Below are 1,153,433 nucleotides of genomic sequence, written 5' to 3'. Positions count from 1 at the left end.
TGTGTGTGGGAGGGACAGAGCCACAGGCGCTAAGTGTCTCTATAGCCCATGTGAAATCACATGTAGGCTGCGATGAGCCTCCAACCATACCAGGCACAATCACATGGAGAAACCGAGGGAGAGGGAGCTTTAGAAGACCACCAAGGATAGCAGCATGGCGCAGGATGCCTGGGCTGTCTTCGTGTTAAGGCCTTTTTCTTCACTGTTCCAAAGTATTCACCACTTAAAACAGATTAAGAGCTTGGGGAATAAACAGGCCCGATGCTACGAAGTGGGGAAACACAGGAGGAGGGTTTCGGGAATTAGAGAGCAGGACGAAAGGGAAAGAAGCCTTTCAGGAGATAACGCCTCGAGAGGCAATCAGGATTGTTCCAATATTAAGGCGCTTGTGGTGAAGCAGATGAATGGATGAACAAAGGGGGGGAGAATAGAGACGTTTGGATTGCTTTATGGCACAGGATCTACTTTTTCATCATTTGAGATCTTGAAAAGCTCAGTTTTGGACTCAAATGAATAGATAAGATTGTTCGACGGCGTCTGCTGTAGTTCTTGTTTTGTTTGTTCTACAATAACATCTCTTAACTGTGCATTTGAACTAAAGACCGCCACCCAAAGTAGACCCTGAGGCGATACACTCAGCCTGTTTCTGTTCATCTTGGCCTGTTTCGGAGATGGAGGAGGTGGATGGTGAGCGTGATGAAGCTTTCCCCGTCCCCATCCTCTTCCTCCACATTTTCCTGTCCAGTGTTGTGTCTGTTGGGGCAAAGTCCTTTGAGTGGGAGAAATGCATCAGATTAGACTCCTCTGCATCTGATTAGTTTCTGTGGGATTGACTGATATAATGGTTTACCATTTTTGGCCCGTTATTAGTCCGGACGTATGCTGTTCACTTCTGATATAATGGGTGTGATATTGTGTGTGTGTTTTTTTTAATGTTAGTCCTTAGATCACATAATTATTCATGCAAATGTAAATAATTAAACATAATGGGGTCTTGACAGAAGAAAACAGGGAGGCCATGAGTGATGGTGTTTCCATGGAGTCCATTATTATTCATCAAGTTTGTTTCTTGTCCGATGAACTCGTAGTTTGGTTTGTCAACTGATAACACGAAGGCACAACCCCAGTAAATCTTTTTTTTCTTGTCATTAAACTTTATTTAACCAAGTGAGTCCAAAGACAGCAGCGTTACAGTATTTTAAGCAGCATGCATGCAAATGTTTGGAGCATCGGTGTTCAGAAGGTTTCTGGTTCTTTCACAAAATGTCACCGTTTCAGTAACAAAAATAAATCTAATGACCGAACTATCAATTCACCTTGATGCTGAGCTGAACTTTGAAGAAAGCTGGTAAAAATGTTTAGTTTAAATCACTTCAAGTCAAATTTGGATGAATTCATAGCACAGCACCTTCATAGTCTTAGTAACTGCAACATTTCACCCCAAACTGATGAAAATAATCATTTTTCAGATGAAAAATTTAAATAATTGAATGCTGATGACCATTTTTCACACTTAGCAACATTGAGGATATCATTAAATCATCATTATATCTGTGGCTGTGGCTATTTCTACCTGGTGTGATCTAAATTATAGTCCAATGAGTAAAATAATGGCGGTAACCGATGTTCAAGTAGTGGCACAAACTTCTGGCCTCGGTCCAGAAATAGTAGCGTTAGCATCAGCTTTGCTAAGTTGCACATGAAACTTCTGCTGAATTAATGTTGTGGTCATCGTGGGATTTTAACACAGAGGGTCGAAACCGCGTCGGATCGCCGCCAGAAACCTCAGATGAAGCCGAGAGTTTAAAAGCAGCCGAGCACTCGGATCAACAAAAGAGAAAAGACAGTCAGAAAGTGAGGGGGAGGCCGAGTGGATGCTGCTGTTAATCCCTCATCGATTCAGTCATGCTGTTTTTATTTTCCATCTGTGAGCACCGGGGACCTACAGAAAACACAGCCGCCTTTTAAAATAACATTTAACTAAGTTGCCATAATGATGGTGATGATAATAGAGAATGCCACCAGCGAGCGGGGTGGGCGTCATTGTGCCTTATTGGCCCCCCCCTACTGATTTGATTTGCACAAAAGATGTGAGGGAGGAAGATGATTACCATAACAAACACACACTTGCAGACACACTCTTCCCCAGGGAAGTGTCAATCTAAGTGGGAGAGTATGTTGACATTTATAACCATCTGGGGGGAAACATGGTCGCTATTTCTCAGCTGTTTAACTTCAATTAGGGGAGGAAGGAGGGAGCGGAGGGGGGGAACGGGGACGACTTGTTACCGAATGGTTAAGTGGTGGCAGAATAGGCGCTAAGGGGGAGACACATTTATGGGCGTCTCCTAAAGAGTTCGCATTGTGCCTCGGCCTTTGTGGCTTCAGGTTGATGGAGGACTGCTGATAGCTATAGGAGATTATGTATTGACGGAGGATGTTAATGTGGACCTGGGCCTTTTTTTTGCAGCGAGTGATTACACCGGCGAAGCCTGGAAGTTACATCCATTCGCCTGAAGGCCAAACAAATACCTCACACCGTTCTTTTTTAAGGTCAGAGTCAGAAAACGCCGCCCGGCACTCTAAAAGCTGAGATGGTAGATCCCGGCGGACTGGACCAAGAATGAAAGACGGACAGAGAAGAGGGGAAAAAAAAGAAACACCAATAATAAAATGATGAGGAGGGGAAAAAAGGTCCTATTGGACAGGAAATAAAGTGTGCTGTCAGTCAGTAGCTGCGGCGCTGCCAGAGTCACATCTCCCAGGTTATTGCTTATTGTTTACTCCCCTCTGAAAAGGTCAGAGGTCACGGCGACCACATCTATTTTTCTCTCCCACCCGCCCGGCCCATTCTTCTCCGAGCACAAGGAGGAACAAAGAGCGACGGCGGGGGCGGCGGAGGCAGAGGGATGGGTTGTGTGGTTGGAGGGCGAGTTGGTGGCGGCGGCGGTAGCGGTGGAGGTGGTGGGGAGTGGAATTAGAAAAAAAAAATATAGAAAGGGAGAGCAGCGATCAGACAGCACTGATAAGGAGAGGAGGCAGGGGCGGGGTGTTGCTGTGAGCTTTTGGGGGGGCGGCGGTGGGAGGATGGTGGGGGGGTGATGTGTGTATTCAACTCCGGGCTGACTCCTCTTATGCTAATACAGCCAATTTCCTCTTTTATTTCATTTCTGGAGCCGAAATCTGCGATCTGCGATAAGGTTGCCGTGGCGACCGCCTGTTCCCCGGGCGGATGCGGGCAGCCGTGTGATGGAGATGTGTAAGTCGGCGGGAGCAGCAGGGAATGAATAATTTAAAACTCCACCAAGCTGGAGAGATAAGAGAGAGCAGGGCTGAGGCCTCTCTCTCTCCCTCTCTCTCCCTCACCCTTCCCCACAATCCATCTCTCCACCTCACCCCTTCTAACTCTCAATCCCTCCTTCCCTGCGCCCCCACCCATCTCTTTCACTTTCTATTTCTCTCTGCGGACATCTAAGGCTTCATCCTCTAAAGCAAGCTGACCTCCAAGGTCAAGGGCATGATGGGTAATTGAACCGGCGGTTTGGGCCGGCTGGGATCGGGCGTGCGGATGATGCAGCAGAGGGAAGAGGGGATGATGATGATGGTGGTGGAGGAAGGCCGGTGCTCGCCCGCTCCAATTCAGTCTGCCGCTTGTCCTCCTGCTCGATTTAAACACGATGAATTCTGAAGCGCCTCCCGCTGCCAAGTGTGCGAGCATTCGGCGAACTTCGTTTACTTCAAGTTAAGCCCACTTGGCTCGTGTCATTCTTGCATTAGTCACTCGAACAACAGCCGCTCTCCAGCACACAATGGCCCGACACTTGAATGTAACACATGCTTGGAATAGTTGAGTGTTCCAGCTCAGCGGTGCTCCTGTGTAAACACACTGAGGCTTCACGGTGACTCGATGTCCTGAGATGTGTGTGTGTGTGTCATCAGGGTGTGGCTAGCACAGGTGAGGTAGTTGGCTATTATAAGAAAATATGCACCCTATGATTTACCCAGCATGTCTGAGTCTGGTCTGTTGCTTCAACTCTCGTTGTGGTGTCGCACCAGCCAGTGGTGGAAAGTAATTAGATGAAATGGCTCAAGCACTGCAGCCACTTACATCTACTCCAGCACATATTTTACATTTTCACTCCATTATACAATTTTTTTATTTGCAAATTCTCATTTTGCATATAGAACATGTCATATTATAAAATATTGTTGCTATAGTTTAAGCCACTTAACAGTACAAAAGCAGTGAAGTGCATGCTGATAATACCTCTGTACTTTTACTTAAGTAACATTTTGAATGCACAAGTTTAACTTAATGTTGTAGCAGAAGCTACAGCTGGCTATATTCTTTGCTTTTCTTATGATCCTAGTCAGTGTGTCCAAAGCCTGATATCTTCTTCCTCTGCGCCATAGAGCTTCGTTGTTGTCCAAAAACTGTTAAAAACACACCAAAGAGCCACTCTGTTGCACTGAGGGACATGTTCCTTCATTATATTGTCAACCCTGCACTCGCAGTCCTGCAGGAAATACTAAAACACCAAATCAGCTTAAAATAGTCCCCAACAAATGCCCTGTTTACTCCTGCTTGAGCACCATTTGCTAAAAACTACAGCACCAAGCTGTTTTAGAGAATTTATCAGCTTTTTTTTCTAACTAGTTGGGAGAGTCCATGATGGAAGAAGCAGAGCAGCAAAAGTTTGTCACCCTGAATAACAATGCAGCTGCATGCAAAACCTGTTGCATTAACTTTTCTTCTCTTATTGGAGGATTACACATAAAAATCACTATTTAAAGTTGATGCTATTAAAGAGCAAGTGGGGCTCGTCAAAGTGGCAGCGGTTTATCACAAAACCCCCTGTGTGAATGATACGCAGCAGTGTGAGAGGATACTGGAGGGGATTTTTCTTTAATTCAGAGTTTCTGGAGGCGATCATGCAGGTCACTGGCTCGGCCACTCAGCTGGTCGGGGCGGCGTGTGTTACGTTACATGCTCGACTCCTGTCTGTCTGGCCCCGCCAACCTGTTTTCATTCCACAGCCGCAGCACCCGGCTTTATCGCCATGGAGATAAACCGGCGTTATAAACACCCTCCGGGTCACGTCCAGGTGAGGGGTTCACGGCGAGGTGTGGCTGGCCGACGCCCGCCTCCCTCTGCACGCTCCTTCCCCTTCTCCCTCCCTCTGCGGGTGTAGAGACCTGTCCTAAAAAGACACAAGCGGAGGGGAAAATCGGAACAAAAAAGCTGATTCATAAACAAGCCACACAGGGCGCCCGCACAGGTAATCTCAACCCAAGCGTGAAGCCTTCATCCCCGTGGCGCCAGGAGGCAGCTCGCCCCGCCAGGACGCACAAGCACACACACAAAGTGGAGGGAAAACCTTAAAACAATGCACATTAAATGCATCCTCAACCTTGATGCTTCCACGTACGAACCTGAGACTTTAAACATATTTTAATTTGTACGTCGTTTTTCTGAGCACACATCTATAAAACCCTTTTTTTTTTTGCACGAAGTCAGCGTGAGCACCATCTTTCATCAAAGCACAAGATCTCAACCCGCATCCTCTAAGGTCTCCTTCACATCAAGGGGCGGAGAAATGTGTTTTGTCTGCCAAGTGCAACATCTTGCATTCCTCCACCTGACCCAAAACGCAGCGAACGACACGTACAGCTCCGCCACAAACACGCAAACAAACATGCGAAACGTGCAGGCTCCTGCTGCTCCTCTGCACAAAACACCTGCAGCTCCTCCGCCCGACACATGGTGGCACTACGTACTTATTGGAGACCTGCAGCTCTGGGTTCCCTCCATCCTGCCTTGAACATGGAGTCCCACCAAGCAGAACAGAGGTAAACACACGCACACACACACACACACACACACACACACACCTAGCAGATACTCCAGATTACATTGATAATACCAAAAATATTGGCCCATAGAAATAATACAACACAGCGATAACAGAATGCTATCTGGTTTGATCATGATACCACAACTAAATGCAGGCAGAATATCAACTCTCACAAACAAGAAATAAGAAACTGGGCCTCACATCACTGAAATGACAAAATAAAACAAGCCTGACACCGTCTGTGTGACACCGGTGAAACCCAGTAGCTCAGACCGTCTTCATGTGGCTCGTGAAAATTACTCCGAATTTCTAAGTGCAAAAGTGGTTGCAGCTTCTCTATGTGACGCCATGTAAATAGAGCAGTTTTAAGAGGCTTTCAGGGCTGCGTGTGAGCAAATATGATTCCATTAAACAGGATATGAGCTCTCTTTTCTGATGGCTGTTAATCTAGATTAAGGTTTGTCTGGATTTTCACAAATAGATGTTGGAAGAATCGCGCAAATTAAATACACCCCAGTCATCAAATCTATTCAAACAGGGTCAAAACATAGAGGAATTTCTGCTCTTTATTCAAACATTATTATCTCGTTAATTAAATTATTCCCAAATTATTTCTCTGTTGAAATTGTAATCTATATAAAGGAATAATAATAACTTTAATATATTTGTTTTAAATGGGGAGATTTGCCTGCATGGGATGCACATCAATCTGTTTTCTGCTTTTTGAAAGGCACTGGTAGATTTACATTTGTTTAATTATGGAAGCTTGCGATCGTCTCTATCTGAACTGCGAGTGTGGAAAAAGAATTGTAGGGCCTCAATTAAATCTGATGTTAATTAAATCTGATCTTGTTTTGTGTATTAATCAAGCGGCAATTTTAATCTAGTGAATACACAGACTGTAATAAGAAATGTGGATATAGAGGGAGAGCAAGAATTATTTTAATTTCATGCTTGTGATGAATGTTTTTTTTTTCTAATATTTTATTTAGCTGACTTGCATTAGTTCCTAATCTCCCCTCCGAACCCCCCCTTTCCCCAGTCTGCCTTTATGCAATCTGAGCATCAGATCCATCCAGTGCTAAATGTCTGCACACATATAAAGAGAAATGTGAAACAGCTTGCATAATTTGGCCTACATTCAATGAGGTGTCTTAATAACTGCTGGTGAGTTATTATGTGAAGAAGTCTTCTGTGGAAAACCTTTTTCTTTTTTTTAAATATAATATTGATGTATGAAGACTAATTCATTTTCCCCAAAGAGCGTAAAGAACGCAGGCTTGTTCGCATGTAAGTGCTCCGATTTCTTACTTTTTTATACTTAAAAGGTTTATTTATCCTTAATCTGAAATTCTGTGTTTGTGCATCCACCTATGAGTGTGTGTGTGTGTGTGTGTGTGTGTGTGTGTGTGCAAACAGAGCGCTCGCGTGTGTGTTAATTATGTCTACATCAGCATTAAACTGCACTCTTATCAGATGTACTATACCTCTTCAGAGGCAGGTTCTTGGTAGAGTGACACCAGAGATAAGTGGGAAAATTTACTCTGTGGTCAGCAACTCTTTCCGCAGATACACACACTTTATTTCCTCTGGTTATTTCAAGCAAATGTTCCTCCTGAATGCAGAGATAGAGCGGGAAACACAACCTCTATCCAAACCACATTAGGCTAATTAACAAACTCATTTAAAGCCGGAGAAATATTGATTGCCATACATTTGGAGACGTGGCGGATGGAGGTGAGGGGGAGGAGGAGGAGGAGGAGGAGGAAGTCAGGGGAAATAAATAAATAAGAGTCTGGCAGGTGTATGTAAATTGTTTGTTGGCAATGGAGAAATTTAAATTACAGTTCAATCAGAGAGGAGGAGAGAGGGGGAAGAGAGTGGTGAGCACCCTGTGATTTCCCGTCTCCACGCTTAGTTGATATTTCACTGGGTGAGGATTGAGCGCTACGGGTGCATTTCACACCCTGAATGAGAAAGGCAATCTCGCTCAGCCGACTAGAACAATAATTAGAATGGAGATTAAATAAAAATAATTAGAAAAAGTTCATCTAGTTTTGATGTATTAATTATTCCGCCCCTGCTTTATTCCAAGTCTAATTATCTGCTTCAGTGAAAATGCCAAGATTTTCTGTGAGTCATAAAAAATTACATTCATGTAATTATGTCAGCAATTTGGGGGGAAGTCAGCTAAGCAGAGCGTCGGCTCTCTACTCCCCCCCAGTTTAAAGTAAGTAACTTCTAACTACTTATAACTTATAAGTTAATACAGTCCCTTTCAAGCCAGGGGTATAAATAATAGAATGCAATGGGAGATTATTTACTCTTTAAATGAGGAGCTGCTCTCTCTCTGCTCTCCCAGCTCCCGACACTTCCCGCCTTCACACCCACATGCTCTGCACACCACAATGAAAACAAGACGAGTTTTTATCCATTCTTGGTCAGTAGATAATAATTTGCATATAAATGGAAATATTTATTGTGACAAAAAAAATAAGGAAAGGGAGATGTAGGAAGTAATATGCTCATTTTTCAAAAACTCATGGGGCCCAACTGTGATATCTGTATTTTAGGAGTCAAGCAGTTTAAAAAATAAGACGAACTGAATCTGGGAAAAAAAAGAAGAGAATAAATAAATAAATAGCGGGAGAAGAAAGGGAGAGGGGAGCCAAGGGAACCTTTTAAGATGTTTACTACACAAATGGAGTCTCCAGAGAAGACAGCGTCCTGATGAAATATGAGAGATAGCTGTCGACATTCTGTACTTTTCTCCTGGCGGTGTAGATGGAGGCAGGCAGGCTGGAGGACTAAGCTGTAATGACTTCCCTTCCTCTACCTGACTCACCGGGGGAAACCAATAAAGTTACAAAAATAAACTTTACAGATGTGGAAAATGTATTACCGAGATAGGAAATAGGTGACTGCACTTGAAAAGAAATCGAATATTGAAGGTGCCCCCCCGCCCCCTCCCAAAAAAGAGAGAAAAAAAAAAGAAAATTCAAATGCAAATGTAAACACACTTTACATTTATTTCATTCAGGCTGTAAAGTGATACATAAAAGTGTGAATATCTTTAACATTTTTTTTCTTTTTTTTGGATAAGTCACACAAGGTGGCCTGGAAATGCAAACCTTGGCTCACACACTAATCAGTGAGACCAGGCGCTTTGAAATACAAGGCTGCATGAAAATACATGGTGCAAACATGTGAGGACGGCAGGTTTCTTAGCTTTGTGTGTGCTCTTTTCCAAAGTTAAACTCCATTCATAAGCACCTTTTAAACATGTGCAAGTTGCCTCTTTTTATACTGTTTGGATTCATTAAATTATAACCAAGTGTGGTGCGGTGGCTGCCGGGGCTCCAACGTGGAACCAATATGCATTCAAATAAAACGTATGTAAGCGTATGTACACAGTGCAGATGTGATTGTGGAGGTGTGGGATGCATGTTAGCCTAAACTGATTGAAATCGATAGGAAACAGGAAGAGGTGTAGAGTATTACATTGTCGGTCGTTCTGGTACAGCAGAGATGTTAGCGTGCTTGCTCCCCATGTAATGGCTTCACATGAGCATACATACATATGAAGCCCCACAGCAGTGCGCTCCGAACAGATAAGGGCTAAAGCTCTTTGACTTTCTATTTCCTTTTCAGAAACCCAGCCGAGACTCCAGCTGTCAGGGTTCCTGTTCCCTGTTCTCCGCAATATTGTTCCCATTTTCTTGATTTGGACGTTTGGTCCAAGTCTCTGAGGGTGATTTTACAGTCAAACAGCAGGTTATTTAGATCAAATTCACAAGTGAATGCAGACGGTTTTGACAAAGGAAGCCAATGTTTTGTGCTGTGAGCAGGGCAAAAAAAAAAAAAGTGCTTTTTTTTTGTTCATAATTTTACTTTTATCTCATCTTTGAAGCAGAAGAAGCCAATATTTTGTGCTAGATGTCTGTTTAAAATGTGCAAAAATCTCCTTTTTTTTTGTAAAAGAATTCGTCTCATATCTTTGAAACAGCATTTAGACAATCAAGGGACATGAAAACTGAAACACAAACTGATGCAGCTCTTCCTGCAGCGTTGCTTTAATGGTGAGGGGAAAGATTCAAACATACACAACAAATGAGTTTCAAGAAAAGAAAAATTCTTCAAGGTTGCTACGGTCAGGAAGTCACCTGACGGCGCCGACAGGTTGATATCTGATGTTTAATAAAAGACCAACACCGCCCTGAGTCTTGTGCTAACTGACATCCATCCTAGTATATTTCTGCACAATCCGGCTGCACATTTTGATATTTCTGAATTCGAAAGCATTTGTGCAACAGAAGCGAGTGTTCACAGATAGATGTTCTCATCCTGTGTAGCCTCATTCTTATTTGGTTTCTTTCTTTCGGCCCTCTATCTGTCTCTTGCATCTGCAGAGGAGACACCATATAGGAGCGGCGGTTATCGGGCCCTGATCGATGCGAGCAGGAAACATGCTGATTAGAATATGAGCAGACCACAGAGAGGAAAATATGGCCACACGCAGAAGCAGTCCCAGCTGCTAACTTTTGCACATATAGTTCTTCTGATTGAATTTCGCAGTGTGACCGCATGCACGAGACGTTGCTCTTAGTATTTGAACAAGTCAGAGTGTTCGTCCTCCCCTTCAGTCAGGATTGAGTCAATGGGAAGATTTACAAGCAGTCCATTTCTGAAAGCTCACATTTGCCTTCACACGAGCACACTTGTGATCCTCAGAAGTCGCTGCTCCTGCTTTGAGAGGCAGTGGAGTGTGTACAGGTCTCCTCTGCGTTGTGAAATAGTAGGTTAGGTTTTTAAAGAAGTCCAGGAGCTTAACTGCACCTCCGCCGCCATTGTTAAAGTTCCAAACACTGACTTTAGGCCGGATACGCAGAGCCGACTGACCGAGCTGTGAAACCGCTGCTACTCATGAACATGTGCTGGATGGTTGTTATTTTATTATGTTATTTATTAGTTTCTCCAACATGTGCAGTTGCTGTTTGTGCTTTGTTTTGGTGTATTTTCCATTTCAACTTCATACTGTTTCTATTTCCTGTATTTGTCCTTGTTACTTTACTTGCATATAAATGACAATAAATTTGAACTCGTATTTAGGCATCACACTAGTAGTAATAACAATAAAAATAATAATATTTAATACAAGAAATGCATCTCAAAGTGCTTTAAAACAAAAAAGTCACGTACATGCAGAGACACAGAAACATAAAAGCAGGGATAGAAAATTCATGTTAAATATGATAATATGTAATAATAAAACCTGCTTTTAAATTAATTTTTTAAAATAATAATTAGAATATTCTGCTCGTTTTCAGCGCTTACACACGTTTGTCCTGCTCATTATGACCTAACCTGATATAAAAACATGAACAATTAATTAAACTCTCTATGTGTCAGTCGTTGTCATACTCCATGACGTGTGCTAACGGTTAGCTGTGATGCTAACAGAGGTTCACTCCTTCCTTTGTAAAGTACCCGGCAATGAAAACGCTGTGGTTGCTGGTTGGTGTGCTGAGTGATCCTGATGGTGTGGTCGTCTGAACTTATGGCTGTTTGATATCATTGCAGTATATTGATCATCTTTGGGTTTTAGAGGCTTTGTTGGGCAAAAAAAAGCTAAAAAGATGCTTCTTTGCATTCCTCTGGTGGCCATTTTTTAATTTTTTTGACACTGTATAGATAGATGAGACTTGTAGACATGACAGGACGTAATAATGTAGAGGACGCCGGTGCTGATTGGACCAGAGGACCGGGTCTTCAACTTGTTTTTTTGAGACAACACAATTCCAGAAAATTCCAACTTCTTGCGCAACAACCAAGACAATCACAGAGCTGGCTGTCAGGTGAGTCTTCAGCCATCAGTCACCTGAGGCAGCTTCGGCTTCCGCGTGGGAATGTCACACTGTTTGTTCAAATATGCGTGCGTACGTGTATGTTAGCTATTAACCGCATTAAGGTGCAGATTAAAGGAGAAAGCAGGACAAGCCCCGGTCAGTAAGTCGTGTTGACTTACCTGCGGCCTCCGGCGGGCGCTCTGCTGTAGTGTCGGCCTCAGATTGTGCAACGGGGCCAGAGAAAACATTTGCTTTAATATGAAATCCAATTAATATAGACCTGTAGGTTAGCCTCGCTGAAAGGAAGCTGTGTGTATGTCTTTGTTCAGTGATTATCTTTGAAAATGTATGAATGCAATCCAGATTTTCCCTTAAGATTGGAAAGTGTCATCAGTTCATGGATGTTTGGAGTGATGATGATGAGCAGTGGTCAAGATTTTAGGTTAAAAGCTATATAATCGACAGTAAGCAGCACTAAATCAGCGACTTTTAAAACTCTCTATCATGATGTAAATACTTCTGAAAACGACCAAAACTGAGACTCCTTCTTCTCCGCTGCCTCACTTCCCCGCCACTGCCAAGAAACACGGCTATTATTTTCTCAAAAATATCCATTAACAACAATCAGCGACCCCATAAATCCCCAGTCGAGCGGCCAACAAAAACACGACGCAATCAATCCAATTTCTCTCCCTAAAAAAAAAAAAAAATCGCTGCTACAAATTACTGCCACCCATTATTATAAGAGCTGCCATTTCGACTGTTACAAACCAGAATCCAAAGACCTTATCTGAAAGTCAACTTCCTGTTGTGGGACCGGGCGTTCTGTTTTCTGTTGTTATTGTTGCTGCGAAGCGACCCCTCTGCATGTCCGGATCAGGAGGCGCGCAGAACCGAAATGTGCCTCCACCAGAACGTCACAGGACAGATTTCTGACTTGAGAAAGAGTCATAATAACGAGGAGTGTTTGCTTTAGATTGCTATTTAAGGCCGCTTGTCTTCGGCCAACAGAAGGCGCCAAGTGGGGGGATCGGAAAGAGGGCCTATCAATTACTGACCTCAACGGTCAACCTTCTGACTCATTTGGACTCCCATTTTCTATTTACACACACACACACACACACACACACACACACACACACACACACACACACACACACACACACACACAGCCACAGGTTAAGTCTGGGGTTTTAGGAAGGATCCCAGGGTGAACATTAATTTCTTAATGCATTTTGGATCCCATGGGGGCTGTCCTCAAGAGTAGGCCACACGGGACCACTCTGCCAACTCTCATAATAGGATTGAGTGACTGTGTAGTATGTGATGCAAGTGTGTGTGTGTGTGTGTGTGTGTGCAGATGACTCCACATCTCTGCAGTTAAAATGTTCAACACCAAGAGAAGTCTTTGAATAACTCTCCTTCTCTTGTTTTTATTGTTTTAATTGCCTCCTTCTTCACCATTTTGACAGCATCACACTTTTACGTGTGTGTGTGTGTGTGTGTGTGGTGGTTAACGTCTCCGCAAAGGAAAATAAAGCCGTCATTAATTAGCAAGGTTGAGTTCCTCCTCGTGGAGGTTTGTTATTGCTATGTCTGAAGCGGGAAGGAGGCAGACGGCTAGCTGATCGACAGGCTCTCTGGGACTCGGTAATGATAATCAATATTGACACATGTTTTCTGCCCACACCATAACTCATAAACATCCCTTCGCGGGCAGCGGCGCGACCGGCTGGGGGTGTGTGTACGCCCGCGGCGGACAAACAAAAACAACCAGCATGTTCAAATTTAGACTGGAGATGAAATGGAAAATGTCTGCTCAGACGAGCTTCTGGCCTCTGCGGGTTTCCGACGGTCGATCCTGCGTGCTGATAATTCTGGATTAAAACTACAGATAGAAGTTTTTTATTTAGCCGTTATTAAAACAATACAAGTGCATAAAGAAATCCGCTGACTTCCAGCTCATGTTTTCTATGATCAGGGTGGCTGATTAAGACTTTCTGCGAGTGAAATCACCAAACACATGATTTCACATGGTTTAAAAAGTTTATTTTCCTGGGTTTGATTTGGTCTAAATTAGAGCTAAACTGATAAATCATCCGGCACGATACACTGATAAATATCTCTTTATTGCGGATACACTGGTATTGGCTGAAGAATAAGAGGAAAAGCCGTACGGAAATACTAAATATGTGTTTAAAGTTTGTCTTTCCAACTGCAAAATGTCCAAAAAATGTTTTATGTTGGTTGTTTGTGTGCAAAAATGAACAGCAACAGATATTTTATCAGATTTTTGTAACTCTGAAGTATCATTAGTGGTATCAGGCAGGCTCAAGTCTACGTTGTTTATCATGTTTTTGCATTAAAAATGTAAAATTTCAAAATATTTAACGGCCCAGATTCAATGTAATTGACTTACTTGTACAAATACCTGAAAACTTTATTTATTTATTGCTTGACAATGAGGGCGGAGTCAGTGATTCAAGTGTACAATTAAATCAGCAGCAGAAAATTGTGGCCTTTTGTCCCAAACTATTGCTCTCAGCTTGTCCTGAACCCCCGCCCACGCAGGAGGCGACGACAGCACGATATGGCAGCCACTTTGGAGGCAGGAGGTCAGGGTCTTGGTGGCACGAGGGGGCGACGATGAAAAAGAGCATTTGGGTCACTGGGCAATTACCAACACTCTCCATCACAATAAATGGACCCGCGCATACTTCCCCCTCAATTAATGCATTAGCGGGGTCAGAGGTTATGTAAGCACCGTCCTCTCTGCCAGAGCGGGGTGGAGCGTCGTAATCCAGGAAGTGTGGTGCTCAAACCTGATTGGTTGTCTGTGAATGTTTAGCTTATAAGTCAAAAGAGAGCTGGAGGAGGGCAAAGAAAGTGCTGCGCCGGCTGAGATTCGTTGGTTGTGGTGCCGTCTTATTGGAAATTCATATGAAAATGCAGCAGCTTGACCAGAAGTCATAGTGTTTTACCATAAAGGCACATGTTTTAGCAGCCTTGACACATGGCCAGTTGACACAACCGCCCACTGCGACGACTTTAAAAGCTTCCTTAATGTTTGTACAGTATAACATAGTATAAAAACATCTTTTTCATGATAAATACTCGAGCTTTGCTTTGGCTATTTCTACTTAATCGAAGTTGTGTTTGGATAGAGGCCCACAACAAGCAAAGGCAACCAAATGTATGCAAAGAACCACACACAGAAGCCCTGACTGTGTGTTTATTCACTTGAATCAAGATGGCTTTCATCTGCCAGGTAAAGGTGCAACGCTCCTCCTCTCCCCCTTTCTCTCCCTCTGTGTTTCTGTGACGGCTTTAAAGCGAGGCCGCTGTCAGTTGTTCCGCCTCGGGCCAAATTCCTCATTCAGGCTGAACACACACACACACACACACAGAAGCTCACACACCTCACTTGTTAAAGCTTTCTAGGAAATGTGAGTTGACCTCTCCGACACCATCGAGTGAGGAGACAAAGAGGAATCAAGCCTGTGATGCCGCGTCATGGGAGTCACGTATCCCATGATTCATGTGTACATGGGGGAGTTTCAGCTGCCATCCGCGCTGGTCTCGTCCCCGCGCCATCAAATGCAGTCACATCACTCGACGGCTAGCATGTGTGCGAGGCTAACACCTGCGTAAACCCGTCCATGCTAATATTAGACGCTCCAGGTGACGTAGTATAAAGAGCAAAAAAGGTCTACGTTGGGAGGTGGTTGTGGTGGATGGATGGGTAAAAGGCTTACATAACATTACGTAGTGTTTCACATCATAAAACATGTGTTACAAAAACCCTCCAGCAGTCGTCTCAATCCGCAATCCGGACACATTACCCAGGTAAGGAAAAACACATGCTAACGCAAGCTGTAAATGCGTCCTGATTGGCTTGTGATCGGATCTGTCTGACCACATCTGGGGGTAGTCTCGCTCGCGTTGTGTTCGGATGTTAGGAAGGTGTAAACACAATCCGTGCAACGTGCTGGCATCCGTATAAAACATAACACTGATACAGATTTTTGCAGAAAATATAGATTGTTCAAATTTAGAAAGCTAGGGAGCAAGAAGGCAGACAGAGACACCTGTAATTACTGATTATTTGACTCTTCTGAGCCGTGAAAGCTCCAAAAGATGAATTATACAACAGAATTATGTAAAAAATGACAGCAAATGCGGTTGTTAAAAGCCACTTCACCATGCAGGAAGTAGAAATGTGATCAAAACAAATATACAGTATAAACACACGTATTAAGACCAAGTGCATGAATGGAAATCCGAGGGGTGAGAACGTCTTTATTGTGACTCATTTATAGCTGATTCATGAAAAGTTTTGGTGACAGTGTTTTCCTCTCGCAAAGGCCCGGCTCCGTCCGAAATGACTCACGTGTTCATTTAGAGCAGTTTAACTGTTCACTCCATCGTGTGCAGATTCTGATTTCAGGCAGCTATGACTCATCGTCTTTTTGAGCCATTACTGAAAGGTCAGGTGTTGTTTCGTGCTGAGGGTTATTTCCCTGACCTCTCAGGGAAGCTGCTCCCGGGTCGTAAACCTTCGTATTCAAGAGATTTATTTTTTTTTTGATTCAAGCCTGCAAACAGAACATGTTTGATCAGAGAGTAAAGTCAAGACGGTCCATGAAAAAGCACGACACAAGCGGACGCTGACGCTGAAATTGTAAAAAGAGAGCAAAGAGAGTTTGCAATCCATCACCACCAGTCAATCATTCACCAGTAATACCAGTTAAAACCGTCCCTAAAGCACTCTTTACATTTCCGCATATGAGTGTGTGTGCGTGCATGTGTGTTTACAAGGGTAGCTGAGGCCATGTTGTATTAAGTTTTAAGGGAGTGTGTGTGTGTTGGGGGGGGGGGTGCACACACAGGGACAGAGTCTCTTTCTCGGTGGCGAGACTTTGAAGTCGGGGCAGTTCTCTCTTTGAGGTGGTCTATCCCCCGTTCTCAACAGCGTTAATCATGCGTGAAGAGAACATGCTCGCTCTGTGGTCGACCGGGCATCGCCACTGATGGCTTCCCCCAGTCTCCGTGCGGGATGGGGGGGGGGGGTTGGGCTCGAGGGGGGGTGGCAGCTCTGCTTAACATGGCCACGGGCGAACACACTAAAGAGAAAGCGCAACAAATAAATATGCGGGGTCAACTCGTTCAACCGTAGCTACAAAGGTAGAAGAGTTCAAGGCAATTGAAATTTACAACAAGGAAGTTTTTTTTTCTTTCTTTACCAGCCAATAGAGGAGCTGCTGCAGATCACTTACAGGGATAGTAAAATCATGCAAAATGGTACATTATATGGCCAGCAGTGTGTGGACACATGCCTGAGTGTGCCTTTGGTGATGGACTAGTTTTCATGGTGTTGGTGCAACCTCATAGCTGCCATTAAAGGAAGTCTTCTTTCCGCCTCATGGCCCCAAACTCAGTCGTTTCACATGTTCAGGGAAGGCTGGATGAACAATTTAGACTTAGCTACGTACCATATATGCATCTCCACTGGCCACACCACAGATCTGATTGCATCCATCTCGGTTCTCCTGGGCTGAAGGAAGGTTTGACGTTCGGTAACTGCCCCCCACCCCCACCCCCCCACCCCCTGTGTGACTGTGTGACTGTGTGACTGTATGTGTTGAAGCTGCTGCTGCATGCTGTTGCTTTATGTGTGGCAGCTGGAACAATGGCTAATTTAAAACAGCGACTTCAGCCGCAGAGGACAGACGCTGTTGGTGGCCGATTGCAGGCAGGGTTGCATTTGGCTCGAGTAAAGATCATGTGTGCATTTAGGCAAAAATGCATCTCAGACCACCTCTTGGATGCTGTGTTTCCTCACAGCTGAAGTGGCGAATTGTAAATGAAATCTTATACTTGTGCCTCCAACTTTGTTTTTACTGCTGTTTTAACGCAAGCGTACAAAGTAAGATCTGTGAAGTCCTGGTTTTTCAAGGTACGGAAGAACTTGACTGGGCTGCAAATTGCCTTGACCTTGATCCAGTCCGACTCTTTTGGGTGCGAAACTGCCGTCAAGTTCCAAAACCTTCCAGAAAGCCTTCCAGAAAGCCTTCCAGAAACGCTGGAGGTTGTTGTAGCTGCATGTTAACGCCCATATTTTTGGAACGAGCTGAAATACTTTTAATTCAGCTGCCTTCAGATATTAACAGCTGTACTGGCAGAAAAAACTGTTGGACGGGTCAGGAAAGAAGTTTAAGAGACTGCAAGGCCCAAGGAAAGGATAGCAGAGGGAGAGAGGGCAAGAGAGAGGAAATGGGGGTGGAGGTGGGGACTTTGAGCAGGGGGAGGCACAGACAGTTGAGTCATATTTCAGGCCTGATTGGAACTGACAAAGTGTTATTGGAGGACTCAGTCCCCACAGCATTGTTTGCTTTAGAAAGTCAGGGCCCGATTTATTATGACTGAAAAACATTAGAGAGATCGGAAGTGGGGACAGCGCAGGGAGCACGGCATGTCTGTCTGCACACAGGGAAAAGGAACTTCAGACGGCTCGGATGGAGATATATTAGGCCAGATCTGACATTTTACGCCGTTCGTAAAAAAGATTTAAAAGTCCGGTGTTGAAAACGCTAATGCAGTCAAAGGAATGACGGAATATGACCAATATAAACCTGTCAGTGCCCGCAGTCTGTAGTTCTCCGTTCGTTCGCTCATGGAGACAAACGGCTGCCATTTGCCACGTTTAGTGTTATGGCTGTTGGGGTTGAGGGTCTGAGGGAAAGATAAGCGAATACATCTCATGAGTTTATACACTTTTTATCTGAGCTCCTGTGCCGTCCCAATCCGGCCTGGGTTAGAGCAGCGACATGATCAAATAGGTCCCGAAACTAAGAGTAAAGATTGGATGGACGGCACTAACAGAAGGGTTTTCTGACTCAGCAGAGCTCCCGTCCCTGGTGCCGGCCTGGTCGCTGGGTGCAAAACCAGCTCAGTGTCTTTAATTAAAGGTTCAGTATGCAGGAAGTGTTGGTTATTATCTGTAAACGCCAGCAGAGGTGCACAGCCTGTATGTAAGATACTGTTGTAGCGACGTTACATTTGTTGTCATGGAAAAGCCGATAGGCTACGATACTAAGCTAACCACCAGAACCTACCTGTCCGACAGAAAAACCCCATCCTCTCCTCCAGTGCTCGCCAGCGACTGAGAGTCAGCCCCAGATTCACTCTGGTTTTGGAACGAGCTTTGTCTGCTTGGCGTCTCGTGTCGGTACATTTTTCGTAGCTTCCTCTTGGCGACATGCTGCTGACGGTCTCGCACCTTGTCGGGACATAGCACACCTTTTAATGACCCTTTAACATAGCCAGGAGAAGTTGGTGATTGAACCGCCAACCCTGTCTTTTTCATCATTAACTACTAAACTAAAGTCACTTTAGGATAGATAGATGTTGGAGTTTTAAGGAGGCTCAGCAGGTAATTCCATTTACCTCCATTGTACAAGAGTAGTTTTAACTTAAAAGCAAGTAAAACTAATAATGTCGTCATACACCAAGAAAAAAAACTGATTTATTAAAGTGACTGTTTAAAGGCTGCACACTTTATCCTCGAGTCATAATCAGTTTTCAGCTTATTGCAGCCTGGCGATTGCCTCAATCTCCCCAGTGGCGTTGATGGCGTTGATGACGTCGTGTACTGTATACACAGACCTGTCTTGAATGTGAGGCTGGAAAAGTACATGTTGCTCGCTCAACTCTCCCTGTATAAATAAAGCTTAAAATAAAAAGTTAACACAGGCAGAAAAACAATGGCAGCCAGAGCAGGGCGCTCTCATCCCGGCCAGCGCTCACACGTGTTTTGATAGTTAATGGACAGTGTGGAGAGGCTAAGCTCACTGTATTTGAGTAACCTCCGCCTGACCCCCTCCCCACCGCTCCCCTCCTCACACACTGGGATAGTGAGCGACAGCGAAAGCGAGGGAGGGGAAAGAGGAAAAGAGGGAGGCGGAGGGGCCGCGGCGGTGCATTCGGGGTCCTAAATGAATGAAGGCTCTGGCTGGTCGTTGCCTGTGTTGTGTTTGGCTTGGCAGGATGTGTCTACACAGTGCCGTGGCACAGACAGCCAAAATCAGCTGACTGCTGCAGAGCGAGAGCCTGATGCTTGAATGTTTATTAGCTTAGCAGATGGATCGGAATTAATAATCTGAAAAATAGGAGCTGAACAAAGAGTGTAATAATTAAATAAAGCATTTTTAGGTTTTATTTTGGTACAGCCAAAACACTGAGTTAGGGGTTATGATTAGAGCCAGGGTTAGCATTAAGGTTGGCATTAGCATTAGGATTAGGGTTTGTTTTATGGCTAGTGTTAGCATTAGGGTTGACATTAGCATTAGGGTTTGGTTTGCATTAGGGTAAGCATTAGGGTTAGGGTTAGCATTAGCATTAGGGTTAGGGTTTGCTTTAGGGCTAGCATTAGCATTAGGGTTAGGGTTTGCATTACGGCTAGCATTAGCATTAGGGTTAGCATTAGCATTAGGGTTAGGTGAATAATTGATGTGTCTGTTTTTGCAATTGATGAGTCAAGTCTTACATTTTATTTAAGCAACGATAGAAACTTTTCTTGGTTGTTTTTATCTTTGGATATTTTGGTCACACTAAATAAGACATTGGAAGATCTTCATCATCATTGATTTTACAATCTTTTTCATAATTTTCTGATATTGAAATTTTCTGAAAATAACAATAAGATTACAGTAACTGATCATGAAAACAAACTTAAGCTGACATCTAAGAGTTTGCACATGCAACACACAGACTGAACAGTCAGTATTCAGTCAGTCAGCTGCAGCTAGAGCTGAAGCTGATCATTATTACTACATTTCACTGTGAGGAATAAAGCACTGAAGAGTGAAAGACGCCGACGGACAGGTTGATTGAAGGTGGAGATGTGGAGATGGGAGGAGGGAGCAGGTGTGGGAGGGAGCTGAAGGCAGAGAAAGGGAAGCAGCCTGGCAGATGTGAGGGCCTTGGCTGTGGCACAGTGCAAAAGCTCTTTTGCAGGAGAGAAATCCAGCGGGTCCTGAGCAGGTGGTGAGAGTGCCAATAACTGAGCTGCCTGACAGATGACAGAGAGGGAAAATGAGGAAGGCAGCGAGGTGAGGTGAGGAGAGAGAGCGAAAAGACGGCAGGGCTCCTCCGATTCTTTCAGGTTACAGACCCATGAATCGACCCGCACGGACGACAGGTTAATAAGATTTTGCTCTTCTTTCCAAGTTCATATTTTAAATAATAACCTGGCAGCATAATTAGTCTTAATCCATAATTTGTCTTAATCTTCAGTGATCAGTCATCGAATCATTATGTGACTCTCCTTTGCAGGACAGGGTTCAACCAAACTGCCACCAGTCCATAACAGTCGTTTTCAGCCCTCCCGGAGGAATCTGGTCATATCCCTACACCCTCCTATCCTCCCTCCGTCTCCCTCCTAAGGAGCAGTGAGGGTGGGGTCTGGTTCTGGGGGAGATAAGTTCACGGTCTGATCCCGCACGAGGGTTCCCTGGCCGGGTCACGGGGTCGTGCCGGGGTCGCCGTGATTGTGCTGATCTGGGAGTGATTAGCCTAATACGATTAGCCGTGATATGACACGCTAGCAGAGCCAGGTGTTAGCTGGGGAACCATAACTGTGGGCTATAGGGATCGTGGCCTGATGCGTCTTTCAGGACACCAGTATGAACTGGGGTTTAGGGGTTGGAGAGTGTGTGTTTTCGAGCTGGAATCAGGGATTTGTCCCGTGCCAGACATTCAGTACAGAAGGCCAGGGGCACAAGGACCCTCACTCAGGTTACAAAGATGACACTGAAGGTTTATCTGACTTATTACGAGATATTGCTCTGAGTGGAGCCAGGAGTGGATTGTGGCCGGTTCGACCCTTTTGACAGGTTTAAAAAACTCATCACACGATCATCCAGAAAAGGTGCAACAGAAGAACAGCTGCGCAAAACATGGCAAGAAGTGTTTCGCACAGCTGGAAGTTGAATCTTCTCACAGCCTGTGATCACAAGCTGCAGATGCATCTGAGCCGTTAGCAGGTTCATGAAGGATGAAAAAGGGAACAAAAACCTGCAGAAACGCAGAAAGTAGTGAGGCCTCCTGTCGAAGATCTGTGATTAATGTTCATCTTTTCACTCTGTGTAATTGCGATCTTTCCCAAACCTTAACATACCATCGTTGCCTTGCACAGATATGGTTGAAAAAAAGAACTGAAAATAATTTGGAAGTGCGAATTGTAAATGAATGTAATCCAGGGTAGCAGAATTACTTTGTTTCCTGTCTTGAAGGAGTGATAATATTCAGTATTTTTGAATAACAGAGATAAAGAATAAAACATAATTTTGTGTATCTGAAATAATTTTTTTTCATCTTCCCTTGTTAACTGTAACGGGCCCCCTCAGCGATATCTTCCAATCTAACCACTATCCAAGTTGGATAGCGTTTGGATAGAGAAGCTGCAGACTGTCCTGTGTGTATAAATGTAAAGATCTGATTGTATTATTTCATAAGCTCATATCTAATGCCATACATACTGTATTCCCCGTATTGCAGGGAGCAACAGCTGACATCTGCATGAACCTCCTTTTCTGCTAATCTGAGTCATCACACAACACTCATTTTTCTTTAGTCGACCTTTAGTTTGAAATCTGAACAAGACAAGCAGTGAAAGGTGTTTGTTGTTTAATCAAACAAAGGCAAACTCACCAAAAAAGCCAATCTGAGAAAGATGGCGAGAGAGAGAGAGAGAGAGAGAGAGTCAGAGACAGGGAGCAGATGACGACTGATTGTTTGACCTTTGACCTGGGCGGGGGTCCGGGCTGGCCCAGACGGGCAAACAGACGCTGTTGGTTCTGGCTGTGGACACCGGCTGTGATATATGTTTTCCTGGAACCAGAGAGAAGGAAGTCAGGGCTTTTAAAATATAGCGGATATCTTTTAATTTTAATATGTGGGAGTTCAGAGCGTCTGCACGAACAGCACTCAAAGACCAAAATGCTTTGCAGCGAACACTGCACTCATGAGGCTGTAAGTCAATAACAGCTGGGGACTGCGCTTTCAAATCCTAGTTTCCTTTAAACCCTGATCTTATATATGAACTGTGTGTGTGTGTGTGTGTGTGTGTGTGTGTGTGTGTGTGTGTGTGTGTGTGTGTGTGTGTGTGTGTGTGTGTGTGTGTGTGTGTGTGTGTGGAAGGGAACAGTAAAGCTCAGCACAGGACTGAAGGCCACGTCACTCAGGTGGCGCAGGTGTCGTATCGGTGTCTGTCTGCCCTCTCCAGTCATCAGCACATACAAAACTGAGCTTTGTGCCGTGACACGCTCATGTTACCTCAACTTTACCCTGTGGAGAAGCCAGCAGGAGTGAGGGGACGTGGGTTTGTTACCGGTAAAGGACTGTGGGAATGACCCAGAGGAGCAGTGGGTCGGCACCCTGTCACCTTCCCATCTGGAGTTACCACTGACTCTGCAGGGTTTTATATTCTGTCACTCAATTATCCAAATAAAATGCATGTTGGTGGGTATTTCAACAAGTAACAGGAGTAAAGACAAGACTACATAATCCATCAAACAGCAGTAACTCTGATGCATCATTGGATTTTATTGCTGCTAACCAAATGTTGTTTTTATGAGCCGCCATCAGTGGCCTGACTTAACTGAAGAGTGGGTGAGACGTTCAAGAGCTCCAGCACCTCTCAAAATCTACCATTGGTCTTGGATTATTTTCTTACACAGGCTACACATTGAATGTTCCAGTTCAGCTTAGTATCCACTTACATCCGGTCTAATATTGGTATTAAAATCAGTATTGTGATACTGTGATATAAACCGGACAACTACAGAAATCTCAAAACGCAATGAACTGACACCTGACTGTACTTTTATTTGATTTATTCCGACGGGTGCTGCAACAGTTCCACAAAGTCCCCCCTGTTGGAACACCTGGCTGTTTAAGGGGGCTCCTCAAGGACCTCGAGGTCCAGGGGCTGAACCTGGAGCTTCCTTAGCCCGAGCCCCGGGGCCATCCTGCCTTTTGTCCTCGGGACGGCAGCGCTGCTCGGATTCCCCGCTCCCATTCGCAGCTCCGTAAGAGAATACCCCAACTACACGGGGTCCAAGGAGTGGTCACGACATCAAGTGCATGTGAATGCATGCATTTGTGTGTGTGTGTGTGTGTGTGTGTGTGTGTGTGGGTGGATGTTTGTTGATCTGCACTCTTAATTGAGTGCCGGGGTGGATGTCCATGTGTTGCAGCTGACTGGAGCTGAATGGTGCACCTGCATTATTGTAAGAAGTGCACCACCCTGACCCCTCACCCCTGACTTTTGGCCTGTAACTGTAAACTCAGAAGTACTGGAACAGTGCAGGGGTGTACTGGACCTCCCGGTGCAGGGACCACTGTGTGTGCGTGTGCATGTGCATGTGTGAATTTGCATTGTGTCCATATCAGGGTGTGCACGACCGCATGTGTTCTAGGTATGTGTTCTCAGGTCATCTGTGGATTCCGTTTACCTTTGAACTTCAAGGTAGCGCTTGTTGATTGAAAACGCAAAACTTCCTACATGAGTGAACAATGGTGTCAGAGTCCCAAGTCCAGGGCTCAGACAAAGGGCCCAGGAAGTGTACGGAAGCCTGTTTGGCAGGTCGAACATGTGAAGCCAGCTGTGAAGGACATTAGGCTGTGACGCCAAGTCCGCTGAGAGCTGCATCGTACAGTACGTTGGAGATGACAAACTCCCTGCCTGGCCCCAGCTGGCCCTTTAAGAGCTGGTTATTACTGGCTTTATTGTTATTACGGCCTGTTTTTTAAAGGGGCAGGCGAGCCAGGGGAGTAATCCGCCCGTCAGCACTCACATTAATGGCCTAATTGGTCTCTTCTCTCCCAGTCAAAACGCAGGCCTCGGCCTCACGGAAACGCTAAGCCTTCAGAGCCCCTCGCGCTTAAAGACCCGAGAAATGCATGATGTCTCTGCAAAGTGGAGCCGTCACTGCCCTTCTCTCTCTCATTCACATTGTTGTCATTCCACCCCCCCACCCTTTTCTGTTTCCCTCCATCATGCTGTGCGTCATCTGTGGCACCGACTCAGAGGGAACTTCAGTGGGTTTAGCCTCCGGGCTTCAAGTGCGTAATGTGTCAACCAAAAGGCTAATATTTGTACATGACATGATGAGCAGCAGAACATACAGTAAAGAATGGCTCATCGGGGAGTTACCTTTCACTGAGAGCAACTTTTTTACTGACTTTTTAAAGAACTATTTACATTTGTCACCACGAGATGTTTCCTAAGCTGCTGGTAAGTTGCTCTGCAGGACCCTCAGATCTTCACAGTCTGCAAGATTTTAATGTGATGATAGTTATTGTTAGGGTTAGAAAATGTAATTAATAACACACTAAGTATGCAAGGTTTTGTTTTCTATATGTTTTGTGTGGTGTGATGCATCATATTGTTTTCAATCGTGTCAAATAGTGAGAAACTAAAGTTTAAAGATGATTTCTTGTAACTGGACTGTTACAAAAACATCCAGTTATTATAATACATGCAATATATATGAGAAAAGCAGCAAATTCTTGGTATTGTTGCTTCATAAATCCTTTAAATGACTGGATTGTATGTTAACTGAGTGATGGATCCATCGGCTTATCATTTCAGCACAAAATCACCTCATTGGCTTATTGAGACACATGTGATTGTGTGGAAGATCAGGTAGATTTTTTCATTAATGGGAAATATTGTCTTTAATTCAGTGCCTGTGTGATCAGTGTAAATCACAGGGCTAACATAGCAAAGAGCTTGTTAATCAGTGCTTATTAGGATGCTTCAGATTCCCTCTGTTGACCCTGACTACATCCTGGTGTCTGGTGGGGATTCTGGCTTCTCTCCTCACATGTAAGGACAAAACATTTGGAGCCAAATGCACATTTCCTCTCAAAACTAGTGGCTGTGCATCCAGACAAAAACTGGACTCCTCATCTCGCCTCTCTTGTCTCTTTGCTATCCGTTGGTATAATCACATCACACGCCGGCGCGGTTCGTTAGCGTGAGTCTGTCGTGTGCAGCTTACTGATGTCGCTTCACATGATTTCTGGGTATTGAAGTTCACATCTTTCGTTTGGTTCTCACCGCCATTTCAAGCCAGCAGTGTTGCCGCTTTCAAGCCTCCAACACAGCTTCACTCCTGCACTCCTGGCAGCTGGGGACTTAAGTGGAGCAGTTTGAGGTGTTAATGCCTTGCTCCAGGGCACCGTAGCAGAGGGCTATTCATGGGGTGACATCAGACCGTCCACTTCAACTCTCCGACTCACTGTCCCTTTTTCAATTTTGGCTAAAATTCCCAAACTTGCCTGAAGCTTCCCTGCCCGTCCTTGCAGGAGAAAGTTTCCCCTTGACGGATGATGTAACAGACTTTAGAGTTTACACAGGTCGCTTGCCGAGCAAATCTCCATGTATTTAACATCACTGTGCACCGTCACCCTCCATTTCAGACACCAACTAAAACACCACTTTGGGCTTGTTAGCACCAGCTATTAGCTTTACAAATGATATTGTCACTTTTGTTCCAAGCACAAGCGACGCTCGTGGAAACACTTCGCCACATCCTTATTTTGGCAACACTCTGTGTTGACTTTATCCGTCGCTATCTAATTGTTTCGATGGCAGGCGGCGTGTCGATCCGGGGAGCTTTCCATCCCCTCGTGTTCCCCCGCGAGTCGTGCTCGGGAGAGGTCAGCCACGGTGTGAACGCGGCTATCTGCAGACAGGGGGTTAGCCGGCTAAATGAAGAGATTAGTACAGTGTGAACCGCCACAGGTGGATGCAGTTATTCTATCATTTCCTAAACTTAATTAAATCAGCAACAGAGTGAGAACGAGGACGAAGAGGCGGGAGCGATTGACGCCTATCGACGTGGCCATCGACATAACTGGCTACCCGGTAGTTTAATTTTCAGTTTAGCCCCTTCTCCTGCTCCCCTTTAGTCAGCTGAGGCAGTCTCTCACACACACACACACACACACACACACACACACACACACACACATATACTGGTGCTCCCTTGCCAGATCAACCAAGATGGGAGGTTAGAGGTTTGAGGTTGGAGGTGAGGCAGCAGAGCTCAGTTGGCAGTGTGTGTGTGTGTGTGTGTGTGTTGGGGAGGGTGGAGTTTGGGGAGAGCTCATGTGTTAGTGTAACTGAAGCTGTCATCCAGCCCCGGGGTCACCTCCCCAAAGCACGCCGGCTGTCTCTTTTAATAGACTAAACACATATGTCTCCCTGTACCAGCGCACAATGAGGAGAGGGGCGTCGGAGGGGGGGGGGCGCGTGGACTGACTTCATAATTGGCCTGTCACAATTCTCTAATGGTTAATGGAAATTGACAATAACATGAGACGCTGCCGTTCGGCCACATGTCACCCAGCGCGTTGATGAGCAGAAGCTGCAGCCACTTTCCGCCAGTGAATGCATCAGGAACAACAATCAGTTAAATGACTGAAACCAAGAAAACCAACTCGCCCCCTCTTGGTTAACACTTCCTGCGACTAGCACTATATATAGTGTGCATAATGAGGCGCAGAGGGAAAACTTCGGTGGCTGATGCAACATCATCGTGTTTGTAGCTGTTTTGTCAGGATTTGCATTCAGGAAATGTTAATGACTTGTTATCGATTAGAAGAATCAGACAGAAGTGCATTATCAGTCATTCACCCTTTGGTTCAAATGCACTAAAATTATCCACACATTGTCTTTATTAGTCAAATAGATTTTAGCAATAGCTCCTTTTAAATGGGACTCGCATTTAAGGCTTTAAGTGAAGCAGCCTCCAGCATGAAGCACAATAAAGGATAAAGCATGTCACTGTTCGTGAACACGTCCAGTACGTTCAGGTTAAGAGTGTGTTGAGGAAACACTGAGTAAGATGCATGAATCAGGCTTCCCCAGAGATGTTGTTGGTGTGATTGAGCTTCAGCGCTCGCTGGTACTGCGCTGCTGGACTGTTTGCGAGTTATTACACGGCGTTATAACACAGCGGCGAAGACGCTGGCGAGGCGAAGGCGAGAGTAGTGGAAAACAGGTTGGCGCTGATGTAAGAGAGTGGAGGTGGTTTGAAAGTGAGTAAAAACCAGTGTGGTGGGAAGCAGTTTAGTAGTATGATTTGTTTTCCTGCGATGAGTATTGTGATGCATCGCATACAGTAAGCACGATTTAATATAACTGATGGTCCACAATTAAAAAAGCTGCTGTGATTAGTTACATGGAGGCCTAACGTCTGCAGGCTGCATGCAAACCTGAACAGTGAGCTGTTAACGGCGTCTGACAATAGTTCTGGTGCTGTTATGAATAATTCAGCCACATGTAGGTCAATGTGGCAGCAGACTGGCTTGCTTTTAGCCGTCCCTCTGCAGCTCTGAGTCATTGCAATGCACTTTTAGTTTTAGTGAAATGTCAGGCCAGCGAAGCTAAAGCAGCACAGTTCAGTCAGCACTAACGTGCGCAGCCGCTGCAGAAACTTTTGAGGAAATGAAATTGCATGTTTCATTTAATCATTCGGAGTCTCTTCCCATTGAAGATGAACCCCTCGCGCGCTCGCTGCAGCCAGCCCGGGGTCACGCGGCGTGAAATGACGTCTGTTGGCGAGCTGCTTTTTCTGCGTCTACCTCAGCGTGCTTTGTTTGGACAAAATCTGACATAGAACGCACGCTGTTTCTGTTTGTGACTCATGTGGTGATTTCAAGCTGACCACAACTGCTGTTTTCTTGCGAAGGCATGACCACAGAGCTTTGAAGACCAGTGTTTGACACGAAAAGAATTCACTTTTACTGTCGTATCCCTTCAGGTAATTAGCTGAGTAGCTATTAGCTGCTAGCCAGTTAATATCTGCTGTAGCTGCTGCTGGTGTTTACACTGACAGTTAATTTGGTGAAACAAAGAATTTATTTGCATTTAGTTGTCTGTGGTTGTTTCACTTTGAGCACCTTCAGTTGCGACTATATGCTTTTAAAAAGTGTGCTTCGAAATAGACGTCATTTGGTTCAACTTAAATATATTAAAAAAATGAATTTCTGACTTCTGCAGTACTTCAAGTGGTATTTCAAAGTACTTATAAAAAGTGCACTTTGTTGTATTTACGTGTACTTTTAAAATAAATGTCATGAAGTTTAACTTAGATAACACTATTAGCATCTTAATTAAAGTGTACTTTAATTTCACGTCATTTGAAGTATATTTAAGTGGATTTCCAACACATGATTGGTGACTTAATACAATTGTACTGCAAGTGTGTTTTGAATGCTCGTGAACCCTGATGTTTCACTTCAGCACAGTTTGTGATTTACACTTCAAGTGTTCACAAGTATTAGTATTAGTATAAGACTTTTTCACCTGGCTGAGGCATCGCCGTCGCGTCGTTCTGTCTCTTCTGCGTCGTAGCAATAAAGTAAAAGAAAATCAGGATATTCTCATAGATTTGAGTACAATTTAAACAGAACAAGTACTTTCTTTGTCCATTTTTGGTCTTGGATTATAGCAAAATCCTTGCACCGTTGACTGATGCTAGCTAGCGTGTGGTGTTTAGCTAACAAGCTGATCAGGTGAGTCGCTCATCTCACACCTGTATTATTCAGGATTTCTCAGGTAAAGTAGCTATTGCTAATATTTTAAAATCATTAAAAATTCATAGGCGATTCTGGAGAGGAGGGTTTGTAGGGGGAGGAAGAGGAGAGGAAGTTGTGGTGGGGGGTTAGCGATGCACCAGAAGGGGTCCAGAAGTGAGACAGAGGAGCCTCCGCCCCCCACCCCACCTCCCTCCCCTTCAAACAGGCTCTTCAGAGCGCTGCTGGCTGGCTGTGCTGTTGAACTTGGCCTTGCCGTCACTCCGGGGTAACCCAACACCCGGCACAGAGGGGCCTGACAGACCTGGGGATGGGGGCCGCCAGTGGGGGGGGCAGGGCCCCGCTGGGACGCAGAGTGCATTTCAAACCCATCAGTGTCAGTTAGTTCACTAAGTGGTGACATAATCACCATCGCCATGGATGCTCCTCTGGGACAGCCACGCGGGGAGGGAGAGGCGGCGGGAGCCCCCGGGACTCCTCCCCCTCTTCCCTCAGTTGCCCGGCTTGGGTGGAGGAGCGCTACAACCAAACTGCTCCTCTCAGAAACATGGTGCTATGAGGACACTTGTCATTATGATCCAAGCGCAGCACATTTATCAGCCTGCTATGAGCAAGTACATGTATTATAACATGTAAAATATATTAGCATCAAAGCAAGGACGGCTAGCAGAGAGAGCTGTTGTCTTTCTGCATGTTTTTACCCATCACTTCTGGAAGCCTTTACCAGTAAAAGTACCAGTACAGCGATGGAACAGTCCTGCGTGTAAAGTCCTACATCAGTAAAAAGATCAGAGCGTTATTAGCAAAATAAAAAGTCAGTACCAGAAGTAAGAGTACTCTTTCTGTGGTAAAGTGACCCCTGTGAGTAATGTGTTATCATACGTGACGTGATTAGATTATTAATGCTGATGCATCAGTGCGTAAGAAACATTTCCTGTTCCATCTGGTGACGGGGGAGCGAGTTTTAACCACTTTGTGTGCGGTTAGAGGGGAAATGTCTCTTTGCTGGGGCTGCACTTTCATAAGATCATCATGTTTAAGTGCGAAAGTGTCAACAGTACAAATACTGACTTGTAGTGGAGTAAAAGTATAAAATAGCAGTATAGAAGTACCTCAGCATGATACTTTTTTAAAACACTTTTTCCTACCCTCATGTCTGCCACTGGTTTCCATTCATTCAGCATTCAACTTTAACAGCTTGCTTCACTTCTGTGATCCATCACAGTGAAAATCTGCCTGGAAGAGATGAAAAACCTGCGACCTGCGCTGTAGAGTCCACGTGACTGCAGTAAATGGGCTTGAACATGCAGCAGCGCTGACCTGAATGTGATCCTGATCAAACTTCGCTCTCTGATGGGAAGACGAATGGCCGAGAGACGAAGACCTGAGAATATAAGACGACACGGAAACAGTTTCAAGCAGCTTGTTCACTTATATCTTGCTGTTTTACAAGTGTGCGTCACAGCTTTAACACAATAAAAACACACAAAGCTCATATTTTTTGCATATAAAAAAGTTCCATTTTACATGTGAATTGAAGAATCTTATCTTAAATTATTTTAAGACATACCGACCAGATCTAATTTAATTCATGTTAGAAAATAGTAATACATGAATTAGTCCAAAGGGCATGAATAAAAAAGCACTTTAAGTTAAAAGCTGATCTTTCACTTATTCTGAATAAGCTAACTGATAAAGAGCAGGGTGGGACTGGTAGCACAGAAATTAGCATAGCCGAAGCTCCTCATCTAAACAAACAGCAGCTCTTTGTGACTATGAATGTTGAGTATTCTGTGGTTTTTCTTTAGTTTTGTGCATTTCAGCTCGACTGGCCTCCGTTTTGCGTCCTCCAGCCTGATGTTCAGCACAAATACGTCCTAATCAAGTCGCTCTTGAGCAGCGATACGCAGCAGTGACTTTGCCACTGTTGCTTCCTGTTTCAACCACATGAATAGTGAGGAAACTACCAGGGCTGTCACAGGAAGACAACAGGTCCGATCCAAATGACTGTCACGGCTTTTCGCAGAGGGCTTGAAAGTGATGCTGTTTTTCAAATCTCACCTACACGTTTCCATTTGAGAATCTGAGAGGGAAGGAGCCCCGGCGCCCGCATGCCTCCCTGCACCGCTGACGCTCTTAAAGTCACACGCTGCCTCATCGCTGCTCGCTGCTGCGGCGTGGATTTCTCTTCCACGAACTTTGCGGCGTGCAACAGATGAGTCACCGTGCACACTCAGAAGCAGAAATACAGGAGAAGTGTGTTTTTGTGCTGGAAAGCCATGTGAGAGCAAACACAGACTTTTAAAACTCATTCACATGATGCCACGGCCTCTGAGCTCTGAGCTGGACGTCATGTGTTAACATGACATTAACATGATGAGGAAACGTCGCTGATGCTGAACGTACCGTCTGTTTTCCACCAAAATAAAATCCACTATCCACTCATGGCGACTGCAGCATTATTCAGCTGTTTTGCAGTGATGTTTCGGCTCTACTGCAAGTCATTGCAGACTTTTTCTGTGCTAAAACAGACAATAATCTATTCTATTAACATCTCAGACCTTAACAAAGTGCTTTTCTTGCCAAAACTGAACCAATCTGGACGTGAAACCTGGATTCTGGCGTCACAATCCCGCCCCGTGTGGAGTCACCACCCAGTCCAGCACGATGCATTCACTTGTTTGTCAGCTCGCTGTAAGTTAGCAGTATGTAATTTCTGTTTCCCACCTCTTTTGGAATGAGGCTGACAGAACTGACTGGCTGTCTGTGACAGCGTGCGTTAATAATCGCATGTTAGCACCTGTGAATCACTGCAGCCGGAAACAAATGTTTTAATGATGCGTTTACTATGAAATTGTGACTGATTTTTCACCTGTAGGCTCCCGCTCACATAAAGTTCAGGATGTGGGCTGTTCTGCTCTGCACCTTATCTTCGCTGCCACCGGCATACATCAAAAACACAGATGAGAAAGTAGCTTGCGATTTTTTTTCTCTCTTTTATTATTTTTATCTGCCTGTGGCTTCTACCTCTTGACATCCTCACCCAAGAGCGGCGTGTCCCGGTCCAGTCGCAGAGAAGATGGTTATCATGCTGCGGAGCTTTAAGACATCACTTTGTCACTGAGATCTGCTGCCAGTGTCCGCACTGCTACCTGTGCGTCCATACGCTGATTTCCCGCCGTTCAGTCACCTCCGATTGACAAATAGGATGAAATGTGAGCAGTCCCGGGATGGTGCGATCCCCAATAACGGCCTCCTTCCATCAGCGCCGGCTATCTGGCGATGGACAAGACAAAGGAGCTTATCAAACAGGGCTGATAACGCGGCAGCCAATTAAGATACGCTCTCTCTATCACACAATATGCGTTCACTATCAACATCAAAGGGTCAGGGAGAGAGAGGGAAATGAACGGGATCAGTAAAGGAAGCGGCTCTGCAACCCCAGTGAAAAGAGAGTATTTTGAAATGTGTCACAGGAAGATATCCCTTCAGAGCAGAGAGGTGACGGTTTGAGTCGTGGACAGTTGTGTGAAGCAGGCACTGGTTCAGGAAAATGCCCAGTATTGGGGTAGTGGGCACTAGATGGCACTAATGAATGGTAATTACAATGATCTGCTCCTGTAAAAGTCCTCATTAAGGGTTTTTCCTTATAAGTCATTGCTCAAGTGAAACTATTTCAAGCAAATAGTGGAGCAAAGTACTTAAAATCTGAATAAAAACACACACTGGTATGTATATGTACACAATAATATATGTGAAAACACAGTACATTGAAGCTTGAGCAGGTATTTCAAGAATTTATATATTTCTACCTATAAAACTACAAATATTGTAGCTTTCCTGCACAGGATTTCTAAAGATTTATATTCTAAAATCTACAATAAACCACACGTTGACGTGTTTTTAGTGCAGCGTGTTCATATATCAGCCAATTTGCATCGACTTAACACATTTTGAATTAATGACCTTTTAACAATTAATGTCACGGTGTCCTTTGTCTTCCTCTGCTTGCTTATAGCGTCACAACTTCAGGCAGATTTCGCAAGATTTTCACATTTCTTTATTTGAGGTTTTAAATTAGTCAGTCAAATTCCAGGGAGCAGAAAGCTTTGACCTTTTCAGACGCAGAGTTCAGCCTGTGAGGTGTTTTGTGTCTCTCGCACATCGAGTGTGGGCATCGTGTTTTCTTCAAATGGTGGTTTCCGATGGCTTTAAAAGCTATCGCGCTCTGACAGACGCTGCGTTTTGTTGCATGTGCTCTGAGACGACTACGATTAGAAAAGTTGAAGAAAACCACAGTAATAAAAAAAAAAAGGCGACACCAATAACAAATTTTAAAAGACACTCTCGGAATAAGGAAAACCAAAAATGAGCAAACTTCATCACGTCATTCATCCTGTTTTACATTATTTCTTTTTAGCAGCAGATTCAGTTGAAGACAGTGAACCTCTCGTTGCTGATCCAGAGTTTAAACTCTGTTCATGTGCACACCTGAAAACACACCAACTGTGCTTTAAGTGGCCCGATTAGATGAGAAAATGAATAACAGGCAGCAACACGAAGAAGATGAAGATGAAGTTCAACAGGTGCTGAGAGCTCAGACTGAGGAGGGGGGGCTCGGCAGATACGGCCTCAGACATGTCAACTTAGTGTAGATGTCAAACCTCCGGCGCTTATGAGAGGGCCAGGGAGCAGAGCGATAATGGCGGCCTGCGACGGCAGGGTTAGTTATCGTACAAACGGGGGTCGTCGCTCTCGACCCCCCCCACCCCTCGTGCCATGGAGGCCCTCTAATCGCCCATCTGGGCTCTGCGCGCCGCCGTCCTCCTGTTTGTCGTCGGACCTTATCATAGGCAGAGGCTTAATCTGCGCCGGTGATAAGATATGTGCTGCTACACACACACACGCTTTCACGGCGTCCTCACACTGCTGCTGTCGGCCGGTGATGCTGTGATATGTGTGCAGCCGCGTCACCTACTGCTGCACATTATTCATTCAGACCTTTTTGTCGTATCGGTGTAGAAATGCCGGGAACTCCCTCTTTCTTGTTCATTAATTTTGTGAATCCGGTGATTCACGCAGGAGGACGTAAGTTGCTGAGTTCACCTGATTATGTGGGAAATAACAGCTAAATGTTGAGTGGACTGACCAACATAACCGCAGCACACAAGACAACGTGTCTCCTGTCAAACTGCTCACGTATTTGGACTTTTTCTCGCCGACTGCGACTATAAAATGCCCCACAGGAGCGATACTATCTCTCCGTTCTCACACACTTTGTCTCATTAGCAGCTGAAGAGCAGAACAGAAAATAAAGAGCAAAAACATCTGATTTCAAAGATTAGATACAAAAAAAAAACGAGGTTTATCTCTCAGTATACACGTCCTTCAGTTTCTCTGAAAGCTGCCATATGAGTCCGACCTCTCCGAGGCTCTTCATGTGGTTTAGGTGAGCTGTGAGCGCTGGCGACAGGTGGAGGAGAGGAAGCCGAGGGTCAGAGTCTCCTCTGCAGGGTTTGACTTCAGTGCACACAGGTGGATGGCAGCAGCCGAGGGCCGACATTCATGAGCACCTCAATCCAGGCCGAGGCTGGAAGGGAGCAGAGGCAGCATTTAATTTATATGCTCATGTTCGGGAAGCTCACAGGCTCCACTGCTGTACATGTATGTCAAAAAGATGACAGCAAAATCACCTTTTTTCTGTATCTGAACCCAAAATGTAAAAAAAAAGTGTTAAAATAAGTGGTATGTCTTCCCTTTGCTGCAAACTGGCTTTGCACATTTGATGAAAGTGACAAAATATAGATAAAGAGCATCAAGCAGGAGGAAATGGGACCATGCATGACCAGGAGAAATGTACAGGATGCTGCATGTTCACATGACTTCTGTTTGGGACTGGAGATGTGACACTTCCTGCCGGACCTCAAGTGAACAAACTTATAAAAATGCAGCTGCAGAAATCCAAACTGTGTTTCGCCAATGTCGGATCCTGCTGGAAAATACCCTCACAGTTGGCGAGAATATGGAAATGCATTGCATTTAGCGCCGCAGCTGGAGTCTCTCAGGCTGTAAACGGACGTAATGTCATTTCCAGCAGCTTTCAACGTCAGACGTTCAAAGTCCTGTTTATAAGCAAATCTTTTAAAATTAGGAAAAGTCACGTCGCATCAAGATCATGAAGCAATGTTCGGCATGTGTTTGAGCCGTTTCCAGGTGCTCCAGGAGCCCAAGCACAGCATTAGAGTTAACAACATTAATAAGAGGAAGAAACTGAGCCCAGACAGACTAAAAACTAGACATCTGTGCTTTTATTTTGCTGCCGCGTGTTTCTTTATCTGCACAGCATCACGTGAACATCTATTCAAAAGCAGCATGTTTACCCTCTGAGATACCGTTAGATAGGCGCAGCCCAGTCAGAAAAACGCACAAAACGTGGGAGTATTGTGAAAAACGGTGTTGAGTTTGCAGGAGATTCGGCGGCGGCTGCAGTTGAGGGACAGCTCGGTAACCTGAGAGAGCCTCTCTGCCACCGCTGGACCGTCGCCCATCTCTTTATCGCCACCGCAGCGGAGGAAAAAAACACACAAAATATGTTTACACCGCGCTGATAAGATCCAGCACTCCGCAGCCATGCACGTCTACACTCAATATTAATAGATACCATGAAGCACACACAATAACGCGTGCACTCCCACACTGTAATATTGCCTCTTACTGACATTTAAAATGGGATTTTTGGCTGCTGTTTAGTCTGAGGCGGTTGGATTATCACCATGATTGAGACAAAGATTATCAGTCAGAGTGATTGAGAAATATAGCTTTAACTCTTTTATTCTTTATCTTTTTTGCTCAACTTCTGATCATCGGCTTCTTCTGGCTTTGTTTTAAACAATTTTTTCTCTAAAGGCCGTTCGCGGCGTTTCAAACAGCCTTTCTTTTTATTTTTTCTTTCATACGTATTTGCTTATCAGATGCAGTGTGAATATCGATTTCCCGGATACGGGGTGATAAGGTCTTTACAAGACCGTCCCTCTATGAGCGCTGGTGAATATTTTATCCACCGTGGATTATAATGAGTGATTAAGCTCAGTCAGAGCCGTATCACCAGAGCCATCCTTTTAATAATTCACTGTATCGATAAACACGCTTAATGCGATTCGCTGAAAAGTTATAAGCTGCTTGCTGGACGTTAACACAGAAATTCTGATTTAATGCAAAAAGCCGGTAAGCCTCAGACTGGTGTTTCGCCCTTTCTGAAAGTTCCCCGGTAAACAGTTTGAATTGAACGCAGCGGCGTGTGTGTGTGCGTGTGTGTCTGTGTGTGCGTGTGTTGAAGGAACAGACTTTAAGGAGCCTGAGAGGGAGCCATATAATGGCGCCTGATGACAAGGCAAGTGTTCTGGCCTAGTTGGGAACAACCGCGAGCTGTAACCTAAAACACAGAAGACACCAGGACACACACATGAAAGACACACTCATAGAAACACCGCTTGCCTCTCACTTTCTACAGTACCTGACAATATACACGTCTGTCCTCTGTGACTAAGCATAAGAGTGAGGAGGCGGCCAGCAGAACACACACACTTTGCATGTTTTCTATGAATTCTCCACTGCCTTCAAAATCACTGGAACTCGTCACATTTTGCATCACACTTTCATACTTAGAATGTGCTTTGCAGTGGTGGGTCTGGTATTGTTCTTGCATCATTTTCCTGTTTAAAAAAAGTGGCTTTTTTATGGTTCTTACTCAAGAGGTAGAAAGTTAAATAGCAGAAAACACTATGATGGGGTTTTTTTTATTATTATTATTCTTATTAATTGCACTGTAATTCTAGAAATTATGAATTCTTTGTTCTTGATAAAAAAAAAAAAAACATGTTTAGCAGAGGCAGGAGCAGAAATGCAGCTTATAATAACCTTAATAAAACAAGGATTTCTCGCGTCCCCGCTCTAAATCAAAGGAAGTCGTATAACCCGAGCTTGTCACATTTACAGCCACGATGAAAAATGGCTGCAGACATACGATGGAGGGCAGCACAATGCCACCGCAAGGTCTTCTAAGACAAGTATGATTACTGTTGCTCTTTTGCCCTTTCATGCTGCCTTTTTTATGGCACACTTTCAACAGTGCGGCGCTGGCTGTAAGTCCGAGGGCAAAATAATAGAGAGATCAAGACCTTATCGCACAAGTTTGGATGGGAAATTTCCCCTTATATTTTTTTTTTCCCCGGACCTCTTATTATTCAGGACAGGCGGTGTACAGTGCATGGTTGTGAAAACGGGAATAATCTCATGCAGCAGATTAAGTGGATTAATTAGGGTTTTATTCATCAGGGTGAATTGGTACCTAAAGAGCTTCCCCCTGCAATGACAAGGATTTTTCACCCTTAATTATCTCGGGCTGTGGAATGCAGTCCTGCATGCGCGGCGCATCGAGAAAAGAGGAGGCATATCACCCTGCAGTCGCACTGTGGAAATGTGAATCTTTACGCCCTCGTCGCAGAACTCTTCTTTATTTATTTCAACTGCAGCACTTTAAAAATATTCTTTTTCCTGTTGTGCAGAGTTCAGGCTGCCCCTGCGTGAAGTCACATCAGACCGCAAACTGTTATCTCGCCATCGAGCCCCTCGTCAGGCCCATCTCTTATCTCCTCATCATTTTCCACTTACCGAGCGTTCGCACACTCTCGATGTCTCTCTGTCAATAACCAATAGTTGTTTGAAAACCGCCTACCCTACTGTATAGACGACCACATGTGCAAGCAGTTAGCATGAGAAAAAAACAACACAAAAATGCCTTTTAATGATGACAGTAAAGAGTATTTCACCCGCTGTATCTGATGTGATACTATGAGTTTGCATAACTCTGAATTTAACAATAATTAAACAGCATTTTTAAAGAGAAATTACCTTTATTTAGTTATTTATTGGCTTTTTCATCATTTCAAAATTATAAAAACATAATGCTATAAAGTATTTGGGAACATTTTATTTAAACAAAAGTGCATAAAAATTTCCACTGTTTTAATTTGCTGAGTAAACCCTGGTTTAAAATATATTGATGAAATTCAAAAGTGTGATCATTATGTGCAACCAAGAGTGGATTGAAGCTCAGCACACAGTGTGAGAGGCTGCCGGGGCCTGAGTCATGTCTGCAGGCACAGACGCAGCAGATAAAGCTGGCCCACCACCCACACCGCCACCTGAGATAATATCAATATTCAACATTTTTGCACCGCTAATACGCAACTATCAATGCATGCGGCCGCTGGAGCTGCGTGCGAGGGGAGGGGGGCTGTTCCTCTCCGTTGTTTTTCAAAAAAACGTGGGTTTTTTAAGGCCCATTCAGGCCGAGACAAGAGCTTCTCACAGACACAAACGTGGACTTTCTCAAGTTCCAGCCTTTCGCCATGGAGCACAAAGAGGCCGGGGAGGAGCCGAGCATCCCCAAACAGGCAGATAACGAAGTAGGGGTAAGGATGGGGAGGGAGGTGGAGGGGGAGGGGGGGTATAAAGAGGGGATAGATGGGTAAACGGGTGGTGGTGGCGGGGTGGAGGGATAAAAGAGGGTGGGCATTCACCGACCAGGTCAGACGTAATGCTTGACTGGCGAAATGTCTGATACGCATCTACGGTCTTTAGTCTCCCCTCAGCTGACTGACAGGTGTGTGTGTGTGTGTGTGTGTGTGTGTGTATACAGTACTGGGTGTACAGCACGGTGTCGGGTGAAAGCCTTGACAAAAACATCACATCTTGTAAAACACAAATAAAACTTGGTTGCCATGGACGACAACACATTTGCAATGAAAAGCTGTTATTTGATTTTAGCTTTTATCGGTTAAATTGTTTGAAAAAACTTCCTCAACAGATGGACGATGTCCCGCGAACTTTCAACTTCATTGCAAGAAATCACCGTGTAGTCATAAGATTAAGAGCCGAATGTGAAATATTGCTATTTCACGGCTATAATAGAAAGCCAAACAATAAAAAAAACATCAGTGTACTAGTTAGAGGTTGTATCTAAATGAGATATGGATTAAATATATAGAAAAATACATCTGAGTCGCTAAAAACATGAATTATACTTTCTAAAAAACGAGTAAAACTACAAAATATCAGGGGTTTTGTAGCAGAGAAATGTGATACTTGAGGTATTTTTTTCAGCCGTTGTGAAGGTGATCTTAGGTCATGCCTCTAACCTTCTAACAAGTCTCTCTCTCAGCACAGACTTTTGGTGGTCTGAGCCCAGCTTCCGTAGCTTAAACCAGCAGCAGACAGCGGGGACTCTTAACCCCTTCGCGTCGCTGCGTGTAAACAGTGCAGATTCGGTGGGTGCAGCGTTAGCATCCTGCTGGTGCAGGGTGAGCTCTGTGGCCCTGTGGGCTGGCGTGACGGCGTGGAGTCTGACTTACAATGACGACCTCACAGGCCTGTCCATGAGTGACGTTTTAATCTCACATATAGATTATGCTGCTTAGTTATGAAGCACTTATTAATGCCTTATTCAGAGAGTTAGGGTTGTTAGGATCAGGTTAGTAAGATTCATGTACAACAACTTCCTGACTTCATATAAATAAGCAGTTAACTCTTAGTTAATGGCCTAGTAGTTGTAGAGTATGCTCATGCAGAATAAGAGCCAATATGCTACTAAAATGCATGCTAATGAGCAGATAATTAGTAGTGAATGTGTGCACTTTAATATAACGTGTTTGCATATTCTTCTTTTGCCATTGTTGTGATTTTATAATTAGAAAAACAGCAGTGTGATTTTTGACTGTGTCGCTCTTCATCCCACTAAGTGTTTAACATCTGATCACAGATGTAAAAGTACAGATTTGCAGGTATTGATAACATTAGATGATTTAACCACTAAACCTTAATAATACTGACAGTTCACAAGCAAAGTTAAACACAATTGATGGAATTAAAATGATCGTCCTCATGGTGTGACGACAACACACACAGGCTATCTATGTGTTTTTATTTTTGCAAATCTTGCAAAAAATAAAATGCTTGATAGTAAAATTATATGTATAATATATCCTGTAAAGTCACTCAAATTGTGCACATAAACAAGTTTGAGTTTACAGTGTGTTTTACATGGTGTGGGAGGATGTGTAAATGTATATATTTTACAGATTTGTCGTTAATTACGAGAACAGTCTTTGGTTTTAGAAAGATTTGCATTCATCAGCTAATGTGATGGTTGAATTATAGCAAAGTTGCATCTTTAAATCGTGTTATTTCTCAATCCTGCGTTTTTGTTTTTTTTTTACAGCGCGTGACTCATTTTTATGTGTAGGTAATTTGTGCTGGAGAAATATAACATGATAATCTGAAGGTTAATTCTGTTAAATGCAACCTTCAATACAAGACATGCAAACCTGTAAAGGACACTTTCCTGCAGTAATTAAGCAGAACATGAATGACGGAGACTTCCTCTTCCCCTCTATGTTCTTCATCACTGTCTCTCTCTGCTAAAAGTAGGTCAACAGGGATTTCCTGCCCTCAGACGTTTTCTTTCCAGCCTACACCTGGCCTTTGTAATGCCACTTAAGCGAGAGGAAAGAGAGAGTCTACTGTATATATAACATACGGGATCAAAAGTCACAACAGCTTGTAAGTTTGCACCACCGTGCAGGCGGACCCGGGCCGCCGTCGACCTTCGCGGAGCAGCCGGGACTTCAGCTCTCACAGAAACCGAGAAAGAGACACTCCTGAAGACTGAGCTGCAGCTTCGGGCTGGGATTTGAAAATGCACAAAAACAACAGACGCATATTTATTCCTCTAATTTTCCCAATTTAAAGTTCGCTCGAGAGATGCATTATGAAACAAAAGCCCAACGTTACTTTTTTTTTTTTTTTTTTTTTTTTGCAGACTGAATTATTAACAACCCGAGGCTTACCTTTGCATTTCTAATTACGTGACGCAGAGAGATGGCTCTCCAGCTCTGCAGGCTCCCAGTTAGAGTCATTTTGAAGGAGAAATCCAATGCAGACTCGGAGGGGGGCTAATTCACAAAGTAGGTTACAGAAAAGTGTTGAACAAGTCCAACTGTTTGAACACCTCTGGTGTCAAAAGCTGCTTTCTTACGCTCATTCAGATGCTTTTTGCACGTGGGGGAGAGCCAAAGCAAAGCGGCGTGGAGCTCAAGAACGTCACATTTCTGTTGTTTATTAAAGGGCAAAAGAGAACGTGGGCTTATTTTCAGCTCAGCTGTCGCACTGATCAAGTGTGATAGTTAGACTGGTGACTTTCACATTAGTTTTCTCTACTTTCTCTCCACCAAGACTTGTTGCAGAGGTGTCGGATCACCCACAGTGGGCATGCTGATCAAAGAGAGGCAGAGTGTGGTTGAGGGGGAGGGGACTCGGTTTTGTGGCGCTCTCGACAAAACAATTCATCACACGAAGCCGATGTGGGATCACAGCAGGCTTCTTAGAACAAAAAAGCCGAAGAACGCCGCAGGGGGAACACTCACCTTCACCCCAACGCTTTCCTCTTCCTCCGCTACTTTCTCCCCATCGGCCTCCTTCCTCCTCACGCACCTGCGCAGCGTTCGGCCCGGCGCCCAACGATCAGGCTGCCAGTCATACTGAGAGGACACCGCTGCGAGATTCGGAGAATGTGATCTTCTCTCCCGCGTCTCACCCCGATCTTTCTGAATGAATAATGTTCCGTTTCGGGGGCACCGCGGAGTATCAAAAATATGTCAGGGTTCAAAAGCCTCTCTAAGAATTAAGAAGTCAACAGTACACAGAAAACTTCAAACGGGGACGGCTCCATTGGCAGCGTCTTTGATACGCATGATTAAAAAACAAAAAAGAAAGCATGCTGCCTGCAGGAAAAACACACACCTAAACCCACACAGTCAGTTGCACCACTTTTCCGACCTCTCTGGATGGAGTAGATGAGGCCGCGGAGCCTCGCTCCCCAGTGCCGGGTGTGGTTTTACCCCGCGTCTCCTTCGCGCCCTTGGGTGCTGGCTCCGTGGTCATCCCTCCACTTCCCTCCCTGCTCCACGTGAAGAGCACCTGGCCACCATGACAATAACGTGCTGTGTATCTGCCGCCTCTCGCTCTCTCTCTCACACACACACACACACACACATTTGAAACCCAAGCAACAACCACATGTTTATGCGAGTGTTTCTAAACCGTGCAGTCGCTTTAGGCTGAGGTGCTGTGGTGTGTCTGGGCACCGAAGGGTCCTGAAGAGGCTCCCAGGGGTCCTTAAGGCGACAGCGGCGTCCTGGACAAAATAAATAGTTTCCAGTGTTGGGATTGACTTTTCTAGTTTCATTCTAACCGCTGTCGTCTCCTCACAGAGTCTAGACAACAACACAAAGTCTCTTTTTTTTCCACTGGGTTTGGTCAAGTTTGTGTTTGCGCTGCTGCCACTTGAAAGAGCTGCATGCTTCCACCATTTTCCATTACTGTTCAGCGATGTTTTTACTCTTTTGTTAGCATGCTACATATCACAGCAGCCACTACAACCGTCACAACCAGCAACAAACACGCTGAGGATCAGCCTCACACCAATTTCTGTGTTTATTTTCTGTTTTCAGTAGTTTTTACAGCCATTTTTTATTTAATCTCGCACCGTCTGCTACACTGACTTCCTGTCAGCCTCAGCTTTGTGTTGTTTGCTACTAATTAGCAAAAAATGGCATGCTAACACGTTAAGCAAAGATGGTTAACTTGTAACCGTGAGCATGTTAGCATGCTGGCATTAGCATTCAGAGGCCTTGCAGAGCTGCTAGCTGTGTGCCTTCAGCTTGTTTTTTTAGCACACTGTATTTTTTAGCATTAGCTGCTCCACAATCTTTCCATGTCAGTCTTGCTTTCGTCTTTTCTCGTAGAGCAATAACGTCTGATGCTTTTGTAAAAAAAAAAAAACATGTGTGCACAATAATGTAATGAATTTTTGAGGGGTGGGGGCATGCTGGATCTGGGTCCCTAAAAGTACTAGGACTGGCCCTGATTTAAGGAATAAACGCCTTGTTTCTGGAGCAGGTGGGGGTCTGTTTTGTTGTGGAAAGTTGCTTTCACGCACAGAAATGAAGACACAAACACTTTGTCAGAAACACTCAAGGTCGGACGCACTTGTGTTCCCCATTAACCAACTGTTCACACCGCGGCGTTCTCCTATCCCCCCCCATCGTTCTGCCTCTCAATTTCAAATCAGGAGTTTAACCTCCAAGCTGATTCTGCTCACGCTATGGCAGCGGACCTGGCCACGCACCATGGGAGAATTACCTCCCATAATTATACTGCAATTATGACCGAGATAAAATCAGCATTATTCTACAAAAAAAAAAAAAAAAAAGTTTAAATGAGTAGCGGGAGGGAGGGATGGAGGGATGGAAGGAGTTGGAGCTTTAGTGTCTCTGAGGGGATTGGTGACAGTCCTGTGAAACAAAAGGAAGCGAATGGACAGAAAACCTTTCTAATTAAGCACAGAGAAAAGATGGTGTCTCTGGTAATTATAAAAGTGTAAGAGATTCTTAACTGGGTTGAGGGTAATTTTGTCTCAGTTCTGTAAATTTTAAAAGTTTCGCCCAAACGGTGAAACTAAAGCACAAACTTTCACAGTGGGGGGAAAGAGAGTGGTGATATTTGTTAGCCGTTGTTATCAAAAGCGCAAACTTAGCTGACCTTAGGATGTCAGCACTGGAAAAAGCATAAAGTATGCTCTCCTAACTGACCACTAGGGGCTCTGTGAGCACTGTGAATCACTCCTGGCTGCAGCAAACTGGGCCTGCAACAAATAAACTCTCCCTTCAAACCTCTTCAAACCGCCAACCGCCTCCCAAAAATAGACATGCAAAACAACTCTAGGAGCTTTTGGGGCTCCACTCTCCAGCTAGTCATCTTCGGTGACGTGTGTGCCGCTTTAAGTCTGGAGCTGGATGGCAGCAGACAGGACATCTGCTCTTCATATCCGCCTGGTGTGTTGCACAAAGTGGACTCTCTTAGCTCCAGCCATGGGCCCAGCGGCAGCACGGCGGGCACAATTCCCTCTCCAAACACAATTCGGAAAAGGGACTTGTTTATCCAACCATTCGAGGCTCGGATCAGAGGGAGATAATGTCTGGATGGGTTTGAGTCTCCTTTCCGTGTTGCTGCGCACATCTGTATCTGAGTTTTCCACTCGCAAAAGCCGATGGAGTGGTTTAAACTGAGCTGGTGTACCATATACAAACAGACACAGCGAGAGGAGCGCACAAGCATAAATACACAGGTAGGCCAACAGTGCATGCATCCAAGCACTTAAGGAAGACATTGGTGGTCCGTAATAGTGCATTTGGATCACGGATGAAAAGCCTCGACCTCTGGGGAAAGAGGAAACGCACGAGTTTAACCTTCACTACTTTTCTTTTCTTTCCTTTTTCTTCAGTTGTTTCTACGGGTCGCGGGAAAGTCTCTGCATCCATTCGTAATGTGTTTTCATCACTCCCGTGTCACATTTCTTTAATAACACCGCAATCTCAAACCTCCCGTCACCCTTTTAAGGTCAATGTATGAAAAAAAAAAAAAAAATCAAACATTTAAAAGCAGCAAAAATGATTTATAACCTGTATATTTCAGATATGAAATGGCTGCGGAGTATCTCCCGGCGATGCCATTACTTATTTCTGAAAGCCCACCTGATTGTAGTCAGGCAGACTCACCTAAAAAACACCTAAAACAGCTCAATAAAGCACCTTGAGCCATGATTGGGATCTCACTCATATTCCCTCGTCACAAAGATGAATGCATTTGCAGAGGAAAGATGAGCGAGGGGGGCTGAGTTTTAATAAATTCTGCATCATGCTTCCGCCACAGTGCCCACGAGCCAGTGACAACTGCATTTATTTAAAGACAGTTTGATAAATTCATTTTTCCCCCTTTATCTGGAGAAATACATTCACAGACAAATAATGATCTTGACTGAAAAATGGAGCTGTTGCAGCCGAGGAGACGACGTTGAGTCCATTCTCCATTTTTCTAAAAGTGTCTGATTGGTGGTAGAAGAGGCTGCAGCTCCAGGAACACACCAGCTTATTATTATATATCCTCTATGATGCCTTTTTGAAGTCTGGTGATTTAAATGAAATTTAGACGTGTTTAATGACCCCGGTTACTCTTTGTTCACGGGGATTTTTTTGCTCCACTTGAATTCTCTGCAAAAGGAAAGAAACACCAGATCTCGATAAGAGAAAATTGCGCAACGAGACTCGCAGATCAGATAATTGTCCGGCGGTCACATGCAAACGCGCATGCAAGCACGTCTAAACACACGCACGAACTCTGCAAAGCCGTCCCGAGGAAGCTAATCTAGATGCCGAATTTTTGTGAGAAACGCTTCAAGCCGAAGCTCGCCGCATTCAAAAACAAGCAAACCATTCATAATGTCGCTATCGGCCGCATCTGCGCACATTTCAGGCCGGCCAGCAATATCCTTCAGAGGACAAAGTGTACGAAATGAATCAATAAACTCAAAAGCCCTGAAATCTCAAATCCATTAGGGCTACGATGAAGCGCATATTACTTCAAAATGGAGTTGCATTAAGTGTCAGATGCTCGCGATAAGGCTGCCTTCATTTGGGTTTTGTTGTTTTTTCCCCTGATGGGACGCACGAGTGGTGACTCCTTATCATTCATGCCATAAAGCGCTATCTGTGTCTCTTATCGGCCGCCTCTGCACGAAGGAGGAAAAGAGAGTAAGAGTATGACAGAGAGGGAGAGAATGAAGGACAGAAGGCAGCCGTGTGATAAAAATCGCTGCTGCTGCTGCTGCTGCTGTGGCTGCATGCATGTACACCTGTATGAGTGGACACGGACGCAGTCTCGCCGCCTTCGCGCACACGTATCAAACAAGGCCACGGGCCTGACACGCTCTTATCTCCTGCAGCCTTTCGCCGTGAAGATAATGTGCAGTGCAGCTCCCCACCAAAAGTACAGAGGAAATCAAACTGCCCCCCCCCCCCTCCTTCCTCTGTTCACTGATGGCCTGTTGTGTTATCTCCTCAGATGAACTCGAAATCCTCTTCCAGCCTCTAACTTTGATTAAACTGTCGGAATATTTAAGTTTCCCGTCGATTTTTTTCGTCGAGACGCGAAAAAAAAAGGGGGACGAAGCTTTCCTCTCCTCCTGCTGCATCATCACTTTAAAGAGCGTTTCGTCGGTGTAAATTAAAACGTGGGGAGCGTCACGGCTCGCAGATGGCGCGCGCGATACGCCGCGTTGACCCCGCTCGATTCAGCAGACGCAACACGATGCATCCCTCTCATCCCGGCTGCTTTTAATACTATCTGAATCCCGTCCCTATGCAAGGCATAACCTTAATCTCCCTGCCTTTAACCTTGCCATTCTCGCTCTCTATCTCTCCCTCCTTCCCTCTCTTGTTCCGTCTCTCCCTGCGTTTGTTTATCCAGCACTCTCTCGCTGCCTCTCTGATGAGTGTTTTATCTTGCGGCCCACCTTTTCACACTGCCGCGTTCACAATCACGAGTATCACCAGTAATTATCTCGCTGTATTCCCCCTTCTCGCCCTATCGCCGGCATTCATCTCGGAGCTGGAATTATATGCGTTTCAGATGGGTGCCGCCGCACTCCTCCACTCCCCCCCACTCCTCCCGGAGGAGAGGAGGAAGAGGAGGAGGAGGAAAGGTTTGGAGGAGGAGGGAGGGAGAACCAGCAGACCCAGGTTGGGTGAAGACAAATCTAGTGTGTCGTAGGTTGGAGATTGTAAAGCCTGACCTGCATCACCATACAGCAACCCAGACCCACATCTCAGGTGTAATTACTTTGTTTCACAGCTTCCTTTATCTCCCATCGACTTTGCATCTGTCCCCTTTCATACTCCGGCGCTGCTTCGCATAATATAGTTGTGGTCTCTGTCAAAGTCGCCTTGACCTTCCTCCTTTCTGCCGCCGCCATTGTACCAATAAGAAAACCAATTAATGACTTATCCGTCCATCTCAATGTCAAGTCTTTTTCTGAGGTGTACTATTATGTCTGCTTTTCCGACGTGCTGTTAATTAACTCAATGCCTCGCCGTCTCCATCCGAGCCTCCCACTGCTCACTCGCCCAAACACGCCGGTATTCAGGCCCGCATAATGGTGCCGTAGGTGCGAGGCGAGATGCCGAGCTCACACACACACACAAAACCTTAAACTTCTGAGAGCAACAGAATGTAGAGAGGGATGTTGGACTGGCATAGAAGGATATGAAAGGCTTTAATGAACAAGATGTCTGAGGGAGAATTCAATGGAGAGGCCAGATAAGGCGGTAAAGTCGTTAAGAGTGGGCAGAGTGCGGTGCATCCGCCTCTTTAGGTGAGGACGACGGAGCGGTAAAACCCTGCACACATCCTCACCTTTCAGGAGGGAAGCCCTGACGCCGGCGAGGGGGGAGCGTCTGCGTTCCCTTTATCGCATTCATATTCAAATTTCTGAGTGAAATGTCAAAGATGATAGACATATCACTTTTAGCTTTTCTGCCGGAGCAGCCGGCGCTAAAAGCCCTTTTCACAGCCTGGTTTTAAAGGTGGAGGTGCGCGGCGTGTAGCTCTGGTGCTTCACGTTGACCTAAAAGGCCCCGGATTGGTCGAGCAGGGCGGCCGGACATCTAATGATGTCACCTTTTTTTTTTTTTTTTTACGGCTCGCACAAAGAAAACCGTTCACGTCTTTAATAAAACAGGACTTATGCAATAAGACAAAGCGTGCATAACCTGTGGCGACATCCATCCTCGGACGCCAAGCGCGATGTCTATCTGTTTCACTTGTCCCCATTTCCATATTTATATTAATTAGAATTTGGCAGTATTGTCCTTGGGGATAACTATTATGAAAATCATTCCAATATCTTAATATATAAAATTAGAGCGGCGCTGTTTATGTCGTGTTTTTTTAACTTTCTAGTAATAAATTATATACTTATGCAGCCAGAGTGAGGAGCCGGCCGTATCTTTTTAATTTTCTAAATGCAATTCATTGCTCCGAACACGGATTCAAAACACTAATTAATTTGTATTTGATAATTTGCCCACTTTCACGGCTTGACATAAGTGCAGTTTTTTTTTCCTCCCTTTTTAAACTTTGCACTGCATGCACAAGTTTAATTAAGTGAGAACTCTCCACATTATCAACATGGTGAATTGTGTGATTTTCGTGGGGAGAAAGTAGGTCTGCGAGGGTCTTTTCCGCTCTTCCTCTCCACTCCCACCATTTCCCACATAAAAGAAATGCTGGAATTGAGAGGAGTGATTGCTGGAGGAGGTATACATTTCAAGTTAATTTTACATTGACCTTGTAAAAAGGATTGTGAAAGAGCGTGGATAAGTTAAACAGTAATGAAAAAAAGAGTTAATGCACCTTCATCTGCCTGCGCTGAACCGGCTCACTAACGGACCGTCCGCTCCTCCTCCTCCTCTCAGCTGCAGCACAATCTCGCTCTATAGACGCCTTTCATGGACCCATAGCCAACCTACATTTGAGCTAAATTGTACATTAAACAAGATTAATGAGATTTTGGTTTCAGGGGGCTGAATTTTAACATCTGTCGCCGGGCTGCTGGAGATGATTTAAAAAGTTCTGACCATGAACAATTACGCAGCCGCGGCTTCCCTCCACACGCCTGCATCATGAAGAATTAAGAGTCTGTCTTACCTGTGTGAACAGTGGGGGGAGGACGGCGTGGGAGTCGAGCGTGTGTTGTGGTCTCCAGGCCACTATCAGAGGGCTCATCTCACCTTCAACCTGATTTTACTCGCTGCTCTATTTTTTGACAATAAAGGCTTCACGCGGTGCTGCAGCTCGTCTCTGATGTCAGCTTGTGACGGACTCGCCTGCTTTTCATGCAGTTTCTTTCATTTTGCTGTGAGCCATTAGCTTCTTGTTACACGCTCAACACACTGTAGGCTGCACTGAAAACATACAATGAGCCAGTTTTACTCAGCGGTGCGTCTACAAGGGAGAAATCTGCGTTATTGTCGCTGAATGCCGGTGTTACATACACTGTATGTGGTGACCCGTCAGATTCTGTGATGTGCAGCGTTGCTAATAAACCTTTAAAAATATCAGTGCCACAATGTAACAAAATACTTTATTGCAAGTAAAAATACCACTAAAGTAAATTTACTTAAAGTACTAAAGTAAATGTTTCCAGGTGGTGTCATTGTTGGTGCCACCATCACAAAGAGATTTAGCTCGCAATCCAGCAAAACTACCAGCAAAACTGGATTTTACACGGACTAATAACATAGTTTGACTATTGCTTAGCACAAACAAGGAGCTAGGGGTTGGTGTCAGGGTGGATGGAGGAGGGAGTAGAAGAAAACATTAGCGTGAGTTCATTCAGTTTGTAGTGGACACATGAAAGCAGCCTTCATTTGCTTTTGCTTGATGAATGGTGTTACTAATCTATAGTCTTTACATTGTGCCATCAGTAAAAAAAACATGTCTTTTGCCAGTTTACGTAAAGGATCTGACTCTTCCAACACTGCAGGTCACAGAACCTGATGGATCACCAGATAACTCAAGTTATTTCACAGGCACGACCTGTTAAATATACAAGAAACTGCTCTGTTGCAACTTACGATTATTATATAAGTCAATCTTTGGATTTTTCTTTGATAGTTTCTTCATTGTTTGGGCAGAAAACAGGACGAACGTCCATCAGCATGTCCTGGTTTAACCACCAGGGGGCCTTAGAGGAAGAACCAGATGTGGACCCCTGTTGACCCCCTGTTTGTTGTAATATTGTTGAACATTAGGAATATATGTAAATTCTGACGCACAGCGCTGGCTTTGGAAACATTCTCAGATATGTGCAGGGGGTGTATCCGAGCTAAAATGGAGTGCTAAGCTGCTTTTTACGGCCCTTATCGTTTCTGTTGATGCTCCGCTTCAAAATTGCATATCCCCAAGCAAATTTGCAGGTAATCAAATTACCGCAAAAACAGCTGTTACACAATAAATCTGGGGACTCCAGGGCCGCTGGAAGTCTGGGGGCGCTGGCACCGTTAATCCGGCCTTGCCCTTTGCAAATTCCCAGAGCCCAAGATGTTGTCTTCCAGCTGCTTATTCTGTGCGAACAGCAGTTTAAAAATGAGGGCTTGGTGGCTAAACTCAAAATTGTTAAGAACCAGAAGCTTGAATCAAGCTCCTGCTGAGATTCCTGGACGTGTTCAGTCATTGTTTGTCGGCCGCTGACTGAAATCAGAGGCCAGCTGTGGAGTTTACTCAGGAAAAGTTCGTGCAGGGCTGCTTTTGTTTCGACAGCAACTGATTATTGGCGTTAACTGACGTGACGGTGACAATACAGACAGAATCCACGGAGAGAGAAGAACGTTGTGACAGGACAACCAAAAGGTGTCTCAGGTATCCCATCAGCACGAGTGTCGGTGTTTCTGATGATGTCCAGCCGAGCCCACAGGGACTGACATGAAACTGCGTCATTATGTAGAACACATATGTAGAATTGCATTACTCAGAATTGATTAAAACTATAAAACATGGTTTCAAATGTGTTTAAAATGCTTGTTTGTTATCAGGTATTTTTATTCATGCACAACACATTTTTTTATGATCACGCAGGATGAATCAGAAGATACGATGAGACTCTGTCGACGGCACAAACGCGTCTTTTATTCTCTAATTCGCATCTGAACTGACCACAAAGACGAATCTACGTCGCCACAGTCAGATATTTGATTTTCAAACACGACATATTGAATTATTGGACGATCCCACTCATTTTTGTGTCATTTATCAGGAAAATAAACGTATCTTAGCGTTTCCAAAGTTTCCAAAACCTTAAAAGTAGCTAAATTTCATGTTGTTTATTTTATTTTTTTGCATGACTTAACTTATCGTCCAGTCTTTTTTGTCCTCGTTGAGCCGTACGTCTTTTTTCTGTGCAAGCACATTGGGTGCAGTGTTTAAACTGGAGTCAAACTCTTTGTATGTGCACACACACCTCAACCGATTCTGATTCTGTTTTGTTGCCGGGTGCTTCGTCAGTCGTCTGAAAAGTTGCTGAATCCAGCAACAAGTTGGAGTCGGCGTCCCTCCGTGTTGAGCGCGGACAGCACAGCCTTCTCACCGTCTGATGGCTAAAGTGCGGCAGCCCCCCAGCGTGTCCATTTCCCCCTTTCACTGGCTTCCCTATCTGGACAGCGCTTCCTCTTCTTTACCCGTTTTGTCCGTCTGTCATGGGGACAAAGACCTGACGGGGACCAGGCTGGGCCCCGAGCCCAGAAAATCATCAAACAGGCCAATCAGAACGGGGGCCGACCCCGCGCAGCCATTAGGGAAACCCGAGCGCCGGCCCCGACCCCCCGTCTCTCACGGCCCCTTTTAGGTTTCAGACGCTCTACAAATTGAGCGTCATCCTCCGGCCCTCAGCAGCCATTTTGCAAACGACAGGTCCGGGAAAGGAGAGAGAGTGGGAACAGACATGAAAATGATGTTCATCGGGTTTATGCAAGCGATGGGGAGAAAGAGATAGAAATTAAATCCCCCGGCTGACGAGAAGGGGGTTTCTCATTCTCCCTCCTCCCTCTGAACCCCAACCTTTAGTTCACAGACTCAAAACCGCGATAAAACCCCATTTCTCCGCTTTCATTCTTTCACTCGTCCTCTTTTCCTCTTCGATCCCGCCACAAGGGAACACTCAGGCCTTTGTTCGGTGAATTGGTTTTCAGATGTTATTTTTTCTTCGCTCTTTCTTTCTCTAAGAGCATGTGATTAAAATCACCTGAGTCGTTTAGCACTGATGCCTTTTGTCTCTCCAGTCCCATTCTGCTGGGAGTCAGAGGGCTTACTACTCTACATCTAACAGGTAGGATATAATAGGATTTCACTCCTGCTCTTCTCTGCGCCGTCCGTCTGCATATTTAGAGCTTAAATCCATGCATATGTATAAATTAAGGCTCGGGGCAATAATCGGAGCTTTTAATAAGAAGCGGTGTATAATTTTAACTTTTAAGTCTGCGGGGACTTGTGAATACTGCTGGGAATGTGAATATTTTCTGTGTCCAAACACGACTCTGTTTGGCCAAATTATAGCAGTTTCGTGAAGGTTGTTGCACAGGTCTGATTCCTGCAGAACAAACAGGGCGTATTCATGAGCAGGGGTCGGTGCACGAGCTTTGGCAGCGAGAAGAATGAATCAACAGATGACCGTTAACTTGACTGGCAAACATTAAAGCTCTGCAAGTTAATTATGAATTATATTTTTGCTTCTCTTTGTAATTTTAATTGCGTCTTATGGCTAACCAGCTCTCAGGCGCAGTGTTCTGGTGTGTTTGGATTGGTGGAAGAACAGGGTCTGTCACAGCTGGACGCTGAGAAAAGAAGTCAAACAACAGGACTCACCTCATATTGGCTCTTTCTGCAGTGTTTTACTTTATGTGCAGACTCAGTGCAGAAAGTCGGGAGTCACTAAGAGCGAGGAGGCTGGTGGATGGATGCAAAGTGCATCGTTAAAGCATCTTTCCCGGACTTGACCCGTTCCATTGTTGCTGTTTGTGCATGTAGAAAAAGGTTAAATCAGGTTTTTATATACACAGTATTTAAAAATCATGTCAAAATGTCATGAACGCCGTGTCCACCCTCAGATTGGTCCCCGCCCAGCTCCTGGTGCTGGTCACAGGTAGAATGAGGAGGTTAGGCTGCGAGCGGTGAGCTGCTCTGGATGTTAACGAGGTGTAAACTTCTGCAGGAAATGTGCATCAAAATAAAAGACGACTAAATACGCGTCAGACCTCCTGAAACCTCAAAGCTTTTTCAGTACTGACCGAAATAACTCTGTAGTGCTGAGTTTGGTACAAAATATACATCAGATTCATCACTTTTATATTAAAATATTACAAAAAATGTTTTTCATCAAGTTCATCTTCTGCTTTTGTGAGTTTTGACACTTTTAGAATAAAAACATTTTCATGTTTCTAAAAGTAAAGTCGCAAAAGTATAGTTCTGGTAACTGCACAGACACTCAGGTATCAGCACATATTAGAGGGTTCTTAAAGAGTTTTAGAGTTGTGGGTCTGCGGGGGTCTTATGCTGTCAGGCTCCTATTCTGCGCTGCAGCTGAGAGCTTTTGCTTCTTCTCGGGCTGTTTTTGGAGGATCACTGATGTGATGAAGTGTGAGTAAACTGTCGAACATGAAGGCATGAGCGAGTGAGTCCAGCTGACGTGATCCATAACGACCTCCACGACCCCTCCACCCATCAGCTCCTGCGTCTGCGAGGCGCTGGAACAGCTTCTGATAGCACACACCCACCTCCACCCACACGCACACAGAGGAAGTGGAAGAAAAGTCTTTACTCTCTTCTCCTCCAAAATCCCTCCTCCTCGCTGTCTTCCTCTCGGTTCAGCTGCCAAAGGCCTTGATTAATGGTCCGCTTTAATTAATACTTTTACAGTACTTAGAGCAGAGACCTTGCAATTAGCATTGGCCTAAAGAGTGTAATCACCTGAGCTCATCCAGATCGTTATCCACGGACTGACTGACTGACTAAATGACTGACTGAATGTCGGCAGGGAGACAGAGAGAGCATGTGGAAGCTTGTGTAGCTGAGATCAAGGGAGCTCAAACTTTCTTCCCTTTTAGTGCCAAAAGCAAACACCTTTTGTTCTGTATTATATTATATTGTATTGTTAACTTGCAAACTGGTGCTAAGATCCCAAATTCCCTTAATTGACTGACTTCCTGCACAAAGTGTCACTCTGCCCGCTGTGCTCAAATGAGAAAAATAGTTCATAATTAAGGATCCGACATATTTAAAGAACATTTTTACGACATGAAACATAAAACAGCATAAACAGCAATTTCTATAATAACTTTTACATTTGTTTCACTAGAAATATCTGGCGGGTCAGTTTCTGCCTGCAGACCCCAGTTCGTGCAGCCCCGGCTTTGATGTTTGCTTATTTTCTGACACTATTGTCTCACACTTAAAATTCAGATGCAACTTTTTCATTAGATGAAAACTGATTTTTGAAGTAATCTAAAATCTAACCTGTAAATGGATTATTGAGGATAATCTGCACCCTGAATTTGATTGATTGAAGCAAAACGTCATAAAATTCTTATATATATATATATATATATATGCCTGTACAGATGGAAAATGCCTCATGAAGGCCTGAGTCATAATCTGAGTATTTAAACCTCTGTCACATGATGCATCAAATGGAAACACACTCCACTCTTTCGCCTCTTTTGTCCCTTCAGCATGTTTGGTGCATGACAAACTGCCCAGGCTGCAAAATGTTTTCATTTCAAGTCACAGGATTTCTGGTTTCAGGGCCAGCCAGTGTCCAATCTGACTAATTTCAAGGGTTAATATTCCCATTTTTTGTTATTGGGATGTCCTTAAAGGAGGCTAACTGTGTGTTTGTGCTCCTATGTTTACTGTGCATGCTGTACTGCATTCATACACTGGACTAAGAGTGTGCAGCCATTTATCGCCACTCTGTGATGCTATACTTAGCAAATGCTAATAATTGCTAGTTAGTCCAGTTGAGGCTGGTGTAAATACATGTGTTTAGTCATTAAGTGAAGTAAATTTAAAATATTGAGATGATGTAGGTCATCCAGAGTGGACCAGCCTCCTGGTGGCGCTACAGCACTAATCAGGTGATCATCAACAGCCGCAGGATTCATCCTCCGGAGACCATGAATGCCTGTACAAAACGTCACGGCAGTTGAGATATTTCAGGGGGCAAAGCGGTGACCTGGCTAAATTTGGTAGAAAGCAGAAAGTTGAGCCACGAGTGACGAGTTTCTGGTGAAAATACAGGAATTTTGTTGTTGTGAATAACATTTCATACCTGAAAAGGGGACAAAGTTGACGCATCAGTGTTTGTTTATTGCTGCAGGTCTGCATTAATATGCAGATTAAATATTTCACACCTTCTGTTATTAACGATAAATCAATATGACAGAGGTTTGAGTCCTTTCTAGCTTTATATGAACTTACTTCAGAGAGGCGTTATTTACTATATTCACCTTGATCCTGCATTAGGTTTATTGTTGTATTAGGTGTGTTATTGTCCTCTATTACCAGTCAAACAGCTAATGGCCATGTTCGGCCTCCCATGCAGATTTTTGTGCTTCGGCAATAGAAATGTTAAAATATGTTTTCCGCTCTGCGTCTGCAAACAAGTAAAACGTGCAGTTAGTTTCCGATTGAATCCACGGTGACACGTTAATAACCTCAGCGAAGAGCATTTAAAAGCAGCGGCTTTATTGTTTGTTTTAGTGGGAGCTGGAAACAGCAGGCAGCGAGAGAAATTCCACGGCATTAATTACAAACTGATTAGAAGCTCCTTTTGCAGGAGGCTGTATCATTTAATTGAGGGGAAAATAATGATCACAATTCCAGCAACTTCTAATTAGAAAAACAGCTCAAATCTTATCAGGACTGCGCGATGCATGCGGAACACACACCGCTTTCAGCCGTACACAGAAACGCACACACACACACCCGGAAATAAACAGTTTCTGTTCCTTTGTGTGTGTGTGTGTGTTTTCTGGGGGTACACACTCGTGTAGACGCTCCCACTCTGAGACAGAGGAGCCAGTTTAAGCACATCAAGTCGACTGCGGATTATGTTTGTAGATATTACCCGAAGAATCAGCGGTGCGCTTTCTCAAAAGAGACACAGACAATTACAGATCTGATAACCCCTGAGTTGTATCGCAGTTGTTGCAGTGTGTTTACACTATCTGACATGGCTGAAACAACAGCACAAATAAGAACAGAGAGGAGATTCCCATCTCAACTTTCCCGACTTGCCGCTTATCACAAACCACAAAAATCACAGTGTCAGACAGAGGCTGGAACGGGACCAGCAAGCCGACACACACACACACACACACACACACACTCCGACACACTCGCGCAAAAACAAACCACATCACATCACATTTTTAGGATGAGTTTCTGTGTTTGTTGGCAGCTGCTGGGAGTGTTTTGTAATACTTAAGAGGATATTTCCACACAGATAAACAACAGCTTGAAGAAACCTTTCCAAAAGGAACGCGTTATGTTTTCTGTTAAATTGGCAAACAACGGCAGGTGTGTGTGTGTGTGTGCGTGCGTGCATGTGTGTGTGTGCGTGTGACCTCAGGGGGGAATTGCATACAGTATATGACTCGTGTTATGGCAATGACACAGTCAGAAACGGCAGCACTTTCACTGAAGGACGCGTTATCTTCCCCGCAGGTCAACCAGACAGCTTCATAACATCCCAAATGGGATTCTCATTCGACGTGAGTGGCGCTGAGTGGTGGGGAAAAAAAAAAAAAAAAAGTTTGTTTATTCTCTCTGCCGTTCGTGAAATGTATACACATGGCGGCGTGATTAATAGGCAGCTTTGTCATTGGTTTTATTAATGTAAAACGGCTGATTTATGGGCCGCGTCCAGACACGGCCGCTGCTCTCTCGTCTCTGCGGCGGCAGATCGGCCGATCGGCTCGAACGCGCGAGGCCTTGTGTGTCGGCAGTTTTGTTGCCGTTAATCGACTGTTGCTCGCTTGCTCGCGGGGTGAAGACGAGCATTGTGTGTGTGTGCGGGTGGCTTCTCTGGTTCTTTATAAACAGAGTCATTACAGTGTATTAGTGAAAACAGCAGTAAATCAGCGCGCTGACAGGCCTGGCACAGCAGCACAATCGATGGCACGGAGTTGAAAGGAGAAGACAGGCGGCGCAGACTAATATTTGATATTGCACTCTCCGTTGATCGGCTGTGTATTTGCAGCTGTCATATCGGGGGGGGTTGCAAAATTTGACTCAAATTAAATAAATCAAATCTCTCTAACACCCTCCTTTTTTTTTCCCCACCCGAGATCCGCCAACAGCCTCGTTTCATGCAAACAGCTCGCTACAATACGTCACACATGCACACACACTTGCACAAGCATGCACACATCACCATAAAGGTATCTACTTGAGGAGAAATTGGAATCGGCCACTCCCTTGGATCAGTCAGAGTATTCCTTTACCATGTTTCTGCAGGCTTGGAAGAGGATGCTGCTCTGTGTGTGTGTGTGTGTGTGTGAGGGGGTTGGGTCGGGTAAGGCTGGGGGATTGTCCAGGGAAAGTGTCTGCTTGGCCGTCCCTGGCTGAGAGGTAAGCCTTGCCGGTGGTGTGCTGAAAACCAACCGTGTTGTCGCCGGCTGCGGAGCCAAAATCACTGACGCGTTTTAGAAAGGGCCCCCGGTGGCGGAGAAGACGGGGGTATTAAGCGCACACACACACACACACACACACACACTTGCACACACACAGTCACGAACATTTACACCGCTTTTATGCGTACACACACCTACTCGAACAATACTCAAACAAAAGCGGAGGCATATACCGTAACACAGAGCCAAAGGTACACCCTCGAACACCAACACACACACACACTGTACACACACACACACACACACTCGGAGCAGCGAGCCGAGCCGCTGTGCCAGGTGGCAGGGGGGAGGCTCTCGGCTGAGAACGAGCAGAGAGGAGGAGGAGAGGCTCTTGGCCGGCCTTGAAAGCGAGAGGCACAAACGGCAGCGGCGATGCCCAGGTTTGGATGCGGCCGGGGGAGCCCTGGAGGGGTTTCCTGGGCACGCAAGCGGGGAGGAGGGGAGGGCTGCCGGGGCGGTTTTTGGGCCGCTTCTGGGCCGTGGTCAGCCCCCTCTGTAACAGAGAAGTGTGATCCCGGACACAGCTGTCCTGTTCTGAGCCGGACCTCCTTGTCCACGGGCCCAGAGCTGCAGCAGGGACGGCGATGCTGCAGACTGGGCTCACACACACTGCATTGTTCCCGGCGTCTGCGCCGGATCCTAAATAAGACATACCTTTCCCCCTAAGCTGTGTGTGTAGCATGGCGGGTTTAGGACAAACGCTATGCTAATTATCTCTGGAATAGAAATACAACACCCAGAGATAAGGCGCTGTGTGTTCGCACCCGGCCCGCTGAGGCGATCAGATAAGGGAGAGTTGACTGGATCCAGTAGCCAGGTGGATTGGGTACCCTCACACACCAAAAAACCACAAAAAAGAAGGTCAAACTAAGAGCGCTACGTCAAAAGTCTTCACTAAACCCCGCACAGCTCGGCTTTAAACTTGCAGGTGTATTTATCTATATTCTGAACCACGAGGGAGCTTCTCATCTCAGGGTATCCGTTGTCCCTGTTGCCCCTGAACTCTCCAGCTACCACAAACAGGATCAGGTCCCAGCGGAGGAGGAGGAGGAGGAGGAGAAAGGAAGGCTGCGAAGAGGAGGCAGGAGGGGTGAGGAGAAGACCAGGTGGAGGAGGGAGGAGGATTGAGGAAAAAAAAAAGAAGGATCCGAGGGAGTGAAAGATGTGAATTAACAGAGTGGCGGTGAGGTATTCTGGTCGAGGCTGGCTCACGTAAAGTGAGCTGTGGGGTGTGTAAAGTGAGCAGGGGGCTATTTGGGTCGTTTTCACATGGAGCCTGGCCAGACTCCAGAACTGAGCGAGGAGAGAGAGAGAGAGACTCCTAATGGCTAAGCCTTTCACTAGGCCACACTGCAGTGAGCCGTAATTGAAGGTAATTGTTGGGAAGAGCCGACACACACAGCTTCCCCACTGTTCCCCGGGCCGAGATGGACAAGCCTGGGATGACGGGGGGCTGCGCAGGGAGGGGCGCTGAGGGTGAGGACAGGTGAGGGAGGGCGGGGAGAAAGAGCAGGAGGATAGAGGGAGATTGCGTTACCCCACCTCCACCGTCCCCGACTGTCCTACACGGCATTTGTCTGCTCCGCACAATTGCGTAATTGTGTCCCCGCTAAATGGTCCGAAGGGCCGCCGCAGCGCCTTGGATGCAGGTGGGCCGGCTCGGGTGACAGACAGACGGACAGACGGACTGAAAGACGGCGCGGTGAAAGGAGAAAGAGAGACGGCTGAAATTGCGGCGATCGCGAGCTCGCGTTGGGACACCAACTTTGAAACATCACAAAAAAAAAAAAAAACACTTTTTTTTTAACGAGGCCTTCACTGCAGTCCAGTAAATTTGATCTTTTTTTCCCTCAGAATCCTTCAATGAATACATTTCGCTCTTTGTCACACACACACACAGACATTTTCAAATAGATTTCATGAGGTTGTGCCGAGGCGATGATGTTCATGTGTGTGCGACTCTGTGTGTGTGTGTGTGTGTGTGTGTGTGTGTGTGTGTGTGTGTGTGTGTGTGTGTGTGTGTGTGTGTGTGTGTGTGTGTGTGTGCTTGTGCGGGCAGGAGATGGAGGAAATCACCTTCCCCACTTTGCCTAGCCTCCTCGGTTGGATGGGTTTAGCTCCATGAGCGCACTGGAGCAGGAAATCCAGATTCGCAGCCTATCAGCGAAATAGCACATATATGACTCCCCAGCCTAAGACGGTCTAATCAGGCCTGCCAACCCGCTAACTCCACCACCATCATCACCAGGCGCCAGATTGACTCCTGAGCCCAAATCGCAGCTCCTGCTTTACGCCATAAAATGATTCCTGTATTGGTTTCCCCTTAAACCTGGTGAAGCTAATGCAACGTAATGTAAAAATTAGAAGCATAGTGCTACTGTGCCGCATGTCAGCAAGTGCAGATTTGACTGGACGAGGCCGAGGGAGGGAGGGAGGGAGGCGAGGCCGAGCGGGCTCACTGAAGGACGGGAGGAAAGTAGAAAAATCAACCCAATTACCCGGCGGAGCTACTGTTCTGCAGCCTCTCGCGAGTCAGGCTGATGAATGTGAAATGTTGTAATTTGCGAGTGCTGATAGTGACAGAAAAGTGGCGCGAGATCCAGCAGAATTAGAATTAGAGGAATGAAATGAAAGGCAGGATCCGATTTTCCCTATCAGGTGGTTTTTTTTTTTTTTTTTTTTACTCCACCAGCTCACACATCTTTTATTTCAGAAGCAACCTTTTTGCCTTAATTACCGAGTATCTGTGATCCGGGGTCCTGCGTCGCCGTTGGCATCGGGGGGCTTCGGCTGGGCACGCACACACACACACACACACACACACATCAGGACAAGACTTTGATAATTAGCCAAGCAAAATGAACTTTAATTCTTTCTTTTCAAATGCGAGATCTGGCCCGTAATTGCTGCTGTGTAATTAAAAGTCCCAATCAATCTGTTGGATTGCGGAGTCTCAATGAAAGAACAGGAGAAATTAGACCTTAATCCTCAGAGCACTGTCTCCCGCCGCGCCCTCACTTCTCATGTCCCCCCTTCACACGTGTTGTTGGCGTTGATGCACACACACACACACACACACACACACACACTATCACACACTTTCAGCCTCCAACCCTGAAAAGACAACCCCATTTTAACAGGGCAAGCTTCTTTTTTCCCCTCTTCCTCACCTCCTCCTGCTAAAAATGTATAATATAATATAGACCATTATATTCTTTAAAAACTCATTACAGCGTTTGAAATGGGAATCTTGGGAAGTCTGTTTAAATATTGCCTCCTCCACATTGTGCAGAGATGAGGGTGGGGGGGGTGTGGACACATCGGGGGACGTGGCATGCAATTAAGAGCAGAATGGATTAGTTTCCTTTTTAAAGTTATTGAGACACAATGAAGGGAGAGGCTTTCTCTGTTCCCCCCTCTCATCATCTATATTGATGGCTCCCCTGTAAGCCCCTCCGCTTGCCCTCTCCCGGTTAATGACAGTTTGCATTTCACACTACGGGAGCCGAGGAAAACCCTTTGGCCTTTCCCTGTGAGGAGTGAAGAGATAGACCGGGCAGGAGAAAAGAGGTGTGACAGAGCCGTTTGACTCGGCGGGTCGTGGCTGTCGCGGCGTGGAGAGGAATTAGCCCAAGACAAACATGTCAGAAAGACTAAAAGGCATTACTTCTCCCGCATGTCGCAGCGGCCCATTCTTCTCCGCTCACGCCGGCCTGAAAGTCAGGGAATCCGAAAAGTTTGCAGCGCGGCAGAAATTACTCGGCTTACTGTGCGTTTGAGGCCTGACGTGCAGCTGCTGGGGCTCGTTTAAAGCCGGACAAAGAGGCGCGATGCTGCTGCAACTGCTGAGCTGCGAGCACGAGCAGAAAGTGATCAGGACGGGCGGATCAATAATGCATTGATGATTCATCTGAAATCCATTTTTACTTCCAGCATTGGACAGACAATTTATCATTTTGTAGTTTTTTGTAGCCGTCAGTTCTTTTCATGTTGTAGAAGTGAGAAAGAAAATCTGTCTCTTGTGGCCTGTGTGTTATTCTACATACAAGAAGCGTTTTATTTTTTGGTTTTGTACTTTTGTTTTTGTATTTTTTTGCTTTTGTGCTTGTGTTGCCGACTTCCAGTAAATAATGATGATAATGATCGCTGCCATTCTAGACAATTCCACCGCCGCGTTTCCGTTTTTTAACAAGCCGAGTCTGTTTTTGACGGACGATGCGTCAATCTGCACAGAGCAGATTGAGCCAGACAGGAAGTCAGACACAGGGACGGTGCAGAGATTCTGGTAGATTTTCAAAATAAAACACCCTGTGCAGACTCCCTGTTGTACATCGACAATAAACGCAATTAAAACAGACAATAATAATAAAAAAAACATTTAACCACGAGGCCTACTTACCAACGCTAGAAGCACAAATATCAAGGAAAATGACCAAATCAGCCAACAAATAAAACTGTCCATCACGCTTTCAGCAGCTTCCTGAGTTTCCCCCAACTTCATTTCTTCTTCTCTCTGTCTTTGAAGCACTTGTGTTGGACCCGGACTTGGTTAACAACTGGCAGCCAATAAAGAGGACAATTACAACCATGTGACCCTGACACAGTTTACGAATTGACCATTTGGATGTGCTCACTGTTGGTTTTCTCTTAAAGTTACAGTAAACTGGAGTCATCCTTTACCTTTTAAAGATTTTGAGACAACGTTTCCCAGTTTTGTCCTCTGTTTTTTAAATATATATGTGAACATTAAAGCTTCTCCCAGCTGATAAAATGATCTGTCTTATTCCCACTTCACCTCCTTCAAAACCTGGGGCACAATAAAGTTGTGACGAACAAGAATTAGCAAAACTCGAGGAGCCGAACGGCGTCACGGTGGCCTACGCTGCTCTCGAACCACTAATATCATTCCACATAGCCCCTAAAACGCAGGGCTTATGATTAAACACCAAGCATATATTAAATTAAACCATTTCCCCCCTTTTTAAAAGAAGAGGTTAAAAAACTGCATTAATCGCGTCAGGTATGAGAAATGGTATGATAATCAGCCTCGTTTGGAGTCTATCCTGCCGCGGCTACATGGACCGCTAATCCAAACGCAGCTCCTCTCCTGCACCTGAAAGCTCTCCTGATCCCGGCTGAATTCTAATGATTGAAATGAAAGGCATCAGCATGCCAAATCACATAATGGAAAAATCCAGAACAAACGCTATGACCCCCCCCCGGCCTTTCCTTTCACTGCGTCACATCTTATCTGACTCCTTATTCTATCAGCAGAGGTGCAGCACAATGGCGACACAAGTCACATGTGCTTTACGTGCCATGCAGACTGCTGCGGTGCTAATTTATGCCGATGCATATGAGGCTTTAAAATGATGGATCAGTTTGCTGATATTGTTCAGACAATGATCAGCATCCAAAGCCAGCAAGTCTGAGTGGTGGAGCTTACAATTTAAAATGTCAAAAATCATGAAAATATTGTCATTTACCATCATCCAAGATCTTCAAATGGGTCCAGAATTCATTAAATTCATTAAAAAAATGAACAAATTCTCACATTTAAGAAGTCTGGACAAGAGATGCTTTGTTTTTGTTTTTGCTCAATAAGAGACTTAAATGCAACATAATCAATTAACCATTCAGTGCAGCTTCTGGGAGGACGACCAGCTAAAACTTACATAAAATTTGAATGGAGTTCAATAAAGTTTTATTTCAATATTAAAAGTTTCAAATTTCACATAATCCTGCAGAGTATCACAAAACATTGTGTATGTGCAAATTCAAAAAGCCAGAAAAGGTGTAGTCCATGCACACACACACACACACACACACACACACACACACACACACACACACACACACACACACACACACAGTGGTCCTCCATCACTCCTGCCACCCCTTCATCACAGCAGAGCAGCCTAATCACTCACTCTGTATCCTAACCAAAACAAAATGGTGCCAACCAGTAGCTTTTAGCTGTGTTTACACTCCTAACTCCCCTCCTCCCCGCTGCCTCCCCCCCTCCCTCCCTCCCTCCCTCCCCTGGCGGCTCGTGGCGGCATGGGTGATTAATTTGGGCCGTGTAGACAGGTAAACACAGGCCTATTTAGATGGCTTACCCGCCACCATATTTATACTCAACAGGACTAAGCTTCAGATAGAATATCCTCAAAGCTCCCATCTGTTTATTTTCTCTAACTGCTCCTTGAGCTCCGTCCTGACACCCGTCCTCTACCTTCTTCTGCCTCTAAGCCCGAGTCACGCTCCCTCCTCCTCTGACCTGCCTCGCTCTGAGGTCAAACACGGGCCATTTTTTTGTCTTCCTCCTGGAGGAGGCGACTAAGATTGTTTTTTTGTTTTTTTTTATTACAAGTAAAACAGCACCTTCATGCTGAGGCCTCCTTTATTAAAATACTTACAGCTATAAACTTCATCACGTGACGCTGCTTTGAAGCCCGACATCTGTCTTACCAATAATGGTGAACGCAGCTTAACTGTGAATAATTTAGGAAACTTACTGCAACATCTTATTCAGTGTCACAACTCTCTGTCACTTCTGTAAATTTACCTTAAAATTAAGCAAAAACTTTAAAGTCAATCTTTAACTTGTGGGTTTTCTTTTAAGATTACATCAATAATAAAGAGCCTGTTAATATCCAGGTCTTTCATAGTGGTTAACAGTAGGTGTGTTTCTCCTTCCCACCACAAACGTGGGCTTTTCTTTTGTGCATCCATCTCTGCTGCAGCCCTGCAGACTGATTGCTACGCAGCACAGAGCAAGAGGCCGTGTGTCCCAAACTGCTGTAAAAACCCCCAGTTGAGACGCGTAATGTGCTCTATTCATGTTCAAATAATGCTTCACAAACCTGAACAATATTGGCACATCCTGCATGTTTTAACCTGAAAACACTCCATCTAGAATAAGGCCTAATTCAGAAAATCCAACCGAAATATGTAAATTCAGAATACTTTCATGTTTGGGATAATAGTGAAATGTTTGAGTGCATGTAAACGTGTCACTGACACGATCAGCAGGACGTGTTTGCACAACATGCTGCAACATTTCGTGAATGGGGCTTAGAAATGTTTGTGTGAGCTACAAGCTAACAGCGCTAACATGGAGAGTCACTCAGCATGTTCGTACCAGGGCTGAAAAGCTGCGTGCATCCAGTTTCATGAATGTGGAAACAGTCCGCAGCGGAACTTGGGATGCAATGCTGCAGTACCCTCATAAGGCCAGCTGTGATTCTTTCAAGTGTTATTTCTCTACTATCCAGAGAACAGACATTCAGACAGATCATCACCGACAGTAGCTCCCCTCCCACTCACATAGCTGCAGCTTTAGCACGAGTGCAGGAGTATGCAGAAGGTTCAGGTACAGGTGCTCCCTGTCATGCTTTGCATTCCTGCAGCTGCTGCAGGCACGTAGGCCGGCCCCACCCGGCCTACCTGAGGTCAGCGCGGGGGAACCGGGCCAGACGTAAAAGCTCTTGTCATGTGATTCGTCACTCAGCGGTGACTGCACAACACGAGGCGCCGCTTCAGGGGTGTCATCTGACTGCTTTCAAGGACGACCGGTGATTACGTGATTCTTCTTCTTGTCAGTTAGACACACAAAGCTGAATCTCCGTCCTCCTGCCAAACTCCCGCTCATTATATACAGCGAATGCGCTTCATTAGCTTGTCTGATCAACAGGTGTGGCGTGTTGACGTAATCTCCCGTCTTTTCTTTTTTCTCGTGAATCTTAAGTGGATTGTTAGCGGTGAAGGCAGCCGTGGGAGGAGGGAGGCCAATGGAAAATCCACTGATACAAACCCTGCTGAGTGATATTATGCATACACACAAAGTACATGCAAGTGGCATTAAACACACACATGCATGCAGAATCATACTTATAAAAATCGTGATCGCTAATTTAATTACTGATCCACAGATTCTTAGTCCGCAATCCGTTCTTTAAAGATTTACTGTACGCGCAATACTGCAAACATATCATACAAATGTTTTCTCTCTCTCTGAGTCCCATCATGCCTTTGGGCAGGGATAATTACTTATCAACACTAGAGTTCCTTAAAGGGGTGTCCAAGAGCACACAGGCTGTCTGTTTGTCTGGGGATTTTTATTCCACCACCTCGTGGAGATGATTTGTCTATTATCTCCGGTGGATTTGCTCCTCTCTTCATCTGCAGCGCATTACTGCAGTCATAAAGCTGCAAGGTCAGGAGAAAGGCAGGGAGGGAGGGAGGGAGGGAGGAGAGGAGGGGGGGAGGTAGTCCTCTCCTCTCCAGACTCGCCTACAGTGGAGCTTTACCCAGCAGAGATGTATGATACAGTAACCCATCACACACTGGCCGAGCAGCGATAAATCAGCGAGTGTGGTCGGGGTAAATATCCCTCAGCATCTTTATCATCACGACCGCTATCGAGATGGCCATTTTTCTGCATCTCTGCTTGACGGATGCAGTCACAGTGGAGAGACAGGCAGGATGAGTGCGAGGGGGAGATGACATTCGGCAACAGTCTTAAAGGGGTAGTTCATCGAGGAAGAGGAAGAGCCAGGATTTGACCACGCGTGCTTGTGTGAGGCCTGAAGTTCGCTGTCAAAGCTTTATCTTTTAACGTTAATGGGTCCAACTCAAAGAAAAGCATTTCCCCGAATTCCTTATGCAGCGTGATATCTCCCGGGTTTTGTTCCCCGACGATGCTCCGATCGGCCACCGGAGCTGCGAGGGGAAACTTTGCCTGCTGTCTGTCGGTCCTGTAAACTAGAAAGAAGTTTGAGCCGACGTGTGAAAATGCTTCCTCGCTGCTTTGAAAACAGCTCGAGGCTGTGCACCTGTGCATTCCTGGGACCAGCGTTTCCTGGGCCGTGCACAAAAATGTTCAGCTCTTAAACACGAAGAATAAACATCAAACATCATTCTGTGTCAGTTTCCTATAAGCTGTCAGCGTGCTCACACTTTACAGCCAAACAGAGAACTACTGTACCAGTTCCTCCGCTGGCATTCGCCTCAAAAGACCAAAATGCAATGCAGCTGCAGACATCTTATGGTTTAAGAGCCATAAGAGCCCACTGAAAATCTAAATCGGGATGCAGTCAGCACGTAGCGTGCTCAGTCATAAATCTTGGGTGGCGTATAGCCATCTGAAGTTCATGGATGTGAGCACCTGTTAAAGAAATCTACATCACATGAAATATAAATTTGCCTTAAATAAAGAGGGTGACTCAGTATCTGAAGGCAACTCCCAGTCATCTGTCACATTGTTTTTGCTCATCATATCTGCAAAGAAATTTTTTAAAAAAGCTGATTTTTGTAAGTTTGGTAACAACAGTGGCATCCTGGGAAGTGCAGGAAATCCACTAACTGATGTACTGTTGAGTATCTAAATGAGGATTTTCTGCAAATCGCAGCGATCAGTAATCCACCAGCATCCGGTTCTCAGCTGCCGCAGTGCGAGTCCCTGCAGAGCGAGCTGAAGGTAGCTAAGGGTCATCTATTCTACTCTGCATGCAGACACGGTGCAGCTAATACCATACTTCACAGCCCAGCCTTAATCAGCCGCTGCACTGACAATGTAATTATGGAAGTGTCCAGGCACTGCAGTCAGCCCGGGAATTCTAATTATTTACAAGGCTGAGAAGACGAGCCAGCGGTTCATCTAAAACCCACGACCCGCTCTCTCTGCGCATCCAGAATCATCTCGGGCGGGAGGGCCGGACTGCAGGCGTTCATGCAACACAGAGGAGGCAGAGAAGACAAAAGGCTAAAGCAGGGAGCTGGATGATGGACGCAAACTGTCCCTCTGCAGACATATTGTCCTGGATCGTCTCTGAAGTCGGTCAGTCGGCTGTTTGGTTGTCGGTATCTCGCTCAGCTGGAAGGTTTTTACGTAAAGTGGTTAGTTTATTGGTTTTATTGTTACCCTGCCTTTACCAACTCTGCCACCTGTCCTGCAGTATCCGCTGTGTTCCCGCCCACCTGCACACCTGTTCTCACATCCCCATCAGCTCAGCTTCTTCCACAGTGTTCCAGCCTTTTCTCCTCCTGCCTTCCTGCTCTACAGTGGTTTGGCCCGGTCTCACGCTCCTGCTTCTGGGTTCAGACCAGTTCTCACCAGCAACTCGTGCGCCTGTGTGATGTTTGCACGGGAGCCGGTCAGCGTGAGCGAGTTTAAGAACAACAAACAGCTTGCGGTGCGTGATTCAGGCCCGAAAGAGAAGGAAAACATACATACTGTAGGTGTGACAGCTAACCAATAACCTTACAGCGCTCCTCTGCAGAGAGCAACAAACTCAAACACCCTGGGCTTGTAGTCTTTATCCTCTCCACTTCACACGGCAGCTGCAAGAGAGGCAGAGCAGCATCTCTCTTATCAGTGTGTGTCTGTGAGTGTGTGTGTGTGTGTGTGTGTACAGTGAAAGCCTAATCTAATCACCACACACTCAGTGGTTCCTCCAGGTGTATTACTGTACCAGGAGTGTAATGCAGAGAGAGGGAGAGGGGGGAGAGATAAGTTATATTGATCTGATGCGCCGATTGTCACTCCGCTGGCTGCCTTGAATAGCTAATCTCTTTTCTCACGGGTCAGAGGGAAGAAAGGCGACAGGGTGCTACAGGTTTAACCACAGCCAATCGACAAATTGTTCTCAACGGGCGCCGATCAAACAAACAAATGAAATTGTATCTCCCAGCTGTTGTCGGCAGAAATAATGATGCCGATGACGATGCTGATAGTGCTGATGAGCAAGTTTCAGGACGAGGCACTAAAATGTGTCGTCACAAATACTTGGTGCACAGAGTGCTGCACAATGAGCAGGTTATTTCTGGTTTGTAGTTGGGGAATCTTATGTTTCAGTGTTTCTTTATGACTTCTGTATGTCTTACATTGTGATGAAGGTGATGTTCACCACTTGGGCCTCAGCTTGTGTTCCAAAACTTTTAATTGATGAAGAGTCTTAGTCGACCAAGCTTTTGTTATCGGTAAGCCAACACGGACGTTTTCTCCCAGGACCAGGACCAAGACAAGGACTGAACGCAGCTTCCGAGACCGACTGATCAGTTTGACGACAGGTAACGCAGCACAGAAACGATTTACAGCAGCTGCGACGAGGACTTAGCGCTACCACCTTTGCAGTTAGCATTGTTGCTAACAGGTGTCTCGCTTCGTGCTCGCCCCCAAAAATTTATTTAAAAACTTAAATTAATATCAGAAAAGTGTGACGACCAGTCGACTAACAGCTTGAACTAACGCCCGCTAACGCCTCACCCCTCTTCATGTTCTGGATCCTCTTCCATTTATGAATTAATCAGACTTGAAAAGCAGTTGAGACGTGTTTATTCAGCTGTCACGTTTCATAAACACAAGTAGGTTTCATTTATTAATCTGTAAAAGCGAAAGGCCAAATCCATATCTGGCCATTCTCATTTCTACGGCTCCTGAAAATGTACTGAAAGTGAGTATTTTTCACTTTTCATGTATCCAAAGCACATGTTTGGTTTTCTGTGCGCAGCATCTGTGAACAGTGTACTCTGAGTGTACCTAATGTGCTCTCTGTTGACTATTTGATCATCCAGGAAGGGTCATTTGTTCGTATCTTGCAGTTGTGTAGAACACTTCGGTTCGGATCCCTTGAAATGAAGCTGTGTGTGACGCCTTGACGCCCGATTTCTTCTGCCTGAAATTCATCTGAAGAAGTGAAATTATCTCAGATTTCACCAGAAAATTTCCCTTTTCATCATCCCGCAGTCGCCTCAGATCGATCTTTCGGGGCTTTCCCACCCAGACGCTTGTGGTCCACGCTAGGTTTCTGAACACGTCTTTGTTATCGCTTGTGTTCAAACTGAGAGCAGCCTGGTCCCCCTCCTCGACGTGTGGTCAGTTACTGGCGGCTGTCCTGCTCCCACGGCAAAGTCGCGGCAGAGGCGAGGAAATGGCGTCGCCCAGCCGGCGTCTGGCTCGCTCGCTCCTTCGCTCCACTTGCTTCGTTAATGTCGAACACAGAGCAAATATTGCATTTAGACGTTTCAAGATGAGATCTTTTTCTCCCTCCACGTGCCAGGACGAGGTCCTCTTGTATCTACCCTTCATCACCCCTCCTCTGTATACACATCCATCACCCGCTCCTCACCCACATCTCCACCTGGGATGAGAAAGGAGGGATTGATGCGGCGAACACGCCACAGTAGTTTCCATTTACCAAGACCAAACATCAGCAAGCATATCTCTGACACCAAAGGGTCTGCCTGGGTGCCCTCTCATTCTCATTCCCCCCCTTCCTCCCCCCTCCTCCTCCTCCTCCTCCTCCTCCCCTCCCTCCCTTACCCCCGCCATCTCCTTTTAATATAGAAGCTGGAGATGAAAAATGGTGTGCTTTTGTTTATTTGCCACCGATGCAAATGCGACCACAGCAGGATTAGTGAGTTCTCCATCTCTTTGCTGATAGCGGTGGGAAGAAAGAGGGGATTTTTATGCAAAAAAGATCTCTCCCACCCTTGCTATGACAATTGCAATGCATCACTTCATAGACAGTTTTTAATCTGTTTCAAACCAACCACACTTTGAACTGCTGGGAATGCGAGATATACAACTGTGGGTATGTTTGTGTGAAAGAGGCTGCTTGTGTGTGTGTGCTGTATGTGTTTTCCTGTGATTAATCTTTGGAGTTGGTTTAAGCACACTGCTGACACAGCACAGATCTCCCTCTCCCGCTCTCTCTCTCTCTCTCTCCAGCTAACTTCGTCTCTCTGTCTGAACGCCCTTGGATTTAGCTTTGAATAACAAAAAGTTTGTGTCCTAATTCACTGCTGGTCCGTCGTGTCCAACTTCGCTCGGGTTGCAAAGAAAACCGAACTCGGAGCCTGCAAATTGATCTTTGATCAAAAATCTGCATATTTTAAGATTCACTGCAGAGACTCGTGTTTCCCTCTGAGGAAACCGTCGCCTGTAAACATTTCTGAAAGCTGCACAAGCAAAGATTTCTTTGAAGAAATCTTTTTATTTTTTGTAGGTGTAAACGACAATGACGGCTAAAACGGTCGCTCGTCTCCTTCCAGCTCAATGAAAAGTGGGAGAATCAGTTAGAATTAGAGCAGTGCCTCCAGTTTTGATCATTTTACATGAGAAAATGCTCTTTTTCGAATCATTTTCTTTAGCAGTAAGCATGGATTTATTGATTAGGAGGTCTGAGGAGTTTAAACTGAGCAAAATATTATTCAAAATGTTTTATAATAGTAATTTAAATCCCATCCATTATTTCAAAGAAGTCATTTCAGGTTTATCCAATGGCTACTTAAACTTAGACCCTTAAAGTTTTCATATCTAACGTGTTTGACTCATTCATTATTTGTATGTTATGTTTTTATTGACTAGACACGTCACTTGATTGTTAGTCGTCTTTCTTCATACATGTCGTCGTTGTTGGGGGTGTGGCATGTTTAAATGGACCCTCATTAATTGGTTAATTAATTGTTTCACTCAGTATGTATTCCACACATAAGAAAAGTCATTGATTGTGGTGCCTTGGCCTCCTTTAGCTTAAAGCATCACAGATGTTTATTAACACATGAACATTTAACTTGAACTTATTGTGATTTTCGGCTACTGAAGAACGTGAAGTTTCCTTTACCTGAATTTTGGAGCTGCAACTCATACAGTGAGTAATTTTGTGCTGCAGGTTTTTCTTGTTTTAGCCATAAAGAAGCATTATTATCAGGACACCCTGAGACAGACCATGAGCCGCAGTGTCTCCTGTTGTCATGCAGCCGTTCGATCTTTGCTCCGTGTTCGTCCCCGTCTCATTTCCCATCATCTGTCTACTAATAAAGGTATAAAATACCCCAGAACATAACTGAATGAAACAGCTGACATAAGCAGACACACTGAGACACGAGTCCATCACTGAACATCAATTAAAAAGAAAAAAAACAACAACTTTATTTCCATGCTTTTATTTTGCTTTTGCATTTTGAACACAAGACCCCCGTGTGCATGGAAGAGTCAGCTGAAGCAGCGTTAACGTGTTCATTTCGAGAGCAGATTTCTGATGTTTTCATATCTCACAACACTGATGAAGGCTCAGCGCGTGCACGAGCTGTTGGTAAATTATAGAGATGTCCTAACTTATATCAGCTTTGTACAAATGCATCCAATTTCGACGATTTCCTGCATATCGTTGAAGTGCACAGCGGCATAAAGAGATGGGTGTGTTTCCCCCGGAGTCCATTTCCTCATAAATAAAGCCTGTCTGCTCACTTTCCTTTGCATGTTGCTTTGATTCCACGTATTCAGACGCGTCTCAGTGTCAGATCAAACCTTCAAACATCCATCACCTAACCCTCCGGAGAAAGGAGGAAACGCCAAAATCCCGAACCGTCATCAGAGCACGCTTCGCTGTTGTCGCTCCTGCAGACAGATACGGCAAACTCTGAGTTCCCGTTCAGGATTTCTGACTGACTACACAATTAACAAGGGCTATGGGTATATGACTGCATATCATGAAAAGGGAGTAAAAGGAGGAAAACACGGGCCTGTTTATCTTTCCAGCCGCTGCTGGCGTCCTGAGGAGAGTGCCTGGCTCTGGGTAGATACCAACGGGACGACACAAAGGCGAGATAAAGCGTTAAGACATTTTTTACTCATCAAATTTAATAAGCCTCATCTCAGACACACAGGTATTCAGCGCGGCGCTTTCAGGGAAAAAGGTAAACACATCCATTTTGTAAGCTCTCGCAGAGATCCGGGAAAAAACCTGAACCTCAAACCAGCAGCTGACACGCATTCTGAACGTGTCAGGGTGACAATAAGATACACTATGAATAATAGAATAAACAGATACATATTTTCCCTTATGCCTCTCTCTCCCCCTCTGTAGCTGACACCTCGGCGGCGTGATAAAACCCCCGTCAGAAATACTTTACTTTTCGCGCTCCGCCCTTCCTACGCTCCCCTCGTTCTCGGCGGCGGCGGCGGAGGGGCTTACCTGTGCCCTGCTCGACTGACACCTAGCATTCGGAACAGCTCGCCGGGATTTAATCAGTCGTCATTATGGCTGGGGAGAAAGAGGCTGTGGCACAATGCTGACACAAAGACAGTCTAAGGGGATCTTTGTGCTGTAAATGTGCTTCTCACAGTGGCTGCGTGACAGCTGACGGTGAGTCGCTGAAACACTGATCCACTGTTTCCTTGTAGAGACATCAGGGTGAATACAGAGGTGCCACGGCGTGCGCTGAAAGCTGCCTCAAAGACCTGAATGCTGCACAACACCTGCATGGCTGCTGTGGCGGATTAGGGTGTCAACACACACAATGGCTGAGGGAACTCAATGCCTTTTGACTCGCCTCACCCCCCCCCCCCCCCCCCCCCCCCCCACATGCGCTCTCTGACGTCCCCCATTGTCAACCGCTCTATTTTATTTATCACCACAACAGCTCAATGGGGAATTAAGGGGAAAGAAAATGGCGACAGGTTATTGAAAAATATTTACACACTTTGAAAAATAAACAATTTTCAGCTGAAGTTCGTTTCAGACGGGGATTATCCCGCCGTTGTTTCCTGTTTCGTGCACTTTTTTGGGGACTTCGCTGACATCTGCCGCCGGCGCAGCCCCCGAGCGACCCGAGAACAAGATGGCGGAAAAACGCAGCGGGGAGGAAGAAGTAGATTCCAGCGCAACAGATGGAGCTGAGGAGGAGGAGAGCGGGGAAGGATAAGGGAAGGCTGGTGAGTCTTCGGCAACAGAATTTGGCAGGACGGCAAAGAGTGTCGGAGCCTGGCAGCGCCATAAAGAGCCGTGGCTCTCGATCCAGCTCTGCTCCACACCTCTCTGGCAGACATGCCATCACAGGCTTTGTTTACATGGGTCTGTGCACTACTGGGAACCTCGGAGAAAACAGAGAACGAGCCGCAGTAGATGTGATGTTCATGATGAACAACTGCCCTATTATGTTATATTGCTGGCTGTGGTTCATGTCGGTTTAAATAAGCAAAATTTTGCACATTTTCTTTGATTTCCTCTCCGTGTTTGGTGCTGAGCGGCTCGGCTGTGGTGTTCTGGCAATGCAGAACGCAGCCATGACGAAACATCGCTCTATTTTACTGTGTGTTCAACATATCGCACGCTGTGTGCTGTTTTTTTATTCAGGATCTGGATCCAGATCTCCACGGAAAAACACATGTGGATTCGTGTCACACATGCCAGATGTTGCACGATTTCACTCTTTGTATCACATAGAGTAGCTCCTGAGAAAAAAGTGTTAAGAAAATCTTTCATCTGCTTCAAAATCAAGCTGCTCTTTGGCCTAATTGTGCACCAAACTCCATTTACATTTCTGAAGATTTTGGGATTCTAACAGAGGAACAAGCCTGAATACAAAACCTCTGTGTTAAATCACATTTCAGACAAATTTAGGTTTTAAATTAACATTTATTTAATCTTCAAGCTTTTAGGTGTCAGTTACAAAAACTCAAACGATGCACTGACTGACAATGAAGTGCTAAACGTTAGTTTTCCACAATCTTCATCGAAACGTATTCAGGAAATCGGGGAACATTCACACACTTCCGATTAATAAATAACTCCAGTCTGACTCCACTCGCACTCCATATGTTATCCCAGTCAGAGTAAATCTCTTGAACGCTGCTGTAGCCTTCCTTCCTCTGCTGCCCTTCATGACAGTGTTAGCAGTAACAGTAATGCAGTAATGGTATCAGAGAATGAGGCCCTAAGCGCTGGGCTCTGACGGCCCGCCTGCCGATGATGGATGTCTTCAGAAACTAAACTACTCCGTCCTCTGCAGCCCAGAGTGCTGCTGTTGCGTGTTGGGATCCCCTCTGTAATGCCACAATGGATATTTGAGAATGGGAGTGTGTGTGTGTGTGTGTGAGAGAGAGAACATGCACGTAGATGGACTCTAAAGTGTTTGCATGTGCTCTGCGGAGTTTTCTGTGCACATGTGCTCAGACTTTGTGTGTGTGTGTGTGTGTCCTGCTTGAATGAACTTGGGAGAGTCGAAGGCTCTTAGAGTGGAATGTGAGGGATGTTATATAAACACATTACCGACGGTACCAACGTACAGCCGTACACACTGCTGGCGCCAGCCCCACACTGCATTAGCTGACATTTTATACAAAAATGGTGAAAACGGAGCGTCTGAGGGAGCGACGGAGGGTTTTCTGGTTCTCACCAGACTCTGTTTGGGTTCAAGCTGTTCTCTTTTTAGCCTCCTTCGACTTTTGATTGCTGACTCTGCCTCCCAGAGGGACCGTCATGAGGTGCCGCGGTCATCCAGTCTGCTTATATGACCTGACAATTTAAATGGGAAGTCGAAAGGATTTGCTAGCTTACATCAAAATGCAGGAACGGGAAATTAGTCGGAGCGCTAAATGTGATCTGGTTACACGACAAAAGCGCCGCACACACTCCAGCACATGAAAGCATCTCCTGTACATTTACACGCCGAAACGCGCCAAAAATAAACGGTAAACAAATGCAGAAACGTGCGCGCTGCTCACAATCAAACGTACACACGTGTTCTCCCGTGCGCGGTGAAAACGAACACGCCGACTTTGAAAAAGCAATTAATTCCAGATAGCGTGGACATGAAAGGCAGCGGGATGCTGTGAACATTAAAAGGCACAGAAGCCCGAGTGTTGCTTTCCTGCGTGTCTTTAAGGCTTTCTCAATCCAGGCCCTTCTAAATAGGATTCAATAATGTCCAGGTTGCTTGTTTTTAACTTCAAAGATTTCCCACCAAACGGCTTAAGTCCAACAGAGAGAGGAAGAGAAGGAAAACACTGACAACTCATTAAATGTCAACGCTCACTTTATTACATTGTGCTCTGCTTTCCCGCGCCGCCACGGCGCTCTCACTCATGACATGGAGGGGCAGGTCGGAAACGTGCTCTCCGCTGCTGTTGGGTGTTCGTGAAATCAGCAGGACAAATGACCAACGTCTGAGGAGAGGAGGAAATAAGTGCTGCTGACCAGTGAGTCTTCAAGAGGTGCTTCACACGACATGCGTTCAGTTTTTACGCCACAATCACACAAGCAGAGGTGAGTTTTACCTGAGGTCAGGCTGGAGTTTGTGATATACAACCCTGAAGAGTTCCTGAGTCCAGGTATTACTCTCCTGTAGCCAATCACGTGTTGACAAAGTGTTGATCATGATGCTATCACCTGTCACCAATCAGCCTGTTTACCTGTGGAATGTTCCATCAGGTGTTTTTGGAGCGTTGATCACAACAGAAATGATCACATTCTTATGCTTTATGATCAGTAAATAAACATTTCGACTGAGTAGATGACTGACCTCCTGCATTAATGTCTGAACTAATGTTTGTATGGTCGTCCATAGCAACTATCTGCAAAATTGCAAGCACTTTTTTTTTTTTTTTTTTTTAATGCATTGCAGCTACATCATCTGGCCGAAGCCTTGTCTCTGGCTCGGCTGATGTTGAACATGCATGACGTGCATGTAAAAGCAGGTCTTGGCCCGTCCTGCAACTTCCTGTCCATCGAGTGCTTTCTTGTCCGCCTCCCGAGTTTGATATCTGCTGCAGAGGCAGAGCAGAATCCAGACGGGCGGGACGAGAGAGAGGAAGGAACTGTGTTACAGGTGATGGAGAAAAAGAAAAGAAGAAAAAAAAAAAAAGAGTGCTAGCGAACCTGTCCGCTTCTTATGAATTTGTGAAACAGCTCTCGAGCAGATCGCCTCTCACTTCCTCTTCTTCTTCCACCCTCCCGGCGCCTCCCATGTCCGTTAACCCCCTCGTAAAGAAACAAATGTTTCATCACCGGGGAACGAGCGCACAGGGATGTTTAACCAGGCGAATGGAGTGCCTCCTCCTTCTCCTGGGCCGCCAACAAACCGCTGGCTGGGAGAGCGGCCAGGAAGAGAGGCAAGAAAGCCAGTCTGAATGTCAGCTGGCTGGGCTCCGGCTGCAGCAACGCCATCTCCCAGCAAGCCGAAAACACCCTCGCACGCATGCAAACAAACGTGCGCGTGCACTCGCCCTGTCACGCCGCTCATGCTCGGAATCGGAAAGGCCTCTACGCACACGTGCTCGAACACACGCCCGAACACATGCACAGCCCGAGTCCCCTGGCAGGCGTCTCTCTGCAGCGCGGGCCTGTGATACTGAGGCTGAAGGAATTTGCTGTGGATTACTTCTGGACTGAGGCGGGCAGCTTTGGCAGGGAGCGGCCAGGCCACTTTGAGGATTTAACCGGCAGCAGCCACTGCCTCCCAAAAGCCCCGGGAGCCGCCCCGACACCGGCTACACAAACACACACACACACACTTACAAACATACAATCTCATCAAGCTGCACGTCAAGGTTTCGTCTGACGCATCCTGAGAACTAGAACCACTGATGCTCAGGTCTGTTTTTAAAAATCACGTCATCACCTTGTTTTGAATATAGATTCACTAATGATGGTTTCAAAAGTGTGCATGAGGAAAAGCACCTCCTTCCTCAAATGCTGCTGGAGCTGACGTCTTGGGTTACTGCAAGTGGCTGCAAGTGAGGGAGGGCGAGAGAGGTAGAGAGAAGCAGGGAGAAAGAGAGGGAGAGAAATGTCTGACCTGTCCCCTGGTGAAGTGTGGTAATCATCCAGGGAATGTCAACACTTCCTTACTTCTGCCACTCCTTAACGAAGCTCGTCCCAAAGTGTGTGCGTGTGTGTGTGTGTGAAGAAAAAGAGAGAGAGAAACATGCACATCTCCCTCGCTCACCCCGTGAACTTTCACGTGACGTCACACCGAAAAATCACCCCCAACACCTCATGTGAAAACCTACATCATAAATCATCCCCGCGGTGCATGATGCAGGCGAGGACTGAGCCGAGCGGGAAGGAGGACCAGGAGGGAGGACAGAAAGCAGGGAGAGGAGCAGCGGCGAGTCGATGGAGGAGTCGGGTTTCAGTAGGGGGCAATGCAAGGCTACACACCGAGAGAGCTGAGAGCGACTGCTCCCAGCAGCACACGCAGATCATCTTTAATATCAGCCGAGCCGCTGCGCTTCCTCCCCCTTTGTGCTACATCAGTGGTATTTGCGAAATGACCAAAACATCATGGTCATGGTCAGCATTTCTCAGAATCACAGCGAACGCTTCGGGCAACAAGGGGGCATCCCCGGAGGTAAAATATGTGTCGATGTGGCGCTTCGACTACACTGGTGTGCAAATCAAAGCGGAGAGAGCGTCTGTGCTGCAGCAGTTCGCTAATAAATTCCATTAGAAAACAAATGTTTACAAAGCTGTGGAGATATTTAAAACATGGAGTAAAAATCTATTAATTAGCCTGTTTATTGGCTTCATCCTGTCGTCCACCTCCGGCTCGCTGCTGTCACTTAAACGCTCTCTATGATGTCTTCAATTCTTGTTTGCGGAAAAGCGAACCCACAAATCGAAGCAAAAAAAAAAAAAAAGCTCGTAAATCATAATGCACTTATAATAAAAGTGTGCATCCCGGCTTCACCCCCGCCGCCGCTCCACTTCCACACTCATCAGCAGCTTTTAATCTGGCCTCGAATTAGCATATTCAAATGGTTTTTCTAATGACTTTCATCTGGCAAAAAAAGGTAATTTCATACGCGAGAGTAGCCTTCGACTTGGAGGCGGTAAAGACAAAGCTGAGTGCAGGGGGGGCACAAGATAGTGCGCCGTGATTGCAGCGCAGTGTGCCGGCCTGTAAATGGCTTTAATAAGGTTGTTTTTAATTGAACGTATGGGCTTCAACTTTGAACTGTAAACGCTGTCGTTCCTGTATGTGCGGCGGCCGCTCGGGGGGGAGCAGGAGCCGGGAGCGCCGGTGTAAGTGGCATATCATACGCTAATGCTGGGCTTGGGAAGGCGGGATTCAAGCGATCGGGCCACTGTCGGGCGGAGATGGCTGGAAAGCGCACGAACACGAACACGGGCGCGAACGCACGGCAACTCTTTTGAAATTTTATTCTTGAGTACAAAAACAATTAAGAGTAGTGGTGCTTTGATGTTCAGTGCTGCCCCGCAGGTCAGCAGGGAGAGTGTTTCTTTATCTTAATTGAAAAAATTAAATCATTAACCTGATGCCACTGTTTCTGAATGACAAGTCCTCTGCTTTCCACTCTCTCCCAGCTCCCCCTCAACCGGCAGCGAGAGGGGACATGAACAGACATGCTCGAGAAGAAAGTCGGGGGAAAAAAGGAAGACAATTTCAATAACACAAGGAAAAGAAAGTTTAGTGGGTGTAATTTGATTAATAATGCTAAACGGAGACTGGGAGGGGGCGAGATAGGACCGAGGGAACAAATTAGCCAGCGCAGCTGGGGAAGGACTCAGTTCGGCAGGGTATCAAAGGCTCACAACACCGCCTTTCTCCTCCACGCCTCCGCAAACTCAAATTGAAATTCGGTATCTTGTCATACGAGCTTCAGAAGTGCCTTCTTTTATTGGGCTAAATTTTTTTTTCTTTTAATTTCACTCATTCATTCCTTTATTTCTCTCAACGGACAGCACTATTCATGTTTGACAAACTCATTGGTTAAAATCGGTTATTAAGGACGGATCAGTGGCGTTATTCTGGAGGAAGGAAAATAAAAGATGGCTATCGCGTGTGACGGTGGCGTATGAATCTAAAAAAAAAACCATAAAAACACACCCAAACTCAGACGAAGCAGCTCATAAGAAGCTTAAGTGACTCACGTGAAATCAACTTGTGTGCATCAGTGATTCCGAGCGAAAACGAGAGAAAAAACATCTGCTGCAATTAAGCGCCGAGAAGTGTACGATTTTCAAAAAGATTATATTCAAATGGCCTCGGCGTGCGTGCAGATAGCGCCCTGGCCTGGGCTGAGATGGCGGATAGGTGTGTGTGATAGCGTGCGTGTGTGTGTGTGTGTTGGGTGTTAGTGGGAGTCAGCTTGTCATAACACATCTAGCGTTTAGCGGGCTAATCGTGGGAGACGACCATGTTGTTTTGATCACCTGTAGTATTACGGCTAATGTAAATAAAGGCTTACACTGGAGGCCTGTCACTCTGCCTGTCTGAGGCTGTGAGAGGGAGGGGGGTGCTGCTGCTGCTGGTGGAGGAGGAGGAGGAGGAGGGCGGGGTGGCCAAGGTAAGAAAAATCACTTCGTCTTATCTCTCTTCCTCTGACCTGAAACAGTCAAACCGCGGCGCATGAAGTCAGAGAGAAAAGAGCTGGCGGAGGAGAAAACACACGCAGGAGTAATCTGGATGGGAGACGTTAGCGGAGCGCCGCTCGGCCATACGTCATTGTCAAATCAGTCGTGATGCTCGGTGTAATCAAGAAAATAAACAGCAGCGTGGTCGAGAGCGTTTCAGACCCGCAGCTGGAGCAGCTACGTATTTTTTTATTTAAGTAAAAGAAACAAAACGGAGTAAATCCAAGTGCATTCGCTTGTTTTCAGCTACAAAGTTCTCACATGCATGAATATTTGTTTTTACTTTAACCTGTGAGCAGCTTTTTAATAGCGTAGCTCCTCAAGTTTGAGCTGATTTTGTTCTATACGTCTATGAGACGTCACAGTATAGAAGCTGAAAGTGTTTCAGGTGTAAAATCTTCATTTGAGAAGTATGAAGTAAAGCAGCTGCCAAATAAAGGCAATGCAGTAACAGTACACAGTCGAGTAAATGTGTCATAAATGTGAAATACTTGAGTACTTGTGCTCAGTTACTTTCAACCACTGATTCAGACCATTTTAACATTAATGCTTCAAATATGAACAGAGACGCAATTAATGGTGCATTCAGGACCAGACGATCGACTCAATATTGACCGATACTGACTTATGTTATCCTATTAATCAATGAAATATTTAGTCGATAAAAACACCAGAAAATAGGAAAAATGCCTCGTATTGTTGTGGTGATGTTGATAAATGTCTTGTTTTGATCTGACCAACAGTCCAAAACCCCAGAATAATAAATTTACCATCAAGTAAGACGAGCAAAGTGTCCTGCTTGTAAAATCGCTGCAATCGAGATAGTGAAGTAATTAATTTAGCTGCTGATCGATTGATCGATCATTGCAGCTCTGCTTTTGTTTGAATGGAGAGATGAATGAAGTTTTTCTTCTTTATTAAGTTTTTTTTTTAAATAAAAATGTCACGGTTTCGACACTTTCTCTGCAAGAGGAGCTCCGTCGGTGCTTTTGTGCACAACAGTCTGTTAATTTTCTTAAACTGCCTTATTTGTTGACAGTAATTACTCAGACATGCTGCGGGGATGATTTATTGATGGCAAAACAGACGACGCAGCAGCTCGGAGAGGAGGCGGCGAGGCGGGGTGGGGGGGGTGGGGGTGCAGGGTTCGTTGACTCCTGCCCTGCACCTGTGTTTTTTTTTTTTTTTTTCACACGCCGTTTCATCTGCGGTTTTGCGCACATGCTGTACAGTGTGTTGCAACAGTCACCTTAAAAGACCAAACCTTTGTAGCCGGTATCTCCTTCTCGGCTGCACGTCACCACCTGCCGCGCTGGTGAAAAGCCCTCCAGTGGAACTTCCAGTCGTGCTCGTGAATGTCTTTTTCCATCTGACGATCGCACAGAGCGACTAAAATAGCAGAGATGTTTTGGCTTTTCACCACCATCATCACACCTTCTCTTTCACAAAATGCCAATATTTCACTGCACGAGTAAAAACACACGACTCCTCGCGCAGACGCAAGAATATTAGCTGTTGTGACGCTGAATGAACACACTTTTAGTTCATCTCAGCGGTGTAATGATGTCTTATAATCCCACATCCATATCTGCGCCGGCTCGAGCGGGCCACACCCTCATTCGGAGACTAATATAATGACTTTACATTCAGCTGAACGGTACACAATGTAGTTAGATTATGCTTATTCGTCCCGATACATAAATATGTCATCTCTTGGGCCAAAGCTCTCAATTGTGCCTTGAATGAGGCAACAGGATCCCAGTGCACAATCATCTCTGTCCGTGAGTCTTTCAGAAGTTGAAGGATTTCATACAACACTTTTCACCGCCGTCTTATTTTCTCCCTTTTTGAAAGGGAGGGAGTTGATTTTTCTCCCCCCCCTTCCCCTCCCCTCTCTCCCCCTGTACGGGTTTAACTTGGGCTATTTCAACCCCCGCTGAAAAAAAGTAAATGTGTTTCCAGGCTGCTTTCAGTCTGAGCTGCACAACTTATCTCCCTCTTCCTCTTTGTTATTAAATGCAGTGAGCGAATGATCGGCGTTTCTCTAAGGGACTGAGAGAGCGCGAGTCAAAAATCTAAATGGGGAGGCACACTCCCTGCATTACCATAAAAAAGGGGAGAGAGGTGTGTGTGTGTGCGTGTAGAGGGGGGGGGGGGGGGGGGTGGTAGAGATTTTTTTTTTCAGCCTATCTCTTGTGGAGGGGTGGTCCCGGAGCCCTTATCGGTTCACCAACAGGAGAACGGAAATGATTAACATCTAATTTAACCCAATCTCTTGCTCAATAGGCCGCCATTCAAAGGGACGCATCTATATGTATTTAAGAGGTAATCACCGGTCGGACCCCCGCTCTCAGACGCCCCCCTCCTTCCTCTTTTGTGTGCCGGGGCGACACACAAACATATTTCCATCTGAAAGGCGGGCCTTGGTGGCTAGATTTCTGAAGGAGAATCGCTGGTGTTATTGTCGGCTTGTTTGTGCGGGGCCTCACTGTACTTGTGTCGTGTGTGTGTGTGTGTGTGTGTGTGTGTGTGTGTGTGAGCGAGCTAACACAGCCGTGTATGTTAATGCTGTCAGGGGCCACATGGTCTACAGTTAGTTTCCCGCTGAAGCCGAGCACTGCTCAGGTTGTTGAGCAGCTGCTCGGCTTTCTTTAAAACACTAAATGGACATTTTTGGTTTCGCTGTGTGAAAAGTTACAATTAAGACGTTTCTTCCTGAATCGTTAATGTTCTGTCCACGTGTGGTGCAGCGACACCAGACAGAGCTGATGGCCGCCATTCTAGGCAAGGCGTGCTATTCCACCGGGCGCGTTTCGTCACCGTTTAGGTCTCTCCGCTCTGAGAATATACGCTGTCTATTTTTGACCAATGATCGAGCCAGACAGGAAGTCAGACCAGGAGCGGTGTTGAGAATCGGGTAAATTTTCAAAATAAAGCACCCTGCGCAGACTCACAATCGTAAACAATGAACACAATTAAAACAGATAAAAAGGAAACTCGCCCGGTGGGGTTTGTAGCCGTGTGGACGTGCTGCACACGTGATGACACGGAGACGCGGTCCGGCGAGGCTGGAATGATTTTTAAATGTTTCAGACTCAGCTCGTCAGGTTCAGCTCAGACTTTCCTCAGCTTTCATCAGGTTAAACCAGCTGTCTCAAACTTTTGGATCAGATTGGGAACCACGGCTGTGCTCTGTGCAGCACAGAGGCTCAGGCTCATGCTGGCGTAATCTTGAACATCTAAGTAGCTTATCAATATTTTACTGTCATTTTAACATGCTTGTTAGCATGTTTTTGCATGTTAGTTTGATAGCATGCTAACAGGCTAACTACTGCAAGCGCCTTATCATGAGTTTCTGCTTATTTGCGCGTTAGCGAAACCTGAATCCCTATCTACTCAGGCAGCAAGTGTAAATATTCACATGCTGGTGATTAAGTTTCATGCTTTTGGTAAAATGACTGTCTGTGCTGACTGTCATGGCAATCCATCCAGCAGTTGTGGAAATATTTGACTGTGGACCAAAGTTTTGGGCTCGGATACAATGAAATCTGCAGAGCCGCACTGCTAAAAACAATGCACTTAGCATGGTAGCATGGTTAGCATGGTTCCACTGATGCATTTCGAGTGTCTGGAAGCACCTGTCCATGTAATAATCATCAGGTAATAATCAATAACGCTCCGTCCTCTGCAGCAGCTCGGCTGTGCACACAGTTCAGGCTGCAGCCTTTGTGCTGTAAACTCTTCACGTGCATTATGTCAGGTGTTGTCAAAGTCATACAAGTTTTGTCATGATAATTTCTTTCTTTTTTTTTTATGTGTGCCTCAATACTGGAGTGTTTGAATTCACACCTTCCCTGTGTGTGTGTGTGTGTGTGTGTGTGTGTGTGGGACGTGGACAGATTCTAAAGCCAACTCTTTCATCCTTATGTCTTTTAAATCTACCAGAAGAAGACTTTCAGATTAAAAAAAAAAAATCATTTTTTCAAAGATTGCCTGGACAAAATGCAGGGATAAGTGAGAATGGAGTGTGAAGAAGAATCCAGGCCACTTTTGAATGGAGATGAGAGAGTCTGTGTGGAGGGCAGGGCTCCGGAGCGTCAGGTTAACCCTGGGCGAAGCCTGGCAGAGGCACTTCTTCATTAGAGAAGAGGGGGGGGGGTGTGTGTGAAGATCTCTCCGGAGCTTTCTATCAACACAGATTACATGCATGCAGCCGCGGTCAAAGAGAGCGGGAGAAAAGAGCCGGGAAGAAGTAAGTGTAAAATAAAGAAGTTGGAATCAAAAGGGTCACGTGCAATCTCGGCCATGGGGGTGATGACAGGTTTGCCTCACACCTGAGCTGTATTATGCATTCCATAATCGGCCAAACGCTGCACACACACTCACACGTTCACACGCTCGGCGACCGATGGCAGCGGGGTTGTGTTGGGTTTCTCTGACAAGGTGAACTTCATGCATCGCGTGCATGATATATAACTCTGGAGCGCCGAACAAAAGCCGGCCAGACAGAGCGAGGAAGAGGGGAAGAAGAAGAAGAGCGCCTTCCCTTTTTCTTTCTCTGCAGCTGTCTGGCGCAGCGTCTCATCCTGGACGAGCGGCGCGAGGTGGACGACCTTCGTCTCCAACCGGTCTGGTTCAGAGTGGTTAAAGCAAAATAAGATTCTCTCATAAGACTCAGTGATGAATAAAATGACACAGGAAAAAAGAAAAACCCCAGCTGGCCTCCAGAACCCTTCAATGGACGCCTCTTTTATTTTTTATTTTTTTTGCCCAGAAACATTTGGGCGCATTTTGACGAAGTCGAAAAAAGAAGGCGGAAGGGAGACGGGAGAAAACCATCCATTAACCAAAAAGCAATTTCTGTTGGCGTGCGCCTGGCTGCTCCGAGGTTCCTGGCCGGGCTAATCGCCTTTCATTACAAGTTTCCTTCCCAGCCAATTAGAGACAGGTCCGTGGCCGTCCGGCCCGCCGGCCCACCGACACACGCGCTTTGATCAGTCCTCTGTTCACTGACACACGCCTAATGACCGGGGAGAGCAGAGAGGGCGGCCTGTGTTCACACGTACTGTAACTACACACACTCACAGAGCAGCCAGCAGATAAAGGAAGCTCAAAACGCTGATTTTTGGTCCGATTTTATGACCAGAGCTTCGTCTCTCTGCCTCGCCCGGCCTTCAGGAGCCCAGATGGAGGAATTTAATTGGTCTCCGTATCAGAGGAGAGTTTCCGTTCTATCCTCTTGATTGTCTAAGAGCTCGTTCAAACAGGAAAATAACTACTGAAGACACATTTTGGTCTGTGAGATGCTGAATTTCACTCTCTGTTTGTGGGTTTTTTTTAAAACCTATAAGCCCTGAAAAGAGGCTGCAGTGTGTGTTGTGTGCACGCATGTAATCGCATGCCCACACACATGCACACACACACACACACAGACAAACCCTGGCTCCAAAAATTAGAAAACAAGCCCTGTAATTAGCAAATTAGACTTAACAGCTGCTTTAATGCAGCCCCCCTTTCAGCTGCTCTCAGAGGATTTACTCCTGGTCAGCACAATGCATTCACACATTCCTGCCATAGATCAAATAGTGTGTGTGTGTGTGTGTGTTGTTTGGGCTGGGCGGGGGGTGACTCAGGTGAGTTTCTCCTGCCTCTTTGATCATTTGCGGTATTTATGGCCTCACCTCTGACCCTGTGGCCGTAGTGAGCCCACAGTGCCATCACACCGGATGCCGGTTCGTGTGATGCATGACTTCAGGGACGCGTCACAGTTAAAACTCACCGTCCTGTCAGCAGTGGAGGACAAACAGGAAGATTCGGCGTGTTTCACCAGAACGACTCGGCTCATCTTTAATGTCACTAAAACGAACCAGTCGTCACAGCTTGAGATAAACGTCGGCATCAAAGGCTTTACGGGGGTTGTAATAAATGATCAGATGCTCTTCTGACCTCAGTGCCGTGAAAATGTTCTTACACAGTCAAATCTAACTTTTTACAGTGTTATTACGCTGTTGTGATAGCTACATAAATTCATTTATATGAAGGTTTATACTTGTCAGTGTTCATGACACAGGTTTGATGTTATCTATGATTATGTTGTCTTCTTCATGTGACTGTCTGCATCTGTTAGATTTTGCTCCAAAGGCTCCTCTGCTATTTTATATGATACACGTGTCATTACTTTGCACTAAAGTAGACCAGATCAAAATGCCCTGCAGACACTTGATGCATTTTATTTTGAAGAGCCTATGTAACGGACGCTTGAACGTCATGGTGAATTGTTACTTCCTGCAAAAAAATGCTGTAAAAAGTGTTGCTTGGATAAAATTTTAGGTAGCTTTGGGTTAGCTGCTAGTTAGCGATAAAGATGTTCTTAATCTTTCCTGCTGATCTTTAGATTGATGGTTGTTTTCCAGCTGTCAGACCCGTTACGACCTTTGTCCCACAACGTGTTTTAAAAGGAAATTCATCATATTAAGGAGTCGCGACACCATTTCTTATCTTATAATCACCAAAAACACAAGTGTTAAACGAAGAAGTGTATCCACCTGTAAATGCATCCATCAGACAGAAAAAGAAACTGTAATGTTGCATCAGGGCGAATCTGTTTCAGCCTCACAACATGTTTATGCAACAACAGCACAGCTGGAAGCTGAAGTTTGTTGTCCGCACACAACATTAAAGCCGCTAACGGGCGACTCAACAGGAGCCGAATACTATCTTGTGTTATGGGGACGGAGTGTTTAGACACAAATACTGAGGCAGCGATGGAGACGGGAGAGCGGGGGTGGTATTACCCTCACGTCTGTGTACAGGACCAATAATGGTATTTTTAGAATGAGACAGAGGTACTTCAGCTCAATGGGTGATTTTATAAACTCTGCGTCCAACAAGACCTGAAACGGCGACGAGTGTGAGCCGAACACGAGTCTGCAGCGAATTGGAACAGTATTAAATTACAATGCATTACAGGACATGGTGGTTGAACTAATTCTGATGGAGAAATTGCTTCTGTTATTACACTGGAGACATTTTTGTGAGCTCTCTGTCAGGCATTAAGTTGTGTGTGTGTGTGTTTGTGTGACAGAGTACTGAGAATGTGAATGAGAAAGAGGGCAGAGGAAGCAAAGGGAGGGTTTTCTTAAAGTGTTTCTCAACTAAAAGGGATGAAGGTCATTAGACGTGTTAAAACACACACGCAGAAACACGTGTGCATGATCATACACTGATCAATACAAACAAAGGTGCTTTCCAGTCGTATGATTTTCAGGTCAGCGTCTGACTGATTGCATATTTCTTGTAAAACCAGTCAATCCGTCCCGGGCCCGGCTGCACCAGCTGTTCAAACTTGGACTTTAACATAGTGTTTACTGGAGATGTTTGCCTCTGCAAATTAAAATAGGTTGCACTACACAAGTTAGGTCTTACATACATTAACCCAGAGAAGTTGTGTGTGTCCTGACCTCCACGTGGCTCAGAAACAGAGTGTTTGCCTGCCTGAATTTGTTAACTTGCTCAGTCTTTGCTGATATGGTTTCCTTTGTTTATCATCGATGTTCGATCAGGAGTCTGCACGTTTTATTTTGAAAATATACTGGATTTTCTGCACCACCCTGTGTCTGACTTCCTGTCTGGCTCGATCTGCTCTGTGCACATTGACAAGTCACCTTTAACTTTTTCTTTTAAGCCAAATTTTGATCTTTTCCGAAAGCTAGCCAAGTAGTTTTGTTGCCTAAATCAAACCAAAATGCCACTGAAAACTTTAAACAACAAAAAATACATACATACAAAAAAGCAGAAAATAAATCAATATACCTCAAATCACAAACTGTTACTAATAAAGTTTGATACTACATGATCAGTGACTTCCTGCTTACATTGATTGTTTCTGATTGGACGACACTGGCCACTTTTTTTTTACATTATTTACTGATGTCATTAAGTTAGTGTTTGGTTACCTTTTAATGGTGGAACTTTAGTGTGAAATAGGGACTCAGGAGGGATTTAACACACAAACTTACAGTACAGGTGTGCATTCACTGTCTCAATGTCTGGGAGGGGAAACATGAAATACTTTGCAAGGTTTTCACATAAAAATGATCACACTTAAAGATCAGGAAAAGCAACATTCATCTCCCCAAACGGTGCGCTGTTACACAGAACAAGCCTCCAAACCATCAGCCATCTCAGAGCTCTTTAATATCTAAACTTCAGGGTGTTGGTCCAATTTCGGCGTCCTGTTACTTTAAAACAATGGCAGTAAAGTCAATGAATCGGAAAAGAATTACTTGAAAGAGAGAGGAAGAATGTGTGTGTGAGAGAGTGTGTGTGTGTGTGTGTGTTGAGGAATGTCAGGTGTGTGTCCATGTAAAGCCGGTGTTTATGTTCGTACTCAGGTCAGCCCCACAGGTATGTTTCAACCACAACATTACCTCCCACTGACCCCCTTAATGGACAAGGTGAGCAAGCAGTCAGCGGAAGGGAGTGACGCCCCTAAAACACACACACACACACACACACACACACACACACGCACACACTCCCCAGCGTCTGAACTACAAGCCCAAATACCGACATTAATCTGAAGTTGGACACAAACCTAAAATTACTGCCTCTCAAGAGCGATGGAGCGTGTCGGCGGTTTTTCTGGCCCACTGGCAGGGATGAAGGGGAAGCGCAGGAGTGAAGCGGTGAACGTATGGATGAAGGGGGGAGAGAGGAGGGAAAGGAGGCGACCCAATGAGAGGAGAGAATATGAAGTGGAAAAAAAATAAAGAAGAAGCAAAAATCAGATTTTCAGGTAACACTTCGTCATCGGCGGAGGTGAAGACGAAGATGCGGTCAAACGAAAAAGCCTTTTTTTTTTCTGATTGACCACATTGTGTATTTGTGTGAATTGCCACTCATCACTTCATAATAGAAGACACACACTCCTCTGCATACACACACACACACACACACACACAGCGATGATTACCATACTCCATATTACGGGTGTACAGATAACTGCTTGGCTCCCATGGGCCTGCCAATCCACTGTAATCCCTCAAACACTCTGAATTTTCATTTCAAACAAAAGCTCAACCGCCAGAAGACACAAGGAAGCATTTTGTTGCCTCCTCTGTTTTTTTTTTTCTTTCTTTTTTCTTTCCCCGGCCTCATTTTTGTCGCCGTCTCTGGGCTTCCTTCCTCGCGTTCCAACCACTTGTTCCCCCGTCTCTGTTTTCTGCATTTGTGAAATTCAATATCAGAACGATAAATGATGCTCGCGCCGAACGCGAGAAGAGCCCCGCTGCAGCGGAGAGCGTTTTCGGAGTGATGCTGGACATTAAATTAAATATTTACCATCGTGATAATCTCATCTCGTGGGGCGATATCGGCCGCCTTTAAAGAAAGGAGGTAAAATATCCTGGGGTGGTTACCGTAGGTGATCAAAGAGGACGGGGGAGGCGTGCTTTACATTCCTGGGCTTTGCAGTGTGGAAAAACACATCTGAACCCTTTAGCTTCTATACTTTACCTCATCTTCTCCACCTCAGAACACGAGCAAATATAAAATTAGCTGCATCAGCGACGTTGATCAACGAAATATGTTGATTTAAAATTAGCTTATTTCCGTGCCAGGATTTCTGTCCCTGCTCTTCCTGAATGTATTTAGCTACCTGTGCTTCAATATGATGTTTAATCCCGCCCACTGTGCTCTGATTGGTTGATTCCATCTGGCAGGAACAGCCACCAATGAGCACAACACCAGTCTTAATCCAATCACTGAACAAATCTGAGATGTTGGCAGCAATTCACAGACTGAGATAAATAAATAATAGCTAAAGTAAATTATGTTAATTAGATCTGATAATTATATAGTGATAGTATAATGATAGTGATATAATGATGATAATGATAGTTATTTTTTTAAGAGATTTTACTGATTTACAATCAAATATGCTATTTTATTTGCTTTATTTTGCTAAAATAAAACATGTTAAACTATTTTATGACATGTTAAAAGCCAAAAGCAGCTAATTTTAGCAAAATTTAGCTGCTATGAGCAACCTTTAGTCATAAATGAGAAGGTGGATTCTTTTTTTTTGTTTTTTGGTAAAAATATAAGATATATTATATATATATAAAGAAAACTGTAAAAAAAAAACATTCTGAAGCACTACAACTACAACTGAACACATAAAACTTCTAAACTCTTGTGCAAAGTACAGTGCTGTATAGAAAACTGCAGATAATGAGAGGATTTGTCTTTTTTAACTTTACTGATTTAGAGTCAAATGTCCAATTTTATTTTGAAATCCTTGCTTTCAGTCTGTGCCATGTAATATTCAACTTGAGTAAGAAAAAGAAAAAACGTTAAAACGACGTTAAAACCAAATCAGTTTTTGCTGAAAAGATAAAATAAAGAAAAGTGTAAAACACTCTGGAGGCAGAATAAATCCTGCACTCAGTGTGAGGCAGGAGGGAAATGCTGCGTCATGTATTACTTCCTTCCTGCACTGATGCATATGGACTGGAGATTGAGGAGCTTCCCAGTTCTTATCGACTCTAAACCAGTTCAAACCAGTATAATCACTTATCTAAGGCGCGTGCCAGTTTCCATCCTGTTCTGGCAGACTGAGCTCAGGTGTATCACTCTATCATATCATCTGTGTTCTTGTGTATTTATCACCTTTCCCCATCTCATCCACCACAAAATAACCCCCCCTCCACCACCACCACACACACACACACGTTCTCACATGCACAAACACTCAAGTAGCCACCAGTCAAGGCCCGTCTCCACGGCGATAGACAGGTGAGCCAATAAAAGGTGATTACAGAAGACAAGAGCCATTACAGGGAGGTGGGGGAGATAAGCTAATTTAAATTGGATATTGCCAAAAAAAAAAAAAAAAAGCGAGAGGGAAAAGAGGAAGTGAGGGAGCGCGATGAGGACGGGGGCATGTTTGATGGGGTAAATATGCAGTGTAGACATTTTTTCCTCTTTAAGTAAGTGAGACTATAAGCGGAAACCCTTGAAATGAAATCTGGGTGGCGGCGGACTGAGGCATCGCGGTGGTGTTGCGCCGTCGAAGCCTCGCCGTGTTAAGCCTCTTAGATTACAAAACACTTTGGCTGCGTGTGCACGTTTCTGCCATTTTTATTATCAGTCAAGATTCCCTGCTTGTGCACAGACACAGAAAATTTCTGTGTACACATGCAACACTGTATGTTCGCCGCATTCATGGCGCACAGGAGCAGGATCTGGGGCCGTCAATCGACTAAACCCCCCCGGGGCGCACAAAGGCCCCGCAGCCACAAACCCACTTCAATCCGCTCGATTTCTGCAGACAAACCGCCGCAATGACTCAGAACCGGATGGGCAGAATATCATGATTGCGGTGAGTTTCTATAGGTCACAAAATATCAGCTCAGATGGAAAAGTGCTCGGCTGCGATTTGTTTTTGATTTGACTTTCAAATAACAAGCAAAACACAAGCATAAATCTCCCAATAGCTCCCGATTCCCACCACTTAAATCTGATATAATCAATATTTTTGCATTAAAATGGATCAAATGGCTGCATGTAATGAAACAGGTGTCACTCTTGGTGATGAACCCTCGTTATCGCCCAAGTTTGCTCAGTTAAAGCAGCTTTGCGTGATTTTAGAGCAGCTAAACGGCGCTGAGAACGCGTCCTCGCCTGGTTTATTGATTTCAAAAAATGGCTGCTGCATGTAGCGGCCAGTGTTTCGCAAAATAAACACACAGCACACACTTTCTTTCAGCTCCCTAAACTTTCATGCACCTGTAAGCAAACCCTCATCGGAAGGTTCACGTGAAAAGGATGGAGACGCCATTTTGGCATCGCATCTGTCGTCACCAGGCTGCGCTTCACCCCCTGGCGTTCGCCGCCCTTTCAGCCGGCCTCCCTCGCCAACGCGACTGTCACTACGACCATTACCGGCGGCCATTCAGCCGCTGCCCGCCCTCCAAAGGCCTCCTTGTTCTCCCAGTTGCATGGCTGCCCAGCAGCGGTCCGCTGGCCCGCTGGCTACTGACCCCAGGTCTGGCTCGCAGTCTGGCACCGGCGCCCTCCATTAGCCTAATTACAGCCATGAAAGCAGTGCAGACCGAAGCCGGCATTAGGGCCAATTAGGGACGCCCGAGATGGGCCCTGACCAGGGTTGGGTTACCCGCACACACGCAGACACACAAAAATGTTTGTATCACTAAGCATGGGAGCGTATATTCATTCCCCAACTCCTAATCCTGAATGAAACCCTCGCAACTAAATGCTCCACTTCAGCCTTTACTTTAGAGCCCGATTCTCAAAGTCCCAAACACAGACCAACCAGTTTGAACCAGGTCTTAACCTCCGACCTCGAGCCCCGGGTGGAGTTCGGACGAGAGGCTACATGTCACGTGATGTCAGTGGAGTAAAGCAGGTAGAGACGGGACGAGCAAAGGAGGGAAAGCAAGAGGAGAGCCTTGTAAAAAGAGAGAGAGGCTTGTGTCTGTCCATTCATGCGTGTGGATGTGGATGCCGAGCTGGGGAGCCAGCGGTAATTTGTGGCTGTCACGGGGAGATAATAAGGCTTGTGTCTTCCCTTCAAATAAAAAGGTGGAGATCCTCCTCTTAAAACACTATCCGCTCTGTCTTTTGTTTCCTCCGGGGCCCCTGCAGGTATGGATGGATGGATGGATGGATGGAGGGATGAGCGGAAAATGTCCATCATGTTGTTAGCCACGGAAAAATAACTGTAATTACCCAGAAATGTTCCTGTTGGGCTGAATTTGCGATAACAGGTCATTTAATTTCCCAAAGAGCTTGTAAACTGTGTGAAGCACATGTCAGATTCTGTAATCATGATATCGGCCACAGTGAGGACTAATCTTTTATACTTTTGATAAATCTTGCACCTGTTTGATATCATCAATATTTGCCTTTTTCTTAAAAATTCATCAGTTGATATCCAGAGCTTGAAGTCTTGAACTTGGGACTGGTTAAAGGTCTGTGGTTTGCTGCAGGTTCAGTAGGCTAGCATATGTGTGTGTGTGCATGCAAGAAAAAAAAAATAAAGATGCACATTTAGCACACAATAAAATGTGCAAAAGCTGAAAAGGATGCGTCCTCCTCTGCATCCGTTTGAAGCTATTTTAAAGCTCAACTATTAGACTTTTAAAAGCAGAAATAACACAATCTTGCAAATTAAACATTTAAAACAAGCAATAAAAGCTTGCAATAAGAGCTTTTCCTGGTCAGGTATGACCAGCAGCTTTGGTGAGCGACGTTGGCACACTTCAGGCAGAAATGTCTCTGATGGTGACGTCTTTTAAAGAAACTGAAGAAAACGAAGGCAGAGTGAGTTTGTTTGTACGACACCGTTAAATGACATAACGATTCAAGGTGATTTGCAGTCATTTGAAGGAGAATTCAGCGCGTCGTTGTCCTTTAATTGTAATTATTCAGTGAAAACTACATCCACCAACACCAAACATCAAGTGATGCTCCTGACCTGCTCGTATTGAGTCATTTAACAAAACATGCAACACTTTGTAGTCTTTTATCTTTACAAAAGTGGTGGAAGGATCAAGTATTGAGTGTAGAACTGATGATTGCTTCACCTCAGTGGGATTTGATTAGCTTTGATGACTCATTTGTTGAGTCTCATTCCTCAGAAAGTTGCACACAGATTAAATCTGACTGGCACATCAGTCTTTGCTGTTGGATAATTGTTATTTAACGCTTGCACGCTGGATTCATGTGCTGCTGGGAAGAATCAGGATCAGGATCCGGGGTTTTTTTTTTGGTCAGTTGCATTTGTTTAAGAGAAGAAAACAAGGAGGCAAACAGCAGCTGCACAAGCGTGAGAGCAGCCGAGCATCAGGGTTGACAAAGAGAAGAAGCAGTCAAACTGGTCTGAGTGCTGCTGTAACAGTAAGAAAACATTTAAAAGGATCACTGGAAAAACAAACTTTTGACCTTTATTCACACTGAATTCACGTCACATCAGAACACAGTGGGTCAGCCCGTCAGGTCGGTTTACTCCTGCTGCGGAGGCACGTCGCCGGTTCCCTGCCGAGGCCTCCGCCGTAGCTCCTGCATGTGTGGAACCTCCAGCCAGAACGGTGATTAATTGTGAAATCCGTCTAGAACAACACAAAGCCAAGTCACGGCGCTCAGCTTACCCAAGACTCGCTGCTGTCAACACTGCCTGATATGATCTATACAGAGGATGAACTTTGCCTGTTTGGGGCTTAACTGATAAACCACACACACACACACACACACAGGAGATAACCAGCGGCAGGCACACTCCCTGGTGAGTGTCAAGAACAGGTGAACAGCCACCTGCCTCATGCACTTTATGCACTCATAACTATCAGTCTATCCAGGCTGTATGTCGTGATCCCTTCACATAGATATGATTTATAAACACGAGCTTTTACTGATTTTGTTGATTGATATATTAATATTTTATATAATATAATAATATTATATCAAAATAGATGTTGTGAAATTTTCTGCATTATTGAAATTCACGTTTGCACACGCGACAGTGAATGTTGCATTAAAGCGCTGTGCAGAAGATCGTACGTTGCTCCATTTTCCAACGATCCCGTGCAGCAGTTTGACTGTTAGAGCGTTCCCACTGTTCAGGCCTTTAGAGGTCTCGAGTGACAGCAGAATGATGAATACGGACTGAAGCTGACTTTGAATGCAGCTGCGCTCCTCATAGTCAGTCAGGATTTGGGTGTTTGGATGTTTGCTCAAGTATGTGTGAATAAAATCCTGATGGCCAATACTCTGGTCAGATCTTTACATTGCAACATTTTGAAAAACATTAATTAAAGTCGTTATTGTGAGTAAAAAATGTAGAATTTTAGGATGGAAAAGCAGGTGTTCATTGTTTCAGCCGTTTTCAGAGGCTCAAAGTTTCAGACAACAACCCTGAAACATTATCCAGAGCTTTTGAAAACACGCACGCCATCACTTCCGCTGTATCTGTGGCTGCGTGCAACTCTGGTCAGCTAGCATGCGATTTTTCCCCTCCAAAGGTCAATATTGGCGAAGTGAAGCCAAGTCTGTGCACGTACAAACACACAAACACAACATGTGATTGCTTTCGCCTGCAGGAACTGCGGGTAATTCATGGGAGATTGGTAACGGCGTTGCTCTGAGATGTGCACCGTTGTGTGGAGAGAGTGTATACATGGGAACCAATGGGGGATAGTGATGTGTGTGTGTGTGGACGTCGGGAGGTGTGGGTCATCTGCAGACGCCCCAACCTCACCTTATCTGCAGCGAGGTGGGCTGTGCTCGCAGAGATTAAACACATTTCGAAGCGACGCTAACTGCCGGGGCCTACAGAAACGCAGGCAGAGGGAGAGCCAGTGTTGCTGCAGCCAGTGTTGTTGTTAGCTGAGGAGAAAATCCTTGTTCCCAACACTGATAAGGACATAAAGTGTTTCTGTCCCCAAGGGGGCGGGAGGCAGATTCAGCCTCTGTAGATCTACAGTAATGAATATCAATGGCAGGGAATGGGGCTGCTCCCGTCCCTTTGGGCCTCGAGTTGCTTCTCTTCTGCTGTCAGAGTTGCGACAGGGACACTATGCATGAAAATGCGAGGCTTAATATATGGTAATGCTATGTAAACACGGGCTGATCTGAGAGGGGGGTTCGGGGGGAGAATAGATCGACGGTCGTCTGCGCTCAAAGCCGAGTCGGGGAGTATATCTCGAAGCCCAACAGTAGCCTCTGAGCACATTTATCTGGGAATGAATATGATACACTAAACAGGAAGAAGGGAGGGAAGGGCGCTGGGGTGACGGAGGAAGGAGAAGGGGGGGAAATGTGGTTACTGCAAACTCAGCACCACCTCGCTGCCGCCACCCCTCTTAGCTTCCTATTTCCTCCTGTCTTCTTCTTCTTCTTCAGCAAGACGTTTCTTCCTCCCTCCTCCTACCTGCCTGAGCTGAACGGGGTTTATTCAAATTGGCATCCTCCGGGCTGAGAGGTTACCTGAGCCCCTGTGAAAAGGAGGGAAAAAACATGGCGGCCACTGCGGCAGGCACACACACACACACACACACACCGGCCAGGGGTTCGGTTACTGCTCTAAACAGCCTGTCTGGGGGAGCCGGGGGAGTCACAAGTATTGTCCGTAAAGCGGTGTGGGTTTCCCAAACTTGTCTGACAGCCCGACGCGAGCAGCGCCGCATTCCTGCGCAGGAAGGCCCGAGACGAGCCACCTCATCGTCTGCCGCCATTCGTCAAATTAAAAATAACCGCGCAGCGGCGGCGGCTAGCGTTTCTTTCGCCGGGTCTGCTTCGATTTGACACATGAGCAAAGAGAGGCGAGAGGAGGTCCGGCGACGGAGGGCGAAAGAGGTAGAAGAGAGAAAGGAGTGCAGAGAGGAGAGAGAGTGTGTGTGTTCAGTGTGTGTGTGTGTGTGTTAGCGAGATGCCGTAGCCCGAGGCAGCGAGGTGGGATTTGTAAGCCCTTTGTAAGTAACAGGCACCACTCTTAGCAGGCTGAAGGTATGTTTTTGTGTGAGTAATCCGTGATGGATGTTTTAATTGAAAGCACAAGGCTTTTAGGGCTGTTTTCAGAGACCGCAGCCAACATCTGACACCTCCACTCAGACCACCTCCCCCAAAACTCCAACTCCCGAACCCTCCAACCCTCCGCCCCTCTGTACAGCCGGACGTGGCCCGGGTCGTGCTGTCAGCACACTGGCTGCGATGAAAGCACGGGGTGCACCGACGCAGCTTCAACACGGTGGAGAAACGTGCGTCTGCGAAGTTTAACCAAATATTTTCTGCAGATGTTCGTGAATTTCAAAATAAAAGTAAGAATAACGACATGAATAGGAAAAATAGAGCAATAAAAAGACAATATTTATCATCATAAAATTGAAAAATGTGTTTTGAAAAAGTTTGAAGTGTGGAAAAGCTTCTCAAACTTTTTGCTGTTGTCATGTAAAAACCTTGTATCTCCAATACTGTCATTTAGCTGAAACAAATCTGTGTTCAGACGGGTGACAATGAATTTAGGCTTTTCTGAGCCTGAGGGGTTAGAGATACAAGACCCTCACCATCCTAGAAGAAGAATGGGTTAGATATAAATCAGGAAACTGCACCGTCTCCACCTTACAAATCACTGACGGTCTGTAGTGGATCGCAGTGGCTGCTGTGATATATTTAAACTCTCACTGTGTCACAAAGATATTGCGAAGAAGAGCAGCGAAATTTGAGCGTCCTCCTCTGACACCACAATCAGGTGTTCTTACCTGTGAGGCCACGCTGAGCCAGCAGAGCCGTGAAGCCAGGGGGCGGATGAATAATTCCTACAGCGGCCCGGGTGGAGCCGGGGCCCTGAAGGGGGACCATAAATTTACAACATGATGAGCCGGGTTCAGAAGGGATTGACCTCGCTTGACCTGACGCGGAGGGACCCGAGGCTTGTCTGCGCTCCCCCCACCCTCCTCCGCCTAACCTCACCTGCTGTCAGAACCTCACCCACATGTTCCGCATCCCGGTCCTGCAGAGACCCTTCGAAAAAGTGCAGCTCCCGTTTAGAAAGAGGCTCTTGACAGTGAGGAAATGGGAGCAAGCTTTGGAAGGGGGAGGCGAGTCGTGGGGGGGGGGGGGGGACTTCACAGGGATTTCTTCTTTCTCTCTGCTGTCACTAGTTGCCAATTTACCCCCCAACGCATTTGGAATCAAAACTTAATTAAAATTTTGAATAAATAAAAACAAGGGGAAAAAAACGAAGTTATTGAATTCTGCACCCTTTGATAGATTTATCCCCCCCAACCCCAGAATAATGCAAAATAAGATTTAATAACACCTTTCATATGGAGAGTACAAAGCCGGCTATTTGCATTAAAGTGTAAATCGGCGTCAGGGAAAGGCAGCGTGCCTCTAAGCTTATTGATGTTCAGTTCTGAGCAGCCGGGCGGCATTGTTTCATGCCGAAGCTTGACGGATGTCAAGGTGATTATAGTTTAGATCACCCGTAAGAAGACAACGTTTTGAAATGGTAAAATACAGACAGGCGACACAAAAGCCTTCAAATGTTTGTTTTACTGGGAGGGGAAGAATGGAGAGAGTGAAAAACTCCCACTGAGTTTCAGTGTTCGCTCATAATTCACAGGGAGGATGGATAACTCCACCGCTGTTCAAACAATCTGACAACTTGCTGAATTCTTCTGACGGGCACAAAGTCCTTCTGAGAAAACCATCAGGATGAGCCGGGGAGGGGGGCGGGATGCTTGTGCCGGCCCTGCTCCCCACTACCACCCCACCTCACCTTTGTTTGAGAGGAAGCCGCGAGCAGAAAGAGCTGGAAAAGTTTGTCAGGCTCCACTTTGCCGGCGGCGAGGTGGAAGGAGGAGAGATGGTCGGCGGAGACGACGGCTGCTTTAAACAACCTGAACCAGAAACTGAGCCCGTCAAAAAGAGCTGAAAATAAATTGAAAAACTGATGGAGACTCTACGTGACCCTGGCCAGGACCCCCCTGGACCCTGTTTTTTGCGACTCACCACTTAAAATGACTGGACATTTGTTATTTTTTTAATTTTTCATATTTTAGTTTCTCAATTGTATCACAAAATTTTATTTCTCATCTTGCAGAGCTAAAACCAGTTCAAAACCACCACAACCACCAATTCTGAATCCCTTTTTCTGGGATTTTTTTTGTGTCGGCCAAAAAGTTTTGAAATTTAAGTGTATTCCATCTATAAAATACTGAATTATATCATTTAAAATCTGCTATCAGCCGATTAAACACCCACGAAGTGTTGAACCTCGCTCCATCCTCGCTGTGAACCACTGAGCCTTTCAATCATGATCCTATCACCTGTTACCAATCAGCCTGTTTACCTGTGGAATGATCCAAACAGGTGTTTTTGGAGCGTTCCACATCTTTCCCAGTCTTTAGTTGCTCCTGTTGGAAACATGTTGCTGCATCACATTCAGAATAAGCAGATATTTACACACATTAGTGAAGCTGATGAGGTCCAACATTAAATATGGTGCTGAAACCCCCCAAATCCCCAGCAGGAACAGACAGGACGTGACCTCCGAGCCCTCGGCAGCAGCTCGGGTCCTGGCCCCGACCACGCCCCGTCGGGCCGACTCGTCCCGGCTGGGTTCATGCAGCAGTGAGAGCTCGTGCCCTGCATCTGGAGGTGTGCTGTTCTGAGCTGCGCTGGGAGACAGCGGGCTAATGGCTGCCCTCCCCCTGTCTAATTACTCCTTATCTGACTGCTGATAGGCCCGCTAACTGAGGCAGAGTCACCCGCCTCCGCAGGTGACTCTGTGTGTGTGTGTGTGTGTGTGTGTGTGAAGCAGCCTTTTCTGCTGCACGGTGCTTGTCTGGGTACATGTTGCTCAGATGCCTGAAAGCAGTTTGACACAGAGTTTCATGATTGCAGATGTGGAGTTGAGGGTTCGATTCTAGGGTCTGCTCTGAATTGCCAGTTTATTAGGTACAGCTGCTGCAGCTGAGACTAATGCAGTCAAATACAACAATTATGCAATAAATCATTATTTCATGATGGTTCCCAGCAGCTTTTAAGAGTTTAATCTGTTTTAAGTGTTTGTCTTTCTTTATTAGCATAAAATATATAAACCAGCAGCTGAGTTTATTTACTGTGTGTCCATCTTTCTAATATTAATAAATCACCTCCACATTGACCCTAAGATATTAGTCTAAATGCTAAGAAAAAACAAAGTCTGCCAAGACACAGGTAGCCTGCAGGCCTCAACACTACATGAATAACTTTATTTAGCTGTTCTGATGGTACACTTTAGGTTACAGTAGCAGGTGTTACCTGGTTGGTTCACTGGTTGCAATCAAGGAACGTTATTGGCTCTTATTTTGAAACATTCCTGGGATGTGTATAGTGTCAAATATCGAGCAACGGTTTGAAATTATTTATGTTTCTTCCCTCAGGCTTCAAATTTTTACTTTTTAAAGCCATATAGACACTCCAGTGTCCAAACTGCCACAAACGCACCATTTTCCACCTTTAAACTTCACATGTTTCACACACGTAACTATACTGAGTTGCTGCTCACATGCATGTTGGCGTGGAAATGTGAAAGAAAGTTAATAATATGAATTGAAATGTGAAGAAGTGTCCTAGTTTTTCTAACATTGCTGCAAATGCTTTTATCTAATTAACACCAAGTTTCTTCTCGTGCATTTTCACTTAGGGGTTCAGACTTGGTTTAATGTAATTTTTTTTAAAGGTCAGAGTTCAGTTTTTTTTTACTGTAAAAAATGGTCTGCTCCATTTTATCAGATGCAAAAACATATTTTTGCACTAATGAGAACAAATTTCCCATAACATCAGGCTGACTTGTGGCATGGAGCCCATATATCTGCCTCATTAGTGATGAGTCTGACCTGTAGATTTAACACCTGCACTGTGTGTGTGTTGTGCGTGTGTGCGTGGGTGTGTGTGTGACACTGCAGATGACATGGCAGATTTACAGTGGCATCATTAAAGCACGTGATACTTGAAGCGCCGGTTGCTGTAGTTACCTTGCAGCCTCAGGTGAGGGACCTGTATTCGTGTGTGTGTGTTGGAGTATAAGCACTCGGAGTCAGTTTCAGCTCTGCACACACTCACCTGACCTGCTGTCACACCTTCATACACACTCATACACACATACACCTGGTACATTGATGTTTTCCCCGTTTTCTTTTAGATTATCATTTCTGTGCAGGAGAGAGGGAGCACTTTGTCAATTCACCACAGCCCAAAAGAAGAAAATGATAAATTTTCACTACAGAGGTCGTTGTACCCCCCCCCCCCCCCCCCCCCCTCCTTTTTTACCAGGCAGTAAAATATTTTACGGGACGGAGGAGAGATGGAAGGAGCAGGAGTGAAAGGGGATGGAAGTAAAAGGCAGGCGAATCGGTGGAGAGAGGGAGGAAGGTGGGAGCGAGGAGGAGGAGGTCAGGTTAGGGGTCACGTGTGCGAAAGAGATAAGACCTCCTCATTCCATTTTGACTGACAGGCCGGGGGAGGGCTCAGCAGAACCCTCCCCCCGAGACACACACCTCCCTCCATCACTCTCCCCTGCCGCTATCACCCTTTCTCTAGGCCATCACTCTCTCCGCCTCTATCATACTCTCCATCACCCCCTTCTTCCTCCGTCACCTGCTTCCAAATACGCTTTTATTAAGTATATTCTTTCTTTTAAACCTGCTTTTTCCTTTCTGGCAGGATTTTGAGTTTTTCTTTGCACACAGAATTTATTTTTCTTCCTTCTGTTCACTCTTGCAGTCCACAATCCTGCAGCTTTGCCTGTTTTGTGCCTTTATTAGAAAATTCTGGTTTATTAGTAGTTTAGGTCTAAATTCTGGAGTCTGGATCTGGAACACAGATCTCAGCAAATAGTCCAGAAGCCCAAAAAACATCAGTGGTCAGGTTGTAAACAGGACACCAGGTTATCCAGATCGTCTTAAAATATCAGCGAAACTAGAGACCCAAAATGTAATTTAACACTTTATGAGTTGTAAACTGTGGCCGGATGCTGGATGGTTTACTTCTCTGACAGCTTCATTTTCTCTCAAAATAAGTTCAGCCTGATCGTCTGACAGCTCGGCTTTCTCGCCCAATAGGATCTGTTTTTGTTTTTGTTTTTGTTTTTGTTTTTTTTAGCAATTTTGCATTATTCTCATATCTTATTAATTAACTTGGGGAGTACAGCGTTCTTATTGTTAACAGAAATGACATTCAGGTTGTTTGAAGCTCAACAATTTTATTTTAATAGCGTTCAAAACAAATGTGTGCATTTAAAGATTGTTGGAAGTTTTGGACATTTTTAAACTTACTGCTATTCCCACTTTCTTTAGATGTCACATTAGGTGACACTATTAAATCTGTCCTGTGCACTCATGAGTGCTGTAACACTATATACAGTATTTGCCCTATACGAAGAGCGAGGATGCCATGTTTTTATATGACTACACCTTTAAAAGAAACCTGTTGGATGATATTTTGTGCATCATTTTATACACATTTAGCCAAAATTTAGCCTTTTGTCAGGGATACAGAATAAAAACAGTGATACATCCTTCAAAAATGGCCTACAAGTTAAATAATTAGACAGTTCTTATGAAAGTTGCTGCTGATTGATTGTTGAATATTATGATGGTAATTAAATGGTTTTTCTATAGTATTGATTAAAACTTAGTGATTAGGCTCATGCAGATGACTTTTATATAATTCTGGAGCTAGTTTTTACCTGTTTTTTGCCCCAACGTGCTTCTACGAAGCAGGCTTCGTCATAGAAGCTCAGGTTACAATTAGTTACCAACAAGAACTTGACCCATAACCCTGAACGCATCACTTGTGCCCTCAAGGTGCCTTTTTTCTGCCAACGCAAGGCAGAAAAGCAAAGGCGGGAAAAGAAAGATGCAAACAAAAGCGTGAGCACTGTTCCAACGAGCATTATCTTCATTTTTTAGCACCAAACAATGCATGACAATGCGCGGCAACAACAGGAGCCTTTATGGGAAGCGGCAGAATAGAGTTGAGGCCGTTGTGAGAAGTGGCAGAGGAGACGAGACAAAGCGGGATGAGAAGGACGATCTTCATTGTGGCGTCTTTTCTCATTCTGCCATGAAAGACACCGGCGAGGAGTCCTCAGGGCCGCTGCCAGCTGCAGAACAATCACACCCGCACGCCACAACCACGCCGCCCATCCAAACACATTGTCGTCGCTGTAGCTCTCCACATTCATCCGCGCTCCTCTGAATGGCTGTTCAGCGCTCAGATGCAATCACAACATCTCCTGGTATCAGAAACATCTTACATTTACATAACCCTCACATTCACACGCCCGCATGTGTATTTTCCACCTCCTTAAGGCGTCATTTAATTTTTCTTCCTAAAAGGATCGTTTAAAATAGACCTTAATCAGGGTAGATTAGATGCCATTTCAGATGTTATTGAAGGAACTGGCATTTAGAGGTTTTCCTTGGCTCAACCGCACCAATAAGACACATGCCGAATAAAGGGAGAGTATAATCTATGCATCGCTGGTTCCACAGGATTACAGCGAAAAAGAGAGACTAAGGGAAGAGTGGAGGGGTGGAAAGCAATGGTGAGTAAGGGAGAGGGACGGAGAGAGAGAGAAGGCGATGGATGTCAGGTTCTTCTCTCCATATAAAACGCCAGACGCAGCAGAGGAGGGGATTGGATTCACTTTTTAAAATGTCACCCAACATCTGTTTCATATTTATGATGGTGGCGCTGCTTCTCCGATGCCCCCTTCAACACTCTGGCGATTCTATCTCTGCCTCGGATTACCCCCACTACCCACCGATGCATAATTTATAAGGCTAATCTTTCAACGAAAGACTGCAGACAGAGAGAGAGAGGAGAGGGAGTGCCAGAGAGGAAAAAAATGGATTATAAAGAAAAAAAAAACTGCCACAGATTTTTTGCTGATATGTGAAGCGAATGGCTGATTTTGGAGATGATACCTTAAGTATCTCATGTAGTCATTAACAGGATTAAGTGAGTGGGCTTCTGATAAGGTGGGAAAACAATTCAGGATTCGGCACATCTTGTCCTCTTTAACCCAAACAGAGACATATCAGTGTATGTGGCCCATGTTTTCCTTTCTTCTGTAATTTGTGATGCCTTCAGATGCCGCCGATAAGCTTTGGATGTCATTAATATCGCTAATGATAACGTAGCCCTCTCCTCTGTCGTGGTATCGTGCTTCAAGGCCGTCGTTTCTGGAGATTGAGGTAGAGGAAGCTGCCGTTCGCCCTTTATTGCTCCATGACTGCCGCCATTTTTACACCCGAGACCACGGCAGCAAACGGACACCTCCACCTCGAGCTGAAAAACAGGATTTTGGCTCTCCTCTGTCCTCTCCTTCCCACTGTCTCTCCATCCGCCACATCTGACATGACAGTTCCTCCCCCCTTTCCCCTCCTCACTCACCCCCGCTGCCTTCCCTTCCACCCCTCCATTCCTCCTCAGCTCTATTATGAAAAGTACACAGTTTCGATAGAGTGCCCTTCTGACATTTTCGACTTATTAGCTAGTTTTCGTACCGTCTTCAATCAGCCTCCTTAATCCTCATAGGGAGAAGCGCTTTTAATTCACTGATGGGCTGATAAGGGGCGCCGAGCAGAGCGCCGGAGAAGCGGCGGCAACGCCAGCAAAGCAGGCCTCGGATGAGGAGGGGAGGAAAAAAAAAAACGAAAACGAAAAGACGGGAAAAAAAACGATTTACACGTAGATGAATCGTGCTTACAAGATGGAACCCTGGGCATTAGGAGCGGATCTGAATTTCCTATCTGTCATTTTTTTTCACCCTCCCTCCCTCTCCCCCCCCAGCCGCCGCATTCGTTCAGTGTTTTTTCCCCTCCCTCTCTCTCCCCTCCTTCTTCTCCGCCATTACCCTTGCTGATTGCAATCTTTAAGCGCCATTGGGCCCACTGCTTCTGCAGTTTTTAATCTGTCTTTAATCCCATAGATTTTAAATATTCCCCAGCTCCCGGAGACTGGAGGCAATTAACTGCCCTTCTGATGCTCTCCTTATCAGTTGCCTCCTTGTATCTCTCTGAAGCAGCCTCAAGACACTGCCAGAGCTGACAAATAATACCGCCATTTACCGCCGAGCATCCTCGGGGACTGGAAGGGAGCGCGCAGCGCAGCCACCGCCGCATTCTAAACAGGTATTTGGTAAACATATCATACAGGGGGGGAGAGAGAGAGGAAGAAATATACTGCAACAGCACTCCCAAAAGCTATGTATGTTTGTCTGGCTGCCGTTTTGCAAGCGTGTATGTGTGTTCTCCCTCAGACAGAAGACAAAAGATTGTCCTCCAGCCCTGTGCTGATGTGAGGAGGCTGCGCTGTATGGGATGCACAGCCTGCTGTGGTGATACTAATACATACAATCAGCTCTCTGGAAGCCCTCCGCGGCGCTCACGCTGAGAGAAAATGAAATGCATACGACATATTTGAGACGTACGCGTCCGTATCTGCGCCGGTTTTTGCCGTTCTTCCGCTGTTTGGTCTTGAACGTAGAGTTGCGGTGAAGTACGTGAAGCCGGTGAGGGCGAAGTCCTTTTTAGGGAGGCGGAGAGCTGCAACAGTCGGTATTGACAAAAAAGAAGGAAACACACGTAAGAGAGACAGATGTCCGGACATCTGCATCGATTTTATCATCGATTTTCATTTTTTCTCTCCCCTCAGCCACACAGTTGTGCACAATAGCTAAAGTATGATTTAGAGACCCGCGGTTAGAAACAGACAGGGGGAGAAAAGGTCAGAGGACGAGACTGAGTACAGTATATCAGACACAGATGCATGGCATGATTTACTTCAGCCTTCCATTTGCTGCAGAAGTATGACATGCTCGATTCCTAATTAAGTCAATTTAAAGACTGAAAGACCCAACAGGCTCGCACCGTGAGAACATGAAGGCGTGAACGATGCCTGCGGGTTGATTCAAGTGTTGAACGACGCTTTACAAGGTGATTAGACGAGAATGAGATGGAAGGAAGGAGGCGATGAAGGCAGCTTTGACAGATGTCCAGCTGCTGCTTTCAATATGTTCTTCTTGCCCACACTTGTTTCATTTTTGTCGTGATATTACTCAATGCAAAATAATGCAATTCCTCAGCGGAGGAAGGAGGAGTTGTTCCCCCCAAGACACCACTTAGCTACATCTCAGCACTATTAGTTCCTTATTTTGAAGATCACAGTGAGAGCTGGGATTGTTTAGCTCAGTCGTGACCTTTGCCAAATGCTCGGGCTTCACGCGAGATGGCCGGGGTTTCCTCTTTGCAATCTGTCCAATCGCTCCCCCTTGATAATGCGTCCTATGGCAGCGCGATGAATGCAATCACCAGCCCGTGCACCACAAGCCCGCTAACAACACCACAAGACACTGCGGCTCAGCCAAACCCGGCGGGCTCAGCCAAACCGACAGATAACCATCAGCTAAGAGCTTTGTGACATCATCAGACAGAGACGGCTACTGACTGCATGCCAGGTTAGAGAGCTGCTAATCCAAACCACAGACTACAATAACACAGACGGAGACAAAAGCAGGGAATGTGCATCATTACAAACACTCTTAAACTCTTAAGCTCTTTGTTGACCCGAACAACACGGCCGCTGTAATCGAGCATGTACCTTTTTACGGTCACCGCTCAACTGGCGAGATGAGATCCAATCATCATAAAGCCCAGTTTCTGATAATTCCTGCTTCTGTTGACTTTACGAAGCGTCAGACCCCACCTGTGCGTCGCCCTGATCCTCACAACCAAGTCGAGCTAACCCTTCGCTTGACAGCCGCTGGCATTATCTTCCCCTCTCTAGTGTTGGATTACAGTGCACACAGGCTTCTTACCATTAAAATCACATTCAATTACTGAGAGGCAGGGAAGATTGGCTAGACAGCGGCTCTGCTAATGGGCAAGGTCGTCAAATTATGATTCCAAGCGCAGTGCGTACGCTGGCACACGCATATAAACGGAGATAATTAAAAAAAAATCTGCTTCTCAGACTTTCTGATGCATATTTCGGTTGTGTTTTCATGGGATCTGCCACCTCGGTGCATTTCATTTCCCACGATGGAGCAGGAGTTCGCTCCTTTGTATATGCAGCTGAGGAGGGCATTGGCCAGGCAGCCCGACAATGCATCATGGGATCATGTTCCCCTGGCCAGCCGCTCCTGCAAATGCAAACCAATCAGCTGCAAGCTTGAGCTTCACTCGTGTACCATCATATCTACACCAGGATGACCTCTTTCTGGCTATGCCTAAAATTGGATAAGAGGAACTGACACTATAGCATGTTCGCAGCCATGACGACACTCATTCACTCCTTATTGTGCATATTCTTTAATCCACTCCCACGTGCGTACACTTTGTCTCCCTTTATAAGTGTCTGCGTGCATGTGTGCGTGCGTTTTGCGCGTGGTTTGGGAGGTTAAGCTGGTGCAGTTCTCTAAGCGTGGCCGATACTGATCCAGAGAACCACGGGGTCTGAGGGGGCCAAGAGTCCGCAGCTCAGCCCACAAACAGGAGGCCGTGCCAGGCAGGACGAAGGCCAAGAGTTGGGGGGCTGGTGGCGGCGTCGGCAGAGAGGGAGGGGCGACAACCGCTCTCATCCTTTTAAAACCCCAGCACTTGGGTCACACTAGGGGGCCACCCAATTTCACACTCTTCTACAGCGTGGCTCCCTTACAGAGAGACAGAAACACAGGAAAACAAGTCAGCCTGGAAAACAAACAAACAAAAAAACAGCTCCAGCGAAAATAGTGTTTAACAGCTTTTTGCAATTTTTATTTTTTTCCGTGCGTCTTCTTCTTCTTCTTCAAAAGAAATTTGCAAGTCAGGTGACGTTGTTCTTTTATTTATTTTATTTTTTGTTTTTTCAAGCCACAGGTCAGAGATTGCATTTTCAGCCCCGCAAAAATAAAACACACTCCAGCACTTTGCCTCAAATCCAATCAAGCGCCGTTATCAGCTCCCTTCTCATCAAGGAGGGCTGCTGATGGAGGCTGGTGGGGGTGGAGGGGCTAAGCCGACCCCCGCCCCCCCCCCGCCCCCCCAACCCCACCACCCAACCTACACCCCCACACCATACACACACACGCACGCTCACACCATACACTCCACCCGAATCCACTCACCCCTCCCGCCTCCCTATACCCTCCTCCCCGGTTTCCGTGGCGACTGCTAAGCCCGAAGTTACGGTAAAGCTGGTGTGCCGCTGAGCCCTGGGCAGGATTTGTGACAGAGAAATCACATCAGCCTATGCTGATTAACAATTCCATTCCACCCTGAGATTTATATAAAAAAACTATCTTACATTTGGCTTTTTAATAGGAACGATCGCTATCTCAAATTGAGTCCCTGCAAACTTTAATAAAGGCTACAGGGTTGAGTGGCATTTTGCATGCTGATTTAGGCCCGATTGGCGGCTTTTGATGAGAGGGAGGCTGCTATGTAAAGCGGTGCTCCTAGCGCTTTTCCACATCGCCGGTTCAAATGCGGAAGGATAAGAACATGAAAAAAAAAAATACCACTTCCATCTGCAATCTCCGGATTTCTCTCTGCCTTCCTCCCTCACTCTCACTCACTCTCTTTTTTTTTTTTTTTTCAGAAAATGATTGACTGTTGAATATGAATAAATGGAATAGAATGAAGCAGGAATAGAGAGACTGAGCGCGGCAGACAGAGGAGAGGTGGAGGAAGGGATGGAGAGAGGGAACGGGAATAAAAGAAACCCTCTCCTGGACCCTTTTTTTTTTTTTCTGGAGGTGAAAAATAAAATCATAAAGCCAAGGTTTTTATGCTCTCCCATTCTGACATTTGGAGAATGGTATTAGTGTAGAATATTCACAGTGCACAGAAAGGACCACAGGCGCAAGAGAGGGCTGCTGGGTGCGTGTGTGTTGGGAATAAAGGAGGTGGGGGGGGCATCGAATAAAAAAAAATCGCCAGAAACACTTATCCCCTCCACCCCTCCACTCCGGCCCCCGCAAATCTACATCGGCATTAAAAAACTATTTATAGTAAGAGTTCAGCTTAATGGGATAATCAGCTCTATTTGTAAAGATATTGGATAATCCCAAATAGTTTATATGGGCATAGAGATTTAAAACATTTTCATTAGATATACTGCATTCCGGGGGCATTTCAGATGTCTCTCAGTTCGCTGCATAAGCTGGCCGAGACAAAAGGAGCTAGAGTTGCTAAGCTGAAGCCCAAACGCTGCGTCTGCCGCTGTGGAGTAGTTTTATTAGCATGCACAGGACAGGAGAGGAGATTCCACTCTTAACTCTGTCATCATCAACCTGCTCAGGTTGCCACGCCGACGCTTCCTGTTTTCCCAACTCCTGGCAGCCGTGTATGTTTTTGCCTTGTCAGATGAAGATGAATGGTGTTTTCATTATGCGTCTTCTTTAGTTTTTCTCTTTTTTTTTCTTCATCATATTACATGCAGAGTTTAGTGGTACAGAACGTTCACCCTCGCCTTCACCAGAACCACTGTTGAAATAAAGAGAGAGAGAGAGAGAGAGGGAGGAATGGGGGAGTTAAGGGGAAGAGGGCCAATGGAAGGCATCCAACAGGATCAGTGAGTAGGGCATGCTGCCAATGCCTGGCACACACACACACACACACACACAGAGTTTATATCTGCCCCGCCTCTCTCCCTCAAGGAATCCCTCATACACCCCGCAGGGTGGACCACATCCACCAGGCATCAGTACCCCACCCAGATCTATCAGCCAGTAGGAAAGCGCTGGTCCGACTGGGATGCCATTTTGCAGGTGGATGATAGCTTCAGGGAAAAAAAAAAAAAAATCACGTAAGATAGCCAGTGTAACCTCAGCACCGGGCCAAGAAGAGTTAATCCCCAGATGCAGAACTGTAAAGAACACGTTCAATTCTCATGACTATCGCGCCTTCCTATAGGAATAGCCATTAGTCACGTTGCCAAATGTGTGATGAGAGGACTGGCGTCAGAATCATCTCTGGCAGGTAGTTTGTCGACTGTGCTCAGTCGCAAACACAACATGTGATCAGCTCAAAAGTGAGGATCTTTACTGCAGCTGTTTGATTTTACTGACTGAACCTGTCAGCAACATTAGCTTCATCCAAACAAACTGAGTTCACCAACAACGGTGTGAAGTGTTCCTGAGTCCATGAAGTAACATCCTTCATCCAATCATGTGATCACCACTGAGCCTTTCCAGGAAGATTCAGACCCAATCATGATCCTATCACCTGTTACCAATCAGCCTGTTTACCTGTGGAATGATCCAAACAGGTGTTTTTGGAGCGTTCCACATCTTTCCCAGTCTTTAGTTGCTCCTGTCCCAACTTGTTTGAAACGTGTTGCTGCATCAGATTGAGAATAAGCAGATATTTACAAAAATCAATGAAGCTGATGAGGTCAAACATTAAATATCTTGACTTTGTGCTGTTTTTTTAGTTGGGTTCATGTCAAAAAGCACCAGATTTGTGGACTCTGGGCTGGATATAGTAGTGATTCATCACTTCAAACAATGATCATAAAGTCAGAAAGCTCTTCTGCCGCTGAAAGCTATTTAGAAAAAAAATATTGTCATTTTAGAATATCACTTAAAGCAAGTAAAGTGGTGATTACAATAAAACTTTAAATTGCACATTTTCCTACACTTCCCAGAAGTCTCTTGGCTCAGTTGCAAATCTAACTGCATTGCTTCAAATGCCCGACAACCAGTTAGCTCAAAGAAGACTCTGCGATCGCTCCCTATTTCCTATGCAGTGTGCTACGTTTCCTGTTCACCATTTTATTTTAACATCTGAATTAAATGAATTGAATTTAAATGAAATGAGAAATGTCGGCACTGCACATGCAGAGCGGCCTCAAAGAGTCCCACAGTAACATGAAGTAACCTCAGCTGCGTAGCAATATCTGGCTAAAGTCTGCTAAGGCAGAGGCTAGCTGCACATCTTAGCTTTGTGCTAAGGTAATAGCTTCTTTGGCTTCTGCTGCAGAAACTTTGAAAAATGCTTGCTTCATCTTTTACAACACTAACCGATGCCAGAGTATTTTTCTTCTGTAGTATTAAATGCTGTTTTGGAGGTTGCTGATGTTGACATTTGTTAATTTTTCTAACTATCTGACGCTCAGACGCTCACCGACAGCTGCTGAACTGTTATAGATATCCAGTTCTGTGGGTAAAGCTTGTCAGCTTACGTAAAGCCGTGAGCTTATGTATGATAAACACCATTGTCAGAGAGCCAATCAGGGAGACGCACATCGACTATTAAAAGGAAGGACTTGTTGATGGAGTAGTAATCTCCTTACAGTGTTCACATGCCACCACGAATCTAAACACAAGGCCACATGTGTAAAAACAGCAACCAACCATGTCCAGCCTCACAATCCGTTCAAGATCCGTGTTCAGTCATCACATGCTGACAGCCTTTGTATCATTCAATTGATTTGCATACAGAAGAAACAACCCTGTCATCCCAATAAAATCAACATAAACAATGGCGGGAAGCCACTGGGGCGCGAGCGCGACGCTTCCACCGCGAATCAAACACAGAGGACTTAAAGATGAAAAGTTGTTGTCTGCACCTCGCACACGCATTAAAAGCAAACACGTCCTCCCGGGGGAGCGATAAGTAACACGGCCGCTCGCCAAACGTGTTTCCCATCATCCACCAGACCGGCGTCCGTCAGGGCCGAGGCTTTCTCATCTGTCAGGGGTTAAGTAAAAGGGTTCAGACATACACACACACTCCTTAAACTGGCCCAGGACCCTGTTGGTCCTACCCCCCCCCCCCCCTTACTTACCTTCCCTCCCAGGCCACTGCTCTCCTCTGGCCCTGATAAGATACTATCAGTCGCCCTCTAAGCACTTGAGAGGCACTTTAGGAGATCACTGGAGCCATTACCATGAAAAGTAAAAGATACCGGCTATATTGATGCCAGATTAATACTGACCAACATGTTATTGATTTCCGCCCCCTCCCTCCTCTCCCCTTCCCCTTTTTACTCTCCCTCTTTTTCTTCTTCTCTGGTCTGGACCTGTGGCGGTGATCTTATTTTCTGATGGAGCAGTGTTTTGTGGCCTGGCTTGGGGAAGAGGCCGCCTCCACCTCCTCCTCCTCCTCCTCCTCTTCGTCGGTGCGATGCCGCTATCTCCGGTTTCACAGGGCCATCCTTTAAAAGGCGCGGAGCAAAGGCTCGCTGTTATCTGCCGATGTTATTCAATTGTTACAGGACAATCTGGGCCATTAGCCGGCTGTGTTAAATAATGCATCCGCTTTTAAAGGGAAGCCTTATCTCTCTTCTATGCGTGTGTGTTTTTTAACATTATTAGTATAGGAGTGTAATGAAAGGTCCCTGCCTGATGGGCGCCGATACCTCCAAGGTCTCGCTGCGAACCTGCACAACAACCACAACGCATAAACAAACGGTGACCTTTTTAATGAAGCCTGGCTTTATCTCGTTTTATTAAAAAGGACAACAAGAAGCGGAAACGCTCCGGACGAGATAAAAATGCATTTAAATGCGCCGGTCTAAAGGCGCAGACAATCGATCACGACGCGCGAGCAGCCGCTCGGGAGGAAAAAAAGGCACGGAGGCCGCCGCGTTGCTATGAGACGCAGACCGGGGGGGGGGGGGGGAGATCGAAGGGATGGAGAGGAGAGGTGAAGAGCGAGAGGGTGAGACGGCGCGGGAGAAGGGAGGATGTGAGGGATGAGTGCGGGCGGAGGGGAGGATGGAGGAAGGGATGGAGACAGCGGAGGGAGAGCGATAACCGCAATGTCTTCAGTCACAGATTTACACAGGCCATTGCACTCCCATTCTCCCCGGCTCTTATCAATGGAATTATTGAGCAGTGTGGCATACCATTAAAAATTCTGCTTAGATTTCACAAAAAATCAAATTGCGTGAGGTAATGAACGCAGCCTTCAAATGGACTCCTCGCTGATACCCACTCTCAGCAGGCGGAAATACATCTCAGTCATAATTCGCTATCTTTATTGTACTTCTACACAGACTTAACTATGCTGCCAAAGCAGCTGAGAGCTTAATAATCGCTGCCGCCCTTGATGTTAAAGGGATGATTTTTGTGGCTATTTCTCCCTCTCCTCTTCTATCTCCATCTATCGCCTCCCTCTCTTCCTCCCCTCCGTTTATCCTCCCGTCCCTCTTTCTTCTTCTGCGCCTTTCCCCCCTCTCTGCAGGCCCGTCAGCCAAGGTCAGACGGGTCAGCGCAGGTTTCCACTCCCAGAATCCCTCTCTTCCAAAGCGCTGTTTGCTGATGACTGGGAGCCATGAAGCCGAGCGAGAAGCACATTTCAAGGATGTCAGCACCCCTGTTTGGATTGGCTCGTGCTGCTCAAACACACACATCGGCGCAGACAGACACGCAGCTTCATTTGTCTTCTTAATTTATGGTTCAGACACATTAAAATAAAAATGACTGCATGTTTAAAAGCAGAGCTGGAGGGGCGAGGCTCTTTCTCACAGGCTCGGCTGAAGACAAGGCTTCGTTGTCTGCAGTCTCGAGACTGATAATAGAATGAGGTAACAGCGAAGCACTGGCAAGACACGTAGAATCACTTTGTACCTTCCAGCAGCGATAAATCTGAGTACAGCAGTGCTTTCAGAGTAGTTTAGCCATTTGACACATAAGACGCTGACATGTGCGTACGCTAAGACGTTAATAGAGTATTAGTGCAAAGAGAAAGGGATAAACTTTGCTTTCTTTTATGTCTCTTTGTGCAGAGGGGAGCTGGGGTTGTTTCTTTAAATGAAAAAAAGAAGAGATGTTATTGCACGTCGAGTTCAAAAGAACACACCGACTGTGGTTAAACACCACTGGATCGTTGCCAGGGTAATTTTGATATGTGATAATTGCCATTCACAGACTGACAGGTAGTTCGCCTCAAAACTGTGTATGTTTCACTTCTGTGCACTCAATACTTTGCTCAAATACGAAAGCGGGGCCTGTTTTTCATTTGACATCTTAGCTCATGTTACCAGGAGGTCAAACTGACTCTCAAGACCGAGTCACACCGTCATTTAAAACAGCGAGGAGGGAATGAACTGCTCCACGACAGAGGAAAGGTTTGCACATCGTTATGAAATAAGACCCGATGGTACAAATATGTGTTTTGAATAAACTGTGAGCTTTTGATCCTCTGAGCAGCTGAGGTAACGAGCTTGCTAACTGTTAGCTGACAGTTAGCAAGCAGCTCGTTAGCAGAACAGCACGGAGAAAAATATGAAGTAGTTCGGGGCACATGCATTAGCATTAGCGATTAGCTTCAGTAATTAACCAACAAGCCTTGCTTAAAGCCACCTAAAATCATATATTTTGTAAAGATGCACAGATCAGTTTCGCTGTGCCACCTGTGTGTACCTGCAGGATTAAAAAGCAGGGGGTGACTCCACAGCATCACGCTTGACACTAAAGGAAGTGACGATGTTTTAAATATTGCCACCGTGGCAGACAGAGCAGCTGTGTGGTTGTTGCTGCTTGTTCAGAGTCTGCTGCTGACCTTTGTTAGGACATGCATAACCAATGCTCTGCAAGAATACAGGATATGTTGTGGAGCCATCATGCACAGAGGGACTTTTTCAAAGCAAGCATATGTCTGCAGTCTGGAGCCTAAAAACCAAAGAAAAGAGCAGCAAATCCTCACTTATATGGAGAAATGCACGCTACACCTGCTACCTTTTAAAACATGCTCATGATGCGAGCTCCTCAGCAGCGACTAATACACAAAACTGCTTATTTCCTGGACTTACTTATCATTCATTGACATTTAAACATGACGGGCCATAAACAAAGACAATTTGTCAGACAAACTTCACTGCTCAGAAGGATCTAGTTCCACTTAACTTAATGTCAGCCCCCCCCACCCCCAGCCTCATTCATCCAAAACCAAAAACAACAACCCAAAGCCCAAACACTGTCCTCTCTGTAGCTTCCTGGCACCGACTCCATCTGGCTGGCCTTTCCCTGCAGCCAGTATCAGTGTGATGTGCCAAAGCGACAACTGCACGCCACGCGGATCTCGCCTCGCCTCTCTTCTGCGGCTAGTTAGCCCGCTAGCGCTCTCAGCAGCCCGCCCGTCTGTTGGTCGGTCCGTCTGTACTCTGCTGGGCTTCTCCAATCAGAGGCCTTAGCCCGTGCAGCCCCTAATCCAACCATGGGCTTTACCCCACCAGCTCAGTGTAATCACACAGCTAATTCACAGGCGGACGGGAGGAAGGCAATCCGTGACGGACGTTTTTTGTGCAACTAAGAATGAGCTCCCCGGTGACCAGGGGAGGTGGTGGAGTGGGAGACTGTCAATGAAGGGGCCGTGAAAAGATGGCTCCGGAAAGGCGAGATGCGAGGGGAATAGATGAATAGCAGAAACGGGCTCCGAGATAGAAGTACGAAATAAGGAAATTGTTTGGAGTGTATGAAAAAAAGGGACACGAATCTGTAGCAGTCTTTCGCCAAGAGAGTGTTGAAAGAGCTATTGTGAGTTGGAACAGTCTATATTACTCAATAAAGGCTTTGATGAAAGGCGAGGCTCTGTATTAATTTGGATAAGAAACCTTTGCCTCCGTGCCCCTTTTCTCTCTCGGCTCCCATCCACGACACCTCTGTGGTTTAAAGCAGTGTTCGGTTTCAGTTCAGCAAGCCAAGTCATTACATTTCAACATGTCGCACCTTTCAGAGGGGGAATTAACTAGTGCTGTTATTTCTTCATTCCCCACACGCCGGGACCCAGAGGAACAAAAAAAAAAGAGAGAGAAAGCGAGAGAAAAAAAAAAAGGAGTCGATATTTTGACATTGTCACTTCATGCACACCTGCATGCACGCCCGTGCTGTGTGAATGCACCGCATGCCCTCTGACTGTCCTCGCCACAGAACAGCTTTCTCATCGCTAATTTCAGATGAACTCAGGAGGCGCAGGGATTGGAGCTTGGCTGTCTGCCTGATTTTACCGTTGACATCCCAGCAACAAAGGAGAGTGGATCTCTCCTGCACCTCACATGTCAGCACACTCCGTCAGTCAGCGTAAACAGAGTGGAAACCGCAGTTATACAGTATAACTCTGCGCATGAACCAGGGGCTGGGGAGACATCGATAGAACGACGATCAGAACAAGAGCTTCAGATTGACCTGCAGGGAGTGCAAACAAATCCAGGCACAAACGGAAATCATGCACAAGATCAAGTAAATGCAGCCGGAAATGAAGACAAAATCCAACGCTTTGTATATCAGGACACCTCGTGCATTTTTGTGCCACCTTGCCCACTCAGCAAACAGTTGATAAGAGGCTGTGTTCAAATCGTCTTCCCCTTTCAGAGTTTGTTTGCAGTCAGTTTGAAGGACAACTTTGCATCATTTGATGCCTGTAGCACACACTGCAGACACCTTACTGGCTGCTTGCCCCAGATAAGTCTTCGTTTTGCAGTCATCCATCAAAACAACCGTCTCCACTGACTGCGGAACAGTTTGTGCTTCACTTACACGAAGCTGTGGCTTGAAGTTTTATTTATTTATTTTTTTGCCTTGTGCTGTTGAACGCTTCGATCTATCATATACATTATCGGAGTATTAACGTACTTTAGCGTGAACCAACGCCGCATTCAGCAGCATTTGTAGCCTAAGCTAGTTTGCGAGCCCGGTCTCTTTGCAGGTGGTGTAGGCAAGATGGTGCACAATACCTCCATCGAGGCCGTAAACCTGCGATAATGCACGCTGCTGCTGGTGTGCACGCTTACCTGGAAACTACAAGCACAGGTGTTTTGTCACACGTTTTGTACAGCTGGTGTGTTTCCATTTACCCAGCTTAGTTTGAGCAGCGAGTAATGTAGTATGAAGTATTGTTGCTATGGTTACCTGCAGTTTAATATACCTGACGCACTGATTTAGAGCAGTTTTTATGCTTTTCATCAGAATTTCGTTTATGGTGTGCTTGAATAGGATCTAAATGAACAGCTGCCAGCCAATCAGAAAGAGCTATTTACCGTCAGAGGGGGAGAAACTGCTGATGCTGTTTAACATTTAGTAAAAATGAAATTCATTTAAGTTTCATTATGTTTACATTTTAAAAATAAATCATCCAAAGCAAAGTTATGTGATCCACTAATGAAGCTTTTAAACGTCTGTATTCTCACAGTAAGATTTACTGTCATGGGTTTGAGTGATCGGCATGCACTGATTGATCACTCCAGGCTTCTGTGGGTCTTATCACGATTACTCAATCCTCTGATTTATCTGGTCTGCGCTGATTGGTGCAGGGCTCCCGGAGGTGGGCGGAGCTGCATTTTTGCTCCGTCGCTACCTGTCCGGATGAGTCAGAGTCGCCGGGTTGGAGGCAGGCAGCTGCTCGAGGTGTAGGGAGGTAATCCGCGCTCATTAGCGGCACCCACAAGTGTTTCTGTGTGGTAATTTGGTCGACCGAAGCAGAGCCTGCAGGGGGAGAAACAGGCAGAGAGAGAGATACACGAGCTGATAGGCTGAGCAGGCTCAGGTAAACTGACACTTTTATGGGCTGAATGTGTGCGTAATGTCTGCGTTTGTGTTTATGCGCGCCGGCAACCCCACAGGAGAGACACCTATAAAAACCATCCCATAAAATCTCAAAAGCACTACTGTCGTTATGGAGGCTTTGATGTCTGCATTGACAATTAACCCTCAGAGCAAACAGCCAAGCCCGATGAGTTGGAGCGTCTTGTTTGTCTTATTAATATCACTGTGTCATTGTTAACTCAGGTAGATCCAGAACAGCATGAAGGAAATGTGCACAAGGTGTGATTTAAAAGCTCTCATTGGCTACAAGGCTTCAAACCAAAGTCGAAGCATGAACACAAAACTCCTGATCCCACACTTGCGAGCTGTTTACAACATGTCCTGACATAATAGAACAATATCTATCAAGAATGCTGACGGGGCAGCTGTACGAGGGACAATGGCTCCTCTTTAATAAGAGAAACATGGAATAATTCAGAATACTGATAGATTACATTCTACAGAGCAATATGATGAACTCGTTAGTTAAACCTAGCAGTAAACATTAGGCCATATTTATACAGCAGACTGACTGACACGTGCAGGCATAACTGGATTAACTATTTCCCTTATGTTAGCTTGGCTGCATGAATATTTGTTAAATTCATCACACACACACACCTTTTTGGAGGTTTTTTTAATTGCTGCCTTGTTCCACATTTAGCAAGACCTTTACTACATAACACATTTTACAGATTTTACATGCACAACCCAGTTACTTAACTAGCTGCCACTAAGAGCCTATTGGGGAGTTTGCATACAAACTTAGTTATATTATTACTGAGTAAAGCAGGTTTAGTCCAGTACTGTTGCATGCTAATCAAACTAAAGAATCCCCTCCTGTTTATATCTATCCATATATTCATATATCTATATATAATTATATCATGCTATGTTTTGAATTCCCTTTGCCACATTTGGATTTCATCATATTTCAGTATTTATGATCCTCTCATTACTCCTAATGAAGGAAGACAACACATCCATGCTGTTCTTATATGATAAGCTAAAAAAACACATGCAAAGTCATAATAATATGATGATGTGATTCATTCACCCCTTTCTCACATGCTAACAAATGAATCGTAACATTTTATCACAACATGAATTTACTTCATGTTATTAGGCGATTCTGCACTGATCAGCTTCCTAAAATGTATTGACCAACAAGTATGTCAACATTTATTTTTCATTTCACGTATTTTTCCGGTGCAGCTACTCACATGAATTTGAGACCAAACATTGGATTTTATCAATTAAAGTGCACAGAAGAAGTCCCACCTGAACACCGAGGCGGTCTACAGGAAGCGTGTTGAAGCTGCAACGAAGGCTCCTCCACCAGGTGTTAAATACATTTCTGTTAGCGTGTTCAGCACTTTCTTTCCTGTCACTCCACAACTACTTTTTATGCATTCAAATGATCTGATTTCTTCATCTGTGTCGTGCCATTGAGTCGATGCAAATGTTAATGCGTGTAAAAAGCTGCTGTTGAATCGAAACCTGTTTGTCCCTGCGAAAGCTAAACTGTACGAATGTGAGGCAGGGTGCAGGTGAGAGGAAGAGAATGGAAAAACTGAGAAAGAGAAACTCTTTGTGGCTCCAAACCGGTGATCAGGTGTTGATGCATTCCTCGCATCCACCCGCACGCACACACACACACACACACACACCAAAATCAGGAAGCAAAGCAGAGGGGGGTCAAACCACCAGAGGAAGACACTGCTCCAGAAGCCTTTATTAACTCCACTGACAACTCCTGCTTTTAACCACAGCTAGGTCATGTCACACACAGTCAGCAACAGACACACACACGCACACGCACACACACACACACACACACACACACATAGAAGACAAGCACCCCACCACCAAATTGGACAGCACCCAAGACTGTTGGTGGCACCTGTATTGTTGTGAGATGTTCCCTCTTATTTAGCCATAGCATCCCTCTCCAAAATAGCTGTGAGTGCACACACACACACGCACACACACAGTCTGGTTTTGGTTGCAGAGTGCGTTCAACAGTAGACAGTGTGTATTACCTGTTTTAGTTGTGGCCAAGCTCGTGGGGGGTGGGGTGGGGGTGGGGGGCAGGATTAAGCCGGCTGGCTGACGTGTTGCCAACACTTAAATCATGTGCACACATGCTAACACCACACACACACACGCACACACACACGTCCACCATTTAAGATGTTCCTTTTGTTCATGCCTGCCTCTAAATTCTTTATAATCCTGCAGCTCCAGATGAAAGTGTGTGTGCATGTGGACACCTGTGTGTGTGTGTGTGTGCGTGTGTGTGTGTGGACTCCCATTATGGGGACATAAACACAGTTACATTGTGAGGACTCAGCTTCTAAAACATGAGTCCCCATAATGTAAACCACTATGATTAGAGGAGGTCTGCAAGAAACAAATATAAGTCTATGTAATGTCCCCAGAAGTGACGGAAACACCACTGTGTGTGTGTGTTTGTGTGTGTGTGTGTGTATGTGTGCATGCGTGTGAGTGTGACATCTTCTGTGTCTTCTGAATTATAGCACATGAATAAGTGAGAAACACACACCTTCTGAGATTAGTCTCTTCAGAAATTGGCTGATGTGTTAAAGTAGATTTTCTGCAGACACGCTCAGTATCAGGAAGGTGTGTGTGTGTGTGTGTGTGCGTTTGTGTGAGTGTGAGTGTGAAGGTGAGAGTGTCCAGTTTACAGTGAACAATGTGAAATTACATATTGTTGCTGGGTTAAGAGGGGTTACCAGCTTAAAGTGGCGTTCTCTGAGCTGTTTGCAGGGAAAATGTTTGCTGCCCATGAAAAATTCAACATACACAAGTCACACACACACACACACACACACTCTGCACACACGCACTGCATAGGCGACACACACAGCTCAGACTTCACAGTGGAGTTTTTGTAGTGGTGTAATTTGTTTTATTAAATACAATTACAGCAGCCTGCTTTTCTAACCTGGTCATGGGAGGCTGCAGAGTCTGTGTGTGTGTGTGCATGTCTGTGTGTTATTTCCTTTTTTTTCTGAACTGATACAAATAGGATGGACAAAATATTAGAAACACACAGCAGGGCTGTTGTATCAGACTGTGTTCATGTCAGCTCTGTGTCCCTGATAAGCAGTGTGTGTGAGCTTGTATGTGTGTGTGTGTGTGTGTGTGTGTGTGTGTGTGTGTGTGTGTGCCGCTGTGGTCAGTAAGGTGATCTGAGGGCCGAGGTTAAAAACACAAACACATGAAAGCAAAGTGCCGAGTCAACACAACAGCTGCAGACGGCCGCATTGTTTGTGAAGAAAAGCCGACGCTGTTGAATTAAGGCAGAAAAAAACCCAGCATGGCTTAATTACTGTCGCATAATACCAATTATTTTGTCTCCACACTCTTATCTTAATTACTTCAAAAGACCAACTTCAATTAGGACGTGAAAACTGCATCTAGAACTGGCAGTCCAATCCCCGGCTCCCCACGGAGGCAACGTCACTCAATTACACACACACACACACACACATACACGCAATTACCCTCACACACAAGCTGAATCTTACCAACAAATTTGCTGATAATTAATTGACATGCCAGGCATAATATTCAGCATAAATAAATGAGCATTGTTCTGAAAACGAAGATGAAAGCGGAGCAATTAATTCCCCGAATCAGCACAGAGCGAACCAGTCGCCGTCCAAATCATTTCATGCGTGCGAGATTCCAACCAAATGTCAGAGATTTATCTAATCGGCGGGTTTGAATTAGAACGATGTGCAGTTGCACGTTTCAGATGCAAAACCAGGTCGTTCCAGACCTCTAAGTGGAGGAAGAAGAACCGGCTAATAATAGGTTGGCTCGAATTCACACACGGGCTTACATTCAGGCCTCTTCCTCATCTCTCGACGCTCACTTAAACCCCTTCAAAGCTGTCGAACCTTTCGGTAATGCACCCGGTGGACGGTTAGAGAGGAGTTTCTCATTTATCCTGCTGACAATGACGCTGGATTAAATCGTTTAAACAGGAACGCCGAGTCCTGGCAGCTGGTTTGTTGCTGAGAGGCTTTAAAACTTCACCAAAATCGTCCTGAAAAGCGGCACGCGCCGCGGAGTCGTGCCTTTTAAAACCATTAACAAGGTTTCAAACGATCAGCTGCATATTTATCATACGTGTTCAGGTTTAATCTCCATTAACGTCGCCTTCACGTGCTGTGGAGACGGAGTGGCTAGTTCCAGTAGCTCTCAGTCGAGACAGACAACGCCATCGGTTTAATGATGGAAATGTCTGCTGCAGCATCGTCATGCTGTGCAGCTGCACGTATCAAGGTGTCACAAACACAATATGAACAATTACCAACTGTTTTCCGATGCTAATTTGCACATTAGCACGCTGTCAAAATCCTCCATCTTCTTTCAGAAATGATGAGCGCTGCTGGAATGCATAAAAAGTGCTGACATTTCCATTATACATGTTGTTTGAGGAGAGCCTTTAAAGTGAGCGTGTGCCAGCTGGTCAAAAGTTGCTGCCTCCGCCATCTTTAATTCGCCTTATGGACGTAGAGGAGACTTTAACACCTGCAATCCACACACCTGAAGAGATGATGTAATTACTGTAACGGCGCCTGAACCAATAGGCATGTCCATCTCTTACCTTCCTTCAGACCTGCGACAAGCTGTTGACACAGCGTTGTCTCATCCTCTGAAAGACCCTTTAGTGTCGGCTAAGAGCGAGCTGAGAGGGGTAAAGTGCAGTGTGTGTGTGCTTGTGTGTGAGTGTGTGTGTGTGTGTTGGGGAGGGGGGTGATACTCAGGGTGTGTTTGTGAGGAGATGAAAGGTAATGCGGACCACTGGGTCACATGTCTGGCTGCGTGATGAAGAGCTGTTACCGTCCTAAACCAGGAGGGGTGGGGGAGGAGGTTGGGTTCCATGTCGGAGAGGCTCTTTTGGTGGGTGAGTAAGGCGGTCGGTGGGAGGTGGGGGGGTGGGGGTGTTCTTGTCCCTGACCCATGTCTAAGTGGCGCTGCAATGTTTACTGTGAGGAAGGAAGCTGTCAACTGTGTTTGCTCCCATCTCAGCAAGACGGAGCAACTCCTCACCCGCCCCCCCAAATTGCAGAGACGGAGAGAGAGCAATGTGCAGTGCGTTTCTGAGGACAGGAAATCAAGAGCAAGAGAAGGAGCGACTCCATTTGGTCTGCGTCTGAGGGAGCGTATGTCGGGCCGGAGCGACGGGCCTCCCCTGCAAAGGCCTGGAGGTGATTGACAGGCCTTTCTACTCGGGGTATAGAGTTTCCCCCTGGTGTAAAGTCCCTGTGGCTCTCCTCCAAAGGGTGACTGCATTCCTGACCAGGTCATGAACTGACCACCTTTACCGCCGCCACCCCCCACAACCACCGCAAACCTCACGATACCCCCCCACCTGAGCTGCAGAGTGACCCCAAACTGAGGCAGCCGTAGACTGCATGGTTCTCCCTGCAGCTGAGAAAGCTCGGCATGACTCAGGTCAGCGAGAAGTAATTCGGTCATCATGGCAGAGTTTCAGGACTGGAGCAAGTCTGTGCTAGTCTGAGCCGAAAGCAGCACTGACGCAATCGTCTTAAAGAAGCTCGGTTAAATCAGAGCAAGTCTTGAGTCCCAGTTCGCCGAAAAACTTTCACGTTTGCTTGAGGTGGTTTGTGCCACCTGTTTATCTCAATGAACTCCTAATAACCGCCCAATAGAGCAATCGTTCATTTGCATTTTCTCCAAGTTCCTCTTAATCACCTCATTAATCTGCAGCAGTGTTAAATTAATGTCTGCATTAATGTTTCAGATTCAAGTAGTATCTATCATCCTGCAGTGTGAGCTGGTCAACCAATCAAATTAGAGTGAAATCTGGCCATAGCCAATGAGAGTAGAGGAGAAGAGGAATCAGGAAATGAGAAAAGATGAATGAATGAAGCACCATCCAGTTTGTTTTGGTTCAGTCTGAAAGTCGCCTTAAAGTTTGTGTTTTCTGCAGCTGGTGTCAGAACTGATCATTGCAGTGATATTTCTTTACAGCTTTATTCACACACGAGTGTGTCAGTTAATGTTTTCTGGTGTTTCGTAACTGATTTAACTCCTGTGTTCAGCAACATTAAAAGCACATTCAACATTGGCGCAGCGCAGGCTCAGATATCCTGCCATTTATTGCTTATAGCTCTCCAAAAACACTGGATCCTACAATTCCCGTGTGTGAAGCCTCCATGTTTTGCAGTTTGCAGCTTTTTTGCCGCCATATTTGAATCAGGGTAGTCCACCACGAGCTGATTGGTTGTGCTGATAGTGATCTTCAGGTGATTGCTGTTGCACCATGTGATGAAGCTCTTTGTCAGTCAGGTGAAGACAGCATGTCTCTCTCTGGGCATTATTCATGGGAATCATACATGTCAATCAATAAAGCAATACTACACTTCACTACATGTATCATATGAGTCTGGACAGACAATGTACTTCAGTCGAGTTGATGTAAAAGCCCACATCTTTCAAACTTCACACCCAAAGTTTGTTACGCTATTTCGTTATTTCCAGATCGGCAAGATGAGATCACCCTGATGACATCACCATGACGTCATCAGGGTTGTTTCCTTCGACTTGGCGGAGCTTGTCCACAACCACAGAAGACATTAATGAGCTGTTTTCACAGGTTGAGCTGCGCTCTCTGTGATTAGTCAACCTGTTTTTGTGGTGGATCAGTGGCTCCTTTAAGAACTGAAGCTGCGTTAATTTCCTGCTCAAAGTATCGGCCGGTTTTAATTTCTCCTCTTTACATTTAGATCACATGCTGTCGCTCTAAATGTGACTGGTTTTCAGTGATGCAGACCTTATATGGTCTGTTTAAATGCAGCATACAGTGCTCGCCCCTATATTACTACCACTTACAACTATAACCCAGCATGTCAGCCCCTATAGACTTATTGTCTCTGATTCTGTCGCTATTGTTGTGGCTGTGAGTGGGGTGGTGAGATGGATTAATGCTTCGTTGTTGTTTATTCAATCTTTTTTTTTTTTTTTTATACCCTGGCAACGTTTCTGAGCCTGTAACTGCTTCATTTCTTCTCCGCCCTCCCATGCTGCCACACACACACACACACACACACAAACACACACACACACACACAGATCCAGCCCAACCCCAGCACCCTCCAGGCCTACCTCTGGGGCCCAAGTGTGATGAGCTGCGCCCATCCCTGCCGCCTGTACTCTCAATCTCTATCTCGACCCCAGCAGAAAGCCAGGGAAATTACGCGCCTTTTCCTGGAATGTGATTAGATTCCTGATGTTGGCAGCCACACATCTCTGTTTTTTAATTGGGTTCCGAGGCGCGACGAGATTAGCCTCGTGACATCATTGATGGTCTGTTTGTGTGTGTGTGTGTGTGTGTGTGTGTGTGTGGGGAGGTTGGTGGTGTCTGCTGATAAGAGATGGTAAGGGGGTGTCAGGGGTTTTTGCGGGTGAATCCCCCACTCCCCAATGGATGACGCTCACTAATAGGCTGCACGAGTGCTTCTTTTCTGTGCATGTGCGCGTATGAGCACACGCACATATGCACACGGCGGTATTCATTTGCTTTTGTTTGTGTGCACGATTGCCACGTTACAGCGTATTTTGTGTAAAGCGTTCATGCAGCGTTAGTCACATCTCTTTAGCGTCAATCTAGAGACAATTGAACAAACATGTGTCACCGCTCTCTGTTATCATAAATCATGTTCATCCATGATATTCAATAAAATAAGTAGCAAAAAAGCCAGTATGGACGTTTCATTACAAAGATGCTGTGTCTCATCTCTTAAAACCAGACCAATCATCTTGTATCTTATATACTTTTTATCCATTTTTAGTTTCAAGTTTCGTGTTCCCTGATCTTTCAGCCAATCAGAAGCTGGTAAAATACTAGCAAAGACTTACCTGGTAGGTTTGAATCCTGAGGCCACACGTTCAGATTCAGATTCAGGAAAACTTCATTGATCCCTGCAGGGAAATTGCTTTCTTGCAGTACTAGTTGTTCAACACAGTTTGAAAGAGGGATAAAACACTTAAAAGCACTAATAAGTAGGAACAAATTAGAGAAAGGGGCTTTTAAGCTATTTTAGTGGTTCAATATGAGCCAAAATGACTTGAGAAACTGCTGATTTATGAAAGAAAAACTGATTCTGAGTCAGCTATCCAGAGAATTGAACCTTAATTTAGCTGGTTTAGAGGAATATTCTAGTTTGTTACGACTTGGGCCTGAAGCGACAGACATATCAGGTGCACTCACTTTGATTTTAGCTCCAAATTAAATGGTTTAAACTAGCCAGCATGTGGGCTTTGCTGTCGTGTGATTCTGTGATCCCAGATCTCAGCAATTAAGAAAATAAGACCCAAATTCTGAGAAAGCAGAATCCTTCATTAAATTGTGTCTCACAGTGATAAACGGAGTCTGTGTTGAATCATTGGAGTGTCAGCGCTGTGTTTTATACCAAAGAAGTCGTTTACTGTGTCTCCACTGCAGCGTTTTTATTCAAATTCAATACTCATGATGTCGTCCTACCTGTTTACTGCACAGGTGCCTCCTGATCATCACATGATCTGGAAAAAACTGCTGAAACTTTCACACACATCCACATCTGAAGGTCACGGACAGTGTGAATGGTTGCGGGGGGAGGGGGGTCGTGGGTGTAAAGGTCTCCCACTCCTCGCCATTAGCTCGCATCCCCTCCTCCTCGGGCCAGAGAACAATCATCCTGGCGTCTGATACTTCCTGCCCGGCAATAATTACCCCACCTAATTAAAACTTAATTGCTGGCCTCTCCGACCGCCATCTTAAATGAGCAATGGGAGCCGGGGCGGGGGCGTAAGCCTGCTGGGATGTTTGTGTGGACGGCAAATTGGTTTATCCCTATCAGATTCCTCAGTCCCTGGCCCGGCACACGCTACTGCACCGCTCTACTGCCCAGAAACAGAAAGAAAGGGAGAAGGCTTAATGTGATGGAGGCCAGACAAGGCCTAATGAGATCTACTTTTTTCTGGCTTCTTTAAACCACACTTTCATTCACAGTTTCGATTAGTTGGCTTAGAGGAGCACGCAGAGGCCTGTCCGGGCAGGTTTTCTGGAGAGAGTGATGAAAAGTTTGCCTTATGAGAAGAGAAAGAAAAGGCTTTGGGGTCTTGGGAGGAGGGGGGGGGTTAGAGAAGGGGACACAGAGATAAGGAAGTTAGGATTCATGGCCCCGCTGCAAAATCATCAGGGGTAAATGAAAGAGGAAATGCTGCGTTAATCGTTATGGACTCTCATAATTGTTACGATTAAATTTCATAATTGACTAATGGCCAGCTGCGGCTTACATTACATGCAGGATAAATACATCACATTAAACATGCAAGCTGAGAGGAGATGAGCAGAGATGGATGGACAGATAGGAGAGGGTGGATGGATGGATGGATGGATGGATGGATGGATGGATGGACGGACGCACATGCCGGGCTTTTGCAGGCGGCGGACGGCTCCCGGATGAAAAGCCGGAGGGATTTTGGCGGGACATGAGTGAGAGCAACAAAGGTAAAAGGTATGAGAGTGATGGAGAGGGGGAAAAAAAATTGGTGTGGAGATAGAGGAAGCGATGGAGAGAAAGAGATGGAGACGTGGAAGGAGAGGGGAGCTAGATTCACGGCCTCTGGGCGGTATTAGGCTGGGTGCCAGGGTGTGTGCGCACTCCCTTCCTCCTATGAACTCCGATTTCCCTAAACCCCGTCTCGCACTCTCGCCATCCTTCACTCTTGAACTCTCTCCGCTTTTGCCTCCCTTTCTTCATCTCCATCCCAGGGAAGCAAGCGAGAGGCAGTTGCGATGAGCAGATAGCGGGGGGTTGGAAGGGGGGGGGGGTGACGCAAGGAGGGGAGGTGGCGGAGGTGCGGAGGGAAGGAGAAAGTTGGAGGGTGATTAGAGAGAGATGACAGGTGACATCCATAAAGGGATTACGGAGCGGGCCTCAAAGACAGGGCCCTAATCCTGGCTTTGTACAGGCACAGATAAACAGCTCCACTGATGGCTTGCTCTCTTAAAAAGTGAACATGAGCTACACAAATAACTTCCTAATTCCCCCTTTGTAGAAGTGAGTGCACGCTACAACACAAATAAGTTCCCTAATTCTTCCTTTGTACAAGTGAGCCCGAGAAGCACAAAATAACTTGCTCTTGAGGTGTTTGTGAACAGGATGCTCTGCGAGAGGCGAGAGGGACTGTGGGTGGTGTTGTGTGTGTTGGCGGGGTTGGTGGGGGTCCAGGGTGCAGATATGTGTCTTGGAACTGTGCGATTGTACTCGGCAGCACGCCGCTGTTGTGACTTTTGTGAGATTTACGCACTTGCGTTGAGCAGAAATGCTCGGGATTGAGAATTAAAGAGGAAATGCACTTGTTTTCTAGCATCTGGGAGCATGCACGCACGCACACACACACACGCACACAGTGTCAGTTTGTGGTCTAATTAAGCGTTACCTTAAAGACACACACACACCACACACACCTGTGCTGCACAGACAGGAAAGACCACCAACTGAAAGTCTGGTTTCCCATGTAGGAGTGAGTGTGTGTGTGTGTGTGTGTGTGTGTGTGTGTCAGTATTCATGCACAGACTCTATTTTACCAACAATCCCAGGAGGCGGCTGAGTTCATACACATTAACGTGCTGTGTGCTCCGTTAGCTGCTGCTTCTAGCTTTTGACATAGTAATCATCATATCACTGTCAGATTCAACATTTGCTTGACTTACATACAGAAAGTGGACGTTTCTGTCTCCCACCATTGGTGTTAAAACGTTTGTGTTCCTCAAAATTAAAACCACATGTCCTGTAAAGCTTCCTGTCACAAACAACACTCAGAGGTGAGATTTTTTTTTTCCAAACATCTGAAAACTGACGCAAGTTTTGAAATCGGAAGCACCGTTTCATGCAAAGTGCTAGTTTTCTTTTTCGACGCTGTACAAAACGTAAATACAACAAAATGCGACAACTTGTTAATCCTTTTTGACATAAACTCAACTAAAAACAGCACAAAGTCAATATATTTAATGTTTGACCTCATCAGATTCATTGATTTTTGTAAATATCTGCTCATTCTTAATTTGATGCATCAACACGTTTCAAACACGTTGGGACAGGAGCAACAAAAGACTGGGAAAGATGTGGAACGCTCCAAAAACACCTGTTTGGATCATTCCACAGGTAAACAGGCTGATTGGTAACAGGTGATTGCATCATGATTGGGTATGAATAAGCGAGGTTCAACACTTTGTGAACACATGATTGGATAAAGGAGATCAATACATGAGCTCAGGAACACAGTCAGTTGTCATTTTAGGAGGAAATGCTGCCGTGTTTTGTTGTAACACTGTAATCACTTCCTGTTAATATTTCTGCTTTATGACAATAAGAACACAGAGTTGGCCAGAGGAAGTACAAGTCAGCATTTTTAATGTAACACAGGAAACATTTGGACTTGAAATACATCTTTTCTTAATGGAATTAACAAGAAATTGAAATGGGAACAGATGGTGCAAAGTAAAATGACAGATCAGTAGCTATAGAAAAGTGCTCTGCAGCCCTGTAGCATAACAGGAAGCTAACAGTGCCCCACTAAATGTTATATATGCAAACTGTGCCCATGTGCAAATACAAACCACGGCGTCGTACTTGTGTGGTAACATCCAACAGTTGTTAGCATGCTAGCATGCTAACTGTACTCCTGTGGAACGAGCCTCCAGCAGCGACCCTTTCCATTTCAAGAGGGAAAGATCTAATAGTCATGTCAGTTTTATTTATATAGGCCAACATCATAAATCACAAAATTATAGATGGAAGCAATTTCCAGGTGCTGCCACGTGGCCGGCTCTCCCAACAGCACCAATCAGACTTATAGATTGAGGCAACAGCCCACTTTGTTGTGTCCAGAGAAGCATGGGCCCTGGTATCACATAAACCAATCTTATCCAGGCTTGTACTGAATAATCAAATCATGATATTTATCAAGCTAAACTTGAGAGCTTTGTTGGTGCTGCAGGTTTCGGTAATGGCTGAGCTCCCAGTATATAACGAGCATGAATGAGCTTGAGCTTAGCTTTAGACTTTTAGCCTCGTTTAGGGGGCCAGAAGCAGCCCAGCACGGCCACAGTTTGTTATTTTTAGACACAGCTCACAAGCACTTTAACACTGGTTATTGAAGGTTAAGAGTGTGTGTTACCCATTCACCATCCCCGCCCATATTTTCCCGTCAAGTGAATCCAACAGGCAACCTTACAGGGTCGGACCAATTTTAGTTAACAGATAGCTTTTTGATTAGCGGGCCACCTATCAGACTGGCTTTGATAGCTGCACGGCTCCCTCTGGCCTTCTCTTTCTTCCTTTAAATATGCACGGTCAAATCTCTATCTGCTATTTCACACTGTGCCTTTCATCACTCTCCATTACCTGGTAATGAATAGATCCTTGCTCTTTCTTCTCCCCCCTTTCTGTTCAACTTCATGCAAATTCGGCCGCGGCCCCTCCGCCGCCGACGCATCGGCGGTGACTTTGTGAGGCATAAAAGTGAAGCCGAGCAGAAGGGGACGTCTGGCTAATGACTTCATTTTCCCTTTCATGGCGCTTTCAGCGCATCTGCGGCGGGATTCCTCCCCTAAAGCAGTGAGCCGGTGACACGGATGCTGCAACGTGAGTCGCGCAGGCTAAAAGAAGCCCGGCGAGATGTGTGGGATTGATGCAGAAGCAGGTCAAGCATTGATTGGACGGCTATTTTGAGGATTGTCAAAAGCATTGATACTGAGAGAAGTTGAGTGTGGGTGTGACCGGGGAATAGCAGAAAAACAAGGAAACGGCGGCTACAGGCGCACGCAGGCACATAAACACACACACACGTCGGTCACACTCTGCCGCTACACACTCGTACACACACCTCAGCCCCCTCTAATAATCCGCTAATCCTGTTTATCATCAGCCAGCTCTTCTTAGTGCGAGCGATACATGAGAGAAATCACACTCACAAACACACTCCAATGTGCAGAGCCGAGATACAGTATAAATACACACATCTCTATTTCTTGATTTCTTCCTCAATCTTCACTCCGTTTTGCTGTTTCGCTCTCCGCTCTGTTATGCATCAGCTCCGCAGTTACACATCACAATCCCACATCAATGCCCGGCCTCTCAGAAATAGGAGCGTTCGCGTCTTGCTTGTGTGTCTGAAGAGTTTCACTAAGCTGCGGAGAGCTCGCCTTCTTCGCTCTCCTCGTTGCTTTTTAACTCGCGCAGAAGCTGCGACGCTTCCTCGGAGGACGTCGCAAGTAAATTTGGCCCTAAACTACAGCTGAACTTTTTCTTCCTTCCAAAAGAAAAAAAGCACATTTTCCTCGATATCCCAGTCTGAAAATAGGAATATAGGGTATAATCGCAGATGATCCTGCCTTGGCTACCTAAGAAGGCAATAAATCTATATTTTTCATATTTCTCTTTTGGGATGCTGATTCTAGTAAGAGCTAAGTAAGTTGTAAATATAGCCATAATCGCCGTTTCTCATTTCATAAGGTAATCTTCGGCGCTTAAGGGGTCATTGGAGGAATTGCTATTTGGCTGTTGAGAAGCACAGAGCAGGTTTACTCAAGCCTAGTATTGTGCAACTCTTGCATGGCGTATCTTTGAAGGGAGAGGGAGAGGCGAGGAGGCGGGTGAGGAGGACATGGATGGAGGAGGGAAACGCCTCAGTTTCACAAAGGCAAAAAGTAACTCAACACGGCATGAATCTGTTATGACGGCAGCGCTCCGCGAGTTTCAGCTTCGTGACCCGCAGAACTTTAAAGAAGTGCAGGCGCAGAGTTTGGTCTGACATCTGAAACAAAATCCGATGTCAAATTTTTTCGAGTTAAAAGTGCTAAGCCGCAGGTTTTCCATGTGCAGCGATGCATGGTGAAGGGAGAAACACATCAAAGAGCTAATGACAGCATGCAGGCTCCGGCACAGGTTCGGAAAAGTCTGAAAAAGCGTTGAAAATAAATTCAAACTTAACGCATGAAAAGTTTGAAAAATTAGTGATTTTAAACTTAAATTAGGATCAATATGTGTCATTCAACACCTGCTGTAGCAAGTTTTAGAGTCTATGTGAGTCTGTGCTTTGGTGCAGAGGAGCTAAATGCTAACATCGGCATGCTCACATACATGTTAGCATGCTTGTGTCTAGCAGGTACACTGTTTACCATGATAATTCAGCATGTTGGCATGCTAATATTTGCTAATTTGCAATGTAAAGCAGAGTTTTGCAGCGATTTGGCTGTAAATTAATTGGACAAATCTAAAATTTTTTGACCCGCTGATGACAGCAGAAACGTTAAGGTATCACATGTTATTCTGAGGGTTACATATATGTAGCACAAAATGTTGACCTCGTGGTCAGTGGATAAATTCAGAGGGATGATGGTTGAATGACAGGCCGACACAGCCGGCCACACGTGACAGATAAAGCTTTGGACATGAGCCAAACATTTAACTCCACTCACAAAGCGACATGTAGAAAATTCCACCTTTAAATGGAGGCTGTGTAAGTTTTCACTGAGTCATTTACACCAAGTCCCTGTCAGATCCTCCACGATTAAAACATCTGCGCCCCGTTCCGCCTCTCTAATTAATGTGAGTGATGGCTTGGCAGCGGGTGAGCTGTTTAGTCACTTATCTGTCGCCACCATCAACACCTACTTCATGACAAATTACATCCACAACTTGACCAGGAGAGATGGGGGTGCAGATAGAACTGCCTGCGGAGCCTTCCAGCGTTTGCGAAGAAAGAAGATTTGAAAATGGACGAACGGCGTCGGCCTTTTCGCTCTAATGTGTTTCCTCTTAAAAGTGTGACACTTTGATGTCGGTCCGAGCGCGCTCAGAGGCCAAAGAGGCCTCGGGGAAGCAGAGAGGTCTGGTCACTCAGGGCTACCTTTAAACACCGGGGGGCCGTTCCATTTCCTGAGTCCAGGAAGGCCGCTTTTGAGGAAGCTCCGTGGGTTCGATTTCTCTCATTTCCTCCTCTGCCACCGTTCCTGGTCGGGGTGCAGGAATGCAGCCGTGGAAGCACCTCGGCGGCATCCTGCGGACGTTTCCTGACTCCGCGGAACAAGACGTCGGCGCAGCAGAGCGGGATTGATTCATTTATTGCGACTGGAACCTCGAGGTGAGAGGCAAAGTGCTTCACAATCAGCATGTGTACTCAGTCGCAATTATGCTTCTCAGATACTTTCTAAACTTTAATAAGTGAAAAAGAGAAGGCAATACGGTGTTAAATACAGCACACGGTCCATCTAAGCTGACATAACCCTATTATACACACACACACACACACTGCCACACACACATCGTAGGACACACACACATGCACACACACACAGTAATTTCCTCAGATGGCCTGTAATCTTGCGGGCCTCCATCTCGGCGGCTTAGCCCAGTGGACTGGGGCAGCCGCTGCCAGCTTTCTACCCTGGGCGGGGGGCCCGAAGGGGGGGGCACAGGGGAGCCGCAGGGCCTGGAGGAGCCCCACATGGATTGTATTTGGGAGCCTGAGGCATGAAATGGAATAGGTTTAATCTGTTATCACCTGCAGGGGAGCGTCGGGGCCAGCCACTGACAGATATAGCGGTAGAGGTGGTGGTGGCGGCGGTGTTGGGATGGAGGTGGGAGGAGGGGGTCGCAGCACCTCAGCCCCCGCTGGTAAATGAAATATCAGCCACTACAGGCGGAGAGTGATATTAGTTTAATTTCTCTGAAGCTCACTTCTTCTGCCTCCCTGCCTGCCTCTCTCCTCTCCATCAGTATCTCTCTCTACACCACCTTCGAGAATCAACAGTGGACTGTGAGAGACTCCGCTTTGCCACATGAACCACATTAACGTCGGCAGTTTGTCTGCAGTGTTTGTTTGGGGTATCTTTGTGATATCGAACCACCACTGATGACTTTTTTGGGGGGATTGTTAGACACTTTGTGAAATAGAGCCAGGAGGCGGTCAGCTTCATCCACCCAACTGCACTAATTAACGCTCCCTAATTAATGCGTCGCATATCGTCTGATAAATCCGCTCAAAATCCAAAGTTAACTTATTTGCGGGACTGTTTCTGGGCCAGGTGCAGTGACCTCCTGCAGGATTCTCAGATGCACCTTTGGACAAAGCCAGGCTAGCTGTTTCCCCCTGTTTCCAGTCTTTATGCTAAGCTAAGCTAACCTAAGCATCTCCTGGCTCCATCTTCACATTTTACGTACAGACACGAGTGGTTTCGATCTAGTGCTGCAAAAAATTTCATTTGTAGTCTGTCTTGAAATCAGAGCAATACACAGATATTTCATCAACTATAATGGAATATATAAAAAAATATTAACTCATACAAAGTACACAGCTAAAAAAGTAGTTTTAGGTGCATAAAGAAAGGTTGGGATCACCTTAAGGGTTATATGATAAATTTAAAGGGTTTTTACATAATGAACAGAATGTTAAAGCACAAAAATACATAATTATTATGTATAGTACTAAATATAAAGAAATATATATATTTACTTATATTTCTGTTTTCTCGTAAGTTGCTTTTTCAGGATTCAAAAAATAATTCAAATAATACTGAGGACAAAATACACACACAGTGAAGTGAAGAATCAGAAGTCAAAAAGGCTGGAAGCCAATGGTCTTATAGTGTAGTGTTTTGTTTTGAGCGTCCTGCAGCAGCAGCTTGAGGAAAAGAGTTTGAACTTTTTACAGTGTGTGATCGGAACAGCTAAGAATGAGGTGGGACTGAGAAGTCTGCACACTGAAAGCAATCACAGTGCCAGCAGCTGCCCTCTCCTTTCATGAATCTCTCCCCTGCGCGTGCACAGGTTCGAGAAAAATACGATTAACTCGTCGGCGTTTGACGACGCTGACATCTCAACCACAGCTTCCTGTGAAGGAATGAGAGAGAGAGAGCGAGGGAGAGAGAGGGAGGTCTGGTTTGACACTCAGGGGGCGTTGGAGAGGTTGAAGGGAGGCAGCGTTTTTTGAAAGCCGCTTTCACACCCCTTGAAGTGGCTCGCTGTCTCTGCTACTGTACTGAGAAGAAGGCACGAGGGGTAGGAGTGGGTGAAGGTTATGAGGTAGAAATCGGCAACCGTGGGAGGGAGAAATTGTTGGGAAATTGTGGTATAATAACGACCTGTAACAGAAGAAGCTTCATCTTCATCACATTAACCTCCTGTGTGAGTCTCAACCTGCAGCTCTTCGGGATGTGCCAAATCATTTAGGATGTTATTGCTCTATTTTTTGCTCCGCTAGACAATAAACCACATCCCTTTTTAATAACGTATTCATGCCTTTCCTGCTCGTATCTCTATAGGAGGTAGTGTTGTTGTGGGCTGTTTGTTTGTTATGGTAAAATTGTGTGCAGCCTGGCAGATTGTACCAGTGGAAGTGGTGTATTCACTCCTTTTTTCATTTTTTTTTTTTGCGAGGCAAGTCATTTTTCGGTTTAAGCTGACATAGCTCTAAAAATAGGTGTGGTTGGGAGGTTGATATTCTCACCTACGCATATTTACGAACTCCTACTCCTTACCCACACACACGCACACACACACAGATACAGTACATTCACACAAGCTGCTCCACTTTGCAGACAGCCCACGCTACACAAACAGATGTGCCGCGCAACACAGAAAATATTCCATTTCACACATTTTCGCTCGAGTTTATTGTCGCTGAGTATCACCAGCGAGCCTTTAAAGGTTCGTGACGCCCAGAAAAAGTCAGTTTCTCACTCGAGTCAGGGTGAAAAAATACGCTCAGCTGCAGCTCGCTCCAAACGGCGACACAGAACACACACAGCATCCACACAGTGTGTGCTGTCAGTAGCACGAGAGGAAGCGGTGGTCAACCAGTGCTTGGCAGGTGTAAATAACACCCCTGCAGACACACGCACACACACACACACACACACACACGCCATCACTCACATCACAGTGTCTCTGTCATACACTTCCCATGAAGGGGAAAAGGCAGCTGAGAACAGGCGCCCCACGCCCGGCTACGTCTTCACATGGCGGGGAAGCAAAGCTAACAGAGCGGCCTTCGCTTGCATCACCACATTGCTATGTGGCCTCAGCACAGCAGGTCCACTATTGTGATTGCAATCAAGCATCCCCAGACTACTATCACAACCAGCTAATTACAGGATTAGGCGATCAAACAAGGCTCCTCCAACAGCAGCGCCAGCCGCACTGCGTGTTTTGGCGGGCGTCTCTGTGTACCTGTCAGTCCCACTGAGCAAAGTGCAAACAGCTGCAGATTCTGGGGAAAAACTATAGAAAGATAATAATATAATCAACTCTAATGTGACTTTCTTCCTGTATGACAACTTCCACAGAAATTCCCTCCAGCGAACAGTTTATTTTGCATCAGCGCAGAGAGGCTGCAGAGCATTGTTTCTTCTGTTAGAAGCTATTTGTCACCTGGCGGCGGTGGTGACACACGAGTGACACGTCTTGCTCAACGGCTGTCCAATGCATTACTAATGAAGCATGGAGAGGAGTGAGGAGGACAGGTAGTGAGGACAGACGAGGAGGAGCGTGGGTTATGGAGGGCAGGGCCGCTCCTACTGTATGACTTACTGTAGCCGGGTAAATGGGCGACTAGTGTTACAGTAGCATGATGCCGTATCAGCTCTCAGGCTATCTCCATCCAGATCGTATGAGGAAACCCCGACCAAGAACAACAAGATTAGGCAGTAATCAGATGTGATGTGATACTCTGAACACTCCACTGAGGAGCCAGAATGCAGACAGGTTGTTTTGAATAGAGGGAAGAATGTAGGAGCAGGTAGACAGACTGTGTCCTGCAGCCATTCAGACAGATCTGCCTCTGTGGGGACTTTTATACATGATGAAATGCAGTTTGAATACATTTTATTGTTGTTGTCTTGTGAAAACCAGCTTCAAAACATCCTTTTACTAAAACGTGTCAATTTTCAGCTTTGTGACAATGTGCATTTTATGTGTTTTAACTGGTTCATTTATATTAAAAAGTTTGATAATTTTGGCACAATTTTCTCAACCCATGAAGGTGAACTTTTAGTTTTAATTAACATGTTCATTCAAAATCTTTCAGATATAGATAGTGAAGACAAAAATAGAACCCAAAAAAGGAAAACTGTTTCTTCTGTTGCTTTTTAATATTCAAAATAATGCTATATTCTCATTTTCTTACACTTTAAACAGAAAATTATGACCGATAACGACCTTAAAAGTAGTAGGTTTGAGTAGTATTTAATACAAGTCTATTAATGCCTTTAAAGTACCAATAAAAAGCGAATTTTAAGGAGTATTTCAGGAAGTGTTATGCCACATTCCTGAAAGGTTTACAGTAACTTAAGATGCCTGCTAGTAAATACACTGATAGTGCTGCCTGACTAAGTGTCTAAAAATTTCTATGTATGTGTACCTGAAGTGAAAGTGCATGAACCTGCACACCTACATGCCAGGCGTGCACTCCAACCTAAAATCTTCACGAAGACCCTCCCCTTCTGTAAACGAATGCCTCCCGTCGTCTTTTTGTCTCTTGTGTGTAGTTCATGCAGTTAGTAGCTTTAAGGGAAACACTATGTGACCACTTCCTCGATGCTGGTCCAAGCGCTGCTCTGCAAAATGCCACCGAGTGATAAATGTCTCCATTCCCCCGGCGTGACATCATGACAGCGGTGCGGAGTCTGGGCTGGCGTGCGGCGCAGCGGTGACCGACCTGCAGACGGTGCAGACACGCTGTTGCGCACACGCATATTTCACCGACGGACCTGCACAACGTGTTCGCACATCATCTGTCCAGAGCCTCAGCGGGGGGGCGGTGAAACGATGGAAAACATGCTAGCTTGTTAGCATGTGTGTGCGACGGCTGAGCCATGAGGGCGGGCTGCTGACGAGAGCCTTTCTCAGCAGCTCCTGCCCGGCTCTGTTTGGAGTGTAAACATGTCAGAAAGTGTGAGAAAGCCTCTGTGAGTGAGATGGCGACGGGCTCCTTTGTTTTGGTTCTCAGGGTAATAATAGCTGATGATGAGCCAGGTTAACTTTAGCCGGTTTGCGGGCGTGCAGGTGGTTACAGATGGGGGTTTGGCGGCGTGAAAACTGTGAAACTGGTCGGCCTTCTGCCAGAGCGGGTGACACTCGAGCCGTCCTTTCCAAGTTGGAACTATGCTGACTCCTCAGAATGACCAAACGCGTCACTGAAGACTTTCCGCTATCAAAATGAATTCCACATTTTTCCATCATCAAGCTGAGACGGTGGTAAAATGAGATCGAGATAATGCACTTTTTACGCCTGAAATATTATAGTTGCATTCAAGGAAAATCAGGAAAAATATACACGCCCTCTCTGAAAGCAACACCAAGTGATAAGGCCTCACTCTGCAGCCCTTCTCTATATCAAGCCCATCAAACCTCTATAACGTTCACGATATATAATCACTGAATGACATAATCTCATTATGTCATGGTACATTACTAAACCTCGTTAGACCATTAGCTCCTAGCCGCCGTAGTGATTAGTCATGGCAGGCCCCGCCCTTTCCTGTACACCCACTCACTCGGAGAGGAAGCAGGAAGCCGCTCGCATGTCAGTCATCCCCGGACAGGAAGTGCCTGGGAGATGGCCACCCTTTAATGCTGCAATTATTGTAACTATTGTTTGGATTGATAATCACGCTCATTACAGAGAGATGGAGGGGGGAGAGGAGGAAGGAAGTTGGAAGCTCTTAGGCTACTTGTTTGAGGCCACGGTTTGTTCCGCGGAGGTCTGACGGATGGGGTGAAGGGAGGGAGCGCGGAGCTCCGGAGGGATGTGTTGCCGCTCGGGTGCATGGGAAAGCTTGTTTGTTCGAAGAGTTTGCATTTGATCTGGGTTTCTCAGAGCAATTATCTGGGCTGGTGCTTCCAGGGAGAGGAGCGATTAACACAAGCTAGGGGTCAGGATAGGACAGCACCGCAGAGGAACTGTATATTCTCTGAAAAGAGAATATTTCGATGTGTATTTTTTAGCCCGTTGCAAGTATCTGACAGCTGTAGTTACTGATTCATTTCTAATAATAGGCCTCACATTCTGCATGAGATAAGATCATAAAGTAAACTCTGAAAAATAGCTAAATAACAGGGTTTCAACTTTCTTCAAAATGTACATTTCTTTCTTTCTTCAAACCGTCCTTGTCTCCTTTTGTTTCCTTTTTACTTCCCTTCCACTTACTTAAGGAAGAAGGGATGCTTTCTTTCCTCTTTTGCTTCCTCATTGACTTCCTTGCTTTCCTGTGTCCTTTTGTCTTATTTAATTAAAAAAAAGGCATGAAAAGCCCAAAACTGAACTCTGCTGTTCTTCACAATAAAAACTGAATGCCACGACTTTTTACTTTGTACATCTGACTTCCTGTTTATTTCCGCTGATTATGGCTCATTAGGCAGCTTGAAAGAATAGTTTGACATTTCTTTGTCATTTAATTTCTTGCAGATGACAATATCATTACTCAAATGCCTGAAAAGCCAGCAGCTCTTTAGCTTAGCTTAGCATATAGACTGGAAACAGGTGGAAACAGCTAGCCTAGATCTGTCCAACTGTAACATAATGTGCCTACTAGCAGCAATAACATTCACTAATTAATACGTTATATGTTGTTTCATATGAACAAAAACTGTGTAAAAATGGCAACTTGTGGTTTTGCAGGCTAAAGTGACTGAGCGAGCTAAGCTAAGCAAACCATCTCTATCTTTATATTTACTGCACAGATATGAAAGTGGTATCAAATCTTCTGATCTAACTTGCCAAGAAAGTGAGTAATTAGCATATTTTTACATGGAGCATTTCATTGAAGTTAATGTGATTGTTTGAGTTACAATAAGTACATACGCGAGGTAGCTTAAGTACGTTATTTAAGCAAAGTAACTCAAGGTTGACTTTCGGCTTCACTTAGGACATGAACGGTAGTCATCTGGGTGAAAGTCCAGTATTTGTACATATCTGTACATATGCAGATTTTCTTGCTCTTTATAGTACGTCACCTGACTTCCTCGTTTGCTCCTGTCATAATTACTACAGCCACTAGAGGTCGCTAACAATAATCGTAAACATGGGTCATAATAAGCTGCTTGAACAGACGACCTATGCGAACATTTTTCTGGTGAGGATGGGCTGTGTTTAATGGTGCTGCAGATTCAAAACTTGATGAATAGTAAAGGATAACTTAATAATTAATGCACTTTTTAGCTACGGGAGTGTTTCTACAGTCTCTTAATTGTTATTATCAGTTGATTCTAGTCACAGTTGATAGTGTTTAGAAGCTTTATTCTCCATGTCAGTTGTTCCAAAACAGGCTTTTCTATAATCTTTGATTTTTTTTTTATGAAGTACATGCATTCACCTTGTCAGGCCTCTAAAAGAATAGGATGGGAAATCACTCCTTAATGCTCACAATTCATTCATTCCACACACAGGCCATAACTTATAATAAGGGGCAAGCATAAGTGGATATTGTTTTGTTTTCACAAGCTAAAAATGTCCAGAATCATTGAAAAAGACAGAAGAAAAGCTGAAAACGGGTGTTCAGCTGCTCTGAAGAGGTGCAAAGAAGACAAATACAAAACTAAACAGACAAAGAATACAATCAGAGTGAAACCATGGAGAGGAGACATCACAGTAACAACACAGTGTGAGGCATCCAGCTCCCACACTACAACTGGAATTGCTGCTTGTCGTGCCAACTTCGCCTGAGCATCTGAGAAAACAGCCGAGTGTGTGCAGAGGTGTGTGTGTGTGTGGGGTGGGGGGGGCACATATCACACCTGCTTATCAATTACATGCTGGTAATTTCTGCATGTAAGCACGTCTTTAAAACGATGGCAGGGAGGAACTGCTCATTTTCTTCTGAGAGGGGAGAAATTTGCTCCGGGATAAAAAAAAAAAAAAGCACCCCCTCTCCAAAAAAAAAAAAAAAAACCCACAGAGCCAAGTATTAAAAGCAGCCAGGCAGCGTTCAGCGTCACAACATGCAGGACTCAGAAAACCTGTAATTAGAGAAGCTGTCAGCCGGCAAATATCGTTTTCTTGAGGCGCGCTGCTGTGGCGCAGATTGCAGAAGCTTGCCAAGCACAATTAGAGGAGTGTCACTGATTACCTCGACTTCTTCGTCTTCTTCTTCTGTTTTTTTTTTTTTTTTTCACGTAGGAATGATGCTCGTACCTAATCCTCCTCATATTTGTGGCCTTACAACAATGCCTCGCATTTCACCACCGGCAATTTTGATACCGAACCGATTCAGAGGTGGAAAAATGCTGCGAACGGTAATGACACAAAGTCGTCGTTATAGATTAATCAGAAGTTAACGGACTGAAGAGACAGATAGCAGCAACAACTTCATATTAAAACTTAAATGCATTTCCTCTTTTGATTTCCTCTGTTTTCTGAAAAAAAAAGCTTTTTTTTGCGCTGAACTAATGAGGCCAATTAAGATTATTTTTAGTCAGTTCTGAGGTGTGTTTTCAGTCTCACATTTTTTCTCCCTGTCCTCATTTCAGTCGACGGCATAGCTCACATTCCTCAGCTTTTAAGGTGGAATATTTAAGGTGCCGGCCTTCTGTGTGCACGGAGCGACTTCTTTTCCACCGCTGCCAGAGAAACAAGCCTGTCCAGTTACACCCACACACACCCACCCACACACTTACCTCCTCCACGTGTTCAGCCTTAAAACAACAAAAAGGAGACATTAACATTTGACCTCTTGTCTAATCCTGAGACCTGCTACTGTTCCTCACATTGTCTCCTAATTGTGTCCCTTCTTAACGGCTCCTTCTGTGTTCACAATAGCTCGTGGGCCTTTTTTTTTTTTTTTTTTGACCAAACAGTCCAATGAACTGAAATTCAAACAAAAACGTTTCGACCTTTAAAAGATAAAAGTTACTGCTTAGCTCGAGATGTGTTTTTTGATTTGGGATGTTTGAAAGCAAGAAAACTTAAATTTGTCTCGTCAGCGCTGTTTGGCCTGACGAGAGAAATTTTCCTGGTAAACTTTCAGGCTGTTTTTTAGTATTCACACGTGCAGCTATATTTAGGAACATTGCCGGTTTGCACCCTTTTACGAATGCCATGACAGTTTCGGAATAGATAGAGCGAGAGACAGTCCAGCAGATGGCAGTAAGGCTACGCTTATGGATGCTAACCGCCATAATACTATTAATAATAGACGAAGAAGAAGCAGAAGAAGAAGAGCGAGGCCGAAAGTGTGAGCACAAGACGTCTCTTGTTATTTTCAAGAACTGGTACCTTGCATACGTTATAAGAACTGGTTATCTTTTAACATATGTAATATTTAACCAGTTTGCGCGACAGCCATGGCGGCCTTTTCCTGCAACGTTTCTCGGTGGTGAGGTGGGAAATCGGCGGTACACATTTCCTGAATGAATATTGATCATGCAGGAAATGTTCCTGAACATTTCAGGGACAGACTACATGTGTGAACGGGGCGTCTGATCCACGAACCCAAAACTCGACTCCTGCAGCTGAAATGCAGGTACAGCAGTAGTGAAGTGTTCTCGGTTGGTTCCTGTGGTCAAACAGGGCCTCTTACGGATGGACAGGTGAGCTGAGGTAGACTCAGTGCTGGCTGAGCGGGTCCACGGTTTGTTTGTTAACTCTTTACACTTGTTAATTCTTGGTAATTTCTCTCAAAGAGTTCAGAGATGGATGACTGAGACAGAAGAATGTCTTTGATAAACACACTCATGGCCCTTGGGGTAAATGAGCTTATTAGGCAAGCAGGAACACACACACACACACACACACACTGCTCTGAGGTCGGCTGATTACAGAGGTACGTTAGCCCCCTGGGGCCGGTCCATTCAGTGTGGGGTTAGCACACACACACACACACACACACACACACGTTTATGGTATTTAGATCCATTTGCATTGCTAAGGCTCTGACTGAGGAGTTTGTTTAGTCCTGCTGGGGGTCACCAGTCCTCCACATCCCTCCTGAAGAGGCCGACTGGCCCGACCTGCTCAGCTCGGCTCGGCTCGGGGTGTCGGGCTGTGTTTGTGGACATTACAGGTCGGCCCACCTGGCCTTCATTGACATCTGAAAGGGCCGAACCTTCCCACCAGTCACACCTGGTGATCAATACTGTCCCACCTTCTACTGAATCTACTCCGTCTGTCTTTCTTTCTTTCATCCTCAACCACTTGTTGACATTGATAATCGATTATGAAGACTTGCACACAAAGACATAACCTCATGCAACACATTGCTTAATAAAAACCACTAAACCATTACATCCTTCCCAGCAGTTAAAAGTCAATGACCGCTGAAAGAATGCAGGTTTTTTTAAGGGTTGCCTGAGTATTGTTTGACCAGTTTTAAGTCTGTGTTTGGGACAAAAGTGATTGATCTGAGCTGAATGGAGGCTCAGTGGAGTCTCAGCTTGCAGCAAATATTTAACAGCCACAGAACTGAAGGTCCACATGGAGTAAAGATCCACTGAATGTGAGGAATTTCAGATCATCAGAACGTTAAGGTACAATTAAAAACCATTTCAGAAATCATTAAAACCAAGTGAGAAATAAAATATACAGGATTAATTAGAATTTAAAATTAAAATTAATGGTTGCTGCGTATTTCAGAGAAAAACAGTGTTTGAATAAAAGATGCATAAAGTTGATATTTTATATTATTTAATTTGCCTTTATTTTTCAGTTTTTCTGTATTTTATTTTAAAAAGCCGTCTTTGAACAGTGTTTACAGCAGTTTGGTTTGTATATGTTGTTTTCAAATGTATTTTATCACTAAGTATGTGTTATTCTGACCCTAAGACAAAGCTCAACAACAAATGCAATCCAATATAATAAAATTCAGCCATCAAAACTGACCCAGGTTCTGCTTTCTCACCAAAGCCCTGATATAAAAGAAGGATCTGTTTGTTTCTCAGTACACAAGCCTGATAAAACAGGTCAACAAGTCAATCTGCCAAACAATAGAGCTGGAATAAAACTACAGTGGCTAAATGAACATTATGAGTGTGTGTGTGTGTGTTAGCCTCCCTCTGACTGCACTGATGGCTCTGTATGGGCTGATAGTTGGCGTCAGGGCCCCCTGCTCAGCCAGAGCCACAGAAAACAAATAGCCAATTTGGTTTTATTGTGCTGCTGGAGGTCCACTCGACCCCAGAGACAGATGACAGAGCAGCGCAACACAGAAACACAGGAGGAGGTAAATGAGACTCAGTACAGTCAACACAAATACTGCCAAAAAACCCGCGAACACAGGCGCACCCAGGCTGGCCGTCGAGGCTCTACACCGGGCCTTTTAAACACTAATGGAGGAGTTTAAAACAAGCCATACCTGTAATCTTCTACAAAGAAAATCTGATTACGTTTGTTTTTGTCCAAATAAAATCAAACAAACTTTATTAAGCGATACCTGAGCGCGGCTTTGAGGCACTTACTCAGTTATTGCTGTTTGTTGCTTCTTGTACTCAGCTGCATTTATTCATTTTCTATGCAAATCAATAAACGACTGATCTGTATTTAAACCAGCTGTATTTAAAAGTACAAATCTTGAGGTATTTGTACTTTGCGTTAGTATTTCCATATCATACTATTTTACATTTCTACTCCACCACAATTCAGAAGGAAATATTGAACTTTTTACTCCGCCATATTTATCTGATTCCCTTAAGATTAAGATTTTTACATGCCATATGATATATACAATATATGAGAAACATGCAACAGCATAATATTTTAGTAACACTTCATATTAAAATACATGTATTCACCATTAACTAGCTGCTTATTATTATGCATGTTAGTAGCATACTGGCTCTTTATTAGTCATTATAAAGCACTTATTAGTGCCTTATTCTGGGGGTTAGGGTTCAGAATTCATGTACATCAACTTCCTCACTTCCTATCAATAATCATTAATTAGGAGGCTATTGAGGAAAAACTCTAAGTTAATGACCTAGTAGTTGTCGAATATAGAATTAGGCATTAATAAGTGCTTTATAATGACTAATAAAGAGCTAATATATGCATGCTAATAAGCAGCTTAATTAAGTTAATGGTAAAAGTGTCATTTTAATGCACAAAATGAAATTGCTAAATGTTAAATGCTAATGTGTCAGCCATAGTTATCAGTTATTATAATAAGTATAAAACAATGGTAGGAACCATTTTGCAGCACGATGAGTTCTTTTGATGTAATTATAACGTAATGTGTTTTTTTCACATTGTGGTGACGTTGCTTTGCTTTTAAGCTTCCTCCACCACCACTGATGTTGCGGCCTGTCTTTATTATGCTGTCAGGTGAAGACATGATGTCCCACTCATCGTCCCTGCACACTGTCAGACCTGAGTTTTTTAGAGATGCAATATTTCTCAGATCTTTATCTGCAAAACAACTGCAGAGAAATGCGGTGAAATAAAAGGTGCAAAATGTATCTTCGATATGAAGCATGAACGTGGAAAGCTGCACAAATGGAGATGCACAAGTATAATACAAGTACCTCAAAATTGTGCTCAATAGTGCTAAATGTACTTTAAGTTCTTCACATATTAACACACAATACGCTGGTCTAATCCTGTTAAACACACACTCTTACGAGGCAATAAACGGCTCAACAGGCACCCCAGAACACACACACACTTAAACACAAGCACACACTTAAGGCCATAAACGGCAGTCGGCAGGCCTGCTGTGCTGTCTGCCATGACAGCCGTTAGCGTTAGCCATAAAGGTTGCAATCAGAGTGACCTCTACAGTAGAGAATCAAGCTGAATGAGGACCGGGCCTGGCCGGCTGTAAAATCTCTCATCACCACTGTACTCTGCTCTAAAGAGCCACACGGATTGGCCCCATAAACCTCATGAGGGGTCCCTATCAGACACACTTGAGTTGGGTGGGACAGATGGAGCGCAGAGATGGGATAGGTAGGGATGGGTGTACGTAATTAAAGCAGGAGTCAGGACTCTGAGGAGACCAACAGATGGAGAGGAGTAACTCCCCCCACCTCCCTTTCCCAATTCCACAGAGGGCTGAGTCTGGCAAGCACAGGAACGCTAAGAGTAGAGTGTGTGTGTGTGTGTGTGTGTGCGGTCCTGGGTGTGTGATAAGCACATGTTCCCCTGGGTGAGTGCTTGAGTGATCTAACAGGGGCAATTAATTTGTTTTATATACGATTTAACTCCTCCGAGCTCCGACAAAGGAGGCAGTCCTCTGGGAGCTCTGAATGCTCTCTGATACAAACCAGGACCACAGGGGAGATGCACAATCAGCCCACGACGAGAATGCCCGTTTATGCTCGAGCTTTCATGTGTACTGACGAGGGGTGAGGGGGGGGGGGGGGGGGGATCCACATGTAAACTCATTTCCCTCAATGAATATGTAATGGAAACTGATGAGGCTAATGACTCGTAGAGGTGACCTACTTATTTACGCCAAGGAAATGGGGATCTGAGGCTTTCATCTGTCACACATTAGAGGAATCTCAGATTATTTATGTACAAGCGATGCTCATGATATCCCAAGAGAGGCTATCGTCTCTGTGACAGCGTCCTTTCAATCTAATTTAAACCTCGCTATCTCTCTGAGCCGTCGCTCGGCCCGCAGAGGACGCGGCGGTGTGACCTTTCCGCCCATCGCTCTCTCAAGACATCAGGAAATCTGCAAGTGCTCTGAAAAAGTCTTGGATCGTCCACCTTTCTAATCCCAAAGTGTAGTAAAACTAAGATGTAGGATTCAGTTTTTCGTCCCCTGGGGGTGTAACTTTTGGTAATAAATGAGGCCAGGGAGGTGAAGTAAGTATATGGAATAAGGAAAATCCCCATGAATTGTGCTGTTTCACCAAAAGCTGCAAATTTGGCCAGCAGCACCTGTTGCTCACGCCAAGAAAAGATCCATATTTGACGAATCAGCACCTCACAAGTTACATCCAGTGGCAGTCAGGAAGTAGCGAGTCCTATACGTAGCAAGGTGGATGGCGGATGGTTGTCATAGCCACCGTTTTTCTGCTGAAAGAGCTGCATGTAATCTTAGATTGAGAGTTAAATGCAATGCAAAAAAACATGTCTCGCTTTCATTTCTACTGCTTTGACATGTCCAAAATCTGTTTCCAAATGTGTTGCGGATGCACAAATAGTATTCAAAGATATGTCTTAAAAGTAGAGCTACGTCAGGAGCAAATCATCTCCTTTTGTTGGTTTAAACATCAACTGGTGGAGCCAGAAACTGCAGCTACACTGATGAGGCTTTCCATGCGACGGCAGAGCCAGCTCAGATTTTTCTTATTCCACTCGTTGGCAGTCTCTTGATCTTGTGCGGAACATTGAAGTCACTTTCAAATATGCTTAAACATTTGGTCGTTCGTCATCTTGTGTGAGCGATCCAAAAAGTTGAGCTGTCAGTTTGTCGATCATCTGTCGCTGTGGCAACCGGTGGATTCACTCATCGAGGCACTGAGAATTAGCTTTCCTGCCATTAAACAATTATATCTTTATAAGGCTGACATTTGAGTGAACGGAGAGAGCGGGAGAGTCCGGAATGGAGGAAGCTATTATATTAGCTGCGTTATGCTACCACGCTTCCAGCAGCATTTCTCAGAGGTCGCTTACTGTAAAACCATAGTTAAAAGGGGACTGTTTTATCATTAGCTCATTCATTACGGCAGCCTTCATGATCTGGCGAGTGTCCTTTTCCCTACGAGGCTTAACTTTGAGTAAAGTGGCTGTTTGTGGAAGCTTTTTGTTCCGTTTAATTCAAAGCAGCAGGTTTTTAAAAGCCTTAAATTTGGCGGTCAATAAGCTGCAGTGTCCCTGCACACACACAGAGTAGCTTATGCTCCCTGGCCATCGTTGCCTCATTGATGTTGATCCTGTGTCAAGGTTACTTATGAGGGGTCACAGTCGGAGCCCTCTGCAGCCTGTGAGGGTAAACACTAACTACTGATATGAGGACTCAGCGGTCAGCTCCCTGTTCACTATCCCTCATCAAACCCTTTTCACACCCCTTTAACCCTCCCTTTTCTGGCCCTCATTTAGTCTCATTAACTTGCCGGTCCTCCCCTCTGCTCCCTCCCTCCTGCAGCAGAGCGGTGATGCTATCTGCCCATCACTCCATATTGGTCTCCTGAGAGAGCCCAAGGCGCTGGGAACCAGGACCCCCAAACGGTTCTCTGGAGAAAGAGGAGAGAGTGGGACAACAGGTTAGACGGTGAAGGGAATGACCCTTTAAAAACAGCTGGATTGATGCAGATAGCAACAGGCCCCTTTGTGTCCCATCTTCCCTTAATTAAAATAAAAAACAACCTGGACCTGACGATAAGGATGGCATGAGTGTCATCAGCTGCAGATACGGGGAAGAGAAAATGAGAGGGAACAAAAGGAGGGAAGGGACAGACCGTGGGAATTATCTGATGAGCTCGACTTAACAGGACAGTAGTTAAATCCTCTCCATGCTGCTGTCCCAGGACGGGGATGTGGATTGATCAGCAGGGCTGCACATCCAGCAGGATGGTGAAGGCTGAAAGCAATATTTCATGTGTGAGTGTTGAAAGTGTTAAAAATGTGGATCAGAACCTGCAACAAAACCTCAAGTAGCATTTGAAACACAAATCCAGTTAGCTTTTAAAGTTGCTCCAGAGTTATAACTGAAACCTACAAGCCAGACCGGCGGTGCCCAGAGGTGGTGGCGTTTGTAACTTCCCGAAACGAACAATCCAGCAAACACAACCCTCTTCACGCAGTGATTGTGTGTGGAGGTGTGAACGTAAGCTGGGTTTGAACTCCTCTATCAAACTGTGCTTTTTCATTCTTCACACAACAGCTTTCGTCACTTTTCACACGTACAAATGAGTGCGACTCCATCAATGATACCGGACACGCTGAGCGGAGGTGAGCACCGTTATTTGTCTGATTCATCATGTTTTTGGTGTGAGTTTTCGAACAGTTCTAAACCATCCTGTCCTGAAAACAACAATAACTGGCTTTCCTGGCTGAGACACATGGTGATTATTAAAGGTTTTAAAAAATGCACTTGCGGAAATCTTATCTGAACCTGAATCTGAATTAAAAAGAGCAAAAGCAAACACCTAATGACAATTTCAACCCAAACAGACCCAAATAGAGACTGGCAGCAGCACCAACATCAGAGCAGCAATATGCGTCTTATTTCCTGGACTTCGCACTCTGCTTCTCACCTAAAAAAAAAAACACTTTCACCCCGGCGATGACGATGCCGCACCATGTGATCAGGGCTGAATCACCAGGCATGTGTCCACACACAGAACCGAGACCAGCAGCAACAGAACAAGAGCCTACGTGTCTCGATTAGCGCGGATATAATTTGGACCTGATCTGACTCAGGTCCTGGGTCAGGTCTCAGTTACTTGGAAACTTGTGGACCTCTGGAGATGAAACCATAAGACTGTAAGTAATATGAGTGAAAGACCGGGCAAAACAGACCAAAGGCAGACAGAGAAAAAACAGCTCAGCTGAAAAAGACTCAGTATAGCTGCCTCAATAAGACCCGATGTTTCATTATAAACCAATATAACTGCCAAATATTAGTCTAACCCTACTATCCAAACCTGGAAACCTTCACCATGTAATGAATTACAACAGTATGACAATCACAACCCTAACCCTAACCCCCGAACCCTCATCACAATAACCTCCCCTCTCACTCAAGTAGCAGCAGTCCCTGGAATAAAGCAAATATCTCAATGTTTTGAGAAGGATAGTTACATAAGTTTTCTCTCATTTGCCACATCAGCGGGGGAAAGTGTCGGCCCAGGAAAAACTGTGAGCCGCAGATACGCCTTAAAGGAAACGTGCACTCTCCTCCCTGGAAGTGTTCATCAGGCTTTAACCCATTTAGCTTGTGTCTTAATGAGGCGAAAAGCCTCGCCGATCGGACCTCAGACACATGCGTAAATATCACCTTGGGGAATGCTGGGGAAATTAACAAAGCACATTTCAGCCTGAATCACTTCTACATAATTATACACAGGGAAAGGATGAAAGCATCTGTCAGAGAGGGAATCCACCCGTAATCAAGCCAAAAACAAAACTATTAAAAAGGCAAAATGGAGACTGTTAAGTGGTTTGACCCTCGGTGACCTCGACGCTGGGAGAGGGAAAACAGTCCAGGCGTTTCTGGCATATTAACGAAAAGACATTAAAATTATGGAAAGACGGAGACGAGACAGAGACACCAAGAGGGAGAGCAACAGATTAACTTTCCTTTCATGCTCTGATTTACAGCTGTGTGTCAGGTTAGTTGAAGGAATTTAATATAAAGTGATCTATGTATCTTGGCAACTACCTGGTGTGACGAAAGGCTTGATATGAGCAGGTAGATTTCCATTCCGGCATCAACCCACCCCTGACAGCACACACTGCAAGAAATATCCACTGTAGTTCGTTTGAGTTTTAGTTTTCAAATGCAAGGTTGCAAACGATGCTTAATAAATGCAGGTAAACCTGAGTCACCTTTGCAGAATAAAGGAAGCTGTTTTGACATGTGAGCAGTAACAGCAAGACGAGAGCAACATCAAATCAATCATTTCCCTTTGCTTTGGTGTCTGTATTTCATCCACACAGCCAATATTCATCAATGCAGAGTCGCACACTTGCACAGACATGCAGCCAGACAGAAGACTGTGTTCTAATTATCAGATATTAGCTTAAACATCTCATATTAGCTCTGACAGGATTGATATAATGAAATTGTTGCGTACATGATGCACCTGTTTAACCCGTTATCTGACTACAGGCCTTAAATGTAAGCTGTAATATGAGATTTGACTTGATTACACACTGCTGCTCTTGCTTTTCCTACGTTTATTGCTGCTCCTCTTGCCGTTGCTGCACCTCTGCATTGTATTTGGTCTTTTAGTAGCTTCGTCTCACTGTTAAGAAATGTGCTGTACAAGCTAGTAAATGTTTTCATTGTTACTAAACTATTTGTGACAATTGGTGCCGAAATCAGAGGTTACTACTAAAAAAAAAACTCCTAAATCCTTACAAACTTTTTTTTTTTTTTTTTTTTTTGGTCATGCACAGGTCCTCAGTTGTTGGGGGTTGCACATTTCTGGAAAATAGTGTTCAGATACATCATATGCAAGTTTATTTTCTGTTTTGCAAGTCAAATCTAAAGATGCGGAGTCATGCAGAGGTGAATACAGCTGGTTAAAAAAAAGATAAATATTGGAATTTAATGTAAAAAGTCTCAAAAAAACAAGCAACAAGCAAATAATGTAATAATATAATAAAACGTAGAATATCAGCTCTTGTCCATTAAAGATCAATATCAATATCAATATCTCCACCTTCGCCAACGGTATCTCTGCTGGTTACAACTCTCCACCCTCCTCGCCTGTTATCCGACACAAACCTCCGTGTGTTTGCTCTCGCTGAGAGGTGCAAACTCAGACCTGTGTCAGTTTATCTGCAGCCGACAGCGCTCCACGCCATCACGCGGCCCGGGCAGCTGCGACTGTGTGAATGCGACAATGGACGCCTCTCTCTCCGCTGTTGACCAAATGATGCTAACGCTAGCTCGGCACTGCTATCACACCACAAAGCCCTTGAGCGTATGAAGGGGCCACAATGCATAACACACACACACACACACACACACACACACTCATACAAACAAACACACAGAGATTAAATCTGGGCTGGCTACTGCTGGCCTCTCACTTTGATGAGCCAAGGAGCCAAGAGTCTGGGTGCTGGATTAAGATGGCTGAACTAGATTCACACACACACACACACACACACACACACACCACACTCTCACTCCCTCCCTAGAGGGGTTAACCCTGATCCCCCATTCATTTACATTGAGTAGTCTTTTTTTTCCTAAAGCGAGCACAAAGACTCTCACCACAATGGTTAAAAAAAAATCCACCTTTGAGATTAGCCAGCATAAACAAACACTTCGTCATCTGAGAGGAGGCCTTTCTCTCTTCTCTCCATCACACACAAGGACCGAGGCCTTCTTTAGTCTGGGCCTGTTAATAAATTATATATCTGGGGTCTAAAGGAATGATCCATATTATTAGTGCTGCTGGAGGCTTGTATGACTGGGCTGTGTTGTGTTACCTCGTGGAAAGCTCACTTGATTCTTACTGCGTGGTATTGTTTATGGAAGCTGACACCAGAGGCCATTCAGGAAAAAGTGGTGAAGAGTGGACTGATGCATGGTTCAAGCATCACCTTTTCCATCTATGTCAGTCAGGAGATTGCTCTGGCTCGATGTAGTGTTTGATAAGGGGCCTGTTAATGATTATTTTGGGAGTAATGGCTCAAATATGGGGTTCGAAAGCACCGCCACGGGGGAAAAGAAGCTGGCACACCAGTTGGTTATGGTCATCAAGGAGGCTGTAAGTCTTTTAAAACAGAAAAGTGAGGGTGAATGAAGTTTTTTTTCTGCCAGTCAGGATGTCATGTAGGTGGAGAGTGAGTCCCTGATGTCCTGCAACATAAAAATAGAAGGATACGGTACGCTGAAGGTGTCTTTCTACTGTCATTTCATTGATTTTAATACAAGATATCAAAGTGGGGCAAAACAAATGGATGGTTCCAATGCATTCCAATATTAAAAGGTAAAACATCTCAATACTAGTGCAGAAATAAGAGTTCGCTGGACTCAGATAAAGCCTTCATTTGCTGTATTGTGTCACCAAAAGGAATATAAATTTAAATTGAGGTCGTAGAACTGTCAGAGGTCGTCGCTTTAGCTCTTCATTCAGACCAAGCACACCAGCTGAGTACTGTTAAATAAAGTCCTGATTCCAGGCACATAATCATGTTGTTTAAGGAGACAAAAAAGAAGTTTAGTCAGCATACAATGCTGCTGAGAGATGTCATGTGCACTGAAGCTCTACTTACCAGTATATTTCATGATATGCAGTTGTCTGACAAGACTATTATAGCACTATAAAAAGGAGAAAAGCAGCAAATCCTCAATTTAGAGAAACTGGAACCAAAGCATGTTTGGAATTTCGGCTTAATAAATGGCTGGAATTATTAATCAATCATCAAAATTGTTGCCAGTTAATTCTCTGCCAGTCAGCTGGTTAGTAATTGATTTGTGGCTTCAGCACTTTGAGGTTTGATTCCTCAGCTGGATGGTGCGCCTGCTCCTCTTCCCTCATAATAACAACAGAGAGAAACATTCAGATGTCTGTCAGTAAGAGATTTCCAAATGAAACAGTTGCATAAACACACAGACCGGTTAATATATCTGAAGGGAGCGATGCCTGAGGTGCGTCTGACGGTAACTGAGCAGCAGCGTCTGGCGTTAAGGCCTGTAGGATTACCCAAGAGCATGAGTGAAAGGCAACAAGAGCGCTTAAAGTATCCACCTGATCCTTCGCTCACAAACACACACATGGAAACACACACCAATCACTTAAACATCCACACCTGTAATTAGCCATTCTGGAATCCGGGGCTGACTGCCAAGAATCGTGTGTGTGTGTGTGTGTTACATAAAGAACATGTGACAGTAATGACTGACTAAAATGTGTTCAGCAGGGATGCACCATATTCAGAAATACGGTTACTTTAGCAGCATTAAAAAGCCTTTGAAATAGCACGTACAACATCACGGGACTCTCAAGCCGCCCAGTGAAACCCAGACCGAGGAAATTATTCTAGATCAGATCTTAAAAGAAGTAGCACAAGAATTTGGGAGATGTTTACTGGGTATTAGATGAGAAGTTTGACACAAATTATCCGGGCCTTCAGTAACCAAATTAGCCTTGATTAACACAAGCACTGGAAGCACAGGGAAATGGCTAGCCAAGCTAGCGCAGTTCCTTCCAATAGGGCTGTGATGTTTTGTTGGCACTTTGAAATACATTGGTGGTTTAAGGTGTTGGCTCATGCATAAGCGCTACTTACAAACCGCTAACGTAGCATCTAAAAAGTCCTGTACTGTACTGCAATGCAGTACCAGCTAGCAAAATTAGCATCCTAGCCAAACAGAGACATTGAATAAAACAATCTTGCAGTAAAAGGTGTGATTTTAGCTTAGCTGCATTCACATGCTTCCTTTTTTTGTGCTAAGCTAGTTTCAACATATCCTGCAGAAATCTCTCTAGTGAACGCACCACATATGTGCTAAAAGAACAGGACTATGTTCCAAGATGGAACATTTTTCAAGCTTCCTCAAGCCACCACGCTAGCTCGTGTGCTCGGCTGAGCTGGGTGACATCCTACTGACCTCCTGCACAAATGAATGGCAATAAAAAAAATCCTGAAATAAGAGGCCAGTAACAGCAGAGAGGCATGTCAGGATAACAGTCAACGAAGGAGACGTGGATGAAGTGAAATTTGTCTCCAGACATGATATCGCTTACACAATGCGACACACAACAACCTATACAAAGGACTACATTGCAAACATTTCCAGTGTGATTCAACATCACCCTCCATCTCGCTTATACAAGGGGGTTTTGTTCTCAGTTCAGGCTCATCTAGCACCCATACTATGAAGAGAGAAGAGGGGGAGAAGGAGAAAGATGAGACATAGGAAGAGACTGCCAAGCTCCTCGCACCTCCTCATTGCCCCCGAGCGTGGATTTAGACGTCCGTTATTGTGCAAGCGTTTCACATGTTTATTGTCCCGCTCAGAAACCATTCACTCCGTTCTGAGGCATTACTCAACAGATTTCTTCATTACCGCTGCAGTTTAACATGAAAGGAGATGCAAAGAGAGGCAAGAAAAGGTTGTCACTGAAAATGTCTCAAACATCCAATGGAGTGAAAAAAGAGCAACAAATGAGTTACTGTGATCACTGTAATTTCTCATGTTTACATGCACAAGGAATACAGCTAATACTACTATAATAAGCTGTTAGGATAGTATTATTTCCTGTTATCATTTCAACACCATGAGCTCAGACTGTAGGCCCATAACTTGCTTCGCCCTGAAGGCGTGGACATGTTCTGACTGTTTGCACTTAATGCCAATAAAGTCAAAGCATACTCTGCTGTGATTATGTACTTTGAACTTAATGGTATTAACATAAGCCGTTTATAATCATATATGAGCCGTGTGATTAGATCCTACTTTTAGATCCTGTTTTTTGTATCTGCAGTTGGTACAAATGGCAGATAAAGCAGAGGAGACGAACACTTTCAGTTCTGGTTGTGGGACTGATGTAGCTATCAAGCACCTCTGATGCCATTTTCACTAAGCACTGAAGCGGTGCTGCCGTTAGCAAGTTCACACGGAATGCTATTGTTATTTTTAAGGCTGTTTAAATGATTGAGAATGCACATACCTTTGATTGTTTTTGGCATGGACATTAGCCAAATAAACACTGTGTTTTAAGACCAATTACCACATTAAAGACAATCGAATGTTGCTGAAAACTGTCCTTTAGCCCTAGCTAGTGTAGCAGGCCTGCTGGTGGATGCTTACAACTTAGCTAACTAAGCTAGCAAAAGTATCTGATGCACTAATTTCGCTCATGCTACTTCTAACCCAGACAGCCATTTCAAAATCAATGTTTCTCACAAAGAATATAACTAAATATTAGCGTTCAGGCAACAGCAGGACTGCAACAAAAACTACATGTTATTTAATGTGGCTGGCTTGCTTGCAGATGTTAGCAAGTAAGCATAACCAAGCTATCTTCACAGGCTGAGACGAACACTTTCAGTTCTGGTTGTGGGACTGACGTAGCTATCAAGCAGCTCTGATGCCATTTTCAGTCAACAATGAGGCAGTGCTGCAGCTAGCGAGTTCACAGGGAACGCTATTGTTATTTTTAAAGCAGTCTGCTGGTGAAACAAATGAGAGCACACACAAGAAGTGTCCTTACCTTTTACTGTTTTTGGCTGGGACAAACACTGAACACTACTGAAAACTGTCCGCTAGACCTAGCTAGTGTAACAAGTGTACCAGGCCCACTGGTTGACGTTTACAACCTAGCTAGCTAAGCTAGCAAATGTATCTGATGACACTATGTTAGCTTGTGCTGCTTCTAACTCAGAAAGTTATTTCAATTTCAGTGTTTCTCACAAAGAATATTATAAAATACATAAATAACTGTTTCACACAAAAACAGGACTTTTGCTCGGAGCTATGTTATTAAGTAGCTTGCTAGCTTGCAGATGTTAGCAAGGAAGCATAAACAGGCTGTCTTCACAGGCTGAGACAAACAGTCCCAGTCCTGGTTGTGGGTTCTGGACTCAGAAATCACCATTGGACTGAAACATGTTGCAAGAACTACAACAGCAAATTGATAAAGCTGTTCCTAGACGTGATGTGAACACGTGAACTCTGCCAGTTTCAACTTGTATTCAATGTCGGTTTAACCTCTGCTCGGGTCATTTTTAGCAAGTGGTAAAATTTCTAGACCACATTTTGGCCCACTCATGTCATGACAAGAGAAAACTACCAACGACCAAATACTTGGACCTCTATTAATTCACATTAACTGATACATAAAGGAAGAATGCTATTATAGCTAGCATGCTAAAAAGAGACAGTTAACTGTAAAAGCTGTTAACTCTGACTTTGTGGCTGCTAACAGAGAGCGTCACGAAGGAAGGGGTGAAGACTACGAATGATATCCGGGACACTTCCATGGTTTCACTCGTAAACATTTTCACAGTGTGATCACCATGGTGAGGATGATGGCGTCGTCATGAGACCAAAAACCTCCAAGAAGAAATGACAGACAGATCAAAGTAATTTGGGGGAAAAAAAGAGGTTGTATAAAATGAGGGGAGACAGACAGATTGCCGCCTATAATTCAACAATAATTTGTCAGAGGAAGCAATTCCCTCTGGAGTGTTGCCAAGTCTGGGACTATCATTTCATCTTTATTTATTCTAATCAAACCTGGCAGGTGTGATTGGATGAGTCAGACCTCCCACACACAGTCAGACACACACTCTATCATTGCTTTTGTAAAAGTTGATTAAACTACTAACAGGATAACTTACCTTGGATGCTCTCTATGTATCTGTGTGTAACCACATGATATGTAGGTGTGTAAGACAGCTCATGTCTGTAGTTTAGTTTGTGCGTCTATTTATAGTGTCTGTAATTAAGTTGTTATGTTGTTTCCAGTCTTCAGCTCGCTGTTGACGCATTACATCATGTTTCATCTGAAATAACGATTATTTTCATTCATGACTCTATTGACATCTTGATTTTTCAATCTCTAAATTGCCATTAATTCGAAAAACTGCCAGTCAGATTTTCCCAGAGCCTCAGGTGACGTCTATATTTTGATTGTTGTGTCCAAACGGTCCAAATCCTAAATGTATTAATTATACAATTATATAAAACAGAGAAAATAAACAAATGCTCAAATCTGACGTGCTGGAACCGTCAAACTTAGATGACTCAAGTAATTATTTTTAAAAATGACAAACATTGCTAGTTTTCTGCTGATCAACTACAAAATTGATTGAGTTCAGCAAACACACACTTACTCCCTTTCTAATAAGCCGTTAAGTCTGCATTTATACATTTTAATTTGCATTCATAAAGGAAATATTGATAAATTGTTGATCAGAAGAGAAGTGCTCAAACTGTCTATAGGCAGTTCGCATAGTAATAAATTATATTTAGATAATTAAACTGCTACTTGCAACTTCTTTCATTCAATAATATTTTACCAAATTTACAAAATAGGATACTGGTTTTACAGTCCAGAAAAAACGTATTTACTCCCACCTTAAACAACAGATACGAAGACAAGTATTGAACAAAGTTTCTAAGAGCTGGTTGTGTGGCTGCTTTGTGAGGACTTCTCTCAGTTGCCTCCCTCTCTGATGGTGTCACCTCACTTTACAGGTCTCTGTCAGTGTCAACAGTGTGCTACACCCAATGAAAGGTGTCATTTAGAAAGCTGCGTACGCTAACCACAATCCAAAATTAGCCTCCAGCAGCTATGAGCTCCAGGATATTTATAGCAGCGTGAATGAATCAGTAACAGTTTCCATAGTATGAGCAACAATAAATAGAACTACTTAAAATCGCCTTGTTACGGGATTGATTGATGGAGGCCAGAAACAGAAAAGAAATGGACGGATGGAAAAAGGTAAGTTTCAGACAAATGCACAGGCCAACGTCCACCGCTGAGAAAACCTCAGGTTAAATTCTGTCCATTTATATGCAAAGTTTAAAGAAAGAGTTCGCTTTCAACCTTGTTAACCAAGTGTTTTCATTTATATTCTTATATCACTAACATGTTATCATTATTTTCTTGCATATATATATATATATATATATATATATATATATATATATACTGCCTCTCACACTTTGTATTTTTAGTTTATCATTCTTGCAATGTTGGAAATAAGGAAACAAACCAACTCAGTCACCAAAAGTAATATATGTGCCAAATATTGTGACGTTGCTGTTTGTTGAAACAGATCGTGATAAAACCGGGAGCTTTATCATAATGATGATTATAAGAATAACAGCAGCAACCATGGCAACAAGAACAATATAATAAGGGATGCATATAATAATTGTTATTTATTTGGTCCATCCAATGAGGGCAGAGGGGCATTGGCTTGAATTAAGTCACTATGCTGTTCACTGTATATACTGTCATGTATGTGCAAATTATATATTTATATTTCTACAGTTACTTCTGCAAGTCAATACTCACTGCTACTTTCTGTGTGTGTGTGTGTGTGTGTGTGTGTGTGTGTGTGTGTGTCTTTGCATGCCTGTGTAACAGAGCCCTGGTTGGGCCTGAGTGGTTCTGATCCATCCATGGCCGGCATTCGCATCCAGGGCTTCTCGATTCCGCTTTGTGTGTGTGTGTGTCCTGGCGGGAGGCTGGCAGCCGGTGTAGCCACGGCTGGCACCGGGCCACCCCCTCCACCCCCCTCCTCACTCTGTCTGAGAGCACAATGGGCGATCCGGTAAAACAATACAGGCCCAGGAACAAGGCCCTCTATAGAGCGAGCGACACACTATCCCTGAAAGAGAAACACTCCAAAACGCAGGGCGGCTGAAACAGAAATAGAAAGCTAATTTCTACCCCTCCACCACTTTACTCTCTACCTGTTACTCCTTTCAAAGCCAACAGTATTATTTTACCCCAGGCAGAAATTGTTGCGCAGTTTATTTCTTGCACTTAAGTTACAGCCTCCGAACCTGTGATACCTGGATACCTGGAGGAAAAACGTAAAACACAGAAAGGTTTTTCTCCAACCTCCAACACAATCAAATCCTCCACACTGGCGTGCAGGGTTCTTCGCTTTCAGTCTGATGTTGACGTAGCCTGGGAATCAAACCGTTTCGGTATGTTGTCAGTGCTGTATCATTCACTCTGACATTGCTGTTGTGTTGGCCATTTTCTCTCGGAGGAAGATCTTGCTCTTGTTTGTGTTCGTCATAATTATCAAGCAGCTCCGAGGCCATTTTAGGCCAACAATGAGGCGCCGCTGCAGTTAGCAAGTTCACAAGTTCACAAGTTTGCCTGTTAAACGAGTGTGAGCGCACACAAGAAGCATCCTAACCTTTTAGTGTTTTTGGCAATGACATTAGCCTAATAAACACTGTGTTTTAAGGCCAATTAGCCCACTAAAAGCAATTAATATTTACTGAAAACTGTCCGCTAGACCTGGCTAGCATTGCAAGCATGCCAGGCTTGCTGGTTGATGTTTACAAGCTAGCGAACTAAGCTAGCAAATGTATCTAATAAACTGTATTAGCTTGTGCTGCTTTGAACGCAGACAGCTATTTCAAGTTTCACACAGAGAATTTAACTAAATATTTGTGTTCAGACAACAGCAGGACTGTAACAGCAACTACATGTTATTTAACATAGCTTGCTAGCTTGCAGATGCTAGCAAGTAAGCATAACCAGGCTGTGTCCACTAGCCTGCGTCCGAAAATACCACAAACTTTCCTCTTTTTAGTAAGCAACGAGCTGGTGAACGTGTTAAGTTTGTTCAATGCTTTTGTGCAGTTCAGCTAATTTATCATGATTAAACTTCGGACGCCTCAAGACCACCACCACAGCCCGTCAAAATTCGAAGCTAATGCGACGTACTTCAAAGTGATCAGTAGCATGCTGGTTAGCGTGTGTTGCTCAATAACAGCTTTAACTGAATAAAGTGGTTCACACGCAGTGACAGACACAAAGACATTCTCACAATAACAAGAGTCCTTTGTGCTGTATATACAGTAAACATGAAGACCCCCTGAAACACACCCACTCACCCATCCACACACACACACACACACACACACACACACAGTGTGTGAGACGCAGACGCATCAACCGAGCTCTGACCTGGCCCTGCGGGTCTGACAGGTAAAGAAGAAGAGCTGAGCAACCTGTCGATGCAGGTAGAGAAACATTCCACATGGCCCCACACACACACACACACACACACAGGGACTCCCTAAAAAATTTCATCTGGATGGGTGGTTTTGCAGGACGTAGCGGTGCAGGCTTCAGTTGGACCATTTAGTTGAACATATTATCCAGTGTGGCATTATGATGGTCAACCTTTGTAAATCCACAGTCACAAAACATTGAAAAATCATCTATATTTTGAAGTTACAGTTAGCTGTGAGGTTTCCTCAGGGTTAAGACAAAGATTTGGTTAATTAACATCTTTTTAAATTATTGGTTTCACCCAAAAAGTGACGAAATAATCCAGTCAAGCCGACGAGCGAGCATCAGGCAGCCAACGCTGCGTGTGATGCAGGACTTAAGGCAACGCTACCAGATGAAACACACACAGAAAACAGTGATCGTGAGGAAGACAGCACTGCTCACACGCTATGTCGTCACTACATCTGAATCCCAGTGTAGTTTCTTCATTTATCAAGCGCAGCAGATCTTCCTCTCAGAGCCACTCGCCAACACCAGTTATAAACCCAACATCCCGTTCTCATTGCTATCTCTGCTACTTTACAGAGCCGTCACTGAGCAGAAATCATGAATCTCAGTCCTCCAAAGCGAGAGCAGCCTTCAGACATGTAGGCCTAATCAGAAATCTAACGTTTCCCTTGTTTGCAGATGGAATCTCTCCCATATTTATCAAACACGGCCCATCTCCTCTTCCCTGTACCCCCCTCAGGCTACCGGGCGTATCAGAAATGACTGGCACATTGGCACATTTATCACACCTATCGCCATCGCCATCACTCTGCCACACATCCAGCCGACCCGACACACACACACACACACAGACACAAACACACACACACACCTCAGTTACATTACCACTTATGACACATTACTCAGCAGATAAGATCCCTCGCGCTGATAACGTCACCTTGCCCCAGAAAAGGTCGACGAAATGTGTTGGGAGAAACTATCAAAGCACGCGCTGGGAGTTTTTAAAACATGCCAACATGTCATACTAGACTGTTGGAGGGAAGAGGCCTAATGGTTTTTCTACAGCTGCACAAAAGCCTGATAATGACACTCACCTAAGAGGTGTTATGTTCACTTTTTCTACCCGAGCCTTCGCACAAAGGACTTTTTTGTTTTGTTTTGTTTTATGAAGCAAATCAGCTGCTTACTTTTAATTTGCAACAGGCAGGTTACAAACCAAAACTTTATTCAGTTAACAGTTGTACCATCAACATTTAGCTTATTTCACACAATTAATAAAACATTTGTCTAATATTTTTTCTAACAAAATGTTTTTCCATACTTTGATGCTTTGATATAAAACTTTTAAATAAACTTCTATCTTGTAACAGTCACATGACCATGTTCAACTATTATACATATGCTAATATCTGCATATGGCAAGTAGTGATATTTCTATGTAAATGTATGTGTGTGTATACATACATACATATATAAACAGATAGATAGATAACAATGAACTATATTTTACCAAAAACTACTATTTTATACTACTACTACTGTATATTTGACATACTGTATTGTAACATACAACATCATCCTCAAAAAAGCATGAGCAAGCATTCAATTTAACATCATGTCATCACCTGTGAGGTTTGCCCCATGGCATATGTCACATATGACCTACCAGCACATTATAGTATCAACCTTTAACTGCGATTATGCACTTAAGTCTTCAGATAATGAGAGTTTGAATACGTCAGTCAACTCGAAAGCGACTGAGGCTGAATGATTTCCCTGAAAGACTCCGGCTTCACTGCAGGCCGCATTCCATCATCTTCACCGAGGCCCCATTAAATAAAGTCGAAGTCTTCCATCCAGCTGCCCTCCTGTCAGCGCACTGTAACGCAGCGGCTCCGGCTAATTGGAATATCTCTGTCTCACTTCTGCAATCACAACTGACATGTTCCCATGAGGGGCGAAGTGGTGAGGTGGTGAGATGAAGAGGCCCCCGGGGGACAGAGAGCTGCTCAAACTCTTTACCTTCCCCCTGCCCAGCGGCGGAGGAGAAGATTGGGAGGCAGAGGAGAGAGAAGAGCAACTGAAAAACTCTCAAAGAAGTTAGCTGTGTTTGTGTGTGAGGGAACGACCGGGGAGAAAGTTCAGGACGAGCCGCGGTCCCGGCCCCCGTGCTCTTCGTGTCAAATCTTGTCTCATCTGTTACGCCACTTGAGGAATGCGAGAGTGTCTGATTTTCAAAGTAAAACTCAGCAGTTTAAAGACTAAATCATAACCTCAAGGTTGATTTACTTCAAAGCCGCATTATGTCTTAATTGCATCAGAATAAAGGATAACACACTTAATGGTGTGTGAAAATCCGTGTGTGTAAGTTACAGTCACACTTGCACTACTGTATATCTTCACATGTCAACATGTGTCCCTGTGCACTTCATTTCACCTTTCACCATGAATTACACCTAGCGAGGCTCACCTTCCACGTACTCTGCACACGTGTGTGCTCAGATATGAGTGGGCTAGCACGTGTTTATCGTGTGTGTGTGTGTGTGTGTGTGCGAGAGGTTTAAAATGGAAATCAAGAACGTTAATGTTGCGAGTAGCCCCGCAGCAAAGCGAGCGAAATCAACCAATGACTTCTCTCTGTTAATGAACAGTTGCATGTGAGCATTCCTTCACGCAGCAGGGAAACTCTTCTGTATCCAACACACACATACACACACCTGTCTCTACCTTTACCAGCTGTTCCTGTTTTTTTGTCTCTCTACAAGTAAAGGTCATGACGGGGCATGGCTGCTTTCCTTTTTCATGCTCAGATCAATGCATCGGACCTCAGATTTAATCATGTTTGCTCGGGTTTTGAAATGGAGTCGCAAGCGTGGTCACATGTAACCCGACTCACACACCTGCACCACAAGCCCCTCCTCTTTACACCTGTCTCCACAGTGGCAGAAGGCAGGTAATGGTATGAGACGTCGGCGGTGATCGAGTTTTAACTACCGGCCGGTGGTCGGGGCTGTGTGAACCTTGGCGTGACCCCCGGTGACCCCTCCACCGCAGTTCACAGCTCCTCAGAGCCGGCTGCGGCCTTGCTGTGAATGGAGCTTTAAATGAAGCCCATTATCCAGTTGCACAACCTCCCAAACTGAAGTCCCACTGGGGCTCCCCTCAGGGGCTGGCGAGGGTGTCCATTATGGGTCTTCAGCCAGGAGTTAGAGGAGGAGGGGGGCATCCATTACGGCTCTGGGGGATGTAATGTCCAGATGGCCAGGTGCTATGGAGGGACCTGTCCCACCCTGCAACAATCCCAGCTTTCATCCCCGGCCCACCTCAGCCCTCCACCGGCCCAGACCTGGTGGTCACACAGGGCTGGTCAAGCGGAGCGAGGAGGAAGAGGAAGAGGGAGTGGTGGACCTGGAGATGTTTCATTGACAGGATTTAAACGTCACTCTCATGCTAACCTGTTCGAGTTGGATCGGTCTGTATAAACAATTAGCCTCGCAACGAGCTCAGCCCAATTCAGTGGAAAGTCATTCGTCAGGAATCCACGACATTGTCAACAGCACGTACAGAGATGTTTCTGAATCTTCAATCTGTCAACAAGACTGACAGTCGGTTGCATAAATATAGGACTTGCTACATCATCTCAAACAGTCATCCTGCTTTTCTTTGAGACTGGAATTACCCGAAGCAGAGGTAGAGAAAAAAAAATCTATTTTCGATTCCCAGTTGCTCAAGAGCTTGGCAAGTATAAAGCATGCTACGCTCTCATTCCAGCCCTTCACCACTCACGCAGACACATACATACATTCAGAAACTCACACACTTCCCACCCACATGCACACAAATCCCACCCCAGTACACACAGGCCCATTGTGAAGCCACAAAACAGAAACAACAAGCTGCTCAGAAAACACCCAGGGGACTCGCAATTCACTGCTCAATCAATCTAGCCGCTGCGCGAGCAGGCGCGCACGCTCGCTCTTAAGGCACATCTGAATGCGACAAATATGTTTTTTGACAAATGAATGAAAAACATGTACACACAGAGCACTACACTGCATTGCCCTCGAGGGACAGGCCACCAAGTGCAGATATAGGATTACTAGAATTGACGCTTCAGTCTTTCCATTGTGAACGTGAAAATCCAATGAGGGGCCTCTAAGTGGATGCACTCACACAGAGAACCTGTTCTGAGGTCGCTAATTAAATCTAAACAGGCGCTGACATTGATTTGAGAGGCCATTACCGTCCCCTTATGGTCATAGAAGCCTCATATGTTTCACAAGTGGTGTGTGGAGGGAGGCCGGAGCGCCGGCGGAAAATACAGACCTGCCAAACCGAAAAGAAGAAAGTGAATATTAACCCATGTGTTCTGATCAAAAGGGAGGCGGTTTCGTCCACCTGCCACTGTTCAGCTGAAGGCAAAACCTTCAAGAGAAAGACACACTCGCGGCATTCATTAGGCCAAGATTGAGTAATGCTTCCACAGAAAGGCACAAAAGCAACTGTTGTTCACCTGAGGGAGGAGCAGGTGACGTGGCTTTGGAGCTGAAGGTGATGCTGCAACTTTTGCTTTTAATCCAAGATGGCTTCAGACCTGCATGAGCCCAGCAATGGCACACAGGACGGCTTTATCTAGAATATTTTCCAAATGATGTAAACTTCCATGAAGTCGGCATCTGATTTGATTTGCAGCTTCATAAACAGCTGATCACAGCTTGTCTCAATGCTTCTCGGTTTAAGTAAAGGAGGGAGGAAAGGAACAGGAAAGGACAGGAAAGGTGGAAGTGTCTTCCCAGGTTGCAGGTAACTTCTGACAGCATCCAGTTAAAGAGCGACTGAGCCACAGTAGGCGTCTCTGCTGCACAGCCACAAGCCAGAGAGGCTGCTGAGGTTTCACAGAGAGAAAACCCCTGGCGGAGGATCTGTATGACATGTGTTAATAACTCATAAATATCCCAGCCGTCCCCTTCCATACCGGGGATAGTCGCTGCGAGGCATGGACGTCCGGGTGAAGGAAAGTTCAGATAGCTTTGTTTTCCCCACCTGACAAACTGTATGCAGAGATCGCACACATGGCCCAGGGAATGCAGATCTCAGCCGAGCATATATATTTCAACTAAAGTGTGAGTCAGAAGACATTAAATACATAAAACTGGTGATCAAAATAGTTCTGCTGTTTGTTTTGAGTCTGCTAAGTTCCCCGAGTCACTCAGAAAACTCTTGAGCAGACTCTAATGGATTTGTTTGAGTAGCTGAGTAATGAAGATGTTTCTCAGCTTCGGTTCACTTTCTCAAAATAAAACCAAGAGAATTGAACACGTCTTTAAATAAGCAGTAGTGGAGCGTCGGGGGTTTGGCCCTCATGGCACCAAGAAGTCACACCCGAGGGAAAATTCCCTCGAATGCAGTGGCAGTTTCAAGACTCAACTGCTAGCTAGCGTCTTCAAGCTTATGTGTCTCCCTCACCCTCCCTTTCCAAGCATGTACACAAAAGGCACTCTCCAGAGTCTGTGTTTAGTTTGTCCGACGTGGGCTACTGTAGAAACATCCATGGAAGAGGACCTGCTCCCTCTGTAGACATTAAGAGCTCATTCTGAGGTGCAAAAACACAACAATTCTTATTTTCAGGTGATTATACACTAATGAACACACACTTGTGAATATTCCATCCAATTTCTTCCTGTAGATCCCCCTAAATCTGACTCACTTGACCTTTAAGATGATTTTCCATTTTGAACTCTACTTTTTGAGCATCCCTTCAAAACTCTGTGAAGAGAGTTTGCTGTTGGTGTGTGGAAAAAAAGGAGTAGCCAGAGGGTTGGATTTCGGCTTTGAACCAACTCTTTTCCTCTGAACAAACAAAAACAGCTGGATAACATCGACGGCGCTGCGACTTCAGATCCTAAACGCAGCCGTGGAGAAAGCAGCGCAGCAGGTGTTGTGATTGCGGATGGTGGGTCGCCGCCGCTGCTCATGCTAATGCTAACACCGGCTGCTAAACCGATGCTGCTAATGCTCCGGCTGAAGCACATCCCAGGACTGATGAAATGGACTCATGGAAGCGAGCGTTTAGATTTCATACTGAGGCATAAATGTCACACTGATGCTGGCATGAGACTGAAGGCAAAGCTGATGACATATCACTGAAATCAGACGCCGAAAAAGGCTCAGAAATGGCACTGAAACCAGGATATTTTTCACGTGAATGTGATGCATCTCACAACATCTGGTGTAATCTGCTGTATTTGTGTGAAATTTCTTCTGAACATTACATTAAAGAAGTCTTACGGGTCATTTAGATGTTCATTGTTTCTTATAATGAACGGCCAATATTCATGCTGTGGTATTTTTTGGCGCACTGATGGGAGACAACAAGAATTTCCCACATCCTCTATGTAATTTCCTCTGAAAGTTTTACCGTTCACATTGACACCACTAGCTGCGCTAGCTGTTTAAACGGTCTTCCTCAGCTGTGGTTGTGATAAAGGTTATAGGTGTGAGCGTAAAACGAACGTTTCCCGGAGCTCGGTCGACTTGCCTCGGACGGATTGAACAGACCTACGGAAGAGTTAAGTCGGGTTTTGGTCACACCAGTCGACTTTCACACCTGATAACTCGCCAAGTGTGAAAAATACGACGTCACAGCCAGATGAAGCAAAGACAAGAAAATTCTTTCAAAAACGTCTGGCTCGTCCAAACTCTGTTTATCCAACTTCTCCTGGTATGTGGGAGTTTTCCTCTTTCTCTCTCGTGGGCCAACAATTACAGGAACATTTTCATCTCCCTGGAATTAAAAAAAAATACCTCAGAGGCGAGAGGTAGGCGTAAAGGAGGGACATGCAGCGAGGGAAAAGCCCTGTTTTTGGGAGGAGAAGAAAACTGAAGGAGTGATGGAGATGGATACGATAAAGGCAAGCGACGGAGGAAAAAAGATTGATGAGAGGTGGTAAGAGGTGTTTTCCTTTTCTGGAGACTGTCCTTCTCTTCCCTCTCTTTCTCTTTCCCCCCCTCGGGCGGAGCTCTCTTGCGTGTCCGGACGGGCTCGAGTCAGTACCAGGTAAAACTGGTCACCCGAGTCCTCCCCTTCATCTTGCCCCACCTCCATCTCCCCTTTTGCTCACCTGCCCTGAGGCACACCTCCCCCCTCCATCTGGCACCATGAGTAAGAGCAGGAGAAACCGCCGGGGTGCTCCACAGCATTCTGCGCTGATGAAACATTGCATAAAACAATACCCGCACTGTTGAGCCAAACTTCTCTACGAAACAACTTTTTTTTCCAGTTGATTTACAGCGACATTGTTCCAGAATGAACCCGTGTATGCGTTCGACAATCCAAACTTTTGTTTGTCCCGCTGCTCTCGGCGCTTGGCGACAAAAGGCCGGCTCTCAAGGTTAAGCTGCAGATGTGTTAATGTGCTAAGGCCGTGTGATCGGGCTTTTTAAGACATGTGAAGAAACAGCCGAGTGAATAGCGGAGGAAGAAAAGAAAAGGGAAGGGATGAAAGAGGAGGAAAAAGCTCATTTCTGCTGACATGGACGGGCTGCTTAAAGGGGACAGCGAGCCAGGGTAGCAGAGAGTGACAGAGCGACAATGGGAGCACAATGGAAACTCTCCTTCCCCCAACGCCAGCCATCTCCCCTCACTGGGTTTTTTATCCCACTGTTGCCCCTGCCAGGCAACAACGCGGGCCAGGCTTGTTCAGCAGAGCCGCAATAAGACAACACTAATAAACGCCAACTGGGGGGAAAAACAACAAACAGCTTACACTTTCAAATTTTACACTGAACTAGTCAGGGCTAATTCCTCCTCCAATGTTTAGGGGAAAACACCAACCCTCACGAACCCCTTCCTTTTTCTCTCAAACTACCCCATCCCAACCCCAACCTGTTTATCCACTGTCAACAATACAGGGCCTGCCGTTGGAGCGAGGCACCTGCTGCTTCCTGGTTCACTGCTGGTGATCGGGAGGTGTTCAGATAAACAAACCCTGTCTCGTTTGGTTCAGGTGTTGACAGCGACGCATTCCCCCGTTTCATCTGCTCCACTCTTACGCAACCCCGACACCGCGCCGGCGCTCTGCAGTGCTTTCTCGACTGATTGCTTTCCCTCGCTGGGGTTAAGCATATTTCTGTGTGCCGTGTGTTTGTGTGTCTTTGCTTTGCTTATTCTGCAGCTTAAAAATTGCTTGCGCAGGCACCATTAAGTGCGGAGCCTCCCCTGGAGCAGAAGCGAGATGAACTGTTTATCTGTCTATTACAGTATAAACCACACCCACCCATACATTCTCCTGAGTAAGGCCCCGATGGAAGAATTTCTCTAAACTCAGTAAACAACACCACTGTCGCTCAGGTGAGTCACCAGAGACATTAGGACCCAAGGGCCTCGGCTAACGCGCAAATCAGAATCGCTAATGACTTTAAGGAATGTCTTTCCAAAGGAGAGGCCATGTTTCCAGCTCTAAGTTCAATCTTGACAACAAAAGAAGTTATGGTGGTTTCTTTGTCTGCCCGCTTTGTGCGACTGTCACTAGAGGTCAAGGTCTATTAGCAGCTTTCTTATCTCTTCCTCACCGTTTAGACCGCACTTAAGTAAATTAGAGGCCACAGTGAACGCACACTCCTCCCTCGGCCTAATCCATCCGTCCTGAAGTTCGCCTACTGTCCCCGGCCTGCTCTGGATAACCTGAGGCCCGAGCTTCAAACAAGAACCACTTCATTGTTTATTTAAATGTAGCGCCTGCAGCAGTTTTTGGGTTGCGTGGACTCCAGTTGGTGGCGGGTTAATTCCTGCTATAAGAATAACACGCATTGCATCTCAGTGAGCATTCACGTCTTGATTTGTCGAGGCGTCTATCTTAAAACAGGCTAAAGTTGCTTGAGAAGGGAACGCTTCTTTTAGACGTGTAGATGACACATAACTGTTGCTTCTAAAGGATTTGCATGATTGGATTTCGACATGTAGTTAATGCCCAAAGCGACGGTCAGACAAGAATGTCGGGTGACTCTGCAAATTCCCCAGATTCCTCTCAGCGACAATGGTATGTTTGCTTTAAGTCCAATAAAAACATTTTTGACTGCAGTATCTTCCCGTGGCAACTAAAACATGACGGCTACAGGTATTAAAATGTGGTAGCATAAATTGCAGTTCTGTGACAGGATGTGAACACTCACTTTCAGCCTGCAGAAATGAAAGCGACTTCCTGCTTGGGCACTGAATGGTAGCATTAGATGAACCTTTATTGATCACCCAGCGGAGAAATTTGGTTGTTGCAGCAGCGAAATGACAGACAGACTCACAAGCTGCGTTTCCATTGCCCCTAGAAATGCGCAAATAAAAAAATGGTAATGGAAACACCTAAATTTCGAAAATCCTCTCAAATATCGCAAAACCATTTTTACGCTCTCATGAGGTGGTTTTTCAGAAATGTCGATATTTAGGTGTATCGCAAAAGTGTAATGGAAACACTTTTTTCGAATTTACGCGTCTCCGAGGTCAGCAGACTCCCCGTTTCGGGACGGCCGCATGCAGTCAGATATAACGTCAATTTTGTAGTGTTTGTATGTTTTTTCTCTCAATAAGTAGCAGACAAAAACACTCCAGCTGTTCCAGCTGTCATTCTGGCTGATCTGTTGAAGACAATCCGACAGCTGTGATCTCGTCCTGTGCGCACTTTGCAAAATCTAATCATTCTGTTTTCATTAATCGTGAGATGAACTTGTGATGAGTGTGTGCACCTCAGCTATGTGAGAGACACGCGTGCACGCCATTAACTTTAATATTTACGCATAATTGCTGACAGAAAATATGTTCAAAGGACACTTCAGTAATTCACAGTCCTGTATTCTGCTGCTGCTCCGCCGGCGCGAGCTGACGCTGTCAGAGCGAGCTGACGCTGTCAGAGCGAGCCTCGCGTAATAACAAAGTGGTAAATAATAGGCCATTAAAATCAGTGATCACTCTAAGTCAACAGATAATTTCTTTATTTCACCTCCAGCATGTGCTTTTTAATTATAGGGCTTTGTGTTAAGTTTTACCGAGGCACAGCACGCACACACATCTCGCGGGACGTCCGAGAACTTACGAGAATTTCGTCTGGTTCGCAAAACACTGTTCAAGGGAAACACCTGCAGGTCGCATTCGAACTTTGCCGAAATTTCAGAAATATCGCTTTTATTTTGCGAACAACTGTAATGGAAACGCAGCTACAAATGTGTCCTAAAGGAAATACTTTGGGATTGAGTGTGAATTTTGCGGTGTTTAACTGTCGTGTGTGGACATAATTCTTTAAGTAATGGGCTGTGGGAATGCTAGATGTCTAAAAAAAATCTTTCCATTGGCCTAATTTGAACTGAGATGTGTCGCCATCTTTTCACCTTCAAATCACCAAATTAACGTCCAGTATCTGCAGGTCTCATAGTCTCCGATTTTGTCCACAAATAATCCATTACTGTACAGAATGTCCGGAACAGAATCTTGAATTCACAGCAACTGTCTGTACCAGGTGACAGCAGCTAAAGGCCATTCCTGACCGCCGAAGCATTTCCAGGAACCTTTTAAAGAACTCAGGAACTTAACATTTCAGCAATGTGTCTGGTTCCACTTTTGGTCCCTGGGTCATGGTCTCTGAAGGCCAGTCTCTGGTGCTGCTCTTGAGTAAAAGCCTGTGGCGTTGAGAACTGCATGCGTACACAGGGTTCCTCACACCCTGTGGGTTTACATGTGCTGTTTAATCTGAGCAACATGCTATGGATGCAGTGCGTTGATGTTTTTTAAGGGGCTTCACCGACTGCACTTTGAGTTTTCTGATCTTGATGCTTCTTTCCACTCTGTATCTTATATTTCTTTGATGTACTTGTACTTTTAGTGATAGCCTCGCCCCCTCAGTGCTTTAGTAGTTTTGCTTTTTGTATTTATACTTCTGAATCACAGCTATTTTGATCTGGTTAGAAGTTCTTGCGAGGCTGAAAGCTCATTGTTTGTGCAGAAGCTTGCTCCCTTTTTATGAGATTTTTGCTCCTCAGTGAAGTCTAGATCTTTTTTAAACTAGACGCTCTCGTGCTAACATGACTTGCTAAGCCTGCCAGAGCTAAAGGTACGACTGAAATGTTTGAGGCTGCTTCAGGCAACAGCGCACACTAGGTGGGCAAACAATCTGTTCAGCTATTTATCCATAAATCATTTTGATCTTTTAATGTTGGCAGAGAGGTGGGTTGTGTTGAAGTTGTCAGTAGGAATATAATTAATGTTTTTTCCAAAATGAAACTGGATGAAAAATAATGAGCAGAAGATGTTTAATCTAACTTTTGTGATGTTTTTTTTAATGCCATAATTATCATACTCATTGGCATGATTTAACAGTATTTAAACTTCTCCTGACTTGTTTTGGTTCATGTATGCAGGCGGTTACGTCTCCCAGACAACAGATGCATGTGAATTGTCGTGCTTGTGAAATCACGGCGTAGTACAAATATCGGCTGCTAAACATTAAACTGTGCAGCTTCATGGTGACGTGATCACAGACTGTTCGTGACCTCCTGCCAGAGCCGCTGCTGGTCTGTACGTGCTACAGCGGTCAACCCAGGCCAGCATTACCTCAGGAAAGAGATTTCACTATGAAAACACCAGCCGTCTCCGCTGGCTGCCTCCAGTACAAACACTCCCAGGGCTCCCAGAGGGAGGCGGGGTGGCTGTGGGAGCAGAGCAGGGCAACAAGGACCGGGGAACATGCGACAGTGGCAGGGTGGGGGGGACAGTTTGGGTCAGGCAGGGTGAAGCGGACTCCTTCGGCAGCCTTTTTGTGAAGCTCTACAAGAAACACGGCTGATCGCCACAGTGTCGGGGCTGATTGCAAACTGCAAACGGCTCAGATTACATCAATGAGGTGATCTGCAGCTGCAAGTTCTGCAAGTTTTAAACAGGAACTTTTCGCTGCGTTGGCGTTGTCTCTCAGTATTACATCATCTGATTAACATAACTGATCTGCCAGCACTAACTGGAAAACAAAACTGGTGGTCAAAAATGAACTAGATCAATATGATGTGATCCAGGTTGGCAACTACGTAACTGTGCCTTGCTGTTTTGATACAAGAAGTCATTCTGTCCCCGTCATTTTGTGTTGAACTTTTCTATTGAAACCAGGAGAAAGTTATACAAGACTTCTCTAGAACTGACTCATCACGTTTCATCACTACCAGCTGGATGTAGATGCTCAATTTCATTTTTGCATTGCATTGTGGAACAATATTATCTATCAACAGCACACAAAAGAAATACTGTCACAGGGTTAACAAAGCTTTCAGCCACATCTCATGCCTTCCTGTGACAACTGAGTGTCCGAGGAAGGTCTTCAGCTGCACTTCTTCAGAAAGCCAACATGAGTGTTGGTCAAAATACTGTTTTTATGTTAAAGAATGAACTTTAAAGCTGAATGACTCTTATATCACGTTCTCTTACGTAAACAACTTAATAGCTCCCAAAATTGCACATATAACCGCTGGGAAGTACCAGCGTTAGGCGTACCGGACCTTCATCATTACGTGGTTAACCTGAATTTTGCTTTGGTTTAAGCACCAAAACATTGACTTTCGGTGTCACACAGGACATGAATGGAAGTGATGGGTGATGTTCGGCCCATTCATCCATTCGTCCATTTTTCTGGTGAAGATGTATTCTGTTTTTAACTGCGCTGCCTAGAATTAGTGAGTACTGTACAAAGGCACTGAGACAGACCTGCAGTTGTGGTCGTTCGTCACACACTGTGTCATCCCGTACCCTCTGATTCTTGCACATCATAAACTGTCGAATCAAATTGCCAGGTAGAACCACTGTTCATGAGAGAAAATCAAGCATAAATCTTAAATCTGCTGCCACCTGATTGTCATGAGCGTGACGGAGCTCCCTGGTTTCTTAGCTCTGTGGGAAATACGGGGATTTACTCGTCCTGGTGTTCACACACAGTGTTTGATGAACTGAGAAGTGTGGTCATGTGATTTTGAACCCTCGAGATATTCTCCAGGAAAGGTATTGACTCTTGTTTGAAACATTGTTGGTAAAACTGCAAAATGGCACAGTGATTACTGTATGTGACGCACATACTGAAATATAACATATGGATGTGTTTGTTGTCCCTTATTTCATATCAGATATGTCAAAAATGCATATTTTCTAGCTAAAGATGTTGTCACAAGCCTCAAAGTCGGGTGATAAAGTCAAGTTTTTTCAAGCTGTGATGCATTTAGGACCTTTAGTCGCATCAATATTTCACAAAAATTAAGTTTTTGTTGTGTTGATGGTGAGAAAACAGTCCAGCAAACATCTTTATTACATGTTTGCCGCCAGACTAAACACAGCTAAGATTAAATTGGCTTGTTAAGCTGCAGGACAACCATTTGTTTATCTGTTGTCCTTTCAGCGTAGTTTTCTGACGAAACAGTGTGTCGAAGCGGTGATGTTTATCAGCCAACTTGGAAAACCCTCGTGCTGGAAGTTCCCAACGTGACATGAAAACACCTCGATGCAAATGTGAGCCTGAGTCCCCCCACCCCCACCCCCCACCCTGTGTGTGTGTGTGTGGACAAATCTGGAGATGTTCACACTTCTCCAAACAGTTAGTTTATTATCAGCCATGCTTAAGCCTCTCTATGAAATCCATCGGCCACAGACGATGAGCGAGCGGAGAGATATCGACTCTCCAATCAGAGCGCAGACAGCCACATGAATTAAGTCTCTAATGAGATGTGAGGTAGATAGTCAGAGGAGAGGTGGTAGACTTTTGTCACTTTCCCCATCATTTCTGCCACTTCCTGGGGTGCTGTAGATAACCAACCCAGATCCTGGTGTGCTTGCCAGCGATTGGCTGCAGCGGGCTTATTTACCTAATAAGGCTTGTCTGATTGGCCCATGGGAGACAATGGCATGTGTAAACAGCCCCAGGGCTCTGGACAGCCGACCGACACAGCAGTCCCTTTGTTAGTTAGGTAGCTACTCTAACTGTTGGCAGTCGACACATGCATGATCACACATGCACTCACTGGTCGCAGTCAGAGTTGGATTGCATGGGGTTTTAAGGCCAACCATGAAGCTGGAATTTTTGGGTGAAAGCTGCCAATAACCAGTCACTTGTGCCAAAATCCAACATCTTTAAAGGTGAGCTGTGTGAAGAGTACATTCACTCCTGCACAACATTAGGAAGTTTTCCATGAAGCGTTGGTAGCGCACAGGACTGGTCACTGATCTGAAAGGTTGTGTTCACACTGACGTCATCAAAAACTGCAGCCCCCTTATTCATTTCAATGAAACCACTGCATTGGCACAGCGGGCGTCCCGATGCAGAGGCGTTGTCTGTCATAAAGTTCAACTTTGCTCAGCGTTCTGTTCTCCAGCAGCGTTCTGTGTCAGCCAGTCAGACACATGCAAGCTCACACTCTTACAGGAAAGGTTAAGTCCGGTGGCACCCTTTGAGCGGGACATTGTGCCGGAGTTTTTAGCCATGAGCCGTCGCTCTGTTGGTCGGTGAGTCCGTCACTTTGGTCCAAACTGAAATATCTCAACAACGAACTCAATGGATGGCCATGAAATGTGGTCCAGGTGTCTGTGGCACCTTGGCGACATGTCTTGTTGACTTTAGTGACCCCCTAACTTTTCCTGGAGCTCCACCAGGATGTCAAAATTGTTACCTCTGGTGAAATATCTAAACATCTACTTGACGGATTGGCACAAAATTCACAGACATACATGGTCCCCAGACGATGGATTATACTCACTTTAGTGATCCTCCATTTGTGGTTTTGAATAAACTATTACAGTACTATTACTATGACTGCACTACTATTGGATGGATTGCCACGAAATCTGGTACACACAAACTAATGACATTCCCATCAGCCTCAGCTGTACTGCTCAGTGCTATCTAGTAAAAGCTAGCATGCTAACAAGCTAAACCTGATGATTAATATATTAAACATTATACCACCCGCATGCTACCACTGTCATTGAGAGCATGTTAGCATGCTAATATTAGCATTTAGCTCACTAAACCTGAAAGCTCAATTAGCATGGCTGTAGACTCAGTCTTTTTGAATCAAATTATTCTTCCCTCTGACACACCTGTCTCATACTCAGATGTGCACAATTTTGTCAGCTCATAAATCTGACTGCACACCACAGCTCTCGAAGTTATTGCTAATTTCTGTGTGAGATAAGAGAGTTTTCTGCAGCCTGCGGACCATTCCTCATCCAAAAAAATACAAGAATTTCTCGATCACTTTCTTAAATTTGGTTGATGTACCAAACATAACTTGATCATGTGGTTCCCACTGTGGAGTGTTATGTGTTGACAACTCGATAAGCGAACAGTACGAAACTAAGAATCTAACACACATATAAGGAATAACTTCAAGAGATCTGCTGTGCAGTGAGATGTGAAATTCTGTGTCTTTAAAAGCGACTTTTCATGCCAAGATTTTACATGGCAGATGGCAGTTTCTTGGCATGGGTGCTTTAATCTAAACCTCATTGTAATATTGTGAAAAAATACCATTTATTTTTGTGTATGTAGTCATAGAAGAAATAAGAAAAAAAAACTCCACAATTAAGACTAGATTACAAGTAAACTCATCATGAAGCAAGTGTGCAAAGATATAAAGCTGCAGCATCTGTCCTAAGATATCAACTTCTTACCCAGTTTATTAAGAGGTGATTAACGCATGCCTTGGCCCAGATATAAATGGAGTGGCACACAACACACCCGTCAAACACACCTTTGCAGATGGTGCCAAGATCGTGTCATCAGACAGCTTAGCTAATGCATGTCCCCTGGCACTGCAGCCAGATGAACAGAATACAAACACCTGTCTGCTCTACTTTTCTGTGGATTTGTGATGTGGCTAAGAGATGCCAGTCAGCTATCAGTCGGTTGCTGCGTGGCTCAGGTGATTTGGCTGAGCGTTCGCTCGCTGTGAAGTGCAGCGAAGGCTTCAGATGGTGTTGGGTAAACCCCAGTGACAGTTTGTGGATGCAGGCCCATGCAAATGAGCTGCTGCCACGGAGGTTTTGACAAGTGAGGTTCAGTTTGGCCCGGGGGCTCAGGTAGACGGCAGTCCGTTACACGGGGCCAACCAGGGGACAAGGCTGTAAAGCATGTCCTGAGAGCCATGTGGTGAAGCAGAATACATGGAAATACACTCACACAAAGGTGCCGCAGGGCGGTCTGATGGAAAACATGTGACGTCAGAGAAATAAGTTTTCCAAAGAGGAACCTTTGTGAAGTTTAACAGAGAAGGGGCGTGCTGTATTTGTGTTGCTTTATTGTAAACACTCTGCACAACAAGCCACACACAATGACTTTCATCCCTGTTTTATCCCCTTTATTCTGGTTTACAGTTTCCCTGTCAGACTCTATAACTCAGAATATGAGGAAGACCACCAGTTAAAGTGCCAAAATACAGATACTCCAAGTTACTGCATCAGTGGATCATTTTTTATTTGTATTCTTTAATTTTAAGTAACACCTACAGACAAGTTTCCTTATGTGTTCTTAGGAAGGAAATGATTGTTCCGTTTTAGTTCCTGAAACAAAGGTGTAATTTAAAGGAACAGTTCAACATTTTGGGAAATATGCTTGTTGACATATGAGAAGTAAGAAGTTACCACCAAGAGACAGTTAGCCTGGTTTAGCATAAAGACTGGAAAAAATGTGCACTCCATGCTAACATGCTATTTAGTATGCTAAAACAGTATGAGAGATTTTTTTGGTATGTCAGAAATCATAGTATAAAACCAATAGTACGTGAATGCATAGTATTTATAAAAATATATTACTGTGTGCACTGAACTTGACACCAACATAAATATCCCACAATGCATGACATGACAATGGCGGACAGCGACCGAGGCAGCTCTGGCGTGACGTCCGTAGCGCTTCAGTTTAAGTGTGAGTTAGGTTTCGCTTTGCTGGAGGTAATTTCTTTTTAAAATTAGCTCCTCGTTGGAACGGATTACCATGGTTACGTGTCTCTAACTGCCATGGAGGCTCTCAGGACTGGGCATGAATCGCGCTGAGCAGTGCGTCCGAAAAGTATGCTGACCAATAGTACACGTACTGAGTGAGTAGTAATTTATTAGATGAGTGTTAGCTTTAGAGTTGCTGCTAGTTAGCTGTTTCCCCTTGTTTCAAGTCTTCATGTGAAGCTAAGCTAACTGGCCGTGAATAGCATATTTCTCGAACGTTTTGAGCTATTTCTTTAAAGTTTGTTACTACAGAAACCTGTCGTTGCTGTTAATCGTGCTGCAAAGATCCTCTTTTGCTCATAAACTGACATATAAACATCCTTTCTTGCATCCTAACTCAGGTATATTTTAGCGCAGGTAACTTTACTTCTGTTGAAGTAAACCTGAAGGAAATGACAGTTTCCCTGCCTGGCAACATATTTAACTCATGCAACCTTCCACTCTCTAAATACTCCCCTCTCCACCTCCTTTTAACCCAAATCCTTCGCCTGCCTCAACTTCTCCCCGAAACACGTCACCTCACGCTCCTCCAGGCCCTCTCGGGTCGTCAGTCATTCCCACGGACACCTTCTGTCATAGACTCGGGTTTGCACCTCCGAGCTGCTCCCTCAGTGAACCTCCCCGTGAACTTTGTGCCACCTCCGGTGCTCCCAGCGCTCTGTAAAAGCAATTACTGGATCTAAAACAGGTGAAAAACAGTGTTGTTGCACAGACCAGGCAGAGATCAGTTCAGTAGGAGAAGGTTTGGACGCGGTTTGTTCGTTCGCATAAACACTTTGAGCGTTTAAACTCATCTGTTGACGAATCGCTCATCACAGCGGCAGCAGGCTCCCAAGCCTGTTGCAACTATGTGAGAGAGAGAGTGTGTGTGTGTGTGGGATGAGGGTTTAGGCACGTTGTCTGCTAGGCCGTCCAAGAAGCCCCAGGGCACCTCAGTAAAAGAGATAATTATCTTTTATCTGCTATGTTGTGACGGGAGATTATGGTTCAAATTTACGATTGTTAAGGAGACAATGCAAACGCGAGGCTGCTCTTTTCAAAGTGGCGAGGGGGTCTCGAACAAGTGAGAGAACTCCCACAATGCCGCCGCGGCTCATCCCTCATGTTTCAGGCTTCAGGTCTTTGGAAACAAAGGAAGGGGATAAGAGCAACAGCAGCCATTTACTTTCAAGAACAACTGTAGTAATCCTACATAAATTTATAGGAGGTTACAGTATATTATGTCTTGTATGGGTATCAAAGTGATATCAGAGGAGATTAAAGATACCACAGACTCCAATATGGTCAGTGTTACGTCGCTGTGGAGCATAAAGATGCTCTTAAAATACTCAATATTTCTATATAATGTCCCTGCAGGGACTTGGAGGTTGACAGTGGTGCTAAAAAGTGAATGTATGGCATCAGGATCATAGATAGGAGGAGTTCTCTATATATATAACATTTGTATGGTATAATGAAACTGCTACTGTATCCTCTGTGGTACATTTGACACATTATAGGCAAAATATTTCACATATATTCAAAATGACTGCGGCATTTTTGTGTTTTGACTCACTAGTTTTTACATGCTTAAGAGGGAATTTTTGAGTTACAGCAGATGAGTAGATTGATACCAATCTAAGGGCTGTCTGTTCAATATTAAGCTGCAGCTGTTAGCTTAGCTTAGCATTCAGACTGGAAACAGGCAAGAACAGCTAGCCTGGCTCTGGGTGAAGGTAATAACTGTTTTATTGTGGCGTAAACAAACAAGATATAACATGTTAATAAGTGAGATTCAGAGATACTTGTCATTTTTACCTTTGGACAGAGCCAGGCTAGCAGTTTCCCCCTGTTTCCAGTCTTTACGCTAAGCTAAGCTAACTGGCTGCTGGCTGTACCTTCATATCTACCATACAGACATTAAAGTGGTGTCAGTCTTCTCATCTTACTCGTCAAAAATAAGCAAATAAGTGTATTTCCCAATGTCAGACTATTCCTTTAACAATAAATAAATGCAGTAAAGAGTGATCTGGACCCAAAATGTGTGTTTAAGCTCAAAGACGCTGGAAACTTTGGGATCTCCACTCAAATTTCAAACAGCAAAGTTTGAGGGTTAAAATTTTTTTTTAGTGTCAAGTTTAATAACAGGAAACAACTAGACTCCTCTAAAACTGATTAAATAAAGTCTTTCAGAAAATATCCACTTATCAAGTTATTAATACCACATAAGTGCATCGTTCAAACGGACTCTTCCTGTGAAAGTGTTAAACGACTTCACGCGAAATGCTCTCACTAATGCACATTTTAATGATACACACTGCGCTGAGTGTGATACATGATAAAGATATTTTTCCAGACAAGCTTGTTTTTATCATTTCTATTAAATCGAATTACAGTTGAAGAGCAGGGGAAGTGCTGATGCATCTTTGAAACCCGCAGACGCTCACAGATATTGACCTTCAGAGACGCGTTCGAGCTGCTCGAGTTTGTTCGTGGGACATTAGAGGAATCATTAAGCCGCAGCACGCAGCCCACTCCGGCTCTCTGTGTTTGTATGTGAGGAGAAACTGTGACACACCCAAAACCATCAGAACGTAAAGCGAGGCGCTGACACATCCTGTATAAACACCTTTTTACTTCCTGTGGTGTGAAGTTTTTAGCACTGTGGGAAATTAGTGTGAAGGGATTTTTTTTTCTCCCTTTACTTTTTGAAAACACTAAATTTAAATACATGCCCTCATTATTAAAGATGTCATTATCATTTCACGTTAGCCCTCATTCATGTTTTGTGACAACTGTAACATTGCAGGAACTCAAACGGCCTTTTTAATGATTTTAAGACAAAGTTTGCAGTTTGAAGATTTGATGAAAAAAGGTATTTTTAGCGTGTAAAATCAGCAAATTCCTCCAAGATGGCGACCCCCAAAGCTGACCTGACCTCTGCCGATCGTGACAGCGGCACTGCCTGGATGAAGATGGACTGCCCCTCGCAGCCGATTACACCCGCAAATCTGTCATCATCCTCACCTGAAAGACGAGAGGCGGCCGCAGGAAGAGAGAGAGAGAGACGGACAGAGAGAGAGACAGAAGCAAGTGGTTTGTGACCCCGATGACGATGATGATGGAGGAAAGAGGAGATCACAGAGAGTTCGTCAATCCGCATTCATCCTCACCTGAGCCAGTCGCTGCACATCCAGTCACCCTTGGCAGACGTCCACAGCCGAACACCAGAGGGAAAAAGGTCAGCCAGAGGCCATGGGGTCCCACCACGGGGCAAAGCTCTCCTCAATCCCTCTATACACACACACACACACATACACACACCATTCCCATTCTCATTCCACATGCCCCCTTGACCTCACTATTAAAACACAGGAGCAAATCTCCCGATTGGTCACAGCGGCTCAGAAACAAATGACGCCAAATACCTGACTTCTGTATGGCCTTTTCTGCAGGGAGGCATGAGAGGGCTGCAGCCGCCGGATTTGGCTTTCCACTTGTGCAAATATATTCCAATATTGGAAATGCGGTTCCCAACAGTCCACATAATTTTGGGGTGGGGAGATCTGTTTGAGTTGTGCAGAGTTTACAGGCCACAGGCAACAGTTCGACAATGGCTACCAGAGCAAACAATGCGTGTTGCATCAGAGCGGATCGACTTAACCAGACTGATGATGTGCAGAAGTTAGCCGCGAAAGAATAAAGCAGAGAGGAAAAGAAGTAAAGAACACAAGGAAAATCATGGGACAATGTTGTGGATGTTTTCCTAATTGGATGTGTTGATATAAGCACCTTGTTATTTACTCCTGCGTCCCATCAGGGAGAATTTACCCCAGAATCTGCACCAGCATTAGCAGAAAAGGCTAATTGTGTTAGTTGAGGTTGTTTGTGGTTGTTTCGCGGATAAAAACCAGAAAAGTAAAGAGGACCCTTGTTTCGCTCATTCTCACACTACAATCACAAGTGCTCAGCGCTGATTTTTGTGGATCATTGCAGCAAATATTTTCATTTAAATCATCCAGGACCTCGTTGGAATTACGCTTTTATCCTGCGTAATGCTTTAATCGTATGCATAACATGTTGTTTGTTTCACATGCTTTTATAGTTTAATTTTATTTCTTTTTATGCTTTTTGTCTTTGCATGTCCAGGACTCTGTGTTGGACTGAATTTGCATTTTTTTCTTCTGGTTTTCTTTTTTTTCTTGCATTATTTTGTGAATAATGTGACAGATTTCATGTTCAAGAACCAGAGCAGATCATTATAGCAAACATTTTGGCAGTTTTCATCATTTTATTCTCATTTTCATCACCTTTTCCTCTATTTTTTCCATTTTTTTTTTTTGGCCTACTTATTGTTTTACTGTTTACTTTGAACTGCAGCACCCTGTATGAAAGATGCTGCACAGATTCGAGTTTGAGTCACTGTTTGATTTTAAAACATACAAATGTGAACAGGTCACGAACTGGCCTGCATGCACAAAGTTAAAACCTCATGCAAGTAAACTCAGCTGAGGCGACTCTGACGAATGCGCTCGTGTGTGGTCTCCTTTGACACTGGCTGCATTTTCCTGCAGCAGCTGATTGTGTTTCAGCAGGAGAAGTCGCAAGAAATGTAGCTAAAAATCAACGTATCTGCAGTCTGAAGCTAGCTTAAGCTTTCGTGTATTCTCCTGTGGTCACTCACGACTGGTGTGACTGCAGGTTTTTCAGCTACTCTCACAATCATAGCAGTGTGTTATCTGCAAAATCAAAACTAAAAGTCCTTTTCCCTCCCGTGCTGCATGTCGGATGCAGACTGTGGTGCATTGTGTGATGTGTTTGCAGTCTTAAAACCAGGAACTATTTGATCTGTGGGCTTTGAAAATTCTACCCTGGGATTACTTCCGGGTCGCCCTACAAAAGGATGTCACATCATTTTCATATGTCAGCGGTCGAAACCAACATAGTTCCTCTTTTTTTTCCAGCTGAACACTTGAATCATTTCTGAGCAGTAAAGGTGACTCATATACCAACAGTTTCTGTAAGATTTTGTGTTAATTATGAAGGTCTAGAATGGACAGGTGTAACTTCAGTTTGAATTTGCTTAAAATATTGGGTCAGGTTTCATAATTTGATGTTCAAGAAGCTGAATTCGAGTCAGAGGGAAATGGCTGAGATGATGCTGCTTCCTGGTGCATCCTGATGCTAAGCGACTGCTAAATGCTTGATGTGCGTGTACAGTGCTGCAGGTTGGTCGCTGTGTATTTATGCATGAGTGGGACGAGACAAAAGCCCCTTCAGCCTGTGCAGCCTGACCTCTGAGACCCTGCCATTTGATTTGTTCCTCCACTGCCACTGTTTATTTCTGCTCTTCCTGTTTGTGCTCAACTGACCGTAAGAGCCGTTCCTGTGAATGCCGGGTACAAAAAAACAGAAAAAAAGATGCCGCTGCTTGTGGCTGTGGTGGCAAGGTGAGCGGGAGGAGGCGGGGGGGTTGTGCAACGTGTCAAAGATCACACAGCGCAGAACGAGACAGAAAAGACGGCTCTCGACCACATCGCTAACATGTCAACAGAGATTAAACTAGTTTATTATTTTCAAAGAGGAAAAAAAATTACGAAACAAAAAAGCAGTCATATTTTACACTAGTGATTATTATTAAATTTTTACAACCATTCAGTCTGCATAACATAAAGAAATAATTCTACATCTTTGTTTATTTCGTATTTTTGGTACTCTGATTTATACATACAAATAACAAATACAGGAACTTTTTTTTCACAATGCATATAATCTGTGGGCAGGAAGAAAGTCTTTCAGGTGATCAAGTGTGTGTCTGTGCATGTGTGTGTGTGTGTGTGCGTGCATGTATGTGTGTGCGTGCGTGTGTGTAGGTGCGTGCGTCAACACAAACCAATTGCCCGAGACCTATAGCACATCCAACAAAAAAAAAAAAAGAAGAAGAAGAGAGATGCCTGCAGCCGGAGCCGCTGACTCTCTGCAAACTTAATGCAACACAATTCACGCAGGCGAAAACCGAGGCCTGCCCTTTCTCAAAAGTCTCTCCCTCTCATCTTCTCACCTCCTCCTCCTCCTCCCTTTTTTCTTTCCTCCGAGGCGTCCTCTCCTCATTCCTCTGGCGGCAAGTCTCTCCACCTGCCGCGACTCGTACCCTTCTCGTCGTTAGCTGCCCAGGGGCATGTTTCCTTTTTTTTTTCTTACTTAATTAAAAAGTCTTCATTAAATGTACTGTATTTCATACAATTTGTACAAATATATTCAACGTCTGTCTCTCCTCGTCTTCAGCAAGAAGAAAAAGAAGAAGGAGGGGAGCGGGGGGGTCCTGTCACACAGGTGCAAGGTGAAGAGAGGCGGGTTTGGAGATTTAGGGAGAGAGCGTTGTAAAAGTTTTTTTCATGTCTGTTTTTGTGATGTTTGTGTGTGGAAAAATGGCTTTTTGTACACAAATGGAGCTCCTTATCATGTGGATCAGCTGGGAGGACAGCCTCAATGTGGTGGCGGCGGCGGCTTGGGGAGGAAATGCTCTTTCTCTCCCTTGTTGGAGGAAAAAAAAGAAATCTTCCCCCTGGAGGTCAGTGTGCCACAGTCAAGTCGAGTCTGCAAAGCATTCACATCGCAGAGGTACTCTTTGATTTTTATAAAAATAAGATACAACTGAGGACAAAGGAGCCTAAAGCCCGTCGTTCTGGCGCCGCAGCTTGGCGGTGGGACAGGAGAGCTTAGGTCGGGCCGCGGGGCAGTTTGTCTTTTAGGATGTGGAAGCAGGTCAGCAGAGGTACCGAGGGACGTGGTGGTGGTGGCGAGGCCGAGGGTTCAGGGGCGGTGCAGCGCGGGGACGTCTAACCCATGGCTGTGACCATACTGGAAGGGTGGTGGGGGGCGAACGGGAGGCTCGAGGAGGGGTGCATGGGTGTGGGGGTGGTCAGCATGTGGCTGGAGTGCGAGAAGGGAGGGAAGGACGACATGTGGCGGGACAGGGCGGCCGGGCTGAAGGAGCTGCTCTTGTCCATCAGGCTCTTGGAGAAGTCGTCCATGCTGTCTTGGGACTTTTTGCTCTTCTTGGACTTGCTGGACATCTTCCTGTTCCTGGTCTGGATGCCTTCCTTCTTCATGGTCAGAGGTCGGTTAATCTGCTCTCGAAAGGAGACAGAAAAGATGGCAGATTAGTATTTTGTCGCAGCGGAGTCATGGCGCTGTGTTCACATGCGAGATAGAAATCTCAAAAGTTGGGCTTTCAGCATGAAGACGGGCGTAGTTATGGCTCCATCTACATTACACAGCACAATAAAAAAACAAGCTTAAGTGGAGGGTGTCACCAAGTTTGAAAATAAGGAAGAAAATGTGGCTTTTAAGTTTTCTTTGAGGCAGATTTTGGGGTTTTGGGGAGACATAATGACATGTAATGGATTCACATTATGAGGCGAATCTGAGCGTCCCATCCCGAAGCAGACGATTGTTTATATCTCCTCGTTGTGTGTGTTTGTTTTGGGATGTTGATTCCTTTAAGCTGAACTGTGTCTGAGGCTGCGGCTATGCCAGAAAGAAAGGGAGAGAGAAAAAAGATGGAGGGGGGGTGGAGGGGGAGATGGAGATGGAGAGAGTGTGTGCAGAACAGAGACGGACGGAGCAGAGTCTGGCAGCTAATGTGCAGCCAGCCGACCACAGAGACACATGGCCATGACGACCGCCGGCGTCGGCCAAGTCCTCCTCTCCACCCTCCTCCTCAACCGCGTGGCCGTCTCCTGGCCAAAATGGCCCCAGCTGCCGTATTCCAGCATAGGTTTAGCCGGGAATGAGAGCTGGATGATGGAATTCCGGCTGTGGGCAGGATTATGAGGGGAGGTGGATGAGGCCGACTGGCTTCCTGATCTTTCTGAGCGGTTCTTCCCGGGGAAATGGGAACAGGGATTTCTTCCCCGCTCTCTCTCTCTCACGCTGTCTGAGACATTGGCATTTTTCTCTGACTCTTTAAGCAGAGTGGCCTCGATGATTAGCGGAGGGCAGAGATCTGTAGCCCCCCCAGTGATGTGGTTTCATTCTCTAAGATGTGGCTCCATACTGGGTGACTTTCTCTGCCTTGTCTGCCTTGCTTCCAGCTCTGAGGCGCGCTACGCCCACCTAAAGCCGGTCAGGCCCGTGCCCTTTGATGCTGAGGTGTCTACCGTCTCACAGAGGAAGCCTCGGGCCTCCGGCCTGCGCTCGGCCGCCGCCGCCGCCGCCGCCCCGGCACATCAAACAAAAGCCAAAGTTTGAGTGTTTGACCACCGCAGAGCACGCAGCCTCTCACATCCTCTCTTCCGACAGCAGCAGCTAACCACCTGAAACCTCAGCCCCCGTGCAGAGGTGTCAAACCCGAACACACTCAGAGATAGAAAGATGACAAAGACACCTTTCACACATGGTAAGCAAACCCCCTGATTACTGATTACTGTGTTTTAGGTGTTAACAAGGCCTTTGTTTGTGGCAACTTTTCAGTTTTCACAAGCTCCTTATCTAAGCCAGAGCTTACGGGACAATAGAGCGCTGCAGTCAGGTGTGTTGGGACAGTAAACTCACAGCAGGAGCGCATGCAGGCGGCCGGGGGACTCCGCTCAATTCTCCGTGAAGAATGTGGAATTTGTTTCAAAGGGAAGCGAGCCCCGACAGAAGTCCAGATTTACCAAAATAAACTAATTTCACAATTACGCCGAGGTCGGGGTCAGTTCAAACGCCAACCCGCGACTGGGAAATATTATTCTTCTCTCCTTTTAACCTTGAATCTGAGTCTGTGGCGTCGAACTATCTGCCAAAAGTAACAGAGGAAAGTGATTTAACAGGGAGCGCTCGCGTGACAAGCAGGCCGGCAGAGCAGGATGCTCTCCCCTTTATATGTATAGGCCATCTTTATCTGCTGTCTGCTACCTACATGAGCCTGATTATTATTATTATTATTATTATCAATATTATTATCTTTTTATTATTATTATTATCATTATTAGTTTCAGTGACAATGGCTGTGCAATTAACACTGACAGCTTTGTGCACAGGAGGGGGGCAGAGATGAACGAGTCTCTGGGGGTTTTCAGATTCAGGATGTGAAATGATGTGGTGAGGCACTAACCAGCCCAAAACGAATCAGTCGGATTGGTGGTCAGAAGGGGGGACTCCAAGTCCCTGGTGCGCTTGAAACCAAATGGCTAGAAATAAGAAATAAAAAAATCGGCCTGGAAATTAATCGAATTTTAATTAAGCCCCCTTCTTTAATATTCAAAAGCACGGCGGCTGCGGGCTTAGTTCACTTCGGTCTTATACATTTTAGATTCGCACTTACTGCCAATAAATCATATTAATTCTGCAGTATTTGTTATCGCCGTGGCCCGGAAAGTCTCTGCAGGGACAAGTCAGATAAAATATTCAGAGGAGGAGGGAAAGGTGCCCGGCAGGACGTGATGAGGGAGGCGCGGAGAGGGTGAGGAAGATGGAGGGAGGAATAAATGTGCAGGACAAGCCGTGATGGCTCAGCCAGATATCCAGTGAAGGTTTATTACTTACATTGTGCAGTTTAAAGTAGAGGCCGCAGGCGTTACACACCGGGTCCCCGTTGGCGTTTCTCCGCCACAGCGTCGTCGTTGTCGTTTGACAGTTTGCGCACGACGTCCCTGCCCGCCTGGCTGCGGACTGCACGCGCAAAAAGGCCAAAAAGAGAGAGGGAGAGAGAGAGAGAGAGAGAGAGAGAGACCCGTCACATGACCACGCAATAACCCAATCAACATCAAGGTTTATTCTAGCAGCTTTAACACCAAGATTCAGGGCTTCCGCTCGTGAAATCCGTCATTTTTAGCACTTGAATGTCATTTTATTTTGTGCATCTGGGAAGTTTGACTCCACAGACGCCCTGTGGCGCGTCTTCAGGGCACTTCTAAGCAAAAAAAATCTGGGATTTTGATGCCTTTGTGTAATTGTGGCAGCCTCCTACATCTCTACAAATGCAGCAAAGAAAAGGGCATTTTATTTTCTGTCATCACAGATTAAATACAGTCGTTATTCTCTCTCGTGTGCATTGTGCAAAGCCATTAAAAAAAACAGCAGTCAATAAAGGCTTCACTTTGACTGTGTGCACACTCGCCACGTCCACCCATTGGAATTAAAGTCTGCATTGAGTGCGAGCTGAAAATAGTTTAAAATAAAGACAGAAACACCAAAAACAGAGCTGCTTTCACTCCAGGCTAAAAATAGCGTCATACAGCACATACCTCCAGCAGAATAAATATTTACAGAAGACATAAAAGCAGGGCCTTGAAATGGGAGAGCTATTAAATCTGATTAAATTTCCCCCCTTAAAGTGCGTGTTTGTGCCACGGAGGCTTGTCCTAAAGGTCCTGACGTTAGACAATTGGAATCGAGAGAAAGATCCTGAGCGCGTTCATGTTCACTGATTCTCCATTTAAACCGAACCAAAGCGGGGTTTTATTTGTAGGCCGCGTGTTTAAACATGATGGACATGATGGATAGAAAATCTGAATATAGGAAGCAGTGAGAGGAACCACGTGGCAATAAAATTGCGCGCGTGATTAAAGAAAGAGAGGTGGATGCTGTGGGCCTGGCTGCCTTCACTCCGTCCTGACACAGTCCCGGTTTGCTGCAGCGGCTTGACATTGATGTTATAATCTCTAAAAACAATCGATAGACAGGTGACCGCGAAGGACGCGCTCACGCAAAGGACTACATTATCTCAGGGAGGGATTTCCAATTATACGCACGTGGTGGCCTAATCACCCCTGCTGCCGCGTGCTGTGAATAACCAATCAGACTGGAGGAATAAACCTTATTAAGTCCACGTATGATGCGCGCATTATGTCTGCCTGTAATCCGCTTCCTCTTCTTCACCTTCATCGCATCTTCTTGCGCCATCTCTTGACTTTCTTTCACCTGCTTGATTTTTTTTCTTAAATCACGCCATGCTGTCACTTCACTGAACCTTTAAATAAATCAATTTTCATTAAATCTGAGCAAAGAAACATGATTTGGATGAATTACTACACAAATTCTCAGGTTGTCGGCTCCTAAATCCTCCTCTGGTGTCACTTTCTGGCCTCCAAATAAGATTTTTTTTTTTTTGCGCTTTTCCCCTGATCTTTGCCCGCCATAAATAAAAACTAGAAGGTCAAACGTGGCGTGCCAATTACGCAAACCTGACCATCCTCGCGTATTTAAGCAGATATTCTAAACACGTCTCCAGTCGTGACTGCGTGCTGGCCTGGCTCGGACTCCGCAGCCTTTATGTTTTGACTGGGGAAGCGGGCTGTGTTGTTAAAAGCGACTTATCTGCGCTGCTCAGACATCCGGCAGCCCTTTCCTGGGAAGTCGGGTTTTCACATTAGAGGCGAGGTGGAGGAGAGAAGAGGTCCAGAGCGGGACTGGACAGCCATCTTTGCCTCGAAAGATTTTTTTTTTCTCATAAGAAAGCAGAGGGGAACTCCTCTAAAGCTTCTAAGAGATGTAGCTGCGGTGAGGGGGGCTTTCCCTGAAATAACTGCAAAAAAATAGCTCCACAAGAATTGCAAAAATAGCTCAAATGCATCCTAAATAGTAAAATGTTAAAATAATGTTGATATGATGGAGCTCATTGTGCGTTTTTTGAATGCAGGCCTGCAGCCACACTGCAACAAGCTACAGTGGAAGCAGTTTTTTTCTTTAATGAAGGCAATGCATCTCCAAAATACACATGGGGCCTATTGTTTGAACAGAGTACTCTGTGAATCAATGACAATTTTAGCAAATAAAAAATAGCATCGTCATTGCATTTAAAAAAAAAACTGTGCAGTTTTTTCTATGGTAGTATCTGAAAACAGAGACCTGCACTTGTCGAGTCAATTTCCTGCAGCTAATAGGCCTACTTCTTCCTGGATAGGGGAAAAACAGAGAGAGAGACGGAAATGTCATCAATAGAGAAATGTGGTGGAGACGTACCAGCCGCCGCTTGGGCTTGATGAGAGGGCGATTCTGCCCGTTCATCTTGTGATAGAGTCCGCAGGCGTTACACAGATAGTGTCCCGTACCGTCCCGCCTCCACAGCGGAGTCGACGTGGCCCCGCAGTTCACACACTCTCTACCCTCTGCAAGAGCCAACACACACACACACACACACACACACACACACACACGTACACACGCGCGCGCACACACACAGACACGCACACGACATGGAGACAGTGTCCAGGTCAGTTGGTCCTTAAAAATGTGAAATAACTCTCAATGCATGTTGGGAACAGAAAAGGTGAGTGAGAGGAAATATCGAGGTGTTTAAAAAACATGCAAATCAGCGTTACAGCATCTTTACAACAGCAACAAAAATTATAATAATGATGATAATAGTCAGATTATAATAATAATGGTAACATTGCAAATATAACAATGTATTTTACTGCAGCAGGTATTTTGTTTGTAATACACACACACGCAAACACACACACACACACTAGATAAATGTGGTTAGTGTTATTGGTGAATACAGCACGTGTGTTAAAGGTCCATGAAGCAAAAATCATTTAGATAAACCACAAAATCTTTAAGCTAAGTGTCCTTGAACAGGATTTTCAGACGTGAATTTAAACAAATCTAATGAAACAGGCCTTTTTCTTTCTCTCATCAGCCAAACTCTGCTTTAAATAATAATAATAATAATAATAATAATAATAATAATAATAATAATAATAATAATAATAATAATAATAATAATAATTTTATAATTTGTCCGTTCATATTGTGTCTTAGCGCAGGCGGTGTCCTTTGTTTTGGAATGATTGAGGGGCGTTCAGGGTTGACTGGCACTTCTCTAGTGACACCGACAGGTGAGACGCGCACTAACAGTTTGACTGGAGCATCGAGGGGCCTGAAACTGAAACAAGCGAGCTGCAGTCACACTCACATTATTTGAAAGCAGAGACTCACACAGCGCTTTTGTGCAACGCCGAGAGCTTTTGCATCTTCATGCAGCCGCACTTCCCCTTTTTTTGTTTAGTTTTTCTTTTTCTTTTTTTGTTTTTTCGAGTTGCAGAAACGCACACAGGCCGACTTCTCGTCAAAGAGAGGGAGGTGCGTCGGTGCGGGTCGTGGCGCTTTGAGATGTGACAGACGTGCCAGCACCTGGACCAGCGCGTGCTTCTGTCTCTCTTTCTCTTTTTCTTTCTTTCTTGCCAACAGACGACTGCTGCTGAAATCAAACAGGAACTGTGTCAGATCCGATGCATTTGATTCGAGAGAGAGAGAAAAAAAAAACACGGTCCCTGAAGTGTAGATTTTCTTTACTTCACGACGAGTGTTTGGGTTTTAGGGAAATGCTGAACGCTTTCTGCGAAATATGAAGTTTACATGAGGCGCACTCTGCACTGATAAGCCCGTTAAATAGAGGAATACTCCTCAGATCGGGAAATATCTTCAAATGCACATTATCCTCGAATTAAAATCTTTATTTGCATTAATGGACCAGTGTATGATGCTGAATAATCCCGATGATATGCATCAGATAATCCACTGTTTTCTATACTCCCATCAAAGCCTCTGATATTAATCTCATTACAGAAAAGTGGTTTTCAGCTGCGCAGCAATAACCTTTAAAATAATTACCCCTCCTCACAATTTAGAAATATGTGCCCTCACTCCCTCTTTCTCTCCCCTCCCTCGGTGGTTCGTGCACTCTGCCACGGCGACGGTTCACCCGCTTTTTCCCTGTGAATGAACACGCAGCATCCGGTGCTCTACCGCTGGGTAAACAATGCAACTGTGGCGTGCACTGGTCTGACAGTAATGGGATTATCTTAAACATATAAACGGGGCGACACAGCCCAGAGAGCTGGCTTCCCCTCTGTCTCTCTCCCCCCGCGTGTTAGTGCAGAGGAAGACGGAAAAAATGAGCTAAATTCATCTCAGCGAGCCCGTTTGCGTCAGGATGATTCTGCTTTGCTGGAGGGAAAATGTGCAATAACGTTCGGGAATTATAGCTCTGTTTTTAGAATTAATAAAGATTAATAAAATCAAAAAGGTTCATAACATTTATCAATCTATTTTCCATTTAATTTATTTTTTAAACTACATTAACTTAAGATATTTGCACATTTATTTACAATATATTTAAATCTTTAAAATCAATGTATTATTATTATTATTATTATTTTTCTTATTTGCGGGTGATGAAAGAAAGAGCTTTGAGGCATTTTGATGCGCCTGTTCAGAGTACAGGTCGACCTGAATGGCCTTTAGCCCCAGAAGGAGAGCTTGTTCATGTGATGGATGAATGAGCTGCTCGTGGGCTTTTTTTTTTTTTTTTTTTTTTTTTTTTTTTTAGTATGAGATTAAACATGACTGATCATTAAGGCTGCAAATCTGGGGAATAATGTTAGATCAAAAGGGAATGTAATAAAGCGCACGCCTACCTGAACAGGACCTTGTTTTTGGTCTTGTTTTGGAACCATAACTAGAAGGTGACCCACCTATCAGGCTACTTGGTGGGAAGAGGCCTGGGCCGTATTCAGGGACATAGGGTGGGTATGTGGCGATGGGGTGGTGGGCAGAGGATGACCCTGCTCCGATTGATGCCACGCTCCGGCTGTGAGCTGACTCCAGTTTCATACTCTCGGCCAGGGTCACCTGGTACTTTATGCACTCTTTATCCTCCTGCCGCCCGGAGCTGCTGGAGCCCGGGGTGGATATGCCGGGGTCCGGGGATACGTCTTTCGGTGGGGTCGGGGGAAACGTGAAGAGGTGCGGACTGGAGTGGCCGGTGGACAGGGAGGAGGAGGAGGCCGGGGGGTAGACGGACAGGCTGGCCGGGGAGCCGTGGTGCAAGGGGTTCTTGGGGAAGGGGCTCAGGTTCCAGGGAGAAGTGCTGTGGTGCGGGGCGATGCCTTTGCTCCCCTCCAGCCAGGGCAGAGAGCCGTGCAGTAATGAGGGACGGCACACCTGGCTACCTGGGGCAGCACAGAAACACAAGAAAACATCACAACCTGATTTCAGCCTGCAACCACAACAAATACGCATTAATTCGTTTGTCATTTAGAAGTGGACGAGCCGAGCTTCAGGCCTGGACATTTACGCGCACATTTACGCACAGATTTACCAAATAAATTCACTCACATTTCATTTTTTTAGATTGAACATTTAACACAGCTCTGATTTAATTTGACTTCCTGTCGAGATTCTGTTGATGTGAAGAAAAACTGGAGTTTCATATGGCCACGCACGTGCATATTTTTGCCCATTACCTTTTCAGGCCTTGACGCTACAGCCGAATACTTGTAGGTCAGAATCCTCAAAAGAAACTACGGCGTGATTGACTGTTGAGGAAGTTAAAGGCTGCAATAAAGGGAACTCCATAAATGGCACTGCGTTCACGAATAGCATGTTAAAATAAAGATTAATACGGTGCGTGCGCTCAGACGTGAAAACAAGCCGCCGAGCGACTACCAAAATATTCCAGGTGCATCTGTGACTCCTGTGCCAACACATCTATTTGTTTAAATCCGTAACTAAACACTCGATTGATCCAGAAAGCAAATTACGCACGGGCTTTTGAAAAACTTCTTTGACATATGAGTCAGCTGAATGTCAGCCGTGTTTGTGAAGTTTAGTCGGTAACAGACAGCGATACAAGCGGCAGACAGAAACCAAAGACAAACTAGAGGTAAACCATACATGTTTACGGCGTGGTTTCACAGCACTTAAGCTCTCAGCTTTTTAAGACAAAGTCAGCTCAGGCCAAAACCGAAACCTGGTCCGGATCACAGTCAGATAATACAAATAATTCCAAACACTGTGACAGTAATTGAGTATTTGCTGCAGGGATAAATTACGCACACGGATCCAGGCAGGATAATGTGCACATTATTAAATAAAAGGCCTAAAGAGGCCGTTTACTTACTGTGTGGAGGAGGAGGGTACCTCTGGACGGCTCGGACAGAGTTTCCATAGTATGGAGAGACGTGGTTCCCCTGTCCATCGATATTAAAGAGTACATCCACATCGTCAGCGAGGGGATACTGCGAAGGGTCCATGTATGAGTGGCCGAGGCCCGGGTGATGTGAGCCGGGATGCTGCTCGTTCAACACCGCGGGATGATGGCTCATCCATCGTGGCTGATCCGCACTTACTTCCATTGCTTTGCCTTTTTCTTTAGCAAATGTTCATGCACGCCGAAGCAAACCGGTACAAGTCACAAGATAAGAAATAATCTGTCCCAAATCCGTTTTTAGTTAAATCCACAGGTTCCGCGCTTGCTTCCGATCACCTGGAGACAGAGAGAAGAATTTATTGTCTTATTTTCTCTAATCTGTTCACATGCAGCACGACTAAAACAGGCAGCGGGCTCAATTTACCCGGCTTTCTAAAAAAAAAAATCAAATAATATTTAAACACGACACATACCCCACATTACAAATGCAACAAAGGTGTTGACATATAAATACGTCCAAAATGGAATCCAGTCCCACGCAGAGTTCCTGAACTTCTTCCTCTCAGAAAAAAATGTGAGTGTTTCAGCCCAGCTCAACAAGTAGTGGAGGTTCGTGGAGGTTGGTGGAGGCGCGGGGCTCGTTTGCGGCGGATGGCTTCAGAGCACACTGACCAGCACCAGCAAGTTAAACTCACTGATCAAATCTCTGTTTGTGCGCAGTTGTAGCCCTCTCCATTAACTCCGCTCCTCTCTCTCTCTCTTTCCCTCCCGTCTGTGTGCCTCTTACTCGCTCACCCTCGCTCTACCTCTCTCTCCCTCTCTCTCTCTCTTGCTCTCTCTCTCCAGCTCCCTTTTTTTTTTTTTTTTTTTACAGTGAAGGCATTCTTTCAGGATGGCGCCAGGCAGCTCAATGCTTGCAGACAGCTGTGGCGCGACGCAACTTAAGGAGGGTCTGTCAGTGTCATCAGTTAAGGGGAGGGGCCTGCCCTAATTGAATATAACGTGGGCCAGGAGAGATGCAGAAGTGCTGCGAGATTTTTTTTTTTCAATGACCTTGTCAAAAAAAAAGGCGTTATTTAAAATATGACTGTTTCTTATTAGCAGTCCTAATAAAACTTCACACCTTAGTTACGCATGGGGCGCCAGGATAAAGGTGTAGGAAGTTATTCTAAATTATTCTAAATAAAACTATAAGACATTAGCATGAAGTATAAAGAGGAAATTAATAGAAAAATAAACAATTAAAAAATACATCTGAAACTCCATGAAAGCGTCTGAGCCCATACATTAAAGCAGCAGCACTGAAGAGCGCAGACATGTTTTAATCTCAGTGTGTGTCTGAAGTCTGCACTTTTCTAAACAGTCTGCTGCAGTTTGTCTGTGCACAGCCGCAGGAAGAGAACAAGAAAGGCTGCAGCAGAGCCTGTTGCTCTGGGCCAATCGCAGGTTGCGGGACGTGCAGGCTCTTAAAATTGTGACAGTGCGTCCCCTCGCGGTGACAGGCGCGTTATTCTAATGGCACATCCGAATTGAGCCGAGCTCCTCACCGTGAAGCAGCGCAGCACAAGGACGCCCGAGACCGAGTTTAGATTCTCCCAAAACTACAAAAATATCCTAATGTAGGCTATTACTGTCTGTCAGTTAACTTATCAGTGTCTGTGCAGTAACCTGCCCGCTACAGCAACTCAAACAGACAAGCAACAATGGCTCGTGTCATTATTTATTCAAAACAGTGCATTAAATGTAACACGATAGCGCGCGCGCAGGGAGTGATTTACCCCTCCTTGCTTCCCATCTTTTTCCAAGTTTAATGAACAAGCAACTAGAATTAAAGGATCGACCCTTTGTCCCTCCCAGTCAGAGAGGAGTGCAGCCTGCGTGCTCAGTGGCACGCGGGCGTGATGCCGTGCGTTTGCGGAGTTATCCACCTCACCGCGCGGCAGAATGGGGGCTGCTCCTCGGGGAAGTATTTCATGTCTGGAGCCCAGTTTGGCTTCCTCGGACTGGCAGCATGTAACAGTAGAGTCGGGGATGCGTGGTGGGGGCAGCCTCGGCGACGCCACTGGATGTGACGTCACCGCGGTGTAAACAGTCAGGAAATGAACCGTCTGACGGCGCGCAGCGGCTAGGCAGCGGGAGCGCGCACGCCCTTGCACCACGTAGGTATCAGCGTGATCCTGTGGCAGGCTGGTATCAGGTAGGGTCGGTTTTAGTGGGGGATTGATTGGCTGCGCAAAAAATAAAAATAAAAAATGCATGAATTGGACTGTCAGTGATCAGCAGCAGGACAATCTTTAAGATAAAGTTTAGCAGCTGAGATTTTTAAACGCCTCCAAGGCCTCATGTGTGCAGGTGATGGCTCCATTAGTGCGTATTCGTCTAATTCTCAATTTATTTCCCCCCTCTTTGAAATCGAGGTTGTTGTTAGCCGGGCGCGTGGGAGCACACACTGAGAGAGACTTGGCAAAGCGTCGTATTTTTCCTCTCCAGGAGAGCCCTACCTGGAGAGAGAGAGGGAGGGAGAGAGAGGGGAGGGGGGGCGTTTCTCACTCAGGCAAACCTGAGACTGAACTTGGATGCAAACTGCTGTAGCTGCCATTGTCAAGCTGTCAGCGGACTCGTGTAATTATCCTCTTGAAAAGTATCGCGGAGCCATTATCCACAAAGTACCCGTTATAGGTGCTCAGAGGCAACACATGACGGTAAATGTAGCCTAAAATCCCGATTATGTTTTTTTGTTTCTTGACTGGATGTATCGAAGCTTAGAGAATGGGACATGGAAGCCGTCCCATGACTTGATTCCCAAGCCTCGGTGTCAATAACGCCGGAGCTTATTCAGCACGGAATAAGACTGGCTCTCTTAAAAAGTTGTCATTTATAATCCCAATCTGTCGCCACGGAGGCAGAAATAGTGGCTTCAGCGCGTCTTTCTCCCTCACTGTGTGCGCGCATTAGCCTGTTTTTGAAGCCACTGGCCTACAAATAGCAGCGCTGTTGTGCGTAAAGGTTGATTCATAAAAGTAGGCGAGGGGCCAGTCCGTCTTTTGATGGCGCAGATAATTTCTGAGTGATTCTGTCAGCCAGCTTTGATTAAAATCACGACGTGGCACAGTTTCTTTTTCTACATGGCGCCTGAGAATTTAAGGCGCGAGAGGATTATTCCATTGCCAGCGTGGGGGATGAAATGTTTCAGATAACGGCTGTGTGTTTGCGTGCACTTTGTCCCCCAACTTCCGGCGTGTGGCCTCGTCAGCAATTCTAATCATTGTTTTTCCTCATAAATAATAATTTCCTTCCGTCAGCTGATTAATCAGAGGTCAGGGAGATAAAATCACACAACAATAATAACCATAATATAACGCTAGCAGCCTGCAAGTAAAATAAGAATTAATGACAAAAATATTTATTGTATTTACCTATATTTTAAACAGAAGCATATTTAGAGGCCATTTAGAAACAAGAGAAGATACAAGAGAGAATTTCACAAGATTAATAATAAAATAGTGTGTTTGTGTGTGCGCGCGTGTCTGTGTATGTGTGTGTGTGTGTGTGTGTGTGTGTGTGTGCGTGTGCGTGTTTCATCCAAAGCTTTGATATCTGGCTTCACAATTGTGCCGTGTTTTGCACAATTTCACTCATTTCAACATAAACTGTCCAAAATAGCCGCGACTCGTATTAAGCTTTCATCCTCAAAATAAGAACAAAGTAAATAAAGAACACAAAAATGCAGCTGAACGGACGAAAACACACAGGATGCATGGTTTCTGTATGTGTGTGAGTAATGATAAATAAACTGTGTGAGTGTGAAGCTGCTGTGATATAACGATGAAGATGCTCAGTCACTGATAGAAACGCTGCAGGCCAGTCATTGTGATGTGTAACTGTGATATATTTTACTGGCCAAATGCTCTTTTATACATTTTGAAACCGCTATAGCACCGCAGGTAGTCTCCATGTTACAGTTCTTACTCTGTGAGTCATTTGTTACCTTTCTAGTCTTTTCAAGAAAAGAAACACACACACACACACATCTGCCCTTCTGTCAGCATGTGAACCAACTCGGCTTCTTAGAACAAAACGAGGGCGTCAAATTCTGCCCATCGAGCGCGTGAAACTTGAAAAACAGACGTGGATTTCCTAGAACGATTAAAATGAGAACATAAATCACCTTTTCTTCGAGTGTGAAAAAGTAGCTCTTCGTGTTTTCTGTCATTCTTCCCGACGGAAAAAAAAAGAAAAAGAAAAACAAAATGGTCTGCCAATTGACTGACTCGCGATGCTTATCAGTGTCTATATCGCTTCTCGCCAGACGCACTGATGTAATCTTTCATTTAACGCGCGGGGCCTTTTCACCTCTTCGCCTCTGCGTTCCCACCGGAGACAAAGTCATTCATGTTTCTGCCTCATTTATTAATTCCGCTCTGAAGGCATCAACGCGACAATTTTGACTGAATTTTAATTTGAGCTCGGGATCGATCCGCGGTCCACAACTCGCGCAATAACGCGCAAGACAACAATCTGGACGGTGGCACGAGATTCAAATCAAATATCTCGCTGCTGTCCCTCTTTGTCGCGCGCAAGGCCGGTGGCAGCTTTTTAACCCGGTTTAAAGGATTTTTATAATATTTCGATAACATTACAACATTTAATGTGACAAAGAGTGAGCAGTCTAGCTGTTCTGGAAAATAAATGACAGAAACATAAAATAGTGCGAGGACTTTGACGCCGCTGGAGCTCTTGGCCCGTGATTGTGCGCGTGTGATGCCCTTAATTTGGCATCCTATGCATTGCAACAGCGGCTCTCTCTCCGCCATATCAAGGCATATCGACCAAAGACGAGATGGAGGGGACTAATAACGGGAGGAAACGCAGCCTCAGCAAGCCCAACTGCTTTCCTTATGACCCGCCGGCAAGGTAATCAGATCAATTTCACGGCTTGTGTGGGATTCTGCCTGTACCACCGACCTGAGCGGTGGGTAATAGGTCGTTAAAAGCCTTCATCTGCGCTATTTTGGGGGGGCAGTTTTGAGATATGTGCCTAAAAATGTGCAGAAACGCGGTTCGGCTGTCGTTTAGCTTATTTTTTTACAGATCGACCCCGAGTCGATTTGGCACACGCGTGGCGGAAAAGGCGAGCTAATTATCGGCCAGGCGAAAATCACGCTCGCGTTGAGAGAAATGAGAGCACGGCTGGGTCAACAAGCAGCACAGCGGCGCGCAACAATGGCGCTCGTTATGGATGTTCAGCCACTGCTACCAACACCACAGCCCCGTTTCCAGCAAGTGCACACAGCCGAAGTGAAGGTGAAGCCGACAGCTTCCTCTCTGGCTTTCAATGAACTGCTGCTGCTTTTTTTTCGTTTTACTTCGTTGATTTTCATCTGAGCAATCATGCAAAGCCGCTCGCAAAAGTTTCCCATCATTCATACCCGGGCGACATCAGTGAGCTCTCACGCACAAAGCGGCGGAGGGGAGAGGCAGCCCGGTGGACGCACCGGCTTCAGAGCAAATCTAAATATTTACTGACCTGTGGTGGTGGACGCTGGACGGGTGGAGGCTTTTTTTATCCCTTGCAGATGTGAAGAAAGAGTGACATAGAGATGGAGGCGCCGGTGGCATTTAGAGAGAGAGAGACAGAGAGAGGGGGAGAGAAAGAGAGGGCGAGAGTGAGAGCGGTGGACGGGAAAGGAAAAAAAACACACACTCATACGGTGGTGCCGCTGCTGCTGCTGCTGGAGGTGGAGGTGGTGGTGGTGGTGGTGGTGCGCGCGCCCTCGGTCCCGGAGTCACATCATCATATAACACACCGCGAGGAGAAACACGCGCGCACATAGGCTACCGGGCAGGCTGCACGCGCATATGGGCCAACCAAAGGCGGCCTCTTTACCGTACTTACTGTACTGTGCACGCCAGCGCTTCCGGGTCTGAAAGCATCACACGCTGGAGGAAAAGAAACCAGTTAATAGCAGTCGAAGCCAATGGGAATAAATCATAAGATTAGAGGAGAGATTATTTTTACTGGGCAGCCATTTATTTATTTATTTATTTATTACTCCTATAATTTTGCCCCTTTATTATTATTCTTTTATTTTTATTTCTATTGTGTTTTTTTATATATATATAAATAAACACCTGATCATTCCAAGTATATAAATGCCTCTCTATAATCAGGTGTTAATGGCCATATAGCAACACACTTTTTCCGTTCAAAAAAATCAGTTTTAATGGTTCCAACGTGGACCTTGTGTATGATAAATGTGGTGCATTTTGTGCTCGAGCAATGCAGAATTCAGTGAGTTGTGTAAGTGTGTTATCCGTGCAGCCACCTCCGAGCAGAGAGCGGTGCCCGCACAGTTTGTGCTCTGCAGATATTTGCAAGATCTCTCCGTGACACACAAAATGCTGCGCCTCCTTTTGTGTTGGCGAGAGGAGCCTTTTCTCTCCTCGCTGCCACAAAGGACAGATGAAGCCATAGCTGGAGTCTAATCACCTCCAACGATCCGCGCCAAACTCCACACCGGCGCGAGCTCCGTTTGAACAACGCGTGAGCAAACGCATCTGAAATCTTTGCGTATCAATATGGTAATGTGATCGGGGCTGCACTGTGGCCTGCTGGCTTTAGCAGTTGTTGCGAAAATGGCAAAAGCCTCCACATACATCCACCGCTAACCCGGAGCATATAGGGGCCTGCTAGCCTGCTTATTGACACCATGGTTCATTGAAAGGAGCAGCAAGCAAATCCGATCCTTCTCTCTGTGAAATGCACTGAGGAGAGGAGGAGAGGAGGAGAGGAGGAGAGGGAGGATGCTGGAGGCTTGGTATCTCTCGTGTTGCGCCTTGACTCTTCGAAGGAGAATGTAAACTGATCACACCCAAATCTATCTGTGGGGAAGAAATTCAATTAAGGTAATAAATTAAAGATAATTGGCACAAACCTCGTTGTATAAACTTACGAATGCGACTGCAGCCAAATGTGTCTTTTTAAACCAATGAATAATTCAGCATTTCCATGCAGGGTAAGCGCAGCTTTTCATTTATGGAATTAGTGTTTCAACATCTAAATGGAATTAGAAAATAACACATCCAGATAGCAATGATTTATTAATCTGCCTTTGACGTAAATAAAGTGCTTATTTTGGGAATTATTAGCTCTTCGATTTCAATGTAAAGGTGAAGTTAATGCGCGTCGTGCTGATGTCTTTGATAGCAGCTAATGGAAAACAACAGTTAAACCGGCATTCATGGCGCAGATAATTAAAGCATATTATAGGTGTAATAAAAAGATTAATTATGAGGAAAATAACGAGAATCAATTTGGTCTTGTTCAGTCGGGATAGAATTAAATAAGGGGGGAAATAAACGTTGATTTTGAAAGGGAGCGGGTGTAAAATGACATGTTTTTTTTAGGAAGAGGAGGGGTGTAGCTATGGCTGAGTCAGCCCTTAATTAATTGTAAATGGAGACTGTAAATGGCCTGGATGCCGTTTAGGGTGTACCTCACGTTACTGCATCACATTAAGGGGTACAGTCTCCGTTTTGCACTACCCCGAACCGGGGCGAGCGCGAGCCCAAAGTCACACTTCTCTCCTCCCCGCGTGCGCCCGCCGCCGTGAAATCGCGTGATTAATGTAGAGTTTGACGCGAGCTCCCGCGTGACAGCAGAGGCTGACAACAGCTAAGCACAAACCCTCCGGTACACTGGGCCGCAATAACAAGCAGAGCCTGCGCGCACCGGCCTTTATTCCCATTCTATCAGAGCCGGCTGAGGTTTCTAATCTGAGCAGCAGCAGATAGAATGAGGAGTCATAATGTCACCTTTATGTCCTGATTAAATACAGCTGCATTTTTAGTCGCACGCAGCTCACCTTTTTAGACTTAATTTTGCATTTTTGCAAATTGTGCAGCCGCGACGCATCCGGCGGAGCCGCGCTTTATCTGCAGCCCACCCCTGCACCGTGGCTTTTCTGCCCCGTTAGTGCGTAAACGGAGTAAATCATTTACGGTCACCCGCTTTTATAGCCTCCCGGTGTAGCCTAAATTTTATTAGACACTTCCCACTCCAAATGTGAAATAAATGCTGCAGCATATATCTCCCTTTTCTCCCTGCCTACATGATTCTTCGCTGTAAATGTCGAATAAGATGACCTTAATTTGAGACAAAACACCTCCAAAAATGTATGGGCCACGTATTATCTATTTACTTATTTATTTTCTCAATGTGTTTTATTATTCTCGTCCTGTGCACCCTCCAAACGTTAAGCCAATGTGTGTTTTTTTCTTTTCTTTTTTTTCACGGCGGCTTCTCCCTGCGATTTTATTTTAAAATATTAGGCCGAGGTGGGGAGAATTATAAACGACTCTGCTCTTATCTGCTCCCTTCACGTATCCAGGATCACAGAAGCTGATTAAGAAAGAAGTCACAGCCAACGCTGGATTCATAATGATTTGGAATAATGAATCCTTATCTCCCCTCTGCAGATTATCAGCCTTTCAGCTCGCCATGTTTTGTTACATGGGATAATTTATTGCATCTAATACATCACAATGAATCTGATGGGGGAAAGTGATGGCCATGTTAGGAGAGAGGCTGCCTTTTTTTATCCCGGGGCAATGAAATGCCTTTACGATTTTTAATTGGTAAAATATAAGGGGGATCTGATAAAAAAAAAAAAAAAAAATAGAAGCACAGAGGTATAATCTTGCCTGCTAGTGTTCCAGCAGCACTCTGCACTATAATTAGTGTGTCAATTTCAACCTGAAATTAACAGCATCGACCTGCCATCTCTGCTTACGCCGGTGGAGTCAGCTAGATCCTAATTTCGCATGATTTATTTTTCACCAAGAAGAGATAATTAATCATAAACACTGAAAAACAGTGCAGCAAAGTGGAGATAACAAAATATTTGCATCTAAAAAGATTCGATGAAGCCAATTCGTTCTCACCCTCCCTCCCTCCCTCCCCTGCATCCCACCTGATCTAGTCCACTGCTGCAGTTCTCATGAGCACCTCCAAGGTTTTTTTTTTTTTTTTTTTTTTAATTTTCCATGATTAATCTTTGGGTGGCGATGTATCATTAATCACTGCATGCGATGGCGGGAGCAGCGGAGACGTGCGTGCGTGCGTGCGTCCTGCGTAAATAGGCGGCCGCACTGTGGGGAAGTGTAATTGTTGGATTGTGGATGTGAAGCATCATGTGCGTGCTGGTGTCACTGTTGTTGGGAAGCATGCCATCTTTCTTTTTTTTTTTTTTTTTTTTTTAGTGAAAGGGTGGGAGGTGTCGCCTGGTAGTCTGACAACCACCAGGATGCAATGCGCATAATAATAATAATAATAATAATAATAATAATAATAATAATAATAATGGTCAGCATATGCACATATTTCTATCAGTATTATTATTATTGGATAATTATTCTTTGTTTGGAAGTCGTCTTTGGCTCTGTGCCCGTGCAGCTCTGAATTTTTGGATGGCGCTATGTTTAAACTTGGGCATGCTCACCGTGCCAGGATAAATTTGCATTTTATTTGCAGCTGTAATTAGCTGATCAGCATCTCTCTCTCTCTCTCTCTCTCTCTCTCTCTCTCTGTCTGCCCATCTTTCTTCTCATTATGATTTTGTGTTTTCGCCGCCTCTTTCACTGCCTGCCCCCCCCCATCCCAATCCCTCATTTTCCAATGTCCTGGCAGCGCCACCAGATGTTTATCGGTTTTATACCCAGGGACACTGCCATGTCAAACAAACCGGGGATGGACACTTACAGGCGGCTGGGTATCCAGGCAAGCCCTCCCTCCCTCTCCTCCTCCTCCTCCTCCTCCTCCTCCTCCACCACCACCACCACCTCCTCCTTCTCTTTCCTGGCGGAGCAGAATAATCCTGGACTGGGTGGCCACTGGGAGTCCAGTGAGGGTTTCATATGAAAGAAAAACAACCAGATCACGTTGGTTGTTGCTTAAAGGGGTCTCCAAAATAGCCCGATTTAATTCACCCCGTGAAAGAAAATCTTAATCTTTCGTCTGTGCAGAAACTGGCCATACAGAGCTTTTCGATTGGAGGCTGAAGCTGCGGCCCAGATACCGGAGATAGAGATGTGGAGATGCGCGTAATGAGATGCAAGGCTGGGGACTTGGAGGGGACAAACATCCAGTCAGGAGTCCTCCCAGGAGACATCAGCACAATGCAACCTGCCTGTTATCTGCAGGGGAATGTACTCTCTCTTTAATGAGCAGTCGTTTATTAAACACACACTCTTTTAACCTCATAATTGGGGGGAAAAATGGCTTTGCAGGAGCGCCTCAACCCCACCACGGTGCGGCTGCAGAGGACGCGCGCAGCCCCTGTATCTCAGCGTGGATCACCTGTGCTGCAGCCCGTCAGAGGGGTCTGCAGAACCCGCGGTTTGCCATGATATACAAATATTTATCCACAGATAAGAAACCGCCGAGATAGCAGATCACCTCCTGTTCCACCGCGTCAGGACTCTTTGTCTGCACAGTCTCAGCAATTACAAATATTTCCCTTTGCTGCCTCTTTTCACTCTCTAAACTTCTCCCTTTGCTTTTAATTCGTTAAAGCGTTATTAGGAGACTCCCTAAGCCGCTTTAGTCAATGACTGTTTGTGGAGTCTGGAAAAGAAAGAAAGCAGAGGAGTGGGAGGAGGGTTTCCAAAAAAAAAAAAAGAATGAATGAAAGAGTGGCTTGATTTCCCCCCGCCATCCACGGAACAAATAGCGAACATTTAACGTTTACACCCTGCCTGGCGACTCACTGGCGCTGCAGGGCCGAGCCGAGCCGGGCTAAAGTGTCCCGAAAGCCTTTGGAGGGGTGTAAGTCCCCGGCTATCGGGTTCTCCAGATCCCCTTTAAATGACTGTCAAAGAGGCAAATATCAAATTGCATGGGGTCTCACTCTCCCCGCCCTCTCGCGCTCTCTCAGCAGCCTCTGCCAGCCTGGCACCAGTAATGCGTTACTGTAATGTGATTACTTCTCCATCTCCGGGGCTTAATTCTTTCTTTTCAGTTTGTGAATTTTAGTTGGCATCAATTGAAAATAACTCAGTTCTTCTTTTGGGTTGTAGTTTAAAGAGGTTGCTTCTTGATCCTTATCTAATAACTTTGATCCAGGAGGATACACTGCAGCTATTTACTGAACTTAGTCTGACACACAAATATTATAATTAAGCATCCAAATAATGTCTGAAACAATAAGGTGTAAATTATTACATTAAAATGAATTGAGGACATACTGATTTCTGTTTATTCTGGTCCGAGTAAGTGATGCTGATATCTTTTCAGGTATTAATTACAATAGAAATGCGTTTTTATTTGGGTTTGATTTGATTCAAGTTTGGAGGATCTGTAGCTTTAAATGAAAAGAAATGAGTCAAGAGCTTGACTACATTTGTAATAACAAAGCTCTGCAAAGTCCAGGACATGATGACATGGACTCTCAGTGAATTAGTGCCTGGTGGGGACCCCCTAATAGCTCACAAGATGAATCAGAGAGGTCAGATAATTATGAGACGAAAGGTGCTACAAATCAATTAATGGATTATTTTACATGTTCACACCTAAACAGCATTCAAATGTTAGAGGGAGCTTTTATTTTGAAGAACCATTGGCCTGCACTTTGGCATGCTACTGCTCTAAAATGAATTTCTATAGAGCTGTTTGTCATTATAAGATGCAGGCGCAGCTGAAAATAGCAGTTCCTGTGCAGGTGTAAAGACACCTGCAGCACCGAAGCTCATGTGGTGCACGTGTAACTGCTTTAAACACCTTTTAAACACAGCAGCATACAGCCTCTGTTGTACATCAGTGTGCTGCTATAAGACACTATCCACTCTGATCCGCAGTGGTCCAACGATGAAAATCAACAAATGTGTGTTTTAGTTTGATGCTTTTTTGCACACACTGTGACCCTCACCGTTCACACTGATCTCAGCCTGCAGAGCCAAAGTTATAAAATCTGCAATCCACTAATTTTAGGAGGGTTTAACTTCAACCAAGTTTCCCAAATTAGACACACAGCCGTGTTGAAAATAACACATCCCTCTTAACAGTGTACAGCCTTATCTGCAAAAGGCCTATGCATTGTCATTAATCTTCACCAGGCTAATTAAATTAATCCATCGCCTCTTGGCATTGGAATATAACGACCACCACTAAATCCGCTGCAGGATAACGGATTTGTTGTTAAAACGAGGAGAGTTTCCTGCTTTAATAGCTTACAAAAAGCAGCAGGCCGGATTCATTATCAGCTGCATTTCTTTTATTTTCAAGCAGATGATTCCAAATAAAATGCACCTTCTGGGTTCGAGGGTGTAATTTTTATTTTATTTTATTTTTTTTTATTTTATTGTCGACGGAAGGAGGTTGGAGAGTTGTGGTTGTGATTGACAGCCCGTCCGCGGGATCATGTTTAATCCCTGCCTCTCTCGAGCCTGTTCAGAACTCATTTCTCCACCGCGAGATGGGGGACTCAGATGGTTGCCGGGGCAACGGCGATAGTGCTAAGCCATTTCCATTTTCTGCGAATGAGGTGGGGGGACATTTGCAACAGAGGTCGTCACAAAGTCATTCACAAGCACAGAGGAGGGGCCCATTACTCTGGAGGAAGCAGAGTATCCGTTACTTTACTCAAAAGTAATCTGTATTCACTCATTACTCACTGTGGAACGGGGGCCTTGCCCCCTACTCTCTGAGCCTTTTTGCCAAGTGAAATGTAAAAATACTAAATTACAAGTAAAAGTTCTGCGTTTAAAATACTCATTCATGAGTAAAACTACAGGAGTACTACCAGTTTTGAGACTCATCCTGCCCCCTGTGACTGATGTATTATTACATATGACAGTAAAAGCAGCCGTTCCCAACCTGGACCCCCCACAAAAAGTCACAGGATAAATTTGGGTGGGGGGGTGAGATGATTAATCAAGTATAAAATAAGAAAAAACAAAGTTCTGCTGCACAACTCTGAATAAAAATATATTTTAAAACTGATAATAAGTGAGCTAATCTTTGCTGCTAAGAGCTCAGACTCTTATATAAACTGCTTTTATAAGCAAATCACCTGGAACCACTGTTTTAATTGTTAATAATGCATTATAATATATATTATGTGTAACTTTAGGTGACTATTGCTCCTTGTGCTTTATTATTACTAAATGTGGTCGAATAAAGTGCAAGAACCTCAAATCTGTACTTAAACCGAGTGCTTCAGAGGCCTCAAATTAGTTACGTTCCATCATTGTTTGACTTTTCCGCTGTATCCTGCTCCAAAACTGACTGTTAACTGGCTCACAATCTCACCTGAAATGTTTCTCTACATCGTTTATCTCAATAAACTTGTTTTAAACGATGCTAATTAGGCTGCTATAAAGTGAACAAACAGTTTAATTCAGCTTCTATGTGAAAGCTGAGGTGGAGAGTGAGTTACTCTGAGAGAAACAGAGTGCTTGTGATGTGGTGGAGGTACTGGTTTAGTTTGGCAATTCAGAATTTAGTCCACAAATTAGTGCAAGTTTGAGACTTGGAGTGAGCCCACGTGGTCCTTTTCTTTTAATAACCCAGCGAGCAGCAGCCGGTTCAGTCACCAGGAGAAAATATCGGCATTGTGCTTTTCTGCAAACCACAGATATGTTGCATTTAATTTGTATCAGATCAGCTGGTATCAAAGTGACGTGATGAGTGTTGTTGATTAGTGGTTCATGTATGAGTTTCTCATCAGGAGGTGGAGGAGATGGTGGTGGTGTAACAGCAAGGCGAGAAGACTGCCGTTCGAGCCACGTTTGTGCTGAGAAAACCACAGAATCTTCAACGAGACGTCAGAATATTTTCCAGCCACGTTTGTGGCGACTAAATCAGACATTTGAAATCAAAACATGACATTTTTAAACGCCAGCCGAGTGGTTTTTGTGCCTAAATTTAAGCAGATCTTAACCACGAGGCTGTCACCACATGAATCTGAACATGAGGAAACATAAGGGTTCAACATGCTGGTGGTTTGCAGAAACGTACAGTGCCAACATTTATTCTGGAGAGCGGCTGGCCTGCCGGTAGATTAGCCAGTATACAGACTCACATTGTGCAGCCGAGCATCATCTAATCTTACAGAACTTTATTTAAAATCCTAGTGGAGATTCCAAAAGTTAGCAAATAAGAGGGAAATGTGTTTAAAATGATGCACAAGACATCTGCAATATTTGCATTTGGAAGATGAAAGAGCGATACAGAATGAACATGTGACAGTCAGAAAGTGTGGAATAAAAGCCTGAAAGCTACCGGGTGTGTGTGTGTGTGTGGGGGGGGGGGGGGTGCATGTTTAGAGGTTAATCATGATAAAAAGGACACACCTTTGCTTACCTATTCCCTTTTTCCTTCCACCTCATTTCCTTTCTGTCTCCTCAGAGAAGCCGGCGCTCGGCATCATAAGCATCCAGCGACAACGTCCACAAGAAGGTGAAGATGAACCGGCCTTTCTGATCAAAGCGCCCGTCTATAAAGCTCAAGGCTGGACTTCCTAGGCGGGTATGTTGCCTTTATTCTGAGGGCACACACACACACACACACACACACACACACACACACACACACACACACACGCGCGCACACGCACACACGCACACACTCCTTCACCCTCTAACAGTGAGAAATGCCTTCGCTTTCAATCAGGATGCACAAACCTGCCATCTTTCTTTCTGGCATTTCAAATCAACCGTCTGCTTCACCTGCATCTGGAATCCTGCGCCCGCCTCCCCGGGGTGCCGCTTACACATAACCAGGCTGACAGTGTCAGCGTGCCGGCAGGGTGTTAATGCACTGCTTGTTAGTTTTAATTAAGTAGCCTATAGCCTAGTGATCAGCGAGATCAAGGGCAGTAATTTAAATAAGAAGCACACCAGGTATCCGGCAAACTGCAGGCGAGAGTGCTGGCTCCAGTTCTGCTCCTCTTCTCCATCACCTGGCCTCATTAATTCAAAACGTCTTTGCCTTTCGGTCGACATCGCACCACACCTGTCAGAACATAGCCCACTCCTCAGTCAGTCCTGGCATCAGTGGTCTCATAATTCTATTTTCACAACCGACCAACTTTCTGTCTCAGCAGAGCGCCACGGGCGTCTGCAGAGTTTGTTTGGTCTGTGTCTACACGATAAAGAGGAAAGTTAGGTGAAGGACAACAATCTGGTAGAGGAGACTGATCAGGAGGAATAATGATAATAAGGCTAATAAGGTATCTCTCTGCAGCACATTGTTGAAGAGTCTGCTTGTCGCCTATGAGGCTGCTTAAATTAAGCCACATCCAGCAGGTTTTTTTATATTGAATATGCAAACATATTTGACAACGAGTAGTGTAATTGCAGACGGCGCTGTAGGCCTGTCTTTAAAGAAAAAGCTTTCAGAATATTCAAACTGGCCTCCTTTCACATCGCGCCCCGAACAGCTTTTGAAAAGCTGATGTTTAAAAAGAATTGATAAAGCAGAGAGAAGATCCGCGGGCAGAACAGATAGAAGAGCTGCTTTCAGGCTAAACACAGTCTGTCGCAGCCGACACATCTGATGAAAGGTCGGGATATTGTTTCAAGAGTAAGCGGAATAAAACTATAAGTTGCAGATTGTTTCAGGAAAATGGGTCGATTGTGCAGTTTGAACTTTTAGAAGAACGTTTATTACTTTTATTAAAGAAAACAGCTGCGTGCGGCGTCTCACAGAATTGTCATTAAATCAAGCTGTATCCAATTATTGATACAGCTTTTATTAGTTTGTAATGATATGTTGAAATACATGCTACTTGCACTAGTTTGCCACTGCCAAAGCACAATGGAAGCGATTTTCACTGCTTATTTTTAGCATTTTTAGCATGAAGATTGGTCTGGAGTTTCATGTAATTTTTAAACAATATTTAATAAATTCCACGATTTAATCACAACGTACACTGAGGTTCAAAAGATGTGTTTGAATACTAAAATGATGTCTTTACGTTGTTTCACACTTTGGGCTGTAAGTTACTTTATCTAACTTTGTATTATGGGCTTTAAGTGTCGTCTCTTGTATCTTTGGTCCTGAATCCACAGAGGATCACAGCAGTGACGTCAGAGCAGGTGTTTCCATCACCTGTTAAAGAGCAGCAGCAGTTTTCTGCCTTTTTATTCAGAGCTGAACTGCTCTGTAGGTTTTAAACAAAATGCCAAGTTATTAATTAACATTTTAAAAGCATCATTTCACACCACGAGACCCACTTTGTTTTAGGTTTCTCACCTAGAAAACATGAGATGTGATCCTCTAAGACTGTTAGCGGCAGTTAAAGGGTTGTTTTTTCAGTTAGTTGACTGTGTCTGAGATCTTATATTTGAGTTTTTTTAAGGCACTCTGTTGAGTTAATACATGATTTAATATATTCAAAAAATGGCTGAACGTTTTAAAGGGAAGAGAAATGCATTCACGGTGTTTGATAACCTTGAGGATGCACACAATGTGTTCAGAATGTGTACATACGTTACTCTTCAGATGCTTGGACTCATTTTCAAATGGTCTTTCATGCTTTCAGATTGTAGAAAGTTGTCTTCACAAATAAGTTATTATGAAAGGTTTGGACAAAAAGTCATATTTTGTACACGCAGAGCAAATTCTTTGATGCTGTTTCAGTGTCACGTGCACAATAATGTCTATAACAAGCTGGAATTAACAGGCGTGTTACGTTAGCAAAGCTTTTCTTAAAATTTCTAAAATAGAAACAGGAGATTGGTCTATGGTTGGTGCTATTAGAACTGATACTACAGGAGGACAAAACACAGGTTATACCTATTCAATCTAACCACTGAGCAGACCACAGGGGGTCCACAATGAGGGTTTTACTATGTTACAGTTTAGACTTCCTCAACTTGATTTTAAAGGGCCTTTAAAGCAGAAATGTTGAACCTTTTTCGTTTTTCTTGAGGTCCAGTTTTGTCCTGTAAACCCCTCAGAGGATTATTCATACTGGCTAAACAGAAACCCCTTCTGAAGCCATCTGAAACGCATTAAGACATTATACATCGCAGGCAGGAGCCACTGTGATTACAGATAACCTGATATTTAATTCCTCAAGCACTTATTAAAATGCAATGCTGGAACACGTCCCTGTAAACCCTGTGAATCAGCGCAAACACAGAGGAGCAAGTCCAGATAGACAGATGCTCGTTAGCCGCTTTAATCTCATCTGCTTCCCTTCCTTCAAAAACATATCCATCGCAAACTGTTATCCCTGAAAACACATGATGTTATTGTTAGATCTCCCCGAGCCCCAAGTATTTCTTCCAACTAAAACAACAGGTGTAGGATGAAAAGTGCGAGGTTTGAGGCAGAGAGAGCGGGGTTGTTGTTGTGGCTGAAGTGCACAACGAGGACTTGACTGAGGCGTTACCTTTTGACCTCAGCGGCGAGGCACTGTGGCACTCCTGCGCTAACGTGGTGGAGGCCAAAGTGCCTCCTGATTACAACCTGGATGGCTTTTGATGATGAAAGCGAGGAGCATATATCGAGGTTTGCTCCCACCTAAAGGGACGCGTAAACTGCATGTGAACCACCGCTGTATGGTTCCAGAAGTATCAAACATGTCCATCAGCGCACAAATGTACAGGCTTAACAGATCTGGCCCACGTCCTCACAACGTCCACTCGCGAGTTTAAGATGAGAGGAAAATACTGCGCCACAATCACCGAACTCATGTGGAAAACATTCTTATCAATTCTCCAACATGCAGCGACAAACTGCTACCGTCTGTCTGCTCGGCCCGGTGTCTTTTTTTTTTTTTTTTTGAGGAAAAGGGAATAGATCCCAAAAATAAAAGGGCACAATTTTCCTTTGATTGGTCTTATCATAGAGCAGAAATCTCAGACTGGTCTGCGCCGTCATCAAGTCCGATCAGAGTTCAGCATATTGCAGCCAAATGTATGAAAAGGTTATGAGAGCTATCAGGAGAGCGGTGAAACATTAGCATGTTTAATGAGAGATTTAGAAAAATCCAGTAGTTGAATGCAACTTAAGTACAAATGTACGGTACTTATACATCTGCTTCACTATAAATATTTGAAAGCCTTTTTACAAATTAAGATTTTTCCACACAAAACACATGAAGAGCCAAACTAGCCAACAGTTTATACGAGTACAGCTGAAACGATGAAAACAAAAGAGTTTTCATTGTTTTGATTGAGGTCGTTTGATGATGTCATGAAGCAGCGAGCATCATGGGAGTTGCTGTCTTCTTTCTTACACAACCACCATCAACGTTGAAGACCTGACGTGACGCTGGCAGGAATGTTCACAGATTAGCTCATGTTTTAAAATTTTGTTCATGCTACGTTTGGTCAGTCTCCCTTCTCACTCTCTCACGCATCACCTGATGTTTCAGCACTGACAGGCGGGCAAATGAAACGCACCCTTACCTTAAACAAACCTGAGGATTCTCTGGGTTCAAACATTGTTGGGAACATTTGGGATCATGTAAACGCACAACTCAACAACATATAGAACATAGATCCAGTCATTTTTAGACATTTTAATGCTGAAATTCTACATGTTGAGCGTTTTTAATGTGAATTTACCAAACATGTGATGAGTCCAGCTTCTCAGACGTGAGCATTTGTTGTGTTTCCTTCTAATTATTTCTAAAAATGTTGAGGTTTGGACTTAGACGCTGTCACATTTCTCACTATGTTCAGAGTTTTTACAAACTAAGCAATTAATTGATTAATGGAAAAAATAAAATTTAAAGTTAAAAATGAACTCAGCCCCACCAACAACAAGAGCAAAATCCTGCTTTTACATGAATGCGTGAGTCATAACAACCTAACGATATCATATATAATAATATAGCAGCCACAGGGGACATTTTACTGCATTGAGCCCTTTTAATACTTTATAATGTGGAATACTTTTACTGAAGCAGGACTTTTACTTGTAACAGAATATTTTTACAGTGTGGTATTAGTACTTTTACTGAAGTAAAAGACCTGAATACTTCTTCTACCATATGCAGATATCCCCAGCAGCGACCAGGGAACAACCTCTGGTGAGGAAACGGCGACAAAAGCAGGTCTGCTTTTTTGTATTCAGGGATGTCAACCTATCCGCTGGAAAGTAGCGGGAGATGGATGAAAGGGGAGAAAGAGGCTGAATAACTCGAAGCCCCACAGGCATCTGCCACTCATCTGCCACTCAACCGATGCAGATCCAGTTTGATTTTTAACTCCTTAATACTTGATTGTATTATCTGGGGCGTGATAAAAATAAGTCACTGTTTGAGCCGAGAGCAACAAAGTGTCAGTCAGGAGCCGCGGCGGAGATATGCTAAAAGGCTTTCTGTGCTTCTGGCGCAGACAAGCAGATACAGAGCAGATTATGCTTTATTAGCTGTTCATGGAGACTTAATTGTGAGATCAAAGTTAACAGTGTTCCATCGGTGCGAGGCAGAGCAGATTTCATTAGGCTGAGAAATATCAGTGCAATAATAGTGTCATCTGCACACAGCAAGTTCTGAACTCAGTGTCTTAATAATAGTTTTTGGAGAAGCTGGAACAGGAAATTCAGCCACGTGAAGCCGTTTGGAAGAAATGTATTAAGCATGTTTTGTAATTTACAAGGAAAAATGTACAAAATTAAAAGATCTCTAAATGACAAATACAATTGAATTTGGCATAAAAGATACAATGAAAGGAGCCGCTCTGCCCACATTATAACACTGTAGCTCAGTGCTAGCTGTACACACATACTGCAGTATCACATTTTACTGCCGTGAACACGAGGAGAAGCAAAGATGTGAACAGTCCATTACACGTACTGCACGTTTTTTTTTTTTTCCAAGCCCACAAAGATTATACTCAGCTTCCCACTAAAAAAAAGCTCAGCTCTCCAAAACAAGGGCAAAAAGTAATAAAATGGGGAAAATGTTGCTTAAAATGAGCAAAAAAAAAAATTTTTTTACTTGTCAGTGTTGATCAAACAGCCTTACTCTTGTGTTCAAGCATTAATTTACTCAGAACCAGTAAAATAATATCAGTAAGAAGTTCTAATATCTTCTGAAGCTACTCTCTATTTAAGGATATACAGCTTGAAACAAGTGAAATGCTCTAACATAAGACCTGTCTGGTGAGAAGATCTGTCTCTAGGCACGTATTTCTTTGTTTTAAGATATTTCATCTTACTGCTTTTTGCAGTGTGCAATGCAATCACAACGTTTCAGCTTGTGATGTGCAGAGACTTCTGGCCAGCGGTAGAAGTTAGTAGATGCATGAGCAGTTTGGATGTTTTTACGATGGACAGGATTTTTTGTTCCAGGCTAATCAGGAAGTTTGTTGACAACCTGTCTGATCATGTGACCAGTGGTGCAAGAAGAATTCAGATCCTTTACTTAAGTAAAAGCGCTAATAACACACTATGAAAATACTTGTTTGTCAGAAACATTCAGTCAAAATCACCAAATTTAAACATTTTCACTGGACGGGAAGAGTATGAACAACTATAATATGTACTCAAATTTATACTAATGTACAGTACTTGAGTAAATGTACTTAGTTACATTCCACCACTGTTGTAATAAACCAGAATTATGCTTTATATAGAACACTCTGTCTTGTGAATGTGGAGCACAAAGATGCAGCAGCATCATTATTTTCACCTTTCCTCCGTTTGAACAGTTTTACCTGAGACCAACATGCCCTTTGCAGACCAGACTGACATCCTCTCTGCAGAAAACGTCTTCTTGAGTTACACACAGGATTGGATTTCTCCCTGAAGAGACTTTCTTCGACCCAACTCAGTTCACATCACACAGAAGTCGCCCCGGTTACGAGGCCGGGTTTGAGGAATGTCATCTGGGTTACAGCGTCGGTGTTACGCAACACACGTTTTCAGTCTGCCAGTATGAGCAAAGTCTGCAGTCCGGTCAGATCAGAGCCATGTTTGTTGTTCTGCTGCATACATCAAAAACTCTCAACTCCGGAGTGGAAGACAGCAGTCAAATCGGTGGACTGACTCTGTTCTGCCTGTCCCAGCATCCTGTCTGTGGCAGCTAGACTGACAGGCCTCACGCTAACACGAGCCCTTCACAGGAGGCGAGGCAGACCGCCACTGTTGCCGTGCAGCTGACCCCGCCTGACCCCGGCTGTAACTGGCCGGTCTCACATGGCCGACTCATTTTTTTATGTCTTATCCGAGCGACGACGTCTTTTCCCGCCGGCCTCGAACGTCACGCACGGATGTATCGGTTTACTCGCACGCACACATAACGCCCACGTAAAGTCAGCTCAGTGCAGCCCGACAGCTCTTTGACCCACGCCGGCAGATAAGCACCCATCCTCGGCTGAGGGGTGGGGCTGCGGCGGGGGTCGGCCTGCTGAGGAGGTGAGCCTCTGAGCTCGCAGAGCTAATGCTAATGCATTAGCTCTTTGGAGAGACTCAACATTTGATTTGAAGTTCAAGGTTTTTGCTCAGGGACCCTGGTGTACAATCAGCACTTTACTCCAAAATTCTCTCAATTTTTCTGCAACTGCAAAAATTCCTGAGCTGTCATCACAAAAAAATCTAATGTACTGTAAACTTCTGCGATCAATGCAACAGGAAACAGCACTTTTCTGCGTAAATCAGCATCTGCTCCTTCTAAAATCCACATAATCTCCACCTGTTTTATAGTGAAAACTAATAACCGGCCTGAAATACAACAGAAGTTCCTCCAGTAAGGAGCTCCTTAAAGGCAAAGTCAAAGATTCTGAGATGAGCAGTTTGTGTGCTTCTTAATTGCTGCTATAAACCTGTTGGGAAACATTACAAATAATATTTTATTTGTAATGTTCAAACATATTTTAGGATATGCTTGGCAGGTGAGGAACAATGACTATAAAAGGTCAATGTCAGCTCCTTTAATGAATCCAAGCTTCACCCTACACCTGCGTAACCTTCAGTGCACACCGCCCATCGCACATCAGACGGCGCAGCAGGTGATTCTGCTGCATACAACAACAAGTGTGCGACGGCGAGGCCGAATGAAACGGCTGCACGGCGAATCAAAGAGCGCGAGAGAGGAGGCGCAGACTGACGGAGTAATAGTGTTGTGTCACTCTGCGGTTTTGGAGAAAAAGATGAAATGGGCTTTTAGTCGTCGAGGAAACTGAGGGAATCAAACACTTCCTGCCTTTAAAGTGGAACCGGCGGAGACTTCCTCCCTCATATGCAGGTAGACGAGGCACCATCAGGGAGGAACAAAGACGCAGAGTCTAAACATGAAGCTTTGCGCCGTCACCATCTCTGTCTTGGAGCACACAGAGGGAGCTTGTGTCTGTGTGTGTGTATTGGGTGTGTGTGCGTGAGCTTGTCGGCCTCTCTTGGGGTGGTAACGCACACCACGATGGTGCAGGTCGAGGGGAGGGGGGGGGGCTCCGCGGCGATTTCTGTGGAGCTCATTCCACAACCGGTCACAGGGTTAAGTGCCGCAGTCATACACACACATGCAGACACACACACGCAGACACACACACCTATGAACACTGGAGCCATTGAGTCGAATGCACAGAGTAGACGCCACCGGGGGGGGGGGGGGTCCACACACACACACACACACACACACACACACACACACACACACAAGTGGTAAACGGGAGCTGAGTGGCGAGTGTGTGACCACACAGGCTGCAGGAGCTTCATGACCAACAGCCTTTAATTTTGATGTAATTCGGAGCCATTGTACACACTGTACTGAGGTAATTACAACAGAAGGAAGCTCCTCCATCAGAGGCAGACTGCTTCACCCGCAGAACAAACACACTGTCGCACCCAACATGAGTCACGGACAGATATATCAAAACTCAAGCAAATAAATCCAGCGGCCAACAGTGGTGGAATGTGACAAAGTATTTTTAGTCAAGTACAGATTCAAGGTACTTGTACTTCACTTTAGTTACTTAGTTATCTCCAAATTTTCTGGTTTTGAATTAGAATGTGATAAAACAGGCTGTTTTTCTGAGATACGAGGTTCTCTGAGGACGGTGACACTACAAACAAATGATGATCTTATAGAATATGATGCTTCGCTGTAGATTAAACCAGCCAACAGTAAATAAAGTAGTTCAAATGAGCTCAACCTGAAACATCTGCAGCAGTAAAATACAACATAAATCCAGCAGTAATATTAATCCACAAACATCAGATATGATAGAGAAACACACTTTTACTACACTGTGAGTACTTTTACTCTTAATACTTTAAATAGATTTAGCTGATAATACTTTTGTTCAAGTTAAGTTTTGAATGCAGGACTTTTTCTTGTATTTGAGTATTTTTAAACTGTGGTATTAGTACTTTTCTTCCACCACTGGTGACTAAATACTACTTCAGATTTTAATGAACTGGCCCTTTAAGACCAATACTCAGGTTATATACCAGCAGGTAACTAAGGTGAGTCCTCTTTTGAATTTAATTTGATGTTAAAAAATGTGTTTTTTTGAGTTGAAGATGTAAAAGCCTTTGAAAGGTGAGGGCGAGGCAGCTTGTCAGTTTTCCCAATAAAATACGAATCATCTTGAATAGCTTTAAACTAAATAAAACTTTTTTTTTCTCGTATATTTTCTTTTACCATCGTCGCGGACAATACTTGTCTCTCATTGGCCGGCAAAGAAACAAATCGCTCCATAGTGTTAAAGACTTCTAAACACAAGTTCAGGAGATTAAAACTACTTTGTGGTCATTTGGAAGGTTTGGAAAAAAAATTCCATCACGAACAAACAACCGACAGTGACGTTACCTGTAACTCATCAATGAGTTGTCAGGTGTGCGTTAATGACAAACAGACTGTAAACAGCCTGTCTTTGGGTAAGAGGCAAAGCTTTTAGTGTGATAATATGACATTACACTACACGATGTGTCCAAAGTGACCTCCATTACACTAAATGAAAACAGCGGGCTCTATTGTTTTTGTACATCAGGGTTCGAACAATTCAACTGAAGCAATAATAATGTGTTTAAAATAGCTAAATATTAAAGACTGTGGCACTAAAAATCCAAAAACAAACAAAATCAACACAATAATGGAGGCGAATTTAAATAAAGTCCTGTAGGTGTGTGACCAATCACTGCCCTCTGTCAGTTGGACAGTCCAGGTAAATTCTATACTGTCACACCTATACTGTTACCTGCAAATACAGACGACACACATTGATTATTTACGAGAGGGCAGATCACGTAGACGGGTGTGTACAAGTGTTCCATACTGATGCTTGCAGACAGTTGCATTGTGGATGGATGTGGTTCCATGCAGCTCCAGCGGAAGCTAGTGTGGTACTGTAGCTTGGCTGGGCTGCAGAGCATCTGTCTTTGTGTCTTTGTGTCTGGGGTAAACCCCCGCTGCTGCCGAGCTTTTGTCTCCTCCTGATCGGCTCTAATGCTGCAGCACTAATTGTTTAACACAGAAACACGTCTTTTCTCCCTTTAATGTTTTTGTTTTTATTGTCGGCGATGCATTTATTACAAAACCTTTGTGGATTTTGAACACACGCCTCCCTCCCTCCCTCCTTTCTCCTCCCCCCCTTCTTCATCATCCTCCCTTTGCTCTCTCTCCCTCTCTCTCTCTAAAATGCCCGCCCTGAGAAAGAGAGGGGGGACAAAAAAAAAAAGAAAATGTGAACATCAGCAGAAAAAGGGATGTCTGGCAAGTTGCATCATTTTCAGAAACAAACAGTGTGAAACCGTGTTAGCCAGCCTATTAGCATATATACATAAAGACCGTGTGTGCGTGCCCGTCTCCAAAATAAAAGGAAAACACAAAAAGAGGCGAACGTTACTCTCCGCTACCCGTGACGGAGGTTTCTCAAAGAGATAGCGCTCTGGGTAAACATGTGATCGCCACAGATCCAATCAGCTCAAACAAAGGGGATAAGCAATGAAGCTGGGTGAATTTTATCATGTGTGTGTCTGTGCGTGCACTGCAATGTAGGTGTGCATCTGCACTATAATGTGCCGTGTTGTTCATAGTAAAAGTGCAGAAGAAAAGGGAGAAAGAGGGAGCCAGGCACCGCTGTTATCATTTGCATCATAATGGTAAACTGATATGAATAGCGCTGCGTTGATGCTAAGCTCTTAACGTGCATGGAAATTGCTTACCTTCAAGAAATGTGTCGTGTTTACGTGCGCGTATTGTTTCGTGGTTTCATCATACTTTTTCCTCACAACACACACACACAAAAAAAAAAGTCTCACCGAGGTATCGTAGGAGTGATTTAGAGACCGCTGGTGAAGATGAAGATGCGGCCGCCTCCTGAAATAGGTAACGTAAATATAAAGAGGCAGAAATTTGGGTGAATCAACTTTTCATTTGGTTTTTTTTTTGTTGTTGTTGTTGTTGCTTGCCAGTTTGAAATAAACTCAAACTTTCAGGCGAGGAGAGAAAGACGTGCAGCGAGGCTGACAGATGCCTCGATACAGAGAGTTTTCCTCCTGGTTGTTCAAGGTCAAGATTAAGTCAGAAAGGCGATCGCACCTTCGCTGTCCAGACGTTAGCAATGACCTGCAGGTGAAGATCAGGGCAGTAAAAACCCTTCTCTTTTTTTACATCTCTGATTTATCACAACCTGATTTTATTTTTGGATGTTTGGACATTTCTAACTGCTTTGACAACACATCACTCCCAAGTTAAATGAGAGATCTGGAAACATTAGGAAAGAAGTCAGACAGGTGGTGTGCGAACTGGTTGGTGCACCACGAAAAACACAATATCAGCTGACATGGGAAGGATCATAAGGTGGGTTCTGCTTCATCACCTGATTTATAGCCCCAGTCGTGTACATGTACAGAATATAAGATAAGATAAAACTTTATTGATCCAACGCAGGGGAAGATGTACTGAGGAAAGTGATACAAAATAAAATTAACTATATGTACGTATGTGTGTACATTATATATAAAAAGAGTATAAAAATCATTGCATAACGCAAAATTGATGTGTTTTAGAGTTTACAGCCATGCTGTGAGCTAAATGCTAATGCAAATGGGAATGCTAACATGCTGATGTTTAGCAGGTGTAATGTTTACCATGTTCACCATTTGAGTTTAGCTTGCTAGCATGCTAGCATTTGCTAATTAGTGCTAAACAACACAGTGCAGCTGAGGCAGATGGGAGTGTCATTAGTTTTGCAGGTATTTGGTCATAAACTAAAGCATTTGACCTTATAAACTGGCTAAAAAGTTAAAATATTGCTTAAACTTCGAAACATCTTGCAGCAAAAGTAAGAGGAACAGGAGTTTACAGGAGCTCCTTTTTCAGTTTTTAATGATTTGATTTTATCTGTCTTTGTGTGTTTTGAAAAGAGTTACACAAATAAAGTTTTATTTAATATTATCATGCAAAACACATGAAAAGATTAGAGGACACATCCAAAGACAGAGAGTGTTCAACAGCGGGGTTCACCCCCCCTCCTTTCCAATCCATCCCCCATCCTCCTTCCCTACAGAACCCACCTCTGCCTCCTCCCTCCATCATCTCCCCAGGAGGCTACAGAGGCCCTGTACATCCCCGATAAGACCTTCTCAGAGGGACAAAGGAGGAGTGGTGGGGGGGGGGTAGGATGGGTGGTGGTAGTGGTGGAGGAGGGTAGAGGAGGAGAAGGAAGGGGGGGGCTTCAGGGTCACCTCAATGGCACGCTCCTGATAGCGCTATCAGCTTATGCTAATCACCAGCTAAGTGTTTCAGGACGAGAGGGAGCGGCGGGGCGCTATCCTAAAACATGCGCCTCCTACTTAACCTGCGCCATATCGCGATGAGCCCCGGCTCATTCAAACAGCCGCAGCTCTTTATTTAAAGAGTGACAACAGTGACGAGACACAGTGAGAGAGAGAGAGAGAGAGAGAGAGACGGTCCAAATTGATTAATCTTGTCACAAATTGATGTTAAGCACCATCGCAGATACAGCACCTCTCTTTTTTTTGACCAACTTGGCTTTTTGAGGGTATTGTTCTGCCAATAATGGCTAGGACGGGAGGGGTGTCGGAGACGCTTTGGATGTCTGACTGGATGGCGGGAATACAGAGCGGGCGTGTAATGTAATGTAAGGCGCCATTGTTGCCTGGGCTTACTGTACATGACAGGTGAAAGATAAAGAAGTGCGCAGGCCAAGCTCCCCTCAACCTATGTTTCAAGATGAAAAACTTGGCTGATAAACGCATCTCAGGAACTGACGACTTAGATAAAAGTCCTGGTGAAAATAGAACGGGAGACGTCGGTGTCTACGTGAAGCTTTTACCTGCCGCCCAAAGACGAGGATGAGTCCTTTGGCTCAATCACTTCAGTGAATTTCTGTCTTTTTATAACTCTGATTTTAGTAAAACTTAATTTTTCTCTATAACTGCTAAGAGCAGGGGGATACAATGAAGGCAAGAGTCTTAAATTCAACACAAAACAAACTATGTGAGTGCTGATTCTACTATATTTGTGATACATTTATACATATTGTTGTGTCTATGAGAACAATAGTCTAACAAAAGACTTGGAAATGCTCTTTAAATTGTTGTTAATGCACTATGTTTGCCCACAAATCTGAGAGTCTGCTTCGTAGCTTTTTTCTGTAGCTTTTAAGTGGATGGAGTTAACCCAGTTGCCATAGAGATAGCATCATGTGACGTAAGAATGAAGCTTTCGTCACGTGATAACAGGTGGCGAAAGTTCAGAAGAAAAAAGCCAACAAGTGGCTCTTTAATGACCTTGAACTTGAACTTTTAAGCTCTAATATATAATGTTGTATTTGTAGTTTTTTGAAAAAGATCACTTCCTTTTTTGTTATTTAAATTCTAAAGACTTTTCCTAGGATATTATGATCATGTTTTAGAACTAGGTTATTATGTCATGAGAAATTTAAAGATGTTTATTCCGAGAAACTTGCAGAGAAGGCTGCAGAAGTTTTTTAAAGCCCTGAACTGTGACTGCAGGAGGAGGACTAAAAGCATTCACTACTGCTAAGTTTATTGCTGTCAGCACAAAATAAGCAGATCTAGATGGGGATACTGTAAATTCTTGTTATGCACCTCAGATGGAAAGACCACAAGCTTATATATTAGAGACAGGCCTTTAATTTCTACAATTTTCTGTTTTATAAATCTATTTGATCACGAATGTTCCCGTTTTCTGATCTGCTCCCTCTTTAATTTGCTGTTTCAAACACTTACTAATGTCACTCATTGCTGTTTTAATTGTTGCTAAGCTACCTCAACAATTCCTGCTCAGGTCTTTCAAATTTAAAGTCCCCAATCTCCACAAAAAGCATAATCCCTACTTCCCTTTCCTTGCCTGCTTTTAATGTGAAACATCTGCAGGAAGTGCAGCGTTGTAAAGAGAAACTCAGAGAGGGGATTGGTCAGCATGATCTTATTATGTTGTTGTACTGATGGAAACGCTGTAGAAATGTACAGCATGCTGAATTAGCCATGTGAGCTGTTTTATGCGGGTAATTCCAGCCGCTGTTCCTGTCTATTTTACCAGGCCTCTATTAGAGACCGACCTCTATTTAAATGCTGCCATTGTTTCTAGCGTCTCTCATCTTGATTAAGGCAACTTGATGGAAGGAGGACTCTAAGAGAAGAGAGACTTTTGTGAGTAAATCAAACCGACGACAAAGGGGTGACAAGAACAGGATTTTGAAAAGTGAGGTGAACGCGACCCCCCCCCATCCCCAGTGGTAATTACGTCCTTGCCATCTCCTGACAACCAGCTTCCCGGTAAACTCTGAAAATGAAGTTTGGTGCAGCGCCATATCTCCTCCTCCCTCCTCTGTCCATCTGTGTTTTCTCCTCCTTCCCTCAGTCTCTACTCCTGTTTAGATAGAGGAGCTTTGGGGAACCCGGGGGACAGGAGGTGAGGTCCACAGATAGAGGACCCCATTGTGGTCCAACGGGAAATGCATTGTGGCTGGATTTGTCCAGTTTTATGTAAAAGCAATACTCTTTTCACCTGAACTAATACAAGCTGTGGCGTAAGCCCCTTACTGCCATGTGCTGCATTTTTCCCCTAATCTCTCTGGATTCAGCAGCGTCCCCACATACCTCAGGGCACTCACTGATAAAGCCTTAACTCTATACCACTCTCCCTCTCTCCCGCTCTCTCTCTGCTCGCCCGGCCTCGTTTGCAGTCTCTCGCCCATCTGCTTTTTCCCTTCCTCCTGCCCCCTTCCTCCTCTTTTCTCTTTCCCAGGACACCGATGAAGCAGCCTAGCAAAAAATTAAAGTGATCAAGAGATTTAGAGGAACGAGGAGAAAATCACTTTGTGAATTCCATCTAGGAGAGGAGATGAGAAACGTCGAGGGGAAGAGGAAAAATGAGTAGAGAGAGAGAGAGAGAGAATGAAAGAGAGGCAGTGGGATTTCTGAACTTGGAGTAAATCAACTGCAGCATCATCTGCTATTATGGGGCTACAAAGACCATGTTCAGCTATACGCAACTGATTGATTTCCAGTCAAATATACATAAAAAACAACAGTCCTTAATCTGACTTGATAGTATTGAAAACCAAATCTCTTATTTGTTCCTATCTGTGCATCCTATATAAAAAAAGATAATACGGCACAATCATTACCATAACAAAAACTCTGTTACATCATGTGACCAAAAAGGCTTCGAAACAACCCATGTGACCAGAAAATGCTCATATGAATCATATTTGGAATGATCTGCTGTCTGGTGAAGTTCGGAGTAAGTTAACAAACTGGTTTTACTTGTCAAAGGTTGGGGGAACATTGTGGTCCTGACTAAAAGAAAACAGTGTTCATTGCTGGTGGGAATCGGGATGTGAACCACGGTTTCCTGGGTCAAGGTTGGACACTCTTACAATAGAGACCACAGTTAGGGAAAGATCGTGCTCATGGTGCCTGGAGATGTGGGTTTACTCTTAAATTATGTCCCTAACCCTAACATTAAAGATATAGCATCGTAACATTGTTTGTAATGAATTTTAATGAATTAAATGTTCCAAATGTCATATTTTGTTGTGCTTTTATTTGAGATAAACCAGCAGGGCAGATAGGGCCCTGGCCAAGGCATGACCCACCCTACTCTGCCTGTGATTGTTGTACCTCGATATTCTTACCCTAGCCAATCATCACTCGTCATGCCTAAACTCCCTAACCCAACCAATGAAGGCAACGAGTACTAGCTAATGAGAGCAGGGAGGGTCATGCCCTCGCCATCCTGGGAAAAAATTTGGTTGCCAGCACACTAGTGAATGATCATCAGAGGGGATTTAGAAGAGGGTCTACACAATGCCAACTGAAATAAAAGCAGGTATAAACTGTAAACCTGTGTATACCCTGCACGACACCACTGGTTAAAAGAAGCCAATGTTGACTTTCAAGCATGCTACATGCATCCATGCCGCAGCTCGGAAGCTGACTTTAAAGTTCTGGGATAAAAACGAGGATCGTAGCTTGTCATGGTGTTTGGTGTGGATTAAAAACGCCAGCATGACTAGATCTGCTCATTTTGGCACAGTATCATCTGCATGATTAAAGCTGAACTTTCAGTGCTAAACCAGCCTGTGATGCATCGCTTGTGAAATTAGGACACCTTGTTTATAGTATTCTAATTTCAATAGCATGAACAAAACAGGCAACAGATCACATGAGTTTAAACTGAATGCAAATACGTGAAAAGTTACTGATACAAATATTTCTGTCCACACAAAAGGGGCAAATCTGCCTGTTTCTCTATGAAAAGCCGGTTTAACAACACCCACCTACTATTTATGACGTAGTCATACTGACCTCACAGATACAAGATTTTGGAAGAACTGTTCCCAAACTTGACTGTAAAACACATATTTAACATTTAACAGTTAAATATTCTCCTGCAAGTATATATTCCCACATTTCAACGCCTAAAGCTTTTTGTGTAAAACTGCTTTCTACATCCGGCCAACATCAGCTGACTGAAGAAAAGCTCAAGAGCTCAAGATGTAAAAATAAAAAGGACACATGGCATTTTTATTACAAGCCTAATCCTGCTTTTAAGCTGCTCTAATATCTCCGAGACGTACTTTCCCAGTTCTCCCTTAGATTCCTGCAGATTTTGAAGTTCCGCTGAGGCGTCCTCCATCAGGCATGTTTAGCTATGCACAGGTAGGAAGGCGCCTTTCTCCCATCAGCCATGATTTGTCAAAGCGATTTGAGTTCTTGCAGAAGCTACTGTAGGTCCTCCTCTTAAGCAACCAAAAGCACATGGCGCTGACAGGATCTTTATTCAAATGAAGATCCTGTCAGGAGAGATTAACTGTTCACAAGCCCACACAGGGATCTCCTTGCCAAAAACTACAGATATTATAACACTGACTACTGCTTCAACATCACGTTATGTCCTCAGAGGTCTTCCTCCTTTTCCGGCTCTTGAGCATGACTTTTAAAAATCTCACCCTTGCTTTTTTCTATCCTTTCTGAATCTACCTCCGGCTTGCAGGCGGTCGTGCCGTCGCATGTTTCTTGATCTGGACGTGTCTCGTCGGGGAGGGCTGGGATTGGACAGCTACTGTGGAACTGTGAATTTCTCCTCTCTGAATTTAAGCATAAGAATGCAATATCTGCCTTCTCCTTCACCTTGTCCTTGCTTTGGTCCCTTCTCTTCCTCCTCACTCCCGCTCCGGTTTTATCTCGTCCTTGTGCTCGTCCTCTCCCCTCATCTTCCTCCTTCTGGTAGAGACTCAAGCGTCCTTTGAAGCTATTTCTGTTCTCAGTTTCTGCCTCTGCTGTTTCAGGTTGAACAGGAGGTGGATGCACGAGACACGCCGAGCACAGGTGGAAACATTTTGATTAGATGTTGTTATAGTTTTAGCGGGAGAGACTTTCAAGTATTTGCTGAATTAACAGGGATTCGATACTCTCTTTTTGAAAAATCACAGTGTTTTACATGTATTTAAGTGCCATTTGTGCATTTGATGGTAAGTTTATCAACAGGTACTGTCAGATTTGTTCATTTATATTCTTCCATTGGTTTTAGCTGGTTATAGACTGATATTAATATTAAATATGGGACTGGTGCATCTGTTGTTAAAGGTGTACACTCACTAACAAAACAGGGGTAACAGGTAATGTTTCCATCAGTGTATTTTAATGCGCATGCAAGTTCTGCATTAGAAAAGATTGATGGAAATGGCAAAATAAAAATAATAAAAATATTTTAATAAAATAAAATAAAAACACAATAACACACACACATAAAATAAAATCCTGAAGACTGAAGTCTAAATTTTTTGGTCATAGATGGCCGAGGCGACTGGTTTTGTTTCTTATTCTTCTTTGAGGGTCATTGGCGGTTGGCAAACAACTGCTTTTGTTCACAACCTCTATTTCGTCTCTTCTCTTTATCACAGCCATAACGTTGCCAACTTCTGGCTGAACTGTACTTTGGTTAGTCTGGTTTATTCACTGCAGGTCGGTTAAATTCCACCTGGTGCGTAGCATCCACGCTCCGTCCACGACGCGACTGATCACTGTCTCTGTTTCAGAAGCGTCACGTCAGAATAGGCGCTGAGTCTATTTTTGACGGACGACACATCAATCTGGACAGAGCAGAACGAGCCACACAGTAAGTAAGTAAGACGCAGGAACGGTGTAGAGAATCCAGTAAAGTTTCAAAATAAAATACCCTGTGCAGACTCCCGATCCTACAATGTCTTTTTTTGTAGGTCCGGGTCAAAGATGAGCCTCATCTAACAATTATTAAATGACAGAAAGTCGTTAAATGTGCTCGTCACAGCTTCCTGCAGCCACAAGTGACATTAGAGGAGCTGGAAGCAGCAAATATTAGGTATTTTTGCTCAGTAAATGACAAGTGAGTCGCTGACTTTAATCATTTCACCACTAATTATAATAAACCTGTCGAAAATAATTTCTGTATAAACGGCCATTAGACAAACCTGAAAGGTTTTGTGGCTTTTTCAAGCCTTAAAAATGTTCCCTTGTTGTCAGTTTACATTCTGTCTGTCACTCAATTTTGTGAGTAGCTGAGGCCTAAAAAGAAGACTGAATCCTGAATTTGATACCTTTACTTCTTTTTTCCGGGACCCGTTCATCAAAACATTACTCTATAGCGCTACTAAGTGATCAAAATCTCCACAAGGCGCCTTTAATTTAGCAGAATTACAGATTTAACTTGATATCAAACCATGTAAATATGATAGCAGTGATACAGTGCAGAGGCTGGTGGAGATAACATGCTGTGGATAACATGATGTTAAAACGGGTGAAGGAGGAAACCGTCAATGCCGTGGGTGGGAAGCTACAACAGTGGGTGGGCGGTGTAAGTGTGAAGCCATGCGTCCACATATCACTGCTCTCCATCAGAAAATTTCTATCAGCAGATAAAACAAGGGGGAACAACACCTTGGACAAGATACGCCTACACTAATCTCAAACACTTATCAACGTTTCCCTGCTAATATCTCCTCCTCTAGTTTTCCCTCTGTACCCCCCCAACCCTCGTCGAGCCGCCACCCACCCGACCCGTCCCTGAGCACGCACATACACACACACACACACACATCGCCCGACTCCTCTCCCACCACGCCATTGTGAGCGCCGGCCGCCCTGGCAATGTGCTGCCGTGTGATACTGAGAGAGGGCAATTCAGCTCCTCATAAAGACCAGGCTATAATCTCCTCCCAACGACAGGTCCACCTACCCCACCCACGCACTCACACACACACACACCTCAACGTACACGCCGTGCTACACCTACACACATACACAGTGACAACTTAAAGCCGCACCCAGAATGACACGCACCATTATAAATAGTCTAATCTATATGGTAATAGTGTTGTATTCTACAAGCAGAGAATAGGGATAAGATAACATTGTGACTTCAGGGTTTGTACTGCCTTCTATGGTAATTGTTATCAAAGGTTATTTGGGATGACATCGGCGGCTCCTTGTGATTGGCTGGGCCCTGTTATTTACGATATGAATTATGATAACCATGATGTCTCTCTGCTCCTCTCCCTCGCCGGCCGCCAGATACAATAAATTGCTATCGTTAATCACACCGCTTTGTTCTGCCATGATTACCCCTCCACAGCAGTAAGAGTTTTATTTAAGGGAGAATATGGATTTGTCATCCTTCTGGCGGCAAAATGAAACTGACAATATTTTATGTCCTGACATTTAATTTGTAAAAGCGGACGCAGGCTGCATTTGCATTTTATGACACTCTCTCCCTGGCTGATGTATCTCTCTTCCCTCCTCCTCGATGTCTTCCTCTCCCTTTATACGCAGAGTGGAGGTGACATTTGTGGATCAGGTTGGGGCTGGAGCGAGAGCAGAGGAAAAGGAAAAGGCGATGAATGCTTTTGAATGTCGGCCAGAGTTTACGTGTTTTATTTGCATGCTTTTATTTTGCCGGAGCACATCGCCCGGCCGACGAAGCGCACTAAAAATAGTTTAGCTGGCAAATCAGTGTCGCTGATTTACATAACACTGCGGTGAAAAAGGATTCTCTTATCTCAGCAGTATCAATACACTCCTCAAGATGATCGGCCTGATTGTCTGTTTATTGATAGCGGGATATTAATGAATTAGCCTGATGTGGAAGACCATGAGCCTCTGAGTCAAAGGGAAACCTGTTGTTTGACGCAAAGCAGGAAGAGGCAGCTGTTCTTCTAGCTTTTAGAAAATGAACTAATTATCTTTTTTTCACAGTTTTGAACATAATTACTGTGAGGTTTGATAATTAATACTAACACTGACCCTATAAGATGCTTCTGAATGATCGTAGGAATATTATAGGCAGCAGTGTGTCTCTATGATCCTCTCACTCTTATGCTACTACAAGTTGCTACTTAACACTTTGATCATAAAGGTGACACTTAACTTGACTCTATAAAGTACACAGGCTACAATTTAGTGTTAAATTGAGTACTTATAGTGTACAGTTTAGAGAATATTACAGATTTATAATGAAATTGATAGAAGGGACTGAGCGAAAAAGGTGCGATTACGTCTTCAGCACCACGGACAGCAGCATGGATTTATCAATACACAGTCAGACTGCTGATATTTCAGAGTCATAGATTCCAACTTCAGTCAGATAAAGGATCAATGAGTCAGGCATACTAGACTAACATTCAGCTGAACAGCCCCTCCACTCCTGCACTCTCTGCTACTAGAAGTCTGTAAAAGCCTGTTGAGATGCAAAAACGATCAATTTATTTTCTTTACCTGTAGAAAAAGTCACACAGTGTCGTCATAGGATCGTCTTTCAAAACATTCACATTTTATTTGCTTATGTTTTATTATCTGTCATTGTTATATCTTTAATTATTTGCCTTTTCTTGCTGATTCGGTCGCGTTAACATACAGTTTCTGATTATATTGTGCACTGTGATGTGATGTTCATGATGTGCTGACTGTTAGGGTTTGAGGCAAATGTGGTTATTTATGGCTTGTTTCTATTTTTTAATTGCAGAAAAAAAGAATCATTCCACTTCCTGTCCACAAAATGAACGGATCCTTTTTGCCTTCGAGGGGCCTCCTCTGGGTTTTATGTTGCGACAGTTTGCTGAAATCACTTCCTGGTGGCTGAAGCAAGGGTGCAAACCTTTCCACACTGTTAATTCTATGGTTTTATACATTGAAACACCTCACATAACAATCATCTCCACTCTTTATTCACCAAACCTCCTTCAGGCTGGTGTCTTGTTAATTGTGTTGTCATTGTAACACACACTGTATTCACTGAGGTAAAACCAGCACACTCAAATGCCAAACCACAGCAGATAGATTAGGAGCTGATTTTCATATTTAATGTTTCTCTTCTAAAGACTGTTAGTCTGATAAACTGGAGGTTTGCTACAACCTGGTTGCTCTTGTTGCCACAGTGTCCCCACAACAGTCCTGAATGTCCGCAATCAAGTCAGTTAATATGACATCTTCACCGCAACAACAAGAAAAAAATGGAGGAAACTCAGGACAGACAGAAACCAGTAGAATCTGGCAGGATGAAAATGTGCAGAATCTGTAATATTAAGCATGAATAATTAATTAATTCTGCCCTCAAGTGAAGATTGCGACAAGCAAAGTGGATGTTGCCTGTTTTCTCGTCAAAAATAATTCATGATTTCGTGTTCGCAGGAAAAGACGGTAAAAAGAATAAAAACAACATCAACATTTTAGGCAAAGTCAGTGTTTGGTTGCAAAATCTCCACTTGTGAAGTCCTGAATTCCACACTGAGTGCGTCATCTGAATGGACTTTTCTTCTAAACAGAGCAAACACGGCGCCCTTGAAGGCATCTCACCACACAGCACCAGAACACTGAATTTTCCTTCAAACAACAACGTCTCAATACTAATGAAGAAGTTCTTAATAAACAGATCTACTGCTGTTTACTGTCGCACTGCCACTGGGATCCATATTTAAACAGGCTACCGTGCTCACACACACACACACACACACACACACACACACACACACACACACACACACACACACACATACACACACACACACACACACATACACACACACAGAGTGAGGACTCTCTGGGAGATAACCGTAGTTAAGTCGAGCTATTTCCTTTTCCTGTTTGTGTGGTGCCAGGCGAGCCACCCTGCTGCCACCGAGGAATGTTGATAATGCTGGCCCTGGGCCGTAACACACACGCACACACACACACACACTAACAGACGACGCCCATGTTATTCCACCAACCGCCAAAAACTTAAAACGTGTAAACATGATGGAGAATAAACTCCTTGAAAAACAAAAAAAAAGGCCTCCAGAGAAGACAAGACTTTGAATTGACTTTGACCCTGCGCTGCCTGAGCTCTCTCTCACACACACACACATGCACTAACACAACAGCGTCCCTCTCTTCCTCCCTCGCAGCTCCACCTTCCTCTCACTTTCCTGACCTTCCAGTCCAGGGTGGATGGAAAGAGACAGCGAGCCCACTGGAACCTTGGGCTGAGTTATGCAGGAGTGAGCTTTGAATAATTGTCCCGCAATATGAGTGTCTCTGATTAATTGCCTGAGATAAGGTCTGCTTTTCTCCCCACTCCTCCCATCTGTACTCCCCCCCCGCTCCCCTCCATCCTTCCCCAGCTCCAGCTCCCAGGCCTGCCTGCCTGCCTGCCTGCCTGAGCTCCCATAATCAGCCTGGACTACTGAGAGAGAAACTATTTAACTGACCCTGTCATCTTGGAGCACGATGATGGCTGTCCTAATTACTCAACAATAACAAAGGCCCTCATTTAGCTCTGACGGCTGCCTGCAATCAGCAGTTCTATGAATAACTTAACAAATAGGAATGAGGGGGAAAAACGTATTTACAGGCACATTAATTCAAGGCCAAAAGACAATACGTGTCACCTCCAGCTAACTCGGGATTCAGGTGACAATCAGTAGGTGTGTGTGTGTGTGTGTCTTTAGGCAAGTGTGTGTGCACGTAAAGCCTTGCACATGCGTGCGAGTTAGGGTTCGACTAATCAAACATTATTATTAGTCTAATAAAAGACATAATAACTCTATACATGTCACAAAAGGGTTCCCGAGAGTTTTAAGATTTAGCACAAGAGCTACAATAAGTTAGATTTTAAAATTCAGCATCCTACAAGTCGTCATGGCAATCTTTAAATTTCAAAGAGTAAAAGTGTTTTCAACACGCCAAAAAGTGTTTAACACATGCAGATCCTTCACTTAGTTAAAGCAGTGATACCACTATGTAAAAAAATACGACAGTGGAAATGATGCACAGTCTCTGATAGTTAACAAGTCCTGCATTCATAATACTACTTCAATAAAAGTACTGAGGTGTTATCAGCAAACTGAAAGCACTAGTGATGCACAGCCAACACACAGTACATGGATCAGTTTCTAAGTGGCATTTTAATGACATAGCTGGTCAAGAGCTAATTAACTTAATACTGGTCAAAACATTGGGTTTTACAAGCTAATCATATGTTTTCTGTGGAAAATGTTTAACTGTAAAATAAAAGCAGTGGAATAATAATATAAATATAGTTTGTTCCCATGGACAGCAACAGTAACAATCATCGTTAAAATAAGTTTCCATGAGGTAAAAGCTGTTCATGTATGTCGACGTATCACGTGTCTTGAAAAACAGCCTCATGTTTGAATCCTTCAGTTAATCCAGTGGGTTTTCATTTGGTTTAATTTTCTCAACCCATACAAGAGCATGTATTTTTTTAAAACTTTTTTAGCATTTTTCATAGTATTTTATGCATCAATAGTTAAAAAAATAAATACTATCAATAATCACATGACTCCAGCTTTGGCAACATTAACACAATAAATAAAACAGCCTCCAAAATTAAATAGAAATTTTAAACAGATTTCTTTGAAAAAGGTGTTTATGTGGGTGATAAACGTAAGAACAGAAGAGGATGAGAATTATAAATATGCTCTTAAAGAGCAGAAGGTGCTTTTCAGATCTACTAAAACCTCGCTGCAGTATTGAATATTGATATTAAATGAGCAGCATTTGACTGTCAAAGTATTGATTTCTGGAGCATTGCAGACTTGTAGATAAGCAGGTTATTATCGATTGGCCCACGCTGCTTTCTATCCATCCTATCAGAGGAGGCGGCGCTGGCCAGACCAGATCTGATATTTACGAACAAGAAAAAAATGAGCCCGACATGCCGGTCTGAGCTCAGTCTGCGTGTTTAATTGTGTGTCTGCATGTTTCAGAAGGCGAGGAAGCCATCCGCTGCCCAAAGTATCAGCTTCTGTACCCGCAGATAGCACCTGGACTTTGTTGAGCAGACTATTTACATATCAAACACCCTCCCGCCTGTTGTCGCGCCCCGCATGCCAGACACAGGCAGAAAAGAAGGGCATTTCCTCCAGAAAAATATATAAACTAAACAAGGAAGTGAAAAGAGTTATAATGGAGGCGGGCGAACTGTGTGGAGCTCCGTTTACTGATAAACACAGCGGGCCTTTATAGTGCTACAATAAACCGGCAGACCTGGACACAGGCGCGCAAACGCACACAAACAGGCCAGGGAAGACAAGTTGTATAAAGTTTGACTAGAATTTCAGAGGGTTTGGGGAGAAAAGATAGAGGGAGGGAGAAAGAGGATGTGAAGGGGGGGAGATGGATGGCGAGGGGAGGCGAAGCCGAGCGTACACTTGACACTCAGCTAATGGTAAATCCTCAGCTTTATACTGTAATTTACTGCAGAGCCTTCGGGCCAAACTGCCTTTGAAGTGCTCCGAAATGTCAAATCAATTATTACTTAAATGAAAAAAAAGAATTCAATTTACGCGTTTCATGATAATCGGTAACATTTCATGATGTTAAAAAAAAAAAAAAAAAGCAAAGCAATTTGAGGCGATTTGAGCCCCGGCTCCATTTTTCTGTGCAGTTCTTCTTTATTCGCCCCGCTCAGATATGCTGATTGGAATATAAAGTTGTTGATGATTGCGTCTTTTCTTCGTCGTCTCCTTTCTTGTGTCATCATGATCGCAGAGTAAGGAAAATCAATTTGGCGGTATAATACTCTTCATCAATTGGAAGTGGGCGATAATGATGTTCTACACCTGTGAGTGTGTGTCTGTGGCAGTGTGTGTGTGAGCGGTGTTAGGAAGAGTGGCGTGGAACAATGCGCCTTCTTCATGATTCATTACGTTCTAATGTCGCCGCGTGAATAAAGACGGCGCAGGCCAGCTGAATTACACACTCCTCACACTAATGGCTCTGTAAAAATAGTTCGCCGCGGCGTGCACGCAGCCGTCCTCGCCCCCCTCGCTGCTCTTTGTTCATGGACAGGTAAAGCAGGCGAGCCATGAAGAGCGCAGCTCAACGACAATGCTGTAACGTCTGTATCAGCACACTGCGGCTTGTTGCCTATGAAGGAGACTTTTGATCTTCCCACCATCAGCTGTTTGAGAGATTTGAGCGAAATGGCTGGTTAAAGGCCGCGTTCACCCGAGTTATTAAAAGAATTGTTGGTGTTTAGCCGTGCGCATAGCTCGTGTTTCATGTGCTGAGGTTTTGAGATATCCGTCTCCAGCACGATGGAGGTGAGTTTTATTTAAAAAAATACTCAACAGAAACATGTTTTGCAGAAAGAGAAAAGCTGCGACATCTCAAAAACCAGATCTTATAAAATACCATTAAATGTAAGGAAAGAAAGTGTTTTTTTTTTGTTTGTGATTTGGGTGAACTGGTCCTTTAAAAGGGTCACAGCTAAAACCTTGAATCAGCTATCAGAAGGTTTGTGCAGTGACAACCTTTAAAGGCCAAAACTTCTGTTAATACTTTTGTTTTCTGTTATATTTCCCATAGAGTGAAAGTTTACTGTGGTGTTTTATGTGCTGCTGCAAAACTCCGAAGTATAAAACTCATTTTGACTCATCACTCATAAAAGTCATTTTTCCCACCTGTACAACTGCACCTTAATGCATCACTGATCACTTTTCAACCAATCAGCTTTCAGCTTTGACCATCAAAAATCATTTCTATATTTGGAAAACTGATCGTTGGTAGCCAAACGGTGTTATTAGTGTTGGTGTTTCCCAACGACTACATTTCCCATGAGCGTTTGTGTGATTTGCCGGAACTGGGTGAGAAGAAGCCATTCGGGCCCAGTTAAAACCAGGTTTTTCTTCCTTCACTCTCCAAAAGAAATCTCATCCACACAAGCAGTTAAAAAAAACCTCAGCAAACCAACAGGAGGGGATACAACCCTGACCCTAAAGCCATGTTGGCCAATCATAAGCCTGAAAAAAAGCTATTAACGGTAGGTTACATACAGCTAGAGGTCTGACTGGTTCTCATCTAAAACCAGTGTTGTGTTGCAGGACTGTTGGATTACATAGCTCTGACCTCTGTAGCACCCTCTGACGCCTCTGTTCCTCAGTAAAAATGGAATAGTAACTGTATGTTTAAGTGTAAATGTGTAAAAAGCCCTGTTAGCAATGATAGCACCAGCACTATAATGGCAACTGCACAAACTCGCACACTCTGTTATCACAAGCCAAAAACTCCCTGTCACACGTCAACACTGCAAACAGTTTCTGAGCATCTTCAGCCGAGAAGGAGTTTTCCAAAAACTGTTTTCAGTGACCTAAAACTCTATTTGTGTGTGAACAAAAGGCCAAAACACATACTTAAAAAATACCTGTGCACATGTGGATTAGGTGTAAAACAGTCAAATATTTCTTCCCCTTCCTCTTTTTCTGTCCCTCACAGGCCACTGTAGGCGACTTGCGAGCGTTTCCAACTGGACACTTGATTCTGAATCATTGTAGCCGTGGAAAATGGAACAAATATGACTATAAATAAATACTATTAAGCCAGAAAATTCTGTCATCACAGAGGCAGAAGAGAGAAAATGCTGACACAAAAACAAAAAATAAAACAATGGAAGAGGACGAAGACACTTTTGTCTCTCTTCTCTCTCAGTAGGAGAGAAATCAAGACAAACACGAGCAGTACAGACGCTTAAAAGCCAAAAAACAAAGCAATATATTACTTAAGGGTTCAAAAATAACGACCTCTTCAACCCTGTAGACGGAGGATGTGCCGAAATTGTGCTAGAACATTTATAATATCACACACAAGCCAACTAACAGCATTTCTGAGAAGTCTAACTGTCCAGAAGACTTCCTGAGACGTGCAGCAACTATCCTAAAAGGCTGAAAGTAAAGGAAGGGAAGGAGGAGGAAAAAGAAGAGCATGAAGAGGCTCAGAAAATCCAGGTTAAGACGCAAAAGTAGCCAGAAATCCAGATCTTACAGGGCCGGAAACATTACGGAGCAGATAAATAATCTTTAATAAAAGCTAACCATCGGCCTCATGTTATTGTCTCACTGCTGGCAGGACGGCGAGCGCCCAGACAGCCTCGGTGACTCCTGGCCTGAGTCAGCTGTAGACCGCCTGGAGGGGGGGGCGGAAGGGGTAGAAGAAGAAGTTGGTAGAAAAGAGGAAAAAGGGCAGACAGACACACTGCCAAGCACCCACATCTCTTTCTCTCTGTTCCCTCCCTTTGTGCGCCGTGTGGAATAACATACCTTTTCTTCCCTCCTCCCCTCCCTTGCTGGAAAGCGATCAGGGCCCCTGATAGCGATGGCGATTACAAAACCACAGGAGCAGCCTACCCACCAAAACAAAGTGTTTTTCAGCTCCTGTTTTTTCAGGGCCTGGCGCCACCCGGAGTACCGTAAACAATAAACATGGGCCAACGCGGGGCCGCGCTGCGCCTTTCCTACCTGATTCACTTCAGGGCGGCGTAAACACATCACGCCAGGTACAGTGTGTCATTGTGAGCGATTGCTGGTGCATTCAGAGGCAGAGCGTGCAGGGTTGAGTGACAGCTATAAGTCTGCACACTTCCTGTGAACTTCTCATCAGCTGAACACACACATGCTGCCGCGACCTCACTCATCCTTTGTCTGCAGAACCTGAGGTATTGTACAAGACTTTCCCCGAAAATAAACACCTTTGCAAGCCTGCATGTGCTACCTTTTGTTGAATCGAGTGTTAAAAAACCGTCTTTTCCACTGGCAACGCCGCCCTTATCTTTACATCTGCCGTGGCCGGCTCGCAGCCCCGGCTTGCGTCGAAGCAGTTCTGTTAAACGCTGGACTCATAGCAAATTGACTATTACTTCAAAGTGGCCTGTGATTATGTCCCTGAGTGATTAGGGGGGCTGTTAAGAGGGAGCCACTTGAGCATTGCCAGTGAACCCGTGAAGGAATGCCGGCTCGCTGCCGACTGGCGAGGGAAAACGCCGCCGGAGACGCACAAATCCCACAAAGGCAACGGCCGTGCAGCGCTGCACAGACCTGAGGCTGGAGAAGCAGGAAAGACAGAAAAAGGAAGAAGAACAAGTTGTACCTGCACAAGAGCGAGCCGCACACAGTTTAGAGCCAATAAAAGACGTGGAAGGGAAGAAATGAAAGATTTAGATCTGAAATAAAAACCCCACCTGGAAATAAGTCAAACGAAATGGAAATGTTATGATGTGCGGACGCACACGTACACACTTAACGCAGGGCGCACTCAGGGCGGCAAAATCATTAGCTAAGCACATCAGGGGACAAGACCTCCAAACACTTCCATTACATTCCAATTGTTACCAGATTTCCCAACTTTTCAGCACCAAACTGTTCTTGTTTGCCCTCTTTCCCCTTCATCTCCACATCAAACGGACAATAGAGACAAGCAGAAAGCAGAGGAGGAGGAGGAGGGATGAAAGACGTGGGGGGAGACCCGGGGAGCGAGGCCCCGAACGCCCGTTTTAATGGGAATAATAAGCTTCTATCTCAGGCAATTAAGTCTGCATTCGATACTTATCTCAGAGCAGAGGTCCACTGTGCCATCTAAAGAAAATGTTTGCGTTTGAAAAACTCCATCACATAAACAAGATAAGGTGGGGAACACGTATGCGTGCCGCCTATCGCATCCAACCTCGGCTTTGTTCTTGGAGGGATAAGTGACTCTGAAGCAGGTTTTCTGGACCGGCTAATGTCCTCGATCCCTTTGTTACCGGTATGCACCACATGCTGCCGGTTTACAGCCATGGAAACAGAAAATAACACGATGGGAACACTGGGACGTCGCAGCTTGACCAATATGTTTCAAGGCTCATGTAACAGCAAATAGCTTCAGAGTGAAGTTGCAGACAGATGATATTAAAACCCAGAGAGCATCAATGTGGTGATTTACAAGCCTGGAGATGTCTCGACTTCTGGGTTAAACAGACATCGAACTGTTTCAGCAGCATTTAAATGAACATATTCCAAAATAAAGCAGGTCTTTAAAATCAGCGGCTCCAAACGTTTTTACCACCAGGTGCACCAAAAAGTGATTTTTCTGTCTCTGATTGTTTTCTTTTGAGAGCATGTAAGGGCCAAAAGTAGTAAAATTATTCAGGATATTACATCAAAATAAATAAAAGGCACAAAGAATATCTGCTTATTGTGAATCTGATGCAGCAGCACGTTTCAAACGAGTCAGGACAGGAGCAACAAAAGACTGGGAAAGATGTGGAACGCTCCAAAAACACCTGTTTGGAACATTCCACAGGTAAACAGGTTGATTTGCAACAGGTGATAGTATCATGATTGGGTATGATGAAGTGAGGTTCAACACGTTTTTTTTTACATTAAAAACTTTTGAATATGAGGTTGTAAGTTTTATTCTTATGGAGGACTCCTCACAGCTATCTCGTGACCCTTTTAGGGGTCCCGACCCTCAAGTTGGGAACCAGTAATTTTTAAATGCTATTGAAACAAAGGTTATATGTAATCTAGGAATGAAAGAATAGGCTCACTTTTACCCTAATTTTGACCTGCTAATCACTAAATCCAAGCTTAAGGGAAATAATAATTACTAAAGGAAAACTTAGCAACATATTAGGGAAAGTTGTGGTTGGAAGATTTAATGTACAGTTCATAAAAGATGAATAGATTTAAGACAATAATTTGTGAAAGTGGCTGGGGTCAAAGCAACAGCTGGCTGATATCCTGTAAACTGGGTATCAGCCAGCTGTTGCTTTGATACATCAGTGCAATCCTCACGTATATTTTCACACCTTCTAAGCATATTTATTACACTACAGCGGCATAACTACAAATATTATCCTGTAATTGCTGAACAAGCAGCACTGTTGGGTGTCAGTCGGACGGCGTGATGCTTAAAGATAATGGTTTTTGGTTATCTGCAGACACCGAGGCGAGAACATGAATGCCTTTTCATTCCTGACAGTTTGTCTTTGTGCATCTCAGCGGCTTCATCAGCAGGCGGCATCTCCTGCTTTGTCTCCACTCAGGACATGAACTGTGCCCGTGTGCTGTCACAGGCTACGCCCTGGATCGCCCTGAAATACAGCATTTCAGACATTCAGACCCGCAGTCCAGCACGGGAACACGAGGCGTTCACAGTCACACACACCGGAGATTTTGCAGATGCCACATTTGGCTCTGGGAAATTATAGTGGGATTTTTTTTATCTATGTTTTTAATTTTATGTAATTTTAATCAACTAATTGAGGAAATACTCATCAGATCAATCAATAATGAAAATAATTCTGAGTTGCAGCACTAATTTCCTCCTTAAATTTCTTCTTAAGGAGGTCAAAGTTACAAACAACTTTTTTTAAACATATTTTTTCACATTTTAATATATGCTAACACTTTTTTAACACTATTTGACACATAGCACAAGTGAAATACTCCCAAAATTTCTCCACCATTAGCTCTAAATATTGAAATAAAATAAACAAATATATTTATTTGCAAAATGGAAATGTTGCACTCCAACTACATTTATATTAACAGAAAATTCTTCTTGTTATAGTTCCGATTAGGTGACACTTTGATAGGAAGCACACAAGGAAATACACTTATTTATAGTCATGGCTGTTATTGTTATAGTAGCAGGAGTAATGGTAGTATTTTTTGTAGTAGTAGTTGTAGTTTCAGCAGAGTCTGAGTGTCTTCATGTCTTTTTTCTAAATTTCACATCTAATTTTCCACCTTGTCTTTTTTATTTTGTGGGAAACAAATGGAAACGTGGAGGTCTAACGTGGTCTGAAGTGGACTTTTTTTTTTTTTGTATGTTTTCCTTCGGCTCGGGACACACTGAGGCCCCTCTGATGCTGCGAGCCAATGCCACCGCGGGGTCACGACCCCGGCCAGAGTGTCTCCGAGGTCGCGGGGTCGGGTCAGTCAGAGGGGAATGTTATCCAAAGCATCAGAGTTTATTTGTTTAATTTCCCTCAAACCCTGGTGTCTGTGTCTGATCAGGATGACTGTGGATTACCAGAAGAGGAGGAGAGAGCCTACTGCTTCAAATTAGGCTGGAAAAATAATCCTGCGTTACCTCGACTAAACTAGACTTTAAACTTATTGTCAAAAGTCAAATAAGCTTTACACACCACAAAAACACTGCGGGGCCGTGCAGCCGACGGAGGCGGCGATTCACATGAAGGTCACCCCGAGTGTCACGAATATTTTCCTCCTTTCAAACCACTTCTTCTATTTTCTCTCTCAGTCAATCTGCTGAACCACTCACACACAGCAGACAAGTGTCCAATTCATAAACACTGATCTGATCTCAGGCTCCAAACCAAACGCAGAGAGAAAGACGAGTCCTGCAGGTTTTCACCGAATATTAAACTTCCTCTTCTGCCTCTATGAGGGTTTGATGACTTTACTGTACCGACTGTACGGATCCCTGAGGTCAGGCTACAGGTCACGTGTTTTTCTGATGGAGAAAGAATTGCTAAGGTGTTCCTTTCATAGGTTTTAATACATGGTTGAACACACAAACTATCACCTGCTTTTTAAAACATAAATCATATGGTTGAACTACACCAAACTCAGTTCACAAAAAGTTTAATTTTTATACAGAAAGCTGATCTAAAACTAAAAAGGCAAGTTAAATTGATATTTATCTTACTAAAAACATTTCATTTTCATATTGAATATATCAATTTATTAAATAAATGAAATGTCCAAGTTTCTCATGTGAAGATTTCAAAGTAGAAAATATCAAAAGTAGTAATACCTCAAAGTACTCCATTACAAGCAAAAGTCCTTCATTCAAATTCTTACTTTTAGAGAAACTACTAGCAAACTAAAAGTAGTTGTTACAGCAAATTGCTCCTTTTATAGTGTTTTTATCCTAAAATCTTGTTTACTTTAACCTGTTTTTAGTCATTTTTGTAAAAGCCTTGAAAGAATTTAATTTGTGTTGTTCTTACAAGAAAAATAAAGAAGATAAAGGACTTAATTCCAGAATAAAATGACTTGATAAGAAGATTTGTTGTTTTTACTGAACAATTACTCATGTTTTTATATGTTTCATGTGTTTTTGTATGAAAAATAACTACAGCTGTCAGATAAAATGGAAACTTTAAAGTACAAGTACCTCAAAACTGTACTCATGTGCTGTAGATGACTGGTTAGTATATACAATTTATAATGTATACTGGGTTAAATATGTAGTTGTCAATCATTAATGTATGAATGAATGAACTGGTTCTTATGTATAGTGTCATATGGGTGGCTTTATAATACTGTTATCAAAGCATTAGAACTACAACAAACAAGAAAAACAGGGTTATAGTTAAATCGTAGGATTTCGACCAAAGCACTGCTGATACGATAGCTACAGTGTGACCGCTTTCTCTCTGAAGGCGTCGCTTTAACCAAACCAGTCAACTTTACATACCCTCCGCCTCACCATTAAAAACTCCCGGTGGCCTGAACGCCTCATGTGGTACAACAACAAAACCTCAGAGTGACTTTTCACCCCCTCTACGCTGGAGGCGGTGATGCCGCTGGAGGCAACGCAACAATACGCTTAATTTGCTGTGTGAGTACCTGTGTACCTGCTGAGGTGTGTGTGTGTGTGTGTGTGTGTGTGTGTGTGTGTGTGTGTGTGTGTGTGTGTGTGGCGAGATACAGCAAGAGCCCAAACAGTGCGGCGCCAGCAGTCTGCCCTTCCCTTGAGAACGTAACGGCTGAGTGCCATCGGAAAGAGAGACCGACCAGAGGGAGGAGGAGGAGGGGGGGGGGGGTTGCTTAATATCTGTACCATGGAAGGAAGCAGGTAAAGGCTTTCAGGTGAGCCCGGTGATGCCGCTTTGTCCTCACCAACTTGGCGACGAAGCGGCTGAAACAGTGTGACTCAGGCTGACTAACACAACTTCCACCGCAGGCACTCGTTCTTGTTCATTCTTGCACAAACAAAATCCTACAAAACGGGGACTTCCTGTCACCTCCCTCCTCTAAGAGAAACAAGAATCTTTGATCTCTTACTAGAGAATGTCCAGCGCTTCAAAATACATCCACTCTATCTCCACATTTCTACTTCCCAAAAGCCCTCAGCGCCATATGATAATCCTACTGTGCAATGCCAACGCAGAAGTGCTGCCTAAATTCTCCTTTTAATCTGTAGGGGAGGGAAATGGATGTATGAGAGAATATGAAAATAGGGTGAACTCCAAAGCCCCTGTGCTTACTCCGTCAGAAACGCATTTCTGCTGCGCTCGGCACAATCCTAATGCCAAAACATTTACCCGCAGTCCTGCTGGCCTCCCCCGAACCAGGTTCCACTTCACTTCATTCATTTTTAAATCAAATCTTTTTATGTCATCCTTTAAAAAACAAAAGAACTGGCCGAGTTCACTGTGGAGGAAGAGGTGGGGGGGGGGGGGGGGGGGGGGGGGGGGCACGTGGAAGCAGCCAAAAATGACTGAAACTCAATCTGGTTATGGGCCGCTCTTTGTTTTCATTGACTCGCGACCGGTTCTGAAACACTTTTTATACGCTAACTAGTTAGACAAATATAAAAATCTTGGAGTGAAAATATTTTTGCCTCATCGTATACATTTTACATGAGAGGCCGCCCCCCCGCCCTGAGGTGGACCACCTCTCCAGCTCTCTCCACAGGGGGGGGATTAAAGTTTCATCCTGCTCTTTCTGTATCAAAACTAGACTTTTAAGGGGGGTTGGACAAGTCAGCGGGGTCTCTGTCAGCGTCCTCCCCCCTTATTCAAAGCCCAAAGTTACGCCTGTCAATATCATCAATATCATCGCTTCCAGTTTGATGGAAGAATCCAAGTCAAACCTTGTTCATTCAAACACACAACCCTAATAAAAACAAAGCAGCGCTGTTCAGACGGCTCTAATTCCTTTGACAGCCTTCCAGCCAGTCCCACTTAAGGTTATTATGGGCTATAAATACGCTGGTTACCAGGGCTATAATGTCAACGCTGTTTGCCCTCGTTAAGACACATAATTACCTCATTTACATCTCGTTTCCTCCCCAAAATCGGATACCATTATGCGCCTCCGCACTCGGCGTCTCCCCCCGCTCCTCAGCCGACGATTAGAGTCATCATCCAATCAGCTTCCGAGCTGCGCGTTGGGAAAGGAAAGGCTCCCATGAGTCAGACTGGAACGGGAGGCTGGGCAGAAAAGGAGAAAAGGCTCATGGGAGATGAGATGCTCAGACGGGAAGTGCAAGCAGAGGATATTTCCTGGGCAGAAAGTCTTAGTGGAGCCTCCAGGGGTCTCAGTAACAGAGCGGGAAAGTCAGTACAAACATGATTTGTACTTTTTGACACAAGCCGGACCGGTTTAAGATGATTAGTTTCAAAAGGCATACCAATGACACATAATTATGCATCTGTATCAGACACTTTTCCACCCCCAAAAAACTACAGTTGTGTGTTTGCTGAAAACTGGTCAAATCTGATGGCAATAAAATGATCAACTTGAAATGCAAAATCTGTTCACTTGAAGTTAAAACGCTTTGCTGTCTGTCATCCTCATGGTGAACACTGCACTGGTGCCATTGGATTGCTGTCTATGTGTGTGGCGACAGTCTCACCGCTCTGTTCAGCAGCTGGCGACCTCTGACTGAAAATGCAAAAGAGGAAGCAGAGTGTTTTCCACCATTAAACCAAAATGAATGGCACGAATTGTTGAAATAATAATGTGTGCATGCAAAAATTGTGTTTGAATAAAATTTGTGTTTCACTGCTTTCCCATGAACAAAATACGTACCTGAAAATACTAAAAACAGAAGTTGTGGTCTTTGTAATGAAGTCAAAGTCTGGACATACAGTAGGCCTTGCCCCTGGGTGTATACTGTATTTTTCACATTGTAGACCCATATTGAGCCACCACAAACACACATTTACCTAAGGCTCAGTATTCTCCAGTACCACCCTGCACTGTATATCAATCAGTTTGTTAGTAGTGGTGCCAAACATATATGTAATTAAAGAGACTAGATCATATTTTCACAGCGGCCATATTGCTTAAGATGAGAAGCTCAAATGCTGTTATCAAAAGGACAATGTGGCACCGCTTAGATCCAGATTATAAGACGTATAAATACAGAGAATCTGACAAATCGTTATAATTTCACTGCTTCCTGATTAATCAGTAACTCAGGAAGACAATGGGTGAACATCGGGCCATATTTCAAGAGAAAACTACATATTTTCTAGTCCATTAGCTACCATTAGTCAACAGCTAACATTAGCGTTCAACCACTTCCTAGCTAACATTACCTGCTACCATTAATCAACAGCTAATGTTAGCATCCAACCACTTCCTAGCTAACATTGCGGTTTGATAGTGCTGGTGAAAATTAAACATACTGAATGTGATCAAGCTTTAAATGTAGCGTAACTTACAGCGTCTAATGCCACACAAAACACTCACATGAACCTTTGTGTTGGATGGAAACTGTATAAACATGAGACAGAAATATGTGTTCAGAGACAACAACACATTTAGCATAATACTGCAAGCTTAATTACATCTAGTTTTACTTCTAGGCTTAAATAAATGTTTCCAAGATGTGCTTTCATATTTCATAATTTACTTACAGCTTTCCTGTTGCATCGTGTAACATTATAAAACAGTAATGTTAGCTAGGAAGGGGTTAAATGCTAACATAAGCTGTTCTCTAATGGGAGCTAATGGCCTATAAAATATTGCTTTACCTTGAAATATGGCCTGATTTTCACTAACCATTGTCTTTTCAATTGATGGGGAAGCAGTGAAATGACAAGATTGTCAGTCCTACATTCATACGACTTGTAACCTGGATCACAGCAGTCCAAAGCTAACAAAATCCACTATTAGCACTATAGCATTAAAGCTCACCAACACATTTGATGTTGTTTGTTTACAGAACAGATTAAACAATTTTAGATGTAATGTGTTAATTTCTTAGCTTTAGGTAGGCAGATTTTGTTAACAGAGTCAAACTAGCTGCTCCTGCATTTACAGTCTTAATGCTGGGCTAAGCTAACAGGCTGGCTCCAGGACATGAAAGTCTTATTGATCTTATCATGTATTGTGAAAAAGCTCTTCAAAGTTTGGGCCCAAACCAGCATGGAGATCCAAATACTTGATCTGGCACTAGCTTTTTCAAGTTAGATGCCCTTCCTGATGCAACCGGGCTTGGGTCCGGTAGTTAGCAATGCATGGGCTTGTGTGTGCTTGTGCACCCCCAGTGGCTATGGACCAACCTGGGGTACGGTGTCTGAGAACATTTTGACACATGGGCAGGAGAAGGGTGAACCGCCGACCCTCCGATCAGTAGCCCCTATTATATATATATGTATATTATATATATATGAACTATTCCTGTCCTATTCCTTTGACTGCAGTCGAGAGGAAAGTTACAGCTTTCAGTCTTAAAGTACAAACATGCACCGCTGTCAGCATATCAGGATGAACATCAGCTGCTATGACCCAGCAGTAACCCTCAGGACCAGGCACGGCGACACACAAGCACAAAAACCTGCGTACTTAAAGACACTACAGACAAAACAACGCTATGTGGAGCGTGCAGGAGGAGATATGTGTGTGTCAGAGGACAAAATAATCTGCAGAGGAGATCGGAGGGACTTCATTCCTCACATCGTTGACGGGTTCCAGCCTCTGTATGTCCACAACAGCCGCCAAAATCAACAACAAAAACAACAACGTGAGATAGAGGCTGCTGCCCTCTTCCTTCTTATCCCTCTCTCAATGCTTTCCTCCCTTTGCTGTTGCCTCCTTTCTCTTCTTTACTCCTTCATGCTCCCTCCTACAAACTATCTTTACCGGCTTACCGTTATATGGTGGGAGTCTAGTATATTGTGTGTGTGTATGTGTGTGTGTGTGTGTGTTATAACAGTATTACAGCAGTTGTGTATGAAAACAGCAGATAAGAGAGCAGGATGATGAAATGTGAAGCAACAACACATGACCCAGCTTAAAGATCTCTGATAAAAACAAACACGCTATATACTGTATCTACACACACATAGCTGCAGAAGCACACACACACGTCTGAATACACATGTACACACACAAGGTATACATACATTTCAGCAGATAAATACACACAAGCTGCGAACCAAATGTTACACACACTCGCTGTGGACAGAAGCGCGAATGCGGCCTGTATTTGTGATTTTCTGTGTGTATCTCTGCATGTGGATGTGTGTGTACATCTGTGAGTGTGTGTTCAGTAATGACGCACGGAGGCCAGTTCGGCATTGTAAATGAAAAAGGCTTGATAAGATCAGTGAGACGGGCCGAGTGACTTGGGTTTATGTGGTGGGTGGGGGTGATGGGGATGGGGGGGGGGGGGGGGGGGGGGGGGGTTAAAGCAGGGGATCATGGGATGAGGCGTGGAGGTGTACACTAATTTTCATTGCTGCTTAAAGAGAGAGAGAACAGAGAGCTTTCTTTAGAGAAAAAACAAGGATTTAGGCACATTTTAACTGCAAATAAAGCTAATTTTGCCAGAAAAGATCTGTAATAGAAGGATGTAGCATATACATAAAACTACTCCCAGACAACTGGATGCATAGGAGAGATCTCAGTTTCCAAAAATATGAGTAAATCTTGGGTGAAATAAGCATATACAGTTATATGCACATTAAATACATGACCGCTATCCAGAAATTGCTTTATAGCAAGGAAAATATTCTTTCTGCTCCTCTCACATTTAAACATTTTCCCATGTGCGTACCCTGCAGAGTGTGCACCAACAAGCTAGCTTTAGCATTAGCTGTGTGATCGCTACAACCCCTAAATTCCACCAGGTGCGTTCCGTCTCCGTTTCAGAAGCATTCTCGTGGTGCAGGGTGGGTTAGACATTAGGATATCATGATATAAATATTGGGCATTTTGGTTTCTTTAGTGCTGACTAGCTAATTACAACAGTGAGAAGCATACAGGGCGAGCGGCTAACGACGACCTGCTTTAGTTCAAAATGGAACAATGAGGAAAGCTGCAGCCGTGATCATTATTCAGCTTTTCTTTTACTTTGCAGAGTCATGCTAGTTGCAAATGCATCAGCCGGGACCAGTCTTAGTCCTGGAGTTCGGGACCCACAACATGAACAAACTTTCTTCATTCTGAGGTTTATTTAAACGAAGCTTTTTATTTATCACGTTTCCATCTGTCTTTTATTTTTTAATCATTTGATTCTTCTTGTGCACTTTTGAAGTGAAGGTTGACCTCAGACCAGTTGGAGTGTGTGTGTGTGTGTGTGTGTGTGTTATCAGTGCATTTATCAAAACTGTTTCCATTCAGCTTCCCTCGCGTCTCTCCTGTCTTGTGAAGAATTTCGAATTCTGTATCAGAGTGGGGAAAACACTCACACAAACACACACCAATCAGTGGCTAGCTCTCTATCTGATGTGAAGTTCATCATGGTGGCATATAGAGGGTCTCCAATGAATCCACACACACACGCAGCCCTTTGGTCTGATAACAGCGGTTTGGGGGGGAAGAGGGAAGTTGAGGGACAGATATGTTTTTTTTCCGGATGGACAGGTATGGTTTTGGCCACGCTCTGCGACTCCGGGACACCTCGGTGATTGGCATGGAGGCTGGGTCGCCTCCTCCACTGACAGATTATTCATATCGCCTAGTTAGGTTTCATGAAGCAATTATATGTCTTCACACTCCGCCAACTTTGGGAATGGCAGACTATAGAAACACACACTATACGGCCTCTGATGGTGGGAAATGTCTGTCACTGAGGAAGAGGAGGGTGGTTTGTCGGGGGTTAAAGCGCACATCAGGGCAGCAGTTATGAATAAATGTCCGTTTTAATTCTCTCCATCACCACATTTCTCTAACATGTTGGTGATTATATTTGTTGCTGATGTCTGTAAGGTCTGGAATAACACACAAGACGTGATGAAGTTTACAGCTTCAGTTTCTCTGGAATAAACTGAGTGAGATCAGAGTGAAGCTGGCATGAGCAGCGACTATAATTAGCTGGGTTTCCTTTCAGATGTGTCGCAAATTTTAACCGAATTTCAAGGAAATCTGCGTAAGAAAATGCGAACGGATGTGTTTGTGACCTCCTTAAATATCTGTACAGCGGGGATCAGCATGCTTCAAACAAACTAGCTCGTATAAAGTGCCACCCGACCACGTCTAAAGCCAAATAGTGCACAGAGAAGGTGGGGGGGGGGGGCAAGCAATGAATCAAAGGCATTCATGCACTCGGTTGTTGTGCACACAAAGAGTAACGGAAGTAGTGGTGTGAAGAATGAAAAAAGCCTCATCAAACCGTGCCTACTTTGACACCTCCACCCACCTGGTCAGTGACTGTGCGACGTGACATTCTCCTCGGACCGTCAGTCACAAAAAAATTACAGAAATTGTCGGATGGAGCCTCCGAGATGCCGCTGAATCCTGATGGCTGTCAGCTATTTTATTTGAACGATACTGAGGCCTTTGCAGCCGATGAGTAGTATTACAACAGAGTGAATACACTTAAAATTACTGACAAAGGCTCATTAAAAGAACAGTTCAACACTATTAAAAGAGAAGACCGATATCACTAACATCCACACAATGAATATGAAGCTACAGCCGGTTATCTTAGCGTAGCATAGAGACTGGAAGCAGGGGGAAAAAAGCTACAAAATCCACAACAAGCGCTACTAAAGTTCACCAATTAAGACTTTATATCTCATCCGTTCAATCTGTCCAAAAAGAAAAGTGAAAACAATGACAGGTTGCAGTTCTATGAGGGGCTACGTGTTGGAAGGAAAACTTATTTCCCAAAATGTCAAATTGTTCACATTTAAGAAGCTTTAACCAGAAAATGTTGAGTATTTGTTCCTCATGATAATGAAAACCTACTCTAAACAAACCTAAATGATAATTACTTATCAAAGATCCACTGATTAATAATAAAACCTGCCACTCTGACCCATTGATTAATGACACTTTGACTTCATGTTTCTATTGTTGTCTCATGAAAATTCATTCAACCAGAAAATGTAACGACACTGAACCAATAAAAGAAGGCCCGTTTCCACACATGTTGCCAAGAATAAATAAACTTCCACCACCTGTTAATGCTCTGTTGACCCAGTCATTTAGCTAAAGGTTTAACAGTCATAACTTGCCTTTATGTGTCAGTGGAGGGAGTGATTCGACAGAATTGGCCTCTGATTACTCAACCTCTACTGCGGGAAATCTGTGGAGCCTGACCGCCTCTGAAAACAGACTCATACGCCGCTGAAAGATGTGGCGGCACCGGCAGCGCCAGCACGTACGCACGCCGCTTCCAGCTAAAAAACAGGTAAAAATAAACTAAACACACACATAAACCACACATTTGACACCTCTGCCACCCATGAATGACATCATGGGAAGACTGTCAGGTAGCAGGTTTTGTTTTTGGCAACGCACCTGCATAAACACTGACATGTGGACATTTTGAGCTCTTTCTCTCTTCTTCACACACACACGTGCATGCACACACACGTACACGCACTATGCTGTGCACAGTCGCGGTTCTCACACCATCAGCTGTGACCTGGTGAGCTTTAAGCCGGTGTTTGAGCCTGGCCCTTAGTTGAGGTTGGCTGCTCAGACAGGGCAATAGTTTGCACTCACACTCACACACAGAAACACACACACTGGCCACTGTGGCTAATTGAATGGCCAGGGCAGGAGGTCCAGGTCTTTATGCTCAGGGAGTGGAGCCATGAATATTTCTGTTTCATTTGGACTTCACACACTGAGGCGGTGGGAAAAGGTGAATGAGTGTGGGAACGAACGGCTACAGGCTTTGAATATTTACCCTCCTGAAAGCTCTGTGAGGTGAGAGGACGTACCTGTGTCCCAGAAAATAACATGAAGACGATCCGTTCTGTTTGATTATAATACTGTTGCACAGTTGATGAACACAGTATCAATAAAGCTGTCTGTGGGAAGCTCTTAAACTGAACTACATTATGTTCAGGTTCCACACATGTGAGTGACTGTTTTTTCTTCATCGTCATTATTACCATTCATTGTTGCTGTTGGCATATTAGTTATTTTGCTTTTTTTGACTTACTATATTATGCATGACTCAGAGACATTGAATAAAAGTGAGATTAGTATGCTAACAAGCCTGCAACGCTAACATGCTGTATAATGTCTACCATGTTCAACATACAAATTTAGTGTGATAGCATGCTAACATATGCTAATCAGCTCTGAATAAAATGTGCAGCTTCGAGCTGAAGGTTAACATGTTACTTTTATATATTACTAATTGCAGGTTGTGCAGTCGCAACCACGCCTGAACTAGCAGTGTGTAAACAGTGTAACAATGCGGTACAATAAAGAATTACGTCAGTGTGGCTTAGGTAAGAAAATGAATCAATGACCAGTTTAACACACCACCCGGCAAGCTAGCTAAGTGACCCAAATCAAACACACCCACAATGTTGCATGAGCAACAGGTGCAGGTAATTTCTGGTTAATTCCTGTTAGGCTACGCTAAGGAAGGAAGCTGTATTAACGATCAGCTGTACGCACAGGCTGCAAATCGCCATCTATATTAAAGGAATATGTGTGATGTGACGTCATTTAAGTTGTACATGAGTAAAATTTCTTTAAAGTAACAGTACATGAGTGAGATATTCTACTAATTTTGCCATAGCTGCAAAACAGGACATGTTTGCCTTTTCTAACCAAAACCACAAACACTTCATTGACAGGAAAAAACAATCATCACAGAAATGACATGCTGGCCGAAACATAAATGGCAAAACCACTGACGTCTGACAGTAAATTTCACAGGATACAGGGATACATGTTCTGTGTTTCAGTCGGCTAATCATATTTCAGCAAATTCAAGACTCTGCTGAACCAAAAAATACATTTTACCACACCTTTTTCCACTTAAAGCGCTTAAAAAGTTGACTTTTTAAAAAAAAAATCCCCACCACTCAAAATCAACAACCATTACGTATTGAGGTGAAATCCCTATCAAAGTTGACCAGAGTTGAACTCCACATGATTTCATACATGTCTGAACCTCACTGTTACTGTCTACATAGAATTTAGTTTTTTAATTGAACTAAGTGCTGTATTCATAAATACATGTCTGGCATTTCTAACAAACTAAAATGCTTGAAAATCGGCTTAAAATTCATCGAGTTATGATGATTTTACTCCCAGATAAACCTCCTGCCTCCATAGACTTACATGCATTAGGACTCATGGCTTTCCCTGCACCAATATGGCCGCCGCGTTGACGCGTTGTTCCAAAGAGCAGCAGCAGCCGACATGGTTTCTACGTGTACAAATCTATGGAACAACGACTGGGATGACGTCTTACGCGAGCTGACACGTCATATAACAAGACAAAGTTGTACAATTCTACATTATTATCTGGTTAAATAGCAGTTTCATACTTTAATCTTCACAGCCAGCGAGTGACAGAAGCCCCAATTCTGAACTTCAACGCTTTACTCTTACCTGGTGGGTTGGACAAATGGCTGCGATTGGTTGGATCAATCAATCTAACGTGACCAATGGGCTTTCATGCACGGGGAACTCATTTTCCGAAGCAGCTACTGTTTTTACAGGTTTTAGTTCATCATCGACTATCTCGGGAAAAAGTTGGGGGGGTAGGAATCGTGCTTCTGTGAAAGTGCATGTGTCACAACACCTGTAACACCCGCGGGTGCGACACGCCTGATGCAAGCGCAAGTGAAAAATGTCCGATTTAATGGGTTTTCATTTCAGGCCTCGAGGCGATCCATAGCTTCAATCGAAAAATACAGCGTGCATGTGCTGGTTCAGCCAGAGTATGAGTTCATGTACAGTCTACTGTACATCTTGGCTTTTAATCATCTTCATTCATGTGTGTATAAACTACATGCATGTGGAGGCTAACATGCATGAGGAAAGGAGAGGAAGTAAAAGGGCAGAAATGAGAGAGAAAAATGGAGTCTCGGAGAAGGAAAATGAAACCTCAGAGCAGGAGTTGATGGAGAGGTGAGAGGATGGCGGCGGACAGATGGAGCATAAGAGGAGCGCGAAGGAGGAAAAGGAAAATTGAAACGGTGTGATGAGAGTGAGAGAGAACGGAGGGGAAAGGGAAGAGGCTGCCTTATTTCATCCAATAATGTGTTTGCTGATGTTCAGAATTCACATAAGTCAAGTCATGAAGTATTCAATCAATGGATGAGTCACTGCATCACACACACACACAAACAGTTGTATAAGGGCAATAACTATCAGATATTGGCCAGTAATGTTGAGCGCAATAAAGGTTTGAGTGGAGGTTTTGGTGTCACATGACATAAATGTTGATTTAACCACTTTTCCAGCCTTAAAACTGTTAAATAGTTAAATTTACAGAAAGGAAAATCTTCAACATTTGAAGGTGTAAGAAAGGTGAAGTTTAAAGGTAATAGCGCCACATGTTTTCAATCAGCAGCTCTGGTACAAAAAGGCTGGACTTGTAACCTTTTTCATGGCAAACTTTAACTGAATCCACCCACTCAAGCACACATAAATACACACACAGAAACTTACCGCCATGGAAAAAAAAACTCACTCTGAGACAGAGTTGCACAAAATCATTTCCTTATGATGAGACATGGCTCATTTTTAAAACCAGTCAACAAATGGAGCGGTGACTAAATGCTGCAGACATAAGTGGCTATGAATGTTTTATGCTTGTCTACACACACACACACACACACACACACACATATACATGTCTGACACACACAGTAGGTATCGTCTTATACCTTTGCACATCCTCTATAATGGCTCTCATAAGGGCAAGGAGGAGCAGCTTCAATTATAGCCTAAACACTGATGGGAAAACACACTAGACACCCACACACACCCACACACACCCACACACACGCACACAAATAAACACGTGCACAAATAAGGGGGAAGTGAGCATCATTAGAGCAGGACTCCACTGGAGCCAGCCGACTAAAGAATTGCATGAAAACTGCATGAGGGCTGTTAGTTAGTGGCGCGGTTGTTAGTATGAGCATTAAGATAAGCGTAATAACATGTGAATTACTATTAATATTAGCATAGCCAACAGTTGTACAATAGCTGTTTTAGCATTAGCATTAACTGCAGCATCCATATTGATGTGAGAGTGAGCGTTAGCATCATTAGCCACCCACTTCGACCTATAGAATAACCATTAGAATAAGAATTAATATTAAAGTTAACATACTATTATTGTAGTATTGATATTACAATTAGTAGATATATCAATAGTGGTACTATTGTTAGTATAAACTTTAGCATTAATCATAATAACCTTTCTATTACTATTAAGTAGTACAGAACTTGTTTTAGCATTAGCATGAACTGAAGCATCCATATTGATGTGAGCATTAGCCACCCACTTCCACCAATAGAAAAACCATTAGAGGAAGAATTAATATTAAAGTTAACATGCTATTATTGTAGTATTAAAAGTGGTACATAAGCTTTAGCATTAACAATACCATAATAACCTTGTAATTTTATTCAGCAGTACAGAACTTTAGCGTTAGCCGTAACTGTAGCATATTGATGTGAGAGTGAGCGTTAGCATTAGCTGCTCTCTGCCACCACTCAAGCTGCTTTCTGAAACTGTTGACGCAGCCTGCAACCCTTTTTTTTGTTGTTGTTGTAGTATGATACTGTGGTAGGATGTAAATAACATGACTGGAGCGGTTTCACAGCCCTCTATGCTGTCAGCTGCGTTCAGTTTTTAGAACGTATGTGTGTGTTTGGAGTGATAAAGGTCAAGATTAAAGATGCAGCAAAGGCAGCATGAAACACGAGCTCTCAGCAGCTTCAGTACGAAACACATCGGTTTCATATCAGCCCTCAAACTGCACCAACTCCACACAATGGTCATTCCTCAGATTGGACCTTGTTAGCTTTGCTAGTCGAAATGTGGGTGTTTTAAAACACAATGCAGTCTGGATGAGGGGGGCACAGTGACGGCAGTTTTGGGTATATGATCGTGCAGTTTGGAAGGTACACATGAGGTGAGACAGTTAGGAGGATGTGCAAGGGGGTGAGGGAGCAACTAGGAGGGTGAGAAAGGGTTAGAGGGGTGAGACAGAGGTTGGGAGGGTTAAAATTGTTAGTTTAGCCCCACCGGCTATATTTTCCCTCCCCTGGGCCTATTTTACATACTTTCCTCTCAGACCCAACAAACAAACAAGGAGCACAATTAGTGCTGTGCATGTGTGTGTGTGTGTGCGTGAATTAAGAGCGTGGGAGCAAACGAAAATGATTTTCTGTCTAAAAAATTGAGATGTGTGGACACACACACACACACACACATTAGACGATGCATGTCCTCGTATGCGCACACACACACGCTCACGCACACACACTAAACATAATTTCTCATAACAGTCTAATATGGTTCATTTTCAGCTATCAAAACACACATGAAAAGAGTGTTAACGCTGTCAACAAGCGAGCATGGGATGTGGAACCGTGGTTTTCATTCTCAATATGTCAAGGTTAGGGTGTATTCCAGCAGAGAGCCAGGGAGAGGGGGGGGTGAGAGAGAAAGAGAGAGAGGGTTAGAGGGGGAAGGAGTGTCGTTCTCCATCCTCTGCTCTCCAGAGAATCCCATCATGAAACGCCAAAGCACAAAGAGCTCAGAGCCTTCCACTGAAACCGAGGGACCTTTTATCCAAAAAGCTGGAGCATGGCTGGGGCAACAGCGCCACCCAGCACGCCACTGCAGGTACTACACCACCTCCACCTCCTCCTCCTCCTCCTCTTCCTCTAAATTCTGACCTGCCTGTCTTCACATTTAAAAAAAAAAAAAACAAAACTTGCCATCCCTCGTTAATTCAATGATCAAAATGAGCGACGGTGAAACAATTCAGTTTTGAGGAAACCGCCATCCCCTCCGCCGTCACATGAGAGAGGTAATCAAAGCCGCCGACGTCTTTCTGTGTGGGAATCTAACCCTTAATGGGCTACGCCAACCTCACAGCCAAGCACACACACACACACACACACACACACACACACACACACACACACACAAAATCAAACTAATTACAATTTGTCCTTTCTCTTTTGTCCTTTTCACAGTGCTCCCTTTTAATTCCCACCAAGAACACACTAAAAAAAAAAAAAAAAGGGGGTGGTGGGAGTATAGCAGGGAGGAGGGGAGGAGGGGGGGTGTACTGAGGGATTTTCCAAAGTGGCACAGTAAAATAACACACTGGAGTGTATATCGGCTTCCACTCTCCCTCATTTAAATAAGCGCCAACACTGATTTTCTAACAAAAATATGGTACTAGTATAATAACAATGAAATAAGACCCTGTGAAAACTCACAGCCTGCAGGAAGTATTTAAAATATCATTTAAAAAGGGCTGATCTGTAATTCAGAGCGGATATGGTATCAGACGGCGTGCTTGTCATTCCCGGCTATAATCTCCACTACGCTGAGAAACACACAGTCTGCTGGCAGCACTGGAGAGAGGGAGGAAGAATGGGGAAGAGGAGGGACGGGGTGGCGGCGGGGGGAGGGGGGTTTGAATACTTATTTTTCCTGCTCCTCTAGGTGCCGTTCGTTCGTCCGCTATCGGCGGCGAAATCTCAGAGCCTATTTTGAGAGACGATCGGGGAGGGAAGGTGGATGAGTGGGAAAAAGTTTTGAAAATGAAATTATTAGATGATGGAGAGATCAAAGGAGAAGTCTGAAGACAGCTGATTAATCGATTAATGGGAAATTGATAATCTGATTATTTGTTTCACCAATAAAAAGGCTTGAAAAACCTTAAATATTTCTTTTAAAACAAAACGATCGTACCACAAAGTCCATTAAGTAGCCGTTCTGGAGCTTTTGATCATATCACATGGTCTTCCTCATGCACGCTTGTTGAATTACAGACGTTTAAATTTCTATTTTTTGAGCATTTTGAGGATTTTTCATCCATGTTGGCGAAGAAGTTTGGACGGAAAGTTCAAAATAGTTTCACCACCAGCTGGTCTGGAGATTTTAAATTGTACCCCCTCACACTAAATATTGATTAAAAAGAAGAAAAATCAATCATTAATCAATTGTTAATCACCTGTCAAATATCGGATGTGGAGGGCTGATGGACAGATGAACTGAGGCACGAGGAGATGAACAGGACGGATGATGAAGAAACAATTGGTTGATTAATCCATTATTCAAATATATCAATAATTCTGATAATCGATTAAGAAATTTAAGAAATGTATTCAGTGAAAAATCCTTTAAATACTTAAAAAAAAGTCTAAATAAGTGACTCTTGGGATTGAAAGTTTGTTCATGGCCTCAGAAACAGCAGCTGACAATAATAAAAAATCTCACCATGAGGTCCATTTAGTGGCTGTTCTGGAGCTTTTAGTCATGTGACACAGTCTTCCTCAGCAGATGGCGTTCGCCCAGTTTTAATGGACTCGTTAAAGAAATTTCCATTTTCTCAACACTTTAAAGGACTTGAAGTTTGATGTGATTTTCCGTTCTTGGAATCGATAGATGACAAGAAAAATCATTTCCTAATCCATTTAGTAGCTCTGGAGCTTTCGACTGTGTCACACAATCCAATTAATGAGTAATAGCAACAACAACAATAATAAAATGTAGTTGTATAGCACCTTTCATACAGGAATCGCAGCTCAAAAAGAGGCATAAAAAATTAAAATAAGACAGAGAATAAAACCCACCTGATTAATACGGTAAAATAAAGATAGAATGAAAATAAACATAAAAAACTGGAAATAATCGACTGTCAAATATGAGGATTTGTTGATTTTATCAGTTTTCTGACATTTTATAGATTAAATAATGAATCGATTAATCAGAAATAAGTCGTCTGGGGATTAATCAATGTGACTATGGGCTCAATGGATGATCAATAGATTAAATAATGAGGAAAATAATAATCAATAGGAGCCTTAAAATGAATTATGAATGATTAAGACAAAGTCCTGGACACACACATGCATGAATACACACACTCTGGCACACACACACACACACGTAAACACACATTGGGTTTTGGTTAAGACGTGTGGTCTGGACAGGAAAGGGTTGGGGCCGCCACACTCAGCAGGACACGGACCTCAGACGGTTCACACTGCACACACACACACGCAAGCACACTGCCAGGCCATCCTCACCCACCTATCCTGTTGCAGTGGGGGGTCGGAACCGGCCAGACAGACACACACACACACACACACACACACACACACACACACACACACACACACACACACACACACACACACACACACACAGAATCATAGACATCCTCATATTCAAACACACACTCAGTTGGCGGAAACTGGCAGTGACATGCTGTCCGGTGGCTCCGGCTCGGGGCTCTGAGGTTGGGCTGAGCCATCTATCATTCAGCCAGAAACACAGTAACCCAAGACATGAGTGGCAGGGGATCACACACACACACACACACACACACACACACACACACACACACACACACACACACACACACACACACAGAGTGAAGAAGACTTATTTAAGTATTCTCACAAACAAAACGCTCGCTCAGACAAAGGCGGCGACGCACTACATCGCGCTACGCCGGCTGCCTGTGAGAAATCCACAATATGACTGAACCTAATGAGACGTTCTGATCAGATTCAACACGCGGACTCATGACTAGCTTTTGCTATTAGCATCAGTGCTATCCTGGCTTTCAAAGCAAAGCTCCAGTCTCCTGCAGACTGCATGATTAGAACATTTCTGCTCTGGAAAGATAAACACAATCTGTGGGATTATTTGGATTTTTGGTCCACATGTGCAGGAAAAACTGAAAACAAATCGAATGTTTGTAAGTATTTCTGCAACAGGTTTGAATACATTTTCACAGAAAATGATTTTCATTTTTTATGCAAAAATGCCAAAAATTAACTGGATCCAGCCTCTCAAACGTGAATATTTAATGGTTTTGATCCATCTTCATGATCATGATAGAAAACTGAATATCATCACTTTGGACTCTGATGTTTCTCTATTTTCTGACATGTTATAGACTAAAAGATGAATTAAAAAAAACTTACTGATGATCGTTGATAGTTGTAGCCCTTGGTTAGCACTAGCATTGATAGCCAGGTATACAAGACAGGAGTTGAAACGACCATCAGAGGCAGCTGAAGGCGTCAGTGGGCTGGCTAGCTCTGCTTAAGAACTGAAAAAAAGCTTAAAAATCGCTTTATTTTGTGAGTGTGAATCATTCAAATTAGTAGTAAAATACAGTTTGTGCCTCTCATGTGGGTCGTAACTTTCCTGAAGCACATTGAACTCTGTCACACCAGTAGTGTGTCGTGTTGTGTATACTGCATCCTCTTATCATAACTATTTTAATGACAGCTCAAACCGTCAGCTAATTATGGTCTGTGTGCGAACAGTGTAATGGCACATGGCTAATGCTAATTAGCATGGCTAACACTCGTTGTGCTCGTTGTAGCCGACCCTCGTGAATCTCCTTTGATAGCCAGCAACAGACAAAAAAACACGACATACAAAACCTCATTAGGAAATCAGTAAAATTAACAGGACGCTTGAAGAAAAGACAGCATTGAGCAGCTAAGGGGGACCAGATGAGAACAGGTGGAAGTGAGGACAGGGTCTGGCCTTCTGTGCATTACGGTCAGGATCAAAGAACAATCAAACATCATCAATCACTTTTGTTCATGAAATCAACTTCCTGTCATCAGGAAAAAGAAACACTGTGTTGTACAAAACTGCATGTAAATCATTATCTGAACATATCATTCATTTTTATTTTATTCATTTCATCAGTGCAGTGCTGTGGCTGCACGGCTAAACAACTACAACAGCCATAATTCATGCAGGCGACAGACTCAAAACTCAAAAATTTTGGGGACAAGCAGGACAGGATTCAGGATTTGGGACTGTCCAGAATCCCGTCAGTCACCCTGAAGCAGCTGCCAGCTGATCACCATATCACAGACTCTGAACAGCATCAGTAAATATCAGCCATCAGCCGCTTTCAACCCTAAATATCAGTATCTTTATTGGCCCTCTAAGCCTCATTCTTCCGACTGGTTAGTGTCCCACTTCCCAGCCCACTTCACAATCAAGCCTTCAGCCTGAGTAAGTGCCCCACTTCATTTGTAAAACAGCCCTGTGAATGATACAGGCCGCCACTTCCCCCGTCTAAATCTCTTCCTCCCTCCATCTCAACAGGCCTCACCATTCACGCCCCTCTGAAACCCGACTCGGCCAGATTGATGGGGGGACGGCTCTCATTTGGGCCGGGAGAAAAGTGGCCAGTTTAAGGGCTGCTACTGTATTTTAAACGCCACGGGTGTTAAAGAGACTGATGAGGCCGGCGACGGTGACCCTCCCTCCCTCCCGGCTCGGTGCAAAACCTCATCGGGAGAGGGGAGGCGAACGCGGAGGGGGAGGGGGGGGATAAATCTGCGTGGCGGCGGGAATCGATCGTTTCTCCCTCCTTCCCTCGCTATCTCATCTGCAGGGGCTGAGAGAGGCAGAGCGGTTTAAACGATCCTGACCTTGTCCGACATAAATAGTCAGAAAAGTCCACAGAGCAGATAGCTTTGTGTAAGGCTGGGGGGGGGGGGAAGAGGGAGGGGAACGCATTGAGATAAGGGGAGGGGGGTTGAATGAGATAATGCCTCAGCGTTACTACATCAGAGTTACTACAGCCGTCGCCGTGGGAAACAGCCTCGGCCTCGCTTCCTGCCTTCCCCTCCTTCGTCGCTATCTCTCCCTCTTTCTCCTCTCTGATCAGAGAAAAAGAAGGGAGAGTGAGGAAGAGGAGGAGGAGGAGGAGTGGAAAGCCTCACAGCTCTCATCTTTCTTCCTGTGATTACCTGAGAGACGGATGGAGGGATGGAGGGAAGTCAATTGGCTCCCACGAACGCCCATCCTGCCCTCCTGAAGGAGACGTGAGTGTTTTAAAGTAAGAAAGGAGCTCTTTTGTGCGGCGGCCCTCGTCTTTTCTTTTGAGTGTAATGCTGCTGTACCTGACAGTGGCGCTGCCCCGGGTAAAGGCAGAAATCTCTGCCTCCATTGTCACCTGTTCCTCTAATCATTTTCCGCCCTTCATGCCACAATGGAGGAGGGCGATAACGATAACGAGGTGAAGCTAATACAGAGCGGCGGCGGGGCCCCCGAACACAATGTTCAGATGTCTTCACTCGTTCTCACACACACACACACACACACCTTTACACACTCCTTAATGCAGAGAGGCATGCACACACTCCCTCGCAGGAACACACACACACACACACACACATTTAGTCTTTTCTCTTCAGTCACTCAGGTGCAGATGTTAGAGCCGTTTCATTCAGGTGCCAACAGTCAAATCACCCTCACAGTACACAGCTACACACTCTCAGAGGTGTGGCAGACTCCTCTCGTTCTCAGGTCGTCACATGATGTCATGTTCAGACGCACAAGGAAGCTTTGAGCCGTGGAAAACATAATGGAAACACAACCAATCAAACATGCTGTGTTTAGTGACGATTTAACCAAATCATGTGTTCACAAGGTGTTGAACCTCGCTCCATCCTCGCTGTGAACCACTGAGCCTTTCAATCATGATGCTATCACCTGTTACCAATCAACCTGTTTACCTGTGGAATGATCCAAACAGGTGTTTTTGGAGCGTTCCACATCTTTCCCAGCCTTTTGTTGCTCCTTGTTTGAAACATGTTGCTGCATTAATGTTAACGTTAACATCACATACATAAACATACTTATTTTGGTGCTCAAACCCAACCACATCGGGACTGTTTCACAACATTAACCACGTGTCAGAAAGGTTTTCTGGCAGGCTAAATGAACACGGTTTAGAGAGGATGAGATAAAATGTTGGTATCTGACGTCCTTGGAATGAGAACAGGTTGAAAGATAAACTGTGTGTCATGTTTTCTTTCTCTGCAGTCGAGTTAGTTAGTTACCTCAGCAAACGGAGCAATACTGCAATAAACTCTACAAGTAAAAGTCCTGCATTCAAAACCGTACTTAAGTAAAAGTATGTACGTATTATCAGGAAAATGTACTTAGAGTATGAAAATTAAAAGTACACATGTTGCAAGGACATAAAGGAAAGATGAAGAAAGATGCAGCACAGAGATCAAGTTCAAGGTAATTACAGCAGGAATTGTGGATAAAGTTTTGTAATTAATGTTTTTTAGCTAAATCGTACTGTTAAATAAGCTCTTTATTGTCACCTGCAGAACAGTTTCAGTCAACAACCTTCAGACAAATATGTATAGAAAAAAGCCACATCGGTAAAATCTAATTAGAATCTAAGACTATAAAATAGTACAACAGCTAAAATATAATGTAAAATATAGTATAAGTATATGTAGTAGACAGGCGTAGTAATAGTAAATATATAAACTGTAAACAGGTTGTGCAGAATAGATGCACATAAAATATCTTGTGACGGATAAAACAGCCTAGAAATAATATAATATAATAAATATATCATTAAGCATTAAGCACATAAACTTTAAGTAACCAGGTCAGTTAGCAGTCAGCAGCAGAGTGTGTATGTGCAGTACTAGTCAGTATGAGTACGGCAGAACAAGAACTACAACAATCAGCTATTAAATAATTCAGTTTGAGTCATTTCTTAAGAAAAATTTGCCTTAATTTTATGATTCCACCTTCTTAAATGTATTTACTTTCTGTTTCTTCACTCCTCTGTGACGGTAAACTGAACATCTTTGGGTTGTGGACAAAACAAGACATTTGAGGACGTCGTCTCGCGCTTTGGGAAACACTGATTTCTACCATTTTCTGACTTTTTATAGACCAAACAACTAATCGATTGATCACGAAAGTAATCGAGAGGTTAACTGACAATGAAAATAACAGTTAGTTGCAGCCGTAGGCAGCAGCGTTGAGTTAGTATGAAGTGTTTCCTTGCACCTCTGCTTTCTATCGGTGTCGTAACTAAACCATCAACATGCTTTAAGGCATTTAAGCCTCACCTGTACTGCACTCAGGTCAGCGTGGGCCAATCAAATACATAGAAGCGTCATGAGTTAACAGAGTTGCACAGCCTCACACCTTCAGTCAAAGTCATTAAATCAAATTAAGTTGTACTGTGTTAACAGACCTGAAATGTTTATATTGTCACTTTAAAGTAAGAAAGACTTGCATCCTGACTTGGACTCGCCCCCCACAGTCTTAAAACCGGCTCTGAAACCAGGTAGAGCACATTGTGGTGTGCGACTTGTGATAAACTGACTGTTTGCCTTGCAAGCACGAAGACAGAGAAGAAAATTACTGCAGCAGAGACGCTTTCCAGACTTCATACCGCCCTGCCACAAAGGGGAATAAACCGGGTGTGATAAGCCTTTCAGCTGGACTTCCTGGTTCTTCTTCTCACCGACTTTTCCGCAAAACAAAACATTCAAAGAAAGAAACTACCTGCTCTCACCCTCCACAATCTATCCATCATGCACAGCCCTGAATCCAGGAAAATTAACTCATTTGTGACCTAAATTCTGCAAAACTCTCGAAATGACAAAGCCCTCCTCCGCCTTCTCCCCCTTCCTCACCCACATCCATGTGATGCTGAACTGCTGGGCCTCGCCTGCACGGGGGAGATGAGAAGGCTGCTGCTCTCTGGCTGCCTTTATCACAGTCTGGCATCGCTGTAATTTCAGTGTTCAGATGCAATCGCTCCCCACTCCCCTCAGGAGTAAACAATAACAAGCACAAATACAATAGACAAACAAGGCCTGCAGGACATGTATGCGCGCGCGCACACACACACACACACATCCATATGCACACACAGGCATGCACAAAGGCATTCGGACACACAAACAATAATAAATGCAAACCACAATCACTTTCTGCCTTGTTTTCTGTCTTTATTTGGCAGAAACTGCTGCCAGGAAGCTAAACATGCAAGTTTTGGTCTGCATTAACATGAGAAACCACAAGATCTCTCCAGAAAGGCTGCACTCAGATCAGATGCTGGATCTGGTGGCTCAGCTGACCAGAACTAAACCGGCTGTCACACAGCGAACCAGAGGAACGTGTTATTTCAGAGGTGAACACAGCTGGACCCTGTTTGAGCTTCACTTACAAGCAGGTTGTTGCTTAAGACTGAAAAGCTGCAGATTTCTTATCAGACAGCGCAGCCTGGTGGACACTGCATGAAATGCAACCCATCGGCTTCAACTGAGACGTGAGCAGCGCTCCTGTTCGCTGAAGCTACACGATTCAGAGATTTATTGATCCCCGTCTACAAATGATAGACGTTTCCATTTGCACAAGAGGGTCAACTGCCTTTTATTTGGAGCATCCTTTGCTGTGTGGAACTGGGCGCCGTGCACGAGGATGCTGAGTTTGATGGATGGTTTTTAGGACCCTCAGTGTTAACTTACCTTTGTAAGACAAAGTTTGCCATCAAAGCAGATCACAGAGCAAACGAAGTTGAATTTAGAACAGTGACAATTCAGAAATTTGAGAAACAGATCAGAGATTCAAACCAGAATGTTTTTTTAAATTAAGGAAGTTTGAGACATCAGCACTAACCTGCAGCTTTTATAAGTCGAGATACGTTCTAGGAAGTTCGGGGATATTGTTTAGCTGAAATATATTTTCGTGGCTTTAAAATAATGAGTTTAAAATTGTGTGACAAAGAGTTGATATTAACAAAACAGCATATGCCCAAACATATTTTATTACATGATCGTTGGTATAGCTGCTAAAAAAAAAAAAAAAAAAAAGTCACGAAGTCTCAAAAGTTTGTTTCATCTTTTTAAATCTGGTGCATAAAATATCAGCCATTACTGATTCATTTTTACCTGCTCATTCACATTAGCACACCAAACCCCCAACAATTAGACGTGCTGATCCCACCTTTGCGTGGGACTCGTTTTTATGCGAGCTACTGTGACTGAACGCTCAAACACAGACTGGATCGGTCACTTCATGGCCGATAAACTGCTTCGTGAAGTCTGATATTGATCCGATGTAGAGCCTCAAAGATGATCAAAACCTTTCAAAAATACTGACTTCACAAAAGGTGACATTTACTGAAGGAATAACCACGCTGAACTGTCAGTGCTTTGTGTACTAACTCACCTTACGGTTACTGGCTGCACGATGCAAAACAGCAACTATTCACGCCAACTGAGTCAAACATTCAGGTTGAGAGTGAAGCACCAACATTCATCTGTCTCCGTCATCAGCTTTTATTGTGGGGCAAAAACAAAAAAAAACAGATACAAGGGCTGAAGAGAGGATGAGGAATCTGTAAGAGGTTTATTTTCTCCATATATTTTACAAATAGAAGCACAAATGTTCATAGACTCAACAACACGTGCCTGAAGTACTTTGAAGAGCTCTAGGTGATGGAAGCGACGATCTGGCCCGTTTATCTGCAAAGAAAGAGAAACAAAAGTAAGAACACGGAGCACCGACAGCGCTTTCTCTTTGCCGGACTGAGTTTAACAAGCTAGAAACTGGGCACCTAAAGGGCATCTGGATATTACATCAAAGAGTTTTCTACATGAGCTGTAAACTAGCCCTGCAGGGATCTGACTCTACACTGTTACCTCCTCAGTTCCTGAGTCCAGCAGAGGATGAGGAGGAGCAGATTGTGGCAGAGAGAAGAATCAGTCACCACAGAATATGATTTTAGACATTTCTTTAAAAAAAAAAGAAGTGAGGGAATCTTTTGTAGGAGAGACATAAAGAGGACTCGAAGGTTAGCGGAGTGACAGAGGAGGAAAATCTGCAGATGAACAGAGAGCGACAGAAAAGAGGTGGAATAAAGTGGGAGATGAAGAGATGGAGAGACTTACAGGGCAGCAGCTCCGGAGATGATCTCAATGAGCTCCTTGGTGATGACGGCCTGTCTGGTGCGATTGAAGGTGAGGGTCAGCTTGTCAATCATCTCAGCTGAAGGGGAGCGAGAGAAACCCGTCAGCCAAAGTCTAAGAGCCCGACTCAAACTAAATCAATGAATCATTCAGTATATAAAATGTCCAAGGTCTTTAACTTGACCCAAAACTGAAAAGCAGAAAATTCTCACATTTTGAGAACATCTGGTATTTTCACTTGATAAATGACTTGAAACAAATTGACGTGAATAATCAATACATTTTCTGTCAGTCATCTTTTGTTTTGAGGGTCTGGATCCCAACACCAACACTTACAGTCTAAAGCACGGATAAACTGGAAGAATACCAACACACAGCTCATAACCAAACTTCTGACAACCCTTCAAAGTGGAATTCAGAGCTAATCTGGCCTTTTTATTCCAGTCAAATGATATTTTTAATGATATCATGATTTGTCTCTTTTACAGACAAGACACCTCCAAGCTTGTTAAACTTGATTAAACTGCTTTAGTATTTGTAGGAACTCCTCTCTGCCACTGAATGTGTGTTTTATACTGTTATCTTGTAATAGCATTTGTATTTTAGTGAGTGATGGGACGCCCTCGTTAGTCAAGATAAACAGGCACTTGGACACCGTGGCAGTTACCAGGAACACGTGACACAAACAGACACATGACGAGTACTGCAGGAGTGGGTATTGGGATGGACCCCAGTTTCCCATGATGGTTGAAATCAGGTTGTGTCAGCTACTTCCTGTCAGGAATGTGAAACAGGTTAGCGAGGAAGTCCAGAGTCTTACAGGCGTTCTTGCTGGCGCTGTCCATAGCAGTCATCCTGGCACTCTGCTCACTGGTGGAGGACTCCCTCAGGGCCAGGTAGATGATGTTGACCAGAGCAAACTCCTGGTAGTTCCTCAGCACGTCAGCATCGATGTCATCATAGATGCCCATGCTCTCTGCACACAGAACACAGATGTTCAGTATCTCTCTGGTTGGGAAACCTGAGATCTGTGCAAAATGTTTCAGCCAAACAAAAACTACCTGCGTTAGAAACTACGTCCGTGGAAAACAAAGGCTTCTGGTCCGTTTTGTATGAGATGACAGACCTGCAGAAGAGAAAGATTTATTTTTCTGATTTTACCCATTTAAACAGACAACTCAATCTCTCAGCTTATGGAATGTGAAGAATCGTACCTGAATCTGTTGAAGACGACAGAGCCCTTGTCAAATTCATATCCACAGTTGAGGAGCTCAGTGGCAACAATAGAAGCATCACCGAAGCTGGGGGGCTTGCGGCCGACCTCCTTACAGTTCAGGAGGATGTGCTTTCCATGAGTTCTGATGAGGAACAGTAAGAAAACGATCAGCTGCGCACTTAATTCTGATTAATATTTAGATTTCTATTAAATATGGATTCTGATTTGTAGCCCCATGCTGGCCTGAATCAGGTTCTCAACTGTTTCTTGACCATAAACCAATTTTAAATCAATCTCTTCATATGAGAAAGACATAATGAAACTCTGAGCTAATTATCATTTCAGCCTGCAGAGAACACAGTTGTATCAGAGACAGTGAAAACTTGTAATACTCAGAAAAACTTAGCAAGATTTCCCTTCCTGGTTTTCAGAACTTTGTCTCAAAAACAAACTGTCCATCAATCTGTTCCGATTGATTGAGTGAAGCTGCAAGAGCCGACAAAGCAACTAAAATAACCATCAATTAATTAGTGTAATATGAACTTGAGCATAATAAAATGATTGCTAAAACTGTAAATAGCTACTTTGCATGTGGCATTAGCAGCATTGAGAGCAGAGAAACTAGTCAGGAGTTTGTTATTCTGAAACCCTTCAACAACACTGGACCTGACACGTCTTTCATCTGTTATGATGAACTTTAGGAGGTTGAACTTTTATTCCTACCTGTGCAGCAGGCCTCTCAGCTTGTCTCCCACATTGATCACCATGACCTCATTGCCAGCGCTGGTCAGGTTGGCAATCTCGCTCTTAATGAGCTTGGCCACACCGGAGTGGATGGCACCACAGAGTCCACGGTCGGAAGTCACGCCAACGATCAAATGCTTGGCGGGCTTGTCCTCCGGCACTTTGATGTCGGCCTTCTCGTACAGGGCTGCAGGGCAGAGAGGAAACAGTGGAACGTTAGCCCGCTGTAACAGCCATTACGAGTAAGATCCTACTTATAGCAAGCGACAGACAACATGAATGCACGTACCCAGAGCACCGGTGCCGTAGACTCTGGCCGGCTTCAGCTGCCTCTCAGCACGGGCGTACTTGGCAGCGGCCACCATTTTCATGGACTTGGTGATTTTCTGGATGTTCTTGATGGACTTCAACCGAATGGTGACTAGAGAGAAGAGAGGATGTTACGGAGTCTGACACTGATATGGATTATATACAACCAACTGTGAAGCTGTACAGTAAACGTGGAATATGCTACACAACATGAGACCAACACACCAAACTACATCCACATATCAGGCAAATTAATGATCTTTTATTCACTGGCAAACCCTCTTAGTATTAAAAACTATGTTTGCAACACATGATTATTCGATTATTTTCTTTAATTGATTAGTTTTTGATCTACAAAAATATCAGACATTTGTGAAAAATGTGTATTTCAAAGCCCAAGATGACATCCTCAAATGTCTTTAGTCCACAACTCAAAAGATAATCAGTTTACTGTCATAGAGTGAAGAAACCACAAAATTCTGACATTTAATACATAACGTAAAGTTAAACCAATTTATCAACTATCAAAATAGTTGCTGATTAATTCAACTGTTGACAAACTAATTGATTAATTTCTGCAGATCTAATAAAAACCTTTTGTGAACCACTTGGACAAGCTTATTTTAATTTGTCTTTGACCGTTTCTTCAGCTGCCTGCAGAATAACCTTCCACCAAAACAGACCACAGCAAGTAAGATTTAGTAAAAACCTAATTATACACTAGTAGAAGATTACATGACAATCTTTGCAGAAGATTAATAAAAGATACTAAAATCATATTTTGCAGTTTGTCTTGGAGCAAACAGGTGAACCCCTGCAGAGACTTATGGATTTACACAGGTGAGTTTAACATTTTCCTCGAAATGTACCAGATTTTGACATCAACGATTCAGATTTTGCATCTGGGGTGTGATCAGTGTGCGATTATAGTCTGTAATGTGTTGTTAATCTGTTGTTTTTTCATGTTAGCATGGTAGTATACAAAAGTACTTACTGTCCTTCAAGGTAGCCATGTTCCTGACCTGCCCACTGAAAACAGAGAAAGTGCATGTGAGCTTTAGCTGCAAGCTTCATCAACAGGAAACAGCATTACTAACAAAGTCTAACATTAACAGTGGTAGTTAAGGTCACGTTAGCATACACGAATTTGAATCAAACTTGAAGAATATTTACTTTGCTGCTTGCTAGCTTTGCAAGAGCGCTAGCATCCGCTAGCTTAACTTATTCCTCACTGCACACTGACAAAGCTTTGACAGTTAGCCCAAGCTAACAATATCGCTGTCACTGATGCAAGTATCAAACACTGTAGTAAAACAATCTGTTCAGTCATTCATTGATTTACTCTCTTCACTAGCTTCTCGCTCAAAGTCAGAACGTTTTAGCCACTAAATGACAGCTAAGCTAGCATTAGCTTGTAGCCGGCTGAACGTTCGCGTTGCAGCACACCGCTGTCATTCATTAGCCGCGGCCTCCACGTTAGCATGTCCTTGCATTCAATAACTGCATGCAGTACAGACCAGAAATTACACACTTATACGAATGACATATATACATGAAGTAAATACAAAGAAGATATAATCAAATAATGCAAAAGTATTCAAATATCTTTGACTTTACCATTGTGGGGAGAACACCAACGCGCTGGTCCTGGCGAACATCGTTACTCCTATGAAGGTCAGACACGCAGGACTGCGCAGGCGCAAGTTAAAGGCAAAATGGAGGAATGCTGCCTTCAAAGACTGCCACAAATATCGTAAAGATGAAGTTCACAATCATGACCGAACCCACCACGCAACTAAAAACGGACATGATCCTTTTAGTGCGTTTATTTCTTGTGAAACATGTCGAATCTGTTACTCAAAACCCATGTTTAAAATACGTGCTAAATTTAATTACATCATTTACATATACTATCCATTTGTAGGCGAGATGGCCGATTTATTCATGCTTTACTGACCAACTCTTAATTTTTCAAAACTTTATCTATGTAGTTGTGTAATGGAAATTCCTTTTTCCGTATTCGTGCTCCAAATTTAACATTCTGTCAACATTATAATATCCATTCCATCCTATGAAACAGGCAAACATGTTTGTAGGTAAAATTTAATAGCATGAGAATGGTCAACAGCAACTTCTAGTGAAAGTGTTGGCCAAGTTTGTGCACCTTGTGTAAACACCGTTTTCACAATTGGGACTATTGTACTTACGACCATTTGAGACACACAGGTAGCTCTGCACACCTGTTTTACTTAAAAACAACAAGTCCCATTTGAAACCCTCTCCAGGTCTTTTTAAAACACTTACCATTGTTTTGGAGGTATATCCTGAATCCTCGAAGACTCATCTGTCCGTCCGTACCCAAACATTTCCACGAACCGCAGTGAAGAAGATCTTTAACTTGTTTCCAAAATTGCGACTCTAGTGATGCCAAGATGGCAGCCAGGCGTGATGTATGGCCTTGTCCATGTTGTAGGACCCACTGTCGACATTTCACCCTTTGTAAGCAGATTCATGAAAAATAACATTTTAATTCCTGTTATTTAATATTTTCTTATACAACACATTTATTTTGCTTAAATTCGGTCATATGATATGGCTGTTCGGTTTCTAAAATAAAAGTAAAAAATAGCTTGCCTTTATCACTGAGAACGCAAACTGACCGTAAACTCCACGTGAATGTATTCATTAATATAAAAATCTCAATCTACAATCACGTGGGAGCCACAAACTTGGTCCAAATTAAATTTGTTCCACTCATACAACGAAATGTTTTAGTTGCTTCATAAAACACGACAGATGGGGTAAAACACGAAGCTTACAATAAGTCGTGAACGCAACTACAGTTATCGCGTGATTCAAGCTTTCGCGCGAGGTTATGACGCTTAACACGCGGAAGCTGTTTATATCGGTGGTTGTTCGTGGCTGAAGCGCTTTTCGAGCAGACTTTTTCTCAGTTTAAGTGATAGTACTGCATCATTCGCAGCTCTTTTATGTTTGTTGTAGCTGCTCAGAATGGGAAAAGCAGATTTTCTCTCACCAAAGGCAATAGCCAACCGGATCAAATCCAAAGGTCTCCAGAAGTTGAGGTGGTACTGTCAGATGTGTCAAAAACAATGTCGAGATGAGGTGAGATGTTCAGAAACTCTGTCGTATTTTTGTTCAGGTGTTGTTGCTGTTGATTGATTTTCACTTCGTGTGTTTTGTTCGGTTTGTTGACAGAACGGTTTCAAATGTCACTGCATGTCAGAGTCCCACCAGAGGCAGCTGCTGCTGGCTTCAGAGGACCCCAACAAGTTCATGGACTATTTCTCTGAGTGAGTTCATTCATGCCGGTGTGTGTGTGTGTGTGTGTTTGTTCTCAGTGTCATGAGATGTAAAACATGTTAGCGGTGCATTCATTCTGCTTTCTTTTGTCCCAGTGAGTTCAAAAGCGACTTCGTGGAGCTGCTCAGGAGACGTTTCGGTGAGTCCCAACTCTCCAGATGTTAGGAAACAGCAGCTGTTTCCTATCAGCACTGCCTCAATCTGTTCTTCTTTCCATCTGCAGGGACCAAACGAGTGCACAACAACATTGTCTACAACGAATACATCAGCGACCGAGAGCACGTCCACATGAACTCCACCCAGTGGGAGACTCTCACTGACTTCACCAAGTGGCTGGGCAGAGAAGGTGAGCTGAGCCAGCGCGACAGCATCCACCTGCACACCTTTCCTGCCAGTCACACTCTTTATCTTTAAAAGACAACATTCCTACTAAGATGTTTACTTGGCTAATGAAAATTAATAGTCCACTAATATTCTCATTACGTGTAGCCATGCATACAATAATCAAAGCTTGGAGTAAACAGTACAGTATTTCCCTCTGAAATGTGGCGGAGTGGAAGTATCAACTTTAAAGTATCTCAAATTTGTACAGTACTTAAGTACAGAGTAGACAGAAGTATCAGGAGCATGATTACAATTTGGAGAAACAGAATTACATATTAAGTAATTTAGTACCAACACAAATTTTAAATATTAAATGTTGAAGAGTTTATGGCAAAGGCTGAAGAATATCTTGAAATATCTGCATCAGATCCTTTAAATCACAGCTCTGAACCAAGCAGCCAGGAAGTGATTGGATCCAGCAACCCAAAAACCCAAACTTAGTGATTTAAAAAACATTTTAAAAATTGTATTTTTCAGAAAACAGTTAGAAATCGGGGTGAAAGAAAGAAATTGATAAGAAGAGATTGTAAAGAAGCTTGTAAAATGTGTTGTGTGATGGTTACATTGCTTCATTATAGAGGGATTATTTTACTTATTATTTACTAAATGTTACTGTCAGGTTTGTGTAAGGTCGACGAGACCCCTAAAGGCTGGTACATCCAGTACATCGACCGCGACCCCGAGACCATCCGCCGGCAAGAGGAGCAGGCGAGGAAGAAGAAGCAGGAGCTGGACGACGAAGAGCGGAGCGCCAGGTTCATCGAGGAGCAGGTCCGCAGAGGCCGCGATGGCAAGGAGACCGACGTGAGTGCCGGCTGGGCAGACTTCATCTTCGCACGCGCTCAGTTCGGCTACGTCAAGATCAAAATTAAATCATGTTTTGTTCTGGATTTTATTCAACAGGAGACTCCAGTTTACACAGAGCTGAAACGCGAGAGTGAAGAAGAAAAAGGTGAGACAATAAACGGCAGAAAAACATAATTTTCAGGTGAAAGTTTTCTCTGAGACGTCTTATTGAATCAGGATATTCTTTGATTCTGCTAGAAAACATTAGACTGACCTTCTGATGCATTTCTTTCCGCTCACCTTCACGTGTGTTTGTGCAGTTGCTTTCAACCTGGGCGCCTCTGCATGTGTAGCCGGTCCTTCCAAATCCAGGTACAGAAGTCTCTGTGCAGGACGCTAATTATTCTGCCTCATTATCAACATAATGAAATCATTTTGTCTGACACTTTTTGTGTCTCCCTGTAGTTCTTCTCTGGGTGCTAGCGCTCTCAAAGCAGCAGCAGCATCATCATCATCGTCCACAAAGAGGAAAGACACGTCCTCCAGTTTAGACTCAAGGGCGGAGAAGAAGAAGAAATCCGCTCTGGAGGAGATCATGGAGGTAAACGGTCACCTCGACGGGTTTGTGTTTGCGTTCGTTCCGGACGAGTGTTCTGAAAGATGCTTTTTTTTCAGATGGAGGAGCAGAAGAAGAAGAAGCAGCAGGCGGTCAGAACAGATTACTGGATGCAGCCCAACATCGTGGTCAAAGTTGTCACCAAGAGGCTGGGAGAGAAGTACCACAAGAAGAAGGCTGTCGTCACGGTAACCATGCTTTGTATCTACTAGGGGTGAGACTGTGTCCCGACTGGAAGCGACACGAGCGAACAGCGGTGATAAAATCAGTTTGATTGTTTTGTTTTATGCTGGAACGAAGCTGAGTGTGAATATTGTCCTTTCTCTGTTGTCGTAGGAGGTGCGAGACAAATATGCAGCGGTGGTGAAGATGATCGACTCCGGAGACAAACTGAAATTGGACCAGAATCACGTAGAGACAGTCATACCTGCACCAGGTAAGCTACCAAAACCCTTTAGTGCTTATGAACAACGTGCTACAGAACCCTGAATGTGAAATCATGGATGAGGTGGAAACATCAAGCACCTCAGCTGTGTTTTTCTGTCCTCGTCAAACGTCCTGCAGGTAAACGGGTCCTGATCCTGAACGGACCGCACAGAGACACCGAGGCGCTGCTGGAGGGAATAAACGAGAAAAACTTCAGCGCTACGCTCACGCTCGACTCGGTGAGCATCCTCAGTCTCCACCCCTTCATCAGCAGCACCATCAGCTTCATCAAAACACGCTTTATTCCATGAGCTGCATTCACTTTAAGTTACATGTTTTCATTTTTGCTGCTTCGTTGCAGCTGCAGCTATCGTTAAAGCTTCGTCTTCTCTCATCTTTAGGGTAATCAGAAAGGGAAGAGAGTGGACGTCGCCTATGAGGATTTCTCCAAACTGGCCTGAACTAACAGCCTCCAGGACTGAGACTCTACTGTGTCAGAGTTTCTCCCCCAAGATTCACCTGTACATATCCACACACCCCACAGAGCAGCATTTCGACGTTCAATTTCTTTTTTATTTTGTATTGACTGATGTTCAAGTTGATCTTTACATTGCAGATGTACATTTTCTCCAAATAAATTCAACAAAGCTGACGTCTGGTGCTCTTTGGAAAATAATTAGGAAAGAAAAAAAAACACTTAGGATTTTAAAAGAAAAGTTGAAAATCGAGAAGATGGAGATGCAACGAGACGCCAAACAAGTTCTTCTGGCTCCAGTTTGGCTTTTTCTCACTGACCCGGGGGGATTCGTAGCAGCACGGGGGACTTGAATGTGTTTCTGGCTGCTCAGAGCGTCTGGAGGAAGCTGTTGAGATGTGGAACGATGTAGTCGGTGTAGTGGCCGTCGATGAAGCCCTTCCCGCTGTTGTGTATGAACCAGCAGTAGATGTTTGAGCCGCGCCTCCTATCACGCCTGTAGTCCTTCTGCCAGCCCCTAACACACACACACACAGAGTTTTAATATGAAATGGGTTTGTACAGAAATCAGTCTTACATGACACATTTCTATTCAGGCGTACCTGGTGACGTGCAGCCTGTTGCCCTTCACCTCCATGGTGGCCTCCTTCTTCAGGGGGTCGACCCCTTCGTGGATGTCGGACACACTCACCTCAGGCTCTGTAGAAAACTGCCCTGTAGGATGACACACACTTTCAGCTTCAAGTCCACTGCATTAATACAAAGTCTACAAAACCTGCCTCATCCTGTCACAAGAAGTCGTTCAAACAGCCTGACTTTGTTAGTGAACAGTTTCACCGTCTGAAAGCTCTCAAAGGAGGATGACAATAAAAGCATCTTGATGAATGCAACTTACACGTTAATGCATGAGAACCATGAACTGGAAGAACATGATCGTATTTTAAAATACTGGACATGCACACAAAATATCCGTTATTAGCAGCCTAAGTTTGAGAATTATGGGAATGCTAAAATAATGTGAAACACTAAGGAGGAAAACATGCATAATTTGTGGTTTGTTAACAATGTCGTGGAGTAAGTAATGAGAAGGGACCACAGTGACCTGCTGGAAATAATATTATTATTATAAGTAATGGTAGTATGTCAACGTGAATATGCTGGAATTGCCGGACTGAGCAGATGTGGTTTCATGCGTTTGATCTGTCAGCCATGTTTTTTTATTTTGATCAAAGTCTTAATTGGACCCAGAATTAAACATCTGTCTAAGGTCTATTAGTCTAGTTCATTAGTTAGCTCTAATCCATGGAGATATTATAAATAAAAATAATTAAAACATTAAAATCTCATATAGTTTGCCTCAGTAGCTGCCTCCATGGCAGTACAGATGCAGTACCACTAATGGCCACTAGATGCTTGTGACATCACAGAGACGTACCTATGAGTCCGTGGACCAGAGGGGAGTACTGGTTGTCGTTGGCGATGTAGAGTCCAAGGAAGTCAACGTTGATTGGATGTTTTTTCCACACACGGTGAAGTAGCACTATCACCTGGATGTTATCATTTATTATGATGGAAACATGAGAGTCCTTCACAATGGAAATCCTCACCCTGAAACACAGAAACATGACGGCATGAGACAAAAAGACCCTGACGTCCAGGCAGCAGGTCGGACGCCGCAATGAAAGGGGGTTACCCATCCTGTGCGATGTCAGCCGTGGCCCCCCAGGTGAAGGAGTGGTTGTTCCTGTCGTCCGTCATGGCGATGCTGACGGGGCTGACGGTCACGCCGACTCCATCGGGCTGGTAGTAGACCGAGATGGTGCCGAAGTACGTGCTCAGTTTGTTTTTGTGCATCTGCTTAGAGCCAATCAGCTGGCCGTTCACCACCACACCTTTAGGACAGGAGAGCGGCGTGAAGTGTCACGCTTTATTCACTTAGCTTAGCATTGGAAATAGGTAGCACATGTAGCAAACACATCAGAACAGATATTTTACGACACTGGGTACCTGTTCCTCTGTCAGACACCAGGTTAAGAATGTGACCAGGTTTGGAGTCGATGTTGAAGCAGACGTCCATGTTGCTTCTGGGCAGGTGGATGATGAAGTGAGGGTCGTTATCCACTGGGTGAGAAACACTGAGCTCGTCACACATTGAGTACCGTTCACATTCAACTCTGCAGCTGGAAGTGTTGTCATGATCGAATGGAAGTCAGCAGAAGTGTGTGTGTGTGTGTGTGTGTGTGTGTGTGTGTGTGTGTGTGTTACCTAAGTTGATCTGTTGAGGCTGGGCCCACTCCTCCGGACCCTTCTCAGCCTGACTCGGAGGGGCCATAGTGGTCATCTGGACCCAGGGTGGAGGCTGGTAGACAACACGGACCGGAGCCAGACCCGAGGACGCCGAGCCTCCTCCTATTCCTCCTCCTACAAACACGACATAGTATGAAGGAAACCCAGACGTTGCTTCATCAGCATGGTCAGTCTTTGATTTTGTGGATGTAATGTCATAACCATCACCACCTACAGAAAAACTACTGACCCGATACTCATGAAACTTGGTTGAAGGGTGTAGCGGGGTCCAAGAAAGAACCCATTACATTTTGGAGTGGATCCATATCATGAGGCGAATACACACATTTTATTTTTCACTTTCATTAACATCGCGAAATAGAGCGTTGAGCCCTGATAGATGCCATACATCTTAAAATCCAGTAGAGGGCAGTAAAGTTCAACAGCGACAGGTACCAGAAACCCTCACAAGCAGCTGCTCAAACTTCATGCAGGAAGAGGCCGTCATGGAGCACTCAGTGTTTTCATGGGAGAATCAATACAACTGTAACGCAGCTGAGGTGCAGCTATGGAAACATGAATACACACATATCGTGCAACTAATTCTACTCACATCCAAATGTGAAATTCTATTAGTTTGGAAGCATCCAGACATATACAATGGTTGCACTTGCAGACTTGCAGATCGTAGAAGGGTGGACTATCGGTGGAGGTCTGCGCTCTCTGAGAGTCCCTCTAATTTGATGTAAATTTTAAATACTGCAGAGCGAAAGGAAAAGGTGGCTGCAAATCTGCTGAATCAGCACCACACTCCAGGTAAAGTGTAATTCAGTTAGTTATTAAGAACATTAAGTTGATTGTTTTATTGTTATTGTTACTTTTTGGTGATTATTTATTAATTATTTCTGTCCTTTAAATTCAAACCAAACACCTCACATCGGTCAGCACTGAAACAGCCTATCTTCTGTCAGGCACCTGAGCAGCAGCCATGCTTGGGGTCTCTCGGGGAGTCGGCCAGCAGCCTCTCGGTGGCGTCCTCGCTCTCCACCAGCAGAGCGGTGAGAGGAGTGACGAACTGATGCTCCACAGCCAGCGACATGATCCGCTGGGTGATCTTCCTCTTCTTGACGGCCGTCGGAGCCAGAGACCTGCAGGAGAGCCGCGCCGCCGCCGCCGTCAAATACTGACATAAATTCACAGATTTGGATTCTGATTGTGATTTTTAAGACACTTTGAGTTTATTTATTTCTCTCTCCCACCTTTCAGCGATGAGCTGTTTGATGGTGATGTACGCCCACATTTGTCTGGCGAAGCCCGTGAACGAGTGCTGCTGCTTGGCCAGCTCCATGTCCAGCTCCGTGGTGTCAGCCTCTGTCTCCAGGGTGATGTCCAGGCGGGACTGTAGGACGGGATGGGACAAAGGACACTGGTGGTACTAGGCCTCATTTCTTCCCTTCACTCATGGCTTTGAACCCTCAACTTCTAAATGTGTGTTCATGTGACACACACTTCCTTAAATTGGTTGTTTAGTGGAGATGTTTCACCACTACACTTCGGTTAGCCGTAATGCCTCCTGAATAGGTCAAGCTTTAAATTAATTAACCCTCGACCCGAAAGCCATGTTGGCCAATCAGAAGACTGAAAAAAGGGGTTACTGGTAGGCTATGTGCAACTGGAGTTACGAATTCCTTACGTGCAAACATGTAAAAGTCTAAAAGTCTTGTTAGCAAGGTTAGCACCTCCACTTCCGCCATTGCACAAATTCTCCTCCTGCAAATAAATCTTGTTTTCAGGGACCTAAATCTGTGTGACTGTTTGGATGAAAGGCCAAAGCACAAAAAAATACTCCTGTACGTGTGGATGAGGCAACAGTGAGCGTGTTTTTATCTGGTCTGGCTCCATTTCTACATGCAGTTAATTTCAGTTTGTGCTAATGTGTTAGCATGGGATGATTTTAGAGTCGATGGATTCATGACTTTCAAGTCAAGCCAATCAGCCACGAGTCCAGTGCAGGTTCAAGATGAGGTTTGATTTTCATCTCAAAACCTCTCAGACTGCTTCACGTAAATGACTGTTGGTGACCTGATGAGGTAACACTGACTGCGTAAGAAACATGTTGTTAATGGTTGTTGGTTGTACTCACGGCGGACGCAGTGGTGAAGCTGGTCAGGGTGTTGCTCTCAGACGGCAGCACCTTCCCGGCCACCACCAGCTCTGAGCCGCTGAAGTATTTGTCGAAGCGGTTCTGGGTGACGTCCGACACCGAGTCCTCCGGGAACTGGATGGTGATCCTCCTCAGCAGAGGAGAGGAGACCTGGCTGTAGAACGTCTGCAGGGGGGAGAGGAGGGAGACTCAGATGAAGAGGATCCTGTTAATCTTCAAGGGAACCAAACCCTGATCTCCTGTAGAGTTTAAGGCTTATCATGACCCACGCTGGGTTCCAATAGCCAGTTCCATTTTGGATCTGCGTAAAAGCTGCATTTGTTAAACTTCAAGTTGAACAAATCAGAAGATGCAGAAGGTGACGTCAGCTTGGTTTTATCATGTTTGCATATAAGACTTCTGCCTTTGTTACTAAAGTTCTGCATATCGCCGCACTTACACCTTAAGTGCAGCGAATGCATTAATTTAAAATATTCCATCTGAAAATAAGACATTTTTCCATGATATGCAGCAATACAGGCATATGATGCATGGAGCTATTCCACCTTCACATGGGACACAAAGCTGCTTCGGGTTTTTGGTTGAGTTTAGAGGACAGACGGGTGAGTTGTTTGCTAAAGGAAAGGTTTTGTACCCGCAGCTGCTCTGCAGCATCGTGGTTGGCGTAGATCCTCTGAGCCATGCCCCTGTTCTCCATGGCGATGCGTTCCAGGAAGTCATAGTCCACGTCGAAGCCGATGCCCAATGAGAAGAGGGAAAACTCCTCCCTCATCACCCGCTTCACATTCTTCTGGATGGTGCTGAGCTTGATCTCACCTACAAAAACCAGGCAGAGCAGCGTGTTGATGATGAGGAGCTGCTTTGACGGTAGAACTCAGATTGGTTGATCAATCTGAACTGTCTTACCCACAGTGGGGTCTCCATCAGACACCAGGATGATCATGGAGACGGAGCGAGGGTCGATGAGCCCCTGATTGGACGCCCTCACCAGCATCTGAACTGCTCTCATCAGGGCCTCGTTGATGTTGGTACCTGGGGTCAAAGGTCAGTAAAGGTGTTTATGTTCAGCAGGTTATCAGAGCAATCGAAAAGGCCTCCTGCTTCATTAAAGAATCGTATTTTCACAAACCTCCGTTGGGTTTGATGTTCTGGATGTATTTCTTGGCGTCTGCGACTTGAATAGAGGAGGCGGGGACCAGCTCCTCGCTCCAGCAACGCACATTATGGTTGAAGTCAATGATGCTGAAGTGATCGTCTATGGTCAGGTCATCCAAAATAGCCTGCATGGCCTCCACGGTCTGTGAGAGGAGTTTGGGATTAAACGCATTCTGCCGAATGGCCACACGGTGGGAGTGTTTTACAAAGGAGGGATGGAGAATGAGCAGGAGCTGGAGGGGTCAAAGTGCACCAAACTCCATCTGCGTAAGCAACCGTCACTTACTTGCTTCATCTTAACGCCCCACATGGATCCGCTGACGTCAATGACGAACACAATGTTTTTTGGAAGAGGCGAGAGGTTGGAGGGAGCGAAGAACTGGACGAAGTGACCATCCGAGACCTGGAGGAAGCAGTTTTCAGCTATGAAACGAGTTCGCTAACGAGGCTTTAAACTGTACTCGTGGATGAGTGTGCCACACCTGTAGTTCCCCGGCATTGCTGTCCCTCGTCACGTCATATTTGACCGTGAAGACGCCGTCGATAGCGCTGTCTGTGCAGTTGTCACACTTTCTCTGCTGCTGTATGTTGGGCTTGAAGACAATGTGAGCCTGAGGACACAGACAGTGCACATTAATTATCATTATTATTAAAATTGGGGGTCTTGTGTGTATGTTCTTTAAAATTTTGTTAATTTTCATCATATCTCAGAAGCTGCTGAACAGTTCTAGTGGAGTTTGGTTGGAATCTTGTGTGATTCAGCTAACAGCTAACAGATTTCTCTGGATCTGCATCTGTTTTCTGGTCTCACCTTGTCTTTGGTTGATGTAACTTTGATCAGGTCTGTAAACTGCGCTCCAAGCGTGTTTACTGTTTGTACCACAGCAATGCCCTTCGGCTCAAAGATGTAGACATCCACCTGAAGAGAGACCAGGGTCAGAGATGACTGCACGAACACCTACGGTCCTGCAACATACAGATGTCATGATATTCTTACCTGGAACTGTGGCACCAGCCTCCCGGGCTGCAGGTGCAGCGAGTGCTCGTAGGAGCCCAGCTTCCTGTGCACCATCTCCTGGTAGTGGAGCTCAAACTCTATGTTGCTGCCAGGAGGAACGTGGACTTCTGTCTTAAAGGTCTCCATTTCCTGGGAATTAGTCCTGTAAAGCAGAAACACCTCAGTCTGTCTGACGCGCCACAGCGGATCGTAAATCCAAGAGGCTGCTTCGGTACCTGACGATGCCTGCTGCCTTGCCTCTGGCTCTGGCCTGGGCGTACAGGTTCCTGGCGACCGTCTTCTCCTTCACCGAGCCCACAAACGTTATCCCATTCACATTCCTGCAACAGAAAGCGTTCAGGCGAGTTCAAACCTCATGAGCTCTATTGAAAAGGCCGCTCAGACTGCGTGAAACTGGGCTCACATGGTGAAGTTGGTGATGAAAGCTCGTTTGGGGATCTGGACGTTGAAGCCGATGCTCTGGGCCTTGGAGCCCGAATTGACCACGGAGCTCCTGACGGTGGTGTGGGCGAAGCGAGACGTGATCCGGCTCTCCACCTTGTAGCTCTTGACGGTGATGTCATCTCCACGGATGGCCTGCGCAGGCATTGGCAGAATAAGAGAGGGGGATACTGAGCAGAGTCTCGAGATCCTGGTGTACATGCATCAAACATGGCTGCTTTGGTTTATGGTGCTGCACGCAGGGCATTACTTTGTTAGCAAGGGGTCAAACTTACATCAGAAAGATCTTGTCAAAGTTTGAGATTATATAAAGACAAATACAGGCAGAGAAAGACTGACAAAAACGGAGGCAGAGCAGGATTAACAGGAGCAAAGTCAATAACCCGTCAGTCATGGGAATCTCTCCAAACAGCAGCATATTGACTATTAGATAAGGTTAAACTCTGCCACAGTGGAGTGGGCTCGAACAACAAGCGGAGGGTCATACCTCAAAGTCTTCCTGCTCCTCGCTGGTCAATATCGCTCTCTGAAACAAACACAAGTCATCAGCTTCACACTGCCTTCATCAGCTGTCTGAGGAGATCATATCTCACAGAGTGCAGTTATTAAGACGCCGGATAGCTTGTTTGTGTAATCAGCATCAACGAGACAAACAAACCCACATTTCATGCCATGAGTCACACAGTTAGGCATGTGGATAAATAAGGAAAGTCCGGTTTTTTGGAAGAAGAGCTCACCTTGTGTCTCTCCCGATGATCCAGATGCGACTGGTGGCGAGAAAGAAAATTATGATGAAAATCAGATTTAACCCTCATGTTTATTTAATCTGGTGAAGCGAGTAAGATGTGTGCAACAAAAGGGACTTTTTAACTGAGTTTTAAAGGTCAAAGGTCACATTTAAAGATCATTGTAATAATGATGAAAGATCAGAATGAACCGTCGAGCATAATAAACCGAGTAAGATGAATAAAAGTACATTATTTACACATCAGTTCAGAGCTGCTGGTGTTCTACAAATCACATTTAGACAAACTTCAGAGATCATGAAATAAAAGCAAGACACGACCCTTCTGACATGCAGAGGTGAGTTTTGAAGAGAGTTAACGGTCAGAAATAAGGCCAAGAATTTAGATTTACTTTCAAATATTTATGTTTACACAAAAACGCTCTCAAGTGATTTACAGTTCGCTGCTCTCGTATTACTTCTGATAAGAAAAACTTTTGGTCTTTGAAACAGTTTTTCGAAATTTCACTTTAATTTCATGTGAAAATCTGAAAATCCCATAAAAAACTATAATGTTCAAAACTGTCAATGATTAAAATAAGTCCAACAACCACCAACAGATGCAGAATTACTCATTTACACCAGAATAAACATGTTCATTTTGACTTTCTTTCCATTCATGAATCCCAACCAGTTTGATCCTCACCCTGATTGATCAGTATCAATTGCTTTAACTCCATCCTGTGAATAAAAAGCTGCATAAACACTGTTTTCCAGAGATGTCAACACCCTCCGACTCACCGTCTCGTCCTCCCATTCTCCATCTATCACAAACTCAAAGCAGCGGCCCTGATGGAGGAGCAGGAGCCCCAGAAGCAGCAGCAGCAGACGCCTCATGTTTCCAGGCCTGTGGGCTCAAACACACATATAAAAAACACAACACACAACACTGGGAGTCGGTCGGTCCTTCTGCGGGGAGACACACAGCCGAGCTGAAAACAGAAGGTTAAAATCCACTGAACTGATTGACTCCTGGCCCCAGTCAATATTTGTTGTGTTTCATGTAACCCAGAAGCAAGAAGGAAACTTTGAAACTTGACCTGCAGAGTGGGCTGGGTAAATAGGACAGATCTGACTCGTTCAGATTAAACAGAGATTTCACATCAGATTGTTCTAACTCTGATATAAAAGTCACCATCATGCTGCACATTTGGCCAAATATCAGTCTGAGCTGTGTCTGATACTGCGGTAGCAGCTTTGTAAAAGGCCAGATAAAGTTTATCTAGTTAACATGGGAAAGATGTAATGTTGCATTGTGCCCACTTGTCCACAAGATGGCACCAGAGTAAACCTTTTTAATCTCGTTCAGTGTGAAGCTACAGCTGGATTTTTTTTATTGCCAATTAGATTTTGACTAAATGTTTGGTTTTTAGGGCAGAGTGGGTTTGATATATTGTTTTTTTTTTCACTTTAACCGAAAAACAATCATATAAATACAAAGTCTGATTTAAAAATAAAGAAAAACTGAAGTGAAACAAGACACAATGAATGATTTTAACTCCATAACACAGAATATTCATTTGAGTCCTGAAGTGTTTCGGCGCAACTTTGTTCATCTAATTGAATTAAATAAACATATAAAAGTATTTCGTAACATATTTCCATTTGTTTATTTTAAATATAGTTTAGAACAGTAGTTAAGGCGAACTTTGTAAATTTATATCACTTATTATGAGACAGAGGTCAGATTTCAGGCAGCTGATGGGAGGTCATGGTTAATGGTAGTGGCATGCTGCCTTCAAGTGCTCCCTGCAAACTCCAGCTTCTGTGTTCTGTGTTGTGCAGCAGAGGAAAAACGGGCACTTCGGAAATGAAGAATGAGCCATAAAGATACTCATGATGTAGTTTTCCTGTCACTGTCTAAAGTCAATTTCAAATACAAAACTCTGCAAAAACATTTATAAATAATGTATAAAAGAAAGTAATTTAAGACGAACATGCAACAAACTAATTATCACACAGAAATATCAAACATTGGAGTCATTCTACTTTATGTTTATGTATTTACCTTGACAAATTGAACTAGAGTTTGGGAAAAAGTTCCTGTCGGCCACCTAGTGGTGATTACAAGTAACACATGAGGGACTCCACTACAAGTACAAGTCCTGCAAAACCTTCCTTGAGTAAAAATATGTGAGTATAACCAGCAAAATATACTTAAATCCTGAAAAGTAAAAGTACTCATGTTGCAGTAAAATGTTCTCTGTGAGTGTTTTATTATGTGATGTTTGTGGATACAGCCTAAACATCCTGCATGGTGATGCATTTTCCAGCTGATCCAAGAGGCTTTTTAAAGAGTTTATTTAGCTGAAGAAGGAGGAGAACTTTTTCAAACCACAAAGGAACACTTCATCTTTCAGTTTAGTACAAACATAGTAGAAAAAATTAAGTTGCAGAAAATGGAAATACTCAAGTAAAGTACAAAATTGTGCCTAAATCCAGTATGAATGTACTTTGGGGGTTTTTACCTTGTAACTATATAAATTCCGACACTCCCTGAAGGCAGCAGCGGCTCTAACTGCCACTCATTCAGGAGTGGGGCTGGAAAGGCTGCATCTCTCTCCTCCAGAGGGAGGGCGTGTTTCTCCGCCGCACACCGTGTCACTCTGGCCGGTCACTCTGATCCGGACTGACGGAGACTCGGAGACGCTGCGCGCCGGAAATAATGTCCCATTTATCTCCCTGAGTTTAACTGGAGAAGGACTGCAAGATGCTGCTGTTGACTTTGCTCCTGTGCTTCAGCCCTGCACTGGGCCAACTGGAGGAATCCCAGTTTGGAGATGACATTGACTCCGACTTGGCAGACTTTGATTTAGACATTGTAAGACATTTGAAAGATGAAGGTGTTGTGCATTCTGGTGTTTGGATCCTTATCTGACTCCTGTCTTTGTGCACACAGGCGCCACGCAGAGTCCCGCGGCAGGTGAAAACTATACTGACCAAGGTAAGATAAGACGCTCTTTGTATATTTATCTGATGTTTCTTCAATTCACAGCCTAATAGTGAGAGTTGGGTTTCAACATGTACTTTTAAAATATAATTTTAATGGACAGGAAAAATTTAAATGTATTAAAAGTCGAGGGTAAGCAGCCCTGTGTCTGCCTCAGTACTCAGTTTTTGGGCTTTATATTGAACCGACTTCTCTGATTTGAAGAAAACAAAAACAGAACATTGCATCTTTATTGGTGACCTCAAATGCATGACCTACTTTAAGTTATTTAGAAGCACATTTTGTCATTCTAAACGCGTGCGCTTTGGGTGTGACGCACAGGAGGTCCGCCAAGCGCGCAGATGTGCCAGAATATCTGTAATGCGCTGGATCGTAGCTCATGGGAACACATCCATCCGCCTCAGTTTAGTCATTGTAACTATGGGGAAATTCAGGTTTCTTTGGAATGAGGTATCTTGGATAATCAAAAATAAAGTGGGGGATTTTCAGCATGCGCAGCAGGGCCGCGTAAAACCGTGCCAAACTGGCGTTAATGAACAGAGATCTGAAAGTCCTGGTGATATTTCTGTGCTGGTGGTTCAGAATGTATGGTGTTTTCACTTTTGCAGGAGACTAAACCTCACATCCAGGAACTCTCCATCAAGACCACCATCATCTCCCGCTACGCCTTCACCGCGGTGTACTGCGCCATGCTCAACCGGCACAACGCCGCCACCGAGGGCGTCTTCCAGTTTCAAATCCCCGCTAACGCCTACGTCTCCAACTTCACCATGTAAGAGCCGAGCAGGTCACCTGAGACAGGACCTGAAATCATAACAAGATGATCAAAGCCATATTAGGCTCAGAGCTGGGATTTAACATACATTAGTGTCGTCTGGAAACCTTTTATCTCAGATTAGGAAAAACTGCCTTATTTTAATCTTCATGAAAACTCCTTTTCAACTAATCCAACGAGCAGTGACAGACTTCTATAAGTGATTGTAAAATATTCTGAACCCACTCAACTGATTTTAGAACAATGCTTTAGTCTTGACATGAGCAGCTGACCTGAATCTGGCTGCATCGATTGTTTCATTTGAAGGATTTCAGAGGTATGAAGAGGTAAAAGCAAGCAGGATTTCAAATAATAAAAATAAGTATAAGATATATATTTAAGTTTTCTCTCTTTTCCCTGCGGCCCTAGGGACTTTAATTTGGGGCCTGACTCCCCTGTTGGGAACCGCTGCTCCACAGTTACTATTTAAATGGGATCCCATTAAGATGCTCATTGTAATTATTGTGAATATAACCAATGACTATTGTTGTCAGTAAGATTTGACAAGTTTTATAAGAAATTTACATACATACAGTCCTATTATGAATACTTCATCATTAAAATGAAAAGCAGAGATCAAGTGATAAAGGCCATGTATAAATATAATGTGTTATCAGCAGAGCATTTAGCACCAGAGTTACCTTAAGACGCCTTTTTAGAAGTAAAACAGCAAAGAATAACATCATCCTGTCAGTCATGGCTCCAGTTTATCCCCAGAAACCAGTCAATCTAAGCAGATTTGGACATTTTTGGAAGGTATTTTATGAAAGAAACAGGATTTAGTGGCTGGAAGGATTTATGATGTTTCGGTTTCTATGGAGATGTTAGCAAGGAGCCAAGAGAGGGTGAAAACTTTTATACTGCTGTTAAGACACAGAGTGACCATTCATGTGCAGGACTGTCACCCATAAATGGGTAACGACAGGATTTTGTCCACAAATTCTGCCTTTTGTCCGAGAAAACCCAGTTGAAATGTGACAATAGGTGGTCCCGAATGCGAGCGCCGCTCTAATCCTCGACCTTTGACCCCGTGAACCAGGATCATTGGAGGGCGCGTCTACCAGAGCGAGGTCAGACCGAAGGAAAAGAGGGTCAAGCAGGAGAACGGAAAACCCAAGAACAAAGAGTCAGGTGACGCAAGGTAAGAGAATCCTGAGTGTGTGTGTGTGTGTGCACCTTTCAGTGTGTGTGTGGTCACTCCTATGGTCTGGTGTCTCCTCCTAATTACACAGCAGCACTCGCTCCCTCTAATGTTCCTATTTTGCAAACAGAGATTGATAATATCCCCACTAAAACCTCTTTTACCACAACTGGGCGGCCACAAAGAGTGAGTGTGTGTCCTGTGTGTGTCCGGTGTGTGTGTGTGTGTGTGTGTGTGCGTGTGTGTGTGTGCAGACTGATGCGAGTCTGAAATAAGATCATTACTCCAGAGATGAGGATTGTCATATAAATCTGACATATGGAAGAAGTGACATAACGTTTCCAGCTGTCATGCAAAAAGTGACATTTCATTAAAGGAGGTTTGGCGATTCAATGGCTCCGTTGTAAAAAGCAGAGGAGGAACGAAAAGGGCTGAAGTGGAAGATGTGAGATTAGACAGAGGCAACACTTCCATATTCATGATATCACCACTTGGACTGTTCCCCACCTCCTCTGCACTCCTCCTCTTTCCTAATTGCTCCAATGTTTGTCCTCTTCTCTCATCTGTATTTTAGTTTTTTCTGCTTTCAGCTGTTAAATAAAAGAAACTTCTGAAATATACTATAACACCAGCAGAGTCACCAGATCAGACAAATCTACACTAAACAAAACAAAGACAAACCTTTAATGTTTTTAAGTTAATATTTCTAACATTTAAGTCACTTTCAGTAGAATTTTAGCATTTCTGACGGTGGCGCCACCCAGTGGTGTAATCAAAAAATACACCGTAGCAGACAATCCAAACACTGAAATGACTCTTTTTTCATGGCAAAAACTTGTGCCATCACAATATTTGAAAGATATTCATCTAAAAATTCATTCAATTAATAAATCAACCAAGAGGTTTCGACACCTGCAGTTTTAAATCTTTGCTCTTTGAGCTCCGTGTTGACACGTTAACATACTTTGACCAAATTCACGTTATAAACTTTATTAAAAATATTTTCCTAACGTTTGGAACAAAACGTTTCTGTGGAAAATTAAGCACAAAAACAATTATGAAGATCGTATCAACAACAAACAACTATGATTCAGCTTGTGTGAAGTCCCTCCAAAAACCAATAAATAAACCAAAATTATGTTTTACATTTAAATGATTAATTACATGACGAATCACTTCTACTTTATATTACAACATATTACAACAGTACTGCACTAAAGTGCTTTTTGGTACTGATGTTTTTCAGTGCATGTCTAACTGCAATGAATTAGAAATATCTTAGGTTTCAAGTCCGCAACTTGATATTCATACCATGCAAAAATGAAGGGAAGTCAACGGTTGCATGGAATAGATAGGAAAAAAAGGGGTTATGGTTGAGGATTTATTTGAAAATGGCGAGAAACAATTTTAAGCCAGTGCTGTATATTTAAACTCTGGTGCCATCCAATCAAGAAAGATGGAAACGTGGTTTTGGAAAAGGTTGAAAGAGAACAGAACCAGTGCAGTATTTGTCAATTTTAGGAACAAGTCCCATTCTTAAAGTACCAGTGTGTGGGATTTAGTGACATCTAGTGGCAAGGTTGCAGATTACAAGCAACTGAATACACCTCACCTCATCCTTGCTGTTCACGTCTGTTGAAGAACCTAAAGCCATTGTTTGGGTTGTCCATTCTGGGCTACTGTGGAAACATGGCAGTGCACCATGGCCACTCTGTGGAAGAGGACCTGCTCCTTCTGCAGATATAAAGAGCTCATTCTAAGATAACAAAACACAATGATTATTATTTTCAGATGATTATACACTAATGAAAACATACTTATGAACATTATTTTGCATTTCTGCCAAGAGATCCCTCTAAATCCTTCACACTGGTCCTTTAAAAGAGGACATTATTCTACATCAAAACCAACATGTTAATTCACCTCTCGATACTTTCATTCATTCTGAAGAAGTAAATCTTTAAAAATAGCTCACGAATTAAAATTTTACGTTGCCACATTTTAATATTTTTTTAATAGAACATAAACACTGGCTGCACATAATTGAACTTTACTATAATATCATCTAATAAGTACCTCAATGAATTCTCACACTGTCTCCAGTCCTGAGCCAGAGGTGGAGGTGTTCAGGATGGCGGCCAACATCCCGGGCCGGAACCGGGCCGTCTTCCTGCTGACCTACGAGGAGCTTCTGCAGCGACGGCTGGGACGCTACGAACACGTGACCAGCCTGCGGCCAATGCAGCTGGTCAGCCGCCTCAGCCTGGACGTCACCATCGTCGACCACGCGGCCATCACAGACCTCCAGGTGCTGCCGCTCCGCAACGGCAGGAGCACCGGTGCTTCCAACAGTGCAGCCAGAGCTAATGCACCCAAGACACCAGGTTTACAGATACATCGTATTATTTTAACAGTTGTATCTGGTGTTTTATTACTACTCACTGCGTGCAGATGTTGTAAAGCCCAAAGGAATCATTCAAGTTTTATCTCATCATGTATATTCAAAAAGAAGCACCTTGTCACTTTTAGGTCACTTTACTTGTTCCAGGGTTGTTTTCCTGAGCCAGTTAAAACACAAACACACTTCCTGTCTCTGTGCTTCAGAAAAGGCCGAGCCTCCCGTCACCACTGTGATCAAAAACGAAAAGAACGTCTGCAAGATCACCTTCAGCCCCAACATCGTCCAACAGGCCAAGATCACCACCAGCGGCCTCCTGGGAGACTTTGTGATCCGCTACGATGTGCAGAGAGACATGGGGATAGGAGACATTCAGGTAAGGCGTCATCATTGCAGAGAACTGAGCCGCCGGTCAGATCTTCATTATTCTTTCTGTACGAATGTCAGATGCATAAACGACTATCCTGGCTAACTGTGGAGGTTGGATTAAAATCTGCAGGATTATTTTATTTGTTTTCTGAGCTTTATGTTGCAGTTTTTGGTCTCTCTTTGGAAGCTAATGTGAATGAAAGAATAAAGAATCAGCAACATTCTGGTGATAGACCCTGACAAGCAAACGTGCTTAAGAAACGCAAGCGAGCGAAGGTTTTGATGAATAAAAAACAGGAAAGCAGACTGTGAAAGAGCAAAAAAATAGCTTTCATATTTTCTATGTGTGCACACAAATTTCCCATCTGACTACACACACACACACACACACACACATACTCATCCACCCACCTGTTAGTCATTCATTTCTCTGGTTTCCTGCCAACACAGTCACTCCGCTGCCAAACTCCTCAGTCTGTCTTCAGAACCAAACGATGTTTTGACAGTCACACACAGCTACTGCAACCGATCTCACCGCCTGTTGCATGTCAGTAAACTTCTTTCTCTCCCAGGTTTTAAACGGCCATTTTGTCCACTACTTTGCCCCCAAAGACCTGCCTGTGGTGCCCAAGAATGTGGTGTTTGTGATCGACACCAGCGCCTCCATGCTGGGGACTAAAATCAGACAGGTAAAGCAGCACAAGCAGTGGATATAAATCCAGCCAGTGTCTTTCTCTGCACAGGGTTTCCACTTCAACACAGGAGGAAGATCGGGTATTTGTGCATGTTTTAGCCCACTTGCTGAAAATCCTGTTTTACTCGATACGCCAAAGGTTTGTAGGTTAGGTTTAGGTTTTGAATTTAATCAAAAAACAGTGGAGATGATGTATGTTTTATCACAATGCATTAACTAAGGAAAAAGTTGATGGGAACGGTAAAAGAAAACGTCATCAACTTGGTAAAAAAGTATGTAGGCCTGCTTGAGTTGGTGTTTGCCCTTTCAAAGAAAGTTGGAGATGGAAAAACCTTTTTCAGAACAGTTCTGACATAGCAAATATTTAACTCACATGACTGATCACAGAGAAGAAGAAGAAGTTTTCTACATTTTTTTCACCGTTGGAGGTTCAACAGGTCCTCTTTTTACGTCATCTTGTTACACTCTCTTCTTCTGCTCTTCTGCAATGGTGTAATGTTTTTTTGGTTTTTGGTTCTGAAGAATTGGCGCCACCTACTGATTATCTCAATTCCTAATAATTGCGCAACAGTGGTAGATGGAAACAAGCATTCATTTGGATTTTCTTTGGCCAATTTTCTTGAAATTCTGTAAAATTTTGTGATACGTTTGGATGGAAACCAGCTACATTGGACTGGAATGGACTTAAACCAGTGGTAAAGGTGGAGAAACACATTCTAGATAGCACAACTTGCATGAATTTGGAAATGCTGTCAATAACATGAAGGTCAGTCGTGGTTTCTGGGCTGACCATGCAAAACCACAGGTGTCGTCCTTTAAATTTTCATTAGTCACTTCCTGTTGATCTGTTCCCACTGAGCGGTCCTCTGCTAATGTGCACACTGCAGCTGACTCCAGAACTGAATCTGGGCCAATCTGAGGAGCACTTTTATCTGCTGCATCACTTTGGGATTTTGGCTGATACGTCTAAGTCTTTGCAGCTAAAAGAAGTACCAGAAATCTCATTCTCACTTTTCCTGAGCGTGTCAGAGGAAAACTGATGATCTTGCTTCCCATGCAAAGCAGTTCATCCTGTTTTTATGCAGAATCTCAGTGGTTGTACTGGATCAGAAAACTGACACCCCACCTCCTCACTCCCACACTGGAATATCAATATCAGACCCCTGATAATCCCCTCGGCCAGACTCAGAGCTGAGCTCCGCAGCTGCCATGAGCGAAGAGTTCGGAAACAGAGAAGGCGAGGTGAGGAGAGAAGCTGAAAAACAGATTTCCAGTGAGAAAGAAAAGTGGAAACACACAGCACAAGGCTGCGCTGTGACGGAGGAAGGTCAGTGTCTATGGGGTAATGGAACTTTCTAGACAACAGTACCCTCGACCCCTTGATCCGTCCCCCCACCCATCGCCAGCCCCCAGCGGGCCGCAGCAACAGAACAACAAGTGTGTTTTGATGTGGTTCACAATAGAGGGTTTCAGTGTAGGTCAGTCTGTGGTTCTGACCCCTGCTGTATACAGCCCATATAGACATCTATAAACCCCTCGGCAGCAAATTATATATCACACCCCCGCTCAGGGCTGCAGAGATTGTGAAGCTCCGGAACAGAGAAGGAGGAAGAAGTTTTCTGAGCCTTTTGTTTGCCTGTTTCCTTACATGGACACATTGAAACCAAACCAGGCAGCAGTCAAGAGAGATTAATGTTGAGTAAATATCCAGCTTTCATTCCTTGTATTTGACACCAAAGGGCTTGGAGTCAGGTTTCAAGGCTAAAAAGGGTACAGTATAATTACTGGTTAAAAGGTACAACCCCAGATCAAACATTCATGTAAATCTGAGAAAGAGAAAATCAAACTAAAGAAGGCTGAAATAATTGTAGTTTTCTGATGAATGCAAAGATTACAGAGTCGCATCTGGAACCCATTCAAAACCCACTGGATGCTCTGAAAGGTGCACCAAAGTCAAGCTATAAAAAAGGGCGTTTCTAGTTCCCATGAAGCTGATTTAACATTACAGGTAATTAGCTACAGGTAAAAAAACAACAAACAAGCTTTTATTAAGTCTTCATATTAATTAGCTTCATTCCCTTTTAAACACATTTGTCACCGATGTAAGAAATCTTCTCTCACTCATGAACTCTTTCTTCCTCAGACTAAAGACGCTCTGTTCACCATTCTGAGGGATCTGCGACCGGGCGATCGCTTTAACTTCATCAGCTTCTCCAACAGGATCAAAGTTTGGCAGCCGAACCGTCTCGTTCCGGTGACGCCACTTACTATCAGAGACGCCAAGAAGTTTATTTACTTGCTGGCGACTACTGGAGGTCAGATATTATTATCCCTATGGCTTGCTTCTTCACAGTTCCCATGGCTGATTGAAGACTTGGGTCTCAGGGCAATAAAATCTATAAAATTTTACTTGTACATATTTGACATTTTCCTGATCAATAATCTGTCATGATGTCTCCTCACTTCAGGCACAAACATCGATGGCGCCATCCAGACTGGCTCCTCTCTGCTTCGTGATTACCTCTCAGGCCCCGACGCCAGCCCGAACAGCGTCTCGCTCATTATTTTCCTGACGGACGGACGGCCCACGGTCGGGGAGATCCAGTCCACTGCGATCCTGGGGAACACTCGCTCAGCCGCGCAGGAGAAGTTCTGCATCTTCACCATCGGGATTGGAAATGACGTGGACTACCGGCTGCTGGAGCGCATGGCTCTGGAAAACTGTGGGATGATGAGGCGCATCCACGAAGAGGCCGACGCAAGCGCTATGCTGAAGGGGTAAGAGTGAGCTTTGTGTTCTGTCAAGTTAACATGGTAGCCATCTTGGATTTGTAAAAATGGCGACCAAACTAGGGACTGATCATTATCCTGCACTGAAGATCCTGCTGGGTACACCTGCTGTTGTCACTGCATGCTCCTCAAACTTTGTTATAAATAATCGTCATAAATGGATCCATACGTTATGTATGTTTGTCCGACATCACTTCAAGTATCACCGGGTGTTTAACCTCTGTGGGGTCGTTATCAAGGTCTTTGAACCATCATCTCTAACAACTGCTGACACAACAGGCTGGATCACTGTGAACCAGGTGGTTTCAATGACCTTGATAATGACTCCACGGAGGTTAAACACCCGGCACTCCCTACCAGTCAGTCAGAAATGAAGAAGCCCCTTGGATGAAGACTTGAACGAATCCAACGAATTGGATTGTTTGCTTGTGGTGAGGGAGTGTGATCCGACCTTGATCTGGTGCACCTACAAGACGAACTCTGTAAGTTTGAGCTAAAGGCTCCTGGAGCCAGGTGCGCTTTGCACTCTGGGATGCAGATGAACGGACACATCTATCCATTCTCGCATGGTTTTGCATTTCGGTTAGGCTGATTTTTTTTAACTCTGTGTAAAGAAACCAAATCAATGGGAAAACACGGTCTAAAACAACCTGAAACTGGTCTAAAACTGGTCTGCAACTGTTCTTAATCCCTCCTGACACTGGGCTGAGAGTATACCCAAACATGCGTGGAACTGGACTAAAATTACCCTAAAACTGGTCCAAGAATGGCTTGATAGAGATCTGAATATTAAGATAGAAGTTATTATTCAGACTTACATCAACAGAAACAAGAAAAGATTTTAACTGTCTTGAAACTGATGGCTTGAATCTGAGACACCCCTCTCTGACTGTAAGACACCTAGCAGATGCACTGCTGAGAAACCCCCATTTTAAGGCAGCCATTTCTACACGATAAAACCACTGTAGGTGCATACAGGATTATTACATATATCTTAGTTATTCTATGTAGTATTTGAAGCAGTTGATGCAAGATCTTAATGAAAAGACTAAGAACTCCTCATTTATTAGACAATGTCATTGATTCTTACTTTAACTAAGTAATTATTGTCAAATTTCCCCTTCATATCTGTATAATCCGCCTCTTATTAAGCAATTAACTCTCCTTAATTCCTCCCCTCCGCCCCCCTGACACGTCCCTCCATCTCTCATCAAGCTGAGAGGGAACGTAGACCACAAATGTGACGGTGCTGACAACAACCTCCTTAATCAGCTTCAGCATGTGAAGCCACAGACTACAACAGCCACCCTCTTTCTCCCTCCGACCTTTTTTATCTGGCCTTAAGACACAACCCTGTTCTCTCGCTCTTCCGCACCCAGACACACAAGGTGTTTGTTCAGTTGAGCAGGAATGTGTGCGTGTTGTGAAACCTGCATCTGAGTATGTACGTGGGGTTAACAGATAGACCCGCAGATAATAGGCCTCGTCCTGCTTGAACAAACACGCTGGTTGGGAGGTGAGGAGGTTCACTGCGGCGTGACAGCAAGGACACGACGGAGGATTTGTGCACACACACATTCACAGTCCTCGCTTTATACACACTCTTTTACGAATGTGTGCACAAACTCTGAAGTGAGGTGGCAGTGGCTTTGAGAGGTAAGACAAGCAGGTTTACGGCCGGAAGGTGGTTTGTTTGAACAAACAAGACGCTTGATGAAATCTGTAATAACATCCTTCTCAAAAACTCATCTGATGTGCCCCTGAGCAACGATACTGAACATGTTCTTGGTTCTTGACATCTTAGGCAACATTCATTAGCATTAGCATAAGAACTGCCCCCCTAAAAGTGCAATAATCTGTGTTGGTTGCTGGTTAAGAGACAAAATATAATCCAGGAATCAAGTTTTACAGCAGTTTACGGTCTAATCCTATGAGGAAGGATTTTACAACCCCTGACATCTATCATGGTAGCATTCATTTGCACGACCAACTTGATGTTTACAAGTTAAACAGTAAAATTATCCTAATGCTACAAGCTATGCTACAAGACACTGTCCTCAACAGAAAAACAACACCACTGATAATCGATTCAAACATTTAAACCCACTTATGTGTAAATTGTCCTGACAAGTGTCCTCTTGCAGTTGTGTGAATATGTATTGTTGTCTCTAGGAGGCAAATAAAATTGTAGTGCTGCAAAACCTCATAGGTTTCGTACTTTCACCTGGTGGTCGTGTACTGATCTCAGGGTTGGCGGCCCGATCCCCACCTCCACATATTGAGGTGTCCTTGGGTAAGGTCACTGGGGTTGGATGCACAAACCAGAGCATTCCTAACTGCCCGTCCCAAGCCTGGATAAATTGGGAATGTTGCATCAGGAAGGACATCTGGAATAAAAAGCCTACACCAAATCAAATATGTGGATCACAAAATCAGGTTTCCATGTTGGGTTTGGTGGGGCCCGATTGGCCAGCGAGGTGGGAACAGATGATCTGCTATGGCGACTGCTGACGGGGATCATACTGTTGGCTGATGACTGTGTTTTTTGTCAACTTTGACTGACCAATGTACTGATGTCAGTGAAATGAATGAGGATCCTGCATTTCTTAAATATACTGTATGTTATTGTCAGTTCTTGGAAAATTTAAATAATTTTTGCTACCATTCAGCTGCAAACCTTCATGTATCCTCATTTCTGTCTAGGTTCTACGATGAGATAGGAACTCCTCTGCTGTCTGACATAAGGATCAACTACACCGAGGACTCGGTCCAGTACGTCACTCAGCATCTCTTCACCAACTACTTCAACGGCTCTGAGATCGTCATCGCCGGCAAGCTGACCAACCAAAGCGCAGAATCGCTCCACGTCCAGGTTACAGCCAGCAACAACGACAAGAGCATCATCCTGGAGACGGATGTTCCACTGCGGCACCGACAAATAGAGACTGAGAAACATGTGAAAGCAGCTACAGCAGCAATGGCGGCTGGAGCTAAGGCTCCAGGGTCAGGGGTCACACAGGGATTAGGAGTTGCTTTGGGTTCAATAGCGGAAGATTTTGTGGAACGTGTCTGGGGTTTCCTGAGCATCAAGGAGGGGATACGATCGCGCCTGCGCGTTCAAACCAGCAAGGAGAGGGAAGGCCACATCCAGCAGGCCACCAATCTGTCTCTGTCCTACCACTTCCTCACTCCCCTCACAAACCTGGTGGTGGAGAAGCCTGAGGTCCTGGCTGACGGCACCATGGCCCCGGCACCCACAGTCGGCCCAGCAGCCGGTGAGGCTGTCTCAACTGCCAATGAGCTGCCAGGTGACACAGAGGACGGAAAGCCACAGAAACCCAGCGGGAAACTCGGCAGCCAGACGTCATCTCTGAGAAACACGATTGGTGAGGTTGTGTCTCGTAGATTTGGTTGTACAGGGTGTCTGAAAAGGCTGCGAACACAGGTAAACTGAGCCCACGACATCTTTAAAGGAATACTCCAGTGAAATTGTTTTGAGTATCAAATACTCCAACCGTTTCTGAAAAGCTGACAGAGAAGTAGTATCATAACGTTCACTAAATCTTCTAAAACCACTCCTGCACCTTCAACACTACGAAAAACTATTGCAAAACAAACTGCCTCTGCTAGCTGCTAGGATGGGTAGCTCTACCATGCTTGCACAGAAATGTCAAGTACAAATGGCTAATTGCTCTAGCGACAAACAGGCTGTTTCTTAAGCTATGCTTTAGAAAATACACTCATACTTTCCTTTGTTGCTACCAAGCACAGTTAGCTGTTTACATTTCTTTCATGTGTACGAAAGCATAGCTCCTTGCAACACGTGAACATACGACTAAATACATAAGCTAGTTTCCTTTTGTCACTAGCATGTTTAGCTGTTTGCTGCTATGTGTTTAGCTACGTTTTACAAAACTGTGGCAAAAATATGAGTATGTGCAAGATACTTAGCATGTGGACAAATAAAGTTTCTATCATACTTTTTTCCATTATTTAACTGGGTCAACTTCGGACGCTACTGTAACTGTCATGAATCCAAGCTAATGTGGCTAATCTCCTCTTCAAAGGAGCAAACTTTAAACTTTTCAGAGCCTCACATTAGCGACATAGTGATTTTTGGAGAGCATTCCTTCAAAATTACTTGAAGACCATGTAAATTTAATCTCTCTTCAGACACCCTGCATTATGCTAATAACACACCCTCCAACAGTTAAGCATTAAACAATGGCAGCTCTCTGACTCGCTGCAGGAGATAAATACTCTCTTCCTTGCAGGTAAAGCCAAGAGGAGACCGGCCAAGAAATCCATCACCATCTCCAAAACATCAGGTGACTCCACGCTCTCTGCCTCATGTAAACATTTGTACATTTTCCCCTGAACCGCTTCGTGGGATAGCCTCTGAACACTACATACCGTAAGCAAACATGCAGCGGCTACAAGGCTCCACAAGGAGACGGGGAATGTACAGTAGACTCTCTCTCCGCACTCTCTGTGTGGGCGGCCTGTAATTTGGATGTTCGTCAGACGGTCGGCGGTAATCACACAGGCAGCGAGGGGTTCAGGGATGCCTCTGAACACGACCCGCGAGGAGGAAAGAGCACGCAGGGTCTAATTGAAATACCAACACAAGCGCTACGTGGCACTTTAAACATGCAAGTGCGTGTTCGCAAACGCACACGGCTAGAGCGAACGGGACCGAGCGATGAGATGAGAAGTGGATGTTTGTGCATGTGTTACAGTAAAGATAGGGAGCCCATCAGAGGCAGTTAGCGAGGGCTAATGACCCTGTCATTACTGTTGCTCTATCATCTCCTCTCATCTCATCTCACTCCTCCATTCATCTGAGCTGGTTCTCACCAGCCAAAGATATAAACTCTCTGAGGCCAAGCTGAAGCTCAACTGAAGTCCCAACGTTCCCAAATCAAAGACAGCAGCTTATCAGACGTTGTCTTTCTTTATATCAGGAAGAGGCTTTGCAGAGATTGCAGCTCAAGTTTCAAGTTTTTTCAGCTTTATTTATTAATATATAACAACACCAGTCTCTGAGCCAGTCTATGTTGCATTAGCATCAACGGAAACTACAACATTTTACACTTCATTTCACTACTCTGTGGTATTTTTTGTAAAGCCACATAGTGCCTTGATGCCAGGTATTTAATTGAATACTAAATTCACTAAAAAATTCACTAAAAGTGAATACTAAAGTCCTTTCAATAAAATATTAGTTAATTAGTGTTTGCCTGAACGCAATCAAATGCATTCTAAAAATGTCAAAATCAGCAACATGTGTAATATATATATAATCGTAGAATGTTAGGTCTTCATTTCGTTATAAATCCTGCAAAATTTACAAAAATAAAGAACAAGACGTCTGTCCTATTTGTCATATTTAAACAAGACAATGAGTGTTAATTAGCTGGTAGCATGCTATCACAGCCAACTGTGTCAAAACATGCAAAACCGACTTGAAAGTTCAATTACTGCCTGACACTATTATATAAAACTGCTGTCTTCTTCCCGGATTATGCAGAAAATCGCTGGTTTACACTAAGTGAACATGACGTGCTCAAAATGGGTCATCTCACCTTAAAGAATCTGGTTCCAGGCTTGTACCATATTCGTGATTCTTGTTGATGTGTTTCAAAGGCGCCATTCTTTCTGCCTCTCTCTGAACCTTTGAACTCCCTCAGCGGACGGCGACCCCCACTTCGTGGTGGAGTTCCCGCTCAGTAAACTGACCGTGTGCTTCAACATCAACGGAGAGCCCGGCCACATCCTGCGTCTGGTCTCTGACCACAAGTACTCCGGTAAGACCTAAAATGCTGTTAAACCTCATTCCACAGCGCTAAAACCCCTTTTTCACATCAACATCTACATCAGTTATGCTTTGCGTGGGTTAATTATGTGTCTCCAGGTGTGACGGTGAACGGGAAGCTAATCGGCGCCCCGGCTCCGCCAGGCAGCCACAAGCAGCAGCGTACCTACTTCAGCACCATCACCATCGTGGTGGACCACCCCAAGCGTGCCTACATCGAGGTGACGCCAAAGAAAGTCATCCTGGACGGGCGGGACAGAATGGTGCTGCCCTGCCACTCCACAGTCTCCGTGGACAGCGGCGCTCTGTCAGTGTCCATCGTGGGAAAGTCGAACGTGACCGTGACGGTCGGGGGAAACATCAGCTTTGTGATCCTGCTGCATCAGTACAAGAATCCTGCCCCCTACCAGAGAGACCATCTGGGGTTCTACATCGGACACAGCAAGGGGCTGTCGCACAACTGCCATGGCCTGCTGGGTAGGTGTTAATGAGCTTTAATCATCTGCTGATTGAGTAAACCAGATAAACCCCATCATTACTCCTCACTAAACACAGCTAAAAGCCCCACTATCAGCCCCTACATTATAAATATTACATCCAGCACTATTATAGACTGAACAAACAATGTACTTAATATACATATACAGCAATTCTTGAATCCTCACTGCTTTTGGGGCTAAGAAGGGAAGTTTGTCCCAACAGCTCCACCAGATCCAGTCAAGATAAAAAATAAAATAAAATCAATGTTTATATAGTAAATTTAAGGATAATAACAAAATTTAGAATGAAATGTGTTCCCGGGGAAGTTTAACTAAGTGTTTTTTTCCTTTGTGGAGCATCAGCTATTTCTTAAGTGTGCTATTTCTTTAGCACAAGTGGTGCTAGAGAAAAGGTCACCAGAACGTTTGGAAATCCTCCCGTGGGGACCCTGAATATCCACAGCAAAGTTCATGGAAATCCATTTATTTTATATTTTCAACACCATCCAAATTTGACGAATTTCACCAGACTGAAGGACACATAGTTAGAGGGACAGATGAGTGTCCTCTCTGAGCCCAGATCCCAGGTGCTGAATATGTTTTCACTGCATTCATTTCACGTGACTGAATAAAAAGCAGAGAGACTAAAATAACTTGACTGATTCGACTTCCAGGTCAGTTCCTGTATGAGGAAGTGGGACTGGCCGAGCTTCCCGCACAAGCAGACATGAGACCTTCGCCCGTCCTGAAGGTGAAGGACCGATCGGTGCCGGTGGTTCAGAAGAGCAGGAGGATCTACAGCGGGACCCAGAGCGTGGACTGCTGGTTCGCCCGCAACAACGCAGCCAAGCTGATCGACGGACAGTACGAGGACTATGTGATGTCGCACATGTTCGACACGGCGGATTGGCCGCACGGGACCAACAGAGTGTGAGACGCTGCAGCTGTGGCTTGTATTCCACCTAACTCACTGTACTCTGTATCCACATCACACCCCAACAGATTCAAAGCATTTCCAAAAGCCAAACCTTCACATTTCAGTTTTCTTTCTACCTGCAGCCTCTTTTGAATATATTTTTTTACTATTTCTAATGAAAATTTAATGTTTTTTTTATTATATTGTGTGGATGTTTTGCAGTAATGTTGTAATTGTAAATAAAACACTTAAACCCACATTCTGAGCTTGTTTTCTGTGGCGTGGAAACAAACAACTACTGACTTTCGCACCCATTTAGGAGCATGCGTGTGTTTTTCTCACACACTTCATATGTACGTCAAGCGAGCTGAAGATCACACCTGGTTACCAGGGAGACAAGGCCCAGTAACTAACCCCTTGTCCCAGCACCAATGACTACATGCGCACAAAACACACACGCATTCACACACACAGAGCTCCGCAGTCCTCCCTGTCATCAGCTGGAGGTCACAGGGCTGCTGGCCCCGCCCACACAGGTGTGCTCTGGCCAGGTACCGCTCAGGTTGTCTGTCATCGCCTCGCCTCGGCCACCGCAGGAATTCAACACCAAACACGGGCTCATGTGTCAATCATCTTTATTCATAGCACAGATTAAAGACATACACTCGGTAAGAAGCACCGTGGCAGTTTGCAGCCCGTTAATGACACTTCAGGCCATGCTGTGCCATTTTATCCACATGTTCATACTCTGGTTTATAAAAACAATACATACAAGATACATTAGAATACAAAAAAAAAAAAACGTACAAACTGTAGACCTTTCAAACCGTAAATATTAACATGTCTTGACGATAAACAGCAGAATACATAAAGAAAAGTCATCAATAACATACTTAAGTCAGACTGAATCCAGAGCTGATTCACCACCTGCAGTTTGGTGATCTGCTTTATTCCCTAAAAACCTCCTGCTCCATCTTTGTTACCACAGTCTGGACCACAATATATAAAAGTAAAATACATATAAAATATTAACAGAATAAATAAAAGAAATGTGCCATAACTTGCAAAAGTTTATTATGGAGCTACTGTACCATCCCACTGAGAGTATTATTGTGACGGGGTATTTTTTGTTGGGAAAACTTTTGAGAATAAAGTCGTGATATTTTCAGAAAATAGAGCTGTAAGCTCCAGAAAAGCTTAATGTATGAAAAAAACATGAAGTACAGTATAAAGACTTAACATTTCAAGAACAGGGTTGTTATATTTTGAACAAAATATGACTACAAGAAGTCTAAATATGAAGCTGTAGCCAGGAGATGGTTAGCTTAGCTTAGCACAAAGACTGGAAACGGGGGGAAACAGCTAGCCTGCCTGTCTTCTTGGGAAGTTCTTGTATTTCTCTATTTCTGTTGCTATTTTTTTCCCAACTGCCATTACCTGCTGCCTGTCATACCTGAATTTCTCCAACCAACTGGGGATTTATAAAGTCTATCTTATCTTAATTTATCTTCAGTCACTGCTCCCCGACCAAAAAAATAGTCCCCCTGTAAATCCTCGTGAACCCCAACCTTCAGATTTTGGCCAGATTAAACAAACAAGACACAACGTGCTAATTAGGGAGCTTTAGTGCCACTTGTAGATAGAACAGAGCCAGGCTAGCTGTTTCCCCTTGTTTCCAGTATTTATGCTAAGCTAATTAGCTTATCATATTTAACATTCAGTCATGAGAGTGGCGACAATCTTCTCATCTAACTCTTGTAAAGAAAGCAAAGAAGTGGGTTTCCCACAATGTCCAACTGTTCTTCGACTATAAACACGCAGCAATAATATTACAACTTTTTCAGATAAAAATGGGACGTTTTCCTCATTTCTAAAATATTCATTATTCTGGAAATCTCAGGGTTTTCCCCCCAACAGTGGCTCCAATACTTCATCATACACAACCTGGTTTTAAACCATGACATGAAACAATTTCTTGCCCACATACAGTATATATATATATATATATATATATTAAAAGCAGCCTGTTGCAAAGATGTAAAACTTCCAATTAACCACTACTTTCAACATGTTTGGTCCGTCATGATGGCGGCAAAAAGATGTGCGTGGTTTAAAAAAATAAGACCATTAACCACCTTTCAAACTTAAAACGAGCAGCCAGAGGCAGAACGTGCAGGAATGACTATAATTACTAATTAAAAAAGTGGATTTGAAGTGATTATATTTGAAAATCTTAGAGCACTTATATGTGTGTATATATATATACTTCACTCGCTTGCTCCTCTTTGGAATATGATACGTGATAAATGACTCTCTTTAGAGCAACATCATTCCCAAAAGTCCCCAGTGTGGTGAAAAGACAGATTTATTCCAGTCTTTGTCATCACCATCCGCACACATTGGCCGGCGGGCGCCACGCTCCGTAATAATCTCTCTCCACACGCCCTCAGTTGTGGTTACTCTGATGTTGTCTTACAGCGAACGGAGGCAGCAAGGTGAGAGGATAAAGAGCTTCTAATTCCCTAAATGCTGTTTGATTTCCATGCATACGCTGAGTGAAGCTCCAGTTCGGTGCAGAGGAAGGCAGCTGAGGCTGTAGTATTCACATTCACAGGTTACATGACCTTTAATTGTGCCTTTGCTTACAAGGAAGCTGATATTTAGACCTTTAATCTGAGGAGATAAGGATGCAAGGTTTGCTCATATTTAGGCTGTTTTGTGTTGTTTGTGTGTGTGTGTGTGTGTGGACAGACAGGTAGGAGGTCACATCACCTGCGTTTACACCACCACCCAGCTGGGTCTCAGCGGTCCTCCAGAATACTGCACGTGAGGGACCGGCCCCACATCGCCAGGCTCCTCTTCCCCCTCGGAGGCCTCGTCCGTGTCCGTCTCGACGGTCAGCAGGACCTGAGAGAAGACAAAGTAGTTTGGATTCTGCATCCTCGCTGGAAAGCTGGGAAACATCTCTATCTATTACATAAAGTGGAAAATATCCCTGTTTATTCGCAGCCTGGAGGACACTTTGCAGCAGCAGCAGGGATTCAAGTCCCAAAGGGGCAAAATTCCACAACTATACAACATTTACGGCATTATAAACCTCCATATGTTGCTTTATGTTCGGGTTTGACATGTGGAAACTGATCTGACGGCCGCTTTAAAGCTCCATGTGGCTTCAAACCCCACCGGGAACACTTCAGAAGCATTTTTCCTGCCTGATTTTGTTAGCTTGCTCATATTTGGACATTTAACTATGTCTGCACAGGATGTTTTATTTTGAAAATCACCTGGACTCTCTCTGCCGTTCCTGTGTCTGGCTCCTGATGCTGATGTAACACCAGGATCTGATCGTCTCTACAACTGATGTCACAACAACAGCATTGTGACCACAGCTTCAACCACCGCCCCCACCGAGACCTCATCCAAGTCAATGCCTCTCTATCTGTCGTCCTCCTCCACTTCACTCTGCTTTCCATAACATCAGCGCGTGGACGCGACTCCTAAATGTCACTTTTATTCCCGGGATGAAGGCTTGATTTATGGCGGCCTGGCTGAGGACCAGGGAAAAGGAAAGAGGAGGGGGGGGTAAACACTGTCATCCCACTGAACACCAGGGTCATGCACCCCGACAGTCATCTGTGCTGAAGTCTGTCAGCTCAATCTTTCTGGAGAGAGGGGAAAAAAAGAAAAGACAGGGGCTTCTGTGCAGTGTGGAGGAGGAGGAGGCGATTAAACCAGAGCCTGTTACAGTTTCATCAGTCCAGATAAACCAGAGCTCAACCCAAAACTCACAGGAGCGCTTTAAAAAGTCCGAACGAGTGGAGCGTGACTGTGTTTCTAGTAGTCTACACATAAAAATTCACCAAAATTACAGAAAAAATAAGCTTTGAACACCTTTCGGATGTCATTACTGGTCCAGAAGTACGTGGTTACCAAGAAATCACACCCACAATGTGACAGCTGAACATCCCACCCCAACACCATTATCATTAATCTGCTGCTGTAACAGCTCCACTCTACTGGTTTCAGGCTATTACCAAAACCAAACTGAGAAAACTATTTCTTTATGTTGAAACAGGGAAGCAGGAAGTGCACACACCTCTGAAATATTTCTGTATTCGTAAAAATTGAAGATTTCTCTTAACTGGACCTGAAGCCATTAAAAACAGCCAGAAATGTTGTGTTTCAACTGTGTGAGCTCCACCAACACAAACAAATAAAAAATATCATGATGTTTTTGTAATTGGGGTGGATCGATCCTTTAACTCCAGCAACTAACAGCTACTTTCATTACAGATTAATGTGATTGATCGATTAATCGTGCTCATCACAATTTCCCAAAGTGACGTCTTCAGGTTCCTTCTTTTGTCCACCGACAGTTCGAAACCGAAGACTCTTCATTTAATTTCACAAAAGACAAAGAAAAGCAGCAAATCGTCATATTTAAGCAGCTGGAACCAGCAAATGTTTGACATTTTTACTTGAAAAATTAAACGATTGTCAAAATAGTTGATCAATTGATTAACCGACTAATCGTTGCAGTTCTGTGTGGTAATTCTGATCAGGTGTAACGTTTTCTACCTGTCCAGTTTTTTTTAATACAAAAGATGTTTTCAGTGTGATGTAGAGCACTTTTAAAAAGGCTTGCTGAGGTTTTTATGCTACAGAAACAAAACTGAGTCTGTCTGTGTGAATGATCAGTGAGTGAGAAAAGTCGTGTGTGAGCTGGCCTTTTAAAACACATCTGCAGTACAAACTGTTCAAAAACGTCGTAAAAAAGCATCGCATGCACTCCGTCCTTGTCCAAAAAGTCCTGCAAGCACACAAAGTCAGACACTGTCCAAAAAGAGAGAAGAATTTAGTGAAGCGTGTCAGAGAATTTCACATTTTAAGGTGGAATGAAAGCGCCGCAGAAGAGGAAGAACAGTCTGACTCAGGATTTCTTGGACTGAACTCTGACTGGTGTGTGTGTGTGTGTGTGTGTGTGTGTGTGTGTGTGTGTGTGTGTGTGTGTCTCCACAGCGCTCATCCCCCAAAACAACAGGTGCGGTTGACACCCAGCGTGACCGTGTGGGTGCATCAACCATCAACTACCATTTCCACGCACATTAAAGTCTCCTTCTCCTCATCAAAAAGCAAAGATATCAAACTGTCACATTCTTGTTTGGGGGCAGGATTTGGAGAACTTCTTCAGAACATCAGAACTAATCCCCCTTTAAAGGCCGCTGAGTCACCGCCGCGGCAGATGGCACGGGCTGATTTCTCCACGCCGCCTGATTTTCAGGGGATTTAAACAGTTTTAAGAAAACTTTTAGACATTTTAATGCTACCTGGGATTTTAGTAAAGATGCTTCTGCTGTGACTTTCTATAAAGCTCAGAATTAATTTACATTGCTGAAGGTTTTAAATTTAAAATGCAAATCATCCGTTATTTATACCGAATAGATTCTAACCTTTAATCCTGAACAGCTTTTGTTTCCACTCAGAATGATCGTCTGTTTAGATCAACTCCAGATTACGGATCTGATCGACCGGAACAGAGGTGACCTCCAGATCAATGACCGTCACTCACCCGCGACTCCTCGCTGTTCACCCAGGGCAGCGAGTCAGCCTTCTTCACCGAGCCGTCGCACGAGTCGTCCAGGCTCTTCATCGTCTTGTACTTCCTCATCGTCAGGCTGTCCACCACCCAGAACATGATGGACTGCAGGGGGAGCCAGAGAGACGAGACTGAGATATTAGACTTAAACGCACAATAACGAAGATGTTGTTAGGTGGCGTCATGAAGCAGCAAGGGATCATGGGAGTTGTTGTCTTTATTGTGAAACAGCAACCTTTACCTTGAGTACAATCACGTATTTTTCACTTCTTACTAAAAGACCTCAACCATACGTGACAGCGAGATCATGACTACTCACGTTCACTATGAAGGGCACGATGAGCATGACCAGCACCAGCTCCAGCTGAGGGTTAGCAATGTAGCTTAGCAACACCTCCTGCAGCTGGAAGACAAGACGGGAGAGTTGAACATCGGGCTGATAGAAGTCACTTTTAACTGAAAGATGGTGAGTGCGGGGCTGCAACTGACCATCGTTTTCACTGTCGATTAGCTGTTTTGTCTATTTGTCTAGTTAATCAATTAATCGTTGCAGCTCTAGTTGAGTGGGACCTTAAATTAACCACCTACTCATTTATTACTATATTACATTCACATATTATTTGTGTATAGCATGTAGGACATATGCATACAGTGTATTGTTTGTTTATTCTATTATGTTTTACATTTAATTTTACTTTATTAAATTTTCCTGATTATATGTCTTTATAGCTATATACTCGAATTTGTTTATTAAAGTACTGTATATTGTTTTTTTATTTTCAATGTACTTTACTTTATTTACTTTACTATACTTTATTAAGCCAAGGCTTCAGGTCAAAACAGATCAAATTTCCAGATCAACATCACATAGAAAATCAATGTTGCAGAACAATTAGATCTGAATGAAATGAGCCATGACCGTGTAAAACATACATGAACAAAAAGACTGAAGGACAGAAAGGAAAGACTTTACTCTCAGCTCCCCTCCACCAGAACAAACAGTGACTATAAATACAACTAATATTCATAAACAGAGACGACCTCTAAACAAAGTGGGATCTCCTTCTCACTGGAAACAAGTGGATACGAAATAAACAAATAAAACTGCCTTTTTACTCTTTTTAGAAAGACATTTGTTTCTGTGGCAAGGGCCAATTTGAATAAGCAAATATGATCCCGAATGTCATGCAAACAAACTGTGCTTCAGATACGTTCACACTGCCTCCGTGTTTCCATCCGAATCAAAAGGAAAGTCATCTTTTTATCCTCCTCTTGTTTATTCTTTCTCTAGTCTGGATGATGCAAGAGAATTTTTAATGACAAACAAAGCCAAAATAGCTGTGAGAGAAGACCGCTAAAATCGGCTGATTTTTCCATGTAGTCTGGTTGAACTCGCCGGGATCAGTTTGGGAAGTAAAAATGTTCTGTTTGTGACAATAAAACTGGAAAAAACTGAGCTTCAGCTGAGGTAAAATGATAATTCATAATGAATATGTTAATTCCAGTCACAGGCTCACCTGATGCTCATATTCTACCATTTCAAACCACGAGAAAATCTATCTACGTGATTTTCCCGCATGCCAGGCGTATGATAATGTCACAGGAAGCCATGTGTCCCATAGGACCTGAACGCAGCACTAGCAGCCGTACGCTCTCCTTACTTTGGACCATCCGGGGACGAGCAGCACCAGGCTGATCACACCTTTCTCCAGAACCATGATGAGCAGGTAGACGCCACACTGACCCAGCCATGCTGCGGCCTGGGGGGGGTCACCTGGAGGGGGAGGAGGAGAAAAACATCAGTTCATGCAAACACGTCTTCACGTCCAGCCTGAGCTGTATTTCACTTCATTATTTTTGGGCTATTTTTACAAGACTCATTACTCATTATTCCTTTTTATAGTATTATTTCTTTGGGACATTAAAAACATATTTATGACTTATTTTTATTATATTATTTCTGTCCCAGCTGTTTTTTTAATTAATTCATTCCATGTATTTTTAGCTTCTGAGAGTCTAAAACTGACTGTACTGAGCTATATCAATTTTATGTATTGTGTATAAACCAAAGTTGATTTAAAGTTAATGTCAATTTGTAAAGAAAAAGTCAGTAGCTTTAACATAATTCCACTATTTAAAAAAACATCTACTTTAAACTATTGTGTCCAAGATCAAGGATTCATTTTAATGCTCTGTGTGAATAATAAATCTTGACTGTTCTGCTTCTTGAGTGTGTAAATAGTATTTCTGCCCCTTGTCTGCACCTTTCCAGAAGGATACACAGGTGTCTCACCAGAGCAGACACAAAGGAGGATAAGTCTGTCATTAAGACAGGAAGAAGGAAGGAGGAAGACACGCAGACAGACAGAGAGAGCGAGAGACAGAGAGAGAGACAGGCAGGCAGGCAGGCAGAGGGAGAGGAAGCCCTGATCATCGTCACTGTGTTCCTGGAGCTCACCCAGTGCCTTTCTCATGAATACTCACATTTTTGGCAACAGGGCCGTCTTAAAATGTTAAGAGAGGAAGAATCAAACACAAACTTGACCCTGATCGTGACAGTGAAGCGAGCTGGAGACCTCATCGGACCTGCAACTTGTTTGAGTGAAACTTTCCATCACAGAAAGAAGGAACGCAAGAGAAAAAGCAACAGCAGAGAGGGAGTAATAACTGGCGAGGAGTTCAAGCCTCTCCGAAGCCACTGGGAATGTTTTCCAGGCGGGGTCGCAGCTGGAGACGCTGGCTCTCCTCCCCCGTCTGCCTCCGGTGAGTCTACAGCGCCCTCCGGTGGCAGAGGCCAGAGCTGCAGCTTACTGTCATTTTCCTTTTGAGAGCCATTTTCACTCACCGTATTCTCCGAACATGAGCAGCGTCCACTGCTTGTACTCCACCAGTCTGGACACCAGCTTCACGGCGAGCCAGATGACCAGCATCCCCAGCGTGGCGTCCAGCAGGAAGTTCATCAGATACCTTTGGCAAAATGGGAAATCACGTTCTCAGTGCCTGGCGGCCGAACCGCATCACATCATGACTTGCCAATCAATAACTCACAGGGAGCACGGGTCCTCTTTGGTGAGCGTGGACAGGAAGACGTTGGCAAAGTGGATGAAAAGAGCGCCGATGGCCTGTTTGGATGTGTCGAAAAACCTGGGAAAGACACGACGGGCCGTGTTAAACTTCAGTTTTATGAATTTGACTCCTTTATTCTATTGTGTTGCATTTTAATGTCCAGGAACCACAAGATTATACTCAGAGCAGACAGATGTGTAATTAATTAACGTGAGGCTTCTAATTGTCCAGATTGGTTCATTTGATTGAGAAATTAGGGTTCGACTAATATTTTATTCATTTTAAAAGATTATTCTCATGTATGCAAGTGTGTAAAATCTAAGAATGTAGGACAAGAAAAGGTAGAAAAGAAATAAAGTCCTGACCAGATCCTCCACGGCCGTCTGATCCCTGCGGGCTCCCGGAACCTCTTCACTGCCAACAGAAAATAAAGCCAATCAATTCATCAATAACACTGGACTTGTGTTTATCCTGCAAAGCAATAACATGTAACACGGTTTCTTTGCAGTTTGTTTGACCTCCACGGTGAACCTCGTCTCTGCAGGGCGAGAGGGAAGCGAGGACAGAAGAAGACACAGAACGCGTCGTCCTCGTTTCACGCCGCCACAACACTTCAATCCTCCCCACAGGGCTCGGGGCGAACAGACGCCCACTGTTCCTCTATCTCGCCATCTCACAAGGTCAGAGAACGTGACTCGGCAAGCGAGAACAGGATCGAGGCTTCCTGCAGACGTGCTTTCACATCTATTCTTTCTTTCAGGATTCATCAGCTGTATCTGGTGCAGTTGAAGTTGGTGTTTAGTGTGACGGGAGAATCAATAGCAGCGAGTTTCAGACTTTTGAAGCCATTTAAAGTGACTTCCTTCAGATTTCTTTAGGGCTAAAGCAGTTAGTTAATTATTTGTCAGCAATTTTGATGGTAAATTTAGAATTTTAAGTCATTCGTTGAGCAACATTTGCTGATTTTAGCTGCTTAAAAAGTGAAGACTGACCATTTGTCACTGTTTTATATGAGTGTAAACTAAATATCTTCAGTTGTGGCCATTTTAAAGTTTCTTTAAGATATTAAGTGTAAAAATAACCAACTGATTAACTGATAAAGTAAAGAGTCAAGTCTAGACTGTTCAAAACTGTTCAAATTGTGAGGATGTCAGATGGTATAAAATTAATTAAACGGTATGAAGTTTATCTACAGCGTGTCAAATCTCTCTCATGACAGGCTGGAAAAACAGGGATTGCACAAACTAGACTAACATTTGCTCTAAAAGTCTGTTACCTAACAGCCACTCTTTGCATATAAAGCTTTGTATTAAAGCACCGTGCCGGCCACACTGGATATTCAGCCATCATCTGGATTATACGAGTGCGGGAATAATGACGAGTCAATGGAAGGAAACTCCCAAAAATAGCTTTGAGGAAGAGCACTCTTAACTCAGATCAGCAGAGGGATGCATGGTGCAGGCTCGCCTGGAACCTGGCATACCGCCACCGCGATCGTAGCTGAAGGGCCTTTAATGCTCTGCTGCACACAAATAATGGGGTGTAAATATTAACAGACGCATGTGCGTTGACCAAGAACGACACTTGTGCTGAGAACAGGAAAGGAAAAAAAGAAGAGAGAGAGAGGGAGGGAGAGAGGGAGGGAGGGAGGCGTATCGATTCCTCTACTAATAAGTAACTGAGTGGAGGTTAGAGCTCATTGATCTCACTCGCCCTCAAGGCCTGGCCTAATTCTGCAACACTTCGTCGCTTTCAGGCTTCAACTGCTCTGAACCCGCCTGCATGATTAGCTGATGAAATCAACATGACTGCACTGACCTTTGAAAACTACACTGATTATTAGAGCATATGCCTGCACACTCACAGAGCAAGTGAATACTACACAGGATGCACGGGAATTTGTATTTAAATAAGCATATCCATGGCCTTGGATTAACCCCACACAAAGGTGAATTGACAATAGAAGCATTTTTTTGGCTCTGAAATGAAACAAAAGAGAAAAACAAAGCACATATTATTCAGTTAGCGTATATGTGCGACCTGGTAGCTGAATAAATTCACTGTTATCATGAAATATTCAAGGAAACTGACTGGAAAATAAGATTAAATGTAATCCAGGAAGTCATAAAAAGAAATCATCCTCACACACACAGGGTGAGTTTGAATTTGAGTGCTCGTGCACTCAAACAAACCATTAAGAGATTCCTAAAGGGGCTGAAAAAAAAAAACTGGATGCAGTTTTTCGTGACACCTTTCAGCTGCATCTGCTGCAGGAGCTTTAAACACAGCCTGTGGTGCCAAAACTGCTGAGATGCCCAACATTCTCCAAGTCAGCTGCCACAGAATCACAAGTTATTTAGCAGTCAACAGCCTTTGTTCACAGTAAATCCACACTGTGGCTGGACAGGAGCATCTTTTTTTGTGCTGTTAAGGCTGCATCCCCCCAAAAAACACTGTGAAAGTTCCTAAAATCTGAATATATTTCCCCTTAAACTGCCTTAACTGTCAAAATATTGGATACACAACTGTGGCATAATTAAAAACTGAAAGAGAGACAGATATTAAGTCTGAAGTTCAACTTTCTTTAAATCAATAAAGGCATTTCCCTTGAACAGCAGCAAATGCTCTAATTAGCTGCATATGAATATTACATTTCACTGAAACATATGGAGATTTTATCAGTTCACTGTTGGCAGGATTTCTGGTTATTAATAAACAACAATAACGAAACACTGGATCCAAAACCTGTCATTCTGCCACAGGGAGAAACCCTGACGAAACCTCACTTAAAATATTGCAATTTGTGATGCTGCTTTGCTTGCAGGCACACATACCGGTTACGTATTGTACACCTTAATTATTTATGGTTAATATAGATTGCAATGGCAAATTCGGTCTACAGATATGCCACAAAGTGTACGCAATTTTACTACAATACGTTGAATAGAGAATTGAGCACACATCGCCACCGCTGGTAACAACAGTCTATTTTGTGGACGTGGAAGATGTTTGTAGCGACGGCAATTAAGAAAAAAGCTGAAATTCCTTCTTAATGTAGTGTTTTTACAGCACCTAGTTCATGCCGAAATGAGAACAGAACCCTTATTAGCCAATAAATGCTTCAATAATGTTCAATTTCAATACATCTTTTTTTTCCGAAAACGAGTCAATATTAAATTACCATATTTTTCAGTGGAATTTGGTGCCATGTTAATTATACTCAAGGGGAAAAAACGTCAACAAAACGCCACGTGGACTGGTGCAGCCTTTCAAAAGCGAGTTTCTACATTTGTGTTTGGTGCGTCTTCTCCGTGAATAAACCCAGAAGGACTGTTTCCACCAACAACCGGGGCTGACGGGTCAGGTACTCACACATCAGCGTACTGAAGGCGACGATCGCCAGGAGTCCCTGGATCAAGACGCCGAACCTGTCCGTCAGAGCTCCGTTATCGCAGCCGTGAGGATTCGCCTTGTTGATGTCAGACATGTTTGTGACTTCAAAAACGCCATCGTCCAGGAACCTTTTCACCAAGAGGACCCCGCTGTATCCGTACATGTCCATGTTGACACGATAAAAACAACCGAGCCGTCGGAGACAAAAGGAGCACTCCCTCGGTGGGCAAAGGAGGGCTTAACGTTTCTTTACTGGAGAAAAACAAACCTCCAGATTTTAACTTCCGCAGATCGATCGAAGATAAAAGTTTCCCCTCAGTGTCTCCAGAAGCTGGTGCTATATGTCATGATGCAAAGGGGATCGATTATCTGCCTCACATCCATGTTTGTGACAACACGCACTGTCAAGCAACCGCACGACAAACACGAGCTTCCGGTGAAAATACTTCAAAATAAAAGCCATCAGCCGCTCGTCTTGAACAGCCTGACAGGAACACAAAGGGACAGGCTCTGTACTGTCAGGTGACACGCTGTTTCTCATTGTGTCCTAAAAAAATGACAACACATGTTCCAATTTAAACTTTTGTATTTAGACTATTCAACCTTAAATGTGAACAATTTTAACAGAATTTGGTGAAATCTCTCTTCTCGTCTATTTGTGTTTGTGCTCAGTTTTTTTTTCTATTCAGTCTTATTTTTGTTTTATCATTAGTTAATAGTTATAACAACAACAATAATAATAATGAGCGACAAGCAGTCTTTAATAAATATGTTCTTGCAGCCTATTTGAAAGTCTGTTTGTATAAATTATGTGCTAATTATCACAGCTCACAAGATGTAAATTGTGTAGAAAATGACTCAATTAATGGTTAATGACTCCTGTTTAAATTCAATTTGTTCTTGTTCTTATTTTTCCTATGTAGACTATTATGTGATCTGTTCACTGTTGTCTCATTTTAATATAATTTTATTTTGTATTCCTTTGCAAAATAATTATTCGCCCTCATCTGGACTGACTACCTATTTAAAGGAGATAAAACCTCAAGTAAAACCTGATCAACCTTTTAAAAAAAAAACAGCTACTCCAACCTGCACCACTCATATTCTTTTGTTCTGCTCTTGACTACACCATTTTATTTTGACGCAACATTTAACATACTTCCTGTCGCGGTTTGGGTCATTTGACCGCGCGGCTCCCGCAGCAGAATTCCTTGAATGTGCGCGAGGCCGCTTCAGAGCCTTTTTCCTTTAGGCAATGGCACCCGGTCGTGCGCACGAGGGCCAGGGGAGCAAATCTCTGCCTCACGTGAAAGTACAATGAAGCAAATCTTTGAGGTCAGAGTCGGTCAGGAACAAGTCCGTCAGGCTCTGAATATTTGCTTATATTTGTAGATGTTTGCTGGAGGTGGAGATGGTGTAGTTATGGGATTCTTAAGACAAAATGAACGGATGTATGCCAATGTAGAGACTTTAGAGGATTACACACCTGGAGCCTGACAAGTAGGCGCAGAGCCAACATGTAGGCCAACAATGTCCAAACCAGAGAGGCCGCTTTGTTCCGCTCAGAAGACCAAAATTATATGAAACTCACAGAACAATGAGGGTCATCATGGGTTGTTCAAATGCTCTGATTTGTTGGAATAAGAAATCGTTGAAAACAGATTTACTTTAGAATAAATAAATCCCAGGTTTGATTTTGATTATTGAAAATAAACCCGTAAATATGACCAGATTATGCGCTCTGAAATGCCACTAATAGATCTAATTGCTTGATAGAGTTTTGACACAGTGACCTTAAAACACATCCATGTTTCTCATCACACACACACACACACACACCTGCATTTCATGAACACACTGCACGTTTGTTCTCTCGCTCGCAGGATGTTTCAGGTAAATCACCTGCGGAGAGTTTGGATTCATCAGATATAAGTGTTTTTATGATTTATTTATAAGGGGCTCAGACTGTTAGTGAGAATAAGTGAATGTAACATCATGTGATTTCACACTTTACCATGGGGTTTACTGAGCCCTCAGATGATGCTGTCAGGAAACCTGCCCCCCCCGAAACCTGAATCGTTTTTGAGTGTTGCCAAAACAAAAAAAAGGTCCCCTGCCTCGTGAGGCTGCGGGTTCATGCGCGAGTCGCGTGCGCGCGTGTGCGTGTATGTGTGTGTGTGTGTGTGTGTGTGTGTGTAGGAGGGGAGGAGGGGGCATAATCCTCCCTCCCGCGCGCTTGGAAAAGCTTCTTCTCTGGCAGATTAATGGAGCACGGCGCGCGCTCCAACCATCTGTTCCTCCAGCGGCATCACACCGCCACGAGCGCCTCTTTCTCCGGTCTTCACGTGTCTTTTTTGTGTCTTTATGAATCAGATCCACCGCCATAAAACACAACACTGAACTTCCCGTCACAGGTTTCAAAATAAAATCCTTAGTGCGGTTGTCAACAGGCTACGTTTATTTATTGTTTGGTGTCTTTCTGTGTTATAAGTCTTAGATCTTTTTAGCTGCTGGCCCCTTAAAATTAAGCAAATGTCTTGTTGTGATCCGTCAAGAAGCACAAAAATGATTTATCCTTGTCAGATAATTGTTTAACTTGAAGGCTTGGGGGAGGCTGTGTCCAGTATTTCACATTAAAAGAGCAAAAACATTTGACAAAACAGTGGAAATAAACATGATGATAATATAAATGACAAACATAATTTTGCCAAAATAAGTATTCATTTAGTCTCTTATCAGGGTGAATCCTCAGATTTTGTGGACTGTTGGGGGTTCAGAACTATGATTTAACTAAAAAAAATACCTCGCAGATAACTCTTCCCTTTTCTGTTACTTTGATGTTTCTCATATATTCATCGATTTATTTACGTGTGTCGTTTCACACTTTCCATTTCACAGATGTCAGACATCCTGATCCGTGTCTTTTTATTGTTCTGAAATATGAACTAAAGGAAAACTTCAGAATAAAACTTTAGAATTAGCATATGTAGCCACAGTCTATTGTCCCAGATCAAATGAAATCAAGGCAAACTAATATCATCATTCATCATGTTTTCCCCCGAATACGCATAAATAAGTTATTCATGCGCGACCCCGTGACAGCTTTATGGCATGTTAGTTTAACGGCAGTGGCCGTTTATTAGGTGAAAGCTGGGGGTGTTTTTCGGGGGATTCCCAGCAAAATGTGCGCATGGTGCGTCAAAATCTCCGCTCCAAGGCCCAACAGACAAACAGACCTTTGAGCTGATTTTGCAACACTGTTCTCAAAGGTCAAGAGTGAACCTCCACGCTCAGAGCGGAACATTACCACTACTTTAATTTCACCGACGCCTGATATAGAAATTGCCCCAACAAACCTCGTGTTAAAGCGGCGGTAATCCTGGATCTGTGTCGGTTTCACTTTCTGTCGGCCAAAACTTTTCCAACCCTGAGAGTTCAGTTTAGTCCAGAGCCAAACACAACACGTTCAGCACATTTTGTATCTGCCTGAACCTCCTCTGGCTGCGGAGTCAATATGTGCCTGTTTATAAGCCTTTATGGAAAAATGCACCAACCTTTGAACCAAAAACATGACTGCGCCTATCACGGGTGGCGCAGTGCGCTCCTACCACTAGAGGATACTGTTGACTTTGATAAGAGATGGCCCTTTTAAAACAAATTCTCTTGAGAAAGGATATTTCTCAAGAGCTATTTGGAGAAAAAGTGACTGCCAAATAAAAAAAAAGCCAAATTGAACAGAATGAAGTAATGAAAAGAGCAAATGTCACAATCCATCATGAATCATTGACTTTTCAGGGTTGTTCTTGCACAGGAGCAGCTAATGATGAGCTGCAATCAGCTATATTTAGTCAAAACACTGCCATGTTTATTTTCATCTAATGATTATAGGGGTTATAGTTTTTCTTTCTGTTTAAACGGCATAGTTAAAGAAATATTGGCTCTTGGATCAAATAACAGCACGCAAACACAAGAAAAATGACTGATTGCTTTCCAATATTCCTACCAATTATGAATAATTGATACATATATATATATCTTCAAATTAATTCTGCTACATCAGAATGAGCTTTAATGCGGATAAAAACTAGTGTTTGGTTGTGTAACGCGCAGTTTTCCGCTGTGGTGCGTTCGGGTTTTGTAGGCGTCGACTGAACTTGAGTTCCCTATTTATAACGAGCAGAAGAAATAGTTTTCGCTGCTGCACTAAAAGCTCGATGAAGGAGTTGGCTTGAAAAATATCTGTAGATGTTTTTTTGGGGCATGCGCAGATGAAAGATGCCATATTGGAACGGGGGCAGCAGCAGCAGCAGCTGAAAGACGTCGCTCGCGCTGCTGTGCTCGGGCTCACGCGAACGAGGAGAAGAGAGAGAGAGGGAGAGAGGGGGAGAGAGAGAGGAGGAAAAAAAACAGAGGGGGTCTCGAGAAGGAGAGGCGACCGAAAAAAAACTTGGACAGGTAAGACAGGTGACGGCTCCAGCGGTCCGGGAAGGCTTTTCCGCGGCTGCTGCGTTTTGTTATTTTCGTCATGTCGACGGAATAAACACGGGGAGAGTTATTCCCCCCCGCTCCGCTGAAACAACCCTGAAGTGCTCCCGAGGCGGTTTCTGTAGAAACGACAGAAGAGTCGCGAGCGTTCGCTCGCGAGCCCAAGTTGTCCAAAGTGTCTCTCACGCGCTGATTAGCAGCTTCCACCGGCAGAGGGGACGCGGTCTCGTGGCACTCGTGGTAAAGCCGTTTATTGCGTTGTTTTTGCTCGCTGTTTGTGTCTGACATGTTTTTATCTGCTGCGGGAAATAATGTGAATTTTAATCAAACCCTCGGAGTCTCAACCGAAGCGTCGTTTCCAGGTGTTTTAATGTTCCGTTTAAAGACCACGACGCGTTTTTTTCTTGTCTTGCTTGACGCGAACACGAAGTTGTTCTCGCAGGTGAACGTTAAAAATGACTTATCGCAGTCGTTTGGCTCCACGTGAGTCATTTTGGGATTTTTTTTCGTCACCCTGAGGTGCGCAAAAGCCATCGGAAAATACCGGACACTGCCAAAATGTCAAAGCACTTTCAACATGGCGGGTTATGGTGTTCAGGGGGGGAAAACTGCGCCTTAAAATCTTTGAACGAGGAAAAAATAAAGTGACGGCACATAACGCGACCGGCTCTGTTTCTTTTGATGGACACACACGAGGTGTAATCAATTAAATTCAAAGTGTGCATTTGGCGATTCCGTGGGAGTTTTTTTCCGCTGCAGTTTTGAGTGTGCAAAGTACATGAGCGGAGTGGCAGCCAGCCTGCTGCTCGGCTACACCCCTCACAGCCTCATCTTCCTCATGTGCACTCAACGTTTCCTCTTTCACTTTTATCCACAAATGCTCTCGCGCACGGCCGCCGATCCGTCCGTTTCCCCCGCACGTTGTGCCACATTAATGTCGCTGTTCCACATCAGACCGACGGCAGGCTGATTTAATTCCACATTTTGCCTGGAATCTTAGATTTGTGTGTTGATGGCTGCACAGTCGGACGGGATATTTCCTCCAGTTTATTGTGCCTCTATGGGTGAATTTGCAATGATTAAGCAGATAATTGGATTAAACCGCGCGTATCTGTTTAATTATTTCTCTTTTGCGGGCGGTCTGCAAATCCGGGGTTTACAGCTTTGCATTATTCGAGGATTCCCCCTCCAGATTAAATTCGTCACCATAATGAACAGAAACAATAAAGACTGCACGTTATGGAGCCGACGATACACGTCCATGTGCAATGAATAAATCATGCTTTTAGACTTCTTGTTGCTCCAAAGATATTTTTTTTCCGCGGAGCTGCCGGTGGGGATGGGTGAGCGCAGGCTCGGAGATAAAGAAATGCCGAAATACGAGTGGCCATGAAGGTAAAACATATCCATTTTGTCCACGCTGAGCAATCAATGTGAGTCCTGCTGCACATCACTGATGCTTTGGATGTTTTTTTCTTTTTGTTTTTTGCAAGAACCACCCAACGGCCTTTTTTTTTTTATCATTTAGCTGTTTTTGATAAGGCACTGTGTGGTAATCTTCTTGTAAATGTTTCTCAAGGAGGGCAATCACACACAGCAATGCATGAAAGAGAAAGAGGAGGTCACTTTACAGGAAATGAAGTCAGGATCTTGTCTTTCTTTCTTTCTTTCTTTCCTTCCGCTGCTGGTGAATGAACTCTCAGCCTGTGTTTGAATAAAGGGAGGACTTAGGCAAATGTCAGATTCGACCTCTCCTGTTGGAGGCTGCAGGTTGTGCAGAGCGAGTTTGTGTGTTGCAGGAAGTTGTTTCCAGTGATGTTGAAATGAGAAAACTCAGGGTGAAGGAGTTTCCTCACCCGGCTGCTCCTGCACCGTTTCCTCTCCTGTTTCATCATTTCGTAGCATCACAGGCCGTCGTAATTGGCCGTGAAGCACGCGGGCTGCATTGTGTACACATCTTTGTTAAAAACTGTAGGAATCAAGAGGAAGAAACAGAGGACAAATTGTTGTCCTGCTGTTGCCAAGAGGAAACAACTCTTGGATGGGTCTAAAAGAGGAGAACCTAATGGGGAGTAATGCAATAAAACCCAAGCCCATGCACTGGTAGTTAATCTCCTAAATCCCCCATTAAATCTTTGGCATGGATGGGTTTAGGGAAAGGCAGGAGGACAACATGTGGATGCCCAGCTCCCCACCAGGGGCTAATCAATAAAAAAAAAAAGTCTCCTCAATCTGAGGGCACAAATGTCCTGCGTCTGAGATTAACTCCGCCAGACCAACTTAATCCCCCAGTGCCCAATCTGGGCTGCTTCCTCCAGGACGCTGCAGGCCGGTAAACCTCATGAAGCCCAAACGCTGAACTGTGGTGGAAAACGGCTCCAGAGCGCCGGCTTGTTTAAGAGACAAAGAGTTAAACAGTTGACATTGACTTTCTGAACAAAGGCACGAGGAGGGTTTTCTGTCCCCGAGGGTTATAAAACTCGTTTAACCAGCGAGGGACTGAATTAAGAAGAAGCTCCACATGCTCTCACAGGGAGCCGAAGATGATGCAAGTTTTTTAATGTTGTTTTCCAGCTGTGATTAATAATAATGGTCGTTTTCTGGAGGATGAGGGTTTAGTAGCAAGGTTACGATGCTCTTGTTTGCAGATAGTCTTAACCTTTTTCAAACCTGCTGGATCCACCTTAACAAACTCGCGCTCAAGCCGCTCACACCCACAAAGAATCTATTCTGCAGGCCCCGTAATGAGGGAAGTTTGCAAAGGCAGTAAATATGTCAGGGTGAATTTTGGGGAAATGAGCAATGCAGCTCATAAGTATTTGGACAATGACACATTTCCTGTTTTTGGCTTTCGGCTGCATCCAGCACATTGGATGTGAAATGAAACCACTTTCAGCTTTAAGGCTTTGAGGGTGTTCACATGCGTATTGAGTAATCAGTGTGGGACCGGCATCCCCCTCTTTTTTTTCATACTTATTGCCTCCCATTTCTGGACAGCACGGGAGGACAATGACAGGGCTCCGGCTCCTCCACGATTCATCTGGTGTGGTCGTTAAAACCCTTAAATTAAGGCTCAAAGTCAGCGCTGTAACCACATGGTCTTTGTTTCATTTTATTTCAATTCTCTGTGCTGGGGGGTCGAGCCAAAACAATCCGAAAATGCTTCAAGGCTGCAAAGAATAACAGCGCTAGACCTCTAGAATTCTTAAAAATGGCTGCAATGAACCAGAATTTTCCTATTTTATTTATCTGTTAATTGTATTTTTTATAAATTGGCAAAAAAATGTCAGAAAATTGTGAAAAATGTTCCCAAAGCTCAGGGTGACGTCTTCAAATTGTCTCAGTTTTTTCTATTTTTGCTTGATAAATTACCAGTTTTCTGACTAATTGTTTCATTTGCTAATTAATTTCTCCTTGATGAAACCGTAACATTGAGTTGAGTTTTGATGCGTCACTCAGTCTTCAAACGTCATAAGAACCAGAATCCCTTATCTTTGTGATACTGTGGGGGGGGGGAGAAAACACTTGAGGGGAATTTCAAGGGAAAAACCAGTTTGAAGAGCCGCTGTGAACGGCTCCTCGCGCTACTCGCCGCCAGGGTTTGAGTGCGCTTTAATGAGTTTTAATTAGCGCAGCGGAGGACGGCGTGCTGACGACAGCTGTGTGTCAGTGCCGCTGAAGGTTGTGGGACACTCAGGCGAGAGGCACTGATAGGCTGCGAGGGAGGAGGAGGGCAGCGGACGGCGTCATGTGGGCCAAATTAGCTCAGCTCGTTGTTTACGCAATGGATGTTTGCTGGAGCCACGGAGGGATGTCAGGGGTCTGTGTGGTGGGGGGTGGCACGCACGCACAAGCACACACACACACACACACACACACACACACACACACAGTCGGGCGGTTGTGGAGGCTGTCACTGCCTCTTTAGCTTCTCAGCTCTGTGAATGCACTCAGCTCAAACAGCAGCCTGAGCGCTGGCTGCGTGTCTTACGTTGCTCAGGATTTTAAGGGTCTTCCGGACGCAGGAATCTATTTTCACCAGAGGATTGTTGGATTTTCACCTTTTTCAGCTCTTTTCTTTCCGCCGCCTGGGAACGTCTCAGGATGGCTGGCTCGCCTCGGCACAGAAGGAGGGTGTTTTCTGCTCTTTTGGATGCTGGTTTCGCAGTTGACGGCCCGATCCCGCAGTTGTTTGTGGCTTGATTGAGGATCGATGTGTGACGGCAGCGCGCCTCTGTGCTAATTGCCGTGTTGATGAAAGTGGGTGGAAGTCGGGGAGTGAGTCATGGGTGATGTGACTGCATGACCTGTGAGGCCAAACGCCAGGCAAGTGACAACCAGGGTCTGTTGTTTTGAAGTTCATGATTTTCACTCATTGTTTTGCTGCCATTCAGAAATAAGCCATTTCTGTCTGCTGTTTTTCCAACATTAGAGAAGTTATTTTCTGTAAAGAACCTTTACAGAAGCTGCTGGATTACGACAGAAATGTTTCCGTGCGTCGCCTCTATTTTTATTAGACTTATTTATAAAACTTGAATGATGCAATACAAAGAGTGCACTGGGTGTAAGCAGAGCAACGTGGTTTTTGATAACGGATAAATCAACTAGCCAGTTTTAAAAGTAATAATTCTCAGTTTGCAGCTTCTCCAATGGGAGGATTTGCTTGTTTTCTCAGTTTTACGTCATTATAAGCTGAATATTTTTGGGCTGCTGATTGGACAAAACATTTGATGCCGCCAACAAAGACTCACATTTTATAAATGAAACAATTAATCAATTAATCAAGAAAGTGAAAATAAATTTGTTGCAGCCCCAATTTCAACATCAAAGGTTTGAGTCCAGCCTTTGTTGGAAGCCTTTCTCTCCACACTAATGTCAACTGTTGAAATGCCCAAAAAGTACTTACGAGTAACGAGGAGGGATTCCGAACCTGGGGGGCCGGGGCACTCAAATAGGTCACAGGATGAATCTGAGGGGTTATTAGACGCTGAATAACTCTGGACAGAAGAAAAACAAAGTGAAATACTGTATAAACATTCAGTCAAATGAAATAATCTGAAAAAAATCACTTTCAGGGTTTCACGTCAGTGTTTCCTGAAGACGTCAGGAGAAATTATTACAGCTTTCTGTTAATTACTGCATGAACTGGAGCTACAGTGATAACGAGATGTGCTGAATCACAATCTTCGGACTTTTCCATTGGCACTTTTGGCTGCGCAGAGTCAAACCTTGTCGATGATTTCTGTTTCTGTTTTGGAGATGTATCGTCTCTGAAGTCGGGTCAAAGCGAGCTCGACTGGGCTTCATCTCCATTCAGGAACATGATTCAGTAGCCTCCGCTGCTAACACCAGACATAGCAGATTCTTCAGCAGTTTCAGTCGTCCCGTCTCCATGAGGACATGACGATACTGTTAGCGGTTGGCTACCATGGTTGCACAGTTCAGCAGTACAGAGCCAAGCCAGCAGATGAGTGTAGAAAAGGGGCTAACTGTCTCACTCAGCTCAGCAGGAGATTGGCTGATCACATCGAGCGTTTGCTTCGCAGTAATTAAACAGAATCAGACACGTTGCGGCGGCGGAGAAAAAAACAACCTCCCGAGCTGCTAAGAAAAGGAAAAAACAGATGGCTCGAGTGTCACAATCAGCTGCAGACGTGTGAGTGAGAAACCTCACCTCTGCACTGCGGCTCACACACCAGCCTGAAGCTGGTTTCATCATTAGCCACTGCAGTTAGCTAATTAGTTAGCTGAAGTTAGTGTTGATTTAAAATTCTTTGCTGTATGGACAAAAGAAATGTATTTGAAAGAGAGTGAATACGTCGACAGGTTAGTTCATGTCAGTTGACTGTCACCTTGATGTTGTTCAAGGCCCATTTTGACAAAGACGCATTTGCTAATTGATTTATTAATTAGCTTAACTAATGACCTCATTATTCAGACTGATTGTGCTTAATGTATCACAGTGATTAGAGCCCAACATTAGACAGCTCTTGTATAAATACCATCCACGGTCATATTTCCTCTTTCACCTTCCATGTAAAGCTGCGGTGCCATTATTCTGCTTGTGTTTTATTCTCCCTCCACGGCTGCTTCAGTGAGTCGCGTTCGTTCGGCTGTCTGCTCTCTCGCTCATGTCTTTCCAGTTTTTCTACTTTGTTTGGCTCTGATTGGTTATCTGATGGAGTTTTGCAGTGGTATGCAAATGCAGGCAGCCGGCACATGATATGCATAACCTGATATTAGAGGGTGCAGGCTGAAGAGGCCGAGGCTGGTCTCCAATTAAACAGAACAACAGGCTTTCTGCTCGGCTTTAATGATGCTGGAAATTAGCGGGAGTGTTGAAAACTGCAGGATCTTTTGTTGAGTTTCTTTTCTCAGACTTTGCTGCTGCTTTAGCTTTCTGCTGCAGAGTTTTTCTCCGGACTTCCCCAGAGATCAGATGTCTTTTCCTTCGGTCTTGTGTTGGTTAAGTGTTTCAGAGGTGGCATTCTTCTCTTTTTGCCCAGTCAGCCACGGTGGCCGCCGCTCTTCACGCTAACCGCCCACTTCTTCTGCTGTTTATTCGAAAGAACTGGAATTGCAAAGTGCATCATTTCCTGCCTGATAGATTAGTTTTCCAAGGAAATTCTTACCCAGTTGTGGGTGTTTGTTTGAGCAAATGTCAAAGCTGTTGTGAACTGTCTTTAGTTTCTATCTGTAAAGGGAGCTGGAGAGAAGCAAAATGGGCTGTTTTTTCTCAAAATGTCACAGTTTGTTTCTGAACAGCAGACTATTTGGAGCTTCATTTGATAAATCAGCACATTAACTCTGTATATCTGTTCTGTGCCAGGGCTGATAAGGAAAGCGAGAGATGCAGTGAAGGAGGAGTGACACGCCTCAGGTCAAAGGTTAACGCTCACCAGGAAGTGGAGGTGCAGGATGCAGTCTCGCGCGCAGGAGCAGCCGTTGGCACTCGCCGCGGTGAAGTCACACTGTCCGACCAATGGGAAAGAAGAGGAGGTGAACACAGGTGAGGAGGCCCGGCAGCTTTACCTTTAGCTTAAACATGGCAGCGCCCGCGAGGCGGCCCTCATCAGATCAACACATTGGTATAGTTGACATTGACTGAATGATGAATTCTGGTAAGATTAGGATCGTTATGTTCTCTGTGTTTATTACCTGCCTATAAATTCACTGTTATTCAATCTTTGGTCGGTGAAGTTTGCAGTGAGCTTTTTGCCCAAGGCTTTGTCTTATTGCCTTTATGTTCAGGCTCATTGCAGAGTCACCAGGTAGACATGTTATTTTCAGGACAGGAAATGCCATTATTTCGCCTGCCAGGTGGATTATACATGTTAACGGAGCATTTCTGTGAAAAAAGGTCTCTCACAGGTTGAAACTGTGTTTTTTTCCCGAGCGTCAAGGGCGGCACACACTGGCATTGTGTTGTTTACCATGTAAACCCGCACAATGGCGGCGCACTGACGCAGGTCATTACACATCAACACGTCGGGATACGTTACTGGCTGATATCCCAGAGTCGACTCGCGTCAACTCTCCAGGAAGTCTGGATTTTTTTATCCATTCGCTCTGCAGATCAGCACATCCCAGCATCTTCGCTCAGTGTGTGTTACAGCCGCTGACCGGTGCACGCCATGTTATGTGACACCGCCAGTGTGTGTTGCATTTGACACATCAAAAAATGTACTGACAGTGTGAAAAAGAAAAGAGGAAATAAGCTGTTTTATGTCTTGTTTGTATGTTTTCTTACTGTTTCCTTCTGAGCTGAATATGTGTGGAGCTTTGGCGCTACAGTTCCCATCATGCAACGTTACATGTACAAATAGGAAGCCAGTGGACTCAGTGAGCTAGCTGTGAGCTACACCTGTTTTTCAGAGCATCTGCAGGTCATGAATTGAACTCAACAAAGACCTAAGAAGGTGTTAAAAAGTCTTAAGTTAATTCATGAAAATTCCTTTCGCTTGTCACTATCGCTAGCAACTGTAGCCGAGAAGCTCATTGCCTCATAAGAGGCAAATAAAACTTAAACTGACTTAAATTCATGAATCACTCCTTAATTGACAAAGCAAACATGTTTATTTCCTGCAGCAGGTGTGTGACTCTGAGCCTGTTTACACCTGGCATTAAAGTGATCCGATCACAAGCGGACAGCTCTAAGTACGTCAGTTCACACCTGGCGCTGCAGTGCGCCTCCATAGTCTTGAGTGACCACTTGTGGTCAGATCTCAACCTCAACCTCATCTCTGTATGCAAATACACATGTATATCTTTTTGTTTGCATTAAGATGCATTATTGTCCAGCAGCAGCCAAACTGACATATTTCTTACACAAAGAAGAAATAATTTATTATCTAACATTTGCCAAATTTGCAAGAAGGCCCAAATAATTAAGATGTTTTTGTAGAAAGCATTTCACAAAGTTTATAAAAATTCTCCTGATGCAACAGTTCACAAAATTAGATGATTTTTTAAGGGAGTCTGGGGACTTTCTCCACAGGAAACAAAGAAAGCCATTTTGTTTACTGTTTACTGTACTTGTTAAACTTTACATGATTATGATTACAATAAATTATTGTCCTCTTTACATAAATTTAGTGTAAAAGGTGAATGAGGTGAAACAGTGTGTTCAAACAGCTGCTAAACGCTGGCAGGTGTGACGCACGTCAGACATGGAGTGAGGATGATGGTCCTTCAGCGTGGCCCAGAACACGTTGGCGATATGAGTCCCAGACCACCTCGGAATGTGGTCTGAGCGATCAGATCTCAGTGCAGCTGTACTTAGAGCTGTCCACCAGGGCTGCAACTGATTATTTTCTCAGTTAACTGATGAGTTGTTTGGTCGATCAGTGTTTCCCAAATCCTAAAATGACGTCCTCAAACGTCTCGTTTTGTCAACAACCCAAATATATTCAGTTTACTGTCACAGAGGCGCAAAGAAATCAGAAAAAATCCAGATTTAAGAGGCTGGAATCTGAGAATTATTACTTTTTTCTTTAGTCAAACGGATTAATTGATTATAAAATCTGATTAATGGATTAATCAGTCCACTTGCGATCGGATCACGCAGGACTCATGTTGACGCCAGGTGTGAACAGGCTCAGGGTTCTGGTCTGACTCTCTTTTGTCGGTCGGGTGTGAAGGGTTAAGCTCTGTTTGTTAACAAGCGTGAGAGCACATGAGGTGACATTACGATCTATCTAAACAAACTCCATCGAAACAGCAGCTTCCTGCCGTCCCCTCATTAGACAGAGCAGGTTCAGCATTCACACACACACACACACACACACACACACACACACACACACACACACACACACAACGGAGGAAAAAACCTGACACATAATACCTCAAATGCATCAGTCTCCCACAGGCAAAGTGAACAATTCTCGCCTTCAGGAGAAACATTAGTGGCGTTACATAAGACGACTTGCAACACGCTGTGCACACAAACGCACTCCAGATAATTCCCTGTCGTGTTTTGGCGAGATCAGCCGCGTTTACAAAGCATCAAGACGGTGTGTTTAATTGCTACCCGCGCGCTCTGCGGCTGGTTTCATCTGTGACGACTGACGCTGATTCTCTCCGTCCAGATGCAGATTCCATGGACGAGGAGGCGGAGTTTAACTGGGAGGAGTACATGGAGGAGACGGGGGCCAACGCCGCCCCTCACACCACCTTCAAACATGTGAGTGACTGCGTATGATCTTCACCTCACGCTTTAATCCCATCCCTCGGTGATCCTTTAAATACAGCCTCATAGATAAGTACCACATGCAGAAATCCTTTAACGACGTATTGGGGAGAGCCGGGGCTTGGCATCACAGCGCTGATGCTGTTCAACGGAGCGCTCTCATTGGCTGTGCTCCCTTATGACGCACAAGTTTTTTGACGACCTTCTACCGATTTTTGAAAACACAATTGAGGGTAGCACAACAGAAAAGCAAAGAATGGGCACAAATAAGCATCATATTGTCTCATTTTTTGCTTTTCAAGGTCATTTCTTCGCAAAACTAACAGACAGAAATGTCAGTGGTTCACTTTTTGTGGCCCGTGTTTTAACTTCATCACCTCCAGCCTTTCACATGTCCTCGCTGGGTGATCAAATCAACGACTGCTGCTAAAGTAAACTCAATTAAGCATACTGTAACATAGCTGTGTCTGTTTTATAATTAGTATGTGACAAAGCTCTTTCCACGAAAACCTTTGTTTCCCAACATGAAAGCCTAAATTCTGTTTCAAAGCTCCCCGCAGGCTGCCAGGGATAAAATTCTGGATGAGAAAACCTGAATCCTGGTGGGAAAATACAGGCTCCAAAATGATGACAGTCATCCTCAAAAGTGTGGAAGCTTTAACTGTAGAATATAATAAAGATAAATAATCTGTAGGCAAAGGACAAGACTTTGGTATCGGACGGTTTCTTTTGGTTTCTTTTGGAGTCCTATTGACCAATCACGCTTGAGTGGGGTTGCACGCAGGTAAACAGTTGCCGTGAGGAGCAAAAGAGGCACTGACTGTCGCCTGATGATGATTTAGCTTCTTATTAGCGTTTTTTAATTTATCTGCTCTCATGTGTAGATATCTCTTCAGAAATATTAGCTGAACGTCGTTGGAAAGCGTCTCAAGTTGCTAATCAGACTGTAAACAATGACCTGCGCAGATATCTGCTAGCCACACCAGAAGCCCCCAAACATTGGCTGTTGCACCCAGAAGCTGATTGGTAGAGCATGAACTTGAAACTTGGTCAGTAGAGGTGTGTGAAACAATAATGTCAGTTGCCAGAAAGTGTTTAAAAAAATCATGTTTTTCTGCAGAATCACACCAAAATCTGTGGTGCAAAGTGGCAAATCACTGTATGTGTGAGCGTCTGATCGACTGCAGACCTGATCTTTATCTCGAGCATCTGAGTCAGGACACAGCTTAAACTCTGCAGAATAATGATTCATCAGATTTAAAAGAAACACTGCACCACTTGTTTAAATTGTAATCGACATGATCAGACTCGACGGAACACGGATTGTGAAAATCCCTCGTGGAGAGTAAGGATGTGGCATGAGAGGCGAAGGTACGTTTTTGGCTCCGCGGGCCAGCGTGCTCTTCTCTGATTCGCCGGGTTGAAGCTCATATCTGATACACAGACAATCACGGTCCAGGTCAGCTGAGAGGTCAGCTGAGCTGCGTGTTGCCATCACCGACCGGGCGGCCTGTTTAACATGTCAAACTCACTCGCCTAATCTCCGCCTGCTGCCTGAAGGGATCCAACACACCTACTGGAGCAAAGCAGTCTCCATGTTTACATTAGATTTTAGCTGAAATGTTCCTTCTCAGTATCTGATTTGACTGAACTCGTAGCTGCTGTGTGCTAACAAGACACGTAACTGAATTAAATGTTCACTTCCAAAAATAGTAGTGAATCAGCTAACCGCGTCTTCATGCTAATGCCAAGCTCAGCAGAACGGTCAACTGCCAAAATGATGATGAATCTACTTTTTAAGGCAAAGCTGAAGCTGATTGAATGGATTTATAATGGCCAGATGTGAATTTGACTCTTTTTTTGTCCTGTTTTTATACTAAACACACAGAAAACAACAGATCGAACCACAAATGGTCGCATTTTTTATTTTTATTTCACACTCTGTTTTATTTATTTCTGTTTTTGTTAAATTATATAAAACCACAGTTGTGTCTCAAGAGGAGCTTTATCATGTGCATGATCTCAGCAGGCTGCAGATGTTTATTGCAAACTGGGTGCACGCAGTTTGAAATACGTAGGTGCAGGGAAGTGCTGGATCCAGTGTTTTTGGATCTTGGGCCTGAAACATCTGAATATCATATCGTCTGCTGCATTGACTGCTGATCATTGCTTGGTTTATTTCATCATTGCTGGGTTCACGAGATCATGTGTGCTGAGAATCACACCAGTTGTGCATCTGTGGCCAAACCAGTCGTTTCAGACCAATCGGCATCCTGTGAGGAACTACCAGCCGCTGTGTGTGGTTTAGGTGTGACGACAGCGAGAATGGCGCCCGCTAAAGAGGTTAGCGTGGATGCTGCTGTAGCCTCAGTTAGATCAGAGCTGGAGAGTGCTTCTCCCTACTGGCTTTGGTCACATGGTTTGTTGATCTGCTTCTGATTGGTTGAAGTTAGATGGTTCATCCGATCACCTGTATTTATTTATTTATTTTTTTTTGGAAAACGCCCGCCCTTTTCCACACAGTTTCCATGGATGACTTCTCAGAGTGGAACAAAAGTCCCTCAGGTTCATAGAGGTGCAGTGCTAACTCATTGTGGTTCAACTTGCTGCCAAATGTGCTGAACATTGGAGAATGTTGGACTGTTCAATTTGAAGCTGCTAAATTAAAAACAACCTAACACAGTGAAAGTTTCAGCAAACTAAAACACTGTGATGTGATGTTGTGTTGGTGCCTGAATTGAGGTTTGGAAATGGCGCCAGTGTTGAGAGACGCTTCGACCTGCAGAATCTCAAAGAGTCATTTGTTCTTCTGTCACAGCTGGATTGATTCCTCTTTGTGGGGATTTGTGGTTTACTGCTTTTCCTGCTCGTGCATTAGTCTCCAATTGCTTTACTGCGTAGGTCTTATTATTAGCTTGTCAGTCACATGTGAAGCGCGCTAACCTGCATGAAAGGTGCTATACATATTAAGCCTGATTGATTGAATGGAGGAAGGCATGTTTCACTTTGCATCCACAGAGCAGCTTTACTTCTTCAGCGCCTTTTATACTGGCTGTTTCCTCGTGGAGGCTTTCAGGACTTTTGTGCGTCTCAACATGCGTCCAATCAATTTCAGGATCTAAGATACTGTGGGATTATTGATCCGGCTTCTTTTAACCAGCCCGCGGTTGCAGCGAAGTGTTTTTCATGGCATTTCCCCCCCCAAAAGAGACCTCAGCCCGTTACCAAACAATTACAAGGCTTTGCCCCATTAACATGTTACATCACAGGAGAGGGCCAGATGGGCGAGAGCGGTTGATCCTGGATGCGAGGTCGTTATCCACCTCAGCTGACTCCACGTTGGGCCGACGGAGCGGCTGTCTGCCCCGATGAGGCTCAGGACGACGTTACAGTTTCTTACATCACTCGGAGCGATGAGCGTAATAAGGGCAGGATTAGAATATGTGGGTTTTATGAGCGAGCCTTGATGTCGGACAAAACTGTCTGCGTGGTGATGTTAGGGGCTGAGGTCTCTGGGGAAGCTAAATTGCCTTGTTGGTAAGTGGATTGAGTCACTGGGAACAGACCATGAATTCCCCAGAAAAATGTGATTCAGTAAAGTGCAGCCCTCGCCTCTCTCTCTCTCTCTCTCTCTGCCTGGACAAATTGAAACAGTGATTTCTCTTGGGCCTGCACACACACACACACACACACACACACACGTTGTGTTTGCTGCCGAGGCTGCTCGTAGCCCTCTTACATAAGCCAACCGGAGTGATACAGCACGTTTGCATTGTTGTAGCAGGAAGTCACGGGGCCATTTGTATTGTGTTTATTTCTAAGATGTTGGCTTTTTCCATTCAGTTGCGAGAGTGTGCGTTTGTGTGAGGCTTGAATGTGAACATCCTGTTGGGCTTGTAGTGTTCTCAAGAATTGTATAGCAGCCTCTGGCTACGGTGGAAACGCATTATGCTGCGCTGCATTCACTGCCGTGCAGATTTATCACTTTCTGTGCACAAGGACAAGCTGAGAGGCTGTTGTTTAGTGCATGTTGGGTTTTTTTTTGGCTGTTTTAAAGAGGTTAATTAATTTTACTTGATTATTAAAGCTGTGGCAGGCAGTTTATTTTTGGCGTCACTGGGCAAAAATAACCTTGCAGCACATTGTAATTCAAGTGGTCTGAGAGAAACTTGACTTCTGCACCTCCTCTTGGCTCTGCTTTCAGGCTTTAGAAAATCCAGTCCATCACGGGAGACTCTGGCCAATCCCAGGTAATTTCAGAGGGAGGGCGCTCCTATTGGCTGGTCTGGAAATGCAGACGCACGTGCACGTCCCTTCAGATGGTGTCTCAAGTAGACAAATCTATTTCTCCACTTTGTTTTATTGTTAACGTTGGAGGAAGTGAAAGTGAAAGCCTGATTCTGTGGTGGAAAATCCTGCAGAAAATCCTGCAACTTGTAATAAAACTTTGCCTACAAGGCGCAGAGTACAAGACACGTGTGGACAAGTCCCGGCTCCACGCGAGGCGCTTTGGGCTCATGGTGTTTGATGCCATGGAGCCGGGTCGACGAGTGGCATGATGACAAACAGTGGGGAGTCAGTTCAGAGGGCTGCCGGAGGTGTGGAAGCCTCTCGTCCAGCTGTTAGACGGCGAGGCCTGAGGTGCTCTTCCCTGGTGCTAGGAAGCAATGGAGGGGCGTCTTTGAGAAGACGAGTCGCGGTGAGAGGGACCGGGCCACGGCGTGGAGAGCGGGCCCTACGAGCCATGAGGCTTCTCAGAGCGACCGACTCCTTCTGCTTCAGCTTGAACTAAAACCAAGCACACAGCGTGAAACTCTGGACCCTGTAGATAGACATCCACGATGGGCCCCTCCCTGCGTCCACAGCTGCCCATTCTATTGATAATATTTGGGGCTTTAGTGATCATAATTATGGCTGCAGATAACAATTATTTCCCTATTAATTAATTTTCACTCCGTTAAATGTCAGATAATAAGAGGCCGAGGGGTCGTCTGCAAATGACCAGCAGATGTTCGCCATTAAATTACTTTTAGAATTAAGAAGTGGTTGTTTGCTGAGTGACTAGTTGTTCTCTTTTCCAGTTTACTTGCAGTGATGGTGACGCATTTTTCAGAGGTTTAACTGTTCTAGTTCAGTGAAATTAAAGGGGCATTCCACCATGTCAGTGCTGCAAGTTGACTCACAAGATACAGATTTAAAAAAAGGGTCACAGGCATCCAGTCAAAGTATGAGTCAAGCTCCAAACACAGAAAATCCGACGATTCCCAGCATGCAACTCAACTAGCATCATGTCTTCATTTTGCACCACCTGTTTTCTGTTATCAAGCTTAAGACCAGTTGATGCTGATGATACCATCAGTGGTGACGGCTGCTCTGTCATACTTCCCATAAACTGAGCGGCATGTGTCAAACTGACGGAGTTCCCCTTTAATCTATAAGTGTGCCGTCTCGTATGTAAACGTACTCTGAAAGCAGCGGTAGTCATCTCTGAAGAACAGTGTTTGGTCAAAATCACTGCTGTATGTTGAGCCATTTGTTCCACCGCTTTTTAGTTCCGAAATTAAAGCAGCACAGATTGAAGCAATTTCCGAAAAGACCGTCAAAACTATCGGCCTGAGCGACGACGTTCTTCATCAGCTCACTGTTTTCTGCCTGAGTTCGAACAGTTTTTTGTGGTTTTGCATGAAGGATCTTCTGTATTTGAATTAATCATTCATTTGAATCAAAATGTGTTGACGCCATGCAGGGGCCGAGTTTTTAACTCTTTAACGCTAAATAAATACAAACTAAGGATGTTTGTTTCTGAACTTCAGTTCCTTATATTTATATTTCATTTGATCAACTTTTGAAGGGCTTTAAATGAAAGTTCAGTTTTGCCCTCATTCCTGCTGGTTTTGATAATATTTATTGACCAAATTCGATCTGCTTGAACCAATCAGACAATCACACAGGCTGTAAACAAACCTCAACTTTTATCAAAAGCAAACAGAGCAAACATTAAACCTGTGACTCAATCAGTCCATAAACGTCCTCCCTGGCTCACCTTTGACCTGCTGTACTTGTACTGATTATCTGTGTCGGACTTACAACTGCACAACCGAGGTGCAAAAAAGGCAGAATATTCCTTTAATGCTACGCTGTGTCTCCGTCAGGTGGAGATCAGCCTGCAGAGCAGCTTCCAGCCCGGTATGAAGCTGGAAGTGGCCAATAAGAGCAGCCCGGACTCGTACTGGGTGGCCACCATCATCACCACATGTGGCCAGCTGCTGCTGCTGCGCTTCAGCGGCTACGGCGAGGACCGCAAGGCCGACTTCTGGTGTGACGTCATGACGGCCGAGCTGCACCCGGTGGGCTGGTGCACCCAGAACAACAAGACCCTCATGCCCCCCGAAGGTAGGAAGAACCACTTTGGTACAAGTTGTACCTGAACCCGGTCAAGGTTAGATCAGTGAGCAAATTCAGGTATCAGGCTGTCTCTGATATGACGGAGGTTCCTCCATCATCATGAATACAATGGGTCAGGAGCCAATCAGAAAAGGTTTTTAAGGTGGAGTAAAGTTAACGGTTCACAACACGTTTGTATTGGGACACGATGAAATAACGATTGAGGCCACAAAGATCTGTTACGCTTCATTAAAGGCTCATTATTTTCTGTGTTTTGGGGAAGCTAAAAAGAATTAGTACAAAACTAAGGTGAAAACTGTACTTAAAAACGACAAATTTGATTCAGTTTGAGGGACTCTGTCACATAATTTGCGGCTCCGTTTGCATTTACTCCCCTTTTTCTACTCAGTTCCTGGAAGTGGATCATTTTCTGAGCTGCTTGTTGCAGCAGGAACTTGTTTACTGTACACAAAGGTGGATAATGTCTTATAGACCCGAGAGCACTTAAAATCTGTGAACAAATCCTCTTTGTCTGAATGGAAATATTTCAGTTTCTTCTTCTTGTTCATCTGTTGAAAGTGGAGTTTTTTGGACTGTCGGTCATGTTGTGCTCTTATTGTAAAGCCTCAGAGGCAAATTTGGGATTTTTTTTAAGCAAGTAGCTGGGAAATGACAAGAAAAGTCCCCATCTGGACTTGAAATGGGAGTGTTCAGGTCGGCGACGTAACATCTGGGAAGCCCTTTTAAAACTTTTTCTGAAGAAAAACACTTTTCAAACTCAATCGGTAGCAAAAGAAAATGCTGACGAACACGTTTGTGCCTCGTGACGTACAATCGTCATGATTAACGGAAAGAGGATATAATCACGAGGATTTAATGTAATTTTATGTGACTGTGTGGACAAAGGACAAAAGGTCAGCTCATGGTTGATTCACTGCATTCCTTCACTTCACACACACACACACACACTAATGGAACACCTCCCATCTTTACCTTTCAAAGAATGCTTAAAGAAGCTGAGCGGTAAGACAGGTTTTCATGGCTCAACTGTCGTTTGTCAGACACATCACACCCTCGCCATCACATCCAAAGTCATGCAGCCTCAGCCGGCCTCTCCTCTAAAACATCTCTGCTCGAGCATCTTTCCCGGCCGACCTCAAGCTTTCCTCCACCCGTCCCTCTCACCCCGTCACAACGCTGCTGAAGCTCTCACGGCCGAGACGTTTCCACCTGCAGCGGCTCCTCTCGCCCTCAGATAGATGACTCACCCTCCCCGGCCTCGTTCAGACTATTTATTTTTCTCGACACTTCCCCGCTGATGGATAGCGCGCGCCTCCGTTGTTGTGGAGACGACCTGGATATGTTTCCACCTGACTCGGGTGTCCTTGCCCTCACACCGGCTCCATATGTCCCCTCCACCAACTTCCTCTTTTTCAGCATCGAGAAATGTCTGTATTCACCTCTCAGCGGATTCTGTCAAGCGCTGAAGCCAGGGAGCGTTTTCTTTGCTCGTTTTGTATTTTAGATCAACAAACACGATACGAGTGAAGCGTGTCTGCTACTATCAGTCGATCTGATGATGATTTTCTCAATGAATCATCCATAAAATGCCCCCAAGCCCAGGCCGACGTTTTCATATTGCTTGTTTTGTCCAACGAACAGTCCAAAAACCTAAAGATATTCAGCCAACAATCATAGAAAAAGAAGCAATTCAGCAAATGATCACATTTAAGTAGCTGGAACCAGTTAATTTTAGGCATTTTTTAGATTAAAGATGACACAAACGCATATTTCATATCAGATCCGTGAAAGAGTTCAGATCGTTCAGGTGTGAACTTTTACATCTATATCTTTACTTTGTGTTTACTTAGTAAAAGTTGTTCTAGCTCTTCTTTCTCTTCTTTCTAGCAGTAATCAAATTGTTGCCGCCAGGTGAAATTCACACGCAGTGAATTTCAGTGACGCGCAGCATCATTGGTTGATCAGATTTCTGTCTGCAGGCAGGTTTGAAATGTGCAAGAAATAACATGTAAAACGTTACACCCAAAATTAGTAAAGCCACAAACAAAAGAGACACGCAAACGTGTCCAGATGACACCTGAGCGCGTTCACCTGTGTGCAGCATGTTTCAGCCTTCAAGAGACTGTATCACTGCCTGGATTTTGTGTATAGAAACACATTTTGCAGGAGAAAGATCACATGATCCTCCATCAGTTTAGAATATTCTGTACAAAGCAAGTCAAAAAGCAGCCAGATAAGATTGACATCATCTCAAAATGACTAAAAAAAGTGCTTTTATGGGGGAAAAAACCTGAAAAATGACTTCAACTCCTGCGTTCGATGAGATGTTGTTTGTTTTACTTGATCGTAAATTGGGGAAAGTAGCAGCAGCTGAAGTCCATAAAGAAAGTGTTCAATTTTAGAGGAAAATCTGAGCTCAGAAACAGTTTGCAGCCTCTTCCTGCTCCTCTCAGAAGGCTCATACATGTTAGATTTTCCCCTTTTTGTCTTAATGTCGATGGACAGCTGACATCGCTACATGTTTAATGATGCAAACTGAAGCCTAACTCATGTCATGAAGGCAGCTCTATATTCCCGAAAGGGGCCTCTGCAAGATTCTGTCAATTTGTGAACACGACCCCAAAAAAAGTACTTTGTAGCTCCATTTCAAGGCTTTGCATCATGTTGTGCACATTTTCCTGTGTGTGTGTGTGTGCGTGCGTGTGTGTTGCTTAGTCATCTGGAGTGTAAGAGCAGAGTGTGTTTTTGAGTGCTCACACCTGTGTCACAGTTACCTGTTTTATTTGTTTCCTTTTTGTTTGTTTTTTGTCTCTCAGATAACGTTTACCTAAGAAAAGGTAAGCAGCTCAAACAGTGCCTCTGACTAACTCGCCTGCATCGGCTCGCTAGATGCTAACATGAACTCCACACTGTGTCAGCGTTAGCCTCAGAGCTGCATGTGCAGTGTGCTTCCTCCTCCTCCTCCTCCTCCTCCTCCTCCTCCTTTTTTCACCCCACTCTGCAGGAAGTGACCTCACAGCTCAGTTGTCATGCCTTGCCTCCTCTTGCATGTGACTCCTTTCTAGCTGAGTGAGTGTGTCTTAGAGTGATATCACACACACACACACACACACACACACTGCTGCTTGGGCAAAGCTGTGCTCGTATGATAAGTAGTGCAAAACACGATGCTTTGATAAACAGACGTCCTCTCCTGTGCAGCAAATGAGCAGAAGAATGGCACCCGTCCATTAGTGAAGTGGGGAAAGGTCACGAGTTGCAGAAGTGCTGTGTGTAAAATGTGCTCGTAGCAGATAAAATCAACGTGTCACCAAACCAGCCACAAACATGAAGAGCTGATGCATGAAGTCTACAAAGGCTCGCTGATAATGAGCCAATTTAACCAGTTATTTTTGTTATTTATCCACTTCTTATGAATTATTTGAGCAAGAAGTTAAAATTACATCATGCAGGGTGCTTTGTTGAGACATGCTTGAGAACAAGTTTTGGAAAATTAAATTCAAAATGAGATACTGATAATAATAAGTTAAGGCTGCTACAGTGCTGCTTCCTCTTGTTTTTCTTCATTTTTCTCACTGTGTTGCATATCTGTTATTCCGTCTTGATGTATGGATGTGAGTGGGTGGTGACGGTTAGGGATGTGAGGCTGAGGCTTTTTTTGGCCTGTGATACGACAGAAATACGATCATGTGAAAATATATATGTATATAACATGTTTAACCATTCAGTAATCTCCTCTATACCATCATGTGTTGACAAAGTGTTGAATCTCGCTCCATCCTCGCTGTGAACCACTGAGCCTTTCAATCATGACACTATCACCTGTTACCAATCAACCTGTTTACCTGTTTACATTCTACAAATACAAAAACGTCTCAAGTAAAAGGTTTTTTTTTTAAAGTATTAAATTAGTGTACAAAGAACATTTTACTTTTCTTTTTAGAGTGTGCAAAATAATAAAAAAACAAGCACTTGTGGATAAAACTATCAAAATCATTTAAGTTTAAAAGCCTAACAGGCCGGTTGCTACAGGACAAGTTAATATGATTATCATAACATCATGCATTTTTAAGATTTTAAGGATCTCATCAGTGCTAGATACGTAAAGCCAAGAAGAAATCGATGAGAAAAACTCGTCTTATCTTTAGTGGTATCTAGATAAGAGAGATAAAACGTTCTGTCCCTGTGAAATCATGACTGTTCACCTCCTTTGTATCTGGAGGAGGGCAGAAAAAACAGCAGCAGAAACATCTCAGACGCTGATAAATCAATCAATAATCATAATGAATAATGATTGAACTGACTAAAACATATCAATTAGGGAACGTTTTTACCTGAAACTGAGCTTCAAGAACAGATTTAAGAGAAAACTGATTTTTCCACCCTTCAGTTTAAGGATGCGTCTGTACCAAACAGGCTTCTGATTGGCTGCTCAGTAGCACACGGAACAAGCAGCGTCTCCCCTCCCACTTTGGGAGAGGGTGCAAAACCTGAATTCAGCTCGATTTAAAACCAGTGCTCCAGTTGGACGAGCCGCCAAACAAACACGCCTAAATCCCTCGCCAAACCCGCTGCTGAACGCTCTCAGCTCCTCCACTTCAGGTGCTCGTCCGCCAACTGATGCGTTCAGCAAAGCCTTTGTGTTCATCAAATCGCCGGCCGGATTAATCAGCGGCGCCGTGAGCACTTTTGCGTCATCGGCTCATTTTTTTAGAAATTAAAAAGTCATTTGAAAGACGGACGAACAGGATAAACTCACCTACAGTACAGCACTAGAATATTAGCTGGAAATGACTCATAAATCAGGCGTGGGAGCTCATTTCATGCTAAATTACACACGTACACGTTTAAATGAAGATAATGATAAGTTCTTGTATGTTTACTATAAAGATGATATAGGTTTTAAACAGGAAATTGCATTAATGTGTTGAGGAGTAGAGTCAGATAAATCTCCTCCTCTGCGAGCCTCTGGCAGGGACTCCAGATGGTTCAGTTCAGACAGCGTTAACAGATCCAGACGGGGGAAATGTAATGCAGCTTATTAAACATATTAATGGTATTTTGACTGTATATGAAGCCTCGGGGTCGAGCTCCGCGAGGGAAGCTCGTTCAGACTGAGTCTCTCATGTGCACGAATACGTCTGCGTGTGTGTAGCCCACATTCATCCATTCATGTAAAGAGCCTTTTAAAGGCACATCACAAGTTTGGTCATGTGGTACGGTAGCCGCCCGCTGAACAGATCCCGACAGAGAGCATTTGCATAATGAATTCACCACACTGCTTCCTGCCAGAGCCTGCTGGAGATGATGCTCCGAGATAGGCCGGTCCCCCCGCTCGCTCTGTGTGCGCCGCGCTGTTTTAACGACAGCATTACGGCGAGAAAAACACGGAGCCGCTCCGGTTTGGCTGTGGACCCTGAACCCTGACGCGTTTTTCATAGAGGGATCCGGAGCAGGAAGCAGAGCGCTGGAGTTAAATGTTGGATCTCACCTGATAGCACGAGCACAGCTCTGTATGGAAGTGCCGCACGTTATCAGGCGTTTGGCTTTAATCACACACCGCGAAGTGATTTCAGGATCCAACTAACGTGATTTCATTATCAATTAATGTGACGATTGTTTTCTTGATTAGCTGAGTAAATGTCACAGGGCAGCAAATGAGAAGCTGTGGCCAAAGACTATTTTGGCTTTTTCTTTGCGACTCTGTGATTCGTTCTTTTACTTGTGATAAGGAGAGACGACGGACAGGTTTGCTTCGTCTCGCAGCTCGATGGGAGAAATTGGAAACCTTTTACTCACTTAACCCAAACTTTTGCATGCCACCAAATGGCCATTTTATTAGGCACACCTGTAAACTCTCATGCAGTCCAATGCAGCAGCTCAGCCTTTACACAGATAATGTTCAGCTTTTACTGCCATTCATTTAACTGTATGTTTATAATTGAGGTTGTAGTTTGCAGAAGTGCTGAACTTTATTATTAAGAGGGGGCTCCAGTGCTCTGCAGACTCCATTTAAAGCATACAGGTCTGTATGTTTATTACAGGTTGTATTGGATTCCATAAACTGTACAGGTGTACCTAACAAAGCGGCCAGGGAGTGTTTCCAGTGTGTTAAAAACCTGTAGACCTAATTCTGACAATATTCTCAATATGAAAAGAATAATAAGAATCATTTTCATTTACAAAGTGTAGTGAACGCCATGCACCTGCAGCCCTGCAGGTAATCAGATCACACAAACACACATTCGGCCTGCTCTTCCTGCATGCATCTGATTGGCCAGTGCATTTTGTTGCAAGGTGACATGTCATCAGTCGAGTTCGATGCTGCGTCTGAAGCTGAATGGCGGTCAGACAGACAGACAGACAGACAGACAGACAGACGGCTCATTTCGGCGACCTCCAGATTTGCATGACCTCACAATTTGAGTGTGTTTGTACGTAGTGTGTACGAGTGTGTGTGTGGGTGTGTTGTCCTTTTTTGCATCATCAATTTGGCTTCATATGTTCACTCCTTTTTTAGTGGCTTGAGTCGTTTTTTTTTTTTTGAGAATCAAAGGTGCACACACACACACACACACACACACACACACACCTTCCCTTCATGTGCGCTCTGCTCCCCCGGGCCTCTCCAGCACTCACCGCAAACACATCACCACTGTAATTCACATTTACACAAATTGCTCTAATATCCCCTGCCCCGCCATGAGCAGGGCTATAAAAATGTTAACAACATGGCGCCTGAGAGTGTCCGGGTGTAACTCGGCCAAACACGGCAGCGAGGCGTCTCTCGGTAAACGCACAGATTGCACTGTGTGACATTTCACATGCGCCGGCGTGCTGCACTCATTATAATCACGGCCTGTTTGGAGAGCCCGTCAGTTGAAACGCGAGCAGGTGATTGTTTGAGTTGACTTGGCGTTCTACCCTCGTGCGTTCAGGGCTGTTCATCTCCATGCCAGCGCGTAATGACTGGATAAGACAGAGGGGGAATCAAGCGTAATTTGCCCCCATTAACTCTGATTAGAATCTGTTGCACTGCTGTGATCGCGGCTAAAAACACAGAGACGGTTCTTCTTCTTTAATTATAGCATTGATTATCTAAAGTAAAGCTTTTAAATAAGCCTTGTGCAAAGAGCTGCGATTGTTTACGGAGCAGAGGAGCCAGCAGAATATGCAAATATCAGGTTTCATACATGTAAATTCATACAGTATTTATTTTTTTACTGCCAGATATTTGCTTGAAGACTTCAGCCAGCTTTGGTGCAGCCCGAGCCTCTGGGGGGAGGAGGAGGAGGAGGAGGGGGAAGGGGGAGAGGGGGGAGGTTAGCTCTGAGGTGGTGTGTGGAGGAAGAGTGGGGGTGTTTTGAGGATCTCCTCCCTCAAGGTTAATTATGCACTTATTGTTATGTGAAAGTCAGGCTTTCACCTCTACGTGTCGGCTGCCTTTGGGATGGAAATGAAGAAAAATAGATTATTTATATGAAAAAGCACTACAGCATAATGAAGCTGCCAGCTGGGGGAGGGAGACGGGTGGAGAAGGTAAGAACGAGGGCGAAGGAGGTTGCATGTTTCAGCTTCTGCTACAACCATTCGGCTGAGCTTTAAATGGCTTCATGACTAATCTCGGCAGGATCTGTAAAAATAGTTTATCTATTTCTGCACAGTTGAGATCAACACAGGAGTGTGTGTGTGTGCGTGCGTGTGTGTGTGTGCGTGTGTGTGTGTGTGAACTTACAAAGTCCAGCAGCAGCAGTAAAGAAAGAAAATAGTCTCACAGGAGAAAACGCTGTTATTAAATAGGCGCACAGAGAGCGGCGAGGCCACGGAGACGCTCGCCGTTCGCGTTACCTTCACACCAAAATAATTTGATTTGCTCGCCAGCAGATTCCAGTCTTTGATTCAGGCGGGACCTCTGGAGACCGGAGCCACGAGGGGACTTATTGATTTGGTTTCAGAAGTCAATTATGTATTTAAAATCGCGAGCAGCCTCCGTGGAGCTAGCTGTCTGTTACGTTTAATCAAATCTGGGTTTTAAAGAGGGGTGAGAAAAGCTGTAGCCTGAACGTTAAAGCGTGTTTCTAAGAACAAACTTCAGCTAATGTTCAGTGAGCGTGGACTGCAGAGAGTGAATGAGTGCCTTCGGTTTCTGTGCCAGAACAGTCTGACAGTCCTTTCCTGATATGTTAAAGGTTAGAGCTCCAAAACTCCTGCAGGTTACAGTTTCACATGTCTGGGAAGCTTTCTGGGAATATTTTGATGTGTAATTGTGTGTGTGTTTTAAGATTGAAAACGTTTTTGTTGTTTTTTTCCTCTCAAAAACCACAACTCTGTGACTGCATCGCTCACACTCATCTGCCAGTAAACTCAGGCAGGACAGAAAACAAAAGAGACAGAGAGAGAAAAAAAACAAGAAAACAGATATATTGTGTTTGATATACTGTGCATTTCTGAGTGTTCAGGTGTAGTTCAGTGACAAAGACGCTTCAGGAAGAAAATTGAAATGTGAAGTTTAAAGGTGGAGATACACTTCAATGAACGAGAGTGAATCTAGAAAAGTGTGAACGCTGCGTAAAACAAATGAAACCAGAATCAATCATTAACAAATAAACTGACAGCAGTGTTCTGAAGTGTTCCTGAGCTCATGTAGTTTATCCAATCATGAGTTCACAGTGTTGAACCTCGCTCCATCCTCGCTGTGAACCACTGAGCCTTTCAATCATGATGCTATCACCTGTGACCAATCAACCTGTTTACCTGTGGAATGATCCAAACAGGTGTTTTTGGAGCGTTCCACATCTTTCCCAGTCTTTTGTTGCTCCTGTCCCAACTTGTTTGAAACATGTTGCTGCATCAGATTCAGAATAAGCAGATATTTACAAAGATCAATGAAGCTGATGAGCTCAGACATTAAATATATTGACTTTGTGCTGCTTTCAGTTGAGTTTATGTCACAAAGGATTAGCAAATTATCACATTCTGTTTTATTCGTGTTTTACACAGCGTCCTAAATTTTTTGAATTCGGGCTGCAGGACCAAAACACGTCCTGTTCCGAGCCCGCCAGCCTACAAAGGGACACCAGAGGCATCATTAATCATTTAAATATGGATAATTACCCTATTTCCTAATTATGACTCACTACCTCATAATCACAGCATCCGGTAACAACAAATTCTGTGAACTTATTGGGATATTTTACTCATATTTCCGCTGCAAACACTTTTAACAGACAAAATTACAAGCTTTATTTTGACGGCTGAGGTCCTTTCTCATAACCATGAGATAATAATTAATTTCCACACAGATAAGGCCTCCAGTGTTTTCTCACTGCTGAGAGCGGCGTGCTGCTGTAGGTAACTGTCGGACAGCCTCTCCTCGAAGGCAACACAAGAAGAAGAAGCAAAAGCTTGAATACGTAACAAACATTTTTTAATGATTTCACAAACTGGCTGGACATTATTTTAAGTACTTCCACTAATATAAACTGTTAACTTCTTTCCGAATTAAAAACAGCTGTTTGCTGAAGGTTTGGAAATGCAAAAATAATCCAGATAAGATCTTCTAACTTGACTGAGCCAAACAGCTTAAATCCAGAAGCTGTTTTCATGATGAGCGGTGGCGTGCTTCAGTGTATGGACTGCATTTCACTTTCACTTCAGCTTGATGCTAATCGCTGCCGCGGGCGCTGTCAGTTCACACAGCGCGTTGTAGTCATTCTGTAACTGTGACTCATTTGGCAACGTTTCAGTGACTCCAACAAGTGTCTGAGTTTGTGGAGGGGTTTTCTGTGTGTGTGTGTGTGTGTGTGTGTGTGTGACTAGCAGGAAAAACATACAGGACGCTGAAGGCCGCTAAGCATCTTCCTTGAATTCCTTGGAATGTAATCTGTATTTTGGGGGAGGGGGATAAACAGGAGGCTGATATCGCGAGTCAAAGGCAAATGAAAAGATAGACAAGCGCAGGAATTAATCAACACTGTTGCACTGTGGGAAACAGGAAGCAGACAGAAACCACATGACCCCATGCAGATCTGCTGGAAGTTGTGCGTTTGCAAATCCATTATTATCACAGATTAAAAGCAACGACTGGGCCTCCTCAGGGACAAAAACTCTACGTGTCTTCATGCTGCAGGTCAACATTTTGTTTGCACAGCACTGAGCTGTTTTTCAGCATCTGGGTTTAAGTCAAACCAGGTCTCAAGTCGCGTATTAAGGGGAAAATCTAACAGGTTTGTGGATGCTGATGATGAAACAGGAACATCTGCTGTCAAAGCTGAGTTTTTCGGACATGACTGAGTTTTCCACAATTTAGCACATCAAAACTTGAGACTGAACATTTTGCCTGTCAAATCAATTTCAAATCAAGTCACAAGGGAGTCGAGTCCCAATCAGGTTTCTGGTCCTCAGTTCCCGACACGGGTCAAAGTCTTCAGTCGTGGATATATTTAGAATCACTGTTGGCCTCTGAGTCAATACAGTGTCCTCACAAGTGACCAGTTTATCAGTCTGTGTTTTCATTTGAGTCTTCTTAATAGCACTCTGTGTATTTTGGGGAGAAAGTCCTAATATGACTTCACTTAGGTTTAGCTAATGCATGTTTTTTTTTCATTCATCGTCTATCTGCTAAACTTAATTTTTTTTTGGTATCTGCATGTATTTTATTATTTTAGGATTATTCAAGATGCTGTCTTTCCCACACGAGTGCACCAGATCTGGTTCTTAGACCCGTTAGCTAATATACAAAGTATGTCGTTCAAATTTAGAGAGCGAGTAAGAGAGACAGCTGAACGAGACAGGCCTCTAATTACTGATTATATGTCTATTCTGTGCCACGAACGCTCCAAAAGATGCTTTATTCAATGCAGCTGCATGAAAAATTAATGATATACATTAAACAATGAATGAGTGCCCTCATCTGTGCAGCTGATCTGCTGTTAACAAGCCATACAATTTATCCAGTTCCAGAGTAGCCTACACACTGCAACACACTGGGACAAACTGCCACAATATTTTTTTAGACAAAGGAAGGAATAACTACCTTTGCTGAAGATACAAGTTGGGAAAAATAATTTTTGTCGTCATTTTTAATGGAGTCTGGAGCTGATTTGCCACCACCTCACTTTATCACGTGCAGGGTTTGCTCTGGAGGACAGAGATCTGATATCAATGAGGATGATTAAAAACACGTTAAAAATACCAGACCACATTCTGAATACCTCTGGCAGGGTCACCTGGATGAAACCTGCTTCTGTTCCCACCACTGATCTCACATGTCTGCACAGAAACAGCCTCTACTGCCCTACAGACCAAAAGTTTTAGCTTTGTTTCGCCTGCCTACCCTCTGTTATTCTGCACAGTAACATTTAAATATCACCATTCAGTACAATGTTGTTCATTGTTTTCCATTTTGCTGTTTACGTCTGCAGAAACCTGCCACATGTGATGTCTTGTCTTACTCTTGTTTTGCATACGCACGCCTGAAAGAATATTTTATATCAGCCAGGAATCTGAACTGAGCATTAATGTTTGCAGCGTGAATGAAGCCATCAAGGCTTCAGAGGCTTTTCCAGGAAAAAAAAAAAAAAAACACTGAATATTTGAATTTTTTCTCACATCATTTGCAGAAATATTTTTTGAATTCATTGTTTAAATACTTCACATTTGCAGGTTTAATTAAAAAAAAACAGTACGTGCCTTGAAAAAGAGTAGAAATGCTGTGTGCTTGTGTGTGTATATGCATGCACCGACTCATGCACGCTGTTCTCTGGTGACGACACTTGACTTTAATTAAAAATTTACTGCGACGCAACAACACAGCAGCGTGCTCACCTTCCACACTTCGATCGTTGCCGTGTTTCTCAGTCCTCGGCTCTGTGTTTCTCTTTGTTCGCAGCCATCAAGGAGAAATACAGCGACTGGACGGAGTTCCTCGTTCAGGACCTGACCGGCTCCAGGACGGCGCCGGCCAACCTGCTGGAGGGGGTGAGTGTGTTCACAGTGAGGGCATCTCATTGAGGGAGGGGGCGTAAATTACGTAACAATCGAACTTTTTGTACGTTCGAGTTTCTTCTGGCTGAACGTGCTTGTTGACAGAAGAGAAGAGACAGAATTTTGAGCTTAATGAAGCTGCTAAATAAGATAAATAAGTTTGATAAATAAGAATAAATTCAGGAAGATTTTCAATGAATGTGGATGTTTGGACACATTTTGTTTTTTTTGGCTCTCAGCAGGTGAATTCAAGTGTTTTTGGTTAATTGGTCTCTTTTGATTGTGACGGTGATAAACAGTCGAGGTTCAGATCAGAGATGAGATGATCTGTGTGTCGAGCCGTCTGCGGCGTCCGAATTGACGATGATTGATGGAAACTCTCTCTGTGCGTCTCTCGCAGCCTCTCAGAGGTAAGAACACGGTGGATCTGGTCGTCGACGGCTCGGTCTTGGAGCTTCAGGACGTCTCGGACCCGTTCCTGTACTGGCCTGTCCGGGTCGTCCAGAACGTGGGAGGGAGGCTGCGTCTACGCTATGCCGGCCTCTCCGACGACCACCAGGCTCAGGACACCTGGCTGTTCTACCTGGACGTCAGGCTCCGCCCGCTCGGGTGGGCTCTGGAGAACCGTCTCGACTTAGAGCCGCCCACAGGTGACGACCGAACATCCTCACGGCGTTTTTGATTTACCGACGACCTGAAGCGGCTGCAGGGTGTTTGAGAAACCTAATGACGCTTAATGAGACATCTTTCTTGTTGAGCTCATTGGTCCAGACTTCATTACTACAAGTTGGATCCATTTTGGGTGTTTCTGAAGGCCAATGCAAACACTCACCCACTGAAACTAAAAGTGGAGATATTAACAAAAACTTTTATCAGGACTGTTACTATGTTTATGTTCATCATCAATTAGTCTATTATTAATACTATTTTCTGGATGACCAACAGTCAAAAGTCCATTTCAGTGGAAATTTAATGAAAGAAACAGGAGTTACAGCAAAGTAAGAGCTGTGATTAAAATCCCGACTCCTTCTCCTCAGGGCTCCGGTCTCTGAAGAGCGCCCCCGACTGGCAGCAGGCTCTGGAGGACGCCCGACTCGACGGCCAGAAGAGCCCGCTGCCGCTTGAGGTGTTCAAGGTGAGTCACTATCATTCACACACATTTCTGCTCTTCAGAGTGTGTGTGTGTGTGTGTGTGTGTTGGCACAGAGCCAGGCTGCAGGACTACCTGGCTGAGTTGAGCTGTGTTCTGTTGCCACTGTTAGCTCTATTGTCTGCATCTGATTTATGAAGTGAAACTGGGATTATTAATAGTAAAGACGTATTTTACAGGTCTGTGTTTTCTTCATAATTGTCTTGCATCTTTCCGGGAATGAATTATATAATCTGATAATAATTGTAGGTAAAGTGGGAATGTCCTTCAAAGAAAAGCTCAATTTAAGCCTAAATAAATATTCATTTATTGTTAATTTATTGGGATTTTGGTCTCCCTGTGCTGCATGCTGAAGATAAATTTCACATTTCTGCATGTTCAGCTAAGAGACTTGAGGTTACACTAATAATTAAATGGAACTTAACCAACTGAATGCGTCTCTTTTTCCCCACAATTACCACCAAATTACAAAGTTAGAGCTCGGAAACTTCAAAGGAAATAATGGACCAATCAAATAAAGCATTGTAGAATAAATCAGGATTGAACTGATTTAAGTCATAGGGGATAAAGTCTTCAACCATGTTGCTTTAATAAGGTTGCACATTTGCCATCGTTTGCAGATCCTCTACATCAAACCAAACGCTCCTGAACTAGAACGACAGAAACTAGAACACAGAAGCAGGCAGAAAACACCATCCACAGGTGGAGCTGACAGAGCGCTGCACCAAAACTGACGAGGCAATATTTGTTTTTATTTAGAAAATGATTTCCTGAAGAGTCTCGAGAGGAAATTGTAGAGTTGTAATCTTAATGCTGAGTCAGAAAATCACTGTTTTGTCAAATCAGAACTGCCAACTCACCTTCAGTCTGGTACAATGTGTCTGTCCTGATACAAAGCTAAAATCTAAAAAAGTGATACGTCTACATTTCCTGTTAGTTTAGAATGAATAGAAGGAGAGGAGTGGCCACATGGCTCGTCAAAGGAACAAATTACAGAAAAAAGCAATAATTAATATTGATTTGGCCTAACGATCCCCACCAGATGATTCTTCATCCGCCTTTTCATTAACTGCTAACGTGGGAATACCGCTTTGCCTCATTCATTACGTGCCCACCCGGCAGGGTCCGCATGACCTACATTGTCTCGCATGTGTGTGCATGAAGAAAAGTGGAGCACATTTGTCTGAAAGTCTTGACTTTACTGTGTCAGGACCACGTAGACCTGCCTAAGCACTCCTACACTGCGGGGATGAAGCTGGAGATGGTTTCTCCGTGGGAGCAGCTCCAGATCTGCCCCGTTTCTGTCGCCAAGGTGAGCCACGCCGAAACGCTCCGAAACAAAGTCTTATCACAAATAAACAGATCGAGCGGCGCCTCCCTCCAGCGCTCCTCGGCTGCCGTTTGTAAAGTGGCATTTTTCACATGCTTTTGCCAAGAACGTAACCTTGTTCCTCAGGTTTTTATCTCATTTGGGTCCCAGCGATGCTGACTTCTGTTGTCTCATGTAGGGAGATCATTGCATCATTTTTCTCCGAACCCAAGTGCAAGGTGGGTGATTAAAATGTCTCGTTAGAGCGATGTTTAAAACTTTGTTTCTTTTTCAGGTCTACAATGAGATCTACTTCCAGGTAGCGCTGGATGAGCTCTCCGTCGACACTAAGCCGCGGTTTGTGGTGTGTCACGCCAGCTCGCCCGGCATCCTGCCCGTGCAGTGGTGCCTGAAGAACGGCGTGGGTCTGGAGCGGCCCCGGGGCTACGAGGGCCAGGACTTCGACTGGGCCGACTACCTGAAGCACAGCGGGACAGAGGCGGCCCCTGACGCCTGCTTCCCTGATGTAAAGTCCTGATTCTCATCTGACCCGCTGTCCAGACCAGGACACATGTGGTCCTGATCATCAGAGCTGTTGTTTACGTTCAGAATCTTCAACACTGTTTGTGAAATGTGTTTTAGAGGCAGAATTTAAGTCCATGCACACCCACACAGGTGTTTTAGGATAAGACGGTCCTGACAGTGTGACTGCTGTCACGTCTCACGTCTACAAACAAAGCAAAACACATGAAATAACACATGTTGTGGCCGAGCAGATAAAAAATTAATACAATGCCAGCGGTAACGTTAAAGCTTGAAACATGAGAGCTGTGTCTCTGCCTGCATTTCTTCTGTTTACATCATATTTAGTTCCTTTCTTCTAATATTTCTTAATGCCAGTGTCTTAACACCTTGCACTGAGCATTTTGACAAGGTTTTATTTTATAAATCTATTATTATCTGAATAAGAGCCTTCCAGGTGAAAATCAGGATTAAATCAGCCTAAATATCTGTAATGTGAGTCCAACTTCTGGTTATCTCAGGTTAGATCATGTCCTAGCTGTAAAATAAACTCTCTCTCTCCTCTACTCTTTCACTCCTGTGTGTGTGTGTGTGTGTGTGTGTGTTCAGACATGGCAGAACAGAGGCTTTGCCAAGGACATGTGGCTGGAGGCGGTGAACCCTCGCCGGCCAGCGGAGGTGTGTGTGGCTCAGATCACACAGGTCAGAGGACGCCTGCTGTGGCTCCGACTGGAAGGTACAGACGTGTGTGTGTGTGTGTGTGTGTGCGCGCGTGTGCGTGTTCAGAGGATTAAGTGTCGGAGGATTAAGTGTCAGAGGACTCCTGCTGTGTTTCAAAGTGAAGGTAAAAAGGAGTGTGTGTGTGTGTGTGTGTGTGTGAGACAGCTCCCTAACCCCCTCCTCTCTCTCTGCTGTCTACCTGTCTCCAGGTGTGGCGAAGCCCCTGTCAGAGTGTATCGTGGACGTCGAGTCCATGGACATCTTCCCTGTCGGCTGGTGCGAGGCTAACACTTACCCTCTGACCCCTCCACTCAAACCTGTCTGTATGTATACACACACACACACACACACACACATATTCACTGGGAGGTGACAGCTGAATTCAGACTCTTTTTCTGTCTTTTCTGCAGGCCAGAAGCAGAAGAAGATAGCGGTGGTCCAGCCAGAGAAACAGTAAGAGCTTCAGACGTTTATCAGTCAGAACTTATCACAGGTGGACTTGTTGACGGCGGTTTGTGCAGGTGTATGCCGAGATGTTTTGGAGTTGAAGCTGCGCTGAAGCGTTTCATGCAGATATTCAATCGGGGGCTGCGAGCTAGCATCATTAGCCTGAGCTGCACAATATACAGACAGATTAATGTAAAAAACAGCATGTGAATCATGTGTTATAGCCTTCGCAGTCACCAGAACCAAACACAATTCAACAGTTATACATTTAAATGACTAATTCGCTTTGTAATAAACAGTAATTTTCAGAGAAAAGGATTTTATTGATCAATCCTCAGTCGTAGGGAGGGTATCAGGTCGGAGTGTTCTGATTAAATATTGAAGCATCCGGTTTCATGCTTAAAGTCAGTGTTGACATTTTCACTGTTTTACAAATGCAGGTGTTTTGAGCTTCCTAAGCATAACCAGTGTTAATTATACATTATGTGGCAGGAGCAGCTACTGTGTGTAAACCAAATGAAATCCAGTGATGGTGAACACTTCAGATATATTTTGTGTCGGCAGTACACAGATAAAAACACTCCCTGTTTATGAGAATATGTTGCATTTATTACAAATCTTGTTCACTAAAGCTCGGAATAGTCGACACAGAGGTGGACTGGTAGCTGGAAAGGGTGCCGGCTCACCTCTGGGGCTGTGCCGACCCCTAACCACTGCCTCAGACCAGACATTTTACTTTATAGACCAAATGATTAATCAATTAATCGTGACAGATGCATCGATAATGAAAATAATCATTAGTTGCAGCGATTGTAGATATAGAACAAAGGGGCAGAATGGCCATTAAACCTTGATTATGTTGCCGTGGGACAGTTCAGAACTCTCAGCCTGATCCATTTAAAACACTTAAACTGAGGCTTAATATGTTAAATTGATCGTAACTGTTTCTCTCAATCCTCAATCTGTTTTCCAAGTGTTGAATGAAACGTGGCCACATGCAGCCGTCAGATTAATCGCTGTGAACTAACCACAGCCGCCGTCTGTTTCGCTTCAGCTCGGTGGGAAAACAGTTTCACGCCCTTTGTTTTCTGTCCTTCTACCTGAGAGCCAGAAAACTCAGCGAAGGTTCCTTCAGAAACCCCCCCCCGGGCTTTCCTCCCTCTCTGTCACTCGGCAGCCGTTAATTGAAACAGTGGCTTTTTAGAGCAGGAATTGCTTTCCCAGGGCGCTGATTGATTTTGTTGACAAATGACATGTTACACCGCCGGCTGGCAAACGCAGCCCCGGGAGTTCGGAGGGGGGAACGGCGGTCACAGGGCAGCAGAAATATGAGGTCTTCGGCGGCACTTTGTCATCTAACCGCTAATTCCATCTCTCACCTTCAGGGGAATCCTTTTATCAATAACCCCCACATTCCCCCCTGCGGCTCTCTAACCCCCACGCCTCTAAATCTGACTCTAGCTGTTGTGAAGATCGATCGGTTAAGTGTGCGATTATTTGGGTGCTCTGTTGTTTCCTGTCTTGATTACATTAGTTGGATCATTTCATTGATTAGTTTGACGGTATTGATCGCCTCTTCCTGCAGGTTGGCTCCGTCCCAGCCGGTAGAGACGACTCCCGTCTACCACTGCCAGCCCGTCACCACAGATCCAGGTAATCAAAGGCCACGTTCCACATGATTTATCCCCAGTAATTAATGCTAATGAGCTGTTATGATGAGAGCAAAGGGGGGAAACCCTTTCTCGCTCCTCAGAGTCTGCTGCTCTCGTAAACATCTCCAGTTTGAAACACAGTCTTTAGTTTGAGCTTTAAGAGCTTCATCCTGGTTTTGTTTATGTGTTAACTCTCTGAACTCAGAGCAGTTTCTGGGCGTTTTCATCCTGTCACATTCTTACTCGCTGTGGGAGGAACTCAAAAATGTCTCCTGTGCAGTCGAACACAGTCATTATGCCATAAATCAGAAAAATAGAAAAACAAGGTTAATTTACTTGAAAAATGGAATCTACATATGCACAGTACTGTACTGCACTGAGCTCTGTGTAAGCACAACCTGCAGTTCCATTGACTTCCACTGAATTTAATTATTCGAGGCTTCCAGTCGCGTTGACAAGCTTAGAAGTTTGTTGTAGGATCTGGTTCTTGGTGCTATTTTAAATGGGATATTTTGATGAAATAGCAATATTTTAAGGTGGCATTTGGTTTTTTTTCCTGATGGAAGCTTTCATAGCACGCGATTGGTTCAAGGACCATCGGAAATTTAAAAATCTGATGATAATTTCTGTATTTTCCAGTTTCTGGCTGCGATTTTGGGGCCTTTCAAACAAGATGTGACAGAACATTTACGACAATGCTCACGCAAGATTTGGCAAATAGTGCGCAAAAGGGAACAGATGAGTGTTTGTTGCTCTCTCACAGGCTGCATGAGCGACGATTTTAAACTTGTTTTGCCATCTAAGGCTTAATTAATAACCATTATGACCACTCCAACACAACCGCTGCTCAAAGTCTTGTTTTGATGATCTATACTAGCGTCCAGAAAACTGGATCTGTCCCTCTTTAGATCAGATTCTGGGCAGGTGACTAAAGGATTTACACTCATGCTATGAGTTATCATTCTAAACTTGTGCTTAAACGTGCGTGAGGTAAAGTCATTAACACAGAGTACTGAAATAACACCTATAAATAGACCTTTACTGTAAGTAGCCTACGAATGATGTAGTCACCTCATAAATCATCACTCTCTTTCTCACCATCATGTTTTTTTTTTAACCAAACTGCGACAGGAAAGATGATTTTTATAGCCTGATCTCCTCACTGATCATGGGAATAGTATTCTTCTAAAACTATAAATTGCCTGCAGTTACTCGGTTTCCTAAACCAATTTTCTTTCTTTGTGCAGGGGAGATGATAATTAAGTGATAAATTTATCACAGCGCTCCCAAAAAGAGACGAGCATTTTGTCTCTCTGCATATTTTACCTTGAGCAGTTCAGGCCAGGCTGAAGACAGAAATGTTTAACAGTTCAACCGAGTGTTTGGCAACACAATCCAAAGAATATGTCAGTGTGTCCACATGTAGGTGATGAATGTTGAGGTGCAGAATAAAGCTGTTGGTTATTAAAGAGCAGCTACAACAAGATGAAACTTGTGGCGGTACAGTTGAGTTGAGTCTCATTTCCTCTTTAGTGAAGGTTGTTTTTTTCCGACAAAAATATCCACAAATGAAAAACATTTCCTTATTGAAAGGTGCTGCAAAGGAAATCCTCATCTATCACTAATGCATTAGAGAGCGCAAACATTTCTCTGCTATCAGATTCGACTGTAGCTGCGCTGGGACTGCTCCGTCTGTATTTGGCCTGTTGTCAGCTGGAACAAGGAAACGACACCCACCAACAGCAACACAGAGCCAGAGCTGCAGCATCTTTTTTTAACCACGTTAAACTGTTCTGAATCAGTCTCTTATTAAAGAAAATGCCAGTTTTTTCACAACTTGAGTCGTATTTTTTTGTAGTTTTCTATTATTTAACACGGCTTTTGCAATGAAGTGCATGTGGCAGCCGGACACACAAGCAATCACACAGGTTTTAAAGAAGCCTTCAGGTTAAATAGATTATGTAAAGCATTGATTTAGAAGTGGAAATGAATGCCTATGTTAATATTTGCACCTATTGTACTACATCTGCAATAGTTTTGACCTTTAGAGGGTACTTCAGCATGCTCTTTGTGCCTTGTGCACAGTATTACAATGCAATGGATAATTGAATTGCTTCCAAATAAGAGCCAAAGATGAATGGATTTGTCTTTTTCCTGTTTGCCAAATGGAAAAGCTGCAGCGAGCAGCAGTGCTGCATCCCAAGATTTTAATAAGATTAAAATATTTTAACCGATGGGATTAAAGCCAGAAAGTCCCGGTAAAAACATTTAATTTTCAAGCAAATTTAGGTGTATTTTAATGCATCTCAGCAGCCAAACCATCGCTGGGAGCTACAGTGTTACGACTGGAAATGAATGTAAACAACATGCATGTTTGAGCACAAAGAGAGCAGTGGGCTAAGCCTTGTTTCCAGGAGACCCTTGCCCTCTTTTCCAAGTTCCCCGTTTAAAAACCACCCACTCGGTCATGCATATTCATCACCTCACCTAATTACCATTCACCCCGAGCGGTGCGGTTCCAGGTGCCGGCGGTAGTCCGGGGCTGCAGGAAGGGCGGAGTGCAGCATTGTTGCGTCGACTCATCTCTGAGGAGGGGAAGTCACGTGAACAGGACGTCGTCTCGGCCCCGTTTGACTCCACATTCACCTGTGCGGTGACATGTTCACAGTCACATCCTGCTGGAATATAAATAATAAGAACAATAAACATGCAGCAAACTAGGGAGTGTTGGGCATTAAAAGAACAAAGCACGCACTGTTACAGGCCCTGAAAACCTGTTTTCTTAATCAGCTTCTCACTCTGAGCGATGTGTTCCCACATGAACACGCACTTTTCTTCCAAACAACAGTTCTGCTTATTTTACATGAGATTCCTATATTTTCGTTTTTTCTCTGTGTTCTTCTTGCTGCTTTGTAATTTATATAAGCATGTTTACATGTCCGTGTACATAAGAAGACTTGATTTGCACAGAGACTTTTATTTATGCTGCTGGTCATTGATTTTTATTTGTGTACATTGCCCCGATCGTTCGTTTCCGTCCTTGCTCTTAGCTCTATGTCTGTTCCTGTGTAAGAGCATTGAGAGCAGTGAAAAACCAGAGTCAGACTCATTGTTTTTGTACGCATACTTGGCCGATAAAACCAATTATTAGTGCTTTGGTGTGGGTGAGTTTCTGAGGTTGTTGGCTTGTTTTTCAGGTCACTGTCAGAGCCACACAGTCCTGATGAAGCAGATAAGCTGAGTGTTTATGTGTTCAACTCTTATAAATAACACCTAAACATGTTTTTTCTCACTTAATATTAAGGTAGAGAGATTTACTATTAACTAGTTGCTTATTAGTTTGCATATTAGCTCTTTGTTAGTCATTATCAAGCACTTATTAATGCCTTATTCTGCAGGACCACATTCTACAGCTACATGGCCATGTAGGAGTTTAACCTCCTAATTTCTTCTCATGGGCAGTGAGTAAGGAAGTTGATTAAGGCGTTAATAATTAGTGCTTTATAATGACTAATAAAGAGGCAAAATGCGACTAATATGCATGCTAATTAGCAGCTACTTTATGGTGAATACGTATGTGTCCCTTAATATAAAGTGTCTGGGTCACATTACATTGGACCCCCAGTTCATTTAAAAACCCTTTTACAGACAGCAAGATTACAATAAAGGGAGATTCTGCTTTTATAATATGGTTTTATTTATTTATTCATATTTATTATGGTTTCTTATAGTAGCTCTCAGACTTCCATATGAACAAAATCTTCAGTCCAAAGAATCTAAAAGATTTGTTTACTTTTATTGTTAGATCTCAAGTGTTTTATTTTTTGATGATTAATTTCATATTTCTTGTATATGTTTCTAAAGGAAAAAAAGACTTTTAAAAGAGCCAACTTTACATTTATCCTGTTTATGTCCATGGTTAACATTCCTGTTTATGCCCTCTCCTCCATCTCAGGCTCAGCCAATGGCAGATACTGCTGCTCCAAGATCTTTGTCAACCACCGCTGTTTCTCAGGACCGTACCTCAACAAGGGTCGCATCGCAGAGCTGCCGCAGGCCGTCGGACCCGGGAAATGCACGCTGGTCCTCAAAGAGGTGGGCTGCTGTCAGAAGCTGAGGGGGGAGACGGAGAGGAGCAGGTTTAATCAAAGAGTTACACACTTTCAAAGGCAGAGGAGGGGCGGCGGAGATTGAGAGAGGGAGGAGGTGAAAGATGGAGGGTGAGACAGCGATGTCTTGTTAACCACCTGCAGTTTCCCAGCAGTGCCTTCATTTTAATGTGAGGAGCTGTCAGTCAAGTGTGTTTACACATACACACGGCCACTACCGCTTAGCAAAACAGCCTCTTAATTTCTCTAGAGAACGCTGCAGCGTGCACGTGAGCGTGCGCTTTCTGCAAGGCGAATAAACGCCGGTGTGGTTTGTCTTTTCGGTTTTGCTCCTTCACGTTCTCTGATTCTTCTGGAGAATTTTGTCAGTTTCAGTTTTTTTGTAAAATCTCAACTCTTGCTTTGGCCTGCAGCTGCTGAGCATGCTGATCAACGCCGCCTACAAGCCGGGACGAGTCCTGAAGGAGCTGCAGGAGCTGGAGGATCAGAGCTGGGACTGCCAAGAGGAGACCCTCAAAGCCAAGTGAGGAGAGCACAACACAAAGACGCTCGCAGATTTTCTGGTTCTGGTCATTTTCAGGGGTCATCTCATGCTGAATGTGTTAGCGATCGTCAACAGTTAAAACCAGCTCACAGAAGAGCTTGCTGTTCCTTCCTCTCTCTCCGTCCCTTCCAGTTCATTGAATTTTTTATTTTTTTGCCACTGCAGTGGTTTGTGTGAGGTCTGCATTTTCTTCCACTGCTGGCTGCATGGAGCCAAATTATTCCACAGCTTCAGGCTGCACGCTCTGTGTTTTCTAATCAAAAACTGACCCATTTTTCTGGCTGGAACCAGAAAGAATTGGCCACTCGCAGGTTCCCAGTGAGTCACCTGTGCTGCTGAGCTGCGGCGCACACTGATCACTTTCACACATGAATGTTTTGACGAGAGCCAAGTCATTTCTGACTGTGCGTCGAGGGTCACCATAAGGAGATCAGTGGACAGAGGGACTTTTTCAAAGCATTAAGATGATTTTTCTAATATTCATATGATACTGTGACATGACAAGAAGTTTTTGTAAGAGGACGTCACCACAGGAGACTCGAGCTGGAACCAGAGTCAGATCAAGTCCTGTTCTGTAGATATTATATGGATCATTGGGATATGATTATATTGCTAGCAGCTCTGATGTTACTGTCCTTCCACTGCAGCTTGACAGGGAAACACAAAGAGGCAATTTCATGCTAAAAAAAAGACGTTTTCTTTGGGCTAACTCAGGCTACTGTAGCCTCGTATTTACCTCAGATGAACTCCATCACTTGTATTCAGGAAGGAGGAACAGGAGGAGTGATTACAGCAAGTAAAACCAGTTTCAGTGCTCATGCCTGGCTGCTGTTTTAAGGCAGACTTGACTTGACGTGAACCTGTCCTTTAATGCTGGATATGGCTGTAGCAACAAAGCACATATATATAAATATTGTGTGCACCTCACACCAGGAATTAGCCAGCTCCCTGTGTTTAAATACAAATAGATCACTTAAGCTCATGAATGTTTGATGACCTGTAATTTTTCTGTCTGTGCTGACTCATTTGCATCAGCAGCTTTTAACGTGCATGCTAAATGTCTTGTTCGGTTGTTTAGTCATTTATTTCTCTTTCTTGTTAGGGAAAAAATGAACAAAATCAATACAAGGGTTCCTTTTTGGACCAAAGATTTATTCAGAAGGTAGAATCTCAGCTTTAATTGGTGCCTGTTTGGAGTTCAGTGATGCACGCACTGACTTCAGAACAGCCACATCAGACTGCAGGTCAGATTGGTCCTTGAGTGCTGCCAACAGATCAGCTCACCTCCCCTAACCTTCGCCATTAGATGGGAGATTGCAGAACTGACCCTGCATCTCATCGTCCGAATTCATGCCGGCCCTCGTCAAACAGCCCCCTTTCATGTTATTGCTGCAATCACCGTTCATTGTGGGGTGCTTTGGTGTGTTACGGCTAGCTTTATTATGCATTGTTCTCATAAATAAGAGTGTAATCGCTGGTTGAGAATGTCACAACATCCCTCCCTGCTCCCTCCTTACAGATATAAAGGGAAAACGTATCGCTCCACCATCCGGATAGTCCGCCTCGCAGACCAGATCCCAGACTTCTGCCGTAAGGTGTGCGTGAAGCTGCAGTGCTGCCCGAACCTCTTCAGCCCCGTCCTCGTCACCGACAAGTGCCCGGAGAACTGCTCCCTTCAGACGAAAACCAAATACAGTGAGTGTCTGTAATTAAACGCATCACTTCCTGCACCACAGCTATGAAGGGGACCCAAATCAAAGCCTGTGACGCTGCAGAGTGTATAATTGCCTCTGATGAGTAGCTGAGATTTGTTTTGGGTGCATTGTTTTCGACATCTGCTGTGCGTCCGCAGCCTATTACTATGGGAAGAAGAGGAAGCTGTCCAAGCCGATGGGAGGAGAGGAGACAGCGGAGGGAGAGCTGGCCAAGCCGACGCGCCGCAGGAAGAAGAGGAAAGCTATCTTTGTGCAGAAGAAGAGACGCTCGTCCACCGTGGACTTCACTCCTGCCGGCTCACCGCAGGTCAGGTCACGCTGCTCTTCCTCAATTTCTTCCCCGGCTCGCCTCTCTTCCTCTTTCTCCGAGTCACGACTGAGCGTGTAAATATAAACATGTCTACGTATGACGGAGGCAGGAAACGGAGCTCAGCCGAGAGTTTTAATTTAGCTGACTCATAATTTACATCTCGGTGGCACCAATTAAAGCCCTCACTTCTGATTGTGTTCCTGGGTTTTATGTCTGATGCTGAACCACTAAAATGTGGAGTGTTTACTGGTCAGACTGGTTGGCAACTGGTTTTAGTCACCAAGAGAAATGTGAAGTAACAAGCAGGGCTGCAACAAAAGATTTCATCATCAGTTCTGCTCTCAGTTAATCATTGTTGGGACTATAAAGAGAGCTGAAACAATTGATTAATTGATTAGCTGATCAACAGACTAAAACTTATCTTTTTTAAAGCAAAAATTTTGCTTTAAAAAAGTCCAAAGTTTGTTTGTTCCTGCTTCTCAAATGAGAGCATTTTCTGTTTTATATACGAGCAAACTGAGTGTTGATTGGACAAGATAACACATTTAAAGACAGCACCTGATTGGATGATGCCAGTTTTGCCCTTTTCTGGCATTTTAACAACCCAGCAATTAATCAATTGATCAAGATCAGATTAATTAATCATCAAAATAATTGTTAGCTGTAGCTTTTGTTTTATATTATAACATAAAAGCAGCAAATGGTCACAGTTTAGAGGCTGGAACTAGATAATATTGACTTAGTGTGAATTCAATTCAATTTTTATTTTTTTTTTTACAAAGCTTTATATTTTGATTTGCTGTGGATTTTTATTTAATTCATACATGTTTTTATTAAAAATAAGTGCACTGAACACAGAATGCTGCTCGATTTAAACCAACAATGCAGACACTAACATTAGTGTTAAAGAAATCTTCGTTTAAATTTAGCAGTTATGTCTCGTTTGTTATTATTGCTGTATTTTATCAGATGCAATAAAACAACAACATGATATCGGCTTCATATATCGTCCATCAGCCGTCCTGTTCTGTAAATATCAGCATCACATAAAACACATATCGTTCTAAATATCAAATATGTGCATTTCCGAATATGACACTGGTTCATTATGGTAAACAAAAGATTATTTGATGACGAGTATCATGTATTTGACACATGCAGTAAAACGTCTCATATAACTGATGAAAGTTTAATTTAAATGAGCGGCTAAATAAATAAAAACCAGCATAAAAATGGGCGTAATCTGCATCTGAATGATGATCTTTCCAGAGTGAACTGAGGGACATGAAACACCACAAAGAGTTTTCATAGTGTTAAAACAGATTGAAGAGATTTCTGGACAGGTGCACCTCACCTCTCTGACTCTGAGCCTTCCTCCTTCAGGACAGCGACGAGGGGGAGGAGGATGAAGAGATGGCGATGCAGTCGGGCAGTGAGGGCACCAGCTCGGAGCCGCGCGAGGACCACACCGACGCGTCCTCGGTGGAGGTGACCAGCAGCAGACCTCGCCGGGCCGCGACGCTGCGCAGGGCCTTCAGCGCCGGCAACGCGATGGCCGTCCAGGAGGCCCCCGAGAGCCGCAGGAGGTCAACTCGCTCGCTGTCGGCCTACAACCAGAACAACAAGTATCAGCCGTCCAAAGGACAAGACATGCAGGTGCAGACAGAGAGACGACACACTGATGGAGGTTCAGCCCTCACGGTGGTTAGTAACAAGCACGTGTCCTGTTTAGTGATACAGTGAATTAATTGATGAGGAAATTATACAGGACAGCTCTGGCTCTTTTTCTTTGCATCATCAAATTCTGTGAGAATAATCGTAAGTGATACTCAAAACATTTATAAATTTTGTGTTTTGTAGACTAAATCACATTAAACTGCGTCTGGCCAAACAACACAGTTTAACCCTTTTGATACTGGACCAAAAAAACATCCGAAAGTGTTTATTTTGTGTATGAAACACATATTGAAGCAGAATCTGAAACATTTCACACATTTTTCAATGTGTTAGCATTAGCTGCACCTCTAAATAGAGAGAGGCAGGTTAAATGGACACAACTGGCCACTTTAACTGTGTTTCTTTGCACGTTTGTGGTCGCAGAGCGAACTATAGCACACACACACAATTACTGATTGTTTGTTGGTTATATCATGTATGCACAATACAGCCTGTGCAGCCCTGTGTGACATATTCAACTAGTGTTGTGGTGGTGCCACAACAATCAGACTGAGTTAGTTGAATTGTAATGTACAGCGTGTGTTTTCTATGCGTGTGTCTGTGTGTCAGGTGGAGGAGGAGGGTCAGCTGGTTTTGGACAGAAATCCTCTGGAGTGGAGCGTCGACGAAGTTGTGCAGTTTATCAACTCTACTGACTGTGCATCCCTGGCCAACATCTTCCAGGAGCAGGTACACACACACACACACACACACACACACACACACCTAACAACACAGTAATACACTTGTGAGAACACTTGCTGATGTAATACGTTCTACATTATTCGTAACCTAAACCTGATTTTAATCTTAACCCTGAAACATCCTCTGACGAAGTGAGGACCAGACTAAATGTCCTCAGTCTCACTTTTAGGGTCTTTATCTCATCCTTAACTCAAAGAAGCGAACATGCACGAACAACTGAAGTAAGAAAGAAGTGGATTTACTCTGTCTCTGTCTCCTAAGACACACTGAGCCAGTGTTTGTGTTTTACTGCAGCTCAGATATCAGGATTTGATTCGATATTTCTTAGGCTCATAGCTTCATATCAGCCTGACCGCACGATCAAAATCCTTTTTGTTCCTTAATGACTCGGATTTATTATTTTCTGGCTTATTTAAAACAACATATAAAAAAATCTGTGTAAAAACTGGATTTAATTAACATTTAGACCACACTTAAAAAGAAAAAAAACTAATTTAAAGGCTAATTAGCATTTTTTACCCTTTGTTCATGTTACTTTTTATGACCAGAAGCATTTCATAAGCTGCACAAAAGGCAAGAGGATTTTGCTGGTAAGTGGTGAGGCTGCACATTGAAACCAACTCAACCTCACCTTGCAAGCAAAGCCACATAACTGAGCTACTGTAGAAACATGGTGGTGCATCATAGTGGACTCTGTGGAAGAGGACCTCCTCTGTAGATACAAAGAACTCATTCCAAGGTGACGAAAACACAATGATTCCAAGTTTCAGGTAATTATAGACTAGTGAAAACTATGTATATTATATTCCATTTCCACAAGCAGTTAGTGAGTCTGAGGGGGTGAGGAAAAGTAGGCGTCGGCCAGCATGAAAGCATGAAAAGCCAGAATCAGTCTCTTCTCTCCTTCACTGTTTAAATATTCATCTGTCTCTCTTCCTGTGCAGGACATCGACGGTCAGGCCCTGCTGCTGCTAACGCTGCCCACCGTACAGGAGTGTATGGACCTGAAGCTCGGCCCCGCCATCAAACTGTGTCACCAGATAGAGCGCGTCAAGGTTGCCTTTTACAGACAGTACGCCAACTGATCCAGGAGCAGCAACAGCGAGTCCCCCGCCTGAGCAACTCCAGTGGAAGGAAATGTGGTCGTGCACGACTGGGAAGTGTTGGATTAGGCGCCTCCTGCTGGAAAACTTTGGATGTTTTGGGAACGTGTTATTGCGGATTTCCAACTTGCAAGGTGGAGTGGCTGTCCTGGGAAGACAAACTCAGCCACAACAGGAGAACATGAGGATTAATTTCTGGGATACTTTCTGTGTGAAAATGTGATGCCACAAAAACTCTCCCACATCGTCGACTCGGGCAGAACCAATCACCTCAGAGTCGATCCATGTGCTTTACTGATCTGTGAAGAAGTTATTTTGAGAAGCTGAGGACTCGTTTCTGAGGTTGAGGACATTTGTGTTTATTTCTTGCTTTTCATTTCCATATTATTTGTGATAAGAGGAGCATTATATCAATTAAGTTAAAAATAATTATTGACCATAAAGAGTTCGCCCCTCCTTTTTTCTGTGACATGATTGGTTCTGAAAAGGTATATTTGAAAAGTATTTAACAAACCAAGTAATAATATATTTGGAATATTTATTGTTATCCTAATTTATAAGGAGTATCTATTTGGACATAGAGAAAAGAGCTGAACACATTAACTCCTTTTCTACTGAAACAAACCCAGAAAAGATGTTTGAGTTATTTAAAGAAACAGAAACCAGGATCTGCATTGGTTTAGATTTACACTTCACTTGGTGTTTCCAGAGAAAAAAGGTGTCCCACCTGTTGTTGGAGAAGATAACTCTCATAATAACCCTCTGAAATACTTTGAACCCAGTTGTGCTCACAATCACATGAAACAATCATTTAAGCTATTTTGTGTCCCATCTATGCAAATGTGTTGCGAATATTTTTGATAAGTAAGAAAATAAATTTCTATTGATTTTTATCTGTTTATTATGAACTTTCTTTCACGCTATGACCATTTGCCCCGTTGCTGCTACGACTACCACATGCTGAGTACTTGTACTGTAATAGCATAATGTGCTCTGCTAGCAGAAATGTAGTTTTGCTCACAAGAGATACAGCTGGAGGATCATTGAAGCAAAACTCCCTTAGAAGAAGTACTCACATCCTTTTTGATCCAAAAGTATCATCAGTACAACTTAGTTAGCATCAAAAGTCATCATGAGTCCACTCAGAATGTGATATATGTTGCACTGTTGGAACTTATGTATGAACATGTGACCATTATTTCATGGTTACCTGTTAGGTATACTGCATATAGTGTTTAAAAAAAAAAAAAAGGAAAAAGTCTCATTGAAATGAAGCAGAGCAGGCTGAATGTAGAAAGTAGCAGAAAATGAAAGTACTCAAAGTGGAAGCACCCAAAAATTATACTAAATTATACAAGTTAGTGATTTATGATCAATTAACTATTAGTGTGGAAGATGTTGGCTCATCATTATCTTAACAGTCACTCATAATTTTAGTTATAACCAATGAACCACCACCTGCTGTATATCAGGAGTTCTGAGCCATGCAGTTATCAGGTATAAAACCATTTATCACCTCTGTGTTAAATAATATCCAGTTTATAATCCATTCATGAGAACATATTCAGAACATGGTGGATAGTGTTGATGATGAGCTACTTTACTGCACTTGATTTTACACCCATTCAGTCTAAATAATTCAGCAGTTTCACCTATGTTGTGTCCCCTCTGCTGCAAGTATAATCGTTTGGTCATTTAGTAGGACCAAGTAATACCAGAGCAGTCATTTGTTATTTTTCCACTTAACCAGTAGACAGAGACAGTGAATGATGTGTTTAAATTGTGGATAAATAATTTATAATTACGATCACTTCAGCAAACACTTCAACCCCTTTCGGTGTTTAAACTTCAGCGGACACTTCAACTGCTACAAAACTGTAAGTGCTTTCATTAAAAATGCAACTCCCACAACATCAGACAGTTTATCTTGTTTACAGCGTCTGCACACACTGAATGCTTGAAATAATTAGTTTACACTACAACACAAGCAAGAACACATGTTTTTCTTTATAAAGTTGAGGTTTTTCTAGTTTATCTGCATTCATTTACAAATGGCTTATAAATATTAATCACACTGAAGAGCTGCTATACTTTCCTCAGCGAATAACCCTGCAAATAACAGTGAAAATACGTCTCGTGTGTCGAGGAGGATGAAGGGTTAACGTGCTCCCTCATGCATGGTGAGATATAGGAAGTCAGACCTTGCTGTGGTTAACAGAACAAACAGTGATGCACAAAGTCACAGCAAAAGAGGAACCACACTCATCTTTGCTGCTCTGTTGAAACAATCAAACACCAACATCGTTAGTGCCATTTATCTTCATCTTTTAAACATTAAAACTGAATTACCGACTACCTTTTAACTGATGATAGAGAAGTGTGAGGAGGCTTATTAAATAATAACCAAGTAATTAAAGTATGCTAATTACAGCATATAGCTTTGGAATTATTTAAGATAACAGAAAATATAAAACAGTGCTTTTACCAATACTGTAATAAATATGTGCCATGTAATGTATTAAGAGTAGATGCATGGTGAAAACTAGTTACGCTAGCAGGTTAGCAGAGAAGTCTCAACAGTTAGCTAAACATAATGGATAAATGGCTGAAAAAGAACAGTCATAAATAAATGGATGAAAAAGATCAAGCTAAAAATGACCAAAAGAAGGTTGAAAATGTTTGCTAAAGGTAATTAATCAGTGTTTGAAATAGAAAGCTAAAGTAAGAAATGGCTAAAAGAGTTTGCTAAAAGCAAAAGATAAGAAGCTGCAAAAGTTAGCAAAAATGAAATTTAGAAATGGTTGAAATAGTTCAATAAAAATAATGGGATAAATGGCTAAAGTACAGTAGCTACTTAGCTAAAAGTAAAAGATAAATAACTGAAACAGCTAAAAGTAAAGGATAAATAGCTGAAACAGTTAGCTAAAAGTAAAGGATAAATAGCTAAAACTGTTAGCTAAAAGTAGCGGGAGAAATGGCTGAAAGTTAGCATAAAGCAAAAGGATAAATTGCTGAAATAGTAAGCTAAAAATAAGGAACAAATGGTTGATATATTTCGCTAACAGTAGCAAAATAAATAGCTGAAACAGTTATCTAAAAGTAAAGGATAAATAGCTGAAACAGTTAGCTAAAAGTAAAGGATAAATAGCTAAAACTGTTAGCTAAAAGTAGCAGGAGAAATGGCTGAAAGTTAGCATAAAGCAAAAGGATAAATTGCTGAAATAGTAAGCTAAAAATAAGGAACAAATGGTTGATATATTTCGCTAACAGTAGCAGGATAAATGGCTGAAAGTTAGCATAGAGTAATGGGATAAATGGTTATGGCTAATATTAGTAGTAATGGATTATATAGTTGAAGTATATGACAAAAAATACTGTACCAATATCAACTCTGTAATGAATAGGGTAATAAATTACCGTGTACATCATCCAAAGAAAGGCTGAGAACTGCAGATAAATCTGACAGTTAAAGTTTCTTATTCCTTTAATGGTAACATATCTGGTAATTACCAACAAACACACAGAGATGGAAAAAAAACCCTTAAAAAGACAGAATTTGTGATTAAATCATTACATTTTTGAGACATAAACAAATAATTCTACTCCAATATGTGAACATCAGCACAGTGATAGCAGGATGTCGAATGCTGGAAATTGTGATGGTTTATAAAACTACTTTTACTCATCTTAATCTGTGGTCCAAGGCACAAAAACAGCCTTGACAGACACTAATGTATTCCATAAAAACCCGACAGTGCAATTACACATGAAGTGAGACACTGTTTTCAAAACAAAACAAAGCAAAATGCCACTGAGAGTAAAAATAGAAGCTGAAGTGCAGAAACAAAAGCTGCAATTTATCTCTTTTTCTTAAAAAAAGTCTTTTCATGCAAAGGTTATCAATGCACGCTCTCATAAAAACATTCCTCTATTTCCTCCACACACATAAAGCACTTTAAATAAATCACACCCAAGTTGCAATCCTCCATTCAAAAGCTACTAACAAGTATATCCAGATGTGGTCACGTCTATTGAAGCCTTATTTATACAGGGTAGGTTGGCTGAGCAGACAGGCTTTTACAGCAACACCCTGTTAAATAAACAGAATACTAAAACAAGGCCGGCCACAAACACAACTGCACGGGTAAAAGGCAGGACTGGTTCAGTTAAAGCAGTTGCAGGCAGGTATGACGAGATTACCTGAAGTGACAGACGGGTTTATTTGTTTTGATTTCGAGGCGACGCTACACATTATTCCATGACACCAGAGTGACACAGCGAAACCAGTGAAATAATCTGCACTCAAGGTCTTCTTACTAGCTTTTTCTGGAGTTTTCTCTATAGTAGCAGACTCTGCTAGTGTGAGATGTGGTTGAAAGCTCTGGGAAAAGGTAATAAAAGTTGAACATTAACCAAGATTACTTTCCAAATTATTTCATGAATATTGTGCTTAATTTCCCAAAACAGCTTTGGTTTGAGGTTCAGGACTATCAACAGAACTGGGAACATTTTTACTGGTGATATACTGGTGCTGATACGCTACAAAGTCTCCAAATCCTCCAACTTTTCACATGTTGGATGTTGTTTAAATACAAACAACTGTTTAGGTTTTCTGGTAACTATTTGATCCATCTCCAGAACCGTAACCTCTAACCCAAAGTAAACAAGATCACAGTCCTACAGAAACATTCTGGTTGGTACAAGAATAGTATTCAGGTTCAATATCCACATCGAAGCATCAGCCCAATCATTTGAGCAGAGTTCAGAAGCGGCAAAGATCAGATACTGTATAAGTGTCTTGAATTGTACCTCATGTGTACGTTGCATTGGGCATAATCATTGTACAAGTGAATAAATGTAAATGTAAAAAGGTTAAAGAGGTTAAAAAATCCAGTATTTCACAAAAAGAAGAAGAAGAAGAAGCTCAAAATATTCTGAATTTCTTGGAACAGCCAGTGTTTGTATTTGTCTTCTTTCCCATCCTGTTAATCATTTTAAGAGGGTGCCAACCCCATGTTGGGAACCACTTTCCTAAATTATTAGAGAGGAATGCTCCAATCAGCCACATCGGAATTGGCCCAACTGCACGGTGCACCGATTTCATTTTAGCGCTGGTATCAGACCGGGTTTGTATCAGAGAGGAAAAAGGCTAATAAATGAACGATAATTTTCAATTATCACAATGAAATTCATAAGATTTCAGCGTAGAGCGCTACACCTCACTGACAGCCACGCTAATCTCTTCAGGAGGCAAAAGTGATAAAAGAAAATTACATTACCAAAGTGAGTTGGACAAACTCGAATATATCAAACAAACTGAAATGGAAAACACTGTCAGCAGCAACATTAAAACTCTAGATATGAGATGATGGAGCCATTAGGATGGTGTTTTATTGGCAGAACTGTTCCTGGCGGCAAAATAAAAGAAATTACCCCCTACGTGGCGATGATGGCTGTTTCATGTATCAACATAATTGCAGGTAATGCTGTGTTAGTCATGCATGCAGCACATGGCCTGATATGCTGATTCATTTGCGCTGTTTCCTGTGTAACATCGGCCAATAGAAATTCATAAAGGCGGTGATTCACATTCAGAGTGTATTCAGCAGCGAGATGTGTCGTGCCTCACCAGCTCTCTGTATGGGTGCAGCTGAATTAATTTAATAGCTTTCTCAAACACACACACACTTCCCCAACTCTGAGACTTTGTATTGAGTCACTGTGAAAAGCTGCTACCTTATACTGTTGCCTGGCAACCACATATCAAACGTCCGCTTTGCATGTTTTTCCCACTGTTGTATGTGAATTCAGGAGTCATGACAGCGGAGGCGTGAACAGACGTTTGATGTAAAGGGAAGCCCTGAATGGGAGCCGACAGGGAGTTCATGTTTCACACTCAGGTGCTGTGGTTTCAATAGTTTCTGTTAAAGGTGGTGACAGATGGAACGGTGCAACAGTATTGACAGGAGAGCTGATGTGTCGTCAGTCACGGTGTCAAACTGACTGATCAAAGCTCGTCTTTGTCTTCGACAGAGGAACAATCCATCAGCGAAACACAGTTCAGCAGATATTTAGGATCCAGCTTTGATTCATTTTTCTTATTCCTGTGGGAAAGCTGACATCACGTCCAAACATTTCCAATTTTCCAATATTTCCAACTGATTGATTCCTGCACAGCAACAATTTCGCAGCAGCGTGCTTTGCGGTGGACATGTGTCACACATACATCAGCGTATATGTTGGCGGATAAGCCCATTTTTCAACCGTACAATATCCCACTCAGTAATTTATATCCTGGACGCAATTTTTTAAAGTGGCTTCAACTGATGTTTTTTAGAATAATAGTTATGGACCTCCAGAGAATTATCCCCTGAATCTGCAGCTGCCCTCGGCTCTACGGAGCTTCACAGAGTTTCAGTTTGGGTTCACGCTCACTGCTCTCGTGCTTTTATAGCTTTAACATCGTTAGCAAACAGAGTGATGTTTTGTGTCCTGTTTATTTCTATGACTTCGGGCATTTTCAGTGGCGTAACCGGGAATCTGGGCATGCGTGTTATCATAAAAAATAGATCATGGGATTGTGATGTTGCTGATGATTGTGATTTGCTGGCTCACCGGAGCAGCTCCAGTTTGTTTGCTCGTCTGTGCACACACCGTGTAAAAAACATGGACGTGGTCTCCATGACGTCTCCAACGGGTTTCTGAGGAGCCGTTGTGAAGCTCAGTGACTCCACCAAACTCCCAGCTAATCCAACAATGGGCAGAGGTGGAGTGTAGGTGGAGCTGAGGTGGGAAACCTAGCAGCTAGCTGTCACTCGTGTGCATAATTAGGCATTTAAGCTATAATTTAGATGAATACAGCTGTCATGAATAAGGAAATTAGCTAAAACTGCTTTTTTGTACCAGGCTGTAAACATGTTTATATGTGCTGTAAAGTCTGGCATTTTAACATGGGGGGTCTCTCTCTTGAATCTGATCACAGACTACTAAATCATTAAGCCAATTGTTAGGTTGTAGTGTCAATACCAGACCTCTATGGAGGATATGTTGACTTTTTTTGTGAGTATGTGGTCCGTTTATTTTTTTCTTGACTGGAAAAATATTTATATCGCTCCCTCCTCCTACATACTGAACCCACAGCTGAATGGAACAAGCTCGTGCCCACTCTCTCGCTCTCTCTGTGGGCTGTTCGAGTCACTCTGGGCAATGTAGGAAATCACAGACTGAATATGAAATGCTGAGTGGTTGTAAATATATATATATATATATATATATAAAAGCACAGTTGATTCCACTGTTAAAGTTGATGTTTGCTTGGAATGAGAGTCTGCAGGAAACCACGTTTGCTTTAAAATCACACTCGTAGTAAAGCTGCAGTTTCTGCTACCGCTTCAGTTTAGCGTCCCGCTGCACAGCGGAGCTGCCATCGGGTCATTATCCTGGAGCGGCTCATGGAGCGCTTCAAGGACTCCTCTGTGGGTGAGTCTGAGAGGAAAAAGGTGGGAGGCAGAGGTTCAAGAAGAAGAGGAGGAGTGCACCGGAGGACGAGTGAGGGGGAGGGAAAGCAAGCGAGCTGAGGTCTGGTGGTTGGAAAGGAGAACGATACAGAAAATGTTTGCTGGTACGTTAGTTTGCAGACACTGAACGTGAAGTTTTATTAAACTTATCATGACTTGTCTGATATTTTTAATAAAACACAGGAACCTTGTCTGGAATGTGTGGGTGTAAATATATCTGCTGTTTTAACCAGAGAGTTTGTGTGAGAGGAGGTGATAAAACTTTGTGCCTTAATGACTGCAGCCACATGTCCTTTGATAAATGTGCCTGTAAAAACGAGTCTGTTACAAATCTCCATGCTGAGCTGAGACGTGTTGCTCTTTTACTGTCGACACACAGTTTTATTTGATCTGATGTATGGCTGCGCTCATTTTTCTTTTCTGTAAAAGTCAAAAAACGTCTCTATAGCAGAGACTTTTGACCGCGCTGCATGCTCTCTAAGAATGTGTGCTGGAGGTCATGTGATGTACCCAAAAGCTCCAGAGCGAGCAAGCCAAGGCCATGATTGAACTGCCAACCCAAGGCCAAAGTCTTTGTGGGTTTTCACCATGGGCTGTATGAAAGAAGCGGACGTAGCCTCCGTGACACCACCCACTGGTTTGTGGACTGCTGTTTTGAAGCCTTGAGTTTTGGCATTTTGGTTGTCGCCATCTTGGTCTCTTTTTTGGAGCAGGAAGTGACCATAAATGGACGAGAGGTTGGAAGCAAGGTGCATCCGTAATTTATATCAACCAGAATTTAAATTGGGATGTTAATTTTGTTATAAACGTGTCATTTTAGCACAATCAAATGACTGAAAAGACATTTTTGGGCGACTAAAATGATCAAAATAACTCTCAGAAATTGGAAGTTCTAAGACAAAAAACATGGACAACAACCCAAAACAAGTTCACAGCTATTTAAATGAACACAGTGCCATGGACATGCATGGCTACACCCACCTAATTGACAGATCACCTTGGTGGCGACTTGTCAGTCACAAGGCAGACACACCCTAAAGCATTCCCTGCTTCCCTGCATCATCTATTTTCCTCTGAATTGGACAACAATTTCTAAAATGAAAAAAAGACCATAAACTAATTAGGAAACTTTTTACTGAGGTAATAAATCAAATGAGAAGCAGGGTCAATTTCTCGTAGACTATCATATATAAGTGGGCAGGCTGTCCACTTTTTTTTTTCTTCTTTCTTCCGTATCACGTGGTCTTTAAAGCACGTTAATAATATAACGTGTTGTTCTCATGTCTGAATAACACTTCAACACATTCTCTTGTCTGCTCTGTTTTCCCTCCCACACAGTATCTCTCCTGCCACTCCCTCCTGGCCTGCTCTAACCCCTTTCCCGCCGTTCCAATCACCTGACCTCCACCGCCCACCTGCTCACCTGCAGACGTGTTCCCACATTCCCTGATTAGCCGCCGAGTGCACACGTATCCCGACCCAGATTGTCTACTGTGCTTACGCGTTAGCTTTCCGGCCTTTTGTTCTGCCTGCCCCAACCTGCATGATCCCTTGCCTGACTCCTTTTTGGATAAGTTGCCTGGTTTTGACCACAAGTAAACATTAACTTCTAACTAACCTGCCGTCTCTGAGTCGTGCATCTGGGTTCAAACCTGGTTCTGTCCTGGACAATCACAGAACTAATCTGACCTACAGCCGCTTCTTCATTTCATTTTCATTAATGCAAACTGCACAGATAAAAATGAACATCCAATGAAGCTTGGAGCATGTGAGCAAATAGGAATGAAGTCAATACTTGTGCACTGTCGTATATTAGAAAAGAGGCAGCAGACTTCACTCTCTACTAAGTTGACTGATGAAACTGATGTGAGAATCTATTAGTGGGTTTGTTGTGAGAAGAGGGGGCGAGTGTCTCTCTGGTGCCAAACATCGTGCGAGCATTGAGGCTTTCATGTCTGAATCAAGCTGTGAGGAGCATTAATGCAACAGTCACTTGCAGTACGTCTGAATGACACAAAGCCGTCCCTTTAGCAGACAGATGAAGAACTCCATGCTTGAAAAGGGCTAAAGAGTCGAGTACGTCACATGCACTCAGTGTTGTACACCTGACATGATGCATATAAGGTACTTGGATTGACTGCAGCTGTTCTGATTTGATGTGTCCTGGTAAATTTTTCCTCCTCTTAGAAAATAAAGTCTGCAGCATCACATTAATGAACATAGTAATTGCAGTGATATTAACATTATATTCACTACTTATCAAACTCATCATGGAATCTACTGAAATGTGTCTAAATCTATTAAACTGCAGCCACAGAAAACACTAAATCACACAGGTACATCAGGACAACAGTTTGCATGGTATATTAAACTGTGGGTAACCATGGCAACAGTACTTTTATGCTTCACACAACATTACCGGCGATGTCAGTAGTCAAACTAACCTCAGCGTGTGTTAAAGTGACTACAAACACTTTTAAAAAACAGATGATGACTCACACAAAGACCCACTTTCTTCTGCAGCAATGGGACGAAAGAAATTATGCTGATATACATTAATGACCTGATATCAGTGCTGACGTGAAAACACGATTAGTCATTAAAGGGTTGACGGTATGATTTACATATTGGAAAGCAAAGTTGTGATTTGGGACTAAATAAATACAATGTGACACACTTGACTCGATTAATTACTTAATTAATGACAGAAAGTTCTTTGCCAGCAGTTTGATTGTGCTTTTAGCAATAAATCAGTCAACAAAGAAAAACGACAAACATTTTCTGCTTCCAGCTTCTCAAATATACAGACTTGCTGCTTTTCTATATTTTATTGTACAAATTGATTGCAGAAAAGTTGGGAAATATAAGTGAAACAGAACGTGATAACTTTCTAATTCAGTGCAAAGACAATATATATAATGTTTGACCTCATCTGCTTCATTGATTTTTGTTCATATCTGTTGATTCTGGATTTGGTGCAGCAACACTGTCCACATTTTCAGTCTGAAACTGTTCAGTCCAAACATTTTCATACCAATCCACGAAGCGACCATAATCAATCATCATTATATCGACTCATTAATCCAAACGGGAAGTTAAAGATTATTATATTACTCACAATCAGGTTTGTATCAACCTCTCATCAACACAGTTCACACTGGAAACCCCGAGTGTGTGACAGGACACAGCTGGATGGAGGTAATTTCACTGTGGGTGTGGGGACATTAATCTGTTTACCTAACATTGTGGGGACCTGACTTCCTCATGGGGACAAAACACAAGTCCCCATAACGTAAATCATTAAATTTTAGGGTCAGTACTTGAGTTGAGGTCAGAGTTAAAGTTAGGATTAGGTGAGTTATGGTTACAGTACATCTCCAGAAAATGAATCTAAGTGTATGTAATGTTCCCAAAAGTGACGGAAACATAAATCTGTGTGTGTGTGTGTGTGTGTGCGTGTAGGTATGAGTGGATGTGGGGGAAGGCAAGGTGTATGGTTAACCATAGTCTGAGCTTCTTTTACACACACACACACACGCACACACACACAAACATCACTTGCATTGCACTGCAGGCTTGAAATCTAGGTCACACACACACACACACACACACGCACAGAACAATCAGACGTGGTGGGGACGAGGCTCGATCTGTCAGCTCACCACTGAACTACTTCAGACTGTTCACTAAACCCTTCCAGCAGAAATCCTCCCTCTCTGAAAACAGTTAGATTTAATCAGCGTTTCAGCGCTCGCAGCCTCTCACGCGTTCTCTTTTGATGAGCCGTTGCACTCTTCTTCTCTGCTGTAGCCTCTCAACCTGCCGTGCTTCCAGACACTAAAAGTGTGAACTTGTTGCAGTCAGCTGTTGGTTAGAAGTGTGAGCAGACAAAGAGACGGCAGAGAGGTTTTTCTAGCGGAGGTGAAGGTCGCTCATGCTTTCATGTGATCAAATGTGATGATCATTATGCCGATGATACAGTGTTGTGTCTGTCATTTGTATTTACAGTATTATATTCTATCAAGAATATTTGAAACATGTTTGATATTTCCACTGCAACCTGGAAAGTCAGCATTTAGTGCTGCAGAAATATCAGTCATGGAAACAGAACCACGACCTACAGTGCAGATATAAAAAGGTACAAATACAAGAAATATCATTAACATAGCAAATATTACTTTAATAAATGCAGAAAATAGAGAGAATGAACAAAAGACATGTAATTTGCTTGTTCAGGGGCCCCCTAGAGGAGGTGGATCCTCAGTTTACTTGTGCCTGGAGCCAGCTTTGATAAGGTTTCTATAAAAAAAAAAAAAAAGTGCAGCTAGTGGAGAACAAACTGAAAAGGACACTCAGAGCGCTCGAGAGATGGTGCATCGCCACTTGCTTTGATGCGCATTTTTAATTTCTGCACTAAAAAGAATGAGCAGAAATGGCATAAATTTGACCACAAAAAGTGGAGAAAATGTAGCAAAATAAGGTTTTAATCTTACTTGAGGTGGAAAAGTTGTCAATAAAAAAAAAGAGGAAATAAAGGCTGAAAATATTTTTTTAATTCAACTTGATGATGTGGTCGCTGCCATCGACTGTTAGGTCTCCAGAAAGCCCCAAACAAACATTATATTTTGCAGAAATTAGTTTAAATCTAGTTAAATATTTAGATGGGAAACTATAGTGTTTGAGGAAAAGATCTTTCTTTATGGGAACAATATATGTAGAAAAAAATCAAGACTTAAAGACTGACAAACTCTTTGGAGCTTTTAACTGCAGCTAACAGAGTGGAGCAGCCTCAGGTGTAAACACGTGACTCAACCTCTTTAATCGTTTTCCAACTGTCCCAGAAGCGAGCCAGTCAGTTCAAACTCATGCTGTGCTGCCAGAAAAAAGAGTCCAGATTCAGGTGGAGGTTCAAATATGTCAGTTTAACATTTGGAAAATGTGTATAAAATGATGCACCAGGGATCTAGAACATTTCCTGCTGATGGAAAGGTGCAGTGCTAAAAAAACGTTTAAATATTTCACTCAGTGTAAATGTCAAATACTGCAGCTTCAACGATGAGCTGGAACAATCTGATAAAGAATAAATATGTGATACAGTCAGATGCTGACTTATAATCTGACTATAAAGCTACTCAGAGGTTAAACGTAAGAAAACTGGGATCAAGTTTAGGACGTTTTTTTCGACATATTTTATTTTTCTTTTATATAGTCAAATTCCATTTTGCTGTATAATATGTACACATATATAGTGTTGTATTTTGTTTTTTCTCAAATGTTCTCTACCTCTGCTGCCATTTCCCCATGCTGCAGATTTCCCCGGCTGGTGATAAGTTTTATCTCATCTTTTACATTTTTAAACTTTCATTTTAATTTATAATTCCAAAAAAGTCTGTGTTAAACATAAATAAAAACAGAACTCAACAGTGCTCTGAAGTGTTCCTGAGTCCATGTGTTAATCTCCTTCATCCAATCATGTGTTGACAAAGTGTTGAACCTCGCTCCATCCTCGCTGTGAACCACTGAGCCTTTCAATCATGATACTATCACCTGTTATCAATCAACCTGTTTACCTGTGGAATGATCCAAACAGGTGTTTTTGGAGCGTTCCACATCTTTCCCAGTCTTTAGTTGCTCCTCAACTTGTTGAAACATGTTGCTGCATCAGATTAAGAATAAGCAGATATTTGGTGAAACATTAAATATATCTTTGTGCTGTTTTCAATTGAGTTTATGTCAAAAAGACACAACATGAGATTCACTCTAAGTTTGTAACATGTACATGTACTGAGAATCAGAGTCCAACATGGCAGCTCCAATAGGAACCTCTCTCTGTTTTCTCCTGAAGGAAAGACAGCAAAAACTCACATTTACTGCTGTTTTACAGCAGATTGTGAACAAACTGCATAATTCAGTAGCTGCAATGGAAATCTCTCCATGTGATCCTCTGCACTTGGACTGCATCCACAGAGTATAAAAAAAAACACACCCACAAATGAAAAAAAAAGGTCCCAGAAATCCGAAGTGCATCAGCAGCATTTTGAAACAGTCCACTCTGCACGGCTAATTTCCACTCCTGCAGACGAGAGCCCAAACTTCTCCACACTCCTGCCCGCCGGGAATAATCTGTCTTTATTTCTAATGAATTGCACTGAGAGATGCATGTATCCCCTGCATCAACAGATCGCAATCTGAATCCAGCAAGGCATGTCTCATAAATTATGCGCTGGCTGAGCTTTTGATAAGCTAATAGACGTCTGAGTGGAGGCAAATTGATGCCGCACTCATGTGATTCAGACAGAGAGACACGATTCACTATTGATTAATGTTTAGCGGGGGCTGAACGGTGGCCTATCTTGAACATCACACCTCTGTTTATACGACAGAGCACTTTCCTCGCTATTGTTCATTATTCATTAGTCATCTGGACTGCCTGTGGGACTCCCTCCCATCTGCCACGGCTCCATTTCCATATGCCTGGCTCGACCAAGCGAGGCATACATCTGATATGTGGAGAGAGAGGGAAGGAGAGGGAGGGCGGAAATTCATCTCTTTTTGCTCCCTTCATCTCTCTTTCAAAAGGTAATGCATTCGTTGATGCTATCATTGGGGGAAGTGATGAAATGATAAAACTGGAAATAAATTGCTGCTTTGAACAGAGACGGCAGAGTACTGGGACACAACAGGACTGGTGTGGGTGGAAAGAAGTGTGTTCAAGTGCTGCGGGTGGGCGGCAGGGGAGGGAATTTGAAAAGAAAGAAATGTATAATTAGGAGTTGGCCGAGCGGTCTGCCTACATGGAAATTCACATTGAATAATTTGACACAGGAAATGCTTTAAAAAAAAAAAAAAATCACAAGTTTTTTTTTTTCATTGATTATTGTTTTATGAACACCTCTTCAGGTAGAAACAAAGTCAAAACTTTATTAAGACACAAAGTGGAACAATGGAGCGACTTCTAGGAGCACTAAATTTAATATATTCATATAAAAAACACAAACCAGCCACTGAGCTTCGCTGTTCCTGCAGAGTTCGGTGCTTCTGCTAAATAAACTAAATTTGCAGCGGAGCTTCTCGACATGAAGCTGCTGGATATGCACACAGAGCCGTGACCGGAGTGTTTGATAACAGTGGTGACAGAAAATAGATTTCATTTTCTCCCTCCATGCTCTGTAAAACACGAGGTACACGTGAAGTCACACTCAGATTCACAGGACGACTTGACGGCTATACATAAAGCAATAACACAATAAATGCTGACTTAGAACTGGAACACTGAGCTCTACAGAAACCCCCCAAGATGTTTTGAAGAATGAGGATTATAATAACCCGAGCTGGCTTGGTGTCTGCCTGAAGATGCAACCCTGCACGAAAATGATCGGGATGCAAATACAGACTCTGCCGTGCAGCTTCTGACCGGCTTTCAGACTCCATCGCTGAGGACCTTCACACCCCCTTCACCACCTTTCAGACACCCCCACCAGGCAGCCACGTCAGCGCACCTCGGGCCAAAAAGAGAACTCACAAAAACTCTTTCATTCCCGCTGCAAGATCCATTTTAAACAAGGCCGAGCAGACAGCCGCTTCTTTTTAATGCAGCTTTGCACACCTGCTCTTATTCAGTTACAGAATTGTGTCTCTTAATGCATTTTTATGTGTCTTTCATGGATGTATGCTTTTATGTTGTTTGCCAGCCCCTAACCTAAGACAATTTTCTGTCATTACTTGATAGATAATAAAGTTTCTGAAGCCTTGAATGGTGTGCAACCGCAGCAGAGGAACATTCATTTTAGGACAACAGAGAGCAGTTAAGACGGTGCCAGAAGGACTCAGTGGGCTGAGTCCTTCATGTATTTGTTTATTTAAAAGGTAAAGAGGACACTAATCAACACTGACATGTAAAAAAAACAAAGCTGTAATTGTGCAGGAGTTAGCTTGCTGATTTACTTTATCTAAAAAATAAATCTGTTCTCATGCTAAATTTCCTGCTAGCTGTCGAGAAGTTATTGAGTAGAAATGCAAAATCTCACGTAAGGTTGGCCCTGATAGGGTAACAACACGTGCACACTTGGGTGAAACTGCATTGACATTTCTTACAGGAATTGACAGAAGGTTAGGGATTTCCCTTTGTCTTCCGGTGCAGCATTGATACATACAGTGTGTGATCAATCAAACTGCCTCATATCCATCACATCAGAGACGGGTGGCACTGACTGACAGGATACCAGATTTTTAATCAAAGACCAAATTGATCCCAGATATTGTTGTCACTCGCATTGAAAGGAGGTTATGAATCTGACCTCCTCCTTCTTACATAGTGGAAGTAGTGAACTTAACAAAACAAGTAAATAACAATTAAAAATCCTTCATTTAGAAAGGTGCTCAAGTAAAAGAAAAGATGTGTTAGCAGTAAAATGATGTCAGAAAGGCGTCAGTGTTGACTTGCTCCTGGTATGATTTAATGCATCATGAAGGAAATTCAGAGTTCGAATCTGAGACCGAGATGATATCAGACTGGAGGGTTGGAGATTTTCATGTTTTCCTCTGCAGGTTAACACTGTTAACAAATCAGTCACATGATGTTAGTGGAATAAAACGTGTTCGTACAGTTTCTCCCTCGGAAAAGTAGTGGAGTGTATCACAGTCCACCAAAATGAAAATACTTGAGTGAAGTACAGCACCTAGTAGTTGTACCTTATTGTTTAATTCTCTATCATATCACTGACGCTTCTTACTGTTACATTATCATCTTTGCTGCTGTGACACTGCAGATTTCCCCGCTGTACGATTAATAATTATTTTATCCTAAAACTGAGTAGATGTTCAGTTACTTTAGGCTAATTTGGATGTGATGGTGGAGGCTTGACAGACAAAACATAGTTCAAGTCACGTTTCTGGGACATTTTCCAGCCATGTTTGTGCCGATTTTAGGCCAAAACATGATCTTTTTCTCACACTAACTCATTTCTGTGGTTTGCATCAACGCACAGTGCCAACATTCATTCTGGCGACTGGATCGGACCAACACAGAGTCACAGTTTGACCTCGCTTCACGCAGTAAGATGTCACGTCGCTGGTTTGTAAAGGAAGTGAGTGGATGATCAGACATGGTGCTGTAATGTCATCCTGTCATGGTGAACTGCACCATAGAGGGGGCTCAGCACTGTGTGTGTGTGTGTGTGTGTGTGTGTGTGTGTGTGTGTGTGTGTGTGTGTGTGTGTGTGTGTGTGTGTGTGTGTGTGCGCGCTCGGCCCTCAGGGGCAGGGCTGTCAGTAACGTGAGACCCGGGCCGCGTTGATGGTCGGGGGGTTCGTCTCTGGAAGGTCGATGAAACGCAGCTCTCCTCTTCCTCACTGCGTCAGGGAAATTCAAAACCTCGCTGGCGTCGCAGACGACACATTAGCATGCATAACAAACTAAGACCCGACCCGTGTATCTGGCTGATCCTGGACTTTCATTCAAGATCTCATATCAGACTGTCAGTGTCATCGACTTGTGACAAAAGTTTCTCTCTGGACAAAACTGCAGAAAGGGCATCTGGAGAACCTGCCACGTTATTCAATTTGTGATTTAACTCTTTATACTGACTCAGTGTCTCACAGACTTTAAACAGATGAATGTAATTAACAACAGGACAAAACAAACTCGTGCCCCATTGTAAAAGACAGAAGTTCAATGATCTCATGTAGGGAAATTTAAATATCACGGCAGCAAAAAAATATTCAGTCGGGATAAGCGGGAAACTTACATTTAATGTTTGACCTCATCAGTGAATATCTGCTTATTCTGAGTTTGATGCAGCAACACAGGAGCAACAAACGACTGGGAAAGATTTGGAACGGTCCAAAAACACCTGTTTGGATCATTCCACAGGTAAACAGGTTGATTGGTAACAGGTGATAGCATCATGACTGAAAGGCTCAGTGGTTCACAGCGAGGATGGAGCGAGGTTCAACACTTTGTCAACACATTCTTGCATTTGCACTAAAATAAAACCTGAAATGTATATTTTTAGACTGTTCCTCAAGTTTTTTCTCAGTACAGAAGTGACATTGTTTTTATTGAGAGTCTTTTATTTACAGACTTGTTTATGTGTTTAAGTCACATTCAAACCAAAGACAGATAAAATATGTAGAGTAGTACAAATTATTTGTTAGTGTCTGTATGTTGTTTTCATACAGACACTGGTGAAAAGTAACAAAGTATATTTACCCTTTACTAAGGTAGTATAGTATTTAGGTAGTAAAGTATTTCCTTTATGTGCTTCTTTACATCTCTACTTCACTATATTTCAGAAATCGTTTTACTCCACCACGTTTTTTGTTACTTCGCAGATTAAACATATGACCATGAGACATGAGGCATTTTTATGCAGTCATAATAAGCTCCTTTTCAACCAACATTAAGTACTTAAGTACAGAGCATCAGTAATAATAAGCCACAGAATAACATTTAATTTACTGTTTACTCTACATAGTGAGCACTTATGTAGTTAACTGCCTAGGGAATGCAGGACTTTTACTCGTAACCAAGTATTTTCATACTGAGCTGTGTGTATTGCCTATGAAAAAAATGTTTTTATGCATTTCAAATACTTTGTAATTGTTCCTTCCTTCTTTCGTTTTCTCTTCATCCCTCAGATGTTTCTTACTGTTGCTCACACATCCTCATTCCTCTTTGTATTCTATCTGTACTGTACTCCACACAGCCAAGACTGCCCAGATGTTTAACGCAAGGCATTGCAATTATCATGCTCTATTTGTGCGCACAATGTGTACACACAGTGTGTGCACTCAGTGTGTATGTATATGTGTATCTTTTTTTTTTTGGCAGATTTCATTTCACCTGCGTTTATGTGTTGCGGTTATCTTTTGCTCTCAAACAGCTGACTCATTTCCTGTTGTGTCTCCACTCTGCATCATCAACTGCTGCACAGCCATGTCACTCTTTAGTTATGCATCAGCTCTCTGCGCCGCATGCAAAGGTGTGTGTGCGTGTTTATTGTAACCAGGTAGGCTGTGTGTGTGCTTTCCTTCTTTCATTTGTAGTTTTTTTTTTTTTTTTTACTGTAAAAACACGCCGCACTCGGCTTATCATAATCCATGTGCTGGTATGCAATATGAATGTGCAGTGAAGGCGGGGGGTCGTGTGTGTAAAAGATGGCTGGGAGGAGGAGGAGGAGGAGGGGGGTCTCTGGATTGTTGCAGCAGCTGGTTGGCTGCTGGGCTGGTTTCCATGGCAACGTGTGTAAAAAGAGTATAGGCTCCGTCCCTCAGTCCCGTATTGATGCTCCGTACAAAAGAATAACGTTTTACAGTTACATGGCCTCCACTCGCTCTGCCTCTGTCTCTGTCTGTCAGTCATTAATCCTTCTCTTAACTGGGACTGATTCATCTGAACTGTTTCTCATAAAAAAACCCCAGCTAATTGAACATGGGAGATATTCAAATATGAGTTTTATTAATAGACTCTCAATATTCTGCTAAAACAATGTGGTGGAATAAGAAGAAGGAAAGAAAGAAGAAAAGAAACTGATTAGAGAGAGACAGAAAATAGCCTTTGCTGCATTTGCTGATGCTCATACTAATTTATTCGTTAGTTCAGATCCCCATTAGCTGCTACCAAGGTAGCAGCTATTCTTCCAGGCGTCCACATAGAAACACCAAACACTCAAATGAAAATCATTATGATGACAACAACAATGACAAGGTCACACTTTATATTAAGACACACATATTCACCTTTAACTAGATGCTTATTAGCATGCACGTAGCTTTTCAGCAGTCATTATAAAGCATTTATTAATGCCTTATTCTAGGGGTTGGGGTTATTAAGGGATGTGATTCAAGTACAACTTCCTATCAACAAGCAGTAACTATGGGGGTTACTGAGGAAAAAGCTTAGTTTATGATCTAGTTGTTGTAAAATATGGTCATAAATAACAAGGCATTAATACGTGCTTTGCATTGACTGAAAATGAGCCAATATGCTACGAATATGCATGCTAACAAGTAACTAGTTAATGGTGAATATGTGCACTTTAATATTAAGTGTTGCCAATGATAATTATAATAATAAGTAGATCTAGTGGGTCTCTAAATCCACCATAACATACAAGAGAGGAGACAAATTAATGGACAATAAAATAAAACCAACAAATAAGACAATGATTTTAGCAGAAGAAAGGAAAACCTTCTCCAGCACAAAGCAAAACAAACGGCACTTTTTTAGCTGCTATTTAAAATAAGCTTTACTAGTCGCTCTGTATTCAGCTCTTGCAGGAAGATTAATTTAGTGCAATGCATGGGGAAACCCACCGAAGGACTTTTGTGGTCATGCTCACAAAAATAGCTCAGTATGTTTGAAAAACCACCTACAGGGGAACGATATCAAGTCCCCCTCAGACCTGGAGCTGAGTAATATTATCTCTGCTGGCAAAGACGCAGTTTTATGGTCTGTGGTGAAATCACTGATTTTATTATTCAGACTAACTGACCCCTGCTTTAGGTCCTGCTTTAAAAACATGCTGAACAGGCGAGCTTTAGTCGAAAACACACAAGTTTAATTTAAATTCTAGTAGAAACCTGAACTTTTACAAAGCAAAACTACATATGAAAGTCAAAAAACATGCATAAAATGTTAAAATGCATTATGTATTTTAAAAGGTTTTGTTGAGCTTTTTCCAACATCAAATCTGTTCTACAGGCTGACTGCTGGTGTTTTGTGTGATTAATTGGCAGCAGACTAAATGCAAAAGGTTTTTTTTTAAAGTACTAGGCAGAATAAAAACTTAAAAGGTACAACAGTTAAATGAATGAGACCAATGTTGTGAAGACTGTCAGCCTTGAACGACCTCTGCACTACATGTAGCAGGTTGGTTTTGGCAGGAAATCTGATGGATTGCTTCACATTACAGAGGAGAGAAAAGGGGGTGCTGATCTTTGCAAACAAACCAACCACCTGCAGATATTTTGGTCTAAAGTTGGAAAGATCTAAAGACGGAGAAAACATCGCTCTTAACAGATTGTCTTCTTTGATAAAACGAGAAGGTGGCTTCATTTTGAGAAACAACACATCACTGGTACAAAACAGAGAATGTGAATACTGTTTTGAGGAAGTTGGTCCTTTCCTGTTTGGTTAAACTATATTTTATTTGTGTCTCTAAGTAGTTGGCATTAGTAACACACAGCTTGAGGGAAATGTTATTCTGCCAGCACATAGATTTTTTCAACATATCAGACAAAGCCTTCATGCAGTACATGTTCTGCCAACATCACTCAGATGGTTATTCCTATAATATGTGCACACGGCTAAAATCACTAACGAAATAAAAAACGTTATTTAAGACACATTCAAATTGATTCGAATCCCAAAAGAAGCTTCTTTCAGCTCACAGTTGAGGTTTTGAAATTCAAAGCAGTTTCAAAACATCTCGTACACGGCGGGCTACGAGCCAAAAATAATATTTGTCTGTTTAAGGAAGCACCGTTATGTTCCACACAGGGAAGTATAGTTCCAATGAAACAGTGCTGTAAGGTCAGCACAGTACAGCACAGTACAGCACAGTACAGCACAGTACAGCACAGGAGAGGACATTATAGTAAAGTACTGGACATTAGAGGGCAGTGGGGGACATTAAATGACAATAGAGGAGACCCCTGACTAAGTGACATACATTGTGGATATTTCATATTTTATTCAATAACAGCATAGAATGATAAACCCGGACAGTGAACGCAGTAACTGCAGGACGTTTGTGTAATTTTGAGCAGATTATTTCCTGTGAATGTTGCATCAGAGATTTTTAGGAACGTGTCATACATTTCTCTGTTTGCCTTATGTTTTTATTTTTATCAATCATTCATACTTAAGTGGCCTCTTTTTTGACAAATTCAGATTTTCTCCTCCCTGAAGTTTGGCCATTGTTCTATTGGCTCTTTGGTTGTTGTGTACTTTTATAATGCACAATGAGTTAATATCTTAAATAACAATCTCACAATCAATCTAATAAACTCTTATAAATAAATCTTATCCTTAAAAATAACAAATTATTTCACAGAAAAAAAAATAAATGCTGAGACACAGGCCTACTGGATATGTTTTTTTTTTTAAGTTTTAAAATCAAAAAGGCCCCTGGAGCCCCATGATGCTTTAGCGACCCCTTGTGGGGGTAGGGACCTCTGGGTTGGGAACCACAGGAGAAGAGGACAGAGATGACAGAACAGTTAATTAAAGGACAATATAGGACAGCAAGTGACAGCAGAGGGCAGTGCATGATAACAAAGGACAGTAGGGTAGAGTAGCGGGCATCACAGGACAGCAGAGGAAAGTATGAGGACAGTATGAGGACAGTATAGGAAATAAAAGGACTACGCAAGAACAGTAGAGGACAGCACAGGACAGTTAACATAGTAGAGGACAGTACAGGATAGCAAATGAAAGGACAATATATGACAGAATAGGACATTGATAAACAGGGCAGTGCAGTACAGTGCATAGGAGGACAGTAAAGTACAGTAAGAGGTAGTAAAGGATAGTGCAGAGGCAGAAGAAGACAGTAGACTACAGCGCAGTCAGGTAGAAGGCAGTAAAGGAGAGACAGAAAGACAAGACAACACAGAACACTACAGGACAGTGAAGTACAGCTGAGTACAGTAGAAGACAGTAAAGGACAGTACAGCACAATACATGACCACACATACAACAGAAGACAGTAAAGGACAGGAGAGCACAGTGTGGTGGACTAGAAGACAGTCAAGGACAGTACCAATACAGCAAAATGCACCACAATATATTTAAGGACAGTATAGGACAGTAGGAGACAGTACAGTACTTGAGAAGGACAGTTCAGTCCTATCAGCATGAGCACAGTAACACCACGTTACACGCACTAACAGGACAAACATGGCCGTCTGGGGTGTTCCTGACAGCATCCGTTCAATTTATATTGAGTGCATCATAATTCTTCTCTGTGTGTGGTGTAATTAGTAATCATGACTGTTCCTCCAGCGTGTGTGTGCACAACAATTACACTCAGTTGTAAAAAAGGCTCTAAACACTCAGCAGTTATAGGAAGAGGAAGCGTGTCCCCGCCGGCACAATTAACACACACAAAGACGGTCTTGTCCTGCTTTAAAATTTCAGATAAAGGCTGTGTTACTGAGTGTCTGACTAACATGACGGATGTGATGTCCAGGAGAAGAATTTAAGGGAGGAGTTTGGGTGAATGTGGTTGGCAGCCAGGCATCTGCTGCCACGCTATCTGAGTATCTAATCTCCTGATTGGCTGTGGAGGCGGTCTGCTCTGTCTGCCTGTGAGCAGGATGTGATGGATGGATGAATAAATGGATAGATGGAGGGACGCTGAGAAAACTAGATCTGGGCCTTCAATTGCAGTCAGAGTCTGGTGATGAGTCAGATTATCACAAAAAGTTCAATATATATTATTTTTATTCTAACTACATACCAATCTGCCATTTAATCCTGTCAGATTGTCACTTTTCCTCAGGTATTAATTGCTCATTTCTTTCCAGCCTCATCCACCTTAAAGTATTTTCCTGCATGCTGCACACTCAAAGGCCATTACATGAACACTGGCACCACCTGGTGGAGGTAATGCTAATAGCACATCTATTATGTGTTGAACTCTGCTATTTTCACCACACAAAATCTTCATGTTGGTGAGTCATTTCATTCATTCATGTCATGTCTTATTTTTTCTTATTTTCAGATGCTAAAACTCTCTTGATCCCTGATGCAAGGAAAATGTTTTTCTAAAACAAAAAAAAGGTTTGGAAAACAAAATACAAGCCAAAGACACATTTTTCAATACTGTTTGAACATTACAGCATAAAACAATATAGAAGGTGGCCATAGGAATCTAAAGAAAAAGAAAAGCATTGCACTAACCAAATTGTAGGTAGCCTACAGGAGTTGTGCATACACAACAGTATGCAATATAATAGAACATTACATTAAATTTCTATTAAAGGAAATATTGATTCAGGTCAATTCACTTGGAAGGAGTTAGTGTGTCTGCTCACTATATGTTCATTTCCTCCATTGTTTTCTTTACTGAAGGGGCATATTAGATAGATAGTACAAGATAATATATCATGTATGATTCAGCAGGGAAAATTAACTCTGCAAAGTTTCCACTGAGGAAGGAGTTCATCTTAAAATGTGACCAAAACATCGTATGACTGAGCATCCATGTCACTGTCTTGTGGTTATCAATAATAATACGTGAACATATGCTAGTAAACCACATCTTAAAGAATCACAATAAATTCAGCATTAAACAGCTCTTGAAAAAAAACAAAATTTGCTAACAGTCATCAAACATCGCTCACTACTGCCCTCAACTTCCTAGAAAAAGAAAGGCAGGCAGACCAAATGTAAAAGTGAAACTCTACTGAAATGAGAGGCCGTCTTTTTTCAGTTTTACATGTATGCAGAAGTGAGGACTGCATCAAAAACACAGAAGCCATGATTTTTCCTCATCTAAGCTCAGTCCTGTAAGTTCTTCTTTGTCGGGCTGTTTCACAAACAAGTTTCACTTTGTGTGTGGGTGGATAGACCAATGCTGCGTTCAATATCTCCTCGGAAGTTACAACGACTCAATATAAGATTTACTGCTGCACAAAAAACATTGACACTGAAGGTCACAAAAGGTATTTCAAGTCATGTTGAAAATCAAATGACATGGAGCCACAGCAGAAGTTTAGAGGATGCACACCAGACCTCTTGGCACCTAAATGTATCTAGTTCATTGAATTATGCTGCATAGTTTTAATGAAACCTTTTAAATATGTCCTATCTGGCTTGGATGTGTTGGAAAAAGCAAAATAGCTGATTTTCCCTTGCTATTCTTTTATTTAACACTTACATTTTGATTGTTGGTGCAGATGTTCTAAACAATTTCTAATATTCTGACAGTCCCTGAACGCCTCGTGATTTCACGGTTAAATGCACCGTCTCTGTTCTCTCCGGTCTGTCAGAGAAATGTTCAGATGGAGAGCAGCTTCTGTCTGCGAGCGCTGAACTTCAGAGGTCTTTTACAGGTGAGTAACAGTGTTTTCTACATTTTCACCATTTTAACTTAACTATTCATGATATTGATCACACTAATGATTAAGAGGATATGAGTATGGGTGTTGCAGCCTAACATTTAATACCTTTTACACTGTAATAAGAACTAAACACAACATGAACGGCTGCATTTGTCTTGAACTTTTAGCCTTTGGTGCATTACAGGCTAACTGGTTGCTATTTTAGTGTCATTTTATTTTAGTCTTTTTTGTTGTTTTGGTTTTGAAAGCTACATTATGAGCTTGTCTACATTTAGACACAGAAGTTACGACTGGCTTGATAACTGTTTATTTTATGAATTAAACAGTAAGTCATGATATATTCAGAGCATTACAAAGTCAAAATATCACATGGAAAAATACTCTATTGCATTCAAAATCTTTATGTATGGAGGTGTTAGCTAAATGTACTGAAAGTACATAATTCAAATTACGTATTACGCAGCAGAATAACCCCTGTCACTGTTATACTATTATATATATAATTTGAATGCTACTGATGCTTTAATATGTATAGTAACTGCAACTACCTTATATACATATGAGTATTTATAGGTGGTTTAATCTATGATAAAGCTTCTTACATAAACAGATCATATGTTCTGTGTGTGGAAAATCAGCTACAGCTGTCAAGTGGATGTAGAGTAAAACAAGCAACATTTCCCACCTAAATACGCTGAAGTAGAAGTAAAAAGTAGTCTATTGAGGAAAATGCTAAAGTAAAGTATACCTAAATTGTACAAGAGTGTAGTACTTGAGTAAATGTAATTAGTTACATTCCAGCCTTGCAAATAAACTTAGCATGTTTATTGGCAGCATTTTAATGTTGTAACCAATCTTAACTACTTTGTAAACATTTTGGTTGTTAAAATCAACAATTCAACATGTTTTTATAATCTGATCAAATGTTATGTGCAAATTTGCGCACTGCAAAGTAACTAGTAGCTAAAGCCGTCAAATACTGTAAATGTAGTGGAGTGAAAAGTGGAAATGTCGTGAAGTAGAGGTACACTAACTGAATAAATGTTATTATACTCCAGTCCTACAAATGTAAGCAGCAATTTAATGTTGTAGCTGGTGGAGAGGGAGCTACTTTAACTCCTTTATATACATTTCGGTAGTTATATCATTAGAAATGCATCATGTTTTCTAATCTTACCATGTGTTGTAAAGTCTGACTGTGCAAAGTGACGAGTAGCTTAGCATGTAACAAACAAATAAACATGTAAGCAGCACTTAGTGCTGTAGCTGTTTATGTATATTTGGTAGTTCAGTCTATAATGAAGCATTACAGTATTCTCAAATGATGTGAATTAGAATGAAAACAAAGTACAAGTACTTCAGAACATTACAGTATTTGTGTAAGTTACTCACTTACATCCACTGTGAATTTTTAGTTTAAGTTGTTTTAACATCTGTAGCTAGAGAAACAATTAGATTGAAAAACATTAGCATCTTTTGATGGAAAAATATGTAATTAAATGTCCTACTTTCACTGTAAAAACAACCTAAATTTGAGCCTTTTTGACGCAGTGTGAACTGATACTTATACAAACAGGATAAGTCATTGATGTAAGCTCATGTAAAGGTCACATCCTTTGTGTTCACTGTGTTCTATCTTTGAACGAGTGGCCACTTCAGGGACACTCGGAGCGTCAAAGGCTTCTGTCACACACATGGCCCTCCTGTCAATAACAACAAAGATCCCACCCTCAAGCCCCCTCTTATCTTGGCTACTTCAAACAGCTTTGGGACGCACACAACACAGATACACACACACACACACACAGAGTGCTTTGATGGTGCTCGGTTCAGAGGGTCAGGCGGGAGTGCTTGATCGACTTTGTCGTCGCTCTTGAAAGGTTTGTGAAAGGTCTCCGGCGTTGGCACACTGGTACTTGACCTTCCCTGCATCTGTGTGTGTGTGTGTGTGTGTGTGTGTGTGTGTGTTTGAGGATGGGTGTGGTGGCATTTGAGTGCCCACCGGTGCTCACAGTAAAGTGAATCCACCGCTTCAGATGGCACCCTGATACCTGCACACATGAAGGTGTGTGCTCAGAGACGACACCACACAACGAAGTCTGTTTGTTCTGTTGGCTGCACCGAAAACGATAAACATCAGCCGCAACATTAAACAACCAAGACTTCACGAGACATTAAAATGAACACAAAAGCCTGCGTCCTTATGTGTGGAAAGCACATTAGGCTTCATCAGTAGCTGATTAGCTGCTGTTTTGGCTCAAAATAGTAATCAGAGGTTCTACAGAGTGAAGATCAGCAGCTTGTTTTAACAATGACCCCTGTGTTGGTCCTGTGGAAATCCTCTTACACAGAGTACGGTTACTACATGAGAGAGAAAGAGGGCAGAGACGGTTTAATCTCATTAAGACGTCACCACAGGCTTCACACTTTACATCAGCTCGATGGCTTTACATCTTTATATCGTGCTTTTCCTGAGCATCACATCTGCCTTCTGCTTCAAACCTGAGCCATATGTGCAGGAAAGATTAATCAACATTAACGGCCCAAACGAGCAGCAGCAACCTTCTGCAGGGCTTAAAGGGAAGAATCAGACATCATATTTATACGCTTTTCCCATTAAATCACTTTTAAAGGTTGAACAAATGAATAGTTCACTTCACTAAAAACTAACAAAAGCATCCATCCCCCCGTCCAGTTGAGCTATTTCAAGCTTCTCCAGCTAGTTGAGCGGGACAAAATGAAAGTTAATGAAGTTCCTAGTAGTTCCTTGGTTAGTGCAGTTGTTTTATCAGTGAAACTATAAAACAGACTGTTAAGATCATCCAGCAGTTACAGAAACACGTAGATTCAAAATGAGATAAGACAGAGCTTAATTCATTCTGAGTGGAATTTGTTGTGCAGCAGTTGTAGTACAAGGTAGCAAAATATTAACCTTAAACATCATGAAGTTGCTCATATCTCAAGCTGCATCTTAGTGAGCTGTCTATAGATATGTATGAGAAGTGGCATATATGTAGATGTGTCAGATTCAGACATGCAGGGGTGGAAGAAGTACTCAGATCAGAAATCCTGCATTCAAAACCTTCCTTAAGCAAAAGTATGTCAGCATTATGAGCTAAAAGTACTCAGAGTGCAGTAATAGTGTTTTATTATTATATCTGATGTTTGTGGAGTAATATTTCTGCTGCATTAATGTTGCTTTTTACTGCTGTAGATGTTTCAGGTTGAGCTCATTTTAACTGCTTTATATCCTGTTGGCTGGTTTAATTAGCTGTCCTGTGAGAACCACGTATCTCAGAAGAACAGCCTGTTTTCAGCTTTGTGACGATGCATTTTCCAGCTGATCCAAGAGGCTTTTTAAACAGCTTATTTAGCTGAAGGAGGAGCAGAAGTTTCTCAAGACATCATCCTTCAGTTTATCACGAACATTCAGCATCAACACATCTGGAGATACGGGGTTTTTACTGGCCAGGAAGGGGATGCAAAACTGAAAAGTAACTAGTTACTAAAGCTGTGTGACAAATTCATTCCATAGAGTTCAGTGAAACAAAATGTAAATTAAGATGGACTGAATCATGCTTAGATGTACAAGCCGACTCCAAAACAGCTCGGACGCTGCGCAAAAATGAAAATAAAAACAGAACCAACCATTTAAACAAACTGTGTTTCACCTGTTACCAATCAACCTGTTTACCTGTGGAATGTTCCAAACAGGTGTTTTTGGAGCGTTTCACATCTTTCCCAGTCTGTGGGAACTTTCCTTTTCTTGAAGGTAGAATCTGTGTCAACCACAGGACAGGTCTTTTAATACAGGGAGACACAGTGAACATGAACTAAATCAAAGTTGTTCATGTTTTATGGTGCTAATAAAGGTTTGTTTACATCAGTAACATTGTAAACACACCAGTAAAAGAGACCTTTCAAGTATTTACATCAGCTAATCTTAAATATATGAGGATAATCAAAGCTAATCATTGTAATAACTTGCTATCTTTAACATCAAACACATATTTTGCTCCTAACTTGTATTTAGTTCATCATAGTTGTTCTCTGCCCACCTTTTCAAAATACAGAGCAGCAATGATTTGACTTTGGTGGTGTTTTTCTATCTAGTGTTTGCAAGATCCCCGCCTGTGACAATTTCAAATGAAAAATAAAACCACCCAGAGACAGGAAGTGTGGTTACATCGTCGTAACTTCTGCACCGGAAGTTTTACTCCCCCAGCATGAGCGCAGCATTAAACACCAGGTTCAAACTGCACAAGAGGCTGCATGGGAGGGCTGCAGCTCTGCAAAATCTCAAATGTTTGAATCTGCGCTGGGCGCGGGTGCGAATGTGTGTGAGAATTCATCAGGATCAATAGAAGTCTGTGACTGTATGTGTTTACTTATATGCTGATGAGGACATTCATGCAACTTCAATTTAATGGTAGAAAACAAGAAATTAAAGAAAAAGGTAGTAATTACTCTTCTATAAACATGGGGCCAGCTATGATACTCAGAGCAGTCAGTACGTGGAGTCATTACGTCAGATGATCAGCTTCATATTCTTATTGTCTTAATTAAATGGTATATAACAGTGTACAGTTAGTCAGTGCGAAAAGTCGGCAAAGTCTGTAAAGTTAATTAAAAATCAAACAGGGCTACAGCTGTATCCCACTTTCATAACACAGGCTCACTTTTACCAGTGGCAGGTTATTAATGTGACAGAATGACCTCTTCGTCACCATGACAGCATGCAGGCTAAAACTGCTCCATTTTTGAAATTGAAACTGGAAAAGTGAAAAAAAAAAAAAAAAGATTATGACACAGCTGCAGCTGTTCCAGCTTTTTTTTTTTTTAACTTTATTTTGCATTTTTCTATTAACAAACATACAACTTCCGAACATAAACACCCACTCCCCACCCCCAGGGCTCATAAACAAAATTAAATCAAATAAACAGAAAAAGTACAAAAACAAATACAGAAATAGTCAGACAGGAACCCCTCATTATATGTTCCAATCAGTGATATGACGTTTTGAGCATATAATAAAGAGGCTTTAACTATCCAATACAACTTGTATTAAGGTGTATCATTGAAAAGAAAAGCCTTCTACAAATTCTATAAAGGGACTCCAGATCAAGGTAAAGTTTCTGTGGGCTTTACACATCTTGTATCTCATTTTCTCTAAAGGTAGAAAAGATAGCACATCCCTCAGCCACTGCAGGAATGACGGGGCTGAATTCGACTTCCAATTAAAAAGTATGAGTCTGTGTGCGAGCAGGGAAGCAAATGCCAAAGCATTTGCTTGCAGGTTTGAGACTTTGCAGCCTGGTGGTGGAATGCCAAAAATGGCTGTGTGATAGTCAGGTGTTATGGACTGGCCACAGATTTTGGAAAATACATCAAATATCTGTCTAGCTGTTCCAGCTTTTGACATGTGAGCATTAGCTGCTTTTCATTGTCTTCTTGGAGTTTTGGACTGTTGGTCGGACAAAAACAACCTGAAGATCTCAACTTGGCCTCTGGGAAGCTGAGATGGTCTTTCTTTTGCGCTGGTTTCTGAAATGTTTTGGTACCAGCCAATGAAGTCTAGTGTCAACATCAGTAGGTGGTGTAAAGCTCACAGGATTAGTTTTCACAGTATTTACACGGGGGAATTATGACAAAACTTGTTTTGTGTTTAAGCTGAAATAATGCGCCTGAGAGGTCACGCTTACACAATGAGACCAAAATAACTTGAACCAGATGAACAATCAGCACAGTTTAAGGTCGGAAGCAAAAACTCCGAATGAAGTGATCGGATGGCCCACCTGCCGACCTGTGCACACTCTGCCTTTACACCAGCTTACACCGACAAACAAAGCAAGAAAAGGAGAAAGACGGGAGAAGAAAAAGCAAAAGGTCGAACCAGAGTTAACATCAGTCTGGCTTTTCAACGACAGCGAGAACTGAGGGAGCTGCATGGTTACTGTGGACAGGTAATATCTGGTTTTTGAGGGCAGTACTCAGGCAGAGTGTGTTCATGTGTTGTGAAAGTGTGTGTGGAGGGAGGCCTGAAGGGATTTTTCGGTCAGATACGTTCAAAATCTCTTACTCTTGCTGGTTTCTCCAACGTTTATTCACCTGCTGCACTTTATATGTTTCTGTGTCTATTCACATGACACCACTGACTCAGGGCCAGCGAGGTTTACGGTGAAGAAGGTCACTTCCCGGCTTCTGGTGATGATGACCATGACAACAAGTACTGCGGACTCAGGCGCATGCGGTCCTGATCTGCGTTTAGTATTTCAGCTCTATTAATAGTCACCTCCCAGCCTCCTCTCCACCATTGGGACTGAAACACACACACACACACACACACATACACAAACACACACACAGCTCTCCGACAGGCCTCAAATATCACATCGACCGTCACCAAGTCGAAGACCGTGCCATCAGAACTGCTGCAGTGGAGGCAGCACGAGCGGTTTCTGTATTTATTTTTGTGGTTGATCACACAAAGCTGGAAAGATTTTTTGAGAGATTATTTTGTTTTCATAAGGTGCTCAAAGCTGCTGCCAAGTGACAGCTGGTGTTTACAAGTCCTGAAGGTACGAGTGCTTTTATGTTCGTTGGTGTGTTATCTTGCTTTGGGTTTCCTGGTGTGAACACTTGCTTTGGGTTTCTAGGTGTGAACACCAGCAAGGCTCCTCAAACATTTTCCTGTTTTGATTGGGTTTTGTTTATGCAGCGGGATCCATGTGGGGGAGATGTGTTGTGAATTTAGTTTAAAACCCTGCTTTGACAGCCAGCTGGAGCAGACTAAGTTTTGAGTTTGCAGGGAAACTCGCTCAGAGCCAGCTCATGTGGTTACGGTGTCACGGGTGACGAAATATCTCTCTCTCTCCGTCTCTTCCTCTCTCAGGTTGTTTAAAGCGTCAAGGGCGGAAAACAGCAAACCTCCTCCTCCTCCTCTGCCAGCCTATCTTTCCTCTGGAGGAAAGGGGCCAGTGTGCTGCAGTGGAGGAAAGGTGGTTGACGGCGACACCGAACCCGTCTCCAAAATCGGAGAAATCTCATCTCTCGAAACGGCTTGGCAAAGAATCATCGCAAGGTTTCCTGGAGGTTGTTTGGATAGTTGATTAAAACCCTGCAGCCATGTCACCTTTCCTGCGGATTGGCTTCTCCAACTTTGAGATCGATGCCGGTCTGGCCTACCATGAGGAGGTGCTGAACCCGTACTGTGCTGTTCACATGAAGGAGGCCATCGACACAGGTCAGTGACCAGTTAAAAACGACAAAAAACAGAAAAAAGCAGCAAATCCTCACATAAGGGAAGCTTGACAACCAGTTCAAATGAATAATCGATTATCAGAATGGTCGGCAACTAATTTTCTGTCCATTGATTAATGGGTTGTTTGTTTAAATATCTAACTTTATTGACATTTCATTGAGAATCAGTCATGGCCTAGTCAGCATCTAACCCAGTTCTAATAACTGATAACTGATTACATATGAACAACCCTGATTCCAAAACAGTTCCTGAGCCCATGTATTAATCTCCTTTATCCAATCATGTGTTCACAAAGTGTTGAACCTCGCTCCATCCTCGCTGTGGACTATTAACCCTTTAATCGTGATACTATCACCTGTTACCAATCAACCTGTTTACCTGTGGAATGATCCAAACAGGTGTTTTTGGAGCGTTCCACAACTTTTCCAGTCTTTTGTTGCTCCTGTCCCAACTTGTTTGAAACCAGATATTTACAAAAATCAATGAAGCTGATGAGGTCAAACGTTAAATATATTGTCTTTGTGTTGTTTTCAGTTTGGTAGATGTTAAAAAGGATTAGCAAGTTGACACATTCTGTTTTATTCCGCGTCAGACTCTGTCCTAAAATGTCTCTAACGGAACATTTTGACACATCAAATATGGTTGATGATCCTGGGTTTAGGTGTCTCAGTTTAATCTAGAGCTGAACCGCTTAGTGCATACATCCATTGATTAATGAGTCATTTTTCAAGAGAAATATGTGAAGCGTTCATTGGTTTTATCTAAATGTGATGGTTTGCTGCTTTTCTTTGTTTCATATGAGTATTTTGATCGTTGGGTTTCGACTGTTGGCTGACAGTCAATTCAGCATTGATTCCACTTCATGAAAGCTTTTACATTTCTCTGTAAGACAGGAAGTGATGCATTTTGTGTTCAGTTATGCTACAACAGTGGGTTGGAATAAATATAGAAAAGTAGAAGTAGCAACGTTATTTTTAGGCACACTAGACAGCAAAACTGTTACTGTGCAAATATATAAAAGTATGACAGGACTACAGATGATATTTCCTTATTTTCACTTTAATCTTAAAAAACTTGAATACTGGCCATCATACAGTTGTAGTAACTACAGTTTGTAAAACGATCAAGGTTAAGTATATGCACTGTATATAAGTATATATACCAGAACACTGTCAGGAGATCTGAGGTATAGGATGGCAGGCTCCATATACTGTGTTGAAGCACCAACCGATAAAGATAGCAGTGTCTTACAGTGAATGTAACAGGGTCCATATATTTTAAAACATGCTACATTTTTTGAGATCATTGCGGTTGTGGATTCACATTCATTGTCTCAACTCTGGGAAACTTCCCACCATGATAACAGACTCAGGGCAGATATCTTTGTTCTGCATCTGGCTATCTTTAACCACTGGTGAGCATGAGTGCAGGATAGGGCTAAAAACAGTGTCACTGAGAGGAAAGAGGAGGGTTCTGATGTTTCTGTTCCTCTGTAAAACCACAAGAATGGGCCTATGAGGCAGCAGACAGAGGCTCGCTGTATCTGCGCATTTCATGTGCACCACTGACTAACTGAAGGAACACTCTCGTTGAGTTTCATTTCTTTTAACCTCGGATAGAAATCCTTCTCATGCCTGAACGACACAGACTTAAGCAAAAAGAAAAACACAGCAGGGCTCACGTAGTTGATACCATCATATATTGGTACAACTCGGGGCGGCAGTAGCTCAGTCCATGTGGACTTGGCTTGGCAACTGGAGGGTGGGCAGTTCAAGTCCAGCATGGACCACATTATGGAGTGTGGACTGACTAGAGAGGTGCCAGTTCACCATCTGGGCCCTCCAGCGACACACTGAACCGACTGCTTGGAGTGCTGACGATGTGGCAGCCTCGTCACTCTCCACTAACACATGTCTACAGATCATGTGTGTGTATTTCAGGTGTATGTGTGTATAAATTCTACTTTTACAACACTTTAATAAGGAGTTTAAAAACGTTAAAATTTAACCTTTAATGAAATGTTAAAATTAACTCATGTGATGTTTACATTTAAACATCAGCAACAGATTTTACCTCAGTATCCCCTTGAAACTGTACATCATGTAAAATACACTACAGATAGAGCTGATGATGAGAAATTCCCAGCAGCAGTCGATAAAATAGGTTTTTCAAATATTGTGAATCACCGCAACGATGAGGTCCTTGAGCATACTGTCTTAAACATGCACATAATAAATCAGGCTGATGGGTCCAATAGTACTTGAGATTAGCTGCGGAAAGATATACACACGACCAAACGTATGATCCCTCAGGCTTTGCCTGGCAGAGATAAAGATGGCTGCCATCAGGCACTCTGGCTCACTGCAGCTGATTTCATCTTGAAATAAAAGTGATGGAAAGCTTCAATAAACAGCTTTTCTTCTGAAGTCCTCTACAAAGTTCAGACTGTTCTGGGTCTTTTAGCCTTTTTTTCTTTTTCTTTTTGACTCTGCTAAGCTTAGCACAAGTCACGCACAGAACTGCAGCCTTAACGGCCTCCTGTCATCTTGTTTTGTTTTCAACTACAAAGTGTCACGATTGGCCAAAAGCACCAAGAAGCTGAGTCAACTGTCTGCTCTTGTCTCGTCAAGGACAATGAAGATTACAACATCTTATAATAATGGCAACTTTCATTTTAGTATTAATATACAGCGAATGTACTAAATGTAATTTGTACATTTATTGAATATCAAGTAAGCAAAGTAGTAGTGTAGTAGTTTTACAAGCCTGAGCTGAAGTTCTTGTTAAAGGATGCCTTTTTATGCAAAATGTACTTCAACAGCTGCACTTATGTTGCAAACTTGTTATTAAGTGCTGTCCTTAAAGAATAAGACAATACTCTGTATTTTTGCTATTGTAAACAAGTTCCATAAAATGCCAAAATGAAACAAGTGTTAGTCTCTCAATACTTTCTGGCTCCCCATCCTGAGCGCATTGGTCCCTAACAAAGACAAAAATCCTTAGAAACAGCTCATAAATACTGTACATATAGTTTCATAAAAGGGTAGTCACTTCCTAAAACTGCTGGGCTCTTTGGTGTTCAGGACATGTTACTGGAACACAAGTAAATAGTGCATTTGTTGGGGACTATTTTCAGTGGTGGATTAATCCACATTTGGTGCTCGACTGAGTATTTGGGGCAGCAGTACAACAATACAATTGAGCTTTACGGCACAGAGGAATAAAATAAATCAGGTTTTGGATTAACCGACAATACGTGTTTGATCATTCATTGTTATTGTATCTAAGGGAGGCTGTCTTATGAGAATGTAGCTGCCCTTATAACACATCTTGTAAATCAGCACTGCTTGTCTGTAATTGCTCGCGTAACTAACCCTTCGGAGTTTCCTTTTTTTCTTTTGTTTATATCCCCCTGTGTTAATGGGAAGTCTTGTTCCGACAGCTTGTCACAGTCGTCAAACAGAGGGCCGCTCTTGGTTAACTTCCACTTTTAGAATCCTACAAATGAGCCAAACCTGCATGCTGAGTCAAAGCTTTTGAGCGAAATGCTGCTGATAGACTTTCTTTAGTGAGGTGATTTCATATTTTGTTATGAGACTCACAGGGAGTCGGCCTTCAGCCGCCGAGGCCCTCGTCTCTGCAACAGTCCGCCTGAGGATTTGAGGGACATTTTTAGAAGAAATCTTAAGACGTGATCTGTTTTGTCTGACTATCACTTAAGGCGCCCCATCATTTACTGGCTTTTATCCTGTGTATGAAAGAGTCTACAAAAACAAAGTTGAATTGTGTAATCAGGACCAGGTTCTTGCATGAAAGGAAAATGCAATAATTTTGGATTTAATGACTCAAACTATAATTAAACGTCTTTGATAACACACCCACAGAGCATAGAAAGGTGACAATGTGAGCTCCTTCAAAGCAGCAGAGGCATGAGAACACACCTAACTCTAAATGCCACCTTGGTACTTTTTCACAGAATAACACAGGAACTGACTGAGTACAGGCTGACACCAAAACATGTCACCTCTCATGCTGCATAATGCTGCAAGGAAACTCACAGACTCTGATGTAACCTGTGTGTCTGTGGAGAAAGTGACATATTTTCCTCTCCGGGAGCTTTAATCGGCACAGACGGCGGCTGCCAGAGCCGGCGGACTGACAGGCGATGAGCCGATGATGGAGAAGGCCGCAGATCGCTGTGGGAGTAGAAAGCTTAGTGGGCTTTATTGTTGAAGCAGCAGGATGGCATGTGGCTGTTATGTAAGTGGATATTTTGGATGTTGTTGCAGAGAAAAAAAATCAGCAGATGTCAATTATGAAGGCCAGGAGGGTTTTTTTTTTGATGTGATGGGAAATCTTTCAATACTGTGATAAGAAAATAATAATATAGGTCTGCTGCACAGGTGGTCCAACATACAGTTGGTATATCATTACAGGTGCATCATCCTGCAGTGCAACTGAATGTATTACCCATGACAACCGAGGAGAATAAGAATGTAAACATCTAACACTTGATCACGCACGTGGCATAAAATGACCGTATATTTTAACGTACATGATTCACAGATTTCCTCCTGTGACAACGAGGCTACTAATATTTTACACTTTTGTTATTGTCAGCAAATTCCTTAAAAAGACAACAACCAACATGTGAGTCTCTCAGTGCTTTACACCTTTCTTAGCCTTTCTGTGGCTCTCAGGCACCCTGATGATCCATTAAAACATGTCATAAAAATGCGCATTTCCATGAAAATAAAATTGGGATATTTTTATAAATGAGAAATAATTAGCAGGACATTGCTATTTATAATCAAATGTTACATGACGAAGAAATTTAATTTGTTGGCGACTTTTTTCAGTGGCAGATTAGTACACATTTGGGTATGAGTATTTGGGGCAGGAGGGCGGCATATGTGGGATTCAGTCAAAATAAACTACAGTATGTGCTCATGCAAATGAAGGTACATGTCCTCCAGTGCAACAGTGCAGCTCATTGAATTAGTTTTCCAGCAGTCACACAGTCCCGTTGATTTGGTGATTTACTTGCAGCTCTGCTCTGATGTTATTTTAAGTCGTGTACCTCAATTGTTTTAATTTTTCTTCCACTTGTGTTTCTTGTAGTCTCAAGATAGAGCATGTGTCAGAAAAAAAAGAGCCTGCACATGAAGATGTGTCTTGTTTTGTTTTTTCCAGAAAAGGGCCCAGTGTACAAGCAGAAGAAGCCCACCATGTACCCCCCCTGGAGCACCACGTTCGATGCCCACGTCCACCGCGGTCGCCTCATGCACGTGATGGTGAAGGACCGGACAGCAGAGCTGAAGTCTGAGGCTACGGTGGCTCTGGATTTACTAGCAACACGATGCAAGAAGGAGAACGGCAAGCTGGAGATCTGGGTTAGTGCAGTGGGATTGACAAGCATGTTTGTGTGTCTCTCTGCGTTTGTCCTCCTGGACTGGCTGTTTGACCTATTCAGCAAAAATCCAGATGGGCTGACTCACTTTTGGGTCAAATGACCAAATGTTAAAAGCTGTAATCCACCTTTTAGCCATTAAAAAAACAGAATTGTGTCCATTTGTGGTGCTAGGCGTCATTAGCTGCACTGTCCAGAAAATGAACCATTTTTACATGTAATACATAGCAGGAAAAGCACAGGTGTAATTAATTGCATTACTGCTGGCTGCGTACCATCCAAATACACTTCTAAGGATTTCAATATGCATATACAGATATTTCTGAAAATTTCCACCTTTGTTAAACCAAATAAAAATCCTGTCCACACAATCTTTGTTTTATGAAATACCTCTGTACACATGAGCCCGCAAAAATTATTAAAAATGCTCAAACAAGTATGCCAGGCCAGTAGATGGCCTCAGCTATACCTCACGTACCAGAAAAGTGAGCTTTCCTTTGGCAGTAGTCACTTAAAAAAACCAATAGCTAGAGGCTACAAAATAGTCGCCAATTGTTTATTAATTTATAGTTATTTGACACTTCTGTCATCGCCTTTATTTTCTACCTTTCTGGCACATGGCATAGCAGGCCTAGCCACAGCCATTGCATTTCCATGTGAACAACAGGCCCAAAAACATAGCTCAGACATACGTTTTCAAAAATATCGTGTTTACATATGTAGACAAGACCCAAGTCTAACAGCGAACCAGCATGCACACCAGCCTGGAACTGGAATGCAGCCATCATTAATGTTATTTGACAAATCTGTGCTTTTCTGGTATGACATGTCAAAATATCTGCAGTGAAAAGGGTTTATACTGTATCTCTGATGGCACATTATTGACTTAAACTGACTTTGGCTGATTTCTTGACCTCTTGTACATTACCCACAGTAGCTTTAAGTAGCTTTTCTAAATAATTCAGAAAGTAAAAACAGATCTTGCGCAACAGAGATTTTTTTCCTGGAAAGACTTGACTTTGAATGACACCAGAGGAATCATGCCAACTGTCTCTGATACCAAACAAAGATTCAAACAAACACAAAGTGAAATGGATGACTCAAATCAGATCTGTGTGTTTGTATGCACCAGACTGTCTGTCTCCATAAGTCCCAACAGCTTAACGCGCACTGTTTCTCCATTATACAGTCAATGCATCACCATCACCATCATCATGAATCCCCATCCTTCCCTTTACATTTTCTCATGAATTTTGGTCCTAAAATATTGCTTTTGTTTCAGTTTTTGTTTCTTTTTGTCTCAGCTGGAGCTGAAGCCACAGGGCCGCCTGCGGATGGAGGCCAGGTATTATCTGGAGAAAAGCGGTGAGTGGTTCAAACCTAGATAACTCAACCTACCGCCCCTCCGTCACTTATAACAACTACAATATACTGGAACACACAAGGTTTTTACTAGCTGCAAAAAAGGTTCCCAGCAACAACCAAATTAAATCAACTGATAGTTCTCTGTATGATCTGGAGTTAAAAGGCTGAAGTCTAATCAAACAAAAAAATGTTTTCTCCATCTTTAATTTCAAGCACTTTGCTGTGGTTTTCCAGAAATACGATGTCTACTTCCACATCTTTTGTTAAAATGGATTCAGTTGATTAAAACTGATTGTGATTTCTGATAGAAGTAAAAAAAGTGGATCATTTTCTTTTTACAGTATTATTTTTTGACAAATCCTGGTATTTCAAACAGCCAGTTTAATAGCTTTACATAAAAGATATACAGTCTGTTGTATCACTGTACGAAGTCATGTAAGAGAACAGCAACATTTATACAGTACTTTTTACTTTAGTCACTTTTAGCCTTCATGTATCCACATTTTATTTTTTTAAATGCTTCAATGTAATAGATCTGTCATGTTGAGGGAGTATTTTAGGTTTTGGGGGGTTCTAAAATGGTCAAATACTGTATAAATGGTGAATGTGATCATAAAATACTGGCCATTGTCCACATCGTTTCTATAGTCCTTCAAAAGCCTGTATCACTTGCACCCTCGTGTGTTTTAATGAGCCTTAATCGTCCCAGCCTAATTACATTTTCTCAGACTAAAAATAAGGAATGTGGACTCTCGACCCACTGCTGGTTCAAAGCGGTGCAGGTGGATGTGTGTGTGCTTTGTGTTAGATCCCTTTCACAGATGCTTTCCTGACATTAGCACCAGGCCAGAGCCTGAGAAGCCACTGACAACGAAAAGGGAGAAGTCATCTCATGTTTCTATTTATAGGCCCAGCAAATGGGAAATTACTGCTCAGAACAACAGGTGGCATCGTAACTGGTGCTCTGTGACAATATGATTGGTGGAACTTCCTCTTGAACTACATACAAACACATGCAGACACATAACTGTCCATGTGCAGCTTGTCAAAATATAACAATGGTCCAACTGACTGACTGTTTAATTAACTCCATATTTGTACTTGAGCAGCCGTCATAATGATTCAGCTACACAGACTCCTTTCTAAATAGATAGCACACTTTTTAAAAAGGAGTTGTCCAACTCCTGCATACCATGGAGAGGAGAGGATCGACAGCTGAGCAGGGGTCAGTGGGAGGATTGAGCTGGAACTATTTCTTGGCAATCAACAGCTGCTCATACTGACTGTTGTAAGGTTTGGTATTATTGTGCCTGTGCAGAGCCCAAAACCAAAGTCCCAGTTTAACCTTTTCACATTTCTGTTCACGTTTGTTTGATAAACAAAATAAAAATAAGGCAACTATGGAAGCGCTGGTTGGCATATTTACATACACACACACATTCACTCTTTATGCTAAGCTAGGCTAAACATGTCCTAACTCCAGCAGTGGACTTAACACACAGACATGAGCTCAGCGATCATCACATAATCCAAATTATAAATTATTACACATACATTACGCTGCAAAAGCCAGATGGTTAATGAGTGGGGAGATTGTTTGAACCGTCATCAATGAGATGTGTCTGAACCTGTGATTCAGTTCAACAGGTGACTGATCAACCACATACTGTCCATTCATTCAGCAGTAATCAATTAAAGATGCACATCGCACATGTCAGGAAAAGAAAACAGGTGCAACAATTAACTGATATTTCCTGGAAAATTAAGAGTCAGAAATTCAGCAGCAGCAATACAAAATGACAGAATGGAAAGAGGAATAAGAATCAGACTCTTTGTTGTATGCGAGTATGTTAACACCTACATAAGTGCTCTGACTACAGTTTCTTTTGGTTTTCAGTGAACATAAACACACTGTTCTACAGACAAATTTCAGAAAGCCACATAGAGGTGCACCCAAAAAAAATTAACTATACTGTACATAAGATGGTCAGAAACAAATTGTGACTGCACAACCTCCGGGAAACTGGGGTAAGCCCAGAATTTAATACTGATTTTATTTTTTTTTTCCATTCAACAAAAAGCTACATTACTTTGAAAACACTGTTATTGGAGCTGCGTTTTCTGATGCCTGAAATATTACCAGCGTTTTATTAGGGATGAGTACTTTAGAGGAGTAGAGGATTTGTGCTTTAAATACACTGGACAAAGCTTTAAAGTCAAGACTGCAGAAATTATGAACAGAGATCACAAGGAGGGGCTGCAACAGACATGACTCATCTATGTGACTTGTTACAGACTCATTCTTTGGTCAAAATGAAACTCTGATGTTGGTAAGAAACACTCCAATTGACAAAAGGTGCAAAGCTGAAATATAGGTGTGAAATTCTCTTGGCAGTGAGCAATCAGTCTGCCGACATAAAGCTAAGCTCAACTTCTCCTGCATTGGTTTTCTGTGTAAAACGAAGGTTGGGTGATGTGTTTCAGATGCTGCAGGTCAGACTGAGGGGGACCCGGAGTCCGAACGGGAGAGGGAGGGTCTGTTCGCCCTCCACCAGAGGCGAGGCGCCATCAAGCAGGCTAAAATCCATGTTGTCAAATGTCACGAGTTCAGCGCCACGTTTTTCCCTCAACCGACCTTCTGCTCCGTCTGCAAAGAGTTTGTCTGGTACGCAGCAAACTGAGACATCATAGATCACCAATTCATCAGTTTCTTCATTATCGTATTAGTCATTTCATGTGTTTTCATCCATCACAGGGGTCTCAACAAGCAGGGTTACCAGTGCAGACGTGAGTGTCATTTTCAATTGACGTTATGGAGGGCCAAATTTGAGTGATTCTACCCCCCCCTTTTCCCCTGTGTCTCAACTCTGTCATCTTTGTGTCCTTTAGAATGCAATGCAGCTATTCACAAAAAATGCATAGACAAAGTAATCGCCAAATGCACCGGTTCAGCCATTAACAGCAAAGAAACGATGGTAAGTATGTCACCGATTCGCAGAAATGCTCTATGACAGCGTGCCATTTCTTCCAAGCAGTCAGCGTTAAATCCGGGGGTTGGAGATACAGCATGTGTTAGAGATTTGTAAACTTGTGGTTATAATGCTTACTAATCAAGTAGTCACTTCATACAGAGGTATCATTACACCAGACACTTCTTGTCATTTGCTGCTTTTATCTTCTTGCTCTTGTTTCACTTCCGCCTCAGCTGCATGCCTGTCGAGTTCACATGCATGAAACCAAAAGAGAATGAAAACCTCACGTTGTAGTACCCAGTAAAAAGGACAGACCTGCCACCCACTGTTTGGATACAGGAAGTGCTTCTACTACTGCTGCTCTCGGCTTTGTTTGCTTGTGTCCCATGATAAGCTCTATGATGTGATGTGTGTGCTGCAGATCCACAAGGAGCGTTTCAAGATCGACATGCCCCACAGGTTTAAAGTCTACAACTACAAAAGTCCCACTTTCTGTGAACACTGTGGTACTCTGCTGTGGGGGCTCGCCAAGCAGGGGCTCAAATGTGAGGGTGAGAGGCAGGAGTTTTATGATTTCTGTGGTTTTATGTATCTTGTGTTGAGAAACTGAACCTCGCACACATTCACTTGTCTTGTGTTAATGCACTCGTTGAACAGTAAGTCTAAAATTAAAGTTATAAATAAAGCACTGGGCCTGTGAGTGTATATTGGTGTACACTGTAGTTGGGCTGTGCAGTTTTCCAGTATACAATAATGCAAAATGTGCATATGTAACAGTTGTGAGACAAACTATGCAATAAAATGTTGAACATAATAAAATAAAACAAATATGCAGATGTGCAGCGCAGTGCAAAGTGAAGTCAATTCAAGTGAATTGTATTTTTATTACCCCAAATCACAAATTTGCCTCAAACAGCTTTACAATCTGTGCAGCAAACAACACCTTCTGTTGCTAGAGCCTCGGTTCAGATAAGGAAAAACAACAACAAAAAGACAGACAGAGGATATACAGAGGTCAGTGGATTTCAATAAGGGTTTATGAAGCACGGGTGCTAGGAACGTTTTCTCAGCCTGCAAAGGAACATCTAATCCTTCGTGTTACGAAAGAAGCAACAATAATTTAGTCTACAGTATGCCATGATATTCTTCCAACAGCTGGCACAACAGCAGGAACATGCAGAAACACACTGCAGCTGTCACAGCAGCTGGGCCATTCACTGTTCCATGCCAAATAACTCAAATTCCAACACAAGCCAGCACACTGATGCAGTCAATGTGTACAAGGCGTCAGGTTTGGGACCGTGTATTGATGAACTGTGTTTGGGTATATCTGACATTGCTGGTTCGTTCTCTATGTAATGAATGTACGTAACAACACAACGGACACCACAAGAGAAAAAACTCAATTTGAAACAGAAAAAAGTCTTTTCTTCTATAGACAAATGAAGCGCCAACTAAGAGAATGATATTCTGAATCTAGCTTTATCTCGCATGCACATAGTTTCAACATGATTCTACCTCTTTTCACTATGTGAGGGAACATATCGTTTACTGGCTCCAAAAGGGAATGATAATGATGCCCAATAATGTAGGTTAATTAGTAAATGTAATGAAGTTCATTCTGAGAGTTAGACAACAAGTAGGGTTAGGCATCTCAACTGCATTTATTTGGCAGAAACCCCAAAGTATATTATATAACTGGCAGTGTACCACAGGACATGTCTATCAAGTACATTTACATACGGCAGAAACAGCCACACATACCCACGCAGCAGAGGAGGCTTTCCTGTAACAACAAAACCAGCTGAGCCTACGTCGCAGTATGAAGTGTGGCGATAACGTTTGCTATGTGAGACGACACCAGAAGCAACGTGAAAAACACATTGCTCAAATCCAAGCTACTGCTCTGGATATTTAACTGGCTTCAAATGAGGCTTAACATTCACACAGCTCCTCTTGACTGTCCCTCAGTAATTATTATGCCGCTCCAGCGTGTGGGTCTACAAAGAATGCCACTACCGCCATTAGCAGAATAAGGTGCTAGGGCCAAATTGAACAGGCTAATCAGTGAAATAAACAGCAAAGCAACATAAAAATGGCAAAAATTACAGGTTTTTAAGTTGATCGATTCATCCTTGAGCTTCAGTTTTGGAGTGAATCCTGCTTTGTATTGGCCCTCAAAGCAGTCTGCAGTAAAATGATTTGTGCACACACACGTTTTCCAAAGTCAGCGTTATAGCAAGCAAAGTAGTAGTTGCTGGATGCAACTCCAGTTCTATGAGTACATGTGCAGACCTCAACCTATATTAGACACAATATAGCACATTTTAATATGCCATAACGTTTATCACGGTAATGATGGTGCTACTATGTCGATGTCATCGTGTCGATTACAGATACAAAACTGTGTTCTCACAAGGCCTATTTTTAATGACATGATTAGCTGTGGTAATGCTGTCTTTTCTGTGCAGAATGTAGCATGAACGTCCATCATAAATGCCAGAAGAAAGTAGCCAACCTCTGTGGGGTCAACCAAAAACTGATGGCTGAAGCTCTGGCCATCATCGAGATTAAACAGCAGGTCAGACCAGCATATATTCTGCTCTTTCAAAATGTTTCATGTCTCAATGTGTACTTTTTTCTGAGGAATTTCTACTGAGAAGTGCGTTCAGTTTTATTGTGTACTTTTAATCATCAACTCCCACCTCAGTAAACCTGCCCTGAAGCTGCTAAGACATTTCATAGAAATGTATAAGTATGTGCTGGTCAATGCACAAAACATTTAAGAGGGTTTAAACATGTGTTGTTAAGGTCTTCTGTCTTCTCTCATGTTTTGATATAAAAACAACCAGTGAAATAAATGCTGGATCAAACCCACAAGCCCTCAGTCTGATACTGGTCTTACCTTTTACCTTTAGGCCAAAAGCACCAGAGAAACTGACATTATTGGTCGAGAAGGTCCAGTAGGTGTTGGCCAGCCGGGAATGGTTCGAGGTCCATCTGCGTTAGCAACGGGTGGACCGCCCACATCTACACCTGGAAACAAAGGTACACAACCTCTAAAATCTTCCTTCTCATTAAGCCATTTCTTCTTGATAGTCATTTTTTAGGGTGAATCATTTGTTTCCTACTTCGGCTTCCTGACCTACCTCTTCCTGCAGAGTTGCAGGGTGTTTCGTGGGACGGACCAACTGATGTCAGCAAGTCGATCACTGAGGCGCTGACAGAAGAGGAGCCTCTGTACGCTGTTCCCAGGAAGGACCATCAACCCAAATTCACGGTTGATGACTTCATCCTACACAAGATGCTCGGGAAGGGCAGCTTTGGCAAGGTACTGGAGGTGATCTGATTTAAGAAAATCAAAGCACAGAACAGGATGTACATCAGAACCGAGGGTGTTGCAAGTATTGGCAATTCACAGTATTAGATTTTCAGCATCATGTATTCTGATTTTAGGTTGAAGATTAGGTTGAAGTGTACATACAAAAAAAGTCCAGATACGTCAGTTATTCACCCAAAGAAAACAGCGAAAGTGTTCCAGCTGGAAACACTGACAAGAAAAATGAGAAATACATACAAGATGATTTCAGCGTTCTTTATGAAAGTCCTTCTAGCTACAAGACTTTTTTAGGGTTATTTGAAATAGGCTAATAATAAGACGTACACTTTCTGAGAAAGACTTTCCCATTAGTTTGTCATCAGTGATATTCTAATAATTCTTATCAACATGCAGGTCTCTCAGTATGTCGCTTGCGGTCACACTTGTTTGTGCAGCCAGTCTTAAAAAGGAAACCACAGACTTCTTGCTGCTTTGATGTCAGTGGTTGCAAAGTTTTTTCCATGAGAGAGGGGGTGTTAGAAATGGGCAGACAATGGGCGAAGAAACTATGAACTGTCCAGGTGTGGAGGTTTTGTTTTTGCTGTGTTTCCAGGTGTTTCTAGCCGAGCTGAAAAAAAGCGGGCAGTTCTTTGCAGTGAAGGCTCTAAAAAAGGACGTGGTGCTGATGGACGATGACGTCGAGTGCACAATGGTAGAAAGGAGGGTCCTGTCTTTAGCGTGGGAAAATCCTTTCCTCACGCACCTGTACTGCACCTTCCAGACCAAGGTAATAATAATCACGTATGCTCAGATGCTCAGAACTCATCTGCGGCCATTTGCTCCGAGCCCTGACCTCCCTGCTCATTTTTGTGCAGGAGAACCTCTTTTTTGTGATGGAGTATCTGAATGGAGGAGATCTTATGTTCCACATCCAGAACTGCCACAAGTTTGACTTGCACAGAGCCACGTATGTATCCCACCAAAAAGCACAACATCCAATAAGCTGAATATGTGCCTGTTACCAGGTAACAACCTCTGACTGTTACCACGGTAGCAGAAACTTCACACTGTTGCTTCTCTCTTGCTATAAATCTTTGTCTCCCTCCTATTGATGTCTTTCTGCAGCTTTTATTCAGCTGAGATCATCTGTGGGCTACAGTTCCTGCACTCTAAAGGAATCATTTATAGGTATACGTATAGGCCACAAACAGAACAGACACTGATGCACAAGACACCACACTGAGAGCTGCTTTCTGTATTTGTTTATGTCATGCTCATGTGCTACCATTCCTCTGAAGGGATCTGAAGCTGGATAATGTGTTGCTTGACTCTGAGGGTCATATAAAGATAGCAGACTTTGGAATGTGTAAGGAGAACATGCAGGATGACTCGCGGACGTCCACTTTCTGTGGAACACCAGACTATATCGCTCCTGAGGTGACGACACACACCATGTTATAATGGAAACACACCTTTACTGTATTTATGTAAGATTGTATATGAATTGGTAAATCAACGCTGAGGTAATAAAAGCTGCTTTCCCTGTTCACTCTGTCACTACTTCCTGTATACAGTACTAGACGCCCTGTAGTTTACTATCTAGTAGTGTTCGTGTCAGTAAATGAAATCAAGGTATATTTTTCTTGAACCAACACACCAACCTGATGAAATAGCAATCTCTAAACCTGCAAGCATGTCTAACCATCTTTGAGATATCTTCAGTAAAGACAAATACACAAGTTTTATCCAACATGGCAAGATTCTGAGCTGAGGACTGCCTGTATTAACTGTAAGTGTGCTGGCTTGTGTGTCAGATCCTGTTGGGTCAGAAGTACAACAGTTCAGTGGACTGGTGGTCATTTGGAGTGCTGCTGTACGAGATGCTGATCGGTCAGTCACCGTTCCACGGCCGCGATGAAGAGGAGCTGTTTCAGTCCATACGAACAGACAACCCTCTCTATCCCCGCTGGCTCACCAAAGATGCCAAGGACATTCTGGTCAAGGTCAGACCCTGTGTGTGTGTTGGCGTGTGTCAATGGTTGTGTCTGGGGGTTTATTAGGGTGCTAAACTAATTAATCTCTAGAAGCAGTAATTCTGTAAGAATAACATAGAACTTAATAAGAACTAGTTAGTTATAAATTGCTCTTTTGGAGGCAAACTTATGTGGCAGATTTAAATGGATGTCAGTACAGAAACACAGCAGTGAATGTTAAGCTCATATGGGGACAAAATAAAATTCTAACAATCAGAAGAAGCACCAAAGGATTGTGTCCTTTTTTCAACTGGTGGCTCTAATTTGACCGCATGTATTTGCATTAACATATTAACATATCTTAAGCCATCACGTACATCTTTTAACCCGTGTGTGTGTTGCAGTTGTTTGTGAGGGAGCCTGAGGAGCGCCTGGGAGTGAAGGGAAACATCAGACACCACAATTTCTTCAGCAGCACTGACTGGAAGGCCCTGGAAGAACGCCAGGTGGCTCCACCCTTCAGGCCAACTCTGGTAAGTACATTCACAGCTGAGGCACAGCATGGTCTCACTTTTCCATTCAAATTTGAAGGGCCTGGTTTTTTTTTTTCTATTGAGTATGCTAGCTGCAGATATTTATCTACTTTAACTCGTGGAGAAAATTTTCCAGTGTAAAAATCAATTAAGTGTACAATTATTATGAAATCTGAAAACTGAACAAGTGACAACTTGAATATTTTTATCATACATCATTAAAGCAGGACAGTAATTGTACTCCTTTCTATGTTATTCAGTTCACCAGCATGCATAGTTTTATTCTAGTGTTAACTAGTGCTGACAGTGGACTGACTGGCTCAATGCTGACATTAACTGTTATAATAATCGATGAGTCATTTTTGAGCAAAACATTTCAAAAAATGTGACTGTTCAAGGCTCTCAAATTTGTTCCTTTTCTTTGTCTTATGTGATAATAAACTGAATATATTTGAGTTTTGGACTGTTGGTCAGACAAAAACAGACATCTGAAGACATCACCTTGGATTTCTGGGCTATTATGATGGACATTGTTCACTATTTTTTAACAATTTGTAGATCAAAGAATTGATTAAGACAACAGTTGGCAGATGAATCAAAATGGGAAATAATCATTAGCTGGAGGCCGACATAATTTGAGGTCTAATTTTGACCAAGGTTTTTTTTTTTCAGTTGACTTATCCTGACAGTTATCCTTCTCATCTAATAATGAATATGCTTTGTTAAATTCATGGTATGACCACATAATTGACAACCTCCATACAACTGGTGTTTTACAGGAGATTGTGAGACTGTTAAATCAGTAGTGTGTTGTTCGCATTATTGTGTGTAGTGAAATACTCTCCCTCCCACCCTTGTAGACGTCACCCAGTGACTGCAGTAACTTTGACAAAGAGTTCATCAATGAGAAGCCCCGGCTGTCGTGTGCCGACCGGACACTCATCAACAGCGTTGACCAGACAATGTTTAGAAACTTCTCCTTCGTTAACCCGGGGATGGCTCGCATCACATGCTGACCACCCGACCAGCAAGCTACTACCTACAAACACGGTACTCAGTCATGACTGAATCAAAGTGCAGAGACTTTAGACCGTGAATGTCACAAAACTCAACTGTATCCGTAAACATGATGATAACCACTAAGGGTGTGTCCTGGGCATAATGCACAACTCAATTGTAACGGGATCTTTGCCACATGTCTCTTCTGTTTCTCCATACTACAATTTCACATTAAAATAAAAATATTCACAAAAAACATTGTGAATAACAGCCGAGGAACAACATGTCTGCACTGAGATGAGGCAAGGAACATATACCAAGACCATTTGCATAATAATGATCAATTTACCTGAAGTCCATTATGATGCTGCGCATATAATTAGTTAAATGTGTACAGGCATCAGTCGTTCTCATAGTGTAAATCATAACTCCAAGTCAAACATAACCAACTCCTTCAGTCTAAAAGCATACAAATAATGATCTACATAATTCCCCCTTAAAGAATTTAACCCCCTTAACCTTTGTGTTTATCAATAGAACATGTATTCTAGTTACCTTATGGTGCCCCATAATACTTTAAGTACACTTCTTCAGGTAAAGAAAACTGAGAAATTTAGTTACACCAAATTCAATAATAAATGGCCAGTTGTGTAAATAAATGTAATGTAATTCTGTCGATATACAGCAGTCAGTTGGATGTAGATCTGTTAATGTGTAGCAGAGTTCAATTACAGGGATTTTGTTGTTGTGTGTTTTCTTGTCATACCTCAGGAGTTACATTGATGCTGTTACTAGATCCCTGCATACTGTAATTTTCATTGTTCTCTTCATTGTGAATCATGTTCAATAAAATGTGTGGTTTTTTTAGACCACTGTTTGTTTTGTTTCTGTCTAAAACTAAACTGAAATGCTAAACTGAGAGACTGGAGGTGGAGACAGAAAGAAGGGCCATCTCAGTTTTTCCACTTAACATTGCCCTTTACAATATCTGTTCCAAAGTTGAGGAAACGTACTAAGAAATTAAGAAAATATCTCAAACTGTTTCTTGAGGTAAGAAAAACGCTGAGCTGTTTATCACAGTTAGTCCTGTATGTGGCAGACAGGCAGGGACTGCACACAGTTTGCTGTAAACAGTTTGGACAAAACCCTTCATCACAGTATCTGTAATTTTACATCACAATACCAACTAACTAAAAAAAATATACACATTTACAGATAAAATAGCTTGATGGGAATGTGAATTCTTGACAAAGCTGGTGAATTAAGTGCCTGTCAAATAAAGCTGCTTTGTCAGATTAATGCAAGAACTGTCATGAAGCAGCAGTTCCACTTAGTGACTGGAAACTCTACCCACAACGGCCTGATAACATCCAGAGATCTAGTATAAAACCAATAGCTACCTCAGTATGAACAGTAGAGTAAAATCACTGTTACCAAATCTCTCTTGTGTTATGGTTTAAATTATGATGCCATCCAGCCCCACCTAAGTTTGAAAGTCAATGGCATCGAACTATTCATATGATTAAGTATGTAGGACAGTCACACAGGAAATAGAGCAACTGCACTGAGAATGACTGAAAATAAATGCAAACAAAGGCGGAACAGGACTGAGGAAGAGAATGGGACCCATTTAACAGTAAATCAAAGTCACACACAGCTTCACACATTTATAGATGTTAAGACAAGATTTCTACAGACCTAATGCCACCACCAACTGTCACCAACGCAAGGCTTGTGGAATCTGTCGGTTACAATAACACCTCATAACCAGTAAGAATACACATTACTACACAACAGTACTGCACATGGCATTTAAACAGAAAAGCAGGGAACTTAGCTACGTCTCTTTCTTCCAAGTATTTCTTTATTGGAGTGCAGTAGTGCCCTCAGTTGACATCAAACCTCTTCCCAGTAATCAAGCATACTTTGGCGTGACATATGTGGTATCATTTGCATTTAACATGTATTCACTCACAGGGTGAACAGTCAAGTCAAAGACCCACACATACACACTAGACACAACTGCTACTTAGAAACTAAATTCAGCAGACAACCATGTTGGTGTCATTAAATTACAGCATTCATGTGGGTTAGTGAGTAACAGGATTGAGGAGTAAAATGACGTGTTGTGATGAAATAACAAAAATAAGGTTTTCCCTGTAACAACCAACAATCAGTCAGTACTGAACTATGGCAGTGGAAACGAGACAAAGCAGAAAGCTTTTTCAGTGCACTTCCATTTTTTCAACACAATATGAGAATTAACTGAACCACGCAGCGCAACATCCTGGCGCAGACATTTGGCTACCGAAGACAAAACGGTGGCAACAAACATTTTTATCAGGTCGTAAAAGAAATAAAATTAACAATGTTACGCAATAGCAGATACAGTACTTGATGGCATGTAGGTGTAGGTGGGAATAATACACTTGTGGTGGCTGACAGGTGCAGAGTTAAAAATGAGAAGACAAACACATCCCCTTGTCCCTACAGAACTACTGAATCTGGTCCTGAATGCTAACACTTTCACATACATTAGCACTATGGAAAGCAACTGCAGCAGAAATCCCCAAACTTATGAAAACTGTGTTGAGTGATACACATCTCATCTCTGTAAATTGTTAGCACAACTTATTTCCATCAACATTATGTCAACTGCATTGGTTTAAAAATGACAATATGAGAATGTACAGCCCTGAAGTCAACTTCTCCGTAGCCCTGTTTTGGACTAGCTAGCTGAATTAGCTAGCTTAATCCAAATCAAGGCAAACTGCTCTGTAGCTTCTCACAGACCACACTTCACTTTATATGATAATAAAGGTCGTTTTACAGAACGTAAAAGCGTACTTAACGCATGGTTCGGACCCAGTTAGTGACTCTTATGCAACGTTACTGGCCGTTTTTACATCTGAAGTTTGGAGACACGTAATGCTAACCGTTAGCAGCTAACGGTTAGCTAAAAGCTTCTCAAAGATAGCCTTAACACAAGTCTAAGTTTAAAAACCCCGCGAAGTCGACCGACAACACTTACCACTGTTTTGAATACATTTACACCTTCATTCAAAACTCTTCGGGTCAACTGGAAGGAAAAATATTCCATCTGTGATACAGGTTTTAAACTCGCTATTTCAACACGTTTCATTCAACCGTTTTATTAATCAAAACAAAGATGGCAACCGGAAGTGGCATCACCTTGGTGCGCACTTCTTCCTCTTCCTGACATTGATCAATGCAGGAAAAATTACTTTATTACATTATGAATGAAGTTTTACAAGAATGATTCAGAAAATTATTGTAGATTCACTTCTTCAATTCTGAATAACAATTTAACGACATTAAAAATTAATAAAAAAAATATGAACTAATTGATTTGGGGTTTTTGTTTGGGTTTTTTTTTTTACAATTACAGTAATAGGTCATGCAACAACGTCACTTCCTGCTACAATCTTTGGTTGATACACGAATTAAGCAACTTGAAAAACAAGTTAAAAATGGTCTTCATTCAATCAACCGAAAATTTGTCACCCCATTTAAGAAGTGTCTTTGTGCAATCTGGAAAAGTCCAAAGTTGCAATAAATGTTTGGCTTGTATTTTTAATTTAGAAAAAGTGATGGACAAAGTTGATTCATTTATGTAAAAGTCTACAATGTAAAAACAATGAAGCAGTATGTTGTGCTTCAGCTGCATTTTTTTTTCGTAGAGCGGTTGTTGTTTCTCCAGGACAGGACATGACATGACTAACCACTGGGGTTTTCCTTGTATTTGCCAGACTGGACTACATTTAAAGTCAAGTAAGAAGCATCAGCTTTGTGGCAAGTTTCCAAGTAAGAATGCTGTGGTGTGGATGGACTATACTGAATATACTTGAACTCAACGTTGAGGTCTCATTTTAAGTGCTGTGCAGGTTTATTTTATGTGAACACAGCAACCAGTGTGGTTTAATATAGTAAATTCCACAGTATTCCCACCCCACTGGCCAAAACAAAACTAGCATTCCCATTCATGCTTACTCCATTATTGACTTACATATTACATTCCTTGTGTTCAATAGTGAGGTTACAGAGAGGGAGTGTACATACAGAATGATTTCACCATCAGACAAAACAAAAAACGTTAAGTGCTTCAGGACATGAAACGTTTTAAGACTGGGAAGTTTTTTGAGGGGTACACACAATTTTTTTATGGTTCTTCATTTACAGCAAATCTCTACTTGGGTTACTTTTTTTAAACACTTGGCATAGAAACAACGGGATGGCTGTTGTGTAATCTCGTAGGAAAAAACATGGTTCATCATGTGGCCACATATGGTCCCTGTGAGTCCAGAAGGAATCATTTGTCCTGGAATCTTCATGTTTCAGTCCAGGGAGAATCTTTTTCTCAGGGTTCACAAACTGTTATTGAAGAGATACAGATGTCCAGTACAAATGCAATTTTTCAGAGTCCTAAAAACACATTTCACATATGATATCTTGTGGGGGTTTTTTTTAATCATGTATCCATTATGGTCAAGAAGGACCTGCATAGGCCACTGTAAAGGGCTTGATACTGTAATAGTCCTATAGTCCTGTGTTAGCTTAGCTGTGCATCACAAATGTGGTTCAAACACTGAACAAAAACATGAAGAAGTTTCCTTAACACTTCACCATTAACCCACTCTTAAATGTTTGTCTGTGATGGCTTGTGAATTTCAGGATGACGACTTTTTCAGCTGAAATCTTTTCATTTCAATAATAATCAAGCGATTTCTGCACACATCTGAACATTTCCACAACTTTCAATCTACCTCAGATATGAAAAGGGTTGTTTTCTTGATTTGCAGGAGGCAACACGGTGTAGTTATAGAATGATTTTTAACATCATCTAATGACTGTGTGTTTCTAGCGTCAGTTCAGGGGTGCAGAGGTTTTCATCGCCTCCCGGTGGTGCCGGCACCACTACTACGGTTGAGGTTGCGGCTGAGCTGAGGGAAGTGAACTGTGGGTGTTCTGGACGTTGGACCGTAGAGGCCGAGATTTCTGGCTGCCGCTGATTTCCTGGGCTGCTTCACGCTCGGGAAGGGGGAAAAGACCTGCTGTTTAGGGGTGGAGGCGCTGGTGGATGGGAACGCCGGGGTGGACGGGGAGGAGGACATGTGAGATCTGGATGATGAGGAGACAGAGGAAAGTGATGGAGTGGAGGGGGAGGAGGTTTTGTAAAAGGTGGAGGATACGGGAAGAGGGAGAGAAGAGAGGCCGTCAGCTGAAGGGGATGACGGGAGGCAGGATGAGGAGCTTGGTGTTGGGGTGGAGGGAGGTGTAGAGGGTGACGGACTCGAGGTGGAAGGTGAGGAAGAAGGGTTGAAGGAGTGGTGAGGTGGAGGTAAAGCAATGGAGGGAAAGTGTCTGTCAGAGGCGGTGTTTCTTTGCGAACCTGAGGAGTCAGACTCTTTGTGTCTGTTTGAGGATGGCGGAGGAGGGAGGAGAGGGACTTGGGGTACAGGTTTAGACTCTGGTCTTGTGCGTTGTGTATCTGGGTTGACGTTGCTGGTAGAGGTCGGATCGAGATCCAGGGAGTCCAGTTGCACCACCACCTCTGCAACTTCTGCTTCTTTTGTCCCATCCCCATCCTGTGGAGGTTCTTCACATACTGACCCTGTACCAGAGGGGTCAGGAGACACAGAGGAGTCACTGCCCTCTTTGTGCTCCTCCTCATCCTTTTCCTCAATCTTCCTCTCCTCTTCACCCTCCGATCTCACTGATTCTCCATCTTCCCTCTCCTCCTCCTCATCTTCCCTTTCCTCTGAATCTCCAAAGCCCAGCTGTGCTCGAGCCCTGGCGATGTTCCTTCGGTGTACCCGGACGTGAGCACGCCAGGGCGACCCCACGCCTCCTCCGGAGCTCCCTGGAGAGCCAGTACCGTTGGAGGGCAGCGAGCCACAGCGCTGCCTGGCCGGGGAGCCCTGACTCTGGGACAGAGAAATGGATCGAGACCCCGGTAGTGTGGATGTGCTCGTGGATGTGAGTCTGGAGCTCCCGCCGCGTGGTTTCCGACCCAGAAGGAGGTGGTTGATTACCGAGCTGGAAGGGTTGAGTTGGGAGGCTAGGACACGGGTGGCGGGGCACTTTTCTGGAGGGAGGGTGAGAGAGAAAGGGACAGACACAAAAACAGATAAAAACACATTATAAAGTATAATATAACAAAAATGCTTGAAAAAAGAGTTGTTTGAGATAGTTGTTTCATGAGTGTTGGTGAAACTTTACACTGAATTTTTACGTGACACAGTGAACCATGTTCTACCTTGAAATATTGTTTTTGTTGGCCAACTACTACGGCTACCCATTAAGATATTTTATATCTAACACCAAATTGCTTAAAACTTAACTTAAAACTACAAATCAGGTGCTAACAACCACACAGCAATACTGTAGCTGCACAGACACTGTGGTTAACTGGATCCTGCAGGTACATCATCTAAATCCATAACTGATCAGATTTATCTCTTTAAAGGATGGATTCCTCATGAAAACTCAATAAGGTCTGCAACTATGTACTGTTAATCTTTATCAATTATCTTCTATTGAAGCCATTGTGATGTGTGAGCACTACACATTATTTTATATTATTATTTTCTAAATAAATGATCCAGGAAAAATGACTTCACACCACAAAACTGAGATCTTTTGACTGACAGATTAATTAATTAACTGGATCAGCACTACAGTCACCACAGAAATGATCCATTTCTGTTTGATCACGCAGGTGCAGCAGCGTCAGCTGTTCTGAGCAGCTGTTGCCAAAAGCTTTAAACCTCCATCAGACAGCAGAGGGCATCCGATGTGTTTTGGTTTCTATCCATCAGGCCTCTCACACACTGACACATACAGTATTTTAGACTACTGGTCAAGTACATGTTAATTTCTCTCCTATTATATAATATGTGCAGTGATATACAGTATTTTGGCCTTTTCTAAATGTCATTAAACCACGGTAATGTAAACATGTCTTTCTAAAAGCTGATTACTGAGCTGTACAGAGAGTTTATGTGAGTGATGATTAGTGTGCAAGCAGAGGGATGAGTGTGTTTGAGTGTGTGCACAGATGTTTGAATCTGAAAGGGAAAAGCATCAGCTCTCGCTGTAATGCCGTTATACAAGCTTCACACATCATACGCTGGATGGAAGGAATTAGAGGTTGCAGAAAAGAGGTTAGTAAAATCAGAAAAAAACTCCAGTATTCACCCAAAGAAACATGAATCATCAAATCAAGTAGAATTGGAGAGCTCTGTCACTACTGAAGATATATTCAGAGTTCTGTTAAATGAAATTGTGTGTATCCAGAATTATCAGCGCATTAAAAGCATACAGTGTTTTGTCATTATTAGAATTAGCTGTATGTGTGTGCAGTAGTGACAGGTCTCCAGAAATGCCAGACCGAGGCTGCAGTACACTGCTCATGTGACAGCTTTAAAAAGAGCCAGTGAATGAAAAACGTCTCTGTTTAATCAACGCTGCAGCCACAAGTGCTGTTTAACAAAATGAAACGAGCATGTCTGCACCCTCCAGCATTCTGAGAGCATATGTATTCAGCCTACAGCAACCAAACCCTGATTTTATTCACAGAGTATAGTCATACAACGCAGAGAGGTTTCAGTATTTTTGAGGCAGCAGCTCCCTCACCAGATTCCCAATGTTTTTCCCCCAAAGGGTTTCGCTTCACTTTATTTAGAAATTGCTGAAATAAGCATAACAGAGTTTGTTTGTCTCTACCGCTCAAAATAAACCGATTTAAAGCAGTGAATTCTTAAGCTGTACAGTGTTTGCTTTGCATTTAAATTAACTGTGTGTGGTTGAAAACATGTGAGGTTATTTCCTTAATTTCAAATAAACCCAATTAAAAAATTACATTGGAAATCTGCTTTGGGAACCCTCGGTAGATTATATGATTAGAAAAAGATTTATGACCAGATCACTCTACTGCTCTTATTGAATCATTCAGTTATCTTAATTCAAACATGACTGAATCATTAAAGACCCTCAAATCAGCCTCAGAACACCCAGTTTCAGACGAGCGTTTGGCTCAACACCAGTACCGTCGGCGTGGTGGTCGGTACTGTCGCTGTGATTGTTGAGACGCTCCTGAGGAACCCGTGGATTTGTGGCCACTTCAGGTCCAGGTCCTAAGAGTCACACATCATGGTCAAAAATCCAGGTTTGTGCTGTTTCTGTCCTTCTAACCAGGTGGAGCCCCAAGAAGGAGCCTCATCTGGTTTACACTGTCAGCGAACAGTATGGGAGCTTAAAGCAAGTATTTCTAAAACTCTCAGTGTGCTTCATCCTGTGCATTTACTGAAGCTCAGTGCAGGTTTTTGTTTTAAAATCATGCCTAATTTAAACAGCACATTCACGTTAAATTGAATATTTTGTTCTGAAATAAGAATTTTGAGTAAGACATATTCACCATTAACTAGTTGCTTATTAGCATGGATATTAGTAGCATTTGGTCTCTTTATTAGTCATTATAAACGCACTTCTTAATGCCTTATTCTGCAAGTTCACATTCTACAACTACTAGGCTAAGAGAGAGAGTTTTCCCTCAATAGCCTCCTAATTACTGATTATTGATAGAAAAAAAGAAAGCTGTTATACATAAATTATGAAACCCTAACCCTTAATAACCCTAAACCCCAAAATAATTCATTAATAGGTGCTTTATAAAGACTAATACAGAGCCAATATGCTACTATTATGCATTCTAATAAGCAACTAATTCATGGTGAATATGTGCATCTTAATATAAAGTGTGACTGACTGTGTGTTTATGGAAAGTGACTCACTACAGCTGCCACCTACAAAGAAGCTGCGTTACTGCGTCTTAAAGCAGTGGTTCCAGAGCGACATTAAACCATTGCATCCTGTCATTGGCATTTATTTTTTCACCCTGGCGTCATGTAGCATAACTGCATACAAATCTATGTTTGTAATATAGTGATTTTAATGTGTATTTCTTAATTATTCTGTTTTGATATGACTGAAAAGGTAGAACAGAGATGTAGTTAATGTACTGACTCCTCATCTGATGGAGGAAAAATCTTTTCTAACGACACTGAAGGTATTAAACTGACGAAAACGATGAAGATAAAAGGCAGTAACGGTTAAAATGATGGCCATAGAAAAAGTAATGATGATGACTGTTACTGCTCTTTGGCCCACCTGTGCGTATGTACAGTTGCATAGCCTGTTGCTGCTGCCGCCTTTTGATGCGCGTGTATTGCTTCTTCAGGGCGTAGATGTCGGTGCTCATTCTCTCCATCATCATGCTGTTGATTGCTGCTTTATGCTCCGCCCTGGCACCCCCCCCTCCCCCTCCTCCTCCTCCTCCTCCTCCTCCACCTCCTACCCCTCCAGCTCCCACTGCTCCCGGGCTCAGCTCTGCGATGTTCCCCTGCTCTGCTCGCTGCTCTGGAGGTCGAGAGAAGAAACAGTGATCAGATCTCACATCATGTTCTTTATCCCAACATCAAACTCTTTTTCTACTTTTCCATCACTGTGATTTTCGCTTTCAGCCGCTGTGATTGACAGAAGAAACGTTCAAAGATTAGAATCAAGGGCTTTGGTTCCAGCAAAATACACAAATCAGACAAAACTCAATGTGCCTTTTCGGTCTTTTTAAGCTCCTTTTCTTACTTATGTGCTCACCCAGTTTTGCTTTTATCCCCTTTAATCAAGATCAGCTGAACACTCAAGACACAAAACTAAGCGGCACATAAAAAAGCTTCTTGATGCTATCTGAGGAGGATGACAACAGAGTTCGGAGAGTTTGTGTTGTATTTATTTTTATATCTAAAAGGCCAAATGTTTGTTGCAGACCACAGTAGAAGGTCTAAAGTTACAGTTTTCAAAGGCTTCGGTTCTGGATGAAACCATCGCAGCAAACTGAGTGAGTTTCCTGTTTTTCAGCTCCGATGACGTGATTAAAATTATGCTTTTAGACAAAAGCAGCCTTTGAAGATAAAAAGTTCATTTTGTTGACACATGTTTGACATTTAGCAACAGTGAAAAAGTTGAGTGTGTTGGAAGTTATTTTTTCATCACTTTTTCAGCAGCTTTCCTCCTTTTGTGTCACAAAGGCCAAATCCAACCCAGCAGCACAAAACGCTCTGCAGAGGCCTGCAGCAGCTGGCGGAGCAGTCTGTTTACTGTAATTATACTGTTGTCTCAGGATGATTTAGTGATGTTCATTTGCTACAAGAATGAGCCACGCTCCCCCTTTGAACCAGGTCAAATCAGCTGTGCTGAGATCTGCATGTGGGGTTAAATGAAGCACTCCTTTCTCTGAAGTCTGGAGAGTGACGACTACGGCTTCAGATCTTAACCAACGTTTTCAACTAAGTCTCTCAGGCTGTTGGCCTTTTTTTCATCTTTGGTCGAGCCGTTGAAGGAGGAGGAAGTGGGGATTTGTCTGGAGGAAACAGATCAGAGACAGTTTGTAATTGGAGTCGAATCGGGGGCAGAACACGGGGATTTGGGGCAGCAGTTTGTCTCGAGCCACTTGGCTGCTGTCTCTGTGCACTTAAGACACACTAAAAACCCTGTGTAGTAATTCATGTGGCTGCGCTGACCTTTCAGATGTTTCTGGTATCTCTGCAGCTCGGGGGCCAGCAGGCCACCCAGGGGGCCCAGGCAACCTAGCGCCGTCACCACAGAGTCTTCATCATCCATGTCAACATCGTCGTCGCTCTCCCAGCTGCCCAGACCACCACTGGTACAAGATAATAACATCATCATCACTGGCTCTAAAACATGCTCCCATCACCACCACCTCACACAGATTTCTCATCATAAACATTTTGGGGGCAACTTTTGCTCCACAAAAGTCCTGTTTTTCCCTGAATTTTCAGTTTTATGCCTCCAAATGATGAATGTGCACATTAACTTAGGTAATGCTGCAATTACAAAGTGTATCTTTATCTATATGCAAATTTCTCCTCGGAGATGAATAAAGTATCTATCTATCTATCTATCTATCTATAGAAGTGGCAAGATCCAATTTGTACAAGAAAAAGGTAAAAAATCTGGCCTCTGTGGACTAGAATATTTACAATATTTATACAATACAATATTTAACTCCACAGGGTGCCTTTCAGGGCAGTAAGGTGGTGAAATTAAATGATGAATATGTATAGCTTAGTTCTTCATTTTTATTTCACTATTTTTTCTTATATTGTTATCTTGTATTTTGTATTGTATTTTTGCCTCTTACTTGAAAGTTGTGCCTTACTTGAAGGTTGATCTGTACTTGAAAGTTGTTCATCACTTGTAAGTTGCGCATTCCTTGAAAGTAGTTCCTGTTCTTATTTTGCATGCCCTTGTGTGTCCACCTTTTTGAGCTGCTGGAACTGCAAATTTCTCTTTGGAGATGAATAAAGTACCTACCTATCTATCTATCTATCTATCTATCTATCTATCTATCTATCTATCTATCTATCTATGGAGTACCATGTGGAGTGTTTTAAGCAATGCTACTTGTCAAACAAACCTTCCATTGGATTTGACTGAGGTAGGGAACGGAGTGATGTTGTAGGTGTATTTCTCTCTCAGCTCAGCCAGTTGCGGGAAAGGAAACACTGCTATGGAGTAAACCTCCTGACAGATGGAGAGAAAAATCACATTGACACCACACATCTGATCAAGAGGCTGGGAAGGTGTGAAGGGTTTTGTTTATCCCGTACCTGCATGAGCTCAGTGGGATCGATGAGGTTGTCCTCCAGCATCTCCTGAGTGAGACAACCCATCGTGCTGTAAAACTCATCCGCCGTCTGACAGTACTCGATCCTCCTGGACAGAGACAGGAGGAAGAGGAGCAGCGTTTATGAGATATGAGAAGAGGGAGACAGGAGAGGAGGAAGATGCAATCGAAAATCAGGAAGCAAAAATCAACACAGGAGAATACAGAGGGGGGAGAGCAGGATGTTAAGAAGGCATTTCCACGGGGTCATTTATTCATTGTTTGTGGAACTGTCCCCACATCCAGCAGTTTTGGACTACAATTATTCAACAGTTGAATGTAGTTTTTAAGCGGCACCTACATCTGGGCGCCAGGACCTGTCTACTGGGTCTTAATGATGAGTTACCTGCTGGCTTTCGCAACAGAGACCCTTTGGACATCCTACTGCACTGTGCCCGGAAATGTATACTGGCCTTGTGGATCACCGATAAGGCTCCCACTCTCGTTCAATGGCGACAAACTGTGATGAGTATCTTCCCACTTGAAGCCTTCTCTACGGCGTTGAAGGATAAACCTTTCTTATTTTATCGGACCTGGGATCCATTCCTTGATTATTTGGGTGCACCTATATCCTGTAGGATGAGGTCTGGGCTTGTAGGTCTGGCCTGGTCTAAGGCTGTAGAGCCATAATTTCATGCGATATTGTTATGTAGTACATCTTATGCTGTCCTTGCACCCCCAGAGCTCCCAATCTATGTATTTATTTAATTGTGGGCTGTTTTCTTTTTATTTTCTTTTATTTAATTTACTATTATTCTCATTTTGTTGTATTCAGTACCTTTATGCCGATCGATTGCCTGAATTTTGAGCACTGGTGCTAGTACTATGATTGTTTATTGTCCCTGTCAAGCCTGCTTTGCGCAAAAAAGTTCAATAAAAATTATGTTGAAAAAAAAAAAAAAAGAAGGCATTTCCAGTTTAACATTCTCACATGTGCTGGTTTAACATTAGTAGCAGCTGGAGCAGTGCTATTAGTGTGTTTTCTTGTAATAATATTTGTATTTTTTAGCACTGCTCTGGGTTTCAGTGGTGATTTTTAGTGTCCAAATTCTTCATAAGTCTGACTAAAACAAGACTGAAGAGGAAATATTTCCTAATTAATATATTTCTTATGTATTTGAGCATGAAAATTATCAGCACAAAAAAAGTACCATTTGCACATTTGGACACAAAAATGTTAAAACTGTCAATCAAAATCCCCCCACAAGTCAAATCTTTCTGTAAGCATTGGTCCACTCACTCTCCCAGTCTCTCCCAGATGGCGAGGGCAGCCCGGAACAGCACCTCTGAACCCTCGAAGAACACTGAGTCCCAGATCTTGAGCACGGTGGGCGCCGGCAGGCAGGTGGCGAACATGGTGAGGAACCACTGCATAGTGAACACGTTGGTCAGCGGAGGCTCGTAGCTGCCTGAGAGAAAACAGCACCGTGTGGATTGTGATGTTAGTTTAGTTATTACACACATTTAGGTATTAAGGCATGCACAGCATTTAAAGTACTGTTGCCTCTGTGCATATAATTAACAGTTATTTAACAGTTAGAGCAGCATCAGGTAGCTTTGCAAGAATATTTGTACCAGGTAGCATGTTTGTAGGACACAGATTTGTACCTCCAGCTTCTCTGTTGGCAGCTTTCTGAAGGTGGTGGAGATGCTGGGAGAGTCTGGGCAGCTTTAGACGCAGCAGGTCTCTGAACACCGCCATGTCCACTGACAGGAGACATTAGACATTACCATTAGACATCGTTAGAGGGTCCACGTGGCAACAACCTAATGGTATCCATCTAGTCCCAAATCAGTAGGTGCTGTAGATGGTTCACCATGTAATGGAAAACTTGAAGGTCTGTTTTGATAAGTGAGGTTTTTCTCACATCCGTTAACATTTTAGCTGCTGAAATCCGAACTGAAACGTTCATTGTATTTAACAATTAATCTGACACTGTTTTGAGCTACAAAATGTCAGAAAATAGCAATAAATGCTGATCGCAATCTCCCAGAGCAAAAGTTGACATATTTTAATTCCTTGTTTGTTCAACAAATCATCCAAAGCCCACATTTATTCAATTTACTACCACAGAAGACTAGTAAATAGGCACATTGGATCTGTCTATAATGTGTGTAATGTGGCATACAGACTGCATATTTTACTGAAAACGTACTGTACTTTTTTGTACAGATTTATGGAACGTGCAGTTTATTTCTCAACCTGCACGTGTCATTGTGTTTACCTGACAGTGCTCGCAGGTTGTTGGCAAAATAACTCTCAGGCAGCACTTTGTCAATCAGATAGATCATCACCTGAATACAGACGAGCAGAAAAAGACAGTGAAGTGTAATTAATCTTCAAAAGGCACAAAGCTACATTTTCATACAGCATAAATCTAATTTTGAGCATATTTTTCAAATCTGCATTCATTTTCTTTGTGTTTTAGCATGTTAATTGTATTACTGAGTGTTTACCTTTAGTGCATCACTCTCATTGCCTTCAGTAACTTCCAGTATGAGTGCAGCCAGTACATTGAATCCTTGGCAGTAGCCCACAGTTTTATTCCAGCGGGCGTACGCAAGCAGCACCCTCTTCAGCACCACCCTGTCCTGCTCCCCCTCCTGGCCACAGTAAGAACTGCAGCCCGTCCTGTGTAGGTCCTGGACATCAGAAGGATACACAGTATGGATTATTATCAGTGCATTAACTGGATAACTAACTGATCATTTCATGCATTTAGGACCGACACACTGTGACAAGAAGACAAACGCTGGCGTGGATGATCGGACTTTGCCCCGCTGATGGAAAACAGCCATGTTGAATCTGACTCATCGTCATGTTTCCATGATGCAGTCATCTCTTTCTCTGACACACAGTCATAATCAAACATCCTCCACCGGACACTGCTCCTCTCAGTCACATCAACATTCAAAGGACACACTGGATTTTATTAGTAGGATATGATTATGTACCCTCAGTGCAAGCAATGATGGCTATTGAAGCTGAAAGGTTTTTTTTCTTTTATGTGTGTCCCTCTTTGATGTGAGTCGTCATTACTGTGCACTTCCTGGAGATGATTTCTCAATCATCAGGCTCAGACTGTGTGAAATAACTTGTGTGTCGAAATGAAACCTGCTTTTTATTGGACCTGGCACATAGTAGTCTGTGCCAGAAGAGCTAGACCAATATTTCAGGCTCATATGAGACTATTACAACTGGATATTTGATGGTCCGTGTCCAGCTAAAGTCTGGACAAAATAACCTTAACTCGAGGTCCATTTAATGGCTTTTCTGGAGCTTTCATACAAACATAACCGTCTTCATCAGTGACCAAGACAAAAAAAAAAATCATTCTCAAAAAACAGACAAACTAAACTAAAACAAACAAACAAAACAAACTCTGCTCTCATGTCATTGTTTTAATTTGCAAACACACACTGTGCATACACATTCATTTCATCCCACCCCCAACATAGTAATACCATGCGATTACCTTAACGATCTGGATGCCGAGGGAGTCATCGTCTGGGTTGCTTCGCTCGTTAAAGGCAAAACGCAGCGTCTTCTCCCAGTCAATAGAGATACTGTGGAGGTACTGGTCTGCTAGCGTTAGCCAAACCTGCAGACAGACAACAGTCTCTACAGAGTCATATGAGCAAATATTTAAAACTTTCCTGTTTTACCTTCTCGGGTTTCCTTTTCCTCCAGCACTTGTGTAAGAGGCCCCTTGTTCACAGTGATTCCGCTTGTTTTGCAAGTTCGGGGAAGAGACAAGATTTCATTGTTCATCTCGTCTGGCAAGATGAAAGTAAGCATTTCTATTTCCTGCTCTCTCTTCCCGAGAGATGAAGTTAGGATGTGAAATAAATGGAGCTTTGCAGAGAAAGTGCCTCTGCATATTGTTCCTATATACTGTGCTGTCTCTCTCAGGACTGTGAAACTCTGCTTGCAGGTCAACAATAATAAAGAAAACAGACTCGTCTTGTAATAGTACAACTGGGTCAGAATTTTCTTTACGAAATACCTTCCGGGTTAAAAAACACACAAGCAAAGCGGAGAAATGCATCAGGTCGTATTATCAAAATGTCTCTTTATATGAAGATATTTATGGTTCAAACAGAAGTAACACCTGGAGGTTGTGGCTCAGACTTTATGCAGATGTTCACTGAACATGCAACAACTACAAAGCTGCTAAATCCACCACTACAGCATTAGTACAGCAAATTACTACATTTCCAACACTGGAAACAAAGATAATTATCCCAACAATGTAAATTTACTTATTTTAAGTTACATACCCTCTTCCTCCATTCCTTTGGGATCCCAGTTGGGAGCCGAGCCACGGCCTTAAGGGCGTCGTACCACTGCAGGGAAGGAAAAACACACTGTTTTATTTACTCCTTTAATTAACCAGCACACTCCCACTGAGGCCACGGCTGTCTGCGTGTGACCCAGCAACACAATAGTGATAAATACTGTATTAATACTACTGGATATTATTTACTGTCATTAAAAGAAAAGGGGTGCTCCAGTGTTTAACAAGTTGGCATTATCACAGTCTCTCCCTCACTGAAACACATTTGCATATACACACACACACACAACATTTAATCAGCAGCCAAAAGCAGTAAGAAAACTATCAGACATAGTGGGGCTGATGGATCATGTTGAATCTTTAAACTGAACCACATTTCCAGAGTGTTTACCTGCTGGAATCCATTCTTCCCCAGTGATGGTTCAATGGTAAACTTCAGTCTTGTGTCGACTCCTACGAAAAAACGGAGAAACCTGGTCACTCGTCTGACTTTACAGAGGATGTCAGACTAAAATTTGGAAAAATATGCAGAAAACGATCAACATTTACTGTATATATGAATCTATAACATTAATCTATGTATATGTACATAGTAAACACAGATTTTCTATGTATAATTAGCATCTTTGTCATGAGGAGCTTTAGTGATTTGACGTATAGCTTCGCTGATGCAGCATATTTTGTGATATTGTCACTCAGTATGGAAAAAATATTGTTTCCATATAGAAGCTACTTAAAGGGAATATTATGGAGATGATCAAGGTTCAAAAGATGCTCAGTCTGCACGTAAAATGACATCAAGTTGACCAGATATTATAAAAGACCAAAGTATCAACCAATGACAAGCGAGACTGAACACAACATCAGCAACAACAGCCATCTACTACAACAGCCTAAGCTTGGCTATATAAAGAGGGTGGACAAAATATTGGAAACACCTCCCAGTATAACCTAACTCTGGTAGAATTAAACTTAACACTAGTTAAGGGGGGATTTATGTAAGTAAGTAAACCTTATTTCAATAGCAGCATCCAAACCAAAATGATGAGGTGCTCCATGGATGTATCATGAGTTGTTTGTGATATAAAAGTGTCAGACTACACAAGAAGATTTTAAAAAGCTTTTGATTATGTGGAACCGTCCAAACCATTAAGGAGTTTAAACGGCATCAAATGCATCTTAAACTGAGGGGATATACAGAGTCCAGGAGGCTTAGTTTCTACAGAAGATAGAATGGAGCAACTTCAGATGGCCAAATATAATGCATGCAAGCAAATGAAACGCTCATCATATGGCAAACCAAAATCCTTCAGAAAAACATTCATTTCTTATTTAACTTAAGTCAAGCCAACAAATAAGTGCTTACTTCTCAAAACGATGTTTACAGAAGCGAAACAGAACTGTGACAGCCTGCAGACTGTCCCACAAATATAAAGGTCAGTAAACTGACATTATGTCAGCGTTTATAGCGCAATCAAAGTCAGGAAAAAAAAAGATCCAAACACCGGAAGCTGTGAGTGTTTTCCACCTGTGCACAAAGCTCCTGAGAGAAATGCACATGTTCAATCTTTTTCACTCGGTATTACTAGAAAACAAGTGATTTAAGGCTGCAGCTTTCACGTTAAAATCGCAGATTTCTGAACAGGGTTCGGTGCTCTGAGACGTTTCACGGAAGTGTCGCTGTCCACTTCCACGTGGTGCTGAATCCGCCTTTCAATCACGGGAAATCATGTAAAATCTCTTTACACACACGCACACACACATAAATATCTGTAGAGAACATTTAGCTCAGTGGGCTAAAACCCCCCCAAGGAGAAACGGAAATGAAACTTTGATCTGAAGTTAAGAGGGAAGGTCCCGACATGCTCGGGATGGCTGCGGGCCAACAGCCCCGACTGCGGCCATTTCTCTCCCCAGCGGACTCTGGAGGTCTGCTCGGTCTTTGAAGCGGCAGCCGATCGCACTACAACTACGAATAATATCATTTTCACTACAATAAAAGTCCCAAAATATGACAAAATACGTGTTTAACCTGCATGGTCCGCCTCTGTCGGTTTATCCTGCGCCATACTGGATGAACACCGCTTTATTCTGCGGTTTCCTCCCAGAGCTTTGGGAGAGGATTAACACGGAAAACCCTCCTACTTCCCTGTCACAGATTATAGCAACACGACCGACACAAAACGTGTATTTAGCTAAGGCTGGCGACATCGGTGAGATCCAGAGGCTACAACTCCATCATAATAGGTGATAACTTAATCTCTGCAGAGTTTAAATAAAGGGAAATTAACCCATCTGGAGGATGTAGAGAGGGGGGAGAGGAGGGAGGAAACAGGGAAGGAAGGAAGGAAGGAAGGAGGAAGTACTCAGACCTTGTACATAAATTAAAGCAACAATACAACAGTGGAGAAATACTCTGGATTCAAATTTATACTTAAGTACAAAAGTATTAGCATCAAAATATACTTAAAGCACTAAAATTGAAAGCACTCATTATGCAGAATGGCCCATTTCAACCATATTTATTATACTACTGGAATATAATTACTGGCACATTATTGTGATCATCACTTTAATGTTACGGCTTTTAAGAGTGCAGCTAATTTTAATGACTTCATTTACTGCTGTGGGTGGCTTGTGAATTCCCCCCAGGGATCAATAAAGTTTTATATCAATTATTTAAATTAGTCTGAATTTGCAAAGTAAGTGAAGTTATCAAATAAATGTTGGCATAAAAATCCAATATTGAGTTGAAGTAGCATAAAATGGAAATACTCAAGTTAAGTAGAAGTACCCCATAATTGCAATTAAGTAAAGTACTTGAGTAAACATACTTAGCTGTTTTCCACTACTGGGAGCAACTGAGGGGGGAGGGAAGTATTACGAAAGGACAGAAGGAAAATGGAAAGAGGAGAATTAATTAAAGAAAGAAGTAAGGGAGGAGAGGGAAGAGAGTGAGAAGGAGGAGAGGACAGAAAGTATTTATCAGGTATAAACAAGATTAAAGCTTTGTTGGGGTGGTATGATGTATTTTGTGGGCTGACATTTAGTGTTCAAATGACTCAGCATTTGATAAATATCTGAGAAATGGACGGACGTTTGCTGTGCTGTCTGCGTTTTATCAGCATCCAGCAGCAGTAGAAACCAGACTTGCCCTCCACTCACAGTGTCCTTGTCTTGATTTATCTACACCAGATTTATGGCTTCAGTTGTCATTTATCCAAAAAGCTCTCTGCATCAGCTGGATGAATGAAAACTTCAGGCAAACATAGGAATCAAACATGGGAGCAAAACAAGAAAAGACCAGGACTGCTTTGATCATAGTAGATGTCTGACAGTACCATTTCCATAGTAGTGTGAGCCATCGATTTATTTAAATTAGTAGCCAAAAATGTGCACATCAGCAGAACTACATAGAGAAATCTGGATGTTTTTGCTGGCTACACACTACTCCACAACTAAGAAGAAGAGTGAAAAGGGGTAAAGGGATATCTCCTCTATGATTTGGGCAGTGTGATACATTAGATGAAACCAGACCTGTATGTTCTCATGATCTGATTTTGACAGAAGCTCAGCACTTCCTCATGAGCTCATCTGACATCTTGAGGGTCTCTTGGGAAAACTAGATCATTGCTTTGTAACAGCCACTAAGATGCATTCATGAAAATAGGTGAAACATAGCAAAAGAGAGTAATAATCTACTATATCTGTCAGGTTATATCGGGTTATAATTACTTTAAAACATTATCAGTGTTGGGGCTGACCTTAAAAATATATCAGCCATAACGTTGATCACCTAAAATAATAATTTTAAGTCTAACTTGCTTAACTATGACAATTAATTGGTAGTTTTATGTACATAAAGGTGCAGCATAAAATGAGACTTTCTGGAAATATGAGCAGTCATGTTCAAGCATCAAATAAAAAAGAAAAGAGAGTATAAAGGGCACAATTTGCATAAGAACAAGAGGCTGCAGCCACGGGATGTGCAAAATGTAATTCGCCATATTGACCAGAATAACAGGCTGTCCAGACATTAAAGTGTTGCTTAAACCCACATGATGACCAATGCAATGCCGTGCTTTTCCCCATAGATCTAAAAACATGTGTCTGATCCGGACACGCGTGCGCTGGCGGGTCACCTGGCTCTAAGGTGCAGAGCAGCCGGGGCGCGCTCCTGGAGATCCCGTTCCGCTTCTTCAGGACGTTGCTGATGATGTTGCCGACCCCTCCCGATCCCTGCTGCCGCTGCTTAACGCCCGCCCTCGGCCTCCTGCCGGCGGCGGAGAGCCGCTCCTGCCTCATCGGGAATCAGACCGGTTCAATCACCTCATCGTTTTGTCCCGCTTTGATAATCCTCCTTTATGTCTTCACCGGCAATGGGGAGTTCATCCCGATAGCCGTAGACGCAGCAGCTCCTCTGAACGCTCTCCCCCAAGACGTTAAAAATTAATCGATTATGCTGATTACCGTGTTTCAAATCTCTTCCGGTGACAGCTCGCGTTTCAGACTTCAGCCCGAAAAAACGACAGAGCTTCCAGTCATCATTCAGCTGCACGGCCTCGTTCAAGCGACTCAAACATCGACGTTAAATATAGAAAATGTCTAAAATAGCCGATCGCTTTTTGGGATGTAACAACGGCTTCTGCCGCTTGCTGATGCTGCACGCCTCCTCATCCTCCTCCGGGTTGGCGTCACCAGGAGGAGGTGCAAGGATGGAGGGATGCGGTAGGATGGAGGGACACGCGGGGAGGAGAGGAGGATGAGGTAATGGTGAAGGAGAGACCAGGAAATGAGAAAGAGAGGAGTGGATTTCTGATTCTTTAAGCCACAATCACAGCTGCACATAAATATATGAAACATCAGACTGAGCGACTGAAAATCCAATAAATAACCTGTTCAGACAGATAAAGCAGATAAATGTGGCAAACCAAGATTTTATTTCAGCACTATAATATTTCAGTACAGTACTATTTTTCCTGAAGAAAGTGACTGATAATGGAGATGGCGAGGGGGTCCCCGCCCTGGTGTACCATGTAAAACTGCTGCAAACGCGTCCTCTTGGATGCCCCCGTGGTGCCTTAAGCATCATAAAGCGCCCTCTGAGGTGCCCTTTCGTTGAAGAGTGGAAGGCCGTCGCTGCTAAATGATTAGCGCTGATGCTATATACACTGCAATAAACTCACTTTCTCTACTTTAACCAGGCAGAGTCAGTGATGAGCCGGGATTATAAATCAAACACCCCCAGAAGGGGCCACAGTTCAGCTCAGTCATTGATCATTTACCTGAAGGCTCCTCTACCTACAACCAAGTTTAGCAAAGATGTGAGCAGTTCAAACTTGCACAGTCACAGAGACAGAATATATATATAGACACACACACACACTCACACTCACAAGCATCACATTCATTAACAGAATATTAAACTCTCGCACTAAGGTGACTGTCTCCCGTCGTGTCAGGAATGTTACCTCCAAAACGCAGTACAGGCACATACTTAAGCAACAAGTTATCCACCAGATAGAAGTCAGTGAACTATACTAACCCTAAAATTCAGGAAACACTGATTCTGCATATTCACCTTCAAACAGCTTGCTAAAAAAAAAAATGGAGATCAATTAAAGAAATGACGTTTGCAATGCGAATCAATGATGCATGACACTATGAGTCAGTCTTACAGGTACAGTAAGTGCTTCCTGAGTGGAAAAGGCTTCCAGTCTTAATGACGTTCTGAATCAATATCTGCAAACACTCTGGATGATGATTAAAAAAAGGCCTTGATGATAATGTTCCAGAACCATCATGAAAAACCATCTCGTCTCTAAGTGCTTCAACTGAACGACAATATAAGCTCGCTCACTCTGTAGAGATAAAACAACCCCGATTCCAAAAAAGCTGGGACTAACTCATCAGCTTCATCGATTTTTGTAAATATATGCTTATTCTGGCAACATGTTGACATCATGGATTTAGCCTTTTTGTTATTCTCCCAAGCTCCTGATGAGTATAGTCGGGATATTTAATCACATGTACGGAATGAAGCTCGATCCATCATCTCTTCTCTGGAAAAATTACCTTTGTCAGGTTTCCAAAACGTCTCTTATATAACAGATCAGCGAGCTGAGTTGAAAGTATTTTACAGGCTGGGCTGGAGTGGAAGGTCAGGGAGATTGGAATATGAAAATGACCACGATTCCCCCACAGTCGAGTCTGTGTCACAGCCTATTATGTAAATTTCAGAGCTATTTTCATACTACATGTGATATGACAACTAGACAAGGGTCCTTTTGGAATCAGGGTTGTGCTTCAGACTGGTGTTTTTCAGCATTAAAGCAAAAGAGGAACTTTGTGTTCTTACGTCGTTTTTGAGAGACCGCCTGAAGGCACGCTGTGATGATGTCGTAGTTCTTCTGCAGTTTGTGGCAAAGTCGGTCGCGTCGCCTCAGCTGGCGGATCAGCTTGGCCGACTGCAGGCCTGTTCGATATTTCACCTCCTGGATGATTGAACGCAGCTCCTCCGGGGCTGAACAAGCAAACGGAAGCACGCAAACACAGAAACAAAGTGCAATCAGTGTTGCCATAGCATTGATTTACCTTTATATGGTTTTTCTCAGGTTTTATTTTTTCAAAGAGGGCAAACGTCTAAATGTCTGAAATAATTTGGAAATCCTAAAACACAATTAAAACACATAGAAGCTGTTTTTCCACTCAGAAATTCCACATGAATAAGCTGCAAAAAAGGACGTTAGACTTTCTCACCTGCACATAAACACATCACTCATTTGTGGGCTCACTGGATTATTTAATTCCAGTGAATACTGTCTCAACAATCCACAAATAAATGCAACTGACTACACCTGTGCCAGGTAATATGTACATTACAGAGCCAACTCTTCCCTCTATGAAAGGGTACAGTCCCAAAACAGTGTTTGCAATCTCCAAATTAGCTCTGGGACCGATTGCAAGTGTTGCAAGTTTGATTTATTAACCCTTTATTTTTCTGTTTTTCACACCTGTTTCAGAATCACAGCACAGAGATGTATTCAGGTCTGTCTAAAACATGATCTAAATAAAGCTACTTGATATAGTTTGAAATAACACGTGAGGTCTGCGCTCCACTGATGAGAATATCACAGTCATTTGTCTGTTTTCCTGTTGCTGCAGGCAAAGGAGAAATGAAAACCAGAACACTGGCCCACATAAACACACACACACCCTCCTCCCATTAATGGAGACAAACTGTTTTAGGCTGAAGATTGATTTTCAACTGAAGGTGACACCGATCTAAATAAACAGATCTGTGGGACAGAAACACATTATGGTGACATTTTGTCCTCTGATTTTTCTGGGACAACTCAACTAAAGAACCAGAGACTCAATCTTTAAAGCAGAGGAGCATAAAAATGTAATAAAACTGCCATCTGCTACAAATGAGGACGTCTGGGCTAATTGAGATCAAATCAATCTATCCTGTGACCCAATACTGCTCTTGCACTCAATGGACAAAAACTTAATCAATGATATTTATATCAAGTGAAAATATCAAATATTTGCTCATTACAGCTTTGAAAAAGTAAGGATTTGCTGCTTATTTGAACCAAAATGCTGTATATTAATCAATACTCCAGCAGCAATCAAAACACTGTATCAGAGTTTTCTCATTTTTATAGATTTTACATTTTTATATACCATAAGATCACTGTTAAATAGACAAAAATAAGTAATCTGCACAAGCAATCACTTTGAACACTTTGCATCAACATTTGTCAATTAATCAAAACAAATGAAAGATTAATTAATAATGAAAAAAATCATAGTTGCCTTTCTATATCAACATCAATAATGATAATCTCTCTATCTACATTTCCACCTTTCTTGGAAGTTAACTTTTAATATTAATGCTCTTCCAACGGTCACTGTCACCTGCAGACAGCACCCAGTAGGTGGCAGGGTCTCCCTCGAGGACACCCAAGCAAAGTGTGAGCCTGCTGTCTGACCACAAGTTTCCTTACTTATTATATCACACTGATGGCCAGTCATCACATTCATATGTTTAGCAAATGGGACCTAGATCATAGGCCATTAATCCCCGACTGAACGCAGTAGAAGTATCCACATATTTTAGCTGTTCACTGAGGCTTTATCATTATCGTTTCCTCTTCCTGAGTGCCAGCCCTCTGCATTGTTTAACTTGACTGAGCCTCGCATGTTAGAGGGCAAACGCTGGACTCGCGGGCCTGGCTGTGTTTACTGTAGGATTCCTCTTGAACAGAGGAAACAATGGCGGCGTGGCACTCACAGTAACGTGCCATTCAAGCCTCCGAGGCAACACCGTAGCACACATTGAGGAGGAGTAAATGAGCCGTCAACACACTTATCAGCCTCTGTCAGGTCTGCATACTGCGAGGCCACCTGTCAGTCACCTGTATGTTCTCCAGACAGTTTAGCTTCTCCTGATATCTGATTACAGTGAAGCCTTGTATTGCTTTAACTTGATAAACAACTGGCGTAAAACAAAAAGCACATACTACTCCCAACAGACTCATCCAATTGAATAATCAAATTGATTATGATAAATTCGAGTCTAATGTTATGTTAAGTTAATTAAGTTACTGTTTGCTGTCTGTCTCTGAAATTACTTGTAGATTAAAAAAAACATATCTGAAACTGAACATGTAGAAAAACTGCAATTAAATGAATGGATGGATAATTTATCACCTGTAGTCATGGCTACCACAAGGTTAATTCACAATTAATCGATTATATTTTCTTGGGATGCATCAGCCCCTAAACTGACCTTATTCAGCAGATCATGTATCAGTCAGACATGGCCACTGCACATTAAATACAGCTTCTTTGTCAATGTCGTCATGAAACTCAGTGTTGCATGCTATCCGTTATGTTATATTCAGTCATGGCGTGGCACTGACTTAGTTCTCTCCACCACGGCAATTCCTGCTGCATAATATTCTCTTATTTATCTCAATGAGTTTCATGCAGTGAGGTAGCTGTTATACAGATTGTAGACAGTATTTGACATTCATGATTAGCAATGTAAAACGTTGGATCGGTGCGTCCCTAAGTTCACACAATTAATAATATCCTGCTTCCTGGTTATGAGTATTTTCTTATCTTTCTTATTCCTACATTTCAACCGAATGTCTAATCACAGTGTGTTTAGTACAAACAACTCCTCTGGCCACAGGGGGCTTGTTTAGACCAACATGCATCTCTTTGGCATGGTAAACATAGACAGGAAAACCCACTGTGCTAAATGTTTTGAGGTATCAAACATCTGTGCTGCACATATTTCATGCAACTAAGTGTGTGGGTGATGACAGTATAAGTCATGTAAGCAGCGGCGGTGTCACCTGTGGTACATCACCTGCAGCAGCAGCAGCACTACCAATAGGAAGTGGCATCCACTTTCTAATCTCAGCACTGCTGCAATCACTGAAGTAAGCGAGCACAAAGTAGTTCAACTTAAAAGGAAAAAATAACATGTAACACAGAACAGTTTCTACAACAGGTGCATTCATGACAGCTAAGATGGGGACTTCCTTCAATAACTAGTAGATGCCACAGAACACTGCAGGCAAACATGTACAAATGATCCTTTGCACCAAATGTAATCAACATAAGAAACTAAAAGCACAAAAATACAGTATACGGCTGTGCCAGGGGATTTTATTATGCAAGCTGCATTGAAGTCTGCACATACATATATTGCTGCAATATTTACAATCTGTAGTCTGTCCTATTCTGTCATTTTTATATATTCCTGATAAGAAAATAGATGCTTAGCAATTCATTGTAACTTTTAAACAATTTAGATTAATTATATTTTCTAAATGATGCTTTATGTATTAGACTAATATAAAACTCTTGGGTATAGTTTCAATATCCAATCTCACACAAGACTATTGCCCTATACTTACAGGATAAGATGTGGAGTACCTGCAATCCATCAGTCCTTTGAGACAAATTTATGATTTCGTATCAAAACTTGATTATTTCCTCAAAGGAGAAACAGGATCTGTCGACGCCCCTGAAAACGAACACACCCCTCACCTTTCTGGGCCAGGTAGTTCATCTGATGCCTCCTGGTGTGCTTCTCCTGGAGCTCCTGGAGGAAGCTGGACCCGGAGTTGCTGCGGCCCAGGAAAGCATCAGACCCGGACGCCTCCGTGGAGCTGTCCCAGCTGTCGACATTCCTCCTGCTGCCTCCACTGTACGTCTCATACAGCTCCACCAACAGACAGTCCACTATGGAGCTCCTCGGAGCCTTGACTCCATCTTCCCGGGACTCGGGGTCACTGTCTGCGGCCGCGTTGGCCCTTTGGGTGGCAGTAACGGTGCCAGACGGAGCTCCGTGCTCGCTGTGGACCTGCTGTACCGACCGTGATGATGTGTCATTAGGTGACTCGGCGGGGCTCGTCCACTGCTGGAAGCCGGAGAAATCATCCGGGGAGGAGGCGGCGCAGTTGACAAAAACGCCGCTCTCGTCCTCGGAACACACGCCGCGGTCGCATATGTCAACTTCCAAAAGTTCAGTCCCGTTTAATTTCACCTCCGACGCCATTTTTTTCTTTATTAGCGGCAAACTAGCTAAAATTAACTCACTGTTCTGGTAAACGTTTTTCTACATGCGAGTTGTCATCTTTCCAGACAACATAGCCGAAGTTGTAAAGTTTTGTAAGCGCGTCTCGAGGAGGATAGAGTTCCTGGAGCACTCCATTCCTCTCCTCCGAAAGGTAGAGACCTGTCTGACGGCTTTTACTTCCCTTCCTGAACGTTACCGTCCTCCCCTCCGGCACTGAACAATGGGCCAGCCCACTCTGTGGAACTTCTCAACGGCTACCCAACTTTCCTCAGGTCGCGCGGCAGGTGCTGCAGGTGCCTGGGATTGACCAATCACGGAGGAGCCAAAAGTGCACCGACCAATCGGCTTCCGCGTTTTAAAGCTATGCCAGGACATTGTTTCCGACGGCGATCCGTTTTCACCAGTAACATTTAGCATATTTTAATGTAGAAAACAACGGAAAATAACAGAAAAAATAATAATTTAAAACTACTTTTTTGTTCATGTATTTGTGCTTAATTAACTTAAATGGTTAAATGTGTATGTTAGTATTGGTATATGGACACCAAAAACAAAGTTCGAATTAGAAAATGCAGTAGACTTTTAAGAGTCATTAATTATAGTACCTTGAAATGTTGTTCATCTGGTTAGACCTTGTTTAATCAATCAGTGTGGTTTAGGAATTATTTATTTTGTGGTGAGTGAAAGTTGGCATTATAGAAAACCATGTTAAGATTGTTAAATGTTATTGCATGACTTTAAAAACCTCAGTATGCAAGTATTGCCCAATAAAGTACACCCACAGAAAAAAAAACTTTTTCCCCATGAAGCTTTACATGTTTTTTTTTTTAAATTACATGTTGACCTATATGAAATGCCCATTTTTATTATCTGAATATTGTTTATCGAAATTAAAAGCTGTGATTTCACAGCTTCTCTTTCACTGCCTGTTGGACATGGCCCAGCAGATAATGGATTTTTGAGGTAGAAACTGAGAGTTTAAAAAAAAAACATTACTTTTTCTGTAAACACATAATTCGATAAATCCGTTGAAAAATAAATGTCAGTGCCCTCTGTTGGACTAACTAAAAAGGTAACTTCTACTGTAAAACAAAAGTACCGAGATGAAAAGACAGTAATACCATTGTGTACGCGTTAGAAAAACAGTTATTTCTACTTGCCAGTCATGCTGGGGGCGTCACGCCTTCAAACCAGCTGATTCGGGCTTCCGTAGCCGAGCAGCACATGACCCGGAAGCAGGGAAGTGTTGTCTCAAACAGAAACAGGGCCGAGTTTGTTCCTTGTTCTTGTTCCTGGGAGGACTCACTGACAACACTTCACGCTCTTATAAGGCACAGAGCGACGAGAAGAGACGGACAGCTTCAGGAGTTTATGATTAAATTAGCAAAATGGGCTCAAATCGCTCGTGTCCGCGTACCTTGTTGAGTTGTCTCCTAATGTGCGTCACTTTAAGCTACCTGAGCAGCGGGGTGTCTGCCAAATCATACCGGAGACCAAACATTGTGTTGATCCTCACCGACGACTTAGACATCGCTATCGGGGGTCTGGTGAGTGAATTTTATTGTTTTTGCAATTTTATTGCTTTTCGTTAAGCGTTATTTTTAGCAACATATCAGAGAGTCGTGACATTGTGTGTAACAGCTCTGTTCTAGTCGTGTCGTGGGAAAAGATGTGATCAATCGATGTAAACTGGACATTTGGTCCAGTCTGATTAAGCTGACTGTTCACATTCCTCCTGGTTGGACACATCATGTCGGCATCCGACAGAGTCAGCAGCCTTATCACTTGCTCCAGTCTGCTGAAGCCACCACAGTGTTCAGCAAACACCCTCCCTCCTCCAAAAACCCTGAGCTGGAGACCTGCAGTCCGAACTTCATTGAAAATTCAGGCAATTTAGAGGCACAATCCAAGTGTAAACAGACCAGAACCAGACATCTAGAGGTTGAAACTGCTGTCACTTTACAGTACCTTTACAGGTATATTCATGCTACGATTAATGCTACATATCAGACATGTTTTTAGATGCTTTTAAAGTTACATTGATAAATGTTATGATTGTAGGAGAAAACGTCCAGTATAGCCAATTCTCTTCTATTAATTTTGAGTGTTTACATTCCTGAAATAAGCATGAACAAAATACTTTACTAAATTTAGAATAAATACTAGTATCTTCTAAAACATCTCAAGAAAAAAACTGCTGCCAGATAAATACATCAAACTAAATTACTATCATAAGATGGGCTGCAACTAATGGTTATTTTTATTATTGATTTATCTGCTGATTACTTTTTGGGGTGTCGATTAATTGTTTGTGCTGTAAAATGTAAGAATATAATGAAAAATGCCCCTCACTATTTCCCAGCACCTCTTCAGATGGCTTGTTTTGTTCAACCAAAAGTCCTTACCACAAAAAAGTTGCATTGATTCAAGAGTCTGACCTTTAGATTTCGTTTTCATTGTCAAAGTTTATTTATTTGTTCGTTTCTGCACACAACATATTCAGCTTCAGCTCAGAAATGTTCCTACTGGAGGTTATATAAAGTGTGGCAACACGAGGAAGGAGAGGAAGGTGGAGAATGCATTAAATATTTTTTTATATATAGATATTTAACTACCAGTTAAGATTATAAGGGATTGTTACTGCATTTTGTCCAGAAATGTGTGATTTTACTTGTATAAATGATTCATTACATGCAGGGTTGGGTTATTTCTGAATTGGTATTCTATTCTAACACAGCATTAGCGTCCATGTTAGGTACTGATGCAGTGGACTTTATTCATAGAAAACAAGCTTAGTCATGGAGGCTGTAAGACAGAGATGCAGCTTCACCACCACATTTGATTTGTTGCTGACTGTGAAGAAAAAAACCTCCCTTGTTGTCCAATTTAAGTACATTTGAATGACAGAGATGAATTATTCAGTTAATGTCAGCTGCATGATTAAAATTAATGAAAATATTTGATTGCAGCAAATTTGTCTCATCGCTCTTCTCCTTCCAGAGTCCACTGAAGAAGACGAAAAAACTAATTGGAGATGCAGGGATATCATTCACAAATGCAGTAAGTATCAGCAACATCATTATTGTCCCTCTGTGTCATATTATGTCTCATCAGAGGTCATTCAGTGGCTGACAAAGAAGCCATTAGTCTTGTTTAGATGTAGCCTAGTGGAAATCATTAAGTGGGTTAAAAATGGCTCCACTAACCTCACCTTTTCACATCTTAAAACTGAGCCACCTTCCCTCTCAGTTTGTTGCCAGCCCGCTGTGCTGCCCCAGCCGAGCCAGCATCCTGACAGGGAAGTACCCCCACAACCACCACGTCATCAACAACACATTGGAGGGAAACTGCAGCAGCAAAGCCTGGCAGAAGAGCGAGGAAGCCCACACCTTCCCCGCCCTGCTGAAGACGAACGCCAGCTACCAGACCTTCTTTGCCGGGAAATATCTTAACCAGGTAAGAGACAATGTGACTCCCTGCTTGTGCATTTCCAGCCTTTTTATTGGTTTGTCCAGACTGCAACATGTTTTTCTGCCTTGAATTGTTGTGTTTTAAGTGTGTTGCTTTTAATTGTTCAAAAAAACCTGAATTTATCTGAAGCATGACAGAAATGACAAAGCACTTCCCTTCATGGCTCAGTTATGTTTACATCTGCTAATTGCACACCAAGGGAGACTTCCTGTTGTTCATGAAACCGCTTTTAAATTAGTTTATCGGTGTGTGTCAGTCTTCCAAGAATATGGGAAATGATGAAGGAAGAGCTTTAGGGTGATCCAAACCCGTGCAGTTCCAGATATGGTCCATATTCCTGTTTACAATCAGTCCCTAGGAATAGACTAGCTAATAATAATCATCAAACGGCAGTTTGCACAACACTTTTGTAACAAGTCTGACTGAAAGTTGTCATTTGATTGTTAATTGTGAAAACAGTCATAAGATGTGCTGTCGTGATGAAGTCCAGCTGTCAAATTTGCGTCCACCCTTGTGATAAACAGATGGTCAAATGGGGAACCGGGACGTCCTCTTCACCCACTCAACGCTGTTTTCCCACTTCCCATTGTCTGTCCTCCCTCGCTGTATCTCAGTGTTTCCGAACCTGTTTGACTTGTGATGCCTCACAGTTACGGTTCAGCAAAGCCAACCTGTGACTCTCCTCGCCACAGATCACCACACAGGTTTCTCAGGGTGCTAATTTAACTCAGTCCACCACTGTGGTCCCGACTGAAATGTCTCATCAACTATCAGATGGATTACCATGAAATGAGGTGTGCCATTCATGTTCCCCAGAGGATGAATCATACGGACTTTGGTGATTCCCTGACTTTTATCGAGTGCCATCATTAGGCTAAAATTTCAACGTGTCTGATATTTTTATGACGAAACACCTGCAAAACTAATGACACTCCCATCAGCCTCAGCTGGACTTTGTGTTTGGGGTTGTGATGTAGTCCCTGTGCATCGTCAGTGTACATCAGCTAGAAGTGTTTGTTTTTGCCACTGACAGGCCCAGATTGTTACTCTGAGTGTCTGACAACATCATGGAAAGGATCGAAAGGAAGGACGCTAAACTAAGAATGTTAACATGGTAAACATGATATCTGCATATCAGCATGCTATCGTGCTAATATGTCCCTGAGTAGAGCTCAATAGAGCAGGTAGCTTGGCTTTAGACTTCTTCAAACACTCAGATCTTTTCCATCTCTTAATATTTCTGGGTAACATAGTCTAATTTAAAACTCGAACTGCGTTTCTCCTTTACTCAGCCATCCCTTCAGTAGATTTCCTGTTGTTTTTATTGTAATATGGGTGATCAGACTGTTGAAAAATGTGTCTGATCTGATTTTCCACATATGCACACTGCTCTAAAGTAACATACTGTGTATAGCTGTTTAGCTTCTTTTTCTTCTCTGTATCTTGTTTTTCTTGTGCTGCTGTAATGCCAAATGTCCAAACTGTGTATCTCATGTTATCCTACCATTCTGTGTGCATGTGTCGTTAAACATGGACTCGTTATGCTGTGTGTGTGTTTCAGTATGGCCACTCAGAGGCCGGTGGAGTGGAGCATGTTCCTCCAGGCTGGAACTTCTGGGTCGGACTGGTAAGACTGAAACTTTTAACCTCTCGGCCACAGCCATGAGCCATTAAACTGGTCCCGTCACTAAAAACCTGAACCTCTTACTGATTCCAATCCAGCTCAGCTCGTTTCAAGAACTTGCTCCAAACAACACCATGAAGCTTGTGAGAATATGTTAATTTGGATGTTTTCTACAGGGAGGTACGGCAGTAAAGCACAAAATACTCCCAGACTTTTCTCCTGCTATGAGTCAGACTCACATATTTGGGCTAATGTCGGGCTTTTATTGGTCTTTAATGTAGCATGTATCCATACTGCACTGGTTGTCTGTGGGAGACCATTAACCTTGCTCTGCTAATCATCATCCTGGGCACCAGTGGACAGTTTTAGGATCCCATGATGGATTAAAGATTGTGTCAGAGGTTTTCTGCCACCCTTTAAAAAAAATAAAAGCAAAGTCTCAGAGGGAAATGTGACCTTTTTGAGTTCAGTCTACCTCACATATCACTGTGAAGTTTATGTGGTCATGTGACTGGAGGCCCGCTACAGGAGCCAGACTAACAAATGGCTAAAATTAGATTTTCTAGAATTTCCCGTACGTCTCTAACCGGTTTACAGAAGTCATCACACAGAGGTCACGTCTGCAGTGGAGACTAGTTTATCTTCAGTGTTGCAGAACAAACACAGATGTGAGAACTGGTCTCATGACCTGACAGCTTATCATAACACAGACAGGGGCTCATGCAGTCCATACGGTTTCTGCAGAGCTGGTCAGTGGACACTGTGGCTAACAGCTAATGTGGCGCTCAGAGAGGCTGATCTCAGATCGTGTATCAGTACATGTGACCATGACGAATCGGAAATGAACAAAGTTTATAATCGGCTAACCTGCTCTCAGAAAACGGCGAGCTGCTTGGGGTTAACTAAAAGCAGAATTTTATCAGAGAACATCTTGTGTGAGTGTTGCAGCAACAAGAGCTGAAATCAGTTGCCATGACTGCACGTCCTCTGCTAAGCACAGTACATGCAGTCCACGGTTGAGGAAAGCCTCTAAATCCTGACCACCAAAAACCATCAGCATTAAATTTGTGAATTTATCTGTTTTCCTTCTCTGCTTCCACCAAATTATGATCTTTTTGTGACCCGTGTCAGGTTTTATAAGCCCCCTCAGTCCAGTGCTCTCTGCACAGTCTCTCTCATCAGGACTAATCCTAATTGATTGTAGTCCACGACTCCATGCAGCTGAAACCCAAGAAATAACTACTGGTAATCCAATTATAAGATGTGCTTCATGAAAACTGTTTTTAAAGGCTGGATTAACCATCTTAGATTAAAGCCTATTCTTGGTTTAACTCACATCCTCTGCAGCTCCAGGAGCATTTAAATGGGACTGGTTCAGTTTCACTGGTAGAGTGAAACTATTAAATAAGAATATTGGATGTTGGATTAGACTCATATTAGTTAAATGTGTTAACTAATTCTAAAATAAGAGTATTTCATGAGAGTTGTTTGTGTTTCCAGGAGAAGAACTCTAAATACTACAACTACACTCTGTCAGTGAATGGAAAGGCTCAGAAACATGGAGCAGACTACAGCAAGGACTACCTGACGGACGTTCTGGTGAGACACGATACAGTAAATCTGATCCAGAATCATTTTAATTTACTGCACATCATTCTTGCTTTTCCTTGTATTATGTCCTTTATAGCTGCTGACAGAGAATCTCACATTGTAACTTTGTCATATTAACCAATAACTAACTAATTGCTATTATTCAATCAATTATTGACACTCAGTCTGAACTAAATGAAATGCAGTGGTGCAAAGTGCAAAGTACATTTACTGAAGTACTGCACTGAAGTACACATTCAGGGTACTTGTACTTGGGTATTTCTATTATATGCAGCTTTATACTTTTACACTATTCTCCCAAATTAAGTGAGTTAATTTACAAATTAAGATTTTTGCATAAAAATCATGTGAAGATCTTATAAAATATGATGTTCTACTATACATTAAGCTGCCCAACAGTTTATAAGATCAGCATTTGCAAGGCAGGACTTTTACTAATAACACAGTATCTTTACTGTGCAGTATACGTACTTTTACTTCATTAAAGGATGTGGATGCTGTAAACAGCTTTTAAAGTAACTTTGCATTGCTTTGTCTATTTTCAGTTGAAAACAACCGATTTGTGAATAATATTCCAAATTTCTGATACCTGTATCTGCTCCCTCTCTCTCTCTCTCAGGCCAACATGTCTCTTGACTTCCTCCAGTATAAATCCAACTACCAGCCGTTCTTCATGATGGTGTCCACGCCGGCCCCCCACTCCCCGTGGACGGCAGCTCCTCAGTACCAGGACAGCTTCAACAGCACCAAGGCCCCCAGAGAGCCCAACTTCAACGTCCACGGGAAGGTACAGCTTCTGTCAGGACTTCCCCCATCTCATTAAAGCTGGACGTCACTGTGGTCGAGACAGAAAAAAGCTGATTTTTCTCTCCGTCTGTCTTCAGGACAAACACTGGTTGATCAGACAGGCTAAAACCCCCATGAGCAACTCCTCCGTTCAGTTCCTGGATGATGCTTTCAGGAAACGGTCGGTCTTTGCTGCTTCTCACCTTCCTCTTTCTGTCCTCAGCTCCTTCACTTTCTCTTCACATTAGAATCATTGTCTTCCACATTATCGCCCATTTCCTGTCATCTTTCCTCTCCTTTCACTTCCTACTTCTTATCTTTCCTTTTATCAGCCTGTGCTCAGAGTTTTACTCACTTTCTTTGGTTTCAAGTATTTTGTTTGTCTGATACTCATTGTGCCTTTATATGAAGTATTTTTTAAATAATAATGCAGCCAAAGTGGTTCCTTACATTTTGGTCCAGCGTTGTCTCACTGCAGGTTTCATGTTGTTCATCCCGGCCTGTAGGTGGCGAACTCTGCTGTCAGTGGACGACCTGGTGGAGAAAATAGTGAAGAGGCTGGAGGTCAGAGGTGAACTGGACAATACCTACATCTTTTTCACCTCAGACAACGGCTACCACACAGGTAAGGAGCCACACACACACACACACACCATATATATATATATATATATATATATATATTACTGATATTAATATCTGTACTAATATTTTGCTAAATATCTGTATTGTATTGTATTGTATTGTATTGTATTGTATTCATGTGGTGAAATGTTTGTTCGCGTCTCCTCTTTCAGGCCAGTTCTCTCTTCCTATGGACAAGAGGCAGCTCTACGAGTTTGACATCAGAGTTCCTCTCATGGTCAGAGGACCAAATATCAAGCCCAACCAGACCACCCAGGTAAACACACACACACACACATTCTCAAAGAAACTCAAACAAGCAGAACTCTTGAGCCACTAAACAGATTGTTGTTGTCGTCAGATGCTGGTGGCGAACGTCGACCTCGGTCCGACCATCCTGGACATCGCCGGCCTCAACATCAACAAGACGCAGATGGACGGCATGTCCTTCCTGCCCGTTCTGGTGAGGTCACTCAGCTCGGCGTTTGTTTGTGTGACGCAGAACGTCCTCAGAATTATATGTCGTACTATATTACTATGTTTCACCTTATGTTTTATATCCCACACTATACTATACTGTATCGTATAATGTTAATATGTCAGTTTTTATTACGTAATATACTACATCCAATTAACCCTAAGTGTGTGTGTGTGTGTGTGTGTTGGTGTGTGTCTCACCAGGAGGGGAAGGTGAACAGCAGCAGCTGGAGAACAGACATCCTGGTGGAGTATGAAGGAGAAGGGAGAAACGTGACCGACCCCGCCTGCCCTCTGCTGGGACCAGGAGTGTCGGTACGAGATGAAACTCTGGTGTTATCTGTGGAGGAAAGAAGGTCTCTGCAGCAGAAAAACTCCTCATCCTCTTTCTTCCATCCTCTTTCTCCAGGAGTGCTTCCCAGACTGTGTGTGCGAGGACGCCTATAACAACACCTATGCATGTGTGCGCACTGTCGCCCCCTCTGCCAACCTGCAGTACTGCGAGTTTGACGATAACGAGGTGCAGGGGAATATTGATTTTACAGCATCTTATAATTTGTTTTGATTAATTTGTTAACAGATTAAGATGACGGTAGCTGCCATGACAACATGTGAAAGGATGAATTAGTCACCTAAAGCCACGATCTGTATGTGAAAAGTCTGTATTCTGCCGCCATCTGGTGGTAGAAGAGAGAATGACACCGTGGTAGACTATAGAGTTCGTCAGTCAACCGTCCCAGCTGATAACATCATTAGTGTTTGTGCGCCCCCTGTAGGTGTTTGTAGAAGTCTACAACGTGACAGCAGACCCCTACCAGCTTACCAACATCGCAAAGACCATCGACCAGGAAGTCCTGGAGAAGATGAACCATCGGCTGATGATGCTGCAGTCCTGCGCCGGACAGTCGTGTCGGACACCCGGCGTGTACGACCCGAGGTCTGTTTGAAGAAAAAGAAAGAGAGACATTTTTTAATTTACAGCCACATTTTTGTTTTATTCAAATCTGCTTTAATTTAGAGTTTTACTAAAATAAAAGCCTCTAAACTCCAAGATTCTTTTAAAGAGCTCTAATCACCGAAAGCCGGTTTCGCCAAATAACTTTCTTGTGTTTTCTCAGGTATAAATTCGACCCTCGACAGATGTTTACCAGCCACAGCTGGCGGCTCAGCAGACTCAGACAGAGGATGAAATAAGAAGAGGAACGAGGAGATGGATGGTGGGAGGAGACGGAGGAAGAAGGGCTGTACTGTATGTTGTATTCAGCCTTTCCTGCTGTTGTTGCCTTGCTGTTGAGCCAGCCCCTTTGTAGATGGATGGAGAAAGGATCAGGTGGGGTCATATTTTGGGAATTGGTGGGTTGCCATAGAGACAGGAGGCCTCTCTGGCTGCAGGACCCGCCTTTAAAGCTTCCAGTTTGGGCTTCTGTTTAGTGAGTTTGTCAGTAGGTGTGCAGGGAAGCCAAATGATTCAGGATGGTTTTACACTCACAAGCCATTAATCCTGTTTTTATGTGTTATTGTGTTTATGAGCAGTCATATCAATTCAAAATCCTGAACACAAGTGACAAAATTCCTAGAAATGTGTCTGTTTTACTCATCTAAACGCAGGCTGGTTTTTTGGTGCATTCAGATGGTCATCGGCAGTGGAAATTTCTGTTTATCACCAAGAAGTTGCACTCAAATGTTTGAGAGAGTGGTAAACATAAGTGATTTTCAGGATAGACCAGTTTCTGACTTTACACTTTGATTGTGGCCAGGTTTCCTTTCAAATGTGAAGCAAAAGTTCACTGAATTTTCAGAAAATCAGCAGAAGAAAATCAGGTTTCTGCACGTTTCCATGAACTCCTGTAGTGTGAATACTGGACGATGGTTCATTGTTCATCCAACGCACTTTGTTTTCTTTTCTTTTTGTTGATGAGCATTTTCCACATCAGCCAGTAAGTTTAAGGCGCAAATTGAAAATGCGCAAAAAAACAGTGTAACTATCAATCAAGCAATTCATTATTTTTTTAGTGTAGAAAATATTAAATGCAGTGTTATGTCCATCACAAGTTAAAAAAATGGTAAATTAACAAAAATGTTTGAAAAACAAGCTACAAATTTGGGCATTTTTACTGAATAAGTGAAAATTTACCTTGTTAGTAAATAAATTCAGTATGTACGTATAACTTCCTGTGATAATGTACGTAACCTATGTGAACAACCAATGAACAGCGACAGTGTGGTCATGTGATCAACTGACTGCACCAAAAAACTCCTGTTCGACAGTAAAAGTCAGTCACTTTACCTTCTGTTCCATGAAATGGATGCAGCGCCACCTACAGGAAGTCAAACCTCACAAACAGGAAGCCCGACAGAGCAGACGTCATGGCGATCTTGCAGAAATCAGTGCCTGAGACGGAGAACAAGGTCGACGTTTACCCCCCAGCCTTTACATCCAGTTAACATTACGTTTCAATTCGACAACTTAAATCAACTATTTCTTTTGATTTGTAGCATTTTACTGTTGGTTCAGTAGCGACTAACTTCCTGATGGGAAGGAGGAAAAGGGATTTCCCATCAAGAAGAAGAAAAATCTATATTTGATATATTTTTCAACGTGACCTCCTTTAACCTTTTAAGGGAACAGATTTTCTCTTCTTGCTCATTTTTATGCCATAAACGACCTTTAGATAAAAAAAAAAAAAAAGGATAATAACGTCCTTCTCTGTCTCCAGATTGTTAACATCCAACCAAAGACTCGATGAGGAGACTTTCGAGGGAAGCGTTAAACGCAGGAAGTCTCTGTCACGGTTCACCTGAATGACGTTTGTTGTTGTTTTAAGACTCTTTTGTGTGTTCGTTTTGATCTTGAAGCAGACAAACTGGCTGTTAATTGTGAATCGATGATTTTTCCATGTGCTCCACTGCTACTGTAGTCGTTATTCTGGGATAACTCGCTCACACAGCTCTTTCTTCCTCTGTAGTCAGTTTGTTCTGGTCATGACTGGACCGAGTCCAACGTGAGAACGCTGAGGTTTGAAGTGTGTTGAGACCGCAGGACTCAACACACATTGTGATTATTTCTTCCTTTTGAAACTGTTTCAATTCACTGATGCACTTTCCAATCTGTCAGAACTGTTTTGTTGTTTTTGAATCCTTAGTTTTATTTTTCAGAGCAGTTTTTGATGATGATGTATTTTAGGTTTGTGTGTTTTTTTGTCCAAATAAAGAGATTCTCAAAATATCACAGCGAGTCCTGCTCAGGTAACTCACCAGCAAATCTCATTTTAGCTTTATACTTCGACGAATCTGATCTCACTGTGTGTTCGGGCCACTCTGAGGAATTAAAAATAAATACTGAAAAAAAACGTATTTATTTAGTAAAAAGTCACAATGTTATGAGAATAAAGCTGTAATTTTGAGGAAAAAGACATGTTACAAAAATAAAGTAACTTTGGGTAAAAAGCTGTAATATTTCAAGACTTAAGTTTATTTAAAAAAATTCAACTTAATTCTAAATATTCCAACTTTTTTCTCATATTTTTACTTAATTCTTGAAATCGAAAACTTTTTCCTCAACAAATATTTTTACCCTTAAAATGTTTTAGCCGGTTGAATCATCATCAGTCAAGTTTTTAATTTTTTATTATTTTTTAAACAAATATCAGATCTGACAAAGGTATTTAAATATTTCACAACTGTGTTCCTGATCAATTTAATTTTATGATTTTTTTCTTTTTGTCACATTTCGGAGAGCATGCTTTATACACTTACCTGTACGTCTTATCCTCTGAGGTCACCTGTGGGGAAAAGGCCTGTTTCAGTTTAACAGTCATTCTGTATTTAGATGTTATCATACGTACTCGTGTCGTCTGCATCAGGAACCAGCAAAGCGTCTCTTCCTCAAAGCTAGTTTCAAACGTCTAAGTTTAGTTTCACACAAAAACTGTAGAAAACAACAGCAACATTGCTACATCTCAACTTTAACCAATACATTTTTAGTCTATTGAATATCAGAAAATTGATGATTCCAGATGTCTTAAAACAACATGTTTCGTCCAAAACCCAAAGATATTTCCTGTAATTTACATTTCTGAGACAGTGAAGATCTGACCAGCGACTGTTTCAGCTCTATCTGCAACACATTTGCTATTGAGGAATAAAAAACTCACTGAAATGTAAATTCAATAGAAAATATTTATTTTAAAAATCTAACTTTACATGACGGTATTAATCGTACACTGTACATTAACTGTCTCCACAGTTTTCACATCCAATTATCTAACGTTAATTAAAAATCCCTCACGGAGAAAGTTAGAGGACTTTGACGATCCAGGGCGACATCGAATGAGTCCAAACTTCCACGCAGCTTACGAACAAACTGAAACATGAACGGACTCCATGTGCAGGATGGCTGAGAAGGCAGGAGCATTGTTCTGGTTTCATTCCAGTTCAGAGGAAGGTCGATGCGTTCTGCGTTTCCTCTGCTGCAGACGTCCAGTCCCAAAAAATCTTAAAGGGGAACTAAAGCAAATTTACACATCAGAGTCTGTTTACAGGTCTTGGAGAGTGAAAAAGAAAAAAGCCTGTTTGTCTGCAGTTAGAGTTGCATTGTGGGTAATGTAGGCAGGTTTTTACATGGAAGAAGAATGTGTGAAATAAAGAGATGATATTTATGGTTCTGCTGCATCGATTTTTATACTTTTTAAAAAAACTGTCCATCATGAGTTCGACGAGTTTATAGGAGTGAAATTATAAATTGATGGTAGCGTTCTTTTAACTAATTTCTATCACAATTGCACAGTGTTTTTGGCTGTGTAATACAGGTTTAGCTCACCATTTATGCCTTTTGTGCTTGTGGCTCAGTTCAGCTCTCAGGTCATTAGTGGCTAACAGGCTAAGCTACAAAGAGCGACCTGAATCCACAACATCCAGGTTTGATCAATGCAACGTCTCTCCAGAGGTGAACGTCGACTTAAAAACCTTAAAAATGTGAACTCCAGAAGCGTCACAGATCCTCGTAGCTGCTCCATCGCGTACGGAAACGTTTAGCGTCCTGAGTTCAGCTGTAGCCCGTCATCAGCTCTCGCTGCCCTCCAGGACGGGCAGGAACGGCAGGTCGGTGCTGCCCAGGTAGGTCCTCCCTCGGTGCTGGAAGACGTCGCTGATGGCCCACGTCAGGCGGCCTTCGGGGTCGTGAAGCGTCCCCACAATCTCGCCGTCCAATCCCAGCTCCAGGACCAGAGCATAGCGCGGCAGCAGGAGGTTGTACCAGCTCAGAGGGATCACCTGGAAACAGTTTGACATTTCAGTGTGAGGACGTGCAGGCGCCTGAACTGCAGTGTCGGCTGATCAATCGATTACATGTTAGTAGTTAGTTGTTTTTTCCTCTTTCCTCTCCCATTAATCATCTCACGACCCTTAAGATCTATCTTGTGACCCTCTGGAGGGGCCCGACCCATTGGTTGGGAACCACTGGACTGAATATAAAGGTCGAACTAGCTCCACATCGAGCAGCAACAACAGTAAAATGCTGCTCAGTATTAATAATCTAATATCAGAGGCCACACAAGGCGTTTCACTGTACAGCAGGTACTTCTACTATTAGCTAGTAATACTTCTGATACTTGTAACGGAGTATTTTCACATTGTGGTATAAGTACTTTGTACTGAGGTAAAATGTGAGCAGTGGTATGGCTTACTCAAAGGGTTTCAGGCTTCTTAAAACCACTTTTTAGTCTGGTCACATCGTCAGTTTAAATAAAGTTTTTGTCTGTCAGTGTGACCTTAACTGACACCTCCCAAAGTTCACAGCGGGTTCAGACCTCCTCCTTCCATGTTTGTGTGTGTGTGTGTGTCCTGTCCTGTCAGATTTCACACTATCTAGTCTCACTGCAGGCTGGAACAAAGCCTGTTATTCTCTGCTGCCGGACAGACAAAAGAAGCAAGGAGCAGATGCATCATGGGAAACAGATTAGTTATAACGACCAATAAAACGGCCTGAAAATGATGTTTGAGTATCAGGATCTGTGGCTTTGTAAAATAAAACATTTCTTCATAGAAGAGTTACAGTGTTGACTGTTGCTGTTTTTCGCTTTTATGTGCTTTAATAAAATACTCATCAATAATTTTTTAATATAATGGGTCGCAGTTAACAACCTGAAAGGCTGACTGAAGTCATGTGGTTTCACCCTCCATCACTGCTGATGCACTAACACGTGTTTCGCTCTGTTTTACTAATCGTTCCATTTCTCCAGACATCATATTGATGATAAGATTATCAATGAAAGAGCGTAAATGTTTGTGTGTGAGGTGTCAGACTCGCTCATCCCGGAGACCAAAACACACCGACCTTGGCCAGGAAGCGTTTGACAGCCGGGTACGGCGCGATCATGTCCAGGAAGGGAGGCACGACCTTCCGGAACCGTGTGGTCGTAATGCCGACCAGGAATGTCCCGTGGTCGCTAAGGCGGATGTTGTCGGGGTAACCGATCATGTTGTCCAGAATGATCTCCTTGGTGCCAGCCTTCGGGCCCTTCAGCCAAAATCTGATAAGGAGGACAGTCAGCTGAGTGTCTGATGCTTCTCTGAGTGTGTGTGTGTGTGTGTGTGTGTGTGCGTGCGCGTACCTCAGCACACGCCCGATGCTGGTCTCCGCCAGCAGCAGGAAGTGTTCGTCGGGCGACAGGACGATGCCGTTGGGCATGTGGAGCGAGTCCAGCAGGACCGTCACGCTCCCTGTCTCTGGATGGTAGGACAGAAGACGGCCGAGACTGTTCAGCTCGATCACCTGAAACACCAGCAGCTCCGTTTGTCACACACACACACCTTTTGTCTTTCATTTAGCTTAGCATCGTTCTGTTTCGCTGGTCATAAAGCTTCTATTGTTAGTTTACTTTATCTTAGCTTGATTTAGCTCCGTTTGTTTTTGTTTGTTTTTTTTACTTTAGCTTAGCTTAGCATAGCTTCATTTTACTTTTAGTTGATCTTAGCATTGCTTTGCTTTGCTTTTTTTTTAAATTCAAGATCTTTTTTATTGAAGTTTTGTCAATATAATAAATGTGCAGCACTACATAGGTGTTACAAAGACAGAAAATGAATCGAGGTGTACATCAATCACGGCATGCACAAATAACATATATAAGAATAAAATAAAATTAAATTAAAATAACAATAAATAAATCCCTCCCCTGTCACTGCCAGTTTACTAGTCGCTGTATCAGATCACTGTATTACCGTATGTAATCAGAGAGTAAAAAGTGTAAAAAGTTGAGCTGTATTCAAGGGCCAAGTCATTAAAGGTTTAGGAATGCTTCTAGAAAGGGACCCCATGTCTTCTGGAACTTCTTATTAGATTGTTGAAGTGAGTATCTAATTTTCTCCAATTTAAGGCAGGACATGATGTCCTCTTGCTTCACTTTTTTTCACTTATCTTTTCAGTTTAGTTGAGTTTGGATCAGTTCAGAATTATCATGTTTATACACGATATTAGAGCTCACCAGTTTTTTCAAGTTCACCAAGTTCACAAAAAGCTAAATTCAATGTCAAGTTGACATTGAGTTTTATTTTTACTTTTATAGTTTTCTCTCTAACTCTCTAAGTTTGCGTCTCCTCAGCAGCCTCAGATATCTGCTGAAGCATCCTCTCTTTTGGCAAACTGGCCGGACGGACGGCTAAAACAGAACAAGTGTGTCCTTGTGTGTGTTTTTTTTTTATTTTGAAGGGCTGCCGTTGCCGAGCAACACTGAAAAAAGGTCTTAATGGATCCTGCTCACATCAGCTTTCGGTTGCTTGCTAATCAGTTAAACTGTTTTGTAGAGCAGCGGCACACCTGCTGCTTCCTTCGCCGACACCTCGTTAAGGTGCTTTCAGAGATCTTTAAGGCTAACTGGCGCTGAACTGGTGGTCTCACCTCCAGTTTGACGTGTCTGCGTCCCCAGCGACTGGACGAGTCGGTGAAGTAAATCATCCCAGTTTGGGAGGAAATCTCCAGGCCGTTCAGGAAGGCAAAGGGAACGCCGTCAGCGCCTGAGGAGCACAGGTCAGATTTATCAGCTCATTATGTTTAACTGGGCTTCATTAAGCATGCATCACACACACGCACACACACACACACAGCATACCCTGTGAGTTCGCCACCAGCAGAGTCTTTTCTCCGGTGTTGGGGTTGACGCTGTGCAGCCCAAAGTAAGAGTCAGCAACAATCAGCTGACCGTGGCGATCCAGCCGAACGCCGTGAGGTCGACCACACACAGGCTCATAGTCTGTACTGCTGCCTGCGCGCGCACACACACACACAAACACACACAGACACACACACACACACTTGTTACTAGTGTGGGGAAAAATAATCAACTGCCGACGAAGCACCAAAACACTGAGAGCGCTGGACCGACTGTCCAAGAGAAGTGTAGGAGTGTAACTGAGTGTGAAGGGAAGCGCTGGAGGAATACAGGAAGGATACGGTCGTCCCTGAAAAAACACAGAAGAAGAAACAGAAAAAATAAAACACACACACCACATTCTGGTAAATTCTGTCCCATCTGCGTGATGAGGGTGAGGCTGTCGTCAGGACCGATCCGCCACAGCTTCCCGTCCACTGTCCCTGTGTACACATTACCTGACACACACACACACACACACACACACACATTACAAAAGCAATACTGAAAACAACAACTACAGCACATCTTTGAGTAAATAACATGGAAAATCAACCATCCCAGCAGATAAATGCACTATGTCACATGAGATCTACGGGGGGGGGCAACAAGGGTCACAAGACCTTCCATAAAACACAGGCAAAGGTCAGTGCTTGTAAGTCAGACACAAAAAAAACCCAGCACGCTCACCCTCCTCATCAGCAGTGAAGGATTCTGGTCCGTGTAGTTTCCCAGCGAACAGCCGGCGGCCCTTCTGCAGTCGGGTGTTGACAGCCAGCGGCCCCTCGAGGGCCGGAGGAGGCCCCTTCAGTCTGGAGGAACACATGTGGGCTGAACTGTTACCTGCATTAATGTTCTCCGAACTTGACCTCTAGCGCCATCATCAGGTATTTGGTTAATGACCAAACACCTGAAAACCCATCAGCCTCAGCTGTGCTGTGCTTCGATTAGCAAAAGTCTGCAAACACTAAACTAAAATGGAGACAATGGTGAACACCACATGTGCTAAACATCGGGATGTTAGCATCATCCCTGTGAGCACGTTAGCATGCTAAAGTTAGCATTTAGCATAAGTCTCCACTGTGCTCAAGTACAGCCTTACAGAGCTGCGAGCATGGCTGCAGACTCTTCGTACTTTTTGAAAACATTTTAAAATAGTTTCTATATGTCGCTCTGTATGTGTGTGTGTGTGTGTGTGTGTGTGTACTTACACATGTGGTTTGGGGTCTATGGGAGACGGCAGCAGGTAAACACCGACAGCCACAGCGAGCAGAGCCGCCAACAACGATCTCTTACTAAACCTGACGGAGAGCAGGAATAAACAGTTTACTGCCATCATTTTGTTTGTTGATTGTTTTAACTGTAGTAAACTTATTTAGTGAACGCAGCTTGTTTTTCTGCAAAAAAAATCATATCAAATATGTAAAAACTTACACAAAAATTGCACCTACAACCCTTAAAAACATAAACTTAAAGCCTTGACTTTACCTAACTTTGCAAAACAAAGAAACCTGGACACTGAGACGCATCAGCAACAGGTTTCTTTTCTTTTTGGGCTCTTCAGGGTGAAGCTGACTGGTTTTTACTTTATTTAAAAAGTTTTAATCTGAAAACTTTAAGTGTCTTTTTAAAGCTGCTAAACTAAAGGATTGTCTTTCGACAGCTGTGCACTTAATAAGTCAACGGCGTTGTGTCACATGTGGTGAAGTGAACTTTGACATGTATAAGATGTTTCACGGTCTTGTGTCACACAGGATCTATAATGCGTTACACAAAGCTGATCCCATCAGTCCAGGTGTCTGTTGTGTAAGCGGAAACTGAGCCAAACTGCAGGTCAACGAGTGTGTTCACTGTGTGTTTTTTTCCTTTAAATGTAAGGAAATTCCTGTGGAGATTAATTCTTTGGTTCTTCGGTAAAAGCTGAGGAGATGCAGCTGGTGGTTCACATCTGGTGGCTGTCAGACTGGAAAAAATGTGATGTTGCTCTGTTGTGACAGCCTCACAGCAACGACACTGAGTGAGGAACTTCACAGCTATTTGCATGACTGAAACGATGCGTTCACTGACTGAAACATGCAAATTCTCCTGCCATGCATCATTAAAGCTTATCATTCTAGGCGTCTGATCATTTTACATGCACCACCGCCATTGTTTTCCTCCATTGTTCTCTTAGTGTACAGTCTGCTGGTGCTATTTATTTATTTATTTTACTGACTTGCAAATGAAGGCACATTTGGTGTCTTTAGAAATGCTAGGGAAAAAGCTGAAAAGTTAAATTACTATTATACATATATACATTATATTCATATTAGTCAAATCCATTGGTATTTAAGCCGATCATCAGGAAGCAGAAATCTGTTTTGGCTATTTGAAACTTCATGCTAACGTTATCACCCACAGCCCACAGCTGCCCACTCTCATGGATTAGTTTAAACTTGTTGGCAGTAACACTTGATGACGTTTGGTTACGTTTAATAAGACGTGATTGATGAATTTGGTTGATGCCGATAAGAAGTCTGTCCTTTAACAGTTACAAAAATATATTTAATTGTACTTCATTAGGACGCCGCTGCTAATTAAACAACAATTGACAGATTTCTGAACGGAGTTTGGCGACGCAGAAACAACCTCGCGACTTCTGGTGCTCGCAGAGGTCAAAATCGCCACAGACAATCGGAGTCTAACATTTTTTTTCATACGCTATTAAAATGTCAAACTTACATTGTTGAGTTTTGAGTCCGCGTCTCTTCTTCCTGCTGGAGCAAACAGCTCTGACTGAGGAGAGCGCTGAATGAGCGTGTAACACACAGCACGTTACATACGAGAGCTTCCGGCAAACATCTTCAAAATAAAAGCACCGAGGCGCAGGTTTCCGGTCCATTTGAACGTCCATATTTCAGGCATAAAAGTTTTGTTTTGAGGGACTACTTCAATTCATAATTACGCCCCCCCCCACACACACACACACACACACAAAACTTTAGATATTTATGTCACTCAAAACATCTTCCACAAACATGAATCGATAACCATAACGTGTGAGACACTGAGCTTTTACGTTGAAGGCGGAATTGATGGCTCACTCCTGCAACTTTACAGCTGTCACAGTTAAGTGTTTGTATGTGAGACTGGGGGGGGGGATTCCCACTTCAGGCATGTGAGGTTATTTAACTTGGGGTCAAACAGAGGACAAGAGGAGGTGCAGCCAAAGTCGAGACAAAGGCACCATCACTAAACAGCTTCAACAGGAGAAATAAAACCATTGAGTATAAATGAAGGCAGTCTGGACAACACAAACAGGATTTTACAAAGGAGAGAAAAACAATGTAGTTTCATGTCTGTCTATTAAATATGATGGTACAGCCAGGAGCTGCTTTTTTAGCTTAGCACAACAACTGAAAGCAGCTGGTGCTGAAAGTGTGTTAAAATTGACATTAAACAAACAAGATACAACATGTTAAATAGTGAGCTTTTGTTTCTTTTGGACAGAGCTACACTAGCTGTTTGCCCATTTTCTAGTCTTTACGCTAAGCTAAGCTAAGCTAACAGTTTCCTGGCCATAGCTTCATACTGTACAACATGAGAGTGGCATCTTTCCATCTCCGTCTGTAATAAAGGAAATAAGCATATTTCTCAAAATTTACAACTTTAAAAAGACCAAAAAGGATTTTAAATTATAATTGGCTTCTACCAAGTTTATCTGTAGCTCCATTTAAAGTTAAAAAGAAAACAACAATTATTTTCATCAGCCATTAATCTGCTGATATTTCTGGTGTAGAAAAAGTCGCAAAATAGAAAAATGTCCATCACAATTTCCCAGAGTCTAAGGTTATGTCTTCAAGTATCTTGTTCTGTTTGATATTCTTTAAAGTCTTTGAATTAAAAATTACTTCTTAATTGTCAAATTGTTGCCACTTAATTTTTCTTTTGATTGAGTAATAAATGAACAGACTAATCTTTCATTGCATATATTAAAAAACAGATAAATCCAGTTGACAGATTCTTCAGGATGGAAAGTGTGCAAGCTTGCAAAGCCTAATTTAAATCAGAATAAGAGGAAATGCAAAATCTGATACGACACAAACACAACACTTTTCAGTTTTAATTTCAGCTTTAATAGTCGCGGCCCGCCTTGTGTGAGGAAAGGCCACATTTGGTAACGATTCAAAGAGAAAACACGAGATACCGACAGAGATAAACCTGTTCACCTACAGAGAGAACTGCAACAAAAAGCGACATCTGGTGAAACGTCCGTCTGTCCTGCAGGTTTGTTTTTCTGTCTGCGGCTCCTTGTTCTGCTGCTGTCACACTGTAGAAAGGCACTGCAGAGGTCCGAGCTTTCAGACCTGAGCTCGAAGGCCAAAATCCAACAAAGTCTTCCACTAAAATATGGCTTCTATTGACTTTGAAATAAGGATTTATCTTTATAAACCATCTCTGAGCTCCTCATTCGTCCTTTCCTTGATTCTAATTCTGACAGTAATTTGGCGTTTTGCAGCTCAGGTCTGAAATAAACACCCGCGACCTTTTTATCATCAAGTGTAGAACAACAGAGTTCTTGTTTCTGAGCTCAGGTGCTTAGGAGGAATTCATCACAAGAGATAAACCTGATGAATCAATGAGCATCTGTTCTCTAGAGTCAGTCCCAGCGTGCAACGGAAAACAGCATAAATGGAAAAATGGCAGCAGAGCTCCACACAGATCTTTGGCATTTAACTTTAGGAGACACAGATCGCAAAAAAATGAAGAAAAACGACCTCAGGAGCTTAAAAACTGACGGGAAATTTAAGGTGATGAGCTGATTTTGAGCTGTTTGACAAAGCAAGTGTTTGCTTCATCATCAGGAATGACCTTTGAACCTCAGCTTTTGTGGATGAAAAGTCCTCAGGAAAAAAGAAAACTTCTGCTGATGAAGACCAAGTAATATAATCGAAAGCTCCAGAACAGCTGCTAACAGAGTGAATGTGGTGGTCATCATCATGGATATCTAAATTTGGGATTTTTAAAACCACAACAAATAGATATTCTTGTATCGAGTATAAAACTAGATGTAATTAATTTTCTGAATATTCTGAAATTTTGGTCAAACATCTTTTTCCAAGGTCAAAAAGAAGCTCACAGCCAGCCGTCTGGGCGCTCTGTGACTCTAATTATGGCTGAACAACCTTAAAACAAGATCTCTGAATACACAGCAGGTGTCATATATCAGCTCTTCATTCATTAACACTACTGGCCCAAAAACAAGCCTGATTTATATTACTGGCAGATCTGACAGAATTTTGAAAAACAGTATTTGTTTTCACCATTTTCACTCAAAAGATCGTTTTCCAAACGTCGTCTGACCCACAGCTCATCTACGGTAACGCATGCTTTAATGTCGGACCGCCCGCTAGCGTGCACAGTTAGCGTGTATGTACACAAAGAGACAAACAGGAACACACGCGAGAGTCGAGATTCAACCAAACGTTTCACAGTGGACAGTTAACTCTGAGAAAACATACGGAAGCTCGTTGTGACAAAAAATAAAATGAGCTTAAATAACTTCTGTCACACTGTACTTCCATTTGTACAAAATAAAAATAAAAAAACACAATTATGAGTGGAGCTTAACAAGGTCTTTCAAAATAAGATTAGAGTATATTAGATGTTAAGATAAAGTACAGAGTGTGATGGCGGCAGTTTGCAGATTAAACAGGAGGAAAAAGAAAAATTAAAAAACCCGTTTTCCCTGAATTCAAAGTTAAAGTTAAAGTGCCCAAAAAACGATTAATTGATACAACTAGTCTGGTCTGATGAGTTTTAAAAGCTAAAGTTGTTTATCAGATACACAAACAACAACAACAACAACAACAACATGGCTTTAAGATACACCAACTGTTTCCATGCAGACTTTCATATCATTTTAAAATATATATATTATACGGAAGATAAAAGGGCCAAAATAGTTTGAGATTCATAAGCAGCTGAACATCTCATGTATGTGGTTTGAATTATCTTTGAAATATACAGCAGCTAATTTCAAAGATTCAGAAAGTAGAATTTTTTTATGTTTATATGGATTTCGATCACTTGATTTTATGAGTTGAATTAATTTTTAGATCTTAACTTTGAGCAACTTCTATACAACACAAGTGTTTTTTCATACACATGAATTTAATCTCTGAATTTGTGAACCCCAACTTTAAATCACTAGAGCTAAATATTTCATGCTCTAAATTCAGTGGTATTTAAATATCAACATTAAGCATTTGGGCTACTCCAGTTATTCATTATTGCAGTTCCATAAAGTTTGTGTACTTGTGAGAGACAAAATTAATGGTCTAAAAATCGTTCTTTTAGTCTCTTGTATAGGTCAAGCTCAAAAAAGCTGCATCCTACATTTCCCATAATGCAACTAAATAACATCTTCCATCAGACCCTCCCTGCCTCTGAAATGCCTCAAACTTCACACATTCACATGCTTCAAGACCAAGCTGAGATGACATCATTATGACATCGTCAGAGGTTTCTTTTTTAATAACTCCTCGAAACTGAATATGGATAAAATTGGTGGAATGCCCCTTTAAATATCACTGTTACGTATTCAGTTGCTTGTAACGTTCAAACCCTTGTGGCCTTTTTGCTTCCGTAGATTTAACCCAGTGTTTGATAGTAGAATAAACCAGGGTTAAAACCCCTTTAAATAAAACTCTAAACTCTACTTTTTTCCCTCCAGTGGGAAAAGGCCTCGAATAGATTTTTGCTCCAGGCAACACCACAAAAATATCTTTGGTTATAACAAAACAAATAAAATAAATCTGTAAGATATAGATTTGACACAGAAATGAGAGAACAGTTGCAGTATTTGTCCACTAGAGGGCGATATTGTACAAGCGTGTTCTACAGAAATGCACCGCAGCAGCAGCCGGCTTGACTTCATTCAGTACCTGCAGCTCAAACAATGAAGCGTTTTACATGTTTTTAATGACTCGATTATCTCTATGATTTATTTTTGCTTGTTTGTCTGTTGTTTCCTTAAATATCTGAATAACTGCTGCTTCAAAAAGCAAATATTTGTCGACAAAACTACACTGAAAACAAGCCTCTTTGGTCTCTAAAGCCATAAATGATTAATTACATATACCAAAGAAGACTTTGTATATACATTTAAGGCAGCTATTCACTTGCAACACCATCAAAAGGCCTTTATGACCTCACAAGGAGCCTCACATGAACCCTAACTGCACAAAAGGCCTTTCACCTTCTTCTGCACTCCCTAAAGCATCTTTCATGAAATTTCCGTCCTTCCATCCTTTGCTTATCCCCTTCTATCCTACCATCCTTTCTTTCCATTTCCCTCCTTAATATTTCTCTCTTTTATCCACAAGAAAAAAAAAAAAAGCTGAAACCCAGGTTGACAAAGAGGTCAAGGCTGCACGTTTCAACTTGAGATAAGAGTACAAAAACACAGGCGTTTTAAATGAATGCCTGCAGACAGACGGACAGGAGAACGACACAATGCAGCCATTTTTCCTCCCCTGTCCTCTGCAGCTATCAGCACTTACAGACCTCCTTTTCTCTCCGCTGTGGATTATAAGAGCTTTCATAAATGCAAAAAGCGAGCAAGCAGTTAATCACGGTGACTCTGCTTTGAGGAAAATCCCGTCATTGTCCTCAAGGTTATGGTCACACTGCTTTTATGACAGTCTTTCCCATGTACACCTCCTCTGTCCATTTCCAAAACAAAACTTCTCTGTTTATCTTCCTTCCTACATCTAATGTTTCTCGTCTACTTCCTCTAAACTGCTCAGTCAACTTCCAGAAACCGGTCAAAATCTCACTCCTCCCTGCTCCGACCATGCAGGGTCAAAGGTCAGGGGTCACATCTATTCAAACTACATCAGTTCATGCTTCCTCAAACTCTGCTGGTGGAGTGAAAACGCAAATAAAGGCTTGAATCCAACCAGGTCGTCATCCTCACTCGTCTTCACTCTCCATGACAATGCTTTTTACAACAAAAAATGAATTTCTACCTGTGCTCACAAGCATCTGTCTGACTCCATTATTGCAGTCGAAACATCACCACTTCATGTGTCATGACACTAAACCTGAAATTCACCTCTTTATTTCTCTGTACCTTCATCTACAACGTTGTTTCAGGACGGCCTCTATGGAGTCTGAAGTGTGCCAATAATGATAATAAAAGAGCTAAAAAAGAGAAATTATTTATGGTTTAATTAAATCTGCAATATCATCATGCATAAAGAAAACAAGTAAATATATATATATATATATATTATAGCTACTTGTACATTCAAATTCTATGCTGAATTCATAAAATGAGTTAAACAAAAGTATTATCTAAAAATATTTTCAGAAAACAGATATGAGTGATTTGCAATTTTTATATTTATTAAAATTTTTAATGTATAATGGAGTTGCTAAATTACTTTTTTGAATAGATGTTAAAATTCTTTCCATTTCTTAAAGTGTCTGCACACTGAATTAAAAGAGACAAAATAGTAATAATAATAACAATAATAATAAAAAGTCCTCACTTTTTTTTTTTTTGGCACACTTTAGACTCCATACATGCAAGCAGACTCTCTCACTTCAGAAACTTTCAGGATAATTCAAGCAAAATGCGGCGACGATCAACACGTCTTTGCTTCCAGGTTATTCTCTGACTTCCTGTCATGTAGCTAAGCTAATAGCAGACTGGATAAACTATTCCCTGTGTGTGGTGCTCCGCCTATGTAGAATAAACTAAGACTTTTTTGTTGTAAGAAAACAAAATAAAATGATAAAAAAAAGAGCTTCACCCATATAAATTAAGAAAAAAAAATATGTACAGACCTTTCAAACAAACACATTAAATAAAACTCAACATATGGCCTTGAGTCTTTCACAAGTTTAAAGGATAAAAAGGGGAACCGACGAGGAATCAGATAAACTGCATAAATTATGTGACAGCAGGACAGTGAGAGAAGAAGAAGAAGAAGAAGAAGAGAGGGATGGATGGAGGGGGGATGAGTGAATATGGCACAATCAACTGAATCTTTGGTGTGAGCAGACAGACTGCAGGCAGCAGTTTGAAGTCTTTAATCCAGGCTGAATCAAACACCAGCAGCATCCATCCCGGTTCTGTCCTTTCATCCCGTTATCCACTTGTCCTTCGCTTGCTGTCCTCTTTATATCATCCCTCCTTCTGTCTCTATCATCCCGTCCTCCAGGCGCTGGATCCTCTCTTCTTATTCTGCGTTCACATCCCTCTCTTCAACAAAATTTACACACTTTCTCTCCCCTGCGGAGGAAAGAAAAATCACTTCCTCCGTCCCTCTAGGGGGCAGCAGTCCTGTTTCTGGAGGTTAGTCCTCTAAGAAGGCCCTCTGACCTCCCTCAGCGCCTCCTGCAGTCTCTGGCGGTAGGCCTCGTAGCGGCGGATCATCGCCTCCCTCTGCTCGTCCTCCTCCTTGTCGAGGATCCGCAGGAAGTTACGCAGCTCAGGGATGGAGAATGCATCCCACTGGAGAGAGGAGCAACAAACAAACGTTATTTAATACACAACGTTTTAGTACTCGTTTCTTTTAGATGATTAAGGATTGATCGCTCGAAATAAGGGAAGGAGGGTGAGGAGAGGAGGACAAGGAGAAAGCACAAAAAGGGAGGACTGAAGAGGCCTGAGAAAGATGAACAGAGAAAGGAGGAGGAGGAGGGTAGAAACAGTAGTAGATAAAAGGAAGATGACGCAGAGAAGATGGAGAAGGAAAGGGAAGAAGAAGAGGAAGTTTTGGCAGGGAAGTATTTGAAGTAGAAGAAGAAGCCATTTCCACCAGTAAAATAAAAAAAAACATGAAAAATGCTCATGGTAACTTTGACTTATTTCATAATTTTGACAAAAACAAAATTATGGCACCATAATTCACATTTTAGGTGCATTAACTCAAAGCCATGACAAAATTAAGTCTAAAATTTTGAAATTGAAATATTATTTCACAGGTTTTACTGAGTGAGTAAAAGTTCAAACTTTTTTATCTCATAAGTCAAAATGTCGACAGAGCACATTTATTTTATATTGAACCTTTCATCTATTTCTTTTCTTTGTCTGGCACAAAAGGGCTTCCATAAAAAGGAGAAGTGAAGGAATAGAAGAAGGAAGAAAGGAAAGGAGAAGAGAAGAGAAGAGAGAGGAACAACAGAGTGGGGAAGAGAGGAAGTAGGAAAGGAAAGAAAAAGGAAGAGGGTGAGGATGATGAGGAGGAGAAGAAGGTGAGCAGCAGGAATAAATGTTTAATATTTCAAAGATGGAGAGGTGGAGGTCGAGAGGTGGATGCAGCGTTACCATGACTTCTCCCGTCTGTTGTTCTCTCAGTACGAAGCTGAGCTTGTCGGTGTCGGGCCCCGCCACCAGACGAAGAAACAACGGCTGCTCGCCATCCGCCAGCTTACACACATACACTGCAACACACACACACACACACACAGATTAATTTAGTCAGCACAGCATGTGCGTTCCTTCAAGCCACCACTGCGGTCGCTGCAGTTAAATGTTGCTCTGTGTGTGTGTGTGTGTGTGTGTGTGTGGATGGCAGAGGATGAAAGCATGGGTGCGGCACATTAACGGCCACAGTAATTTACAAAAACAGAGAGCGAGAGAGATGCTGTTAAACTGAAGCAGCATTACAGTGAACAAAGCATCAGAGACCGGTGGTGGAATGTAACTAAGTACTTTTACTCAAATTAAAGGTATCTGTACTTTAGTTTAGTACTTTTATGCAACTTTAAACTTTTATGCACCACATCTCAGAGGTGCATAATGTATTTGTTACTGCTCTACATGTGTCTGACAAGGCCAGAAGATGAATAAGAGCATTTACTGAAATGTTTCTTTAAGAGACCAAAGCAAGCGTTCGAGGCTACCGTAATCTCACATCGCTCTGAGAACAAACACAGCAAATATTTTTCTTTTCTTTCAGGCAGATATCAGAAGCTCAACTGGAGCCACTTGGTTTCATCCTCAGACTGAAGGTCGCAGGGGTTTCTGGACCACAGTTCAGCCACCCCAACAACTCGTTCGTAATGTTTAACTGTTGTCTGGGAGGTTTATATATGAGCCTGTGTACATACATCTGCCGTCACACTTGTGTCTAGACATAATCTTTTATTAGCAGGCTGAGTCTCACTGTATGTCTCCAGTAATGAGGGAAGAGGGGAGCTTATATGACAGCAGTAACAGCCAGCCTCTGAGGGGGAATAATAACACAATCTCTGTAAAAGTTTGGGGGCACAATGTTTCACAGACTTCAAACAAGATATAAAAACATGTTACACAAATTCAATAAATTCACAAGTTGACTTAAATGAATGATTCGAGGCCCATAAACTCCAGATTTGTCCTTTCTCGAAGACGCTGAACAGACTGAAAGATAATATCTGATACCCGACGACCCCACAACAGCTGCCGATTCAGAGAGTGTATGTGTGTGTGTGTGTGTGTGTTTGTGTATTTATATATGTTTGGGTATTCCTGGTGAGCTGCTGATAGTGGGGAGAGCCCAGTGGCATCCAACAACCAGCATTAAGAGGGTAAGGCACACACGCGCGCGCACACACACACACACACACACACACACACACACACACACACACACACACGTCAACACTATGTCAGTGCTGAAGCATCTGATACCAAGCATGAGTGGCATGAAACTGTCTCCAGTCCTGTCGCTTTCACTGTCTGTCTCTCACACACACCCACATTCTCACACACACACACACACACACACACACACACACACACACACAGTCTTACCCTGCTCCTCCCTGCGGTAGCGTTTGTACAGGGCATACTTGGCCGGGTTGTCTGCGACTGTGAATTTGTTGAGCAGGGCGACGATCACCTGAACACACACGAGAAAACACTTTATTCATATTCACCATAAACTAGCTGCTTATTGACTCTTTATTCTTTATTATAAAGCACTTATTAACACCTTATTCTGCATGACCACATTCTGCGACTACTTGGCCATTAACTAAAAGTTTTTCCTCAATAACCTCCTAATTACTGGAAGGTATGGAATAAGAAGCAAGAACGTTCTCCCATAAGTTTGACTTTGATTGTTGTTCAGTCATGTTATCAAGAGGACTTGAGGAGCTTCAATTGACCATTAATTAACACTAAAACTAAAACCTAGCCAGCTAATACAATACGAATATCTATATTTGAGTTGTAATGCATAGCAAAGTTGTCGTGATGGAGGATAAAAATGAAACAAACTCAAACACCAACATTATTTTTTATATCAGAACAGAGTCTAGTATTGCACATGTACCATTTAATGTGGGATAAAAAAAAAAGTGTGTGTTCCTCATTATCTTGTTTGTGGTCACTTTAACTCATAGTTCTGTCAATTGACTGTGAATGTACTGTTGCTATGGTTACTTTAATATACATTGAGCAATAAGAGTTGTGGTTACAACTACGTCAGTTTATTACTGCACTGTGACTGTATTCCTATATATTGCCTCACATAAAGTCCTTTGTATCTCCTTAGTGTTTGAAAGGTGCTGTAAAAGAATATCTGATGTTTCACTTTGGATGTGTATTCATGACTTAAACAGACGCCCGCCAGCCAATCAAAAACACTATTGTCTGTGACTATGGTACACGGACGTGCTCGGTCAATTTAGGTTAATTAACGTGTCAGAAACACAGTTTTTAATAAAACTTCAACATCAGCTTCTGTTGAACCATCACTTCAACCAGTATGTCAACAGATCCTAATTAAGTCATGCTGACACGTGTGTGCATGCGTGTGTGTGTGTGTGTGTGTGTGTGTGTTAACCACCTGTTTGACTGTGTTATTGGAGCTGATGTGGAGGGTGTTGGTGACTCCTCTGGGCAGATAGAAGGCCTCCTCCACCACCACTCCTCCCGCTCCTTTCTGACCCCCCCGCACCGTCACGGGCCTCCTCAAGTCCATCTGGACCTTGACGAAACCAGTATACACACCAGTCTGACTCTGGGAGGAGAGAAATAGACAGGGAGAGACAGTTATGGCACTATGTCATGTACAGCCTGAACATTAATTGATTTCTTGATTGCTCGTTTATTCTCTGTGTTAAAATATCAATCAAGAGTCCAAAACACAAAGATATTCAGACGTGACAAAGAAAAGCAGCAGATCTATACACAGTGACTGTTTGGCATTTTTGCTTGACTTACAAAAATAGTTGCCGATTAACTGTCTGTCCATACAGTAATTGATTAATCGACTTATTGTCTAGCAGCTCTAGTTTAGTAATCACATGAGTGATTAGATTAGCAAAGACTAATCTAATTTTGCAGCTAGCACGTCTGTCATGCTGTCTGGTTTTAATTTTTATCGAATCAGTGATTCACACACACACACACACACACACAATACTTAAAACATTAACAAATATTATTACAAATATGAGCTAAAATCTAAAGATTTTATATTAAGGTGCACATGTTCACCATTAACTAGTTGCTTGCATATTAGTAGCATATTGGCCCTTTATTACTCGTTATAAAGAACTCATTAATGCCGTATTCTGGGTGAGGTTCATAATTCATGTACAACAGTTGGCTTACTTCCTATCAATAAGTAATTATGAGATTATTGAGGAAAAACTCGTAGTTGAAGAATATGGTCATGCAGAATAAGGCATGAATAAGCGACTAATAAAGAGCCAATGTGCTACTAATAGGCGTTAATAGTTAATGGTGAATATGTGCACTTTAATATAAAGTGTTATCCATTTTTGTCAATGAATAAAAACTTACGTCAAAGTCAAAGATGGACAAATGAATTAATTCTTATTTGAGACCTGCAGAAATCTGCAGAATCGCATATTGTGTGTTCCTGACAAAACGATACCAAATGACTAAAATGTGGTTGAGAGTGAATTTAAATCAGAACCAGCTGCTACAATTAATAGTGGAGATGGTGAATTAAAACCTATCAGAGTTGCAGGTAAAACAAATCAGCCTTAAACCTTGAATGAATGACACAAAATCATTGATATCGCACAGCGGGACCACTTGGTGTATTCCTCTTGGGTTGCGGAGCTGCAGCGCCGTCTGCGCTATGTGATCGCTCCAGAAGAGACCAGTTCACCCAATAAGCCCAGCGAGTCCTGCAGGACAGATGGCCCACAGACGGAGGGAGAGCATCTTAATCTCATTACTCCATGTGGTGCCCGGGGGACCACGCACGCAAGCGTTTGTGTGTGAAGGTCGCAAGTGGACATGTGAGATCAGTCCGGATGACAAAGAGAAACTTGCTCCGTCACAGATGAAGCGATAAAGAGATAAAGGCGGATGTAAAAGACAGAATTAGAAATGAAGGTGTGGGTAAAAGTACAGGTCTGCATGCTCCACATACTGATGCTATCAGCTCTGACGTCTGACAGGTGTTGAGCAGCAGGTTTCAGACTTAATACTGTACTTTTCCTGCTTTTTTTAACCTGCTGACTCGAATCTGGGCTGGTTCTAGTTGGAAACAAGTTAGAAAATATCTTATTTCCCTAGTTTTTAACAATCCATGAATCCCAAAACTTCCCCTATGTATTGCATGTTGAATCCAACAAATACCGTTAGCTGCCTACTCTATCTGTACTACCAATGCTAAGACATCTAAATCTGCTAAACTGGCAGCACAGAACCTCTGCTTCAGCTACAACGCTTCATTTTTCCTGCATGTCACATTCACAGCGCCTCGTGGTTTGAACGCAGCTTCAGACGCCTTTCAGGCTGCCAAAGAAAACACTGTGGGGGAGAACAATAGCAGGAATAAGATCACATCACTCTGATGTGACTGCTGAGGAATGCTGGGAGCAGGAGGAGGCCGGCGTGAACGCTGAAACATCGGCACACCTCCAGTGTCGAGATTAGGAGCCTGACAGCAGCGTTACATTTATTTATACGAACATGTATAATAAGCACAACCCCTGTATAGCTGGTATATTAACCGCGACTGTAGATGAATCAGTAACATTTGATATTTGACATCAATGCTATGTAGAAATGTCAACAGTCGTGGAAGTAACTAAGCACATTTATTGCACACAATTTTGGCATAATTGCAAGTATTTCCATGTTATGCTACTTTCCACTTCTACTTCTATTCTGATATGCTTGTATGATATGATGCAGCACTATAATATACTATTAATCTACCTAGTAGGAGTATATTTACATTTGATACTTTAAGTACATTTTGCTGATAATACTTCTACTTATTTAACACATTTAATTCAGCACTTTTACTTGTGATGGAGTATTTTTGAGACTGTGGTATTCCCCTTTTTTACTGAAGTAGAGGATCTGTCCACCACTCGATATCAACCACTCACCAGTGTCATCTTAAGGTGGTCTCTGGTCACCGAGTTGTACAGCTCGATCTTCTGCCTGATTTCCTCCCTGCTGAACTCGGTCCGCAGCTCTCGCTCCTTCTCCACATCCTGCCGAAGAGAATGAAAGGAAACGTGACATGATAAGTCACAAGTCAGCTAAGAACAGCACAACAACACGGCCTCTGTTTGGACAACAGCGGCAGGGAAAACGCGGACGGGAGCACAAGACGACTTCTTATCCAGATCGACATTCAACACACACGGCATGTAATAATCATGTGTTCTTTATGTCCATTACTGCAGCTCTTTCTCCTTACAAATTATGTATGTATGCCTTTATGCAATGCATAAGTCCATATATTCCTTGAGCCAGTTGTCCAGATTGCAGCAGTCCTGTTTTTGTATTTTACAGTTTTACAGTACACTTAAAACTGCCTGTTTTGCATGAGTGCGCACAGACATGGCAGCACATTTCTGAGCTTTTATTTTGTCTTTTTTCCTCAGTGCTACTAACATCCAATGCATGCAAAGTGAAGTTCTTCTGTGGGTGCAGACACAACTGAAGACAGAAAGATCAACTGAAACAAACCCTTGACTTTACGATTGAGAGAAGCCTCACAGAAAGACATGACGGTAATACAAACAGCTGGTTGATAAGTTAAACCGCTACATAGGACAAATAAGTGAATCTAAGCTAAGAGGACTTGATTCTTTACCTTTCGAAAGCGAACCATAACAGAAGGCCGTCAGGGAGCAGAATAAGAGAACTTTAATCATGAGAGCCTTTTGCTTTTTGTACATAAGCACTTTATGTCAATGCACAGTGCTTTAGGGTCCATGTGACCCAGCCCACTTATGTGATAATGAGGAGGGAGGAGATAAAATGGGAGGTTTGGGATTAAAACACAACACACATCTGTAACAACACTGTTGTTACAGATCTTCTCACAAGACAATATAACTTCTCTAAAACAGCTGCAGGCGAAATTATTTACCTTGTAAATACCTTGTATATTTCCTCCTTGGCCTCAAAGTTATCTCAGACTTAAAGTGTGAGAAGGCCCTCGCTGCCGGAGGGTCAGCACATGACAAAAAAAACGCATTTATAATCAGCCTGGGTCCCATGCTGTGCGACTGACTTCTAATTTTAGACAAAACATGGAACCTCCTGCAGGACAGAGCAAGCAAGTCTCGCACAAAACAATTAAAACTCAACATAGCGGGAGAGAAGAAGGCCACAGGCTAAAAAGGTGATTAGTTAAAGTGACAGGAGGCCGTGCGTGTAGAACTGATTCAATCAGCTTGTGCGCCGTGTGTGCACACGTGTGTTTAAGTCCAGAGGCTTTACTGAATGTGAGGACTGAAGGGAGCCGCAGTGTGTTTACTTATAAATAACCAGAGAAGGTGGAGGAGGCTGGAGGTCAAAGCAGAGATAGAGGTAAAAATGACACATCTGCACGAGCTTTAATAACCAGGAATAAAAGCTTCCAAGCAGGCTAACATGAGTGACAGCAGGTCAAAAACACGCCGTGAGCGAGTCGATGAGCCCAGTCCAACATTTCTGATGCATTATTTCAAGCAAGTCGTCCTTTTTTAAATGATTTTACAGCTGCACACAGCTGCACAAGACACACGTAAAACTATAATTTAGGTCAGAGGACAAAGCCAAATATGTTACATAATCAGTTGTAAAGAGCCGTCCGCTGACCTCAGAGACAATTAAAATGTTTTCAGGCAGTCGCTGCATGCAGATGTTTGGTTTTCAGGAAAAAGCGGCACACACACAACCGTGAAGTCCCCACCCTGACTGCTCTGCTACAACAAGTAAACTTCAGCACCAATAATCACACATTCATAAGGCGATGCACGTGACCCGAAGGCCCAGTGAAGACAAACGCTGACCATGTGACCATCAGGACGGCAAAGGTTTAACAATGTAAATATTGGAAATTAATTTAGAAAGAGTGAAGGTAGCTTCTGATTTGCTAGAACAGCAACTGAATATTCATCATTGATTCACCTTTTTAGTCATTATTCAAGCAAAAAGGGCCCAAAATTCTCTTCACATGTGAATACTTGCTGCTTCCCTTTGTCATGGCTGATGGCAAATTGATTATCTTTGAGTTCTTCACAGTGATGCTTCTTTGGTTCTGTGAAATTATTACAGAAAGCAATTAATCAAATTATTGAGACAATGATCATGTGGTTGATCAGTAAAGAAAATAACTGTTAGGAGCAGAAGTTTTCTACTTCAATGTGTATTTGAGGCTTTTCTCCATTTCCATCATTTCGACTTCAACCTTTTTGTGATGTAAATAAAGTAAAATAAAGGCATTTTAATTGAGAACATTTCCCACAGTGTGCCTGCCTTGGATCATGTTTGAAGGAGATTTGCATGTTTACATTTTTTACTAAGACCAAACTGCATCTGTGCACTGAGGCCTTCACAAGACAGAACAGGCACAGCACACCTGAGGTACCCAAAGAGCACCTGTATGTGAGCACCACATCCTGGTCCTCATGGAAAAATGACACTTTGGCCTTCAGAGGCACTCAATACATTAGCTGATAATGAATAAAACCCTCAATTAAACTAACAAAGAAAGTGAAAGCTGCTTTTTTACTAATTTTTAAACCTTAAAACAACCAATTTAAGACGTGTGAAACAGGTTGCAAAAACTCTGCAGCCTGTCCTGATGTTTTACATCGTCTGTCTGTCTGTATGTGTGCAGTATGTGAGTGCCAATACGGTGAGTTTAATTCTGCAGTGTAGCGTGTGCTTACATGGGCATGGTGCAGCTCTCCACTACATCTATTAAAAACCACACACACACACACACATACACACACAGTGCAGAATCCAGGGAGGCTTTGAAGCCACATACACCCTTATAAGGAAAACACACACAGCTCAAGGGAAAGACAAGGTGCCAATACAGCGTGTGCAAACACTGCAGACCCACAAACACACACACACACACACACTGCAGCTCTGAGAGCATCGACCATTGTGATGCTGATTTCTATCTCCGAATCATGAGCACTCGCAACATTAAATACGTCCTCATGTCCACATGTTTGGATTAGTTAAAAGAAAAACAGATGATCCCTCTAAAATAAGCAAACAGATGAGAGCGTCAGATAAGACAAAGACAACAGATCAGTGTCATTCATGTCTGGAATGATGAAGACTTCAAGAAAAATATCTTCTTTCTATGTATTTATTCAAGTATGTTGATATTTAAAAGTTGGGGTAGTTCCAGTGTCTCATTGTGTAAATCAGTGCAGAAACAACCAGTAGATTGATCAGTTAGTATATACTGATTACAAGAAAATTAATTAACATTTTTGATAATTGATCAATAATTGAAGTCATTTATTGTTGAAAAATGCCAAACATTTGCTGGTTTCAGCCTCCCAAATGTTGGTATTTTTCCCTCATTTTCACGTGATTATAAACTGAATATCTTTGGGTTTTGGACTGTTGTTCAGAAGAAACAAACAATTTAATCATCTTGGACTGTGATGGACATTTTCCACTATTTTTGACGTCAGACATTGAACTATTAACCAAAAGAAGTTCACAGTTAACCATTCATGTGTGTAGCGTCTATTGTAGAATTTACAGGACATACAGAGTAAAGGTTTCAAAGGCTTTTTTTTTTTATTGATAATTAAGTTACAGGAAAACATTTAGTAAATTATGGAGGTAAAACAACTTCCTACTGAACTACTGGCACATTCATTAAATCCTGTATTGCTGCATACAGCCAATTGTCTCGCCTCACCTGAAGGTTCTTGCTGACACCTGAGTGGTGGTGACCTGTCTGACTGACAGACACAGACACTGACTCATCAGGATTAAAGGAGGACACACAGGACAGAGGACCCCATCAAATCTGCTCAACCACATGCATTCAGTTACCCAGTGGTGGAAGAAGTACTCCAATGTTTTACTTAAGTCAAAGTACCAACAGCACAATGTATAAGTACTCCACTACAAGCAAAAGTCATTGAGTTACAATCATATTTAAGTAAAACTATTAGACACAGAAGATGAAAATGAAAATGAGGCCAAACTAGCGCAGCCACTGGTTTAATCTTCAACAAACTGCATTTTACAAGCTGATCATAATGTTCTTCTTTATCTCAACTAGTAACAAGAAAAGTAATGTAATATTTCCCCCTGAAATATACTGACAAAGACACACAAGTCACAGCACCAGGTTGACCTGAGGGCTTTTTCCACATTCAGTCCTCACCTTAAGCACCTGCCAGGTCACATGAGTCAAAGCTTATTACCAGGAAGTGACAGGTAAGGAGATTATCTGTCATCTGACCATCCACAGACAGACGGACAGGAAACTAAAGACACTGGAAACAGGTGATAGAGTCATGACTGGGTATGAAAGGAGCATCCTGGAAAGGCTCAGTGGTTCGCAGCGATGATGGAGCGAGGTTCAACACTTTGCGATCACATGATTGGATAAAGGAGATTAACACTTCAGAAAACTTGTCTGTAAACACAGTTTGCTTGTGCGTTTTGCACAGTTTACAACTTTTTTAGATTTGATTTCACCATGAAAAGTTAAACCTGAAATGCATCAATCTGATTACCAGGCAGGAAAGCAGTGTCCCAAAAACCTCTCTAAGGCCTTAACGCACATTTCAAGTCTCCACTCAGCATTTTGGAGACGTGTCTGATGACAAACTAAAATGCCAAAACAAAATTGATATTGGTGTGTTCTCCAGGGGTTTGTGACAAAAAAATAAGCCCCAGATTTGGCTTCAGATCCAATTCCTCAGTAAAGGTATTACTCATCCCATCATGTGAGAGGTAAAGAAAACACACTGACCCTTTAATGATGTTACTTGCCCAAAAGAGTGTGTGCGAGTGTGTCCAGCCCAGGCTGGGCAGCTTCCAGGGTACAGAGGGTTAAGAGGAACTGGGAGGGTGAGAGCGAACAAATCCAAACAAACAAGAGAAGCAGAGCACAGCAGAGCTACGAGACAATGAGGTCATGGTCTTATTTAAGAGCACAGCGAATCCTCCCACTGAAGCTGGAAGATCAACGCCGGTCAGAGGGGAGTAGCTGCGTTTCCATAAAGACTAGCGTGCCACGACAGATAACTCAAGCAATAATGCAAAAACCTCCTGCGACGGCGGTCTGCATCAGTCCGCTGAGCATTCCACTCGATCATGTAGCTCATCAACGTGCAGCTTTCATGCCAGAATCCCACACAAAACCAGCATTTCAATGAGTATTAACCCGGCCCGCAAAGCCAGGCCGCGGTCAACTGACGAAGAGCAGACATATCAAGAACACCTTCCCTTCGATATCCGGTTCTGAGAGCAGCATAGTTACTGGACGACGACCTAAATCATCACCTCATTCATTAAATGTGAGGACTTTGCTGTCTGATGTAGTGGCTCTGGTTATTCTCCTCAGAGCAGCTTCATCAAATGCAGGTTTCAGTGCAGGTGTGATGTGGAAAACTCTTCAAACAACATTAAACTGGGTTATAAAGCCTTTAACTGCAACAGGTACCCAAACATGTGACGTCTTGTGAGGAGCCACAGAGGGGAGATGCTTTATGCTGTGGATCATAATGTGCACAAACAGGCTATTGATAGATAAAGGCCTAAATTTCAGGATCCACAGGAAGTGATGCTGCAAAGACAGTTTGATGCCTTGAATGTTAACGAGAAAGAAACATAAAGGCACATAATTTGATTCAAAGTTGTTTCTCATTCTCTAATTGCCCAACTCTAGAATAAACCCTTTACATTTGAACTATTTAAAAATAATCAGATTTCATGTCTCCATACTGCACTCGTTGCATAGAGCATTAAAAAGCAGAACAGACTCTACTTTGGCACCGGAGCTACCAGGAAACGCTGGAAAAAGCAGAAGAGAAAGACAGAATAAAAAGTGAGGAGACAGAAAAAGCAGAGCTACGGGAAAACAGGGAGCGAGAGACAGACAGAGTTTTATCTTTATCTCCATGTTCCCCGGCTGCTGCTTCAAGAATAGCTCTGGTAGTTTAAGTATAGTCTGCAGGTGTGTGAGGCAGATATGATATTTTCTTTCCTCAACCTTTTATCACACACACCTGCAGCATTCCTGCCTTTGTTTAGCACTGTCACGCTCGTCTGCATCCACTGTCAGTAAATACATGACATCACCGTGTGTGTGTGTGTGTGTGTGTGTGTGTGTGTGTGTGTGTGTGTGTGTGTGTGTGTGTGTGTGTGTGTGTGTGTGTGTGTGCAGACCAAACACGCTTAGCTCGGCTAAACGGGCCCTAAAGCGCTGGCCTGTGTGTTTGTGTGTTATGGGAGCCTCGGGGAGACTAAACACAGTGTTTTAGCTGTGCTAACAGATCAGACCTACATTTTAAAAGACAAGAAAGATATTTAAATTCTGTCTGTGTTTTCTTTCTCATGGGTCTTCCTCTCAGCTGCAGCATGTGTGTTCTATCATTTCATTTCTATATTAATCATTTGTGTATTATTGAGAGACTGTATTACCCATATATGCTAAATTTTGGACTTGCCAGAAGACAATTGTTTTGCATTTTTGCATAATAAGCTGATTAAAAGACAGTTCAAGTTTTTCTGGTCTAGTATTAATAAATTATGATTAATCAACTGGAGACACAGTCTGTATTTTACCGATAATTAGAGACAAATTACTTTCTTCTTTCTACAAAAGCTCATTGAAAATTTGGGGAATTTTAGGGTCTGTTAAATACAGTGTTACCAAATTTCTTTCAGTAAAACCTACACAAATGTTCCCACAGCCTGATTTGGAAACCAGTTCATGTTCCTATAGAGCCCGTCTGCAAAGTCCTTAAGAACAAACTCTCTGGTGTCATTTTTACTTCATGTTAGATCAACCGTCTGCAGCTCATTTTTTTCTCCATAACTACAGTGTGTTGCGTCCATGTTTCTACCCTCCTCACTCTCACCTCCTGCCCCTCTATGTTACTTCCTGTTGAGTCCACGGGGGGAAGTCGAGATCGGCCACACCTTTCCTCCCAGCATTCCTGCGCTAATGGGTGCACACACACGCACGTACAGCGGCGCATAAATGTGCTGTACATGTGGAAGTGCTCACACCTTTCCTCTGTAAGAGATCAGCTAATGGACAGAAACACACAGTCGCTCAAACTCTTCTTCTTAAGTGGACATTCCTGAGTTAATGGACACTCAGACAGTAGATACAGTGCAGCCTCGGTAGAGCCTTTTATAGATCACTCCATCTTTGTTACGCAGCGTCATACCATATAAGTTACTCACTAACCACATGTCCATTTTCTATAACCTCAGTGTCCATTCACACCTGAGTGGCTGATACAGGTACCTGTGTGTTTGGTGTGAAGTTGTCTCTGTTGTGTTATTCAACATGTCTTTCATGTAAGAATCAATTCAGCTTTCCCCATTAATAACAATGATTGGTTGAGCAATACCTTATCAAACAATCTATACCCTGATCAATACATCAGCTGGCAGAAACTGGCAGATTGTCATGAAAGAAATGACAATTTACACATTTTGGTGCATTTTAATGCATATTTGCTTCTTGTTTTTGTTGATTCAAGCTAAATATTTTCTTGCTATATTTGACTTTAGTTCAACAAAGTTATCTTTCATTTTCTTATTTTCTTTAACCATAAAACATCCCACCTCAGTACATACCTGGTCACAGCTTTTTACTAATCACCAGCATTGGGGTGAACAGTGATATATGACTTTTTTTGCAGCAACAAAGTGATATAACACATTACTTATAAGATTTCAGCAATGTTATTACAATTATTATATCATGTAATTCGTTAAAGTTCAGCAGCTATCAGCGATGTCAGCCCTTCAATGATATTCAACACAGGAGAAAAAACCTCGGACGCCGGGGTCACCACACAAAGCAGCCACCTCACTAATGGTTTAAACTATAAACCAGCACAAAAATAAACCAGAATGATCTGAACACGCATTACAAACACTAATGCTTCAAAGCAACATTTGCATTTTGGAAGATACAACAGAAAACTTCACAAGCTGCTCAGTCCAGCACGGCATGATGGGCTTAAGCTGCTGCTAACACACTGTTTCTAGATTCTTGTTCCTGTCATATATCATCAAATGAGTATGAGTCAAATAAAAGGCTTTCTTCAGAAGAAAAGAGGAAAATTACACTATTGTCAGACAGAGAAGTAAAACCTGCAGACTAAACTGGCTGGACCACATAGAGACAAGAGGCCGGGCTAAACACAAAGATGTGAACCAACGTGGACGACTGACATCATGCTGCAGGACTGCCTGTGTGTTTTCAGAGTGGTTCAGTAAGTTCAACGTGGACGGTAGAGTACAGGACACACAGTCATGGTTCAACGCTCTGTGAGGAGACCACAAGGAGTCTGTTCGGAGGGACCACCCAGAGGCAAGACCTTCACCAACTGAGACAAAGAGGAAGAAGAAGGAGAAAGATGTGGAGGGGAGGAAGAGGGACAATGGATGAAGACACACAGAAAGAAAAGGGGACATAGGAGGAGGAGAACAGGCAGAATGAGGAAGGAAGAGAAAACACGATAAGAAGAGTCAAGAAGAAGAGAAGTCAGAGGAGAAGGAGCAAAGAACAGAAAAATTAACTGGAAGTAAAGTATGAGGATGTGAAAATGGTAGCGGGGAAGCTTACGAGACGTACGTGAATGAAGAAAAACCTTTTCTATCTTTAGTTAAAATACTGTAACACCATGTCTCATAAAAACCCAAACTTCCCTTGGTGCCTCTTTTCAAACTCAGCCACAGTTTGCAGTTAACTCGGTTGCTTTGGAGATAAATATAACATCAAAAACATGATGCTGTCCAGCCATGTTGATCGTCAGCTCACACTGGAGCCGCTAACGGCCCACTGAGAAATGTTCTCATTAGACTGAGAAATGGCTTTCATTAGAGCAACTGCACACTGTGGAAAGACGCTGCTAAGCCACACACACATGCACGCACACGCGCACACACACACACACTGTTAATTTACAGTCGCTCCTGAAGTCAGAAGATTGCTAAATTCAAACAGTAAAAGGTGAACAAATGAGTCTTTGCACACATTTGTTAACATAACAAGAATTGAGCAACAGGCTAAAGGAGGGGTGTGTGTGTGTGTGTGTGTGTGTGTGTGTGTGTGTGTGTGTGTGTGTGTGTGGGTAATGAGTAAGCATGTGTGGGCTGAGATTATGAAACTTCATGGTTCTGGCCTTGCAGGAAGGCAGCAGAGGCAGGGCAGTGTAAGAACAGAGGTGGACATACATGTGTGTGTTTGAAGACACAATGAACCAGACTTCCTCTGACGGACTTTCATTCCTTAGAAAGAAGGCTGTAAACCAGTGCACACAGTCTAAGCACGGGGGGCTTCGACTAATGATTGTTTTTATTGGAAAATGGCCTGTGGATTTTGTTTTCGGATGGATCTCTCAATGTTTCGTCTATATCATGTCAGAAAATGATGAAAAACGTCTTCGAATTGCTTGTTTTGATTGAGCAACAGTCCAAAACCCAGAAATATTTAATATACAACAAAATAAAAGAGAGAAAAACAGAAAATCCTCACATTTTAGAGGCTGGAGCCAGAGACTGTTTTGCCTTTTTGCATCATAAATGGCTTAAACTAAATAAACATTTATAATAATTTGTTTGATTAGTGAAATAGTCACCCAAAATGACTTTAGCTGTTAATAAACTGCCAAAATTATCGCTGCTTTTTTCTAACAAATCATCGCAGCTCTACTGTCAATTACTTCCTATCACATGACTAATCAATCAACGGACAGTTACAATGAGCTACAGCACAGGATAACAAAGGCCTAAAAGAGTGAAACCTTGAACCACATCAAACAAATTCAGATAACATTTGTAAATACACGTTAATTAGAGGCTGTACTAATGAGCAGAATGGGACACTGAGGACGTCAGATACACGCACACACACATGTCTGTGGAGACGGCTCAATACTTAAACTCAACGACACTAAATGACTTCATAAGATTCATGTTTGGTACAAAACTTTAACTGTACATCTGATCCTAAACCAAGTCCTACATCATCGGCGTTCATGTCAAAAAAAAAAAAAAAAGGCCTCGTTACAGTTATTTAATGAGGTGGTTGAACTTTCAGGAAGCCACAAGAAGACTAAATATAATCTAAAGAAAGCAAAAGCAAACAAACACTAGTAATGAATGATAATAGAAGCAAGGTTCCCTGCCAGACGACTCCCCTCAACAGCCGCCATGACTCACAGATGAAGCAACAGAGCAACGAGCAACTCACCATCAGTCATATCTGACAACTTTATTACTAAATGACCTTCACGCTGTCTGAGACTCCTCCCACATGTCGACTACAGAGAGCCTCTGTAGGTTGCTCAAGCATATACGTGTTTATAACACTTGTTCAACTCCTGAGAACATATTAACATGAGGACAATAGCCAATCATCCCATTACACACATGTCACACATCAATACACCTTTACGATCCCCACTGTCTACAGTTTGCATCATATTTCAGCCAGACTTGTGGTGTGACTCTAGAAAAAGAGAAGTCCGCTGGTGCAACAGAGCGGAATTTAGCAATAACCACTGAATGGATTTCCATGAAGTTTGTTAAAACGCTCATGGTTCCCAGAGGATGCTAACACGCTAATGCTAAACAGCAACTTAAGAGTCAACTTTAGCCTGAAAACGCCCTCTTCACACATTGAAAAAAATGCATTCAAATACCAAACATTATAACACAGATCACCACATTGGTTGTAGTGTTTTTACTCACTGTCACATGCTCTCAATCTCTCGGCGTCTTTGCAAATTAAAACTCCATAATCTCTGCACTTTTGAAGAACGTGTTATTTTCCACACATTTATTCTTTATTCTGCTGGACAGAGTTTCTTTACTTTCTTTGGGAACCTGCAAAGACCTGCTGTTGTGCTGCTGATTAACATAGACTGGGACCTGGAACAACTGATAATATGTAAAAGTTACTGCATATATAATGTAATAAAAGGCAGATGTAATGTTAACTTATTCATGTCAGTTATTTAAGTTAATTTTCAAGCAAAAAAATGGCAAAAATGTGACGTTCCAGCTTCTCAAATGTGTAGATTTCCTGTTTTTCCCCTCTCATATATAATAGTATGTTGAATATTTTTGGCTTTTGGACTGGTCTGGGTCCAAGCTTTCAAATAATAGACACGTTCAGTTTGTTTCCAGGTAGTATATTTCTGGGTCGTTATGGGTTCAGACATTAATTTTTGGACCCGTGAAGACTTCTATTTTAGAGTATTCACCGCTCAAGTGAAAAAGTAGAAATGAGTCTTAAATTACATGATGTGGTATCGCTGTACTGACAGTCGTTGCTGTGATACAAAGGACACAATGAGGATTTGAAAGGCAGGTGTGTCTTTACGGGGCCCGATAATAGAAACAAGGGGAACAATACCTGTGAGATGTGCAGCTCTGAGTCAGTGTGTAATGATGACTATAAGTCACTCTAGTCAGATAAGCTGCTTCACCTCAGCAACAGTGGAAAATCCCTTTAAACAGCCCCCGCACTCGCGCGCACACACACATATTCCCACATCAAGCTAGCCAAAACACAGACTCAGTGATATTAAACCACCGTGAGCCAAATCTTAATGTTCAAAACCACCACACACATCAGCATAATGATCAGCCAGCACATTCAGAGCCCACAGACCTTGAGGGGTTTTTGTTGAAACTGTGTGTGTGTGTGTGTGTGTGAGAACAGTACGTTCAACCTTGGACTGTTGCTCCATTTTAAGCGTCACATGAAACAGCTAATGACACACAGGGTGATGGTTTATTTGGCACGCAAGTGTGTGAGTCTATATACCATCATTATGCGTAAACCTAACATTATGCATGTTATGGTGCGATGAGTGGGAAGTGTGGAATGCCACTTACTGCAGAGAGAGACCAATAACACTGTTTCATGTTATTTTTGAACACATTACACTCGGTGCTGATTCCACTGTAGTTGCAGAGCACCTCCAAGTTGAAACTTTAAAGCTTTGTGTATAAAATCTGACTTGGAAACACCTCTAAACAGCTGATGCATTAATACTAGCATTTTTGGTGCAGATATCGATATTTGAGACTTTCAGGCTGTCAATCATTTTCTCAATAAATCGTTTGGGCTATGAAAACATCATAAAGCAGCAAAAGGTTCCCAAAGAAAGGGCTGTCATAATAAAACTGCTTATTTTGTACAACCAACAGTCAAAAAACCCAAAGAAATTCAGTTCACCACACAGAAAACTCACGTTTGTCATTGCTACAGCAACTTTTCGTGTTTTTACAAGATCCTTTTCATGGTCATAACAAGATATTTTCACGTTATTGTGACATTTTTTTGTCATTATTTGATACCAAAGAAGCTTTTCTTGTTTCAAGAACAATATCACTTCTTCGTGTTATTTCATCTTGTTACCATAAAAGGTTTCTCGTTACATAAATTGGCGTGCTGTTAAGAATAAAGAAACGTGTTTATATGGTGTTCAAATAAGAAAAAGGTCCATCGTTACATGAAGAGACACGGCAGCCTGGAGAAAGATGACTAGATTAATTGATGGAAATAAAATTAATCGCTAACTAAAGAGTGGATTAAACATTTGCTGGCTCCAGCTTCTTCGCTTTGGTGATTTGCTGCTTTTCTTTGTCATTTATGATTTTAAATGAAGAGTTTTGGACTGTTGGTTGGGCATGAGAGGCAACCTGAAGACGTCACTTTGGGCTCTGAAATGAGCATTTCTCATAATCCTTTTGACATTTTACAGACTAAACAACTCATCGATTAAAAGTAAAAAAAATAATGAGCCGATTAATTGATCATGAAAATAATCCTTAGTTGCAGCCCTTGTCTAGAGCAACCATATAATATGATTGACAAACATGCATAACTTGTTAAAATGAGAAAAGTTTCTTGTTATGATAAAAATCAGCAGACAGTCTTCACCTTTGAGGAGGTGAACTAGTGAATATTTGTTTTTTTTCCCCTAAAAATTAACTCACTTGTTCTTTAATAAATCACAATTGTTGAGATGAATTTTCTATTGATGAAAAGATTGAGTGACTAATGTTTTTAGCTGCAAAACAAACATTTTGGATCTTTTATTTGACAGCTGAAAATTAACATCTCAGTCATCTCAGGTGGAAAAAACATCTAACTGTTACTCATCAGCTGACGTGCATGCCAATACAACTATATCTGCAGTGAGGTACAGTAATACCAGCCAGCATTGATTAGATCAATTTAAAAATCAACCTCTGATTAATATCATGTTGAATTAAGAAGGAAATGTGGCTCATGCAGACGACGCATTGCTCACATGTGGCATTCACACCTCAACCTCCAGCTTTTCCAAATAACAGACAAACTCTGCCCACGACACTCACTCTCACACCAAAAACGTCCCTCTGTGAAATGAACACCTCCAAAAATGTTCCGAGCAGGTGGTCTTCAACACATCAGCGCACACTGTCTGTAAACCCGCCGTCTCATTTATCACCGTTTGACTCTCACTTTCTCCTTTGCACATCAAAGAGGGGACAGAACCGCCTCAAAGTGCGCTGTGGTTTGGTGATAATGGCGGCGTGGCGATCGCAGCCGGTCTAAACTGCTCCCAGATGAGCTTCTAACTGGAAACTGGTATGTGACAGAATAGCTGACGGAGGGCAACAGCAGAGAGCGACCAGCACACGCTTCATTACTGATCATATAAACACGGAGGAGGCAGAGCTGAAACGCCCGCAAGCAGGCTTAAATAATTACACATTTTGAGCAGCAAAGCCAATTAAAAACGTCTAAACTTCAGGAGGATGACAGAGGGCTGTTTTGATCCACCACTTTTACTAAACAAGTGCATACTGTATTCTCTGAAATAACAGTTTTTTCTACATCCTTTCATCCAAAAAAAAGGCAGAAAATCGTGTGGTTTTCCACCCAGCACTCAGATAAAAGTCCTTGATTTTAGCGGTGATGTGTCCGATGTAATGATCCGACTGTAATTAGCAGCTGCAACTGGAGGCTGTGAACGTTTCCAAGAGCAAGATAAAGAAGAAACGGAACAGGAGAAGAGAAAATACTAATATTTCTAAAAGCTCCTGCTCTGAAACTTTAAAACCTACTTCCTTTTAATACTCTTTAATAGCAGCATTAACTTAAAGCTGATACAAGCACCACCTCTGTACTGTACACTATTGCAGGCAAAGGAGGTTTTGGACATTTATCACAAGTTGCAGGATTTTCTGCAAGTGTGGAGATACTGCAGATCTGGATATATGAGACTCGGCTTTCACCATCTGAAGGGACGTGCACGCACATCTGCATTTGTAGAATAGCCAATAGGAACGCCCTCTCTCTAAAAATGACCTGTGATTGGACAAAACCTCTCGTCACAGGTTAGATAAAGCCTGAAAACAGAGCCAAGAGAAGGTGCAGAAGTCTAGTTTTCCCCTTGAATTACAACATGCTGAAAGGTTATCATGGACTTTTTGCCCAATGATGCCTAAAATTAACAGCCTACCACAGCTTTAAGGAATGGCTGCTATTGCTGGTGGAAAGTGGAGTCTTTAGCTTCTTTACAAGGTGGGCTACACCTCCCATCTGGTGCCTTTTGACCTTGTAATATGATGCTACAGGTGGTCAGTTTCTCCACAGAGAGGTAAAATGAAGGGGGCAGGAGGAGGAAGCCACTTGACCACCTGTTCAGAGACTTTGAACCACGGCCGTACAGTAGAGAGTCTGTTCAAAGCAGCTGGTAGCGTGATTCATCACTGTCGACAAGCTTCATAAGCTGTGACCGGGCTCACGAGCCCGACTAGATAAATACAGACAATTACTGCAGTGTTGAAACGAACGGTTACTTTCATGTCGATTAATCTGTCTGACTGGATCGGTTTAGTCTATGAAATGTCACAAAATTTTAAAAAATATCTACCATGAGTTTGCAGAGTACAAGGTGGCAGCTTTTTTGTTGTTTGTAATAACTAAACTTTAAAAAAAAGGAGCTAGTGGAAGGTGAGAATAAAGAATTGAACAAGAATTAAATTAAAATATTCCTACAAGTGTGACAAAATCAGACCACCCGTATAAATCATTGATCAATTCCACATTAAAATTACATCATATCAGAGGTAGAAGACATAGATATTGTATTGCAAAGCCATTATGGGCCAATATACTGTTGCTTTCTCTCTCACACACTCACACACACACACACAATCCTGACAAACACCTCATATTCTCCATGACGCAGGTGGTTCCTCTCAAAAGCAGATTTATCTTATTATACAACACAGCCCACTGCTGTGGTAGAGGTGTGTGTGTGTGTGTGTGTGTGTGTGTGTGTGTGTGTGTGTGTGTGTGTGTGTGTGTGTGTGTTTCCAGGCATAAAAGCACTCCAGCTCTGTTTGTAGAGATAGCGAGGGCTGCACAGTTAAGAACAATTCCACTTATGTTTCCTTTGGAAAAGCAGAGCGAAGGAGAGCGGAAAGGCAATCGGGTCTCATAAAAAGCTTTATGTAACCTGCAGACAGTCAACAGAGACTTCACTTCAAAACACCAGACTGCAGCAGGTCTCTTAACACACCCTCTCACACACACACACACACACACACACACACACACACACACACACACAAAACTGCACTGGCTCATACATCAAGATTGACTGATACCATATGTCAACATAATGAAGTAAACTTAATATTTTTGTTTGACATGTGACACAAATTCTTTACTTCTGAGCTCATCTTGTTTTAGCTGAAGCTGTGGATGGATTAAATTTGATATCTACTGTAAAGTAATTCCAATGCAATAAAGTACAAAGGGGGGCTTTGTAAATGTTATTTCTGCCTGCGTGTAGAAACTTCTGAGGCCGCTATTACGCCATCAAGGGACCCTAAAACTTAAAATGAAAGTCTTGTGGTTTGCTGACATCATCTGTTGCTGAGTAATATGGTCCAGCATCACACAGGAGGGGTTTTTCATCAACAGAAAATAACAACAGAAACACATGAACTAAATTTGGTCTTGTGGAAACAACCCTAATGGCCAATTCATGGTTTCCACATCTGCACGGCTGCGAAGGTCCGCATCATGTAAATTTCTCCATCTGCCCGAGTCCACAAGGCTCCGTGCAGGTCCCCGATTGTGGTTTGTATAGAAGCATGTGTGCATTCACTGTCCACAAGTCTCCATCCATGCTGGAGTAGGATCAGGGCTAAAGAGCTGACAGCGTGCTAGCAGCTATATGAGGCTAACGTCAGCATGCTAACATGCTCACAATGACAATAAAAATTACCATGGCATACCAGACATGCATGTCTGAACCAAATTTCATTACAATAGTTGTTAAAATGTTTAAGTTAAATTCAAAAAACATCGACCTTCAGTGTTGGTGCAAGAGGAAAAGTCAGGAGATCCCCACAGTCATTAGGCTTCATCCTCTGGGGACCATGAAAACCTGCACAAATATCATGGTATTCCATCCAATAGTTGTGAGATATTTCCATCTGGGCCAAAGTGGTGGACCAAGAAGACAGACACCGCCATCCCTACAGCCACATCGCTACCATGAAATCTGCCTCAAATAGTACTAGTTCATATCCACCATGCAGGGTGCACGTGTCAGTTTAATAAATCAGAATGTAAAAACCTCTGAAGTTTAGATCATGAAGGACCCAAAAATGAAAATGAAAGTCAGACTGCTGACCTTCCTCTGGGTGGATTAAGGCAAAGTTTGCCCACTGGTACATCACAGGCTAACACCGCTGTTGCCAATCTAAGCATATTTTTACCATCTTACAGCAGCTGGTTGATCAAGTTTCATGTAGGACAATGGCCAAAGCCCTCATGAACAGCACATACAAACATAAAAGAGGCAGATGTCGGACTGTGTTTATGGTTGGCATGGCAGTGTTGTGAGTCTAAACAGGGTAAAGGTTGACTGAAAGAACTTTAAACACAACTGTAATTCACATAAGACACACACACACGCACACACACACCCACAGTCACTCACATGATGCCTGATCTGCCAGACGACCAACCTGTGGCCTCTTGCTGTGGCAACTGAGGAAGCTATAATCACAGACTAAAGCTGGACTGAAATCCTCTTTCGCCCTTATTGTTTTCAATGAACAGATGGACTTGGTGAGACTGCTGCATGATGTGACTGCAATCCGCAACTTTAAGGAATATTTAATGAAAATTAAGGTAGATCTGAGACTTAATTAACAGCTTTTAAGAGAGGTACAATGCTTAGCGGGTTGTGAGCTTAATCTGCATCAGTGGACGTGGCCTAATAGTCTTTAGTCAGGTTCAAAGAGGGCCAAGGACAGATCAACTCAGACTCAAACTTAAAGGCTGCTGCCCAGATAAATCTGGTACCCAACGTGAGCTGAAATACAAGTCAAACATCAAGCTCTTCAAGCAGCAAGGGTAGAAACTGTCTCCGGAGTGTGGACCTGTTTCAGTCAGGAACCAGGTTTCAAAAACAGAAGTGGTAGAGTTTCACAGCTGATGTAAAAAAAGTAGACTGTAATATAAAAGTTGGTCATACGGAAGCCAACTTACAGAAAAAAGAGAACAAGCCTAAACAACAACAACTGTACCAAAGGCGTATGATGGAGTACTGCAGCCCATCTGATTGGATGAAAGCGTTGGGAACCACGTGTTTAGAAGGTTTCCTGTCATGTTTTACTGGCTACGTTTTAGTGCTGCTTCACACAACAAGCATCATAATTTGTATTTAGTAAGTGTGGCAATAAACTGATCATGAAACAAGATATGGCAGGATCCGAGAGGTTTACCACCTCTGCTGGAAAACACTGGTCGAAGTACAGCAATACATGTGATCGAACTTGGAAATAGTCTGTAGTACATTTGTGTTTTTATCTTGTAAAAGCTGAAGGGAAAACGTTTCAGTTGGACAAATAAAAACTGTCGAAAAGGGCCAGAAGTTTCACAAACTGCCAAAATGTGAATTTTAAACAATCACTTTCAAGGAGGTGCAGAAATAATTTTGTATTATCCACTTTTGCACGTAACAAAGCCAAGCTGGAGGTGATACACTGAAGGCAGCAATGTGTCAGTAAACAACAAGACCCGCGTGGCCTTGTTGGTGTTGGGGGAACAGGATAGAGAGCTGAGAACAGCCAGGAAGTGACATACAATGGAGGAGGAACCGGGATAGGGGGAGGACAGATGGGGGTGGAGGGGCGAGGAGGGAAGAACAGGGGGTGAGTTTGGACAGACAGAGGAAGGAAATCTAGAGAGGCAGAATGTGAGAAAGGACGGACTTGGATTCACGTGTCCACAAAACAGGAAAGAAAACATCAGATGTGGCAAAGCTAGCCTTAAAAAAAATGACCCACTGTTGTCTCTCTGCTGCAGGGACGTGGTTTCTTTGATTTCTAGTCCTAAACAATGCTAGTTTTCTGATTTTAACTCACACAAGCAGACATATGCTGCTTGTTAGATTATGTGCTGCATCACATTATTATTATGCTGCTTTCCATTTCACATGTCAGACTGTCATATTGGTCTTGGTGCAAAATCTTGGTGCAGGAATCTGCGCAATACTGTTGGTGAGCATATTCTGGTGTTTGCACATGTAGGTGTGATACTGCATGTTAACTGCAGTTTGATAGTACATGTGTGCTGCTGCCTTGACCGAATCTCTCGAAATCCTAAAACAAATTTCTCCTAAAACAGACAATAAAGGCAAATCTAATCTATTATTAATTCTGGTAAAACCTAGCAAAAGGTTTGAGTAACATGGACATAAAGGCCTGCAATAGGTACGTGCAACCTAGAGGTCAGAACTGCCCAATGGGTCTCAACATTTGTGCTGCAATCTTTGTAGAAAAAATTAAATTAATATCAAAACCATTTTGGTTGAGCAGGTAATAAAAAAAGGACAGAGGCAACCAGTGACAATGTCCCAAAAGTTTGACTATAGTTGTTGTTCCTCTATAAGGAACCACAAGCCAAGAATCTTGAACACTGCAAAGGGAGATGCAGAATAAACAACAAAACATACAAACAAATGCACAAATGGTGAGAAAATTGTTTCAGTTTACAGGTAAAAGAATGTACAAATCTGCCTATATTTGCTGCTGCTGCTGCTGCTGGCACAAACAGCTAGTCAGTGGTGCCACACAGTAGTTTACTGAGTGTGAGAGAAGAGACAGAGATGAGATCTGTATCTGTCTGCGACTATGGCAGCCAGTCTGTCTATCAGTTGCCCTTGGAGATAAAAACCAAAAGGTACTTTTCCCACAGCAACAGATAAGGAATTTGTAATCTTAGCTCAACAGTAGAGAATGACTTCACTTTAACGTGTGCTGAGAAGTTCCCATGAAAACAACTTATCAAGAAGACTGGTCAAACGCATGGGATGACTGTCTCAAAACAAACAGTAACGAACATAATGGAAAACACAGCTGGAGAGGGCTGCAGGGCGTGCTCAGGTAAAAATACTGCACCATAAATCTATCAGCTCTGGGAGTGAGAGGTCAGCAGTGGGCGAGGAACAACAAACAACATGACTTTATTACTGTACACGATGAGGTCATTTCACTCCAAATAACTTGACAAGGAGACACACCTCATTTCTTTCACTGGGAACACTGGTTTTAAACTGGTCTACACTTTGAGGAGAAGGATGAGATAAAAGTCAAGCTAGCTAGGGCAGACAGGCCAGCATCACAACTACCTGTCACTTCACCAGTGCTGACTGGGAGGTCCAGTCCAGCATCAGGCTATCATCAAAAGCAACATTAACTGCAAGTGACACCCCTGAACAGGACAGTTTTTATCAACGCACTGTTAACTGTACGGCCTGCGAGGAAACACCACTTCCTTTAACGTAACGTGTTGACACACTCATGAATCTGTGACACAGCCTGGGACGGGCCAACATTAATGCTGTCATGTAATGCTGCATGATTGCAGATGATTTACAGGCGGGGAATTCAGCATTTAGGAGTGGTATGGCTAATGCACTGTTTATGGAAAGCATAAGAGAGTGATAGGGTTAGAGCTTGAAGATACAGCTTATCTCAGAGCTCAAATACCCTCAATCTGAATGTTTTTAAGCAGTACAATGAACAGAGTGTATATAAGGGTACTGTTTAGACTGAGGTTCTTATATTTGGAGAAATATGAACACATTTTTCTGCAAAACCAAAAGAAGTCAAACGTCTCCACTGTTAAATGTTGTCTAAACACAAGTAGCTCTATACAAACTTTGCATGAATAGAATACTGTATAAAATCAGCTAAATTGTATTTTAAAACAAAAATTATCTGATCAATTTCTACACAAGGCTATAAATAAAACCAGGTGTTTAGTGTCCACACTAATTTCAAGTGTCTTTCAATTAACATTTTGGCTGATACCTAGAAAGTATAATGTTTTGATACCCAGTCTTACACTTGAGAAGAAAGGAAAGAATAGAAATCTAAATACTGTATGTGGGATGTGGAAAACACACAGATGTAAGCTGCCAGAACAGCAATCTGCCACACATGACGAGCTGTTTTGGGTTTCCTTTTGAGGTGACTGGTGTCAGCTTGTTTTAACTTGTATTGGACACAGTACAACTACCTGACACTGCAGAAACTTCTTGATAAATGAACTTCCTCCCTGCACCAATTCTGTATTTTGCAAACCTTAGCCAAACTTCTGAGCACTTGTTCCAAACTGCCATAATGTGAATACAATGCAGGTATATTGACACATGCAGAAACAGCGATGTGGACAGAGAGAGTCGGTCCAAACTTCACTGTGTGAACCAGTTCCACAGACATCTCCTGATACTCGACACTACTATACATTAACTTATTCATGGTCAGCTGACACTGGTAAGTGAAGAACCAGCTGACCTGCTGACATCCATCCATTACACAGGCACAACACAAGCACTGTCAGAGCAAACTACATTAAATGTTCTGCACCATGCTAATGTGTGATGTACAGAAAAGCACAGTGGCATGCAGACAAGACACACTGCAGCATCACCCCACCCAGTATAACCAATCCAGTGAAGCTGCCTGGGTACTCAAAAGAACATGATAAATGTAATACCGTGCTCCATATATAAACTTTAAAACTCACCAATAAGTTGAGGCATTCATGTTTGCATGCATTTTCTTTTCTCAGTACGTGTGTGTTTGGCATTAAATGTATTAGCCCTAAAATAACACTGGTGACATGTCAGGTGTGCGTTCCTTCCTCTTCCTCAGTGCCTGCTGGACATCTGTTTCTGTGTAATGTAAAGCACTTTCTGAAGCCTGTTTAAGACCAACTCAGTGTCAGTGGAAGTGCCTCTCTGGCAATGAACGCCAGAAAGATGATGAACACACCACAGTAAATCTACAGTCTGTGAGGATGATTTGAATTGAAGATGAGCTGCTTTAGCTGTCCAGTGTGTGTGTGTGTGTGTGTGTGTGTGTGTGTTAATGTGTGTGTGTGAATGTGTGTCTGGGGGGTTGGGTGGGATTACCATCAAGCCATTTTTCATGAGACACACAGACCCACTGGTCAGCATGACATTTCCCAACAGACACACCATTCACACACTGAAAAGGTGGATGAGTGGGCAAGTGGGGGCAAGAATGTGTGTGTGTGTGTGTGTGTGTAGGATATAGAGATAAATCCTCTTCTGTCCGCCCTGTTCCATCCCATTTCCCTGTTTGACCATCCAGAATCAGTTTATCACCCATCAGCCTGTCGGTCTTTGAGTCCCTCTCTGTTTGTCCTCCGTCTCTCTGGTTACCCTCAAGCTCATTAAACTTCACTTTCTCAGATACAGTAGACTGCAGCCTGGTACCTTAATGAGAAATGTCTCCTCTCTCCTAGGAGCCACTGTGATGAGAGTCCAACGTGACTCACATTCGGTCGTTCCTTTTCTGTCATCAAAAATAATTTGTTTTTTTCCACAAGCAAACACGAATGCGCCATTATTTCCCACCAATTTGCAGTTTTAGTGGCTTCACTATAAAGACTTTTTAAAGGAAAAATAACTCAAAGTGATAAATATAAAAGGGATGGCTTTTCAGAGATAATCCCAACCTGGTGTTTCCTGCAGATAGTTAACAGTGACTCCTTAAACTTTGGACATCTTTAAATGGATGCTAGTAGTGGGTACACTTGTGTTTGCTGACACAATTTTAGTTTCATGCATAGTTACCCTGTTCCCAAAATTTCCTCACCTTAGACAACTCCAGTTTTCAAGTAATCTATTACTGCCTCCATAAAGTACAACTCAGTGGTAAACATAAATACAAATCAACAATAACCTTCAATTTTTCCAATACAGAACCAGTAATTTTATACAGCGGTCCCACACATTTTTCCCAAGGGACACGTCCCTTTTCTAGCTGTAATTACAGCTGGCATGTGGGAAACCACCATACAGCAGCCCGGGTCCCATTTCAGGTCCACAGTTGAAGACACCACAGGTCACAACCTCTCTTGCAGCGCTGTATGAGCCACATTGTGCATCACACCAACACACACTGCCATGAGGAACGAGGATCCTAGTTAAAGGGTCTGTTATGGAAAAGTGAAGGGTCATGCATTGCTGCAGAATCTGCAAGCAACCCATGTCACACACACACACACACACACACACACACACACACACACTAAGTGGGCAGAGAAGAATAGCACAATTCTGTGACTGTACTTGAAGTGCTGAGTTTTGAAAGTGTGGAACAAACCAGCTGTGTTTACAAGACTGTCTGGGATCAGTGTGAGTGAGAGCCACTTGAAGACTGTAGCAGGCCGGTATTTAGTCAAGGACATGAGGAGTGACCTAATTTCTTTAAATTCCAGACATGATAAAGCTGAATGTCTTTGGTTTTAACTCAATCCAGTGCTCAGTCTAGACCTAATTCTCTCAGTCAGCAGGCAAGAAAAGACTTCACAAACAAACACAAATCTAGGTTGGAATGCATGTTTTTTTAGGTTGTTTAAAATCGGAGTGTGGGGGCCAAAATGGGTCACAAGGTTGAGGCTGTGATGGGCTCATGTGAGTCTCTTGGGGTAAAACCACTGTCCTGCTGATCGCACTCTCCTGTATTCCAAGGTTTTTTGTTGGGGATTGAAGCTCTGCATTTAGGAACAATTATTATGCAAATGAGCTAAAGCCCTTTAAATTTTAAATGGCCCAATTTCTCTTCAAGATCTCACACCTGATACAACTGTCTAGAAAAGGGGGGAAACTACATTTACTGCCAAATGCAATGTAGGATAAACCTGTCAAACAGGCCATGAAGTCACAGACTTATGTAAATATTCCTATAGCATGCTTCAACGCTTGCCAAACAATTCTGTCTATTTAATGGCTTGTAGTTCACAGGCAAGTAAAAGTCAAAGGTAAAACATTAAAAAGTGCAACTTTACAAATCTTTAGAGTCCTCTGCTCAATTCGGCCAAAAATATATATATATATATATATATATATCACAACCTTTTCACCTGGCTGTGTTCCTTCCATTGTGGATTTTGTTGGGCAAACGTTACAGGGCACGACAGGTGAACCAACTCTACAAGTGATCATTGAATTGAAATGTGTGCGTTTATTTATACTGGATGTATGCCGAACTCAAGTATGACAACTAAGTAATTGCAAATGAGCTTCAGTTCATTCCCATTTACATGTCATTTTGCTAGTAAACCGTTGAATATTGATTTAGCAGATTGGTGAATGAAGTTCTGAGAGACGCCCCTTTTGAGTAATTCAACCGGACTTTCAGAGTTGGTTTAGCCAGAATGACCACTCTACAAACCACAAGCAGCTTAAAGCGAGTTTGTCTTAAAAGAAGCTGGCGGTATTTCATGTTTACCTTGCTCTCTGTGACTTTTCCCGACGGTTTTTTGAAGAAAGAGGTCCTGGCCGTGAAAAAGTACTCTTCGGAGTCCTCCTCCAAGCTGCTGTAGCCACTGCTCATCGTGCTATTCCACGTCATTTGCGGAGAAACCCTTCCGACTCAAATTCGGCCGCATCAAACCCCCCCAAAACCGAGCAGCTGTTAGTTTAAAACGAACTCCAAACACCTAAGAATGGAGGCACACGTCTGTTTGCTCAGTATGGGATGATTTCCTCTTTGAAATCCTCACAACGGCGTCCCGATCCCCCCTTCCTCTTCTCCCGTCAAACGCGCTCACTTTACTCCACCGGCATGGCCCAAAACTCATTCAAACATTCACATTTTCTTGTAAGAAAAGGTAAATGTCAGTTGTTACAAACAACGAGGCCCGGCAAGTTTTAACAACCGACCGAAAACGAGAGAGATAACGTAGAAAACCCCCACGTAAAACTCCAGTTTCTCGACGTCTACTCCGTTACACTGTTGAATGTATGGTCTAACTTCTCTGTGTGACAGCCAGGCTACAGTAAGGCCCCGCCCACTACGAGCAGTAACTGTAGCCAACCAATCGCCTGTATGAGAGTTAATGATGCCACACCCAATACAACTCTACAGCCAATCAGCGTGTTGGTGGTCAGTTTGAGTGAAGAAGACGCTCTGTGCTGCACAATATCAAAAACTGTGGAATAATGGAAATTTGCATAAAATAACTGTCCTGAATATTTATTAACATGTTGTTTTTTTTTTGCTCTTGGTAATCCTTTTAATTTTTGCCTTGCTCCTGTTCCCTTTTCCCTCCCTTTGCAGTACATGCTAATGTTTCGTGTCTTATTTCTTTACCTTGAATGAATGTTGTTCTTTCTTTTGTGTAAACTGCAAAATAAAAAAAAGATAGAAGCTGTGTTGAATTTCGTTATTTAAAATGGCTAAAACTCTAACATGTAATATTAGTTTCTTAGAATTCTGACATTTTTATCCCAAGTACATTTTGACATCAGTAATTTTCCCTCTCGTGAGTAAAGTTTCAGCAAAGTAAAGGACTTCTATTCAAGCATACTGTATTGTTTTAGTGGTCTGTTGAGGGCTCCTCAACAGTAAAATACAAGCTGGGCAACCTTCCAGGTTGTAAATATGGGTAGTTCCTTCATTATGTGCTCACTTCTTTTGTTTTGTCTCATAAACAGCAGAAAAACACACACTATTAAAATGAAAACAGACCAGAAACATGAAAAAGTTCATTTTTTTAACGTGGAAATAACAGTATTTGTCAGCAGATGGAGTTTGCTCAGTTAGCATGGATATGGACTGAGATCAATCCATGATAGCTGGCATGTCATTAAATCCATCAAGTGGACATTGAGCTGGGAAGGTTTGATCAATTTTTTTTTTAAACACTGTTCATAAAAACATACAAAAACTTTTTGAACTTTGAATGAAGTGACAAAATGTATGCTTTAACAGTCTGCAAAAGAGCGCCTTATCTCAGCACGCCTCCATTAGTGCTAAAACACAGGCAGCATATTCAAGCTCGCAGTTTTAACCGTCTGCACTTCCTGCTGACATTTGAGGTGCCCAGAGGCAAAATGAGAGGTTTCTTTCTCCCCACCGGTGGAGCCGTGGAGTCACCCTCAAACCTCAATTCAAAACTAAGCTTGAAAAACACACCAGCGACAAGAATAAAGTTACCCACATTCCTAAAGTAAAAGGTCAGAGGTCAGTCACAGAGCACAACTATTCTAATCAAACACACAGTAAAATGTAGAGTCTTACCTCGATCAGCAGGCAACAAACCAGCGCTAGCTTTCTAAGTTTTTTCCTCTTCAACATGCTTTTCCTTTCTCTGCTTGCATCAAGTAAACTAAAAATACAGACACCAAAGGCATTTAATAGCTGCTGCTGGACTGACGCATTTCGTGTGTGTGTGTTTAATTGCTAAGGCCAGCATACGCACCCTTTTCGCTGGGTGGAACAGGACCAATGTGCAGCTGCTTTTTCAGACATTTTAACATTTCCAGAAGGTCTTAAAGCTGGTGGTCGATGTGTGTATCTGTGTTGGTGGGAGGTAACGTTTGATTGCATGCAACAGTCTTTATCTGCGGTGAATGTTTTAATGAGCGCTGAGCTAAAACAGCCCTGCTAAAAAGAGGTTGATTATCTTTTTTCTTTACTTTCTGAGTGAGATCAGTCGGTGAAAATTAGCTGGAGCCCACAGGCTGTTTGCTAATGGTCAGTTTCGTCTCCAGTTGCTACATATGTCCACTAGATGAACCTGAGAAGACGCCTCAGGCAAGATGAAGCTTGTACTGACAGGAGACATCGTTTCTGTCCATTTGACCATCAGCTCACTTTTCCTCCGCAAGCAATGCTGCATAAAACACAAACACAGACGACAGAAGATAGAAACCTACAGAAGACGGAGTTAAAATAACATTGTTATGATATTATCTGTAACAGTAGCTACAATCCTGTGAATACCAATGCTATAAATCTCTTTATCTGAGGTGTTTTTTTGGAGTTGTGCAAATGTTTGCTCTGGAGAACGAGAGGCTCAGGATAAATCAGCCAAACCCAAATGAGAAGCCTACCATGTGGTGAGGTTTGGTTTTACCATAAAGAATGGTTTTGGTGCAGTTAACCTTAAAAGAGAAGACTAGCCTTTTCTGGCAACACGTAGCCCTTTTAAGTAAAAAAATGTATTATTGTGTTCAACCAACGTGGCTTTTTGAAAGACGACTCCAATAGTTTTGGCTTGAAGTTAGTGATACTGAATAGTTTGTGCAAAAATAATATAAATTTCAATTTGACTGCTTCTCTGCCTTCGGTCAACACTGAAATATTTCAACAACTATCGGGCGGATTGTCGTAAATGTTTGTGCAGACATCCGTGGTCCCCAGAGGATAAATCCTACTGACTTTGGAGATCTCTTGACTTTTATTGGTGCCACTGTAAGGTTCACATTTTTGGTTTTCAGTGAAACGTCAACAGCTTGACTTGTGTAGTTAGATGTGTAGCCATGAAATGGTTCATCTAGCGCTATCGTCCGGTCAAAGATCTTAATATCTCCAATACTTTGGTTCCTGCAAAACTACTTATCTCAGTCTCAGTTGTACTTCATGTTTAGTGTTAATTAAGAATGCTAGCATGCTAACACACTAATCTAAGATGGTGATGATGGTGAAGATCATGCTACCTGCTACATTTTAGTGTGCTAGCATGTTGAAATTAGCGTTAAGCTTAAATATAGCCTCACAGAGCTTCTAGCAAAGCTGTAGACTCTCATTATGATATAAAACCAGTATCAGTATGCTAAGTCAGTCAGGTGACTTCATCACAGCCTAAATAAAAATGAGGTTCATGCTTTTTAGCTCGCTGTCATTTTCTTTTGTGCTTTGTTTTTACTTATGTTTTCACATCAGTATTAATAATACTAACTTAGACTTGCATAATCGACAAGCTGCAGCTATTTTTTACAAACAGGAGCCTTTTTTCAGTGTTTATATGACTGTCTGCAAGTGTATCCAGAAATGCTCCTATAGCGCCTGTACGCTGTCGTCATACAGCATGCATAAGAAATAAAAAACATGTTCAAACCCTAAAATACAGAATGTTCGGTCGAGAGGCAACCTGGCTAACTGCTGAGTTTATGTGGTCGTAAAATGGATCAGAGTTTCACTCATGTTTTCAGCGGGTGGTCTCTCATATTGCCCCTTCATGGGCCAACAACTGTAAGCTATTACTGAGCACAGAGACAATTAAAAGTGTAAGTAGTGTACACTCCATATTCTGCTACTTCCAGGACCTTGTTTCCAGCTGCATGCAGGGTTAAAGATTTTTGACATTATAAGTTCCTATATTAGCCCACCCAGCAGCAATAAAGGCTAAAAAGCATCAGCAAAGCAGGTTCAGCTGCAGGGTGAAATCTGTGGTACATCTGCATTAAATCAACCCTAACCCCCACACACACACACATGCAGCAGCACTGGGAACAACTAGTGGACAAGCTTGGAGATTTTTAGACAAACAGGCTCTAATTTAAAACCAGTGGGGTTAGAAAAGGGACCGAAAATAAATGTGGCACATCTGGGGCATCCAAACCACCATCTTGTTTCTTAAAATACTGTAGATATTCATCCAAAACACACACAGTACGCAGATAAGCAGGCGTGCCAGCATATTGTCCCTTGACTGTCCAGTGTGATACAGAAGGAGGACAAAGACAGGAGTACAGTACAGTTTTTTAGGTGTGTATGAACACGTACACTTTACTGCATTTTCATAGTCGTCATTTTAACCAAATTTTTCAACTCTCTCTGCCTTTTGATATGTTGTTCATAAACACGATGTCCTGGTTTCAGAAACCTGGACATGCCAGCTGGAGTACTCCAAATGCAACTGGACTACTGCAGCATTAATCATTTTAGTGTATTTTTACTTTGGATTACTGATTTTCGGTTAATGTATTTAATGTATTTTAATGAAGTCTGGACTATTGGTTGGACAAAAACAAAAATATTATACACTGTTTTCAGAATTTTTACAAAACAGATGATCAATCAGTTAATGGAGAATCAGCAGATTAATTTATATCATGAAAATAATAATTAGTTACAGTCCTTTACAAAACTGTTAAAAATCTGCTTCATCTCCTTTTACATTAATGTATGAGAAACAACAATCCATGCATGTTAATACTAATATGTAAACTAATAAATGTAATGTTCCTTATTATACTTACGTACTTGACTTTTTTAATGCAGAATTTTTGTTCAAAATGGAGTATCATTACAGTGTAGTATTAGTACTTAAGTACTACTTAAGTAAAGGATCTGTCGCACTCAGGACTCACAGCGGTGACTGGGAAGAAGCGTGTGAAAACAGCCCTGATGAGGTTTCTCACACACCTGGTATTTCACTGTCACAGTCTCAATATTCAGAAGACCCCAGTGTCCTTCACACACACACACACACACACACTCAAAGGGCTGTCTGTGTGTGTCTGTGGTCACTGGTGTTAATCTGCTGTCCAGTCACTTTTGCCCAGAGCCAGTCTGGTTAAACATTACTGACATTCCTGTGCAGGCAGCTCCTGACTAACATGCAGACACGGTACTGTAACTCTGTGGCTGCTCACACGAGGGCACAAAGTGGACAACAGGGAGATTAAAAGGCTAAAACCTTCCCATGGCATCAAATATGGACCATATAGAATTATTCACTTTAGTTGTAGTCCAACAAAACACATCGCACAACTTTTCTCCAGTATGTCTTGTTTTATTCTAATAATGTTTTAGGTGACAAGTGAAAAATAACTCTAATGATTAATGTCGGAAATCCAAATCAGTGCAGCAACAAGTACCTCTTACACTCTGGTCTATGTGGGCTCTTCTAGTCATCTAAAATGTGCTGTAAAGTTGGGGGACAATTTGGGGACACTTTGTTACTGCAACTACAATAAAAGCACAAACAAAGCGAGCGAGGAGTCAAAAGGAACGAGTGAAATATATGCTAAACTGTGAGTTACAGCTGTATAATAATGAGCAAGATAGATGTAGGGAGACAGGGAGGTTGTGGCGGAGGAATGTGGTCTGGTGGTCCGGCGGTTTGGTCAGATGGATGATCTGCAGCTCTGCAGTCGTAGTTATACTTTATTCACATTCCAAAGCAGAGGCAGGTCCTCGTGTGTCCTACATAAAGCCCGGAGCAAGTCGTCGCTGCTGATTTATTTCTAGATATTCTCACACAAATTTTAGGTTCTTCCTCACAAAGCGACCAACGTGATGCTTTTTTTGGACTGGACAAGAAAGTTATTTGTTTGAAAACTGGTAATTAAGTTGATTACATGTCCAAAATAAAACAAGCAACTCCAGTTGTCTGAGTTGGGAATTGGAATAAAGAGACGTAGCCTATACATTTGGTCCACCATCTAAAAGTATTTAATTAATCTGAGTTTGATGGAGGAGTTTCAGTCATTTGATGTCTATTTTTACTCCCCGACAAGAATAAGTGCTGTGAGAAGGACTGGTGTGTTTCTGCAGCTGAAGGTCTGGTTAAACTTTAATCCAGTTTCAAAGCAGGCCAGGCCAGACCTCTGTTTCACCTGACATCTATGTATCCTGGGTGATGGGACAGTAATGGGATAGAGCAACATCAAAGCATCAAATCCTGATGCAAAGATGATTTAAATCTTACTCTCACCGCCCAAATTGTATCCACCTCTTTCTAACTTTAAAGCATTGCTGTTATTTTTCTACTTAGCATAATTTAACTATGAATTTCCTTGACATTAAAGTAAGTTAGCAGTTATAAGTTAAGTCAATGAGAATGGTTTCATACTCATCAAAAGAGCTTTAGCCTTTCAAAAAACTAAAATACAACAGAAAAAGTGTCAGGAATGGTTTACAGTAAACCAGGTGTTTACCTGCTCTAATTCAAGATGTACACATTAGCATATGTGGCTAACTAGCGTAGAAGTGTACTTCTATGCTAGTTAGCCACAGCCAGCTAGCTATAGCTAAACAAGCTGCGCATTCTTTCCCAGACCAAGGACCATTGTCATGAGCTAACTACAACTTTCTACAGGCCACTGTGTAGTATTTTCCCAGTGTATGGAAGCTAGTCCTGGACATGTGTAAGCTAACGTTAGCAGCTCTGTATCAGTCTTTATTGGATTTGGGGAAGTTACATAACCCCAGCCGAATGACTCGAGTAGCATTAAGATAAACACACTAATTAGCCCTCATCCTGAAAGCCTAACGTTAAAGTTAAATACAAACAACAAGCTGAAGCGTGGTGACTTTTGTCCGGGACATTAGCATGAGTCTTTTAGCATTTTATCATGTATGTAGCCAAGTGTACAGACATCTAAACATGGTTCTCATCTTAAAATGAATCAACTGGAAACATTAAAGAGTCGGCCAAGACAGCGCTGTCAACCAACTCATCAAGCTAATGTTACTGAAGCTTAATTTGCTAGCAAGCAAGAACTAGCTAGCCGGCATTTTACATGGTCAAAATGGCTGCCAGCTTGAAGTGTGTTTGAAATAAAGGACCCATTGTTTGGACAATTAATTTCACGTAAATCTGCTAGCATTTTGCTGTAAACTGCATTATGTTCGAGAACAGAAAGCTTGACAGATGTAGCAACAATAAATAAGGCAATTTCTGTACATTTAATGAGCAGTTGCTCTGGCTGCATATGGAGACCATACTGTGGCTAAGTTTGACTTCAGAGGCTGGGCGAAGCTGTCGCGGTAGTGAGAGGGATGGGCAGATAAGTGTGGAGGGTGACAAGTCACGCGATGTGAGAGGTTAGGGCACAGGGCGTAGAGGGCTTAGCAAAGGTGAAAGGTCAAACTGCGAGGAATGTGTCATATTTAGAAAAAACCAAGAGCGACAGAGACAAACGAAGCGAGGGAATTTCCCCTCAGGCCCCCATGACCTCACTCAGGAAAGATGCCGTTACCTTGCGCAGGTAAGTGTGTGAGCATCACAGAGAGGGACAGAAACAAGAGACTTTGTTGATGTGTTGTGTATGCACGTGAACAGGTTTGTGTTTGGAAGCGGGGGTGTGTGTGTCTCTTTATTCTGCAGGTGGGTGTGCGTGTCTGCTCACTAATTTAAAGGCAGTAAGAGTAGATAGTGGTGGGTGGGTGTGTTTTAAAACTACTTTAAGCATGAGAACCAACACTGACTGTGTTTCTTTCGGGCAATGCAGGTTTCACAGCTGCTCATTTAGCTTTTCTGGATGTGGATTACAGCAGGAAACATAATTTTGTCAGTTTGTTTTTAAAAGAGTATTATATTGATTTTGAGCTTTGAGCACAAAATGGCACATGTGTAGGGATGATTGTGAGGTAAAAATGGGTCTGTAGGATAAATACATGATGGAAAATGATCACTAGTCATGACAAAACAATGGAAGAGGTAAAAATAGGCTACGAATTAAAGGAAATAAATAATAAATAGGAATAAATAGGTGAAAAAACAAATGTAGAGGTTTCCATACATGGAAAATGCTATTGCCTTCAAAGTCACCAGAATGTAACCCAGGTGAACATGTAATAATAAGAAGAATGATAAAACTTTATTTATATAGTATCTTTCATACTAAAAAGGCAGCTCAAAGTGCTTTAGAATAAGAAAAAAATTATATGCACCAAGTGGTTCATGCAAAAAAGACAAAGAATCAAAATAAAAATGAGATAAAATATGAATAAAAATGCAATAAAAAATATAAATAACATAACATGTGAAAACCGACTGAATAATCGTAATAGGATAAAGTTAGCTGCACTAAATGGGTGAAATCAGTAATTCACAAGGCCGAACGGGCAATCAGACGGCTCTCTCTCACTGCTCCTACCAAATTCAGGAAGTGCCTGGCTGAGGAGGAGCAGCTAGAGCCAACAGGGCTTTTAAGCAATCTTGGGAAGATTCATCATCTGACTGTGGTCTGGGAATACTCAGGCTAATGATGTACAGGAGAGAATAAAGACAAGGCCTGAAGGTGTAGCCATCAAACACATACCTTAAAATGCTAAGCAGAAGCAGCTTCACTGCTGAAGGAAACAGACACAGGAAGCAGCACCGTGGGGTCTGGGTCGCCCTGTAACACCTGAGTGTAGGGACTCCTTTGTTTGCTGTTACAGGTGTTAAATATCCAACCTGAGCTGCACATTGCCTCAGGGACCGTGAAACTGATCCACAAATTGCATGAAAGCAGTTGTGTGAGGTGTATTTCCACACATATAATGGCTGCAGAGAGTGTGTGCAGGTACTTGCAGTACATGTTTGGATTTCAGACACTGATACACGCTATTTTGTGTGTATTTGTGTGCATGTGTGTCCCAGCAATCTGTGTTCCGGATGGAGGCCCAGTACTTCATCCTGACAGACAAAACACTGAGCGTCTCGTGATCAAAGGGCAGAGGAATGCGTCTGAGGGTCACATGCAGCCTCGGTGTATCACATAATCACAGACAGACAGTGAGAGGAGGGATGCAGGCTTCAGTTCAAACGCTGCAGCCCCTTAGGGTTACGCTGCAGCTGGGGGAGCAGAATTACACCGCTATTGATGATGATGAAGGTGCTGGAGTTTAGCCCCCTCGTTAAAGTTCGAACTACATTTGTCATGCTAAGTTTAACTGGCAGTTTACGTTCAACAGCAAAGACAGATGTTACCAGAAAATGTACATTTCATGCAAATTCAAAAAAGTACAAATGAGTATCAATGTCAAGTAAAAGTCATGCAAATACAAAAGCATTTGCATGAAAATATAAATAAAGTAGAGCCAGACAACTTTTCAATCCCCTCACGTGTTTCTGAGTGGTTTCACTGTTGGCACCGCTGTCGCAAAAACCCTGCTACCAGAGACACAGGACACACTGAGGTGGAGTGAAACTGTCACATCATAAAGTCTTATTGACATAGTAATATCATAAAGTATTTGTGGATTATACTTTGTATCTTTAGTGGAGTAAAAAATATAATTTTGCCTCTGAATTGCAGCGGGGAAGTTGCAGAAAATGGAAAGTACCTCAAAACTGTACATGTCACTTACCGCCACTGAAAAGCAACTAAAAGCTCATAATTGTTGGGTCCAAAAAAGGTTCTGCAGGTGAATGAGTTCCTCTTAGTTAAATGAGCTTTAGAAGGTGACTATAAATAGGAAACTACACCAGTGTAGGCTTGTAAACTGTACAATTTTGCTGGTCCCGCACGCTGTGATAAGCTAGCTTAGACAAACAATAAAGAGATCAAATCTGTGCTCATATCAAGCCCCTGCATGCACATTGCAGTCTCCGTCTGGGGGAAATGTGTACAAAGGATGGATGCAAGAAACTGAAGGTTATGATTCAGGGGCACCGTCTGATCCCACAGCGCCCGAAACGACTAAATCCATCCCTGGCAGGGAGGTGATGGAGGTTAAATTCAACTCACCTCGGCAAACCCACTTTTTTGGCTGACATGAATGTTTATATTCAGCTCAAAGTGCACATTATACCAAGTATTTTCAGACTGATCAGTTTCATGAGCCTCAGGATCATTTAGAGGAAACTCCCTTTTCATAAAAATATAAAAATACATTTCTTTGCTGAATACTAAATTAAATTACTTTAAATCTAATCTGACAGGATGAGGGGAAGCAGCTGGCCTGAACTCACACAGTTTATAAATGAACTGTTTTGCCAGAGGAGCACAATAACAGAATTGTGAGAGATGTACTGTAGAATCAGCAGCCAAACACACACACACACACACACACACACACACACACAGAGTAAGAGAGAGAGAGAGAGAGACACTCACACACAGAGTTTAATTCAATTCAAAGAGATCTATTGGCGTGATAAGATATTCTTATGCTGCCAAAACAATCTCTCTTCCTCCATCGTGCTGTTTCTCCTTCCTATACAGACTTCAGCTCACCTCATTTGAAACACTCTTCAAACTTTTCATATGAATAAATAAAAATCCTAAAAACGGACATAGGAGCTTTTAACTTGGGAATTTTGGGTTGTATTATCAAAACAACAGTAGCGTTTCTGTTTTCTTTGTATGCCTCCTCTGTCTCTCCCTCTCTCCGTCTGTAGTTCCAGCCCATCAGCGTGCATTCAGCCGATGGCATATCTGTGTATTTTATTTTGCTGACAGTGAAATCAGTGTGTTGCTGCTCTATGTAGGCTGGATGAATGGTGAATGTGTGTCATTTACAGTGAGGTTTTAACCCGGCTGGTCGGTATCTGAGGATGAGATCGTCCGCCTGGATAAGGACATGATCCAAGATAACACCGAACAAACATACACTGTATACCGTGACATGCACACGCACACACACAAACACACAAAGAGAGGAGTCCGCTGTAGCGTCCCACCCTGATAGAGATCTGTGTTTTCCTTTGAACCACCCACAAACTAAGCAAAAAAATAACTCAAATTTGTATTTACAGAGTTGAGTTTACCTCCTGATACGCATGCACAAAATTCAGCTTTGTGATGAAGAGCACTGCTGCAAAAAAATGCAGTACAAGTGCACCCTTGGATGCCCCTATGGTAGATAAAACATGATAAAGGTGATGAAGTGCACTCTAGAATGCCCTTGCAGTGGAGAAAACACAACCAAAGTCCCCCAAGGGTGCACTTCCAGTGGAGAAAACATGAAGCAGTGCCCTTTAGGTTACCCTTCCAGTGGAGAAAACATCATAAAGTGCCATCTAAGGTTCCCTTTCAATGGAGAAAATGCAATGCAGTGCCCTTTGGGGTGGAGAGGACCTAATAAAGTATCATATAGGCTGTCCTACATGCTAGAAAATTAGTTGACCTATACATACCACCAAACGGTTAGCCAGTTAATGGTTCCCAGTGTGTTTCTATTACAGAGGTGTAGTATTTATCACAGTCATCACTCACAATTGAGATTTTTAGAAGCAGCCTTTGGAGAATGACTGAGAACACGAGTCTCTCGCCGTACAATGGATAAAGAAATCACACGCAGATATTTTGCAGTGTTTTTGCATAGACGCACCGCTGACTGACTCTCTCAACACAAGAGGCCTCTTCCAAGAAGCAGGTTCACAGCAGAGTAAAACCCCAGACTCCCCTCCAACCCCGAACATGCACCGACGTCAAAAGACCCCCAACCTAAAGCTGCTTCTTGAACCCACCACCTGTTGCTGTCATTCACCTGTATTTATGTTTCTGTTATCACATGACTACACAAACATAAACTAAAATAGCAGTTTGAACACTGTTAGCCTTTATTATCATCACTTTAGCTCACTGGAACCAAAGCACGATAAAGCAGTTGTTTACACTCAGGGAAGGATTGTGTATTTAGCTTAATATCAAAGTCAACAGAGACTCAACAGAGACACTGAAGCAAATTAGTAGAAGTCAAACATAATTTTTAGGACACGGGGTTGCTTTGTTTGCAACTCGAACCTACTGCAATCACACTTTACACTCCTGCAGATGTTCAGCAACAGACAGATGTGTCAGTCACAGCAGCTGTAAGTGTGTTTTGGCTGTGCTTGTTTATTTGTGTCTTTGGATGTTCATGACCCACATTTTCCAAGTAGTTTTCCGTTTTTTAAAGTGGCCTAATAAACAGTAAATGGACGAAGAAGACATAAACCTGCCAAACATAAATGTAACAGAAAAATCTGAGAGTCCCACAAAGACCCCTCAGAGGCGATGTGGGGCTCAGCTGGCGTTCACTGTAACTCCGCTATAAAATGCGTTAGCTGCACTGTTGGCCATGTTGGGACACGTCAGGAGCCAAAAATGAAGGAAATCAATGGGACTCGTCTGCTGTTGGGTCTCTAATCCGTCGGCTGGTGTCCTGTTTCTGCAACAGGCAGCTGATGACGGGGGAGCTTTGTCTGTCAGACCTGCATCTGACCGAGGACTTAATCCTTCACAATCCACAAAGATTACAGTGTTATACAGGCTGCTATAATTCATCTCTCTGTTACTGCCTGTGCTGTCTTTGAGTCTCTTTGTCTCTCTGAGTCTGTTTGTACAATGTAGGAAATGGATAGCATTATTAAAAAATAATAGTATTTCAAATAATAGTCTAAATATTCATTGAAAGCTGCAGGTTTTGTGACGCTATTATGTGTGCTGGTCTGGGAAATCCTAAAAATACAGCGATGGAAAGCTTGCAGACTTTTTTGTTTCCAGTCCACGTCTGTAGTCCTGAGGCCATAAATCTTTGTGGTTTTCTGCTGTTTATCCTTGTTGTTCATGCAGCAACTTATAAACTCTGCTCCTCTTTGTTTGACATGTGTTATTGTGATTTTCACCATTGTTTTCCTCGCCACATTTGTTTTTAATTTTCATGACCAATGCATATGCAGTTCAGGAAGAAATGGTTTTTCGTTTTTCCTCTTGAACGCTATTTTCTTTCTTAGCGGTTTCTGAGTTTTTGCACACTGTTAAACAACGTTAAATCTTTCATATATTTTGGTGTCAGTTGACTCCAAAACTTAGTTAAAGTTATATGATGCTTGTATAATTTATACATGTTTCATGTACATGTGTGGTTTGCAAGTGCTGGATCTCATCTGGAATTTAAAGCAGCATTTTTCCAGCACTGTGCAACAACTTTCCTTTTAGCTCTGTTTTTGGTCTCCACCATCTTTTGAGGGAAATATCTGTCTCTTTAGTTGCTAAATGCTGCGCTACGTTCACCATCTAGTTGCCAACTTTGTCTGTCTGCGCCAGGCAGGTGGTTTAAAGTTGGATTTCAGAGATTTTTCACTGAAAACAGCTGGAAGAAATACTTGGGGAGCAGCGAGAGCAAACTACGAGAATAAAGTTGTGTAAAACCAAAATAATGAGCTGAAAGACACACGAAAAAACGCTGCAGAGTTGGAAACAATTGCCCTCACTGCAAATGCTACTCAGGACTTCATTCCAGAAAGTGAAATGTTGTTTGTCATGCAGCTGAAGATAAAAAGGAGTTTAATAATTCATTAAAACAAAGGTGTTTGAGACGAGGATGCACTTAGAGAACTTTTTAGATTTAATTCCCTCAGTATGGAGGTTTAATGCATCTGTTGTAACTAGACAAAAGCATCTTAAAATACTGAAATATTACGTATGTTGATGCAAACCCAAGGACATGTCCATTCTGTGTGCGTGCGTCTCCCTGTCTGCCTCTTCCTTTCCTCTAAACTGACATTTGCCTTTTATGTAAACACGTTTTATCTCGACAAGTGTGATTTTCTCCCAAACTCTTCCTCCATTTCCTTCTCCGTTTGGCAGGTAAGCCTCCACCCTGTTTGTATCTTCCTTAACACAATGAGCGGCTGATTAGAGGGCTGGAGGAGAGGGGAGATTTAGATGGATGCACGCAGAGGAAGAGAGGTGCGATAAGCAGATGGTGATGATGCGCGTTGACAGGAAGGACAGAAGGAAACCAGATGTTTGATAGTGGGCTGAGGGAAATTCAGCATCATTTAAAAATGCTGTACTTAATGGCCAGTGAGCAGCAACACGGAGGATGTTGGGAGTTTAGTGGCTTGAACAATGCAATTATGAGAATTTTTCTTGTATTTTAATTGATTGATTTAAATGAATGAAAGACAATGAATAAAATGGACCTTACATGGCTGAACTTTAGTTTTCTTATGTGATAAGTGTCGTTACAGGAACAGCTCAACATTTTGGGGAATATGCTTCTCTGCAGAGTTGGATATTAATATCACTCTTGTGCCAGCTAGCACTTAGCTTAGTTAGCATAAAGACTGGCTCTGGCTGATATTCCAGCACAAAACTACAAATTGTTTTTACACATCGGTTTTTGTATGGATGAAACAATAACTTTAGAGTTGCTGTTTCTGGACAGTGGTAGGCTAGCTGTCTACCCCTGTTTTCAGTCTTTATGCTAAGCTACGCTAACTGGCTGGTGGCTGTATATTCACCATAGAGTTATGAAAGTGGTACCGATCTAACTTTTGGAAACAAATAAGAGTAACATGCAGTCAATTAAATAAAAATCAATCAAAACAGATCAGTGTTTGTCTTGAAAAAGTCTCATGGGCTGCAGGAGGAAGAGTAAAGTTTCTGAACCAACCTGAACTTTGACTTTCATGGAGAGAAGTAACTGTGGCAATAAAGCAGGGAGTGTGTGTGTGTGTGCGTGTGTGTGTGTGTGTGTGTTTATCTGTGCTGTAAGGTTGTGAGGAGGTGAACCATCTAGGATGACATTATGTGTTTGTGTTTTTTTTAAACCCCAAATTAAATGATTTAGTGGCTGCAGTTATGGGTTTAAGCCTGACTCAATGTGTGTGTGTGTGTGTGTGTGTGTGTGTGTGTGTGTGTACGGGCACGCACACGCCCCACCCCTGTCGTCATAAGAAACAATGGAGAAATTCAATTATGCTGAATCTCCACGTTTTGGCGCCACATCATTTGATAATTTTCCTTCTGAGAAACATTTATGGCTGTGAAACATCTGTTTATTTATATCTTGTAACACACAAACCAACAGAACTGAGCAAGAGCAGACAGAGAGAAAGGAGTTTAAATCTGGATCACCACGAGACCGGCTCCAAAACTACTTGGTGAGGTTTAGGAAGAGATCATGGTTTGGATTAAATAACTATGCTACTTACATAAGTTAAATAGGCTAAGTACCGAGGCTACGTGATGTTACCGACATTAAATACATTAAGTTATGTGCATAAGTTAAAAATATCAGCACTGACTTTTGGTTTCACACTGGACACGAACCCCGGTCTGCTGGGCGAAGGTCCTGCGTTTGACTCCATCCGCCTCCTCCATACGTGGCCCACGTCGTTCTTTGCACCACATTCGTCCTTTGCTCCCGTCATTATCGCCCCTGCTGGTACCACACCTTCATACTCAGGTGTACTTTTCACGCCTCGGCGAGGAAAACCTGATGCTGACACACTATCCTCTAGTGGATCAGCGGGTCTATTACATGCTTTGGTGCGACACTGGGCTTAATTCAGCCTGATTATGCTAAGAAGTCCAGCTTTTTATAACCTCCTTTCTGGTTTAAACCCCACATTTAGATAATCATGAAATTCTGGTGGCAGAAACCCACATAAGCCCTTAAAATTGACCCGAAAATCTGCCTTCAAACACCCTCATCAGTGCAAGCCTCCTCCTAATAACAGGTGACACAACAGAGACACAAACACAACGGGGTTCAAAAGTACAGAGACTTTGTACGAAGAAAGTACGAAGTGAAACCGTGAAGTAAGACTCAGATAAGAGTCTAATATCGAAGGCCGATACGACGCGAGAGAGAAAGAAAGCAAAGCAAAGGGAAGAAAAGAATGAAAACAAAGTGCAAAGTAGGAAAAATAAGAGAAACATGTTCCCACACTGCAGTATGTTTTCTCCGGTTTCACAACAGTTTTCCTTCCTGCGGGTTTTGTGTGTGTGTGTGTGTTTATGGTGTGTTACCCCACCCCGGGCTTAACCTCGCCAATAGCTGTTAATGAGTAACCATAAAACCTCGGAGGGAAAACACATTAACATTCCTCCTTCTTTTAAATGTACTTTTCTAACTTTAAAAGCGTCGCCTTACACTCGCTCCGCTCTCCTCGCTGCGTGAAACCTGCCGCACTGAGAGATGTACAAAAATGCTGACAGCCTGCAAGTAGACGTTAGCTCGTTCACACGATGACCCTGAGCACAATGGAAGATCGAACTGACTATTTACCTAAAAAAGAAAGAAAATACTAAAAATACTGGATACTTTAACCTCTTAAGGCCTCGGAAAATCATTCAAATAAAACTATTTAAGGTGGAAAAATCACTCATGTCTGCAATAAGGTCAGAGGTCATGAGCTGACACTGCTTTGTTTCAAGGGGTCAAAAGCCAAAAAAAGGTGGGAAGATAATGATAAAATAATAATATTTTCCCTTAAACCAGCCAACAACAAAGGAGATGATAACTGTGAACGTATATATTTTGTGCAGCTACTCGACTTCACGCTTGTTCCTGCTGTTTTCTGCTGTTTTCCTGCGAACGCCGCCGACGTCTTTCAACCAGTCATCAGCAGCTCTGAGCCGCTGGTGTTAACGAGTCTCCATTAGAGCCAAAGAGAAAACACATGAACATTCCTCCCCGTCCCCGCGTGTTCTCCCTCCCTCTGCCTCCTTTGTTTTCCCTCCTCGCCCTCCGCCTGTGTTTGTCTTTCCCAGCAGACAGGAAGTGGACCCCGCGGTCGGTTATTCTCTCCTTCTCCCTGTCAATCATTTACGGCCGCCTCGCTTTAGCCAAACCAATCCGAGGACAGGAGGATGGACTGAGTCACACTGTGCAGGCGCTCCAGTGGTGGTTACGTCCAGTTTACCACTGGAAAAAGTAATCAACTACTCAAATACCCTTTACTCACTCCGAAAGTAATGCCTTTACTGTTATTTCATCCTCCTCAAAATTTGAGAAAAGGTCTTTTTTTACTTGAATGATTGATTCAAATGCTTTCAGCAAAATAAAAAAAGGAAGTAAAAGGAAGTCTAACCTGAACGAGCCTGTGCTGAAATTCACAGAAATGATGGTGTTGGAAAGGATTTAACTTTAACTATTTATGACTACGTTTACATACATCACAATTATGATGAATATAAACTGATTAACTTGTTGCCTTGGCAACATGTGTTGCATCAGTACCAACAGTAATCTTTGCAGCTTTTTTGTTTGACAATGTTTGACTTTTATGCTGCAAAAGCAAATTGTGTTCTTGAGAGGATGGAAAAGTAGCCAACTGCTAACTGCTAAATGCTAATAATATTAATACTAATGACTACAATCTGATTGTTGTTTGGTGCTATGAGCTAAATGCTAACATGCTCACAATGATTCTGATGTTTTGCAGGTATAATTGTTAGCATGCTACCATTAGCCAAGCAGAGGAAAACACACTGTACAGCTGAGGCTGATGGGAATGTCATTAGTTTTGCAGCAATTTTGGTCATAAAGTCTTGGATAAACTATCATTTCTTGATGATGGCGCCAGATGAAAAGTCAGAGACTGACCAAAGTGAAAATCATGAATGTCAAATTTCACGGTGGAACTCGATTAAACGTCTCTCATCATCTCCATCCATCAGTTTCTCTGAAAGACAGTGGAGCTCATGACTGTCTCATGGCTGCGTATCAGGTTATTATCTCTGACATTCAGTTTGTGGATGGTTTCTGCACCACAAACCACAGACACACAGAGACAAAGAGGCACAGTGCGGAGTGAATGTTGACAGAGTCACTCTTTCAGACGCTTCAGCACTTTTCAAACGAGGAAAAAAAAAGCTTGTTTGCAGAAAGAAGCTGACATGAAACAGAGAAGAGCAGCATTTCACCAACACCTGAAGCACGATGAACGATTTCTCATGAGAGGAACACATGTTGGCTGTTGTTTAGCTCTTTATTTTCATACAGATGTGCAGTGTTACCATCTGTAGCATCTGTTAAATCAAGTTTAATGCAAAAAAAACTACTCCAACTTCAAATTGGCAAATCAATTTGACATCTGTCATTTACTCACTCATTCAATTAAGTCATTTAAACCAAGCTTCAGTTTTGTTTTCTTAGCATTTGTTATTATTCTGCTTGCGCACGTCTAAGGAAATGCATAAAGACAGACAGACAGACAGACGTACTGACATGTCTGTGGGAAGGCTTGACAGCTCTCTGCCTCCATGTCCTGCAGCAACCACACACACACACACACACACATACACACATGCACACACACTTTGACCCCAGTGTATCCAGCTGAAAATGTATTTTCATAAAAAAAGAACTGACTCAACCTAAAAACCCACAACACTATGTTCAGCACTACTCAGCAGTGTGCGTGCGTGTGTGTGTGTGTGTGTGTGATCAGCGCTGGCTTGAAATGTGCTGAGTTAATCCCCCGTATGTCGGGTGAAAAAAACCACATCAGTGTTGACGGACGGTGGAGCCAAACCCAGACGGAGCTGAGCGACGACTGGAAATATTAAAACTGGTGTTACTGGCAGAGCAGAGGAAAACATTGCGGGGTGAAGCTGGCGTGTTCGGGACCATAGTCGTAGTATTTCAGTTTGGGTTGATAAATGTGAGACAACCGCTGTTTAAAACAAAACCTCTATGAGATATTAAACATCCATCTGTGTAAAACTACAGTCCAGAGCAGAATATGTCACAACTAATCATCAAATGACATTAAATGGGTTTAGCGCCACCATCAAGTCACAGTAATAATAAACTTCACACACTGTAACCCAGGAAAAAGCTCTATCTGGGGGCCATGACATGCTCATCAGTATGTTGTTGGTTTCTTGCATTGTGAGCTATAGCAGATTTTGCAGCTTCTAAAAGCAACATGCAAAGCTTTAACAAGTGCAGACAGTATGAAAGTGTAGAAATATGAGTCATATATAGTTTGTAGTTTATGGATTTAACAATGTTGGCGATATTGTCTAAAATAAGTCATCCATTGAGCTAATGGAAGGTGTATTGTTTCAGTTTGACTGAGCTAGGCTAGCAGTTTCCCTCTGATTCCAGTCTTTACGCTAAGCTAGGCTAAGCATGTCCAACAATAACTCCAATAAGTCTGTTTTCTCACCTGACTCTGGGTAACATGCTGGATTGCTCCTTTGAGGTTAAAGACAGTGAAATAAAAATAAATGCATTATTAAAGCTTTAATCCTGTGCACCTGTGCTAACTTTTACATGCTTAATATGTGTCAAATAATCATTTTTGGGTGTTTTTATGTCACAATCCGCCTCTTTCTTCTTTTTCTCTAAAGCGCTCATGTTCATGTTTGTTGACTCAGCTTGAACTGCAGGCTTTAAATGAAAGTCTGAACATGTATCATGATTGAAATGTGTGTGAGAGTGTGATGGTGTTCCACATCCTGAACCTGTTTCCTGTCACAGAAATAACTCTGGATGCAGCAGCATGTTCACACACACAATCCTGAAGCCTGAAGCCCTGCACAGATACAGGTCTACGTTATTTTAATACAGTCTGGGGTGGTCTGCACAAATACTCTAACATGAACCAGAGCTGCTGCACACCCAGCTGTCATCCAGGAATTACACACACACACACCCACCCACACACACACACACACAAGCCATTCCTGATGAGTGATGCATTATGGGTGTGCGTGTGCTGACTTGGGGTCCAGCGTTTTATCGAAGCTCATTGGAATTTAACAGATTCCAGAAAAACTCCGAAACGCATGTTAGAGCTCACACTCATATCATCAACTTAATACATCATAATCATCACATGACGATTCTTCCCACATTATTTAACTGCTGAAAACCCAAACGCTCTCCATTTACTCTAACATTAGACGAATAAAAGCAGATATTCAGAAGATGATGAAGAAAATACTGCACAGTTATTCGAATAAATTTGGCTTTACTGAAACTCAAGAAGCTGTTTGACACCAGCAGGCAAAATGTTTGACAACAGCGCACCCGTGTGGTGACACGCTGTACTACAACGAAGCCTCTGAGTTTTCCAAAACGTGAAGATTCAGATACACAGGAAAATTGTCTTGTTGCAGCACAAATTGCTCAACACAGTTAGAAAGAAGGATGAAATACTTAAAAGCTGATCCTGAGCCAGGTGCAACCATTAATATCACATCTGTCAGTAATGCCTGTAGTTTTAACTGGCAAGATTCAGACTTAATTATCCAATATTATTACCTCTTGTAGTATTTATAGTTGTAGATATTTCTACAGCAATAGCACTTCATTCACTTTGTTTTGTCAACTCCTGATGCCAAGATCAAGAATTAAATATCAGTCTCAACTTTAAGCCAACATGGACGAGACATCTTTGAAGTGCATCTGCTACATCAGCTGAGGAAGACCATGTGACCTGATCAAAAGCCCCAACTAACTAAACTACTCAAAGTCCAGGGTGGGAAAGGCTCTGAAACAGTATTTAGAGCATCATGAGACATTAACTCCTCCTGTCAAAGCCTCAGTGATAATATCAGCACTGATGAAACATATATGTTAATGCAGAGTGTAGTACTTTGATTAAATAGTACAGGAAATAAAGAGGATGCACACACACACACACACACACACACACACACACACACACACACAGAGAGCACAGTGTGTACTCACATGCAGCTGTGTGTTGTTGTTGAGCTGGTCCTGACTGATGGGTGAAGCTGCAGGGTGACAGTCCAGAGACACTCGGTCCCGACACGCCGCGTGACACGTGTACTTACAGCCTGCACAGAAATCAAACCATTGATTGGTTGATCGGTTGATTCAGTGGTTATGAAAGCAAAACAAGCAAAGGACGAGACAGGGAAAGGCGTGTCTTTGATTGTCAGGTCACAGGTGAGGGGCGTGCAGGTGTGTGTCTGTAACGTTTATGCAAATGACGTTCTGATATCGAGTTCTGCTTCTGCAAATGAAAACCAACGACATTCAAATTCTGACATGAAGACGGACACTGGTTCAAAACCAGGTCAGGCTGCATTTGACCTATTTTGTTTTATCATTAAAGAGCAAAATCTCAGCTTTTAAATACGACCATGTTCTTTTCAAGAATACCAAATACTACTACTACTACTACTACTACTACTACTACTAATAATAATAATAATAATAATAATAATAATAATAATGTGTCTCTGCGCCTGCAGCCTGTGTTTATGTTACTGTGACGTATTAATGATGAAGATACATTTAAAAGGTCTGAACACGTCAAACACATGATTCACATTCAGCTTACAGGCCAAAATGTGAACAGACATTTAGTTTGTTCTTAAAAAGCAAACAATGAATAAAACAATCAATATTCATAGACATGAAACAGAAAATACTGATCAGTCAACAAACATTTTGCAGTTCAGAGATATTTTGGATCACAGTTGCCTTCAAATCTGAATTAAGAAATTCAGTTTCAACAAAATCTGTTTAATGCAGACATTTATGTGTATTTTCTGAATGAAAAGCAGGTTCATATTTGCAGACCTGTATGCAAACAAATAAAAATAAAGCACCTTTAATAAGGCAGCAACACTTCAAAGTCAGAAAATTAACAGACAACACAAAGATTCTCTATTTCCAGCTCATCAAATTTTTTGCTGATTTGCTGCTTTTTTTTAGCTGTGGTGGAAAGTAACTGAGTACATTTAGTCAAGTGATGTACTTAAATACAATTATGAAGTACGTCACTGGAGTATTTCCAGTTTGTGATATTTTCTGCTTCTACTCGGTCATTTTTTTAAAGGCATGTTAAAATGTTTTAAGCCCCAACATTTATTTTTTTATTTCTAGAATAATTAAAATTCATCCACCTTTAATGCATCAATAATTCTAAGTAGTATAATATAATATGTGTGGTTGTGAAATGGGCCAGTCTACTTCTATACAAGCAGGACTTTTACTTCTGACAGAGTATTTTTAAACTGTTGTACTGCTCTGAGATCTGAATACTTCTTCCACAACTTTCTAACTACTTTATACTTTTGGATGTTAAAGTTAAAAATGAAAATGCATTTTCACACACACACACACACACACACACACACACACACACACACACACACACACACCAGCAGCACCATTAAGTATTGAAATATCTGAAGAGAGGAAGTTTTTTTTCACACTTCCTGTCAACAAACACACATTATACACTCCAACAAGCCACACAAAGATGCTATCAAACACCTACACGTGTGTGTGTGTGTGTGTGTGTGTGTGTGTGCGCACACGCGTGTGTTCCCACGGTCCTACCTGGTGACCTCTTTTTCACGTGCTGTCCGACTTTATCCGACAGTTTGCACATGGCTGCTCCCATCGCCCATCTTCATCTGACACACACACAACTCAGCATCCTCACTTTGATCTGTTACATCACCTCATCTCACACACACACACACACGCACGCACAGAGGAGTGAATCTCACACACACACAGTACAGCACCAGCACTCTCTCTCCTCGCTCCCTGCGGTCTTTTTCAGTGTCTCTCGGCCGTGTTCTGCTCGCTCTCTGTCAGACTTCAGATGCTGATTTGCGTGGCCGCCACTCGCTCTGTTTCCCTGTGTGTGTGCGTGTGTGTGTGTGTGTGTTGTTGTGCTGAGTGGGTGATTTAACAGTCAAATGGAGGCCACAGTGTGATGGACACACAGACAGCAGAGGAGGGGTGGTGCTGCTGGTGGTGGACGTAGGACTGCTGACTCAGTCGCTCTCTCTCCTCTGTTTCTCTTTGCTCACTTACGTAGCTTGTTATGACTACTGTGTGTGTGTGTGTGTGTGTGTGTGTGTGTGTGTGTGTATCCTGCTGCCACTCTCCATTCATCCGTTCACTCTATCATCCATCTCGATGCCTTTCGACAATGAACTTGATCCACAGAGGAAGAGGAAGAGCCTTCTGCATCCCTCCATCCCATTATTCACACATCGACCCCCATCCAAACTAGGAAATATCTCAACGACCGTCAGCTGGACCCTCGTGAAGCACAGCACGAACATTCATGTTCCCCAGAGGATGAGCCGATCCGACTTTTCCTGTAGCGCCACCATGAGGTCGGCTTTTACAGTTTTGGCATGAAATGTCAAACAGATGTTCGTGGTTCCCAGAGGTTGAATCCCTTTGGGCACCATGAGGGACGGAGCTGCTGGTAGTGGACGCAGGACCAGGTCAAAGTTTTAATTTGTCCGAGTTTGGATCAGAATGTGAGATGCTCGTGGTTTCCAGAGGCTCCTCAGCTGCTGATTAGGAAATGTTAGCATGCTAACACGCTCTGCTAACTTGGAGCGCATGATAAACCTGCCAAAGCACGTTGTCATTCTGAACACGTTAGCATGCTAATGCTTAGCAGAGCAAAGCTTTAGCAAAGCATGAAACACTGTGAGCAGAAATGAAATGGCTGAAGAGGTGAAAATGTCTCTTCTCTTCCTTCTTCTCTGCTCTTCCTCTCTGCCTCCCCCTCTTCCTCCCTCTGCTGTCTCAGGGATAAAAGCTTCTCCCAGACGCCAACAATCGATCAGACTCAATCAAGGGAAGTCTTTTACACTAGAAGCATCAATTATGGGGCAGGGTTAATAGAACTTAGAGTCCAGAACCAACCAAACCATTGTGATTTACAGGCTTCAATAGACTCATTGATATGAAATTATCAATGAATTATTCATCACATAATATAAATGTAATAAAATTCTCATCATTTTCTTAATCAAAATCATCGTCTTCAAGTCTGAAGTTAGCAGATATTTATGTTATGAATGTGCAAATTCTGTTGGATAAACATCTGTCCTGTCATTGAAAGTGAAAAAATATGAAATCTTCATCGAGATAAAACCCAGTTTTCTGTTTTTAGCTGATTTGTTTGTTCTGTTCTATGATTTGTTGCATTAAAAACATTCTATAATCGATTGTATGTGTTGATAAATGTGTTGAATATTTTATGAAACAACAATAGTTGGTTCAAATCAGCCAAAATAACTATTTCAGCCAGAATTATATCAGTGGCAATCAATCAATCAGCCCAAGGAGGCTCTTATTGTGAAAGTCAGAGCGTTCAGCAGGATCTCGGCTCAGAGGTCAAAGGTCAGAAACCACAAACTGGACTCACTCAACAGTTTTTCCTGCTGGGTGGGAAACGTTTTTCAGCACTGGCTCTCTAATCAGGTCTGTGTGTGCAGAGAGGAGTCAATGAATGCTCAGCTCCTCTGACACTCACCTGCTGAAACACACACACACACACACACACACACACACACACACACACAGCTCAGCACACTGGCTTCATACAGTTTGGGGTTTTCTTTGCTCATTCATTCACGTCCCACCAGGCTTCAGCTCTGACGATGAAGCTGCGGCGCCCGGCGGTAAACGTCGAGTCACGCTCAGCCGGTTTTGACGACCCCGCACTGTTCTTGTTATGCTTTTGGCGTCCTCGGCGCCGGCAGCCTCGCTGTGCTGACGCAGCGGCTGATGGGTGTCTGAACCTGCACTGAATCTGACCCCGGATCAGATTCGATTGAGCAGGTCTGAACACGGCGATCGTGCTCAGACTGCAGACCAAAACAAAAACCCAGTCAGAGGAAGTCTGGTCTCAAACGGGGGCGGTTTGTTTGTGGTGGGCGCCTGACCCAACCACAAGGTGTCTGCAAGTTTGATCTACATCAGATCGACATCATTTCGATCAGCTGGCTTCAGAATGAATCGATAGAGAACAAAATCAGGCTGTAAACATGTTTGCCTTTTTAATATGGGGGTCTATGGGGATTGACTCGTTTTTGGAGGCAGTCTCAAGTGCTGAAGGCCAGGCTGTGTCCAGGATTTAGGGCAACAACTATTAATTATTTTTAATGTTGATTAATCTGCTGATTGTGTACTCAAGTAATCGATCAGTTGCTTGGTCTATAAAACGTCAGAAAATTAAAAACATCGATCGGCCCGTAGAAGAATAAAGAAACCAGACAAATCTTCACATTCAGGAAGCTTGAATGAGAGAAACGTTAAAAATAATTCAAACTGATTAATTGATTGATTTAATAGTTGACAACTAATCGATTAATCGTTGGGCTTTATTTAAATACAGTCTGAAGTCCTGACATTTGACATGTGTGAAGAAAACTGCTTATTCTGTTCAGCAGAGATCGTTACTGCTGACAGGTGTGTGTGTGTGTGTGTGTGTGTGTGTGTGTGCGTGTGTGTGTGAGGACAGGTGTTTGCTAAATGCAGCAGCCATCTGTTCTTTTCTGTTCCTTTATAATCTTCTTTAGTTCTCTCTTTCTTTCTCTCTGGACACGCTGGGAGGGGTTTTATCAAAATGCTGCTGGTGTCACCACAACACACACACACACACACACACACACACTGCTCAGTCTACACAGGCAACTACACACACACTTACTAAATAGCGGCAGACACAGTGCATGTGGCTGCTCCTGGAGACGCTTTTCAGTTTCTCATCTTTAGCTCATATTTTGTTCCCACGCGTGATGATTTGTGCCTCCTGCTGCCGTGCTCAGCTCAGTCAACAGTCTCTTCAGTGAGGACACTGAGAGTAACCGAGCTGCTGATAATAGAGACGATCAGTCAGCATCCAATCAGTCAATTAAAAAGAAAAAACTCCCTCCCCCCTGGATGATCAGCACAAACTCACCAGAGCTCCTCCACAGCAGAATCACTTCCAGCCGTCCGGAGCGCCGCATCACTTTCGGAAAGCGAAAGAAAAATCCCGACACCCTCCTCAAAGTTTTGCCAAAGTTTTTGGCAAAGCCCATAGCTCACAAACACACACACACACACACAAACACACACACGCACACACACACACACACACACACACTAATTGTGAAGCTCCTACAGAATCCAGATGTTGATTTAAATCCAAGGATAACTTGATGTAAATCCAAAGTTTGGAAAAATCATCCTTCACTGACACCCATGAGGTGTCTCTGTCTCTGGTCAGGTCTGAACTGTCCCCCCCCCACACACACACACACACTCACCCCCATTTGGGTTTGTATGCATAAGTGTGTGTGTGTGTGTGTGTGTGTGTGTGTGTGTGTCAGCTGCCGGCCTTTGTTTGTTCAGTCGCTGTGACAGTTTGGCTCCACGACAGACAAGACACACTCATCACACACACACACACACACACACAGGAGGTGTTCTCTGGGCAGTGTCAGTATTTTGCACAGTGGTTCAAAATGAGCTCCATCCTCCTCCGTCATAAACTGAGCCACAATGTGAAACTCTCGCCTTCTCTGCTTAAAGGCAGATTTTAGCTTCTAATTTAAAGGATTTCCCTAAAATAATCCTTCAATCATCACCTCTGACCCTCTGGAAGTGTGCGGCGATGTGTTTGTCTGCAGAGATGCTGCCTGTATGTTCTTCTTATTTTGCTGAGGTCGGGACAGTGGGCAGTGGGTGTGTCGCCTCCAGCCAATGACAGCGTAGGTGAGGCTGGGACTTTATTAAAAGGTAGCATCCAGGTGTCAGACTATAAAAAGCACACATGGAAGATGTGTGACCTGCTGTCAATAAGAAACCTGATCAATACTTCAAATGATTTCTGTTCATTTCGATCAGACATCCAAACGTTTGTTGTGCTATTGGTGCAAGAAGTACTCAGATACAGGTACTAATACTACAGTGTAATAATACTCTCTCACATTGCTCAAGTAAAAGTACAAAAGTATTAGCATCAAATTATACTTAAAGTACCAAAAGTAGAAGTACTCATTATGTAGAATATTACTAGATTATAGCTATCACTGCTGGGTATGTTAACCTGATAGAAAATATCAAAATTTATCAGTTGATTCATAATTCAGTATTTTATACTGCATCTGCACAATAATTGTATGTATCAAGGAGTAAAAAGTACATTATTTGCCTCCAAACTGTAGTGAAGAAGCGTAAAATGGGAAAAATCAAGTACCTCAAAACTGTACTTAAGTACGGTTCTTGAGTAAATGTACTTAGTTACATTCTACCACCACTGACAAGCCATTTTTTCTGTTGTGTCAAATGAACAGATGGATGCTTCAGACCCACAGAGACACTGAAACGCCCTCTACACTACAGACTCATGAACACACACAGTGTGTGTGGTGCAACTCTAAACCCCACTTCCTGGTTTCTGTTACTTCACCTTGTAGAGACAAAGAGACAAAGGGCGAGAGACCCACAGGAAGAGTGACAGAGAGAGAGAGTCCAGGAGCCGGCCTTATCCGGTCTCATCTGACCCACTTTGAGACGCACATGAAGTCCTGCTCACGTTAATGTGCTGCGACGAAGAACTGAATTACAGCTTAAACTGTGTTAAAAAAACGAAATGTGTTTGTTATAATAACACAGAAACTCGCTGAGTCTGATCAATACATGAGCATGACAGGTGTCCGACAAAGACAAGAATCTACTGAATCTCTTTTTACCAAATACAAACATCATGTTTTTAGAATGTGGGTCAGTGGAAAGTAACTGAGTACATTTACTCATGTACTGTACTCAAAAGTCCAATGTGTGGGATTTAGTGACATCTAGTGGTGACAGAGCAGACTGCAACAAACTGAACAGCCCTCCCCTCTGGGCTTCCATGGCAACATGACATTTAGATTTCAAGCAACTATACTCCTCCACAGGCAAATATTGAACTTTTTACTGCTTTTGTTTGACAGCTTTAGCTACTAGTTTCTTTCATTCGTACCTTTCCTCTCCAGTGAAAACCACGTATCTCCAGATGTGTTGATGCTGAATGTTTGTGCTAAACTGAAGGATGAAGTTTTCCTTTATGTCATGAGAAACCTCTCCTCCTTCAGCTAAATAAGCTGTTTAAAAAGCCTCTTGGATCCGCTGGAAATGCATCACGAAGCTGAAAACAGGCTCTGAGATACGAGGTTCTCTTAGCCACGCTGCAAACATATGATGATCTTATAGAATATGATGCATCGCTGTAGATTAAACCAGCCGACAGTATATAAAGTAGTTCAAATGAACTCAACTTAAAACATCTGCAGCAGTAAAATGCAGCATTAATGCAGCAGGAATATTAATCCACAAACATCAGATATGACAGAAAAACACTGACAGGAACATTTTACTGCTACATGAACACTTTTACTGTTCATACTATAAGTAAATACTGCAAATAATGCTTACATACTTTTACTTAAGTCAGGTTTAGAATGCAGGACTGAGTACTTCATGCACTACTTGCTGAGCATTTAAAACCCTGCAGGGGTTGAACCTGCTTAATTTTTAAAGGAAATAAGTGAAGAACGCTGCTGCTGCCTCATGAGCGGCTGTTTGTGTGCGTTAATCAGTGAACCAGCGAGCGGCGGCCGGAGGCGAGGAGACGCTTCACCTCCAGCTTTCATCTGAAACCATTTTTTCGGCCTTTTGGGAAGGCTGAAGATCAGATGGAGCAACGGGCTTTTAACGGGCTTCCTGAGCAGCAATCAGCTGCGGAAACGGCTTTTAAATGAGCAGAAACATCAACACACACACACACACACAGAGTCCATCAGTGCTGCTGGTCAAAGTGACGGGAAGCACAGAGCTCACTGTTGTCAGTAAACACAACGAGGTTAAAAGGTTAATGCTCATAACACAACAAGCTGCAGCGAAGCACCAGAGTTCACTGTTTTGGTTATGAAGTCAGCTGTAAATGAGCTACGATTGATTGACAGCTGACAGGGAAATCACAGTGAGTCAAATAAACATAATGAGGTCAAAATGATAGAAAGTTAAATCAAATCTCCATCAGACATGAGTGAGTTCTGTGTTTCCCGACTTCTGCTGTTCGTCAGACAGAAGTGGACACAGAGGGAAGTCCAGAGTCTGAACTCCACGAGACACTGACAGGTATTTCCTTTTCGAGCTGAACCGGTTCACCTGCATACCGACGGCATTCCGGCTGCCGGGCTGCGTTTCAGAGCCCTGCCTGCTCATGTCATTCACGTAAGAGTTCCCTTAAAGGTCAATGCAAATGTGATTAAGGTGAACTCTGTGGCTCATTTCTGACCGTCAACACAAAAACCTCAAATTATACTTCAATAAAAATATGATATTTGTGTCTATAATGGAGAAAAACCTTTACTGTCACTTACTGTATAATTATCTAAAGCTTGTACCTTTGATTGGTTAAACAGTTCTTTTCATCATTGATTAATCTGTAGACTGATGCATTTAGTCTAGAAAATGTTATATAATAGTGACAAATGCCATTCACAGTGTCCTTGAGCCAAAGGTGACGGTTATTAAATTTCTTGTTTTGTTGGACCAGCAGTCCAAACCCCAAAGATATAAAGCTCACAGTGCTATAAAACTGGACAAAGCAGCAAATCCACATGTCCAGGAGGCTGAAACCAGCGTTGCAGCACCGAGGTCACCAACCAAACGCAATTTTCTGAGCATTTAAAAGAAATCGCCAAAATCCACTTTTTGAAATGTTACTTTTGTGGTGATGTTATATTTTCTTCATTATGGTCTTTAATTCTGGTGGAAAATACTGATTTCTTTTCATATTAATGTCATTTATTCAGTTTTCTTTCCCATAACACAGTCACATTTTGTCTAAAAAATACTACAATCATTCTCAGAAAATATTACAGAGGACATAAACGCTCCATCCTCAGTGGTGCAACGCCCTCTGCTCAGCTTAATATTGTTTGCCAATGGGGTCAGTATTAGATTTAGACTCAAAGACATGGTGCCACTTACCATCATCTTCATGATCATGATCATTATTATTGTTATTATCATCATCATCATCAATAAATAAATCTGAGCCCCCTGACAAAGTCTGACATCCAGATGGGTCTTAAAACGTCCTCTGAAGGAGCTCCTCAACTTGTGAGCCCCCCTACCAACTCCGACTAAGCCGACTCACCTGCACAGGTGAGCCCATGCTGTAAGATGTAGTGACAGCACACATCACACCAGGTGTTCTCGCCTCCAGGCTCGAAGGTGTGTCCCTCGCCGGACTCCTCCTCCACCCTGGGGTCCCTCTCTCCGGGGGAGAAGATGGTCCTCACATCAGGGGGTCTGAACCCCCTCTTCCTGCTCCGCACTGGCCCTCCGCCGTGACCTTCCACCCCGTTCACGGCGGCCTCTGGCTCGCCGTTTCTCCTCTCATTGAACGGTAAACTCTCCGGTGGTTTCACCTCCGAGTGCCTTCGCTCACTCCAAGCCGCCTCCAGGCTCTCCAGACTGGGCGGTTGAGGAGACGGATGACGCCGGACAGCTCTGACCACCACCGCGCCCTTGCTAACCTTAGAGATCCGCATCCTGGCGCTCGGCGGCGGCCAAGTAGCTTCCGGTGCCTCGGTCAGTGTACCGGGGGATTTCTTGATGTGAACAGCCCGCACGGTTAATGGAGAGTCGTCTGTGACCGGGGAGCGCGTGGGGGAGTATTTCCGACCGTGGTGCACGACGTTAAGCATTACGCACGCTCCTCGTTCTGCGCCACGGCACCCGTCGGTGCAGGTGTATTAGACGGCGTTAGACAGGTGAGACGTCACTGTTGGAAGTGATGACACCGACTGGCAGCTGAAGGTGTGCAGTGAAACTGGTTGGATCTCATTTCACTCGGACAGCAGAGAGCAGAGCGAGCTGGCCGGTGTGTTCCAGAAAGGAGTACACGCCAAACTCCGTTTTAAAAACTGTTAATTTAAAGATCACTTTGTAAACTCGGTTTAAATAACTCGCTGAATTTTGGGGCTTGTCTTCTTTAGTTCGCCTAACGCACATGTATATGATAAAAGTAGAACTTTCTCGGGTGGCCTGTTGCTTCCTGTGCCAAAATCGCTGAAGAAATTTAATTCTGACCTGATCTCAAAATTGGCATTTAATTAAAGCAAAGTTGTGTTAGGCTTCATTGTTTATATGCCGAATTTATAAACAAAGGTATGTAACAATTTGTCACTTTGGGAAGCATAGACAAAGTACTTAGAACATTAAAAAAATGGAAAAATACTTTTAATTCTTAAAATGAAATGGAGTTCACGACAGTTGTTTTTTTAGTACAATTTAGTTCCTCGTTTGACCACAAGGCGGTGCTGTTTATCCATAAACGAGTTTCTTATTCAGCAAACTCCACAAGGTCTGTGTACATTCTAATGAAGTAAAACACTTAAATGTCATTTTATACATACACCCTGCAAAGAAAGGCAATTTTAACGATTCACTTAATTATACTATATGAATTTACAATACATTTTTGTATGTACTCGTTTATGTGCAGCAAAATTAACAGATTCAAACAGTACACACAATGTTTCTTTGGCAAAATTCCATTCAACACGTTTTGACAAGTTTAAAAAAACTGAAATGCAGTAAATAACACCACCAACAATTACAGATAAGAAACTTAAATCATTCTCTCCAAGCATAATATTTTCATGAAAAAGTGCAAGTGCTAGAAAAATATTTAATTTGTCTGAATACATTTTTCTTGTCAACTGAGCAAAAGTTGTGCAGATTTAAAATGTACCCTTCATCTCCCAGAATAAACTCCAAGCTCAGTTATTATATAATGTTTTACAGCATAAAATAACACTTAAATCATATATCTGTAGTTATCAGTGGCACAATAACAGCTTCTTTTAAAAAAAAAAAAAAAAAAAGCTGAGGTCCTTGTAAGACTTTGGCACATCAGAAAGACCTGAACAATAGAACCATTACTGAAAAGAAAACAACAGGCTTTAATATTTTTCTAATGCAAACATATACGTTAATGCTCGGCAGCGCTGGGTTTTGTGTACACGTAAACGGAACTGCAAAACATAAAAATCGGCGTCCTGAGCCTTGGTTTGTTCCTCATGCCGAATTTAAAGCCTTCAAAAGCACTAAAATCATCTTGATGAGAGATATGTATGGTCGAGGTGTGCTGATGGTGGGATGCTAAAGCTCTCCACTTCAAGTCAAACTGAAGGAACTGCTTTCATTCGGGTTATGTAGCGTTTCACAGAGTGGCAGGTTTCACTGCATGGCTGCAGAGGGCGCTGTTGAGCTGGAAAACCGCTTCCTCCAGTTCACTGGACGTCGTCGTCCTCGTCCTCACTGTGAAGGGCTTTCTCCTGTGAAAAACAAGAAAACATTGAATTTTGGAAAACCTTATCAAACTGAATGTTTCAAGATGATATTAACCAGGTGTGTGTGTGTTCACGTACATATCCGCCCTGCTGCTGTGCCCAGGATGAATAATGCTCCTGCAGATATCTGGCTCCGTGGTCGAGCATTCGGCTCATGGGCAGCGTGTCCACTGCTGACAGACGGCTGGTGACCTGCCGGAGAGCACAAACACGTTCAGCCACGACGGACATTTAAAAGGAAAACGGTGGAATTGCTAATGTGGAAGTGCCACAACTGCAGTTCCTTGTATGGCCACTTGAGGCTGGCTCCAAAAGCGACTCAAACCTTATGTTATTCTCACCTCACAGGTCACGGCGATCTGGGTTTTGTGTGACGCCTGAGGTCCCAGAGCATTGGGTTCAGAGGGCACGAGGCCCATCCTGATGAGGAGGGTTGTTATTAGCTTCTTAAAGAAACTGTAGTTCCAAAAAAGTTCCGTAGCTATAGCAGCATCTTTCAGCTCCTGGTGGAGACAAGAAACACAACAGATTTAATGAACACTGAGGAGATTACTCCTGAACTTAAGTCCCAAAGAATCTCCTACAACCTACAAGGCTGAAGATACTTATGCAGGTTTTCATGCCAGAGGAAGAGTTTCTCACCTTCTCGTTCAGTCTGTCTCCAGCCTCCCTCAGAATCAGACCAATCACCTTCTCCACCTCGTCTGCACAGAAAACACGATAATCAACCGAAATAACAGAAAAGCGCAGCGACTGACAGGTGTATAGATGCAGTAAACATCTAAAGCTACTTCAGTCGTAGTTCTGCTGCACTTCACGTTATGAGTGGTTGCATCAGCTATTATTAAGATCTAAAATTCACCTTCTGGCGAGTCCGACTCTATATCTGGAGGAATGAACTGGACTTCATCAGCGATCTCCGTCAGCTGACTTGTTATTTCCTCAAACTCATCCACTTCCTCTACGTTACCTGAAATACATTAACATACAAATAAAAAAAGTTTAGACAGACAAGAAAAAGACTATAAAGACACACGTGATACAAAAACTGCATGCAAGTCCGAACTGGTATCTCAGACGGGTTTTCCCAACACACATAACATCATCCCGAAAAAAACCCACCCAGTGACGTCCTGTTACGTCAAAGTGGAAACCATGAGACCTGACTCACAGCCTACAGGTGAGTCTGCATACCGGCAAGGGTATAAAACGATGACTCAGCACGTTTTTATTACTGGGAGATAACAGAAAATGTGTCATGCAGGAGAGGGTAGAAAAATGGATGAGTCAGATTTTTAGTACAACCTGTGAATGTCATCTAGGTTTCTGCTACACAACATATCAGCTTTGTCAACTAACAATTATTTTCATCATCAATTAATCTGATGATTATTTTGCCCGCTATAATTCCCGCATTAAGACTCCTCCTTCTATTCTACCAGCAGTCCATGCCATGAATATAATCAGTATAATGTGAATATTTAAACTAAATATACTGAATTTTTTGGGCTTTGGACTAGACAAAATGGCTTTTTCTCACAAATTTCTGACATTTAACAGATAAAATAATAGTTCAGATTACTCTGTAATGAAAATCATCGTTAGTTACATCCCTAATTCTTCCGATACAGGAGATCTGAATGTACTGCTGTTATCTGAGGCCATATCAAAACACTCACCGCCCCTAAAATCAGCAGATCGGTCGTTGACATCAGGCTTGCTCACAGCAGTTTGGGGCAGTTCTTCGCCTTCTGTCCGGGGTTTGATACATCTTAAAATGCTTGGAAGACGCTTCCATCCTTTCTTGTGTCTCTTCCTCTTCTCCTTAATCTCTTTGTCGACGTTGGCTGGCGCCGGAGGTGAGGACGGTCCATTTGCATGCGTGCCGCCGTTTGGTATGACCGGGACGTCCCGTGGAGGAGACTCAATGTCCTTTTTTGGCCGTCTCCTCTTTGCATAGGCCATAAGGAGTCTGTACTCCATGGTGTCTGTCATGCTGTCTGTGTCTGAGGTAGCTTTAGTGTCACAGTTGGTGCTGCTGGTGAGGTCGCTGTGGTTGGAGAAAGGGTCGTGGATTTCCACGCGGTTGTTTGCCATGCTGGTTCCCTGTTGATAAGAATAAAAATAAACAAATAAATAAATCATCATAGTGATGAAATTAAAAAGGCACAGAAATTTTAAAATCATAGATTTGTAGCTACATAGGTGAATGTGTTCCTGCCATCACTGTTAATTGCTCCTATGATGTTTCTTTACTTAAATGTATTATTCTGCAAGAAAAGTCAGAATAGACATTTCTGATTTCTTGTTTTTATTGTATTAAGGACAGTTCATCCGGGGTTAAGTTGGGTTCTGGGGACTTGTGACAAGTATGTTTAATTTTCTGCCAGTTAATCAAAAACCAAACCAACCAATTATAAAAAAGATATTATTAGTTTAAGCAACACTTCAGTATATAAGCTGTTTACTGCAGTTTATCAGATTCAATGTATTAATTTGGTCTTGTGTTAAGTATTCTTAGAATTATCGGTTGTATGTCTATTTTGGTCATATGTACGACTGCAACTAGCAATTCTTGTCATGATTGAGCAATTAATAGCTGTTTGGTCTGTAAAACGTAAGAAAATAGTGAAAAATGGCTGTTACATTTTCCCACAGCACAAGGCGAAGTCCTTAAATTTAAGTTAATTACTCGTAGCAACAATGAAAAGCCCCAAAAGTATTCAATTTCTATGATTTACATAGGAGAGAAGCAGCTAAACCTCACATTTTGTTTAATGGTCATATTATTTTACTTGTGTTTTGATGTTTTACTGCCTGTATTCTACAAACCCCCCTCAAAAAAATGCAGGATAAACAGCACCCCCTGGTGGTGAAAGTGGGAAATTTCAGGGGCATGTCGAGGCACGTCACTCTCTTTAAGTTCTAACCTGTTGTTTTCACACAAATTACAGCAATTAATTTAAGAATAAGTTAACTGTGACATATTCATTCAATAAAAAATACATTTTATACGTTGTTTAAAGCCAATATAGCTGCGCTACCGTTACAAAGCTAGAGAAGTTGGTGTTAGGACGGTTAAGCTGTAACAGTGACGCTAGCTAAGTGTCAAAGTACTTGACATTTTCAGTTTGTCTAAGAGCACTGAAGTGGCCCAAAGTTAACCCTTATCATACATGCTAGCTGTTAGCTGTTAGCTTCCTCGTCAGTAAACAACGCATTGGCTCCGAAGAAGTAAAAAAACGGAACAGGATTTTTACTTTGGCTGTTATTTCTCTCGCTCTTCGTCAAACAAACAAAACTTTATTTAAACTTTTCGTTTTGTCATTGAGTCTTTAGCTGGTTAAATTCAACTTTTCTAAACTATAACGTAACTTACTCACCTGCCAAAACTACCACAGCGAACTGTAGCTACACCACTTTTCAATAAGTACTTCATGTGTGTACAATAATTGAAAATTTAACACAAGTACTTACGATCCAGACGATTAAAAAACCGGTAAAAGAAACTAGAGCATTCACGCAAACGATTAGTTTCTCCTTTCTCCAGCTGAGAAATACTCCGGCTTCCCGGCAGCTGAGCTTCTTCTATCCAAAGGTTTGAGGAGTCACGTGTCCATGTCGTCACTTGACGTCTCGTACGTAATGACGTGTTACGGCGCTAGACGCCAGCGTAAATGCCAACTTTCAGATTTTCCAATTAGTTCTTCGTTGAAAATAAGCTCAGAAGTTCAAATGTTGAATGAAACAGTGATCACAGCGGCAGCAGCGGAGCATCTTCATCAACAGAGACAAAAATATAGCGAATTTGTTAATACATTATTAATTTAAAGTGCTTTTTCTAACCAGACACAAACGATTTATGGGAACTGAAAGCAACGTCAGCCAAAATGAAACTGAAAGATAGTGACACAGCAAAGAGGGTGTTTCAACTGTATTTATTCTAAAATGATAAATTCACTGAAATGATGTTACAACTGTACAAACTGCCATGCTTTGTATCTATATAAATGTATATACAAGTTTTTATTCTCTTCCCATAAACAGTTAAACTTAAAAGTAAATTATCCACCAAATACATCACAAAGCAAAGGGAGGGGATTTTTGTTGTGACAGAAGCTTCCAGAACTTTGTGTTGTTGAATAATAGAAAACGAAACCTCTTTTTGTCCTGACGTGTCACTGATAAAAACATCTTCTTTAACATGAAAATACTGCAGTTTGGCACTGAGCTCTGAAAAGAGAAAAGGGGAACTGCGTCAAACTAAAATAACAAGGGCGTAGTTCACACTCTCTCTGACGTTTCTCCAAGTGAAGTCGTGATTAATAAACCACTGGTTGGACCCAGAAAAGGTAGTCTACAGTGTGCCCATTGAAACCGGGTGCATTTGAAATCAGAATTCCTCCTTTTAACAAGAGGTGAAGTCATGTGCAGGCATGAAGTAATTATAACATGATTAACCTGCAGGCTGACGCACCAGCTGTGCTAAACCTACTCATCGTAACAGAATAAAAAAGTGAAGGCCTTCGATTTGAGTTTGATTTTTTTTTTGACTTAATGCAGCTGGTGACCAAGAGCTAGATATGACTTCTCTTTGACAGGTTAAAGGTTTAAAACCACTTGTCTACAAAACTATATAGACAGATCTAGATCTAGATTAAAAGTTAGTTATTTGGTAAGTCAAAAATCTGATAAAAAACTTAAAATTATGAGATAAAATGTCAAAATTTTGACAAATTTTTGTACTGTAATCTAAATACTTAAACAAGTGATCTGTTTCAATTTTAGATAATTGATATACTGGTTTTAAAGCACTTATAAAGTGTTCACATGTGGTTTTAGACTCCTTTTATTTGCATAATTATGTATTTTCAAACTTTTCAGCAGCAACACTTTGATCTGTTTCAACAGTTTAAGGTGTGGTCTAAGACTTGAAGCTGTGTTTGGCAGATAAAATAACGCAGCACGGCTGCCCTGGAGCTTTCCATCACGTCATTAAGTTGCAAATGTCGTTTTTTGTTGCTAAAACGTGTGTTTCCAAACTCCAGAATGAGTTTTTAACGTCTTTTAAGACAACATGGACGAACACCTTCATGTCGGTCTGCTGATGAAGAGTGTGTGACATGATGAAAAGCTCCAGAACTGCTGCTGAATGGACCTTGTGATGTGATCACACCGCAGGTATGTTGTCCTTTGAGGAAATTCCCAGCTGTGACGCACTGAGATGCTATTTGCCTTCACGGCTACCTGATAAATCTGTCAGGCTCGTGTCACATTCAGGCCGTTTTTGCACAGTAATCTGTTTGATAGTTCATATTCTGTTTAAGTTGAGTTCTTTTTAAAGTGCTGATGGAACTTAAAACTGCAGAAAGATCACAGGACACAGTGAACGCATGTTTCAGTGTGCTTAGAAATGCAAACTCGTCCTTCTTTGTTTTTAACCTGATTATAAAACCATCAGAGTGTAAAGTTTCAGACTAAAATATCACAAGCAGTGAAATATTATTCGGTGTGTCTTAGTGGAGAACAAGAGGATTAAACTTTCTACTGGCAGCAGTCTCGTACAGTCAATTACTTTTCAAAAATATTATCATACAAACACTAACATAACGTTACAAACCCTGTAATGATGATCAGTGGGCTGCAATCTGCAACCTCACCCCAAGATGCCACTAAATCCTCCACACTGGACCTTTAAAGTTTCAGATGTATAAACCCTACTGAACATCTGGCTGTTATAATCTCTATCACAGTGTTTTCTTAATGACAACAATGACTTAGAAGAGTCTAATCACATGTTCATGTAACTTTTTGTGTAACTATCAGTATGATGCAGGTAAAACAGCTGTTTAAATATAACTTCCCCCGCAGTTGAAACTGGTCTGATAACCCTTTAAAACACTAAGTTCATACGATTACACAAGTGACCTAACCGATCAAGCAGCAGTGGACCAGCAGCCCCTGTGTTCTGCAGGTTAAATTACTGTTTTTGTCAAAGGAGTCTGGTGGCTTTGAAGAACGCAATAAAATGCTCCATCAAACAGTTTCATTGGACGTGCTCTGCAGGATCATTTGCCCCCCCAGGATTGCGCTGCAGCCTGTTTCTCGGCTGAGGCGATCAACTGGACCTATTCTAAACCTGTACGCACTATTAGTCATTGAGACACCAAAGTACTGTGTGCAAAAACAGGGTCCAGGTTTAAAAACACCAGAATTAAATCATATCTGGTAAATTTAGACATACTTTTGGAATATCAACAGCTGTCCATAGACTCAGTAATAACACACATGCTTGTTAGTTTATGTTATATTTGTGATATTTCACTAGCAGAGTGGTGGTACGTTTACCACTTTGGTCCAAACTGCAATATCTTTACTATTTATACCATAATATGTATTATTTTCAGGTTGAATTGAATTTATATGAACTATTGGCTGGACTGTCATGAAATTTTGTACAAACATTCATGGCTCCATGATAGCGCCACCATGTGTTTGAAATTTGTGTTTTTTTGGAGAAATGTTGGACAGACTGCCACGATTTTTCGTTTAGCGGCATCATCAGGGCAAAATAATCCCATTCTCATCAGCCCCAGCTGTACATGCTAAAATGGTAAACATGGTTGTCATTACACCTGCTAAACACAGTATGTTAGCACTGCTAGCATACTGACGTTAGTCATAGCGGTGCTAAGTGCTAAGTGCAGCCTTACAGAGCTGCTAGCATGGCTGTAAGATAATTTTGATACACTTTATATAATTTACACATCATCTTTGCACTCTCACTTTGGGATTGATGCAGTTTGGTCAAAGTTTCATTGTACGTTACTTGAATATCTGACTGTTTTGAGGTGTTTGCAGGCTGTCATCCATCAGCCTGTTGGGATGTTGGGTGACCACTTCAAGCATTTCAAACCTGATGAAGATCTGCCTGCAATCAAAATGTTGTCCCTTTAAGCATATTTGTGGTTTGGAGTCGGTGTCTCATCAAAGGGGAAATAAAAACATTATAACTGTTCATTATATGGGGGCGTCTTTTAAGAACCTTTGCATCTGAATTGTTAAATTTTCATGAAAAGTGACTTCTTCATAGCGGCATCTGATTTTCATCTTGAATCAATGTTTCTTGCTTTGGTTTAAGAAAAGAGGAAACTCGACAGTTTAGTAACTTAGTAGATTTCCCCAACAATCATTCAAACAGGAAATAAGGTCAGAGGCAAAACTACAGCATCACATATTCTTTTAACAAATTAATAAAATAAAACAACAAACTTCAAGTAATTCCATCATCATCAGCAGAAAAATAAGAAATACAAAAGCAAAAGAAAAGAAAACATCCAAACCTAAGAGGAAACTCAGGTCAAAATCAATTAAAACTATAATAATTTAATAATTTAAACAACAATAATGCCATCCTTTATGCCATTACCAGAAAATAATCCCAAGGAGGTAAGAAAATGCCATGCATAACCAACACTGATGAGAGACACAATTTAATACAAAGTCATGTTTCTACTCAATAGAAAGAGTGATAAGAAGCGTGTGTGCATGTCACTCAGAGCGGGCCTAGCTTATATCCACGGTCACTTCATAGAAAAAGTCATCACCATTCACAGACAGTTCAGCTGAAGGGCTTCATTTACACACATTTCGTCTGTTTTATCGTCTCCACACACACTCAGAGGAGGTCTCAGTGGTGGAGGTGGACAGTGGCAGCCATCGTAGAAGTCCTGCATCGGAAACATTAGTGGGAAAAACTGAGAGGGAAATCCGATCAGAGAGGCGCGAAATGTGGATTTAGTTAAGGAATTACTCAGAAGTGCAGCAGCAGAACATCCCATATATACTAAACAAAAGCAGAGATTGTCATGTGACTTTTGGATTAAAATAATAACAATAAAAAAACCATCACAGTTGGGTAAGAAACATAATTATTCTACTTTTTATACTTCAATGCCCCTGACTTAAACATTTAAAACAGCTTCAAATACTCAAATTTCATTCAGTGTTAATCATACAGTATGTGGCCTTGGAAAAAAATGGCTTCTGATTGGCTGGAAAGAGTCTATTAAAAATGTGTTTTCATCTTCGGGGCAACAGCTTTACCAGCAAATCTTAGCATGATGCCTATTGAACAGGAGGTAACCATAGCAACAACAGTGCTTCATCATGCTAGCAGCTGAACAATCAGAAAAAACTGTCCGGTCTTAAAAACGGTGAGTTTGAAGTCAAAACAGCAGAGGCCGACAGGCTTTCAGTCCCTGGTGGGGGTCGTCAGGGTCAGGTTCTCACAAGCTTTACACATCATACGACTGTTTTCACAGGCTGACCACACACCAACCACTTAGTGCATTTAATGCCCCTTTATATGACTAATTATTGAATTAGTCCATGTTAATTAAGTTTGTTTTACTGAATGGAAAAAAGAGCTTTGTAGAAAAACATATTCATATTTGCAAATAGCTCAGGAAGCTCAGGTACTGCATCGGCACTAGTACAGAAACTTTTCTAAATATACATATATCTATATCTATCTGTCTGTCTGTATATCTAGATCTATGTACAAATAGATCTATATATAGCATCATGTTATCGCTGACAAGCTGGACGATTTAGAGTTTACACTTCTCTATGCTGAAAAGCTAACCTTGAAGGTTCATCACTTGGAAACAGCAGTTAGACCAGAACTTCTGGAGCTTTCAGCCACATCAAGGAAGGCCATGTAATGTGGCTGAAAGCTCTGGAAGATAACCAGTAACCGGACCTTGATTGAGAAGTGTTGCAACAAAAGATCTGTGTTGAAATGAAATTCGTGCAAGAGGAATGACAAAAGCCTGGTGGAAACATGGAACGCAAGTATAAGTCTTGAGTAATACTGTGAATCTTTGCAGCAGCTGAACCAAACCTACATGTTCAAAAGCCAGACTTCTACGATGGCTACATCTGAGTCTGTGTCAACGTTTGGGAAAGCAGTTCCTACTTTGTGTATGCATTTAGCTAACAACAGGTTATATCAAAAGAGACCTCACAGGGTTGCTTCAAAGTTCAGTCCATTGACATACATGCACACGGAAGAAAGAAATAAAATACTAGACAATCATAAACCCAACCAGCACTCAAGTAAAACTGCACATTCAATACTCCTCGGTGCTAAATGGTCGACTATGTTAAAAACATTAATGTAATGTAAACAATTAATAGAGAAATGCAAAAAGACGTCATCTATTCATATTGCATTGAATATGGCTCAGATTTTTTCTTTTCTTCTTGGATAAATGCTGCAAACACACACACACACACACACACAGGCATGTGTACTTGAGATACACATTAAAAGACTCATGCACACATGAAACACTCACACGCAATGTTGCAACACACAGAGTGGTGTTATGTTCAGGCTGCACAGAGAGGGAAGCTTCTCTTTCTGTTGCAGCTGTTCTGACTTCTCCTTTCGGATTTGATATGAAAAGGGGAAATCATCACACACACTCACACACTCACACACATATGCGCACAAGCGTCATGTGACAAGCCTTGTTGCGTCAGGAGTACCAGATACAAACTGAGCGCTGTGAAAAGTTGAAATATTTGTGTGACGGCAGCTGGAGTCAAACATTTGAAAATTAGAAGGTTTCACTTTAAATCGCCTGTTTTTTAAACACAGTCTGGTGTGTCCACAATCAACTGGCTGCACTTACTGAACGTTCAATAATGCCTGCGCAAGAATTTATGGTGGAACTAAAATTATAAAGAAGTCTGACCTGGTTCAGTCAGTGATGGTTCTGAACTAGTTTGAAAAAATTAGTTTGGATGCAACATTTTAAGTTGATTTAAAATAATTAGGTCTAAGGAAAGTTTTCCTTCAGTCCTTTGATGTTTTGAATTACGGCCACAATCAAAGATCATTTTCAATATCAATTCATTTCTAGATTAATCAAATGTCTTTTTTTCTGACAAACAGTCCAAAAGCCAAAGATCTTTTTTATTTAATTCATTAAAATGAATGGAAATGAATAGGAAACTGTAATTAGAAACAAACAAATTAAAACTGATTGGAAGTTTGAAATCATCAGTTGTCTCTGAAGTTGTTTGATGATTTTCTTTGTATTTTTTGTATTTATTTTCCATATTGTAATATATACTAATATATAAATATCTTAAAAATGTTTTTTATCCATATGGCACAGTTCTATTCAGAGACTTTTTCCACGACGACAACAATAACTCTATGTTAAAAGTTTAAATCTAAGAAACCACATGTGCACATCAGCTGCCGGCCGTCCATATTCAAACCAGTCAAACTCCTGGAAGCGACAACAAGTCCAACACGTGGTGGAATGAAACAGTGAAAACAAGATGCTGATGATTGTTGAGGGTCATTAAGTAAAAAAGTCTGGGTTTTAAGAGACGACCACAAAAACTAAAAAAAAAGAGTCTTTTTTTAAAGTCGACATGGTTTGTCTTCTTTGTATGTTTCTGATTTTTAAAAAATATTTTGCAGCAGGAGCTGTCAGGTCCGGCAGCGGGTCACATGTTCTGTGATGGAGGTTAAGGACGAATGGCCGACACACTGTGGAACAAGCAAAACTTTTTGACACCTTAAAAGCGATCGATATCTGCCGGGAGCAGCCGGACCAAAGAGAGACTCCGAGGAGCTTTAGAGTCCCGAGAAGGTCAAAATATTTTACATTTTCAAAAAGTCAGAAAAAAATCAATTTCATCTGGTGAGATATATATTTATCCCCTGAATCATCCCGTGACCCGGTGATAACACCTCCCTCAGCATCAGAACAGCTGAGTCACAGTCTGGACTCTTCATCATTCATGTTTTTACTTTATTTCTGTCTTTGATCTTGCTGCCTGTGAGCTCGGTGTCAGCTTCCGGTGTCTTTGTGTGTACGCGTGACGCATTTAAAGCTGCTCTAAAAGGTCTGATCGTTTCTGATTCTTGAGCTTCGTAATGTTATCAAAGTCCTCCGTTGACCCAGTAATGTGCATCCTGAATGAAACAGCATGAATGAAACATCATCTTTACATAATTTGGTCTCAAAGCAGTTTGGGGGATGTATGAGGATCAAGCGCTGTGAGGGAACATTACTGAAATAGATATGACACCACATCAGTGCAATGTCTTTGGCACACAGGTTTTATGGGCTGAACATACAAGCCTTTAGTATTTCCATCACTTCTGAAATGAAACTTTATGTCCTATTGATTATTTTCAACACTTCCTACTGAGTAAACTTCTTAAAATATGAACTGTGAGCAAAATAAACATGTTTTCGTGAACTCGCGACCCTGCTCAAAGTGCACTTGCATCCTCAACCGTTAAAAGTCCTGCGGTCAATCGCTCAGTCAATCGATCAGCACAACCAATAAATAGAATAAGAATAAATAAATACAAATAAATAGTTGACCATTAAAATCTCCTCTGCAGAGCTGCTGCGAGCTGAAGCAGTTCACTTCTCGTCTGCGGAGACACTCCGGTTAAATCCAGACTCAGACTACATTTTTCTCTCCCAGATTCGTCTCCGATGCGAGTGTGTGCAGAGTCAAGAGAGGGAGTGTGTGCGTGTGCGTGTGTGTGGGAGTGTGTGCGCCTCAGACAGCCGTCTCCAAGTCTTCGTGGGTGGTGGGAGATGTGTGCTGTTGGGCGCTCAGGTAGGTGGCGAGCTCCGAGTCTCCCTCCACTTGGTCCGCTGGCGTCTTCCCCTGGTGGACACACACACACACACACACACACATTAGACTAGTGCTGCAACTAACATGTATTTTCATTTCAGAGCCAATAATTTTCTATCAATAAAGCATAAAAACCAGTGAATTTTATCATTTATAATTTCCCAGAACTCAAATTGACTCATTTAAGTTGCTTTTTTTGTTTATCTAACAGCTCAAAACACAAACATATTCAGTCCGCCACACAGAAAACAAACAAAAGCAGGAAATCTTCACTTTGGTGAAGCTGAACCAGTGAATTTTTGTCATTTTTGCTGACGAATTACAATAAAATTCATTGATTTTCAAAACTGATGCAGATTAATTTCCCTACAGTAATTGTTTGAACTTCAAATGTAGCATAACATATAGTTATTTAATCCAGAGTGTCAGCAGACTCTGAATATTAGAAGTGGTGTTCTATTAGATTTTGCAGGTGTGAATATGAAAACTGGTGAGTCAGTGTGTGAGCGGGTGATGTCCTGATCACATTTCTGTGTGTCCTTCTGTATCTGCACATGAACAGTCTGGTCATCTTTCCACCAGCAAACTACAGCTGAGGAGGTAAATACTCCAGCAACAGAACAACTTGTAGCATTCTGGCCTTCATCACAGTCATCATCCATGAAAGCCCAAAACGCCAAAACCAGTTCCTGGAGTTCTGACCTCTTCAGGCTTTTCTCCTTGGATGTGGAGAGAGGACATCTGTGTGGATCTATGTTCTTCCTGTACAGCTGTTCTGTTTTGACTGTTTTTAACTCTAAGAGTTTGTTTTCTGCTGGTTTTACTTGTGAATCACGTCTAAGATGAATTTCTGTCGCCGAATGAAGGACGATAGAAGTTTTTCTGTTGTGACAGGAAGGTTTGGATTTCATCTCCAGTAGAAAAGGATCACGCATAAGAAATATACAGATGTGTATTTCATTTTAACCACACGAACTCTGCTCACATGGTGTCGTATAGTTAACTGAATCTGCTGCTTTCAGGGGCATCCTGGAGGCTTTGATTAATAATAAGCGTAGCTGCAACTTTCATGGTTCACATCAGACTGGGGCCTTTGTTATATAGCGTTCCAATTCAAGCAGATTTTATCTATATGAATCACAAAACTGTCTGTCCTTACCCCCTTTCCCCCTCGTTCTCCTCACTTCTCCAGTCACTCTCTAACAGCTACGATCATATGAAACAACCCAAACAAAACAAATCGGGACGGAGCGGTTGTTTCTGTTTATTTATTTTGTGGCTAAACAAATTATCATTTATTGTCCAATTTCAGCTTTTTCATTTCTTCCAATGTTTTAACAGTTTAGTGTAAATGAGGGATTTATGGCAGCTTAACACCAAACAAAGGCTTTGTGAAGCTGTCTGAAAATTCCCATATCTGCTTACACACATAAACTATTAACATAACAGACCCGCTGACAACCTGATGATCAACAATATCTTTGTTTTACAAAGCGACAGACACACCCGACAAGTCAGTCAGGGAGCTTGTGTGTAGACCTTTTACATGTGATGCTGGAACTCAGATATGACTCAGCAGGCCTAACAGGAAACGTGTGTGTGTGTGCGCGTCCACAGCGAGTGTGTGCAGTGTGTAGGTTTGCGGTGTCACATATGAGTGTGTGTTTACCTGGAAGTTGGTTTTCTCGAGCGACGCCCCGGCCTCCACCAGCAGCCGACACACCACATGCTGCTTCTCGGAGGCGGCTTTGTGCAATGCAGTGTCCCCTCTATACACATGCAGGCACGGACACACACAGATAAAAGAGGAATTAGGCGTGTTGCTCGCTTGCAATCCTTCAAACGATCAGAGTGTGTGATTTTCAACAATGGTGTGATCAAACATACATGTACACACAGAAATCCTTTAAGAAAAAGTTAAATTAAAAGTACCCAACATACTTCTCTCTGTCTGTCAAATCCAGAAGCACCTTAGAGCCTGAAGAGGAGGAAACAGAGGAGTCAGAAGCAGCTGTGTATTTGATTCAAGGAAATACAAACGTACTCACCTAAAAAGATTTCTTGTCAAAACTCTGCACCTACCCATTACCCACAATGCAATATGACCGCTGAGGAATCAGCCATAAAAGGCTTTACACAAGTATTTTAATACTCCTCAGGACCTGTAAACGGACTCTGATGTTTAACTTGGTGCAATTCCCTTTAAAGAGTTCATGTGATTACATTATTTCATTGTGTAGTTGTAAATAAAACATAAAAACGAGCCTAAAGCTGCACAATGTAGCATTTATAAAAATACCAGTACAATGGAATTAACTGTGGCACCTTGATATAAATGCTGTAAATAAGCGTGGCCTCTATCTGCCAGACCAGAGGTGAGTGTTTCAGCTGACAAGGTCAACCCAGACTTCTTCAGACTGGTGTTTGTAATATAAACCAGTTGGAAAATGAATCATTTCAGCACTGCATGCACATGATGCACATTCTCACCCTGTTGCAGTATGTAGCTGACCAGGTCAGTGTGTCCGTTCTGGGCAGCTATGTGTAACGCTGAGCAGCCTCCAGCGTCTCTAACCAGCAAGCTGACGCCTCGATGGACGCACTCTGACAGCTGGAGACATCGACGGGCACAAAGAACACAGAAGTGGATCAGGATTATTAAAACAGGGCCCTCGTTTGTAGCTTCTAGGTGTAGAAACACCTTCAAACAAACGCTGCCACCACTGTGATGTGATGCTGTTTTTAATGGGATTGACTTTCAAACGGTGGGGGACTCTCTTCTTTGTATCTGCTCTACTTTATTATCTGCTTATTCCAAACACACCAGGACCTTGTTTCCCCAAAACATCTTAAGATAAGCTAAGAAAACATTAAAATGTGCACTACAAACCCTCTTAAGCTTAAGAGAATCCTTGATTAAGATGCTTCCTGCTGGTGGTGAGCTGAGACCATATGAAGAAGCTTCTGAAGGTGCAGGAGGAACCTCAAACTACATGTTTTATTTAAGTTTGCATTGTTTCTGTTCATTTTCAAGTCTAAACTTCTATTATGACAACTGGTGCTCTCTGTTAAGGGGAATTTGATCACGTTAACTGACTCTTCTTGCGTAGTGTGGCTGAAATGCTGATTTCCTGATGCTTTGTTGTCTATTACAGACTACTCGGACTGGTTGAATGTTTCTGAATCCCAGTGGACTGCAGCAGATCCGAACAGGTAAAACTGGTTGTAAAGAGACATTCCTCGACAATCTGTCTGTGTTTGTGTGCACTTTACCGTAGAGAGATCTCCTGTACTGGCAGCTGTCAGCAGGGCTGTAAACACACAAATAGACAGAAATCATCATGTGAGGCCTCACTGCAGAACAAACTTCACTTCTCTGACTTTTCCCAGTTTTCATGAACACACCTGTTTGTCAGTAAACACCTTCCTCTTTTTCTACAAAGGTCTTCCTTTGTGTTGAAACACTGTCTGTAGTCACGATGACTAACTGCTGTACGAATAAAGTTCAGGGATTTTTTACTCATGTTACTCACCAACCATATGCCTGCTTGGCTGTATTTGTGTGTTTAAAATAAAAAAAAGTGCGACAATAAAAGTAAACACTTCTGCAGGGACTTTTTGTTTCACTTTTGCTTCTGCTCTGTCGCAGTTTGTCTGTGTTTTGTCCGGTCAGGTGAAGGATTATTTCAGGTTATTTTCCTTGCAGCACTTAATAGCACATCTAAAAATACATAATGACAACAATGACCTCAAACTAAGTGAAACACCTGCCGTAATCTACTGTATGAGTGTTAGAGGCATTTACAGACCAAGATTTCAGGATGAATACCTGTAATTCACACGGTGTGAGAGGCATTAAAGATGTTGTACCAAATGTGACTCAATGACAAAGCTGTAAAAGCAATGACTAGTGTTTTAAGTCAGGTGTGTGTTTCTGTGAGTCATAACACACCAAAACAAAGAAGCAAGCTTCACTGAATATGAAATAATGTGAAGATAAAACAAGCAGAACAAGAAAACACAATTAGTTTTTGTCTGGAGACATAAAATCCATCGTAGACACAATCGATTCTGCACTGAAATGTTTTAATCCAAGAGTGTGTTCTGTGCTCTGCTGTATATTTCAAGTGTTGTGTTGTTTGTTGATGCACGTGTTGGCAAAAGTGAAAGTAGACAAACATAGAACATGTCAGGACATGCTTGACTGGGAAACAACGGGTTCACAAACTCGGAGAGTCCCAGAAATTACAGCAACTCGCTCCGGACATGAGAGCAGATGACCAGACCGCAGCAAACATCCTTCAAGGTCTCCAGAGACATGATTGTTCTAAACATCACAAGCCTGAATGTGGCGATTTAAGAGCCTCAAACCTGTTAATATTATATTTAGCAAAGAGGAAAACACCAGACCTCACGCTGTAACAGTCGCATGTCCAGATGTGGTTAACATGTAAATAAAAATAAAGCAATCCTGCATCTTTGTCAGTGAAAGTGCAACTCATCAACAAGGAAATAATGACATAATATCTGTCTGAGCAGCAGGTTTCACTTCTTCACTTCAGCTTCTAAAGTCGTGACCCACCCTGAACCACAGCTACAATGCAGTTTTCAGTGAGTGTGTGTGTCTGTGTGTTCTACCTTGTTCATCAGATGTCAAGGGAGTACTGTGAAAGGAAATCACAGAAGGAATTAAACGGATGACTGATTTTAAGAGGCTGGAACCAGCAAATGACAGTTTTCCTTCATAAATGACTCATTTTCTTTATAAACAAATACCCATCGTAATATCGAAGAGTTCAAAATGATAAGAAGATATTCAATTAACAATGATACACATCAGGACAGAGAAGAGCAGCAAATATTTACATGAACATTCGTTATTCTTACTTGATTAATGAATAAATTATTGATTGATGTGAAATATTGTGGTCAATTAATTTTCTCTTGGTTGAAAAACAGTTTCAACAGGATACAATTAAATAAGATACATGTAGTTCATCTGTAATATTTTGTCAAAATGCATTAATTATTGTCTAATCATGAATTAATGCACATGTGAACACATTTTCATGCTGACCACGTCTCCTGACCTCAGTGGGACTTGACCTGCTTCAATAAGGGTTTGACAAAACGCCATGTCAGTGTGTATTTCCTGTATCTGCTGTGTGTCTGGGGACGTACCCGGCAGTCGGTTCCACTACCAGATCGGGCATCCCCGTGGACGCTCCCTGGCTCGCCACTGGCCCCTCGTGGTCCAGGATAAACACCTCGTCCTGACAAATTTCTGTCACAAAGTGCAGGTGCTCCTACAAACGCACATTTGAGTCAAAGTCAGACATGAGTTCAGTGATTTTAGCTGTTCGAGCATGAGAGGAAATGAAGCGGTGTTCACCTGAGCCTTATCAATGCGATAGAAGCGGTCAGCTGATGTGGCTGTAGAGCAGAGACAATAATTAATAAACACTTCTGTCACATCTGTTTGAGGTATAATGTCACTTTTAACTTCATTTAAAACATCATGCAAAAACACAACTTTTTAAACTGTCTTTCAGCTGATCTGTATCATTTTATATCACCTGGACTAAATTAAAGAAGTTTAAGTGTGTATTATTTTCACTTTTTATGAATAAATAAATAAATAAAAGTTTTTATTATAACTGCAACATCTTAAACAAACAGGTTAAGTTCAAAAAGGATCCAAAAATGTGTGCTGAGATGGAATCTGAGTAAAAAATTAATGTGTAAAGCAAAGATTAAAATAATTCATCTCCCTGAAGGTTTTCATATGTTACTGGGTCAAAACAAATATGAGAAATGAGATTTATTCAGGTTTTTGGAATCCCCGCTATCATTTATCTCAATGAAAACTTCCTCATGTCAGTGTTTCAGTCACACTCACAATCCAAGAAGCTCCAGTTGGGAGAGAGTCTACTGGTCGAACTGGTCCTGGGGACGCCTCTGCTCTCGTCCTGAGGACAAAGAGACTAATCATCCCTTTACTGAACAATAAACTACATGCAGGAAAGTTTACATCAGGGATCATTTGAAGAGAGAGGAAGCAAAAGAGAGAAATCCAGACAGAGATTAACGGTTTCTTTTTGTGCAGCTGAACAATCGATAGCAAGACGGAGACAATCAGGACAATGAGGCAGTGTGTTACGTAGTTTAAACTAGTGGACTGAAATAGAAAGAAGAAGTGGATGTGAAACAGTCAGTGTCCTCCCTTTCCCTCACCACAGCTGATGAATATGATTTGCTCAATGACAATAAAGGAATCTTGAATCTTGAATATTAGTTTATATTTGACATGTCCACAACCATTTTTCTTAGTGTGGCAGGTGAGGACTTCACTCAACTGCAAAACCCACATGTGATTGTATTTAGCTTGTTTTGCAGGTGAATTCCATATTTTCAGGGTAACCCAGTCTTTCAAATCATAACACAGACTTTAGGTATTTGTAGAAAGTCAGATTCAGAGGTTTTAAAAGCTTCAAAACTAATAACCAAACTTTTCCTGCAGAAAGACGCCCAAGAGTCATATACCTGATAGTGCACTCTGTGGCCAGTAGATGGCGCCTGGTGTAAGTCCTAGCAAGCACAGCAGACAGGTTTCAAAGTTAACACACAGCCAAAGCATTTACATCAAAAACTTCCACAGATGTTAGCTGGTTAGTGAGCATCTCCCACATGAGACACACAGCTAAAGAGCAGCTCTGCATTCCCAGTGGGCTCGGATGCTTATCCATCTAAAAATAACTTGTGGAGGGATGACGCTGCAAGCATTATGAAATAATGATGACGAGGAGGGAACAGAAGAGGGGAGGAAGAAAGAAGAAAATCAAAGTAATGATGAGCATAATGATGAAGATAAAGGGGAAAACTTGCCTCTTGTAATCTGTCTATATAGAGTCTGCATGTCTCCAGGTCACAGTCCCCCCTCACCACCACGATGCCAACTGGGATGGCTGGAGTACACAAACATACATTTTAGACCATAATGAATGGAAAAAGTTAGTTAAACCAGCATTAACTGTATTTTTGGCACCTTGCGGGAAGCAGAAACAAGCTATAAAGATCTCACTGACATTTTATCACATGGTAAGTTTGGCAACCAGTTAGCTTATTTACACACCCTGCAGACATGCAACAACATTAGCATTAGCATTAGCATTAGTTGTGCTGATCACCACCTGATGAACATATGTCCAATATTCAGTCTTTTTTAGCTCTCTTTCTTAACAAACTCCTGGGGGAAATATCTCACTTGTTAGCTGCTAAATGTGCTACTGTGTTCACCAGCCAGTTGCTAACTGTGTCTGCCTGCTGTTTACTGATTGGCAAGTGGGACACAGAGGGTTTGTGGGTTTGCTGAAAACATGTTCTCTATAAACAAGACTTTGAAAACCATGAGAGCGAAGCAGAACAGTAAAATCGTTGGCTAGAAAACCAAAACAATGAGCTGAAAGATGCTAAAACGCAGAGCTGAGAGGGAACCTGCAGAGAATCACTGTGAGTGACCACTTTCACAAACAGTTAGTCATATTCTGTTCTATAAAATATTGATTATAGTTATTTGACTTCAGATAACGCACGCACGCACATACACACACACAGACACACACACACACACACACACACACACACACACACACACACACACACACACACACACACACACAGCCTTACAGATGTCCCGTAGTCGTTCTTTGTCGTACTGCAGTCGGTCGTACTCCTGGAGGCTGATCCGATTCACTCGTAGACGCAGACGATCTGGAACTGCGTGAGGACTGGAATAAAAACCACACACACACAGACACACACACAAGTGCATGTATGTGCACACACACACACACACACACACAATTCAGACATGGCCAAACGTACAATGATAAGGACACACGTACGCATCCATGCACACACAGACACACAGAGTCACGCACATCACAAACCAAGTCTGAGCTTTTTTGCAACATGACATTCAATTCCTCATCTGTCTCGATTCGCTGATGCTAACATGGTCCACATGTTTTCACACTTCCAGTGCCGTGAAGTGACAGAAGTTTTGTAACTGAGTCAAGTTTTTTTAAAAGTCTAGCTGATAACTGGAGGTTTGTAAAACGTGCAAAAGTAATAAACACTGCCCCCGGTAGCACAGCTTGTATTGTCAAGATAAAGGGCTCTGCTGTCCTCCTGCAACACAACCCTGATTCTGTGTTTGAGTTTGAGGTGGGCCAACACATTTTAAAGTCAATGTTTGTGGGCAATATTGCCTTCAGCGAGGATGGAGGATGATGAAGGCAGAATACACGTCAGAAACGTGGTGGGCGATGAGCAAACACAGAAAGTGTTGGAAAAAATCACCCAGCCTCAAAAGCTCAAAACCTTACCTGCGAAGGAACAGAGCGGGAGTCAAATAAAAAAAAAACATTATATTAAGATCATTTTTGTTTTTCTCAGTCACAGTTGAGGCAAAATTACGAGCGCAGCTTTTCTGGGGGAGGGCACGGACATCAAGTGAGACCAAAGGAGTGGTGCAGGTTGAGCAGGAGCACAGCTCAGGGTTAAGTTAAAGGTAAAGGGACTACAGAAGGCAAAATACCAAGACAAGAGGCAGAAGCACATTTAGAAGTGGAAAGGCTTCAGCATGCCGCCATACAGTCTCTCTCTCTCAGTGCACATATACTGCGTAACGTAACTCACTCACATTCAACACAATGCGACTCAACTTGGGTTCGACCAACATGACTTGTTCAAGCCGACACTGATACAGACTGATGCTGCACAGTTATCGTGTTTCAGTGTTTAACGCCTTTAAAATGAGTTAGGGATGTTTATGCGGGCTGCACCGTGTTATGATTACAAATGCTGCTTTTGGCATTTTCAGTCTTCTATATTTGACTAAAAGTTGGCAAACAGACAGAAAATGATGAATTACTCTTTGGTTTAATTGCAAAAAAAAAAAGGAAAAATGTTGATTCTTATTTATTGCAAGGAGTCAAAAGAGGTAAAATGATTGGCCACATTAATCAGTAAATAAACTAAACGTGCAACAGTTGATTGTTTTATAGACTAAATGATTAATCATAATTAATAGTTGCTTCAGTATAAATGTATATGAATTTTTTCTTAATTGAATAAAAAAACATTATGGCAGATAAAATCGATAAAAAGATGATGAATGTGAGTTCTGTCATGAAAAAGCATGTTGTGGAATTCAATTAATTAGTACTATGAACACTGTAAATGACGAAAGTGGCCGTTATGTAAATAAAAGTGTTGATTTCTGTCATGTAAGCAGCCGAACTGCATCGTATCCATCATAAACGTTGACTGGTTTCAATATCATCTGATCAAATATCGGTCGAACCTGAGACGAACCGCGACACGACACCACAGACGCACTCGCTCACAAACACAAACATGTACTTACATACGTAGAGTGACAGAGGGCTGAGGTACTTACACAGAGAAGGAGTCTGGGGGAGCAGAGAGGCGGCGCAGATCAGCTGCACACACCTTCTGAATACTACCGCCGCGCACACACACACACACACACACACACACACACACACCCAGGAGAGAGGAGGAACGTATGGCAGAGAGCAGAGGAGAGGGAGTGGAGGAGGAGAGAGGGCAAAGAGAAGAAGAAAGAAGATGGGACATGAGGAGAGGAGAGATAATGGATAGAGGACAGATGAGGAGGAAAAAGAGAGAAGAAGAAGAAGAAAAGAGGAGGAGAAAAGCCAAGAAAGAAAGGGAGAGGAGGGGGTGAGGAGAGGCAGAGGGAAAGAGGAGAGGGGAGATGACAAGAGATTAGGAGGAGAGAAGGAGATGAAAAAGATGAGAAGAGAGAAAAGAAGAGAAGGCAAGGAGAAGAGAGTGGACAAGGAAAGAAGAGAAAGAGAGATGAGGTAAGGAAGAGAGAAATAGACAAGGAGAGGAGGGGAGAGAGAGAAGGAGAGGAGAGGGAAAAGATGATGAGGAGATGAGAGAGGAGAAGAATTGGGAGAGGGGGGCATAGAAAGGAGAGGAAAATGGTAGAGACAAGAGAAGGATAGAGAGGAGAAGCAGAGGGAAGGCAACAGGAGAGGAGAGGAGGAGAAAAGACAGGAGCAGAGATGAGGAGAGGAGAGAAGAGGATGAAAAGAAAAAAAAACGAGGAGGCGAGGAGAGGAAATAAGAGGGGAGGAAAAAAGGAAATGAAACAAACAAGGAAGGAAGGAAGGAAGGAAACAAAGGAGGGAGAGAAGGTAAACAAATGATAATAATAAGTAATCAGAAAGATTACAGACATGTTTTGGCAAAAAGAAGAGGAGGGACAGGAGGAGGGACAGGAGGAGGGACAGACGGAGAAAAGCCCAGAGGTAAGTAGACAAACACTGATAGCACAGAGTACAGTAGCATAGCAGTACATCAAGCAAAGACACTCGTTACTGCAGCTACAGCGAGTACTTCTCCTCTAATGTGTGTGTCCTTCTCTCACATGCACACGTTTACTGTGAAAACAGCTGGAATTACACCCACAGAAATACACGAAGATATACACCAAGAAGTATTAGTGCTACAGGGATGGAGCCGTGTTAGTAGCCACACAGTTTCAGATGTAGACTGCTGTTCTGGCCCTGATTGAAATCAACAAACGTCTAATCGTGGCACGGTGGCGGGAGAAAACCCACACGGTGTTACATGTCATGAGTGTCACCGGAGAGATTCCTGGCGCCTTTGTTTTGATTAATGCGAGCGGACGACACAGAAATCCCTGCGTTGATCGCGGTTTGGCGAGCTGGAGAGCGATGTGGGACACTGAGAGGAGTGAATGTCAGCTCCCACTAAACAGATTGTATGACTCACTCAGAGCAACCCGGGCTTTTACAACACTGCTGGCCTAGTTCCTCTGTGTGTGTGTGTGTGTGTGTGTGACTCACTCATTGAGCAGGGGCACAGAGGTGCGTCTCTTGCTCTTCTGGACCATGTTGGCCTGATTTCGGAGGGAGATGTGGAGAGTGGAGGGAGCCAGTCGACAAGGTTCACCGTCCACCTGCGTGCACGCACACACACACACAAACAAACACACAAAGACGCGCAAGGATCACGGCGACAGGTAGAGACAAATAATTGAACACAACATGAAAGACTGCAGCGCATGTCAGATGTATCTTAGTTTCAGGAAAATAGATTTTAACAGGCTGTTCCAGTGAAAGACGGAGGAGCGCTCGGAGCAGTTTCACTATGAGAGTTTTGTTTATCTGGCTCACACAACACATGGGCGACACAGTTCTATCAATAGTTTCACACTGTTCCACTGATCAGCCAGATGCAGCGAGGTGGCAGCAAAAGCAGAGAAGAAGAAGAAGAAGCCTGTGACAATTCTCAGCGATCCAGGTCAACTTTATCCAAGGAGGGTTGAATCGAGGGCAGCTGGACTTGGCTGTGGAAACTTCTTCTTCAGTTCGGAGGTTAAATACCTGAGACACCTCACTGCCCAGTTACAACTGAACTAACACAACTTACTTACTAACAAGCACACATTTCAGAAAGTAATGGGGTTCAAAAACCAGTCTGGATGAAACAAGCCGATCCAGTCCCCCTCAGTACTGGTGTTTGGCTCTTACAGAGAAGTGCTCGTCATATTGCACCTCTTGGATTCTTACTTTAGACCTCAACACCTCCATTCATTTGAATTCTTCGTTCCCAACTCGCCCAGGATGAAACACAGTTACAACTGGTGAGTGAGTTATTTTCAGCCCTGAACGTATCACACAATAAATTGTCTAGTATGTTGAATTATGAGCTTCTTCCAGAATAAAATATTTATTCATGCATCCAATTATGTATCAACATAGTGCATAACTAATGGCACATGAAAGTATGCAGTCACATACAAAGCTGACAGACTGTAATATTCATGAATTCACTACAGCAGATGTTTCATGTTTCAGGCTCTGTGACTTATTGTGTACTTTTTTTCTGCTTGATGAATGCTGCGTACAAAACATGAACTTTCTGTTTTTATCTTCCTGACATGTTGTGTAAATTTCTAAGCAGCTAAAAGCATCTGAATCATAAGACTGAAACAGTTTAAAGGGCGGCAGTGAAACTAAGCTACAGATCTTAATAATGTTACCCTCTAATCTTCTGCTTTGTTTTTTTAAGGTGGACAGATGATGCACATTCCCAAATCTGCATTATGTACACATTTTATGTCATTATTTATTATTATTTTTATTTATTATCTTTTGTTCCTTGCTTTACCTGTAACCTGTATTCTATTATTATAATTATTATTATAGTTTCAGTTTGGCAGAGAGGCTGGTGGGGATGCCAGCGAGTGCATGTACTCACCTGAACAGGTACAGTCTTGAAGGTAGTAAGGACGACTTCTCTGCACTGGTGCAACCTCTCTCCGTGACCGCCGACCTGTAGCGCTGCCTGGTGGACAAGAGGGAGATTTACACAGACGGTTTTAATAACAGGAGGTAAAACGATCACGTTAAAGCGTGCCGCCCTGTTCCTTTTACTTTGGCTCTGTCGGCCATTTTTCCGCGTTTATTTATTCAGTGTTTATTGAATTTTGTTTTGCTTTCTAATCTTCTGTTTCTCTCACCAATGAGGCCATGGTGAAGCCAATAACCTCAATGCAGCCGTCGTCATGGCGCTGCGGTTCAAAGTCCCGGTGGTCACCTGTGTTTCCCCACGGCATGGTGCCAGCACAGTACCTACACACACACACACACACACACAAATATTCATAATAACGTCTAGTCACCACAACAACTTGATATTTTCCACATACGAGTCACATCAGGCACTTTCCAGCCAGAATCATCTTCCTCTCTGAGGATTTTCCCCTGACTGCAGTTAGTGAACGTGTTTTCATTATTTTAATGTCCGGACAGAGATATATCGTGACTCCGGGGTAGCATGGGAGGATTGTTACTCACTAGTGTCAGAGTCCAAAACCTGACAGAGACAGACCTCATGTCGCTGCCTTAAGGACGAACCAACTTTAAGGAATTTCATTAGTCAGGTATTCACTGGAGAGTTGTATTGTCTCATTTTATCATAGCTGTTTTAAAGGCTTGTTCACTCCAGCAGGAAACACTGAAGAATTAGAGCCAGGTAGAAAGATGCTGCTTATTGATGCAGAATGTCAGACATAAAGGGTGTCAGTCCAACCTGAATGGAAAACAATAACTATTGAGGGCAGAATGTCACATAATCATATTATTAGTGAGTTATTTTCCAAACTGTGCCACAAGACTTTTCTTTTAGTGATTCTGTTGATCAGATTTACATCTTTAGCTTCTTGTTTTTGTCTTCTTTTAAGTCTTTTCTCTTTTGAACTTCAGTAGAACTCTTTAGTAATAAAACACTGGTGGAAAAAGAGGCAACGCTGCGAGCAAACTTTATACATTGTACTGTATATATTCACCTACCTGGGAATGTTTAAAAACACAATGCACTGAAATTTCAGCTCCTGGATCTTAGGAGTTAAGTCGGTACCGTCACACTGAGAGAAGAAGAAGACATAAAATGAGAATTAGAACTTGTGGACTGGAACAGCGGTTTGTAAAATGGACTCATGCATTCAGTTCTCCTGACTTTACTGTACAGAGCGACTCTCTTGTATCCTTTACTTGCTTTTAAATGTCGCATCAAGCTTCTCTCTCAGTTCTCAGTTTTCATTCTCAGTTTCAGTGTTCTCGTCTTAAACTTGTTGTGATGTTGGGGGTGAAAAGTGATTGATTCAGGTCAGAGATAACGTCAGATCGACCCACTCAGCTCTCCACTGGACACCGTCAGCGACTTGTTGTGGCAACAATGAATGTTTAGGCCTGAGGTATAATGTGCCATTTTCTGAATGTAGATTATGCTTCAGGGTCAGTCTTCTCAATGTGGAATTAGCCCTTTTTCAATGAGGATTCTAGTTGTTTTAAGTCAGTTAGGTATGTTATTTTATACTCAGCAAAATAACATTTTGACTGAAACGTCTGCTAGAAGTCTGTTAAAATTCTATATTTTTGTTATTGTGGACAAATTTCATTGAAACTAAAACCACCAGTGAACTGATCCATCTAACAAGCATTCTGTGTGTATCAAAAGCCTGATATATCTTCCTCCTCTGTGCCATCGAGCTCTAACTATTAGAAACACATCAGTGACGTGTTCAGTGTCCAGGGTGACATGTTCCTCATTACCATGAACACACACACTGTAGTTTATTTTGACTCAGTCCCACACACACCATCCTGCTGCTGTAAATACTCACTAGAGCACCAAATGTGTATTAACCCACACAGAAAACAGTCCTCAACAAATGCTCTATTTCTAAAAGTACTGTAGGAAACATTTGTTAAAAACTACAGTGCCCATCTGTCTCAGCAAAATACTGAACCTTTTTAAAAAATGTACATATTTAATGGCATCATAGGAAGGATTTTATTTATATCTAATATTTCCAGCCTTATCCTATATATGCTCTGCTAACAGAACTAGCCAATGTGGGCATTTTTCACTATTTTCTCACATGTTGTAGATTACTAATCAGGAAAGCTGCTCTAATTCTAGTATGGAGGTCAGTGGTCAACAGGAGAGTAGTGGCCCTGATAAGGATTCAATATCTTGCTGGAGGACACTTCAGCACGGCGGGCGTTCAAACAGCAGTTGAAAGACGGCCTTTTTAACCACCAGGCCGACCTGCTGCCCAGACATGTCGACATGGAAAACGATACAGAGAGAGCGTGTTAACACTCACCACCACCCTGACGTGCTTCGACAAATCCCTGGAGCTCCTCTGCAGGAAATCTGAGAACGCAGCCTGCAAAGAAACCAGCATGCACACACACACACACACACATACGCACACACAAACAGAGAAAAGGAACCAATCAAACAGAATTACAGTTCATTACATTTCCCTCATTAAAAAGAGATAACTCCCATGCATGCTTCCTTCTTCCTTTGCAACTCCCACCCATAATTTATTCCTGACGTCTCCCATCCGCAGATTCCAAACACTTACAATGAAGATTTTCAAAGATATGAATCAAGCTTTAGATCTGAAGGTAAATGCAAAACGATGCGTAGCACAAGTGCAGAATAATTATGATTTAAAACTATGACATCGATAAGATGTCCACTAAAGCACACTGGATGAAGACAGCACTTCTGACATTCTTGATTATTCGAAAAGTATTGACTGGTGCAGTTCAATATTGCATTGCGTGGTGGCATGATAACATTACTTGCAGCCTGAATTGGGATTATAATTATAACTTTTTCCTGCGGAAAATAAGATTTTTCCCCTCACACGCCCTGCTCTATCCTAACCTCTATTTTTCCTTCATCTTTCTTCCAGCAGCTCCGTATCTCTTTATCCTTCTGTCTGTTCCCTTCCTTCATCTTGTGTTCCTCTCAGCTATCATTCACTCAACATGTGTCTGTGTGTCGTATTAAGACAGACAGAGAGAGCACAGGAAACCAGACAAGTTTGGGATGCATGAGTTTTACTGTGTGTGTGTGTGTGTGTGTGTGTGAAATAAGTCAAGTGGGACACTCACTCCTGCATAGAACATCTTGTTGCGGAAGCGACTGTTGAACTTCTCGGGGTTGGCCTCTGGAAAAGACAAAAGCAGAGAGGCAGAGAAAAAGAAGGAGAATACATGAAATAAGTTGCAGCGCTGCTGGAATTAAAAATGAAAAAAAGGAACGGCGGCGTAGAGTAAGTGTGAAAATCTGACTCATTTGTGAATGCATGGATGCTCATGTGCATCAGACTGTGTCCTCTTAAATATTTTATTTTATTCTGCTCATCTTTCAGTGGAGTAGGGTGCACTACTGGGAAAGAGAAGGACTTAATGGAATATAAATAGAGTTAATACAGGGTGAAACGTAAAAGAACGACATTAACCTCTGGACTCGTGGAACTCCAGGGTGACGTGAGCATCGAAGCCCAGACTGAAGTAGTTGTTGAACACATTCAGAGGCAGCTGAGGAAACAAGAAAAAAATATCCAAGTGAGTGTCTTTAAATATTATACAATTTATTCTCATAGACAGCTCACATCCCCACTCTATTTAACACATGTATGTATACTGAACCTTCATATTCAAACCATAATGTTCATCCATCGTTCAGACTCACGTCCAAATTTACACGCAGGACGTTGTGTGAGTGTCGCGGCTCATTAATCCGTCAAACTTTATGGAACTTGGAAGACATTTGAGTCGAAAGGTAATTTGTGGATTCTCTCCAATCAGAATGCTCTCCTGGAGCCATACCAGGAGTTACTTCCTGTTGCTCGTTTCATATTACAACACCTGATTCTAAAGACGTTGTGACGCTGTGTAAAACATAAATAAAACACCATGTGATAACATGCTGATCCTTTCTGACATATAATCAACTGAAAACAGCACAAAGTCAGTATATGTAATATTTGATCTCATCAGCTTCATTGATTTTTGTAAATATCTGCTTATTCTGAATCTGATGCAGCAACACATTTCAAACAAATTGAGAACAAAAGAGTGGGAAAGTTGTGGAATGCTCCAAAAACACCTGTTTGGAACATTCCACAGGTAAACAGGTTGATTGGTAACAGGTGATAGTATCATGATTGAAAGGCTCAGTGGCTCACAGCGAGGATGGAGCGAGGTTCAACACTTTGTGAACACATGATTGGATAAAGGAGATTGATATGACTGCATTCTGCTTTTAGTTATGTTTTACACAGCGTCCCAACTTATTTGAAATGGAGCTTGTAAAAGGTTTATAGGGGCGAATCACATTGAGACTTTCACTGTGAGGCAACTACAGAAAAAGCATTGTATTCATCACTTCTGTCAGTGCAGATCACTGCTATTACAAGTGTGTTTTTCACAGCTTTTTTTTCCAGTGTAACAGTTTTAAATATAGCGAGGAGGAATTGTACAAGAGGGAACAAGAAACAATGAGCTGCAGGAAATACGCTGTGATAGACAGTCATGTAATGTGCAACAGCAGTTTATGTCTTGAAAAACACTATAATAAAAGTTCTGCACATAGTGCCTTTAACTTCAGTCTGGAGTCTTAACCCTCAAATAAAAGGTTAGCCTCACAGGGTCCAGGTTTTTGTCAACCCCACGACTGTGTGATTAATCCAAGTACATACACACAGATACAAACTAACTGCCAACCCAGACTGCAAGCTGACTTCTGACCTTCTGTGTGCCCTCCTCTGGCTGCACAGCACTCTTCTCTACCAGGAGGTTCCACCTGTCCAGCTGCACCACCGAACCGTCCTCCACGTGACATAAGACCTTGGACACCGGCTCATCTGTGTAACCCTGCAGAGAAAGAAATATAGATCAATATAGAGGCAAAAAAGGAGTGAATTTCCATTACATAACATACACAGTCAGCAGATACAGCACTGTACCTGCAAAGTACAATTTAATATTTGCCATTATAGCTGACTTCACAAAGGTGACACAATAGGTGAGGAAGAGTATGATTTTTTTTTATCAATATCATTTATGTAGATAGAAAAAACAATGTCACCATGAGGTCCATATAGTAGATGTTCTGAAGCTTTCAATCACATCCATCCTTAGTGCAGCAGTCATGGAATTCTACTGAGGAAGACAGTGTGATATGATCGAAAGCTCCAGAACAGCTGCTACTGAACAGACCTTGTAGTGAAACTGCAGTCTCAACCTTTAAGTCCTTTGAGCACTCAGAGGAACAGAAATTTGAACATTTACAATTTCATTACTGCTGAGGAAGAAAGTGTGATACCACTAAAAGCTCCAGAACAGCTATTACAGTAAGTGGACCTTGAGGTAAGATTGTTTTGCCGGAGTTAGAGGCAGACTATTGATTTCAAATGATTTATGCAGCACTGACAAATAGAATCGTAATGAGAGACGGCACAAACAGTAAGGTTTAAAAAATATTAAAAAAAACAAATCAAGGTAAGTCATTAAATTAAGGGATTCTAGCAAAAACAAAGAGGAAAAAGAGGAAGAAAGAGAGAGTCAAAGAGTAAAGTGGAAGAAAAGAAGAGAGTGGGGATGTATGGCTGGAAAAAAGAAGAGGGGAAGCAGAGAGACAAAGATGGATGGAAGGAAAAATGACGTGGAGAGAAGAGAAAGGGGGATGAAAGGATGATGTCAGCTGTAGCTAATTTATGGCCTCTATCCCTCTTTCTATCTGTTGAACTGCCAAGGTCTCCCTCTACTACCCCTTATCTACTTGCTAACAAGAACACACACACACACGCACGTACACACACACACACACACACACACACAGAAAGAAAAGTGGAATAGACAGTGAGAGCATATAATGATTTGCTTTCAGTAAGTGGTCATTGAGGCTGCTTCACTGACACCATGATCACCTTAAGCTCAGAGCCCGACACTCACAAACACACACAAACTCATGTATTAATGAGTGGACTTCACAGACAACACACACACATACCTCCTATTCTCCTAACAACAATCCATCCCTTCATATCCTATTCAAGTCAGGTCTCTCTGATGGACAGAATTTTGTCCATCCTCTGTGTCTCTTTCATCTGATCTTTATTTTCTGTCTCTCTGGACAGGCTCAGGAAATCAGTGTGCCAAGGGCTGCACTGAGTGACGCACACACACACACAAGGACACAACAATCTGATGATAGTAACGCTCATCAGCTGGGCCTCCTCTGAGGCGCGCACACACACACACACACGCGCACACACAGACACACACACACACACACACACACACACACACACACAGCAGTGCTCACACTTGGACACACAGCAAGTCACAGGGTCATTCACACTTACACAGAGAGAGGTGGGGCAGAGGCAACAGTGAGTAACACAACTGAATGTCAGGGAGAAGAGAGAAGGAAAGGAAAGAAAGGAAAGGAAAGGAAAAGAAGGGAAGAATAGGGGAAGGAAGGAAAGGAAAGGAGAAGGGAAGTAAAGGAAAGGAGAAAGAGAAAGATGGAAATAAAGGAAAGGAAAGGAGAAAGATGGGAAGGAAAGGAAAGGAATTAAACGAGAAGGAAGGAAAGGAGAAGAATGTAAACAAAAGTACTGGGATGGAGAGGGTAAGACATTTAAGGGAAAGGCAAGGAAAAGAAAAAAGGACAGAAAGGACAGAAAGGAAAGGAAAGGAAAGGAAAGGAAAGGAAAGGAAAGGAAAGGAAAGGAAAGGAAAAAAAGGAAAGGAAAGGAAAGGAAAGGATAGGAAAGGAAAGGAGAAAGAAGGGAAGGCTAGGGGAAGGAAGGAATGGAAAAGAGAAAGGAAGGAAAGGAAAGGAGAAAGAGAAAGATGGAAATAAAGGAAAGGAAAGGAGAAAGATGGGAAGGAAAGGAAAGGAATTAAACGAGAAGGAAGGAAAGGAGAAGAATGTAAACAAAAGTACTGGGATGGAGAGGGTAAGACATTTAAGGGAAAGGCAAGGAAAAGAAAAAAGGACAGAATAGGAATGGAGAGGAAAGGAAAGGGATAAAAGGAAAGAAAACAAGGTAACAGGAAATGAAGGACAGAGATAGAGAGAGGGGGAAGGAGAAGTAGAAGGAAGGACAGAGAAGGAAAGGAAAAAGAAAAAAGGAGAGGAAAATAATGGGAAGGAAGAGGAGAGATGAAGAGGGCAGGAGAGGAGAGGGAAAAGGAAATGGACAAGGAAAGAAGCAACAGAGACAAAGTGGATAAAGAAACCCTGCAGATGAACGAGAGGACAAAAAGGAGACACTAATTACACAAAAGATAGATATGAATTTCCATTCAGCCCCATCCTTGTTCAAAGCATCTATCTCTCTCTGTATCAGGACTGTTCCAGCATCGTGCTCCTGCAGTCCTGAGACGCCAAAGTCATCCATGTGTCCTTGGTTGCAGTGCCTGCAAAGACTGTCCCACACACCACATTAAGTGATGGTGAACGAGCTTGATTTTCACCTAAATGAGTGAGATATGGCTTCATGTCACCTTTAACCTTTGAGTACTCCTTAATGAAAATATGTCCATTACAGTGCAGCTCAAAACAACATATGGTGCCAAGGCCAACACATAAACAGATAATATACCAAATACTAAATAAATGAGAAAATGTTTGATATGAGAAAAATGATTAAAGGCAATGTAAAATAGATGAAGCACCACTTCAGGTTTTGACTCAGACTTTGGACTCATACAGAGAGATACTTGATGTATTATCATCGCTACAAGCCCACATAACTGGTCTAAAGAAAAGCCTAATGGAAGAATGTGGGAGCCTGTAAAGGTTTCTTCTTCTGTGTTACAGTGCAGTTATGCAATGTGTGTGTGTGTGTCAAGGGGCAGATTCTTGATGCTTCAGCACCTCACCTTATTTTAGTAACAAACTGAAAGAGCCCAAAGTGCCTTCCTACTGAGTGCATTACATTAGACTTTTCTAAGTTTTACCAGCCTCGCCTCGACACCTCGCTCCCTTTATAAAGAGAGAAAACGGACCAGTTTGTGTTTGTTGTCACACACAGGTTCAATGATACCATCAGTGCAATGAAAATCATAATGAAAATACTTAAATCTGCTCAATAGAAACACAGTGTGGACACAATATTGACACATCAGCATATTTTAAGTTGATTTTGTTAGCAAACAGTTGGTTATCCTATGTTTATGTCAATCTAAGTCCAATATTCACTCTCTTTTAGCTCTATTTCTGGGGAATACGTGGCTCCTCAGCGGTAAAATGCTCCACCATGCTCACCAGCTAGTAGCTAACTGTGTCTGTCTGCTATGTGCTGCTGAGCAGGTAGTGTACAGCGGGTTTTTGTCTGAAAACAGCTGCCAACTGCAGCTGGAAACAGAGCAGTGAGAGTGAACCAAAGCAGTTGTGGCCGGACAGCTAAACAATGAGCTGAATCTCATTATAAAGGTCGGTAAAGCTACAGATTCAGGTGATAATCATCTGTATAGTCATCACTACAAGCAATAACATTGTACATTGTTATTATGAAAACACTTACAACTAACTTAACCTGGATTACCAAATTTGCCAATTTCTGAACTCTCTAAACGTATAACTTTGTTTTATATAATTTAAATTAGAAACTAATAGGCCATGTAATTCAGTGTTTCATTCCAAAAAACCCCACTGTAGTGGTCTCACTGCTGTGATGCTTCCCCACAGGAGGAAGTGCTTCTATTTCTGCTCTTTCAGCTGTGATTTTGTGCCGCAGCTAATGTGGTTTAACTGCACAAACACAGAGAAATTGTTAGATGCAGCTGTAACACAGAACAGACGCAGGGTAAAACCGATTAAAGGGAACTTCTACAACGTCAGCAGCGGCTGTGTCATCTGTGCTTGATGTGCTGTGCCTTGGAGAAGTCAGACAGTGGCTACATGTCAGGGTTTAGAGGGTGAGTTACGCAGGAAGAACACTGTCGTAGACTTCCTGGAATGTGGTGAGTTTTTCTGGAGCTTCTGGAGAGGCGAACACTGGATTTATTTTAACTACTTATCAATACTTGTCCATATTGTGCATAATGCATACACTTATGAGCTATTTATTCACATATACATATTAGATATTTTCATTCTTTTTATATTTTAGATTCTCTTCTGATCTTATATACATATATTTTTCACACATTCCTATTGAAGTTATGTTGGAAGTGGTATCATCGTCATTTGATTTTTCACAGCTATATCTTATATTTACAATTTTATATAGCGTACTTGAATAATGATGTGGATTAAATCCAAGCCATTCAACAGACAAAACAGATACTTGCGAATGAATAGCCAGAGGGCGGAGAAACCGCGATGTCCTGCCGCTCTCAGGAGTCAAGGCTAGGAACTCACCCCACCCCAGTTGAGCGTCCTGGCGAGGTCATTTCCTGTTCCCAGAGGAAGAACAGCGACCGGAGGCTGGGGGTTCATCTGCAGCTCATCTAGAGTGGACAGGATCCACCCCACCTACACAGAGACACACGCAGAAAGTATAAGCTGCAGAGATTTAGAGCAGAATATACGTAACCGATTACAAAAGAATGGAGTCTTACTGTGCCGTCGCCTCCGCAGGCAAGGATCCTCAGATTTGGCACTTTCCGATACAACTCCAACCTGACAATTCACAAAGTGCACAAAGCAGAATAGTTGTAGAATAAAAGAGGTTTTTTCAGCAGTGCTGGTTGGTGTTGAGTGGGTGTAATTGGTCCAAGTTTCATGAAAACTGCTCAACCTGTGATATCTGAATAAAAGAGGATAATGACCAAAATTGAAGTGAAAAGATACAGCAATTTTCCCAGAGAGTGGATTTTTCGTACGATGATGTTAAGTCATAATGTAAGTAGAAAATGATTACTAACACTGTTACACAGTATGTGCATCTTTTAAAACACCCACAAATTGCTTCCTAGCCAAATAAAGCCAAAAAAGTCAGCCTATGAATGTCAGAATGTCACGTTGACTTCAACCCAAAGTGTTCAGGAGTGTTAATAAAACGCTGTCCAAACTGAAGGGTACTTACGCCTCTCGCAGCCCGCCCTGCGACAGGTCAAACACCTGTCGAGGGTTCAAGATCCACATGAACATCTGTAACACCTTGGCACCCTGCAGAGACACACAGAGAGTTTGTCGGCTCTCATCCAAAAGGCTTCTTCAGTTCTTAGCTGAACTGAAGTACCATGACCTGGATGAACATTATTTTTAAAAACCCACAGCTACTGTTAAATGATGAAGTTTTTCAGAAAACTTATCTGATAAAACTAATCCTGTCATCTTCCTAATGAAATGTTCTGTCATTGGCACCTGGCAGATTGCCTAACTCCTGTAGGCTACTGACTCAAACAGCCCGTTTAAGGGTGAAAACAAAGATTTCATATATGAGTTCAACTACATCAGCCACTGATACACTGTTGACACACACACAGCGGAGGTGTAAATGAATAAAATCATCATTTTTGAACCGCAGATAATGTCAGGATGCAAGAACATGTTGATATCTGTGGAAGACGTCCTCTGAAATAACAGCACAGAGTGAGGACAGATTACAATACAGGGCCTTCAAATGAGACTAGCTTCAAGGTATCTTAAACAGGTGAAAACATGTTTTGCGTGTGCTGACCTGGTTGCCTCCACTCTTGGGATTGACAAAAACCAAGATGGGCTTCATGAGAGGTGAGGGGAGAGGCTTCAACATGAACGGACGCCATTTAGACTCCTGAAGGCAGAAAGACAGAGAGAGAGGAGAGACAGAAAGATGTGGAAAAATAGTTTGCTAGATTCAAATCAACAAGTATGTCATACAACCCTGTTACCTAGCAACCTGTGGAATGTTCCAAACAGGTGTTTTTGGAGCGTTCCACAACTTTCCCAGTATTTTGTTGCTCCTGTTCTAACTTGTTCGAAAGGTGTTGCTGCATCAAATTCAGAGTAAGCTGATATTTACAAAAATCAATGAAGCTGATGAGGTCAAACATTAAATATATTGTCTTTGTGCTGTTTTCAGTTGAGTATATATGAAAAAGGATTATCACATTGTGTTTTATTTATGTTTTACACATCGTCTCACTTTCTTAAATCTTGTAATGAGCATCTTGCACTTTCTTTCTGACATTTTATAGAGAAATAATAATAATGATTAAGCAGCAGTTACAGTGCTTTACAAATGCTTAAGAGAATAAAATGATTTAAGCGAAAAAAAGGGAAAATCATAGATCAAATAGTAAGAACAAAGGACAAAATAAAATAGCAAATACAGATATATTTTTTTCCCATGTATAAAACATATATAGTACATGTACTGTATACACATATTCACTGAGACGTAGACACACATAATATCACATACACGCATATGTTTGCCAGGTTAAAAACGACTATATTAAAGCCTTGTGACAAAAGTGATTCAACAATAAAAAACATTATTATCCCAATAAAAATATAATTTGTTGCACCCATGATTATATATTTGCACAAACAGAAATCTGGGTCCATTGATGTTCATTGATGTCCATTGATCTATGTTAAGGGTCAAGGGTTTTATGCTGTGTTTGGAGTTGCATACATCACTCATATACAAATACATTTCTACACATGTGACTTGACTTGATTTTGAGTAGGAAGTAAAATGTATGAATTTCATCATGTGAGAGGAAGATATAAATGTGAGCCTTCTGTACACACACTGTGATCGTCTTAACTTACATCCAATCCCTTCTTGCTTGTCCTTCGTTTGAAAGATGTCCGCTTTTTTCTCCTGGCAGAGTTCTTAAGTGAGCTCTAGGGTATAAACACACACACACACACACACACACACACACAGAGTTCAATGGTTAGTTCACTGTCACCATGTCCCTTGTGATGGTAATTAAAAGTGCAATGAAGCATGTGATGTGACTGAGTGTGAGTGTGTGTGTGTGTGTGTCTGTGTGTGTGTGCGTGTGTGCGTGTGTGTGATGACGGAGACACAAACCCAGAGTTCCCTCAGAGAGATCAGACATGTGTCAGCTCCTATCAAATCACAGGCAAAATCTCACACACACGCACAGGCACACGCACGCACACGCACACACACACACACTTTTTGACACACGCCTTCTTTTGGAGTTTTTAAATTTAGATCCAACAAAGTCGTTTCTCATTACCGTCACAAAATGACAGCCAGTGAACTTTATCAAGCAGTGGACTGACTGCTGAGGGATGCCTGTGATGGGAGTGTGTGTCTGTATGTGTGTGTGTGCATGTGTGTGTGTACACCTGTGGTTTCCTGACTTTGATGATCCAGGAGGGTGGTACTATGACTCCAGCATGGGCCCCCAGTGAACATGGCTCCTCAATCTGGTGCAGCATGAAACACGTCACCTTATTGTGGAACTGCAACAGAAACACTTCCTGTTAGTATTTATTCTATTTGTTAATACATTTTATCAAACACACACTTTATATCTGAGTCACAGCTGTCGGTGGCTCTTAAAAGGTCTTTTAATCCAAATCCAATCGCACTTCAGTACAAATTCAAGGCACTTGCACATTTTATGCAACTTTATCCTTTTACTTCACTACATCTCAGAGGCAAATACTGTACTTTCAAAAACGATGCATGTCCAAAAATGCTGATTCTGAATTATTATATACTAAATACTTTTACTTAACTAAGGCTTTGAATGCAGGACTTTTTACTTGTAGTGGAGTATTTTCACAGTTGACATCATGTATTTCTTGTAAAAGTCCACATAATCCTACCAACTAACGTATGGGTGTATCATTGCTTTACTTTGTAGTAATCAATACAGTGGATGATTTACTTACAGCCTGTTTACACCAGGAACAACTGATGGCGATAATTTCTTTACTGTGGAAGAACTTCTGTTGAAAACTCTGCAGAGAGAGACAGAAATACACTGAGGTAGTCTGTATGAACAGTGAAAACTACAAACAGTGTTTGTGTGTGTGTGTGTGTGTGTGTGTGTGTGTGTGTGTGTGTGTGTGCGTCATTACCTTGCCACACTGTCTGCATTTCCCCTCCTGTCTTCTTCTGTGAACCCAGTGATGTCTCAGTATGTTCTGCTGTCAGAGAGAGATGCTAAACATGTTCCCATTAAGTCTTCTCACACAGTATAAACATATGCACATAGTCACACACATATTTACATACACACACACACGCACACACATGCTTACATCTCTGAGGCACCGGGATCCTCCCTCTCTGAAGGTTGGCTTACATCGGAAGTTAATCTAGAGGGAGACAAAAAATAAAAACAAATAACAAACCATGAATATTGGCACAGAAAATACCAAACAATGCCAATTTTATTCCCAAAAATATTAGCAGCAGGGTGACATATCACCATATGAACAGCTGGAATAGATAAATACATCTACATCTACTGCAAAGCAATGATACTAAAGTGCTCATGTAGCTGTGCTGAGCGGTGAAACGTGTTGTTCGCTCCAAATAAAGACAAAATAACGACATTTCAAACGCACATCAGGGGCCAGATGTTTGAACAGTTCACATGCACATAAACCAAGCATACCCTGTTTTCCACACCTAACCTGGTACTATTTATCAGAGAAGGATGTGCAGTGCAAAATATGTGCACCTCAGGGAGACTACAGATTGTTTCGTAGAGCCGGCTGTGGTTAATATGATAAGGAGGACATGAAATATAAGGTGCAGGATTTATATAATCAAACACTGATTAGGTTGTTTGCCAGTTTCACTGCCTGTGTTAGTACCTTTGCAGTCTCCACAGCGATCTGTAAATGTCAATCAAAGGCGCTACTTAATTTCAAATAAGTGAAGAAGAATGATGTATCGACAAGCAAAAAGCAAAAATGCATGAGTTTTATGCATTTTGCTGCAGGTGCTGGGTAGAACAGCGTCACTTGGAAGAACTATAATAGTACCCATCATGCATCTGTCATAAGTAAACTGCCTGCACTCATTTTAAGCCTAAATGTGGTTCCACGAATTTACAGCAATGTTGCAGAAAACTCAATTGTCAGAAATAACTGTCAGTTTTTTGTTTCAGAAATATAAGAATAGTGTGTGTGTGTGTGTGTGTGTGTGTGTGTGTGTGCATGTGTGATACCTTTTCCAGTTGCTCTATGCAGCCAGTGTGAACAACGATCTTACAGGCAGCACATTTCCTCCTGGGGGCCGACTTCTTAAAGGAGAAAACAGACACACAGCACAGAGGGCGGTGAGCTACACAACAAACGCACTACAAACACAAGCCGTGCGAGGATGCACACTGGCGATATGCACGCCCGGCAACACACCGATAAAAGCACACTGACGCACAAAGATGCGTTCAAGGTGCCGAACCATTTCGCTTCTCTTCCCATTCAGTTTAAAGAGACTCTTATCGCCAGCATTAACAGAGCAATGACACTCCTGGCATGGAAAGAGGCACCTTGACATTTTATAGTTTTAGGTATTTTTCTACTGCCATAGTTCAAAATGTTTAAAAAAAATGTTGTCATTAAATTCACAGGTTCTTCACATTGTTGGTGCCTCTGAAAGTAATGGCAGACCTGCAGCACCATGATGTGTCTGCAGGTCTACGTCTGCTAACAGCTCAGAGTACAGATGAACTACAACATCCAAGAGGCCTATTTTAAATGCTTATAATTATTTTTAAACTTAAAGGGAATAGTTTGACATTTTCAGAAATGCATGACATCTATTCTCTTTCTTACCAAGAGTCTGATGAGAAAACTGATACCATTTCATATCTCTCAAATTTAAAGCTACAGCCACGAGATGTTAGCTTAGCATAAAGACTGGAAACAGGGGGAAAACAGCTAGCCTTGCTCTGTCAAACAAGCCACCTACCATCACCTCTTAGAGATACAGCATGTGAATTTGTGAGCTTTAGAAGTGTCAGTAGGAAGACTGCTTCACCTTTGGACAGAGCCAGGCTACATGTTTCCCCTTGTTTCCAGCCTATATGCTAAGCTAAGCTAAGCAGCTGTTGGCTGAGAGTGGTGTAAATATTCCCAATTAACTCTTGGCAAGAAACAAATGAAAATATTTTGCAACATGTTGACGTATTGCTTTAATAATTGTGCAAAAACAAATGTATTTTTGAGTAACCATTGCTATTAAAACAATAACTGTGCATGTGTAAGGAGAAGAACTAACAAGCTATTGATTTGGCTCAGATACAACCCCAGCCATTCATCACACAGTGTGACTAGCAGTGAAAAATAATAGGCAAACATTCAAGATGCCAAAGTGCTGTTTGCCTTCAATAAATTACATTGCTCTGCTGCCCTTGCTCTCATAACACAAAAACTACTCATTACTGGTAATAATACGACAGCTGATAATGGAGTGGTCAATAGGTTCACTCTCGACTGTCACAGCGAGCAACACTTAATGGCAGAGTGCTACTCTCACATAAAAAACAGCCTTTGACTCATATCGCATCGGCTGGTGGTTCTGACTGTTCCCACCGTGCTGAAGTCCCAACACAAAACCTTAAATCAAGAAATACGTGACATAAAGGACACGAGATGTTCCTCTGATACATTTATCTCACAGCTTTAGCTGCTAGTTATTTTTCAAATTAAGATCTGACATAAAAGCATATTGACGAGTTCATATGACAGAGTGCCAAAGACTAAAGCAGTGGTCCCTTATAAATAATCAGCGTCTATTTAGGGCTCCTTGTCATGTTTCAGATGTCTAAGAGCTGCAGCAGTTCCATCAAAGAGGAGAGACGTTGCTGGCTGACCACGACCGGCTATTAGAGCTATTGTTACCTTGTTATTTACTTTTTGTGCATTTGTACGTTTTTACAAAGAAAAATGTTACAGAAAGATGTTGTTGTCTTTTTACAACAATGACATTGAGCAGCACCCTCCATATTTCTTCGAACAGATGCAACAAGTAACTAAAGGGGTCCTTAACTGTGGCTTTCTAAATCTGATGAACTAAAAGTTGTTTGCATGTAGGGTTGCAAGTAAGAGTTAATTTATCAATTATTGATGAGTTTGCAAATTATTCTCTCAATGTTCAATCAACCGTTTGATCTATAAAATGCCAGAAATTGTGAAACATTTTCCAAAGGTCCAGATTACATCATCATGTGACCCTCGCCTCTGAGGTCACTCGATCCACATCCACAGAGGTGACCGGTTTTCTGCAGCCTCGTTCTCACTCGACTGTCGGCACTGAGTTTAAAGCCTCTGCAGCATCCTTCAGACCGCCAGGCTTCTCTTTGATGACTGAGACTAAATCAGCCATATCTAGCTGAGCACAGGTAGGAATCTGCTTATTCATGTGAACCGCGACTTGTCAAAGCAATCTGAGATTCCACTGAGGTCACGCAGTGCCGATGGATTATTTATTTAATTGAGCGAATGACAGAGAGAGATTACAGTGAATTTATCTTTGCAGCAGCAGTCTCACCTGGTTCTTCTACACTTACTGTAATTACATGCCATCAGTGAACATATACAGATATGTCATTATATTATTGTCAGTTTTAAAGATTATTTCTCAGCTCTCCAGGTGTGTGGCAGGACAGAGGGTCCATATTACCTGTCATTTAAACACTGCTCTGCATAGTTCACTTTCTCTGTTTTCCAAGTGATTTCTTCTGCTGCTTTGTAGACATGGTTCATCTGAGCGAGAGCGGAGCATCCTGTTTAAAATAACGCTGAATTACTGGACAGTATTTAAGACTAGAAGCATTCAATACGCTCCATTTCCAGACCGCTGGGACCACCTGCTCTGTGCACGAACTACAAGCGACCAGGAGCTGACTCATGAATCATGAAGCATCTGTCCTTCAGTTTAATGCACGTGGTTTCTGTAAAGTTTAAAACAATGAATTATTGATGCATGAAAAAAAATATAATCCATAAGTGAGTTACCGGCACATACAGCCGCACTACACAGTTTTGTCCGGAACAGGATGATTTTAGCTCTTTTTCAGTTCATATTTTGATGTGACATCCAGAACAACAGTAGAAAAGATGAACTTTACAACTTCTGCAAACGACTGTTGCGGTACAGTGGCTACACTTAATCTCCTGCCTGGCTCATGGCCAGCGTCTGCCTTGTGTTTAGACCCGCCACACCCGGCCAACCACAGATCCGCCAACCAGGTGGATTCACAAGCTTTTAAAAGCTGGCGATATTAATAAGAATTACCTGCTGCTGACTCTGAAGCTGCCAGTTCTTTCCATTTTAACAGAGGAATTAAAGTGATGTCTGCTGAAATACATTTTTTTGATTGATTTAAATCTACTTTGTAGCTACATCAAGGAAACACAGCGACAAAAGAAAATATGGATCACCTCTTAAAAATCAAATGTGTATGATGTGAGTGTTGTCAAGCACTAAAATGAAAAACATGCCACAGGCTGATTAAGACAAGGCAAAAATAAAAGTTTTGGATAGATACATAAGACGGACATGGATGTCTGTATCGTTAAACGACGAACACTGTACTCACACTTTCAGTGATATTTTCCATTGAACAGCTATTAGGATTTGTATAATTTAACATAAAAAATGAACAGCCAGACCAGCACCACGCCTCAGAACATTTGCTAATGGACCACAAGGTTTCATTGAAGAAATAAATCTGAATAATCAAATAACTTAAATCTTGAATCTTGAGCTGCATTTTTCACTCCCGGTCATGCCACAAACAATCTTTTACCTTTTATGCTGTTTTTTATTAATGCAAAATAACAAAATAAAACTAAATTAAAATACTAACAGTCTCAAACCTTTTCACTGCTGACAAAAGATATATTTTGCATATTTTATTACTGGTTGCCAAGAAAAATATAACAGCAAACTGGAAGAATGTTAAATCACCGACTGTGGCTGAATGGAAGCAGAGGTTGAGGCAGGTTTATCTCATGGAAAGAATGGCCGCATCATTACAGCTGAAAAGCTGGAAAATATCTAATAATGTGAACTATTTGGGTTGTTGAGGCTGTTGACACGATGTGAATTCATTATTATTATTATTTTTTAAATCTCATCATTTATTCATTCATTTATTTATTTAGCTAATTATTTATTTATTTTTGTTTGTCTGTTTGTTTATCCTGTTTGCTTATCTTTATTATTACAATGTGTAATGTATTTTTGATATATTGCACCACCATTTGCACCTTTTTTATATAACTGACCTTGTCTCAGACACTGTTCAATGTTTAACTGAAAAAATCTAAATAAAAAGTTCAAAAAAAGAAAAAAAGAGCTATTCGAAACCCATAAAAGGCTTTAGTGCTTCTTTCACTTTATCTCAGACACACACGCACTGGAGGGGTCAGTGTGGACACTACTCACTGCAGTCTTCAACAGGCAGGCGTCCTCTCCGAGATAACAGAGCTCTCCTGAACAACTCGTCTCCATCCACAGGTGATCCCCATTCACTGCGTTCTCCTGCACATACACACACACGCAGACAGAATGACACAATAATAACTCACCTTATCCTTGTGCATCTCTCACTCAAGATTATTTTCAGTCACATTACCCTGCAACCATATGCACATAAACACTCCGTAGTGAAAGCGGTCAACAAGTGTGTCAAGCACATAATTGCCGCCGCTGAGTAGGTGGGTAATTTCACAGTGCATGTTAATCTGCGCTGCTAATCAAAACACTGCAGGAGCCACAGATTCAGGTGAAAACACACACCTATACGCGTGCAAACACTGTCGGCAGCTTACAGAAGGTCAACATTTGTGGTGGTTCTTCGGGTTTTTAAACATAGAGTAAAACACTTTTGTGTTAGCGAGATAAAGAGTCTGTGCAAAGCAAAAAAATCCTGACAATCAACTAACCACGATGCTCTGAAACGGCAACACCTGCATGTCGCCCTGCCAGTTGTTTTCATTGACATACAGCTATTGCTGACATGGTGATGATAAGTGACCAACTGGCCAAACAGAGCCGCACTGTGGTAACAGAGAAGAGCCAAAGCTGTCTAATCTTCTTATAATCCCCCTCTCTCTGTCTCGCGCTCATCTCGGACGGTAAATCACAGCCAAAACTGTCTCTGCCACAGCAGTCAATCAGCCACAATTAATCCCTTTTAATGGCCATTTGTAAACATTTCATTTCCTCCTATAACTTGCGATCTCACACACAGTCGGAACGTCTGCAAATACAGGAAATAAGTTCTTAGTTCTGCTGCTGTTCTGTCATTCTGCTGAAACCTTTGAGTGGTCCTGACTATGGACAAACACTCTCTGACTCATCAGCACTTAAAAGGAGGCCATAAATCCGTAGTAAATCAATGCCTGAGTGTTTATTAATGAGTGGTTAAGTACAATGATTATATATGAGCCTGTGTGTGTGTGTGTGTGTGTGTCGTGCAGAGAGCTAAAGGCCAGCGATGACGTGGTGGAAGTGTCCCTGCAGACAGAGCCAGGGGGGAATCTCAGATGTGGGCCGACAACAGTTTGTCGACTTACAACTTTTAATTAATAATACAGCGCATTTTATTTACTATTCATTATGGATGTATGATTCACTCGTCGCCTAATTATACCGTGAAGCAGACTGCTACAAAAGTGACGGAAGGACGGCAGATCATGAGCCGACCAGGATCACCGGAGACTTCAAATCTCCCACACTGACATCCTGGTTTGTGCCAATGTTTCTGAACTTCATCATGCAGGATTCCGGTTGTTTTTCAGTGACTTTGAAGTATTTTGGATGCTGTTTTCATGCCCAAAAAGCCCTGTTTGTTTTCTTTCCAGAGCCTCCTGTGCTCCAAATTGGAAATGCACCTACACTGATGATCCTGAGTAAAAACCTCCCTCTGTCACAGTCATCATTTTCTTGTTGAATCAGATAAAAATAGAAGCCTGCCTTCCGTCGGGCCCATTGTGAACAAGGTAGAAGTTGGCAGCAGTTATTTCTGCTCAGCTTGTTTTAAAAACACAGACCATCATCACAGAATCAGTTTGAACAGGAAATTGTTTTGTGATAACTGCATATTAAAATGGACGAATCTGCAGTGGATTTCCTGAATAATTGTGATGCGATTTACAGATGTTTTGTGTTATTATGCTAGAAATTCTAGTTTTAAGTCATTTAGGGAAGTCTTTTAGAGAAATCAATGATCATTTCTCGTCTGGTTGATCTTCAAATCTTGAAAACGAGAGAGAGATAGTTGAGTTCAGGTGGAGGTGATAAACAGCCTGAAAGTGAGCTTACAGCTTACAGTATTTAAGGGGGGAGAGTCACTGATTACAGATAATGTCCAATCTTTCAAAATGTGGGCTTTTTACAAAATTGCAGACTCTTTAAAAAAAAAAAAAAAAAGATTATGTTTTGCATTTGCCTTCATTGGACAGTTTGACAGCTAAGAGGCAGCAAGGCTCCAAATTGCACGCTCGATGTTTGTCATCATAAAACCACAAATTGCTCAAGCTCAGCCTTGGAGTCCCTGAAAAGGACAAACATGAATTTTTGCATGTCTTAAATAGCTTTACTATTCTGATGGCATGGATTTCAATTGAAATAAAGATGCCAACCAACAATTTTGTTCCACTTTTTTGCCCATTTCTTTTCAATTTGCATTTTTCTGAGCACTTTCCATATTAACTTGGCATTTCCCAAAGAATTTTTAGAGGAAAGTGTTTTAAAATGGCTCTTTAGCTTTGTGAGGCATTAAGTAAATGAAATCCAGTAAGTCACATCCCATAAAGTCCCAACGCATTAAACCTCCTTTCCCAAGACGCTCAGTTATCAAGACATTTTCTAATAATGATCATAAACTGAAAAAGAAAATTGCTGCTTTTGATTTCCACACGAGCATACGGCTGCTGTAAACCAGTCTGCTAACAAATCTGTCGGCATGAAAATCCAAATGTCACTCAGTGACTCAGCCAGACAGAATAAGGACAGCGGAGACTGGGACAACTGTCTTTTTGTGCAGTATTTTCAACCTGAATGTGCATGTCTGCATGTGCAAAATCTAGCAAAACATAATATATATATATGCAATAAATACACATATGAAAGCAGGAAAACCAACAAGAGAACAAAGATACAAACAAATCTGATCATTATTCATAATCAATGATGTGAACTGAGTGTATGTGCATGTCTGACCGTCCAGTCCACGCCGGTACGGAGCTCCTTGTTGGGCCCGTTGGATGCGGGAGGCAGGGAGGGCTGCGGTGGGCCGAGGTGCTGGAGGCCCGAGCGGGAGATCGCCTTCCTAAAAACAACACAAAGCAGAAGCTTGATTGACAATCAAAGCCTGAGACGGCTGAAAAGCGAGGACAAAAATCGACACTGTCATCCTCACGTATGACACAGCGCTCTCGCCACGGAGCGGCTAAATCACACAGAGAACTAGATTTCAGCATAATTTAGTACGTCAATTAATTATTCATGTGATGAGACCGCATTTCAGCGGGTTCAGCTGGAGATATTCGGTCGAGGAGAAGTGGGAACAGCTTGGAGGAGAGGCTGCCAGCAGCACTTTGGGGTGACGAGAGAGGGACAGAGACAGATCCGTTCTATCAGAGCATGAGTCAGCAGTCATCTCTCTCTCTCCATGTTTCAGCTCTGACTCTCGCCCTCCTATACTTCCTCCTCCCATTTTCTGTCATCTAAATGTATTTCTCTGTTTGGATTTCTTCACATCGCCTCCTTCATCCCCATGTACTGATCTCGTGTTCGCTAAAGCAGAAAAAGACAAATCTGTCACTGCTAAAATCGGCTTTAAAGGCCCAGAAAACCTGTTTGTGTTTGAGGGATGGGGCTGACAAGAGCACGATGATTTCAAGCGACTTCTGCATTTGTGTTTCTGCCTGTGCTCCTCTCACTGGGGAAAAGGTGATGCCACGTAGTCAGTTGCACCAATCAGAATTGATCAACAGCTGAATTAAAATGTGATGACAGCTGTGGGTGGCGTTGTTTCCCTATGCTACTAGCAGTGTCAATCAAATGTGATCAAAACAAGCCCACACAGTCCTGATGAGTTTGCAGAGTTAAATAACAACTATGTGTGTTTGTTTTTCTAACTTTGACCAGTGCTTATTTACTCATGAGCATTTAAAGATTTAAAGTTTTCATGGGGATCAACACACATATTAAGGTGGTGAAACATAAACTCTGCAATAATCTGATTTAACTGCATTTGATGATCCATATGAAACCTTTCAGATCAATATCACTCCAGTGTTTACAGACGTCTTACAGTTCATCAAAGTTTAATACGCTTTAACACTCATTCAGTGACTTCAGTGTCGTTTTCCACTGCGAGAGACTGAGTCCACAACGAGACAGTATGTGGTTTTAGCAGGTTTTTGACTATTGGTTGCTCATTTCTTCTGCTCTGTATTAGTCATGGCTTCCCCTGCTCTGCGCAAACAGAGCTGAGTTTCATGTTCACTAACACAGTACAAGATGAAGACGAATTACTATAAACGCACTACCTGTAAATACTTGAGATTTAATCGTTATGTTTACGTGGACTCGGTTGGGTTAATATGACGTATCGCAACCACTCTCTCTAAACTGAAACTGTTGTTTGGTGCCCGGATTAGAAACTGAAACTCGCCTTCAGAGAAAACCCCGACAATTCTGTTTTTCTGACAAAAGGGTGAAGCGCATTTTTTTTTATTCTTCATGTTTTTGAAATATGTGAAATTGTGTGTGTGTGTGTACAGTACAGGAGAAAACAAACATCTGTATTTTTTCCATAATTTCACACAAACTTTCATACTTTCTCAGATCTGGAAAATGGAAAATTCAGAATTGATGAATTAGTAGGTGGAGTGGTTGATGAGCACGACTTTTATAGTAAACTGGTAATTATGGGAATGAAAGGATGTGTGTGTGTGTGTGTGTGTGTGTGTGTGTGTGTGTGTGTCTGTCTGTCTGTCTGTCTGTCAGTGGAAAAGGTTGTACAGAGCATCTGACCCCCCTGTTGAAAGTTTCAGTGGCCGCCTGTCTAAAATTATCAACCAGGACAAAGAGGAGTCCATTTACACACACTGTAACCTGATGACACACCCAGACACACACACACTTGCAGGTACGCGCCCTCACGACTCAAGGGATAAAAATAGTATTGCGTGGGTGAGACAACAGCACAAAGGCAAGGATGTATGGTGACTGGACATATGTTACATAGAACAGGGGTACACGCGCACACGCACACGCACGCACACACACACACACACACATGCGTCATGTGTCTAATGATGAATGTATCGTTTTGGTGGAAATGCTGTCAAGGACGTTCACAGTTTTTAGCATCAACATCTCATTTTGTAGATTTGATGATGACTTCCTTTAGTTTTGCTAACTCGTGGATATGCTCTACTCAACCGCTGAAATCTGAGGACACGGCAGCATGATAGAACCAAGTCCATTACGGGAAGTAACACGAGCGGTCAGACGATCAGTTTTATTGAAACCACTTATTTTGAAGTGAAACCAAAGGCAGAAAGTGAATGTTTGACGTGTGTGCAGGAAGTTAACGTAAAAGACAAATAAGGCTTGCTCGTGGTTTGCACTTCATCTGTTCAAGTTTTTGTTTCACTTTACCCTCTTTATGACTGAGTTTTGTTTGAGGATATGTGATGACTGTTGGAATATATTTTGAAAATCATGAAAACAGGAAGTGAAAACGAAGAAAAATGTTTTGCTACGAAGCTGAAATGATGGACAAAAGTATGAAAACGAGATCCTGATTGTTCAACTGGACTTTGAACATCCAACACACAAACCCACACACACACACACACACACACACACACACACACACACACACACACACACACGAAATTGTGTATCTGAATGTGTTTTGTTGCCAAACAGGCAGAGATGAAAAGTCAGACCTTCTAAAAAAAGCAACATCAACATACTTGACTTCACGAAACACACAATTAAATACACACACAAATGCACACACACGTACACGCACACGCACAAACACACACACACACACACACTCTGAGGTCATGGGCCACCATTATATTTGAGTGAGTCCTAATCTACTAAAAGCAGACAGGATCACAGGCATTAAGGCGCACTCCTAAAATCTAAACACACACATAAAAAAACTGTTTTTCTGCAGTACACACACACACACACAGACACACACACACACACAATTTGCTTCAGCGCTATTTTAAGTAGATTTGTTGACAAAAGAGGCAGTAAAAGTGCATCAACCTAAAAATAAATCACGCTTAAAAGCATTAAAAAAGCAAAACTACCTTGTGAAGTAACACAAATCACACCTTGTCAGCCATGAATAGTCAGTTTCTTTTTGCCTGTTACATAATCATTTGTTGAGTTAAAGATAGATACAGATGTCTACGTGCCAAAAAAGTGGAATAGTTAAAAGCAGAGGAAGAGTAGAGAATGAGAAGTGAGATGGAAACAGAGATACTGTGATGTTTATGGGAGTTATGACTCGCAGCAAATTAAAAACCCATTAGCTATCATTCTGATCAAATTTCATCAGTGTTGCAAAAGGTCGACATGTTCACTTGAGGTGTTACAAACTGTTATCAGACCACCTCGACTTCCAAGAAGGTGTCCTCCGCCCACGAATCACGTCTTTGAACGTACACCCACCTTCACCTGGAGTGTGTCTGATTTTCCTCCAAATAAAAAGTTCATCATAATGTTCTGAAGTCAGTCCAACCAGCTGATGGAAATGCATTCAACAAGACACAAAACAGCCTGTAAGTGAAGTGTGGAACAGACTCCACAACTGGTTGTAACACACATTAACCAGGGTTTCCTTTCAGGATCCTTCTCTCGAACAAAAAGGTCTATCTCTGTAGGGATCCTTTCCATAATGTTGTCAGACACTTAGAATAACAACCTGAGCCTGTCAGGGGCGAAAACAACCACTTTTAGTTGATGTACTTTGACAGTGCGCCTGGTGGGATTACACCACAGCTCGTTTCGTGGCTGCCGGCTGCAGCTCTCTCGATCAGTACTGGACCAGTTTCAGAAACTGTTGTCCGCATTAGTCACTTAGACACGGATAATATTTGACCGGAATCTCTCTCGTTGTTCGGGACATTGAAATCTTCCAGGATATGTAGACTGGAACAGAAATACCATAGTGTAAAGGTAAATGTCCTGCCAAGTGTTTTACAGGTACATCAAAACTGTGCTGAAGAACATGAGTAAATGCACGACAGTAAAAGAGGATGTCAAGACTCGACAAGATATTTAAGCAGTAATTTAAGTCAAGCACAGTTCAAATAATGGAGGAATAATGCACTCGTCGATCATCTGCACAATCAAAATATATTTTCTTAAAATCGACTTAATCTTGAATTAAGCAGTGTCTCCTCGGCTAATGTAATATTTAAACGAGTCCTGCAGGAGAAACGTTAGCAGAGCGAAACAGACACTCGCTGTGTTAAAGCCTCTGATGAGGAGATTAAACTGAACTCTGAACGGCGGAGTAGATCTTTCGTTCTACTGTTCCCTTCATCTCACCCCTTCTCCCTTTACTGTCTCTTGAACTAATCGCCCTCCTCTTCCTCCTCCACTCTCATCTTCTATTCTCCTCTTACTCCGCTCCGTCTCCTTTTTGTCTTCCGCGTCACGTTCAGTTCTCTCAGATTGCCCCCTCCCATCGCCTCCTCCCCCTCTAATCTCCCCTTTTCTTTCTGCTCTTCCTCTTATGCCATTCCTCCTCTGCTCTTCTTTCTCATCCTCCCCCTTGTCTCCTCTCCTTTTTTGCCTCCCCCTCCTCCTCCTCCTCTTCCAGCAGAGGTGGGTTGTCGGCGTTGCCATGACAACGGCACAGCGGGAGCATTGGCAGCTCATCCAGTAATTATACTGGTAGAGAATCTGCCGTATGTAAGTGTGTGTGTGATTTAGCAACTTTACAGTCGACAGTAAATGCAGTTTCTTAGACCGAAGCCTCAGGTGGAAAGACATCTGCAGCACATATACTGACTTCATTCACAGCCTGCACACTGAGGAGGATGCAAACTCTGTAATTCTTCCACTGTTTTCTTAATAAAACAAGCCTCAGTAACCACAGAGGGGTTGACAGTTACTACAGAATGAACCGTTTGTGTAGTTCAGTACTATTCAGGTGATTAAGGTGGGAAGAAAATAGGCCTCTCGTGGTGGGTGGCACCACTGATGGCAAACAAGCTTACGCTGGTGCAATTTTCTCGTTTAACCAGCACTGAAAACCCCAGCGTGGCCGCTGTGTGCCTCAGCGCGGCTCGGCAGCGCCGTTTATGAATGCTGATAAAGTGAGAGCAAAAGTAAGAGCCGCGGAAACAACAGGCAGCTGCAAGTGGGAGGAATCGACTTCAACATCTTCTGACTCGTGGAGCAGAAGATGTTGTGATTATGTGGGAGAAGTTGGTTGACAAAAGAGACACAACTGCACCAGTGTGGGTTTAGCGTTAAGCCGGTTTCTCTGTGCAGGCAAATGTTTGCTCAAAGAAGGCAGGGTTTTTGTTTTTTTTTTACAAGAAGATGAACTAAATTAAGAGACCATGCACAATTGATTTATTCCTATTAAATGTGGTTACTTGTACTTTCACAACCAATTGATTGAACATGAGAAATAAGTTTCTTGGTATGAAACGGTCCCATATGTCACATCATGCATCTGTTTGAGTTTTCTGCAGATTATGTTAGGTAATTGTTATGTTTAGTAGAGGAGTTTTAAGCAGCAAGTTTACACTCATTGTCTGCTCCAGATGCACATATTTTGAATAAATAGAAGAAAGGGAAATTAGCACTTAATAACAGAAGTACTGACCACACAGCGTAATGGCCAAAAAGTCATTTAACACAGGACATCATGTTGCTTTTACTGAGTTATCTTAAGATGAACTAAAAGTGACTTACACTGGCTTCAGTTTGGTGTGAGTGACAGCTAAGAAGGCTCATCTATAAGAACATTTCTCCACGTTTGAGTTATGTGCAACAGCTACACGTTTTCAGCACCACAACACCTGCGCTAAAGCCTGTCAGCGTCCCACCAAAAAAAAAGTCAGAGCCATTCCACTTCAGCCTGACATTTAGGCTGAGTTATATGAAGCAACGCCTCAAGAATTGATTTGTTTCACTCCTGGTTAACAGGAAAAGCCGCGTTACGCTGGTTATAATCCCTCGTCACATGCAGAAGGTTGACATGACAGCCGCTCCACAGTTTCGCTCACCTGTAGCCGAGAAGCCGGTGAAACCAACGCACTCTTTTCACCCTCCGTCTCCTTCCTCCCTGTCCATCTGCTCCAACATTTATCATTATTACTCTAAAAGGCTGCTAATATCGCATCTCGAGAGGCTAAAAAAAAAAAAAATGAATCAACCTACAGCTATTTCCCGACACACTCACAGCACAGGACAGGTAATTATGCCAATCAACATGACCGGCAATGGAGACCTGACACCAGACATCTGAGCTCTGTACTCTGTAACATTGTGTGTGTGTGTGTGTGTGTGTGTGCGAGTGTGTTTTTTGATTCAGGCTGAATTTACGTAGGTAGTGCAGAGTTACGATTTGCCTTGAGATTAGGCCTGGTTTGAGATCAGGCTTGAGGCAGGCCAAAGCAGTGATGAGATGAAGGTTATAGGAAATGAATGCAGTTAATGGAAGTAAGAAAAAACAGTGAGTGAGTGTGAGAGTGTGTGTGTGTGTGAGAGAGAGAGAGAGGGAGAGAGAGAGAGCAGTGGTGTCCAATGAACTATGACACTGGATCCACTACACCTCACCTCCATCCTCAACTCCCTTCTACCTCTGACTCTTTTGCTCAATCAAAAGTAATGAGCTAATTTACAAGCACTGAAAACAGATGAATCAGCATCATTGTATCATCAGGATTGAGGGATTATGGTTCAGAATAATTGCATTTTTAGTACAATACATTTAAGTGACATACATTGGGAAACTCCATGGCCTGTGCTTATTGACTGGCATGTACTAAGTGAAAAACGCAAATTTAGCCAACAACTTTTCAGACACTCAGCCGATGAAAATGTGAATTTAGGTTTGTTTTCATCCACCGCTCTGATGCAAATATCGAGAGCTAATTGATGGAGGTGAAGCAGGAATTAGCGCTAATGTTCCAGGCAGGTGCCACATGATTTGTTTGTCTCTCCAGTGGAAGCTTCAGTTGACATTTAAGTCACAATCTTTAAATACGTCAACCACAAAAACCCGTTAGCAATATTTTGAGGGTTTTTTTCAAATGTTCAGTGTTTCCACTCAGGTGATCTGAAGGTACGTTTTCTGAAAAGAATGTGTTTACAGATAAAATAAACAGTAATGTCAGTTTAAAGGTTGATGCAAATCTCCAAAAACATAATATTATCATAAAGCAATCCAGCACACGGTTGCACAACACAGCTGCTAATCAGATTAAACCAGAGACATTAAAGAGAGAGCTAACTTGGCATGAATAGCATCAAAAATCATAAAAGCAAAATCATCTCATGGTATATTATTATTATATCACATTCATCCCAAAATACAGTCACCTATCAATATCATGATATTGTTTGAAGAACTCAGATGGACAGTATGTAGTTTCAATAAAAGGATAAAAGGGTGACATTATAGCTTTCTGTCTCCTATCCCCCTCCTCTATTCATTCTTCTATTGCTCTTTACCTTCTCTGTGTCCTTTCCCCTCTTCATTCCCTTACAGGTGAATCTGCTCTATTTTTGGAACATTACGTAAGAGATAACCTGGCAAAGGCAACCTGACAAACACACGCAGACACACAAGTACATGAGCTCATGCTTACATATGCACGTGCACACACACACATGCACACACGCACACACTTATCAGTTCTATTAAGAGAGGCATTTAGCTGAATGTTTGTGCAGCACAGTTTGACTGATATGGGGATTTTAAGGCCAAGAAGACCAACACTTTTTATAGCCTTTTTATGCTGATGGGGAATTTAATTCCTGACAGCGGAGGAAAAAAAAAAAAACTCAAAAAACTGTGTTCCAGAGGATCTGAATGTCTCCTCGTGACCAAAAATAGAATAACAGAAGTACTGATGAAATTAAGACACATTCTCAAACAGCAAAGTGCTTTTTAACAGAGGGGTTTCCACAATAAGAGGGTGTGATTACTCACTTCCATCGCCGTGTAACAGATTCCCAACTGAAAAACTTCCATTTATAGCTACACCTACACATTTCTATAAAATCATTTTCTATAACCCTGATTCCAAAAAAGTTGTGACACTGTGTTAAACAGAAATAATCAGAGAATGCAATCATCTACGAACAAACTGTGTTGACTGACAACAGTTCTCTGACATGCCCAGGTATTAATCTCTGTTATACAATCATGTGTTGACAAAGTGTTGAACCTCGTTCCATCCTCGCTGTGAACCACTGAGCCTTTCCAGGATGATTCATACCCAATCATGATGCTATCACCTGTTACCAATCCACCTGTTTACCTGTGGGATGTTCCAAACAGGTGTCTTTTGTTGCTCCTGTCCCAACTTGTTTGAAACGTGTTGCTGCAGCAAATTCATTATTTACAAAAACCAATTAAGCTGATGAGGTCAAACATTAAATACATTTTCTTTGTGCTGTTTTCAATTGAGTAGATGTCAAAAATGATTGGTAAATTATCACATTCTGTTTTATTTCTGTCTTACACAGCATCTGAACTTTTTGGTCGGGGTGGTGTAAGGTAGACACAGTTATTTTAAATTATTTGGTATGTGGTTTGGCACAAGGGTTAAGCACTTGCCATCCACTGCAGAGTCCTCGTGCTGCATTCACAAAAACAGCCTGAGGCCAAAAGCAGTTCCTAACTGGTGAAGTTAAGAGAAAACTTAGAGGCATGTCAGTCCTAACTTTAGTCTGAGAGAAGTTAGAAGCACCCCAAACACACATTAAGACCTGCAGGTGATGTGCCTCATGGCATCAGTGTTTGGTAAAAACAGAATCATCATGAATCCATATTTTGATAGTTAGTAGATGAATAATTCAATTGACCAACAAACTGAAACAAACCAAAGACACCAGTGACAGGCACAACTCTGCTCAGCCTCAACTGCAAATACTTTACCCCTTTACCACTTTTATCTGTATGGTCTAGTGTTAAAAAAGCAACAAAAAGGCAATAAATTGTTATATCAAATTGTAATACTTCTAGAACTGCAATACATATTAAATCAGAACCAAAGCATCGTGACAGTATAGAATCCGTATATTAGCGTATCGTCCCAGCACTAGTGAATACACCCCCTGGGTTATTTCACAGCACCTGTACAATTCAGCGAACACAACCTGCAGTGTTAGCAGGTGAGAAGCCAGTGAGGGATCATGTGATGGACTTCACAGTCCTCGGTCGGAACTGACCGAGGTGACACAAACCCAAAACTTCCAGCTGTAGATTAAACCTGCAGGATGTTACAGTCTTCATCTCAATATGGCGTAATGTGTGGAGCTCAAACATTCAAGCGGACCCTTCAGGTCCTGACAGACTCTGTCAGCATTTTCTTATTTAGTATGATCGAGCAAATACGTTCTATTCTTCTGTTGCTCCACTTCTGTTTCTTTATCGCTCGCCTTTCAATCTCCCCTTCTCTTTCTGTCTCACCCCAGTTTCTCTACCTCCTTTTATTCTCTCCTCTATGTGGGTCAGTATGAAAGGCTGGCTCATTGCTGCTGGTGACACTGCATGTCCAGAGTGTGTATGTCTGTGCACGTCAGTGTGTGTGTGTGTGTGTGTGTGTGTGTGAGCGACAAGAGACAGAGTAGAGTCTCTACAGGCCTCCTCTCAGTGCCTCAGGTGATGGGGCGTGATGGGTAAAGGTTGATCACCACATGCAAACACACAGAAAACACACAGAAAACACACTGAAACACAGAGACATTATGGAGGTGGATTTCAGCATTTTTGATGTAAAACGCAAAACATAACGTAGGACCACTGTAGAAATATGCCATTTATTAGGTTTCATTCTATGCATTCATTTGAGGAAGATTACAGTGTCCTCGCCGCTCCACAAAGATCCGATGCTTTCATCTCTTCAGAGGAAGTCGTGTCAGCTTTTATCATAACTTTACCAACTTTTTTTGTAACATATCAAGATTTTTTTCAAATTTCTAGCGTTTCCAGTCAGGATTTTTATGCATAAATTGAAAACGCATATCAAAACAAAAAAGACCACACTTGTTTCTAAATATTTCAAACTTGTTTGGTACGTCTGAATGTATATATATATATATATATAGACATATATTGATATATGAGCAATATATCGATATATATCAATAGGTCTAGCTCTAATTGTGTGCCAAAATGTAGGTGACCTACACTCAATAATGTGCCTGAACACATCCTGTGTACACACTGATGGCTGAAGCTGCTTTTACCTCTGCTAATGTGCAGCTTCTGTTATGCTGTGCAGACACGGTGTGAGGCTGCATTCAGGCCAATGACGGCAACAAATTAATGTGGTGGAAATGCCAAAAGGTTGAACAGGACTCAATTAAAAGCAAACTATATATTATCCTGCAGCACTATCAAAGTATTTGCACGCATATTTTGAACTATTAGGTGGTGGTTTTTGCCTTTTTTGAAAAAGAGTTAAAGCGCTTATTGGGAGATGGAAACACCATTTTGAGCAACAGTCAGGTGTAGCCAACATTTAACCTACACGACTGATCAGCTGATTCCCCACAAAAAGAAGAAGAAACAGAGGCTGTTCCGCTGATGGTACATTCCTCCTTCCATTTTCCTCTTGCAGATGTTTGTTGTTGTTGTCCTTCTTCTTGTTCTTGTTCTTGTCCTTTTTGTTCTTCTTCTTGAGAAACACACGGTTGTGTTTCAGGTTTGTGACCTCTACTTCTTCTTCTCTATTTGTCACATCTTATGTGTTTATTTGCTCCAAACCACTTGATGGAAATGCATCTAATTTGCATATATATATTTTTTTTTATTTAGTTTTTTGCAAGATTTCAAAAGTTTGCTCCAAATTCGCTTGACAGTGAGATGGAAGCACAGCTACTGTGTGGCTGCTAGGCTCAGCCTCAGTCTGACCCCACGCACACAGACATGCACACAGACATGCACACAGAAACACACAGGAACATGACTGTACAAATGCCACAACTGACAATAGCAGGAAGAAATCGACACAGAGAACACACACACACACTAACGCACACACACAGGGTTACGACAGTGAGCTGCAGGGCTTCTTTATTGTCAAGCTGCGCAAAACAATTTCTTATCTGCACACACTCCACAATAATCACACACAACCATTTCCCATGTCGCTGCTTTGGACTTGTAAATGTGTTTATGTGTGAGTACATGTGCGTGGGGTGGGTGCGGGGCAGGGTGTGAAGGGTGTGGTTGTCATGGCAACCCCACTCAGACTTCCTTCCCAGTTTTATCTGAGCACACAGCATTCCTCTCTGTGTCTGTCTGTCTTCCTCCCTGTCCGTCTGTCTGACTCCCTTCGCACACCCTTCTAATTGTGTCTGTCTGTCTGTGTGTGTCAGTAGATGTTAACCACTAAAAGCAAACGGCTGCTTGGATCTGCTGGTGCCCGGACAACAAGCCACCAGCTCGAATGATTTTGCTCAGCTGTTCTTCCACCCTGCCGAGCCACACTGATTATCCACCAAATAAAACGACTGATGCACCTGTGGGCCATGAAAGTCCAGAACTGGCACTGCAGGCGCAACCGGCCCACTTGTGTCAGGACCAGACTACAAAACACTTCTTTCAAGGTGGTCCCTTTGCCAGATTAGGTGGTCATGGTCCTGTGGTGACCTTGATAAGTAAGTGCATGTTGAAGCATGACCACGACCTGCACGATTAGGTAGAGTGGACTCATTTTTGGGGATCGTGATCATGACGGAGCACGTGGCAGACACTCTCAAACATGCCAAGATCAATTCTGACATGCTTGTCCTTCCTTCAGGGCCTGGTGAGGTGGCCTAGATTCACAATTGGTTGTTTTACACTGTGACAGCGGTAAAACGTGCATCCAACTGGTGATTATCAAACTAATTTTAGCCTGGTGTCTGACCTGCGCTGCAGCATCGGGTATTTGGCTCTGCTTTTCCCAACTAGTCAACGTTTTCTTTTCCCCCGAAACTGGGACGTGCTACTCTGACCAACAACTGTGAAGCAAACATACAATGTGACCAATCAATCACCTGCTGAATAGTCACATCACTCATTAAAAACATCGCCTTTCCTGTGTAATGTAGTGGCATTGCTCATTTTTAATCTTAATGAGCCTAATATTATATTTGATAAAAATGCCATAATTCCTTTGGACATGAGCGTAGGGTACTCTTAATTTCATGTCACGTTTTATGCTGTGCTTTGCTAGATTTTTGGGTTGAAATATACTAACGTCTTTAGATAATGGTGCTGGATTTCCTGCAGCTTTTTTGTAGCTCTGCTAACATTAGAAGAAACTATAACATTGTTATGAAATACAATATTATGCATATCGATCTTGAGGGAAAATGAGGGCGTTTTTAGGCAGCACTTGCTACCGCTGCTAAACCAGTCCTGCAGAAACATCCTGGTGGAGATGCTCTGGACTCTGGACATGTAGGTGGTTATGAAAACAAAAGAAAACTACATAATTTGGTTGTTTTTGTAAATGCAATTTTAATGATTAACACACACATTGTTTATAACTGTTAATTACTGAATCAAAATTTGATGGCACACTTATTAGAAGGAGGATACAAGGTCCCGACAGATCAGGTCCTGGTTCGAACAAAAATTATGTTCGGATTCGGGTCGGGTTCGGTCATGGCTGGGCTAGCCTACTAGCCGGGTGCCATCATCAATGGTAAGGTTAAAACTGTATTATATTTATAACTGCTGATGAAAATGCGTAGAGTGTGCATATTAACAGAGTGTACCTATAGCCTAATGCCTTTTGATGGTCATTTACAAAGTGCCCACATGTGTAACGAGGTAAACAGAAAAGCTGCAACCAAGGTAACAACAATTGCGTGACAGTGTGAGACAAAGTCAGTGTTTCAGCTTTTATTAAAGCTCAGGTCGGGTTCGAACATAAAAAAGTGAATGTCTGTCGGGTTCAAGTGACAGTCAATTACTACTTCCTCCGATTCGCGTCAGGTCGGGCCCGAGCTGCACTCTGATGCTAACAGACAATGCAACTGTATTTTAAATCACAGAAAAATTAAGACTGATCAAATGTGTAAGAAATCTTTTATTATCAGGGTTAAATAACTGTCAAGTATAAATAAATGTTTGATTAATGAAATAATTCATTACTCTACTTTATAGTCTACTGTCTGTGGTCATATTTCTAGACAGTAAGCTGTTCTTGAGTTTGATTCTGACTGAGCTGGGTTTTTTCTCTACTTTAATAAGTATAATATATTTAATTATAGTCTACTTTTCTCTTCTCTGTGTGTCTCTGACAGGGAGTGGGTGTGTGAGAGCAGCTGCAGTCGGGTACACTATCAACTCTTATTAGATCACTGACTTCACACACGCACACAAGCGCAAACACACACACACACACACACACACACACACACACACACACACAAAGTTAACATGCAGGCACTTCTGGACAACACACTGTTCTTGTGAATGCAAATGCAAAGCGGTGACCAGCAACACACACACTCAAACACACACACAGTCATGTCAACACGGAAAAAGAGGTGTAGAGCTGAAATATTGAAGACATACAAGCAAAGCAAACAGTGTCACAGCGGAGCAGATGTTGAAAAAGCACGAGCAAGTTAATTGTTAATTATGTAAGGCATTTAGCAAGCAGAAATGCTAAATATTTGCTTGTCGAGCAACAGGTTTTGCTGTTTCCCTGTTTTATACTGTTAAATGAATGCTTGGATTTCCTGTTGGTGGGACAAAACAATCACTTTTCACTCTGAGGAACTGTGATTGGCTTTTTTCCAAACTTTCTTTTACCTTAAATGGGCTAAACGGGTTAATGTATGATAAAATGAGGCTTTAGTTGCAGGCTCAGACAGAAGAGCATAAAACCAGGGACACGGCAGTGAAGCAGGAGATGAAACACTAAACTTTTTATCACTTAATCAAACTATTAAAACTGGAAAAACATAAAACATTTACGTTACATTTTTGTTGTGTGTGTTGTGTGCATGTGCATGTGTGTATGTATCCGGTTGTGAGGCTGGATACAGGAAGCCTGACTCTTTCCCTCCGACCTTCCTCCCTCTATTTATAAGCATTCTCACTCTTTATACTCACTTTCGTAACACACAGTTTTTTCCAGTTAGACGTCTGTCAATCAAACTGCAACTTTGGAAAGATACTGCCAATTAAGTTTCACATGCAAGCTACACAGAGCATTCGCAAAGGCTGAGTAGTTAACAACCACTGGATTGACAGCGATCACGCCCCCCTCAGGATGAAATTGTACACATCAGTTACAGCAGCTGTAATAAATATTTCTAGAGAAACAATGCATAAAATGCCAGTGTGAAAGGTGTTGCTCACAGCGATGAACCTACAGAGAACTATCAGCTGAATCTGCAGCTCCGCTCAGCTTTACAGAGTTTTATAGCAGGTGTCGCTTCATTGTTTATCCATCTAGCCCACAACTTTACTGTTTGGGTTCGCTCTCACCGTTCTCTTCATTTTCAGCCGTAGCCTGCAGCTGTTTTCAGCACAAACGCTTTAAAAAGCCACTGTACGCTACCTGCTCAGCACCAAACAGCAGACACACAGTTAAAGACAAGCTGGTGAACATGATGGAGTATTTAGCAGCTAAAGAGACAGGTATTTCACTCAGGACTTGGTAAAGACCAAAAACAGAGCTAAAAGAGGGTGAACATTGGGACTTAAATTTATCAGGTGACCAGAATCATGAACGCAAATGAACGATAATGTTGCTCCATAACTTCTGGAAGTGTAAATGAGCAGCTATTCCCAAATTGGACATGTTGTTATAAGAAAACAAATCCATCATCGCAGGTTTAACATTGACACTGAGCGCGTTAGCGTGTTGAGGCTAGATTTGAACTCAAAGCACTGTTGTGCCTAAAAGCAGTCTCCCATGGCAAACAGATTCTTGGTCGTGTTCGGTCTTGGGTACAGGGGTGTGTTATATGATATTGTTCAAGATAATGCCAGTATATTTTGTAATATGATAAAAAAAATATTCCAACTTGCTGACAGAATGGCGTGATACCGTTGTGCTACAGACACACTGAATCAAGTGAACCTAAACGCACTGGACCACTGAAAGCTCCGGCTGGTGGTGACGTAAATGCTTGGTTTTGGTTTGTTCATTTTCAAAGGCTTTCTCACATTACACTAATATGTTTCTCAAAACATTTTAGAAATAAGAAGTGCAGTAACATAGTCTTTGTTCCTATTTTATAAGCACTGCCTGTTTTGACTGATCTGATTTTTGTGAGTCTGGTGTGTCATGGTGGATGGACTAATTTGCAAGAAGCAGAGGTTGAGTCGTAAATATTCAAATTTAGATACGGCGACTGGTCCATCAACTCGCCGTGCCGTATCCATCATCAGCCAGAGCTCCTGCTCTCAACAGAAAATGAACCAGATCTTTGCACTCGTCAGCGGTCTGCACCATTATGCACAGCAACAACCACCATGGTTGAAAGCGGAAGTGACGTTGCAACCGGCGACCACAGTAGTGTGGAAGTGGTTTGGTTACAAAAAGATCAGATGTACAACAAACCACGGAAATATGTAAGAAGTACAAGAACACTGCAACAACAAAAGGGGGCAACACAACAAACTTATTTCACCACCTCAAGCAGAAGCTCCTTGTTGAGTAAGAGTCATTCGTTATGACCAAAGTACCCTGAAATAACACAGAACCACACAGCCCACCCCAAGTGAACCCACCACAGACTCAAAACCTGCTCAGAATGAGGATGTACTATGGAATTGGTACACAGACCACGTCTCTGCCTTTCTTGTAATTCTGTTCATTTCCAATCAGCTTCCCTGGCATGACAGGACAAACGCCAAGTACAAATCTGTCTCTCAGCATTTCTTATGAACTTCAGACCAAAACATGCACATCTGATGCTGTCCTTCCGCGGAGAAGCTGAAGGTCTGGTGTGTTTGCCTCAGCGAGCGTGCCTGCCCTTCACTTCACTTCTACACTGGCCTACATTACGTCTCCTCTGGGGGTGGATGAGGAGGAGACAGAGAGTGAGAGGAGGGAAAGTCAGATTAGAGAAAAAGGGAGGAGAAAGTGAGTGTGAAACAGAGAGCGAGAGAGAGAGAGAGAGAGAGAGAGAGAGAGAGAGAGAGATATTGGAGATGAGAGAGGACAAGAGGACACATGAAGAGAGAGGAGAGAGAGGAAGAAGGATAACTGTGAGAAAAGAGAGAGAGGGAGTGAAGGAGAGAGCAACTGTAGGCGGTCTTGGCTTTGCCCAAAGGCCTTGGCTTCTCTCCTCATCCTCCTCCTCCTCCTCATCATCATCATCATCATCTCTCCTTCACACTTTCACTCTCTCCTGCTCTCTCTACTTCCCCTCTTCAACCTCATCCTCATCTACCTCCCTGCTCACATCTTTATCCCTCTATCCACCCACTATTTTCGCTTCCTTTTTTCCTCCTCGCTCACACTTTCTGGTTCAAATTCAGATCAAATTTATTATATTTATTTATTACCGGTTTAATAAATTAAAATAAAGCAGCAGCTCTGTAAAAGGAAAGTAGTTTGCTGAATAAGGGAACACTTGTTGGGCGATATAATGGTGATAAACCTTGTATTAAATATGCTTTTAGCAACATTCCCAATCCAGCCAATCATGCCACAGTTTGTATTGTAGTTGCATATTGTCACAACTAACAGTAAAGACAAAGAGGCAATCCACTGATAACAAGACAGGAGAGAAAGCATATTGAGAAATTGTTCACAAAAAGGTCAAACTGTGAATTTCTTAAGTATCAAGGCTCAAATATAGAGACTGAAAATCTGAAATCAATAGCATCTAATCACTTCCATCATCTGAAAAGCTGCCACCCCAGCAAGAAGAAATGAGCAGAAATATGAAATTACGAGCCAACACATGCCACCACAAGCCTGCTAGCAGTGTCAGATGTGCAGCCACGGTAAAGCATTGCTCAACAAAAAATGCGATCATGTCTTTCTTTGTGGTCTTCAAGCCAAGTGAAAAGGAATTTAAGTAGGAGTCAGAAATACCACAGTTTGTTTTTACAGCTCAAGACGGTGGTTTCCAACCTGCGGGTCAGGACACCTCAAGCAACCCTCTCTTCTCGAAATTACGTTTAAATAGTACTAAATTGTTTTCCAAGCTACATTGTGCTGGTAAACGCAACCGCCGCCTGGGTAACGTTTGTTGGTGTGAGTAAATGATGCACTACGTTTATGTACCGCACCAGAGTTCGGGAGTTGGTCATGCGCTGGACTGTGATTCCACAGTCTGGGGTTAGCATCCAACAAAATCACTTTGGTTAAGGTTAGAGAACGATTGTGGTTTCACTTAAATGTTGATAAAGACATTGTGTCTCAAGTCACCGCATACTTTTTCTATATCAAATCAGAGCGAGATCCAGTGTCTAAACCTAACCATAAAGAGTTTAATGATGTGCTGTACAGACCCTGTACTCACTACAAGCAGACAAGGTATTGCAAGATTGGTATTTTGGTGGAAAACAAATGGAAGACAGTGGAGAATATTTTGCAAAGAGTTTTTCTAGCCTTTGCTTATAAACGTCTGCACAATTTTACAACCTCAGGCTACTTAAAAGTATTGAAAATGTCAAGTCGAGTCAACTTTATTCCTGCATAAAACACTCAAATCTTCAAGATTTCAAGCTCTGTTGTATTAGCTGATATTTCAGAGGCGAACACTTCTGCTTCACTACCAGGCTTTCTCTCTCTTTCTGTCTTTTTGTCCAGCAGAGTCAGCAAAGTATCTTTTCCAAAACTCCCACTCTGAAAACCCACTCTGTTTCTATAAGTGGGAAAGAGAGCGTGAGAGCAAGAGAACTGCTTATTGTCTGTGAGCTGACTACTAACAGTTATAGTGGTGGAGTGTCAACATAATGCTGAAATACACACACACACACACACACACACACACACAAAGCACAATCTCCATTCTGATGGTTTGAAAAATGGGGAGAATAAACCAAATAAATTATTAACAAGAACAAATGAAAATGAAAGTGCTCCAAGGAGGTTTTAGCAAATTTACCAAAACAAGATAGTGGAGGTATATTATTGTAGACAAGGCAAAGACAGTGAAATATGTTGACATGACATGTCCATTCTAGGGGCAGGTGGTTCGAGTCACACCAAGTCATAAAATCAACTGAGACTGATTTGAAACATGACTTCCTATCTGATATTAACCTGAATATCCATTTATAATTTACCACAGGTTGCACTCAGTTCACTGAAGTGTCAACAACAACACAAAAGTATAATAGACAGGTAGTGTTCCAGTGGCAAGTTCGTCAATGCCAGCTCCATTGTAGACATTAGCGCCTGGTAAAACACGCTGCACTCTAAAAAGAAACTAAAATTGACGAACACATCCTTGCAGGCGATCCTTTCTGGCTGTCTGCCTGTCTGGATCACGGTCAGGGTGAACACATCACGCATGTAGCATTTACGCTATCAATAACATGCATCATAGCAGACGCAGTAGTCATGGGTCGCAGTGATGAAAAAAGCCAACCTTGAGGTTCATTATGGCTACATCAAGCTAAACTGGATGAGTGGCAGGGACAAATGCTCTTGGATGAAGTTAACGATCTATGGCAGAGTTTGGATGCACAACAAGTAGCTTTCACAGGACCACATCCTGACAGAGATAGTGTTCTGAAGGCGTTTTTGGTGAGTGAGCTAATAGCTAAGAAGTTGAAACCTCATTCAGAAGAATCACCAGGCAAAGTAAAAATGTTCCAAAATGTGTTTCGAAGAATCGTCGCAGAGCGGATTACAGATACATCAGAAGATATTGAAAAAACACTAAAGGACACTGCATGAAATGTCCTTTTTTCTGTGATCTACAATGAAGCAACAGACATAATAAATAGCACCCAACTAGCCATTTTTTGTGCGTGGGATTACCACAGAGGTTGATACGAGGGAGGAATTTCTGTCTTTGCAAGCCATGCATGGCTCTACCAAAGGCGAGGATTTGTTTGAGCAAGTTATTTTGGCTATGAACAAATTTGAACTACCATTTGAAAAGATTAGCAGCCTTGCCACAGATGGTGGCTCAGCCATGGTTAGCCGGCAAAAGGGATTAACAGCATTGGGCAAAAAAGAAATGAGTCGTCTCAGTCTCGGTCCAAGTGATTTAGTTTTATGCCACTGTATTATACATCAAGAGAGTCTGTGTGCACATTCCCTGAAGCTTAACAATGTAATGACAACTCTCATTTCCACCATAAATTTCATCAAAAGCAGAGGGCTAATCTGGTGTCAGATACCTTGCCAAAGAGAAGCAGTTCCAGTCATCGCATTGAGGTAAGCTTGATATATATGTTCAATAATTCAGTATGGCCCCCAAAGGATGTTATAAAAATTGAAATGGCCCTTGATAAGAAAAAGGTTCTCCAGCCCTGCTGGTTCCTGCAATGAACCGTTCATAATGCGCACACTCCAGGTGATATAATGTACTGCAAACTTATGAGGAACAAGGCGAAGGTAAAAGCTGAGAAGCTGATTTCAAATACCACAAAACAAAATGAACAATTTTATCACATACTACATCACTCAGCGTTCACACCTCTTCAAACACCATGACAGGACACTGACTGGATTTCACACTTGTGATTAATGTTGCATATTTATGAAAACCATTTTTGAAGCAGTGTACTGGGACTATGGATTGTTTGTTTTATGACAGCTATTCTGTGAAACCATTCAGCCATCAAGACCCTAAAGCTTTGATGACTTTAGATCAACCAACACACAAACACTTGGGAGGGTGTGTTCAGATTGAATGTGATGCAAACTTCAGGCGGACAAAATGCAAATAAAGTCAATGGGAAGCTACAATCAGATGTGAATTAATGTCAGCTGAGTTGTGTTATCGCAGGTTTATGGCACTACTTCATGGAGACAAGATCATAAAAGACGGAGCCTGGAGAAAATTAAGAAACTACTGGAGTTCCTGGGAAGTTCTGAAATCAGTATTTCTGAGCTGTCTCATACATTATGCTAAGTGGCTGCACTCACTAGACACTCCAGACATAGTAACTATTTACACTCACATACACCGACTGTCAAGGAGTACAAGGACCAATGGATCAAATGAGGGATTGTAAAAATCAGACTTGTTTAAAATAGTCTTCATCAGATCTGTGCAATATGCCATCAATTTTCATCATTTGGACGACGTTTCCATTCTCCTGCATGGCACGGACGCAGGCAGGGAATTTGCATGAAAGCGACACAAACAAATATGGAGGAGAGCGAACCTGATACAGAACGTAGTAATTTCTACCCGGAGGAGGACAAAACAAGGACAAGGAGAAGAAAGAGCGGTGGCTGGATCAAGCCATCCAGCCTTTATCTCACGACTGCCAACACCAACTTTGCATTGGAAATTTACATTTTTAACCACCTAATTGTCTAAACACACATATAAATCTAGTTGTGATCAAAAACATTAATTAAACTAAAACTGATGCCTTAGAAAGGCTTTGCTTAAAAAAAAACAAGCACTTCACAAATAAATTACCGTGGATCTATAGAGGCAGCAGAGAGCCCTTCAATAAATGAAGCTATTCCTGTTGGAGTGGTAGAAAATTACTGTCATGTATTATGTCCAACTGGTGAATCACTGTTAAGACATCTGGTGAATAACTCATAAGTGGCATTGTGACGTGTGACGTGAGAGAAGGTTCAGGCTGTCTAGTCATAAAGATTAGACACCTTGTGTTGTCTCAGTTTCTTCAAATATGCTTGGTGATAACTGGTTCTCGCTGGTTTTTGTTGTTTAAGAAAGGCAAGACAAGAGGATCCATAAACGCCGCTCTCTGTGGCCTCGTTCTCAGGACAGCTTCAGTATAACTCGGCTAATGGTAAGCTGACACTATGTGATGTATGTGATGTGTGGAGTCTGCTTCCTGGTACCAGAACTGTAATAAATACATTCATTGAAGACAAGCATTTACCAAAGAGTGTTTCCTTATCCCTCAGTTGCCATAGTGTTATATGACATCAGGAAAACAGAAGACATTAAAGTAGCATTAGATCTCCATACTGATCCTCCGTCATGTGGAACATGTTCTCACTGATGTGATATATTGATGCATTTGCATCAATGCATCAATATGCATTGAATTTAAGTTAATGTAAGTCACATCAGCAAACACACACACACACACACACAGATGTGTGAAGCAGCATGCCACAGCAGTGATAATACTGCATGTATCCTACTCTACAATCAGTTAAGACATGTCATGAACCACAGCCAGAACACAGGAGTGATACTAGCCTCTCCTCACCCGCGCTCTCTCTCTCTCTCACATCTTCCTCTGACACCTACATAATTACACAGTCTGTCAGTGTATGTGCGTGTGCATGTATGTGTGTGTGTGTGTGTGTGTGAGAGAGAGTGAGCATGTAATGTGGGGGAGGCATCAGATTCACGCTGTGCATCTGTATCTGACCTTTACTGCTTAGAATAGACATAGAATAGACACACACACACACAGACACACACAGACACACAGACACACACACAGACACACACACACACACAGGAGGAGGTTTGGTACATGACGGACGCAAACACAGAGAAAAGAGAAGCAAAACTGGGAACAGAGCAAATAATTACAACAATAATTGTCAAAAATGGCAAATCTTTACAGCAGAACTAGAGATAGTGACAGTTATAAAACAAGGTAAGCGTATTGTCTCTAACATCAGGCTACAGCTGTCTAACAAATTAATTATTTACTAATGACTCTGGACTGACCTGAGCAATTAGGGCACGCACCCACACACAAACACACGCACACACAGAAAGCGAGAGTGAGACAAAGATGCTGTCTCACTAATTATAGCGTGTCTCTGCAGCTGAGGTCTGCTAGGTCGTGCGTGTGTGTGTGTGTGTGCGCGCGCGCGCATGCATGTGTGTGTGTGGGCGAGCTAGTGTGTGCGTGTGCATTTGTTTGAGTCAGGGACAAATTGAAAAACAGCGAAGGAAAGTTTTAACTGCAGAGGAGGAGACAAACTTAAAAACAAAGATGTTTATGCATTCAGTTGAATTATAGTGTGTGTGTGAGAGAGAGAGAGAGAGAGAGAGAGAGAGAGAGAGAGAGAGAGAGAGAGAGAGAGAGAGAGAGAGAGAGAGAGCTTTGAGTTTTGGGACTCATCTATCTGAGCACTGAGAGATGATCAGGGCTCGATAATCCTACCTGCATAGACTCACACAAACACACACCAACACACACGAGCACAAGAGATACTTCCAAAAGGCCGGGGTCAATCTGTGCAGCACATACATGTTCACTATTATGACAGTGTACATGTGTGCATATTAATAGCAACCTATAAATAGGAAGGGATGCAGATGTACAGTTACTGATGGAGAAACAGAAAGAAAGATGTAAGAGTAAGTGTAACCCAGAATGCGGTATATTCCCTTGAATCTCCATGTAAACGAAGAGAAAACTAAAAAGCAAACATTTTAGTCCCATCTAAACCAGACAGAATAAACCCCAAATCTGTCCTGTTTGGATGTAGCGCTGATGGAGCAGCTGGCTGCGAGCTTCACCAAATTAGTCAGCGCAACCATTTGGCATCAGACCCACAGATCTCTCTTATCCATCAAAACCTTTGAAATGCATTTAAAAGATGATTACACCAGACAATAAACCGACGGGAATAAATAAAAAAAAAAGAGCACAATGCCCTTTTGTCAGTCCCTTCGCTGCGGAGTCCATCTGGCAGAAAAGCCAAAAATAAGAAGTCCGAGAGTGAAAACAAATTAAAGGATCGGAGGTCAAAAGCGTGAGTTAGATCATGGAAGCCAATTAAAATTGTGGAGGCATATGAAAGATGTCTTTTCCTCCTGTTACCTTGACACCGAAATAAAAATACACTTCTTCTTTTTCCAAGAACAGAAAAAGAGTTACATGTTTCGTGGCATCAAGAATTTTTCTAGGTTTCACTACGCTTCCATTTCTCTTGGAGGGAGAGGAAAATATTGCAAAACAGTAGCTAGCAGCTAGCTTGTCTCTTTAAAGCAAAATGAGCAAAACCCAAATATATTCAATTCAGTATAATTTTCTACAAGACAGAGAAAAACAGCAGGAACTGAGAAAAAAATAACATTTTTTCTTGAAAAATGAGCTAAACTATTAATTACTCAATCATCAAAATCGTTGCCTGTTGTTTTTCCCTCGATCGAATAGATGAATCGACCATTTGTTACGGGTTTTGCTAGATGTTGAACACTATGTGTGTGTGTGTGCGACAGAGAGAAAGAGTCAGAGCTGCAACAGCAGTGATGGAGTCAGTGACACCTCAGCAGTCGACTCCACAGGTTCATAATCGGCTCGAATGAGACAGATGGGCCTGTTGGAAGGGAGAGAGGAGGTGCCACTGTGAGAGAACAAACCACCAGGAGCTGCAACGATCCATCGATTAATCTGTTAGCTACAACCTATTAAATTCATCGATAATTGATTAATATCTCTCCTTCCCCTGTGTACTTGTATTTATGTATGCCATCATATCACTATTGTAAAGATTGTAAATATAAATATAGTCAACAAGAAAAAAGCAGCAGGTTGAGCAAAGTACTATCAGATATCCCTCTCTCCAGCAACATTTTCCAGCTCCTCCCGGAGGGTGCACTCCTGAGACGGATTCGACATTTAATCTCTCCAGGGTGTTCTGGGAACCCTGGGGTCTCCTAGCAGTTGGACATACCCAGAAAACCTCCACAGGAAGGCCTAGGCAGCATCCCGATCAGATGCCCGAACCACCTCAACCGGCTCCTTACAGCACGAAGGAGGCAGCTCTACTCCGAGCTCCCTCTGGGTGCTCCTTGCCCTATCTTTAGGGGTGATCCCAGCTACCATATGACGGTTGTATCTGCTGTCTCACCAATGTAAAATAAAATCAAAGTCCTGTTTCTGGATGACCAGTTTTAGGTGTACTTGTGAACCTCCCCTCTACCCCTAGATAGCCACAAGGCTTTCAAAAACCCTCATCCAATTCTAAAAAGTGATTAAAAAGAAGCAATTACTGTAGCCACACAACCAGCCAGACAACTGTTCACAGAGTCAGCAAGCAAACTAACCAGGAAGTGAGACAACCAGTCAGCCAATCATCTGGCATACCACCTGTCTTTCAGGTAACAGTTTGACTGATCATTCTGATAAAGTCGGTGTTCAGTATCATTATAAAAGATGCATTAGCAGGTTTGGCTGCAGAAGGGGATCCCCAGCACCTCCAGCTGGGAGACTCTCTCACTAACAGCTAGTAATCCAGTCCTTCCACTCAGTCAATCAATCAGCTGTCCACCCAGCCTCGTTTACACTCGGCTGGTGCGTAAATGTGTCCAACTTTGGTTGTTTTCAATTATGAACCTTGAACACGCTGGCGGCTTTTCTTCAGTCATGTCTCACCCAGCAGCGAGTCAGTGTCCGTCAATGTCAGTCATGAACATTAAAACCCAGCATGTGCAGTAGTTCTGTGCTGCTGTGGCCTTTGGAGAATCGTGTGATGACAATAACTCATTTTATTTTCATCTGAATTTAGTGAAGGAGAAATGACACCTAATTACCTCAGCAGCTTAAGACTGAATGTTTCCGCTGACTCGTCATCCTGTCATCACAAATTATAACAGTAACTGGTTCCATGCACACTTTTTTTGTCGAGTGTATTTGCTTTTGTGTCTCTTTTAATGGGGAAACCTCTAAAATGAGTGTGTGGACGGTATTTTTGTAGAAGGAAAACATGGCATTGTGTTGACCCCTGACAAAATTTACAGCTCATCCCTGGCCTGCACCTCTTTCCTTTACGTCTGAGGAATGTAAACACACACCTAAAATATATGACGTGGCAAGGACGAGTGGTCGGGGAGGGTGTCCTGTCTTCTATCCTCAATCACAACAGGCTTTCAGCCTTCGTTCAGTTAGTTACCCTGCTGTTCCTTTATTGATAATTATACTGTTTTATCAGGTCATTTTCTAGAGCTGTAGAGGAGACAGGTTGTTCTGTTATGGTGTTTCCTGCCAGACAGGTCAGAGAAACACACTTGGTTAGAATAGAAACCAATCACAGTGAGACGGCTTTGTGAAATACTCCTCTATGTACAACATGTGAAGTGTCTGATGGAGAAGGAAGCAATTGACTAATCTTCAACACGTCAAGGTTTGTCTTCAACGAGGTTCCTCTTCTTCTCTATTACACCAGAAAGATCCACTTCTCTTTTCTCTTCTCTTTCACCTATCACCCTCTTTTTTTTTTTCCAACTCCATTTCCAAGAAGGAAAAGCCTCTTACAGCCAGCCAGACGACTAATAAGGAGCGGTTCCTGTCAGCCAATCCCCCATAATGCCTCAGCACACTGCATTATGGGCAAAATAACCCCCGACACACACACACTCACACTCTCAAACACTCCTGAAAAGGCTAGGAAAGGAGAGGGAGAACTCAGAAATCTCACTGCTGTTCCTAAAACAGACATCATCATCATCCCTCTTCTTCTTAGCAGAAAATGATTGATATGCACAAGCATACACAAACACACCAGCAGCCAACTGGAACAGAGAAGGTGGGGAGGGATGTACGAAACACCTCTGTCTGTCTATATATGTGTGCATAGAAAGACGGATAAGAGAGAGCAACACAGCACATCATCACGTCTAACACATGCTTACACTCACACCCACACACACACACACACACATTATTCAACACGTTTGACTGAGCCAGGAAAAGATACGCTGACTCCCCTCAGGGCCACAGCATCCGTCCTGTACGAACTGTTCACGTTCAGTTTGAACTCACCGTCACCCTTCACAGGTCAGTCACTCCATCCGTCACATGTAGGACATATTTAAAGGGACCTCTGAGAGATTTGTTGGGCCAAAACATGATAGAAAGAGAGGTAACTGACTAAATTCAGATTACACCCTTAAGTGTCAGTAGCACACTCTATAAACAGTCTTGTAACGGCTGTTTTTGAACGCATTTTGAGGAAAATTCAAGGGGAAAGTATTCAGTGCTCCCCTCTTAAATGTATACTATCAACCTAGCAGGAAAATTATAATAGATTACCTCGCGAGGCAGCTGGGTTGCGCAGGAATCTATCTTGCCAGGCTTCAGGCAAGTTATGTGCTTGTGGCTGAACAACAGCTATTCGGGCCTATCGGCATCCTATGAGGAACTACCGGCAGCTACAGGTGTGGTTTAGGTGTGACGACAGCGGGAGGTGTTTGTTCGAAAACCAACATTGACGGTTATCGTGTAGATGCTGCTATAGCATCAGTTACATGGAGAGTATTTGTTCACTGAAAGAAGAGCAAGGAAGCGCTGAAGGCTCTTCTCCCACCAGATCTCGCTTCGGTCATTGTTGATCTGATTGGCTGAAGTTAGCCAGTGATAGACGGTTCAAAACAAATCTGCAGCTAAGTATTTGTGAAAGTTGCCTGCCCTTTTCCAAACAGTTTCTAAGGATGGCGCTAAGTTAGATGATAACATTCATACAAGCTTAATAATGCAATTTCACTGTTTTTAATCTAGGATACATATCTACCTCCTAAAATTGTCCCTCCTCCACAAAACCACCCTTGCATATATACATATTTAGAGTTAAACAATTCCTTCAACAATGCAACAATGCATTATATATAATATATATTTACGATCATAAGGAAGCCAGACCATTGGTCCATTAGACACTGATTCCTAACTGTTGGTCACACAAACCAAGCAATTTAAATATGTCGACTTTGGGAAACTGTGGAGAAGTAATCAGTGAATTGAGGAAGTAATCAGCACATTAATAGCAATCACAGTGCTAATACCACTGTTAGATATTTATGACAACTTCTACGATGATTACTGGAGTCTTTGAAAGTCAAACTGCAGAAGTCGAACGCCAAGTAAACCAGTGGAAACTAAAACTCTGCACTGAAACGTAACAGTGGTCCAAGAAGATGAAGTAGTTTCAACTGGCATTAACAAGACTGTTGATAAAAAGCCTACTAGAGCTTTATATAGCAGCAGTTGACCTGTTATGCCTTGTGAATTATCCATACATCTACACAGCTTATTCTCTCTCCTCCTCCTCCTCCTCCTCCTTCTAACAGGAAAAGAGTGTCATAAATATGCATGTATATCTGTTCATCCGCTCAGAGGACGAGAGAGGGAAATTGTGTCAGTAAGCCTTGTATTTCATCAACAATTGGTGCTCTGATCGTCTGCTTAAAAATTCATGAGTGTCTTTAAGCTGCCCGGACTCCAAGCCAAGCGTTCCACTGAATTTAACACAAACTGCGTTACAAAACCTACTCATACGCTGGCGTTATAAAACATAAGGGCACCTCCTTCTACCGTATGCTACTGAGTGTACAGGTGTATTCAGGTGACAGCTCTCATCCCTTATTGACTTTATCATTTAAATCCACTTTAGCTCTGACAGGGAAAGAAAAGAGACAAACAGACAAAGGGTGAAGAGGCCTTTGTGCTAGTTACTAACAAATATTTCATCTTGTAGTTGCTACAGAAGGACTTATTTATTGAATCAGTCACAATATACATAAACAAAGCAGAACAAGATGAAATGTCAGGGATTATTATTATTACAATTCACCCTAAGGGGACATGGATGTATGCACCATGTGGCAATCCATTTAAAAGTTGGACTCAAAACTACAAATGTCAACCTCATGGTGTCATGGGAACACCAAAATCATTAGGATACATATTCTGGAAACCATGAAAGTCTAAAATCAAGTGCCAATCTAGTAGATGCTGGAATATTTCACTGGATAAATAGAAACTCTGCCCTGCAGGTGATCACCAGAGTCACAGGGGGTTCAACCTCTGAGCACCATGAATGCCTGTGTGAATTCTTTTGGCAGTCTATCCAACACAAAAACAAGAACATCAACCTCATGGTGGCGCAGGATGAAAAGTCAGGAGATCACCAAAGTCAGGCTGATCCATCCTCTGAGAACCATGAATAACAACATGTCATCCAATAATTGTTTAGATTTCAGTCTAGACCGAGTGGCGGGCCGCGCCACGAGTGTGGCTAAAAAAGGGAAAAGTCAAGTTTGCAAACCAAGCATTGCTGACTTGTGCCATTTGAACATGTGGTGTGACAGATGGGACTGTGAAATTTCAATTTTGACCTCTGATTAAAGTGCACCCTCGTCCTTTATCCCCTTTCAGCAATTTCTTGAAACGTCAAAGCGCATAATTATGCACATTTCTGTCAAAATCTGATTAACGCGACACACTTAAAAGCGAAACCTGACACATCTTTCCTTTGTACCAAGAGATTAAAAAGATTACATGTGAGCACTCCCTGTGAGGACTGCCGTCCTCAGCGCTTCGACTGTGACTGTTCTGAACTTGTAAATACGTTGAATGGCGTCCCCTGACGTGTGTAATGATTATTTTCTTCTGTTTTGCCCTTTCAAACTTAATTTCCCTGGGGAGAGCCAATGCTATTGTGCGGCACTGTGACTTATTGCTCGGTTACACAATTACTGTAAGCAGCATGGCATTACAGAGGTTTCTAAATGTGAAACATCTCTTTCCTTTCGGCTGTTGGCCCATGTATATTGTTTATATAAAAGAACTGAGGACTCGTATCACAGGGTTAAAAATTCATGAATGCCTTTAAGAGCCCCGAGGTAAGTATAGCTATGAAATCTGATACAGGCTTTAGTAGTCTCAACTCAAACATGCTCGTCTGCTGTAAACTTTGAAGTGCAAAGCTTCATTAAAAAAGGAGAAAAGTGTTAATAATAATTATTATTATTTGGCAAAAAAGGAGCAACACTTGAGAAATCCTCTCTCGTACACTGGTGAGCTTTTCATCACCACGCTCAGCATCAATAAGCAGCAGCTGAGGCTTTAATTGTTACGAATATATCAGAGAGCTTAAATGTCTTCTTCTCACGCCGGGAGACAGTCTTTGAAGTCCTAAAAGTTAGCGGTTTTATTTTTAGAGAAAGTGAACTTTTACTGCTCCACCTAAAGGATCGGTTCTCCATCGGGTCTCCTAATGCGTCAGCGGCAGTCTGTCACGGCCGTCACATGACATCATGTTCTTCCTCTTCATCTGTGCTCCTCCTCGTTCGTACATCCTGAGCCGTGACACGACTTTCACTTTGTCTCAAACATTTTCCCCTTTTTTTTTTATTCATCGTTTTTATGCCTCCCTCTGTTCTCCCTCTCCCCTCTGTGTTTTGTCCTAATTGAAGGCTGCAAAGACACTTTTATATTCTGGCAGCATCAAATGATGAAAGGCCTTTGATCACTGTTTACCCCTGCAGGTGGTGCGCAGCAGTAGCAACATGACATACATCTATATCTTTTTATGTTGCTGCTCTCCCCTTGTTTTTCATGAGTCCCTCCACTCTTTCTTCCCTCTCCCTACTGTATATTGGCCCCCAGCCTAAGACGACATGAAACACAAAGTATATTGGACTGTGGTATGACGAGCACTTATTGTGATCTGTTGTTTGTGAAGTGGGCTGTAAATAGTGGAGGGATAATGTTACAACATCCTGTCCTGTGGCAGTTTGTTTCTGCACCATTTCCCACGAGGGCAGTGGTGAAATCTGGCCACATGATAAGCCGGGTGATGAAACACAGCGCTTGTTTCTTTGTATTTTTCCCTCTTTGGCAAACGGGTCCTGTTGGCATTATTACCAGCCGAGTCAGGATTGGGGGCACCTGACTAGTTTGCCAGGTGGAGGCTCTAGTTGAGGTCCAGGTAGTCGTTAAAGTCGCCGTCCATCCAGCTGTGTAACTGCAAGGTCCAAATCTGACTCCTGACAGTGATTACATTTCTCAGGTTCAAAGAAGAAGCCAGGGGAGGTGTTTGACAGCAGGACAAACAAATCTATGTACAGACAAACAAACATCTAAATACAGGAAACAACAGCTCAGCGTGCCTTAAAGTGGATCCAGACCGGTTGAGGAGATCACAGGAGCCATATACAGGATCAATAGTGCTTGTATGTATTATTTAGCTACAGTGTGCAGTCTGACAATAATAACCAGAGGCCGACTCAGCTGAAGGTTTTGTTTTTATATTCTGTGTAAAAAGCTTGTCAAAGCGATGCTTCATAGCTTTTCTTGTTTATCCTGGTTTTGTTGCAGCAGCAGTTCTGGGCCATAATTCAATATTAATCCACTTTTAACAGAATTACACTGATTACATGGTCATAAAATGCTACCTTTAAACAAAAGCCTGAGAATAAAATTACAGATTCCAAGCAAATTGTCATTAAAAGCCACCAAATTAAGTTATTTGTGTTTTTGTTTGTGAGTGAAATGAGTTTTGTTTCTTGTGTGAACAGCACTTTAGAGGTAATCTTGTGTACATTTGACATTTGTGATATTATATTACACAATATTCGTATTAATATCATGATTGTGAGTCAAGCTGGGGGGGCTTGGACTGTATTTTTGTTTTGACTGACAAAACAAACAGTCTGACGGCTTCACATTGGGCCCTTCTTTTTCTCCGACTAGACAATTAATAATTCTACCCAATCAAACTAGTCCACAATGAAAATAATCTGTTAGTTGCAGCCTTATTTGCTACCCTGCCCACAATTACCCAAACACCAAGAAACATTTAAGTATATTTATCACAGTATAAACCATGTGACAAAAGATATATCTCATCATATGGAGCTAATTCCAGCCGAGCTGCAGCCCTAAGTGGCACTGAATATTTTATATGTTTATCTTATTACAGCCATCAGTCAGTTGTGACATTACTAATAGGGTGTTCCAGTAAGGCTGCAAACACTGGAGATGTCTCGGTATTGGATTTAGGTACATTAGGACTTCAGAGAGAGCGTTCAGGGACGGTGGATTGTTCGACTGTGAGTTCAGGTTGGAATATAAAGGCTGTGAAGATGCAAGTATTACAGATGTGCCATTAGGGCCTTTGTAGATTTGGGAACTGTAGAGATGTGTATTTTATGAGCTCCAGTACTGCAGGTGACTAACTATGACAGCTGGATAGTCCCAAAAAACATTAATATGAACAGCTGACCAAGTGACTGTCAGAGAGAAGCAGGAAGTGTCCGGAAAAACAACTTACTGACTCACTAACTCACTTACAGACTCACACACACACACACACACACACACACTCTGTCCTTCTGACTGAGGAAAGGCTGTCATGCAGGCAGATGGGTGAGACATCTAAGAATAGATAAAAGGAGGGACAGTATTCTTGGAACACACACACACACAGACAAAGTGTGACGAATGTCTGGCAGATAAGTTACACGTGCCTTACGCTGCCATAAACACATAATACCACAACCCTACAGGCAAAAGCACACACACTGCCTTTGATGTTCAATGGCATCATTTCTCAGCTCCTTCATATTGCCACATATGGTAATTCACTTCTTGGCACAGGCCACTTCAAAGCTATGTAAACTACCTTCTAACAATCCATCTCCCTCCACCGGCTAATGCCATTTCCTCCACATGGCTGACTCCATGAAGAGAAAAACTCACAGATTATCCATAGCTTTACCCAATGAGGTCGAAGGTCAAAGCAACACCAAGACAAAGCATGTAACTGACACTCCAGTGTGTCGCCGTGATTGGGATGTACAGTAGAGAAGTGCCAGAAAAAGACACGAATAGACAGATTGATTTGGCGTAATTAAAGGAACCAGGCTGCATCCTTCCAGTCTTAACATGCAATTAACATACTGTGGTGGATTAAAAATACTGTAAAGTCAAATTTCCATTGTAGTCCAGGATACATTCTATTCTCTCATTGTCAACCAAAAAAGCGAGAGTGAGGGTGTTGTGGTACCAAACTGTACATGCAGTACACAAAGCACTTCTTCATCAACAGTAAACGGTGGTTGCAGTTACAAGAGCCAAACGTTCCCTTTTCCAAGTGAAATTCATCACCGTTCACAGAACATGAGTGAAACGACAGGAAGAGGCTACAGAGCACAGGGTGACATGAGTGGAAAATAGTTTCCAGTCTTGCCCGGTCACTGTATTTTTCTTTTATCCACACTGCAGATTTCCTCCCAGAGTGATCTTGTCAGATTTACTCTCCATCCCATTTAATCAGGAAACACAATGCATATAAAGAGGAGCACCATATGAAATGAATGAAAAATGCCTTTATAACCCCTTTAGAACAATTGTGCACCTAATTAATAATATATGACAAAAAAGACCACAATAATCCATTTATTTATATTCTTATGCCAAAATCTAATCATGTTTTCTCCCATTAAAACAAAATATGACATGAGCTTATGTAGGATTGAACCAAACAATTTCAACCAATGATATCATGACATCCACCCATCAATCAGTCTTCAGCTTTTAGCGGCACAGAGCTAAGATTTGTTTGTTAGCTAGCTGGCAACTGCATGGCATGCTGGTGTGCCGCCACATGTTTGCCACCTCAAACCTTGTTCTGTGGGATGGACGAGGGGTTCGTCTGCCTGCTCTGCTAAAGGAGGCGATGAAAGTGTTCGTATTGATACGGCAAAATCAAATCCCTCCAAACGATGCGTCCCACCCGCCTGCCCCGATTCACTCTGAAAAACGTCATGATACAGAAGCTAGAGTCTCTCAAAATGCCATTTCATCTGGACTTTAAGTGAGCCTTTTGGAGTCCACTTAACCCCTCCCCCCTTAAAAGAATATGAGGTTGCCAGGTTGCCTGGTATAGACACGGTCGAGCACTTAACTCCCGGTAAAACCGCCATTTGTTGTTTTTACAATTCAGTTTTTCATTAAACAAACACAGGAAAACGTGTCAACTAGGTTTCAGATGTGTTGGTTGGCTGAGGCTAGCTTTTCCCCTGTGTTTCCAGTCTTTGTGCTAAGCTAAGCTAACTGGCAGCTGGACGTAGCTTCATATTCATCATTCCGTTTTGAGATTGCGAATAAGTGTATTTCTCAAAATGCTGAACACTTCCTTTAAGGAAAGGCAACATCATATGATGCATAACAGTTGCTTTAGGTGTCGTTGAACCTAAACCAAAGCTAAACAAACGCACTTGTCAAATATGGATATTTTATCTTTTGCAAACGATCATGTTTAACTAGATTCGAATATTCTAAACATCCCATGTACTCAAGTGTATATATATATTAGATATGAGCTTTGACACATGCAATGTACCAATTCTACCCCTCCACCAGTCTACTGCGAATTTGGTGGTGTTTTTTTTGGCCGAGGCAACAGATTTATCTGAACTAACTACTCCTGCGGTTATAAAATTGGAGAGGGCGAACCAGCTGTGGCACTCCCCGTGATGAACAATGTCCTGGAAACCTCACTTAACCAGAAATGGTTTCCCCGGGGAAAACACCCAGAGGAAGAGAGACGGAGGAATGATGATACAATAAAAGTGAAAGAGCGGTGAGTCTTCCCTGCGTAGCGCCTTGCAGTGAATGTAACCCAAGTGGGTGTTTAAAAACTGGAAAATAATCAACAGGACAAATTATCATCTGTCAGATGGGTTGTAATAGGATTATACTACACCATCCCATTTTCAGATAAGAGGAATTTCCTTCCCAAATGGCCAGTTTATTGTGTTTTAATGTGTTTATTTGATGCACATATAATCTGATTGGGACATTAATCACTGGTGAAATAAAAAGCTAATATGAACCTTCTTTCACTTTTAATTGAAATTAATTTCTTGAATAAAGCCACCATTCAGCAACAAACATTAATTCGCCGCCTTGATCGCTGGATTTTGGCAATTCTGGATTCATAAACTGTTGCCCTGTTTTGCCACAGCGGCCAAAATCATACGCAAAACAAGCCAATCAGATGCAAACAAGTCAAACGATTGATTTGACCTCCAAATGCAAAACACTTTCAGGAAAGGTTGACACACTAAGAGCACAAATAAAGAGCAAATTGACGGACCCTAATACAGACAGATAGATAGATGCCACACATTCCTGACAGTGACATCGGTCAACCAAAACTGCTGTGAGTGTGTGTGTGTGTGTTTGGTCTCTGGCCAGTTTTCACTATCAACAGCAGCTGCCAGTCGCACCAGGGTGTCAGGCTGCTGCTGGCATTCTCACACACTCACACACACACACACACACACACACACACTGCCCAAAAATCAATACTGTTTCTCCCCCTAACCCCCTTCACATGCCCCAACACAACAGGGCTACAACACCACACACTCACACACACTGCTCCAGCACTGACATGGGCTAAAATGAATGTATTAATGCCATGTTGAGGCTGTTAACAGCATGATGGGGACCATAACGTGGCTAGCCTCAACAAGCCACGGCTCGTCCGGTGCGTGTGAGAATTTGGCTTTCAAATTAGCAAAACAGCCTCTAGTATAATCCCCCCTCTCTCTCTTTGTGTCCTGTGCTGTGTTTGTGTTTAGAAGCTTTAGCTAGCTTACATGTCGTTCTTACGATAGCATTAGCTTATGACATGTAAAACACACATGAGGACTAGCTAAACGAAATTTATAGCAGCGCCCGAGTATGAAGCGGGTCTGTCAGTGAAATACACGCACAAAAAGGCGGATAAAAACAGCAACATGTCCTCCTCTGACCAGTATCCTGTCCCAGCATCCACCCCCCAGCTCCCCACTCACCGATACGAGGTCTGCTTTCTGAACGCCAGTCCTCTCAATTTCTCCTCAAGCGTCTCTTGCTCCATGTCGGGCAGGCTGCTGAACGTATCGCTGCAGCAGCCCACGGCAGCCTCCTCCGACCCGGCTCCGGACTCCGAGTCACCCCCGTCGGCTCCCAGAGAGGCCAGGCGCCCGCTGAAGCCCCCCGTCGCCGGGCTGGTTCGATCTTTCGCTTGGGGGTCCATGCTGGTCGGTCCTTGCTGTCTCGCCCCGCGCTGGACCCCCCTCTCGGCCGGCTTGTGAGGGGTCACAGATGCCGGTAAGTTGGGGGGAGGATTGAAAGGTTTTGGGGACTAACTGACAGGACGTTGACGCTCTCAGCGGTTTGTCCGTTGTGGTTTTTGACCGCTGACCGCCTTTATATACCGCAGCCAGGTACAACCGCACGCGCAGCCGCCTGGACAACAGATCGAACTGCACTCACGAGCCCCTGACCAACTGGAAGCGAGCTACGTCAAGCTACCAACGTCATCTAGGATGTGGGGCATTTCAACTTTCAAAATAAGAGCGAAACATTTTAAAAACAATTCCCCCATTTAATAACAAATGTGTAGAAGGGTATTTAAGAATTAGCAGGACAAAATCATGTAAAAACACACCAAACAATCAACTTATTCCTATTGTTGCTAGCAATGGTTCCTGTTCCAGTAAGACTCCACTTCGCAGTAGGCAGGGAAATGGAAGCATTAATCGATCTCATATCCTACACTCTTCCATCCATTTGCACTTTACTCTGTAACTGTTTAGCTCATCACTTTATTAATATGATGAATGAGAAGGCACTTCTTATTTCTCAGAGTCATGGTGTAACCTCACCACTGATATAATTAGTGCACTAATCCTTTTGGCAAATTCGACATTTGGCAAATTTATCATGGTTTTTCACAGGTTTACAAAGAATTATTTATAATGACAGACTTTGGATTTATTTCTAGGCATAGTTTTGCAAGCTCAAAATCTTTTACGCCACAATTCTATCCCACAAATAAGTGCTGCAGTCTAAAATCAATCTTGAATGATTTTCCATAATGTCAAGACAGCAGACTCTCGTTTACAAATGCAGTGTAGATGGGAGCACTGTAGTTTTCATGTTTTTATTGACCGACAGATTGAACCTTTGACCTTGCAATTAAGTGCTCTCCACCCTATCTATGGTGCCAGGTAGTGTCAAACCAAAAAAAAAAAATCTATCACCCCCTTACCTCAAAAGGCTTTTATTATCAAACATATGACCGGAAGTAGGGTATTTGATTGTTTCTGACGTGACACAGGTTTTAAAAACTACGAAAGCGCGAGCTGCTGTGAGGGCGGCGACAATAAACACGGTCAGTGTGTGCGGATTGCAAGTAACTGCAGCATCCACCCATCCATCCATCCATCTACCCATCCATCTATCATCTGCCTGCGTCTGTCCGTCCATCCATCCATCCATCTGGCCCATGGGACGAGCAGCGTGGCATTGTGGGATATTCCCTCTCCTCCTTTCTGCAGTATCATCAGTCAGAAAGTAGGGCAGAGGGTGAGCTGCACGCACGAACACACGCACCCTCTCAGAATGTCACTCTCAAACACTAGCGACGCACACACACACACACACACACACACACTCCATATGCTGTGCTCACGGACTGTGCGTGTCAGATCTGTCATGATGATAATATTCTCACTTTGACTTTCATTATGTTAAGTAATTCTTCCCTGTCGTTGGCAGCGGCTCTGCCTGTCAAACATCAGGCTCCACGTGTCGCTTCACTGCGCTGAGCCATCAGGTCCACGGAGTCACCGCTGACCTGAGATTAACCCTCTGACCTCTGTGCGTTCATTTCTGCAGGGGAGCGCGTGTCCGCAACCTCTGCGGTTATTAACCCGCAAAAAATCATGAATGATGTATAGAATAAGTGCTCAGATCATTTACTAAAGTGAAACTATCAATACTCCAACGTAAAAATACTCCATTACAAGTAGAAGTGCTGCATTTAATATCCTACAAGTAAAAGTTCATCAGCTAAATGTACTTAAAGTATTAAAAGTAAAAGTACCCATTACACAGAAAACAAGTCTCTTTGATTGATCCATTATAATAGATTACATTATAAGTAGCTCGATACTGTGCGATGTTGCAGATTATAGAAACAATTTTGACTCAGTATTTCATAATTTTGACTTTGTTTATCATAATTTTGATGCAGTGTCTCAGAATTTTGCTTTTTCTGACATTTTTCTAACTTAGTAGTTCATATTTTTGATTTATTATTTAAAAAATTTGATGTAGTATCTTATAATTTTGCTTTTCTGTCAAATTTATGTCTTAATGTCTCATAATTTTGACTCAGTATCTCATAATTGTGTCCTATAATGAGCATTTTTATTTTCACTGTGCATAAATTGTGGGCATGGCAGGTGTGTGCTTCCATGGGGGAGTAGGGTTAAGAAAAGAATCCTGATTTTAGAAAAAGTCTTAAAACAGTCACATCAGGACAGAAAAGTTATGGAGAAACTTCCTGATCAAAGGATTTTTCATTTTCATTCATAAGTAACAAGTCGTGCCCGAAAACCCCTGCAATCCTGAATCAAAGCGTGAAATCAGATCGCAGCTCCTTGATCTCGTTACTGACTCTGTGTTTCCAGCGTTTCATCACACGCTGGGGAGAGGCCGCCTGCTCTCTTCGGATGACGAACACGCTGCTGTGTAACAGGAGCTGTAATGGAATTCATTGTTGCTGCGTTACTATGAGCCTGGACTCTTATGAAGCTGTGGGACTGGGTATTGTCTTGGGACTGTCAGAGCAATCCGCAGCACTTATTATGAGGCGCTGCTGCTGTTCTATTTTTGGATCGTTGTCATGATGGAGGATATAGAAGCTCCTGGCCAGTGTGTTGACCACGAGACTCCTTTCTCTCCTAATAGAGTTTGGCCTTAACTTAATTTAAAGTTGCACAAGAAATGCTCTGAAGCTACAAACAACAATTTATCATCCATTAAATATTACATTTTGGTCATGTTCAGTTTTTTCTCTTCTTGCATGTTTGGTTGTTTCTCATTGTTGCTTTTCATGTAAATCTAAGCATCTATTTGAGGGAATGCACCTGTTTGTATGTACATGTATGTTCTTTATATTAATGTGTACGTTGCCAACAACCACTACCTTGTTTTACTTATCATGTTGTTAATTACGTATCATATCTTGCTTTTTTTATACTTCTTACTGTCACACTGTCTCCTTTGAATGCTAACATGCTCACAGTAACAATGTTAAGTGTTGATATGTAGCAGGTATAATGTTTACCACCTTCACCATCTTAGCTTAGCTTATGTTAGCATTCTAGTGCAGCTGAGGCTGATCAGTTTTGCAGGTACTTGGTCATAAATCAAAGTATTGGACGAGTTAAAACTTTGACCTGAAGGTGGCGCTAGAGAGCCACCAACGTGATTAGAATTCATCCTGAAAAATCTTTGCCATGTTTTTAATGTCATTCTACAGTTCAGTTATATTACTTGTACCATAGCAAGTCCATTTGTCTCATAGAATGTGCCATCAAATCCTTATAACACTTCCATATTTTATTGTTTATTGTTTAGTATATTTTATTGCCTTAGTATATTTTCATTCTGGTATATTTTTAATTGCTTTTACAAATATTTTTATTGCATGTTGGTTTATTTTATTGTAGTTATTTTAATTTTATTCTTTTTAATCTTTCTTATCTTTCCTATTATCTGTTTCTAACTTGGGGGTTGCAATGAAAATTTCATTGACATGTCATGCTCAATGACAATAAAGACTCTTGAATCTTAAAAAATACTGTATGTTTTTTTCTTTCTTTTCTAAAGTCAACAATTTACCACAAACAGAAAACACACAATGTCAGATATGATGCTTTTACTAAGGAAAATACTTTATTCATTTTAAAGAGAGAAGACAGAAAGCCTAAGTCAGGGTGGATTTAAACAGGAGCAACATGGAGGTGAGGTCTGATTGGGAGGAACACTCTCCACTGGCTGCTAGTTTCAGTCTCAACTACAAGAGAACTTGTTCATAAAAGTTTAAAAACATGAAAACATCCTGTAGAACCGTGGTCGACTCGGCAGTGAGGACTGTAGTTCTGGCTACCTCCTAACTACAGTACACACAGATTTAACAATAAATCTTTGATGATCTAGCCACTGATGTACAAAGCTCAAAATGTGAGACACAGACACACAAAACTTGTTTTCTCATCTCTGAACAGGACTGAGATCGATTTCTGTTGCCAGATTGATTCATCCAATACAATTTGTTGTATTTCTGGGATTAATTAACTTCAACTTGGACAGCGCGAGAGTAAGTTTTGAACAAATGGGGTGTTTCTATTTACAGCATGGATGTACAGGAAGTGAACTGACATCCCACCTGGTTTAAGAGATCTGTAACACACACGTTTCAGTAAAGCTCAGAAATGTAAAAACCCATCTGTAACACACTTGAAATAGACAAGTAAGACTTTTAAAGCCACGGTCTGTAGTAAAACCCAACAGGAAGTCAGGACAAACGTGAAGTGAAGGCATCGTACGTTCATAATTTATCAGCAACACAGAATCCAAAATAGCCTCAGAATGAATCATGAATTGGTTTATAAACTGCAGATCCCAGACAGATTTAACTTTCCTTATTTATTAACAACTTATATTTACAAAAATAGATTCTTTTTTTTTTTCATTTCTGGGAAGAAAGTTTTTTGGCAAATGCTGAGAGATCACACGACGACTGTTGGAGGTGACGGTGAGAGCGTTTCAGGCAAAAGCGACGCAGGATTTAAGGCCAAAGTAAAAGTTAGTGCAGCAAGTTGATTCTGTGGTTCCGTCACACAGTTTAAACAGACAGCGTTTGACTTTTGGGGAAATACACTTATTCAACACCACTCTCTGTAACAATGTCTGTATGAGCTAGGCGGTTAGCTTAGCTTAGCACAAAGACTGGAAACAGGGGAAACAAGCTAGCCTGGCTCTGTCTAAGGTAGCAAAATCTGCCTACCAGCACCTCTTAAGATGATTAATGAATATGTTAAATCTGATTAGTTAATTGTTGAGTGTTAGAGATGCTCGTAGGTGTTTTTCTACCTTTGGACAGAGCCAGCTGTTTCTCCTGTAGCTGCAGCTTCGTACAGATGTGAAACTGGTAGCGATCATCTCATCTAACTCTCCGAAAAAAGCAAATAAGTGTATTTCCTTTAATGTCAAACTATTCATTAAAGGAAAGACAACGTTACAGGACATAATAGTTATTTTGAGGTGTAGTTTGATGTTTGACTGAACACAACAAGAGCAACCAAGTCAAATATTGATCCACATGACAATATGTGAACATCTGTGGAAGAAAAGTCTTGCTTTTGGAAAAATGAAAATCATATTTATGTTAAAATTCCTGTAAACAAAAAAAACTAATGTTTTTAGGTGTCTTTGTACATGTGACATTCAGTCTTCAGCTACAGGAAATGAGCTGCTCTGCATTACATGCATCAAAATTACATTTTTCAATTCATTTCCAGCCAATCTATGAACTTTTTGACAAAAAGAGATTTTGAAGCTTCTCAGATTTTCCAAATGAGCGCAGGAACCTCGATGTTTGAAACGTTAGTCAGATGAAGAAAAAAATGAACAATATATAAAAGAGTACAATAAAAAAAAAACAATATGAACACAAACAAGTATCAAAATGGGATGTATGCATCACTGGAATGAAATAAAAACATTTAATATTAAAAGAAATACAACTAAAAAGGGCAATATTTTTTTTAAAACAAAAAAAAGTTTCTATAAATACAAAGGTTCTCCATCAGTGTCCTGTAAAAAGCCTCACATGTCATATTTTAATATACGTTCCACTGGAATAAATGCCACGTATTCTGTTTGAATTTATCTCAATGTGATTTTTTAACAGTGTTTCAAGCCGAGTCAGTTCAGACAACAGAAACAACTGGTAAGTTGACTCATGTAAAAATGATTCAGTGCAACTTTACTTCAGAAATTAAGGCAACCAGTGCCCCTTTATGTATTTCATTTTATTAATATTATTATTGTTATTATTATTATTATTATTATTACAGTGTATCTGATGAAGCAAAGATGGCAGAAAGAATGACCTTGCAATCAGCAGTGGGAACTACTGTATGAGGTTTGCTCCAGGACACTGAACCCTGCTCCAGATGGAGGAAGGTCAAAGGTCATCGTAGGGTTTAGGTGAGGTGAGGTGAGGTGAGGTGGGGCAGGGTGGGGGTTGTTGACGTGAGCCTCAGGAGGTCTCGTTGACCGTTCGCTCCAGCTCTATCACTTTACTACTGCTCTCATTCGCCCTCTGCTCCAGAGACCTGAGACACAGAGACCAGAGGTGGGTTCAGATAACGAGAAACATGGTTTAAATATGGAACCAGGCCGAAATCTTTTTTACTTTTCAGCCCTCAAATAAACAAATAAATTTCAAATTAAGACATATTAAGACATATGCAACTTGGGACGAGATGCACGTAGCTTGAATTCAATAGGATCCCTTTTCCCATTTAAACCTGTCCTGTGTTTAAACACACATGTCATTAAATAATTAACAGTGGTCAGTAATAGTAAATCCTTAATCTCTGGCAAAACATTTAGTGGTGTTTAATATGTATTCAGATGTAGGCTATAAATGATGCATTCACTTTATTAATTATATATAATCATTGTTCTCCGCTACATGACAGTGCATTAGCTGCTTTAAATAACGTTATAGCTATCTGTGATTTTTACTTGTGCTATGAATGAATCTCAGATTAAGGCCCTAATTACAGAGAGCCAGTGTTCTGGATTTAGGCTAAATAAATACACAAATATATCTGAAGTTAAACCTGAAGATAAAATATCTGCTTTGTTCAGTTGCAGATCGAGCTAGTGTTGCTAACACTGCTCATGCTAGCAGTTCTTCTTCTGTTGTCGTATTTCTCGCTGTGTGTGTTTACCTGTGCATGTCCAGCAGCAGGTTTTTTGACGTCTGCGTGTCATTGCTTTTATTCCTGAAAGGTGGGTGTGTCTCCACCCTGCTGGGTTCCAACCCCAGCTTCTGTTGCTCTGAGCGACGCCACGCTGCCATGACGACGGCTGGCGTGTCCTCCAACTGATCGGGATACTCTCCGCCCAGGCCGAGGAAGTGTGGCTGCTCGTCTTCGAAGACTGATAACAGATTCCTCGACTTGACTAAAAGAGAGTCGAAAAAGAAATTGAAAAGATTTTCATTCAAATCATCTTTAATTATTTTGTATCTTAACACATTACTGTTTCAGGAGGAACTGTAAGTGTGCATCTTAAATAGGACGATAAAGTTTTTAAACCTGTTCAGACGGAGCACGCCCAGTGGCACCAGTCATGCATGGGAACACCACGCTCACACACACAGCTACACACCATCCCACACACACTTCATCACAATGAAGCACCACATGTGTGTTTGTGTGTGTGTGTGTGTGTGTGGGCAGGATGGGACAGGAAACTGAATTTGATTGTTAAGAAAATTATATCTGGTCCCCGTTACAATAGTGAATGTGTGTGGAGGAGGTAGCAGAGAGGATGTTGTGAAAGGTCAACTCTTCTAATCAGTCTCTGTAGCTGTTATTGCAGCGCTGTAGGTGGAATCTGATTATTGCCAACGTTATAATGGACTTCCACGGTTTTATAGGCAGGAACTAATGATTCATTACGATGGAAACAGCAGCAAAGGTCAATTTAGCTGAAAACAGCAGAAAAGTGACTTTCACTGGCTGTGTTGACTTCGAATAACGCCCAACTCTTCAGCAGCCGATCTCATGACGCATTTTTTTTACTGTAGCTCCACACATACATGAATATATTTACGTATGTAGATATATTTGTGCATTTGTGGTTCAGTATCATGCAAAATATCAAGATAATCTTGATCACTTCAATCAATGCTGTAAGCAAAATAAAGCATCTTTCACACCAGACAAGACCCCATTAACACCCACTAACATCTGGCTTTTGTCTTCAGTTAGAAAAGGTACACTCAGCATTCATTCCTGGGTCAAATGACTGCATGAGTGTTTATTGACTCCAGCTCCGACTGGCAGTGATGGAAACATGACTCCCGGGTCGAGACGCTACTTTTCTCCCCTTTTCCAGCACGATGATGATGTGAGGCGAATTTCTGGAAGGCGGCGCGTAAATATTGCCTGATATCACACATAACTGTCGACTTGTTGTTGATCACTGTAACATGGTGTCGCATCCATTCTGCCTTCTACTGTTTCTTGTTTTCTGGCGCATTCGTGATGTCGAACGTGACACACCAGAAAAATAACACAGCAAGGCAAAAACTACTGGTGGTGGGAAAGGAACGAATTGATTACTTTTGAAGACTTACCCACATACAGGCACTGACTTTGGTGTAATAGCATCATAAGCCTTTCGCATTAAGTGCTTTGGTTAATGACGTTTACTTAAGACGACAGTTCACCTTTAATTAATCTCATCCTGCGCGAAAGAGACGCTACTTCTAACTACGTTAACTGATTACTTTAGCAACAACAAGCTTTAAACACAACTGAACAGTCAGTGATATCGCATTAGACACAGATCAACAGTAGCATTTATTTGTTTTGTTTCTGGCCACCTGATGAATGCAATCTTATGTCCTTTTAGCTCCGTTTTTGGTCTCCACCAACTCCTGAGGGAAATATTTGGCTCTTTAGCTCCTGTATGCTCATGTATGATGTCTGTATGACTGCTTGAGCTGCAGCATGTGTATAACGTTTATATAGCATGTATGTGTGATTACCTGTGGCTGTGTAGGACTCTTTGGCAGCCAGCTGTTTGGAGGCGAGGCCAGTTTCAGTGATGGTGGAGCACGGAGTCAGACTGCCGGGGTAGAAGCTCCCCAAAAACAGAGCGAAACACAAGACGACCACCTGCAGAGACGGAGAGAGGGAGGTAAATAAATCATGAATCAATGCTAAGCTGCTGATGAATGATGGAGGCACATATTTCCAATTCAATATTTTAATCAATGTTTCATCACCACAGTCACTTGTTAGCGCGCACACACACACACAAACACACACACACACACACACACACACACACACACACACACACACACACACACACACACACACACAGTATGTTACCATTAGGCATGATGATGTCTGGGTGCCAGCCACCCTGCAGGACTTTGGGACTTTTCCTGCTACCAGCGCCTGCAGAGACTGCAGCTGCTGTAACAGAGACCTGCAGAGAAACACACACACACACACACAGGTTAGACACACACAACATAACATTGACAGGTTAGACACACGTACACACACATACACACACACACAGCTGGTGAACTGTACAGATGCATATGAGCAGGGAATGAAATAAAATGATGATGGAAACTATTAAATTTGTTCCTTCTAAGTTTGACCTTATTTGTGAACAAATGCATCTATTTCTTTGCATCCCGATGCAGCCGGGAAATGTAAAGAAAGTATTTCAACATATTTACAAACCACAACAACAGACAGATGATCTTTTATTTGCTTTGTACGATTTGATTGTTTCACCTTATTTTTAGACTTCTTGTGATATCCTGTGTTACACTTCACTGTTTCTTCCACTGCAAAGCAACACAACTAAAAATCCTGCCATTATTATAATCATTATTATTATAGTATTTCAACCTGTTTACTCATGTACTGCACTCACGCACAGTTAGAGGTAGTTATACTTCACTGGAGTCATTTGTGGATTTAAATTTAAAGCACAAAACTCATTAAGTATTGTGTGTTATCATAGATTAAACTATCCAGAGTATAACAATGCTGCTTAAATGTTAATTGAGCTGTAAAAATAATCTGACAATATAATAATAAAACACTGTGTTTTTAACTTCATTCAACTGATCTTATTTCTATCTAAGCAAGAACAAATGTTTTGGTGTTAATGTCGTTCAGCATGAGTCAGAAAACAGAAAAGTTTTGTTCTGCTGTTTCTGCAATTAAAAGGCAGCTACAGTCTCCCAGTGACGCATGCACACACTATTCAGGTGCACCAGTGTCAACACACACACACACACACACACACACACACACACACACACACACACACACAAATGCAACTGGTTCATTTAACTTTCAGGCAGTGATGATACAGCCCACTTTAACCACTGAGTGGAAAACAAGGTCCAAAACAGCTGTGTTCCAGTCAGTTATACACTCTGCACTCATCGGGTGCATCTCACACACACACACACACACACACAGTTCATCCATGCATAACGAGAGCAAACAACGCAGTCTCGCTGAAGCAGCTTGAGCATTTTACATTAAAATGGCCTCATGATTATGCATGGGTGCAAAACTGCATCTGAACAGATCTGCATGGAGCTTTTGATTCAGCGTTATTTGCACATAATAAAATTCAGCCCGTGTGTCCTGACGCGTCCTCCCTGTTTCTCTCAGATACACCGTGTGTCAATAAAACAAAAGCCTTTGAAGGACTGTAAAAATTAAAAAAAAAAGAGGGGGGTGGGGGGGAATCAAGGCAGGCGTTGAAAGTGAGAGGATGTGTCACATCCAGAGAGGGACGTTTTCAGGCCTGAATCATCCCGTCTTTAATTTCCTGGTGTTTTCATTGTCACCATGTTTGACTCGCTGTCACCAACTGACAGAAACTAATCTTTAAACAGTTCCTCTATTTTCCGAAAAGCACTGTGCAAGCTTTTATTGCCGGCTTACTGCAAGTAAACAAGGTAATCTGACCTAGTTTTATCCTGAAATACCCAATTATATGCACTGATGGATGCATATCAAGTCAATCACATGTGAAGAGAGTGTGTAGAATATGTGACATTGGCTGTGCTGTGTCTTACTTGTTTGTACACTCCAGAGTTTCCACTTTCCTGCGCAGCTCGTTGTTTTCGTTGGAGCTGTTCTCCACCCTGTGGTCAGACAGGAGTACTGCAGGGTCAGTGACTGGACATGGCAGCTCTCACACAGCGTGGATCACTTTTCATGCATCGAAATGATGTCTAATGCATTCTGACTGCAGCTGACAGATTTTCCCTACAAAGCCTCTCTTTGCCATGTTTATAATCTGCTGCCTTTATTCTGCAAAACACTCATAATTCTTTCTTCAAACATGGAAATATCTTCAAGGCTCAGGAAAAAAAAAGCTTAATAAACAGGAAATCATTGAAATATTTTAAAACAGAAAATTGTTGTTGCAGTAAATCCAAATGTGATGTAATAATAAACAAAATGAGCAGAAAATAACATCTATATTCATCTATATGAGCTCTACATGTTTGAACCCAGCTTCTCTGCTGTGACGAAAGAATGAAGAAGAGGAGGAAGACTTACTTCTTCTCCAGAGTGTCCATGTACTCTTTCTTCTTCCTGCGACTTTCCTGAGCTGAAATCTAAGAAGGCGAGAGAGAAAACGAAGGAATCCATTAAATCCATTAAAACCTTTCCATCTTTACTCTGTTGGCTAATAAAACACAGAAGAGGAACATTTATGGAATTTTCTGTCATTACTTGCAGCAAAAATAATGTCTAACTTGTCTCTTATTAGCATTTCATCTGAATTATCAGAATTATCTACATTTATATTAGTTAACACTCTCAATCTCTCAATTAATTTGTCAATTTTATAAAGATTTTTTTGTACTTTATCATCAGTACAGACACTATGCAGTTTTAATCAGAGCAAAAACTTCTGTCAAACAGCGATTCAAAAAAATGCAGTGGTGGAATGTAACTAAGTACTTCTACTCAAGTACTGCACATAATGAGCCATTTGAGGTAATTGCTTGAGTATTTACATTGTCATGCAACTTTATCCTTCAGCCCCACCACATCTCAGAAGTAAATATTGTACTCCATTACATTTGTCTGTTTTAGTTACTCTTTACTTTTAAGATGCAGGTACAGTTTTTTCATACCCTTGCTTTACTGTGAGAACCACAAATCTCAAATTTAGTGATTCTGAATTCTGACTGTGATGTTTAATAAATCTTGTGGACGTCTATAAACTGTCCTGACACATCATCAGTCAGCTGTACCTTATTTTTGATCTTCCTGCGGATCTTCTTCAGCGCCTTCTCCTCGGCTTTGGTGAGCGGCAGCTTGGTGGGAACTGGGTAGCCTTCGGCGACCAGCGTACGCCGCTCCTCTTCGGTCAGCATCAATGGGCCCGATCCCTGCAGCTTCTACACACACAGAGAGAGAGAAATTCAGCCATTATGACCCATGAAATGTGAGTTGGAGCTGGTTGTTAAAGGGGCTCATTACTTACGTGAGGGGCGGTGAGCAGAGGGGAGTTGGAGAGGCAGGAAGCGGCGCGGGGCGACACCTTCAGGCTGGCCTGGGATGGAGGAGGGCTGGTGGGGGAGGTGGGGCAGGACAGGCCGGGCGGAGCGTGGACGGGGCTCTGGCTGCCCTCTGAGTCGCTGCCGTGGGAGCTGGGAGGAGTGGGAGGCATCTGCAGAGACTCCAGACCTGAAACATGATGGTTAACAGATTAACTCTGCTGCTTAGTCTAATCCAGAGAGAAAATGAGTGCGAGAAACTACAATTCCTTCAGACATAAGGAACTATTTAATACATATTTACACATTACAGTATTAAAAATCTACTTCTGCATCAGTTATATTACCAACTTGTGCCATTTTGCAGCATGAAGGCATTATGAGGTGTTTTAACAAATGGCCTGCAGGGGTCAGTGTAGCGTCAGAGGAAGAGAGAGAACCGTTAAGATTCAGACCTTTTGGTGACAGATTGAGAAACTGGTCCACTTCATGAGGCTCCAGTTTAATCTGGGGGATGATGTTCTCCTCTTTTATCTGTAAATGGAGAGAGAGTGATAGGAAAGATTAAAAGAGACAGAAGACAGAGCAGAAAACAGCAAGAAATCACCAAAAATCATCTGTTTTCATCATCATTCGTCCCTGAGCTCTCACCTTGATGCCTTTGCCCTGGGTGTGGCTGTTGGTTGTGGTCTGAGCTGGGCTGGCGGGGTCAGCGGGGGCCACCGCGGGGCCCTCTGGTGCTTGGGGCCCTGAGGCCAGAGAGAGGGAGAGGGTGGGCAGCAGGGAAGGAGTCTCACACAGGAGGCTGTCAATGGCCTCGTCCTGCTCCATGGGCCACTCGGATGAATCCCTGTCGGACTCTGCTGCAGAAGAGGCGACATGGACTCCTGTCACTGACTTTAAACTGACTCCGTTTGCAAACATCTGAACAGCATCTGCATGCCATTAACACTTAAAGCCTTGCAAGGACTTTGACACTTTCGATCAATTTTAAACTCTTGGGTACCACACTCTAATAATCAGATGAGACTCAGCTTTATAGTCATTGCACAGAGTATGAACCACACGTAACTGAATTTGGAGAAAACTGGTAAAAACAAAATGCAAATAAATGCTCATTTCCATCTGCTACTGTGATGAAATTACAAGGAGGTGGTTTATGGAGATTAACAGTAGATGGCGCCAATTCTCCAGCTGGAAAACCATTATAGCACTGCAGAAGAAGAGGGTGCAAGAAGAGGATGTGATTAAAAGGGCACCAGTTGAACTTCAAACAGTGACAAAAACAATGTCAACAGCACAATGTTTGTGTGACATTTCTGTTTGTTTCATGCATTCTTCTTCTTTTTCTTCTTCGTCGTCGTCTTCTTCTCTCAGAGTGGAAACAGCTGCTCAGCCATGTTAAATGTTACATAACTTATTCAAAAAAGGTGTTTCCAGCTCCCTTTTTTTTCAAATCACCTCACACGTGCATGAATACGTTTTTACATAATTTGAGAGGTTTTGTCAAATTTTGCCATTTTCAACAACCTTTTCGAATGCAAAGCTTCAAAATGTGCAGAAAAATGCGTCGATGGAAACACATTTCATGTAACTTCTTCTGACTTTTCTCTGAGGGTCAGCTGCTTTATGTGCGTCTCACCTGCTTCGCTGCCTTGCTCTCCGGCCAGGTGCGACAGGGGCGACTGTGGTCGGCTGTCGCCGCAGAGCGAGTAGCTGTGCTCGGCCGTGATGTGCGGGGGAAGAGGGGAGGACGGGGACAGGTCGCCTCCGTCCTCCCCCTCCATGGCTTCCACGCCGCCTCTCACTCCGGACAGGAAGGGGTCGCTGAGCAGCTGGCCCAGCAAAGCATCCTGGGAGAGGTCGTCCAGGAGCTCGGAGAAGTGCTGCACAAAGGAGGAAACACGATGAAGATATGAGGTGGGGGTATTTAAGACAAGCATAAAATATCAATTTGAAGCCGTCAGAGAGGAGGCCACATGCAGGAGGAGACAGACGATTATATGAAACCACGTCGTTAGAGGCGGCCTGTAATTAGAGGCTGCTGAATTTTTTATTGCCACCTTTCCTTGAAGGTTTCCCTCAGCTGTTCTCTGCAGAAAACAATTCAAATCTTTGTCTTTCACTGAAGACAAACCGGACCGAAAATCTCACCCCTCCGATCACTGTTGCTCTTTCTGTGTGTCTGTGATTCTCAAAACAGGAGTTAAAGACAAGCCTTCCTGCAGCCCCCTACCCTTAATCTCCCCTTTCATCCCCCCAGCGTCTTTCCTCCTTCTTCACTACATTCCTGCATTCTTCTGTGCTGCTCTCTATCTTTTGCTACCATCTCTCAACAAGGTGAGCGTGTGCACCTTCTTCCTCACCGTCCAGGTGTTATGACTAACATAAACAAAAGGCAGCCAAAGCAAAGTGCTGCTGGTGATGTGTTGATTATATACAACATCTCCTCTGTGTGTGTGTGTGTGTGTGTGGTGCATGCCGTTGTTTCATCATTTTTCTAACACGAATGACTCATACAGGCCAATTACTGTTTGAGCTTTTAGCCATGAAGCTTTTCATTTCAGATCAATCTGCAGAATTTTTTCTCAATTTTTTGCTCTTAATACTGTCATTTGTTAACCAGACCAAATTCTCAAACATGCAATTCATCTTCATTGACTAGTTTCATTCGTATTTGTCTCCTCAGGAATCATTTTAGTTGTTTTTCCAGTCTTGTCCTCACTCAAACTCATCGTCCCCAAGGTGACATGAAAGTATCTCTGATGCAACTTCAACTGCTCAAATTCTGTTGCCGGGCAGAATACGAAGATGTGTCCACTGGAATATTATCCACGTCAGAGCTCAGCCAATGAGAGAGGGATAAACACTTGAAACTAAACACACATGGAACAGTGACATGCTACAGTCACGTCTACAGTTCAGACAAATCTTATTCTGGAACATAACATCAAAGCAAGGACCAATGAAGACGCACGGGTGAAAAGACAGCTGGATGAAGTGAGAGTGAAATCAAGATGGAGTGAAAGGAGGAAACAGGAGGAGGCTGGAGGGCTGAACGGCAAGCATGTGGCTTCAATTCTCTCTCTTTCACACACACACACACACACACACACACACACACGCACACGCGCACACACACACACACACACACACAGAGTGAAATGACCTCTTCACTCCAACAACACACAGCACACTCCTGCCGCCGTGTGCTGCCCTAAATGGCCCTGTTTCAGGCTCATGTGTGTGTCATGCAAACACAGTCAGCATACCGTGAATGTATTCAAGGAGGGAGGACAAATATTTACACATTTATCCACCAACGGGTTCATGTCTGTGTTTCAGAACAACCATCGGCGTGAACAAGCCAAGATATGGATGCTTGTCAAAGGGTGTGTGTGTGTGCGTATATGCGTGTCTATGAATGCCTGTTGGGTGATTGTGCACGTGCCATCCCATTATGGGCAAAAATTTAAAGCAGTTTACAATGTTTTACCTCCCCCAGCGTCCCCTGGTAACCACATCTCCACGGTTACCAAGAGGCATCTCCTCAGTCAAAGTGTTGCTGATGTTGCTACACCTCTTCATACCGTAAAGCCAGCACAAAGTCACAGTTATGGGTTTTGCTGTGATGATGATAGTAATTATAACATCAGCCCAAATGGCTAAAACACCGGCTGTGGCTGTACTGTACGTCTTCAGGAAAAATGTAAAGCCAACTCCATTAAAAGTCAGAATTTATTCAACACACAAAATCACATCTCGCTTATCTAGAAGCTAAACATCTTTACTTGCTTGTTGAGAACTGGTTTCTTTCTGTGGCCGATTCAAAAATATTCAATTCAATTTCTTTTGTATTGTTCAATGCCGATTAAGCTAACATTAGCATGTGCAGAAACGTATAAATGACATATTCTGTGTGATCAAAAACTGAGACGGCTGTTAAACTGTGTTGTAGTAGTTGTATGCGTGACTAAAGGATAAAAACTTTCTATTAAATGAAATATATAAGTTGTTTTAGCATTTGCTGCTCCACGTACAGATTGTCACAACTTTTTCGTACAATTCTGGCAGGTTTTTCAATTATCAGGCATAAGAAGAAGTACGAAAATGAGATTCAGATTAGGTTTCAGCTGAAAAAGTGGTAAAAGAGAAAAGGGGTGTAGTTTTTAGGGAGGAGTAATTACATACAGACCCCATCATTAAAAAACCCCCCCATATTTTGTGGGTTCAAACCCGGTTCATATGACCTTTGACATCCCACTTTTCTCTCTTTGACTTTGCGACCTCCTGCTCCACGACACAGCAGAAAAGCTCTGAATCATCTCGAATGTTGAATTCGAGCACAAATAAAGAAATAATCCACCAGCAGGAGGACACAGAGAAGAATAAAGCCTCGTCATGTTTAAGGAAATGGGAGAGGTCTGCACGAAAACAGAACCACACCAAAGACGCGTAGTGAGGATTTTTATATGCTCTCTGTCATTTAGGTGGTGAGAGTGTGTGGTTGTGGTTGAATGTGTGTGTGTGTGTGTGTGAGGAAAAAATGCGATGCAGGGCAGTAGGCCGGGCTGCAGCATCGGTCACCGGTCGGGTGTAACTCCTCACACACAACAGAAACCTCTTTGTCTTTGCAGACCAACAGAGAGGTGTTATTTAGGGCCAAATGTAACTCGACACCCTCCAGCTGGAACACAGAACCTGCAGAGCTGAAGCCTGAATGGGAAAACTGGGAGTTTAAACTGGAACTAGAGGGCAAGAATCAGGAGGTAATTAACTTCTCTGCAGGAGCCGTGGCGATAACAAAGAGTCTATTCTCATGTTATTCTGGATAACACTGAAATCGAAACAAGCAGAGAATATCGCTGAACGTGCAGATTGTAATCTTTTAACAATGCAATAATGGAGTCTGGCGAGGAGGAGGAAATGCAGAGTGATTATCTCACGAGTTCGGGTGAAACATCAGCGTTGCTGACGGAAATCCTGTGTCATCCACAGAGAGAAGCTTAGCTCTACTTTTGATGTCTGATCATAATCGAATCAGAGAGACACTGATGAAGAAAAAGCCTCCAAACTAGGTCAGAAAAGTCTGATGAACAATCAGTTTAGTGTACTTCCAGGCTAGTGGTGAGGCTGCACAGCACTGTGAGCTAAAGGCTAACGCTAGTGCAATATTAGCCTCTGAGATGTAGTGGAGTAGAAGTATAAAGTTGCATAAAATATAAATACTTAAGTAAATGTGCTTAGTTATATTCCACCACTGTCTAACCAGGATGCTAACATGCTCCCAATGCTAACATGGTGATGTTAAGCATGTTTATAGTGTACACCATTGTTGATTAGCGTGTTAGCTTTGATTTGCTAATTTGCAAATCACTAGCCAATGAGCAAATCTAAACTACCATGTACACCATTTTTGGTTAGCATTTTAGCTTTGGTTTGCTAATTAGCGCTACATGAAATGGTAGCTTCACTTTTGAGTTTTTATAACTCATCTTGAGCGGGAAATGAGCGTGAGCGCCAACTTTAACGAAATTTCACTCAAAATCACTCAATGTCAACATCATAGTGACACTGGAGTTGATCTTATCTTATCTTATCTTATCTTATTTCCTAAAAAGCAAGCAGTGAGAAGCTGCTGATGAGTCTGGACAATAAAAGCCTCGACAGCTGTGTTGGTCACTAGTTAGCAGCTAAATTAGTGGGAGTGGGAGCGGGGCGGAAGGAATGTCCTCCCCGGCCTGTAATTCTTCTGTGAAGCAGGATATGTGCGTTTTGTTTTAACCCTCAGTGACCAGAAGTAGGTAGGAGAGGAAAGTTTGATGATGTAATGCCTTCGTCCCCTAAAAAGCAAAACCAGATGTCAGAGTACGCTGGAAAAAACCACCTGAAGACACCCACACAGGCCCAAGGGTCAGCTGCCATCACTATGTGTATTAGTGTGTGTGTGTGTGTGTGTACCTTGCCCTGGACTCATCTGTGTGTACTTTTGCTGATGATGCAGCGTCACACTTCACGAGAACACACACTCTGACTCATGAATTTATGTCACGACACAGTGAATGACTCATTTGTTTGACTTGGGTCCATGCTGTGGACTATAACTGATTATCTGGTTATGATTGCACGTGTGTTGGTAATTTGTGATAATATTTAGGAGACATGTGACCTTTATCTGCCACTACTGCAAGAATGCTTCATCTGCTGCTGTACTTTCAAACCCTCAGCGCACAGTTCAAAAATCACACTTCCTCTCCGAGTCCATTGCAGAGAAACGTCCATTCATCCACTGGGAAATCAAAGAAAAATAGAAGCTCCTTATACCTGCAGAACTTGCCTGAGAAACATCACGTTTTTAGGTGTTCTTCAGTATAAAAGTAATCCAGCGATCGTTGTCTGTACATTAATGGCTAAACTGCAAAGAGGAACTGTTAATAGTCAGTTCGGCAGACTTTTAATGTTGCCAATCACCAAAATGCAATCAAATAATAAACAAACAAGTCAGACTTTGAAAGCCCCTGATTTATGCAGGGATAATGACCCATCAACAAAAGTTATTAAGTCATCTTTAATTATGAATGTAAATAACTCATTAATAAAGGTTCATTTCAATTATTCAGGTCTGCAGTTTTAAAAGTTAATGAGTTGTTAATAAGTGAACATCAGATGATCTCGCTGGCTAAACTCTCCATTGGAGGAATGTTCCTGCGGAATTAAAGAGCTCAAAAGACCAAACAACATAAGATAATATATAACTTTAAGTGTTGTGCAACAGGTGCAGTGAAAAGTAGGAACGAGTGCAAATATAAAGCATCGCTAAAACAGATATCCATGGTTAATTCGAAATATTCAGTCATTATGTCCACGATATTGCACATAATTCCCACTATTGCACATTATGTCCTGTGTACTGATGGAGGAGAACAAATAAATGTGACATTCACAACCTGGCAACTCAGGTTCTTCTTTTATTACATAACCTTGTTATTATCTGCTCTGCTCTAATGCTGCGTTGTTAGTCGCTTTTATTTCAGTTTTTTTCTTTAAAATTGCCTCCAACTTTTTTTGACACATGTTCACGCTTTGTTTTATTCAATCAATTGAAGTTTCCAGCGCCTTTTAAAATGTAAATGTCTACCGTTCCTACAAAGGCCGCCTAACTAGAAAGCAAAAAGCAAACTTTGTTTACCTGGAAAAGCCTCACAGAGATTAAAATTGCTGAGAGCGTCCTGGGAAAGACTAAAACACTAAAGTCATATTCAGGCTCGGTCCAAACACTTGAGCCCCGTCACATAAAATATGCAAAGCATGCACTGAGACGATGCATGCATGTATAAGACGTCCCCATAGTCAAGCACAGACAAGAAGTTGGTGGAATGGAGCTTCTTTTCGCCAAGGAAGAGAAACAAGCCCTGTTGCTAAAATAAAAAGCACTGTTTCAGTTTCTGTTCTGCTGCAGGTTTTCGAGTCTGAGGCCTAAATTAAAGAGAGGCGTTCAGTTCCAGTGAACTTTTTCCATCGCAGAAAAGCCTTCTTCCATCATTACCCTGCTTGGTTCACAGCTTTGCCTTCATGGTATTTTGGCACAGATGGCAAAATGTTATTCATTCTTCTTCTCTAACCTCAGTTTCCCACCCGCTCCAAGATTCTCATTCGATCCAGCTCCTCTGCCGTCTAAACAAATCCCCTCGTTCTGGCCCTCTGCTGAAATTCCCAAAACACTTCCAGATAAAAACAGCACAATATTTGCGTGTTTGAGCCTCAGTAGCTGCAGTTACAATGTCTTATCATTAGCATTCATGACTGAAGCTGGTGCATCACAGTCCTGCAGCTGTAAGCTAAGGAGTGGTGAGTATCTGCTGGAATGCTAACAATGTGTGCAAGCTGTTTTAACACTAAGCTGAAGTACATGTGTGGAAACTCGATCTGCAGAGCGGCAGGGACTCCTTCGCTGGCGCTAAGTACAATCTTTAATACTTGTCAGTAGCTGCAAGTGCAAAGAGATGAGTCTTTGCAGGAAACTCGGGCTTGAGCGGTCTCCACGGCTAATAACAACATTAACAAACATGCCAGCAGCTTTGGGTCTAATGACAAAGATTTTGTCTTCTAAACGAGTCCACATGAGGCTGTAATGCTCTTTAAATGCCAGAAAACACAACTGTTGGTTGGTACATTATGAGAAACTTTGCTAACTTAAATCCTTACCGCAGCAAGCTGAAGCTTAGCATGTTAGCATGCTATGTTAGTATTAAACTCAAAGTAAAGCTGAGGGTGAAATGGATTGGATAAAAGAGCTTCTTTGCTGGTTGCTTTAAGATGAAATTTCTGAGCCAAAGTCAGAACAAAGCTACATGCATGAAAAACAGTTAAAAAAAAAAAATGGCCACAAAAATACACAAATAAATTGAAGCGTGGATGAGAAACACAACTGTACAATCAACCTTCATGTAAGAAATAACGCTGAAACCTGAGACTATTGTGAAACATTTTAGTTGAAAATTATGTAATACTTTGATTAGAGAAAAATAAAATAAAACAAAACAAATCGTTCAAAGTGGACATGATGTCAGACTGGATAACAAAGTGTAAAAAAGGCTTTTCAGTCCAACTATTAGGCTTAACGAGTCTGGGGAAAGTTATCACGGTTCAGTCTCTGGGGAACAGGACTGTCCAACAAACCCACTGACATTGACCTCCAAGAGCCACAAGCATGAATTAAAACGGCAGTTCGATGCCCAAACATGAGTCAGTGAGGTATGTGTGAGCAAACCCAACACGAGCAGCCAATACAAACCTCTTTAAAACAACTAAAACCACTAGATGTTCGCCAGATTCCAGCTGAGCCAATCCATGCATCAGATAACGACGACAGACCACACGGCACATCACCCTGGAACCACTTCGCATTAGCATTGAGACTCGAGGCTGGCACGCTGTGTTGGCTGTGCCATTGTTATTGTGTGTGTCAGAAGAATGAGACGGATCGCAGGCCTTGGACGGCTTCTGCTATCTGGGTCTTATCTGGGGGGGGGCTGCAGGAGGCGAGCCCAGCACCAAGGCCTCATGTCTGGACTGTGTTGGAGTGCTTACAGGAGTGTGTGTGAGCCTCCTCATTTCTAACTGAGCTGCAGCGTCTGGCTGCTTGTCTCCGCATGCAGACACACAAACACACATCTGTCTTATTGACATCATTCGTTCCAGAGCGTCTGATCGCCCCTGAAGAACTGAAGCTCGGCCAAAATGACCTCGCTCCGCAAAAATGTCCTCGTTCCAAGGGAGGCTCGCCCCGGTTCTCACAAGGATGAGAGCTCAACCCGCGCCGTCCCTGACCCAGATTCTCGGCACCGATTCCAGCTCAATTTGCCAAACCTTTGTGCTAATCGAGGGCGCGACGAGTGCACCAGGAAAAACCAGGACCGACGAGGAAGGAAAGAAAGCAGCAGAGAAGCTCCTGAACCTCAGCTAACGGGGAAATCCTGGCATGATTAATGCTGGATTGTTTTTTTCTGACTAAAACATTCAGTTTATTATCACAGTAAACAAAGAAAAGAAGCAGCTCCTCACAGCTTGTCCACATGGGCTATATTTGCTAGCATGCAATGAGTTTGACTCCATATTTACCATGATGGTCTACATGCAAAACAAAAATCTGCATTAAAAATAGGACACTTTAAAAACATCTGCCTTGATATTGTCATATATTTGAATCCTTTCTTTAAACAAGAACCTGACGGGGGTGGAGTGATGGTTAACGGATGTAAACACCAGGATGTGAGAGAATAACAGCAGGCGTGACATCCAGCAGGGCTGCGAGTGTTTACTCTCCACCCACGGGCAAGGACAGGAATACACACAGAGAAAGAAAAATCACGGCGGATCCATTACGAGCCACGTTCCACTTCCTGTTTAACGCCGCGGCCCGAGACCCGCTCTCAGCTCCATTAATGCTTCGCACGATAACAGAAGGCCCTAAAGTTGCAACGTATGCTGAGCCACGACCGGAAATGTGGTAAAAATAGTGTCACAGAGTCAAAGTTCAAACCATGAGTCAGGCGCTATCTGAGGGCCGCTGCAGCGATACCTGAGCGCACGAGTGTGAGTGAATTAGTAAAACAGGTGAACAGACGAGGCCTCAAACTGAGATCCAGACCCAGAAGGTGACAAATGGAAAATGGCCTCGCTTTTTCCTCCGAGATCCCCTCTTCTTGCAGACCCCCCCGGCCCCTGTCTGGTTCCTAAAGCTTCCCAAAGGTCTGAAAATCCCACTGCCAAAACACACACACACACACACACACAGAGTAACACAAACTTTCCAGCCTTGCTCAGTCATACTGACCGATCACTGAGTCCAACCCCCCCTCTTCCCGCACATCCACACACACTGACCTCCAGATGTTACACATTGACTTCACCAGAGTCCCACTGACGTCAGCTTGAAAATAACTCTACTTTTATACATATACATATATTTATACATATATAAAATACTACTATATAAAATAATAGTAGTTTATTTTGACACACACACACACCATCCCGCTGCCTCAAATACTAATCCGCAAGTGAAAATAGTCCCACAAGAAATGTATTATTTATTCCTTTAAAGAATTTAAACTATATTTGCGACTTGTTTTCAAAGACACAGCCTGACACAAAACCCTCTGAGGTGGATTTTGTTTCTGAGAGAACCAGGCTAGCTGTTTCCCCCTGTTTCCTGTCATTATGCTAAGCTAAGATGGCTTTATATTTACTATACAGACCAATTGGCTTGGGGCTGAGTGCCAGAAACAGGAAGTCAGAAAGTACTGAGAGATGGTCTTTTTAAAGGATTTTTCCAGAACAGGGTGGACCATGTGGTGTGATCGTTTTTCTCAATATCTATAATGTTTCATATCGCAGTTTGGAATTGAGTTTATTCTAATACGGGACTTGATATCAGCAAACTATCATCAAATCACTTCCTGTCCTCAAACACAGCTGTGGGACGCAGAGAGGCTGTTTGTGTCGAACACAAGCACAGCTGCCCTCTAAGGTCTCTCACCCTGCTCTCATCCTGAGTGTGTATGCTCGTTATAAACTGGGTCAACACACACACACACACACACACACACACACACACACACAGTGTGTAGTGTACTCCCTCACACCTCTTCTCACACTGTTATTCTCTTCTTCATTTCCATCAACTCTCTCCTGTAAATCACTTCAAGGCGCTGCCGTCTCAGAGCGAGAACATTTATTGGCGGCTAAGCTCGCCTCGGCTCGGTTTATCTCTCGTGTGCTCTTCGCTGGTTCATCTGGTCGTTAGCTTCAGGATTATCCCGCGAACGCTTCAGATCAGTAAAGTTCTCGGCTCTAGTTTAATCTTGACAAGTGCAAAGCATGAGGACTTGGGACCACGTTAGGCCAGAAGCAGACATGGTTCTAGTCCATTCCTCCCTCCACCTCCTGCTGGATGCTGGGTAAAAACTGGGTCAATGCCGGTCTTGCTGAGCACCCCATAGCGAGGGTTTTAATCCCTGGAAAAGGCAAACGCTCCGGGAAACTTGTTTGGGCACGCTGCTGATCTTCATTCCTCCATTAAAGAGTTCTCTGAGGTGAATGCTTGGCAAGTAGGAACACACTCGACTGTGAAGTCATACACGCACAGTGAACTTTGCATGGATGAATGAGCTTGTTCATGTCTCTTCGAATGAAAAGGTTCATGGAGGGGAAAGGTGTGCTGGGGAGGTGCTGTTGTAGAGGAATGTACAAAGACATGAGCCAAGAATTTGACCAGTGTGGGTTTTAAAATGTTGATACCACTGCTGGTGTTATGGATTAGTCCCGTCAAAGAGCTGCAAGTACGAAAGTTTGATCGTTTAAATGTTTTAGTTGTGGGAAAACTACGGCACTGCACAGAAAAAGCTTTTCATTGTTCATAATCCAGTATTTTGCACAATTTTCCAATATCAGTTTTCCTGTCTGAGCCAAAAACACGTTGCAGACGTGACGTCACAGAGACCTCTGAGTCAGCCCAAACTGATCCAAGTCTGCGCCCTAAAATCCAAATTAGCTAGCTCGCTTTTGTTCACACTGCCGGAGAGTCCGATTTCTTCTCAAATCAGATGTGCTGCAAGTGATGGATCTGTGGAGTCTTATTGGACATTACAGCCACCTCCAAACCTCCAAACGCGGCTATTCCCTCAAGAATCATATTTCATGTGGGGTTTTTTTGCTGTCCAGACGTTCTGAAATCAATCTGGATACAATCTGGATTTGCCAAAAAACAGGTTTGGGCTGGCAGCCACAGTCCAAACTGCTAAACATTGCTCAATTTTGTTTTCTAGTGAAGATCCCAAACTCGTCAGTGATGCCAGGCATGCCGGAATTTGTGGTGACACATAAAATGTTACAGTATTCACAAGTAATATGGGTGTCGGCTTCATTTGACTTCACGCAGCTTTAGCATCACATCAGTGGACAAGCAGAATATTATTAACTTTATTATTACTGAGAGCGGACCAAGTTTATAAGGAAACGTAAGGTAGAAAATCAAGAAGGAAAGACTAAAGAAGCTAACAATCAGTTTGGCAGGAGAAATGGGAGCAGCGGAGAAGTTTCTGGTATTTTGGACAGGAACCGACTCGTCCCAACTCTCAGCTCATCCTGAGGGAGGAGGAGGAGGAGGAGGAGGAGGGCTAGAGAGAGGGGTGAAAGGTTAACTAGACAGAGGATGGAGAGGTTTCTGTCTTAAACTGGTCTCGGTGGTACACCTCGAGCCACGAGTCAGGATATGAGCTGCGTCCATTAAAAAACATCAAAGCTGAGTGGGTCTCACAGCTCGTACACCTTTCTCTGCAATAAGCAGTTTATGGGCTTTAAACGCTTTGATGTTTCCAACACTGAAGCTCGTAAAAGCTTCAAAAACGAAAAACTACACTGAAATTCTCGTTTTTTTTAAGTTCTTCTTCATGACATGCCCAAAGTTTTGGAAAAAGAACGTGAAGAAGAAGGAATGAGTGGTCAGTTTGCTGCATTTCACCACGCTGCGACTATATAAAACTGGATTATTTCAGGGCTGGGTGTACCAGCTCCTCACTGGGATATTAAACCCACGCCCTGCTAACCACACACACAAGCTCACACAGCCATTTCAAACCTTTCATGGTGCCTGGAGCTGAACAGGAGGGGGGAGATGGGGGCAGAGAAAGGCAGAATGGAGAGGGAGGAAAGAGTAAGAGACAGACAGACAGAAATACAGACAGGGGAGGTAAATTTAGCTTTGCCTCAGAGAACGAAGGCTACTGTGGATTCTCCATAATGATCCCTCGCACACTGATTACTACCTTCGCTTTGCTCTCAAATGGCTTCATGCCTGCAGCAACCCTCTGAGTCCGAGTCCATTTTCGAAGTCAGGAGAGAAGTTGCATCAGATGCGAGAAAGAGGAAAAACGTGTCCTCCAACGCATGTGGACACCATCTGCAGACCGCTGTCACTTTCTGCAGCGCAAAGGCTTTAAATCAGCAAGGTGGCTCCAGACAGACGGTGTTAAACCCGCCAAATACTTTATTCTAACCAGGGTGGAAAAACCTCCTTTAGACCACGAGACACTAAAATGTGGAAACGTGAGTAAAATCTGATCAAAATGTGAAAATCTTTACGGCCTTTCCATTTATTCGAACTAAATGCTAACACCAGCATGCTAACATGCTCAAAATGACGATGCTTCCGTGCTGATGCTAAGCAGGTATAAAACAAACCATGTTCATGCTTTCAAGGCAGCGTAGAGACAATCAGGTCAGGCATCTGGTGAACTTTGTTTGGTTCATCTGGTCTCAACAGGAAATGCAGCCAATGTAAACAGCCTGCTGTGATTGGTCCAGACTTCACACATGATACAGCCTTATGAATGTTCTTCTACTTATCTGGAAAGGGAAAGTCTTTATTGTGTTTTTAAATGTTAATTTAAGGATATATATGTTCTCATTTGTTTAGATGAGCCAGATATACAAGATACACAACATTGTTCAAATTAATTAGCAGCAACTAAAAGTTTCAAGCCGCTGCGAACTGCACTGCACAACTGCTACCATGTGAACAACATACAACTCTTCATTTTATTACGTTCATTTGCGTATCTTGGCTGCGAATTTACAAGGTCGACCAGGAGCCCATGAATTGACTTTCATTCATGAGCCAGAACAGGAGTCTCAAGCGAGTCATTTTCTGACTTTATCATAAAAACCCCTTTAATTTAAGTTTTCTACAAGCAGCAGGTTCCTCAAATCTGCTGATTCTTTGTGTCGTCTTTCTGCTTGTATCAAAGCGTCAGAGCCTTTAATTGGGCCGTTTCTCACAGTCGAGTCTTGGACCAACCTGACGATCCGCATGCTTCATTTACATACACAGGTGCGCTCCCTCAGCTGAGCTACACATACAGAGGCTGGCCTGGCTCTAATAGTTATAGCTGGAACGTGACTATCAGTGAAAGCCATCCAGACAACACATGCAGACACCTGACCTCTGATTGCCAATAAAACACGTCTGGTTGTGAAATCATGTCGCCATTTACTCATCATCTGAATGAAATAGTGCTGCTGCTGTGTGCGTGTGTGTGTGCAGTGAATGACCGTCTCTGCCCACACACTGACACAGCAGACACATGGACCATTCAGAGATAGAGCGAGGCCACGAGCGAGCAGGATGCCCTGCCCCGACGGAGAACAGGCTCTGCACTGTGAGCACATGGATCAAGCTGTTTGCCCTCGAATCCCTGTGTGTGTGTGTGTGTTTGTGTGTGTGTGTGTGTGTGTGTGTGTGTGTGCTCTTGTTGAATAAAATCACTCTAACCTGAGTGTGTGCTGAGCTGTCAAAGCCACTAATAAAACCACCTGTTGTCTTATATGAACAGACGAGCTGGGGTGAACAGACAGATGTGGCTCTCTATCTGCAGGTATGCTGTGTGTTACATAAGCAGACACAGCGCTGGAAAGCCCTGGAGCACGAGCAGAGCGAACACACTCTGCATGCGAGCCGCCTCTCCTCAGCGCAGCGAGTACACCATGTGCCGAGCCCCACGCCAAATCTTTCGAAAGAGTGTGCATGAAGTAGAGTTTAGATTTAAGGCCGCTCTCTGTGCATGCAATCTGAACTGTCTGACAGAAACGTGATCTCGTGATCTTTTGTCTTCTATCCCAAACCCAGTCTACCTCCAGGAAAAAGCAGCTTCACTGACTACTGCACATTTACATGCATTGTAGAAGTGCTGTGCTAGTTGTTTATGGCAGTGGATGCCAACACTTTGTGCTTATGGCCCCCTTTGTACAAACCTCATACAAGGTTGATTCCTGAACCTAATGTGCAAAACTGCTAGTTAAAATTTCACAAGAAAAAAGGCAAAAATGAGGAAAAAAGTCAGAAAAATGAACAATACTTCAATAATAGCTGTCATTTTAAAGGTAAAATGTTCTATTATTTCCCTCCCAGGTAATTACCTCACAACAATAAGGCAGCTAGACTTATGTTAGCATCATAGTTTTGGTTACTTTCAGCTCATTCTTTTGCTTTTGCAGTCTTTTTGAGTCATCGCTCTAATCTGAACCTCGACTATAACAAAGAAAAATACACTGCACCCTGCCTGCCCAGTGCCAATCAGCAGACAGACACCATTGGAGACTAGCTGGTGAAGCATTTAGCAGCTAAAGAGCAGGCGTTTCCCTCAGGAGTTGGAGGTGGAGACCAAAAACAGAGCTTAAAGAGAGCGAGCTGAAGCGACAGTGAACAAATCTAAGGATTCTGGATGCGAGGTGTGTGATGTGTGTGTCCACATAAAGAACAAATGAGACTCTTTCTACACAAGACACATCTGTCAGTCAATGCAGATGGACTTTCCAGACCTTCTGTAGGTGCTGAGGACAAAAAAGGGAGGTTTCAAATGGAAATATTTGGTCAAACTAAGACATACGGAACAAAGGATCGATAAAGTATTCTGATTCTGATGGCGGAGATCGATGGCTGACATGGTCAAATCATAAGACAGAAAAACTGGACTGACAAGATCTCCCAGAGTGTGACAATGAATATGAGCATCTGTTTTTCCCTCAGGTACGACATCATGTGAATTCCTGGCGTTACTGCTCTGTAGTGTATGTTTTCCTTGCATGAAACACACATAAATCACATCATTCAAACTATTTGTGCTTCACAGCAGCGTCAGACAGGATTGTTCCGATCAAGACTCCACGTCACGCCGATGCGATGCTATTATTCTAAAACCTGAGGAACTTGATTGCGATGGGAGGGACCTCTGGCTGATGAGAGAAGCAGGATCCCACACATGCTAACGACTGAGAGGGTTTACATTGTTGTGAGGAATCCCATGTCAACAAACCCCCGGAGAGAGGAGAGAGAGTGAGACCCCGCCCAACAAAGACTCCAGTCTGCTCCTCAAGCCGCCCGAGACCCGAACACTGCAGGCCTGTTGGTCTTCACATTCATGCATCCCCCACCCTCACACACACACTCATACACATACTTTTCATGCTTTACTATATATAGAATATCCACCTCACTAACAAGAGCATCTTAGTGCTGCCTCTGAACACAACCTGGCCTGTTTGTACTGCAGGTATGAGTGGGCTTTGTGTTTGATCAACTTCTCAAACATCTGGACAAACTTTGGTTTAACTTTGACCGATTGTACGTGCACAGGTTATCATTAAAGCAGCCAGTGGACAGCAGTGTAGGAAAGAGCAATGTGTCTCGACATATGAGGTGAAAGCATCCTTAATACCTCATGACAGGCCGAACAATTGTTTCTTTTACTGTCCTTGAAGTGGCTTATGTCTTGTCCACATGTGCATGGGTTCTGGGCTTTACCGCCATCGTTCTCAAAAAAAATCCAACATTTTAAAGAAAAATCAAATCGGCCAATCAGAAGCCTAAATAAAGCTATTAGGCTACCTGCTACTAGAGGACCAGCCGCTCCACTGCGAATCTAAGTCACAACATGCCGTCGCCGTGGTCGGACAGTCACTATCGAGGTTCGTCCAACGCCTGCAGTGTTAATACTGCTAAAGCATCACAATATGTAAAAAATGAATATATGGTGCAGTGAAAGTACAATATTTCCCTCTGATCTGTGGTGGAGCAGAAGTAAAAAAGTAGCATAGAATGGAAATAGTCAAGTAAAGTACAAGTATGTGAAAACTGTACTTGAGTAAATGTACTTAGTTACATTCCAGCACTGCTATTTATGTATCCTGTTCATTCAGGAAGCTTTTTTTTTTGCCAATTAGCCAAAAACTCTATCTTTCTCCATCTTTGCTCTCATCACTTTACATAATGTCGATTGGCAGGTGAATCTGCAAAGACGTCCTGTCCCCTTTCCCCGAAATCCAGAAGTGAGTCCAGCACCAGACGAAGGCAGCTGCAGGTCTGAGGCTCTGCTGGTGTCTGCTGACAGGACCTGTGGCCTCAGGACTCGTTGAACGTTCACATTTACAGCTCCAACACTCCGAAGCTTTAACAGCACAAGTCTTTACCTGTCTGTCGGCTTTTCTAGAGGAGGCAAACACCCGAGTGTGTGTGTGTGTGTGTGTGTGTGTGTCTCAGGGCTCAGTAGGCCTCTGCGGTGTCTGATTCCCATCCTGCGAGCCAGCTGGATTCTTCCCTGTAAACCCAAACGCTCCTCCTATCGTCTCCACACATAGACACACACACATTTGTGCACACACACACACACACTCGCGTCTCCGTCTTGCACGCGCTCACCTCTTGGCCCGCGGACACACATATGGCTGGAACACACACATCAAGTTACGTAACTGAAGGCGAAAAGCCATTTTAAAGCAGGGTCGTTTACTGAGGAGATGCCGTGTGTGTGTGTGTGTGAGTGCGTGAGCTATTTCTACCATATTCTACTAACTACTAATCAAGGTTATCAGGTAAAACACACACACAGCATTAACACACATTAACTTAACTTTAGATCAAACTGTGTGTCTTTTCCTCATATTCAACCATCAACCAAGTTACACTGTCTATTGTGCAGTTAAAATGAGCCACAGGAGCAGATTCTGGCGTCATTCTGCAAAACTCTGCGGCCATTTTTGTTTTTTCAAGCAAAAATAGTTCAAATTTGCTGCTTTTCATCCTCTTCTCTCACATTAAACTGAACATTTTCTGCGGCTGACGTGTTGCCGAACAAAACGGCGACGTGATGTCGTCACCGCGGCCTTGTCACAAAGCCGAAATGTGGGAACTTTTCACCACTTTCAGACATTTTACAGATCAAACAAATCACCCTTTTCATCAAAAGTGGTCCGATCACTGCATGCTCAGTGTCATCAGTCGCATTTATTTTCATAACTGCACTGGAAACAACAGCGGCGATGCAGGAATGGACTCACTCAAGTTCATTTCATCATAAATTTTAATTAAACTGCTTCTAATTCGGCCTCGAGGTCCTAACTTTGTATTTTAGTCTAAAAGCAAAGGTGATGCAATCTCTCTCTGTAAGTGAACGTTTCTTTTGCAATAAGTCAACTTCTCTTAAAAGACACATTTCCCCTGCTCCTGCTGTGATGTGAGCTCGACCGCTCGAACCATAAAGGCTCTAATTAGCTCCCAGTGTGTCCTTTCTGCACCGGGTCCCGGCAGTCGAGCTGTTAGTGAGCTGGCGGAGAGTTTCCAGCTAATTGTTGCACATAAAAGGAGTTTAAAACGCTGATTTAGATTCCTGCTGTGCATCTGCGTGTTGATTCATGCTCTGACGACCCCCGTGCACGAAGCATTAGACTCAGACAGCATGCATTACCCCACATATGACTATGACTGCGCACTTCAGCAGACTAACTCATCTGCACCCACCCCCACTTAAACAAACCAGGCGCACACTGGGGGTTTTATTTTGAAAGTAACCCAGAGGTTGCTGTAATGGCTCATTAGCCAGTGCAAGAAGAAAGGACGGCGGATTCTCAGTGTCTGCACTGTTTAACCGGCCTCCTGAGCTGCAACTCGTCTCTGAGACGACCACATCTTTATCAGAGAGTTTCCACGTTTTCATTAGAACGACATGTGAACTGAGCAGTGCTGTGCATGCAATGAAAACTGATTCAGGGCCACCACAGAAGCTTTGGGCAGAGGGTCCAGGAGATCTCGCAGCACCGCTGGTGAATTACTCATGGAAAATATCACATATCTGAGTGTACCAGCTAGAGTAGAAGAGGGAGCCCTCTCCAAAAACCTGGCTCTATTTAGCACAACTCTGATCAACATGTTGCTATAAACAGTTCAGAAAGAAGCTCTGCTCACTAAAACACTTATTTTGAAGTTCCACGTCTTCTTTTCTTTTGTCCACAGAAAACTAACAATTTTCTGACATTTATCAAACAATAAGGTCAAATATTCTCCATGTCCAGCTTCTCAAATGTGAGTTTTCTCTGTTTCAAATGAGGAAAAAATGAATTCAGCTGATTATATTTGGGTTTTGGTCCAACTGAAAGACAATAATCAATTTGAGGATGTCATCTTGGACTCTGGGAACCTATGATGAGCTTTGTCACTTTTTCTAAGATTCTATTCATTAAATTATTATCAATAAGTGGAAAAAAAAAATTTAAGCTCTCGCCTGTAATCCTACACGAGTTTCCTGTCTCACAGAGTCCTCCCCTGTGCTCATCTTCAGATTATTGTTTGTACTGCGTTTATATGACTGTCAGTCTGAAGACTTTGTCAACATCTTGCTAAAAATGTGTTTAAAGGAAAAAAGGTGAGAAAAAAAGAGGATCACCAGGCTGGGAAACCTGCATCACCTGGACCCCAAGGCTCAAGTTGCGAATGGAGAGCCGGGTACCACACACACACACACACACACACACACACACATACACACTACCCTCCTCCTCATGTCGACTAAAGCCTAAATCAAAGTGAGATAAAGGTGATTATTTCCCACTGACTGAGCTGATCACCTGGCCCTGATCGATCACACATTTACTTTCCTCCCCCATCCATCCCTGGTCGATAACTTACATTAGTGTACAGGACACAGTCGATTTCCCCGGCCTCGGACAGCTCGCTGAGGTTCCGGTCCCAGTGCAGGAACGGCTCAGGACTGTCCAGAATTTCCATGACTTCCTCGGCACGGACTGTCTCAGTCTCCGGGGCCTTGCGGACGCTTGGTGGTTTTGTTTTCTGGTCCAGAAGCACAGCGGAGTTTTGTTGCTCTGCAGTCCGGCTGGAAACTGAACTCCAGCTCCAGCAAAACAACAAGACAAAAGTTCCCAACAAGTTGCGGAGAAAAAGCAGTAAAAGGATGAAGACGCGTCCGGGTGGATGAGACTCAGAAGGTGGATGCGCGTTAAATCAGAAAGCCGCAGCAGCCACACTGAAGCTGGGTGTTGTTGTTGTTGTTGTTTATCATCCTCTCTGGGTCAGGGTCCACAGGCAGATCCCAGCAGCCTCCCGTCGCTTTTCTCTGCTCCTGCTGCTCCTCCTCGCAGCCCAGACACACAGGAATGTGAGGGCGGAGTCACACAGACCCACGGAGTCGAAAGAAAACTGAAAATTAAATCAAAACAGTCAGAAAATTCACAAAGGCTGGAGACGATGTTCATGTAACTGCGGGGTAACGCGATGGAGAGTAAACGTAGAATATAAAACCTGGAGATTCATTCGCCACAGCTGTTTATGACATTAGTGTCAAACACCAGCATTAACACAGTAGTGTTTCCGGTTTCTGGATTTCAAAATAAAGCACACTCCTGATTTCAGGTCATTGCTGTCGGGTTTGTAGAAGATGAAGTTCGTAAACTGATTTTTTTTTTTTTAATTATGCCGAAGAACAAAATATGTTGTCTGTCTTTCTGGTCTGCCGAGGAAGACCAAGTGATGTGACCAAAAGCTCCAGAACAGCTATTGAGTTAATGAATGGGACTTCTGTTGTTTTGCCAAATGACGTCTCTAAAGGTACAGAGGGAACTTGTCTCAATAATAAATAAGCAAATAAAAATCAAAACATTTCAAATTGTTATCTAATTAATCGCACATGTCAGCTATAGAATTATGAAAACAATATAAATTCAATTTATTTAATATTTACGTAAACAGTGAGTAAATACACATGGATCCCAATAATGGCATTTATTTTAAACCTTTAGTTATATTTGAGTGATTTAAGTAAAAAAATAAATAAATATGTAGCCTCGGATTTCACTGCTACTGAGTTGTACATCCATGATGATTGACTTGATTACTTTTTCCCTGTATCTGTTTGGTAGTATTACAATGTTAGTGATTATTACATTTACTTATAATGTGAGTTTCTTTGGTATATTAAAGTATTTTTTTCCAACATAAGCTGTTGTTTTACCTCTAAGACAAAGTTGTGATTTGGGGCTACATTTGAGTAAATTGTTCAGCTTTTGTCATGGATAATAGACGCTTTTATTTTAAAATCCACTCCACCTATTTCCGGTGTCACCCCGGTTAACTTCGTCGTTTTCACGCCTCTTCTCCAAACTGAATCCACAGGTCTCTCCACAATCACAGCCCCACCCACACCCAGTTGATTGACCAATAGGATCACTTCCCAGTTTAAAGCCCGTGCTGCTCTCGTGAAGCCTTTAACTGACAGGTGACGCAGCCAACCAGGAAAAACGTCGAGAACTCTTGCAACCAGTTACTTTCGGCCAAGAATACCATCGATTTAAACCCGCCCCCGCTGTCACAGAAACAGCCAATTAACTTCCAGTAGTGAAAAACATCTAAAAAGTCCTCAAAGTTAATATGAATGAAATAATTTAAAATATTTGCTTTATAAACTTTGATCAAACAAACGTTTCTGTGCGAATATCAGTTAGTAATTTTCTCTGACTTCTTACTTCTTTATTATTTATTTCGTATGTTTCTAAGCTGTAATTGGATGCTTCTAACAGTTTTTCTCCTCTATAAAGTGTTTTGTAAGCAAATTGAGGAACCACTAAATAACACAGAAAGGTTAAATCTTATACACCCTGACTGTAGAGAATGAACAGAAATGTGAAGACAAAGGTAGTCTGGAAAAAGGTGGATTATAGGAGTCATTACAGAGAAATGAACCAGCAGCAGCGAGCTGAAAGCAGCCAGTCACTGCTCAGGAAGTAACAGAGATAACAACTGACAAGAAAGTGACAAAGCAGAAAACAGATGTAGATCAAACATAAAGTCATCCAGCAATGTTCTGTTGGAGCTGTGCACGAATCAGAGAACGGGAGAAGAAAAACGCAGGAGAAACAGAAAGAAAAGGTGAATTTAACTGAGGGCGCTTCCTCTAACTTTGCATGCTGGTGTCTTTATTTTTCCCCTCAAGTGTTTGGGTAACCTACTCACTTCTCTGCAGCTGAACAACCTGCATTCGTGAGAGATTTACATGAAGGGAAGTGTGACACAGACAGCCGAGACAAGTCAGACCAGAACATAAAACCAGATGAGAGGCTCTGAGAAGGAACACAACACTTTAAATTTTACTTGGCGTGACATTCAATGTTTTTCTTCTGCCCTGCAGGGGTCACTGTGGACACTGTCCTGCAAAAAACATGCATCTCCCAGGGATCAACTTGTCATGAGCTACAGATTACAGCCTGTTTTCAGCTTTGCAATGATGCATTTCTGAGATAATCAAACAGGCTTTTAAATGGGTTGTTTAGCTTAAGAAGTTTAACAAAAGGAAATCACAAAATTTGGAGATACGCTAGTTTTCTTTGGGCGGGTTGAATTTAACAATAAATTCTAAACATGTTGGGACGTTGTCTCAAAGCTAAAATCTGTCCACCAGGCTGGCCGTTAAACACCCCTTTATCACAGCTACCTCACCAAGAAACAAATCCTGATGTACTGACCTTAAAGATCTTATTTTAACTGGAGCAATGAAGAAAAACGATGAGAACTTTTGTATGTGTTGCTCTTAACAGAGCTACAATTTCTACAGGATCTTGTACTCAGTCTTCAAACAGTGAAACAGCTTTTTCACCTCGTTTCCAACATCATTCTCACACGTGAATCTTGAGTACACAAAAAAACGACATTAAGAGTGTCGTAGTAACGTTATGTACAAGTAGCACAATCAAAATCAGAATCAGTGAATTTATACCAAAACAAATGGACTTTCTGCTCCTCTTGATGCATCAAGGTTTGCAGGAGGTGCTGCACTCACACATGACCTTTGTCACAGCATATTCTGTCCCCCTTCTTTCGTGAAAGCCAGTTCCTTTACTTAGTGGCATTCACTGCCTCAGTCTTATTTTTGTGTCTACAGGAAAATACAAAAAGAAGTTGTCTTGTTGTTGGATGAAGATGGAGAGGAGAGTCCTTCAGGTTCTGTCTCGAATGTTGTCGCTCAGAAAGACGATGTTGTCTGGAGGGCGGAGAGGAGGAAACAAAACGCTTTTATCAACTAATCCGATATGAGAGGAATAAATCTGCTGAAGGAAAAGTGACTGAGGCGCTTACTCAGACACGACACACGACACGTTAAACTGGCATCATTTTCACGAAAAGATTCGTATGTGTTTGTTCACTGACCTGCGATGATGGTGGTGGCCTGACGTCGGACTTGGTTCTTGTCCACATACTCTCCATAGTCCAGTTTCCCCTCAACTAGAATCCTGGAACTGAAAGGGAGACTCTGGATCAGTTGCATGACTCACACAAAGATTTCAAAGGTTGGGAGTTTTTTGTTAAGATGAAGTGGATCACAACGGTTGCTGGTTTTGCATTCTTACAGTTCTGCATTTCCCCAGTATTGAAATTTCCTGAAGGCAAATGGATTAAACTTCAAGGTCATGAAAGATTCTATTTTCTTTTTGTCATTAACAAACAAAATAATAATTTGCACATGCAAGTTATTTCATGACAAAGAGATAAAGCATTTTTTTCAGGACTTTCAGGACCTTGAAAACATGACAGATAAAATTAAGCATTTTCCTAACTTTCAAGACTTTGTATGAACCCTGAGTTCAACATGTTTTGCACGTAAAATAAATTGACGAAAGTACTTCAATGAATAAAGTGCAAAGTGTAATAATTTCCTCTGAAATGAAGTGCAGAAAAAGTATTAAGTTGTATAAATTGTACTTCAGTACAGAGCTTGAGTAAATGTACTGCTTTATAATACTGTACTAAACATATGTATTCCAGGTCTGACCCTGGAACCGAACAGTGACCCATGACACATACCCTTTCTTGACGTACTGGTAGGCCACGTCTCTCAGACCCGGTTTGAACACCGACACGCGATGCCACGTCGTCTTCTGACTGACGTCACCTGGAGTCACGACACAGCAGCACACATTATTCAGCCTCACTCACATAATGAAGCACTACAGCGTGCAGGCCTCGGATTCACAGCCACAAAACCACTGTTAGCATTAGCTTTAGCAACAGATAACAAAAATATGAGTATATATAATCAGCTTCCTCCTTCTCCAGCGCATACTTGCAGCGTCCACCATCAGTATTTAAGCTTACTGAAATGTTCTGAAGGCCGTCTGTAGCGACTGAACATCATTTCTTATCACAGTGAGCTCGACCCATCAGTTATATTTACAGGTTTAAACAGTGAGTGATGCATTAGGGCCACAAATGAATACTTCAGGGACATTTCTGTGTTATAATTCAGATTCATACTCTGTACATGGTCATTTAAAACCTTGAAATCCAACAATAATAATCTATCATGTGCTTGCGTCCATTCACAGATGTCAGGGTCTTACACTGACCTCTAGTGGCAGAATATGACACTGAACAGAGCAGCTCAGGAGTACAACTTACAGCTAATGTCACAGTAATCTTTGTTCAACAGGAATGAAGGATCATCACTGTCCTAAGATCTTCGTGACATTTTCAGATAATCCAGCTGAGTTTTTACTGGTTCGCTGTGATTGGATGATATTGTCACCATAAAAGGAAATAAGAAAGTTGTTTCCTGCAGTGGTGCAACAGTAGTGATGCATTTTACATCAACCAACATTGACTGGTTTGCCAGAGCTGAATGGGAGGAACTACTGTGGTGACGGAGTTAGCTACAGCAGTATGGAGGCATATCGCGTCATGAGCACATCAAGAGCGTTTCTGTTATCACTCTCACTGCCAGAGGCTGGAGACAAAACTTCCACACTTTTTTCACAATTTAATGTCCGTGGATGAATGTGGATTCCTTTCCATCTTTGCATAAAACATTTTGGCATACAGCACAGTTTCTTGTAATGAAATGTGCTATAAATGTAACAGCTTCTGTATCTATCATTATGCTCTGACGTTGTACCTGATGGGGTCATCTCGCTGTCTCCAGTACGCCACATTTCATTGGTTGCTAATGAGAAGATGGTCACAGGGTTTCGGCCATCCACTTGTCTCATCACCGGGTCCTGACCCACTCGGCCTAACAGCTGCACCCGGTTTATTGCTGGAATAAAGGTACAGACATACCTACTATTAGACCTTTTCATTGGGTAAGAGTAGATAGGCACGGATGTACTTCTGTCTCAGGTCAAATCCTTCTCTTACAGCGGACACAGAAGGTTTACTCACATCTCTCCAGGATGAGGCTGGTGTCTGTGCTCCGGTATCTCACCACCTGTCTGAAGATCTGTGGAGGAATCAGAGGCCAGATGCATATCAAAACACTCACTTCACAAAGTATGCAGAGCTAGTGTGCATGTTCCACCAACACACTGCGTCAGAGCTTGTGTCAAACAAAGAAAACCACACGAGTAAAGAGAATCAAAATCACTGCTGCTTCAAACAGAGCTTCATTCAGTTTTTAAAGTTCTGATGCTAAACTGATGTGAACGGCACATAAGTGGGATTAGTGGGTCTGATCAAGTCCACACTAAGAGTGCTCTGGATTGTGTTTCTACAGGTGTACCTAGATGAATGAATATACGTATCCGGGAAGATGGATACGGTCTATTAACATGCTCACCTGTGCTGAGGCACTTCTCAACATCTTCTCTGTGCTGCAGCTCTGAGGGAAGCAGTGGGCAAACAGGAAGCAGCTGAGGACTTTTGGGGGATTGATCTGAAAAAGGAAAAAAAAAAAAGACAGAAATCACTGATGGTGTGGGGTGTAAACATCTTTTTTAAGGCGGTAGAAATGTACAGAAGCAACAACACAGCTGTTGTATTAGACTGCATCAGTTTCAGCTAGGTGTACCTAATAAACTGGCAACAACTGTATAACAGCACAAAAGATATAACAGGATAAAGTCAGCAAAACTATGAATAAAAGACAATAATAAAGCATCACAAGAATACTAAGAAACTGAACAACAGTGCTGGAAGACATATTAAGAGCTTCTCTAAGTAAAACTACAAAAGTATTAACAGATAAATGTACTTAAAGTATCATAGTAAAAATATTTGTTCAGCAGAAAAATGACCCCTGTGAATGATGTACTATTGGGTATATTATCTGATGACTATTACTGACTCATTAATGTGTAGAAAATGTATAATTTTGCTATTACAGTTGGTTGAGTTCGAGCTAATCTGAATTATATTGCATTGTTTTTAAGATATAGGACTTAATGTATGTGATTTTGGTGTATGACCTCGTGTTGGCCATATTATTATTTATTGTCTCCACAAAAGCGGAATAAACAAAGACAAAAAACACTCAACCATGCTCAACCATTACCACCAGGACCAAATTCAAGCCTATTTCTACAACTAACCCTGGAAACTTATTTCAAATGAAATAACCTGAGGACTACAGCAGCAGCATGATAATTATATAATAATCACACTATCATAATTTAAAACACACTAGCTTCAAACTATATTAAAATTCTGTTTTACGGCATGTTTACTATGTAAAATCTTTCATTTGTAAAGTAAGCTGTCAAATAATTGTAGTAGAGCAAAAAGTACAATATCTCTCACTGAAATGTAGTAGAGTAGAAGTAGAATGCAGCATTACATTGAACTGGAGTTTTATTTATTATTATTACTATATTTTATTATTTAATTTATTTAGTCCAGTGCTGACCAAGCAGTAGTGTCTTAGCGTCTAAAACGCTCTGCTAGATGATTGGGGTTGATGTTTCCTGGTTCTAAGTGATGTAAGACGATGTATTTTACGTTTATGTCTTTATTTCCACAGCATTAGCTGTATGTTACCGATAAGCAAACCAGCAACAAAACTGACAGATTTCAGAATGGAGTTTGGTGATATTATGGTCGTCTGATCGCGGTTTTGGGTCCGCAGTGAGACAAGCTGAAGAGTGAACATGGACTGAAAGTCAAAGCACCGCTTTCTTACAGCAGCAATGAGGTTTCTGGAGTGTCCCGACATTGGACGACAAATAAATCTTGAAAATTGATGTTTTTCGCGACACTGTTTGGTTTACAGGCGACAGTGGCTAAAACAGCAGATAAACGGCAACATGCCGGCAAAAACCGGTGTCAAAGTGGACTACAAGACAGACAAAAGACCTTAATAAAAACTTACCAGGTGCAACACTTCACAAGAGACTTCGGTAACCTCACACTATTTCCGGTCCGTCTCAAACACAAGTCCGACAATTTGCAGGAGGTCGTGAAAAGTTCCGCTTCGCATACATGCATACATACACACACACACATAAATACATTTTTTATGCACATCTATAATTATTTTTTAAAGTTTTCTCTTACCAATCTTAGGTCAGCTTCGTATAAGATTTGGGTGTTTTGTGACATGTGAATTGCTGCTTCAATACTGCAATTTCCCTAAGGGGATCAAGAAAGTACCTTATGTCTCTAAGTAAGTACAACATAAGGTGCAGTCCGCTAAAGAACTGCTTAAGGAAAGTGTGCATAAAGGGTCCACCAGAGAGCTATAAGTATTTGGATTTCTCGGATCCCTCCTGGACGCGTCAGGATCGTGCCTCCACCTTTGTGAGTCCTTTGGTGAAACTATTTTCTGATGTTCTTTTAATTCTTTAACGACTTGTGCAAACTATTATTTGTATGGAAATAGAAGTATGCCAATTTAAACAGGCAACAGTGGGAGTGGGAATAAGGCTCGTGCATTTGAACAGAATGATTTCTGAAACAACCTGTTGGTCTACATGACATCATAAAAGTGAAAAGCAAAATTGATTTTGATGTAAAAAGTGTGTTTTGCCCCAGTAGCTGTGGAAAAAAAGAACAGTGCAAGATGCCTTCAGATTAAAAACAAAAATAAATGGTGTTACCACTATTGCACAGAAGAATAAAATATACAAAACAGTAAATGATATGTATTATCTCACAAAATGTAAAAGGAAATATGTAATAATGCACAAAAACTATCAATATGAGCGTAATTTGTCAAATAACATCAACACAGTCTTATGTTGTGGTGCTGGAGTTGAATGATCTGACAGCTGATGGAATGAAGGACCTGCGGTAGCGTTCCTTCGTACAGGGTGGATGCAACAGTCTGTCACCAAATGAGCTGCTAAGGGCTCCCACTGTGTCATGCAGGGGGTGGGAGGGGTTGTCCGTGATCGATGTCAGCTTGACTAACATCCTCCTCTCACTTACAGCCTCAGTGGTGTTCAGAGGGCAGTCGAGGACAGAGCCAGCTCTCCTGATCATCTTATGAAGTCTCTTTCTGTCCCTCTCAGAGCTTCCGCCATATAATCACAAATTGGGCCACAATAACAACATGATACTCCGTACGGTGATGTTGCAAGACAGAATATGAAATTCCAAATATTTATGACACTCACAATACACACTGCTGATTTCTCCCGGAAAGGCAAAATTCCGAGTCCGTCCGATGCTGCTTTTTACGCTGTTTCCGGTGCAAAAAACGCATCAGTTGGACTTTGAATCTCAGCACTGTGCGAGTGACGCAGAAGCAAAAACATCGGATTTGGTACCTGGACTAAAAGAAACCGACTCGCTTTACAGTTTGTGAATGTTGAGTTGAGTTGAGTTGAGTTTTAACAGGATTGTTTTGAGCGGGTTTTTTTTGTTTACAACTTACCCTCATCTCTGAAAGCTGACGTAGAGAGAGGATTTTACACTGATCGGACGTGAACGCAACGGAACGTGAAAGGACCCGTTTTTTTTTACTTTGGTAAGTCATTATCGCTGTGTTTCGGCTGTGGCAGCGTTACCGAGACAGTGCTTACTGTTCATGTCTCCTCGTCGAGATAAAATGCAAAGCCTGAGGTGAAGTTTCAGTCAACCTAACGTTGGGGTCAGTGCACTTTGCTATACAACAGCTGCAAGTATCTCAAGTATTTGGCTATACCTGGCTCAGGTAGGTACTACAGAGAACGCTCCAGAAACCAGCTTAAATCATTAAATCATACTGATTCAATTTTGTTTCACTCTATATGTTTCCTCCTCTGAGTGGCTCTATGCCCTCCCAGTTTGAGGTCCACTGGTTTAATGGTTGGCAATCATCAATCATTCAGCCACGTTTAAAAGCTGAGGACATTCCTCTTCCTTGTTTCCACCTCGATGAACTTGTACCTCATGCATGTGTTTACATCTCTCCACAGACGAATAACGACCATGTCCCAGACCGCTCCTCCGATCCTCTCTGTCGTCCCCTCTCGGGCTCTGGTCGACGAGGAGTTCAAGGTGGTGGTGGAGAACCTGCCTCCAGGATCACCTGTCACACTTCACTCCCTCCACCACTCCGAGGATAAGAACTACTGGGAGGCCTACGGGCACTACATCAGCGATCACAGAGGAATGGTGTCTGGTGGGTGGGCTTCCTGTGTGTCACACTCTCCTCAATCAGAGGATGCCCGAGATACTGTGAGCAGTGAGGACAAGCTCAACACAAAACTACCACATGAGCTTGCTGTCTGTCCTCGACTTTACAGCCAATTTGCTTGTTGGACGTGCTCTTCATTTTGTTTCCCTGATGTTGACGTTTTACTGCTTTTGTAGTTGCAGAGGATTTGAGTTTAGGGGGCACGTACACAGGGAAAGAAGCCATGGGTCTGTTGTGGAGTATGCGCACTGTCCCAGGCAGCCGCGAAGGCCTCAGGTAATACAGAGCTGCAGATGATAATATCACAACTTATTTACCTCTGTAGTCATTAATGGTCTTATTACACACAGCTGTGCACAAGATTCTCTGTCCTCGCAGTGGATCTCTTAATTCTTTCTTGTTGACAACCCTCGTCAGAAAATAGGGAAAAACACCTTTTACAACCTCCTGAAGCTGATTGGGCTCACATGGTTAATTACATACATAAACTAGGTGGGTTTTGTTCAATTGACGTGCAGGAAAACTTGACCCATTACACAAATTGACATCTGCAGCTTCAAAAAAAATCAAATGCTCTGTAGAGAGTCGTTGGTTCGGTTAGTTTAAAATATCCAAGCGCTTATTAATCGGTTAACTACAGCAGACGCTACAGTTTGTCACTTGGTGAAGTTTGGCCTTTTCTTTACTGGTCAGGTTAAGGAAGAGGGACGTCTGCAGCCCCATGGTGGTCAACATCTCAGTGCACGATGGTCACATAGCCGAGGGCTTCAGGGAGCAGCCTCCTCTGACCTCGGTGCTCGTAGAGAGGTGGTACATTTCTCCAGGAGTCCAGAGGATCGATATCAGAGAGAAAGGACTGCAAGGGACCCTCTTTATACCTCCAGGTGCAAGATTTTTAAGATATTCACTGACACTCTTTGGTTTGATTTTGGCATGATTAATGATCGGTATCTTTAAAATCTGTTGCCTCAGGTCCAGGACCCTTCCCTGGGCTGCTGGATATCTGGGGGGGCAGTGGAGGGCTGTCTGAGTATCGTTCTTCCTTGCTGGCGTCTCATGGTTTTGCTTCTTTGACGCTGAAGTACTTATCCCCTGATGGGCAGGACTTAACAGGTCTAGAGTTCAGCTATTTTGAGGTTTGTGTTATTTTATTATCCCAGTTTCTGCATTCTGTGTGAAGGACATCAGGTGCTTTATCTTATCTTATCTTGTCTTAAAACACTGTTTGTGGGCACAGACTCTTTTACTGTGTTTACTTTACGGCTTCCCTTTGCTTGCTGCGTTGCCACTGTTTGCCTACTGCTATTATGTCACTTTGTTAAGTCTGGATATTTTTTCAGGCAAAAATACTACAGTTAGTATTTTGATAAATGATATAATTCCTTCTGGAAAACAACTTTTGGTCTCAGAGATTGAATTTAACATTTGTTGCTGCAACATTAGCTTGTCTGGAGGTCAACTTATAGTTCAAGTTTTTAATGGACGACAACATCGGATAACTTCACGGATCACATCTCGCTGTGAGTGACATTGTTTGTGGACCTTGATCGTACTGCAGCCTCCTGTCCCCACAGTTTCAAGTTCAAAGTACAAGTACAAGAGCCCAAACTTGGCGTACTCTGTATAGAGAGAGGCCTATGGTCCCTCTGAAAAGCGATGGAAGACAAATTTTCAAATAGCTGGTACAACAACAACCTTACAAAGACGGATTTTTGGATTAATAGAACTTGCAGACGCACCTGTTTTTACCGTTTTTTACCGCACCGTTTTTATTCTTTGTTTTTATTTCCCGTCATCTACTTCTGCACAGACGGCCTTTAACATCCTCAGGGACCACCCTCAAGTGATCCCAGACAGAATCGGAATTTTTGGTCTTTCCCTTGGCTCGATTTTGACCATATTTTTCGCAGCTGAGAGCACCGTTATCAAGGCAAGTATCAAATGCATATACATCTTGGGGTTGCTTTTTCTTTAGCTGTGAATATGAGCATCTCTGATAGCACACCCGGAGACCCGCATAGAGACCTGGTGTCTGAGGGTGTGTCATTGTGTTGTATTCCAGCCTTTTTGTTGTGTCTGCATCAGCGGGGTCCACCTTTCTCCACCTGGAAACAGCATCAAAGGATTGGGTCAAGGGTTGGTCAGGTAGGTATTCTCTTCTGTCAATACCATTAATATCTTACACAAAGTTTCACGGTTGGACTGATGTGAACAGTTACTTGTGATGGCAGGCATCCTGAAAAGATCCGTATGGATGAGAACAACCATCTTATATGGCGAGACATGGCTCAAGTACTTCTACAAGATCCCTCAAACGAAGTGGATGTAAGTACATGTTGCACTAATGACACACAAGGATGAGACTATATATTGGTTTGCTGTTATTAGGGATAAAATGTGCTTTAAATGGTGACTTGTTTGTTGTGGAATTGATCCATAAGTATCAGGAGCAGACAGAGGTTCTGCTGAGCTGCAACTCTGATTCTCAGGACGTTGTAGAAAACGTACCTGTTTACCTGTGGAATGTTCCAAACAGGTATTTTTGGAGCGTTCCACATCTTTCCCAGTCTTTTGTTGCTCCTGTCCCAACTCGTTTGAAACGTGTTGCTGCATCAGATTCAGAATAAGCAGATATTTACAAAAATCAATGAAGCTGATGAGATCAAACATTAAATATATTGTCTATGTGCTGTTCTCATTCGAGTAGATGTGAGTATGAAATTACTGCTTGTTGGGCTAATAAAGGGATGTTTGATAATTGTTCAAAACAAGTTTAACATTAGAAGATGTATTCATCTTTGTGTCTGAGGCTGCAGATTTATGGTGCTGTGTCTTATTGGTTGATTTGTTGTTATCATGCTTCACTGTAATTGGCTCAGCTGTTTCAGAACCATGAACCCAGTGATATGACTGGCTGAGAGGGTATTAATTAAACACCACACCTTTCCGTCTGTTCTCCACTACTTGCTCTTGTTCTTTTCTGCCGCACCTACACGAATCAAGCATGTTGTTCTGCTTGTGTGATTAAAATCAGGCCTTAAAGAAAAAACACTTGCATTGTTTCTCTGTGAGGTGGGGAAAATAAACTGTCCCATGCTGCTGGTCAACGGCCATGATGATCAGAACTTGCCCGCAGTGGAGAGTGCTGAAAAGGTGAGTACACACACAAATAATCGCACTGTAACATTGTTTTGATTATCTGTGAATTTGCTGATTACTGATAAATGTGATGTTATGTGATAAATGCCCTGAGCTGAAGGTGAAGTATTCAGAATTCATTCAAAACTCAAACATATACTTTATACTGCAGCGTCTTGATACAACTGTGGGTTGCACCCTTAAGCTAACCTCTGTCACCAGTCATCATTTGTATGCAAATATTCATATTGGTGTAGGTCTATCGTCTCTGTCAGACTCCCTCTGTGGGTTTTTTTTTTTAAGAGGCTCTGTTTGAGCTTTGTTCGACCTGCGTATGGTTGGTATGTGGGGGTTTTTTTCTTGTTGAAAATTAATAAAAAGTGAATTACATTTACAATCATATATGGCAAAGAAAATCAGCAAATACTCACAATTTGAAACCAATGAGTATTTGGCATTTTTTGCCTGAAAAAATGGTTTCAACAACTAATATGTTGTCAACATAGATGCCGGTTAATTGTCTGATGAACAAATCGATAAAGTATATATAAATATAAATACTGGCAATCGATAGTAAGTGTAATCAATAGCCCTTATCAGCATTTGAAGAGAAGTGAAGGAACCTTTATTCATACCTTAAATTGAAGTCATGCTCATTTCCAGATGTGATTAAATGCCCGTTTCCTTCTGGCCATGATCCAGCTAATTAGCAGTTTTGGCTGAGTTTGAGCTTGTGGGGCTGATAAATTTAAAATCTCATGTCAAATCTAATAACTCAGTTACCCTTGTACAAAGAAATATGGTGTCCACCCATCACCAGAGGCATAAACTCAGTTTCTGCTGTTCCTACTCGACCTTTGACCTCAGATTGCCCAGAAGATGAATGCAGCAGGGAAGGGCCACCTGCTGACCCGACTGGAGTACCCCGGTACTGGACATCTGATAGAGCCGCCTTTCTCACCCCACTTCAGGGCTACTAATTTAACAATAGATCTAAAAAAAACCAGAGGTGAGTTGTGCTCATTCAGGGTCACACAGGCTTTGTTTTCTATTTATTTTGTCGGCACTTAAAATTGGTTATGACACAGGATTTGGGGAAAAGTAACATTAATGTACCGCTTCTGTCCAGCCACCAGAGTGTGGATGTAAAAGAGCCATAAACCCTATCAGGATTTACTTGCTTAGCTTATCAACCTCCACAGTTTCTTGCACTATAATCAGAATTGCATGATTGGAAGAATTGAAAACACTTTATCGTATAAGAGATCAGAGGAGTGGCAGCTCATCCTTAGCTTTTAGTGGTCCGGGACCAGTTTTGTTGGCATGCGGCTCAGAATGCAACCGAAACATGAGGATTTAATGGATATTTATTAGAGTAAATTGGTCTCTCGGAGTAGAAGCTTGTGGCTTTTACTCTCTGGTAAAACAGTAAAACTGCACTAACTTTAGTGGATTGTAAACCTTAATTTTAATAGAATTTGATGACTATATGATGAGGTGAAAAAGGCAAAGAAAGTAATGGTTGCAGCATTTTTTTAAATTAGAGAACTATTACAAAGGCAGTAAAACAAACAGTAAAATATGAGTAGCATCATAGTTTGAGTGATGTGTTGAAATAATGTATATTTTTGTTTCTTGGTAGAATAGTCAACTCTGACAGGTCACTATTTGTGAAGAACATTAAGTGGAGCTCCACCAGTAATAATTAAGAGTAAAAAAATCCCTGATATATCGTCTGATATGAATTTCTTATCTGTTCAGATCCTCCAGCTGTGTTCATTTTGTTTTATGGTCGTAACAGACTGTGTCGCTGAAGTGTCTCTGATTTGTAACACTGTGTGTTTCAGCAATACTGCTGTGGGGAGGACAAACCAAACCCCACTCAGACGCTCAGGAAGACTCCTGGAGGAAGATCTTAGCGTTTCTACATCATCACCTGTACTCCAGCTGGACTCCCAAAGCCAGGATGTGAATGATTACATCCGTAGAAATATCCCAGGAGTCACTGCTGGAGAACAGATTGTTGTGAGATAATTTTGTGTAATCTACCACATGGTGTACTGGGTCCTGATTGCATTGACCCGGAGTTTCATTGTTTTGTGTCATTGTTCAGTTTTTAGTTTGAATATCTGCAAGCTTCAGCTTTGAAGGTGTTGCTACATGTAACAGCAATATTAATGCAAGATCATGTCAGAAAACTGTGGATGCTGAAATCGTTTACAGCAAGTGCAGAAAAATGCCAAAAGAACAAAGAACAGATTGTGCTTGGGTTGATTAAATTAGCTTATTATACAATAAGCCTAGGAGAGCAGTATTGGTAGTTTAGCGAAAGCTAGCATTGAATGTCTGACCATATTATAGTTTGTATAGTTCTTTGATTTGTTGTGTTGAATTTAATGTTCAGACATTTGGCTTCCTTTGTTATCTGAAAAAGGGCCTTTTGTAGAAGTATTGTTTTGGTATTGGAACCAAAATTATCATCGTATTGTATGTACAGACAAAATGTCAAACTATACGCAGCCTTACTCAGAAGATTAGCTGCTAATGGTAGCTAACTTTTAAACCACCATTTTTCTGTTTTCTTACAAAAACAGATAATTAATTCACTGTAACAGTTTAAGGATGAATACAGCTATAGTTTTGTTAGCTAGCACAGCTGGCTAACTGACCGCAAAGGCTGTCAGAACAGTGACGTTTTAGATATCCTGACCTGCTAGCAACACATGCTAGCGACACAGACCTGCAAGTTGTACTTCAGATGTAGCTTATCCGAGTTGTTCCCAACACATGAGACGGGGGCGTTGATTCAGAGCTGAGGTAATGACAGGTGTTACTTAAAGAAAAGTATTGTTTAAGCTCTTTGTAGCTGCTGTTGTTCTGTTGCCAGTGTGCAAAGAGTGGATGTTGTGATTAAGATTCATATTCTTCAGAATTGATGGACCAGATACTGACTGTGTTTTCTAGCCTGATTATACTCCTAATTAATTATAATGAACTAACATGTATGAGTGCAGCTTTTCAGTTTACAAGCAGAAACATTTTATGAAATTAACTGCAAATAAAATGGAAATTAAAAGCTCATTGTTGACCAGTTTTTCTCTGTCAACAACCGTGTTGACCATCCAGACCGCCTGGTGTTCTGATGTAGAGCAAACACCAAACTGGACCAAAGTGATCAATAATGGCCTACTAGCAAACTCAAGTATTTGTACCTGCCATGTACATATTAAAAGCCCATTTTATGTTGGAATCACTGTGGAGAATCTTAACATTACAAAAGCTGGATATGCAGTATTAATACCAGCCATACTTACTGGTATATTGTGCCTTTGTTAAATATACAGTACACACACCTGGCAACTTACATGAAAGCAGAATAACTGTTTTAACTTAAAATCTACAGTAATCAGAATATTAACTGCAAATCTGTTAGCATGTTAACAATAAGTGGTAATAAGGTGCAACAGCTCTGCTCATTTTTAATTTCAGGATGGTGACAACCATTTTACTTGGTCTTTGTCAGGAAACAATACACAACAAACTAAATGCAGAACAAAACTTAGGAACAAGATAGTCAAGACGTGCAGCTTTAGCTATGCTAAGTAATGCACACAAAACACAGCTGAGCTTAGGTTAGGCTGAGACTGACAAAGTGCAGCTTTGATCAAAGGTTGTCTGTCAACATAGAGCCAAGTGTTAAAACGGCCACAGACAAAGACACACAATTAATTTAGTGACCTTTTCTCTGGCACCACAAGTGATGCTTGGGGGCGTCAGCATGCTAGCATTGTCTTTGTGAACATGTTTGCACGCCGATGTTAGCATTTAGCCTCACAGAGAGCTGCGGGAGAGGGTGTTTTTTGGTCTGGTTTGTCCTCTCTGGGGGCCAACCAGAACCAAAACAAACAAAACAGCAGAAGCTCATTCAACGAAATGTTCATTCAGACATGAGAACTGGTTTTATTCACATGCAGAAGTCCTTCAGTACAAGAACCTGGTACATCAACGCTCATGAAAGCTGGGGGGAAAAAAATCAGTATGCAGCTCAAAGTACAACGGCACTCGGACCTCAGTAAAGGCACATGCCGTCACAGTCCTATTTCCAGGTATGAGCAGGTGTGTTTGTGTGCCATCATCTGAGCAGGGTCAGGATCTGCCCGACCAGCCGTAGAGTGGGCTGGCTGATCGGGTGGTGAGGCGGCAGCTTCTCCTCAGCACACGACAGCTTCACAAAGTACCTGAAGGGAATGAACAACGATCCTTCAAATACTCAACATCTCAACAAGCCTGTCCTGAATCGTGCAGCAGCACAAACCTGAACTCCTCCCTGAAGTGGGCTCGGAGGTGCTGTGCCAGCTGGTTGTTGTACTGCAGGCAGGCCAGCAGGAGGCGACAGCGCTGGAACAGCAGAACAGACTGAGCGGGACTCAGGAACGGCTCCTGCAGGTCTGACAAAACCAGCACCACCTGCTGGGCCTGGTGACCAATGAAGGACGTCTGCAGAGAGACGAGGAGAGCAAAGTGCTGAACTTTGTTTTTAGACATCGAACACTTTAAAGTGCATTCCTTACAGTGCCATCTGCGCTAGTGTCTCTGTGCTGAAGTGAGCTAAACTAGCACTGGTAGGCTGAGGTGGACAAAACAGCAGAGTACAACAAAGAAAGGATTGGTATTTGACCAGGTTTATGTTAGCTCAATGCCTGGATCGGCCCTGTTACTGATCCTCGAGGGGATCTCAACTGAACAGAGTTGCGGTGAGGAAGCTTACCAGGTGAGGATGAGGCTGCAGGACTCGGAGGATCCAGCCAACAGACAGGAAGTTGTCAGCAGGGGAACATCTGCTGGCCTAAAACACAGAAAATTTCAACAAAATGTCACTGGCTGAATCCGGAAGTGTGTTTAAAGGTGTAAAGGTGCATTTTGGATGTTTTCATTCCACTAGTTTAAAGAAGATGTGTTACAGTGTCCAGATATCAACCATTATCTACAGCATGTATATTCAGCAGCACACCCTGCAATTATCCCGCAGAAAAGACCAACACCATTACCATTAACTTGGATTCAGACACTCTGACGATTCACCTGGTGACTAATCATTTATTAGAATCATGTATAATCTTGTATTTATTTTCTGTCATAACTCACGTTGTGGCCTAAAAGCAGCAGCTCGAACAGCAAAGAGCAGGCAGCGTCCAGATACTCAGCCAGTAAGGCCTGATCACAGAGACAGAGAACTGTTACATGAAGAACAGATTTATAACATGATAATATTAATGTGAGACGAGCGCAGCTCACCTCTCGGTCTATTGGAGATCCTTGGTTTTGTGTTTGTAGCTCTGGATCACAAATCAAGGCAAGCAGCATTCTGGAGGCCAGGGCACCTCTGCAGGGAGACAAATAAAGAAAATCACCTTTAAAGGGCAGAAACGAGCTTCATCAGTGAGAGTTTTAAAGGTATTCAGACAGGCAGAAGGCAGGCGGGATGTTTACTTTTTGGCAGAGAGCAGGTTGAGTCTGGCTGGTTCCACCTCCGTCTCTCTGAACATGACGGCGAGCGTCTGGACGACGAGGGTGCTCAGTCTGAACAGAAGGATGGAGCTGCTGTCAACAAGCCATTTTTCCTACAAATCATGCAAACTCTTCCATTACTGCAGGACATTTCTGAAGCATGCTGCAGTGTTTTACATTCCTGTGTCCTGCAGCCAGCCAGAAATCCATTTTATATGACAAATTTAAATGAAAATGCTTTATTTGTGATAATAACTGCAAAATCAAAATTGAACTTCCCATGAAATATTTTTTTTCCTCTTCTTCTGACGTTATTAAAACCCAACATGCCATAAACTGGACTCGGACACTTGATGAAGGTGACACCAAATAAAGCAATATTCCATATAATATGGGTCATGCAACACACTACCTACAGATATCAGGGCAGAAAGCTACAGATTCTCTCTTCACTTGTTGTATTTTACTTGTTTTTTTTGCATTCTACGTTCTCTATTTTTAACAAAACTTTATTACCATTATTCAGTAGTTTTACTTTCATCCTTATTCTATCTTACTTTTATCATTATTAAGTGGGTTTTATTCTCCATCTTTTCTTACGTTCTTTTTTAATCACTGTTTTTACATCCGTTCTTTCTCTTCTATGTGAAGCACTTGGTGCACATGATTTCTTTGTTGCAATGTACTTAGAGCTGCATTTCCTGTATGAAAAGTGCTATACAAATAAAGTTTATTATTATTATTGCTAAATCTGTATTTCACAGACAAGATTCTGGAGGAGTATTACTGCATGAAAAGTACTGTCAGCAGATACAGAGCTCATGAAAATATAACGGTGTTTTAAAGCCGGCTTTCCTCAACAGCCATAAGTGTGTTGTGTAAAAACAGCAATCAGCTTACACGCACACACACATACACACACACACTGGAGCTTACAGTAGCTGATCTGCCGTGTAGACTCCGCTGAGGCTCTGACAGCCGTGGAGAGATTCCTCCAGAGTCTGAACCAGGAAGACACAAACCTCACCGGACTGAAACACACAGAACAAAGCAGAGAAACCACTTTCAGGTCTATCCCGGCTTTGGTCTGCATGTGTGAGGACCAGAGCGAGGAAATTCTGTTTGGTTCTCACTTTTTAAAAAAGCTGATTAATGACAGTGACCACTTGACTTTAAGGTTAAACTTACAATTGAGCTCAATTTCCAACTGTGCTTGTACTTAACTTCCATTTTCTGCTATTTTCTACCTCTCAGAGACATTTATTGTATTTCTACAGGATACACACTATTTACAAGTTACTTAACTGATAAAGATTTAGCTTTTAACCAACTTTCTAATTTATCTGCATTCATATACAGATATCTGTATAAAGAGATTAGCCAAAAAGTTTTGACATAACCAATGACGGGCACATGGAAAAGGAAGTCTCTGCCTGGATATTTATTATTCAGTTATAATGAAGCCCTGAAACACTGGCTGTTAGCCCCCTGAGGCTAAATCACCCTTTGATAGCTGGGTTCTGAGACTGAGGTAAGGGCTGAATAATGAACACCTCACCCTCCAGAAGAGTCTGCGCAGGGCGACGTTACGGTGAGCAGCGGTTCTCAGCTCCTGCAGCAGCAGGTAGAGACTCTCCACGCTGATGCCCTCCTGCAGGAGCTCAGAGCTCAGCTGCGCAAAGAGGTGTGCTGTCCGCTCCCAGCTGCACACACACACACACACACACACACACACACACACACACACACAGCAGGTCATCATTAATGATTCTGCCTCTGTCCTCTACTGTGTTACAACAGAGTTCAGTTACCTGATGGCAGGAAGTCTCTTTCCAGGAGGGGAGTCAGACGAAGCTCTGCACCTGCCTCTGTAGACTGGGTCTAACAACAGAGTGGACCTCTAAACACACACACACACACACACATTTTTTGGAATTGACACGATGAAATGAACCTTATGTTTGGCCAGCTTTGGCCTGGGGGCAGCACTACAACACTAGAGAATCAAATGTACATTAATCCGCCACTGAAAATAGTCCCAAACCCATGCAGATTTCCTCCTGTTTGAGTAACGTTTGCTACGGCGGCCACCTGTTCTTGGACACAGCCTTTTTTTAAAAATGAAGCCATGTATTTGGGAGCGGTTTTTCAAGATTTACATCTTCACGGAGAACCAACGGACTAGGAGCTGAGAGCCACAGACAGGAAGTCAGTAAACGCTGAGAGGCAGCAGCCTTTTCATGGGATTGAACTATGACAGGTATTGGTATTCTTCGTGTGTCTCTTCGTCATCACTCACGATAATGAAACTGTTCCACGAGCTCTGCAGATGCAGGTAAAGTCTGGACGTGTGTGAAACGGCGTAAAGATGCAGCTCGGCCTCCCTCTCCTCTCTGCTGTTCACGCAGGCTCTTCTCAACAGGCGCGACAGAACTGAACCGATCCTCGTCGGCACCTGGAACAAAGAGCATCACATCCACCATCCATGCCAGTCTGTATCCCCAAATAAACCAAATGCACAAAGGGCTTTCAGGAGGGGTAACACTCAAGTTTGAAAAAATAAACATCTTTAAACTCCTCATTACATCAATATTACATAAAGTACATAAAGAGCTTCAGTAAACAAGCCTGATGCACACATTTTGCTTCCCAATGCAATACACAGTCCCACTGTTAAGCCTCACATGATGCAAATCTCATGACACATCTAAAATACAAACTTTTACAACAAATTTTAATAGTTTTTACTTATAATTTGCCTACAATTTTTAATTTAGATTACAGAATTATGTGAAACTGACATAATTTAATAATTTACTGTACTAAAAGTTGGTAATAATAATACTGAATCACTGCTCAGCTGTCGGTTCCTTAAAAGAAGGTGTTCTCTGCCTTAAACAAGAAAAAGCAACTGACATTAAATGCAGCATAGCCCTGTTCTTGTATTTCTACACTGTTATACCACTGGGGTACACTTTCATTAAATGCAACACATCAGCATTTCTTGCCGCTCAAATCTAATCAATGTGAAAAACTTGGAGCAAACATGGGCGTCATGTTGAAATTAAAGCACCTCCCTTTATTTAACGAGTCACGAAAAGCTGTTTGGGAAGCAGGTTAGTTCTCTTTCCAGTCTATCACCTGATAATAAAATGTTAATATTAACATTGCCCTGTCAAATTAAGTAATCTAAGCTGGCTGCCTTTAAGCTACATGCTAAAAGAGATGTGTGTCTTTAAGAAGTTACAGCATTTGATTGATCTGTCTGACGTTCAGGCTGGGAAATAAGATCACACTCACCTGGCCTGGCTCAGGGGTGTTCAGTCTGTGATTGGAGGGTGACAGAGGAGAGGTGGGGGGGCTGGTTGGGGAGTAGGGTGGTGTGGAGGGAGGCCGGGTGGGAGGGTGCGGGATCCTCAGGAGGCCCAGAGCCTCTGGGTTCGGACAGGAGGCAGAACGTGTGGGCTCTGACAGGTGGAGCTCCTCTGCCCCCCTTTCACTGTGAAACAAAATGTCAGCGACAGGTTAGAAAACTGGAGCCCCCTCTCTTCAAAGTGCACGACGTCGCTGCCATGTTCAGATACGAACATTTGGCGTGCTGATTGTACAAAGCTGAACTGAGCGTGCACAGAAGTTTTTCCATCCAACAGCGAACCAGCACAGTAATGATGAAAAGACAAAGATTCAATGACTGAACTGATTCATGTCCCTGAAGATCGATCATTACTTCTTTGAATGTGTGTGTGTATAATGGCGTCCCAGGGGTGAACTACACTTGAGCGGTAACACAGACAAGCATGAGGCAGTGTTTGCATCACACTCATCAGTTTTACAGCAGCGCGGCATGTCTTGTAACCAGGCAACGATTCAGTGTTCAGCGACAGTAAATCTGCCTTCCTCTTCCTCACTTTAAAGGCACGACAAAGAGGAACACAATCCCACCAGACGCGACCAAATGAAAAACAGGACGCCACAGTAGCACACATGCAACTCTCACGCTATCAGTTAAAGCATGTTCACAGAAGCGTGTTCACAGAAAGCACAATCCTCCACTGCAGCGCTGCCGAAATGCAGACGAGGCTTTTTGTCCACCTGCGCTGAGTCATGTCACACCTGCAACTAAATAACAATTAATTTCATTATCGATTAATCATTTGGTCCTTGAAATGTTAAAACATTGTGAGAAAGAGCTGCAGTGATGCATTCAATTTGCTGCTCTTGTCTGACCAACAGTCCAGAACATAAAGATATTTAATTGACTGTTATATGTGTTGAAAAAACAGCAAATCCTCACATTTAAGGGGCTGGAATCAGAGAATATGTGGGATTTCTGCTTGAAAACGTAGGATTAATTGATCATTAAAATAGCTCATTTTCTGTTGATTCATTCATTCATTCATTACATCCATATTTGGTCAAATGTAATGCTGCCTGAAGGGATTTTTCTCCAGTGAATCACACAGGAAGTTTAGATTAATGGATTTTAATGGAAATTCCTACGCAAATGTGAGCTTTCTTTGAAGTTACAGGAGGTAGAATTGAAACTTATTTTGACATTGATCTGTCTGTCTTGAAGACAACTCGTATCTCAAACAGGGAATTTATATTTTACCTTTTAAAAGTTTGGCAAATAACCCGATAACCTGAGGCAGGCTGGTGAACAGGTATTACAGTGACTCTGACTCCCTATTAAAAGGCACAAATAGCAGAGGTACCCTGGAGGTCACTAATCCTGTCTGTAACTCTACCACCTCTTTATTAAATAAGTCATGAGCTACCTGAGAGACCGAAGAGGATCATTACAGAGCCGCAAAGACTGAGGCTGCTTTCACTTAACACAATGCTTCCCAACAGAAAGTGGAAAATGATATTTTACTTGTTGTCAAACATTTGGTCTGTCAGTGAGGACTAAAACACATATATAAACGCTGGTAAAGTTTAACCCTCCACCTTCTTTCTCCCTCTCTCATAGACAACAGCAGCTGTAAAGGTTTTACAGCTCAGAGAGTTTGTCTGTCTCCGTGACTCCCAGACAGAATCTCCACGGCACACTTTGCACAGACTGGAGGGCAAAAATGCAAAATCAGACACATAAAATTACGTCACGCAACAAAATGAGAAACCTCAAGACCAGAAGCCAACATGGAGCCAGCAGCTGTGCTTTCTGTCTGTGCCGCGACGGGGAAGTGATAACACGCTGTGAATAAACTACGAGTGATTAGAGCATCCTGAAACACCTGACAGTAGATACGTGGATTCTGCCGCCTGAACATCGTGACACCTTTTGTCACCTCTTCTATTGTAAATACTGTGAATGGAACCAGACCAGAGCTGCCTTTATACACACAGGAGCAGGATTCAAACGGCCTCTGAAGCCTGCAGGAGGTGTTTTGGTGAAGTAAGAAAGTAAGAGCAACTAAAGCCAGACTCTGCTTGGATATCACCTGACACACCAGAGACGTGTTTGTGTGTGTGTAATACTCACCTGTGTACAGGATATCCTGTTGGGGAAATAAAGACACAGGATGGTTAACGTTACAGTTCGAGGTCTCAGGTCTCTTCACCAGCCACACAGCAACTGCTTTCACTGCAAGTGACATTTCAACTTTTATTAACTGAATCAACTGAGATTAGAGCAGTTTACAGCTCTGATTTGTCAACTGTTCAACTATTCGCAGTTAGGGTGCTTATTAAAAGTTGGGACACTGTGTAAAACATAAATAAAACACAATGTGACAATTCTTTCTGCCATAAACTCAACTAAAAACAGCACAAAGACAATATATTTAATGTTTGACCTCATCATTGATTTTTGTAAATATCTGCTTATTCTGAATTTGATGCAGCATCACGCTTCAAACACGTTGAGACAGGAGCAACAAAAGACTGAGAAAGATGTGGAACGCTCCAAAAACACCTGTTTGGAACATTCCACAGGTAAACAGGTTGATAGTCTTTCTAGTCGTTATTTCTTTTTGTCTTTGCGTTTATATTCAGTTTCCTGACAATCTAAAACAGCCTTTTATTTCCCTCGAAGCAGCTCGTCTTTACCTTCTAGGGTGTGTGTTATTACTGGGCAGTGGCTGGTTCTGCGAGAGGGCTGGACTGCACGAGGAAGTCCCGCCCTGTGGTTTCTCCTCAGCCAATCACGTCCCCTCCTGGCAGGCTTTTCAGTGACATAGGTGATCCGTATGTGCTGGCAGAGCTCCCTGTCCTTCCCACGGAGGAAATCTGGGAGGTCATTGACCTGCAGATGAAACAGAGAAGAAGACAAAAGCTCTGACTTGTTTTATAATGTTTAGTCTGATGGTTGTCTAATATGACTGATGCACAAATTTCCACATTTTTCTAAAGTAAAATAAATGAATGAATGAAAGGGCAATACAAAAACAATGAATTCTATTTTTCTTTACTTTTTATTTCTTTTTTTTTTGTTTTATTTAATGGGTTCACTGTATTTTTTATTCAGTTAAATATCTATTTCCTTTATTTTTTCAGATGCTTTATTTTTTACATTTATTTACATTTTTTATTCATGACAGTATACATTTCTGTATTTCTTTATATATTTATTTTTATACATATTATATTTATTTATATTTATTTATTTCCTCTTATTATTTTTTTTTATTTTTCCATTTATTTAGATATATATAATTTTTGATTTTCATATATTCATCTATTTTCTGTTTTTTCTAAATGTAGCTTTAACTGTGCTTATTTTATTTTTTGACTGCTTCCACTGACTCCTTGTATCAATATAAAAACTTAACACCTGCTGAAGCAGCGAGGGCAACTCAGTGCAACTCAGTCCATAATCTGACGGTTTAATGCAGACAGGATTAACTCTGTGGGGAAGAAGTTAAACCTTTGACCTCAGATCTACGTGACATAACAAGATGATAGATGGTAATTAAAGCCTTCTCCTGCTCCACAGCTTCCTTTTCAGATACCGCATGTTATGTAGGGTTACATCATGTAGAGTTGATCTTGAATCTGTTTTAAATCCCTGCTTATCATTCGGTTATTGGTATAATAGGAGGTAAATGGTCTCCTGATTAGTTTGTGTCTTTACTGGTTGTCACTGAGAGCAAAGCATCGTATACTGACAATTTGTCTGTGATTTAAACACTAGTGGAACAGACATTTAGACTTCCTGTCACTTTAGGTATTTAACAGGCAAAATACAAAATTACTGAAAGGACGGTCAAGTCATTTTGGTAATCAATGGCCCAGATGATTGTAAATACAGATGAAACTGATTAGCCAATTAATCCATTATCTGATCTGCAGAACATTGCAAAAATTTTGTCAATTGATTTCCTGTTTTGTATTGTTTACACTGTCCGATAGACAGGTCATTTAAAGATGTCACCCTGGAACTTCTGACCATTTCTGCAGCCCTAAACAATTCAGCGGCTTTATTTTCATTAGTGGCAGCCCTGAACATACATACTGTATGTCATAATGTACAATGTAAACAGCTGACTACAGGTCAATCACGCTTTATATTCCATTAGTGTGAAGGAAAACACAGAGCATCAGGTGACAGGTAGACCACTTCACGAAAACATGCTGCAAAGATGCCTCAGGGCTCTATGGTGCAGGTGAACTGTCTGTGACAGCTGGATTGAGGCTGGATCACCCGATCAACATGATCATGGAGAGGCTCCCTGTGTCAAAATCTAATCTTAAAATGTTCATTATTTCAGTTTTATGCTTCTTTATGTCAAATATTCACCAAATAATGTGCTCAATCAAATGGCCACACAGAAAATATGGAGCCAGGCATTCCAGCACTGAAAAACTGTGCAGACCGTCAGAGGGAGGAAAGGGTCTATTAACAGGTTAATCAGCCGTGGCTGGAAATTTTAATCATCGGATGCTAATAAGAGACGGAAAAGGTGTGAAGTGAATCCTGTAAGTCAAAGTGACCGATGTGTAATCTAAAGAGTTTAACAGGGGATCAAACAGCAGGGGGCTGTTACGCACACAGTGCAGTGATGTGCAGGCGATTCCATGTGCACAGTCAGAGCTAAACAGCAATTCATCAATTCATCCAATGATTACTTTCTTGATTAAGTCAACAAAATCTCACAACATAGTGAAAAATGCCTTTTGGCAGTTTCCATTTTTCCATTGTTTACAATCAAATAGGACAAAGAGAAGCAGAATATCTGTATAACTGGAAAATGTTTGTTGTTTTCATGTGAACAATGTCTTCAAAAATTAATCAATAATGGAAATAGTTCCTGATAATTAGTTTTTCGCTCACAGAAAAATTGACAGGCAACTATTTTGATTATTGATTCATCTCAAGATGTGGTGATCAACTCACTGGATCTTGAGCTCAAAAATTTCAATGGACGTTTTAAGCTTAATCGAGACTGATTAACTTCTGTCGATCGACTAATCGACGTGTTCCAGCAGCTTTAACTGTGAACTGAAAAGCAGAATCTGACTTTTCTTCTCCTGTAAACTCACCAGCTCGATGTCCCGCACGCGCCTGAAGCTGAAGGCTGCGGTGAGCGTGCGCGGCGGGTACTCGGTCAGGTACACGCGGTCGTCGCTCAGCACCACGTGCATGTACACCTTATTGATGCTCTCCGATATCACGACACAAGGCTCGCACGCTCGGATCCGCTCGTACACCGTCCGCTCCGTGTTCCGCTTCAGGAAGGAGTCCAGCTTGATGTCGCGGCGGGCGAGGAGGGAGCCGGAGCCGGTCCGAGCCATGACGGTACCGGCGGAGGAGTTAGCAACAGGTCGAAGACGTCAACCTCCGCGTTGGCGCGAGGCGGGTGATCCTGCGGCTTCCCATCCGCAACCGGGCAGGTGGTGCTTCTCGTCCCGTCCCGTCCCGCACCCGCACGTACTGAGCAGGTAAGCCGCAGCTGTCTCGCTCCATCAGTGCACACAACTCTCTGATTGGTCCGCGCACTGAGGAGGAACGCTGCTGATTGGCTGTCAGATAATGGGTTGTGTCATAATCTGACAGCATCTGTGAGAAGAGTTTCAGAGCAACTTCAAATCACTATATAAGGATTTCAGGACGCGGTCAGAGCCAGGACCTGATCCTGAGATAATGCGCACAAGTCCAAGAAAATGTGGACCAGCCACAAAAAATGTTTCTAATTTTAATTTATTTGTGTGAGGGAGACTTCTTCACACTGTCAGGTAAAAAATAAGGAGGTAAAGCGCCTATTTTTATGCTTTATTTTGTTGGCAAAATAATGTAGTCAGATTTATAGAGCAACGTGCAGGAGGATTTCTTACTAAATTTACGTTCAGGTTAAATTACAGTTTCATTTGTTTCACAAAACATGAAGGCAGTAATGCAGAGGATAAGGCGTTATGAGCAATGCCCAGAGTCCAAAAGCACCTGAGTCAACCAGTTTAATACTCAGTCCATCCAAACTGCCCAGAATAAAAACTGGTTGACTGGCCTAAAAATAATCAAATTCAAATGTATTAAGTATTAAATATACTACAATCGACCTCTGGGGTTGCTTAATCATGAACACAGTGACAAAAAAGTCATCTTTTCTGTGTGTTTCATCAAACATGATTGATTTCATAAGTAGTAGTTCCGGAAATCAGTAAAACATCAACAGCGTTGTGCTCAGTCCTGAAATTCAATGTGAAGTCCTAGAAATGTTGCAGAATTTAGATTTGGAATGCATGCACATGTGTGAGAACGTGTAGATGCAATTGTTTTGATAATACAAAAGTATTTTTGGTTGAATTAATTCTATAAGAACAGTGTTGTTGCAGCTTCTGGAGAATACCACTAGAGGGCGGTAGTCTCTAGATTACTTATATACCCTTTAAGTTACTGGTAAGAAGGTTTCAATTAACTTCTGAGCTTCTCTCATACATTAGACACCAGTCCACTTTAATGGTGTATGTTATTAAAAAAAAGCATTTTTATGTGTATTACTGCTGAATGATTAAATGAATAAATCATAATGTTACTATGATACATTTCAAGTAGATGCAAACCTGAAAAAATGTTGAAAATGTGATGTATCCTTCATCCTCCTTCTCTGCCTCATCATCCTCTGTGTGACCCTTCTGACACACACACACACACACACACACACACACACAGAGACAGATACACACACAGACACAGAGGCGGTGGCCGCAGCTTTGAAGGGGGGCTTTGTAAATGGGTGCAGAGATGAACACTGAGTTGTTTTGGACACCAAAATACACACACACACACACACACACACACACACACCATGAGGGAGATGAAGGCAGTGTTGTTTTCCACAGGGACACTCAGTCTTTTATGCAGCTCAGTAAGAAGACTGAGACACTATAGACACACAAACGAGGCTCCAACTCATCTGAGTTTGTGGACTGAGGTTGCTGTTATTGTTAATATATTAAAATTAGATGTGGCAGCGATCACTTCAGTGTGTCGGGTCAGGACACTGTTTTTGAGGATCAGGTGAGAGTGTGTCAGGTGTACTGTTGAGGCTGTTTATCAGTCTCCAAGAGGGGTGTGTGGTTCTGAAACAACAGCATACAACAGCACAGACTGATTAGTAATAGAAACTGTTGTCCCCGCTTCTGTAGGCCTCCTCCTCAGCCTGGCCAAGCTGAGAGTCTAGCCTTGAACCATGGTTTACTGCCGTTGTATTTACAGAAGGTTTTAGTTGAAGACTGATGTCATAGTTTCAGTGAGTTCAGCCAGATCTGTTACAGCACCCTAAAAAACACTCAAATCCAATGCGTCCAATCCAAACTTAACTGAGTGATAACAGTGTACAAACACAGAATATTTGTGAAATGGAAGTCAAGGGCCTCCACAATTTAGCTGGCTGAGGTGGCAAATATGGACTCAACTCCAATCACAGAATCAGGCTGCAGAGGAGAGATATTTGGTCCACAGCTGTTTTATTACTTAGCTGCTGCACATTGTGTGTAGCCTACAGTTTATCTGTGTGGATGTAAGCAGTGTTTGTGTTTGTGATATTATTATTCCCTCTGAGCAGTTATCAAAGAGCAGTGCCTGCAGGGGGCGTGGACAGGCTTTCCAACAACTTGTCTTTGGGAAGTGGAAGTAGGCCTTCAACGTAGCAGAAATGGAAATACTAAATTACAAATAAATTGCACTCAAGTACAGTACTCGAGTAAATAGATATTTTCCACCAATGACAGAGACCCTAATAGGATGTAATAGGATATATTTATTCTGTAATATTTTGAGTACTTTTTCCAATAGATGCATTAGAAATTTATTGTATCAAAGCAATACAAACACATGAAAGATTGCGTAAAGTACTCAAACTCTATGGCTGGTTAAGAAGAGTACAGTATTGTTAGACTTTACTATTGATATGAAAAAGCATATTTAGACACACAGTATATGAGGCTGTCATACACTGTATTTGACTTCAGATGCTTGCTGCAGTGGTCGGTTGTTTTCCTGATCAGCTGTGTTGCACTGTACTCCTGCATCATCAGCATCAGCATCTTCATCGTCAGTGTGTGTTTGTGTGCAGCTGCAAACAACAGTCGTGGGCTGACTGGTCACACTGTCCTCTTTGTTCTGCAGAAGAAGAAAAACAGTCACATTTCTACCAGAGAGAGAGAGAGAATATAGCACACACACACATGCGCACACACACACACACACACACTGGTTATGGTTATGGCATTTTGAAGGCTGGTAATGAGGTTTAAAGTTCAAACTCTAAAATGTGACCATGCTTATCGTGCCAAAATCATGATTTTGGTGTTTTTCCCATAATGGACTTCTTGTCAAGCTGGAGAAGCCTCTGAAACTATAACCTCTTTTCTGATACATATTCAGCCTTAACTAAACGGTGTTTTTTCCTCCTTTGAACAATTTTTCTACTATTTGCTCTTTTTATGTGCACACACAGGCATCAGCCTTGTAATTCTTTTTGGAGGAATTGTATGAGCAATGGGTGTGTTTTATCAACCTTCTTATGACTGAGAGTATATCTCATTCAGACTTTTTTATGCATGATTTCTTGATTTGTGTATTTTATTTTTATTGTTGCATAATGCTAAACACTGACCTCATCCCACATGGTAAACATGCATCCCAACCTAAACCTGAACCTGTTTTTAAAGATGCTTTTCATTAATGCTGGAACACATAATTACTTTGAAATACATAATAGCTATGCAATAGCCTACAGCTATTTTTCATTGTCATGACTTGCATGTAATTTATAGTTTCTTTCCTTCTTCTGCCTCTTTCTTTCACAATAGCCCACAATTTAGACATTTTTCTTAATCAAAGGATGTGTTCTTAGCTGTAAGAAGGACAAAAGAAGCAAAGATGAGCAAGAAAGACAGAAATCTCTCTATTTCTGTCTCTTTTTCTGTGGGTGTTGAGCAGTTGATCTTCTCTGTTTCCTCCCAGCAGCTCAGGCGCGCGGACACACAGAGCAGCATCTGTTGAGCGCGCGCTCTGTCCGTCCGGCTCCAGCCAGCCGACAACTGACGGAACTTCTCGAACCGAACCGAGCCCACCGCGACACGCTCGAGCGCCTAAAAACTGACAAACGGCGAGAGATATCCAGATATTCGACAGTTTAATAACCGGCCAACACCGTCAAAAGACACAGCAGGGATGACGGCTCTAAGCAGCTGGGAGTTGTGCGTCAAGTACGCCCTCTTCATCTTTAATTTCGTCTTTTGGGTAAGTTAAAAAATTCCAAGTAATTTTTTTATTGGTAATTATTAGAATCCAGTGAAAGGGTTAGCTAACGTTAGCTAATTCTTGTCTTTGTTGAGTTTTTTATTATTGCATTTTTTTTTTTTACAAAATACTAACAAATGAATCATGGTAGTCAATGATTATGTGATGTTCTGTGGGTTTATGTTTTAAAAAACGTCGAGACTGGTACTGCGCATGTGTGGTCAGTGCAGCGGTTAGGTTTGATTTCGCCCCCTGAACGTTATTCGGTAAGTAACCGTTAGCATGTCAGTTTTTATTTTGGCTAACGTTAACTTTAAAATTCAACAATTCGACATACAAATAACCATTTATGTCTTACGTTGAACCCCACCTAAACATTTTATAATTACTGGTGCCTGTCACGATTTGTGACCAACGGCGACAAACTTATTTGTTATTGGGTCTAAATTCGACGTTTTTCTGAAATTAGTGCAATTTCATCTTTTTAATCCATGCCGAAATGAAGAGCAATCTGCTCTTTATTGTTGAATATAGGCTCTTTTTCGCCTGGTGGCCTTAAGCATTTGCCTTAAGCAAAGAAACGTTAAATGTATATATTTCCGCACCGAGTTTGGTGCTTGCGACCTATCAGCAGGTTTTTTGAAGATAAACTCAAAAGTATATCTGCACTTTAACTAAGATAAACTGGACATACTGACTCAGCATATGTCTTTATATTAGCAGTTTCTATCTGTGTTTGATCAGGAGACACAGTCCATCTCAACAAAGGGTGTTTTGTTTGTTTTTTGGACCCTTTACCTGCTCTACACAAAGCGTCTCCTTCTTCACTGTTTGTTCTCAGCATATGTGACCTAGAAGGTTAAGTTTCCACATTCTACACTTGTGAATTGCATGCGATTGGTGCCAAACAAGTAGTGGTGTCACAAATCATGCTTGCAGGTGCACACCTTAAACTGACATTTAAGGTGAGCACAGACAAAAGAGTGAAGCTCAAACATCCAACTGAAGTAACAAAAGGAAAAACACATTACAAACAGACAAAATAAACAAATGAGGAAACCAGCTTCACCACTTTAACCACACATTCCAGCTTCTAGAGAAGTAAAGCCAATCTGTCAACACTTTGACGCACAGTAAGCACAAGCAAATACAGAAATGCTGCAAGTTCTACACGACAGAAGATTTCCATGGGACTGTAAAGACTGATGTTGGAAAATGAACTAACAATGTTTGACATTTTAACATTTTGATTGTGTGATCCTGTTATTATTGGAGATTATGGCTATGCAGTATTTGACTAAACAGCCCATCCATTCATCATTAAGTTGACAGTGATAATGCCAACTGAAAGAGGAAAGAGATTTAGCGGTTTTCTTCTTATTGTTGTTCTACATTATGGATGGCAAACTTTTAGAAAATGATCTGAATTTGGACTCAACCATTTTTTACTTGTAAAAATTGTTTTCATAAAAAGAGACAGAATACTGCACCAAACATGAAATAGACAGCTAATTTTAAGATTTACTTGGTGACAGGATTTGAAATGTCCACAGAATCCAACATTTCACTAATCTCTGATTTTAGGTCACAGCCAAATGAACCTGTCCTGGGTCTGGAGTGAAAGCTAGTTTATTAAGTGGTCTGTGCCTTTTATAGATAAATAAAAAATGTGTTTATGTACAGTCCCTCAGACACATGATTCAATTTTTCTTAAACATTTTTGGGTTTACAGTAGTTTAGGAAAATGCTGGTAAATTCCAGCAGGGGGCGCAATTGAGGCCAATCTGTCATAAAAAGACAGGTAAGTTGTGCAATCAGTGCTTCTTTATTCTGTTTTCCTTTTCTGGTGGCTGGTAGTGTTGTTCGTTAGCACTTTCTAGTTTTTCCTTTTCCTTAAAGCCCCTGTCCTTCTCTTTTGTCTCGAGCTCTCCCTCCTCCTCTTGTATTCGTTTTGCGTCTTCTTCCCTCCAACAACCTCCTCTCACTTTTCTCTTTATCTGCTGATTATAAAAAAGACTATGACAAAAAGATCCAATCTGGAGATGCACACACATCTTACATACTTGACAAACAAATTAGTTTGTCACTCATGGCAGAGAGAAAGAGAAAGAAGGGAGGAAGCAAAGAAAGAGTGAGAGATGGGGGTGGATTTAGCATCTTGGAAACAAAGCTGGTGTTGTTGGTTTCACTGGGTCTACTGGGAGAGGAGGGCAGCTCGAGTTACCTCAGCAAACAACGCTGAACCCCAGGCCCAGGAGGTGTGTGTGTGTGTGTGTGTGTGTGAATACACCTGTGAAGCCTTCATTCCTCTTTGTCGTCCTTAATTTCTGCTCCTTGTTTGGTCTCAAGTGAATCAAAACAAGGCAGAATATTGTTTTTACTAAACCAAGTGGACTAGGTTTCTAATCTGTTATTGATTATTCATTCAATAATCCATATCTTCTCTATCTTTGTCCCTGACTGTTTCTTCCTGTTTTTGTTTTTGCTATCTGTCTTTTTCTCATAGACTTCCCAGACACTTAGTCATCGTCATCAATTTAGATAACTGAGTCATTGTTAATGTCATTTATTACAGAAAAACTCAGATTCTTCACTGTTAGCTCTGATTAGGGTTTGAGTTTTGAGATGTTGGCCAGGCAGAACAAGCTGAACATGTTGGGCTCTGGAGAATTGTTCACTGTTTTCAGAATATTTTAGACTGTTAATCGATTAACAGATGAATGAACAATGAAAACAACCAGTAGTCGCAGCCCTAATCTACAAAACAAAATAAAATGAAGAATGAAACTGTGATAAACGAGGTGGTTTGTAATCTCAAAACACATTTTTGAGTGGAGGCAGACTTTTTACTGCATAGTTTCTGTGTGTTTTTAGAGCTCGAGTGTGATGCTGTTCTTCCAAAAAGATAATTCAGGACAATGCAATCAGTATCAGTGCCAAATCAATATTTAAATTCTGTTAGATCTTGTAGTCATTATGACAAGCTGCAAGAAATGAATCTCCTCAAAAACAATATTTTATTTCAATTAAAAAAATGTTAGCAGAAAAATACCACTCCACAAGTCAGAAAGATATTTTGAAGTTTGTTGCACTGGGAAAGCAGTTTATCTCCCAAGAAATGTGGTGATTGATTGATAAGGCTGTTTAGAATTTATAAATGTATCAGTTTAATCACAGATCCCTTGATGGTCTTTTTACTGTCAGTGGTGTGAGTTTTCTAATTGACCTGCTCTGTAATTGCATTCAGCTGCTCTGATTTACACCTCCTGGTCTTCTGTTAGAAATCCACTGGAACAGACACTAGTCCCCCCTCACTCCCACACCTCCCTCCTCCCGCACCTCGTCCCTCCCCCTGCAGGTGAGCAATGCAAGGGTGTGGCTCACAGAAAAATCCTCCGGTTACACCTCTCTTCTTTTCACTCTGTCCGTGTCTTCTTCCCACGGTCACAAAGAAAGCGTTTGACTCTTCAACAGAGAACTCTTGCATTTGGATTTTCTCCTTAAAACCATCTAAATCTTGACCTTGGAACCATGGGGGCACTGCAGTGCATCAAATACCTGGTGTTTGTGTTCAACTTTCTCTTCTGGGTATGTAGTGTCACAGTACACAGTGTTAGTTGTGGCTGATACATGAGACTCTGGATTAGACAGAGCTGGTTTTTGAGGGATTTGTTTTTTGTTTTATTCTGTGATTACCAAAGAGAAGAGCTCAGTGAAAATGAGCTTGAACTGTTTTAGGTTTATTTTGTGGAGTTTGTTTTGTGTTGTTTGATAGGAGTTACAGGCTGGGTTGCTTTTTTTGGATGATTCTGGTAAAATGGTGTTCAACTGAATCAATGAATCAATCCCTGATTAATGTTTGCTTAAAATGAATCCTTTGAGTGAAAACTAGAGAACAATTGGATAATTGAATTCACCTGTTGTCTTCTCAGGTGTGTGTGTGCAGTCACATGGTGGTTTCAGGAAATCGGGTCACTGGAAAAATTGTTCATCTGCATGTTTGCACATTTTCCTACAATATATTTATACTGAATGTGGAATCAGCTGCGCCTTTATCAGTAGATGTGAGAGCAAAATATTTCAGAAATATATATGAAGCATGTTGATTTGGTGGTCTCAATTAGTTTTTAATTTGGAGAAAATTAGGTGCACAAGTTCATTGAGATTTGTAACATCTGGTGGGTCTTTAGAGCTGAATAATTATAGATGGATTAATTTAAGTCAGTTATTGAACATTAATGCCAAATATTTTCAAGTTCCAGCTTCTGAGATGTGATGATTTGCTACTTTTCTCTGTTAGTATCATAGAAGGTTAAATATCTTTTGATTTTGGGCTGTTGGTGGAACAAAAAGTACTTTGATGGAAACTGTCAGTTCCTTCCTAAATTTGATGAGGTTACAAAGTTGCAGCAGACACTGAATTCAACATGACTGCTTGCTTTTAAGTAAACACAACAAGCCGACACGTATGTCATAAAACATGGATTAATGATGCGTCTGAACATTTAGGCTTCACGATGTTGTTACGCTGATAGTTACTGATATTTAATGAAACATAACGTTAGTTTAGTTGCACCTGCTTCTGATGAACGACCACATCATTCATGCTTCACCGTCACTGGCTCATTCATCAGTGGTTTGGCTACCAGCTGACTAGTCACATCCAGTCACATGTAAATACAGGTGTAGGAGTGCCGCCATTATAACCTTAGAGATGGCGTTGCTCCCTCTACCACCCCAGCCTACTCCTTATGCACCCAGTTTTTGGTATTGTTAATTTAACTTTTTAACATTAACTCTTAGATTAATATGTCTTTATTAAGGTGTGGATTAGTTCTCGCAGCAGACTCCTCATTGATGCTTGGATTATTGGAGAATTCCTTCAAAGAGCAAAGCATTTTCTGCCAAATCTAACTGGCAAATGGAGGCTTCAGGTGTCTGAAAGAGAGGTTAACTAATCTAAGGGGCCCATGTGGCTTGTTGCATGTTTCAAAGACACACCTAGCTGGCCTAAATATCCGGGCTAATCACACAGGAATAACTGGGGCCACTTTGCTTTCACATTCCAGAGTTTCGCATTCCAGTTGGTTGTTGGCTGAGCCGTCTGTGTTTGAGCATCTCTTCAAAGTCTGAGCGTAAAAGATAAACAAGGACTTGAAATCCACTGTAGGAAAAAAAGGGGAAATTCTTGTTTGACAACCCCAAGGAGGTGTTTGCCACTAAACGAGTGTGTTTTGTGTGAAATGATGATAAAGTTATTCAGCTGTTGGTGTATTTTCACAATGATTTACTTCTAAATATCCTCACTGCCTGCTGTGTTATTACTGTGATCACCTGTTTAGTGTCAGAAGAACGCACACTGACTGTTAGTCCAAGCTTAATGACTGTTTTGACTATTTGAGTCTGCAGTTTAAGTGTGTAATGATGGCACAGATGGCTGTGTGTGGACAAATGAGATGACAACAGTGCAACCAGTCCCACCTCCAAAACATAAAGATCAGATCAGATTAGATTAGTTTATTTATTCCAAGATCAAATGACTGAGCTGCTGGTAATAGGGTTCACAGCAGTCTCGACTAAGACTCATTACTGTGAACAAGTTGGGCTCCATCATGACGATGTTCCTGTTTCTAGATCTTAAGGCTACATTTTCCACATTGGGTCTTGTCTTAGAGGATTCTTCCTACCAGAAACTATGACAGGTTTAGCTTGTGTTGGAACGTCGTGCAGTTTTAGTATCTTGTGCTTAAGGCTGTGTTTCTGGTTATCATGCCAAATCCAATGCCGTCTGCACAGTTGTGAAAACAGCGTTGAGGCTTGTAAAAGCTGCCATGTCTCTCAGCAATAATTCATTTCTTTGTCTTAGTCGCTTTTGTACTGCTAATGGCACTGCAGTGTGGCTTTGTGGTTAATGAGAGCTAATGTGCCCCTCAGGGGAAAAGGGCTGTTTCTTACAGGATACTTAAAACATCTCATTGCTGCCGCTACACAAACACCACAACCCCCCTGAGTGTGTTTCCTGTACACCAACAACAATATCCATTCATCAGTCAGGACACTCCAGTTTCCTGTTATCTCTAATTTAGAGAAACACATAATGAAAACAATCATGCCGACTGAGCTAAACTAAAATCACTTTCATCATTGTGCAAAATACTTCTCTAATACCTGACAGACAGAAAGATCTTTATGCTAAGCAAGGCTAAAACATCCTATTATTTTTTCATATTTTGCTGATATTTTTACTATTTAATGTTTTATCCAGACATCCTCATCTTTCATACAACATATGATACAAATGAAAGGCTTTGTATCGCATGTTAACTACTTCTCACAGGATCTCATATAGTACTTCCTCCTTTCCCGTTAAACATTAACGAGTCAATCGTGGTATTCTCTCCCATTTCACCCAAATACTGCACCAGGTGAAATGTCATTTCAATTGAGTGCACAGTAAATATACCCTCACATTCATCATAAAACTCACAATAACTCAAACTTTGAAATATGTGATCCTGAGTTCAGCCACAGTTTACACCTGAGGCTATATTTGAAGGTTGTGATGGATGATGAGGTGCGTCTGTGTAACACTACTCACTCTATTTATTACACTGACTCATCAGTCCTTAGGTTAGTCATAGTTTATGCCATTAGGTGATGCAATGGCAGATCGTTAGGTGTGCTGGTTTATAGTTTAAGACTTGGACAGTAAAGATTTTGTTGAATCTTCTTGCCTTTAATAGTCAGAATTCTTAATTACCTGCAGCAATTTCCAGCAATCAATATTGTCACTTCAAAATGTGACTCCCCTGGGTAATGTGAAGGTATAAGCTTGTTATGACCACCAGTTTTGATTATTTCAAGTTAGTTTGTGAGAGATCATGTTTGTCAGTTTGGCATGACAGATGGTTGTAGATACTACAATATCCATGATCCTTTTGGAGAAGAAACAGAATCAGAAGAGCAAATTGGAGTGGTGGTGTATTTAAAATGCTCTGTTTCATTTGTGAGCAAAACACAGCCACCACAGTTGCTGAATTCTTCCAAAATGGAACAATGCATCTATAGGTTGGGTCTAGTATGCACAAAGTAAAGTAAACAGTGAGTTTTAGCCTTCATGTCTGACTAAACTCAGTTCTTCTTCTCTTTGCATTTGAATAGTATATAAAAAGGGCTCAGTAAGAAAAGTTCAGTCACAAACCAGAATTTCAGGTTTTTGCCCATGTAGGCTGAGGTGGGCGCACATTGTTGTGCTCGTGTGTGTGTCGACTGATTCATGGCCAGCAGACCGTAGCACGAAGGATTCTGGAGACATGTTGGGACATAATCCTTCCTGTTAGCATGGATGCTTTGTGTCATTCTTATCTCCTGTTGCACAACAGACGTCAGCATTACGCAGTGGGACATCATGGAAGTTATTTGGGTGGCAACAAAGAGTTGATGTAAACTTGTGTTGTGTGGTTGCTGAGGAGATATTGAGTCATTCTAGTGGGTTATTATTGTGTTGAACACCATGGGAGACGCTCGTACACACACGAGGACTATTCTTTGTCTGCCCTCATGCTTATTTTTGATTCACCTTTTAAATGAGAGTCAATGAATTCATCAGGTGAATTAAAGTCGTAGTGTCTTGGGTGATGCTGGCAGTTTTAGTTGTGATGTTCTTTTTAAAACTTGGTTCTTAAGGTTTTTCTTAGTGGGTGGGGTATTCAGGAGAATGTGTTGGAGTGTTAGGCAGCACATCTGACTTCATTTTTCAACTGTTAGCTCACAGTTCTCCTCCAGTGCAATCATCACAGAATTTTTGTTCCTTAACTAACCTGTTTTTAATCCACACAAGCGGCGTGGCTTTAAGGGTTGCAATAAATGTCAGCCAGTCCATCACTTTGGTACAGACTGAAATATCTCACAACTGTAAGATGGTTTACCATGAAATATAATAAAGAGGATAATTAAAATCGTACTGACGTTGGTTAGGCCCCTTACTTTTCTTCTGGCGCCATCAGTAGGTTGACATCTGTGGTTTTGAGTGAAATATTTGTATTGGATGCCATGAAATTTGGCTCATATGTTCATGTCCCCCTCAGGTTGAATTGTAATAACTTGATTGCCTTGCTTTTCATCTAGAACAACAATATTAATTAATCCAATAGTTTGTTGTGTTTTTTTTTTAACGATGAAATATCAGCAAAAATAATGATATTCCCATCAGCCTCAGCTCTGCTTGCATGTGTTTAATGCTAATTAGTTGTTATTAGCCTGCTAGCATGCAAACATGGTAAACATTAGCTGCTTCCCAATTCCATACGAATTGTACAGAGTTCATACTCTATACTGATATTTAATGCACAACAAACCAAGATACTTTTTTTTTTTTAGTAACAGGAAATGATGTGATATGTCTGCAGTGAAAAGACAGTCACACTGGGACTTGAAAATGCTACTACTGAATGTTTACCCAAAAATTCAGCTGGTATTTTTATTTTCTGATGTGACCCTGGAGCTGTTTGTCCCTTGTGCAATGCATTGTGGGAGCAAAATGTACATCAAAAATCAGAGCTTCACTACTTATGCTAACTGTCTTGAGTGTACTTTATTTTACATTTCTCAAAATCTACATAGGGTCAGTATATAGTCTAGATTCGGGACACAGCTTTTTGTTCTTGCTAAACATCAACATGTCAGCCTTGTCATTGTGAGCATGCTAGCATTAGCATTTTGCCTCTTTCATACATGTTTTATTGTCTTCCTCCTGTAGCTGGCAGGCACTGCAGTGCTGGCTGTGGGCCTGTGGCTGCGTTTTGACACCAGGACAGCAGGACTGTTTGAAGGAGAGGAGTCGCCTTCAGTCTTCTTCACTGGTAAGGCCTTTGACGTTACACTGCTGTCTCTACAGTTGCACCGATGGTACAAAACGTAAGCAATTAACACTGAACCACAGCTGACTCAATGAAAGTATAATCTGTACACTTGTTCTTAGTTGTTGTTTTGTTGTTTTTTTAATCAGATATTTCCTGATTTCAGTCATAAGTCAGTCATTATTATTAAATTCTTATTAAAAACGGCTACTATTGTTTCTGAACATCCCAACAGAACGGAAACATAATTTTCTCATGTCTCCTAACTTAATTCTTGATGCTGCAGCAGCAGCCTCATCAGGTGTGTAATGCAGCTCTAAGAAGAACATGTCGTGTCTTTTAAAAGCCATTTAACACTGACAGGGAGTTCGCCGGAGGGATCAATAAAGTTTCATGTATTATACAGTTCAGGAGCGTTTTAAGCAGAGTTAAGTGTTAAGTGCATGTCAGTCCATTTGGCATGATGGAGTTGTTTGCTGTGTGGGAAGGCTCTGAAAGAAGGGGAAAATGACGAGCAAATCATTTTGTGGTAGAGTGCACTGGACAACTGAAATGAATGAGAAACTGATTATGCCTGTACAAAAAGACAAATGCTTCTTATTTTGCAATCTTGGGCAGTTAGGAGGTACTTGTGCAACAACTTGGTTTTGGTGATGGCCCTCACGTTTACGTAAGGTGATGCACATTAACACTTAGTTGGTATTCTTGAGTGGAGGGAAGCACGTCACTTCCTACAGAGCAATGATGGCCACAAGATAAAGATAATCCGTAAACAGCAAGCCTGTGCCACAAGTCAGATCCCCTGTGCTTTAAGCCCTCCACCCACCACAAACAGTCATCCGTTAGTCACAGGAAAGGAGAACAAAAAGCCGCTCGTTACCACAGTGCTAGTTGGCAAACCTTTGGATTATTGTCACAAATTCAGCACTACAAAAGTAGCCTTTGGATGTTTTGTTGTTACAGCCCCAGTTATCCATGTCTGAGAAACAGTCTTTAAAGGTATTTGTTCAATCTTGGATTAATCAGGAATTAGATGAGCAGTGCGAGATGAATGCACTTTTCTTTGTAACCAGAGCGCTGTTGTTGAATGTGTTTGTCGGATGTGACCTGATGGATGTTGCTTCATTATCAGGGACAGCACCAGTGCTGCACCAGGAGCGACCTGATGTGAGAAACAGGCTGCAGGCCGGACAGAGGGCAGCTGAGGCCAAAGTTAGTCCACAGCGAGGCGGCTCCTCCAGCCTGGCAGAGCCCTCCACACATAGCTTTCATTCTTCACTGGCTGACAGGGACGTCTTTGTTTCTCCACTTTTGTGTTTCTGAGGAGCTGATAGAAAGACGGACTCGCTCCCTCCCCTCTCTTTGTGTTTCGCTTCCATCAAACTGATAAGTGGAGTGGGCAGTCAGGCGACAGAGGATTGTTTTGAAATGACAAACATCTTAATAACAGCTTGGGAGAAAGAAGCGCTGGAGGAGGAATATTTGTGTGGCTACCGTACCCATGACATCAGTGCTGCGGTTATTGTTATTATTGTTATCCAGCATTCATATTTTTTTAGGATTTATCATTATGGACACACATCAAAGAACAATACAGATGTTGGGAAATCACTTTTCTAAGTTTGTACGGTCTGTTTGTTTGGAAATTCACATTGCTGCGTTTCCACAGTGGTATTTACGGCTTGTTTTTGAGATGTTTTGTTGAATGTGATTCATAACCACATCCAGAACACAACATCTGGACTCTTGTGTAGTATCTGCCTGGATTGTCATTATTCGTAGGAGTGGAGTAACATCAGTACCCTGGAATAGACTAGCTTTGATGCTACATGCAAATGTAGCAGATGAGAACTGTAGTATTATCTGTGTTAGTCGTGTATTGTTGTTCATATACGGGTACAATTTAGTACAAATTTCTGTGAGCATGGCTGGAAGCGAATGATGTTGCTGCCGGCTCTGCTGTGGAGGATTCGGTTCCCAAACAGGGATCACACAACAAAAACCCACTTTCACTGTCATCTTTCTAACTAAACTGACCATGGTTAAATCAGGGATGTGAAGAAAAACTTCCTCATGTGTGCCGCGTTGTTCTGTAGGTGTGTACATCCTGATTGCGGCGGGGGCTCTGATGATGGTCGTGGGCTTCCTAGGATGCTGCGGAGCCATTAAAGAGTCGCCGTGCATGCTGGGATTGGTGAGTCCTCCTTTCCGTTCAGCACTAAAGAGATCATTTTTGATTTTGACAGCCAAAACTGTCACAACCAGGTGCCTCCAATTAAAACAACAAACACGTTTAATGTTTGATTCAGCCTGACGGCTGCATCTGCAGATGATGATGATGTTGAGTGGCTTTCAGTCATTGTTGGATCACCTGTCACAGTTCTCTTTGTTTTACGAGTCATTTTGAAACCGTTCCCTTGGCTACAATACATCATTTTTTCACACTGTTTCTTTTCTTACATTAAAGCTGCAACTAACAGTAGTTATTGTCATTCATTGTCACAGGAAGGAGGTCATTTGGAGAGCGTGGCTTTCTGTTATTCCTATAGAGATAACTCCCAACAGAAGCTGAATCAGTCAGCTAATTTGACATGCAGGTCCTTATTATGCGTTGTTGAGATTTTGGAGGTGTGTGGATCGACTCCTCTGTGGCCAGTGGTTACCCACAATGCCCTTGTCTTTATGTTTGAAGAGATGTTTACATGTAGCTTCAAAGAAGCAGAATTCCTGTTTCAGTCACATGCACTATTAAATTATGTAATGTAGCAAAGGGAAAGATGTAAAAAAAAAAAAAAAAAAGCCAAAACAAAACACGATCCTGATGGACTGGAACATGAGCGCTGTATTTACCTCGCTAAGACAAACTGTCAGCATTAGAACTTTCCAGAGGTGTACACTCCTGAGGATTAGAAATGGCTGTGCATTGTTTGGCAATGAAGATCCAGGAACACGCTGAGAAAACTGACTCCTGTTTTCTGGTTTAGTTCTTCCTCTTCCTGCTCCTCATCTTCGCTGTGGAAGTTGCTGCTGGGATCTGGGGACTCTCCAACAAAGACAGGGTACGTACACACACACACACACACACAGACACACACTGTGGTGACATTCAGTCAGTAATTTAAACTTGCTTAACTGAGTTTTGTTTTCAGGTGGTGGAGGAAGTTACAGAGTTCTATAAGCAGACCTACACCAACTACAAAGACACCCGACAGGAAGCGCTGAAGGAGACCCTGCGTCTCATCCACTTTGGAGTGAGAACACACACACACACATATGAACACCTATTTCTTATCTCTTTATCAGTTGTGTTGCTATTCACATACAGATAGACAAACACGATGCACATAACTTTACATGCCTTTATTTGATATTTTGTATATTTTTCTGTGTAAGATGCAGGGATGTGTGTTGCTGACAGACTGTTTATACTGTGTGGAGGCTATGAGAACACATTGACAACTATCAAATACATTTTTTTCCTGGAGGAACTAAAATTGTGGCTTCTTGTTTCCTCTTCACAGCTGAACTGCTGCGGCCCCACAGGGACGGTGATTGATGCTGCCAAAGACATCTGCCCCAAGAAGGAGGGACTGGAGGTCCTCATCACCACGGTATTTTAACATGAATGTTGTAACATACTCGTGTCGAAAACCTGAGCTGTCAATATTCTGTACTGAGTGTAATGTGGTGTAAAATCATCTTTCTTTCTGCTGTTCTGTCAGAGCTGTCCAGCTGCCATCGATGAGATGTTCAACAACAAACTGCACATCATCGGCGGAGTCGGCATCGGTATCGGCGTCATCATGGTGAGACCAGAACTCTTCACACAAATGGACACTTACAGCACCTTAAACCTGCTTTGTCTTCCTTAATCCATCTTTAAAGAAGATGATTCGGTCTTTTTTTATCTTGGTTTCCTACAAAAATGAGACAAAATCTGCCAGTGCGATGTGAATAATTCTGCTTTTTCAAGTGTAAATCTGAAACAAAAATGTTTTTAGTCTGGCACCCTTATAATGAATTTACATTCTACTTTTCAACACACAACACTGGCAGGAAAAAGACACATTAATGACTCTGCTGCCCTCTGGAGGACCTTGAAGGTCACTCCTATTAACTCTGTTTCCCTTTGTCAGCTGTTCGCCAGCCACTCCTCAGATACAGCATCCCATGGAGACTGAAGTGGTTTTGACCCTGTATTCCTGTCTCCTCCTCTCCACAGATCTTTGGGATGATCTTCAGCATGATGCTCTGCTGTGCCATAAAGAGGTCCAGAGACTTTGTCTGAACAAACACCACCACAAAAACACACAAACCCCCTCTGATCTTTAATGTGTCCTCACTTTTACAACCCCTGCTTTAGAGTTTATGTCAGTTTAATAATTGTAACAGCCAGTCCTGAGTTTGGATCCATACTGGATGGCCCCGTCGACCTGTGAGAGTATGGAACCTGGGCAGTGACCCTCCTTCATTTTTGACTCTTTTCCACTCTGGGTGGAAATGTAATCTCCCCTCAGATCCTGCAAAGTAAACTGAACATAGGGGTGTTTTTAGTCCGGTACCCGTATAATGAATTTATTCTACTTTTCATCACAACGTAAAACAGGTTGATCACTGGCAGGAAAAAGAGACAATGACTCTGCTGCCCCCTGGAGGACTTGAAGATCACTCCTTTAACTATTTCTTTTGTCAGCTCCTCACTGTTGGATAATATCGCCTTCAGTTTATGTAAAATGTGTTAAAAGTTTGCCTGTGGTCAGTTATAATCTAACAGGCTTTTTGCAGCTAACTGAATTTTATCGTGTGACTCTTTTTTTAATTTTGCTCGTTCCTGAAGTTTGATTTTTTTATAAAAGCTGAACATTGGAGTTTTATGCAGGTCTATTGAAGAATGCAGTTCAAATATATCTTTAAAAATGACAAATAAATGAACTAATGAACAATAATTTGTCTTATATTGAGCCTTCTATAAGTGGTCGTCAACATTTTTTTTGGGGGATGTTTTTCATTGTTTTCTGAAATGTCTAGAGACTTTTCAGTACAAGTGAACTGATGTCTTTACTCAAGACTTGATTATTTTCACCAAATGACGACTGTTGCCTTGTAGCCCAAGTTCAGAGTTAATGAACATTAACTGTAGGTTTTTATCAAAGTCAAGTTCATTTTATTATTATTTCAAAAATCAGCAGTTTTTGTCAAGGCTTTACAATCTGTGCATCTGTAGACATGCTCCGTGTGAAGACTTCAGATCCATCTTATATCCATTGTTTTATTTATTTTATTTTTAGCCTTGCTAGCATAGTGACTGTGGATGATAAATATTGGAAAATAAAATAAAAACTTGGATTCAAACACAACAACATCTAGTGATTAAACCCACAGGCGAAGTACATGAAGGTCAAACTCTCATTGGTTGTTCTCCCATGTCTTATTAATTCTAGCTAACAAGTCTTAAATCGTATATTTGACTTTGTGCAGTTTTTACGGTTCTGGACGTCTCTAATAATGGTCCAATCGATATAACCGCGGAACTATTGACTGTCCGTCCCGCCAAATCACTCGACGACTTAACACGATTTTAGATTTTAGAGCAGACACGGTGGTTCCACCTGACATCCGCTGCTGTAAACTTGAGTCACCCAGTGAAGCAAAGAGGCAGTCAGGGTACACCATTATTTATTCCATAAAATAAATGGAAGAAAACGAGAGAAACATGGCTTTGACAATCTTAACGTCGAGGCCTTGTCGCTGTGCTGTCAGTTAAATGTCACTGCAGGTCATCTGTAAACAAAGCTACAGCTGCAAAACAAGCAAAGCTGCAGGGAAATTTCTGCTAAACAGGCAACTTTCGAGTTTAAAGTTCTCCTGTTTCAACACCCCGAAGTCATGTTGGGTCACACACAGCTGCTATGTTACCAACAAGCCTGATGATTTATATCAATGGATGAGACAAGCTTAAAGGATCATAGTTTTTACTGTCAACAAATCCCAGAAAATAATGAATCGATCCTACTAACAAGTACTGTGTGTATCCAAAGTCTTCCTCCTCCGAGGCGTAGGGCCACACTGTTACACTGATGTTCCTTCAGTCCAAGTCCTGCGGCCACACTCACTAAAGCACCAAATGTGGATTAATCCGCCGCTGAAAATAGTCCCAGACAAATGTGCCATTTCCTTCTGTTGGTTTGATAAAAGCTACAGTGAGCAGCTCTTATAGCAAACTATTTTTCCATTGGTGATGTGTTTTCATGCCTCCACGCCTCATTATGATTCTTGTTACTGTGATATCTCAGCAACGCCTTTAGGTAATTTCTTCAAACTCGCCAGAAACATCCATTTGGACTCAAGGGTTGACTGATCACTGTGACCTCACGAAACATGTTTTCCAGAATTCACGTGCTCATTATGACAAAACTTCACACAAACGTCTCAGAGGATAAAAGGATGAAGTGATGACATTTTCTATCCAAAAGGTCAAAGGTCAGCAGCACTGTGACATCATAGTGTTGTGCAGAAACGCTTCTCTGGCCATTATTCAGCAGGAACAGAAGGCAGATTGTGACCATATTTCACATTTGCTCAGATACTGAACTGATGACTCTAATCTTGGGCGTCTCTGCTGATTGTAGAGATCTGCTGTGCTGCAGGTTGAACATGTGTGTGAAGCGTCCACGTTTTACTGTTTGTAGCTTCTTTGCAGCAACATCCATAAGCATTGCAGTCCAACATGATTGGTTCTGCTGATATTGATATTTAGGTGATTGTTGCTGCACCATGTGATGAAGCTCTACCAGTCCTCTGGACAAACAGTCTCTCAGTGAAGACAACATGTTCCTCACTGGACATTAGTCACTGGAAACTTTCATTTTGCCAAAACACTGAATTCTTCACTACATGTATGATATGAGCCTGGACAGACATGGATGGAAATGCAACTTGACTGGTCGGTGGAGGAATAGAACTAATTCCAGTTTAAAGATTTATGTCTTCAGTAGGAACCAATGGGCTTGGAGCTGAGAGCCAGAGACAGGAAGTCAGAAAGCATTGACAGACTGATGGTTTTAGTCTTTTCATGGGATTTGTTGACAGTAAGAGAACTTTAGCATAATGGCAGCCTCTTGCTTTAAGATCCAACTTGAATTTTTTCGCCTCCTGTGGCCAAACTGGAAACCAGAATTTGATTTTGGCAGAAGCTGTGAACCTTCAGGGTCTTAATGACCTACTTTGCGATTCATTCTTGGCCATAGAGCTGAAATGGCTCAAAAATTAGTCAACTGAAAATTGATCGATTGACTGTTTAAGCCACATTTTAAGCAAATGTGGCTTGTCTTCTCTAATAGTAAACTGAGTGTTTTTGAGTTTGGGATTTTTGGTAGGACAAAACAAAATATCTTTCTAACATTTCTCAACCAAACAATCAAGAAAATCAATCATCAGATTAATAAGTGCTCAATTCCAGATTAAAAGATGTTTTGTCCTGTTGACCCACCCAGGTTTGGTGCATTTGGAAACAGCTTTTCCTTTACTTGCACGTTGAGGGTCTCTAAAGCAGCTACAGAGGCATCAGTCCGTAAACCAGCAACATCCAAACCAAACCTGTTTAACACAGTGAGCTGCACAGACCTAAAATACCAGGCGTTTTCATGATTAGAATTCTCATTTTCGATGTAAAAACACACTTAAAGCTACTTCGTGCTACAGACCTGGACTGGACCCAGCTCAGTTTGTAAATGGCAGACTTATTTGTGCAAAATTTAGATGGCAGACACATCAATGTGATACAGAAACATGTACAGATCCATGTAAACATCTGCTGTGCAGTGTAAAGCCACGTGGATGTTCCCATTCATGTTCATTGGTGCTACAGCTGGCCTGAGTGTGTGTGTGTGTGTGTGTGTGTCCATGCATGTATGGCTTAGACAAAAGTGTAAGTCAACCAATATCTAGTGGAAGAATTGGCAGTCAGTGTACTTCAGCATTTAAATGAGTTTCAAATTAAAAAAAAAATCCTCTTAACAAGACTTCATTTGGAAAATTCATGAAATCCAACCATCAGATAAGCTGAGAGAGCAGAAAAGACGCAAAGAAAACAAACTGTTGCATATATTCGCCACAGAACCCTGAAGCTGCTCGTGCTATTGCTGTGTTAGCTAGTTTGTACGACAGTCTACAGTCGTGAAGGGGAGAGGAGGATCAATCAGCCCACTCGCTTCACTCGGTGTGTTTACATGCTCATAATCTCCATCCTGATTAAAGGGAAAATCCACCCTGTTAAAAAATCCAAATAAAACCCTGTTGGAGTTGATGCGTCCTGCAGCAGCAAATTCAGAAACGTGTTCTCAGATTTCTGAAAAGATTCAGAGGTTCGATAAGAAACCAATCATGGCCTCAAGAATCCAGCTGTCCATGTGGTTTCTGAGGACTGAAGGGCTCCTCCTGCCTGACTCAGATGGCGTGCAGAGGAGTCACGGCAGCATCACCACGATCCCACTCTCAGAGCAAATCTAATGGTGCATTCAGGGCGCCTCCGTCAACTCAAACCTGACAGCTTCCAGGTTTATTACCAAGAAGCTCAATGTGGTGCATTTTCAAAACACGCCTTTCATCTGATTTTACTTCACTTTTGGTCCGAGTTAGTTGTGGAGCTGCAGCCATTAGTCGATTAATCAATCAGTAAACTGACGGTGGATTAATCTGCACCGATTTTGATGATTAATTCATTTCAAGCATAACTCCAAATCATTCTTCTTCTTCTTCTTCTTCTGTCCGTCTGTGGTCAAAAAAACGCAGCAGACTGCAGCTATGACGTCTGATCTCCTGTCACCACTGTGCCACACAATCACATGTGGAGCTTTAGCTCGACATGATGGAAAACAGGGAATGCAACAGCTCACTATGTCCAAACACATAATCAACAGCCAGGGTGCAAACAAGCAGAAACTGTAGAGAATGACTGTAGCCCAATTCTGTACGACACGTCTACACGTACACGAAAAAGGTTTAATTTGTGAGTGTGCTGCTGGTGTACAATGTCGCCCACAATGCAACACACACAGGAAGTGAAGGCGCTGCTCACAACTGGAAAAATGGAAACCGGAGCTTTCAAAATAAATATTTAATCTTTGGAAAAACACTTTGATGGCTATGAGCGCACATACTGCAAATATAAGAAAGAGAGAGTTTCTCTCGTATATTTTGACAGTTAGAAGTGTGCAGTACAGAATTGGGACATTCAATATGTCAGACCTCCATCATTTACACCCTGCTGTGGCTTCTTCATCAGTCCACTTCCTGTGATCCTGCGAGGCGATATTGTCTGACCCTGAATGTACCACAGGCAGCAGATTTGGGGATCTGGGCTGGAGTCTGGTGGAACATTTGGAATGATTGTGAAGTCGTCATCGCAGACTTGAAAAACAAACTCTGAAGGAGACGCTGCTTGAAATGGGACACGGCTTGTCTCTTGATTATCCGGTGAGGTTTATGTAATATACGCAAAATTTGGCCCCTTTGTTTCTGACAGCGGTTTCAAGATATAAATATACCTGTAACACATAAAAATAACACAAAATTCAGACAATATAACAGAAGACAGACTGGATGGGACCCACAGGAGCAGGACTAAAGGCAGATTTTTCCTTTTACTGCTGCATCATCACATCAGAGCCTCCGCATCCTCTCATAAGTGCTTGATGTTGTGAAAAGTGAGACTGTCAATAACGTTTATGTGCATGTAAACACACCTGATTCAACTCAAGAGCTGTGTGTCTCCAGGCAGAGTTATGGCCTTCTACACTGTGACATCTGTGTGTGTGTGTGTGTGTGCAGTGCACTATGTTTCAGCACCAACAAGTCTGACAGTTTTCATCCCACTGGAACCATTAAGTCTGACCGGTTTTGGTCCGAGCATCTCCAGTTTGCTGCAGGTCAGGTGGGAAATTCATTCATGTTAGTGTGTGAGGAGTCTTCTGCAGTTTCAGGTTGGTCAGTCTGTTTCTCCACGTAGTCCTTCCACGCCTGTTCCCGCCCGTCAAGGCCATGTCTTCCCTTCTTCTTCCTCCTCTTCCTCGCCCCTGCCTTTACCTGACATCGTGGAAGTAGAGGTTGGCACATAGACACAGCAGCACGATGGACACCAGCATGTAGTAGATCAGATTCCTGAATTTAGGCTCCAGGTCGCCCTGCCGGTACCAGAATATCTGAGGGGAGAAACACGAAGAAAGATCCAGGTTTTTGTTTGTTTTACATGAATTTCACTGGAAAATAAAAGAAGTCTATAAGAAGAAGTTTGACTTAAACTGATTCACCACAAAATGTTTTTTTTCCACTGTTTGTTACAGTTTTAGGACAGCTCAGAAAAGGTTTCAACCAACACAACAAATGGCTAAAAATTATTGTTTTTATTAGCAATTAATCCAACGATTATTTTTACAATTAACTTGAAAGGCTTGAAAGAGGAAAAACGGGTTTAGTACTGATCAACAGTTACCAGCACTATAGTGGATCCACAGGCCAGCAGGATGCACACGGCGAAGAAGACGTTGAGCGGTCGCGGAGGCAACGAGGGAAACACGAACGAACTGATCACAGTCACCTGGAAGACAAACGTTAAAGACACTGAAACACAGTCTCCAATAGAGCCTTTTCAGACAGGTCATCTGTCCCACCGCTGCGTTCAGGATCCACGGTGGATTATATCTACATGTAGAATTTCAAATGTTGAGAATTTTGAAGGTCTTTGCTGAAGCTGACAGGAACTATGATCTTACAGCAGCTAATCAATCAATCAGGCAAACACTGATAAAGAAAACAACAAAGGCTTCATCAAAGTTTCAAAGTAGACACGACCAAACTTTGATGCTCACCGAGAGCCAATCTGGACCTGAGCCATATGGGAAGTTTTAACTTCCAAGGTGTGTCCGACTTCAGTCAGATTCAGGAAAGAGTGATTCATTCGTGTGAACAGGTTTAGTCTGAAAGAGGCTCCTCTCACGAACAGCAGTGCTGGAGGAGTGAGCGTGAGGTGATTTACTACACTGAGTCAGGAAACGGACAGAAACCATCAGTGCAGTAACACGCTTCACTTTCGAGAAGTTAAAACAGATGAGTCATTGTTTTTACTGAAACTCCCTTTTCCTCTTCGCTCCGCAGCCACAGCGAGACGTCCAGATTTCTTACAAACTCGGAAACATGAAAAAGGCCTGACGGAGATTCTCCTCCAATCATGACATGTGTAGCCTCCATGAAGTCACAATTAAACCTTTATAGGACTCTTTAATGCAGACTAATCAATGTTCTGAGGACTATAAAACACCAGAAAATGAATTATTAAAGAGACGAAGATGTGTTAAAGAAAATATGTTTCTCAGTTAAACCCTTTGCACAGCTCAAATCAACGACAGGCAGCGTTAGGAATTCTTGCACTGAAATAAGACGCATAATAACAGCATGTTAGACATTTAATTGCTCATCATATCGGATCAATTATGACCAGTCTAGACATAAAAGAAGACCAACATACCCTGTCTAATGGTAGTAGTAGAAAAGAAACCTAAACGCATTCCAAGCAGAGGCACATAAATGCATCTTCATAGCTGCATTTGAAAGTTAGAGCACAGTTATTTAACTATGACAATTTGTACTTGCTCTTATGTGATAAACGCATATTGACGAAAAAGCTGCTTATTCAAGAAAGTTTTAAATATGCATGAAAGATATTGCAAATGTGGACCAAAAGTGACGATTCCCAACAGGTGAAATTCACTTTTGCCCTGAAGAACAGATGAAATGGAAGAAAGTAGTGCTGGGAGAGTAATCAAATAAGTGTATGAATAACGACTATGGCAAAGATCATGAGAACAAGATAATCAAGACGATTAATGTGCTGCATTTCAGTGAGTATTCGTTTTAAATACTCATGATTACAATATGGAATATCTGTGGAATCAGTCAAAACTGCCACTTCATCGTTAACAACGTCGTGAGCACTGACCTCCAAAAAGAAAGGAACTCATCCACAGTAGAGACACACAATACAATTATACAGTACATACATGCAGAAGATTTGTACTTACTAAAACAACCACAGACGTAAATCCCCCCACTGCCAGGTTGATGATTCGATCCTGCCGAAAAGACAGTTTAACAAATCAGTTTACACGAAGTAACACCAATATTCACGTCAGATCCCATAAAAAGACCAAAACCAACGATCAGTGTGCACACACTGATGGTTTTGGTCATATGTCATATATTTGCCAATATGAAGTGATGTATTTTTATAATTATGTATGGTCAATGCACTTTTTTACTCTTAACCTTCCAGATTAGGAATTGTTTTTTCTCTACTCTTCTCCTTCCAACAGCAGGTTGTTAGGACGCCTGCAGAGTCCTGTTACCATTCTTTGTCTTCATATTAAACACATTTCTATTTATTTTATATCATTTTTATAGCTTTACAGCTTCAGATTTTATCTGCTTTTATTTTATTATTTGTTTTTACTCTAAAGCACTTTGTAACTTTGTTCTGAAAGCTGCTGGTGAAATCTAAACTGAATAAAGGCACAAAACACCAGCATCAAAGGTTCCACGTCAGTTGAGTCCTACTACAAAACACACTTCCTCCTACGCCTACCCGTGCCGAGGTCTCCCCGAACAGAGGTCTGTTGTCCATGCCACTAGTGCCGTACGTCCTGGTGGAGAATTCATCCATGGCCGGTTCGACAGACACACGCTCAGCACCGACCACTCGCCTCTCAGCAGCGCCGCCTCCTGGAAGCGCCGGGCCAGTGCTGCATGCTAGCTAGCCAGCTAGCTTCCAGCTGCCTCCCTCTGCACAGCGTCAGGGAAGCTGTCAGCGTCAACAGACTGAAGGGGACATTATGATGGGTGAGGCTGTCGGCCAGGTAGGTCAGTTGGTTTACCTGTGAAACAAAGACACTCAAGTTGTAACACAGGAAACGCTCACGGAGAGTGACCTCCACAATAAGATCACAAAGCTCCTCCATCATCAGGGTTTCCTGCAACATCCTACCTTGACCTTTAAAACTTAAAAAAAAAAGGCTGTTTATTAATTTCTCCATTTAATTTGACCTTTTTAAAGCAACAAAGAGAACTGTCCAATCACAACAACACATGCTGCGGGAAATCCACCGCTACAGGGAAGATAAGTTTATGAGTATCACATAAAATTTATGGCTTTATATACAACATCCACAAAACAAAAATTAGCCAATTGATTGACTAACAATCGATTAAATATTAAGGTCATTAATAAAGCAAAAATGCCAAACATTTGTTGTTTCCTGCTTCTCAAAATGTGAGGATGTACTGCTTTTCTGTTTTATCTTTGTGTTTTGGACTGTTGGTCAAATAAAACAAGACACGTGGAGACGTCATTCTGCACACTGGAAATTGTGATGGGACTTTTAGGACATTTTATAAAAGAAAAAAATAATAGATTAATCCTAATAAATCATCAGTAGATGAAATAATAATATTTACTTGCTACCATAATACTATAGATGCAAATAAAAAATTAAAGAACAAAGAATTTTGAGTTCTGGTTTGAGTTCAGCCTCAACAGGATTAAAACTCATAATTTAAAGCAGAAAGACACTCACACAGTTTCTCTATCTGACGAAGGCGGTGGTTTTATTTCTGTGGAAGTCATCCGCTGCTGATCAAAGCACAACAGACAACAGATTCATATTGTGGCCTATTAGGCTTCACTTCCTCTATTTTCAGGTGCGATAACAACCAAAAGTCAGTTCCATCCGTCAAAGACGAGTAGTGAAGAAAAAGATAGTCATCTGAAAGAGGAAACTGAAATCAAGTCTGAAGTCATACTGATTTAGCCACAATGTAAAGGTCTATTTTTTCTATTTAACAGGTTAATCCAAGGCTTGAACCTGTAATTTCCATAATCAATAATCTGCCTAAAAAGAGAACTGTCCTTTTCTACCTTATCTTAAATTAAAGTTCAATTCAATGTACTTTTAGGATGATATTAATTGTAAATAAAAATACATGTTTTTGACCCACAAGCAGAGGAAGCAAAAGCCCTCATAGCTCAAGCCGCGGACAGCCACAACCACCACTAATAAGGTAGGCAAGACCGAATGTGGCCTGACAAGCGAAACTCAGGGCAATATATCAACATTCACGTTCTGCAACATTTCACACTGTATGGATAGTTGAGATTTTGTAGTTATTCATCTTCTTCAATCTAGGATATGTTCCTTATCTTCCCTGGAGAAAGTTCAAAATTTCTTCGTGTGATTACAGCGAGCATTATTCCACCCAGCTCATTGTTACGAACAGACACGCGTCCCAATTCAGTTTGCACAGCTGGGGGCATCAGCTCGTGTTCACACGCTTTGAGCATAACCAAAACAAGACCAAAGTTTCAGATTCCGAGTACATGACTGTGGGGGGGCAACACCTCTACAAAGGTTAAAAGGCACTTCTCTAATGGTGAAGTTTCACACCACATCTGTTCAAAGACAAACAAGCATTTTCACAAAGACGGCAGCTGCGCTTGCCGCTTCCTTTCTGGGTCAGAAGGCAGCAGGGAAGGAAATCAAACCCTCGCCGAGCTTCCTCAGCAGAAAACACACGGTGGAAAACAAGAGCTTCATTATAAACTGCCATAAAACTGGCCTAAAGCTACATTCCTCCAGAGCCTTGTGATTCACTAGGCTCCTTAAAGAGAGACCCCACGACTTAACTGAGCTAAGAAGAAAGGTATCTGGCTCACGTGTGAGCCGACAGTACAATCCACAGTGTAACGACACCTCAATAAAACCTTCAGACTGTATATAAGAAAAGAAATCAAGGAGATGAAGCTCTTCATTCAAGTCTAGCAGGTGAATAGAAAGGAAAATACAAATAGCTCAAGAAATCAACAACATGTGCAGCTATGGTGTTAGTTATTAATGTTGTGATTATTTTGATAATTAATCATTTAGTCCCAAATATATGCAGTTTATTATGACACAATACTCACAAACCCAACAAATATCTGACCAACTGTCCAAAACTCAAATAAACTCACAATCATATTGGATTACAACTAATTCTATTAAGTAAATAAAATCAGATGAAAGGTTTCTGCTAAAATGAATTAAAATGTAAGATAATTTAATGTCTCAAATCGTTTGAAGGACCTGCAGACATCCTGGTTTAAGGTGGATTTCCCCCACCTGCGTGCAGTGACAGTTGGTAACGAGCACTGTCAGTAAATGAGAGGTAAGGTCCTTCTTTATGCTATGGGCAAATATCGATGAGTAAATTAACATTAAACCTCAGATATCCCTTAACATTACTCTAAAATATCACAGCGCTCCATTCAAATCACGATCATCATGTTCTGGAGGGGAAGTTAAGCGATAAAATCTGCCGCAAAACACCTGAATACCAACAACAATCGTGACAATGAGCCACACGAGATAACCAACATTTCTGTGACAGCTGACAGGACGTGACACCTCACTACAATCTTACCAATTATCTTGATTAGTAAATAGCTTACCTTGCTAGCAATAGCTACGCAAATACCTTTAACTTAACCCAAACAGCTTGTTAGCCGTGTAAGTTATTGCCAGAGCTAAACGCTACCTTGCCAACCATATGCTACAGTTAAGTGGAGAAATAAGCCGAAAACACGCATCATGAATTGTTATCAATACTTCTTATCAGGTATGAAATGAAGACTATACACGTTAACACTAAAGCTACCTTTTTTTGCTGTTAGCTAGCCTGAGCTTTACCCGTTCCAAGGCCAACTCTACGGCAGGTTTAATTGCTAACGAAGCTAAGCTAACCATCCCCACAGCTCCTGAACTGCAAGAGGAGAATCGATACATTTACAAGACCTTGTAAACAAGCTGATAAGCCAGTGTTTCTACTATCTCAACCACCCAGTTCACGAGCACACTTGCCTCACCGCCTCTGTGTTGACTCCACCGGACACATAACTTCAGAAAAGCCGAGCAATAGGGTCGAGTATGAATTAAAGGGAATAAGCCCGGTAGCTTCAGTTCAAGCTGTTAAAGGCGAGTTCAATTACTGCTGCGCCGACCACGGTACGACTGGACGAGCAGGTTCACTGACGCGCACGCAGCGCACCAAACTTCATTCAAAAATCAAGCCATTTAACAGTGGGCGCTAATAGGCAGAATCACTGCGTGTCAGTTTTTTTAATGACTCACTCTAGACCCGTGTTTTGGAAATACTAGATTACACCAGGCGGAATAATTTAAATGTATAGCAAAAATTACATTTAGGGTAGTTAATTGCTTACTTATTCACACAATATCACTGAAATGGGCCCAACAAGTGTTTAAAAGTTTTGCATAAAGAAGTTTGGTGGTTCATGTAAACCCATGCCCATTTGCACATTTGTTCATTCTAGATCTAGCTCCAGTTTTAGTGCTTTAGTTCTGTTTTCCATCATCATATCCAGTACATTTAGAAACTTACAAGAGTCAATTAAATCGTCCCCATGTTGAAGTTTGGCAAAAGGACCTCTGGTAGCTAATTTTCTGTGAACGGCACACCAGGCACTTACATGGACTGTGCAACCCAGCGTTTATTAAGCGTTATAATTACCAGTGTGTTTTCTAGGAGTAAAAAATAGACATTGCATTTATCAAAATAGAAAAGGAGAAGTTCGAGTCAGGTCTGGTGCATTTTTTTCTGTGACAACCACAATAGCTTCAAAACTTGTAAGAACACATTAAATCGTCATAATTCTGAATGGAGCTTGGTTTGAGTACCTCCTGCTGTACATTCTTTGAGAACGGCACACAGTGGAACTAACACACTGTGAACCACATTGTATTACCTGTTTTAATTATCGATAACAATTTTGTAAGAATTACAAAAATTGTCTGACACATATTAAAAGGGTCTAGTTATAATTATGACCTTATTTAGCGATGAATATAATGTTAATTAAGTAAAATATAACTTTGAATTACTCACCTAACTTGCTGTCTCAGGGCTGTATGTGGTGCAGCAGGGTGCAGTCACATTCGCTTGCAAGAGAGGTCAACTTAATTTCTAATTACAAGTTAATAAACCATAAAAATCTCATTCCCCAGGCAGCTAAAGAAAGTGATATGTCCTTGATCTGAGGAAAAACCTCAGATCTGAGAGCCACTGGGGTAAATACGTAATTTCACCCCTATGTTACCATCACATGAGGAGAGTGTGACAGGCCCAGCAAGTAATCCCAGCAAAAAAAGAAAAAAAAAACTTTAGTCACATTTTTAAAGAGAATGTTTCAGGGAGTGGCCTTGAAATCTCTCCTTATTAAACCCCGTAGCTCCATATAGTAAAAAAAAAGTTTGTTTTTCATTGCAATGATGTAATCAAAACTGAAGTATTACTTAACTCATGCAAATAGAAATGCAAGTATATCTCATTAAAACTTGTTCAGTGCTGCTAGAACTTTACACAAAACTACACTTCAGGCTAGCATGTCATATTCGTTTGAACTAGTCCAAGTTTTAGGTGTGACAAACTTCAATTGGGTTTACACAGTGATGGAGAGCAAGTGGACAACAAAGACTTTAATGACTTTAAGGTGAACTATTCCTTTCACAAAACCATGCAGGGGAATAATCCCAAACAACATTCACTGTTCGAAAGGAAGCACAACCACACAGCAGGTCGGTGCAGTTTAAAAGTGCCTTTTTTGAAAACAGAGAGCCATATTCTTCACCAGAAGGGGGGTGTATCTGTGGCCATGGTGAGTGTTGACAGGCTGCTGCTGTGTCATGATGACAAATGGATGGAGTCCATAACCCTTCAATATGTGTAGACTTTGACTTCGTGCACATCACGGTCCTGGCATTCCCGTTTTCTGCTGTAGTAATAAAACGTGTTGTCTCAACGCTGGAGCTTCTTCACAAAGCCGGTCTCTGGCCATTTGTCAATCTGAGACACAAACAGAGACAAGGATGATATTTAATACGGTAACGATTTAGATTTTGTTTAAATTATATTCTTCCCAATTTACAGTGTTTTGTACTGTGTACCAGCATTATCCATGTAGGTACATGACGTTAGGGAAGTGTTTTAGAGGAATTTGCTTAGAACTTATTTAAGAGAGAAGTTATTTTAATGGCCGTGTATCAATTCAAATATGTTCATGACCATCCTTTAGAGCCACACACAAGTCACGTGTGTGGTAGCTGGCTGTCTTCCATGGAGCCGTTGTTAGAGATTTTTTCTGGAGTTATCGCCTGTGGTTTTGGTGTTGGATCTGCTCAGTTTTGGATGCAAGTTTAGACTGCTTGAAGTTAGTTTTTAGGAGAGATGTGCTCTGTTTGACAGTTATGAAACAACCCACAGCTTGTTGTTTTGTATTTTAACTTTGATGTTGTGCACAGGATCTCAATAAAGCTTTTCACTAACTGTTCTCATGACATAAAATTGATCATGTTCTACCACTGCCTCATCATAAAAAAGCTTTTCTAGCTACTTATTGTGCTCAATAATGACACTGAACAGCACACTGTGTAAAAACAGCATCAGTCCACATAAACCTGAACCATCTCAGGCCCCTGAAGTCCCATATAAGTGTAATGCTGTACCCCACACTGTAAGTAGGAATACTTTACAACATATATAACATCTAGGCTATAGGCCTGCAGTATTTCCTCATAATACTCTTTTCCCTGGTTTGTTCCAAACTAAAAATAAAAATGCACCATGTAGTTATTTAGGAACTAAGTTATCATATCCTCATCTTGTTATTACCTGTTCCCCCCCTGTGTAGTTGTGTCGTTTTGAAATTAATGACAGCAGATTTATAATATGCTATGTAGAACTCATTTCCCATCTCCTACCGAACTTCCAGCTTTGTCACTCAGGCGGTCATACTGTAACCCTTAATTACATCATAAATTATTGTTAAGTTCCCACACCATCAACCCCTTATTACCCAACTTCTTGTTCCCACGATCCCCTCTCTGAATCAGTGACACAGCTAGTTACACATTCATACATCAGAACATATACCAAGGCCCCTTGCTTGACTTGTGTGTACTCCAGCTCATCTCTGTAGCCAGCTTTCTGGAATCTGAATAGGTTTTCCACTTCCACCGTCCATGACTTGGCTCTGCTCATGGACTTCGGCTTGGAGATGTTATCAGTAGTGTGGGACATGGTGGCGACGCTGAGAGATGACACAGAAATGCAGTTTTTTTAAATTCCTGGTCAACAGACTGACTTTTCTGAGAGCGACAAGATAGAACAAGAAAATGCCTTACATTATTTAAAATACACTATATTGAGGTTCAAAAGAAGTTGAACTGATTTGCGTTATTGTCTCACATTTCCTAAAGATGCTAGGGTGAATTCGTCCTAAAATGATTCACCAAGCAAGACTCTGTTGAAAAATTTACAGTGTGGACTAGATGGAACTGGCGTATTTTGGAGGAGGAAGACTCTGAGTGTCACAGGCTTGCCTGTCATAAAAGCGACATTTTACAAGAATTAACGGTGCTAAATGTATTGCAACGATGCCGAACTAAATAACTCATACCAAAATTATAGTATGTCTCAAATAACTATCTGTTGTGTTCACGTATTAAAACATAAGCAGTGATACTTCAAAATACCGCTTTCTTGAATGAAGTTTCGTGCGAGTCGAGCGACAGACAAGTAACCTCTGCTTTTCTTTTAAATAACGATAGAGAACAGCTCACAGTCTCATGTACTCACATTTGCGCCCCTTAATGAATTGTCATTCTTTACATTAATGTATGAAAACAATGACAACATTTTACTCACATTAGTTTAAAGAATAACTGCTTTCCAGTCGCGTGTGTTAAATATAGCTTGTCTTTGGTTGCCTGGTTACCGTTAACTTTCTTCTTCTATGTTGGAGGACAGTGGTCGAAAGCTTCCAGAAGATGGCGCCAAAGGAAATGGCAAAATGTGGGTAGCTAACCAATAGATAGAAACAGACTATTCGGTGGCAATGCTGTTCTGTTTCTTAAAGACAGATAGCATGAAAACTCTGATTTGTTGTTGTTCCACGCAAACTGTAAGGAATAAAGGACAGGACTAGTTCAAAAATAGAATGCCGAAGCGTAAATAGACTATAGATGGCGGTAATATCAACTAAATACGCCCTAACCACCGTAAAAAGAAACGGAGAAGAAGAGGAACTGAAATTGGTGGGCGGGACAAACAAACACCGGTGTGCCCGGAGATGCTGTCAACAAAATAGTCTCTCAACGTCACAAACAACGTTTAATTTAACTCAGACAGTGCATCCAAAGGGTTCGGTGTAAAGATGAGTTCGTTTGGAGGTCGAATGAAGGAGTATCCCACCATTTCTCTGGACAGGTTCGACCGAGAGAACTTACATGCCCGGGCATATTTCCTCTCCCACTGTCACAAAGGTGAGCCTGGCAGTTAGCTAAGTTAGCATCATCAACCCGTGTATGTTAGACTTAAATGGCAATATTAAGCAAAACTGCTAATATTTAACACTCATAGAGCCTTGTAACAACAAACTACGAAAAGTCTCCCCACTGTTCATCCATCTTGTCTCTTTATTCGCTTCTAACAGATCACATGAAAGGACTGAAAGGACCAATACTGAAGAGAAAGCTACACTTCAGGTGAAGACAGTTGGTATCTTTGAGCAGAGTGTAACTGACTTAACCTTTTTGGCACAGGCTACTCTGCTTGTAACGTAATATTTGTGCTGAAAAATAACGCAACAAGCCATTTAAGATGCAGGACATTTGCATTGAAGTCACAAAAATAGTCTGAACGTTTTAAATATTTCTGCCGGCCTGATATTGTTTTCTCTTTTGGTTCCAGTCGTACAGTCCGGCTGTACTGCTCCTTCGTGACCAAAGAACTCCTGCTGAGCAATCCCAAGTACGCTTTCTGGGAGGAATACATCGTAAGTCCCCTCTCTTCCGGTCATGGTGTATGCTGGAGAGGGCGTTGATTACCGGTGCTAATTAGAAGAAGTCAGTTAATAGTAGACAAGATATATCTGCTTATTAACATGAATTCCTGGATGTTTGTACACTGATAAATGTTTTATCAACTCGAATCATTCATTTCTACGTCAGTTAATTTTCTGTTTCTTGGCTTTTGCACAGAACCTGTATTGTCTTATGGTTGCTCTCCCTTCTGGTATTTTGAGGCCAGTGAGGCTGTGGCTCGTGGAATTGGAAGTTCTGTCTCTTCTTTGATGGATCATTTTTTCTTTCTCTCTGGATGAATGATCTGTTTTAGGTTCCTTTAGAGCTGGAGAGCCCAACACAGATTTCTCTGGTTGACGAAGCATCTGGAGAGGTAAAAACTAAAGGTTTCCTAATTGTCTCACAGTCAGTGCAGTCAGACATGTAGATTTGGCTCTTCAGTGCTTAATTGTAAGTGTCCTTCTGGCTGATTTCTTTTAATCATGTTTTCTGGTGCTTGTTTGACAGAAAGAAGATCTCGTGGTCACGCTGCTTCCTGCAGGACACTGTCCCGGCTCTGTTATGCAAGTCAAACCATTTTTAAACTCTTAACGCTAATTTTTCTTATCCTGTTTGAAAAATAACTGTTGAGACATCCTGTCTGTGTGTAGGTTCCTGTTTGAAGGTTCCCAGGGAAACGTGTTGTATACAGGAGACTTCAGGTTGGCTGCTGGAGACACCTCGAGAATAGAACATCTGCACTCTGGCAGCAGGTTTGTCCTAATGATGTCTCATTGAGCCTCTTAACTGTAGCAGGAGTTCTGGAGAACCAGACAGTCAATGTTTTGGAATTTGATCACTTCTTCAGAAAAGTCAGTGATTATTAGATTTAAGTGAACATGTACGGTTTCCATCACAAGAGAAAAAGAGAAAAATCTCATAGAGAAAAAGCTTAAGATATAGCTTAAACCTTCCTAAATAAGCCTACCATGCGCTACCAGCCTTTGACTTTTGCAGATCACGCCAAACAAACTGGTTAGTCTTCTTCCCTGAAGTCTTTTCTCTTGCAAAAACTGAAAAATACTGTTTGAAAACAATTCTGACTTTTGTGTTGCTTGTCCAAGTAAGTTTTTGAGTGCAGGGTGTCTGTTCTGAAGGGCTCATTACTGCCCCCTCAGGACAGAAAGTTGAAAACACCCACTGGTTCTTGCAGTGGCTGTTTTCCCCCAAATGGCACATTCAACAGTTCGCTCCATCAAGTCACACACTCAAAAACATACTTGCACGTGCGTCACAAACGGGAAAAGACTTAAAGGATGAAGACTAACAGTTTGGTTTGGGAAATATGTGTCTAGTTAACTTGTGTGCAAACTGCCTCCGTGAACGCCTCATGGGAACCGTTGGAGACAAGGGCAGTCCTCCATAAAAGCTTGTTTTTGCCTCATGCTGCTTTTCAGCCTTTATGAAGAAACAAACTTCATGGTAGTTAGTCAGCTGTACCCACATTATCTATATATATATCTCATGTGCTTGTAACATGGAATGAAGGCATTAGAAGGTCAGACTGACGTTGTGTGGGACCCTGACCGCCATACAAGTCATATGACTTATAAAGGTTTTTCATTATATAGACGTGAATGCCTGATATTTGCTTTAAGTACATGTTAAAAGATATTTATTTCGCAACATATTCACTGACATAGTTGATGAATTGACAATTAACACAGTGGACATTTCATGTTTCAATGTGCCTTACCTCATTTGTTCCACCTGTTTCATCATCATTTATGTAGCTGATGCTGTTTTTTCCTGTTTCACGTACAGAGTGAAGGATATTCAGAGTGTTTATGTGGACTCCACTTTCTATGACCCGCGGTTCTACCAAATTCCGACTCGGGTAAGTTTCTAGATGGCTGTGGAACTGCACGAGTGTTGGAGTCTTTAGAGGTGAAGCCCAAGTAAAGAAAACTTAGAAATGTTCTGACATATAGTAAATTGACATACGGTTGACAACTGGACTGTCTTAGTTAAACACCATAAAAATGTTGCCGCATTGAGTTAAGTTCAGTTTTCCAGCCACAGCCATCTGTGGGTCAAGCTTCATGATTGGTCTTGTGTGTTGCTCTCAAAGCTTCATGCAGCAACACAGTTCAAACACTTTGTGCTCAGACAGGTGATCAACTGAGATGTGAAAACATCGCAGGTCAGGGAAGTGTTTTAGAAAGCAGAGCTGCAACAATGAATCGATCAGTTGATCAACAAAAGATTATGCGGCAACAATTTTGTTAATTGATCGAGTCATTTTTTTCAAGAAAAGATGACAAAATGTCTGGTTCCAGCGTTTCAAATGTGAGTGTTAGTGGTTACTACAGTTGTAAAGAGATATGTTTATATTATGATGTGTGTGTGTGTGTGTGTGTGTGTGTGTGTGTGTGTGTGTGTGTGTGTGTGTGTGGTGTTTGTAGGAGGTCTGCCTGAATGGTATCTTGGAGCTTGTTGGAAAATGGATCAGTCAGAGTTCATATCATGTTGTGTGGCTCAACTGTAAAGCTGCATATGGATATGAATACCTGTTTACCAACCTGGGAGAGGAGTTCAACACACAGGTAACACACACACACACACACACACCTTTCTGTGCATGCATCCGATGCGTCCTTTCATGCACAGGTCCAAACAGCATCTGTAAACGTCTCCAGCTGAAGCTCAGTTCCATGTTTACGTATCTCGTTGTTTGATTGGACTCTCAGATCCACGTCAGGAGTCTGGGGATGTTCAAGAAGATGCCGGAAATCCTGAGCTACCTGACGACTGACCGCAGGACACAGATCCATGCCTGTCGACACCCTAAGGTCCAGTTCATGTCTGTGTCGCGCACACACACACACACACACACACACACAGTGGGAAGCAGAGCAGAGAGGCTGCCTGAAGTGTGGACACATTTTTACTCGATTTGATGACAACTGAAGTCGTTACTGTTAGTGTTATAAAACCTTGAAGAGTAAAAGTTAAAAATATCTACTGAACTGTGATGTGCCTGTTTCCACCTGTTAAACCCGCAGTCTTCCGTCTACTGGTGGCACAGTAGTTTTACACAGCCATCGTTTGTTTTCTATGGGGCTAATAGAAAACTAGTTTTAAACAAGGTAAACAAAAAGCTGACTGTATGTAGCTGTTTAGCTAATTAGCTACAGATAAAACATTTAAAGAAATCACACTGTATATATCTTGATGTATTCTTAACTACCCTTCAGTGTTTATTCTATTTATCAATCCTATACATGCAGGGTGAGGAGTTTTTCCAAGGCAGCAGGCTGCCGTGTGGCTGCACGGCCTCTGACGGGACTCCTCTTCGTATCATGAGCATCAAACCCTCCACCATGTGGTTCGGAGAGAGAATGAAGAAAACCAACGTTATAATAAAGTAAGAGCAGTTTCAGATGAAATGCGACTCCTGCCGGGGTCACTTCACATTTCTGTTTGGTCATTTTCATGCTTGTTTTAAAAAGAAAGAAGAATTCTCTATAAATCACATGAAGTTTAGTTTCTGAAAGCTGAGTGTGCATTTTTGTTGTTTTTCCAGAACAGGAGCCAGTTCCTTCAGAGCCTGCTTCAGTTTCCACTCCTCCTACTCAGAGGTGCTTCAATTTGTTCAATTCAATTAAACCAGAGTGATGAGACTGTGGTTCCATATAGAAACTATATTAGTTACATACATGAGAACATTGATGCATTAAGAATCAGGTCTGCTCCTGGTACTACATCACACTTCCCTCTTTCTTTTCTCATTTCTATACTTTAAACATATACATATTGAGTTCCTCTATAATTTCAGCTTAAAGACTTCCTCTCCTACCTCCGGCCAGTCAACATCTACCCCAGTGTTATCCCTCTTGGTCGGACACTGACTGAGGTTACACAGATGTGAGTGAACTTCATGCTGTTCACTGTATTGTGTCCTGTAGCAGAGCATGTTATGATGTTAATCAATGTAAAGGTGACTATTCTTTATAGTTAAGTGAATATCTTTGGGTTTGGACTGTTGGTTGGACAAAACAAGCAATTTAAGGACATCAGAGAACTGTAATGGGAATTCTTCATTATTTTCTCACAAATAGTTGATGAATTAATTGAGAAAACAAGCTGCAGATTAATCAGTAATTAAAATAGTGGCAGCCCTAATGCAGTCACCAAATCACCCACCTACCAGATGTTTTTTACACCTAATAGGAATATTATTATTATAACTTTTAATGTCTTTTGATTTAAAAATGCATAAATTGAATTGGTTTGTTCACATTGACGCTGTGTGCTTGAACAGGTTGAAGCTGATGTGCAGGAACCAGACTGATCAAGCGTTCATATACAAACCTCTGGGAGTCCTCAAACGCAGCATGGTGGAGAGGCCCACATACGGTGAGACAAACACACACACACACACACACACACACACTTTACCACAACAGATGGTCTGCACTGTATCTGCCTCTGTAGCTGTGATGCTTGTTTACAGGTCACCACGAGGAGGATGACATCTAAACTGTTTTTCATACAAGCTAGCTGAATGTTCTTCTTTTTGTTCATATTGTTTGCTAAGATTACATTTTGTTTGTTTAGAGGTCGTTTCAGGGGAAAAATATATTAGTGAACCCGTTTCTCGTGTGTAACAGTCATTCTTTTTCACCACTGCTTGCACTGGCCCATGTTGTGTCAGTGCCACCTATTTGAAAGAAGGATGAATTAATACTATTTATGAATGAATTAAGATATTGGCCCAGCAGAGGGCACACTCAGTGAGCGGGCAACAAGAGGTCTCTGGAAGTCATTCTTAAAGAAGATAATTGATTAAACTCGCAAACCAGTCCACAACCTCCTCATGGCGAGACTCTAGTTTAGAGATGGACAGACAAGCCAAGCTGAGCTGAAGAGGCCTCTCTGGCTTCCCTCGATGCCTCTGAGGCAGCGTCCAGCCCAGGTGATGGATGGCCTCTCGCTCTACTGTAGGTCAGTAGTTGTTGTCTGCCCGTCGTTTGTTTGATAAGTTATTGCACGAGTTGACGTAGCTGCAGAAGTTCCTGTTTCTGAAGCTCTTTTTTGAACTAACTTTGACTGCTGCACCCTGTTGGGTTATGCATACGTCTATTTTCTTTTTTCTTTTTTTTTTAGTTACCAAACAAACAAACAAGTATGTGAAAATTTTCCAGCCTGCTGTGTGTGTGTCTGCTGAGTGTAACCGGTGTCAAACATTTGCATCTGTTATAACCTGTTATCTTATGACAGATATGTCTCTCAGGCTCATTTCAGGCTCTGCAGGTTTGCATGTGCAGCAATAACCACCGCAACTGAACCATGAAACAACAGGCTACAACCTACAAAAAACATTTCTGATTAACATTGTAAACATACAGTACAAACCTGAGCTGCAATAAACTTTAAAAATATAACCACATTATTCATGGCGTTTTCCACAATAACCTCTGTATAACTTTTAAATGCATAAAGAAAAATGGATACTGTTTCCTCTGTTCAACTGATCCACAAGTTCACAAACCTGTAAATGTCAAACAGTATTCGCAGACTTTTTGAAACCATATTTCTGTTTTTGTTTATTTAATATCTTTTTGATAGAGCAGAGGAGAGTATACAAGGGACAGAGAACAGTGCTCCCTTTCAGCACTTTCTGACAAGCTACGCTGACTTGTCAAGACAATGCGATGAACAGGGAATGTGAAGAATACATTGATATAGATATACATTTTAGTTTTTTGTGCCACTTTTCAATAGCCTTAAATGCAGAGTATGTTATTTCTGCTGCTAGAGGCGGCTCAATCTAAACAGAAGACGACAAAACCAAAGACGTAGTTGTCTTCATTGTTAAACAGCCACCATTGCTGTTGAAAATCTGATGCAACTCAGGCAGAAATGTTCATGGGCGAGGTCATTTATTTATTTAGTTTTATGCACGTTACGTTGAGTCACGATCGCCGACTCTCTGACGAATCATCAGCCGTTTCCTGTGTTTCCCCAGAAATTCTAAAACTTAGAGGGGTAAAGGGGATATGACACTACTGACAGGCGAACAGATGAAATGCACCGTTAACCGCGAATAAAACAACAGATTCTCTGGGTTTCAGCATTGTTAGAAACATTTGGGATAATATAAGCAGACAATTCAACAAAATATATAACAAAGGTTGTTTTTAGACATTTTGATGCAGTTATCTTTTATATTATACATTTTAAATCTGATTTGAACCAGTTCATGCTAAAACTGATGTGAAATGGCAATAAGAAGAAATAAGATGGTCAATCTCAGCTTTGCATATTAACAAACTTTATCACTTGCGTTAATTAAAGAATGAAGTGTCTCGTTTTCTCTGCTCAGAGTCAGACAGCGATGACGAGCTGTTTGACGGGCTGGACTTGGCACCAGTGAGGAAGAAGATGGGGCTGAGCAAAGAAATAACAAACGGTGCTTAAATATTTTGATTTTTTTTCTTATTATTAGTGTTATTTACTTAAATGTAAAATGTAAAACTTAAATAATTTTTTTTCATCTGGTGATCTTAGTGAAGACAACGGCGCCCCCTGTGTGTGTGGAGGAGTTTTTACCTCTGACTGTCACAGACACGCAGCCTGTTGCACGTAACTATGTGGACTGCACCGAGTCCAACGATGAAGAGGGAGATGATGAGGATCAGGAGGAGGAGGAGAACCACACAAAGGGGGACACAAAGCTGATGGAGGAGGAGGTGAACGGGGCGGTAAAGGAAAGTGAGAGGAGTAAAGACAGTGAGATAAAGGAGATGGAGGTAGAAGGACATGGTTCCTCTAATCCTCCAAAATGGGAGGATTTCTTCACCACGGAGACGCTGACTGACAGCCAGAACAGCCACAACAGCCAATCCTGCTGCTCTGTCCCGAGTCCCTCCCCCTCCAGAATGACTGGCTCACAGACGCCAGAACTGTTCAGTGAAGAAGAAGAAACCCCCGCCATTGATGAAAGCTTCAGTCTGACCCTGTCCGCCTCTCTGTCGAATCATTCCTCCCAGAACCAGGACTCGTGTTTACCTGACACCGTGATTCTCCAGCCAGAGCAGGGGGGGTGGCAACAAGGAGACTTGAGGACCAATACTTTCCCTCAGGAGAAGGAGAGCAACGACCAAAAGATCCAATCAGAGATGGAGGAGCTCTCTGAGTCTCAGGTGTCGTCAGACTTTGATATTCCCTGCTCACCAGAGTCAAAAATGCCACGACCTGATGAACTGTCGCAGTTGTACAGGAAGCTGGCGGCAGGAGAGGAAGTGGTCACCAGAAAGCGAGACTGAAAGGACTTCAGTTCTTTCTATTTGTCCACAGTGGATCTTAGACTGTGGACAGCTTGAAAAAGGGGCAAGAATTATTGTCCTCACAGTGCAAAAGGGTCCAAAATGAAAGTGAGAGTCACAGTGTGTTCAGACTGTGAGCATCAGAGTTGATGGGTCTCTGTTCTGTTCTGTTCTCCTTCCGTACATTACGCTCAGTCAACATAGCCAGTTAGCAAGTGCTTAAAAGGTAGAAGCGTAACCCTAAACCTGCATGAACTCAACTGGTTAATATGACTTAAATGCATGATCATTTATTAATTTTACAAGTTGACAAGGTTGATTTACTGAATGCAGTTTTCTCCTGCTGACCTGCGGCCCAATCAAGTTGAAGGAAGCCCTGGTATCTGAGTCAGACCTCTTCCTGATTGGCTGTTCCTCACAAAGCAGCTGCATCCACATTTCTCCAGACTTAAACATCATTTGAGAAATGTGTAATTACTAATTAATTCTTACACTAAACACAACACACACTGTGTGACCTCACCTATAGGCTGACAGATCAATGGTTTATACATGTGAAAAACACACAAAGAGCTTCTGTAGTACCTCATGTGACACCATTCTTCTCCCACGTCAGTCGAACCCTCAGACCACACAAACCTCAGCATGTAAAGCGGCACATGAACAGTTCGTTCCAGTGCACTTTAAGTTCAACTGTGCCCTACATGCATCAGTACACCTGTTTACTTCACAGCTCACTTCCCCTTCCTGTTGACAGTTTGTGGTTCGTTCTGCCAAACACTTCATGTGTTGATGTGATGTCAAGTAGTTTTGTATGAAGGCAGAACTTTTGTTTCAAATTAAAAGTATTTAATTTTCAATTTAATATTGGCTGGAAGATTGATCAGTTGGGTTTTCATCGTTATTGAACAGTTTACCGATTTTACTTCCAAACTTTTGTGTTCTGTCATTTTTCTTCTAACTCATTGAAACAAATGATCAAACCTAATTCTATCCAGGAGTTGGCGTCACCTGTTTGTCTTTAAATGTGACAAAACTTGAAACATCAAAGCAGCATTCGCAGGGAAAAGATTTTTACTGAACTTTCACTATTAAAAAAAAAAATGTTTTAAAGACACAGAACACAAGAAACAGGCGTCTACAAAAGAACATTAACAGGCACTATGAATCCACCTGAGCGAGATCGTTACTGAAACAGCACAAATGAACAAAGAGCAGATCATTTCACTGATTTTACACATCAAAGTCTGTTGACAGGCGTTGGTGCTGCTGCATGTGTGGAAAAAAAGTTGTATTCATTCGTTCATTTTGTGACTCCAGACGGAGCTGCGCAGAGTATTATAAATTGCCTCAAGTGATGTCACACGAGTCAGTGTCGGCTGGGGCTGATGGCTATAAGTGTGAGGATGAAAAAAATCTGTGGAGTTAGAAAAAGTGAAGTTGCTAGACCTCTGGAGCTGCTCCTCATCTCTACTGCAGGCTAGAGGCTCCACGCTGCATTAGCCGCTACTAGCATAACACACCTGAATCTGTGCAGTTGAGGGAATCAGGTTGAGTTGCATTGTGGGTAATGTGGGCGTGCCTTAGTGTTTCTAAATTAGAACAATATACGATTCATTTCAATCCTTTTTTGTTTCATCTGTTTGAAAATTAAGATTGAGAAACGCTAGAGCCTGTGTGAAACCAGCCATGCAACATGTTGGACTGCATATGCGTGTGTGCAGCATAATTTGGCTTCTTTTCCATGTAAATTCCTTCAGGAGATGATTCGCAGACGTCATCTCACAGCAGGAGCCACTCAGAGTCCTGGAGGGCCAAGAGTCTGCAGGTTTTCATTACAACCAACCAAACAGGTGAGTACTGAAATGTTAATCCTGCCAGTATTACTTTTATACAGTAAAGCACTTTGTAAACTTTCAGAAAAATGTCCTTTAAATAACATTTCTTATTAATATAATAAATGTCCTTCACATCTGCATGTTCATCTTTAGACATCTTGCAGCTGTTTTGCTTGAGTGAAACGTTGAGATAACCTAAAGGAGAGTTTAAAACACAAAGCCGACTATATTCTATGTTTTTGATAACAACAAATCCACTTTAAAAAGAGCAAAACCGACAACAAAACAGAACATGGTAGTCTGTCTCAATACTTCTCTACGTTGTCTGTAGCGCTGCAGCCCATTGGTTCCTACTGTAGATAGAAATCTTTAAAAACTTTGATTTATATTGTTTGATTTAGAAAAGGCTCAGTAATTTCCTAAAACAGCCGCTCGCTGTACTTTTTAGCAAACATTCAACGAAAAGGAAGAAGTAGTGCGCTTGTTGGGGGCTATTTTCAGCGGCAGATTAACCCACATTTGATGCTCGATTGAGTATTTGGGGCAGCAGGATGGTGTGTGTGGGATTAGACAAAATAAACTACAGTATGTGTGTTCATTGTGATGAAGGAACACGTCAGCCAGAGCAGCAGTGTGGCACACTGATGTGTTTTATATTACATATATCATGCTCTAGAAACACAAACTATACTTGATATTTGCATGAATTTATTGTTGGTTTTGGTATTTTTATGGGATTTGTTGGCTAAATATCACTGGATTTATCCTTTAATGTGTTTTACTCATAGTCCTGCTTGTTGCTCCTCACCTTCAGGGAGAGCTACATCACAGCTTCAGCCTCTCTATCTGCCTTTTAGTGCTAATCAGCTGATGGACACTCACTGTAGCGCCTGCTGCTGGCTCTTCATTAAGCAGCTGCAGAACACGCAGCGTGCCGCTGAGGCCAAACCAAGTGCGGAAAACCTGCAGCGATCGAAGCGCCGTCATCGCTGTTTTATGTGGCTAAGTACAGGTTGACATCTGCTGCAGCTCCGTCCACACTCGGTTGAACCAGGTGGAGCTGATCCTGTTGTAGTCCTAACAGGTGACGCTGAGAGAGAAGAGCAGACCTGAGAGCACCTGGAGGCTTTCTTCTTCTTCTTCTTCTTCTTCCTGACATATCATCCTTCTGTAGCACCTTTCAGTTCACAGAGAGGCATGAATGACAGCAGGTATTAGACTGTTAATTACAGTTACTCTCTTATATTACAGTTACTCTCTTATTATAAGAAGATGTTCATAAAATACAAAATAAGTGAGGAAATTGATTTAGAAATTATTCATTTTGAAAAACAAGCAAAATCGCTGGTACGGCCCTTTAAACGCTGACATGACATCATGGCTCTCATTAATGGAAAGGTGGAGAGAAACACGAGGAGGTTGTGACACACACACACACATACACACACACACACAGAAACAAGCACAGACCTGGCTCTTCATTAAAATTAGAGTCCGTTCCCCCACAGCGGCTTCCTGAGGGACAACGAGTTTCTGTCACTCTCTGTGGAGGACAGTTTCGTTAATTAACACACACACACACACACATTATAGAAAATAATAATTAAATATAGCACTTATAGCGCTTACAAAATATAAAATGCACATACAGTATTCATGTAAATACATACACACATGTTCGGTTCAGAGAGATTAAAAAAATCCAAACACAGGCAGTGATTGTCTGTTTTCTCTCTCCCATGCTCTCATGACCCTGGAGACTCAACAGGAAATTGAGGCTGTGTGTGTGTGTGTGTGTGTGTGTGTTATTAGGAATAGGACATGTAAGCCTAGTAGTATACTGTGCTGCCTCACACCAAATAGAGAAATGAACGAGAAGCACATTTCTTAGCTGCTTTTCTGTCATTAGAAAAACTTCTTGCACTGTTTGGAGTGTTTTTACTGATGATGTCACAGTCAGAATATTAATTACAACAATAGAAGTTGAATGTTCACCTGCAGGGGCCATCGAACAACACCTAATACCTTCAGATAAACGCCAAAGACCACAATAAACTTGATTTGATTGGATTAAACTGTATAAGAATAATACTTGAATCGAAAAAATAAGCAGAAACAGGGTTTTGCCTCATCAGTGTTTAGACAGTTTTATCCCTATTCAAAACATTTTAACTTTATTGATTTGGTGCGATTTGAGATGTAACAAGTGGATAAAGATTTCTCACGCTGTCCTCTCTCTGTTACAGGCGTCAGTTTTCCTCTGCAGGATTTTGCAGATTTGCAGATTCAGAACTGCTTTTCCAGACTAATGAAGAAGAGTCACGTTGTGTCCGCACTGTTTGGGAGACACTTGTCTCCTTTTGGGGTCAAGATGCAAGTCTCCCCAAGGTAAACAGTTACATTTTATGATGAAGATCAGATTTAGGCAAGTAGTGGTTGTGGGTACAGCTTGAGTAAGTCTGCAGGAAATGAACGTCAATATAATGTCTTCTGAAGTTTGTGTGTGTTTGTGTGTGTGTGTGTGTGTGTGTGTGTGTGTGTTACCTCTGAGTGATCCTATCTGTACTTGAGGAATGTTGTTCAGGTCTGCAGGAAAGCCCACGTACACACCTCCATAGTTCCTATACACACAAAAACACACACACATTCAGTGAGTTCACATCAGCTGATGTACAAATGTTATTTTTGTTTATTGTAGTCAAAAAATAACTCACCTCCATTTGTCGTCTTCTGGCACAGCCTCCCCTGATCTGTCAACATACACACACACACACACACACACGCAGCGAGTTTTAATGTGACACACACACACATTAAAACCTGCTGTGTGTGTATGAAGTTAACAGAAAACATCAGAGAAAGGTCAGACAACACTGACATATTTTAACATCAGAGTGTGTTTGTACATGGTCTTTAATGTGTGTGTGTGTGTGTTGAGTTTTTAATGAAAGAAGTGAAAGGTGTAAAATTCACTTACACCTTTGATGAAGACTCAGCGCGACCTGGAGCCACAAACAGACGGATGGGTGAGATGAATCGCTGCTAAATGTTCGGTTAGTTTCTCAGTGACTCCGTCAAACTGATCGTTTTAACATTTACTCTTACAAACGTCTCATCGGCCTCTGCCTGCAGCAGCAGGTGGAAGAATTACACACGACAGTGCACCAGTGGTGGATTTTAATAAAGTACATTTACTCAAGTACTACTGAATAAATAAATGTAAAGTACTTGTACTTGAAATATGTTCTTCTCATGCCACTTCTACTTCGACTCCACTACAATTCAGACAATTCAGAGGGAAATGTTGTACTTTCGCCTCCATTACAATTATCTGACAGCTTTAGTTACTTGTTACTTTACAAATGAGGATGTTTGTGCACAAAACCTGTACAAATGTACAAGTACAGCTGGTCAGTTTATAGATTTACAGAAATTTACTGTAACTATTTAGATTTGTAATTTTATTCTCATAATGTTTTGGACTAAACAGACATAGTGAAGGTGTCACTTTGAGCTGTGGGTAATCGTGTCCAGTGAAAATAATCTAATGAGATCAGTCAGAATAGTTTAACAGTCACAGCAGACATTTTACTGCATGGATTAAAGCTCAGGGGGGGTCACTAAAATGATTAGTATTCATCCCGAGGTCCATGAATAGCCGTAGCAAATTTTAAGGAGGATTAAAGCCAATTCATTTTCAGGATATCTTGTGTTATAAGACAGTTTTAGTCAGAGATATCTGATGGTTGAGGCACATGAAAGGTCTCACAGATGATTCAGGCCATTAAAGTGAGTAACTTTTGCTGAGCGGCAGGATCATGTTAAATACTAAAATGCAGTGTGATAGTTGCACAAATAGAGAATAATGCTTCAAAAATGTCTGTCTACCCCTTTGCTAACATTAGCCACCTTTAGCTGCTGGTCATGACAGACCAAATAAAGCTTCAGCTCAGTCTGATGGGTAGATAATCTCATGATATCTCACTATGGAACTTTAGACTTTTTAATAGTCAGAGAACTTTTACCAGCTACTTCTCCACCTGCACCTCGCGGTTGGAGAAGTAAAGTATGATCTTACTTAAGTGAAAGTATAAAAAGTCATCATGTTGCAGTAAAATGTTCCTGTCAGTGTTTTTCTATCATATCTGATGTTTGTGGATTAATATTTCTGCTGCATTAATGCTGCATTTTACTGCTGTAGATGTTTCAGGTTGAGCTCATTTGAACTACTTTATATACTGTTGGCTGGTTTAATCTACAGCGATGCTTCATATTCTATAAGATCATCCTGTCCTGTGAGAACCTCGTATCTCAGAAAAACAGCCTGTTTTCAGCTTTGTGACGATGCATTTTCCAGCTGATCCAAGAGGCTTTTTAAACAGTTTATTTAGCTGAAGGAGGAGGAGAAGTTTCTCAAGACATGAAGGAAAACTTCATCATGCAGTTCATCACAAACATTCAACATCAACACATCTGGAGATATGTGGTTTTAACTGGACAGAAAGGGTGTGAGCAACTGTAATCTGAGAACTAGTAACTAAAGCTGTCAGACATGTAGTGGAGTATTTTAGCCTCTGAGATGAAGTTGCATAAAATGGAAATACTCAAGTGAAGTAAAAGTGCTTTGAAATTGTGCTTAAGTACAGAACTTGAGTAAATGTACTCAGTGATTGACACTGGGGCTATGAAAGGTTATATTAACAGCAACATGTGATACAAAGTACCTCAGAGTACACATCTGAAAAGCTCAAACATGTAACATCTCCCTGTTTTCAAAGCAGTCTGGCAGCCCAGCAGTCAAATGAACCCTTAAATATTAAATGCTGTAAACGTATTGTAAGAGTGTAACAATAAAAAAAGTCCCTTTTGTTTTAATTTAGGTGCCTGTCTCCTAAAAGGTGGTGGTTGCTAACGACTAAAACTCTGCACACATCGTGAAACAGGTATGAGTGCAACAAGAATAAGAAGAACATGCTCCATCTCATCCACTCTGTGTTTACCTGCAGTGTATGTAGTCAAAAATGACTGAGTGAGCCTTTAACAGCATTATATGACTGGAAAAGTTCCTAAAACCACTTAGATGTGCCTCAAAAGAGAGAGAAGAGACTTTGCATCTGGTATTTTATCTGCTGGTATCTCTTCTATGCTTCCCGGGACTCAGGTAAACAGGTATTCATGCAGAAACGTCTTCTCACAGTGTTTCTCACCTGCAGTGCTCCTGCTGCTGTTGTTTTTGGTGGCGGCCGGTGAGGAATTTCCACATCCCATCTTTCACATGACTCTGTGAAACCTCAGAGGAAGAAGAAAGAAAGAACAGACGAATGAGTGGAAGAAGAAGAAAGAAAGAGCGAGGAGTGACAGGTGGGAAGGGGTGAGGAGTTTGAAGTAAAAAAGTCTTTCCTCCCTGTGTTTCCTTCTTCTCTTCTTCTCTCCTCTCTGTGTCTGTCTGCTGCTCCTCTCAGCATGGAGGAAGGATTAAAATGACGGCAAGAAAAGAGAGGAGGGGGGTGGAGGGAGGGGAAGGGGAGAGGGAGAGAGAGGAAGGGAGGAAGCTGCAAGAAGGAGAGAGAGAGAAGCAAAGTGTGTTCACCCCTGTTGTTGAGGAAGCTGGTGTGTGTGTGTAATTTGAAGGAAGTAGATCAAAGTCAGCTGGAATCGATTTAATTGTTGCTTTCCTGCCCAAATGCAGCAGACGTGGACTTGAGTGGATCAGGACAGAGAGGGGCACACAGGGACCATTTGGGGTTTTTTTTGAAAGCTGCAGTAGAGCTGAAGGAAACCGAACCAGAACCAGAACCAGATTTATTGGCCAAATGTTTGTGCACATAAAAGGAATCTGACTCTCAGTGTTATGCACAGGACAATTTACAGGAAGGTGGAAACAGACATGCAGCTAAAGAAAGGATGCTAAGAATTTCACCTCAAAGTGAAAGATGTAAGAATACAGATCCCAGAAAAAGGAAGTGGAAAACTGTCAGGATGGAGCATTTTTGGTTCTATGTTAAACTTATTTATTCATTTATTATTTACTCTCGTTTCTTATGTGTGCTGCCTTTGTTGAGGGTTCCACATGTGCGTCTTTATATTAGGTCATTTTATGGTTCATGTTGGAGCAATGTGTGTTTCCTTTCCAATCTGTAAATGTATGTTTTAACCTCGAGTTCATTGTTCGACGTTTCTAAAACTTCACATATTTCCTGCTGACTTTCCGAGGAGAACGTGAGTAAATTTGTTTCCCTGTTTCTATGTTATTTGTTTTAGCTTTGTTCTGGTTTATATTAATAGTGCAAGATGTGATTAACAGGAAGAAACATGAAAAAAATGGACTTCAGCTTCTTTTCTTACTCATGTCAATAGGAACCTGAACGCATCGGCTGCCACATCTCAGACGTACTGCACACCAGCTTTAAGTAGACTACAATTAAAGTTGTGTCACCAGGCAACTTCCCGACTTCAGGTGAAACAGCCTCTGTCTTGCCTTTCTCTCAGGATGCAGCACTCAGGTCGGGCCCTCAGTGATGTGGACTCCACGGTACCGGACGCTGTCCGCCCTCTCCGCCCAGGAGCCATTCATATTAAGGGAGATCCTTCCTGCTACTTCCCAAAGTCCACAATCAGCTCCTTTCTGGATCTGGTCCTGCACTCCCTTTAGGTAGGCCTTTTCATTGGGGGGGGGGGCCCAGAACACCAGGGGGGGGCTCTGGTGTTAAAGATGAGTGTTTGGTTTTCCACTTAGAGTCTACAGCCATGCTCCCAGCTCTGTGAGGCTGAAGGCACAGCAGTGCTTTGAGCTATATGCTAACATTAGCATGCTAACATGCTCACATTTAGCAGGTATTTTCACTAAGTTAGCCATCGTAGTTTTAATGGGTTAGCATGTTTAACACTTGATGTTTGACCTGGTGGTGGCACTAGAGGGAAAGTCAGGGGATCCATTAAGCTAATTAGGATTCATCCTCTGGGGACCCTTAATGTTTTTTATGTCATCTCATCCATCGGTTGTTGAGTGGAGGACAGACTGACTGACGTTACCATCCATAAAGCTGTGCTGTGTTTCCTGTGATAAGTATAATTAAGTTTAAATGTACACTTTCACATTTTGTGAAAGCATCCAGGAGCGTCCTCAAATGCCTCCATCAAAATCAGAGTTTATAACCAAAAAACATCTGGTAGCCACTACAGCACATCAGCCAGGGCAAACATTATTGATTTACCTGAATTGAATTTTTGCAGAAGCCCATTATCAGCAGATTGTTGTCTGTGATTGGTTGACATTAAGTGTTTCCGTCCGACTGCAGATGATGAAAAACCAGCCTCAGAGCAGCGATGGTACTTTTTATTTTCACTGTCCTCCCTCCTCTTTGTTCCTTTTCTGCTGAAACTTAAATGACTCATGCCACCCACACATGAACACACACACCCACGCCCACACACACACACTGAAGGCGAGCAACAACTACCCTCTCTGCTAAATTCACGTCAATTACAGGATAAAGCAAAGTGACTTCCAGAATATAATTGATTGTTCTCAGCATTTCCAGCAGGAAGCGAAAATTACTTCTGTCCACATGCTGAGATTTTTTCATCAGACCTGGTTTCAGTGTGCTGAGCCTTCGCAGAAGTCTCATTGAATATCACCAAATATGGAGATACTTTGTTTTCACGTGACAGGAAGAGTGAGCAATTGTAATCTGAGAAGTAATTAGTAACTAAAACTGTCAGAAAAAAGTAGTGGAGTAAAACGTACAGTATTTGAGTTGTGGCTGTTTAAAGCTGTAGTTCTGTGCTAACAACACCAGGGGGCAGTGTTGTCTTATATTTATCTCTACAAACTGTTTAATCGTCAAGCTGATAATTAGAGCAGGAGTATAGAAATATCAGATTTATTAAATATTGTTATAGTCAAGATGCACTAGAGAAAAAACTACAGTTGATCAATGAACTCAATTAAATGTAGGTTTTTCTCAGTTGCTTAAAGCACATTTTCTGATGCAGTTCTCAAAACACTGAAAGCGATCATCACATCATCTGATCACCTGTCCTGCAAAAGTCAGTCAGATGACTTCATGAGATTCATGAATGTATCTTTGAGGTCATATCTGAAACAAACATGTCAAACATTTGATGGGACCGCAATATCAAATGTGAAGGTTTGATGCTTTTTTTGTCTTTATATCCTAAAAAAAGAGCCTGACCTATACATCAGTGTGGTCCATATTTTTTAGCAAATTTAAGCTTAGCTGCTAAGTAACATAAAAAGTCTCATCAAAGTGTTTCAGGTAATTTTGAAACTCTGTTGTTTTTGCATATGTTGTCCAGCAGAGGGCACTGACACTGTGCCGCTCAGCAGATGTCCTGGTAACAAATCTCAATAATCAGATTTAACTTTATCAAAACAGTTTTGTTTATGTTATGTGTTCATTTTTAAGAAATATTTATATATAAAAAAATCATTTGCTGTCTCAATTATCAGCACCTGCAGGGGTCACCTGAGGCTCTGAGAAATTGTGGTGGCATAGATGGGCATATTGAGATCCTGTATGAAGTGTGGATAGTGCCACTGACAATCCAACCAAGGAGACCACTGCGTGACCTTTCCCTGTTAGTTGGGGGTCTGGCAATGCAAACTGTTTTTATAATATGTGATAGGCTTGAATACATCGTCCCTAAGTATGTTGTCATGGTAACGTGTGCATGTACATCAGCACTCTGTTGGTGCTTTTCATTCTGATTCAGTAATGACAGTAAAGGTGCCATCTACAAATACACAATTTACTGTAAAAATCGAAGACTATAGGAAAACATAAAGGGAAACTTGTACCCTATTAATGAGTTCTCTAACAGGTAATCTACATTCATGGAGCCTATTCATGTACCTCTGTTCATGTAAAGTACTGTACTGAGAACCAATATCAGACCATTTTAAAACATGCAGTATATGAAGCTGTTCATCTAACGTCAAAGGATGCATAAAGTTGCAAAATACTTTAAACATTAGCAGAATAGCTAAAAGGCTCCTTGGTGATGACACTGACTGCATTAACAACTTGACGTTCTGTTCCTACTTACACGATGATATCATTTGTTTTGATGCAAGGTTTATCAGACTTCTCTGCATCTAAACTTTTTAAAAGTCTAACCGTATTATTGCACTAATAATAGAAATTATGCAACATGTGATAACAACATAAATGTTTTATGAACATATGTGCTGATGTGACTCTTACCCAATGTATATATCACATTTTACACTGGCAGCGTATATTTCCTGACTGCCTGCACCACATAAACCTCTCATGTTTCACCAGTGGCATTCTGCACACTTCATACAGCGGGCCAGCGGGCCCTCGGCACTGTCCACACCCCACAGTTGGGGCTTCTACTTGCACACTCCCATCTTCCTCTGACTTTAGGATTCACACACACTCACACACACTTTCTCTTCCAGCTGCAGGACCATCAACACCAGCGATAAGACGCGCTGTCCATGTTCCGCACTTGGATATGTCGCTCATAATCCACATTTTAACAGCTTTGGGTGAGTTTATGTCTTTATTTCATGTTTTCTTTTTTTAATCTGAAAGGTGCTGTCAGCTCACTGGGGGAATTTCATCATCTGTTGCTGCCAAACCACACATCTCCAACTACAACACATGTTAATGAGAGCCACATGCAAACCATCATTCACTGCCTTCTCAGAGGTTTGAAGAAATGAGAAAATGTGACGCTGCTGCAAAATACGACTTCAAGCGTTGAGCACAAACTCAGAGAATCCATGTGATTTTAATTTGCTTTTCTGCTTCTGGGTTTTCTAACCGAAGTCAAAGGCTGAACTGTTCCGGGAGATGTTTGCCCTTTTTTGTTTTTTTTTTATCCCGGCTGATCAGATCATGTTCAGGACTCACTGACAGTCTTCCTCCTTGCAGCCCTGTGGTGTCCCGTCAGGGCACAACTGCCGGAGTTTGCGGATGTTTGCACCGAGGGCAGCTGCTACCCCGCCACAGGCGACCTGCTGATCGGCCGGGCGCACAAACTCACCGTCTCCTCCACCTGCGGCCTGAAGCAGCCGGAGCGGTTCTGCATCGTCGGACATCTGGAGGTAAGAAACAAGCTGCTGCTCTAAACCTGCAGCACCAAGCAGAACAGGATCCACCTGAGACAGAAGGCCAGTTAAATAACTCAGGGCGTCATGGGTGTATATATCTCTGTGACATGAAGTAAGTAAAATAAGTTTTCTATGTGTATTCCAAACCTTTATTTCAAGCATAAAATCAAAGAGCATGAATGAGTTAGTTCTGGTGAGGAAGTGCTGATGTTGAACTCTGCTGAGGAGGTGATTTTAAGAGGCGCTTTACTGTCTTATCTGCACAACAGTTTCCATGAACCTGAAGGATAATCTCACAGTTTTACACAGTAGCTCATGTGAAACTACACAGAGGGAGAAAGTCTCTGCAGGATGTTTTGGGGTTTCTGCCTCTTTGGTGGCTGCAGATTAAAACAAGAAAACTTTATTGATAAGCACAAACGGGAGCTACAAAGTGTTTTACAGGAAGAAGTAAGATAGAAGAGGTGGAAAACAATGTTTAGAAGACGAAACACATGCAAGTGAAAGTCATAAATCAAGGAAAAGTGGACAAATTAGTGCATGTATTATTGAGAGTAGATCAATTAACTAGTGCTGGCGTTCCTCCACACGTACTGTATGAAAGGCATCCCACGTCTTCTATCTTCCTTCTTCCTGATGTGTTGATGAGATGAAAAGCTTAAACCAACATTAATCTTTCAAATGCGTAAACTTAACGTAGCACTCAGTTTCTTTCCACACACTCATTATATTTAAGTCATATCAATCATAAGAGGTCTTAAAAAACTATTCATGTGAGTGAACTCTGCAGTGCTAAATCACTTTTCTCTGCTGTTTATTACACTGTGACACCCATTGTGCCGTAGCATTCACTGTCAGCCAGAGCAGCCTGCATATAAACCCATATTTGTGTACGTATAGTACAGCTCTGTACACACTATATCATGGCAATCTGACCTCCATAATGACAGTCCTGCTCATCTATGTTAACATTATCGGCCAGCCTGGAATCAGAACAATGCGTGATAATCACACAGCAGCTCAGACGTCCCGCTCTCACAATGAAGCTGTCCTGAGCGAAACGAAGGCATTTTACGCTCTGATCAGTGCTGCAGCTTTTAGCAAATAAATCACATTAAACATTAATATTGAGATAATGAGAAATGATTTGCTTGTCTTTCTGTGATTAGTCGAGGAATTTCCCGTCACTCGGTTGGGATAATTAACAGAAAGCGGGTCAGTTCTCTGTTTATTAAAGAATTCATTAAAGTGAAATAAAGTGTAGCAGCACTTCCTTGTACACCACATGACATGTTTATGGCAGCAACTTATTGCTTATTAATTGTTGAAAGAGAAAGAGGGGCAGTTAATGCCCTGAATCCTTCATTATATTTAAGAGTCCATCAAGTGTACACTGGTATGATTATGATGGAAACTGATTTTAAAATGTCGTGAAAATTAATGTGACCCCTTAAATTCTGCCTTTGTAACCAGAGATCAACTTGTTAAACTAGGGCAGCTGTTACTCTGCAGATTATTTTCTCAATGAATCGCTCTTTAGTGTGTCATAAATCAGCAAGAATAAAGGGCCATCATGAGCTTCCAGATCCTTCAAATAGTTTGTTTGTCTGATTCACAGCCGGACACTCAAAGATGTTTAGTGAATAATAAATAATTGCAGATTAATTGTCTGTAAACCAGCTATTCAGTCAGCTGACTATTGGTTTCAGCTCTAAATCTGAACTACTCAGATAGTCTCTGTGTGTGTGTGTGTGTGTGTGTGTGTGTGTGTGTGTGTGTGTGTGTGTGTGTGTGTGTGCGCGCGCACACTATCTGCTTGCTGTCTTGTCGAGTGGGAGTTCAGACATTCCTCTCCACAATAAAAGCGCTGTGTGCTTCACAGCCCCTTCCCTGTGTGCATGTGGTCCGGGGGCGAGGTCGGGGATATTCTCTCTCTATCAAACACCCTTTGGCGAGTTTGCGGCGTGAATGGTGTCCTTATGAAATCACGGACACACTGCGAGGCCTGTCTGAGCTTCCTGAGGATGAGCACAGTCCTCGAGTATGAGGCGGCGGGGAGAGGAAGCGAGCCTGAAGTAGCCAGACATTTTCCTGCCAAAACGCTGCTAAGTGGAAGCACTTAGCCCGACTCTGCTCACATTTCAACACAGACGTAGTTGGCAGGGCCTCTGCGAAATTGAGAAACTTGTGTTGTTTGTTCACACGCTGCAATAATGTGAGATTTAAGAGTGTGTTTGTGTGTGTGAACCTGAGTGTAGCTGGCGTGCATGCCGAGCCATGTGGCGTGCAGGCGAGGCCGCTGCTGCAAACATAGCAAGGACGTTATTAAACAGACACGGCACACTGGCGACATGATGAGTACTGTGCATCATTAATTTGACTCAAAGGGCCACATTGCTCACATTACTATGTGGACAGCTCAAGCAGAAACACATACATGTGTTTATTTTACTTTTCTGAATTAATCTGCTGTGATCCGCTCTTCTGGAAAGGCTTTTCCACAATGTTTTGGAACCCAGCTGCAGGCATTCGCTCCCATTTGGCTCGGTTTAAGCCCGGCTCAAAGTTAGTTCTCCAGTTTGTCCCAAAAGTGTTGGGTGGGCCTGAGGTCAGGGGTCTGTGCATGCTACTCCAAACAGGGAAAACCATTTCTTTAAGGCTCTTACTTTGTGCACGGTGCATGTTGAAACAGGACAAGGTCTTTCCAAAACTGTTTCTAAGCTGGAAGCACACAAATAGCATTGTGTTCTGCTGCATTAAGATTTCCCTAATTTGGACTAATGAAAACAGACCAACTATTATCACTCCTCCATCAAACACAATCGGTTCTAGCCAGAAATTGTTTTTTTTTTTTTTTTTTTGTTGAATGTTCTCTACCGCTGCTGCTATTTTTCTTCCCACTGCTTTCACATGCTGCTGTAATGCCCAAATTTCCCCGGCTGGGGATAAATACAGTTTTATCTTATCTTATCTTATCTAATGTGGGTGAACTGACCCTTTAACTCATTCTGTGCTCTCGGCCCATCAGGAGGAGAAGAAATGCTTTGTGTGCGACTCCAGGCAGATGTACGACGAGGACAGCAACCCCGTCAGCCACACCATCGAGAACTTGGTCACCACCTTCGCCCCCAACCGCCTCAAGACCTGGTGGCAGTCGGAGAACGGTGAGAAGCAGAAAACGGCCGTGAGAAATGAATGAAAGAGAAGGGATTCCTGTTGACTCCTGTTTTAAATGAATGAAGGGCAGTGTAGCGTGTGAGCTCTCGCTGAGGCTGTTCTCATGGGAGCTGAGCCCGGTAATGACTAGACAGGAGATCACAGAGCCTCTCACTGCGGCCAATCGCAGCAGGCCGGGGAGGCGGGGCTTACAGGTGTGCTGAGGAGAACAGGTGTGCGGATGGGAAACAGATGTGTGTCATCACTTGAGCACACACGGGACTTTAAAGTGGGGAAAAAGGAAGTGTGTAATGAGACAGCAGGGGTTCAGGAGGCTCCGCAAAGAGAATGAGAAACAGGTTTTACTCTCATAAACACAGTAAATTCACCTTTATGTCAGGTGTATAAATATAAGCATGAGACTCTCCAGTAGGCCAATAAAAGCACTAATTCTTTCCATACTGGAGTCACTGCAGAGTATCTGAAGTGGTGTGCGTGTGGTTAAATAAATGCTGTTTTGTCCACCTTAGTTGGCATTTTCCTTTGATTTCTCTGATCCACAGGAAAATGTCATGTGCACTTTTTCCGCTATTGTGCACGAAAACATCAATGTGACATTTAAGTGATGGTTGTGCAACTTTAAGCTCAATTTAATTTGATTTAAGTGGAACTTTTAAAACAAACCTGATTTGTGCAAAAATGCTTTACACACAAAAGAAAAATGTATGCACATAGATATAAAAAAAAGCACAAGCACATACACCTAATGTAAATAACTAAGTTGGGTAAGTGTGCACTATAGTAGCTGCTTAAAGACTATGGAGCCTTATTTGGATTTCAGACACACTAACTGGTGCTTGAAACGCTGATGTGCCGGATAAGTAGCACACATCTCAGTTACATGACTTAAAACTGGCCTGAATGTACAACATGTGTTGGGGGGTTGGGGAAAGCCATCGTAACGTCCTCAATCTGAGCCCTGGAAGAAATCGCATTACAGCAACTTCCCATACGACCGCCCCTGGCCTCTCCGCTCCCACATTCATGCACTCACTGTTCCTGGTGAGTGGTGGGAATCTGTCAGAGGTGTGAGTCATAGAGGGAGCAGATTCCAGCAGTGCAGATGGCTTCGAAAGAGCAGGAAACTGCAGACACACAATGGCTTCGCATGGGATTTCCTAATTCCCTTGCACTAGTCCTCCAGTTACGTCTTAGCTTTCCAGCTGGTTGCAGCAGTTCAGATGTAGCCCTGTTTAACCAAGCACACAAACAAGCTATTTCTTATATGGAGATTAGTCGTTGCTAAATATGTACGCCCAGGAATGGCCGGGTCCTGTGATGTAGCAAAGTGAACTAGCTAACTGGTCAATATACAACTTGTTTAGATGAAGAAGTGGTAAAAAGTTAATGGGATATAGCCAACGTATCTGGCAAGACTAAATAAAACATTTTTAATGGTGCAAAGTAGCTATTAGGTCGAACTTCAGCTGGTGCAACACAATCCAGGACCGGAGCTTAGATTGATTAGATTTGTATGTGGGCATGACAGCGAGCCAGCTCGCCCAGCTGCATAAACATGAGCCGAAAGTGTCTGTAAATATTTAAAAGAAAGTATGTCGAAGCGCGTGAGGAAGTCTGTCTGCGGTGTGTTGACAGCCTTTACGGTGAGTTTTTATGAATGCACTCAAGAAAGAGATTTAATTGTTAATTTCCTGCGTGTCCTTTCATTGGCAGGTGTGGAGAATGTGACCATCCAGCTGGACCTGGAGGCTGAGTTTCATTTCACACACCTTATCATGACCTTCAAGGTGCCTGTTCTCTCGCTCACACACACACACACATCATACTCATACTCCCATACTCACGGCATGCAGATAAACACAGCGGTGGACAGCTGCAGGGGAGGAATGTGGAAAATAGTTTTGGTCTCTGGAGAACGGTGGGAATGGAAGGAGAGACAGGAGGGATGAGTTCGGAGCTGTGCAGTAAAAGCCATCGCTGGCACATGGTCGACCATGACGGTGGCCAGCTGCAGTCGTGCCTTCCATTCACATTATATCACTGCATCACAGTCAAAACAGACACTTTCCATGCGTGTCCTGTCCCATCCTGTTTTGGAACTATGTGGCAGGAAAAATCAACACCCCAGACAGCCTCCAGCCTTTCAGTAATATCATTACTTTATGTTCAATTTATTATTATAATACGCAAAAAGTCTGGATAAAAACTTTTTACTATATTCATCTATAAGAAAAGAGTGTTTATTTGTTGTTTTTTAGTCTATAAAATCAACTTCAGGAGAATAAAGTGAATTATTTTGACATCTGCAAGTACACAACAATGCAGAATTTATTACAGAAAATCAATATGATATAGATACAAGCAGTAATGATACTTGTACCTGTATATTGATCACATTAGAGGCTGATGTTGCCTGTGATGGAGTGATTTTCTATCCGTCTCTGTTGACAGACGTTCCGGCCGGCTGCCATGGTGATCGAGCGGTCGATGGATTTTGGGAAGACGTGGCAGGTTTATCGTTACTTTGCCTACGACTGCGAGTCGTCCTTCCCCGGCGTGTCCTCTGGGCCAGTGCTCAAAGTGGACGAAATCATCTGCGACTCTCGCTACTCGGACATCGAACCATCCACGGAGGGAGAGGTGAACTCATTTACTTCCTTATTTACATTTTTACAGGTTTTTTCTATTGATTACAGTATGTGGGGATTTTAGGGAAAATAGCCTATGGATTTCTTAAAGGTTTACTCTTTTTGTTCTATTTTAGGTGATTTTTCGGGTGCTGGACCCCGCCTTCAAGATTGAAGACCCCTACAGCCTGAGGATACAGAGTGAGCTGCTTTAAATAAAGTTGAAAAATAATAAATTGTCATAAAAAAAGCTCTTCTTTTGCAGCTTTAAAAGCTTTGATTGCTGTGTTGCATTGCATATTTGTATGAGTTGTGAACAGATGGCGGACAAAAAGAAACAACCAATGAGCTTATTACAGCAGTCCAGTCATTTCTAGTAACTTCTGTGGTCCAGCTAACAGCTAGCTGGAGCAGACCTGCAGGGGTCAGAGGTCAGACAGGAAGAGCACTGCATGGAATTTCATATGTGGAAGCGACTCGGCCTTTGAGCGCTCAGCTACATCCAGACTGAGACACACACACACACACACACACACACACATACAGGCAGAGGCTTCATGTTACGTATGTGGTGAATGCTGCAGGTGTGTGAGGAACAGCAGCGGTGCCTTTGAGGTCTGAATCTCAGCGAGAAACTTCGTGTAGCTTCGTGCAGAGAAACATTTGCTAAGACGCCGCTGAGCAAGGCACTGAGCTCACAACTTTCCCATTTTAAATAAAGTTGTGTGTTTGTGTGTGTGCAGACATGCTGAAGATCACTAACCTCCGGATGAACTTCATCAAGCTCCACACGCTGGGCGACAACCTGCTCGACTCCCGCGACGAGGTGACGGAGAAGTACTACTACTCCCTCTACGACATGGTCGTCCGCGGCAACTGCTTCTGCTACGGCCACGCCTCCGAGTGCGCCCCGATCGACGGAGCGCCGACTGGAGTTGAGGGCATGGTACATCAAACACATTCACAGCCATAAAGCATGCAAGATTCTCTGTTTATGTCATTTTCAGTATAATTTGATATTATTTTAACTTTTATGCACCAGAAAGAGAAGATTTAGGACTGACTGTTCGATCCCAGTCCTGCTGTGTGGGACCAGTGCCGCAACTGGTGTTCATTTATTTTGTGTGTGTGTGTGTGTGTGTGTGTGTGGGTGTGTGTGTGTGTGTGTGTGTGTGTGTGTGTGTGTGTGTGTGTAGGTCCATGGCCGCTGTGTATGTAATCACAACACAGAGGGGCTGAACTGTGAGCGCTGTCAGGACTTTTATCATGATTTACCTTGGAGACCTGCAGAGGGACGAAACAGCCATTCCTGCAAGAGTGAGAACAAAAGCATTAGTTCATGATCACTTTTTGCTCTGTGGCTGTTCACATTTTCTTTTTCTTGCTGAAAGTTCAATGAGAAGTTTGACACCACTCTTACATCTGTTCATTAAAGTGCGGTAGGGTACTCCAGCTGTAGCTATCTTAGCTTAGCATAAAAGCTGAAAACAGGAAGACACAGCTAGCTTGGCTCTGTCCAAAAGTAACAAAATCCACCTGCTCACTAATCAACACATTCTGTCTCACTGTGTGGAAAAGTTAACCAAACTATGCTAGCTGTTTGTCCCTGCTTCCAGTTTTCATGCTAAGCTAACATAGCATGTTAGCATACAGACAGGAGAGAGGGATCAATCTCAAACTCACAACCAAACCAAGACACTTTAGCGAAGTGCTCTACAGACATAACACCAGACTGCAATGATTAGTTGATTTATTGATTAGTTGATATGCAACCATTCTGATAATTGATTAATCATTTCAATCATTTATGCAGCATAAATACAAAACATTTCTGCTGCTTGTTATCATAGTTATCATAGTAAATCAAATATCTTTGATGTTTGGACTGTCAAGTCAGATAAAACAAGATATCTGGGAAACAGATACCTTGTTTTATTTTATGATTGACAAATGTCTCTTTTTTTGACATTATATACGTTATAAACGATTTATCTGCAACATAATTGGCAGATTAATCGATAATGAAAATAATTCTTAATTGCAGCCTTGCATACAGTAACAGGTGAAAACAAACATATACTCACAGGTATGCAAAATGCATGAAAAATACATAGAAAAACACCAGTAAATCTCCCTCTCTCCCTTGTTTCCCAGAGTGTGAGTGTAACAGCCACTCCACATCGTGTCACTTCGACCTGGCCGTGTACATGACGACCGGCAATGTAAGCGGAGGCGTGTGTGACGACTGTCAACACAACACGGTGGGACGCCAGTGCGAGCAGTGCGCGCCCTTCTACTACCAGCACCCGAACCGAGACCTGAGGGACCCCAACATCTGTGAACGTCAGTCACCTCTGCGTAACCTCTGACCCCTGAGTGTTTTTTCTTCATGGCCCACTCCACTCATTACATGAACGGCCTGTTAAAACGCATGCTGGTGTCCTCCTCCAGGACATTTTCTTCCTTAGACAAACACCGCCTGGAGCTGGACTTTGAAGTGAAAAGCAGAAAGTAGCTGTTGTTACATCATGATTGTAATTACCCACAAAGTAGTGGGTACAAGTAGAAGTAGTAGCAGAATGACACACAGCCTCTCGTTTCCACTTTACAACACTCATCTTTTAAATTACACACAGCTTCTGCACGACTTTGTTTTCATTATCTCGTCCATTCTTACGCATAAATACCTTATAAGCATCGTTATGTTATCTCTATTTTTTATCATCATGTGAGGAAATCATATCTCCGAAATATGTTTCTTACGTGTTTTCACGCGATCGAAGGATGTGTGATGGTTAGCGTTCGTGTCTCTGCAGCGTGCAACTGTGACCCGGCCGGGTCTCTGCAGGGCGGGCTGTGCGACGCGAGGACCGACGTGGCAGCCGGGCTGATCTCAGGCCAGTGTCGGTGCAAAGCCAATGTGGAGGGCGAGCGCTGCGACAACTGCAGACGGGGCCACTTCGGTCTGGGACAGGGGCCTCACGGCTGCCTGCGTGAGTCTCCTTAAGCTACAATAAACTGTCCTGTCTGTTAAATATCTCAGCTCACATGAAATATGGATTTTGACATTTTTGTCAGCAGTTATTCACATTTTGCAGCCATTATTAGTAACTCGTGGCATTTTAATTAACTCCTGAAAATATGCCAGCATTTATTATGGTGGCCGGAGCTCCTTTGATTTGTCCATTAGTTAAAATTGTTTTTTTTAATTTCAAAGGCGGTCCATATTAAAAGAGCAGAGAACGTTAATTTTCCACCTTGCAATGCCATTCATTCTAATCAGGCCATTAGTGTCATATTAATTTACCCATTAATGATATGAAAAGAAGGTATTTTACTGGGATTTTAAGGGGATAATTACAATATATTAGGACTGTAATACAAATATGGTATCTGTAACGGATTGCATGCACCGTTAAAGGAGGTTTAAAGGGATAAACTGTGTTACAAACACACACACACAGTGTAGATACACCACAGTGAGGCACAGTGACGCAGTTCAGTCTGTTGCTTCACTGTTTCGCTGTGTGTTTTGGCAGCGTGTACCTGTAACCAGCTGGGAACTCTACCTGGAGGAAACTCGTGTGATTCGGAGACAGGAAGTTGCTTCTGCAAGCGCCTCGTTGGCGGACATAACTGCGATCAGTGTCTGGTGAGGATCTCAGCTTAACTGTCAGCCTCAGTCTGGATATTCCACGTCTGTGTGTGCAGTGCGTATAAACAGTCCGTCCTCCGATCTTTCCCTCGCAGCCGCAGCACTGGGGACTGACCAATGACATGGACGGCTGCAGACCGTGTGACTGCGACCAGGGCGGGGCTGTCAACAATAAGTCCGTTTAAAGACCACTTTAATTGATTTATTCGTTTTAAGTTTATCGATCACAGCATGCAGTGTGTTTTAACATTGTGTCAGATGTCAGCTGAGGTTTGGAGTCAGATCCAAGTTTGAGACGCGTTCATGTTTTGTATTAACATCAACAGGGAGGAGGAACACTCAGCTTGTGCACATTATCTGTATTTATAGGAGAATTTGCACATCTCATTTAGGTTTACCAGTTTGAAGGGTCTGGTGTGGTGCATGCTGCCTCACTGGCATGACTTACTGGAGCTCTTTATGTGATCATGTTGCACCTGAAAAGGGTTTAATAAAAATTATTTGTATATAGAATATAAATAAATGTGGAATTGCACGCATATTTTAATAAAAAGCTGCAAAGTGAAAATAAGTGTAAAATCTCGATACTGAGATGCATGAAACATGTCCCTAACACCGTCTGTCTGTCCACAGCTGTGACCCTCGCTCAGGACAGTGTGTGTGCAGGGAGCACATGTTTGGACGCCGCTGCGATCAGGTCGAGTCCGGCTTCTACTTCATCACTCTGGATCACTACACCTACGAGGCGGAGGACGCCAAGCACGGGCCTGTGAGTGTGTTTATTGTACCATCACGTCTATTCAGCGCTGCTTTTTTCCCCCAGACGCGTTCAGCCTTGTTGATCTCTGTGTCAGGGTGTGACGCTGGTACCGAGGCCTTATCCTCTGGATCGCAGTCCTACGTGGACCGGTATGGGCTTTGTTAACGTGCCAGAAGGAGCCTACTTAGAGTTCGCCATCGACAACATCCCAGAGTCCATGGACTATGACATCCTTATTCGTTATGAGCCACAGGTAACACACACACACACACAGACACGCATGCAGACATGAATAGACTTTGTATTTATACTTTTAGCAAATAGAAGAGTTTGAGGGTGCAGGGAGGAAAGCAGGGTTGCGGACAAACTGATGAACTGTGGATTTAAACAGTCATGTCGAGGCGGATTTGACTCCATCTGACTGAAGAGGTGTCATGCAGCTCCATCATTTACCCAAAAAATGTTCAACGATGTCTTCAAATCTGCATTTAGCTGGAGCAGTTACTCTTTTTTTTTTAAGAATTTTATTTATGATTTTCAATTTAGATGACAAGAAAAATATACAGAACACAACAAAAACAACAACAACAACAAAAAAACAAACAAGACACCTGTAGGTGTGACAAAACATACTGCCAAACAGAGAAAGAATATGTGCTCATGTCAGTCCATAACGAAAGAAAAACTGTCCGTGGATTGATTGAAGGCCAGAGATAGTCCATATGCCTGGGCAGGGCAAAGCATATTAATATAACCAGACAGAATGCCGGAGAGTCCATGTAACACAGTAGAGCAAACTGTAAGGTCCACAGCACCAGCCAAAGGTCATAAGACCGGACAAAGAAAGGCAACAGGATTAAAATTAAAAAACAGAGGAAAATAGGAAAAAAAAGGGCAAATTACAATTTATCACAATCAATTACACGGAAGACATTTTTCCTTCTTGATGTGTTCAATAAATGGTCTCCAGATCTTGAGGAACTTAAAGTGCATATCAGAGAGAGTGTATCTGAGCTCCTCAAAGTATAAACAGGAGACCATGTCATTTAACCATATTTTAAAGCATAGAGGGGACGCCGATTTCCACTCTCTCAAGATAACACTTTTCGCACAGTTACTCATTTTTAACTTTGGGAATTTCCTCATGTCCTTGGTTTTGGAATTTGGATGTTTTGACTACCTGAGGAGACGTTTTTCATCCACAGTAACATGCAAATGACATATGGTTTGTTTATAAGGGTGTTTCTGATATTCTTTAAGAGGCAGTAAAGAGAGGCCACAATTTCTGTTTACAGCTGAAGCATGAGACTGTCCACATTAAATCTGCTGCAGTTCTAGATAGTAAAATTTGAGCATCTCACCATTTTACAAAGACAGAACGATGCTAAATTTGTTAGCACTGAACACGAGTGTGTGTATCTGCCGGCAGCTGCCGGAGCAGTGGGAGCAGGTGAACATCCGAGTGCAGCGCCCCGTCTTCAACCCTCCAGACTACTCCAGTCACTGCAGCAACTCCATCCAGAGCGGAGACACGCAGTCCATCTCTCTCCCACCTGGATCCAGGTAAAACACGAGCGTTCTTCACTGTGTCTGTGCGGCGACACGCCCACCGGCCACACACTGACCGCGTGTTGCGTTGCAGACACGTGCTGCTGGTGATGCCGGTGTGTTTCGAGAAAGGACTGAACTACACGATCCGTCTCAGTCTGCCTCTCTACTCGTCAGTCAGTGACGTCCAGAGCCCGTACACGCTCATCGACTCCGTACGTTGACTTTTGGTATCATTATATGTACGATTTATTATACATTCTTTAAACCCTGACTTGTTTTAAAGGAGCTGTCCAACAGGAAGATTGTCCTGTCATCTCCCAAAACACTTTTAACTTAGCAGCCTGAGCATCTGAACTCCCTCAACTCTGCTCCTCTGTTCCTTCTAACCTCGCCCTCCTCCTCTAGTTGGTGCTGATGCCCCGGGTCAGAGAGATGGACATGTTCCATGGGGTCGATGGTGAGGGAGCGTGGGATACGTTCCAGCGCTACCGCTGCCTGGAGAGCAGCCAGAGCGTCGTGAAGAGCCCCATGACTGACATCTGCAATGACTACATCTTCAGCGTCTCTGCTCTGCTGCACAATGGAGTCATGGGTGCGTAGTTTTCTATGTGTGTGTGTGTGTCATTGACCTTACTGGATACAAGAAGCACGAGAACATCTGGAAAATCAAGTTTGGATTAGTGTACAATTAATATTTCATGACGTTCTAACCAGATCTCCATTTTTCTTTCGCTTCGTCTTGTCAGCGTGTCAGTGTGACCCTCAGGGTTCACTCAGCGGCATCTGTGAGCCCAGCGGAGGTCAGTGCCGGTGTCGACCCAACGTTGTCGGCAGGAACTGTGACCACTGCGCCCCGGCCACGTTCCTGTTCAGCCCCGCCGGCTGCAGACGTAAGTGTCGGCCGTTAGTTGCGCTGTCTGATGCCTGTTCAGCTCAGGAACAGGAAGTGTACTGATTCAGATCTCGCCCTCAGCTTGCGAGTGCGACCTCGGGGGCTCGCTCAGCGCCTTCTGCCACGAGGCGACGGGCCAGTGCGAGTGTGTCCCAGGGGCCTCGGGGCGCCGGTGTTCCCACTGCCTGCCGGGCTTCTGGGGCTTCCCTCAGTGCAGACCCTGCCAGTGTAACGGCCACAGCGAGCACTGCCACCCTCAGACTGGAGAGTGTCAGGACTGCAGAGACTTCACCACCGGACACCAGTGTGAGAGGTAGGCCCATGTGCTCGGTGGGTTCGGATTGAATGGCAGCTTGTTGGGTGTCTTGTAGCAGCTCTCAAGTTCCCACATGACTCCCTGATCTTTTGCCCCAAAATTTCCTCTTAACCAGCACTTTGTTTCAGGACAGAACATTTCAAATACTAATCTGTGGATATTCATCGTCACCAGAGGATGACGGCACGTGATTTTGCTGACTTTCTTTCTTCCAGTTATGTTATTAGGCCAAAATGTCCAGTTTTACGCAAGAAATGGGGCATCCTGGTGGACTGTGGGTTCAGGACGCTGACCATGAACTGACAGCATCCCAGGAACCTTTGTTGCATATTGTCCCTCATCTCTCTCCTGCTCTTTTCTGTTAATTTTCCATCATCTCTCCCGTTTAATAATGTAAAGGCAACAATTGCAGAAAAAAATACACAAACCAAAATAAAAGTGCTTCTAAGTTGTCAAAGGAATTTTCAAAACCAGGTCTCTGGAGGGCAAATCCATGTTCAGTGTCAAGTCTTCATAAACTCATTCAAAGTCAGCTTTAGCTGAGATCAGATCCCTTCGAATCCCTGTAATGTTTCTACTCTCAGCTCTCAAGTGAAGTCAAGTTCAGCAGGATTCAAGTCCAAGTCCTCATTTTTGTAACTTAAGGCTCGAGTCTCGGATCAGTTATGAAAGCTTTTTGATTTAAACCCAGTGCAACGGCTCTGCAAGCAGCAAAGTCTTCAGCGTGATGTTTGTTCCATCCAACACTATCTTGGGTTGTAAAGCTCTGAGTTTAGGCTTCAGGCCGTTCATTTTTAGCAGCACATAAAAATGTTATGTGCTGCCTCCACGCAGGTCTTTGTCTAGTAAAAACAGAGTCATGTGAACTCACACTAACACCGTCACTGAGTTTGACTTTTCCCTCCAGGCAGCCACAGAAAGTTAAATCAAAGGGATTAAACTCTTGGCGTCTCTCTACTTCACCTTTTTCCTTTACCCCCAGGTGTCTGGATGGTTACCATGGTGACCCAGAGCTGGGTTCAGGTGGCCACTGTCGCCCCTGCATGTGCCCTGACGGCCCGCGCAGTGGACGCCAGTTTTCTGACAGCTGTTACCTTCTGGCTAACACGAACCAGCTGGTGTGTGTGTGCAGCTCTGGCTACAAAGGTACGTGAACACACGCGCTGAGCGCCTCGCAGTAATTAGTAACAACAGATTTGTTTTTATGTAAACAGCTTTTTAAGTGCTCAAAGCATCACATGTTGCACTTTGTGTCATCGTGTCTTCGCCTCACGCAGCACAAACCCAAACAACACCTCAGGTTTCCCCTCTGAACTTAAAAAAGCACCCTCTGACTGCGGTTGAAAACATTCACTTCCTGTTTCCCCTCCTCGTCCAGGTGCCAGGTGCGACGAGTGTGCTCCCGGTTATTTTGGGAACCCTCTGGTGCCCGGTGGGCGCTGCCTGCCCTGCCAGTGTAACAACAACATCGACATGCACGACCCGGAGTCTTGTGACGCTCGGACAGGCGCCTGCCACAAGTGCCTGTACCACACCGACGGCTATGGGTGTCAGCACTGCAAATTGGGTTACTATGGCAACGCTGGTACTCAGAGCTGCAGAAGTGAGTACAGCTATTAATATGACCACTGACTTACTGTGCATTAGTGGATAAAGACAGAGATATGAACTCAGTAGGAAATGTCAAAGTTATTTAAGGGCAACAACAAGCATCTCCCAAAATTAAAGGAATATAAATTCCTTTAAATACACTGAATACTCACACAAGCTGCTATCAGCGGTTTCAACCCTTGTTGAGCTCTGGCTGATATCTTTCCTCCTCTGCGCAGAGTGCATGTGCTCCTCGGTGGGCACGGCACCTGAGGCCTGTTCCTCCCCTGACGAGTGTGAGTGCGACCAGCACAGCGGTCAGTGTCCCTGCCAGCCCAACGTGGTCGGTCAGAACTGCGACCGCTGCGCCGCCGACACGTGGAACATCGCGGGCGGGACGGGCTGCCAGCGCTGCGACTGCGACCCCGTCCACTCCTTCGGATCCTCCTGCAACGAGGTGAGTTAGACGCTGTGATAAACCAGGACAGCTCGCCAAGTCCAGCCATGTCTCTGCATCATTTCCTGCATTAGCGATGCAGCAGCTGCTCCAGCCTCCCCCTCATCACGACGTATATCTGAACTGAATCCCAGCGCTGCACCGCACAATCATGTCTGTCAGTGAGCTGCTGCTGCCAGAGTTTTCCTTACACAATTTTCCAAACAGTTGAGAGCGAAGCTGCGGGGCGGCAGTAAGTCACCGTGGCCAACCCGTCTAATCACTGAGGCCTGTTTGTGCCATTTTTTTATATGTGGACTCCAGCTGTTTGGGAAAAGCTTCTTTCTCTCTGCATGTGTATACACAGAAACACGCACTTAAAGACCAGAGCAGTGCGCACACACACACACACACACACACACACACACACACAGACACACACACAGACACACATTTGGGTTTCTGTGTTTACTGGCTGCTCTCCATCAGAGGAAGGAAGTCTCAGAATACACAGTGGAATAACTGAATACACGTCTCTCAAAGAGGAGCCTCTTGCATTAAACTACAAAGACCCATTGTGTCTGGATGTAAAAGAAAAGACATGAAACACAGCAGATTAATCCAAAGCTTTCCCCACCTGCACACTGAGTGTCAGATGATTTTCTGTTGACCTGACGCTCTGTGTGTTCATGCTGCTCCTGAAGGTCACGGGACAGTGCTTATGCAAACCCGGGTTTGGCGGCAAGACGTGTCGGGAGTGCAGAGAGCTCTTCTGGGGGGATCCAGAGGTCAAATGTCACGGTAAGTCATCGCACCCATCGCCGGTGAGTTGTCACCACCGGGACAGAGCTGCACAGTGAACTTCCTGTCCCCGGGAGACCCTTCATGCCGTCTGGTATAACAGACGCAACATGTCATCATACTGTTTTAAAGCTGCTTTAATCAGTATTAACAATGGTTCAAGTGGCTGCATTTCATTTAAAGGTGTGGCAGAGAATTATCACCTGGCTCTGCATGGAGCTTTTCAGCATCTTTCAGCTCATGGTTTTGGTTTTCTGGCCACAGCTTTGTTTTGATTCACTCTCATTTGCTCAGTTTCCAGTCAGACAATGTTTGCAACTAGCCGGTGACCACAATGACGCCGGGCCTGTGCGGCAGCTTCACTTCCTGCTTTAATCAGGGGTTTTTTGTGATTCACTCTGGTCCTCAGTGGCTGAAACATATGAGCAGTTTGACTGAAGCCAGCTACTGTCAGGCAATAAAAACTGCTCGGTTGTCTTGTTTATGTGTTTAGGGATGTGGATAAAAAAAGGCCATGAGTCCCTCACTGTTCACCCAATAAGGATGTAACTCTGGAAGAGCCGTAACTGTCAGTGTGCTGGACTACAGAGCCAAAACAATGGAAAACATCCTGCCTCTGTGTATCCTCGTGTTCATATTTGTTCTCACTTCTCATGGGGTATGATTCCCCTCAGTCGCCATGTTGGAGGACGTGAGCTTTGTATTGTTTTCCATGGTTTTCTGCTCTTTCTTCGTCTGTGTGTGCAGCTCATTGTGTACGAGGAAGCATTCCAGTGGTGGTTTGGAATGAGTCGGTTTTGTTAGACAGCGATTACATGTCAGCAGCAGTGAATCAGCCAGTTGGTGCTCAGTACCACTCTCTGATCCCAGAAAGTTTTATTGTCTGCTAAATGAACTGCTGGAGAGCCCATCTGCAGACAGTAGCTGGCTCACCCTCAGAGAAACAGAGAGGGAGTGGGAACGAGAGGCCAGGAGAAGGAGGGGATCTGGGAATGACCTCTCCTTCTCTGCTCATGAGAACCAGATGTTCTCCAGAACTCCCAGGCATCCCATTTTCGTCATTTGCCAACGCCCAGAGGGCCCAGGAATCCTGAATCATTCCCGCTGTATTCCCTAAAGGTCTCTTAAGCTGTTAAACCAGCTGGCGTTTGCTTTCGATCTGCACAGATTATACACTTTTGTGTAAATTCATGGGAAATCTGAGCACTGTGGCCAAACGTGTGGGAGGAATGTACAGTTATGCGAGAGAGTGGTGATAATAAAGCCTCCTAAAAGCCACGACAGCTGAGAGGTTGCTCTTTTGTCCAGATTTTGGTGTTAGAGGTTAAAATCATCTCCATCTTTGTATGCGTGGTGTGATATATGGGGACCAGACGATGTGTTGCACATCGCTGTAAATGGCCCATAATCACCATTTATGACAAGAACAAACCCAACCCCCTCACCTTCTGCTCCGTAAATCACACAAACATGTGCAGCAAACTGATGGAAACCTCTCAAACACTGCATTCCTTCTTTCTGATTCACACCGACCTTCCCTCTCCTCCTCGTCTTCTCCTCTGGGGAGGGAGGCTCAGCTCTGTGGAGTGCCGCGACACTTGGGGGGGTCAGTGTGACCTTCAAGGTCATGCTCATGTCTAAGTTTGTTTACTGGAGGTTGAGTAAACTTTGTCTTTTCCCTGAGGAGACTTTAAAACTACCTAAAAATAGTCACATATTTCATTTAACTGTTTCGTGGTTATTGGCTCTTTAGGCCTCACGTAGCTCTAGGTGGAAAGTAAGTTCTGTTATAAAGTTGTATTTAAGTACATTTGATAAATTAAAGGACCAGTGGGTAGGCTAAAAACATGAAAGATCCTCTCTAGAGTCTACTTTAAAAACATGGCGGCTTCTTCTCGACAGCAGTTCTTATTTTCAGGTGATTATACACTCATTAAAACATACTTATGAATATTATATTGCATCTCTGCCCATATATCCCCTTAAATCTTACACAGTGGACCTTTCAAGTTACATGATCTGGGTATTTAAATGGAAAATATGTTTTAGATGCAGGATCCTGAGATTTGACAAGAAACAATTTGACACATTTTCCCACCAGAATTTAATACTGACCAAGAAAACTTTACACCATGATGTGGAGAAGCTTTAGGCTGTATAACTAATTTAAATGATTAAAAATGTTAACAAATAAAATATAGTAGAACAATTGAATGAATTAAATATGGAAAAGTGTTCAAATTAACAACATTTTCCGATATTTCTAGGTTCTCTTCAAAACTGGTGTTAACCCACATACGTAGAACATATTAATCCGTCTATTTGGCAAAAACCTATTCCTGGATTATTTTGGATTCCTGGAAATTCCTGGATTTTTTCCCTGACTTTCCTTTCTGCGTGTTTCCAGCTTGTGACTGTGACCCTCGGGGAATCTCCAGCGAGCAGTGCCATCGTGCGACAGGTCAGTGCACCTGTGTGGAGGGCGTGTCCGGCCAGCGGTGTGACAAGTGCGCCAGGGGCTACCAGGGTGAGTTCCCCAGCTGTGAGCCCTGCCACCAGTGCTTTGCCGTGTGGGACACCGTGGTCGGCGAGCTGACCAACCAAACTCGACGTCTGGAGGCCCAAATCACAGAGCTCCAGAGCAGCGGGGTGACGGCGCCGTACAAAGAATTAGTCGGCAGCCTGGAGAGAAACGCCAAGGCGGTCAGAGAGATAGTAGAGAGCAACCCTGCAGCGGTGAAGCTGGAGCAGATACAGGATCTGACGCATCAGATTACGTACGTACACAAATCAAGGTCTACAAAAAGATGCAGCCGACACCTTTTCATTTGAGTTCATGACTGTCTTGCTTCTTCAGCGGTGTGATGTCCTACCTGAACGGGAAGCTGAACACGACGGAGGAGGCCTTGAACCTTCTCCACAGTGACGCCAACGCCACCGACGCAAACTTGGACACCCTGACTGTGGAGGCCAACGAGCTGGAGCTGAGGGTCCAGGAGCTGAGACAGCAGGTGTACGACGCCAAGAACGCCAACATCCAGGGTGAGAAACCAGACTGCAGGAGAGACACAGCTCATTTTTCAAGCCTTTAACTAAGTAACACTGCGTATAAATACATGACTCCATCCTCCAGTTTATCAGTGACATTCAAAATCAACACATCTGGAGATACGTGGTTTTCAGTGGACAGGAAGGCTGTGAAAAACTGTAATCTGATAAGTAACTAAATAAATAAATAAATGAATAAATAACTAGTAACTGAAGTTGTAAAGTAAAAAGTACAATATTTGCCTCTGAGATGTGGAGTAGAAGTATAAAGTTGCATAAAATGGAAATACTCAAGTTAAAGTACAAGAACATCAAATTTGTACTTCAGTACTTGAGTAAAAGCAGTTTGATGAGTTTTCATTGAACCACTGCATGTGTTTGTGTGTGTTCTTTCAGGTGCCATGGACACCATCGGAGCTGCACACATGCAGTCCATGACGGCGGAGCTCCGCGCCAACGCCTCCACCAGTAATCCCAGAAGCACAGTGGAGCAGTCGGCCACAGTACGGAAAGCCACAGAGGACAAACTGAGCGGCAACCAGAAGGAGTTTAATCGCAAGCACCAGAGGAACTCGCAGAAGCTGGACAAACTGTCCACTGAGCTGGATGCATTTGACCTGTCACATCTTAGCGAGCAGGTGAGAAGCACTGAAGGATGCTTCTAGAAACCTGAACATGTTGTTTACATGGTCTTTATGAAATTCAGGATACTGCTATATTCAGAATAATAGTGTAATATTAGTGTGCATGTTAATCAGTGTTGACAAAAGATGACACAAATCCAGCCTGAATCTGATTAAATATTGACTGATTATTACTTTGTGTTTGCTGTGGCTCTGCAGATGTGCGGGGGCGCAGCTGAAGGTGACGGCTGCTCCGGCTCCCCCTGCGGTGGTTTGGGCTGTGCCGGTGAAGACGGAGCGCCTCAGTGCGGCGGCGAAGGATGCGAAGGCCTCGTCGTGACTTCCAAAACTGCTCTCAAGTCAACCAAAGACCTGGACCAGGAGATCCTGGCAGCGATGCAGGAGGTGGACAAGCTCTCCAGGATGGTGAGTGAACATCGTAACTTCTTTTGAATAATCCAAGATGGATGCGAGCGAGCAAGGCGCTGATTTTGCTCGTGGTCAGGTGTGGGAGGCCAACAGCCGCGCTAACGACGCCAAGATGAACGCGATGGAGGTGCTGGTGAAATCCAACCAGAGCAAAGAGAGAGTGGAGCAGAGCAACGAGCAGCTCCGCAACCTCATCAAAGAGATACGAGACCTGCTCAGCAGTGAGTCCACCACGAACACAGACACTGCAGAGCAGCTGCGTTTGTCCACCTGCACAGTGAAATAAACTGTATGGAGAGGCTGACTTTTATTGAAAGGCTACAATATGATCAATATGTGAAATAATGGAAAAAATAGACTACACATATGTGCCTAAATCTGCTTGATTTTTAAGTTATGTTTGGTAACAGTTGAAGTGTGAAGTGTTGCAGATAAAATTCTGGTAAAAATCACACATAATCCTAATGGGAGTTTGGTTTTAGAAAAATTTTAAAATATTGAGAACGGACAAAATTATAGTCCAGTATTTTTATCCAATAATTGATTTTTAGATTTCTAAGATTTAGGAAGGGGTCTCAAATAAAAGGACCGTCCATTGAGAACTTGAAAGGATCAGCTGCGTTTTGTTTCTGGTAATCCAGATGAGAAGGCAGACGTTTCGGTGATCGAGGCGGTGGCCAACGAGGTGCTGGCTCTGGAGATGCCGACCTCGACGGAGAAGCTGCAGGAGCTGACGAAGGAGATCAGGGAGAAGGTCGGCACTCTGACCAGCGTGGAGTCGATCCTCAGTCAGAGCGCTGAGGACATCCGGACCGCAGAGGCGCTGCTGAAACAGGCCAAGGCTGCCAGGTGACACACACACTTCAATCTGGATCGTCAATAACACACAATATTCAAAAGATGAGCCTGTGAATCTGAAAACTCTCAATTCAACCAAATTCAAAGTTTTGTGAGATCTTCCTCTGAGATTTCTGCCTCCACACAAATGCCACAAATGAACATACAAATGTCATTTTGTTTGCAGAGCTCTAAATATTTTACATGTGTTCAACAGATCTGTGTGAAAGCCCCACATCAGCTTCTTCTCTGTACAGGATGTATAAATAAAGTTGTGTTACCATAAATACGACAAACCCACATCAGAGCGTTAACATTCACACTGTGTGTCCCTCAGCGAGCAGGCGTCTAACATGAAGGACACGGCAGATGTGGTGAAGGCGGCCCTGGATGAGACCGAGCGTGCTCAAAGCATCGCCATGGACGCCATCCAGCTGGCCCAGAACAACACCAAAGGCACCCTGGACCTCCTGATCTCTGTGAGTCTGACCTCTGACCTCCAAGAGTACGGAACAGTGAGGTTAGAAAAGTGGTTGTCGTGGGAATAAAATCACTCAGTCTGACATTTTTTTTTTCCTGATGGAGCATTCATAGCACATGATTCATTGAATGACTGTCGGAAATTAGAAAATCAGCCTGTAGCCTCTGGCTATGATAAATAGTGTAATTTTGATGATTTTTTTTTAAAGAAAACAGGCTCTTCATGGTTGTGGGGGTTAATACTTCATGATACACCCTTGTCATATACCTCAATATGTGTGTGTGTGTGTGTGTGTCAGGTGGAGTCGGAGACGGCCATATCAGAGCTGAAGCTCAGTAACACCACAGGTCGTCTGGTTCAGCTGGAGAGGGAGGTCGGGCTGCTGAGACAGAACAACCTGGAGGTGAACAGCATGGTGGAGACGGCCGACTGGATCACCAACCAGGCCAAACTGAACGCAGAGGAGGCCCAGCAGGTCTCACACACACACACACACCCCTCACTCTTCCTCACCTTTAATAACTTACATTTGAATTTTAGACAACAATTTTCCATCAGTCTCATCAGAAAAACACAAAATGCTTCCATCCGCTGCCGCCATCCCAGCAAGTCTTGTCTGTTTGTGTGAAGGAGTTTGACGTGGAGGTGAAAGATAAACTCGAGGAGGCGGAGGACCTGGTGGAGGATAAAGGGGAGTCGGTGCTGCAGGCGAGGAGGAGAGCGGATGAACTGCAGCAGGAGGCCAAAGAGCTGCTCGCCCAGAGCAGCACCAAGCTGCAGAGACTGGGAGGTGATGCATCGCAATATTCTGTGTATTTTCATGCCGTCACTGTTACTGCTTCTATTTTCATGTTAGAGGTGTTAAAATGAAGGTAATCCTCTCAAAAGTTTCATTAGGTCATGTTTTCATAATGCAAACACCTGCGTTTCTGTGTTTTCAGAGTTAGAGAGCTCCTACGAGTCAAACCAGCTCATCCTGGAGGCCAAAGCTGCAGAGCTGGTCGAGCTGGAGCAAACCGTCCGGCGGATCCTGGAGGAGATCAGCCATAAAGTGACGCTGTACAGCACCTGTCTGTGATGAGCACCTGGACGCTCCAGCGTCTCACCCTCTTTATCTTCTCTGGTCTACTGGCTGGGACTTTAATGGTGCCAATTGTTTTTAAAGCATTACAAAATACCGCTCCCTGATGATTCCCTGCATACTGCGTTTTATAGCTATTAGGACCAAACACTCTAATATGTTTGACAGCGTCAGTGCCAAAAGTCTGGATTGTATGTGCGCCAACAACTTGACACCCAAGTATACTGGACAGCTGTGCCAAAAAGGATTTTAACAATGGAAGCGAGTTTTAAAGCTGCCAAACCCCATTAGAGTACTGAAGTAGTCCCAAAGGAAACCACTAAAAGCCAATGTGACCTCAGCGCTCCAAACAAGACTGTGTAGAGATAAATTTAGCTGTACAAGATACTAATATCTGTATATTTAAATACATGACTGAACATTTTTGATAGAAATATTAAAGTTTTTACATGTACTCAATAAGCCCAAAGATATAAAGAATTATCTTTACCAAAAAACATTGTGATTGGTTGTGTGACTGCAGATAAATATTAAATTTTGATCAGAACTTAAGCTACTGAAGCATCTACATGGTCTTTATTTTTCTATTTTCAATGAATGATAGAATTTTTCTTTTTTAAACACAAATCCTCACCTTCTTTACATAAAACCTCAAAGAAATAACTGACATACTGCGCTTGTTAACGGAAATGGCTCAGGGAAAACGGAGTTATCCACAATAACGAGTCGTTCTTTAGCTTTCTTGTCCATTTGAACTAATTTACTAGTTTTGATAAAACACATTTATATTAATATAATAACATTAATATATAATTTAAGGGCAACTTAACATCAAATTGTGAATATCTAGAGTCAAAGGCCTCAGAGATGGCAGTCACTGCTAGTTACTCCGCTAAGCTAGGCTAGTTAGCTTTTAGCAGGACTAGCTTATCTGATGTTTTTTCCATAATGATCATATTTTACTCTCTACATTATTAATGTAGTACAACAAAAGCACCACTAAGACGTTGGAGAGTCCAAACTGATTTTTCAATGACAGTCATCAAGTGGGAAAAGGTGAGTAAACTAGCTATAGCCAGCTAGCTCACATTAGCTAGCTTAGTGTTACAGCTGAAGTACAGTCACTGCAATTATCTATTATGTTAGCTCCTCTGCTTCCTTTTCCCTTAAGTTTATAATTATGATTAAACGTAACTAACCACTTACACTTGTTTTATAAAGGTGAAGACTTTTTTAGGTTGTTGACTCGTCAGTGTGGTTGTTTGGGCTGAATGGAAAACTCAAGGAAACTGGACCTTTTCTAATACTTGAGAATTAGGATTTATCAATTAAAATTTCAGACCAAATCTCTTCTCCTGTTTGAGTGTTTAAAAAAAATGAAGCAGGTTTGTTAAACTTTAAAGGGGTCTTACAAAAAGACCACAACACTTACAGACCAGAGACCTCCCAGCAGAGCTGTTATATGTTGGGCTTGGACACAGATGGCAAACGTTAAGAACAGAGAAACATATTTTATTTGCAATATTTGGCATTCAGAATATTTGTTCCTGTTAAAATAGAACATCCTCCATGAAATAAAATTCAATATCAATACAAAAGACGACAACACAGACTTAATTCATACAGTAACAGATGGACTTTTTCTTCAGTAGTTCATCACTCAGTTTGCCAACTGAACACCTCTACTGTATCTGTATGATAGATAATCTATTCTCTTTACTAATGGTGCTACAGAATCTCAGTACAGACAATTAAAGTCCACAGGACTGTTTCCAAACCTTCAGCTCACTCTGGGAAATTGGCAAACAGTGTGATATTATAGCTGTTATGTAGCACTTCAAAGGACAACAATAGCAGCAACATTTGTGTAGATTCTTATTTATAATACGAGCGCAATGATTAGACAGATGTGGGGATTTAAAGGCCAACGCTGACATGAATATTGTTGATGCAAAGCTGCAGATGATTAAGATTTTTAATTTTAATGCCTCAAGAATAACATTTTTTTATGTTTTTTTTTTTTAGAAGTGTTCTTGGGAGCAAAACCTGATGTAAAAACTAAAATTCACGCAACCGTGGGACAACCGAAAGGCATTTTAATCAAACTGTTGGATGAATAGTAGGAGCTGGATAAGGCAGAATGAGGGAGGGTTAACAGACTGACGACCCACAGCACACTGGAATGATCTGTTTTCAGACATCTGGTGTAAAAATATATGGAGGTCAGAGAGGATCCCTCACGTATGACTCTTAAATCAAAAAACTGACCACATTTATTGGTCAGACTAGAATACCATTCATCAACTATAACTTTTAAGCTCCAAATGCACATTGAAGCACACACTGTGAAAGTGCTGTGCATGTTTTGTTTTTTTTGGGGGGGGCTTTAGTGTGTGGGTCTAGTCCCGGCTGCGGGGGTTATGTGGTGGAGGAGCTCCTTCCATTGGAGCTGAGCTGGGAACAGAGAGCAGCTGGCCGGCGTGCATGCGTTCATTGACGCGCAGCTGACACCCGTCCTGCAGCATGCGTACGGCTATCCTGGCGATGTTGCGTGAATCGTCCAGGCCAGAGTGAGGACGACCTTCATACTTCAGACCCAACTTCTCCAGCATGGTGCTCAGCTTCGTCTGCGTGCGGGGGACCTGAGGGAGGACAACAGCTGGTTTCTAAAGGGGCTTCAATGCTCAAAAAGCAGGTTGTTTGTTAGCTTTTAGCCATTAGCAGCTCCATAAAAGTCATTAAGTCACAAAACTGGTAAGTGAAGTGAGTGTATGGGGCTCCATAATCTTCACTGTAACAAAATGTTTCACAAAAAAAAAAAGGATAAATGTTTGTGTTTCATGTGTTTAATTTGTGGGTTGATTTAAAGGGATGTGGCCAAAATGTCCTGTGTTTAACTTACTGTTGATGAAACTGTATGACAACAATGAATATCTGTCAGTATGGATGTCTAAGGTATAAAACATTATTCATTACTATGGTTATATTAATAGCTCAATCATGGTGATATCTACAGAATATTTCAGTAAACCTCAGACTCAAAAACACTGATCATCTGGCTTGATAAGAATAGCTTTAAAATAACATTCAGTGTCATGATTATAGGTTGCGTAAGACTAGTTAGTCTTTTTGTTTTCTTTCGTACAGAACAAATCTGTCTACGCTCACATGTGGTCGTCATAATTTCAAAGGAGAGAAATATATATGACTGTGTACTTAATGTCTGGCAGGAGATCAAGGTGACAGGTATCATCACATATTCGTTTGTCTTAGTTCTGATGATGACAAGAAAAAAAAAATTAAGCAGTGCTTAAGGATTTATCCAACCAGTTAGCCAGTCTCACCAAGTTTGTTAAAATAACATTAGCTTCCTTTAGGTAACATCTGAACACATACCAGAATGTGCTTGGTGCTAATCATTTTCTCTTTTACTGTATTACATTGGCATTTTACTGAGGAATAAGTCCACTTATCCACTTATTCTATTTCAGTTATTGTATTTGATGAGACCCTGTCCATATGGCTCCTGAAATGGTCGTTACAAAATAAAGAACAGTCTAAAAAAGACATCTGCATTCATTCTCTCATCTTAAAATGATTAAAAATCCAAACCTTGTAGAAGTTTCCATATGATTTCCTTATGTTAATCCACTTCTTTGCAAACTGAGGATATCTGATGCGGCTAATCCGGCACTGGATGTTGAGGAATTTGCTCATATCCCAGGCTCTAAAAGAAGATGTCAAACAAAAGTTTGGATTTCACTAAGCTGACAGAAAGAGACACAAATTCAGTTCAACTTCTGCGGTGAATTCAAACATACCCATCAGTCAGAATGGCGTATTTGTACTTGGTCCCAAGCTCCCTCTCCTGAAGCCAAGCTACGACTCGCTGGAGGACTGCTGGAAACGAGTCTGCTTCATCGACCATTTTCTGCCCCACAAAACATCTTATTCACATACACAAGAACTCCTGCTCATATTAATATGACACTGATATCAAGAAGAAACTCTGATAATACATTGATCTTAACCAACCTGTGTTATGCCCGTTAACTTCACACAAAAGTCTGAAAGCTGTGGGTTCAACTCTGGTTTTACATATTCCTGAAAGGAGTCCACCTGTAAAAATAAAAGGGAAAACATTAATAAATACAAAACTCACCCCGCAGATAAAAACTGAACAATCCTGCCTTCACCGAGAACTCAACTTACAATTTCTAAAGTGTGCGTGTTGATGAGAACCATTGGGAACTCAATGATTTCATGATGGAAGTCTGACGGATTGTCCTCTTCACATGTTGCTTCAAAGTCCACCACGCAGATGTAGTCGTAGTAGGTGTCGGTGGGACCTCCCTCGGCCGCAGACTGCATCAGCTTCTGCTTCTTATAGTGGCTCTTCAACCTCTTCTTCATCACATCCTTTACACCTCTTTAAACACAAAGCGGAAAGGTTTAGGAAACACTAAGTTTATGAACTTAACTTGAGATTTCTGCATATAAATTCAATTTCTGTGTGCATTTAGCTCCATGTTGCTGTAGATCCTTTTAAACTCAATGTGGTTTCCATTACCTTGTGTCAAGCTGCAGCTCTGCTAACTTGATCCTAAGCTCCTCTTTGGACATGCGGTTGATGTGTCCATTAGCCAAAGCGATCTCCTTGTACACCGGATGGCTGAAGTCACTGTTCGACTGAGAAGGGGACACCTGAGGAGCAGATTCTCCAGCTGGACAAACCCTGCTGCAAGGCTTTGCCTAAGGAGGAGTTATGTCAGTCATTATGTGTCAAAGAAACTGAACATACAGAGCATAAAGCAAGTTGTAGACGTGGATTGTTTACAGAAAGAGAATGTCAGAGTTAAGTAAAAAAATATGTCAGTTCTGATCTTCTGGAAAGTTGCACAGGTCAGAAATATCACTCAGTATCTTTCAAAGTGTACAGAAAACTCTCTTCCCTTTGCTTCACAGATGGGCAACAAATTTAAGACAATAAAACCCATATTAAGTTTATTACTAAGGAGTTGGGCCACCACAAGGTCACAACTGCTTTAGTGCTCCTCATCAGACCTTTTCTCCACTCATTCTCATAAATGTTTTCCTCAATTTGTCACCCATCTGTATGTCCAGAATTTAAGAGAACTATAGCAATGACTGCTTTCTTTTACATCTTTCAGTAGAAATCAGGTATACTTTACATTAATGTCTCAACTTCTTCCTGGACATTATATTTCATAAACTATACTTGTGATACTATGATAAATGCAGCCACTTCTATGATTGTTGCTTCATGAGAACACGGAGTAGTGCCTATGAAAGACAACTTTAAAATATGCAACTTTCTTTTCAGTTGCTCTTTTGATCCAACAATCAATCCATCAATTTGATGGTTGGCTACTTGAGTCCCAAACAAGAACAATCATCAATCAATAAACATTGAATGACATTTTAAATAAGGAGAGCAGTTAGTTTACTGTGCAGGTGATTATAGAAAATGGAATAAACATATCAAAACACTGTCACGGACTTTCAACTCTCACATTAAGAAAAAAAGCAGCTTTTACCACGTTTTTCTAACGTAAGGACTTCAGATTGATACAGGTTCTAAGAGTAAAGGTGTTGAATAAACTTGAATGCTGTTATCAGGCTTTTACATGAGACCCACCGTGAGACTGCTTGTTTAATCTGACTGTAACGCACACATTATATGAAGCTAACGTTAGCTCGCTGCTCACACCAACCTTTTCATCTTCTCTTGTATTAGACATCTTCACATTGACGTCCTTGGCATGAATATTCTCCTTGTGCTCATCCATTTAAAATGGATGTTAAACCAGGAAGTAACAAGCAACTTCAAAAACAACCAAACGTGCATTTACTCAACTTCATTCACGAAGATAACGTTACTATTACACGCTAGTGGTCTTGTTAGCTACACTTGCTAACGTTAGCTAACAGCATAGCCAACATTCCTGCGTGACTTCGTCGCGTTTGTCTACTTTAAAGTCGCCAAGTAGTTATAATTTGTTGAGCTATTGTTATAGATGCCAAAATCAAAAACTAAAAATAGGTGTTGTTGAAAGCATTTCGACTTCCACACCAACAGCACCTCTCCGCAACAGCATTAAACTTTTTTTTAAGGTGGACAGTTATGACGACTTCCGGTTTGCGCCAAAAACAGCCTGACACTCACTGCTGCCATCGTGTGTTATGGATGATATTAAAAAAAAAATTTACTTTACATATATACTGTATTTTGGTATACGTTTATTTTTAATGTATTTACAATATATCAATTATTAAGAATAATTTAAACATAATATACACTTTCTTCAGACATTTTCAAAAAATAATACGGACACTTTTAGTATGTTTAATTATTTATTTATCTGTGCTTCTCTCATCTTGTTTATTTTGTCGGTTTTCTCTCTATGTATATGTTTCTGATTTCTTAAATTATTTCTATAGCAGTTGTAAAACAGTCTTGAGTTATTTCATTTATGACTAGAAAGGCAAACAGTCATTGATACACTTTTACTTTTCCCATTCAGTTTTCTTTGATGTGTATTTGATATAGGAATAATGTAATGAGTTACACATCCTTCAAACATTTCCATATATTTATAGTGCTAAAATGAGACATATCAATATTATGAATATAGTGGAGATAGGTTTTGATAATGGGATTGATACATATATAAACTTACATAAACTGTCAATATTACGTCTTTAATAAAACATAGAGCCTTCTTCTGTTGGTCTGTTTTCTTTGATCTGGTTCGGTGAAACAAGTATCATTATATGTCAAATTGATATCTATAAACAATATTTTAAAACATGTAAATTTATCAAACACCTGTGAGACATTGATGGACACAATGGACGTGTAAATTTCGAGGCACTACTCACATGTGACCGCCAGGTGGCAGTCTTCTGTATGTTTTATTCTCTGCCTATGCGTGGAATATGCCGTGTGTTTGCCTTAGGAAATGTGCTGGATGAAGTACAGGTGTTTGACCCTAACCTGGCCTCGTGCCTTTCTGAGAAAAATGAACTCTGGCAGAAACAGAGCACTGTGCAGGTCAAAGAGCAGGAGGAGCGAAAAGAAGCAAAACACTGTTTGAATAATGAATCTGAGGCCAGAAAAACTGGGTAAAAGATTTATGATGCACAAAATAGCAGGGACATGGACTTCTACTTGTTCTATGTGCTATAAAACACTGACATATCCATCAGTGTAGCTGAAATGCATCTGTGACAGGAAAGTGTTAGTGTATGATGTTTGACTCTCAAAGCAAATCAAATCAAAATGTCATCCTTAATGCAGATCAGTCAAAACCACCTGACATTTATTTACACACTCAGGACTAAGGTAAAATATAATGCACTTGATAACATTGTCAGTACCATATCTTTCTATAGCACTTACAAATATTTAATAAAGATCCTGGATTTTCAAAATTCTCTAAATATAGATCAGTGACTAAACCTCTTATAAAGTTTATAAAAACTGGAGTGAAATGAACATGTCAGCTGGCCTTTAACTACATTACAGATGCCGCTCAGTGATGTTCTGGCTAACATTTAATCAGATAGGAGTGTGAGCTGGTGATGATATTCTGCAGTTCAAAAGCAGCGATTAGAAATTCTTTCCATGTCCTTGAAATAGTTTTTCTCCTTGAACAGCAGCAGCAGCAGCAGCAGCTAAATGACTCTTCTTCATTTCCAGACTAACCACATCTGACAACCACACACTCTTCGCCTGTCACCATCCATCATTACACACTGATTTGTTTTTCCATGCTAGTCAACAACCCTCCTCTCTTTTATAGCTGCTCTAAAATGTTCATAAGGACACATAATTTAAATTAATACTTTGACATTTTGGGAAATACGCGTATTAATTCTGTCCTTAGTGAGAAGATAGCGAGAACCAGGAGCTGGTTAGCTTATCTTAATTTAGCATAAATACTGGAAATAGCTAAATTAGCAGCTAACTCTGCCCAAAGCTAACAAATCCGTGAACCTCCAAAGTTCACGAATTAAATATTCTAATCCTGGTTCAAACATGTAAAGGATTTCGTAACTTTGTTTTCAAGAGTGCTGTATACATAAAGTTTATTATAACTTACACAAAATATCTCATTTTTAATCGTACAAAAACCGAAGCGTAAAATGACGTCACTCCAGGAAGTCAGTACACCAGGAAGTAGTCATTGAACTATTGATAAGAAAGATAATAATAATCTGATCTCTAATGAAGGCACAATGGGTGGGAAAAAATTACATGTGGATGGCCTGGCTAACTATTCATGATTTGTTCAACATATGTAAGTAAAAGTAATTATGAGTTTGCAAAAGTAAATTCAGCCCTATCATACGTTACATAATGAGTAATTCTGAAGTCCTGAATACTATGACTTCAGGTCAAACATTAAAATGTCTATAATTTTCTTTGTAATACAAGAAAGGACATCCTTCAGTGGTTTTCCTCTACACCAGAGCATGAAAATGTGCAGATGGTGGGTGTCAGTCATTTACACCCATTTTATGTATGAATTCCTTATGATGCTTGCACAGCGGTTTGACGCCTGTCCTGTCCTGTCCTGTCCTTACGTCACACAGCCTGTCTGAGGGATTATGTATAATGGATGAGACATTTGGAATAAAAAGAGACCAATAGGAAGCAGAAAGTCAGGAACAACCTTAGAAAAACCATATTTATTTTGTCAATTGAAAAAAACAAACAAACAAAACAATGTTATGGAAACCCATAACCAGAAACTAATGCACATAGATGAGACAAAACTGTGAAAATTTAAATTTTGGACTTCAAAATACAGCTTTGGAGAGGAGGTGCATGTCTCTCCTGATGAGCAGACGGAAATAGTTTTTGAGCCAATTTGAAAAAAAAAAAAAACCATCGAAGACTAACAAGAACTTGAGTGTTATTCATAAAGGCTGAGGAGCCTCACAAATCTCTGTGTTTGGCTTTTGAAGGGACACAAACAGAAGTTACACAGTCAGAGAATTCAGCTGCATTGAAAAGGCATCATTTCATCCCCCTCGTCATCACAGTGATACAGGGATCAGGAGCATGGAGCTACATTGTTCAGTTTCCTCTTTCCAATCAGCAATGCTGCATTCAAGTCACATGGGAAAAACAGCTGTTATGGTATTGATACCGTAACTTATAGTTAAAGTGGTAAATGCTGCTTGAGAACAGGGCGATAGACCTTGCTTTTCTAGGTTACTGACATATCAGTGATTTAGTGAAAGAGCAGACTTATTTCAAGTAAAACAACAAAATACAACAATCTGTATCCTCCAAGTCATTACAATTCATAAGTCTTAAAATAAGGTGGCAAGTCAGGACTTTCTGTGCTAGTGTCAGTCATCAACCCATGTGAGTCACTTCCCAGCTGTGCGAGAGTCAAGTGTGAAAAAGGCTGAAAGGAATTATTATGAGCTACTCAAATGTAGTAGTGGTAATCAGCCACAGTCTGTGTGGTTTAAGACAAGTTTCAACAGGTGGGAATACGTTCAAGTCGGGACTTTGAACTGTTATTCACACCGGAAATGAACGCAGCACAACGTCAAAGGCTTCACACATAATTTTGTTCTGTTCACCTTGTAAAAAGGAAATTCAATAAAATCTAGATCTTTGAGTCAAAGGTGCTCACATTTAGAGCTTTGTTCTAATCGCCCAGCTCTTCCTCACAGTTTGCATGCCAGCTGGTTTATGCTAAAGCTGCAGTGTCTTGAACTGAATAAAGCACGTCAACTGGCGGACCAACACCTTTGAGAAGCAACTCGAAAAACATAAAACTGATTTTACCCGACGTAAACCCCCAAAACATCAAGTTAACAAGACAGGAGGCAGTTTATAAACTTCTTTAAAGGAATAATTTGACATTTTGGGAAATATGCTTGAAAGCTTTCTTGGCGAGAGTGATCGATACCACTCCCATTTCTGTATGGTAAATATGAAGCCAGCGTCCAGTTAGCTTAGCTTAATTCAAAGGCTAAACCGGCTAACCAACAACAGATTGTGTTTTTTTTTCTGGGGGTTTTAAGGCAGGAAGTTAGTGCTTGAACATAAACCCCATAAAATGCAAAAATTGGTGTTTCTACATGTTTTCTATACAGAAAAAATATATTTAACATATTAATTAAGGAGCTTTAACGGTGCTGGTAGGTGGGTTTTGTTAATTTCAGATCAATGCTAGCCATTTCCCCTCGCTTCAAGTGCTCATGCTAAGCTAAGATAATCATCTCCTCGCTCTAGCTTCATATTGAGCGTACAGATATGAGAGGTGTCAATCCTCTCATTTGACTCTCCCAAGGAAAGCAAATATTTCACAAACTGTAAAACAATTTCTTTAAGAAACACGAGTACAGACACACAAGCAGTCATACAGTACATGAATGCACATCCAGACACCCCCACAATTTAAAACAACAGCTTCAAAAACGTCTTTTTGAATGAGACACTGACGAGAAGAACATCACTTAAATACAGAGCAGTAAAGAACAGACTCACGGAACAAATCAACCTTCAGGTGGACGTGTCTTTGTGTTGTCACAGCTGGCTGGTGCACAAGGAGGCATATCGACTGGCCACATACTGCCAGTGTGTGTTTGTTTAAGAGGTGTGAGGTGGTGCTATAACAGATACACTTCCCTTTAAGGGCAGGAAATAATCACTGTATTTCCAGGCCCCAGTAAAAGCCCACTCCTCTATATTTAGATTTTAGCGTCTGTTGTTGGTGCGACCAGAATCTTCTGATGACCAGATGAGAGCTGGGGGGGGTCCAAAATCCACTAATATGGCCGTCATCTGATCGATTCCAGCTGATTCATCTCCTGTTGGTCCAGCACTGTGGACTGCAGGGATACACTGTTATGGCAGCATTGTGCCCTGTTTATAGTTTACAGACAGCACGTTGTAGAGGTTTGCAACAGTTGTGTTCAGTTGTCTGTTTGTTGTTTGTTAGAAGTACTGTGGAGGTGCATTCTGGGAAAGGCTTTGTGGATTTGTGTGGACCCCATTTAGACATGCAAAGCCCAGAGCCATAAAATCAAGTCACCGTGGAGCCTAAAATCGCTGGGGGACGAGGGCTGGTGTAAGGCTACATGTAAACTCCTCCCCGGTTTTTGTGCTGCCATGACGACACACCTCACGGAGACCTGGACCCGGCGTCGGCCAGAGTTCTCTGGTCTCATTTGTTCTCCTGGATCAGTGTGGGAGGACCAGTCGTTCCAAAGCACACTGTAAATGTTCCCAGTTCTTCCACAGCAGCGCTAACACGGACACGCCCACGCAGGTGAGCGCCAGGTGGAGGCGGCTGCGCAGCAGCGGGGCAGTGAACTTTGCCGCTGTGGAAACGCACACCAGGATCACGGTAACGATCGCCAGCATGATGTTGATGCATTTCCCCAGCAGCACCTTGGCGTCGGTGTTTTCCACCTGAACTGTCTGTTGCTGCTGCTGCTGCAGTTCGAGCTTGGACACACGAGTCTGGCACGACTCCAGGACCTCCTGTGCACGCGCACACACACAAACACACAACATGGTGAAGAGATCAAGCAGATACTGTAGAGCAATGAATCATAAGGGAAGGGCAGTGAAACTGGATTAGATCTGATTCTGACATCAGCTGCACTAGGAATGAACAGCAGTTGTGTATCACATTAGAAATGAACAGGAGATGCTGGCTCCGCTGTGATCCATCTAACCATAACAAACTGCTGTTCTCTCCCTCACAATCTCAACTGAAAGCAAAATAAAGGGAATTATACGACAGACTGGAAAAGAAGTTGCCTAAAACTAAAATATTTTCACTATTGATTCATCTGTTAATTAATCATTTGGTATAAAATGGTGAAAAAAGGCCAGGGTGACGTTTTCAAACAGCCTGAGTACAGGGCTGCCAAATGGGTGGAGCAGCTGTTTCTGCAAGTATTTTTAATTCCTCCTCCGAAAATGTTCTTTTAATGATATCGTTCACATATAAGTTAGTTAAAGGTTAAACGTGAGTGTGTGGCTTATTATATAACTGCAATTTATAGGCTCACTGTGTCTCAGTGTATGCATACAAAACACACTTCACCTGTATGTCCCTGGCCCTCTCGTAGGCCTGGTAGGCCACCTTCTCCTCGATACTGGCCAGTTCCTGCTTCAGGTTACCGGTCTCATGCTGGTGGAGGTCCGTCAGGTCATTTAACTGGTCCTCCAACCGCTCATACCTGACAGACACAAACACACACACACACACACATGCAGAGTAGGTGGAGGCAGAGAGCCAAGGAGAGAGGGAGAAACAATGCATAATTGAGTGTGTGTGTGGGCGAGTAACAGTACAGCAGTTTATCTACTACTTGCAACTAAGCTGCTGAAAACACTTGCCCTTGGTTGACTTAGCAACCGTCTGGGGGTTTGTGTGTAAGCTCTTCTATCTATTTTTGGTTACAAAAGCTTATAATAATGGCCCCTCTAAAACTGTCAAAAGCTCTTTAAAGTTCAACAGCAGATGTATAAACAAAATTTGCCCAGTTAAGAGTGTTACTGCAGGAAGAGGATTATGGGATTTTTTTTTTAGGAACTAACACATCTGCAGCAGAAGTAGAAGTATTTGTTGGCACAGACATTTATTTTGATATGTTGGAATATTCATCTAAACAAATGGTCAACAGCCTCTTTGGCCTGTGACCCTCTAAAATGAAATGAGAAAATAACTGAGGGTTTAATGGAACACACTACCCAGCTGCATCATGGGAAGTGGAGGATTTAGTGTTTTTGCAGCTTGACCAAGACTATATGGAAGAGCCATACAAAAAGTACTTTTTTAGCCTGGTGAGACATTGTTGGTGTGTAAATGTGATAACTTACATACCTTTTTATGTCAATATCACATTTACACGTCACCTGTGGTGGAGGAAGGATTAAGATATTTTACTTAACTAAAAGTATGTAAATAATATATTTATCTATATGCTATTCTTTCTTATAACTCATGCATTCATGTTTAAGAAGAATTTTACTTGAGTAGTTGGTTGAGGTTGAGCATATTTTCAGTTTTATACTGGGCTGCAAGTTATGATTATTGCTGCTTGACTGTGTGTATTCTAGTTTCGAGTGTTTTAACCAACCATCACCGGGTTTGTGTGACCTGTACAGGTATAATAAGGGAGTGATGATGGCAAACTGGTTAAAGCCATCCTAAACACACCTGTATCTCTCCTCCTGCATCATCTGTGTGAAGTAGCTGTAGTCTCGTTTGAACTGTGCATTCAGAGTCTCCATGTCCTCTGCCAGCTGCGTCTGAGCCTCCCTGATCTCCCGCACCATGTCCAGCACCTCCCCGAGCCGCCCGTTGGAGTCTGACCTCCCGGGACCTCCAGACCCCGCCCCCGAGCCGCAGGCCGGGTTCCCGTTCGAGTCGGCCGATCCGGAGGTCCCCGTGGAGCACTCGTCGTCGCTCTGGTACTTTGTCGCCTTGGCTACTGTGGTGGCACTCCCGCTCAGACCCCTCGTCCCGCTATCCACCTGCAGCCCCGACCCCGTCTCCATGGAGCTTTTGAGGTGGGCGATGTTGTCGGCGCTGCCAAACTTGTTCCTGATGAGGTTGGCGAACTCACGCGACTTGTTGAAGAAGAACGGCGGTGAGAGCGACACGCCGGGCCCGATCGTCTTCACTTTATCCAGCGCCGGGTGGCGCCCCGTGGTGCTGACATCCCGCAGGCTGCCCTCTTTGCTGTGAGTCCCGGACTCCTTGCTGCTGCCGTCCTTGTGGCTGTGCTTCCCGTTGGTCTCGCTGTCCTTCACGCGACGGTGGTACTGCTCCAGCTTCCTCTGCAGCCGGGCGATGGTGTGCGCCGACTTCTGGTTCTTCTTTTCAAAGACCTGACGTATTCGTCCTACCTGCTGTTTGTCAGCGTTGTTCACCAGCTTCAGGTACTCGGCGACATTTTGGTCCCGAGCCGTCTGCTCCACCTTTATCTGCTCCGTCACCTAAAGGGAGAATAAAAGGAGAATTTTTTTTCCATTTTATCCTAAATGTAAAATCTGTAAACCTTTCTGTGTGGACTGATTTAGACATGTGTTAGTTCACTGCAAAGTATCAGCCTGATAACAGCAGACACACAATCAGTTTTTTTGGAAACACACACACAGTTTGTGTTGCAGCATTCCTGGTGTTGTGTACAGATACACCCTCACAAACTGAGTGAGCTGCTGAGCCACTCACTGTAAAAGGCTTCTCTCAGTGTTGTTACATGCTTCAAAATCTCTTCATCAAACCACTTGTTTCCCCAAACCAACCTACTAAAAGTAGCTCCTCATAAGTGGGTTGTTTTTTTTTTGCTTGCTAAAAGCTTGCTGTATGTATTCTGTGCATGCAAAGTTTCAGAATGACCTCCAGAATAAAAGTGCAGAAAATGTCAAAATCTGGAAAAAATTCCATAGAAGTGGCATCACATTGCTACTGTTTGGCTGATTCTTGATCCACGTAAAGGTAACCTGCAGTAGCTCCACTGAGCTGGTTTTCTATGAGCTGATCCCTGTTTTGTTTATCTTGTACACACTCACACGTGAATCTTATTCCAGTGATCCGCAGATGGTGGAGGCAGCAATGTGTCAACAAATGCAGCAAAGAAGAAGACTGCTAGCTAGCAAACATGCTAACAGTGCTGGATTTAAAATGTTGGGATGGAAAGGAAATGCTGGATGGACAGACAGAAATTAGTACTTTACAAGCATCTTGTAACTGGTTGCAAACAAAATAGTTTAACTTTGTGTTGATTGCTTTGCATGGATAACTCTGGGAGCCGCATTTCATTACATTACTTGTTAATAATCTCTTCACTTGGTTTCGATTAGAGCCCCACAATGCTTTTGAGAGTGATCAAACTAAATTGTGCTGATGCCTAATCTTCCTACGGTGGAAATAGTTTCACTCTGAGAAATCATGTAATGAAATCTGAGACAACAGGGACTATGATAAAAACTAATTAGAAGATGGCGGGGGGGATACAATTTCTTATTAATTCAACAAATTCATTTAACAGCTTTTTTTGATTGGTATCTGCAGTATTATAGCTGAAATCTAAATATGAGCTTGCTCATTATTGGATTAGGAAACACTGCTCAATAAGGTACCACCAAACTGAGCTAAGGAGGTATTTAATTAGTCTTTTCCTCTTGTGTGATGTTTGTTCAGAGGACCCAACTGTCACACACGCTGCTCTGCAAGTCAAACACAGTAAATCTACAACAAGACCACACAGGAGGTGACTCATGTTCCCTCTGACCTTGAGGATCTTCTGCTGCAGGCTGTCGATACCCAGCGCTCCCTTGGTGAAATCCAGGCCCACTCCGTCATCGCCAACACTGTCCACCACGTCCAGGTTGGACTCGGATCCGCCGCGACGAATGGGCACCGGGATGCTGAGGATGTTGACATCGCAACCGCTGCGCTCGGCCTACGGAATTAAAAGAATGAATTAAAAATAAAAAAAAACTGGATGATAAAATGAAAATTGGATTTTTAAAGAGCCCAAGGTTACATCTTAAATTGTCTTGTTTTGTTCGACCAAACCTTTTATTCAGTTCTCAGTGATTTATGACAAAGAAAAGCAGAAAGTCCTCTCATCTGACAGCCTGGAACTACAGAATGGTGACATTTTTTCACAATCTTGGCTTGAAAAATGTGTACCGACTAATGGAGTCAGCTCTAAGTGATATTATTTGTAAAACAAGAGTTCAGGGCATCATCTCAATACTGACATTATGATTTTAGCCTTGGAGATGTATTGCTTTTCACATATAGGTGTACCAATGGTAATAACTGTTGTTGAGGGTAGTATTTGAGAGGTGCAAAATTATACTCATTCAACAACTTCAGAGAGAAAATGACAGCTCCTCTGAACTACATTACGTAGTGTACTTGCAATACAAACTAAAGAGACATATTTATATATTTTTCAGACAAAATACATGTTGACATAAAGGCAAAGCCCTGCTCCAGACACTGAGGTCTGTACAGGCTATGTACCAACAAAACAAGAGTCTATCGCCATGCTGGCAGCTCTGTGAGGCTGTACCTACAGCTAAACGCTAATGTCAGCATGCTAGCATGTGCTAACATGCTGATGTTTGGCAAGGATAATGTTTACCATGAACATCATCTTAATTTGTTGCCATGCTAACATTTGCTAAATAGCACAAAACATTTTACTAAAAGCCAAAAAATGGACCAAAGTGGTGGAGCGACCGACCGATCCGTCCATCCGCAGAGCCATGCTGCTAACATGGCTACAAACTAGACGAATAAATGAGACACACAAACGAGTAAAATGCCTCATTTTACGGAGGACTTCAGAGAGAAAATTAAAATAGCTCAGAAGTACAATAAGTGGTATACTGACAGTAAAAGGAGGCATAAAAAGTACACACGCTGCAGACAAAAGAACAACTCTGACGTCAAATGCTTCAGTCCGTGCAGGCTTTCAGGCTAAAGTATCTATCAAAAACCTGCTGCACATTTTTTTTTACCATTAATATAAAATATCAGCTGTGTTTACGTGGCCTTGTAGAAGTGCTCTTAGTAAGCACACACAACCAAGTCGGCAATAAAGGGAGAAAATGAGAATATTGAGTGCATCGTCTTGAGAGGATTCTTGTGTTTGGACCGGAGGGGAAGAGGAGGAAAAGGCAGCTGATGAGAGCGTAAATCTGTCTTAAGACCGGACAATGGCCATGAGTTAGCGGAGCAGCATGGAGTCCAGGGCTCCAAACAAACAGCCCCCAGTGCCTCTTGTACTGAAAATCCACTCTCTGTATTGACAAAAGCAGACGATTATGTAAGGCAACCTAAAATATTAGTATGTGGTAACTCTTGTTGCCACAGCAGCGAAGCACACGCAGACAGACTAAGCTCTAAAACACACATATGAGCAAACTGCTGACATGTCCTGAAGGCGGGTTTTTTTGCCTTTATTCTCTTTGCCTTTTTCCTACACTTAGACGAGCAGAATACACGACGCTTTAATCGTGTCCTGCGGCTTTTGGCTGTGATACATCCAGCAGCGTCAGCGATCGTCATCCCCGGCACTGAAGAACAGTCCTACAACATCAAACAGCTAGTAACTCGGCATGTTTTTAATCAAACCAGAGTCATTCACGTGAATTGATAGTTATGAATCAAACCATACTTCTTGCCACTCCTGGGTACAGATGGCTAACACTGTCAGAATATCACACGTTCATGATCCAACCAGACGGCCAGAAATGCAGCCTGAACAACACGTGTTGTAAATAACACTGATACATTCAATTCAATTAAAAATAGAGAAATTTTGCTGTTTGTCGCTTCACAAATGGATGATTTGTTTGGCTTCTGACTGCTGCTCAGACCAACGAGCAGTTTTTACACTCTGGTAGCTTGTGATGGGATTTTAACAATTTATGGCCTGAAGGATAAGGCCAGTAACCCTTAAATGTCCAGTTCGCTGAAGACACCACATCATTAAAGGTTTCATTTGTATACTCTGCCGTGTCTTGTACCTGGATTATGTTTATAACAGGGCTGTTTTGTTTTGCAATAAGGGCTACAGCAAGAATAATAACCTCAGTAACCCTTAGAAACAACTAGCCACCAAAAAAGTCTTTAACACTTTCAGATCAATCGATTTTATTTGTTCACTGAACTGTTCAGTAACACTGGCTTTTCTGATGATGATCTAAATGTGATTTTGGATGGCTGAGTCCTCCTAAAATTCCCTTAAATTAAGATAACTTATATATTTTTGTGTCTCACACAGGAAAAAAAGATTATGTGTTAAGCAAATTCCAGTGATTTTACAGCTCAGAGTGTGTGAATGTGAATAAAGTTGTATAAAACGTTTTGTGGCTCGCTGCTCATCTCTGCTTGAGCCGAGCAGTTCGAGGCTAAATTCTGCTAAACTAGCATAACAGAATCAAATCTCTGACTGAACTGTCACGGTCACGTTGCATGGTGGGTAATGTAGACACCATATTTGTAAAAGTAAGAAGAACGTGTAGAATAAAAAAGATAATGCTTCTACTGTCTATCTCACCCTGTGTAATTTGTGTGTACTCATTTAGGTCATTAAAAATCCCTAGAGACAATACTATAACCTCTATGGTCATATTAATGTGACTTTTCATAGTACTGGCATCAAAAGTGCTAGCATCCTTTGGAACAGCGGGTGATAAAATGGGTGCTAAAAGGTTAATCTGAGAAATAATGAGCAGATATTTTAATAATTAGTTATTAAAAATCCTCCAATGATTAGTACACGATCACACCATGAGTCCACCACAATGAACAAGATACACTCCATCAGCTTCCTATTGCGGCAAACAGCAACCTCACTCAACCTCACACACAACCTTGAATTCGATTGGACCGGTTTCAAGGTTGAGCGTTCGTAAAAGCATTTGTGCAACTTTTTTCCCTTCCCTTCCTTTGAGGCCTCTCACACACAAACAGCCTGGTCATATATCAGCCGCCTGCAGCAGATTCAAGTGTGCAAACACGCGGCTGGTAGTGCCTCACACTCAGCAGTCCGCACACGTATTGAACATCAACTGGAAAGTGGGTCTGAGGGTGAGAGGAGGGAAAATGTTAACATGCGAACACGCAGAGGCACCACATGTCTCAGAGGACACACGTGTTTGTTTTACAGAGCAGATACCTGACCACTGCTTGTCCTCTGACCCTGGTCTGCTCTGAGGCCATCTAGATTATCATACCGATGGGTGGACACACAGCCAAAACAGCACAGCAGGGGATTTGTCCACTGGGAAATATAAAGTAGATATTCGGATATTAACTTGTCAGAAAGTTGGCGATTCTACTCATTTCCAAGAAATGAGTAAATGTATGGATGGATGTGAATTCAGAATGAGCTTGTCTTAAATGTGAAACATGGGCTCCAGTCATTTTCCTTGTAGGGAACTTCTGGCCTCAACTACAGTTTTTCCTGTTTCTGGGAACTTTTGTTTTGTAACTCTTTATACAAGTAATTAATCACTATATCTAAAAACAACCTCCATAGCTAACAGCTGTATGAAACTGTACTTAGACACCACAGTGCTTTGAGTTTAGCAGCTACGTGGTTTGCCATTTTCACCATCTTAGCTTAGCCTGTTAGCATGCTCACATTTGCTATTTAGTACTGAAGACAAATTACAGTTGAGGCTGATGGGATCGTGATTAGTTTAATTTTATTTACTTTATTGATCCCAAACTGGGAAATTATTTCTCTGCATTTCACCCATCACTGTTTTTGAAACACACACATGCAACATGCAGTGAAACACACAGGAGCAGTGGGCTGCCGCATCAGGCGCCCGGGGAGCATATAGGGGATGTTAAGTGCCTTGCTCAAGGGCACATCAGCCGGCTAATGGATGGGGAGGGGATACTGCACCGCACCCAAATTTTCCTGCCAGTAGGGTGGGGGAATCAAACCGGCGACCTTCCGATCACAAGCTGCTTCTCCAACCTCTAGGCCACGGCTGCCCCCATTAGTTTTGCAGGTGTTTAATGATTTTTCAGCCATATTTGAGTCATAATTGTTGAGACATTTTTCTCAAAAACAAAAACATGAACCTCATGGTGGCACTACAGGAAAGGGTCACGGACCACCAAAGTCTGCAGGATCCATAGTTTGGTAATTATGAACGTCTACACAAAACTTCGCACCGTTCCATCTGATAGATGCTGAGATATTGACTGACTGACCTTGTCATTCCTACAGCCATGCTGCTAGCATGGCTAAAAATAATCTATATATTGAAAATAATAATCAATCAAAGGCCTGAAATACTGCAAATTCAACAAAAAAAAAAACAAAAAAACAACAGATGCAAAGCAGACAACATGAGGCAGATACAGTGTGTGTGTGCGTTGGTGTGTGACTTGCAGTTTCCTTTCTGTATTCAAAGTCTAAGATTAGAGAGAGGAAGCTTGTGGTGTGTACTGTACGTGAAAAAGAGAGAGAATGGGCCTGTAAGTGCTACTCCAACTCCCACTAAGCCAGCTCTTCTGAGCGTCTCATTGATGGAGCTGGGAGCAGGGACCTCGCCACAGGGAGACGACGCTCTGCCACAAACACATAGGAAATCGCTGAGGGAAATCTTTCTTTTTTTGCTCCAAGCACGGAGTCAGAAGCCTTTTATTCCTGCATCCCATCCATCAATTTCTTTTCCCGCTAACATGAGCCAGAGGTAGAAACAAGTCAGTAACAAGGAAACAGTCAACATAAGCGACTCCCTGCAGCTAATCAGTGCAATTTTTCCAATACGCAGAGGTGACACTGAACATTTTGTCAAAAGCAATCAGTAGCTGTACTCCAATAACAAATGAAAAACACCGATCCATCAAGTCAAGGTTGTTCACAGAAAATGTAAAATCCCCTTTGAATGCTGGTTAAGATTAGAACTGTACATAAATCTCATTTGTCAGTGTCACCACTCACAGAGGAAGCTCACCTGAGCTGGATATATTATGTGCTGATAACACATCATAATCCCATATGCGTGTAGATTACTTATGGTAACCTACAGGGATTCAAGATACGGTAAGAGACATTATGGAATTGTAAGGAAGCATTCCAAACATTTGCTGGTTGACTATCTTTGGGTTTTGGACAGTTGGTTGCTCAAACCAAGACAATATGATTAATGGACTACTTAAATGAATAAACAAGACATACATAAATAAATAAATGAGTTTCCTATTTGTATCAGAGAGAGATGAATGAATGGAAAGCAGAATCTGGGAAAGCAATTGATGTATTTGGCACACATGATTCTTTGTTGGTCTCCTCTGTGACAAACACTGAGTTTAACAGAGATTATACCACATTAGTCATCTTTTAGTCTGCTCTAACCCAGCATGGAGCCGCACACTGCCTGAACCAGCATCAGATTAGCATGGGCTGAATTAAAGCGGTGTGTGGTTGAGTGTTGGGGAGGAAATAATGGGATTTGGGGGAACCCAGATCAAGAGATAAAGTGGTGGAGCTGATTAAAACGAGGCTTCTTCGGCCAGTAACAGGAAGATGCATCACCATAGTGAGAGGATCTGTAATTGCCTCATACACGGATAGCGGGTCTACATTTCCAAAAGAATATATTTGATGAGATACAGAGCCAGCACATCTGGACACCACAAAGACAGTCTCAACCTGTGACATGGCTGCAAAGTTACCATGGCAACAAGCCTTACATAGAAAGACACAGTGGTGGTTTGACCTAAATGCTAACATACTCACAATGACAACGCTAACATCCTCATTTTAATAGGTGCACTTTGTCTACTATGTTCCTAATATTAGTTTAGCATGTTAGCATTATGTCAAATGGTTAACTATGATAAAGCACTGGACAAATTAAAGTTTTGACATGATGATGGTACTGGATGAAGAGTTAAGGATCTTACAACAGCAGCAATCCTCACGTCCAGAGGGAGACATGGATGTGCAATATTTCATGACAATCCTTCCAGTTTTGACACATTTCACTCAAAACTTTAAACAACATGGTCGGGTTAGAGGAAATGTCAGAGGATCACCAAAGCCAGGAGGTTTCATGGCCTGGACACCGTGGATGTTTGCACCAAACATAACAGCAATCCATTAAAATTGCTGTTAAGATTCTGCAGCTTAGACCAAAAGCTGTGGACCAAATGACCGACAGACCAGCATCCACAGAGCCACATCGCCAGCTTGGCTAAAATGGTTAATGACCTCAAGTTTTTCCGGTTTGTTTTGTTTAACAATCGGACGGGCTATCAGTGGCTGAGGGGTCCTAAAAATAGGACACATGGCATTCTCTCCCCCTGCCTGGTTTATTGTGTTTACTTCCTTCAACATCATCTCTTTCTTAGCTAACAGCACAGAATACACAGCAGCTCTTTGGACAAATACAGAGATCCGCTCAGACACAATTTAGATACTGAAGTTTTGAAATCCAGCAAACTCTGTTCCGTGTGCCAAGACCGCTCTGTTCCAACAGACTTGAGAATAACACAGATGAGTATCCCTGGTAATTTATGACTGTACTTCCTGAGGGCTCCAGAGAGAGCTCGTACACCAGACCTAATGCATCATGTTGCCACAGAATAAAGGCACCGGTTATACAAAACACTGCACCTGCAATTGAATTCAAATCCATTCCAGCCTGTGAGACACAAATCAACACTGAAATGCTAGAAAGCGAGGGAGGCTGATGACTAAAACAAATCAAATATGGGGGGAATTTTTGTTTGTGCTGTATGAATAATAAATGAAGCGCAGCCTGATACTGGGTCTCTAACAGTGCTATTAATCATTAAGATCACCTTGTGCACTACTAAACACTGTGGTGTATAATTTACACATTATCTTCATTCTGTTTTCTTAACTTTTACATCGACATTGTACTTCCATCTCCACTGCTGTGAGCTGTGAGCTCATAACTCTCTTATCTCCTCAGTTGACTTCAATGAAACAGATTTTAATAATTAAGCAGAGGAAGTCCATATATTCAAGTCTGCAATTCAGTGGAAACCTTTAAGCGTCTTTACACTGCATCATTTTTTAATGTGTAAAATGATCACAGGAATAACAGAATTAATATTTGATATGCTATGGTCCAACAGTTAAACTGTTAGGAAATCATTTGTGAGATAGGAAAGAGTTTTCGGTTCACCTATGATAAAAAAGGGACAGTTTAAGGTGAAATGAGACATTTGGTTCAGGTGAATTAGACTGGAGAGCCTCCTGCAAGGAGGGGATCAGCCGTGACTCTGCGAGCAGAGAGAGGAGCCTCCTGTGGGGAAGAGGAGCAGGCAGACAGGCGCACCTCCCCATGGGAGGGCTCCAGAGGTACAACAGAGAATTACCCAGAGATTAAATGGAAAGCAAAACAGTCACAGAACAGACAGAAAAAGAGAAATGAGCTAGAATGCAAACATGGAGAATATAGGCAACATTCAGCATTGCAGCTTGGGCCGAACATTATGACACACTCCCTCTTGACTAAGGCTGCGGCAAACGGTTATAATTGTTTTTAATTATCAATTAATCAGCTGATTACTTTCTTGATTATTTGATTATTCTTTCGGTTCCTAAAAGAGTTGCTAAGTCCAAACTGGACACAGTCAAACTGCTGGTTTTGTCTGAGCAACAATCCAAAACCCAAAAGATATTTAATGTCACAGAAAAACTGCAAATAGTCACACATTTGAGAAGCAGGAATCAGTGATTTGTTTTTAGATTTTGTGCTGAAAAATTGTTGGTCTAATCAATTAATCGACTAATTGTTTCAACTGTAATCTCGAGATTAATTTCAACCATATTGTCGAGCACTTACTGTAAAGCGCTGTTAAAACCCATTGCCTTCTCACAATTAAACATGTGTACATACATATATGTATGTGTATGGTGTTCACTCTTCTCTTCATTTTCTTGATTATTTTTGTTTCTTTAGAAAGCACTTGATAATCACTGACTCTGATAAACGTTATATACATACATTTTATGACATCACATTATTATAAGTGTGGGTGAGACTCAAAAACAGAGAGATCTGTGAGCTGTCAGACTTCAAAAGATCAAAAGACCTCCATATGTGGTTCAGCCTTCATTTAGTGTCGACAGCTTCACCTTTGTTCTACCTTCAGAAATCACACACACACACACACACACACACACACACACACACACACACACACACACACACACACACACAGCTGTACAGAGGCCAAACCTGAGGTGGGGCTGAGGGTAAGTAAATAGTGTGTGCGTGCTGCTGCACTAAACATTACTAGTCTTAACAGGCTGCTCTCTGCACACACACACGCACGCACGCACACGCACACACACATTACTGTCCAAAAGGTGACGACAGACCACGCTGCAGTCTGCTATTGGACTATAAATATTGAAAAATCACTGGTCTGTGACCTTGAGTGCAATTGCCTTGTTATTCACTGGAACTAGTCTTTGCTTTTTTCCACTATCATGTTTAATCCTGCTTCTAAAGCCACTTCATTTGACCCAATAGCACTTCAACCAAGTGTCAAATTGCCACATTGTCTCGTCTCAACTGCTTCTGCAAGGAAAATCCATGCACTTGACTTTCACATTAATCACAGGTGCTTCAAAAATCAGTGTGATGATGGTGAAGACACTAGAGAATCAATGGAAAGTATCTGAAAAGCATTTAGCATTGCCAACACTTTTATTTTGATGGCTATCTCCCTTGTCCACATAGAAATCTACAGCACCACAACAGACACTTATATTGGGAGGTGAGTCAGTTTTGTGTATCTGTATAAAAACCTGAAAACAGACTCTTGATTGGTCTCAGGAAGGAGGATTTTAAAGGAAAACTGCCACAGGAGTTATACTAAAATTGCAAACAGAAAAGTTTTCAGAAATATTTGGGAGAGAGCATCAAAAGTTGTAACACCACGTGACTTTATGAAATTTGCTTTTCAACATTTCAGATGCAAATGTGCGCAACATGCGTGCTCTGAGAGCAGACGAGAAAAGCAACCGAACTTCTAGCAGGGCTCTGTAGGCTCTCAGACTGAGATGTCAGTCAGATGATAGTGTTGCAGTAACATGGCCTTGGAAAACCCCCCAGAGCCTCATTAACAAACCACAGATGGAGGGATGAGGGTGGACGTCATGTGCTCTCGTCCTCTCCTCATTTATTCCCCTTTATACTCAGCGATCAGTTAAGATGTTCCCAGAGGAAACATGGCTGCGGGTGTAGGCTTCTGTGGCAGAGAACTCTATGTGAACACTATGAATGTAGCTAACATGCTCACAACGATAATGCTAATGTGCTGATGTTTAGCAGGTGTAATATTTACCTGGTTCACCATCTTAGTTTAACGAGTTAGCACGTTAGATGAAAAGGATCACTAAAGTTATCACAATTCATCCTGAGGGAAACATGAGTGTGAGTTTCCATTCATTAGTTTTTGAGACATTTCTCTAAAACTCAAAAATGTGAACCTCATGGTGGCACCAGATGAAATGTCAGCGGACGACCAAAGTCATTAGCATCTCATCGATATACTTCACTGGAGACGCTTTGAAATCTCTGACCGAGTGATGGAAAAGTCAGAGGACCATCAAAGTGAGAGCAACTCATCCTCTAGGGATCGTGACTGTCTGTACGAAACTTCATGGCCATCCATCCAATAATTGCTGAGATATTTCAGTGTGGATCAAAGGGCATGGAACGACCGACCAACCAGATGACCGACCCTGCCGTCACTAGAGCCACATCTGATGTGGCTAAAAATGAAAACCACACTGCGGACAAACTCCTGGCACAAAGAGGATGCTGCTACTTGCCTCCACCCTCCAGGATAAGGATACGACTTGACAACAGCCTTTCATAACAACAGCAAAGCATTTTAAAGCAGAACAGTTCACATGATTTGCTTTGAAATCAGACTGGATGCTGTACGATGTCGAGTGTGCAGCTGCCAATCTTTTCGGTAATCTGCTTTTAGTAATCAAACTAATGTCTCTAAATGAATGATGTTAATGATGTTTGATGATAAAGTGCTGTATTTAGAGAGGCTCCAAAGGGTTTCTTTTAAAGAGAGTTGATATGGAATATTTCCTAGAATGTATGAGATCAGCAGTGTCTCGCTGTGGCACAAGTCTAAATAAACCTTTTGTAGAACTTCACAGTTCTTTTTACAGGAGAGAGAAAAGAGCAACACTCTGGTGTGGTGATTTAAACCACCACAGTACTCTGTTGACTACACCAGAGAGAAACTAGGCAATACAGTGAATCAATAAATTACACTCCAGTGAGAAAGAGGGTGGATATCGATCAAAAAAATCAATGAGTTGTTGGCAATCCATTTACTATCCAGGGAGCTCAGCATCAGCTAATGACTTGGTAATACAGCACCTACATATACAGATACACACACGGTCAAAAGCTTTAAATGTGAGCACAGCATGTACAACACACAGTAAAGGAAGGGTTCATCACTGGGTGACAATCTGATCCACATATATGTTTGCATATGACCTGCTTTACACATCCTCATGCAGTTTGGGACTCCATGAAAAAAAAAAGTTGTAATCCCTGCTCTTCTCTCTCCTCTCCTCTTGTAATCTGAGATTTTAATCTCCGCTTTCCAGTGCAAAGATTACCCAGCAACCCTTGCTCTTCAAGCAGAGAGCCTAAAACGGTCTGCGGGAAAAGAAAGCAGGGTGAGGATACAGATGTGTGAGGTTGTAATCTTGAGAAAAAGACAGAAATAGTAAAAGAGATTTAAAGGGTGTGGAAGAGGAAGAGATGGAGACACAGAGTGACAGTGAAGAAGGGAGTGAGAAAGAGAGAAAATCCCTCTGGAACAAGTCCAGGTCAGTGTTTGAACTCCACAGGTTGACCAGCAGAATCCGATTAGAGCTCTAAAAAAATAGAGTATTCAAACCAGATAAGGCCAGAGTTTATACTGTGGCCTTTGAGGGAGCATTTGTCCATTTTAATTTGTAGCCTAGTTTACCCAACCACTGACTGCACAGATGACTCTGTGATATGTACCCACCAGCATCTAACAGCAGAGAGGACAACAGAGGAATTCAAATAAATACATAGAGATGGCCTTACCCAAATACTAATATTGAACACAAATTACATATATAACCAAACTAGGGCTGCAACTAATGATTATCGTTATCATTATTACCAGTTAATCGGATGATCTCTTCTTGATTAATCAATTAATCATATTGTCTGTAAAATATCAGAAAATAAGCAAAAAAAAAAAACAAGGTTTCAAGTTGCTCGTTTGTCCAAACAACAGACAGAAACAAGCAAAATTATTCTGTTTGCTATTACAAAATACTTGCTGATTAAATTGTCGCATGTGCCGCGTGACGATTCTTCATCTACATCAGGTTTGTTTTTTTCTTTCTGCCCGGAGGCGTCACAGCAGCTGACATACATTTCTGACATCACAAGTTTAGGTTCCTTCAACTTTCCAGTGTAGCTTTAATGTGTAGTTTTTGTTGAAACTAGGTGCTGATTCAACTTTACGGTCATTTTGGAGGCTGCAGTCGAATCAGTTTATTTTAGGGCTGTTTTAGCTACGTGTACCTAATAAACTGGTAACTGAGTTTATCATATCAGTGTAGAAAGGAGCGTCAGTGTGAAACTGCTGTCTGGATCTTCAACCCTGACGTGGACAGAATACGATTGTTCAAACTGATTTTTTTTTTAAATCAATTCAATTCAAAGAATCTAGGGACACAGGGCATCTAACGAGAGGCCAAGCAATGTCTTTACATGTGAAGTGCTCCACTCGATTTGGTCAACGGTGCACACAGTCAGTTTGGCTAATTACTCTTTCATGCTTCTCTGCAGTTCAGTCCCAACACTGAATGTTGAGAGCAGCTTCAAGTCTGCTTTTACAGCTAAAAAATAAAAAAGGTGAGAAAAAAATCCTGGCCATGAGGAAGACTGAGCCGTCGACTGCTCCCATCAGTGCTCAACCTGACCAGTGTGTTGCTGTGAAAAAGTTTTGTTGGAATTTATGTGACAGTCAGCTGCTTGAAACATTTTTAGCTGTAAACTGAAAGAAACAACAACTAAACAGGAAGCAAGAGCAGATCACCAATTAAAAAGAATAAAGCTCGGTCTCAATCCCATTCTACATGCAAACTGTACACAGTATATACTACTGGATACACTCATACTACACTGTTTATTGCAGTTAGTATACAAGCAATCAACATAACTATTTTTATGTTTTAAACTCATTGCTGCTGTGAGTAGCTCTTTTATTTCCTTTGTGCAATGCACTGTGGTAAAATAGTGAACATCAACAGCACTCTTGGTTGCACACTAACTTTTTAAATGTGCTTAATTTTGTCACTTTTCAAGTGTGAACTCACTATAGATATAACATTTAGCATGTTCACCATCTTAGTCGTATGCTAACCTTTGCTAAACACAAAGTAAAACAGAGGATGATGGGAATGTCATTCGTTTTCCTGGACCAGATGATGTGCTGGATAAAAAGTCAGAGGATTACAAAAGCTATTACAATTTGTCCTGAAGGGAACACGAATGCTGGCACCAAATGTTATGCCAATCTATACAATAGTTGTTGATATTTCAGTCTTTGGCGGCTTTTCTCCACAGAATCGTATTTGGTTTGAAAACCATTTAAATGAGCAAAAACATTAAAGAAGTCAGAAAAAATACTGCTTCATTCCTGTCCAGTTCAAATCTCAATTGCTTGATATTCCAGAAATTCTAGATAATTGGGACATACTATACGGTGCATGATTATATGCAGACGCTCATCCATTCTGCATTTAGGTACCAAACGTAAGAGAGGAAAGAGTCCGGCTACAATCAACACCTGTGTAGAGCCACGCTCCACTTCTGGACACCCGGATGAGAACACAGCCCTGCTCTGCACTTAAAGACAAACACACAACTCTATACTTATTCATAACACAGACTATATACACTAGAGCTGAAACAATTCGACGATTAATTAATTAGTCGATTGAGAGAGGTTTTTTTTAACCAATAAATCCAAAAAACTGCCTGCAGCTAACATGTCAAAGGTGAATAACGGCTGGTTTTCTTAGTCTATAACAGAAAACTGAATTTGGGGGGGTTGGGATTTTGGGCTGATAGATTAATCCCAAAAAATATTAGATATAAAATATTATAAAATCAATAATGAAAACAAATCCTTAGTTGCAACCCTAATTTACACAGACTGAATTTGTTCAGTAGTGGTTGACCAATGTGGGTTTTTCAACAGCCAATGGTCCAAATGTATAACGAATTCATGTTGTTTTTGGCACCTGATAAAATACAGCTATTCAATAATAATAACAAAATAGACACAATTGCTGACCCTAAATGAACATGTATTTAACACATTATTGTAAATAAAAAAATGCACTGACTAAATAAATTTCAGCAGGCATTAGCAGACAGCAGCTCCTTGTTTCTGAGAGAGAGCAGATAAGTAAAAGAAAGCCAGCGCACACAGTAGCACCCAGCAGCATCTCTTTGTTTTTGGTCCCAATGAACATTTAACACTAATGTATAATTCATTTGAACAAAGAAACATAATTGCAAATAAAAAAAATGTGCATTGTCCTTGACGTGTCTGCAGGCATTTATTGTGTAATCGACCTCATGAGTACAGGCATCGGCGGACGCGGATTATCTCAAAATGCCAGATATCGGCCCGATTAGAACGCGAGAAAACATTAACAACTGCTAATCACAATTCCCCAGAGCCCTAGGTGATGCCTTCAAATTGCGTGCTTGTCTTAAACCCAAAGATATTAAATTTCCAAACAGCAAAGCTTAATGTTTTAGTGGCTGGGAGCAGGTAATATCTGGCTTTTGTCACTTAGATGACTGCAGCAATTTGAATTGTCTCATTGATTTATCGACTACTCGTTTCAGCTTCAAGTGTGACTGCTATGTGCTGTGCTTCAGGCTAATATCAAATGGTGCACCGATTCTTGAAAGAAAGATGAGGTGAGACACACATTTCCACATTAATGTGTCAATGCTTTCATTTTTCACTCATCGTTGCAGGTTGTAAAGATTATGCAGAGGCTACACTGTTGACTTTGAGTGGTTTGAAAATAAAAAGCTCAAGGGGCTGAACCAAATTTAGGCAGCTAGCTAAATACATCTGCTCATGGAGTGTAATAATTGGCAATGAATCAGCTTTATATGATATGACTAGGGGGGGAAAACAGCTACTGTGTTGGTGTGTATGTGTGTGTTAGTCCAGCACAGGATCACTTTGATGGGCAGAGTATTTGTGTGTTGGTTAATCCACACCATGTTACTCACACACCCGGCATCACTGCTGGTGTGTGTCTATTCACTGTCGGCTTAGCCCACTCTATCCCTAATCCAAAAGCATGGCGAGAGAGACACAGAGGCAGAGAGATAAACCTGTGTACCTACAAGTGAAATGTCTCAATAATTTACATTTCATAGGTTTCTTGTTGTTGTACTCCTTCCTCCTCTCACACTCACGTCCTTCCTCGCTTTAAAGTGTTTTTTATTCCAGGATTCCACACAGATTCCAACGGTTGCCCCGACAACAGACACGATTCAGTAGATCGCCCCTCGCCATAATAACCAATGAAGTGAGTCGAAGGCGAGGACCATCAGTTACCTCCCATTCAACAACATTCACTCCTCCCATTTGGTTCTCTCTCACTGGCCAAACAATGGCCACGGCTTAACTCATCACTGTGATTTGTGGTGCTGATGGGGGACTGTGTGTGTGTGTGTGTGTGTGTGTGTGTGTGTGTATTCTGCCCATAGGCCGACTGCAAAAACGGGTTTCCTGTATCCTTCAGAAGAGGAGCAAAACAACAAGCCCTGACCTGTTGAGCATAATTAAATCTTGTGTTGTTCAGGCCAATAACTATTAACACCCAAGGCTGGGAACACATTCTGTTGACGCGCTCTGTTTTCTACCCATCTATGGTCTCTTGTCCATGTGAGGAATATTATGATAGTTATCGTACTAAAATCAACTGGTTAAGCACTCAAATCTGAACAGAGACCAGTTCCAGAAAGTAGGGCTGAGACTAAATATGATTTTCATCACTGCAAGTGATATTTAACATACGTAAAACTCCTGGCTGGTAGCATCACAAACCATGTCAGCCTGTTCCTTTGCTTTGTGTTTGTTGTGTCAGCCAGCAGTTGTGGAGCTGCAACTAACCAGTATTTTTACACTCGACTGATTGGTCATTCTTCTGTCTATTAATCCTATCATCATTTAGTCTATTAATTATCAGAAAATACTAAAAAAATAACCACCGGGGTGGCTTCTTTATGTGTCTTGTTTTGTCCAGCCAACAGTCCAAAAACATTGCGTTAACAGGGATATAGAACGGAGAAAAGCAGCAAAGCCTCACATTTGAGAAGCTGGAACCAAAGAATTGCCATTTTAGCTTTAGAAATGACTAAACTGATTTAGAGCTGAAGCAATTAGTCAACCCAAACAAAAAAGGCAGCAACACATTTTGATAATCAATTAATTTTAATAAGAGCTCCTGCTTTCCTTGTCGGATATGACTGTAAATTAAGTACTTTCAGCTTTTGAAGTGTTTGGTTGGACAAAGCAGGATAAATGAAGATGTCATTTTTTGACATTTTATAGGGGAAACAATCGATTAATCCACAAAGGCTTTGCAGATTAAGGAAATGACTGCCTGCCAGGAGGTGTGGAAAGGGATCAAGCTCAGTCAGATTATTATCTTTTCCTGGATATCTATTGATCTCACACTGAGGCCTGGTGAGGACAGGTGGCTTAAGGTGAAATTATACTTTCCGCATCCATGAGTGTGACATAAATTTCAACATCGTAAGGTGTCTGTTGTTTGCAGCGGCACCACGCTTCAACAAGCTGCAGAATATATCTGCACATGTGTGGTACGCAGACTCCAGAAAGCGGTATAAACAGAACTATTACGCGTCCGTGGTGTCTGCAGCTGTCCATTTGGGAGTACCTCCAGAAGTCTTTGCATGGAGTGTTTGTCAGCCAAAACTAACTCAAGGCATGGAAATCTGACCTTGGGCACGGTAGCCACGTATTTATTGATGTGAATCTAAAGAAGATGAAGAAAAATCTTAGAAAAACACACTGCTGCCCAGAGGGAATTCTGTCAGGAGTTCAGAGACAGAAACACCCCCCCCATCCGCTTTCCTCTAGATCAAAAACAAACACACACATAAGTCCAGGATGAAATCTTCCCCTTGGACAGTGATATAACAATAGCATGAGAAAAGGCTGCTCGATGCATTACTTATACACCAGCACCACCCAACACACACACGCACACTGTTTGTGCTGACCTTTAAGAACCATCCGTATTTCATTTCAATAAACCAAGTCAACTACAGTCCGTCTACCTGCCTGAACAAATCAATTTCCTCACTGATATCAGTCACCTTCCCTTTTCATCAGTGAAGAGGTGAACTCAGCAGGTCTCCTGTGTTTGTGTGATAGGAGAAACTGGCCACTTAACACACATACTGTATGACAAGTCTGTGCAGCTGTTGATGTGGGTCCTTCAGAAGACCACAACCCTCTGAACTGAAGAGATGCTGAGAAAATGCGAAATGTTCTAGAGCGCGTTATGTTATGAGACATTTTTCTCCCTGCTGTAAAATATTCAGGCCTCCACACACAGAAAAAAGATCCTGTTTAACATGAGTGTTGATCTAGGTCTACACAGTAAACAACATACTGCACTGTCCTGAATATAAAATGCAAAAATTCCTTAAACAAATCGCACCAAGAAGGAAAATGAACCAGAGTCGCATTCAACCAGACTTAACAACGCAGCTTTGGAAATGGCCTTGTTAGTCAGCTCTACTGTGTCAATTCAGTGTTTAAGGTGGTATTAGGCAGATTTATGGTTTCTGTTTTCACTTTTCAGTGATGACAACATAAATCAATACACCAGCCGAGCTTTTATTTACTTTTTTCCTTAAACTGCACACTGAAAATATCGGTAATTTGTTATTTAATGATTTTGTTTTTGCAGTTGATTTCTTTCTGCGACGCACAGCAACAAGCTAGTCCAACTTCTAAAATGTGCTGCATTCCTTCATCATACACAATAAACGGAAAAGCTTTAGATTGCAAAGTGTAGGAATACAATAAGCAATTGCAATCAGAAATTCTCACAGGCACTTTTCGCTGTTTTTGGCAGCCCTACCAAAATCAACAAGATCAAATGTTCTGTCCAAATTTGAAACCAGCCGAATCACTGATGTAATAAAATTCAACCAGTCAGGAGAAAGCGAGAGGTGTTACAGTGGAAACTGCTTCTGCTGGCTTTGGTGTTTCACCCAACTTCGGTCAACAGATCCTTCTCTTTCCACCCCCTCCGCCACCTCCCTTACAGACACTTGACTTTCCAGCTACTGCCTGGAAAATGTGCTTGAGGAAAATGACTAATGCTATATCTCTCCACAATAACTACAGCTGAGGTGCCCTTGGGCAAGACTCTCCATCCTGCACTAAGAGAGTTGCTCGTCTTGGTGCTCAGTTTGTACTGAGCAGCTCCCAGGTGTGAATGTGAAGTATCGCTGGAAAGATGCTCAGTCAACACTCCCATAAGTATCCCCTGAGTGTTGTCATATAAAGGTTAACAAGCAGGGATGGGATGGCCTGCCTCCAGTCTCTGAACAGCTCATAACAGTGTCATGAGTTGAAAAATGCCTCAGTGTGTTATGTTGTGTACCTGGGTGTACTGATGCCTAACACTGTACCACAGAGACATGGTTCACAGTTGTGTATGTGGGTGTCAGCTGGCAAAGAATGCTGTTCCCATCTTGCTACGTTTTGTGGCGGTCTGAATGGCTCTCTCAAAAATTGCATCCAAATTAAGCAAGGCTGAAGAAGATTATTCCCATCTTAAAGCAATTGTACGGGACCTTTAAATTGGGGTGCAGTCAAGATCTGTGAATTGCATGGCAACACAAAAGCAAGTGCACCTCATCACCATTTAGACCTCCTCCTCTTTCAAAAGCTGTCATGTAACTCTTGGCCTAGAAGAATGCTCTATACAGGGCTGCACAAAGTAGCAGCTCTGTGCATGTGAGCCCCCTGTAACTGGGTCAGAGAAGAATCTGTTTTTCTGTCATAACACATCATGTTATTCAAGCTTTAGGAGGAATAACATGGAGCATGTCACCATAGCATGTGTGCCATTCATTCAACACTTAACAGGAAGGACATACTGCGTGGCCAGTTGCTGTCTTCCAATAAGGAGCCGTGTGATACAACAGGAACTTGAACCCAGCTTCAGAAAATATCAATCTCTCTTAACTTCTATATCCACTCCATATGATTGGATATGATGACAGAGGTAAGATTTGAATTCTCACCTTTAGTATATGCAACAACTGCAAACAGACAGGATAAACCTGCTCCACCACACTGTTTTGCCTGTGGGTGCAAGTATGAGCTTTGCAAACAGTCTACATGATGCCTAGATGATAAAAAAGTCAAGATGATAAAAGGTCACCTGAGCACAAAATGACTTATCACATGATGGCAAGTTCGCTGTCTGGCCAGCAAATGATCTGCAAGTAGATGAGTACATCTCCACCAAACTCCATTACAAAATGTGTCAATTTAATGTTGCCTCACACATGAGCGCAGACACAAACCTGCAGCAGCAGTATAACATGATTTTGGTAGAACACGAAATGCAGCGACTGGAGTACCGGATCTGTGCCGAAATGCAGAAAGTCTCCTGAAGATTCATGAGGACTGTGTAAATATGCTGCGCTGTTGCCGACATACACAGTTTCACACAGAGAAAGAATAATTTCAGATTTTTTAAATGAAGTATGACACGTTAGTCTGAAAGTTCGGCAGAAAGCGGCGCGACAGCTGGTTGCGGTTGCACAAAATATTGGTTGGAAAAAAGGAGGATTTTAAGCTTTATTCTCTAAGGACAGAAACTCGACGCTCAGCTAGTTTTAAAGACGTGCATGCATCAGAATAAGTCAACTCTCAGGACGTTGACGTGGCCAGAAATTACACAACGTAATGTATGGACTGCCTCAGTATAGAGAGGCAACTATCCATGAGTCCTGCTTGTCCCTTTGGCTAAGTTGTTTTGGTTCGTTAGCTAACGGTAGCTTACTTCGTGATAGGAGAAAACTCATATTTACCATATTACCCCCGCTGGTGCAAGTGTATCCCTACTTCTGATAAACTTTTCTCCGCAGCAGCACAACAAGCTCCGGACATAATCTCGGGACTCAAACTGGGTCTCCCGTTTTGTTGTCTTCAGGTGGAAAGTTGACCGTTGTCCGTTGACACCGTCGGTGCGACACATACCATCACGGCTCCCGCTTGCTGCCACCGCTGGACACTGACCCACAGTGGCGACGGTTTCATTCGTTCCCCCGCCAGGCTCCCGTGGTAATCCTTCTAAAAGCAGCGAGCCAGGGAAGCGCAATGTGTGATTACGCCCCGCCCACCGCGTTACACACAGGGAGGGGCTGCGGGGGATATCGAATGCATCCACATGAATTAATTCATAACCAGAGAACCAGGAGCTCTGAGGTCCAAATAAAAGCAGTTATCAAACATGCAATACGTTTTGAACAATTGAAGTCAAAGCAGACACCAAGATAAGGACTCAAAGACGGGAGAAGTACTTAAATTGATTGTATATACAAAGTACAATTACTTATTTAGTAAAGTAAAGTAAAAGTACCAACTGTGCAGAGGGCCCTTTTCATTGGTGTACAATAACTGGTAAATTATTGTGTAAGCAGAAATGTTCATGTTGTAGTTACTAGAGATTAAGCTAATTATTATATACTGTTTTTAAATTTAATCTACAAAATTAAATGCATGATACTTTGTAGGCAGGTTGTATGTTTTGAATTTTAACCTGTCAAGTGTATCAGAAAAAGTAAAAAAAAAAAAGTACAGCATTTCCCTTTGGAGTACAAATAGAAAAACGGGATGAAAAAATTTAAGTACAAGTACTTCTGGAGTAAATGTATTTTGTTAAATTCCACCAGTGTCAGTAAAATCAAACATACTGTAAGCTATGTGATGCTCCATGCATCAGGTGGTTGTTTGTTATCAATGATCATCAGCTCCTAGTTATTTTGCCCTGATGGACGTGTCTAAAGTTAAATATTCATCCCCTGTACTCCTCAACTCTTCTCTTTATGACTGTCTTCATCACTTAGAGTCAGACTTTTTTAATCAGTCCATGTTTACAGCTGACAAAAACACACAGTCACCCCGATAATTCGACATTGATAGCTGACACAGACAGACTTGACACCGGTCACATCTCAAGTGAAAGGATAGATGAATTACCCCACAAAGGTCTGGGGAATTAATCATGAATAATTTAAAGGCACAGCAGGTCTACTCTGGCCCTACTGATAAAGAAACCAATTAGTATGGTTAGAGGCCCCGTCATGTGATCCTGTGCTGATAGTTTACTGTCCAAGCTCACATTAAGTTTTCATCCTCACAATATAAGTCCACTCTTCCACCTGCCACCTTGGAAAACACTGACACACTCAGAGGGGCTTTGTCTCTGTCTTACTCTGCTGTCATTCTTCATCGCTTTCCCCCCTCTTATGCACACATCGACCTGATCGGCCAGCGTTATGAGGATGGTAGTGAGTCAGCTACCTGTTAATCATTGTGACAAGTGTGTGTGCTGACAAGTTGGACACCCTGAGGCCAAGTGATTCAGCCTGCAAGGCAGAGAACGGCACCTGGCACAGAGGCTGCCTGCAGGGCACGAGCTCTGTTATTGAAATTTGAATCCGATCCAGGCTGATTCAATCATATCATTTCCGTGAGTGTATGTGTGCATATTTAGAAAGATCATTGCATAGCTCTGGGGTAGATCCACAACAAATCTTTCTGCTATGATCAATCCTAATAACCTAATACACTTCCAGTCCATTTCCCCTGGGTATTGATTTATAATATCCATGCTTGTGCGCGTGTGAAAGAGAGATTGGAGGCAGAGAGTTAAATGTGACATTTAATTAGCTCCAGATTTGTACTTTAGCATTGATTTGCTTCAGAGAGGGCACTGGCGGTGAGCTCACAGAAAACAACTTTAGCCTTATGTAAATGCCATTAGGAGCAGATCTCTAATGGGTACTGCAGCACTGCATGACACTTGAGAAGCTGTAAAACAGCAACAAAACAGCCTTTTAAGACTATTCGCTCTCTGCTTTGATTCACTGCAAGAAAGTACAAAAATTCTGTCAGAGTTGAGTGCACACACACACACACACACACACTCGCTGACATGCATGGCATTGGGATTTTTCATCTAAATGTCATCACATTTGACTTTTAACAAGTGCAATAGAGTTCAAAATCCAATTATCTGACAAACAGAGAGATGCAGCACAGCATTTCTGATCTGCGAATTGCAAACGTCAGAATTCTTGGTTATAAGATTATGTAAAACCCAGGTGTGCGTCAAGGATTGAAGCATTCGCGTGTATATATGAAATTCACTGTTAATCACAAGATGCCATTGTTCCCTTTCCCCACCAGCGATGTTTGTGTTCTTTATGGGCTTCCTGCAGCGTTTCCTGTCTCCATCTCAGCCGTGACATCAGCCTGACCTCCGAAACACCAGAGACTTCCGGACAACTGATACTGGTCAGGAGCATTACGGTGGGGCTCTGAATTGTTTAGGTGAGGACGAGGATCAGGACGTTCTGCTGAGGCTCTGGAATGTTCGAGGGAGTTTGGAACACTAAGGAGGGATTCTGGACTGTTTAGGTGAGGGACTCAGAACACTCCAGAGGGTTCTGAGAATGTTTAAGGCGGTAACTGGAACCGTCTGTGGGGGCTCTGGAATGTTGAAGTTAGGGGTGATCCTGGTGGGATTCTACAATGTTTAGACTATGACAGTCAGAATCTTCTGGTGGGATTCTGGAAAATGTAAGGGGCATCTTATTCTGTAGGGATTCTGGAATGTTAAGGTTAATGGGTCAGAACTTTCTGGTGGGATTCTGGAATGTGTTAGATGGATCAGATAATTCTGTTGGGGTTCTTGGATGTTTATTTGTGGGGGGTCAAGATGTTCTGATGGGGTTCTTGAATGTTTTACTTGAAGATGTTGTGCATTATGCAGTGAGCAAACTCTGATGCAAACTCAAGACTGATTTCTTCTTAAAGCTGCACTAGAACCAATACTGATATTTTAGTTATATAAACGGGCTGGTCATAGTGATGACCCAAATTTTGAGTTTATTTCACATCTATGGATTATTTCACCATCATTTTGTGGGTTGCAACATCAATGTTTTGATTCACCTTTCTCATCAACCTTGTTTCCAGCAGCCTAATGAACCAACCTGTCCAGCATCAAACGATAGATAGACACAGTTACTGGCTGGTGAACACAGTGGAGCTTTTACAAGCTAAAAGCCACATAGTTCTTTAGCTGGTTGTGTGTTGGATCAGTTCCATGGCACATTTTGAGGTTTATATATGGATAGCTCTTCTTTACTGGACTGCATCATGTTGAAGATGTTTCTAATATTTTGTCCATCTAATTCACATATATGGAGGAGAAACATTTTTTCGATTTTAGGGCTGCAACTAATGATTATTTTCATTATCAATTACTGACAATTATTCTTTTAATATAAGGTTATATTAAAATAGTAGACATTGCTTAAGATAATGCTTTCAAATTGCTTGCAGTCTAAATACAAAATGTATTCAATTTCCAGTGATCTATAACAAAGAAAAGCAGCAAATCCTCCTGCTCGAGAAGCTGGAACTAGAGAATGATTTGACATTTTTCTGTTTATGAATTCAATTAATTTTCGATTACTGCAGATTTTGTTACTGCACTATTCTAAATTGCTGATGAACAGACTTTTCTTTATGGTCACTCAGTGCATTTGGTGCTACTCCAGTATAGCCACTTCACACCAGTATAGCCACTTTCACTGCTCATGTTTGTTACTTTCATCAGTAAAACTGATGCAAATGCCACTGCCGGTTCCCATACCTCACTGACAGTAAAACTGACTTCATCCAATATGTGTGGGAAAAAAAGTGAGAGACAGAGACACAGACAGAAGGTGAGAGAAAGAAACCGAGAGCTAATTGACAAACAGCTGTCCTAATCTGGCCTGGTTACTGCTGTGTCTCTGAGTCAGACAGGAAGGGGAACTCTCCAGAGCAGACTGTGTGTGCAGACGTCTCTCTGTGAGAAGAAACGTCTCTTTGCTTCCTTATTTCCTTTATTCCTGCTAAGATAGCACTGCTACTCAGACAGAGCAGGAGAGACAGACAGACTGAGGCACACGCTCAGATTTTATGAATGCAATACAGACTGTCAAATCAAGTGATGGTTTGGAGATGAGATTAAACCCCCCAGAAAAGGCCATGTTTAATTAATCTTGCACTCATTTTTATCCATTACATAGACGGGGGTGTGTGAGTGCTATGACAACTAAATGATAGCATATCACCTTCACTCCAGGAAAAAGAACATTATGTGGAGAGAATCACATTAAGATCTTCAATATTCCACACGTATGTCTGCCGCCTAATGTCTTGCTGATTTCACTGTTGCAGAGAGGCTCTAATGTGTTTATAATTCTGCATTCAGTGACTGTTGCTGTCAGTTGGGAATATGTCTGCATCCGGATGAGCACAAAAGGCTGCGACCCACTGCTGTGTGCAACTGTTAGCATAACTCATCTTTCATCCCCAGTGCCGTGCAGGGCAAAGACAGAATCAACATCAGCTCAGTGAGAATCAATTGAACAGGGAGACGCTTGCACATACACATGCACATCCTTTGGGCTCAGTAATTGGAGCACTGAAGTTATGGTGTATTTTTAGATTACATAACCCCCACAGAAGCCCCATCCAAAAACAAAACCAAAGAAAATCCCCCTTTTCATCACACCCTGTCTTCATCGCTGTGTGCTTGTGTGTAACCTGTCCTCAAATCACACACTCTTATTAAAACTGTCAACCTCCTGCTCACTTTTTTATTGTATCAATGCTTTAGTGCCAGCAATTACATTTTCCTTCATGATGCATCACCTTCTCAAATGCTAATTTCTCCCCCCGTCCCTTTCACCTCATGGCTTTTTATCTCTCCCAGAATCTTCCCTTCCTTTCACTTATTGCTGTACTTTCATTGCATGGCATTTCATATTCAGCGAGCCCGGCAAACACTGCAGCCTTGCTTTGTTCAAACAGAGCTCATGATCTGTGTCCGTCACTTTCACCCTGAAAAATGTCTGTAATCCCTCTGGATCCTGCTGCCAAAAAAAGATGGATTTGTCAGCAAGGCTAGGTTCAACTACATAAATGTTCTTTCTGCCTTGTGCTATTGATGCTGATAAGCCCCATTAGGCTCAGCAGAGGACGAGTAATGATCCTTCGTCGCACACAAACACAAACATGTTGCGACAGAGAGGGGATGGAGCGGAGTGAGGGAGGCTGCTGCTGTGGCTACCGTGTAGCAGTGGGGACAGTGACTAATCAGTCTGAGCATCCACATATATCACCAGGCGGAAGTAATCAGCACAGAGGACTCAGTCTGACATGGCATTATCAAACACACTCCAGCGGCAGGGTCAGCCATGGTACCAAGTCTGTATGAAATGCAGACTGAAGGACACAAGACTTGCAGAGTTGCACCAGCTATTCCTAAATCAATCAATAAGTCCTCCTCAAGTACTTACTTAGGTAGTTTCAAACAAGTTATCTACTAAATCAGGTTGCACCATTAAAACATAAGTAAGCTTTGTTATTTATTTCAATTAGCTAGGCAGCAGTTATACCGAGCAGTTACTTGATGTAAATATTCTGTAACATCTAAAATCTTAGAAGAAAAGTTAGAACTAGTTTGTGTGGTTTTAACTGTACAGTAAATGTCCTCTTAAAGTACTGCTGTTGTAGCTAAGCTAAGTTGGAGCCTATGAACTGTCTCCAGAGCTGCTTTGATTCACTTTCCACCTTTCTGTTATTGCCTTGCCTCCTCTCTTTGCTATCTCCACCTCCGAAGCGATTCTCTCTTTCAACTGAATTAACAGAAAGAAGCTTCGCTCCTCCTCTGCTGCTCCCTCCTCCACATGCTCCTCAAGCTCTTTTCAGTCTCTATAATAGAATTGCTTCAGGGAGGGCTAAGGTTCCCTGCTATCCAGCTGTGCCTTTTGTCCCAGCCGAGCAGGGGAACTAAATCAACGGGGCACTTGAATAGGCATGCTGGAAATGGAAAAGGGGCGACGGTTTTTAAGGGACTCTGGCGGTAAATTTAAGCTGACTGGAGTTATAGCTCTGCAGCAGATAGATGCAACACTGTCAAGGTTAATCACAAGGCCACAATTTCACAAACCCTGATGCAGCTTTATTGCACACAGTAAGTGTGTCAATGGCACTGGGGATGCTACTACTTTTACTACTACCTAAAGACAGAAATACAGTGAAGCATATATTTGGAAATGAAACAGATGGCCTTCTGAATAGGCAGAACAGAGATGGGGGGTTTTAGTAGCCCACAAGTGAAAGGACCCACATTATACATCTTTCACTTCCCTTAAAAACTACTGCAAAACTGCACTCTATCAGCAAAAAAAAAAAAAAGGAAAACCACGCAGTTACGCCAAACTACACTCAAAGGAATGCTTATTAGCTACAGTATTAGATAAATCCACTTGATAACTTGACATGAACACTGAGGTCTTTTCCACTGTTCCACTTGTTTGTGGGAATTTGGGCCTTTAGCAACCTTGGGGGAGTTTACATTGTACAATTATAAATGCACACATAGTGGGCACATTTTACATGCTAATTGCAGTGTTTTTATCTCTAATTTGTCTACCAGGCCAATAAACAATACTTGAAAAAAGGATGAGGGCTGCAGATCTAAATTTTCCCAATACTCTCAGACCCCTTTTAAAAAATATATATATATAACTCTTGTGACGTTGATATGTTTTCTTTTTTATTGTGGACTGAATCTCTCTCTTCTCTTGCTGCCATGCACCAACTCTTTCTTTAAATTCCAATAAATTGCTAATTGAATCCATTGTTAAATGAAAAGCCTTGCCTTAAGAGAACAAAGATCAAAACAAAGAAAAATCCTAATAATTCTTAACGAATGACAGGTTTGGAGGGCTCCTGACATCAATATTAATAAAATCCTGGCTATGGCCCTGGTTGGATCTCCACTGATGTGAATTCATGCTGACACTCACTGTTTTCCTTTCTTGCACAGCAAAATTTTACTTTTATCGGTCTACATGTACACGCTAAGCTACTTTCACCCACAAGCAGCTCTGGACTGCTTCTTCACTTTGTTCTGGATGCATGAACAGCCTTTGATTGCATTTCCTTCTACATTTGCATTTGCTTGACACTTTAACAATAGTGAGCACAGCAATCTCATCTCCCTGCCGTAATTCAGAGTGAGAACATTCTAATACATGCAGGTGCATTGGCATAGAAAGCAGCCATACAATTGTATTTACAATGAAGCATGAAAAAGAATAAATATGTACGTATATCTTTGCTGAAAATTGCTGGTTTCTCATCTATGCCTGTTGCATGTTTTAGCTAAGCTTTCGTCTGCAGCCTCAGTACTGTGAATGTGAGCCGATGTGACTATCAGAATGTGTGAAGGCTTTCATAAAGGACAGTGTGGCCTCTCTGAGCAAACACAGGCACCAGCGGCCGTTTGAAATAAATATCTAAGGGGTCACACTTTCAAAGCGCGTGGAGGGGTGGGGCAGCAGCCACGCTTTCATGTGTCATCTCGCTACATGCCCACGTCACTGCCCACACTGCAGCACCAGCTTGTGACATTTCAGCCCCTTTGTCTTCCTCTGAGTGGTTTGAGATCTCTTTGGAGAATTATGTTTTTTTCTACGGTAAATGACAGCTGCTGTGATATGTAGGCGTAGAGAGAGAATTAAAGGAACTGAAAGATACAGAGGTGTGACATTAACGCAAGAGGTGAGAGAGATAAAGGGCAACAGACTGACATATGACAACATCACCACATGAATCTGTCAAGATATCAAATAACTCAACAGACAAAACACAAACAATCATATACTGCCCAGAATCGGCTGTTGGCTAAAACTCTCTTCCAGTGCTGTAAGTCGATTATTGAATTAGTCAGAAAAATAATTTTCTAAGATAACACTTTAGGGCTGCAACTAGCTTATTTTCATTGTCTGTTTATTATTTTCTCCATTAATGGATTAGTTATTTGGTCTATAAAATGCCCGAAAATGGTGAAAAACAGTGATCAGTGTTTCCTGAAGCCCAAGGCAACGTCCTCAAATGTCACATGTCCTTAATAAAGGTAGGGTTTGCTGCAGCATCAGAGCTTGGCAAAGCTGGCAACTGGAGTGTACATAAAGTCAAGACAGTGTGAAACTAAGAGCAAAGGGAGAATCTAACATTTCTTTTCTGCTGAATTTACCAAGAAAACAGACAATGATAGAGAAAAGACTAAACCTCTGTTTACAGTACAAAGCCTGTTTTCCCGCGTTACAGCAGCTAGCTAGAGGCTACTGACACAGACAAGGTTATATGTTAATGAAGCTGAACACACACACAAAATCCAAACACACACACCGCTCTGTTTAACTTTGATTTAACCAGACAGGTCAATTATGAATAATATCATGACTAGTGTATTCACATATGTGGAAAGAAAATGGGTTTACACACATAATACTTCAGGTAAAGGCAAGGAAGGTGAAAAATGCTTTTTTTATTTTATTTGTCAAGTAACTACAGCTGTCAAATAAATGTATTAAAGTTAAAATCACTACATTTCCCTCTGAAATTAAGTGGAGTAGAAGTAATACAGTAGCATGAGAAGAAAATACATAATACTGTATGTAAGTATAGTACGTTGATGCAGCTACAAGTTACTTTGCAGATGAGGATATTGCATATAAAATTTATGATCATATAAGATATAAAATTTGAATTCAGAACTTCTATTTGTAATGAAGTATTTTTAACATGTTTTTTTTTTTTTTTTAAGATTTCAATACCACTAGCTTAGGCTTAGGTTTGCCCTAAAAATAAACAGGTGTCATTATTTGAAAATATAATAACTGAAAATAACTGCAGGCTTCTGTTGGTTTGGTTCAGGATTATATAAAACTGAGCAAACTGACACGTCACTTCCAGCAACAGTCTTTGTTTAGATTTAGGCTGCCAGTTTAGGTACATGGAGTCATGACTTGGGAAGGGGGTTAAAACAAGTGTTACTGGTCACCAGTGTAGGATGAGAATCAGTGACCACTTGCACCATCTTGTTGCCATGGTGATAAATTGAGTGGTGCAAACATGATGAGATATGGATCGAGATTGTGATAACAGCTTATGGTTTGTGTGTGTGTGTGCGCGTGTGCAGAATTACAGGCTGAGATCTGCAGATGTAGCTTGAACAGATTTTCTTGGTCGTCAGCAAAGGTCATTATCATCAAGGAAATTATACACATGCAGAGACAAACATGTAGCCCAGGTCTAAGCAGTGTGGAGAGCTCAGGGGGACGCCTGCGGTCGATGAGGTCATGCTCAGGTTGTGTAGGTCTGCTGTCTTTCTCCTGGGATTTTTGTGACGGAGAGGCAGTGTTTACCACAAGCACTTGTTGCTTGTTATTGCAGAAACAACGAGTCATTGAATTGGAACAGTTTTCATATTAGTTATTCAGTGGTCCAGTGTGTAGGATCTACAATTGAGGTTGCAGGTTGCAACCAACTGAACACCCCTCTCCTCTCCCTCCCCTACAGTGGCTGTAACAGAACATGAATAGCGCTCACTAGAGCCACTATTTGGTTTGTCTGTTCTCGGCTGCTGTAGAAACATGGCGGTGCAACATGGCAGACTCTGTGGAAGAAGACCTGCCCCCTTTGTAGATAAAAAGAGTTCATTCTGAGGTAATGAAAATACAACTATCCTTATTTTCAGACAGAAAGCATAATTCTGAACATTCTCTTACCTTACTGCCAATAGAGACTCTTAAATCATACATACTGGATCTTTAAATAATTAGTTAGTTTGAGTCTCTGAAATATGAGAGTTTGCTTCTTTTCTTTTAATATTGCTGTGAACTGAAAGCATTTGGTTTTTGACCGTTGGTTGGACAAAACAAGCAAAGTAAAGACGCCACAAACTGGAGCCAAATGGTCTAATTAAAAACAAGACATCTACAGCCATGCTAGCCATGTGAGGCTGGAGTTGCTTTGAGCTAAATGCTAATGTCATTATGCTAACATGCTCGCAATGACAATGCAAACTGGGACAAAAGTTTAGGCTCTCTATTTAAATCAATTTATATTAGAATCTATTTTAACTAGCTTTTATTGTTTCATTGCAGGTATTTGATCATTAAGCAAAGCACTGAAGTGCAAATTACCCGATGGACCTGACCGACCTGATGACGGTGTTGAATGAAAATTTTCCCTAAGAGGGACACAAATGTGTTTCGCAATTCATCCAACAGTTTTTAAGATTTTTCAGTCTGGACCAAAAGCAGGGGACCGACTGGCAGACACGACCATCCCTTGAGCTACGCTGCTAGCATGGCTATCAATAATCAAAACATTGGTTGATAACGAACCTGATCGTTTGCAGCTGTACTCTTAACAGATCATGGGAAAACAGCAGAGTTTTCACACACACATTCACAAACGTTTTTTAAAACTATATTTAATTGATGTAATACTCTCTTGCTTCATGTCAAGGCAACACGATTTAGTCATGTTAATTAATCGACTTCTTGAGCTTGTACTTCATATATTGCAGCCGCTGGTGATTCAACACAGTGAGTAGTTTCTGGTGCAGCCAGCCTTCTCAGAAATTAATGTCATGAGACCAGATGAACTGAAAATGATGTGAGTTACATGCAGCAGCAGCAAGAATGGCGAGAGCGTGGGGTTTTTTTTTTGTTCAGAGCACCGCAGACACCCGGAATACACTCGGTAAAATGTCTGGAAGCAAGAATGAAAAGCAATTACTGTGGCAGGAAAATATAAGCAATAATGGGATTGCACTTAACCAGTGGAAGCAAATCAGGACCAACCATGAAATAACTTTTTTGAGATGAGGTGCTTATTATGTTATGCAGTAACACCATGTTGACCTTTCCTCCATTAATGTGAATATTCCAATTAAACCATTTTGTCGGGGACTTTAGGCAACTAAAGCATCTTTCCATATGTTTTATTTTTACTTGTTATTTTCTGGTGAAACGGACAGTGAGGTTCGCAGAATAGTATTTAAGCAGACTTATATCACAAATAAATAATAATGATTCTACGTGGGCAGAGAAAGATGCATATGGCACAATGTAGAGATGCAGGAGATGTTTATGTTGCAGGAATATTTACGATGGGAATGATCAGATGCCACATATGATGGCTATCATCATGAAAAATGAAATGTTCTTTAGTTTTTGCTATAGAGTCATGCAGACTTGAGATTTCACTTCATGTTACAAATGAAAAAGGAGGAAGAGATTGGTGGGAAATACAAGGATGTATAGAAAGGAAGTACAATTTGCACCAGTAATGTCACTGTGATGCAACAAAATCCTTATTCAAAGTCATGCTAGCAGCTCTGTGAGGCATACGCTAACATCAGCATCTAAAATGCTCACACTGACAATGCTAACATGCTGCTTAGCAGGCACAATGTTTACCCTTTTTCTGATGGAAATGTCAGATTTGCAGTTTTTTGTCACAAGCCAAAGTGCTAGATTAAAGGATCACCAAAGATTTTACAGTTCATCCTGACAGGGTCATGAATGTGTGTGTCAAAATGTCGTGGCAATCAGTCAACTAGTTGTCGAGAGACTGTTGACACAAAAATGTCAACCTCATATTGGCACAAGAGGAAACCTCAGGGGATCACTAAAGTCGGTGGGCTTCATCCTCTGTCGACCATGAATGTTTGCACAGAATTTCAAGGCAATCCTTCCAATAGCTGCCAAGATATTTCAGTCTGGACCAGATTGATTGATGGACTATTGCCATCCCTTAAGCCACACAGCTGAATGGCTAAAAATCCAAAAAACATCCCTGCTTATTGGTTTGGCCTAATACACCAAGAGATGTTACAAGGAGTTTTTGCAACAATATACATGAGGGTATGGTAAAATTTCTGGCTGTTGATAAATTCATGTCATCTCACCTGAACTAACCCCCTCTAGTAGCGAGAACTTGCAAAATGTCCTCACATGGCATCATTTTTCCCTGGAAGCTTTTAAGTGCACGCTGGGATAAAAGCACAAGAACACACACTCAGTGAGCTAATGTTGACACACTACACTGTGATGTCCTCTGAGATCTGCTATGGGATAAACACACACAGCTTAATGAGAGAGAACAGAGGGAAATAAAATCTTCCACCAAGGTCTTGAACGCTGTGTGTCTGAGACACTGTGATGGTTACCATGGTAAACGGATGGAAGTGGACACAGTTAACAGTTGGAGGGCATCTACATTTCTAAGGCTTTGTAGAAATACTGTACACAGAGGATTTAACAACATATCGGGGATGCAGAAGCTGTGAAAATGTGAATCAAGGCTGATGGTAGACTTGTTGCAGAACTTTTCTGCAGAGCTGACAAGGGTGAAAACACACAGGGCCATAATAAAACAACGTCCTGCTGCTTCTTCCGTCTACTGTTTCCTTGTTTGTGGACGGACAAAGGCTGCTTGACAGGAAAAGCCCCATTATACGGTTGGGTTACATAACATTATTTTTATAGTGTTTTGCTGCACATATACTGACAGAGCTCTGGCTGTAATGCATGCACACACAAAACACATATTGTCAGCACAATAAGGGCAGGCCAAAGCACAGCGACCAGCCAGGAATAGCCTCAAGGATGCATCTCTTTACGCCACAGACTACAACGACCAGACATTCTGATGGAGCGGCTGAGACTGTGATGGACAGATAAAGACAGGAGGAACATAAACACGACCTCCTGCTCGAGCACTCAGAGCCAAAATGGAGAAACCTTAGGGACGTTTTTCTAAGAGCAAGCGAGAGAAGGAAGGAGAAAATGAAAACAAGCTCTGCAGTTTAATAGGTGTGCATGATCTATGGTGTGCTATACACATTCCTTAGACATTACTCATAAGGCAATGGCCAATCACATGCTTCATACAGACACTTACAAAGACAGAGACGTGGTGAAACTTGCCTGACTGTTAAAAACAACTTTCTTGATTATCTCTGGACACAAAACACAGAATAACTAATTTAGTGACACGGCTGTAATGAGCATAAACATATAAGATCAGCCTCCTTCTTCACTGTCCTGCCTTTACAACCTGTTATCTAATCAGAGCAAGCTATACCGAGAATGCCAAGCCTTAGACAGATTCTCCGAAAAAGCTATGAAATGCACAATCTCGGTGACAGAGAGCATTTCAGCAGTAAACGAGTGCTAACTTTTTTATCTCACACACAGAACTCCTCATGTGACCCGGGTAACTGCCGAGTTCATGAGGGCAGGAATACACCGCTGAATACATGTGACTCTGGGACTGACTTCATTTAACCTTCTACAGTTATTCACTCGCACAAGAGAGATAAACAGCAAGAGAAGTGATTCCCTGATCCATCACATGGAACAGACCAAAAACCGTAGAGTCGTAACAAATGCAAATGCTACCTCTGTCACATAGATGAGCGGAGTAGCACTGTAGTTCTTCCTCATGCCTCCTCTTCCTCACAGCCTGAGGTCAAAGTGCATGCCACGGGAGCTTCAGAAGAACCCTGCACACCAGAGAGCTCTGTCTGCCTCTTTGAAGTTTAAGGACTACCCTCTGAGGGAGGAGGAGTGTGTGTGCAACAATCTTATTGTGAAATCTTTTGCTTCCTGTGTTAGCAACGATCAGGCTCAAACCAGCGGCTCTCTGTGTACCTCCACACACTCCCAACCTGCTCTACACTGCCTCATCCTGGGGTGCGTTCCCAAGCTGCACCGGTCTGTGCTGTTCTCACACACTTCTGCCCGGTTGGAAAAAGACCACCTTAAAAGGAATGAAGCAGCCCGAGCCAGAATTTTTTGATCCCTATCAGCCACCCTCCACCGGCACAGGCACACTTCGCGACAACAACCTCGGCTGCCAATCAGGAGGGAGCACACAGGGGATGGAGAGCTGGTGACGGACACTGAGAGAGTGGGAGGGAGAGGAGGGAGGAAGGGGAGATTTAAGGCAATGAATGAGTGTGGGAACGCTGAGTTAGTGCAGGAATCTCCTGCCAGACTCACTCCCTGAGGGGTGAATGCACTCTACAGGACGGAGACTCTGACAGCACCTCTAATCTGCAGAGCCAGATTGTGTGTGTGTGTATGTGTGAGACCAGGGCTGGACGCTGCACCCACATGCTCAAAGACATTCTTTAAGTGGGAGTAGGAGCAGGATCAACATACTGTACTTACATACAGATTTGAGGTACTTTATTACTTTTACTCCACTACATTTCAGAGGGAAATATAGTAATTTTAACTTCAATACTTTTATTTGACAGCTTTAGCTACCATACAAATTAATTTTCACCTAAAAAAAGAGCTTACAAAATACGATGCTTTGTTCTAAATTGAAATGATGAGTTAATAAATTGATGACCTGATTACAGAATAATTAATGTCTATGCCTATTTTGTTAAACGATTCAGTCATTTTTATGCAAAAACATTTCATGGTTCCAGCTCCTCAAATCTAAGGATTTGCTGTTTCTCCTTGTAATCATTTTAATAACTATATTTAAAATAATTTTGAGGTTTGGACTGTTTGTCTTATCCTTTAAATGAATAATACGAGACATCTATTTTTTATTTGCTGTATTTGTAACTTTGTAAGCGTGTTAAGAAAAGTGCAAAAATAAAGTTTGTTATTATTGCATGTCCATATTAATTACTGCCCACTTTACACTTGGTATTTAGGAAATATTGACCTTTTTCACAGCAGACACTGTTTGCAGAAAAAGCACAGGTGTTACTAATAACATGAAGTACCAGAAATGCAACACCTACATGTGATTCGGCCTTAATTAACATAATTAGCCTCACCTGTGCTTTCCCTGTAAGTAGATGTCAAAATATAAGAGGAAGAGTGCGCCATCTACAGCAAAAACAAGGAACGAGACATCTCTGATCACATTGATGCACAGGTGAAACAGCAGCACCTGGCAAAAAAGACTGAGACAAAATCTGAATAATCTTGAGAATCTCAGCTTGACTTTTCCTCCAATTAGCTCTGAGTTTCTCCTTCTTGTGTGCAGAAACACACATGAGAAAGAGGACAGAACTGGGACACTGGTATTTTTACAGCCAAATGCTTAGGGGAGGCCTAAAAAATAAAAGACCCAAGGCATCGACCCATTAAGCACAGCTAGCGTTTGGAGAATTAGAGACAAAACGGGAAGCCCGAAAATCTCACACTCTACTCAAGGAGTGAAATCCATGCATGGGAGGAAGTCAGGCATGAATGATTCAAGAGGAGAGGATGGGGAGGGAGGAAAAAAGTAAAAGACAGTGATGTTAAAGTGAGGCGATGGAAAAGCGAAGAGGAGGAGGAGAAGGAGGAGAAGGAGAGATATGACAGCTGGCAGGAGGGAAGATTGAAGAGGAAAGAGGGCCGGACATGGAGAGTGTCTTGACATCAGGACAACCCTCCTCATCCTCTCTGTGGTGCCCGGCTGGCATCACTAGCAGCTGCCACTTCAGTATACTGCTGCATCAGCAATTATAAAGGCTGAGAGAGATTATCTGCTCCATTTGCAGAGGATGAATCAGACAATAGCTATCAGCTAATGTGAGATGCAGACAAAACGGAGGAGCGACAAACGATTTGTTGAATACAAATGTAAAAGTGGGTTGGAGAGCACATTACATGCCACTCGGGGCATTTGTCATCTGCCAAAGCACTTCCGGCTCATTATTCTTAATTACATTCAAGGATTTGGACAATATTCTGCCTCCATTCTCTGAGTAAAGTCTCTTCTGGTTTCTAAATAAAGACGGGAGAGGATTGTTGTTCGCTAAAATGCTGACTCAAGAGAATGCCAAAAGCCTTTTTCATTCCCTCTCACTGATCTTGCAGTGATACAGCCGGGGTGACAGGGCTGACTCACAGACATAAATCAATAGGAACAATGCCCCCTCTCGGCCATTAAACACTGTTACAGACATGGTGTGTGCTGAAGCTTACATTGAGCTGACTTTCTTCTTCATCTTCCTCCAAATCTTCCCCTCGAGGAAAAAGTGATGAAACCGTGAGCCTCCTCATCTCTCAGCTCCAGATCCCTGAAACTGCAATGATAATTAAGATCTCAGCTACCAAAACACAAACCTAATATCATGTTTTCATGAGGTCAATACTATAACCCATTTAAATTACATTTTAACAAAATAGACAAGATCTTTTGCTGTATGGCACTAATTTGAAATATCTTATGCGCTGGTGTATGAATACAATGTTATGCCAAACTCCACTCAAAAATCAGAGAATTTAAGAGACACCAGGTCTCTCAATTTAATCACACTAAAGATCAGGGGTGTATGATGTGCTCATATCTTTTATTTGAGTAAAAGTAAAAACAACTCAGTCACAATTTCAAGCCCTGCATTCAAAATCTTATTTAAATAAATGTACATAAGTATTACCATCACATTTTACTAAAAATAGGCTACCAAAAGTAAAAGTACTTATTATGTAGAATGACCCGTTTTGGGAAAAGGATACATTAATCTGTAAGCATCACTAGTGTTGCTGCTGGTAAAGATGGGACTAATTATTACTCTATTACTTAATACTATTTAATATGCTGCTGGGTTGCTTTAAAACATAGCCAGCCAAATTTGAATAGTAATTAGCGTCAACAGCCACGCTAACGGCTCGACAAGGCTGTACTGAAGCTAGGTGCTTAAAGTTAGCTAAATTGAAACACTAGCATGCTAACATCACGTTCTCCGTCTTACTTCGGCTAGTTAGCATGCTAACACTTGCTACGTAGCACCAATATACAGCTGATGGGAATGTCATTTGCTTTCAGGCATTAAGTCATAAACCATTATTGGATAAGTAAAAACTATAACCTGATGATAACGCTGGATGAAAAGCCTGACGATCGCCAAAGTTATTACACTCAAGGTGGCATGAATGCTAATCCATTAACAACCACGCTAACGCTGGTTGTTGCTAGTTATTTCAGTCTGGACCATTAGAGATAACATCCAGACATATTTTAAGACCTTTAAAATTATCTACTATGGATAATAAATTGTGTCTACTATTGTTTTTTCCACTAAGAAAGTTAAATTACCTCATTAAAATATTCTTAAAATTATTTTAAATATATATTTTAATTTTTTTTATGACATAATAAATAGGTACAGCTAGATAAACCAATGCAACAGTCCTGCTAAATCCTCCCTTGATGAAGTTCATAATAATCTTTTCTGTACAGACCATTTTATAAAGGGTAATATTGATTCAACTTTTGGTCATTTTGTAGGATGGAGTTTAACTGTACTACATTACACTGAGAGGCGTTCAAACTATTTCTACCCTCAGTGATAAAAATGGTTTGGATAAAATATTAGCAACACAGTTATCTTCTGAATGGCTCCAAACAAAGATTGCTTATCTTAACCTACATGTAGGTAGGATTTATTGCAGGACAGTTGTATTAGAATGTGATGGTTTTAGCTAAGTGTTCCTCATTTAACTTTAAAAAAATGCTGCAACACCTACAATGTTCAAAAAGTGGAAATAACAGAGTACACAAACCTGTCCTGGTCCTGGCTGGAGTTTCACAGGGACTCTGGCATTGAGTCATTATGTGTGTATTGCGTGTCCAGTCACTTTCACACACACTCTGACCAGTCAGCTCTGGAGGATCTGTAGACACCTCAATGTGAAATGCTGCATGTTGCAACTTTCCCTCAGCTCAGCATAATCCTACAGTGACCAGCGTGTGACAGGGACAGTGCTGTAAGCTCGCTGTGACACCATACACACACCTGTATGCTCACACACAGCACCGATAGTCTCTTTGATTACACACTACACTGGTTGTCTGTGTGGCGTTCTGATCAAATTTCTTATAAATGTGCATAGATATCATTTCAGTGATGTTCTAAAAGCTGTTTTGGATGATTTCCAGGCTGACAAGGACAAAATTTGAAGAAGAACGTGCTGCTGCTGCTACTTCACCTGCCAACTACTTAAACAATTAGTCAAACAGTAAATTAATTGCCAACAATCTATGAAGTGTTTCAGTCATTTGCAAGCAAAAAGGGTCAAACATTTTGATTCTCAAACTTTTTTTTTGGACATAAAAAAAATGAAAATGTTTTCTTGATTTAAAAAACAAATGAAGCCATAAAGACCCAGAGCCCTGTCAGTGTTTCCCATGTATTTGTCTGCCCACCTATATATTTTTCTTTAAATTTGAACACTGATGTGTTCCATTTGCACATGTGCAAGGAAATACAGAAATGCAGTTGAGTATCACTTGATTTAAAAAAACAAAAAAAACATTTTAACCTCTTGAAATGCAGTTTTCCATTTATATTTCTCCATAAGTAGCTTTAAGGTTGGGAAGATCTTTTCTGACAGTAACACATCCAATATATACTGAAATTCTTGCTGCAGCTATATAATCAATTAAAGCAGTTTCAATCAAAAGATTAGATTCTAGATGTCTTGTAAATCATTTTGGACAAACTTCCCCAAAATTCAAGCTGACATATTTGCTACTTGGGAAACTTTGGGATCTCCACTAGATGTAAAATGAAGTGGACATAAACAAAATCTTCCTGCACAGCATGAAACTGTAATGACTGACCCAGCAGTGGATTCGCTGGGGTTGCAGATGTTAATTAGCAGTAAGGTTGTAAATGTATTGCTGGTTTGCAGCAGACACTGAAATGTCTGATATAGTAGCTTAAACCACCCAACCAATCAATTCTCAGCCACTGGGGAAAACTGTACAATTTTCACGGAAGCACTGCAACTACCGTTCTAAATGTCTGTATAGAGATTTTATTCAGGACATGGTGGATACAGAGGCAGGATACCATAATTTACAAATATGCTGTCAGAGTTCACTGAGCTCCGGCTTTGGGTGGGACCCACTCATGGATCTTCTTGCGGGTGGTGGAGTAGGGCACATACTGCTGGGAGCTGCCACTCACGTTGAACTGGTGGATCTCAGCCAGGAACTTCTTTGGCTCTGGTGGATGTGTGGTGGGGGGGTCGTCTGTCATACAGTGCAGCCAGCGATGCCTGAAGAGGAGGAGAAGGTAGCTGTCTTAAATATAGCTTTCAAGCTAATTCTTTCTTTTCACTCACTTTTTTGGGGCGTTTTTGTTTTTGATGACATTGAGGATATGTTTTTATCTATTTGTCAAGAGAGTACAGTAGAGTTTAACAGTTTAAGTCCACTACAAACATTTTTTTTATTATAATGTACTGTATATCTAAAGGAGAACTGGTATAATGTGGAATAGCAGCCACGTTTTTGCTCAAAAACATGACTTTCAGGCCAAGTGGTCATTGCTTGTGTTATCATTATTTGTATTAATTCTATAACAAACTGCAGGTCGTACCATTCAGCAGGAACCATGCTGCCGTCCACCTCCCACAAGGTGTTCTTTCCGTTCATCTCTGTGGTGTAGATCACCCAGCGGTGACGTCCTGAACACATTTTTTAGTTTACTAACAAATCACACGTCACTTTGAAGCAGATGCAGAATCCTTTGAGTACTGGTCTGCTGGTATAGAAGAGTGATGCAAAATCCTCCGGAAAACAACATTATTTTTGCAGTAAATGTCCTGCTAATGAAATCATGCACATTTGGGGAAACTCGACTCACCGAAGAAGTAGTGCTTGGTGTCCTCAAAGTATTTGTTCCCATATTTATCCATGCCGACCAGCGTTCCTGTCTTCACATCATTCACCCTGCCAATGAAATGATGATAGTCAGGTTGACCCCAAGACATATAGTCCACTTTCGTGTACTGAGGGACAGTAGACTTGTCAATCAATAATAAAAAAAAAACCCTGTCCTTTTGATCAAAAGGGGGCACACACACTCAGTGAAGCAGATCTGTGCTAAAAACATCATGTTTTCTAACATTAACCTTTGTTTGAACCAGCTATAGAAGCTGAGATGTTGCTCAGGTAACAGGTAAACAGTGTTTGGTGACACCGGCCAAATATATCAATCATGACCTTCAGCATTGGTGGAAAGTACTTAAATGCATTTACTCTAAGTACTAAAGTACTGTATTTCAGTACAATTTTGAGAAACATCAGTATTTCCATTTTAGGCAACTTACACTTTTACTCCACTACATTTCAGAGGGAAATTGTGCACTTTTCACTCCACTACATGTATTTGATAACGTAAGATACAAGTAAGTTTGTAGATTCAGATTAATAACTCAAAATACACTTTATGATTTATTATTATAGTATAGATAGATAGATAGATAGATAGATAGACATAATTCTAAACATTATTCTGACATTGGCCATTATGCCTTAGTACTTTTTTTTGGTAATTTTGTACTTTTACTGAAGTAAAATCAAGAATACGGGACTTTCAGTTGTAACAGAGTATTTCTACACTGTGGTATTGCTACTTAAATAAAACATCTGAGTAGTTCTTTCACCAGTGAACCCCACAAATTAAAATCGGGGGAACTGGTGTCGCTGAACACTAACTTAAATTCTGAGATTTGTTAATGGAGTTTGGTGCAGTATTACAGTCATACTTCCTCAAAAGAAACGAAGCGTTTGACACTATCCAAAAACATAATCTAACGTTTGCTGGCGATGCAGACTCAGTTAGCTGTCAACACGCTAACTCGCCTCTGAACAGAAAATCAGTCACACATTTTTATGACGGTCTCACAGTCACCACCGTCGATCACTGTAGACAATAAAACTATAGTAACTAAACTGACCTGAATAACTGGAGAAGGAGACCTCGGACTCCACCATGACCTCCTATTTGTCCCAAAGCCCTTCGGACGATGTTTGCATACTCCGCCATCTTGAGACGGAAGAGTTACTGAAACGGACCGTTCTGCGCTAAATCAGGTCCGAGTACTACCCATCAGCCTGGGAACTTTTAGTTCCACCTACAAATGCAAATACAAATGAAAGTCTTGCATTCAAATTTTTACGTAAGTACAAAAGTATTAGCATCAAATTGTACTAGAAGTACCCAAAGCAAAAGTACTCATAATGCAGGAAGGACCACTTCTGAATAATGTTGTAATACAGTACTGGATTATAATTATTGATGCATTAATGTGAAGACCTCATTAATGTTGCAGATGGAGACACTGGAGCTAATTTTAACTACTTTATATACATATTTTAACCTATAATAATACATTTTGTTTTTCATTTTATTAATAATCCAAATCTGAAAAGGAAATAATGATCAAAGCTCTAAAATAAATGCAGTGGAGCGCATTTATCTGTAGTAAAATAATATCTAATTGATTTAAGATGCACGAAGGTGACAAATTACAATCAATTCCACCATAATACTTGACTGGACAGTAAAAGTTGTCATATTATAGAACAGCTGGAACCCTGGAGTGCTCAGCAGGTTACTCGAGGACACTTGTGCTGCAGAGCCGAGGTTTCCTGACATGTGCTTGAACTCAAGCTTTTTAATTAAAGGACGGTCTCTCTGTGAGTTATGTCCCTTTACTGCCGAGAGCGTGGATCTAACACGGTCCAGTGTCACAGCTCGGGAGGTGAAGGGGAAGTAGAGCATAAAGACACAGTAAAATTCACTCATTAAAAATGCCGTATCTCTCAAACCAGTGCTTTGATCAGCTGCACAAAGGGAGACCCAGACGATAGATGCATGTGGCAGACAGTTGAACCCCTGCCTCCCACATACATCTGTCTGCACCATGCAATTAAGTAGTGACAATGGTTTGTGATTATGTGTGCTCTCCACAGGTCAATGCTTTTCATCCTTTGAAGTAACAAAACAGGAAATTAATAGAGGAGGACAGGATATATATTTATATATATTTTATTAAAAACTGTTGCCTGACAGTTTAGAATCATTGCTTATAAGAGACTCGAACTCTGATAGAGTAGATGTTTACAAATGGTCACTGTTAATGTACAATCATGAAGAAATGCATGCTTGGTAGCTCCTGACTAGCATTTTCATACCAGGATGCTGCACATTTATACCTCACTTGCCCAAATCTGACTGAGGCACACATGAAATTGTATGACGACAGCAGGCGAAGAGCTATAACGTCAGTATTAACCGATTTATTCCTTCACTAAAAAAGTAGGATTTTGGGTTCTTCAATGGTGAAATCAACTTATTTGCCCTAATGGGGTAGTGCAACACAACTTAACAAAGAAGAAACAGACCTGAAAAATGACTGTTTTTAAAACTACAAACCCAGAGTACCCTGGCTAGAAAGTGAGTAGTCGCACAAACTGGATGCTTAAATTTATCCTTATTTAGTGAAGAATTTCAAACAGAGCACCTATATTATTGCAATTTATCTCAAAACAGGAGATATAAGGCACAATGTCTGCAAATACAAGCATCAAAATTCAAAATGTTTTCTTCCTTTTGAGCATTTCCTTAGAAATACAGTTCATGCATTCTTTCTACAGTATGTGCTCATTAAAAAGCCCATTTTCTGTAAGTAGTTTTCTTTTAAATTTAAAAGAACAATGGTTTTGATGGAAACATATTTCCTAACAAACCATAACTCCGAAAACAAGTGGCAGCCTGTGCTTTTCAAACAATAAATCTTCCTATTTTATAAATATTAGCTCTTGGCTCTGATATAAAAAAAAGTCAATGTTGCTGTTTCATGTCCATATACACTGTTTTACCCATTAACCTGTGGCTAAAAGGGCAAAAACACATTTTAACTGTATGAAAAATATCTACAATACTCATAACATTTCCAGTTCTTTCCAGGATTCTGGTTTTTCATCCCACAATTTCAATGTTTTTTATGTTAACTTTAAAATACAGGAGTAAAATCTCTTAACCAGAGAGATCAACCTAAAGAGCAGAACATCAACTTCCTGTTTTCTTTGTAGAAGCTGGATTTTCACAGTAAAATCCCACCTTGTTGCGCTGTTAAAATCTTGAACAGACATCAGCGATACTTTGCATCCATAATTCAGATGAAACCTCTTTTTGGCGTTCTTTTAAAACTCTTTCTTTAGATTTTGCTTTAACAAAATAAAAAAGTAGCTTTTAAACTACAAAGTGTGGCCAATAGCAACAAGCTCACATGAAGGCGGTCAGTTTTTTATAACTTGTTTCACACAAAAGTAGCTCCTTCATCCGTGCGCAGTAAAAAAAAAAACAAAACAAAAAAATCCCAGACTTCCTTGGTTTTCTTGGCTTTAAATATTTCTGACAACTGTTGACTCACTTCCGCACACATGCTTCTGGACTTGACCTTTGACCCACAGCTGCGACAAACTATTAACTGTGACCTCAGCCAGCACCGCTGAGCATCAGTAGCAGTTGTTGGCATACAAAACATGTTCAGAGGAACAGAATCCAGTTCTTTGAGGGAAACGCAGTCTGGTTTTCCACATACAGTATGTAGCGCTCAGCAGTGGGTTTCTGTTTCAGGTAAACAGTCCATCCGGAGTCCTTCCTGAGCTGGTGACCCCTGATCTGAGATCAATCAGGGGTCGAAAGTTGTCTATCAACTGGCTCCGGTGCTGTGATCTGACTTCACTGCTGTAAAACCGAGTTACTGTTCAAGAATCATTGCCTCTTGGAAGGCTTCGATCCATCTGAAGACAAGAACACAACACAGACAATCAGCCACCATTGAGACAAACACATTAAAACACTTCACTTTAAAGATATAATCCGTCAGATTTTCATAAAATCAAACCACATTTTTGATATTATTTATTTTTCAGTTATAGAAATAATGTTTTTATATTCAGTATTCATCTCTTTGTAGAATAGTTTTCATCAGTGGTGGAGTCTGCCATCACTGTTTTGGATTTGCAGGAAATGATGCATTTTCTGTCACTGATATCAGCCTCACTTTTTCCTCTTCACTCTCTTTACACTCTGTCTGAGCTGGATTAAGTTTCTGCAAACATGAACCTAATGCTTTCTGCTGCTGCGTCACATTAAAAGCATTAAACTGGTAAAACTTGACATGAAAATGACACGAAATTCTGTGTATTTGTCACCAAGGTTAGCACTAACCACGACTGTTTATCGAAAGTGCATCCACGATATAAGACAACAGTCCTTTTTCGACAAAGGTTCACTACGCAGGAACTGTTGGTTACAGTTTGTAAACACAAACACCACCAGAAACGCACTTCCTGCCCCTGACAGCAGTTTCCAGACACACACAGCACAGTGCACCACCTGCAGCATCACATGGCTACATGACTACCTGCAGGAAAATGAGTGATATTGTATTATTTGACCAAATAATGTGCCTATTGTGTGTTAACAGCATTGTTTGTGTATATGAACGAACAGCTACGCTAACATTAGGATTAGTGGCTCTTAACTAGCCAGAGAGTTTAGCTGTCTTCTGTCTAGCTCATTAACAGGTATTGGAGTAGACAGTAATTACATGTCATGATGATAACATCATTACAATGCAGAGTCATCTGTGGAGTAACAGCAACTTTAGCTGATTGCTTTCTATCCGGACTGGAGAATTTAGCGGAGCTTCCCGAGCTTCAGACACAGACGTCACAGATTACAGCGTTGACCTGGTTGCCCCCTTTCCTTCACGTGTTTTAATATTAGTTGGGGGCTACGCACCCACTGCCCACAGGTTAGAGGCCAGAAATGTCCAGCACACAGCGAAATAATAAAATGAACAAATACAGGCAGAGGGCAGGGTCTCTGCAGGTAAATACACCATCACACACTTCTAGTGGGTCATAAGTGAGAGAGATAACACATTCTTCTTTAGGCAAATCCTGCACAGCATACCTGTAAATATTGCAGCAAGTTAACAAACGTTTCTGTGCTCTGCTGCTGTTGTGTGAAAACTACTCTCTCCACGTGCAGCATGAAACCAGACCATGGTTATTATAATTATTGACTGACTTCTTTCCTGAGTCACCACAGTTTGTTTGGTGACACTGTAAACAGACACACAAGCTGCTCTTCTGCTCCTGACAAAGCAGCTGCTCAGGGGAGTGTTTGCTGTCGCACTTGCTGTTACCAAGGTAACCACAGGTGATGCCAAATCAACCAGGACTGATATATTCAAGGATTAGAACTCTAAGGCTTTGTACCTCTGTGCAGTGGGGATGTCGTCAGCTTTGAAGATGTAAAACAGCGTATTTTTGTGATACAGCTTAAACTGCAGCTTCTGAGCTGGCCCGTTCTTCTCCTCCCTCAGGAAAAACCCGAGCAAGGGCTGACTCTCCAACGCCGCAACATCCTGCAGAGAGAAACAATCACTCAGCCAGGAGGTAGAAAAGCTACACAGAATTTAGAAAACCATAAAAAACACACAGTCTGCGTACCTCGCTGGCAGCATAGGTGTACAGGACTTTATTCTTAATGACAAACCACAGCCTCTTCCACTGCTTCTTGTTGCCTTTTGACCTGTTTAAGTAGCCGCTCATGGAGGAGTTCTCCGTGTTGGCGGAAACCTGGAAAATCAGCGGGAGAATAATAAGTTGCTTCATATCCTCACTAAATGAAAGATGCAAAAAATGACAAACACTGAAAGGAGTTCATTTCTGTTCCTTGCCTCTTTTAGTGCAGCAGGAATTTTCTTCTGTTTTCTAGTGAAGGAGAAAGCTCCAGATTTGATAGGAGAAACTGATGTTGAGGCACAGCGGTCACCTAAAAAAAACAAAATACAATAAATAAATAAACCAAAAGTAAATAATCTCTATCATGTTAAAGAAGAAGTCGGATGATATTCTGTGTTATTGTCAATAAAATCTGATTAAAAGACCAAAACCAACAATGCATTAGTCTTCTAATCTAGTCATCCTGGCCAAGCCCATCAGTTCCTACTCAAGATATAAATCCTTAGAAAGAAGTCACAAATATATAGTTCCATCTTTTAAAAAGCTAAATAATTTACTTAAACAGCTGGACACTGCCTTTTTTAATCCAACATTCCTCAAAGAGGAGAAATAGTCCATCTTTTTGGACTACTTTCAGCAGCGGACTGATACAAATGAAGTGGTCTGTTGAGTGTTGGCAGCAGCAGGACGATGTGTGTGGGATTGAGTCAACATGAACTACAGTGTGTGTTCATGCTGATGGAGGAACATGTCACTCAGTTCAGCAGAAATCCTTGTTTTCTTACTATTCTCCTGCAGCTTGGCAAAGCAGTGATCACACACGCGAGCTGGTTGGTTCTTCAAGTACTCCAGGTAGTACTTATTGGTTGAGCACGCCTGGCACACCACCTATGAGAATCACATGTAACTGTGATGAGAAGGGGGTTCATTAAACCGTGTGCTGTTAGAGTGCTGGTAGTCATAGCGGTACAGACCTTGCCACAGGCGCGACAGTGATGCCTCCTCCAGGTCAGGGTGAACTCGCAGGTACAGATCATGCACATGGTGGCCCTCAGGTCTGGGATCCAGATGGGAGCCTTTGAACCTAAAGGGGCCCCGCTGTCGACAACACCCTCCGCCTGGGTCGAGAGAGATTGACGGTTCACATAGGCGCATTCAGGGTGAATTTATTCTCAAAAACACTTCACACACGCCCACAGAGATTTACAGTTTTACCTCCTCCTGACTACGGCTTGATATGAAAGTTATTTTCTTCTTTGTGTAGTCGTCTATGGCCTTGGCGATGGCCTCCAGCCACTCGTCTCTCTCTGTAGCCGAGCTGCAAGCACAAAATACTGCACGTCAGAACTCTCAGCTACAGCGAAAACAACCAAATCAAGTGTTTACAGCTCATGATGTGCAAAATCTGGAGATGAGGTTGATTTCTGAGACTGACCTGGCAGATAGGATGAAAGAGCGTTCAACGCTTTCAATGTTCAGCTCATTCTGATAGGCCTCCTGACTGGGTTTACTCACCTGGAAAACACACCAGAGACCCATAAATAACAGATTAGCACCAGAGATTGTGGATGATTGAAACTGTTGCTGCAAACATGAATAATTCACTAGAGCCAATATCTGAACACTCGCAGATTTATAGGACTGGGAAGCAAAAACAGATCTGAAGCTATAATAAAAGATGCAATATGGAATTAAATATTAAAAGCAAAACAAAGAACATCTAACGTGAGAACAAAATCTGACAACAGGACAAGGCCAGAACATGATTGAGCAGAGTCCATCGAGGAAAAGATAACACAAACATACAGAGTGAGCGTATAAAACAAACTGAGAGTAAACGACTCAAATAAAGAAAGACTGGGCCATCATCACAGTGTGTTGCTGTGTTTCCAGAGTGTCTCTAACCTTCATCCCAGCCAGGGAGAGGACACTGTTGAGTTTGTACTGGCCAGACTGGACCGGAGTGGTGTACATGAGTGCATCATTGAACTGAAGGAACACAGGGATGAGAAAACACAGACAGATTTAAGGAGTCAGAATATAAATGTATTGTGCTTCTGTAGATTAAATTAACTCCCTCTTGAGAGGAAATAGAGGAAGGAGAAAAGTAAAAGCATGGCATAAACTGGATTTAGTCCGAAACTATTTTCCTGCACATTAATCGCTCACCAGAAAGAACATCCGCGGCTGCATGACTTTCCTCGACAGCTTCATTAGCGTGCCCTCCTTCAGAAACACCTGCAGACATGGACAAACGCATACGACAGCTACATAACAGCACATAAACAGGTGGTGGGAGTCATGCCGAAAATCCTCCCACTGTGACAAACCTATGAAGTTTGGTTTGGGTGAGATTTTAACCCTGAAACACTCGGGTGACTTACTCTGCCCGGCTGAACGATCTCATGGTGGCCGTTGAGGCTGTACTGAATGTGCATCAGCTTCTGGAAGTTATCCTGGAACACAACATCAGGGAGGTGAGCAGAAACAGGAGGCTAAAGTAGACAAACCGTGAAGCTTGGTGTGGAATAAGGTCTTACCCCTTGTTTCATAATATCATTAGCATGGTTGGCCACTTCTTTCACGATGCTGAGGGCAGCTGCATGGACAGGAAAGATAAAACATGAGTGCTTCTCTCTATGTACGCCACAGATGATTGTCCTGGTGTGTTCTGGCCTTTATCTAACCTTGTGTGTCTTTATAATCCTCCGAGTCTTCTGGGAGGTTCTTCAGATAATCTGGAAGAGAGCAAAAAGGTGTACATTTATTTTGACAAGAAAAGGTGGATTAGAATGCACATCCAAACCCTGGCTGGGTTCAGCTGCAGGAAAATGAAAAAAAGAAAAAGGAAAAGAAAAAAAAGGAAAAGGAAAAGGAAAAGGAGATGCTGTCCGTCCACAGAAATGAGGAGTTTTAAATCAAACAATATTTCGACCTGCAAGTCAACAAAAACAGATATGTACAGGCAAAACAACAGCAATTTGCTATGAACGGAGAAAACACATAATGCATTAATGAAGGGACTGTAGTCCAGAATATGCATGAGAAGAAACAACTTAGTAGTCGATGTAGGTTTTAGCACCAGGAGGAGGCATAAAAGTAAACTTAAGTAGAAAAAACAGTCTAAAAATACTCCGTAAACTCCGTCCACCAGGTGTCAGTATTGTACCAAAACCTGGACGAAACCAGAAGAGACAGACCTGACTTCAGTCCAAGTTTCATTCACGTGTTGTCAATAAAGGAGAGCCATAATTCAATAAAGCCTCGACCTTTAGTGTGCAGAGCTTTGCAGAACAGACCAGAAGAAGGAGTGAATGTGTGTCGGGGTGCTCGTACCTGTGAGCAGCAGCTGGTACTGAGGGATTCTCTGCACTGGTTTCAGCAGGTAGTGTTTCAGAGCCAGGCTGGCACATCTTGGACTCATCTGAGACAAAACAAACAGCAAAAAGATGTCTTCACACACTGCTGCGAACCCCAACAAATACACACAGACACTGAACTGTGTTATTTTTAAATGTCTACTGTGAGCTGTGAAAATGACAAACATTCAAATCCAAAGCTGATAAAAAAAATATATATGTTTTTGCTGGGTACAGCTTTGAAAAATGAAGTAGAGGAAGAATTACTTAGAAACTGAAAATTACTTTTGAAAAAGATTAAATACACACACACACACACACAGAAACAGAGTAAAAGCAAACACACAATCCTGTTTCAGCTCTACCTCAAACTCTTTGACGACAGCGGCGAACGCGGTGTTCTTCCTGCACTGTTCGTCTAACAGAGCCACGTTGTTGTCAAACTGGCGGATGTAGGTGGAGTACATCTTCAGGTAAGGACCCTTCTGGACAAAGATGTCCGACAGTCTCTGGTGATCGCTCCTGTGACCAGACGGACGTTAACAGCGAGTGAAAAACAAGTCATTCAGTACAAATGTGAGAGAAGTAGGGACAAATGACAGCAGAGCAGTGTTGATTCATTCAGACTTTTTTAGATGTAAAACACTCTGTGACTCACTATTAAAGCTACTCCGTACTGAGGTGAGATAACTGCCTTTCATGGAAGATAACAGTTTTTGGAACTTTAGAACTACATTTATTAGTACTGGACATAATTTGATGTGCTAATGATAACATTTCACTCAAAAATGAGAATAAAAGTGAGTCCTGCAGAGCAGCAGCGTGAGAGCTGAAATGATCTGAGAGGTTGTTAACAAACCTCCAGTTAAACACAAGGCAGGTAAAACACTTATTTGGAAGACAAATAACAGTGACTATAACCAAACTGTCCATTAAAATTGTTAAGCGCACTGTAAGACTGCAAAATGACAGCAAATACAGGAAGTCAAAGTTGAACCAGGAAACTGCTCTGCAAAATCAAACATCTAACTTCCAGTTAAGACAGTTCAGATGATGACTTTAGTGTTCACCTTTGTTTAAACTACCATATAAGTGGTTTAAGTATTGTTTTTTAAACTGTGAGATGTACTTGGGAGAGCATTCAAGTGCCCCATATTCTATTGTACTCTTGCATGGAGCCAAAACTCGAATGTGAACACAGACATGATGTACATATTCTACACTCAGTGTGTTACTGACACTTCTCCACCGTCCATCCCAAAAAATATCTCCATAAATCCTCTTAGAAATCATAGAACTCATAAGTGCAGGACTTGCCTGTGAATCATCACAAGTGTTCTTCAGGATTAAAGTAATCCAGTGAGAGCTGTCTGTGCATCCATTAGTAGTTTACAAACAAGAACTGCCAACTGAGCTCACTGTTAATGTTGCCAATATGCCAACAGGCTAAAAAGAAACGGGGTCAAGTTGCAGCCCACATTATAACTCACTGAATGCATCCCCTGGAGCATTGTGGGAACTGTAGTTCCAACAATGAGAGCATGTTTATCCACCAAATAGACGTCAGACTAAGCCCTATAAATATTTTTGACATTATCATTATTTATATATTTATAAAAAAGGTTTGTGTGTGTTTACCAGTGTGCCACCCTCTCCTCCAGCTCCCTCAGCAGGTCTCTGTTCAGCTGGTAGAGCTGTGGCAGGTAATACAGGATCTGGCTGAGGATCCGCTCATCAACCACCGGCTTCCCATTCTGACGGGTTGCCTTGGCAACAGCATCCCGGAAGTCCTGGAGAGACACAGAGGGTGAGTGGTGCTATTTCCTTCTCTCACGCGCACACGCAGCTGCACAGGGTGGGGTGACACATGACAACATGGTGTATTGCAGGAACACCTGGTTATCACCTCGTAAACTGAGCCCTGCTCCACATCTCCACACGTAATTTACAACACACACACACGCAGAGCTGAGTCAGCACTCTTGAGTTTGTCCAGCGTGCCAACACACACACCAACCTGGAAGGAAGCAGGGAGGCCACGCAGGATCCCAATGTCCTGCTTAACATGTGTTTTCTCTATCTGTCTGTCTGTCAAGCACACACTTGCAGACAAATTCACTTAACAGTAAGAATAACATGTGATGAAAGACAACAGTCACAATCAATAGCACACCTATCAGTAACAGATTTAATCTGAGGTCAATACACTTAATGATGAATGATGTTTAGCCTGCCTGCTATGGCATTAATTAGTGCAGTAGTGTGAAGCATTACTAAGGTCATTAATATATCCATTACAAGCATTTTTTTAATCTAATCACCAACCAGTAAAGTGTTCAACCAGATCGTCTTCATCATGTCACGCTGAACTTTTTTTTTATACCGAGTATAGTTATATAAGTTTGTATAGTTGTATAAGTTTTTTATACCGAGAACAACAAAAACACAAGACAAGCTAATTAACAATTCTCCAGTTCACACCACTTGTGCAAATCCCTGCGCCCTCATCTTACCAGAGCAGAGGCAGAAACACAACTAACCCCAAAGAACACAAGAAGCCTAACAAAGAAGAAGGGAAAGTAGCAATTTAGAAAAGAAATCTGGGGTTTAGCCACAGAAGTGAATTCCAAAAATCATGACGTATCAATCATCATGCACTGGCTTATAAAACTACCACTTGTGTTAACAGGGAAGACAAAAGCTGCCCACCCCCAGTCTTCTCCGGTCCTGCAGGTAAACTCACAAACTACTGTCTTTCTATTCACAAAACACACGTGCACTTTGGCTACAAATAAGCCAACTTCAAAAAGGGACAAAAAAATGTAAACACATCGGCTGGATGACTTGCCACAAGTATGCACACACACAGTCACCCACGCACCCACCTGCGCACATTTAACACATACTGCATACACACACAGGCGCGTGCACGCCCGCGCACACACACACACACACACACACACACACACACACACACACACACACACACACACACACACACACACACACACACACACACACACACAGAGGATTATCTAAGGCATGTGTGTGTCTGGAGGTCGTCTCTGTGGCCTGAGGAAGCAGCTGCTGCCCGGCCAGGCCGTCCGTGGACAGAGAAGAATGCGATCTGACCTCCTTTCTTGGACAGAGCGCCGCGCCTCGCCCTCCCCCCGCCGGCCACAGGACGACGTTTTCTACTAATCCTGCGCTGGTCTCGCCAAAGCCACGTCTGAGGCCGCCAGACAGGTGGACCCTCCACCCTCGGTGCGGGTTGAACCCTCTCACCTGAGACTAGTCTGTCCTCCACATATACATAAACAAAGGCAGAGCTGTCAGATGTTACAACCAGCAGATGCAAAAATAGTCTAACATATTGACCGCATTAGGAGCATGGTTATCTACGTCCAATTTCACAGAGCTCATGTCCACTCAAATCATTTTCAACAGCAGTACATGGACACAGAGCTCAGCAAGCACAACCTAAATTTACAAATAGTGAAATTAGAAGTCACAAGACCAGCCTGATTTTGCTCACGTCACGTCAACATCCAGGCGTCATCCAGTCACATGGTTCCTGTTAGTCTTGCCTTCGTTTGAATCCGAGAAGCATGCGACACGATGGGTGATAGGACAACATTTCAGCACATTTCTTTGGAGCTAAATCTTTCAGCAGATCATATAATGCAGACTTGTGGTTGTCAGAGAACAGTGATGGTAGCTAAGAAACGTTTTTGATCATTCACTATTATCAGAGTAAATCTGTAGAATTATTGGGATTATGGTTTTAATACACATTGCCCAGCTTTACATGGACAAACTAAAAAATAAAATCTACGAAACAGATCTTTTCAGTGCAGCATTTTAAACTACTCCTTGTAATATCTTCTAGGTTTGTCAACATGCATTTATGGCACATGATTAATTTATCTTTAAAATACAGATGGCTGCTAGCAAGAAAGCCATCACACCAAACTAGGAACGAAGTGCAACTATCACTGAAATAATCTGTATGGATAAACTGACTGTTAAAGATGGGCTGAGTCATTCTGGAGAAAGATTGTTGATGTTGCCACCTCTTCTTCTTCACCATGTGGTTACATGTTAGCATGCCAGATTTACCGTCCCTCTCGCTTCCCCCGTCTCCCCTCCCGTTCCCTTCGCCCTGTGCTCGAGCACCTGCTGATTGGTTAGAAACGTGTTGCGAGGCTCAGTCCGCGCCACTTTGTTTGTTGACCGTTTGCAAAGCCGGGGCCGTGCACAAAAATCAGAGTGGACAGCTTGCTGACCCACTCATTTAACACGAAATCATCAATAAAAATCAAGCTGGGAAAACAAACTTTTTGGCATTTAAGCTCACCACACACACTGCACAGCTCCCCCTCAACAGAGCCAAACCAAACCTCAACTGAAGACAAGCTAATAATGTCCCTTTTTGACTCACTCATGCTCTCTTTTTCTTGCACCAACACACACACACACACACACACACACACACACACACACACACACTCTTGCCTGACAGTGTTCTGCGTAATTGGACTGATCAAAGTGCCGCCTGCCTACTTGCGGCCATGCGTTTACCTGCCCACTGCCGCCCCCAGGAAACCAAAAGCCTCCAACGCAGCAGCTTTAAAAGCCTCAGCTGTGAAGCTACTGCAATATTCGACTCTGAACAGGCACTTGAGCAAAGACAACACCAGCCAAGACCTCATTAATTCATGCCCATCCCTGGGAAAAAAGCTTTGATCGCCATTCAAAACAATCACATCATCTGCACGGGTGACAAAACATACAGCGCGCTTTGTTATTGTTCCCCCGACTGCAGAAACAACTTTAAAATGTTCCTTTAATGTAACCTTTGAGTAAATAAGGCACTTACTATGTGAAGAAGCTTCAGGACATCCACAAACCTGATGAAGGAGCAGAAAAACATCAGTTAGAAGCACAAAATTCTGTATTTTTGGGCTTTTTAGCACAGATTACAGCAGCGATGGTGACCACTCACACTTTCTCTGAGCTCATTATCTCCTGGGCGATGTGCACCACCTTCTTCCTCTTCATCTCATCCTCTTGCTGAAAGGAAAGGAATCAGTTAAGCGACGCTACAGAAATGCCAACAGCGGCCGACTTCACCAAAACACGACGCCGATCACTCACAGGCTCACTGCAAATCACCATGATCACTGGATCCCGTTTCAAACCATCGGGATCGAGTTTACAGCCCTCCAAACAACACCTCAACCAGGCCTGAAAGTACAGCGCCGACCTTTCCCTTCTCCCTCTCTCTCCCCTCTCCCCTCTCCCTGTGCTTTTCTGATGGTGTGTGTTGTTGAATGGTAATGGGGCGGTCTCTCAATGACTTAATTTGGACAGCGGCCTTGGCCCCCGTTTGACTGAAATGTCCTACTGGTCCCACCGGAGCCTGTATTTGCGATACCCTGGAGCTTTGAGTGGCATCAGACGCAGGCGCTGACAGTATCATGGAGAGGGTCACACAGGACGATGAAAGAAAGAAAAAAAAAATCCTCTTTCAATCACTGAGAGAGCTATTCCTGAACGTGTAGCCCTTCTGTGTTTGCTCACCATCCCCCTCTTTTAACACACACATACACACACACACACCCTCTTCTGGAAAGCTGTGACAGGCAATGAACACACTTGGCAGCAAGCGTGTGCACAATCTCCAGTGGCTGTGATATGAGACACTGTCATGTGTGAGCGTCCTGTCCTGTCATGTTTCACATGAAAAGAGCTGATTTTTACTTTTACCAACTTTTTTTTGGAAGTTGGGACGCAAGTAAACAATACTCATGCAGGGAAATGGCGCCTGTGAGTGTTTTAACATCATCTTTACATCATTATATTATTATTAGTGATGCTTTGGCGTGTAAGTAGCATTTTACTTTGCTGAGCTTTTGTCTGTTTTATATGTTTGTAAATTTCACACATTTCGGCTTTAGACTGTTGGTCAGACAAAAACAAATTGGACATGTGACCTTGGGCTCTAAAATGGGCAATTTTTTAAAATTTTCTGTAATTTCATAGACAAACAATAGATTGAATGAGCAATTAACAATAACAAATAACCCTTAGCTGCAGCCCAAATAAGATTATGTTTTAAATATAAGTGCAAAAGTGGGTGTGTCTTTTCATTAGCATTTATTTTAGCCACAATCTGATGAAATGACAGACCAGTTTTTAAAGGAATAAAGCTGACATTTAATTTTCTGTGCATTTCTAGAAAGCCGCTGTATAAAAAATATAAGAACAGGGATGTTTGTTCCACTGGTGGAAACTAGAGGCATGTCGGCATGGAAACAAAATATATTTTTATTGTTCTGGTATCGTCATCCGCTACGGGAAAATGTTTCAGGTTAATATTTATACACATGTAGTTATTTATTACTTTATGGTCTTTAATGTACAATAACTGAACTGCCCTTACAGTTTAAAGGGAGGTGATTACCTGTCGGTCTGCCTCGTCCAGGTGCTCCTTGCTGGAGGTGGAGCTGTTGTCCTCTTCGTCTGAACTGTGGATCTCCTCCTCCTCAGAGTGGATGTCCTGCCTCAGCCAGTCACTGCTCGCCAAAACACATAAGCCACACGTTCAACACGACAAACAGACGGAGCGACAGTCACGGGAAGATTAAACGGAATCCGCAGCAGAAGTCAGCTTTGCTTCAGCGGGAATGTTAAAATGTGTGAATGAGAAGCAGGGCAGGACTGCAGAGGAGCGCGAGTGTGTTTAGAAAAACACACAAAAATGGAATATGGTCAGGTGTACTTGTGCAAGACTTGATAAACTGAACACACTTAGTCTTTACTCATAAGAAGCATATGAGTCAGTGCAGGTCTCATTCAGAGGTCTTATACAATAGAAGATGCTGATTAACCTCAGACCACATCTAGAACATCAATAATCATTTCCACATCTTCACTCGGCAGGTGCAAAGAAAATGCAAACAAAGGTTGAGTAAAATGTTTAACTTAAGCCTCTTTCACACACAGTTCCAAGTGAATTACTGTGTACAGTTTCACTATTCGCACATGCAGCCACATTCAGGAACATTTCCGTCTTGCACCTTTTCACACATGTCACGACAGTGAACATATGGGGCAAGGGACGGTCCAGCAGATGGTGGCAACGCACTTATAGGTGCCAACTGCCGTAACACTCAAGAGAAGAAGTAGTGGTAGAAGAAGAAGAAGGGGCAAGGCTGGATGTACGTGTGTATGGGAGAGGAAGTCTCATTACTTTCAGGAACATGGTGGGTGACGAGCTGTTTTTGTCTGGTTATCTTTTAATGCATTCAATATTCAACAAGTTTGCGAGACAAGTCATGTTTTTTTTTTTTGTGATCCAATTCACACATGACCCCATGCAGGACATGTTCCTGAACATTTCAGGGATAGACTGCATGTGTGAAAGGGGCTTCGGGCTGCTCAATGAAGGAACTTAGCACAAAAAACAACAAACAAACAAACAAAAAATCTCATTGGATGTATGCCATTGCTATAATCATTGAAATTATTTTTGAAGCACAAATAGTGAAAGTGGTTCTATAATGAATGAATGAATAATGAATAAGAAGCTATGATGGGTATTTTTCCTCTATTTGTTGACATTTCAAATAATCAATCAGATTTATCGATAATGACAACAGCTATAAGTTGCAGCCCCAATAATTATTAATATTTGCATTGTTAATTCCGCACAATCATACAGTCTTTTCAATTCAGGTTGTTGCGATGAAATCGTTTTGATGAAATCATTTTACAAAACGTCTAAATTACTGATTGCAAACAAAATGTTGTTAAAAAAAAAAACTAATTATCACGGCTAACTTTTTGTTTCACCTGATGAGATGCTGAACGATGGAAATCTGATCACTGTGCTAAGCATTTTGATTTAATTATATCCTAACATCAGAAGCGCTCTCAAAAACAGCATTATTCTGTTGGATGCTGGTCAGGCACAAAAAGTGATGACTGCCATGCACCAAAAAAGAGGTGTTCAGTACAAATGAACCCTTCGAAACTAAACTTCAAACTGAACTGACACACCGAACCACCAGCGTCATTGAACGAGTCAGTAGCTTTTAGCAGGTCCTCACGGTGTCTGCGAGCACCGTGGTCAGTTCAGCCGTGATTCACTGCGCATTACTTCCTTGTTCAAAGCATATTAATAAGCCGGCGAAGCCACAGAAACAATCACCATGACAGCTGGTGAACAGAGATGTGTTCACTTACTACAGAGAGTACTGAAGCCTTTGAATGGTGACGCGTTCACTTCCTGTAGTAAAAACTGCACTGAACAAAGTGATGTGAATCAGCAAAGTGACGCCTAATCTGTTGAACAACTGTTTGATTATTTATTCATTAACATTCTGAGGAAGTGAAAGAACGAGCTGTGTTTGTGTGTGCAGCAATTTCCATATCGTGATAAATATCTAAACTCTTATTAATATTGTAATATTGATTTCAGCCATACTGTCCAGTCCTAGTTACTATTATGTTGTAGGGAGGCCTATATTCACTCTAATATAAAACCTGTGTTTCTGTATATGTGCTGTACCTTTATCAACCCTGCTGCTGGCAGACAACACTTTGGCTGGCTGTCTGCCAGGTTAGCACAAGCAGCAACATGTGTTTGTGTGTCACTCATGTTCTGATCTAGCTCTCATCTGTAGATTTAAGATGTCTGATTTCAAACAGGCCGATTTAATGTGTTTTGATTTGGATCCTGCTGTTTCTCTGGATTTCCTGCACAACCCTCGCAGAGCTTGTAGATGTTGTACCTTGGCGAAAAGGGTGATGGCTCAGAATAAATATTAGATAGGAAAGACTGTGGGACTCTAAAAATTCTCACATTTCCTTTCACTCTCATCAGCAATAGCCCACTCTCTCCACTTCCTTGTTTTTCTTCCCTGCCTCCCGACAGTCTCTTTTACCTAAATCGCAAGACACACTCACTCTTCCTCAACTCCTTTCTCCCTTATGCTTTCTCTATAGTGGAGCATTCCAACACACTGGGTCAGGCACAGAGCGCCACTTGTTTACAGCCTGAGGCTACTTACATAAACTTAACAGGCTCAGATGCCTGGGAAACACTACAGATTCACTCTCCCCCTCTTTCTCCTTCCAAACACACAAACACCCGGCGAACCATTCTGCATACCAGACAGAATTAAGAAGCAGGGTACATCTTGATTGTTCTAACGGCCGATTTCACACCGTCACCCAACGTGGCCTCTACTTCATCACTTGTAGTGCACTGTCTGACAGTAGAAACATGCCGTCTATCATGGGAACAGCTCCTCATCGTAACAGGCTGGGCCTACTATCAAGACAAGAGTGGCTCAATGGGATCTTAATATAGCATGAATGTGGCCAGTGGCCAATTTGCTGGCAGCTTATTACTGAAAATCAGTGTTGAGAGATTAGCCACTCTGACAATCGGTTAATTGTTTGTGTCATTTACTGATTAAAATGCCAAAGATTCTCCAGTTTTAGATCTTAAAGCTGCACTAATCAATATTTTTATCACGAGTGGATCAAATTATTATATGTAATGTGAACACTTGACTCACAGTGGCCCTCAGTTCTGGAGCATTCAGAGTGTTTTAGTGCCTTTAAAGGTGAATATTGGACATATTCATCAGGTGGCCAGAAGCATGACTCCACATGATGCTAATGTTGCTACGTGTCTGCTGGACATGCAAATAAGCAACTGTTTGCTAACGCATAGGCCATAAAAACCGTAAAAGGTGATAAAGTGTGACGTGTTGTGTTCAAAGCTTAAAGATAATAAAAGAATAAGTGACAAATTAAATGATACTGAAAACTATCACGAGTTGCAGCTCGATTTAAAACCATTTCTGATGAGTTATCTTCACTACAGGGGTAATGCATTGGAAATATCTGGGTAAAAACATAATAAACACAAATAATTCATTTATAGTATGAACTTCTGTGAACTGGCGAGCAGCTGCTCTTCAGCAGGAGCCAAGAAATAACTGGATCTACAATGTTGTGAAACCGGTTCACTGCTGGAGGAGGTTCTGTGATTGTTGTTGATCTTCCCACAATAAATCATGTCCAGTTTACTTAATGAGATATTCTATGTATTTATATCTGCTCTGTTCAGTGTCCTTTACAGCATGTCCCTATTGTTTATCTTCAGCTTAAATATTCTGGTTTCCTTAAATATTTCGCTCGGCTCATGTTTCCTTCTCTGTATAGCCCTCTGCAAACTGCTGCTGTTCTATAGGTGAGATGCAAAACGATGATTTAGTTGTTCATTAACCGGGATGCAAACAAAAGGCACTTCAGATGTTCTCACGGAGACACGCAGGAGAAAATGGAGTGATGAGGTTAGGAAGAGGCTAAACACAGTGCGAGGGCGGGCAGCCTGAGGAGGAGGAGGCTGGTGGTTGCTGGAGGTTTATTTTCCCTGTTCTAGAGAGCTGTGTGGCGTTTCTGCGATTCTCAGACATTTCCTGCCCTGGCCACTGAAAATAACCCACAGGAAAACAGGCCGACCTGCTGCACATCAATGCTCTATTCAAATTCAGTGCCACTGGCTCAAAGGCTGACTTTCACGTTCGTGTAAATACAAACCACCAATTTCACCTGTGCAACCTGTCGCATGCAGCGGTTCCCACACTGAAGCTACAGGTCAGCTGAAATTACAGGGGTTAGGTGTTGGACTGCAGGTCTGGACCTCGGGCCTGCGTCCTCTTTAAGGCTCTTTTTCCCTCACATGCAAATACGTGCAGCCATTGTTCATCAAAGTATGAAAAAGTCATTTTACTTGAACTGAGAAATTCCACTGACAATGATTGTTGACATGTTTTCAGTCTTTTCTATTATACTGAGAGGTTATTCTGGCTGAGATGATAAATCATCTACATACACCTGCTACTGCTGGATCACCACAGAATGAAGCTAGCTAATTATTTTATTAGTTGTTTGATAATACATCATCAACAATTTTGATAATTGATCATTGGTTTAAGTAATTCAGGAAGTGGAGTAGCCAAACACTTGCTGTTTCCAGCTTCTGAAATGTGACGATTTGCTTATTTTCTGTGTTTTATGTCACTGTAAGTGGATTTTGTGTGGGTTTTGGACTGGCACACAGACTTAATTAATCAGTAAATCATAAAAATAAATGAGAGCTGGGGCGCTCTGGTGGCCATCTTTTTTATAATAAATGTATGAAATGACACAAAAAAAATCCTGAAAATGATCAGACGCATCAAGAATAAAAAAATGATTAGCAGCATCCTTACACAAGATGTTTAAAAACTTTTGTGAAATACTGTACCTCTCGTACTCATGGTCCTGGTATCTGTGATATGGATCCTGCACCTCATAGATGTCTGAATCGGCTGCGTCGGGGTCATGTGGCCAGCCCAGCCTCGCGCTGTGAAACGGCAGGTTCATGTACTCCGGGATCTCCTCATACAGAGGGACATTCTCATAGTCTACTGATTCTTCTCCACCTTCTCCACAAATATCAGCCTCCCCTATGCAGCTCTTGGGCCGCTCCAGGCTTTTCTCCCCCCGGTTTGACTCCACACTGGTACAGTCCAGAGACTGGCCCCCCTTGGCCAGCAGCTTTGGCAGCATCTTGACAGACAGCCTGAGCTCCAGCAGCTTCCGGAAAGAGATGCTCCTCTTTTGAGAGTCGGCCCGGGTTGCCAGGTCAGCTGCGGAGAAGGACTGCGCCCTCTGCTTGCCCCCCAAAGCTGGTGCTCGGCTCTTCGGCGGCATGCTGCTCCTGGTGGGCATCTGCCGGCTGAAGAAGGTCACGCAGGGTCGGGTGAAGCGCCAGGCTGTTTTCTCCTGAGGAGGTGCAGGCAGCTCCCTCATGGGGGTGTTAGCATGTGGAGGTGCAGGAGGGCAGATGGAGGGTGGAGGGGGTGCCGGCAGGCTGTGTCTCTGAGGTTTCCTGGGCGGCGCCCTCGGTGACTGCTGATCCTCAGTGGAAAAGGCTTTCCTCGTGTTAGCCAGTGGAGGGTGACAGCCCAGTTTGATCTGTTTGGGGAGGCTGTGAGTGATTGGGTAGCGCTCAAAGTCGCCGTACCCGTCCTCTTCATCCTCCTCCACCCGGTGCTCCTCGTCCTCTTTTTTGTGGCTCATTGAGTCAGGTTGTGAGAGCAAGACTAAGGAGTGGGAGGTGTTTTTGTTAAGAGGCATGTGGAATGTTCTGTGAAGGCGAGGTGAGAGGGAGGTCTGTCGAGGAGGGGGGACGGGCACGTCGGTCTCATCATCCCCCAAACCTGATTCTTTCTGGGGTAAAGAGTCGTCACATGTGTCCTGTTTGAGCTCCTCGCCTTCTGAACTGAGAGACAGACCAGCTAAACTCAGATTCCCCTCAGCCTCCCGTGTCTCAGTCCCCCGTTTTTGCTCCTCTGCCACCTGATCCTGGGCACTGCCCTCCACGCCATCCTGCCTCACCAGGGCTGGCTTTTTAAGTTTACGTGGATGAGGGATGGGGAGAGGTTTACTGGGGGCGGCAGGGACCTGCAGGTCAGGGTGTGACCTGGTAGGAGATGCTTTGCTGATAGGCTCGCTGTGTTCTACCTGAGAGGATTCGTGAGGAGTGACGCTTGGAGAGACAATGATGCTGCCTGCAACATCACAGGCTGATTCAGAGTCTGTTAAATCTGTGTTTTGGGCCTTAGTCTGTACATCCGCTTTTAAAACATCAGACTCAGAAGCAACAGCAGCACTTTCCTGATGTTTTACAGTCTCTGAAATGTTCCCCTTCTGCTCCTCTTTGATCACCAATACCTTATCCAGATGTCTCTGTCTTTGAGGTTTATCCCTGGGCTTTCTGCTCAGCCCTCCACCTTCACTCTTCTCCACAGCAACGCCCTCCTCCAGGTGTTCTGCTTTCTCTTGCGGCCTCGTCCCTGTGAATCCATCTGTAGAAATCCCGTTCTGCAACAGCTCTTTGTGCAAATTGCTTCCTAGCTCAGTTGTATTTCCGTTTTCCAGACGATGGCACTGGGGGGAGTCCTCGCGCCCACAGGAGCAGGTGGGGATGATGTAATCCGATTCACGTTTGTTAGTCTCTGATAAAATCCCATTTTTGGAGTTGAGAAGTGAGAGGCTATCGCCTAAAGCCTCCTCCTGTTCCTGAGATAGGATAAGGGACTCGCTGGATTTGGGTGGTGGGGGTGAAACAGGGGGAGACGAGGCTGTGGATTTGGGAATGCATGGTTTGGGGGCAACAGCCGGTTTTGTCCTCTTGAGAGTAGCAGGGGAAGGTTGGGAGATGACCAAAGACTGAGAGAGGAGACCTGGTTTGGGGGCGATGGGCGGGGGAGAGGGTTTGGTGGTAGCAGGGAGTTTAGGTTTGGGAGCTAATGGAGGCTTCTTCACACCTGCAGTAAAGAAGAAGGAGGAGATTTACAGAAAAGTCAAAAATCATTCACTCACATTTCCTTTCGAGTGAATCATGCAACACCAACACTGCACATAAAAGCATGCTTCATCCAGCCCTCCGTGATTATAAGCATCGACAGCTGCAAGCTGTGGTTAAATCCAGGGGCCAGAGGTCACTCTTAGGGTCAGAGGGGATGAACTGAGGGTTGGAGTAATGTGCAAAATAAATTCCAGGATCAAAATTAGGATGTATAGCTTTAACAAAATGATGAAACTCTTGTCACATCTGCTCAACTATGTTGATTTATCATAAAGTAATTATCTGAGAAATGAGTTCTGAAGGGCTTACAACACACTTGGCAGCAAATACAAAGTAAAACTGGATTATTCAATTCAGATTCACCATCAGTGTACCATCCTTCCTGTTCTTGAGAAAGCATGGCATGCCTGTACTTCTTGTCTAAATTAAATGGGTAAACTACACCGACAGCAATCAATATTACAGATATAACGATTTCTGTTGCGTTCTTGTATTTCTAAAAAAAACATTTTTGCTCTTTATGGTCTGTTTCAGCCATTTATTGTATTGAATGTGTTCTCCCTCTACTATGAATAAATATTACTATTATACTAATATTCTAAATTGATTAGACAATCTAACTGGGATTAGCCTGGTTGAATAAAGTTTGAATAACAAAAAAAAAACAGAGGCTCCACACTAATAAAAAGCTGTGAATTGTGATTGTAGGCCATATTTTCCGCTCTACTGGCTGAAACTCTTGGCTGGCCGACACCACGAGAAGTGGAGTCATCGAGCGGATGTTTCCGAAAAGGCCAACGACCAAAAACCGCTCTGCCTCCCATACATGCTGCTCTCACTTTGTAGACAGAGCCGCGCCAAACTACGTTCAAAAAATACTACATATAAAGATACTGGGCTTGTACATACAAATACCTGCGTGGTGGGACAGTAATTAGCTACTTCTACTAATCAGTCAGGTTTGTTTTTTTAATTCGGCATACATCTTTTCAGAAAAGTTCAACTTTAAGTAGTGGTTCACCCCGATTTATAGCAAAATTCCCCATTGATTGCGGTGACGAGCAGGGAGAATCAATTCAAAACTTTATCTAGCTGTTACTTTGCCGTTTATCTATAAGACGAATTTGCCAGTACATGCTAAGGATGCTATCAAAGTTAATAAACGATGTAGTCAGGGATAAAAAGCCGACCAATAACCGAAGCAACAATTTTTGAGCGGAATTTGGCCTTACGTTGTCGCTATAATAGGCAACGCCAGGTATCTGGATTAAAACCGCTCATGTCGTGTAAAGAACAATCATAAAAAAAAAAACTCTATGGCACTTGTCCAATTTGGTGACACGAATTCACAAAAGACACAACTCTTCATGCAAGCAAATGTTAACAGTTATACAGGATACGTTAACAGTGCAGTTTATTATCGAGTCCGACTTGTTGCATCAACAGCAGGACAGATGTTTTAAGACAAAGGATTTAACCCCCTCCAGCTCCAACAGTAGCTGTAATATCCAACGGAAAGGGACATTTTTCACTGTGAGTTATGATGGCGTTTTTAGAAAGCGCTCAAATTGAAGCCTGTCCTCTTTTATACATCTCTGAAAGCTGTTATTAAGAAAAACTGTAATTAGCTAACTGTGGCTGAGTAAAAATAGAGTGGATGCTACCGTCCGTTATAACATTCAAATTGCAAAAGTTTTTCAGTTTCTCCGAATAAACTTAAGAAGTATGTGTAACGTAATTTGGTTTTAGCTAACCACAACAGGCGCTTGCACAGCAGGATTTTGCTAAGTTAAGTTAGCTCCCCCACGAAACAAACCTGTGCTCATGACTCCCGACTTGCTCCTTTCTCCATGAGTAAATAGGCTTTCAATGGAATTGCGAGAAAATCTGCGTTTTTTCCTCCTTCGACACCATTGTCAGTTTGAAGACCACTTCACGGAGAAAACATGCAGATCCATCGCTGTTGTCCCTTATCTCGCCAGCGGATGCTCGGATAAAGTCTTAACGCTTGTTACTTTTTCCATTTTTCCCGAAGTTTTCAGCCACTGTGCTTTTCCCAACAGTGTCCTGTGCAAGACAACACAACAAAGCAGTTCCGTTTAGCAATTTCAAATTAAATCGACCGTTGAAGAAGATCTGGTTCAGTTGTTGAAATATTAAGTAAAGCACAGAAGCGAGCATAAAGATACGTTCAACTACATATTTAAATTCAACTAAAATGTAATTGGAGCTGTTTTTCTCTCTTTTCTATTATAGCACATTGTTTAAAATGTGTATTTTTTTAATTTGAAGGTAACTTCCGGTAACCTACTGAATGTTTTTCGCTATTTTTACACTCGATTTCCGTGCCTAGCTTTCCAAACGGTTGGGCCACTGCCTCTCGCGTCCACTTGAGGCGCTCTAATTGTCTTGAGCTCGTTACTCGCGAGGAAGCGGTGGTTGAAGATGAGCGTTATGGGAATTGTAGTTTTACGCGAAGTTTAGCAACCGGCTAACCACCAACTTCTGAACGGCTGTTTCCGACTACTGTCGCCTACAACTTCAGAATGCAAAACGGGCTGTGTATAGATGGCGGAGAGCAATGACTGAAGAGTTTGATGAAGATGTGGTATTTGAGGTTTGTATTCCCGCCGCTGTTTGTTATCGAAACTTGTAACCGATGCTTTGTCATACCTCCCGAGTTCTGAGGTAAAGATAGACGTTGGGTTCCCGAGCTAGCTTACACAGATAGCGTTGCAAGCTAGGAGGCTAGCCTCACATAAGCAGCCGTTTTCCCAGTTGCCATGCATTGACAATCCAAAACAAATCCACATATTTGGCTGGCTGCTAACTGTGTGTCTGCCAAGGAGCTTTGGTGGTCATGAGAGGGGCTGAGCTGTGCTAGTGTGCGCATTGTTGTTGGTGTTTCATCATTACTAAACTGGTAGTGAAAGGTGGGGTGGGGAAGATCAGATCCAATGCGTCGGTTCTGGAAAAAAACCTTCACTCACACACGCACTCACACACACGCACACGTAGCTGCTACATCTGGATGGTGACAACATGAGCTGCGACTTCGTTTGACAATGCATGTGAGTAGCATTTAATTGTTTGACAGCTATCTGTGCATACAGTGTGTTATGATGGGTGATGCATTAAACTGCTCCTGTGTAGCTGTCCAGAGGCATCAAAACACAGCAGAGATGCTTAGAGTAATGTTTTCCAAGCCACAGAGGATCAGCAGCTGGAGGAGAACTGGGTCAGGCATCCTTTGGACATATTGTAGCACGGGATGTGTTTCATCCTCTCTGCTTATTTCATGGCTGATTTGATTGTGAGCTTTCTTTGTTTCGGGTAAGAAACAGCATCTTCTGTATTTATACCTCTATGAGAAAATGAGATTATTATATTATGAGTAGTGCTTACAGTTAGGCCAGTCTCCATGCAAGAGAGAATGATATATGGGAATCTTGGGTTCATGGAAAGGCTCAAAAGGCAGTCCTGACATCTGTATGAGTGTCTGTTGATTTACGGATTCACATGTGAAGACAGTTAGGCTTTACGGTTTTCCTCCCAGGACAGAAAAGTAAGCTACATGGAGGAGAGATAGGGGCTTTGGTTGAGGGTGGAGCCTCAACTTCAGCTGATAAATCCCGAGGTAGACTTGCTTGATGTGACAGTGATGGTTTTCCCTCGATTTTCAGCAGGACACCTTTAGATTCACACTGGGGAAAAATTAGGGCAAAACCAGAGTGTCAGCTCAGCCCACATTAGGCTAATAACCCAATCAGCACATTTTCTCTCTGCCTCCTCCTCTCCAACCATCTGGCATTATTTTATCCGTCTCTCGCTCTCCATGTCCCCCTTCCTCTCATGCAGCATTCCTCAACTACTGCTCAACCATCTGAGTGTCTCTCTTTTTCTCTTTGCAGAACTCCCCTCTTTTCCAGTACCTGCATGATCTAGGGCACACAGACTTTGAGGCATGTCCAACAGCATCACAGGAGGAGGAATATGGCGGACAAGAGGGAGACCTCACCTCTCCCGACGAAGATCCACAGAAACCTTCAGTGAGTTCCTCCAATCCTTTTCCTTTCACTTTTATTACATGTTATTTTCTTATCATTTTGACCAATGACAAATAACTTATTATACAGTCCTAGTGCACATCAGTAAAGATAGACTTATTAGCCCCTGGACAGATATTGCATAGTTGCCCTGAAATAGCTCAGATAATAATGATAATGAGTATAAAAATATAAAATGATGAATAATCATATTAGCACTCCGACTAGTAATAATTTTCATTATCAATTACATCAGTCAATAAGATAAGATATTTCTATTTTTCATTGATCAACTTATTGTTTGGTCTACAAAAAATAGCAAGAAATGAGCCGTCACAGAGCCTGAGGGGATTTTCACATGGCTTCTTTTGTCCAACCAACAATTTACTATCATGATAGACTAAAAAAACAAGGAGATATATTCTTCTGAGATAGTGGAACCTGTGAATTAATTAATTAACTGAACAAAAACAATTAGGCAGTTTTTGTAATTGTAGCAGATTAGTTTTCTGCTCTGTATTCTGACTGATAAATCTCAAGCTGCAACAGTCAACCAGTTAATGTATTCATTCTGACATATATTATCAATTAATTAAATTTTTTTTTCCAGAGGAAATGCCAACAATTCTCTGGTTGCAGATTATGTAATGTGATGAATTGCTGTTTTTCTCTGTTTCATATCATTGGGAACAGAATATGAATTGAATTAATTAATTAGGTTTGGGCAGTCAAAACAAGACATTTGATGACTTTTTTTTACTACTTTCTGACTTTTTATAGACCAAACGATTAATCAAGGAAATGGTGTGCAGCTTAATTGATAATGAAAATAAATGTTAGTTGCAGCTCCAAATTAATCAAATAATAATTTCAGCTGAAGCCCATATAACTTAACAAATCAGCTAAAGTCAGGTCTCAGTCAACCAAAATCCCATCAGGTCAAAGTCAGCCAGCTAACTGACTAACAGGGGGCAGCCCTTACAAACTCCTGTCACTATTCAAACATCTGACCCAGGGCTGTCTGTGTCTGTGTGTGTGTGTGTCTGTCTGTGTGTGTTTTCACTGTTTGACTTGTGCAGTCAGACAGAAAGTAATTAATTTGACTATTGACTCCAAACAACATTGGCGCACAATCACCCACAGACCGTTATGTGCACTGGTTTATGTGCTTCGCTTCAATCAGACAGGACATGGCAACACAGGCTTCCTACACACACATGCAGGTATTTTGCATTGCTTGTTCTTTACTCTGTAATCACCCACAGCAGATCCCTTTTAGGAAAGAAGACCTCTCTCTCTTGCACCTCTCTACTGCTGGTGTTTTTAAAGACATATTCCAAATGCGATTACTGCGACCATACTCTGCTCCCTCTCTGATGTTATATTTGCCTCTACGAGCATCCTCTTACAAATTGTGCATGCTTTGCTGATGTGCATACCTGTTTTTAATGGATCTGCAATCAGATGAACCTGTGAACTTTGAGTTGCACATGCATGAATCTAACCATTGAAGACTGTAGTTTGAGTCGACCTGTGATTCATACAGACGAGCAGTGTGTCCTGGGCAGCTCAGGATCACATGACTGGGCTTCTCCTTGTTCTCCCCCTCCTCTTGCAACGGGAAACGGTGTTGTGTTTGCTTCGTTCAGGAACTTTCCGTACGTGTCATGCTTCCTCTCTCATACACTGTTGTTCTAAGGAGTTAAGGAGGATGAGAGATTCGGATGAGACAGGAAAGCTTTTGGGTTGTCCCTCTGTGACCAGCTTCCTGGACCTCAGATAAAGTCGGAGCCGAGGCAAAACACCTTGCTCGCGTACGCAGACAGTTTGTGGTTTTTTACGTTAAAGGCCAGACTGTCTTACTGAATGCCGCTCATGCACACTACTTGTGGTATATACAGTATGTGTGAACATCCTTGACCTGATATGCTGATATTTTGGACGTCAGTTAAATTAATTTGCATGTTGAAGCTGGTGATGTTTAAGTAACACAAAGAGGTGGGATGGTGATCACTAGTTCCATGTGACCACCAGTACAGGGCTTCTATCATAATCCCAAATCAGAATTAGTGTAGCTGTGTGAGTATGAACTGGAAGTTGGTGTTGGGTTCCTTAAATAAATAGACTGAAAATAAAAGTTTTTTGTCTCATGCTGACAGACATAAGACAAAATATTGTTTTATTAGTGTAATTTGATATTAATTCATTATTATATAACCACATTTGCTAGAGTTATTTCTCTGTGGTAATACTGCATAAGCAAATAAATGATCAGAACTGTACTTTGGAGAATTACTTGTAAGCAGTGTAGGGCTCCAACTGACAATAATTTGCATAGTCAGTTAATTGCTCTACACCCCTATGTAAACTGGTGCACAGTACAAACCACTTCTCAACTATTCCAATCCCCTCTCTCCTGATCTCATGTCACTTGTTTTGTCAGAACAAACCCAAAGACATTATTGACAATTGTAGAAACTAGAGAAAATCAGCAGATTTTCTCATTTGAGAAGCAGGAACCAGAAGCTTTTTTTTTTTTTTTTGCTTGATAATTGACTAACAATTAATCAGTAACGCTCAACTCGCCATAAAGCCACATCTTGTTGTTTCTACACTTACATTTTTGTGCAGATTAAACAAGATATAATGTGTTGATTATTAAGCTTCAGATCTCCTGGTAGGTGGATTCTGTTACCTTTGGACAGGCTTGTCTTTTCCTCCTGTTCCAGTCTGTGCTAAGCTAAGCTAACCATCTTTTGATTCTAGCTCTATACTGAATGAGCAGACATGAGTGGTATCAATCTCCATGTCTGGCCCTCAACAAAAAAGCCAAAAGACGTGTTTCCCAGTGTGTCGAATTGTCCCCGTAAAGCAGTCTTTCTTTACACACACACACACACACACACACACACACACACACACACACACACACACACACACACACACACACACACACTTAGACTTGCTATCATATACTGCTGTCTGCTCAGCATGCCCATTCTCTCCCATAGTAGAAATCAGTCAATCAGTACTCCCTGTGTGACAGCAGGAGAATACTGATGAGCAAGGACTGACTGTGCCAGGATATTATACAGTATGAGAGTGCAAGCATAATGTGAGTTAATCTGTACATGGTTTACATCATCTCTGTGGTAGTATCCGGTGGGATTAACCACTTTCATACTACAAAGAAGACTGAGCAGAGTTGTGGCCTACTTTGAGGGCTGATGATCAGTGTTATGTGAATGCCCAGTCCTAGAGCTTAGTCTCCAATTGGTAATCAATACTACTGCAGCCTTTAGACTAATAACACTTGTGCTTTACCCCCCAGAAAAGGGTCAGCTTACAGGCTGCCCAGTCTGATCAATAACCTCATGTGTCTGTTGTGAACTGTAGCACACACACACTTCACAGGATGTTACGATGCTGGTTTCTACGGGATTCGCAGTTTTTCATCTTAAACAGGAAAATATTGGATGTGTGGATGCCATTGTTAAAGCGTCAACATGCAAACACCTTTCAAAATGACTCCCATTTTTAAACAAAGCATTTCATGGACGCCACAAAACACTGTAAGCAGATTAGTGATAAGTAGATCCTATTCATGATTAGGCATTACACAGTTTGGGATTTTTTTTTAGGCTCTTAGCATGTGCAAGAAACTCTTGCAACATTTTAAACAGCCTGGGGTTTGTTATGCATCACAGTGTCAACGCACTTAAAAATGTGAGGCACTGTGACACTGTGGTTGTGATGGGATGTCTCAGACTGTTTACAGAGTCCATGGTGCTGGGAACACAGAGATTCGTAGGAAGCAAGAAATAAAACAGGAGTGTGTTTGTGTGTCTGCGCAGTGTCTGTAGTGTTTCCAGTGAAAGATGTGCAAGCTTGTTTCTTTTTCCTGAACTAAAAGAATCCTTCCTCTCCGTCTGTCAGCCGTGCATTTAGAAACGCTAAAAGTTTGAGTTTTATTGATGCCAAAAATATAAACATTCAGTTGTAACACCAAAATGGTAATTCAAGAAACTGAAGCAGTTATGTGGTTTTTGTGCCACAGAGGAGCTATATACGACCGGGATTGAGCGTTTTTACAAACACACATTGCACTTATTGTCACTTCCTGAAAGAGTTTGTCTCCTGGGATACTCCTTTGAACCGTGAGAGCGCATGTTTGAATGCACACAGTTGTTATTTAATGGATGTGTGATTCCCGGGAAATAAACCCAAGGTAGAAGAAGAGCTAGTGACAGAAAGACTTGCAGGTGAATCATTTATTATTCTTATCTGGAATAAATTTAAACTTTACTGATCCACTGGGGCTGCATCAGGCTGTAAAATAATGGAAAGCCCTGCATAAAAATGGAATGGAGCCATTACTTAACTGACTGAATTATAACCTTTCCCCTGTGTGTGATTTGCAGGGAGGACGCTTATGGAGACTGGCTGAAGCCTTGTGGAGATGGAGTCCGATTCACCAGGCGGCTGCGTCTCGTAAGCTGGGCCAGCAGCTGGTAGGTAGAATGGGAAGCAGAAAGGAATGCTGGCACTGAACCCAGCAAGTTCACTCTGGTTTAGTTTCAAAGGCATCTCTTCTTTCAAAGCACTTTTTCCACGTGTTTCTCTTTTCTTGTAGGACTGTGTGTTCGGTCAGTACTCGGTGAGGTGCATTCTGGACCAGGACGTGCTGCTGCAGGAGGACGTGGAGCTGATCGAGCTGTTAGACCCGAGTCTGCTCACCCTCGGATCGTCACCCTCTGGCTCATCCAGCAGAGCGAGCATCCTGCCCAGACCGAGCCTCATAGCCAGGCCCTCCCTGTGGTACGTTGTTAGGAAAGAAACACACTGAGCCGTACAGCGGATGGGCAAAATAATTCCAGTATAACACCAGCACAAACTGAAACTATGGCTCAAAAACTAAAGAGTGACCTCATGACCTCTTAAACTCTGATGATGATTTTTTGGGAGGAAAAGTTTTTAAAAAATCTGTTTTGCTTGGAAAAAGTCAGTAGGCTACTGAAGACATGATCCGTCTGTTTTCACTGACAGTCTGTCAAATGAAAACTTCACGGTTGCACTAATCAGAATTCCCCCCTGTTCTCCTCACTCAGGGATATGGCGGGCCTGGTCGGCCTGGCCGCGGTGCTGCTGGGTCTCTGCTCCGCATCAGAGGGCCTGTGGTCGCTGGCTGCAGCCCCATGGGGCCTGGCGCTGCTGGGCTGGGCGGGGCTGAGGGGGGTCATGCTGTGGAGACAGGGTCGCATGCAGAGAGCCGTCCACACGCGAGCCACGCATCTCCAGACGCTGGTCCACAACAGCAAGACTCTGACCGGACTGTCTCGCAAGGCCCTGCGCCTGGTGCAGGAGACGGAGGTCATCTCCAGAGGGTTCACCCTGTAAGTGTGCTCATTTTATGTCTATCTGCATACATATCACCGGATCACATAATGCTATGTGCATTTCCTATCATGTTTCTAACTGCCTGGTACAAGCCTGCTCCGTTAATTCACTCCTTTCTTGGCAGCGTGTTAGTTAACGTACCTCCTCATCCAGTGTGTCTGCTGGTGTTTTATTATTTATGTTAACACTTATTTTAGACCACTGTTTGTCTCTGTGTAGATAGCTTTAGCATCGTCTACGTAAAAACAATGTTAATCCAGCATGATACGTCAATCACCAATTTAATTAAAGGAATAGTTCGACATTTCGGAACACTTACTTTCTTTTTTGCTGAGACTTAGATGAGAAGATTGACTCTCGTGTCTGTACTGTGAATACGAAGCTAAAACCAGCAGCAGATTATCTCAATTAAGCATGAAGACTGGAAATGTGGAAACATCCAGTTTTGGTGCACATTAAGCAAATCAGATATAGCGTGTTAATAATTGAGCTTTAGAGGTGTTGGTCTGTGGATTTTGTTACCTTTGGACAGAGCCAAGTGAGCTGTTTGCCCCCGTTTCCAGTCTCTCTGCTCAGCTAAGCTAACCAGCCATAGCTTTAGCTTCATATTTACCAGGATGATGATAATCATTTCTTACAGGGAAAAGTGGCTGAATTCAACCTGTTAAGATGCACCTGCTCCTAATGCGGTCTCATTATTCCAGTGATATGCTCATTTTTGTTTCAGTTATTGTTTTATTTTTATTTCCTTTTTCTCTTTAGTTTGACAAAATGCTTTTAGTTTCTGTGGTCGATCTTTTCAGGAGTGACGCTTTTTTCCCTCGAGACTCGAGAGTGCTATCAATCTTGTCATGTAGCTCTTGTAAGAAAGGGAATAGGTGTATTTCCCAAAATGTCGAGCTGTAGCTGAAAGTTCCTTTCATAGCATGTCACATTGTCTTGTTCGTCACAGTGTTTTCAACACTCCCGTGTAGTGTTCATGTCTGAATTGTCTTAGTTTGTTGGTGTCGTCTTTAGCGATGTGATGTTCTTTGTTGTGTGTGCCCCCCTGCCTCTTTGGGACGTCTCCACAGTTGTATCACATTTCACTTGTCAAGTTTGCTCGACAGGGTGAGTGCGGCCAGCTCCTTTAGCAGGGCGGGGCCGGGGGTGATGCCACGAGGCCAGCAGCTGATTGGACTGAGGAAGGCCCTGTACCGGGCGCTCCGCTCGGCCTTCAGAGCCTCACGTCGAGCCACCTGTCACATGCTCAAGGCATATCCTTCACCTGGAGAGGAAGACTTAATGTGTCTACATGCTGTTTTAGCCTCTTTTGTAGTGACACAGTGGGTAACTAGCCTGGATATGGTGTTACTAGTATAAAACAGATTGCATAAATTCATCATCGTCATCATCAGATCACCGAAAACCATCATCACAGGGGGAATGTATTGTAGGAAAACGTCTTTGGGTTCTTGTCTTTTGAGGTTCACAGCTGTTATTAAGCAAGAGGAGAAATCCCAGGACCTTTTAGTGTCATTCAGTTGTTAATGATTTGAAGTCCTTTTATAGGCGTAAACATGCATTTGAAATATGACATCCAGCCCTGTAAGCCCAGGCTTATGTTTTCATTGAAGTGCGATGTGTCCTTAACCCCTCCCAACGTTTCCTCTGAACTCTGAGATTGATAATGTGACCAACTACGTGTCTGCGGTGCCTCTGAAGGAGCTGGGGCTCGGCCTGGGTATTGAGCACCTGGGTGACGAGCAGGCTCAGGAGCTGACAGATGACTACAGCCTTCCTGCCCTGAAGGTAAGTCCTGAGGGTAAACCTGCAGCCACTGGCAACACCAGTAGAACTCTAGTACAGGAGTGGAAAGGCATAACATAAGATATATAATATATAATAATAATCCACAGCCTCATTAATGTTGAGTTTGTCTAAATTTGATTAGTACTACCTCAGTATTCTCACCGCATGCAGGCTTCATAAAAACAAGTGTCTGCAACCATGATTTCAAAAAAGCTGGGACGCTGTTTTGGAATTGCGATTGTAGTTTGACATTTTGGGAAAATTGCTTGTTCATTTCTTTTGCAAAGATTTAGATGAGAAGATCTCATGTCTGAACAGTTAATGTGTTGCTGGAACAACAAGTTATCTTAGCTTAAAGACTGGAGACTGGGAAATAACTTGCCTGGCTCTACTGAGAACTAAGCTAACCAGCTGCAGACTGTAGCCGCATACCAAACCGTACTAACATGACAGTGCTGGTGATCTTCTCATCTAACTTTTGACGGGAAAGCAAAGAAGCTTATTCTTAATCCAATTTATCCACTTCTCTGCTGTCCATCTGTAAGCTTAGTATTTTAACACTTGAAGTTTTGTCTGTGTAGGAGCATCAAAGCTTTGAGCAGGATGATGGCTGGACACAATAGCAATGTATTCATTAATTTTGGTTCCTGATGTAAAATGACTAAAAGAAGCAACAATTGACAGCTAAAAAGTCAAAGCAATGAGTGGTTCTGGTATTATGATGAAGGGCTCAAATGTTGTTCAGCTGATGTTTGTCGTTTTGTCCTCCTGTAGATGCTGTTCCAGCTGTGGGTGGGACAAAGCTCTGAATGTTTCCGTCGACTGGCTCTTCTCCTGTCGCCGCAAAGAATAGAGGAGCAAGAAGAGGGCGGACCCAAAGGAGGCACCTCTCCTCCTCCTCCCCCCCTGCTGCACCAGTCCATCGCCGCAGTGACTGAGCCCCTCCATCACGCTCTGGCCAGCTGCCTCGGCGAAGTGCAGCGAAGCTACGACTTCCACCGACACTTTGAGACCCAGCTGAGGACCACGGGCTGTGACAGGACAGGGAGAGCCAGGGAGAAATGCCGAGAGCTCAACACCCTGCACACCTCCATCCGAAGCCTCCAGCTGCACCTCAAGGCCCTGCTCAGCGAGTGAGACACACGCACATAAACACAATCCTGACTGTCCTCATTCTACACTCCCCATAAGATGAGATGAGACTTTAATGACTAGTGTAGAGAAACTGGTTCATTCCAGCGTGACCCAAACCATGAATCTAAACTTAAACGGTAAATCCCGTGTTTTTAAACCTGGGCCCTATTTTTACATATGTTGTTAAAGAGAAAGATCCTTTTTGTTGAACCAGAAATAGCTGTTAATGTTACTCTATTCAAAGCCACCAGACTCCATTGACAAAAACAGTAATTTTACAGATCACAGGATTTGCTGGTCTACTGCTGCCTCAATCGGTTAGTTTGTTTGCGTTGTTGTATGTCCTCAGTGTCTTAAAGGGATAGTTGCAGGTCCGAACTAACGTGTTTTCTAATGTTGAGTCTGGTGGCTTCCATGTTGCAGCAACATAACATAATGTAGGGAAACTCTCCTGCTTGAAATTTCAGTCCATACTGTCAACACTCTTCCTCTTCTTCTGTTTGATTTGATGTCGTCAGGATGATCATCCTGGAGGACGACCTGGAAAAACTGATGGTGTCCAAGGAATCGACGGAACTGACGTTCGAGGGCTACCAGGACCTCAGTGACCGGCTGCACCACCTGCAGCCTCACATGCAGGCCAGCACCGGCTGCTGGGAGGACACCATCAGCCAGGTGGAACGCATGCTGAGACGGGCCAACGCCTGTCCAGGTGAGCTGGGTTGAACACACACGTATGCACAAAACCTACTGATATTAAAATAGCCTCAGCGTTATTTTTCTACAGTACGTACAGTAGGAAGAATGATAAAAATATGCATTAGTTTTAGTAACAATACAAACAATTTGAAGTAATAGTGAATCATTTTGGGAAGTACAGCTACCTGGCTGCTGGCTGTAGCTTCATTTTTACATGCATGAATGTGATGCTGTCTGTCTTCCCATGTAGCACCTGGCAAAAAAGCAAAAGATTTTTCCCAAAACTATTCCTTTAAATGTCTTTACTATAAAATCTGAACTGTGTTGCTGTTTTCTTCAAATTAGCATTTGCTGCACAAGCTACGTGCAGCACTTGTAGGTTCAGTGCTCAGTCACAACTTTTTTTCTGCATTACTCAATATGTAACAAAATATATACAAGACAGAACAGTGACACCCCCTCTGGTAGTATATTGGCTTCCATATTTACGCAGGGCCTATTTTTAGCATAGACTTCCTCCTTCCTTTACAATGACTCAAGACTATTGCCAGTCATGGAGGAAGTAGCTCCTTCAGAATATAGGACAAGAAACAGACCAACCAGAGCGGGACAGTCAACACTGTGACCGAGCTCCAGCACCAAGTCGTTCAGGTCATCAGTATTTTGTTGCAATGACATCAGTCCCAACCACGTCCTCAGGTAATGCTGAGGGTCTGGAACAGTGCGGTCCACCTGTACCAGAGATTCCCGCTCCTCCTCCATCCTACCCGTTGATCCTGGACAGGGACCCTGTGCCAGAGGAGCTGGTAAGATAAATGTCCACCTTCCACCTCACACAGTCAAGATTTCTGTCATTTTAGCGACCTTCAGAATGAACATGATATAACTTGTCTCAGTGGTTCTCCATCCCCTGTGTCCTCCTGGTCTGTTTCCCTGTGGGCCATCTCTCCTTCTGCTTCATTTGAACCAGGAGTGGGAGGCCTACGTGTCCGACTCAGACTCTGACGGTGAAGGCAGAGGGTCCTGGTCTGACATGTTGTCACCGGAGGAACGGGAGCGGCAGCGGCGGGAGAGGGAGGAGTCCCGTCGTGTCCTGTCAGAGCTCAAAGCTGTCCTGGGCTTCCGTGCGTCAGAGGGGGAGAGGATGAAGAGGAAGCAGCTGCTCTTCAATGACCAAGGTCTGCACTGACCCGTGTCACCTCTCTGCTGTGACAGCTTTGAAACACTGAAGGATAAACTTTGGATTGGATTTGGAAATGTCTTATTTTGTCCAACCAACTATCTGAAACCCAAAGATATTTAGGTTGCTATGATACCAAAAAATCCTCATATTTGAGAAGCTGCAACCAACAGTTTGGCATTTTTGCTTGATCAGTGATTGAAATTATGAACTGATAAAGTTTTGGTCACTGTTATCCAGTGTGTGGATACTCTTTACTTTTTCCCTTTCATAAAAATACCTGTTTGTGTAGATTTGTGGGCAATAGGATGCTAATAGTGATGATTTATATGGAACTATTTTTTGCCATTCATCAATTTATCCTTAAATCTGAAAAAAAAAAAAAAAAAAAGTGACAAATGTCCATCACATCACACCCAACAGCTCAAGGTTCATTGGAAAATTTGTCAATTTAAGATTATAATAATAAGAGTAGAATGCAAATTCTCACATTTAAGAAGCTGTAACCAGAAAATATTTAGTAATAATAATTGTTGACATCAATCGAATAAATGTTTCAACACTAGTGTGAAGTCCAGGCAAAAGTCACCTTCTGTACTTTTCACGATTTTCTGACGTATAGAGTAAAAAATGTGTGAATTAATTGAAAAGATAATCTATAGCTGAATCTAATGAAAATGATTAATGGTTGCAGCCATGGTTACTCCGGTCAAACTGTTGCATTATAGTCCAGGTCAAAGGCTTCCCAAAGACAGTCAGTGTACGATTAATCAGTTTTGTAATGCAGAGTTAAAACTGGAACTCAATACATCACTTAAATTATTTATTTCTTCGTCTTTCTTGCAGCTGCTGTGACGCCTTCAGATCGCGGCGAGAGCTCAGATCCTGCCACAAAGCCGTCAGACGCGCCGGCTTCCCTGCGATCAGTAGAAACTGGGGATGAAGAAGGAAACCACCTTTCAGAGTGCCCCGCAGGAAACGAAGGGGAGGAAGAGGAAGGAAGAGATGGCAGGGTGAGGCCTGACCCCTCAGCCGAGCCGGTGACAGAGTTCAGCTGCGGTTTGGAGGCGAAGGAAGGGGAGCTGGGAGGAACTTCGGTCTGTTCAAGAGGAGGAGGAGGAGCGTCCGAGCTGCACCAATACGACGGTGTCCTGGAGGAGGGGGGGGGCCAGAACGGTCTGGACTGCTTCCTGAACCCCAAAGTCCCTGCTGTCTCTGTAATGGACAGACTGACGGAGATCCACGGCTCGGAGGCTCTCAGCTTCAGCTCCGCCCTCGCCGCTCAGGTGGCGGCACGCTCGCATTCGCTCATCAGCATGGAGGAGCAGACCTTCGGAGATGATGAGGAGGAGGATGAGGATGAGGGCGACAGACGAACCCCTGAGAAGGACTAAAATGAAACCCTGCTGCTTTAACCAAGCACTGAGCAGAGACTTACTTATGTCTGATTGTCTGGCTGTCTGTTATCGATGGGTCTTGTGTTACATCTTAACTGTTTCTGGTGTGGAGGTATCTCAAATTTACGCCACTCTATCACCCATCCGTCCATGTTACTGTACATTACCCACGATTCTTACTGCTCTTTTGCTGTTAAAACTCAGGTACCAAAACCACTAAAACAAAACATGACCTTACAGTGCTAAGGTCCAGAATGTCTACAGTTTACTTGGCGACATCCACATTGTGTAAATTGTTCACAATCACTCAGTAGGTGTGGAAACAAAGATTGTAAGAAGCAAGTGTTTGGCGCCATACATGAAAAAAGTGTAATGCTGTGTTTTCTCTCGAGTCACTGAAATCAAATCACTCCGATCTGAGGTACTGTAAGGAAGTTATTGGCTGGAGGAGTAGAAGGGCTTGAGATGCGGTGGGAATTATGTGTTCAGACAGAAAGAGAAGATCAACGTGATCAGACGCAAATTCGTCCATGAGGCACAAATTGAAGCGGGGACCTGTCTGCATGATTTTTACAGCATGTAATGTTGAGGTAAACATTTAAGATTATTTTGCGCTGTACATTTACAGCTAACTTCTGTAGCATTTCAGTCGGCCAGTGGTGGAAGAAGCATTCAGATCCTTTACGTTCATTAATCAAAGTACTAATAACGTGTCAAAATGTAAAAAGTATTTGGAATTCAACAGAACCTAATTATTGGCAGCAAAATGTAGCAAAAGTATTAAAAGTACTTGTTATGCATAAAAGCCCATTTTAGGGTTAATGTCACACGTGTGTAGTAAGAGAAGCATGTGAGCAAATTAATTCACTTAAATTCAACTTAAGTGAACTTCATGAATTTCGCCTGATGTTCATTTGCACACGTGTGACTGTACCTGCAGAGTGTTTGTAAAAAAAAATAATAATGATTTTTCATTATTTCAGGGGTTCAAAATAGTGCTTAAGTATAGTACGTGAGTAAATGTACTTCCTCCTTTCCACCACTGCTGTTTGTTTTGGGCAAATAAACGCGATCAGGTGATTTGTGTTAAACGACACAAGGCGAATCTTAGCTTCACTTTCTATCTGAACACACTTCAAGGAGGTTGAACCCTGCCGACATAAGTTCTTATAGGCAGACTGATTTAAACACAAAGCGTGAGAGGGAGCTCTGCAAGAAGAGGAAGTGAGATGCTATTTTTACGACCATCGCTTTATTTTTATCCATCTCTCTGCTGTCAGACTGGACACGCTGGGGGGGCGACCACACAGTCGCAATCCTGTTTCGAATGGCCGATTTGGAATACAACGCTATTATATTGAAGAACGATTGATAAAGACTGATTTAGTCACGTTTTTCAGCGTCTGTGTTTACAGGGGCACGCTCATCAGAAAGATAAGGAAGACTTATTTATGACTCGACACTTTATAGACTGAATCATGTGGCGTGAATTCAATGAACTGCTGCTGTGAGATTTAAAATCAAATACCTGTACGGGTATAGCGATAAAAAAAGAGGTGGATTTTCTCTCATGTGAGGGCAATCTATAACTTTATGTTTCATATGAAGTTGCCATAAGAGTCTGACGGCCCTGATGTATGCCCCCCACCCCTTCCTCCACCACCTTCCCAGTCTTTCTTGTCACCATGTCTGCCTTGTCCTGACCCCTCCTGCACCTCTCTCGCAGTGAGGTCTACCCCTCCTGCATTTTCCAACGTGAAATAAAATGCCATTCTGGAAGTGTTCGTTGTATCCTGAAGTCTTTTCTGACGCTCATGTTTCAGAGACTCTCACGGTGTGGGGGTAAGGAACAGGTTTAGTGAGTTACTTGATACGTTTTGTGGGATTTTGCATTTGTCTCACCCACAACAGCTGGTGCTCCCCTTTAAAGCCACTCCTGCCTTTGGAGTCTTACATACAGACCTGATGTAGTGAGCTGAAGACTTAACATATAAGTGCCCCTGTCTTTGGATTTAATACATTTAAGAAGGGAAACACCATATTTCAGTAACTCTATCTCTGACATTTTAGTTCGGCATTAAACACATCAGCAAAGGATTAAAGCCACCCATACCGACATTGTCTTTTCTCCTAAGTGTGCCATGAAGACAAAACAAACGTTCAACAAGTGGTATACACGCTTCTAAGTATATGGCACTGCATAACTTTATTAGTGGCATTATTTTATTAGGTTGTTTAATGTTATAGTGTTGCCACCTAGTGGCCAATTCAGGTGCCTGTGGAAGTAAAGCAGGATTTTTTTTTTTTTACTGGTTTACAATATGTGTCAGCATCTCCAACTTCAAATATTTCTATATTTCTGTGTAATGAATGAACTTAATATAAATTAAAATACACAATATTTTGTATTGTTTTAGTGCTAAACGTTTGCTTTCTTTATTTTGCTCACAGATCACAGCTTTTATCCATTTGGTTTTACTTAGCCTGGATAACGTTACAGCTTCTGACATTCTTATTTAGATGATGATTTTGCGATCAGTGAAGTTTTTCAGTATATTTGCGCCTCTCTACAGGCTATGTCCACGCCAGCTCACTGGTCGATGCACAAGCTGCCCTTCAGCTGATTTGGCATGTTTTACTTTGTGCTGCATTCACGTACTCCAATTGAGCTCCGATGTCTGCCAAACATCTTTATGTCATTTATGAATGTTGTCAAATGTTTTTGGTAGGGTTTGGAATTAGAATATATCTGAACAAAAGGTGGACTCTCTCTACTCTCTCAGTTATTTTAAAATAAACAGTATTTTGTTAAACAGAGCAGAATGAAGAAGAAAAAAGGCACAAGCCGTGTCACAGATTCTTCTTTTGATACCATTTAGTATAATAATACATTTCATTTATGTTATGGTTAAAAAAATAGCAAAAACAAAAAAAATATACAGGAAGCTCATTATAATTATTACTATTATTAATGTAACATCTAAAATTACCGGATGTCTTTTAAGGCAGCATCACACACAGCACTCCCACGGTCCCTCGCGCTTCCTTTTTCAGCAGCGCCTGCGATCATGGCGGACGTGGTTGCGGAGCAGGTAGCCGACCAGAAACCAGTCCCGGACCGGGAGCTGAACGGGGAGGCAGAGGACAGAGAAGAGGCCGACCCCGTGGAGGAGACAGCGAAAAAGAAGAAGAAAAAGAAGAAGAAGAACAAGTCCACAGTGACAGGTGAGGCTGGGTCGACCAGTTTCTTGCTAACAGGCTAGCAGAGCTAATGTTACTTATTAGAGCAGCGTCCAGTTAGCCAGAGTTAGCTATGACAAACTCGGAAATCACGGGATGGAGCTTTCAAAATAAAACTGTACAGCCCTTTTTTTTGTATTTTTGGGTAATATATTTATCAGAAAATAAGTTCTAGGAACCATGGAAATGTTAGTACTCCATTGAAATGTTGATGCTTGGCTTGTTGCATTTCATAGTTTGTAACATTGACAAATTCATAAATAGTAAAGTAGTACATAAGCTAAGCAATAATATACAGTCTAAAAGTAGTCTGTTGAGTTGTATTTTCTCATCCAAACCTAGGGTACAAAGCACTGATTATAGTACAGAATGGAGACTAAATGTAAACAAAATATAAAGAACAACAGATTAATGGAAATATTGCGTTAATTGGCTTCTTAAACGGGCTTCTTATTGTTTGAACAGAAGATGGGCTGTGTTGTTTCATTAGTGTTCACGTTTAGATTTGGGGATATAGCGCTTTGCTAGGAGTTATATTTAAATTGACGTTTATTTCGAAAGTCAAGCCGGAAGCTAGATGTTGGAACATGTTAAACTTGACGCTGATCCTCATTAGCCATGCGGGTCGAGAGCAGTGTGGATGGTGCTGCTGTAGCGCCTGTCAGGCCTTATGAAACACGCCGGGCTTTAGTCAGATCCACATCTAGGAAGAGTGACATTTAATACAGATGATACAATAAGTCATTTACTTCTCATTTTGACAGAAAACACGGGAATCTGGAGGTCTAACTGCTCCCTTTAGTAATTGTTTGCCTTGCTGACTGCGCTGAGCCGCGGCCAAGTTTTCCTGTTTCGTAATTCCCCCTTTGCCAGAGTTATTATATAAGGAAAGAAGACCCAAAGGATGATTATTTTTAAATGAATCAACAGCATCAAAACATTAACAACAACAAAGCTCTATCAAATTAACTGAATTATAGAGACATTTTACTAAATGTCAAATGTTCATAGTTTACAGGACATAAACCAGGTTTATTTGTGATAATTATATATCCTGTTTATTAAATCTCTGTTAATGCTTTTGTTAAGTTGTTGTTTTATTACTAAAACTTTGAAACGTTACTTACCTGCATACTTGTAGTTGTTCTTACCTTGCCGTGAGTACTGTACTCTTTATATAATCATCTACTAAAACAGGTTTTTTTTTTATTCTTATCTACAGATAATATATCATTTACACTACTGCTGAGAATTTTTTTAATGGATGTTCTTGAATTTCACATTTTCGATTGTCATTCACCAATCAAGACTGATCCAGGGCTGATCCAGTAAACGTATTGAATGTTTCAGGTGTGATGGATCCACATGAGATGGTTTCTATGTCAGTGTCACTATATAATCCAGTGTTTCCACTTTCAGTTTGTTTTACTCCTGTTTTTTTTTTTTAATAATGCTGCCATTGAGTTCCTCATAGTGTAGTACGAAGATTATAAACGTTGGAAGAAGGGAGCACTGGTATCGGATTGGAGCTCAGTTTTGGTAGATACCCTGAGTCGATGTATTATAATTAGTATTTGGAGAAAGTTAGCTCTAATTAAAAAAAAAAAAATTCTCCTCTTTGAATGAATGTTTGTACAACCTGATTCAAAAACAGTTGGGACACTGTGTCAAACATAAATAACAGAATACAGTCATTTGTAAAGAAATTGTGTTTACTGACAGCGGGTTTCTGAAGTGTTCTGAGTCCATGAAGTAACATCCTTTATCCAATCATGTGTTGACAAAAAGGTGAGCCTCGCTGTGAACCACTGAGCCTTTCCAGGATGCTCCTTTCATACACAATCATGATGCTATCACCTGTTACCTATCAACCTGTTTACCTGTGGAATGATCCAAACAGGTGTTTTCAAGCATTAAATATATTGACTTTGTGCTGTTTTCAGTTGAGTTTGTGTCCAAAGAGATCAGAAAATTGTCCAATTCTGATTTATTTATGTTTCACAACCTTTTTGGGAATCAGGGTTGTATCTCTTGTCTACCATTTCTCTTTGCCCACCTCACCCTCTACTTGCTGCTGCTTGTGCTGACACAGCACCTTTTGACTGCTGCTAGTTGATTGATTATTGGGCTGTGTGTGTGTGTGTGTGTGTGTGTGTGTGTGTGTGTGTGTGTGTGTGTGTGTGTGTGTGTGTGTGTGTGTGTGTGTGTTCTTTTTGTTGATTATCTTGTTGCTGCTGCAGGCGCTGAGGCGGAGGCTGATGGTGTGGCCGAAGTTACCAAACAGCTGGAGAAGCAGGCGATAGAAGACAAAGAGAAAGAGGAGGATGGCGAGGAAGGTGATTGTCCAACTGCTATAATGCGCATCATCATCTTATGAAAACAATGTTGACGTCACACTTGGTAGCTGGTGGTAACATCGGTATCTTCACTTGAATAGATGGAGATGATGGAGAGAACTCAGCAGGGAAAAAGAAGAAGAAGAAAAAGAAGAAGAAAGGACGTAAGTTGACCACATTTGTATTTGTTGGTACTGCAAAAAATAGAGTAAAGCTCCATTTCATACTGCAGAGCTGTGAAGAATATCCCTGACTGTGTCATAACCTCGCAGTTGAAAAGAGCAGTGACTGTCCCTCGCTGCAGTTTTACTGCGTCATGTGTCCTGAATTCAAACCCTCCCTGTAAGGCATCGGTTAGTCAGTCTCATGGGGTGTTTTCTTTTTTCCTTCCAGCCAAATCTCAAACTGATCCCCCATCTGTGCCCATCTGTGAGTTATACCCAACTGGAGCGTTCCCCATCGGACAGGAGTGTGAATACCCCGCCTCACAGGATGGGTAAGAAGAACACACACCTACAGCCTGACTAGGATTTGGGCAGCTGGTTTCTTACATGGTTCATTAATGATATTAAAAGTGATTTTTCTGGTGTTGCTCCTTGACTCTAGAAGCCAAATCAGCTAATGTCTTTAAAGTTTAACTTAAAACAGTGTGTTTTCTGTGGCTTTCTCTTGTTTTTATACAGTTATTTTGCAGGTTGTAGAATTTTCGTACACAGTTCTGCCCGCTGTTTGATATTGTTTTTCTTTTTGCTCTCATTTCCCCTTTCTTTCTGTAAAGCACTTTCTAACTTGTGACTGAACATGTGCTCCATAATAATGAAATCAGAGGATAGTATTTGTTAAAAAGTTGTCAGTTGAGAGTATCCTGCCTGTATTTCTTCAAAAGTCAAGTCAAGTTTTGAATTTAACAGTCTGAAGCTGAGTTTTAGAGCAGTTAGTGTGTTTGCCTCCAAGTTTAAATTTAAACTGCAAACATAAATCAATGTATTTATCACTGTTTTTCTGAATTTGAGTAGAGTCTACTCACAGTTGGACAGTGTTTAACTATTGCAAATTGCATGTTAGTAAAATTGGTGCTGATAAGCATGCAGCTGTCTTCAGTGCTACACTATGTGCTTCTGTGCAGATGAACTTGCTGACCCCGGTCAGGTGAAAGAGGCCAGACGATGAGTCAGGAACATTGTTTTTGTTACATTAAACCAGTTACTGCCTGCAGTATTTACATGTTTCTTTCACCACCGACTGTCTGGCCCGTCAGCCTTTTTCATCCACAATTGCTCCACCTCCAAGAAAGCAGTATTCCTGCTTCGAGGCCCGCAGTAAAAATGCTTGTTGCGTTCTTCTCCCAGTCGCAGCGCAGCGTGGCGTACGACCAGCGACGAGAAGCGGGTGCTGGATAAAGCCAACGAGGAGGTGTGGAACGACTTCAGACAGGCAGCCGAGGCCCACAGACAAGTCCGCCAGCACGTTCGCAGCTTCATTAAACCCGGCATGACCATGATTGAAATCTGGTGAGGCTTCCTTTACTGCTATCCACTTCATCACTATTATCATTTAAGTGCATGTGTGGCGAATGGGACAGACGTTCTAAAAACAACAGGAAGTTAGTTACTGAAGTTTGGACTGCTGATTTGGCCGTTCAACACAGTGAACAGTTGGGTCTGCAGCTGTGGCACTGAAGATGCTGTAAAACCCTCAGTGTGTGATGGTTGATATTTGCACCAGAACTTCCCTCAGAATCATCAGGTTTTTATGTTTTCTTCAGTTTCAGTGTAATTCAGTGACACTGGTCTGCGTATCCATGAGGACATTGCAAACAGGAACTGCTAATAGCTAATTCGGCATACATTTAATGATGCTGTTTGTTATGTAGGCTGTTGTAGCCCATAGCTAACTCTTTGACTCACAAAGAAGGTGGAATTGTCTTATTTCCACTTAAATTTTCTCATTTCATCTCTCATCCCTTCCCACAGTGAGAGGTTGGAGGACTGCTCTCGTAAGCTGATAAAGGAGAACGGGCTGAACGCCGGCCTGGCCTTCCCCACCGGCTGCTCCCTGAACCATTGTGCTGCCCACTACACTCCCAACGCCGGAGACACCACCGTCCTGCAGTACGACGACGTCTGCAAGATCGACTTCGGCACGCACATCAACGGTACCGCATGAATTAAGTGCTGCTTCGGCTGCGTTCTGTGCTGATGTTTAGAAGCGATGCACTCAAGGCCCATAATAGATAGTCAGAGTAGCTGCCACAAAAGGTTTACATTACAGGCAGCTGATAGTTTACACTCAGTAATGTATGAAATGATAATCAATTGTCAGACTCTTTAAACCTGGCACCGATGGGTTATTAATCACACTGAATAGCTTGAGTCAGTTATCATTTTCCAAATAAGTTCCCTCTTTGTTTTACTGCAACTTTGTATGCAGAGGCAAATGTCGACTAAAAGGTGTTCTCCTTTGTGCTCGGTGTCTGTTTGCAGGGCGAATCATTGACTGTGCCTTCACTGTCACATTTAATCCAAAGTACGACAAGCTGCTGGAGGCTGTGAGAGACGCCACCAATACTGGAATCAAAGTATGACTAACACACACACAGCCGAACACACCTGATGTGTTCTGATGGATTCGGCGCTCATGATTTCCCGTCTGTTTGCTGCAGAATGCCGGCATTGATGTGCGTCTGTGTGATGTTGGAGAGGCGATTCAGGAAGTGATGGAGTCCTATGAGGTCGAGCTTGATGGCAAAACATACCAAGGTAGTTTCCTCTGACAACACAGGCTGCACAGGAGGGATGTCCCGATCAAGTCTTTTTTTTTGTTTGGCCTCAGTCATAGATGCTTTTAAATCTTAAAAGTCTTGAAAATGCTTATTTTCAGCTGTTGTGTTTTCAAGGTTAGGAATATGCTTGAATTCAAATACACTCTGTGAAAAAGTTAGATTTTCAACTTGTCAACTTTATTTTTCCAGTTACATTTACAGTAACAGATTAGTTTTGATGAGAAAGGCTTTGAGAGTCTGGACATTTTTTAGGTACCTTGAAAGTGCTGGAATTTTACTCATAAAAAGCTGCACGAACCCTGCACAAAATATCTCGTGGCCTTTTAATCCCTGAAACTCGTTGGTTCTGTTCCAGTGAAGCCAATCCGAAACCTGAACGGCCACTCAATCGGTCAGTACAGAATACACGCTGGCAAGACTGTGCCCATCGTTAAAGGAGGAGAAGCCACGAGAATGGAGGTGAGTTCATTATGACAGTCATCATTCTCACTAATGCTGCTGTGTCTGAAATGCTGCATATGTTTGAAATATTATGGCTCATGTAAAACTTTGTATGGTCTTCATTTCTAATAACTTAAAATCAGCACTCTTACCATTGTTGATTGTGTGTTTTCACCCCGCAGGAGGGAGAAGTTTATGCCATTGAGACATTTGGCAGCACAGGTAAAGGTGTGGTCCACGATGACATGGAGTGCTCTCACTATATGAAAAACTTTGACGTCGGCCACGTCCCCATCAGGTAAGAGTTTGTCTGTCATGATACTCTGTGCATGCAAAACATGCACCTCTGAATTTGTTCAGTCTGATGCAATGCTTGAAGATTAATCAGTGCCTTTTTCCATTATCACTTATCACCTGATATTTAGTGTCAAAAAATCACAACTGTACTTGATAAATGATTAAAACTGTGATGGACAGGTGTCATTCAGATGTCATACTGCTGGAATTGGTAAAGTTCATTTAGAAATCATATTCAAAAAGTCGCCTTAGAGCTTTTTTCAATACATCAGTACATTTTCTTGACATTACTATGACTCCATCAACCCATCCACAGGGTTCTTTTACCCCTGGAACAGTGATTAATCTCCTCTGTTCATTCATATGCAGACATTATGTTGTGTATTTATCTCCTGTGGACATGCAGGAACATGTTGGAGGACACGTCTTTTATAAAAACACATCCTGTAACGTGTCCTGAAAAGTACAATATTGTCAAGCCAACCTAATTACGTCAACAAAGGGAGTGAAAACATACCGGTAACTGACGTTTACTTCCACCCCTGCTCTCCAGGCTTCCCAGAGCGAAGCACCTGCTGAACGTTGTCAACGAGAACTTCGGCACGTTGGCGTTCTGCCGGCGCTGGCTGGACCGTCTGGGCGAGACCAAGTACCTGATGGCCCTGAAGAACCTGTGCGACCTGGGCATCGTGGACCCCTACCCTCCCCTCTGCGACACCAAGGGCTGCTACACCGCTCAGTTCGAGCACACCATCCTGCTCAGGCCCACCTGCAAGGAGGTGGTGAGCCGGGGAGACGACTACTGACACCCCAGCCTCCAACAACGCCGCACCCCTCCCCTGTCACCGCCTCACTGCACCTCCAGACCCTGTTAGCAACTCCTCCTCCAGAGAAACAGCAGAACAGAAAAGAGCTTCTAAAACACGACGTGGTTGTCTCAGAGCAGCTATGAGGGATGCCAAATGCTACTGTATTCTACCCACAATGCACCACTCACAGCTTGCAAGGAACGAGGACTGGCTTTCTGAGTTTCCTGTCATCAACCACAGCGAAAAAAAAAAATTGTAAACAAACCAACACGTTTTTGTCGGAGGAAGCATTGTTTCTTTCAGTGTCCTGCGGACCTCATTTTACATGACGTTAAAGAGTTAACTGTCAAACAGTTAAGATTTATTTAAGCTGCCGCTAAATCTAGTGCACCCTCAGCATTCAAAGAGACGAGCGTGAGAATCCCCCTTATACCTCCCTTCATTTTCAGAGTTTCTATGGCTCCACTCTAAGCCTGCAGTACTTTAGTGCTCGAGTTAAATTAAGCACAAATGCTACTGACGGGTGGAAGATGTGGTTAGGCCGATGCATGGCCAGAAATCTCTGCAACAGACAATTTCTAACACTTAGAGCTCGGGGTGTCGTAGTAATAAACAGACACCGTGCATCTGCAGCTGTATGTTTGGCTTCTGTCGCTACAGGAGGGAACTCGACACTCTGGCCCTCTAGTCATCCTTTCTTTGATATTTGTAAAATATCTTTGAAATGGTTGCTGCCACTGTATGTTTCCAATTCAAATGCTTCATTTTGAACTCCCGGAAAACGTTTTTGTAAGAAAAAAAAAGATTAAAATGATTTTGCTCATTGTCGGCTGTCCTCTTCTGATGTCTCCAATCACAGTACAAGAAATCTAATCTCACAGGAATATATTAAAGTTATTGTTTTATCCAACTAACTGTCCAAATCGAGTTTACTGTCATAGAAGATGACGAAAACCAGCAAATATTCACATGAGAAGCTCGAGTCATGTGAAGTAGTTTTGGACATTTTGTCCCCAACGTTTGATGAGAAGGTCAATCCACCCTCATCACAGTCTGTTAAAATATGAAGAGCTAGCAGCCAGTTGGCTTAGCTGAAGCTAGTATAACAACTGGAAACGAATACTTTCTTGAAACGTCTGGCCTGGCTCTGTTCAAAACATTTAACATTTTACACAAGAATCTATAAATTGGGAAAACTAGGAAGATTAATCCATGAAAAAGCAGTTAGCTGGACTGCTCAACATTGAACAGTGAAACTTGTGTTAGAAATGATTTGATTAATGCACAAGGCCTCCTCAGAACATTGATACAAAATATTTAAGATTTTTTGTGATCTGAATCATCCTTTTTGACAAATTGGTGACTTTGGGTTCTAGAAATAAAAACGGACCTGACCAGCAGCTTCCTGTGCAAAATGAGTGGAAAAGCACGACACCGGTATCTTTTGTAGAAAAATGAAAAAATATTCTCATTTATTGAGGTAATTTTCTCTAGAAAAAATGAGGTAACAATTTGCATAGTATAACTTCCATAAATTTACACACACACACAACACACACATCCATGGAGTAGTAACCAAAATGCCAACAATGTGTCACAATGTCTGACAGTGGAGGAAAAACATGAAGTGAACATGGCTGAGGTGGAGCATTCCTTTTCTTTTGAACTATTCTCTCCAGTATGGAGATAAATATCACAGTCTGTATACACTGCAGAGATCCTGTTAAATCTGGATATTGTACTGAAGATGGTAAAGAAAACACTATGTACACATACAGTACACACAGCTTCTTAATGATGGGAGGACAGTGAAATCTGTCCTAACTGCTGCTGGTGTTGAACAATCAGCGGTTGTATAAAACTTTTAAAACAGTCAATGGCCTCTTTTCTAAAACCTCTGAGAGGGATTGTATAAAAATACATTCATAATCGAAATGCTGGTCTGCGTGGGACTGCAGCTGTGCTGATTCCACTTTGCTGAATTGATATGAGCTATAAAAATAGATCTGCTTCGTGAACAAAAGGGCACTTTTCTAGCACACTAGTATCTTGTCTGGCTGGGGATGGTTCCGGCTCTGAAGACGATTACATTCTGGAGCAGAGGGGTGGCAGCATTTAGCCAAAAAAAAAAACATCCCTTTGGAAACTCTTTCGCCCCCCCTTGGTGAAAGAGGGAAGAAAAAAATAATAAAAAAAAAAACATCCAGCAAATATTGAACTGTTTTGGAAATGCTGAGAGGTTTTTCCATACACTCGCCCCAAGGCTTTGGCTTGAGGTCTGACAATATTTCCTGACAGACCCAGGAGTACTTCAGAGTGAAAAATAAACTTCCTGCCCTGCTTGTGTACACATCTTCATTTATGAAGAGTAAAAACCTATTCTGTAGAAATTAGTGCATTTCTGGCAGGACAGTGGCTAAAACCAGCCACGCTGTTAACATCTATCACACCTTTACCTGTCTAGAACACGGGGAGGCCATTTCTAGTAAGTGAATGACATGTTGCGACCCTAATATCCAGTTCTGTGACGACTATCTAAAGTGACTGAGGAACATTTCAGTTGATTTAAACAAACATTTACAATCAACAAGCCACCAAACGCAGGTAGGCAGACACGTGAAAACACCTGTAGAGGACACTTGTAGTCGTGCCCGGCCAGAGTCAGTTGGCTGCTACGGAGACACATCTTGGCTGATACTCTCTTTATAAAATACAGCTGTTCACAAATCACGAACATCACCATTTTGTTTAAAAATACCTACATATAAACACCATATACAAGAAGTTCATAAAGCAGAACCAGGTTTTAAAAAGGAGTCCTTCCTCTCTTTTTTTCCCTATTTAGAAAAATAGACTAAAAAAATCCTCCCAGGATATAAAATGCCCAAAGACAGAGAGGGAAGAGAGAAAGAGCGATAGGTGGGGCTGTGCTGATATCTTCTCGCTGAGTGGTCAGGCTGCAGCAGAGGAGGAGGAGGAGGAGGTTCAAGGGATTGTGGTCCTATAGCGGCCGGTCTTTGTCCTGAGTTACTCGCTGTGTGTAGAAGAGGATGTAGGCCTGAGCACGACAGACCTCCTCCACTGAACACACGTTCAGCTTAGAGTCATTACAGTGAACCCAGAAGCCTGGAGGAGAAAACAAGGAAACACTTATGAGGGCAGCACAAGAAGGAGGAGCGGTCTGAACGAACGGGAATCATCAGAGACACATGGAGATCGGTTTTCTCGAGCAGCGGCACTGCTCCACGCCTGAATGAGTGTGTTCACACTGGTATCCTGGTTTTGAGCTTGTTCAGGATATGCCGTTTACATGGAATGTGAGAAATCAGGTGCTTCACATCAGATCAGATCAGGTGTTTACAGGTTTTACAGTGTGAGGAGTCCTCAAAGTTAAAATCTCATTCATGTCAGATCAGTGGAGCAGATACCCGATTAGTCCTGAATAAGGAGCTTCTGTATTAATATATATAAAAGACAATATAAATAAAACATGCTGAAGTCAGAGGGCGACTGTTATTTTAACGTGTAAATACAGGAGGACGAGGAGGAGCGAATTCCAATGGCTGCTTTGTACGCTAGCTACTTTTAGCTGTTAGCCTCTTTGCTAGTGCATAGCAAAGTGTTCAAAGATGACTGAGCATTAGAGACAACACAGTAATAAACACTGCATTAAAGAAGGTGCTTTTCACTGATTGGCCACAGGAAGTGAAAACGTCTTTTTCTGCGCCAATGTTTTGGTTTTTAACACAACCCTTACGTCCCCCTTGTGCAACCAAACATCAGCACAGCTTTAGCATCAAGCTAGCGAGTTTCAACGTATCGTTTAGTGCGGACTTTGCACCGTAGCTAAAGAGAGAGCTCCCATACAGTTGGTGCAGCAGGCCACAGGTCTTCAGAAACCCACTTCAGTTAAATCGTCTTTACTCACCTCCTTCTGTGTTGTAGCAGTAGGAGGTGTAGTGGCCAGAACCGAAGCCCTTCCCATGATGCATCACCACAGCGGAGAGGTTGTAGAGGAAGTGCTTGGGGCGCGGCGAGCCTGCAGAGCTGGGGCTGCTGGGACCGGAGCAGGGCACAACTTTGGGCGAGGGCTCTCGGCAGCAGTAGGGCTCCATGTTGAGAAGCTGGTCGAAGCTGACGTGGACTCCGATCTTCTCCCGGTGGTTCCGCCCAGACCACCTGAGGACCAATCACAAGACAGAGTCAGTCAGCCAATCATTGTCTCAATCTCTGCACACATGTGGAGTCTGGTTGAAACACAATGCATTCCTGATTTTAGCCTTGAGGCTCTAAACAGGATTTATAAACCCAAAGTTTAGAGTTTTTGGAGCAAAAGGCGGGCTTTCTGCATGAAAGTAGCTGCTGGCTGTTGACAGTATGTAACAGTTCACTTCATTTTATATGAATGTTTCTGTTACACTTTAGCTGGAAAATTCACTTTGTGTCATCTTTCAGTTGATAAAAACTACTTGGCATCCAGTTCTGGCAACAGTCTGTTTGACTTTTTGATTTACGACTGTCATTGGCAAAGCAGCGCAAGGGAGTATAGGACAAATAAAACAAGCATATGCAGATTTAATCACACTATTTATGAAGTGTTTCCAGCTAATAACAACGCAGCTGGTAGAAGTCAGGCTTTTCTCATCCAGCACTGACATGGTTAGTGAGTTGATGTGTACAACTGTCCTTGCAGAATGAATTGAATTATCCACAGAGACTGACTCTGGCGGGACATCATCATACCTGAAGCGTTTGAGGTGAAGCCGCAGGACCTGAGGCAGTTTGTGGACCATCAGCTGTTTTTGTGCTTCGGTCAGGAGGACTGATTTGGAGGAGGTACGCCGTCGAGCAGCTGCAAACAAGAGCGTTAACACATGATCCAAACGTTACTCCATGATGTTATTACTGATACTGTATTTACCTAAATGCTGATTAAATATTTATCTGGCACATTGAAATAACAGCTGTAGCCTTCTTACAGTAATCTTGTCTCATTTCACAAACCACTTCATCGAAATGCCAGAGGCCCTGCTTCAAAACTATGAAGTTTAGAAGCAGAGAGCACACAAACCCAAAGACAGGCAGGTTTAATGTCTGCCTGTAATCACATTAGTCACAGAATTAACATTTATCAGTGACAGCTGACTGTCATGACTTGCTGTCGGCGCCGTTTGTCATTTTAACTGGTGAAAGCAACAGTCAGTGCCGGCTAAACACTGAGAAGCTGCGACTTGAATGTTTTGTACAGTGCTGATCAGAAAGCGAGGGGAGAGATTTGTTAAGCGAATCTGTGTATTTTTCCGACCTCAGTGTGTCCACCAGCGCTCCCAAATAAGTTTTCACATTCATGCACATTTTATCTGGCGCATGCAGCAAAATGTTTGCTCTGTAGGGCGTCATAGAGGACAGAAACAGTTAACTCCAGAGAAGAAAGGACCTGCTTTTGATATATTTTCTATGGCAGACTGGAGACTTTCAGCTGCATTATCCTCATACCTTTCTTCTTGCCATTGGTTTGTGTTCTAGTTAGGTAGGGTTTGTTTAGTAGGATACACACCATGCTAACAGGGCTTGAAATTTTGGCCAAAACTCCTTGGCTTACTCGCCATTGTGTGACCAACATGAGGACAGGACAGGGACCTGTTGCACATCTCCTCTCTCTCTTTGTTTCCTGTCACTACAATCACTTTCAAGACGTCAGCACACAGCAAGCTGGCTACTAGCTTGAGCACATTACTGCCACAATTAGTTATTAACTGTGCAACCATAATGTGCTACACTTAAAAGTAGACTGGGACCTTTGTGGCATTTCATCTTTCGTCATGCAACTTGGCATATGGGCTACCAAAATACGCAAGAAAACAGCCATTAAAGTTTGGCTTCCCAAACATGGCTGACAGTTTTCAGGATTCCTCACACAAGAATCAATGTTTGCTTGAAATGTTTGCAATGAACCACCAACATTTTGGGTAAGCAGACTTAAATGAGAAGATCGTTATCACTTCAACGTCTATTCACAAGAAAAACAGGTCCAGGACAAGCTGAGACTGAACTCAACAACTGGGACTGGAGCGGAAACAGAAGAGAGACCAAACCACACACTGGATTTGTGATTCATATCAATTCCAGATGTAAATGTGTTAGTATTAATGTCAGGTCTCTGAGTGAAAAGATTAAGTGTGTGTGTATGTTTACATTGTTGAACTCACAGTTACAGTGGTCACAGGCGTAGATGTTTCCTTCCAGTGCTTCAGTCTCTGTGAACTTGGCCAGCATTTCCGTCAGATGGCATGAAGCCTGAGCAGCCGACTCCCTGCTATTACTGTGGTACCTCTCTGGGAACTCCAGAGACAGATCCCAGAAAGGCTCCACAGTGTTGGAGCGATGATCGCAGGCCAGGCACGTCACCTGCACACGAGAGCCACGGAAATGAAAACATGAGCGTGGTCACGGCAGATGGATTTAATGCCATATTATACATACATTTTAATATTATTCTAACCCGACTTGTAACTGTTCTGACCTTTCTGCGTGCTCCTTCCCTGACTCTTACGCTCTCTCAAAACCATAAAAAATAAAATACAAAGAGGGAAATGGCTTTAATTTTCATATGTAATTCAAACTTCAACCTGCACACTTTATATGCAGTGATCACTGCCATTGTCAGCGAGTGCAAAGGCAGCCTGAGTCAGTGCTGTTAACAGCCACAGGGCCGAGATGCCCCAAACCCCTTCGAGACACACAGCCTCTATTCAGCAGGAGCAGGTGTCACAGTGTGTGCTCAGCCTCCACAAGTAGACGCTAATCTCTTGTCCTCACACTAACTCTCCACACCCCCTACATCTCTCCTCCATCAGCTACTTTAAGAGAAGCAGACCTTGTGAATATGATTGTATAAATCGAAATATTGTCATCGGCGGCTCAAATGTTTGTAAGTGCTAAACCAGGTCTCACAGTCACACTCTAAGGACATAAAAGATGACAAATGTTTACTTATTCTGGAGAAAATTAAGTATTCATGTGATGTTATACTTTCAGTCCCCCCACAGCAGCTGAGACACCACAGAAGAGGAAAACATAGTGAGCATGCACATACCTAAAAAGGTACTTTTTGTTTATAAGGGGGAAAATTAGTTTCATTAAATCATTAATCATTTCAGTATTAATGTATGTGCATTAGTTGGTATTTTGACTTTTTCTGTCAAGCAGATTTGGAGAATAGCTGAAAAAACACCACCTAAAGGAAGCAAATGTGCAATTAATTCAAGATTTTAATAATAATTACCAAAAAAATGGCCAGAAAGCTGTACCAATCAGTATTAGGGTTGCTAGTAATAATGATTGTCATTATTGATAAGATAAATGAGAGAATTAGAATAAAAAATATTAAAAAATGATTCAAAACGATCGATTATCAAAATAGTTAACAATTAATTTAATAATTGACGATTAATTGATTTATTGACTAATTGCTGCAGCTCTAGTTCTGTCTATGTAATATCAACATTACAACTTTCCAAAACAGTCAAAAAACAAAAAGGTATTCATTTTATTGTTAAATGACAGAGAAAAGCAGCAAGTCACTCACTCACACTAGAACATCAAACTGGACAATTTACAGCGTTTTTTACTATATCTGCTAGAAAAATGACTGAAACAATTAAATTATTAGCAAAAATGTGGTTGATTTATTTTTCTGGTGATCGACTAATTGCTTCAGCTCTCTTAAGGGTCGTCCCAAAATTCAATACTGTGTTTGGAAGAGAGTTTAGAAGAGTTTGGAAAAGTTACACTATCACCAAAAACAAGAAAACAGTCCCACTCAATCTTAAAAATACACTCAACATTTTTGACTCATGTCAGTGCTGGAAGCTTCACCTTCACTTTAAACTGACAGATGAATCCATTAAGGCCAAGTCCATGTGAATTATTAATTAGTGTTACAGTTCTGCCAGCGCTGATGATGGCTGTTGAATTATCCATGTAACCACAGTGTGTGTGGGCGGATCTTAGTGGGTTTATGTGTGTAGGCATCATCACGAGTGAGTCAGATGAAGCTTATGACCACTGCTTGCTTACTCACTGGTTAAGTGAAGGTGATTGCAGGTGTGTGTGTGTGTGTGTGTGTGTGTGTGTGTGTGTGTGTGTGTGTGTGTGTGTGTGTGTGTGTGTGTCATACCTGGCTGAGGAGCTGGCCATGAAAGATGGTGTTGACCACGCTGAGCACCTGCTTGATGAGTCGTTTCTGTGTCTGTGGGACGCCTGCAGTGGTTGTGTGCTTGCCTGTGCTCTCCAGCTCGTGCTGCACCTTGTCCAGCAGCTCACACAGGAACTCCTGAGCATCCTGCTGAGCGTAGCCCCTGAACGCCGGGATCAGCTGCCACACCGAGTGAAGCATGGCAAAAGGCGATACCAGCGCCCACTTGCCAGACCACATAACCTGGAACAAGGTGTGCAGCTCGTGGCAGAGAGAGATGTGCTTCGAGCTGGGTTCTTTGGGTTGTATGAGCTCCATGCTGCGGCCCCGTGAGGCCCCACCGCTCAGCCCTAGCCCAGAGCCTGAGCTAGCCTGGAATCCCCTCTTTTGGGTTAGGGAGGACCGGGATGAGGCCTTCCCTGCCAGTTGGCCGTGGACGGCAGATGCCAGCAGTTCTAGTGCCTGGGTCAGATCCAGTCGCAGAAAGCACTCCCTGAAGACATGCAGGTGGCTCAACACCTGCAGGATGGAGTTCATATAACAGGTGTTTCCTAAATTCCTCAGGCCCGTCACTCCAGGAGTAACTGTGGGACGACGCTTGAAGGGTGAGCCACCCTGTTTGGTATTCTGCTTGCGGCGAACAGGTGTTTGGGCAGAACGGGGGATCGCTGAGGGCGTTTTGGGTTTGGATTTGGTGGTAGAAGAACGACTCCGGGATTTGGGAGTTGGCTGGACCTTTTTCGTCCGTCCAGCTTTCTTGGGGGTAGCAGTGGCAGGGCTCTGACTCCTGGGCCTACGTGTGAGTGTCGGGGGCACAGCGGTTTTTGTTTTGTTGCATACCCTCTTAGATGGTGTTGAGACCGCCGCATCTGCAACTCTCTGGCTCTTCCAACGTAACCGTCGGCTCTTCCTGAGAGGGGCGTTCTCCAGCTCCTCTTGCAGCTGCCTCTTTAGAGCCCGCCTCCTCTCCCTTGCCTCCCTTTTCTGCTCCTCCTCTTCCTCCCTCCTTCTCTCTTCTTCCTCCCTCTTCTTTCCACATTCAGTCAGTCCAAACCAGAAGCGGAAGACGCGTCCCATAAGCGCCCTGCGCCGATGCCAAAGTGCAGTAAACATCCTGTCCTCGTCTCTCAGCTGCAGCTCGCGGGCACCGGATGGTATGACGGCATCAGGGGCGGCGCTAGCAGAGCGGAGGGTGCGCCCACTGCGGGTGGTAACCTCATAGCGCTGGCTCTGGATGGCGCTGAGCGTACTACGAAGCAGCTTCAGGTCTCCGGTGGCATTATCATTCAGGACATAGTCGTCACACAAATAACAAAAAACGTAAAGTTCATTAACCTCCATTGCCAAGGGGTGGCGCTGCTGCTGGAAATGCTGCAGAGCATGTTCCTCGATGTAGCGCCCACATGCCACATGAGCACAGCCCAGGCAGGCCCATATAGACTCGGTGGTGTTGCAGTCCACGCAGTGCCACTTCTGGGGGTTGAGGATGGAGTGGTCTGGGGCCAGCCGCAGCCGCCCCACATGCTTACACCTGTCCATTACACACGCCGGCCTGCCGAGCTGGCTGGCTGGCTGTGTCAGTCAATAACTGACCGTCTGTGTGTGAGTCTGTGTGGGTGTGTCAACGTTTCACACTAGCTTCATATCACCATGGTGACCATGGTGAGCTGAGAAATGGGACCCTCCCAGGGCATGGTTGTTTCTAGAGGAGAGAGAGAACAGATCTGGTTAGTCAAGATGAATAGATGGGATAAGAGAGCAGGTGTAGGAAAAATAAAAATGAACCTGTCCTTCAAAACGGAGTGAGTGAGATCTTGAAGTTCAAAATAATTAAAACTGCCATCTACCCAGACAAGCCACAAATATAGCCAATATATATTGGAAAAAAAAAACGAACATTTGGTGTATTTTTATGTCATAATGACATCCTGTTCTTTTCTTGGAAACACATCAAACCACAAAATAGAATAATTATCTCAAAGCCACTACATCGAACTTCCCATGGCTCTGTTTTATGAGGCCATAGCTACATACCATAAACTGTGGCAAACTGCCAGGTGGCGAGCAAGCTATAAGATTTCCTAACAGAAACATTGGCCAACAGTTAAAAAAAAAAAAGGTTGATAAACATGACTGAGTGTCGCCAGGCACATCCACTAAAAACAGAAAGGTGTGTAAGTTAGCATAGGCCGTTGAAGCTGACAAACCTTGGAGCCTTTCCAGAGATAGCAACTAAGCGATAAAAACTCAGCCGACAAAGTGACAAAAGCCAGGTTGACTTCACAGGGACATGAACATATTTCCCTCTAACAAAACACTCAAATGTGCTGGACAGAAGTTCCAGGATTTGTCTCTTGGTGCAAGCTCAGCTTCTCTTCAACTGCTAAAGAGTTGTTAAGCAAAGGGCTGTTGTTAGGTTTACTGTTAGAAGAACAAGTAAACTCGACAATCAGTCTCCGTTTAGCCTCCTCTGGCTCCTTTTCACAACCCTGGGGGTTGGTGTACCTCAGCTGAGAGAGCAGGGGTCCTTGAGTGGGCTGAGCGCTATCAACCCACCCACTGAGGTCAAAGAAGTAAGATTAACCAACAAAAGGGGAGCTGATCCTGCAAAGTGGTGCAGCCTTCGTGTGGGTCCAGACCTACCTTTACTGAGAAATGAATGCATGGCAATCGAGGGAACGAAACTGACTGATAGGCGACAGAGAGGGAAAATGATTGAGGCACTAGAAGACAGGAACGACAGGAAGGCAAGGAAACATGAGGTTTCTAACTTCAGAGATGTCGTGTCTCTTTCTGCTGTATTATCCCCTCATTGCATTAAACAGTAAGCAGCAAAGCAAGCTGAAAGGGTTCAGGTGAAAGTAGGTGTTTGTTTATCAGTGATATTGTGGGAGTGGGCGTGTTTATTCAATAAGTGTTCATCAGATTGTGCTGCCATGACAGTGTGCAGCCGTTTTGATATAAATAAAACCTCATTACTGTCAATGATCCAAGACAGACGCTGTTGAGTTTAAAACTATCCCAGAGGCTTGTTAAGATTGCTAACTCGTAGAGCAAGAAAGCGTTGCGGGTTGATTTGTCATGAGGTATTATAATAATAATAATCAATAAATGTGCAGAATAACGTGGCACTTTGCTTTGCTGTCGTTCTAGTCAGTGACTTCAACGTCCACATGAGAGCCTCACATTAAGGGTTATCCACACTGTACGTTACAGTCATCACCACAGTGCTTCAGCGATAAAGTCGGTGAATTGGTTTGTAAAACTGAGTAACAAACAGTGCGAAGACTCTCGGGAGAGTTGTTGCATAGTTTCTGATGTCACCGAAGTTTTATGAGCAAGTTAGCGCGCTTTGCCTGGTTTGTCCTTGTGACTGCATGGTCTTAAGTGGCTGAACACCCCACAGCCTTACGCTAACACGGGTTTAAGAAGTCACGACAGGCACCATCAGCTTGTCTAACCTTTCAACAAACTGTACGACAGGACAGCAAAACGAGCCCAACCACAAGAGTCGTCAAGACAGCCCAACTTTAAAGTTATGTTACCTCTACAGCTACTGTTAGCTAGCCACCGCGAGCGTGTAATTGATACAGCTATGAGGAGTTGCGATTACAAAACACACATCATTTCCAAAAAAAAATCTAAATCACTATTAAAACATTGTGTAATAATTGTCCTAACAGCGTAAAATACAAGTCGACCATACACTTACAGGCTCCAGTTATGGTAGTTCCAGTGTTTTTATTGTGTTTATTCAAAAGATTAGTGATCCCTAGCTGTACTGCTAACATTAGCCTAGCAGGCTAGCTAGCATTAGCCTGCCAGGCTAACTGCGATAATCCCAACAACTTCATGCGTACGCCGGAGGTCAGCTCCCTGCGGCAGGCTCGGCTTTAAAACCAACCTGCTGGCTGCGTTTGTACAAGAACAAATACATCATCGACTTCACAGTTACACATTGTTATGAATGACTCTATATCAGAAGAAAACAGCATACCGAGCCTCTCCTTCACGGTAGTAACTCCTCTGTTTCTAAAATGATCGCCATCTTGTCGTGTCGCGTGGTGTTGGCTCGAGCGCGTCCTCGCTACGTGACGTTGTTGTTGTTGTTGTTGTTGTTCGTGTTGTTGTTGTTGTTGTTGTTATTGATGATGATGGCGAGGGCTCAGAAGATATTCACTTATCTTAAAACATTTTTTGTGTATTCAAAGCCGCATTATACTCTCATTTCACTACGTTTACTTCTGTTTGTCATTTATTACTTTAATATCAGACTGTTTGATGTTGGTGTTATTGTAGTTTCACAGATTTTTTTTACCACGTGTGTTCAGTTTTCCTGTCATTAGTTGCATTGTTGTACTCTGGTCTACTTACATGTAGTACGGTTAGTTGTTATTTGTTGTGTCTCACTGTCACTTTCATGAAAACAATCAAAAAGCCAAAAGGGGACTGGAGCAAATCACTGCTGGGCACTGATGAAAGAGAAGTAGTGCCATTGTATACCGCTAGAGGGAAGTGTTGCATCATTCACTAACGACAGCAATACCACAGCGTTTAAAAAAAAGTACTGAAATGCAAGTAAATATTCTGCATTTTAAAGTTATCTTACATAAAAGTACAGAAGCATCATCATCCAATTATGCTGTAGACGATCGAGGTGATGAATATTAGAACAGCTTTATGTAGTTTCTAATAGTAGCTTGATGTTGATTTTGATCACGTGTTGTCTGTAAACTCTCCAGGTGTCTCGGGTAAATAATGTGATGCTGTAACTGTGCCAGGTGGGTCTAACTAGCAGTGGAAAGTGACCAAGTCAAGCATAGCCAGTCTTAAGGTACTTGTTGTTTATTAGGTTATTTTAATTTTCTGCTATTTTATACTTCCACAAATAAAGTTGTTTGTTACCTCACACATTTAGATTTTGCATAAAAAACAGATGATCATCTTATAAAATAATGCATGGATAAAGATCAACCTACCTAACAGTATGTGATCTCCCACCTGACCATTAACGTCCTCCTTACATGTTAATGCATAAATAATAATAATCTATTCATACAGAATATATAATCAAACAGTGTGAAAGGGGCCATTCTACTTTTACTTTTGATACTAAACACATTTTGCTGATAATACTTCTAAAATTACAATGTAGGACTTTATTTATAATACAGTGTTTTAACATTTTTACATTGATACTGCTACTTTTACTAATAAAAACTAATAAATGATCTGAATACTACTGTCTTTAACGCTGAAAAGCCCCTTCTTTGCCATTTTCATGGATCACAAGTGTGTATGTGTATTATCTTTTGCCCCATGGCCTTGTGGTTGTACCTTTTGGAGGTATTTTAAAGTCTTGTGTGCTGCTGTGGGATGCAGGTGTAGCACTCCATGCTGGTTAATGGGGGCTGATGGCACTCACTAGATGTTATCAGTGCGTAAGACGTTGTTTTTATAACACAACAACTCTTTCTGCCATTAAGTCTCAACTCCATCAACCAATATGACAGGGGAAAATATAATTACTGCTTAAGTGTTGTTATCATGACACATTGTGAATCCCTGAATAAATATTACAGTAATTTCACATCTCTGTTAGAGAATAAAGGGAAGATTCAATTTACATTCAGAAAGCTGTGCCTGAAGGGGGACTATTAATCTGAACACACGCACCCTGACTGCATGTGAAGAATCCCTGTCATGTACTGATTAGTGGCAAACTGATCCATACAAGCCCCGTTAAACCCCCGCTGAACAGGGGGAGTGTGGTAATAGGTGTGTGTTTTCATGCGAGTGTGTGTGTGTCAATGGAGCAGAGGTCTGTGTGAGGGAGATTAAGGGGCGTTTGTGAGTGACTTAAAGAAAGAGGTATGTGTTGATGTGCCATGCGATGCCTGTGAATCACCTCTAATGTTTTTCTCCCTCTATGTCCCCGGGCCTTCACTGCCTTCATGTCCACACATGCTAACTCTCCCTCCCTCCCTGTCCTCTTTTCATCTGCACTCTCTCATAAACACACACACATTTTCCTATTGCTATGCTTCTGAGGACCGTATGTTGAGTCACTAACTGAAATTTATTGCTCAATTTTGGAGCTTGGCCTTGATTTTGGTGCTTCTTTTGGCTCATTTACGGTATATTTACAGTATGGTTCAGTGACCCCCTTTCTCACGCAACCTTGTTTTCATCAAACAAGCTGATAAAACCCAGTGTACACTACCTGTCCTGCATCCGACAGTAAACAGATAAAGTCAGCTAGAAGCTAAAAAATCACATATTTTCCCAGCAGTTTGGTGGAGATTGAAACTGAGATATATTGCCAGTGAATATTGCTTACGATCATCAGGTGGCCAGAAAAATGACTCATATGGGATGATAATGTTCTGTGTCTGCTGAGTGTGTGAATAGTATTTACAGGCACATTAGCTCTAACATGAAGTTTTCCCGCCACCTAGTGGTCAAAAATATGGCACATAACCTCTGTAAAATTTACCATTTTTACACTTCACTTTCTGTAAGGATCAAACAAATGAGACACGACATGCCAATAAGTGAGATTTAGAGATGCTGATGGGTGGATTTTGTTGTCTTTGGACAGAGCCAGGCAAGTTTCACACTGCTGCCAGGCTTTGTGCTAAGCTAAGCTAAGGTAGTGGCTCATCATGCAGAAATGTGAGGGGTGTCAATCTATCTATGTAATCATCCAGATCTCAGCAAGAAAATAAATGAGCATATTTCGCCAAATACCAAACTATTCCTTTAACATTTGCAGGTCTAAACAGCTGGTTCTGGCACTAAAGGTTATGTTTAGGGCAGCAACAACAACGTTTTGTTTTGAGTACATATACAAACCGGTTTGTATGACTGAAGAAGGGACGTAAATCCATCTGCGGTGGCATCGGATAAGAAAGACAGGACTGTTTGCTTGGGAGATACAGTAAAAGAAAGAGAATCTTACACATAATTGTGAATAAATCCTCCTCAGTAAACACGATATGTGAACAATAAACTCAAGTCCTGAAGTCATACAAGCCTTTTGCCAAGGTGAGGACACACAAAAGCCCTCAGAAGAATAGAACTCCACAAACGCACGGAGAGAAACATGCAGCTTTGCAACCTGTTTTCATTGAAAGGTGGTTGATAATTTGAGTGAAAGGAAGCCATTCCGGTGGTTTCATGGTGGTGTTAACGCAGCTGGATACGGTGTTGGTTTTGTGGCGGGTGAAAACACAGGTGCCGGCGAGGCCAGGGGAAATGCTCTACACCCTGTAAACAAACACATCTCCTGTAATTTCTGCCCTGAGACCTGCAGCCTGCCTGCTCTGCTCGGTGAGGCCGAACGTTAGCGGTGGATACTTGACAGCTTTAATGTGTTTTTTAAAGAGTGTCCCGACTTGTCATGAGTGCCTGTTTTTCCTCTGGAACTGTCTGTTGCCACGTTGACGTGTGGGTCCGTTCATAATGGCTCGATGACATCAGGTCGATGTTTGCGTGGCTATATAATAATCGGCAGTAGCGTCTCAATCACTCTGCTATGTCAACATCGTCCTCCCTGTTCTGGCTTGCTCCGGTGCTCGTCAGGTAGAGAGACATTCCTGATGCGTGTCTTCATGCATGTGTGCGTGTGTGTTTTCGTGTGCAATTAAGTAAAACGAAAAAGCGTGGCTGGTTTCTAAGGATGCAGGTGAAGGACTTCAGTGAAGGAGTTTCAGTCTGGCTTCCTATACCATAATCTTCTCATTTCCTCTGTAAGTGAATCACAGCTGATGGGATAATACTGACCACATGACTCACTTATCCAGCACACACTTCCTCTGACATGCTGCAGAGAAGAAATCCCCTCCCTCCATATTCTCTGCTTTTATTTTACTCCTTCTGCCCTCCTCAGGACCTCTGGGTGCTGGTAGCTGTGTGACACCCATTGCAGGCCAGTTGCGGGGCGTCTGTCTCAGGGTGATGGGTGCTGCCGAAGAGGGGCATTGTGACTCCCAGCGAGAGGAGGGGAGGGTCGGGGGGGGATATTGTCCCCGAGCCTGCGGGAGCTGCCATGCACTCCGAGGCCAGTAGCAACGCAAGAATGCTGACAGGACAAAGGCCATAACTCCATTCTATAGCAACACAAGCGGGGCATTGTGTTCATACAGGCACGCACACACACGTATACACACGCATGCATGCATTCGCCATTACTACAATAACACATACATAAACTATACCCGAGCAAACTATGCATCTGTGCAAGCATGCCAAACACTCATTCATCAACTAGTTTCCCACACCGCGTAACCCCCCACAGGACATCTCCATCACAGGCTGAGAATGGCCAGTCAATCTGGGGACAATTAGTGAGCGAGCGAGCAAGAGAGACAGAGACAGAGAGAGAGAGGGAGAGAATGAGTGGAGGTCCACGGTTCAGCTGCAGCAGCTCATGTGTTTGTGGCTCCCTGTTGCGGCTACGCTTCAAGGACGGTTCCCACCACAGAAAACACCTCCTTCCCCGACTGACCTGCAGGTCTGCACTGAGCTGTTAGTGGAGAAGGTCCTCAGGTATTTTAGTTGAGGAAAAGTAGCAATATAATGATGACAAATTACTCCATTACAAGTAAAAGTCCCGCTTTCAAGAACTTACATAAGTGGAAGTGCAGAGGTATTATCAGAAAAACATGTTTAAATGATTAAATATTACTTGACATATTATCATGTAAAACATTATTAGGTTCTTAATACTGATGTGTAAAGACCATTTTACTTTCTATACAGTTACTTCAGTGGTTCCCACACTAGGGGTCAAGCCCCTTCCAAAGCGTCATCATAGAAAACAGACATGTTATTAGAGAGCTACTGCACTGACTTTTTGGACTCTTCCCTAATCTATCTGAGCCACCAACAACTAATAAAGTGTGTTTCCATCCACAAAAAGTGGAAATATCGCAAAACCGTTGGTGTCAAATGCTACAAAGGGAGATGAAAACATCAAACCTGTGCTCTTCTGTTTACATCACCTCATTGTGCTCTCTTCTTCTTTTGCAGCAGTATGTTGTCACTCGATGAGTTGAACTCGTAACGTTCACATAAGAGTAATAAATGTGCATGAATTAACTTTTTTTTGCAGATGTGCAGACGTCTGAAATGTGGGTCACAGGCCATAAAGGTTGATTTTAACAAAGCATTGTGTTTTATAAACTTATAATATGCTTTTTCAATGTAAAGTATTTAAGTAACCAACTGTAAGATAAATGTAGTGGAGTAAAAAGTGGATTTTTTCCTCTGAAGTTTGGTGGAGTAAGAGTATAAAGTAGCACAGAATGGAAATACTCAAATAAAGTACATGTATAGTACTTGAGTACTTAGTTACTTTCCACGCCGGGCACCGAGGCATTCCCTCCAGTCACATTCCTCTTCCTGTATGCACTCGTTCACCCCTTCCCCTGCTGTCTGAAAACAGCTTGGCAGAGACTAGGAGGAGCCGTGACCCCTCTGCCACAAATCTGTGAATGGGCCGTGAACGAGGAAACGTGGGTACAAGAGGCTATCCGGCCACGGCTGTGAAAAAACACATCCACTCCCGCTCACCTCTGGTTGAGGAGGCGAGGCCGGCAGACAGGTGAGCGACCTCCGACCCGGCCTGCCGCGGAGCGCTGCTCGACGCGCCAGGAATGTGTCCACACCTCTCAGCCAACCACGTCACAGAGAGTGGGCGAGGAGGCGGCGGAAAGCACGCAGGCCGCCTAAACCCAAACAGAGTGTGTGCTCGCCCGGCCTCTCTGTTATGGTCTACATTCTGTGGCGCTGTGTGAATGTAGGGGAGAGTGTTTTGGGAGCGAGAGTGATGGATGACTTAATCTGAGGGGACGCGGAGAGAGGAAGAGGAGGTGTGTGTGTGTGTGTGTGAGAAAGAGAGCAGGGCGATAAGGATATTTTTGTCCAATTTATGTGAAGTATTTCAAGGCCTGGGCAATTATATCAGCCGCTGTCGAGAGCTGGAGTTCATATCTGGGAACAGTTCTGCTCAGTTTCAGCGACAAAGACACACCGGCTGCTACCTACTCAAAGATAAGTTTGGTTTATTACAACTTGGCTCTAATTGTTGGAGCTTTGGCCGTCTTTCTCTTGGTTTTGTGTGAACGGCGCAACATCGCTACAAAGAAAAGCCACAGGGTGAGAAACACAAGCAGCTTCAAAGAGTTTTAAACAAACTTGTTGAGGAGAGAAGATGAAAATCGACCCGCAAGACGAATGCCGTGCAACCATGCTAGCAAGCTAATCTGCTAGCATGTTTACTGCCAACTGGTGCAGGTCTATCACTGGTCGACACATTCAAGAACATCCTTAAATATGATTTTTAAAATCTGGTTAACCAGGAGTTGTGTTCGCATAATGCATATAATGGCATATTTAGGAGGACAGTTTGCATGAGAGCTGTTACACTCTCATTCACTTCTACAGAACGTGCTAGCACGGCTGCTGAGAAGCGACTTCAGATCTGTTCATTGCTCATGTGGCGCTCACCTTGCAGGTCACGGTGGCCCCTCAAGAGTTTCCCATCACTGTTTGCGGACTGACTTCCTGGTTCAACAACCATATTTGTGCACTCACAGAGTTTCCCCATCCTTTAAGTACCCATTACTGACCTTTTGCGTGTGCTCGCGTTCAGTTTCACCTTCAAAGAAAGTGTTTCACGTAGTCTGGCTAAGCTGTCGACCTCTTTACAACCTGTCCGATCGTCTAAGCACTTGTGTTTCTTGCCCCATTGGACTTTCTTAAAGCAACGTTGCTGCGTTCCCACATCTCAGCAATGACTCCAGCAAGTGCAAAACTATCACAACTGATAGACACGATGGCCAAAACTGTGAACATAACACCAAAGTTGTAATAATATGGAATTATCCTTTAATTTTACCACATACAAAGACAATTAAACAGAGGGAGAAAGAGGAACAATAATATTTATATAGATATATACAAATAATACTGTACAAGAGCACAAAGGAAGGAATAAGAAGAGTGTTCTGAATTTAGCAGTGTGATATGAGATGGATCAGTATACATGAGGCCGTGTCATAAACATTGGAACGGTTGTTTTTTGAAAGGGCACACAAACCTACAGAAAGAGCTGGACTGAATCTGGACTGTGCTCGTTATAAACCTCATTCAACCACTCTCTCTGTCTCACACACACACACACACACACACACGCATGCACACACACACACGCACACGCGCACACACACGCACACGCGCGCACACACGCACGCACACACTGTTTTGCAAAACAGGCAAATACATTCACGTTCGGGGTAAAACCCATTCACTCTGATTTCAACACAGGCACACCTGGACTGGCTAAGGTTTAACCACCTGTAGTGGCTTGTATGGCTTGTTCAGCTTCACTCTGGGTGCTTTGCACATTGTGTCTGCAGCACACACACGCCGCTGCTTGTGTTTGACTGTGTGTGTGTGTGTGTGTGTGTGTGCTCCGCCGTAACGGAGCACATGGGAAATGGACATGCTCCATCCACAGTCCATGTCAGGGGGTCATTTAGTGTGTGTGTGTTAAGTCTTCCTCTCTTTGTGTGTCCATACTCCCTCAGTCCATCTTAGGCTAAAGTGCTGCAGAGAGGAAGAGCTTCAGTTTTGAGTGTGTGTGTGTGTGTGTGTGTTTTAATGTACGTCAATGGGTCCAGGGGGCATCACTCAGAATAGAAAGCACTTGGCCACAGCGCTGAATTCCTCAATTTCTTGCAAAAGGAATCCTACATAGGAATGTGCCAGACAGATATGTCTTAATAAAATCATGTCCAATGTGCTTTTTGCTGGTGCAGTCCACCATTAGCGTTATGCTCTCATTGGACAACAGCGGAGAAATGAAGGGGTGTCAATCGTGCCAGTTCAGCCCCAAAAACCTGCTCCCAGACCTGTGCGATTCAATGCTCCACATCTGGAGGGCGAGAGAACACAAATCCATGGCGTTGTTTTGTTTTAACAGTCTCGTCTGTCCATGTGTCCGTCTGTCCTCCGGCGTGTTAACTGCCGATCTACCAGTTGCAGTCTTTCTTGAGTAGCGTGAGGACTTTGCGCCCCAAGCTGGCTTTCCAAGGCTTGACAAAGCTCTTCATGTTGACCAGGAGGCGGCCCTGCTTCCGGTCCGAGTGGCCCGCCACGAGGTACTCCACCCCTGAGAAAAGACGTCAGAGGTCAGGGTCACTTAATGCTCATCATCATCATACCTCTCGCTGTACATTATCAATAAGGGTCTCGCTATTCTATATTTTGTCAACAAATCCCATGAAAGCACCAAAGCTAAAAGTGCTTTAATCCGTCTCTCAATACTTCCCAACAGTCCACCGGCTCTCAGAGGACACACACCTTTAAAAATGGGTCACAAAATATATAATTTCATTTTTTTTTTCAAGTTTAATGTTTTCCTAGAAATACTGGCCACTGTAGCTTTTAGCAAACGTTACTCAAACAGAAGGAAATAGAGCATTTGTTAGGGACTATTTTCAGTGGCGGATTAATCCACATTTGGTGCTCTGGGGAGTGTTTGTGGCAGCAGGACGGTGTGTGTGGGACTGAGTCTAAATAAACTAGAGTGTGTGTTCATGGTGATGAAGGAACGTGTCACCCAGTGCAACAGTGTGACTCACTGATGTGTTTTTCATAGTTTTTGGACAACAATGGAGCTCTTCAGCACAGAGGAAGAGGATATTTCAGACTTTAGACACACACACTACTGTTAGTAAGAAACATTAATTGTTTTAGTCCTTTTGTGGGATTTTTGAATATGGCACAGAAATAGAATATCAGCAGCCTGATCAGTCACACTGGTCAAACTTTGATAGGAAATGCAGTTTTGAAACGTCAAGTTAAATTTAGGAAAAGACATAAATCTGATCAAATTGTACTGCAACATGCTAAAAATGACATAAATCACTATCAGGAGAAACTGTAATCTTTATCAAAAGTCAGTTCTGTGAGATTTTGATCTAATTTTTAACACATATCTATCATTATTTCATTCTTTATTATCACGATGACTCTGTGTTTCAGTGGGAAGTTGTAAGATCTTTATGTGTCATTAAGGGAAATGTTCTCCGCTGTCTCTGACCTGCGCTGGAGGAGACAATCATAGGAGAGTGTGAGTCTGACCTGGGTTGAGGATGGGGCAGGTGCAGCCCCGTGCAGTCCAGGACTCGGGGTAAAGAGTGACGCGACCCCGCTGAATCTTCACCTTGGTGTTCTGACTGAGCACCTTCTGAACTTTGACCTCCACCTCGGCGTGGGAGCCCTTATCGTGGGCGGACAGCACTTTCACCTTCAGTACTAAGAGTCGGGCAGGGAGACAAGATGTAATAAGACTCCAGTGTGAGAATTTATGTGGATTTGATTTCTGAAAGGTGCTACAACACAGCTGCATTTCCTCCCATGTGTCAAACTCAGGAGCACTTTCAGCCAAAGGTTACGACTCTGCAAGCCTCCGGAGGAGCTACATAACTTACTGAACACAACTGTACGATGGACTGTCATGAAACTTTGTACAGACATTCATGACTCCCAGAGGATGAACTCTAATGACTGTCGATCCCCTGACTACACTTTCCATGCAGCGCCATCGTCAGGTCAAAATTTTCAATTTGTTCAATACTTTGGTTTATAACCAAATACCTGCAAAACTGCTGACATTCCCATCAGCCTCAGCTGTGCTTTGTGTTTAGTGCTAATTAGCAAATGCTAGCATGCTAAGCTAAAATGGTAAATGTTATACCTTCTATCATCAGCCTTTAAATCATTTTCATTGTGTGCATGTTAGCATGCTGACATTAGCATTCAGCTCAAATCAACGCTGTACACTTTTTATTCTATTTACATTCTACGACTGTTGAAGTATAAGGCAAGTTTTTCCAAATTCAAATGTTTGGGATCAGGTCTAATAATCCTCGAATCTATCTGCAACTGGTCTGTGTGTCGCGTTCAGGATCCACGGATCCATTCTGAATCAGATCAAAAAGTTAAAACAGCTGACGAGTTCTTACCGTACGCGTAATTCATGGTGCAGAAGAGTTTACTGTTGGTCAGGGCTTGTTCTTTGCACTCACACTTCTCTGCAGGACACAGAGGCACAGGCACAGATTAATATTTGTAACATAACTGATGCTGTGTGTGTGTGTGTGTGTGGTCTCAGATACTGTGCATGGCGTCCTAAGAATGCAAGCACAGTGTGTGTGTGTGTGTGTGTGTGTGTGTGTGTCCAGTGAGGAATGTGCCTATGAAAGCTGCAGTTACATGGTGATGGTGGGGGGTCTAAGAGAGGGACACTTGGAAACTGTCCATGCGCACACACACACACACACACAAACACACACACACACACACACACACACACACACACACACACACACACACACACACACCTTTGTTCTGTGTCCTTCTAAGGCCCTATCAAGACTTTCATTACTAAAGCATTAATGCTTGGTCACTGGACTGTGCAGGAGGGTGAATAACACACACACACACACGCACACACACACACACACACGCGCACACACACACACACACACACACACACACACACAGAGTGTCTCTATCTCACCTGAGTAGTGGAGGGCAGAAAAGAGTTCGTCTGCTCTGAAGATCCTGACCGGCTCGCTGGAGTTTCCCTCTAAGTTGTACAGGTCCAGATCAGAGCTGCACAAACACAAACATGTCAGCAGGACTCTAAAGCAAACAAAAAGGTAAACTGATAAATGTTAGAGTTGGCATCAGGAGAGTAAAAGTGTTTTCACTCACCCAAACATACAGTCTCCAGTAAACGGGTCGCAGTCTCCTGCACAGTCGCATGGACGGCAGCCGTATTCGTGGAAGCCCCAGTATCCCACCATGCACCTGTCACAGTGGGCTCCGCCTACTCCAGGTTTGCAGATGCAGTTTCCGTTGGAGGGGTCGCAGAGTGAGCCGTCGGCCAAGTGGAAGGGCATGGAGCCCAGGGGGTGACAGCTGCACGCTAGGAGAGAAAAGAGCGAAACAACGAATTCAGATATGAAGAGATGAGATTTCTTTACGTCACAAATGGAGGCTGTTCAAAGCTCTTTGAACAATCCAGGCCATCAGCAAGAGGAAGCCCAAACATCTACAGACAAAGGTCTCTGTGGTCTGAATCAAACCAGGGACACTGTGGTTAAACGTTACATGCCTTAAGCTGTCGTGTTACCACATAAAAACCCAAAAATGTGGTTTTCATTTTGAGATACAACAGCATCAGCAACAGCACTGGTGTCAAACAGAGGCCAACATCTTGTAGTTTTTAGCCAGGCCAGCAGCATAGCTCCGAGTGTCTCAATATTTAAACCAGAAGACATGAGGAACACAGCAGGGACGGTTTGGTACTTTATCTCTGTTATCCTGCTTTAGAAAGTGTGATGAGAAGTGACAGATATTTAGTTTAAATATTGTTACTAGCAAGTAAAAAAGCTGTTACATGCAACTGGGGCGGGACAGCCCCGCCGACAATGGACCAATGGCTGATAATCCTTGAAGGATTGTTGTTACAAACACTTTGCCGATAAAGGTTAAAGTCAAAAGATAGCAAATGCTAGCATGCTAACCCCCTAAACCGAGAAGTTTAACACACATTATACCTGCTAAACATCCGCATGTTGAGCAGCGCAGCATGCAGACGGCTGCAGACCCTCAGGCTTGTGTGTCGATAAATGTTTTATTTATCAAATGTTTCTGTTTTCTGATCACATTGTGAGAAATGGTGTTATTATTATTTGCTTTTATGTTAAGCACTTTGTGTTTCATTTTATGCATTAAGTGTGCTATATCAGTTTATTATTATTATTATTCTAAATCCTGATAATGTAGTCATTAATACTTTACCCAATACATCTAATTCCTGTGCTACTTAACTTGTCAGTCTATATTTAAATAATCCTGGTTTTCTGTACATTTTATGATGAAACTTTCTCTGATTTATACTATAAACTGCTGCTCCATCCATCCATCTAATAGCTGTTGAGATATGACCGAGCGCTCGCATGGCAAACTTGAAATCGATCCAAGAAAAGAACGAAACTGTTAAAAAGAGAGTCACTTCATGGAGCTCCGAGTCTAAAGGTCTCTTAAACTGACAGTTTGCTGACTTGCAAATTATATTTTATTACCAGGACTTAAGTATTTCATCATTCATCAGTTGATCTATTTGTCTGGCTGGTATTGTTGCAGGAGCTTGCAATACAAAGGACTCTCTCTTTTTCTTATCACACACACACACACACACACACACACACACACACACACACACACACACACACACACACCTCCACTCTCTCCCTCCCTCATGTCCCCTCTAATTGTGTGCTGATAGGGTGTTCTTTAAACAACCTCCAAAAACAATACACTCTCACACCCACCCACACATGTTTCCACTGGTAGTCTGAGAAAACTACTGTCTGCTGTCTTTCTCCTGTTATCAACACTGAGACCTGGAGCCTCGCAGGAGGAGGTGTCAGGCCTACCCCATAAATCTGTCCCTTTCTCGGGGGCAGACGGTGAGGGGGGGCGTCGGGGGGGTTTGACGGAGAGGCAGAAGATGAGGGGAGAGAAACAAAGAGGGGGGCGTTGTTTGGAGCCATTTCTCTGCTGTTTAATGATGCTTGAAGCTCGACTGGCAGTAAACGGCTGTAACAGCTTACTGTACACCCAGAGGTCTGCCTCCCTGCACTCAAACCTCTTCTATTATCATCAATGTCGTGTCTGACTATAGATTACAGCAAAAAAAAAGTCATCGTGGTGGTGCGGGAGGTTGTTTTCTCAAACCAAAGTTCATCAAATGATGTTAAATTCACATGACTGCCCACAGAGTCGAATTTACAAGACAGCACGCTGTTAAAAACGCCTCCGAGGCCGAGACCGAAAGTTCCTTCCTGACCTTGGGAACAGCAGTTGACAAAACAATCTCACCACAGGGTCCATTTAGTAGCTGTTCTGGAGCTTTCCAGTGCGTCACATGAGTCGCCCAGCCGTCATGAAATCACAGATGCTCTGAGGCTATTTTTCAGTACTTTCAATACCATAACCCCATTTGATTAAACCCGTGCAATTAAAAGTGTCCTTAGCTCACTTGTTCATGCAGTTCTGACAGTACAACAGCAGCTCGAATGAACGGAGGTCAGGACTGATGTGACATTACATTACTTATAATAATTCCTGAAAATTTAAATATTCCTCAAGTGTTACTAAGAGAGGAGATGTCCAGAAAAGCAGCAACACTGATGTTTAATGTTGATTACTTAATGATTACAATGCACCAGTGCTGTAACTACTGCAGTAGTGTAACAGAATAAAACCTGTTGACACTGTGGTTCTAAGAGAGATTTTGACTGTAGGGTTGAAACAGTCTGTTAGTGGATTGACAGAAAAGTCTTGTTTTTTTTTCATAATTTAACACATTTGATGACAAAAACATGAACGTGACTGTTTGGAGCAATATTTTTGGCCACGTGAGGGCAACACAACAAGCTGCAAAGACATATTACCACCTTATAAAGTTGCCTATTTACACATCCAGCACACAACTAGCATATATTTAGACTTTATCTCTCCTTTTAGCTCCGTATTTGGTCTCCACCAGCTCCTGAAGGAAATATCTGACTCTTTAGTTGCTAAATGCTCCATTATGTTCACCAGCTAGTCTGGTTTACCCAAAACCTGTCTCTAGGTGGCTCTGGTAAGGTGTGATGCTGTTTAAAACAACAGAATTCAGTCATTTGCAAACAAACTGTGTTTACTGACAACAGTTTTCTGAAGTGTTCCTGAGCCCAGGTAGTAATCATTCATGTTTTATACAGGGTCCCAACGTTCTTGGAATCAGGGTTGAAGAACAACGGTGTTTCCGGCCTGCGAGAACGATGTCACATCAACCTTCCCGAGCTCCAAAGCAGACAGTTTATCAGACGAATCACCCGGGACAACAAAGATAAAGATAAACCTTATCATTAGACCGAACTGTGCAATATCAATAAAATCATAAAGTTATCACATTTATAGACTTTACAGATATGAACACGCACACAAGCACACACGAGACATTTAACGACCATTATGACACAAGATTTTCTCTCACACAGACGGGCTTTGTGTGTGTGTGTGTGTGTGTGTGTGCATGTGCATCAGGCCCTATCTTCACTATTGTGAGCAACCGCCGCACGTTAATAATTAACTCAGATTACAGCACCACCTCAATTCCATGCCGAGCGAAAACACGTGTGACGGTGTGTTTGCTAACTGTGCGCGTTTACATATCTGCGTGACAATTTATGAGCACTTGAAGGGGTCACTACACAAGGACTGCCGTGTGTTGTGTTAATGTGTGTGTGTGTGTGTGTGTGTGTCTAAGATAGCTGTCAGCTGCAGGAGCTCTGACAATGAAAACTTCATGAGCGTGTGCTGAGACATGACAAGACACCTGCCTGAGCAACAAGTGTAGACAACAAACCCACTACACACACACACACATAAAAACAGACATATAAACACACACTGTAACTTCCCCCCTTGCTAAAGCGTTTTGGTGTGTACGAGCTTGACAGGAGTGTTTTCTTTCCCGGGCCCCTCGGAGCCTGGTATGAAAAAAATGTTCCTGACGACGGAGGGAAATTCCTCCATTGTCAGCAAGCGGGATTTCACAACCTGTACCTTCGTCTCGGGGGTTCTCCAAGCATGCCATCGCTCCTTTTTTCTATCAATCAGCCGTCAGTGAGGATCTTTAGCCCTCCAGCCTCCATAGTTACCCCACAGGTGAGTTTTCAGGTGCAAAAAAACATGCACAACGCCCAACCAAAGCACTGATATCCAAAGCTTACAACAAGACTGTAATAAAAAGGTGGTGCATTAGATTTCTATGACCTTATCAGAGATGCCAACACACTTAACTCGGTGGCTGTAACATGTTGACATACCTCTGCTCCAAAAGACGTCCAAATGCAATTCATCAACTATCCTGATAAGATCGATGCTAATGGACTCCAAGTAGCATGGCTATGCTCAAACGAAGACAAAGTGATGCACTGACATAAGAGCTTGGTGTACATGGACTGTGGAAAGGTTAAAGATTTATGGTGGAGACTTAGAGTCTACAGCCATGCTAGCAGCTCGGTGAGCCTGTACGATGAGCTAAATGCAAGCGTCAGCAGGCTAACATGCTCACAATGACAATGCAAACGCCTTGATGCTAAGTAGGCATAATGTTTATGATGTTCACCATCTTAATGTTGCATGTTATCATGCTAACTAAACAAAGTATAGCTGAGGCTGATGGGTATGCCATTGGTTTTGGAGGTTTTTGTTCGTGAACCAAAGTACTGGACTGTCATATTCTATATGTTCTGTTTTGTATGACATCAGCCATGGCTGCTAATTGCTAATTAGCAAATGTTAGCATGCTAACACCCTAAATTAAGATGGCAAACATGAGGTAAACATAATACCTCCTTAACATCAGCATGTTACCATCGTCATTGTGCGCATGTTAGCCCGCTAATGTTAGCGTGTAGATCACAGTACAGCCAGCATGACTGTAGACACATGCGCATTCTTGTTGATCGTTTGTTGAGGTTTAACTATATTCTTTCATTATTTATTATTATTTTGTATTATGTATTTGTTTAAGGACCTGTAGGAGTTGGTGGGGTGGGTTGAGGGGGTTAAAAAGTAAAAATAAAATCAGAAAAATAAAAATAATCTAAGAAATGTTTGGAATTCTGTTGTAATGGATCTCTTGAAAGACTAAAATAACTAAGTAATATATGCATGGCCAAACTCTGGGTGCCGCAATTGGGCTGATGGCTGACATATTCTCCCCTCGAGGTGTTTTTGAAAGGTCTGGTGCAATTTGACAGTTGTTTTAAATTCAGTGCTTACGTGAACACACACACACACGCGCCCTAGTAATCATGTGTGAGTCCAGCATACCTGCAGGACTGAGCTCACTGGGTCAAATCTGACAGATAATCAGAGGGAGAATGTAGCCACCGCTCTGTGTTTATGGATGACTATCGTGTGTTTACTTAAGATGCGTCTCATCACCGGAGGGCAGCACGCCACTCAACCCACACACACACACACACACACACACACACAGAGAAAGGACCCTCACACATTTCCAACTACTACCAATGATTACCCTGAAGCTACCCGAGCTCTGAGTCACAGATGAAAAATGGCAAAACAAGCCCAGATGGACAAGCAAGGGGCTGTGTGTCGAGCTTTGAGTCAAGACGAAGGAATGTCACCATCTGATGATTAACTATGGTGTAAACCTTGGATGGAGCGTGGGCCGTCTGCTGTCTCTCTCTCACCCACACACACACACACACACACAGAGCCAGGTGCCCATCAGAAATCAGCATTATCAAGCACGTCCCAGCTTGTGATCTCAATCCTCGGCATTCCTTGAGAGAACGAGAGCGCCGTGCCAGTGTGGTGTGTATGAGGTTAATGTGATGATTCGCACCAGCAACACTTTGTCAACACCGGCATGATTGATTATGCGTTATGAAATTTTACAATGTGTTCGACATGTCGTGGTTGTGGGTTTCATGTTGTCAGTTTGCCAAAAAATAAGGCTAAGATAGAATTACCGCCTTGTGGTTGCTTGCCTCAGCCAAGCAGTCAAGTTGAATTTACATCCATGTCTGTCCAGACTCATATAATATGAAAGAATTTAATAAAAGGTATTAAGGGGCTTTCTGCCAAAATGGAAGTTATCACTATATTGACATGTTTGATTCCAGTGAATAACTTCCAGAGAGAAACATGCGCAATAACAGCACAACCAGTCAGCTTGTGCTGGACGACAATGCTTCAAATGTGGACGCTTCACACACATGTGAAACCCGACAGCACAGAAGATCTTTACAATCAGCACAGTTTCAAGGTGGACGCCCAAGATTAGAGTCACCAATTCAGGATGTGAGCAAATGTGAAATATGGTCACAATCACAAACAGGAAGGACACTGTAAGCTACTTTTATCCTGTTGTGTAAAATAAAACAGTCAAATCCACATTTACACACAATTTGAATATGTAATATGTAGAATAGTTGTATCTTACGTTTGCAGGATTCGGGGGCAGTGTGCGGTCGCTGGGGGTCTCTGTGGAAGCCGGCCTTGCATCTCTGGCACTGACGTCCTTCGGTGTTGTGCAGACAGTCACACACGCCTCCGCTGCGCTGGCCAGACTCTCGCCACGCCGTCCAATCAAAATGGCAGCTCTGAGCGTGTCCGTTACACTTACACTCTGGTGTGAGAGGGAGGAAATCAACACATCAGCGTCGATGACTGGCTGGAGGGACCACAGCTGTGGACTGATTATCTTTTGATTGGTTATATATGTATCTATGAATTATTGCAAACAATAATAGATAATGATAATAATAATAATAATCTTCATGACTGTAGTGAAGCATTTTGATCAGATTCTGCACAGATTTGCATCAAACATTTCTGGAGTATCAGCCAGTCACAACTTGTTGTCAGCTGTTTTGCTCAGTTTGCTATAATCTTGCTTAATCCCTAATTCCCTCTACACTAGTCTACCATTTGGTGCATCCCAATTCTCCCAAATGCTTCCAGCTAATTCCAGGACCCTCTCCTCCCTAAATGCCTATCAGGGTTTAGACATCACGCTTTGCTCAGCATGTACTTTTTACAGGCTGTGTTTGCACATGCATTGGTAAACAGTGGTTACTGTTTAGCTGTTTGTTCTGGTAGTTCTTGTTGCTATGTGACGCCACATTTGTTTGAACTATCATCATCGACGGCGCTGCCAGCGCCACCTGAAACCACCTGGAGTTTGACTTGAGAATCACATCTTTTCCAGAGAGAAGCAGAACTCATGAGGATGACACATTACGTTGGGGGTGGGAGTCTCTCTGCACCTCAGGATTCAATCTGATCAGAATGTGATCATAAAATGATTAGCGATGTATTGATATGCATGATTTTTGTTCTCTCACTGTGTGACTTGCTACTTTCTAAAAGCATATCTGTAATGAGCCACATTTACATCAGATAGGCATAACTTATAGTCAGTGTGGCAAAAATGCTTCCAAACCAAGAAGGAACCTTAAGGTGCCCAAAACTGCAGTTCCTCCAATGGCCACTTGAGGCTGGTTTCCCCATAGACCTCCATATTAGAACACCCAACTTAACAGCAGAAATAAACATGTTTACAGTCTGGTACTAAAAACGGTTTTAGTCTCTATAGCTGATTTCATTAATGACAATGACAATGACAATGTCATTCGTTAATGACAACTGGACGGGGGCAAATTTTAATATAACTCACTTGTTAAAATTACATTAAGGCTTAAAGTTATGCACAATTATGAGCATGGCTGTTTTGAGTGACAGCTAGCCGCTAGGTTTCAGCAACCTGGCTTCATTCAGCCACATCAGCTTCACCCGCGCTCCACCTCTTTGTCCATTGTTGGGTTAGCTGAGAGTTTGGTGGAGTCAGGCGCAGCCTGGATGACCACGGCCGGAGTCACTGAGCTTCACAAAGGCTCTTCAGAAACCGACGTCGGGGAGAGTGCATCCATGTTTTATACGGCCTGTTTTCTGTATCCTAGCTTTTAATCCAGGTGGTGGCCGCCATAATGATGAGAATTTGGTTTTAAATGTCTGATTAGTGACATCAAGAGAGAATCGCGATGCATCTAAGAATTGATTTTCTTAAAGTTCCTGTTGTGGAAAAGTCGCGACTGTGTTTGTTCGACTCACTCCGACATTCGTGCGGCGCCCCCGTCAGGCCGTCGGCGGGCTGCCATGGTCGGTCATTGTAGAGAGGTGCGCAGCGCTCGCAGTGATCACCTGCAGTGTTGTGTCTGCACACACACTTCCCATGGACCTGCGAGAGAGAGGAAGAGGAGGAGGAGGAGAGAGAGCGCTCATTAGCAAGAAGAAAAATGATAGACAGATATACTTCCTCTCACTCCATCCCTCAGTCTCTCCCGTACTCCCTCGCCTGAAATTAGTGAATGGAGATTGATTGTTTGGCTTCATCACTGGAAACAAGAACGGGCCTCTGGTCTGAAAAGCCTGTGTGTGTGTGTGTGTGTGTGTGTTTACGAGTGTGTGCGAATGAGAAGAGTACAAGTATGCAGCGCTGAGAGCACAATAACAATCTCCTTGTCATTCCTGTGAGCTGGAATGCCATGCATGCTGGATAATGATTGAAGGACGGGGGGAGCAAGGCATCTGAGGAAGCTCTTTATTTGTTTGCGTTACACCGTGTAACTGTAATGTAGGACACACACACACACATGATTATACAATGATTACAGAGGTACACACACTGACACAGACATGGAATAAACACATCGATTCCTGCATTTGTTTCCCACGGTGTGTGAGGTGTCGCTACCTCCCGATTCACACTCAAACACACTGTTCTGAGTGCAGAGTTAAACACATCCACATGCCATAGAGCAGAGCCAGAAGCAACATGTTCTCTGCCTGAACTGACCCCAGATCAGTCCTGCAATGCAGAGGTGAGCGCACATGGCTGATTTTACACCATATCAATCACACTAATAAGGGGAGCAATTGCATAAATGAGAGGTCCAGGCAAGTGGGAGGCAGGAGACCTAATGACACATATCCAACAATGAAAAAGAAGAAGTAGTAATTACTGAAACGTCCACAGTGGAGAGAAACGAGGGGCACAGTAAAAGAAAAACTGGACAGGGAGCCAGCGGCAGCAGCTGGCTCGGGTCCAGACAGCTGGTATTTGAACCCATTTCGCATGTTTACCATACCGTGATACGGGACAATTAACACATGTACACACTGAGACCTGCACACACGCAACCATGTAAACTCGGCCATGCAGAGGACACAGCAGAGCCGGACTCATACATGATGCAGAGTGTGTGTATGAGAATATTTCTCAAAGCTGCCGATGGCTAATAGAGACAGTTTTTGATTCATATGTATGAATTAAATTCAAACTTACAGCTGGAAATATGTTTTGGGAGCATGAGATAGCGTTATCAGTATTTCTGTGACCAAAAACAAATAAATAAATAAGGTGACGAGGACAGAAGAGCAGAAAATTAGAGGTAAAAGCATTCAACCCTGCAGCAGGTGTCATTCTATAACAACTGCCTGGTATTACCTCCAATATAATGACCCTGATTGATTCTACATGTGATAAATATATTTGCCTTTCAGCATTCAAGTGGTACATACAACCCTCGTATGTTCCTATCAAAGTGTATACTGTCATGTCAACACATTACATTCAAATGCTAACAAGCCATACAGTAAACAACTGGATCTAATCTCATGCAACTATTGAACTTGATTTCATGTCGCAGAAAATCGAACAGTAATAGTAAAAACAAACAACAGTCAGACAGCATGTTACACTGTGTGTGCTCTACAAGTGATCTCTGTTCCTGTGACTGAAACAATATAAAGATCTAATCAATCCAGTATTTCAATGCTGCACAGCAGATAGATTAATGAAACACACAAACCCTGGCTGGACTAATTGCTGCTAACACTCCGCTAGCTGTCCCTGGATGCCATTATGTGTGTGTGTGTGTGTGTTGGCTTTGTGGCTAGCTTACAGACAGTGTAATCACCCTGAACCGCAGAACCCCCATGTGGCGGCACAGGAGCACAAAAAAAACCCAACAACAAACAAACAAACTGGTCGTTTCGTCTACGCTCACAGTGTCTGGACAGTAATGACTCGACGTATCACGGCCACTTTCACTGCTGATGACTGCGCGCGCGTGCACACACACACACACGCACACACACACACACACACACACTTAGAGCAGACAAAACATTGCATGCTTAAGCACACACACCTAACACAGAGCAGACCAAACAAACAGGACACACTGCACATATATATGAAGAGAAAGGAATACGATGCTGTGTAAAACGAGGTCACACACACGTATGAAAAAGCCCAGAAATGCAAACACACACACACACACACACACACAGACACACACACACATATATGCCCAGTGGTGGATGGTAACTGAGTACATTTACTCAAGTTCTGTACTTAAGTACAAATCTTAGTCACTTATTCTTGACTATTTCTATTTTATGCAACTTCACTATTTTCCTTTTTACTCCACTACTTCTGTCTGACAGCTTTAGTTACTAGTTACTTTCCAGATAGCAAGTTTTCATACCCTTCCCGTGCAGTGAAAACCACGTATCTCCAGATGTGTTGATGTTGAATGTTTGTGATAAAGTGAGGGATGAAGTTTTCCTTCATCCTCCTCCTTCTTCTTCTTCAGCTAGATAAACTCTTAAAGATTTCTGAATTAACTGGAAAACAGGGACCATTTATCTGCCTAACGAGTGCTTTTACTTTGGGTACTTGAAGTAAATTTTGCTGATGAGTGTAATATGAGTGTACTATGAGTACTTTTACTTAAGCAAAGGACCTGAATACGCCCTTCCCTTCCCTGCCTGATCAGCAATCTCTGCCCTCATCTCCCATCTCGAGCTGCTCGGCTTGTTTGGGTTTAGCCTGAAACGGCGACTCTGGGTTGAAACGGAGACACAAAACAAACCGCTGATAGGCGGGAAAAGGCGCTTACATAACTGCAGAGTGTTTACCGAACGCTCCCGCATGGCAAACAGCAGAGCGACGCGCCGATGACCTGAGGTAATGTTGTGTGGACGGTTGAGAGGGATTTACTGTTCAAACTCTACATCCTGGGTGCAGTTGGACTAATATTTGTGGTGAAAAATGAATTTCAGCCACACATGTGGGCATTAAAGTGGTCTATTATTATGGCTGTCCTGGCGTGCAGAGGAGGGTTTTACAGCTCTGGGGTCTAAAGACCGTTTCAGAGGATTTTCTACCCTCATAAGAAGGAAATCCTGATGAAAACACTCAGTAGAGCCACTTGGAATTTCTTGGCATGAAAAAAGTCAGATTATGAGATTTAAAGACCAATAAATCGTCTATCTTCGGCTTCATTACAAAAACACTGGTATCACCAAAGAAAACACGGGAACAGTCTTCTTCATTTATTATGTATCATACCAAACACCGTCTCCGTCTCATATCAGTCATGCATCATTTTACAAGTGGACAACTCTGACTGATGTCTCATATAAAGGCCGTGTTGTCCCTGTACTGAATACACTGTATGGCCAAAAGTCAGTGGACACCTGGCCATCACAGCTATGTCAGCCCATTCTAAAATCATGTGCATTGATATAAAGTTTGGCCTCCTTTGTGGCTACAACTGTTCTGGGAACGATTTCCCCCCCATCGTCTGTCAGACTGCCAGACAGTAAAGCATGATTCGTCACTCCAAAGAGCACGTTTCCACTGCTTTGGAGTCCAGCTGCAGCGTGATTTACACCACTCCGGCCGACGCTTGCCATTGTGCATCACATTAGTGATGTGAGGCTTGCGTGCAGCTGCTCGGCCACAGAAGCTCATATCGAGAAGTTCCCGACACGTGCTGATGTTGCTTCCACAGGCAGAGCTCTGCGGTGAGTTATGCAAAAGATAAAAAGTAATTTTCACATGTTTTCAGCACTCGTTGGCCCCACTCTGTGAGATTGCTTAGTCTAACACTTCATGGCCGAGCTGTTGTCGCTCCTAGTTGTCTCCACTTCACAATAACAGCACTTACAGCTGACCAGTGCAGATCTCACAAATTTCACAAACTAGCCAGTACCAAAGGTGGCATCCTATGACAGCACCACATTTAAAGTCACTGAGCTATTTATGACCCACTCTTCATTCTAAATGTGGAGACTTTATGGCTGTGTGCTGGATTCCATGCACCTGTTAGCTTATCACAAACGCATCGTATCAACATATATTTTGGCCGCTAAGTGTCAAGACCTTTCTGTACTGACACGCTAAAGATAGAACAAGTGACGCCACCACAGTGTTTGTCCTTCAAAGTGCACCGACAAGATTATTTTTCAATCTTAAAATGTCCATTTCAGTGAATGTCTTGGTAGAAAATCATTAAAATAAAACAAGAGATCCATGCAAAAATGTTTGTTTTGTCAGAAAACAGAATTGGCTGAACATTCAGATATTGTTATCTGATTTTTCCAGACTATTTCTATCATTATCAGCCTCAAATATCCATCATCAGTTGGGCTTTACTACAGTATATTGTGACGTAGTGCTATTGTTTATCTGTCTGAATGTCTTTGCTTATAGAAACTGCAACGGAAACTTCTTGTTGACTCTCACTGTCCCGGTCGAGCTGATTGCAGCAACACATGCTTCAAAGTCATCCAGCGTTTCTGTTTGTGGAGATGTGGCTGCGATAGGAGCCTGGCTCTGAAACGCTCGCGGTTGATCTCCAGGAAAAACACGAAATCACACCTTCATCAACACGCACACACACATCAACACCACCATTAACCCCCCGCTGAATCAATATCCACATCTCAGTGGAAAGGCAGCTGTTTATCTCACCAGACAGCAGCAGAGAGGAAGCAGGAGAGAGAAAGGTGATCCTCCACCACCCCTCTTTTTGTCTGCCATTAAGACGACTGCCAACACAAAGTAAACAAGCCATTAAGTCTGTAAGTATGAAGCCTTATAATCTTGATTTCCTCAGAACGAATGACAAGCCTGCCCATGGGGAATGGAAAGAAATGTCATGATGTCAAAACAAAGCAAAGTGCTGGAGCATTATCAAAGCATCAAGGCTGGAAAGAAGCGTATTTGCATTGGAAATATTTTCACTGGTAAAGAGTATTAATACAAAAACAAACATTAACTGAAGATCCACTTATGAGTTTTTCCAGACTGTGAGATGCAGCTGAAATTGCTGCAAAATGCTACAAAATGGACGTTGGGATAAGAATTTTATGTTAAATTACATGAAGAATGAGCATGTAAGCTCAAGTTATGATGCATTTTAATTGTATTTTTATAAATGTACTTTCAATTAGAGTTAGAGCTCATAATTTAAAAGTACCCTGAGGACTTTTAACCCATAGTGTTGCTTTGGACTGATGTTTTCATAACGACATCCCTGCTAACTGCATGGCCATTTAAAGGCAGTATAACACATCTATAGTACAGCCTGTATGGAGTCTAGATATAATGCACTATTTAGTCAGTGAGTTGTGAGACTGAATTTAGCTGTAGAGGAAGTCAGCTAGCTTTTTTAGGACAGTTTATCAGCTGGAAACATCAGCTGCTAGCTAAGCCTGCAGGTCAAACTGCCCATTGTGATGCTAAATGAAACTGGTGTTTATCTGAAAGATCGGCCCTGTCTATCAAATGAAACAACATGTGACATCCCTTGGTTTCATGCTATCTCAGTGCTCACCACGAGATTTGGGTGGGAGCTGTGAAAGAAGTTCGTAAGTGGAGCTTCAGTTTGTTGATGCACTCAGCCAGCGCTCCTCTCTTACCACATGGTTGGTCCGGTCTCTGATGGGCTGGTAGCCTGGTGACGGGACACACTGCTCGGCGTGGCCGTTACAGAAGCAGCTTCCCTTCACTATCAGGTCATAGACGGCAAAGTGTCGGGTGGGAGGGGCCTCGTGCGCAGAGGCGAGGTCTTTGGCCTGGCACGGACACGACTGACGCTTCAGCAGTCGGATTCGGATGTTGGTCACCCTCAGCTGCTGCTGGCCCTCCGCCCCGAACGGATCCAGAGACTCCCACTTGGGGAGGGTACGGTAGATCACCTGTTAGCCAGAGAGAGATCTGCTGTCACATTTCTTTGTGATCAAACATGAAAGCTGTGTCACCTTCTGTTATGGGCTAAAGTTCCTCGTGGACAGAGCAGATCTTTATTTTATTGTGCTGCATATTTTCCAGGCAGCACAAGAAACCTGCAACAAGCCGATTAACAAGCCGAACAAAGACAGACCAGTTTTTACTCGGCTCACTGTTCTCACTAATTTATTGATCATTTTGAAGACACAATCACAGCCATAACAGCTTTAACGATAACATTACAAGACTGGCGTCAGAAGAGAGGCCTGCTGCATTCACAATGAACGAGGATCAATTCATAGATTATAAAGAAAATAAGAGAATTGCATTTTTTCACCCTGACTTCCTGCCTTTTGAGGATCTTGAACATACAGTATAAACTCATGCATGCTCAGTTCTCCCTTCAGAAGGTGCACTGTTTTATTGGGCTTGGGTATTTACGGTTTCCCCCCTCTTTAGTTTACTTTTGCTTTATGTCTTTAATTACGGAAAAGGCCAATAAAATTACTCATAGCACTGAGGAGAAAACCGGACGCTGTTGTGTCTTGCAGCCCCACTTCATGATTTAGAAGGATTAGACGGGTGCATTCAGCGACACAATCAGGTTTATGGATGCGACTCATGTCACTACATCTGTCATGTTAATGGAGGTTTGTTTTGGTATCATTCATGCACCAAACTGTGACCTTACACCCTGCCGTCATTGACGACGTCCTCACGTGACCATGAGGGTGCTGGGTGTCCCTGAATGAGTGCGCCCTCCCTCCCTCGCTCTCTTTACCCTGCCTGCTCCCTGGACATCCTTCAAATCGAAGATCCCTTTATAGGCTGCCATCGCCATGGCTACTGCTGCCACTAGCAACCAGCACCGCTGCTGTTGTCGGGGTGAAAAAGTTGGTGTCTGCCCCAACTCTCGCTGTGAAAGAAATGTGTGTGTGTGTGTATGTAGTGTGTCTCTCTACAAAGTGTGTGTTGTTGTCACTGGCTGTCACTGATATTATGGGATGAGTAGTGTGTGTTCATGTGAGTGAGTGTTTTCTTTGGTTAAAACTTTGGTTGAGATGCAGGCAAAGCCCCCATGCTGCTCCCTCATTGGCTGGATGACTGGCCGAGAGTGTGATGGGAGGAGCGCTATTAATTTCCCTGTTGTTGAAAAAGGTCACGGGGTCACGGCATTGTGGTCCACAATTAAGAGAACACGACAAATAGGACGAGGGGCGCCGGTCCGCGGGAGAGCACGGAGAGCAGGGCCAGACAAAGACGGGGACGGAGATGCAGCTTCACATAACTCAGGGCCGGACAAAAGGCCTGGGACAGCCCGGTGACACCACAGCAACACCAGCACATACACACAGCCGCACTGGCATGCATGCAAACATCAGTGTGGATGAGGTGAGCAGAAAGCAGCAATATCAGCCTGAGCCGATAAGTACTCTAAGTACTGCCGCAGACATGCCTCCATGGAGCTTTTACAACACAATCACTTATAGTAAACCTCGTAGTTTTGTGGAGACAAAATATCAATGTTCGCAAATATGCTGATGAGACCCATGTTTATGTATATCTAAGGCCCGACTAGATGTAAGTCTAGGGACACCGGGAGGGTCCTAATGGGTAAAATGAAACAAAGTTTATCTAATGTAAGAATTTATCTGTGCTCATTCTTAATTATAGAAATGTAGTAATATAACAAAATACACAGTGAAGTGGCTACATGTAGGCACCAAAAATACTTTGGCTCGGTTGAGGAAAAGATCATTGTTTGGGGTAAAATAAGTTTATGTACACAGTGTAAGTTATGAACCCATCTCAGCCTCCTGCCTACATGGACATTTGTACTCTTTATTTTACTTCATCTTGCTCTGAGCATCCAATACTTCCACACTGGTTTAAGCTGAAAGCCCAGTGTGTCTCACACAGACGCTAAAGGGAGTCTTCTGGATCCGGCCAGCTGCAGGTTACTGGACCATGAGGCGTACAAAGCTGGAAGAAAACAGCTTTGCTCTCATTTATTGATTATCTTTTATTTCCCAGCCTGTCTGCCCATAATAAAACAATAAACCACAGAGCCTGAAGTGAATCTAGGGCGTGAATCTCAGACATTACAAATGCTGTGCCAGCGTTCAGGTGTCAGAGCATAAAAACAGTCATGTGTCATGTGTCAAAGTCATGTGGAGTGTTATAGTCTATCTGTTCAGCGAGATGGAGGTCAAAAATGCTCTCTGTGCGTGGGAGTTTTGACCGCTAAAGGCGCTAAAGACCAACGTTTTGATGAGCGTCTCCTCATTGTCTTTGTATATCAAACTCTTAGGAGCGTGAACAAGCCTGTGACACATATTCCTGCGATTTCACTCACGTACAGTTGATGTAGGTAAGCAATGTCCCAACAAATACCAGGAAAAAAGAAAAACAACAATCACAGATTAATACTTTGCAAATGTTCCATGAGAAAGGAAATGCATTCATCGGGTTTGTTGGGCCTCTGGGAAACACAACATGTGTTTTGGTAAGAAATACTGACTATAAACATTCATACTAACATTTGTTTACAGGGAAACTCCGCAGGGAACCTTTAACTGGAGCTGAATCCACAGGAACTTATCTCTGCCACTGCTGTCTGAAAACCTTTGCTCTGTGGTGGACATTAATCATTAGTATAATTCTGGAGGTTGATAACAACAGAGACAAAACGGAGCCTTGAAAAGCACACAGGTGTAAAAGTTTCACACCTGCTTTCCAACACCTGTATATGCAATTAACGTCAGGCCAAATGAGCCACGTTTTGATCCGGCCTCCCTGAGGGTTCACTGAGGGTCATGTGTCCACTTCAGGCTGAAAAATACAGTAAGTCTGGTTTTAACAGGCGTAATTCCATCAAAGCACTGTGGACTGTAATCTGGTAAACAGGCACAATGGGCATTGATGGAAGGAGAAAGACGGAGAGGGAAACAGAGAGGGGGATGGGTGTCTAGCCAACAGCACCGACATCCATCAGAGCAACGGCACTTCCTTCCAGGCAGACAGACGGAGAGCTGACTCGATGTGTTTATCTGAAAGGGCATGGACAAGTGTGTGTGTGTGTGTGTGTGTGTGTTCGAGGAACTGTGGAAAAGAGAAAGAATATATATGTGTGTGTGTGTGTGTGTGTGAGTGAGTGTGTGTGTGTAGCCAGTCTTTCTCTTCCCTAAGGAGGTCAGTCTCTACAACAAACACTCACATTCTTCCAGCCTGGCTGACCTCATAAATAAGACAAGGAGTCCTGCATACTCTGCACACACACACACGCACACACAAACACCACCTTTTCCCCACATCACAGGTGAACACGGAAAGCTTTCAGCGCAAGAGATGACATGCTTTCATGTTTGCAGGAGAAAGGAGAGGCAGTAAGCTGAGAATACCTGCTGCCTGTAATCGCTCGCAGCTACAGTGACGACCCCCAAAACCTTCGCTGCCGTCTGTCAAGCTGAGCCAGCAGCGATCCAACACATGCACGCAGGTCAACTTTAAACCAGCTATCAGTCTTATTCGCTTTGCTTTCATATTTCAGTCACGTTTTTGACTCACTTTTGACCAGCTTCATTAAGCTTTATGACGCAAGTTCACGTAAGATGATTACTTCTTCAATTAAACAAATTAATTGTTTATTCTGTAATACACAGAAAAATGTCAGTTGCAAGAACCCAGAGCTGGAGGTGATGTCCTCAAATGGCTGAGGCAACAGTGCAAAATCAAACGTGTTGAATTTTCAGTGATATATACGAGAAAAAAGCAGCAAATTCTTACACCTGAGAAGCAGAAAACAGGCTTTTTTGGTGCTTTTTTGCTTGATAAATAACTTGAAATACGATGTGGAGTCTGTTCAGTGTGAAGTGATAGCAAGTTCTATGTAAATGCCGTCGTATTAATTATTGTTTTTCAAAAATATTTTGATTTCAGTTAACAATTTGTTTGCAGCCAGTTATGTAGATTGACAATTGTATTCATCTGCCATGACAACGGAGCAAGGCCACAGGATGCTGAAAGCTATGGAAAATATCCAGTAAGGGACCTTTTAGCAACAACTTTTTGTCAAACCTCTATTTCAAAGATAAATAAACTTTTAAACTAACTTAGAGATGCCCTGAATAGAGGTAAGTCTGTGGAAATGAATGGATAATGATTCGTTATTATGCTTACAGACACTCTTCATATTTGAACCCGGAACGACTGCACAGTATGAGGCCTTGTTGTCATCACCTTGCAGACTGTTAAACTGTCATTATAGGTGATGCACAACTACAGCAAAAACACACAGAAGCAGAAGCAGTGAGAACAGCTGAGGAGCAACAGCAGCTGGTCTGTCAGAGCGCTACTTGACCTCTTTTAACCTCTGGGTCACCGGTTGAGGGGTCAGAGGGCAAAGGTCACGCTCTCAGCACAGGTGGCTGAGATGTATGTGAAGCACTGAGTGAGAGAGAAGTTTTCACACCTTCGTGCACAACAGGAGAGTAAATCATGGGGATAAACCTACGGAAAGGACATTTTTCAGCTTCTTTCTCACATGCGGCAAAAAAAATACAGACAAAGAAGCACAGCAGGATCGCATTAAGAAAGATTTACGATACGGCAGCAGAACAAGGCCATAACAGCTGTGAGGAATACTTGGAGGGAGCCCGTCAAAGAGGACGTAAACACACATTACACATGAGAGCACTGCAGGGAGTCCAGAGCAGCACCACGCTCGGCATGCGCCTCCACGCACACATCTGCAGAGCAGCTCCCGACACACACTGCTTCAATTAAACATCAATGGACTTCAGGAAGCCCTCTCGTGCTACAGTCAAAGTACGCCTATTAAACGCTCACTCATGCACGTACACACACACTGCAGAGCTTCCCCCACCTGGCTGCGCTCTGCTTTCATTCTGCTGCCACGCCGTACGACTCTTGCATGTTGCGTGACTTACTGCAGAAAGAACTGATTTGTTCCAGTGGGAGGGGCGACGATGGAGAGGGTGCACTTTAAATTATTTGTTTAGAAAAACGTGAGGCTCGGTCTGCCGTACCTGGCACGTATTATATGACATCGTCGGTAATTCATTCATAGAGGAAGAAAACGCTGAGCAGGAAACTCGCTGTCACCCCCTCCAGCGTTTCATGCAGGTGTGTGTCCGCCCTCCTTTCCACCTGCGTTAACCTGCATCTGAGCCATCTGACTGTGTTTAGATTGAGAGACATGCCGGGAATTCAACCAAGACTTGATACAGATCTGATCATCCACTTCTGGCAGGTCGTCATGAATTGTGAGGAGAAAAGAGGTCTGCACTTTGGTTAATGACACTTAAACTCTTAACTTAAACTTAAAGGTATTTCACGTGTAGTTCATATTATATATTCAGCATTACTTTTATTTACAAATGTGTACTTCTTTCCTCTGATACTTCTCTCATTCTGTTTTCTGAGACTTTGGCTACTTGGGGGCAGCGCAACAAGATGTGCAACATATATTCACCTCAAGAAGAAAAGAGACTTGAAACGAAAATTACCTTTTAATGCTTCAAGTCTGTTTTCTCCTGTTTGAGGGTGTTGGGCTCTGAGCCCCCCCAAAAGATAGTGACCCACACTCAGTACTGCACCTGAACGCATCATGTGTGAATACAGTGTATGTTCAATAATCTCGCCTTTTAGCTCCGTTTTTGGTCTCTACCAACTCCTGAGGGAAATATCTGGCCCTTAAGCGGCTAATGCTCCACTGTGTTCACCAGCTAGTTGCTAACTGTGTCTGTCTGTCGTTTGGTGCCTGACAGGTATGTGTACAAAGGGGGTTAAGAGCTGAAAACAGCTGCTGGAAGTGATGACAATGAGCTGAAAGAAGCTTCGATGCTCCACAGAGCTGAAGGGAACTGCAGAATCGGGAGAATATCTGCAGGTTTGTTGATAACAGTCATTCAATCCATTGTGATTATGAAAATATTAATAGTAAGTAAATAATAGTGCAGCTTTAACTTGACTTCAGACAGATTTTAATGTGTAATGTAAAGGTAAGCATACAGCTCCCGCCTCACCTCTCCACGGTTGCAGGGATAAGCCCCGGAGTATTTGGAGGTGCAGGTGGCACCGTCCCGGCCCGCGCCCGCCTTTCCCTCCTCCAGCCCGAAGGCGGCGCTGCAGTTGCTGGCGTAGTACTGCAACATCTTCCACGTTCTCCCAAAGTCCTGCGACCGCTCCAGGGTCATGGCCGCAGGCCTCGGTGAGCGAAACACTACGATGAGATGCGTGAAGTAGAACTCCGCCTCCAGGTTCAGCTGCACCGTCTCAGACTCCACCCCCTCAGCGGACTGCCACCAGGTGTTGGGGTGACGGAAAGAAGAGTCAGACATGGCCCCGGCCAGGTGGGACAGGAGGGGCAGGGCGGCGTTGCATTTGGCGCACTTGGCGGCGCTGCAGGCCAGGTTGGCGTTGGGGTCGGAGTAGGAGCAGTAGAGCTCGGTGCCGTTGTTGCCGCAGACGGTCTGCGTCAGGACCCGGCGGCCCAGGGCCAAGTTCCCCATGCGAGGGTTGCAGGCCCGGCTCTCACAGCGAGGGGCCACACCTGCACGAAACACCTCCACTGACAGACCTGGAGGGACGGAGGGGAGAGAAAAAAAAAGTTTCACATGTAGTTCAAAAATGGGCTGAGATGACATAACAGCTTAACAAGAAAAAAGACTGAAAGCACGGGTGTCAGGTGTGTGAGGCAAGGTGTGGCACTCACTGCACCTGAGCTTAAAGGGTCAGCTCACACAAGTCACACACCCGTACAGGTATTCATCCATGCACATCGGATTTCAACCATTCAATAGAGGTGAATGCATTAAATATAATAGCATTAAACTGATTAATGTGGCTAATCCATACAACTGATGCTAGTTTAACTGGGAGTATTTCTTTGGTGGGAAGGAAGATGGAGGAGGAGGAATACATCTCAGAAACAGATTTATTAAAACCTGACAAATACAACCAAAACTATCTGCTTGGCTAAATCCCACTAGAGATTTTTAGAGGAAGAGCATTCATGGCCCACTTTGACCTTAGAAATGCAATACTTTCTAAACAGGTTTGCAGGTTTTGGTGATGCTTTGGCTCCTTCTTCATTCCTCACCTGAATCTGAGTAAAACTAACAGTATGTGTGAGCGTGAGTGGGCGAGCTGAGAATGAGAGTGACTCAGTGTGTGTCTGCACAAGTCAAGTGATTTACCTCGATCGGAAATGTTATGCAAAAGGGATAATGGAGGCATTGTGCACCTGCCTGCCGCACACTGCAGCCAGCGTGGACTCTAACACAGATAAAGTTTGGCAGCTCGGGGAGGATGAGCAGCATTCAGACGCCTCCCAGACGCTTTGCAACCCCCTCCCCAAGGGCCATGGTGTCATCTTCCAATGTGGATTTATTATCTAAAACCAGGATCTCTTTGTTTTTCATGTCAAAGGCACACTCATTAAAGCTCCTGGGTTAATTAACTTTTGCACTCTGGAACCTTTTCTGGAAGCACGTTTTTTGTTAGACTGACTTCACTGAATTACATAACCGTCTGTAGGTGGGGAGGTCAGACTGAAACCTTTAGACTGGAGGCCTATAAGAAGTTAATGTGATTCCCCACCTGTGCTGATTAATAGGATGCAAGTAAGAGAGTTAATTATCCTAAACTAAACTGTCTTTACTTTTACCTCATTTGGAAATTATTGATCTAAATGAAAATGCAAAGATTAAACGTGACTGTGTTTTTAATACAAAACTTCCATTCAAATATGTGGCACTAAACAACAATGAGGCTCAGACATATACCCTACTGTTCTGTGTCCCCTAGAGGTTTATATGGAAACTAGAGTTTAATAATTTAGGCATATATTTTGAATAAACTGTAACCTTTTGATATATGAGGGTTCATGTGTCAAAAATCCAGAAAACAAACTCTTCCAGTCAGAGATTAAATTGCCTAAAAATCAAGGCAAGTTCTGCATTGCTGCACTTCTCCCTGAGCAGCAACAGCACATTGTTGCATCAGTGACAATAACTGTGACAACAGGATGTTTCATGTGAAAAAATAAACACACTAACCTGCATCTGACAGCACGATCAGGCTGATTACAAATAAAATCCACATATCTCCTTATGGCAGGAATAATCCAAAATAAGAGACTGAGATGGAGACTGAAGCAGAAAATCCCGCTGGAGTTACTCAAACATCAATCATGCAAAGATTTCATCCACAAAAACAAACAAACAAACAAAAAAATCAAGACAAGTGCGTAGCTTCAAATCCAGTGTGGACTTTCTCTTTCACTCAGCTGCGATCCAATAAGACGATAAGAGATAGAGAAACAACATGATCCCGGACGGTGAGTGATGCCCCGCGGAGAGGAGGAGGAGGAGGAGGAAGAGGAGGAGAAGCTTCTGCCCCGCTCGTCTGCTGCTTCGGGACCGGCAGCGTGTTTCATTTCCCCGCAGTGTGAGCCTGCCGCCCGCTCGGCCCCGCACATCTATTTCTAAGGAGCGCGGAGAGACGCGGAGGCTGTGTAGTGACAGCGGCGGCTCCGCCTCTCCTCCACATTTTTCTCTGATTTAAAGGAACATTCCAGGTCAGAGCAGAGCCGCCATGCATGCAGGGAAGTACATCAGCTGAAGTACGATTCTCAGCTACTTTACTGCAGTATTTCTGCTCTCTGATCCTTCATATTTCCACTCGAAGACACTTTTATTTGACAACATTAAGAGCTGCTGTGCAGGCTCAGATTATTAATACTAAATATACATCAACTAATAAACTATGACTTACAGTAACTAAATTACTCCACCTTTACCAGCTGCAGTATTTATTTTAATGTTTACACATTAATGCATCAAAAATCATAATCTAATAATATAAGATGCATTAGTCTGAATAGGCTGTTCTGCTACTTTTGGTACTTTTGATGCTATGATGCAGTTGTAGTTCTACTCAAGTGCTTTTTTAATGGCAGTACTTTTACTGCAGAGTATTTCTGGTGTTGCTACTTCTTCTACTTCTTCCACAGCCTGTTCCTCACAACATGAGGGACCTGCAGGGGGTCTAACTCTAATAGAAGAGCCTGCAGAGTAAAAATACTGCAAATCTGCAAAGTAACTTGTAACTAAAGATAAAAAGTAAATGTAGTGGAGTAAAAAGTAGAGACATTACATTGAGTTAATGTACTTAGTTACATTCTGCCGTTGGTATCTTGCCTAACATGTCAAAAAAAAGTAAAAGTGCTCCAAAGTCAAAGTTCTTCATTCAGATTCTAACTGAAGTAAAAGTATTTACAGTATAACAGCAAAAGTACTGCCTCTGCAGGAAAATCACCCTGTCAGTCTCATCATATATAACATTATTTGCTTTCTATTAGTGATGCATCAGTATTTAAGCAGCATTTTAATGTTCTGGCTGATTGATGGAGCTAATAGCAGTTACACACTTAATACACTAATCTAATATTCTAAATATTGATTATACTACATGTAATTAAGCATCATAAATATAACCATAATTGCTGTCCACTAACTGTAAAAACTACATTTCCCTCAGAGATGGAGTTTAAAATCACATAAAGGGGAAATTTGAGGGACTTTTCTTTCCTCAAGTTCATTACTTGAGTAAATATCATATTAATACCAGAGTCCATGACTTGCCAGAGTTTGGGCCCCCCTGTACAGACCACGTGGAGTCTGATGAAAAGCTGATATGGGGCGTAAATGAGTGCTCATATCCACATTTCTGACTAATTGGCTTTGGATGGACAAAGTGCACACACACGAAGTGATGCTGGATGAGCCGCTGACGCACTTCGAATTACGCCGATTGGTTGCTCAGCTGAACCCGGCTGCGGCCTTTGTTGACAACATTGTCGGTGTCCATACAAACCCAGTGAAAAATGCAAGCCAGTAAATAAACTGCAAGCTTTTAAATTCCAGTTCTGCTTTCGACATGGCCGTCTGCTCCCAACAATGGCTGCTTAACAGCCCATAAGAAGAAGAGAGAGATGGGATGAAAGTAAAAAAAATGAGCTTTAAGCCACCACAACTTAGATTATTTTAGTGAGAAAACCTCATCTTGTGCTCCAGCCTGCTGGGACAGTACGAGCCAGCAGCGTGCAGGCTGCAGGGTGCCCCCCTGTGCTCAGCAATGGTACAAAACAACCGCAGCACTTGTGGAAGGAAACTGATGTTGGAAAGCTGTTCTTTCCGCTCCGGCCCATTTTGGGTCAAGCTCCACTGAACACAGCATGGTTTTGGCTTCTCCGTCTGCTGTGTAATCGGACCATGACCTGCTTTCTGTGCTTCTGACCCATGTCCAATAAGCAGTGAGCCAAGTGAAACTATCTCACCTGGTCACTTTGTTCTGTGTGTTCTGCTTCACTCACTGGTCCTAGAAGAAAACTATGATCTTTCTCAGAGATTTAAACCCCCTGTTTACAGGCTTTATGCTAAGATTGAGGCCTGGTGATGGCGCTACAGGAGCGGAAGGATCACCAACATAAGTACAGTTGTTCCTGACCGAACTGTGTGCTAATCCATCCAGCAGTTGTTGAGATCTCTCAGCCTGGAACAAAGCAGCGGGCCAGCCATCAATAGAGCCGTACTACTGCTGCGGCTGAAACATCTGGCCCTTGCCAAACGCTGGACTTTTGCACACGGTTGGGGAGGTTTGTGGGTCCCATGCTTTACACTTCCTGCAGTTCGTCCACTCCACAGGCACCTTCAGTGTTAACTTCTTTCTCTCGGCTGCAGCAGGCAGCTCTCAGCCGTCTGCAGACTTCAAAGGCTGTTCGTCATCAGACTGGAATGATCCGACTGGCCTCTTCAACAAAGCCGTATTCCTCCGAGTGATGATACCGACACGTAAAAAGCTGCTGCGCAAAGTTTCAGGCTTGTGCTGCTGTACTCAGCCAGACTATTTCCCTTCTCAACCAGGGGATAGACAGAGCCCACCTACACAGGAGCAACACTCAGAGACTTTGTCACTTTGTGTCACTTTCTGGTCACGTTGCATCTCTTTGTAGACGTTCGGTGTCTCATTGTTGATGTTTTTCTTATCTTTGTGCTCAGTTTGTGTCTCTTTTTGATAATTTTTCATCTCTTTGTGGTTGCTTTGTGTCTCTTTATGGTCATTGGGCATGTCTTTGTTGTTATTTTGCACCTCTTTGTGGTCATTTTTTTTGTCTCACACAGTAACCCTGATGCTAACAACTCACCTAGCTATCACCTTTCTGACTCTGACACCGGGATCAGGCTCCAGGAGGGGCCTATGCCACCACCAGCCACCTATCTGGCCCTGCCCCTGTTCTCATATAGACCCACACACACACACACACACACACATTGTTACCTTGCTATAACTGACATGGTGACTGCCTGACGGATTGGTTAATTACACAGAGGGAAGCTCAAAAATGAGAGGGAAGAAAAATAGGCTAAATGATGTAAGGATATGAGTATTTCAAACATGCAAAGAAAGCTCTAGTGCAATTTCAGAGGAATTTTCTGACAGAACCCAGGCCTTTACTGTGAGAAATCAGATGCTAGTTTTATTCAAAGTATCAGGTTTGAACTTGTCAGAAGCTTTAGTAACAGCTGAACGCTCCAGTGCAGAAAAATGAGTGAAATCTTCAGACTGTTTGCGCCTGGAGAGAAATAGCTGCCCAGACAGAGAGCCAGCACGACCCAGATATGACAGTCATTTCACTGTCTTCTCCTAAACAGGTCAGAGTTTTCAATTACTGAATAATTCTTTGTCAACATTCATGTTAAAGGGAATTATTCTACAGAGCAGGTATTGCATAAACAGTGTAGCTTTAGTCTTTAAAGAATGTAGTTTAGTTTCAATTTCTCTTTTTCTAACTTAAACATTATAAGTTTTCTGATATTTAACAAAGGTTGTGGTGAAAGTAAAAATGAATAAAAACACAAATAAAGCATGTAGTTTTTCTATCACTCCACAGAGTAATATTTGTGTGTGTGTGTGTGTGTGTGTGTGTGTGTTATGAGGCTGAATATATTGTTTAGTTGTTGTACTATACAAAATAGCAAAATCAGTAGAAATTACAAATAATCTCAATGTCAACCAAGAGTGAAATCCTGTTTTTGTATGAATGCGTGAGTAATAATAATTTTATGTTAGAATTTATAACAGCAGTAACAGTGAGGAGGGCCATTTTTCTGCATTAAACATGTTAATACTTAAAGTACATTTTCATGAATATACTTTTGTAATGGAGTATTTTTAATCAAAAAACTTATTTCAGTGGAGGGGGGCTGTCATTGACTTACGTTGTAATGTTAACGTCAAACCACTAGGCGGTAGTATGCAAAAACATGAAGACTCCTCAGAGGTCAAAGTGTCGCACTTCCTGCTCGGCGGTAAAGCGTGTGCTGGTTTGCGGAGCACAAACGTTATTGTGACGAAAAGTTACAACATTTACTAATTCCCACACAGAATTAAATAGAACAGAAATGGTGAGTATATCTTACTAATGTTTGCTATCAACTCGTCGAATGTGTCGAAGGGTTGTTTTCATTATCACCGCGTAAAGATAGTAGCCTATTTGCTAGTTAGCATTAGCTATGTTAGCTTCTCATTCATAATTTGAAATGAATGAGTCTCTCACGTTTACGCACACAAGCAGTGTAATATGTAAAATTCACATAGATTACTTAAACAGTAATGAGGCTGCAGTATTGCATTGTGTTTGAGTTTGGCCCAGCGCATGTAGAGAGAAATTTAAACCAAACTCCATTCCGAAATCGCGTAATTTGGCTAGCATATGCTTATTGGCAAACCGTACGTTTTATACAACATAGAACAGGCATGTCCAAACTATTCCATAAAGGGCCGTGTGGCTGCAGGTTTTCGTTCCAACCAAAAAGGAGCGCACCAAGCCAACCAATCAACATCAAGGGATCACTTCGTTATCAGCTGAAGACAGATCAGCTGATTAAATGAGTCCAGCCTGGTATGCTTTTCCTTGGTTGGTACGAAAACCTGCAGCCACATCGCCCTTTATGGAATAGTTTGGACATACCTGACATGGAACTTGCTTCCAACGCGAACACCTAGCTTTATATCTCTACCTGCAAAGACATTGTTGCTTGTTTTGGTTGCCTGGCCATCCTCACTGGCTTGTTGTTTGTTGAAACTGTACACCCTCGATGAACAAGATGATAATGTTACAAAATTAGGTGTTTAATTTCTCATAATGCATTTAGGCGTCTGTACGGTGTATTCTATAGGATGCAGGATACCAGCAGCTGGTTTTCAGTAAGATAAACTTCCAGTCACAACACAGCAGCACCGGCTGTAAATATTAATGGAGCTTAAATTTTGTTTATTCTAAAATTATCCAATTTAAAGCCATGCATCAAAGCACATCAGCTCTTCAGAGAGCTGTGTTATGTTTGAAATGACAAGTAACTGGTAAAATGTTTTGTGCCGAATTTACTATAATAACATCACGTGTCAGAAAAGGTCACTAGATACACGATTTCATTTGGCATATGTTGGTGATATGCTACACCGCAGTTATTTGGATGATTTTTTCAACTAAACTCCCCTCAATCCTTTGTGACAGTAAGTAATTCCCTAGGTAATGTTGGAGGATGCTGTCACAATATATATGTATATTTATCTAATGTAGACGAAGTTTAATATAGTAAACTGTGTATAATAACCTGTCTCATCATCTTCCTCCATAGAGTTTACCTCTGAACCCAAAGCCATTCCTGAATGGCCTGACAGGAAAACCAGTGATGGTGAAACTGAAGTGGGGTATGGAGTACAAGGGCTACCTGGTGTCAGTGGATGGGTACATGAATATGCAGGTGAGAATAACACTGAAATTGTATGCCTTATTCCAATACAAATGCTATTTATCAATCTTTAACTTTCTTGTTCACGGTGCTGTATCACTAAGTCAAATTCCTGTGTTTATTGTATGTTTGCCGATCAAAGTGATTCTGATGTGCTCATCCTTGCTTTCACAAAGAGAATACTGAAAGTCTTTTGGGATATTGTGACATTGTTGATCTACTAATAAATCAACCAGTCAGTGTTGCATTTTTTGTTAATTTCACATTTTGGCTTGTTCCTCTTGGCTTTGAATTATTCACATTTTTAAAGAAAGATGAGCTTATGCTCACGTCAAACAGGCAACAAAGTTATCTGATAAAATAACAAGACAAGAGCCATATAAAACTTTTGAGGAATTAGGCATAATGAATAAGCTTCAGAGCTTCCACTTGGCCTTCATATAAGCAGCTTACCATCAACTACACACAGTGCTTATGAACATAACTTCCTTCAACAAGCAAATTGTAACACCTGTACTTTTGTACACCAAGTTCAGCTGTCGAGTCTACATTCAGAAGGAGTTCTTTCTTTCTTACAAGACATCGTAAAATTTATTGAGTGGAAAAGTTAAACCCCAAGTGTTTGTAGTTGTGGCTGCCATGCAGCCCATAAAAGCAGCATCTTTTAAACTTTAAAATTAAGAGGATCCTTTATCATATACTTTCAAGGGCTTTGAGAGTGTACTGTGACTACCACAGATGCTTACAGTTTAATTAATTAAACTGTAGGTGTTTTAATTAATTAATAATTAAATATTTTTTCTACATTTATCTCATAGTTGCCAGCATCTCTTCTTCTGTAGTATAAATTGTGCAGAAAGCATTTTCTCTCTTTATTTTTTATTGGGGTTTTAGTATCCCAAGCTTAGATCAAAGGAAACAAGTATCCTCCCTAGTTTTGGGACTGAAAGCCGTGCAAATACACTTGACCTTTATATTTACATGTTTTTCTGACAGCTGGCAAACACAGAAGAATATGTGGATGGAGCTTTGGCAGGTCACCTCGGTGAAGTGCTTATCAGGTATGTTGCAAACCTTTAACATGTTTTCATCTTTATTTCATAACTTGTTCAGTCGAGACTTCTTTATATGTTTACTTAATTTTACATTTACTGTTATTTAAAAGAACATAATGCTGTTTTGTTAAGGGCTTTGCTAAGAAAACATAACAAATTCTGCTTGCAAAAGCAGAATCAGTGTGTTTTTAGCGTAGCAATACAGAGTTTAATTTTTTTAACAGCCTTAAGATTCTTAACTACCATAACTAACCCGTGTTAATAATTCACATGCCATTTTTCAAAGAAATCAGTGGTTGAAGTAGAGGAACACTTCATGATCCACCATTGTGCCTCTGTCTTCTTCTGGCAGTAGTGTGTGTGCTAACAGCTGCGTTTCATTCCTACAGGTGCAATAATGTTTTGTACATCAGAGGTGTAGAAGAGGAGGAAGAAGACGGGGAGATGAGGGAGTGACGTGCTGTAGTGACTCGACCTGTTGCTCTGAGTGTGACCGTACCTCGTAGCCGACTTTATGTGTGTTTGTGTTTTCACCATGTGAAACCAATGAACGCTTGGGGGTTTTTGGTTATTTGTCCAGCAGTTTTGAAAATGATTTTTTTTCTACTTTATGTAAGGCCAATTTTTTTTGTGACATTGTGATACAGACACAATAAATGATTATACCCTTTCTTAAAATGGTTGTTGTGGTTTTTGCATGTGATATCTAAAGAAAGTAGCTCTTTAATTACAGAAAGATTCACAAGATTAATGTCTCAGATGTCTGGCAGAAGCGCCGCCTCTCTCTGCACTTTAAACTCTGCTCTCCTGGACAAATATTTGCCTTGTTCCCAAACTAGTTGAAAACCAGTCACTGTGAAGTAAGTGTCTCTGCTTTGGATGAATCAAAATGTCCAGTAATTTCAGACTGCTGGTGAAGAATGCCGAACAGGTGGTTCTGATCTGCAACAATGGAGAGAAGTACATGATGAAACATGAGATGCAAAATCTTTGTGTGATTGAAAATGGGAGCGTAGTAATAGGAAGGTAAGTTTCACACATTTAATTCAGCTTTATATGAGTTTGTGAAGAAATGTGACATTTAGCATTAGTTCTCATGTAGATTTCCTTCATACCTGCAGATTGAATGTCAGTGCAGCTCTAGTTGATCTTCAGGTTGGGGAATTTTTTCTTTTTTTCCCCTAAAAGCTGAAGTGAAAGTATTCCCTGCAGCACAGGTCTAATGTGAAATAATGCACAATGGCGCTACTCACAGGTGGTAGTAGCTCATTACACAACAAGTAAAAGAACTGGATGGATGAAAACTTTTGCCACTATAATGTCACTTTATTTCCTTGTGTCTTAAATATTGGTGGATATTCTGTTTTTTTTCTTTTTTATCTTATTTGTCACTGTTGCCATTTGCTCACCATTAGTGGGGCAAAGAAAGGTGTAGTTTGGTTTGAGGGTGTCATGTTGTTACAAAAAGGTTTGTCCTCTGTACAGTAGCCAAATTTGAACATTTGAAGTATTACTGTCTCAACTTAAACATTTGGTTCAGTACATGTTGATGTAAAGTAAATTATTTCTTCATTTAGTGATGGGCTGATTAAAGCTGTGGGGCCTGCTGAAATCATCAGAGCCCAGTATCCAGAGACGTCCTTTGACAAAGTGATTGATGCTGCAGGAATGTGTGTCCTGCCAGGTGAGTGTCAGCTGGGACTTTGATGGTTTTGCTCATTAGCTGAGCATGAGCCGTCATGGACTATTGATACATAAAATCAGTGATTAGTATTTGAATAACCATCTTGTTTCAGGGTTGGTGGACGCCCATACCCATCCGGTCTGGGCTGGTGACAGAGTGCATGAATTTGCAATGAAGGTAAATATGTTTTGAACCTTTTTTCTTTAAATTCCACAACCACATTAGCTCAAAGTTGGATGAAATGCATGCACTCTTGCAGCTTGCAGGTGCCACCTATATGGATGTGCACCGGGCCGGCGGAGGGATCCACTTCACAGTGGAGCACACTCGAGCTGCCAGCTCCTCAGAGCTGCTGGCCTCCCTCAGCAGCAGGTTGGTCCGGATGCAGCGAGCAGGTACAACCCTGGTGGAGTGTAAGAGCGGATACGGCCTGGAGCTGCAGACTGAGCTCAAGATGCTGGAGGTGATCGAGGCGGCCAGATGCACCCTGCCCATCAACATCTCCTCAACCTACTGCGGAGCCCATGCAGTGCCCAAGTATGGGCCGTCTTCAAAATGATGCCCTTTCACATCACATCCTGAAAATTCAGTCTTAACTGTGCTTCTCTGTCCTTTATTCAGAGGAAAGACGGTTGCTGAAGCCACAGAGGACATCCTGCGTGTTCAGCTGCCACGTCTGAAAGAGAAGATGTCTGCTGGGACTCTCAGCGTGGACAACATAGACGTGTTCTGCGAGCAGGGAGTGTTTGACCTCAGCTCTACTCACTCCATCCTGCAGGCTGGTAAAGACATGGGCCTCAACATCAACTTCCACGGAGATGAGCTTCATCCCATGAACTCTGCTCAGGTATAACAGACTCCTGAACAGCACCACAAGCTCCTGTGTCCAAAATGACCTCTATGGTGGATAAACGCCTCTCTGAAACAGTCAACAAAAAATTCAGCAATACACTCTTGTACCATTGTCGTCAATCTTATTCCACATTCTCCTTCCTTGTTAAAACCTGCTGCTTACATTACCCACAATGCAGTTTGACTGCCGAGAGTTCAGTCAGATTCATGTGTGTTATGCTAGTAGTGGCTAATAGACCATCGAGCCGCTAACCTCAAGCAGAGATGAGACGAGGAGGCTACAGAGGTCTGAATCTCACTTCTTTCTAGCTCCACATCTCCAGATTTAATTTTGGATTTTATTTTTGAACTTCCTGTAAACAGACTTTGATGTATCAAAACGGTGGATTTCCCCTTTAATGATGGAAGGATTGCAGGACTGAATTATTCAATTACTTCCTTCAATGTATACATTTAGCAGACACAAAGCAGTTTTATTAGTCGTTCATTAGGAGTTTCAGGCCACCTGATGGATGCAAGTCCAATCATTTACTCTGTTTTGGTCTCCACCAACTCTTGTGGAAAGTATCTGGTTCTTTACTAGCTGCCTATCTGTGTGCTGTTTGATGCTCAGTAGGTTTATCAGAGCTTTTTGGCCTGTGTTCATCTTACAAACCCTAAAAAAATGACTGCAATTCATTCACAATGTATGAATTCATCTATTATTACATTTTTTAGTCATATAATAATTTGGGAAAATAATTTTTGGGAAAACCCTAACCCAAGTTAATATTTCTTAATGCTGTTAAACATTTGTTTTCATCTGACATGCTGGTTAACACAGAAGGAGGGCTGCAAATAACAATTAATTTAGTCATCAGTTCATCGGCTGAGGATTTAGTTAATTAATTTATTAGCTGCATGTTATATGAGGCGTCTAAAAAAATAAGGGACAATGTCGATCATCACTATTCGTCAAATCACTATTTTACGGGGAAAAGCTGCATTTTATTTTGATAAATGATGAAAATGCTAAATTATTTTAATTTGGATTCATCTTGTCTCGATAAACTGAATTACAATTAATTGAGTGTCTGTCTGTCTGTCTGCCTGCCTGCCTGCCTGTCAGCTGGGTGCAGAGCTTGGAGCTTTAGCCATCAGTCACCTGGAGGAGGTCACAGACGAGGGGATCGCTGCCATGGCAACAGCAAAAACCGCTGCTGTCCTCCTGCCAACTACAGCTTACATCCTGCGGTACAGTAACACTAGTGGTGGAATGTAACGGTACAAAAGTACAGTACAGTAATCTGAGGTACTTTATACCACAGCACTTTTTTACTTTGCTTTTTGTGACTGTGATGGCTTTAGTTACTTGTTAGTAACTTGTTACTTTACAAAATCCATTTTTGCATTTAAAATTCAAATTGAACAACAGTATATACAATTAATTGCCATTTTTCATGCAACAATGCCAAAATTTTACAGCATCCCAAATGTGAGGTTTTGTAACTTTTGTTCATAGTTTCATGCTTTAAACTTGATAATAAGATTCATACAAGAATATAAAAATCACACCAGCCATTTTTCTGCATGAGTACTTTTAATTGTAATACTTTAAAGTACATTTCCCTGATTATACTTGCATACTTTTGCTTTAAGTAAGATTTTAAATGCAAGACTTTTATTTGTAATGGAGTATTTTTACATTGTGGCGTTTGTACATTTACTTAAATAAAGGATCTGAATGCTTCCTCCATGACTGCAACACACACAAATACTCACACACCCCTCATGGCTGTGAGTTGTCTAATAATCTGTGTGTGTGTGTGTGTGTTCAGGCTGCCGCAGCCTCGGGCCAGAGACATGCTGGAAGCTGGAGTAATCGTTGCCCTCGGCAGCGACTTCAACCCCAACGCCTACTGCTGCTCCATGGTGAGTTCAGCCGGAGAGGTGTGGAGGTGAAAAGAAGAGGAGGGCTGCGTGGTGGCTACAACTCATGCCGTGTCTCTGTCCTGTCCCCCTTCCTCAGCCGTTAGTCATGCACCTGGCCTGTGTCAACATGAGGATGTCCATGCCGGAGGCTTTGGCTGCGGCCACCATCAACGCAGCCTACGCCCTCGGGCGCTCCCACACACATGGCTCCCTGGAGATGAAAAAACACGGAGACCTGCTGATCCTGAACACCACACGGTAAATCAGCACACACAAAGATTTTTACACACAGAAACGAATGTGGTGATGAATGACACATCTCTGTGTTTGTCAGCTACACTCATCAAGTAATGGGAGGGATAAAATAGTGATATGATAATGAATGGAGAACCACATATCAGCACTGAAAAGTAACTAATACAGTTATTCAAGTGCTGTATTTATGTAAAATGCTTTAGTACTTGTACTTTCCTTGAGTATTCCCATTTTATCTGACTTTATACTTCTACTCCACCACATGTATTTGATGGTTATAATTAGTTTTCAGTTTGAAATGTATATATACATACAACACATGTGATTATCTATTATAACAGTAAACTACTACTTACACATTAAGGTATCAGCAATAATAATGTCTGACAGGTTAACACTCGCTGGGTCCATTTTTCTTTATTGCTCTACAATTTTCTACTATTTCTGTACTTTTACTTAAATAAAATTGGAAATTCAGGACCTTTACTAGTCTGCAGTTAGTGTTTACAATGTAGTATTGCTGCTTTCACTTTGAGAATACAGAATGTCAATACGTCTACCACTGCTGGTAAGGTTTTCTGTCAAATATTATTTTATGCCATTACTGCAATATAAGTTCATGGTAAAAAAGACATCATAAGGCAGCAGGATGCCTCCAATTTTGTGTTTTTATGTACAAAAACAACTATCCTCGTTTATGAAAAGTTATATCTTACATGGCTACATATTATAGATCCAGACCGTATTTAAAGATTAAGACTAGTCCTCCATTTATTTAAAAAGGCCTCGTGGAGTCACTGTCATTTTTTTGGCTGATGTATTTAGAAAGTGCATGATACATACTAAACAAAAATAATTTCTAATGACTAAACTAGAAGAGATGATATACAATGTATATGAGCACTTTCCTGCTTTTTTATATAGTTAATGCACATATACAGGAAGATTTGGGTAATTAGAAGTAGCATGACTGGCAGGAGGGCTCAAGCTAGATCTGACCTCAGTACAGTGCAGTTACATTACTTACTTTGCATACATGATAACATAGTAGGAGGAGAATTGTCCAAATCTAAGATAGCCTGTGTGATTTCAGTCAGCACAGGCTCCGAAACAGATCTGTTTTTCTTTATCCATGTAAATGATACCAACAAATGTTGCTTCGTCCCAAAGTTCATTCACTGTTGACCTGGTGCTGCTTACATTTGGCTGTAAAATGCAGCTTTACAAAGCTTTTTTTTATGTTACCAATTAAAGAACACATTCATGGTGACAGCAGAAATGCTACGTGCAAATAATACCCATTATAACATGCTAAATCAACCGATTTAACCTTAGCACCAAGTCTAACTAAAATAAAAGTTTAACTACAAGTAGTAATATATATTCATTTTCTGAATTCCTGGTCTTGTGTATTTATACATTTGTGTGTGAAACAGACCTTCTCCTGTGTTTCACTGCAGCTGGGAGCATCTGATCTACCAGCTTGGAGGACATCAGGAGCTAATCCGTTACGTCGTCATTAAAGGCAACGTCGTCTATGACAACGAGAAAACGTTGGATTTATAACCGGAACATAACTTCCTGCTGAGTCATTCAGGTTACTAAAGGTACTATACTAATTATACTGACGGCTACAACTGAGATTTTAAGGCAATACTTTGGAAACATTTTTGGAAATACGTGCTAACAGGTAGCTAGCACTGCTCTGTCTACTTCCTGGGTTCTCCACTGGTTGCCTGGCAACCTAGACTGTTAGCCCATGTCCGATATTTATGCTAGGCTAAGATAACGGGCTGCTGGTTGTAGCTAATATTTAACACATTGGGCTTGCAGCTTCCAACTCATTGTGTGTGCTGCCTGTCAGAGAATGTAAGTGAGGCCATTTAAACAGTTAGCTACTATCATAAACACATAAATGTCATGTTACCTTCAACAAGTCATCAGTTATTTAGTGATAACAGCAGGCAAAGGAATTTCAGTATCAGCTCAGAAACAGGTGAAATGTTTTGCACCTCAAGTGATCAAACAGTTTATTGATTGACATGATGTGACCTTTGTTTAAGTTAGAAATGACCTGGTGCTCACCCTGTTTTTATCTGTATAAACAAAGAGTTGGTGTTTGACAGTCAGGGTGAAAGCAGATACCAGAACTGTAAGGAAAAGTAATGAGGTCAACGAGTCAGTAACTATCAGTACGCCTGAAAGAAAACATTCAAACACTTGTGAAGAGTGCTTTTATTGAACGTGTTAGTACACAAGGCTTGTTTTACCGTATCTGAATAGATCCACTTGTATTTTTCCACAGGCATGACTTTAAACAACCAAGACAAAAACCCTGTTCTCCTCAGTCTTTTTTTATCTCAGTTCTGTCACAGACCTATCCTCATCACAAATATTTTACATGAAAACACGCATTATAGTGTGGTTTTCAAAAGCAAAATGTAAGAAAGATGCTATTCACAACAATAAATGGGTGGATAGATGAAGGAATGTGAGATAAAAGGCTGTAGTGGCACACAATAACTGGCTTATTTTTACTATAAACAACAGGTGAGAGTAACAGACATGCCGCTATGGGATTGGACACAAGGTGATATGTTTGTCCCCAAAATTAACAGTATGGCCGAGTCAATCCCATCAGGCTTCATACTTCTTCCCTGCTCGGTGGATCTGTTGGTAAAGTGTCATAGAGAAAGCCATACCAAGGAGCTGGGAAAACAAACAAACAAACATTACAATAAATAAACGAGTGCTGTCTGAGGGTTTGGTTAAGTGCTACACAAAGAGCTGCTTACCTGTATGACCAACACACACATGGCGATGGTTCCCAGAAGGTGTTTGTTGTCATCCAGCCACTCCTCCACCTTCTCATAGCAACCCTGAAAACACACAGCAACAGTAATTAGGAGGGGGAAAGAAAATACAGCACATCAGACGGTATCCAGTTTAAGACCCAGACTTATAATAACAAACAATTTTACACTCAGAGTTCAAAAGGTTTAACTTTAAGGCTGTGTTTGATGCTGAATAATATAAAATTGAATTGAAACAGATTTTTTTACAAAGTTTAAAAATCCATGAACTGCTTGTTTTTTAATCTTGTCTCTACTTGTGTTTACAATTGTCTTTTTAGCTGGACTTCCAGTCATAGTTGTTACCAATATTTCAACCATCAGTGTTTTTTTTGTACTCTTGAAATGACAAAGACTGAAGCTGATTGTGAGGTTGTATTATTTTGTTCCTTGTTTAAAAGGAACACATTCACATAGTTGGAAACATATGTATTGGTTTTCTTGCAGAGAGTTAGATAAGAAGATGGACACCACTTATGTCTGTACAGTAAGTATTAAGCTATAGCCAGCAGCCTGTTAGCTTAGCATAAGAGCTGTAAACAATGAGTGAACACATTATAGCTTGATTATTTATTACAAATTAGTGAGCCTTAGAGGTTTGAGTAGGCAGATCTATTTTTATGTTTAACCTTAGGACAGAATCAGGCGAGCTGTTTCCCCCTGCTTCCAGTCTTTATGCTAAGTTAAGCTAATCAGCCGGCTGTACCTTCATGCACAGCAAACAATCAATCTTCTCATCCAACTATCAGCAAGAAAGCAAACACGTGCATGTCCCAAAATACCAATTGTCTTTAAAACCACACTGACCCGTGTCCAGAAGGCATTGGAGGCGTTGCGTCCACAGCCCTGGTAAAACTGCTGGCAGCAGCGGTCAGGAACCACATTGTCATGCAGGGCAGTGTACCAGTCATTGTGGTTCATCACGCCACAACATCGCCACTGGTGCACAAGTGGGAGAGAAGGAAACAGTTTATTTTTTAAAACATATTTTTCCAAGCCTTAAAAACCCTTTCCTTTAACGCGTGTTTGTGTCTATGTGTGGAACATACCTCTCCCTGTATGGTGTTCCATGCATCCCTCAGGCCGGCGTTGTTATCTGTGTTATACAGCACCAGCCCTTCTTTCAGGTCCCGTTTGGCATTTTCGCTCACCTGGGCAAACAGAGGTGAACAGGTGGCTCATGGGATATGTAGACACACTCACGTACAGCAGGAAAATAAATATGAACGTGTATTGCACAGTCTTACCTTGTCAGTGTAGACGAAGAACAGGATGAGGAGGATAAGTTCAGCCAAGAGGATGACCAACAGAACGATGAAAAACTGAAGAAAATTGTAAGAGAAAGGAAGATTTAGCAGGACACAACAATGGTGCATTCAAGTTGATGCAAAACACTGGAAATATAAATTACGTGAAGAATAAACTTGGGAGTTTGAGTTGATCCTGACTTTTCTAATATTATCAGCACAATAACACCTATAGTAAAGTTAAAAAATATAGCAAACAAAATAAATTAACTTCCAAAATGTTAAATGACACAACTTTTTCTAAATCACTGCTTTTCACCATAACTTTGCTGTAATGTTTAAAATTCCAACACAACCTGAACACAGCATAACTTCAGCGTCTGCTCAAACTGGAAGGAATCAAACAAAAACACCACAGATGCATGATGGGTATTGCAGTGTACTCACACTCAGCAGCAGGCACTTGTTCTCCTTGATGGCACCCAGGCAACCCAGAAAACCCGTCACCATGACGACCGTGCCGAGGGTGATGATGACATTGGCGGCGGAGAGCGACGGGAAGGAGGGCGACAGGGTGGCGAAGCTGCCCTGAGACACCGACAGCCACACGCCGACCCCCAACAGTCCACACCCACCCAGCTGAAAACACACAGAGGAAACTCAACCACTTCCTGCTGATTCAATCAGAACACTTTAAATAATTTGCAGATCTTACTACTGATTTATGGTAACATCTAAACAACACTTTGTGTGTGTAATAATTACCCAGAAGAGCAGGTTGAAGAGGAAGAGCATGTATTTAACGCAGCAGATGCAACCACGAGCCATGTTTGAATCGACAGGCACTGCAAGAAATTATATAAAAAGAAACAAACGTCAAGTTTAATCAAACGATAGTAATATGAACTTTTATGATATAAACTCATGTCACACATTAATCATAATAATCAGGGTTTGGGTCTTTTAGAGGAACAGGCACAAATTAATGCTTTTTTTGGCAACATCTGTCATCTCTCAGAGGTTGTTAGTTCACCAAACTGTTTCCTGTTACATCACACGAACTGTAAACATTTTGCTGGCGAGTCATGCAGAAACCACATCACAACAAGGAGGAGATAAACTCACCAGTTCAGGAGGAGACGCAGGAGAACGGAGGAGCCGGAGTGACGTACCTGCGACACACAGGTACACACAAACATTTAAACTCTACTGTATGTTGTGTACAAGCAAGAGACAGACGCAAGAAACTGGCCATTAATACACTTTGGTGAAGATTACCCACAATGGTCAGGTTACGCTTTACAACATAAGTATTTTTTAAATCTAAATTTGGTTTTGATGGATATGAAAAGTGTCCTCGGCCACTCAAAGGACACACACATTCATCAACGTGCACAAAATGCACTTTAAATGCAAAGGCTGAAGTAGCCACACAGCACACTTACAGTCTGATTGAAGCTTCTTGATTCAATAATGCTGGTAAACAGAGGCGAGGTGCTATTATGAGTTACTTTTATCAGCAATTAATCTGCCGATTATTTTCTTGATTAACTGATTAGTTGTTTGGTCAATAAATAGGTTAAAAGTGTCTATCATTATCTCCCAGAGCCCAAGATAATGTCTTCGAACTAACAGACCAAAAGCTAAAGACATTTCAATTACAGTGATATGAAACAGAAAATCCTCACATCAATTAATAGACAATTAATTTGTTACCAAAGCAGCTTTCTGTCAGTGGACCGATCAATTAATCAACTAATCATTGCATCTCTACTACTGAATATAAACACAAACATTTCTGACCAGGATCACTTACATTGAACTGGGACTGAGTGCTGAACAGCAGAACATACTCTGAAGTGTAACTGTTGTTTTCATGTCTGTATATTAACACAGTCAGTGGTGAGAGAAGCATTCAGATCCTCTACTACAATACCACACTGTGAAAATACTTCAATAGAAGTGAAACTCCTACATTCAGAACCTTACTTTAGTAAAAGTATGTACATATTATCAGCAAAATTTGAAATATCAAAAGCAAAAGTACACATGTAGCAGTAAAATGTTCTCTGTCAGTGTTTTTCTATCATATCTGATGTTTGTGGATTAATTTTACTGCTGCAGATGTTTCAGGTTGAGCTCATTTGAACTACTTTATATACTGTTGGCTGGTTTAATCTACAGCGATGCATCATATTCTATAAGATCATCATGTGTTTGTAGTATCGCCGTCCTGTGAGAACCACGTATCTCAGAAAAACAGCCTGTTTTCAGCTTTGTGATGATGATCCAAGAGGCTTTTTAAACAGTTGATTTAGCTGAAGGTGGAGAAGTTTCTTAATACATGAAGGAAAACTTCATCCTTCAGTTTATCAGAAAAATAGTAAATCAAAATTATAGAAATTTAATTGGAGATACGTGATTTTGATTGGACAGGAAGGGCATGGAGAAATGTAATTTGAGGAGTAACTAAAGCTTCAGACAAATGTAGTGGAGTAAAAAGTTCAATCTTTGCCTCTGAGATGTAATGGAGTAGTTAGAGGTATTAAATGGCACGGAAAATACTCAATTCAAGTACAAATAGCTCGAAAACAGGACTTGAAAGTAATTTCCACCACAGGATGCAGTAAACTTTCACACTCCACAACTTTCTGAGTACATTTTTACTCCAAATGAAGGAGATTTGCTCGTGTTTTCATAGAGAACATAACTTTTAGTTTGTAGTTTTTCCCTGTGAGCAGCAGCTCCTCGCTCGTGTCGACGTGACGTCACCGACCTGAAGTTCAGTTTTGCGTTTTTTACAAAAGTTTGCGCTAAAAAACGTACAAAACAAGCGCGAGCGTCGCCGCTAAACGCGCTTATTCCGCAGTTTAATGCGAACACATCACGACGCGATCAGCCCGCAGACACCGAGGCGGCAGCGCGGCGGTCAGGCCGTGATTGTTTTCACGTCCATGTCCTCGGAAACGAGGACAAAAAGAAGGAGGGAAAGTTTCCTACCGCTGCCTACGAACTGGAGCTCATCTTCCCGCTAACGTGTCGAGATTCAGCCGCAGAAAGCTTCACATGCCGACTTCTGCCGCTTCGCCTCGCAGCATCGCTCCGTGTGGAGGCACAAAATCCGGCGGAGCAAAACTGAGGAGTCACCTTTCAAGTTTCGTCGATGGCTGGAGAAGAGGAGGAGGGTGACCTCAGAGAGGGCGGAGCACAGCGGAGGACGGACCCGGAGTGAGGCGTGCTGCCCCGGGCTGGAGAGAGAAGGACCAGCCGGGCAGAGACCCTGACCTTTAAGCATGTTCCGTTATCACGGCTCAATCATGCGGATCTATCAGAACAGATCGAAACGGTGCGTTCAAGTCCACCTTTCAGATAATTCTGCTCAGTGGTCAACTGCGGTACTGCAACAAGAATAGTCCGGTACAGTCCAGAACACAGTGAGGACCCCCATCATGGAGACCCAGGACTCTGGGGCCCCCTATAGTCCCAGCTCACTGCATGTCAGCTGGTTTTTAGATCCTTTACTTCAGAAAAAACGTTCGGCATATTAGCATAAAAAATGACACCTGTGGGAAAAGGCCTTTACCTGTGTCACACCTGACTTACACAGAATATATGAGCTGCAAACAATCATACACAAATCCCAAAGTCAAACAGGACTTTAATAAAGGTTCATCATTATAACATTGATATAAATACGTGACTCTGAACAGAAAATATTAAATAAAAATACAAAACATACAAAAAAAAAACACATTAAAAGCATGTTTCTCTTTCAGTTGCCTCCCTGGAGCATCCATGGCGTTAGAGCATCAGCGTGTTTCCTGTGTATTCTAGTCGGGGAGTAAAAGCCATTGTCCGGTTTATGCCAGCATCCGAGTGGCGACCGTTTTCCAGTGAAGACTGGGGTCTGTAGTGGTGCCCCCACTATGAAGGGGGACGCAATTGACACATAAGGAGGAGGGCAGTGATGCGGTCACTGGCTGACTGTTCCTCCAGTATTGATCTCCCTCCTCTCACTCTGCTGGCGTTGGTTTATCCCAGGACCCATCGATCAGACTGGGAGGAGTTCAGCTGCACTGACTCGCTGCCCTCCCCATCCTTGTGCTGAAAGACACAGACGTTATTTTTAAACTTTTTTAAAAGATTTCCACTCAAATTGCTTCAAGTGTTTGTTTTTTATATATGACTGCAACAACATGCCTTTATGTTTCTGGTTTCAGGGTCACTGGAAAACTGACGGCTTGATGCTCTGAGACTGAACGACTTGTTAAAGCAGGTAAAGAAAGTCGGATGACAACTGAAATGATGTTAAAATCTGGATGTCGAGGTGAAAGTGAACACATGTAAAGTGAAGGGAGGCGGTATTGGAAAGAAGCACGCAGCACATGCTCAGACAGAACGCAGAAAATGAGCCAAACACACACCTTGTTAGCGATGGCTCGGAGTTTCCCCAGCAGGGAGGGTTTCTGGGTGTAGACCATGTCGTCCTCAGGCTCCTCCCCTTCAGCCAGGGCACAGCTGTCTGCGGCTGGAAGCTCACACTCCTTGTTGGCTGACATCACCAGGCGAGAGTACTTGTACTCCAGCCTGACCACAGACCACAGGGACACCGTCATCATGAGACGACATGTTATTTGACATAAAGAACATCGAGTGTGAAAGCGTTTGAAGGTGAATACAAATACATCATATTCTAACTGTTGCTGATTACTTATTATAGCAGTTAAGTGATCTACCAAATGTTTGTTCTTCTAAAACTACATTTAGAATAAAATAAATCTGAGCGGCCACAAGATGTTTAAGGGGATAAAAAAGAAAAAATAATTTTTCTGTTACACAAAATTGTTAATTTCTTTCTTCCTTTCCTTTAATTTGTCATGATTTGCAAAAAACTGGAATTATTCACTTTTTCAGAGCTCTAAAATGAAGAGAGAATAACTGGCTTTGAGAAGGACAGAGAGACTTTGCTTCACTAGTCTTGTTGTTTTTGTTGCAGGTAAAAACTGGTGACCCCTATAAAAAACAGCAAATCAAGTAAAAGTAAATATAGTAAATAAAAAAAATGGACTCTCTCAAAAAGTCTGAGCCTTTACTGTCACTGACAAACTGCTGCTGACGCCTCTACTTTAAATAACAATTCATGGTGATCTTAATGAGCATGTTGGTCTTGACTGGGATTGGCGGTAGAGTCTGATTGGCAGGCGCCTCTAACCTCTTGTTTTTCTTCCAGAAATAACAGGTGAGGGAGACGAGCAGCACGGCCACGAAGGCTCCACCACCAACGCCGACCTTCAGCCACAGAGCGATGGCCTCGCACGGAGAGGAGCTTCTAGGAGGCAACGACGCACCTTTGGTGCACAGCTTTGGCTCGTTCCACACATACAGAGTTTCCTGGAGGGGACAGACGGAGAAGTTTCACGTGTTTCTTGTCAAAGCAGAGATTTGGCTTCATGAATCAAAAGATGGAGCAGAGAAGAGGAGGAGCTGCTGCAGGAGCCGGGATGTACAAGCAGGGAGTGAGTGGAGGTTATTTATTTACTTTCTCAATTTTTGCCTTGCAGATGCAGGTACAAGCGAAATAGTTAAAACTACAAGCAAAGCAAACTTCAGTAAACTAGTAAATAATGTCTGTAGTTGGGCCAAAGTTATATTTCGGGGCAGCGAGGCTGGAAATAAGACAGTGGTGTGAGGTGCTGCATCGACTGTGTGGGATGTACATATAAAATAAATGGAGCAGCTGTTTTGACATGTACTGTCGACAGCAGGTTATTTTCACCTTTAGATTCAGTGTTAATTTGGCATTAATTTAGTTTTAGTCCTCCAACTTGTATCAGTCTTAGTCTAGTTTTAAATGAGAAAAAAATAACTTGGTAATTGCTGAGTTTTTCTGTAGTTTAGTTTTATTTAAATCATGCAGTTTCGATTTGTTTGTCAAGTTGTACCTTTAAATTAAATCTTTCAAATACTTTAATGAAGCACGCATTTATTTGAATTATGCAATTAATGAAGCAGTAAAATCCAGTCAAACTGAATCATTTACATGTGGAAACAACAAAAAAAATGTGATTGAGGCTTGAGGTTTGATGGCTTTTTATTACTATTGTATCTGCAAACTGAACCAAAATCATTTTAAATGCCTTATCAAATCTATTTAAGTTTTTTTTTGTGAGTTACCTGCACGCCTCCCTTGCACGCCCCCTCTATCTGATGGAAGTCGTCCTCTGTGCAGCGTGGACAGGCGCTGACGCTCTCCCACAGGAAGTGAAATGTACATCCATCACACGTTCCTGCAGGACAGGACCTGCACAAACACACACACTTAATCACATAGACTTTTTCATTTTCTCACATAATCTGATTTCCTGTATCCTGGTAGGCACGTATGTAAGTGGTCGTATCATGTTCACACACATTAATTAATACAACCAAAGTGAAAATAAAGTGAAATACTCACAGTACATGCAAACACAGTCTGATACATTGAGTACATCTTGTGCATGTATTTATCTTGTGTTATTTTTTCACCCGCTCTGTAAAGTGTCCTTTAGTGTTCTGAAAGGTGCTTCCAAATAAAATGTATTATAATTATTATAATTATTATTACATTATCAGCTACCTGGGCACAGAGAGCTCTCCTCGTTCAGACTTCTCGGGGTTACAGCGAACACTGATGACTGAACTGCGGCCCTGATCACATGAGGCTGTTGCCTGTGTTGACCTGAAACAAAATAGGGACATGGTTAGGACTTTAACACAACACAAACACATGCACACTCTGTCTTTCACACTGTACCTGTAGAAGAAGTGGATGTCTGGAACATCCTTTGAGTTCTCAGGAAACAGATCTGGTTTAGCGTTCACGCCATCGAGGACGGTGTCGACTGTTGCTCCTGGAAAGGAAACACAAAGGTCAAAGCTGGTGTTACCAGCTATTGATCAGATACTGCCGTTTAACAAGTGTCGTACCGATGAACGTGTCTGCAAGGCTGATGGACTGAGAGGAAATGGCCATCCTGAAGCCCCGCCCATCTGCCGGGATGATGGTTGATTGACAGATGAAGCTGTCCACTGAGCTGACAAACTGAGACGAGTCGCTCTGGTCGTCCTTGCTGGACACGTAGGTGACGTTATCTGTGCAGACAGCAGCTCTCTTCCCCTGCAGCAGACATGCACATAGCATGAAAATGATGTGCTAGTTGCTATGGTTACCCTTGATGTTCCCCTGCGGCTTTTTAATCTTTTAATCGCACTTGTTGTGACAGGCCTGCATATGAAAGACTGTGATCTCCTGCCACATTACGAATAAGTGTTCAAAACATGATGTGGAAATTTGTCAGTTTTTATTCTAGCTGGAATATTTAATGAAGTCTGGTGGAAATCCAGGAACAAGCAAGTAAAATAATAACACACAAGAGGGTTAAAATTGTAATTTTCAGGCAAAATACAAAAGCTAAATCCTGAATCTAACATTAAAAATGACTTCTAATTTACCGTTCATTTTAAATTCTAAGCATTTAAGTTTTAGTGTTGCTTTCACACAAGACAGCACAACCAAAACTAAAACATCCAGTGAAAGGCAGGTCAGTGTTCAAAACAGGAAAACACGTAAAGGAAGTTTCCAGAAAGAAGCCATGATACCAAAGAGGCAATGAAATCAGATGATATCAAGTTAGTGTGAGTCACCTCATGGCCACACAGGCTAATGTTGAACAGGTGAAGGTACTTTGTGCCTTTAGAGGTGAAACTCGGCCCAATGGTCAGCGAGGCCACGTCGCTCAGGGGGCTGAGGTCAAAGGTCAGCGTACGGTTGTTCTCCGTGTGGGTGAAGGAGCAGTCGCTGTAGCACCGAGAGTGGTCCTGGAAGAAAAGGAGATACATGAACTCTCCACATGCAGCAAAGTCTCCATTTATAATTAATTCCAACACATTAACAAGCTAACATCTAATTACAACAGTGAGAAGAACAGTGAAAAGAAAAGGGAGAAACGTCACAAAGAGTTGACTCCGCGAGAATTAAATCAAACAGGAGACGAAAAATATTGGATCAACAAACGCACACACACACACACAGACACACACACAGACTTCCTTGCACAAAAATGAATAGCTGGCATGATCACATGAGGCAGTGACATGGCTGGATAGCCAACTAGTCCTGTTGTTAAACATACTGTCAAGTTATATTTACTGCTAGTCGACCGTATGCAGTGTTATTGACTTTGAATCTTGCTAGCGTAATGTTAGCATTTCCACTGCAAAATAACCTTTCATGGGATTGTAATGATTGTTCCAGATATTAGTCAAACCCTGTTACCATGAAAACTAAGTAATTGTTTCTGAAAAACTTTATATTCTCATCACAAAATGCACGAAAATAATTGAGTGGTATTCAATTTTTTTCTTTGGCAAGTGGCAATGATATAAGTGGAATTTAAGGGATAATGACCATCGAAGGTGTCAATAATCAGGAATTGATGGAAGCAATTACGTCCTCCATTAATTGTGTCATATCAGTGACAGCATCAAAAGACATCAAATGATACCCAATCCAAACCCAGAAGAGGACTCTCTACCTTGCTGCTAATGCTTCCAGGTCCACAGGCGACACATGCGTCTTGGCCGTAGGTGTGGCGTCCTGCCAGGTGTGTGTTGGGCGGGCACTCCTGGCATCGGTTGGTATCTCTGTCGATGAAAAAACCAGCAGGGCAGGGAACGCAGGAGGAGCCGGCCTGCTGGGAGTTCTGGGGTACCAGAGCGCAGGCCCGACACGCTGACGCTAACCCGTCCACGACGTTGGTCACACTGATGGAGTACACCTTCACCATGTCTCTGACATAACGCCGGACCTACAAACATACATCCACAGAACAAGGACACAAACATATGCTAAGCTGTACTTGAATTTTGGCCCTTTTAAGGTAAGTATAAAGAAAACTATAACTTAACCATGTGAGGCAATTCAACACAGTGGCTTTGAGCTAAGTGTTAATGTTAGCATGCTAACATACAGTATTATTATTGTTTATATTTTGTGCAATGTTTGTATGCATTTTTTTTGTTAAGTCTTGTGTCTTGTGCTGCTTTGCAAGTATTTCTTTCTTACTGAGCATGACAAGCACAGGCATTCAATTAAAGAGAACAAGTAACTTTGTGTGTTCACTCACGTCCAGAGCATGGTTAGTCCTTTGGAAGGCCCACGTATACGTGACAGAGTCGTTCCTGGTCATGCTGTGCGAGTATGATTGTTTCCCTTTACTGCCTTCCCACGACTCAACCACTGTGGTGCTGTTACTGTTCACATCCTGCAGGGGGCAAAACAGATCGCAAAATATGTTTTGGATTACTGAACAACAATATGCAGAGCACTGTAATAAGGTGGACCACAGCTGAAGACAAACATGACTATTCTGGCTTGCTGGTAAAATTAGTCACCAAATGACTACCCTCTGTTCCAAACACACAATCAAGCACACACCATCATGAAGTAGAGCTCACAGTCGGCAGAGCAGATGGTCTCAAACACAAAGGTTATCTGGCCAAACTCGCTGCCGGTCATCCCTGAAAGTGAGGCTGGGACCCTGCCACAAAAACACACCAGACAGATTTACATGATGCACTTCTAACATGGTTCCACAAACACATTCACTGTGATCACAAACTTGGAGAGATGAATCAAAATGCCACGCAGAAACAACCAGATCTCCTTACACAGCCATCATGAAAGCACACACTTACTTGAAGCCAGGCACGTGCAGGGTGAGGATGAGATAGTCGTTATCTGAACTGCTTGCTCCACTGCGAATGTGGTCCCCTGCAACCTCCCATCCTGATGGACAACAGACATGATGCACTCACATTACGCCTCATTCACTCTGGATTACAGATCAATACATATGCCGATATGTTGTTGCGTCATCCAAAATTGGCTTAATAAGATACAAGGGAACACATGTGTGTATGTCAATGGTGAGTTCAAGGGGACAGAAAATACAGTTTATAATACACCAAAAATTATGATCTCACTTCACCCAGCCTTCAAGACACTTCAGGCAATGTGATTCTAATGTTTCTTATATCACCTGAAGAAACTTGGTTCATCAAATATAATTATTACTTGCTGTAGCAAAGCTGGGCTAACGTATAGGTTCAGCATCCTTTGATCTTCTACCAAACCATTATGTCTAGGTAGGAACACCAGTTGTTGCTGCCCTCTGGTGGTTGGGAGTATTAACATCTCCTGTCACTACAGCGATGATGTGCACAATGACATAAAATCTGACAGTTGTCCCAGCAACACTGAAATAATACAGCTATGTATTATGTGTATTAATAAAAGAACTGTAGCAGACATGTTACAAAAGTAGCTCACAATTTACTTTCCTGAGTAACTAATCACTTTTATACACAGTAATTGGCAAAGTAATTCAATTACGTTTGAGAGAAGTCACAAATAACTATTTGCTAATTTTCAGTAACTTACATAACACTGGCCATTACCTGCTTACTACCTTAGCTGCTTTGTTGCCATGTAGACGGTAAGTAGCTAATAGTAGGCTAGTGAGTTAATCAGTAAATCGTATGTAGTTAATAGTTATTTAATTTCTTATTACGCAGCTAGTGTGTAGCTTACAGTAGTTCAATAAGTTAGCTAGTTAGCATGTAGATAGTAGGTAGCTAACAGCAGATTAGTTAGTTGTTAGTATGTAGCTAATAACAGATTAGTTAGCTAGTTAGCATGTAAATAGTATGTAGCTAACAGCAGATTAGTTAGCTGGTTAGTATGTAGCTAATAACAGATTAGTTAGCTAGTTAGCATGTAGATAGTATGTAGCTAACAGCAGATTAGTTAGCTGGTTAGTATGTAGATGTATGTAGCTAATAGTAGATTAGCTTGTTAGTACATGGGTAATAGTATGTAGAGTAGTAGTAGTAGTATGCAGTTAATAGCTAGTTAGTTAGCTACTTAGCTAGTAAGTAGTAGTACTTAGGCAGCAAGTAAGTAGCTAATAGTTGTGTAATCGTAATTAGTAACACAGCTGTTATTGTGTTCACCATTCATGTCGTCACATTTGGAGTTTCCCACGTTGAAACAGGAAGTCTTCATGTTGGATGGCAGCACGTTCCACCATTTATACTCGTAACCTAACACTGGCTCTGTACCTGCAGGGCACTCAGTGCATGCTGAAAAAAAAAAAAAAATTATTTGAAAATCAAATAAATTGAATTAAAAAAAAAGCATATTTATGAGGGATGCATGTGTTTTCTGCACAACAATTAGTATGTGCCATCGTAAAGCAACAGAAAAGAACAAGACATTTAATTGATTTTTCAGTACCAGTAACCTCTAACAACACAAGCCAGGTGTGGAGAAGTGTGGGTAGATTTACCGTAGGTGCCGTCTGAGTGGGTTCCAGGTGGGCAGGGCAAACAGGTGGAGTCGTTGCTGTTGTAGTAGCCGGGGTTGCAGGGAGGGCAGGGTTCTCTCTGCCCTGTTGCAGGCAGCTCCACGGCCCCCGTAATGTTCTCCACGCAGATTTTTGGCTCCACCCAACGATACAACACCTGTGTCTGTATCCGAAGAAACCACAGAGTTTATGATGAGTAAGGGAAGTAAGTATTTTACTCCAAAAGAGTGGCTTTACATTAACAAAAAAAAAACAAGTGTACCTGGAGTTATTGAGACTGAGATAGGTAAAAAATGACAATAAAGCTTAAAACATTAGAAACAAACAATCCCATTGACATTAGAGGGATGTGTTGCTGCTCTGCTCTTTAACAATCATCGCTCTTACTCAGCACTTTCAGAAATGTGAATCAAAGCACGCCAAGGTCGTGGATGAGTGCCACAGACGTTGATTTAGGATCAGATGACATGCAAAGCGCTCACTAAGCTCTTCATCATTTCCTTTCTCATCACATTATGTAACTTCTCTAGTTTCTCGTACAACGCCCTGAGAGAGCTGACAGGACATCCTCACTGTAGATAATCAATTTAAATGTAATGCGGTGAAACACTTCATACAAAACAGGAAGTGCCATCCTCCTGTATGAATAAGCATATGTTGTTTTGTTGGGTGTTAATATTCTAAATGACAGATGAACTGGAATATTCATGCTGACCATGTATTAAATGTAAAACAAATCAGTGTTTGTGTTTGTCTTGTATTTATTTAGCCAGAAATTTACATGTTTCCAAATTGTCTATTTTTCATTGGACTGTTTTGTTGTGTTTGAGAATGCTAATGTTAAAAATTAAACTAAAAACAACTAAATTGTGAACTAGTCTATGACAATTTACCAAACACTACCAGAAAGCTCTTGTTAATTTGTGGCTGTACCTTTACATGTGCAGAAAAAATCAGTTAAGTCAGTGTGTCCGTCCTTGTGCAGTAAAAAGGTGATTGTGTGTGTGAAATGCAAAACGTGTGGATGCTGCTGACCTTCCCTTCGCTGTCGCAGGCCGTGTGGATCGGGAAGTAATCCTTCTCTGAGCAGGGCGGCCTCACCTTACAATCTGCCCATCCTTCATCTGAGACAGGAGCGAAAGCAGAGCAGGCGTGAGAAACAGGCTTATATCCATCAGCTTTTCACATACCAGGAATTTGCTTCAGTATTTTTGGCGCATAGCAAAAAACAACTACGATGATACGCTGATGTCCAATAAATTCAGTCATATTTAACTGTTTCCTGCAGCAGAGCTCAACCAGCAGCAGCAGCAAACCAACCAATGTATTACACATATATTGATATTACAGGCAAATACAAATTGCATAAATTCTTTAAAGGCTACATCTTTTTATTCAATTATCAATTTTAAAAAAAATATTTGTTAAGTTAAATCTATCATGTTATATTTATATTTATAGTTATAAATACAGTATAATTGACTTCATCTACTTTATTTCTTCTTTTAATGCCACTTTTATGTATTGTTCTATCTTATTACCTCCACCAAGGAGATACTGTTTTTTAGTCCGGTTTGTTTGCCTGTTTGTCAGCAGGATTAACGATGAACCATTTTTGATATACAAATTGATATAAAATAGACAATAAAAATTAACCCTGATTTTGACCTACTGTCATGATTCGATGGTAAACACCATTATTCAATTGTCAAATAACATCCCATAGGATCTAGATTCAAGTCACAAACCTTTAATAACCAAATTTGAGAGATTATACAAAGTTTTGTTTATGTTAAAATTGTATGAGTTAAACAGTACTTCTTCAGCGTAGTATTAGGCTCAGAAATGCCACGTAACTCCAGCTCTATCAAGCTGCATTAAACTACTATTAGGTAGATGAGGATCAACCTTTTTCTTCACCACATTTCTCTTAGACAGCTAGTCAGCGGGTGAGTTGCACGCTGTTGTTGCATGTGTACATACGTGAGTAGTGGTGTTCGGGGCAGGGCGTGCAGGAGGACGCGCCCTTTATGGAGAAGGTGTTGCTGGGACAGGGCTGACAGGAGGAGGAGCCGGGGGCCGAGCTGAACCAGCCGGGCCGGCACGGGAAACACTCTGATGTGTAGGCCACACCTGTGTGACGTAAAGCAGCATGCACACACACAACAGCACATTTTTACCTTTTAAACTGAAACAGGTCCTGGGCTGTTTGTTTCGTTTAATGTAAAATAGCGTTGTTAGGTTCATTAGTGCCTCATTGTGTGTTTGAGTTTGCTTTACCCTCTATTTGGATGTTCTTGAGCAGCACAGGTTTGACCATCTTCCCTCCCACCAGGATGCCAGTGGTTCTCCAATACAGGATGTTGGTACCAGACTTCAGATTCACCTACAAACACCAAAGGACATGCACACAGTGAAGCCCACACAAACCACAACACTGCCCTTACTAACACCAGCCGGTCCAGATACTCACTCTGTGTGTGTCCCATTCTCCATTGTTAGTGACTTTAATCCACTTCTGATCATCTGTCTGGGCCATTTCCTGACACTGCTCGTTCTGGACCTGAAAATATGTTGACATGAAAACTATTAGCCACAAAACACTGATTCAAACATACATCATACATGAGTATTAGCATATTTCTAAATATTTTCCCATCCATTCTTTCTTGTATGATGGAAAAGCTTTTAAAATAGCGTCAGACAATCAAGGCATCCTACAACTCTTCTTTTACACAACCTTGATGAACATCCGGGATCATTTCTGTGGCACCAAAATAATAATAAAACACCTTTTACTGACAATGAACAGTCTGTAATTGGTGTCACATTGTAGGTGGCAGTAAGAGGCTTACATAGAACTCAAAGAAGATGTTGTTGTCGGGATACTGGTAGGTGAAGGAGACAGAGCCCTGTTTCTCCAGATGGACGGCATAAACCAAAGACACTGTACACTCATCACGGTTGGACTCCAGATACACACCCTGTGGCATCCATGATGAGCTGCCACACAGACAGAACACACTCACCAAACAGCAAAAAGAACAATGGGTGTATACTGTATTGTTGGCTGCGTATTAAACATAATACATCTGTACGCCGTGTGTCTGTGTCTAACCAGTGGGGATGATAGTGTTATGTGAATGTCTATGTCACCTGTTACAGGCCTGAATGTCCTCTCCATTTGGCCCGGGGTCTAGGTAGCTGGCCAGGCTGGTGAAGCCTGCAGGGACGGCGTCCCATTGGTCAAAACGGAGGCCGCTGCCCAGCGAATAGGAGCCGGCGACACACGGTGTGCACTGCTGTGTGTTCATCTCTAAATACTTCCCGGCCGGACAGGAGAAAGCTTTGCGACAGTGAGGAAGAAGAAGGGTAATATTGGCATGTAAATACACACACAGATATGAACGCGCACACACACACACACACACACACACACACACACACACACACACACACTTGCAGTACTTACAGCAGTCTGTTCCTCTGGTTGGAGGTGGAAGGTCTGAGCAGGAGCCTGGACTGCGAGGGATGGTGACCCTCCATCGTGACCCTGTGCTGTCACACTCTGTGTACTGGTAATAGTAGTCTGTCTGCAGAGCACACATTTAAACACATACAAAGATCAATACACCGTCCAGTTCGTGTGTTTTTACACGGATGACGACATCAGTCGGTCAGGCCACCGCTTTGGCCTCGAGTGAAATATCTGATGGATTAGCTTTACATTTTGTACACACATTCATGGTCGCCAGAGGATAAAGTTGACTGATTTTGGGGATCCCCTGACTTTTCCTCTAGCGCCACCATGAGGTTTTCTCAACAACTATTGGATGGGCTGCCATGAAATTTGGTTGAGACATTCAAATGCTCCTCGTAGTGAATTGTAAACATTTTTTGGCGATGATCAGTCTCAGCTGTACCTTGTGTTTAGTGCTAACACACTAATCTAAGACCCAAACATTAGCATGTTAGCACGCTAACACTGTAAACCAAAATGTGGACATGGTAAACATTGTAACTGAACATGTGCGTGTTAGCATGCTAACACAATTAACTAAGATGGTGAACATAGTTAACATTGTATCCAAACATATTACCATTGTCACTGTGAGAATGCTAGCATGCTGATGTTAGCATTTAGCTCAAAACACTGCTCTGCGTCAGTACAACCTTACAGAGCTGCTAGCATGGTTGTAGAGTTTTTAGGTTTGCTAGCCAACCACATGATACACATGATATGTATGCAAAAATAAAAATATTTTTTTACATCATTATTACCATTTACCACATTGAAAAAAGACACAGCAAAACCCCCACGTGACTGCATCTCCAGTCCGCCTGGAACACTACTGTTTTTCAGTCACATACAGCACTGAACACATCTGACTCGGTGCAAGCAGGAAGCTGATTTCATATGAAAACAAAACCTTGTCATACACAAGGGAACATCGGAGGGGTGGGAGGGTGCCCAGGGTGAAAGTGATGGCTGACCCCGATCACCACGGCAACCAACTGCTGGAACAGCAATGGTCCATTAAGAGCACGACAGCAGGTCATCTGTGCTGTCGCTTCTTTCCAAGGACTGCTGGTTGTGACATTATGTTGATCATTAGAAATGACTGAACATCCATTTAGAGGAACATTTTGACCAAAAGCAACTATTTATGAGCTCCACAGGAACAAGAGTGAGAGCGAGGCATTATCTTGAGTGTGTTTAGTGATTCAGTGCTGAATTTTTTTTGTTTTGTTGTTTTTTTTTTAACCTCATAAACCAAGTAAACTTAATGCATTACAGATTATATACTTGCTGGCCTCAACATATTTTATTTTCTCAGGGATTTTGTCCGTTTTTCCATTATAATCAATATCCTATAATTTAATTTGTTCATTTTCCTTTGCTTTTTTAAGTTTTTAAAAGAATCCTCACTTGAATATGTGTGAAAAACTCAAACACACTTTATATTAGAATTTTACTACAGTGGTATTTAGACATGGACTTCAGATGTTTTGCAGCTATAAAAAAAAAACTCAGGAGAACAGCTCGCAGATTTAATACTGATATTCAATCTCTTGCCCTTTCCTCTCTTACTAATTTTACAATTCAAAATTGAAAACTTTGAATAAATTCTCTACTTTATGCAAATATTGGAGAATTAAAGCAGCAAAGCCAATAAGCACGACTTCCTTGAGTCCAAAGCTTTGCTCTGGCAGATCTCCATCTCCTCCCCTGAACCTGCTGTTCAACTGGGCAGACAAATCAGCAGAGCGTGCAGGCAGCCGGCTGCAGCAGAGCACCAACATCTGAGGAGCAGCTAATTAAACGGCAACAATCTCGGAAATGACCCGCGATGTGTGTACGGGGGAATTAATCAGACACAGAGGGAGATGGTTTGCAGATACAGGGCATGTGTGTGCAGCACAGATAAGCTGTGAGTTCTTTTAATTGACTAATCACCTCTTTGCATCAACAAAAATGGCCATTCATGTGGCACCCCCACCCCCTCCCCCAGCACACACACAAACAAACATACAAATTGTGGACTGCCATGCGAGAGGCAGACCACTTCATTAGCATGTAGCATGGCAACCTGCGCTGAGATTCACCTGCTGCGCTGGTGCTAATGTGTTGACAGTGGGGAGAAAAGGTGAGACTGATAAAAAACCGACGTGGGCTAATGTGTTTGCTGGTCGTCTGGGTGACTCATGCTTGTTGTCATGGAGACTGATGAGAATGGGGGGGATAAAATTCAGCACCATGACAATCCATCCTGAGTCACTAGATTGTAGGACCGGATGTTTTAGGATTTGTGTATACTTTGTACTGCATGTTTGATGCCAAAAACTCTCTTAAAACATCTAGAAAATAACAAAGCGTAACCCTGATGGAGGGTGAGGCTGGTGTTATTGATTTTACAAAGAATGATTGGTGATTTAACTGAAAGTCCATTAACAGAAGCCCATGAATCCCAGTGTTACAGATGTTCCTGAATTCAGCTGTTTCTTAGGACAAAGACATTTCTGACATTTAAAGGCTGGGGTTTTTTTAGTTTACACCTAGATTTTGTGAGAGGTGACTGGTGGGGTGTGTCATAATCTCAGGTGTTCACCTGCATCCAAACACCCAGTTAGACTGTCCTGGGGCAGGGCATTAAAGGAACAGTTTGTTTTATTGTTAGGTGAGAGTTTGCATCTTTTATTGCACTACATGTATTTGATAACTTCAGTCACTACTTACTTTGCAGATTCAGACTAACAATGCAAATATAACCAGCAAATAAATGATGATGTTATATCATAGATTCAAACTTTATTGATCCCCTGGGAGACATTCACAAGCCATCCAGCAGATTAATGCAAAGCAGTTGAAATTGGCTCCACCTTTACCAGCTTCATCATTAAAGTGATGCAATCTTTCATGCATCACTGATAATAATTCAATGAACAATAAACATTATGATGAAATGGATCATTTTGCATAAAGCGCATTTTTTCCTTTTGGTATATATATATATAGATACAGTGTATTTCTACACGGTTTAAATTGAGTGGCTTAAAAAAACGGAGCACCTCTAATTCTGCAAAGTCCACTGTATGTGGTAGCAGCCAGTTATCTTAGCTTAGCATAAAGACCGGAAGCAGGTAGCGTAACTCTGCCTGAAGGGAACAAAATCCACCTACCAGCACCTCTGAAGCTCACCGATTAACACCTAGCATTACTGTCCGTTTAAGTGTAATGATCACAATTTGTGGTGTTATCGCATTTTATGTTGCTAGAGCCTTTCTTGACCGGAAGAGGTGGCTTCGCCATGAGGTTGCCAGGCAACCTTCAGTAGGTGGATTTTGTTACCATTGGCCAGAGCCAGGTGTTCTGTTTCCCTGGTGCTAAGCTAAGCTAACAGACTAGTTTAATATTGAAAGGACAAACATGAGAATGGTGTCAGTTTTCTCATCTGTCATCAAGTTTTTCCCTAAATTCTCGTAGTTCAATTGTGGCAAAATATGGATGTTAATGTAAAACTGAACTAAATAATTGAGCTTCTCAGACTGTATTAAAAAAGACAAGATTTGGTTTCATACATCTTGTAACATCCTCACTTTGCTTCCGGGCTCCATTAAAAACCCTCGAGGATCCCCGGAAGTCGCTGAACCCCGAAACGCTGAAAACCAGGATGGTGCGTTCACAGTTCACCGCCAGGATACCTACAAACCCTGACAGCACCGCCCGGCTCTCTCTCCACCTCAGCGGGTGACCCCGGCCGGGCTGGCCGGCGGAGGCTGCCCAGAGGAGGGATGGAGGCCAGCAGACAGCGTCGTCTCGTTTTGAAGCGTGTTTATGGTCAACATGAACCGTATTTTAAGCCGATCAGCGGCGTGAAGAGGACCGTGTGTCCTCGCATAGATCCAGCCACTGCTCAGCCAATATAAAGCTGGAAAACGACCATTAGTGATAATTATTTTGAACTCTTAATGAGGAGAAGCCTTCTGAATCTGATCTGGATGTTTATTTCTGCATACATGGCCATTTTCTTGGCTTGATCACCGCTTTAGAACAGGTGATAAATAACTGTAATTTCAAGATGAGAACAATTATTTAAAAAGAGCCATTAAAACACTTATTTTGGCCTCTAAAAAGGCACTTTGGGTTGAAGTAGTTTCAGGATATCAGGAGATAATAATGAGAGTAAAGCGCACGCACCTCATCGCACGGCCGCAGGTCTCTGTCGGCGGACACTGATGATGAGTGAGCGGTGATGATGAGTAAAAGGCAGCGGGGGAACCACGAGGCCCACACCTGCTCCCGCATCCTCAGCTCGGATCACAAACAGCCGGCTGTCCGCTGCCTGGAGCCACAAACATGAAACAGGCCGAGCGGTGAGTGTTTATGTGCTGCTGTGTCTGTCATTGATGCGCCTGCCTGCCTGTCTCTCACTCACCCTCCACCTACACCACCGTCAACACGCACAGCGTACAAATCACACTTCCGGTCCTGCCTTTCAAATTAAAACTCAAATTGGCCCTAGAATAAAGTGAGAATAAACGTTTGACATAACGCCAGGTTGTGGTACAGTGTGATGTTAGTAATCTTTGTTATTACTCTTATTTCCAATTAATATTATTATTATCTTATTATCATTCATGACAATTTCCTTTAATTAGCATAACATTTTCCTTTAAACATTAAACATGAATGTTTTCAGTTGCTGTATTGTTCCAGAGTTTTCATTTGCATCTGCAAATGCAAACACATTTCAAGTACATATGCTAAGAATTTATGCAGCATATCTCCCAAGAAGCTGCATTATTAGACCCGAAGTGACTCTAAAAGTAGAAAATAAAAACTGCTACTTTTTTTTTTTATAAAAGTATGTTAGCAGCTCCTTATATTTCATTGCAGATCGAAAAAAAAATTACACCAGTGAAGCTGTCTTCTGATTCTCTAATTGAACATGTAAATTTAAAAGTGGCGTTTTACAACTACAAGTTTAATTTCTTGCATGAGCCGTAAGGATGAATAACACTGTCTGACTGATGATGTCCATTTCGCCAACATAAGACCAGTATCGGACTAATACATCGCAAATAAGATATTTATCACAAGCTCTGTCCTTTTATTTTGAAGGCACCACCGTCTGCGTCAGTCTGTGTCATTATTTGTGATTTCATTTCTCTCCAAGCTGAACAGACTGACGCCACGCGAGTGATAACGCACGTTATCTTGATTGACAGCAGGAGATAGACAACAGACCTGCTGGCTGCAGAGCTTATTATAACTCTGCGCTGACAGAGAGAGCAGCAGCCTCAGAGTAACACTACAGTTGTGCAAATCGATCCGGTAAAAACATGATATAAGCATTTTCTGACACTTCAGACACAGTCAGCAAACCTCACTATACTGACTGACTGACTGAGTCCCCCTGTAAAAATGAAGATTTCAAATTAAGTTTGTTTGTATGGTACCTTTCAAACTCAACAAGACTTAAATAAACCAATATTTAAAACTCAACAAGAGCCAAAAATGAGGATAAAGTAATGCATACTGTACATGCAACATTTCATGGCATAGGATAACATCTAAATCTGCACCAAAGACTGACAAAACACCTCGCCACTGGGATGAAAACCGGATTAAATGTGTGTTGGCCTCAACAGACAATCTGTGAAAACTAGACTGCAGCTTATCCACCAACTATTTAAGCCTTAAATCCCAAACTCTGCACTGTGAGAGTGAGAATATCAAACAGTAGTCAGAGACACCTGCACTATGCAAACAAACGCTGGGAGTGTTGACACAAGAGCACTGCATGTTCTTTATGACATCCATTAATTTTAATTCAGAACTACGCTGCCTTCATGTGTCACTTTTCTTTGGACTGAGAATCTTAATGTGTTTAAATATAATTTTTTTCCAACTAAATTTGGCCCAATTTTAACATAGACTTCTAGAAATCTTAAAATATGTAAATCACCAAATCAGTGCTTATACACCTAATATGTATGTCTTTTTGTCCTTGTGTAGGTATAGTAGAAAAACAGGTTAAAAAACTTTTTATGTAAGGAAATAGAAAGAGTTGAGAGAAGTGAATGTATTTAATAATTACATATGTGTCCAATATGTATACAGTATTACACATTACCCAGTAACCAAATCCGCATGTCACAACTACCATTTAATTCTGTAATGTAGCTTTAGTATATCAGACTTTGCTGAAATTGGACCAGGACCACTATGGAAATAAGGTATGTTAACTTTAAGGGTTTTTTTTAAGGTAGTTTAATAGGTAGGCTATATTTCATTTTACTTTGTTTTATTTACATAGTTTTTTATTACATGTCCATGTCCTGTACTGCAGTGGATCTGTGTTTTGAAATTTGTTATTTTTTTTCTTGAATTAATTAACATGTCTGCTTATAGGTCTATGTTGTTGAATGACGGAATCAAATCAAGTCGGATGAGGAGCTGTTCGTAGATTCATCGGTAGATGGCAGAAGCACGCCACAGCCCTACAAAAATATACTCACGAAGAAGATAACACGGAGATGACGTATTGTGCGGAATAAAAACAGTTAAAATCTGACAGCTCGGCGACGCACCGCAACAGGCTCATAAAATACAATGGCAAATGTTAGTGCTTTTGTCAGAAATAAACTACACTATTTAACCAACGTCTTTAGATACTGGGGCGACTTTTTATTGGACTGTTGAGGAATGCTAAGCAGAGGAAAAGGTTCTTTTGGCTAGTTTATCTACTAGCTGCAGCAGCTCTTCTCTGTGTTGCTAGCTGGTTAGCTCCCACGGCTAACGAAAGTTGCTCCATGGCGATCTATGGGCTGAACATTACCATATATAGACCGGCCACAGAGCTCCCTCGCCGGTGAAATGTAAACGGTGACTCGCTGAGAAGGCTGACTAAAGGGCAAGCAAGAACAAAACTCAGCCTAAAAGAAAAAACACTAGCGCGCTAGCTTCATCATGTCATCTGACCAGATTATTGCCATCGTCATGGATGACAAAATCTACGAGGTGAATAAAAAGAAGCTGATAGAGAAGAGCGACTACTTCCGTGCTCTGTACAGCTCTGGTATGAGGGAGTCCACAGAGGATTCTGTGCAGCTGCAGGGACTCAGCGTCCCCGGACTGGAGCTGGTCCTGGAGTTCATCAATACCTCTAAGGTTCAGGTTGTCAACGAGACCCTGGAGGACCTGATTGAGACCGCCTCCTTTTTACAGGTCACCTCCATCCTCAAGCTCCTCACCTCGGAGATCCGGCTGGACAACTGCGTGGAGCTGTACAGCCTCTCTGAAGTTTACGGTACTCATGATCTGCGCAATGCTTGCCTCAAATACATGAGCTGCTACTATCATCCCATGCTGAGGCGGCCAGAGTTCAGCAGCCTCCCCTCTGCTGTCAGAGACCAAGTCAGGGACATGCGAATGAAAGGCACCGCCACCCTTGTAGCCATCGGAGACTTCACCTGCCTGTCCCTGGACGTGCCCGATCAGGATGAACCCTGGTCCATGCTGAGGTATGGAGAGGTGGAGCAGCGCTGGAAACCGCTCGCAAACAACCTGCCTCCAGATATGATCAATGTGAGAGGATATGGCTCAGCTGTCCTTGATAACTACCTGTTCATAGTCGGTGGATACAGGATGACAAGTCAGGAGATCTCTGCGGTGCACTGCTACAACCCATGTAGGAATGAGTGGAACCAGGTGGCTCCGCTCAACCAGAAGAGGTAAAACCATACCTGCACATTTCCTCTCAAATATCAGTAACTGCTGCCATGCTTCACTTCCTGCATCCTCTCCATCAGGTCCAACTTCAAGCTGCTGGCAGTACAAGGGAAGCTGTACGCTGTAGGAGGTCAGTGTCTGGGCACAGTGGAGTGTTACAGCCCAGAACAGGACTGGTGGACCTGTGTGTCCTCGATGCCCGACCCGCTGGCTGAGTTCTCTGCCTGTGAATGCCAGGGGATGATCTACGTCATGGGTGGATACACTGCAAGAGGTTGGTATAGCTCAGTTCAAGGTAATTATTGTCCTGTGCATTTGAATGCCACCAGGGCAATAATGCCCACCTGCCCTCGGTGTCCTGCACAGCTGAGAAGTCTTCATGCCTGAAGATAAAAACTGTCTTTGAAATAAGAGGCGTGTGCCTTCATGCTGCATCACCGACCTGATGATATCAGTGAAAATTTATGATAACTGGATGAGTGTTTGTTCTGGTATCATATACCTCATCCGAATATGGTTGATATGTCTATGTTACGTTGGAAGTCCATTTTATAGAGTCGCTTCTGGACAAACACTGACAGGTTACCAAATTAAACTCCAACTAAGAACACTTAATATTACACCAATAGAAATTAACCAAAGATTGTAGTCCTGCCAAACCTCCTAACTCATCTAACGTACTTGTTATTTAAGTCATGCTGGATGGAAAAATAGGTTTTATCTTTTTTTAAAATTTTCATGTCATATGACACAGTTGTTGTTGTTTTCTCCCTTAATGGACAAAATGTTTTACAATTGACCCCTCATTTACCCATTCACACACACACACACACACACACACACATGGCGATGGAGCTGTCATTGAAGGTGCCGACCTGCCCATCAGGAGCAACTTGGCCAAGAACACTTCATGATTTAGTATGTGAGTTACTAATGAAGGAATTAATGGATCATGTCTGATCTATTTTTATGTTTGTAGCATAAATCTTTGGTTGCACTGGGAGACATCATTGGTGATGTAACCTGGGTGTAAACGGGTCTTTCTGGTCTTTCAACATTAGACACGGTCACCCAGGCAACCCCACCAGGGCTGATCTCGCCCTGGCTTGTGTCCCAGCAGCACTTACAGTCCACAGCTCGCTGTGCTTGATCCACAGCCATCTAGAGGGATTTTTCTGCTGCCTTAGTGGCTCCTGATGGCTTTTGTTTTCATGCCTCCGGTCATTCCCAGGAGACTGAGCGCTTTGCTGAGTTTGTTGTTTTTGATTTAAACGTGTGAACATGCAGGAAATATTTTGTAGGAAATATTTTTTTGGTTGAAGAATCTCTGCTTTCTCTGCAGCTTCTTTGAGTTGAACATATTTTTCTTTCTCTGTCTGACAGACAGGAACACGAGCGTCCTCCGCTACAACCCCACCTCCGACACCTGGACCGTGTTTCGGACGTGTTCGGCGCACATCCGCAAGCAGCAGATGCTCTCGGTGGAGGACACCATCTACCTGGTTGGCGGCTACACCCATGAGCTGGAGGCGGACCGGAGGCAGCGGCGTCCCAACCAGACGGAGGACGTGCTTACGGTGCAGTCCTACAACGTCACCACGGGGGAGTGGATCCAGCTGAAGGAGAACACGTCCAAGTCGGGCCTGAACCTGACGTGCACGCTGCACAACGACGGCATCTACATCATGAGCCGGGACGTCAGCCTGCCCACCAGCCTGGAGCACCGCGTCTTTCTCAAGTACAACATCTTCTCCGACGCATGGGAGGCCTTCAGACGCTTCCCGGCTCTGGGACAGAACATGCTGCTCTGTTCGCTTTACCTCCCCAACCTGCTATGACTGAGAGCGCTGATGGTTCAGTGAACACTAACAGTTAGTGGAGCCCATGCAGCATTAATATAGGCCAGTGTGTGGCTTTGCTTGTTCTTGCACAGAATGGGGCTGTAGTGGGAGCAGTGTCTGGTTGCCAGGTTGAACGCCTCGTGACCTCTGTGCCTCAAAAACAAAACGCACTACATTGTACATACTGCTGTGGATGCAAATACAAAAGCTACTGTGACAAGTATGAAAGTGATGAAGCGCCATGGCCCATAGGTCAACAGCATCATAGCAGCTAGCCCCAGTTTGTGCCTCTCATGTGGTAACATTAAAGATACATTCAAGACTGAGAAATGACCTGGAAAGTCTGACAAACCCAGAATGTTGTGAGACGACACTAACTGCTGCTCTGAAGGAATTGCCAGAATCTGCAAAGACTCTTTCAACCATCTGGATGAAAAGCTACTTCATCTGCTGCACAATTAGAACTATTTTTCACTTGTTTCCCATCTTGCTACTCTCGTTCGGAAGCTGCTTAAAAAGCTTTTTTATTGTGCAGCTGACAGAATATTTTTTCATCTAGATGGTTAGAGGAGTCTTTTAGGATCTGGCATATATCTTCAGAACAATAATTATTTTTCAGAAAAAACAGTTGGTCACCTATGAATGCTAACACATGAGGGGCACAAACTGGGGCAACGTAACAGCATGCTTTTAAATCTATGGGCCACAATATTCTTGATGTTTACACACCAAATATGGCATTGGCGTACATGTTTATCCATAATTCACGACAAACCTTAAAATGCATTTCTTGTCTTTATGTACTGTACATAGCAGATACTAATCATGAAAGATGGCTTTGGTTTTACACTGCCAGTTTTATGGGAATTGAAGCTTCCTTGAAAGCTGTTGTTTCGGGTGAGATGTGGCTCAGAGGGAGCTTAATGTGTTGTTATATGCACACTTGCACAGTCTTATTTTCCAGAGATACACTAAACAAAGCTTAAAGCGCAATTCCATGACATGAACGATGCACATGTGCCTTCTGCAACCTCAGTTAATAGGAACTTGATAAAAAAAAAAAAAGAGCACAAAATGCAAGACTTTGTTAAATTGCCAGCAACTGACCAAAACTGCTGTTTTAGTTTTTCCTCTCTGGTAAAGCTGATTTTCTTTCCATTAAGGAGTTTTTCAGTTCCTTGAATAATTTTTTGGGATGTGCAGATATGAGAAAGGAGCCTCAAAGCAGAATTTCTAAAACTCTTGAAGTTTTGGGAAAGTGCAGCACTTAAAATGTTAGACATGGTGGATTTGAGATTCTCTCTGCAGTACTTTTGTTTGACAGTTTGGAAATCTAGGTCAGGATAATAAAGATGACGTTCAGGGGTCTTTTTGGCTGTTTGTTCTTTAATTCACCAGCTTATATTGTCTCGTTTCTCCATATTCTGCTTGTGTCTCTAAGCTTCGCTCTTATTTTCATTCGAAAATACAAAATCAACCGAGGGAACAGGCTGGTTGTAACACGCAAAGTCTGCAGTGTGACATCTTCCCACAATATCTTCCTTGTGTCGTGGGACCCTGGAGTAAATCCTGCCTCTGTAGGTCACTCTGCCCCATCAATACCAGCAAAGCCTGGCACAAATTCATTCATGCTCCTCAAACACAACTATCGTTAGTTATATAATTAAAATGGAATTATTAAGAAAAAGAAAGCTTTACTTCATTCTTATTGGAAAGTTGTTCTGTTTTTTTGAAAGGTGTGTTAAGACCATCAGAGGTTTGCATCACAAATGTGTTGTTTAAGGGATTGTTCACCAAATAACAATCGAAAACAACAACATATTTCGTAACTTGCCTCCAGCAGTGTCTCTTCATGCACATCGCTTTAGGTTAAAGCCTTTCCATGGCCAGGATTCACCCACACAGGTGTTCTCACTTAATATAGCTCATTATTCCACCTCTCAGGGCTGTTTGATTGACGTCTCCCCCGCTGTCGAGGGCGGGACAAGTGACAGACAAATGATCCTTATTAGGATTTTGACTGTAATAGAGCTTTTTTTACAGCAGACATTTTGACTTGTCAGCAGGAAAAGTGCAAGTGTGACTAATGTCATTAACGACGGCTTTGTTCTACTCAAGTGTCCCAGTGAGCCGTGACAGTGAACGAACACGTCCACGAATTGGAAGCAGCTGAAGGTGCAGGAAGTACCACACTGTAAATCACTCCATTACAAGTACAAGTCCTGCATCAAAATCCTACTTAAGTAAAAGTATGTAAGTGTAATCAGGAAAATGTACTTAAAGTATTAAAAGTAAAAGTACACAGTGCATAAAAATGTTCTGCGTGACTGTTAAACTATTATAAATTATATCATTAAGTAATTATTACAAATGCAATAATGTAAAAGCAGGATTTTATTGTTGCAGTTGGTTGCAGTGGAGCTCATTTTGAACTACTTTGTGTAGGACTGCAACATTATTATAAATACTATAATACAAAAAACAACTTTTTGCATGAGTATATAACACTTGAAAAAAATGGGAAAGTGTTGTCATTTGGGTGAACTGTTCCTTTAAATCACGAGAAATAATCCCCAGAAAAGTGAATTTATAAACCTGATTATTCCACCGGGTTTCATTGTCAACACCAGTGGATGCAGATTAAAAATTCAAAACTAAATCAACAACAAAAAAAAAAATTAACCGACATTTTTCAATATGATCTAATCTGTCAGTTATTTTTTTGATTAATTGATTTGGTCGATTACTGTGTATTGCCTCTAAAAAATTAGTGGGCTACTAATTAGTAAAACTGATTTGTCTAAACAACAGTCCAAAACCCTCAGAATTTACAGTGTATAGTAGAAAATCCTTAATCCTTAAAACCAGTGAATACTTGATGTCTTAAATAAGTATATACAAGTATTCATTCATTAAAATCTGAACTAATAATAACAATAAGTTTGTTTGTACAGCTGGTTGGAACTGCTGGTTTAATCTTTAACAAATTGTAATTTATCAACTAATGTTCAGTATCCAGTAAGTACAGCTGTCAGATAAATGTAGTGCAGTAAAAAGTATATTTCTGTTCAAAATGTGGTGGAGTAGAAGTATAAAGGATCATGAAGTGGAAATACTCAAGCAAAGTACAAGTACCTCAAAGTTATACTTGAGGTACAGTACTTGAATAAATGCATTTAGTTACTTTCCACCACTGCTGGTTATCAAAAGTCGTGTTCACGCCAATAAATACCATCCCACATGTGACCAAAACCATTAAATATTGTCTAATATAATTCCCTTTTGGGTATATTTATAGTACAGTCAGCATTTTTTGGCTATTTACCAAAACAGCTGATTCCAAAATGATATCACTTATTGAAAACATCCTTTCGATAACATCAAGATAATTATATATTACCTATAAAATGTCATCTGAATTCAGGATGTTTGACAGCAGCTGAATACTGATGGAGCAAAAAAACATAAAAACAAAAACCAAAAAAAAGGCGACCAGCAGGGGGCAGCACATGCTTATCTCAGCAGGCATACAGTATTTTCAACCTCACCTTCACAAGGACTCCTTCAAATAAACAATATATGTTGAAATAAAATCTTCTATTTGGGCTCTTTAATGTTGATATTAACAAGCTGTTTCTGAAAGAATGAATGCTATGAAGGCGTCTGTACCTGGAGGCTGAATCACCACTGCTATAAAAATGTGTCATCATCTCGAGGTCACGCGCACGTATGGATGTGGTATTTTTAGCTTTTGTTAGTGCGGACAGATGGATGGATGGTAGAAATTGGGTTCTTTAATTCACGGCGGCTGCCACAGGGGAGGCGGGGGAAATCAATTGTTGCCATCATTGGTCCAGATTGATCGTCTGTGTGGGGTCAGATCACACTGATCTCTCTCACACCTCCACAGTGAGGGGCCACCGGGGCCAGTCGCCGCTTGAGGGACGAATACAGAGGGACAGACTGTGTGTCTATTTAAGAATCTGATGTTATGGTGTGTTTTTCTTTGCGTTTCCTCGGGTGAGAGTCAAGTGAGAGAATGTGGTCTGTATTCAGGGGTGAGCATGCATCAGTGTTGAGTGTGTGACGGAAAGAAAGAGGAGGGTCCAGAGGGAAGAGAGAGAGAATACACTCCTGAAAGCAGAGAGAGAGAGAGAGAGAGAGAGAGAGAGAGAGAGAGAGAGAGAGAGAGAGAGAGAGAGAGATCCAAGGACAGACGACACTGAGGGGAGGGGAAAACACACCATCTCTCAGTCACACCTACTCCACAGCCTCACACAGCCTCTGTGAGAGACAGACGAGATCTTGACATTGAGGAAGATGCATGTCTACATCAGAGGAGCATCCAGGACAGGACAATAGCTCCTAACGCTGCTCAGACAGATACATGCCAAGGACTACAAACACAGAGAGAGAGGGAGAGCAGAGCGAGCCCAGAGGGAAGGACAGCAGCATTTCAGAGAGGGCAAAACAGGGTAGAAGAGGCAACATTTGCAGGTTCGTTCTGTTGCCTTAAAAAGGACATAAACAGCAAGACCCTCCTCTCTACATCCACTCGGAGAGCTTCCCCTGCTGCTGCTCACAGCCTCCGAGCTTCTGTGCACGGCACCAGAGAGGACTGCTTTATAGTCCGAGACCATGAGTGAGGCGAAGAAAGGTGAGCTCGCCATCCGGGATAAAGCCATCCTGCACCAGCAGAGGCGTCTGAAGCAGGCCACCCAGTTCACACACAAGGACTCAGCTGACCTCCTGCCCCTGGATGGGCTGAAGAGACTGGGCACATCCAAGGACTTGGTGAGTGGACTTCATAAATCACTCGATCGGAGAGGTTGTTGTGTGTGTTGCCAGGTGCTCAGCAGTTGTTAAAGGTGCAGTTTGAGTGGAAGTAGGTGTCAAAGCTGTAAAGTACACAGCAGCACGTCTGACAGTGTTTGAGAGATAGTGCAAGGTGGTAAAGTTGTATTTAACACTGCACTCCTAACACACCATCAGACTCATGACGGACAGTCAAACAAAAAGATTCAAATCGACGCAGCAGAACCAGAGATATCGACTTTTATATTCAACGTTTTCTTCTTCTTTATCAAAACCTGATGCCTACATGACCCACAATGCAACTCAATCCGAGATCAGTCAGAGACTCAGGTGTGCTATGCTACAGTTGTAGCAGCTAGTGTAGCCTCGAGCCGCTAGCCTCAAGCAGAGATGAGGAGCGGGCCACAGAGGTCTGATGACCTCACTTCCACAAACCCAGATTTATGTCATTTTCAGACTTGTAGTCTTCAGCCACAAGCAACGCTGACTCAAGTGACATCACTTGAGGCAATTTTTTAGACTTCACACAGTTCCATCTGAAGCCACAAAAGGCTTTTTTTCACGTATCCAGTCGTACACCTGTACACCTGTGAACTGACTTCCCCTTCCTCCTCAAATGTCTCATTTTGTCTACAAAGCTAAGATATTCAGTTTACTAGAGGAGTGAAGAAACCAGACAATATTCACATTCAAGAAGCTGGAATCAGAAAATGTTAACTTCTTTCTTCAAAAACAACTCAAAGCCATTAACTGATTATCAGAATAGTGGACAACGATTGATTAATTGATTCATCGTTGTGACTCTACATTATTCTCCTTGCTGGCAAAACACAGAGCAAAATTAAGACATTTTTACCTCTTCAGCGACCATGCTTATTCCCATTTCCTGTAAGCAGCAATGCACTAATGTATTTACTGTATGTAAGTGTAGCCCTGAAAAGGAAATGCATCATAGAAAGGGTCATGAAAGATTCAGTCATGCACTCCGCGTTCAGAGGAGGGAACGTCATGTAAAAGCCTGTCGTACTGTGCAGGGCTTGCAATTATAGAGACGTCATTATACATTCAGCAACACACACACACACATTTTAGGGTTGACATATAGGATGTAAGACAGTCCTGCACGTCAAGCAAGACCGCTTCACTTCACTTACTCTTCCTCCAGAAGCCTCCTAAACCTATAAGCTGTTACACACTCTGGAGGAACTCCCTGTAATAATCTGCACAATTTATTACTCCACCTCTCCTGTGACACAGTTCTGGTTTGATGGCGGCTTCCCAGATTCCCCAGAGCTCTCCAAGAACCTTGACACAGTCGCTCTGGCACTGGGAAGCAGCACTAGCTGCTCTGTGCTCTGCGAATGTCACACTGTGATGCGTTTATGTCTGCCAGATTTTAATACCAACATTTGCTGCTAGAGAAATTTTCCAACTCCTTTCTCTTCCTCTTTGACTGAGTCACGTTTTTTGTAATCTAATGACAGATATGTTTTCTGTCTCTTCCCTCGGTTATCGACCCTGTGTTTCTGAGGTAACATCTAATTAAAACTGCAAGTGTGGCAATAAAAATAGATGTTATTTAACTCTGAAATACAGTTTCTTTGTTTTTGAACGTTGTTCCACCACATTTTCCAAACTAAAATAACTTAACAACGATTAGATGGATTGATCTGCATTCATAGTCCCCAGAGGATGAATCTTAGTGATTTCGGTGACTGTTTGACCTTTTCTGTGGTGCCATGTCCTCGTTGACATTTGTGATCTTGACTGGAATATTTCAACAACTCGATTGCCATGAATTTGATTCAGACATTCACGTTCCCCTCAGCATGTATTAACTTTGGTGATCCCTTAATGTCTCAACTAGCGCCATCATCAGGTCAAAACTTCAACTTATCATTTAGTCCTATCACCCAGTGTGTCCAAAACTTTGGTTTATGACCAATTTCCTGCAAAACTAATGAGATTCCCATCAGCTTCAACCAGACCTATACTTTGCATAGCTTAGCTGTAGACTGTTAGAACAGTCACTCCACATCAACAGACATGTAGGCTAATCAATAATGTTGTTACAGTTAATCGTTTAAGGTATCTAAATGCCAAACATTTGTTGGTTTCATCTTCTCAAATGAGCAGCTAAGTTTCTCTGTAACATCACAGTAAATTTAATGTCTTTGAAAACAAGCAATTTGAAGATATCACACTGTTTAGTGCTGATTAGCAAATGTTAGCTTGCTAACGTGGTAAACTCTGTTTAGCATCCTAAAATATAATGATCTTGCATCTTGCTCGCACAAGATAATGCCGTATCACAGCTTCTTATTTTTGGAAACTTTTTACGATATTTCATACATTTTCTGTTTTATAGAATTGTAATAAATCTTTTGGGTTTTTTTTTCTGCTGTTAGCATGCTAATGTTATTATTGAGCTCAAAACATTACTGCAGCCACAGGGACACTCTAGCATAGGCTGTAGACTCTTTCTTATTACTGTAATGGCAGCAAGAGTTTCTTAGGCAACAGAGATGACTCCAATCCTGCACATCTAAACACTATTAAAGACAAAATGAAAAAAAATATCTACATCAAGATAAGATACCCAAAAACTATTAGATTCAAGGTGCGTGTGTACAGCTCATCTATTGGCAGCCTGTGACTCAACATCTCCTGCAGGGGCCTGAAAACCCTCTTATCATAATACCAATTATCTTCTCCTTGAAGACAGAATGAAGCTCATCTCAGTAGTTATCTAAAGCCCTATCTGTGAAGCAGATGTGGCCACAGGGAGCCCAGCACATTCTGTATGCCGTCTGTAACAAGTGATTTTCGATGTCAGAACAGCTTTGGAAACTTAGGGAGGGAAATTGCCAGCAGCCCTCCGCCATGCCTGTATCTCTCCTCTGCAGACAGCCAGCTACAGCATTCAGACTCTGAATAGACGTGGATGGACCAAATGAAAAGAAATCATGATGTGTTTCTGAGGTGGCTTGCATGCCAAACCCTCACAGACAAAAGATGAGATCATCTGGATAAGGCTGTCAGAACCATTTATTTGTCTGTAGGCTGACTATAAATCACTCTATTTGTATTTATCTAATTACAATACAGCTGGAGAATCACTTGGCCTATTTTCTTTGTGGCTTATGGCATCCATAAACAAAGGTCACACCTAAAATGTCAGACAGATCTTGACAATAAATGATCATTTTACCCTTTTCTGGAGAATTTGCATGATTCATTATCGACCTATTTGTCAATTAAGATGAGGACATTATCTTGGTTTTGCAAAAGGGAGTTCTTTTGGAAATCTTCATACTCCATAAATCATCTATCAGTGTTTAAACTATGTCCATTAATTGGTTAACTAATCAACTAAAGGTTCATTGACATCAGTTTAATAAAATTAAAGGAAGATTGTGTTAGCTAACTGCATCCCCATGTTGTTCCTGCCATTAGGAGAAAGGATTAATATTTTTGGAAATACACTTATTCACTTCCTTTCCAAGAGTTATATGAGCTACCCTCTCTTTTCTGTATGCTAAATTGAGTCAGGAGACAGTTAGCTTAGCTCGATCAGAAACGGGGAGACAGCTAACCTGACTCTTAGCAAAAACTTTCTGTAGACTGTGCAGAGCGGATCAATAACCTGTAACTCCTGTAACTCGTCAAGAAGAACTATGTGACCAAAAATTGTCCTTCTGTTTGTGCAAGATTCGTTAAATAAACAAGATCATACCTGTTAATCTGTGTGAAGCAGTCAAGATAGCTGTTTTCCCATTTCAAGTCTGTATGCTAAATAAGCTAATTGCTGTTGCGTCGAATTTAAATTAATAGTTTTGACATTTTGAGCAATTTACTTTGTGGTGGAGAGGTAAATGAGAAGATTAATACCACTTTCAAATCTGTACAGGTAGTATGAAGCTACAGTCAGCAGCTGATTAGCTTAGCACAAAGACTATAAACAGAGGACAACTGCTGACAAAATTACCATACCAACCACCTCAGTAATTAACATGCCGTATGTTGTTTAATATGCACATAAAAAGAAACAAAAAAATACAATTTGTTTACTTAGCAAATAACAGCTGGGAGTTTTGGCATCACTTATTGATAACGGAATAGTTACATGTAACTCCCTCTTAAACCAAAAATCGTCCGCTTTACAGTTTTACTGTTGGTTCTCATTGGAGAGAGCCAGGCTAGCTACTTTCCCCTGCTTCCAACCTATCCTAAGCTAAGCTAATCGCCTCCTGGCTCCATGTCATAGCCTACTAATCACAAGAGATATGAGAACAGTATCAATCCACTCATCTCACTCGCAAGAAAGGGAATGTTTCCCAAAGCCTCAAGCTTTTCCTTTCAATACTCAAATGAAGAGTCTGCTGCTACACAATGCGCTTAGGCTACTTAAAATCAGGCGTTTATGCTTTTAAGTCCAGCTGCAACATCGCCTTTCCTCCTATTAATTTCTTACTGGCTAGCCTGTCCGGTCGAGTGCGTAATTCAGCGGCAGAGCCTGTTATATAAGAGGGAATTTGTTTTGCTGCTCTTTCGCCTGAGGTCCTCTCACTCTCAGCAGCAGCATCAACACTCCAGCCATGTTGTGTCGTGGAGTAAAGGGAGCAGTGCGAATGAAAAGGCCAAAATGCATCACTCGAACGCAAGGGAAGAGATGGCTAGAGATGGGGGGGGGTCAAGGTTTAGTGGGGCTATGTTATGTAACACAATGTAGGACTTAGTGTAGGCACAAGGGTGTAAAATGTAAGAAGAGCAAACACGAGAGAATGAGTGTATATGTGTGTGTTTGGGGGATTGGGTTGGAAACATCTGAGCACAGTTACATGAACACCTGAGCTCAGCATGGACGAGTTATTGTGTAATCGCTGCGTAATCTCGCCGTTTTCTACTGTACACATTCAACATTTACTCCAGAGGAGCAGAAAGGAAAGATGACTTGAAAGCAGCAATATTATCAATGATGAGAAATGTTAAAGGGCAATACCGTAATTTCTGTCTTCAAGCTTCCTGCATTACAGTCATTTTTTATATATTGTTTCCATTGTCATTCCAAACATTTAAAGTATTCATTGTTTTACACAGAATTTCAGTCTTTAACTCCACTATTTCAGAAGGAAATATTGTACTTGTCACTGCATTACATTTATTTGACAGCTGTAGATACAACCTAATTCATAGATGTAGCTATAATGAGCATGTCAACCTTTATTTTACCTTAAATGATCATTGAGAAGGTATCCTCACAGAGGCGGGCTAGCTGTTTCCCTTTGTTTCCAGTCTTTATGCTAAACTAAGCTGCTGGTTGCTGTTAACCTTTAACATACCAATGTGGTGGTGGTATAAATCTTTTGTTCTCGCTGCAAGACAGCGAATAAGCACATTTCCCAAAATGTTTGATTATTCCTTTATAAAAAGATATTTCAGCTCAAGTTTTTTAGAGTCATTGTTTTGACTTTTCTGTCATATTCAATATGAAATTCTCATAAAACAGTAAATCTTTCTTTTTTTGTCAACATATGTGGTTTTAAAATTGGTAAAATGTAAGAGTAACACAAACATATTGCTTGTTAGAAGCTTCGACACAAAAATAGCATCCTTTAAAATGTCATATTGGTCTGATTTTGCTGCACACACCTAGTCTGCTGCTGCAAAGCCTCCCTCTTCTTCTCCCTGCAGCTTAGCTGTCCGTTTGCTCAAGTCCCTCTGTTACAGATGAGTGAGCCTGAAACCTGTGCCTGTGTGTGTGTGTGTGTGTGTGTGTGTGAGATGGCCTGTCTAATCGAGAGACTGGAGTCTCCAGGTACTTCTGAGGATGATCAAAAGCTACAGAATTGGGCTTGAATGTAGAACTGTGGCATAGATGGAAGTGATAGATGGAAAAAATAAAAGTGTGCCTTTGCTGTGGGCATTGAATGCAACTTAAGCACTGATTTCCTGAACATTATGTCCAATTTAAGTCAAAAAACCTGGTTGGACATTCTTTAAATATATGTAAGCCAGTTTGGAGAAGTGTTGCGCTTTTGTCAAACCAACATTTTAAGAACTTGGTGATCTCCTGTCCTTTCACGAAGTCATGAATTTCTATGAGCAGATGGTGTACAGCGCACCTCATCCTGGAACAGGTTTTTACGTGCACCCTGATTCACTCTCTGAACTCAGTTGTTTAGAGTTTTTTTCCCCAGAAGGCAGAGTAGCACTTCAAAGTGAAGAGCAAACATGACAATGTCACTCAGCATGATCGCCGAGCTCTCGGGACTTTGCCTCTTCGTGGGCCTGTTCCCTCCAAAACAAACCATGCTTAATCTGTTCAGATGCAGGCTTTATTATTAGCTCTGGGCAATTAGGTGGGCTGGAGAGAGGTTAGTGTGAACCCGTCTCTCTCTGTGTCATCTGGAGCTGTGGATGGGCGGCAGCGCTCTCCCTCAGCTGCTCCCTCAGAGCTCTGTCGGAAGGAGGCTAAAAATACCCGACGACAACAAAATCGACAAAACAACCCCAACAACAGAGGAGGAGAGAACGCACGATGCTGAGACAGGAAGCAAGAGAAGAAGAAGAAGAGGAAGACAGTATTTTGTTTATTTGTTGGCTATGGCCAGGTGTGACACTTCAGCCTCCCGAGTGGCTCCAAATGTCATCCTGATGATTTTAATCATTATAATTGAAAGCAAACATCCAAAATTCCCACAAATGTTCATTGGAGGCAATTTCTCAGTCAGACAATAATGATGATTCATGTGCAGGTGCGCATTTACAAAACAAAGCTGCATGTGGTTTTGGTAGAAAGATGATTGATTAGGTCTGCATTCTGCAGCAAATGTTTTTAAAATAGATAACTTTTTAATTATTAGCTAACTTTTAGTCGACAAAATGTCACAAAGTGTTGAAAAATGTCCATTACAAGTACCCATAGCTTAAGGTGATGGCTTCAAATGCTTTGACCAACAGCGTAAAACCCAAATATTTATAGCAGTTTTGTTGATCAACTAATCAACTAAATGGTGATCAATTTTAGCCATCGTCATTGGAATGATTTATGGAGTATTTAAAAAAAAAAATCAAAGTAGTCACATGATACCTTTGGTAAAAGAAAAGTCAGACATTTTGCCATCTTGCCTCTAGTTTTAACCTTTTTTGGCTGTTGGATAGAGCCAGGTGAGATGTTTTCCTCTGCTTCCAGTCTTTATGCTAAGCTAAGCTAACCAGCTGCTAGCTGTAGCATCATGTTTTAAGGACAGATACCAGAGTGGTGTCAGCGAATAAGCGTATCTCCGAAAAAACTCAATAGGATGGCTTTTACTTTACTCACTGCCCTCCTAACATACATTTACTAATTGAGTAAAAAGGCTTCCTGATGGATTAATCAATTAATCAATTTTTTTCAGCACTAACGTAAATAGATAAAACATCAGGATACATACCTGGAAATTAACAAACATAGAGACTTATTAAAGGGCAGATGACCTTCAGTTGAGCGATGAATGAACCACTTATTGATTGAATTGACTTAATTAGTCAACGAATCATTCAGCTTTTCAACACATACCGTCGCTAATGGTATCAAATCAAAAACAGGCCGTCAGCACTTCTGCTGACCACATCTGTTTTATCACACAGAGAAAATTACTTTTTTAACTTCCTGGAGTTTTGTCTCAAAATTACATTTCATGCAGGGTTTGAAGGCGATGTCAGAAAAAGCAAAAGAAAGGACAAACATGTAAAACAAGAATGAGGAGGAAGAGGAGGAGCAGGCGGGCTGCCGGAGCCTCCTGGCCGGTGCGACAGGAAGTCAGCCGCTGGGGACCTCCATCAGAATGAGAAAGAGGGCATTAGAAAGCTCACGTGACGGTCTGAATGAGAGAGAGGAGCCTGTTGCAGTCAGATAATTAGTCCACATGGCAATTAGCCTCTAATGTGAGTCACAGAGGGAGAAAGACAGAGAAAAAGAAACTGACGAAGAGAAGAGGAGGAGGAAGAGGAGGAGTGCTGGAGTCATAAATTAATAGTTGTCTCTCTGTCCCACTGGCAGAGGTCTGGTTTAGACTGGTTAGTGTTCAGGGGTCACCACAGGACTCACATCAGCAAAACCAGCAACGGACCACATGCGAACAGACACAACACAGACTCTGTCAGACCAGTTTTAGCCAGATTTTTCGTCAGACCAGACACTGAATCTGTTTACATGCTAGTATCCTGCTGATGATCAGGTTTGTGAAGTAATGTCAGAAAGTAATTAAATAAGTTCAAGACCAAGATAACGCTCATTAATTCTTTTTTCAACGGCTAACAAACAAGCATGAATAACAGGAAGTAATGCTCATATTTCAAGGATCAGGCTGGTGCTATTCTAGACTTTCTTACTGCTAACAAATCCCATGAAAAGGCTGCATTCGTCTATCTGTCAATACTTTCCGACTTCCCTACACTGTCTGTGGCGGGAGCCTCGAGGGACCGTTAAGACCTGCAAAGCGCGGGTCACATGACAGATGCAGACAGCCAAAGGCTCATTAAGATATTTTCTCTTAGCCTCGCTAGCTTGTCTGCATGTCCTGTATGAATGTAATCAGTGCAGAACACGACTGTCCTTGGTGCTTTCTTGGCTGCCAAATGAGTAAGAATCTCAGCAACAAAAGGGGAAACATGATAAATGTGTCATCAACCTGACATTTTCTTTACTTTTTCAACTCCATTTATTTTTCAGAAACCCTATCACTGTGATTCAAATGTAAAAACAATGAGAGAACAAGCCTAAATTAAGACTTGGAGCAAGCCAACAGCTCATTCAATCAAAACATATTTATCTTAAACTCGTTTGTCTGACCTGTTCAGAAACATCAGGCAATCAAGAGGACACAACTTAATGCCATTGTAGTTCAAAAACAACTAATTGCTACTTCCTAACACCACAGAAACCTCATAGATCTTCGTCAAACTCAGTGCAGTCTATAAAATAACACTGAAACAGCTCGCACAGCCATAATCCTGCAATAAGCATGCTAAAAGATTAGCTCGCTAATGATAACTCGGTGTTCCAACAGAAGAAATCACTAATATAGTTTTATTTTTTTTAAAAAGCCAAGTATTCCTTCAAACAGCTGCAGTTTTTAGTAAACTAGTGAACTATTACTAAAACAGGGGGAAATAGCGTATTTGTTGGGAACTATTTTCACCAGCGGATTAATCCACATGTGGTGCTCCAGTGAGGTATTCCAGCAGCAGGACAGTGTGTGTGGGGTTGAGCTGAAATAAACTAGAGTGTGTGTGTGTGTGTTTATGTTAATGAAGGAACATGTGACCCAGTGCAAAGGTAAGAGGCATCATCAGCCAAATCTGTTAAACATTCAGTTGAAATAAGTGACCGGTTGCAAAATAGCAAAAAGCAGTTCTGAGCTTCACACACCAAAGAAGACGAGGAGGATAATGTTTCAGAGAGGAAGACTGAAGTAGTAAATAAGTGCCATTAATTCTCTGTCAAACATAATAAAAAATAGTGAAAGCTTTGCTTCAGCTGCCACAATATCTATGCCACATCTTATAATCAGGAGCAATGAATGTTCAAATGAATATTGTCCAAAATTGCTCGGCATGCTGTGAAGAAGGAACAACAGATTACACCTCAGCGGTGCCAATTTCTTCTCAGCTGCTTTAACAATTCACTGTCAGATGAAGCATAACAGTCGGTTGCATCATGTATAATAGATAAACTCTTTATGGTACACCGCTGCCTGCTGTTTTCATTAGATTTCATGACGGGTAATCCGCGAGGAGGCCATATGATTGATGCCGATTCACATATTCTCAGCCTGTTGACAAGCAGTCAGTGGAATGAGGTGAGAGATCTGTTGAAACCTTGAGATGTGTCATCAGGGTAGAAACCTGTCTCACATGACAGTGTATAAAGTGATTCTCCACACGGTTGAGCTTGCAGCAAGCGCACTCTATAAAGAGTTTTCAAGCATCTGACCCTGTGGCACCCCGCTCAACTACCAGTGTCAAAAAATATTGACACTGCAACATGGAAAAAAGTTAACTTTAATGAATTTTGTTACTCTGCAAATTATCTTTTGTCTTACTACAATTTGGGGGCTCATCATCCTCTAAGTCTTGGAACTACAGCTTGAACCCCATTTTTTATCTTATATTAGACTATTAAACTATGCAGAATGTGCAACGAGCAGCACAGTTTGCAGTGAACCAGTGGTTGTACAGGCAGCTGTCTCTGGATTACTTTGATACTGAAGCAAAATGAAAAATGTGATGATTCTCAAGCAGGTTCTGCAGTTAGAAGCTGTATGATTTCAAAGTGGATTTATGGATGTTTATTGGTGATGGAAATCAGAGATGGTATCCTCAGTGTACAACCTGCTGAATCTAAAATTATTCCTATCATGTTCAGATTTGACCAAATTATGATGCAAATTCCAGCAATCTGGCACAAAGGGTTTCAAAGTACCTTAGTTACCTGCATTTACGTTATTTAACCCGATGCAGCATCCTAGCCTCATGTCTCTGCCTCACAGTTCAAAAACCTCTGCATCATATTGAAAAGCAGAAAAAGATCAAGCAGATCAAAATCATGTAAAGTGAGAGATTGCCAATTCACCCCTGAACTGCACAACAGAAGCGGGGCACATGCTGCAGCACTAAATGCCACCTGCTAGCAGCTAGATATTGCTAACACAGTGTGCTCCTGAGCTGACCCCAGAGCAGTCAGGGATCGGCAAAAACAGATGCCAACCTCCAGAGTACACAGGGAGCGGCGCAATGAGGAAAAAAAAGGCTGAAATTGCATTGTGTTTGTTGTCTATCAGACTCAATCTTTGCTTCCCTGCAGTCTCATGAGAGCACAGAGGAGAAAAAAAACTCTCCTTCTCCAAACTGTAAGAGCCTGACATGATTTCCTTCCTATTATCCCTGGCCTATTGAATGAAAACTTTATGCCACCAGACTTCATAAGCAATTTCATTAAAATAATATTTTCCACGCTTTCGCTGATTCACACCCGATCAGACGTGTATAAACCTTCATCTGTCACTGACTGCTTCCCCTTTAATGAGCTGGGTTTTTTTCATTTGCAAAAGAGGATAATTAAATGTTTAAATGAGTGTTTTAGCCAATGAGTGCTGGGGAGGGGAAGGGGTCAGCTGATGCGCAGAGTATTGTTGGAACACACAGAAAAAATCCATGAGGCCAGAGGAAGAGGCCAGTGTCGAGAGGACAACAATAGAAAACAAATCAGCCCAGTTGAAGTGGAGCTCCTGATTGAATTTGATTAGTTCAGATGTCAAGAAGCTCAACGTGAAAGCTCCTATTTTAGTAGATCTCCTGCAGAGAGGAGAAGATTACTTGTAGGAGTACAAGTACTCTTATTTTAGGCTTGGGGTTTAGGTTTGTTTGGGGAATAAATGATGAAATGTGAACAAAAGGAAAAAGGAAAGGAAAGAAAATGGGAGGCAATAGGAAACAGATGGAGTGAAGAAATGAGGAAAGGAAAAGAGGAGAAAAGAGTAGATGAGAAATTAGCAAAGGAAAGGAAAAGAAAGCAAATAGTGGGTAATGGAGGGAAACAAGGAAGGATGAGGAGAAATAGGGAAAGGAAAGGAAGGGAAAAGAGAAGAGGTGAAGAGAGGAGATGAGAAGAGAAAGGGAGAGAGGGGAAATAATGTAAGGAAAGGAAAAGAATGAAGGAAAGAAGACGAGAGGAGAAATGAGGAAAGGATATGAGACGACAGGAAGAGAGGTGAAGAGAAGAGAAGGGGAGGAAATGAGATTAGAAATAAAGACAGGGAAGGAAACCAGGAGACAGAGGGAGGGTAGGAATGGTAAGAAAAGGAGAGGAGAAATGATGAAAGGAAAGGTAGAGAAAAGGAAGTGAATTGACAGTAATGGAAGCGAATGAGGAAGGGTGATGAGAAGTAGGGAAAGGAGGAGAGTTAAAGAGATGAGATAAGAAGAGAAAGGGAGGACAGGAGAACAAAGAAGGGAAAGGAAACCAGGAGAGGAGAGGAGTAAAGAGGATGAGAGGCCATCTTCGCTGGCTAAGAGCTGCTCAGCCACAGCTGGAGCTCAGAGAGGAACGAATGGACTAAATTGAACTCTAGCTTGATGTGTTGTTGTTTTGAAGTCTGCTGGATGTAGAGAAGTCCATGAATAGAAATCTACTACAGAAACTGATTTTATTTACAGCATTGCATTATTCTAGGCAATTCAATGCTTTTTGACCTGATGGGCTGCCAAAAATGACTCCTCGATGGTCTGAGCTGTTGGATTGAGCTGCAGATGGCTGTCTGACACTAAGTGCCACTGAAACATAATGACAGATCACACAGGGAGCGAGGCCACCGACACTCAGACATGGCCAGACATGAGATGGCATTATTACAGCCATGTTGAGGTTATAAAGCCTGTGCCTCTTGGGCCTTGATGCCTTTTCTTATTTATTTAACGGTTTCCATATTTTTCTGTCTCCTTGCTGCTTGCCAGCCCGTGAAATCGTCCTTTTCTTCATTCAAATTCTGCTCAGGAATACTTTAACAGCACAATCTGGCATTGCTGACTGCATGTTAATCAGAGAAGAACATCGAATAATGACCAGGAATGTGGAAAAGAAACAGGGAGGAGAACGGCCGGGTCTATCTTTGCTATTGCTGCGTGAGCTCTCTCTTAATAAGGGTCAGCGGCACACAATCACAGCTGCCCCCCCCCACGGACAAAAGAGGGTCAGCAGTTGTAATCAACCATCAACGTCCAAAATGTCATCTAAAAACAAATCACACATCCAAGTCTTTTTCACGGAGCTCTCAAAAATATGTCCAATCAGCCGCCATACTGTCTATGTTCTAAGAAATGAAGGGTCTCCTACAAGACGGCCCACAAAGCCTGCACACCCGATGGGGGTCAGGCGGCTCAGAATGACCCAGAAAAAGCTCTCCAGTCTGTGAGAATCATTGTGACCACTCACAGTGCGAGTAGCATCAATAGCGCCGTTTAAAGGGTTGTTTTCTCCAACGGGAACATTGTGAAGTGGACACATAAAAACAGTTTCTATGAAGGGCAGTGATTGCAGGCTTGCTGATTCAGGAAGGGGAGTCAGAAGAGGAAGAGGAGAGGGAGGCAACAGGTGCATAAAGCTGGACGGAGTAAAACAAAGCATGTGAGGACAACTGGTAGGCAGATGGGGATGTCTCTGTGAGATTGGCACTCAACCAAGATACTTAAACGGAGATTTTAGGGCTCTACAGATGCCACTGTTGGCTGTTCCAACGCTGGTCCAGAGGACGCGTTTCCATGAGGAAGACAAGATGAATCATACTGACTTTGGTAATCTCTTGACTGAGCAGTCAGTCCTCTTTCAACACTTCATACCTCCAAAATAAAGACCAAATTTCCTTTAGCCTCACCCCGACAGTGAACTCATACGTCATGAACACAATGTAAAGTATGCAACATACTTCACTTTTACAAATGGGAAAACAGTTTTATTTAAACTTGCAATAACTTATTAACAAGCTGTACAACACTTACTTATAATCATTCTTTAAGCTATCACGACAAACATGCTAGCAAACATTTGCTTATATACACCTCCAGCAGATATGGAGTTAATTAATCATCATTCATTTTGAATTGTGTTTTTTGTCCTTTTAACTCTGTTTTGGTCTCCACCAGTTTGTTGATCTGACATTTTGGTGCTGGGCAGGAAGCACACAGAAGGTTTTTAGGGGTTTCTCACAGAGAACAGCTGCCTCCTGCTGGAAAATACGCTGATGAGCAGTGAGACTGAACCACAACAGTGAAGATGTGGGCTGTAAAACCCAAACAACAAGCTGCAAGATGCTAAGAAGCTCTGTAGAGCTGAGGGGAAATAATTATCCGTCAGTTCATCTTGAGCAACTCCTTTTACATACAAGTAGTGATGCGATCAGTACAAAAACATGGATTATAGCCACTTTAAAGTATTAGCTCTGGGTTGTCTTATTGATTGTTAATCATTGACTTGTTACAGATCTTATCCCTGTTCAAAGAAGCTTATGATGATGCTTTTTAGGTTCAGTTGACCATATCGTATGGTCCAGATGTAAGAAAAGGTTTTTCAAAATGATTGAATGTGCTTGGAGATGGAAATTGCCCATTTTAAATTGGTCTTTATAGCTATTTCAAGACATGTTCTCATTAAGGGCATTACTCAAGAGCTGATTTTCATCATCTACTCTATAGGATTACCCTGAATAATTTTGTTTTCATATATGGTTTGAGCTAAAATTATTCCATGATACATGTTCCTGGTGATTTTAGTGTTCAGAAAACCCTTTGCTTCGTGTTTTATTAATGCACTAACTGCGCTGGTGTTGGGTGACCTGCTTGTTTCAGAGCTGCTGTCTGACAGTCTATACCCAGACTCTGCAATGGTGAACAGCAATGTGATTACAGAGGAACAGGCAGCTTAAACACAATTTACTTTTGTATGATGTAGAGAGAATAGGCAGTCAGTGGCCACATGTTGTTTTGAAACAGGGGAAATGTGTCATTAATCAAGATCAACGCACTAGTATATTATTTTTAATTGTAACGTACCATACAAAGCGACATGCCTCTGTTGTAATATAGTCTGAAGTCGTGTTTTTGTTCTTTGTCCACTTACTCTAAAGGTGCACAACTGCTTTTGTCTATTAAAAGACTGCAGGTGACACCTGGGGTGTATTAGCAAAAAAAACTTGAAGAGCAAAAGAAAACCATACCAGAAATCCTTTGATGACAGTGAGGACCTGAAAGCCTTGAAATTGTCTTTCATTACAGGATAATATGACCTTCATTTCAGGTGGTTTGGAAAGCAATTTTTTTCACTGAAGCTGAAGTTAGCTATTCAAATGTGTGTGTGTGGGGAGCAGGAGAAGGAGGAGGAGGAGGAGGTTGGGGGTTGTTCTGAAATGCCAGAGCGCTTGTTTAAATCTCTACCCCCCCACAGTCAAAATGGCCTTTACTTTGCTGCAGCGTGATAACATCTGGCTTAAACATTTGTTTGTGTGCGACTCATGTAGAAAGAATCTTTCGTAACGCTTCGGCAATTTCAGCTTGCATCCAAAACTGAGCAGAACCAAATGCTAAAGCCGCAGGCATTAACTTTACATGCAGAATAGGTACTGGTGGTTTATAAAAACCTACCATATAAATAATATTTAAGTTTCCACATTGTTTATTCTCAGGGCCAGTGCTCATTTGATCTATAAGGACTGTAAACCAGCATTCTGCAGCACATGCACAGGCAGTATTTAAGGGTGCAATTGAATGCAAGAGTCATTTAATGTGAGGGTACAAATTTGTAATTTGTAACACAATCTACTTATTATTTCATGTTCACGAAGGATCTTTTTCCCAGCTCAATCAATGCTAAATGCTATTATCTATACAGACCATTTATCAACAGAATTTTTAGTTACAACCCATATTGCACCTCACACAGCAGCTGCATGTTTGCCTCTTTACATGACTTGTTTGAGTAGGAAACAGGCCTGGTCTGATTCAATCACACTTCAGACCCTAATGTTAAAGTAAGATTACATACAAATACATTGAATGGCTACTTTTGTGTAACCAAATCCTTAAAATAGAAACCCAACGGCACAGTCAACCTTGAATATCACCTGATGTCTGTACGGGGATTAGTTAACCTGAACTTGTATTTAACCTCCATAAATAAGCTTTGTCATTGCTGTTGTAGAAGCAAAATAGGATCTGGATTTATTCTGACATGTTCCTGTAACATGATAACCTACACATCTTGTTCTTTATTCAGATTAAACGTATCTTGTGTCACAAGATGTCTCTGACATACCCCGTTGAGATAATTCTACTGTAAATATTTATCTTTTCACCGTGCAAAGAGACGAGCAGGCGTCACCCATCCTGTGACATACACTGAATTTACTCACTATGCAACAGTTGCCACCTCACATGGTTCAAATCTAATCAACCTGGATTTTATGTGACTTTAAGTGTCCCCTGGTCTTCAGTGTTTCAGAGATTGTTCACTCTGTAAAGACTAAAATTCAGGGGCGGCATAAAAAACATAAAACATCTGAAAACATCTCAGTTTTTTTAGACTCCAAGGTGACGTCTTCAAATGTCTTTTGTCTGACCAACAGTCCCATACACACAGATATTCAATTTATTATTAGGTAAAGAAAAGCAGCAAAGCTTCACATCTGAGAACACGTTACCATCAATTGTCTGGTAATGACTGAAATGATGGCACAAGCTTCCTCACTGAATTTCTAGAAACATCAATATCAGCTTTCACAAACCCTTTACTGGACAGACGATATTTTTTGGACATCTGTGCTTTCATCAGAGCTGATCTCATCTTCCATTTCTGGTTGCCGCTGAGAAAACCTGCCACCTGACATCCACTTCTCTTATGTCTCCCCCTCTAGCAACCTCACAGCATCGTCCAGCGCCGCCTGCTGGAGGGAAACATCACGCGGCTGCGAGGGGAGGCCCGGGACCCCAGCGCCAGGGTTCGCTCCCCGCTGGCCGACAACAAGGACGGGCCCGCCGACGCAGAGGAGAGGAGCGAGAGCACGGCTGACGACTCCACGGAGGAGCGGGAGTCTCTGGAGGAGAGCGAGAGGAGCCTGCGGTCGGACGAGGAGGACGACAGCAGCGAAGCCGGAGCCAGACAGACAGCTGAGAAGACCGAGGGCACGGAGGGCACGACCCTCCTCGCAGCTCTGGTTGTTCAATGCAAGGTACCGCACCAACACTCTCCTCGCTCACATTCAATGCTTTGACACTTTCTAATACCGCATAAAAACTGAAAACGAAGGGATACAAAGACAGCACCGTTCTGCTCCTATGACTCATCAGTTGAATTCCACTCTTCAGTTTTTCTCCCTTTACAACACACCAGAACTCAGGACCCAGCAGCTGTCTGGTTGGGTGACGCTGACTAAAAGTCCAACCTGGTTAACATGTGCGCATGGATCCAAAATGGATTAAATGTAGGTTACATGGGTAGTAAATGCACCAGAGTGAGAAATGGAAAAACTGTGTGGGCCTCAGCACAAAAAGAGGGAAAATAATGAGAATAAAGTGAGATTAAGATTTGTGCATTTGTCCGTTGAAACACATGCAGCAACCAACATGTAACCCTCACTTGGGGAATGTTTTTCCAACTTGTACCCCACATTAGCTCTTCAGGACGAGAGTTTGGGCCCACTGGATGTATGCATGTATACATGCAGGCAAAGCTAAAAACTAATGTTCTTTTAATCTTTGGCCACAAACCTCTGCTATTAAGTTAGGCTTGTGGTCATGAGGTGCAATATTTGTCCAACTAGTTCGGTAATAAGATTTTAATATTGCTTTAGGCCAGGCATGACAAACTGATTCCATAAAGGGCCGTGTGGCTGCAGGTTTTCATTCCAACCAAGGAGGAGCACACCAGGCTGGAATCAGTTAATCAACTGATCTCAGTCTTCAGCTGATAACTAAGTGATTCCTTGATGTTGAGTGGTTGGCCTGGTGACATATGTGCTTTAGGCCTTTTATTAAGGCTGAGAATTAAGATAAGGGGTTCTCACAAGAAACAGATTTAAAAAAAGGATGGTCAAAACTTAAGCAGTGGTGGCTGAGATAAACCCTAGTCTGGGTCAAGCACTGGATCCTACATTTCCCATAATGCAGCTCAACTGTGTGCTGCAGGAATCGAAGCGGCTAAATGAGACTACAGGTTGATGCTGAACACAGAATCTTATCTATTCACTAGTCTGCCTTTACAGTCTTGTGTTTACCCAAACCCAAACCCTACTCGAACCCTACCCAAACCATGCCTAACCCAAACCCTGACCCCAACCTCATCCTCAACCTAACCCCGACCTCAACAGTTTATGTCCCCACAACATGAGGAGTACAGCCCCACATAGACAAACACAGAACGCTTTCTAGTAAAAAGAAGTCAAGCCTTAAACCAATCCGACATAATCCTGATGACATCATAATCCTGATGACATCATGAGGGTTATAATCAGAGTCACGGAAGACTTTCTACAACTGTTTTACTGAGTAGTAGCTCGTGACAAGTAAGCAGATCCTCGTGTAAATTCAGTGAGGTGCCACTTAAACAAATATCCCTAAACCCAACTAAACCACGGCTGCATCATCAGCCATGAAGCATTTTAAACAATCTCATTAGACAAAACAAAGCAGAAAAGTGCCGCATTATGCATGCGGTGACTCAGAATTCATGCCTTTTATTAACTGCCTTTCCTGAAACACATCAGGCATTAATGGTTATCTGGTTTCACATGGGGCTGCTCCCTGTGGTCCCCGAACCAACACGCTCTCGACACTCCGGCGATTAATGTATGCAGAAAGGTCACGCAAGATACTCGAGGAGTGATTCAGTCTGTCCTCAAGCTAATTTTTTACATGGAGCCACCAGAGACGGCTGATACTTAATGTTTTAACACAATGTTGGTTAAAACCGTGATTTTCAGTGCTGACAAAAAACAAAAAAACGTCCAACATAGAATAACTGGCATCATATAATACACACAGATTGCATGTTCTTTCCCTCACACATATGAGGTTTAGTCTTAATAATAATAATAATATTAAAACTGATAATAACATTTCTACTTTCTTAGCATGCTCTAGAAATATTAAGACTGCTGTTACCAAGCAAAGAATTTTCTGGTTCTAGCTTCTCATATGTGAGGATTTACAGATTTTTGGACAATAAGGACAAAAAAGACATTTGTAGATCTCAGCTTGGACTTGGGGAAAGTGAGATAAACATTTTTTTTTAACTATTTTTTAACGTGTAGACTAAACTATTAACTGAGCAATTAAAACAATATTAAAAAGAATGCAAATAAATAAATATAAATGCATTCATTTATCTAATTCTGTATTGAATGTAATCAGGGATAAAGTTAGTAGATACACAGATGCCAAAATTAAATACTTCACTAATCTTCAGGGGATAAAGGGCTCATATTTTGGCCTTTTGGATCCTGATAAGAAAGCGTTGCAGCCATGTTTGACGCCAAAAACAGAGACATGTTTTATTAAAGAAAATAAGACATTGATCAAACAGCTGCTATTCCCTGCCGTGTTAAAAGATAGTCGGACAGCTTCTGCCTGTGTGAGTGCATTTAAAATTCGTAGTCCATTTCTGGTAGATTCAGCGTTTTCCCCATTACTCATTATGCTTTGCTCGGTTTTAGCATCAACTTATTAAATGCAAAGTGTTCCTCAGTTACTCATTCGGCAGCTATTTTTAAACTTCAGGGAGAAAGAGGGATTTCTGCACCGCCAGGACTGAGACAAAAGAGCAGGTTTGTGGCCCCGCTGATAAGCCGGTGTGCCAGCGAGGACAAAGGGGGCTCAGCTCGGTCTGAACAGAGTGTGAGGGATCAAAACAAGACTCACGGAAACTGAACGTGTTTATTTCCAAGGTGGGAAATATCCTCGGGTCAAGTGGATAAGGTATTGATTCATGACGGGGATGATGGGGAGAGAAAGATATATAAAAACAGGAACCAGGATGGGAGCTGGACAGTAAAAGCCACAGCAGATGTTATAAATCTCTTAATATATGATAATTTATAGTAAGATTTAAGTAGACTTTAAAAGGGGCCTCATCATCTCAGACCTCCGTCATATTCATTTGTTAAGCACATGCCAATAGGCTGATAGACTCTATAATAACAGGTGTGGTTAACCATTTATCCAGCAATAAAAATCTCACAATGAATAACAATTCAAGAAGTATACGATGAAAACTCAATCAAAAGCATATGAAAGAACAAATCATGTACATTAAAAATAACTGAAATATATCAACAAGAGTCTGCAGCCATGCTAACAGCTCTATGAGGCTGTACAGTGATAATGCTAACATGCTGATGTTAAGCATGTTTACCACAGTTGTAGCTGAGTACAACAGAATGCTAACATTCGCTAATTAACACTAAACACAAAGTGCTTCTGCGCATTCATTTTGCAGGTATTTAGTCATGATCCAAAGTGCTGAACAAACTGAAGTTTTGAGCTGATGATGGCGTGAGATGAAAAGTCAGAGAATCACCATATTTATTTTGATTCATCCTGCAGTGAACATGATTAGATTAGATTTGATGGTCATTGTACGAGTACTGAGACAACAAAATGCAGTTTAGAATCTAACCAGAAGTGCACAAAAAGCAGTGACGTGCAGAGTAATGTGCATATAGAGACATAATCACTAAACAACAGTGAGGAGATGAATACGCCAAGACAAATACAATATGAACAGTGTGAACAGAGTGAAATGAATACACTAAGATTTATAATGAGGGGTTTATATGAATCCCTGAGCCATGCTGCTGGCGTGACAACAATATTCAGGTAGTTCAAAGTCACATGAAAGGAAATATCGAAACATTACACGTGATCTCAGTGAAGACACTGAGTGAAATGCACTGGCAGCACTGGGAATGCCTGCAAATATATCTCCTGTTTTTGGGTATTCTGGGGAGGTATTTCAGAGTCAGCGTGTAGGTGTTGCTTTCATTTTGAGTGTTTAAAATGATTGCATTTTCAAAAATCCACTTTATCGGTATAAGCTTGCTTTCAATATTAGTATTCTTAGCTCATCAAGGTCCAGTATTTTGACAGCTCTGCCTGTGAGGACTTAACCTTGTTCCATAAATATAAATTACCAGGAACATTACTGTTTCCCGAACTGCAGTTTATCTGAGAACAGAATCATAAAAACTTACAATGAAAGACCATACAGCCTTATAGCTGGGATCTATTCACATTTGATGGTGGAAAAACATCTAATTTATACATGGTCTGATACACACTTAGCAGTGTGGGGGTGGTGCCAGCACACTGCTTATCTCACATGCATGCAGAGCTACCATATGTCCTGAAAACATCCTTCATTCCACCATCATTTCATACTTTACTCTATATACTTTATCTTTCCCACAAACATGCAATAAGAGGTTCCTGAATAGAAAAAGGCCATTGCAGACAACACATTACAATCTGCTGCGCTATACTTCCTCCATCCTCTGCTTCCCATGAAACACGTCTTTGTGACACAAAGTGCCCCGAAGGCAACAGAGCAACTGCAAGATGCAGAAGAAGATAAATGTCAGTGGAAATTAGAGCGAGCTGTCTGTTAGCGGTACAACTGTGAAACTGGAGCTTCAATCAAAATCAGAAAACGTGAAAGATTAAAGGAATAGACATTTTGGAAATGTACTTTGTTTTTTTGAGTTAGATGAGATGATACGAGTCTCATATCCATCTGTCTGTTTAATATGACGCTACAACCAGGAGACAGGATGCTAACTTAGACAGTTTGCTGTTTTTACACTTCCTACCTGCCTGCCTTCTTACATTAGCAACATTAGCATTCATTCCAATAATTCAACAAGTCCACTATTCACTGTCTTGTATCTGTTTTTGGTCTCTACCAACTCCTGCCATAAACACCTGCTGCGTTTGCTGCTACATGCTTCACTATGTTCACCAGCTGGTTGCTAACTGAGTTTTAAAGCTTTTAAAATGAATCATGTGACTTGTCACTGATCACTTTCCTCGTCAGCGTGAAGTTATTTGGTTGACTAATGAGTTTAAGGCCCTCAAATGACTCGCTTGGTTAATATTTTATGCTCTAGTGATGCATTTGAGATCATTAAGTCTGAAAATTCAGAGTGCACTTAACAAACTGAAGACTCTGCATCTTGTAGGGAAACAGAGTCAGCAGATCAGTTAATAATCAAAGAAACTCATGTGATAAAGGTACAGAGAGTGTCCTTGCTGATCCATTTATAACTTGATTATTAACTGTTAGGCTGTTCGTTCAAATGCCTGCAGCCATTAGCAGAAGAGCAGTGATTTAAGGCTCCAACACAGAATCAATACAGATCAAGTGAAAAACACGAAATTACATTTGGCTCAAAAAACAAGGGCTGGACTGGACGTACCGCACCAATGGGAGATTTGTTTTGCTTGTGCAAAGTTGATTAACAGTCGACTGGGACTTTATTTTTCATTTTGGCACTTTCATGAGCATGTGGCAGCCGAATAGCCTCATTCAAAAGAAAAGAGATCGGTGTTTTTCAAAGGCTCCCCAGAGTTGTGTCAATGTGCTCTGGTGACTTGTTGTTTCCTCACATGTGGCGTTGCCAGACTTAAGTGGAAAATCACACTGTGACACCAAAATCCCCCTCTGTCTTCCCCACAGTGCTGCGAGACTGAAGTCAAGGCGTCCATCAACACCGGCAGCCAACATAACCACATCTCCACCTCCTGCTGCCAGAGGCTGGGGTAAGAAACTGCCTGCTCTGAACAGCAAACACACTCACGACACATATATTACTGCCACCGTTCAAAACTTACAATTTACAAAGTGCTTCGACAATCAAATCAAACAAAAGAGTGAAAGTAAAACCAAGGAAAAGTCTGTGGACAACAGGATAAGAATAGAAGTTATAGAATTTAACATTACAACAGCTGACTTAAAAATAATCTCTAAGGAGAGATTTAGTAATGACTTCCTAAGATCTTTAGGAAGGTTTTTCCAGATCCTTAAAGGCCTGATATCACCTTCATCTTTAAGAAAGGACATTAAAATGCCAAATAAAGCTCAGCCTGTGTACTGACTTAAAAGCCTAAAGAGGATGTGACATTTTATTCTCATCTTACTTTGAAATCATCTCCACAGGTAACAGGTAAATGGTAAACGCTGAAAAAACTGACGTATTGTTTGTCTTCAAAATATTACTAGAATCTCTGCCGCACAAATTTTGATTGACATTTTAATAAAAAAAGCTGATGAAATTCATCAGAGAGAGACATTTGATGAAGAAATCCTGAGATAGATACTGTATGAAATGACATGTCCCAAAGAGGTTTTTGAGCCTATTGATTTGTGTGTCTATAATTAGACTGGTGCCCACTCAGGACAGCTCACCATGTGGTGTGAGCAGCTCAGTGACGGGTCTGCAGCTGCAGCTGGGCAGACAGACGGTCCAGTGTTCAGCCTTTGTCAAAGGTAAGAACCTGAGCCCACGCTTTAAAAGTGAAACTCCATAAGATCATATGTGTGTTTACGATGCTCAGCATGTATTTGCATGCTAACATTTGCTAATTAGTACTCAACAAAAGTGCCGGCTGAGGCTGATCGGACTGTCATTTTTGCAGGTTTGGTCATAAACCAGAGTACTGGACAAATTGAATGATAGCACGAGATGAAAAGTTAAGCGATCCCCATCTGGTAGTTGTTGAACTGCTGCTAGCGTGGCTAAAAACTTGATATTTTTACCTTTGGTGATTTTTCCAGTCGTCCAAACGCACTAACCATGTGTATAAATGCAGAAAAAATCCTCTAGTAGAAAACTGCAAGTTCACCTGCAGTGCCATTTCTGCAGGGGTTTTGTTAAAAGAGATTTTGAGTAGCATATGTGCTCGTCTGTGGACTTAACATTCAGACGGTACATCGTATCTTGTCCTCTGAAAGCACCCAAGCAGAAATAACCGTTAAGTAAAAAGACAGCCGGGCGATAGGAATGTGTCAAAGCAGTAATAAACAATATTTTCAGGTAAATAAATTCTCTTTTGCAGATATTTTCCACTTTATATTGACAATGAAGCACAATAATATTTTATGAACGCTTCAGCTATAAAAGCTTTTGCACCTGCTGTGCATCTGAGCACCAGGTATGTCTTTTTCCCTGATGCTGAAAAAGATCAAGTGAAGATAATTATCATAGACAGTAATTATCATCATGGCTCAACAGATAAAGCCCCATCTATTAAAGACAGTTTACAGAGAAATCTTCTTCAATTCATCTTGTTTTTTTAGATTCTTATGAGAAGTTTTAGTCATGATAAGTGGTCATTGGTGCCATGTGTTACCATCCAAAGACAAACAACATCAGCTGCAGATAATAAACAAAAGTGGTCATAAATAGGGAGAGGAAAAAGTACATGTGCACCACCTGTGACCCTTTGCATCACTATCCATCTGTGGAAGGGGATATCACAGTGTATTTTTGTCATGAAGAAGGCTGCTTTCCATTTAAGGACACCTGAATTCAGCTGACTAATGAGTCGCTTTTCCAGTTTCCTCTTACTTGGATTTGAGGTTCATGTCATGTCATTTTTCAGCTTTTGTTAGAAACATGACTTTCTGTGCAGGTGAGAGTTTTCTCCAGGAAGGTGAAGCCCTTCATGGATGTTTAGAACAGAGAGCGTTAACTCATTCACGAACAGGCGCTGGAGATTTGCCAGTATAACACGTCAAGTGGTATACTGGTGCTAGTAGGCTGATTTTATGACCTTTGGATGGAGCTAGCTGTTTCCCCGTTTCTAGTCTTTATGCTGAGCTAAGATACCCGGCTGCAGGCTGTAGGCTCATATTTACTGTACATACATGAGGGTGGTTTCGAACCTCCTATTTAAATCTCGGCAAGAAAGTGAATCAGTGTCTTTCCAAATGTTCCATTCAAAGTCAAGTCTTATTTCAAGACTCAAACCATAAAATTCTAGAGACATTATTGTCCTCACATGCTCAAAAAAGCTCTTACTTTAAAGATTTATTCTGATCTTCCCCTTGTTATGAGGACATTTTGTCCTCGCAAAGATAAAAGAAGACCGCACTCACAATTATTAATGCTGCAGTTCCTGTCTGCACCTATTCCTCAGCCCCTCTGCCCCACTGAATGACTCTGATTCAGTCCCTCAGCCTGACTCTTTCACAGACATTAAATTCTCCTCAGGCTCTTAAACTCTCACTTCGCTGCTACAAGAGTCACAAGCAGGCCTACATACAGTATGCTTATCAGCACTCATTAACACAAGAATGAATAATTTAGCTGTGTTGATGATTTAACCTGGATTCAGAGTTGCTTTCATAATGCAGTAATAAGATTCAGTTTCTGTCTCCTCTCTCCCTCTCCCCTTATCTTTTATTTCCACTTTCACTTTCAGAGGATGAGGCGTTTGAGCTGTGCCTGGGTCTTCAGACTCTGTTGGAACTTAAAGTAAGGTCCTCATTTGCTTTGCTAATATTGCTTTGCCTTATCATGTCTTTTGGTGCGTGTTGTTTTAAAGAAATGGCCCCATGGCTCTGGATAAGCAAAGGGAAAGGAGAAGAAAAATAAATGGTTGCAGAAAAACGAACATTTCAGGGGTAAAGATGGAGGCACAAGCACAAATCCTTAAAAAGAGATGTACTGGATGTGGTGTTATCGAGGGGAAAGGCTGGGTACATGTACTTTAGTAGCACATCTATTTGCTACATGCCTGCTGTGCAGGTAAAACCCAGATAAGAATGAAGTGAGGACATCCTGTGAGATGGGATTTTGGATTTGCACATTTGAAAATGCAATTTAAACCCCATGAAGAGACTATTCAGCAATCTGAAAGTAGTGTTCTGTCTCATTTCAGTGTTACATGTGCTGCATCTGGTTAATATCTCCCTAAAAATCTAATTAGAGTGCGACTTGAGGGTATGAAAGGAACATGAGCTCTAGTTTTGTAAATTAGCCCTTTAGGGCTTTGTAAAATGAACATTTCCCTGCAAGCTCACTCAGCTTTGTCTGCAAACTTTTTATAAACAATATAGTAATTAATTAGGATTAATGGTGTAAATCATCATTGGGGTTATTGAAATGTTAAAACACAGGGACTGTTATAAGCAGCTCATCCCTGCTCTCTTCTGAAGGACTCAGAGATACGAAACATAATCTTCATCATGTTCAGCACTTCTTTTATGTGATTTAGTGGCTTCTGATGGTCTGTGTTGTTGTTTTTAGAAATTTTGTTTAACAGAAAATATATTATAAATATAATACATGTGTAACCTATATAACTAGCTAAGGCACATTTGTTGTCCTTTGGAACTTTTGCAGCAGAATATCAGTTATTTTGCTTTCTGGATGATCCAGAAATAACCTTAAATCTCAATTAAACTGAGGGTTTTACACTCAGGAAAGCTAACACAACAACTAAGGATATGGGTGAACAATGCAGAGATTATGTCCTTATACTGTATGGGAGTGCTGATGTTCCACCGGCAAAAGCCTGAGAGGAGGAACAATTTTATCTAGCAAGAGCTGACAGCTTGTTATTAGCAGACAACATGTATAATAAGTGTATGGAACTGTAGGGGAAAAGTGTTTTGACAGTCCAGAACCAAACTATATTCAGTTTACAATGATATAAAACAGAAAAAAGCAGCAAATCCTCACATTTGTAAAGCTGAAAATCACTATTTAGTGAGTGATTTTCCCTTCTCAGATTGTTAAATTTGAGTAATTTAAGACTGGAAGCGGTATATCTAGACATGTATTTAAGTATTTTGGTATTCCTGACTTCCATGTTAGGAACCACTGATGTAGTAGAAATTATGTTTCACTGCGTGCTCACAGTGCTGCCTGGACTTGAGCAGTCAGGTCCTGAAGCTGCAGGCCTGTGGCGAGGAGCTGCCCTTCCTGAACCCTGCAACCGACAGCCAGTGCCAACACGACACCAACGAGAACCTGTGAAACCGACTCGACGGCGGTGACCACTTCCTCGAATCCCGACTGGTTGCACCAACGTGGCACGATGCTGTTTGTGTCTGGACTGTCCAATCACAGTGTCTCTCACTGCCAGAACATGGACGAGCGTTCGCCACTGTCGTTCTTGAGTTTACATCATTGTGTTTGTAGAATTAAGACATTCACCATGATTATCATGATTATATTAAATTAGTCTAGTTCACAGAGTGGATGAAAGCCAGTTACGAGCCAATCCAATCTGTGTGGTTCTAATCATTCTTTATGATTATACTGTATATTCAAACCAATTTCTCTGTTGAGCTGCTTGGGTACACTGATGCTCTCTAAAAGGGAAAACCATTATACTCATTTAAAGTGAACTTTAGTGGAATATTTGGTGATTTGGCTGTACAAAAACTTTACTTTAAGTCATTATTAAGTAAATGAAAAAAGTTTTAATTGTAAACCTAAATCATTTAAGTTTAGATGGTGTTAAAAGAATTGTTTTATTTTTTGGGACATACACCAGTTCATTTTCTTACCATGTTTTATGAGGAGATACCACTCTCTTGTCTTAGCATGGCATAAAGACTGGAAACAGTCCAAAGGTAACAAAGTCTGCCTACAAGCACCTTGAAAGCTCACTTATTAACACATTTCATCTTTGTTTAATACGTACAAACACTGGCATTTTTCCATTCTACGGATTAAACCAGTGGCTCCTAACCTTCCTGGTTCCTGTAGTACCTCTGCACCACTCATCATGTGCTAAATGAGTCCATTTGAATCGACTTTATATTGAATGCTATTTAACACTCATAAAGAGCTAACAACTTTTCACACAACTGGGCTAATGTTCAGGTTGGTTTGGTTGAGTTAGCATTTGTAGTTCAACAACCGTGAGTGCAGATTTCAACCATTTATCCCTGAATTTGAGCTATATTTTCACCTGTGAGCCAGGTTACCCATTACCACTAGCTAACTATGTCAATCTAATACAATGGAGCTATTTACACAATATACCCTATCCTAATCAAGTCGTTCAGCTATCTATTCCAACTATTTATCCATTACTTTTAACTATTTTGCCATTTATACATGAGCTAACTGTCATTCATTTCTTTCAGCTATGACACAATTTATCCATGAAAGTATCTGAACAATTTCCTCATTACTTTTAGCTATTCGAACTGTTAGCCAACTGTTTATCCATCACTTTTAGCTATTTAACATGTTTATCCATTACATTAAGCAAACTATTTCGACTGTCCATTAATTTTAGCTAAGGGGGTTAGGGTTAGCATTTGTAGCCCCTAACCCCTAACCCTAGCTAACTGTTCATTTCTTTTAGCCATCAACCATTTCCATTGTGTTTAGCTATTTCACCATTTATCAATTACTTTTAGCTAACTATCTCAACTATTGACTCATTATTTTTAGCTAACTATTTCAACTGTTGACTGTTTGTAGCTATTTCAACTGTTGACTCATTATTTTTAGCTAACTTTTTCAACTGCTGACTCTAGCTAGCTATTTCAACTGTTGTTATTTTTAGCTAGCTATTTAAACTTTTGACTCATTATTCTTGCATGGTCTTTTTCAACCATTTATTCATTACATTTAGCTATTTCACCATTTACTGTCCATGAATTTAAGTTACCAATTTCAACTGTCAATTAATTTCAGCTAACTGAACTGTTAAAATCTTTTAGCTATCTGTTCAACCATTTCCATCACATTTAGCACTTTCACCATTTATCTCTCACTTTTAGATTACTATTTAAACTGTTTATCCATTACTTTTAGCTATCTATTCAACCACTTTTAGTTAACTGTGATGATTTCTTTGCTCGCTTGCTGACCTGTTTTCACGCACAGTTAAAACACTTCATGTTCAAATGTAGGCCTACAGCTCATCCCAGGCTACCCCTGGCTGGGAATCGCTGGATTAAACAAAAAGACATAACATGTTAATTAGTGCTCTTATAGGTGCTGGTAGGTGGACTGTTTTTTACCTTTGGTCAGAGCCAGGCCAGTTTGGTTTCACTAATATCTGCTAGCTGCAGACAATTTTCGGGGTGGTATCAATCTTCTCTACATACTCTCGAATGTGAATAAGCATATTTCCCAAAATGTCAGACTGTTCCTTTAAGAATCAGCATGACTCACCTAAAAAGTGTCGGTACTCAGGATGCCCTTTCCAGTGGGCTCAAAGGAAATTTTGAGAAGCCTTGAAGTTTTTTTTTTTTGAAGTCTCGTGTAATTAGGTTTGGATCAGGCTACCTCTTTAAGAGACAAGGATGGGTTTTCATCTAGAATTTTAAGAGAGATCTGAGGTAAATATCACAGTTTGTGATTCAGGCTACTTAAATTCAGCTTTTTAAAGCCCCTTTGCTCTTTCTTTCCCCTCTCAGAAGACAGATGTGTTTAAATTTTCCACGAGCACATTTCCAGTCTATCACGACAGCCTAGACTGAACTGCAGTAGTTCCCTATAATTCCCCTCTAATGAAAATAGACTTCAGGCCAGCCAGCAAATCATATTTGAGTCAGACTACAGAAATATCAAAACATTCCATCTGCATGACTTTGTAAAGTTCTGCCTTTGTATAAGTGTGCATGTTTGTGTACTAGTCTGATTGTGTCACGTTGAGAGTCTGACGGGGCTGTACGTGTGTGTTTATGTGTGCATGCGTGTGTGTGTGTGTGTGACGTGTGTGTCAGGAGTCGAAGCAGGGTTTTTCTGCCCTGTTTTGGTTCATGTTTCACATGGGAAAAAGTGGGACAGGTCCTATCCTCCCCAAACTGATCCACCGAGCTCCGGTCAGAAAAAGCTGCCAAAAGCCGACCCCAGCTGCCTTCCCTCTCTGCCTCTTTCAGGAGACCTTCATCACTCGGCTGAGGCCGCTCTCTGTGCCAAGGCCCCTCTCCAAACTCATCTTCCTCTTTACTCAGAGGGCCGGTCTTCTTTGTGTATTTACCACCTTTTTGGCTGATGTTATTCACTTTGACGCCTCATGTTTGCTGATTTGCTTGTCACAAGACGACGAAAAGAACTCCCCACTGCAGTGCCACCTGCCTCTCTCGTCTCTCAGTGTTTTCATCGCGTGGAGAATCAAGAACTGCCTCAGATCATGCTCTGCTTTAATGACACCTGAGCCGTGCCGTGCTTTTGACTGTGCTACAGTACCCATCTAACCTCTTTGCGGAGGTCATCCACGCGTAGTTTGGCAATGTTTGTTTCTCTTTGATGTACTAGTGACCTTCCTACGCTGTATGAGAGGAAATGACGTATGACAGAAATTTATTTTTGGTGTTTCTCTTCTTCTGAACAGTATTTTCTCTGCCTAATAAAATATGTATTCTGGCTAGCTCCGTTTGTATTTATAATTTCGAGATTAAGTGAGGAGTGATGGGACTATTTGGAAAGGCAGAGCAACATTACGTGAGAGGGCAGCCGTTTAAGATCTCTAATCTCCGTCTGTCTGAATCATTCGAATCACCAGACTGGTTGTGGGAGGACTCCACTAGAAGACAGCCGGAGCAGCTGGTTCCTAGTTCTATTGCATAACTTTGATTCCCAGGGTCTGCACTTGCAAAAACATCCCTATATGTGCCCTTCACTGGTACATCCTGCTATATAAAGAAACTTGTCATGACAGAACAGAGAAAGCACATGTTCCCACTGCACCAGCGGGCCTCGACAGTTGACCCCTCTGACCGCTGAAGGTTCCCATCTCTCTGTATTGCCCTTCTTCCATCACACAGATAGAAGGCAATTCAAGTCTCAAGTCATGTTATAAAACCTGTAGGGTGAGTCCAGGTCCAGTCTCAAGCAAGTTGTCAAGATGCAAGATGCGTTTTTCTTTAACAGTACTGAGACCCAAGTCCTTTCCACACACTGGCTGATAACTGAGTAATCAAGCTGGTGCTAAACTGAGTAGACAATTCATCAACTGGCAGAAAATTTGATTAAATTCAATGACGTTGTTATTCACTGTTATTTAATTGTAAGACTCATTTATCAAACAAAAGTGTTAAACACGTGAGTATTTGCTGCTTTACTTCATTTTACATCATTTTAAATTTAGTAATTTGGATTTTTTTTTGTGTTGATCAGACAAAACAAGCAATTTGATGACTTTGGGATGCTGACATCAGCACTTCCCTTTATTTTCTAACATTTTATACTCAGTTACTGATCAAGCAATATTAAAAAATAATCAACAGATGAATTGATAATGAAAATTGATTTTTGCAGCCCTAATTCAAGCTTGGCAATGTAAGGCCAGCTCATTGCTGTCATGTTTATTTTCATTGTTGTGGGAATTTATCAGATTCACATGTGACACCCGCTTTTAAGAGCAGAAACACAAAAACCTGACTCGAGTCTTTTGGTAGTCAGTCAGGTCTACCCCTGTGCTGTGCTGCTACTATATTACAAAGGCTTTGTGACAAGCACACAAAATGAATAAGACCACATAGTGAACCGAGACTTCTACAGTTTTAGAAATGTCACAACATTATTTTTTTTGCTCAGGCACACATCTGTATTTGATTGGTACTTCTGGTATTTCTGCATTGGCGCTCATCTTGTCAGAGCTGTCGGATGATGCTATTTTCTGCCTGCACCAGTGAGCCAGGGCACGCATGGAGAGAACATTACAAGAACACGAAATTAATGTCAAACCTTGTTGAGAAGATCCCCCTCGTTACGCCCCCTCCCTTGTTTTGAGTCACACACCACATCCTGTTGACGCTGCAGCAGGTAACACCTCTGCTAGGAAAGTACCATTCGTCAAGCGCTATAACAGAAAACACACTGTGGTCGTACTTCTCTCTTTGTGCCGGTGTCTTTAGACAAATGCATAGCAAGATGCTTCGTCTCAAAGCCACAGAATGATCACTTGAGACACTGCCGGTCATGAAAAGGAACAAGAAAAAGGGTATGTGTCGACTTTTTGACCTTTTAAGTTGAGCTTAAGGCAACAGCCGCTCGACTCTCAGTGCAGTAGAAGTGTTGCATAAAGCAGTGTGTCTCATCCTGCCATACTTTATGCATGAAGAGGCTATTCTCATTTAGAGGGCAGATCTTGATAAGAGATTGCCGAAGAGGGGGCACACTGATCTGCAGCAGGGAATGACTAATATAAATCTCCATCCAGAGGGGTAAAAGCACACACAGCAACACGGTGATCTCCCCAGGCTTTCAGTTCCCACGAGGAATAAATTCTCTGCCGCTACACAGGCAGCCTTACAGTAAACTAACCAACCATGTAATTGTATTTATTGATAATTATTGGCGAGCAAGGTCAGATGTAGGAGTGGAACGTGGAAATGTCCTCACAATTAAACAACTGAACATTGTATGAGTGGCGAGTCATGACTAAACAGATACTGCAGTGAAGTGTCATCTTTTCCTACTGTAACCCTTTAAAAAATGCTCACAAACACATAGCTTAAAGGCTCAGAAATGTCCAGAAACAGCTGCTCACTGTATTGTTTCGCAAATGCTATTCAAACAGGAGTAATTAGTGCATTTGTTCGGGACTATTTTCAGCAGTTGATTTGTAAGCATTTGGTGCTCCAGTGCCCATTTCCAGCAGCAGAACCGTGTATAGGTACTGCATGTACCTACAGATGATATATATCATGTAGAATATCACCAGACAAATACTTTAATTAACTCAAATATTCATTTCCTCAAACATGCTAACCATGTTTACCATGTAGTTGGTAGTGCATTAGCATGCTAACATTTGCTAATTAGCACAATCAACACAAAGTACTGCTGAAGCTGATGGGAATGTCGTTAGTTTTGCAAGTATTTGGTCATAAACAACAGTGCTGACAGTATGACAAATAAGAATTGTGACCAGATGATGGCGCTACATGCTATTTTGTATTTTTGAGTGCTCCGTTGCAGTTTACTTTTTAAATTTCAGCTCTACTTCACGATTAGAAGCTGTGAAAGCGAGTGTGCAGAATGACTTTGCCTTTGTAACAGACCTTTGATATAAGCTTAGCCCACTCTTCCATCCAGACCAGCCTGTTTATTTACTATCCCTGTCACAGGGAATAGCTTTCTGCCTCTTTTTGTCCTTCATCTCCATCAATAGCTCCTCATCCCTCTTTGTATCACTCCCTCCATCTGGGAAGGGTTGCTCACACACACACACACAGTGCAATCCTGCAGGCTCGATTAACTCAGTGGGATGACCCGCAAGCCTTAACCCCACAGAGGCAGGTAGGGATACTGTGAGGGGAATATTGATCAGACCCGGTCCTCTGTGGTGAGGCAGCTGTTATGCAACACCGTGCCAGTGAGTGGGAGATCCTCCAGAGGGGGTTTTAAATGAGACAATGAAAAACGTTTAAGCTTCTGTCTGGAAGGAATCACAAGAAAAATAACATCCAAATAGAAAAACGCTGATCATTTTAGGCTGTAGCAACCAGGGTCAGAGAGAGAGCGAACCACATTCATGCCATGTCAGAGTAACCATAATAACTGCACAATTTTCTAAAATTGTAGATACAGTACCATCCACCTCAGCATCCAAGCTGTAATCACGACTTTTAACTCATTTTTCCGAAAGCACTAAATCACAATTAGTGTTAAAAATGTAGCATTTTGGGGTGTTAGTACTTCCACATTAGCAAGCATGCAAACGTTTCTAACATGTAAATATTTAGCATGCTGGCAAGATAGCATTAGCATGTCTGTTAAGCATTTAGCAGCGTAACATGCTACCAAACTGACGCTAACATTTGTTTCAAAGTACGGCTGCTGGCGGGGGATTCAGAGATTAGTTTTAAAGGTATATTGTGTCACTTTCTGAAGGGTTGGACATGCTAAGTTTGTAAACTATACTACAAAGTAAGTAAAATTAGATATTAACAGTCAAAGAGCACATCAGGACGCTATTTGTGAGCTCATCTCCATCCTTAGCAACCAGACAACTCACCTCCTGTCTGTGGGAGAATTATTCTGACTTTCCTCTATGTCGTAATTGATTCTACGCTGCAGATTCAAGCAGGTACAACAAAATAAATCCCACATGCAGAAAAATGACGTGGGATTAATTAAAACATTCTATTTCTATTCAGCCCTGCACGGACTACTTTTCATACTTAATCTCAAAGTGACACTGAGAGTTAAAAAGAAGCATTAGCCAGTCACATCTGAGGCGTACAGTTCCGCTGATCAAAACACTGGCGAGGATTTTTGAGCTGCATCCATACAATCAAAACCAAACACTTGCAGACTTCTCTGTATAATAAAGTAGCCAGTCAGATTGAAATCCTCCGTGCATCTGCTGAGTTAAAACCACTGGTTATTAAAACGGCCTGTTGTGCTGTTCATCCTGCAGCTATCCTCCATCGAGCATGAGAGGATGATGAAACGCCTCTGAATTAAGCCTGACACAAGAGAAATTGGTTGCCGTTAATCAGTGGTGTCAGTTCCCTCAGCGGCTTGGAGCTGGTGATGGAACATGATTGGAACGTGATGGTGCTTGTGTCAAAGCCCCCGCCCCTTTGGAAGCTGTCTGTCAGTCAGGATCACATCCGCACCCACCTCCCACAGTGCCACCAGGCCCAAGCTTGGGCACTGGGAGAAAGCTCAAGTAGAGGGATGTAAGGGGTAAAGAGGTTGAAAAGAGAAAAATACTGTATTCATTTTTCTGGCTTTTCTCTAATGTCTGCTTTCTTGTGATATATTGGATTTTACCTCTTTGGGCCTCAATTTAAATGAGACGATCTGCAAGCATCGGACATTTCAGCAAATGTTAATTCTACGTTTAAGTGGCAAAACCCTCTAGTCACTGTGGTAATTATACCTCTTGACCGGAATAATAGTAGCAGGAGTTATTATAGAGCCACAAAGTCTGCAAAAGGAGGAGGTCGGAGCTGATGGACGAGTCAACAACATGCTGGATTTTAAGAGAAAAACGCTGTTCAAACCCACAAGGCTGCGTGGATTTCTTCTAACCGTTACTTAGTAGTTCAGATGTCAATATTTAAATATTTCCTCTGAAATGCAGTGAAGTCGAAGTATAAAGTAGCTGCAGCTCTTGAGTAAGTGCTTGTTACTTTCCACAACAAGCTGAATAATACGAGCTTCAGGTGTTCTTGTCATTTCTCTTCCTGCAGCCTTATGGGGTCTGACAATGAGTTTAAACTAAAATCCCTGATTCACCGTCTTTCAAGGCCCGCACGTAATTATCCTCATGCATTCAAGCCGTCCCTGCCATTTGTGATTCATCATCATTGTATTCAAGGCGGCTGAGACGTGTAAATGAATAGTGTCTCTGAGAGTGAATGAATCACTAACCAGTAGCCTGGTTGGACCGTGCGATCAAACACAATAGCTGTGTATATTTCTCTGAAATCATATTCAGCATATTCAGGTATATGGGACGATCAGACAAGACAATGGGTTAAAAAAAATCTTGACTGATTGATAACTAAGCTGTTGCAAAAGTGGCAGGCGTGAGAAGAGCTGCTGAACTTTAGATCCGCAGATTTATTGCCTCACTGGAGGTTTATTTATCACAAACACAATATGTGCAGCGCTCATTGTGCTCGTAAGGTTGTATAGTTTAAATCAGGCATCTCAAACCGGTTCCATAAAGGGCCGCGTGGCTGCAAGTTTTCATTCCAACCAAGGAGGAACACACCAGGCTGGAATCAATTAATCAGCTGATCTCAGTCTTCAGCTAATAACTAAGTGATCCCTTGATGTTGATTGGTTGGCCTGATGTGCTCCTCCTGGGTTGGAATGAAAACCTGCAGCTACGCGGCCCTTTATGGAACCGGTTTGAGATGCCTGGTTTAAATAAATAGTTTTGATACCTACGTTTTGGGACTATAAACATGTTTAAATCCATTTATTTCTTTAAAAAAATATAACAAACTGCTTAATGCCTACAAAATATTACTACTACATATACATATATGTACCCTATGTCCCCTCAGCTACACTAGCTTGCTGTGCAGCACAGACTTACTGTAGATTTAACAGAATCCACACACCGTTCTCATTAGTGAGAAAAGGATTGTGTGAAATCTGCAGATACTTTGTCAAGATCTTTAATATGATGCCACATTTACATTTTAATGTTATTTAGACTTTAACGCTTTAGCGTTAATTGATTAATTAGTGTTGAGAGAAATATAACCAACAACAGATTTAACAGTATATTAATTGTTCGCATCATTTATCATGGAAAAATGTTCTCAGGTTAATACCGTTTTGAAAGGGAAATATTTGGTTTTGGGATTGGAGATCGAACAAATCAAACAATCTAAAGACATCATCATGAGCTCTACTGACACTCTACTATCAATTAATCTGTCAGTGTCAGAAAACTGAAAAATACCACAGACATGTTTAAATAGATATGTATGACAAACCGCTCAAAAGCAAATCTAATTAGCTTACAGTGACGTAAAACAGAGAAAAGCAGGAAATCATAAAAATTAGAGGCTGAAATCAGAGTTTGGCTTTTTTACTTAAACAAATGATTTAATAATGAATCTATTATCAAAATAGTTTTCTCCGGATCACATAATCACTCGATTGTTTCAGCTGTAGCTGCAGCCTGAAAATACTCAGTGATGAGTGCTACGTGAACGAAGATAAAGTTTGCTGTTACAGGAGAACAACCCAAATGTGACACTGCAGGTTGTGCTTAAGGAAGGCGTGAGCTGTCAGTACGACTTCAGTTCAGCGGGAGATTTTCTTCACTTTGAGCAGCTACTTTTCTTTCTAGACTTTGGAAAAGAAGTTTACAAAGCCCCTTTAAAGTTGGATTATCCCTTCTCTATTCAGTTCATTATAGGTTTTTCATAGAGCCTAAACTTAACGTCATGAATTTGCTTTTTATTCATACAGAAATCATGTTGCCACAGTGGGCGGTGTGTCCGATGAGGCCCTGCTTAGACAGGAAACGTTAGGCTGCTTAATATTGTCTTTGAATCTGATACCAAGGCTGCTGCATCTCTTCTGAGAACACGTGGAGAGCAGCCTGAAGGGAGTGTGGCTGCATGCTGTCAGGTTCTATAGACGGGGGCCTCGTGACGGGTTCATTACTCACTGAAATGTCTCATGGCAGTGGTCTTTTATAGACATTAAAGTCTTGGTACATGCTCTCTGTTGGCTTGCGGCCTCCATACACAAACTCATACCCAAATGTAAATGACATTGATCTCTGACAATAACTTCAGCCACACTGGCGGCCCGGCCACAGGGATGGCAAAGCCAGTCATGTTCAGACGGACCGTCGTGAGAATGTGTTCACACGTTCACGATCCTCAGATGATGAATCCTACAGGCTTTGTAGATCCTTCTGACTTTTCTTGCAGTGCCACTATTAGGTTGACATTTGTGGGTTAGAGTGAAATGTCTTGACAGCTTTTGGATGGTTGGACATTAAATTTGACATTCATACTTATCATCTAGCGCCATCATCAGGTACATTTTGGATCATAACCAAATAGCTGCAAAACTGACATTCTGATAAGTCTGAGCTGTACTTTGTGTTTTGTGCTAACTGGCAAATGTTATCATGCTAGCACGCTAAACTAGGATGATGAACATATACCTTTTCCATTTAGCTCAAAGCACCACTGTGTCAAAGCCACTAGCATGGCTGCAGTCTTTCCAACAGCAAACAGGAAATGAAACACATAGAGCAGATTACGAGGAAAAATGTGGATCTTGCAAAATAAAAATAGAAATTAAATGAAAAAATAAGTACAATGAAAAACAACACAACAATTTTAAATAAAATAAATACATCAAAACAGGATGATTCAACCTCTGTTCTACAAGAAACAAGTGAAATCTATTCCTGCTGGTGACAAAGCGTTGAAACTTTACATGCAGGCAGCCTCTCACAGTTATCTCATATCTGCAGTTTCAAAAAGCAATAACAGTTATTTCGGAAATCTATACTTTAACATTTACTCCATAAGTCATTGAAATGGTAACCAAGAGTAGAAGCTGCAGTAAAAGAGGCTGTGTGCCATTTTTCTACTTGAAATACGCTCTGGTGCTGTGACAACCTTTTAACTTCAGTGAATACAAAAATGCTTCATGGATCCACGCTGTATAACAACCAGCTCTCTGGAGGCAATTTCCCCTGAAGGCCAACTGCCAGATGGCAATAACGCTGCTAAAAAAGGGCAATTTGACTTTTGGTTATACTCAATACATGAAATGATGTGGCTAAAATAGCTGCAGACAAATCCATACACACACGAGGTCAGGGAGATCACGACAGGGCCGTTAGCCCCATGTGGTCATGTCCCGGGGTCGGCGTCTCAGACTTGTTTTATGTCCAGCCTGCCTGCTCGGGGAAACTATCGGGGCAAAAGTCACAGTCACACAGGATTCATGACTGGAAACGCCGAACACGCTGCATACTGAACGGCCCGATGTGATCTCTGGGAAATCAGAGCGGAATCAGGAGACGTATGGTTGATTTAAACAGAACAAACTAACAGAGCCAAATCCCTGCGTAACGGACAGGATCCATAAGAACAACAACACGACGCATCGGCCTCCTCCTGCCTGACCATTAATGGTCACAAACACAGTCTGAGCTCACCGAACAGGAATGTTCACCACTTATAAGGACAAACTGCAGCTGAACAGTGCATGTGTTGATTTTGCGATAACACCAGTAAGTAACAAGGTTAACATCTCACGAGTCATCCGCCAATGCAAATGAGTGTTTCACACAAACACACTCGAACGTTTGTGAGGAGAACATATTGCTGTCGCACATTATATAATATTATAACCTACAAAACACACGGGACACTTGCTCTTCATCATGAAGTAGTGATGAGGTGAAGTGGAGCAATGAAACCAATCAGAAATGAGGATCAACAGAAGGAATTTTTAGTTGTGGAGGTTGATGTTTCCTGTCTAAGACACAGCATCCACCCTTCCTTCTAGCTGGAACAGCCTGCTGATATGTAGCTGCACCCTGAGCTCTGAACAGCACTCTGCTCTATTATACCGGTTTCACCTGTAAAATATCCTAAAGCTCAAGTTAACATCTTCAAATGTCTAGTTTTGCCTAACAAACAGTCAAAACCCCCAAATATTCAGCTTACAATACAAAACAGAGAAAATCAGCTAATGATTAGTATGTTTATGAGAAAGTCACTAATCAATCCAGCTCTAGCTAGATTAAACTGAATTACTGGATTTTTTTAAACATTTTTAAGATAATATTCCTTTCATACAACACATATTGGTCCTGGAACTGTCTAGCTTGACAACCATTTAACCAACACTTATATAACTAATTGGTCTTATTTGTTTGTTTCATTACTAGTTTGCACCCACTCTCAACTGCAGCACATCGATATAATTCAGAGATTTTAACTAATGTTATAAAATGCTCCAACATGTGGTAGAAGGACTGAAACCAGAAGAAGGGAGGCGGTTATAGCAGTTGCAGAGCTCAACAATCATGTATGAGTGTAATGTTCATGAGTGCATAAGCAGTACTGTTAGCCACTTAAATACAGATATCTGTTACTTAACGATTAAATTGTGATTAGCATGGCTTTACCTTTAAGTGTGACAAAAACAAGCCAAGGCAAACAAAGCATGACCAAACACCTTGATGAGTGAAGCTCTGCGAGCAGGGACGTGATCCCATAGGGGACGCCGCCGCCCCCCCCCCAGCAGGCCTCTAAAGGGCAGGAACGCAGGAGAGACGAGAGGCTGTGGCCTATCAAGACACCTGAGCCTGCGTTTAGCCTGAGGTGCACAAACACACACACACAACTCATTGATAATGCATGAGAAAGAGAGAGGCAGTGTACATAGGTGGTTATAGGATCCTCCCACTGGGAACAGTGGGTGATTCCCTCAACGCTTCCAATCGTCACGCCCTGCAGGCGCCGAGCTGCTCGGCCGACAAACAACACCGCCGCCTTGCTGCTACGTACAGCTCATTATGTAACGCGTGTTATTATGTAATATCTGCAGCTCTTTATGTCTTTGAGATGATACAGTGGATAAAAGAGAGCAAAGTGGACGAAAAGAAAACTGTGTTTAATCAGAGAGCCCTTTTCATCGGCTTGTCGGCGCTGACTGACAGCGACATAATGCCACCCGCTGATCCCCCTCACTCACAAATTCACACACTCACCGGTGAAAACAGCAGGTTAAACAGTATAGCATTTCCCCCGCGTTGTGCCTCACGCTTTCATCCTCTCGCAGCCTTGTGAAAAACAACCTGAGCAGACAGAATACCGGTGACAGAGGCAGTGTACGTCAGTGTACGGGTGAGCTGATCAGAAACCTGAACCTGACAGTCTATCTGCGGGGCACACAAACAACCAGACCAGCAGCACATGAGACAGACATTCAGTGTTTATTAACAGAGTATTTACAGTCAGGGGGGGGGGGGGGGGCAGAGATGCTGTGTTGATGTGTGTCACTGTGAATCCTTGTAGAGGACATTTGCCACCACTGCTCTCACTGCTGCTGGGTCCTCAGTATCTGTGGAGAGAAAACACAAAGGTGGCGATGAACAGTGATAGGACACACTCAGCGTGTGACCACATGAACATTATGAGGACTTTTACAGTTAAAACTTCTTCCTGTCTGTCTACTATGCCGGTTCAGACCGAAATATCTCAACAACTATTGGATGGATTGTGAGATAATTTTGTGATTTTTTCCTCAAGACGGAGTCTTGATCCCCTGATCTTTTCGGTCGAAGGTGTGTTTTGTCCAGTACTTTAATTTAGGACCAAATACCTGCATGAATAATGAGATTCCCATCAGCCTTTGTGCTAATTTAGTGCTAACGTTAGCATGCTAACAGGCTAAACTGAGATGATCATAATACCTGGTTAGCAGCAGCATGGTAGCATTCTCATTTTGAGAATGTTAGCACACACACACACGCACACACACGCACGCACGCACACACACACACGGTCCAGTGTGTAGGATTTAGGAGGATCTACTGGCAGAAATGGAATATAATATTCAGAATTTCTGATCATCGTACATTCGTTGCCATTTTGTACCACCATATCACTACAGTAGCTCAGAATGGACAAACCAAACAGACCATTTTGCATTTTCACGTTTGTAGCGGCCAACATAGATGAGGGTGAGGCGGAGGGTATTCAGCTGGTCTCAATCATCAACCTCATCACTAGATGCCACTGAATGCTACACACCGGACCTTTAACATAAAGAAAATTTAAGATGTAAGTGTGTCAGTGCTCTCCTTATACTAACATGTGAACTCAGTGCACTTCTGTTCCTAGCTGGTAGCTGTATTATGCTGATTTTGGTAGAACACACATGTGCAGGCAGAGCCGTGTTGTTAATACGCAGGCAGCAGGAGAACAGAGGAAGCTGCCTCCATCAGCAGTTTTACAGCTTGTAAGAGTTGTAATGAAGCTCACACCTGCTGGAGCTGCTTCACATCAATATTCCTCCAACCTCACCTTCATGTTTTATCCTTTTCATCTGATTTTTGTTAAGCTCTTATCAATGTTTAGGTTCCATTTGACTTTGGAGAGCAGCAAACAAGATGAACATTATGGCCTGTTGTATCACTGGAAATGTTTACTGTGAAGCAGCTGCAGCTGATAATACTTACTGATAGTATTTTTATTTAATATATCTTTTAATGCAGTCTTTTCCATTGTGATTTTATGTTTACGAAAGTAATTAATGCAAACGTTTCTGTCTCCACTGCTAATTTCTGCTTTGACATCTTGCATAACAAAATATTGCTTACCTTGCGCCGCTCAACACTACAGCTTCTCCTGCGGCTCGCTACGCTCTCGGGTGGAAAACTAGCTGACGGCCAAACTCCTCAATGACAAACTAAAACCGCCGGCCACGTAGGAGGAACTGTCAATATTTAGAAAGCTTCCCACGTTGTGATGGAGAGCTGACAGACTCCTCATCCTCACCCTTTGAGTAAAGGGCAGTTATTAAGGTAAATGAACAGCAGGGAAGAGCCTGTGAGCTGCTGCTGACATTTATAGGAGGTCGGGGCGAGGCAGCTTTCATTTTAAGTGTTCGGAGTATTCAACGGTTACATATATGCAGTTTGTTTGCAAATAAAAGCTATTTTTGATGCTGCTTTGTTTGCCTAAATGGCAGACAGAGATTTGACATGTGCGTTCTCAGGAGGACAAAAATAGTGAACATACAAAGCCAACCGTCCCCTCCTCCACACTCTACATATCAGACACACTTTCACACTTTCATTTTCCCACAGTCGCCTCTCTTTTTTCCACTGCAATCCCTCTCTCCTCCTCTCTCTTTCCGTGTCCCTAGGCTGCTACATCAGACATTTTCCACACTGGGTTAGGTAACAAGCCTGCAAAATCACAGTCAAAAGAAACACAACAGGCCCAGAGGTTGAATTATTAACACAGGCAGCAGGAAGCTACACTAACACCACCACCAGGCTTCAGAAAGAAAATCAGCAGGAATCTGCATTTTCATTTGCAATCAGAATGCTCCAGCGAGTCCTGATAATTATGTGTTTGTGTGTCATCATCGTTCTTCCTCGCTGAGTAAGTTTCCACTCACTTCACAGCGTTTTCCTGACATGAAGCGGTTGACTGGCTGGTCATGCGTGCAGACCAAAAAGCACGGTCAAACTCATAATTTAATCAGATTCATCCTCTCCTGCAAAAACACTTTACATGTGAACATGCAGTGAGGCTGAAAACGCACGAGGACAGACGCTGAGATTAACGTTCTAACGAAGGAAAGGAAGCCATTGTGTGCATTTCTAATGATTAACCGAGTTACTGACTTAGTAAAATGTTGCGTTTGTCAGGAGGATTGTCAGGAGACGGCAGAGACAAAATCTTCCACAGAGAGAGGAGGATAAGAAGGATGAAGAGAAAGAAAAAGAGTCAGAGAGCAGTATCCTCAGCTTCTGTGGTCTGTGTGCTTGAGGATTACAGCCTCCCTAAAAATACTTCAGTCTTCTCAGCCCAGTTAGCTGACAGGGTATATATTTGTGTACAGAAATGAAAACAAGGGATCTGAAGCTTCCTGGAAGAGTTTCCTCCCTGACCTCCTCCTGTACATGTGGTTAGATGTGTATGTAGTTCATTTGAAATCCTCATGCAACAACAGTTTGGTCTTTTGATCCTGAACCTCTTTTACTTTTTTCAGTGAGAGTTCCAAGTCTGATTCACCGAACTGAGATCATTAGTATAACTGATGCCCCTTATGCCGCTAGAGTTGTGGAACGCTCCAAAAACACCTGTTTGGAACATTCCACAGGTAAGAAGGTTGATTGGTAACAGGTGATAGTATCATGATTGGGTATAAAAGGAGCATCCTGTGGTTCACATGTGAGGATGCAGCGAGGTTCAACACTTTGTGAACACATGATTGTAAAGGAGATTAATACAAGGACTCAGGAACACTTCAGAGAACTGTTGTCTCAATCTTTTTTGGAATCGGGGTTAGCTTATCTTAGCATTTGCAAATGCTAAGATTAGCCTGCTAGCATGCGCACAATGACAATACTTACATACTAATGTTCAGCTTACTGATGTTCACCATCATAGTTTAGTATTTGGTCATAAATCAAAGTATTGGACAAATTTAAATTTTGACCTGATGATGGCGCAACAGAAAAAGTCTTTTCTAAGAGTTATGCCTTGCAGAGGCTGTAAATAAGTTACCACATTAAAATATGCTCAGAAAATCTCAAAAGAAAAAAAATCAACTACTTCAGTTGCAGATGAAGTCATTCTGATTCTTCGGCAGACCATCTGTACACAACTCGTGCAACAGGACAGAAAGTAACCTGTTCTCTTAAATCACTCATCCGTGCCCCTTCAGAAAGAATCTGCTTGTACAAGTTAAGGCCCTTTAAATGTGCCAGCAAACAGGATCTTGTTAGCAGTGAAAACCTGTCATGTGGGGATCATTTTCTCCTCCCTCCTCATCAGTATTCAGGTCAGGAGTCTGGGTTTTACAACAGACAAGTTGAATACAGTCACAGTTGGTCTCTCGTCCAATTACAACAACAAACAGAGGAGATGCAGGTTTGAATTCGATGAGCGACGCTCTAATCTGAGCTGAGCCAGCATCTTAATTACTTGCTCTGAGTTACTGGTGTACTTACCGACTCCCAGCACCTTCAGGTGGCTCTTGAACTCAGGTTTCTCCTCCAGGACCCGCAACAGGTTCGTGGACTCCATGCGCTCCAGCTCCACCTTCCAGTAGATGTAGATTTTGTGACTGAAGCTCACATAAACCAGACAGGGGCTGTTCTTGCCTTCCTTACATGTATACTGACCTGCAACCACACAAAACACAACATATATCACAGGCCGTTTTCACTCAGTATGCTGTGGTGTAGCGTGTTATATGAATCCCAATGAAGACATCAGCAAACCTCTGCTGCCTGGCTGCTAATATGAGTCTCTGTATCAGAGCCAAACCAGACCCATCTGCCTTAATGACCACACAGAGCAGGCAGAGGGTAGAGTGGACACACACACACACACACACACATACACACACACACACACACACACACACACACACACACACACACACACACACTCTGTGGGTGCAAAGAAACGATCCCCAGTGGAATCAGGCAGATCAAACAAAGTCTCTTGTCTCTCTCTCTAATCCATTTACTACTGCACATGTCATGTTAGCTCCCTCAAACACACTGAGGCTTGTTCAAACACTGCAGAGGTTTGAAAGGACAGCCAGACGAGGATGAGGCAGAGTGAACCCGAAGCTCAACGTTGACACCTACTGGTGTCATGAGATGTTGGCAATTCTAGCCATGTTGTTGCTCACACCAGCAAAAGCACAGGTTCCCATCTGCTGGACCGTGGAGAATTACTGGGCCTCAGGAGCATTTGCTGCTGGGCCATGATGAAGCAACAAGATTGACAAAAACAGCTGAATAACAGTGATATGACTTTAGAGGCTATTTTGCAGTAATCTCCTTAAACTTGGTGAAATCTCTGCTGCAGTTTTCCTCGCTCTCGACCATTTTTTTTCACCTCAGGAAACAAGTTACGAGTAAAATGTTGACAAATCATCAGCTTTTAAGATGATATGTTGAGCTTAATTACACACACAGCAGTTATGGATCAATGTGCTAATGAGTGACCTTCAGAAGTACTGGTAGGTGTATTTTTTAACTTTGACCCAGGCTAGCTGTTTCCCCCTTTTTCCAGTCTTTCTGCAAAGTTAAGCTAAGTTAAGATAAGATAATGGCTGTAGCTTCATATTTGACTGACAGATGTGAGAGTGAGAGTCTTGTCATTTAACTCTGGAGCTCAGCAGGTTGTGTGTGGTGGGATTTTAGAGCTTTTTGCTGAAAACAGCTGCTTGTTGCAGCTGAAAATGATGCTATAAGAATCAAAACCAAAAAGCTCAAAGATGTTAAAACATTTGAACCTTTGTATTGTCACTGTCACTGGAAATATGACCCACAGAGAGGAAAATGTCATTTGGGGTCACGCATGAGGTCCCTCACCCGCACAGAAGGCGTTGACGTTCTCATCGAACTGGAAACGCACTACTGTCCGATTGTGGTCGATGATGTAGGTTTGACCGTCCCAGGCGCACGCGACCACTTCCTCTCTGCCGTCTCCCTGGAAGCAAACACACATCCTCGCCATGACACTCAAAATAAACGGACATGACACTGAAATTACTTGGTGCTTAATCGATCACTATTTTTATTCCAAAAAACAGATGAGCAAGTCTGATCTTGTTCTGCAAACACTGCACTGCATATTACATCACTGCTGTATTTGTCCTGCATTTAGTTTATTTTACTTTACAAAAATGCCTCATGTTTATTTTGTGCCATTACTTTTTGGTAGATGCTCATACTTGAAAGGTGCTGGATTATTTTGGCTTTTACAATATTACAAAACAAGGCATTCAAAGTTTAATCAAATCTGACAACCTCCATTCATTTAAACCCTCCACAAAGAGACACAAACTCACAGTAACGTCGAGCTTCTGCAGCGCAAAGAGTTGATGATCCACCTGGACGGACCACAGCAGCTGCTCTGAGCTGTCCATCAACTTCAGGGTACCTGTGGCATTTGAAGGCAAAAGTGCAGCTCTATGTGTTCTGATATGTTACTGCTATTAGAAATAACGAATAAATAAACAAATCACAAGCAATACTAAAGAAGCAGTTTTCAGGCAGTACTGGTTCTGAGAAGTTTGCTTTTGACGGCTCCTCTGACACGTTTGTCTTCATGACTGTGCTATGTGTGTTACTGGAGGATACCACTAGAGGGCACAGCAGATAACTCAGACCATAGAGAACCTTTGGATTTGCATGATGTAAACAATAAACATGATAAACGTGGCAACACTCGGAGAGGCTACTATTTTGTTAAATCCCTAAGGAAAAAGTGACAGCACAGCATCATAGACAGTGCGTAAAGGCCCTGAATCAAACCCGTTGTGACAATGGCGAGTATGTTTCTCTTCTTCTGCCAACACGAGAAACAGATGATGATGAACATCGCCAGTATTTTCGAATGTCTGCCACAGCAAGTAGCCATCATCCTCTGCTTTCTAGCAATAGGAAGTCGTAACCATCCCCACATTTCGCCCCCACCCTGCCCCAAATAGTCATGTGAGTACTGCATCCTGCGTAAGCATAGCATTAACTTCTGAGGATGTGCACAACCACCTTAAAAATGGATGCAGGATACACCAGGCAGCCATCGTGTGCAAGCAAAAGCATATTTAAAAAGCAGTATAAAGCTTTTTAGTGTAGTTAAAAGCAAGTATATCTGCAGCCTTAATGGTTCTTGGATATAATTCAATAACCTCTAACAGTATTGTAATTTCTTTTCTCTATGTTGGCACATTGGGGTGTCAACAGGAGGGAGATTGTGAGTGTAAAACGTTGGCAGCCGGAAGCCTTCAGTGATGATAATCCCACTAGATCCTCTCTTCTTTAAATATTGATGAACTCTCCAGCTGCTCTGAGAGCTGTTTGCCAGCTATCTGCTGCTGCCAGGAGGACTGTCTACACTGGCTAACAGCCACTGACGTATGGCTCACAAGACATATGGCTCTTTTTACCTTGCTGTGCAAATACCTCGTGTTGGCTGCTTAGATGGCATTTAGTTGTGGTCCTGTTTGTGTTAACACTGGCTTTACAGGCTGACAAGTAACTCACACTTATGTTACCATGGTTACACAATGATGCTGTATCAATACAGGCTATGCATCACTAAGGATCGGGACATTTAAAATGAATTCAAATGTGTTTAAAATTCATGACTCACCATCTAAAGTACAGAGAGCGAACAGGCCACATTTAGAGGATTCCTCTTTTGAACCTGTTGAAAACCACAGGATATAACTTGTGACTTACTTTTATGATGTGTTGTGTGTACAAAGGAAAACACAAGGGAATAAGTGGCACATGCTTTACTCTGTTTGGTACCTTTGCTTATGCTGCCAATGAGATGAGTGGAAACATTCTTGTTATGTATCCGCCCGGTGGTCAGATGGAGAACTACATCTCTGGAAGGTCCTTCACTGTGAGCAAAAACCAAAGCACATTCCACATAACCACTCACGGTTTCTTATCTCTACAGGTCTTTATCTTTTGTTTGTAACAGGGTCTACCTCCCAGGGGTGGCAGGGGCCTCCTCTCCAGAGCCACTGGAGTCCTGTTGTGTCCAGGAACACAGCAGGATAGCGTAGCCGCAGCCTGGCTGAGACACCATCAGCTCGGGTAAACCCTCTGGACCCGGGTTCACTGACAAACTATCCACCTGCACCACAGACATTATCATTAAACTCTGAGGTTTACATTAATGAGACAATCAGCTTTGATCCCAGCGTAGAGGAGGATTTTATCTCTTCTTTCACATGAAAAGACAATTAATGATGGCAACTGTGCAGGACAGCTTTACAATATAGATTAAATCATTTTTAAGATATTAATGGAATAGAATAAGAGTCCGGCTGTTATGCTTTACATGAGACCAAACTCTTGTGTAAAACAAAATATTTTATACTATATAATAGCTTAAAGATGTAGAATCCAAGGTTGTCAGTTTTAAAACTGCCACAACCTGATTTCTTTTGTGAAGGACTTCCTGCTTATATAATACAAGTGCCAACAGTTGCTGAAGTCGGGTGTACCTGCCCCTCCAGAAGCCATTTCTTCAGCAGGACCAGCTGTCCGGATCCCAGGTCTGAATTGTCGGACGGCTCCTCCCAACGGAAAGCTCGCACCACTCGGTCTGTGTAGCCCACCACCAGCTCACTGCGGCCATCGCCATCTACAGTAGAGGCACAAGCTGTCAAATTCAAAAGCACAAGTATGTATGTAAGATATATCCGAAAGCAGAGCCAGGATTTACCGATATCACTAATGAGGAGGACTTTGGTGTTGGCAGGAATATGCTGGGTGAAGAGGGGCTTCTGGTCATCAAAGGACATGAATTCATGCTGACTGGATGAATCTGCTTTATTCGCAGTGGCAGCTGTCAGGTCGAAGAGGTGAAACCAGCCCTCTGCACCGACAGCTACCACGAAGTTCTGTCAAACAGGAAAAAACACAAGACACACACGATGTTGGAAACGTCACCACCAAAATATTAATGATACACTGCCGCCCATGATTCATCATTTTACTTCTTACCTTTCCTTTGTTGCAGACGTCGCCAACCGCAACACACGTCAGCTGACAAAGCAAGACACAGTGAATGAGTGAGACAGAAACACATTCACTCTAGAAGTTAAATTCACTCCCTCAGGTTTCTGGTTTCTGGACTGACCATGCCCACACAGGTTCTTGTGATCCAGGGTTTGGAGTCATCATTCTTGTACACAAGCAGCTTTCCACTGGTGTCCCCCACGACCAGCTCGTTCAACTACAGCAGATGGAGACAGATGGACATTGACTTTGCTATAATATGCAACAACTGTTTTTGGTTTTGCAACCCCCACTATCTCACCAGTGAGAAAAATAAGTCATTTTAATAGTGATTTAAAGTCCTGATGCTAAAAACAAAAGGAGAGTATTAAGAATAGACTCCATGCACACTAAAAATTAACCTTAACCAGACTGAGTTTCTGCAGAGAAAAGTCCACCTTGAATGTAGAATGCATTCAAAAGTCTGGCAGTGTTGAGATATCACAGCAGAGGTACATGCATGTTTTGAAGCATATTAAACACTTTCAAGTCTGTACTCATTCTACATCTTTTTCCAGGTTCGTTGGTTTACGTTGCTCGACGCTCACAAGTGAATAAATTCAGAAGAAATCTTAATAAAGTTCTGCGTCTAACGTTCTGCAATATAATTCATGAGCTGTGAACAGATAAACTGAAATTAAAAGGGTGATTTAGCTTAATTAACGTTACCGAGTCGTTGTCTGCGTCTCCCAGACAGATAGCGTGAGGAAACAAAGTTCCTGTAAAATCCAAACTGACACGTTGAACGTAGTTTAAGGACCGCATAGCGACTAACGTTAGCTGTATTTCATAACCGCTAACTAGCACTAAACACTTGCTCCAGCTACTTTTACCATAAGCTAAGATAGTTTGCTAAGCTAATGTTAGCTCTCAAAGGCTAAGGGGCTCAAATGAACGTTAGGCTCTTCTAAACAGCTTGACATATGATGACATCCTGGTTACCTAACTGCCTTGTAAAATATATCTGTGCAGAATTACTTTAAAGCGTAAACAGTTGTATATTTATGGCTAAATAGCTGTATAATTGCTAACGCATTTAACGCACGCGCTCCTTCCTAGTAAACAAAAGCACGTGACGGTAGAAACTACGGAAGCTCAGTAAAGACAGAACTATCTATTCTGCAAATTAAAGAACGGTTCTTCCAGCGTTATTGGTGTTCAGATGTGTTATTACATATTTTTCTGTGAAAGAGTATGGCTTATATATTTATATTAAAACCTACGTAACAACTGGAATTTAATAAAGTTGGATTGGCACTGTCGCTTTGTCTTAATGGGACCGAAATAGTGACATCTAGCGGTGATTTACTGCACGCACACGCATTCAAACAAAATCTTGTCTCTCACATTATCATCTTACCAAAACTTCAAGTTCACAAAAACACATTTTAGATTAGAAATACAGCAGTACATAAAAACATTCAGTACTCAAACCCCAAAGCTTTAACTCTTCATATATGTGAACTGTACACATGATAGTTTATATGGCTAAATCTTTAAGTTTACTTGTTTTCTTTTTGTTGTTTTATTTTGTGTTTGTGGGTGTGTTCTATTTCTATTATGGTTTGGTATTGCAGTTTTGTAAAATGGGAAAAAGTTCTATTAAACTCTTAGTGTTAATAGCTGCTGTTGTCCTGTAGAGGGCGGTGTTCAATTACCAACTTTTCATGTCGGGCAGAAAACAACACAATCAAGAGGGAGGAGGCGTTTACACTCACATCACAGAGGAGGCATTACAGAAATACTTATTTTAAAAATGAGCTCATCGTAACAGGGTGGACTGTAGGCATTGTTTTGATTTATATATCCCCCTCAATTTATTTCTCCTTACTTTCTTAGATTTTCTTGTCTTGCATTTACAGCATGTCAGTCAGTTGAAGGCAACAAACATATATTGCTCCCTTGTGTGTGAATGGTGTGAAACACTATCGCAAAGTTGGTCACAAAAAGCTCATTGAATCATTTTAGAGAAAATTTTATCAACAAAATGTCCAACAGATTCATTAAACCCAGCAAAAGTTTACAACTTTTAACCTTTGCTGCAGTTTGAAAGTAAGTTTTTGCAAATTTTGCACACTGGATAAAAAGAGTAGCTGCTTTCAAAGAATTCTACATGGCAAAACATTAGTCTTCATATATCCATTACTATCGGCGCACCTGCCGAAAGAAAACAAAACATGGTCAGAAAAACAGTTTTTAATGACAAAAAAATTGAAAGATTATCTCAAACATCACACACAAAGACGGAATGGATGATATGGGTGCTTTTGTTTTATTGTCTCCACACACAGCTAAAGAAAAGATAAGAGAAAAATACAGAGAGTGGTTAGAGGGGAACTCGGGCGCCCAGATGTCATATTAATTATTACACTCAGCTATGACTGGAAAGCCCCTCAAGAAAAATGAGCGCCCTCCCAGCCACTGGAAGACCAGCAGCAGCAGAGAGAAAGTCCTCACAAAGCGCTAATTGGACCCTGGAAGCACACTGACAGGGCATGGATAGGTTTCAGAAAGCCTGGCGATGGCGAAGGGGTGCAGGGGGATGCTGAATAGAACCCACGCTTCTTTTCTAAACTCTCTTGCTGGGCCAAAAAAAAGGGGGGGTAAAGAGAATAAGGGGGAGGGAAAGAAAAGAAAGTATTGGTAGTGGGTGTGTGAGGGGGGGTAAGGGGTTGGCTGGGCTGGGGGGGGGGGGTGTTCTTCAATGGAAGCTTGATTTTGAATGCCACTGCCAACGCAGAAAAATTGCACAATTTATTACAAGCCCCTCTTCAGGACGCGCGTGCACGGACGCACACGCACATGATTATAAAAACAAGGAAGGGGGGCGGACAGAAGTTATCTGCGCGCGCGCACACACGCACACTCAGATATTAATTGCATTACAAAACATAGCAAGACGCAGACGTGGATAGAGAAGAGCTTCGTGCGTAAAAGTTGAACAATGGCGCACAAACTGAGAGACAATCGGAACTCTGGCTTATGTTTTGATGCACATGCACGCACCACACATGCACGCGCACGGAAAAACAGAGTGTTACAGTTTGGTCTTGGTTTTGTTCCGCGCTGAGAGACGTGTTTTATTATTCTGCACTCTTTCAAAGCGACAATAATCGACAGAACTCACCGCGTCCACGCTACTGTAACCATATCGGGTGTATCAAATCATACACAAAGCCTCCTCCCAGCAGCTTCTTAGGGCCCCTCCGCAGATTTGCGCCCTCCGTTCCGCCTGTGCGAGGCTGATGATCTGCTCTAATCAAAGTGGAAAATTCGGCCTCTGATGCACAATGGTCCCTCAAATGAGTGGCATTCAGACGCGTCTGTAACGTTAACAATGAAACTAGACCGCGAGCGGCTGATCTCCATGCGGAGCTCTCTGATGAACTCTGAAGCGCTGTGTTAATGTTGGAAATGTGGATGGTGAGCTGTCTTTCAGCACCACGGTTTGTCCAGAGCTGCGAAGAACACATCAAATGTTCAGGAATATCTGAGCTATGCGTAAACTATCTTTTACTGTAGAGAAACGAAACCATTCAATACCTGTTCTTAAAAACACTTTGCCTTTCTCCTCTTAGTCATAACCAGACTCGCTCTGAAAATACACTGTATGAGTGAGACTGACATGATGTCACCTGTTGAAATGAGAGTTTGGCGTATTTCCGAACTCAATATCCATCAATTCAGCGCCAGTTCAACACAGGAGGAAAGTCCGTAACTTGACAAAAAGTTCATATGAATCATGAATTTCCAGGACAGCGTATTTAAGACTGATTTATTGGGCTGAAAACTTACAATTTACTCGTTAAAAGATCCCCAACTGACCCAATGTGTTGAAAAACCAACTGATTTTATTCACTCATTAAAAATGAAAACTGAAGTGCTGCAGTTTTGTAAACTGGTCCTGCACGGGGCTCCTCTGTGTGGAAAACTTTCCTTGTGCTCTGCCGCACACCTAACTGACACCCGTGATAGATAGAAAGAGAAAAAACTCACCACTGTTTGTTTAGTGCTTCAAGTGGCACGCGTCCGGCGCGCGCAACGCACCGGCACCGGGGCAGGAGCCCAAGGTGAATCCACGCGACCGGAGGGCGTGGCCAGTCCCCCATCCAAACGTATTCAAAAGCAGTGGCGTCTTCCCTCGAGGACTCAGAGCAGCTTTGAGGAGCGCGCGAGGCAGCAGCCCAGCGGACTGCCCCCACTGAAACCAGTGCGCGTCAAGCGGCCACACCACGTGAACGGCACGAGCGGGACGCACCGCCTCGAGACTTGGTGATTCTTTATAAGTTTGCGTTTTTTAATGGACCTCACAACCAAGATGGAAATTAACATCAGCCAGCAGCAGCTGATGCCGCCCGCTTGTTTCTTTTCCGCCGCGGCGGCACAGAGCATCCAGCTGAGTCCCAGCGGCAGCAGCCAGAGCAGCGGGAAGTCCGGGTCCAAGCAGAAGAGGCAACGCTCTTCCTCTCCGGAGCTGCTGCGGTGCAAGCGGAGGCTTAATTTCGCAGGTTTCGGCTACAGTCTTCCGCAGCAGCAGCCGCACGCAGTGGCCCGGAGGAACGAGAGGGAGCGCAACCGCGTGAAACTGGTGAACAACGGCTTCGCCACTCTGCGGGAGCACGTCCCCAACGGCGCCGCCAACAAGAAGATGAGTAAAGTGGAGACGCTGCGCTCTGCTGTGGAGTACATCCGCGCCCTGCAGCAGCTGCTGGACGAACACGACGCGGTGAGCGCGGCGTTTCAGTCCGGCGTCCTGTCGCCCACCATGTCGCAGGGATACTCCGCTGACATGAACTCCATGGCAGGTTCACCCGTGTCCTCCTACTCATCCGACGAGGGCTCCTACGACCCCCTTAGTCCAGAAGAGCAGGAACTGCTGGACTTCACCAACTGGTTCTGAGCATCTATATGAGGTAAGAATAGATTTACTTATATCCAAGTTAATATCAGACACAATTTTAAAGAAACAATGATGATAAAGAATCTGAACAGTGACTTAACCTCTTCTTTTCTTCCTCTTCTCACAGAAATATGGATCAACTCAATTTACCATTGAAGCGCGCTTGGGATGGTCCCGGAGGAGGCTGGCTGTCCTTAACAACGAGACACACCGTACGCGCGTTTTGGTCCTGCGTCCTTAACGCCCGGTCCTCCCAGACTGACAGACACGGCCTTAACGTCCTGAAAACTTGGGGAAAATCAGGCCAGAGATCAGCGCCAAAGGATTAAAGGAAGACGGGTCTCCTGACAGCGTGGGAATCCAAGCTTCTGTGCATTTGCCCATGATAGACAAAAAGCCCCTAAAGTGAATTCATGCTCTTCAGCAGCACATCAGAAACATTATTTAATACGTCGCTCTTCAACTATGCTAAATCCAATCACAGAACACCAACCCTTTGGTAAACCTCTCAGAAAATGCTTCCAAGTCGCGGATTTATTCTATGAAATTCTATATCAAAACGCTTTTTTGAAATATATTAAGATATTTTTGTATGTAAGAGATTTATAGATGTTTTGTACACATCCTTTTGTATATATTTTGTCTATATATTGCGAAGTTGCTTCTATACCTCCTGCCTATGTAGACGTGTAGTCTATTATTCTCTGGCTCTTCTGTTCATGAGGTTTCCAGAAGGAGTTTGACACTCCGAAGTTTTATTCTAGCACCGATGTGTCTTATTTAATAGCAAAACCATGTTATTGCATTATGTCATGAAGTTCACAATGATCAAAACTTTTGCAGCTATTGTCCAAACAGAGCGCAATGACCATGCATTGTCTCTTTATACTGCCAGCTCTATATTGTCTTCACATAAACAGATGCTGAAAAAAAAAGAAGTCTTATAACCATATTTTCTACACTCTAGTCCAAGAATAAAATGATTTGCTACTGAATTATTTCTATGTCTTATTTTTGGGGTGGATTTAAAGGAGGAAGGGGACGTTTGGTTACGGCTTCCAACATGGGGTTAGAAGCTAATTGGAGGTGAAAGCGAGAGGGAATGATGGGGACAATATGATAAGAAACATACTGCACTGTAGGGACAAAGGAAAAAAGAAACCCAACTTTTACGCACATTTTACGCACATTTCTTTCTCGCCTTTCCAAATTCAGAAGCTCTTTCAAGCTTTTCCTCAGAAGTCCCAGAGCAAAGCCCTCAATGTCCAGCCTTGACCAGGGTCTATTGTAATATTGGATGGTGCCCACAGCAGAACTGGTCCATTTTGCGCAAGCGCAAACAGTGAATCTGGTGCCACAAGTGCATAAAACTGAAGCCCTCACTGCGTATTTCAAAGCAGGCACAGCAATGAAATTTTAATGTCCTACTGAACCAGCAGCTGGAACATAAATGCACTGATGGAGATAAAGTAAACATCGGGAAAAATAAAGAGAAGTTCCAGAAAACTGATTTACTCTTTCTGCTGAGATAAAAATCCTCGTCCTCATAGTTTGGACCGTGCGCCCCAAGAGAGGCTGAAGCAGCTTTAAACGGCGCGTTAACTGCTCATAGAAGAAAATGCAAACGTCCATGTTCGTGCACATAAAGGAACTTGAGGAAAGCGGCAGCCATTTTTCAGCCTAACTTCGCAAATCAGTTGAAACTTTGAGAAAAAATAAATCAAGAGGTCATGAACGCTTAAAACCTGCAGATGGAGGGAACCTCACTGGGGTGATTGCACTTTGGCGACCACCAATAGATTCTGAGGTGGAGTTTGTGTTTCTGCAAAAGGAAGTTTGACAGGTAGAGCGGCGGCTGCAGCCGGACGCGTGTCTGCTTTAATGAGTGAATGGGGTTTGTAGGGTGGTCGAGTGGAGACACGGAGCTGAATTGGCTGATGGCGTGTGCCTCCTGACAGCAGCATGCCGCCGAACACACAACAACCGCCACCTGGGAAGGAAAAAAAAAAGAGTCCAGTGTTCGTGTGTCTGAGGCTGAAAGAAACGTCGGCTGCTCTTGTATTTTAAGCCTTTTCCGCGACAATAACTCAAATAAATCACATCACATTAAAAATAAAATCACGTATTTGATTGTTCAAATAATAATAAAAAAAAAAGTTTTCATCGTATTCACAAAGAGAAACACACTGCAAAAAAGTGGTGCGTTCGGGGTCATTGTGCAAGATGCGCGTGCGCCACCTCAGATTTTTCAAAGGAGGGTTCATGGGCCGCCAGGGGGCCCAGAGAGGGGGGGAAGAGGGTCCCTTGAAAAATGAACAGAGCTGCACTTTCACAGCAGCAGTACGGAGAAACTATCTGTAGTTAACTGTTTAATTGAGGCTTTTATTTTCATCACTATCAGGTCATAAATCATAAAACATGTGTTTCTGTTTGAGTCTGACACATGAACATGTTCACAAACGTGTTGCCAGGCAGTTTATTGTTTTCACTAGTTTCCAAAAGGCCTATTAATCAAAGTCTGCTATAGTTGAAAAAGTCAACACGTTTATTAAAGGTACAGTCCGACATATAAATCAACCCACGTCCATAAAAACCACAGGACTGGAACCTGCTGTCATTCCCAAACAGGTTGAGAGGCCTTTTCACTACTAAACTAACACTTTCAACAGCTCGATCTCATTTTTCCAATGCAAAGTTTGTTTACAACTGGAATGTGTGTAAACAAAAACAAAAACGGTGCATTTCTCCATAACTCCCTCTATAATTTCTCCTATATGTGTGAATATATCTTATTTTGTATAAAAAAACCCCCACTAATTTGACATTTAACATGACACCCTGCACAGCTGTGAGAGTCACATCAGCACATTAAAATTTTCAACTTTACTTGGAGAAACAAATAAACAACAAAAGGTGATGTCTGGTGTCGGATTTAACAAATCAACCCTAACAAAAGAAACATTTTTACTCCAGCTCCGAAGGGAAATCTGATGTAGCCGACACACGTCGAACAGGAAATTACGGTCTAAACTGTGGAGAAACTGTATGCTCTCAAGACCCTAAAGCAAATTATGTGCAAAAAGGTCAACAACCATCAGGCGAGTCGTCCTCAAGCAAACACAGGTACACAAGATTTGATTTTTATAATACACACAAACAGCTTGTTTAGGTTCATAAAGGTCAGTAAAATAAGGGGGGAAAAGGTAAACGTAGAGGAGGATATCAAAGACAAACAGTGATAATAATAATAATTATATGCATATAAAGAGTATTTCTTAAATCAGTTTAAACATTAGGTTGTAGAATTTTTAACATCTGTGGTTTACAGGACAGCCCTGATCTAACAGTCCTGGTTTTGCTGCCTGTCAGAGTCCATTAAGTGTTGCTGCTCGGTGGTTTGTCAAGCGTGTATGAACCGCAGGAGAGCAAGGCCATATCTAATTGGCAAAGCCGGGGCAAAACAATGGCTCAAACTATATGAGTTGAATATCTTATTGAATATCATTCATCAGTGTTGATTAAGTTGGATAGAAGAGGACAACAGTCTGAGGAGAGGCTACCTCAAATGTTGTTTTTCCCTTCAGAACAATAAGCAGTTGTTGCATCAGAAACGCTACATGAAGCCGCCTCTGCAGCAGCGCGTCAGGGAGGGTTTGGAGGAGTTTTTTTAATCTAATGCAACCAAAATAATGCCTGTGGTGCATTCAAAGCTTTTCGGTGAAAGACTTCTTGATCACCATCCACTGCGGCAGAACATTTCAGCACCATAGACAGCACTTTACAGCTCAATGAAATGTGATGTGAAACCACAGAGGCCCAGTTAACATCACTGTGAAAGGAAGGTCAAGTAAAATATTCAGTGTAGTTCAAAATGACCCAAAAACGTCTTCATGCCATAATTTCTCTCTGGACATTCTGGAATTCTAAGATTTATTTTCAGTACAACAGAAAAAAGACTGCTTGCTAAACTCCACCCCTAAAATAGCTATTGTCCAATCAGAGCTTGGTCCCGGTGAGTCGGCACACCAGGCTTAACACAACAGCAAAAATAAAAGGATTAAACTGCCTGCCCTGAAAATGCTAACATTAGCATGTCCAGCTAGCTTGGTACCTACAGTTTAACCCTTTCTAAAGGCGACAGAAACGTCCTGAGCTGAACACGTTCTGTTACCTGGAACATTCTCGCTTCGAGCGCCAACGTGTGGCACAGATTCATGCTGCATTCACGTGATGTCAACAGAATGGGGAAAAAAAAAGAAAAAATGTCTTTTAGTCCAACTTGTGAGTGTTCATGCATTATTCCAAGGTGGTTACCCAGCTGCTGGTCACACCTGGTTATCGTCTTAAATGAGCGTCCTCTGTTTTGGATCCGAGGAGGGTTGAATCAAGAACAGCTAAACGAGGTTGTAGAAACAAAAACAAATTAGACTCCCGTCCAAGATCCACTGATGGGGAGTCCCAGGTATGTAACCTCTGTGGGGTCGTCTTCAAGGTCATTAGTAACAATTGGATGATTTGGACTGGCTCACTGGAGTCACATGAGGCCAACTGTGAACGCTTGTTGAGAGAACAGGTACGTGGTGTCGTAGACCTCCTCCTCCTCCTCTCAATTTTCACTGAAACAGCTTCCTTCATACCATCTGTCCTCCCTGTCCAAAATACATATGTTGCTGTCCTCGAATGGGTGTCCCTTATGATGACACACACTCATTCAAGGACCCATGTGGTATCAATGACCTTGACAATGACCCCGCAGAGGTTAAATACCTGGGACTCCCTATCAGTCAGTCAGAACTGACGAAGCCTCTTGGATAAGAGGTGAAAAGTTTTCACTTGAATTTCCTCTCGACTCAACACTCCGTAGATAAACAAGACCCGGATAACTGAGAATGAAACAGTGTGAAGCTCCTTTTATCAGCTGTATTAGTGTTATTATTGGAATTTAGTAACTCAAAGATACTGGGGAGATATTGTTGGTGTCTGTGTGTGGTGGCTTTTCCACTGTGCTGCTTGTAATTATGGTTTACGTGATATAACATGAACGCTGCAGTACGTCGCCGCTGTGACAATCCAATAATTGAGGCGATCCCAAGTTTTTCAATTTTCTTAAACGCTGTCTGATCAGGTTTTAAAGATCACAAGAGACTAATAAGTTTCCTTATAGGATGCCAATTTCCACGGTGGCTGCTTCTCTCCCTTTAATCCAAGCATGTCTTCACCTTTTCACACAAGACTGCAGGACTGATAAGCGTAGTGGCAGTCATGGTGATACCTGAGCACACAGGTAGGCCGTGCAGCAGCTGAGTTCAGAGGTTGCTGGAGTCATCGAGAGGGTTGGAGATGACTGACTTGTGAATGAGCATGAAGAGGGGCAGGTAGGCCAGGAAGTCCAGCAGGTCCAGGGGAGGGATGTGCTGCAGCTCCAGTCTGATGGCCGCCTCCTGCTCCAGATGGATTCCGCCGGCCTTCAGCTCCAGAAGCAGCTGCTCTGCGCTGATGAAGCCCTGCTGATCTCCGGCGTCCCCTCGCTGCTCTTCCAGGAGGAACAGGAACAGTTGCTACAGCAGCCACAATATCAGCCACAAATAAGAACACGAAGGAAAAGAAGGAAAACTGGCTTTGCGCTCCAAACACAGTCTTGAGCATGTGGGTGTCTGCACATGTTTGAGTATGAGTGTGTTATTGTTTGTGTTCTTCAGAGTAGCCTCAGATTACCTCAACCTGTTTCTAGGCCCGTTTGAACGCACCTGTTTGCACAGTTAATGCAGTCAAGGTAATAATTGTTGGGGTAGAGGGGGGAGAATAATCCTTCTGGCAATTAGCCCATTCCCCCCACAAACCTCTCCAGTTAACAACCCTATCCCTAACAGCTCTATAATTACAAAGCCTCCCTACCTGGCCAGGGGCTCAGTTTCCACACCCATGGCCACAGGCTTTCATGTTGCTCCTGCCTTTCGGTTGCTCAGTACTTCCTCGTATGAATGAGGGCCGGGCCTGCTTGTGAGCGGCCAGCTGGTAGGCCAGTCCCGGCCCATCTGAGATGAGCCGTGTGTCTCAGGCTGATTACAGGGCTGGGCGGAGTGGACGGCATGTTCACTGCTGGGCACTTTAATGAGATTAGGCCCGTGCTAATCTATGAAAAGGGAAAAGCACCCCTCTCTTTCTCCCTCTAGCTTGCTTCCCTCATTTCCATGCATAAGGGCTGAGTGTCCCTCATAAGAAAAGCTAGCTTTACAAAGCATGCTTTGGAATTGCTCTTCAAAGTGTTTACCAGTATTTATTTCATTGTAATTATACCCGCGGAGCCATGAAAGAGAGGCGGAGGTGGTGTTTGTGGCATGAATGTGACTAATGTGAGTGTTAATCTGATGTTGCATGGAGGTAATCGAGTGCACCTTGTGAAAACAGAGTATAAACATGCGGACGCACGTATTAGCCAGCAGACGTTAAGGAGAATCGCGTTGGCTAGGTTGGTTACCTTCGCTTTGAAGAGCCTCACTTCAAGCGAGCGGAAGTCCATGTCGCTGATTAGTGATCGCATAAACTCACTGGAAGAAAAGAGCAGAATGATGGCGCGAATTAGTGAAACTGTGCTGAAGAACATGAGCATAGTTTTCAAAGAAAGGATTTAGCATTGCAGAGAGGTAGTCTCTAGTATGCTTCAAGCTGGTCCTACATTTCCCATGATGCAACTCAATAGCATCTTTCATTACAGATTTCCTGCCTGCTGAATGCACACACAATCAGTTTGTAAATTTAATGTCTGAGAGCATAAAGCAAGATAATCCTGATGACACGATCAAGACTATTTTTCTCCCAGAGCCTCAAAGGACATCATACAACAGTCGCTGTGCTGAACACGACCAATAAAATTATCCTGAAAGCCTTTAACAAAGTGCACGTCTGTCAAATCACAATAAAAATAACTTCACTCCTCAAGTGTCGGTAAATGCTTTGGTTGCCGCTGCAGACAGATTCGGGACAATCTGCTGTCGGCGGCGGGTGATTTTTGGCGGGTTTGTCTCGTGCGATGTTGTGTTTGCAGGGATGTGATGGTAAAGTGTTCTGAACCCATTGTGGTTGCTCACCGTGGCCTGGCTGACAAACAATGCGTGGGCACACGTGGACATCCCGCCACAGTAACGGATAAAACTGCTCTGGTTTTGGGACAGCGGGTGTGGGGGGGAGCTGGAGCCGGGTGAGCAGGGTTCGCGTGGAGGTTTAGGGAGGGGAAAAAGCGGCCGGGGCACACTCTGGTGCAATGTGACCACTCGCAGACCAACAAAATCTAGGTCCACTCGGATAATTAGAGGGAGACACGGCCGATTGTGCTGGGACAGACCTCTCCAGTCCAGCGTGTGGCACAGCGACGGTCGTCCCTTCTCTAACGAGCGCCCGGTGTTAATGAGCCCCTCCTCGCCGTGCGCTCAATGGCCTGCTAGAGCGAAGAATGGCCAAGCGCTAGGCCAACGAGTGCAATGCACGCCTGAGTGCTCCCAGTGCCGTGATTGGCCCTTGTCCTCCAACCACCATGTAGGCAGGGGCTTGATGGGGATGAAGCGAGACAGGGCAGCTAATGATCATTAATTGCACTTGGTTTGCAGTAAAAGAGTCCAAATGCTGGTGTGCTAAGGACACTGGCGTGATAATGGCGAGCGTAAACGAGGGGCTAGGGGACTGGTGATGGACTGCGGGGAGGATAATAGCAGCCTAACCCATTTTCTTTTGTCGGCCCTCCTCCGGCACCCTGCTGCGGACAACACAGCAGACTTCTCGCTTACGTAACGCCCCAAAATTTTGGCGGTCTCCTCATTGGGGAGCTGGTATACAGTGAGCAGGGGGGGGCGAAGGGATGCAAACATATTCTGACCTAGTTCATTTGACAGATCTGAGAGCTGTTTTGGGATATGTTTGAGCGGGCTGTTGTGACTCCGTCCTCTCTGGAGGAGGAGGGACTCAGGTCTCAGACAGCTTTTGTGGCGGGGAGCTGGTCTGGGTTCTGCAATCTCCAAACATTAGCTCTCCTTCACTCCCTGACTCATTCAGTCCAGTGAATTTCCAGAAACGTGGAGACTTACAGTAACTCTCAGTGCACGCATGCATGCTCACAAGTCCAACACAAGCAACAAGGGATGACAATGGTGACAATGACTGCCACGGCTCCACTGATGCTGTTTGGGAATCCTGTATGGCAATGCGCTTCTTGGCAGATCATGTGACTTGCCCTGAGGGTATGTGGCGCTGTGTGAGGTGGACTTGTTGGCGAGCACAATGCTGCGCAGGGACAGATGGGCTGAGTCAAGGGCCAAAACAGCACGGCACAGAGGGTGAGAGGTAGGCAACAAGAGCCCGAGAGATTAGAGACATGAGAGGGCCGGACAGTTAAAGCAGAAAAGAAAAGAGGAGAGTGAAGGGGGGAAGGGTGCAATTAGTGCGAGGTAGAACTGGAAGAAGAAAAAGAAGTATATATAAAAATGTGGGAAGCACCTCCTCAGATTTCAAAGCCTTACATGATCAGAAAGGCTGATTGTGTAACTACTGTTGCAGCTCATTTCTAAGATAGGATTAGAGACAACAGGATTAACTGAAACAGGTAAGAGGATCAATTTAGTTCAGTTAGGATGAGATGACAGAAGGATGCTATTGTTTTCTTCTTGTTTCGGAGTCGGCATTATGAACGCTGATCTGCTCTCTTCTTATTATTTAAATTGCAAGAAGGAGTTTTGTGAAAAGAGGTTTAATATGGTCATTCATTATCATTACTATAATTGCCTCCATACAGAGGAGACACCCTGGTCTCCCTGTGCCAGTCAGTCCACAGGCCTCCTCTAATACACAACACAAAGAGCTGGCCGTAAATCAGAGGACCCATGACCCTGGCCCTGTCCTCACTGAGAGGGAGCTCTCACTCCGGGGTGAGGGCTTTGGGAGCAGGCCTTGACCCTCGGAGACCTCCAGAGTAGGGTTGGCTCCACACACTCCTGTCTGTAGGAACTATACACCCCAGGGCAGGAAAATAGCGATGTGTGTGGGAATCTGCGGCGTATGGGGCGTAATGTAGCGACACAAGGACGCTGAGGCCGAGTTCAAATCAGAGCGATGCTTTCTGTCTGCGCAGGGTTCAATGTGGGGCTGCAGCGGACTACTACGCTTGATTAATCTGCAGATTATCTTCATGGTTTTTGAAATGTCGTAAAACGTTGCCTGTTCTAAGTTCCCACGGCCCGAATTAACAGCCTCAAATGTCTCAAACATACTCGGTTTACCGTCATGAGTGACAAAAAAGCATCAAATCCTCCCATTGGAGAATCAGCATATTTTTGGCGGTTTTGCAAAATAAAGGATGGCGCAAATTATTAAAAGAGTTGCAGATGAATTTTCTATCAATTGGCTAATTGATTAATTGTTTCAAATCTAGTTCAATCTATATTTTTGTCTCTGTTATTAAAATATGAACTGTATGCACATAAAAATCAATAAAATTTTGAGTATCAAAGTTCATTCTTGACCTTGCAAACAGCAGTAAACAGACAACAGGATGCAGTTGAGCGCTCCTTTTGGGGAATATTAATCTGCAACAATTTTGATAAGAGATTAATCATTTAAGTCATTTTTTATAACAAAAGTACCAAAAATTCTTTGGTTCCAGCTTCTCAAATGTGAATATTTGCTGATTTTCTTCTATGACAAACTCAATAACTTCGGCCTTTGAACGATTAGCTGGACAAACAGCATATGGCCGCCTATTTAACAATATAAACCGCATATTTGGAGATAAGGGACTGTTCAGGGCTGCAGCTAATGATTATCCTCATTATCAATTCATCGTTTAGTCTATAAAATGTCAGAAAATAAAGGAAAATGTCCATCACAATTTCCTAGAGCCAAAGGTGATGTCTCCACTGCAGAAATCTTCTTCCTATCAAGACACTGTTGTCTGAATTTGAATCTTAAAAGCTTTATTTCTTTAAAACAAGTTTAAATATTCTTAATCAGCACAAAGGTTTTTATTTTTAAGTTTTCGATTTAATTATTGACAGAGAGCAAGGATAAAAATCCATTATATATAACATGATGCATTCACGTCTTGTTTTGTTCGACCAACAGTCCAAAAACAAAATATATTCAATTTAAAATGATAAAATCAGCAAATCCTCACATCTGAGAGGGTGAAACCAGAGAACGTTTTTATATTATATTTAATATTTTTTCATACAACATGAATCATTTTAGTGCTGATGAAGAAGCATTTATGACATCCAAAGTCATAACTTTGACTTCTGAAGCTGAAGACGAGGATCAAGGGAAGCCCCACACACGACGACGAAATCGCCGGAACAAACTTGCATACACACTCTTATTCTTATTTATGGCAGGTCAGGACTCCTCGTCCGGCTGCATTGAGGCGTGTGTCCGCTCATGGTCACTTACTCCATGGTGGCTATTTTCTGTGCCAGACTAGAGATCACAGCAAAGAGCCTCAGGTCTACGAGACCATCTGTCACTCTGAAGTCCACCATCTCCAGGATCTAAAACACAAAAAAAACCCCAAAAGAGATGAGATGATCAGAGTCAGTCTGTCGGTTGGTATTTTGTGTCACTGTGGGAGAGTGATGTGTGTGTGTGTGTGTTTGTAAATGGTTGTGTATTTGTATTTGCATGTGTGCAGATGCAGTAAAAGCCGACCCTGTAGACGTAGATCTCCTCTTCCTCAGACAGCAGCTCTGGAGGGATGATGTTTTTCAGAGCAAGCAGAACCTGAAGGCAGGAGATGTAGCCGTCACCATCGCTGTCCTCCTGCAAAGACAGACCACCACCCCCACCACCATCATCATCAGCATCATCAGCTAAATCACTGATTCCCAAACTTTCTGGCTCATGATATTTTAAAAGAAGTCATGTTGTCACAAGAAGACAGAAGCAGTATTTTTCAGTTTGCAGAGTTTAAGAGGCAAAAGTATCCAGTGTTTCAGAAAAAAGCAAGAAAAAACAGACATGCTTAAAAGGTTCATTCCTAACCTCAGAAACAGCAGTTTGACAAAATTAAACTCTTAATGCAAGGTCCAAAGACTGTGAGATGCAGCTGAAAGCACCAGGAACTGGAGCTGTCTTTTAGTTAATTATGCTTTGAAATTGGACAGATCTTGGGACCCCCACACGTTAAGAACCACCAATCTAGATTGAGCAATTCGTCAGTCAGTCAGTTAGAAAATTAATCTGTAACCATTTGACAAGATCAAGCAATTTTTTAAAGCACAAATGGCAAAAAAATCACTGGTTCAGCTTCTTAAATGTGAATATTTACTGTTTTTCTTGGCCCTCTATGACAGTAAATAGAAAAACTTCATGCTAAATATGTCATTTTAAGTTTCGGGAAACAGTGATGGACATTTTTAAAGACTATTTTCTAACAAGAAAGAGAAAAAAATCACCTTATTCTGAACTGGGAGAGCAGCATATTACATCGCGTGAAAGAGAATATCCAGAATATAAAGGGTTTAAAATGTCTTTTCACTTACTGCTTCAAAAGCTCTTTTGTACTCAGCCAGCTTCTCCTGACTGAAAATGCAATACTTTGCCAAAAAGTCGACTGCGAAGAGAAGAAGACAAAGACAAACCTTTTGAGCTGCAGAATGCATGTTAACAGGACTTTCTGACTGCACGAGAACATTTCAGTCAGATTGACGGTCACTTCTTTTATGTATCAAGTTTTATACGATGTGGAGCAGCCACTTCCAGCATGGGTAACAGCATTAGGCTTCTGTGTGTGAGCATGTGTGTGTGCAGAGTGGATTAGAGCAATATTCCTCTCCTCTGGTCGCACTCGGGTCACGGTGGGTGGACAATACAGGGCGAGAGGTTCACAGGGAGTCCAGTTGGCCTTGATTGGCTGGATGCTGGAGACCTTGACATAAACCACAATATTCTGCTTCATCAGGAAAAAGGGTTTTTACTGTATGATTACAGCATGAGTAGTGAAGCTGGAAAAACACTCTGATGGGTCAAAATAATAAGACGCAAGGAAGGAGACACAAGAGCCGAAAAAATTAATTGATGAACAGCAAAAAATAAGCAACTATTTTGATAGGTGATTAATATTTAAGTCATTTTCTTAAGCAAAAAAAAAGCGATAATTCTGTGGTTCCAGCTTGTCAAATGTGACAATTTGCTGCTTTTCTGTGTTTTGCTCTGTTATTTTTTTCTGAAGATGAGATCTGAACTTTTTGATGAACAATTCTCACTGAAAATTAAAAATAATCACTGCAGTGTTACATGTGCATCTAATAACAAATTAGCTCAAGTTTGGCCTTTTCAAATTTGAGACTCAAGCACGTACAAACTACAGAAATAAGCGATTGTTTTAGTAAAAACACTTTTTCATGACTTTGGGACTTTTTATGACCCTTTATGTCCATAATCCTCAAAAACCTGTCTCAAAAGAGTTTCAACTGACTCTTTTGATCATTTCTTTAACTCAAATGTAATGATCACTGTTTAAGCCTCCAATGTAAGAACGATGACTACACGAGGGGACAGACTGAGACTAACTGACTAACCACACCCATGAATATTTCAGCAGGCAAATTTAGGAGGGAGAGTGACTTGGAGAAAAAAGCAGGGGGGTAGAAAATGGAGGCTTTTAAGCTGCTGCCACTTCAATTTAGGAGATGAGAATGAGTCTGCTGAATAATGGATCTATTCATTGGTTTGGAGAAGAAAGAAGAGCAACAGAGTTGATATCAGTCTGGACTTAAACCTCTGGACCTCTGGGGTTTCTCCGCAATAGCAGGGGGGCTGTTTGAATCTGCCATTTATCAGCTTAGGCCTAATCAAAACCAGGCCTTCCGTGGCCTCGTCCTTTCACATGCAAAATGTAACATTCGCATCTAGTCAACTTGACTTGTTAAAGCTTGATTGATCAAAAAACCTGCGGGCCGGCTTCGCGCATCTGTTTGCAAATATCTGTGATGAGAAGGGGGCTGCAGCGCGAGGAGTCGTTCACGCAGCCGCCGCTCGGCCTGCATGGGACCGGGCAGGGATTTAGAGCCCGCTCCCTTCAAAAGACACCACACATTCACATGGTGGCTGCATCAGCGCACTGGTCGGTCTGCTCCAGTGAAACGGCAGCTTGTGTTAACGAGTGAATGGATCCACCTTCTCGTTTCTACAAGCAGGCAGGCTGAGGCTGAGCCTCACTCACCAGCTGGAGGAGAGTTAGCAGTTCACCTGTGGTGCCTTCACTGAGTCCAGAAACACATAAATGAACATACGTACTTAAAAAAGGACCTATGTTGTTTTATTATGCTCTCTACTAACCAATCAGAGCTAATCAGGTGTGATTAGCAATGCCTCATTATCTAATGAGTCCATCTTTCCTCCACAGGTGGAAGAGCCTTTACTTACACGATATGTTTAAATTAAATTTAAAGATACTTGTACTTGATTTATTTCCATTCTGTACATCTACTCCACTTCATTTCAAGATCAAGACCAAAAGCTGGCCTCATCAATAAGACCCGGGACCCTCACTGACTCTGATCCTGCTCCATAGACTCAACACATTATGATGGTTTAAAGTCTCCACACCAAATTTAAATTAAAATTAAATTAACAGTTCAAATCCCTATGCTGTATTTCCTCACATTGTACATAGTCTTCTGTCTTTATTTTGAGATAATCTGCACATTGTTCAATGTTTTCCACATTTCCACAAATGTACCACAGCACTGATGCACCTGTTCCTTGTATGTGAAAACGTACTTGGTAAAAACACTTGTTTCTGATTCTTTCATACAACTTTTAACTTCATTAATACATTAACAGATCATTAACAGATTTTAATCAAAAGATTTCCACTCATTCCAATAGAAGAGTCTTCCATGAGATGTTCATGCAGGTTTTGCATTGACTATAATGTAGCCCAGCACAACAGCACCTTTAAATATGACCTGAGAAACAAACACATAATTGAATTCACACATTTCAAAGCAAAACCTTAACACGAGCCTTATAAAGACTGATGTTATGGCAGAGCTGGTTCAGGTTATTGTTCTTGTTGTTATCTCGTTTTTGGCATTGATTCATTACTTTGTGTTTGTGGAAGCACTCGGGTGCGTGTCTGCAGATGCACGTTTCTGTCTGCGCAATGACACGGCGGCAGGTGTAGCTCAGTAGAAAGAAAATAGTTCCTACATGAAACGCTATTATCTTGAGTAATCGGGTCATTGTTTCTGGAAAGAGACATTTCTTTAAGTGCATTTTTTTTGCTGCTTCAAACAACACAAGCTGTTAACTAGCTCCATTATCTTTGAGAGAAGATGAACATCTCTACAGCCAACGTCTCCAGAACCCATCACCAAAACAATCTAGATGAATAAACAGCACTTCAGGTAAGAGGAAAAACACGTTTTTTATTTTGGGGGTGAACTGTCCCTTTAAAGGTTGTGTACATCTGCCTCAAAAATCCTTCATTGCTTCACCAGTAAAGTGTTTATTCCTTTGAATTATGTGTATTTGTTTAGAATTTACAGAAAGACTTTGAGTTAAATATTTCCTTCTCTCTGTAACTTCACTTCTCCTTGTAGCTTGTTTTTACTTGATGGGTTTTAATTATTGTGCTTGTATTTATCTTGTGTTATTTGTGTTTTTACCTGCTCTGTAAAGTGTCCTTGAGTGTTCTGAAATATTTACCATAAAACTAAGATATTTTACACTGTTTGCTGTGATATACACTGAGGTGGTACCTCATGAGGGTATATAAGAATATACGCTGTTCCGTGAATGAAGCAGAGTTAGTTAGTTTAAGGGAGTTCAAACTCAACATCAGCCCTGACCACAGCCTGCTCTTGTCTGAACTGCTGCTGTATACAACACACCCACACGCATGCACGCAAACGCACACACGCACACACACACACACTGTGGGCCTTCAGTGCAGCGGTACTGGAGGAGGTCGGGGGGTCCCAGGCTGAGGGGAGCACTCCGTCAGGGAATCAGCCGGACAAAAGGTGCAGTGGAGTGAGAGATTGAGGGAGGAAGCGAGGATGGGTGGAGGAGCGGGACAAAGCCGAGGCAGTAAAGCCTCCTGCCTGATAGCCTTATCTGATTCCACTCCAGCGCTTGATGGCTTTTTTTTCACCCTGCCTTTAAAGCGCACAGGTTGTGCCTTTGGTGTGAAGCCTAGCAGAAAATGTTAATCAAGAGAGGGACTGTGTGGAGAAAGGCGAGAGAAAAGGGAGAGTCACTCTGCTGAGGCCATAATCTGTAATGAGACCGAGGCGATTCAGTTGCAATTGAGAGAGGAAGAATGGGGCCATGATGATGATGAGCAGGGAGGTTCACTCTTTCACTGGCGTTTGTTTTTCTGTTTTGTTCCTTTTCTCTCGCAGAGTCACCGCTCGAGCACCGGTCGGCAGGCTGCAAACAGCCGCGGGTCACAACTCATTTAACACACACTCGGACGTCACTTTCAATGTCTGCAGCTGACAGATGAAAAACACTGCTGACTGCTCGTCTGACAACTATTGCTACTCGTCTGTGTATGATTTATATTTTTCTCCGGCAGGCGAAAAGCCCGGTGGTCGTGTGTCTGTCTGTGTGGCTATCTGTTAGCAGCTAATCTCACATACTACTGGACCCATCAGCCTGATATTTTTTCTGAGCTCATTTATGACTGGATACTCAAGGACCTCACGTTTCAGGTGATTCAGAATTTTTGGAAAAACTATTTTATTGACTGTTGTGTTTTATACCCCTTTTATACACTGCTGACTCCACACTCCTCCCAATAGCCAGCCGGTAAGGGCTTCAAGGAGGGCACCGACTGAGTATCAGTTCACATTAGACCTATCGGTGCCAAAGTCTGACAAAATGTTGATAAGATTCCTCATCGTAAAGCTTAACCGTTCATCTTTTCAGCAGCAGTCGTCATTTTATGTTGTAACATAGCAAAAAGTATTTCGAGCAATCGGTTAGGCAAGAAACAAGGCTACCCTGTCTGTTGCAGACACATTTTGACCTTTGACACAGCTTAAAAACTGAGATCTACAGAAAAGTTTGGTCTCATCATGACCCGGAGCATCGCAGGTTTACTCCACACCTCATATGTTAAGATCCACTGAATGACTGGAAGCGGAGAAAGATATTTTAATTACTTGAAAAAAGGTGTCAAAAAGTATAGCCTTTATAGGCCTATAGATACAGAAGCTCTGCTATCATATCTGTAATAATATGTAAGTTAGGCTAGCCTGCTTCCACTGCTTTTGTAGAGTAGCATGACAGAGAGAGCTAATGCTAGCTAGCCCCTCTTCATTATACAATGCAGGATGAACATTGAGCACTGAGATGACTCAGCAGTTAAAATAACATGAAAGAAAAGCAACATCAACTGGTAATCAATGCTAGTGTTAGCAAGCTAGGCCTACGAGCCTGCACTTTTTGAGTGGTAGCTAGTTAGCCTTGCTAGCTTGCATCCACTTTCCTAGTGGAATACAAATGTTGTTGTAATGGGACAGATGACATTTGTTTGTTGAAAACAAGTTGAAAACATCTTATATCAATGTTCACAGGCAATACAGGACTAAAAGGAGCTACAGTTGCCGGCACACCATGAAGGTTAGCGACACGTTTGCTAGCGATACAGCTGTGTCTCCTAGCAACACCTCAGATATTGTATAATGTTTTTATCTTGTTCTGAAAAATTAAATATACAGCAGCTGCCATAGCATCCTAGTTTATTTACATAAAAAGTAAGGTAAAACTAAATTGCAACTGGACTTTAACACATAATTTTGTAGGTAAAATTCCTCTGTTGCTGTTTGTGTTAAAAACAACATTTCACATTTTAGAGGTTTGGCCTCTTTTGGAGTGAATTCCTCTCTGCATCAGCAAAGTCTTTTCTTGGTATCGGCACAGAATCCTGAGTGCTGTATTGTAATTAGTGTCCAAACATTAAACTCGCACCCAGCTCTGCCATCCAGTTCGGTGCTTTAATTCAAACTAAAACACAGTTTATTCGTGTGCACTTGCACTAAAAGCACCTCATAGCATAGCTGACTTGTCAAACAGTGTCAGAGCTAGGATGCAATTTATAGCACACACACACACAAAGACACACACAGGGGTCTATTGTATCTCTAACGAGTTCACTTGTTTGTTGCTCTCTTCCCGCTTAATCCCAGACTTTTGTTTCTGCTCATCATCACACTGTATAAAGTGTCCTATAATTCCTTTAACAAAGGTCATATTCAGCAGTGGAGAGGAGGTGACCCCCTTTTTAATAGCAGGAGAATGTCAGAGTGCAACATGCCCCACATATAGAGCCCTAAAATATGTGATTAAGAGCGCAAATTTAGAGCAAATAGTGTTCACACACACAGAGATAAACAGAGTCTAAACCGATCTTTAACTGCAGCAAGTCTATGAGAAATGGGTTTATGGGATGTTTTGGGTTTAAGTTCTTAAATATGTGATGATCCTGTAAATCTAATGCCTCAGTGAGATGAGACAAAGCCATAAAATATGAAGTGTGGTGCTGTGAGATAAGGAGGTGAGAGGTCTGAGCGCCAAAGCAGACCTGCAAACCAGGCCAAGCGGATCATTTCACAATAGTATAGAATGAGGTATTGTTCGGCGTTTTGAACAGGCTCCAAATCAAAAGCACACATCGACATCTTATCTGATAAAAGTGTTAAGAGGAAAACACTGGACCGCTGTAGACCAGCAGGAGGTGCAGTCGAAGGGACCGGGCAGGTTTTCAGACTGAAAGCAGATTCAGTGTGGTTTGAGCTTTCACTCATGTAAAACGCAGTGATGCAATAGTCTCATCATCTCATCATCATCAATTTATGATGCAGTAAAGTCAATTTTCAATGTACCCCCAAACACTGTGATGCTATGATATAGTGGAAGTGTGTGTCATACAGATTTAACCGAGCCTACAAAGATTAAAGGATTAAGATTATAGGATACGTAAACAGAGACATGTCACTTACTGTTAAAGTGTATATCAACTTCATGTTGCCAGGAGAGAGGCTCACTCATTTATAACTCCACATGAATGTTCATATTTTTAATGTAGATATTAAGTCAGCACTCAATCTGTGTGTCTTTAAGCTCTGACAAAGTGTCAAGTGCATTTCCTTCCTCATAAAACATTTGCAAAGCAGATTTTTTAAGAAGTATTTTAAATCCTGAATTGTTTGTTTACATGTGTGTTTGTGAGATCGCTACAAAAGGTCTAAAAGCCTTAAAGCCTTTAACAGTGTCTTTGTCTCTTACAACGACTATTCATTAAGGTTAAGGCTCGCTCAAACATTTTCAAGTAAAATTACTTGGGTTAGCATTAGCCAAAGATCGTCCTGTCTTCTAACAAGGAGTCTTGAGTGTTGGCAGGAGATGGGATGTGAGCCTTCGTCTCCTGTGTTTAATGCTGCATAGTGGTGAGAGACAGAAAACCTCCTGTTCATCTGATGTGCTCATGCATTAGTCCAAGACTGCCAGCCCCACTGCTGGCCTTGCAAGCTATTCAAATAGCTTAATCACACCACTCGACCCACCACCTGAGATCTTTTCCTAAACCTTACCAAGAAGATCTCCAGGGCGTAATATGTAGCATGAAATGAGCTACATCTGTAGCGTTGTACAACAATAGTTGATCTGACTGAATTTGTGTTAATTTTACATTTTGTTTTGATGTTTTCCTCACATTTTTTGGCTCTGAAATGACGGAATATCTTCTTGTGACACCTAAAAACAAATTACATGCGTTTATGATATGTGAGCAGTTCAACCAGAGAGCAAATTTTGCTTCTTAGATGGTTTTAATTCAAAACATTTCAAAGGTTGAAAGTAAAACTATCCATTTTTCCACAAGGCAAAAAATGTGCACCCCTTTTTGCTAAAATGCTGCTGAAAGCTTCTGCTTTTTTCACTTGTGTAAATCACCTTCTGTGACTCTACACCTGGCAGTGGTGACACATGATGATGATTCACACGTGTCAGATATCTCAACAGCCAACAATGGAGTGTTTAGATGAATAAGTCAGCGAGAGAGGGAAAAAGCATCTTCCCCCTTGATCAAAGGATTGGATTTTTAAAATTAATTTAAATCACTTTCCAGATATTTGTTTTCACTTCACCTTTTCTGTTGATCTGAAGCAACATTAATTCTGCTTCTATTCACCGTTGTAAAACAATAATGTGAAAATTGCAGAGGGGTGCAAACTGTATATTTAAGGGAGCACCTGTTGTCCAGCAGGTCAATTTACTTTCTGCCCGTTAAGCATCATTCTACGATGGGTTTTGCAGGTAATACAGGAGCATGAAAGGCTGTCCTTACCAGACAAAATTACTGATTATTTGTTCAAGCATTTACATTTACATTTAATATAGACCCGCAATTTTAGAAACAGTGAGGACGGGTACATCAATGTTCAGAGTGCCTCGCTGGTGTTGTAAAAATTTGTGTTTTCAGAGCAGAATTTGGCAGCATGTGCCGGTTTCTCTTGAGTGGGTACTACAATGTAAAAGAGGGTGACAGTATTTGGCAGCACTCTCCTGCAGGTCGTTGTTGCTCCATGAAAACAAAACTCCTCCTCCTCACTTTCTCCAAAAAGACTGAGGAGGGAGGGAGTGAGTGAGTGAGTGAGTGAGTGAGTGAGTGAGTGAGTGAGTGAGTGTGTGTGTGTGTGTGTGTGTGTGTGTGTGTGTGTGTGTGTGTGTGTGTGTGTGTGTGTGTGTGTGTGTGTGTGTGTGTGTGTGTGTTGAAGGGGGGTTTAAGCTCTGGTAGGAAAACAAACAGAGACACACGTAGCCGCCACACTCTTGTCTCTGGCTGCACGCCATCGGCCTCACCACAAACCACATCTTACACTTTGTGCACACAAACACGAAAACACACACACACACACGCCTACGCCCAATCAGGTCCTGCTGCAGATCCACAGCGATATGCCCCCAGAGTCCAAATCATCTGCTGTATTGCAATACCAGATCTCCAGAGATAACCTCACAAAGCAAAATCATCTGCTATTATTGCCCTGCCGCTCCTTGACATTGTGCCATTAATAAGGCCATTGTGGAGGGCGCTCTCTGTTTGGACACCGTATAATAGACTCTTTGACAGATTTACTTTGCTCTCTCTCCCTCTTCCCCTTCCTTTTCTCTCTCGTGAATACAGCGGGCATATTCCACGCTGCTGCTCATCAATAAGCAGGCTGTTTGTTTGCCCAGTCATTCTGGACTGATGGTAAATACATAGAGGTATTCCACACCAAAGGCTGAGCAAACAGGGGTTACATAAAGGCACTGTACCCAAACACACACTGGGGACATCCTCCTGCACACACACTCACACACACACACACACACACTCACAAACACCTCACACTACTGCTGTAACCTCCCTTCATCTCTCCTTTTAAGCGACTGGTCTTTCTTGTTCATTCAGATGGCCGTATTTTTCTTTTTTTTTTTACTCATTCACTGTTTGAAAACAACAATTATGTCTGATCTCCACCCACAGGTTGGAGACAGTCATATAGGCTAGAAGCGGCGGTGGTGGCTGTGTGGGGTCAAGGCGAGGTTGGCTTTGAGGCTGCCAGGTGTTCCATATCAACGGTGACATTCATCAGAGACCCACAGAGTCCCTCACACCACACTGAGCCGCTAGTTAACGGGCGCTAGCTGCTGCTGTGTGGCAACACAAAGGAGACCACAGCTACTTGACATCAGTGTCACCCTGTTCTCCACCCACTTACAGTCTGTTCAGCCTGGATTGTCCACCACAGCCACATATGATGGGACCATGATTGGCCTCTATAGTCCCAAAGAAACATGTATAAACACTACCTTCAGTAAACACTTGTTTCTTTCAACCTGTTCTGACTGCTCAGTAAGGTGTTTCTGTAAATGTAAACGCAACCATCCTGTCTTGGTAGTTTTATGTTAAACCTGCAATAATTTTTTGGCCTCTTGGGGGCAGCAGAAACAAGCTCTTAACACCTACATAAAAATATATCAACTTAACAGGTGATATGGTGAACTTCACTCTCTGCTTTGGTCTCCACCAACTCCTGGGGGAAACATCTGGCTCTTATAGCTCCTGCATGCTCCACCATGTTCACCAGCTAGTTGCAGCTAATTGTTGCTAACTGTGTCTGTCAGCTGTTTGGTGAGGAGCAGGTAGTGTAGAGTGTGTTTTTATAGCTTTTTCACTTAAATCAATGCTATGAGAGCGAACCAGAACAGTTAAGTTGCAGACAGGAAAACCAAAACAGGAAGCTGAAAGATGCTAAAAAGCTCAGTGAAGCTGAGGGAAACTGCAGAGTCAGGTGATGATTCTCTGTGGGTTCATCACTATGAGGAAACACTTTTTTACAAACCAGCAGTCATGTGATCCATTTTGACTACATGTTGACACTGACGACAGCCGCTTTAAACTCACATGTTCAAAAAATAAATTCATGTTCATCCCATTCACTTAAATGTGCGTTTTATATTTTCCTAGAATGAAACTGTACGATTAAAAAAAATGATCCTGTGACTAATTTTAAAAATTTGGGCATGACAACGGTGAATCAACCCATCAAGAATTATCATAGAGAATCTTTTAAATATGGGTACAAATGGACCATCAGCTTCATCATCAGTGTTACTAAAAAAGAAGTAGCAAGTAGCTCATGTTTAAAGATTAAAAAAGCTTTTCATCCCGTTGATGCTTTCAGCACTTCCTGTTTTGCATTTACAATAGCAGCAGGTTTGGCATTTCGTACTGACACTGATTACATCTGCTCTTTGTGCTCATGTACATATTCTGTGTTCTCTTCGTCTTCTCTGTAGCACGACTGTCAACTCTTAACACGCTGGATGAGGACAACATGGAGGGCCGCAGAGTTGAATGAATGAATGCTGGCAGAGTACAGGAAGTTATAGGTGGGTATGTGGGGGGGTGGAGTTTCTCTATTTTGGGAATCCTTTGACAAGTGGTCAGCGTTGGACCGAAAAGAGACAATTATGACCAGTTAGGCTCTTTCAGAGCCTAATGAGGAGCCGCAGTCACAAGTGTCTGAACAAGAGCTAGTCAACACACACGCATGCACACACACACACATACACGCACACACTTTTCTGTGCACGCAAATCACACGTGTGTGCATGTGTAAGGACACACACACACACGACAGAACAAAAGGACCCTGGCAAATATTCAGGCGTGAAAAATTACAGTTTGTACCAGGACACACTTCGTAAACACACCACACCCTCAAACACCAGCAGAGCGAGCACAGAGTGTCGTTCTGTGAAGAATACCTCAGACATACATACACACACATACACATACACACGCACATATACACATCATTGCATGTCTAGTGTTATGAGGAACTCCATTATGTTAATTAAACCTAATTCTAATCTGAACCTAATCAATTATTAACATTAATGACAAAGTTTGTTATTGATAAAAATCAGAAGTAGCTGTGTGATATGGAAACACATATTATTATAGGATATTAATATATGGTATTTGATTACGTATGAAAGACATAAGCTGTTTATCACATTTCACAGCACAGTAATGGGAAATATTACTTTCAGCCAGTATTGCTGCAATTGTTCCTGTGATGAAAGCTTTGTTATAGTTGAGATGAAAAGTTAAAGTCCAAACAAAACAGCATTTCCAGCTTCCAGCTGAGTGAAACAGGATATACAGGCGGGACACGACTTGATTTTAAATCAAAAAGTAGGTATGTCATAACAAACATGGAGGATCACAGTGATTTAGAGTTGGACGCTAGCCTTCATGCAATCATAGAGAACTACTCGCCTCCTTCAACACCGTCATCACCTCCACTAGTGTAGCAGGCAGACGGACCCCTCGTCCTTCCCATGGAACAAAGATTAACGGGGAAAACACCTGAAGACACAGCGATGTAGCATGCTGTTGCTAGCTCATTAACTGATAAATCTTAGCTCTGTGCTGCTTAAAGCTGGAGACTGATTGATGGTGGATGTCATGATATTACTGGTTGACATTGGTTGCTTCAAGCCTGCATACACACATATCATATTTTGTCTTACAGGAAGGAAATGTGATGATTTTGATATAAGCATACAAAGAAATTCATTATTGTATTTCTTTTTTGGCATATGATGTTAAATTGCAGTGATTTTAGGGTTAAGGGATTTTTAATTTAATCTCCATTTAAATTCACACCAGAAACAATAACTGTCCAGCCCAAATCTAACCCTCACCTATACCTAATCAAAGTGTCAGCATGCAAATATGCTCACAATACTAAGATTCTGATGTTTAGCAGGTGTAAAGTTTACCATGTCCACTGTGCTGATTTATCATGGCTGCATGCTAACATTTGGTAATGAGTAATCAACACAAAGTGCTGCTGAGGCTGATGATGTCACTAGTTGCAGGTATTTGGTCATAAACCAAAGTGCTGGACAAATCTGAATTTTAACCTGATGGATGCACAGAGATGAAAGGCCAGAGGATCATTAAAGTTACTAGAATTCGTCCTGAGGGGGGACATCGAATGTCTGAACTGACTTTTATGGCAATCAACCGATTAGTTGTTGAGACATTTCACTGAAAAGCACAAATATTAACCCTCTGGGGATGATTAATGTCTGTACCTCTTAGCATGGTTAAAAAAGGGTGAAAACTGAATAATAAATGAAAAAGAATTAAAAAGAATTTCTGTTACACTTAATGTTGTTTTGCAGCAGAAAATGCAGAAATTTTAAGATGTGTGGGTTAAATCAAACTGTTCCTTTGGAAAATTAGCCTATTTTCTTGGATGAGAATTAGTAAAAGTGGGAAACAATGACAATTACTCTGAACTACCCAGACTTAATCCTCCGACTCTAAACCAAATGTAGGATACACATTTGGATAAACACCCCATTAGTAGGCAAAGACAACCAAAAATGACATCACTGTGCAAAACTGTCGCAAATATAAAACACTAAATCCCAATGACACACACACACACACACACGCACAAACCAAAGTCCATACTCCTGTAACACAACAAAAGCTTTCCATCAGTAATAACCTTGCTGCAGAATAGTGAGGCCAGCTGCAGGGTTCTTCATCCTGCTTGATTACCGTCTGAACAAACCTGTCCAATCAGTCCCATTCATGGGTGCCAGCACTCACAGGAGAACTCTGACCTGACTGACCTCTGCAGAGGGCCGGCCCCTCAGCCTTGACCTGAGGTGTGGATGCTTATTGTCGGACCCACCAGCCTCAGCGCTCTCACAAAGGCTTGGATGCCAGAAATTAGGCACTTGAGGGAAACTGGAGAACTCCTGGCCAAACTCCTGTTTGCAAAAAGGTGCTTGCTAAAAATCAAGTGCTGTGGACATTTTTAGAGTCGAGAGGAGTCGTGTTGGTAAATGTGTCGGGTGTTTGTGTTTTTCCCGCATGGTCTATTATGTGAACAGGAGGCAAAGAAAAGTGCTGGCAGGCAGAGATAGATTTAGCCTTCAAACATTGCTGAGCTGGAACACCCTTGATGTGAAATGGTTAAGTATAACACTTCTAACGATTAATTCTGACCAGACTCTCCTCAGCGGCTTCACGACAGAGCACCTTGTTAGCCTTGTTTCTCCAGTGAAGTCTGAATGTGAGTTCAATGTGAGACCTCTGAGCTCTTCAGTGAACAGCTGTGAAAAAAATTCAAGCTGCTGATATACAGTACAATGAGGCAATTGATAATATTTTAAGCAAAGGTATATGATGGAAAACAACAACAAAAAGAGGGTCTGGGTTAAAAATGGTTTTGTTTTACGTCCTGAAATAAAGTGTTTTTGATTAGATGATAAACTCACAGTCCTCAAAGTTGGAGTGACCTTTGCTGCCATTTGGCTGACGAGGCGTGTTGTCCTGCAGTTTGGAAAGGATGTTCAGCACCTTCGTTTTCCTCTCCTCCATCCTTCTATCCTCCTCTCCTGAGGACGCGACTTGGTCCTTCCATCCCGGATGATCGGACTCCTCCTCTGCGGGGCCCCCTTCATTTGTGCTGGAACCTGAAGCAGAGAGATAAAACATAAAATACGTTAAAAAAACCAAAAACAAATGAACTGCAATAACCGCAGTCCTGAACAAGAGGAACCACATCTGTATTCATGGTCGTCTACGTGAAAGTGGCCACTTAGTAAAAAGCACTAAACCCCATTTTTGTCCCTTTAATAAACACTAATTGTCATCACACTGTTCTCCCATGCGCCACAGTTGCATCTCCCTTCAGTCCTTTCAGAGTCTCACTAAGGAACGGACGCTCTCCCTGAAACTTAAACAACCATCCATTTTGTCACTGACCAGCCAATTAAGGGTCTCATTATCTCTGAATATAAAGTCCACAGAATGCACTACTTGGTGTGGCAGAGCAGAGACAAAGAGCACCATCAATGCAGACTTGAGCTTAAGGAGGACTACGATTGTCTTTTGCAACAGTTTCCATTAGAGTTTCGGACTCTTTTCTTCATGCTACTTTTGCAAACAAGAACTGCATTAGCACATGAGCGATAATTCAAACGTGACGCATTTGGAGATGGTTCTATTCATTAGGAGGGGACAGCTTGACCAGTCGAGTAGCTGACAGGCAGCAGATTCATCAAGCCTTCCGAACGTGGTGCCGTGGATTCATTTATCCCGTCGGTGAGCGTGCAGAGGTCAGCAGCCCAGATTGATGGAGCCATGTCTCATTTGACAGGTCGTCTTCCACCACACTGCACACAATCACACGCTCCCATCGGCACCCGTGTCCTGCTCTAGTCTCAATGTCATCAAAACAGACGACAGGCTGAGAAATTTATTCATCTTTAGCGATTCATCATTTCTTTCATATGCAACATAAAGTAAATGTCAGGAAATCAGTGACGTCATGCAAAGATTATCAAGAATCAAAAACTTCTCCCTTAAATGCATCACAGCTAACATTAAAATCAAACTTGCATTTATCTTCACACTGACCTGGTGTGTTGTTTAATGCTACAATTAACAGATTTGTTGTTGTGCATAAAATACCTGAATATAGCATAAACTGCTATATAAGAAAACACATGCAAAGAAACAAAACACAAACAAACGGGAAAATTCATTCACCAATTACACAAACGTTCACTGTCGTCATTTATGCTGGGAGACGAGTGAAAGGTTTAACTTTATTTCAATTTTAATAATATGATTGCAAGAGTTGTCCCATTTTTAGTAAAGATATTTGATTCCAGTCTCTAGTAAGAGTATGTTCTGTGGTGCAGGTTGTAGACCAACCTGTAGCCTTGAGCAACAACCATTGCTTGTTAATCAGTTTTTTGTGTCCTCTGGAAACTTCAGTTTGCAACATTTCTTCTGTGCAATTTGTTGTATTTGTATTTTTGATTGTTTTTCTACATTTGCAGCAAATGTTTTATGCTGCTCATGTGTCAGATTAGCCAAGAAATATTCGTTTTGTCTATTTGCACGTTTTCTTTAGCTGTACTGTGTTGAGCTCTCAGGGCCACCGTATCGAGGCGTCAGAGCAAAAGAATCAAAATACAAAGATATTCATTTAACAGTGACATCAAACAGAGAAAAGCAACATTTAGAAGCTGGTTGCATCAAACGGTCCTTGATAAAATGGCCCTAATGATGATGGCTAATCACTCAGCTGACTACTTATTTAAAATCTATAAATCCAGACAGTTTCTGTAATGTACAATCTTTAAAGCGAGGCGAAACCACAACAAAAATTATTCAGGATTTGGTTTCCTCCTTTTGAAAGGCTCCTATCCTAACCTCCAACATGGCCTAATCCATGAATGCACAGCAGTGATTACTGGTCAGTTCAAGCTGGAAACAAGAGCCCATCTAAAACACACAGAGCAGGTTACCATACCAACCACAGCATCTGAACACAGCAGATAGCTGGATTTGGCTGCGAGCGGCCAAGTCAAATCCCCTCGCTGATTCCGAAAAGGCCGCTGGAGACAATAAACACACACACACACACACACACACTCCGCCCACCCTTCGTCCGACTCTCTCCAAACACACACCGCCTGCCCTTTACCATCCAGCGCACCAGGCAGAGGCAAGAAGGTTGGACTTGTATCTCTTTCTTTGCATGTTTGAGAAAGGGATGAGCATCAGCGAGACAATCGGCGAGCCGAGGCTATTCACTGATGCCACCCAGAGCCTTCACTCCTCTATCTCCTGAAAGAATGGCAGAATAGGAGCGGGGTGGAGTAAAAGGGAAAATCCTCGCCAATTTATTATTCATGGGGAGGGGATTTTCCTTTCAGGACTCCTTTATCGAAGTCTTTCCCAACACGTCACCCTCTCTATCAGCCCTGACAAGTGCCAATCAAAGGGCTTGAGTCCAGGTTTTTGGGGAAGCGCTGGAGGATTTCGGAGACAATAGCCAATGAGTCCACAGTGGCGGTGGCTTAGAGACAATGGTGACATGGCTACACTGTCAGTGTGTGGTCCTCTGGGGGGAAACGATCCTTGCTTAGTACACGACTAATCTCTGCTTGCACCATCTCTGTCTTTCTGGATCCTAATCTGTCCCGTAGCTTCCTCAGCTTTCTGGAACAATCCACCAGGGTCAGTTCAGATTAGTGCTCTTTGTGGCCCTGCACATCGCCACATTCATTTGGATGCTAACATCTTTAGTAGCAGCTGAATGCTAAACACTGGAGTGAGCGCAGAGTGACCGGAGCAGTGGGGAAACAGGCATGAAACAATTATGAGGGGAGGGATTAGTCTACCTATGAATTCCTGATGAGCACAAATGGACAAAGGTTTTATCATGAACCCCTCTGGGGAGCAGGAGCATCTTATCGCCGATTTCTGGCTTCAGCTTAATCTCAGAATTGCTCAGCGATTGTCGATTGATCCAGAAACATGGCCGATTCATTGACCATTCATCACAGGCATCAGAAAAATTGCTTGTCGTAGAATTTTATGTTATGATAATGCTCGGTTAAGGTCTAATTAGGTTTAGGCACAAAAACACTTTGATAGGGTCAGAAAAAGATCATGTTTTTGCTGAAAAAAAAATCCAATTTATTTACCACAAATACAGCTGGAAAATGCCCAGACCTCCTAGTTTTGTTACCACAAACAACCACTGAACAGTGTTCTGCTGGCATTCGTCACTCCACCACCATCTCCTCCTCCTCCTGATAGAGATCATATACATGCACCAATACACCTATTGTAGAAGTGGTATTTGTGGTTTGCAGAAACATTTAACACCAGAATTTCATTCCAGTGATGAAGATTGAATTAAAAAAACAATATTTTTCATCTTTTATTCATTAAAGGGCCATTTTACACATGAAGTTCAGTTTACTCGTCATGTCTTCTGTTGCTCTGGAGAAGCCATCCAAAGTTTGAAAAAAGGGATGTTTTAATAAATGATTATATGCATTATGGGAAATGTATGCAGCGTGTCTATCAGACCTTTTTCACTGAAAACTGCTGGAAACGACGTTGATGAGAGTGAGAGTGAACCGAAACAGTAAACTTACAGGACAGAAAAACAAAGAGACAGTCAAAGCAAAGCAAAGACACTAAAAAGCCCTCTAGAGCTGGAACTGCAAAGTTACAGGATAATAATTCCCTGATCCATTGTTGACATATAAATTTGGATTAGAGCCATTTTAAATTTACTGTTATATAACACAAAAAGCAAATGTTTGACAATTTTGCTCGATAAATAACTTAAATGAGTCACTGAATTTCTTTTCAACAGAAATATCTTCTCTAAATCTACATGTAAATCAGCAGTTGGTCATGTGAACTGATCAACTATTGGTGTCACAAGCCCATTTTCTCCCTCTCTACACTGAGTCGTAATGGGGTCACTCCCTCCATTACTTTGGAGCCGCATTTAAAGGTTGAACTGCTCGCACCTCCAGGGTAACCAGATCTCACCTATCCACACAAAGACATGCCACACACTGGGCATCTTTTAGAGACAGTGTGACCTCAGGCGTGACCTCTCCACGCCCTGCTGATGACCCCCCCTCCACTCCTGTCCTCCTCCCCCTGAGTGTGACCATGTCTTTGGCCTCTAAAAGGTCAAAGCATGCAGGCCATCACCAGGATCCTCTGGGTGACATCTTTTTATATGAGTTTGTTTAATTCTAATAGGGCAGTTAAAGACTTGTTTTAAAATGTGTAAGGAGCTAAAGAAGCTGCTTTTTAAAGCTGAAGGGAATTTCAGCCATTGTGCACTACGACAATGGATACGTTTAACAAGGTAATAAATCAATCATTCTCTATAAAAAAAGGCTTTTAAATCATAACGGTCACTCTTTCTAGCAATACAGTGCACAGCAGAGTCGACACTTTGGAAAGATTCAAGTAAAGCTCAGAGAAATGTAGCTCAGAATGTCTGGGTGCTCTGACAACTGCTTGCTTAGGGCCCTGAAATAGGAAATATAGCTGAATTTGTGTCTATATGTTCACCAACTGAATCTATTAATCAATGAATTTTCCCTTCCATTTCAAGAGTACTTTAGAGAGACATTAGCTGCATTTCCACCAAAGGGACCAGGGACTAAATTAACATCTGGGGACATAATTTTACGCCCAGAAAAGTCCCTGGTTGGGCAGTAGTACTTTCCACAAGTACAGGAACTTGAAGAGCAGGGACATTTTTAAAAATCTGCACCTGCAAACTTGCTTTTTGTTGACTGTCCTGACCTTTTAAAGTCCAGGCCCCGCTTTAAAATGCAGACTGTCGACTCAACCTGGGAGATAACCCTAAAGACATCATTAGACGTAATTTTCTAAGACTTTAGAAATATCATTTATAACAACATAAAAAAGTACAACTGCTTTCACAGGATACACAGTAATTCCCACAACTAGCAAACTGGTGTTGACATGTGAAACTGAGTAATGTGACAGTTCCTTTGATCCAATGATGCAACCACACCTTATGCAAATCAGTAGCAAAATTATTGTTTACCATGTTTTCAAGTGTCTGTACTTGAACTGTACTTGTAACGTCTGAAAGGACGTCTAATTTGTCTAATCGGTTCAGTATGCTTCAAACAAACTGTCGTATGCAGTGGTGGAGTGCAACAAAGTACATTTACACAAGGAGTGTGCTTCAGCTACTTGTAGCTGCAAGAGTAAAATCCTGCTTTAACATTAATGCATGAGCCATAATAATCGATAATATCATATATAATAGTATAAAAGTCACACAGGACAGTACCTTTACTTTTTAATATTACAAGTACATTTCCTATAATACTTGCATACATTACTTAAGTAACATTCTGAACACAGTATTTTTACTGTGGGGCATTAGTATTTTAACTGAAGTAAAGTATGTGAATACTTCCTCCACCACTGGTCATTTGAAGTGTCTTCCTAACAGGTAAAAGTGTTTATAGCTGTTCTGGACGGCTAAGCTCAAAGGTGGGGAGAAGAGCCTGCTGTCGCAGAGAGGGGCGACATACAGACGGAGATAACAGCGCACCTTATCTGCGGGTGGAAGGTGTGGCGGGAGGGAGTTTCAGATGCTGTCTGACAACTGAAAATCACTTTTGTTTGAAGCACATGAAATCAACCTGATCCTCGCAAGTTTGTGTTTCAAAGGGAGATGGTCCCAGCACAGCCTGATCTAAAGCTCCACTCTCCTCCACTCCTGGACGTAACACCACAAACACTGAGCGTTTTTAGGCTCAGCAGCCTTGACACTTGACGACATGTTGGATCAGAAAGACATATCACTCTGCCTTTGGTCTAAACGGTTAGGTGCAGGTTGGCCCTCAGACATATCAATCTCTGATATGATGGATGTATTTGTATCATCCTCCAGGAATACAGCGCACCGTGGACCATTAGTGTCAGAGAACAATGACTGATACTGGACAAGCGAGAAAAAACAAATGTGTGCTCAGACGTGCTCAAGTGAGGACGGGAGGAAAAAGATTTAGCTATTAGCTCAAGGGTGGCTCTCCATTTCCATGTGGTGACAGCACCCCTGACCTTTTTCCTGTCTTTCTTTCCAGTGGTTGCGGTCCGTACAGTAAGCGCTGCCTCTCAACCATCATTCATGAATGTACACAAGCCGGCCACACAGGTGAAGGTGATACTTGGAGCCAGCTGGCCCTAGTGAGGATTAGTGGGCTTAAGTGTACCGGAGGCAAGGGAACGCTAAACACAGCGCTGACAGTGAGGAGACAATGGCTCCTAACAAACCAGAGCTGACAGGGACTGAGTGGGCTTTTACCGGATCAGACGCTAATGGTGAATGGACGGGCTCTTGTATTGATTAAGTATTGTTGTTATAGGCTCTTAAGAGAGTGCCAGTTTTAACAGAGAGGTGATATGTCATAGCAGCACACACAGATCAAGAAAAATAATTGTTGTCTGGGTAGATTTAAGGGATACAGTACTGTGATTGGACTTGCAGGGAGAAGAGGTGGATCTGAGCATGTCGTATGATGGAGACGGGTCGATGATCCACGAAGATGGTGACCCCGAACCTCCTTCAGACTGATCCTGCAAGGAAACAGAAGGCAAAATTTCAGTGACAGTGGAACCACATTGTGATGAAGTTGGCCACGAGTTAAAGCTCTGGAAGTTAAGTTTAAAGTTTATTTTCTGTACAGACAATGTCAGGTCATTAGCAGCTGGATCATTTCAAAGGTTTAGATGATGGCTAGTTGAATTACACGCAACTGGTCCTTTGATAAAAAGAAAAAGAGAGTTCTGTCAAATTTCTATCATATTTGGAGACCTGCAACAGATCAGATTTTTTTATTGAACTTGGACTTTGCAGCTGTTGAGATATCTGCAGACAGCTGGCTAGCTAGCGCTAGCTACATCACTGTTCGGTCAACTTCCATGACTTCTTATCTTGCAGCCAGTGATAAAATATCCACAACAACACAAAGTGAGAGCTCAGGTCAGTGTGCACAGTCTTTTTTCAGTCTACCCCTCTAACTGATGTTAGCTCTAGATAAGACAGTCAGTCAGCTAACCATCCTTGGTCACGACAGTTCCTGCAGCAGGTCCACAAAGACTGTAACTATTCAGTTGACTGGACTGTCGTGACCCATGGCAGCTAATATAGCCAGCTACCATCATATGTTACTTTTGAATGGAAAATAGCTTTTACGTGCACATTGACGTAACTCAGTTTCAGTGAAGAAGACGTTTTGCACATCACAGCCTCCACAAACATTTAGCGCACCTGTACACATTACACATTACCCACATTACACATTTACTGAGAAAAAACTGAATGCAAAGATTGATTTTGAGATTTTAAGATTAGACAGTGGATCAATACATCAAAATTAACTGAAAAATGTTTTTCTTATCCAGCTGTATTTGCTACAGCTCTGATTGACTTCTTCTCCATAGCAACAGTGGCTGTAGCTCATGGGTATTTTTCAGGGGCAGTCGCTGTACCAACCCAAAGGAAAAAAGTGACCGCTATGAGACAAAGTAGAAATAATTCCATTATTCTGAGAAAGATTTCTATAAAAAAAATGATCTTGCTCTCATCCCTGTACAGTAAACATGAAGCAGCCATCATCAGATGCTTATCTTAGCTTAGCATAAGGACAGGAAACAGGGAAGAAACAGCTGACTCACTAATCTGTACTAAATATCTTGCTTATTTAATCTGATAAAAAACGAAGCATAAAAACAAAGTTGTGTTTTAATGGGAGGTTAATGTCGGACTGTTTCTTGGCTGGGAGCAATGACTTCCTGGAGCCTTCGCTGGTTGCCTAGCAACCTTATGGTGACCCCAAGAATTGTACTGGACTGGCACTTTCTCATTAGGCTCCCTGCAAGAAAGTGAAAAAGCATATTTCAAAAAATGTCTAAACCTATTCTCCTGAGTTTCTGTGTTGCAGAACATTGCGCATGTCACAAAAAGAACATTTTAAAAGTGGAATTTACAATGATTAAAAAATTCTAAACCCAGAACCAGCAGCTATTCCCAGCTCAAAACACACCATCAGTTTATCAGTTTCTCTTCTTTATAAGCAATCCAGTCTGTGGATTCTTGGTTCAGTGAGGTGCATTATGCAAATGGTGGTATGAATCCTGCTCTGAGCACTCCAGCTCGTCATTGTGGTTTGGCATAATTGCAGGGGGCTTATGAGTCTCATTCATGCTTTTCAGGGGCTCTCTCTCATCCATCATAAAGGGGAGATTAATCGTAGATCACGTGGAGCACCTGCGTCCATTCCACTGCAGCCCAGCATGCACAAGCCCTGTTTACCCCCCCGGCCCCTCACCCCTCAACCCCTGTCTGATCCTGGTGGTGGTGCATCCTCTGAAAGAATCCCACAGTGTTGGGCGTTTAGCGGAGCATACCCCCCCAGCGACAGAGCAATGAGTTGGTGTTAAAGCCTGCCTGCTCCCGTACAGTCGGACCTCCCCCCTCCTGCAGCCCGTGACTGATTAACCACACACCTGCTGCACGCCGCGTGCCCTCTGTTATATTGTGTCTCAATTATCAACAACAATTTGGCTCGTCTTACTGGAATGACAGTTATAAATACATGCCAGTTCAAGTTTGTAAAAGGGGGTCTTTGTGTGAGAGGGAGACTATGTGTGCCAGGTTTGGGGTTATTGTCTGATCGGAATTGATTCTTGAAGCTCTAGTGTTTGCTCACGACAAGGCACAGTCCTGCTTTTGCTGGAAATCTGATAGATGAACGGAGGAGGGGGGTAGAGAGTGAAAAGCGGTTTCACAAGGGGCAGCGGCACTCACCGATTTGTTTTCCTGGACTTTCCCTGCAGAGTCACACCTTTCAGAGATGCCGCCAGCTGTGAGGGGCCTCAAAACACCTGACAAAACCACACAGGACACAGCGTCAAGCTAAAGGGAGAGGAAGAAAGTGTGTGTTTGCAGGCAGGCTGGCATGTGCATCCGTGCACATGTGTACATAAGTGTTAGCCTCCTGCACACGCTTTCATGCACTTGTCTTTTGTATTTGAGTGTGTGTGCACAGATATGAGTAATGTAGTGTATTAGTCGCAATTATGGCTTAATCTCTGAGCAAATAATGGCAAAAAAATGGAGTAACAAAACCCTAGTGGAGCACCTGTCTACAGAAGCGTGCCAGGTGCAAACATTGTTCTGGAGACACAGAGAGAGGAAAGACAAGCTTCCAGCAAACTCAGACAGATTTACTCCTGTTGTAAACACTGATGGCACAGATGCATGAATACCAAAAACAGAACCACTGCGGTCGTCATATTTCTCTTTTGTTGGTAAAGAGCCAGTTCACTCAAGTCACAAAAAGGCTCCCTTACCTCTGGTGATATCTAACCATGCAGATAGATGGGTTTTAAGATCTTTGCAGTCATGCCAATACAATGGAGGTCAATGGGATTTCAATGGTGTTGCTCATGAGATTAATTAGAAAGTGTTTTCAATGAAAACTGTTCACAGTGAGGTCTGTGGAGTATCCAAAGCACAGGTGCGGCCACATAAAGGACGGGGTATTCTTGAGACGAATTAGCTTGTACGAAGTGTTGCCCGATAAAGTCTAAAGACAGAAGTGTCCATTTGCTCTGAATGATCACTCGAGGCAGAGCAGAAAGCTGCAGTCAGAGAGACACTTCTGTCTCAAAGACCAATGAAAGTGGGCCGGAGAGAGAAAAGCTCAAATCCTGCTTCCTTTCTCACTTCTGCACACCTGGCCTGTCGCTGAGTGATTGACGTGACTGTTGGTTTCAGAAAATTACAAAAATTGTTGGTCCAACATTGGAAAAGTGTGGGTACAGGGCGACTAAGCATAGAGACAGCTTTCAGTGCTATCAAACTGGCCTGCGCTCAGCTCTGATAAAGAATGTGATCCCAAAAATGTGGCACATCACCACAGTAAGGATCCTCAATTTCTCAGAGCATCACTGTATCTTCTGGCCAACCACAAAACCTGTGAGACTGCACCAAAACCAAAAGTCTGTTAGGGAACATGTGTTTGACACTGGCTTTAATTGAAGTGACTGAGAAAATACTTGCACTGATTGGTGCTACTTCAAGCTCAAACACTTGCATTCTGACTTGGTATTTCATACAAGCTACTTCTTACTTACAGAAAAGAGGAGCTGATGTTTGTCACTTCACTGAGACAAATATGTAAATAAATGTAAAGCTCTCCGCATGGCTACATACCACCAGAGTATGCTGCTTTGTAGTTTGGTTGAACTTAACCTTTAAACGTCTACATTGTGTATCTCTCTCTCCGCCGTGTTATCAGACTATAAACAACAGATGCCAGACTAAATGACTTTTCTGCACACACTCTCCTCAGTTTCTTATCCATTGTTATGTATGCAGTGCTTGGTTCTGAGTGTCTCCAGCTATCTCAGTCGGACTTTCCCGGTTAATGATCTACTCCAGCGGTTTGATCTTTATTAATATGGCACATCCTGATATGCCTATAAACCTTTCCTCTGAGCTGCCACACCTTTGAGGAAAAGCAGTTAAGAGCTCGCAGCGGCATGCCTGGGAGCAGATGAGAGGCGGTATCACAGCTCATTAAAAGAAAAGCCGCTTGACGCCATAAAGGCATCGCTAACTCTCAAGGCCGGCCATGGACTGAGAAAACACACCGACAGTGTCATGTTTTTCCCCTGTCTAGTAATGTTTTCTCCTCACACACACACATACACATTCACATGGCCACACCTGTCAGACTGCTCCGTTATTAAAATGACGGTTTTTGCTTATCAAACGATCTCATTCAAACTGTCAGAAAGATTTGTCACAGCAGTATGTTTACACTCTTGTCAGTCACAAGTGACGTTATAAACATACTCATAAAAAAAACACATGCAATGATCACAAATCAATCACAGACAGTTCAGATACTTGTTGACTGAATAAACAAAAGTTTCAAGAGGTTGGACCTGAACTGAATTTGATGCTGACTCAAAGTTTGTCTTCTGAGCGTGAACTTCCTCTTTTGGCTCAGTTTCCATCAGGCATTAACAAGTTACTTGTATCAAGTGTATGTGGGTGTTTCTGATGGATTATATATAATCCTGGTATTAAACTGTGTGTATGTCGCTTCCCACGAAGTTCACTTCCCAACATAATATTTCAAGTCTTTAAATTTATGTTACCTGGCTGAGGAATGGATTTTGGTTCTGCATGAAGAAGTTTTATCATTATAGTCGTAAAATATGGACTGGGAATTTCGCCATTCAAACAAAATGTGTTGATTTTAATTTGACAAACAAATATTTCTGGTTTTCCAGAACTTTCCAATGAAAAATTGTTAAAAGTGCTTCTTTCACTGTGTATTGGGTGCATTTATTACTAGATTTGATCCTTTATCATGATTTCAGAGAGAAGAGGGGGGTTTCATTGATATCTGTCTACATCTCTTCATGCATCTTTCTCATGGAGAGCTATACCTGCTGAAGTAAATCCTGCATCATACTGCATGCTCAAATCGGACCAGTCCTGCACCGGCGAGAGCCCCTCTTCCTGAGTGAAGGGACTCAGTAGGGTGTCAGGCTCCAGTCGGTCCAAAAGGAGCAGCTGGACCCGGGACAGGGACCCCAGATTCCCTGAGTCACAGCCCACCGTCAGCGCTGCCAGGCCGGGAGACAGCTCTGTAGAGAGAGACAACAAAGTCTTTAATACTGGAAAATATCTTGTGGTGCTGCAGCACATAGCAAATAATGATAGAACTTTTGTAAAGCTGATTTTCTTTTGTTGGGCCGCCACATCACTGAGCCTCTGGACTGTCCAAAAATCCATCGTCCGGCTAAGTAGGTCTCTTTTCCAGCCCTCTCTGTGTCATTCAGGGTGCACATGCACATGCATGCATGAGTGTCCTGGGACTGGGTTCACTGGCCAATCACAGCCAAGTCAGCACCCACCACCGGTGGCAGCAGGCTAAGCAACGTGGTCAAGACGTTCTTCTCAGCTGCAACTTTTTCCTCCTGAGGGATTCTCACACGTTCCCAAGCTAGATGAGATATGTAATCTCTCCAGCGTGTTCTGGATCTTCCTTAGGGTTTCCTTACAGTTGGACTTAACTTTAAATGGAGGCATCTCACAGGATCCTGATCAGATGCCCGCCTTAACTGGCCCCTGTTGATGTGAAAGACCTGCAGCTCTACTCTGAGCTCCCTGCAGTTGTCTGAGCTCCATACAGCATTTCTAAGGCTGAGGCCAGACACCTTTCAGAGGAAACTCATTGCAGCCTCTTGCATTTGTGATCACATTCTTCCAGTCAATACCCAAAGCTCATGACCACACATGAGGGCTGGAATGTAGATGGACTGGTAAATCGACTTCTTGACCAGCTCCGTCTGCAACTATTGGATGGATTGACATGAATTATTGCTTATTAAGATTATTTTTGGGCATTTCTGCTTTATAATGAATGTAGTGAGGGCTTGAGAGAGACAGGAAAGGCAGGGGAGGGAGAGAGGCAATGACATGCAGGGTCCAGGCTGGAACTGAACCCGGGTCACTGTGGTAAAGACTTGATACATGGTTCACGCTTTACCAGGTGAACTACTGGAGCACCTGACATATATTAACACCTTTACAATGCATAACAAGTACGAGAAGATTAGAACATCCTGTCAATGTTAATGTTCAGCGCACAAACTGATTGGTTCTTTAGGTAACCCTGGCTTGTCAGAATCCAGGTTTTTGAGACTGTCAAAAATATTCCATGGACGTTTACAAGGTTTTCATTGGGTGGGATCTCTGAATCTACAGCTGTTGACCTTTGGAAATAACTAAACTGAATGACTTGCTGAACTGGATTATGTAATTACTGTAAATTACACTGCCTTCTCTCCACACAGTCCTCCACCCCAGATCAATTCACTCCCATCCTCACACCTCCACCTCCCCCCGCAGGCTCCAAAGTTCTCATCGTCACACCCAATTAAAAGCGGATCAGTGACAGTGTGGCTCGGTGCCCATGCAAATCCCCGGCCCACGCTGGCTGGGTGTGGAGCTGCCATTCCTCTCCGAGGGGATTTCACACAACACGCTCTGCTGCAGGTACCCGCTACACACAAACCCAAACACACACGCACACAAACACGCACACAAACACACACACTTTCCCAGCAACATCCCAAAGAGTGAATATAAGCCCCTTTACATTAAAGTATCTTTCACAAACAGAATGTTTTCAATTTGACTCAATTGTATTATGCACTGAGTCCAGTCTGCTCCCACACACACACAGACACACACACACACACATACATATGCGCACACGCACTAACACGCGCACACACACACATTCTCCTGCAAAGTGTTTTCAGTTGGAAAGCCACACATGTAGGTGCGCTGGCGCTTGGTAAAGTAATCCCTCAGGTGAGAAAAAGGAACTGTTGCCTCGGCTGATAACTTAAGGAGTCGTTGACAGGAAATCCCTGGAATAACTGTGGGTGTAACATAATGTGGTAGGACACACTTTCAGTTAGGCTGGGTATTAGCACCTAATTATCCAGAAGTAGCCACAACACTGAAAGACACTCAGTGAACACAGTGGTAGATAACAAATGACTAATCTTGTGATTAAGGTGTCGGACACACTGTGGTTACCACCCACTCTGCGTCCGACAGGACACACTTCTAATTCAAATGTTTTGAACTTTGGCAACATGAAGTTTGAGGAAATTGTTTTAGAAGTTAAACACCTGGAATTTAAGCGACATCAGTAAACTTCACACAGGACACTCAAGCGAACCAGAGCTGTTATTTTCAAGGAAACACAAGACTCATCTCATGTCATGTAGGGAAAATACAAGTCAAGTCACAGTTCATCTTAATCAAACTGTCAAAAGTCAAATGCAAATCTTTCATATCTCTGAATGCTCAGCCTTTCTGGGGATCAGCAGTTGAACATTTTGCTTTCAAAGTGGTGTTAATTAGGGGTGCAACTAATGAAAAATTAATTAATTGTATAGTGGATGAAATGTCAAACAATAGTCACAATTCATCATTTACCAAAATGTCTTGTTTTTTCCCCCCCAAACAATCAATAAGACAAAGATATTCAGTTTGTAGTGGCAGAAAAGGCAGCAAGTACTCACATCTGAGAAAGTGGAACCTGTCATGTGTGAAAAAATAATCGAAAAATTTAATCAATTATCAAAAAAGTTGACATTTAATTCAATTCAGTGTATTGCTAAGACCAAGTCCTGACACAGGCCTAATAATTACATTTGGTTTTTGGTCATTTGAAGCTGCTTGTTGTTGCCTTTTCCGGTTTGGCTTGTTTGTTTGTCAGCAGGACTACGGAAAAAATACTCACCCAATTTCACAAAAACTTAATGGAAGAGTGTAGCAAGAAAGAACAAATCAAATTATGGAGTGGATCAGAATCAGCAGGGGGTCACACTAATTATCTGTCCCTTTTGGTCACTTGGGTCTGTTTTTTGTAAGACGTACACTGTGTTCGGGTAGATTTTCCTTAGTTTTGTTTCAGATTGGGTTCAATTGCTCAGTTCCGTTGCTGAAATGCGCAATTTAAGAAATCTGCTTTATGTCAGCTAGTGATAGCCATCAGTTCATTCATTCAGTATTGGGTCCCCACATTTATCTGAAGATGAAATATTCTCCTCATTTCTGCACCATTGTCATTGACTACGATAAGATATCTGTGCTGTTCAATAGAAATCCTGCTCAGTGCAGCTTTGAATCAGCCACATTCTCTTCACATGTAAATTGTGCTTCATGTCAGTCTGATAAAAATCAGTCTGGAGCATTAGCTCACATCTGGCAGAGCATTTGGTTTGAGCCCTGAGTAGATTTTATCGCGCTGTGGTTGCCATGGCAGCGGCTGCCCTGATCCTTCCACATCCTCTGGGCAAAGGCCGCCGGGGTCAGATGGAGGTCCGGGTCAAGCAAGCAGGTTAAACACCTTGTCAGGGATTAGCAGGCTGTGAGGGAGGTGTAGGAAGTCTTCATTGGCTAATGTCTCTCGCTGCGACTCACTAAACCACCTCCAGGACACACACAGCTTTTTACGCATGCTATCTAACCAAGGCATGCACACACACACACACACACACACACACATCACATTTACTCTGCTTTTGTTGGCCAACACGGGCTGATACAAAGACCTGCCACAGTGAGTGCTCAGATAAGCCCATCCCTGTCTACAACACGGCAGAAGTCACAGAGGAAGGGCAGCATGTCTAATTGAGACATTACTGGGAGCCACGTAGAAACAACAACAAACAAACACAAAAACATTACGCACAACAAAATGCTGGCAGTTATGACACTCAATCATATCAATTTTCACTTTTGTCAGAATAAACTGAACGAGGAGCAACTATGTCACTATTAGTTGGTGAACAAAACATCAACCAACATCTTTAATAGTCGATTAATCCTTTAAGTCATTCATCAGGTGAAATGTTTGCTGGTTTTCTGTTTCATTTAATTGTACATTAAAAACCAGTTTTGGTGTGTTATTGAGACAAAACAAGTATTTTAAAGATGGTACCTGTTGGGTTCTTTGAAACTGGGAATTCTTCACCATTTTCTTTTTCTTAAATATCGAAGACAAAACAATTCATAAAATAATGGAAAGTCTATAGGAATGGTAACAGCTCTGTGAGGTCCTATGAGGTGAACGCTAATGTTAGCATGCTAAACATGCTCACCATGTCAAATCAAGCATTTTTCAAGACGCATACACGAATTCAATCATACTCCTAACCTTGAAAACATAACTGCTAAAATTAAGCATTTTCCAAACTTTTTGCAAACCCTAAGTGTAGCATGTTAGCATGCTAAAGTCTGCTGAGTAGGACTAAACTACACTAGCAACAAAGTACTGCTGAGGCTGATGGGAATATTACTTTTTTTTCAGGTATTGGACAAAATTTTATCCTGATGATGTCGAGGATTGCCAAAGTTATTCCAGTTCATCCTGAAGGGAACACAGATGTCTGGACAAAATTTCATTGCAATCTTTCCAATTGCTGTTGAGACATTTCACTCAAAACATGAACCTGCTGGTGACACTGGCAGAAAAGTCAGAAGGATTCATCCTCTGAGAACCACGAATATCTGGACAAAATGTCATGGCAGTACAGTAGATATTGAGATATTTCAGTCTGGATCAGTGGGCTGACCAACAGACAGACGAACATTAGCATCCCTATGGTCACACTACTAGCATGGCTGAAAATTTTAGTTGCAGACTATGTGGTGTATGTTTGTGTGTCTACCTGTATCAGGTGAAGGACAACCGGATGAATCTGTTGGCTCGTCCAGAGACGGACAGGAAGTGGACAGAGGGGCGATGGCCTCCAGTTCATCAAACACATGAGACTGACTGCAGCTGAGCTCTGAGTAGCGTGATGCTGCTGTGCCACAGCGTCCTGCAACAACACGGAGTGGGAGTGTTATGTTATGATGATGAATGCAATGATGATGAGGATTAGATGTAACTTTAATGATACACGTGGGCACAGTGGGTTGGAAATAATAGGAAACAGCAAAGAGTTGTATGAATAACAATAAAACTGGGAGAAATAAATGAGCTCACTGACCAAGAGGCAATGCAAGAAAGTCATATTATCTTTGTTCAGGAATATTCATTTTCATACCGGATGAACAGACTTACTTAACGTCTGTTTCAAGATAAGTGATCTTGAACATCTGTTAAGAAAATATTTCAACATTTTGAGAAATGTGCTTTACTTTCTGTCTGAAGGTTACATCAAGTTAGAAGATCAATGACACTCTCATTCTTGTCTATTAGCTAAAGATGAAGCTCCATCCAGGAGACAGTTAGCTCACCAAGCTAGCATGGTACAAAACCACCCATAAAACTATGTTCTATGTCTCCTGGTTGTAGCTTCATACAGATATTAGATCGTCTCGTCTAACGCTCAGCAAGAAGGCGATATAATGGTTTTCCCAAAAAGTCAAACTATTCTTTTAGAAGAAAATACAGGCAGTGGTAGAGACCAATATTTTTTTCCCTACATCAGTGGCAGATTTCTTTTATGCGATACAGTTTTTTTTAAATAATAATTTCATTATGTTTTGATTGGAATCAATCCACTTGTTGTGATTTCAGTTAATCTCAGGGAGGTAGACTGGACTGACAACTAATTAGATGTAAATAGATAAAGAATACCACAGAAAGGAAAGTGCCTGGAGGACATTTTCTGACGCAGCTATCAGACTACAAATCTCGGCTGGATGTTGTCGTGAGTGTAGTTAAAGCCCGTCCCTTCCAGGTTTTACCCTCTGACAAGTGGACAACTCCTAACACAAACCCAGGACCTCCATGAGTGAAGCCCCTCAGGTGACCTCAGGGCGAAAGTAGACTCATCTCACCTCCAATATTCACAGGGCAAGAAACTCTGCCCTCAAGCTCTAATTACCAAAGACCTCACTCGAAGGAATGGTAAAAACTGTCAAGATAATCACCAATTACTTATCTGCTCTCAAACCATCAAAACAAAACTGTTTCACACTGCCTGGTTTAGAAATCAGAGGATTAGTGAGAGAAACTGTTTCGCTGGGTGGTGTTTTGTCGTCGTCCTGAAAGAGGCTTTTCGAGGCTTTTCTCACATTAGAAATGCAGAACAGCTTGGCCCGGACAAAAGGATAATATATACAGAGGCTCTAAAAGGAAAAGGCAACCTCAGCTCCTTCGTGTCGGCCCACATGGACAAGTATAAATGTACACATGAAGCCAGCCTCACAGTCAAGTATGTGAACAACGACACGCACACACCACTGCACTATTGTGCACTTGAGCGTCTCGGCGCTCTACTCAGACACACAATGGAAGGACTTGACTTGACACTTCAAAGCATATTGCTGCTGTCAACTCAGCTGTCATTCTCAGCAGACGAGGGCTGAACTGAGTCAGGGTGAGTTTTTCGGGGAGGTTAAGGGTGACTCCGGGGGGTCGGTGAGTTTGATATGACAGAGTTGGAGGCACACAAGGCCTTCTCTGTGCGCCTGCGGCCCTCTTTTCCTGGTCACAGTGTCGGGCTAAAAGGACCCGAGTGCAGAGGCCAGGCCAGGCCAGGACAGTGCCCCGCTTCATTGTCAAGGACAGTTACACTCTGGAGATGTTGCTCAAAACAGGTCAGCTCAGGGTCGGTCTATGGACTGTAGGGGGTCTGGACAAAAACATGCTGGGGTCAGAAAGGGCTGAGTGTGATGAGGAGACTCCCATCAGCCTGTGAAGCCAAATATACAGTATGTATATGACACAGGGTTAGAAAGGTTGAGGTTAGTTTATTGTTTCCCATAGGAGAAACTTGGATTGAGGGAATTGCTGCATCAAAACCAAACATCACAATAAAAATGCAGATGTTCATTTATTGCCCTATTTGCTGCTGCAGAAACAAACCACCTCAACTACTGAAGCCAATTTTCCAAGAAAGAGAAAATCTCTACAAAACGTCTGAAAAAATGCTTTTTTTTTTATGACAACTTGGGCTTTTTTTTCTTTCCCTCTTATTTTTCTTTGCCGAAATAATAACATAATAATAACATGTCTTCACCAAATTAGTTGTTGAGATCTGGGGCGAGATAGCTTGTGGTCAGTGCGACAAGGTTCAAGGTTCAAGGTAAGGTACGCTCACATTAACTTGAGGATCTATTTAATGATGAAACTGTTGAATCTTAGACTGTGGACTCAGTAACTCTGCAGGGCTCGTGTTGCATCAGGTTGAGGTGACACAGTTTGAGTAATAGATCTACAAGTTTGAAGGTGTATCAGGTGCAAAAACATTGCACACTGGTTTATTACCAGAAATCTGACTGGTCACTGTTGAATCACTGCTTCTCATTTAGTTGGACCAGGTTAAATCTTTGTGGCCTGCTTTCTTCTGCTGAAGCCCTCTGCATTGGTGTGTCTGCTGTGTCAATGTAGTTGACACAGCAGACACGTGTCAAGCTGTTGCCTCTGTGAACGCAGTGCTACGTTCAAGTTAGCTGAACTCATTTGGAAGAGAAACTGGAGACAACGTTGCTGTTTATCGGCCATAATTCTGGTTCGACTTTGTCTTTCTGTACTTGCTGTAGTGGTGCAGATATTCCTCTGCAATGCAGGATAATTATGTGGGACATTTCCTTTGTGCTCACTTTTGATTTTACCTCCAAATTAAGTGATGTAGATGATCTGGCTAAATGACCTGTCCAATGGTTGTTGTGTTTCTTTTCCCGTCGGACTTCCCTGATGTTGCTGTGTTGCCAGATTACTTTGGTGAGAGCAACGTTATCATAACAGAAATGATGAAAATAAGCCCAAGTTGTAATAAACCAGATTTATCCTTTAAGCTTTACACACTGCCACATTGAGGCCGCATTCAGCTTCAATTGCCCCCATCTGCAGTGAAATAAATGAACCAGTGACACTCGCTCTGTGTCTGCCGTGAAGAGAACAGCGTGCTCCGATACAGCATGGGCCCCCCTGCAGTACAGCACCACACAGAGAACAGTAGATGTCTCTGATAGAAAAGAGAAAATCCCTACACAATTTCCACATTGTTTGCTTTCTTTCATAAAGTTCCTGGAGGAGTCAGATGTCAGTGGCCCTGTCCTTTATCCCCATTGGGAACGGTAAATTAGCGTCCGCAGGAAAGCCGCGGAGGTATTCTATTGTGGCGGCCCTCCTCAGTGTTTTGCCGTCAGCGAGCGGTGGTCAGTGTGGATTTATGACCATTGGCTACACGTCTCCCTCTCAGAGCCCAGAGAATAGCGAAGGCACGGGGGAGCTGAGGCTGAGAGGCACGGCACACGAGGTAGGCACCCCGACTTCTATTGTTGGGGCCTCGCGCCTTTGAACGGGGAATCAAACGGTACCAGCTTTTCATCAAAAGCCCTCCTTTCTATAGCTGATTTAGAGGAAAAAGAAAAGCTTTCTGCGTTATTTATTATGGGGTGGGAGGAGGTGGGAAAAATAGGCTGACAGCAATGGTCTCACAATGTGTTAATGGGGGCAGGAGCATCACAACGTCTCACTATGGAGGCCGGCTTTGAATTCTCTGTGCCTCTTTGTCTACGGGTGGGTGTCCAGCCATGTTCAGGACAATCAGGCTCCTAAGAACGTGGGCAGGAGCGCAGCACCGGGCCGGGAGGAGGCTGTGAACGGTCCATATGTGGCCGGCATAGCTCATTTCTCACCTCTGACAGGGGAGATAGGAGGCAAGACAGGCCAGCGATGAGACTCCAGCCGAGTGACTGAAGGGGTCAGGTTTGGGCCTGACCCTGAGCCGGGAGTGGTCCTCTGTGGGCTTGGGCAGGACGACCAAGTAGCAGAGGGGAAAGCCAGGGTTATGAGACCATGATCAGAGTCCAAGGATGGGATGAGACCAGGATCTACAGATGCATCATGGTGGAGATTCTCAGTTGTTTTTGTGCTTTCACACTTGCTCAGAGGTCTGTCTGACTGAGGGAGGACACCTGACGTTGGGCGAGGTGAGAGGGGTTCGTAGAGTGCAGGTGTGGTCGTAGTATCTGTGGATGATTGGAGAGGTTTGGATCTTGCTGGAGGGGAAGGAGCAACAGGTGACATCACTGGACAAGGCTGGAGCGGCGAGACACAACCCCCGCCCTCTGGGTCTGAGTCCCTGATATCTGCTGAAAGATGACAGAAGAAAATTAGAAGGTAGTAAATATCTGCTTATTCTGAATTTGATGCAGCAGCACGTTTGGTTGGTTCAGGAGCAACAAAAGACTGGGCAAGTTGTGGAATGCTCCAAAAACACCTGTTTGGAACATTCCTCAGGTTAACAGGTTGATTGGTAACAGGAGATAGCATCATGATTGGGTGTGAAAGGAGCATCCTCGAAAGGCTCAGTCTTTCACAGGCAAGGATGGAGCGAGGTTCACCACTTTGTGGACACATGACTGTATAAAGGAGATTAATACAAATAGAGTCCCAACTTTCACTACAGCTAACACTAACTCCACTGTCACAGTAGACGTTTTACCAGACAGGACGCTGCTCCTGCCACTGACGAGGTCGGTGCTGCGGCTGAACAGGCTGGAAGGTGGACGACTTAAATCTGAGAGAGACCCGTGTGAGACCGCGGAGGCCGGCGACGATGAGTGTTCCGGTCCAGCAGGCTCGAGATGCAGCTTCCAGTCCGACTCTGCGATGGACACCACAGCAGGTTGGAGCTCCCTCTCCTGAAGTTCGTCTTCTTCCTGTGGAGCAGGATGAGGGTCGGAGGGAGATGCTGGCACAGTGTTCGGTTTGCTTTGTCGTCCTCCACAGTCGGGGCGAGGGGAGTTCTGGACGGGGGGTGTTGGATTAATGGTGGATGATGGTGGAGTAGGAGGGAGCGGAAGACAGGGAGCGACATCGGCAGAGCGCCGTCCTGTGATCAAACCTTTGTTCTGCACATTTCTTCTTCTTTCTGGATTGAGATGGAAGAAACCTAAAAGAAAGACAAAAACATTTCCTTTAAGACATACAGTATTTTATCCAAAGTGCTTTTCCAGAACTGACCCCGGACCCCTTTCACTGTTCAACAAAGGCTGTTTTTCAATGGTCAACATGTCATTTTTAAAAGCGCCAAAATCTGCTTGTGACATTCCCGTTCCCACTTTGCTCAGTCCTGGAGCAAACTACGCTCCCCTGCTGGGTGGGTCGACCCACGAACAAAGGCAGCGAGAAATCGCCCCGCTGGAGCAGCTGCCTGTTTCCAAACTCAAGATGCACAATAGTAATCAGACCTGCAGGCAGCGAGCCTTGTATATGTAGAATCTTTCTCATTGGCTAGAGTTGGAAGAACATCATGTCAGTTACAGGTGTCAAGTGCTTCAGTTAGACAGTCAGGCCAAAGTTCAGCCATACTACAATGAATCGACACCTCCTCTCCTCCAATTAATATCTTCAGATACAGACTAACTTCAGTCGGCCCAATGGTGACCAAAAAGACTTGAGTTCCTGAGTTATGCTAATTAAACAGAAGAGCAGCTGGGCAGGTTGGAGGCTGCAGCTGGATGACTTGTTTCAGTCAACTCTGACAAAACAGGTCTTTGATCAGCAGCAGCGAATGCTTATTCTTATCATTGGTGAAAATGTATGAAAATACTGAAAATGGCCCGAGGAGCTTTATTAGGCTTGTTTTGTCCAAACTTATACTCAGTTCACAAAGATTTAAAAAATGCATTTGAGAAGCTGGAACAAGCGAATTTGGGGCATTTTTGTCTGATAAATGACTTGATAAATCATTTTGTGCTACAGGGAGTGCATCGCCAAACCCATTTGTAAATCACTTGTAGCACTGCTTTATACATCCTTCTCTCTTCCTACTGCACTCATTATCTCAACTCCTCTTTCTTCTGAACATTTCCTTTCATCCCTCTGAGATTCTCCTCCACAAACATCAACTCCATCCAGCGTCGCCCATTTCCTTTTCGCCTTCTCCATTCTTCCCCCTTTGCCTTTGCACACCCCTTCCTTTCTCCCTCCTTCTATTTTTTGTTGACCACTGAGAGAGGGTGAGGGTGTGTGTGTGTGTGTGTGTGTGTGTGTGTGTGCCTGATGGAGGGTGGGGGGTGTCAGACAATCTGCTCTTGTTTTCTGGGGGTCTGCTGCAGAGAGGAGTCAGCACAGGAGGATAAAGAGAACACATTTCTGCACTGCCTCCTCTCACAATGCCCCGCCATTCCCATCTGTACACACACAAGTGCGCGTGAACTGGTGCATGTGTGTGTATGTGTGTCTATTGATGTGCATGTGAATGACATGTGTCAGAGCGCAAAGCCACAGCACAGGGCACAGCACGTTTCTTCAGGGAGCAGGGTTAAGGGCAATTGTGAGGGAGCCGACCACCATATGGTAGAATAATTAGTATTAGACCCCAATGCTGAGAAATGCCCCCCTCCTCTGCTTTACACACACATACACACACACACACATCAGTGTGGTGAAAGCAATGGCCTGCTGTGGCGCTGAGGTGTGTGGTGGGAAAGATGCCTTCACATCAGAGGCCGGGCTCTGAAAGGAGCGGCAGGTCTCCCGGCCCCAGGCCTTTCACTCCCACCAGAGGACCACCAGGAGGGCGGCGCTGTGGGCACTTCCTCGCCAGAGAGGAGATTTGCACTTAACCAAACACAACCACAGAGAGAGATTAAGAGCTAACGATGAGCCCGGTGGCCTCTACCTCTACTACTCCAGCAGAGGAAGAAAAGGCGAGAAAGATTGTTAATGAGCAGAGCCGTGGAGTCAAAGGAGCCAACGCCCTCCTCCTGTTGTGGCTGTGATGGTGTGAAAGCACCAGGTGTTTCGTTGATAAGTCTCACCCTCGAGTGTTTGTGACTTTGGGGCAGCAAGAGTGTGCGTGTTGGTCGTCGTCCCCCGAGATGGAGGCTGCGGTTTGGACTTGGAGCTCAGAAAACAAGGAGGTCTGAGGTCCCCAGGGCGAGCTTTAATGTGAGACAAGAACCGAGGACACAAAAAGGGACGATGATTTGGACGATTGTGGACCTGGTAGAGAAGAAGAAAAAGAGAAAAAGTAGAGTCTCATTACAGTGTAAAATACAGTTGGAGAGAACAACTATTTTCCGAATGTTTCATCCGTTTAAATCAAATGTTATTTATATCATTTTAAGTAAAGCAAAGAAAAAAAATTGTATTGAATATAATGAAAAATAAATGAAAATAAAAAAATACAAATATAATAAACATATGTTAAAAAGCACAATCAATAAATTAGTAAACAAACAAACAAGATAATTTAAAAAGTACAGGAATAAGGGCAAAAATTAAAAACAACCCGCAATAAATACATTAACAAAAATGAATAAATATAAAACTAATAAAAAATAAACATTAATACACAATGAATATATAAGTAAACAGAAAACTGATAATAAAAAAGAAATTAAAAAAATGCATTACACAAATATAATGTAAAATATTTTTGAAAAATTACGAAAAAAAAATTGGTAAAAAACACAAATCATATTGGAACTGTATTCTCCTTTAATTTAACCTGGAAGATTAAAATAAATAACCAACACTATTGTGCAAAATGAAGTTGGGGAGTTCAGGTATTTAGTATTTTTCCACATCAAATGCTCTTAAAAAAAAAAACACAGTCTGAAAAACATCTGCCACCAAAAAATGAAAGCCTGAATGAGGAGACCTGCAGCACTGTTTGTGGGAGAGAATTCAAATGATGCATGGTGGCACCACTGCCCCCTTGTGTTCACTAAACAGATCACACCTCCTCCTCAGCACACAAGGTGACTCCAGCTTGCTCTTCTTACACCCACAACCGCTGTACGCTGACAGTGGGGAGCACGCTGTCAGGGCACGGTGGATAAAAAGCAGGCAGGACGGCCAGTATTGGAAGTGTGGAGGGACGTACGGCTGCCGGCAGCATGCCATCCAGTGAAAACCGGCCCAGCGTTCAGCCTCGTGCCAGTGACTCATTCAGTGGCCTTTAGAGAGCAAACAATTGCAATAAATGGCCCGCAGACTCAGGGCTTTATTTGACTCCGCAGTGAGATAAAGCTCAGATCCTCACCCTTTTAACACACAATGAAAACAAACAGAAAATGCACAGATACGACATCTGTCTGAACACAGTGTTGAACCAGGAGACCTTCAGACAGAGAGCGAAAGGGGGGAGAAAGTGGGGGAGGAAGGTGGGGTCACTGTCTGTGACTCACACAGGGAGGATCAGCTTTTAAATCCCTGCACCATCTCCACTGATTCCCTCCTCTCAGATCTGGAGGCTTTAAAGATTTGCATTCTTGTGATGTAAAGAGGGAGAAGTGAGGTAGAAAAAGCAGAACACGGGGGCCTTTCTCCTCCACGCTCCTCTTCCTCCCCTCCGGCCTCCTCATTACCTGTCACTCAGGCCCGTCAAAAGGCTGAGGAGGCCTTTGTGAGGCTAGACCCGTGCTGGTGTCATCAAACCCGTGACCTTCTGCAGAACAGGTCTGGGCATGAATGTTTAACACACGTCTGTGTCATTACAACCCACGCCGAAGCTCTTTTAATGCATCCATACACGCAAACACAATCATACACGATCAGTGTGTTTAAAGGACAAAGCCGCGTGTCCTTTAAACACACTAATCTATCACACAGGGTTACTTTTCTGTGCAAGATCCATCTCTGAAAAGCAATTTACATTGGCAGCTGGCAAAAACCTTCACTTTTCTTTTCGGATTTTCCAAAAAAAATGACTCTTCTTTAAAACTTTTCCTTTAACAACTCAATGACGTCACTTCCAAAACTGGCCAAAGTTTTTTGTCTACATGTATTTTATTTTAAATTCATTATTCCAATCAGTTTTCATGTATTTATTCATTTCAATTAATATCTTGCCTTATGTCTAGCACTCAAAATCACCTCTGTGTTTAAAAGTAGCTACATAAATAAACTTGCCTTCTGTCGCTTATCTTTACACATCTGAATCAATAGGAATCCCTGCCTGGGCCATAAATCAGCATCTAATATATTATATATCTATTGTATTTCAGGTTTATTTCTACTTGGGTTTTGATTTAAAGTTCTACATATACAGATGTATGAAATGGCAACTTCCATCTGCTGATGGAGACTGTGATTTGATTGAAAGCTCTATTACAGGCTCTAATGGACCAGACACATAGCTTTTTTAAACTTTATTCATTCAGGGAAGTTTCACTGAGAGGGAGCCTCATTTGCAGGAATGCCCCGATCACATTCACAGTGACATGAATCCACACGTGGAAGCTGCCCAGTACAGCCACAGGCTGGCCACTGAGCAGCTCCACTGGAGAGCTGGAGGTTAAGGGCACCTGATGGGGCAGCAAATGCAGGTTGTAAACAAACCCAGAGGTCTAACAAACTTATTCAAATCTTTAAGGTTTCATACTCACTGTAGCTGTGTACACATAGTTCTCTGCAATCAGGGATGATTACTCACATTTCAAGTGCACTCACTTTTGCTTTTACTTCCAAATCAAGTTGTTAATCTCACTGAAAACTGTTTCTACTGTTTGTTTGCAATCCCTCCAATTGCCTGACTGATTGAGGTGTTGCTCCCTGATCTCAGCAATGGCCAAAACCACATTGTAATAAAGCGCAACAATCCTTTAACATAGAGATATCACCATGAATCACATTAGCTCCCTTCAATTTGTGTGCTTCTTTGATTGATCAGAGGAATTATCTTGTCATGTTTTTACAGAGTTTGTCATCAACATAAAAAAACTAGCCTGAATACAAAGAAAGTTTGTTATGCAACCAAGTACCTAATTGTGAAATTTAATCATTACAGAACACTTAATGGCGCTTAATGTATATCATTGGAATATTGTAATCCCAAAACTGTGGTACTTATGTTTATCTACTTCAGTCTGAAATCTATTCCATAAAGATTATTCAATTAGAAGTTGAAGTGTTATTTTTGAAAACTTTATTTATATTTGTGCCTCTCACAAGACAATGACTATTGAAAAGTAAAGCTGAATCAAATGTTGAGGGTTGTTTACTGTTTAATCTAATCATTTTTGCAGGGACTCAAGTCAAAAGCACTATTAGTTTAAAAAAAATGTTCACATGAAAATAGTACTTTTCTGCAGGTCTCATTACTGTAGAGGGATGACTGGAACATGTCACAGAGGAAGCCACATCCATCAGTAGTAGACAGTAGGTAATACTGTAGTTTCTGTAGACACCCATAACACCCGTGTGGGCTCCTCAGGGCCCTGCAGGCCCCCAGGAAACAGGCTGACCTCCTGGCGTCAGGCAACCCACACGCTGTCCTCACACAGCCAGAGCTGCCTAATGTCATTAAGGGCCTGTTTGTGGTCAACAGCTCCCTGATTGAGACGTGCGAGTAGCGCTGCTCGATGAATGTAGGAAGTCTATTAGTTAGTCAGCGTCCCAGATGGCCTGCAGAGGACAGACTTGCGTGTGCTCCTTCACCCCCCCACCACCTCTGAACACACACACACACAAACACACACACAAGCGTACATAAGCAGTGATAGGGACACACACGCGCACACACACACTTAATTACACTGCCTCTGCGTGAACCCTCTGACAGGCGGACGACTACGAGCAAAGACAGAAGTGTGTCTATGTCCCAGTGTCTGCAGGAACAGAGAATTCTTCACAGAGCTGAAGCACAAGAAAGCCAGGCTTAGGCCCTAACAAGGTTAAACCCCTGAAAAAGAGTGACTTTTTAAATCATGGAGATTTGTGTTTCTGCGGGGTGTAATTAGCTTTGCTGCGGGGGAGGAGGGCGGGTGGATGAAGGGTCGGGATGCTGGCGAGGGGGCCGGCGAGAGGCGAGGCGGGGGACGACGACAGTGGGGAGCATTGTGGAGTCCGGCGGATTCAGGGGAGTAAATCTGATTATCAGCTCGTGTCAGAAGCCAGGCTCAGATACAGCTTAGCATTCAGAGCAACTTTCTACTTTCGACGGTTGGACAATGACCCCCCTTTGCAGGCCCACGCAGACCCAGAGGGCCCGAAAACTCTTCCCCTGAAGCCCCGACATCCTGAAACAACGCAGCACAACACAGCAACGCCCAGGATGACATGACACTCATACAGCATTAGAAACTGTGGTGGAAGAAGTATTCAAACACTTAATTTAAAGGTGAACTGCAACGATTTTACACATTTACAGGTGCTGCGGTGAGGCTGATCGAGTCAGCTTTTCTGCAGCCTTCTCATCTCTCCTCGAGGCTAGCAGCTCGAAGCTACATTAGCTGGTATTAGTGTAACACACTCGAATCTATAGCTGAACTTCCAGCAGTTGAGCTGCATTGTGGGTAATGAGGGCACCAGGTTTTGATAAAGAAGAACACATGAAATAAAAACTACATCTCTGGTTCTGCTGCATCGATTTAGACCTGCTGATTGTTCACCTTGAGTCTGACAACACTGCAGCAATGCATCAGCTGTTTCTGTACTTTGCCCAGTAGCTCAAACATGTGTTTTGCTTATTTAAACTTCACTTGGATGTTTCAGGTTCACTGTGCAGAATGATGAACGTGCAGAGTTTTACACTATAAGGCTGTTTCTTTAAGATTTACACCTGCAAGCAGGATTTATGACTTCATAACTAGCTCAGAGCAAATTGTGGTCCAGTATGCAATTAACACAAGTGTGATGTGGAAACTGGAGACAATACTATACTACTATACTTTTCAGTGAAGTAGGAGACACCTTCCATGCAGTTAAACTTTTAAAAAGGCCAATTATTGTACCCTCCTGAAATACTTTGTATTTTTGTACGGCTTTTTCAAAGAGGGAGAAAACTAGATGAAATTTTAAGAATGTTGTCAGTGGGCTTTTTTCTGATGGAAAACGATAACATATATTATATAAAGTAGAATATTTTATATTTTTGAAGCTGGTAACTAAATTTAGTGGAGAAGAAACTTCCTCAAATTTGTACTTGAGGAAATGTACTTTTCACCACTGACTACATGACTTGAAAGAACAACACTTAACAGCAACCCTGTGTGGAAAAGCCTGACTCATGTCGGCTGTGTATCGTCAAGGCTTTTCAGACTTTTTTCTGTCCGCTCACTATTTAAGAAAAAAACTACAATTCGGCTACTGAAACCATAAAACTGTGCTTGAACTGCAAAAACACATACATTAAATTTCAAACTGGAGCTCTGCAGCTCTGTTGCCTTGTTTGGGCACCTGTGCATTCTGACCTGGACTGTCACATTGCAGCTCGTGTCCCGGGTGACAGTACCAGAGCTTTGACGCCTATATAAAGCAGACTGCTGGGTCAACAGCCTCTTGTCGGCTCTCTGTCTGTTTAGACAGGGACACGCTTGTTGTCAAAGTTGTGTCGCTCTATGACGGGAGCAGTTTTACCATCACAATGCCCTTGTGATTTATTAGATATAGCAGGAGCGGTGGAGAGATGGCAGAGGGTGATGCCAGGCCTGATGAACTTGCTGAAGGCAGTTGAGGATGTAAATGAGGCTGTAAGGACCAGCAAGCGTCTTTGTCTGCCATCTTTACTTGTTTGTTTAACCGGAGGCCAAGACAGGAAGCCGGCCCACACAACTCTGCTGTCCCCATGGCAACCCCACTGTTAATTGTGGCACATCCACTCGCAGACTCTTTTCAGCAAAGGGGAGAGGTGGGGACTTTTGAGTGTTGGAGGAAAGAAAGAAGAAGAGGAGTGTGTGTGAGTGTGTGTTTCTTGTGGCTTGTTAGGAGCACAGAGAGAATATTGGGATTTGGTTTAATTTTTGAAAAGCTTTACTGAATTTGAACCTTATGTGACCCAAAGTGAACATAAGTTTAATGACAGATTAATCGTTCATGTTATTTATAAAGGATGGTTTCAGCTTATCAGTCATAGTTTGGTTAGGTTTAGGCACCAAAACTACTTGGTTAGGTTTGGATTCAAATAAGTACAATAGTTAGGTAAGTTAAGCATGTTACATACATATGTGATGTTGCGTTAAGTATGTTATATTACATTAAATACATTACGTAAGCTAAAAAAAATCCATTCCACACGCAGACTCTACTGGTACTGCACCTTCATATACCTGTGTACTTGCCGAGGTGACACTGACACACCATCTATCTATCCATTACACTCTTTGGTGTGATACTGGGCTGTACAAGACATATTAATCAATAGCTTTTAAAAAAAGTGTCTGTAGAACTATAATGCTGTGCAAAAATCCACATCTGTCACCGCATCAGTGTGATGTACATGTTGGCAGTTTACTTTCTTTTATTGTTTTTCAACTGGCACGAACATTTTTACAGTTCAGAACATCTCACACTCTGACAGCTGCCTCAGGGTCTTCATACAGATCCCTGTCCAGGTAAGCCTCCTCCCTTTATCCTGACAGTGTTACACCTTTCTGGAATGTATACTTTCATTTAAAATCCGTGACTGTGTCGTCTTCTTGACTTGGTCCAATTTTGTCGTGCAAAACATTTTTTGCCATACGTACGGCCATGATTACAGTGTGTTATTTTTTATTAATGCTTTCCAGCAGCAGGTTTCGAGTTCTGCATTTTAAAGTGCTTCATTTTACTCTTTGGTAACACTTTTGTAAATAAAGCTTGAACACAAACAGGTAGCCTTATAAAGCAATTTAGGGGAGTTGTTTATGCTAATCAGTCTAATGGATCTGATGAAATCTCAGGAACGTGCATTTGCACATGAAAAGGGGGCATTCATCAGCATAGATCAGCAATTAAATTAGTTTGTGCAGTTACAAGGGTTTGCCTAATTCAACTTGATTGACTACATTTGTAGGAACAAGAAAAAACTATGACACATTAGAATGTGAAAATATTTTTGCATGGCACCTGTTGTTCAGTTTCCTCCGTGCTATCAAGTTCAAATAGTACCTGGGCACTCACAGTGTGGTGACAAAGTCCTCTATCCCACAAGATGGCTTTGCTGACAAAAGACACATAAACCGGACACTGCAAGACAAGAAGAAAAAGAAAAGAAACCAAGTCGTTATAGAAACTTGTTGATCACAGAAAGAGGGCACAGGTACATGTCCAAACTTAAAAAGAGGTTTATCTGAGCCAGATTGAGATTGATCAGCCAAAAGAGTTCAGAGATGAACTCCTCTCAGTAGCTCAATCTCCTGCTCCATGGGCCCCCAGGCTGAGAACAATGACTGAGGCCTGGCAAAACAAATAGAAAGCCACACAGTGAGAGGGCTCTCCAGAGATGTTTCAACCCCCACCAGTGCATTCATAACCTCTCTATCTTGATTACTGTGCTGCTGTGAAAGCTTCCAGTGGTTTGAGCTGCTACAGCAGAAGACTCAATGATGGAGTCTGCTCTCCCACGCAGCCACTTTCCAACATCTGCTCAGTTTACAAAGTGTCTGTTCCTTATCTCCGTCCCCTTTCTTTTGAACATGTAGCTTCCTCAGAACAGTATGGTGTTTTTTTTGGTGAGGGTGCGTCAGTTTGACCCACAGAGCGGGGGGCGCTGTGTTAACTCATCAATCACTGGAGACGCTTCACCAGCCAATGCCCAGCAGTCAGCAGAGAAGCTCATCCATCTCTCTTTGCAGCTCCTGGCAGCTCCCAGAAGCACCGAGTCAGCTCCAGAGTTGGTCCACTCCAGGGAGCAAGAGAGCAGATCCTCCCAGTGCTCACCCTTCATTCATGGGCTGTAACCCCAGACCAGAGTGGGTGACAGGGGGCAAGAGGGGCTCGCAGAGTGGGAGGACAATGGAGCTTGATGTGTGTATACATGTGTGTGCTTCCCTTTCCCTTTGGAGTGCACTGGTGTGGAGCTCTCTGCCAGCTTGTGCTCGACTCTCAAACCCATTCAGTGCCACGATGAGAGGCTAGAGGGCAGCGCAGGTCTGGCCATCCCATCGCTTTTGTCTTTTGGCTTAATTTAGACCGTACCTGTTGTTAACCAAGCACATCACGTATGATTATGCACATCATGCTAGAAATACCTCGCAAGCTCTCCATTCTTAATAGAAGCCTTAATTGCAGCCGAATAATGAACAGACGGGGAACAACAACCAATTTTCCAGTGAATCGCGGGTGCTTGCAGCCCAATGACCTTGTTGTTACTAATTACATGCTGAATGTAAAATCAAGTACATTTTGAGACAGTAAAGGATGAAGTGGCTGGGGGTTGGGTTTGCCTGCAATAACAATGTGGAGAAATTATATGAACTGAAACAGAAAGGACAGCAGTGGAAAGAGGCCAAATAAATAAGGAAATGAATAAAAGAAAAAAAGATTTTTTCTCCTATATGAAGAAAGTCATTTCTACTCATGAAAATTGTGTCTCTTCAAGCCGGCTGAGCAGAAGTGACTCTAACAGCATCTCTATGCATCCAGGGAAATAAATTTAGGTTGCAAAAACCTAAATTTTGTAACCTAAAAAATGCTTTTTTTAAAAAAAAAAAAAAAAAGGTAAGAAGGTAGTTTATTCTTATTTAAACTACAACTGCTCTCACTATTAGGAGCTCATTTTAAAGACAGTGAGCTATAAATAAGTCAGCCACAGGCGGCATTTTCAACGTACTCATGGAGCTAACAGCTTAATAACCTATCCAGCTACATCTGACAAAATCTGTGACAGTTGTCTATTTATGTGGCAAAATTCCACAAAGTAAATTTCTTTCCAAGTCCTTACAAATTTCATTTGAACATTTACAAGAAAATGCCTTTTATTTCTTTAAACAGTTTCTGTTTCCAAGGTCAAGAATCAGCCACAGCTTTTCAACCAAAATGGGGGAAATGTGCTCATAAAAGTGGAAATTGTAATGTCGAATTTCATGACAACTTGACAAACTAAATCTACTGATGAAGATCTTGCAAATCAATCAAAAGGTCCAGAACAGCTACTAAATGGAACTCAATCTCAACAGCTATGGTATGGTTAGTATAGTTTATAACACAAAGAAAGGCATGACAACCAAATCATGAAAACCAAATCAAAGCTAGTGTTCTGTTAGCTCAAACAAAAAGGCATTAATCAATGGCCGCACTCTGCCTTTGATGTCATCGTTTGACCCATCATCACAAGTACAATACATAATCCCATATAGGGTTTGTCTAAAGTGATTGCTGCTCCTCTTTTCCTTGTTCAATTCAGATGATGAGATTAGGGAGATTCCTAGCAGATGGGATTTCCACTATGCACTGTGTTGACATTGTCTATGCCCCCTTTTCCACACAAACTCCACCCCAAAGTCCTTCCTGTCAGATCCATTGAGTGCAGAGTGGCGTGGGCTGCAAGCAGACAGGAACTGCTGTGGTGCTGGTCCAAGCCAGCAGGGGGAAATACGGTCATATATGGTCTGTCTTATCAATAATGAGTAGGTGGAATGGGCTAGATCAAATTACCAATTTAGAGCTAATCACCAAAGTGGTGGCTGGTCTTTGCTTTATCCCCTCTCCCACTCTGCTTTCTGCTCTCTCTGGCGATTCCTGCCGCCATCTGTCTGTCCTTCTCAGGGGAGCCCTTCCTTCTCTCCTGAGCACTACACTGGATGTTTTATTAATTCTGTTTCATCTGATTACACCCTGTCCATGAGTCAGGGCACATTAATAGGCATTTAATCAACGTTTAATTAAGGGAGCAGGCATAAAACAGAGTACCACAGATCAGATCTGCATCCTGGTGAGGTCAGAACCAAGTCTGACACTGTAATGAATGTGAAGAATTTCACTTTAAAGCACTTACATGTTGAAATATAGTCACAAATGGCGTTTAAAAAATATTATATATTACTATATTATAATATGTATAAAATCAGTCCAGTTTGAAGCAATGACTAGATGTCATTTCTATTTTATGCTGTTACCTGCTTCAACTTTGGAGCTTTAGTTTTTACTTTCTTAAACCTGGAATAACTGAAGTTGTGAATACAACATCGGCATACCGCCTTTTAATATGAAATGGTGAACTTGTAAACATCCAGCAGTTACTAAACAACATTATTTTGGTCTTTTTTGTGATCATGTGATGACTGTAAGTCCAATATTTGCAGTCTTGTAGCACTGTTTTTGGTCTCCTACTTCTACCTACGTCTGAGGAAAATATCTGGCTCTTGACTTGCTAAATGCTCGACTAGATTCACCAGCTAGTTGCTAACTAGTGGCTAACATATACAAATAGGTTGTTTTTTTGGTCTTATTTTGCTGAAAACAGCTACCTGCTGCTGTAAAGCAATGCTAGAGTAGTGAGAGTGAATCAAAACAGCAACGTTGTGCGTGTCATTAAACCAAAAAAATGAACCGAAACTCTCTATAAAGCTCCTTAAAGCTGAGAGGAGCAGCTGAGCAAAATTCTGATTATATAGCTGCCTTAAATCTCTATTAAATATTAAATGTTTTGATCATATTCTGAGCAGTTTGCCACCAAAGGACTGACCCAATAAAACGAAGATCCATTTTTACTTTGTACTCTCACTTTCCCAAGCCAGGAAACAATTCCTGCTGGATTAAATCAGTTATTTCACACAGCTCTTTAACATCCAGGCTGTGGAGCTCAGACAAAAGCCGTATGTTCCTGTGTCATAACCAATATTCAGACTAGTGCTGAATAACATCCACTTTAAAGACCACCTTCATCTGTCGGCAAATGTAAGCTGTGATAACCCAAACATCTTTGCCTTCATCAAAGTGTAAATGTGTTAACTCTGCCGCTGCAGTAATGGCGGCGGTGCCTGAGATTGCAACACATACGGCAGCAACCGGATTTTTTCTACAAACCAACTAACTTTGAGACAAAAGACAGTTTCTAAAGCCCAGACAAAACTTTAAAAGTGCACCGCAGGAATTCGACAATGCAGCGCAACACAACTGAGGAGGAGATCCAGTTCAGAAAACAATCACGCAAACGGCCGAGGTATCAATGGCAAACAAAAGGCGAGGGTGACCACCTCAGCATGGCTTTGGCCAGGTTAGAGGCAGCGACAGAAAAGGAGAGCACCCAGATTGAGAGAGAGAAAGCCCGGGGTCAGCTATAATGAGCCGTGAATGTGAGCATCCAACCAATCCTGTTTAATGGGGTTCATCCCTGGAAAGGTTTCTGTCCTGCCTCGCACCGGTGTTTGTGTGTGTTCACGTTGGGGTCCGGGTCAGGGAGCTGCAAGGGCTCTGTGACCCTGAAATGAGCTCTGGGAGTCAGTGGGCACCCCCGCTGGCAGGACAGAGGTCCTTTTATGCTTTAATCTGCGAGCAAGAGGGATCAATATGGAGACTATTGGTGCTGGGATTGTGCGCAGGAGTAAGCGGTCCAGCCATTTTAGATGTCTCACAGGGGGTTGGCGCACCCTGACAAAAGCACAGCCCCTCTGCCACCACCGGCCACAATGACCTGTGGGACAGTGGCACACCAGCAGCTAACCTACTTAACATTCATTAGTGTCAGAGAGGTGGACAGATGCTCCGGGTCTTACGGATCTTCTCTCTCATGTTCTCTACATGGGGCTCATTCAGCAGCGTTTGACGTGTCTTTCATTTGGGATATTGGCGTTGTGGGCGGTGGCGGCAGCAGGCCGCTCAGCTGTGGATTTAGGAAGAGCTGGGTGGGCATGGATGGACTCACCCTGTGTGCGTGGTGTGCAGAGCGGGAGCCATCAGGCAGCCAGGTGCTCGCGCTGACAGGATGTCTGGGCCGATCCAGAAGCCTCCGATGACGTTTAAAATCCTGATTTCTGGAAGGACTGTTTTCCCAGTGAGGCTCTGGAGCTCCTCTTCTCTCGACAGCAGACATGTCCAATGAGTTCTGGTCTTACATTTAACTCATCGTCTTACCACCGAAGTTTTGATGTAAAAAGAAAACTATGCTGCTATTTCATGCCCAAAACTTTTCAATAATACACCTTCACGCCTTATAGCTGAGTGATTTAAGAGCAGAGGAACTGAGCTATGCCTCTTTGTAGGAGGCTAAAAAAATGCACTCTATTTAAATAGCTTATGGCTGTTAATAATTACCATCCTGCTAAACTGGTGCAACGCTCTCATGCGCATCATTTCCTTGGCAAGCAAAGACACAAGTCAATATTCTCTTACGAGTTTCCTGCACATTTGCAGGAAAATTATAAACTTAAACCTTGTGTTCCTTTCATATGAAACACAAAAACAAGGCCTACAATAAACCAAAGCTTTCTTTTAAGAAGTGGACAGCACTGTAGCCCCACACAGTGACAGAGGCCAGAACAGAAATCAGGACCAGCTGGTCAGAGAGGGGGCTTTTCAGCCCGAATCCAGACACAACATGGATCAGGTTCTGGGCTGCCGTACAGCAACATAAATCTCCTGGCCTTAATTACATTAGGGGGCATATAGTGGCAAGCTCTGTGGAAACAATGGACCCTATCAATTCCACAAATCAGAGCTCAGTGGAGTGTGTATGTGCTTCTGTGTGTGTGTGCGTGTTCTGAACAGCCCTCTATCTGTGTCTCTAATCAAAGCTTATTATCTAGACTTGAGTTTGAGGCTCTTCATCTTCAGAGGCAAGAAAAACCAAGTAAATACACTCTTGGTTAAATATTAACAAGGGCTGTGGACAAGTGAGGGGTAGTCAGTGTTTTCCATGGTGACCAGACCCATGTCCCCCTACATAAAATAAATCATTTAAACTTTTTCAAGTTTTTAAATCCTAATACCTCTGCAGATTCTGCTAAAGGTGTTTTGGTTAATTTCACTAAAATGTGACAAAGAAAACAAAAAAGAAGAAACATGAAAATCCTATGAAAATAATAGCACAACTTGTACTAAAGCTTCTTGGGACAATCTGAGATCAAGATCAACCTGTCCTTTACATCTCCCTTCCTAAAGCACTCCGAGGTCTCCCTCTGTTCGACCCGCCGGGGGTCTGCAGTGCTTTTGGGTAATCCAGATGCCACAATACCAGTTGCTAAGACACTGCCAGAAATGCATTGTGTGAGGGGAAGTAAGGTTGGAAATCACGGTATTTTTGTGGCACGGATGTGAATGCTGTTTTTTTATGAAGGGAGCTTTTGGATAGTCAGTGCATCATTGTCTTAATGCAAGCTTGTGTATCAATATGCTGAATTCAAATAAAGGCCGGACAAATACAGAATGTGCTGTAAGATGCCAAACTACAGAGTTTGTCACTATGAGCGACCTCATTCACATAAAAGTACAAACAGCTAATATAAATACAACAGCTGAAACTTTGATATAAAATCAATGTGCTTATAAGATGAAAATGTGATAAATTTTCAGTCATGTTACTCTTTTAGACTACAAAAACAGCAAAAAACAAATTTGGATGTCACATATTTGCACTCTCTCTCGCTAGCACACCCACAAATAAACACATAGATCAGCACACAAAAGCTGACAAAGCCTCTCACAAAACACATAAAAATACAATTACAAGAGCTTTCATGCAGTTCTAAGGAAAGCAGCCCTGCCCACTGCATGCTGCCCTTTGTCGGCTGCGGGACCCAGAATCAAAGAGCGTTGACCTGCACCGGCTCTGCCCGGGAGGCCTGCGGGGAGTCCTGCTCTGACTCCAAACCCTGGTTGCCAAGCCATGCTGGGATCACCCCCTCCACTCCCTCCTCCTGCCCCCCAGTTAGCTCCGTTATTTCCTCATCTCATCAATCTGTCAGCTAAGCCCTTTGACATGTGGCACAATATGGTCCCAGTATTTCTCAGTTCAGGCCTTCTCTTTCAATATGGTTCCAGCATTTCAAGATTAGTCGGCTCACCCATGAGGGTCTGCTCCCCTGGTGCCTCGGGACTAAGGGGGAAGTCTGCAGCAAATATAGTTGCTAGAAGCAAAGCGATGGCAGCTTTCAGGCCTGAACAACAGCCAGAGGTGTAATGAATTGAAATCCCTCTGCTTTGAAATTAGAATTATATGACAAACATCGACCAGATCTGTGTAGAAGCTCATTTTCAAGCTCCAAACATGACAAACAAGGTTCACTGCAACAGGTTTGAAGATCATGCACGTCAAGTTTTGATATCAGTGGTTCCCTGCATGGGTAGTTTTTATCATGCAAATACAATCATACAACATTTAAGATGTCTTATAAGCTCCTGAACCTATTTTCTCAATCATGTTCCTACAGTGAGCATTTGGGTCCTAAACAAAGCAAAGTGAGAAGAAGAGTAATGTTTATTTCACATATGATTTTCTCTGTGCTCTTCTCACTGTTTGAAGTGGGCTGTGCTGGAAAAAGGTTATTATTTTTTATTAGCTATGAAAACTTTACGTACATTATGTAAGGACTGGACAATCTGCAGGTACAACTATATGTCTTCCATGTAACAGTAACATGAAGCAAAATGAAGAGCAATTTGAAAAATTTGTGCAGAAGAGCTTGGTACAGAGATTCTGCTGAACGATTTTGGATTGAACTGATCAAAAGGTTTAGATTTTAAAAAGTGTTTTTCAGGAATTTGAATGAGATTTTTATATTTTTTGCCATTCAGGGAGCTACACATTCTGAATATGACCCATTTCTTCTGAGAAAAGGGTTTTGGACATGCAGGAGTTGAAACTTCTTTACACATAGCATCCTACAGTATTATGAATGAATTGGAGCTATTGACGCATTTTACTCAATAAGAAGTTTTCTTTTCACATGACTCAGGTACTGTCCCAGGTCCCTGTTTTTAAGTCAACTCTGTCTTTCTATGTGGAGGACTTGGTGCTTGTGATTTCTTTCTTGTAAAGCACTTTGAGCTGCAATTCCTGCATGAAATGTGCCATACAAATTACATTACATTACATTATTACTATTATTATCATTACTACAGTTTGACTTTTTGAAACACTGCCTCAAAAAGTCATTAAATTTTTATTACAGAGGTTGAACTAAACTAAAAAGCTTAAAACCCGACTACATTTTGCTGATGAAGTGGTTTTAACTGATTCAATATTTTTCTTGCAGTAAATTTGAAATAAAACTTAATCCACCTCTGTGTTATATCATTACGCGTCCAGGATTCCATCATTTCCTAAAATCCTAAATGTAAATGGTGAATCCAGGCAGAGATACAGCACCAGTGTGTACACCAGTGTGTACATCATTTTGTCAATAATGTCATTATTTTCAATCAAAAATCCAGTCAAAAACGGTACTTTAAGTAAAAGTTGGCCACCTGTGACTATGGCTAACAGTTTTATAGAGAAAGGGAGGAGAAAAAGAAGGAGAAAGAGAGTGTGTATTCCAGTTTTGAGATCTGTGCCGCTGGACTGGACTCACTCGAGAACAGACCATTCAATTTATTTTCAAGTAAGGATGAAAGGAAGACTCCAAACTATGCATGTCGTCTATTCACTGGCGACGCTCTTTTAAGAAAGAAAAAAAGACAGCAAAAAGAGTTGGAAAGGGTGGAGGGGTGGAGCGCTGCATAAATTTTACATACACAAGGCAGCAGACAAAGTGATTGTTGCTTCCCCAAAACTTTTTTTTTCTCCTCCAGAAAACACTTTTCTTGCTGAATAGGCACCTATTAGTGACTCCATTATGGGCACAGGGCTCTTGAATGGCTCCTCACTGTGCGTCTTTATCATAGTCAGGCCGTGAATACAGGCAGCCCCCTCCTCCTGAAGCCCAACCAAACTCTTTACAGACTGTATTGATAGGTGTTGTGGTGCTGGTGATGATGGGTGAGGCAGGAGGGGGAGGTGGGCTGCCACTCTCACCCCCTGTTGTGTGCTCCAGGTGTGGTGGGTTAAGCGTAGCGCTCCGAAGCCTCTATTGTGCTGCACACTTTTTCTTTACCACTTGTTTGAAAAAAAAAAAAAATGGATTCAGTGTACATGCATTAGCTGATCTCCATAATGCCATTCCCCCTGCCCCCGCTACACCCCAAAACAAGTCAGGCCTCCGGCGAATCGCTGCACACCGCCTCAGAGCCCTGTATTGTTGCTGGATTATTCAGGAGTTAGCTGAAAGAAAGAGACAGGGAGAGTGGGGTGTCTGTACTTTATCTCCAGGGGAGACAGGGGCTAAAGAAGGAGCTTCTTTAGAGGAGTGAGTTACTGCAGCGAAAAGCCTGAAAACACCTGCAGAAGACAAGCGCAGGGAGGCCTAGGCAAGGAACCCCTATTGTTTGTCTTTACTTTTCTCGTGTCCTTTCCGAGGTACTGTAAACTAGCTCCTTCTGAATGGAGGAGCGTCCGTTTGTCAGTCCTGTCTAATAAACTGTCACAACACTATCACCTCGCTCAGTCTGCACAAACTCTGCTGTATTGACAGAGACCCATCAGCATGTTGGCGGTTTCAATCAGCAATCCAGAAAGAGCCGAGTGAACAAATATCTGTATGTGTGTGAGTGTGTGTGTAAGCATGGTTCATTCAACTTTGAAGTTATGTGTGTACATGCAGTTGAAGGAGGGAGACAGAGAGAGTAAGAGAGACTTTATGATGAATATGGAAGCATTGTTCAGCCATGCTTACCTCCACAGGGAACCATCTGCTCCCTGTCAATGCATCACCTGCTCGTCTGAGCCGTCTCCAGGGCAACACGGGGTGGGGGGATTAGGAGAGGTTATGGCTTTGATGGGAGGGGCCGTCGCTGGGGATAGTGAGGAGGATGACTGGAGGAGGAGGGAGGGAGGGCGGACGGGAGAGAGGTTGCCGGGCGAATGTCGTCCTCTGCTGGTGGAGAGAGCGTCACAACAGGAGTCACGTATAAATATACTGTGGACGCACAACACCCAACTTTAGGTAACATTTCCTCCCACTGAGGCTACTTGTTACGCATGTTTTTTTGAAAGAATTCTGAATAAAACTGTTGGAGCTGACATAAAAAACTGGCAGTAAAGCTCAGGAAGACATTTAAAGGAACTATTAACCCAAATTACAAACACCTGTTTCTCCACTTGCAGGTGACTGTATTGCTTGCTTGTTGTTTTTTTTTGCTCATGTTTTGAGTCATCTGCTCCAGATCCAATAAAGTACTATTCAGCCTGTGAAGATGGAAACACAATGACATGCAACCCTGACAGTCTCATCAGGGTAATTTCAGCTGTGGCTCAGGACGTTTGCGATACAAACTGGAGGTGAAGGGTTTGAGAGAAATGGGTTTTAAGTAGGCAGGCGAGGGGCATCTAATAAAAGATGCTATCCAAATGCATGATGGGATATGCAGTATGCAGTGTTTTTTTTGGAGCTTCACTCGTACAAGGGCCTAAAAGTCAGGATTTTGCTGACTTGGTCTGTTTTAGTTCGCAAACTTTATGGAAATGTAATAATAAACTGTTGTAGTGGGAAAAATGAACCTTGTACAGACTGGTTGAACTTTCTGATGTTTTAATTTGTATTTCATAAGCTGTGTTTTAGATTTAAAGTTATTGTATCAATTGTTTTTATTTCCTTGTGTGAATGATTACTGTCATTTACCCTAAAGAGTAACTATCCTTTACTCCTTCATGCTGTTATTCTTACTATCTTACTATTGATCAGTCCATCCTCTGCTAATTTCTAGAATGCAAAGAGAAATCTATTACTTCACCATTTTTGTGAAATTCAGTGTGACACTGACAACGAAGCTGAACAGCATTACAAAACCAAACATCCACAGTGAGGAAATCACAATTTAAATGTGATTAGCTGCTGCAGAGTGACAGTGTATTTGCTGTAGGCAGTCATGCAGGCCGTTGGGTATTGTGTGACAAGCAGCATGAATGTCAGTCAGTCACAGAGTTCTCATTAAGTCTATGTTCCTCCACCTACAATAGACTGTACATTATGCCAATGACGGCTGGGTAAACACAGACCTGAGGACAGCTTCAAAGACTAACACGTACATAGAGGAGTTGAAATACACCTGATGACTGAGTCAGCCTGGAGCACTTAGACTGTTTGGGATACCACTGAATAACAACACTCAGTGCTGTAGCTGTTCCTGCAAGTTTAAGCTCCCTCAATCAAGACATTTATCACATTATTCCAGCATCCCAGAATAATTTAATCTCTATTTCAGTGGGGGCTTTTGAATATTTCAGTCTTAAAGGAATAGTCTGACATTCTGACAAAATATGCATGCTTGCTTTCTTGCCCAGAGTTAGATAAGAAGCTCTGTACACTAAATATGAAGCTAGAGCTAACAGCTGATTATCTTACATAAAGCTGGAAACCTTGCCTAGCCTTGTTGTGTTTGAGGGTAACAAAATCTATATTCAGCGACCTCTGAAGCTCATTAATTAACATGTCATATCAAAGTTGTTTAAAATGTAGGAAAAAAGTGTGTAAAAATACATGCTCCTTTTTTATGTGGGGTTTATGCTAAGCTAAGGTAACCATTTCTTGGCTGTAGCTTCACAATTAATGGACAGATATGAGAGCTGTATCAATAAAAAAATATAAATATATTAAATATATTGTACTGTGTATAGAAATATGCATGTGAATGTGTGGTTTCAGGGGAATATGGTGCCTGGCTACATCATGTGGGTAAACATGTGGTACATATTTAAGTGAATCTGAATTTGCTTTTGACATATTGTAACCACACTTTCATTGTTCAGCTTTGCCCTCAGTGAATGAGACTGGGCTTGGAGGTTTTGGTGGTAAACTACATTAAGTGCAGGATTTTGTCCTGACCTTAGTATCTGACGCTGAGGACAAGAAGACCCTTCAGGAGGAGCCGTTAAACGTTCACCTGCAGCCGCCCTCCACAGACTCAGAGAGACACAGAGAAAGTCTGACTGACAGGTGAAAGTGACCACGGCTGAGGGGAGGAAGCACCTTTTGTGTTTGGTCAGAGAGCTGGTGAGAGCGGTGACCCACATCCCCCTGCCAACGAGATCATCAGCCCGGGGGTAAGGAGGTAGAGGGTCTGGATCACTCCCTCCTCACATCATCAATACACTCCCTGACCGTTACAAACTTAACATGTCAACCCCCTCAGCTAGGGACCTCAACTGTCCCCCCCTTAAAACAAACTCAATCTAATCTCCATCTTTACCACAAGTATAGGAAACAAGATAAACTAAACAGTGTCAATCTGCAGGTAATACTATGCCTCTCTGTTATCAGTTGCACATTCTGCAAAGGTGATACAGCAGCTGTCAAACCAAATAAAAGCCTTCAAGGAAATGTAGTTTCTATTTATATCATATCAGAGAATCCGTGGCATTGACAAACCCAGCTTTGATTGCTTTAAAAGTTCAGAAACACACACTCACTGCACAAAACATTAGGTTTATAGTCTGTTTTCTTTTCCAGCCTGTATCCCTTATTGATCTCTCTTATTAAATCCACACCACAAAGCAGAAGACAAGCAGACAAACAAGAGGGGGCATTCTGAGGCCTTCACGCAACAGAAGCTGCAAGTCAATATCAGAAGGATGTCCCAAATGTTTTTGTAAATGAGAGTACTTCTATCAAGTCACAATCAAGATGAAGAGTCTACAGCTGTGCTTGCTGCTCTGTAAGGCTAAATGCTAATGCCGACATGCTAACATCCTCATAATGACAAAGCTAACATGCTGGTGTTTAGCAGGTACAGCAAAAGTACAGCTGAGGCTGATAGGAAGGAAGTACGAGTAACACTTTAGATTAAGGTACACATATGCACCATTAATGCTCACTAGCATGCATATTTGCATCATACTGGTTCTTTTTTTTAGTCATTATAGAGCACTTATTGATGCCTTATTCAGGGGGTTAATTAGAATTCACTTAAAACAACTTCCTTACGTACTATCAATAAGCAGTAATGGGGAGGTTATGGAGGGATACCTCTTATTTAATGGCCTGGTAGTTGCAGAATATGGTCCTGCAGAATAAAGAATTAATAAGTGCTTTATAATGACTAATGAAGAGTCAATATGCTACTAATATGCATGCTAATAAGCAACTAGTTAATGGTGAATATGTCTACCTTGATATAAAGTGTTATTTAAGTATTTATTTCAGCCAAAACCACAAACGTCAATCTCAGTGAGGTGGTCACCACAGTCAGTAGGATTCACCTCTGGGGACCACGAACGCCTGTACAAAATCTCACAGCAATCCAGTGGTTGAGATGTTTTGGCTTGGAAAGAAGTGGTGGATTAAAACAAGTGTCTCCTCTACGTCATAGCACCACTTCCCTCGTAATGTTCTTCTTTCTTACACTCACACTGGGCCAAACTTAGACTCTCTCCTTGAATGAGCTGCAGATCCTGGGAGAGTTCCTGTCAGGGCCACGTGTAGCAGGGGACCCGGCCAGGGAAGGGGGTGACTTTCCTGGGTGTAAAATTCAATTATCCAGCGGGTGAGCGTGTCTGAGCGTGTCTGTTGTGAGAGGTGGGCGGACTGCTGCACGTTCCCAGCATGCGACAAGGGGGTTAAGAACCACAGAAAGGCCTCCATTATCCAGAGTGAGAACGGCCCATGTGGCTGGCTGCACGGCCTCCGCTCTCATTCACTCCCCTTTACAACAGCACTGCCGACAGCCTCAAAGTTTCATTCTCTTTTCTCTGCTCTCACCCCTTTTCTCCCCCCCTTCCTCCCTTGCACTCAAACTCTCAGAAAAGAGCCTCCACAATGCTTCTGGAAGGCTGGAGTGGATTCTTCAGCACCCCCGTGGACAGTGCACATGTGGACAACATTCACAGGATGTCTGTCAACTAGTCCATTAATCAACGACATCTAATGAAAGCACAATTAGGAACCTCACAACTCTTTAACAGATTATCATCTCTAAGCACCCCTGCTATTCCTCCTGTACAGCAATGCTCTGGGCCGAACCTATTTTACTCGTCCAACTGTACTTTTTCACAAAAATAATTCCGAAAAGGCTGGAGTTACATAATCATGACAAAACAAAAATTTTTAAACGACAACAGCTGCAGCGTGTAAAAGAGCTCATTCCCTGCAGCTTGAATCCATCAGGCAGCAAAACTGACTCGCATCTGGCTAATCATTAGAGTGAGAATGGTTCTTCAGTGTGTGAATAAGACTGAGGCCCCATGGAGAAGGCCATTGTAGACGCACACTGCACCACTTCTCCTGATAAATGAGCAATTGTCTCCATCACCATTAATGACAGTAAATGACGCAGTGGGGAGCTCTCCATCCACTGTACAATATGAAGAGGACACTGAGGAACCATGGGAGTTTTATGTGACATCACGTCCCATCTGCAAATTACTGACCGCTGGAGACAAGCAGACGACACACACAGTGGTCCATTATTAGTATAATATTAGAGTCCTCTGCAAGAGAAAAGTGGCTGCTACAGTGTGTTAATGTGCGTTTCAATTAGGCTAGGAGGCAATACAAAATGTATGATTCAACTTAACACAGTAAGATATTTAGGCAATTGGGGGCAGAGGTTGCTGTAAACACATCAACAATATAGTGTCCCATTGTGACACTGATATGGCAGCAAACACATAACCTCCTTAAACATCCCACAGGGGCAAAGCAGTTGTGATCGTGTCCTCCTGGCTTGTCACTAACTTTTTCTGCCTGTTGTTTGCTGCTGGGTGGGTAGTGTACAGCACGTTTATCAGAGCTTTTCTGCTGTTTTAATTGTACAGTGTGTCTGCCGCTATGGGTCTCTCACAACAGATGGAGTTTGCTGATGTCGTAAAGTAGCGTGGAATCATGGGAGTTGTTGTCTTTATTATTAAACAGCTACCACTGGTAAAGAAAATTAATAATGTTCCATCACCAGCCATTGACAGGCCACCAAGTAAAACTGCTACCTTGAATTAGTATGTTAGTAAGAATTTCTCTGATTTTGAACATTGTTGGACACATTTGGGTCTAGTCGTTTTTTATACATATCATGCTTTCAAAGTTGGATTCATAAAACAAAAAACAATGAGCTGAAAGATACTAAAACGTTCTGTGATTTTCAGAGTTGGTAGTCATTTGACCTGCAGAATTAACTGCCCACTCAAGTAAGAAACAAACTTTTTCCTAGAAACAGTTTGAACACAGAATAAATACACACAGAAGTACACATAGTAGCAAATATATTCAAAAACCAAATGAGCTTTAAAAGGAAGCTAAAAAAAAAAGAACAAAAAACTAAAACATGCATATCGTCAAATTCTTTATGTCTACTGCTGCCTATTATCATAACCTGAAATACCATACCCAACTATCTGTCTAGCATGTTGACGATAACTTTTAGCAACATAAGGAGTGTGTGTTGATCATTTTAAGACTTTTCTTTTTTGGTAGTTTTACCTTTGCAGTGTGTTGATTATGAAGCGTTAGACAGGAAACAATGTGGAGAGACAGGGGACATTTGCATAATTTTAGTAAGGTAGCTTAGTTGGGAATTACACTAAAACCTGTAAAAGTGAAGTACTGAATTCTTATACTTTAACTGCACTTTTATTTGGAAAAAGATTTGGAGTTGCTCAGAAGGTTAATACTGCTGAAAATGATTTTAACAAGTGTTACTCTGTGGACTGATGAGCTCTCTCAACATTACCAAACCTACACTGCCCTCATGTGGCACCTGTGGATCCCCTCAGTGTCAGGTGTGATAGTGGGAGAAGCTCTACACAGACAAATATTTGTTTTCTGTACTCCTATGAGTTTTTATCTGGCTTCAGTATTATTATGGCTGCAATTTCATTTTTTTATGGCTTCAAATTTCTGGTAGTCTTAGCTTGCCTTTGTTTTCCAGTGCAGCGATGGTTTATTTTACATTTTTTGTGAACTACATAATTGGGTCAAGTGACTTGATTTAGAAAGTGCTTTCTGTGTTATTGTATGCTACAATCACACAATTGAGAACAGAGAAAATGCAAAGGAAGAATGAAAATGGTGGAATTTAACAAACATGACAAATGCTGTCACATACAGTATTTAAAAAGTTTAAACTCACAAAGAAAACAAATCAACTTTAAAACTGATTCTAATTTCTTGACAAGCCTGAGTCTTTGTGCTCCATAAGGTTTACAATACTTTACACATTACTTGGCCTGTTAAAGTCTAGTGTCTGCCATCCTTTACTAGCAGATTTTATAAACTGTATAAATCATATACATCCTTTAGAAGACCACCTTAGTTTAAAATGCATCATCTCTGTTCCCTAAACCAGCTGAATGAGCATTGTACCTCTAAAAAAAAGCAGCCGTCAGGGTTGCAAGCAGGAGCCTTGTCGTTTAACAGATGGTGTAGTTCTTCAAGACACTTACAGCATCCAATGAGTCGTGTCATCTGTCTGCTAGCCATCCTGGCATCTCCTAACATAAGAAAAAATCTTAATTTTCACTTTAAAAGCTTTAACATAAATTAAGTAAATAATAAATATTATTTGGTTTGGGTAAATTGTGTTCTTTGCTCTGTGTGCCCCAACTGAAAACTGAAGTGTCACTGATTGTGGATGCAATCTTCTAACAACTACTCTTTAAAATATTAAAATATTTTCATTGTCCCTGCAGTACTGCCTGAAAGGTTTTCATTAAACTGATGAAAACGAGGCTAATACAGAGAGGAAAGTGAGAAAAACATAACACACAAAATCAGAAATGTTGAGACACACTGCAGCCTGTTTGTGAAAGAAAACCTCTGCAAACACCTTGACCATAGTGGATTGTAGCCACCCCTTGTGGCACACACTGGTAAATTCACATCCCAGTGGACTAAGGGGACTAAGAACACATACAACTGTATAAATAATACACCTGTAATATTAAAATGCTAGTCCTTGGTCCAATAAAAGCATCCAACAAAACTCAACAAGAGAATTCTTTAAAAAACTTTAGAACATTTCACGTCTATAAAACACAGATCTTGTTACCCAGTTGAAGTCTGTCTCACGCTACTCTTCCCCACAGAAGTGACCTGTGTCAGTCAGGTCATCTGTTAAAAAAACAAAAGCAGCATCCATGCTTATTCTCTCATGGTGTAGCCACACAGTTACACAATTTAAGTAACTTCAGTATATTTCTTAAAACTGTATAGTATGTTTTGACACTTCACCACAGACTGTATTTGACTAACTACTCACACTAATATATAGCTAGCTAGCGATAACTGGTTCGCTCGTTACGACTAGCTAGCTAGCCAGAGGATTAAACAACCAGATTGAGGGACAGCTACTAACTTTAGCTAGTACTAGCCAACTATCGGGCAAAGCAAACTATGCCTGTATTTCTAAAATGCAAGTGTGTATAAGTAATTTAATTGCACTCTCACGAGTTTGGAAAGGCGCCTTCTTTACCCACTCGTTTTGATCTGCTAGTTTAATAAACTCACTCTACATGTCGCGGGAAAGTGTTGCTGAGACAACAGATCTCGCGAGAATGAGTTGCTGAGACAGAGGCAGGTCTCAGCTACAGATTGATTTTCACGTGAGTGAGTTGTCTGCTGCTGTGAACCGATTTCGTCCCGAAAATTTTGGAAGAAACCAATACCGCAGGAAAAGGGGTGTATTGTATTGTGGTTTGATCTATGACATATCAGAAGAATGCGTTTGAATCATGTTGTAATATGTTCATAATGGGAAAAGGTACTAGTAATAAAATAACAAATAAAAATATTAAAACATTAAAGAAAATATATTAAAAAATGTGTTAAGACACGTTCCCCCCACCCACCTCTGCAGCTTGAATGGAAATGATGCGTCAGTTGCAAGTATGTTTAAGGGAGCGTTACGTTGATTATAGGTAACGGCTACCTGTTGTCAGGTCATTGAGGTCGCACAAACACAGACAGGCATCTTGGCATCAGCAGCAGCAGCGATTTATAAAACATCAAAGTTTCCCCTGAAAGCCTGCCTATCATACCCGGGGGCAGCCTCACCCCAGCGGCGGACAACAAGAACCAGATGTGCCATTGTAATTCAGTTTCACAACAACCGTCCCGTGACATACCGATGCACAGGGGGGTGTGGTGTCACGTGGCCCGCCGTTGGGAGCGCAGCGGTTTTATAGACAGGAGCCGCTCGCACAAACTCTTCCACAGCTCAGCATCAGCACACATCGGTTATTCACCTGAAGAGCACGAGGATGGACGCAGCATACAAGAGAGTCAATGGAAACTACGGGTCAGAGGCAGAGACAGGGGACCAAGGCACAGGGGTAAATCCGACACCATACCTACTACAGAACTTTAAAAGTCCTTTTTTATGTCCAGGAACAAATTCATGAACTTCTTTGACTTATTTTGCAATGTTATGGTCTCCTAAAAGCAAGTAATTTTATACCATGTCACATCTTCTACTTCAAATCTGTCTGTTTTTAATGCAACTGCAGTGACAGCGTCAGTCACAGCTGGAATATTCCAGGTTTGACAGGAGACAAAGCAGTGAAATGCAAAGCTGCCTCAGTGTTTTGAATAGAAGGCAAAAAAAAAAAAACAGCTGATGTCACTGAAAATGGACAGTATGTGCTATCATAATACACCAGGAAAATATGGCAATGCCTTTGGAAAAAAAACTAAATTACACATGATTAGAAAAAATACAGGTATTTGGGCAGCCTGGATGAAAATAATATCTGTCATCTACATTAACAAAAGCCAGAGCTGAAACAAGTAGTTGATCACCAGAAAATAATCTGCAACTATTGACTGATTAATCATTTAAATCACATTTAAGCAAAAATACATAGTTCTAGTGTCTCAGATATAAGGATCTCCTGCTTTTCTTTGTCTTATGTCAAAGATAAACTAACTCTTTGTGTTTTGGGATATTGATTTGACAAAACAAGAAAGTTAAAGATCTTGCTGTTGGAAATTGTGATGAGTGCTTTTCATTATTTTCTGAAGTCAAAATAAATAATCTGCAGATTAATAAGTAGTAAATGAATCATCAATTACAAAAGCCATCTGGTTTATAAGTGAAGAAAATCCAGTGCAGTCAAGAAAATCATTTCAATTGTTAAATTTACCAATTGCAGACTGTGATGAAGCTTCACGTTAGCTGAAATGTTAATAAATAACTACCAGGACTGTGCAGGAATTTCTGCATCTGTATGATAGTCTGCTGCGCTGTGATGCAGCTTTGCAGGAAGTTTTGGATTTGTTCATGTTCTGTCTCTCGTCCGCTGAAAATCATGTGTGCAGCATGTGGTCACATCAGAGCTACTGCTGCACAGGTGAAAATGTCAAAAGGTTAAAAGTGTGAAGGCTTTACCCCTTATGATCAGATGCCCTAAATGTGGAATGTCGTGGCTGTCAGCCAGATTTAACGTGCCTTCTTACATATGGCTGAGCTCAAACACAGACTTACAAAATGATGTAAATAAAAAAAAGCAATGTAGCGATTAGAAAAGCTGAGATTTACACATCCTCTTGACTTAAAAAGTGGAGCTGTGGTGTTTTGCTGCTTTCATCGAGCAGATCATAAAGAGATCAAGATAAACTATAAAAATGGCTGCAGCTATCATCCCTTCCTTTCTTTTACCGACTCCTGTAGTACCAGTGGGGTTGGCCTACTGATGCTAAATACTAAAAATGCCTGAAGTACATAAGTCTCATGCATGCCTCCACATTTAAGCCCTGTGTTATTTCCTGAACTGTGTCTTTCTCTGCAGAGGAGAAGGGGCTCCAGCTACCTGGAGGAGGAGACCAGCATAAAGTCAGAAGTGCTGTCCTGCATTTTCTCCCTGAAAGAGGAGGTTGGAGCTTTGGCCAAGGCCCTGCGACTCTTTGAGGTAAATTTGCTGACATACAGGCCGTCACCTCTTCACCCTTGGCCATTAGCCATACTCTTCGCCAGATCTTCAAGTGACTGGGAGCAAATTTACACACTGACACGCGGATTCGCAGATCATTAGCAGATCAGTTCTCCCTCTCAGACCATGAAATAAGATGCAAGACGACAAACACATCACAAGGGTCTGAGGTGGTTTCTGGACTGGTTTAGTCCCCTCTGGGGAAAACTAACCACTCCATGGTGTGGTAAAAAAACACATTTTTGGAGTTTTCCTCAAATGGCTAAAATTGTCTGTGCATCTAACCTCAAAACATTTTCTCTGTTGTTTGAATGACAACTTTGAAATGCATTTGAATCAGAGGACTCCTCAAAAGACCCATCTCCTGATAATAACAGAACGAGTAAGTGTGAGGAACGTTTAAATGAAGAATTAAACATTGTGAGAAATACGCTTATTCACCGTCTTGCTGTAAGTTAGTGGAGGAAATGGAAGCCACTCTCTCATCTCACTGTTAGGTTTGAAGATACAGCGAGCAGCCAGTTAGCTTAGCTTAGCATACAGACTGGGAACAGGGGCAGAAAAAAAAAAAATCCTCGCAATCAATGTAATGTATTATTATTAAAACATGTAGTAACATGCTAATTAGTCAGCTTTCGCAACGCTGGTGTGCAGATTTTGTTACCTTTAGAGAGAGCCAAGCAGCTTTTACCAGTCCTTATGCTAAGCTAAGCTAACAGGCTGTTGGCTACATTTTGCAGGGACAGACATCAATCTTCTCATCTAACTCTCAGCGACGAAGCAGATTACCCAAAAACAAGGGGACATGATGAGTGGATGACAACCTGAATTCTCAGTTCTTTCAAGTTCATAAAGTTACTGATTAACATTAAACAAAACAAGTTACAAGAAGGGCAAAATTCTTTCAATTTTTTTGAAATATAAACACATCACAGTAATACCAGATCTAGCTCATCATCTTAACGTGTAATTCTAGCACTTTTTAGGCAGAGGAAAGTAAATTATGATCATCTGTAGGTGTTGTGGAGTAAGTTTTGACTTTTCTGGACCCTGTAAAGAAGGAAGCTAAACAAACAAATCTTATCTCGGATGTTTGTGTATCAGTCCTGTGCAAACATGACAGCCGGCACTTTGATCCATTAACCCACCTCCTGCTCCAGGGTTTCTATAATAATTACATAGTCAAACACTGGACAGCTTAAAAATTGAAAAAACAAGTTATGGCTCACTTGTCATTTGCAGAGGTGGAAAATAGCTAAAATGATATCTGAAAACATTCAGTTAAGCGCTGCACATAGTCCAATTTTGAAATTTTAACTTGAGCCATCTACAATGTTGAAGAGACACTCCTGCAACTCTATAAAGTTGGAGAACTCACAAGAGACAGATTTTAAAAAGAATGGTCCAAATCAAAGCAGCAGAGGCTTGATGTCCTGACTGGATCCTACATTTCCCATAATGCAACTCAACAGTGTCTTTCATTTGACCCTCCCTTCGTCCTACAACCCCGATTCTAACAAAGTTGTGCTGCTGTATAAAACATTAATAAAACAGAGAGTGATAACGTGCTAATCAATTTTGAAATAAACTCAACTGAAAACAGCACAAAGACATATGTTTAATGTTTGACCTCATCTGCTTCATTGATTTTAGTAAATATTTGCTTATTCTGAATTTGATGCGGCAACAAGACTCGAGCTTAAGCCTCGATAACCCTGTTGACAGCTCTATGAGGCTAAACAAATTAAAAAATGAATAAACTGAACTTAATGTGTTAACTGGTGGAGTGCACTTTTAAAATATGATAGGGTTTTGCTAACTTGAGTTATGCACGCTCTGTTTTTAATTCTCTTTTATCGATTGACTGTCTGTGTGTACGTGACTGCGCGCAGGCTCGATGTGAACGCTGACTGGCAGCACCTCCATTGTTTAATTTTCAACACAGATGCCATATCAAGGTTCAAGTTTGCTCTTCTTGCAAGCAAATCACTGAGCACGTCTCCCAGACATTTAGCAGCTCAAGAATGTACAACATCGCAAGATAAAAGACGTTTTAAGTTCAAGAAAAAGATTTTTTGGTTAATTTGTTCTTGTCAGCCATGTGTGGGGGTGGAGATGTGGGTGTGTTGACTCTGTTCAGTACCAGATTTGTGCCAAATGTTGCTCTCCAAATGCAGCAGTAAACATAAGGATCCTCTCTGAACCTATGAGCTTGCACTTTCCCGATCCTCCCCCTGCTCCACCTCCATCCTCCCCCTCCTGTCCTCTTCTCTCCAGCTTTTTTTATAAAACCGTTCAAATGACCCCAAACCATCAACACACCCCTCACTCCCTGGCTGTAGTGTAACATGTGCTGACTCCACATAAAACACAGCTTTGAAGAGAATCCTGTTTTTCCTGTTTTCTCGCACTAATTAGAAACAACTGCTGTGCCGAACCGTGTGCTAATGTTTAGCCGCATCGATCACATGCTCATTTTCATCTTGTGAATTTCTAATCTCCACACATCAGAGACTTGCACATGAAACCTGCCGCACTGTTTATCCGCCTGGTACTGACGGGCTTGTGACACGGCGGTGTGGTTATCATGTGACGGTCCAGAGCCACGGGCCAACCTTGACCTCGCACCTCAGCCTGGCGACAGGAGGGGTGACGTCACCTGGCTTGCAGTGGAGGGACGGCTCGGAGGGGTACAGAAATCTGACAAAGTGACCCCAGCATCCAGCTGGGGGCAGGGTTTAGGGTTAGCTTTGTTAAGCTGAACAGCGCACATGGCAAAATATTTCTCTTTGTGCAAAGAAACGCTGATATTGAAACTGATAAAATCACCTAATATTGAACATACTTGACTGTAGAAACGTATTTAGATTGAAATCCTTTATCCCAAAGCTTTTTTTTTATAGTGTCTCTAAATGCAATGAATATATCAGGACATCTTCCACATGTTTATATTCAGCCCCTTTTGCAAAATCTGTATACAAATTTTCTCAAAGTTTAAAAGCTTCTGACACGTCTAGTTATTTGTAACTGGCACAGATTTAAAGGGAAAATCAATAATGGTTTTAATGGGTTTTACTTGAACTCACTAACGTAATAAAGCCAGTGTGGGCCATACAAATGGTTTTATACAACATATTCATGAATGAAGTGGAATAATTGAGAATTTCAGTTTGAAAATATGTTTTTTTTTACTCATTTGTTTCGATTAGAAAGCTACAGTAAACCTGCAGACAGTAAACAGATAACGACACATAAAAAAGCGAGACGTTTTTCTCTGGAATGCCAACCTGGACTCTGTCTGTGGTCGGCCCTGTAGTCACTCCTGGGGGATGCAGGACCACATGGCCCCTAAGAAAAGCTGCTACATGTAGAATGGGATCCAGATGGGAGAAAACAGGAGGCCCTGCAGCTTACGCCCCTCTGCACTTGGCCTATAGAAGACAGAGAACATCACACTCCCTCTTCCTCCCTAAAGTTGCACAAACAAAAAACATTTATTCATATATTATTATGGTAATTACCACTTAAAGATAGTCACGCTCTCCAGCACGAGCTGGAACCTCTCTGCATTATGGTCAGTAATAAAGACACTCCCAATGGTCTTGTCAAGTCAGCTATTTTTATACAGTAATATAAAATAAAATATCACAAACGACAGTTTGCCTCACGGCTTTACGATCTGTGCAGAAAACGACACCCTCTGTCCTCAGACCCTCGATTCGAATGTGGAAAACTTTCCCTTTTAACAGGGAAAAATGGAAGAGACCTCAGGATGATCCTCAGAGGACAGACCCTTCTCCCAGGATGGACAAACATGCAATACATGTCATTTGTCCAGAAAAGATTCACAGCAGAAAATCATACTAGATAAAATTATGATGACAAAATGCACATTGTAAAACACAAGTGAAGAGGATGGATCCAGGAGGAGCAGCTTCAGGTGTCGCCCATAAATCGGATCTGAGCCACACCACCTCCTCTCCACCACCTGGAAGGACGACAGGCCTCACAAACACAGAAGAAGACAACAGCAGAACACAGAGTGGAGGAACAAACACAGAGAGGGAGAGAGAGCTATGATTACATGCAAACTAGAGAGAGAGGGAGAGAAGGGAGGAGGCTTGCCTGAATGGCGGCCGGGCAGGATAATTTATTGAATGGTTTTGCACAAAACCACCACAGTATGTTCTGAATGCCTTTCCTATTCAAGTCCAGTCTGTCTGGCTGTGTGTCAGTTTTCACAGAGAAAGTGTGAGGCTGTGTGGGGTCACAGTGGACTGAAAAGCCATCAGTTTAATAACAACACAGCGCCCTCTAGTGGTGAAACAAAGACAGTTCTGCAGCCTGTTGAACCAAAAACATCCAGACTCATTTATCACAGTGATGTTTATCTTACATCTATCATGTATTTAGCATTTATTTATTTGCTTGCGACAAATTACACAAAATATATATGGAGACCAAAAAACTTAACACACAACAACTCAACTCAATTTCACCCAGGTGTCTTCTTTTGATTGTTTCTGTGAACCACAGGAGAAGGGCATCAACCTGACGCACATCGAGTCCCGTCCATCGCGGATGAACCAAGACCAGTACGAGTTCTTCATCAGCGTGGACTCCACCTGCTCCCAGGCCCTGGACGAGGTCATCGACGGCCTGCGTACACAAATCAGCGGCCACGTGCATGAGCTGTCACGCAACAAAGAGAAGGACACGGGTTAGTGTGACTGCAGTGAGAGGATGTACACTGAGCAAGATAAGCATGAATCCTCAACATGATGAACACAAAAATGTGCACAAACGACATGCTCCACATGAGAAAACATCTGTGTTTTCAAACAGACAAAATGTTGAAATGTCAATCATGTTGTTGACTGCTTATCTCTGGGTGATAACGCAGTGTGCACTGGTGAGCAAAGCTCAAGCAAAACTCTCTCAAACAGTAGCCACATCTTCAAATAAACATTAAAATCAAATTAAATACAAACACATTTAATTAATTTGTTGCAAATTGTTCCTTAACTTGAAGGAGTATTGACCTTTTTTTGTCAAATGGTGTTTAATCCTTAGACTAGGCCACAGGTTTTGTGAATTTTGATCCCCATAATGTCGCTGATTTATATTTTTATATAAAGTAGAATTTTCAGCCATGCTAGCGGCTGGGCACAGCAGGGCTTTGAGCTAAATGCTAACATTGGCATGCTTACAGGCCCACAATGACAGTGCAAACATGCTAATGTTCAGCAGGTATTTGCTTTCTATGTTCTCCATCTTAAAATGTATATTGTTTTAGCATGCTAACATTTGCTTAGCATTAAACAAGAGGTACAGCTGAGGCTGATAGGAATGTCAGTTTTGCTGGTTTTTGGTTTATTACCAAAGTATTGTACATTTGTTGGCCCGATGCTGATGCTAGATAAAAAGGATTCCTCTGAAGGTATTACAATTCATCCTGAGAGGAACATGAACGTGTGCACCAAATTTCATGGCAAATCATCCAGTATATGTCAACCTCATTGTAGCACTGGAAGAAAAGTCAGGGAATCACCAAAGTCAAGGGGGGTTCATCATCTTTGGATCGTGAATGTCTTTATCATATTTCCTACGAATCCATTCAGTAGATGAAGAGATCATTTGCAACATAGGTGAAACTTTTGACCGGCTGATGGTGCTAGAGGAAAAGTCAGGGGATAACCAAAGTCATTAGGGTCCATCCTCTGGGGAATATGAACATATGCACCAAGTTTCGCAGCAGTCCACCCAACAGCTGTCGAGGCATTTCTCTGAAAAATCAAAAATGTCAACCTTATGGTGGTGCAAAAAGAAAAGTCACTGGGTCACCAAAGGAAATAACCTTCATCCTCTGTGGACCATGAATTACTGTACAAAATGTAATGACAATCATACCAATGGTTGTTAAGGTATTTCAGTTTGGGCCAAATTGGTGGACCAGCCTGCCAGCACTGCCAACCCGAGAGCTGCACAGCTAGCGTGGCTAAAAAAAATCAAATAACATGGAGATCAGTTCGGCTGAAATGGTCCATTTATCAACTGAGCACAGTGTTGGCTGTTGGGTGGCGCTTCATGAGCCCCCAGTCAGACTGGGTAATGGACAGCCAGCGTCGCCGATGAGACTGATGGCCCATCGGCCACATCTCGACCCCTTTATTAGTTGTTTCCAGAATGACATTAGTTTAGCTACTGAGGACCAACAGGCTTGGCAGAAACAGAGGAGGTCTGTGTCCTGGTCCCAGACTAACACAGGGCAGGAGAACATGCCAAGGTCACAGCAGCCAGAGACAGACAGGGCCACCATGACTTCAGTGAAGACACTGTGGGCTGCTGGTCAGGGTCAAGTGGACGACGGGATATTTATGGCCTGTTTTGGAGACTGCCTGTTTATAGAGGAGCCTGGCAGGGACCTATTGTCTTCCTGGGGCCTCAGGCTGGACCACACTGCACAAATGTAGATTAATGATCGGGCCCCAGTGTTTTTGAGTGCCATAAATCCATATGAACAAGCAGAATGACCCTTGATTAGTGTTCTGCTGAGTGTCAAAATGCCACAGCACTGAATAAAAATCCTACAGCCAAATCTACATTTCTCACACCAATACCAGTTTATACTGAGCTCATTTATATCAGTCAAGAATCACACCATATTCAGGCTGCAGCAAACAATTATCTTAAGTATTTTATTGATGATTAATCTGAAACTGTCCAAAACCCAAAGACATTCTGTTTCTAATAGTATAAAACATACAAAAGTAGAGAATCCTCAAAAAATGCCAACTTGCATTATTTTGCATAAACAAGCCAAACAAATTGTTCATATCTGGAGATAGAAATTATCACCAAATAAATAATAATTTCAGTAATTTTCAGCAACAAACCAAGCCAGTTTCTTGCTTTAGTAAAAGTAAGTCCTGATTTTTCATTATGTCATTACAAAGTGATAAAGTTATTTTGTCCATCATTCACTTAACATGTCTAATTAAAGTTTAAAATTAAACAAATAAATTAAACAAACAAGCCTTATTGTTTTTTAACATGTTTAGTGGAGGTAATATCTGCCATTTGCCTTTTGGCCGCAGAAAATTGGCATTTTCTTTTCATCAACTCATTGATTTTAGCTCTAATCAATAAAGCAAAGGTGACAAGAGCACAAACCTTTGCTGCTTACAAAATGTCCTGAACTTCTACGTTTGTGTTTGTGGACTGAATGCTTAATTAATTTGACCTGAACATGTACATGTAGAGTGAAATCTTAAATGATCAGTGTCTAATAGCTGTCATTTTTCTGCAGTGCCATGGTTCCCTAATGACATCCAGGACTTGGACCGCTTCGCCAACCAGATTCTCAGTTATGGTTCTGAGCTGGATGCTGATCACCCGGTAAGGACTGACTCATCCATCACTGTCTGTGTGCCACATCCTGCCTCTGCATGTGTGTGTGTGTGTGTGTGTGTTTGTGTGAGTACGTGTCCACTCATGACCACGTGTCTTATGAAAGACGGGGATGGATGGATGGATGGGTGGATGGATGGAGATGACAGGCTGCACTCTGCCGTCTATTCTAATGGAAACTACGGAGACACACAAATTGATGTCATTGCTTTAATTGAGCCCCTATAATTATAGATAATTGCTCCCTTTTGCCACCGCCATTAAAGCAAAATGTATTCATCATAAGCTGAAAAACACTCTACAAAGGCTTCATTTGAATATGTATTTGCGTGCTCTTATTAGAGACGGAGTGCATAATGCTGTTAAAGGCCACAGGGTTTAGCCTTAGCAGAGGATTTCCACTCTTTGATTTAGCTGTGAGTGGCAGGCCTGCGATCATGAGATCTAACATGGCTTTCCTTTGTGTGTGCGTGTGTGTGTGTATTCAGGGCTTCACAGATCAAGTGTACAGAGTCCGCAGGAAGGAGTTTGCTGACATCGCCTACAACTACAGACAGTAATTAATCCTAAATATATTTATTTTTAAACTGCATGTTTTATTTTGTCTGTTTTCAAGTGTGTAAAGAAGTTGCATGTGAAATATTTTTTATATCCAGGTGGTTGTTCCAGGTGAACATTAGCATAAACAAATACAATTACTAGCTAGAATGGCTTCTTGACTAGTAAACAAAACTCAGGAAGTATCCAAAACAGCAGAAAATACAAACTGAGCAGTAACCTCGTGTCTTCGCCCCAGTGGCCAAACCATCCCCCGGGTGGAGTACACGGAGGCAGAAAGGGCCACATGGGGCAAGGTGTTCAAGGAGCTGAAGACTCTGTACCCGACTCACGCCTGCCGCGAACACAACCGGGTCTTCCCCCTGCTGGAGAAATACTGCGGCTACAGGCAGGACAACATCCCACAGCTGGAGGACGTCTCTCGCTTCCTGCAGTGTAAGTCCTGTGTAGCCACTAGCCTTAGCTAAAGCTTAAACTACAAATAAAAATAAAAATATCCACTTTTTAGCTAATATCCTTAGAACTGAGCTTGTTTTTCCTCATAACTAACTGAAGCAATGGCTGATTATGAAGAAAAAAACAGCTAACTATTCCTGCTAAAGGCAGCTAGCTTAAACTGTCAGAGTAGCAGTGACTGCCAACTGGGCAGCTAACTCAAAGCAAGAGAACTAGCTTATCAAGCTAAAGCTAGTTGGTGAGATAGCCACTAAAGCTAAAACAACAGTTGCTTATTGATTTCTTTTTAGTTGTTAACTGTAATAAAAAATATCAATTTTAGATATTAACTTAGCAATTTATCATAACTACATGAGGCAGTAGCTAACAAACAGCTAACTATTCCTGCTAAAGGCAGCTAGCTTAAACTAGCAGAGAAGCAGTGACTGCCAACTGGGCAGCTAACTCAAAGCAAGAGAACTAGTTTATCAAGCTAAAGCTAGTTGGTGAGATAGCCACTAAAGCTAAAACAACAGTTGCTTATTGATTTCTTTTTAGTTGTTAACTGTAATAAAAAATATCAATTTTAGATATTAACTTAGCAATTTATCATAACTACATGAGGCAGTAGCTAACAAACAGCTAACTATTCCTGCTAATGGCAACTAGCTGAAGTACCGGATAAGACTTTGGTTTAGACTGCAGCTGTATACACACTCATTCATTCATTCATTGCTGCAACAGAATACAAATAATCCAACTTTTTCCTTGAAATATTGTAACTTTTTTCTCATAACATTGCAAATTTTTCTTAAACATTTTGATGTTATTCTACAAATCTGTGGAGGGATTTTCCAAACAGTGGTCCTAATACTCATCATCATTTTAAATGTTAAAATGGGTGAACAGAAGATTTTGTTTTAATGATCGGTGCAGAGCATTATAAAATGATTATTTCTTGAATGTTCTCTTCCAGTTGTGGCCTCAAACAGTATTGAAAACATCCCCTCATTCATTTCACACTGGAAAGCCTGGTGTGAGTGTGGGAGGCAGGACCTGTTCAAACGCCCTACTTCCTATTCCCCCTCCCTCCCTCTCTCCCCTCACTAACTGCTCTTATTCAACACAGCCAAACACTCACCTCTTTCATCTCTCCGTCCCTTCCTCCAGCGTGCACAGGCTTCCGGCTTCGCCCGGTGGCCGGCCTCCTCTCGTCCCGGGACTTCCTGGCCGGACTCGCCTTCCGAGTCTTTCATTCCACGCAGTACATTCGTCACGGCTCCAAGCCCACGTACACACCTGAGCCGTGAGTGTTCAAACTCAGTTCAAAAAAGGAGGAAAAATACATCATTTGTGTGACGTTAAAGAGTCTTTTTTTATTCATTTTTTGTACATATAATGCAGGGATATCTGCCACGAGCTCCTGGGACATGTTCCTCTGTTCGCTGACCCTAGTTTTGCCCAATTCTCACAGGTAACTACGAAGCTAAGTAATGAAATGACAACAGTACAAAACTAAATGAAGCATGAAGCTAATTATAGCTAAAAGCATTGTAGCAAAGGTAGTATTATTATTATATATTGTGTTTATTCTATAATTTTACATGCAGTATTAATTGTATCTCATATATTCACTGTATATTTACTACACTTCACTATTGGTTTTGCACATTCGTTGTCCACAGTATATCCTGTATATAGCTTTAGAATTTTTACTTACTTCTATTTAAAATCTAAATATATTTTCTACTCATTTTCTTTGTTCTGAAGTCTGATCTTAACATAAAATCCATGTAACATATGTGATTCTGTAACTTTCTGTTTTCTCATCTATATGCTTTGTTCTGTTCTGTGTAGGAAATCGGTCTTGCCTCCCTTGGTGCCCCGGATGAGTACATTGAGAAACTTGCTACTGTGAGTACATGAGAAACAACTCATCAGCCTGAGAGAGCTTCTAATTCTGGTGCTTCTAAACTACTAAAACATGCAGATACACATTGTTACACAGGCACAAGCAGTGCAACAACCAAACAAACAAATGCATCAAAAAGATTCAGGATGAAAGCAACAAACAGAGCAGACTGTGTCAGTGCGTGTATTGTACATAACTTCGTATGCACTGACTTGTAGGTGTGAGAGTGTGAGGGCATCTGAGCTTTCTGAAGTGTGTTGAATTAGCCTGGTTGAGTGGAGATCGATCACAGCCAATTTCCATAAAATTTCCAAATCAATAAATTGCTGCTAGTGGTGTCTCGCATGCAGTTGGGTTTGGTTTATTTTGCTGAGATTTTAAGATCTCCAACTGTTTCAATTGGAGCTATTTTCTACCACAGAAATAGCTCCTATGAAAATGTTCAACATGGGGTCAAATAACGGCAAAATGCCAAAAACATTGAATGCACGTTCTGTGGATTAACCTGAGTCAAGGCTGCGCTGTTCCTGGAAGCACGTGTTGCTTATGTCAGAATGAAATGTCATTCACCTCCATTGTGCGGCAGTGGCAGCAGAAATCTCAGGTATCTCAAAGCAAAATCAAAAACTACATACGCGGCTAAATCGATGTAAAATACATTGTCTTTTTCTATGATTTAAGTGAACTGGCCCTTTAAATCTTCAAGGCTCTCCGGGTTTGTGGATTTCAAAGAAGCCTGTTGATGAACCTCCCTTGTTTTTGTGGCTTCTTGCCTGGGTTTTGGTGTACAGATCACATTTTCATGAGTCTTGTGTGTGTCCTCAGGTGTACTGGTTCACTGTGGAGTTTGGCCTGTGTAAGCAGGGCTCAGAGATCAAAGCTTACGGAGCTGGCTTGCTTTCATCGTTTGGAGAGCTGCAGGTAAGAGGAGGGGGGCGGGGGCAACGCATGCATTTGAGTCACATAAGCTCCAAGAAAACAGCGTGTACACGGCGGACCCCCGCAGAAACAGGATAAGCAGTTTCCTTTTTGTGCTCTCCGCCCTCCTGCTGACCCCCCATCTGTTGTTATAACATTCACCTCGTTTCACAACAGCAGCAGCGCAGGCAGTGGGTTAGTGTTCCACTCAGATTCAGGTTTAATGTGTCACTGGGGGAGTCGGCCTCCCTGCCCAGCGGGGTGTGGGTGAAGTGGTTCAGTGGGTAAGTGGCAGCAGAGAGAGGATGAGCAGCTCGCTGTAGAGGTCACGAGTTACATCAGCGGCTGTCGGCAGAGGATGTGCACTCTGCCAGCTCACAAAAGCACCGTCCTGAATCATGCTGCACTTCCTGTTCACCGATGACGGGAATAGAGACAAAAATCCAAATCCCCTTCTCACATTGTTTTCTTTCAGTACTCCTTGACAGACAAGCCCACACTCCTGCCCTTCCACCCCGACAAGACCAGCCTGCAGAAATACCCAATCACAGAGTACCAGCCTGTTTACTTTGTCGCCGAGAGCTTCGAAGACGCCAAAGAGAAAGTCAGGTTAGACATTTTTTTATTTGGTTTGAAGCTTTCATGCATATATATATATATATATATGTACATAAACACAGGAAATTTAACATTGAGGTCTGTCTGCCCTGCAGGAAATTTGCAGCCACCATCCCCAGGCCTTTCACAGTGCGCTACAATCCCTACACCCAGAGTATTGAAGTGCTGGACAACACCCAGCAGCTCAGGAACCTGGCTGACAGCATCAATAGTGTGTCTCAACCTTACATTCATTCTTTCTTTTAATACAGTCACATTTTCTGTACTTGAATTGGTTTTAATCATTATTTAAACCAGTGGTTGGCAACTTTTTTTGGTTTGTGATCCTGTAAAATGTCCACACGAGCCCCATCGTCATCAGTTCCACTTGTTTGTGGGTTGTAACCAAGCAGTGGCATCAACGCGTTGTATTGTAGACAGCGAGGATTTTAATGCTCAGGCTTTCATCGTAACATTTTTATATTTACAGGAACACAATAACTGAGGAAAAACCTCTTTGTCATCTACTAAAGATGACGTTTCCCTGTGTTGTCTGGAGGTGTGTGAGGCTTATAGAGCTGTTATCAAGCTTTGAACAAGGTTTAATTTTGTAATGGTCGATAAACAAAATTAGATAAACTCCTCCATAAAACACTGTTTTTAATCAATTTTATAACCCTTCAGATGTAAAATTAAGAATGCAAAGATTACAGAAATGTCTAAATAGGATGTATAATTTTGTGAAGCATGATTTTTTATTTCTGCTATCTTCTCCTTTTTATCATCTTGTAAACCCGTCAGATTGACGCCTTGAGCTGTTGGGAACCACTGATTTAAAGGACTGTGCTCACGCCATGTGATAGATTATGAAAAAGAAATATTACATGACAATAAAACCGATGATTGCATGAGGCAGTCTTCATCAGTCAGTACAGAGCTCAGGGGGACACCAGGCAGCCATCCATGGACGACATGACAGGGCTATTTTTGTCTAATCGCCCGTTCATGAAATTTTATTGACCTGTTCGTCATTTTGAATAGAAATTAAGCACATGACAACTAAAAAACAGTAGTCTAAAGCAACTTTGATTCAAGAAAATGTTATTTTATTGTAATTTATTTTGTCTTTTCTCTTATTTCAGGTGAAATGGGGAAATTGTGCGAAGCCCTGCGGAAACTGGAGTAACTGCACGTGAAATCTGAGCCGAGTCTCCTCAGTGGAACAATCCACCCGCGTCTCTGCTTCGCATGCATGCAAATAAGCTTTCATGTATTAAAACAAATATGCAAGTCAAATAATGACAATATTACTGTAGTCTAATCAGTATTTTAGCGAAGTGAATAAAGTGTAGCCTGTTACTCGTGTAGAAGAACAAGGAATGTGTGAAAATGTTACTGTCAATATTACATAAGAGGCGTTTGTCAATCATTATCTCTTTAGTGTTCAATGAATTTAAAACTCAGTATGTAAACATGAGACTTTGCCTCTAATATGATGCAAAACAGCTAAAAATAATCAGATTTTTGTGCATTTTAAACCTAACAGCATACTGAGAGATAATTTTTGTGTTAGCTTTCATTTTGCTTGGCTAAAAGAAATGTTTTGTACATGCATGATGTGTTTTAATGAAACAAATAAATATTTCTCTTCTCTCTTTCTGTTGTTTGCATGTCGGTTGTCATGTCCCACATATCTGAGCCAGAGCGATACTACAAAAAAAAAAAAATCCAAATATAGAGAAAAACTGGTGTTTATTAATGGGTCTGTTAACAACTATAACTCCTCCTGTGGGCACCCATGAGTGGAGGCTGACATATAAGCAGGTAGTGAATGAAGAGGTGTTAAATAAAGTGCTGTAAAATCCTCATATCTGCTTACAGCTACATTACATTGTGCTACAAACCATTTACTAAACGTTTACATACTGATTATAAATGCCAAATAGGGTGCAAAGAAAGGTTGTATCTATTTACTATTAAATACTGGAGAAATCAGAGAAAAATACTAAATAAATAATCCATCTTGCCACCTTTTCCAGACTCGTTAAAGGTATCAAACTGACAGAGAGAGGCAGGATCAAGCCTGGAGATGTCTCATGATGGCTGCAGTGATACATGAGAAAACCAGGCGAGGATCACCAGATCAAGACCTGCAGAGACTAATTCAAAGAGGTTTCAGGGGCAGGATGAATGCGGGAGGCAGTCCGTATTTTTGCATCACTAAACACATTAAAACGCCAAAAATCCGATTAAACTGCATATTTTTTCTTTTTATGAATAAGTTCATGTAACTCTTATGTAAGCTGCATGACCTGATTTGGCTGACTGCATGTGTGATTCATAAAATTTCGATCCCTGTCCAGTTTCCCTCCTGACAGCACTGTTTTCTCCATAAATAGACAATAATAATAATAATATCATGACGCAAAACAGGCCCAAAAAAGCCAACATACGCAACTGATCTCCATACAGCCCTGTGATGACGGGCTATTTAAACCTGTGCCGGGAGGTGATGATAGCACACACGCACAGACGCACGGACGTGTCTCCGGTCGGACCCCCCCAGATGAAGACGGACAGCGCGGCGCAGGCGGCGCCGTTCAGCGGCAGGAAGCAGAGCCTGATCGAGGATGCGCGCCGGGAGCGCAGCAGCGGCTCCGCGGGCTCTCCGGGGCCCTCCAGGTACGGAGACGGCTTCGTGTTCGAGGAGAAGGACGGCAGGGTCACCCTGAATGTGCTGTTCACCCTCAGCAATGAGAAAAACACGGGATTCTTCAAAACTGGCAAAATATTCGAGGTGAGTGTCAAATTTTTGGATGCAGGGATTAATCAATTATCAAAATGCTGTACTTTCCTTTTCATGTTCTCGACTAATCGACAGAGCTGTTGCAGCTCCAGTTCAACGTGGCGCCACTTTTAGGTAGTTTCTAACAAATATTTTATACAAAAATCGTATTTTGTATGAAGGTTTGTCTTTCTTAATACAGACAGACAGTTACTGCAGCTGTTAAATAAATGTGGAGGGAAAAAAAGGACAAAATTTCCTCTGAAATGCAGCTGAGAAGAAAGCAGCAGAAATTGGAAATACTCAAGAAAAGTGAAGTACAAGTACCTCAAAATAGAATTTAAGTACAGAACTGGAGTAAATGCACTTAGCTATGCAAATAGGGTGATTATCTATGGTTCATATTTATAATAGCAACATTTAATGAAAAATAAATCTGTCATTTGGAACATATAAATGTGAGGTTTATTTGGAAAAGACAAATTGGATTAAATCAGATGATCAAAAGTTAAAGATTAGATTACTACAATCCCTATGAAGCATTTGAAAACCCCACAAGAAGAACATTAACACGATAGATTTTAGTCATTTTGAGAACTTTTCATGAATTTCAGGTTTTAATCTTGCATTTTGGATTTTGGTTTTAGAGTTTGTTTTCAGGAAGAGGCTAAAAAAAGTCTTTAGCTGCCAAAAGCCCAAGCCAAAAAACTTCTGTCTCTTGATTGATGAGATATTTGTGGTCAATCAGTTCAAAATAGGTAAATTTCTGACTAAATGATCATTTTAAGCTGTAAAAGCTTCTTTTATGTGTCTTTTTTGGTCTTTCTGTCTGTATTTTATGACGCTTTATTCTTTATTTCCCTCGCAGACGTTTGAGGCGAAGCTTCTCCACATCGAAAGTCGACCGGGGAGGAAGTCGAAGAACAGCACAACCGACCTGGACTTCTTCATGAAGTGTGAGGTTCACAGCTCAGACCTGGACGTGTTCATCAACGCCCTGAAGAGAGTCGCCGACGACGTTCGCTCCATCCCGGAGGAAAAAGGCAACCGGCTGATTTTATTCTGACACTTTTCATTAGTCCTGTTAACATTTCTGCTGAGGTGCGTTCATGTCAGGACACCAGACGAAATGTTACAGGCCTCATTAGAGCAACTAATGTCACCATATGATAATAACATGCAACCAATTACAAAAGCACTAATTATTTCTTTCTCCCGTCCACATCACAGTGCCCTGGTTTCCCCGACAGATAAAAGACCTCGACAGATGCAACATGTTAATAACCAAATTTGATCCTGACATGGACCAGGAGCATCCGGTGAGGGTCCACATGTCTGCTGCAGAACGTCACGTCATGTCATTATTATTTTAGATTCAGAGGAGAAAGTACAGCCTGTTTATGGTGGTGTAACATGTTTTTCTGCAGGGATACAGCGATCCAGAATACAGAAAAAGACGAGCTTTCATCTCTGAGCTTGCATTCAGATACAAACAGTGAGTCAGATATTTAAAAAAAAAAAAAAAAAAAAGTTCATCTATCTCCAGCATCATTCAAATAGTCTCTCATAGATGGATTGTGTTTGTCACAGGGGGGACCTGCTGCCCACCGTGGAGTACACGGCGGAGGAAGTGGCCACATGGTGAGAATGAACCGCACAGTCCCGCATGTTATGAATGCAGATGCAGGATGAAAGTGCAGTGATGTGATGGTGTGCTGCTGTTGTGTTAAAAGGAGGGAGGTTTACCGGCAGCTGAGGAGCATTTACCCGAGTCTGGCCTGCAGGCAGTTCATGGACGGCCTGCAGCAGCTGGAGAGAGACTGTGGCTACGGAGAGGACCGCATCCCTCAGCTCAGAGAGGTTTCTGCCTTCCTGAAAGGTGACAAAGGATGAAGAATTAGAAAAAACATGGATGCATCTGCTTTTATAGGAGATGGAAAAAGTCAAATGTATGAGAGAATGTGGAAAAGGTCAAATCAAGGAAGGATTCAGGCTCTCTTAATAATAACAGACAAAAAAAGAGGCGAGGTTTCTGTCTTCAAAAGAAGACAAACTACATCTGACTATCTATGTCTGACATCCTAAACAATGACAGCGACAGAAAAAATGTAATCAGAAGAAGCACAAACTGATCCTGAAACATGGCAGTGAGAGAGAAATGACGTTTAAAAGACGATAAAGATGGACAGATGTGAACCAACAGCTGGACCCAGAATAAAAAAAAAAGTAATCTCTTGTAATGAATAAAAAAGTGTTGTTTTAACGCTTCACTGTCAATTACGTATTTAGATGGATTTTTATTTCATCTTAAATGATTTGTGTAAGTGTATGCATGCAACCTCTGGCATGCAAAATGTGATTAATCTGTGTTACATAAACTAACTCAGTCATTTATTAACTGAGACAGAGAAAACAGAGAAAATAGAAAAAATAAGAGATTGAGGGAAATTTTAAAAATGGCTAAACATTATATGACACTGAGGTCATATGCAAAGTACTGCTCCGTGATTTATTTTATCTGCTGGCAGGTGGGAGAAGTATTCAGATCCTTTACTTCAGAAAAAGAAGCAATACTACAAAGTAAAACATGTAAAAGTCCTGGATTTTTAAAAGTGCAGAAGTATTATCAGATAAATATCCTTTAGATACTTCAAGTACTTGTTCTGAGGGAAATTATGTCTCCTGTGACTGATCAATTATTTCATAACATTAAAACATATTTAACACTGATGCTTCAGTGTTGGAGCAGCATTGTACTGTTGTAGCTGAGGTGGAGTTCAGAGCCTCTTTGGTTGAACTGAAGTCTATGTGGTGGAGTATGAGTGTAAAGTAACATAAACTGCAAATACTCAAATAAAGTACAAGCACCACAGGTCATACTCAGATACTTCCTGTTTTTGTCTATGGGCTCTGCATCCATTGAGCTCCATCTTAGCGTGTTTGACTGTATTTGTGCTCGTTTCAGAGAAAACGGGTTTCCAGCTGCGTCCAGTCGCCGGCCTGCTGTCAGCCAGAGACTTCCTCAGCAGTCTGGCCTTCAGGGTGTTTCAGTGCACCCAGTACATCCGCCACTCGTCTGCTCCCATGCACTCCCCCGAGCCGTGAGTCACCGGTTTCTGACAGAACTTTTTATTTATGTATCCACCTGCTTTTTCTTCCATTGACTCCTTTGAATCTGCTGCACCAGAGACTGCTGTCATGAACTACTCGGCCATATTCCCATGCTGGCAGATAAAGAATTCGCCCAGTTTTCACAGGTAACTGTGCTGTGCTGCAATCTATGTTCTTAATTTGTCTTAATCAGAGTGTAATCTAGTTGAATTACCTTTAATACGAATTCATTTGGGTAATTCCAGGAGATCGGCCTTGCCTCGCTCGGAGCATCTGATGAAGACATTGAGAAACTGTCAACAGTGAGTCTTCAAACCTTAAATGAGATTTTAAAAGTACCTGAAGTGTAATTTCAACATATTCTGACATAAATACCTTTGTATTTTTAGTCCTTAAGGTCAAAACTTCACAAAAGTATAAACATTTACACATCAAATGTTGAAAGAGAAACTTTCCAAAGAAAGAAAGTTTCTCTTCATTTTAATGGATCTTTAGTGCCACCTAGTGGTTAATGTGAAGAGCTGCATAATGTCTTCCACCATGCACTGTGCAGCATGTTCACCTGCCTTTTCCACTCTGTTCTCCCTTTACAGTTATATTGGTTTACTGTGGAGTTTGGCCTCTGCAAGCAGAACGGCACAGTGAAGGCTTACGGTGCCGGACTCCTGTCGTCTTATGGAGAACTTGTAGTGAGTGTGTTCTCCACGTTCGCACACAATAAAAAGCTGCAGCATGTTCATTGTTTGCTCAGTGTCCTGACAGCCTTTGACGTGTCCTTCCAGTACGCTCTGTCTAATGAGCCGGAGTACAAGCCGTTTAACCCTGAGGAGACGGCAGTGCAGCCGTATCAGGACCAAACCTACCAGCCTGTGTACTTTGTGTCTGAGAGCTTCGAGGACGCAAAGATCAAGTTAAGGTATTCACTTAAAGTATTTCTACCTTTCGACCATTAAAATACAGTAAAATGTGTTTTAATCTCATGTTGCACATAAAAGTTTGGAATCATTTTTGGAACATCTCTACTGAGCATAAAGTTTTAAATTAAAGCACGACTTAATCCTGATGCTAAACACAATATAAAATGAATAGTTTTACTAATCTGAAAAAGGGAAATCTTCTAAAATGCTTTAATATATCATATAATATTCGTCCTTGATCATGGAAGCTCATTCTTGACCGTTGGGATCAGTGTATGTAACAAACTCAAAGGTCCACTTACAGAGCTTTCAACTCATATGTTCACATGTTCTTAAACTTTACTTAATGGAGTAATATTTTGTTTCTAATCCACCTCCGTCAGCGTCCATATATGGTTTGTTATGTGATTTATGCACCTGGCTGCTAAAACAAGGCAATATCCCATTTAAATTAATAACACACTTATAAATGGCAACCAATTAAAGTGAAAAACAAAACGAGGCATCCTATGGAGTTTTCTTGTAAATCCACATTCAGTGTTTCTGAGAGATCAAACCATTATATATATCGCATCACTCATTTGCTCTTGGACATAATCAGGGACCCATTCATAAAAACATTGCTCCATAAAACTACTAATGGTCAAAAACTCCACAGGGGAGCCTTTAATGAGTTGAGAAACTTAATGGATGCAGATGACGTTATGTCGAGTCTTTGCCAAACAGCACTGAAGCTGTTCTGGTGACCTAACACCTTAGTCAGAGACTTCATTCCTCCTAATGTTTGTCACCCACCTGCATCTCTGCATCTATTGACACTCACACTGCATCCACTTCCCCAGGAGATACTCTGCAGCCATCAAGCGTCCCTTTGCGGTCCGCTACGACCCGTTTACTTGCAGCGTGGAGGTCCTGGATCAGCCCGGCAAGATCCAAAACGCTCTGAGCCAGATGAGAGAAGACCTGAAGACCCTTCACAGCGCCTTGGAGAAGCTCAGCTCATCTTGAGACCAGCAGCGGCGGACATGTGGCCTGTGTAGACGACCCATTTGAGATTCACTGTTACGAGCAGCACATAAAGAAAATCACAATGTAGTCAAGTTTGTGAGGCTCCACAGGGCCGTTCGTCTGTGTGTACAATGGATCATGTGAGGATAATGTAAAAAGAAATAAACATTTATTTTCATGAAGAAACGTCAGTGTTTTACATCCCAGAGAGGCAGAGAGAGGGAGAGAACCACTACAATACAGGACTTGTAGGACATTTTCTAGCTTTTTAAATCCAAACCAACTATTTCCATTTGGAAAAATTCTTGGAACCCATTTATCTTCATGTGTTATTAAGCAAAGGGAAGGAGCTAATTATGAATGATTTAAGTATCGTGTTCCCTCAGCTGGTCAAGGCCAGAGCCAGCTCTGAGGCCCAGCACATCGGTGGGGCCAGGTCACCGGGACCTCACAGTCAACCACAGCACGGTCCGCAGGGCTGCACTGCTGACAGATGCTCTTCTCTCTTTATTTCTCTTTCTCCGTGCGACTGAAGGATTTGGCCTTCGGCGGTTTTTGACGGACGTCCAGCGTTTTGATCTCCACGCAGGCGACAGTGCATATCAGAGCCGCGCACGTCAAAGCTTTTCCCTCGCGAAAAAAAAAAAAAGAAAGACAAATCATCTCCATCTGCAGGACTCATAAAGCATCACCACCATCAACACGGTGGCTGGCAAACCCTCCCTCCCATCGGCCACCTTGTGTTGGGAAGCTTTCCTTTCCCATAATTCCACTGTACAGTAAATCAAGCCCCGCTCTGGCCTCCCTCGGAAACCCTGTGTTTGTGGAGTAGAAAAAATTGTGTGTGAAGAGAGAGAGAGAGAGAGAGGGATGAAGCAAGTGGAGGGAAAGAGTGATCTACTGCTTGACAAGTGTGCAGGGACACACACACACACACACACATATATACACATACACACAAACGCATGCACACACTCTCTCCAAGCAAAAGTCAAACACTTTATAATTTCTTGTATCTCATCCTACATCCAGCGCCCTCAAATCCACAAATCCCCATGAAACCACCGCCAGGATCCGAATCTGCTGAGCGCTAAACAAAAGCGGGTTGCTGCAGCAACAGGGCGACCAGTGAGGGATCCAGCTAGATTCTTGTGCCTCGCAAACTCGCCACAAATCCCAAACGCTGTATCATCCTGACTCCAACCATAAGTGTTTCCTTTATTGATGTCAGGGCCATCCCATCCTCACGCTGGCTGGGTTGCCTCCTCTGGGCTGGAAACAGGGTCATGAGGTTCACTTTGTCCTCAGGCCTGAGAACTCAAAAAGAAGGATACTCCCCAAGATTGAGTGAATCCGGCGATTTAAGGCCTGAGAGACAACTAATAGCTTTGTTTACAGCTAACGAATCGTTTACTGATGATTTATACATCAGTTAGAAGCCATTAAAGGTACAGTTCAACATTTTGGGAAACATATCATCTCTACCTATCAGCACCTCTAGAGCTCACTGATCAATATGTCATACTTCTTATTATTAATTAATACAAAGAAATGTAAAAATTACAATTTCAAAAACATAATTTCTATTCATTATCAGGTTAAACAGCTGCAATACAAGGTGGACAACAGGGCAAAAGCATCAGGGCAAGACTGGGAAAAGCCCCAGATGTGTTTTCTTAAAGCTGCAACATCTGGAAGTCCAAATAACAAAAGGTCCATCTACAACCCCGATTCTAAAAAAGTTGGGACGAGAAATAAAACAGAATGTGATAATTTGTTAATCCTTTTTGATATAAACTCAACTAAAAACAGCGTATATTTAATGTTTGACCTCATCAGCTTCATTGATTTTTGTAAATATCTGCTTATTCTGAATCTGATGCAGCAACATGTTTCAAACAAGTTGGGACAAGAACAACAAAAGACTGGGAAAGATGTGGAACGCTCCAAAAACACCTGTTTGGATCATTCCACAGGTAAACAGGTTGATTGGTAACAGGTGATAGTATCATGATTGTGTATGAATCATCCTGGAAAGGATCAGTCGTTCACAAGCGAGGATGGAGCGAGGTTCAACACTTTGTGAACACATGATTGGATAAAGAGATTCATACCTGGACTCAGGGACGTTTGTTTGGAAATGATTGCATTTTGTTTTATTTACGTTTTACACGTCGTCCTGTCTGGGTCGGTTTTTGTTAGTAGGTCACGTAGTGAAATGGCTTCTTCGGAGCAGAGAGCTGCTTCAGAAACGTGTTGCAGCTCCTCTGGTTCAATCACATACGTTGTCTGGAATGGCCACGATCACCTCCGGCGGCCACACTGCACGTTGTGGACCTCGAGCGTGAGAAGTTCATGTGGTACATTCTGGCAGGGTCATCGGTCTGGGAGGCAAACAGGGACTGCATATAGGGCCCACAAAGATACTAGGATGAATAGCCACGGATTTGGGGAGGGGCCCATGCAGAATGCCGACAGACAGGATCCAGAATTTTGTGCTACGGCCCTGTCTGCTGGCCTAACAAGATCGCAACCTTTTAACCGCGGAGATCACCACTGACATACGGCAAAGGTGACGGCGATGGCTGGGACACGTGCTTTGAATGAGGCAGATAGCACTCGGGAGGTCTGAAGACCTGCAAGACCACTAACAACCAGGTCATGGATGGGTTTTTATTGTCCTCATTTGGAAAACTCCTTCAAAGGGTTCTCATAATAATCAAATAATTCAATATTTATCAGGGGACTTGTTCAGCAGCTCTTCTACAGGAGGTAAATCATCAAATGGTCCATTGGAGGGCTAAAAAGTCACAGTGTCATGCTGGAGGAGGAGAAACACTTTGCAGCCTTGACATTTTCTTTTTAAAGACTTGTGCCTGATTTACAAGGCATTAAGGAAATGGTTTATTAACCACTAACAAAGCCACTGCTTACTTTCGCCTTATTAGACAGTGATACCAACAATCATCCTGCAGCTGTCGCACAACGGTTCAGATGATGAACAAACTCCATTAAAAAGTAGCGATGGAGCACTTTTCAACTGACTCTCTTCTGCTCATCAAGGTCAACATAATCGCTTCATTCTGGGAAAGCACGGCACGACAAACCAGCCGTGAGATTAAATCAAACGCCGGCCTCAAAGAGCTCTAATCTCTTTCTTTGTTTCCCTTCATATCATGCTCCTCATTATTTTTGTTTGCTCTCTTTTTATTGAGCCCGGGCTTAAAGCTGGCAGAGCCGCAGAAGAATTATCAGAGGGGGAAGATTAGGAGAAAGTTGGTGAGGATTTTAAGGCGGCCTGATCCCTCTTTCATCCATTTCACAGTTTGTTATTAGTCGACACACCGCATGAGATCAGTCTGTTTGTGAGGCATAATGGCTTCATTCAGGTTACATCAAAGGTAACGCTGAGGCCCGGGGCAGTGACATCTAACGACGTGCTTCCAGGAAAGAGGTGAATTTGTAAGATCTCCAGCATGGATCATATGTTGAAGAAATCAGCTCGCAGACGAGGTGGAATTAGATCTTGATGCTGTTCTGCTCATCGGCCATCAGATGGTGTCCTTGAGTCGCTGGGATTTGCAAAGCCGCCGAGCTTCATGACTCATGTTTCAGAGGAAAGTGGCTCAGTTAGCGATTCCAGTGGCCTTCCAGTGAGCTTTTATACTCGCTGGAAAAGGTTCAGAGTGTGTACGGATGAAAATGGCAGCTTCTTGCGTCCGACATTGATGTCTCCCCCGTTGCACGCAGCTGCTCTTGCACCTACAGCAAACATAAAGAGCGGAGACCACATTGGACTTGTTCAAACAAAAGCATGGACCAGGAGAGCAGTAGCATGTTATGCTTTGCGGATGGCGGTTAACGCGTCCCGTCCAAGAAATATACAAGGTTGACGAACTGGTTTGAAAGAGTCGAGGTCTCCGCGGCCTCGGCTCACTCCAGCCTGTCGTGCAGAGGCATTGCTGTACAATGCAGCCAAGAGTTTTAGCTGAAATATACATTAATAAAGTACAATAAATGGCTCTGTTAGACGCCCCAGTATGAATGCATGAATTTTTCCATCGCTAGGCCTTTGAAGATCAAGTACATCTGAGGAAACAAGTGATCAGCTGTCACCTAGAACGATTCACGATCAAGTTAATTAAATGAGTGCCCTCGGCAGCTTAGCGAGCTTACGGCCGCATTGAAAACGGAGATGGTGGTTCTTCACACATGGCATTCCTGTGACAGCACAATGAGTCCTTGTTTTACCGGAGGCCATTGAGAGTTTCTGCCAAATGATCCCTCGTCTTCCATCTTCAGCCTGCACAGCGTCGATGATTATTCACCAAGGTAAGGTGATGTGCATCTCTTCCTCTCCCTGCCTCCTCACCAAACGCTTGTTTTGCATGTCATGGAGCTGGAGATGACCTGAAATGGCCCCAGACTCTCATGCTTCCCAAAGCTTTTCCTATGATTACTAACACTAAAACCTTACAACCAACCCCCCCCCCTCCTCTTGCTGGGTTTGTCCAACAGCGGGAACACGGCCAGACCTCCTAGTTTTTCCTCATCCAAACCTTCCTGTGGACTTTCTGCGCACCACAGCAGGTGGAACAGCCCATGCTAAGATATATTCTTAATGTGATTCAGAGTCTGCCATTGATAGTGAGAAAATGGATTAACAGTTAGAGAGAGAACACCTGTGGCACAGTGATCATTTTGACTGGTGAAGTGCAGAGTTGGCACTGATTCCCTGATGCATTCCTTCAAACTACAGCTCTCTTGGCAGGACATAACAGACAGCTGATGTAACTTACTCTTAAGAGAAAAGAAAAACGAGCTCTCTGTATCTGTAGCTGACCTGAAGGGGTAGTCAGAAATAAAAAAGAACAAAACTCAAGCGGGCAGCCAATTTCCATCAAATTTCTGACAAACTGGGATACTCAGAAACATTTTTATTATACGTTTACTAGAACAGAAATAGAAGACCTAGTTATCCATCATGGAAAGTGCTGTACAGATGTCTACATTTCAGTCATCCAAAAGCAAAGTTTCCTGTCGCCGCCAATCACACAGAGCGGGAGCGTCCGGTGCCAGCTGAGGCCGGATCCCACTGTGGCAGATCCGATCATCACCGGCTGTAACGACACCAGTATGTGATATGAGAGCGGAGCTGTGGAGAACATTAAGCAGATAATGAGCTGGACCGTGAGAGGCGGCTCACTGACCTGTGGGTGGCCAAGATGGTGGATGAGTAACTGACTGCAGATTTTTCCTGGACATCCGGTGGTGGCAAAGAGGTTTTCGTTGGCTCGAGACCACCTGAGGAGGAGAACATCCATTTAAATGTCATCACACAATTAAAGTAAATCAAAATTAGATTTTTTTTTTTGTACATTAAAGGGACAGTTACATGCTTTTCCTCTTACCTGTAGTGTCATTTGTCCATCTATATTATTTTGGTGCGAGTTCTGCAGGTATCAGCTGTAGAAACGTCTGCCTTCTCTCAAATGTAATGCAATTAGATGGGTTGTGTTGCTCAAAGTGCCAAAAAATACATACATACAATGTACCCACAACCCCCAGACCTCGTAGGAACTATTTTCTTTCTACCGAACTACACCATCCGAACGTTTATTTGCGTAGAAAGAAGCGTGCATCTACTACCTAGCCCTTGTCTGACATTGCTAGCTTGTGGAGATTAGTTTAAAGCTAGCTGATACTGCTAGTTAACCTTGCAGCTCAGCCGAGGAGGACGCCATTTATGTTTACATCCCACACGAGCCTGTCGTTCATGAGAAGATAAACGCTTCCCTCTGTGCAGCTGTTGGCGATGTTTTTTGTAGATGGATAAATAGCAGTACAGGTAAGATGGAACAAATGCATTTTTGAGTTTGTAGTGAACTGTTCTGTTAAAAAATTGCTGGAAATCAACACATATCAATGTGAAAATGTTTTATCTACATGCTTGCTAACTTAAGCTCCTTGAATTGGCAAGTTTCGGGTAATAAAATCCAGGTGAGAATCGGCTAAAAATGTTGAGTGAAAATTGGTGAAAACCAATAGTTAGTTATGAAGATGAATATACTCTCCTTACTTGAATAATCGTGCTTTATCTATGTGGGCTGGTCTTTTTTCCTGAGGGTAACTGCAAAGAATAAAAACAAGATTTAGGCACATCCCAGCCTGTCCTGCACCACCATCCACAATCAATCCATCAGGCAGCATCAGCAGCACATTACCCACACTGCCTCACTCACCTGGAGCGAGTTATGTCCCAGATGAGCCAGTCGTTGCCCGCCACAGCGCCGACTTTGATCGTGTTGGTGAGGCACCAGTCAGCTGACATGAGCGGTGACTGACCGCAGTCCAGGGACAGAATGGCCTGCTGGGTCACCAGGTCATAGAAGCGAATTGTTCCCTTCTTCTCTGCCACCATTAACTGGAGAGGACACACGGATCATTTCAACCAATGCCTGTAGTTTATGTCTTTATCATGTATTTACCTCTATCTTACTATTCATTCATTATTATTATTAACACCCACTTCTTCTCTGTCAGGATTATACAGTCTCCCAGCATGCAATGGTATAGAACGGCACTCCATCCACTGGCTAACACTTCAGTATGCTTCAGTTTGTCAACCGCTTGAACAGCATCTGAACATACTGCCCCCAACACCCTCCCAACAGACACGTCTTCTTTACGATTGGCCAGGTGAACTCTCAAGCCCCTAAAACGACACTATGACGGCCAAGAAAGGAATGACGGACAGTTTGCGCCATTACCACCGTTTGAAAAATTAGCCCTATATGGCAGCAGGCATTCACCCCCACCCATGAGCATGGCCATTTGGAACAGGTTTGCCTCCAGACATGGTCAGACTCGTTTGTTCTGAGCATATCTCAGCCTTTAGTATGAGCATCTACTCTGCAATGTTCCGTTATTGGATATTTCACAGCATAAATTGCATTTTATGGATGGACAGAGGCTTAATTGGGTTCCTTGGGAGCATGAGAGGGCAATTAAACAAGGCTTTTCAACCTTCCCACGTGTTCTGATAACTCATCTGGTACGGCCAAATCACCTGGCCCGTCATCTAATGGCCACTTGGCTTTAGACAAACACAAAGTATAGTTGCATTTTCCAGTTCACCTGACTTCACACCTGACTATGTGATTAATGTAGCTGCATGCCCACAACTAACTCAAGAGTTTGACCTCAGAATATGAGCAGCTGAAACAAACCCCTCCTACCTTGAAGACTTCCTCTGGGTGCCAGCACACACTGATGCCAGGAGAGTGAAGTCTGAAAGTGGAGCTTTCATTTCCAGCCAGGTCCCACACCCTGTTTTCAAGGGCAAGATAATAAAATACAACTGATGAAAGTGATGCCTTGGATAAACTAGCTTGCTTTAATTGTATTGGTACTAACATTAGGTTTGCAAAATTCAGGTTTTATAGGTGTAACTCTTTTATTCTAAAGTTAGAGTGCTGTGTGAGAGTTCTCGGGTTGTTGTGAAGGGGGTAGCAAACACAGGACTTTTAATCAGTTCTCATTAGTAATGTTACGGATTGATTCAACTTGATATGTGAACCGCTCTTGGCCTAAAATCCAAAACAAAATCCATTACCTCCTAATTAAGATGGGGTTTTAGAGCAGCTCCAAAAATAGCATTGGCATTTGAGGCGCCCCTCAGATGCTTACATAATATCTGAAAGAATTCACCTTCTCAAGGTTTCCTCCTTTGTGGTGCCCGACCAAACACAAACTGCTTCAGTTCGTTGTCCAGAGGGCCGATACGTAACACGCATGCAACCTTGACCCTAACAGATGAAGGGTCACAAGTTTATGCATGTCGAGATATTCTTCAAAAAGGTTTGTTCTTCCTCTGATACTTTTACTTTTTAGGCTCAACAGAAGATGTGACGATCTTTTATGGCACGCAATGTCAGCAACGACAGACGACACGTCTTCATCCAAGTTCATGTTTGCTCCTACTTTTGCTAACTCCCTTTGGTTGTGCGCAAGTGATGTACAGGGCTTTTCCAGGGAAAAAGGGCTGCTTTCTCAGATCTGGGCCTTGAGCTGCGACGACAGACAGACTTATGCCGAACTCCTCTTCCAGCAAAAACGCCAGCCTCACGTTACATTGAGCTATGATAGCAGGGGCGGGGGAGGCAGAGACATCACCCTCGCCTGAGTCGGCGTTACGCTCCACTCACATTACAGCAAATGTTTCGCTGTGGGCGGCCCGCTGCCATTCATTTTCTGTGGAATACAGCGAGGGCAGCAGAATGCACGTCAGTTGAGGAAGACCGGCGGAGAGAAGCTGAACAGCATCCGACTTTGTGCAAATCAAAACAGAGGGGTCCTGCAAGCAAACGCCAACCGAGAATCAAAGCTCGTGTGAGGATTATGAGCAAAGCTAAATAAAGATAAATAAGACCTATGATAGCAAAAGCAGCTGAGAAACACCACGGATGTAATGGATCACTTGGATGGAGAGAACTGCGGGTCCTGAGACCTGGATCTATGGTTAACCACATCTGAACGATCCCTGAACTAGACCAAAAGGTGGGGATGGGGGCGTGAGGGCGGGGGATGGGCGACTGCAAGTGTTTCTGGGAATATAAAACAAACGCTTGTGAAGCATGGGAAGGCGCTGACTGATGAGGTCATGCAGAAGACATCATCTAATAAAGCCCAAAAAGTAATTCCAAAGACCATCTAAATGTCAAGTGTGTTGTTGGAGAGATTGATGTCCTCAGTGGTGCGGTGTAGGGGAGGATATGCCCCGTCTCAGATGAAGACCTCAGTAAACACTCAACTTTTCCTGCCTCATCTCCCCTGCAGTAGGACAGAGCCCTGTCGAAACTCTGCGTTTCTTTCCTTTGCCCATGTGCAGACTCAGCCAGAGCCTCCACCGTGGAGCATGAGTGAGGCTGGGAAGAAAAAAAAATGAAAAAGAAAAAAACCCCCAGACCACACCAGATAAACAACAACTAAACCCTATTCTTTCAGACCACTAGCCAAGCAGAGCTCAATTGCACGCTACACCACCAACGGCCAAACTGTGGTCAACCACTCTGCCCTTCAAACGGAGAGCACCGGCTCCCCAAAAAAACATAACCTTTTCCAAACGAGGTGAAAGACATGAGACACGAAAACACGCGTGACCGCCTCTGATAAAACACAGTGTAATTGCATAACACTACATCAAGCAATAACACTTCGCTTCCATGTACAACAGAGTTGAAAAGGACATTTGAAGTCCTGTATTGTGTTATCTAAGTGAGAAAACAGCGTGGCCAGAGCGTTACGGTTTGTCAATGTTTCCCATAAGTGGAGGAAACGGGAAATGCCGTTAAAGCTGTGTGATCTGATTTATTGTAGAGAGCAGAGTAAATAATCGAATGTGACTCTCTGGAGGGGGAGAACTGGAAGAGTCGAATAATATAATCCCATCACAGCGCCTCGCAGGGTCGCCCTGGTTGAGGTGCACAATGTCTGCATCAGCATCTATTTCAGCAGGACCTGCTCAACATCTGATTTTGATTTAATTTTGACAGACCGACATTATCTGTTTTAAAAAATCTCATACTTCTGCTGTTATGTTAGCGCGTTATTGAAACCACTTGACCTGTTTACTGGGTTGGCTTGCCCCCCCCTACCACACACACACACACACGGGGGGTTCAGGGATCCCCTTCTTATACCTAATAAAGATAAATGTAAACAAATGAACAAACTTGCCTTATGGGATAGAACAGTGGTTCCCTACCAAGGGAACTTGTACCCCAGGGGATACATCTCTAGTTGCCAGAGGATACCGTGTGTGGAAAGACTGTTGAGTATCTCAAATAATTAAAGAAATAAAAAACAAAAACAGAAATTGATCTAATTTAAAGAGAAAAATACACATATTTGTGTTACGGATGGAAATAATCACGAGATTCTGAGCTTTAGTTCATATATTTATAGAATAACAAATAAGCTACCAGCTAGGCTAACTGCACATCACATTCCACTAGTTAGCATGTGAGCAGACACGCTAAAATAGAGAGCTGAAAGTAATGGATAGGTGGTTGAAATGGATTACTCAAAGTATATGGCTAAACAATCTAAAAAGACAAGGTTCAAAGTAATAGCTTAATGGCTACAATAGGTAACGCTAGCTAAAAGTGCTGGCAGAAATAGATAATGCTAGCTAAAAGTGCTGAATGAATGGTTGCAAAGGTAGGCTAAAATTAGCTAAATAGTTAGGCTAAATAGTTGAAATATTTAGTAATATTTAACAATAATGGGTAAATGGCTGAAATAGATACTGTTCACTGAAAACAATGGCTAACGGCTGACACAGACAACGCTAGCTAAAATTAATAGATAAACTGTTAAAATAGATAGCTAAAAGTAACGGTTAAAGGTTGAAATAAATAATGCTAGCTAAGAGTTATGGCTAACTGGTTGGGAAAGATTGCTAAAGGCAGCCTTCTGGATCGATCTAAAACAAATATGAGTTTGCTCATGGACGAATGACAGCCATGAAATTCAGCAGTGGCAGCAATGGCTAAATAATGGAAAAACATAGCTAAAATGATAAACACTTGAATTAGACAGCTAAAAGTAATGGATACATTGAACTGAAACGTTAGCGAAAAATGCAGCTCCTGCCACACCAACCTAAACATTGACAATTTAATTGTATGAAAAAAATTTATACAACTAATAGTGTTAAATAACACCCATCTTATAACTCATTCGTAATAATAAACTGAAACATGAAGGAGGATGATGAAGGGGTACTACAGCTCATCTGAGGGGGCTGTGGGGGTATATCAGGCTGGAAGCATGGATGAGTTATCAAGCTGTTGTAATTTGTTTGCCTTACACAACATAAGAGATTGAGAAAAGCAGACGGATTATCACTGAGAACAGAACAAAATGCTTTAAAGCATATACATAATGCAGCAGCAGCAGGTGTGCGCTATCCCGAGTTCATCTGCGAACTCAGTCAACCTCAAATCCCCTTCAGGACCTGCAGTTGCTCTTGTGATCTCTAGGTGGCACATTCCCCCACAGACTCACCCCACTCCATCCATACTGATAAAGTACCATGAGCTGTTGAGACTACATGAACCAAATGTAAACTCCCCTGAGGGAAGGGAGTCTGCTTCCCCACCTAGATGCTGCAGCGTCAGGTTGCATGCTGGCAACAGCAGACTTCCCACAACTGCAGGGGACGGTGATGACAAAGCTAAGCAAACTTATAGTAGAGGCACCGCTGCCAAACCTAACAGAGTGATGAAGAGGTCATGAGCCTATACATGCAGGCATACACCTCCCTCCCTCCCGGTTTCCTCCTCTCATATCGAGGCTCAGTTTGTGTGGGCTGACTGGAAGGTCCTCTCCTGTTAACTTGATCTATCCCTTGTTCCGCCTCTGTCTTCCTCCCGCGTCCCATATTTTCTCAACATGACAGAATTTAAATCTTTCAGCAGATGGAGCGCACTCCTGTTTTCTCTGGCCGGTCAGCGGAGGCACGGGAAGAGGAGAGTGGATGGGAGTGGGGGAGACTCGCTGTACTCGATGCGTTCTCAGACGACCTGATGTGGCAGGACGAGGAGCTGAGGAGGACATCCATCAAGCCCATGACTGTCAACGTGTTTTATAATGACAAGTTAACCACTTGTCAGGTCTAAGATAAACAGTGAAGAGAGACAGATTTGACACTGCTTTCAGATCAACCTTCAGCATATATTTACTGTTTCCAAGGGCTGGATAATAAACCAACTTTGTAGAATTTTTAACACTGTAATTCCTCACCACTCCCTCACACTATAGTACGGTCTTATCAATGAGGGAGGCAGTGGAAGTCTGTGGCTACCTGGCACTGGATGCTACCATCGTTTTGGTAAGGCTACATGGGTCCGTACCATTCTAACTTAGCTACGTGCTAAGTTAGAATGCTTTCAAATTAAAGTGTTTTGTTTTTCACTCATTCAAACTTGGTTTCACAGCCCTAACAGCAACAGCCAATGACATCTGACCAGACCTTCAAACCAAAAACCAAACCCGACATCTAGTCCAGCATCTTTAGGTATTCATACTTGAATTTATTCTAATACAAGCCAGTAACAACACAACAAAGATTTATGTTTTGAATCAGTGAATGGATTCAGAATTTAAGATGATAACAAACCAATTTTTATGTGTAAACTGAATATTTTGGGGTTTTGGACTGCTGTTCGGCCAGAAGAAGCCATTTAAGATGTCTTGTTGGACTCTGGGAAACTGGGATGCAAACTTTCCACTATTTTCTATCATTTTTCTTTCTCTCATTAATTAACTAAATAATAAGCAGATTAATAAATAATAAAAACAGTTGTTAGTTGCAGCCCTGGTCGTTACTTGCTTGTAATGTTTGGTTCAAATCTGATATCATCAATACAAATCTAAAGTCTTCATTTACTGTACATTAACACTACAAGAACAGGGCCCAGTACTGCACACAGGTTTGCATGTAGCAGGAGAACCAGCCTGGTGATGTAGAGGGGGTGTCCCTGAGGTGACCCTGGCTACTGACACACTTTTTCCCCTCCTCTAGCATTAATTGAAAGGGAAAATTTGGGGACCTTGTTATGGGTCCCCCTTTGAGAGGAAAATCTTTCTGCAGCTAATTGGATTTCCATATTTAACCAATTAGCTAGAAAAGCTAAAAGCAGCTCTGTGCTTACGCACGGTCACACCGGTGCATGTTGTGCTTAGCATCATGTTTCACTGTGGAAACACAGTCAGGACTTTCTGCACCATTAACAGAGAACAGAACTCAGAAATCAGAAGCTGGGAACACACACACAGACACACACGCACGCACACACACGCATGCGCGCTCACTCACACACACACACACACAAAAATAAAATAGTTTGGACCTGCAAGTGTGGTCATCACTGACGGAAGCAATTTGTTTCCCTTCTGTGGGCTCGAACACCAAATGGTTAACGTAGCTCGTGTGGCCCTCCATCACCTCGGCAACAGTACAGAAAAAACAACATGTAGGCAAAAACAGCAAACACACATCAATAAACTGTTAAATGAGTGTCTTCTAGCAAACTTGTGCTGAGTGCACTGGCTGCAGCTCTGCTTTGTGTGTGTGTACAGCTACATTTCCTCTATCACTAAGTACCAAATGTCAGTACTAAGTTAAGAGAGTTTGATGCCAACTGACAAGCGCAGTTCTGGCCAATGTGCTCCAGATGTTGCACTACCTTGACTTCATGCCTATCCTGAAGATCAGAAGTCAGCAGGCGTAGCTTTCTGTCAGCTGCAGCGGTGCAAAATCTGCAACGAGAGAGGAAGAGGAAAAGAAAGGGAGGATAGAAAAATAAACAAAGAGAGAACATCAAAACAGAGTCGGACTGCACAGGCCCAATGACAGACGACATCTCTCTCTGCATACTTGCCTGTAGCCGCCTAGATTGACACCTCTGGGTGAGGGTGCCAGTGTGTGTGGTAGAAACTTGGACAGCGATCAGTAGAATCGCTGCCAGGGAGATTCTAATTGCAAGCTAAGATAAACGGGGAGAAAAACAAGATTCCTCACGCCATTTACGCATGTCTCTGTTCAAAAACCTGTGCAGAGCCAGGCAGAGGACTTTCCCTCTAATCAGTCGTAGTATACACCAGTGCCTGCAATTATTCACACAATTACACTAACTCACTTATGACAAGAAAAACACACACACATCACCAGAATAAACAGACAGCGGTTCACACATTTGCAGTCGCAGGCGCAGATGGATTTGGCATGATGTCACTACAAACACCCTTAACGTGCTTCAGGGTATTACTGCTACAGTAGATTAGATTATATTAGGATAGGCCTTCTAACCCTACAAATTAGTGCTGTACTTTGGAGTAAAGCATGGAACACATTCTGGCTCTTTTTGCTTTTTTTACTTTAATGTCCAAGGCTTTTTTTTTCTTCTTCTTGCGTAATACAAGTCACTATTTAAAAGGGAGACTGAATTTTAGCTTTGTTGTTGTAGAGCAACAACGATTATTGTTTCAGTTTTTTCCAAAAACACCTTTTTTAAATCTTCCAGTGGAAGTTGCATTGATTTTTGTGATATTTTAATGTTTTGCTACACACGTTGCTATATTTAAAGGAGTAGTTCTGGGAAACATTCTTATTCACGAGAATACTGCTACCACTCTTACTAGCTACAGCCAGCGGCTAGTTAGCTTAGCATAAAGACAGAGCATCGTTGGCAGTTTCCCGTGTTTCCAAAGTTCAAAAACCTGTTTGCAAGCACCTCTAAAGCTCACATATTAACATCATATCTGGTTTGTTGGCATGTTGCAGTTTTTATGCAGAGTTATGTGGCGTAACTTTCTTGGTGAAGAATAGTCAGTCGCAGTGACGTCCTGGAGCCTCACCTGGTTGTTTGGCAACCTTACAGTGATGACAAGACCACAGGCGAACAGGCATACTTCCCAAAATACCAAAATATATCTTAGATAATAGAGATTCTTACTCCTACATTCCACCGGGCACGTAATGTCCAGGTTTCATCCACAACAAGTCCAATGGATCTGATTTCTGCCATTCTAAACAGTGCATGCAATTCCACTGGGTGTGTTTCGCCTCCGTTTCAGAAGCGTCACTCTATGCGCCATATCTATTTTTGACGTATGACGCGTCAATATGCTCTGATTAGATCGAGCCAGACAGGAAGTCAGACACTGGAACGGTGCAGAGAATCTGGTAAGTTTTCAAAATAAAACACCCTGTGCAGACTCACGATCGTACATCAACAACAAACACAAGCAAAACGATGAAAAAAGAAACCTTTAGCTGCGAAGCAAAGTAGAAGCACAAACATCGAGGAAAAATGACCCAATCAGCAAAATCCGAGCAGGTCAACAAAAAATCAATAAATCAATAAAAACTTAGAGACGCCCGGTGGAATCTCAGGGTTTGATTCCCAGTAGCTGCATCTTTAGCTTGGTTGGGTGTGTAAATGGGTGGGAAGCCGGTGAGGGTTCACTACACTTCACAACACTACTGACCCCTACTGGTTGCCTTTGCCCTCCTAGTGAAGACCATCACTGGCAGTTAAAAAGTCAGCAAAAATAAAGGCCATTTAAAAAAAAGCTACATAATTTCATAAAATGTTGTGTGTGGGGTTTTTTTATTTACTTCCAGTTGGACAGAAAGGAAAGTCCTTGCTCTTGTTCCACATCATTTTTTTCTAAAAACCAAAATACTTCCAAATAGCAGATGTCACATTTCTTTCTTTCCACAACAGCTCTTCTTTACTCCTTATTAGCTTTCTTTTTCCATTGTACGCTGAACAAATCTGCTCTGAGAATGATTGTGATTGGTCAGTTTCTGCCAGTAACCACAATGTAATGAAATAAGGCCGTTACTGTCAGATGGGGCAGACTGTTTGTTTTTGTGATCAGCCACAGCAAACTTCACCCTTTTTTATTCTCTAAGAAGCAGCATTAGAGAGGCATTAGCATGGCATTGAATTTACTGATGGATGTTGATGTCTGTCAGCAGGTTTGATGGTTTGTCTGGTGATACAACTTTAATCATATTCTATCTGTGGGGGTCCTGGGGGTTTAAAAACACAGACAGTGAGTAGCAGCATGCCTGGTTCGAGTCCAGCTGGAGAACTTTGTTTACTCCTAATCTCTCTTTTCCCTCATTTCCTGCCATCTCTTTACTGTCAACTCTCCACCTGTTTACCTTCAGCGTGTTATTCGCTGTATTGACTCAGTTGTTTGATATGTGCTTCTTTCTTATCGTGAAGACTGAGAAATCTGTGTATTTGGTGGAAGTCAGCCATTATGTGTGTGGTGTCTGGTCTTCGTAGGCTTCAGTAATCTTCACATCTTGCTGCGGTGGTGGATGGTGGCAGCGCTGCAGCTCGAGCCCCCTCTCCTCCCCTCGTCTCTCTGGGCCCCTGCTTGAGGCAAGCCCGTGAGAACGTTGTACTTTTCCTGGAAGGCACGGCTACGTGCAGATCGAAGGGAGGGATGGAACCTGAGTGGGTAGTCATCAGCGCAATAACATGTGCGCACGTCACAGGGCTGGCTCAAGGGCCCTGTGGAGTAAACCACAGAAGGCCAGGAATTATCGCTGCCTTTCCTTTTCAATTACAGAAAGCTTAAACACCTCTGGAGGGGCCGCCGGACCTTCCCATCAACCGCTCCAATTAGGAGGAAACTCTTGCTTTCTAACAATCTACAGTTAGGCTACTTCCCTCCTGTCCAAGGCCACCTGAAATAACTTGGCTCACATCCTGACAGCTGCAGTGTGACAGTGAGAGGCCGTTATGACTACTTTCACACAGCGCTGTGCTTTCTCTACAACTGCCTCTTGTTCTGGTCACTACAGGAGTGATTGTGAATAATCATCCTGTTGTGTTTAAAGACATAAATGTCAGGTTTCTGTTGTGGGAGTGAACTATGTCCTCCTAATCCTATTACAAAGGTCTGATGGTCTCTTACATAACAAGAAGCACTAGAGCTGCAGATGTCCCACCATGAACACCATCTTATATTAAAAACAGACAGTTATGCTAATAAGGCCATTACTTAAACTGACTGATGACATAGCAAATATGTCAGCACGCTACACATGACAGATGGGCGGCTTAGCTGGAAGAGAGGCATGTCCATCAAACTTAGCACTGAACCCCAAACTGATGTATGTGCATAGGAATAAATGGAGATTGCACTGGATAAAAGTATAAAATAAGATGCTAATGATTAGGCAGGCATTACTCTTGTGAAACAGATATTGTTATTTTGCTATCCTCCTTCATTGAAGAGGTTGCTAGTCAGAAGCCAAACCTCAAGTGCCCTTTTATTTAGATATTTTTATCATCCAATAGGACACTTCCAAGCATCTGCTTTGCACTAGCAACAATACAGACCAGCACACAAACTAACTAGAGGGGCACTCAGGCTGCTGATGAGGCAAAAATGATTTGTAAACAAACTGTGTTTACAGACAACAGTTTTCTGAAGTGTTTCTGAGCTCATGTATTAATCTCCTTTATACGATCAAGTGTTCACAAAGTGGTGAACCTCGCTCCATCCTCGCTGTGAACCACTGAGCCTTTCCAGGATGCTCCTTTCATACCCCATCATGATACTATCACCTGTTACCAATGAATGGACATGTGGAATGATCCAAACAGGTGTTTTTGGAGCGTTCCACAACTTTTCCAGTCTTTTGTTCCTCCTGTCCCAACATGTATGAAATGTGTTGCTGCATCAAATTCAGAATAAGCTGATATTTACAAAAATCAAGGAAGTTGATGAGGTCAAACATTAAATATATTGTCTTTGTACTGTTTTCAGTTGGACATATGTCAAAAAGGATTAACAAGTTGTCACACTGTTTTATTTATGTTTTACAAAGCAGCCCAACTTTTTTGAAATCAGATTTGCATTTACATTTCACTGTGTATATTTTATATTTTATTCTGCTTGTATATTTTATTCTGCTTGCACATTTCACTTCCATATTTTATTGTTTATTGTTTAGTATATTTTATTGCCTAAGTATATTTTCATTCTGTTATATTTTTAATTGCTTCACGAATATTTTTTTTTATTGCATGTTGGTTTATTTTATTTTATTGTAGTTATCTTAATTTTATTCACTCTTTCTAGTCTTATCTTTCTTACCATCTAACATGGGGGTTGCAATGAAAATTTCATTGACATGTGCAATGATAATAAAGACTCTTGAATCTTGTGTTTAATTCTACGGCTTTTAACTTTAAAGAAATTGATTTTGCACATCCTAGCTTGCTTTCCTCATTGTATACTAAAGGAGTATGGCTGTGGTTTGTCATTCAACGTGGACTAAACTTTGTTAAACATTTGTTATGAACAACCTTTGGGAGTATTTTAATTTTATCAAGCTTTAAAATGTTTTGTACAGTGTAACTAATTTGCATCTTTTTAATGTACCGTGCAATTTTGATGCGTAAAAAAACATATTGTTCAGCCTCAGTATGCAGCAAGGTGTTTCAAAATCTAATCAAGTCAAGACAGACAGATACTACCACGGTGGGAACATACCATCACCAGAGCAAATGATGTTGGACACAAAGTACCAGTACCTGATAGTGGGTATTCTATCCAACCGGGACTCAGGGCTCCATGCAAGCGCATCGACCCGTAATTCATGATGGAAAGCTCGAAGAACATTGAATTCAACTCCCTCAATCTCCATATCCTCCTCCTGTGGGAACAAGGACGTATTCAGAAAAGAACATACTGGGTGATACTGTAGGTAAAAGCAGGTCATGTGAAACAGCATCTCTAACCTGGAAAAGGCAGGTGCCCACTACCACATACTGGTTTCCACCATAGGCCAGCAGAGAGGCAGGACTACCAGAGCTGAAAGGACTGAATTCAACAACGTGAACATAGTCCTCACATGCCACTGTGTAACTGGGACTACGGCTCGAGTCCTCCTGCATGCTGTGGATCCTGGTAAAGCTGGCTTCAGATCAGGGTTTTCACTGTAATACATCAGAATGAGAAAAGAGAAAAGAACAGTTTGTCTAATGTTTGGTACAATCAAGAAAATGCTGTAAATCACTGTGAAAAGAACATCTGCTAAATAAATCAGATGACACTGCACAAAATGACTATATATGTCAAAGCAAAGCCATATCATTATACCAAGATATCCATTCCTTTAGTATCTCTGGCTGTATCAGGCCATTGGTTTTTGCAAGTTACATGCTTTTATTTGTCAGTTCATTAATTTGCTGGATTCCTTTCAGGTTATTTTAGTCATAAACAGTATCTCCCATAAGTACAATAAATCAATATCACATATCCATGGTAGGGAACTGTATCTGCCTTTAATAAGGACACAATCTTTACTGGAATAAAAATGTGAGGATTTAGATGAGATATTAACTACCAAACAAAAAAATAAACAACTTAAGTAAATCAATACCTTGAGTACTGGTGTTGATATATTCTCAAAACACAATCTGGCAAAATGCTGACTGCTTATCAGCTTCAACTGTCATAGATCAAATAGCTCCTCAGCCTCTGAGGAGCACAGCTATACAGGTAAATCAGCCAGCAAGGTTCAAGCTTCACAAGGTATACACTAGATTTTTGTCAGGCCGACAGGAGAGAACGTCAGACCAAAGCTCATTAATTTATCTGCTTGTTTTATATATCCTAGTTTGCACAGAGGCATGCTTAGCTAGTAGGGCATAATGTGGGTATTTTTACTAAAATATATCGGTCATACTTTAATTCGGCAAACATCAAACACACAAATCAGTGCTTTATTTGAGATATGTTTGACTCAAACATAGCTGGAGCTAAATTAGTTAAGTCCCACAATCAACAAACAGTGAAGATTTAAGTGCAGATGCCGAATTTAACACAAAAACTACTCGCGACTGGTTTAATATGCCTCACAAATTAATAGGCATACAGTTAAGACAGGTAGTGTTAAGTATCTAAATGAAGATGGTGTAAAATTGAGTGTAGAACAGCTCATGCCCGAGCTATTTTGGTGCGAGGTGAGCTAGCTATATTGTGTACGTCATTTTATGTGAGCTAACCTTACACCCACGGCAGTGTGTCACCTGGCGAAGAGCTACAACGTGCCTGCTAGCTGACTGTGCACAGCTAAGTTAGCTCGGAATTAGCCAAACTAAACTTTATATTGCCCGTTTTTACAATTTAACGCTCGGGCTGATAACTTGATAATTACCTTTTGGTTATGAGCGTCTGTTCCGATTCAGAATACAATACTGGCCGATTTATATTTCCACCCTATTTTCAAGAATTTCTTTAAATCAAATCATGCGCGCGTTTGAGAGGTTTCCAAGCTTTTTCCGGGTTCGTCATGGAATGTACCATGCAGTACAAATATCAAGGGGGATTTCGCGCTACGTAAATGAAACCATCTCAACCAATTGGCGATATACAGCCATATTGTTGAGTAACAAAGTCTGACTTTTACTATACAACATATTCTACTATTCCGTAACGAAATTATAAAAAAGTAATGCAGACGCGAAATACTTTTTATTACAGCTCTCCCATTGTTGTCTGCTACAAGATGATTGGTTAAGAGGCGGGTCACGTCACCGGCAATTTAAAATTTCAAAACAGCTTTTTGTCGTGGACGTGTGCTCTCGGAGACTATTACAATATCAGAGGTTTGCACCATTTCAATAACGTTGTCTGATTTAATGTTGCCAGAAACATAAGTTACTCTTAGTTATATGTGTGCATCTTGTGGAACTTGACATAAAAACACATCGTAATTGTAAGTTACCTCGCTATCATTCTGCCATTAAGCCAAACAGACTCGAAGCGTTTCCTTACAATGAAAAAGGAGAGAAATGCTTTACAATTCTAAAGAGATTACAGTTTGCTTTAATGTCCAATGGCTTTATTTAGCTCCTTAAAAGATATTTTACTGCATGGTTATAGTCGACTTTGCAGTAAAACATGGTTTATTAAAGGCCATGTAAAGGAGAAGTCTGATTTTACATTTTTACATATTTGTAACTCTAGCAAGCCACGTTTACACAGGTTCTGACATTTGAGTGTATTGCTCTATTGATTTGTATTCATTTTATTTCGTTTGATGTTTAAGGGAAAATGGAGGCTTTAGAGGACCGTCTAAAGGCAATGGTGAAAATCTTCAGGAGAGAGTGCCACAGGGTTTTGCAGTCTGAGAGGACCACCATTCATGGAGCTGATGACATGCTGATGGTGCTGCAGCTGGCCATGGCAGAAGTTAATAAGCAGGTAACGGTTCATTGCTTTTATTCAAGCTTATCCGTCCCTCGTGGAGTGGCAAAAAGTTTGCGAACACAAATGCACACAAACAATTCATTCACACATATAAAATCAGTCTACAACTAAAATGGTGACCCATAAATGACTTTATTTTGATAGTGCTCTTATTCAAAGCACTTTTTTGCCCCTTGTTCATGCACACACTCAAACACTGATGGCAGCATGTAAGGAAAGAGCTGAAGTGCACATGGGTTAATGGCAGGGATAAACCATAGCTGGCCAACAATAATAATGGATAACAACAATGTCAAGTGCAAATGCATTTATAAATCTACATTCAAGGTAAACCAACCACCCTCTATACTGTGGCTGTTGATAAACTTATATTGCTTTTTGGGTACTTCATTCATTGTTAAGCTGCGTGAGGGAGGTGTGTGTTCACCGTGCAATCAGTTAGTGTCCTTTTCACAGAGGGATGTAAACCAACAAATAGAAGAAAAATTGAAAACATCTTCAATAAAAGAGGAATAAAACATGTAACTAATGATTCTTGCTGTCAGTTATGCGGCAGCCCCGTCCGTCCCCTGTACGAGCCCAGTTCACGTCATCATCATGGCACAGTTCAATTGATCCTTCATGCTGACTGTCATCACGCCTGTAACTGATGACATTACCGCAGATTTCCGGCTGAGATCGCTCATGGCCCATTTTTGGACTGCGAGAGAAGGTCTTTGTGCTTTTGAACTGATTGGTTCCAGGCTGTTGATAATTATGGCTGCTGCTTTCACTGTTTTCTCTCCTCCTGTGACAGCACGGCGGAGAGTTCAAAGTGGCTCTGAGTGATGTCCTGATGGCCTGGAAACACTTACTGTTAGACAAACTTCACCTGCCACCCCCCAGCTTTGCACGCTTGGAGAACTATGATCTCATCCTGGAGTTATACGAATCCTTCCTGAAGCGCTCCAACACCGTGGACCTGGTTGATATCCTCTCCATGTACAAACAGCTGAGACTCGTGGACTCGGACCCAGAGGAGCCTGTGAGCCCGGTGAGCGAGAGCTGGTTGAAATCAGAGTGATGATGTTGATTGCGGATGTACAGATTGGCCACTGAGTTAAAGATCAATCGATTTATCTCTCTAATGACTTGTTTTATTCTTTTGCCAAGATCCAGCTGTTCGAGTTCTTATCAGGCAACATGGAGGTCCCAGAGATTCCAGACTCTTCAGTCGCGTCAACACCGTCTGGCAAAAAAAGGCCCTGCAGCTCACAGGTAAGCCTGTTCCTGCTTTCATGCACCACTAAAACTTTTATTATAAACCACCATAATAAACCTTATTTCCACTTTGCCCCCTACCCTCTTTACTGTTTTTTTCTGGAAAATGAAATATTTTTGGCAATAATCAAAGCATTTACTTTCCTAGTCTTCAGCGTACTTCATTTCTGTCTGGAATCCATCCTGATCTCTATATCATATCACTTAGATTTAAGAGCAAAATGTGAATTAAATTACCACGCAGATGTTTAAAACATAACACAATGTGGGGCTGGACAAGAGCTCCTGTGGAGTCTCTTTCCTCAACTCTTCTCTGTCACTTGCAAAGTTATGAGTTTTCATTGGAGGCTTGCTGCTGCACGACCAACTACACTGATGTAATTTTTGGAGTTTAATATAGCTGTCAGCTGCTGTTTTTTAGTGGTTTTACTCAGGCAGTAAAGCTACTGTCCCTTTTGGTAGTTTATAAACACAGCCTGAACTGGCTTCAAGCCAAAAGTTTGACCAAAGGATTAGTTCAAGGTTTTGAGAAATGCATTGATTCACTTTCTGGTGGAGAATTAGACAATCTCATAACCCAGCGGCTGATCTCTGGTGACGATTTAGCATCTGAGAGCAACAGCCAGTGTTTCGGAGCTTCTGCTTTTATTCCTCACATTCTGCAGGAAGAAGAATAAATGTGACAATATCTCGGGTTGTGTTGCATCAATTTTAATCAAACCAAACTGTCCAAATTAAGGAGCTTTATTTAAAGGCAAATTTTTGTTACCTTTGGACAGAGTCAGGCTAGCAGTTTGAGCTTGTTTCCAGCCTTTGTGCTAAGCTAACTTGCAGCAGCTTCATATTAAGCAAACAGATATGACAGTGGTTTCAATTTCCCAAATTCTTGAATTTTTTTTTTTTAACTGATTTCTAACTGAAAATGCTAATAGAATAGAATAATATAATATTGTGCATGAATGATTATTTTCTATATTATACTATATTATCAACAGGTGAAAACGGCAGTGAGAAGGGTTTTCTGCTCCTATCTGAATTTGCTTGTGAACTCCAAGAACGACATGGCCTTGGCGCTAACCCTGGACGTCCCCAGTCGCGCTCTTGGACGACAGGCATTCACCGACATAAAACATGCTGCACGCAACAACAACACTTCTCTCTTCTTGGTAAGAAACGCCCACACTCGGCACGTTCTTCGGCTTTAGCAATGACGTATTTACACTTTACGTCACTAGAAAACCAAAACTATGACATTAAATTGCAGTAATCCTCTCTGGTGCAACATTTGGGTCTCTTTCATGCTTTTGCAGGCTGTGACATCTTTTGTGAGGGCCATCCAGCTCGGAGGGAAGGGCTACGCTCCAGCTGAGTCCGACCCACTGAGGAAACATGTCAAAGGCCTGTCTGACTTTGTCCAGTTTCTAGACAACCTGGAAGAAATACTGGGGGAGATTCCTGACCCAAGGTACACAATGCAGCTTAATCCAGGCTTCCACTTGCTCCCTGTCTTACTGTTGCTTTTGAGGTAATGCCTGCCGTCTTGTGACAGAATCGGCTGTAATTGTCGGGAGGCAGTTTAAAGTTGTAAAAGTGTCACAGAGCTGCAATTTACTGGGAGAAGAAAACTCAGAGCGAGACAAATTACTCATCTTTTCTTGTACAATGTCTATATTCATGTTTTGTAGATGTCATGCCTTTACACATTACAGGAATAGTTTGATGTGTTGGGCAAACTATGAGGCTACAGCCAGGAGATGATTAGCTTAGCATAAAGACTGGACACATAATTACTGTAAAGACATGAAGGTAAAAAGAAAAGAGGATATAATTGCTCTCACAGAAGTGTTGATCAGTGTATTTTTAAGTTTGGACGGAGCCTGGCCAACTTTTTTTCTCTGCCTCCAGTCTTAATGCTAAGCTAAGCTAACCACTCCTGGCTCCACCTTAACACACATACATTTTTTGACTATAATCTTCTCTTCTAACTCTTGGTATGTTTGTAATGGTCTTCAGTGGTTTTCTCTTAAAATATTCACTCTTTGGATAAAATCTTAAATATCTGACCAAATATCTAAAAAAAAAAAAAGAAAAAAAGGGGGAATTTATTTCAATTGATCAGCGAGACCAACAAACAGTACAAGAAATAGTTTAACATTTTGGGAAATACACTTATTTACTTTCTGATGAAGAGTTAGATGAGAAGTTTGATGCCATTTCATATCTGACATGGAAATAAAAGGCTTAGCTAACCAGCAGGTGGTTAGCTGCTAATCTAAGCTAACCAGCAGGTGGCTAGCTTAGCTTGTTTCTTGGACTTTTGCTCCAGATCAGTTTGATTTTTTTTAAAAAAGGCTTTGTATTCTCCTAAAACAGTCAGGCACTGTAGTTCTTATCTAACCTTCCTCAAACAGAAGTGCTGCATTTGTGGACTGTTTTCAGCCTCGGATTAAGACACATTTGTTTATAATGAAGGGACGTTGTCAGCCAGTGTGCTCATTGATGTGTTTATTTATCATAGAGGAAAAGGATTTATCAGGGTTTGGATTTACACACGGCACTTGTGGGATCAATTTATTGTCAGTTTGGTCTTTTCATGGAATTGTTGACAGTAAGAAAAACCGACCAGACTGATCCCGTCAGAATGACTCGGGTCCTCCAAGTTTACCAAATGAGAAATTCAGGCTAAAATAAAGTCAAGAAATCCTAATGGTTACAGCAGTTTTTTTTCCTTAGTTGCCAGGCATAAATCACTTATTTGTAGTAGCTAATCCTACATATGCTAGTACAAGCAACTTTCCATTTCAAATAATGCATCATTACGAAATGCTGTATTTACTTTATTGAAGTCTAATCCTCATATAAACGCATTCAAATCCCGGAGAAATCATCCTGAGCAGATCAGGGGAATTCAGAGATTCCAAGAAAAGTTGAGCATGCTTTGGTATCTGGCAGCGACTGAGGTCGAATACAGTGAAATTTATGACTGAGTGGGATTTTCTTTGAATTGCTTCACTTCTCGCAATTTCAAGTTCAGGTTAAATTCTGTTTCCTCTCCGCTGTGGCTGATTCTCATGCATTAAATTAAATTCTGAAAGCTGAACTGAGCTCTGCTCTGTGTGGGGGCTTTGCCGCTACTACTGGTAGGAATATTTCCAGCCGGGTGTGTTGGCCTGGCAGACACCTGTGCGCTGAAATCACACCTGTGATCATAAAAATCCACCTGTCCCACTGCAGCTCGTTATTATTTCCTTCAAATACCTGTAATGACTCCCATCTAAGCTTCTCACGATAACATTTGGATTGCTAAAGCATGTTCATCTTTGCTACATCAAAGCCTGTCTCCGTTAAATAACTTGTTCCCTGTTTGGAGCTCTTACTTTGATGAATTATCATCAAACCTCAAGCTCCACAGATCACTCTCCATACCATTACAGATTATTTTGGATGTCGAAGCATTTGGCACCACAACAAAAGTGGCTATCAGAAATGATTTCGCCGTTCAGTCATGTGAGGGTTGAGCTTTGAGGTGAAGCTGTTGAAGGCACCCTTTGTAGCGGTCCCAGTAGCGGCGCTAGCTCCGCTCGGCCGAGCCATAACAACACATTGTGATGTTTGTGTAGTAGTGGATTCGCCTCTCGCTGCTCTTCTGAGGGTTCTCAGTTCTTGCAGGCTGATGAGAGGGCTCCACGTCTGATGAGACACTGATGAACTCGGCCAACATGTGTCTTTCAACAGGCAGTGCCTTTGCGCTCTCAGTGGAGTACTGTATTTCCTCATACAAACACCTTCTATGGAGAGTTCAGGGCCCCTTGTTCGCTGAACATCTGTTTTCCCAAATGATTCTGTTACTGAGGCCTGCTCGCTCTCATCAGAGCCGGGTCAGGGTTGGACCACCGCCTCTCCACCTTACTGCGATCTCTTCTCGCCTGCTGCAGCGCACTCGACTGTTGGAGAGCTACAGAAGTGATGTGTTGCTATGATTTCGGTGTGCGAGCATGCCCGAAAATCCCACCAAACTGTGAGGAGGAAAATCCTGGAGTTTCTGTGCTGACAGTCCGTCGGTGAGAGCAGTGACAGTGCCCAGGGTGACTTTAACAGGGATATGGAGCATATTTTCTGCTTCATAACTGTTAACATTGGCAAAGCTGCGTTACAGTGAAATAAAGCTCAACTGGATGTTAACACAGAAACAATTACTCTGAGCCCTTAAAGTCAGTGTCCAATTAATTGAAAGTGAAGCTGCAGTATATCTTTTGAAGACATTCAGACGAAGGCCCTGGCTTTTCTGGGTTTTCGGTTTTAGGAGAGAGTTATTCATGTTGGCAAATATTGGCTGAACTCTTGAACGCTATTAATTCCATCCAGATGAAAACCTGTGTGTGTGTGTGTGTTTGTGTGTGTGTGTGTGTTTGTGTGTGTGTGTGTGTGTGTGTGTGTGTGTGTGTGTGTCTTTTCTGCAGAAGAAAAGAGCATTGCTTTCCAAAACAAATTCAGGGTTTTTGGTTGTTTCTTTTTTTCCTCTGCTCTCGGCACAATGCGGCTCTCTCGGCAGATGTCATTGTGACTGTCCCCGTGTTTGATTCTCAGTGTGTGTGGAGCCAGGCTGGTGGCTGCCATCAGGGCGGTGCTGGTGAAGGGACGTAGCAGTGGAGATGCAGTGTACGCTGCAGCCGAAGAGACGACGAAGGAGCTGAAGGAGAGGATCTGCCAACTCCACCACATCCAGAAACAGACTGCTAACGCAAGCCGGACCGGGATAAGCCCTGCCAGGGTAATGTACAGCTTCCGCTCTGCAGCCAGCCAGCCATAGTTCTGGCTTTTGTATCTGTCCTGAGGTCTATGCATTAATACAAAACCCACTTCATCTTCTTTAACTGTGCGCTGTGTGAGCTGACAGAGCACTGATTTGTATTTGTGCTTCTGCTCCTCTCCAGCCAAGGGTGCACGCAGTCAATCACGCCACCGCGTACGGCGGTCGGGACACTGTGAAGGTGCTGATGGCTCTGCTGGATGAGGAAGCGTCGACTCCTCCGTGTCAGAACAAGGCAGACCTGCTGTCCGAGGACCAGCCCGTCCTCAGCGAGGCAGAGGGGAGCTGCATCCTCACGCTGTTCAGGTTGGTAGCAGTGGCTCTAGGGATCTTTCCACCAGTTTGGTCCAGACTGAAAGATCTCCACAGCTAGTTTGCATTTATGTTTGGTGCAGACATTCATGATCCCCAGATGATACTGACTTCGGTGATCCCTGATGTTTCCTCTAGCGCCACCATGTAGGTTGGAATGAAATGTCTCAGCTATCAGATGGGTCAAACATTCCCATCCCCCTCAGGATGAATTCTAATGGCTTTGGAGATCCTTTAACTTTTCCTCTAGCGCCATCATCAGGTCAAAGTTTAGTTTAGTCAGTTGTACTTTGTGTTTGGCGTTAATTAGCAAATGATATTATGCTGACATGGTCAACATTATACCTGCAAAACAACAGCATGTTAGTATTGTCATTGGGAGCATGTTGCCATGTTAGCATTTAGCAAAAAGCACTGCTTTTCCTAAGTACAACCCCACAGAGCTGCTAGCATAGCTGTAGGCTAATATATGTTTAAATAAGTTTTGAAATGATTAGTCAGCACTTTACATGAGTCATTTATGGGTTTTGGGCTGTTGTTCTAACAGAATAAGTAATTTGAATTTTATCACTTTTGGCATTTCACTATTGTCCTGCTTGACATTGTACAATAAATTATTAAACTAAACGATTAATTGAATTATCATAAGAATAGCAAACAGATTAACCAATAATGACTCAGCTGGTATTTGTAGCTGAACTGACTTCAAGCTCATTGTGGCACAACTTCTTGGACAGAAGGTCAAAATCTGCAATGACAATCATGTTCTGCCTGAAGCTCACTTATCACAGGGGATTGAGAAACATGTGCAGAGTAATGATAATGTTGTTTTTACCACTCTGTTTATTATAGACAAAAGACATATCGCACACTCTTCTGCTTCACCACAGTGTAGCACCAGAGTACTGTCTGTAAACTGTCGATTCTGACAGACCTTATATTCAGCTAAATGCTTTGTCACACCCTTCAAGGGTCAAGTAAACACTAGTAAATCAAAAGTTAATATTTTACTATGAGAAAGAAATCTCACAGAGCTTTGAATTAGATTTGAGCATTTTACTACCACAGGATTCAGAGTGGGAAAGCCCCTGAAACAGCAATTAGACCAACATGAGACTCTACATCTCTCTACTGAAACCATATGGAGGAAAATCCTCCCACACCACACTGGAACAATTTCTCTGGTCGAACATCTGAAATAAAAATAATAGTATAAAAAAACAGCCACTGGCTGTGGTCGGGGGGGAACCTACATTATGCCTGAGGTGGATGACATTGAATGGCTGATATCCAATTTGTTGCAAAAAGCCGACATCAGCTCAGTCTGACGCGAGCGCAAACGTCTTTTCTATGACGTGTAAAGCAGCGTTTTTGAAGAAGCGGTGGGTAGAGTTCTTGGTTGTTGTGACCATGTTACTTTCTAGCTTTTCTAATTTATAAACCTCTTGTCTTTGCCTCTCATTGTGGCTCGCCCCTCAGATCCCCTGAAGTGTCTGCTGGATGTTCTCCAGAACCTCTACGGAACCGAGTCCAAAGCCGGCTAGACCTGCTCAAACCCAAGGTAACGTGGGCCCCTTCATCCAAGAGCCCCAAATCCAAACCATCAGTTACTTCAAATTGAATCAGATGTACAAACATTGAAAATAATGTCTTTACATCCTGTAATTTCTCCCTGGTATTATGTTATTTATTTTCTTAGCTGAAGCGCACATCTTAACTGACTTCCACCGTTCCCGTTTGTACAGCTGTGTTTTAGCTCTTAGTGTTGGTTTGAGGGTGCCGTTTAAATCCATGGCATAAAACGACTTATTCGTGGGGGATTCAAACCATTAACCAATCCTAATGATAAGTTATCCTATTGTCAGGGCTCGGCTCCATTTGCTTACAGTGCACAATAAAACACACACTGTATATCTGATATTGATATCTCTTCCTTCCTGGCTGTGAGCTCGGCTGCTTTCAGTCTGAGGGAATCTGTCACATTATCAGAATACAGACTGACCTGAGTTGTGCTTTTATTGTTGAATTTTATCCTACGGCAAGCAAAGAGGCTTATTTGATCAGACTCTTGATTTAGCACCACAGTACCCTTCCTCAGTGCCATTTTAAGGTACTTGTACTTGAGTATTTCCATTTAATGCTACATTTAATGCTACCACGTCTGATCCACCATTAATCATCAATCATGATGACGGTTTAGCCTCTGGGAGCAACAGCCAACGTTTTGGAAAGTGTCGCCTTACACAGTTTGTCCACCAGAGAGTGCTGATGAGTTGATTTTTGAGCTGTAGGTTGTCCCACTCAGTATGTGTCTTGGTCACACTTTTTTAAAGGCTTTATGCAAGGAAGTGTATGAAGCCATTTGTGGCTCCACAGGGAGCTGTGTCCGAATAACTGCCTCAAGTGATGTCACTTGAGTCAGTGTCGGTTGAGGCCGAAAGCTACAGTTTTGAAAATTAAACACATCTGGAGGTGTGGCGTCAGAAAGAAGTGATTTTACCAGGCCTCTCTAGCACGACGTCTGCTTGAGGCTAGCTGCTACTTTAGCCACAACTAGCATACCACACCTGAATCTGTGACTGAATCTCTGGTCTGTCGCAAGCCGAGTTGCATCATGGGTAATGTAGGAGTTGACAAGGAAAAAGAAGAATGAGTGGAATAGAAAAGACGATGTTCTGCTGCATGGATTTTAATCATTTCGTAGGAAAGTGTCCACCATGAGTCCGACAACGTTGCACTGTGTTATAAAGTCCAGTGCTGAAGCAGTGGAGCACCGATTAAACCAATATATCATTATGGGTTTATTTTTTTACTCACAAATATCAGTATCGGCCTCAAAAATTCAGTATTGGTCAGGTAATTCCAGCTTCAACATTTTACTGCTTAAATGCTAACGCATCGGTTATCATAATCAAATTATATAATATTCAAAAAATCACTCTGAAAGGGCTCTTCTGCACACTAATTAGTTCTTTTACTCTTTCGACCTGGTACAATTTTTCATGCAGAACTACTTGTAACAGAGCATTCTTACAGTCTCATATTGCAACCTTTACGTGAACGTCTGCATACGCTCGACAATTGCTGATTCACCCAAAACACACTGACATGAGCAGCTTTAGATTTGCTGGTAGGCCTGATCTTTTAACCTGAGGTAGCTCCACTGTGTGAACTCCTTTTGAACATGTATGCTAAACACATTTTGTGAAATGGCTCCTTTATTTGATTGCGCTAGCAGATGTCATTTTAGCTCCCCACAATCTGGCTGCCTTCCTGTTTGAGTGCGCTGTAATGGTCCCTGGGCAGCTCACCGCTTCCTGAACTCGGTGAGCGGAAGCTTTCTGCATCAATTTCACTTTGAAGAAGCCATATCAGTCGCGTAATTCGACTAGCAAGGGAAACTTGAAAGGTTATTGTTTCCTGTTGTCTGCTGAATGACTTTATCCCAGACTCCTCCAGCAGTTTCATCATGCACTGACGTCAACTAGCACACACAGAGATGGACAGATTTAGTTTCTGCTTTTGGGACGTTTCCAAATCTCTTTCTCAGTGCCACAGATGATCCAAACAGAAACAAACTGGACTGAAACTCTTAATGCCAATTTAGTGTTGCTCCTCTGTGACGTCGGTAACGATGTTTGTGCAAAGATACATTTGATTTGCATTATAGTACGACAGAATATTCACTTTATCCCAGAATGGCTATATCAGTCTCTGATGGTGATCCTAGTCATGTTGCACCTGTTACTCATTCCCACTTTTATCACCTGCGTGTGAGAACACATGTCAAAACATAAAGCTGCAGAAATTGCTTGCACCTGCTTTTGGAAGTACCATCAGGAATGTCTTGGTCAGGTGTCTCCAGCATCGTGTCAGGCGGTGTGCGGAGGTTATTTCAGGACAGCCATCTTCAGAGGAATGGGGCTGTCTGACCACACGGTGCCACGTTGGGCTCCCACCTGTTGTAATTGGATTAAATGTTCTCCGTCGGTCATAGTTTGGCCGTGCTCACTCTTCCATCCCCTCCCATTGTTTCTGGGGCGTTTCTGATATGTTTTATTAGCATGCAAGCAGGGCAGCATACATTTTTAGCTCCATTATTGACGTGTGCCTCATTCTTAGGGTTGCTGTTGTTTTAGGTGCTCTTTTAAGAAGTTCTTTTGAAAAGCACCAAGGCTTTGATCCCTTTGTGCTTTACAGACCCACCCAGCTTTGCTCGCTGTACTTTTCCCTCAGATTTCTCCTCCCTACTGTGGCCCACTGGCCTGAAGGGTGAAATCCTTGGATTGTGATAATCCCAAGCAGGAGTAGATCAAACACTGGATGAAAAGATGTGGATCTGTGTGCCCCAGAGCCAGGATTGTAGTCTTCAGCATCGTTCACTCTGTTATAACTAACTAGTTTGTCCGAAAAGGCTTTTAATGAGGTGCTGCTCTGCTGTCTTAGACATGTACTTGTGATAAGACTGAAGAAAGCAAAGTTGGGGAAATGTGTAATTCATTGACCTTTATCAATGACTGAAGCAACCATCATGTGGCCTGTGATCAGTGTAAAAGGTCAGCAAATTATACAGCAACAGAAAGGTTCACTAATTATAGCGCAAGAGATTGATTTAAAACACTTTTAATAATGCCTGGCTCTTTCTCATTTGATTTTTGTGTTTAAAACGCTGAAGCCAGAAAATATGTTTTTAAAGCCAGGAATCTTGGCCACCAGCCGTTAGTCACTGATAGTGATCAACAGCCATGCCACCATTAACATTTTTGGTTTTTAGTGAAACGTCTAGACAGCTATTGGATGGATTGCCATGATCTTTGCTACAGATGTTAACGCTGCCTAGAGAATGGATCCTAATGACTGGTAAGCCCCTGACTTTTCATGTGGCGCCACCAGCAGGTCAAAGTTTTAACTTATCCAGTGAAAAATCTCAACGTCTACGAGATGGATTGGCACAAAATTTTGTATTGACAGTCTAAATTCCCTGACGTCATAACCGAAAGACTTTGGGGATCCCCTGATTTTTCCTCTAGCACCACCACAAGGTTCCCATTTGTGATGGTTTATCACCGTATGCATGCCTTTACTTCCCATCAGCCTCAGCTGTACTTTGTGTCTCCTGCTATTTGTTGTTGTCCTATTGTTTTATTTAATGTTAGCGTGCTAACACACTAAGATGGTGACCACAGTAAACAATATACCTGTTAACAACGCCTTGTTAGCATTGTCACTGCGAGCATGTTGCCAGGCTCGCATTAGCATTTAGCTCAAAGCACTGCTGTTCTTAAGTAAAGCCTCACAGAGCTGCTAGCATGGCTGAAACTTGGCGCTTCCCTCTAGCTTGTTGAGCAGTTGAAAATGTGCAGAGTGGGAAAGCATTTCTTGAAATTTGAGTACAAGTGAGTTTTGTTTTTTTTTTCTCCAAACACTAGAGTGGAAGCCAGAAAGTACTTTTTGAAAGCTGGAAACCAAGGCCACCTGCCCTGAGTCACTGATACTGATCATCCACCATGTCATCATATCATATCGGTTGGATTAAAGGGTTTTTCTGTTTATTCCAGGCCAAAGACAGAGTCATTCGATCCCAGTTTGCGTGCACATACAAAGACGAAGAACTGCCCCTCAACCGTGTGCTGGAGTTCCCCAGCACCAGCCAGGTCCCAACCTGTGTGCACCCAGCACCCAAACCCAAGTACACCCCAGCTGTGGATGAGGCGTGCGGCTCAGATGTGGAGGAGACAACCCCAGGTACAGATTCAACCTCGACTTCATCAGAACCTACAGGTTAACGTGCTGCACTGCATGCGGAGAAAAGCTCAAAATGTCAACACGAGCGGTGCAGCGTTCCCTTTCTGCCGGGATGGATTTCTGTTTCCTCTGACGCCACACAGCTGGACGGAGGCCCAGGCACGCCTTCTCCGCTCCAGCCTTGAACCCTTCCCAGTCCGAGCCCTGGGACTGATGCTTAACATCAGCCATTAAACGAATCTCCATTCTATAAAACCTGCTCACACCCACATCTGTTGTAAAAACCAAAAAGCACACACACACACACACACACACACACACACACACTCATGCAGACTTTTTGCCCATTTCCCCTTCTGTCTTTTGTTACGTGGGAATTCAGGCTCGGCTCCACCAGGTTACATGACAAATGTTAAATTTCAGCTTCATAGAATAAACACACAGCCTGCTTCAACCAGCAGCTAACGTCAGAAATTTCGTCACAACATTTTCCCTTTTTTTTTTTTCTACAAGCTTGTCACACTTGCTTTTGCTTTGTTTCACTCTTTCCAGCCTCTGAATGTCCAAATAAGGAGCAGAGCGGCGTGCGGCGGGGGGCTGCTCCCGGGCAAAGAAGTGGAAATGCCCAAAACAGAGGTGCAGGCCCGGGTAATAGAAAAAAGACTGCCATTCAGACGCAGAGCTGCAAGAGGAAGCAGGTGGATTCGAATCAACATGGAGGATCAGAGAATGAGCCTCCACAGAAGAAACAGCCCCGTAGCGTCTTGGTCAAAATGCCTGGAAAGACTGTCAGCAAGGCCTCGAGTAAGAAGAAGCTGATAGCCGGGCAGGGAAAGCTAACCAGCTTCTTCAGAGTCTAATGATCGTCATGTTGGTACACTGGATGGACTTTCTGCCAAACAGTGTTCATACAAAGCCCGAGTGTTGTACAGCTGTTTCTTCTCACTGACAAATCTTGCATAGCATGTGAACGTTCCAATTAAGGCTGCAGCTAATGATTATTTTCAGCCTCAGTTAATCGGTTGACTGTTATCTTAATGAATTTCTTGAAGATAGTTTTGAGAAATGTGCTCGTTTGCACACTTGCTGAGAGTTTGATGAGAAGATCAACGTCACTTTCATGTCTGTGCACTAAATACGAAGCCAGAGCTAGCTCATAAGCTTATTGTAGCATAAAGGCTGGAAGCAGTGGAAAGCAGTTAGCAAGCTAACCCACTAACCCGCTAACAAGTTAATTTTTAAAAACTTTGGTCAGAGTTGGCAAACCCCCAGCTCCCTTTCCTGTGCTAAACTAAGCTAACCAGCCACTAGCAGTAGCTTCTTTTGCCATACAGATTTGTTTTTGTATGGATTAAACTAAAAAGATATAATGTGCAACATGTTAATGTTAGCATTTATATGAAAGCAATGCGGTGCTGTCCTAGCATGACTTTTCCTAGCATGATTCTTACTTTTTTTACTCTGTGTTTTGTGTGGATTAAACAAACAACATACACGTGTTAACTAGTGAGCTTTAGAGGTTCTAGTAGGGGGATTTTGTTCCCTTTTTAACCAGAGCCAGTATAAGCGTTTCCCCCAATTTCAAGTCTTTATGCTAATGTAAGCTAACTGCCTGGCGGCTATACCTTAATATGTAGTGTACACACACAAGAGTGGTATCAATCTTCTCATTTCACTTTCAGCAATGTGGTGGCTAGGTATATTTTCCAAAATGTCAAACTATTTAACTACTTACAGTGGTCTCAAAAGATGTTTTCATTTGAGAGGCAGGAACCAGCAAATGTAAACCGTGAACTGTGCTTATCAAAATTATTGCTAATTAATGTTCTGTTAATTAACAAAGGATTCACACAGGTTTAAGAGGCATTTTTACCCATTTAGCAGTGTGGAAAATGTAGGCGGCTGTAATGTGATTGGATGAATTTGATGCAGATCATTGGGATTTTGGACTTGGTCAGTATGAGTTTTTATCTATTTTACCAGTAATATTCCACAATGAAACCAACTCTGTAAATATGATGCAGACTTTTCCTTTTTAATAAAGTTTTATTTTGTTTTATATTTTTGTGCACTCTCATTTTCTACAAGGAAATGCATTTCAGCGTTGACACATGAGGAAGAAATTTTTACAGCACATCGAAGGGAGGGCGGGAAACGCGCTTATTCTTTCCAGCAGGGCCGGTACACCCTTCCTATCATACACCGTAGTACTAGAACAAGAAAAAAAAATGCATTAATGCAAGAAATTTAAAAATGGTCATGTATCAGAATCAACCTTATTTGTCAGGTATGTTGATGCATACTTGAGAAAATGAACCCTGGAAGCAGATACTCACTGTCGAGGTCAGTGTTTCTGCGATCAAATTTCAGACTGTGCTCGGCCGGAGTGTTGCTCCAGCTTCGGTCTGTGAGCAGACGAAGGCTCCGGGTGAAGGCCGGGTTCAGCCCATCAATATGGTGTCTTTTCAGCCTTGTGTCCTGAAACACAGTATTGATCAGTGATTACATGTGACACCGTAAGACCACACACGTTTCCAAACAACAGGGTCTGAACTCAAGTTGCAGAAAATTTGCAACAGCTTTCAAAGACAATCTTTCTCACTTGCAGGACAGGTGTTGGATCTGTCTTTACCAGCTGATCCAAGCCACAGGAACCCCAAATGGAAGAAATGTGTTTCCCTGTTTTTACTACATCACAGTGGCCCGTTTTCTTCCACTGCCCCGGTTCACCCAGATGGCTTTGTTCTCTCCACCATGGCAGCCTGTTCCCCATTACCGCAGAGATAACCACCATGTTCATGACACACAGGAGACGCAGCCGCCAGATAAACCCTCTACACATCGCAGCCAAACGTTTGAGGGAGCACAGATATATCATCATTCTTCCCACTGTGATTCCAATAAATCTTTATGGGCTTGTGATCATTTGACCTTTTCAGCTAATAGTATTTCCCGGTTTTCCAACGCTGCCGTAAAAGATTTTCATAGATGTGTATGAAATATTGACTTAACAGTTAGACACGAGAACAGTGACCATTTGAAAGGGGTCAAATGTTCAGAGGCAGGATGGAGATAATGTGCTCTTTGTTGCTGCTGAACCGTGGTCAGCTGCAGTTGTTTGTACAAAGAAACCTCATACGCTGAATAGTTATGATGCATGACTGTCATTGGCAGACAGACTAGCCAGACACTTTCATTTGGGCTTAATTAACTAACAATAATCCAAATGGCTGGATTAATTTGCCATTGAACTAAAATTTTTAAAGGGTCGGTTTGTTTAAATAGCAAAAAAAGATGCTCGGAAAATGCCATGACAACGTCTCCATCCAAGTTAAGAGTAATGTTCAAGGATAGTAAACCTGGAGTGCTGTCCAGCTTGTGATTTTCGCTCTACACATATCAGGGTTGAGTGTGTTGATTTATTATTAAACTCAAAATATTAAATACTAGATACAAAACTTAAGCAGCAGCATCTCTCCAGAAACAACCTCCACGTTTTGCTGCACAATCCAAAGACCTCAGTGGGAGCAGTTCTCATCGAAGCTACTTCTATCAAACACACAGTCCTGATGAAAACTGTTCACAGTGAAATTTGTGGATAAGGACATTGATTCTGGACAGACATGCTGCTATTGATTATTTTAAATGTCATTTTATTTAGTGAAAATCCATTTACTTCCATTCAATTGCAGTGGAAGTAGAAATCTAAGACATGGTTATCTGAAAAGTCTGAATTACATCTATGTGCATGGACACGACGAGAGGTTTGCAAGAAATCGTGTGAAATGCACCACATTGCTTCACTTTGCAAGTTTGGTCAACCTCATCACACCATGGAAGCTGCAGCTTGCTGTGTGTTATACCCCAAAATCATTGTATTATCGTAAGCATCCGGACCTTGTAGAAGTTGCCTGTATATGTAACCAGTGATATTGGTGCGCATTGTAGTTCCTAATGACAAAAGCTGTCAACTCACCCAAATAAATATGTATCACGTGAATAGGCCGAATACACAGTAATGTCTTTTCAAATCATGATAATATGTTGATTCTGGGCTAAAATCACAAGTATTTCCTTTATGCTAAATGTGATTGCAAAGTATGATATGATCCAGTCACCCGCTGCAACCGTAGTACACGACGAGCAGCAAATCTGTGGTGTGTGAGATTGAGCCAACCTTGCAAAATGAACCGACGTGGTTCCAAAAAACAGATTTATTTTTGTCACTTTTTGTCTCGTAAATTTGTGACTTTAAACTCAGAGAATATTCATGTTTTTTTTCCTCATAAACTTTAATCTCCCATTTTAATCTCAGATTTTTTCTTTTTTTATCAGAGTATTACCCTCCTCCTCTGGCTCTGTATTTTTGTTTATTTTTTTTACCTATAATGGCTGAAAAGCATATCTGATGAACTAAAGAGCCAAAGGCATTTTTTTCACAACCTGGCAACCCAAAACGTTTTTCTTGTAACTGATCTATGAAGCATTAAGTAAATGATTTATTTAGCATGAATAAAGTTATTAGTTACTCTTTTAACAGCATTAGACATTGAAAAGTCTTTGTATGACACTTACATAGATGACTTGGTTTCCATCTTCATCCCTCGCACTGTTGTCCAGCACATGGCTTCGCCAGTACACAGGCGGGACCACAGCGGGCTCAATCACGGGCTCGTCCTCCAGCAACAAACCCAGGCCTTCTTGCTCTGTTATGACGTCTTCTGCTTTGTTTGCAGGCACGGCTACAGTGGCCGAGTGGCTGCTCAGCTCAGAGAACAGCACTAGAGTGTACAGGACAGAGTATACAGAGATCATGGCTTCTACAATGTTCAGTTGTGCGGTCTTTGGCTGATGTTTTCTCGCCTAACAACTGTTGTGACTGAGCTCTCAGCCACCTTATATATTTAGGGAGAGGGCATTTTGCTTACAATTAAAAAGTGTTAAATGTAAAAAAGCATCATACCCCCTGCAGATGTGCATTCACCTTACAGGCCAAAGGTCACAGGAAGTTTAAAGTTCACAGCAAATGTGCTGTAATGCCACTAATGGGTGCTCCTTCACAAAGAAAAGGGTGAATAGCTCTGCTTTGTCTATTTAGACATGTGGTTAATTCAAATGGATAAGGAGGTGAAACACGGAGGGCTGTAATTTCCACCAAACCACCGACGGGCATCAAGAAGGCTCACAAGGAGTCAAAGGGCAAGAATTAATTGTGGATCTTTTCCTTCAATATCCGCATCCTGAAATGAACCCAGCAGGTGACAGGACAAAGACTGACTTAGCGGCCATAGTGAGTCATTTTCTCTGAATGGCATCATTGGCTGCACATGGCTGAGAAAAATCAAATGATGGACACAAAGGTCAGTATGTATGAAAACCTTCAGGCTCCAGCCACTGTTGAGAGGGATGATGACAGGCTACTGCAGAAAATGACGGTGAGTCATTTTAAAGGAATACTTTGACATTTTGAGAAATACACTTATTTGGGTTCTTGCTGAGCGTTAGATGAGAAGATCAATAACACTCTCATGCTTGTGTGCTCACTATAGAGCTGAAGCCAGGAGACCGTTAGCTTAGCATTAGACTGGAAACGGGGGGACACAGCTAGCCTGGCTCTGTCCCACGGTAACAAAAAATCAACCAACCAGCACTTAAAGCCCACTAATTAACACGAGTCTTTGTCAGTAAGACTCCAGGAAGTCACCACACCCAGCCAAGAAATAGTCTGGCACGCAACCCTTGTAAAACGATGGCTTGTTCCTAGCAGCCACGCTAGCAGCATGGTCCTAGCGAAGGCAATATCAGCCTGTTGGTTTGTCCACCTCTCGGGTGAGACTGGAGACTGATGGCATTTCGTACAGACATTCATGGTCCCCAGTGGATGCATCTCCCTGACTTTTCCTCTAGCGCCTAAAGGATGTGGTTTTGTGTAAAATGTCTCAACAACTGGACTGCCATGAAATATAAATATATATTCATGTCCTTATCAAAATGAGGTGTAATAGCTTTGGTGATCCTTTAATGTTTCATCTAGCGCCATCATCAGGTCAAATGTCTCATTTGTCTAATACTTTGGTTTGTGATCAAATACCTGCAAAGCAAAGTACATTCCCATCAGCCTCTGCTGCACTCTGTGTTTAGTGATTATTAGCAAATGTTAGCATGCTAACACGCTATGATAAGCGTGGTAACATTACAGCACTTTAGCTTTAAAGCTGTGTCTATGTTAGCATGCCGATGTTAGCATTTGTCTCAAAGGCCTGCTGTGCCTTCCTAGCATGACTGTAGGTTCTCTTTAAATGCTTTATTTTTTAATGCTGATAAGCAAACAAGATCTAGCGTGTAATTAGTGAGATTTAGAGATGCTGGTAGGCAGGATTTGTTGCACTTGAACAGAGCCAGGCTAGCTGGTTTCCCCTGCTTTCCCAGTCTGCGATGCTAAGAGAGCAGGGTGATGGATGGAGCCTCATATTTAGTTTACATTTATGAGAGTGATATCAATCTTCTCATCTTACCCTCGACAAGAGAGCGAATAAACATAAAACCCAAAATGTCGAACTATTCATTTAAAGGAGAATTTGATATGCCACAGCCCTGTGATCAAGCCTCGGGAGCGTTTGATCGACAAGCACCCACACCAAGGTGGCGATCATCAGTTGATGATAAAAGGCGGAGGCGAGCAAAAACCAAACGGCCTTCATGTTGACACAGCTCCTCGCAGGCTTCTTCTCAGCTCGAAAGGCTTACCTTATTAACATCACAGGAGCCGTAGCACAGAGGATGGAGAACCAGGACATGAATAATAGCTATTGAACTCAGCTGAGTGATTTTACTTGGAGCAGTCAGCCTTTATTTTGTAAGTATTATTGTTGGAGGGCGAGGACTTCTACTGAAGGACTGAACTTGTCCACAGGGGCACGGCCGTTCCAGCAGAAGCACAACTGAACTTGTGAGCTTCGTGCTCTGTTGTTGTAACCTTTCTCGCTCTTTCTCTCTTTCTGATAATCTCGCCCTCCCTTTTCCCATATTCTCCCGATGCAGGATGTATTAATGCACCGATATAGACGGCAGACGCGCTGCAAATCAATGCAAGTCCACCACAGCTTCCGTAGCACTTACTGAGGAGATTCAACAAACTCTGAACCATGCTGAAAGCCTTTATCTTGTAACTGTGATTCCTCCCCTGCTCTGAATTACTAAGAAATCGTTACCATAATTCTCTAACAAAGAGCACGAGCGAAAAAGCCAACGGATCTCATGAGGACCAGATGTGATTCGGTGGGTATCCATGAACATTATTTACTAAATTTTTATGTTTCCACAACACTTGTCAAATCTTCAACAGATGCCAGTAAAGTTTATTCAACTACTGGCTGTGCTGTTGCTGATTTACAGTCGATCCTGTTTGTAAGCAGCCGTAATTGCGTCCAGATTCGATTCGGCCTTGTGCACGGTTTAAATTTTGAACTCGAGGAAGCTGCCGAGTAGTTTTTTCATCAGCTCTGTCAGCTGCTTGCATCACCTGTCAGTTGCCGGTGCTGTATTTCAATCACGCCGCCTACAGCTTTGTGCGTAAAGAGACCTCAGAAGTCTGGGCCCTATGACATCAGTAGCAGCATTGTTTTATAATCCTCCGGGGGCCAACACATTATTTCCTCGTCCTGTATTAACACGCTGCCTTTCATCACCGACACTCGTCTTCTAATAGAAAATATAAAGGAGAGAAAAAAACAAACAGTGTCGCAGCAGAGGAGAAACGGCTCCGGTTCCAGGGAAATGTGATGCACCGATGCTCCATGCGTGATGTTTGATATCTGTGTGTTTGTGCAGCGCAGACGTGTGCCAGAGGCCGGCGTGCTGCATTCAGCAGAGATGCGGGTGCAAAGTGTGTGGGGGGGGCATTTTGGGCAGGATTTTTTTGTTGCCCAGAGAACAGACCATGGTTTCCTGGAACAATGCAGCTGATGAGAGTCTCTCCAAGGAAAATAAGGCTCTGACATCATGGGTTCTTAAAGCACACAGCTGAGCCAACACTCTCTCCTGCTATAATCAAGCCTCAGTGAATTTCCACTGTCGACTGAAATTGAGAAAGAGGGAGAATCTCCTCCAATGGCTTAGACACTTTTTTTTTTTTTTACACGTGCTTTAATCTAGCTGCTAACATTCCCATTGTAGCATGAGGCACTTGTTGGACTCTTGTGTCTCTGTTTCCTTTTACATCTGGCCTTGGCTCGCAGTGACAATAAAATGTGACACAAGGCTACTTGTAAATTTGTCATGATCAACTCATCACTAGCCAAGACTGGATGCTAGCCTCAGGATATGAGAATATTTGGGATTAGAGACAACAAATGCTGAGTTGACAACAGCAGGAATAAAAGTGAAACCCAGCAAAGTGAAATCCTGTGTGTCCTATTGGAAAAAAAAAAAAAGAAGAATGGCTGAAGAGTGATGAAGCCCACAACCACGTTCCCTGTAAAACAACCAGTAGAATAAGTAGTAAAATTGGTGAGGGTAGTAAAACAGACCACAAGGTCATTCAAAAGACAATTGTGTGCTTAAGATGAGGAGTTGAACAGTGTGGAGAGATTTGGTTTCAGGGCTCGGTCCAATATCTGTGTCCTTAGATGCACTGGATCCTGAGTGCACGCAGATCAATGGGAACAGATTGTGCTCTCTGCAGAACCATCCTGTTCTTGAGGTTACCCAAACATGTTTGTGTTGCACTCCTTAATCCACAATTAGCTCATATGAGAGGATAAACTGAGCATTTTCATCCTGATATTCGGAATAATTGAGAACGATCCGTATTCACTTTGATAATTGGCTTATTTGTTATGGCTTGGTCGCTGCACGAGGTCTCTCTACACACAATTTCTCTCTGATTCATTTGACTCTAAATCCTGCAAGCTTGCAGCCTGCACTTGGACCATTAGGCTGAGATAATTGATTCTGTATTAGTCATAGAGACGGATGAAATAACATCCAGGATGGCCGGGATGACCGGGACCTCGCCAGTCTTCCCTACTGCTCCACATTTTGATCTCCGCCCTCTGCTGAGCGCCGGCCAGGGAGCCAATTTATCAGGGTTTGGTTGTTGCCCTGTATGCATCGGTTTAAAAAAGTGCTGACATTGAGTGAGCGAGAGCTCGGTGCTGTCACTGCGAGCATCCTCCAAAGAGCTGAACATGCAGCTCTGGCCTCAGGGAGCGCCACGCCCCGCTCCGTTTTCTTTGGCAGACCCCGCCGCCTCTTAGGAAGTATCACTTTGTCATTCAGCAGACGCAGTTTGCTCGGCTTCATACTGCACGATGCACAAAGCCTCAGTTTGAGTTACACTTTCATCTATAGCTGAAAAGCCTTGAAAAGACTTGCACCTCTGCATTGTAGCTATGTGCTGCTTGTGTGTCTGAATCCACAGGGTTCCTCATAAAAGCCTTATAGAGTTTACCAGCGTGATGTTGCGTAATAGAGGGAGTAATGTCTTTACAGGCTGATGTTTCCCCAGAGGATTTATGAGTGTACAGCATGTGCATATGCCACATGAAAAACTCTCCAGCCATTTCCGTGATGTTGAAGTGGTTTATTCAGCAGGAATGGTGAACAATTTGTCAGTATTTTTTTTTTTCTACAGAAGGCAATCGAGCACCATAAATAACAGCGCTGTAATCAAACAGTTTCTTGGACAGTGAGCTGCAGGAAATGCCATTTTCTCATTAAACACCTCGCAGAGTCGCGAGTGTCTCACTAACTCCCACACTTTAGGCTTTATTGATTATTCCACACAAGTGACAAACAGACGTTTTTGAATGATTAGCGGTCAAATGATTTAACGTCGGTTGCTGTAGCTTTTCTTCATCGATGCTCCAAATATACCAGATACGCTGAGGGACTTTTGTCTGGCTCACTTTGCTATCTGTTACACATGCTGTATTTCAGGTACCAGAGACAGTGTGTGAAAGGTGTATTGTAGCTGCAGTGCAGTTCAGACAAGGATGGCATCATTGATAATGACCTGGGTTAAGTTCATGACATAATAATGCTGAGTGAGGCTTGGCTCTCATTAAAAATTCTTTGGTTTGTACTGTATATCTGAAGATCTGGGAGGACCGGAGTTGTTCTCCAGCCAGCTTCTTTTTAGTTTCAGCCGCCAGGTTGACTGATAACTGAATTTATAAGGAATAGACAAAGTACATGTGCAAATTCCCATTTTAAAACCTTTATCTTTACAGATAAAAACACACTTAACTTAATCTTTGAAAATAAGTTTGTAAAATGTTTTAGTCGAAATAAATTAAATTCCTGGCTTGTTCTTAAAGCGAGACTATGCAACTTTTGAAGGAAATAACACAATGTTCGTCTTAGAAATGAAGAGTTGAGTTCATAAGCCACAAAATGCACCCTCTCAGTTCAGTTCACTCAGGGGTTTTGTTACACTTTGCTTGGTCTCGTATGACCAATATCTAATGCAGTTAATGTTGGCTACTGTTTGCAAACTTAAAGGAACAGTTCAACATGAAGGGAAATATGCTCATCTTGCATTGCCAAGGCTTGGATGACAATATTGACAATGCGCTCCTATCTGTACGTAAAATATCAAGCTAGAACCAGAAGCCAGTTAGCTTAGCCTAGCATAAAGACTGAAAACAGGGGGAAACAGCTAGCTTGGCTCAGACTGAAGCACTTTTGGTTCATAGGATGGCAAAGGCATGACCTAGCCTACACTCCCTCTGATTGGCTAGTACTTGTTGCCTTCGTTGGTTGGGTTGGTTAGGTTTAGGTATGAGAAGAGATGATTCGTTAGGGTGAAGATGAGAATACCACGGAAAGCCAGTCAGAGGCAGAGTAAGGACTATGCCTTCGCCATCCTAAGAAAATATATTCCTCTGCACCGACAGCTCTGAAGCTCACACATTTACACACACATCGCCTTTAATTTAATTATTATTATTATTTTTATTAATTGTAAAGTGTAAATACAACATGATGTGATTATATTTGGTCATTTCTTTGTGTTAATTTGTGAGCTTCAGAGGTGGATTTTGTTTACCTTTAACAGAGCCAGGATGGGTCCTTGAGCTATTTTGTGCTAAGCTAAGTTACATGGCTGTTGGTTTACCTTCGTATTTAAGAGAAGGATGTGACTATGAAGAGGCATATTTCCCAAAATTCTGAACTGTTCCTTAAGGTAGATGCTGTGTGACATTAATGAGTAAATTTGATGACCTTGGCTCTTTTCTACTTGTGTTTCCATTACATTAAACTTTAGGTTGTCACGGATAAACCTAAAGGTGTCTTTGAAGCATCCGACTCTAGAGACTCTTGGGAGTCCTGTAATTACCACCTGTAGCCCCCGTGGCCGCTGTTCAGCAAAGGTTACGTAGTCTCGCGTTAAGTGTTTCAATACCTTGGCTTCCAGTGAAGTGCATGAACACACACATCTCAGGACAGACAAAAGCACGCCATGAATTTTAACAATCTCAATACAATTGGAAGAATCACAGTTCACAGTACTTTTGTCAAGTTATTTGGCATAAGGGATCTATATTGAGAAAATAATTCAAAAACAGTAGAAAAAATAGCATTTTGCCTTCTTGGGACCACAACATGGTATTTTCTTCTTTTTTTTTATCTCCATGCATTCACAGATTTCACACAGATACATTTACTCGCTTACACTACTACCTTATTGAAACAGCTTACAAATAAAAACACTATTAAAATGGTGGCCACAAGGCTGTGCAAAAGGGAAGACCTCCAATGTAAGCCCTGCCATCTGTCTGTCTTAGCCATCTCTTGCAAGTAACAAACTACAAAATAGCACCATTATACAGTGGATAGGATTCTTAATACAGTTTTGTTATATGAAACCATCATGTACAATGAATGATAGTAATGCATAGGTTAACATAAATGGGAGTACTGTTTGATTATACACAGGCAGAGGAGGCAGAGCCAGAGACGAGATGTCTTGGACGGCTTGTGAGATAAAATGACTGTAAATCCACATGGAGGCTTGAGCAAACATCCATGACTGTCAGTCCTCATGCAAGGACTTCTCAGAACTGTTTGTGTGTGCTTGACCCTTGCTCACAAACTTACACAACTCTCATTGACACTGTGCGTGCTTTGTATGTGTGTTTGTGTTCTTTTATATGTGTGCCTTTTATATGTCTCTCGCCATGATGGCAGGTAATGCCGTCCGAGCGATGACTGAAGTAGCAAAGTTCTCGGCCTCCCTAAACTAACAAAATATAACAAGCCAAGATCGATCAATCATTAAACTTCACATCTATGTGGCTATTGTTAGAGCCTCTCTGTCTTTCGCTTTAAACTTCGGTGTTGACACACTTGGGAACATTGTTGTTGGTTCTTCAACAGAATAAGAAGAAAGATTTCACTCTAGTTGATGCTCATGGGTCTCTCAGAGCGCTTGTTGACTCGCTGTGACTAAACTTTCATGACTTGCGCGTAACCTTGAACACAGGCCTCCGCTCGGACTCAAATGTTGATCACTGGTGACTGGATGGTTGACAAAAATCTGATTTGGCAACGGTGGTGACATGTGAAAAGGATGCAGACGACAAACATTTCGCCTGATTGTCGCTATTTGACTTATTCCACTGACTTATGCCAAATGCACTTTGAATCCACTGAATGACCCATTTCTGACAACCAAACAAGCACCATGCGATGACTGGCCAAGAAACTTTGATTCAATTTAGCTTCTGGTTAGTTTGATTCTCTGTTTTTAAAAACAGGGAAAAGCACCCGCTGTTCCTTAAAATCCCCTCTAATGGTGCTTGATCTGTTGTTAAAGAAGTGTTTGGTTTGTCGACTCAAACCTCAGGTTCTCAACACTTCCTGAGGCTTAGGAGGGATTTGGTTTGGACTCAAACCTTCAAGGGACTCCGCTTAGACAGAAGAACACTGCCTTCAGTCAATGATAAGTAGGGATTTGACTTGGGCTCGAGGTAAAATAACTACAACAATGTTTTAAGTCTGATAATGAACCACCTGGTCTTTGTGCTATAAAGCAAACCTTGTTTTTAATTATTAAAATATCCTCAGCAATGCTTGGTGCATGAAAGCAAACTCTGAAGGTAATATAATCAGATTTTAACTGGGGTAGTAACTGTTATATGTGACCGGTGACAAAGTATCCTGTCCTTCCAAAAGAGTGAATGAATCCACTCTCTCAAAGTAAAAGGATTTACCTCCGCAAAGTTCAAGAGACAGGATGGACCGCTCATTCTCAAACGCAGCCTGCCGCTCTCTGATTGGCTGAAGCCCACATCAGCTCCCACCTTTCCTGGAGCCCGGGGATGCTGCAGCTCACACATGGAGGTATAATAAGCTCTTGTTCGTGTCTCAGCAGCTAAACTAGTCTGTTACATTGCATTAACAAAGAATTCCTCCCGATATGGAATGGTGCAGTGTATAAAATAATCACAAGATCCCTCATCAAACCCTTAATTACCATTTAGCTCTCAGGTTTCAATCATTTTGGAGAACTTTTCAGACCATTGTTAGCCTCCTCTTTGTTTTGTTTTACAGTGAACCATTCCACAGGGGTACCAGGTAAGGCCACTCCCTTCTCTCTTCCCAAGTCGCTGGGCATTTGTCCATTCACTCCTCCCCTACATTCTGTAATTTCTGCCCCCCGTGTTGCCTCGACTTGAGTTTTTCTGATGCACTTCCTGCAACAAAAGAGAAAGACATTTTAGACGGATAGCTGAGACACAGCAGATGCAGGATAAAGTGCGCAAGCAGTGTGCAGATAAAAACACAGCTGTTCTTTGGATGGTGGAAATAAAACTTGGTCACAGAGGTAGCTACTCTCTTAAAGTCAAACTGAAATTAGAGTGTATGCATGCCTACGTATTGGAGTATTCTTGGTGATTGATTGGACTTAAGTAATTATTTGTTCAAAATTGTAATTACAAAAAGAAGAAATTTAGGTTGTATTTATTTTTCAGCAGAGACAGTGGCCCCCTACAAGCGGTGTGAATTTTTGGTACTGAATAAAACTTTCAGTACTGTAATTTGATTGGTCCAGGAACTGTGTAGGCGGGCACAAAAAGTGGGAGGGGTTAGTGGTACTGTAATTTTGCCCCATTTTTTTTTATTTCTGTTTAAAAAATGCTCCTTAAAAAGACATACTCAATGTCACATTACATGCAAACATGTGACTCTCCTGAATAATAAGGGAGCTCAATCACAGTGCTAACATTAGCAAGCACAGCTACTAACAAATGTTGAATGTTGTAAAGGAACAAATGATTTAAATTTAAGTGCTAATGGCACTTACTAGATTTGAAAGCATGAATCATTGCTAGTTAGCAAGCTGGGTGGGATGCTAGTTCGCCTAGCAAGCTAGCGTCCACATTTAGGTTAAAAACAAACTGTGTAGCATGATGGGTTCTCTTAAACGTTTAATGTTGGTAAGGGACAGATGTCTCAAATCGCTACTGCTACACACACTACTATGTGAGGCTACGTTAAAGACATGCTAGCTATGTGTCTCCTAGCAACGCTGGATGTCACACGTCAGTCAACCACTGCCAAGTAAACCGCCCACCCACAGACCTGAAGCTTACGGTGTTTCCACAAATATGTCCACAAATGGTTTAATCTTTCAAAAACAATTGAAATTGCAGTTTGACGTTAAGAGAGAAACAAAACGAACCATTCATACAGCATTACCGCCGTTTACAGTGCACCACAATCCACAAATGAATGAACAGATGAGTGATGCGGAAGCCACTGCACACGGAGACACATGCTTCATCTCCGGACCTTGCATGTGTCAGTCTGTGATGGTGAGACGCCAGAATTTCAGCACATAATGTACAGTAGCAGAGTGGAGATTCTGCCTGGGGAGCGGGAGTGCCACTGGGCCTACCACAAAAACCACTTAGTTCCTTCTCTTGCTAATGGTTTTCTTTTTTGAGAGAAGGGTAAAAAGCACACGGTCAAATCTTAAAAGGCTCACACTCTCCTGCAGGTTGGTAACTCAAGGATGAAACAGAGTCTGCATTTAGACCTCACGCTGTCTGTCTTTGGCCAAGAGATTAAGATTTCAGAACTAAGGTTGCTCAAATGATTCTCTCATTCTGCTTTTGAGGATGTCAGAGTGGCGACTGTGTGAGGCTTAAATGATGGAATAAAAAAAATTCATAACATTAGATGAAAAGTAACCATGGCATGCATACCTTGAAGGATGAATGACTATGTCCAGGTAAAGGTCTCTGTGGGAGGAAAATGAAGCCACTTAAGTTGGATGGATTCATTTCTCTTGCTACATTAAGCTGCTTGCAAACTTGAACCTACTGACCCCCTAAAGTAACAGTTCCACAATTTGGAAAATGCCCTTAAAATAAGATGAGAAGTTTCAAACCACACAAGTTTCTGTACACTGAGTATGTAACTACAGCCATCCGCTGGTTGGCTATTAGCTTAGCATAATGACTGGAAACAGGTGGAAACAGCTAGCCTGCTGTCAGGAAGTGCCAAGCGGTTTTACATTTCATAAATTACCAAGCTTTAATTAGCCTGACTCTAACTTTCTGTTTAATGTGCACAAAATATAATAGAAAAGCAACTCACATCAAGGCTTATAGTGAGGTGCTGATCACTGGAAGCAGAGTTGAGGGTAGGAAAAAGGTGTTGCACGCTCTGGCTTTATATGCATTTCTGTTTTATTAGGATGACATTTCAGCCCTCAGGACTTATTATTTTTATTTTCTTACTCTTATTACGAACAAAAAATTATAATTTGTGGTTTAGCGGGGGTTATGTGTGAGGATATTTCTTGGCTGGACAGTTTTGGACGGCGCTACGCTGGCTGATTGCCCTGTTTCCGGTCTTTATGCTAAGCTAAACTAACCATCTGTTTGCTGTAATTTCATACTGACTGCCAGATATGAGAGTGGTGTCAAGGCTCTCATCTATATCATGCGTGCATGCTCTGACAGCAGCTACCAAAACATAAGTCCTATTCTCTTTTTTCTTCCACATTTCCTGCTGAGAAAACCTTTTTTTTTTTTGGAGTGTATCTGTTCGGTGCTGTGCTCACCTTCTTGTTTTTTGTCTTGTCTGGCTGCTGTGCTGTCCTACGCTCTGTGCCTTTGTCCACTTTGTGCCCTGCGGTACTAACCTTAGGTGCTCTCGGCATGTCTGTGTGGCGCTGTGCACGCACAGAGCGAGCAGGCTTGCTAGTCTTGGCAGGTGCACAGTACATCTCCAGGCGCCGCAGCTCACAGCTTTGGAAGCAGCACTCATCCACAATGCCGCGTGACCGCCGCGCATTGGGGCCATAGCCTGTTGGTTTACCTGTTGGAGAAAAACAGCAGGGGAAGCTAGATGGACTGAAGAGATAACAACACAGCAGTTCGTTGCAACTGAATCTCTGGGATACAAATTATTTTTTCATTGCAAAAACAAACACTTACCACTGTCCACATATCCCTTACATTTAGACAACGGTACACACAGTAAATCCAAAAATCACCAACAGGCACCATTTGCTTTAATATATCAGAGCATTAAGGACAGTGTTAACTAGTTCCTACATTAAGTGGAGCAATTACAATTGGGTGGTCAGAATTAAACACCTGGGTGACAGTTAAATGCTATGAGCATCCCTGCAGTATTAAATTAAAATACTTAGTTTAAACTAATAAACTTAGTTTATTTAGTGGGAAAATATTTAAACAGGAGGATGGTCGGAAACAAGGTTAAAATACGGGAGAATCTTGGGGGAAAAATGGGTTGTGACTAGCCTATATTAGCATTGTCAACGTTAGCTGCTTCAAGCAGTGAGAAATGAAGCCAAGGAGGAGGAGTTTAAAAACTACAGCTCCTCGAATGGCCACTTGAGGCTGGCTCCAAAGCAAGTCATTCCCATAGACCCCCATATTAAACTGCCCAGCTTTACTTTTTGAAGACATGTAAATCTCACCTCTCTCTTGCTTGTCCTAGTATGTAAGCTGAGCAGCTAAATAGGCTGCTTCTTAATTTCCACGACACATATATGATAAAGCGGTTCAGGATGCTGACTTTAGCCTGGAACATGCAGCTTTAGCTCCAGTCTTTTAGCATGTCATGTAGGTCTGTGTTTTTAATCAGCTCGGGAAACTGCAGATGAATTAGCTGGCTAGCTACAGATGATAAAATCTGTGACTGACAGTTGTCTGTTTAAAATCAACAGCCAGATGCTTTACATTTGTTCCAAATGATCAGATCTGAATTAAACAAACAAATCATGGCTAGTGGCCAGATGCTCGTAGTACAAGAAGTGATAGTGGCCGGGTCAGGGGTCTGATTCCTTAATGACATGGATTTCTTCCGTGTAAAATTTACAGTGTATCACGTTGCACACTCTGGACCCCTTTTGGCAGCTGCTTCCCTGTAAAAAGGGGGCCGCGGTCACCTAAACGTTGAGAATATCACGGTCAGCCATTTTGGCCCAGGTATCTTTTACACGGCTGCGACCACAAGCCCTCCGGGCCCGATCAACCTGCAGGAGCGGCCAGGCGGGCTCGAGGTCGCACCCCTGCTGGCTACGGCGCACTGCTCATTCACATTTTCATTTGGCACGGAGTCTATCTGGTGGGACACGGGCGCACCTGGGTGCACCTTTTATGCCAAGATGCAGCCAGGTGATGAAATTCTGTTGCAGTCTGCGTTATATCGCTGAAAGAAACGTGTAATACATTATCTAAAGGTGTGACACTCAGCTTTTTGACTCATGACATCCAGTTACCATGACGCCAACACTCACTTCCTATTTCAACTCCCTTGCCCCCCAAAGCCCACCCTCTTTTGGTGGCCTTTAGAAAAACTCTGGCTATCCGTTTACAATTCCCTGCTCACCTTCAGCAATATAGCCCTGATGGGCTTTTCCCTGTTACCAAATAAAATAATAATAATTTAATATGGCATTTACAAGGAGGAAATGCCTTTCCCTCTCAGAGTTAATAGCTCTTGGCTCAGAAGCCTGCCAGTGCTGACAAAGTGCATTAACTGCTGCTTTCTGTCTGCCTTCTCCTGACAATGTTGTTTTGGATCGAGAGCAGCTTTCATTCAGAAACACGAGCATCTTTCTCCCCGGACCCCCGGACGCAAAGCAGAGAGGACGATAATGGGGGTGTGAATGAATGAGAGGGAGGAAAACGGGGGGGACAATAGAGAGGCTTTCATGCTGCACGTCAGGTAGAATGATGCTAAAAATACATGGTGCACCTGCATTATTTAGGGAACAGAAGAACTGGATTCATCCAGACCTCCACCTGCCAAAATGGATGTGGTCAATGAAATATGCAGATAACAAAAACTCTTATTTTAGCTTTTGGCGCTTCCATTGCACTTAAAATGCTAATTTATTGACAGTTAAAACCTTTTCACTGTTTATGTAATTCTTTCTTTTCAGGCCGTCACTCATCCGAGCAAACAAACTGTAGTATTCCCCTGCAGTGTGTTTCAGCGGGACCAGCCTTGGCTGCTATGTTAACACCTGATGTCAAGACATTTAGACAGAGAGAATTATGACATTGAGCCCTGGCTGCCGATTATATAATGGCTGCTGAAAGCCAAAAGAGGGGCCGTGCCTCGTTGCCTGGCCTGTTTTTCAATCCATCCCAATAAAGCCTTGCAAATTAACATCCGCTATTATTCTGAAAATAGCTTGCAACCCTGCTGCACAAACAGCTGGAAGGGAGAGAAAAATCAGCTGGCGCCAGTTGTAACATGTAGGATAATCAGCTCGGGCAGGTTGGGGAAAAACACGCATATAATAATCAGGTCTAAAAGCTTTGGAAGGTTTTAAATGCTTCAGTTCCACGGATAGCTGCTGTAATCCCTCATAAACAAAGGGTTGTTCTCTCCGACTGTTGTTAAACAAATAAAGGGAAAACAACCTTTTCTGCCAGCGCTTCCTGCCTCACGGCTGTGTGAAACTGAGGGTCACGCGTGTCGATGAAGGTCAGATTGAAAAGCGTGTGTCAGCATTTCAGCCATCGAGACATGGCAGAGTGCAGTTATATCTCTTATATTGGAAAAAAATTTGGTAAATACAGGCTACGTGTATGCAAGGGATGTAAGGAATTCGTGGCAATCATGGACCAATTAAAGACCACTCGTGGGATTAAAAGGTAGTTCGGAAAGGTTCATAGTTTGCTTCTTTGCAGAGAACGTCAACGTGTGAAAACGTCCAGAGAAACTTCTCAAACCTCTCCTGCAGCATAACCCTCTCCTCCCCACACACTCAGCATTTTTTGTCTATTTCAATTATGTCTCATTGGGTGTTTTATTTTGAAATCTGACCGAATGCTCTATGCCGTTCCTGTGTCTGACTTCCTTTCCGACTCGATGTGCTCTGTGCAGCTTGATGCGGCTTGTGTCAAAAATATACAGGTGTGCATAAGATGAGCAGAGCCGCTTCGGCAACACTTCGACACACGTCAAGAGCGGCTGCGATCTAGTTATGGTATCTCTGCAGCATAGTTAAATTCACCACTTCTGTTCATAGTTACAAAGCTCTACCAGAAGATTAACTGGTGAAGTGGTGATTGCTTTGAAAGCACTTCACACGCAGATTAATGGATGCAAAGTGAATAACCCAGTGTTTAAAGGCCCTGGGGAGTGTTACTGCATATGTGACAAAAGTTATATAAAACCCTTTCTGGTTAAATTAGTGTGTTGCTCTGAAATAAATAAGGATTTTACAACTTCAGAAATCATGGTGACAATTGTTCTATCTCGAGGTCAAGGTAGAAGTACCTCATGACTCTGCTGAGGATGTGCACATGCATGTATTTGACGTGCATCACCTTGCCGGATGATGTCAGGTAAACACTTTTTGCTGGACGAACTTGCGTTTTTCTTTCCGGAGCTCTCACAGAGGTCTCATTGAAGTGAATGAGGAGTCTGTATTTATGGCGCAGAAGTGGTTTGAGAAGTTTCTATGGGTGTTTTGATATGTTTTGGCATATTTTCTTCTTTTTTTCCCATAACTCTCAGTTGCCTTTGGAATAAATTGTATCTTTTGTGAATCCAAGCTGACTACAGGTGCCGTCTTCCACGAACGAGCAGCGTACAAACTGTTCAGAACCTCCTTTCAAGTGCTTGATACTTTATAGAGTACTAATTTCAACAATTAACGTTATATGTCAGTCAGCCAGCATCCTTCTTTACAGAAAACTGTGCAATAGAACCAATTGTCTTCAACCTGTCGAAGTTAGTTTACATGAAGTGTTTCATCTGGTGCCAGCAAACATCTTTGGTGTTTGACAGCCTCAGCACACATCGTGTTCATTCCTCTAAGGACTGGCACTGGAGAGAGATGGCTGGATTCCCCCATTCCAGAGTGGCACAGAAAGCATCTGAGTTTTACAGCTTGGTCATGGTCAATAAAAACTAGTGGATTCTTGGAGCCCGTGCGCTGCTCTTCCTGCAAAGTGTCAGGCAGTTTATAGCTGTGCAGGGACTATAAGAGCTGCTAAAGTACTGGAAACTATCTCTTTATCACTGGTACCACAAAGAGTTTGAGTATGAGTAGTAAAGGTATGAGTGCAGCACACTGTGACATTCAAATCTCATTCAAAGAATTGTTATCAATGTGGATGAAAATGGATTTACTGAGTGCAGTTTTTGAGGCTGATTTTGAAACCTAAAAACATAAAAAGTCTTTTACTTCGGTAGGAATTTAGTAAATTGGTGAAGGTGTGTATAATGATGATACCCGATGATGATAAAAATCAGAGGTCTGAGATTAATTAAGTGAGTACAGGTGATCAATAGTGTGGATTCTTTGGTCGCCAGGAGGTATCTACCACAAGATATCTTAATATAAGGGGAGTATTACATGGTTGTGTCATGTCGGGGATCTGTTTTTGTTGAAATGTGGGGAACAAAGTGAATACAAGTGGGACCACCTAAAGTAAAGAAGAAAGGACGCCAGAGAGGTCCAGGATATCAACTATGAATCTTGCTGATCTCTGCACTAATGCAACCCGATATATCCTCGTTTTCCTTTGCAGAGGTCCTACATTATGTGATTGGATTAAACTGATGAAGGGTTTCAAAGTTAAAGCACTGTTAAGTCCCAGAGTGTCCTCAAATCCCTCGTGTCTCAGCTTCTCCTAATGTACAGATCTAAATCTGGAGGACGCCCGTCTGTCCTTTTCATGAAATGCCTCTTTGTTGCGCTTCGCAGTAATTCACAGAAGGGTCAGAGATTTGTAGTTCAGGTCTTAATTGGAAAACGACACCTTTTTCTCAGCGATGGAGAGGACACAGGAGGTCTTTCTTCAGATCTCAGTGCCTTCCGCTGTGTGTTCAGGTCCAGTGTAAAACTGGGGGGGTGGGGGGGGGTGTCCTGATCATCCTGTAATCCACATAATCCCCTGCTGCTGAGGGACAAGGCTGAGCAATGTGTGTGCTTGAGTGTGTGCATGTGTGCGTGCATGTATGTGACGTGCTGTTTGCACATTCTACCTCTTTCTCCAGCTCCAGTAGCTTTGAATTAAATCGACAGGGACAAAAACTGAAGAGGAAGTCTCATCGATGGCTGCTAAAAGCTATTTCCCCCTCTTCTTTCCACCTTCCAAGTCACAAGCCATCAGCACGAGCCAAAACACTTAAAAAATTACCACTTTTCATATTTGGCTGTTCTTTTTTACTAGAACTTCGTGTACTATCAATTAACTCTCGTCCAGAAAGGAGGGATTATTCCATTTAGTGCAATTCAAGGCAGTCTGCGTATCATTCAATTCGCAGAAATCAGCAGTAAGATTATATATCTCACACTCAGTCCAGAATAAGTGTGAATATTTTAGCATGAACTGATAAAATATGAAGTGACTTATGACAGGGAGCCACTTAGCACTCACACTTTAGCCAAAAAAATCCCATAACAGATCTGATTCATGGAATGAACATCGCAGTGAAATCACCCCACGGTCCTGCCTGGTAAAGCATTACAAAGACAACTGAGGATTTCTAGGTCAGGCTAATAATTGGAAAAACTGACTACGTCTGTGGATTTTTTTTTTTCTGTTTCATAGACCGCAGTTTGTTTCATTACCTAAAAAAAAAAAAAAAAAAAAAAAAAAAAGAATTTCCACCAACTAGTATTTAGCATTTCTGTCAGGGTAGGAAATCTGTAGTCTTAAAATGCAAGTGTGCTACTTTACTGGTGACATGTGTAAGGTGGATTGGCAAAAAGCACTCTGAGCACAGAAAGCCCACTGTCGTTGCAACACTGTCTATGGACACATTATCAATCAGAGGGCTGCCAAGTTCAACACGGCCAGACCGGAGGGGAAGAGTTCAGGGAAAGGAGCACGCCTCCTTTGGCCAAGCCGTTACGCTGCCGGGTCCCATATACGACAGAACCCAAATGGATTCTCCAGATATTTTACATAAACAGCCGCTGGTGCGCGTGGTGACCGAAGGAAAGGAGAAGGAAAAGGAATGACAGCGAGAATATGAGAGTGCGAGAGAAACAGAGGAAGACAGGGAGCAGCATATTTTCCAAGGCACAGCACCCTGCTGCTCTAACCTCATCGTCTTTTCAAAAAAAAAAAAAAAAGAAAAAAGGATGGAGTGTTCGTGAAATACACCTCTTTTTCAACACAGGAAAATGTGGCATTGATAGATGGACGCTGTGCAGCTCAGTGACTGCACAGCGTAAGGTAATGCAGGAAAGACAAATACATTCCCTGCACCACAAAAAGGTCTGTTCCTGTTTAAGAAGTGTATCCTGCATGAGGATTCGTAAGTTACTTTGGCCTCCGTTCAACACTTTCTCATGAGATGAATATGGACAGTGGTGCTATACTTCTATAGCCTGTGAGAAACTTTTACAAAGCTGTGCTACAACACTGCTATCAGTAGCCAACACTTAGTCACATTCTCACATCATCCAATCTCTGGTCAGCCTCATACCTTGTCAAAATCTTCAACGTTTCATCAACTTTAAATCGCAGCTGCAGACACTTCTTGGGACCAACCTTCGAACTGAGATATGAATCATTAAGATGGGATTTACCGTTGAGCTTGTTTTTTGAGGAACAAGTTTGCAATCACCACCTTGGTGTTAAAGATATGAATCTTGCATCACATAGATGCTAAATGTGATGCATGATTTATCAGTAAGCCGTTCTTGATTGGGTACTTTGTGATCTTCCTCTGTCTCTCAGCCTAAGTGAAGAGAGCACGGTCATTTATACAAGTGAGGAGCTGCTGCAGAGGGAATCCAAAGACCAAAAAGTCTTCACTGGCAGAAAACTGGCGATCGAACCGGCTGTCATGACCACTTCACAGCAGGTGGGTGTTGCCAGCAGCATCTGGACGAACAAGACTCGCAGCTTCGCAGCAGCTTGGTGGCTCTCCAACAACGCTCTGGCAGACGCCATACGAAAGGCCCAATGCAGAGAATGATGTTGACTGGTTCTGGAAGGGCTGCATGCAGGGGTGGAGGAATGTGTGCCGTGGGATGGTGGGGAGCAGCAGCAAGGTGCATGGTGACACCACTGCCAGACTGAACGTTGATACTGGATGATTCTGCAGAAAACCTCAGATTACATTAAAAGGATTTCTGCAATGTACATGCAAGAACAACAAGTTCATCACAACCCTAGGAATTATGTCCATATTAGACAAGTCTGCACCTCACAATTCACTATAAATCCAGTCTTCAGGAAGAAGTGCATGCTTTATGGAACAAGGTCACCCTAACCCCTATCCACACAAATAGAAGGTAAGAATTTTTAAAAACGCTGGCATTGGATGTTGAAACCCCCAAACAAACGTCACTGAATGTAATCTGGGGCTTCATGGGATTGTCCTGTATCAACATTTTTGTCTGCTAATAGTGTTGGATGTGAGAGCCGTCATCATTAACGTGGAACATGGATCTTCAGCTCTCTCGTACAAGGAGGCCATTGTTGGCACCGCGACCAGGTGGCTGTAGCAGGCATCATAGGCACAGACATCATCAACAGCAAAAATTTCTACCCAGCAGCAGGAAAAAAAAACAAATCTTGTGCAAAAAAACATTCAGCTGTATCGAAGATGTGAAGTCTTTGGAGGGCAGTTCAGATTCCCACAAATTCTTTGCAGGGGCTTTTTGTTGCTTCAAACACCGCCACATATTTGCAGAGAAAGATGATCATGGAGTGAACGGATGGCAAAGTTGGTCGACTGGTCCTCATCTTTGGTCGTAGATGTTTTGTGCAAATTTTGTGCAGACATTCATGTTCCCCAGAGGATGAATCCTAATGAATTCAGAGATCCTTGACTTCTCCTCTGGCGCCACCATGAGGTTTTGTGTGAAATGTCTTGATAATGGGTCACCATGAAATTTGCTCTCCGAATGAATCGTAACAACTTTTACATTTTCTTGTAGCGCCATCATCAGGTCAACATCTCAAAGTTTGAGAGTCTGCGTAATACCTGCAACACTAATGACACGCCCATCAGCCTTAGCTGCACTTACTTAAACCGTGTTTAGTGCTAATTAGCAAATGTTAGCATGCTAACATGCTAAACTAAGATGGCTAACATGGTGAACATTGCCTTCTGAACATCAGCAGGTTAGCACTGTGTGTATGTTAGCGTGCTCACGTTAGCATTGAGCTCACAGCACCACTGTGTACAATACACAGCAGCATCACAGAGCAGCTAGCGTGGCTGTTATTATCTTACTATTAAAACAGACTTATCTATGTTGTGCTTTCAATGGCTTTAGATTTGCATTGCTGCACGCTGACCACCCTTCCCCTGCTGTACTGAGGCTGGGATTGGCCCCCTTCTGGCCCCTAATCTTCCATCAGTCACCAAGTTCTCAAGAAGGTGTATCTACAAACCACTCCAGGTTCAGGTTAAGGTGAAAGCAATCAATTACTGGAAAAGAGAACAACTGCAAATGCACTATAGATGCTGCTGATTTCCCACAGAAATCTTATATCTTCTTTTCTTTTTGAAATTGGCAGCTGACAAAGTCTACCACATGTGGAAAATCTTTCATAACTTTGGGACTGGACCAAGCCATTAATAATGGATTGTTATGTCAAAACTGTACAGGAATAAGAGGGACAATCAATTATTGTAAAAACAAAAAAAAAGACTTCTGGGGAGATATGAAGCTCCTCCAGGAGATTCGGTGGAAATTGGCTTAATTGATGGATGTCAGCCAAAGAAATGTGAATAATGAGGTTATAAACCTCAGTTCTGTAGCGTTTGAGCCAGCTGTGCTGCTAATGTACAGTCACACTGTTCGTCTCTGACAGAAAGATCAGGATACGTGTCCTGAGAAACACTGGCTGCCGGTGGAACATTGCACCTAACCTCGGTAGCTCCATATATCCCGTGCTGCTCTGGGCTGGGTTGTACCCTTAATGGAAAAATCGGAGATTTAAATCCTGGATTCGTGGTGGAGGGTTTTCTTTGGGTCGCTTTCCCTTCTCTGGTGGAAAAAAGAAAAAACTTCACTGCAACATTTAGTTTCTACCCCTCCTCTTTCTTCGAGATAGTCAGCCAAATTCCACTTAAAGTCCTTTGCCCGTGGGCAAAACTGCAATTTGCCACCAACAATACAGCTACTTATCATTATTCCATATTTCATTTAGGTTTGCTTGTTCGAAAGCTCGGCTCCTGTCCATCAGTGGGAGTCGAGCATTAAAACGAATGTGCAGGCGTGAGTGTGAACTCAAAGGGAAGATGTAACCGTGGAAGGAGGAATGAATGAAGGAAGAAGGGGAACATTAACGCAGGGAAAGTCAAGACAAGATGTCAAACTGGCTGCTTTTTTATTTATGAGCTCGCTGGAGGTGGAGAGCTCTGGGACAGATACAGCCAACCTTTATGAATAAATAAAAAGGTGCACTTACTGAAATAAAAGCCTCTCTCTCCACACACAAACTGCAGCGTGTCGACCAGCTCCGCCCCGCACAGGGTCTCTGGGCCCGCCCCTGTTGCCGTCGGAGTCAGGGTGAGGACGCACAGCAGTAGTGAGAGGGTGTGGCTACAGGAGATACAGCACATCGCACTCTGCGGCATAGACAGACAGACAGAGAGAGAGAGAGCTTTAACATTTCCACCGCTGTTTAAGGCAGCATCATCAGACAGAGGTTTGCATGTCACTCCACTCATTTCAGCAAGAAAAGACACACTTTTAAAGCCATTGCTCCTAAATCACACTGCTGGCCGCTGAGCAGCAGTGTTGTCACAGCTGTTGGCACATCAGTAAACATTTTCCCCGATAAGACTGAAACCAGTAAGCTGAGTGCATGTTTCCTTAAATTCAGGCTTCCGCTCGGCTAAAAAAAAGGAAATTTAAAAAAAGAAATAAGTGGCCGCGGCCGCAGATGGTAACTTTACAGGGTTTTGGAGATGTGGAGGAAAACGTATTAAATCCAAACGTGCACTTGGTGCCAGAGTCAAACAGGAGGCTGACCAGCTCTGATGCTGCGGAGCGCCTGTGCGCAACCAAGCGGAGCGCGTCCAAATTGAAAACACACGTTTCACCTTATCATGTCGCCACTCAGCCCCAACACATGCCCCCATTAGTTCACAACAATCCGCACGAATTCATGAAATTCAGACACCCATCATTAACGAGGCTTCAGCGTCCCCCCCGTGCCAAAAAGCAGCTGTCAGCGCATTATTACGCACACGACTAAACGAAAAGTGCTTCAAAATTCAAAAAGCAGAATAAGAGATGCGAGAAGCGCCAGGGATCTTTCCGATCCAAACTGTGAGATGGAAAACGGCTCTCCCGCCAAACCCAGCCGAGGAAGCTGAGTGGGCCAAATATACATAATAAAAAGAATAAACACAGGACACTATCCATCTACATCACGACCCCAGCCGCACGGTCCCGACGCCCGTACGTATTTCATGTTAAGCTCTCTTCTCTCTCAAGCCCGCAGCCTCAGGTTAGATATTTAGCGCTTAATAATGCAGACTCAGCAGTAATTACTCTGAAAGTTGCGGAGCTGCATGAGGACTTTCTGGTGAAAAAGAGCGCAGAGCGCACGGAAGCGCGGAGGATGAAAGTCCATTCATCCGAGCCGCGAAGCTCATGCACGACTCACGTCAAGATTTCCTAAAGAAATAAGTCAATTAAAGCAGATGAGGGACAATCTCCTGTTATCTGTTGGGGAAAAACAGACACAAACACATGCAGGACAGTTGCTCAGTAACTGAACCAAAAGGCTAAAAATCAGAATAAATCCACGTGAATCATGCGTTAAAAGCAGTAAAATACAAACAAGCGATGGAAATCCCCTTTTATTTTTTCAGTTTAAACTAGGCAAGGATGCTCTGTGCAAATAGTGAGCAAGTGAAGGTGATAATCTATAGTGTCAAAGGAAATCAGGTAAGTTACCTTGAAGACATCACATAAATGCCACTGAAAGGAAAGAGCGCTAGACATCCCCACGGGTCTCCGCAAGACAAAGCCCGGCGAAAATGAACTTGTTTGAAGTCATTAAAAACGGGGAGAAAGAGGATGAGATGCGGGCAATGTCACATCTCAATATTCCGACTTTGTTCCATTGCGCAGGCTCGTTTTGGAGAAGTGAGATTTAGCGAACAGGAGACGGATTTAGAGAGAAAATCCCTCACATTTATCTACATTACACAGACATTTTCAACAGGAAACAGCTGGGGCAGCATTTGCCTCCTACTCGTCCTAAGTTATTCATTAAGGATTTTGGGCACATATTCAAATAACGTCATTTCTCTTTTTTTTTTTTTTTTTTCTCAGAACGGGATTGAATTTTGATCTCTCTAAGACTTGGTTAGTAGTTCAGATCAAGATAGAAAAAGCGGTGCTGCCCCACCAGCAGCAGCTCACACTCACACAACACACTGTTTTATGCGCGGAAAGCTCAGGAAGGAGACGTTAGAGACAAGCCGGAGGTGGTGGTGTGACTGTCGGGTGTCGTGCGTAATTTGGCACCGCGCAATTCAGCAGCCCCTCGAGCCAAAGTCTAATTTGATTTACACCAAAATAAATCATTAAAAACACTTTTCCACTTAGTCCCCAGCGTGCTGCTAACTTGTATACCTAATAGAAAACAAAATAAATACATGTGAACCGGAGTGAAACAGAGCAAATATAAAGCACAAAGCCTCGTTTCGAGTCCAGTTTGTGCCTCTGTGCAGGATTTGCTGCTTTCCTGCGCTCTCACGCTTGAATTTCTTGTTAGAATCAAAGTAATTCTTCTGGTTTCTGTGTTGAAATTGAGTCAACAGATGCAGGTTCGATATCTGATGACATTTCATGAACTGGCTGATGCGTAAAAAGGTGTGAAACGCAGAGGAAACATGCAAATTCATGATGAAGATGATGTGTATTTCATGTTTTTTCAGATTTCAGCCACCTCATTGAGGCAAACTAACAGGTCGGATGCTTCACTGCCGGACTGAAAAGCACCTGATGGAACCCCTCAGTGCAGAGCCACCTGCCCGCTTCATGTGAAAGCGAGGCCCGGTGCAGCCGGGGCAGACCAGAGCTTCACACGAGGCGACGGCTTAAAGAGGGTCGTTTCCAGCAGGGCCGGGATATCATCACTGATCTCATCACTAAACATAAGATCAGCGCTGCGACCCAATCATAAAGCAGGACACCAGCACGTATCCCAGCATGCTCGGCCGGCGTGCAGGAGCGCATCGCAAGCAAGGTCGGATCCAAAGGGGACCGGGGAGGCTGGAGACACGCAACAGTTAGGGTCGCTGGCAAAGTGGGTCAAAACACAAGCACGATCAAATGTCCCCACATGACACAGACAGGCTGATTCGCACTCATGGTACAGAGGCTACAGAGGCAGCTCGCATCCAAACTCAGTGAGGTCCAACACGAGGGTTGGGGCTCTTGAAGGGGCCGCATGATGAATATGAAGGGGTCACCAGGTGAAATGAAAGAAAAGTTACATTTATTTTTTGGACTTTTGATGAACTTTTGCTTTTTTGTTGTGACATACTCGCTTGTTACCTAATAATGAGTCAAATGAAACGATCTAGGAGGAGAAATTTGTGTCAACTTCTCGCAGCTCATAATCACATAAAAACCTACGACGAAGATTTTTAAGCGAGCATTGCTTCATTATTGACATAAAATTAATCTGCAATACTTCTGATGATAGATTAATCGTTTCTTCGAGCCAAAAATATCTATTATTTATATGTATGTATTAAATATTCTGCTCAATTGTTATACTCAATAGAGTTTATTCTAGCTAAATCTATCAAGAAGGGAAATTCGCTGTGTGTGCTCACAGCTCATAGTCATACGTAACCTGCGACAAAGAGCTGGAGGAGGGTAGCAGTTAATTCAGCCATTAGCCAAAATCTTCAGATGTAGTTGATTTGGCGAGACACCTTTGGTTACCGTGGTAACAACAATTGTCACAATTTGTATTCACTGTCTTAAATACAAATCGTGCCTTGACGCCTCTCGCGGACGGCTGCACGCATGCTTTTGTTGACGAGCTGAAGGCTTTGGCGCCGGCTACAGAATGCTCGTTTGCAGACGGTTGGTGCATTAACGAGCATATCTGCATTCAAAATCTCTGCTCCGTATCAAACATGCAGCTGGACGACCTCAATCTGTGCCCCGACTTATCTCGGCCTGCGGGCAGCTGCTCGGCGGCGAGATGTACGCCAGGCGGCGTCTCCGCTCGCCTCCCCTGGCGGATTGCGTCACCGCCAGAAGCTGCTGATACAACGTGGAATATGATGATGATGCTCCTCTGATTAGAGAGACAAAGCTGCTTTCAGACCAGAGGATGACCTTGTTAGCAGCAGATCAGGGACGTGGTTGGTCACTGATGCCCATAAGCCTCTCTGTCAGTAGCTGATCTTAGATGTGAAATTATCTCATCTTTCACTGCCTCTTCATGTAACCCCCCCCAAAACACACACACACACACACACACACACACACATTATAGCACATAAATGCTTCATCACAGACTTTCCTGTTATCACTGTCGCTGTGGTCTGGCAGTATTGATGATGGGCTCATGCCGTACATCTGCTGATGCAGTGGTAGGAAGGAGAAGGGGGGTGGGGGGGCTGACCTTCCCTTGTTCGCCGCCTCTAATGCCCAGTGCTCCGAACTGTCTTGGTGCCAGGTTTCTCTCCCCCTCCCTCACTCCGACACTCTTTTCTCTTTGGTTGCAAGACTTTTGAACCCCCTGCCCCCCACACCTCCCCCTCTAAACCCCCCCTGCAGCCTCGTCTAAGGAGACGTCCACCCCAGTGAACTCATTGACCAGGGAACGGCTTGTTTTCACTCCCCTCTGGTGTAGGAAGGAGAAAGCGTTCACTGCAAAAAGTGTCCATCTTTGCAAGTCATTTTGATCGGGGGTGAAATTTAAAATCACACACTTATTCCCAATGCACTCCCACTTTTTAAAGGCTTTCTCTCTTGAATTTAGTGCCATTTTACTGATAACAGGCGAGTGATCTGCCTTGCGCACAGAGTTATACTCACAAAAGAAAATTTATGCAACAGCTTTGGCAACGAGCAGAGATATTTCACCACATTTGGACGAAGTTGCTAGCAAAAAGCAATACAAAGATACTTGCAAAGATTGACACTTTTTGCAGTGTTAACAGCATCCCGTCTGGCCTCCGCTGCCAAACAAATGTCCGAGTCAGAAGGATACACAGATACAGACAGCGGTGCAGAATGTAAATGAACGCGAGTGGAGGAAAGTGAGAGGACGGAGGAGGAATCAGAGTGGATGAAGCTTTTGGTTGCGCAAAACCTGCTCGAACACCACGGCGGCGAGGGAGGATGGAGGGCTGTGTGTGAGGCTTGCAGGGCTGGTACCCAAGATGGGAGGGAATGTGTGAGGCTGGGGATATGTGTGGGCAAACACACACACACAGGTTCACATGAGGACACACACACACATGCAAGTGCACATACATACACACAGCTGAGGAGGAGAGCACCATTCTCTTGATTAATCTGAAGGTTTTTCCAGCTCAGTGGGTTGCTCTTCATCAATTGGCTGAAACAAAAAAGCCTTGCAAAAACAGTGAAAGTAGGGTATCTATTGCATTGTGGGGGTGTTTTCTTCTGGGTATTACTTTAACAAGCTTCGGGCATGCACGGGTTCGTGTGTGGCACTGTCGTCCATGCATTCAGAGCAGATATCCCTATGCTGTGCCATACACTGTTCATATGGAAGAAATAAAGGTGCGTCATGGAGCAAAAGCAAGAAATGGGCCGCTTGTTTTGATACTCTGTGTTTCCAGAGTAACTCGCAGGGGTCACAGCGTTTTAGCAAAAAGGCCAGGAAATTCCGTGGTGCCTGTTGATGATCAAAACTTGCTTTTTCAAAAACATCTCTGGGACAGTTTAACCGCTTGCGATCGCCGAGCACCCTGGAAGTGGCGGGATTTTCGTCAGATTGCATGTGCTCACATCAGTTAAAGTAAACTTGGAGGCCGCGTCGTGCATTCGCCGCTGATGAAAACAGCAGAGCCACGCTCTCAGTGTGGAGTCCCAGCTGCACAGGCGCTGGTTGTTATTTACTGTATGTTTCTCTGTTACCAGTCAGATGATGTGATCGTGCTTTGTTCTGTGTGGCTGAACAACAGGGCGGCCAACAAAAAGAGCCTTTTAGGCTCAAGTGGCTGATTGATTGAAGTCTAAACTTAAATGTTTCGACAGCTAAAGCTGCACTAATCAATATTTCTGTAGAAACGAGTCATCAAATGAGATGCAATTTGAAAGGCGCCGCTTGTTGTGACAACAGGCAGCTGTTTTAAGAGAAAAATCTCAGACGAACTTGCTTTACACCACCCGATCACCACCAGCGGGTATTTCCCTCAGGAGTTGGTGGAGACCGAAACAGAGCTAAAAAGAGCGGAAAAATTGGACTCCCGTTCATCAGGTGGACACAAACATGACTCCAAATGATTGTTTAAATGTTTAAACAAGTGTGTAAATAATTGTTTCGCTGCCCCCAAGAGGCCAAAAAGTTATCACAGGTTTAACCAGCTCATCAATAGGTGACATTTTGAAGCTGTACAGATGAATTTTTTTTTCACTTTGGGGCAGAAGAACTGAAGAACCGTCACTTTATAAAACTGTTACTGTTAATGTAACAGAATTAAAGCTCCTTTTAGCTTTGTTTTGGTCTAAAAACAGAAAAACTGCCTGTTTGCTGCAGAATTGGGTAATAATTCTCAGTGAGTCCATTGAATTATTACTATAAAAATATTGGTTGGTGTGGTCCCTAACATCTTTGGCTTGCGACCCCTCGGTCCAAGTTATGGTCTTTGTAGTTCTATGAAAAAGTGACTTTTGTCCCTCCTCATTTTTAATTTCAAGGAATTTACAAAGGCCAGAAAAGGTGAAAGTGCATGAAGAACAAAAATACAGTTTTCTTTCTCATACTTGAAATCATCTTGTGGCCCCTCAGATTCAGGTCGGGTCCCACAGCTGCAGGTGCAACACACAGCGTGGCTCTTAGGGTAAAGACAACCGTCACAGTGGGGGTGTTCTTAAAGGCAACTTGCATCCTTCTTCGTGGAGTGTTTGCATGATTTTGTCCACCCCCTGTGCTTGTGACGCCTCGGTAAGCTCGAGACCTGTCAGAGCCTGCAAAGCATTCCGTCTATTACAAAAACCAGGAATGTTCCACTGAGACGGGAACAAAAACACAAAACAAATACTTGAACAATAGCATGTACAGTAATTGCAGCCTTAATATGTAGTTTCAGTAAACACAAGTAATCCTGGAGGGACAAACCACGGACGAGAGCCAAACATCCAAAAAAGGGCACAGATTTACTTTCTAGTGTCACTGATATTGCAGCGAGCTGTCCGTCCCGTCCAGCTTAAATGTCTCATACTGCAATTAGAGCTGGACGAGGGCCTGTGAAGGATACCTCAGTGCATGCAGGGAAGCGGACTGTTTGTGCTGTTTACTTATCCCATGGCGAGGAGCGGCGTTCGGGGGGCGAGGGCCACCGCTCCCTGGCTCTCGCTCTCGGCTGGCTGGGGAGTGGGTGCGGCGCTCCTCTCTGCCCACCACCTGGCACCGGGGAGGCTATGTCTAGGAAAGAGACCTCTGCCAGGCCTCAATTACGGGGGGAATAATCCAGGACACACTGAAGCAATTACAGCCCCGTATAAATCAATATGCTTTGGGTTAAAAAGTGATCTGCTCCCAACACTCTGGAGAGGCTCTGACTCAGTCGACCTTTGATTTTTCTGAGGGATGGGAGCAGTTTCTCTGGAACTGGGCAGGGATGCTGCTCTGGCTGCTGCGGTTTAAACTGTCACTCAGGCTGATTACCCGGTCAGGTGACACACACACACACAGTGAGGAAGAGCGCGGGATTAATATTGATTTGCAGTTATTGAAGCTGTGTAAACAATTTATTCTGCATGAAGCGAAAGGCTGCATAAACAAACAAGCGTCGGCAAATGACAGCGTAAACACGTCTTTATGTGTGCTATACTTTCAGCATTTACTGAGAATTGAGGTGTGGGTGCTAAAGATGGATAAACTCTGTAATATTTATGCGTTTGGAGGCTTGCAGAGTCATGAGTCTGCAACACAAGCTGCGGCAGCAGGGGGCAAGACTGACAGCTGCTGTCTATTATCACGACTATGCTGCCATCTTGTGGTTGAAGAAGATTACTGCCAAAACACTGGACAGCAGCGCTGCACTGTGGTTACACCAGGAGCAACTTCTGACAACATGTGAGATTTACCTGAAGCATTCACACTCCAATATGTTTTGCTTTGTGTTTCTTCACTTGATGTTCAAGCTTCTCTGGAAGTCTCTTCACACTTTCATCTGATGAAGAGGCGAAGTTTCTTTCTGCTCATCTTGTGTTTGTACGAATGACTTTACTTGACATCACAAGTAGTTTGGAAACCAGTCGTGGTTCAAAATTACACAAGAGAGATTTCATAAACCTTCAGTATTCACATTATTCATTAATTCTGGATTATTCAGTGAAAGATAATAAGATTTTAGTGATTTTCAACAAGGTGTTTGGAACGTTGCCAAAATAGAAAATCAATTAAAGCAAAGCATAAAACCTGTCTGAAGGGGAAATTTAATGTTTAATTATAAGATTCAATGTGATATAAAATATGGTGAATATATTACAGGTTATCAGTCTTATTTTCAGTTAACTTTTAATCTCTACTTCATGACTATAATATTGTGCTTTGGATTATTTGGAAGAAGGAGATTAAAATGATTTTATTGTTTATTAATCCGTTGATTAAGATTCAGCTAATAGTGTACTAACCAGGTCTTATCAAACAATGAAAAATGTCCTGGGTGAGGTCCCTCAGGTAATCAATATAAGTAAGCAGTGTATAAATGAAGGGAACAAGAATTACATTCAAGATAGATTTATTTCAAAAAGCAGAAATGATTCATTGTCTTTAAATATATACATCAACCTCATAGATCATCAATATGCTTTATGGAACATGTGAATCAACACAGTAAAGCAACAAGGAAGGAAAAGAGCACCAGCTTACAAATTGGTCGAAATCAAATAACAAAGAGCAACTTAAGAATTAAGAAATTAAGTGCTTTTTGGTGACCATGAATCCAGCTCAGACCTCAACTCCTCAGAAGGATTTCTACTGAAACGCTATTCTCACCTCGTCAGGGAACGACGGCTCGGTCTTCACGTTGTGAGTGACAGAATGTTCCCAGAGGGTTTTTTTATGGAGGAACGGTAACCCGCAGTCCTCACATATGTAGCTCTTTGGCTTCCCGGTATGAGTCCGCCTGTGTTTCTTCATGTGATACGACAACCTGAAGCCTTTATCGCATATGTCACATTTAAATGGCTTCTCTCCTGTGTGGATGCGCATGTGCGACTTCAAATACCCCGACTGGATGAAGGCCTTTCCGCACTCTTCGCACTTGTACGGGCGCTCCCCGGTGTGATACCTGTTGTGGAGCCTGAGCTCGTTGGCGGTCAGGAAGGTCTTGCCGCAGACTGTACACTGGTGCGGCCTCTCGCCCGTGTGGATGAGCTCGTGCCTCTTCAGGGACGTCTCCTTCATGAACTGCTTGCCGCAGCTGTTGCAGGGATACCTGACGCCGATGTGGACTTGCTCGACGTGGTTGGTCAGCTGCAGCTTGGTGCGGTAGGCCATGTCGCACTGCGTGCAGGCCCAGGGTCTCGCCTCGGAGTGGGTTCCCATGTGCACCGTGAGCTCCGAGGCCGAGCGGTAGCACTTCCCGCACTGCCAGCACAGGAAGGGCTTCTCCCCGGTGTGCTTCCTCTGATGAACCGTCAGACAGTTGGAGGACCTGAACTTCTCCGGGCACATGTTGCAGATGTACGGGAACTCTCCTTTGTGGATTCTCTGGTGGATGGCGAGGTAGGACAGCTGCATGAAGGTTTTGTCACATTGTGCGCACGGATAGGGTCCCGTGAAGTTGTGCTGCTTCTCGTAATGCTCCCTCAAGCGTCTCAGTAAAGTGAACGTCTTGTCACACATTGTGCACTGCATCGGCCTGTGCATGAGTTTGTGCCTCTCAAAAGCGGGCTCGTTAGCGAGTATCTTGCCGCACTCTTTGCAGTAGAGCGGATCGTGAATCCTCTGGTGCACTTTGAGCATGGTCATGCTCTTAAACTCTTTCCCACAGTCGTCACATTTCATGACCTCACTCACCTCCACTTTGCAAACGTTTTCTTGGTGCTCCTTCAAAGCGGACGGGTACTCAAAGTGTTTGCCGCAGTTTGAACACCACACAGGTATTTTCAGAGGCGGCCCCTGCTGGTGGTCGGCGCCGGCTACGTCGCCCTGGCTGGGCCCCGCTCTCGGCTCCTTTTTCCACGAGAATCGGGTGATTTTCTTATGACAAATTGCATAAATCTGGTGTCTTTTCAGCCCGTGCATGTGCTTAAAACGCTTCTTGCAGTGGATGCAGTGATAGGGCCGGTCCTCTGTGTGACACTGAATGTGCCTGTTCAGTGTTTTGATGCTGTCGAACCCCCTAGCACAGACAGGGCACACTTTAAGGCCCTTTTTGTTGACTTTTTTCACAGGTGAGGTTGGCGACTCCTCAGAATTATCAGCTGCATCCGGAGTATTTTCCTTTTTACCTGCATCACTACAGTTCTGAGTATCAGCTTCAGCCAGAATCTGCTCCACCGTCTTGCTCTGCTCCTCTCTGATCCCCTCGTGGCCGTGAATAATCTGATGCTTCTTCAGCGTGTCCTTGTACTTGAAGCCTTTCTCACAAGTGATGCAAATAAAGGGCCGCTCTTCCGTGTGAGATCGTAAATGCTTTGCGATGTCTGCAGAGCAGGGTAAGATCCTGCTGCAGATGGGACAGACTTTGCCCTCCGTCGACCCCTCTGATGGCGGCTGTGGAGTTGAGCGCTGCATCTCTCTCCTCTTTGGCCTTTTCAGCTCTCTGCTCTTGCAAATCTCCTTCTGGTGTCTCTTTAAAACATAAGGGTTCTTAAACTTCTTCTCGCAGAAAGAACAGTTATACGGGCGGTCCTCCGAGTGGGACTTCATGTGCCGCTCCATGTCGACTCGACGGGCGAAATACTTCCCACACAGGAGGCAGTTTTTGTTTTCTGCCATCTCAGAAGTGCACGGATCTCCTGAGTCGTCACCTTTAGTGCTGTCACCCATCTCGTCCTTCTCATGAACGCGCATGTTGTGCCGCTTCATGTCGTAATGGTCCCTGAATCGTTTGTCACAGTTGGCGCACTTGTACTTGAGATCTCGATTGGCAGAGTGAGTTTCCTGGTGTCGTCTCATGGCCGCGGCTCGCAGGAAGATCTTATTGCACACAGGACACGTTTTGTTATTGGGGTATTTCTTCCTTTGCCTCTTAGCTGTCGAGTCTTTGTTTTCTTTTAAAACTTTTCTCTTCAGCTGGAGCCTTTTGCTTTGCTTCAGCGGTTGGAAAGCTGCTGGCTTCAGGGCGTCACCGACATCCTCTCCAGCAGCCTCCTCCATGTTTACCTCATTTTCTTCGTGATCGTCAGGCTCAACCAAACCTGGCGGCTCTTCGATCTGTATGTAGTCCAACAGCGTCACGGTTTCACCCTCCACCTGGACGGTCATACAACCCTGCATCTGCTCTGATGGAGGCTGTAACTGGATTTGGTCTGCGTCAATTACAACCTTCTCCAGCTGAGGGAGGGACAGCGAAGAGAGGATGCAATTCCCAAAGGAAGAAGGAATGGTCTGAGTTTCATCTGTGGGAGAAAAAGAGCATCCCATTAGCATTATGGTTAGCGGCTATAAACAAAAATGTACAATCTAATTTTAACCCCAACCCGATATAAGAAAGTAGCCTGGTCCTCACTGACAAGAAGAGGACTTTGCACCATATAAATGGAAAGAATTACAAAGGACACGAAAGTCTCATCTCATTGAATGCAGGTTATCACACTGTGACATGACTCACCAGATAAGTCGAAATGTCCAAGTGTTGAGTGGTGCAGGAGCACAGTTTTCAGGTAGCGAGGGTCAGGAACAGAGTGCACACACTCCTCCAGGGCAGAGGGGACGGCACTGAGCATGGACGCAGTCTGGAAAGAGAAAGGAGAGAAGTTAAAAAACGAAAAACTGAGCCGAAGACACACAGTGAACACATTTCTGTTTAACTGTGAACCATTTTTGTTTATTTACAGACTTTTTAAGTGATTATAATACAACATTTAAAAAGTTCATATTAATGGATTTGGGGGATGTAAACAGAAAGTATAAAAGCAGGATTTGGAGAATAGAAGAAACAAGCTACACGACTGATGACAAAAAGGTCAGTTTCCCACACTGGTTCCAGTACCTGCTGAAGGTCTGGTACTGGGAGCAGCTTCTCCAGTCTGGACAGGAAATCCAGCATTAGCACCTGCAGAGCGCTCTCATATTCAGGCCCAAAATCTGTAGGAAAAACATCCTGGAACAGAAAAATCACCATTTACAGTTTAATGCTCAAATACCCCACAACCACTGCGTGTCATATATTCTGCTGCAGTCAAGATTGCTTCAGGAGTATGAAGACAGACATCACTTAAACACCAAGAGTTTAACACATATATTCAAAGACACAAAGCGAAAACCTGGAAAAACTTCTCCTTCTCTTCAGCATCTTTCAGCAGCATTTCCACCTGATCCACAAAGTTTGATTCCGGAAACTCGACCTCTGCAAAACACGGCTGGAACAAAAACATGCACAGATGTAGTTTGAGATGAGAAAAGCGAGAATTTGATGGAAAACGCGACCACAGTGCTGACCTACATGTCACATGACGCTAACCTGTGCTGCCCACGTGGATATGAGGGCCTTGATCCGCTCCAGGTGCATCTCGACGGTTTCTGTATCGGCTATCTGCTCGGCCCGACACAATTCAAGAACCACCTGCAACAAAAAACGGTTTCAGCTCAGGCTAAATACAACTGACAGAACAGCACCTGGAAATGTTATTCAGTGACAGCTCACTCAAAAGATTCAGCACAGGAAAATTAAAATCATGAATAACTCTTTTCAGATGAGACATACAGGGTGCTTTGGAGGTGATGCTGACATTTTCTGTCTAAGAAATATTAAACCCCTCCATCAGCTGCACCTTTACCGCCTGTCAGGCAATAATTTAGCTTTTTATTGTTTAGATGTTGTGAATTTTGAGGTGATATTGGTATGATTAAACTCATCACCAGCTGATTCAAGAGGAGTGCTTGAATGCACAACAGGATTTTACACTTTGACAGCTAAACATCTGCTTGAGAGAAACCAAACGGCTGGTGACACTTTACACACTGTGCTTCCTTATTAAACCAGCAAATATCTTCACTCAACACTCCACAAAAACATCTTACAGTCTCACTCACCCGCGCTCTGAGTCCCAGGAGGAGCTGAGCTTTCTGATCTGCATTCAAAAGCTCAGGTACAATCTCTGAAACTGTGCTGATGAACTCCTCCACCATCCCATAATCCTGCACGTTGCCCCTCTGGACGACCTGCCACATGGCCGCAGACACCAGGCGCAAAGGAGGTATGAAGAGGCGAAGAGACGGCAGCAGAAGAGGAGACTCTGGAAAATAATTTACAGTCTCAGAATCTCTGAATACGTGTCATCACAGCGGTTTGCTTGATTCTGGCCTTTTATTAAAAATACATAACACATAAAAAAAAACACACAAATCACCACATTGGTGCCAGCAAAGATGCTTCATTTAAAATAAAACCACTTCAACGATAAATCACTTATTTTACAGGACTTCCACAATAAGCAGAATTTTGGCCCCAGGGCCAAAAAAGAGCTGTGGGACCCAATCAGCCCATGGACAGAATATTAACTGACAACTATCTTAGTCATCAATTAATTATTTAATCAATTTTCGGGTAAATAGATGGTGAAGTAAAATCATTTTCCATTTGGCCTCTGGAACCAATACATCTTTAAAATGTATTGTTTTATCCAAATGTGAATACACGCTGGTTGTCTTAGGCTTTTATGATAATAAAAATATTCTGCTACTGGACTGTTGATTGGACAAAACCTATGATTTCAATATGTTAACTTGGGTTTGAGAAATTGTTAAAGCAATCAAGGACAGAACACACAGCTAATTACTTACAGCAGTTTAATTATATATTTACCTACAAACTACATGACCCCAGGTTTAACATAATTAACTATTGTGTGGTAAACCAAATACATGCACATTTATTTAGGAATAACAACGATTTAATAGCAACATCTAGTGAAACACTGACAGTCATAAAAGTGTTTGTTTATTTACAGGTTATTAATTGGCTATTCTTGCCATTTAGCGACATTTTCCAACTTATTTCCAGACAAAACTATCCCAGACTTGCTTTTAATAAATTATACTACAACAGGTAACTGACCCTCGGACCTTTGGGGTCCCAGCTGGGTGTATGGGTCCGGGTCAGTCACCCCGCTGCACTGCAACGGGCCCCCAGCTGGGCCTGGTTGCCTTCATGGACTGGCAACTGTGTCGTAATTGCGACTCACGGCACAGGAGCACCCCATCAAAGTGGTAAATATGGCTGCGGTAGTCGTGACTTTCTGTGCTACCTAAGTAGCTGAAATGATAAAGGCGATGGAGTTTTTTTCGGTGAAACACTGGTGTTCTGCCTGGCTTTTTATGCAATTAGATTAGTGGCTGTGTGTTTTATTTTAACGCGTGCTCGACTTTCCGGTACGTTAGTTTGTTTTTAGCCACTAGCTATACAGTTTTAGCGTTAGTTGACGCCCCCAAAGGCAGCATCTGTCAACCGTCACAGAGCTAATTTTTAGTTGCTAACTATCGCTAACCTGGGCCGTCAGTCAGCTAGCTAACTGCCATCTGTTACATTCACACGTTTCTGCTACGCTACAGTGTAAGTATGGATTAAATAGCTAGCTAGCTAGCTAATAGCTAGCTTAGCTGACGTGAGCTCCTTCCGATAACTATCGTACACATCAGCCGGCTGGCGCTGTAACATAGCACAAAGCCACCGCCATCTCAGAGCGGGGTACGCCATGTTCAAAATCGGGCGCACACAATCCAAAAGAAAACCTGATAACTCGCAAATGGTGATACATGTTTGAGTTCTCATTGGCTTACCGTTTTCAGTGCGGTGTGGGCTCTCCATTTTACCTCGGAAAGTATTCGATTAGATAAGCAAATTAACTCGGGGTTGTTGTGAGTGGATGTCCGCCCGACCCTGCGGTGCAAGTTGGCGGGGAGGAAGGGCGGCTCGATTTTTTCTTCTTCTTCTTCTTCACCTCCTTTCTGTTTATCCTTCTTCTTCTTTCGAGTCTTTTGGCGCTCGGCATCCATAGGTGTTGCATTACCGCCACCTATTGGATTGCGGCAGGCTTGACAACTATTAGCACTTTGACTGGGAAGTGAAAATCTTTTATCCTACCGTTAATATTATAGTGAGGGCAACTTTAATATGACCCCACATGAGTAGAAGGAGTGTTTTCACAGCCAAACTGACATATTCCAACTGTCAGTTTGTTTGATATTGTAACTTATGTCAAATATATTTTGTCATTGTGCTAAAAAAAATGGCTCCACTGACTAGTGTGCTCTGTTTTTGCTGATTCAGTTCATTACAGGAAAAAGGCCTCATCTTCGTCCATCAAATGTTCTCATCAGGAGACTAAACAGACCAACCTTTAGCAACACGATGTATGGTACCGTATGGTAATATATGTTGTTACAGCCTATTACCACCTGTATTTACATCTGAACTACTATTAGGTAAAATTACCCCATTAAAGACTAATGATTTATTGTGGTGTTAGGAAACTGACAAGATAATTCCCAATGGCCGAACTGTAAACCGGATTTATCTCTTTGTATATATAAATAAACAACTATAATTGAACTTTCATGAAGGGATGGTGGAGGAAGGAATCCCCTCCACAAAGGAATCAGAGCCAGACTCTCCTCCAGACTTTTTATGACCTTGTATTTCTTCATCAGTCTGACTGCAGACAGTCCACCGGCTTTGTGAGGGAGCTGTCAGGACTTTTAGTACCTTGAGTCATTTTCTTGGTCGAACTAAAGGGATCGATAAAACACCCTGGAGCTGGGCCGTGGCCAGATTTGTCACATTTTTATTCAGGGGATGCTGCAGTGTCCTTGTTACAGAATTATTTGCAACATCGTTAGATAAGAAAACCCTCACAGTTGTTTACATAACATTAAGTACATAAATAATCAAAGTAGAAGCCTTTGAAATGATAAAATGTTTCTCAACTATCAGCTATCACACCTGTTGTAATGCTATTATTGAATTAACCTTCTACTTGTAAGGACAAGTGGGGATTTTTTAAAATAATGTTAACATCCCTTGAAAAGACCAAAACCAACAACTGACAAATGAAACCATACATGTGACCCATTCTTAGAGATTTACATGATTTACAGGACGTGTCCTGGACAGGAATTCGGAAAGTTTTGGACTAATGAACTATTGGTTTTGGCCTTCTCATGGAATTTGTTAAGAAACTGAAAATACAGAATATCTCCAGCCTTATCCTTAATTCCGATCTTAATGTGGTTTATATCTTCCTCAGAAATCATTGCACATATTAGGCATTCCTGCTCGTACTGGAGCGTTAGCCATTCGTAGGTAAACCTTCTAAAAAATAAGCTGTTTCCATAATGAGTGCTTTTATTTAAATGTTCAACCATATACATCATTAATGTTGAGGCTTTATGTCCAGGATCACATGTTACTGAGCCATCAATTGCCACATAACACATTATGCTAATGGTTGTATTAGCCTTTATGCTAGCACCTTCGTCTTTTACACCTCAGCTTTTACAGTAAAACCGAAAACTTGAAGCAGCACAAATCTCTTTCAGTGTGTATTTGCTCGTATATTTCTTGTATATTAGCCTAACTTGTGAATGTTAGAAGTGGAATGGGCAAACAATTAGGTTTAGTTAGCTAGCTTACGAACTAGCTAACGGGCAGAAAACACTGTAGCACGTAGAAATAGTAAAGAAACTGTACTGACACTAACACAAGACTTACAGCCATGCTAGCTGCTTTGTGAGCTTCTAATGTTCATGGTAAATAAATAAATAGATAAAACAAAATTTGTATTTGATCTGGAGACGGTGTGTCAGAATCAAAAAATCTCACTCAAATTATTAGCAAAAATGCTTCTTAAAAGTGAATAATCTTGCTTACTTCCAGTTACTACACAAGAAATGAACCATTCTTTTAATATTCACGTATTATTCACCATTAAATTCACTATTTCATTGTTGCCTGTTAGCATGCTAACATTTGCTAACATGCCCCATCCATGGATGTCCAAAAGAAGTCAATATCCCATTGGCCCGTCCAGAAAAGTAGTCTTTTTAATGTTTTCTGGACCACTTTTTCTTTTAATCTCAAGTTCATGGTTATAGATTGTTTTTTTTACTTTTGAGGTATTTTGCTAGTTTAATCTCAGCAGAAAAAAAATAGCGTTTCAGTTAGTTGTACAGTTAATTTTCTTCTCTTCATTTTAGCCGTGCTCAGACTTTTCCACTGGTTTTAAACTAAGGCATCAGACAACAGAGGAGCAGAAGTGGAGCTGGAACTGAAGGATCCTGCACTTTTATAGAAAGATCAACAGGTGCAGACACTGCCCCAATCAACACAGGTGTGAGTCCTTAAACTAATGAACAAAGACATCAATGAACAAAGAAGTCACAGAAAAGAAAAAAAAAATGCTCCCATACAAGAAAAGGTGCTTAAACAAATTAGCGAAATTATTGCACAAGCAGTCATTTGCTCAGATTGATGTTGCTGCATCCAAAACTTCTGTAACTGTAAGGTTGGATAACTTTTTAATGTTTTCGGGACCACTTTTTGCTCAGTGGGTCACAGTGACACAAACACAAAGGCTGTAGCTGGAAGTGGTGGGAATGTCAATAATTCTCAGTGTATTTGGTCATAAAGTTTTGGACTTGGCTCTGGGTGTAGTGACTAAAAGCACGAAAGAAATAAAGCAAAAAGTGACTTTCAAACATTTTAAACTCTGGTCGTTTATTAGCTGTCCACAAAAGCATGTCATGGAACCACAGAAACTGCAGCACGAGTGTAACATTCCTGTTTGTTGTTATACTCCACCACATCCCTGCTTCTCACACCATGTATAATTTATATTTCATATATATATATTTTGTACAATATACATGTTCTCATCAAAGGAAAAATAATAGCAAAAGTTCGTCCCCCCCTCGGTTTGGAAATCTAGTGAACATCCCATGCATGTTTCCACTGCGTCTAGGAGAAATGTTGTTTATTACCAGGAACAAATACGCAGGCAAATAAATGCTCAGACAAATTAAGGGGAGAGTCTCGTTAGACAAAGCTGGTGTACAGAGCACATTCTCAACAACATTAAACAAGAAGAGCCATGCGGACCGACGTTTACTCTACGGCTTTGACCCGGTTTGGAATCAAAAGCGCCAGTACAGGGGCAAGCTAAAGTTAGCCTTTTGCTAATGGCATAACATTAAGACTAATAGAAGAACAGAGATAAGCTCGAAGTCTTTTGGCTTACTCTCGTATCCTAAAGCCATGTTCAGCTGCTGCTGGATCACAATAAGACTTAAACTTAAGCTCACTGTTAGATACTAATGCTTCTGAGTGTGTGTGAGGCTACAGTACCACTGGCACAAAAAGTGCTTGACATCATTATGAACCTTTTTACCTCTATGGAGACAAAATGGTTTGCATCTTTAAGTTACATTTCACCCTTAAATAGGAAGTTTCAATTCAAATG

The 1,153,433-nt window shown here is 42.5% G+C and overlaps 47 protein-coding genes and 1 long non-coding RNA gene across 73 annotated transcripts; 20 read left to right on the top strand and 28 right to left on the bottom strand.

The window, feature by feature from the left end:
* Nucleotides 1–181,682: 181,682 nt before the first annotated feature.
* gata3 (GATA binding protein 3) lies at nucleotides 181,683–197,800 on the bottom strand. 7 transcript variants are annotated; one of them, XM_041963677.1, is made up of 7 exons: nucleotides 192,541–192,939; nucleotides 192,038–192,403; nucleotides 190,554–191,087; nucleotides 188,181–188,237; nucleotides 187,978–188,024; nucleotides 185,674–185,799; nucleotides 181,683–183,272 (listed from the first exon to the last, which is right to left on the bottom strand). In XM_041963677.1, exons 2-7 carry the CDS (start codon nucleotides 192,270–192,272, stop codon nucleotides 182,982–182,984), a joined length of 1,290 nt encoding a protein of 429 aa, XP_041819611.1. In that variant the 5' UTR covers nucleotides 192,273–192,403; nucleotides 192,541–192,939; the 3' UTR covers nucleotides 181,683–182,981. The 7 variants fall into 7 exon arrangements, with proteins under 7 accessions (XP_041819611.1, XP_041819614.1, XP_041819610.1 ...); XM_041963680.1 differs by having other exon boundaries at nucleotides 190,611–191,087; XM_041963676.1 differs by lacking the exons at nucleotides 187,978–188,024; nucleotides 192,541–192,939 and adding an exon at nucleotides 197,595–197,800 and having other exon boundaries at nucleotides 188,092–188,237.
* LOC121625555 lies at nucleotides 196,398–236,057 on the top strand. The gene is made up of 3 exons (XR_006007917.1): nucleotides 196,398–196,981; nucleotides 206,472–206,591; nucleotides 227,518–236,057. It is a non-coding gene; the product is annotated as an uncharacterized LOC121625555 (long non-coding RNA).
* Nucleotides 236,058–262,062: 26,005 nt separating this feature from the next.
* On the bottom strand, nucleotides 262,063–266,675 carry atp5f1c (ATP synthase F1 subunit gamma). 2 transcript variants are annotated; one of them, XM_041964007.1, is made up of 9 exons: nucleotides 266,595–266,675; nucleotides 265,972–266,006; nucleotides 264,958–265,089; nucleotides 264,648–264,855; nucleotides 263,923–264,066; nucleotides 263,770–263,834; nucleotides 263,529–263,684; nucleotides 262,691–262,787; nucleotides 262,063–262,264 (listed from the first exon to the last, which is right to left on the bottom strand). In XM_041964007.1, exons 1-9 carry the CDS (start codon nucleotides 266,633–266,635, stop codon nucleotides 262,261–262,263), a joined length of 882 nt encoding a protein of 293 aa, XP_041819941.1. In that variant the 5' UTR covers nucleotides 266,636–266,675; the 3' UTR covers nucleotides 262,063–262,260. The 2 variants fall into 2 exon arrangements, with proteins under 2 accessions (XP_041819941.1, XP_041819942.1); XM_041964008.1 differs by lacking the exon at nucleotides 262,063–262,264 and having other exon boundaries at nucleotides 262,687–262,787.
* Nucleotides 266,676–267,871: 1,196 nt separating this feature from the next.
* kin (Kin17 DNA and RNA binding protein) lies at nucleotides 267,872–271,165 on the top strand. The gene is made up of 12 exons (XM_041964192.1): nucleotides 267,872–268,103; nucleotides 268,197–268,291; nucleotides 268,397–268,440; nucleotides 268,525–268,647; nucleotides 269,305–269,489; nucleotides 269,589–269,637; nucleotides 269,792–269,843; nucleotides 269,937–270,072; nucleotides 270,147–270,275; nucleotides 270,424–270,523; nucleotides 270,652–270,752; nucleotides 270,915–271,165. Exons 1-12 carry the CDS (start codon nucleotides 267,990–267,992, stop codon nucleotides 270,972–270,974), a joined length of 1,188 nt encoding a protein of 395 aa, XP_041820126.1. The 5' UTR covers nucleotides 267,872–267,989; the 3' UTR covers nucleotides 270,975–271,165.
* A 192-nt stretch (nucleotides 271,166–271,357) lies between these two features.
* On the bottom strand, nucleotides 271,358–279,673 carry itih2 (inter-alpha-trypsin inhibitor heavy chain 2). 2 transcript variants are annotated; one of them, XM_041963907.1, is made up of 21 exons: nucleotides 279,578–279,673; nucleotides 278,790–278,819; nucleotides 278,540–278,578; nucleotides 278,015–278,187; nucleotides 277,827–277,931; nucleotides 277,591–277,753; nucleotides 277,405–277,512; nucleotides 277,076–277,204; nucleotides 276,880–276,996; nucleotides 276,568–276,736; nucleotides 276,345–276,470; nucleotides 276,073–276,254; nucleotides 275,418–275,603; nucleotides 274,534–274,673; nucleotides 274,250–274,422; nucleotides 273,254–273,409; nucleotides 272,996–273,109; nucleotides 272,682–272,880; nucleotides 272,424–272,596; nucleotides 271,591–271,702; nucleotides 271,358–271,505 (listed from the first exon to the last, which is right to left on the bottom strand). In XM_041963907.1, exons 1-21 carry the CDS (start codon nucleotides 279,671–279,673, stop codon nucleotides 271,358–271,360), a joined length of 2,838 nt encoding a protein of 945 aa, XP_041819841.1. The 2 variants fall into 2 exon arrangements, with proteins under 2 accessions (XP_041819841.1, XP_041819842.1); XM_041963908.1 differs by having other exon boundaries at nucleotides 273,254–273,403.
* A 1,797-nt stretch (nucleotides 279,674–281,470) lies between these two features.
* On the top strand, nucleotides 281,471–297,452 carry itih5 (inter-alpha-trypsin inhibitor heavy chain 5). The gene is made up of 14 exons (XM_041964009.1): nucleotides 281,471–281,657; nucleotides 281,736–281,780; nucleotides 282,395–282,558; nucleotides 283,640–283,741; nucleotides 285,845–286,125; nucleotides 286,346–286,515; nucleotides 287,081–287,197; nucleotides 289,346–289,517; nucleotides 289,671–289,980; nucleotides 292,696–293,378; nucleotides 294,267–294,320; nucleotides 295,683–295,799; nucleotides 295,907–296,284; nucleotides 296,961–297,452. Exons 1-14 carry the CDS (start codon nucleotides 281,547–281,549, stop codon nucleotides 297,218–297,220), a joined length of 2,964 nt encoding a protein of 987 aa, XP_041819943.1. The 5' UTR covers nucleotides 281,471–281,546; the 3' UTR covers nucleotides 297,221–297,452.
* A 391-nt stretch (nucleotides 297,453–297,843) lies between these two features.
* Nucleotides 297,844–309,642, bottom strand: tmem110l (transmembrane protein 110, like). Of its 2 annotated transcripts, XM_041963931.1 has the most exons (9): nucleotides 309,237–309,642; nucleotides 306,230–306,278; nucleotides 305,847–305,942; nucleotides 305,644–305,765; nucleotides 304,460–304,572; nucleotides 303,118–303,201; nucleotides 302,772–302,903; nucleotides 299,975–300,109; nucleotides 297,844–299,795 (listed from the first exon to the last, which is right to left on the bottom strand). In XM_041963931.1, exons 1-8 carry the CDS (start codon nucleotides 309,424–309,426, stop codon nucleotides 299,981–299,983), a joined length of 915 nt encoding a protein of 304 aa, XP_041819865.1. In that variant the 5' UTR covers nucleotides 309,427–309,642; the 3' UTR covers nucleotides 297,844–299,795; nucleotides 299,975–299,980. The 2 variants fall into 2 exon arrangements, with proteins under 2 accessions (XP_041819865.1, XP_041819864.1); XM_041963930.1 differs by having other exon boundaries at nucleotides 297,844–300,109.
* Nucleotides 309,643–313,562: 3,920 nt separating this feature from the next.
* sfmbt2 (Scm like with four mbt domains 2) lies at nucleotides 313,563–358,724 on the top strand. 3 transcript variants are annotated; one of them, XM_041963879.1, is made up of 21 exons: nucleotides 313,563–313,712; nucleotides 320,572–320,751; nucleotides 323,333–323,427; nucleotides 329,586–329,826; nucleotides 332,655–332,675; nucleotides 341,729–341,817; nucleotides 342,224–342,473; nucleotides 342,861–342,958; nucleotides 344,184–344,285; nucleotides 344,578–344,808; nucleotides 345,414–345,540; nucleotides 345,734–345,847; nucleotides 345,935–345,977; nucleotides 347,557–347,624; nucleotides 351,579–351,718; nucleotides 352,146–352,255; nucleotides 353,796–353,971; nucleotides 354,129–354,298; nucleotides 355,685–356,005; nucleotides 356,588–356,707; nucleotides 357,667–358,724. In XM_041963879.1, exons 2-21 carry the CDS (start codon nucleotides 320,661–320,663, stop codon nucleotides 357,805–357,807), a joined length of 2,748 nt encoding a protein of 915 aa, XP_041819813.1. In that variant the 5' UTR covers nucleotides 313,563–313,712; nucleotides 320,572–320,660; the 3' UTR covers nucleotides 357,808–358,724. The 3 variants fall into 3 exon arrangements, with proteins under 3 accessions (XP_041819813.1, XP_041819816.1, XP_041819814.1); XM_041963882.1 differs by having other exon boundaries at nucleotides 313,564–313,712; nucleotides 355,685–355,957; XM_041963880.1 differs by lacking the exon at nucleotides 332,655–332,675 and having other exon boundaries at nucleotides 313,564–313,712.
* A 23,616-nt stretch (nucleotides 358,725–382,340) lies between these two features.
* On the top strand, nucleotides 382,341–407,111 carry prkcq (protein kinase C, theta). The gene is made up of 18 exons (XM_041963632.1): nucleotides 382,341–382,402; nucleotides 389,305–389,655; nucleotides 394,867–395,066; nucleotides 396,388–396,448; nucleotides 398,933–399,113; nucleotides 399,204–399,235; nucleotides 399,338–399,423; nucleotides 399,842–399,971; nucleotides 401,892–402,001; nucleotides 402,339–402,468; nucleotides 402,582–402,751; nucleotides 403,353–403,526; nucleotides 403,615–403,706; nucleotides 403,865–403,927; nucleotides 404,038–404,176; nucleotides 404,554–404,742; nucleotides 405,117–405,245; nucleotides 406,106–407,111. The coding sequence occupies exons 2-18, from the start codon at nucleotides 389,538–389,540 to the stop codon at nucleotides 406,259–406,261; spliced, it is 2,160 nt and encodes a 719-aa protein (XP_041819566.1). The 5' UTR covers nucleotides 382,341–382,402; nucleotides 389,305–389,537; the 3' UTR covers nucleotides 406,262–407,111.
* A 787-nt stretch (nucleotides 407,112–407,898) lies between these two features.
* Nucleotides 407,899–433,063, bottom strand: tbc1d30 (TBC1 domain family, member 30). Of its 2 annotated transcripts, XM_041964324.1 has the most exons (15): nucleotides 432,378–433,063; nucleotides 428,665–428,829; nucleotides 422,698–422,759; nucleotides 422,290–422,355; nucleotides 421,485–421,610; nucleotides 420,466–420,651; nucleotides 420,234–420,303; nucleotides 419,617–419,715; nucleotides 419,249–419,417; nucleotides 417,953–418,058; nucleotides 417,760–417,866; nucleotides 416,843–416,982; nucleotides 415,434–415,682; nucleotides 414,314–414,400; nucleotides 407,899–412,350 (listed from the first exon to the last, which is right to left on the bottom strand). In XM_041964324.1, exons 1-15 carry the CDS (start codon nucleotides 432,886–432,888, stop codon nucleotides 411,152–411,154), a joined length of 3,342 nt encoding a protein of 1,113 aa, XP_041820258.1. In that variant the 5' UTR covers nucleotides 432,889–433,063; the 3' UTR covers nucleotides 407,899–411,151. The 2 variants fall into 2 exon arrangements, with proteins under 2 accessions (XP_041820258.1, XP_041820259.1); XM_041964325.1 differs by lacking the exon at nucleotides 414,314–414,400.
* A 1,088-nt stretch (nucleotides 433,064–434,151) lies between these two features.
* Nucleotides 434,152–443,464, top strand: gnsa (glucosamine (N-acetyl)-6-sulfatase a). Its single transcript, XM_041963840.1, has 14 exons — nucleotides 434,152–434,456; nucleotides 435,910–435,969; nucleotides 436,159–436,365; nucleotides 437,942–438,007; nucleotides 439,505–439,603; nucleotides 440,235–440,402; nucleotides 440,500–440,582; nucleotides 440,908–441,026; nucleotides 441,199–441,302; nucleotides 441,387–441,488; nucleotides 441,707–441,817; nucleotides 441,912–442,022; nucleotides 442,279–442,439; nucleotides 442,621–443,464. Exons 1-14 carry the CDS (start codon nucleotides 434,298–434,300, stop codon nucleotides 442,694–442,696), a joined length of 1,626 nt encoding a protein of 541 aa, XP_041819774.1. The 5' UTR covers nucleotides 434,152–434,297; the 3' UTR covers nucleotides 442,697–443,464.
* Nucleotides 443,465–445,701: 2,237 nt separating this feature from the next.
* Nucleotides 445,702–452,421, bottom strand: zgc:194209 (uncharacterized protein LOC570908 homolog). Of its 2 annotated transcripts, XR_006007931.1 has the most exons (10): nucleotides 452,368–452,421; nucleotides 450,858–450,947; nucleotides 450,337–450,458; nucleotides 450,003–450,104; nucleotides 449,608–449,760; nucleotides 449,397–449,512; nucleotides 448,114–448,274; nucleotides 447,837–448,032; nucleotides 446,322–446,773; nucleotides 445,702–446,008 (listed from the first exon to the last, which is right to left on the bottom strand). XR_006007931.1 is itself a non-coding variant. In XM_041964285.1 (9 exons), coding segments are annotated over exons 1-9 (1,152 nt in total). In that variant the 5' UTR covers nucleotides 452,370–452,421; the 3' UTR covers nucleotides 445,702–446,563. The 2 variants fall into 2 exon arrangements, 1 of the variants encoding a protein (XP_041820219.1); XM_041964285.1 differs by having other exon boundaries at nucleotides 445,702–446,773.
* Nucleotides 452,422–453,744: 1,323 nt separating this feature from the next.
* On the bottom strand, nucleotides 453,745–519,421 carry rassf3 (Ras association domain family member 3). 2 transcript variants are annotated; one of them, XM_041964217.1, is made up of 7 exons: nucleotides 518,829–519,421; nucleotides 509,588–509,697; nucleotides 465,010–465,117; nucleotides 462,477–462,650; nucleotides 461,438–461,525; nucleotides 459,968–460,083; nucleotides 453,745–459,151 (listed from the first exon to the last, which is right to left on the bottom strand). In XM_041964217.1, exons 1-7 carry the CDS (start codon nucleotides 519,379–519,381, stop codon nucleotides 459,002–459,004), a joined length of 1,299 nt encoding a protein of 432 aa, XP_041820151.1. In that variant the 5' UTR covers nucleotides 519,382–519,421; the 3' UTR covers nucleotides 453,745–459,001. The 2 variants fall into 2 exon arrangements, with proteins under 2 accessions (XP_041820151.1, XP_041820152.1); XM_041964218.1 differs by lacking the exons at nucleotides 509,588–509,697; nucleotides 518,829–519,421 and adding an exon at nucleotides 488,942–489,437.
* Nucleotides 519,422–519,894: 473 nt separating this feature from the next.
* LOC121626003 (apoptosis facilitator Bcl-2-like protein 14) lies at nucleotides 519,895–524,639 on the bottom strand. The gene is made up of 7 exons (XM_041964344.1): nucleotides 524,509–524,639; nucleotides 522,711–523,137; nucleotides 521,894–522,001; nucleotides 521,674–521,735; nucleotides 521,373–521,534; nucleotides 521,110–521,223; nucleotides 519,895–521,016 (listed from the first exon to the last, which is right to left on the bottom strand). Exons 2-7 carry the CDS (start codon nucleotides 523,126–523,128, stop codon nucleotides 520,972–520,974), a joined length of 909 nt encoding a protein of 302 aa, XP_041820278.1. The 5' UTR covers nucleotides 523,129–523,137; nucleotides 524,509–524,639; the 3' UTR covers nucleotides 519,895–520,971.
* Nucleotides 524,640–528,190: 3,551 nt separating this feature from the next.
* dgki (diacylglycerol kinase, iota) lies at nucleotides 528,191–601,442 on the bottom strand. 4 transcript variants are annotated; one of them, XM_041964340.1, is made up of 33 exons: nucleotides 601,010–601,442; nucleotides 566,297–566,405; nucleotides 563,516–563,611; nucleotides 559,287–559,361; nucleotides 558,370–558,426; nucleotides 558,187–558,255; nucleotides 557,998–558,066; nucleotides 557,446–557,562; nucleotides 556,894–556,968; nucleotides 555,812–555,907; nucleotides 555,215–555,297; nucleotides 554,748–554,808; nucleotides 554,548–554,661; nucleotides 549,918–550,043; nucleotides 548,627–548,705; nucleotides 548,277–548,332; nucleotides 547,472–547,534; nucleotides 546,153–546,226; nucleotides 545,321–545,432; nucleotides 545,059–545,145; nucleotides 543,642–543,754; nucleotides 540,403–540,503; nucleotides 539,602–539,681; nucleotides 539,260–539,304; nucleotides 538,616–538,685; nucleotides 538,109–538,149; nucleotides 537,898–538,022; nucleotides 537,355–537,380; nucleotides 535,990–536,027; nucleotides 535,207–535,327; nucleotides 534,658–534,694; nucleotides 534,386–534,485; nucleotides 528,191–532,746 (listed from the first exon to the last, which is right to left on the bottom strand). In XM_041964340.1, exons 1-33 carry the CDS (start codon nucleotides 601,231–601,233, stop codon nucleotides 532,636–532,638), a joined length of 2,850 nt encoding a protein of 949 aa, XP_041820274.1. In that variant the 5' UTR covers nucleotides 601,234–601,442; the 3' UTR covers nucleotides 528,191–532,635. The 4 variants fall into 4 exon arrangements, with proteins under 4 accessions (XP_041820274.1, XP_041820275.1, XP_041820276.1 ...); XM_041964341.1 differs by having other exon boundaries at nucleotides 558,187–558,252; XM_041964342.1 differs by having other exon boundaries at nucleotides 559,287–559,358.
* Nucleotides 601,443–604,930: 3,488 nt separating this feature from the next.
* On the bottom strand, nucleotides 604,931–634,040 carry creb3l2 (cAMP responsive element binding protein 3-like 2). 2 transcript variants are annotated; one of them, XM_041963838.1, is made up of 12 exons: nucleotides 633,380–634,040; nucleotides 615,005–615,248; nucleotides 614,014–614,225; nucleotides 613,818–613,896; nucleotides 613,350–613,552; nucleotides 613,117–613,263; nucleotides 612,413–612,471; nucleotides 611,923–611,991; nucleotides 610,196–610,295; nucleotides 609,847–609,976; nucleotides 608,018–608,252; nucleotides 604,931–607,393 (listed from the first exon to the last, which is right to left on the bottom strand). In XM_041963838.1, the coding sequence occupies exons 1-12, from the start codon at nucleotides 633,476–633,478 to the stop codon at nucleotides 607,318–607,320; spliced, it is 1,653 nt and encodes a 550-aa protein (XP_041819772.1). In that variant the 5' UTR covers nucleotides 633,479–634,040; the 3' UTR covers nucleotides 604,931–607,317. The 2 variants fall into 2 exon arrangements, with proteins under 2 accessions (XP_041819772.1, XP_041819773.1); XM_041963839.1 differs by having other exon boundaries at nucleotides 614,014–614,222.
* A 1,228-nt stretch (nucleotides 634,041–635,268) lies between these two features.
* Nucleotides 635,269–640,890, bottom strand: ssbp1 (single-stranded DNA binding protein 1). Its single transcript, XM_041964022.1, has 7 exons — nucleotides 640,836–640,890; nucleotides 639,309–639,404; nucleotides 638,915–638,972; nucleotides 638,649–638,789; nucleotides 637,562–637,649; nucleotides 636,908–636,996; nucleotides 635,269–636,740 (listed from the first exon to the last, which is right to left on the bottom strand). Exons 2-7 carry the CDS (start codon nucleotides 639,330–639,332, stop codon nucleotides 636,697–636,699), a joined length of 444 nt encoding a protein of 147 aa, XP_041819956.1. The 5' UTR covers nucleotides 639,333–639,404; nucleotides 640,836–640,890; the 3' UTR covers nucleotides 635,269–636,696.
* A 1,564-nt stretch (nucleotides 640,891–642,454) lies between these two features.
* Nucleotides 642,455–649,294, top strand: LOC121625616 (bile acid-CoA:amino acid N-acyltransferase-like). Of its 2 annotated transcripts, none has more exons than XM_041963768.1 (11): nucleotides 642,455–642,620; nucleotides 642,865–643,070; nucleotides 643,262–643,361; nucleotides 643,779–643,969; nucleotides 644,058–644,221; nucleotides 644,896–645,015; nucleotides 645,148–645,230; nucleotides 645,317–645,410; nucleotides 646,158–646,238; nucleotides 647,091–647,232; nucleotides 648,071–649,294. In XM_041963768.1, the coding sequence occupies exons 2-11, from the start codon at nucleotides 642,878–642,880 to the stop codon at nucleotides 648,193–648,195; spliced, it is 1,293 nt and encodes a 430-aa protein (XP_041819702.1). In that variant the 5' UTR covers nucleotides 642,455–642,620; nucleotides 642,865–642,877; the 3' UTR covers nucleotides 648,196–649,294. The 2 variants fall into 2 exon arrangements, with proteins under 2 accessions (XP_041819702.1, XP_041819703.1); XM_041963769.1 differs by having other exon boundaries at nucleotides 642,456–642,557.
* Nucleotides 649,295–650,074: 780 nt separating this feature from the next.
* On the bottom strand, nucleotides 650,075–660,555 carry c22h12orf56 (chromosome 22 C12orf56 homolog). The gene is made up of 14 exons (XM_041964303.1): nucleotides 660,216–660,555; nucleotides 657,783–657,978; nucleotides 657,217–657,232; nucleotides 655,032–655,230; nucleotides 654,031–654,186; nucleotides 653,543–653,631; nucleotides 653,290–653,434; nucleotides 652,668–652,762; nucleotides 651,714–651,803; nucleotides 651,506–651,606; nucleotides 651,369–651,457; nucleotides 650,992–651,069; nucleotides 650,539–650,720; nucleotides 650,075–650,461 (listed from the first exon to the last, which is right to left on the bottom strand). Exons 1-14 carry the CDS (start codon nucleotides 660,465–660,467, stop codon nucleotides 650,356–650,358), a joined length of 1,794 nt encoding a protein of 597 aa, XP_041820237.1. The 5' UTR covers nucleotides 660,468–660,555; the 3' UTR covers nucleotides 650,075–650,355.
* A 7,259-nt stretch (nucleotides 660,556–667,814) lies between these two features.
* cd9b (CD9 molecule b) lies at nucleotides 667,815–678,686 on the top strand. The gene is made up of 8 exons (XM_041963648.1): nucleotides 667,815–668,007; nucleotides 673,178–673,280; nucleotides 675,374–675,471; nucleotides 676,262–676,336; nucleotides 676,427–676,528; nucleotides 676,799–676,888; nucleotides 677,000–677,083; nucleotides 677,500–678,686. The coding sequence occupies exons 1-8, from the start codon at nucleotides 667,951–667,953 to the stop codon at nucleotides 677,563–677,565; spliced, it is 675 nt and encodes a 224-aa protein (XP_041819582.1). The 5' UTR covers nucleotides 667,815–667,950; the 3' UTR covers nucleotides 677,566–678,686.
* On the bottom strand, nucleotides 678,448–689,358 carry tmem243b (transmembrane protein 243, mitochondrial b). 3 transcript variants are annotated; one of them, XM_041963650.1, is made up of 6 exons: nucleotides 689,224–689,332; nucleotides 686,902–686,952; nucleotides 685,912–686,200; nucleotides 685,352–685,402; nucleotides 683,767–683,871; nucleotides 678,448–683,476 (listed from the first exon to the last, which is right to left on the bottom strand). In XM_041963650.1, exons 3-6 carry the CDS (start codon nucleotides 685,987–685,989, stop codon nucleotides 683,357–683,359), a joined length of 354 nt encoding a protein of 117 aa, XP_041819584.1. In that variant the 5' UTR covers nucleotides 685,990–686,200; nucleotides 686,902–686,952; nucleotides 689,224–689,332; the 3' UTR covers nucleotides 678,448–683,356. The 3 variants fall into 3 exon arrangements, with proteins under 3 accessions (XP_041819584.1, XP_041819583.1, XP_041819585.1); XM_041963649.1 differs by having other exon boundaries at nucleotides 686,900–686,955; nucleotides 689,224–689,319; XM_041963651.1 differs by lacking the exon at nucleotides 686,902–686,952 and having other exon boundaries at nucleotides 689,224–689,358.
* A 1,733-nt stretch (nucleotides 689,359–691,091) lies between these two features.
* On the bottom strand, nucleotides 691,092–693,131 carry meig1 (meiosis/spermiogenesis associated 1). Its single transcript, XM_041964338.1, is given in 3 exon segments — nucleotides 691,092–691,220; nucleotides 692,307–692,463; nucleotides 693,081–693,131. Coding segments are annotated over 2 exon segments (276 nt in total). The 5' UTR covers nucleotides 692,454–692,463; nucleotides 693,081–693,131.
* Nucleotides 693,132–693,495: 364 nt separating this feature from the next.
* dclre1c (DNA cross-link repair 1C, PSO2 homolog (S. cerevisiae)) lies at nucleotides 693,496–702,487 on the top strand. The gene is made up of 15 exons (XM_041964376.1): nucleotides 693,496–693,697; nucleotides 693,868–693,919; nucleotides 694,125–694,209; nucleotides 694,551–694,610; nucleotides 694,745–694,800; nucleotides 694,888–694,989; nucleotides 696,041–696,113; nucleotides 696,682–696,822; nucleotides 696,967–697,068; nucleotides 697,507–697,643; nucleotides 697,803–697,857; nucleotides 698,055–698,143; nucleotides 698,541–698,635; nucleotides 700,605–700,691; nucleotides 700,790–702,487. Exons 1-15 carry the CDS (start codon nucleotides 693,589–693,591, stop codon nucleotides 701,545–701,547), a joined length of 2,001 nt encoding a protein of 666 aa, XP_041820310.1. The 5' UTR covers nucleotides 693,496–693,588; the 3' UTR covers nucleotides 701,548–702,487.
* A 128-nt stretch (nucleotides 702,488–702,615) lies between these two features.
* LOC121626031 (overexpressed in colon carcinoma 1 protein homolog) lies at nucleotides 702,616–708,781 on the bottom strand. The gene is made up of 6 exons (XM_041964379.1): nucleotides 708,593–708,781; nucleotides 706,363–706,387; nucleotides 706,100–706,135; nucleotides 705,930–706,006; nucleotides 704,856–704,928; nucleotides 702,616–704,562 (listed from the first exon to the last, which is right to left on the bottom strand). Exons 1-5 carry the CDS (start codon nucleotides 708,651–708,653, stop codon nucleotides 704,873–704,875), a joined length of 255 nt encoding a protein of 84 aa, XP_041820313.1. The 5' UTR covers nucleotides 708,654–708,781; the 3' UTR covers nucleotides 702,616–704,562; nucleotides 704,856–704,872.
* On the top strand, nucleotides 706,402–736,375 carry lamb1b (laminin, beta 1b). Its single transcript, XM_041964375.1, has 37 exons — nucleotides 706,402–706,438; nucleotides 708,266–708,328; nucleotides 708,599–708,746; nucleotides 709,875–710,037; nucleotides 712,834–712,923; nucleotides 713,312–713,484; nucleotides 716,519–716,654; nucleotides 718,381–718,454; nucleotides 719,119–719,307; nucleotides 719,432–719,495; nucleotides 720,038–720,240; nucleotides 720,491–720,611; nucleotides 721,449–721,637; nucleotides 722,111–722,287; nucleotides 722,834–722,946; nucleotides 723,045–723,124; nucleotides 723,583–723,718; nucleotides 723,804–723,962; nucleotides 725,139–725,272; nucleotides 725,352–725,472; nucleotides 725,666–725,852; nucleotides 726,007–726,150; nucleotides 726,234–726,465; nucleotides 727,451–727,614; nucleotides 727,847–728,071; nucleotides 728,298–728,515; nucleotides 729,199–729,295; nucleotides 731,703–732,072; nucleotides 732,153–732,337; nucleotides 732,740–732,981; nucleotides 733,186–733,392; nucleotides 733,472–733,616; nucleotides 734,037–734,244; nucleotides 734,570–734,711; nucleotides 735,012–735,188; nucleotides 735,344–735,503; nucleotides 735,655–736,375. The coding sequence occupies exons 5-37, from the start codon at nucleotides 712,890–712,892 to the stop codon at nucleotides 735,789–735,791; spliced, it is 5,343 nt and encodes a 1,780-aa protein (XP_041820309.1). The 5' UTR covers nucleotides 706,402–706,438; nucleotides 708,266–708,328; nucleotides 708,599–708,746; nucleotides 709,875–710,037; nucleotides 712,834–712,889; the 3' UTR covers nucleotides 735,792–736,375.
* Nucleotides 736,376–737,290: 915 nt separating this feature from the next.
* Nucleotides 737,291–741,934, bottom strand: eri1 (exoribonuclease 1). The gene is made up of 7 exons (XM_041964378.1): nucleotides 741,530–741,934; nucleotides 740,365–740,546; nucleotides 740,007–740,223; nucleotides 739,830–739,913; nucleotides 739,616–739,725; nucleotides 739,407–739,521; nucleotides 737,291–738,436 (listed from the first exon to the last, which is right to left on the bottom strand). Exons 1-7 carry the CDS (start codon nucleotides 741,602–741,604, stop codon nucleotides 738,194–738,196), a joined length of 1,026 nt encoding a protein of 341 aa, XP_041820312.1. The 5' UTR covers nucleotides 741,605–741,934; the 3' UTR covers nucleotides 737,291–738,193.
* Nucleotides 741,935–744,482: 2,548 nt separating this feature from the next.
* tmcc3 (transmembrane and coiled-coil domain family 3) lies at nucleotides 744,483–784,197 on the bottom strand. 2 transcript variants are annotated; one of them, XM_041964280.1, is made up of 5 exons: nucleotides 784,072–784,197; nucleotides 751,101–751,271; nucleotides 749,021–749,802; nucleotides 747,902–748,037; nucleotides 744,483–747,330 (listed from the first exon to the last, which is right to left on the bottom strand). In XM_041964280.1, the coding sequence occupies exons 1-5, from the start codon at nucleotides 784,114–784,116 to the stop codon at nucleotides 747,028–747,030; spliced, it is 1,437 nt and encodes a 478-aa protein (XP_041820214.1). In that variant the 5' UTR covers nucleotides 784,117–784,197; the 3' UTR covers nucleotides 744,483–747,027. The 2 variants fall into 2 exon arrangements, with proteins under 2 accessions (XP_041820214.1, XP_041820215.1); XM_041964281.1 differs by lacking the exon at nucleotides 784,072–784,197 and adding an exon at nucleotides 770,548–770,780.
* Nucleotides 784,198–788,848: 4,651 nt separating this feature from the next.
* ndufa12 (NADH:ubiquinone oxidoreductase subunit A12) lies at nucleotides 788,849–791,500 on the bottom strand. The gene is made up of 4 exons (XM_041964270.1): nucleotides 791,383–791,500; nucleotides 790,287–790,372; nucleotides 790,020–790,107; nucleotides 788,849–789,696 (listed from the first exon to the last, which is right to left on the bottom strand). Exons 1-4 carry the CDS (start codon nucleotides 791,469–791,471, stop codon nucleotides 789,516–789,518), a joined length of 444 nt encoding a protein of 147 aa, XP_041820204.1. The 5' UTR covers nucleotides 791,472–791,500; the 3' UTR covers nucleotides 788,849–789,515.
* Nucleotides 791,501–792,469: 969 nt separating this feature from the next.
* fgd6 (FYVE, RhoGEF and PH domain containing 6) lies at nucleotides 792,470–814,740 on the bottom strand. The gene is made up of 21 exons (XM_041963858.1): nucleotides 814,587–814,740; nucleotides 810,662–812,729; nucleotides 805,799–805,910; nucleotides 804,338–804,405; nucleotides 804,212–804,242; nucleotides 800,971–801,122; nucleotides 799,698–799,854; nucleotides 799,310–799,397; nucleotides 798,661–798,711; nucleotides 798,514–798,572; nucleotides 798,358–798,429; nucleotides 798,143–798,211; nucleotides 797,879–797,962; nucleotides 797,409–797,488; nucleotides 797,189–797,291; nucleotides 796,948–797,091; nucleotides 796,759–796,861; nucleotides 796,189–796,283; nucleotides 795,959–796,087; nucleotides 795,725–795,873; nucleotides 792,470–794,236 (listed from the first exon to the last, which is right to left on the bottom strand). Exons 1-21 carry the CDS (start codon nucleotides 814,594–814,596, stop codon nucleotides 794,194–794,196), a joined length of 3,867 nt encoding a protein of 1,288 aa, XP_041819792.1. The 5' UTR covers nucleotides 814,597–814,740; the 3' UTR covers nucleotides 792,470–794,193.
* A 514-nt stretch (nucleotides 814,741–815,254) lies between these two features.
* Nucleotides 815,255–830,214, top strand: vezt (vezatin, adherens junctions transmembrane protein). 2 transcript variants are annotated; one of them, XM_041964212.1, is made up of 12 exons: nucleotides 815,255–815,387; nucleotides 816,682–816,819; nucleotides 821,238–821,327; nucleotides 821,450–821,634; nucleotides 821,925–822,209; nucleotides 823,323–823,469; nucleotides 823,857–824,004; nucleotides 824,779–825,137; nucleotides 825,657–825,850; nucleotides 826,537–826,643; nucleotides 826,808–827,015; nucleotides 827,864–830,214. In XM_041964212.1, exons 1-12 carry the CDS (start codon nucleotides 815,352–815,354, stop codon nucleotides 828,409–828,411), a joined length of 2,445 nt encoding a protein of 814 aa, XP_041820146.1. In that variant the 5' UTR covers nucleotides 815,255–815,351; the 3' UTR covers nucleotides 828,412–830,214. The 2 variants fall into 2 exon arrangements, with proteins under 2 accessions (XP_041820146.1, XP_041820145.1); XM_041964211.1 differs by having other exon boundaries at nucleotides 823,311–823,469.
* Nucleotides 830,215–831,474: 1,260 nt separating this feature from the next.
* Nucleotides 831,475–839,145, top strand: metap2a (methionyl aminopeptidase 2a). Its single transcript, XM_041963702.1, has 11 exons — nucleotides 831,475–831,639; nucleotides 833,895–833,990; nucleotides 834,092–834,154; nucleotides 834,384–834,486; nucleotides 835,340–835,501; nucleotides 835,964–836,145; nucleotides 836,474–836,568; nucleotides 836,653–836,749; nucleotides 837,128–837,231; nucleotides 837,396–837,511; nucleotides 838,064–839,145. The coding sequence occupies exons 1-11, from the start codon at nucleotides 831,483–831,485 to the stop codon at nucleotides 838,314–838,316; spliced, it is 1,428 nt and encodes a 475-aa protein (XP_041819636.1). The 5' UTR covers nucleotides 831,475–831,482; the 3' UTR covers nucleotides 838,317–839,145.
* A 622-nt stretch (nucleotides 839,146–839,767) lies between these two features.
* usp44 (ubiquitin specific peptidase 44) lies at nucleotides 839,768–850,597 on the bottom strand. 2 transcript variants are annotated; one of them, XM_041963700.1, is made up of 6 exons: nucleotides 850,514–850,597; nucleotides 846,499–848,218; nucleotides 844,529–844,727; nucleotides 843,063–843,171; nucleotides 842,248–842,498; nucleotides 839,768–841,445 (listed from the first exon to the last, which is right to left on the bottom strand). In XM_041963700.1, the coding sequence occupies exons 2-6, from the start codon at nucleotides 848,053–848,055 to the stop codon at nucleotides 841,321–841,323; spliced, it is 2,241 nt and encodes a 746-aa protein (XP_041819634.1). In that variant the 5' UTR covers nucleotides 848,056–848,218; nucleotides 850,514–850,597; the 3' UTR covers nucleotides 839,768–841,320. The 2 variants fall into 2 exon arrangements, with proteins under 2 accessions (XP_041819634.1, XP_041819635.1); XM_041963701.1 differs by lacking the exon at nucleotides 850,514–850,597 and adding an exon at nucleotides 850,229–850,362.
* Nucleotides 850,598–857,395: 6,798 nt separating this feature from the next.
* ntn4 (netrin 4) lies at nucleotides 857,396–883,770 on the bottom strand. The gene is made up of 10 exons (XM_041964248.1): nucleotides 883,357–883,770; nucleotides 881,323–881,876; nucleotides 874,966–875,244; nucleotides 869,302–869,428; nucleotides 867,632–867,817; nucleotides 861,307–861,520; nucleotides 861,110–861,204; nucleotides 860,553–860,621; nucleotides 859,669–859,842; nucleotides 857,396–858,694 (listed from the first exon to the last, which is right to left on the bottom strand). Exons 1-10 carry the CDS (start codon nucleotides 883,400–883,402, stop codon nucleotides 858,555–858,557), a joined length of 1,884 nt encoding a protein of 627 aa, XP_041820182.1. The 5' UTR covers nucleotides 883,403–883,770; the 3' UTR covers nucleotides 857,396–858,554.
* A 3,880-nt stretch (nucleotides 883,771–887,650) lies between these two features.
* snrpf (small nuclear ribonucleoprotein polypeptide F) lies at nucleotides 887,651–890,842 on the top strand. The gene is made up of 4 exons (XM_041964202.1): nucleotides 887,651–887,766; nucleotides 889,003–889,128; nucleotides 890,113–890,177; nucleotides 890,561–890,842. The coding sequence occupies exons 1-4, from the start codon at nucleotides 887,764–887,766 to the stop codon at nucleotides 890,625–890,627; spliced, it is 261 nt and encodes an 86-aa protein (XP_041820136.1). The 5' UTR covers nucleotides 887,651–887,763; the 3' UTR covers nucleotides 890,628–890,842.
* A 218-nt stretch (nucleotides 890,843–891,060) lies between these two features.
* amdhd1 (amidohydrolase domain containing 1) lies at nucleotides 891,061–896,523 on the top strand. Its single transcript, XM_041964337.1, has 9 exons — nucleotides 891,061–891,197; nucleotides 891,749–891,855; nucleotides 891,968–892,032; nucleotides 892,115–892,392; nucleotides 892,477–892,702; nucleotides 893,816–893,940; nucleotides 894,525–894,618; nucleotides 894,716–894,876; nucleotides 896,334–896,523. The coding sequence occupies exons 1-9, from the start codon at nucleotides 891,061–891,063 to the stop codon at nucleotides 896,437–896,439; spliced, it is 1,299 nt and encodes a 432-aa protein (XP_041820271.1). The 3' UTR covers nucleotides 896,440–896,523.
* A 551-nt stretch (nucleotides 896,524–897,074) lies between these two features.
* LOC121625708 (tetraspanin-9) lies at nucleotides 897,075–902,153 on the bottom strand. The gene is made up of 9 exons (XM_041963922.1): nucleotides 901,973–902,153; nucleotides 900,098–900,144; nucleotides 899,738–899,817; nucleotides 899,420–899,611; nucleotides 898,973–899,047; nucleotides 898,775–898,876; nucleotides 898,533–898,664; nucleotides 897,669–897,752; nucleotides 897,075–897,582 (listed from the first exon to the last, which is right to left on the bottom strand). The coding sequence occupies exons 3-9, from the start codon at nucleotides 899,798–899,800 to the stop codon at nucleotides 897,511–897,513; spliced, it is 720 nt and encodes a 239-aa protein (XP_041819856.1). The 5' UTR covers nucleotides 899,801–899,817; nucleotides 900,098–900,144; nucleotides 901,973–902,153; the 3' UTR covers nucleotides 897,075–897,510.
* A 604-nt stretch (nucleotides 902,154–902,757) lies between these two features.
* Nucleotides 902,758–918,188, bottom strand: LOC121625697 (endosome/lysosome-associated apoptosis and autophagy regulator family member 2-like). Its single transcript, XM_041963905.1, has 22 exons — nucleotides 918,077–918,188; nucleotides 913,850–913,970; nucleotides 913,534–913,723; nucleotides 913,233–913,380; nucleotides 912,851–912,940; nucleotides 912,658–912,763; nucleotides 912,361–912,510; nucleotides 911,413–911,501; nucleotides 910,360–910,540; nucleotides 910,025–910,153; nucleotides 908,708–908,798; nucleotides 908,448–908,550; nucleotides 908,137–908,274; nucleotides 907,546–907,818; nucleotides 906,656–906,829; nucleotides 905,939–906,128; nucleotides 905,766–905,862; nucleotides 905,589–905,690; nucleotides 905,147–905,273; nucleotides 904,185–904,363; nucleotides 903,397–903,559; nucleotides 902,758–903,076 (listed from the first exon to the last, which is right to left on the bottom strand). Exons 1-22 carry the CDS (start codon nucleotides 918,182–918,184, stop codon nucleotides 903,005–903,007), a joined length of 3,021 nt encoding a protein of 1,006 aa, XP_041819839.1. The 5' UTR covers nucleotides 918,185–918,188; the 3' UTR covers nucleotides 902,758–903,004.
* A 2,265-nt stretch (nucleotides 918,189–920,453) lies between these two features.
* klhl42 (kelch-like family, member 42) lies at nucleotides 920,454–924,885 on the top strand. Its single transcript, XM_041964109.1, has 3 exons — nucleotides 920,454–921,615; nucleotides 921,694–921,887; nucleotides 922,997–924,885. Exons 1-3 carry the CDS (start codon nucleotides 920,852–920,854, stop codon nucleotides 923,449–923,451), a joined length of 1,413 nt encoding a protein of 470 aa, XP_041820043.1. The 5' UTR covers nucleotides 920,454–920,851; the 3' UTR covers nucleotides 923,452–924,885.
* A 2,874-nt stretch (nucleotides 924,886–927,759) lies between these two features.
* On the top strand, nucleotides 927,760–958,191 carry nrip2 (nuclear receptor interacting protein 2). Its single transcript, XM_041963906.1, has 6 exons — nucleotides 927,760–928,248; nucleotides 944,715–945,029; nucleotides 950,528–950,610; nucleotides 951,231–951,337; nucleotides 953,275–953,327; nucleotides 954,717–958,191. Exons 1-6 carry the CDS (start codon nucleotides 928,093–928,095, stop codon nucleotides 954,831–954,833), a joined length of 831 nt encoding a protein of 276 aa, XP_041819840.1. The 5' UTR covers nucleotides 927,760–928,092; the 3' UTR covers nucleotides 954,834–958,191.
* A 10,021-nt stretch (nucleotides 958,192–968,212) lies between these two features.
* itfg2 (integrin alpha FG-GAP repeat containing 2) lies at nucleotides 968,213–977,625 on the bottom strand. The gene is made up of 12 exons (XM_041964331.1): nucleotides 977,242–977,625; nucleotides 976,655–976,750; nucleotides 976,519–976,560; nucleotides 976,238–976,415; nucleotides 976,017–976,156; nucleotides 975,495–975,643; nucleotides 975,310–975,404; nucleotides 975,149–975,202; nucleotides 973,842–973,933; nucleotides 973,363–973,480; nucleotides 971,983–972,156; nucleotides 968,213–968,354 (listed from the first exon to the last, which is right to left on the bottom strand). Exons 1-12 carry the CDS (start codon nucleotides 977,335–977,337, stop codon nucleotides 968,290–968,292), a joined length of 1,299 nt encoding a protein of 432 aa, XP_041820265.1. The 5' UTR covers nucleotides 977,338–977,625; the 3' UTR covers nucleotides 968,213–968,289.
* Nucleotides 977,626–980,745: 3,120 nt separating this feature from the next.
* Nucleotides 980,746–982,467, top strand: ascl1a (achaete-scute family bHLH transcription factor 1a). Its single transcript, XM_041964220.1, has 2 exons — nucleotides 980,746–981,485; nucleotides 981,600–982,467. The coding sequence occupies exon 1, from the start codon at nucleotides 980,873–980,875 to the stop codon at nucleotides 981,470–981,472; it is 600 nt and encodes a 199-aa protein (XP_041820154.1). The 5' UTR covers nucleotides 980,746–980,872; the 3' UTR covers nucleotides 981,473–981,485; nucleotides 981,600–982,467.
* Nucleotides 982,468–1,054,841: 72,374 nt separating this feature from the next.
* Nucleotides 1,054,842–1,069,979, top strand: pah (phenylalanine hydroxylase). Its single transcript, XM_041963606.1, has 13 exons — nucleotides 1,054,842–1,054,943; nucleotides 1,056,399–1,056,518; nucleotides 1,061,076–1,061,259; nucleotides 1,063,849–1,063,937; nucleotides 1,064,438–1,064,505; nucleotides 1,064,746–1,064,942; nucleotides 1,066,113–1,066,248; nucleotides 1,066,347–1,066,416; nucleotides 1,066,800–1,066,856; nucleotides 1,067,680–1,067,775; nucleotides 1,068,248–1,068,381; nucleotides 1,068,486–1,068,601; nucleotides 1,069,512–1,069,979. Exons 1-13 carry the CDS (start codon nucleotides 1,054,872–1,054,874, stop codon nucleotides 1,069,553–1,069,555), a joined length of 1,383 nt encoding a protein of 460 aa, XP_041819540.1. The 5' UTR covers nucleotides 1,054,842–1,054,871; the 3' UTR covers nucleotides 1,069,556–1,069,979.
* Nucleotides 1,069,980–1,070,935: 956 nt separating this feature from the next.
* Nucleotides 1,070,936–1,076,190, top strand: th2 (tyrosine hydroxylase 2). Its single transcript, XM_041963614.1, has 12 exons — nucleotides 1,070,936–1,071,166; nucleotides 1,072,023–1,072,197; nucleotides 1,072,385–1,072,473; nucleotides 1,072,582–1,072,649; nucleotides 1,072,745–1,072,795; nucleotides 1,072,888–1,073,033; nucleotides 1,074,120–1,074,255; nucleotides 1,074,342–1,074,411; nucleotides 1,074,511–1,074,567; nucleotides 1,074,859–1,074,954; nucleotides 1,075,048–1,075,181; nucleotides 1,076,025–1,076,190. Exons 1-12 carry the CDS (start codon nucleotides 1,070,936–1,070,938, stop codon nucleotides 1,076,188–1,076,190), a joined length of 1,419 nt encoding a protein of 472 aa, XP_041819548.1.
* Nucleotides 1,076,191–1,081,118: 4,928 nt separating this feature from the next.
* nup37 (nucleoporin 37) lies at nucleotides 1,081,119–1,096,078 on the bottom strand. The gene is made up of 10 exons (XM_041963888.1): nucleotides 1,095,953–1,096,078; nucleotides 1,094,532–1,094,729; nucleotides 1,094,325–1,094,446; nucleotides 1,089,444–1,089,516; nucleotides 1,089,108–1,089,202; nucleotides 1,083,429–1,083,519; nucleotides 1,082,433–1,082,614; nucleotides 1,082,270–1,082,320; nucleotides 1,081,401–1,081,494; nucleotides 1,081,119–1,081,310 (listed from the first exon to the last, which is right to left on the bottom strand). The coding sequence occupies exons 2-10, from the start codon at nucleotides 1,094,685–1,094,687 to the stop codon at nucleotides 1,081,197–1,081,199; spliced, it is 978 nt and encodes a 325-aa protein (XP_041819822.1). The 5' UTR covers nucleotides 1,094,688–1,094,729; nucleotides 1,095,953–1,096,078; the 3' UTR covers nucleotides 1,081,119–1,081,196.
* A 291-nt stretch (nucleotides 1,096,079–1,096,369) lies between these two features.
* Nucleotides 1,096,370–1,111,193, top strand: LOC121625777 (PARP1 binding protein). Its single transcript, XM_041964029.1, has 11 exons — nucleotides 1,096,370–1,096,403; nucleotides 1,096,847–1,097,001; nucleotides 1,097,804–1,098,040; nucleotides 1,098,160–1,098,264; nucleotides 1,099,263–1,099,433; nucleotides 1,099,578–1,099,732; nucleotides 1,102,855–1,103,038; nucleotides 1,103,202–1,103,383; nucleotides 1,104,869–1,104,950; nucleotides 1,108,948–1,109,134; nucleotides 1,109,687–1,111,193. Exons 2-11 carry the CDS (start codon nucleotides 1,096,852–1,096,854, stop codon nucleotides 1,109,992–1,109,994), a joined length of 1,761 nt encoding a protein of 586 aa, XP_041819963.1. The 5' UTR covers nucleotides 1,096,370–1,096,403; nucleotides 1,096,847–1,096,851; the 3' UTR covers nucleotides 1,109,995–1,111,193.
* Nucleotides 1,111,194–1,111,294: 101 nt separating this feature from the next.
* On the bottom strand, nucleotides 1,111,295–1,113,949 carry pmch (pro-melanin-concentrating hormone). Its single transcript, XM_041964334.1, has 3 exons — nucleotides 1,113,704–1,113,949; nucleotides 1,111,471–1,111,612; nucleotides 1,111,295–1,111,344 (listed from the first exon to the last, which is right to left on the bottom strand). Exons 1-3 carry the CDS (start codon nucleotides 1,113,947–1,113,949, stop codon nucleotides 1,111,295–1,111,297), a joined length of 438 nt encoding a protein of 145 aa, XP_041820268.1.
* An 8,411-nt stretch (nucleotides 1,113,950–1,122,360) lies between these two features.
* igf1 (insulin-like growth factor 1) lies at nucleotides 1,122,361–1,136,651 on the bottom strand. Its single transcript, XM_041964200.1, has 5 exons — nucleotides 1,136,529–1,136,651; nucleotides 1,135,030–1,135,189; nucleotides 1,125,213–1,125,469; nucleotides 1,124,350–1,124,385; nucleotides 1,122,361–1,122,834 (listed from the first exon to the last, which is right to left on the bottom strand). The coding sequence occupies exons 1-5, from the start codon at nucleotides 1,136,574–1,136,576 to the stop codon at nucleotides 1,122,775–1,122,777; spliced, it is 561 nt and encodes a 186-aa protein (XP_041820134.1). The 5' UTR covers nucleotides 1,136,577–1,136,651; the 3' UTR covers nucleotides 1,122,361–1,122,774.
* Nucleotides 1,136,652–1,143,533: 6,882 nt separating this feature from the next.
* LOC121625790 (zinc finger protein 420-like) lies at nucleotides 1,143,534–1,149,883 on the bottom strand. 2 transcript variants are annotated; one of them, XM_041964051.1, is made up of 7 exons: nucleotides 1,149,757–1,149,883; nucleotides 1,148,011–1,148,213; nucleotides 1,147,439–1,147,540; nucleotides 1,147,242–1,147,337; nucleotides 1,146,968–1,147,078; nucleotides 1,146,587–1,146,710; nucleotides 1,143,534–1,146,374 (listed from the first exon to the last, which is right to left on the bottom strand). In XM_041964051.1, exons 1-7 carry the CDS (start codon nucleotides 1,149,782–1,149,784, stop codon nucleotides 1,143,781–1,143,783), a joined length of 3,258 nt encoding a protein of 1,085 aa, XP_041819985.1. In that variant the 5' UTR covers nucleotides 1,149,785–1,149,883; the 3' UTR covers nucleotides 1,143,534–1,143,780. The 2 variants fall into 2 exon arrangements, with proteins under 2 accessions (XP_041819985.1, XP_041819986.1); XM_041964052.1 differs by lacking the exons at nucleotides 1,148,011–1,148,213; nucleotides 1,149,757–1,149,883 and having other exon boundaries at nucleotides 1,147,421–1,147,534.
* Nucleotides 1,149,884–1,153,433: the final 3,550 nt, after the last annotated feature.

The sequence above is a fragment of the Chelmon rostratus genome, chromosome 22 (assembly GCF_017976325.1).
Source record: "Chelmon rostratus isolate fCheRos1 chromosome 22, fCheRos1.pri, whole genome shotgun sequence".
Classification (NCBI taxonomy): Eukaryota; Metazoa; Chordata; class Actinopteri; order Chaetodontiformes; family Chaetodontidae; genus Chelmon; species Chelmon rostratus.
This window is presented reverse-complemented; position numbering and strand designations above follow the sequence as displayed.

Bases quoted from the DNA above. Each gene is read 5' to 3' on its own strand.
- gata3 (XM_041963676.1), bottom strand. From the start codon at position 192,272: ATGGAAGTAAGTGCGGATCAGCCACGATGGATGAGCCATCATCCCGCG. The intron at 188,238-190,553 runs GTAGGCGTGCGC...TGGCTCTTGCAG, and splicing joins AAAAACAAGGTCCTGTTCAG to AGGGTAGAGAGTGTGTGAAC. The intron at 185,800-188,091 runs GTACGTCTCCAC...TTGCGCGTGCAG, and splicing joins TCAAGCCCAAGCGGCGGCTG to TCCGCAGCCAGGCGGGCAGG.
- atp5f1c (XM_041964007.1), bottom strand. From the start codon at position 266,635: ATGTTCGCCAGGACCAGCGCGTTGGTGTTCTCCCCACAATG. The intron at 265,090-265,971 runs GTAAGTACTTTT...TCTTCTCTCTAG, and splicing joins CATGGCTACCTTGAAGGACA to TCACCATTCGGTTGAAGTCC. The intron at 263,835-263,922 runs GTACGATTCTTC...TCTCTTCTGCAG, and splicing joins GTCGTCTTCAACAGATTCAG to GTCTGTCATCTCATACAAAA.
- kin (XM_041964192.1), top strand. From the start codon at position 267,990: ATGGGAAAAGCAGATTTTCTCTCACCAAAGGCAATAGCCAACCGGATC. The intron at 268,292-268,396 runs GTGAGTTCATTC...CTTTTGTCCCAG, and splicing joins TTCATGGACTATTTCTCTGA to TGAGTTCAAAAGCGACTTCG. The intron at 269,490-269,588 runs GTGAGTGCCGGC...TTTATTCAACAG, and splicing joins GCGATGGCAAGGAGACCGAC to GAGACTCCAGTTTACACAGA.
- itih2 (XM_041963907.1), bottom strand. From the start codon at position 279,673: ATGAGGCGTCTGCTGCTGCTGCTTCTGGGGCTCCTGCTCCTCCATCAG. The intron at 278,579-278,789 runs GTGAGCTCTTCT...TGTTTGTTTCAG, and splicing joins ATCATCGGGAGAGACACAAG to AGAGCGATATTGACCAGCGA. The intron at 272,597-272,681 runs GTAACCCCCTTT...TCTGTGTTTCAG, and splicing joins GCTGACATCGCACAGGATGG to GGTGAGGATTTCCATTGTGA.
- itih5 (XM_041964009.1), top strand. From the start codon at position 281,547: ATGCTGCTGTTGACTTTGCTCCTGTGCTTCAGCCCTGCACTGGGCCAA. The intron at 282,559-283,639 runs GTAAGAGCCGAG...CCCGTGAACCAG, and splicing joins TACGTCTCCAACTTCACCAT to GATCATTGGAGGGCGCGTCT. The intron at 287,198-289,345 runs GTAAAGCAGCAC...TTTCTTCCTCAG, and splicing joins TGGGGACTAAAATCAGACAG to ACTAAAGACGCTCTGTTCAC.
- tmem110l (XM_041963930.1), bottom strand. From the start codon at position 309,426: ATGGACATGTACGGATACAGCGGGGTCCTCTTGGTGAAAAGGTTCCTG. The intron at 305,943-306,229 runs GTCAGGACTTTA...TGTCTTTCCCAG, and splicing joins AGACGGCCGTGGAGGATCTG to GTTTTTCGACACATCCAAAC. The intron at 300,110-302,771 runs GTGAGTGACGGT...GTCTTCTCTCAG, and splicing joins TGAACAGCGAGGAGTCGCGG to GTCCTGCTGACCGTCGAGAC.
- sfmbt2 (XM_041963879.1), top strand. From the start codon at position 320,661: ATGCAGTCTCGCGCGCAGGAGCAGCCGTTGGCACTCGCCGCGGTGAAG. The intron at 342,959-344,183 runs GTGAGTCACTAT...TTACTGTGTCAG, and splicing joins TGCCGCTTGAGGTGTTCAAG to GACCACGTAGACCTGCCTAA. The intron at 345,978-347,556 runs GTAAGAGCTTCA...CTCTTCCTGCAG, and splicing joins GTGGTCCAGCCAGAGAAACA to GTTGGCTCCGTCCCAGCCGG.
- prkcq (XM_041963632.1), top strand. From the start codon at position 389,538: ATGTCACCTTTCCTGCGGATTGGCTTCTCCAACTTTGAGATCGATGCC. The intron at 389,656-394,866 runs GTCAGTGACCAG...TGTTTTTTCCAG, and splicing joins GAAGGAGGCCATCGACACAG to AAAAGGGCCCAGTGTACAAG. The intron at 404,743-405,116 runs GTCAGACCCTGT...TGTGTGTTGCAG, and splicing joins CCAAGGACATTCTGGTCAAG to TTGTTTGTGAGGGAGCCTGA.
- tbc1d30 (XM_041964324.1), bottom strand. From the start codon at position 432,888: ATGGCGTCGGAGGTGAAATTAAACGGGACTGAACTTTTGGAAGTTGAC. The intron at 419,716-420,233 runs GTAAACACAATG...GTCTCCTGTCAG, and splicing joins CAACCTGCGAGCACTGTCAG to TGGACATGGCGGTGTTCAGA. The intron at 419,418-419,616 runs GTACAAATCTGT...GTTTTCTCTCAG, and splicing joins TGCCAACAGAGAAGCTGGAG to GCAGCTACGAGCCTCCGCTG.
- gnsa (XM_041963840.1), top strand. From the start codon at position 434,298: ATGGGCTCAAATCGCTCGTGTCCGCGTACCTTGTTGAGTTGTCTCCTA. The intron at 436,366-437,941 runs GTAAGAGACAAT...TGTGTGTTTCAG, and splicing joins CCGGGAAATATCTTAACCAG to TATGGCCACTCAGAGGCCGG. The intron at 442,023-442,278 runs GTGCAGGGGAAT...CGCCCCCTGTAG, and splicing joins GCGAGTTTGACGATAACGAG to GTGTTTGTAGAAGTCTACAA.
- zgc:194209 (XM_041964285.1), bottom strand. The intron at 450,105-450,336 runs GTGAGCGTGCTG...TGTGTGTGTCAG, and splicing joins CTTCACTGCTGATGAGGAGG to GTAATGTGTACACAGGGACA. The intron at 446,774-447,836 runs GTCGGTGTGTTT...AACTGTTTCCAG, and splicing joins TCAAACGCTTCCTGGCCAAG to GTGATCCCTCTGAGCTGGTA.
- rassf3 (XM_041964217.1), bottom strand. From the start codon at position 519,381: ATGCTTAACGTCGTGCACCACGGTCGGAAATACTCCCCCACGCGCTCC. The intron at 465,118-509,587 runs GTGAGTACACAC...TCTCTTCGGCAG, and splicing joins ACAACAACACACAGCTGCAT to GATGTGGAGAAGGAGCGAGA. The intron at 460,084-461,437 runs GTAAGACTGTGT...TGTGTGTTGCAG, and splicing joins CTACCGCAGGGAGGAGCAGG to TGTATGTGTGTAAGCTGGCG.
- LOC121626003 (XM_041964344.1), bottom strand. From the start codon at position 523,128: ATGGCAAACAACCGCGTGGAAATCCACGACCCTTTCTCCAACCACAGC. The intron at 521,535-521,673 runs GTGAGAAACTCT...TGTCTCCACCAG, and splicing joins GAGACAGACTGAACGAGAAG to GAGCTGAAAGATGCTGCTAT. The intron at 521,017-521,109 runs GTACGTGAACAC...TGTTTTTCACAG, and splicing joins CACAGCAGCAGGGCGGATAT to GAGAAAGCCCTTCACAGTGA.
- dgki (XM_041964340.1), bottom strand. From the start codon at position 601,233: ATGGACCCCCAAGCGAAAGATCGAACCAGCCCGGCGACGGGGGGCTTC. The intron at 537,381-537,897 runs GTACGTCCCCAG...TTCCTTTCACAG, and splicing joins GTAGTGGAACCGACTGCCGG to TACTCCCTTGACATCTGATG. The intron at 536,028-537,354 runs GTAGAACACACA...GTGTGTTTACAG, and splicing joins CTTGACATCTGATGAACAAG to CCCTGCTGACAGCTGCCAGT.
- creb3l2 (XM_041963838.1), bottom strand. From the start codon at position 633,478: ATGGAAATTCTGGACAGTCCTGAGCCGTTCCTGCACTGGGACCGGAAC. The intron at 614,226-615,004 runs GTGAGACGCACA...CCTCTTCTGCAG, and splicing joins AGAGCAAGGCAGCGAAGCAG to CAGAGTCCGACAGGGATTCA. The intron at 613,553-613,817 runs GTCTGAATCTTA...ATCATGTTTCAG, and splicing joins TCTCAATCTGTCACCAAAAG to GTCTGGAGTCTCTGCAGATG.
- ssbp1 (XM_041964022.1), bottom strand. From the start codon at position 639,332: ATGTTGAGAAGTGCCTCAGCACAG. The intron at 638,790-638,914 runs GTGAGTAAACCT...CCTTTATTCCAG, and splicing joins CAGCCTCATCCTGGAGAGAT to CAATAAACCGGGTGCAGCTG. The intron at 636,997-637,561 runs GTATGTGTCATG...TCTCCCTTTCAG, and splicing joins TACCAGTACGTCAAGAAAGG to TTCCAGGATTCTAGTTGAGG.
- LOC121625616 (XM_041963768.1), top strand. From the start codon at position 642,878: ATGTCCCAGACCGCTCCTCCGATCCTCTCTGTCGTCCCCTCTCGGGCT. The intron at 644,222-644,895 runs GTTTGTGTTATT...ACTTCTGCACAG, and splicing joins TAGAGTTCAGCTATTTTGAG to ACGGCCTTTAACATCCTCAG. The intron at 645,016-645,147 runs GCAAGTATCAAA...GTTGTATTCCAG, and splicing joins CTGAGAGCACCGTTATCAAG to CCTTTTTGTTGTGTCTGCAT.
- c22h12orf56 (XM_041964303.1), bottom strand. From the start codon at position 660,467: ATGGCTCGGACCGGCTCCGGCTCCCTCCTCGCCCGCCGCGACATCAAG. The intron at 653,632-654,030 runs GTGAGTGATGAC...GTGTGTGTTTAG, and splicing joins CGTGGAACAGTTTCATTATC to AGGTCCACTCTGTTGTTAGA. The intron at 651,607-651,713 runs GTAAACATCCCG...GTCTCCCTGCAG, and splicing joins AACCTGCTCTCTGCCAAAAA to AGGTGCCCTGGCCTCCAGAA.
- cd9b (XM_041963648.1), top strand. From the start codon at position 667,951: ATGGGGGCACTGCAGTGCATCAAATACCTGGTGTTTGTGTTCAACTTT. The intron at 676,337-676,426 runs GTACGTACACAC...TTTTGTTTTCAG, and splicing joins GACTCTCCAACAAAGACAGG to GTGGTGGAGGAAGTTACAGA. The intron at 676,889-676,999 runs GTATTTTAACAT...CTGTTCTGTCAG, and splicing joins TGGAGGTCCTCATCACCACG to AGCTGTCCAGCTGCCATCGA.
- tmem243b (XM_041963651.1), bottom strand. From the start codon at position 685,989: ATGGATGAATTCTCCACCAGGACGTACGGCACTAGTGGCATGGACAAC. The intron at 683,872-685,351 runs GTAAGTACAAAT...TTTGTCTTCCAG, and splicing joins TTACGTCTGTGGTTGTTTTA to GTGACTGTGATCAGTTCGTT. The intron at 683,477-683,766 runs GTAACTGTTGAT...TTCTCCCCTCAG, and splicing joins GTGGATCCACTATAGTGCTG to ATATTCTGGTACCGGCAGGG.
- dclre1c (XM_041964376.1), top strand. From the start codon at position 693,589: ATGAGTTCGTTTGGAGGTCGAATGAAGGAGTATCCCACCATTTCTCTG. The intron at 697,644-697,802 runs GTAAGAGCAGTT...TTGTTTTTCCAG, and splicing joins AAAACCAACGTTATAATAAA to AACAGGAGCCAGTTCCTTCA. The intron at 698,144-698,540 runs GTGAGTGAACTT...GTGCTTGAACAG, and splicing joins CTGACTGAGGTTACACAGAT to GTTGAAGCTGATGTGCAGGA.
- LOC121626031 (XM_041964379.1), bottom strand. From the start codon at position 708,653: ATGGGATGTGGAAATTCCTCACCGGCCGCCACCAAAAACAACAGCAGC. The intron at 706,136-706,362 runs GTAAGTGAATTT...GTATGTTGACAG, and splicing joins GCTGAGTCTTCATCAAAGGT to ATCAGGGGAGGCTGTGCCAG. The intron at 706,007-706,099 runs GTGAGTTATTTT...TTGTGTGTATAG, and splicing joins CCAGAAGACGACAAATGGAG to GAACTATGGAGGTGTGTACG.
- lamb1b (XM_041964375.1), top strand. From the start codon at position 712,890: ATGTCGCTCATAATCCACATTTTAACAGCTTTGG. The intron at 719,496-720,037 runs GTGAGCTGCTTT...GTGTGTGTGCAG, and splicing joins CTACAGCCTGAGGATACAGA to ACATGCTGAAGATCACTAAC. The intron at 728,072-728,297 runs GTGAGTACAGCT...TCCTCTGCGCAG, and splicing joins TGGTACTCAGAGCTGCAGAA to AGTGCATGTGCTCCTCGGTG.
- eri1 (XM_041964378.1), bottom strand. From the start codon at position 741,604: ATGGATGAGCACAAGGAGAATATTCATGCCAAGGACGTCAATGTGAAG. The intron at 740,547-741,529 runs GTTGGTGTGAGC...ACTCCTCCTTAG, and splicing joins ATACAAGAGAAGATGAAAAG to GCAAAGCCTTGCAGCAGGGT. The intron at 739,726-739,829 runs GTTGGTTAAGAT...TTTGTGGGGCAG, and splicing joins AGTTAACGGGCATAACACAG to AAAATGGTCGATGAAGCAGA.
- tmcc3 (XM_041964280.1), bottom strand. From the start codon at position 784,116: ATGAGGAAGAACTACAGTGCTACTCCGCTCATCTATGTGACAGAG. The intron at 749,803-751,100 runs GTCAGAGGGAAC...TTCTCCCTTTAG, and splicing joins TGCAGCAGAAGATCCTCAAG to GTGACGGAGCAGATAAAGGT. The intron at 748,038-749,020 runs GTGTGTTTAGGA...TGTGTCTGTCAG, and splicing joins ATGCAGGAGGAGAGATACAG to GTATGAGCGGTTGGAGGACC.
- ndufa12 (XM_041964270.1), bottom strand. From the start codon at position 791,471: ATGGCGGAGTATGCAAACATCGTCCGAAGGGCTTTGGGACAAATAGGA. The intron at 790,373-791,382 runs GTCAGTTTAGTT...TTTCATTGGCAG, and splicing joins CTCCTTCTCCAGTTATTCAG to GGTGAATGATGTGAAGACAG. The intron at 789,697-790,019 runs GTACGACCTGCA...CCTCCTCTTCAG, and splicing joins AGCATGGTTCCTGCTGAATG to GCATCGCTGGCTGCACTGTA.
- fgd6 (XM_041963858.1), bottom strand. The intron at 799,855-800,970 runs GTAAACACACAC...GTCTGGTCACAG, and splicing joins GAGGAGAGGGTGGCACACTG to GAGCGATCACCAGAGACTGT. The intron at 798,430-798,513 runs GTAAGACCTTAT...GTTGTGTTCCAG, and splicing joins ATGATATTATGAAACAAGGG to GATAACTTCCAGAAGCTGAT.
- vezt (XM_041964211.1), top strand. From the start codon at position 815,352: ATGACTGAAGAGTTTGATGAAGATGTGGTATTTGAG. The intron at 821,328-821,449 runs GTAGGTAGAATG...CTTTTCTTGTAG, and splicing joins GTAAGCTGGGCCAGCAGCTG to GACTGTGTGTTCGGTCAGTA. The intron at 821,635-821,924 runs GTACGTTGTTAG...CTCCTCACTCAG, and splicing joins ATAGCCAGGCCCTCCCTGTG to GGATATGGCGGGCCTGGTCG.
- metap2a (XM_041963702.1), top strand. From the start codon at position 831,483: ATGGCGGACGTGGTTGCGGAGCAGGTAGCCGACCAGAAACCAGTCCCG. The intron at 836,569-836,652 runs GTATGACTAACA...TGTTTGCTGCAG, and splicing joins CCACCAATACTGGAATCAAA to AATGCCGGCATTGATGTGCG. The intron at 836,750-837,127 runs GTAGTTTCCTCT...GTTCTGTTCCAG, and splicing joins TGATGGCAAAACATACCAAG to TGAAGCCAATCCGAAACCTG.
- usp44 (XM_041963700.1), bottom strand. From the start codon at position 848,055: ATGGACAGGTGTAAGCATGTGGGGCGGCTGCGGCTGGCCCCAGACCAC. The intron at 842,499-843,062 runs GTATGATGATGT...ATTGGTCCTCAG, and splicing joins CTTCACCTCAAACGCTTCAG to GTGGTCTGGGCGGAACCACC. The intron at 841,446-842,247 runs GTGAGTAAAGAC...TTTCTCCTCCAG, and splicing joins CTGCTACAACACAGAAGGAG to GCTTCTGGGTTCACTGTAAT.
- ntn4 (XM_041964248.1), bottom strand. From the start codon at position 883,402: ATGTGGATTTTATTTGTAATCAGCCTGATCGTGCTGTCAGATGCAG. The intron at 867,818-869,301 runs GTGAGTCGAACA...CTCTCACACCAG, and splicing joins GGCGCCGCACGAATGTCGGA to AGTGTAAGTGTAACGGACAC. The intron at 861,521-867,631 runs GTAAGATACAAC...TTTCTCTCCTAG, and splicing joins TGCCCCCGAATCCTGCAAAC to CGTGCAGCTGTCACCCCCTG.
- snrpf (XM_041964202.1), top strand. The intron at 889,129-890,112 runs GTGAGAATAACA...TTTTTCTGACAG, and splicing joins ATGGGTACATGAATATGCAG to CTGGCAAACACAGAAGAATA. The intron at 890,178-890,560 runs GTATGTTGCAAA...TCATTCCTACAG, and splicing joins CTCGGTGAAGTGCTTATCAG to GTGCAATAATGTTTTGTACA.
- amdhd1 (XM_041964337.1), top strand. From the start codon at position 891,061: ATGTCCAGTAATTTCAGACTGCTGGTGAAGAATGCCGAACAGGTGGTT. The intron at 891,198-891,748 runs GTAAGTTTCACA...TTCTTCATTTAG, and splicing joins GGGAGCGTAGTAATAGGAAG to TGATGGGCTGATTAAAGCTG. The intron at 892,393-892,476 runs GTATGGGCCGTC...TCCTTTATTCAG, and splicing joins GGAGCCCATGCAGTGCCCAA to AGGAAAGACGGTTGCTGAAG.
- LOC121625708 (XM_041963922.1), bottom strand. From the start codon at position 899,800: ATGGCTCGTGGTTGCATCTGCTGCGTTAAATACATGCTCTTCCTCTTC. The intron at 899,612-899,737 runs GTAATTATTACA...GTGTGTTTTCAG, and splicing joins TCTTCAACCTGCTCTTCTGG to CTGGGTGGGTGTGGACTGTT. The intron at 898,665-898,774 runs GTATGTTCCACA...CTTGTGCACCAG, and splicing joins GGAACACCATACAGGGAGAG to TGGCGATGTTGTGGCGTGAT.
- LOC121625697 (XM_041963905.1), bottom strand. From the start codon at position 918,184: ATGCGGGAGCAGGTGTGGGCCTCGTGGTTCCCCCGCTGCCTTTTACTC. The intron at 913,971-918,076 runs GTGCGTGCGCTT...TGTGCTCTGCAG, and splicing joins ACCTGCGGCCGTGCGATGAG to ACAGACTACTATTACCAGTA. The intron at 908,799-910,024 runs GTGAACACAATA...GTTGTCCATCAG, and splicing joins CAAATGTGACGACATGAATG to GATGGGAGGTTGCAGGGGAC.
- klhl42 (XM_041964109.1), top strand. From the start codon at position 920,852: ATGTCATCTGACCAGATTATTGCCATCGTCATGGATGACAAAATCTAC. The intron at 921,616-921,693 runs GTAAAACCATAC...CCTCTCCATCAG, and splicing joins GCTCCGCTCAACCAGAAGAG to GTCCAACTTCAAGCTGCTGG. The intron at 921,888-922,996 runs GTTGGTATAGCT...TCTGTCTGACAG, and splicing joins GGGTGGATACACTGCAAGAG to ACAGGAACACGAGCGTCCTC.
- nrip2 (XM_041963906.1), top strand. From the start codon at position 928,093: ATGAGTGAGGCGAAGAAAGGTGAGCTCGCCATCCGGGATAAAGCCATC. The intron at 928,249-944,714 runs GTGAGTGGACTT...CTCCCCCTCTAG, and splicing joins TGGGCACATCCAAGGACTTG to CAACCTCACAGCATCGTCCA. The intron at 953,328-954,716 runs GTAAGGTCCTCA...GCGTGCTCACAG, and splicing joins AGACTCTGTTGGAACTTAAA to TGCTGCCTGGACTTGAGCAG.
- itfg2 (XM_041964331.1), bottom strand. From the start codon at position 977,337: ATGCGGTCCTTAAACTACGTTCAACGTGTCAGTTTGGATTTTACAGGA. The intron at 976,157-976,237 runs GTAAATCCTGGC...CCTCTACTGTAG, and splicing joins CCTCCTCATTAGTGATATCG to ATGGCGATGGCCGCAGTGAG. The intron at 975,644-976,016 runs GTACACCCGACT...TCTGTGGTGCAG, and splicing joins AATGGCTTCTGGAGGGGCAG to GTGGATAGTTTGTCAGTGAA.
- ascl1a (XM_041964220.1), top strand. From the start codon at position 980,873: ATGGACCTCACAACCAAGATGGAAATTAACATCAGCCAGCAGCAGCTG.
- pah (XM_041963606.1), top strand. From the start codon at position 1,054,872: ATGGACGCAGCATACAAGAGAGTCAATGGAAACTACGGGTCAGAGGCA. The intron at 1,066,857-1,067,679 runs GTGAGTACATGA...GTGTGTCCTCAG, and splicing joins ACATTGAGAAACTTGCTACT to GTGTACTGGTTCACTGTGGA. The intron at 1,068,382-1,068,485 runs GTTAGACATTTT...TCTGCCCTGCAG, and splicing joins GACGCCAAAGAGAAAGTCAG to GAAATTTGCAGCCACCATCC.
- th2 (XM_041963614.1), top strand. From the start codon at position 1,070,936: ATGAAGACGGACAGCGCGGCGCAGGCGGCGCCGTTCAGCGGCAGGAAG. The intron at 1,072,650-1,072,744 runs GTGAGTCAGATA...TGTTTGTCACAG, and splicing joins CTTGCATTCAGATACAAACA to GGGGGACCTGCTGCCCACCG. The intron at 1,074,412-1,074,510 runs GTAACTGTGCTG...GGGTAATTCCAG, and splicing joins AATTCGCCCAGTTTTCACAG to GAGATCGGCCTTGCCTCGCT.
- nup37 (XM_041963888.1), bottom strand. From the start codon at position 1,094,687: ATGCAGGAGGACTCGAGCCGTAGTCCCAGTTACACAGTGGCATGTGAG. The intron at 1,082,321-1,082,432 runs GTGAGTGAGGCA...TATTCTTTGCAG, and splicing joins TGGGACATAACTCGCTCCAG to TTACCCTCAGGAAAAAAGAC. The intron at 1,081,495-1,082,269 runs GTAAGGAGAGTA...TCTCCTCCTCAG, and splicing joins GATAAAGCACGATTATTCAA to GTGGTCTCGAGCCAACGAAA.
- LOC121625777 (XM_041964029.1), top strand. From the start codon at position 1,096,852: ATGGAGGCTTTAGAGGACCGTCTAAAGGCAATGGTGAAAATCTTCAGG. The intron at 1,097,002-1,097,803 runs GTAACGGTTCAT...CTCCTGTGACAG, and splicing joins TGGCAGAAGTTAATAAGCAG to CACGGCGGAGAGTTCAAAGT. The intron at 1,104,951-1,108,947 runs GTAACGTGGGCC...TGTTTATTCCAG, and splicing joins TAGACCTGCTCAAACCCAAG to GCCAAAGACAGAGTCATTCG.
- pmch (XM_041964334.1), bottom strand. From the start codon at position 1,113,949: ATGATCTCTGTATACTCTGTCCTGTACACTCTAGTGCTGTTCTCTGAG. The intron at 1,111,613-1,113,703 runs GTCATACAAAGA...ACTGTGTTTCAG, and splicing joins ACCAAGTCATCTATGTAAGT to GACACAAGGCTGAAAAGACA. The intron at 1,111,345-1,111,470 runs GTGAGTATCTGC...TTCTTGTTCTAG, and splicing joins CAGAAACACTGACCTCGACA to TACTACGGTGTATGATAGGA.
- igf1 (XM_041964200.1), bottom strand. From the start codon at position 1,136,576: ATGTCTAGCGCTCTTTCCTTTCAGTGGCATTTATGTGATGTCTTCAAG. The intron at 1,135,190-1,136,528 runs GTAACTTACCTG...TCTATGCCGCAG, and splicing joins ATTTATGTGATGTCTTCAAG to AGTGCGATGTGCTGTATCTC. The intron at 1,124,386-1,125,212 runs GTGAGCACAGCA...TTCCTCCCACAG, and splicing joins ACAAGACAAAAAACAAGAAG to AGACCTTTACCTGGACATAG.
- LOC121625790 (XM_041964051.1), bottom strand. From the start codon at position 1,149,784: ATGGAGAGCCCACACCGCACTGAAAACG. The intron at 1,147,079-1,147,241 runs GTTTTCGCTTTG...TTTCTGTTCCAG, and splicing joins AGAAGGAGAAGTTTTTCCAG to GATGTTTTTCCTACAGATTT. The intron at 1,146,711-1,146,967 runs GTACTGGAACCA...TTCTCTTTCCAG, and splicing joins CAGTACCAGACCTTCAGCAG to ACTGCGTCCATGCTCAGTGC.